At 37.2% G+C, this 1,153,433-nt stretch overlaps 6 protein-coding genes and 1 pseudogene across 9 annotated transcripts; 3 read left to right on the forward strand and 4 right to left on the reverse strand.

Moving 5' to 3' along the window:
• Positions 1–52,225: 52,225 nt before the first annotated feature.
• On the forward strand, positions 52,226–52,453 carry LOC309817144 (ragulator complex protein LAMTOR5-like; the record flags this gene model as incomplete). The annotated part of the gene is made up of 1 exon (XM_082645161.1): positions 52,226–52,453. The coding sequence occupies one exon, from the start codon at positions 52,226–52,228 to the stop codon at positions 52,451–52,453; it is 228 nt and encodes a 75-aa protein (XP_082501287.1).
• A 30,639-nt stretch (positions 52,454–83,092) lies between these two features.
• On the forward strand, positions 83,093–170,606 carry PRKG2 (protein kinase cGMP-dependent 2; the record flags this gene model as incomplete). Of its 2 annotated transcripts, none has more annotated exons than XM_082644497.1 (18): positions 83,093–83,586; positions 105,456–105,622; positions 110,236–110,349; positions 111,769–111,874; positions 115,259–115,322; positions 122,471–122,548; positions 124,158–124,252; positions 127,469–127,537; positions 131,598–131,696; positions 133,041–133,194; positions 135,068–135,204; positions 137,404–137,493; positions 139,560–139,701; positions 155,700–155,863; positions 159,786–159,908; positions 160,900–160,962; positions 167,941–168,007; positions 170,468–170,606. In XM_082644497.1, the coding sequence occupies 18 exons, from the start codon at positions 83,126–83,128 to the stop codon at positions 170,561–170,563; spliced, it is 2,289 nt and encodes a 762-aa protein (XP_082500623.1). In that variant the 3' UTR covers positions 170,564–170,606. The 2 variants fall into 2 exon arrangements, with proteins under 2 accessions (XP_082500623.1, XP_082500622.1); XM_082644496.1 differs by having other exon boundaries at positions 83,126–83,586; positions 133,041–133,107.
• Positions 170,607–200,631: 30,025 nt separating this feature from the next.
• Positions 200,632–229,487, reverse strand: BMP3 (bone morphogenetic protein 3). Its single transcript, XM_082630512.1, has 3 exons — positions 228,630–229,487; positions 211,152–212,062; positions 200,632–204,537 (listed from the first exon to the last, which is right to left on the reverse strand). The coding sequence occupies exons 1-3, from the start codon at positions 228,952–228,954 to the stop codon at positions 204,346–204,348; spliced, it is 1,428 nt and encodes a 475-aa protein (XP_082486638.1). The 5' UTR covers positions 228,955–229,487; the 3' UTR covers positions 200,632–204,345.
• Positions 229,488–294,109: 64,622 nt separating this feature from the next.
• CFAP299 (cilia and flagella associated protein 299) lies at positions 294,110–934,676 on the reverse strand (the record flags this gene model as incomplete). Of its 2 annotated transcripts, XM_082645144.1 has the most annotated exons (7): positions 294,110–294,316; positions 313,499–313,628; positions 393,200–393,342; positions 652,870–652,920; positions 684,278–684,368; positions 916,143–916,273; positions 934,566–934,676. In XM_082645144.1, the coding sequence occupies 7 exons, from the start codon at positions 934,674–934,676 to the stop codon at positions 294,221–294,223; spliced, it is 753 nt and encodes a 250-aa protein (XP_082501270.1). In that variant the 3' UTR covers positions 294,110–294,220. The 2 variants fall into 2 exon arrangements, with proteins under 2 accessions (XP_082501270.1, XP_082501271.1); XM_082645145.1 differs by lacking the exon at positions 652,870–652,920.
• On the forward strand, positions 855,958–856,676 carry LOC309792380 (dynein light chain 1, cytoplasmic-like; annotated as a pseudogene). Its single transcript has one exon. The product of its transcript is annotated as a dynein light chain 1, cytoplasmic-like (transcript).
• A 43,846-nt stretch (positions 934,677–978,522) lies between the features above and the next one.
• Positions 978,523–997,638, reverse strand: FGF5 (fibroblast growth factor 5; the record flags this gene model as incomplete). Its single annotated transcript, XM_082602370.1, has 3 exons — positions 978,523–978,870; positions 989,403–989,506; positions 997,281–997,638. 3 exons carry the CDS (start codon positions 997,636–997,638, stop codon positions 978,523–978,525), a joined length of 810 nt encoding a protein of 269 aa, XP_082458496.1.
• Positions 997,639–1,066,472: 68,834 nt separating this feature from the next.
• PRDM8 (PR/SET domain 8) lies at positions 1,066,473–1,070,041 on the reverse strand (the record flags this gene model as incomplete). The annotated part of the gene is made up of 3 exons (XM_082604959.1): positions 1,066,473–1,068,181; positions 1,068,598–1,068,829; positions 1,069,823–1,070,041. The coding sequence occupies 3 exons, from the start codon at positions 1,070,039–1,070,041 to the stop codon at positions 1,066,575–1,066,577; spliced, it is 2,058 nt and encodes a 685-aa protein (XP_082461085.1). The 3' UTR covers positions 1,066,473–1,066,574.
• Positions 1,070,042–1,153,433: the final 83,392 nt, after the last annotated feature.

Here is a 1,153,433-nt window from a genome sequence, read left to right on the forward strand (position 1 = left end):
TCTAGTTTTAAACATTGTGTAAGTGCTACTGAGGCTAGAAAAATTAGCCAGGTACAATATCTGCCCTCAAATACCTGTAATTTACTTGAAGAACTGAATTCTATTAACACAGCCTCATCAGATAATCCAGGCAAATATCCACTCTGGTTCCTGGTTTATGCTTTCTGATGACTATTGGTAGATTCTTTAGATTTCAAGATAGTGCATCCTGATGAAACATTCCAATTTTTTATGAATGTAGCCAAAACTGTCAGAAAATAACCAATGATGCTTTAAATAAAAGAACAACCAGCAGTGCTTGTATAGATGACTATAGCACCACACAGAATGACTGTCATTGTGGATGCATTGCCTTCAATTTTCAAAATGTTAGTTACAAAAGAGAAAACCCATCCTTGATAATTTCCTCTTGAATGGCTAGTGTTTTCAGTTAGTTATGTTTTGATCCATCTATTCATCCATCCATCCATCCATCTAACATTCATTGAACTTCACAAGAGTGTGATGGCATGTTAATGTCATCTGTCAGCTGTGTGCTGAATCTGGCTCACACAGGCTTGTGAGTGACAATTGTTAAATTTCCAGGAATTTGCATGTTTTAAAAACAGCTATTTAAAAAATATTAAATTATATAAATCTACAGTGCAATGAATTACAAATAAAGTTAATAAGTACTCAAAACTCATCATTTCCTAATACTTTTACTACATTTCAGTATTATCTGTGCTCTTAAGGTTATTTAAATTTCTGATATCTGTATGGTAGAAATATTAGATAATGGTAAATTGCTTTGCCTCTCTTCCCAACTCCATATTCAGTGATGTCATGTTGATAGCTTGAAACCAATCATAGTGGGAGTATTTACACTTTGGACACTAGCAAAACTACCTTTATGGGATAAAAATGGCTGGGGTCAGTGTTTTAAGTAATGGTGAGCTCAGAAGGTGTTGATTTCTTTGTTGTTCATTTATTTTGTAATGAATATCTTTTATTTTATTAAACATTTAAAATAGACTAAATATATATGATAGTTTAAAAAATGAATCATCTGGGGAAGCTTTTTTTTTATTTAATTTAATTTTATTTTTTTTGCTTTATAACAAATTTAATCAGTTATACATATACATATGTTTCCATATCCCCTCCCTTTTGCGTCTCCCTCCCACCCTCCCTATCCCACCCCTCCAGGCAGTCACAAAGTACCGAGCTGATCTCCCTGTGCTATGCGGCTGCTTCCCACTAGCTATCTACCTCACGTTTGGTAGTGTATATATGTCCATGCCGCTCTTTCACTTTGTCACAGCTTACCGTTCCCCCTCCCCATATCCTCAAGTCCATTCTCTAGTAGGTCTGTGTCTTTATTCCTGTCTTACCCCTATGTTCTTCATGACATTTTTTTTTCTTAAATTCCATATATATGTGTGAGCATACAGTATTTGTCTTTCTCTTTCTGACTTACTTCACTCTGTATGACAGACTCTAGGTCTATCCACCTCATTACAAATAGCTCAATTTCATTTCTTTTTATGGCTGAGTAATATTCCATTGTATATATGTGCCACATCTTCTTTATCCATTCATCCGATGATGGACACTTACGTTGTTTCCATCTCCGGGCTATTGTAAATAGGGCTGCTATGAACATTTTGGTACATGTCTCTTTTTGAATTATGGTTTTCTCAGGGTATATGCCCAGTAGTGGGATTGCTGGGTCATATGGTAGTTCTATTTGTAGTTTTTTAAGGAACCTCCATACCGTTCTCCATAGTGGCTGTACCAATTCACATTCCCACCAGCAGTGCAAGAGTGTTCCCTTTTTTCCACACCCTCTCCAGCATTTATTGTTCCTAGATTTTTTGATGATGGCTATTCTGACTGGTGTGAGATGATATCTCATTGTAGTTTTGATTTGCATTTCTCTAATGAGTAAAGATGTTGAGCATCCTTTCATGTGTTTGTTGGCAGTCTGTATATCTTCAGTGGAGAAATGTCTATTTAGGTCTTCTGCCCATTTTTGGATTGGGTTGTTTGTTTTTTTGTTATTGAGCTGCCTGAGCTGCTTGTAAATTTTGGAGATTAATCCTTTGTCAGTTGCTTCATTTGCAAATATTTTCTCCCATTCTGAGGGTTGTCTTTTGGTCTTGTTTATGGTTTCCTTTGCTGTGCAAAAGCTTTGAAGTTTCATTAGGTCCCATGTGTTTATTTTTGTCTTTATTTCCATTTCTCTAGGAGGTGGGTCAAAAAGGATCTTGCTGTGATTTATGTCATAGAGTGTTCTGCCTATGTTTTCCTCTAAGAGTTTGATAGTGTCTGGCCTTACATTTAGGTCTTTAATCCATTTTGAGCTTATTTTTGTGTATGGTGTTAGGGAGTGATCTAATCTCATACTTTTACATGTCCCTATCCAGTTTTCCCAGCACCACTTATTGAAGAGACTGTCCTTTCTCCACTGTACATTCCTGCCTCCTTTATCAAAGATAAGGTGACCATATGTCCGTGGGTTTAACTCTGGGCTTTCTATCCTGTTCCATTGATCTATCTTTCTGTTTTTGTGCCAGTACCATACTGTCTTGATTACTGTAGCTTTGTAGTAGAGTCTGAAGTCAGGGAGCCTGATTCCTCCAGCTCCATTTTTCGTTCTCAAGATTGCTTTGGCTATTCGGGGTCTTTTGTGTTTCCATACAAATTGTGAAAGTTTTTGTTCTAGTTCTGTGAAAAATGCCAGTGGTAGTTTGATAGGGATTGCATTGAACCTGTAGATTGCTTTGGGTAGTAGAGTCATTTTCACAATGTTGATTCTTCCAATCCAAGAACATGGTACATCTCTCCATCTATTTGTATCATCTTTAATTTCTTTCATCAGTGTCTTATAATTTTCTGCATACAGGTCTTTTGTCTCCTTAGGTAGGTTTATTCCTAGATATTTTATTCTTTTTGTTGCAATGGTAAATGGGAGTGTTTCCTTGATTTCACTTTCAGATTTTTCATCATCAGTATATAGGAATGCCAGAGATTTCTGTGCATTAATTTTGTATCCTGCAACTTTACCAAATTCATTGATTAACTCTAGTAGTTTTCTGGTAGCATCTTTAGGATTCTCTATGTATAGTATCATGTCATCTGCAAACAGTGACAGCTTTACTTCTTCTTTTCCAATTTTGATTCCTTTTATTTCCTTTTCTTCTCTGATTGCTGTGGCTAAAACTTCCAAAACTAGGTTGAATAAGAGTGGTGAAAGTGGGCAACCTTGTCTTGTTCCTGATCTTAGTGGAAATGGTTTCAGTTTTTCACCATGGAGGACGATGCTGGCTGTGGGTTTGTCATATATGGCCTTTATTATGTTGAGGAAAGTTCCCTCTATGCCTACTTTCTGGAGGGTTTTTATCATAAATGGGTGTTGAATTTTGTCGAAAGCTTTCTCTGCATCTATTGAGATGATCATATGGTTTTTCTTCTTCAATTTGTTAATATGGTGTATCACGTTGATTGATTTGCGTATATTGAAGAATCCTTGCATTCCTGGAATAAACCCCACTTGATCATGGTGTATGATCCTTTTAATGTGCTGTTGGATTCTGTTTGCTAGTATTTTGTTGAGGATTTTTGCATCTATGTTCATCAGTGATATTGGCCTGTAGTTTTCTTTCTTTGTGACATCCTTGTCTGGTTTTGGTATCAAGGTGATGGTGGCCTCGTAGAATGAATTTGGGAGTGTTCCTCCCTCTGCTATATTCTGGAAGAGTTTGAGAAGGATGGGTGTTAGCTCTTCTCTAAATGCTTGATAGAATTCGCCTGTGAAGCCATCTGGTCCTGGGCTTTTGTTTGTTGGAAGATTTTTTATCACAGTTTCAATTTCAGTGCTTGTGATTGGTCTGTTCATATTTTCTATTTCTTCCTGATTCAGTCTCGGCAGGTTGTGCATTTCTAAGAATTTGTCCATTTCTTCCAGGTTGTCCATTTTATTGGCATAGAGTTGCTTATAGTAATCTCTCATGATCTTTTGTATTTCTGCAGTGTCAGTTGTTACTTCTCCTTTTTCATTTCTAATTCTATTGATTTGAGTCTTCTCCCTTTTTTTCTTGATGAGTCTGGCTAATGGTTTATCAATTTTGTTTATCTTCTCAAAGAACCAGCTTTTAGTTTTATTGATCTTTGCTATCGTTTCCTTCATTTCTTTTTCATTTATTTCTGATCTGATTTTTATGATTTCTTTCCTTCTGCTATCTTTGGGATGTTTTTGTTCTTCTTTCTCTAATTGCTTTAGGTGCAAGGTTAGGTTGTTTATTCGAGATGTTTCCTGTTTCTTAAGGTGGGATTGTATTGCTATAAACTTCCCTCTTAGAACTGCTTTTGCTGCATCCCATAGGTTTTGGGTCGTCGTGTCTCCATTGTCATTTGTTTCTAGGTATTTTTTAATTTCCTCTTTGATTTCTTCAGTGATCACTTCGTTATTAAGTAGTGTATTGTTTAGCCTCCATGTGTTTGTATTTTTTACAGCTCTTTTCCTGTAATTGATATCTAGTCTCATAGCATTGTGGTCGGAAAAGATACTTGATACAATTTCAATTTTCTTAAATTTACCAAGGCTTGATTTGTGACCCAAGATATGATCTATCCTGGAGAATGTTCCATGAGCACTTGAGAAAAATGTGTATTCTGTTGTTTTTGGATGGAATGTCCTATAAATATCAATTAAGTCCATCTTGTTTAATGTATCATTTAAAGCTTGTGTTTCCTTATTTATTTTCATTTTGGATGATCTGTCCATTGGTGAAAGTGGGGTGTTAAAGTCCCCTACTATGAGTGTGTTACTGTCGATTTCTCCTTTTATGGCTGTTAGTATTTGCCTTATGTATTGAGGTGCTCCTATGTTGGGTGCATAAATATTTACAATTGTTATATCTTCTTCTTGGATCGATCCCTTGATCATTATGTAGTGTCCTTCTTTGTCTCTTCTAGTAGTCTTTATTTTAAAGTCTATTTTGTCTGATATGAGAATTGCTACTCCAGCTTTCTTTTGGTTTCCATTTGCATGGAATATCTTTTTCCATCCCCTTACTTTCAGTCTGTATGTGTCTCTAGGTCTGAAGTGGGTCTCTTGTAGACAGCATATATATGGGTCTTGTTTTTGTATCCATTCAGCCAATCTGTACCTTTTGGTGGGAGCATTTAGTCCATTTACATTTAAGGTAATTATCGATATGTATGTTCCTATTCCCATTTTCTTAATTGTTTTGGGTTCGTTATTGTAGGTCTTTTACTTCTGTTGTGTTTCTTGCCTAGAGAAGTTCCTTTAGCATTTGTTGTAAAGCTGGTTTGGTGGTGCTGAACTCTCTCAGCTTTTGCTTGTCTGTAAACGTTTTAATTTCTCCATCAAATCTGAATGAGATCCTTGCTGGGTAGAGTAATCTTGGTTGCAGGTTTTTCTCCTTCATCACTTTAATTATGTCCTGCCACTCCCTTCTGGCTTGTAGAGTTTCTGCTGAGAGATCAGCTGTTATCCTGATGGGGATTCCCTTGTGTGTTATTTGTTGTTTTTGCCTTGCTGCTTTTAATATGATTTCTTTGTGTTTAATTTTTGACAGTTTGATTAATATGTGTCTTGGCGTATTTCTCCTTGGATTTATTCTGTATGGGACTCTCTGTGCCTCCTGGACTTGATTAACTATTTCCTTTCCCATATTAGGGAAGTTTTCAACTCTAATCTCTTCAAATATTTTCTCAGTCCCTTTCTTTTTCTCTTCTTCTTCTGGAACCCCTATAATTCGAATGTTGGTGTGTTTAATGTTGTCCCAGAGGTCTCTGAGACTGTCCTCTGTTCTTTTCATTCTTTTTTCTTTATTTTGCTCTGCAGCAGTTATTTCCACTATTTTATCTTCCACCTCACTTATCCGTTCTTCTGCCTCAGTTATTCTGCTATTGATCCCATCTAGAGTATTTTTTATTTCATGTATTGTGTTTTTAATCGATGCTTGATTCATCTTTAGTTCTTCTAGGTCCTTGTTAACTGTTTCTTGCATTTTGTCTATTCTATTTCCAAGATTTTGGATCTGGGAAATAGAATCTTGGATCATCTTTACCATCATTATTCTGAATTCTTTTTCAGGTAGACTGCCTATTACCTCTTCATTTGTTAGGTCTGGTGGGTTTTTATCTTGCTCCTTCTCCTGCTGTGTGTTTTTCTGTCTTCTCATTTTGCTTATGTTACTGTGTTTGGGGTCTCCTTTTTGCAGGCTGCAGGTTCGTAGTTCCCGTTGTTTTTGGTGTCTGTCCCCAGTGGCTAAGGTTGGTTTAGTGGGTTGTGTAAGCTTCCTGGTGGAGGGGACTAGTGCCTGTGTTCTGGTGGATGAGGCTGGATCTTGTCTTTCTGGTGGGCAGGTCCACGTCTGGTGGTGTGTTTTGGGGTGTCTGTGGACTTTTTATGATTTTAGGCCACCTCTCTGCTAATGGGTGGCGTTGTGTTCCTGTCTTGCTAGTTGTTTGGCTTAGGATGTCCAGCACTGTAGCTTGCTGGTCGTTGAGTGAAGCTGGGTGCTGGTGTTGAGATGGAGATCTCTGGAAGATTTTCGCCGTTTGATATTATGTGGAGCTGGGAGGTCTCTTGTGGACCAGTGTCCTGAAGTTGGCTCTCCCACCTCAGAGGCACAGCACTGACTCCTGGCTCCTCAATTTGGGATGATGTGTTGTCTATTCATGTATTCCACAGATGCAGGGTACATCAAGTTGATTGTGGAGCTTTAATCCGCCGCTTCTGAGGCTGCTGGGAGAGGTTTCCCTTTCTCTTCTTTGTTCTCACAGCTCCTGGGTCTCAGTTTTGGATTTGGCCCCGCCTCTGCATGTAGGTCGCCGGAGGGCGTCTGTTCTTCGCTCAGACAGGACAGGGTTAAAGGAGCAGCCTCTTCGGGGACTCTGGCTCACTCAGGCCGGGCGGGAGGGATGAGCACGGAGTGCATGGCGAGCCTGCAGCGACAGAGGTCGGCGTGACGTTGCACCAGCCCGAGGCGCGCCGTGCGTTCTCCCAGGGAAGCCGCCCCTGGATCCCGGGACCCCGGCAGTGGCGGGCTGCACAGGCTCCCGGAAGGGCGGTGTGGACAGTGACCTGCGCTCGCACACAGGCTTCTTGGCGGCGGCAGCAGCAGCCCTAGCGTCCCACGCCTGTCACTGGGCTCCGCGCTTTCAGTCGCGACTCACACCCGTCTGTGGAGCCCCTTTAAGCAGCGCTCTTAATCCCCTCTCCTCGCGCACCAGGAAACCAAGAGGGAAGAAAAAGTCTCTTGCCTCTTCGGCAGCTCCAGAGTTTTCCCGGACTCCCTCCCGGCTAGCTGTGGCACATTAGCCCCCTTCAGGCTGAGTTCTCGCCGCCAGCCCCAGTCCTCTCCCTGCGCTCTGACCGAAGCCCGCGCCTCAGCTCCCAGTGCTGACCGCCCCGGCGGGCGAGCAGACAAGCCTCTCGGGCTGGTGAGTGCCGCTCGGCACCGATCCTCTGTGTGGGCATCTCTCCGCTTTGCCCTACCCAGGTATGTGGGGAGTTTCTTGCCTTTTGGGAGGTCTGGGGTCTTCTGCCAGCGTTCAGTAGGTGTTCTGTAGGAGTTGTTCCACGTGTAGCTGTATTTCTGGTGTATCCGTGGGGAGGAAGGTGATCTCCGCGTCTTACTCTTCCGCCATCTTAAAACCTATTTCTGGGGAAGCTTTATAAAGGAAAAAAAACCCCACAAAACCAGTTGAATACAGTCCTACTCTACATGGCAACTGCTTTTAACACTTACCTGTTTTTTCTAGTGGTTATTTTCATAGTTAGAAACAATATATTTTAAAGTTTAAGACGTACAGCAGAATGAATTTTAAAATTGAGGTATAATTGACCTATAAAATTGTATCAGTTTATGGTGTATAACTTGTTGATTTGATACATTTATGTATTACAATATGGTTACCATTGTGGTGTTAGCTAACCCCTCCATCCTCACATAATTATCATTTCTATTTAGTGAGGACATTTTGCAATACAGTCTCTTAGCAACTTTGAAGTACACAACATAGTCTTGCTGACTATAACCTCCATGCTATGCACTAGATCTCCGGAACTCATTCATCTTGTAGTTGCAAGTTTGTACCCTTTGACCAACATGCAATATAAGAAACAATATTCTTAAAATGCATACCATAAAATGATTTCAGACACCAAGATACCAATCTTATATTGTCTTTTTCTGCCCCAAAATGATTAAATAATTTTCACTTAAATTTTTTTTCAAATAGAAAATAATAATTTATATGACTTCATTTTACTTAATATTTATAACTAGTGATGATTTCATAAACTTGTAAAACTATGTCCCTTCAAATCTACAAAACAAAGATTTACTACAGTGAGCACTTAAAATTCCACAAACCATCTCCATTTGCATTTGACTCTAGAATTTGATGTTGAAATTATTTTCTCTTGGAGTTTTGAAGGCACTTTGCCTTTGTTATCTAGTAGCCCATGTTGCTATTGGGATGTCTGCTTTCTTTGACCTTTGTATTTGATCTTTTCCTCTCTGGAAGTTTTTGGATCTCCTCTTTATTCCTAACATTCTAAAATTTCAAAATAATATCCCTTTGTGTGATTATTTTCAATTTAATGGGCTGGACATTCATTACACCTTTCATTTTCCTTTAGCTTTGTTACAAGAGAATTTCTTGACTTTATCATCCAACCACGTTATTATTATTTTTTAATTTTAAGAACTGTATTTTTAAGTTTTCTGAAATGTTTCCAAATTGCTTTGTTTTAAATGTATCATATCAACATTTATTGGATTGTAGTCTATATCCAGTCTAAGAATCCTTTTGTTATTATAGGTGACTTCTAACCATTTGTTCATTGATGTGACATATATATTCAGTCTTAAATTTACCTTTTTAATGTTATGCTCTTTGCTTTTCATTCATTTTGTTTGGGCACTTGATGGGATTCTTCAAGCTGCAAATCAGAGCCTCATAGACAAATACAGCAAGGTATTGGAGTTTGTTAATTTTATAACCTAAGGACTGAATCATCTTTTATTTCTCTAGACCTTTCCCAGCTATAGAAAAATGCTGAGTTTATGTTATATATGTAATATATATTGTCTGACATTCTACAGTGTATTTACTTTATAGAGCTTGTCAATGACCAAATTTATTTAATTCCCTCCAGTGCTTAGTGTTATTGGGCTTTATAAAAATTATTTATTGAATCACTAACTGGTAAGATTAACCTATCCAGAGAATAGTTTTTAAAAGAATAACTTGTTTTCTCCAGATTAATTTTTATTTGTGCAGTATATGGTGCAAATATGTCAGAAAACCCAAACATGATCTATAGGATAGGAGAGAGACAGTTGTGAGCACTTCTTGGGTTATAGAGTTTTGAAAGAAGCTGCAGTCCTCAGTATTATACTACTGTTTTTCTCTGGGAATCCTCCAATTTGTAATAGAAGTCAGTAGGGGAAATTTTCCTTATAGAAACTTACTCTATGATCTAAGTCAATTGGGCCCATCTGTTCTATAAATAACACAATGCCTCTAAAAAACAATATCAAAAATATCCATTACATGATTTTCATACTTATCACATTATTAGATCTCTTTTAAATAAGACAGACATTCAAATAGTTAAATGAAACAATGTGAAGTATAACCTAAGATTTTCCCAGTTTAGCCCCATTTTGTTTTTTTCTGGCTCCCTTTAATTAGCCTGGTGGAGTCAGTTCAAGATGTTAAGTCTCATGTGAGCCTCGACCAAGTTCCCAGCTCATTAATGTCCAAGTGTAGCCAAGTTTCTCACAATTTTCTCCTTAAATGTAATGCATATCAAACTCTATAGAAAGGAGAGATCTAAGATGATTCAGATTTGGCTTTTTGTGAATCCAAAACGATATGCTCTGTAGAGTGTATTCTTATGTGAAAGTTGATTAGCACGTGTAACTAACTAGGCAGTTTCTGGGCAAAGTCCCACTCAGTTGGCTCCAAGATCAATCTAGAAAATTATCTCTCTCTCTCTCTTTTTAATCCCTTATTTCCTTCTTTCACATTTCCTTCCTTCCTTCATGTTTAGATGAGAAGGAACCTGTCTTAGTCCTTGACAATATTTCCATTAGCCTTTCCTTGTTCTCCTGACATTTGACATAGTCTGATGAGAAGTAGTGAGAGGCAGGGAAGTTGGCCAGGAGATAAGAGTGAGGAGAGTGGGGTTGGTGTGTGTCAGTTCTCAAAAGAATCATCAATAGCCTGTGCCAGGCCTGGCACACAGTTTATTAGGAATTTAAATGGACATTTCAATCTTGAGATCGCCATCTGGTTCTAACAATAGACTAAAAGACCTCTGAGAAGACCACATAGCTGATAGCCCTGTCTGCCTTCCTTCTTTCCCTTGGAGCACCACTCTGTGCCAGACACCATTCTGGTGAACAAAACACATAGGAGGAAACTGACAAAGAAACAATATACACACTAGGTAATTTACTTATCCAGGATCTTAGAAGGTAATAAGTACCGGGAAGAAAAGTAAAGCAGGGAAGGTCACAGGGAGAGCTGGAAATGGGGATTGCAATTATAGGCTCTACCCAAATCTACCGAATCAGAATATTCAACGGTTTGAGGATCAGGTATCTGAATTATGAACAAGCTCCCCATGGGATCATTTTGCATTCCAAAGTTTGAGCATCACTGATCTAAATAAAATTCCTTGTGTTGCACTATATGTCATTAGAAAGAACAAATATAAACATTCTTCTCCAAAAGTTTCATAGATTTTGTTGCTTATTGAAGCTTTCTTCATTTGCTTTTCCTCTGAACAATTATTGAAAATTTCAGCATCCTCATGCTCTTTTCCATGGTTCTCACGTTGATCTCTGAAGGTTGGCTTTCAGAGGAGATGGTTAAGGTAAAAACACCAGAAATCTCTGTCTATAGGTAAGACGCACTGATTGGTTTCAGTAAAATAACTCAGAGAAGATGATATTTATACAACAATGAGTTATCATAACAAAATAATTAACTGTCATATTACTTTATTCAATTACATAGAAGTGCTTTTGTTTGGACTTGAGGATGCAATTCAATTTCCTTTTGCCAAAAACATGCATGGTCATAAATTTTTATTATCTTTATCTATGGAAACAGGCTACTCTGGATGACTCTAACATCATATGACCTGTTGACTAAACACTTGGACAGCCCAATAAATCTTGATGAACTTTGTCCAGTGTTCTTATTAGTGAAAGATTAAAAACTGAGATATAAAGTAAACGATTTAATAAGTAACACCTGCTCTTCAGAGGCAGTGGGATTAGGGCTTGCTGTAGGGAAAGGCAGTGGAGGCATAATTCTTTCCTTTCAGCTTCCCGTAGCAGCCTCAGGTTTCTGTCTTAGTGGATCCTAGTGTCCTCACATAAGCTGGATGTTTGTGCAGGACACAGGGAAATGCCTTTCTCCTGACCTCTATCTGAGCCATGGGAAATAGAATAAAATGAGGACAGGAAATCAGTAGAACATTTCCCATTCATTTTACAGTGAGAGTGAGTTATTAGTTTAACTCTTTTTCTAAAAAAAAGTGACTGAACACCAATATTGTTGTATATTTTAAGCATACAACTTGAATACACTCCAATTTAACTTTGGTTAAGAGGGTATACTGGGATTTTAACTGATGAAGTAAACATATTCTCTTTTCTGTCTAGAGAGCCTGGTCCTTTACTGAATGATTCTTAACTTTGAATTTGCTGGTATTTTGTTTCAGAGCTTGAGAAGTTAAATAAATGAGAGGCGTCTTGATATCGTTGAAAAAAATCTGGTGTTAGGTTTAGAAAACCTGATTTTGAATTCATATTACTACTAATTACCTCTGTAGCCTTCACTTTTCATTGGCAAAAATTGGAGTAATATGTAAATCCCAGGACTGTTGGGAGGATTAAATAAAATAACATGCAAAGGCAGCTGGCATAGTAGCTAGCATATAGAATAAGCTCAATTGATGCTAGTTCATATAACATGATACAGAATGGCAGGAGTTTTCATTCAATAATCAATGCATATCATTCAGTTGGTAAAGCTTTCTATACCTGCTTGTAGGAGGACTTTCATATGGGAAATGGTAGGGAATTTAGTATCAATGATTTTAGCAGAAATTTTACACTTGCTGGTAACTTTTGAAAGCTGCAACTGCTGGACAGAATCATGCCAACTAAACGCGAAGAACTCTGGGACAACATGCCATAAAATAGCATCCATACATTTTAATAATTCTCTTCATAAAGGGAAGATCCGCTACAAAAGACAACCCCAATACTGTATGCTTGATTCTGTTGGTTCCCAAGAGAAAAGGAAATGCCGTGCAGTGTGTTTGGGTAGGTAGTGAAAGAGGCTGGTGTGTGTGTGTGTGTGTGGAGGGGGTGGAGTGTTTACCAGGACCCTGGGTTTAAAGGTTTATAAATATGGGGAGAACTAGAGCAAGATCACAACGCTGACCATGAGAATGTAACTGCTCGCATTAACTCACTTCTTCAAGTCTGGGAGACTGTTTAGCAACTTGGGACCCTGCCCTAGACAGGAGGATTGCTGTCCTTACATCCTTCTAGCTTCTGGCTGCCAGAGTACATATGACAGCAGCAATGAAGTTTATCTCCATCCTTAAAAAGGCGAGCCTTAACAGCTGTAGTCAAGACTTCTAGACAACATAGAATAGATATGCTGTCTTGCTTTTCCTCCTTATTTGGGAAATATACTTGATCCTGTGACAGAACACTCTCTTGCTTGTGAGGCAGAAAAATGAAATGCTCACCTTCCAGACCAAAGAACCTTGGTGTCACTATTACTATCCATCCGTGATGCACACCTTTCTAGTCTACAGATTGCTAAGCTTGGCACCACACGTCAGACTAAGAAGACAGAGAGTTTGTAGTATAAGGTCAATTTACAAATTGTTTTCTTGTACAAAGGACAGTCTCAGAGGGTCTTTCATAAAATACAATTCCTTTTTTTTTTAAGTCCTATGTTTACACAGACTTGAGCCAGCAGACCTCTTTTACAATTAGTCTTTACTTATTAAACATTTCATCAACACTTTCCAATGTGAGGATATAAACTTCAAAAGATTAGAAGTGGAAAATGAAGTAGTTCAATTCTAAAATAGTAATATTATTCCCAAATCAAATGATTTTTAAGACATCGCTATTTTCTTCAGCCCATTAGTAAGACAGTTTTGTCCGTTCAGATTTGGTTTTTAATTGCTCCTCAGGAGAAATGTTTGTTACATTTGGAAACTTTTTTGGAAAATTTGCCCAAGGGGCTAGAATATAAACTTCCAGTGTCACAGAACCAGTTTGTCATAGGCATTTTTCCCTATAAAGGAATATAGTGCTACTCAGCAAAGTGATTTATTTCAAAGCAATTCACTTAAATTGTACACAGGATAAGGCACTGTGGGAGGGGTGATGAAGAAGAGGGGAAAAGTACTAACATAGTCCAAGGTCTGCTCCATACAGGCTCTCAGACTTATTGAAGAAGGTAATGGGTAAATAGGATGCAATTAAATGGTAAAGCAAGGCTGCACTGCAGGGTTCCTGTGCCAGATGAATTGTATAGGCAGAAAGCGTTCTAGGAATGGAAGTCTAGCCAGCCAGATCAGGCTCATGATATGAGTAGAGTTTACAATACTCTCCCTGGGGCCTTTGGACATTACTTGTAAGAAGGAGGGACTGAAGAAGGATGGAATGAAGCAGGTGGAAAGTGGTGTGAGTTTTATAGACTTGAACCTGGCGTAGCAACAGCTCTAGGGCTTGCAGATCCAAAATGCCATGGCGGAAGTTTTTCTTCAGCTAGGCTTAATGCTCCTGAGTCTCCCAGACACCTGATACAGTCCCTCATCTACCTAGGTGGGGATCTTTTTCCTTTAACTAAAGTCAAGTTGGTATAGGTGATGAACTGAATAGTCCAGTGACTTTGTTTCTCTGCCTCATACTATTAACAGGGTGAAATTAATAACTCTGAATCAAGTCATGAAGGCAAGCCATATTGGGTCAGACAGACTTTATTTACTATCTCAGAGAGGATTTTAGGTGTAATGTAGACTCTGCCATTGATTACCATCCATATTTTCTCTTTCCACAGATGATGTTTATTACTGGAACCAAAGCACATACTGGAGACTTGTTTCTGGCACTCATTATAACAAAGTATTATAGTGCTTGGGGTGGATGTGGGGTTAGATCTAAGGATGACTTAAGTTAAAGAGAAGTTGTAGAGCAAATAACATCTTCAATCTCAACCCTTTTCATTAAGGCTCCCTTCACCTTTAAGATTCTTTTTCAAAAACAAGGTTTCATTACAAACTAGGAAAATGATTCCTTGGCGTTTTCCTCCTGTGCCAACCATCTGGCAGTACTATTCTTGGTGACAGAAGCATATTTTCCCTGTTATTTGTTAATGTTGGGGTCACATGTCATTATCTTCCAGCATTTTGGGGGATGCACCTGTGAAACAACAGGGCTGATTCTCATCTCCTCCCATCCCAGGCCTAAAAGCAAGTACACGAAACCATACAGGGCAGTAGGATGTGAACTAGGCAAAGTCGTGCTCTGACAGAGCCCTTTAAAAGTAAACAAATCAGGGCTTCCCTGGTGGTGAAGTGGTTGAGAGTCCGCCTGCCGATGCAGGGGACACGGGTTCGTGCCCCAGCCTGGGAAGACCCCACATGCCGCGGAGCGGCTGGGCCCGTGAGCCATGGCCGCTGAGCCTGTGCGTCCGGAGCCTGTGCTCCGCAACGGGAGAGGTCACAACAGTGAGAGGCCCACATACCACAAAAAAAAAAAAAAAAAAAAAAAAAGGTGAATTACCTGCCTAAGATTATCTCATAACCAGCAGAGCAAGGAATCAAACCCAAGTTTGTCTGGAGCACTTAAGTATTTTGCTTTCCATTTAATCCTCACTCCCCATCCCCCAAAAGGCTGTGAGGGAAGAATTATTGTCTCCATGTAAGTATAACAAATTTCCAGTCAATTTACTGTTATTTTTTATTGCTAGCATGCATATGTATGCACTTGCGTATAGAAAAATTGAGTATATGCCATAGCATCAAGTATGATGACTTGAGCATAGTTAGGGTTGAGTAAATACAAGTTGATTGATTTTGTGCTGTGTTGTTTCATGACATCATCTTACACCACATGCAGGGTCAGATTCTACTTCTTTATGCCCCCAGAGTACACACTACATAGTGTATGCTCCAGAAATCTTATCCACAGCATATGTTTGTTACTTAATCTATTTCTATCTTTGCAATTCTGCTATGACTCTTTCAGTTCTCACCCAGCTATTTTGTCTGCTATGACTCTTATGAGAAGAAACAAACACTATTTTTTTTTCTGGAACATTTTTATTGTATTCCCACTTGGGCAGATAAAAATGAATCTGACATCAGGGCTCAAACAACAGCAGTGTTCACATGGACTTATTTTTCCTATCTTTACCAATCTCATGAGATCTGTAAATTTATAGTACTCTTAGTACTCTTCTTCAACAGGTCCTGCAGGCAAATTGGAAAGAGGCAGACAGCAATTTGAGCCAGATCAAGGAAACAAGGACAGGTGTCACTGGATAATGTAAGGAAAAGGCATAAGCCTAGCTGCTAATCTAGAGGTCAGAAGCTTAGGTTGGTTTCCTCAAGAACACAGGAGATCTTGTAAAGAATTGTATGTCAGTTACACACTAGCTTCTTGCCTTTCATTGAATAGTCTATTCTTGGGCCATATTGGGGAGCTCCATGTCTGAGAAACAAACAAGTGAACAATAATGGCAAGAAGACATTAAAAAGCACATTCACCTACTACGTATCCTAACTTAAAAACGTTGATTTTTGTCACCCATGATAGGGTCTACATTAGTCAGCTCAGGCTGCCATAACAAAATACCATAGACAGGGTGGCTTAAACAAGAGACATGCATTTCTCTGGAGGCTGGAAGTCCAAGATCAAGGTGCTGGTTGATTCAGTTCTTGATGAGGACTCTCTTCCTGGCTTACATTCTTGCTATGTCTTCACATGGCAAAGAGAGAGAGAGATCTGGTCTCTCTTCCTCTTCTTATAAGGACTCTAATCCTAAAATCCCTTATGACCTCATTCAATCTTAATTATTTTAGTAATAAAGGTCCTATCTCCAAATACAGTTTCATTGAGGGCTTGAGCTTCAATGTATGAATTTTGGGTGGCCAGAATTCAGCCCATAGTAGGGTCTATCTTTGTGATTTATCTAAGACTGGGTTCTATTTATTAAATAGTTAAATATAAATTTTCTTTATCTATAGAATAGTGTTCTCACTTGTCATTGTTTTACCAGTGATAGATCTATTTCTAGAAAAGCTGAGTGTTGTATTATTCCTCTTTTAAGATGAAGTGAACAATAACTTTAACAGCAAAAGCAGATGTTTAAAGCCAGCCTTGGGAGCCTGAATGCTACTGTTATTATTGTGTCATCAGAAAATCTCATTAACAATTTAGAAGGTCCCTAAAATGATGAGACAAATCTATTCTACTATTAGCTCTAGGATACAGATCATCCTTTTCAGGTATACTAATTTCCTTCATTGAGCACTGATCATAAAACAATAATATTCCAGGCTAACTTTAATATCATGTTGTTAAATACCACCATATCCTTGGCTTTATAACTTAGTCAAAATAAAATCATGTCACTAAACCAGCAACATTAGGAGGAAAAAGAATATTGTTGATCCCTGGCTTTACCTTATTAAAGCCATCTTCATCTTACTAAAGCCATCTTCACCTCAAAGGTGTCTTTGTCTAATGACTACTACTACTATGTCTACATGCTTTTCTAAACAACAGACAAGTTTTAGTCAATTTAGGGAAATAGCTAGCCAATATAATCAGAGAGAAAATCAGAGTAGTCAAATTCATTTTTGGGATCACATACATGTCGTCATGACTGTACTATTTATTACCCCACTTGAGTCAAACATATAAATTGTGATTGTTAAAGGCACTTTCGGAATATGGGCTGCAAAGTTCAGATTCTTTTGAAACAACCCTGAAAAAAAGGAGCTTAAGAGATCTTCCAGCTCAACCTCTTTTTGGTGGCTGAAACAATTATTGCAGAAGGAAGATAAAAAGATAAGAGCCCATACCCAGCAGAACCTCGACTAGAACGAGGGGCCAGGTTTCACCGTGTTGTATCAAGTTTCTCACCAATATCACCCCATTCTGGGTTTAGATTATTTTTGAAATACACCTCCATGTTCTTTCTGTGCCCAGTAAAACATTCTTCCACCAGTGATACCTGAAACATTTCCGATGAAAGGGTTTGAGATCCATACGTATTCTTAAAAGAGTATAAGTAGTTGCTTTTCCTTGATTTCCTAAGAACCGTGTGGACATGATGCCTGTAAATTGCCATATTCAGTTTTTTTCTTATAAACCTATAGTTTTAAAAAAGTTATAATTTGGGGGATTCAAAGAACGTTCCTGAGAATCTTAAGTTTTTATTTACTAGTTCCATTCCTCCATCACAGCTATTTTGCTTTACATTCCTTTCCTGAAATCGTGAAACTTCATTTCCCTCTCTCACTAGCCTGGAAGAATCTACTCGTACTAACTAGATTTGGTGATTATTGTGGGTGAGAAAATCATGTGTGCCTATGCATGTATCTTCAGCAGGAATTGGTGAGTTGTCACCATTTGTTTTTGAAGACTCTAGAAATACGAGAATATATCTGCATATCATACTTTAAAAAACATATTGGAATCATTTCCTATTTCTAAGTGGCATGTGATGTGCAACAGCTGAGATGTTTCAAAAATGGGGCAGATATATTAGAAAACACATGTACGTGAAAGACTTAAATTTAGTATTGGGTTTTGATAAATAGCATGAGAACTTCGGAGAGTCTAAAGATTTTCCAGTGTGTGATAGACTGAGGGTGCTGTCATATTTATGTGGGCGTATGGTCAAACTCAAGCATGACAAATAGCTTGGTTTTCTCATGCAGAGTGAGAAGAGTCAGATCATTGTGTTGTTGAACTGAATTAAGCTATGGTAGATACTCTCTATATGGACATATATACATATATACATTTACATGCATGTATATGCATTATATAACTGTAAATATAAGTATACTATAAAACCATATGTCAATATATAAATAAGATAACCTATATACAAATCAGGGTGCTAGATTCTGTGAGAACTGTAAAGACTAATAAGAGTGAGCTTGGGGAGGGAGGCATGTAAACATTTTAATAACATTGGTTAGAAAATGACCAGGAGGGCTTCCCTGGTGGCGCAGTGGTTGAGAGTCCGCCTGCCGAAGCAGGGGATGCGGGTTCGTGCCCCGGTCCGGGAAGATCCCACATGCTGCGGAGCGGCTGGGCCCGTGAGCCATGGCCGCTGAGCCTGCGCGTCCGGAGCCTGTGCTCCGCAACGGGAGAGGCCACAACAGTGAGGGGCCCGCATACCGCAAAAAAAAAAAAAAAAAAAAAAAAAAGAAAATGACCAGGACTCTTACAAAGAATCAGGAGACTTTAGACTCTAGGTAAGGGAGTCCTGAAAAGGTAAGGAGACACTGAGATCAGTGTTTCCCAAACAATGAAGAAACCCTCCGAACAAAACAAACAAAGCAAACCAAAAACAAATCCACCCTGTCTCCTTCACAGTTGTTTCTAGGACCCTTGATGAACCTAGGGAAGGCCAACTCCTAGGAATCTTGAATTCCAGAACCAGGTGGCATGGGTTCAAATCCATGCTCCATCTCTTACTTACTGTGCTACCTGGAAAAATTACTTACCTTCTCTGTGCCTTTGTTTCTTCATCTATAAATTGGAGATAGTGCATGCCTCATGGATCTTCATAAGGATTAAGTGAGTAAATATATGTAAAATACTCAGAAACATGTAAGTGATATAACCCAGAGGGTAGGCCTCATCTTAAATACAGGTGTTGGGGAGAATTTGGGGTGAGGAGGGGAAAACAAAGTACTTTCTTTTGCTACTCCCAAGGACAGTATGTAATCCAGCTTTAAAGTCTTTAAAAAAAATAGAGTGAGACATACTATGTTGGTAAAATATCAAGCTTGCAACTTCATAACTAATAGGCCTTAAGAAATCTGAACTTATGGTTATTGTCATAGTCATGTCACAGAGGCTCCAAGTTTGCTTTACTGAAGATGAAAATTCAATCATTGTCCAAATTAGATTGCAGAGGAACAGATGAGTTAACATTGTTTTCTGGACTTTCACTTCCTAACATTTGGGTCAGAAAGGAGAAAACACACAACCTTTACTTTACATGTTATTTTCTCCCCTTTATCTGAGAACTACAATATTCCTTCTCGAGTCAGTAGGGATCTCAGAATGCGCAAACTGCTCCCTGGGCTGTTGGATACTTTTAGAAGCAGCACTGAGGTTATTATAGCAAAACACAGTGAGATTTTTTTTTAAACTGATGTGCTTTATAAGTAACTGTCAAAAAATTACTTTCTTTTTAAGATGTAAATTAGACATCTTGGACTGTTTTCCTTTCAATATTTTTCTAGAGTACTTCGAAAGATACAACAAAAACAACTCAAAACCCTCTCAGTAATTTCCAGATAAATGCCTCCAGTAATGTTTGTGTTTAGGCCTTTGAGCCTACATCATTAAACTGGCAACTCTTCTCTCCTTCAAGGATTCTAGAGTTTTATTGCGCTGTCTCTCTCTCTCTCTGTCTCTTCCCCCCCTCCCCACCTTGACATTTCAGATTGAAACAATAGATACCTTTATGCCCTTTATGTACTGAAAAGGCATAAATTGTTTCTTTCCCTAGGAAGACTTATTTAATTTTCATTGATTAACATTTCCCTGGAAGAAGTTGTTGGGAAGGGGAAAATTTCCCTCTTGAGTAATAATAAAATTGACACAAGACTAGCAGTGGAAAAAGAAACAAATTTTAATTCATGCCCATGGAGGTCTCATAGAAATGGGATATAAGAAGTGGTCAAAGCTGGTAGCTTTTATCCTTTTTAGACTGACAAAATATAAATTTGTGAGAAATTGACAGCACAAAGAAACGTAGGTTTTGAGTGCTCAATTAGTGAAGAATCAAAACAGAGTTTGGGCTTGAGGTAGTAGATTAAAGAAGTAACAGTGTTTGTTTGTATAGGCTTCTTGGCCCTAATTCCCTGTCTCTGGCAATTAAGGGTGCCCTTCTACCTCCAGATGCAGAGTGTACCTTTCACATGAGAGATTTAATTCTTGTTTCAGGGCGATGGGAAGGAGGGTCAAGGTGTCCCTCTTGTGTTGGCCATTTCTTAAGTTCCTTTAATTCAAAATAATCACTTCAAAATAATCCTCCGTGTCACGGAGGAGACTGACCAGACCTTCGCAGCAGTGCAGGTAAGTTTGCCTGAAAGATCAGGTAGACAGGTGAGCCTTGGCTCTTCTAGAAAGAGGCACTAGGTGACTTAGAAGAACTAGAGGGATTAGGGAAAGAGACCAAGCATAAATGAAAGTGAAAGAGGAAGCCATCAGGAAAGACAGAAATTGACTTTTGTAGCAGACAAGTTACCACTTCCACGCACCCACGCCTGACTTCTAACTGTTGGCACCATTGGTCCTTGCCTGCAGGCTCTCTGACTGCCAGGAGAAGCTGGCAGTAAAGGGGAATTATTGCCCCTCAAAAAGGGGAGTTATTTCCCTCTAATCACTCATGGGAGTTTGTGGACAAAATGCCCAGCTCCCTGCAGGGAAAACTCTGAGCTGAGTCCTCACTGACTCCTAGGGCTCCCAGTGGGGATAAGGGCCACTTGCTTGTGGTGGTAACTGGCTTGATCTTTCCTCTTCACTGGCTTCCTTTTCCCTCTTGTTCTCTTCTCTGCGCTCTACAGGGTTTCCTGGCACCACCTCCTCGCTAAACTACTTACACTGGAATCTTGTCTCAGGGTCGGCCTCAGGAGGAATCCAAACGAAGACAACTCAACCCAGCAACGTACTTGGAGAAGAAGAGGACACTCTTTGTCAGAAGATGGAAAATGGCAATGTCCATACATTCCCTTCTTTCTCTCCACAAAGGCCACCTATGGATACAGATGGGAGCAAATTAATACCATTAACAATTCTTCTAAGCTATAGCAGCCCTTCTAAGTCTCTCCCATTGGAAAAAAAAGGACTGATGGTCTCTGGTGTCATTCACCTTCTTCCTTCTGAGGTATGCTTCAGGTTGCCTGCCTTGCCACCAACCAGGAAACCCACACCTGGCTGCCCCTGTTCCTGCCACCATCTGGGTGATCTACTCCAAGTGCCAGTTTCTGCTTCCTTGAGTGACAGCCAGGCACTAGGCAGGATGTATAGGATTTATGTTGCCATGAGAACAAATGTGCATGTGTGTGCGTGTGTGTTTAGATATTCCCCAGTTTAGCTCATCTTTATGAATTACCACTATTATATGTTTTATAGGCCAGCTAACAAAGAGCATTCACAAAGGACCTGCCATTCTGCATTTCTATCTATCTCCCAGAAGATGCTGATGCTGATAGGCCAGGCGCCACACTTTGAGCAGCGAGGCATTGAACTATGCTATTTCTCACATCAGCTGCTGGCCTAGATTCCACCAGTAGGTTGTGGTCGTAGTACTCTGGAGATAATGGATTCTTGCTGCCTCATCGAATTGCACTACAGGATTTAAAATTGGACCAGAACCTGCCAGTAACCAAGTGCTGACCCTGCACCAGTGGGCTTTTCAGGCCTTAGTCCCTCCAGGTCTATCTGTTCTGTTGCTGTCAATCCTTATGCCAGGCCACAATAGACGGACTGACTTTTGGATTATGACATGGCTCTGCATTGTGGCCAAGATGTTCTCCTGTCCTTGTAGGTGGGCTACATTTACAATGTTTAGTAGAGTTTTTAGGCCTTCTGGTAATTCTCAGAAATCTCCATCAGATAAAAGCTTTTAGGAAACTGATTATGTTTTCCATAATCCTTATTAATGGGGAAAGAACTATGTTACTGACATCCAAGTAGTCAATAACACAACGTTAGGTTTATATCCATTCTTATTTTGTTTTGATTTTAATTTTTGTTTTGTTTTGTTTTCTTAAAGCTAACCTCTAAATAAACATGCATTCCTGTTTTAGGTGTCAGCTAGATAGTGGAGGGAAGTTAGGCAAGATTTTAAAATATGGTAGCAATTTAATGCTTAAAGAATGATTCCCCTATGCACCTGTTTTTGGCAATGGATTATAATAAAAAAGCAGACAAGGCAAATTCCTAGGACACCAGGTCAGGCAGGACTCTAGCTATTCACTTAGCACAAAAAAGCTAAGACTCTAATTCATATCTCTGTTAGTCCACTATGGGTGATGTTGCAAACCTCACAATTTTAGGAGCTCTGATATGCAACTGGCACAGCATTTCTTGAAGTGTTCCATGGTATGGTGAGAGCTATCATGTAATGAAGATGAAAGAAACAAAGAAAGGAAAGGTAACTAACTAAATTTTGGGAAATATTAGACCAAGATTAGACTAAAAATTAGACTAAAGAAATTTAAACAGAGTTCTTTTATGAAGCACACCCTATAGACTTTAAGATGTCAGGATGCAATAGGAGTAGGAATTAGCTCATGTCTGCCTTTCCCAAACAGTTTTTATAGCCAAACTTTTTTTTTTTTTTTTTTTTTGGCTTGAATTAGAAAAACATACGGCCTGGGTCAATTCTTTAAAATACGCAACTTCCACTGAATACCTGATGATCATACAGGTATCTTCAGCTCAGATGTCTCTATGAACTGGGTGAAAGCCTGAGGTGGGTAGAGATAGAGTCTGTGGCAAATTGGGAGATACTTTCCAATCCAAAAGCATTTAAATTCAAATTTCTAAAAGCATCCTGCTGGCCAGGTATATTAGTTGGCTGTTACTGTGTAACAAATTGTCTTAAGGAAATTAGCATCTTAAGACAACACATGGTTCAAGAACCTGGGAACAGCTCAGGGTCTCTCATAAGATTGTAGTCACAAGGCTGCTGTCATTTGAAGTCTTGACTGGGGCTACAGGATCCCTCCCAAGCCTAGGCCTTTGGCTGTTGGCTGGAGGCCTCAGTTTCTTGCCACGTGGACCTTTCCATAGGACGGCTCACAACATGGCATCTGGCTTCCTCCGTAACCAGTGACCCAAGACAGACAAAGAAAAGGCAGAACATTTCAGTGCCTTCTATGTTGCTTCCAATTTTCTGTAATTATAAAATAGACTGCAATGAACATCTTTACAGTTAAATATTTTAGACATTCATAGTTTCCTTAACATATATTTTTAGGGATAGAATTGTGCTCACACTGCCATCATGACTCAAATATCATCGCCTCTGAGAGGCCTTCCCTAACCAGTCTAAAGTAGACATCTCTCCTGTCACTGCTTATCCAATTATTCTGTTTTATGTTCTATAGGATTATCACCATCTGAAAGTATTTTAATAATTTATTAATTTCCTTCTTCTCATAGAGTGTAAGCTCCATGAGGACAAAGATTTTGCTTGATTTGTTACTTTACTATATTTCTGGCATCTGAAATAGTGCTTGGCATGTGTAATGTGTTCAATAAATTTTTAACACATAAATTAATGCATATGAGTCTCCATTTTCCTGCCATCTACATGTCACTATCATTAAGAAAAAAAAATCTTCAAATAAGTAAAAACTGATATGTTGTTGATGGTGTCTTTTAAGTCTTTGATCAATGTTTAGTTTGAACTTTTTTTTATATGCTTACTGATGACTGTAGTTCTACTTTTAAAAATTGTTCTTTCATATTCTTTCCCCAGTTCAAAACATTGGGGCATTGTTTCTTTTCCTATTGATCAGTAACAGTTCTTTATATTTTGACACTTTGCTTGCCATTTATGTTGCTGGGGCAAATTGTTCCAAATTAATTTCTCTATGCAGGCCAGATCACTTGCAGGCATTGACCTTTCAATTCCAAGATGACAGTGACAGAGACTGATAGTTTGAATCGGAATGGCTGAAAGGACCCATTCTGTTCCTGGAAGTGCAGTTGCAGCTGCTATTTGCAGAATCTGAGCCTTTTGCTCGCTCTGAGTTTCATGTGTTAGCCTAAGGTCTTTAAAATTACTTTCCCATCAGACCAATGTGACAAAGCTGGGCCTCGTCATTTGAAGCTGTGCTTCAAGGAATCCTTAAAATAGTACTCTTGTCTCAACCTGCTTGTGGCTGCCCTAATTTCACTCACAATTATGAAAGTTCCTTGAGTGTCTGGTGGTCATCTGTTTCCCACATGGGGTCAGTTTCATAAAGCTATACCAAGATAAATGTCACTCTATTGTTGGAGTCCCTGGCAGGCCATTTCCTGGTCCATAAGTTCACAGGGAATTCCACTGGAAATGCTCGAACAAGAAGTGGCTTCTGAGGTAGGTACGACTCTCGAAATGTTCAGAGTTGAGCTTTAGTCTTTCAAGTCACACTCTGCCTGCTGTCATCTCAAAGGGCTTAGCCTTGTTTGTTCAGGTTTCTTCTTTGTCAATCTGTGCAACATTGGATTGATAACTTCCTGACACATTTTGGAGATGGCTTCCACCTTTGCATGACTGAAGAAACTCTTTAAAATATGAGTATATTCCTCTGAGGCAGTTTAGCCTATCTTGATCTGCTTTATTTCTCTCTCTCTCTCTCTCTCTCTTTCTCTCTCTGTGTCTCTTCTTTCTTTCTCTATCTATCTTTCTATGAAGAAGAGGAGAATGGATTATGACAAGTGGCAAAATGCAAATAAATATGGTCCAGTACCTCTGGCTTATTCCTTTGGTGATGAGGGACTAAATTATATTATATATTCCTAGAATGGGTTTTAAATGAAACCATTTACAACAGCCTTTTCTTCAAATTAAAAAAAGCAGGGAAATAGTAAGACCTTTAAACTTCAGCTCCATGCTAAGCTTCCAGTTATTATAAAATGGGATGACTGGCCTTGGGCAGGGATGGACCAGGAAGTGAAAGAAGGTCTTCATGTTGCCATTTAATTGGGTTGACCTCACACTGCTCACTGAACTTTATAAGGGCATAATTGGAATGTGTAAATGTAGCACCTCAAAATCAAAGTGAGTCTTCTGTAAAAGTTCTGTGTGAAAATTCAGAAACACTTTGCTATGCTTTTTTTTTTTTTTTTATAGACTTGGCCTCCTTGGTTCAACATGTAATTGAATCAGGCCAGTGATAGAATCTTCTACTCATAGATGATTGCAAAATTGTTCTTCTTGAATTGTTAATGCAGATGTGAAATTGAGGTCATGCTGTTAATTCTCTTGCTTTTTTTGTTTTTGATTGAAAACAGTTGACTTTTTGGTGTTTTCTTCTAAGAAAGAACAGTGCGAGCCATAATCTTTTGATTTCATTTTCTGAGACAGCACCTTAATTAGGCCATGGTCATCTTCATCTCCACTTGGGCTACAGCTGAGAATCTGAATGGATGCAGACTACAAATTCAGAGGTGCTGTAGAAATCTTGTTTTTGAAATTACTGGCTCTAAAGAATTCCTGGGCTTCTGTGGCTTGTTGCTAGTACACCCCTCCATCAGCTTGGGGGAAACAACTCCGTTTTTTAGAAAATGAACTCTACTAACTTTTCGACTCTGGTCTTTTCTCCTTTGCAGAGGACAAGGAGTTGTGCCTCCAAGTGTGGCTGACGAGCTAGTACCCCACAGTGTTGAGGTACTTTACACACCACAGCAGCAAGTCCACCAAAAGACCCGTGCTTTAAGATGTGCTGCAGTAGGGGTCATTATGGCAAGAATCTAAAACCAGTGGGACTATTGTTTTGTCCTCTTAAAAACAGGATTGGGGGCTTCCCTGGTGGCGCCGTGGTTGAGGGTCCGCCTGCCGATACAGCGGACACGGGTTCGTGCCCCGGTCCGGGAAAATCCCACATGCCGCGGAGTGGCTGGGCCCGTGAGCCATGGCCACTGAGCCTGCGCATCCGGAGCCTGTGCTCTGCAACGGGAGAGGCCACAACAGTAAGAGGCCCGCGTAAAAAAAAACAGGATTGGTACATACCATGCTACGAACGATTAGCTCCTTCATCTAGGAAGGCTTCTCTGAATAGCTGATATTTTTTGAATAGCTGATATTTTTTATGTCCTATATTTCCTTTTCATTCCCATTCTTGCTTGTACTTGAGTACTATAACTATTCTTTCTATGCAATTTGAACTGTTGGAGGAAGGACATTTAATATAAAATAGAAAGTAACAGTACAATAGCATTTTAATTGGACCCATGGTGCAGATTGTATGGCTCTTACTATCACACTTACCACTTCAGTGGTGTCCTGGAGATGCTTATACTGGCTTCTGAGAGCTACTTTGCTCCTCTCTTCCCAGCCCCACATTTAGTGGTGTCACATTGGTAGCCTGAAATTAACCACGGTGGCGAGTCAGGTGTGATTATACCTTTAAAAATCAGTCGTATCTCCCCTCTCCCCCCACCACAAGAGGCCCAATTGTTAAACATTTCTCAATACAGCTTGGCTATTGGTCCACAAATGAAAGCAGGAGGACAAAGGTGAATCATAAAAATCCACCACTGGAAGTTTTCATGATGGTGGGAATATTGCAGCTACTTCAGTTATACAACAACCCATGTAAACTGAGACTATAAGGGCTGAGCAGTTCTTTTGAACAAGCACAACAAAATAGGGAGATCTAAATGTGTTTCCTTTCAAAATTCTTACTAGGAAAAATGACTCATTTTGTTCTGTTTAGCTGTCATTGCTCAAATTAGTTTTGAAGCCTCTTCTTGAAACCAGTTCCAGAGAAATGTTTATGAAGCATGTACACGTTTTATTACTTCATAGTCTGAGACGTAAGGTGCAAAAATGCTGAAATATCTTAGTCCTTACCACACTCTGACATGCAGCTGGTAACATCAGCTGGCATTCCTCCACTAAGTTCTCTGCCCCTATGCTGCAGGGGTTCCCAGCAAGATTTCCAGTATTCCATTTTCCTTGCTTGAATGGCATTTCAAAGATGAGCCAGCTCAGTTCCTAATCAGATATGTAACCAAAAAGTGAATTATCAGTGTCTACTTCCTAGTCACCACAAACCTCATCAGACTTCTTGTGGGGCTGCCCTCCTTTGGACTCAGGGAGGAAAAGTCCTCTCATCCCAGTAGGGGTAGCTGAAGGGAGGAAATAGTTACCTTGCATAACACACTGTGCTCCCCGAAAAGATGAAGTCTTTCTAGCTCCCATTTCTCCTCTTATACTGTTGAGGGGTGAGAAGAGGGGGAATAGAAATGCCTTGTCGTGACACCTCAAGCCTTGGAGAAGTGGTTGGATGCAGCTTCTCACAGTTCTCTTAGAAACTTAGCACCTTTTCTCTCAGCCAGGGCCATAATTGTTTAAAAAACCAAAGTCTCATCCAGCACCTAATCCCAGAAATCTGATTGTAAAAATAGTGGGTTTTGTTTTTTTTTTTTTTTTTTTTTTTACAGCTTTTATGCTTAGAAACTCAATGTGTGAAAAAATGGAGGCAATGCAACACAGATTTTTTTTTTTTTTTTTTTTTCGGTACGCGGGCCTCTCACTGTTGTGGCCTCTCCCGTTGCGGAGCACAGGCTCCGGATGCGCAGGCTCAGCGGCCATGGCTCACGGGCCCAGCTGCTCCACGGCATGTGGGATCTTCCCGGACTGGGGCACGAACCCGTGTCCCCTGCATCGGCAGGCGGACTCTCAACCACGGCGCCACCGGGGAAGCCCGCAACACAGATTTTTAAACACTACGACAGAATAGTAAATGGTGAGGGTGTGTGTGTTTGTGTGTGCATGTGTGTGTGTGCAAGCTTGTACATAGAGGAATCAGGACTTTCCTCTTTTTAGCAGCTCACGGAAGTCTCCTCAGGGCTGCTTATATTACTGTTCATTTACTTTTTTTTTTCTTTTTTTTGCGGTACGCGGGCCTCTCACTGTTGTGGCCTCTCCCGTTGTGGAGCACAGGCTCCGGACACGCAAGCTCAGCAGCCATGGCTCACGGGCCCAGCTGCCCCGCGGCATGTGGGATCTTCCTGGACCAGGGCACGAACCCGTGTTCCCTGCATCGGCAGATGGACTCTCAACCACTGCGCCACCAGGGAAGCCCTGTTCATTCACTTTTCTTTTTTTTTTTTTTTTTTTTTTTTTTTTGCGGTATGCGGGCCTCTCACTGTTGTGGCCTCTCCCGTTGCGGAGCACAGGCTCCGGATGCGCAGGCCCAGCGGCCATGGCTCACGGGCCCAGCCGCTCCGCGGTATATGGGATCCTCCCAGACCGGGGCACGAACCCGTATCCCCTGCATCGGCAGGCGGACTCTCAACCACTGCGCCACCAGGGAGGCCCTCATTCACTTTTTTGATCTATGATTTTTATCTTTACTCTCTAATCTTTTGGGGAACACTCTATCATAATTCAGAAACTTCTCTTTTAGTAGTCCTCTTGCCACTTGGAAAGAAAATGTGGAAGGTCAAGTAAAGAAGAAAAGCTATGAGAAACTGTGTGATAAGTAACATCTACTCATTTTTATCCTGTTGGGAGAATCACATTCACTTAATGTATGCCACTGATTTGAAACAGATGGACACAGTTGTAGAAAACTGGTAGGAATGTTAGAAGTTTTGTTCTTATCACAATTTCTCCCTCTCTGTGTGGTCAATATCAGCATCTGAGGTACTGGATGCATTTGACTTAGAATTGACTTGAATTTGGGGATGAGATCAGAGCTGCATGTAGAAAGCTTAGAGTCAGGAAAGAATAAGAAAGAAGAGAGAGAGGACCTCTGGAGGATGGCAGTGGCGAAGGCAAGGGCAGGTGAGATGGGCTTGAGGTTCACCTGGATTAATAGGCAGGATGAGTGGAAGAAAGGGCACTGCTGGGAGGGAGATATTTAACGAAATTGAATTCTATCGTAGCCAGTCCCTGGGAAGTGCTGACACAGGCTGAAGGATGTGTTTGGGGATGCAAACCACTGTATAAATTATATTCAATGAATAACACATGGGAGAAGTCTTAGATGTGTACCTGATGAATAATGGAAATTCAATTAGTATTAGTTTTCCTTCCCTTCCTGCTGTTGATGATGCTACCAGGTGGCAGATAAAACACATTGTGTGAGTTTGGGTCAAAGCATCATTGTGACAATATTGTCTCGACAATATTGTCTCAGCAATATTTCCAATGCAGGTAAAAGTTGAACTCAATGTGTGAAATGGCTGAGTGAGAAAAACAGCAGTCACGAATCAGGATAGAAATAAAACTGCAGCCTTAGCTGGAGTTGAGAAAGAAATAATAGGGGTCTAGTTTCCCTTGGGGGAAGCAGGACTATCTTATATCCCTAGGGGCCCATCCATGAGCTAGTGACCATGACTCTGAGAGGAAAACTAAGCCTAGGGAAAAATGTTGGGAAGTCATAAAAAATCAGGTGATATGGGAGTCCATAGATAACAAATCTTAGCATTTGGACGCGTTCAGGAATTAAATCCATTTTCTATCTAAGGAAGCTAGGATGCACAGGGCAATTAAAGGGGCAGAGAGATAGGAAGCTGCCTGCTTCTATGTGCCCTCTGGGTAGGGCTTGGAAGTACTGAGGTTGGGCCCTTGGAATCTTCTGCTAGCTAACAGGGGTCTATAGTGTCTCAATTGTTTGAGTTGCCTTTTTAGGGTTCCTTCCAATTATGAAATTTACACCTATTTGAGAAAAAAATCAAAATGAAACTTTTCTTTTTACTATTTAATCAACCCATCAATCTATATTTAGATACTTCACACACACACTACAAATTAAGTTATCAATTTTCCACTACTCTGAAAGCCCTTCATATCTACTTGATCAGATATCACGTTATGAAGCCTTCTCTAACTCCTTCCATTAGGATAGTTAAGCTTTCACAATGCACTGTAACACTGTAAAACTTCAGAAAACTTTGGCTTGTGTAATGGACCTGCAACACACTTTTGAAATAACGCTGATTTAATTATCTTTGTATTCATTTGCAGGATAGTTGTTTATTGTTTTCTGCCACTCACAATCCATCACCTCTTCTTTTTTTGCTAATGATGCCTTATTTACTTTGGAGGAGAATTATCTCTCTTCCATCGTGTTTGTGATCTTTTCCCCAAAAGAACATGTCCTGCCTTCTTCTAGTTGCAAGGTGAGTATATGAACCATGATGGCCAAATAGACTCTAATGGAACTCTCTCTAGCTATTTAAGTGGAAGGGGATTTAGTACAGAGAACAAGGCTTCCAGGAATTACTGGCAGTACAAGATTGGTGTGCAAAGAGAATGACTCCCATCAGGAAGGTGAGGAATTAGGAAGCCACCATGCCAACTTCTGGTGCCCACTGCAACTGTGGGCTCCAGGAATATGCCACCTTGGCTGTGACCTGGGGTTAGAATTCACTGCCAGAATCGGTGGTTCCAGAGCCATGACGTCTGCTGGGACTGTACCAATAATATGGATGAGCTATGCCATGCCTCTCAACACTTATTAAGCTAGTGGTTGGGTATTGGAACCTTGGCTAGAGATGTTGCAGAAAAATCAAACATCTTGATATCCATGCTCTGGAGTAGAAATTGCAGAAGCAGCATGAGTGTGGTCTCTACCTCACTTCTGCCTTTCCAATCTCACATAAATGCATGTGACTAGCTGAACAATAATTCTCTTCCAGAACACTGGCTGCAAGGGAGACTGGGGAATATAGTTTTTAGCTTTCTAGCCTTTACCATAAGTGAAGGGATCCTGGAATAGGGCAAAATGAATAGAGAGCATCAATCCATCATGTGAGCAATGGACTCTTCTCCACACGTGGACTCTTGAGCCTAGTGACTGAAGAACAGAAGAAAAACGGTTGGAGCCAGTGCAGGGTCCTGGAGATCTGCCACTTAGATCTCCCCAAAGCCCTAGTTCTTGTCCTTTCAGGCTTCTGCTTCTTCAGGTTTCCCCTGTGAGCCCCACTCTAACCTCATCATGATTTCCCTTTCACCTGCAATTAGCCAGAGTTGAGTTCTGGTATTTATAATCAAAGACCGTAAATGATACATATATGAACACTGTTTTGCAGTGTCAACAATCCCCAAATTCTTGCTGAATGCATGCATTAAACTCTGTATTTAGAGGTGACTCTTGGAATTCTAGTTTCCTAGAACTCAAAAGCCAAAGAAGTCCTCAGAGATCAGCTTATTCAAACTCCTTTTTCTTTTTTAAGAGATGAAGAATCTGAAGGACAGAGAACAGCTAAACTCATTTCTTTTCTCATCAGACACATTCCCTTATTATTAGCATTATAAGGATTCTTCCTGAAATATTTCATCTATATAACAGCACAGTCCTAATTGTAACAGCATGGAAATATCCTTGGAAGAAAAAGGTAGATAAACACACTTAAAAAAAATTAAAGTAACATAGGCTTTAGGTTGCTCTTGTCATTAGCTAAGAATTTTATTACAGAATTTGTAGCCAGACTTGTGAAAATCTATAAACATCTTATAGAAGTTTCTTTGATAAAGAAAATCATGCTCAGTGGAAAGGTTTTTGGGGTTTTTAATGCAGCCATTGATCTCCCCTTCTTAAATTTTAAAACTACAATGAGCTCATCTGTCAAAACCTACTGTAATGTAAACTTTGTATATGGTCCAGCCACAGTCTTACATCCTATGAAGATTTCAAAATGTGCTCCATGTCCTCCCTGCAAAAATACTTTCTGATGAAAAATGTTTAACCACATTTTTTATAGTAGTGGCCCAAAGACTTTGAAAAACATCCTCAAGAAGCTACTACAGGAACTTCCAATTTAATGAATTTTAACAGCTGTTCTGCCAGTAGGTCTATAAGTAGAAATTGATTTCCCCTTGTGGTAATTCTATTAATTGTTTTTATTATTTTAGGATAGCTACGATGCTTTAGCTGGCTGGGTTCTGACACTAGAAACTGTGTGCATGGCAAGGCAATTCTGGTCCTAATCAGTACTCCTCTGAGGGCTTCCGCTAAAGACCACCCAGACGGTGGACAGTGTAGGGCTGGGGTGTGAGTGGTGCTGAATCGCCCCATCTGGCACAGAGGGGTGGAACACTTCTGCTAAGCACTCTGGAGAAGTTCTTGGAAGCTTTCAGTGCTATTATATGCTTAAGATGTAGAAATAAAGATGAACACATTTTAAAAAGAAATACTTCTACGCACTTAACAAAAGTTTTCCTTAGATAGGAATCTAATATTAAGTTTACCTAAAAACTTTGTGCCTTATAGATCATTTCCCTCTCCATACAATGAGGTTGAGATCAGGTTTCTTTTTTTTTACAATTTTATTGCCAAAGGTGAATTTCAAAGGGAAAGAAGTTAGGATATTTGGATTTTTTTTTTTTTTTTTTTTTTTTTGGCCTCGCCGGGTGGCTTGCGGGTCTTAGTTTCCCGACCGGGGATTGAACCCGGGCCCCCTGCTATGGCAGAGCACAGTCCTAACCACTGGACCGCCAGGCAATTCCCAGGATATTTCCTTGAAGAATATGAACAGTTTGGTCAATAGGAATTCTCTGAGTGATTTATTTCCAATTTAATAATTTTAGTCCATTAAAAAAGTCTTTACATGACAGTATAAGGCACAGTTCAGTTCTTTTAGCCAAATTAACTTGTTAGCTTCTAACATAATCATTCAAAGTAAGAATGATGAACTTGAATTGCTAATTAAATGTTCAAATAGTTGAATTAATGCATTTTGGCACAATGACATGGGCTTTGTGTGTAAAATACATACATACATGAGAGCATGTAAGGAAAGAATCGAATCCTGCAATTGAATTGGCTCCCTGTGGTTTGTGTTGGGTTACGTCTCTATCATAACAAGTACATTGCTTGGGTCTGCCTGACTCGTAGCACCAAGCTTTACTCTACAGCTGATTGAATTGTGAATGATTTCTCAATGAGTAAAACAACTCTGTTATTTTTATTTTGCTCTTTGTAAAGCTGACTTGAGTTTTTGTTTGATTATTGTTGCTGATTTTTGGAGTAGGCAGTCCTGAAAAGATGTGGATGTGGCTAGAAATTTTTAAAAATATATTTGTTCTCTAGTTTCAAAAAATGTACATATTCACTGTAGAAAATGTGGAAAATTCAACAAAGCATGAGCAAGGAAGTAGAAATCACCCAAAATGGCACTATTCAGAGCAAGCCATTTCTATCATTCTGGTATAATTTTTTCTTCTTTTTATTTCCTATGTATATTTTGGTTTTTAAAATATGTACTACTTTGTGATCTATTTTTTCCTTGACATTAAACATTATTTACTTGTTCATCTGATAAGTATTTACTGTCTCAATTATATGTTTTTAAAGAGCTACAAGAAATTCAATATTGTCCATGTTTTACTAACTATGATCAACAAAAGATGGGAAAGGTATGGCTTTTTTTCTTTCTACTGTGTGTGCTGCCCTGATTCACCTAATTGATGTATCTGAATCATTGCCAGTTGAATTTCTAAAAACTCTAAAGTTTGAAGAACTCCTTAAAATCAGGAATTATTGTCATTGTCTCTGTCTGTGAGTTATGAACCTTTTTTTATGTTAATCTTTTTCAATTTATAGAACTGCTAGCCATCATCGCTGACTATGGAAAGAATCTATAGTTCAATAAATAAATGTCTTATGGCAAAAACTCTCTCTGTACAATTTAAATAAGCTAAAATCATTAAATATTTTTATTAAAAATGATAAACATTTTATCCACCTTTTCCTTTATATTGGAATAAATTCAACAAATATTTTATAGAATATATAATACACAGACATTGAGCAAGAGGATACAAGGATAAATATAACATGATCCCTATTCACAAACAGCTCACATTCTAGTTGGGGACCCAGTCATGAATGTAATTATCTAACACTTACTTGGTGCTGTACTATAGATATAAATAAATAAACTGCTATGGCTGCTTAGAGGAATTAGAGACTAATACTGATTGGGGACTGGGGGAAGTTTCACAGAGCAATTAGCATTTTAGTATGCCTTAGAATTCCCTAGACAAGACCCTGATATCTTAGCATGAGGATTTATGTGCAAGTGGTTTATTAAGGAGGTGCTCCCAGGAGAAACGAGTAAGGAATCTAGGGAAGCAGGACAAGGAAAGAAAGAAGCCAAGCAGAAGGGCAAGATTTCAGGCAAAGTCTGGCAGAATGTACCTTCAACTTGACACTGCAGGGTGCTCAGGGGTGTGTTTTATCTCAGAGTTGGCCTGAGTCAGACAGCTGGGTTTTCATGCTCCTGGACTGGTCGGTCAGAGGCAGAGTGATGCCCCGAGAGTGGGGGATAGGAGGTGAGGCAGGGCATAAACTCCCAAGCTCTCCGACCTCTTCCCCTTTGTGCACAATCTCTCCGGTAATTTCAGGACAGTCCTCTGAAGAGTCATAAGTACAGGCTATTAGAAGCAAAAGCTGAGAGGCACACAGAGCAGTAAAAGGGGTCTGAGAGGCTCTGGGTGGAACACTGGCAATATTCACAATAGTGTTAGACATTCAAAGGAAAAATGTAGAGTTTTAAAAGATTTGGAAATAGGGAAGAACATTCTAGACCTGTGCTATTCAATATATCAGCCTTTAGTCACATGTGGGTAGTAGCTACTGTACTGGTCCATGTAGATATAGAGAACACTTTGCCAACAGAAAAAGTTCTATTGGACGGTACTCTAACTAGACTGAGAATAGGATGAATAAAATCATGGAAAGTTGGAGGAGCAAATAGTTTAATAGGGCCATAATGAAGATAGATGGCTGGAATACAGGCTGTGTTCAAATTTTAACAAGCTTTGGAAGCACTGATCCTATATCCTATATCACCTCCATACCTGGCCTTATGCTGGGTCTCTGTGCCCCTAGCTGAAGACCTGGTCTGTACTTTGGTCTCTCTTTTCCTTTGGCTCCTTCTCCAGCCATTTCTCTTGTCACTTGTGCCACTGCCTGCTTTCTCAGCTCTGGCTTGAATCTTAAATCCTGATTCAATGGTTTAGAGTACCTACTTAGCATTTTAAATTTCCTCCCTCTCTTATTAAATACTTCCCAGTCAGCTCCAATTTGTATATAAAGCCCACATTATACCTATTAAGAACTAGGAAAGATAAGAGGTAGACTGAGGAAAATTGGGTTAATGGATTTAGGAGTCCCAAGATGTTGGGTAGACTGCATGAAAAGAGCCAGTGGGGATGGAGAAATGAAAGAAACAAATGACAGGGGAGATAATTAATGGAATAAGAAAATGTTAGAGAACAAGAAAGTTTTAGGAAAACAGTCTTCCTTGATTTCCTGGAAAGAATGTATTTCTTGTCATCACTATCTGCTATAAAATGGAGACCAAGGCTATTGTACTAAGTCCTTGTGTTTCCTCAAGCTTCCTGTATAGAAAAATCTTAATTCTATCCTTTCCTCAACCTACATTTTTTTCTACATATGAATCTAAAAGAGGAGAAAATGACAAGACTACAAGCTTAAATCATGGAACATTTTACCTTAAAAAAATTAATTGTGGTAAAATACACAGCAAAATTTACAGTCTTGATCATTTTTGGTGTACATATGGTTCGATAGTGTTAAGTACACTTACATTTTTATGCAATCAATCTCCATAATTTTTCATGTCACAAAACTGAAACTCTGGGAGATTGGTTCAAGATGGCAGAGTAGAAGGACGTGTGCTCACTCTCTCTTGCGAGACCACCGGAATCACAACTAACTGCTGAACGATCAGCAACAAGAAGACACTGGAACTCACCAAAACATATATCCCACATCCAAAGACAAAGGAGAAGACGCAGTGAGACAGAAGAAGGGGTGCAATCACAATAAAATCAAATGCCATAGCCGCTGGGTGGGTGACTCACAAACTGGAGAACAATTATACCACAGAAGTCCACCCACTGGAGTGAGAGTTCTGAGCCCCACCTCAGGCTTCCCGACCTGAGGGTCCAGCAATGGGAGGAGGAATTCCAAGAGAAACAGACTTTGAAGGCTAGTGGGATGTGATTGCAGGACTTCAACAAAGCTGGGGGAAACAGAGACTCCACGCTTGGAGGGCACACACAAAGTAGTGTGCACATCAGGACCCAGGGGAAGAAGTAGTGACCCCATGGAAGACTGTACCAGACCTACCTGCTGGTGTTGCAGGGGTGGGGGGTGGGTAGCTGTGGCTCACTGTGGGGAAAAGGACACTGGGAGCAGAAGTTCTGGGAAGTAGCTCTTGGGGTGAGCCCTCCCAGAGTCCGCCATTAGCCCAACCAAAGAGCCCCAGTGCTGGGTCGCCTCAGGCCAAACAACCAACAGGGAGGGAAAACAGCCCCACCAATCAGCAGACAAGCAGATTAAAGTTTTACTGAGCTCTGCCCACCAGAGCAACACCCAGCTCTACCCACCACCAGTCCCTCCCATCAGGAAGCTTGCACAATCCTCTTGGATAGCCTCATCCACCAGAGGGCAGACAGCAGAAACAAGAAGAACTATAATTCTGCAGCTTGTGGAATGAAAACCACATTCACAGAAAGATAGACAAAATGAAAAGTCAGAGGACTATGTTCCAGATGAAGGAAAAATATAAAACCCCAGAAAACAACTAAATGAAGTGGAGATAGGCAACCTTCCAGAACAAGAATTCAGAATAATGACAGTGAAGATGATCCAGGACCTTGGAAAAAGAATGGAGGCAAAGATCGAGAAGATGCAAGAAATGTTTAACAAAGACCTAGAAGAGTTAAAAGAACAAACACCAAGAAGAATTAAAGAACAAACAAACAGAGATGAACAATACAATAACTGAAATGAAAATACACTAGAAGGAATCAATAGCAGAATAACTGAGGCAGAAGAATGGATAAGTGACCTGGAAGACAGAATGGTGGAATTCACTACCATGGAACAAAATAAAGAAAAAAGAGTGAAAAGAAATGAAGACAACCTAAGAGACCTCGGGGACAACATTAAATGCTCCAAAATTCACATACAGGCGTCCCAGAAGGAGAAGAGAGAAAGGACCCGAGAAAATATTTGAAGAGATTATAGTTGAAAACTTCCCTAACATGGGAAAGGAAAGAGCCACCCAAGTCCAGGAATCACAGAGAGTCCCAGGCAAGGTAAACCCAAGGAGAAACACGCTGAGACACATAGTAATCAAGTTGACAAAAATTAAAGACAAAGGAAAATTATTAAAAGCCACAAGGGAAAAACGACAAATAACATACAAGGGAACTCCCATAAGTTTACAGCTGATTTCTCAGCAGAAACTCTACAAGCCAAAAGCGATTGGCATGATATATTTAAAGTGATGAAAGGGAGCAACCTACAACCAAGATTACTCTACACGGCAAGGATCTCATTCAGATTTGACAGAGAAATTAAAACCTTTACAGACAAACAAAAGCTAAGAGAATTCAGCATCACCGAACCAGCTCTACAACAAAGCTAAAGGAACTTCTCTATGCAGGAAACACAAGAGAAGGAAAAGACCTATAATAACAAACCCAAAACAATTAAGAAAATGGTCACAGGAACATACATATTGATAATTACCTTAAACGTGAATGGATTAAATGCTCCAACCAAAAGACACAGGCTTGCTGAATGGATACAAAAACAAGACCCATATATATGCTGTCTACAAGAGACCCACTTCATACATAGGGACGCATACAGACTGAAAGTGAGGGGATGGAAAAAGGTATTCCATGCAAATGTAAATCAAAAGAAAGCTGGAGTAGCAATACTAATATCAGATAAAATAGACTTTAAAATAAAGAATGTGACAAGAGACAAGGAAGGACACTACATAATGATCAAGGGATCAATCCAAGAAGAAGATATAACAATTATAAATACATATGCACTCAACATACGAGCACCTCAATATACAAGGCAAATGCTTATGTATTGGGGTACGTATAAAAGCGGAAATCGACGGTAACACAATAATAGTGGGGGAATTTAACACCTCACTTACACCAATGAACAAATCATCCAGACAAAAAATTAATAAGGAAACACAAGTTTTAAATGACACAATAAACCAGATAGATTTAATTGATATTTATAGGACATTCCATTCAAAAACAGCAGATTACACTTTCTTCTCAAGTGCACATGGACCATTCTCCAGGATAGATCACATCTTGGGTCACAAATCAAACCTTGGTAAATTTAAGAAAATTGAAATCATACCAAGTGTCTTTTTCAATCACAATGCTCTGAGATTAGAAATAAATTACAGGGGAAAAAATGTAAAAAACACAAACACATGGAGGCTAAACAATATGTTACTAAATAACCAAGAGATCACTGGAGAAGTCAAAGAGGAAATCAAAAAATACCTAGAGACAAATGACAATGAAAACACGATGATCCAAAACCTACAGGATGCAGCAAAAGCAGTTCTAAGAGGGAAGCTTATAGCAATACAAGCCTACCTCAAGAAAAAAGAAAAGTCTCAAATAAACAATCTACTCTTACACCTAAAAGAACTAGAGAAAGAAGAACATATAAAACCCAAAGTTAGTAGAAGGAAAGAAATCATAAAAATCAGAGCAGAAATAAATGAAATAGAAACAAGGAAAATAATAGCAAAGCTCAATAAAACTAAAAGCTGGTTCTTTGAGAAGCTAAACAAAATTGATAGACCATTAGCCATACTCATCAAGAAAAAGAGGGAGAGGCCTCAAATCAATAAAATTAGAAATGAAAAAGGAGAAGTTACAACAGACACCACAGAAATACAAAGCATCCTAAGAGACTACTACAGGCAACTCAATGCCAATAAAATGGACAACCTGGAAGAAATGGACAAATTCTTAGAAAGGTATAAGCTTCCAAGACTGAACCAGGAAGAGACAGAAAATATGAACAGACCAATCACAAGGAATGAAATTGAAACTGTTATTAAAAATCTTCCAACAAACAAAAGTCCAGGACCAGATGGCTTCACAGGTGAATTCTATCATTTAGAGAAGAGCTAACACCCAACCTTCTCAAACTCTTCTGAAAAATTGTAGAGGAAGGAACACTCCCAAACTCATTCTACAAGGTCACCATCACCCTGATACCAAAACCAGACAAAGATACTACAAAAAAAGAAAATTACTGACCAATATTACGGATGAATATAGACTCAAAAATCCTCAACAAAATACTAGCAAAGAGAATCCAACAACATTAAAAGGATCATACACCATGATCAAGTGGGATTTATCCCAGGGATGCAAGGATTCTTCAATATATGCAAATCAATCAATGTGATACACCATATTGACAAACTGAAGAATAAAAACCATATGATCATCTCAATAGATGCAGAAAAAGCTTTTGACAAAATTCAAAACCCATTTATGATAAAAACTCTCCAGAAAGTGGGCACAGAGGGAACCTACCTCAGCATAATAAAGGCCATATATGACAAACCCATAGCAAACATCATTCTCAATGGTGAAAAACTGAAAGCATTTCCTCTAAGATCAGAAACAAGGCAAGGATGTCCACTCTCACCACTATTATTCAACATAGTTTTGGAAGTCCTAGCCATGGCAATCAGAGAAGAAGAAGAAATAAAAGGAATATAAACTGGAAAAGATGAAGTAAAACTGCCCCCATTTGCAGATGACATGATGTTATACATAGATAATCCTAAAGATGCCACCAGAAAACTACTAGAGCTAATCAATGAATTTGGTAAAGTTGCAGGATACAAAATTAATGCATTGAAATCTCTTGCATTCCTATATGCTAACAATGAAAGATCAGAAGGAGAAATTAAGGAAACAATCCCATTCACCATTGCAACAAAAAGTATAAAATACCTAGGAATAAACCTACCTAAGGAGGTACAAGACCTGTACTCAGAAACCTGTAAGACACTGATGAAAGAAATCAAAGATGACACAAACAGATGGAGAGAAATACCATGTTCTTGGATGGGAAGAATCAATGTGAAAATGACAATACTACCCAAAGCAATGTACAGATTCAGTGCAATCCTTGTCAAATTATCAATGGCATTTTTACAGAACTAGAACAAAAAGTCTTAAAATTTATTTGGATACACAAAAGACCTCGAATAGCCAAAGCAATCTTGAGGGGAAAAAATGAAGCTGGAGGATTCAGACTCCCTGACCTCAGACTATACTACAATGCTACAGTAATCAAGACAATGCGGTACTGGCACAAAAACAGAAATATAGGTCAACGGGACAGGATAGAAAGCCCAGAGGTAAACCCCCGTACCTATGGTCAACTAATCTATGACAAAGGAAGCAAGGATATACAATGGAGAAAAGACAGTCTCTTCAATAAGTGGTGCTGAGAAAACTGGACAGCTACATGTAAAAGAATGAAATTAGAACACTCCCTAAACACCATACACAAAAATAAACTCAAAATGGATTACAGACCTAAATGTAAGACTGGACACTATAAAAACTCTTAGAGGAAAGCATAGGAAGAACACTCTTTGACATAAATCACAGCAAGGTCTTTTTTGACCCACCTCGTAGGGTAATGGAAATAAAAACAAAAATAAATGAATGGGACCTAATGAAACTTAAAAGCTTTTGCACAGCAAAGGAAACTACAAACAAGATGAAAAGACAACCCTCAGAATGGGAGAAAACCTTTGCAAACAAATTAACAGACAAATGATTAATCTCCAAAATATATAAACAGCACATGCAGCTCAATATTATAAAAACAAACAACCCAATCCAAAAATGGGCAGAAGTCCTAAATAGACATTTCCCCAAAGAAGACATACAGATGGCCAAAAAGCACATGAAAAGCTGCTCAACATCACTAATTATTAGAGAAATGCAAATCAAGACTACAACGAGGTATCACCTCACACTGATTAGAATGGGCAGCATCAGAAAATCTACAAACAACAAATGCTGGAGAGGGTGTGGAGAAAAGGGAACCCTCTTGCACTGTTGGTGGGAATGTAAATTGATACAGCCACTATGGAGACCAGTATGGAGGTTCCTTAAAAAACTAAAAATAGAATTACCATATGACCCAGCAATCCCACTACTGGGCCTATACCCAGAGAAAGCCATAATTCAAAAAGACACATGCACCACCACCCCTCCAATGTTCATTGCAGCACTGTTTACAATAGCCAGGTCATGGAAGCAACCTAAATGCCTATCAACAGATGAATGGATAAAGAAGATGTGGTACATATATACAACAGTATACTACTCAGCCATAAAAAGGAATGAAACTGGGTCATTTGTAGAGAAGTGGATGGACCTAGAGACTGTTATACAGAGTGAAGTAAGTCAGACAGAGAAAAACAAATATTGTATATTAATGCATATATGTGGAATCGAGAAAAATGGTACAGATGAATTGGTTTTCAAGGCAGAACTAGAGACACAGATGTAGAGAACAAACATATGGACACCAAGGGGGGAAGTGGGAGGGTGGGGGGGTGTAGGGATTAAAAAAAACCACAAAACTTGTTACTTAATATGGTAATAAAGTGTTTTTATGTGGGAAAAACAAAAAAACTGAAATTCTGTACCAATCAAACAGCAATTCTCCATCACCCCCCTGCCCCTCCTCTTGGCAATCATCATTTTACTTTCTCTTTCTATAAAATTGACTATGTACTCTCGTTATCTCATGTAAGTAAAATCACACAGTATTTGTCTTTTTGTGACTGGCTTATTTCACTTAGATAATGTCCCCATGGTTCATCCATATTGCAGCATGTGACAGAATTTCCTTCCTTTTTAAGGCTAGATAATATTCCATCGCATGAATAAGGTGAGTAATATTCCATTGTATGTATATATCACATTTTGTTTATCCAATTATCTGTCAGTAGATACTTGGTTTGCTCCCATATTCCAGCTATTATGAATCATACTGCTGTGTTCATAAATCATGGAATTTTTACAAATAGCTTTTTTAGAATATAGCCTTAGCTTTGTACCAGTCATCATCTTCTTCAACATCATTTTAAAAATATATATTAATAATCATAATGGGAAACTAAAAGCATGCCAAGATACTTAAAGCTATCAAAAGCATTGTTCTGGAGGCCAGATTCCTTATTCAGGTATTTCCTTTTTTATGTTCTATTTCCAAGGCCCTACATCCATAGTGATTACAAATTCAAAAGGCTACTTTTTAAGATATTTAGTATCTTACTCTGTTTTTACGTTACCATTTTTAAAGAAATAATTCAATTATATTCCATATACTGAGTTTCAAAGCAGAGAACACTAGTCTAACACGTTAGCATGATTCTCAAAAAATAAACATTGAAATAAAAATTGATTATGGGTAACATTTTATCTTACCAGAATATTCACTTAATCAGAACATAATAAGTATGTCAATGCTTACTGACTATACTGCAACCATAAAGAATTGTGCTTCAAAGGATGTGAACTCTTGTTTTAATCAAATGTTGAAAGACTAAAAATGACATTTGTGTGTGGTTAATTTGGGGTAGTATGTCCTCAACCACATGCAAGAACAACATTTCAAATAGGTCCTTTCAGGACTGAACTTAACCCCAATACATGAGGCAAATCTTTTTAGAAGGATGAAGAATTCCTCAGCCAATTCAGCCAAGTTTCACCAACCATAATTTTTACTGTTATGAATGCCTTCTCTCAGGATTTTTGTTCCTTTTTTTGGAATCTGTTAAATTGCATGGTGAGGTCTTTTTTGCACCACACACTTGTGGTCCCAAGCCAACTAAAGACCTTGTAGCACATCTGTGTAGCTGATAAACAAGCTCACAGAACAGTCACAGGGAACAACAGAAAGCCCTGATTTTCTGAGTGACAGTGTTCTCTTCAGTGTGGGAGAAGCAATGTGTGATATTGAATGAAATAGCAAATAACCAGGCATTTAAATGCATCACTTGGGCCAAAAAAATTTAGTCAATCCGTTAGTTTCATTAACCAAAAGTGAATCACAGTACAGCTTGATTCACAATCTTATTTCTTTAGTCCTTTTTGGCTTGTCAAGGTGTTGATATTTATATTCGACTTGTAACACCCCCGTATTTTTTTCTCCATCAAGGAGAAAGTGGTTATTATAATATCCTGATCTTCTACCTCTCTGTTTAAACTTCTCAGTGTGAAAATCAGCAGGGCTGCCTTCCTGGATAAAAAAGACTTCGTTTTATATTTTCTACATCTCAGCACTCTTTAAAAAGAAGCATGACAGATACAAGGGACCAAAATTCAAAAATCAGAGCCTGCTGGCAAAGCTTGTGATCATGGCCAGCTAGCGTCCATGGTTTCCTACTAAACCCGTCCTTGAGTGGGTAATATCTGTTCTCTTTCATTCCAGTTCCTTCTCGAGGGATATAATTTTGTCACATGGGCACTGTCGACCAAACCAGCCCGAACAGACGGTGAGTTGTATGACTGTGTACATGGGCAAGGGCCTCGGGAGGAATTTGAGGCTGTGGTACACAGTCACCCCAAATGGGGAGGGATTTCCTGGAAACTGAACTTTAGCCGAAACCCAGGAGTTTAAAAAAGGTAAGAAAGTAAATGTCAGCTTATACCACTGGAATAAGTTATTGACGGTGGATTATGGGGGAAAAAATCATAGTAATTATCTACACATCCCTATCAACTATGTCTTTTTTGTAATTTAATAATACTTCTACTGGGTTTTAAAATGGTTTCTCAATGTTCATATTTGTGTGTGTATGAAAACAGAATATATTTAAAAAAATAAGTGAAAACATAAAATATAAAAAGTTTGATTCTCTGTCCAGTTTATTTTCCTGCCTACCTTTTCTGGGTTCACAAATTTCAATGGGAACTCTGTAAACTAATTTGTCACATGATTCTTACTGACTTGAGAACTGCAAAGGAAAGATATTTGCAAAAGATGAAGCATATCATTGTGTTTCTTCCTCTTTTTCTCTACTCTGAAACTATCTACTTGCTTTTAGGAAAGACTTTCTTTCTTTGTTTCACTTTGGCCAATGTAATATGTATGGTGGAGACATGTATAACTCCTGGTCTACATATTCTTAAAAATTTTTTCCTGAGAACATTCAGAAGAAAGTAGAGAAACATGAAAAACTGTCATTAGACACCTTTACTCAGAAGATCTGGGTTCAAGTTCCAGCTCAATTACTTAGCAACTTTGTGATCCTGAGTCTACGTTCTAAGAATAATGATACCTGTCTCACAGAGTTATTTTCTGGATTAAATGAGATGATGGATGTAAAGCACTGAGTAAGCTGAAACATACCACACTAATTTAAGACATTATCAATATAAGGTTTAGGTAGGTAAGCTCAAAAGACACCAAGCAAAGAAATTCATATTCTGGCCTTGAAAGCACTGAACTGATATGATATGATATGATATATATATATATACATATAAAATACACACACACTAATAATTCCTTGAGAGCCTCTAGATACTGTTCAAAACATGATTTTATTAATCTCCTCTATAATCCTCTGAGGTACTATTCTCCCATTTTACAGATATGGAAAAATGCTTAGCTGGGATACCCTGGTTGTATTTCTAATAGGTGGTAGAATCAGGATTCAACCACTGGTCTTGATGACCTGCTGTCTAGGCCTCTCTACCAGCTACTTATCATACAGATTGTGTTCCCAAGAACTCTGTGAACTATTTTAAGAACTCCAGAAACCGTCTAATGATACTACCATAGGTTCTTATGGTTCATGTTTGTAACAGATAGATATTCACAGGATTTTTGAGATTCAGAGCAGAAGATAATGAGGCAGCATGCTTTAAGTGCATACTGTAAGCCAGAAACAGCTCTAAATAATGTTTATGTATTGCTCATTCAATCTTTTTAACCCAACAACGTAAGCTCTTCTTTAAGGCCATCCCCATTTTACAAAGGAGGAAACAGCAGCAAACAGAGGCTAAGTAACTTGCCTAGAGCAGCACAGCTGATGAGAGGAAGAAGAGGTCTTTGAACATGCACAGTCTGGCTTCAGAGGCCCAAGTTCTTAACCACTACACTGTGCCTCTGATGGTCTGTGGAAGTAAAAGCATGGACATAGAGTACTTGATTCACATTATTTGATCCGAAGCAATATAACTTCAATTTTGTTGTCATTCTTTTCAGTCATCATTTACTCTGCAGAAAACATATACATTCAGGGTCTCCATGTTCAATCACGAGACGCTATCTTACACAACATACTTATCATTTTCCTAAGTTCTAGAATACATGGAAAATAAATCATGTATGAAATATGATCAAGATAAATCAATCCTATCTCCTTGCCTTTTCTTTTTTGCTTCTGCTTCTCAGCAATCCAGACAAGTACAGCAGAATAAGCATGGCCTTTGGAAAGGGGTTACAGTCCTGGCTTCATCATATCAGCATACTAGCCAGGGTGCACTGTGACTTCAGGCAGGTAGCTTAACATCTCTAGTCTTAGAGATCTCAAGTCTTAGTTTTCTCATTTATAAAATAGAGATGTAAAATTTACTTAAAGGTTTATTATGAGGAATACAGAGATCATTTTGCAACGTGTCTCACCTAGGGTAAATGCATAATAAATATTGATTCCTTCCACTTTTGCTTTTTTTGGTATGCATTCCAGTTATCTAAGCATTTTTACCTTCTATTTAAAAAAACAAAACAAAACCAGGGCTTCCCTGGTGGCGCAGTGGTTGAGAGTCCGCCTGCTGATGCAGGGGACATGAGTTCGTACCCCGGTCCGGGAAGATCCCACATATCACGGACTAGCTAGGCCCGTGAGCCATGGCTGCTGAGCCTGCGTGTCCAGAGCGGGAGAGGCCACAACAGTGAGAGGCCCGCGTACCGAAAAAAAAAAAAAAAAAAACAAAACACCAAAGCCCACAGATTTATCTGAATTTCTGAGGATATCTTATGCCTAAAAAGGTTTTCAAGCCATTTTCAAATATTTAGTGATCTTCATGTATCTAGCGATACAGACAGTCCCAGGTGGTATCTGATGCCCCTAATGGTGACCCCAGGACAAAACGTGCCTTAAGATTATTCTGACCCTCACAATGACTGATTAGTTTAGCTGATATGAGTTACATTTATCATTAAAACTGTCAGAATCATTTATTTAGATTAATGCTCTATGTCCCGGCCCCTGGAGTCCTAGTGACCACAGACTCAGAAATCTATTTTTCAAATGGTAAATCAGGGGAAGGTAAAGGTACAGTTCTGGCTGCTGTTACTGGATACACATTTTATTTGTTTGTCTGTTTTTAGACGAACTGATATTCCTGGACAGAGAAACATTTCTTTCCAGATCTCTGGAAAATTTGTTGAGTGGGAAAGAAGTATTTTCTGAACAGGGGAAGCTGCTGGAAGCCTTGAAGAGGGGGATTCCAATGGCAATTTTTGCAAGAACACAGACACCAATGTCACTTCAACTTAGAAAGTTCTGGAGAAAAAAATTGTCTAATATGGTCTGGCACATAGACTTTCTGCTCAGGAAGGACGACATCAAGAAATGCTTCCTTGTTGATTCTGGCAAAATCAAGGAAATTAGATGAGAAAGAGACCCCTGAAGGAGCTAGAGCATTTCCAGAGTAAGGAAGAAAGCAAAGCAAAATTGGAGAACTCTCATGTCCTCCAATATGCAAAGATAAAAAGAAAATTTTAAAAAGAAAAAAGATGGTTATTATACTACCAGAGATGAAAGACAGAAAGAGGGCCCCAGCCAAAGAAGTGATGATTATATGCCAAACCAACATTGTCCAGCTACAGACTATTAAAATGAAAGGTCAAAGCACAAAAGAATTTCTGGGCAGCCTAATGTTGATGGTAAGGCTCTTATCTGGTATAGTCAATTGTCAAGCATAGGTGAAATTATCTAGGAGTTACTCTATGTCCATAAGCCAGATAAATGCTGTATATTAACAAACTGAATTAGAGCCAGGTAGAAAGTAGCAGACTTCCTGGAACATAGGAAATGGCAGATACCCAGTTAAAGCCAATGCAAAAAGGAAAGCAGTGTAACCCTCAAGGAATGGCAAAACCTAGCCATGTCCCCAGATAGCCACAAGGGGAAAATGTTGGCGCTTTGAAGCTGAACAGTAACTAGCCCTCAATAGAGTGAGAAACTGTGGTGGTGGGACCATAGTGTTACTTTTGAGAGTAGGAGTGTCTGATTTTTGGTCAAGAATCCTAAAGAAACTAAGCTTTTACAAAAGTATTTTCAAAATAAAAGTTAACTTGCATATAACATTGACTTAGGTTTAAATTGCATTTTAGAGCATGAGTAATGTTCCTTCAACAGCAAAAACATCTCAATTCTCAGCATTTTCCACATAGAGTAGTTGCTAAATTCTTCATGAAGTTGGACAATAACATGTGCAATAGGCATGGAAGGGTTTCTGAGTGAGATTAATCCAGTTAAAATTAGAATCACAAATTATCAGTTTCCCAGCATGAGAATAGTAAAGCTTCGTAACCAAGTAAAACTTTTAAAACATTTTTTGGTCACATTTTTAGCTGTGCTTAAATATGTAGGAAATATTAAAAGAGGAAAATATGGAACTCTAAGCAAAGGTGAATAAACTAGAAAAACTTCCTGCTAGGTGAAGAAACTGCCCTTCAAAGCAACAGTTGGTTGGGAGATTCTTAAGAGCTCTGAGATATTGCCTGAAACAGTAGGATACCCTGTGGAATACTAAGTCAAATTTGATGACCACATTTAACACTGTCTGTCAAAAAGTAGAATTGCTCATTTTAATATTTACTCAGTTGGGGAAACATTTCTTACTTGCATGAAATTTAACTTCTCAAGACTAAGTTTGGTGAAAATATTGGTATTTAGAGATGAACATTACACATAAAAATAAATAAACCATGCTTTCTATCTATGTGAGGGTGCTATGAGGTGTGATGATTTGATTTTTTTAGAAAATAGGCCTTGTTAAACTTGGTTAAGAACATACCTTGAATAACATACTTTTGGCAGAGATATCGATAGGAAAGTACTAAATCTGAGTTTGAAGTGATCACTGCTGTTGGAGCTCACAAAGGATAACCTGAAAGAAAAAATTAACTAGTTGTGGTAAATTACAACTAGCTCATCCTTGGAGTACTAGAGGGATTAAGTATGTTTTCAGTGAATGTTTATCACAGTAAGTTTTCCATGTAACCAGCACAGCTGTTGTAACTCACTTAGCGATAGCTGGAAAGTCGACTGCCATAGACTGAATGTTTGTTTTCCCTCCAAATCCACATGTTGAAACCTAATCCCCAAGTGATGGTCCCTCAGGAGGAGGGACCTTTGGAAGGTGATTAGGCCAGAGAGTGGAGCTCTCAGGAATAGGATTAGTTCTCTTATAAAAGATACTCTAAAGAGCTCCCTCATCCTTTTCCATGTGAAGACACAGGGAGAAGATGGCCATCTTATGAACCAGGAAGACAGCTATTATCAGACACCAAACCTGCCAGTGCCTTGATCTTGGACTTCCTAGGCTCCAGAAATATAAGAAATAAATGTTTGATGTTTACGTCACCCATCTTTTGTTATAGAAGCTCAAACAGACTGCTATAGTCTACAGTCTTAAAACCAAGTAGTAAGTGCACTGAAATTCAATTAAATATGGCTGTGCCGGTTAACCTGTGCTGGGTAACAAACTACTCTAAAATTTAGTAACTTAAAATAACAGCTATTTATTTGGCTCTATCTTGTATGTCAGCCATTTGGGCTAGGCTGAGCTGGGCAGTTCTCCTTGCTTTACCAATCTTGGCTAGTGTTACAAGGTGAATTGCGTGATTCCCCCACGTGGCCACTCAAATGCATATTTGCATATGACTGGTGTCCTTGTAAGGAGAGAAAATTTGGACAGGGATGCATACAGAGAGAAGATGATGTGAAGATACAGGGAGAACACTATGTCAACATGAAGACAGCTGTCTACAAGCCAGGGCCTGGGACAGATTCTTCCCTCAGAGCCCTTGAAAGGAACAAACGCTGCTAACTTTGACCTCAGACCTTTAGCCTCCAGGACTATGAGAAAATAAATTTCTGTTGCTTAAGCCACCCAGTCTATGGTACTTTGCATTTAAAAAAAAATTGAAGCAGAGTTGATGTACAATATTATGGTAGTTTCATGTGTACAACGTAGTGACTTGACACTTAAATACATTACAAAGTGATCACCATGATAAGTCAAGTCTAATCCCATACAGAGTTATTACAATATTATTGACGATTTTCCTTTTTCTGCATATTATATCCCCATGATTCATTTATTTTATAAATGGAAATTTGTACCTCTCAATCCCCTTCACCTATTTTTACCTAACCCCCCTACCTCCGTCCTCTCTGGCAACTACTAATTTATTCTCTGCATCTATGAATCTGTTTCTGTTTTGTTTGTTTCATTTTTTTAGATTCCACATATAAGTGAAATTACACAGTATTTGTGTTTCTCTGTCTGACTTACTTAACATAAACCCTCCAGGTCCATTCTTGTTGTTGCAAATGGCAAAATTTCATTCTTTCTTTATGGCTGAGTTATATTCCATTGTGTGTGTGTGTGTGCGTGTGTGTGCGTGTGTGTATAAGCCTTAGCAGACTAATACAGCTGGGCTTTTTCATGCATCTGCAGGCAGCTGGTGGATTGGTCAGGCCAGCTGATTATGATGGCTTCCACTGAGGTGTCTGAAAGAACTGGGGTCTCTCTCACTGTGTTCTCACCCTCCAGCAGGCTAGCCAAGTTCGTTCACATGGCATTTCAAGTTTCTCAGAGAGTAAGAATGAAGCTATAAGGTCTTTTGAAATGGAGACTTAGAACTGGCACACTATCACTCTTGCCGTATTCTACTGAGCAAAATAAGTTCCAGGGCCAGCACAGATTCAACAGTTAGGAAATGGACTCTACTTCTTGGTGGAAGGAGGTACAGGGTCTTGTGGTCATTTTTGCCATTTACCACAATAGCCATTTGACATTATGGCACAAAAGCTTTCCCACGGATCAGAAGTGTAGGCCAACATTATGCTCCAATATCAATTCTGGAAACCTCTTGAACAGAACTTTCCATCAAGATTATATTGAGGCTGATATCCAAAAAATAAGGACTAGGTTGTTAAACATCATAGATGTTTTTAAGTACATTCTATCCCCATAAACCAAGTTCGTTTCAAGTAGACGCTAACATACAAGACTGGATCCCTGATTTAAAAAAAAAAGAAAATTAAATCTCTATCCAACAGGCTGGTTATTAGATCTTAATTTTTATAGATAGAATTAAGCAATTAAAGGGATTATAGGAAGTCATTACCTGCTGAAACCTGCCTTTCCCCAGTTTAGGTTTTTGAAAGCAGAGTTCATCTGCTTTGTTTTATAACTCAATGGCCTATCTGGACTCTTTAGTATTAACTTTTTAAGTGTCTTCCATTGATTGATAATTATTTCATGCATTTACTTATGAAATAAATAATGGCAAGGGCCTTATTACTTGCAAGGTCCCAGTAACGCATCAGTGAACAAAGTAGACTTGATCTTTGCTCTTGTAGAACTTTAGTAAAGTAGAAGAAGACATTAAGTCAATAAAAGAACACATACAAACATAATTAAAATTGTAAAATTTTATATAAATATACATAAAATGTGTAATAAAGGATTACTCATTCAATAAATATGTATTGATTGGCTTATTATGAGCCAGTTAATGTGCTAGGCACCAGGAATATCAATGTGAACGAGTCAGAGACACCTCTCTTTCTTTAATGGAGCTCACTTTCAGCCCCAAAGACCAATAAGTTAATTAATTACAAATAAACAAAGATGTAACAATAACTTGTGATAAACGTTACGGGAAAACAAATGAACAAAGAAAGGGACAAAAGTGAGGCCATCTTTAGAGGCTGTGAGCTGATAAGATTTCCATACAGAAGGTGATATTTCAGCTGAGATCTGAAGATGAAAGAAGCTGTCATTTTAGGAAGAGGTAGAAAATTTCCAGGCAGAGGAAACAGGAAGTGCAAAGTCTTGAGGGTGAATGATCATGATCGGATGGAGAAAGAACCTTAATGGAAATCCAATGACCAGAGCTGTCGGGGGCTGGGTGGATGGGGGGTGGGTGGCAGGAGCCAGGTCATGGGGCTTTCATGGGACAGTGAGAGAAGTGGAGATTTTATTCTAATGAAGTGGGAAGCCCCTGAAGGATTTTAATCAGAGAGTGATCTGACCTATTCTAATAGTCTGCTGCTGTGTGGAGAATGGATTGAAAGGATTAGAAGTAAGAGTAGTGCATGGACAGGTAGATTGGAATCTAAAAACTAAAACAAACTAGTGAATATAATAAAAAAGAAAAAGACTCACAGATATAGAGAACAATCTAATGGCTACCAATGGGGGAGAGAAGGAAGGAGGGACAAGATCGGGGTAAGGGATGAAGAGGTACAAACTACTATGTATAAAATAAATAAGCCGGGGTGGGATAGGGAGGGTGGGAGGGAGACGCAAAAGGGAGGGGATATGGGAACATACGTATATGTATAACTGATTAAATTTGTAAAAAAGAAAAAAAAAAAAGAGTAGTGCGACCAGTGATGCAGCTGCTACAGTAGTCTAGGTCAAGGATGATGGCAGCCCAGACCGGGGCCATGGAAGGGAGGAATAGAGGAGCAAGTGGCATTTAAACAGGAGTGAGGTAGAGCAGGAGGGTCAAGAAGGCTTCCCTAAGTAAGGTTAATGGAAGGTGAGACCCACGGCTGGAAGGTAAGGAGACGCCTTCATTCACACAGTGAAAGCAGGATTAAATTAAGACCTAAAGAAGACTTAAATTCTGAAAAGACGATTGTTTTCCTCTTCCCCAAGACACATGTAATCGCGATGTAATTCAAAAGCGAAACAGGACTAAACCACAAAATAGGTGGAAGCAAGTTCCACCAGATTCACGGTTTTTCCACTACGAGTAGGTTAGTGTTTTCACTTTTGAAATTTCGAATATTTAATAATTTCAAGATAGTTTTGCTGATCTAGATCTGCTGAGCCTTTTTGTTTAATCTAGCCTTTAACAAAGGCCCTGAGAAGGGAAAATGTTTGGAGTGTTTTTGACTGAAAGCAGGCTGCCTCTTATTGATGGATCTGCAGACCATGCAGTGACCTGCAAGCTAAACTGGGGACTGGAACTTCAGAACAAAACAGGAGAAGGTGACACACCTCGGGGTCCTGCCTGGGGCGGGTGGTGGAGAGCGGGATGGGGGCGACCTTGGAGCAGCACCTGGAGGACACAGTGAAGAATCCATCCACTGTTGGAGTCCTGTGCACAGGTTCACAAGGACTCGATCTGGGCTGCTGCAGAACCCTGTCAGATGAGCATGCTGGGGCGATATTTGTTCCAGCCCAGCAAGCAGCTAAGCTGACCTTGGTCCCCACTGATATTCCTATGGTGTGTCTAGAATCAGGGAACATTATCATGATCTAGAAACATGATGGCATTACAACAGCGGTGTACAAAACGGCCTCTTGACATTTCATATCCGTTCCCCAGCAGCCTGTCACAGGGACTCAATCATACCTTGTGTTAATTATCTTATAGAACTATGAGAGTTCCAGTAGTTAGGCCAGTCATGGAATGTGCATTGGACACTTTTCCATTAATTTTAGAGTAAGCTGCTTTTGGACATTCTATGGATTGACTTATCAAAATACTAGTTAAGAAAATAGCATGTTTTCTTTTTGGTCCAATGAGCTGAAGATCACAGATTCTTGGCTCTTGTCCCACACGGCTACCAATAAGCCATGTATGACCTTGGTTATGTCTCTTCATTTCTCCAGCCAATGAATGAGACTTTGGAAATTTCTTTCTAAATCTAAAACCCTCTCTTTGTTCTTTTCTTTTTTTTTTCTTTTTAACATCTTTATTGGAGTATAATTGCTTTACAATGGTGTGTTAGTTTAGGCTTTATAACAAAGTGTATCAACTATACATATACATATATCCCCATATCTCCTCCCTCTTGCGTCTCCCTCCCACCCTCCCTATCCCACTCCTCTAGGTGGTCACAAAGCACTGAGCTGATCTCCCTGTGCTATGCGGCTGCTTCCCACTAGCTATCTATTCTACATTTGGTAGTGTATATATGTCCATGCCACTCTCTCACTTTGTCACAGCTTACCCTTCCCCCTCCCTGTGTCCTCAAGTAGATTCTCTAGTAGGTCTGCATCTTTATTCCCGTCCTGCCCCTAGGTTCTTCAGAACCATTTTTTTTTTTTTGGTTCCATATATATGTGTTAGCGTATGGTATTAGCATATTTTGAAGGTATAGGTCACTTTGTAGACAGAATTTTGTTATGTTTAATAGATCTGGTTAGAAGGCAGGAAAAAAACAAAGAAGCCTATTAGAGAGCAAGAGAGGAGCAGGGAAGTTCAGACTGGACCCGACTGCACTGACCCCAGGGAGAAATGGGTGTGGCTAGATTACAGGTGCTGATGGCAGTGGCAGAAAAGTTTTCTGTCAGTCAAAAGTCAGGTCAGATGATTCCGGAGGCCAGTTCTGATCAGAAAATGAATACCTTAGCTACTCTACTATTTTTTAAAATACTTATTTGTATACCATTTCTCTATTTTGAGTGGAGCAAAGCAGAGTTGAGAGTTACTTTAGTTGTTGTGAATAAACTGTCAGAGGCAATGTATCGGTCTAGTGACTTCTTCTTCAAAAGAATTGAAAAATTTCATCATTTTTATATTTGGAAATTCACTCTCATTTTGTTCTGTTTTGATCTGTATGGTTTGCCTTAAAGATAATACTGTAGCTACCCTGGCCTGTATGTCTTGCAGTGGCTTTTTTTTTTTTTTTTAAAGGAATTTTGCTTTTTTTTTTAATTTTTATTTATTTATTTATTTATGGCTGTGTTGGCTCTTCGTTTCTGTGTGAGGGCTTTCTCTAGTTGCGGCAAGTGGGGGCCACTCCTCATCGTGGTGCACGGGCCTCTCACTATCGCGGCCTCTCGTTGCGGAGCACAGGCTCCAGACGCGCAGGCTCAGTATTTGTGGCTCACGGGGCTAGTCGCTCCGCGGCATGCGGGATCCTCCCAGACCAGGGCTCGAACCCCTGTCCCCTGCATTGGCAGGCAGATTCCCAACCACTGCGCCACCAGGGAAGCCCCTTGCAGTGGTTTTTAACCAAACCCCTTAAAATTCTGACCTGTAATAATTCACTTTTGACTGTACCAACTTATTTTTTCTTTCTACATTTTTATTTTCTTTGACTCTCCTATTAGGCGATAAGCTCCTTTTCAATGTTTGAATTATCCAATTCTTTGGTCCACAGGTTTCAGAAACTTGAAGTGAGGAACCCATTCATCTTTGTATCTTGAGCAAAAGGACAGTGCATGAAACAAAACAGATGTCAAGTCTGCTTGTGGAATGGAATTTGGACAGCCCTGCCCTCAGGGAGATTGTGGGTGACCTGTGGAGTCAGCTGCATCAAAAATGACACAGTGCTGTTGTAAGTGGAACAGGGGAAGCATGTCATCATACAGAAGTAGAAGAGGGAAAGAGAGTAAGATGAGTTATGCACGAAAGTGTCAGGGAGAGTATGAAAGGGGAGGGGATTCCAGGGGAGCAGTTGGGGAAGGACACCCAGTTGGAGGAAACACCATGCAAAGCAGAAGCAAGAAATATTCAGCGATTATAAAGTTCCACAATTCTTAAATGGGCTAAAATGTGCTAAAGGTAGCACATATAGAAAGAGACAAAGTCTAGAGATAAGCAGGAGTAAAAACATCCAAGGCTTTGTAGGTCATGTTATGGAGTTTGGACCTTGTTTGGCTGGTTGTGAGGCAGGGGGCAGGGAAAGGTCTTAGTGTGGATAAGCTGAGTCTCAGTGATATGAGATTGCTAAATCTCATGGCAACAGATCAGACTTGCATTCTGCAAAGAGCACTCTGGCTGTGTCATTGGAGTTAGTTCAAGTGTGCCAGGGGATTGACTTGGTAAGGTGCTGTGACAATAATGCAGATGGGAGCGGACTAGAACCTTCAGTAGAGCAGATGCCATGGAAATGAAGAGGCCAGGTCAATTCAAGAGATTTATAAGATGATGCAAGACTTGATGACTAGATATGAGGATCTGGGGAGAGGGAGGTAACAGTTTCATGGCTTAAGAGACAGGTAAATGATGGTGCTACCTACCGAGGTAGGGAATATAGGACTGTTTGTGGGGGAATGGGGCAAGTTGACAGTAAAGGGGACAAATCAATCCTTTGGGTCATTTTGAGTGTGGGGTAACTGCAGACCTTTAGAGTAGAGGACACTGCACCTCAGTGTCCTTGCATAACTGCCCAGTTTTTCACAAATATTTTTAATAACATTCATGCCTTTGTTATCCCTGTATAGCACCCTCTACATTGCATTGTAATTCACTTCACTTTTTAGAAAATCTGCATTTTCTCCTGTGCGTTCCATCCCCATTAATGGTGACATATTCTCCCCACTTAGCCAAGCTCATCACCTCAGAGTCGATCTCAATTCTTCTTTCTTACTAGTCACATCCAACATGTCACTCAGAATGTTCCTAATCACTCCCCTCCTCTCCTCTTTCTGGTCACTGTTTGGTCCAGCATACCTGTCCACTGCCATATACACCTATATCCCCAGCCCTCCCCAGTCAGTTTCTTTCTCCAGACTCTTGCAGTGATTTTCTAATTGCTATTTCTGCCTCTAAGATTTGCTCTGGGAAATTACTCATTACTCACACTTATTGCCAGAGTAACCTTTCTGTAACCAAGTCTATTCATATCACTTTGTTACTTAGAAACATCAATAGCTCCTCAATCCCTAAATGGTTATGTACAAATACGTTATCTCATAATTTGGCCCAAACGTATTTTCTAGACATAGGAAATTATTCCTCACTTCACAAATGGTACCTAAATTGACTTTAAACATTGTGAATCAAAGGTACTCTGATATATTAGTTTTATGACTCTGTATTATTTCAGGTAGGTGTTGGACAGGTGAAAGAGGGACTCTGTTTCACTCCACCACCACGGACACAGACACACATATACACGCACGCACGTGCGCGCGCGCACACACACACACTGTTAGATTCAGTTCCAAAATTAATTCACCAAGGATACTCTTATGGATTGAATTATATTACACTGAAAATGTATGTTTGAAGTCTTAATCCCTGGTACCTAGGAACGTGACCCTATGTGGAAACTGGTCTTTGCAGATGGGATCAAGTTAAGATGAGGCCATTAGGGTGGGCTCTAATCCAATATAACCGATGTCCTTATGAAAAGGGGAAATTTGGACAACAGTCACAAGGGGAGAATGCTACATGATGATGGAGGTCCTGTAGCTACAAGATGAGGAATGCCAAGGATTGATGACTACCAAAGAGGCAAAGGATTCTCCCCTTCCACTTTCAGAGCGAGCATGGGACTGCCAACATCTCGGTGTCAGACTTCTAGTCTCCAAAACTGTGGGACGATATATTTCTGTTGTTTTAAGGACCTGGTTTGTGGTAGTTTTTGAAAGCAGCCCTGGGGAGCTAATACAGATTCGCGATTTTACAGGATGCAGAGTGGCCACAAAGCCTAGCTTCTCCTAGCCTCTAGCATTTCTGGTGGGCACAACTGCTCTGGCAGCACTGTCCCTGCATGGCAGAGGTGCCTTGGATCTGGAAAAAGTGCCACCACTGCACTTTTATGTGTAAACTTACAGCACCATCCCTGAAGAATTTACAAACTCTGGCCTTCTGTTCAAGAGAATGTTTACAAACGTGGCATTCTACTGGTTCTTGATCCAGATTCAACGTTGACAAAGCCACAACTTCATCCAAGGGGAGAAACGACAGCAAGTGTCAGGAATCTCTTAATCATATCTTTGCCTCTAGCTCCCTGGAAAGCCCATTTCCATGCAGACTCACTTTTTGATAAAAACTGTAAAATGTTATCTAGGCTTATACTCAGAAAGCTACTCCTATTTGTCTTTTTTTCAGCATTGTGATTTACTTTATCAAAGGCTTTTATATCTTATTTTTCTTTGTAGGTGGTGTAGGGAGCGATTTTTGAGCAAAAGCAATGAAATCCTGACCTTACCTCAATAAGGACCTTGTGGCATTTTACTTGACCAACTTTATCAATTTTGTTCTATTTCATTCGTTTCCAGGATATGCTATGGTTTTTTTTTACATCTCCTGGCTTTTGCATGTGTCATTTTCCTCACCTAGAACATATGCCTGATGCATTTCCAACTAAAGAATGCCATCACTTCGCTAATTATGGTAATCAACACTGTCCTGGGTACTACACAGACATGATCCCATTTGTATTCACAACCTTGTGATTTAGACTGAGAGAGGTTAGGGTGATGAGGAGGTGGCATTGGAACCTGGCTCTTTCAGATCACAGAATCAATGTTCCTGTTTCTTAGCCTCTTGCCAAGCCAGAAATCTTCCTTAACTTTCCTAGCCAAATATTCACTTTCTCCTCCAAGTTCCTGGAGAGTTTTGTAGTTACTTTTATTGTGATAAGTCACAATAATTTATATTTTAATTACTTATTTGGGTTTGTAGCCCCAGTTGGTTGAATTCCACAAGACAAGAAATGGCTTTTTGCCCACCTGCTTTAATCATGGCTCATAATAGATGCCCCCCAAATATGTGCCGAATGGATTAGAGCATGCTGAATAAATGCATGCATGGATTATAAAGTCACAGCATCTTCTATTTGACTGTGAACTTCTAGAAGACAGAGACCTTGCCTTTTTAAATTTTGAATCCCCAAAGTTGAATAAAAGTCTGTTGGCAGAACGAATGATTTAGTCAATGAATGATTTGGCTGAGTGAATGATTATAGGTGACTAGAAGCCCAGCATGTGGCAGTTTTCCCTCCGTGCTTTATAAGATTTAGGAGCAGGACTTCCCTGGTGGTGCAGGGGTTAAGAATCCACCTGCCAATGCAGGGGACACAGGTTCAAGCCCTGGTCCAGGAAGATCCCACATGCTGCAGAGCAACTAAGTCCATGCGCCCACGAGTCTAGAGCCCACGAGCCACAACTACTGAACCTGTGCGCCACAACTACTGAAGCCCGCACGCCTAGAAGCCCGTGCTCCACAACAAGAGAAGGCACCACAACCAAGAGTAGCCCTTGCTTGCCACAACTAGAGAAAGCCCATGCACAGCAATGAAGACCCAAAACAGACAAAAATAAATTAAAAAAAAAAAAGATTTAGGAGCAAGTGATAAAAAAGATCATACAAAAAGGCAAAAATTTGTCTAATCTCTGTTAATCTCAGATTGAATGCAGCTAATCCAGCTTCATGATGGAGACTACAATCTGATTTTAAGATCAAGAAAATGAAAGTACTAAAATTGAGGAATAGTTTCATTATTTCATTCATTTATTCATTCATTCACTTACTTACACTTGGGAATTGAAAAAGCACCTGAGAGCTGAGTAATTCACAGCCTTCTTTTTTTTTTTTTTTTTTTTTTTTCCAATTGTTGGAAGCCTGAGCTTGGGAAACCAATTGGGCTGAATCCCAAAGACAGCCACTGTGGTAAAATGCCTTTGGGACCATCCATGACATACAAAGGAGTATGGGTCTTATAAATTAGAACAGTGGTTCTTAAAGTGTGGCCTGGCAACCCATGGGAGTCCCCAAGAGCTTTTCAGGGAGTTACAGATCAGAATCATTAGGACAATACTGAGCTCTTATCTGCCTTTTTAATTCCCATTCAGTGGACTGTCCCAGGCACTACATGGTATGTGGTATAACACCAGACTGAATGTAGAAGTCAATATGCAAATCTAGCTATCTTCTATTAAGTCAAACATTAAAAAGATTTGCAAAACGATAAGACAATGCTTCTCTTCACTATTTTTTGGAAACAGTTATTTCTCATAAAATGATGTCATTTATGTTAATATTTAATGATGTATAGCAGTTATTTTAAGATAAATACTTACAAACATTTTCTCAGTTTTACTTTTGAACATGATAAATGTTGATAGATATAACCCACATAAATAAAAGTATGCTGGGGTCCTCGATAATTTTAAGACTGTTAAACTCATCTGAGACCAAAAATGTGAGAACGACTGACTTAGACAAACATGGACTCATAAGAAGTTTCAGACCCACTGCCCTCTCAGGAAGCATTGCCTAGAGTGTGCTTCCTTCTAGCTGGTGTGTAGGTGGGGTGTGAAGGCAGAAGGTGAATCATTTACAAGGATTTGGACACCCACTCCCTTCACTACTTCATTCCTCTGAACCTACTCTCTCCACAAGGGCAATGCTATTTCTGCTTCACCAGGGATCTGCAGCTGGAACCAGATATTTACTCTCTGGTCTGAGGCCAAACTCTGACATCCATTCTCCCTACTGCAAGTCCCTCAAAGCCATCTTCTTCCAGCACCAGGGAGCCTCAACTCCTACAGAAAATCTGTTCAAGGGCGAGTCATTACAATCAGCTCCTGGAGAGTGCTAATTATGTACTTTCTGAAATGTTCTCTCAATGAAGGAGCCATTCAGTGATAGGGGAAAATAAAATAACTCTTAATCACAGTTGCAGAATTTCTAATAAAAATCTATAATTAAAAAAGAAATTGATCCTCAAGCATTTTCACTTCTATTAAATTGCCAGAAAACAAAGTCGTGTTCACCTCTGGTCTTACAGGAAGGAGCCTAGCAACATGTATACATCCACTCAAGAAATAATGATGGACCACCCATTCTGTGTTAGGGATATTGGGAATGTTTGCAAATACCTGGCTGAGAAGATACTGTGTATCCTATGGCCAGCCTCTGATAAATAGTTACGGAAACTTGGCCTTTATAAAATGAAATAGAGATCAGAGCAAACGTAGGAGCCTGTTTTAAATGGACCACACTGACAATTAAATTGGTGGTTTACTCCCAGTTCGGGTCTCCAAAGGGAAGCTGGACATGTAAATTGCCAAGTCGGTAACAAAGAATAGCATGGTCAGAGACAAGGAGAGGGTCACGTAGCTTAGGTTAATCTGCGGTGATCCCGATTGGCCAGATCATGAAATAAACAGTGACATCTGACAGTATGCTAAGACAGAAGACTGCGTAGTCTTGTTTTACCAGCTTCTTCGTGCAACATGCCGGCTTGATACAGGCCTGGAGATGATTTATTATTTGCTTTCCTTGAGCAGATGATTCTGCCTGGCATTATGGTGATCAATGAGCTCATTTAGCGGCACACTGTTTACACAGACTGAGCAAAATCTGAAAAACAACTTAACCTTCTGAAGTACTGAAACTAAACAGGGACCTCAGTTACCCTTCTTTCAGGGAAATGTTATTGCTGGCTGATTAAATGAAACCTTTTGTGTCTGGAGGACTTTCTGAGAGGAAGCATCAGTTACAGACAGTCTGGGTTTGGGAAATAGGACAACTTTATATCTTCACTGAGGTCCTAATGGCTTTAGTTCCTCTTGAATGGTTACATGGAAAGATAAATATAGTTCAAGCCAGGTTTTTGCTGTTTAAATGACAGGGTGAGCAAATAATAGCCCATATCCACATGGCACAATACTCTAAAAGAGCCAAATGAAAAACAATAATAGCACTCAAGTTGTCCTTATCTATCTTTCATTACTTTGGAAGTTGACACTATGTCTAATACAATTAACGTATTAATAACAACGACATAAACAACAAATGGAACAAACCAATAACAAAACTCAGCTACTATTAACAAACAGTTTATGATATCCCAGTGTAACTGAAAGTGCAGTCTGGCTGCTTGTTACTCAAAAGCCAATAGAGAGGCAAGGTTGGTGGAAAGGAAAGTTTGCTTTATTTTGGATGCTGGCAGCCAGGGAGGGGGGAGTGTGGATGCCTGTCCAAAGGCCGACTCCCCACTTCCTACAACCAGTGGGCAAGAGCTTTTATAGCTAGAGGGAGGGGGTTACACGTAGAAACAGTACAGTTGGCTCTGACAGTCATCTTGAAATTGGTCACTGGTGGTCTGACCAGCATCATCTTGATTGCTTCAGGTGTGGTTAATCTTCAGGTCGGTTTGTTTCCATTTCTTTGAGGCCAGTTCTCGGAATTGTGGCAGCTTATGTCATGGCTACAGCCTGCTCATGTAGTTAACTTCTTCCACCTGGTGCGGGCTTCAGTATCTTTAAGACAGCTCACAGGATATGGCTCAGAATATTACCTGTATCTCTTAAGGAGGAACTAAAGGTCCTTGACTATGTTTAATGACTAAACTATTATTATTTGGTCTCCTTTGACTGTTTTCCTTTGTTTCTCTCTTTTTTCACTTATCTGATTAAACTTATTCTTTGGCTAAAGTTTTTCCACAGACAAAAGGCAGGCTGAGGACATGGGGGGCATAGACCACAGGGTCCTGCTCCATTTCACTAGATATTACTAGATAGGCATGGGTATTCTTTTTAAATTTATAGCTAGGGCTGCCATTTATAGAGCTGTTGCTAAGTGCTATTTCCATTTGTTGGGCACTCGGCAACTAAATGTCAAAACAGACAACACATCTCTAGTTACTGTACCAAGGTTGTCCTGTGGGATGGAATTATTTCCCAGCATTCCAGAACAATGTTGCCTTCTGGCTGGAAGTTATACTTGAATGGGGATTTAACATCCTTCTTTTATTAGTGGACTTCTACTGAATGATTACCTCGAAGAAGAACTCATCTGGGCTGCATAGGAGTTTACAGTTTAATCCTAAAACAGGTACATAAACATAGGATTATAAAACTGCTTGATAAAAGCTGTGACACAGGCAAAGCCTCAGCCAGATCCTAGCATTAGGGAGACAGGCTTGGGGGCAGGCCCAGGGCTGTGTGAACGTCCAGAGCACAAGCACACACAAAGGTAAGTGTATGTGCTTCTCCAGCTATCTCTCCTCTCACATTCAGCTCCAATACTGCATACAGGAAAGCATCGTGGTCTCTCAGCTTCTAATCTTTAAAATCATCTTCTTCTTCTACAAAAATTTTCCATCAGGTTACACGCACGTCCTAGCCCTTGAACCTCCAAACCAGTTGAGATGCTATGGAGCTCTTAGCATTACTGGAGTGGACAGCAGGAGGCAAGGCTGCCCCTGGGGGTCTTTCCACTCTAAGTGTGACTTGTGGACCAGCAGCAGTGGTGTCACCTGGGAGCTTATGAAAAATGTAGTGCAGCATCTCAGCCTCCTCCCAGATCTACCAAGTCAGAACCTGCATTTGAACAAGCTCCTCAGGTGATCAGATGCACTGGTCTAGGGCTGCCTAGGAGGCCAGTGTATTCCTTCAATAGGGACACCTCCCAAGGCAAGCTACAAAATTCAGCCTGACGTGCTGGAAAGCCACTTTAAAGATTTGAGACTTTATAGTCAGCTCAGTGGGAAGGCCTTGGAGGTAGAAATATTTGGGGATTTTTATAGGCCCTATGCACTCTGATTTTTGGAGGCTCCATTTCCACAGCATATTAAGCAAATATATTGGCATCACGAAAATGCAGACATATTTTTTTGGAAAAAAATTTAAAAAATTAATACTTTTTAAAGTTGTGTTTTTATATGGCTAAATTATTCCTTTTGTTTTCTGCTTTAAAATTGATAATATATATACGTATACATACAAATATACACATATACTCACACGTACACTTGAATTGCTAGTTAGCATAATGTCATCCTTTGTAGATGTTTAATTCAACACTTTGTATTTTTCTCTTTTGTAGCACGGGGGGCAATGATTTTTTTCCAGGTCCCATATAATTCCACAGGTCCTTGCTAACATATGGCTCTAAGCACTGTGGCTATACGCCTATTAGATTAATGGGCTTTGAGCAGAGAAGTGACATAGTCTGCTCTATGGTCTAAAAGATCACTTTGACAACAGGGAGGGGATGGGCTAGGGCTTGGTGTGGGAACAGGAGTGGCCGCTGAGAAACGACGAGGTGACTCTTTCGGCAGCTCAGGCAAGAGAAGATGTTGATGGTGGTGACGGAGGGAATCTCCTGAATATGAGAGAGATGCGTGTGGCAGAATTTTCAGGACCTTGGGACACGTTTCTTATGGGGAGTGAGGGAGAGAAGGAGACAGGGATGACTCCCTAAATTCCAGACTAAGAAATCTAACTGGAAAACAGCTTATTCGTATAAGAGACACTGAAGGAGTTCTTGGGGACAAGATGTTCCTTTAGTTTTGGACATGTTGATATCGAGTGACTTGTATCTTGGTCCCTGAGTGGAAATATCACAAAGGTAGCTGAACAATCTGCTCTGGATCATGGAAGAGAAGTGCCACGTGGAAATGGAGATTCGGGAGTCACCAGCACACAAATAGGGATGGAAACGAGGGGTTCTCTATGCTTCTCTGTCTTTACTGCAGAACTGAAAGGGGGCACTACTTTTAAGAGGTCAGTCACTGACAAAGAGGAAAGACAACCTTGCTTAGGGGAGCAAGGACTTTCAACATTTACGGTTAGAGACAGAGTCATTGGCAAGGGAGACTGGGAAGGCGAGTCTACTGTTGTGAAGAAGGAAAGAAACTTGGGAGAATACATGGTCACTGAGGCCACTCCTGTGAGAAGTACCTGCATTCAGTGATGCTGAGAGGTCAACTAAGACACACGTATTTCTAAGGAAACTAGAAATTGGTGACCTCTGGGAAAGTATCTTCGGTAGGGTGGTGGGAAGCCAGATTACTGAGTGCGGTAGGCAAAAGGACAGCTCCCCCAAAGTACACGCCCTAATCTCTAGAACCTGTGAAGATATTACACTTGCAAAAAAAGGACTCTGCAGATGTGATTAAGGTAGGGATCTTGAGATGACGAGATTATCCTGGATTATCTGGGTGGGCCGAATGTAATGGCAAGGGTCCTTATAAGTGAAAGAGGGAGCCAGGAAGGTCAGAGTCAGAGAGAGCTTTGGAGATGCTAAGATGCCAGCCTTGAAGATGGAGGGGACCACGAGCCAAGGAACATAAACTTCCAGAAGCCGCAAGAGGCCAGGCAACAGATTCTCTTCCACGGCCTCCTGAAGGAACACGGCCCTGACGACACCTTGATTTTAGCCCAGTGAGACCCATTTCAGAGTTGTGACCTCAAGAACTCTAAGGAAATAAGTGTGTGTTGTTGCTTGGTTTAAGCCACTAAGTTTGTGGTAATTTGTTACAGCAGCATTAAGAAATTGATACACTGAAGGTCAAAGGAAAGGCGGAGGAAATGAAGACAGTGAGTGTGGACGCTGGGAAATTTGAGGAGGAGCTGTATAAGATATAACAGAAGGAGCCTTTGCTTAAGGTGGGAGAAACTTATAAGCCATAAGGTGAGAGAGACTTAAATTCCTAATGTATATAAATTAGCACATATATATATATATATATATATATATACACTAATGGAAAGATATCAGGAAGAACAGGAAGATGAAAGATTCAGAAGTAGAATCACGAGGTTGAGGAACAAAGAGGGGCAGGGAGGGATAAAGAGCACAGGTGGGAGCACAGACGGGATGAAGGACACATCATGCTAAGAGGAAGAGAGGGAGGAAAGGATGCATCCTGGTGCAGATGGGTTTCTAAATTTGATGTGGGAATACTGAGGAAGCGCCTTACTGATGAGCTGTACTTATTCTCTCCGTGCCTCCGTTTCCTTATTTAAAATAATAATAAGTAATAATGATAATAACAGTATCTCCTAGGGTCTTCATGAGGATTAACTGCCTTAGCACGTGTCAAGTGCAGTGCTCATATGCATTGTATGGGTTCTACACCTGTTAATTATTATTATTATATTCGTTTTTCTAAGGCTGATGTAACAAATCACTGCAAATTGGGTAGCTTAACAACCACTGGGAGCTTTACTGTCTCCCAGTTTTGGAGGCTGGAAATTTGAAACCAAGGTGTTGGCAGGGTTCATTCCTTCTGAGGGCTGTGAGGGAAGGGTCTGTTCCAGGCTTCTGTCTTTGGTTTGTAGATGGCCATCTCCCTGGGTCACTTTACATCATCTTCCCTGTATGCGTGTCTGTCCCTGTGTCCAAATTTCCCCTTTTTATAAAGACATCAGTCGTGTTGCATTAGGGCCCACACTGTAGACCTCATATTAATTAACCACATCTACAGTGACCCTATTTCCAAATAAGGTCATGTTCTGAGGTACTGGGAGTTAGGACTTCAACATACGAATTTGGAGCCGGGGTTGGGGGGGGCACAATTCATTTCATGACAATTATTATTACTCTTTTCTCTGTGAAGAGTCAGTGAGGCTACCTGAGTAAGAGTGGTGAGAAGAAGGTTTAAAGAAAGAGGAAAAGTTGGTCATTTTTATTATAATAAAGAGAAAGAGCTGACCAAGTAAATTCAGCAGGATTGCTAGGGAGTCTTTAGCAACCAGAAGTGGTTGGTATCAAGAATTTACAGAGGTCAAAAAGCCTAAATTTTTTTTTTTTTTTTTTTTTTTTTTTTGCGGTACGCGGGCCTCTCAGCGCTGTGGCCTCTCCCGCTGCGGAGCACAGGCTCCGGACGCGCAGGCTCAGCGGCCATGGCTCACAGGCCCAGCCGCTCTGCGGCATGTGGGATCTTCCCGGACCGGGGCACGAACCCGTGTCCCCTGCATTGGCAGGCGGACTCCCAACCACTGCACGACCAGGGAAGCCCAAAAAACCCTAACTTTTTATTAGTGCCTCCAGGGCCCTATGCAATCTGACTCCAAGCTTTCCCCCACTGACTTATCCTGCATCACACTCCTCCAAGCTCACATGTTCCAGCCACCATGGCCTTCTTCCTGCTCCTGCACCTCATCAAGCTCCTTGTGGCCTCCTGGCCTTTGCTCTTCCCTCTGCCCTGCATGCACTTCCCCTGGAACATCCTATGGTAAGTTTTATCTCATCACTTAGGCTTCACTCAAATGCTCCCTCTTCAGGGAGGTCGCCTCTGACCACCTCTTGGAAGTCGTCTTCCAAATACAACCTATGTTCTGTTTTATAGTCTTTATAACACTTGTCAATATTGGAAATTATGTCTCTTAATTCTTTGTTTCTATTCTATCTCTCCTTCTCCAGAGTTTTTTCTTTTTGCCTTATTCTTTCCTTTGTTCAAATATTCTACTCCCACTCCCCTTCTCCCACAGAGGCAAACGTTCCAATGTGCTAATTTTATATCTTTTTATTTGTATGTGTTTTGTAAATTATTTTATGCATATTTTTGATTTATGCAAAGAGTATTGTGTTATATATATACATATCTCATATTTGTTTCATTTTTCTATTAGATACTATATATTTAAGGTATATCATTTTTCCTTGTGAATATCAAATCTGTTGTTCTAAGTACTGTATAATATTCTACGGCATATCTCCATGAACAATTTACATATCCATTCTCCTGGAGATGGATACCTAAGTACCTTCCCTAACCACAATAACACAAAAGAAGCTTCAGTAAACATCCTTGTACGTGTCCCCATAGGGACCTGTGTGAGAATTTTTCTGGGCTATATAGTATACTCAGAAGCAGAATTGCAAGTGAGCTGTACTTAATCTTAATTTGAGTAAAGATGGCTCTCCAGAATGGCTTTACCAGCCTAATATGCTACCATTGACCCAGAACTTAAGTTCCATGAGAACAGGGCTTATAGTTACCTTGTTCCACTAGCACTCACTGTCCAAGTATAAGAAAAAGAAGATTAAAAAAGAAAAAAAAACAGAAAAAGAAGGTGAGAAGTGGGATTCCTCCAGGATGGGGGCTTCATCTGGCTGTTGCAGAATACATCGTTGGGGAGAAATACCAAGAGTGTGAAATAATGGACTGCACACTAAACTGAGTAAGAAGCAGGGTAAAGACAGGGAGGAAGAAAACAGAGGGTCAAAGAACTAGAGGTCACTTTAAGGTCAAACACACATGAAGAGAAAATAACTGAGCAAATAAGCTTGAACGATGGAAAGTTGTGGTCACAGAGTATAAGGGCTTATCTTAGCCTGGGTTCTCTAGGAAACAGAGCCTGAGGCAAAGCTCACGTGCTAATTCTTAATGAGGGGGTGTTATCCTAAGGAAACAGGAGTGAGGGAGAAAGAGAAAATGATGGAGAGGAGAGAAAGCAGATTCAAGGTGATACATTATCAATCTGTCACAGCTTCTCTAGAAAATAAAGCTGGTTGCTGAGTCATGCTTGAGTAGCCAGAAGTAGAGAACCATTGCATCTCAGAACAGCTCCTGGATGGGCAGGAAGGGTGAGCAATTACCTGCTGGCTTCTTCCTGGCTGTTGTCTCTCAATGGTCAGAGTCAGCTCCACAGCACATTAATTCCACTATATCTCTGGGGTGAGTTTTGGGCCCCTCCAGGCAGCAGCTAGGGAAGCCAGAACTTCTGTGGGTCCAGCCAGGTCAGACCTGGGAGCTGGAACCACTGAGGCTCCCTCTCCAGTGGGTTATGGAGGCCATGCTGGTCTGGTCCTGACTCCAGAGGAGGCTGAGGTCGGTGACAGCATTCACCGGGGCTTTACAACCACGGGAAAGGAATGAGGTCCTGCTGAGACCACTGTGTCTAAGAAGAAAAGCAAAGGGCTAAAGCCTTGGGGACAGGCAGGGCCAAGTTGTTCTGGGGTGCACAAGCCTCCATGATTTTAGAGGAGATTCCAGGTCTAACTGTGGCAGTGAATGCCTGAAGCTGAGCGGACACGATTAGGTCTAAGGAGTTGAGAGGCCAAAGTGCTGAATGGATGGTCCACATGGATTTTGAAATAGTACAGGATGTGGGGTACCAAACACTGTGAGCCTAGTGCATAGTTAGTGCACATTGGCTACACCCATAATTAGAAAAATTTAGGAACGTCAGTGCACTAGGGACTAAAACTCAGTATGTGCAGGTAGAAACAGAACATAAAATGTATTTGTATATTGGTCTTTTGTAGTAAAATTTACTATTACCTGCTTGCTAATTAGGTAGATTATTAATTTCTAAATTGTGTCATTATTCCAAACAATTGTCTTTATTCCAGAAGGAAAATCAAGAACACATTTCAAATTCTTTCTATAGAATTTCAGAAACTTAAATACAATTCTTCTAGGTAGTAAGTCATAACTCTCTCTATCCCTAGGATTTGGACCTTCAGTGGGTGCTGTGAGAGACACAGGGGAGATGAATCAGATGTGAACCATGCCCTCCAGGTATTTACCATCAAGTAGAGGAGATAAGCCATGTAGATAGATAACAATAATACAAAGTAGAGTGTGATAAATACCACCAGAAGGGCTGAGAAAAAGGAAGTACACTGAGAAGTGATAATTGAAGCTATGGGTGGGGGGAGAGAGAGGGAGGAAAGGAAGGGAGGGAGGAGAGGAGGAAGGAAGGGGCTAAGGACAGAATCCTGGGAAAATTTAGAATGAATGGGAGTGGGGTAGAGGAGGAAGGTCTTTCAAGGAGAATGTGGGCAAGAGACTGGTCAATTCAAAATGGGAGGCACTTGCAGGCTCCGGCTGCTGCCTGGAAGGGCCAGGAGACTACCATAATGCGCTGTGAGTTAATGAGCACAGGGCTCACCCTCCTCCCCACCAGGGATCAGCAGGGAGGGATTTGGCAAATGAGAAGCCTTTGTCCCCATTGGAGAGACAAAAGTGGAATGGAGAACTCAGCACTAGGCCCAGAAGATTGTGTGATGTGTGTAATGGGCTCCCATAGGTTTCTTTCTCAGGTCTCTAGTATCTTGGCAAATAGTTTTTGTGCTTTTTGTTTGTCTTTTAAGAAAACAGAGACAGTAGATTAAAGAGTGGAATTGGGGGGGTTGTTTTTTGCATTATGAAAAGACTTCAGCTATGTATGTTCTGAAGATATAAGAGTTAAAACAACAACGTCCCTGCTCTGATGTCCAATAAAGGATGGAGACAAGCTGACGAGCCTTTGAGACTTGGGGCAGCACGCTCCTGTGGGGTCACAGAACCACCACTCTGCAGAATCAGGGAGACTTCATGGAAGGAACAAATGGCTTTGAAGTGAAGAAAGGGATGGTGGGCTGCAGGGAGGTTAGACAGCAGGAACACGGTGGTGGAATCAATTGGTCCCATTTCATAAGCATATTGAGGATGCTGGCCCCTGCACAGCAGGAATGCCAACAGCAAATGGTAGTATTTCTCCTGGGCTAAGGTTTGGCAAAGCTGAAGTGAAAGAAGGGCACAGTGACCTAAGGTTCTGGCTTTAGAAATTGAAATGGCTTCTCACGAGGTCAATCTGGTGAGATACATAAGCATGCAGACAAATGAAAGAAGACAAGAGAGAAGGGAGCAGAACCAAAGAGACAGGGAGAAACAAGTGGGAACCAGGATGGTGGATGTGCCCCTCTCGTGTCCTCAGAAGAGCTGCTTCTGGTGGCACATAGGAGAGAGCTCAGCTTTGGTGCTCTGAGCTGGGCTCAAACATTGTGAGCACAAAGGCTGATCTAATGGGGTGACCAAGTGCAAGGGCAACTACAAAGTCTCCTGTGAGGGCACTTATCCCAAGAGAATAGTATTCCATTTAGATGAACATGAACCAGAACTCAGTTATGCAGGGCCTTGGGAGTCTGAGCTCAGGGGAAGCAACCTGTTCCCAGCTTAGTCCCTTAGATGCATGTCCATGTGAGAAAGAAAGTACGAGAAACAGATTTCTCTAAAACACCAAGGCTGCTTAAAGGCTTCTTAACACAAAAATGGGCATTTTACTCTCCACATCTCCACAAGCCATCTCTGAGCTTTGACACCATGAGAGCGCTAGCGCTCTGGTGACAGTGCTTGGTGGGGACCATGACACCCAGTGGAGCGGAGGTACACACAGTACTAGAGGATTTATTCATGAACACGGGTCCTGCACTACCAGTGGGCCCAGAGAAACCTTGCAGATGGGGCCTGGAGGTGGCGCTCTGTTTCTCAGTCAGTGGCCGGGAAAGGCCAGTGAATTCTGGCTTCTCACCATCTCCGTAGAGGCAGGAGCTGAGATTTTAGGCTCTGGAATTAGATTGACTGGCTCTGTGACTTATAAGCTCTGTAAACTGGATCACGTTATTTAACCCTTTGGGCTTGCCTCCTGAGGTACACTTACCCTTTTGGGTCGACGTAGTAAATGAGGAATTGCAGGTACACCTTTAACACGTGGCACAGTCAGACCACACACGCGACTCCCTCTGCCTGAAGGTGCTTCTTTCTCACTCCTTGCTGTTACTCATCTTAAGTTTAAATGTCATTTTTTTCAGAGGCGTCATCCCTGGGCTCCTGTAGCAGACTCTGGATTGGCTACCCAGCATCCATTGCCACCTTCTCCTTTTTGTTTAAGTATCGACTCCTCAAAGAATGCAATCCTGAAAAGTTCAAGGGCAAATCCTGAAGAGCCTTGACCAATTGCGGTAATCCTCAACTCCCCACTGCCGCCCTCATTCCCAGCATTTAGACATGCGTGGGTATGTGACTTAGTTTGGATTGATGACGGGTGAGAAGTCTGCTAGAAGCTTCTGAGAAAGATTTTTTCACTCTGGAAAAAGGACATACTCTGCTACCATGGGGCATTGTCAGGACTGTCTGTCCTAGCGGGAGCTGCTCTGCCTTCCTGGGACCATGGGTGGGGCAGACCCAGTACCATGCTGGCATGCTGGAGGTGGCAGGGGAATAACGGAACCAGCCCTGGGCCTTCCCTGACAGCACTGAGCTGCTGAATTCACCAGATAGAGCCTCTTGACCTTGGGACTTCTTGCCATATGAAACAATAAATTTCCTTATCATTGAAGACATTTTAAATTGGGTTACTTATTAATTGTAGCCTCCCTCATCTAAATTATGATGCCATCATTTTTGCTCTCATATCATATTTTCCTTCATAGCATTTATCACATATATAGTTACTTTTGTGTTTAGTTGATTGATGTCTGTTTCCCCCATCGGATTCTAAAGTGCCGAGATCACATGTTGACTTTGCTCACCATTAAGTTCCCAGATTTTAGCACCTGGCCTAAGGCATAGAAACTGCTCTAGCACATTTGTGGGAAGAATGAATAAAGAGCTCAAACATGGTCCCTCTTCTCCTCCTCTTCTTCACCCTCCTCCTTGTTCTCTATAACTCTGCACTGTTGACAGAGCACAGGATCCCTAGGAAGGAACCTAAGTTCTCCCTCAAATTCTGACTCTGGGTAGCAGCCTGCACTACATCAGTGCAAGGAACAGTAAGAAAATACATATTACACGGTTGACCCAGTACACACACATTTACATATTTAACCAAAGAGAAAGGTTTATAGAGCATATTTACTTGTACTATGTGTAAATGTCTCTGATATTTTTATCCTATTCTATTTCATTTAAAAAATGCAAGTTCTGGCCCAATACATCAATTTTTGGACCCATTAATTAGTTACCCACAGCACCACCCCCATGTACTAAATTAAATGTAAGGACTTTGAAAATCTCTGCTTTTCTCTTTTTTTTGTTGTTTAACTGTCCATAAGGCCATTGACTTAAATGTCCACTATTACAGTGACTTAACAATGACTTAATTGTTTTCCCTTTTCCTGTGGAATTCTTCTCCATCCCCATCTCCTCTAGTTGGGCTATTTCGAAGGCCTGCGTCAGATGGAAAGACTCTCTCATGTGTTCATGAAAAAGTACTTTGTACTTTTGCCGATTTTTTTCCAGTTAGCACACACACACAAAACCCAGGACTACATTTTCCCTTCTTTGAAATTTAATGGCCCTATTCAACATATTTTACGTGGGCCTAACTTCTATGTAAGTTTATATATGTACTAGCGCAGACCGGCGTTACACGAGTCCCACTGCCACCCTGTGGTTTAAAACCCAAGGGAGCTGGGTTCTAACATTCTCTAGAGGCACAGTGAGTGAATAGACCCTCACTGTAGTGCCCATTCCTCCGCACAGAAACTGCCCTTGTCTTCGAGGATTTACCAGTGAAACTCCTCTGGAGGCAGGAGAAAAGGGGAAAAGCCACACGGAGATCTCACAACTCCAGGGCACAGCAAATAATGCGGTGGGGTATATATATATTTAGAAAACCATAATGCGAGCCTCAGGAAAAAACATGTAATCAAAAGGCGACGGGGAGAGGATTACCAGCTTGGGTGATCAAGAAAGCTCCCTGCCAGAAGACCTACAGATTCCGAAGGTCCCTTGAAACTCGGTTCAAACCACTGCCCCCAGCATCATGTGAACTGGCAAACTCGATGCAAGTTATGGCTCCAGAGTCCGGGAACAGCGCGTCGCCAAGCTGCTCCAGGGTCACATGTCTTCTAGAAGGGGACCGGTGTGACAGAGGAGAGCACGTCCGGGATACGTGCGCCTGTTTGCGCTCTGGGAGTGAAGGCGAGGTGGGAGACAGCCTGCAGTGAAAACGGACCTGGGGGCGGGGGCGGGAGGAGAGAAGGAGGGGAAGGAAAAGACGAACACCTCCCTGAACTTTCCTCTAGCCTCGTCCCACACACTTGAAATAGAAACAATAACACGAAAAAAAAAATGCTTACAACCACGACGCTATCTCCCTACTTAAGTTGTCTCACTCTGGGCGATGCTGTCGCCGCTAGCGTGTCTCGGGAGTAAAGGCTGGGGCCGGTGTGGGTGCGCGGGTGGGTGACCCCACCTTTAGGGAAGCCGGCTCCCTGTTCTTCCACGCCATCGCCCCGACTGACCCCCGCCCCCCTCCCTTTCGTCCTCGCCTCTCCTCCCTCCTTCCCCCCTCCCTCCCTCCCAGCGCGTCTCCTCTGCACCGGCCCCCGCGGCGGAGCCAGGCGGCAGCACCGGAGCCGCCGCAGCCTCTGCGCGCAACGCCCTCGCCCGTGCCCCCCGGTCCCACGTAGCCCGAGCGGCGGCGCCGGCAGCCCCGGGCCCGCGCTACGCGCCCCGCGCCAGGCCTGGATAAACTGACCTGCGCCCGGCTGGGGCGCCGCGGGAGGCTGGGGAGGGAGTGCGGCGAGAAAGCGAACGCGGAGACGCAGGGGCGGCGGCGCCGAGGGGACGAGTTGCGCACCTGGAAAGTTCCCGGCTGTCTGGTGAGGCTCGCGGGCTGGGGGCTCGGGCACCGAGGGGCGCCGGGGGGCCGCGGCCGGGGTCCGCGCGGGTGTCGGCTGGGCGTGCGGTGCGTGCGGTGCGCCTCCGTTCCACACCCAGCCGCTCTCGTGCCTGTGCTGCCGGCGTGTGGACGTGTGCACGCGGTGCGTTCGCTCGGGGTGGCAGCCAGCCGGGAGCTCCGGGAGGCAGGGGGAGGCTACCGGATTTCCAGAAGCTTGGTTCGGGACGGGAGGGGCGAGCTCAGCCCGGGTGGGGAGACGTCAGGTTCTCATTCCTTTAGCCCAGGCGGCCCAGACTGCTGCTCCGGGCTAGGGGCTTGGCAGTGCTCTCGGGGCGTGCGCTCCCGGCTTCGCTTCGCCGAGCTCCGGGGAGCTGCCAGGAGACGAGGACTTGGGCGAGCACTTGTAAACTTGTGTGGGTGTCCTGTGTCACTCTCGGCACCGTGAGGCGCTTTCACATTTCTCGCTCTGTTTTTCCTGGTGAAGAAGCAAGAGTAAACAAACAAAATCGAATCCGTCACTTTGGGGATGAGAGAAAAAGCAAGGGGTTCAAGTTTGAGAAGAACTAGGGTACGGATGCATAGCAGTTGAAACCCTGCAAAGGCACAACGCAGGCAGAATAAGCAGGTAGAAAGGATGAAGCTCTGGTCTTCATCTCGTCGCTGCAGTTCCGGGGGCTTCTCTATAAAGGAAGAGAGCAACAGACACCTGCCTGCGCTCCCCACCCCGAACAGTGCCTTAGAAATTGTGGACTCTTCTTTGCAAGTTTCATTTAACTCTTGGAGAAGGCGATTACCTACAAACACACAGTAGGTGTTGCCAGTACTACTATTCAGGTTTACGCAGGAGGGTAGGCGCTAATATGGTGGAGAATTATCTTTGGAGAATTAGAGGCCATCTTCTCCATTGGAACATTGTGTAACTAAGAATAAACGACATAAAAAGATGGTACACAGAGATCTTTCTCATTTACCTGGAATGCTCCATTTCAGTCCTCTGAAATCCTTACAAGTGAGGGCTAATTCACCTCACAGTGAAGGCGTATGTTGCCTGGATGCTGCCCAAGTCTTTTGAGCCCATATTGTCTTGCTTCCTCTAGGCTATTTTCCTGTCAATCATCCCCTCTTCTCCTATGTTTTCATTTTCTCTATATTCACTGACTCATTATTTGGGGCTTAAAAATACTCTCAAGTTTTCACTATTCTAAAAATCCCCTGCATGAACCATGGTACCCTGTTGAAGTCCCTGCTCTCAGTGTCAGCTCTTCCCACCGTCCTTTGTAATCCGGTTTCTATCCCAACTCTTCTGTGAAGGCTAAATTCAGTGCATTTCCCTCAAGTGCTTTGATATGTCTCTGGGATGTGAACTGCAGCTTGCTCACCTCTTGAAAATCTTATCTTTATGGCTTCCAATGTACTTCTAGATATCCTATTGTACAACTGTTCCTTCTCTGCTTTTGTTATTTGCATCTCCTCCTCCTCTTCTCCTATAAATAATATCCACAGGTGCCATCTAAATGTACATGCGTAACCATAGAGGCATTCCTTTCTTTTTTCCCTCAGTGATCTCATCTACTAGTGGGACTTCGGTTCTTACCTATGAAGTGTTCTCTTGCCTTGACCTTTCTTCTTTGCTACCATGTGTTAGACATTTCCACCTTGATGACTCATAGGCACCTCAAAGTCCACAAATATAAATCCAGATTCATCACTTTTCCCATAAAGCTTGCTTATTCTCTTGACTGTGGTCAGTGTCACAGTGCCTAACCCAACGATGGTGCTCTATTCATTTTTAATGAATGAATGAGTTCATAGTACTGCCTTCCTCCCCGCCTGCCAAGATCAAAACATTGGGATCTTTTTTGACTCCCCTTTTGTGTGCACCCATTTAATTACCACGTTTAGAGATTCTGCCTCTGCAGTATTACTGCCACCATCTTGTCTTATACAATTAGTCCTTCCACATCGTTTCTCTAACACAATAGCTTCTTCTTACCGTCTCTAGTTTTTCTCTCAAACTTCATATAGACCTAAACACTTTTCTTCTCTTCATTGCCAATCTAATGGGCACTTTTATCTACTTCTTCAGCTTCAACCTTTACTTATGATTGCTAGGTATTTTCAGCTCCCCCTTTTTGATTTTCTAGTCCCTTGTTTCTTACTGCCTACTGAACTTCTTGACCTTAAACTTTCCACAGTTTCCTCAAACTGTCCAAAATTAAACTCACTGTCATATCCCTCAAATCTGCTCCTCAGTTTGGTTAAGGACATCTTCTCTTACCCAGTTGCCACAAGGGAAACTTCCAGATCTTCATCTTTCTTCTTAACATCACTCAAATTCCATCAGCTACCGTCTCTGGACCTACACCTATATAATTACATTTCTGTGTGTTTGCCTCCTTATCTGCTACTATGGCACCCCAAAATAGCTGAATGGAATGCTACTACATTTGGCAGTGAACATATGGGATATGCGGCATTTATAAGACTCACTGTAAACATTCTGTGGGGTGTGTGTGTTAGGGCGCCATTACAAGGAGATAGCCTCAGGAGTAGCTGAAACTTTGGTACAATAAAAGCTCATATGACTGCCTGACAAGAGAGAATTACTCCACAAATTGAAATGCCATAGACAGAGAAAACAAGCAGTAGATTCAAAACTGAGCCCGAGGTCAACAGTCACAAGGTCAGATGGACAGACGCTTTTAATTGTAGAATCAATATGAACGTGAGCTGTTTCTCACAAGGACAACTCTTTGTGGTTGCTTCAGGGAGGAGCAGCAGTGGTTTATATACTCAATGATGGTTAATTATTTTCTAAAAGACATTTGGTGAGACAAAGTTAAGAGTAACACCAGATGCATCGGTTTCATATGTACTTATAAAACTATCTCGAGAAGGCTGTGTCATTCATTTGACTTCAGGCTAACCTGCCCATATCGTGAAAAAGAATCTATTCTGCTTTTCATGATTTATTGAAGGGAAGGAAATTGCAGAGTTGCCTATAGCCATAGCTTTTGCCAAATCCCCTATGATAGTGTTTTTCTCTTTGGGCTACCGTGGAGATGGTTCACTTTTTCTTGAGTTCAAGATATTAGAATAAGGTGGGGACACTTTCCGATGTTAACCCTGTCCTCATCTTCTCTTACTTGGATTGGTGCAGTAGCCTCTTATAGCCTCTTATTTTGTCTTTCTTCCTCTGAGCTCTTTTGACTCCATTCCTTTTTTTTTTTTTGGTGTGTGTGTGTGTGTGGTACGCGGGTCTCTCACTGCTGTGGCCTCTCCCGTTGCGGAGCACAGGCTCCAGACGCGCAGGCTCAGCGGCCATGGCTTACGGGCCCAGCCACTCCGTGGCATGCGGGATCCTCCCGGACCGGGGCACGAACCCGTGTCCCCCGCATCGGCAGGCAGACTCTCAACCACTGCGCCACCAGGGAAGCCCCTCCATTCCATATTTATTGCCAAAAAAAGTTGTTTATTTTTCTAAAGGACAGATCTGACCATATAACTTGAAAAAAACTTGACCTACACTAAAATCCAGATACCGTAAATGGCAAATGAAAATTTTCAGTAGCTCATTCTAGTATCTTACTGTTTTAGCTTCACTTCTCATCACTCTCCTTCACCCATCATGCATTTCAGCCTGTTCCTTAAATATGCCATCAGCTTTCTTGCGTTCACTCCTAGTACACGTTTTGTTTTGTTTTTAATTAATAGAATTTCTTTTTTCGAGTAGTTTTAGGTTTACAGAAAAATAAGGTGAAAAGTATGGAGCGGTTCCATAGTCTCCCCTCCCCTTCCCTATTCTTAACATCTTGCATCAATGTGATACATTGATGGGCCAATACGGAAAAATTATTAACTGAAGTCCATAGCTAACATTAGAGATCACTTTTTTTGTTGTTCAGTTCTATGGTCTTGGACAAATATATAATGACATGTATCCACCATAACAGTATCATACAACATAGCTTCACTGCCCCCAAATACCCCTGTACTCCACCTATTCATTCCTTTCTCCCTCTCCCCAATCTCCTGGAAACCACTAACCTTTTAACTGTCTCCAAGTTTTGTCTTTTCCAGAATGCCATATAGTTGGAATCACAAAGGATGTAGCTTTTACAGATTGGCTTCTTTCACTTTGCAATATACATTTAAAGTTCCTCCATGTCTTTTCAGGGCTTGATAGTTATTACTTCTCATCACCAAACAATATTCCATTGTCTGGATGTGTCACAGTTCGTTTATCCAGCCATCCACTGAAGGACGTCTTAGTTGCTTCCAAGTTTTGGCAATTATGAGTAAAAGTGCTGTAAACCTCTGTGTGGACCTGTGTTTTCATATCAGTTGGATAAATACCAAGGAGCATGGTATCTCATTGTTTTAATTTGAGATTCTCTAATGACATAGGATATTAAGCATCATTTCATATCCTTATATGCCACGTGTGTATCTTTTCGGTGAGGTGGTTGTTTAGATCTTATGCCCATTTTGCAGCTGGATTGTTCTTTTTCTTGTTGTTGAATATTAAAGAGTTCCTTGTATATTTTGGATAGTAGTCCTTTATTAGATATGTGTTTTGCAACTTCTTTCTCCCAGTCTTGGCTTGTTGTTTCATTTTCTTAACAGTGTCTTTTACAGAGCAGAAGTTTTTAGTTTTATTGAAGTCCGACTTATCGATTTTTCTCTTCATGGATTGTGCTTTCAGTGTTTTATCTCAAAAGTCATCACCAAACTCAAGATCACTTCCATTTTTTCCTATATTTTCTACTAGCAGTTTTATAGTTTGTGTTTTACATTTAGGACTTTGATTCATTTTGAACTATTTTTTGTGAAAGATGTAAAGTCTGTTTCTAGATTCTTTTTTTTTTTTTTTTTGCATATGGATTCCCACTTGTTCCAATACAATTTGTTCAAAAGGCTATCTTTTCCCCATTGAATTGTCTTTGCTCCTTTGTAAAAGATCAGTTGACTAAATTTTTGTGGGTCTGTTTTTGGTCTCTCTATTCTGTACCATTGATCTATTTGTCTATTCTTTCACCAATACCACGTTTTCTTGATTGTTGAAGCTTTATGGTAAGTCTTGAAGTCTGGTATTATCAGCACTCTAACTTTGTTCTCCTATAATGTCCTGTTACTTTAGTACATATTTTTTGATCAATAAGTTTTTCCACTAAAATGAGTTGTTTTATTGGCTAAATAATGTTAACAGTAATAACAATAATATTTAATATTTATTGAACACATACTATACGTCAAGCCCTGTGCTAAATGCTTATCATGGTTTATCTCATTTAACCCTCTAACAATTCTAAATGATATGCAACATTATTTTATCTATCTGTCAGTCTATCTATGTGTCTATCCACCTCTTCTATTATTCACATTCCCGCCCAATGTCAAGGCCTAGGGCTTATAAATACTAAGTGAAAGTGCTTGGATTGGGACTCTGGCTCTATAACATTAGCCAGCATTATACCATCTCCTGTATTTATAGATATATATATCAGAATCCAGATGGGTAGAGAGAAAAATAGATACTATCTAGATCACAGCCAAGATTTTGGTTTCAAACTACTTTAGAGCTGGAGGAAAAACAGACAACAAAGGCTAATTCCTCCCACATTGGCTGTCAGGTGTTAATCTGCCTGCCAGAGCGTCCACAGTCAGTTTTGCTTTTCTTGTGTCTTTTCTAGTTACCTCTTGTATATGACATTTCCTAAATCGTGATTAAATTAATGTAATAATAATTTATAACTTTATATAATTTTCCTCTCTTTTGCTAGATGCCACTGCTCATTGTATTCCTTGCTCCTGTCCCTGGCTGCAGAAGAATATCCCCTTCAAAGTGAACCATGTTTTTTGTTGCCTTTGAAGATAATTAGGTGGGCCCTTTTGGTTTAAGGATTTCAGTGTAATATGTTTAAATAGATAGAGGCTACATGAGGGAATTACAAAGGAGTAGTCCTTGCAGTCCTGGAACCTGGGCTGGGTTGCTTATGAAACTTTCTGGTCTTCATCTTTTGGTGGGGCTTCGCTTAACTGGGAGGGTTTCCCAGGTTGTTTGTTCCAGAATGACTTTTTGTCTTAATGAAGACAGAGTAAGGATACCCCTCTCCCCCGCCCCCAATAATTTTCATCTTTAAAGACCTCTTTTCCGGAAGACATCCAGTCTACTAGACTTCTTCCCCACCCGGTAATGATACCCTCTGGGCATTTCCTCATACCAAGTCACTTAGTGCCTTGCTAGTCACATACTATAAACGCTACTTGGTGTGTACTACATGCCTGACAATGCACAGGATACCTTACAAACATAATCTTTATAATAAATCTATGAGATGGGTATAATTATATCCACTTTCTAGATTAGAAAACCGAGGATTCTAAGTAATTTATAGAAGGTTACACAGCTGGGAAAAGGCAGATTGTTTTTCTACCCTGGCTGGCTTGACTTCATTGCTTATGTCAAATCCTGATCTTCGTCTCCATGCTCATTTCTTATTACTTCACTATGCTATGAAAACAAACAAACAAACTCATAGAAAAAGAGGTCAGATTTGTGGTTACCAGAGGTGGTGGTGGTGGTGGGGGATTGGATACAGGCAGTCAAAAGGTACAGATGTCCAGTTGTAAGATAAATATTAGGGATGTCAAGTACAATATGATACATATAATTAACACTGCTGTGTGTTACATATAAAAGCCATTAAGAGAGTAAATCCTGAGCTCTCATCACAAGGAACAATTTTTTTTTCTATTTCTTAAATTTTGTATCTATGAGATGATGAACGTTCACTAAACTTGTGGTAATCGTTTCATGGTGTGTATACATCAAATTATTTTGCTGTACACCTTAAACTTATACAGTGCTATATGTCAATTATATTTCAATAAAACTGGAAGGAAAATATCCTGATCTTTATCTCCAAGCTCATTTCGTATTACTTTGCATGCTGTTCTCTGATTACAAGAATGATTCTAAGAACCTATAGTTGCTAGATTGATGGAACAAAATCCTGTAGTTCAGTTGTGACTGGCAATATATATTTGAGAAATAGCTTGTCTCTCTTAGTGACTGATGCAGACAGGAAACAGAGGGAGTCTAATTAGGTTTTATGAAGCCAAACACTCGAAGCCTTGGCTTGAGGGACACCAGAATTGAAAGGGGTGAACTAAGTAAGAAATCAGACTTAGTATTGAGTCATTCAGTAGTCCTTACATATCTTAAATTATTGACTTGAAAGATGGGTTCGTTACTCTCATTTCATCCCTCTTTAGAATTCTAAATAGCTCGAAAGATTTATTCAGCTTCCAAACTGACTTCATTAAAGCCAGAGAATAGCTGGTGTTTTGGGAGAATTTAACCACCTCTGCCTAATTGTGTTTCAGGTTTGTAAAATTGTTGGATTGGTACAGAATGTTTTGACTACCAAACATAGAGCAAAAATGATTCTAAGCCTTTTCATATTTAGAATGCTAGAGCTCTTCTCTGTGTCGAATTTGACTGCAAATTCATGGAGCTATGCCGCTGGTATAGTACATGACACTTAGTTTGGTCTTAGTAAACAATTGTTCTATGAATAAAGAATGAGTTGTTAGTTTAATATTAGATTTTAAAATGTTTGTGCTTACTTTTGTTCTTTATAAGGCAATTTCTTTTCTTCCACCCATTCCCCTCCCTCTATCCTGCCTTAGATAAGGAATGCTTGTCCATGAACCAAAAAAACACATCTAGGAGATGTCTCATTGCTGCATGTTAAAAACTTGTGCGCACATTAATTTAAGATCCCTTTGGGGGTACCCTTCTCATGCCTGTCATTCAGAATCTCATTCAAGTTTATTCTCAGGTCCCAATCTAACATCTTCTGAATTGCTTATTTAGGTTACCACGGTGTCCTGGGCCACTTCTTTGAATTCTAGTCTCCTTAACCTTTTTATATATTCCTAATATATAAGAATAGTAAATGCTGCTGAGTCCACAGAAACTTAAAGGTTAGACCTGCCACAACTCTGCAACATATTACGGCAGTTCCCTGGAGGCTAATGTTTATTAACGACTACTTTGAACCTGAATTCTATGAAGAATGTCTGGGTATTGCAAGATTACTTTTATAAGTGCATTTATTTTCTGTTTCTACCATCCATCTTAGGTGACCTGCATTGACTATTTGGTTGCATCAGTTTGAAACTTAGAGGCTGTTTATGTCTTTGTCTTTGTTGTAAATGTTCATGATGATTCCGGTAGAGCTAGTGAAATCAGTCTAAGCTTTTATTTCTCTCAGAGTTTGAAATTTGGGGAGAGAGAGGGCCAAGAATGTGTGAGATTTATAACTTCAAACTTCCATCTATCTCTTATTAGATAATAAGTGGTCATTCAAACTTAGTTTACAAGTTTCTTGGGTTATGGCTGTCAAAAATTACACGTGCAAAGGTATGAAATTTAAGTAGCTAGCTTAAAAAGACTTAAACCTTATGATAATTAATCAAAGCAGTATTTTCCAAACTTCAGCCTTTCCAGTTCTTTTTGATTTTGCTCGTATGTGCGTATTAACTGCAGATGATTTCTTTTCTATTTTCACTGAATTGACTCAGTAAATCAAGCTATCTTACTGAACCTCAAAATTTTGTGGTGCCAATTATTTATATTTCTAATGAATGTTAAATTAAATACATAACTATTGAACTAAAAAACGTTTTTTAAAAAATAAATTTTATTTATTTATTTATTTATTTATTTATTTATTTATTTATGGCTGCGTTGGGTCTTTGTTGCTGCCTGCGGGCTTTCTCTAGTTGCAGCGAGCAGGGGCCACTCTTCATTGCGGTGCGCGGGCTTCTCATTGTGGTGGCTTCTCTTGCTGCGGAGCACGGGCTTTAGGCGCGTGGGCTTCAGTAGTTGTGGCTCGCAGGCTCTAGAGCGCAGGCTCAGTAGCTGTGACGTACGGGCTTAGTTGCTCCGCGGCATGTGGGATCTTCCCGGACCAGGGCTCGAACCCGTGTCCCCTGCTTTGACAGGCAGATTCTTTTTTTTTTTTCCTTGCTGTATGTGGGCCTCTCACTGCTGTGGCCTCTCCCGCTGCGGAGCACAGGCTCCGGACGCGCAGGCTCAACGGCCATGGCTCACGGGCCCAGCCGCTCCGTGGCACGTGGGATCCTCCCAGACTGGGGAAAGAACCCGTGTCCCCTGCATCGGCAGGAGGACTCTCAACCACTGTGCCACCAGGGAAGCCCTGGCAGGCAGATTCTTAACCACTGTGCCAGGGAAATCCCTAAAAAACCATTTTTGAATCAACTAAAATCATGCCTCATAATCCCCAGTCTGCCTATTACATCCTGAGACTCACTGGATTAGTAACTACTTTGGGGCCTACACTGAGGATATTCTTTACAGGAAAATAATAGAGCATTGTACCATAGGTTGTCATTTTTTGGACAATCTTGGCTTTAGGATATAAAGTAAAGGATGTAGAAGAACCCCCATGCCTCTGTTTTACCTTCTGGTAACTGCCATCCAGAAGTTTGCAACAGCCAGCGTTGTCAGAAAAGCCAAACTTAATAGGCACACACGGCTGGAGAAAAGTGCTAATACAGCAACACCAACTGTGCCTCCTCCTCCCGAAGTGCAGATGTGTTATTTTCTAAACCAGGGGGAGGTTTCTTAGTGTAGCCACTCAGGGAGCTGTGAGAGTTGTGACATTAACAAGCCTCTGCTAGCAGCGGTAGCTGCTCTTGGTGTTTTATCTTTGCCATGCTGACATCCGAATCGCAGTTTTGTTGTGATGCTTTTGACAGCTGTCCGGAGAGAACAACCAAAGAGAAGAGCAGGTAACGCAGGCCGTTTGTGCAAAATGCTTATTATGTGGGATGCTTGGGCCAGCAGAGGGATGGGGAAGAACGAAACCAAGTGCCAGCTCCTCCTCATTGAGGGACAAAGGGAATCAATCCATAGCTTTCCTTCTGGAAGCGTGGGGGAATTTATTGGTTACCAAAACGCCATGAGCGCTGTGTTTCTCTTTATGAAACAGAGCGGATTGAGAGGGGCGGCGGTGGCGGTTGGGAAGTGAAACTCCACTAGGGAATCCCCAATTCTCTGCCCTCTCTTAGGTCCTTGAGCAAAATGGGAAATGGTTCCGTGAAACCCAAACATTCCAAGAATCCAGATGGCCACTCTGGGAACCTCACTACCAGTGCCCTCCGGAGCAAGGTGACAGAGCTGGAGAGAGAGCTGAGGAGGAAGGATGCCGAGATCCAGGAGCGGGAGTACCATTTGAAGGAGCTACGGGAGCAGCTGTCCAAGCAGACTGTGGCCATTGCAGAGCTCACGGAGGAGCTCCAGAACAAGTGCATCCAGCTGAACAAGCTTCAGGATGTGGTACACCTGCAGGGAGGAAGCCCGCGTCAGGCGTCTCCGGATAAAGTGCCTCTTGAGGTCCACCGCAAGACCTCGGGATTGGTCTCCCTCCATAGCAGGAGGGGAGCGAAGGCTGGTGTGTCTGCTGAGCCCACCACCCGAACCTATGACCTCAACAAACCCCCCGAATTTTCCTTTGAGAAAGCGAGAGTCAGAAAGGACTCCAGGTAAGTTCCCACCCTCTTTTGGACTCAGGTGGCCTTAAATATTATGAAACATTAGAACGCTATTTATTGAGTCTCCTCAATGGAGAAGCGCATATGAACCCTTTCAGATTTTGGGGATAGAGGGGCTTCTGAAAGGGTTTTGTTTTGCAACAGGGTCTCCCTTTAAGTAGAACTTCTCTTTAAAGCAGGACTCTGCTTTACCTGGACTTTGAATTGTGATTTGCATAACTGAGGAACCGAGTTTACAAAAGTCATTTCTGTTATCCTGAAAACCCTAGGGGAGTGCAGAGGTGGTTGTAGGAAGTCTGCTCTTCTCTCTTCCAAAGAAGTAGACTTAATGGTGTACACAAATCACGCTGAATTATGAATATGTATAGCAAAAGCCACTTCTTAGCACTTAGTCTGCAGGTATCATGAAAAAGGGATAAGCTGATGCCTCTGAGGGGGGTACATTCATTCATTCATCCCACAGTTTTAGTTAAGCACTGCCTTCTCCCAGCCACTGTGTTAGATGCTAAGTATATATCAGTGAATAAATAGACACAGAGCAGTTCCTGTGGGAAGATAGTATACACGGAAACAAGTAAACATTGTGTAATTATTAATTAAGATTAATGAAATGATAAAACTGACAGTAGAGTGGGTGGTGTCTGCGATTAAGGGGGAGAGAAGGTCAAGGAGGGGACAGAATTGGGATTGTCATGGAGACCTGGTTGAGGAGGTGACCTTTAACTGAGACCCAAAGGAGAAAAAGGAGGATAGACCAGGTAGAAAGGACACTTACTTCAGGCAGAGGGAACAATTAAAAGCTAGAATTAATTTTAAAAATAAGGATTTTTAAAAGAACATGTAAATATTTCCCACAGTATTCTTGTGTGTGTGTGTGTGTGTGTGTACGTTTCTTTTCTGGCTCAAGTTTGAATTTCCTAACCAGGAAAGATTGATTAGAAACATTATGAGTTAGGGTCTCCTTTCTGCACTATTTTTAAATGAGTAAATATTTATTAGTTGAAATTAGATCTTTTGCCTTGATAATGTCTTGGCTGAGCCTGGATCCTTCTTGCAAAATCCAAGATTTGTGAAATTAAAACAACTTTAATTTATTCACACACATAAATAATATAAATCAAGATAAAACATCTGACTTAAACAAATAAATGATTAATTTTGATAACAGGATTATAAAGGGAGGTTTAATTCATCAATTTGTTGACAGTGCTTGGCACATAGTGAATGAGCAATAAATGTTTGTTAAGGAAACAAGTCATGCCGGATTATAAACGCATAATACTCTGTGGTTGAAAGAATCTGATTGACGTTAGAGTTCAGAAGACTTTTTTTAAGCCAAGAGTTTATTTATTAGTTGGCTTAGAAAGGTCTTATCTATTCCCATTGCAAAAATAATAATTATTTATTTTCAATGGTGTGAATTCAGAAATTATAAATGTTGCTTACAAACTTACGCTTGTTTTTCAAAAATTGAACATCATAGTGTTCTCTTTTGATGTATAAGAGATATATGCACATATAATAATTGTATTATGCATTCTCTCTATGTACTATACACATACATATGTTATGCATACTATATATATATACATAAGACAATATATCATTTACCCACAAAAATTCTTTCAATAACAATGTGCTTATATATCTAGGAGAAGTGCGAGAGAATTTAATAGTAATTCATCTTCTTTGACCCTCTTCCTACATATTCCACCAGATTTCTCCTCTTGAATGAAGATTATTTTCAATTATTTTTTCCAAAGACTTATGCCTGTCTTGAGGCAAAACACTATTCTCCTGGTGTTAGGTAACAGAACAATCCAAGATAAGTACATTCTTCTGTATTTTTTATTAGCTCTATTATAACGAGGTAAAGGAAATCAATAGCTAAGCACAGTTAGTTTTGGGGCCAAACCACCTGTCTGTAGTGAATGGGACACAGGAGAGGAAAGACATTATAGCCCTTATAAGGATGGATGAATAAGGATGAGCAGTGATTCCCCTCATCCATCATAAAGGCAGGCCCAGTGGGTATAAGTTTGTGTTGGGGATATGATGAAGAAATGGGATAACTGATTCCTTAATGATTAAATCCTAAAGAGACCAAATTAGATTATTTATGCCTTCATAACCCCTTTATGCTTTCATAGAGCCTTTTGGTTCTAAATTGAAAAATTAATTAGAATATGGGAACCACTCTTTTGTCATTGACGGGTTTATGTCTTATTTCCCCTTGCAGACATTTGTACCTGAATTTTCCCTGCAATTTCCCTTACAAAATGTCTTTCCCCTTAAGTCTGGAATAAGTGGCTAAACGCAGATAGCTCACATCAATTCAGAGATTTAAAAATGTCCAGTTCTTTGAAAGTGCTCAATATTATAATTCATTTTCCATTTTCAAATAGTTCCAGTTTTAGAGAAAGTCTGTAAGTAAAGTTTGGATAATTTATCCAAATATAAATTTTATACAGTCTTTATATACAGTCTTTATACAGTCTATCAAAAATTTTGTAAGAAAAAACTTTCTGGAAGTTAGAACATTAGAAAAGATGAGAGCACCATTCACTGATAAAAGGATGATGGACAGTGTCCATTGGTTTGGCTACTTTTCCAAGCAGTTCCTGTTAGATATTAGAGAATTTAAGATAGCAGTCAAAATGGAGCTTTCATTTAGTTTTAGGTTCTTATGATTTATTTGTTGAACTTTATAAAGTTTCCTGGCTGACTTTATGAATAAATTTGTTTTTACTAATACGTGTCAACTACATTTTGGATCAGGTTCCCCTTCCACACTGGATCAGAAAGTCATTGAATGGTTTTTTAGTCTTTTTGTCTAACAGGATGTCTCTGATGAGTATTTAACAGTGAGCAAGAAAGTAGGGGGAGATTCCAGCCCTCCTGCAATCAACAGCGTGGGGGAGATGTGAAGTACTGAGAGAAACCAGAGAATAACATTTGGGGGGATGATAGTTTTCGAATTTGAGGATTCAGATTCGGTAATTCATGAGAGACTCTCAAACCCATGCCACCTCACTCTGTGAGTTTGCTGAGGCCCCTGTGCTCAGATGTATTGTAAATGGCAAGTGGACCTCAGCAACTGCCAGGCAGCCCACTCATGCCATCTTTGTTGTCTTGTACCCAGCAAGTGTACTTGTAAGATAGGAAGGGGGAGCTTAAATAGTATAGTTGCACCTCCCTGCTTTATCTGGAGGAACTTATATGCTCTAATGGCATTGGAGAACTCTTTTAATTTGTCTCTTGCAAAATTCAAGGGGCTACTTTTTTTTTTTTTTTTTTTTTTTTGCGTTACACGGGCCTCTCACTGTTGTGGTCTCTCCCGTTGTGCAGCACAGGCTCCGGACGCACAGGCTCAGTGGCCATGGCTCACGGGCCCAGTCGCTCCGCGGCATGTGGGATCTTCCCGGACCGGGGCACAAACCCGTGTCCCCTGCATCGGCAGGCGGACTCTCAACCACTGCGCCACCAGGGAAGCCCCAAGGGGCTACTTTTTAAGATCAGGTTCTAGAATAACTCAGTGCTGTTCAAGATAATTTTCTGCAATGATGGAAATGTCCTATAATCTGTGTTGTCTGATATGGTAGCCAACAGCAGAATGTAGCTGTTGAGCACTGGAAATGTGACTAGTGCCACTGAGGAACTGAATTTTTAATTTCAAGTTATTTTAAAATTAAATAGCCACATGTGTCTAATGGCCACTGTATTGGATACTGCAGTTCTAGATTATGTGGTTTTGACTGTAACCGCTGTCTTTTGAGGTGGGAATTGTGACTGTAGTGAAGTTTGAGAGAACTTACAGACAAAATAAGACCTGTGTTCGGTATTAGGACAATGTCACAGAAAATTAAAATAAGCCTGTCAGATTGAGGTGGGCACAATGTGGAATCCCTCTTCAGCTGAATGGAACCTGCAGTCTATCATAGCCTTTTGTAGGGACTTGGCTTTGTGCCCACTGACCATTTTAGATCTTCAGAAGCATATAACCATGTGGGCATGTAGCCCATTTTTTTTATAGGTACTCAGCCTTTCTGAATTATCATAAATCATGATGAGTCAGAGCATTCCAGTATATCAAATACTCTGATCTCTGATTTAAATCTATTACAAGAACTATCTGAAGACTTTAGAGCTGGAGGAACCTTAGAGATTGTTTCATGCTTCTCCCCTATTGGAGAAGTGAGGAAACAGGTGCAGGGGAGTTGCAGAATAGGCCATGGTAAGTGGCAGAGCTAAGAATAGAACCCAAGATTGACTTTGAAACCAGTTCTTTCCCTCTACCATCCCAAAAACGGTTGTGCAAAGACTGGATTTGCCTCTGGGTAGGTGTCAAGCCAAAAGACACTACCAAACCAAAGAGCAGGAGAAGGAAGGATTTATTACTTGCAGTAAGTAAAGAGAGCACCGAAGATATTTCCCAAAGCAGTATGTCCCTGAACAGCAAAATTGGGAAAGTTTTAACTAAGGGTGCATGCATATTTATGAAGGGGCTTGGGCAATGTATGCATATTCATGGAGGAGAATTCAGTGTAGAAATGGGGCAAAGATTGACAGAGTCCTGGCTCTAGTTGACTGAAATCAATAAAGGTCAGCATGATCATTCCTTAGGTTCCAGTTAATCGGGTGGTTGAGTGCTTGAGGGAGTTTTGGATCCTGCAGAATAGCTCAAGAATATGCTTCAGACTGATCTTTACCTTTGAAACAGAACTGGGAGTCTTTACAACTGATTTATTGTCTCCAATATGGTTATTTTCTGGCCTGATCAAGAGCAAGCATTGTGGCCAGACTTAGATCACAAAATGGCTTAGGCCTAAAATGGCTTCTCTTATGTCAAGAAAGATATGTCTGGTTCTCTTCCTCTGGGAGTCCCCGACCCTATCTACCTATACTAGTGCTCTTAACCCACAAAGATCAAAGGGCTCAAGTCAGGTTCATTTGGGCACCAGTCTGCTTTATTTTGATACACTGTATTGATTGGTAGGATGAACAATGCTGCTTCCCCGCTTCTTCCAAGCAGAGTTGAGCAGAGTTTACCCATTTCATTAATATTCACCAAGTGCTAGATCCTCAGAGCTCAGGCCTGTGTGAAAAGGACACAGAGAATGGATTTGATCCATCTGATGGTACAGACTGATATACATGGAGGGGCACGAATGGGTTCTGAAACAGGTACAGAGCTTCTCAGGGCTGAGAACTGAGTATCAGTGGCAAAGGTGGGTGAGAAGGAGCTCAGATCACATTTCTGTCCATGTCTGACCTGCCTTGAGCACCAAGACAACCATGCCTGCAGAGGTCAGACCTTTTACTGAAATTAAATTTTCTGTTGATGTAGACATTGCTTAACAAACTTCAGCACCAGCAGAACAAAATTATGAGCTCGTGCAGAATGTCTGGTGGAACACAGGCAAATTAATCAGAGACATCTGGCAAGTCGCTGGTATGACTTCCTTTCACTGAGAACGCCTTAACTATCATCTGAAACTATTGTTCTTCTTTGAAAAGGAGAGGTAAAACAAAGACTTGCCATCTGACTTCAGATGTTGACTCTAGTTTTAGGAAGGACAATGGGTCTCATTTGTCACTCCCACCCCAGGAGCAGAGAATAGGTAAAAGTTGAAGATGCTAGTGAGTAACGCATTTAAACAAGATGTGGAAAAACAGCCAGGAAGAAAGAGTGTGTTTGTTATTATTTGTTCTTCCTTTCTAAAGCAGTGCCGAGCATTTCAATGTGCATTATAGAAATACAGCTCTTTTACTGAGCAGAAGTGTTTGCATGGAAAGATAATGATAATAGTAATAACAACATCTATACATCGCTAATGATGTGCCAGGCACCACTCTGAGTGCTTCACAAATATTGGATTATTTAATCCTCACAACGGACGCATGAAATAGATATTATTATCACCATCATAATAGATGAGATTATGTATCATTTTATATATGAAGAAACTGAGGCTTACAGAATTAAATAACTTGCCTAAGGTTACACAGCTTTTAATATAGGAACCGGGATTCAAAACCAAGAAATCTGCTACCTAAAGTCTGTTCTAAATAAGAACTGACAGTATAGCACCGGGAACTGTATTCATTATCTTGTAATAACCTATAATAATGGAAAATAATCTGAAAAAGAATACATATATATAACTGAATCACTTTGCTGTATACCTGAAACTAACACAATGTTTAAACCAAGTATACGTCAATAAAAAGTCTGTTGTAGCAACTGCAGTATCCCACTATACCAAAATGAAAATTAGAGGAGGATTCTTCATATTTTAGTTGGGAAGCCTTGTAAAAAATTAAATAATTAGAAATAGATACGTTTCTAATTTCTTTTTTCATATGGTTACAAACAGTTCCCTGCTATTGTGGTTAGGATGTTTGAAATCAGAATGTTTTATAGCAATAACGTTCATTTAGACATCCAGATCAGAGCTGGCTACTCAGGGATGGGGTGAGAAAATCAAGTGTTTGGGCAACTGCTAGGCGTCTGTTGTTTTCTGTGTATTATCTCATGGAGACTTGCCTAGTGAGGTAGGTGTTACTTTAACCTTGGACTAAAGGTGAAACGAAAGCTCAGAGGCGTTCAACAGTTTGCTCAGGGTCCTCTGCTGAGCCAGGTTTCCAGTGTGAGTCTGCCTGATGTGAGAAGTGTGTTCTCTACCGTTGTGTGCACGACTCTTAGAGCCGGAGCAGCCTGCAAAGTGAATGGCTCCCCCTTGGGGTTGGTGAGGGGTGTAGAGGGGATAGGCAGTGCTGTTAAACTTCAGAAAAAGGAGAGGTTAGGAGCGCGGAGGAATTGAAGAACCTGCCTAGAATTCAGTGGCAGCTGCCTTGACACCTCAGAGAAGTGGGATAGATTTTGGCAGATTTTCCGAGTCCTGGCACCCAGCGCCCAGGACTTCCTTTTCTTCCTGCCTTTTCTTCTTTCTCTCTAGAGGCCAAAGGGCCTGGGCTCTCCTCACTCTGCACCCCACCTAAGCCCTCTCTCAGCCTCTCAAATTACCCTCTGCTTGGTTTATAGTCGCCCTCTGTTCCTTCTCACTTTATCCTCACATCTTCCAGTCTGTCAGTTGCTAGGTGTTAGGAAAAATGTGTAATTAAGCCTCAGAAAACACTCAGGACCCAAGGACTAATCGTTGTGAAAATCAAAAATTGAAGTGCTCATTTTAAGTTCCCAGCTGACTCGGAACCACCCTTCCCTTGCCTGGTGGTCGGCGTTCCTGAGTTACAGCATGTTCTGTGATGTTTTTATACTACTGCACAATAACCACAGCCTTTTTTTTTTTTTTTTTTTTTTTTTTTTGCGGTACGCGGGCCTCTCACTGTTGTGGCCTCTCCCCTTGCGGAGCACAGGCTCCGGACGCGCAGGCTCAGCGGCCATGGCTCATGGGCCCAGCCGCTCCGCGGCATGTGGGATCTTCCCGGACCGGGGCATGAACCCGCGTCCCCCGCATCAGCAGGCGGATTCTCAACCACTGAGCCACCAGGGAAGCCCCACAGCCATTTTTGACCCCATAGCCTTGGCTAGAAACATTCCCTTTATGCCTTCAGATGAACACATTCAGTTCAACAAATGTTTATCGAGTATTGAATTCTTTAGTTTTGTTTTCTTTCCTTTCTTTTCTGTAGTTCTTTCTGTCTCCTCTCCCCCATTCCTTTCACTTATGTGTTTATTTTGTTTGCTCCTAATTTTCCTCCTCTCTCAGCATCAGACTAGTCAAGGGCCATCAGTACCAATTTCTAGTACCTAGTATAGGCCAGACACTGAGTTATCTCATTTATTTTCATAACAAACCTACCGGGTGAATATTATTGTATGCAGCTTACCAAGAGTAAGTAACTAGCCCATGGTGGTCGTCAGTAGTGCCTAAAGCTGGGCAACCTCACCTAGATCCCAAGACAGCTGCCACTTAATCGGAACAACTCTGAAACCTACACTTATTATATTTTGCCTGCTCTCTTACTACTTTATGGGATATTTATAGCAGCTTGTGGATCTGCTGCCTCTAAGTAAGTTACTCCAGGTGAATATAGCAGGGCTGGCTTTGAACAGCTGCCCTGAGAGCCTGGGCAGAGCCTCCAGCTCTCCTTACTTATGGCTTTTAAGTGTCCTCTGAAATGGATTACTCGTTCCTGACCCATTTTTTCCCTCACACACATTTCATGCCTTTCTGGACACTGCCCATTTCCTTGCTAGATTCCCGGGAAAGAGTGTAGTAGAAACAGTATGGTTGAGAAGACAGTGACCTTTTCTCCTTGCTTGTCCAATCAGAGGGAAGCATCATCACTGACCTCTGCCAGTGCAGTCAGTTTCCAGGGAGCCTCCCCTTTCTTTGCAAAGCCTGAGCAGCTCAGCTCATCACCTGACTTTTTCTAGGGTTTAAACTGCTTCTCAAGAAGGGGGAAAAAATCTAAAGCCAAGGAAAAGCTTTTCAGTTTTTAGACTCTGGAAATACCTTCTGTGTGAAAGATATATTTGTTGTAATGATCCTTTAACTAAACCTGATTTCGTTCTTCAAAATCTCATTTTAAGATAATTTGCTCTTCTCCATGCAGACTTTCCTTAGACACATTGGTGAGTTGTAGATTTTTCAGTGCAGTCTTGTTTGACAGGTTTTTGTTTTTGTTTTTGAGATCTAGGGGCAAGAATCCCCAATTTCCTTTGAATCATTCCAGGAGTGTTTGTTTGTCATGACAAATTAATTTGAATTAGTAAATTCCAAGCATCAACTTTCTTAGTCTTTTTGGGGTTTACAAATCAAGCTCTAGAGAAATATGAAGGAAAGAAAGATCTGTAGCTTCCAGTCTCTTCTCTCCAGATGAGGTGAGAAAAAAGGAGGTAAAAAGTGAGCAGGAGAAGATACTACTTGATAGTCCTTGGAACCAGAAACTCAGGGAAACCCAGGTGTGTTAGTTTGCTATTGTTGGATAACAAGTTACCACAAACTTAGCAGCTTGAGACAATGCATATTTTTTATCTCGGCATTTCTGTGGGTCAGGAGTCTGGGTGAGGCTATTTAGATAACCTGCTCAAGGTTTCAGCAGGCTGCAGTCAAGGTGTCAACCGGCTGTGTTCCTTTCTAGAGCTTTCTAGTGGAAGAGGTCCTCCTCTAAGCTCAAGTGATTGTTGGCAGAATTCAGTTCCTTGTGGTGGTAGGACTGAGGTCCCCATTTTCTTGCTGGCTGTCAGCCAGGGGCTGCTGTCAGCTCCTAGAGGTCTGCCCAGAGTTCCCTGTCATATGTCCCCCTCATATGACAGGGGCCCTCTCACAACATGGCTGTTTACTGCCTCAGGGCCAGCTGGAGAATCTCTTTACTGTAGGCTAAGATGAAGTCTTATATAACATACGCTGGGTGACCCTCCCATCACAGTTGCTATATTGTGTTGTCAAGGAGCAAGTCCCAGGTTCCATCTCCACTCAGGGGGAGGGGATTGTATAAGAGTCTGACACCAGATGGGTAGAGACAGTGGGGCCATCTTAGAATTCTGCACACCATACTGGCCCCTTTGCAGCTCTGGTATGAGATTCTCTGACTAAGAATCTGGCCATGCTAGATATGTAAAGCCATATATAAAAAGCCCAGAGTCTTGTACATGCATATTCATAGCATATTCACAAGATGCAAATACTCACTGATGGATGAATGGGTAAATAAAATGCAGTATATACATACAATGAGATACTATTCAGACTTAAAAAGGAGGGAAAGCCCTTCCTTTTTCATGGTACAATATGAATGAATCTTGATGACTTTATGCTAAGTGAAATAAGTCAGACTCAAATTATTCCACTTTATATTAGGTACCTAGAGCAATCAGATTTCTAGACACATCAAGTAGAATGGAAGTTTCCAGGGGCTGGAGGAGCAGGGAATGGGGAATTATTGTTTAATGGGTACAGAGTTTTAGTTTGGGAAGTTTAGAAAAGTTCTGGAGATGGGTGGTGGCGATAGGTGCAAAATAATGGGAATATACTTAATGCCACTGAGCTGTGCACTTAACAGTAGTTAAGATGGTACAGTTTATGTTGTGCATTTTACCACAATTGAAAAAAAAAAAAAGTCCTGGGGCTGATTTGACAGCATGCCTCTAAGTGCCAGGCTGTTTCAGTTTCCATATAGGATGCTGGAAGGAGGTACAGTGATGATTTTCTCTTTTCTTATTTTTTTTTCTCTTATTGGTTATCTTGTAAAGGAGAATAAGATACAGCAAAGTCTTGTGACAAATGAACATCAATTGATTATTGTTAATTAATCAGCCATTAATTACTTAATAGTAATTGATTGATTGCTTGTTGAGCCTTCAATGGAGGCTTGTTCCCAGTGCTGTGGGAAAATAGAGGGAATGAACAACTTCAAACTCCCTTGTGTTTTCTTGTTTACAGCTGTAATTCTTAAGCTTAAGTGCACATTGTAATCACCAGGGAAGTATTAAAAAATATTGATGTCCTGGTACGACCCCGAGGGAGTCTGATTAAATTGGTTTGAGGTAAAGGCCCTGGGTATCAGGATTTACAGAAGGTCCCTTGATGATTCTAATGTGCAGTGACAATTGAGAACCATTTTGTTATAGGAACAGGCTTCCCTGCAGCTGACTCTAGAAATATTCAGTTTGACACTCTAAGAGCAATGCTCATTACAGACATCTAAGAGAACTATTAACCATTTCTACCTAATTACCATGCAGCGCAATGTTGATTATGCATATCACTGAGTGTGTCAGATTAACTTCCTTATATGTTTTGGTTTTCAACATTTCATTATTAAGCTCTGTTCTTTGATGGTCCCGGAAATTAGATCATCTGCACACATTTAAGAAAGGGAGAGAGAAATGTTTGTTGTAAGCATGAAGTAACAGTAAACATGATTCAATTACAACTGTACTTAATTACGTGGGCATTAGGGTAAGAGAGTTGACAGGACAAAGTCATGCTCATTTTCTCATTATTCATGGAATGACCTCATCTTTTCATGCTGGTTTCTCAAATTATAAACGTGTGCATTTATTAGCTATTTTTTTCTTGCTGGTTTATTACTCAAAAAATTTGGGGGAGAAGTAAATAGATGTTTATCTTGCTTATTTTCTGTGCCTGTTTAGTGGGTGATGGACATTTCTCACCTCCACTCTTGTTTCTGTACCCAGGATTTTTAAACTAGGAGAAAGAACTTGAATGTCCTTTAGTATTAATTTTGTTAAGTCCCTATTTTGTGCCAGGTGCAATTCTGATTTTAGGTAAGAGGATGAAGAAAGTGTTGTCACCCTTGAAGATCTTGGTCTCTTTGGGGAAATCAAAAGGTACTGCACTCTTGTGTGATTGATATTCTAAGAGATGGGTGTACAAAGGAGGGAGGGAGCATCCTGTGCTTGGTGGGATCAGGGACACCTCCATAGATGAGCCGACATTGAGCTGGGTTTTGAGGAGGAATGGATGGCTGGGAGACCAAGCGGCCTGGCACATTTGGGGACCTACAAGCAGTTCAGTGGGCCTGGGGTACCCCGAGCATGGGGAGGCTGGCCAGGTGGGGGACCTGGATTGTCAGGAGTTTTACTCACATTGTGAAGGAGTCTCCCTTAATAAATAGTGGTGGTTCGCAAGTATAGCGTTTTTAGAGCTATTTTAACTCGAAGATTTTAAAGTTGCTGGTAATTTGCTACCATATAATAGTACAGCTATTCCTTCTGTAATATATTTTATGTGCCAGGCCATGTTCTTAGTGCTCAGTATTGTTAGCTAACTTAATTCTCATAGAAATCCTATGACCTGTGGACTGTGTTTATTGTCATTTTATAGCTGAGAAAACTTGAGATTAAGTGACTTGCCCAGAGTTCCACTGTTCGTAAGTGGCAAAATTAGGAATCAGACCCTGGCATCCCAGCTTTAGATCTTGGGCCCTCGACAAATATGCCTTCTAATATACTTCCTACTTGTATATATAATTAAACTATGATATGCCACACAAGTAAAGTTGCCTTGGCCTTGGCCAAGAAATTCTTGACAGATAAGAAAGTAGGTGGAGGCCGCTGGTCCCTGCTTGGCACTGAGCCTTGTGCAAAGAAGTTTGCAAGACACATGCTTTGTCTGACCTGACCTGACAAAAACAAACAGTGAGAACACAGGCTTCTAGTAAACAGGGCCAGAGAAGGAAGATTGAGGGCCCAGCTTAACAAGAACTGTCAGTGGACTTTGACAAATTAAACTTCCTGAAGCAACTTAGAGGACAGGAATTTATTGCTTCAGAGAATATTGATTATGTAAGTAGGGGGTGTAAAAGGATTATGGCACACTGCCACTGATGTACATAAATTCGAGATCCAACCCTATTGGAGGAACTGTGAACTAAGCAGAGAGTCTTGGCAGTGCCTCTTTCTTTCTTCGTGGTTTCTAGAACTTTTCACATCCCACCCTTCCCCACAAAAAGCATACCATAACCACTACTATTGCCAACTTCTACTAGCACTGCCATTTATTAGACATATATTAGCACCTTATCTGAGTTCACGTGCATAGTATCCTTACGATGCAGGTATGATTACTAAGCTCTATTCACAAAGAAGAAATCTGAGGTTCAGAAAGGTTAAGATCACACAGCTAGGAAGTGGCAGAGCTGGGATTTGAACCTAGGATCTTCTGCCTCCAAAGCTATGTACACATTTTATTTTTTAAATGAATTTTTTATTGACGTGAACAAATCATAAAGTGAACACGCCCATGTAACCACCAAACAGATCAGGAAATAGAACCTCACCAGCACCTCAGAAGCCCCTTCTGCTCCCTTCCAATCCCTATCCATGATCTACTTCGAAGGTAGCCACCATCTGCACTAGTATTTTCATAGATTACTATGCCTATTTTTGAACCTTATGTTAGTGGAATTATAGAGTATGGACTCTACGGACTCTGGCTCCTTTAGTTTATATAGTGAGAGTCATTTATGATATTGTGTGTGGCGATGGTTCATTAATTATCGTTGCTCTATAGTGTTTGTTGTGATTACGCTACAACTTATCAGTTCTACTGTTGATGGACATTTGGTTGATTCTGGTGTTTAGCAATTTTGAGTAATGCTGCCATGAACATTTTTGCACTTTTGATTTATATATGATTTATGATAGGTATATAACTAGGAATGGAATTGCTGGGTGGTACATTTTATCTAAGTTCACATTTTGGTTTTATAAATTTATTTGTTTTTTATTTATTTATTTTTGGCTGCATGGGGTCTTCGTTGCTGCGCACGGGCTTTCTCTAGTTGCGGCGAGTGGGGGCTACTCTTTGTTATGGTGAGTGGGCTTCTCATTGCGGTGGCTTCTCTTGTTGTGGAGCACGGCCTCTATGCACGTGGGCTTCGGTAGTTGTGGCACGTGGCCTCAGTAGTTGTGGCTTGCGGGCTGTAGAGCACAGGCTCAATAGTTGGGACACACGGGCTTAAGTTGCTCCATGGCATGTGGGATCTTCCCAGACCAGGGATTGAACCCATGTCCCCTGCATTGGCAGGTGGATTCCCAACCACTGTGCCACCAGGGAGTCCCTAAGTTCACATTTAATATAGATTGCCAAATAGTTTTCCAAAATGGCTGGACAAATATATACCCCCCACCAACAGTGTATGAGTATTGCTACTTTCCATCCTCACCAGCATTTAGCACTGTCAGTCTTTTTCATTTTCGCCATTCTGGTGGGTATGTTTACGTTGTGGTATCGCATTGTGGTTTTGACTTTCTTTTCCTTGATAATTAACAGGGTGAACACTTTTTAATTTATGTGTTTTCCATTGATGTCTGCTTTCCCTCTGTAGCTCTGTAGTACAACCGTTGTCATAAATCAAGTATCTATATATGTTTAGGTGGGTTTTAGTTCTTTCTATTCAGGTCCAAAGGTCTTTTTTGTGCCTCATTGTGCAAAGAGTATAGTCTCTCAATTATTTTGATTAATAGTATTTTTTTTTTTTTTGGCCACGCCGTGCAGCTTGTGGGATCTTAGTTCCCCAACCAGGAATTGAACCCAGGCCCTCGGCAGTGAAAGCGCAGAGTCCTAACCACTGGACTGCCGGGGAATTCCCGATCATAATTCTTGATATCCATTACCTTAAGTCTTCTAGTTTTGTTATTGTTCTTCAATGTTGTGATGGCTATTCTTGGGCCTTCTTATGATTGTAAGAATTTTAGAATTAGCTTGTCAATTTTCATAAAAAATTTTTTAGAATGTCGATTGAGATTTCATTGAACCTGATCAATTTGAATAGAATTGACATCATTAAAAAATTGTCTTCTCATTCATGACTCTGCTATATGCCTCCATTTAGCTATTCTTTCATTTCTCTTAATATTTTGTCATATTGTTTGTAGAGATTTTACACATTTTTGTTGTATATAATCTTATATAGTTGATATTTTTGATCTTTTTAAAATGATGTCATTTAAAAATTAGCGTTTTCACTTTGATACTGAGATATAGAAATGCGATTGAGTTTGTTTACTGACCTTGAATCCAGTGAGATTATTGAAATCACCTATTAATTTTGATGATTTTACCCTGTCCATTCTTTTGAGTTTTCAATTTACATAACCATGTCTTTTGGAAAGAATGACAATTTTATTTCTTCTTTTACTGTGTTTATATCCTTGATATATTTTTTCCCTTTTGTTTCTTTTTTTATCAATTTATTAAGTTTGCTCAGACTTTTTATTCAGGGTGGAATTGAAGTGTCCCATTTCTGATATCTGGAGGAAAGCTTTCAATATGACATATGTGATATGATACTTTCTGTTTTTGTTTTGTTTTATAGATTTTTTATCAGATTAAGGAAATTCCCTTCTATTTCTAATTAACTAAGTGGTTTTTTTTTAAATTTAAAACTCATATACAGGTGTTTAATTTTATCAAATACTTTTTCCTCATACAGTAAGATTTTGCTATGTATTTTTCTCCTTTATTCTTTTCATGTGGTTAATTACATTAATTTTCAATCTGGTCTAGACTTGTTTGTTTTTGACTTTTGTACCTATCTTCATTAGGAATATTAACCTTTAATTTTTCTTTCTTGTAATATGGGTTTTTGTTATTAGGCTATTCTGACACTATAAAATAAGTTGGGAAATTTTCTTTTTTCTATTTTCTGGAAAAGATTATGTAAGATTAATAATTTTTTCCTTAAATGTCTGGAAAACTTAATGGTAATGTCACCTGGGTCTAGAATTTTCTTTGTGGGATAGTTTTTATTTTTTATTTCTGTATTGCTAATCCGATTTTCTATTTTTTTCTTATATAAGATTTGGTATGCATATTTTTCTAGGAAATTTTCATTTAATCTAAATTTTTAAAATAGTTATTCATACTGTCCACTCATTTTTCCTATCTATAATATCTATAGTGATGTCCCTTTCCTCATTTCCAACACTGGTAATTATCCTTTCTCCCCACCGCCCCCCATTTGCCATGAATTTTTCAGTTCTATTTGACTCTTCAAATAACCTATTTTGGGCTCTCTTGATCCTCTTCATTGTACTTTTTTTCTTTCTGTGTTATCTGTTTCTATTTTGTTATTTCCTTTTCCCTTTTTTGAGCTCAATTGCTTTTCTTTTTCTAGCTCTTTGAGATAGACACTTAGTCATTCATTTTTAATCTGTTTTCTTTTGTGATGTATCTATTTAATACTGTAAGTTTTCCTCTTAGTATTGATTTAACTGCATCCCACAAGTTTTGATAATCACATTTTTATCATTTATTTCAAAATATTATATGACTTCCCTATGATTTAATCTTTCTTTGATCAATGACCTGTTCAGAAATATATTACTCAGTTCTCAAACATTTGAGGATTTTCTGATTATTTTTGTTACTGATTTTTTATTGATTTCTAGCTTAAATTTTTAGCTTCTATTGTTTTCAAAGAATATACTCTGTATTATGCAATCCTGTGAAATTTGTTAGGTTTGATTTACAGTCCCCATAAGGTCAGTTTTCGTGAAGGTTCCACGTGTACTTGAAAAGAATGTGTATTCCGAATTGGTTGAATACAACCTTTAAAATAGCTATTAGGTCAAGAGATTAAGTAAAGTTTGATAATCAAGAGTTTAGATCTTCTATCTTCTAACTAATTTTTGTCTGCTTATTCTATTATTTCTTAGAGAGATGTTTTAAATCTCTCAAAGTGATTGTGGATTTGTCTATTTCTTCTTTTAATTTTGTCAGTTATTTTTTTGTCAAGTTGATGGTATCTAACTAGATGGATACACATTTAGAATATATGTATTTTCCTGAACATATCAATATAAAATATTCCTCTTCATTTCTAGAAATAATGTCTTTCTTTAAAGCCTACTTTCCTGTATCAAGGAAATTTTTCTTTCTACAGGCATACCTTGTTTTGTTGTGCTTCACTTTACTGCACTTTAAGATATTGCATTTTTTACAAATTGAAGGTTTGTGGTAACCCTGTGTCCAGCAGATCTATAGGCACCCCATTTTTTTGACAGCATTTCTCACTTCATGTCTTTGTGTCATGTTTTTGTAATTCTCACAATATTTTAAACATTTTCCATTTTTACTGTATTTGTTATGGTGATCTGTGATCAGTGATCTTCGATGTTACTACTATGACTTGCTGAAGGCTCAGACGATGGTTAGCATTTTTTAGCAAAAAAGTATTTTTTAATTAAGGTGTGTACATTGCTTTTTAGACATAATGCTATTGCACACTTAATAGTCTACAGTATAGTGTAAACATAACCTGAGAAACCAAAAAATTTGTGTGACTCACTTTATTATAATATTTGCTGTACTGTTGGGATCTGGAACTGAACCCAAAATATCTCTGAGATATGCCTGTAATTGGTGTTTGCATAGTATATCTTTTTCTGCCTTTTTACTTTGAACTTTTCTATATCATTATCTTTAAGGCATACCTCTTATAAGCAACATATACTTGGTATTTTCTTTTTTATTTATTTATTTTATCAGTCTGACAATCTGGTCTTTTAATTGGGGTATTTATTACATTTATATTTAATGTAAATACAAAATATTTGGGTTTAACGTTAACATCTTACTACTTGTTTCTTATTTGTTTCATTTCTTTGGTTTCTTTTTCTCTATTTTCTTTCCATTTTCTTGAATTAATTAAGTACATATTATTATTCCATTTTCTTTTCTAGTTAAACATTCTATGTCTAATCTTGTAGGGGTTACCCTAAATTGTAACATGCATCCCTAACTTGTTCAATTTCCAATATAGATTAGTGCTTTTAAATTATGTTAACTAACTCCATTTACTGACCATGCAGTTTTGGCTGTTTGTTTTCATACATTTTGTTTATCACATATTTCAAACTCTACAAGGTATTATTATTACTCTTTTAGAAAGATGAGTTTCCTTTAGTCACCCACATATTTACTTTTCCCATTCTTTCTTTCTTCTAACATCTACTAGCTTCCATCCAGGATCACTTTCCTTCTCTGTTTAAGTCTGTTGCCAACGGAATAACATTTTGAAAATATATTCATTTTGCTCTCATTTTTGAAGGCTGTTTTCACTGGGTAAAGATATTGGAATAGGCACTCTGAAGCACTTTGAAGATATTCCACTGTCTTCTGGTTTCCATTATTTCTGTTGAAGAGTAAGTCAGTCCTGTTGTTGGTCGTTTGAAGGTAATATGTCTGTTTTCTCCAGCTGCTTCATAGATTTTTCTTTTTGTATTTGGTTTCCAAGAATTTGACTATGATGGGACTAAATATTTTTTAATGTATATATTTTGTTTGGAGTTTATTGACTATGGCTTGATATATTTTCATTGATTTAAGAAAATTCTTGAATATGATACCTTCATGTATTGTTTCAGGACAATTTTTTCCCTTTCTTTGGGGGTCCAGATTATATATATGCTCAACTTCTCTATCATGCCATATATGTCTCCTGTGTTTTGTTTTGTTTTTGTTTTTATTGTTCTATTTTCTATCCTAGATCTTCTCCAGTCTTCTATCTGGATATATTCTACCTGCCCATATTCAGTTTGTAATCATTTTCAGCTGTGTCTTATCAGATATTAAACCCATCTATTGAGGTCCAAGCTTCAGATATTGTATGTTTCAATTCTAGAATATCTACTTGATTTTTAAAAAGGTTCATGTTCTCTGTTGACATTTTCCATTTTATCTTTGATCTTCTTAAACCTATTATAGTTGTACTAAAGTTTGTGCTTGATACATACAATTTTTTTAATCTACTGTGGGTCTGTTTCTATTTTTTTTTTCTTTTGGTCTTCAGTCATTTGATCTTTTCTCCTGGTATGCCTGGTAGATTTTGATATCATGCCAGATTCTGCTTATGGAAAAATCATAGAGAAAATTTGAGTCCTAGATTTTGTGAACAGCCTACAGAAAACATTCATCTTTGTTTCTCACAGGCAGTTAGGTAGGGGCAAATAATTTTAGCCAAAATAGGAATAGTTTCAAAGTTGGTTTGGGGCTCTTTTTGCCTGTTTTTTGTTAGTCTTTACTTCTAGTTTACAGCCCTTTAGATGTCCCATCTGAAATTCTGAGTGTTTACCAGGATCTTCTTTCATGGTGTGTCTTGAACACTGACTTGTGTCTTCCCAACCCTTTGAGACTGCCAAAACTCTGCTTAATGCTGCCTACAAATCAATAAATGCCTTGAAGGAAAAAGCAGAGGTGAATGTCAAATTCATGTTCTCTTGCTGATCATCATTCATCAAGCTGTTGCTAAGTTGATAGGTCTCCAATGCTGTCAAACAGATTTGTAAATATAGATTTTAATCAACTTTTATACTTGTTTTGTGTGAACAGGGAGAGTTGTGCTTATAATAGCTGGCCTATATCATAGTTATAGGAGAAGTTGCAAACTTCATACTCTTAATCACTGCTGTGTGCGGCTTTGTAAACAGAAAATTCCAGACAAGACCCACTCCTCTAAGTATTTATGATTTAGTTTGGAGAAAACCTCATAGAGAGAACTCTTTTCTTTCTTTCTTTCTTTTTTTGTTATAAATTTATTTATTTACTTATTTGGCTGAGTTGGGTCTTCATTGCTGCACACGGGCTTTTCTCTAGTTGTGGTGAGTGTCGTTGTGGTGTGCGGGCTTCTCATTGTGGTGACTTCTATTGTTGCAGAGAGACTCTAGGCATGCGGGCTTCAGTAGTTGTGGCATGTGGGCTCAGTAGTTGTGGCTCACGGGCTCTAAGTGCAGGCTCAGTAGTTGTGGTGCATGGGCTTAGTTGTTCCACGGCATGTGGGATCTTCCCAGACCAGGGCTCAAACCCGTGTCCCCTGCACTGGCAGGTGGATTCTTAACCACTATGCCACCAGGGAAGTACCAAGAACTCTTTTCTAATAGAATATTACAATGTGTTTATGGACTAAACTAAATTAAGAGGATCTGGGAACTCTTTGAGGCTATGGGCCATGCTTTACTAATTTTTATGTCTTAAGTATTTGCTTGATAAATTTGGTGAGTTGGATGGATATGAAAACAAGTACTCTAGGAGTTTAGGGTAGAACAGAAGGACTGTGTGAGCTACAGTATCCAGGCAGGGTTGAGTAGGTCATAAGGGGTTTCTTGGTAGATGTCTAATGTTTGGGTAGGTTGAGGGGAGAAGAAGCTAAATTCAAGGAGAAAACATGTGCCAAGCCTGAAGGTAAAGCTGGCAAGCATAGGAGACAATGAGGAGACCAGTCTATCTGTAACAAAGGATTTGTGTTAGGGAGTAAGTGTTAGATGGATAGAGTGGAGGCATATGGTGGGAAATGGGGAATACCAGATTGTGGGAAGTTGATTGTCTTCTGTGGCAAAAGGGTTTTGATAATACTTCCATGGAATGTTAATAGAAGTTAAGCCAAAAAATAAAAATAAATAAAGGAGACACTGAGGTTTGGGAAACATTGGTTTAAACAGATTTGTTTCCTGCAAGATTTCTTTGAACCTTTAAACTGTGCGTGCTGAATTTCCAAAATTGTTTAAACTCAGCAAACTTTTGATTATAAAGGAACAGTGATTCTTGGAACATATTTTGGGAAATTGGATTATGTGGGCATTGAGGAAACTCTTGCTGGAATGTTACACTAGCATGAAAGACTTGTGAAATCTGGAACTTTTATGATATTGTTCACAGTTCTACCCTTGAGGAGAATATCTTGCAAAAGTATTTTTTCGGTGTATCTTAATTGAATGAATTGTTGGTTTTAGTGGATGAAGGAAGAATGAGATCAGGGTGAAGTCAAGATGAATTTACCAATGTGAATCTGATAGTGTGGTATAGGATGGACTGCAGGGGGAAGAGGTGGAAGCTGAAAAACCAAAAAGGAAGCTGTTAAAATTATCCAGACCTAAGATTTTTTCTTGGATGTGGTGACCCTTGAAAATGGAAACTAAAATGGATAACAGTGATATTTTGCAAAGAGAATTGACAAGACATAGTGATAGATTAGATGAAGGAGGAAGGAAATTCTCAAGGAACCCAGAGAGTTCAGATGGCTCTGAGGTTGATGGAGTAGGGAAGAAGGAATTTCTGTACAAGACTTTGTTCTGTTTCCTTCATGAAGCCTAATGATTTGATAGATAGGATCATAAAGTATGTAATTCCATGAATTTTTACCTTGTGTTTGAGAACTTTCTTCTTCTTATTATTTTTTAATTTAGCCGCACCACCTGGCTTGTGGGATCTTAGTTCCCCGACCAGAGGTCGAACCCAGACCCCAACAGTGAAAGCGCTGAGTCCTGAATCCTAACCACTGGACCACCAGGGAATTCCCTTGAACACTTTCTGTGCAGAAAAGATCACAAGTTTTTAAACAACAAAGCTATGTATGGGAGAGAGTTTGAATGAAAAATACAGGAAAATACCCATATTTTAAAAGAATCACACTGAATTTTAGTGAAAGCAAATGTATTGTGCAAAGATTCTGACTTAGGCAACTTTTCTTCCAGCTCGTAATTCTATGATATCTACATATAAAGTATGCTAATTAGAACATTAGAAATTTAAGTTGATGCAAATTAGGCAATTATTTTGAGCTACTTCTTTTCCAAAAGAAACTGGAGTGTTCTAGGATTACCAACAAGTGGGCTTGTGATTTGGGGAGTGAATAGGCTGGGAGGTTGGAAACGTAGGTTCTGTCTAGTCTAGACATACTAAGAGTCAAAACATAGGCAAACCTGAACTATCACCATCACCTGCTATGTCTGATCAAACCTTATGAGTCCCAAGGGAGCTGACTTCTCCAGCTCAGAAGAAGCAACAGATGGAATGGAAGCAGCACAGACTTCAGACTCACAGACTTAGACTTAAATCCTAGGGGAGAATAAGTTGCTTCTTAGCTTTTAGTCTACTTATCTATAAAGTCGGAATAATCATCTCACAGGATAGTAGTGAGGATTAAATAAGATATAGAATGACTAGCACCATAGAAATTAGGCACGCGTGTATACATCAGTGAATGAATACTGTGTTATAGTCCCTTAGATACACCTTCTACCTACCAACCAGACCTGCTTCCCATCTGAAAATCATATGTCCATTAGTATTGCATCTAGGGACCTTGAAGGATGCTACCTTTGTGATGATGACAATTAGGAGTGATGATAAAATAGATTTAATAATGATTACCAGAAAAAAATATTCAAAAATGTTTTCAAAGGATTTCCAAGTAAAGTATGGTAGTTCTAAGGGTCAGGTGTTGGTGGGGCTAGAAAAAAATTTTTTCCTTGCTGGAAAAGTTGTAAATACTTAGGTAGTAATATCAAGAATAAATATGAAGTGACTCTAAACAGCAAATCATAGTTTTCACTAATTGTAACTAACATCTTCTTTCCATTATACCAGTGAGAAGAAGCTCATTACAGATGCCCTTAATAAAAATCAATTTCTGAAGAGACTGGATCCTCAGCAGATCAAAGACATGGTGGAATGCATGTATGGGAGAAACTACCAGCAAGGGAGTTACATTATTAAGCAAGGAGAACCAGGAAACCATATCTTTGTACTGGCAGGTGGGCTTCACAGATTTTTCCAGTCACCATATAATAAATATTTGCCTATAGTTTAATGATTTTTTGCAAACATTTATAAAAATGCAAAATTGGTTGCTCTGTTTGTAGAAAACATAACAGATTGAGCTCATGAAATAGTAACCTTGTTGATCTAATTGTCATGTTGCTAATACTTAATATTTACAGAATGCTTTCTATATGTCCAGCATCCTACTGAGAACTTAATAGAAAGATCTCATTTCAACTCACTGACTCTGTTAGGCAAGTGCTACTATCTTCATGTTACTATGTGGACTGTGTCACAGAGAGGTTAAGTGACTTACCCAAGGCCACACAGCTCATTAGTGGTGGAGGTAGAATGCAAATGTAAACAATCTTATTAGAGAGTCCATACTTTTAATCACAATGCCACTCACTCAACATACGCAAGAAGGTGTTTCAGAGCATTCAAAACACTGCTGCTTGTGTTGACCTTTTTACATTGTTGTACCATGGAAAAGAAAACAATTATTTTTGTGACTTTGTAAAATATTTTCATTATATACCAATGATTTCAAAAGACAATTTAGGTACATTTAACCAACAGATAAGTCAAATGGAATGCCTTAAGGTTAAAGCTGGTCTTTTTAGAACCATTTAAATGGCTTCTTCCATACATGATCCCTTGAACATGCTTCCATGCTGGGTAGATTATAATGGTTAGATAGGAAAAGGATTTATTTCTCAAATGCTTATCAAACACATAAATCTTATACTGGAATTCAACAATTTTTTTTTAGATATAGAAGCAACAAATCATCTGAACAGAGCTTACGGTTATTGAATGCCCTGTCAAATTCTGAATTGCCCCCAATTTTTGAGTTTTAGGGGGAAAAGTTAACTGGCTTGCTCAGAGGTAGTGGTAACCTGGGATGTGCTGTGGCCTTTTATTTTGCACTGTAGGTCCTGACGATCTAAGCAATGCTTTATAAACTTTATAATTTTTTATTGATGGCCAACTATAGCCAAAGCCCAGTGCTGAGTTCTGAGAGAGACACAGGTGAATAAGACATGATTCCTGTGGGAGGTTACATTCTGGTAAGTGGCCTGCAACTTTAGACAAATCCTTGTATAGCAAGAGGGGTAAAAAGAATCACAGAAACTAAGAAACAAAGGTAAGCAATGCTTTTTTGATTCTTGTTTCCTTGAGGCCTTAGATGTAGAGCAGAAGTTGCCTATCCAAACAAATTAATACACATCTATTGACAGTGTATAAAAGGTTGTTTTCTCTATTTTGATTCTTTAAACATGCCAGTTGCATAATTATTAGTGTATTATTTGCCACATACGTCTTTGTAGACGGCCTTAAAACTATAGTCATCCTCAAGTAATTATTCTCCCCAAGAAGTGAATTACAGTCTTAATTTAGCCAGCCTTCAAGTTTTAGGGACAGGTGACCCAGAACAATTTCCCCCTCTTTCAACTTTTCTCTTGGCTCTTTCATTTCTACATTAGCAACACTAGAACATTCTGGCAAGAGAAGATAGGACATTAAGTCAACCAATATTTGGAAACCTGCAAGGAAGGATGAGAAACTCATGTCAGCTCATCTTGTTCTTTGCCAGCAACTCTGATGAAAGGCTTGGGGAGAAAAGGGTTTGAACAGAAGTCAGTATCAATATAGTTATTGAAGTCAGGGCTATAGCACACATGGAAATGAAAATTGGATGCTTTCTTATTTGAATTAATTATGATGTTATCTAAAAATTGAATTGTGTGATTTAATTGATGGAGCAAATTAGTTTGTTAATTCAAAATCTCCCCTTTATAAAATATAGCAAGAATAGCAAATAGTAAAAGCATATTTAGCTTAAACTTTTGGTATTCCATATAATAGTTCAGTGTTGCTCAAGTCCCATGTGCCATAACGAATTGGAAAAAAACTTGAAATGCATAAAGTTCCATGATTCTAACTCAACAGTGAAGCTAAGTAGTTTTGATGGAATAGAATTTAGTTATAATGAGAAATTATTAAATTGCATAACTAATATATAAGATTCAGAGCCAAAACAATTTATTTCTTACTAGAATATAAGTTCTAACAGGATAAATATCTTTTCTGTTTTGTCTACCCTGTCTCTCTTTCACCTGGGCTAGTTCCTGGCACAGCATAGGTATTCATATCAGATGCATTGAATGAGTGGGTGGACAGAGATGACCCAGAGCTACTTAGTGATGAATTAGGAGGAGGAAAGACCAGTTCTTCAAGGGAAAGAGAAATAACCCCACCATTTTCTTCCTCTAAGAATATAGGTCATTTTTGCAAATGCTTTTGATTAGCTAAGGTTTTATTTGCATTTGTTTGAAGGGAAAAGAGGAGAGAATTGCCAGGGCAGAAGCATGGTGAGGAAGTTGCCTCTCCCTTCCCCCAAACTCTGCTTAGCCAAAGATTGGTGTCAAGCACTCTTCTTTTTCTTTTTTTATGACTTTAATTTTTAGAGCAGTTTTAAGTTTACAGCAAAATTGATAGGGCGGAATAGAGATTTCCCATATACCCCTGCCTCCCCACATCCACAGCCTCTCCTGTTATCAGCATCACTCACCAGCAAGGTACAGTTTTTTTTAAACCAAGGATGAACCTACATTGACACGTCATAATCACTCAACGTCCATACTTGGTATTGTACAGTCTCTAGGTTGCGACAAGTGTATAATGACATATATCCATCGTTATAATATCAAGCAGAGTATTTCCACTGCCCTAAAAATCCTCTGTGCTCTGCCTATTCATCTCCTCCCCAACCGCTGGCAACCACTAATCTTTTAATTTTCTCTGTCGTTTTCCCTTTTCCAGAATGTTACATAGTTGGAATCATATAGTATTTAGCCTTTTCAGATTGGCTTCTTTCACTTAGAAATATGTATTTAAGGTTCTTCCACGTCTTTTCATGGCTTAGTATCTCATTTCTTTTTAGCACTGAGTAGTATTTCATGGTCTGGTTGTATCACAGTTTATCCATTTACCCACTGAAGGACATCTTGGTAATTTCCAAGTTTTGACAATTATGAATAAAGCTGCTATAAATATCTGTGTGCAGGTTTTTGTGTAAACCTAAGTTTTCAGCACCTTTGGATAAATACTAAGGAGCACAATTGCTGGATTGTATGGTAAGAGTATGTTTAATTTTGTAAGAAACCACCAAACTGTGTTCCAAATTGGCTGTACCATTTAGCATTCCCACCAGCAATGAATGAGAGTTCCTGTTGCTCCACATCCTCTCCACCATGTGGTGTTGTCAGTGTTCCAGATTTTGGTCATACTGTTAGGTGTGTAGTAGTATCTCGTTGTTTTAATTTGCATTTCCCTGATAAATGTGATGTGGATCATCTTTTCACATGCTTATTTGCCATCTGTATATCTTCTTTGGTGAGCCTCTGTTAAAGTCTTTGGCCTTTTTTTTTTTTTTTTTTTTTTTTTGTTGTGGTACGCGGGCCTCTCACTGTTGTGGCCTCTCCCGCTGTGGAGCACAGGCTCCGGACGCGCAGGCTCAGTGGCCATGGCTCACGGGCCCAGCCACTCTGCGGCATGTGGGATCCTCCCGGACTGGGGCACAAACCCGTGTCCCCTGCATCGGCAGGCGGACTCTCAATCACTGCGCCACCAGGGAAACCCTGGCCATTTTTTAATTAGGTTGTTTTCTTACTGATGAGCTTTAAGAGCTCTTTGTATATTTTGTAAAACAGTTCTTTATCAGATGTGTCTTTTGCAAAAATATTTCCTCTCAGTCTGTGGCTTGTCTTTTAATTCTCTTCTTAGTGACTTCATTTATTAATGCATTTCAGTGAATGAGGGGTTAGGCAACAAGCAAGGCATGGTGAAGTAACGTACCCCAGGTCACATGGCCAAAGACTAGTCAGAGCCAGGCGGCCTGACTCCAGGGCCAGCATACTTCTCATTTATGACAAGTTAGTCCTTCTGCCAGTGTGAACACCTGTGCTGTGTTTTCAAGACATACAGTGATTGTTGTATTCCTTGTGCAAGAGAAGTAGTTTCATGTGCTACATTTTTCATGGGGTAGAATGAATTTTAAATGAAACACTTGCCATCCACTGCTTCAGGAAAGAACTTTGTAACAATCACAATAATAATAATATGGGATTTTGTTTGTTTGTTTTTGTTTTTTGTGGGGTTTTTTTTGGCTGCACTGCACAGCATGTGGGATGTTAGTTCCCCGACCAGGGATAGAACCTGTGCCTGCCTGCAGTGGAAGCACAGAATCCTAATCATTGGACCGCTAGGGAATTCCCAATAGCTAACACTTACATGGCATCTACTATGTGCTAGCCATGGATCTGTGATCCTTACCTATAGTAACTTACTTCTCACCACTGTATGAAGTAAATATTATTAATATTATCCCCATTATTGATGAGGAACCCAGGCAGAGTGGGTAACTCTTCAGGCTAATCAGCTAATAGAGAGTGGGCCTCAGTCTGCATTCTTAACCACTTTATTATAATGAAAATCATAAGATATCTTATCTGTATGCTTTGTATACCTTCTGATTTTTTTTTAACTTATGGAATCCAGGTGGATTTTGATTACTTGTGTTTTCTTACATTCTACTTGATAGAGGGTCGACTAGAGGTGTTCCAAGGGGAGAAATGGCTATCATCCATTCCTATGTGGACGACGTTTGGAGAACTAGCCATTTTATACAACTGTACAAGAACTGCTTCTGTGAAAGGTAACAGGAGATGAAATACTGTATTTTTAAAATTGTTACACAACGTTAAAGATAACCTAAGACACTCTTGCATCCTGAGTCTTTTTGTCTCCCACTGTGCCCCATATGCTCTTATTAATAGAAAGGCTATGCTTATAAAAGGATTTATATTGAAGCCCTTGTCTAAATGATTCAAGCTTAAAAAGACCTTTCTGTCAGATACCTGTATATAAAATATGGCTTTAAACAGAATTGATTCCAGTATTTTCTATCGTTGCCACTTCAATTTTTTATTATGTAGACATTTGCCTTTGGCTCATCCAGCATGTTTGCTTTCTATTCTCCATGAGGTTCTGACCATATTACAAACCAGAAAATTTAATTAAACCAATAAAAGTGTATAAATATCAAAAAGGATATGAATTAATTAGTGAGAGTTTTCATGAGTGACTTTTGGGATTAGTTCAGTTGCTTCTCCTTAGGGTTCTTGTTTTTATCGACTTTATTCCTGGTAATATCGGGTTTTCTTCTGAATTACTTAGATGTGGTGTTTCTCAGAGTTTGGGACGAGGTTATGTGTGTCAGCATTGTTGCAGTATTTGATAAAAATGCAGATTCTGAGGCTCCACTCCAAATAATCTCTGACAATGGGGCCCAGGGATCTCTATTTTTAACAAGAATGTCAAAATAATTCTAATTCACTCTAAAGTTTAGTAAACCAGAGATTTTGATTTTGATCTCTTCTGTAGGCTCTCATCACTCCTTTAAAAAATATCTTACTACCATAATTTCATACAGATTTTTTAGGGCTGCTACTTCTGCTCTTCTTCCTTTTTAGGTTTTATTCTTGATTTTAATGTCTTTCCTATGAAAAGGTTGTCCCAAAAACTGTCTTGCATAATCTCTTTGAAAATGATTTTATATATTTTATGTAAAAGTAACCATAGAGATTCTTAAAATATATTGGCTCTCGTTAGCAACAGTGTCTAAACAACATAAAAAGACACAAAAACAGACTCACACGCAGAGATCTTTAACTTTCAATTATCTGCTTGTGAATTATTCACTTTCTGGATTAGCTACAGGCTGGCTGGCTTTCTTTTGTATCACAGCACAAATCTAAAATACCTCCTGATGATGTAGTGTGTAATTAGGGATTGCAAACTAATTTTAATATCACCCTAAGCAAAACATAATTAGAATGGAAATATTTTGCTGCTCACTTTCAAATCATCATTTATTTCAAAGTCAAAAATGATTTTATAAAATTACCTGCTCTTTACATCACTACTTCCTTCCATTTGCATGCTTAAATAATGCATTGTTCAAGAAATATCATTTTATGAGAGTACCTGAAAAATTTATTGATTAACATGTTGGAATGTTTTCTTAATCTGAGAGCTAAACAATATTTTATTATTTTCTTGATTTTTTCTAAAGCTATTACCAATGTTAAAACATGGGCACTAGATCGAGAGGTATTCCAGAATATAATGAGAAGGACAGCTCAAACTAGAGATGAACAGTACAGAAACTTCCTCAGAAGGTAAGAATAACACGCTGGTGGCAGAAAGAGCACAAGGTGGTGTAGCCATATTGTGGATATGTTAGTTTTATCAGAGTAATTATTTTACTACAGTCTTTCTTATTTAAACATTTTCCATATGATTAGGCCAAAGGAACAAAAGTATTCTCTTGCAGTAAATGCCACTATATATATGAAGAATTATGTTTCATTCCCATTAGTCTTGTTCACTGATTTATTTCTCTTGCTAATTTTGCCCTTGTGTTGATGGAGTCATTGCACATAGTATAGAATAATGTGCATAAAATCCTAAAATATTCACTTGGGTTGCTCAGTTGACTTTGAAAGATGTCCTGTAATTTGGAAGTAGATAACAAAAGATAATAATGCTTTGCTTAGAATAATATTAAAATAAATTATTTTACTGTCCTCACTTGCTTTACCTGAGACATTTTTTCTCATTGGCATAGCCACGCCATCTTCCAAATTACTATTATTTGCAGCAAATTAACTTGCCAAAAATGTTATTATGCTTGCTATCACGACATGGATCCTTGGAACATACACATTTTGTCAACTGTTCTGAACCCCCAACAACTTGGATGCATCAAATTACAGAGAAACAAGTACCTATGTAACTGAAAAGGTCAGCTACACACTAAAAACATTTTTTTGGAAAGTATAAGTTCCTTATTTAAACTATTTCTGTGTCTTTTGTGGGAGATTTGACAGTCTGTGAAACTGCAATACATACTGTAATGAAATGTAACCTTTGATAAGTGGTAATAACAATAAAATAGCCTGTGGTTTCCAAAAATAAATTCTAAGTTCTTTTTAAGTATAGTGACTTTATCTTGCATAAGTAGCCTGCAAAGTCAATGATTTTAGGGCTGTGCCGTGCCTAGCATATAGTGAGGACTCAGTGAATATTGAATGAAGGCATTGTTTATCAGTAGAACATTGCAGGCATTGAGGTTTTTCATATGGACGCTTGCTGATTTACTTTCCCGGAAACAATAATGACTCCTGGAAGAGAGCTGCAGTAATGACAGTATGACAATCAGTGCCTTAGCCATCATGTTGTGGGGTCTACTTGAGTATAGGTAATCTCAAAATCCAGCAACTGAGCAATGCAGGTCAGTATTTAAAGCTAATAAACTGCACTTATGCAAGGGCCAAAAAAGGATACATAAATAAACCGGTGCCCATGGGTTGCATCATGTCTGAGATAAAACCTGAGCCACTAGGTTTCCCCTTGGAGTGTAGTGTGTTCTGCCTTAGTGGAGGGAGCTCAGAGAATTTACTAGTACAGGTTCCTTCCCTCCTTTTCTTCTTTCTGGTATCTCATTCATGCATTCGTTCAATGAATACTTATTGCCAGGCGTAAACATTGTGGATTCAGTGGTGAACAAGATAAACCTGACCTCTGCCTTCATAGAGGGGAGACAGACAAAAGATATTTTCTCATATCAATTTCCTCACCAATCCCCAAAGGTGACAGGCTTACAGGAGAGAATTTTCACTAACGCTAGAGTGCCCAGTTTGGACCCGAAGTAGAACTTTCATGACGGGCATGTGTTAGTCAATTAAACCAAAGGAACAAAAAGTATTCCCTTTTCTTCTATATGCCACTATGTAGAAAAAAGTTCTGGTTAACCCTTTTACCTTTTCATCCATAAGGTGACATATTAGTGAAATACATTTCTCTTTGTTTCATAATATACAGTAAGCTCTTTTCCATTTACATCTTTTTTTTTTTTTAAAGAAGATGTTGCAGGTAGGATTTTATTAATTTATTTATTTTTGCTGTGTTGCGTCTTCGTTTCTGTGCAAGGGCTTTCTCTAGTTGTGGCAAGCGGGGGCCACTCTTCATCGCGGTGTGTGGGCCTCTCACTGTTGTGGCCTCTCTTGTTGCGGAGCACAGGCTCCGGACACGCAGGCTCAGCGGCCATGGCTCACGGGCCCAGTTGCTCCGCGCCATGTGGGATCCTCCCAGACCAGGGCTCAAACCCGTGTCCCCTGCATTAGCAGGCAGATTCTCAACCACTGCACCACCAGGGAAGCCCTATCTTTTTATTATGAAGTATCTGACACGTATCAAATGATACATAGTACACATGCAAGTTATAATAACATAATAACAAAGTGAGCCCCATCAAGCTACGGCCCAGCCTAAGTAGAAAGTTAGCAAGTTGTTGGCATTTTCATTTGCTCCCCTATGTCATTTTCTAGCCTTCCTTGGGGTACCTCCTCTCCTTGGAGTAGTCTGTATTCTGAAGTTTGGTAATTGTAACCTTGCTATTCTTTATTATTTTGCCTGTAGCTTGGTTTAGCCTATTTTTGAACTTTACAAAATTGGTGTTATTTTTGCAAGTCAGTTTTTTCACTCAATACATTTTTTAAGGTTCGTCTACTTGGTTAGTGCAGTCATTTCTCCTGTTGTAGAGTTCTGTTATCTGACTCGACCACAGTTCATTTATCTGCTCTCCCACTGGGCATGTTCCAGTGTTTTGCAATTACAAATGATTCAGATGCAGACATTCTTAGACCCAGCTCCTGGCTACGTGCCTCCTGGTCCTTGTGTTCAAGAATGAGTCTAGAGCTCTCTTTTCAAAACTCAGATCCAATCATGCATTTATGGAGGAGCATCATTTTTTCCTTAGGGGTGTCAAATTTTAGATGTTAAGAAAGAAGTATCTATCTTCTAGAAATTATATAAGCAGTCCTGAGTAAAAATGGGTAAAGTAGAAATTTCTCTAAAAGAACAATTTAATCATACTGATGGGTTAATCATACTGAGTGGAATTTTTTGATTTTTTTTCAAACAATTTCAGTGTTCTATCATTCTCTGTATATTATTATTATCTGTAAAAATGTTCCTATTACATGCCTCTGGCTACCATTAATTTTAAAAGACGGTACAATATGACTAATAATCAAGATCATTTCCATGCTAATTCCTACATTCCCTCCTGGATTCAGTCTTTACTTAATTACAAGGATTTAGATGAAAATCTGATTCTCCTCTGGAAGCAGAGGTCCTCATCCATGCTAATAAAAGAGATATTGAGATGTGGAACACATTTCTGGATGTGATTCACTTCGAAAGCCAACAACAAATGTAATTTTTTTTCTCCAAAGAAACAAAATTTGATTTTTTTCCTTTCATGGGGTCTTACTATTTTTATTTATTTACCTGTGATAAATGTCTGCTGTTATATGTGATCATATAATTTCAGTGTATCTGAAATTCAGTTATTTATGTGTGATATATTTGGTGGTTTACTTTGGAAAAATTAAAGTGCATTATATTTTTTAAATGCATGCATGAATCTATGTAGAGGTGTATATTTATAGTTTAATTTATGATGATAATTAAATAAAGGTTTCTTTTTAATTATGCAGCGTATCCTTGCTGAAGAATTTACCTGAAGATAAATTAACCAAGATCATTGACTGCTTGGAAGTGGTAAGAAATTTTAAAGTAAAAACTATATTTCATTAAAAGATTATATAATCTAATCATTATTAGCACTGTAAATGATTATAAAGGAAAAGGTGGTGATCACCAGTCCACAGAGACCAAGAGCCTTTTTCTATTGTGAAAACTCACACTGATTAAGGGGCTGGGGTGGGGTTCGGGGACTCTTCTGAAATATATAAAAGAAAATTGGATTTGCATGTGTAAAGTGACATTTGATTTACATATTTTAATCTTTTTAGTATATTTTATAAAACTTATCTGCCTCACTCAAGAGGCATTTGATTTTCTGCAATTAACATCACAATCCCTTACAGAGTTTTCGTAGTATGAAGGAGTCTGTGATGCATAATTAGGTAATGGAGTAGAGAAAGGGTATATTGGGACTTTCGTGAACAGGCTTCTGAATCACGCTATGAAACACTCCATACTTGAAAACTCTAAGCTATGAAAAGACATTAAAAAACAAAACAAAACAAAAAAACCCTGTACTTAAGAAGCACTTTACCTATTTTAACATCTAGGGGAAAATGGCGTATTGGAACATGTTCAAAAATTCATATTAAGCATCATGCAGATGGTTGGTTCTTGTCCAAGACTAGTCAAGTCTTTTTGTGAATGATGTTTTTATGACATGTACCTTGGATTCTAATAATTTGCATTATATGAAAACCTCTTCAGAGATTAATATTCAAAGTAAATAACCTCCGTCTAACTTTTTTTTGGTGTGTGTTGGTCAATTTCATTGAAACCAAATTGCTTTTTGGGAATTTAAAGGAGGTAAGGAATAGTAAAGGAGTCAGATGTAGACTTTAAGATTTTATAAAGCTCTTCTCAGTGGGAGACAAAAAATACCCTGCAAGACTGATTGTTGACAGATTCATGCCTCTGTCAATCTCAACATACAATGTAAACTAATACCTGTTGAGAAGGGAGCACCAACCATTTTATCCTTAAGTGTAAGTGACACCAGTAATGTTTCCATTTACAATTCATGGAACCCATCCAGCAGTTTATCAAGGACAGGCCATGATGACACAGTGCCTGGCCTTGTGTCCCCAGAGCGTTCAGATATGAAGTCATTTTCAAGAGGACTGCTTGCCCTGCATCTCTTGGGATTTTCTCAGTGTAACATAACCCAATCACAGATGTTACAAATTAATAATTCATCCTAATTTCTGAGTGATATTTTTAAAGCTGGAGAGGCCCTATATTTTTCTGTTAACCGAGGAAATCTGTTTTTAATATAACACTAATAGAGTAGATTCACCAGAGGGGAATTCCATGCTGACAGAAAATATTAAAATTTAGTATCATTAAAAATAAATAGTACATTAGACATATTTATAGTAGCCACAAGCAATAGCTACAGAATATATAGATGGGGGTTCCAACCTAGTATTAATTAACACACAATTCGAATTTGAAAGTCTCATCTTTTAAAACACGCTAGAAGGTTTTATTATATATTAGCATTTGCAGACAGCAGTGTGGTTTATAAAGGGCTCTTTATTCATACCTGGCAAACAAATGTGTGTCTCTGTAATGTGTGAAAATTCACAAATTCGAAAGTGATTAACAAGGGAGTAATGGGATCTATTTAGCGCTAAGAAAAGCACATAATTTACCAGCATAGCTTGGACTAATGACCCATCAACTGGGTCCTGACCACAGCCAATCACTAATGCATTGGAGTTATGACAGAGCACCTGCTGAGTTCCAGGGCCAGCTGTCCCACAAACTGGCTCCATAATCTTTGAGAAAAACAGGCTGAATCTGGCATGCTATTTAGGAGTTGATTTGGGGTGGTTTTAAGTTTTTGTGAAGGGGGCGGGGAGGGAGTATCAGAATTTCCCATCACCATGCAGTTGGTCTGATGTGTTTGTTAAGACTTTTGTTTGTTGAAGTCCTAGACCACGTGGCCCGAATGTGCAGTGTGCCAACAGCATTTCTTGCTTTAACATACATCACCCAAAGTATTCAGTTCTGGAGGCAGACATTGCCTTTAAACTTCTTCTCATGGGCTAATGGGAAAAAGAGGGTGGGAAACGTAGCAACATATTCACTGGTGTGCTTTAAGAGTTAACTAATGAACACCCTAAAGCACGACACAGATTCCAAATGCAGTGTGACTATTAATGATAATGAAAATGACACTGTGACTTCCGTACCTGGCAGTTGGGTAGTACGGAAGACAAGAGTGGGAAGAGTTTCTGTTCCCACTCTCGGTGAGAGATCCAGGAAGCCTGGGATTTGACCGTGTGGTGGATTGAAAAGTTACGGAACTCTTTGTTACAGAGATTTGGTATTTGACCCAGTGACCCTCTACACTGCCACTCTGACATGGCATCTTTCATGAAACTGGAGCTCTAGTGGGAGTGGGACTGGGGTGGGGAATGTGAAATGTCCTTGTCCTTAATCAGATCACCAGTGATGCTGCTTAAAAGACAGATTCCCAGGTACTACCTCACACTTACTGAATCAGAAACTCTGGGGTAGGGACCCAGAAATCCACATTTTAACATTTTAACAACACGATTCTTAAAGTTTAAAGTTATGAATTGAATATATATATTTAGGGTTTGCCATAGTCTGCCTCTTTAGTCACAAGTTTTCCATTTTTCATCATTTTTTGAAAGTCTGGTCTTCCTTTCTTGTAGTTCCTGCTAACACTTGCATAAGCCAGAGGGGTTTTTCTCATTTTAATGGTTACATCTAGAACCATAAGAAAGTTGAGATAATTGTGGATTTTGCCAGTTTATGGACCCATTAATTAAAGGGGGGGGCAGCTAGCTGTCCTAGAAAGTTAGTTAGTCCAAAGTCTGGAGATTAAGGTTTATGGTCAAGCCTCTATCCCTCGCAGCTGTCAGTTAATTGTGGTGGGCATCAGGGTCATCTCATCTATAAAATAAGGGGGTGCTGGGTCACATCTCTACGGGCTGTCTCCGTGTTTCAGTTACAAAATTCTATACAGTTGGCTCACCCAAATGGAGGAATTTCTGTTGATTTTCATTTTGTAGGCTCTGGTTCCTTAGAAATAAGCAATCAGATGCTAAATTATGCCGGAATGGTTGATAGGGTCCACCTAATCCAGGTGTGTTTGCTTTAAAATTTCTAAGGTGTTTTAACTACTGTACTTGGACAAACAAAACTAGCTGGTAGCAAACCCCAATAAATGTATACAGTTTTTTAAACAGTCAACTTAGGGACATGGTCACATGATGCAGGGTTTGTGTGTGTGTGTGTGTGTGTGTGTGTGTGTGTGTGTGTGATCATACATCTGACTGTGTATCATCAATTCTTCTTTGTGATGAAGATTTCTAGCCACACACTAAGGAAACTAAGGAAATCATAGGCTTGCTTCTTTGTCTTTGTCCTCCATCACCTTAGATTTTAATTCTGGTTTCATATATTCTATTTACAGGCACTCAGGCTCTATCTATCATTTTGCTAGCTATCACAGAATGAGCATTTTCTTTACATGAAAAACGCTTTCTGTCTTTAGCAGTTTCTGATGTATGGTTTTCTTCTTCTTCTTTTTTTTTTCCAGTGTATGGTTTACTTTAAACTTCTATCTCTCAGTCTGCCCTGGAATTGATTTCCTAAGTTTCCTTTTGGCCATGTACTAAGTACCTACTCTCAGTGTTTCTAAATATCTTCTTTTAAATCATCTTTTTCAGACTGTGGGACACAACTCATTAGTAGGTCATGCAATCAATCTAGAGGAACACTTTAAAAAAAATATCAGAGTAGTAAGCATAAGTATTGTTCAGATATGTTTCAGTTTTATAGAAATGTGTGTGTGCACGCTCACATGTGTGTATGTGGGTGTATATGTAAAATATGTTTCTTACTGTAGGTCAGGGTAAAAACTGCTTGAAAACCATCGCTTCACAGGGTAGGGTCTATGGCTTCTTGGTCCTCTAAGGGACCTCTTTGCAATGTAACCACCGGACAATAAACCACACTATTTGCAGTTCTCTTTTTGGTCTTGGTGACCACCCTGGCTAGACTGGCTGCACTCCCCAGTTGACAAACACTGGCTAGTCTGGCATCGTAGCCAGTACTTACCACTATATATTTTTGTTCTGATCTACATCCACAGTCTTTTCTGATCTATGAAGTTACTGTCAACACACTGGGAGGTATTATTTATCTTCCTTCCATGGTTTTGGGTGACAAAGACTCATCCCTGGGAAAAATACCACTAGGAAGCTTGCCCCTTAAGAAACAACAAAGCTCTTTCTCAGTGTTCCCTTTCCAGCTTCTGCCTTTTGGCTTCTCTGACTGACAGAAATTAAAGCTGCACATCTGCACAGACCAGAGGCTGTCTAATAACTGAAGAACAGCCTATAAGCAGTTCAGAAATTCTCCAGATTCCTTCTGCTCCATCTGGGTAATGGGGACTGAGACTGAGATAGGAACAGGAGAGCCTGAGACCGCCTGAAACAGGAACGTCCACCGTGACACTAGCAGTTCTAATAAAGAGAATTGAACATTAACTGTATCATGAAGACCCCTGCACTGCAGTGTCATGGTCACTCACTTAACCTTTGCGAGTCACAGTCTTCTCAATGGTAAAATCACACTTGAGTGGAGTGAAGGTTTGTGATAGAGCTATAATGAGAAAAAATAGAGAGTTGGAGTAAGCAGCTTGTGATGTAAAAACTCAAAATATTATTTTCCAGGTAGAACAGAAGCATGTTTCCTGCTCACATAACAGTCCAGGGAGGATGGTCCTAGGTGGCTATGCAGAATCCTTCAGGAACCCAAGCTGATGGCTACTCTGCCATCTTCCACATGGTCCCTCTCCCAAGATTTCTCTGGGACATGCCATTACAATTGGGGCACAAGTATGAAGGCACGTGTCTGGAATGGTTCATTGGCCTGGCATGGAAGTGGCATATGTTGCTTCTGCTCAGACCCTTTTAGCTGGAAGTTAACCACATGGCCACAGCTAACAGCAGGGAGGCTGGGGAATGCAGTTTACCTGTGGAAGACATTGATGACCAGCTCACAGACTCTTTCACAGGAATTAACAGTCACCAGGTGACTATCTCACCTAGTCCTCACACATCCTTAGGTGTGGTAGGTCATACCATCTTAATTTTACAGAATAGGAAACTGAGGTCCAGAAGATTTAAGTAACATCTAAGCAAACCGTTCTCAGCCTCCCCCTTAACATGGCAATCATTAATTGAGTATTTACTACATTTCAGCTGCTTTTAATGCATCAAAAATTAATTGTCTTTAACTGACTTATGGTGGTAGGCAAAAATGGACCCCCTCCAAAGTATCCACATCCTAAACCTTGGAATGCATAAATGCGTTATGTGACATGGCAAAAGGAACTTTGCAGATGTAATTAAGGTTTGGGACCTTAAAATGAGATTATCTTGGACTATCTAGGTGGGTCAAGTATTATTACACGGGCCCTTAAAAGCAGAGAATTTTCTCTGGCTGGAATCAGAGAGATGCAGCAGAAGTGGAAGTCAGAGAGATTCCAAGTGTATGAAGAATTCCATGTGCCCTTACTGGTTCTGAAATATCGGGGGCTCTGTGCAAGGATAGGAGAGAAGTCTCTGGGAGCTAAGGGCGCAGCCCCCAGCTCACAGCCATCAGGGAAATGGGACCTTATCCTACAACCGCAAGGAACTGAATTCTGCCAACAACCTGATTACACTTGAAAGCAATTTTTTTCCCCAGAGCCTCCAGAAAGGAGCACAGCCCTACTGACACCTTGACTTCAGCCTTGAGAGATCCTGAACAGAGAAATTCAGGTGAACCACGCCATGCCTGGACTCTCTGACCCACAGAAACTCAGATAATAAATGGGGGTAGTTTCAAGCCACTAAGTGTGTGTGGTTATTTGTTACAGCAGCAATAGAAAACTAATGTGCTTATCTTCTCTCAATCTTTTAGTATAAATGTTCTTATTTGAATTTTCTGGATTGATGAAAGTGAAATTCAAAGCAGAACTGAGATTTGAATCTAGATTTCTATGGCTTCAAAAGTGCTTTTCCCCCTGAGATATTCTGTTTCCTTCCATGAGATGTTGAATGCCTTATAAAATGTACATATTGCTATGTAAATAAAAGGTAAGTTTATTAGTATTAGGAGTAATGTTTATTCCATAAATGTAAATATGTTTTAAGAGTAAATGACCCAAAATGATACTGAACTATAGCAGACACAAAAGTAGTTTTGTTTGGATTTTATTTTCAAGTCTAAAATAAAAATAAGAGAGAGCTATTGTGTTGTTCTTCATGCCTTTTACAAAAATTAAACAAGCCCATTTTTGTTTGTGTAAATAATTAAGAGATCCATTTTAGTTCTATGACTTTGTGGCAATATCAAATTAAAGCAAAATAGGAATGGCAAGTTTAATCCATCTTTTATTTTCTAGGAGACTGAATTGCTTTTTTGGTCTGGCAGGTGGATGAATTACTTTTTGCTGACAAGAATTCTCTGATTACACTCACCTATATGAGGGAAACAAAGAAATAAGTGACAGTTTAGGATTTCATGAGGTTAAACTTTGTTGAAAAACAGAATTTACATGTAAAAATTCTAATGTCAACCTTTCATGATGATAAATCTTTGGAAAGAATCCATATGAAAGAGCTCCTTACTGTGTATGTAGAATTTTCGCAACGATTGCTCTGAAAGAAATTAGGAATTGAGGCTGATATTCCTCATATCCATTGAGGATAATATTTTCAATTTATTAGATAATATTTGTCCTTTTTCTAAACTCTAGCACCAGTTTCAGACTGTTGCAGATCATTAAACAGTTTATATTTAGATTATTTGGGTGAAGCCCACCTGTGGATCGGTGATAATTGCCTTGCTCTTGTTTCTTTGTGTCTTCAGTGTCCATGCTTGAAATTCACTATTCCAGGTGAACTTTTTTTTCCATGAAAGATAAACATAAATGCAGATAAACAAGCAAAAGTCTCCTTACTTTTTCATGGTTTAAGACTACAGTATTTAAGAAGATTACAATTACAATAAGCAAAAAATAACAGAAACAGGTGTGGAATGCTCATTTCTAAAACACCAGGAGTTCTATTTCATTTGTGTCATCTGAACGTCTCCGCTGCATCTAACTTTTTCTTTTTCTCTCATCCCCATAGGAATACTATGACAAAGGAGATTACATTATTAGAGAGGGCGAGGAAGGAAGTACCTTTTTCATTTTAGCAAAAGGAAAGGTAACTATTAGTTAAAGCTCACTTAAAGTAAATCAAAGAATCATATCAAATCTGTTGGCCATAAACGCAGCAGTGTTCTGCATTGCAGCCTAAGTCCTCTGTCTGCAGTGAGCAGTTAAAGAACCTTCTGCTCAGAAGAGTCCTGGGCAAGTGGCGGGGGCAGTCTGAGCACTGGCTTTGGGCCCACAGGAGACTTGTCTTGGGTTCCAGCTGATGTATTAATTTCTTAGTGACCTTAGTCAGGTCACTTGGATTTCTTTGGATGTCGTTTCATTGTGTATAAAATGACTGGATTATTTCTAATGATCCAATGAGTGTGTGATTCTCAGCCCAGGGGTCTAAGATCAAGGGCTGGAACATTTCCCCATCCTACTGATAGGACAAACAGCAGGTGGAATAGAATGAACTAGACAATTGAGGACAGAATGATCAGGCATCAAGCTGTAGAATATGGCTCAGCACTTCAATTCGTACACAGTTGCTCAAGTTGATTTAGATGCTGATGAAAATTTTACGCTAATATAGACAACAAGTCTTTTTTCTTAACTAGATGTTGAGTGGATAACATGTTGCTGGTTATTCCCATCTTGACTGTTTACAATGTTCCTCAGAGACAAAAAGCATTTGTGGAATATTAATGGCAAGGATAAAATCTTGAGCACCTGTGTCTATAAACTGTCAGATTTTCACAAATGCTCTTTCTTCCATGGAAGAGTTTATCATCAGAGAATCAGACACTGCCCTTTGTAAACTGGTTTGTGGTTGAACTTTGAACTGGGCCCCCAGTGACAGAAAAAACTTTTTTGACATAATAGTTTCAGAAACTCTTCAACACTCAGAACCACTTTTTCTCATTTCTCCTCAACCTGGACCTCATACTTTGAAAGAATTCTGGTTAATAAACAAATTGCATTTATCATTTAAAAAATTTTAAATTTATTGTGATTTCCATAAGTGCTAACCAGAATTTCTAATCAGAATGATGCAGTCCTTCTTACCATGTTGAACTGGAATAATTCTAGCCACAAAAAGGAATATTGAAGTTTTTGTTTGGCTCTGCTATGGGGGTTCTTGAACCTTTCTGGGCTGTGGATCACATTGGGACTGTCATGAAAGTTGTGGATCCTCCTCCATATCCACATTTTATATTCAGTTTTAGAGGGTACACAGGAATCAATAAGTCAGTCATGGACATGAGATTTAGAAGTCTTGATACTCAGTCTTATTCTTGATTGATTTGTCAACTCCATTTAGCTTTTTGAAAAAATGAAATTCCCACAGGACCATTATTATTTGCTTTGAGCATCCTTAGGAAGGAATAACTGGATTCATGTAAAAAATTATAACTTTGAGTGGTGAGGTTTGGATGGAGAAGCTTCCTCTTATAAAAGGTGGATTGTGTTCAATCACAGGATTTTCTAGTCCATCCAAATGAGGTGACTATAGTTAGATTGTCATAACTACTGCAAAATTAAAGCAAAGGCTTTAATTTTTCCTTATTGAGGCAAGTTTATACGGAACGGGAGGGTCTGGTTGAATGGGTATGTGTTCAGATTTTCCTTATTTTCTTCTCTCTCTCTCTCTTCTTAAATTATTTGACATCATTTAGGTAAAAGTCACCCAGAGTACTGAGGGCCATGATCAACCACAACTGATAAAAACTCTGCAGAAAGGAGAATATTTTGGAGAAAAAGCTCTTATCAGGTGAATCCATGAATTTATATTCCATACTTAGATAATTCTTTGGTTGTTCTGCATGTGCACCTCCCCATTGAGAGTTGTCAAACTGAGCTACCAAATTAATGGCAGCCATTATCCAGGAAATAAACAAAATTTTTAAACTGAATTCTAAAAAATTCATTGTTAAGCAGGAAATAAGTATACTAATTTTGCACGGGAAATAATTTAGAAAGTCTTAAGTCTGCTAGTGAAAATAAAATTGGTGTTCTCTTAGAATTTTTAGTTTAAAAGAGAAAGAAATTAAAGACATGAAATTTTAAATTTTCCCATAAGAATGAGTTTTTATATTTTCAAGGTTTGAAATATTGTCCTGTTTCACCCTTTAAGAAATGATCAAATAATGACTTTACATATTTTTTGTGTTTTTAAATCATTATGTCAAAGGTAATATTTTCTTAAGAATTTTTATTGGCTCATTTTGCAAGCTTTAGAAACAACTCAAAATGGTGTATTTGACATTTCTACCTGAACCTTAGGCCTTTTGAGATATGAGTTTAGTTACTGTTGATCTAAGTTATGGAAGAAACATTTGTAAAGATTAATCAAATTGCTCAGGAGACACTATGTGCTTCCTGGAACTCAGAAAACAACTTCAAGTCTGAAAAAAATTTTACTTATATATAAATAACTTTATAAAAATTCAAGTTAGAATTTTGAGCAACACACTCTTTTTTGGAGTTACATGTGTTTTTAAATGAATACTTGAAATTAATTAAGAAAGAACTTAAAATTTATGTTATTACTAAATGCTTTTTATTTCATATTTATGCTTATAAAAATGAGTAGTGTGTCTGCTCATTTTTCTTCCCTTTTAATTTTTGTCTGTGAAGCCCTAGTTCTGCTGATCTACATGTCAGGATTACATTAAGTACAGAACAAAGAAAAAGTGTTCATATATTACCTGAAGACAAACTTGATTCTTTAAAAATCATAAAGCTCTTATTTTTTAAAGAAAATTAAACTACTTAATCCTAGTAAGTTAAGTTATGGTTATTTTGTAAACAATTTAAAAATTGAATTTAAAGACAAGTTGAATTTTTATTTCCCATTTTCTAGCTGGTAATCAACTTATTTCAATAACAGGGAAATTGTCCTCTTTTGTTTGCTTATTTGTGACAGAATATGAATTTGTTGACCTAAAGCAATCATGTAATACCATTATTCAAGACTTCAATGTATTTGTTCTTAACATTAACATTATTTTTCTCATACCTTCAAGCAAAACTATTAAAGTTTGAAAGTGCAGAGAAATTATTTATAAATACACTATAGACTCAAAATAGCTCTGGAAAGGAAATATGCTGTCTGGTTATGCTGGATCTGAAATAATTTGTGCTCTATGTTGCAACCAGCCAATTACAGTGTTTTCCCATGAGAAACATGGGGATTTATATTTAATAAAGACACAACTCCCCAAGGCATTTAAAATGTAAAGCTAAAATCAATGAGGAGGAGAGTTGGATACAAATATTTTTCCATTTTTGTGCATTTTTATGCTATCACTTTTTAGGGCCACTGACTGTGGCTCAATGTTCCTTATATTCTGTGTATTTTCCATGTATTTCCATTAAATAGTCCCAGGAGTTCTTTCAGCATTTTATGTGCAAAAATAAATCTGTGGCACTTACACAGTTATTATGAAAGAAACAGATGTGTATTGGTAAACATCTAATACTTGTACAGTGTTTGCAGAGAATATTCCTAGTCAAAATCATGACACTGACAAGTGAAAGGGATGCCATACCTCTTTTTTTTAACTAACAAAGCAAATAGTTTACCCATATCCAAGATCATATCATATAGATATCTACACACATGCAAGTTGAGTGTAAACTACCCAGCTCCCAACTCAAAAGCATATCAAGCTGAAATGTTTCACCAGTGTCTTCTAGCAAGGATCCTGTAAACTTGGGAGGGACTGTGGGTTATGTCAGAAGGTTTCTGGATGCCAGCTATGTGGATGGGGGACCTCTCTGGAATGAGAGATGGGCTGCCAGGGTTTTCCCTGTCCCATCGCTGAAGGAAGATGAAAGAACTATACTTTTTGTGATGCTGGGTTTTTTTTTGTTGTTGTTGTTGTTTTTTTGTGGTACGCGGGCCTCTCACTGTTGTGGCCTCTCCCATTGTGGAGCACAGGCTCCGGACGCGCAGGCTCAGTGGCCATGGCTCACGGGCCCAGCCGCTCCGCAGCACGTGGGATCTTCCTGGAACCGGGGCACGAACCCATGTCCCCTGCATCGGCAGGCGGCCTGTCAACCACTGCGCCACCAGGGAAGCCTGTGATGCTGTTTTTGATGAAGTTGCTTAGAGCAGTCTTAATATGATTGCTGCTCCAAGTTACCTTAAATAAATCTCAGAGCACTGAGTACCATATGGATGTACCTTCTTTTCAAGGTCTTTAGTTTGTAACTAATAGAGGGAGATAACTAACATAAACAAAGGTCTCTAAAGAAATACTTTACCTGGTGCTTGACCCATTGGTATTCATTAGGTAATTAAATTTACCATCATTAGATCATATGCTATAATTCATTGTATCTAAGGGGATTATTGTGAGATGCACTATTATATTATGTACCCCTAAGAAAGAAAGACAGTGCTATTAATTACACTGTGACTCATCGTCAATTGTAAGGCATGCTCTGATTTCAGAGATTTTAATGGAAAATGTACATCTTGGACTATGAAATGAAAGGTTTTAGTATATCTTTAATTCACTGGGTGATATGACACTAACAACACTTTCTTTAGGTTTTATTCCTGACTGGTTTGTTAGAAGTTAATTACTTCAATGTTTTTCTTATAAATTTCTTTGATCAGTTCATTTCAATTTTGGCTGCTTATTAATTAGCAGTTCCTGTTTGGTCAAAGTAGGGCTATCTTATTTGGGCTAACACAGAGCACAGAATGAAATTCCATGCACAGTTATACTCACTGATTCCTTTACATTCTCAGTGCATTTAGCTTCTCCTCTGTATTCCTTGTGTGCATGCCCTTTATTAGGACACATTTCAAATCCTTTTTTTGGGAAGGGGTAGAGAATAAATTATGATTTTAAAAAAAAAGCATAATCTTTGGAAGGTTTAAGTGACAGTGTTTCATACCAGTAGCAGATTTCCCTAATAAAAATGGATGTTTAATTTCTCACTAGAAAATTGACTTTCCTGTTTTTATCTGCAGTGAAGATGTCAGATCAGCTAACATTATTGCTGAAGAAAATGATGTTTCATGCCTGGTTATAGATCGTGAGTGAGTATACTGATGTTGTCGGAGAATGCAGGCTACTGCCACCTTTGAAGACTTGGCCTTCTGTTACTACAAGGGCCCATCTGTCTTCCCTTTCATCATCACTTGGAAACGCTGGCCAATCCTCAGCTGCGAGTACATTCTATTAAAATTCATGGGAAGGAACTGGGCCTTCTGATCTGAATCTGTCTGCGGCAGTGGCAGATGCTGGCAGGCTAAATATTTTGTGTGCAGAGTTTGTACATAAATATCAGCAATAGACTGGTTTAAATTCTGCATCTTACAGAGAAATAAGCTTATTACTCTCATGGATTTTTCCCCATACAATGTAGTGAACAATTTCATAATTTATTGCTAAAATGCTCTAAGCCATCAAAAACCTCTCTCAAAATATAAAACGTTCATTAGCTAGATGTATTTCCAGAGAAGTTTTAATTTAATGTTTTTAGTAATTTGCAAAAGATGTGTGTCAATATTAATCTCTAAATGTCTGAGGTTATTTTTCAGAATATTTCATTTTGTGTCCTTAACTCACTTCAAATCAAATTTGAATCTGACTCCTTGGATCTCTCATTAATCAGTTGAATATTTATTGACTATCTAGATATAAAAAAGGAAATTCAAATATACCAAAACTAGGCCACTGTCTGACAAAACCCATGTATAGTCAAAAGAAATAGGGCATGCTCATATGAAATATTAACAAAAAATAATAAAATGACAATAGGTATCACAAGAGTATGTAGATGATTGCTAATTGAACACAACATTTATTGAACATAGAATCATAGAGATTTAGAGCTGGAAAGAACGTTGGAATATTTTACAAAATCTTTTTATTATGGAAAATTTCATACATATTAAAAAATAGGATGATATTATGGACCCCATCATGCAAGCTCAAGAATTATCAATTAAAGCCTTATCTATACCACTTTGCCATCCTCCCCCTGCCTTCTACACACTATTTTCAAGCAAATTCCAAACATAAAATTATTTCATTTATGAATTTTAGTAGTACCTCTAAAAGCTAAGTATTATTTATAATACATGACCACAATAACATAACATGCCTAAAATGTTACCAATTCTTTCTTTCTTTATTATTTTTTAATTGAGGTATAATTGACACATAATATTATATTAGTGTCAGGTGTACAACATAATGATCCAATATATGTATACGTTGCAAAATGATCACTACAATAAGTCTAGTTAGCATCCATCACCACACATAGGACAATAATTCTTAGTATCACTTTGAGTTACTTTAATCTTTCCCTTACAGATAAAAAAAGTAAGTCCAGGTCAGTTAAAGAATTGCCCCAACAGTGTCATCTGTGAAGGAACAGGGGCTCCTGCCCAGGTCTTCTCGTGCCTTTCAGCAGTCTTTCCACCATGCCATATGGTTCCCATAGCATGTGTTCAGAAGGGAAGCAATCACAATACTGTGAAGTGGGAAAAGTTTTACTTTATTTTTTAAGTGTGGAAATGGGGCTTAAAATTCACAGGAGTTTTCTAGGCAAAGAGGAAATGTGGAAGTCTCTCCAGGTGAGGTAAACCTTAAAAACAAAGGCATAGGGCTAGGAAGTGCAAAACATGTTCAGATGAAAGTAATCTTTGGTGTCATCTCTCAAATGGAAAATATATTAATATGGTATTGCCCTGACAATGCATTGTTTTGTATATGAGTTCCTTAAAAATATATGCATGCACTAAATAGCATTGGCGGTGTGGTAAGATCTTATAAATTGCTCCAAAATGCAAGGACTAAAAACAGGATAGAAAGGAAGAACTCCTCCCCCTTTTCTTTATTATAATCACATAACCAAATATTTATACAATATCTCATGGATTCATAATCCATGTATAGGATGCAATGGTTTTTATAGAGTTTATAAATTATTTGGAAGTTTATAATTTTAAAATGCTTAATTTACATGTGCATAGTTGAGATTCTTATAACATAGAGAGTACTGTCCTGTTAGACACAATGAGACATTAAAAGTTACATGTATTTATTCTGTGCATAAGAGAAACTGAATATCAGGTATGACTGGGTTGACCTACATCCTGGATTTCCTGGGACAGTTCTGGTTATTCCAACATGTTTATGATTGGCACTCCCCTTCAGTCTGGAAAACATTCAGTTTGGATGTTAAATTATATGATCATCGTAGCTATCGCTTATAAAGCTCGATTAAGATCACGTAGTAATTCTCCCATAGTACCCTTACATCATTGTTCACACTTTATTTGATTGCTTTATTTAACATCCGTCTTCTCACTCTTCTGTTTCTTCATGAGGACAGAAACATTTACTTTGTTCACTGCTGTTGCTGTGCCAGCATTAGACATAGTCCTTGGCATAACAGGAAGCGATCCAGATGTTGGCTGAATAAAGGGCACCATCCTTGCAATGAAATATAGTGGCTGAAAGCCTATGGCTCTTTATTTCTTCTTTCCTAATTCATCATTTTAAAAATGCATATTTGAATGTTACAGCTAGAATGTTGTAGCCATTTAAACTTTAGTTTGTGGAGAATTTCTATAGACCTGTGACACCAGTGTCACATTTAAAAAATAAAATTTGTTTATAACAATACTTCAATTAGTTTCATAGCAAGCAAGATAATGGTGATATGTAGAATAAATAAAATCAATGGGATAGGGAGGGTGAGAGGGAGATGCAAGAGCGAGGGGATATGGGGATATATGTATACCTATAGCTGATTCACTTTGTTATACAGCAGAAACTAACACAACATTGTAAAGCAATTATACTCCAATAAAGATGTTAAAAAATAAATAAATAAAAACAAAAAAAAGAGACCAAAAAAAAAAAAAAAAAAGCAAAGTACAAGAAGTATTTCCTTTTACTTGAAAATTTCAACCATTGGGAATTTGAAATTTCATGGCAATACTCTTTTGTTTCTCACTACTGTACAGTCAGCAAAGCCGGTCCGCAGAGCAGGGCAGAAAAGAGTGCAGAGTAGATCTGAAGGGGGAAATGGAAAATACCCAGCACAGTGCATAAGATGTACTTAATAATGTAAGTGTAGGTTGGTGGTCAGTTAAATGTGGGTAGAGGTCTTCAGGGCTAGGCAGGCAGTAAGTGGCAACAGTACACTAATGAGGTGAACTCTGGTTTATTAGTTTCAGTTTTAGGTGTTTTGAGGTAAATTTTCATTCCTTTCATTTCTTTATGTCCAGGAGCCTAAGATTTACTGAGGTGATTAAAGCATGGTTTCTAGAAGGATACTGTTTTGTAGTAGGAAAGAGAACTACCCTGAAAATCACGAATCCAGGTAGATTGTCAAGTGTGGGGTGCGGGAAGCACTGGAAGGATAATCCAGAAAATAGGTTTGTTTGGTGAGGAAGGGGATTATTTTTTTCTCATGGGCAGTGCCCTGTGTAAGAATTCGCAGAGACAAGGGACTGGGGACAGGCAGATTAGATGGGACACTTAACAAACCTATGATCCGTGAGGGTGAGGGAGGTAAGGGGAAGATGTTGGCTGAGCCTCAGGGAACTACTAAGTTAAGGTAAACAATTTGGATTTAATTATGAAGGAATGTGAAATGAGTAGTATTATCTAGGGACAAAGAAGAGATAAAATGTATCCTTGACTTTAAAAATCAATAGCTTAATTAATTTGGTTAAGCAAAGTTAGAAAAATCTGGAACCCATGTAACCTGTTGATTCAGTAAACAGATCATGTAGCGTATTTCCTTTTCACTGTCTTCTTTAAAACAAACAAACAAAAAACAAACAAAAAAACAATATTGGTAAACCTGAACCACAAGGGGGAAAATTACAGAAATGGTGTCTCTTCTCATTGATAGCCTCTTTGCTTTCAGAAACTCAAAGAGTCAATTATATAGCTTCCAATAACTATTCTACATGTGACAGCAATTTTAATGTAACATAAATTATTGAAAATCAATTTGCAAAGCTGTGAATAACCATACAAATAGTCTTTTATGAGCTTAAGAAGAATGGCAAGTTGCAATGGTAACTCTCAGCGCTGAGCTTTTTATTTTATCTTATTTTATTCATTTAGAACATTCAACCAAACAGTCGGGACTTTTGAAGAACTCCAAAAATACCTTGAAGGGTATGTGGCAAACCTGAACCGTGATGATGAAAAAAGACATGCGAAGTAAGTGGAGGAATATTTTCCTAAGCCGGATGTGACTTCTGGCAGTTGATAAAGAAGGGGACTGAAGGGTGTGATTTGCTGTGGCGTAACTTTTAGTGTGTTGCCATTAGAAAATTTGGGGGAGTTCTTTTAAATTGTTCTTCCCCAAAGAGGATACCATTTGCCTGGTATCCTCTACCAGGATAATAATAGTATGGCTATTATTTTAGTCAATAAATAGTTTCTTATTTTCAGTGATGGGTAGTAATGTTAGGCAGAAATTTCCTGATAGGGAACCTTGGGAAAGGGATTCTTTACATTGACTGGTGACTTAGTTCAAAAGGACATTAATTCAGAAAGGAAGGCTCTCTTGCCCATGGAAATCAAACAGGAATACCAAGGCATAGCATAGCCCATTCATTCTGATTCCAGGTAAAGAGCTAGGGCTAGAGTCTGGGTAATTTCAAAATATAAGGGAGCTATTGCCCATGGTCTTGTGTGTTGGGTTCTAAATGTAGTAATACTGATGAAAATGTTTTTCTTTTGTTGTTTAATAGAAACAATACTTTGTAAAATTAAAATTATTTGAAAATCCTTTGCGAAAACATTTTGTAAAATGAATACTTAAGCATATATTCACCAGATAGTACCATTAAAATTGAAGAGCTGAAAGTTCTAGAAGACTGACCTTGAGTTAAATTAGAGCATTCAGTCAGGACTGCATAAGTTTGTTTTTTTTTCTTGAAGGGAGTAACTTGCAGTTTTTATGCCAAAGACCTTTGTAGTAAGAACAATTTATAAATATGTAACCCAGAACAGTAAACTCTAATTAAAAGAGAATTGAGTATTTCCAAGTAACAATACTTAGACATAAAATATGAACTGTATTTTTCATGTTTCACAAAGCAGTTATTCTGGTTCAGCCAGAGAACTCTTCAAGATCTAACAAAAATAGCAAAATATGGCAAAGATTCTCAGTGTGGAATCCTCCTGTATGTGCAACAAAGGAAATGGCTCTCTTTTCTGGTTTTATTTCCTCTCACTGATTCTTTGTTTTTTAAACAGCTTTATTGAGATGTATTTCAAATACCACACAATTCACCTGTTTTTACCTCTCATTGATTCAGTTTGACTTTTGTCTATTTTTTATTGCGTGTGAGTATATCTGTTTTTATTTGTATAGTCTATTGTTTTTCTCCCCAGATGTAACTGAATCTGACCCTATAAAAGTTGAGATAAGCTCTGTGGTAACTATGGGCAGTAATTACTGGCAGAAATAAGACTGTTGTAAGGATGGAATTTATGTGTGCCGTGACCCCTGCTTGCCCAAGGGAGTGTATGTAAAGTTTCTCTTACCTCCTACAGGAGATCCATGTCTAGCTGGAAGCTGTCCAAAGCACTCTCTTTGGAGATGATTCAGCTGAAGGAGAAAGTGGCCAGATTTTCCTCATCATCCCCATTCCAGAACCTTGAGATTATCGCAACACTGGGCGTTGGTGGGTTCGGAAGAGTTGAGCTTGTAAGGGGTTTACGTTTCAAGCATCTGAGAGAAGCCTTTTGACTTTTTTTTGTTTTGTATTCCAGTGTATTTCGGAGGAATATATGCATTGTTATTGCTCTCTAAACATTGCTTTGAACAGAAATTGAGAAAGTACACTTTTCACTCTTTATGTTGTGTAATAGCAGGTCTGTGCTAGTAACTTATAATAATATAGCTGCTATTTCAAGCCTCTTACATCACATCCTTTTGTGATTTTTTTTTTTCTTGAGGGCAGTTATTGGAGAATGTACCAGTAACCATACCCAAAGGCTACAAAACATAAAATGTGTTTCCTAACAGCAAAATGTATGTATACATACGTTCAAGATGCATTAACTATATGCTAAAGCAAAGAAGAATGTGTCCAGTGAAAGTGTCATAGAAATGAAATCTTTAATATCATAGCTTCATTTCTTAAACAACTCCCCTGCCATGTCTGTATTTGGCTTTCATTATTCTATTTTTGGGTTGCCAAATTTTCTATCAAAAAAAAAAATAAAAGCTGAATGCAAGGAGATGTTTGAAGAGCAGCCTTCTGTAGTTCTGGTCAGGACAGCTGGGGACTCATGGCCTGATTTCGGCTGCATCTTCCATATCACCACCTCTCTGAGCTTTATAATCAGCTTCCAAAGAGTAGCAGAGCGGTGCTGTCAGATCAAGTGCTCTGAGGAAATGGTAGAATGGAGATCTGTGACCTTACTGGGTAGAGATGGCTCTGAACCCTTGGCAATTACCAAGCCCTTCTTTGCCCAGCAGATTTGTAACAATTCACTGTACATTAACCTTGGGAGCTATGCTGACACTTCCATCTGCTGGGTGGCCTGGGTGTGAGCAGATCTGAAATGCTTCCAGGAGACTCTGGGTAGTACACTTTACAGCCAGTCAATACTTGGGTAAGGGGGGAAGAAACAATTTCTTAATAGGCCAAAGAGTATTTGTAGTGTTTCTTCTGCCATATGGAGAGATAAGGGAGAGATCCATCTGCTGTATTTTTCATCAAAATCTTGGCAAAAGGATTGAATTAACAATGCTGAGGTTTCCTTTTTATATAGTTAGATAATAATAATTGAAACAATAATTCCACCATCGATTTAAAAGTCATAGGCAGCACTAATGGCAACTGTGAGCAAAATGTGGGGTGCAACCATTTCTGCACAGTTTCATTACTTGTCAAATATAGGCTGCTAATGGAGTTTTAAAAGTCTAACTGAATGCTTACTAAATTTTAAAAATTTCCTTTTAAGGGAAAATCCTGTTTGTCCATCTAGAGCATGATCTCCAACAGAGCTTTCTGCACTGATGGAAATGTTCAGTATCTGTGTGTCCAGTAGGGTGCCACTGGCTATATGTGGCTGGAGAGCTTTTGGATCACGCAACTGAGGAACTGAATTTTTAATTTTAATCAATTTAAAATTAATAACCTTATGCGACTAGTGGCTATTATGTTGGATCGTGCAGATATGAATCTTGATTTAATATGTTTTGTTTTGAAACTCAAAGAAGTGACTATTAAGAAAGAACAATTTCTGGCAATTCTGGCCAAAGTTTTTCACGTCACATACTCAAAACTGAAGAGATTTCTAAACATTCAATCTTCTAACTAGAGTATTTTTCTTGTTTCAATACAAGCATTCTAGAGCCATGTTCCAGATACGTGAACTCTTTTGGAAATTACAGTGAAAAGGAAGTGGGTACACCTGGATAAAATTCAGTTCCCGGAGGGATAAGTGGTTAAAAGCTTACATGCTATTTAAATGTGAAAGAATTCGAACTCTCATTAGTTAACATGTCCCTAGATATTGCAAATCTTTCCTAGTAGTTCATTTTGAGGGCTTGTTCTCTTCTTCCTTAGGTTAAGGTAAAAAATGAGAATGTTGCTTTTGCAATGAAGTGTATAAGGAAAAAGCACATAGTTGACACGAAACAGCAGGAGCACGTCTACGCAGAAAAGAGGATCCTGGAAGAGCTGTGCTCCCCCTTCATCGTGAAGTAAGCGAGCGTTTCGCTCCCAGAACTTAGCATCTTAGGCTCTCCTTTTGAGTGTTTCCACGCAAGAGGACAGAGGAGGAAGATGAGGCCCCGCTCTGAATTCTCCAGCCCAGTCACAGCGATGACACATAAAATGTTAGAAGTTTCAGATCTGAAGTCAAGAGTCCAGATTTTTTTATTCTTGGATAAATCTCAGGAAAGCGTATGGGGTGTATGTGTGTGTGTGTGTGTGTGTGTGTGTGTGTGTGAATATAAAATTATTGTGGCAATAATTTGAACTGCTTATTGAATTCAGACCCAGTGCAGAATTTGGGAAGCAAGAATTCTTTCAGAACCCCTTAGGGGATGTGCTGCTGTTGAATTTCGACAAGAAGTGGCATCTGGACATATTTAGGTTGTTGAGGAGCTGGTCCTAGCAGTGCCTAGATGCCAGAAGATCCACCGCCTTTACAGTTACTGCTTTCTTTAGCTATCACCAGAGTTTGCAAGAGAAATGTATTATTCTAGGCCATGGCTCTCTTGTGAATTCATTAGTGGTGTAGGCCAGTTAAGGCATATTTTTTCCTACCTGTCTTAATGCTCCTGGAGTGTAGCTTTAGAGATTTCTGGGTGATGTAAAGTGCCTCTATAATGAGTAGCATCTATGCTTTTTGATCAAAATGCCTTGAGAGAGTCTCTCTGCCCATCCATATTCTCAGACCCATTTGTTTTCAAGATAAAAAATGTCTGAACCCATGCAATGCCGGCAATAGAGTCATCCAATTATCTTTGTCTGACTTTGTGCCCCTTCCCCCTTTTTAATCAGTAATTCATTAAAAACTATCATAAGCAGCTTCAGGGCATGGATTAGGTTTTATTCATTTTCTCATTTCCAGCTCTTTGTAAAGTATCTGGCATAGAGTAGGGCAATAATAATATTAAGAATAAACATTAATGGCAGCACTTCTTGTTGAGAAGTAACATGTGCCAGGCAGTTTTCTAAGCAAAAATTTAAAAATATCTTATATATACTGTATATAATATATTTATTTAAAATATGTTGTATTTATATTATAATTTATATTTATTTTATATTTATATTGTATATAAAATAAATTAATACATGTAATCAATAATATGTAATCAACATGTAATCAAATGAATATATGTATCTGTTATGATCCTCATAATAAAACAGGTAAATGTTATGATTGTCCTCATTGAACAAAAACAATGAGAAAACTGAGGTTGCTTAGCTAATAAACGGCCAATCAGGGATTCAAGCCTAGGCAGCTTGGATCCAGAGCCCACACTGAACCACTTACTAGATTACTTCTGCTGTCTGTGTGTGATATGGCTGCTCTGCTGTCTGCATTAGCCTGGGCGTGGTGCTAGGGAGATGAGGACATCTCTTGAGTAAGACCCAGAAACTGCTTTCATCCAATGTTGAAATATGCCCAGATCCCACATCTGGACTGAGGCTTTCATTCCTCCAGCTTCTGGGAGTCTTGCCAGCTGGGGACTCTAGCTCATTCCCTCTCCAGCCGTTGATCTAAGGTGAAGAGAACCACATGGCCCAAGACTATACTGTTTCTCCAGGTACATCCTGCATCCAGTGATGGCAGAGCTCCTTGAAGCTGAGGCTTTTGTAAAATTAGGTCATAGCCCAACTATCCCTCTGCCCAAGTCTGCTTCCTTCCTCCCCCGTGGGTGTTGGTCCCAAGAGCATTCCCCACTAAACTTGCTGCTTACAGATTTCTGTCTCAGAGTCTATTTCCTGAGACCAACTAGAGGACATAAGACATGGGCATGAATAAGTGTTACACAAGGCAGATCTTAAAGGAGACTATGCAGAGGTCTCTTTGTCTGGGGAGGAAGGAAAGGCCATATCTAGTGGGTGGGTTAATGAACTGCTTTTTCAGGAAGGAAGACCCTGAGCTTGGCCTTGAGGGATGGATAACACTTTTACATTGAAACTGAGATTAAGAATTCAGTCTGTGGGTAGCGGGAGAGGAGTCCAAGTAAAGGGGTCAACAGGGGCACAAGTAAGGGAGGAAGAAAGATCAGAGTGTTCAGGGAGCAGCCTGCTGTAGCCGGAGGGTGTTTGGAAGGAGATGAGGACCATCTTCCAAAGTGTTATTGATGATGCTCTTAAGCAACTTGGAAGACATTTTAAAACTGGATTTCTAATAATAACTGTGCTTTTCTTTATCTTCACAGATTATATCGCACTTTCAAGGACAATAAGTATGTGTACATGCTTCTGGAGGCCTGCTTAGGTGGGGAGCTATGGAGTATATTAAGAGACAGGTAATGAAAAAGAATAATAAACATAACTTTTGTCTCCTGTGTCATCTAAAAGATGCTATGTTCATGATCTTCTAAAGAGGCCTGAAGAAAGTTATTAAGAAATGAGTCTAAGAATGTATTATCACGATAAAAAAGTAGTAATAGTGATATTTTCTTAGCTAACATTATAAGCATGTAATAGGCACCCTGTAAAGCAGTTATTGTCATTCTCATATTAGGGATTAAAGAAGCCCAGGCTTAGAGTGTGAACCATCCATGCCACATGGTTAGTATGAGGCAGAGTAAGTATAAACCCAGATGTTACTAATTCTGAATCTTGAGAAGAGAGATGATGAAAGGGAGGGGTGGAGAGTGGTGAAGCCCGGACTGAAAGGCAGAGTGAAATGTCTGCAAAGATTCAGTTTTACAAAAGGGGTTATTTCCACACAATCAAAACCACAGGTATTTACTAAGCTCCACCTACTACAGGGCTCCATAGTAGACAGTGTGGGAGTTTTCTAAACAAAGTAAACTGTTCTAACCCCTCAAAGTATAACGTTTTCCTCCAATGAGTTTAGATTTTATTTTGGGAGATAATGTAATGTGCAATTCTAAAACATTTCATTATTTAACGTGAAAACTAAATATGACAAAGAAGTTGGCAGTTTGTAACTAAATGTCCAATGAGTGTTGTGGATAGTGAGCTTGGAGAAGAGGAAAGATAGAAAAATATGGTGGTCAAGGAAGGACTTGAGCTAAACTCTAAAGATAAAATTTGGAAAGGCAGAGAGGAAGGTGAACCGCAGGAAAGTTAGGATAGGATTAAGTGTCTTAACTTGCTGAGTAAGAGCAGAATTTGAATAGAGGACAAGGGCAGCAGAAAAGGAGATGGGAAGATGGCTTTGCATTAGGCTGTGGAAGTTAATGCCAGGCCAAACATTTAGACAACATTCCCTGGCTTAGTGGTTCTCAGCCCTGGCTTCACGTCACAGTCTCATGGGGAGCTTTTACAAAGTAAAAATGCTGGGCCCTAATGCCAAAGGCTTTGATTTGGTTCAGCTGCAATGGGTCCAGAAAATGATTTTTAACTGCCTTTCAGGCAATTCTAATGTGCATTCATGGTCAAGAATCACTGACCTAGGTAATAAGAGACTTTTGAGCATCTGAGTAGAGATTCATGTGTTGTACTAGGAACATATGGTTGGATGGATCTGAATAGGGGAAACCTGGAAGTGTTGAGGAAACTTGCATGATACCTGCAGAAGCATTTGTGTCTTCCATCTTTGCTTTCATAGGCAAATCTTTTTAGAAAATATGAATCTATTTAGAGGTGGGAGTTCCTACTCTAGTGTTAGGCACTTTACCTGATCCATAAAACAGTCTTGTTAAGTCAGTAGTAAACCCATTTTACAGATATGAATCTGAGGCTCAGAACAGCTGAACAACTTGCCTAAGGACGCAGTTAGTGGAAGAAGAAGGAGTCAAAAACAGTTTCTCTCATTCCAAAGCCACAGCCTTCTATTATACCATGCAGCAAATCACCACCACATTTTAATAATTCAGTATGTAAACCTACACACAGTGCTGACACAGGGCAACTCTAATATCATCAAGGTGCACTAAATAGGAAAGAGTTATGACCCCGTTTCTACATGGGTTATTGTTACAAGCTATACAAACAGGAAACGAAAATGATCACTTGAGTCATTTTTAGTCAAGCAATCAAATGGAGAAGTATGGTTCAAGCACTCCATTGAAATAGTTTTCCCCAGAGTTTGCCAGAGATGTCTTTGAAAAGTCTTATTTTCTTGTCTTTCCATTTTATATGTTCATATATGATTGCCAGAAACAATTGTTTGGATGTAGACACTTTAATTTTAGTGAAGTGGTTCTTGTTTGCATCAAGTATCCCCCTAAATATCTTTATAATCAGTGGTCTAATTAATTGGCAGCATGAAGTATTTTTTAGTGCTAATGCCATACAAAACGTTTATATTGCATAAATTTACTATATAATAATTGACACCTAGAATCTACAACAAGGATGTGTGTCTAGAGTATTAAGAGGGAAAATGATTTCATTGCAGAGGCAGCTTTGATGAACCCACCTCCAAATTCTGCGTTGCTTGTGTGACAGAAGCATTCGATTACCTACATCGACTAGGCATTATCTACAGAGACCTGAAACCAGAAAACTTAATTCTAGATGCTGAGGGCTATCTTAAATTGGTAAGACAAATTCTGCAACTTACAGTATCGTATGAGATATTTCTAAACACAAAGCTGTGTTACAGTTGCAATTCTCTTTTAATTTTGGTACATTTGTTATTTTAACTCTGGGGGATATGGCCTTTGAAATCAGCACACTTAACACAGGGAGCGATGCTACAAGTACATTCTTTTTGGCCTAGGCACTACAGGTTTCAAGCATATTTGTGACTCCTACTGAGGATTCAAATAATAGAATGCCTTTAAAATTGGATTTTGTTAGCATTTTTATATAATTTCAGGTAGGTTTTAATAAATTCCTGCTACATATAGGGATTAGCTATGAGGAATAAGGAAAGAAGATAGTACGGCTTCTGTCCCAAGACAGCCACTGTCTGTAGAGGGGGAAAAGATACACATACGAATGTTGGCAGTTTAAAAAAATATTTGTGAGTGAGGTACAACCAGGGTTGAGAATCAGAACACAAGACTGTAGTTTCCTTGAGGACAGAGACTTCCCTTGCCATGCATCTTTGTAATGGATAGCGTGCCTAACGTGAATCCCCTTGCATGTCGCACAACAGAAAAAAATGCTACCTGTCACGTAAACTGCTTCTGGTGCAAAACTATAAGAGAACTGGGCAGTCATAATAGTAGAAAGCAGGCATTTTGGATCTCAGGAGGGAACCTCGTCAGGATGGGGAACCCAGGATGAATTTTCCCTGAGTCCATTTTGTCAGGAGCTCAAGGACATTAAACCATCTCTGAACTTAACATTTACAAAGGTATTAGAAGTTTCTAATAACAGAACTTTTTTTTATATGGAAATAATAATAGCTACCATTTAGAGTGTAAAGCTGTGCTAAATAAACATTTTGCAGTTAATATATTTAACAATTGATGAGATGGGTTTTATCATCCACGTTATAGTGTTCAATTTAACCTTAGGAATTAAATTCACAATGTGTAATTGCTAGGTGATTTCTCTCCATAGTGAAGGAGTAAAGTAAGTCCTTTCATGTGAAATCTGGCTAACTTCCAAGAAACATTTTGATGCATTCAAGCTTTATTTTATCCATGAAAGACAGCTTTGGGAACTGGTAAGGTACTAACACAAGGCCTTAATCACTTGTCTCCTTCACAATTCCTTCATTGGCTATGCTCTTACAGTTCTTTAGAAAAGCCTTTTGGAATATTCTAGAAGTAAAACCATCATGAAGGAGGTAGATTATCCATTAAATTCTTTTTTTTTCTATTCAATTATTTTTTTTATTGGAGTATAGTTACTTTACAATTGTGTGTTAGTTTCTGCTGTACAATGAAGTGAATCAGCTATATGTATACATATATCCCCTCCCTCTTGGACCTCCCTCCCACCCCACCCCCATCCCACCCATCTAGGTCATCACAGAGCACCGAGCTGAGCTCCCTGTGCTATGCAGCAGGTTCCCACTACCTATCTGTTTTACATATGGTAGTGTATACATGTCAATGCTAATCTCCCAGTTCATCCCACTGTCCCTTCCCCACTGTGTACACATGTCTGTTCTCTACTTCTGCATCTCTGTTCCTGCCCTGCAAATAAGTTCATCTGTACCATTTGTCTAGATTCCACATATATGCATTAAAGTACGATATTTGTTTTTTTCTTTTCATACCCATTTTTAAGAAATCAGGTAGTATATTCAGTATTTATAGGCATAGACGTCCATAACCATCTCTTCTGTTAGCCATTGTTATCTATCAGCTAACTCATTTGACAACCAGCTAAATGAAGAGTAATAACTAAAGCCTTTAGAAATTAAAAAGTAAATGTTGAGTATTTCCATTTCTAGCTATATATCAAACCAGATATATTGAAATTCTCTTACTACAAAATGTCTCAAGTACTAGAGGAAACATGAAAAGCAGTATTATATGCCTGGCTGACTTTATAAGACAGCATTGGGAGCCCCCTGAGGCCGAGAACCAAAATTGGGCAGTAGTGAAGGGTGGAACTCAAACATTGAAGCTACTGTCTTGTGGGCACCCAGCAATCCTAGGTGGCCTAGAGGTTTTATTTTAATTGCTGTACGCTCTGGGAACAGGAGACCAAGTTTTGGACCTGGGCAGTGTGGAAAGTTGAATCAGAGAACATTCTCAAGAGCCAGGAATCATACAGATTGTACTCTCAGAGAAATAGAAAACAGGGGAAAAATCTAATGTCTAAAGGCAGAGTACATGCAAGAAAACATGCTTTTCTCATTATTGGGCTCTTGGTAGAGGAACAAAAGAGCCTAAGAATACTTGGCCACAGGCTGGTCTTCATGGGGTTTTGGGTGCCCAGTCTTCAAGGATGGAAAGCCCCAAGAAAAAATTTAAATGAAAATGGATCCATGTTGGTAGCATGCCCAAGTTTCCATGAATCAATGTATATTCTCTCTGGAAGAATGTTCTCTCAACTCAGGATACAGAGAACTCCCAGAGATAAACTTCCAGGGAATATAAGCTCACATTAAAAAATAATGTTTATATGCATGAGGAAAAAAGGTGCCAGGAGCACTATTTGGCAGGCACATAAAAGTCTCATATATTCCAGTAATCAGATACAAAATGTAAAATAAATACATCTAAGTCTTTTAAAAGTAAGAGAGGGACTAACAATGAGTAAGGAACAGAGACTCTCAAAAAGGATCTAACATGTTTAGGAAAAAAATAACAAATAAAACTTCTATTAAGAAATTAAGAATATAATAATTGAAATTAAATATTCAATGGAAGTTTTCATTAATGGTAGAGTAGCTTGCATTGGACTAATCTTGCTGAGGTTAATTATAATATATGTATAAAAATGTGTGAAAGCATTGGAGAGCAACAAGAAATAGACATTCAAACCTTGAAAATAGGGAACCACACTGGGTGAAATCCATATTAATACAGCTGTTCATTTCAAAGCACTCTTTATTGTATAAGGTATGAAGAATAAACTGTAGTTAACATCATACCTGACAATGAAATATTGAATATTTTCCATTTAGATTATGAACAAGATTATTTTCTTTCACTACTTTTTTTCAACATCGTAACAGAGGTCTTAGCAAAAGAAATAGAACACAAAAAAGCAATGAAAGGCCAAAGATTAGAAAGGAAGAAGCTACCTGTCTTTATGTACAGACAACATGATTGTTTATGTAGAAAAGAATGAAGAATCTACAAACAAGTTCTGGAAAGAATAAGTAAATTAAGCACAATTACAGGTACAAAGTCAATATACAAATAAAAATTTAAATTTTATATACTAGCAGTAAATATTTATAAATGAAATTAAAATGCCATTTGTAACATCAAAACATAAAATAAATTAAATGTGTAAAAATGTGTAAGACCTCTACATTGAAAACTACAAAGTTTTATTGACAGAAAAATGACTAAATGGTAAAATATACTATGTTCATAAATCATATAACTCAGTATTTCATAAGATGTTCAGTCTTGTCCAGTTGATCTACAGATTTAAGGCCAATGCAATAAAAATTGGATCAGCCATTTTTAGAAACTGAGATGTTTATTCTAAAATTTACACAGAAACACAGTTTAGAAGAGTCAATAACCACTTTGAAAAAAGAACAAAATTGAGGAATTTATAATCTGATGTCAGACTCACTATAAAGCTATAGTAATCAAGGCAGTATGATAATGGTGTAAGGACAAATTACTTAATCTAACAGAATAAAGTCCAGAAATAGACATACACAGTCAACTGACTTTTAGAAAAAATGGAAGGGCCAGTCTTCTCAACAGGTATTGCTGAAACAATTAGATATACATGGCCAAAAAATGGAACATGACTCCCACCCCACACCATATAAAAAAATTAATTCAAGATGGATCATGGACCTATAAAGCACCCAGAAGTAAGCATAGAGTAATATCTTCACAACATGGGCTAGGCAGAGATTTCTTAGAACACAAGTAGTAGTAAGCTTGAAAAGTTCAGGCTACTATAACAAAAATACTATAGACTGGGTGGCTTAAACAACAATTTATTTAGTTCTAGAAGCTGGAAAGTTCAAGGTCAAGGTGCTGGCTGATCTGGTGTCTGGTCAGGGCCAATTTCCTGGCTTATAGAGAGCTGTCGACCTCTTTTCTTCACATGGGAGAGGGACACACAGAGAGACACACAGAGAGAGGGCTCTCTACTATCTCTTCTTATAAGGGTACTAATTCCATCATGGGGGTTTCACTCTCATGACCTAATTATCTCCCAAAGGCTTTACCTTCAAATTCCATCACACTGGGGATTAGGGTTTCACCATATAAATTTGGGGAGTGGGGATACAAACATGCAGTCCACAATAATTGGACTTCATCAAAATTAAAACATTCTCATCATCAGAATATACTGTTAAGAAAATGAATAGTCATGCCATAAACTAGTAGAAAATATTTGCAATATATCATTACATGACAAAGGACTTGTGTCCAGAAATATATAAAGAACTCAGTAATAAAAGACAAACAACCCAGTTTTTAAAAATGATCAAAGATCTTGAAAAATCACTTTACAAGAGAAGACATAGGCATGATCAATAGACACTATCAATAGTCTTTAGGAAACACAAAAACCACAAAGATGTGACATATCACATCCACTAGAGTGACTATAATTTAAAAGATTGACAATACCAAATGTTGGTGAGGAAACTTTCCTAAATTTTGAGTGGGAAAGCAAAATGATAAACTGTTTGAAGAATAATTTGTCAGTTTCTCATAGAGTCAAACATACCCCTATTCTACAATAAGAAATTCCACTCCTTAGTAGAAATTCCACTCCTTGTTATTTATCCAGGAAAATTGAAATCGTGTTTTCAAAATTCTTAGACAAGAATCTTCATAACAATGTTTTCCTGAAAGCCCCCAAATCAGAAGGAGCCCAAATACCCATCATCAATTCAATGTATAAACATATAGTAGTATATTCATCAATGGAACTCTCCTCAACAGTATAAAGCAAAGAATTACTACAGGCAACAATATGAATGAAGTTTAAAAACTATGTGGAGCAAAAGGAAGACAGACACAGAAGACTATCCCTCTTTATGATTACATCTATTGTAGAATAGGTGGTAGAAATTAATGCAACAGTTGCCTCTGGGAGGAGCATTTGACTGGAAAGGGGCATGAGGGAACTTTCTGAGATAATGCAAGTGTCTGTCTCTTGAGTATATATGGTGGTTGTGGTTACATGAGTATAATCTGCATCAAAATTCAATGAACTGTACACCAAAAATCTGTGCATTGTATTGCTTATTAATTATACATCAATTTGAAAAATGTAATGGAAAGGTTAAATAGTGGATGATTCCCAAGTGAACAGAAAAATCAGTGAACTGAAAGATAAACTAATTTACACAGAATGAAGCACAGAGACACAAAAAGATGGAAAATAAAAGAAATTAGGAAACTTGGGGAATAGAGTGAGAAGTTCTTAAAATGTTCAATTGGAGTCCAAGATAAAAATATAGAGAAGGAGAGAAAAGTATTTAAAGAAATAATGACTGAGAATTTTCCAGAAGTTATAGAAAATACCAATCATCAGGTAAAGGAACCCCAACAAATCCCAACTGAGACAAATTGTATTTATTGTAGCTTCTGTCTTTGTGTAACAAATCACTCCAAAATTTAATGGCTTAAAATAACAAGGATCGTGGATGACCTCTCACAGTTTCTGTGGGTCAGAGGTTTGGGAGTAGTGCGATTGGTTGGTTCTGACTCAGGGTCTCTCAGGAAGTTCTGTCAAGTGTCGGCTAGGGCTGCAGATCCACATTCAAGGTGACTCACCCCTCTGGCTGGCAAACTGGTGCTGGCTGTTAGTTGGTGGTCTTAATTCTTTTCCATATGAGTCTCTTTCTGGGTTGAACATCCTCATAGCGTGGCGGCTTGGCTTCCCTCAGAATGAGTCATTCAAGAGACGGAGGAATAGCTACACTGCCTTCTAAGACTTACTCTCAGTCCCACACTGGTGCTTCCACTGTACTCTGTTGGCCACACGGGGCCAGCCCTGATTTGAGAGAGGACACCTCTGAATACCAGGACAAGGGAATCATTTAGGCTGTCTTGGATGTTGGCTATTGTAGTGGCAAAAGTGCAGAACAAAAGCAAAGTCTTAAAAGCTACCAAAGAGAAAGGACAGTTTACATATAAAGGAGTAAAAATTAGGCTTTCAGTTGACATCTCAACAGCAGCCATGGAAACCAGAATGCAGTGGAATAATAGCTTTAAAATTCTGAGAGAAAATAACAACAAACTTGAATTATAAATCCAGAGAAATTATCTTTCAAGAAGGGTGAAATAAAGGCATTTTTAAACAAAGATAAAGAGTGTTAACCACCTACAAAAGGATGTGCTTAAGGGAGATGAAAAATCCCTGTTGAAGGGTTTGAGATGCAACAGGGAGTGGTGACTATGGAAAAATGGTAAACATGTGGTTAAGTCTTTCAAAATTATGGTATAAAGTAATAATTCTCACTCTACTATGTAGTATTAAAAGTGAGAAAATGCTAAATAACTGAACAACAGCAGCAGGTAAACTGAGAGTAGGTGTAATTGGAATAAAAGTGGGAGAAGATGTCAATCATTTTAAAAGAAGGCAACAAAGGAGAACAGGAAACCTAGAAAAATAATCAAAGAGAAAACACAAATTGAAAGTAGAAAGAAATTTAACATATGTAAACAGACTTAACTCTTCAGATAAAAGCCAAACACTGTCAAATAGATTTCAAAAATAAAAATGATGTTTACAAGAGACAGACCTAAAACATGAGGATGCAGAAAGTTTGAAATTAAAAGGATAGAAAAGAATGTGTCTGGGAAATATTCAGCAAATTGAAATGCAGGTTTCATTATGTTGGTATCAGGAAAGAAGTATTACTAAAGATAGAGAGGGTTACCGTATGACGATGGAAGGTTCATTTTACCAAGATAATGTAACAATCCTGATCTTTTATTTACCTACCAAAATGCTTCAAAAATAAGAAGCAGGGCTTCCCTGGTGGCTCAGTGGTTGAGAGTCTGCCTGCCGATGCAGGGGACATGGGTTCTTGCCCCGGTCCGGGAAGATCCCACATGCCGCGGAGCGGCTGGGCCCGTGAGCCATGGCCGCTGAGCCTGCGCATCCGGAGCCTGTGCTCCGCAACGGGAGAGGCCACAACAGTGAGAGGCCCGCGTACTGCAAAAAAAAAAGGAAGAAGAATTTGACAGAACTAGTAAGGAGAAATGGACAACTGTTGGAAATTTTAATACACCTTTTGCAGAAATTGATAGAACATTCCAACCAAAAATCACTAAAACCTTAGAAGATGTGTACAACACAATTTATAAACTTGATATAATTGGCATGTAGGATATTCCCAATATTTAGAGAATGCACATGAACAAAATTTGATCATATACTAGGTCATTAAGCAAGTTTCAACAAATATAAAAAAAATAGGAATTGGGCTGGCAGCTGGCAGCCTAACAGTGCTGCTGCTTTTGAAGGTTCCTGAAGGGGTCACAGTAGAAGTGAGGGCAGTGAGGATGCCTGGTCCAGCACATCAGGAATGCATGTCTGGGTGATGGACACTGGGCACTCCAGACTTGGACATAAATGTCCTTGAGGATGAAAGACTCCTTGAAAGGATGACCTTGGTCTCATTCTTCAAATTTTCATAAGTGCTGTTTTCATTTTCCTTTATCATTTCTTGGCAATATCAATGAGAGGTCAGATATCTAAGGACAACAATAAGGAAACACTTTTTTCCCCTCAGCAAAGAATAACCAGCAAAAGCCTGGAAAAAAGACCTAAGTAGGAGAAAGGTCTGCATTTTGAAAGTGTCTCTCTGGAGGCTTATAGAGGTTTGCTCTTTAGTGATCATTACAGAAGAGCGTTTGTAGTGAGGGATGAAGACTTGATTCTACTCTTCTTCCCCAATTCATGATCGAGAATGCCAGCCTGGTTCAGTCCCACATGGAGCCCACCTGGTCTAAGCCGTCTCCATCAGGAAACGTATTAGGTGGAGATGAAACATTAGCAGATACTACTAAAGGACAATGGATATTCTCACATTACCATCTCTCATCTGCCCATTCAATAACTTCCTAAATTTTTCTTCACTTTCAAGGCCAGGGAGAGCTGATGAAGGCAGTCATGGTTATGAGTCCTCCTTCTGGTTATAATGAATGAATCTGGGGTGATATTAAGATGTAGGACAGTACTTAAAGAGTTAAAAACTGACCTTGTTCTCAACCCAAGCAGAATTTATATAGTAGCTAGCCTTCTTGGGGTTGCACAGGAGAAAACTTGGTTGTAGTCCAGTAAACCTCAGCTGTCACTCATTAATAAATGTTCTATATGACTGTGCTATTAATTCATGTGAGCAATACACCTCATGTGATAACAGAACACCTTAATCTTACATTTAGTATTGTATAAGAAAATACATTAAATGTTGATATTATTGCCTGCTTCTTTATGATCTCTGTGCCCATCTGTGCTGATAGCCCCATAATGGCAGCAACTGTGCTATGGTATTTACTGCTGGACGTAACACACTGCTTAGCACAGAAGAATGAATGGAAGGTCGATGAGGGGACTTCCCTGGTGCTCCAGTGGATAAAACTTTGTGCCCCCAGTGCAGGGGCTGCGGGTTCAATCCTTGTTCGGGGAACTAAGATCCCATATGCTGCATAGCACAGCCAAAAGATAAATAAATAAAAAATATGAAACAACCGAATAAACAATTTGTTAAAAAAAAAAAGTCATTGAGGTCACTTCCTCTTCACTCCCAAAATATTTAGGAATGTAAAGGTTTTGTTCAGTGACATCAAAGTATGTTAGGTAGAAATCAATAACAAAATTTAAAAAACAGGACTCCAATAAAGATGTTTTTTTAAAAAAAAGAACTGTATGGCTGACTTAAAAATTGCTTCAAAATTTAAAAGGCTAGATCTCATGTTAAGTGTTCTTACCATAATAAAATTTTAAAAATTTAAAGTAAAAAAAATAACTAAATAAAAAACAGGAAGAAATCACTAAAATTTTTTGAATTCATCTCATTGGAATTTAAGGATATTTCAAAATAACTCAAGGATCAACGAAGAATAAATTTTAATGAATATTATAAAACAGAGTTGCACAGTAGAGAATACTACATATCAACACATGTGGGTTGCAACTAAAATGATAGAATAATGTTTATAGCTTTTAATGTTTCAACTAGGAAATAAAGAAGGCTAAAAATTAATGAGATAAGTATTCAACTTAAGAATATGGAAAAGGGAGGAAAAAACAAAGAAAAGAGAAGGAAAAAAACAAAGAACATGAATTAATAAAATATAAAAGGATATGAAGTCAGGATGTTTTGAAAAACTAATAAAACTAACAAACTGCGAAAATACTGATCAAAAGAAAAAAAGAAGCAGTACAGATAAATGCTATAATGAGTGAACACAACTACAGTTATAGTAGAGAGTTACATGATTAGAAAGTATTTGGGCAACTCTACTACAACATATAATATAGTATATAGTATATTATCTATATAAATGGTTGGGCTTGGGTGAGAACTCTCTTCCTGGTTTGCAGGAGGTTCAGTATTTTATAGGAGGCTCTACCCAATGCAGAAAGTTACAGATAAAATTAAAAGAAAGATTGGAACATAAACAACAAAACCTATTTTCCCATGTGATACAATTAACTATAGAAATCCAGAATGTAACAGCAAATTATTAGAATTTACTAGAGAGTTCAATATGGTTGCTGGATGTAAGGTTAAATACCAGAAACATAACTGATAAATAGGAATACAACTGCCATTTACAAAAAGCATAAAAATATAATCTATATATTTATATAATATAAATATAATGTATCTAGGAATAGATCTGACAAAAATATGTGAAAGCTTTACTGAGAAACTTATACAAATTTATAGAAAGACATTAAAAAGACCTAAATTAGTAGGTTCATTCTCATTTCTTTTGGGCACAGAGCCAGAAAACTTACCTCAGCCTTCTTTGTGGCTAGTTGTGACCATGTGACACAGATCTAGCTTGTGAAATGTGAGGTGACATGCTTTGCACCGCTGTCAGACCTGGGCTGATGGTGATCTGTGCAGCTGATTTCTATGCAGTCTTTCTGGCTTGTGGCCGATGAGCACAGCCGATTTGAAGTTGGCAGAACCCTAAGATGGAAGGATCCTGCATCCCTGAACCACTGCTTGGAGGAGATTTCCCTGCTGCTCAGGAAAACCCATTATGTGAGGAAGAAGTAAATTAATGGAGAGTATAAGCTTCTATACTTTCTTGGATATCTTTGTTGCAGTAGCTAGCATTACTCTAATTAACTCAGAAAAATGTATTAGGTTTAAAAATAGGAAAACTCAACATCCTAATGGTATTGATACTTTGCAAAATGATCTGCAGATTTGATCCACTTCCAGTGGAATTCCAGCAGAGCTTTCCATAAAGCTTGGCAAGCTGATTCTAAAGTTTAAACAGACTGACCAAAGGCCAAGAATAGCCGAGACATTTCTGAGGGCAAACAAGAACATGGGAGGGAACTCTCTCACATATCAGAACTAATTATAATGCTGTAGCTCAAAATAATTGTTAATGGGAGGTTGCAAATTAAAACCACAGTGATTTAATACTTAGAGATGGCAAAAAATAAAAGTTGATGTCACTGAAGGATGGTGAGGATGTAGGACAATAGGAACTCTTTACCACTGCTGTTGTGAAGAGGTTGGTAATATAGGACCTAAGGAAAATAATTTGACAATAAACAGTGAAGTTGAACATACCATGTCTTTGACCCAGAAATTCTACCTTCTTACACATATCCAGTAGGCAAGATGGGAAATGATGTTAACAGCTCGTCACTGTGCTCCATCCAATTCAACAAATGCAAATACATACCTGTTAATGCTAAATGATGTTTTTGTGTGATAACACGCTATTGGATATAAGACAAATTTCCATCCATGGCGTAATGGACAAAAACTTTACACCATTTACAGCATGTTCTTTCAGTGGTGTATGATACAGCAATGTAAATGTACTGCAAAATGGATTAAATTCAAAAATACGACTTTAAGTGAAAAAAGGCAATTTGCCCAAGAATAGATAAGATTTATCTAAAAATGAGAACTATATATCATATAAGGATATTAGATATGTGGGAACATTAGAAATGAAGGCAAGCAAATGATAAACTCAAAAAGTCAGGGTAATGGTGACCTCTTGGCAAGAGGTAGAAGGACAGTATGGAAGGAGCACAGAGGGCTTCTGCATTGGTTCTGTTCGAATTATTAAACTGGTCATGGATACTGGGGTGTTTTTATTCTCATACTTTATAACTTGCATGTATGTCACATTATTTTCTATGTGTCAAGTATTTCTCAACTTGAAAAATAAGAGTAATCATTGACTCTATATTCTTTTTGACAGACTGTTATTAGCTGTACTTATTAAGTGACAAACTTTTCCCACTAACATGCTTTTTATGTTGCTCCTTTTCCCTTAAAAATCTACTTACTAATGAATTTACCTGTAATGTGAAGGTTCCTTTGGAACCTGGTTTCGGTCTCATCTTATGTCTCCATGACCTTGCTAGACTTTAATTTTGTCATCTTTAACATTGAGATATAGTCCCTAACTCATAAAGTTGTTGTGAAGATTATACATGTACATCTTATTGAAACGGATGTTAACAGTTTTGTCTGCATTCAGATTCTTTCATCAAACACATGTTGACCATCTGCTGTGCTACAAATGCTGTAGGGGGTACAAAATGAATAGGATGTAATGCCTCTCCTCCAGGAGCTAGATTTAGTCATGCACAACTAGACAGTGCTGCCGTAGCGGAGGTCATTGTGGAATAGAAACTGTTAAAGAACCTCATAAGAGAAAGGAATTGGTTCTGTAAATTCAAGGGAGGCTTCAAGGAGGCGGCGGCCTGTGAGTTGAGCCTCCGATGATCTGAGTTTTTTTGTTTGCTCTCTTGTGTGCAAAGCTCCCCATCATTGTTCCCACTTTCCACTAAACACTCTAAGTATTTCAGGTGAGTCACCACAGTCACCTAAAGAATGGGGTGTGGCTGTGAAGGCCTCATCTGTACCATACCTTTGCCTTTCTCACTTGCTCTTGCCTCCAGTGGAAGCCATCCACAGTTGTCCGTTTTAGTAGATGGACCTTAGTATCACAGGGACATGAAATCCTCCTTAGTTGTTGGTGGATAGGATAAATAGATTCCACTTTACCTTTGTCTAGACTTGGGCAAAGTAAGGGCCCTAAAAATGCCACATAAATATTTTTTTGGGGAATGTTATGTCTCTATGAATCATCTGGCTTAATTAGACTGGTCCTTTTATATCTTTTTTTAATGTGACCAAGAGAACCAGTAGCTGACAAATTTACTGACCCAGAGAGAAACTTCTGGGAAAAAGCTAATACTTACTGGATACCAGCTCCAACGAGCCACAGTGCTAATTTTTCTTTCTGAATGAACCAATCATTGCTTCAGATATAGAAACATCTTATAACCTTCTGGTTTGTTAAAATCTTTGGAGACAGTGTTTTTAAGCTTTCAGCATAATGTAAGCTGTCTTTCATAATGGGAATTTAACAGAGACAAGGGAAAACCTGTGTGCAGCTTCTCCAGAGATTCTTCTTGAAAACCCAGTTCTGCTAGGAAAAAAACATTTTTAAAGGGAAGGTGTCTATTTTCTTATCTTCTAGAATGAGCCCTTTCAAACATTAGTCAAGCCATGCATACCCCGTCTCTACCGCTGGAGGCTACCCCTCCAGTGGCCTCCTAGAAAACAAATCTGAAACTCCTTCCGTGGTTTACTAGACCTCTCCACAATCTGCCCTCACTTCCTGCCACTTCCCCTCACACACTATGGCCCAGACACAGTGGCCTTCTTGCCAATCCTTGATCTTCACCTCGCATGTTCCCGAAAGTTAGGGCCTTTGTGCTAGCTCTTTATCTGTCAGAATCATCCTTGCTCAGATTTTTACAAAGCTCTCATTCTTATTTCATGCAGATTTCTGCTCCAATCTGCTCAAATGCTACCTCCTCAGAGAGACTTTTCTGATCACCCCATTTAAAGTATAATTCCTGTTGATCTCAGTACCTAACTGCTGTATGTTTCTCCATTGCATATATCACTATCTGGCAATATTACATATGCTATGATATATTTTTTGATTGTTTTATTGAAGTATAATTGATTTATGATGTTGTGTTACTTTCAGGTATACAACAAAGTCATTCAGTTATATATATACATAGGTATACATGTATACACACACACACACAGACACACACACACACATACATATATATATACATTCTTTTTCAGATTCTTTTCCCCTATGTGTTATTACAAAATATCGAGTAGAGTTCCCTGTGCTACACAGTAGGTCCTTGTTGGTTATATGATATTATATTTTTTATGCATGTTCTCCTCTTTCTCTTAAATATAAGCTCTAAGAAGACTGGGGGCTTTGTCTGTACCCTGGTGCTTGGTACCTAATGATTTTCAATAAATATTCATTGAATGAACAAAGGAAAGAACTTACTTTCTATTGACTAGAAGATAAAGGGTTAAAGAAAATATTGAGGCTTCGTGGTGGTATCCATGCTGGTACAAGACAGAGGTAGTGTGAATTTTTTATAGAAAATACACAGAACTTCACATCAGAAGATCTGGGACCTTCTGTATTTGGCATATGACTTTGAATAGGTCTGAGCATCAATTTCCTCCAACCAAATGGATTAGACTAAAGTTGATAAGATCAAAGGAGATAAAGGAAGTGGTAAGTTTTCATAAATCTTAAAACCTTAATATAATTATTGCCATCTCTTTGGGTCAATACGTAAATACAAAAGCAAAATCAGGAACTCAAATTAAAATTTCTTACTTTCAGAACTAGAAAAGCTCTCCTAAGCATCGAATGAACTTCCAGTCATCCTTACATGGGAAACTTAAGTGCAGTTTAAAAAATGAGTTGAAAGGCTGTTACAGAACAACAAAATATAATATTTCCATACATGCATGGATGCAAATGCAATTATAAACATTGCTTTCTTGTCTCTTAAATTTCAGTCTTTATAAAATTAGCTAAGTTTTTCATATTGGTTCTTTATCTGAGGAATAAGTAGACATGCTAATTTCAGCTAGTTAAAAATTTTAGTTTCATAATATTCCCAGCCATCTCTTAGGTACAATCTTTGTGAGTCATTCTGTGTAGATAAAAGAAAAGAGTAAAAGCCCACTTCAAATTAGGTTGTTTGAATTCCCTTTTTTCTAATAAGGATATCCTTGCTGTTATGTGATAAATACTAAAAAGCCTTAGTAAAAAGGTAAATTTCTAAGAGATTTTTAAACATATGACAAATGTTTTAAATATTAATATTTGAATAAATAAATGAGGGCTAGATTTTATAGTTCACTGATTCATATTTTTTAGGTGAGGGCCTATTTTGATGTGTTAACCTGATTTATTTAATTTTTTTAGCTAAGATTATTGCCATATTATTGAGATAGTCCATGTGTAATGAATCTATTAAAATGTGCATGTTGAAGCCCAGCTATAATTTATGTGTCTGTTTACTTGAGGGAGGTGGAGGGTGGTTTTACTAAAATAATATCTTAGGTATTGGAGATGAAAAGTACATGCTAAATAGCCCCTGTGGAAGGAAACCAATTTTGTTTTGCAGGACAGGGCTTCAGTCATATACACTGCCTCGATTTAATGAGCGGGCCTTCTGTTGATCCAGCTTCCTTTCCTGTCTTTATTCAGTTCACGGAGTTCATTGAATAGAGTCTCAGAGAAGTGGAAGGGCCTATCCTGAAAAGACAGAAGAGGGTAGCACACATTCATCATGCTGGGAGAGTTCCTAATCCTTAGTCAGTGCTGAGCTCAGATGTTACTTCTTTTTTTTTTTTTTTTTTTTTTTTTTTGCGGTATGCGGGCCTCTCACTGCTGTGGCCTCTCCCGTTGCGGAGCACAGGCTCCGGACGCGCGGGCTCAGTGGCCATGGCTCACGGGCCAAGCCGCTCCGCGGCATGTGGGATCTTCCCGGACCGGGGCACGAACCCGTGTCCCCTGCATTGACAGGCGGACTCTCAACCACTGCGCCACCAGGGAAGCCCAGATGTTACTTCTTAATGATGTCTTTCCCCACCATCTTCTCCGTAATGTTCCAGAATTCTATGCCTTTTGGCTCTTTGAGTTTATATTTTGTGTAATCTTCTACTATATCTTGTCTCACATGGCAGTTTTTTAATCACATCTGTTTAAGTATTCCCAGTACTCTGAGCTTCTAGTCAACACTGTATCTGCAGCACAGAGCCTGGCCTATTGTGAGTGCTGACAGTATTTTTGCAGGATAAATAAGTTAATGCAAGTGCTACAACCCTGAGAGAGACTGAGGGTGTACAGAGTTCAGCCAAAGTTGAGATGGGATGATCCTTGCTTTTACTTTGGACTGCCAGCATCTAGAGGGTGCAGACATTGTGCACTGTCTAGAATTTTAAGCCCCTCTTCTTCTCAACAACGGTCCCTTTCCCAAACTCTCAATTCTGCTATCATTTTTCCTTTTATGATGAAGCTCAAAGGGCACAAGGATCTATCACTTCCCCCTTCTCTCTTCTTGCCAATGAATACCACTATTGAGTTGCAAGTTACTTGTCTGCTTGCCCTGAGCTTCACCTAGGTTGTAAGGGTCTCTCCTTGCTAAACCATCCCTCTTGTCCTCGTGGGTGTAGAGGTGTGTGCATGGAATTTTCTCCAATGTAATGAGATTTACAGTTGGCCCTGCAAAAGAATAAATGAGAGGGTCAGTGGAGTGTGTGTGTGTGTGTGTGTGTGTGTGTGTGTGTGTGTGTGTGAAGGGTAGGATGGAGGTGTTGAAAGAAGATTGAAGAAGTTAGAGGAAGACAAAGAAGAATGTGAGTTTTATGGTCTCTGAAAATTTCTTTGATCTTTTCCAGGTTGACTTTGGATTTGCTAAGAAAATAGGATCTGGACAGAAAACATGGACGTTCTGTGGAACTCCCGAGTATGTAGCTCCTGAAGTCATTCTCAACAAAGGACATGACTTCAGTGTGGATTTTTGGTCCCTGGGAATTCTAGTGTATGAGCTCCTCACAGGCAAGTAAGTACCTTGTGTTTTGTCTCTTCTTTAGAGAAGTGCAAAAATAACTTACTAATGATAAAAAATATATGATTTAAGAATTTAACATTTTGGAAGTGTTTTTGATTAAGCATGGTGCCTTTTCCTCTTCACATTATGTCATATATAACATGCTTTCTAGCTTGTAACATGGTGAAAAGATTCAGGAAGGTGTGGGAAAGGAGTACAATATTGCTATGGTTTACCTAGAATGGCAAGGCCTGTTATTATAGATAATATATCAAGTGTGTGAAGGTTTGGGGAATCCATCATAAAAATAAGAAAGGAAATTGAAGTTGTGAACTGTTATTATTTCCTCATTTTTTTTGTAGTTGAGAAAATAGCAATCATAGTTCCATTAAATCCATTGATCAATTAAATTAAGCCATGTTCTTCCATCTTCCCAATAAATCATTCACCAGAAATGCTGAAAGAAGACAACATTTCTGGATTTAAATTTTAATCCCCTTGTCAACTGCTTTCCAGAGGTGCTAATGAACAGAGACAAGACACAGCAGGAGTTTTACAAGTTAAAATTGGATTGCCATTCCTGAAGCGATTAAAGGGCTGTATTAATGAATCCAGGATCCCAAATATTCAACCTGCCTGCACACACATACACACTTATACACACACATGTACACACACATATTACCTCACATTTATAAAGCCCTTGACAGCTTACAAAGCACTTACATGTGTATTATCTAATTTTGTTTTCACAAGCTTGTATGGAAGTTAAAGCAGAAATTGTTTATTATCTTATGATTTAAATCTGTATTATGATTATTTTATGATTTAAATCTTATAGATTAGAAAACTGAGTCAGAGAGCTACTTGCCTAAGATCAAGGATTTAATCTCAGGTCTTCTGACTCTAAATATGACACACTTTTCATTAAACACGTGTGCCTTATACATAAGTTTTTAATATAATGCATGGCTGTATACACAGGATTCAGATCAGGTAGTTTTCTTTCCGGTTTTCTACCTCCATTTCTCATTAACTGATTTGGTCATTCTTTTAAGCCTTTACAACCGAATATTCTCAGTCTTGATGTCAGGGAGGATTTGCATTTGAAATGGCATAAGAAATGCTGGAACGAGCCCAGTGACGGGGATTCCAGTCTCAACCCCTGCGTTACAAAAGGAGAGTTTTGTAGAATCTTCTTGAACTTTTTACACTGCGTATTTCAATGTTGGGTTACCCATGGCTCCATTCTTTTTCCTTGTCCACATGAAAGATTATTTGATATTATCTGTAATCATTTTCAAATATTCATTGCTTAAGGTTTTGAAGTAAAAAAGAGAAAAATTTCCAGGTAGTCATTCAGAGATAAAGTTGATTAAGGTCTCAGGACACAAGGATTTCTATTTCAAGAGTTTGTTTCCTCATCCCTGGAAAATTTGTCAACTGCATTTCTAAGACATTCATAATGGCTCTTTTTTTTTTTATTGCTTCACAATGGTGTATTAGTTTCTGCTTTATAACAAAGTGAATCAGTTATACATATACATCTGTTCCCATATCCATTCCCTCTTGTGTCTCCCTCCCTCCCACCCTCCCTATTCCACCCCTCCAGGCGGTCACAAAGCACCGAGGAGCTGATCTCCCTGTGCTATGTGGCTGCTTCCCAGTAGCTATCTACCTTACGTTTGGTAGTGTATATATGTCCATGCCTCCCATTACCCTTCCCCCTCCCCATATCCTCAAGTCCATTCTCAAGTAGGTCTGTGTCTTTATTCCTGTTTTACCCCTAGATTCTTCATGACATTTTTTTCTTAAATTCCATATATATGTGTTAGCATACGGTATTTGTCTTTCTCTTTCTGACTTACTTCACTCTGTATGACAGACTCTAAGTCTATCCACCTCATTACAAATAGCTCAGTTTCATTTCTTTTTATGGCTGAGTAATATTCCATTATATATATGTGCCACATCTTCTTTATCCATTCATCGGATGATGGACACTTAGGTTGTTTCCGTCTCTGGGCTATTGTAAATAGAACTGCAATGAACATTTTGGTACATGACTCTTTTTGAATTATGGTTTTCTCAGGGTATATGCCCAGTAGTGGGATTGCTGGGTCATATGGTAGTTCTATTTGTAACTGGAGAATATGCATTTCAGTCTTCATCAGCTGGAATAAATTGTCACAAAAAGTAGGGAAATAAAGTGAGAGAATAAGGAAGGGGAAAAAAATCCTCAATAACTTGGAGTTGCTGAAGTGACCTTGAGCTGTCATGAAGAAGGTGCAAAATTGCTGTTATAAAGGCTTTCGGGGTAGGGCATGAGAAAAGTTCAATTTAAATTCCCTAAAGTCAGGAGGTAAAAGAAAAGAACTAAAAAACCAAACCAAACCAAAACACAACCTACTTGTAAATATATAAATAAGTTGAAGGAATTGTAGCAATGGTTTTTGTTTTCTACCTCATTTTCTTTTCAAGTGAAACATAGATTATTGAAAAGTTGGTGCACCGAACTTGTTTCAGGTTCATTACCAAGAGTGGGAACTCTCAGTATCCAAAGGTCTCAAGCATGACCAAGATACAACAGAGTCATTCATGAAAATCATCTTTAATTTTCAAAAATTAAATGACACAATAGAATAGGTATGAAAGTGTTTTTAAAAGCAGAGTTCATGCATGAACATGTTATCCAAATCCAGTGGTTAATTTCCAGTGCTTTCTTACTCGTCTTAGCAACAGTTGCCTTGAAATTCTCTCTTCGTGGTTTCTAGGACCTCCCTTTCTCTCATTTCTCTTCCCATGCTAGAGGCTCCAGCTCAGCGTCTGTTGCTGGATTCCTCTTGTCATCCTGACCTTCTTCAGTGGTCATCGGGCTACTTCAGTCCTTGACCTCTTTCCTACCCACTCACTCCTTGGGTGATAACCAAGCCCCATGGCCCGTAGATACTGTCTGATGACTCCCCGGAATCATACCTCCAGCCCTAACCTCCTCCCTGAATGTCAGACTCATAAATGCAACTGTCTGCTTAGCATCTCTATTTGGATGTTCAAGATGCAACTCAATTCTCTTCCTCAGAACCTGCTCTGAACCTGTGCACTCCCAGCCTAACCTCCACACCAGTCTTAGTAAACAGTAGCTCCGTTCTATAGGTCAAAACACTTCAGTATCATTCTTGAATCCTTTCTTTCTCCTGCGTACCACATTTACCCCAGTAGCAAATCCTGTTGACTTTATGCCATCGAAATAATCCAGAATCCCATTTCTCACCACCTTCACCACTACCGTTCAAGTCCAGGCTACCAGTCCTGCCTTCCCCCACCGCTAGTACCATCACAGTTTATTTTCAACACATTTTTAAAAAGCTTACTCTGGCTTCTGTAAATTAGATCACCTGACCTGAGCATATCCCCAGGTCCTTCCTGTAGCCCACTAGATCGAGATGACCATGCTGCCCTCATCTCTTATACTCTCTCCTGCCTCCTCAGTCCACCAGCAACACTGCCCTCCTTTCTGTTCCAAGAACGACCCATGTCCACTCCTGACTCCTGGCCTTTGTACTTGCTGTCTTGGAATCACTTGTCTGTGTGGCTTATTCACTCCCACCTCTGTTCAACTGCCAACATATGAGAGATGCTTTTCCTATCCACTGTATCTAAAAAAAGAAAAACACACCTCCTCTCTCTCTCACTCTCTGTCCTCCCCTTTACTTTTCTTTTTAGTGATTATCACCATTTGACAGATTACCTCTGTGTGTATGTGTGTGTGTGTGTGTATTTTGTTAAGTGATATGAAATTATTTTCTAGCATATATCCAGATTTGCTATAAAACAACTCATGAGAGGGAGGGAGGGAGGGAAAAAAAGAAAAGAAATTTAGTTGTAAATGTGTCTCAGATGCTGGTCCTAGTGTCCTATTTTGGCTTTTCTCTAGCCCACCCTTTTCTGGGATTGACCAAATGATGACCTACAATTTGATTCTCAAAGGAATTGAAAAAATGGATTTTCCCAGAAAGATAACCAGACGACCTGAGGATTTGATTCGTAGGCTTTGCAGGTGAGAATGACTATTAAAAACACCTTGTTCTTGGGGGAAGGTGTGAAGGCTTCTCATTTCTGCTGCCACACATTTTAAAGTTAGGTGTATACTTACTTTTTGTACTTTTCTATGTAGTTAAATTATATTTAATGAAAATCATTTTCTATTTTGTCATCTGTGCTAGAAGTTTGAGTTTCCTTCATGTAATACACAGTACCTACTTATAGTTTAAAAAAGATGCAGATTGTTCAGATGCAGATTGAGAATCATCTTTGTCTGTTAGAGGAAAATAGAACCACAAAACTTAGCTTAATAAAGGAGTAGTTTACAGCCTTGTTGTTCTGAGAGAAAATTAGTGGTGATGATAAAGTATTACTATATGTCCTCTTTCAATCTTCATTAAAAAAAAGTACTCCTATTTTAAATTACTCCAAATTTCTACTTACCACTAAAAATAATTTATTGGAGAACAGAAGACTTCTAGAATTTTGTTTAAGCTTCATTTTGTTGCAGTTTTCTTGCACACTTGAACTTTTTAAGAAGCTTTAAAATTTAGTAAATTTAGAACATGAAACCTAGCTGTGAGTTGCCCACAGAAATTTCTGCATGCTTCTAAAATTTCAGCTCTGTTGTAAATGATTCTCTAAAGCTTTCCCTCGTTTCCTTAGGAGACTTGGTAAGGTGGCATCATCCTGTTCTTTTAAGCATTTATTCATAGCTCATTTAAAGCACTGGGAGATACCTATATCTATATATCTGTATGTATATACCTATATCTATATATTGGGATATATAGATATTGAATACATATATTCATATTCCTGACTATAATTTGACTGTGGCTCCCCCAGAGGGGGCATGTGTTTTCCATCTCCTTTATACTCAGATGTGCCTGGTCTATGAATATTGTTGACAAAATGAATGGATGAATAAAGAAAAATTGTTAAATTTTAATGTAAAATTCACTCAAACATAATTACTATAAATTGACTTAAAATTTTTATTTTAGGCAAAATCCAACAGAAAGACTAGGAAATCTGAAGAATGGAATCAATGACATTAAGAAACACAGGTACATAGTTACTTGTTTGCCCAGAAAAATCTAGAAATTTATTTTTAAAGTGTGGTAATCTTGAAGCTTCTCTCAGTCTGTAAAGATCCCTACACAGATGATCAAGTTTTCCTTTTTGGTGCTTTATTTTTAATTTGTGTTTTACTAGCTGTGATGAAGTTATAAAACAAATGACAAAATCACATATTCAAGTTATAGCAACTTAGCTTTTTATCTGCTGCAATCTCCATTACTATTTTTTAATATTAACTTGGATCTATAAAGGAATCAAGTTCTAATTTTGATGTTTCATTTACAGTTAAAGTAGGATAGTTATTGTTCTCAATATTCTAGAGAATGGGTCAGCTAAACCAACTGTTAAATAGTATTCTATTTCAGTTTTAATTAATATTATATATTTATTTTAAATTTAATTTTCCTTTGACCAGCTCTCCACATTTTGAAGCTTCCTATCGTATTTTACTTTTGGAGTAAAGTACATTGATTTCCACAAAACCTCAAACAGTGTTTTCTCCTTATGTAATAATCTAACAAGCACCTTGTTCAGGTCTGTGAATTTCTAAAGCTGGTCTTTAAAACCATCAATAACTTCCATAATATAAACTCTCTGATTTTGTTCCATATGTGGAAGTTCAGGCCTTGGAGTTTTTTTGTTTTTTTTGTTTTTTTAAATCTATGCCTAGCTAAATCCTGCAATCCTTGAGATGTTTTGATTTTGTTTATGATTTACAGAAGTGAAACATCACCTATTGATAGTACAAAAAATAAATTTGAGAATTTCATTACTGAAAACCTTTGGGCACACTGCTGTGTTCACTTTCAGAAAGAAAAACACCTCTCAACATTTTATTCCTCTCTGGATATTTTTACTGAAGAATTAGGGGCACATCAACACAGTATGAAAATAAAGGGAGAGATGCTGCTGAATAGAAACACTATTCGTTTTTCTGAACAGCAGTGGTGCAGCTCAAAAAAAAAAAAATCCCCAAGCTGCCAGCCCTGCTCTATCTATTCATGAAGTTTCTTGAAATAAAGCCATGTATTCAACATTGTAAATTCATATCGGGCTGTGCCATAAGGATATATGAGGACAGGGATGGGGAAGCAGGGAGGGAGGAAGAGATGGAGACAGACACATCTGTGGATTTTATAGACATTAAAATACGTATTTTATTGTTCTTTGTCATCTTTTGGATTGTCTTTAGTGTAAAGCTCATTATTTGTCTTAGATTCCAATTTATCTCTCTTCCTACGTGCTGTTATCACAGTTTCTTTTCTCATGATAAAATGACACATAGACACACCATTCATATTGAACAAACAAGTGTCCAGTCAATTAAAGTCCCCCTTCCAATGTATTTCCTCTTTTATCTCATTAAAGAAGTGTCTTCATGTTTGCTCTGGGGTAGATGGGAAATAGAAGTGATATAATTGTTAACAGGTTCCCTTTTTATCTCTTCTTATTTACCTGAGGCTCATTTAAATATAACTGTCAAATTGTGATTAGATGCGCATACAAATTCACGCTAAAGGATTTTCTCACTTCAGCATGGTAATGAAGAATTTTGAATTTCCTTCCCCATAGGGATTAATTTGCCCACTCTTCTTAACAGACAAGGTGTTCTTTGCCAAGTAGCTGAAGCATACAGCTGAAGCTGCTGTGTGTAGGGCAGAGTTCACTAATAAGATGTACCAAATTTACACAGTGCCTTCTGGTGAGCTCAGGAAGATCAAAAACATTATTTCATCTGATTTTCATAGTGCTTCTTAGCATACAAAGATGGGGCACGGGGGTCTAAAAAATAGAATTCTCTTTGCTTTCAAATAGGAGTGTTCTATAACCTTCCATAAGTCTCCAAGGCATATATAGCTTCACTACCCAGTATATTCTTGTAATGTTTTTTTAAAAACACATTCTTTCTAAAATTTGCCAGCAGATTTCCCCACTCCTCTCTAAAGTAAAACATCTTTTTTCCTTGGAGAATCATTTACTTCAATTTTGTATCTAAAAACAATACAGTTAAACGTGGCATATTGTTATATGTTTGTCCAGTCTGTGTTAAATCATCTTTCTTAAAAATAGAGTTCCTTCCTCTCCTGTTTATAAGTTAACTTATAAACTAGGTACCAATCATGTCTCCCGACACCTCTCTGAAAAGAGGGATAATACATTTCTAGGGTACAATTAAATCTTTCCTGCTAAGTAGAGGAGTAATTTGTTTCAGGTCTCTTAATGTTACCTTTAAAATTTCCAATCTCTAGAATTTTACTCTCAAGAATAGCTACTACTCTTCTAAAAATGAAGAAGCAATTTATGTACAGTTGCTGCTAATATTTCTTTAGTGAATATTTTTCACACACGACTGCATGCTGGCACTTGGATTACTTAAAATGTGGTTAGTGTCAAAAAGGCCAGGTGTTAAGTGAATAACCACTCATGTTAAGTAAATATTGCCATAAGTCAAATTGTAACAAGTACTCAGCAAGAAATGCATAGGCTCTTTGATTCAGTAGAGTAACAGTAATGATTTTTATTAATATTTATGGAGTAGCATCTGGGTAGAGAGCATCGTAAAATATGTGAAAAGGAATTGTGTCAGTCATCGGTGGCAAAAGAAAAGAATCCATAGAACTGTGTGCCTAGAAATCCCTAAAAATGGAGCCTCGATCTGTGCAAAGAAGGTGATGGGTGGATCATGGAGAGGACTTCTGTGGTTTTGCAGCAAGGACAAGGGAAGTCATACATCTAGCATTGCTGTCTGACTCTCTTTGCTTAGAGACTCAACAGTGTAGACTAAAATGTCACTTTGGATTAAGAATGGCATATGAAATGGAATGTACTAAGAACCCGCCCTTTCTGTTTTTAGTACTTTTTCTCTTGCTAAGCTTAGACTTGGAATGGGAAATCCAGTCAAGGAGTGACCCAAAACCAACTCCACGAGAGGGAGGAGATTGAAAAAGGTAGAAAAGGGTAACTTCGTATACGGTTGACAGACCGATGAATATGAGGGCCTCCTAAAATCTCCCAGCCTTCATTCTGATACCTCCCACCACCACCCTTAAACCGCCCCCCCTGCAGTTATTCTTCACATAGCAGCCAGAATCGTCTTCTGAAAACATATTTAGATTGCATCACTTCCTTACAACTCTCTACTGGCTTCCTGATAAGCATAAAATCTTGATTCCTTGTTGTGTTCTACACGACCCTATAGGATCTGGCCTCTGGCTGGTTCTCAGACATCATATTTTTCTCTCGTTTCCCCTCCACTCACCACACTTCAGCTCATTCCTATCACTTTCTTCCATTCAGAAGGTCATTGCCACAAATCTTCCCATGGCTTCTCCCTTCTCTTCATTCTGGCCTCAATTCAAATATCACTTCTTCAGATAGCACCCTAGCTAAAAGCAGCACCTCCCAGCCCACCCCTATCCCAGTCATCATTCACCATTTTATTCTCTTTTATCTTCCTAGTACATATTAGTATATGAAATTAATGTAAATGTTCATATTGTTTACTTTTTTGTTTGATTACTTGTTACCTCCTGCCAAAATAAAAATATCTTAAAAGCAGGGTCTTTGTTGTTTTTGATGCCTGGGACCAAGTTGACTTTCCATAAATTTTTGTTGGCTGGCTGACCTGACCTCAGTGTCCCAATAGAAAAGATCAGTGGATTTAAACAGTATTATTCCAGGTTCTTTATAAGATTCTGAGAGAGAGAGTACATTGTTTCTGTCTGAGAGGAGCAAGTCCTCCTCATTTCAGGTGTTGCATTTCCAGCTCACCAAGCCTGATACGTATCCTAAAGACCAGATCAGTCCTTCCTTTTAGATTAATAGTTTGGAAGCAATAAATGACAGAACTTCATCTGGCCATCAGCCTCCTCTCATTACAGATAACTGTAAAATACTTTTTATCTTGGAGCCTCTTATATACATTTCACCAATAGTATCACCACCATGGCAGTGTGATACTGTAAGACATGATAGAGGTCCTATGTAAGGGTGTTCTCTTGTAGAGTCATTCAGTTATTCAACAGACATTCATTGGAGCCCCTGTTTTGTGTCAAGTACTGTTGCAAGTGTTAGGGACACAGAAGGAAAGGAAACAGACAAAAACCCCTGCCTTCATGGAGATTGCATTCTAGTTGGGGAGACAGAATATAAAGAAAATGATGAAGTCAAGTGTATAGTAGGTATATTAGAAGGCAGTAAGTTATAAGGAGAGAAAATAAAGTATGGAAGGAGGATGGGAAGTACATGGGGGTGGGGTTGGGGAGGGGTTGCCATGTTAGACTGGATGGCCAACAAAGACCTCTCTAAGAAGATGACCTTCGAGAAAATACCTGATGGCATTGAGGAAACAAACCATGTGGAAATCTGGGGAAAGGACAATTCAGCTACAGGGGCTCAAGTGCAAAGGTCTTGAAGTGGGAACATCCCAAGCTTGTTGGAAGAATGTTGAGGAGACAAAGGAGCAAAGAGAGAGAGAAAGAGAAAGGTAGGGCAGTGGCAGGGTGGGGGAAGGGAGGTGGTGGAAAGGGTGATAAGGCCTGTGGGTTTTAATAAAGACATGGTAATGACTTTGCCTTTTACACTGAGTGAAATTGGAAGCATTGGACAGTTTTGAACAAAGGCATGATGTGAACAAATGGCTTCAGGCAGGCAACATTTAGTGTTTACTGGAATGGCAGGCAACAGTTTTTTTTTTTTTTGTCCACAGTTGATACAGTGATTAGATTACTCTTTCAAGTTTTCCTCCAAACTTAAAATGTTGGAGGAAACATTTCCTCCAAATGACTTGCATTTTAAATTATCACCCTTGCTGCTGGGCTGTTTCCCATGGACAAAAGCAGGAGGACCTGTTAGGATGTTATTATACTAATACAGGCAAGAAATAACTGTGGCTTGGCCCATGCTGGTAGAGTGGAGGTGTTGAGTATTGGCCAGGTTCTGAATACCAATATATTTTGAACATAACAGACTAGATTTACATATGGACTGAGATAGGATGTAAGAGAAAGGATAACTCCAAAGTCTTTGGTTTGAGCAACTGGAAGAGTTGAGGGAAGTTTGTTGGGGAAAATTTGGAGCTTCAGTGTGGACCTGATACAGCTAGATGCCCATTAGACATCCAGTGGGGAGACGGTGAATAGCACTTTTAGCTAGCAGCCTGTTAAGCAGTGTGTGTGTGTGTGTGTGTGTGTGTGTGTGTGTGTGTAGGGGGGCCGGGTGGTGGTGGAAATAGTAGTTTGGGAGTAATCAGTTTATACATGCTATTTAAAGCCACAAGAGTGAATGAGATTTCCTAGAAAGTGGCAGTGGTTGGAAGAAGAAGAGGTCCAAGGACTGAGCCCCAGAGCATGCCAACTTCCTATGGAAATAGCAATGGAAAATGAGAGAAAGCACCCAAGATGGTAGGAAGAAAGCCAGGACAACGGTATGTCTCTGGAGCCAAGTGAAGAAAGTGTTTCGGGAAGTGTGAGTGATGAGCTGTGCTAAGAGTAAGATGAAAACTGAGAATTGAGGGAATTCGCTGGAGTGGAGAGGGTGAAGCCTGATTGCTGTGTGCCCAGGAGAAAATGGGTAGTGTCGACTGAAGAAAAACACACAACCTAAAAGTTGCAAGTTATGTTTTATTTGGAGACCTTACTGAGGACTATAGCCCAGGAGACAACCTCTCAGCTCTGAGGAACTGCTGCAAAGAGGTAAAGGAGGAATCAGGATATATAAGAGTTTTTGCTTTAAAAACAAAACCATGTAGTACAACATTGGAAGATTACTGCTGAAGTGGGGAGGGGTCATATAGGGGTTGGAGAGTAAGAGGTACAAACTATTAGGTATAGAATGAGCTACGAGGATATATTGTACAACACAGGAAATATAGCCAATATTTTGTAATAACTATAAATGGAGTATAAGTTTTAAAAATTGTGCATCACTGTATTGTACACCTGTAACTTACATACTGCTGTACAGCAACTATACTTCAATTTTAAAAAGAAAAAGAAAAAAAATTTACCGCTAATCACAAATAGAAGACATCTTAAGCCAACGATTTTACTGCTTTTCTATGTATGGGAAGATGTAAGAGTTTGGGCTCCTTGTAATTATCCCTTAGATATGCATCTTAACTATCTAGGGCCAGTATTCAGTTTTTCTCCATCCTGAATTCCCCATCAGGTGGCTGCAATGGCTGACGGCTTCAGGGCAGGCAACATTTAGTGTTTACTGGAGTGGCAGGCAACAGTTTTTTTGTCTGCAGTTGATACAGTGATTAGATTACTCTTTCAAGTTTTCCTCCAATGGGAAGAGAGAAATGGAGTGAGAGTTGAAGGGGAGTTCAGGTCAAGGGAGATTGCTTTATGGTTGGAAGAATTTAAATGTTTCCATACTGATTCGAATGCCCCAGGAGAGACGATGTTAAAGATTCAGGAGGAGAATTTAAGGAGCATGTCTGAATAGAGAATGTCTACAAGATCAAATACACAGCAGAGGAGCTGACCTTAGCGAGAAGCAAGGGCAGTTCATTCACGGTGCAGTAGAGAAAGGGAAAACACAGATGTGCGTACACAGGCAGGTTTGCTGGTGGAAAATTGTAGTTCTCTTTTCTGCTCCTGGTTTCTTAGTGAAATAGGAAGTCAGGCCATCATTTGGGAGGAAAGATGGATAGGAGGTCTGAAAGTTTGAGGAGAGAGGATGAAGTATGGATTATGAGTCTAAGGGAGTGTGAGGAGGGGAACAACAGGGAAATCTAGACTGACTGCTGGGCAGTGTTAAAGGCCTCCCTGAGGGTAGTGGGCATGGATTTAATGTGAGAGATACACATGTGTGTGGGCATGGTTGGTATTTTCCTCTGATCACTTGCAGCTATACTGTTTCAGGCAGGGAGCAGGCAACAAAATGGGTGGACAGATGACTTGACATGCTAATAGTTTATCAGATAAGTAATATTTCTCTGTACTTTTCTGATTTCTCAGGTGGTTAAATGGTTTTAATTGGGAAGGACTGAAAGCACGGAACCTTCCATCACCTTTACAAAGAGAGGTATGGTATCTACTATATTACTCTCTTGATTTTTTTCTAAGTATTTGTTTTTGTAAACAGATTTTAGATGTGTGTGTGTGTGTGTGTGTAGAATAGATTAAAAAATTTTTAACAGTTTTTAAATTTAAGTGAAAGTGTCTTTGCAATTGTGACTATATGGTCTAAATAGTATTACGTATTCAATGGACCTTAGCTCAGCTCTTAAGAATGGATTACATGTAAATCTAAATCCCAAGGTAGCCAGTGTTGGTCAGGCTGACAGATGGTTCTAAAAATATAATATGAACCTACATGTAATTTAAAATTTTCCAGTATCCGTATTAAAAAAGGTAAAAATAAATGGGTGAAATTAATTTTAATTATCATAATACATTAAAATATTATTTCAACATGTAACAAACACAAAATATTAATATATTAATAAAGATGTTACATTTATTTTTTTCATACTAAATTTTCAAAAATCCCAAGTGGATTTTCCACTTTCAGCCATCTCAGTTCCGACTAGCTATATTTCCAGTGCTCAGTCCCCATGCATTGCTGGTTGGACAGCACAGCTCCAGAGAAAGCAGAACATTTGCTAAGTTGGGGAGGGAGGGGGATGGCTCAGGAATAATCTAGTCCATACCCTACAAATGTTATGTTGTGTTCTCTGTAAAGGAATTTTTTTTCTTTTTTTTTTTTTTTGTGGTATGCGGGCATCTCACTGCTGTGGCCTCTTCTGTTGTGGAGCACAGGCTCCAGACGCGCAGGCTCAGCGACCATGGCTCATGGGCCCAGCCACTCCGTGGCATGTGGGATCTTCCCGGACCGGGGCACGAACCCGCGTCGCCGGCATCAGCAGGCGGACTCTCAACCACTGCGCCACCAGGGAAGCCCTGTGTAAAGGAATTTTGAGGATCTTTGTCTTTCTTTGTACCTTTTTTAGATTGACAACTGAATTTTTTCATTACATGTCTAAGGCATTGTGGAGAATGTAATTTCTAGTATGTTGTAAATATTGACATTTTACAGTAAAACATTACTCTTACTTTGCCCCTTTAAATATATCCAGTGTAATCTAAATGCCATTGAGATATGAAACCCATCAGCCATTTAAAAAATAGAAATATTACATGACTACTTTTTCTCTCTAAACTCCTATTTTCATATTTCCATTAGATTTTCTCTATAAAATTTCATCCTAATGTAAAAGAGTTTTATACTGGATGGTCTATTAATCATTCTTTAAGTGCCTTTCAATTTTAGTTTTATAAAATTAAAAATTTTTGTGAGAATAAAAATTTCACTGGCAACACAAATATTTCTTCTGGATTCAGTTATAATTACATTTTTGTAGCATGCAGTATCAAACAACATACATATATTAAAATTTTTTAAATAATTATTAAACAAAAATTTTTTGAAAAAAATTATTTAATGTACTTGCGGATGAATATTATTTATTAAAAAATGGGATCAGATTCCACATCAATTCTCTTTCTTTTTGAAATTATTTTTCTATAGATGAAAGTGCTAAGAGTTGTGTTCACATAAATAAGTAAATGAGAGCAGAGGATTTTATAATAGCAGTGTCACCTTGAGCACCTTCTGAGTAGTCTCCTTATGCCCCCAAAAAACTCATTATGATGGATCATAAATAGTATTTTTAGTGATCTATCAGCTGATAATTCAATTAGGTACTAATGAAGATTGTTTGAAAGCAAAGGATTGGAAACCACTTGATGTGCAAAGTAATTTAATACCAGAGTCATTTCACTCTTTCAACAAGGTCACTAGTATTTTGAATTGTCCCTTTGTTTGACATTCTGGAGAATTTATATGGGTCAATTAACCCTATAAAAATACAAGATCAGTGAGAAACTTTATTATAAAGTGGAAGAAGGATTCTGGCAAATTTTGATTTTTTTAATATTTCCTTTAAAAATATTTTCCAATTTGAAAAAAAAAAAAAAGAGGCATCATTTCTGTCACCTTTTCTTTCAGAAATAACTCCATAAGCCAGGTAGCTCCTACTGCACGTAATTCTGGGACCCAATCCATTTGTTCTAAAGGGGAGATCTCATGAGGCTGAGAGTATAACTCAAACATGATAACTGGGGCTTCCCTGGTGGTGCAGTGGTTGAGAGTCCGCCTGCCGATGCAGGGGACACGGGTTCGTGCCCCGGTCCGGGAAGATCCCACATGCCACGGAGTGGCTCGGTCCGTGAGCCATGGCTGCTGAGCCTGCGCATCCGGAGCCTGTGCTCCACAACGGGAGAGGTCACAACAGTGAAAGGCCTGCGCACCGCAAAAAAAAAAAAAAAAAAAAAAGGATAACTGGTTATCTTTTCCTTATATGTACATGACAAGTGGTTGCAGTAGAAAATTAGTGTTCAGATACCGAAAACATTCCCCATATGTTCTAAGCATGCTTCATCAACATTATCCTCACCTTTGGTTTCATCCTTTTTCTACTAGCTAAGTGGACCCACAGATCACAGCTACTTTGACAAGTATCCTCCCGAGAAGGGGATGCCTCCTGATGAGCTGTCAGGCTGGGATAAAGACTTCTGACAGAAGAAAAAATGATTACTGCCCTACATACACAAGAGGACTATAAGGACCAACAATCCAACACTGATTATTTCTCTTCAGAGTATTATACTATCTTTTAGAAGACCATTAGATAAAAGAAATCCCTGCACATGGGCTGGGAGTGGGAAATAGTAGGTGCGGAGGTGGTTCTGAATGATAATGTCTCATTTAGATGCTGTGAAGTATTCTTGTGTTCTGTTCTTTGCTTTTCTCAAATGTTGAAGGCTATCCTATTCCCCTCTCCAAAGGCAGAACCATTTTTGTCAAAGGGACACCATTTTCTCTGCAATCTGTTGCTCCATCCCAATCATATTTGTCTCCTTTGAGTCCTGATAAGGTTTAAAAAGTGTCATGCCCTTGAGCAACTAAGTCATTCAAATAGAAGGAAGAACAAGGGTGAATTCTGGAAGATTTCCCCCGTTCTCAACAATCCCACGTAAGCATTATGGCATCTTGAAGTCATGGCTTGCGGTAAACTTGGTAGTCAACAGAAGTTCTTGATTTTCACCTGTGTTCAACCTAATATTGATAAGCTTCTGAACCTAGTCTGGGGAAAGGCAAATTTGAGTATTAGTCATTGGTACCACTTTCTAACACAGATGAGTTAATGAATCCGGCCAGATAATTATATTCTATTGGGGAACTGAGAAACAAAGCAAAAAATATTTTTATTCTCCTGTGACCAGCTATGATACCTCAGAGACTTTTCAAAAGTCTTGTTAAAGATGGTTATAATGTCTGGTTAATTGATGGGCCTTTGGAAAGGTTTTATCTTATATATTAAATATTTTCACAATCAAATTAGGAAACATGCAGGAACTACATTGTGAAGGCTTTTCCTTTCCATTACATGTGGAGGAAAAAAAAATTCTAAAAGGTATAAATGCTGACTCTTTGAAACTCTGAGATATTTTGGCCAGTTCTGTGATTGTTGCTATTAATAAACCAAGAGTATAGAAATAACCACAGTTAATTTTAATGGAAATCCCATTGGCAAATATTGATGCATGCCTAATCACTGCTGCATTAATAACTTTTTAAGGAGACATTTGAGTCATGGGAGTGTTTATAATTTTAGATTGTTAAGGCAGGCAAGCCGCTAGAGAAGTGATGGGACGGTAAAAGGGACATCCAGCATCTGTCCCCCACCCCCGGCTCCTCCCTGCAGTCTTCCAAATAATGAATAGATTTGTTTCAATAGCATTGGACACCAGTAACCTAAGAACTTAACTAGTAGCATGTTTTTATGTATCGATCATGATCATTCTCCCACCCTCCTTCCCAAATGGATGGGAAACAGATTTTCTCTTTGTCTTTTTGATCTGGCAGAGTAAAAATAACATCGAAGTTCCTGCATTATTCAAGCTTCTGGTTATACTTTCATATGCTAATGTTCTATAGGAAAAGCATCGCTATCCACATCCACCCATATTTTCAGCATTCAGAGAGTCATCTATCTGCTTCTGAAGTGTTAAACCAGATAAGTGAGGCCCAACCCAGGAAGGTGCATCCTTAACAAATTAAATTTCCACATTTAGAATCCTTTTGCTGAACCAAAGAATTTTTCTTTCATGTAGTAGTATTTTTAAAGTATATGTATTGTACATAGAAGAACCATTTTTAATAGGATCAACATAACCCGCTTAATGAATTTCTAAGATTTTTTAAAGATTTTTATTTGAATTTGGTTTGTAAGCACTGTATGTTTTTCCATGTATATATTTTTAAATTACCCACCTATAAATGTAGGGAATTTATGTATTGGGTGGATATTAGAGCTGTACAGTTATACTAGCAATGATATTCTCAAAGGTGATCAATAGTTGTAATTCAAAAAAGACTTACATATATACAAATAAAAACCAACTTAGGGTACTACAAGTTTATTTTGGCTATGACTGGCCATGTCAATATATAATCTCCACATGTGATTTTATTGTGTTTCCTTTGGAGTACTTTATAAAGATGGAGAAATGAGAGACTGAACCATTAATACAATCCCATTTCTATTTTGTAGCTGGACGACTTTGTGAAAATGACTTTACTTTTTTAGTACTAGCTTTCTCACCTGTAGAAAAAGCACAGTAAAATAATACCTACTTTAGGCGCCGGTTTTGGGGAGTAAATTGATACCTAGACAGTCCTTTGCCAATTTCAATGAAATAATCAATGCTGCGTAGATGGGAGCTACTGTTACTATCTCTATTAGAATTAAAGGGGACTTAATAACCATTTAGTCCTGGACCTTATGTATCATTGGTATCTGTATGCACAATTGTACCAATTAAATCCAGTATCAATCTTTTCTTTTTCTTTTAAATCATGAAGTAAAGATGATTAATCAAATTTTAGTGCATGTGATGAAGAGTTAACCCTCACCAAAATGAAGTGCTTTATTAAGAGTTCACTGCTCACCTAAGTTTCTAAGTTTTAACTTTTTATAAATTAAGGATATATATGTATATGTATATGTACATATATATATTCTTAGAAAATACAGAAAATTATCCCCCTATATACAGACCCATCATATTCCTAATCATTAAGTCATTCCTAATCTGTCTTTTCTGGGTGCAGAGTTAATTTTTCATTCTTGAGCCTCTTCTCTGCAGGGCCAACTTTTCACAATGGTAGTTTCCTGATATGTTCTCTAAATATTAAAATGTCTGGAGGGAGGAGAATGTAGTGGTGAAAAGTAAGACTTGGAGTCAAAAATTATGGGTTTGAATTCTTGCTCTGTCCAGATTTGTGTGACATTGAATAACAAACCACATTTTATTCACCTATAACTTAGAGATGGTACAGATAAAGCTTTCGAACACTGGGCTAGAATATTATTACTTGTAGGTCATTGATAATAACCATTTGGAAATACGTCTATTTCTTTTTGGTATAATAATAAATCCTTGGTTTTTTATTGCCAGGTATTGTACTAGGAGCATTTACATCCATTATCTCATACACACAAGATTCTAAAATAATTATAACCACACTGACTATTGACTGCCTTCAAAGCTAAATATTGGCCTCAAATATGCCTTTCATTCTCAATTTAGCTGTGATGGTTTTACATAGCTTAGATCCAGTTGCTATAACAATATAACAAATTAACCCACAACTTAGTTGCTTGGAACACCATTTTATTCTTCGGGATTCTGTGGGTCAGGAATTCAGACAGCACATGGCAAAGATGGCTTGTCTCTGCACCACAGAATCTGGGGCATCAGGTGAAAAGATTCAAAGACTGGGGTGACTCAACAGCTGGGAGCTAGAATCAACTGAAGCCTTGTTCACTCATGTATCTGGAGCCTGGGCTGGGACAACTCAAAGACTAGGACTGCTGTTCAGTGTGCCCACACACGTTCTCAACATGGTTTGAATTCCTCACATTATGGCATCCTTAAAGTAGTCAGACTCCTTTCATGGTGGCTTGGGACTTCAAGAGCAAGTATTTCAGCCAACAGGGAGAAGCTGCACTAAACTTTATGAACCAGCCTTGGAATCACATCACTTCGCTTCTGCCATACTCTATGGGTAGAAGCACAAGCCCACCCAGATTTGTGGGGAGGGAACATAGGCTCCATTTCTTAATGAAGAGAGTTTCAAAGAATTTGCACGCAAGTTTTAAAACTGCCCCAACCCACTTTCTGGCCACAGACTACTTACATTACTGCCATATGCAAAATAAATTCATTCCCTCTCAAGAGTCTCCCTAAAAATATCATCTCATTACATCAGACTCAGGGTCAAGGTCTGGGATCTTGTCATCTAAGTTCAATTCAGGTGTGGATAAAGACTCCTCAGGTGTAATTCCTTGGATACATTCTTTTAGGTCAGAAGGCCTGTACACTTAGTTAACAAGTCATCTATCACCACACTCACAACACTGAATGGCAAGACGACCAGTGGATAACCACAACGGATTCTTGCATTCTGAGAGGGGGAAGATGAGAGGCACAAAGCAGCACTGGTCCATAGAATTCTGAAATCTGGTGTGACACGTGTTACCATTTCACTGCTCACGGCTCACTCCTACTCCCTGTGAGTTGTTCTCTGCAGCTCTTGGTCCCACCATGTAGAATCTGGGTTCTGCCTCTGAGTTAGCCTTTTTGTTTGTTTGTTTTTTCTATAAGATATGGCTGGTATTTTCAACTGAATAGACTTCTTAGCCTGTTTCCTGCCTGTAAATGTTTGGTGGTAGAGATGCCTTTTTTTAAATTTGTCTCTCTCTCCATTGCAAGTTGATACATTTCTTTTAAAAACTTTGTGAATTTCCAATGTATAAATTCATGATCCACTCCATTAGGCAAAAGCTACACTCACAAATCTTTTCTGTGAAGATGCTGTGGAAATAATGATTCTTAGAAGTTCTATTTTCTTAAAAGTGAGGGTGTGTACAGCACATGCTTAAGATGCTTGGAAGGTCTTTTGCCTTTTGAAAGGCTCTGGTAGTCAGTTTCAAAGATGCCTTCCAATGATCCTTGCTTATGGTGTCCATGCCCTTTTATAATCCTCTCCTCTTGAGTGTTGACTGAATCTAGTGACTTCCTTCTAACAAATAGAATATAATAAAAGTGATGGGAAGTCACTTCTGAGATTATGTTACAAAGTGAATCTGCTTCTGTCCTGTTCACCTTCTCTTGCTCTCTCATTTGCTTGCTCTGATAGAAGCCAGCTGCCATGATGTGAACTTCTCTATGGAGAGGCTCATGTGGCAAATAACTAAAGGAACCGCTGGCCAAGAGTCAATGAGGAAATGAGGCCCCCAGTCCCACAACCTGTGATGAACTGAATCCTGCCAACAACCTCAGGAGTGAGCTTGGAAGTAGATCCTCCTTCACTTGAGCCTCCAGATGAGACTGTAACCTTAGCCAATACTTGGTCAAAGCCCAGTGAGAATCCATGAGCCAGAGGAGTCAGATAAACAACTCCCAGATTCCTGACCTGCAGAGACTGTAAGATAAGAAATGCGTGTTGAATTAAAGTACTAGGTTGGGAAGGAAAGATGGACATGAAGTAAGGGAAACAAGAACAAAGTGGGCACAAGAGAACAAACTGGCAAGCCAGAACCCAAGAAGACGAACTTTTGAATCTGTATCTGTATTTCATGGTTGCCAACCTTGGCCATATGGGTGGCTTGCAGGATAAGCTGACACCTTTTACATGTACCTGGCTCGGGATGTGCAGATGCCAAAGGAGCAATCTGGCTGGAGCTAAAGGAACCACAAGCCTGAATGCTGCCCTTCACCACCAAGGTGAGGCAGCAAATCAACAAAAATGTGCATGAGCTCCAACTGTGCTTGGTCTTGTGCCGACGTCTGGAGTATAAATATGGCTGCTATTCATTTTGGCATTTCAGGTCTTATGCAGATTTCTCTTGTGGCAAAGCCAAACTCAGAACCACACAGAGAAGGAAAATCTGGGAACATATTTCTGGCTTAGCTGAATTGACACAGTACCAAGTCACTCAATTTCAAACCTATATATGTCATTATTTTTATGTAATTTACTTAGAATTTTTAACATGAGATTTGCTTCCTGTCTTTCTACCCACCTTCACTTATCAAAGTGCACATAGAGCACAGGCCACATTACTCAACTGAAACCAGCAATATCAATTTGACTCAGGTAATTTACAGGCAAGCTCTAAATTGAGTTAGAGCTCGAGAATTTTCAGTTTTGGAAAGTACAAAACCAAGATATTTTTGTTTCTTAAATTGTTTGTTATAAATTTAAAATGGTGTAATCAAAAGTAACATGAAATTTGTTTTGACAAATACAAACTTCCTCAGTGAGGAAAAACCAAGTGGACATGCGCTGGGAAAATGAAAAGCAGAAGAAAATATGATGAGATCAAGAAAGAATACCAGCAATGCATCAATCCTGGAAACCAAGTAGAGCAAATGGGGCAAGGAGAGTTAAAACATTAAGGTATGCCTAGAAATACTTAAAAATTTGATCCATGAGTCAAGGCCAAAGAAAGTAAAGAAAGGCTAGTAAAAATATTAAAAAATATATATATATATATTTTCTTTATCAAAGGGAGTAAGTGGAATCATTCTAAGGAATAGTGAATATGAAGAAAAATATTTAATGCATGTCTTAGTAGATTCATTCAACAATTATTAATTGAGCACTGTTCCAGGCACTCTTCTAAGTGCTGAGGATATAGCAGGAGGACAAAAATCACAGTCCTAATATATATTCATACTTATTGGATGACTAGGTGATGATCTCCAGGTGGCATGATCATGGATATTTTCTTCTATCTCTAAGTTTTATACATTGAACTTATATCTTATAATAAAGAACATTCACTTTAAAACATATACTTGCATCAGAGAGATAGGATAGATACCAGAAAAATTATTGGAAAAAAAAGAGAGACTGGGGAACATCAAGTACAGATTTCACTATATCAAATCACTTTAAAGGCAGGTGACAGATATACCCTCTCAGGCCTCTCCAGCATGAAGCTCTTATTTACATAAATCTTTGCATCAAACTTTTACAGACTCTTTGTCCCTTACCTCTAAATTCTGACCTATTTCTACAGATCCAAATTAAGGCTTTCACTTGTTAGCAACAGGCGATTTACTTCACTGGGTGTTTTTAGCTGTTTTTGAAAAATATCTAGTTCTGCTTCTGCCAGATCTCCTATGCCTTGTTCCCCCATCTTCTCCATCATCCCCAGGCAGAGTATCTTCTGACACCAAATTCTCTCCACTACATGCATATGCATAACTTCATTAACTAGCTAATTAACCAACTGATTGATCAATTCCCTCCACAAATATTTGTGTGACTACTCTGTACCAGACCTGGCGTTTAGCAGTGAACAACATAAAGACCCCTTCCATCGTGAAACACATGTTCTAATTGCAAGAGGATGACAGTAAATTGTTAAACAAATGGAGGGCATTAAAAAATTTAACTCAACATCAAATCTGGATGTGCATAGATAAAATATAACTTAAAAAATTATCTGTAGTTTATCTCATCTCCTTTGGGCTTCCACCCACTGGTTAGAGGGAGAGACATGAAAAGTCTCATCTAGTTTTAAAGTTAATCCAATGAAGTAATTTAAACAGTCCTTTTAGGGCAGTGGTTCTCAAATTTTGGTGGATATCAACTTTTGATGGGAACTAATACAAGTATAAAGGCCTGGGCCCCACTCCACTTCAAAGAGCATGGGTCACTGTGGGCTTTATAAGCTCCCTAGGAGGTTCTGATAAACCAGAGTTTGAGAATCATTGCTCTTCAAAAGGTTCAGTCTCTCTTAGACAAAATTTCTCAGATTCTCCTTTAGAGAGAATCTAATTACGTCCCTGAGCAAGATGGAGGATGAGTCAAAGCTCTTAGGCCAGATATCTACTTGGTTGCCATGTGTTTGACTGATGTTCATGGCAGAAGTTTATGGCTGGAGAAGCTCATCATTTGTCCTCTCTGGGCTGAGACAGGGCCCAAGCCCTCCCTCAATGACTGAGCTTCCCTGTGGTTACTCCTGGCACTAAAGACCTTTGGGGATTGACTGTGGTCCCTTCCAGCTCTAGCTGAGACCTGCTCACTGCAAAGCCACCTACTCCCTACTAAGGTGATGCCCTCTGATGAGCGACCTAAAAGACCTTCAGAATTATAGGTTCTGTTTTTACAATGCAGAAGCCTAGGGGACTTAGGATGAAATAGCTCAGAGTCTTGTACTGCAGGCTATGCTGTGTCCCCAAAGTTACTATGCTGACGTTTATCCTAGAGCAGCCTGTCATGAATCCCAAACATGGGAAGGAGCGCCTTCCTCTCCTCCTTCCTTCCTTCCACAGTTCCCTGAGGCTAGAAAAGGGCAGGCTTCCTCCTCTTTCTCTTCTGTCTGGACTTACCTTACTTACATAAAATTCTCTGGTCTCTTCCACAAAGCCTGATCCTTTATAAGCTAAAGGACATAGAGGAATTTAGATAATCCTTTCTCAGGACCAAAGCTTGGCTTTTGAATTCCAAAAGCATAATGTCACCTAAGACTTTCTCAGTTCTACCCTACTGGAACTAATCCTAATCGGCAGGTGGATGATTCTAGAAAAGAACAAAGATGTGTTCTCAGGAAGCCAAAAACAAGATCACATTAATAATTCAAAAGTAGAATTATTCCCTCTTTGAAAAAATAAGTAAGAAATTTTCATCACAGCAATAAACTCTATTAATACAATTAAGTAGGTTAGTGTGACAGAGTGAGGCTGAAGAGAGGTGAGAATGGTTTTGAATAAGTGGTAAGGAAATGCTTTCCTGAGTAAGTGACATTTGAGATGAGATTTGAATGGTACAAAGGAAACAACCTTGAGACTGTCTAGGAAAAAGTGTTCCAGGCAAATAAATTAAATGCAAAAGCTGTTGGGGGTATTAATGAATTTGGCATGTTGGAGAAACAGAAGTCTTGTAAGTTTCCAGAATAGTGGGAGCTCAGAAAGGTAGGCAGGGCCAGATTAGCAGAACCTCATGGACCACAGGCAAGTGTTTGGTTTTTATCCCAAGAGAAATGTGAAGCCTTCTTTTTTTTTTTTCTCCTGTAGAACAGGAGAGTGACTTGGGCTGATCTATGTTTTCAAAAATCACTCTGGTGAATGTGCTATCTTCATAACACATAGCATAGATGGGGAAGTAAAGGAAGCAGGCAGATCAGTTAGCAGGCAGTTGAAGTGTTTAATTCAGGGGAAAACTAATGGAACTAGTTCAGACTAGAATGTCAAATGGGTCACATACAAGGAGTGATACTGAGGTTATGTTTTGGAAAGAGGTGACAGGTGAAAGGACTGGATGCAAAGAATGAGATAACGAGAAGAAGCAACAAGAATGATTCTTGGGATTTTCAACATTCTAGGTGAGTAAACAGATGTATACAGGTGTATCTATATGTGTGTATATATGTATATGTAAGTATATGTGTATATGTATATGTAATTTTTAAAAAAATATCCTTTCTTCTTCTAAGAACTGTTTGTGGTCTCAGTTATTTTTCAAGTAGTGTTGCCAGATATTGGTGATTACATTGTTCAAGTTAAAAATTTAAAAAAAAGTAAAGAGATTAACATCTTAAGCACTATGTGACAGGCAGTGTGCTAAGTCCATTATAAATTTTATGTCAGTTGAACTTTATGCCTCAACTTTATGAAGTAATAGTTTCTACTACTTAATAGATGAGGATATTTTACCCTTGAGGGAAAAGAAACACTTCAAACATGTATTCAACCAACATTTTTAAAGAAACTTCTGTGTGCATTTTATTCATAGTTGAAGGTCAGTATGGATAAATAACAGCATTCCCATTACTATGACCATTTACTAGGGGGAAAAAATGGTTTTAAATCCTACTCATTGTGTGGTATATTTTCTGGGTGCAAAACTAGTTAAAATGAAAGACCTTGCCTTTCATGTACTAATTTAAACCAGACATAACAGTAGTGCTCAAAAATACTATCAAGCATATGCTGTTCCAGGGTGTCAGTCAAAATATGTATATTATATACAAGTAATGTTGTAGTGGTTTTAGATGGTGGAGTGTTTTAGCTTTTTATCCCTCTTCATGCTAACTTCAATTTCTACTATATTTTTAGTTTTTCTTGGAACGAAGCAGAGTTGGGATTCCAGCTGCTCTAACAATCCTCTTCACTTCTTGGATTCATCACTTCTTTCTTTTGTAGGAGTCTACATTTCCTCTCTTCTATGGAATAGATCCAATCCACAGACTCCAATGCAGCTTTCTTAGTTCTCCTTGGTTAGTTTTCTAATTTTTTTCCAACTCAAGCTCAATTCTGGTTATTCCTAGCAGGGTTGTCCCATCAAATTTATCTCCTAGTTTTCACATAAGACTTTATTTATTTATTTATTTATTTATTTTTGCTTCTATGACTTGCATTCATGATATGCAAGTATGAAAATAAGGAACAAGATTATTTTTAGTGGGAAGAAGTATATATTCAAAAGATTCTTAGCTACTCAGGGAAGTCACCTATAGAATCATGCTATGAATCAAGTTATCCTTTACTCCAACTTCTCTCTAGATGGAAAGGGCAACCTAAAGATATACGGAAACACATCAGAAATCCATGCCAGCCAAGTGTAAAAATATAGACTAATAGGAATGATAAACAATACCATTTTGGCTCAAAATAATGTGCTGCTATCAAGAGAAGAAATGTACTTTCTTGTAACCCAGGAGATTGCCAAAATGTTTGGAGTGTGTAGCCTCCTAAGGAAATGTCTTTAGGCATGGAGTAAAGTTCTAATATGCTTGCTAAATATTAGGTCATACCACCTTATTCACACCTTCCTCTTCCACTTGCCAGGTTTTATTCATCTTTTAATTTTTCTTACTACCTGAATTAAAGCTCACTGTTATTTCTACTCTTTAGTCAGACTCTGGACATTTATTTACTATATTAGAAGTTTTTGTACTGGTTGCTGAACATATCTAAAACACAATTCCTCTTCTTTCATCTCCCAAATCCTGCTCTTCTTCCCACATCTCTCGAGAGAGGGTCAAATTGCTGTCAGACTCGGACTCCGTGGCCTATACAGGCCAACTAGCCTATATAAAGATACAACTATCAATTCAACACTTTGGACTTAATCCTCTATTCAGGACTCTGGTATTCACTTTCTCTTCATTCCTCACAACTGCTCTCTGTCAAATCAAATTTTCACCACTTTTCTCAATTCCTCTGGCCCCTCACTCTTTACAAATGGCTCCACCTCCTACTTTATTTTTTACTATTACCTGTGTAACTGTAACTCCAATTTCCTACCTCTAGACCGGACCTTACAGCTGAGCTGCAGGCCAACAGGACTCTGATCGTATACCCTAAATTTTCTAGCTATCACAAACTCAGTTCAAAACATAACTCCTCATTCTGCATCTCTCATCTCTGTTCAGGCTAACAGCATCTCTTGCTGAGATTATTTGAACTCTTTAGGATTGTTCTCCTTTCTTCCACTCTACATCTGTATCAGTAACCATTTGTACTTCTGTTAGAGTATTTTTTTCCAAGGCACAAATTTAATGACAGATAATTACTTTGTCTAAATTCATTTTTCTTAAAAATACTACATCCAAATTAAAATTGTTATATGTTAAATTAAATTTGAGATAAAGGGTCTTTAGATTTATCAAAGATGTATTTATTGTGTTCAAAAGTAGATCGGGGGGCTTCCCTGGTGACGCAGTAGTTGAGAGTCCGCCTGCCAATGCAGGGGACATGGGTTCATGCCCTGGTCCGGGAAGATCCCACATGCCACAGAGCGGCTGGGCCCGTGAGCCATGGCCACTGAGCCTGCGCATCCGGAGCCTGTGCTCCACAACGGGAGAGGCCACAACAGTGAGAGGCCCGTGTACCGCAAAAAAAAAAAAAAGTAGATTGGAAAAAACAACGAAACATGCAAGGCAATAAAACTAGAACCAATAATAGGGTAGCTCCCAAACAACTATCAAGTAGGAAATTACTTTTTTTCCAAATGACTCTAAGTTTTAAAGGTGACTTTAAAATATAAAATTTCATGGTAGAAGTTAATAAGAACATGAGCAATACATTTCAAAAACTTGTGAGATATAGTTAAATAGTACTCAGAAAATGTTTATTCTTATGTGAGCTTACTAAACCACTATAAGAACTGAAAATAAGTAAATTCCATATTCCCCATAAGAGGGTAGAAAAATAAATAAATAAATCCAAGGAAATTAGAAGAAAATATTTTGTTGACTAAAGCACTACCTAATGAAAGGGGAAAAAAGCTGAATTTTTTTGAAAAGATCATTATAATAGGAAAAATATGTAAGATCAACATGGGGGAAAGAGAGGAAACATAAATAAATGATGGTAGGAATAAGAAAAGGAAAAACTACAGATGTGGATTAATTTAAATGATAAAATAAATTACAAACGTAGATAAAAGGATAATTTCCAAGAGCATATAAATCACTAAAAATCAACTCATGTAGAGGTATAACATCTGAATTGATCGAAATGAAATAACTCCCTACGCCCACAAAGCAATCAGCCCAGATCCTTTACTAGCATTCAGACCATTCTTTTGATACTTAAACTCTTTCTGCACAAAGAAAGAAAAGTACTTCCAAATTCATTCTCTTAGCTAATAAAACCATGATACCCAATTTTATCAATACTATATAACAACAACAAAATAAGTGCACCAATCCTACTTATAAAAATAGTTGCAAAGTCTTAAACATCAGCAAATCAAATCCAAAACTATATCACAAGATTCATTCACTGTAACCAGGTAGTTTAACTCTTAACTATTTGGAAATGCATTAATGGAATTTATAAGATAAATAGATTAAGGGAAATATATTTAATCTTACTGATAAATCATTTTATAAAGATAAAATTTAAGATCCAATTTGGAAAAATCTCTTTGTAAGAGAAGTTATATATATTTCTAATGAACTTGACAAAATGTTTCTGAAGTTGATCTGGAATAGTATATGAAAAAGAATAGTCAAAAACTTTAAAAATAAGAACATGATTAGTATCATATATTTGTGAAGAAATTTACAACTTCCAAATCATTGTCATCTGAATTATTAAATTTGATTTGAGGTGCTGATAGCACAGGTACTGCTGCCCTCCCCATTCAAGCCACCATTATCTGTAACATAGATTATTGAAATAGTCACCTTGCTGGTCTCACAGCTTCTACTTCTGCCCCCATCTTATTAATTCCCAATATGGCAGCCCAGGCGATGCAGTCAAATATAAGCCAGACAATATCACTTCTCTCTACAAAACCCCACGATGACTTCTCATCACATTCAGAGGAAGAACCCAAATCACTCATTTCCTATAGTCTAACTCACTCCACCTCCATCTCTGCAATCTCCCTGACTTCCTGCCCCACTTCTTTCTCCCACTCACTCCACTCCAGTCACACCAGCCTTCTTGCTCTTCCTCAAACATGGCAGTTCCACTCCCACCTCGCGCTCTTTGCACTGGTTCCTCCCTCTGCCGGGAATGTCTTCCCCCACCACATTTGCCTTCCTTGATTTTGACTCAAATCTCACCTTCCAGTGTGTTTTTTCTTGATGACCCTACTTAGCATTGCAAATGCCTTGCTATTGTTTATCCCTATTCCTCTTGTTACTTTATTCCACAGCACTTACCATTCTCTAATATAATCTACATTTAATATATTTACCTATGTATTTTGCTGATTTTCTGTTTTCCTCCAGTAGAATATAAACTTGATGAAGACAGAGCGCTCTACCTGGTGTCTAGAATAGTGCTTGGCATGTGTAGGTATTTCTTGGATGAATGAATGAATGAATGAATGAATTGTGGGTGAGGTAACTGAGCCCAGAAGATTTATGTAACTTCACTGGTGTCAGCAAAACTATTAGTGCCTCAGTCTTCTGATTCCCTAATCCAATATATTTTTCCAGTATACTCTTTTACCACTATGATATTCATATATTGAATTAAATTTGAATTTGTTTGGTTGTCTGTTACCTTTAAATACTTCCCAATGAATAGAGTTTGTTTCCATTTACAAAAATCTCAGAATTTAAAGCATGGCTTGAATCTGTTGATTTCACAAATATTTTCTTTTTAGAATTTAACTGCTTTTTAAAAAAACCCAACTATAACCTAACAGAGACCCTAAAATGTTCAGATTAGTATGTTAAATAAAAGAGCACATTAGACCGAGTTGCACAAATATGTCAAATTATATTTTTATGAATGCAATGAGATGTTGATACATTATCCAGAAATGCCAACATTTACAGTAAATTCAGGGGATGTCATCTTTAAATTTTTATGGATCATCAACCTTATCCAACATTCTGACCTTCACATCAAGTTGCAAGACCTAATCCATCCTCACACATTTTTGCTTGAGAATGTTAGTGTTTGTCAGAGAGCTAGGAAGAGAGAAGATAGATATTAGATTACTTTTCTGCCTGAACGGTATATTGTACATTAAGAGAAAACCTACAGAGATAGGAAATAATATATATATTTTTAAGTATCAAAAATATACCAGGGAGTTTTGTTTTAACCTGAAATCTTCCTCTGTCTTGTAAAAGTCATACTTATGGTGCTCTATTACTGTCTGGTTAAATGGTTGATTATTTTCCCAAGCCTCTTTTAAATGTCTCAATCATTCTCAAGGTAAGTAATGTGAAGGTTGATGAAGGCGCGGCTCTGTCACATTTGTTACCCAGCTTGAGCTGTTTAGAGGGGAACAATATTACACATACTAGTATAAACCTGTAAGGAGTTATTTTCTCTATTTCTAAATGAGGATTGTTAACTGATGGTAAGCCTCCTAGGGAAGCTGGGGCAATTCGTTTTCATACAAATGAAGCGGAATGATTTTGAATTTTAAAAAGTACGATTGCTCAGGGTTAGAACTGCCACCTGGGGTTTTGTTTGCCCTACTTTCAGCCACGTCTGATTTGTGTTTATATTTGATAGGTCAGGGAAATGAAAGTGGCTTTTAAAAACTGCAATTTAAGCAGTATTCAAAGCATAGAAAAGGATGGCAATTGCAAAATTTGCCACATCCTCTCTGAAAACTGATCAAACAATAATGTGACAAAAGGCACACTTAAGTATCATTTCCTGAAAAAGTTGTAATTGAACATGTGCTCAAGAGGAATTCCATTCCAGATCATTTGGCGTTTAATCCTTTAGATTAAATGAGGAGGTGAAACTATTTCTCGATTTTTTTTTTCTTATTTCAGTGCAGCAATATTCTCTCACCAGGCAAATCTAATAACTCAGAATGCTTTGGGAGCAGAAATATCTGACCGAGGAGAGATATCTGCCTGAGGGGTGCACAGAATACTCTTTCTCTTTAAAAACAATAAAAAATAAAGGAGAGAGAGGGAGGAGGAGAGGGAGAGGAAGTGGGAGTCTAGGAACATTTAAATGCAAACTCAAAATTCTGCTGAAGAGCCTCACAAAAGGATAATTAATTCACAACAAAGAGAAAGAAAAAACGCTTTGATCCGGGACTTATCTAGAATTGTCCCCTTCGGAAGCAAGGGCTGTCACAGAGCCTTTTGCACAGTGGCGGGTCACATTCTGGGTGACCATGGAAGCTGGGATGCCCTTCAACATGCAGTGTTGTCTCCTTCAGACTAATAACTGGACTCCATCTAGTGGTCATAATAACAAACCGGGATCTAGCTGCTTCCAGAAAGCAAAGCAAAATAAACCAGTCCTGATCTTGAGATTTGACTTGCTGCTGTTGTCCTAGGGGGCTGTCATGACCGAATAAAACAACAGCAACAACAAAGCACAAAGCCTTAGGCCTCTGTGTCAGACATTCTGCTACCCTCCTTTTGCAGGCAGGAGACTGTGTGGCTGAGGCCCTTTTGGCCATGCAGTGCTTTTCCTCCCTCTGATGGTTTGTGTGACGTATTTTATTATTATGTGAAACATGGGAGGTTGGTGGGCACATTACTGGGTGAAGCATCAGGAGCATCATTTCTGCTATGTGACTTCAGGCAGATCCTGGGGCTAAACCTCTGTGGGACAGGTTCTGCAAGTCTAGGGTGACAGCATGAGATGCATAGCTTTTCTCCACTCCTCTGTTTACTACCGGCCAGATCCTCTGCTGAGTGCTTTGTGGGACTCAAAAATTTTAAAGTTCGAGAAAGAAATGTGTTTAAAGTAAGTATTGAAAATACATTCTAGAAGGTACTAAATTCCATAGCAGAAGGCCACAAGAGAGTTCCATGTAGATGTCTGAGGGTTAGATAATTACTCATAGGTGTAGGAATGAGGAGGTGTCATAGAATATTAAACTGTATCTGTGTCTGTGACTCTCCTTGGCTATATCCTTGTCCATATCTATTCTGTGTGTGTATACATATGTAAATATATACACGTATAAATATATACACACATACTTCTCAGTCGATTTTTTTTTTTTTTTTGCGGTATGCGGGCCTCTCACTGCTGTGGCCTCTCCCATTGCGGAGCACAGGCTCAGCGGTCATGGCTCACGGGCCCAGCCGCTCCGCGGCATGTGGGATCGTCCCAGACTGGGGCACAAACCTGTGTCCCCTGCATCGGCAGGTGGACTCTCAACCACTGCACCACCAGGGAAGCCCTCACAGTTGATTTTAAAAATTCACAATCAGCCAAAGACAGATGACCACTCAGGGAAAACATTTGGAACATGAACAACAGATAAAAAATTTATATCGTTAATGTATGAAGAATTTTTACCAACGAATAGCAATAAAAAAAAATAACTTCCTTAGAGACAAGAGGAGCAAAGTACATAAACAGGTCATTCTCAGAAGAGAACTACAGATAGTCAAAAATCCATTAAAAATACATTTAAGCTTACCAAGCAAATAGATAAATTAAGTCAACTTTTAAGTAGTGAATTTAGTTTTAATTACTATTTAATTATGCAGTTAATTAAGTTAACTGTTAATAACAATATTTTATTATCTTTTATTATAAGGCTTTGTGCTTTCAATCAAGATGGGAAAGATTCCACTTTTAGTATATCTAAAAGAAACAACTGGATGGACAGCTACACAGAAATGTATTTCTAATAATCTTTGTTGTAGCATTTTGTAAAATAGCAAAGGAAATAGAAAAGAACCAGCAACAAGCAACCAACCCTAAATATTTTGTTATTTAGGAATGGTTAAATAATAGGGATAGAGCCACATATTAAACTGTTATACTATAATGAAAATTTTTATAGATCTACATTTATAACATAAAATATTTATAATACATTAAGGACATCTAGCTTACAAAAGAATATATGTATGTCACAATTTTATTAAAATAGTGAATTGTGGGGGCTTCCCTGGTGGCGCAGTGGTTGAGAGTCCGCCTGCCGATGCAGGGGACGCGGGTTTGTGCCCCGGTCTGGGAGGATCCCACGTGCCGCGGAGTGGCTGGGCCTGTGAGCCATGGCCGCTGAGCCTGCGTGTCTGGAGCCTGTGCTCCGCAGCGGGAGAGGCCACAACAGTGAGAGGCCCATGTAACAAAATAAAAAAAAAAATAAAATAAATAAATAAATAAAATAAAGTAGTGAATTGTGTATGCACATGAATTACCATGGAAAAATATCCAGCAAGATATAAACTAAAACACTACTAGTAGTTGTCGCTTGGTGGTGAAATTACAGACAATTTTCACTTTCTTTTTATACTTTCTCTGTTGTCTGTATTTCTCACAAGTATGATAAATTACTTCTATTATCAGATAGATTAAGCAACTTTTATTGAAGATGGGAATAAAGCCTGAGCAACTGGGGCAAATTTCCACAAAAATCTCTGACTATGCCTTCCACAGTGTTTCCTAATCTGAATGTATAATTTCCTGCTTCAGTTTATTGCACTACAGAGCTAAATAAAGGAACTAACAAGAGAGATGTATTTTTCACAGACCATAAAAGTTCCATTTCACTGGTAAAAAAATTCTCTCTTCTCATATCCCTTAGGCACGATATTAAGGCTCCATATGGAAGGAGGTAAAAAGGAAACTTGCAAAGACAGAAAGACGGTCTCTGCAGGAGGCAGGGTAACAAAGAACTTGCATGGTCAGGACACATCCCTTCTGCCCTCAGTCATCCCCCCACGTGGTGGTGTGTGTGCTGTGGTCAGAATCAGGTGTCAGAGCTGAAGAAATGGCCAGTGAGAGATGAGCGTAGACAAGGGGGTGGTGGGGATGACTGAAGATACAGGCCTTTCCTGGGCTCACTGGTGACCACAGTGGTGACCATCCTGTCTCTATACTTATGGGCCAGGTCCTGATTGTCTCCCACCTAAGCTTCTCTGAGGACAGTCTTCCTCTTTAGTCCTTAACATTGCTGTCAAACTTACTCCATTGGCTGCTACAATGAGCCCAACAGCACTTGTGTTTAAATCCTGGCATTACCATTTAATATCTCTGTGATGCTTGGGCAAGTCACTGGACTCTCCAAAATTATAGTTTCCTCATCTGGAGAGCAGGGGTAATACCACTGCATCTAATTCTTGTGATGGGTTAGGTGGCGATAGCTGCAAGAACTATGATTGCTCATAGTCAGTGTTCCAGAAATGAAAATTAAGCCATTCACTGTGTATTAAAACGAAACAAATATTAACCTCCATTAGACATACGGTGGGCAACCATATAATTTATGAGAGTAAAAGGAGGTGCTTAATTAAGCCAACGCAAGATGTAATTTGGGAACTGACCTGGGCAAATTAAGATGGATGATCATTCTGGTTATAAGGTTCTTAATTTGATTCCCTCGAACTGTACAGCATTCACAATGGCTGGTGTTTTATTATCAGCCTCGAATCTGGATGGTTTCCTTATGGGACGTGGGTTGGGAGAATCCGATGGTGCCCTGAGTCCACGTCTATGGTGCACAGATGCCATATTCCTAGCATTTGCTTGCACGTCAGTGTCCCCGTGATGCATTATGTGACTTTTCATCCTTGGTGCCTAGCATATTGTACATGCTCAATAAATGTTTATTGAATTTATGACCAGATGCCCTGGAACAATTAGTCTCAGTTGCCAGGAAATGGCTCCTGCATTTTCTGGGTGGTTCCTGGCTGTAAGCCCAGGTTTCTAGCAGTTGGATAATTGTACTGTGATGGCCAGCCTGAGGCAGCAACAATCATCTCTACTGCCTGTCAGGTCAAGAATAGAGGTTGCTGACTGCTGCTCTCCATATGATGTGCTAGGAATTTTTGAGGGGGTAGGACACCACCTGGTCTTCTTTGCATCCTGGCATGTCCTTCTGCTTTGCCGGCTGAATCACCTGTCTACTGGACTGTGAGCACTTTGAGAGCAAGCACCAAGATAATCTCGTTTAAGCTTGTATTCCCAACTTTGACAGAGTGCCTGGCACAAAGCTCACTAAATAACTGTGGAATGGATAAATAAATATGGTAATAATGAAATAATTACAAAGTAAGAGAATCAAAAAATAAAAGGTGGAAAGTACCATAACTTGCCATATACATTTAGAAAATATTATCTTTGAGTCTCATGTTTACTATTTATAGAATTGGAGTAATCATATCTCACAGAATGGCATCCTCTTTGTCAGTTGTCATAAGTTGGAAGCACTATTAATAGAGCAAGTCTGTCAGTCATAATGGCTATCCTGTTAGCTTTGCATTCAGATTTGAATCAGAGTTCACATGGAATCTATCTACCTTTCCTTAACTGTAAGATCTTTAACATTTACTTACCTTTTCCAAGTCTTGGGTTCTGCTGTTGTAAAGATTAAACTAGATGTTACGAAAAGAAATTAGTATTGTCCATTGCTTAAAAAATGAAAGATACTATGAATATTATTATTCATACTGAGGATCTTAGAATTTTATGATTTTTGTTTCTATTATCTATGTAACACCTGTAAAATAAAAGAGTAGTCTTAGCATTCTTATTCACACTTAGAAAGTCAGGAAGATTTATTAGGTTTAGGTTATTGGGAATTGAGAATGAATTGATAGATACAATGCATAGAAACCAATAATAACTAAAAGTTATATTGTATTTTATGGTGCACAAAGTATTCCACAACAAAAAGATTCACAACGCTGGAATAAACTATGGGCTGTTGATAGGTTTCCATGAATTACTGTGGATTGTATTTATTCCTCTCCATATTATTTGGGAATTCCCATGAACACTAAAAGCCATGTGTAACTCATTTACCTGGCTGATTTAAGAGGCATTTGATAGTTTCTGAAAGTTTCCACTCTCTCTTTCCTAGCCAGAAAATCAGAATGCAGGTGCATCAGAGAGACGGGGGAGAGAGTTTAATGTAGATTTGTTGAGTGGGGGAGAGTAGTTGGAAAAACACTTTTTGTAACTGTATGTGTGTGGGTGTGTATGTGTTCATAAACACACTCTGTCTACACACCACCAAAGAGAAAGAATAACAGCAAGGAAAGAGCTCTTCCTGCATGAAATGAGAGAAAGACTATGATAAAGAGAAGCATCACAAATTTGTTCTGGGCCATGGAAGAATTTCAAAGCAAGTTCTTTCCTCTCCAGTCTTTCTAAAACTCTCATTTAAATCTACTTAGCTTTGTAAGTAAATAAGTATACTAATTTATGGATTTCTCAATCAGAATTTATGAACACTTCTCAACCTCAACCAGCTCAGCTTCCACTTCAAAAATCTTAATTCAGTTATGAACTTTTTCTCTAAACTGACTTGTAAGCAAGAATGAAAAAAATCAGTGCTCATTTTCATTTATCCATTCATCTCTGCAGATGGGATTCTGAGAAAAAATATCCTAGAGCTACCCACACATTTTGAAAACATAACTAAGATATATTTTACACACATGATCCCATTCTTAGTCCAGAAACATTAACACTTGCAGTCAGCTGACACAGGCTTGTGTACCCTGGAAAGTTAAAAACAATTTTTAAAACGGGTTTTAGAGGGACATAAGTCCTTCAGAAAACAGAAAGCAAGTATATTCTCTCTGGGTTATAGAGACTGAAGATTTCCCCTCAGCTTCTCTGGGCAAAGACCCAACATCACACGGAAAAGAAACTGGCAAGTCTGAAACTGACTGCTTTTGTCTAGTTTATACCCACAACTTTCTATTTCAGCCTGGAAAATGGCTACCTTTAGGACATAATTATTTTTAAATATTTATTACTTATTTTAATAGTAATCAATCTGTCTCAAAGGAATGAGGACAGACAAGAAATTTGGATAACCATTTCACCTTTTTATAAGATACAAATATATAATTTTAACAATACTGTGATTTTCTTCTATAACATTTTACATGGTTGTCAAATCATTTGCTTGTAGAAAAATTAATCAGCAGAGTTACTATCAAAAAGGAACTGAGGGGCTTCCCTGGTGGCGCAGTGTTTGAGAATCTGCCTGCTAATGCAGGGGACACGGGTTCGAGCCCTGGTCTGGGAGGATCCCACATTCCGCAGAGCAACTGGGCCCGTGAGCCACAACTACTGAGCCTGCGCGTCTGGAGCCTGTGCTCCACAACAAGAGAAGCCGCTATAGTGAGAGGCCCGCACACCGCCATGAAGAGTGGCCCCCACTTGCCACAACTAGAGAAAGCCCTCGCACAGAAACGAAGACCCAACACAGCAAAAATAAATAAATTAATTTTTTTAAAAAAAGGAACTGAGATAACTGTTGATGAAAAACTGGGTGGGGCTTCCCTGGTGGCGCAGTGGTTGAGAGTCCGCCTGCTGAAGCAGGGGACACAGGTTTGTGCCCTGGTCCGGGAAGATCCCACATGCCGCGGAGCAACTAGGCCCATGAGCCATGGCTGCTGTGCCTGCGCGCCCGGAGCCTGTGCTCCGCAACGGGAGAGGCCACAACAGCGAGAGGCCCGCGTACCGCAAAAAAAAAAAAAAAAAAAAAAGGGTGAAATGGTTTAACAGTATTTAACGTATCTGTTCATCTATCACCCACACATATTCCAAATGTTCAGAAAGGGCTAAAGACCAGTTTCTCACAAAAGTGGACTGAATGGCTCAGGAATAACTGGGGACAGATCTAATGTTATCTTACGAAGTTGTTTAGAATCAAGGGACAGGCGTTGGGAGCTTTCTGTGGGAGGCAGTGTAAGGCAGGAAAGAGTAGCATAGCTGGGTTTGGTAATTAACATCTGTATCATAAATAGCAGGTGAGTAAAAACTGGATCCAGTGCCAGGAGAAATGACCTGAGGCAGATTTTAGGTTAGAGGGTGATTAACATAGAATCTTAAATAAGTACGGGTTATAAACTACACATTGTAATAGTTTTTTTTTTTTTTTTAATGTTAGTTAGCCAGGAGGGCCCTGCATCTTTTACCGCGTTTCAGAACCTGCATATTGGCCGAGGATCTCTGTCTTTGATAGTGCACCTTGTCCAAATGAGAGACAATAAAACAGACAACATTTTTCTGAAGAGTCAAAGTGAAACTACTTCCTGCTTATCCCTTAGATTAGCTCTATCCAAGAGAACTTTCTGTGATGATGAAAATACTCTATATCTGTGCTGTTCAATAAAGTAGACACTGGTCACATGTGACTATTGGGCACTTGAAATGTGGTTTGTTGGATTAAGGAACTGAATTTTTAATTTTATTCAGTTTTAATTAACTTGAAGTTAAACAGCCCTGTATGGCTAGTGACCACCGTATTTGTGCAGCCTTAGATTCAAGCTCTCCTAACTCTTTGGTCTACTGAGGGAATTTTTCTGAATGATTTAGTATCAGATGCTAGACCTTTAAAACCTGGGCCAAAACTAAAATTTAAGTTTCCTATCATTCAAACTACTGAAGAGCCTCTTATTTAGGGTCCCTCCACTTTTAGCCACTACTATTTATATGGATTAATGAATACATTACTACTTAAGACTGATGGTCATTGGTCATGTAACACTCTTCAAATTCCCAGTGGTTCAAAACAGACATTTTTATTTTCTCTTTTTGAGTAAGAGGCTTTAAAAGCAAAATAATTATTTTTCATCAGTCATAAATGTCTAGGACTTGATGCTGCCATTTTCCCAGAAATGCAATAAATGTAAAACAAAATCCTTTCAATCAGTAAATATTGAGTGTGTAGATTTAATCATTCCATTTTGCACTTAGTTTTTTCTGTGTATCCTAATTCAGGTTTGTAGACCATCATCTATATGTGCCTGGTAACAATTCTTGGGGCTATTGAGCCTTCTCACAAATTCAGATTTTATTCCAGAAAGCTGCAAGCGGCCTAAGAAAGAATAATAACACAGTCCAATGTTCTTTAAGATTTTAAAACATATAAATAAAATACAACATTTTAATTTAAATCAATATACTCATGTTTGGGTGATTTCTCCCTCGTTCTCAAACCATGGGGTCATTTTCTTACATGTCTAATAGGTAGTTCAAAGCAGAATGTAGTAGAGGAGTCTGCCTTCTACAGGACGGAAATATCTCATCTCAATGATGAGTTCTAGACCTTAATTCTGTAACTAGTTGGAGTGGGATAGAATTTTAAAACAACTTCTATACATAATAGTTTGCATCTGCTAATCCCAAACTTCTAATATAGAATGGAAAAACAACAAAGTCCTACTGTGCAGCACAAGGAACTATACTCAGTATCCTGGTGTAAGCCATAATGGAAAAGAATATAAAAAAGAATGTATATGTATGTATAACCAAATCACTTTACTGTACAGCAGAAATTGACACAACATTGTAAATCAACTATATTTAATAAAAACAAAAACAAAAAACCAAACCAACAAACAAAATGCAACTCCTATACCACTCTGCTAGCAGAAATGGGAACTACTGATGACTTTAGCAACTTCAAAGTGCTCTCAGCCCAATCTATCAAATCTTAAACTTCGTAATATTTGTTGTTGTCCCTTGGAAGTGTTACAAAGTGAGCTTCAGATCAAAGGAAGTAGAAAGCACAGCTCCAAAGGGCTCAGTTATCTCCTGATGCATGTTCCCTTGCCAGGCAGGCTAGCCACCTCTGCATTGTAAACTCCTCCAAACACTACCAACATCTCCAAGTTTCCCAACTCATGTTATTGACACCAGAGTATGGGCTCCAGTTTCCATATAGTGTTTGTCTATGTGACTGTTTCGACTGCCAAAATTTTGATATTGTGTCATTAATTTCTCCCATTTCTAACAAATAAGATGACTTAATGAAATTACACATGCTGGACCCAATTTTAAAAGTCCATGCATGTTCATATGTATGTATGTCAGTGTTTATAGTGATGGAAAATCTCCAGAAAGCAGAGCTGAAGTCCTATAAACACCAAAATGTTTCTCTTAAGTAAGTCCATTTTGGGAAAAGTTCTGTCACATGGTTCTTGCACATAACTGCCTCACCTCTGAACTGCTGCATTCATATCTGGCCTGAGCCTCCATGAGGTGGGGCTTGGTTTGGACTGGAACCTGATGGCAGTTTGCCTGTGTTTTGAGCCTGAAAATGCAGTTGGCTACCATTTTGAGTCAAGGGGTTGGAAGATAACCATACCTCCCTCCCTGCTTCAGCGACATTGCAGTGGAGCTAGCATCTGTGTGTGTGTGTGTGTGTGTGTGTGTGTGTGTGTACACGCGTGTATGAGAGCAAAATATACTGGGCAAGGGGTTGGGATGAAGGGAGTGGGGGGGAGGAAAACACCTGCTACTCTCCAATTGAACTTTCTTTGGGACTGGATTTCTTATAGCCCTCACAACAGTGTTTCAATGCCCCAGATGGAAGTGAGGACAAAATGAAAACCAAGTTGTCACAAACTAAAATCGACACACTTAAGGGTGGGGGGAGGAGTAAGCTTCATATTCTCATCTTGTTAATTATCAGCAGCCTCCAATTGTCTCACAGGATAGACGTCTCTCTCCCTACAGGCTAGAGCTCAAATATCCAGACAACCTTGGCCTTGAGGCAAATCAAAGATGGGTTTTCTTTTCACATCCTCTGATGGGTCTGGAAAAAATCGGCATAATAAACAGGGTAGGGGAATTCTTTTTTTTTTTTTTTGGCTGCGTTGGGTCTTTGTTGCTGCGTACGGCTTTCTCTAGTTGCGGAGTCTACTCTTCATTGCGGTGCACGGGCTTCTCATTGCGGTGGCTTCTCTTGTTGCGGAGCATGGGTTTTAGGCACGCAGGCTTCAGTAGTTGCAGCACGCGGGCTCAGTAGTTGTGGCACACGGGCTCTAGAGCGCAGGCTCAGTAGTTGTGGTGCATGGACTTAGTTGCTCCGTGGCATGTGGGATCTTCCCGGACCAGGGTTCGAACCCGTGTCCCCTGCATTGGCAGGTGGATTCTTAACTACTGCACCACCAGAGAAGTCCCCAGGGGAATTCTTAAAAAGCAAATCCTAACATCTACCTGAAATGATTGCTGTATATTGTGTTTTCTCCTTTTAGGTTGATGACAAATGTTCATTATAATTAAAAAAGTGATAGAAGACAGTTTTGATCACAGGGATGTTAGAGGAGGTATTTTACCCCATTCTTCACCTTTCCATAAATGAGGCTTTACTTCAACCCCACTTGGCAAGAGGGAACATAGCAGAAGGTACGTCCTGGGGAGGAGTGGCTTCCCCCGGGGTAAAGGAGCAACGATCCTAGTGGTGACAGAGTCAGAACTGGCCATTCACCAATTGGTCCCTATTTCTCAGTGGGGACATGTTAAGATTCAAGATTCCAGTCACTTGTGCTCTTGTTCTCTTGGGCTGTCTGAGCTGAATGGGATGTAAGGAAGTGCCTCACTTCCCAAGTGACCCCGTTATGGGGATTGGAGATGGAGGCTCTGAGTAACACCCCACCTCCCTCTTGTGTCCCACACAGGGAGTGACGGGTCCTTTGTCCTCTCTGTGAGGGAACAGTGTGGGAGCACCCTTTTTAGTTCCTGTCTCCATCTTTTCTTTTTAAAGGGAGCAACTGATCTGATTGATGTTATGAAGAAATGGAAACTGAAAGTACACAGTTCAGTCCCTCTCTGACTTTCCCCTTTTCAGAATTATCTGTTTGAAATACACATGTTTCCACATTCCAGGATCTCAGCTCATGGGACAGTCTCTACACCACTTGGAGCTGGGCAGGGAAGTTCAGCTCCAGGGGAGAGGCCTCAGATCCAAACACTAGTCAAGCAAAACTTACTTTTTGCTCCCTATCCAATCCCCTTATTTCCCCCCAATTTTTCAGAACTCCAAGGGAATACATATTCTGAAGGCTTTTTTAAAGTAGAGGCATCTGAAGCAAAGTGGAAAAGAAAAGAACAGGGTGAGTCAACCACTGCTTGAATTTCAGCTCTGAAGCTACCATGGTTCTGACTTCAGTTAAACCAGTGATTCCCCTTGATCAGTAATGTGAGGATAATCCCTGCGATCCTACATCTCAGGGTCAAATGAAGACTCATTCATGGAAATGTATAAAATGCATTTAATAAATCAAAAAGCTAATATTCTAGGACATTTACTTTGTGCTGTAAACATTTCTAAGTGTTGCAGGTGTAATAACTCAAGTAATCCTCACAACTCTGTGAGGTAGGTTCTGTGTTTTGTTCTTGTTTTACACATGAGGACATGAAGCACAGAGAGGGTTAATAACTTGTCCCAGGTCACACAGCTAATAAGAGACAGAGTTGGGATTCTAATGCAAATAGTCTGGCTCCAAGCCTGAGCCCCTAACTCCCATGCTAGCCTCTCTAATTAATGACAGATGAATCTAGTTTAAAAAATTATTTTCCTATTAAAATGAGAGAATGAGTGCTTTAAGTTAAATACAGGCATGAAAGGTAGAGGCATCTCAAAAGCACCATCATAGGATAGAAGTGCAATAGAATCTCTGATCACCTAAGCTGAGGACAGGTTGACCCCCTTTCCTAGTCCTTTCTCACCTGCTTCCCACTCTTCCTTTCATCAGTACTTTGGCTCTTTCTTCTGAAGACATGATCAGGACAAAAATGTTTGGAAGTTGTGATTTAGTAAGAATGTCTGGATCATAGAATCTGTTACACTTGAGAAGGAGGGGATTTTAAAGACCATTGAAGAGAAAATTAAGGCCACCAGGGGGTGAAGGAACATAACAAAGCACACAAGCCCAGAGCTTAGCAATGCCAGGGCCAGAATCCAGGGATACACCAAATACAACTAAAAAAAATGAATATTATAACCCAATTTAAGTGTGAAAACTCATACCATGAGAAGATCCTTTTTTTGTGAACCTAAGTGCATGAAGAGAAGACCTGTGGATCCTTAAATTTTGTGTTGTGGATCTAAATGTATAAACCTGTGGCATTGTGCTTTTGCCCACTGTGATAACGTTTTAGCATTACTTGTTGATATTCATTTGATAATAGTTACATATACCTAATTTCCAGTTCTGAGACTGTGGACAACTTAGACATTGATGTTCTATATCGTCAAGCACATCTCCGCTAATTAAGATAGGGTTTGTGTTTTTTTGTTGTTGTTGTTTGTTTGCTTTTGCAGGGACAATGTCATCTTTATTTTTACATCCTTTAAACATCTGGCATAGGACCTTCTTCGCATTGAATTGATGCTTACTAGGTGTTTTCTGTTTTATTTTTTCAGTTATATCTATATGCATATAAATGAATAAGCAATATTGCCAAATATGTATAACATTTTACAATGTTCAAAGAGCTCTCCCACCCATTAGCTTGTTTGATTACTGCAACATTACAAAGGTAACTGGTTTTCTGACTTGGCAGCAAGCAAACCAAAAGTAACTTTATTCCAACTCACCACTGTCCCTTTAAACCTAACACTGTAGAATCAGTCTTCTCTGTCACTGGATAAAATCCCGGAGAGTTCTTGTAGCTTTTCCCACCACTTCAAGATTTTGAAAGCCCCAGTCCAGTCTAATATTAAAGTTTCAAACCCTCATTCAATATCTAATTTCTCCCCTCCCCGAGCTTGAGTTTGTGCCAGGCTCAGAAACCTACATCGGGGAGTTGTAGGAGTGTGGACAATTCAGCTCTGGTTTCGCTTCACCTCCTTCTGCACTGACCGTTTCTGGCCTCTGCAAAGTCAGGTAAACGGAAGGAAAAAGAGATAAGAAGGCCAAGGAAAGGTCTCTCTTGTTAGGCACAGGTGTAATCTGGTGTTACTGCCCCTCCCTGGGTGTGGCAGTTGTCCACATGTGGACTTGATTCTTTCTCTTCTGTGACCCCCTTTTTAAAAACTTTTTATTTTATATTGGAGTCTAGCCGATGAACAATGTTGTGATAGTTTCAGCTGCACAGCAAAGCAACTCAGCCCTACATATACATGTATCCATTCTCCCTCAAACTCCCCTCCCATCCAGGCTGCCACCCAAGGGATTAGTCTCCAAAATTTAAAAACAGCTCATGCAGCTTAAGATAGGGTTTTGTACAAGCTGAATAGTCTTTAGGAATACAAACATCCCATGTCTTTACACTTCGCAAATACTGTGTTTTTTACAAATTGAAATTTTGTGCAACCGTATCTAGAAAGTCTGTCGGCACCATTTTTCCAATAGCTTCTGTTTACTCTGTGTCTCTGTGTCACATTTTGGTGATTCTAACAATATTTCAAAGTTTTTCATTCTTATTATATCTGTTATGGTGATCCGTGATCAGTCTACTTTGATGTTACTACTGCAAAAAGACCACGACTCGCCAAAGGCTCAGATGAAGGTTAGCATTTTTTATCAATAAAGTGTTTTTTAATTAAGGTCTGTACATTTTTTTTAAGAAATAATACCAGTGCACACTTAATAGACTACAGTAGAATGTAAACATAACTTTTATATATACTGGAACGCCAAAAAATTTGTATGACTCACTTTATTGCAGTATTTGCTTTATTGTGGTGCTCTGGAACTGACCCCATCTCTGAGGTGTGCCTGTACTAAGTGATTTATAGGATGATATGGATTTGTACTCAGCGTTCTTATTCTCAACCCTTACCTCCACCATATCTTCTGCTGATAGCTGCAAAGTCTTATCCTAAGAGATATTTCAAGGCAATTCCTCTGGCATGAGAACTGAGTCAATGAATTACAACAGTGACCTTTTTGGAAGTCTTCACAAGTCACAGAACTGACCACCCTGATGGCATGATGACCTGGTTATTATTCCTCAAGGGCACATGTCACCCTGATAGTAACTGGAAGTGCCAGGATTGTAATATAAAGCTTTTTTGACCTCAAAGACATTGCTCCCTCACGATGCTTTCTCTCATTCATGATGTTACAAAGGGTTCTAATACCAGTTTTCCTAGTAGTTTGTCAGATGACACTGAGCACACTCAACAACTCGATACAGCGTAGTCAAGATTCTTTGGGCTGCAATTTACAGACATGGGCTCAAACCTGCTTATGTAAGAGTGAGCACGTTACTGAGTTTGCAGGGATATCTCATGTCATCCAAGGAGAGAAAGTGCAGTTTCTGAGAGACAGGAGCAGGAACTGGAATATCATCAGGAGCAAGGCAGCCATTCTCCTTACTCTGTAAGGCTCAGTGTTCTATCTGTGCCAGATTCATTCTTCTCTCTCTGAACTGTCCGATGCCCATCTTTGTTGGTGTCAAGGAACCCATGTCTGTTGGTGGGAGCCGGTTTTCGGAAGAGGGTATGATGAGTAGACAACCAAATAGGTGTAAACCACAGCATGTCTACATTTCCTTATTTGGAAAATGAGAAGACTGGATTAGATAAAAATAATGATTGATAGTAACTAAATCTTTATTCTGCTTCAGGCGCTTGGCAACATAATTTATGTGTATAATCTCTTTAAACCTTGTAACAACCCTAACATAATTTATGTGTATAATCTCTTTAAACCTTGTAACAACCCTATAAAGCAAGAAGTTTATTTTAGATAAGTGAGGCATGGAGAGATTAAGGAACTTGTTCAACGTGATCTTTAGAGTGCCTGGCAGTTACAAAATGCTATGGTTTTTAATGAAACAACACAGTCTAACAACACAGAATAAATGTAACAGAGATAGATTAAATGAGTGAAAATAATATGAAAGTATATTTTGTTTCTTAACCTCAGGTCATTTTTCTTCTTAAAGAGAAAGGTATAGCCTAAACAAAAATGGTGAAATACATCACAGTGATCAGATTAATTAAATTAGATGCTTATCATCCTAAAATGGACAGGACATGGTAACAATGACAGATGAAATAAAGTTATTGTCAAATAGCAGGCATCCAGAAAAAATTTTTCTAAGTGGAGTTTGTGGTTAAACAAGAAATGCCGAGAGAGAAAGAGAGGGAGAGAGAGAGAGAGAAAGAGAAGGAAAATATGAAACAATTCAAATTGAGTTTCTCAAGTTCGGAAGACATAAGAGTTTTCTCCTTATGGGTATATTTCAATATTGTCTCACAATGTTAATTATGTTTCATGTTATGTTGTTTGTAGGTTATGATGCTCCATTCATGATACCATTTGAAATGTTCAACTCTGTGCCCAAACTTTATTATCTCTTTTCAAATGCAGCACAGTTTTTCAACTTTTTCAAGTTTTGAAATTGTGGTCTTTCCCAATGATAAGTAGAGGAGAATGGGGAGGTGTTCAGTTAAGCAATTTTATTTCCAAACTGTATAGTGAAAAGCTCTCCATTACTGGAGGAAAGTGATACAAAGTCAGCAAAGCTTACACATCAGTAGTGAAGCGTCCTTCACAGTTTCACTGCAATACGCCCCTTTAACAAATGTACTGAAGAATCAAATGTCATTTTGCACATAATAATTGTAGTAAAAAGAACTTTTTCTCACCATCTAAATACGAAAATTATTACCATTGTAGATAGGAAGGCAACAGTCATTAAATAAATTAAAAGCATCTTTAAAGTTTTTCCATATACATATATAATATATATTTTCAAAATTGCCATCGACTGTACAAGCATTCAGTTCTCAACTAAAACATTTACAGAAACTACTGTGGAAAGCCGAAGGGAAAGCTTGTTTTTTAGGAAAAGGGGATCATTTAAGCACCTATAAACTACATTAAAATACAATTCTCAAGGGAAAAAAGATATACAGAGAAGTCAGACTTAACCAAGGTATCATATTTAATCTCATATTTAATCTTACACATCAGGTGTGCAAAACTATTTTTTAACCTAGCCTTGATTCAACCAAGTCAATATCCAGGCATTTCTTACTTGCTAGCACAGAGAAAAGTGAAAGACTAAAACTGAATAATGTAATTATATAAAACATTTTTATAAGCCAGACTGATAATAGTAGTATACACATATGATTGTCTATGAAAATAATAAATGGGCAAAAAGGTTTTTTTTTTTTTCCAGAAATGTTAAGGTAAAAAATCTTAGCTTAATGAATAAATGATCATCAGTTAATATATAGCTAGGTGAGTGTCAAAATTGATCTGGAATATTGTAGTCCTGAGATCTGGGGAGTCCAATCTTCCAGTTTAAATTCTACAACCCCAAATCCTGTAAATTGCATATTAATTTACACAGGTTACAACAAAAAACTTTGAAAATACTATATCGACATCAGCACTCCCTGAATTTGAATTCAAGGGAAGAGTTACTGAAAAAAAATTCATTTTTAACTAACTATGTGTGTGTGTCTCATATGTAGGAATGGGGGTGGGAGGGTGGTTGGAAGAGAAAGAGGCATGATTTAGGAAATGGCATTATAAATATAATTTCTCTTCTCACTAATGCCACTTCAATATCAAGACATTTATAAAAAGTTTATATAGTAACTATATAGATACTAGTACCTAACAAATTGTGAAATAATCACTCAATTTTCCAACTATTTCATGTAAATTTTTATTAATTAAAATATTAACTCATTTATTTCAACTCCTACTTCAACCTCTTCAACCCCTTTAAAAGTAATCTTCCTTTACTTTGGGGGACTAAACATTTTCCCATTTAAACCGTAATATTTGCTCAATACAGTAGAAAATGATGGTTACAAGGTCACCGAGAAATAACTACTGCTCAAACTCTTTCATTGTGTTGTAATTTTGTCATATCAATCGTTCTTAAAGATAAAATATTATTTAGAGAATTTTTGTTTGGGCCATTGTAGGATTTAATCTGTAACAAGTGGGCATCAATTTAAATGAAGAAAGGTAACAGACAGACATCACGATAGAAGAAGGCTGAGAAGTACAACTGGGCATTGCTAGAGGTTTTGGTTGATACATTTCTAGAAAAAACTAAATTAAGAATTTCATTTCAACCTACCAATGAAAGAAAACTTTTCTTTATTGAAAGACACTATGGCCAGGATAGGGCAGCCGCACACTGTCTCACTTCTACTATATAATTTTGCTTTCAAATTTTTGACAAAATTTAGTAAAAAATAATTTCATCCCTTGTTTCCTTTTGAATCATTAACTTTATGCTACCAGAACAAAAAATGACTGGAAGAAACCATAGTAACTCAGGCACCAAGACTTAATTCATTATTTAGAACAGGTGTGTCTCATTCATGGCATCAACACATACTCCAGAAGTGTCAAAAACTTCTTTTCATGGTACTTTTTTAATGGGTTTCCAATAAGATAGAAATACTACTTAAACCATGGAGGATGCCATACTCACTCATAAACACTGAAGAGTAGGATGTTTTTTCCTTTGGTTTATGAATAGCTATATTTGCAGTGTTTTTAAGCTCTATTGCTACCATCCATTCAAGGAAGATGTGTGTGACATAGAAAGTACTGTATTGTAAACCCAAGCTTTCGGTAGCAGAAGGGACTTCCAGCTCAACTAGTCAGCCTCTTTATTTTACCAGTGAAGACACTGAAGTTAACACATGTCTTTCAGAAAGTAGATGCTCAATTAGTATTATTAAATTATGAACCACCCTAGATAGCTATAGGCAGGGACAGAACAAACCCCGTGTCTTCTGATACTTCACAGCCTCTGAAATGGCTTAGTTGACTCTAATCAGGTCAGGCTGAACTGAGATAAGGATTAACCACAGATAGAATATCAGCAACAATCCATGGTCTGAAAACATTTCTGTCACACACATAAATATAGTGAGGAAAAGATTTTTGAAACAATTTCTTGAAGGCAAAAGTGTTAAGAGGAGATATTTATGACAAATAGAAATTGGAAAACACCAAGAAGTGTCTATATTTGACTTCCATGCTTGTTGGATAATTTTTAGTGAGTTTTGCTAAAATGTAGATTCCCCATCTGAGCCAAAGACCTTGATCCATGTCAAAAAGTGCCTGGACCTGGACGTGGCTGAACAACGATATTGAACGTGTGATTGTGGTTAGATTGGTCACTTAAAGAAATCTCCAATATTCCCTCCACCTCTGAGCCTTGGTATCTATTGATTACTTCATAGGAAGTAAAGGCATATCAAGAGGATTAAACATTTAACTGAATTTTTAAGTTCCATTTAAAAGAACAAATGAAAGCACTCATGGAAAATAGATATGGAAGAAGAATTACGTCTGGGTTTTTGAAAATTGGGTTGCTGGTTCCCTTTCCTGGGAGGCCATGAAATGAAAACATCAGTATTTCCAAATAAATGGCTAAGCCAAGTGATAACTCTCTGCATATGCTTTTGGATCAGTCTATTCTTTTTGGTAAAGTTCTCATAACTGAATGGAGCTTGTCAGAACATGAAATGAAAAAAAAACAAGAATCCTGTGCAGACTGAATTATAAAGCCATGTTAAGCAAACCTTCCTAAAGAGGGCACACGCCCCTGGCAATGTGCTCACATCCATCCACACAGAGCACACACTCTGCACTCAGCTAGTCACACAATGACCTGTAGAGACAAACACAGGTAAACAAGTCTCCACAAATTTTAAGGTAAACATCAGAGCTGATAGGATTATTTAGCACTTGATGCGTTGCTCAGGAATCTAAGGCAATAAGCCTACTTTAAGATATGAAATGATTCTATTCTCTATGAGCAGAGATCAGTGATAAGGTATTGGGTTTTTCCAATCTATTTTCAAAGCCCATTACAAAAATAAATCAGTTTGTTCTCTAATAGTTCTAAAAACAGTTTGATCACTTGTCTTGCGTGATTTTTTTTTTTTTTTTTAAAGAAAGAGATGTCCGTATTTTCTAAAATCTTGCTTTGAGTTACATTCAGAAACAGATATAGTCCAGTTCTCCCTGGTGGAAATCATCAGTCTATTTACTCATTCTCTTTTGACTATTAAAATATCTTTTGAAATGAAAGGCATTGGCAGTGCAAAAAAAAAAAAAAAGTCCATAAAAATAAACTAATGATTGAATTAAGCATTCAGATGAGTTCTTTGCCGGGTTATCTGCAAGCGCAAGACTCTACCGTCATGTTTGGATATACCTTAAGTACCACATTCTTATTTTCATCAAAGAATAAGATGCTGAGCGAGGACATCTTTTCTGGCACACAGCAAGGCTCAGGAATCCCAGGAACGACGCCCACTGCTCTCACTATACTCTGGATGGTAGCATGATTTGATGGCTTCAAAGACTGGAAAAGAAAAGGGAGAACACCAATTAGGTGGAACTGCTTTTCCGCTCTCCAGCCCTCGTCGCTAAAATGTATATATTATGAATCTGTTTCAACAGCTTACTAAAGCCCTGGCATCATTACACATTCAACCCAACCTCCAATATCACCATCACCAAAATGGTGATTTGACATTTACGAAGTGCCGGCTCAGTGCCAGGCATGTTCTGTGTAATATTTCTAATCCTTACAACAAAACAGCCATCTCGTACATTTTACAGGTAGAGACATAGACTCAGAAAGCTTAAACGACATGTCTAAAGTCATGTAGACATGTAGAGTGAGGATTTTAATCCAGTTTTTAAAGCAAGAATCGTTTAATTAAAAATGACTTACTCCCCAGAGAATTAATACACCCTAGGTTGTTTTGTATAACAGGATTGCAACAGAAACAATTTGATCTTGATCCTATGCTAATCATAAAGAACCCTTAACAAAAACCTGTTTAACATAGATATTTTTTCCACTGCTATAGTGAAATTTATACTTTGTTTTAAAAATAACACCGGTGTGTCGAGAGGCATTGATTTATTTAATGATTACTACCAGGATGAATTGATGGTGATTACACAATTGGCCACTGGGGGTCACTGTTGCTCAATGGGTTCGGACTTAAAAGTTGTAGCGTCTTCTATGTCTGGGGCATATCCTCAGGGAATAATCTAGAGGGCCTGAGGTTATCCCATGGCTGTCAGAAGTTTGACCAAAGAAACCTGGGTAAAAGCTGTTCCCCAGAAATGCCAAATGGGATCATTAACATCCACGGGAGATATGTGGTTTTATCTAGAGAGTATCATCCAGCTCTGCTAAGCATTGAAGACTGGTCACTCTTCCAAGCCCAGAATGCTTAGGTATTGCCAGAGTGGTAAGAACTTCTTCATGAGCGGTGCCACAGTTTTCAACATTAGTTCTCCCCAATGTCTCTTTTAAGCAGACGAAACCAGTTTTGTTGCAAACAAATTTAAAAACAGGAATTTGGTAACTTGCCAGAGATCATGTGTCAATTCAGGAGTGGGATTTAGGCCAAAACTCTGGTTTTCTAATGTCAAGATTTTGAGCCATGTTTCAGAGACACCTCTGCCCCCAGTGAATTAATTGGTATTCTAATTTTACACACCTAAAACTCCCAGTATGGGAAACTGGAACAAGTTAAAAGGTTAAGAGTATATACAAGCCAAGGAAGAAGCAAATAATATAGAAAGCTGGCACAGGGTAAAAAAAAATAGGATTTGGGGGGCAGAAAAAAGGCAAATCTGATTTGTCTCATCTCATCTTTCAATCTTAGTGAAAAAAATTATGCATACATTAGACTTCAACATTATTGCTAACAGGCATAAATTATTTTAAAATTAGTCTGATGATGGCCAGCTGCCTTATTTACTCTTTCTTCCTAGAGATTTTAAGTGTAACAAGAGTAGTTAACTTACAATTAAGTAGCATTACAAAGAAAGGTATTCTCTCCCCTTAAGGATAAGAAGTCTATGTTGCTCTATTTTGCATATCATGTGCCCTGTGGCAACAATACTATCTGTGTAACTGACAAACTGCAATCCATATTGTACAACAGGGCTCAATGGCCACTGTTTGCTATTTCATTAGTATTGGTGATTTCTAAAGAAAACTTTTGCAGCTACACTTTTCTCTATTAATTTATTTTTAAGATTCAATCATCCAAACAGCATATGATAATTCCTCAAAGGATTTCTTAAAAACCATAGATTTTATGACAATATTCTTTTATTGTTAATGTTTTACTGACTCCTATAGTATTTAATTTTCATATAAAGTAGATCTATTTAAGTAGACGAGGACTTGATCCATAAATCCTGCTGTGCACGGCTGGTCCTCAGTGCCTGAAGCAGAGCAGTCTCTCTAGGCACTGAATTAATACTTGCCAAATGGATGAAATACTTATAAATAATAACATACCCTCCACTGTACCTATTTCTGTGGAAATAATTCCCATCAACAAAAATAAAAGGTTCTGAGCAAATGACCTGGCGCAGATATGGAAAATATTCATGGGTGTTCCCTAGGAAAATTCCTGTCATTTTTTTTTTTTTTTTTAAGCTCTAACTCACAAATGATAGATTCAGGAACTCTGAGCTGTCTCTCTGGTGGGCTCACTGGAATCCAGGTGCAAGCCCTTGATTCCCTGCTGGTGTGTCTTATCAGCAACCTCAGTTTTCAAGGGAGTTGTCCCCTTTTTTCTCACCGTGAAGTTCTCTGATCAAGCTGCCATGACCAGGAATAATTATATCATGCACAAAAGATCCATGTGGTCATTTGCTAGTGTGGAGCATTTGCCAGTTTATCATTTTTGTTTGTTTTTGAGCTCCGATTACATTTCTCAGGACTCTCTTTACGTAGCTTAAGAAATCTAGTGATGACAAATGCAAACCTGTGTTGTTTTTCTCCCCAGTCTCCCTTTTTATTGAAGGTGAAACATGACATCGACATCTGTTTAGGTCATTTTTTTTTTTTTTTTTCGCTTAGGTAACTCGGTACATCAAGATTTAGGATTTTTAGAGTTCATCTTCATGATCAGAGATCGGAACTGGGAACCTCAGGAAATTAATTGAGGGCACATCATTTTGACCTCATCCATGTGAATTTCTTCTTTATATAGGATGCTTGGTTCAAAGTGTTTAGCTTCTTTGCTCCCTAATTCTGTGTTTTTGCTATTCCCAGCCTTAGCACCATTCCATGTAAAAAGTCCTTCACTGCTCCAATCCTTGCTGGCTCCCTTGGACCTCTGTCAGCAACAATGGCTCAATCATTTTCATCTGAAATCTCTGTTTTCTATCTCTTTTATGGTGGTGAGGGGAGGCAAAAGCATAGGGCTTGGCTAAAGCTACACGGGTATTTCTCATCTCATGGCAGAATGCCAGGGGTCTCTCTCCCTGGGAGGACAGATTGGCTGTAGAGGCTAGAAATCAGAAAAATTCAAGCTGCCATGTCTGTGAATGAAATCTGCAGTGGTCAGGCCCGCACCTGCCAAGCTGTGGATGATGTCCTCGAGTTGAATTTGATTACAAATGCATTAGCAGGGGAGAGTATGTCATCAGCTCCAAGCCTTCATTCCTGACTCAGGCCATGGGGTTTTGCTCCACACTCTTCCAGCCCACATGGGTGTGATAGCCCAGAAACTATCTAATTGGAATCAGTGAAAGGGCAAAGCCTGGAATTTGGGAAAGGCAGAACACAGCTGTTCTGAATTACAGACAGGTTGTCAACTTTTGCAGACAAAGAACCCGCTCTAGAGAGCAGGCTCTCACTCAGGAGGCCAGAAGGAAGGAGGGCCAGCAGAGGAGTCTGGCCTGGGAGAAATTTTCTCTGGGGCAAAATGTATATCTACAGTCTGAAAGCTCTTTGGCACCTCACTTATTCCACATGTGTTTGTGCGGATCTGGTCAGAGACCTTGTTTTCCTCTGTTGCTCAGACTATATTTTTATTTAAATAGTTTACTCTGCTTACCATGCTGGACACTGCTGATAACAGGAACACTGATTAGTTACCCCTGATGTCACAGCTTCACACTGCTTCACGCTTCCCATCCTTTAGGTGACTGTACCATTTGAAAGACACAAAGCCTGGAACACTTAAAGGGAACCACTAAAAAGCTTGAAAAGCAGATCCACACAAGGTGATGAGACTGAGAACTCCACATCACAGCCAAACTTCTACTCTCAACTTGGCAGAAGGAAATCTCCAACTCAGAGAGAAAACACCCTTATCCCTGTTAAGTCTCCCTGCAGTTATGATGCCATCTCAAGTTTTGACAAATATTATCATGAGTTCAGAGCTGCAATCAATGCTCTCCTGATTCTATTACCCTCCAAAGAGGTTATGGACTGTTGGACTGAAGGGAGAATCCAGTTTGTAGCTTTGTGATGTTTAAATAGGGGTAAGAAATATATATAAAACTTTTTCTTGTCTTACATCTTTTTTTTTTTTTTTTTTTTTTTCTTTTTGCGGTATGCGGGCCTCTCACTATTGTGGCCTCTCCCGTTGCGGAGCACAGGCTCCGGATGCGCAGGCCCAGCGGCCATGGCTCACGGGCCCAGCCGCTCCGCGGCATATGGGATCCTCCCAGACCAGGGCACGAACCCGTATCCCCTGCATCGGCAGGCGGACTCTCAACCACTGCGCCACCAGGGAGGCCCTGTCTTACATCTTTTATTCTTTTGATCCCTTTTCCTAAGTGGTTTTTCTTCAGTCTCCTACATTTGATTTTCTATTCTCCTCAGTCCATTGGCCATTAATACAACAATAATAATAAGCAATGGCCATGAATAATTCATGTCAATGGCAAAAATTTGTTGAGTGCCTACTAAGCACAAGGTGCTCTATGATCTCATTTTCCCACTGTTTTCATTATGTAGATACTATGATATTTTTATTTACTGTGGTACCTGTTTCAAAGATAAGAAAACTAACACACAGAAAGTTTGAGTAGCTCCCCCCGAGCAAAAACAAAAACAACAGCAAAACAAAACAAACAAAAAAACCCCCACAAAGCTGGTAAGAAGTGGAACCAAGTTTTAAGGCAAAAGGATTTGATGACTCAAAGTACGATGTGTGGACCAGTAGCATCAGCAACATCTAGGGGTTTGTGAGATATGCAGAATATTAACCTTGACCCTCAGAACCACTGGATCAGAACCTACAGATTAACAAGATCCTGAGGCAAATTGCAGGCATCATAAGGTTAAGAAACCCAGCTATGATCGAGCATGCACATTTAATCATTCTGTTGCACTACCACACTTCTTTCCTTAAACTTATCTCTTCTATTCTTAACTTAACCCTCATAAGTTTTTGAATTATTATTCTTTAGATCACTGAGAGCCATGATGAAGATCTATGGAAGCAAGTTTTTTGAACAGGAAAAGCAGGCGGAGCCAACAGGAAGTGGGAGAGGCAAATTGGGGTAATGTGGAGACCAGGCCAGGTAAGCTAACTGACTAAGTATCTCCATGTTATCATGGCTCCCTGGGTCTTAAAATCTGGAGTCAAGAGGAAAGAGGGAAACTCCTTCCCCAGGCTACCTAAAAGAAACCACAGTTTATGAGAGTGAGAGGAATTATTTGGAAGACTCAGAGACCCACTTAAAATCAGTCATCCCAGGTTTAGAGACAGTTTGAATCCATTTCTGCCTCTCAATGCTACAAAGCAAGCCACATTGTAAAATAAAGATTCATCACTGCCTGTTATATTTGGCATATTTGTTGCGTGTTTTAAATGCTATCCCAGTTTGACCAAGTTTTGTTTGATCAGTAAAATGTCCTTTATAAATATTTAGACAAGATAAGGCAGTTTATGTCATTATAAATGTATATAATGCTTACTTTGTGTTTGCGTTGACAAAGCACGGAATTCACAAGGTCTAGAAAATGTAGAAAGCTCATCCTCCTGAGACATTGTAACAGGAAAATGGGATTTCAGTCAAGGTCCTGGCCCTGAGGCTGACCTGGTCTTTTTCAGTCGGCCCTTTGCTTTATGGGTGGCCCTTAGCATCCCATGATCACAGGCCTGTAACATGAACAAGCTGCTTTAAAGATCTGTAAGCAGAAGTTGGTCACTTTTTGAGGCAAAGAATTTTTTTCCTCCATCAACATACAATAGCAGAAGTTGATTCACCTCAAGTTTTGCAACAAACAAACAAACAAAAACAAAATGAAACAAATAAACACTCTTATTCTTTCCCTGAATTCTATTTCTAGGAACACTTTTCACTGTATAATTCAAATTGTTACAAGCTAAGAATGAAAGTGCAGCAATAAGCTTAACGGAAGGCAAAGGGGTACAAATATGTTTTATTAACTCTAAATTCAAAGAGAACAGTCGCTCGGACTTGCTGTGCAAGATGGAGGTGGGATTGGGAAGGCTTCTGAGAATATATCTGTCAGGATTCTGAGTACTGATAGGATGAAGTTCAGTCCATTGATTTGGGAAGAGGCACAGGTAAGCTCTGACTGGTTGAAATGAGTCTTAGAAGTCTACAGAGTCATTGTCCCCTATTCTGACTCCTGTTCTGATATTTATCAGAGAAGCAAATGATATAAGCATCTGGTGGATTTCATGAGGTAAGTTTTCCTAGCCCAACCCTGGTCCTAAGCCCCATGATGACAATTCATCTCACAAGAGACTATCAAAAGATGTTCTGAATCAGGGCATCAGTCCAATTAGTCCTTCCTTTTGTTCTCATGACATTCACTCATTCCCTGAATACCCCCTCAAAGATCAGCCTTCTACCATTTGGGGCTTGCTTGTTGTGGACCGGCACAGATTCACATGTGACCAGGTAGCTGAATATGTACTGTGTTTGGAAACAATGCAAAAAACATGTTTTACACATACATATTTTTCCTCATGTCCTTCTTCATACCAATATTGACTTCAAATTACTTTAACAACCATTAAAGAAAAACCAAGCATAACCATGTTACCTATTACACTTTAGAATGCAAGAATAAAGGTCCAGATGGATTCTGTAAATGAAAACACACACTCAACTTGTGCCTTTCTACTCTGTGGAAATAGGAAGGACAGGACAAAGAACAATGGCTACCTTTGGCATGGGGAACTGGCATGCTCCGGAGCAATAATAGGCATCAAAGGACTTGGGGGAGATAATCCATTCACTCCAGCCAATATCTGCAAAGTCCACTTTAAGGTACCGCCTGGCACAATTGCGAGGTTCAATCCATTGCTTTCTTCTTGCCTTCTTCAGGGTCTGTTCATCAAACTGGAGCGTCTGGCTCTTCTGGTGAGGTCCCTTTCTCTGTTTCTTTTTGTTCTTACTCTTTTCAGGGGGCTGAGTCTGAAGAGTCTTGTAAGGTTTTCTCTCCTCCCATACCCCATCCTCCTTATACCGATATTCTGCCCCAGGAAGCTCATTGTTCTGCAGAGGCAGCAGGACCCCAGCAGAGCGCTTCTTCCTCCGTTCAGTAGAAAGGGCAGCCCTGATATGGCTATCCAGTTTGGGCACAGCTCCAGTGGGGAAATTCCAGTGTCCTTGCAAGCTTGATACCACACTCTCGGGCTCAGAAATCGCAATATCATTGGCATACACCAAGATATAAGGCTCAGGAAAGGGTGTTAACTTCTTTGGCAGCTGGTGGCCTTTGGAAGTAATGTTAAATCCTATGAGGAACTCTTCATTTTCCTTGGCTTTCCGCAAAAGTTGAGTGATGTCTTTAGACAGCCAGGAAACAAAATCTCGATGAAGTTTCACTCCATCTACTGAAAGATGGCCCAGGAGTTGACTTTGGTTTCCGGTGGATTTGAGGATCCATGTAGAGAGCTCAATCTGAATGTGTTTCCTTTGGGTATGATGTAAGCATCCTTGGGACACAGGACAACTCAGGCTGATATTTATTAGCTCTCCAATATAGAAATACAGTGTGGCAGATAAAATGTTTTCAGACTTGGTTAGAGAAGTCAGGTTAAAAATATGCAGTTTCTCATTTTCAAGGGCTCCTAGGAAGAAAAAAAAAAAAAAAAAGAAAGTAAACAGGAGTAAACATGACCCCTACCTCACACCTATACAAAAATTAACTCAAAATGAACGAATGACCTAAATATAAGCACTAAAATCATAAAATTCTTAGAAGAAAACATAGGGGTAAAATCTTCATGGCTTTGAATTTGACAGTGGATTTTTATATATGACACCCAAAGTGCAAGTAAGAAAAGAAAATAACATATAAATCAAAAAAGTAGATAAATCCATAAAATAGGTAAACTGGACTTCATCAAAACTTAAAATTATGTGCATCAAAAGACATTATCGGGCTTCCCTGGTGGGTCAGTGGTTGAAAGTCCGCCTGCTGATGCAGGGGACACGGGTTCGTGCCCCGGTCCGGGAAGATCCCACATGCTGCAGAGCGGCTGGGCCCGTGAGCCATGGCCGCTGAGCCTGCACGTCCAGAGCCTGTGCTCTGCAACAGGAGAGGCTACAACAGTGAGAGGCCTGCGTACCGCAAAAAAAAAAAAAAAAAAGACATTATCAAGAAAGTCTGTACAACCTACAGAATGGAGAAAATATTTTCAAATCATATATATGATAAAATCTAGGACCCAGAATATAAAAATAGCCCTTACAACTCAAAACAAAAAGACAAACAAACCAATAAAAAATGAGCAAAGGAATCAAATAGACATTTCTCCAAAGAAGATATACAAATAGCCAACAAGCACATGAAAAGATACGCAACATCATTAGTCATCAGAAAAATGTAAATCAAAACCAAAATGATGTACCATTTGACATATACTAGACTGGCTATAATAAGAAAAACAAGATAACAAGTGTTAGTGAGGATGTGGAGAAATTGGAACACTTTTACATTGCTGGCTATAATGTAAAATGGTTCAGCTGCTGTGGAAAACAGTTTGACAATTCCTCAAAGTTAAACATAGAAATATCACATGACCCTGCAATTCTACCCCAGGTATAAACCCAAAAGAATTGAAAACAGGTGTTCAAACAAGTTCACGTACATGCACGTTTATAGCAGCACTACTCTTCACAACAGCCAAAAGTTAGAAACAACTCAATGTCCATCAATGGGTGAATGGATAAATAAATGTGGTATAGTCATATAATGGAACATTATTCAGCCATAAAAAGGAATGAGGGACTGATAATACTCCAATGTGGATGAACCTTGAAAACATTGTGCTAAATGAAAGAAGTCAGACACAAAATGTCCCATGTTGTACAATTCCATTTATGTGAAATATCCAGAACAGGTAAATCCATAGAGACAGAATGCAGACTAGTGTTTGCCAGGGGCTGAATGTGGAGAAATTGCTTAATGGGTAGGGGGTTTTACTTTGGGATTATAGAAATATTTTGGAACTAGATAAACCTGGTGGTTGCATAACACTGTGAAGGTACCAAATGACCTTGAGTTGTTCACTTAAAAATAACTATACTTAAATTATGTAATTTTCACCACAATTAAACAAAAGGAGTAGTTTTATAAACTGGATGAAGATGAAGGCAAGGATCAGCCATTTTTACTAATTTTCTCTTTCCTTTACTGAAACACACTTGTAAACTTAGTGGTATGAGAGCTGAGAGTTCTGGCTTTTAATTATGAGACTGCCAAGAACTATTGCTATAATTTTGGCACAGTGTCATGATAACATCTTATCTGAAGCAGTATCTAGCCTACTGGTTACAAGCATTGGTGGAAGTACATTCACTTTGATTCAAATCCTGGCTCAGCCACTTATTAACTATGTAACTATGTAACTCAGCCACTTATTAACTACGTAACTAGTGTTCTCATTCATTAAGTGGAATAATACTCCTGTCATCAGAATTAAATAAGATGTGTGTAAATCAGTTCATAAAGGGTCCAGTAAGTGTTTCTCAAGTATAAATTATTATTGTTGTTCATGCTGGTGTTAACCATAATACAGGGATTACCCCTTCTTCTATCTTCCTCACAAAGTTAAGGGTGCAGGATGAGGGTGGTTAAGCAAGACCATGTACCTCCATCTTCAGATAACATCTGAAAAATGAGTCACACATTCAAAGTGTCATGAAGAATGAGTGCTGTTGTGGAGCTTGTCTAAAGTTTATGTAATTACATGAATATAAGTGTTAAGTTGCTTCTGTAGAGTGCGACAAATTTATTGAAACTGGGCAATTTGTATTTCCAAGTCTTCAGATGCAGAAATGAGAGAGAGTAACAGAATGGGCGATTGATTAGTAAGGGCAGAAATTGGTTCCTGTTCTTGAGATCATCTAATGAGCTAATGGTAAGGCTGAGCTTAGGCTCAAGAATCCCCTGTCCTGGGATCGGTCACCAGAGCCTGGGCCCTCCTCCATACACTAGTTTCATATACATATTTGTTTCAGAAACATACATGCAATCGTGAAATTATGCTCTTGATCAAAAACATATTTTAGTAAACACAAAACATTTTTATAAAGATCTGGAAACTTAAAATGAGTTCATTGAATCCCCATTTATAAGGGAAGTGCAGTGGGAAACACATTTTACTCATTTCTAACATTGTGTGAGGGAAAAGGAGTAAACTGACATTTGTGAATGTTTGTATAATCCATGACACCAAGATAATATTTTACAGAACTTTATAACAAAGCCATGGCATCAGGCTTGTTCAGACTCTAGCTTTAATTCATACTTTTAATTCATACATTCAAAGAGCGTGTACTTTTACCCAGATGGAAGTTTTAAATGGAAGGAAGAGAAGTCACTCTGTTCTAAGTATGTGGCAATCAGATGGTTGCCAAAGGAACACACGCAGGGAAGAAATGAACTCTGAGGGATGTGGGTGGTGGTGTCTTATTGGGGAAACCAATCCTACTCCTTTCCCCTACATTTTGCTTCAAAATATTTCCTTCTTTCACACATGTTTCCAGACACCTTGTGCCCTGCTGTTAACCAGCCTTCACCTTGTGTCTAATCTTCAGTATCGTCTCATAAATGTCACAGAACTCACAATACTGCCTCTTCTGATGGCTTTAATTTTAATTCAGTGCCTTCGTTTGAAGTCAAAGCCCTATGGCCCAGCCTCAGCTCCACCACACCCAATAGCTGTACTCAGGCAAATTACCTAAACTCTTCAAGTCTCAGTTTGTTCACCTGTAAAATGAACCCAATAGTATCAATGGCAGAGTTATTGTGAGAATTAATTGAAAGAATGCAGGTAATGCACATAGCCCTTAGGAAAAAACTCAATGAATGTTAGCTAACTAGACCTGCAATGTCCACTATGATAGCAACTAGTCACTTAAGTTTGAATTGAGATGTGCCGTAAGTGTAAAATACACACTGTATTTTGAAGCCTTAGTATAAAATATCACATTAATATATTTTATATTGATTATGTGTTGAAATCATAATATTTGGATACACTGGGTTAAATGTTGTGATACTATGATTTATAATAAGGAATACATATTTGGTCTTCGTCTCCATTGCTGGTCTAGAACTCCGAAAACTCTAGGAATTTCCTAAGTGATGAGAGCCATAAGGTGTCCTTTGTTATGTTAATGAGGTGACTTTTGGAGGTCACCTAAGAATGGGGTCTGGTTGCCTGGGAACCAACCTTGTGATTGGGGGTTTGAACTTTCAGCTCTAATCCCCACCTCTGGGGTGGGGAGAGGGGCTGCGGGTTGAATTAATCACCAATGGCCAATGATTTAATCAGCCATGCCTACAGAATGAAGCTGTAACAGGGAAGAGCCAAATGTGACTACATACTGGATCTGTTTCTTTTACTTTAACCTTTGCTTTCTGCTGCTTTTGTTCACTGAAAGGATACTGTCTATACATAATGGCCTGCCTCAGGGAACCCTGCCCCTCTGTCTGAATGTTAAACCAAAGTGCCTTTGTTCAGGGAAACATCTGGACCCTGCCCACCTGAGGATGGCATCAAGAAAGAAGAACTTAACACACCCCCTCCCCAAGGCTGGCCATTCCAGGGGATATTTGCAAAACTTATGGCCTTTTTACTTTACTTCCTTATCTCCTCCCCCTCTCTGTGCTCTAAAAGAAACTGGCATCCAAACCCTGATAAGATGGTTTTTCAGAGACACTAGTCTGCCATCTTCTCGGTTTTCCAAATAACATTGTATTCCTTGACTCAACACCTCGTCTCCAATTTTTTGTCCTGTCCTGTTGCGAGCAGAGCAAACTTGGACTTGGTAACCAAGCCTCCATAAAAATTTTTAAAAACAAGGTTTCGAGAGCTTCTGGGTTGGTGAACAAAATGGAGATTTGGGAGAGTGGAATGCCTAGAGAGGGCATGGAATCTCCAAGCCCTTTCCCCTACCTTGCCCTCTGCATCTCTTTTATCTGGCTGTTCCTGAGTTATATCTTTTTTATACTAAACTGGTAATCTAGTGAGTAAATGGCTTTCCTGAGTTCTGTGAGCCACTCTAGCAAATTAACCAAACCCAAGGAGGAGGTTGTGGGAAACTCCAATCTAGTTTGGTCAGAAGCACAGGAAACAACCTGGGTTTGGGACTGGCATCTGAAGTGGAGGACAGTCTTGTGGGACTGAGCCCTTTACCTAGGGAATTTGATGTTGTCTTTGGGTAGATGGTGGCAGAATTCAGTTGAATTCTCAGACCCCCTGCTGGTGTTTAAGAATTGCTTGTTGGTGTGGGTGAAGAACATTTAAAATGTAATATATTATTGAAATTAATTTCTCTTTTTGCTTCTCATATTTTTTAATGTGGCTACTAAAATTTTTAAATTACATATGTGGTTCACATCTGTGGTTCAAAGCAAATTTCTCTTGCACAGTGGAATGACCACCATTTTTGTGGTCATATAGTCCAAAAGGAAAGAAAAAAGGCATTATTTTTCAAAGGCGATGAAGAATTAAGAATTTGCTAAACATGAATATGCAAACCAAAATGTAAATTGAGCAAAAGATTATTTTCTTGGAATGCAACACAACTTCCTTTATTAAGGACATTATATTAAGATAATTTTGGTGAATACTTTTAAATTTTCCCTCTAGCTGTAGCTAATCAGTTCAACCTGCAATCAAAAGTCTAAGACCAGTAAACTGCTCTAAAATATAGTTAGATGGGCAGTTGAACAACAGTGCTTTATGGAAAAGCAATTATACACATAGCTTCAATTGTGTTATTTGTGTATTACACATATACAACCACTACAACCAACAAAGAACAGGAACTAAAGCAAAACAAATGTTTTACTTTAACAAATATGAATTGAACACCTATTAGGTGCTGGACCCTTGGCTGGGTCCCAGGGCTGCCCAATGGCCACTGCTGTCCACACCAGGACAAGGGGAAAAGATTAATATGCAGGTAGCTACGCCATGATGATGCTACTTTCCGTCAAAGGTGTTAACTATGCTTTTGGAGTACAAAGGAGGGAGCAATGAACTTTCACCATGTATGGGGAAGAGGGACATATGGGGAAGATGTAACCTTTAACCAGACTTTTAAGAATGAGGAGAGAAAGACAAATATATGATATCGCTTACATTTGGAATCTAAAAAACAGAACAATATAAATGTGCTTATATACAAAATAGCAATAGACCCACAGACATAGAAAACAAACTTATGGTTACCAAAGAGGAAAGTGGGGAGGGATAAATTAGGAATTTGGGATTAACAGATACACACTACTATATATAAAATAGATAACCAGCAAGGAGCTACTGTACAAGGAACTACACTCAATATTTTGCAATAACCTATAAGGTAAAAGAATCTGAAAAAGAATATATATATATATATATATATATATATATATATATATATATATATATATATGTATAACTGAATCACTTTGCTGTATACCTGAGACTAACATGGCATTGTAAATCAACTATACTTCAATTAAAAAAAATTGAGGGCTTCCCTGGTGGCGCGGTGGTTGAGAGTCCGCCTGCCGATGCAGGGGACACGGGTTCGTGCCCCGGTCTGGGAGGATCCCACATGCCGCGGAGCGGCTGGGCCCGTGAGCCATGGCTGCTGAGCCTGTGCGTCCGGAGCCTGTGCTCCGCAACGGGAGAGGCCACAACAGTGAGAGGCCCGCGTACCGCAAAAAAAAAAAAAAAAAAAAGAGGAAAAAGGAGTGTTGGGGAGGAGATAAAAGCAGCACATTCTAGTCACAAGCAGTGCTGGACATCTGGAAGATTTTGCATAAGTAATATTTCCAATGTTTAATGGAAACTTAGAAAAATATCCCAGACTAACGTAGTTATTCGAAGTCCTTACAGACACTTAAACTGCCGAAATTCAGAAAAGGAATGGCCAATTCACATTTAGCTCCTAACTAAAGGTGTTGTATGATACATAGCACTCGATGACTTTGCTATTTCCACCCAGATGAGGAGACGCATTACCTCTGCCTGTCCTAGATCTCCCTCCTCCCCATGTCTTTTAAAAAAATGAGCTAGAAGTCTCAACAGTTCCACAAAACATTCCTTGATTTCTTTAACCCATACTTTATTTTTGCCTTCCCTGACTTTACGTATTTCATTTCCGTGCAAGTCAATGCTCTTTTTCCTAAAACAAGTCAACAAATACTTAGTCTTGATAAATGGACAAAAAGAGTAGTGAGAGAGCTGCATGGAGTTGAGTAGATGAGTGCAGTAGAGTATATAAGATAAGATAAATACCTCCCTGCAAGTTGAAATATGTGGTAATAATATCTATGCAATTACTCTCATGCTTTTTTAGATTTTATATTAATTTTTTTCAAAAAAGTATCTTCTCGTATACTTAACAACAGGAGTTTTGCAGTAGCCTTCTCTCTCTTCCCCATGAGTACCAGACTTATCTGTGAAGAAGATATCTATGTTGAAATATCAGTGAATGAAAAATGCTTTCGTGTTCACTTTTTCTATTCTTCTGAAATATTCCGATACTTACCTATTTGGAATCGATGAATCCGGAAACGGAGGTATACTTTCTGGTTAATAAGAACAAACATATAATAATAATATTAAAAAGCAATGGCAGATGTTATCAGGTTACAAAACAATAGTTTATGTATTTTTAGGCTGTTGGTAGTCTTCAGGTATTAGAGAACGGAACTGTGCCACTCCAATCCAATCCTACCTAGGGTTGCATGCTTAATTCTGGGTGCTCTCATTTTAACTAGTTTATTGATATAAAAGAGAGCAACTAGGAAAGTAACCAAGATGTTGGTCTTAAAATTATTTCTTACAAATTTGAGTTAAATAGAGAATACCTCCTCTGGAAGAAGAAGAAAAAAAGGTTAATCAGTGACGTGAGAATTGTCTGCAAATATTTGAGGGGCTGCAGAGAGATCAGGGTTTTTCTTGTCAGTGTCAAAGATGAGAATTAAGTCTTAAGGTGATAGCTGAATGGAACCAGAATCAAGGTCAACATTAAGTAATGACTTTCTAAGTGTCTAGCCTGAGGGTGAGACCCCTGTGGGACCAGGCAGACAGAAGAGAGATGGTCATAATTCAAGACTATTACAGGAGGATCTCTTTATGGTAGGGAAGGTGTGAAAAGTGAACTAGATAACCTCTCAGATCCCTTGCAAGGAACTACGATAGGCTATATTTCCAGCTCTTCCTAAGGAAACTTTTTTAATGTCAAAATATAACTACCAATAGGTGGTGCTGTTTTCTTACTGTTTGCTGGCACTAGCACAGGCTTGGATTTTCCTTGCTGAGAATACATACGTCTACTGTGGTCTAGTTAGGATGGGCCATTGGCATGATAATCTTATTCTGAATTTTCTAGAGTCATAATACCTGTGAATTGGAAAGGGGTATAGAAGTCAGGTGAGTTTCAGAACAAGCCGTGCTTTCCTTTGCACATCTGTTAGGACTTTGCGGCTGCTGCCACTTCTCCCTGAAATGCTTTCACCCAACATAGTTCTCCTTGATTATTATCCAGATTCGATTTTTAAGGCAAAGCAGAGGCAAGCTTGTCACGACAACCCACTCCTTCGGTTCAGACCCCTCCTCTATTACTATATTCATTATATTGTTATTCCTTCCTAAGACCATAAATTCCGTAAAGACAAGGCTCTGTAGTAATTACATCAGACTCTTCAGTACCAAGCATGGGGCTTAACTCTTAAGCGGTGCTCAATAAATGCTTCTTTTGTGAATAAACAGATTTAGTCCAACCTATTCATTGTAGAAATGTAAAAATGAAGGACCGTAAAAGCCAGCCAGCTGGTGAGCATTGATTTTGGAGAGGAACCCAGGTCTTGGACTACCTATATGGACTTTTTTAGGAGTTTGGTTATTAGATAAAGGTAGAAGATCTGTTTCTGTTTTCATCTGAAAAGAAAGCACTTGCACCTCATGAAACCAAGGGCTCAACAAGGATACTGTGACTTGGGACCAGCTGTACTATTGCGACAGTTCAATTCCTCTCAGGGAGCAGCCGAGGCAGTGCCCAGGGAGTGGTGAGTGGAAGGTCACCTTCGTGCTGGCCCACACAGAACGTTTTCAAAGGGAAATAGAATATACAATGGAAAGCTTTCTATGTAAAGTCTGATTTTAAAACAAATAGACTAAATGAAAACTTGATGATTTGTTAAATCCCCAGGAAGCAGGGAAAACATTTTAGTCATACAGAAAATATGTAACTAAGAACAACTCTTTTTTTCCACCTCTTTCTCCAAACAAAGCACAGCTGCTAGAAATGCAGGGGTGCCTAGGACAGGGCCATATATGCCCAAGGTCACTGGCTGAATATTTGCTGTAGATTATGAAGTCAAGGCTGCATTTCCTCTATGCCACCTTCTGTTTCCGGGCAAAGGTGAGATGGAGAGATTCTAAATAGAACACAAAGTCAGAATGTGATTTTTCTTGCAGGGTTCCAGTCAAATGACTGACTTTTGTGGGATCTCAAAACAACCATTCTCTATGTCCAAAGTAAAACATGGCCAAAGATGGTATAGTGTATGTTTTTCTAAAACAGCAAAATGTTCACTAATCAGTTTATCTGCTCTTAGCCTCCACCCAAGGGCATTCCTAGACTGTGAGCTCTCAGAGGGTAGACCCATGTCCAGCTAAAGTTTTGAACTCCTAGTTCTTTGCACAGTCTGGAGCATTGATATCCTGAAAAATACTTGTCAAATTTGTTGAATGAGCAATGGTATAAACTTACCAGATTCTAAAGTGTTTCCTACTTCACATTAAAGTGAAAAAGCTTTCAAGTGAAAAAACTTTCAAGTCAGCAAAAGACCTTCTTGGGGATAAGTACTGTTGGAGTTTCAGTTCATCAGAAAAGAAGCATTACAAGAACAGTGGTATATAAAATAGAATAGTTTTGCCATTCAATGTATATGTGGTAAAGTGCCTTGTGGGGAATTCTTTCATGGCAAGTTTATTTTTAAAGGATCCTTTGCCTGGCAGACAGCTTTTCTACTATTTTTTCTTATCTAGTCCTCTGAACATCTAATTCAGGTCAACTGAAATATTTACTGAGTGACTACTGTGTGGCAAACTATGCCAGGCCTTCAGAATACAATCATGAAATGAGATATGCTCTTTGCCCTCCAGAGACTTGGCCCCTGCCCCATCATCCTCTTTCTAGCAACCCTATCAGGCCCCAAACTCTCTGCAGCTGTGAAAGAAGAGTAAGACGTCTTTATCAACTTACTTTTGAACTCCTCCCCAGGGTAAAACTGTCATAAAGACATTAATATACCTTCCAAAGTGAAAGAAAGTTACCCTTACATAAATTAATAAACCATTTGTCTGGGGGAAAGGCCCACTAAAAGGGCCAGATGAGACCAGAACTAGAACGTTAATCAATCCTAGATTTCAGACGCTGGTTATAAGATACTCAAAACTCCAGAGACATGAGCTTAGAACAGAGTGTCTCAAACATGCATCAGAATCACCTTGATGGCCTGTGAAAACAGAGATTTCTGTGCCCCAAGCTCAGAGTACGATTCAGATGGTTTGGGTGGGCTGGAGAATTTCTAACAATTCCTGGGTGATGTTGCTGCTGCCAATCCAGGGACCATACTTTGAGAAAAACTAACTTCAAGAAATCACTATAAAAAGGTGCAACTCTGCTGCATGCAGCCACCAAGGTCAGGACAGAAACAGTAATTTCTTGAATGTAGGTTTGGCATAGCATAGACTGTATTATAAGAGGATTACTACTGCTTCGTATTTACATTGCTACCCAGATATATCCTTTATGCTACAAACAATTGCAATTATTAATATTTTATGTAGGTTTAAGGTTTTGTGGGAAGCTAGAGAGAAACAATATCTCCAAATATTAAGAATACCTCATTTATATAGGGCTTCCAAACTTTTAATGCATTTTCACACTCAATTTTTTTCAATTAAGCTGCACCATCTTTCTGTGAGACTAGTACAATAGGTGTGACTTAAGCCATTTGATAGATGTCAACACTAGGCCTAGCAATATTAGATAACTTTATTAATTAGCAATTCAGCCAAGATTAGCATTTAGATCTCTTAATGCTTAGCCTCAAGAAATAGAAAAACTGAAACTCTAGGAATTTATTCTCTTCTTGAAAACCGTTTATCTTAACTCCTGCTTAAGTGCAGCAAATTATACTCAATTCGAACAATCTTTAGATTAATTCCATGCAATTAAATTAAAATTTCCTTTGAAGGAAAAGCAAAGAAGATCATGTTGGGCCTCAATAGTTTTAATTGTAAAAATCAGAGGACTGGGCAAAGAAGCTTTCATTTCTAAAGCTATTGGATGCAATTATTTTATAAAAGGAATATTTAACACACTATAAAATTTAATAGGAATATTTAATATTTACTCACTCAATAAAGGAAGAACATACTGAAGTTGGTAATACAGTAGGATCTGTTTGTCCAAACACTTTTATTTACAGTGTGGCTAAATAAAATCAAGGCACTGCATTTACTGTGGTTCTATTGCCAAGAAACGATGGGTCGTAAAGGAAGGTAGATCATTGAAGGAGTCAATAAAACCCCATGGTCAATTGGCTTATGACTTACATGCCGATGTTTCAGATGAATAAAGAGACATTCATGCCTTTAATAATATCATCCCTGAAAATATTCTAAGACACAGCCACTACTAACATATGAATAGACTAGCAAATTTATGGATTTTTAAATATATTCCATAGATGAGGGCTCTTCGGTCACTGCCATGGTTTACTATGGTCCAAAGTAGATATTATCCTGGTATACTTGTGTCACTTGATTAATCCTATGTCAGTGTTTCCATTACAAAGTTCTATTTTCATGTGTTTGTAACAAAATCCTAAAAATTCATTCTGAATTGAAACTTGGCGTAGGAAAGTTCAAATAGAGACTATTTGTGAAGCCAAACTTCTTTCCACCATACCACTGAAATAAAGTTATTAAGGTACTGATTACTAGGGTATACACATTGGATATATGAGAAAACCATTAAAATTTTAGGAGAAAATTTCTGATGTAGGAGCACAAAAATCCTGAATAGCAAATACAAAGTATATGCAAAGTTGCTCAATAATTTTCACTAGGCTTTTTGATAGGTATGAGCTTTATTATATCCAATAAATACAGCAAACAAATTGGGATTATATAAGAGATTTGATAGGTGTCTATAACTAAGGATTAATTGTGGTAAAACATTAAAGAAGTGATGTGCATGATCTCTAGCAAATTTTTCCACAAATAAAGTAGCTTTTCTTTTAAAAGAATAATACCAGATTAGATGTAAAAATAAATATTAATCTTATAGAAGAAAACAATGAAGGAGAATTCATAGGGAAACAGGCAAAATAAAATTTAATGACAGAAACTCTAAAATTACATTCAGAGAAGTTTAAGATATTTAATCAGGGAGATGGTAGAGTTGGCCCTTGGTATTTGCAGGAAACTGGTTGCAGGACCCCTGAAGATACCAAAATCCACAGATGTTTAAGTCCCTTATATAAAATGGCATAGTATCTGCATATAACCTACCACATCATCTTGTATACTTTAAACCATCTCTAGAGTATTTATAATTCAGCAAAATCAAGTTATGCCTTTGGGAAATTTCTGAAATTTTTCCCCTCAAATATTTTCAATCTGTAGTTGGATCCCTGGTAACCAGGGATGTGGAGGGCCAACTGTACAATGCCAACTGGACTCAAGTCCAAAAGCTAACAATGTAAGTAAACATCCTGAATAAACAAATGAGAAATGAGACAGTTTTCAGTCATAATATTCACTTGAATTTTGCATATCTTCTTTCTTGAGAAATTAGGGAGGCTCTGAACCAATGTTTCCCCAAATAGATATCTTAGAACCATAATTCTCTAAAATGCTCTCTTGGGGAGAAAGTGATCCACTCTTAAGAGGGTCCACCAGCATTTAAAGGACCTGAAAGGTCCCAAAGCAAACTGATCATTTTTCCCAAACTTATTTGACCATGGAATGCAATTTTATGTAACGCCTGTTAACATCTTTTAAAGACCCTCTTTTAAAAAATCTTCTCCTAGAAAATAAGATGATTAGAAATCATAGGTTTTGAGATGAGCTCAGTATGTTTGAAAAACTCTCTGACAAATACATCATGATGCCCATTTCTTCTTCCATTTAAGTAAGGGGTTGGACTTGCTTTCTTTAAATCCTCTTCCAAAAACAAAATTGTATAATCCCAAAATGCTTAAGAGCAGGTTTGACATCCACATCTCTATTTAATTTTTAGAAAAATCTGAACTGGGTCAATTAAGTGCTTATACATTTCCATTGCTTTGATAAAATGTCTGTAACCCTTTTAATATATTCTTAATTATGTATATATTTTTAATGTACAAATATTCCCCTAGTGAATTATCTGCTTAGGGGATGTTTTTCATTGACCCTCGTGGTCTCTTGGTCTCTTTGAGTATGTCTAACTATACTAAAAAGCTAAATTTAAATTACTTTCTATGTAATACATTCTCTTTCTCTTTTCCATTAGCATAGATAATCAAGAATTCATGGTTTTATGGATTTTTAAATGTCAGAGATTGTAAAGCTGTCTTGCCTATTACAGTAAAAACTTCATTAAGGGCTATCATGTATTCAAAGTAGTGTGTAATTCAAAGCAGCTGCACATCCAGCTCCCCCTCTCCAGATGTACTATTGTTCTTGGAATAAAAACATCAGATAATCTAAGTACTCTTTAATTTCAAGCCTAGTTTCTAGGTGCCAGGAATTTCAAGGTAACTGTGTTTTAATAAAGTTATTACATCCCTTTGCCATCAAATCCATCAAAAATGATGCTTTCCCACTGGCCCATGAATTTTACAGGACTGGCTCCTATTGGAACGATTGTTTAGCCCTTAATTATATCTTTCCTAAAGCCTTATATTTTAGACTTGCACTTCAGAAACATGTCACTTTATAATTCTTCATTTTTAAAGACTTTTGGTTACATTAGGAAAGACTCTCCCCTTTCTCACTGAAGGAAAATATTCACTTTTGGGTCTGACTTTCCTCAATTTTCTTTTCTTTTTGTCTATGAAGTCTGTGTGATTTTTTTTAAAGGTGACATAAATCCACTGAAATGCAACCATTTTTGTAGTTACATGTCATAAATTAAAATAATGATAGTTTCCTAATAAGAACATCTGTGCTTTAATTGCTCTCCCTAAAGAGGTTAAATTTATGATTAAGAAAAATAAGATTAAGTGACTATGGAAATGATGAGAAACTAATGAACACAAAGTATGTATCTTAAAGGATCAAGCCAGGAGAAAACCTCATGTAAAATACTCTTTTTTTTATTACATAGAAGCCAAGGACAACTTAAACTAAGATTAAAATAAAAGTTGATTTCATATCCCTCTTGTCTTCCTTTAAGACGGTGTGTTTTTCTAAAGCCGAACTTCTCTGTCATCAATGATTTTGTAAATTACATTTTACAAAGGGAAAGATAAAACATATCTTTATGTAAACCCTTACACATCACGAAAAGACTATGAGTTCTCCAAACTTACGGTTTTGGCACACCAACTGCACACCATTGAGGGAGGAGAAAAGGGTTAGCAGAAAGTGTATTTAGGATGAATGCCACCCACCATCAAGTAATGGTTTAAGTAGAAAGTAATCAGAGGGAGACCACAGCAGCTAAATTTCAACCAAAGATATTCTAGGTTTAGAACAATAAATAATTTTAATCAGGTATGTTCCAAGGAGCAAATAGGGCTCTAAGGCTATAACTCAACCTGAATAAGCACTGGGAAAGTCTGCCAGAACAGCAGCTACTCCATAGATACAGCACACACCTGACCTTCCATTAAAATCTGTAACATCCTTGGTACGGAGAAGCCCATACGTTGTGAAACTTAAACACTATGGACTAGAAAACATATCTAATTTATTAATGCAGACAGCATCTTTCGCCTGCATCAGAACACATGTCACAAGATGAAGGATGTTACAGAAATGCTCTTATGGATAAAGGAGAGAGACACACACGAAAGCCTTAGCACCTTCCTGGAGCCCTGCCTTATTAAAGCCAGAACTGCCTCATAATAAGGTCCTTCTAGTGTGTTAGTAACTAAACACTCTTGGAAGGGGTCCAAGGCGAACAGTCTCTCCAGGAGTCTCCAATGTAGTAACAGGACACTTCAGCTTCCACAAAAACCAGTGTCTACATTTGATGAATAAGTCATTAAGACAGTCTCTAGGATGTTAAAGGAATTACTTTTCTTATCAGGGCACGCAGCCTTGTATATATGCTTCAAGCTGCAATTCATCATTTCAAGGGAACTTCTGGCCTCTGTATCAGAGTTTATCATTTGATGGTATAAGACTACAGAGAGGCTGATAAGGGACACTCTGAAATTATAATGCATGGAGTCAGTTGGACCCAAAAAGTAAATGGGGCCTGAGTTATTCAAATCCTTATCCATCTCCCACTCATGGTTCCCTCAGTCTAAAACAAACATACAAAAACACTATACAATAGGTGTGAATGAAACAAACTCACGTGCTACCTCCAAACCTCGTGATTCATACTAAAATGAAACTTGCTGATACCAAAAATGCTATTCACCTTTTGGGTACCTCAGCTATTCCCTAGGAATTGTACCAATAAAATGAATATCAAGATAAGAATGATTCAAGTGTCTTCATTATTGCCACCTGCCTTGCCCACCCAACTACCCTTGTTTCTCCCACACTACTTCTTCCTTGAGCTCTGCCCTTGGAGTTGCACTAAAGTAAACAGGACATTCACTGGTGTGGTCAGCTGTCAGGACAGCCTTCTCAGGTGGCTGACACACTGTGGATGAACCAGAGCAGGTTCCTGTTTCCGTAGCAAAGGCCAACTCCTTATAGATCATGCTCGTGGTTTTAAGAAGAAAGTGAAATCTGGTTCAGCTCAGACTATAGCTGAAGACTTCTGCATTAGAAAGCATAATTCACGTTTATTGTAAATGTCATCATGCCTATGAGCTCTAGAGTATATTTACAGTGTCAACCTAGGGCCTTCCTTGATGGATGCTTTTGTGTACCTCTTTTCCAGGAGTCCTACATATCAAAGCTTTGGGAGATTTCTTTCTAGTGATTCTGACAGAACTGATAGAGCATGAGGCATGGCCTCCTTACTTGAAGTTCTTGGCTATTTTTCAACGGTTCACTGAAGACAGGTCCCTTTATCATGAATGTAGTGAACAAAAAAGCCTGGTGCATCCTCAAAGCACAGAAACCGAGTTAGTGTCCAGGAAACTTTCCCTCAAGCTGTTAGCACAAGGGAGGCAGGCTGTTAGCATAAGTTATTCGCTTCACCGCAGGGGCCAGGAGAAACCTTGTTAAGCCATGAATTTCAGTCCGCAGTGATCTGTGTGTTGAAAAACGGGATGAGCAGATTTTCATCGGCGGATTCCAAGAGGTGTTTACATCCACGGCTGCTCCCCTCCCTCCCAGCTCCTCCCAGGGTGGGTGGTACGGCCCCTATTTGCCCAGATGGGTTTTAAATAATCGAAACACCCAAGCACCTGGTTTAGTTTGTGTGTTTGCCACCAAGGGACTATCAAGTAGAAAGTGTCAAATCTAGTAACAGAGGACACCAGTTAAGAGGAGGTGCAAGGTCTGGAGAAGCGACTGTCTAAAAGCCCGAGGGAAGGCATCTAGTTCAGGTGTGACTTTTCTCTCTGGTGCCCCCGTGGTTGGCATAAAATGACATCTGCCTCTAGGTAAATATGGCTAAAGCCCAGTCCAAGGGAATTTCCGCTGACCGACTTAAGAAACATCAGCACAAGGTACCCCAGAAAAGCTCCAGACACCCAGGGCAGGAGGACCCGGGGTGGGGGGGGGGGCAGCCCCTTCCCTTCTTTCACGCACTTCCTCCAGCCGACCCCCTCCAGGGCTCGGCGCCCTTTTCTCCGCTTCTCCCTCTCAATTCGGACTCTACCATTGGGCTGACTCACAGGCGGGATGCGGCTGTGACAGGACCGAGGGGCTCGGAGGGCAGCTGGAGAGCGAGGGAAGGTCTCTAGGTAACACAGGGCAGACGAGGAAGCCGTGGGGGTCCCGGGAGACACCTGGGGCGGGACCGCGGAAAGGGGGCGCCTCGGGCACTCACCTGCTGCTCCGGCTCGAAAGCTGCGAACCGTGTTGCCCTCGCTCAGGGGCTGGGGGAACAGAGGGGGCGAGCCCCGCTCCGAGAACCCCGGTGTCCGCGCCGCCTCGGCTCTGCCGCCGCCGCTGTACCTGTCGTAGAGCCGCAGCATGTGCTCTGACACCTTGTCGAGCGGCTGCGGGAGGGGGTCTGGGCCACCACCTGCCGTGCGGTCGCCTGGCACGGGCTCGCGGAGCTCCGGGAAATGCTGCTTGAGTCTCTGTCCGTGCGCCAGGCTCACGCACAAGCAGCCCAGCCATAGATGGAGCAGTCTGCGCGCCCCAGCCATAGCGAGGTCCGCGTCCGCTGCTGCGTCCTGGGGGGTCCCTCTGCGGCGCGCGGGGCCGGCGGCAGAGAGGAAGGTTGAACTCCCAACGAGATGGGCGAGGGCGCCCGGAGCCCGGACGCTGCCTGAGCAGGACAGCGACCAGCCCCACTTTTTGCGCTGGTCGATCGCGGACCGGCAGGTGGGTTCTTCCCCGGCAGCGGCGCGGACCTCACGAGCGCAGGGCGCTGCCGGCGCAGTCTCCACTCGGACCCCAAGAAAGAGCTGAAGTCGTGGCGTGTGTGGCCGGGGTGTTTTCGGATCTGTTTGTACTCTCCCTCCCTGCTTTATTTTTGGGAACACCCGGCCGAAGTTGCCGCGCTGGGCACGGGGACTAGCGCCGGGTCGGGCGCAGAGACTGAGCGGGGTTGAGCGCCGCGGTCCTGAGGGCGCTCGCTCGCCTTTTGCAAGGATTGGAGCAGCCGCGGTGCGGCCAGTCCGAGTTTTGAGAGTATGCGTGCGTGCGTGTGTGTGTGTGTGTGTGTGTGTGTGTGTGTGTGTGTTGTGTGCAACAGAGAGAGAGAGAGAGAGAGAGAGAGAGAGTGCCTTCGTTCTCTGGCTGATCTGTACAGTCCGCAGCGAATCTCTCTGTATCCCTCGCCCTCGCAGACAGCTGGGACCCCGCTATAGCCGGGAGAGAAGGGAAGGGGAAAGTAACCAGCAAACCAGCAGGGGGAGGGAGAGAAGAGGAAGCAGGGCTGGGGGTGGTAGGGGAGAGGAGGGGGAAAGGAGAAGATCGAGGAATAAGGAAAGGGTAGGAGGGACGGGCTATTATTTTTTTAATCCCTGCAAGAACATTGGCTATGTCCCGGCCAACAAGAGAGCAGAGGAAAAATAAACTTCCTGGACACTTTCGCCTCTGATTCCAAACAACATCAAGACGTGAACACCATTCTCGCTTCCTTTCGTGGGCCTCTCGAGACCCAGGTTGCGGACCCTGCACCTGTGCCGGGTTGCCATCTCTCCCTGTCTCTCTGAGAGCTTACCCATCATCGCTCCTTCTCTTCTGCATCTTCACTTTGCATCCACCCCCCCCCGCCCCCAGGAGAAAAGTATGTGCGAGTGGAGTCAATCCCGTCTTAAAACAAATAAACAAGCAAACACACTACAAACCCCGCCCCCAAATTCCCCCTCAAGAGGATTCTTGTGAGCGGTGGTGAAATGGAAAGTCTTCTGGAACACGCCAGAATCCAGAGTGGGCTCTCAGAGTTAGCACTTCTTAGATCCTTCCTCACCCTGTCTTTCCTGGCTGTAAAATGGCGATTAAACTACTAGCTAACTAACATTTTACCCCACACTTATCACGCTCTAGGTACTCGCTGTTCTTTTGATTTCAAGTGTATTATCTTTAAAGGATTTTAATGAGAAAGCCCATTTTACCGATGAGGAAACTGAGGCAAAAGGACACTCCTAGATGGCAGACCTGAGCTCCAAACTCAGGCAGTCTGATTCCTGGGCTCAAGCCATTAATCATCACACTATTAATAATGAAACTACCATTTATTTAATTTATTTTTTAAACATCTTTATTAGAGTATAATTGCTTTACAATGGTGTGTCAGTTTCTGCTTTATAACAAAGTGAATCAGTTATACATATACATATGTCCCCATATCTCTTCCCTCTTGCATCTCCCTCCCTCCCACCCTCCCTATCCCACATCTCTAGGTGGTCACAGAGCACCTAGCTGATCTCCCTGTGCTATGCAGATGCTTCCCACTAGCTATCTATTTTACATTTGGTAGTGTATATATGTCCATGTCACTCTCTCACTTTGTCCCAGCTTACCCTTCCCCCTCCCCATATCCTCAAGTCCATTCTCTAAGAAACTAGCGTTTAAACTGAAGTTTCAGTGTGACAATTCAGGTACATGTTCTTAGCACAGTGCCTGGCCTGTTGCAGTAAAGACCTCAGTAAATGTCTGTAGCAGCGTATCTGTCTGTTCCCTCGGTGGGAACAGAGTGGGGTTTATGGAAAAGAATATAGGCTGTGGGATCACATTGGGCGTCCAAGTCTCCCTTTCTTCTTTGAGGGTGAATAAGGACACATCCCTTTTAGAGTTTTGTTTGGATGACAATAGAAGACAATAGAAGACAGTGCTAAAGTGACTGGCACACTGGCTAGCCTCCAGTAGGGGCTCAATCTCTTTGCATTCCAAATTTATCCCAAATGCAGACTACATCCTCCCCACTAAGTCACTTCTCAACCCTTTGTGGTTTGGATTTTGCCCTTGGCCACCCATGGAACTGTTCTGCAGATAATAACACAAACTTCAAGGCTGGTTGTGAGACTCATGTGAGATCGTGTGTGTGTGTGATCTTTGCCTGGCATAAAGAACATAATAGCTTTTGTGATTAATAATGAAGACCCAGGCTTCCCTGGTGGCGCAGCGGTTGAGAGTCCGCCTGCCAATGCAGGGGACACGGGTTCGTGCCCCAGTCCGGGAGGATCCCACATGCCGCGGAGCGGCTGGGCCCGTGAGCCATGGCCACTGAACCTGTGCGTCCGGAGCCTGTGCTCTGCAATGGGAGAGGCCACAACAGTGAGAGGCCCGCGTACCGCAAAAAAAAAAAAAGAAAAAATAAAATAATAATGAAGACCCAATTGCAAAATTTAATAGGCCCTGGAAATTCTCTCCCTCTTTGATTTTTTTCTGTGAATCTTTGGTTCTTTCCCTCTGCTTCTTGCTCTCTCTCAGTTCTGTGAGCTGCCTCCTCTTTCTTGGCCTGCCTTCAGTGTTTCTCACATGTTTATAACCTGCCCTGAGAGGATACCAAATTGAGAAAAAAATCTGCTTTGGTGGTCACCTCTGACCTTCAAATATATAGTTCTGGCACTCTCCCAGTCCCAGTCTGCATTGCTTAAATTTCACCTTCCTCCATTTTGAAACCATCCCCAAGACTTCCCTTCCTTTAGCTCTAGTGCATAGCTCCATTGCTACTTCTGCTACTTTGTACTCGATGTAATTTATCCTTTTTAGAAGCTGTGCTGTGACTGCTGGAGTTGACCACATGTCTTCAACGTCTACCCTTACTTCTTTCTAGATGTATATACTTTCCCTTCCTTGTGTTTCCATTTTCTTATTTGAGTCGTAAGTATAAAGTAATAGTTCCTGTTGACAGGGTCATTGTAAAAAATCATGGGACAGCCCATGTCAAGAGATTAGTACAGTGCCTAGCACATAACAAATGCTTAAGAAGAATCAGCTCTGAGCTAAGAGAGATTGCTTGTATGTTTTTGTCTAAAGCAGAGGTCAAAAAAAATAAAACAAAACAGAGGTCAAGCTATACTCATCTTTATATTTTAGTGACCAGCCATTACATTCAGAGTAAACAAAGTGACAAGGAGATATTAAGCGGGTAGACTAACCCCTACCTGGGACTCTCACCTGTAATTGCAAGACCAGATAAAAAAGTGTGGATAAAAGCTGGCAAACTGAAGAACACTTGTAGCAGCCAGATCCTGGACCAAAAGTGCCTCATTTACAGCTAACCTACACCCAAGTAGATGGAGCAAGGGATGAACAGATCAAGCCAGCAGCATAATGTTCTTCAATGACAAAGAAATGACACTCATGTCAGACCTTCTGAGTGACCTCCTGAGAAACTGAATTGAAAGCAAATTGAATTGGGAGTAATAGTTCCCTCATCAGAGTACCTAGAGATGCCATCTTTAATCTCCAAAATTTATAAGCAGCTCATGCAGCTCAATAGCAAAAAAACAAACAACCCAATCCAAAAATGGGCAGAAGACTTAAATAGGCATTTCTCCAAAGAAGATATACAGACTGCCAACAAACACGTGAAAGAATGCTCAACATCATTAATCATTAGAGAAATGCAAATCAAAACTACAATGAGATATCATCTCACACCAGTCAGAATGGCCATCATCAAGAAATCTAGAAACAATAAATGCTGGAGAGGGTGTGGAGAAAAGGGAACACTCTTGCACTGCTGGTGGGAATGTGAATTGGTACAGCCACTATGGAGAACAGTATGGAGGTTCCTTAAAAAACTACAAATAGAACTACCATATGACCCAGCAATCCCACTACTAGGCATATACCCTGAGAAAACCATAATTCAAAAAGAGACATGTACCAAAATGTTCATTGCAGCTCTATTTACAATAGCCCGGAGCTGGAAACAACCTAAGTGTCCATCATCAGATGAATGGATAAAGAAGATGTGGCACATATATACAATGGAATATTACTCAGCCATAAAAAGAAACGAAACTGAGCTATTTGTAATGAGGTGGATAGACCTAGAGTCTGTCATACAGAGTGAAGTAAGTCAGAAAGAGAAAGACAAATACCGTATGCTAACACATATATACGGAATTTAAAAAAAAAAAAAACGTCATGAAGGACCTAGGGGTAAAACGGGAATAAAGACACAGACCTACTTGAGAATGGACTTGTGGATATGGGGAGGGGGAAGGGTAAGCTGTGACAAAGCGAAAGAGAGGCATGGACATATATACACTACCAAACGTAAGGTAGATAGATAGTGGGAAGCAACCGCAGAGCACAGGGAGATCAGCTCGGTGCTTTGTGACCGCCTGGAGGGGTGGGATGGGGAGGGTGGGAGGGAGGGAGATGCATGAGGGAAGGGATGTGGGAACAGATGTATATGTATGACTGATTCACTTTGTTATAAAGCAGAAACTAATAAAAAGAAAAAGGAAAAAAAAAAAAAAAAGAGATGCCATCTTATGATACTTCACATCCGTAGCACAATGTTTCTTTTATCAGAGTTCACAGAATCACAGATCTGGATGGTTTAAGTTGTCTCAGAATGCTGGTATCTTTAGATGCCTTCCCCCCAAATGGATGAAAGATGGGATTCATAATTCTGGCTCAGCATCTGGCTTACCTGATACTTGGAGGATTTGTAGCTATGCAAAACAAGGAACTTCTGAATTGAATCCAATGGTGGTACATGGTCTGATTTCTTATTGAGTCTGGTTAATTAAAATCTGTCTTATATTTTAGTAATAGGAGTTTCCTATTTTTATCTTAGCGAGTAGCTGTTACTGTTACTGCCAACCACTGAATCAGAGGACACTTATCAGTCTCTTTTCCTAAACACAAGGAGAGTTAAAGAAAGACATTTCTGTAATTTAACAGCAGATGCAAATTAGAGATTTTAGTGGATTCCGTTGAGTTGAGCTCTACTTTTGACCACAAAATCATGTCTCTCTGTGTGTGTATATGTATATATATATATGTATATACATGTATGTACATGTATATACATGTATATATGTATGTGTGTATACATGTATGTGTGTATACATGTATATATGTATATGTGTGTGTGTGTGTGTGTGTGTATATATATATATATATATATATATATATATATATATATAATGCATGTCCTCTTATTAGCCTTCTTAAGCACTATATATATTTATTTTCTAAAAACATCCCGTGGACAATTTTTATTGAATACTTACACAAGTCTGCAGTAGCAATTGTGGGGAAAATATATAAGAAGATTGTGTCTTAGGCTTGGAGGAGTTTAACCTTCTAGTAGGTGAACCAAAGAAACCCACGTGGGCCAACTAACAAATAATGGGAGAAGTAGTGTTCAACCATGTTTTGTAGACTGTGTCACAATTTGCTGTGTCAGTCAAAAGGAGGAAATCACTGGGAGATGTAGTAGCCAGAGAAGATTTCCTGGAAAAGGTGAGTCTCTTTTTAGCCTTGGAAAATAAGTAGGACTTTAGACAAGTCAAACACAAAGGACTTGTAATTTAGGAAAGAATAGCAGTAAGAGACGAGTTGCAGAAGTAAGAATGAGCTTGCCGTGTTAATAAGGCTGTGCCTGTTGGGACTGTGGTTGATCTGATTTGAATAGAGCATGTATGCTGGAGAATACAGGAAATAGAGATGGACTGTCGGCTGGAATGAGTTTATGGAGGACCTTGAATGCTAGATCAAGGGGAAAGTAGGGAACCATAGAATGTTTTTGAGAAGAGAAGCATTTCTAATGGTCCAAACTCTCCAAAATGGTCTGGAAAGTTTTAATAACTAATAAATTTCCTGCCTCTGGAAGTATGTAAACATAAGGTAGATGACAACTTGGAGAAATTTTAGAACTGATTCAAACATCAGAAGGTTGATTAAAGATATTTAAAGCCTTATTAGTTGCAAATTTACTTGACTGCAAGGATATATATATATATATATATATATATATATATATATATATATATATATATATCTGATTCACAGTGGCTTAAACATATAGGGATTTATTCTTCATCCTGTTGTAAGAAATCTGCAGATAAAGAGCTGTTGATACTTGTTCAGTGGGTTGACAATGTCATTAGTAATTTTTAGGTGACTCATCTTTTCTCTCTTACTGCCTCAGGGTCACCAGATGGCTCCTGCAACTCCAGCCATCCAGCCCTTGCTCAAGGAAGAAAGAAGGAGGAAAGGGGAGGCACCAGCTATGTCTTTTCCTTTTCATCAAGCAAAATAAATGCTCTCTCAGAGCTCTGGCTCTTATCGCTTATATCTCACTGGTCTAAATCTTATCTCATGGCCATCTTTACCTGCAGCCATTCAAAATTATCTGAATGAGGGGGACTGAAGTATCTTGTCTCAACCTGGGCACATTGCCATTGCAAATAGAATCTGAGTTCAGTTGTCAAGGAAGAAGGGACAAAGGAAAATGTAAAGTAACTAACAGTGTTTGATATAAGGACCCTCCCAGTGTTGAGAGTCTATGAATCTTCAATCCATTTATTAGTTATTTTCTATTCTGCCGGTAAAGTTGTTTAGTTTTTCTCCATTCTAAAAACAAAAACAAACATCAAAACTCTTTTCCATATCTATTTCACAAACTATCATCCTCTCACTTTCTTTTCTTTGATCTCTGAGCATGTTTAAAAAGTAGTCTACACCTAACATTTCACTTTCTCACTACCTATAATCATGTCACTTCATTTTATTTCTTACCATCTGTAACAAGATCTTTGTACTCTACTGAAAATGTCCTTGTATTAGGCACTAACCTTCTAACCACCAATCCAACTGCCACCCTCCTCCCACCCCCACCCCCAGGCTTCATCCTTACCTGAGTGTTTGACAGTATCTACCACCCTCTCCTTGAAACTCTCTTCCTTTTTAATCTTACCTATTCTGGTTTCTTCCTATCTTTTTGATTACATATATTGTTGTTTCATTCATTCAACAAATATTTAGTGTCTACTGTGTTTTATTTATTTATTTTTGGCTGCGTTGGGTCTTTGTTGCTGCACACGGGCTTTCTCTAGTTGCGGTGAGTGGGGGCTGCTCTTCGTTGTGGTGCACAAGCTTCTCATTTTGGTGGCTTCTCTTGTTGCAGAGCACGGGCTCTAGGCATGCGGGCTCAGTAGTTGTGGCTCGTGGGCTCCAGAGCACAGGCTCAGTAGTTGTGGCACATGGGCTTAGTTGCTCTGTGGCATGTGGGATCTTCCCGGACCAGGGCTCGAACCCATGTCCTTTGCATTGGCAGGTGGATTCTTAACAGCTGTGACACCAGGGAAGTCCTCTACTGTGTTCTTGATGCTTAGTTTGGTATTGAGAATACAGAGATGGAATGAAATGGTCCCTATCCTCTAGAAACTTAGTCTACTGGGGAGATAGGGATATTATCACTTAAGAAACGTTAAGATAATTTTGAATGGCTGAATAAAGCTGGAAGTGCTACGTGGAGGAGATGATACTTGAACTGAGATCTGAAAGTTAAATAAGTGGTTTTCCAGGACCATTTCAGATATGATATTCCAGGCAGAGGAAGTATCCAGAGCACAGAAGTAGGAGAGGCCTTTCTTCTGGGATCTTCTTCCAACTTCATACCAGTCTCTCTCTCTAACTATTTCCTTGGTAGTTAAGTCACTTTAGCTATGTACTTTTATTTACTTTTCAGAAACTCCCCAAATGACTTTCCTTATCTACAAAATTTCAGGCTCCGTTTTTTATAAACTTGTGGATGTTCTGCTGGCATCATAAATTCTGTGCCTCTGTAATGAAACTGATCAGCACCCTCCCCACCATCTTATTCTTGGTTTCCATTCTTCTGTGAATGGCACCATTATCCTTATAGCCATCTACGTTCCAAGTCTTAGAGTCACATTTGCCTTCTCTGTCTCTCTGACCACCATATCTAATCATTGCTAAGTCCCAGCAAGTTATTTCTGTGATATCTCTGCCATCTGTCTTCTTTATTTTTATTGCAATCTCTTTCATTTAGTTGCTAATATATTCTAATCTAGATGAGTTGTCTCCCAAATGGTTTCCAGTTCCTTGTCACTCCAACTGTTTTTGATTTCTATTGCTGTATAACAAATTACCACAAACTTAAAGGCATAAAACAACACCCATTTATTATGTCACAGTTCTGTAGGTCAGATCCAGGTGGGCTCATCTGTGTTTCTGCTCAGGGTCTCAGATTGAAGGTGTTGGATGGGTGGTGTTCTTATCTGATAGCTTGGAGTAAGAATCTTCTTCTAAGCTCATTCATGTGTTGACAGAATCCAGTTCCTTATGGTTATAGGACTGGGTTCTCATCTTTTTGTTGGTCTTGTTATCAGCTCCCAGAAGCCACTTGCCATTTCTACCCTGTGGTTATCTCCATCTTCGAACCAGCAATGGATAATTTCTTGCATGTTTTATACAGTGCTTCTAATCTCTTTCTCCAGAAAGAGTCCCCATCCTTTTAAAGGACTTGCCTGAGGTCAGGCCCACCCACCAAGGATAACCTCCCCTTCTTAAACTCAATTTTGCCATATAGTATAATCACCAAAAGGATATCCCATCATATCTATAGCTTTCTCTTACACTGAAGATTGTACAAATGACTGGAGTCAGTTTAGAATTCTGCCTACCATGGTAATCATCTAAATACTGCTACTAGATTTATCCTCCTAAAACTTAATTCAGTAATATTATAAGCTTTCTCAAAAACAAATAAGTAGTTGCTCATTACCAACTAAACTTAAGCAAAACAAAATAAATCCTCAGTTTGATACTCATAACCTTCCACAGTATGTCTTCAGCCCAGTTTTCTGGTGTATCTCTGTTCTTTCCCACATATTCTCTATGCTCTAGCCAGAGTAGATGGTTCTTTTCCACTTTTTTTCACTTGCAGTCTTCCTTTGCCTGGTTTGTAATCTTCAAGATCCATCTGAAAATGCTACCTTTTCTGTGCAGTGATTCCTAATCAGTCCAATGGCTTGTGAGCTCTTAATCCTTTAAATCTTCATAGCATTTAGTACCTCTTATAGCACTTAAGAGATTCTGTCATATGCTGCTTTTGTTTACTTTTATAAAGAAATAGCTGTTTCTCTAATAAAACCCAACACCCTCAGTGTTGGCAGCAATGGGAGAACACCCACCTGTGGAAGAAGTGGCTGAACCTCTTGTCTGACTCTTCGTCCCCAGAGATTTTCCATCTGCCCCATCTTTCTCTGGCTGCTTCCTATTTTTACTACTGCACTGCACAAAAGGATTCTGCTACACTTTTCTCTCTCATTCTAGCTAAGCTTGAACACACAACTAATTTAATTTTGGATTTTTGTCACATAGTTGAAGCAAGCCTGTAACTTGCAAACAATAATTGACTAAAGGTTCATGGAAATAAACACAAAGATATCAACATACAGCTCCATCATCTGACTTATACCACATTTTGATTTTCTGCTTTTTGGGTCTTTTTCTTCCTGGCTCCTGTCCTACCATAATTTTTGCTAACAATTATTTAACTGAACATCCATCATGTATCAGAAGTCCCTCTACGGTGCTGGACAGGCAATGGGAACAACATTTTTTTTTTTTCAATCTGGGGTCAAGATAGCAAGACCCAGAGAGGCAGAGGCAAGTGCTTCCTCATCTATTCATAAATATTCATTGAGCGTACATTATAAGCCATATGCTATTCTAGAAGTTGGGGATATAGCCACACAAAAGACCATTGAAATCCTACCCTCATAGAGTTTATATTCCAAGAGAAATGGACAATAAAACCAAGCTGAAAATTTAGGAATTTCACAGAAGTATCATGAAGATAATACAGCAAAGTAACAGGATCTAGAATGGTATGTGTGTCTGGAAGGGGATGTTGGGTTATTCCAGGATGATGAGGTGGTCAAGAGACATCCTCTGAAGACCCAGCATTTGAACTGAGACCTGGAAGTGTCCTTACATTTATCTGACTTCTTATTAGATTCAAAGGCAGGGAGAGTTATTCATCTTTTACGCCCACCACCTTCCTCTAATTTCCTTACACTTCATTACATGCTTAACATAATATTTGCGGAACAGAATCCAACTGACTAGTGACAAGATGAAGGGGTGTTGCACCAGACATCTCCCACCAAACACATTTGTTTTCCTATGTAAATACATAGAATAAAACATGTTTATCTTCCTATAACACAAAATAATTTGACTTTAGCTGTTGCATATTCCCTTTTTTTCTGAATTCATTTCAACTGCTTTTCAACTAAGACATTCCTTAAAATTTGAACGATGTGAAAATTAAAGATGACTAAACAAATATAATAAGGAAAAAGAATTAGATCCTTAAGGGCAGAAACAGTATTTGATATACTTTCACATTACCCATCGTCATAGGGCCGAAACAAAACCAAAATTAGCATCTTGGGATATAACTTCTCAGTCTCCCTTCTTCTGTGCCTAGGGCATAGAATATTTCCACGTGTTAATTATATCTTTAGAACCACACTGTATTTTGACTTTTTACTGTTTAATAAAAAAATAAAGAAATTATACTGTGAGGGGGCTGGATCCTTTTTTATGCTTGACGATGTTGATTCTGCTTCATAATCAATATATCAGAACCACATGTACACTAAGGTTTTATAACTGACATGCCCAGTCATATTCTCCCTTGTATTATTCAATTCCACCTATACTGAAAATTTCAACTGATAATGATGCTATGAGAATATGCCATTACACCTCCTCCCTCCCCCAAGAAAAAGGAAAGGACTTTACTTATAACAACTGATGTTTTTCCCTTTGGTAGAATGTTTTATGTCATGCTTGAATCACAGCATGAGAAATTTTGCAAGCCTGTCTTGAATCTTTCCTTCCACTGGCTGTTCATTTAGTCCTTGTGATTTGATAGTTGGAGTGTCTCCTCAAGTGCTGGTCCTACTGTTTTCCGAGTGTTGTCTATAGGATTTGCATGTGGAACTCTACCTGCCATCTTAATCAGCTTCTTCCTTCAGGCAGTTCAGGTGGCATCCTTCCTCTGGAATTTGTGTTTTAATTCTTATGGCCTCCTAAAGATCTTTTTACCAGCAGATTTCTCTCTCTTGGGCTTAGCTGTTTCTGTACATGACAGTTAACTGCGTTTGATTCTTTTGCGAAAAGCCGTTACTTAAAAAAAAATCTCCTGTTCTTAGAGTTCATCTCTCTGTTCTCCCTCACCCTTTTGGTGATTGTTTCCTAAACTAAGTTTCTAAAAGTATAACACTTAAATTATTTTGTGACCTAGCACAATTCAGTGAACATTTCCATTCATATGTCCATAGTACTCTCCAAGGTAGTCATGCCTCTAAGCCCCCAGAGGTGAGGATTAGCTGGCAATGCAGAAATACATGTGGCTGCCCCATTCCTCTTCCACTCTCAGGCTTACACCTCTCTCTCTACCTTTTCCCACTCTCTTAATTCCACCTCCTTTTGTCCCTCTTCCTTCCCAACTGGCCCTACCTCTAAATGCAGTCCATATGATGGTTGGCAGTAGGACTATGGATTGAAAAGTTACTGACCTTCCAGTATCTGGAGGGAGGTGATCTCATTTGTCACCTTGGCAACCCAGGGATCCAATCATTGGCATGGCTGCAAGCATCTGCCTTTTCACCCTGCAAATAAATTTCCAGGCATAGCTGCTCAGAACACCCACGTAAAAACCTTAACAAGATCAATTAAAGTTGCTTAGTTATGGTGATGAATCCTTTAAAAATGTAATAATCCTTTAAAAAGATGGGGGGTGTAGAAACGATAAATATCACCACTGGGAACTAATTTTATTCTCTACTTTCACTTTAGGATTTCCAGGTGTTTTTCTATCATTTCTTCCTTGAGGGAAGTCATTTCAAACTGCTCCTGGATATCTGCCCACAGAAAAGCAAACAGCTTTCTTTGACCACAAATGATCAGCACCAACAACTCCTCCACCCTGTTTTTCAATTTTTGAACTCTGGGGTAAATTCTTGACTTATAAAATTGAGATCTAGATAACCCTGGCAAGGAGCCAGCCCCTGCAAACCCGTCTTTACTAGGCAATGAAGAGTGATTGCATAAATGCTATATAAATGTTTCAGGTATCCATGTCGTGAATCCTGATAACCATTGCTGAGCTGTAAACAGAGCAGGAGCGACTGGGTAGTGCTGGGTGAGCTAAGTAGGATTTGGCTGGACTGGAATTAACATTGAATGGAAGCTGACAGATCCTGAGCTCAGCAAGACCAAAGGCTGCTTCTTTTCCATCTTTGTCATCCTAAATCTATACTAACTATACATTTTTATTGAAATCCATATTTTGAAGGAAGTGTAAATAATTAAAAAGAGATTTGTGATGATCTTTGTAGCTAGTTCAGCATATATTTTTGAATTCTAAGGAACTGACAAGGAATACCCTCAAGGAATATGCTGCTGTCCTATGGCAGCTGTTCTTGCTTTAAAACACTCTGATGCAAATTTCCTCCTCATGTGACACCCAAGCTAAACCAAAATGTGAATCTTCTCCAGATCAGCACACTTCAGATTTTATTTTTTTTTGTAAAGCTTTCCTGGATAACTTCAGGCCATTATTATCTGATACATAAACATACGAGAGGTTAACTGACCATGTAAAATGGGCATTTGTATACATTTGCGTCTCTATTTAGAATGCAGCCTCCTAAGAACAAGAATCACGTGTAGTGCCTGGGAGAGCTTTTTGCCTACAGTAGATATTCAGTAGCTACCCTTTAGAAAAGTAACTGAAATAAGAACACTGAGGCACAAATAGTGATATCCTAGTTCTGTCACCTAAGATGACATAAAGATGAAAAAGAGAAGCTTTAAACTTGGGATAGTCTATTATATCTCCAAACCCCAACAGGGCTGTATACAGAGGAAATTCATGTTGATAGCAGAAATGTGTTTCCTTTTTAGAGAAAAGCAGTACTACTTTTCCAGTGATGAAAACGATTGGGAGAAAAATTTTTTTCGATATTTTTCTCTGTTCATTCAGCACTTGTACATAATGTGAGTGTAACTGCCTTCTCCAATATTTGTAAATGATGCATGTCATAAAATATATGCAAGTGATCATACAGCAAACCTCAGCCCCTGAGTGCCTATTTCCCACTTTCCTTTTGAATCATGTGTAATAGACTGACTATTTGAAACTAATTTAGGAAATCAGATATAAGTTCCAACAAAGGGCAATAGACAAACAGGTATTTTTCTAGTGGTTTCAAGTTGTTCCAATTTTTCCCCATTTAGGTAGGAAAAGGTCTTAAATGTTGCTGATCTTGGAATTGCTGTGGGAAATGTCTGTCCTGCTAGGTGAAAGAAATCCCAGGTGGTGGCAGTGTTTGGATTGTATTCCCAGTAAATATCAAGGCACAATTCACTTACTAAGAATATTTGGGCACAAAGAATGGAGCGACAAAATGTTTTCAGGTATCGTGCTGCTTAAAAAGGAGGTAGCTCAGACAGAACAAGATGGGTCCTGATGTCAGAAACTTCTGGGCACAAGGATGATTTTTTGTTTCCACTTCTGTCCTTAAGACAAAGCAAAACCTCAAAGTATACTGGTTGATATAGTAGGAGAAGAGGTTTCTCTCTGGAGATGTTCTCTGGGGTGGCAGAGCAGGGGCTGAATGGTCCCCTGGGCAGTAGACATTGTGAGCAATGAGAAGGGAACAAACTGTCCATCAGCAGTTCAAAGAGCTCTTTTCCTTGGTTCTTGAAATTCATCCAGGCTTCAAGAGTTCCCTAATAAAAAGGTAGGTATCTCCGGGAAGGCTAACACTTTGAGCATTATCAACAGGTATGTTAACACCTTGAGGGAAACTAGGGAGAGTTGCCAGAAATAGGTAGAAAAAGAAAGGGAAAATAGAAACAGTCCCTGGGATAAAGTATTATCTACCACCCTCTTTAGTCCAGGATGGGCCCTGCTTTAATCTCCAGAACAAGTGGACTTCTGTCTTACCTCAGTGGCCTTGGGCAAGTCATTCAGCTAAGCTAGTTTCTGCTTTATCTGTTAGTAGGGGAGAGTAATCATTCTTTATCTCATGAAGGGTGTTGGGAGAATTTATGGTCTATAAAACATTTGAGATTTTTCAGTGTGAGGCAATTCGTAAGTACAAAGTGTTATTAGTGGTTTTATTACAGGACTGTAAACTTGATCTATGTAATATCATAATGGTAATATCTTGTGGAAGTACTTATCTCTAGTTCTGCAGAGAGGTGGACCTGTTTGTATCCCCTTGCCAGGCCATGGTAGAAGTCCTACTAACCACTGATGAATATAGAAGTCCTGATAGAAAGGAGATGTTGTTGACTTTTATTACCTAACACAGGTGTTTTATAGTATTTCTTATCAGAGAGTGATATCTGAATGCATAGCTAAGCCCCGTTCCAAGCAGTTTGGATAGATTTTTTTTTTATCCTGTGAAAAAGTGGAAGGCCTTCTTTTCCATGTCCACAGTCATTTCTATTCTTCCCCTCTTCCATGGCAGCCACACTCGTCTTCATGCCAGCTTAGAAGAATCGCTTGCTGATGTCCCCTATCTCTGTCCACATAGCAACAGGACAAGGACAGCCGAGGATTGCCTGGTTGCTTCATGTTTTGGGAATCTACAGTGACTGTCCAGGGCCTAACAGAGTTAACACGTGAACTCCTCGGTCCAGAATTCAAGGGCTTCTAACTTCCATCAGCTACATTTCTATTTCCATTTCCATTTTTCCATGAACTCAGTACATCCAATCATTTTGCCACTAAATGGCTGACCCTCTGTGTCAACTCCATGACTCTGAGGACAGTTAGAGCCTCAGTACTATGAAAAGCATCTGGTTCATAGTAGCTGTTCAATAAAGAGTTGCTGAATGCAAATAAATGATTTAAACCCCATAACACTTTTCCTTGTTCTTTCTCATAATCTGTGTTGTTGAAGCGCCAGGCTTAAAACTCAATTCCTTCAGGCAGCCTTGTAAGTCAGTGTGATATATTTGCCAGAATAGGCAAACTCATAGAGGCAGAAAACAGATTAGTGGTTGCCAGGAGCTGGGGAGAGTGACTGCTTAATGGATATGGGATTCTGTTTGGGGTAATGCAAAGATTCTGCAAGTAGCTAGTGGTGATGATTGCGCATTGGTATGTATACCTTTATAATGGTTTAAACGGTAAATTTTGTGTTATGTGTACTTTACCATACATACACGCAAGCTAGTGCAGTGTTAAATTAATATAGTCTGACTTGTGATTGGCTAGATAACTTTGTGCCAACAATAATTGGAAAGATCCTGCAAATTTGTGTAACACTAATATTTCTTTTCGCCATACAATTTACTGCAGGAAGAGACACTTTAATGTAGGATGATCAACTCGTCTTGGTTTGCCCAAGTCTATCCTGGCTTTAGGACTTAAAGCTCCATGTCCCACTTAATCTCTCTATCCTGGGCAAACCACGATGGTTGGTCACTGGATTAGTCAGTGTTCTCCTGCTCTCAAGACCTTCAACTAATTGGATGAGGCCCACCCCACTATGGAAAATAATCTGCTCTATTTAAGTTCAACTGATTGTGAAAGTTAATCACATCCACAAATATCTTCACAGCCACATCTAGACTAGTGTTTGATGAAATAGGCATCATAGCCTAGCCAAGTGGACACATTAAATTAATCATCACAGTCATCACTTTAAATGCCTCTTGAAAAATTTGATGTCTACAATAATACAATATTGAGGAAGCAATGGAAATAAGACATTTCAAAAAGAAATCTCATAAAAATATGGATATTGACAGTATACTTTGCAGGGCACTAAACGTGAAATGAGCTATTTTTTTTTTTATAAAACTGACATAGAATTGTGAATACTTCAGAGTGCTGAAATAGTTACATTTTCAAGTAGAGAATTTCCAATTTATCTGAAATTGAATCTAGAAGCACAGAGCAGGTGGAAGAAGGTAGCATGTTATGCTATGGTGCACGTCAACTCAGTGAGATAATTGTTCTTCAAATACAGATACTGCAGTGATGGCCCAAAGAGACAGTGAGAGGACACATTAAAAATACACTGGCTGGAGTAAAAGAGTTGAATTCAAATCTTGATTTATACACAGTACTATATATAAAAAATAGATAATGCACAAGGACCTACTGTAGAGCACAGGGAAATATACTCAATATTTTGTAATAACCTATGAGGGAAAAGAATCTGAAAAAGGAGATGTACATATATATATATATATATATATATATATATATATATATATATATGTATATATGTATACACATACATATCTGAATCATTTTGCTGTACACCTGAAACTAACACAACAATGTAATCAACTATACTTCAATGAAAACAAAACAAAACAAAAATCTTGGTTTCTCGACTAATGGCTTAGGGGACTTGAACAGGTTACTAAACCTCCATGAGCCTCAATATACTCATTTACAAAATTTGTTGCAAGGTTGTTGGAAGGAGTACACAAATACTCTTTTCCTGGTGCAGTGTTTCACTCCATTGACACTCACTCTATGGCAGCTACAGAGAGGGTAAGAGAGCGTTTAAGTGGTTAACAGTCATTTCATATGCTATGAGCTGTACTAGTCATTTTACAGACATTATTTTTTTAATCCTCACAATCACCAATTATGTAGTGATTGTTATCGGTCCTCATTTTACCAGTGACATAATCAGGCTTGGAGGGGTTAACCAATAGTCCAAGGTCAAACACATAGTAAATGGTAGAACTAGGATTTGAACCCAGCCACTGAGATTCTAGAACCTTCTAACCTAAGCCTTCTAGCACGTTGACTGTTTGAAAAAATTAGTTAAGGTTAAAGTCCTTAGATGAGGCTAAGTTTGAATAATTGTTGAGTCAGTTATTTCCTAGATGGATGTCCTTGGGCAAGTTATTTAAGCTCTCTCTATTTCTCTATTAAATAGGAGTAATGATAATTACGGTCAATCCTTATTATGTGCAGATTCTGTATTTGTAAACTCACCCACTTGCTAAAATTTATTTGTATCCTCAAAATCAATATTTGGCACTTTTGCAGGCATTCATGAACATGTGCAGTGTGGTGAAAAATGTGAGCTGTCCACCGTGCACATCCCCAGCTGAAGTTGAACAAGGCAACCCTCTGCTGTCTTACTTCGGCTCTCATACTATAAACAGGTGTCCTTTTCACAGTCTAGCTGATGCTATGTTTTTCACATTTTTGTGCTTTTTGTTGGTCCTCCAATATGACCCCAAGCATAGTGCTCTAGTGTGTCTAGTGTTCTTAAGCACAAGGCTGTAATGTGCTTTATGGGAAATAAGGTAATGTAATGGATTTAATAAGATAATGTAATGTGCTTGGCACAAAGTAGAAACTCAGCAAATTACAACTAGATTTTTTTTCTCTTTCAAGATACTGTATCACTTCATTCTAATTTAGAGAATATTTAGTACAAATTTTACTATGTTGTTCTAATATGTCATTTCTAAAAGTTACCTTTAAAAATACATGTTATAACCCATATCTCAAAGAAACAACAGAAAACATTTTTTGAATATTACAGTAGGAGGCAAAAACTGTTGCCTATTAGACCTACTGTGAATCCTCATGCATGGATGCACAGAACTATGGAATAGAATCAAGTAATTACTGTTTCAAAAGACAAACCCTTATTGCCTTGATTCTCCCAATCATAAGAATAAAACATGGATTAAAAAAAATCAGGAAGCTTCTATAAATGCTCATACAATTGAACAGAATCCTTTACTTGGCAGGATTATTTTCTTTACTAAGGTCTTTTCAGTAGAACAAAGAAGAATGAAACACATCAAAAAACCTGTAAGAACTCATGTACTTGTAAAAATATTGAATGAATAGGTCACTATTTTAAAACATTTTAATCTCTCTGTTAGATTATATGGAATTGTTAATCTTGTTCAGCTGTTTTTGAGACTTTCATAAAATTTCTTAATTTCTCTCAAACAGGATAATTTCTTTACATCCTATTAACCTCGTCTCAAAAGAATATATATTATTCTCTGGAAAGAAAACCTTTTAAGTTTAAAATTTACAAGATTGTTTCAAAATCATTTAAATGTCAATAAAATGGGTTTTAGTTTTCTGATTACTAGTCAGTTCTTTCTAGTAGGAAAGTCATCCACAGTGGAAACACGTGGCAAAGGCTTGTTCAACATTTGAGAGAGTGCAGATTTTATTTCCTTTGTGAAGTCTCTCCATAGCCAAGGGGAGCTTTCCAGTCTTCTCTGGAAGCATTCCCAGCATACTGTGTTGTCTTTTGTGTCACTATTAGTACCTTATAATTCTTCCTCTGCCATCCCCCAGGGTGGTGAACAGTGCCTAGTACAAAGAGGATGTTCAATAAAAGCTTGTTGAATGAATAAACGAATGAATCAATTCCACTAACTTCCCAGTGTTGTGTGTGCGTGTGTGTATGTGTGTGTATTTAGCTACAGCGTGTTTGTTGCTTTTCTTATCCAAGGCACATAGCTAGTAAGTAGCAGGGTAGGGTTAGGAAAAAAAAAAAAGTTCTTCCTGGTCGAGTGTTCTTTACACTTTATCCTTAATCTTTACCCTCTAATTTTAAATTTGGGATCCTTGAGACCTAGTGTGTTCTGACAAGGAGATCTTCTGGTCTGTGAAACGAGGTGAGTTGATAAAGCCACATCCTTAAGAATAAATAAGAGGTCATTCTCAATGTGTTTTTCTTCCTCTAGCACTTACCTTTTTTGGTGTAATGAATGATATCTCCACCAACTGTAAAACAAACTTAGCTCTAATGCAGCATATGTTAACATTAAGGATCTTACTGATGAAGTTAAGATAAGTAACCTAGAAATCTAAGAACCACTCTTGACCCCGGTGCCTGGAGAGCTGTGAGCATTTTGACGCGTCTTATCAGTTACCACCGGTTTGAGGAAAACTTACTGATTTCTTGGTTTTCTATGGTTCTTAGAATGACTTAGCTCATTTATATTAGGAAATTATTCATTTTCATGTGGAATTTCTCAACCAAAAGCTTCTCATAATTTTGCAATCTTTCCTTCTTCTTTTACCCTCTGTTTCTAATTGTTCTAGAGTTTTGCCAGTTCTTCTGGTAAAGATCTGATCCTTTTAAAAATATTCTCATTGACACCACTCTAGTTTACATTTCTGTGTCCTGAGGACTGTTTATGCAGCAACCTCATTAAACAGTTTTCTGACCTTTCAAATTCTTGATTCTCCTTCCCATCCATCCATTTTTGCATACAAGTAATGCATCATCTTTCTGCAGTACAAATTGATTCTCTCTTTTTTTTTTTTCTGATAAAAACACATCTAACGGTCCCTTTTGTCCATCTGATTAAGGATGAAAGGCCTGGGTAACTTAGGGGAGCTTCATCATCACTCTTACGTTTCTGTGACCTGGACATAAAGTTTATGCGCGCTATGCCTATCTTTGCTCACAGCTCTGTCCCAGAACTCAGCAGGGCATGTGACATAGAGGAAGCACTCATGCCTAATTTTTGATTGAACAAATAAATTTTAAAAAACGGTGTGTTGGGGCCTCCCTGGTGGCGCAGTGGTTGAGAGTCCGCCTGCCGATGCAGGGGATACGGGTTCGTGCCCCGGTCTGGGAGGATCCCATATGCCGCGGAGCGGCTGGGCCCGTGAGCCATGGCCGCTGGGCCTGCGCATCCGGAGCCTGTGCTCCGCAACAGGGGAGGCCACAACAGTGAGAGGCCCGCATACCGCAAAAAAAAAAAAAAAAAAAAAAAAAAAAAAAAAAAAAACGGTGTGTAAATTCCATTTGACTTGGGTTTAACCTCTAAATGAAATATGTAGTTCTGTGACATTTCATATTAATGTACACGGACTCACATACAAAGGCACTTTGAGTCTATAGGAGACATAAAGATATGAATTTGGTTCTAGTTCTTGCTTCCCAGCCCACCTGTATGTATTCAAGTTTCCTTAGCATTTTGCCTTTATGTATCAAATTATCCAGAAATAGCAACAGTTCTTGGATGAGTGATTGTGTCTAAGACTAGTTGTTGTTGTTATTGTTTTTGTTGTTTTTATTCATATTCCAGTACGGTTTAACGTGGGAACGTGATGAAACAATGGGAGTTTGATTATTCAGTTTTTTCCTATTTCTTCCAGACCCATTCCTAATAGTCTTCAATTTTCCTCTCTTATCACCATTTCTGGGTAAAAAAGATTAGTGGGAAATCTCTCCAATAAATTTTATGGAAGTTCAGCCTTTTCTGCCTCTTCTCTATTTCATCTCTAGTGATATCGCTATTCTGCTCCATACTTGGGTTCTCTAAGGCTGCTTTATTTCTAAGCCAACTTTTACGCTAAGGAGAGGGGAAATCTGGTCCTCTTCTCACCAGGAGCAGATGTGTATCATTTCACATTATTAAGGCAGTATAGATCAGCTTGACCGTATTTACTTCTATATACAGTGGGAGAGTGTTTCAATCCTTAGTAATTGACCACTCTACCCACTAAACCTTGTGAATTCTTTCTTGGATTGTGACAAAGTCTAGGCTCAGCTGTGACTTTTTTATCAGCTTTCATGGGATGTCCATGGCCTTTTCTACTTCTTCCTGGCCCTTTTTCCCCTGCCCCTCCTCCCTTCTTCCTGTCCTCTCTGCCTGTTACTGCTCTTGCCCAACATCTGCCTTTGGCCCAGAGGGCAATTTCCAGCTCTGGGTATTGTCTACTTTTTTTCTTTTTTACAACATCTCCTTCAGGGCAATAAACACACATTTGCATTTCAATAGCAACTCCTGGCTATGTTTAAAAAGTACCACCCATAAATAATTAATATTTTAACACAAGAAACCCTGATTCCCCTTTCTGATCTGTCTCCTCTCTGCTTTCAGAAGGGAGAGGGTGTTGGCCTAAGCTTCTCACACACTGCTTGCTTTGAGTGCAAGCGAAGCTTAAAATAGTCATGCTTGACTAATTGTGCTTTTCACACTTTGAACTTGTGATGACTGTTCCTCCATTTATGGTTGTAACTGCTCTCACCTTTTTCCTTGGGGACTCACCACACCTTGTTTCCTATAAACCATCCAATGTTTGACTTACAGAGGAAAAAAATGGAGACTCCCTTCTCTCATTCACACCTTCTGCAGACAATCCCTCTCCATCATGGAGAAAGATGATTGAAGACACTTCAACTTCTTTTGTACAAATGCTCACTTCTCCCTTTCCCACTCTATCCTTAACCTCACCCCAACACCCCCTAGATAATGTAAAGGTAGATTGAAAGGGACAAAATCTGTGGAAACATACCAGGGACTTTTCACTTTTTTCAAGGAAGTGAAATAAAAATTACTTAATTGTGTAGAGCATTTGTAAATTCCAGAGTGCGCTCATTTGAATATTACAATGACCCTTTGGGGTAGGTAGGATTATTCAATTATAATATTATTACTATATACATTTTCCTAAAGAAGAAACTGAGGTTTACAGAAGTAGGTTACTTGATCACCCTTCTGTCAAAAACCAAACAAATGAAAAAAAAAAAACCCCAAAACCCACAACATATATTAGTCTGCACTTCCTATCCTCTTACAGTCCAAGACCAAACTCATTCATTTATTCATTCATCCAGCTAAGATTTCTTGAATTCCTACGATGAGTGAGGCTGTGTCGACTGCAAGACTGGGAGCTGCTTATGGTAGATGATGTGATTTAAAGTTGTTCTACAGGTGTCTTAATAAACCTCCTCCCCCTCCCACCCCCCTCCCCCACTTGGTGCTTTGACACTACTTTAGCACTACCCAGTTGATTCTCACATATTATGCCATCCATCCTTCCCATAGTGGACCCATGGGACCTGGTTTTCTGCAAGCTTCAGTTAGAACTTTTGTAATTGTTTATTGTAACATTTACTTCTCAAGAATTAATGGATTCTTATTTGTTGGACTCAGATTCTCCTGCTCATGTGCTTTTCCAGATTATTACTTCTATTTACATTGTTTTCTTGGGGGAAAAAAATGTCATGTATAAATATTTCTTATCCCAAGTTAACAAAAGTGCCATATAGATATTTCATTTGCCAACCTTCTATTAGACATTGAAAATAAGATATATGATTTTTAAAATATGTATCAATGTTTAATAATAGACAAATCAGAAAAGAAAATAGCAAATGAGTATATCTTTGTTGCAATACTTGAAATAATTTGGTCCTGGTGTAACAGGCAGTTCCATTTATTTGAAAATGTATGGAGGTAGGTAATGAGGAAGATGTGTTATTGTCATCCTAAAGGTTTTTTCCTTTAGTAAGCAATTAAAGTAATAACTTATTGACACTAAAGAAATGACAAAAATATTTTCTCACATTGTAAAGGTAATTATACAACAATACAGTAGCTATACACTATTAATTAAGAGCAAGGTAGAAGGTGAGACAATTTTCTAGGAATGGGTTAAATTATATCAACAAATCCATAGTACAAATTGTACACCCTTCTTATTGTACAGAGCCATTTTTGAGGTAAGATGGCAATATACTTGTGTTGGCATCAGTCAATGGTCAATTAAATTGATTAATAGTCAGCCTAGATAAAATGCTGAGTTAACTTTTATTGAGAACTTAGTATGTGCTAAGGACTACTCTAAGAACTTTATGTTGATTACCTTACTAAGTTATCTTAACCCAGTGAAATGCATACTATTATTATTCACTTTGCAGATGAGGAACCTAAAGCTTCATGGGGTTAAGTTACAGTCCCTAGTTCACACAACAAATGAGTAACAAATAGGGACTGTGCTATGAACCTAGGCAATCTGGTTTCAGAAACATGAACTCTTGAAATTAGTTAATTCAAGTCCAAGTTCTATCAGATACATTTTGAAAGGTCACCCTCTTAAAGCTGATTGATGATGGAGAAAGTAAAACTCTATTCTGACCATATTTTCCAAACAAAAAATTAGTACACACAGTTTGACAAACAGTAATATACTCTGTATGGCACAGAAGGGCCACTCAGTAATTGTCTGGGGTGAACACGGCAAGATGTTTGAAATCAAGGTTGTCTTGGAACCCCTTGGGAGATTTGGTGCTGTATACATGCTCTTCAAGGGGCCAACCATAGACCTTATGCATAAGGTGAATATGTGATATTCCTCCTCTAGAATGAAAGACTAGTTGATATTCTTTTTCAAGGTCTGTTGGTATCCATCTAGTCATTCACCTAGAACTGAATCATTTAATCGTTTGTTGACTGGTAATATTTAATCCGTGGTAATTCATGTATTGATTGAATACTTGACTTACCTGGTAAAGCACGAAGTCTAAAATCTTCTTTGTATTATTTATAATTAACTTTAATCTAGGTTTGATGTAGCATTATAGAATTTTTTCCTGTTCAACTGGGGTAACTTTGCTGGGGTTTTTCTTAAAAATGAAATAGTGTACACAGGTTACTATTTAGCAACCAAACATAAAATCAAAGCAAGGGTCGGGAAAAAGAAAGAGAAGTTCTTTCTCCTTTAATTTGTTTATAAAAATAAAACGAACATTTCAAGAAGAAGCATTGGCCAGTTCCAAACTTTAGGAGGTTACAGCTTCCTAAATCACTTTGGAAAATTCCAACAACCCTGTCTCTCTATGAGACAGAGACCCAGCAGCGATATTGGTGAGTACAGAGTGGAAATTTCAGGATACTGTGTTAAGTCAGGTCTTTACTTGAAAGAGAAGAAACAGTAGAAACAGATTGTATCTGGCCTATTATCATTCCTGCAGACCCTCACCTCCTTACGCCATGGAGCTTCAAAAGAATCTTTCAAAAATAAATATAAAAAGTAGGACTTAGTTCAACTGACTTGGAAGACGTCTTCAGCATCAGCAGTGATGTGGTAATGGTAGTATTATGAAATAGAAGGTGTAATTAATGAGTTCTTGTGATCCTGAAATAGTATATTGGTGAAAACATCCAGACACACATAGGAGGGCTGATATAACCATAGGAGAGAAGTGATGTATTATTTACATTATACTGTTTCATCCAGTTGGTTTTATATTCCCAGTGAAAATTTGTGTGTAGACTTTACATTATGTAATTATACATTTTTAAAATTGATTTGTTCAATCAAAATAATCCCTGAATGGGAATGGGTGCTATGCTTATGGGAAAGATGACAAATGGATATTATAAAAACAATTGAGTTTTTTTCAGGTATTCTCCTGTGTGTGTGATATATATAATGCTGAGTCACTTGTACCTTTAATTGTTACATTCACAATCTTTTCTTTAAAATGACACCTGAATGTGGAGGTTTTGTCATCATCAAAGAATAAAAATAGTAAAAATAAGTATATGAAGTATTCTTAGAAGCAATATATCAGGGTGGATAAGAGAATGAACGAGGGCTCAGCTCCATGTGTTCAAACCCCAGTTCTGCTGCTTAGAGCTGTGTGACCCTCAGAAATTTACTTGATCTCTTTGTGTCTCTGTTTCTGCATCTGTAAAATGGGGACAATTAACAGTACTTCCTTCAGAGGGTTGCTTAATTAATTAAGATTATCTAAGATCACACAAGTCAAGTCCTTAGAACACTGTATATATGTGCTAGCTACTTAAATTAACTGCAAATCCATTCCCTGCTGAAGAAATAGTTTGCAAAAGTGCAATCAGGAAAGCATCCCATTCTAACTGATGTACCTAAGCTGCTTCTTCAGGAGGTAAAAGCAAGAACCATAGCCTCATTAATGTTACTGCACAACAACTGATGGTGTGTATCAGTGGAAGATTGGAATTGGTCAGGGGAGACAAGGAGCAAGAATTTATCAGTGCAGACTAGATCTGGCCAAAATAGAGGTTCCCCTGTCAGGTTAAGCCCACTGTAGACCCAGACATAATGATGTTATTCTTGAGTTAATCCAAACCCCTTTGCACCTACCCCATGCTCGCTCACCAGAGCCCTTCTGAGAGGAGTTTAGTTTCTCATGTGCTGGGGACAGAATAGACCCAACCAACCTGAGTATTACCATTTTCTTGGCATCTATATTTCTTTTTATAACTCTTTCTATAATTACATTTTGGGTTATATCAGGTTCTGTAAGTTTTACTTCGAAAGGTAATATAGTATTGTGCAGAAGTTCTCAAATTTGAATGGGTAAAACAATCACTTAAAATTTGTTTAAAAAAATTTAGATTTCTGTCCCCCTTCCCCAGAAACACACACACACACACACACACACACTCTTTGTGTGGAAGGTCAAGCCTGAGGTTCAGGAACCTACATTATAAACAGACACCCCAAGTGCTTCTGATGCAGGTAGTCTTTGGACCACAATTTGTATTGGCATATCAGGAAAAGTTAGCTTCATAATTAGGGAGACCAGGGTTTGAAACAAAGCTCTGCCTCCTACAATTTGTATGATTTGGGGCATTTCTTAACATTTCAGAACTTCAGCTTCCTCATCTTGTATAAGATGGGACTGATGAGGTTCTAGTGAGTACTAAAATACGTATTGTGGGGAAAGTGCCTGACAGGGTCCTTGTGTGGCAGTTATTATTATTTCATCAGTGTGAGGCAGGCTCTAGGAGCCTATTCATCTCAAAGAGAAGTGAAGCACCTATTAATATGCTCCAAACCATGAACGCTCGAGACTAGACCATAGAAAATGTGACCCCACCAAGATGCTACCAACTTAGTGTACTTACTTCAAACATCTAACCCACTGTGGGTGCTAATTGGAAATCAACTTCTTTCCCTCCTGCATAGACAGGTGGCATCCCTTCTTGAGATCTTTTACTTATATATCCTTTGTTTCAGAATTTCCAAAATGACCAAGCAAAGTTCCAAAGCACACACTGGTACATCACATTTGGTCTGTTTGGGACAAACATCCCCAAAGTTAAAATACTTTATGTTACTTGTAGAATCACTGAATCTTATCTATGAAGCTAAAAAAGTAAACTACACCCTAGTGATGCCTTTATTTGTGTTATAGAAATTTGAAGCTGGAAACGACCTTAAAATCATCTGGTCCAGATCCTGTCTAATGTAAAGATGAAGAAACTGAGGCCCGGAGGCACTGAGAGCCAGGTCTCAATTCCTGTTTCTTGTCCCTTCGGTTCCTCCAGTCTTTAATGGTTCTCTAGGTAGATGTTTCACAGCTACTCAGAAAGCTCTGTTCCATGAGTGTGGCTCAGGAGGGGCAGGTTTCTTGGAGAATGGGCTCTGGTCATTGTAAGAAGGTGGCTGTGTGAGTGACTTTAACAGCTTTGCTTTGCTTCCCAGATGAGAATCTGACAAAGTCCAGGCACTTTGGAGACTGCTGTGTGCTGACAAATGGCTTGACAAATGGGAGACGTGAAGAGGGTGCTGGTGGGTGGGAGAGGGGCTGATTCTTCCCTTGGGAATACTTTAGACCAAAAGCCAAGGGCTACAAAGTGATTTCTGAGTGTGTGGCCTCCTTGGATTTAACTGGAAGGCTTCTTTTTGTCATGAGTAGTTTTGTATTTCACTTGATATGCAACGTCAACTATCAGAGAATTGGTCCTTTTTCTTATAAAGGCTAAGTTAGAAATTCATTTTGGTGTTAAGCAGTGTATCAGGCAGGTTCATTATGGGAATAAAAGGAAGTGTACTTTGTGCATTCTTTATAGTACTATAATCTTTTTTCTCTGTAAGATATTAAGATCTGAAAGTTATATGCACAAACATTTAGACCTTAACCTTGGTTTGTACATACTGAGAAGGGTCAAAATTCAGCTGCTTATCCCAGAAATTAATTTTTCACTCCAAACTTTCAATGAGAGTGTTTTCTATGCCTGTGGGTAAATTTATTTGACCCTCACAACACACTTTTGTTCCCCCATTAACAGATCCTGACTCTGTGACTACTTTTTTGTATCCCATTTGGCCAAATGACTTTTGCAGGATGAATTATATGTGGTATACATCACTGGTAAACAGTGTCATATATAATTTCAGACTTGATAACGAAAGAGCAACAATAAAATAGTATTAGGGAAAGAAAGAAATGAGGAAGAGGGGAAGGAAGTAAGAAAGAAGGAAAGAAAGGAGGAAAGAAGGAAGGAAGGAGAGATGGGAGGGATGGAGGGAAGAAATGAGGGAGGGATAAAAATACAAACTACAGGGAGAAATTCATTGTGTGACTAATTTAAGGCCTAAAGGAAAGTAGTGTGTTTCTATGAAAATGAAGGGCTTGTAAAAGTAGAGGGAAGATTATGTGCAAAGGCAAAAGCTCTATTCCTGTTCATCCCTCTCTCTTTCTGAGAATTATCACTATATGCTACCAGATATTTCTCCCCTGTTGAAATATTTTATTGAAGACTTGTCTACAGTGTGACTATTCCTTTGTGTTCTGCTTCTCTACTTCTGGTAGAAGCATCAAGGGACTGAGAAGTGTCTGTGTTCAATGTCCTTAATGCCATCACTTATTGACTCTGTCCAGACAGTCTGCTCTAGCAGGAAAGAATGGAATTTGTAATCTTACATGTCAGATGAAAAACACATGTCTTCAATATATTTACAAGGTGGTCTTGCACAAGTTATAAAACCTCTCTGACTCTCAGTTTCCTCATCTGCTTAATGGGGATAATAGGCTTTTAGAGAGGTGTGCCGGAGGGCTTGTACCAGCTCCTAAGAGCCTGGTGTGCACAACTCTCCTAACTCTGTGATGAGAGATGTCCTATCAGTAGTTTGAAATTGAAATAGTAGTAGTAGAAATATTTACACTAAATAAATCGGTAAAGACTACAGATCAAGGCCCCCTTTTTATTTCAGAGAGCCTATTGTTAAACATTTATCAGTACATCTCTGCTTATGTATAAAATGAGATAATGAATAGGTTCTCATCAATTGTAGGGAGGCAATATGAATTTTCCTTCACCTGAGCCATCCCTATAGAGCACATGTGTCTGAAAATCTTTGATTTCAACACCTCTAGACAAAACAGAATGAAAATAGATTTTTACTTGGAAACTTAATTTCATATTATATTATGTGACTCAGTTCTCTACTCTCTGTTTCTCTCTTTCTTTCAGTCCAGCTCAGACAAGATCAGAAATTCAGCCTTTTTTCTCTAATTCTCCTTACATATGCCTAATACAGTGTCCTGTGGAGATCATTATAATATTGCACTTTGGTGATGGTTTTCAGTGTGGGTATAGATAGTTCAACATCACCTTTAACGGACTAAGAGGCACAAGTTTAACATGCTAAGAGTTATAATGGATTTAACACATACTAAAGGTGGAGACAAGATTTCACTAGGGAGATGGTATTTGTGCTGATTTGCAAAATATGGTAAAATTTCCCTGGGAGAAGGGTGAGAATGAAGGTTAAGATAGGTAAATGAGAGAAGCCTTAGATGTGTGAGGAAGGGCAGAAACCCAGGATACAGCTGATACAGGTCAGGCTGAGACTACGTCTTAAAAGGCAGACAGAGCAGTTTGTACTTCTTTGACTAGATAAAGGAAGGGCTGTGGAGTATGAAATAATCAGAATTTTACAAAGATAAATGAAGTAGTGTGAAAGATGAAATGAGGAGAGGAGAGATTAGAGAGTTGTGGAGAGTATCAGTCTCCCCTAGCTTCAGTTTCTTTGCCCATCAAGTGTGAACAGCAATGTTCTCTTGTAGGGGTTATGATGATGATCAAATGAAGCTTCATCTGTAAATGATGGACATGCACCTGGCACAGGGTAGGTATCAAGAGGACCCTTCTCTCTTTCCAAATTCCTCTTGTTATTGTTGACTTTCAATTCCCCAATTTCAATCTGGGGAAATAACAACATGTTTCAGACAGAACTGGGAGCTGATAACATACAACTGGATGGAAAAGATGCCAGGAATCTGTATAGAAACAGATGGAAATTGTTTTCCTTAAAAAGACTGAAGACAAGAGAAAGATGTGTGAAAGGCAGACAAGCTATGGAAAAACCGTTCTAGTGTGTAGTCTCTGACTCTCAGCATTCACGTAATTAGCACGTCTTGACAGGGGGAGAGTGGCCACCCAGCCTCTCCCTTTGAAGGGTCAGAGGTCATTGACAGCTGCTGCTTGGGCCTTTGGGGGGATATGCTGCTTGAGACCAGCTGGGGGAAATAGATCCCCGGGAAGAGTGGTCACTCAGTGATGAGAGCTCTGTTCCTTTTTCTTGTAAACAGTGAACACCCTTGAAGGCCCATCTGCACTTTTCCAATACATTCTGCACCTGGGTTTTTGTTTTCTTTGCTGAAGAAAAGTTGCCTGGTATGCATCAGGAGTTCCCATCTGTCTCACAGATAGTCATGGATCTCTTGACTGTGTGCATTTTATCTAAGAATGAGTGACTCAGTTCATTCCCACTCCAAATCAGAATTTCATCCTGGTCCCAAATCTCAATATTATGAATGTTTCAGTGGCAGAATAGGATTGTAACACAAAATACAGAATTATATACCTACATAAGACTTAGAAATGATAGACTTCTTGCTTGTCATTTAATGTAAGTAAGTCTCATTCTTCTTCAGACTTCAACTTCAGAATTTTTGCAAACTGCAGTGTCTGCAAAAATACTGTTCCTCTGAAAATTCCCAAATGCGTTACTTTTGTCATTTGGTGCGGAATACTGAAATTTGGATTTTATAAGTTATAAAAAGCAGGAAATGCAGGAGGAAAATACTTGCCAATACCATTTTTGAAAGCCAGAGAAACAAAAGGGCAGATAATTTAGGAATCCAGAAGCACCCAACTTCTAATTCAGAGGACTTCACCACTAGGTGGCAGATCCTCTAGATAGGAGTAGGATTCCTATTCCCTCTTCCTGGGTTCTATCGAATTGCGTTCGTTGTGTGAAGTGGAAATCTGGTGGAGTGCCCTCAGCCAAGACACAATGATTCCAAAGTGCTTTTTTTACAGTGATGGGGTGCCACTGAAAAACAGTTCAGAACAGGTTTTGGCATTTACTGTCCGGTGTGCCTAGATGAGCAAACTAATTCCACAAAGATATGGATGACAGAACACTTATGTGTGCTTTTGACAGAATTTTATTTGGTTTTTCTCTGTCCAAGGATCTTTACCCTTAAAATGGGGGATAATATGTAACTTTCAGTGTTGTCTCGAGAGTGAGATGGAATAACCCTTGAAAGGTTACCTGGCACATACTATTTCCTCCATAAATATTTGTTCAAAGGATGACTGAATTAGTCAACAAGAAGATAGAGGTAGATAGTTTTCCTGAAATGCTCTGAATTGAACATGGCCTTGTCCAAAGAAAGAGAAACTTAAAAATTATCTTACAAGAAAATAAAGTAGACAAAATCATTTTATAAAATACAAATATATATACATATAAATATAAAATACAAATATATATATAGTTTAAAATACACTCTTCCAAAAATTTCTGCTAAAAGGTGACCTACTGTCTGGTAATACTATGAGAGAAGAGTGGGTTATCACTCTAGGTCCTGGTTGAGGGTCTATTGCAAATGCAAGGACCGTGGTAATTCACTAATAGTGTATCCTTTTTCCTTTGAGCTGCTATTTCTTTTTTTTTTTTTTTTTTAGATGTTGGGAGTAGGAGTTAATTAATTAATTAATTAATTTATGGCTGTGTTGGGTCTTCATTTCTGTGCGAGGGCTTTCTCTAGTTGTGGCAAGTGGGGGCCACTCTTCATCACAATGCGTGGGCCTCTCACTATGGTGGCCTCTCTCGTTGCGGAGCACAGGCTCCAGAAGCGCAGGCTCAGTAGTTGTGGCTCACGGGCCCAGTCGCTCCGCTGCATGTGGGATCCTCCCAGACCAGGGCTCGAACCCGTGTCCCCTGCATCGGCAGGCAGACTCTCAACCACTGCGCCAGCAGGGAAGCTCCCTGAGCTGCTATTTCTTTGAGGACTCTGTAGTTGCAGATGATGGAAAATAAAGTGTAAACTACTCAGTATTTTTTAGATGTTTAAAAAAATTGTCGACAATAATATAAATCCATGTCTATGTATTTTGAATAATTAAGTAAGTCCATTCTAAGCTTAAGACAGCTTCCAGGATTTACATGGTAAGAAGCTTTCATTCTATCATTTAAAAAGCTATACAAATGGAAAGAGTAGGATATATGATGAACGTACAGTCTTAAAAAAAAAATTCTCCAAACTCTGTCATGTTAAGATACTTAGACATGTTCAGACACTTAGACACTAACAATATCCACTAAAAACAAAATAAACACACCCAGTACAGCCCCAGCTATCTCAACTCTGTCATGTGATTCATTTTGTAGATGGCATAACTGCAGTATAAGTTTTCATGTATTTCAAAACAAAGTCTCCTAAAACATTTCACGAGTGAGTCAAATTATACACATTTTTTTGGTTTACTTGTTTCTTGGATGATAAGATTCCCTTTCATTTGACTCTTTATTTCGTACACTATTTTCACTACATTTCCCTTTTCAACATCCCTGTAAGGTACGTTCATTATGAAGATGAAGACTCTGAGACTCTGAGAGGCTATTTCTCCTCAGCCACACAGCTATTACTACTCAGTAAAAACAGGGTTCAAATCCAGATCTTCTGACTACAAGTGCAGTGCTCACTCACTTAGCAAGGCCGTAGGTTTCTGTGTGGTTTTAGGAAACTGAATTTGGATCTGAATTAAGTGAGTTTTAGCTGTAAAGAGGACTGCTGGTCAAGTCCTATGTCATTTCCAACTGTAGCAAGAGTAAAGGAACTAATACTAGGCAGGTTGGGACAAGAAAAAAAAAGAAAAAGAAAAATATTTGTAATAAGATAAAAGAAAAAAAAAGAAAAATAGAGGAGAAAATGAATGGAGACATGGGGAAGAAAGCCACACGTGAGTTTTCAGATCACTTCCTTGGAGTTTGCCCCCTTCCACACCCACAGATCCCATGACATATTTAGTTACTTCTGCCACGTACTTCTACAGAATACTCTATCTCTCAATTATCACCACATTAAATTATATTGCTTATTTAATCATTTCCTTGTTATTTAGTAAGCCCCATAGAGGCAGGTGATATCTTTCACACCTTTGAAATTGGTATGTGATATGCACTTACTAGATGTATTTTGAATGCATTAATAAATAGGTAGGGGATAGTCTAATACCTTGGGCTGCTTGGATGTCACTAAATTTTGCCCACATATATTCTACAGGGAAGGGATCTAGAAGCTGGAATGTTTGCCTGAAAGTGGATCACAAATGGTTGGATCCTTAAGGAGTTGCCGTTTGGACTGACTAATTTGGTATTATTCAAAAAATGTAATGGATATTCAACACTTTAAATACACTGAGAGAAAAAGTTCTCCTCTTTTGAATTTTGGATTATTTTCTGAATGAGTGCTGATTACACTCTGTTTCTTTTGGGTAGAGTTTTCAAATTACATAATTGGACACGATTCATGTTATACTCATATTAAAAAGTGAATTTATTCCATACTACCGAATACCATAATTTGGCAGTGGAAAGTTTATTTTTTTCTTCACTAATTTGATTAGGAAGCCCCTGTTTCATTCTCTTATAATAATAATGGCTGTAATGTTTTTGATCTGTGCCCGAGGTCATTTATACCTCAAGAGGTTTATGCGTCTTTTCTATGTTGTTTCACTTCCTGAGTTTAAGACTATCTCTATTAAAATATTAGGTAATTAAATAATAGGTAAGGGAAAAATGTCTCTCCAGGGACAGAAACAATTCCTTTAAGTTTTATGTTAAAACTAATATGAAATATTTGAAGTTTATAGAACCCTAGAAAAATTCTCTCTCCCTGCTATTTAAATCTTACTTAAGCTGGAAAATAGGCATGTGTTTTTAGACCACAGAAAATCATAAAATGCAACTCTTCAGCTTACTCTATGTCTTAATTACTTTGACTAAACTGTATAATATGGATCATGTTATTAATATCAAACTTAAACAAGTAAAGATTTTGTTTTTTGAAGCTTAGAACCCCTTTAAAATTCTGAGTTTCTGAGACACTAATCATAATCTATCTGGTGAATAGTTCAGAAATGTATTGGTTAAGAAGTCTTGAAATTATATTAAGTTTAAGATCAAAGACAGCTGTGTGTATGTGTGAGTGTGTTTATGTGTCCTGTTCTTTGACTACACATTTTCAGTTGTAAAAATATCTTTCAGTGGGCATATTCTGACTATGGGTGCTAATACAGAGTCCTCTACATGGAGGCAAGGCAATTGCTTAGGCTGGGGATAGGGTCTGGAATTTCTGAAGGGGAAGAAAATTTTATAAATAAGATTATTTGGTTTAGTGTATCTTTTATCAAGAGTTTTAAATCTTTATTTGGTCTGGTGTTTGTTCCTTCCTCCTCCTCCTCTTTCTTTTTTCTTCTTTCTTCTCCTCCTTCACTATCTCCAAGTACTTAGTAAAGTCTATTTAATGTGTTGGCTTATTGCCAGTCATGCCAAGAGCAGGGAAGTCATGGATGAACACTGAGGCCACATTGACAAGAGAGCAGTGGCCCTGGATGATGCTGCGCTCTTGGCAGCCATAATTAACAGCCTTTCTCCCATATGGAGGATGCATTTCCAAGGAGACAAAAGTTAAGGTTACAATGCCTACTGACTTTTTCCCATGTGGAGATTATTTTCCATTGCCAACCTTGAAAAATCTTAGTTTATATTCAGTAAATAAAGATAACAGTCCTGTAATTGGGTACTGAAATAATGGTTGGAGAGTATATAAAGAAGAAGAAAGTGTAGTCCCAAATTTAAAGAATTTGAAATAATAAGAAAAAAATATTAATATTTGCATCCTATGTTAGACTTTACAAGGCACTTCAACACACATATATCATAATTTTGCCATCTTCTTCATTTTACAAATGGAGTGGTCACTTGCCTAAAGTCTCTGGTAGCTCAGCCTGGGTGACAGAGGGTGGCATAAAACAGATTTGCTGTTGTTCTGACTTCAAAGCCAAATGTTTTTAAAACTATTACATCATCTGGTGTTTTAATTTTTATGTTTTCCTTAAAAATTACAAATTATGAAATATTTATACATACCAATACCAAAACTTCAGAAAATAACACACACATATATACTACTACTAAGTCAAAGAAGATATTCATTTCCCCCTATATTTGTTTCAGCTTTCTCTTTTTCAAAACCTCTCATTTTGAACAATGTAATACGTTAAAAAACCAAACAATTAAAAAAAAAAAACATTGAAGAGCACTGTTGCAATTCCCATCTGTCTCATACCCACCAACTATGTGTTCTACTAGCTCCCGTTTTTCTGTCTCTCATTTTTGCTTCAGCAAAGAACATCTACTAACTGCTTAGTGCCAGTGATACACTAGTAAAAAATACAAACAACCCTTGGACATTACAGTCTAGAGAGAGAGGCAGACAGCAAAAATATACACAAATAGTGGAAGTACTACAGATTACAGTAAGTTACTTAAACAAAATAATAGATACTGAGATGTCAGTGGTTCTTAAAACTGAATGGGCACAAGAGCCATCTTGTTCTCTTAAAACAGAATATGTTAATACATCCACCTTGTAGAAATAAACTACATACCACAGAAAACTATATAGTGAAAAGCATATATATCCCCCAAATGCTTTTCCTCAGAGGTTAAGTTGTAATAATTATATGCATTGCTCAAGTTATTTTATATATTAATTCAAACATATTTATAGGTACATATATAATAAGATGTTAAATATGACTTTTTTTATCTCAGAATTTCTGCTGAGGCTCCAAAGCAATAGAGCTATTGCTCCTAGAGCAATAATAGAGGTACCAAGTTCTCCTTATATAGTAAAGCAAGATGCCAGACTGTCTATACAGGATGTATTGAGAAGCCATAAAGCTTGTGTGGCTGCTATTGGCTCATTATCCATCACAAGGCAATAAAAAAAATTGGGAGAACAACATTTTTGGAAAGTCATTTTTCTGCTGTATGGATTCCTTTCCCCAGTGAGGGGCACTTGGGTGATCCTTCCTCTTCACATTAGCCCACTTGGGAAAGGACACTTCAAGAGAATTGCTTAGAGATCTTGCCTTGTGCCATCTGGGGTTTAGAGGACACAGTGACCTTGACTCATGTTTGCAAAGTCAAGGACAAGAGACTCTTGAGGGACAAAGCAGATTGAGGACTGCAAGTACCTATTTTCTAAAGGAGAAGATGCAGGGAGAGGCAAATGTAGGTGAGCGGGAGGGATTCTATTTGGAGTCATCTTAAAAGGGATCTCATGTAAGAGGACTGCCTGGAAGGGCCATGTAAGCTCAATAGAAGCCTGGACTGTCTGAATCCAAAGGCTGAAAGAATGACCTAAACAATCAGCCAGAGAAGTAGCCAGAGACCATTTGAAGGTCTCCAGCCTGAAAACTCTGACCTCAAAAGAAACCCGTAGGAGAAGAATTTTAGTGACTGTGCAGCCACCTCAGTCATGGGGAACCAATGCCAGGTTACAACTGCACCAGCTACCTAAAGCTGTGTGCTTTCTCCCCAAGCTCCTTTCATTTGAACCCCCACCTTAGAAAGATCAGGGACAGCAGGTACTGAGCGGCAGAGGAGAACTACGAAAGTAAGAAAAGAGAATAGATAAGATGCTTGTCATTGTTTCCAAGCTAGGTTTCCAAGTCTAAAGCTAGCCATAGTCTTGGGGTTAGGGAATGGGGTATTATTATATTTTAACTTTTTTACTACTTTACTTTTTTAATAAAAACTTTTTATTAACATCCATTTAATGTAACATTTATGCTTATTGTATAGTGCACAGCCTTAGGGAGGGGGTAGTTTTAAGACAAATTTTATATTATTCTCTTTGACTGGTGTTAGTAAAACTATATCCCCTCCCCCCAATCCTGATTTTTAGCATTCACCAATTTTGTGAATGCTAAACGATTGCCAACATCAGGCTACCAAAACTTTAACACCTGGCACGAAAGGTCTCCGAATGTAGATACATTTTAACCTCAACTGAGTTGGTGCAAATTAGTTGAGATTGTTCTGCGGTAAACAGAGAAGGGAAAAGTTATAGGATAAGTTCTTCCTCATGGAGTCGAGGGTGGGGAATTGGTGTAGGTAAGAGAACAGGCCAACAGAATCAGTTTAACAGGGAGTGTTGAGAAAGAATTACATATCTGTATGAGGGTTCTCCAGAGAAACAGAACCAGCAGGATATCTTTTTATCTATCTATCCATCTATCTATATATCGATCAATCAATCTATCTATCTGTTAAAAGGAATTGGCTCAAACAATTATGGAGGCTGAGAAGTCCCAAGATCTGCAGTCTGCAAGATGGAGACCCAGCAGACTAATGGTTTACTTCCGGTCTGAGTCCAGGTGAGAACCTGGAGAGCCAAAGATAAAAGTTTCAATGCAAGTCCAAGTCAGAAGACAAGAGAAGACCCACGTCCTAGCTCAAAATCAGTCAGGCAGAGAGAGGGAGAGAGAGACAGAGAGAGAGAGAGAGAGAGAGAGAGAGAGAGAATTCTTTCTTACTGAGCCTTTTTGTTCTATTCAGTCCTTCAATGGATTGGATGATGCCCACCCACATTGGGGAAGGTAATCTGCTTTGGTGAGTCTATTGATTCTAATGTCAATCTCATCCAAAATCACTCTCAGGGTCACACCAGAAATAACGTTTAACCAAATATCTGGGCACTCCGTGGCTAGTCAAGTTGACACATAAAATTAACCATCACAATATTTTTATTATTGAACTCAGCTGACTTGAGTTTAAATATCTGTGGAACAGGGTGCTAAAGTGACTTCCTAAATGTTGGCTAAGGCGGAAAGTGGAAAAAAATAAGAGATAAGTATTTCCCTATTCTAAAGAGAATTACTAAATTTATCTCCTCTTTTTGCATGATGAGTGAGCTTGTCTCTTAACTAGCAGTACTCATCTAAAGCATATAGGAAAGAAAATTACAATTTGGAGAAATCAATTTCCTAAAGAAATGTGTCGCAGTAGGAAATATTTTGACTTGTCTCTTCCCAGAGAAGAGAAGAGGGTACTTCTTTTCTCAACCAAAGGAGAGTCTCTAAGTCAAGAAACACTTAAGAAGATTGGGCAAGCATGCACCAGATATTGACTAGGCTGAAGCACAGCTATGGGCATGGACCAAAGCATCAGGTATGATCTCAATGCATGTTCTCTAAGGGTCAGGAGTGTATGTAGTTATAGGGATAAGTGGTTGCTTCCCACCTGGAGAATTATGAAAGTGGGAAGCTAGCAGAGTGAAGAAAGCAGTCCACAGCTGGGTAAGCTGCCTATTGGTGGAGAAATAGAGCATGCCATTTCCTGAAGATCAGGGACATTTGGGATGGTGGCTAGGTCTGAGCTGTCTTGAAAGGAGCCTCCCCCAGAGTGCTGCCTGCTGGGCTGGGCCATGGCACCCAACCGAAAGGGGATATCTCATGATTTCTAATGACAGTATATGAATGTGCCACTGTCTGAAGATGTTGATTGCTGAGAGCTAGGATGTAGCTTTATTTTTAAAAGACTTTCCCAATTACTGAGTCGAGTTTAAGATCCACTGGATTTTTAGTTGATAACCTCTGTGAACATCCATCCACAACCACCTGCCTAACTATCTTCATTGCTGCCTCCTCACAAGTGTAATAAACAATCTAGAAAAAGTATACATTCAAACTTTAAAAAAACTGCATGTATAACATGTAAATGCGAATATACATTTAATTAAAAAATGATGTTTTACTTCCCTTACTGCTCAAACAAATGCACGCTCTCTTACTTCTAAACAGAACCTTTTTCTTTAGCATATTGCTGTTACGTTGCTGTATACCCAGAAACTGCTAATCGCTACTCAGAGAAGATATAACTATCCTCAGTTCCACCCTGTTTTAGAAATTGGTGGGATTAAAATCCAATAAAATAGATTAGCTTTCTGATATTTTCTTTTTAACCTTAAGATGATTTTGATCTCATATTTCAGCATCTTCTGTAATTTTCAGCAATCTCAGTTAAACTCACATAGAAATCATACTATACAGCAGAAGATAACACTTGAATGATATACACATATTATATGCTTTTCGCATGGAAACACTTTTTGCTGCTAGTGCTTTTTGTTTATTTTAAGGTATACTATTTTCCCCTGTGTTTCATAATATCACTTGCACTAGAAAGAGAATGGCAGCAGAGTTTAGGAGAGCAAGCTGTTATTGATGAGTACACACTTGCTCCTGAAGCAGGTTCAGCTTTGACAGCTGTTCCCAAGAGCTGAGCTTCACCAGGTGCTTTTGGTTATTATCATTTTGAGACACTGGCCAGGGAAATGGCCAAGATCTGTGCTTTTATGACACATGGCTGGCTTCAGGAATTTATTCATTAACTTTGATTTCTAATCTATTGTTAAGATCTAGCTATGAAAAGTTGGAGAAACTGGGTAATTTTCCTGGAGTATGAACCACCGAGGGACCTGGCATATGACTTTTTGAAATTGTACAAGTCTGGCTGCAAGTCACATCCTTGAATCTCTCAAAACAAACAAACAAACAAACAAAAAACAAAAAAACCCCCACCCATCTCTATATTCCTTCTTTTAGACAGGGAAAGTCTTATACATGCACAGATAAATCAGATAATGAGCCCCTTCTGCCTTATTTCCACGCACAATCCTTCTCCTTTTGTCTTAATACCAAACTCCAGCCAACTGACACTGTTCTCCTCATCTCTCCCGCCTCAAGTTTCTAATCTGGTGTTATGCTGCCCCAAACAGGTCCATATGATCACAGATTCTCCAATTTTGGGGACAATGAAACATATTCACACCCAGACCACATCTATATCAGAATATGTTCATCAGATGTGAATGCTGCAGAATTATTGACGCTCACATTTTGAAGTGGGGCAGAAATTATTTGAGTGGGTTCAGCTTCTAATTTCACTATGAGAAAACTTAGCTCTTAGCCTCCTGGAGTTAATATCCTGTGTATACCATTTCCTTCATTAAGGATAATATGATTGACCTGTTGCAAGTGTTTGGATGGACTGACTGGCAGGTTTAGCCAAATTGGCTTTTCTATTTTCTATTGGTAAAAATACCATACAAGGCTCAGAAAGCCAGAGACTGAAAAGAATTTCAGAAATGAAGATTTATTATGTAAACCTGGTGTAAGACTGTCCCAAACATAGGGAAGTAGACTAGCCTGTTTAGAATATTGCCATCCAGTGTCCAAATGATATATTACAATTTTAACCTTTCACACACAAGACCAAATGGATTACCACTTTACCAAAGATGTACATAGCTAAGTGCCCTCAAAAGATAAAGTATTATTCTGTCTATGGCCTATCTTTGTGCTCAGAAAAGAAAAGCATTTGCTAGTCTGTGGCCCTGGGCACAGAGAGCCTATAACTTACAAAGATAAGGTTTAGGCTATAGTCGGAGATGACTACCTCTAAGTTTCCTAAACTTTCCTGGACATCATTTTCTTCAAGTTTTGCGAGTATTAGAGGATATAGTATGCAAAAATACTCGAAAACAGTGCCTGCATATAACAGGTATTTGGCAAATATTAATGCCTTTTCCTTTGGCTAAGTAAAATTACATAGAAACGACTCTGAGACTGGTACAAAAGCCACTTCTGTGCATCTTCTTTATGTATTAATGACATGTTTAGGCAACATTTTAGAAAACATTTTAAATGAAAAGTCATACTAAATTATAAACTTTTAGCTCTTGGATAATTTTCAGCTGCTCCATGAAGATGCTGGGCTAATGTGTGCAAGTCAACATAATAAATAAAGCAAGCTTTTCTCCCACCTCCGCCATGAAATCTGTGCCACTTTCACTAGGTTTACTATCGCTTAATGCCATCATCACTTTCCCAGTTTCCCAGGCTGGAGATCACTAGGTCATCTGCAATGTCTTCCTCCCTCATGGCCAGTAGGTCTCTAAATCATGTTAATACTACTTCCCCAATATTTCTCACATCTGTTTTCTTCTTTCTAGACCTCTGTCACCCCCTGATGATTCTTTCATGAATTATGGCAAGTGCCTCCTAAGTGACCTTCTTGTCTCTCATCTCTCCAGCTCCAATGTTTCCATTACACTGAGTGATCCAGTCATATCTCTGCAGAAGCTCAAGAACTAACCAAGACTCTCCTTTTCTCTCTTCAATCCCATGTCATCTAATCTACAAATTAAAATGCCCCTTCTTCCATTCTGTCTTACCTCAATCCTATTGATACTTCAGCTTTTTCTGTCTAGTTTTCCCAGGTTTGTCAATACAAAATACAAATGCATGGGTAGCATGCAGGAGGCCTTTCATGATCTGGCTGTTCACCTCTCCTTCCCATCTTGCCGGGCACATCCTGCTGCAGACACTTTGTTCCAACAAGCCTCGTTTATGCAGAGTTCCTTAAACACATCCTGTTCTCTCTCTAAGTCTTTTCCTGTAGATGTCTCACCTTTGCCTGGGTCTTCCCTCTCCTTCTTTAGGACTTATCTTAGGTATCGCCTCATCCAGAAAGCTGTCTTTGTGCATCTTCTTTAGACTATCAAATAATCTTGTGAAAACTTCTGTCATACTCTTTACCCCATTTAATTAAAATCATTTATTTATCTATTCCTACTACTATGTTTTCAGTTCTCAGAAATTCTTAGAATTTCTCAGAAACAGGTTAATTCACCAAAAGTTGAATCATTGAAAATAAATCATGGAAAGCCCATTAGCCCCTTAGTGAATTAAGCAAGTATGAAGTGGCTGAGAATTTAAGCTTCCTGTGGGCAAAGCCCTATATTATTAGCTTTGGTGTCCCCAGTTCTTCCTCTAGTGCCCAGCAGAGCAGGCATTCAATACACAACGTCCCCAATATAATTGAATTACTTCTCCCTTTATGTCTCCTAAGTGTTGTTAGTTCCAACAACACTGATTTTCTTGTTTCATAGAAATACCATTTTCCAACAGTGCCCTTTTAGAAGTAGAGTCAATATTATGTAGGAATAATGAAGTTATTTTCTATGTCAAGAAGGTGATTCTCTTTTCTGAAAATATTGAACCAGTTTCCTTATCCCTCTGTATGACTCCCACTTCAGCCCATATAATTTGCCCTTTCTTTGGTGAAAAAGTCCCAAAGCCAAGGAGGACATTCTTAAAACTTTTATGTGGTTATCATTTCTGGGAAAATCATTGCCCTGTCATCCATATGTTTGGCACATTTGTCTCACTCTGTCTGCCTAGGGCTCTGGGCTGACATTGCTTAGAGACAACAACATTGTCATTTTCAAAACATGGAAAAATAAGGAAATCAGAGAATGGAGAAACAAACATTGGAACATCATTAAAGAATCATATCAACCATAGGGAAATTGTTCAGACTACAAGAATGGTCATGGTCTGAAGATTATCTACAATGTTTATTGCATTGTATGTTACAGAGAGACCCAGATGATACGTTGTATCAGAAGATTTTTATTATGACTGCCTTCTAAAACTGTACTATGATATTTACTCTTTAGTACCATAAAGATAATTCAATAAAATTAGTTTTAAAAATCTAAAGTGTTCCTTTTAAAGCAGATCAGATATGTTACACCAGTTCTTTAAACTAGTCATGAGGAAATGACATAAATGTGTGCATTTTCTACACATTTATTTATTCATTCTTTTATTCTTTCTGTTCAACAAAAAAATTCTTTAGTATTTATTTACAATGACCTGAACTCGGAGCATTGGGGGTTCAAAGATAAAGTCAAGATTCTTGTTCTTGAAAAGCTCATAGATTTAATAAGGACAAAACATTTCTGTATTAAGAAGTTAGAAGGAACTAAAACAAAATTAAGAGACATAAACAGGGTAAAGAAAGCACAGAAGAGAAAATGATTCATCTCCTGCAGAGAAATCAGAAAAGGTCACTTGGAGGAGATGGCAATGGATTTTGAATTTGAAAGACAACTAGAATTTCAGCAAGTGGAGATAAAGAGGAAGCAATTCCAGACAAAAGATGTGCAAAGGCACAGTGGTGGGAAAGTGAACGACCGATTTGGAGAGTAGCTTATAGACATTTCTTAGGTATGTAATGGTGAAGGGAAATACTGGAAGATGTCTACAATAATATTATAAATTCTTTTATATATAATGTTGACTCACTGGAGTTACACTTGACAGGAGAATGGTTGCTACAGTCTTGAGCTGGAATAAGAGCATAGGGATGTTCTTAAATTGACTAACTAGCAGCACATGAGTATTCATTTTCAATTGCTGCTGTACCAAATTAACACAAATTTAGTGTCTCAACACAAAATTATTATCTTCTAGTCCTGTATAAAGGTCAGAAGTATGATGTAGGTCTTGCTGGACTAAAATCCAAGTGTCTGCAGGACTGTGTTCCTCTATGGAGACAGTAGGGGAGAATGATTCCCTGCCCCCCCTTTTTTTTTGGTCTTTCCAGCTTCCGAGGCTGCTTGCATTCCTTGTCTCTGGCCCCCTCCCTTCATCTTCAAAGCCAGCAACCTTGCATCCTCTGACCTTTTCCATTTAGTCACATTGTCCTCGGATCACAGGAGGAAAGCTTCTTTGATTTTAAGAATTTGTGATTAGCTTGGGCCCACCTGAATAATCCACAATAACCTCCCCATCTCTAGGTCCTTAAACTTAATCATATCTGCAAAGTCCCTTTTTCCTGTGTAAGGTGACAAAGTCACAGGTTCTGGGAATTAGGATATGGCCATCTTTGGGGGACATTATTCTGTCTTTCACAATGTAGGTGGATTGAAACTGGGAGGAGGCTTGTCTTAGGAATTAATTAGGTGGCTTTTGATCCTCCCTAGGTAAGGAACAGGATGCACTTTGGTCAGGGCAGTGGCACTGAGAATGTAAAGAGGAATTGACTCAGGATTGGAGATCTACTAGACAGACTTTGAACTAAGTAGAAATTCTTGGATATCGTAGGATATCAATGGGAATGGAAATATCAGAAGGACAATGTTTACAAAGAAATATTATGAATTCCATTTTGAATTTGTTGAGCTTAATGTGCCATGACTTATTCAGGCAGAAAAATTCAACAGGCACTTGGTAAAATGCATCTGAGTTTTGGGAGACTGGCTGAGGCACAGAAATGTTACAGTAAAAATATATGTTCCTGTATCAGGGGGCTATGCATACCCCTACTGACTATGTGATATAACAACTTAGATAAACATCCTTATATAATGTACAGTGTAAAAATAAAAAACAGACTGCATCTTGTCAAATGAATACAATTAATGGAGGAAAATTGGTAGTCCCCAAATTGAATTCTAATCTATAATATTTTCTCATTTTATGTTGTCAGCTTTCAGACTGAAATGCAAGCATTTGACTCGGCATTTAATATTTCCACCCTAAATTTCATTATGTTTAGTAAATTCCTTTGGCATTTTTTAAGTGGGTTGCATCTATTTCAAAGAAACATATCAAAATATCAAGCAATGGAATCTCAGTCTAATATCAGGGTATTGAGGTTTGCATCTCAAAAATGCTAACAGTTGAGATAGGATCATCTGTATTTAATTTGGGGTTTAGCCACCTCTTTCCTGGCCCTGTGCCCGTGTTGTTCTGCCATTGCCTACTGATGCTCTGCTGAAGCTAACAGAACATCAGGATATGTTTTACATTGGGCAACAGAAAGAATTCTGCACTTTTGGGTATTTTTGAATTGTTCACTAGCCTTAAAAAGGACAATTAAAAGAAGACATAGCACTGAAACAGAATGTACTTTTTGAAGATGACTTTAACCTTATAAATATGTTTCTCTTTTTCAATATTTTATTGCAAGGGGTTGTTTCAGGTCTTATATCAGTTAATTCTAACAAAATGTATATGATTATCACTTTTTTTCATGTGAGGAATCTGAAGATTGAAAATTAAATTGTGATTTACTTAAAATAATTCAGCTAAAAAGTGAATAAACTGGCACACAAATGAAGGTCTCTTGAGTCCAAAATCATAGCAATTTATATTATGCTACAGTTGTTCCTCAATCTTAAAAGCACAGTTGAAAGTTATAGAATAATGCTATCCTTGGCTGTTTCTTTGTCTATTGTCTGTGTTCCTCACTGGAAGGTAAGATCCCTGGGATCAGGAGCTTTGACTATATTGTTTACTGCTTCAGTCCCGGGGCTTAGAAGCTTGCCTGGCACATAGTAGGTGCTTAGTATTTGTTGTATGAATAAATAAATAATACACACTTTAACAACATCATTGCTTAGGTAGTGAATATTCATATTTCTAGGCACTTCACAGTATGTGACAGTGTCAGATGCAGGTCTTCAGGTTGATGCTATGTGGTGCATGCAGACTCTCATCAGGAGATAACTGGAGGAGTGCCCACAGACTCTTCCTAAACCCCTATGAGGGGGAGAGAGGCCCTGTACAATATGCTAAACTGTGTTTGACTGCAGTCAAGGAATTATGACACATGAGAGCTGCACGGCTGAATATGGACCCAGAGCAGTTAAAGAACTTACTCAAGTATACTGCAGGGGGTAGAACATCAGAAAATGAACTTGGATCTTCTAAGACTAAGGCTGGTGAAGGTTTTTGGGATGTCTTGGTATGTATCATGTGGGAGAAATAAGTAAGGGTACCTTTTTACTTTGCATTACAGATATGGCTGGTCAGAGTTACAGTCAACAATAACAGTTGTAGAATTTGGCAAATGTGCGTTTAGGTACAGAAATGCAAAATCACAGGTTTTTATAACTTACATTTCCAGGAGTCTCTTGAAGGTTTTTATTTGTTTGATTCCATGCCCCTGCCCAACCCTGCCATTTGTATCTGATTTTCTAAGTTTTCAGCTTCCTTAGTACACTTTTGGACTTAGACTGGAATTTCTCATCATTATAATAGTTAATCCTTCATACAGAGATAAATTGAAAGAAACACTGACCAACTTAAAAATAATTGGCAGGAAGTCTGGGAAGGACACTGCTCTGTATGCCATGCAGCCTCCTGGGAGTAGTAGTCCTGGTCCTGAGGCAACTGGAGAGTGAGCTCGTTGTTTATTTGTCTCTTCAAATCTCATCTTGCAGAAAGAATGTGGAATGAAAAAGACACTGAAGCCATGTGGCTGACAGGGTCATGGTGCTCTGGCCGGGTGTCGGTCCTGTGCCTCTGAGATGGGAAAGCCGAGTTCAGGACATTGGCCCACCAGAGACCTCCTGGCTCTACAAAATATCAAATGGTGAAAGCTCTTCCAGAGATCTCCATCTCAAAGCTAAGACCCAACTCCACTGAATGATCAGCAAGCTACAGTGCTGGACACCCCATGCCAAACAACTAGCAAGACAGGAACATAAATCCACCCATTAGCAGAGAGGCTGCCTAAAATCATAATAAGGTCACAGACACCCCAAAAAACACCACTGCATGAGGACCTGCCCACCAGAAAGACAAGATCCAACCCCACCCACCAGAACACAGGCATCAGTCCCCTCCACCAGGAAGCCTACACAACCCACTGAACCAATGTTAGCCACTGGGGGCAGACAACAAAAACAAACGGAAATTCAAACCTGCAGCCTGCAGAAAGGAGACCCCAAACACAGTAAGTTAAGTAAAATGACAAGACAGAGAAACACACAGCAGATGAAGGAGCAAGGTAAAAACCCACCAGATCAAACAAATGAAGAGGAAATAGGCAGTCTACCTAAAAAAGAATTCAGAGTAATGATACTAAACATGATCCAAAATCTTGGAAATAGAATGGAGAAAAAACAAGAAATGTTTAACAAGGAACTAGAAGAACAAAAGAGCAAACAAACAATGATGAACAACACAATAAATGAAGTTAAAAATTCTCTAGAAGGAATCAATAGCAGAATAACTGAGGCTGAAGAGTAGATACCTGACCTGGAAGATAATATAGTGGAAATAACTACTGAAGAGCAGAATAAAGAAAAAAGAATGAAAAGAATTGAGCAGTCTTAGAGACCTCTGGGACAACATTAAACACACCAACATTCGAATTATAGGGGTCCCAGAAGAAGAAGAGAAAAAAAAAAAGGGACTGAGAAATATTTGAAGATATTATTGTTGAAAACTTCCCTAATATGGGAAAGGAAATAGTCAATCAGGTCCAGGAAGCACAAAGAGTCCCATACAGGATAAATCCAAGGAGAAATACGCCAAGACACATATTAACCAAACTATCAAAATTAAATACAAAGAAAAAACATTAAAAGCAGCAAGGGAAAAGCATCAAATAACATAAAAGGGAATCCCCATAAGGATAACAGCTGATCTCTAAGCAGAAACTCTGCAAGCCAGAAGGGAGTGGCAAGACATATTTAAAGTGATGAAAGGGAAAAACCTACAACCAAGATTATACTACCCTGCAAGGATCTCATTCAGATTTGATGGAGAAATAAAAACCTTTACAGACAAGCAAAAGCTAAGAGAATTTGGCAGCATCAAACCAGCTTTACAAAAAATGCTAAAGGAACTTCTCTATGCAGGAAACACAAGAGAAGGAAAAGACCTACAATAACAAACACAAAACAATTAAAAAATGGTAATAGGAACATATATATCGATAACTACCTTAAATGTAAACAGGTTAAATGTTCCAAGCAAAAGACATAGACTGGCTGAATTCATACAAAAGCAAGACCTGTATATATTCTGTCTGCAAGAGACCCACTTCTGACCTAGGGACACATGCAGACTGAAAGTGAGGGGATGGAAAAAGATATTCCATGCAAATGGAAATCAAAGAAACCTGGAGTAGCCATTCTCATATCAGACAAAATAGACTTTAAAATAAAGACTATTACAAGAGACAAAGAAGGACACTACATAATGATCAAGGGATCAAACCAAGAAGAAGATATAACAATTGTAAATAGTTATGCACCCAACATAGGTGTACCTCAATATATAAGGCAAATGTTAACAGCCATAAAAAGGGAAATCAACAGTAACACAATCATAGAAGGGGACTTTAACAACACACTTTCACCAATGGACAGATCATCCAAAACGAAAATAAATAAGGAAACACAAGCTTTCAATGATACATTAAACAAGATGGAGTTAATTGATATTTATAAAACATTCCATCCAAAAACAACCAAATACACATTCTTCTCAAGTGTTCATGGAACATTCTCCAGGATAGCTCATATCTTCGGTCACAAATCAAGCCTTGGTATATTTAAGAAAATTGAAATTGTATGAAGTATCTTTTCCGAACACAACTCTATGAGACTAGATATCAATTACAGGAAAAAAATCTGTAAAAAATACAAACACATGGCGGATAAACAATACACTACTTAATAAACAAGAGATCACTGAAGAAATCAAAGAGGAAGTCAAAAAATACCTAGAAACAAATGACAATGAAAACACGACGACCCAAAACATATGGGATGCAGAAAAAGCAGTTCTAAGAGGGAAGTTTATAGCAATAAAATCCTACCTTAAGAAACAAGAAACATCTCAAATAAACAACCTAACCTTATACCTAAAGCAATTAGTGAAAGAAGAACAAAAAATCCCCAAAGTTAGCAGAAGGAAAGAAATCATAAAGATCAGATCAGAAATAAATGAAAAAGAAATGAAGGAAACAATAGCAAAATCAATAAAACTAAAAGCTGGTTTTTGAGAAGATAAAAAAATTGATAAACCATTAACCAGACTCATCAAGAAAAAAAGGGAGAAGACTCAAATCAATAGAATTAGAAAGGAAAAAAGGAGAAGTAAGAACTGACACTGCAGAAATGCAAAGGATCATGAGAGATTACTACAAGCAACTATATGCCAATAAAATGGAAAACCTGGAAGAAATAGACAAATTCCTAGAAAAGTACAAACTTATGAGACTGAACCAGGAAGAAACAGAAAATATAAACAGACCAATCAGAAGCACTAAAATTCAGACTGTGATTAAAAATCTTCCAAAAAACAAAAGCCCAGGACCATATGGCTTCACAGGTGAATTCTAACAAACATTTAGAGAAAAGCTAACACTTATCCTTCTCAAATTCTTCCAAAATATAGCAGAGGCAGGAATGCTCCCAAACACATTCTATGAGGCCACCATCACCCTGATATCAAAACCAGAAAAGGATGTCAAAAAAAAAGAAGACTACAGGCCAATATCACTGATGAACATAGATGAAAAAATCCTCAACAAAATACTAGCAAACAGAATCCAGAGGCACATTAAAAGGATCATACACCATGATCAAGTGGGTTTTATCCCAGGAATGCAAGGATTCTTCAATATATTCAAATCAATCAATGTGATAAACCATATTAACAAATTGAAGCAGAAAAAAACATATGATCATCTCAATAGATGCAGAGAAAGCTTTTGACAAAATTCAACACCCATTTATGATAAAAACCCTCCAGAAAGTAGGCATAGAGGAAACTTACCTCAACATAATAAAGGCTATATATGACAAACTCACAGCCAACATCATTCTCAATGGTGAAAAACTGAAACCATTTCCTCCAAGATCAGGAACAAGATAAGGTTGTCCCCTCTCACCACTATTATTCAACATATCTTTGGAAGTTTTAGCCACAGCAATCAGAGGAGAAAAAGAAATAAAAGGAATCCAAATCAGAAAAGAAGAAGTAAAGCTGTCACTGTTTGCAGATGACATGATACTATATAGAGAGAACCTAAAGATACCACAGAAAACTACTAGAGCTAATCAATGAATCTGGTAAAGTAGCAGGATACAAAATTAATGCATAGAAATGTCTTTCATTCCTATACACTAATGATGAAAAATCTGAAAGAGAAATTAAAGAAATACTCCCATTTACCATTGCAACAAAAAGAATAAAATACCTAGGAATAAACCTACTTATGGAAACAAAAGACCCGTAAGCAGAAAACTATAAGACACTGATGATAGAAATTAAAGAGGAAACAAACAGATAGAGAAATATACCATGTTCTTGGATTGGAAGAATCAACATTGTTAAAATGACTATACTACCCAAAACTATCTACAGATTCAATGCAATCCCTATCAAATTACAAGTGGCATTTTTCACAGACCTAGAACAAAAAATTTCACAATATGTATGGAAACACAAAAGACCCCGAATAGCCAAAGCAATCTTGAGAAAGAAAAATGGAGCCCAAGGAATCAGGCTCCCAAACTTCAGACTATACTACAAAGCTACAGTTATCAGGACAGTATGGTACAGGCACAAAAACATAAATATAGATCAATGGAACAGGATAGAAAGCCCAGACATAAACCCACACAAAAAAGGTCACATATGGTCACCTTATTTTTGATAAAGGAGGCAAGAATATACAATGGACAAAAGAAAGCCACTTCAGTAAGTGGTGCTGGGAAAACTGGGCAGCTACATGGAAAAGAATGAAATTAGAACACTCCCTAACACCATATACAAAAAGAAGCTCCAAATGGGTTAAAGACCTAAATGTAATGCCAGACACTATAAAACTCTTAGAGGAAAACATAGGCAGAACACTCTATGACATAAATCACAGCAAGATCCTTTTTGATCCACCTCCTAAAGAAATGGAAATAAAAATAAACAAATGAGACTTAATGAAACTTAAAACCTTTTGCACAGCAATGGAAACCATAAACAAGACAAAAAGACAACCCTCAGAATGGGAGAAAATATTTGCAAATTAAGCAACTGACAAGGGATTAATCTCCAGAATTTACAAGCAGCTCATGCAGCTCAATATCAAAAAACAAACAACCCAATCCAAAAATGGGCAGAAGACCTAAATAGACATTTCTCCAAAGAAGAAAAACAGATTGCCAACAAACACATGAAAGGATGCTCAACATCATTAATCATTAGAGAAATGCAAATCAAAACTACAATGAGGTGTCACCTCACACCGGTCAGAATGGCCATCATCAAAAAATCTAGAAACAATAAATGCTGGAGAGGGCGTGGAGAAAATGGGACCCTCTTGCACTGTTGGTGGGAAGGTAAACTGATACAGCCACTATGGAGAACAGTATGAAGATTCCTTAAAAAACTAAAAATAAAACTACCATATGACCCAGCAACCCCACTACTGGGTATATACCCTGAGAAATCCATAATTCATAAAGAGTCATGTACCACAGTATTCATTGCAGCACTATTTACAATAGCCAGGACATGAAAGCAACCTAAGTGTTCATTGACAGATGAATGGATAACAAAGATGTGGCACATATACACAATGGAATATTACTCTGCTATAAAAAGAAACGAAATTGAGTTATTTGTAGTGAGGTGGATGGACCTAGAGTCTGTCATACAGAGTGAAGTATGTCAGAAAGATTAAAACAAATACCATATGCTAACACATATATATGGAATCTTAAAAAATAATGTTTCTGAAGAACCGAGGGGCAGGACAGGAATAAAGATGCAGATGTAGAGAATGGATTTGAGGACACGGGGAGGGGGGAAGGGTAAGCTGGGATGAAGTGAGAGAGTGGCATGGACATATATACACTACCAAATGTAAAATAGATAGCTAGTGGGGAGCAGCCACATAGCACAGGGAGATCAGCTCGGTGCTTTGTACCACCTAGATGGGTGGGATAGGGAGGGTAGGAGAGAGATGCAAGAGGGAGGAGATACGGGGATGTATGTATATGTATAGCTGACTGACTTTGTTATAAAGCAGAACTAACATACCATTGTGAAACAATTATACTCCAATAAAGATGTAAAAAAAACCCAAAATTGGCAAATTAAAAACTAAAAATTTGGTTTATAATCTTACTGACCTTTTGACTTTGACATGTGGTTATAACTTGCATAGTAAGCACATTTTTCCCCATTATCACATGCCAGCTATGGAATTAATAAACTGCCAAGAAAAAGCAGAAATTATTTTTCAATTTTAAATTTTACTTATTATATAATGAGATTAGCAAACACCTACTTATTTGATTTCCTGAAAGAAATAACCACAACACATTACTGGATGAATATTCATATTTTTTTGGAAGAAAATTTTGCCTGAGAAGGGGAAATCTTTCAAATAATGTTCTTTTTTCCCATTATGAGCCATCTGAAAATGAAATAAAATCTTTTCTTCAAAATTGACAGTTGTGATCTTTAAAAATAGATATTATTAAAATAAGAATCATCAGTGGCAAGGATTGTGAGAACCAAAAGGAAGATTTGAAAGCTGGTAGTACTCACTCAAGTATTTTCCAAAGTGTAAGAACAGAGCAAATCAAATATTGGAGAAATTGAGATCCAAATTGGTCCGGTGAGAAAGAAGTGAAAGTAAAATAAAGACTGATTCAAGGTATCAGTTACCAGGTGTCCAATTCTTATACATGTTTTCATGGGCTACTGGAGGCTGAAACCCACCATTGAGAAAACATTGCCTGATTTATGTTTATTTGCTGTTCATCATTAACTAATAATTTTCTGATTACTATGGCAGTACCATACAATTTAAAATCTTCAAGGAGGCTGGTATTAGGTGCTATCACACTAGGAGGACTTGATGCAGTTTTCCTAACCTTATAAACACTAAATTACTAAATCTAACAGAGCCTGGAGGGAACCCCTATTAATTAAAGTCTGATAAAATGGATTGAAATACATGTTATCAAAAGCAAACTTGTCAAACTGAAGAAAGATATGAGGTGCTTCACACAACCGCTATTATGGCCTCAAGATGCCAAGGCATGATCTATACCTGTGGTCCTCAACTGCTGATGATTTTGCCAACCATGCGAGTTTTGGCAATGTCTGCAGACATTTTTTTCTATTACAAGTGTGTAAGGATTGCTACTAGCTAGAGGCCAAAGCTGTTGCTGTACATCCTACAACTCACAGAATATCCCCCTCTACAATAAAGAAGCTTGTAGCCCAAAACATCAATAGTGCTGATGCTGAGAAACCCTGGTCTATACTACCTAGAGGGTTAGATAGGAGTCCTCTGCTGTCTTGTCCTCCATTCCCCAACCTTTATTTTAAAAATAATTTCATCATTTGTCCCAATGAAGTATTTCTTGAAACATAAAGAGGTGTTGTAGCTGAAAATGCACAGGAATCTTGGAGCTCCATTAGCTCTGCCTTCTATTGCACTTTGAGATGGTCCTTAAGGCTTTTAACCGTAACTTCAGGGCTCTGAAGAATACAGTTTAAAAACAGCCACTATGGAGAACAGTATGGAGGTTCCTTAAAAGACTAAATATAGAACTACTATATGACCCAGCAATCCCACTCCTGGTCATATACCTTAAGAAAACCATAACTCGAAAAGATACATGCACCCCAAAGTTCACTGCAGCACTATTTACAATAGCCAGGTCATGGAAGCAACCTAAATGTCCATCAGCAGAGGAATGGACAAAGAAGATGTGATACATATATACAATGGAATATTACTCAGCCATAAAAAAGAACAAAATAATGCCATTTGCAGCAACATGGATGTACCTAGAGACTGTCATACTGAGTGAAGTGTCAGACACAGAGACAAATGTCATATGATATTGCTTATATGTGGAATCTAATTTTTAAAAGGGTACAAATGAACTTATTTACAAAACAGAAGTAGAGTCACAGACGTAGTAAACAAACTTATGGTTACTGGGGATAAACTGGGATATTGGGACTGACATATACACACTACTATATATAAAATAGTTAAGTAATAAGAACCTGCTGTATAGCCCAGGGAACTCTACTCAGTACTTTGTAAATGGCCTATATGGGAAAAGAATCTTAAAAAAAAAAAGAGTGTATATATGTATAACTGATTCACTTTGCTGTACATTGGAAACTAACAGAACATTGTACATCAACTATACTTCAATAAAAAATAAAAAAAATAGTGCTGCTCTCTCACATGTGTACTATTATTTTACCACTCTTAAAATAACTGCACAAGAAGAAGAAGGAATCCTTGCAGTAGTGTGTATGTATGCCCCAGGTACAAGACCCTTGAGCAGATAGGAATAATCTTGGTAAAAGTGCATGCTGGGAATAACAATTGTCACAGTATCTTTGGTGCTTGGCAAGATGAGCATAGGAGAAAGTCCTAACTCAGCCTAGGACAGATACCCAATATAAATGATTGCTAAGGACAGCTGCATGCATTCTGCTGTGGTTGAGGAACATATGTGAGTAGATAATTCAAGCAATATCCAAGTGCAGAGTGAGTGGAGACAGTGGAAATGTCACCATCTTCTCAAGGTCTAGATAGATTTTACTTCATTGGACAATTAATTTAAGTGGCTAAAATTTATTGAGTATTTATTATGTGACAGATATTATTCTAAATGCATACATTCCTTATATGCCCTTTTGGATAAAGATAATGTAAAAAAATATTGTGTGAACTATAAAAAACATAATGAAGATGAACGTGCTCTAAAGGACATTAAAAGCTATTATAAGAAAAAAGAAATTAAAGCATGCAATGACCCAGCAATACATGAGATAGAGATACTAGAAATGAACTAAAAAAAGGGTGAATTTATTATGATAAATTTGGGATTTTAAATTAGTGAAGAAAAAGTGAATTGTTTTGAAAAATACTAGGACAAATTAATAGCTATTTGAGAAAAACATTATTTTAAATTTCCTGCATCATCCCTTATATCAAAATAAATCACAAATGTACAAAAATGTACATCTAAACAATGATAAAAGTATCAGAAGAAAATTTTAAATGTTATTACCATCTTGGAGTAGGGAAATCTTTCTGCCATTAAATGCAAAAGCTAAGCACAATTGAACTTGACTATTTAAAAATTAAATCCTTTTGCACAACAAATGTTACCATAGAAAATCAAATAACAATAAACTGAGAAAAATATTTGCATCACATATTTCAGAAAAAAATAATTCTTTATATATCCCAAACTTTCCCAAATCAATTAGAAAATAAAGAACATCAAAATAAGAAGTAGGCAAAAATGCAAAAATACATAAAGGTATTCAATAAATACATAAAAATATGTTTAAACTCACTTATGATTAAATAAATACAATGAAACTACAATGGAAAACAAATATTTACCTATTAGTGAGGCAGATAATGAAAAGATCACTAAGATGCAGTATCAGTGAGGAGAAAGATGCACCTTCATATACACTTTAGGATTATGAATTGGTGTAACATTTTGCGATGGCAATTTGATAATACCCATAAACATTTAGACATACCTTTTGACCCAGCAGTTCTATGTTCAGGAATTTCTCCTACATGTAAATCCACTCCATGGCAGAAAAATACATGAAAAAGGATGTTAACAAAAGTACAGTTTGTGACAACAAATAGTTAAATACCATAAATACCAGACTCGTTAAAAACATTATGGTGCATTTCTACAATGGAACAGCATGTAGTACTTAGGAAGACTGAAATATGTTCATGTTCTCTTGGTCTTTGTCTTGTGTAAATGCCTACAACAGCAGGCATCTTAATATTTATTGAACTGAGTGGGTGACCTTCATTCTAAGTGTGGAGCAATAAGAAGTGGCATGTAGCAATGCTCCTAAGTATTTAGGGGAAAAAAAGCCACACATACATATACATGCAACCACAGACAGTTTCCTGGAAAGAGAGAGAAGAAACCATTAGCAGTAGAGTCTTTTCTAGAGTGGACTGAATACAAGAAAGCAGAGCCAGACCTACAGTGAGGTGAATGAGGCACCTAGGCTACAGGGTAGAGGAAGCACCCTGAGATTAAATACCTCCTTAAATTTTATGCCCAGGCATCTAACTCACTTCACCCTCCCCCTGACCTATGAGGGAGGGGACTTGACTTCCAGTTTTCTATTTTTCAATCTTGTTTGAGTTATTCGCCATGAGAAGGTAAATGTAATTTTGGAATTTAAAAGAAAAGGAAATTACTTGATAAAATTAGAATTTAAGAATACAGATTTCATTCTATAAAAACTTCAGTTCCTTATAAAGGGACTGAAGGTGACATTCAAGCACTTTAAAAACAGAATCGAGAACAACTATCATAAATATTGCTACAAAACTGATTTTAAATTTCAGTAGATATTATTGAAAGAGAGGATATATTAAAAATGAAAATAATATAGCCTTATAACTTAAGATTACATTAATAAGTACTGAAAAATGTTGGGAGTGGTAATAAATTGGGCACTTATTTATCAGACAAATAAAAACAGATATAAAGTAGGGTTGGTATTTTAAATTTCAGAAAAAAATAGGATTCAGGTTAAAAAAAAAAAAGGAAATTGAAGGTTCTTTTCTTTTAGTAAAGGTAAAACCAATGTTGACAATGCCCATGAAGAACAGCAAAAGAAGAGTTTCAAAATTAATTAAACAAAAATTTTTAGATTTACAAGGAATAATAAACACTTTTTAGTAGAAAGCTAGACTATATATCTCTGTTAGCCTCTGATGGGCCAAAATATATACATTCATACATATGTACATACATACACAGATATACACATAAAAGAAGAGATATAGGTACTTGGATAATATGTTAATAAAATTTAAATGCATATTAAAACAATGCTCAGTTTTTTCAGCCATCTGTGGAACACTAAACTAAAAAAAATAAAATAAAACTAACTGTAAGCTAAGTAACAAAAGAAAGCAATAAAATCCCGAAAGTAGGAACTATAAAGGCAATGTTCTTTGACAACAATGCAGTAAAATTATAAATCATGTTCACAACCTTAGATAAAAGTAATTAGGGTTACTTTGAAATTAAAAAAGGATTCAACAAAAATTTTGTGCTACAGGCAAGTGCAAATCTACAAGTTTGGAGTACTTACAAAATAAGAAAAATGAGAACACTAATTCTCAAAATTTGTTGATTGTGGCCAAAGCTGTTCTCAGAAGGAAAGATTTTGTGTTAAAAGCTTTCATTATTTTAAAAAACAGAAATAAATAATAAATAACTAATCACAACTCAAGGAGTTTGGGAAAAACAACAAAACATACCTAAAAAGGCATAAAGAAGGATGTGGTGAAGAATAAAAATAAAAATAAAATTAATCAGAATCACAATCAATTAAAAAATAAAATGGTAAGCGCTTTAAAACCAAATAGCTTATGAATGTAATTAAGGGAAAAGGTCAACACAAATTTTAAAAATAGGAATTAGATATTTGACATCACAAAAAAGTATAGAGGAAATATACTATGAAGATATTATATACTATTCTATGAAAATATGTTAGAAAATTTCAATGCAGTAGATATTTGAGAAAAATTTAACATTCAAATTGGCTCAAGAAATAAAAAGCATTATTTTCTCTTATCCGAAATAATCAAAATTTTTTTGTGAAAAGCTATGAGCCATGTGGTTTTACTGTTGAGAATTATGTCGAACTTTTTAAAAAAGATAGTCCAAATTCTACATAAAAACTTTTCTCAAATATGGGAAAAGCCAACTTTGATTTTTAAAGAGTCTTTTAAAGATAGTATGAAAAAACTATACTGTATACTTTAAGAGAATGAAAAGAAAAGCCACAGATTGGGAAAAAATATTTGCAAATCATATCTGGTAAAGGACTTGTGTCCAAAATATACAAAGAACACTTAAAACAATAAGGAAACAACCCAATTAAAAAGTGACAAAATATTTGAACAGATACCTGACCAAAGGAGATATACAGATGTAAAATAAGCATATGAAAAGATGCTCAATATCATATGTTATTAGGAAATTGCAAATTAAAACTACTGAAATACTATTACATACGTACTAGAAAGGCCAAAATCCAAAACACTGACAACACGAAATGCTGACAAGGATATAGAACAATGGGCACTGTCATTCACTGTTGGTGGTATAGCCACTTTGGTAAACAGTTTGACAGTTTCTTGCAAAGCTAAACATAGTCTTACCATATGATCCAGCAATCACAGTCCTAGATATATGCCCAAATGAGTTGAAAATCTATCCACACAAAAACCTGCACACAGCTATTTATAGCAGATTTATACCATAACTGCCAAAACTTGGAAGCAACCAAGATGCTTCAATAGGTAACTGGATAAATAAACTGTGGTACATCCAGACAATGGACTATCATTCAGCACTAAAAAGAAATGAGCTCTCAAGCCATGAAAAGACATGGAGGAATTTTAATTGCATATTACTAAGTGAAAGAAGCCACTCTGAAACGGCTATGTACTACATGATTCCAACTATATGACATTCTGGAAAAGGCAAAACTATAGAGACAGTAAAAAGATAAGTGGTTCCCAGAGGTTAAAGGAGATAGAGGGAGAGGGATGAGTACCTGAGGCACAGGGAATATTTAGGTCTTGCTATTTGGATATCTGCTTTGATAACTGTTATGGCGGATACAAAAGAGTACTTGTGTTATATGGAAACTATACTTTCTGCTCAATTTTTCTGTAAACCTAAAACTTATCCAAGAAAATAAATTCTATTAATTAAAAAAGTTACCTAAAATTCAATATCCAGTGTCCATAAATAAACTGTTGGCAAAGAGGAAAACTACATACATAGAAAGCACTCTCATAAATAGAATTGCAGAAATCTCAAATAATACATGAACAAAACAATTTGGATGGTCTATTGAAGAAATCATTCAAGAAGCATTTTTACCTGGAAGACATCTCAAAATTTATACACATAGCACACTGTATAACTTAATTTTATTCATAATAATAATTTCAACTGATGGCAAAATTGCATTTGGAAGGAAACACTGACATCCATTCCTGGTTAAGTCTCAAAGCAGCATTAGGAATAGGAGTATATTTCCCCCCAGATTAAAATATTAATATTAAATCAAGAGTCAACATCACACTAATGATTTTTAACTAAGTGTGTTGCTAGTTTCAAGAGATTTCATAGTAGATATTGCTTGGATGTCTTCCCAACTTATGATAATTTCCCCCTCTCTAGAAACAGCCCTTGAGACATAGGAATGAACTTCCAAGTGTTATGTCTGCCATTTGACCTTGACCATTGCTGACTGATGCAGTGGGGGACACCTAACCCTCCTGTGGCTGATCAGGTTCCATCTCCTGAGAATTTGGAATTTGGGATTGACAGAGACTGGGAAGTGGATGGAACTCTGCTTATTTACTGACAGTGTTTGACAGAGAGTCTTCCAGAATTCTTTATTCTTTCTTTCGTGAGTCTTAGCTTTCAACCATTCCTTGGATTCTAGTATACTCCTATATCTGCTTAAATGTGTGAGATTTGTTTTTGTGGCTTGCAAACAACAGAAATCCTCTGGTAACTCAGACACTAATAGGTGTTTGATGGTGAAAATGGAGAGGTGTTGACCAGTGGACAATTTGTGTGGGAACTTAAACACACTTACAGAGCTGTCTTTATTTTGGAACTTCCCAGAGTCAAAAAAAAAATGTCACATTGTGAGTCTCTAGGAGAAAGCTGTGGTGTGCAATTTCTCAGCCTTATTCAACCACAGAAAATTTTATTTTTTGGAAGATACTTTAAAAAGACTAGTGTGCTACAGAACACAGAATTGGGAAATATTTCCCTAGTGGTATTCCCAATAAACGAGCATGGTCATCCTCATGACTTCATATGGTTCTGGAAAGTCTTGGCCAATTCATAGAATACCTGTAACAATCTATTGGTAGCTGTAATGAGGAGGAAATCCATCCATAAGAGCAGCAGCATCAGCAACAAAAATAAAAGTGTAAGATCCCTCAGATTTCTTTTTAATCCAAGTTGGTGAATTTCTTGAGGGAAGCACTTATTCACTATTGTGCCCCTGGAAGAGTATGTGGCTCACAAGAAACAAACAAATGAGTAAGTAGTGTGTCCTCTATAATTAAATAAGTAGATATTTCTTTTTAATTTCCTTGAGATTAATATAGTTTCTGGTTATTGTCGATTGTTTAAATCATATTATTCTGGAAAATACAATAACATTTGAGGCAGTTGGTCATAGATCAGGCAGGTTTAATTGTATAATTTCTTATCTTAGAAAGCTGTGTTATAAAGCAGGAATCATACAAAAAGAATCTTCATGCAGTCACATTGTCACTGCTGCTTTTCTTGCTTTTGTCACCACCAGTGAAAAGAGGAAGAATGAATTGCTACTCCAATGACTGAGTACCTTAGCATCCCAGACTTCTCCCTTTTCTCTCTCCTACACTCTGTCTCTACTCCATTGAACTGGATGCACTGTTTTGTCACAGAATTACCTGCTTTTTGAAGATTCTTATTCATTCACAAAATTGTTATAGTTGTATTAAGGAGAACATAAATCTGCCCAGCCTGACCGTTCTAGATTTTAGTGGAGCTTGGCTCCCGACTGATGCTGAGTCAAGTTTCCCTTCTCTGAGAAAAAAAGAGAAGGACTTGGTGATAAAAGAGAAGAGGGAAGGGAGGGAAGAAAAGAGGGAGGAAGAGAGAGAGGAAGAGGGAGAGGGAGGGAAAGGGGGAGAGGAAGAGAGAGAAGTGTGTCTGGAGAAACAGAGAGGCTGTTTTGTTGGAAGAGAATAATGATGCACAGAGAAAAATACAGTAATGAGATAGAGCGGGACGTCTGATAGTGTTCAAGTGTTTGATTATGATTGTTCCTGGGATGCAGACATATTCCTTTCTTTAGTTCTTGGAGACCCCTCAGTGTTTTTATAATAAAGCTTCAAACTGGATAACCATCACTTGCAACTAGAGTCTTGGACAATGCGCTTAAACTATCACTTGGAGAAAATTACACTTACCTAGCAAGGTTATTCTGTTCATCTGAGGGAGTCTATAAATAGATTAGAAAAACAGCAAGGAGAAATCATAGATGTTTTGCATTTTGAAGGGACCTTCAAGAGCCAAAGTCTGGAGAGATAAAGTGATTTGGCCAATTACCAACATCAGCTTGCCAAACAGTCTGGTTCTTAATGCTCTTTACTTTGTACTGCATTGCTCGATTTCTGGTTTCATTTCCTTTCTGTTGGCTAGCTCATTCTTTGGTCCTGTGTCTTTGGCCTGCTGTTCTGCTGATTCTCACATTCATTTCACATATTCCATTTCCTTGGCCCTGCATCCAACCATTAACTTCAAGTTAAAATTACTTTCTTCGTGTACCCTGGACTCAGGCACAACAGCTTTCTAATTGCTCTCTCTTCTTTACTGGGTAAAATTCAACCTAATGAGCTTCCATAAAAGGAATTTACAATTTCTAATAGTTGCATTAGTTTGACCTCAGTACTGTGACCACAGAGCAACGTAAGATGTGAGAGATAAGCTCAACAAAATGGGATGTTATTTAAACATTATTAGGAACTGTGGCTCTGTTGACAGAAAGAATATGAAAAAAAAATCAGAAATAGAATGAAACTTTGAATATCAGTCAACCTGGGTGGGTGCTGCAAACTTAAATCAGGCTATAAAACTAGGCAATATGACATATGAATCCAAGGCCATTCACATTTAAAAGACATGAACCTCAGAAGGAACCCTCAGAAGTCTAGACTTGGCTTAGCATTGAACGAGAGGTTCTAATCATGAGAATGTCCTGGGTATTTGTAGTCCACAACCCATGCTATGGGCCAAATTGTGCCCCAATTCATAGCTAAAGCTCCACCCTGCCCCCCCCACCACTGGTACCTCAGAATGTGATTGTACTTTGAGAAAGGGTGTTTAAAGAGATAGCTGAGTTAAAATGATTTCATTATGGTGGATTCTAATCCAATCTGACTGTTGTTCTCACAAGAATACGAAATTTTGACACATGGAGAGACACCAGGGATGCCTGCACAGAGGAAAGACCATGCAAAGAACAACAAGAAGCATGTCATCTGCAAGCCAAGGAGAGAGGCCTCAGAAGAAACCAAACTTGTTGATAACTTGATCTTGGACTTACAGTCTCCAGAATTGTCAGAACGTAAATTTCTATTGTTTAAGCCACCCAGTCTGTGGTATTTTGTTATGGCAGCCCTAGCAAACAAAAACATCCCATAACCCAACTCAAATCTCTGTTCAGTATTTACTATCATTAAATTCAGTTCAGAAGGTAAAGTAAAAATTACTTGTGATGACATAATTAATTTTTGTGTCTTAAACCATGGGACTAAATATAGGAATAATCTGTAAATATACAAAGTATTTTAAATATTTGAAATACCTACACTTAAAAATATTTAAAATAGTTAAAACATTTAAGAAACACTGGCATAGTAGAGGATAGAGTATTTAATAGGTAAGCATTATTTTTCCAGTTTAAAATGTATACAAAACAGAAACAGACTCATAGACATAGAAAACAAATTCAGTAAGTCCCCTACACACGAACAAGTTCCGTTCCGAGAGTGCGTTTTTAAGTCCAACAAAGTTAGTCTAGGTACCCAACCAACACAACTGGTTATATAGTACTGTACTGTAATAGGTTTACAATACTTTTCATACAAATAATACATAAAAAACAAACAAACAAACACAAAAAATAAAGAAAACATTTTTAATCTCACAGTACAGTACCTTGAAAAGTACAGTAGTACAGTACAACAGCTGGCATTCAGGGGCTGGCATCGAGTGAACAGTCAAGAAGAGTTACTGACTGGAGGAGGGAGAGGAGGTGGGGGATGGTAGAGCTGAAGGATCGTCAGCAATAGGAGACGGAGGTCAAGCTGCAATTTCACTCATGCCTGATGTTGATGGCACAGGTTCTGGTTCCTTGCTGGATTCTATTCTTTCTACTCTCTTGAAAAAATGACCCAGTGATGTCTGGATAGTAGCTCTTTTTTTCTCATCATAGATGACATGGTAGCACTGGATTGCATTCTGAACCTTGCAGAAGGTTACATTGCTTCAACCTTTGTGTACCATTCTACTTTCGGGTCCTGTGCCTCAAAAACTAACAGTGCCTCCTCAAATGAAGAAAATCCCCCGGTCATTTGTTGTGTCGTGAATCTCCTCAGTTCTTCAGTTACTTCTTCCTCTTGTCTCTCTTCCTCCTTGCTATGCACAGCAAGTTCCATTGTTATTGCTTGGCGTTTCTTAGCAGTACCAGCTACATCACCGCTGCTTTTATGCTTGCTTCTGGACATCCTGGGCTTGAAATAAAGATACTGTACTACTGTACTCTATACAGCTCTGTACAGTAAAAGTACACAAAAGCACAACCACTTGTAGAGGATGCACACATATGACAATGTACACCAGACACGTGAACTAACTTACGTGATTGGAGATGTGAACGTACTTTCACATCTTTGAAAGTTTGAAACTTGAAGGTTCGTATGTAGGGGACTTACTGTTTATGGTTACAAAGAGGAAAGGAACGTGGAGGGGAGGGATAAATTAGGAGTATGGGATTAACATATGCAAACTACTATACATGAAATAGATCAGCAATAGGATTTACTGTATAGCACAGGGAATTATATTCAATATATTGTAATAACCTATAATGGGAAAATAATATGAAAAGTATATATAACTGAATCACTTTGCTGTACACCTGAAACTAATGCAACATTGCAAATCAACTATACTTCAATAAAAAAAAAGAAAAAAATATCTAAATTAGATCAGCTGAGAGGCAGCTCCTAGAAAAAAGGGATTAAGAGAAATTTAAATCTTGATAGAAGTTACTTTTATTTAAAAACAAAATAAAATGTGATATTTGAATAGTTAATTCAGACTATTTTAAATTGAAATTTTATAAATTTGTGAACTATATTGAAACTTTATTGAACTATATTGAAACATGAATCATTACAATTTTAATTTATTAAATTTATGACAGCTATTTAAATGTGTATGAAAGTTTATTTGTTACTTGGAAATTTGAAATCATTACAAAATTGAATGTAATGAAGTTCATAAATAAAAGTTAAAATGTTTAAAGGAATTTAGTTAACTGAACTATAGAAGAAATAAAAATGATTGCTAAAATTTCATCAAATCTATAGATAGAACAAACTAATTTGTATACATACTTAAAATATAAGTAGAGTTTTGAATTGATAAATATAATAAATCAAATATTTATTTTATTTCAAAAACAATCTCAGACTTACAGAAAAACTGCAAGTACAGCACAAATAATTTTTCCCCATAAAATTTTATAAATAATTTGCTGACATGATGCCCTTTGACTCCCAAATGCTTTAGTGTAATTTCCTACAATCAAGGACATTTTCTAATTTAACCACAATATAATCATCAAAATCAGGACATAAACAGTTTTATATTACTTCCATCTAATCTTCAGAAATCATTCAATTTTCACCAGTTGTCCCCAAATTCCCTTTATACGGTACGGATGAAACTCAGAGTCTTGTGTTGCATTTGATTATCATGTCTCTCTAGTCTCACTCAATCTGGGACAATTTCTCAGTCTTCTACTTTGATGATCTTGACACTTTTGAAGATGTCAAGCCAGTTATTTTGTTTAATGTCCTTGGATTTGGGTTTGTCTGTGTTTTCTCTTGATTAGATTCAGGTTATGCAACTTTGGCAGGATTATTACAAAAGGGATGCTGAGTTCCTCTGTTGCATCCTATTCAGTGGGGAACAAATTCAGTTCACCCCATTACTAATCATATTCTCTTTGATCACTTATGAAAGGGTGTCTTTCAGGTTTTCCCATTGTTCCCTCTGTAATTAATAAGTATTTTATGTGAGATACTATGTAAATATCCCATTCCTCATCAATTACTCATTTACATAGATCAGTATAGACTCATGGTTTCCTATTTTATGCCTGTTGTTATCACTACTTATTTTGATGCTCAAACTGTCCCAGATTTGGTCAGTGGGAATACTTTCAAGGTGGATTCTGTGTCCTTCTGATAAGTCCCCTTTATTTTTCCAGAACTGCTTTTCTTTCTGGCACAGAAAGAGATTCCAGACTCTTTTATTTTACCTGCCTCAGCCCTGGAATCAGTCATTTTTATAAGGATCCCTTCTTCCCTTTGGCAGAAAATGTTGTTGAGAAACTAAGATCTGGGTGCTAGGTGTGCTCACTGATATAGGGTGCTGCTGCTCCAAGGCCCTCTCAGTGGATGGAGCATTGGAATATGCAGACATACACACATTAACATATATTCTGTACCTGTTGTATATATTGAAAATGATGAGATCACACCAGTATATCCAATTCTAATTTAACACCACTCTACTCACCTAGATTGAGATCTGACACCTCGTGCCAGACCATCACCTCCACCATGAATACAGCCTTGTCACCCCATTGTAACTGGGAAATTCCTGCTCCGGGTTCTCCCACCCCCATACCTACACTGAGCAGACTTCTACCTTGCTTGTCTCCACCTAATTGCTTTAGAACTGGATTGTTTAGAAAGGGAAGAAAGACAATGGAAAGGAGAAGAGGAAGAGCCAAATATTAATCTTAAATCACAAATGCCCTCTGAACATCTTTTCTGCATAAAAGCCACCTGCAGGGGCATATTAGGAAAACGTGTTCTTCAGTCTTCTGAGGTCCTCATTTCTCTAAAATCTTCTGGTTTCCTTTAGATTTCATTTTCTCAGCTTTATTGTCATGGGGTTCATACTGTCCAGGTACATAAACATATCAAACACTTCAATCATTTTATAAATCATCTCATGGGATATTTCAGATTATATTTACTCTTGTAGTGCTACTAAAAACCTTGTATTTATATTTCCTTATGCCTGTCTTCCAGTGATTTCGGGAGATAGCACTGTCATGTGGTATGAGGCTTGGCCTGCTATACTTGGCAATAGTAGGACCCAGAACATTTTTGGAACATTTGGAAATGTGGAAAATCTGAGGTACAAAAGAAGTCACTAATTACTATATCTTTGAAGTAGCAACAAGATTTTCTCCCATGAACTATTGCAGTTAGCTTCAGTGTTTAGGGGAAAAAAATTTAGAAAAACCTCAAATCAGATTAAGAAGTTATTTGTACCACAATACAGATAGTCAAGATCATGATTTTCTTTCTAATTTCTTTATCAACTTTTATTATTCTGATTTGCCTTATAGCTACAGGACTCATTTATTATTCTAATTTGCTTCTGGTTACAGGAATCATTTAAATTTAGCAAACCATTAGGAAACCATCTAACATGTTGGTAGTTAAGTCTTTCTTCCGGAAACGTGGTCAAAAATGACAGCTTGTATGTAGAGCTCTGTCTGTATAGGGGTTCTAGTAGAGTTGTCACCTGGTTGAGCCTAAAATATATAAATCATATCGTTAATCAGTCGAGTCCATGCAAATAATTAGCATTAAATGAATTTTCTTCATGCTTCAATGTTGTAGCAAACAGAATTAAGAAGGCTGTGGCCATGGAAATATGTTTGTGATTCCCCCCAGATTATTTTTCTCAGGAGCGGTAATAATTCCAATCAGGAGCTTTGAGGCCCTGCGTTGTGACATTACTGAAAATATCTAGGATCAAAGCAGTGTTCCCCAGGTTCATGCTTGTCTAGATTCTGCTGAACCCCATGGGTCACTAACTCTGTAAAGTTCCCAGGGAAAGGTAAACACATGTGATTGCAGGGTAATAAGTCAAAAAGAACACTATCTTGATTTCAAGTTTGTCAAATAAAAATGTCTCAAGTTTGGAATTGGTTCAGACTAGTGGAACTAACTACCTGTCCCTGGTGGGTTTCGTAAAAAACTTCTTATCAGTTTAAAAACTATTTTATCTACTTTTTTTTCCCCTTTGTATTGTAATCTGTGAAAAAAGGTTTGGTCCTTTTGCCTTTATTCACGATAGTCTGTCATGCTTACAGGCTCCTAGGGAACACCTATGGGGGCAAGCGTTCACTAATGTGATACTGGTAAGAGAAAACAGTTGCTAAACAAGTCAGACAATATCTACAATTGCAAAATATTAGTCATTGGGCCTTTTCTATATTTGAAGTACAAAAGAATGATGTTACTCGCTCTCTCTCCTTCTCTTGTAGAAAGAGATGATAAGAAATTTAGATCTGGGACTAGAGAGAAGCTTTGATATTGCCTTTTCCCCATAGTATTCATTTTCTTACACTAGTGAGAAATAATATATTTGACCCATCTTTGGTTAAATAGAGTTTGTAAAATTGTAAAGATTTTGAAATGGGTAAAACAAAAAGAGTGGGTGTCTCGAGTGGCTTACCCGTCCACGTTTTTGTGCCATTTTACAAATATTTAAGTTGGAGAAAACTGATAATAATGCAATATATTCTGGTCTACAAAGATGCAAATTAATTGTGCCCAGTGGCATGCAATTGATTATTGCCCTGTATTGGGACCTGTTTTGTACCAATTTGTAAATTAATTTTATTTAACTTTGTTGATCCTCTGTTACTTTACATATCTTCCTTTTTGCTATTTTTGCATTTTGTTTGTGTTTTTGGAACTTTTACAATGAATAATTATTCCCCCACCCACATTATTCCCACATTTATTATTCCCACATTATTATTCCCACATTCCCCCAATGTTGTCACCCATTGGTGACAACAATGATTTGAAATTTGATTTTATGTCTTAACCTTAGTGATCTCTGTAAATAGATTAATAGATCACCGAGATTTATTCTTTCTTGAGGGAGAAATAACAGAGAATCTGATTTGTTAGCACTTTTTATTTATTTGTTTACTTGTCTATTTTGAAGAAATTAAGAATCCCATGCACATCAGGAAAGAGGACAACTCTTTGATATATGGACTGGTAAATTCTTTGCGTTTACTTTTGAACTGTGGCTAATGTTTAGATTTGAAGCTATAAGTTCCCTACATGTCTGTGTGTATATATGCTTAGAATTCAGAAAGGCCTTTGTATCTTTATGTGTGAGTATATAATATTTTCCTATCTCTGGAGGAATTCATAAATTGGATTTAAAAGTCTCCTAAATTAAAGAAACTCTGTTCTGATTGGCCTATAGAGTTCTTATACAAATAAGTTCTTATGTAAGTCAAATATTTATAAACTTCCAGGAAAATATGGAAATTAAAGTTTGGATACTTTAAATGTGCTATCCTTAAAAAGTTATTCTCACAGAAATGTTTAAACAACTTAAGGTCATATAATTGAGATAAATATTTGGTAAATCAGACTACTGTAATAATTTTGGTTTAATGCAAACAGCTTGTCCTCTGATTTATCAATGTTAGGTATAACATAAGCATATACATTTTATTCTACTGTACTTGGGTTTACTTTTTTTAAACTTATTGAGATATACTGGTCAAATAAGTTAACGTTACTCCAACACAATCTTTAAGATAATGAGAAATGTAAGTCTGTATTCAACCAACTCAAATCATTATTCTGACAACTTTATGTCAACAGTAATTTTGTTTATTGTGTCAGCTTGAATATAATTCCCCAGATCTTTAAGTAACATAAAAACTTAGATGGCTATTAGGTTGAATTACATAATGAATATTCATATGATATCCAGATAGTTTCTAATTATGATAGAATACTGAAAATTTGATGCCTAATTATTAGGCATAATTTTAAGTTTATATACTTTGCTTATAACCAATGGAAAGTTCCTATCTTGGGTCATGTTAATGAACTGTTCATTTTGTCTCTTTAAAAAGATCTGTGGGTGGCTGTACAAAGATGTAATATAAATTTTGCTTGTCTGTTAAAATGCTTTTGGGAGAGAGACAGTACTTAGTTATCTACCTCTAGTTTTCCCTATGAAATAGAAGTTACTTTGGTTAAAAATCACAATTAATATGAATGGTTGAGACTACATCATAAGCAATAGGGACAGACTAATAACACTCTCTTTGCTTTTGTGTTTCAGAGAGAAAGTAGTTATATCCTATAGTGGAGGCTTTATAACAGTATATAGTAGTAATTAGACATATCTATATAAACATATAACAAATTTACATATAACATACATTTATATATTTATAATTTATATATTTATAAATATAATTTATATAATTTTTATATATTTATAATTTATATATGTTTATATATATATAATCACTATTATAGAAACTCCCCTCGTGGCTCAGTGGATAAGAATCTGCCTGCCAATGCAGGGGACACGGGTTCGATCCTTGGTCCAGGAAGATCCCATATGCCGTGGAACAACTAAGCCCGTACACTACAACTACTGAGCCTGTGCTCTAGAGCCCGCAAGCCACAACTACTGAAGCCTGTGATCCTAGAGCCTGTGCTCTGCAACAAGAGAAGCCACCACAAGGAGAAGCCCGCGCACGGCAATGAAGAGTAGCCCCTGTTCGACGCAATTAGAAAAAGGCCAGGTGCAGCAACGAAGACCCAATGCAGCCAAAAATAAATAAAATTAAATCTTAAAAAAAAAATCACTGCTATACATTGTTATAATTATACACAATATATATTAAACATAACTATATAATGTATATATAGTAGTGCTTTTCAGGCTTTTATTTTTCTCTCTTTTGTTCTATCTCAGAACCTCTGTAAAATCTTGGGACTTACTGAAGACCACAAAGAACTTTTATGTGGATTATAACTGTCAATATTTACCATACTAGAAGTGGAAATTGAGCAAATTTAAAATACTGATTCATTTGATCATAGCTATGATGAATATAATTGAAATGTTAACAGAAATAACATCTTACTATTAATATAGAAATTATTTTGAGTTCATGGATCTCCTGAGAATTGCTGTGATATGAAAAAGCAAAATGAAGGACAAAATTCGGAAGTAAATTTTCCTTTCCTTGGTTTATAGTACTTGAGTCTGAATAGAAGTGATGAAATGTGCTAAATTTTAGTTAAGTTTGACCTGTCTTGATGGACTTGATTACTGGCTAATTCCTTTGCCTACTATATGAAAGTCTTTTTTTTTCTTTTTTTTTTTTTTAAAACCTTCTGTGTATTCTGTCTAGGTAGCAAATTGTGTCTTACAAGAATAATTTTCTGTGCTTTATGATGAATTTATTACATCCTTGATTGTTTAAGAAAAAGAAAAAATAAGAAACAAATAAAAGAAAGCAAAGAACAAAAATTCCTCACTTATAAAGAGCTAAGGTTCTTTACAATCATGTTAATGTAATCTTTATTTTTAAACGTTTTGTTGTCTTAAATGTTTAATTAGTTAACTCAGTATTATTTTTTTTGTAGCACCCTGATCCTATCTTGATCAAGTGTCCAAATATCTTCTGATAATTTTTTTTCCTGATTTTTGACTTTCCATAATTGGATCCTAAGTATAGAAAAAATTAAGACCTTCCAGATATATTTTACACCAGAAACTATATTTGCGATTTTCCAGAGGGCCGCTGGAAAAATCACAAAGATTTATTTTTTCACCTTTGAAAAGAAGCGCCAGAAAGAATTAGATTTTTCTGTAGAATTCTGCGGGAAGAGTTTAAATCAGAAGAGGTGCTCAGCCTTGCCGAGGTTAGATTTGTATAGGTATAATGTTATTAACATAAATATTTCAGATATTTTGTGTGCTTTTTGGGAAGTCCCTGGAGTTATGTCATTGCTCTTGCTGTCTTATAATATGGCTTTACCCTCAGGGAAAACACTGATTGCAACTCTTAGGAATATTTCCATCAGGTTTTGCTATATTTAGCAGAGTTCTGGTGGTACTGAGTCTGATGATATTAGACAACAGTAGTATAATGTTATCTGTCATAATTTCAGCTCTTGTTTTTAATGATACAAATGTTTAGGTCCTACTGCAGACTTACTGAAACTCTTACTTGATGTTACTGGTATAAATAATTATATCTCAGGATTATTTTATGTCATATCTCAATAGTTCTTCCTCTATAAAATTATTTTCATCCATTTTTCTGAATCAAATACAGCACTCACAAACTTCGTTTAAAATAAATTTAAGCATTATCCTTAGATGGTTTGTCATTTTTTTGGGGGGGGGGCAGGGAATGGCTTTATCATCTTTGTTTTGCATGCCACAGAAAGCACTAACCATTTTGTTTTCTGCATTATTCTTATTATGAACGCTCATCAGACCGTTCACATTTGAAAATTATTAGTAATAAATCACTCAACCATTTTAAGTCCCTATCACCTACAGATGGTATTGTTTTACTCTGATGCTTCCTTGAAGTCTCTCTTTTTTTTTTTTTTTTTTTTTGTGGTACGCGGACCTCTCACTGTTGTGGCCTCTCCCGTAGCGGAGCACAGGCTCCGGATGCGCAGGCTCAGCGGCCATGGCTCACGGGCACAGCTGCTCTGAGGCATGTGGGATCTTCCCGGACTGGGGCACGAACCCGTGTCCCCTGCATCGGCCGGCGGACTCTCAACCACTGCGCCACCAGGGAAGCCCTGAAGTCTCTCTTATAGTTACAGGTGAGAATCTGTCTTCAACTAAGAAAAAAAGTGTCAGAATATTGTAGAAAAGAACTATACCAGGTACTTCAATTATTGACACTTCAAAGCTGAGCTGACATAGATTAGACAACTTCCAAACTGCACCGCCGATGGACTGAGTCAGGATTTCCAGGTCCTGTTATGACCAAACGAGAGGACTGCATAGGACAGCTAACCAAAGATCCAGTGGAACAGGAATCAATTATAATAAGACTGAATGAACTAATAAGAGAAATTATACTGTGGCTATTTGTCTGGAATATTCTTGATATTCTTTTAAGGTTCTATTCTCAGATATATAAGAACTACCCTATCTCTCTCTTGTTAAGCAATATGTAACCCATTGCAATTTAGTAAAGTCTGCTTTTGTAAACTGAAGTGAAACATTTTTTTTTTTTTTTTTGTGCGGTATGCGGGCCTCTCACTGTTGTGGCCTTTCCCGTTGCGGAGCACAGGCTCCGGACACGCAGGCCCAGCGGCCATGGCTCACGGGCCCAGCCGCTCTGCGGCATGTGGGATCTTCCCGGACTGGGGCACGAACCCGTGTCCCCTGCATCGGCAGGCGGACTCTCAACCACTGCGCCACCAGGGAAGCCCTTTTTTTTTTTTTTTTTTTTTTTTTTTTTGAAGTGAAACATTTTTAACTGATACTTGATTCCCACTTCTCTTCCAGGATTCAGAAATTTATATTAAGTCTCCTGACTTTCCATGGCCATTTAGCTATTTGCATAGGTTCAATAATGCTCTGTCATCTATAATTGTACATAATATAATTGTACAAACTATAAAATCAGGGCCTTGCCTAGAATGTCATACTTGAAAATAATGCTTATTTAATCAGGTAGAAACAGCCACTCTTCAGGGATTAAGTTTGACTTTACTTATGGAAGCAATGCCTACGAAGCTCTGGCCTATTTATTGGATTAAAAAGTCCAAGAATATTATATATTCTGTGTAACTAACTTGAGCATTCCTTGGGCTTGGTTTCCTAGCCTCAGATCAACAAATAATAGAGGTTTTTAAAAATCCAATTTGAGAGTTCTTATGAAAATTTCCAAGCACAGTTTAATTTAGTATTTGTTCAAAATTTTATGGATTTAGGGTTTACATGGGCAACTTAAGGTGTCCAATGTGGTAAAATAAAAATTTTACTTCACCTATGTAAAAAATCAGTCAACTCTAATGAGACCAGCTTTATTTTATAAGAATAATCTTTCTTTGAAATTATTATGATAAAAAGAAGGGAGGAGACTGTCAGGGAAAATTGTGAGAGACTGAAAGGGCAAGAAACAAATGGTGACTATCTTGACTACTTACTAATTTAGCTTTTCTCATCTTTGATTGATATTACAACTCTGTAAGTGGTAGAAATCTGATAATAATGCAAACAATTCTTGTCTGTATAATGCAAAGCAGTTGTGTTTGATGGACTGCAACTAAGTTTTGCACTGATTTTGATAGACCAGTTTTGCATCTAGTTGTAAATTCATTTCAAAGTTTCTTTTTCCCTTTATATGTCTCTGCTCTGAATTCTTCTTGGAATCAATAGTAACATCTACCAGTTCCTCATTAATTAATGAGTTAAAAATCTTTGATACATGCTCATTTTATATCCTTAATGATAGATAACAAGAATGCTAGAAATAATATCACATATACAACAACAACAACAACAAACAAAGCAGGTCGTTGAGAAAATTCTGCACTTAGAAAACTCTGACTCCAAGTTCACAGCACTGTAAGGACTTGCTAAAAGACTTCTGCCTGTGCTTTCCTGGTGGCGCAGTGGTTGAGAGTCCGCCTGCCGATGCAGGGGACACGGGTTCGTGCCCCAGTCTGGGAGGATCCCACATGCCGCGGAGCGGCTGGGCCTGTGAGCCATGGCCGCTGAACCTGCACGTCCGGAGCCTGTGCTCCGCAACGGGAGAGGCCACAACAGTGAGAGGCCCGCGTACCACAAAAAAAAAAAAAAAAAGACTTCTGCCTGAAGTCACTACTAGGTCCCAGGAGAGATGGGGACTCCAAGACAAATATAAAATATGAGTAAAACAAGACACTGGGATAAGATCATTGGCTACAAATAACTGAAAAAGAATAATTGACCAAACAAAGTAAAAGGACTCTAAACTTACTCTACAAAATCTGAGAAAAGTTATAGATTTAAATGTATAAGGGAAACCATAAACGAATCTACAAGAAAATATCATTAAATACTTGCCCATTCTTAGTATGGGAATCTTTTTAAACATAGAAACATGGGAAGAAATCAGAAAGGGAAATCAATAGTTTGGACTATATAAAATTTAAAATTTGTATGCCAAAAATATTATAAATGTGAAAAGATAGATATCTAAATTGGAATGTGTCACAAAGAAATATGAAAGCCAAAGATTTTCTACATTTCATACTTTAAATTTAACGAAAAAAAACCCTACTAAAACGCCATAGAAAAGTGTGTAGAGGGCAATATACTAACATGCATGTGAAAGAAACGTTCATCCCTGATAATAATTGAAAATGAAAATCAAAGTGACCCTCAATTAATCTGAACTATAAAATTAACAAAGCTTCAAAAGTGTGCAAAATAAATAGAGCATGGTTTGGGGGCAGTCTTAAACAGTTCAGGTATAATTGTAAATTGATATGGGTTAACTGCCAAGTGATTTGACAATATCTCTCTAAAGCTTTACAATGTATGTATCTTTTGACAAAGCAATTTCGTTTTTAGGAATCCAACTTAAAGAAAAAATCAGAAACTTGGTTATAGAGAGTTGTTATTTAAACCTAGGGAGAAAAACAGAAGCCAACCTAAATGTCCATCAGTGGGAGATTCTTATATAAATGATGAGTACTTTATAGGGTAGAATATTGTTTTACAGCTTGCTTTTTCCATTTAATAGTGTAAATAAATATCTATCCATACTAACACATCAACTTCAATAAGTATAGCTTTAAGTCGTTTTTAAAACTGCTTCATACTATTTCACTGTGATGATGTATCATAATTTATTTAATCATTGCCCAGTCATGGACATATGGATTATATCCAGTTTTTAACTATTCCAATAAAAAAATGAAATTCTTTTAGAACTTTCATTTTTTTTCTAAGTTGATACACCACCAGGAAACAATATCTATTCACAGAGCACCTATTCAATAGCACATTAAACACGTTCTCTTATTTAATCAGCACAAAAACCATGTGTAAAATGGTTGTTTTTTACAGATTTAGCAGATGAGAAAACCGAGGTAGAGAAATGCTCCAAAAGGGTTAAGTAATTTGCCCTAATCACGAAGCGGATAAGATCTATTTAACTCCAACTCATTTTACCTATTGCCCTCTTAAACAGCTTTTCCCTGCCTGAGTCCTGGTGGTTATTCCCCACACTTTCCCACTTGTCCTGTTGTTCTTCTAGCCCCTTTCAATTGATCCCAGGCATTTTGGAGAGCCCTTAGGTCTTCAGTTCTCAAGTGGAATTCATTAAAAGACTTAAGCAGGTCTTGTGAATATCCTAAAATATTATTATATTACTCTGTGTGTGGCCCCATGTGTGCATTTTCTTTTCTGAGCAAATCCATAAAATGTATAAGATTGTTAAAATAACTTGTGTTTCCCAAAAGGTTAAGAACCTATTCTCTGGAGAGCAGCCTCATGTGCTTGTTAAGGCAGTGTTCTGGGTTACCAAGTTGGGGCTGCCATTTGTTTGTTTGTTTTAGTGTGTTTTTCACTCTTGCTTCAGCTATTTGAGGCTATGTGTATCACTGAGGCCACCAATACTTATGCTGAAGACATCCCAAGCAGCAGTAACCATTTCGAAGTTATCAACATGAGATTTTTCTCTCTTGCCAATGGACTTGATCACTATTCATGCTAGTGTGTTCCATTTTCCAATATATTTCAATATCCCTCAACCTGCTTTAGGATTTCAGTGACTCAGAAACTGTAAGCATCTGCTGAGGTGGTGAATCGTTAAGGAGCTGACTACGTGTTCAACTGTTGAGACCCAGAAGAAATCATGCTCTCTTTGAATTAGAAATGATCCATTAACTGTGGTATTGCATCAACAATGACTCCACACTTGATTCTGTGTTTCTGGTGCCTGCTTCTCTATCATTAGTTATCAGTCTTTGAAATCATGAAGGAAACAATTATTTTGTTCTTATTTAAACCTTTCATTTAGCCAAGAAACTAACCTTCCACTCTTTCCTTCCTTGTCCTGATTTGTGACAAAGTTTGCAAAAAAGTGAGCATGAATTAGGGCTAAGGCTCTCTTCCTCAAATTTCTCCATTCTCATTTCTGTTTTGGTCTGTTTTACCATTGGCATAATGTTTGATTAGGCTTTCTTAGTCGGAGGCTTAAAACAGCACTTTTCCTTTGTCATGTATGTTTTATTGAAATATGTACTTTTCTTTTCACAGCAGATATTCAACTTGGACGGTGAAGGGTTATCATTCATACTTTCATTACTAAGCATTGATATATATATATAATAATTTTAAATTATATATATATATTTTGTTTCTTTCTTCCAGCTCACCTTTTCTGTGCTACACCTTATATATGAGTTCATATATTGGACAATTAACAACAATGTGCTTATCTCTAGGGGTTGTTGCATAATACTGCATAAGAATTAAAATCAGTTTTCCAGGTTGAGAAGAGGTCATCACATTTAAGTTTTAGGAGTTTTAATTCATAAAAGCCAAGCTCTGTTGTGTAATTTTTAATGTATTCCTCAAGGCCATTGATTTTAGCAGTTAGTTGAGTAAATACTTAATTTATATGTGGTGGACTTCCAGTTCAGGTATACCAGGTGATTTCCCAGGGGAGAAAATGTTTAAAAGCTTCTTAGTATGTGGGTGTTTTAGGTGTATAATCAACCAAACATTCAGTAATTTGGGCAGCAAAACCAGAAAGTTGGCAAGGTCTCCGCTTTACTTAATAACTGTGACTGTGCCACAGTTAAAAAGCAACTTTTACAAGAGCCCTCTGAGGAAAATCCAGGAGCCAAAAAAGTGGTGCTGGTGATTCAGTAAGTATCCCCTGCCCCATTAATTCAAGTTTGCATGGAGTTGAGGGAATGCTGTTGCAGACTTTGAAGAAATCATAGCTTCTCTTAAACCTATTCTAGTCAATATGGGTTCTTTTTAAAACTATCCAATAGGAAATATACCTGGGCCCTGTAAAAAGACAGACTGTAAAACTGAGGACCTTCAGTGAGGGTGGAGCTTCAAGAGAATAAATTCAAACCATCTGCGGGAAGGATGTAGGAATGTTATGGGCCACCATTTTGAGAAGAGAAATTTCAGCCTGTGACAAGCCCAGATGAGTCTAACATAGTCAATGAACTGGGAGGCAGCATTAGGAGGCAATTAACACCTTTCCTACTAATAGTAGCAAGTGTTTGGTTAGGGGTTTGCGGAACAGAGGAGAGAGGAGCTGTGAGGAGGTATTGCTGGAATCGTCCTCTAAATTCAGCAAACAAACAAGCAAACCCCCCCAAAACGAAAACATATGTTTTCATTAGTAGAAGTTAATTTAATTTTAAACCTTGTTCACCTAGATATTGTTTTGCTCATAGAAAAAGAAAGTAAAATTTGGCTTTTTGATTTTTTGTGTCTTTTTGCATCTGTATCATATACAATAATGATTATACATTCATTTAAAAAAATAATAAAATACCAAGAACCTAACACAGCGCCATTGTCCTGGACACCTAGATTCAGCACTTCAAAGTTCAGCAAAGGACCCCCAGGGTTAACTCACCTACCAAGGACAGAGAAGCACCAGAGTCAATTACTCTGGCAATTTTCAACTCTTTAAAAATAGTATTAACTCTACATATGTTTCAAATGTCTAAGATCCTAAAATATTTTAAAGTTAACCTCAAAAGTTTCCAGGAAATTTTTGGCCCTCCTATTCATTTCTTTAACAAATATTTAATATTCAGTTTATTCATTCCACAGATGTTTACTAAGCACCTGCCATATGCTAGCACTAGAGACCAGAAAGGGTTTCTGCCCTACGTTTCAGTTTATGCTTTATAAGTCTCTGTCATGTATATTTCATATAAGCCTCTGGGCAAACCTACCTGACAAAATGATTCTTGATGAGGCCATGAGAGCAAGAATGAGTACCATCACCCTCATTCTATAATGATCCAAGTAAGGAAGGAAAAATAGCGGCGATTTATCAGTGGAAACATCTACTGCGGTCATTCATATTACTGTGGAGGTTATCCAGAAGCCTTTGGTGTATGGTTTGTACTTTGTAGTCAGTTTGTGCAGTTTCAGGAATGTGTAATTTAGACTACTTAAAATTAAGACTGTTGACTTAAAAGGTGTTTTAGAGGAATGAAGTTTGATTACTTTACTGACATATGGTAAGGTAAAACAATAGCTAATGATATATCACTATGAAAAGCAGTATATATCAAATCCAGCTAATCTTTAAGCTCACCTGAGGAGATATTTAAAAATACTCCTGGGCATATATCTGGAGAAAACCATAATTCAAAAAGACATATGCACCCCAATGTTCACTGCAGCACTATTTACAATAGTCAAGACATGGAAGCAACCTAAATATCCACTGGCTCATGAATGGATAAAGAAGATGTGATATATATATATATATATATATATATATATATATATATATACAATGGAATACTATTCAGCCATAAAAAATAATGAAATATTGCCATTTGCAGCAACATGGATGAACTTAGAGGTTATCATACTAAGTGAAATAAGTCAGACAGAAGACAAATATCATATGATATCACTTATATCTGGAATCTAAAAAAATGATACAAATGCACTTATTTGCAAAACAGAAATAGACTCACAGACATAGAAAACAAACCTATGGTTACCAAATGGGACAGGTAGGGTGGGGCATAAATAAGGAATTTGGGAGTAACATATACACACTACTACAAACAAAACAGAAACAACAAGGACCCACTGTATAACAAAGGGAACTATACTCAATGTTTTGTAATGACCTATATGGGAAAAGAATCTGAAAAAGAAAAAATATATATAAATGTAGAACTGAATCACTTTGCTATACACCTGAAACTAACACAACATTGTAAATCAACTATACTCTAATAAAATAAAATATTAAAAAAATACGAATTCCTGGGCCTTGCCACAGACTGATGCAGTTTCAACCTCTAGGGGGTGGAGCCTAGTGTTCTTCTGATTGGCTGGCATTAAGAGAGGGGAAGGGGAAATGTTATATTGAAGTGAAGGAAATTGCTACTAATCAAGCCAGGGTGGGCTGGATGTTGATGAAGAGCTCTTGTGATAACAGTTTGCATTCCAAAGTAGCACATTTTTATGTTTGAACAGTTGTAATTTTCAAAAAGAGGAGACTGGGTTGGGGAGCGCTTGCTGTATAGACAGGAGTATTGATATGTAAAGAGAAAAGAAATACATCCTGCTAAATCAATGCACAGTCTGCATTGCATACTGTCCAAGTTCTGTGACACTCAGGGTGAACCAGAAAGGTTTATGCTATAATAATGTCTTTTGTTTCAATTTTTTACATCTAATAGAAACCACACATCTCTAAGATCTTTTAACATTTTTGTTTGTTTGTTTGTTTGCTTGTTTTTGTTATCAGCTATTTATCAGGGAACTATATTCAAATGCACTCTATTAGACACTGAACAAAGTAACAAAAAGGAGCCTCTGTCTTACTGAATTTCACATTTTTCATACAATTGATTTTCTTTTGAACACCAATTGGAGTTTAGCCAACAGAAAAAAATCCTCCTTTCAAAATGTCTTAATCATTTTTGTACTCAGAATTTTTGATTCTAAGTCATAATACAAATGGTACAGATTTTCATTGAACTGTGCAGAATGGCAAAAACTCATTAGATTTGGCTTCCACTCTTGGAGTTCAATTTTCTCTCACAACTTCTCTGCTATTTCCCTTTCCTGTACCTTGGTCTCAACCCTGCTTGCAGTTAAGAATCACCTGAGAGCTTTTAAAAAGTATGGATGCCCAGGCCTTCCACCCAGACCAATTAAACTAGAATCTTTGGGGATCAAATATTCTAAAACTTTCTGGGTGGTTCTGATGTCTGGCCCATGCTGAGAATGACTCTTTAGCCAAAAGGAGCTCCTCTCCCTTCCCACGTAGCCGCATGCTCTGTGCTTCCACACCTTTTATGTGATGTTCCTTCCTATCAGAATACTCCTTGGCTCCAGTCCTCCTGTTTTCACCATACTCATCCTTCAAGATCCAGTTCAGATGCTCTCTCTTTCATTAACATTTTTTTGAATGCCTTAGGTCCAAATTAACTTCTGCCTCCTTTGAATTCTTAGAGCATTTTCTTTCCTCTCAGGTCACTTTCCAGCTTGCCATTTCTGTGCGTATTTTATGTTCTCACCCACCCACCAATTTACCTATCAGCTTTTTAGGGCAAGAAACCCACCTTTCTGGTCCATTTTTATACCTCACAGTGCCCAGTAGTTACTCAGTAAACATCAGATGAGGAACAGGAGGATGGAAGGAAGAATGAAGAGGCGACAGACTGACTAACATCCATCCAGCTCACCTTTTTCTCTATACTCATCCAGCACTAGAACTAACTCCCTTTCTCTTTCCTAAGTGTTGGAGTAAAGTGAGATTTCTCAACCACTTTTTCTTCATTGGTATATTCTCTAAGTTTTGTCTTTACCTGGATGGCCAAGTAGTTGTGATACTAAAAATGTAAGTCAGAAATATCCTAACTATGGTAGGGCCCCTAATTCTGGTTCTCTTTGCTCTTCACCTGGATTACTGTTATGCTCTCATCTTCTCCAGTCTTTCTCCCTAGTCTGTCATAATCTACACCCTCTAATCTCCTTAGAACACAACTTTCTTCCTGTTATTTCCCTGCACAAGAGCCTGGACATATTTCCCCATTTCCTGTAAAGTCTACTCCAAGGTCCTCATCAGTCTTGCATTCAAGGCTTTTCATGACCTTTCCATGCTCAATTCCCATTCTGCTCCTTCTCCAAACCAATTCAGCAGCCAAATTGAACTATTTAGGTTTTCTTTGCCTTTGTTTTACACTCATCAACCTTATCTTTGTTAATAGGTTTCATTCCTGGCATTATCTTCTTCTCCATCTCTATGAGTTCAATTCTTAATCATTCTTCAATTTCAGTTAAAAGATTACCTCCTCTATTAATAATCACCTAATAATCCCCAATGCTGTCCCCTCACCATCCCCTTTCCACTGGCTCCTGCCTTAGATCAAAAGTCATCTCTTCTTCCACTGAATCCCCAAAGCATTTCTCTTTTTTGAAACATATCACTTTCTTCCTTATGTTGCAGTTATATTTTTTACATGCCTGTTTCCTTAAAAATCTTTCAAGCACTTAAAGGGCAAGGGTTGAACTCTTGCTCATCTTTACATTCCCTATGGTGTCTCAAATTTATGTTTAAGCTCCATTGCTAGATTCTACTAATGATGAACTCTGTGACCTTGAGCAAGTCATTTAACATGTTTGTGTCAATTTGTTCATAAGTCAAAAAACATATTCTAATTTAACAGTCTTAATTTGAGACAGCTTAAATTACATATTCCTGGGACTGCACAAGAACACTTGAAAGCACATACCAAAATAAAGGTTTCTGCATAACCTCAACAAAGCCTATAATTATGGCAACACTAGCTGTTTCCACCAATAAGTTCCTGTAATTTATTTTCTGACTTACTTGGATCAATACAGAATGGTGTAACTGTACCCTTTCTAGCTATCACTGTTACCTCAAGCATCTGTGACATAATCCATTCCTCAACTTTGAATTACTATAGCATTATATTTGTGTGTTTGGAGGGAATCATTCATTTAATCATTTGTTACATGAATATATATTAAGTACCTATCAACCAGACATTTTTCCAGGTGATGGGTTCTCACATTAGTAAATAGAAGAGGGGAGGGGAAAGGAAAAAAGCTGGTATAACTGTGGAAGATTTTTCCTATTTTAACCATTTTTTACAATCTCTCATTTTATTAGTAGATCATGAAGGTTTTAGACCACCTATGTTAGGCTAAGACTCAAAGCAAACTCTTTCAGGTTAATGTTTCCTAAAAGCAAAAGAAAAATGCCTAGTTTTTCTCATTTGTCCAGATAATGCAGAGGAGTGAGTGCAAAGTGCGTCCCTTCAATCCTTCTAAAGATAATACAATGGAAACATTTTGGTGGGTGTGAATCACTTAGACAAGCATTCTTCACTCAAAAGTAGAAACTGACCTTATTTGTTCCAGATGTTATACAGCTGCAGGGAAGTTAAAGCCAGTGGTCCTGTTTTCAGTGCAACCAAACTCTTATTGCATTGGGAATTTCTTAACCAATGAACTCATATTACTTGTTCTAAGACCTGCACAATTTTCTTTTTTCCACTCTTACCATTCACAAACAACTATGTTTCATAGGAACCATGCTTCAGAATTAATGAGTCTACATCTGTGTTGTACAAAGGAAACACATCCTGTTTACCAGTCTTTCCACTTTTCATTTATCTTGACCCCTTTAATTTTAAGCATAAAATATTTCAAAGAGAGTACTTGAAGGAGAGTTGAGTTGTGCTGTTCTTACAACATTTTATAGCATTTTAACTATGGAGTTATTAGAAGGTGTTCATCTTAGGAAGAATTGTCAGCAAAGTTATTAAGAAGAATACTGCCTATAAAAATGTAACTCGTATTGTTATTTGTAGTTAAAAAAACTTGACATATTAGCTTATTTCTTGACTCTCCTGCAGGCCTGTAAGAGCTGCTATGTGGATGCATGAAATATAAAAGGATCATGGCTCTTTGATGAGGGTGAAAAAGCTAAGAAATCAGGTAGGTGATGTACATGCTACTTTTATATCTAGTCCATAAAAATGAAAATATATGTGTTATATTTTGTTTGAGGACACTTGTGTTTGGGAATAGAGTACCAGATCTCTTGAGATTATTGTGTTTTTATAGATAAGACTTTTTCAAATTGTGGTTCATGGCAATCTACAGCTGAATCACACTGGCCACTTATGAAAATATGTACTTCTGGGCCCAGTTGAGTCAGAATCTCTGTGAATCATGTCTGAGCCTATAGAGGGACTCCAGAGATCAGAAAACAATGATAACAACAACAACAACAGACTCTCATCTTCCAGTTGTGAACAGTAAAGCCTAGGGAGGTAAAGTGAATTTCTCAAGGCCATGCAGCCAGTTAATAGTAAAGTAAGGCTTTATTAATGCTGAGACCAACATTCTTTTCCAGTAAGGTTTTATCTGTAAAAAGATAAGCTTAAAATAAAATTTAAAGAAATAGAAGTACCCAAATATCATTGGATGTCTCACCCAATAATTCTTAACTCTTATCATTAGTTAACCAAATCCTTGTTCATTCTCCAAGATTCTCCAAGATTTTGGAAGTACCTTTCCTTCAGACTCATCATGAATCTTTTGAGTTATAATTAAATTCTTCCAGGAAAAAAGAGGAAGATGTTATATTTCATGGATTGTTGACTAAGTCTTTGAAAGATCATGATTGATTACTTTGTAAATGCATGTTTTAGTTAAAGTTATTTGAACCAGTCAAGCAGCAGTTTGGATTCAATAATGATTCTTCAAAGACATAGACAAAAACTCTAATTCATGACATACATTCTTGATATATGTATATGGCATCAGTTAAAATAGACCCCTGAAAGAGTCTGTGTGATATCATTCAAAACTGATTCAAAACTTTGTTTCATACATCTTAATGATTCTATAAATCAATTTATATCTTTTCTTATGTACATAGTTTAGCCTTCAAAAAGGAAAAGACTCTGTGAATGCTATTTATTAAGTTTTCTGTAATTTGCCTCAAATGATAACATTTTGACACCCATCTATGATGAGTATAGAGGCACCACCAGAGAGAAGATGCATTCATAAACTTCTCTGCTATTCATAGATTCATAATAAATATGGCCCTACTGATGCTCAGGTGCAGTCCCTCATCTTACTAATGAGAAACCTGAGAACAACAAAAAAAAAGAGTAGTGTTCTTTTGAAGGAGATAGTGTTGGGTCAGAAACTGTCACCATGGTTGTTACATTTAACTCTCCCCCTCCCCCAAGGGAATGTAAGCTGTGGAGAAGGGTTATCTTTGTCTCACAGGAAACTGCCAGAAGAGAAAAACAGGAGGCCATCAGAACTGGTTAGAACCGGCCAAATCTAAAATGGCTGATGACCTGGTCCTCAGTAGACCTTGAGCCCCATCATACGCTCATTGTAATACACGATCATGTTAAGTGACACGCCTGCCAGTGGCCATAACTGGAAGTACTGCACCATAGAAGGAAAAAAAGGAGGTGGCAACCAGTTCCAGGAAGAACCCCACCTATTCCCAGAAAGCCAATGCATATGTCTCCCTGTCATTAACCTTACCTTTAAAAATCTTGCTTTGATCACCCCCTGACTAGAAGTTGATTTGTGCACTAAGTTCCTGCTTCTCCATTCTCTGGCCATTGAATAAAGCCTGTGTTATTTCAATCTCAGCATCAGTTTTGTTATTGCCTGTGCAAATCTGAACAGGAAAAGAAGCTCCCCTGCCAAGGCAGGGGTCTTCAGCCGGGCTAGGACACAAGGGTGGGGGGCGGGGTCCATAAGGCCAATCTAGTAACAGAACTGCTAGTTGTCTGCACAAACTTCTCTTCTCCCTTTTGTAGAACTCTTGTTTCTAGCTGGACATATGGCTACCTAAATAAAGATTACAGTTCCCAGCCTTCCATGTAGCAAGATATGGCCGTGTGACTAAGCTCTTGCCATAGAACATAAGGGACCATGAGTGTGGTAGCTTTGGGGAAACTTCCTTACGAGGCAGTGGGGGCATGTTCTTTGTACCTACTCACCTTCTTCCATACATTCTGTTTAAAAGGTGGTTGTTTTGGCTGGAGATCTATGTTGGCCTAAGAGGATGAGGGCCACCTTGGCCCAGATGACAGTGTAGCTGCCACTCCAACTTTGGACAGCCACTATCTAGACTTACGAGTGGGAGAGAAAGAAGTCTCTTTTCTCTTTAAGTCACCAGCTTGGGGTTTCTTGTGTTTGAAGCTGTATCTGATTCAGACAAGAATCTATTTCTTGCTACAAAATTTCCTGTATTCATTTTTTGAGCACATAGTTACTAAGTACTTTTTATGAGCAAAGAACTACATTAAGTGGATATGAAATTAAATATTTTTTATTTTGAAAAACTTTTTGAAAACTTTTTTAGATTAAGACTCCCCTTTACCTTCGGTCCATCCTTTACCTACCCCAGGCATATCACACAATTTCTGTTCTTTCACTATGAATAATTATTTCTCTTGACTTTGGATTTTAGACTGATACTGTCATGTGAGTAACGTGTTTTCCAAAAGTTAAAAAAAAAACCAAAAACACCAAAGCAACCCAAGCATACGACTTTTACGTTTCAACCTTCGCCCCCAGCTATATGACAAATCATGATTAAAAGTCATGATGTAAATGTAGTCTTTGAAAATCTGTAAGATGTAAACATTTGTCTTTGAACAAATTCAAAATATCATGGGACATGTTTTTAAAATATTTAAATCAGATGTATTTTCTAAGTTAATGTTCAGAAATGCACTAAGCACAATACTGTTTTCAGTGTTAGTCACATTAAAAAAGGTACGTATGTGAGGTGAGAGTCTCTCTTCCCTAAATGACTCATCTCCCTTTTCAGAGCAGAAAGTGACTGGACTCCCCAGAATCAGAGCAAACAGATTTGCTGTCACTGGCTCCCTTACCTAATTCTGCTGTCAGGCATGGAGAAGTGTTCCCACATGTGAGTTCCATTTAAATTCCCCCCAAATTCTTCCTTGTTGATTTCTGATAATTTATTGTTTTGAAGTTTTTTTCTTTAAGGATAGTAGATGCTCTAAGTTTCCACATAGCTTTTCATTTCTAAATTTAAAAGCTTAAGGTCAAATATTTAATAATTTTTGAATGATGGTAGAGATACAATAAAATTTGAGGAGATACCTAAGTGTAAAAGCAGACTTACCTTAGGGTCCACATTGAGAATTTTTCTGTCTCTTTTGTATTTGAAAAGTAAGCCTTCTGGATTATCAGCAATCACTTCATAGTTGGGAGTTGAATTCCAAACAGCAACATGACTGTCCCAGTTGTAAAAACTATAGAAATAAATATTTATTAGGAGTTAATATGCATAATGAATTAAATTGACAAATATATTTCAGAAAATATTAGGGGCAGTTCAGCTTCAAAATAAATGGATAGGATCACAGTCCATACAACCATGTAGACCACATGTGTGATTAAAATTCTTGCAGAAAAGATTAGACTGGGCTATTTTCAAATCATTTAGATACATATTTATGACTGTTTTGCATGATTTCCTGGTTTGGACACTCTAGGACCTAGGACCTATTCCAGTATCATATTCCCAGGAAGTCAAGAAGAAAATTGATGCAATTTAAGGCTATTTCTTCTAGTTCAGACTCTTCAGGATATTGAGTATTCAGGGTATTAAGAGACTGTTTACTGGAAGAAAAGGCAGGCTAAGTCACCTCTTTTCATTCAAAACAAATTAATTCATTTCTTTAAGGTTCTATTTTTCAATAATATGTTTCCCAGGCAGTAAGAAAACTACTTGTGTTTGAGAGGTTACCAGAGGCCAGGCATGATGTGATGTATTCTACAACAACACCCATATGAACTTGCTCTTATTTCACAGACAAAGCAAGGATACTACGGGAGTTCAACTAACATAGTTAACACCCTGCAACTGATACATCATAGGGCTAATATTTCAACCCAGATCTGTGTGTTTCAAAGCATATGCATGTTCTTTCTCCTGTTCAACATTGCCTGTTCAATCCTTTCTTTGGATGTTCATCTATGGAAACTTTCTATTATTTTCCATCTCTCATTTTATACTTACTTGTCAAAAACAAATATAATGCTGTTATGTGCATTGGAAGTATCCTCAATACTCTTATTTTTACATATCTTATTCCCATTAACATATTTCTAATATTATGTTTGCTTTTAAAATGACAGCCACAGAGCTAAGTCATGTAGAGCTCACAGCCCAGTATGCCTCTCAAATATTTGTAATATTTATTTTTAATCAGTTTCCCCTTATCCTATTTCTGGGTTGTTTTTCCCTTTATTACTCCTCTTCTTCATTTTGAAAGAGTAGATTTCATTGATTAAACTCACTCTGAATTACATTGTTTTCTGAGGCATCACCTTTTTGCTACTACCTGAAAATGTAATATGTTTACCCTCAAATTTTTTAATACTCAGAAAAAACTGATTATATAGATCATATATTTATATCTTTGGGGGTGCATATTAGTGAGAACTATTCTCTCTCTTCCCCTCTAACTCCTTCTATGGCCAAGACATAGGAGTGTCTGCCCTTTCTGAGGCACAGTGTTAGGAAAAGTGGTTTTCCAACCATCTCTGTCTGTTTAATCAAGCCTCCGCAAGAGAGCAGGAATGACTATCTGATTAGTGAACTGAGAAAAGGAGCTAAACATTCATGGCTTTCTAGGTCCTCACTTTAGCTAGCTTTCATGAGTGAAGTTTATAATGGCAGGCTCAGTGCCCAATAGGGTGATGATAGGAGAGCAGCCTATAGTACTGGTGATAAATTCAATCCAGTGGTAAAAGCATTACAAGCCAATTTGACTATGCACCGAAGCTGGGTCCCCCAATTCAGTTTAATCCATAATAAAGAAGATAAATTGACCTCCATCCTCCTGCCTGTTCAGTTAGGAGATTCACAAATTGGAATAGGGGACATGGGTATGATCCTCAATCTTATATATATATGTATACATACACATACATATATTTCTGAGATATATAGATATACATAATCCTAATAAAATGTTTGAGTCATAGTTATGCTCAGAGTGGCATGGTTTATATCACACATTCTTATCTTGTTGCTCAGACCTCAAATTAAAAGACTTATTGAAGTACAGGCAGATTTTATATATATACACTTTATCAAAAAATGTTAACTTGTGTAGCACGTGGTACTTTTGATGAAGTGATTTGGATTGTTAATCAATACTTTTGTTTTACTAGGCAGGGAAGGGAAACAGGTTTCATTTCACATACCAATTCTAATAGCTAATAATTATTAGTATTTAATAAAGATTACTAACACTTATTTAATAAGCACCACACCATGTGTTGGGTACTGTTCTGAATGAACAAATGAATCTATTATCTCATCAACCTTATTGTCAACACCATGAAGTAGCCATAACACTACCCCCTTTTATACATGCAGAGCCCAGGTGATCTTGAAGTGTACTTGTGGATGAAGATGAGGGACTGGATTTGAGAAGACATTGAAAAGTGGATTTAATGGTTATGAGAAAGACATCAATGAGATAAGAGTCTAGGATTACTCTCAGATTTCTGGTTTGAATACCTAAGTGGATGGAATTATTTACTAGGAAATAAAATACAATGTAAAGAACAGATTGCAGGAGGTGGGGTGGGGGGGCGTGTAGTTCAGTTTTAGACGTCTTGAACTTGAAATCCTTATGAAATATCCAAGAAAATGAAAGCAAGGATCTGGGTTTGTGTTTTTTACTGCCCTATTTCCAATTCCTTTTTTCAGCCCACGCCTCACAATGGTAGATGTTAAATGCATATTAATGGAATAAATAGATAATGGATGAAAACCTGAAGTTAGAGAGTTTTCTTAGATGGAGTAATGTATCTAGAAGTATCAGCAGTGTTTAAATTCAAAGAGGTGACTGAGATGGACAAAGGAGAAGATGGAGATAAGAATGAAATCTGGAACATCAATTTTATTGAGTAGGAAGAGAAATCAGCAAAAGAGAGTAAAAAACAGTGATCTGAAGCATCAGAAAGAACCAGGAAAGAGTTACTTAGTTGCAAAAACTGAAGAGAGGAAAATATATCAAGAAATAGTACTTTAAGAAAGACAATAGTGTCAAATGCCTCATATATTAGATAAGGAATGCAGAGAGTTCATCAAAATTTACACTTGGAAGGATATTACAGGAAAAGCAGTTGCAGTAAAATGAAATGGTGGAAGCAAAATTCAGATATAGAGAATTTAAGGGAAGAGGGGAACAGATTACTGAATAAAAAATTCCTTTATTAATTTAGTTATAAAGTAAACAAGAAAACTAGGGCAGCACTGGGGATATAAAAAATTAAAGGTCAGCTTTTTATAAAAAAAAGATGAAATATTCTTGAACATGTTTCCATGGTGTGAAGAGGGAAAAGTAGAGAAAGCAGGATCCTAAAGAGGCAGGAGCTATAAAAAGGCTTTGCCATAAAAAATTCTGTATGAGAAGATGTATCTAATATACAACAGAACTATGATATTCCTATATCTATGTAGTTTAATTTGATTTTAGTAAGAACCCTATATATTATTTATTACTATTCCTATTATATAGATGAGTGAACTGGAGCTAAGAGAAGATAATAAAAAATTTGAAGTTTACATTACTAGTAAATACTAGAATACAGACTCAGACCTAGTCTATAGAATCTAAAACAAGTACGTTTTCTAAAAAAAATTTATTTTATTGTGGTAAGAACACTTAACAGGAGACTTGTCCTCTTAACAAATTTTTAAGTGTACAATACATTATGTTGACCATAAGTACGATGCCGTACAGCAGAGCTTTATAGCTTATTCACCTTGTTTAAGTGAAACTTTATGCCTATTGATTATTAACTCCTCAATCCCCCTTCCTCCCCAGCCCCACGTAACCACCATTCCATTCTTTGAGTCTATGAATTTGACTATTTTAGATACCTCATATAAGTGAAATCATACAGTATTTGTCTTCCTGTGACTGGCTTATTTCACTTTTCATAATGCCCTCAAGTTTCATTCGTGTTGTCACATAGTGCAGAATTTCCTTCTTTTTTAAGGTTGAATAATATTCCATTGTATGTATATACCACATTTTCTTTTTCCATTCATTTGTCAATGGACATTTAGGTAGTTTCCACATCTTGACTGTTGTGAATAGTTTCTCTTAGACCACATATATGTTGTTTTTTAGAATCAATTTAGCCACTCTGTATTTTGATTGGGGAGTTTAATCCATTTATACTTAAAGCAGTTATTGATAGGGAAGGATTTACTCTTGCCATTTTATTAATTGTTGTCTGTTAGTCTTGGAGTTCTTTTGTCTGTCTTTTCCTCTCTTGCTGTCTTCCTTTTTGTTTTGTTAATTTTTTTATTGATATATTTTGAATACTTGATCTTTTTCTTTTGTGTATCTCTATAAGTATTTTTTTGTAGTTACCTTGGGGTTAACATAAAATATCTTATAGTTGTGAATGTTAATTTTAAGATGATAATAACAAGTTTAATCACATACACAAACTTTACATTTTAACTTCTCCCATCCATGTACTTTATGCTATTGTCAAAATTTATATCTATTCATACTGTATCTTTAACTTTTTTGTTATAATTATTTTTTAATACTTTTGTCTTATAATTTTTATAGTAGAATTAAAAGTGATTTACCCACTGCCATTACAGTAATACACTACTCTGAATTTTTTAATATATTTACCTTTATCAATGAGTCTCATACTTTCTTATGCTATCATGTTTCTTTTTAGCATCCTTTCATTTTAATTTGAAGAACTCCCTTTAGCATTTTTTGTAGGGCAAATCTAGTGGTGGTGAACTTTCTGAGCATTTTTTTCTGTGTGGGAAAGTCTTTATCTCTTTTTCATTTTTGAAGGACAGTTTTTCTGGGCATATTACTCTTTGGTAGTAGCTCTCTTCTGTCAGCAGTGTGAGTCTATCATCCCACTCCATTCTGGCCTGCAAGGTTTCTATTGAAAATCTGTTAATTGTCTTATAAGAAGGCGAGGAGGGTCCATTGGATGTGACAAGTTGCTTTTCTCTTGCTTCTTTCAAAATTCTCTCTTTGTCTTTGATTTTTGACAATTTAATTATAATGTGTGTCTTGAAGTAGATTTCTTTGATTTATCTGATTCGTGTCCCTTAAGCTTTTTGGATTTGGATGTCCATTTCCTTCCCCAGATTTTGGAAGTTTTCAGTCATTATTTCTTTGAATAATTTTTCTCATCCTTTATCTCTCCTCATTCTTGGAATCCCATAATATGTGTATTGGTTCCCTGATGGTGTCCCATAACTCTTTTAAGGTTTTTTCACTGTTTTTCATTGTTTTCTTTTTGCTTCTCTGACTTAATTATTTCCAATGACTGGTCTTTGAGTTCATCAATGTTTTATTCTGCTTAATCTAGTCTGATGTTGAAAGACTTTAGTGGTTTTTTTAAAAGTTTAATTATTGTCTTTAGCTCTATGATTTCTGTTTTGTACTTTTTAATATTTTTTCCTTGTTGAATTTCTCCCTTTTTTCATGAATTGTTTTCTTGACCTCAGTGAGCACCTTTATGACAGTTATTTTGAATTCTCTTTTAGGTATACTATCAGTACCTTTCTGTAGTGTCAGTATCTGGAGATTTATCTTATTCATTTTGGGGGGGACATTCTTGCCTGATTCTTGATTTTCCTTGACTTTCTGTGTTGCTGCCTGCATATTAGACACAGTAGGCACCTCTCCCAGTCTTCATGGACTGGCCTTATACAGGAGAAGACCTCCACCAAGCAACTGGACAGAGATTCACTGGCCTCTTCTAACTTTTTCCCTCCCCAGGGAGAAGCAGGCAGCTGTGGGTTTTGTCACTTGCTCTGTGATGAGCAGGGAGTAAGATCTATATATGATGTCTACCAGCCCAAGCTGCTGTCGCCATTTTCCTCCAGGTGCATGGAATGTGTCTGGCCCACCAGAACTCCAAGACTGGCGAAATTGAAGTTAGTCCTCTGGGGACCCTCCCCCCCCCCTTAGAAGAGCTGGGAGTCTGGATACACAAACCAACCCCTGCCTCCCTTGGGAGAAGCTGAGAGCTAGGGTGTTCCTTTTTCATAGTATGGTGCTATGCTGGCAGTAAGGATTCCAGTAAGAGGGTGTCCCAAACCTCTCTACTGGCTTTGGTGAGGCTTGCTTTACATTTGCCTGGGGGTACAGGGACCTTTCAATTAGTTTCTGGATTCCTCACAAAGGGAATTTGTCTAGGAATTATTGCTGAATCTGTGTATTTGCTGGAGGAGAGTCCAGGTCTTCCTACTCTGCTATCTTGCTGATGTCACGAATCCAAATGCTCTTTTTAATCTGCTATTTCTTGATTTCTTTTATTTTCAATTAATTTTTATTGGAATACAGTTGCTTTACAATGTTGTGTTAGTTTCTACTGTATAGCAAAGTGAATCAGCTATACGTATACATATGTCCCCTCCTTTTTGGATTTCCTTCCCATTTAGGTCACCACAGAGCATTGGGTAGAGTTTTCTGAGCTACACAGTAGGTTCTCACTATTTATCTATTTTATACATAGTATCAATAGTGTATTTATGTCAATCCCAATCTCACAATTCATCCCACCCCACCTTTATCCCTTGGTATCCATACATTTGTTCACTATAAAACTTTTCGTAGAACTAACAAACATATAAATTTCAGCTAAACAAGGAAAAGATTGAAAGAAGGAAGAAAAAAAGAGAGGGAGAGAGAAAGAAGTAAAAAAAGGAAATAAAGGAATAAAAAGGGGAAAAGAAAGAAGAGAAAAGAGATTTAAAAACTTCCCCAAACTTAGATTCTCTCCAGGTCATCACACTTTTATCCTAATATATTATAATTAAATCTATCTTCTCTATGCCAGCTTACCCCAACCACTGTTCCATCTCAGTTCTCTCACCTGAGCTGCTTATCCACATGACCTGTTCAATTGTAAATACTTACTGGGATAAATCATAGACTCCTCAATCTCAACATATCAGAAAATAAATTTTTCCCACCTTCTAAACCTGTTTAAACTTGCTGTACTGTCTCTATCAATAAGTGGCACTCGGGGCTTCCCTGGTGGCACAGTGGTTGAGAGTCCGCCTGCCGATGCAGGGGACACGGGTTCTTGCCCCGGTCCGGGAAGATCCCACATGCCGCAGAGCAGCTGGGCCCATGAGCCATGGCCGCTGAGCCTGTGCGTCCAGAGCCTGTGCTCCGCAACGGGAGAGGCCACAACAGTGAGATGCCCGTGTACCAAAAAAAAAAAAAAAAAAAAAAAGTGGCACTCAATAAATGTTCATTGACTAAATTAATGATATATGTCCACCTTTATTATTATTTGTGATCCAGTTTATTACAGTATTTTTAATTATTACAGAATTAAAATAAAGAAGTAGCAAGAAAATTTATTTTAAAATGTAATTAAGAGAATTGATCTAGAACATTGATCTGGGACTTAGGAAATCTAAACCCTCATGCAGTGGTTTCAGTTTTCTCTTATCTAAAATTTAGAGGTTGAACTATATATTGCAAAGGCTCTTTACAATGGTAATAGACTGTTATTATGAAAGCCTCCTTTGATTCAATGAGTTCTTATATGTTATTTTAATTTATGTCTAAGTGGTCACATCTAGAAAATACTTATAGAAAAATTCAAACATACTGTATCTAAAATAGATAGAAGAAATTAGGGGGCAACTTATGTGAAATTATTTAAGGTTTAGGAATAAAAGAACAATTTTCCATTTGCTCCCCATGAAAAACATCCAAGGTTTGGGCATTTTGTTGTATGAGAGTGTACTTATACACAACTTATACAAATAAGTTGGGATAATGAATTGAGATAAATATGTGTGAAATCTGTTCACTAAGTAATAAGGGGGTCCTCATGTATGTTTTTGGAAACAGTTACCTGTTTGTCATCTATTTTACATGATAACTCTTGATACCAGAGAAAATATTTTTGTGACATTACACGACAACAGAGCACTGGACCACCAGGGGGAGTAAATTTCAAAGCCGTGTCTCCAGAATACTTGTTTGCCCTAGTTTTGCTCAATATCTCCCTTCAAATGGAGTGCAAATGGCATATTTAGGGAAATTATGGAAGCACAAAATGGACAATGATATCAAAGATTAGAAAAAATTGCACATAAAAATACATTTAAAGGCAATCCAAGGCCTTAGGGGTGAATACAGAACAAAAATAATGACTATAACAATTGTAGTCTCCAGTACATAAAGCATAGGGAAAAAATAAGATCACTACCACAAGAACAGGAAATTTGAAATCACAGAGAACACATCACTGAAATAGAAGCTATTACCATCTAAGAGATTTTCCCCATGAATATAACCAATAGTTCATAATGATTAGGAGGGAGTTGTTTCAATCTCTATTAATTATGGAATATTTTTGGGTTTTAAACAGTTGGACCAGTAGGCATTTACAGTACCTAATACTTGAATATGCTTATAAAGTTAAAAAAAACATTTCATTTGAGAGAAAAATAAAGAATATTTATAAGATATAATTTTTAGGACAGAGAGATATTCATATTTAAAGGAAATTTGTAAAAAACAGAAATAAAATAAAAAAACCTACAAAAACGGTTTTTGTGAAATCAAAAGATTTTTATTGAGGGTCTTCCCTGGTGGTCCAGTGGTTAAGAATCCACCTTCCATTGAAGGGGACTCATGTTCGACCCCTGGTTGGGGAGCTAAGATCCCATATGCCGTGGGGCAACTAGGCCCGTGCACCAGAACTAGAGAGCCTGTGTGCTGCAACTACTGAGCTCGCGCACTCTGGAGCCCCCATGTTGCAACAAAGAGCCTGCTTGCAGCAGCGAAATATCCCACATACTGCAAAGAAGATCCCACGTGCTGCAACTAAGACCTGATGCAGCCAATAAATAAATAAATAGAAACACAAAAAACCAAAAAAACAACTGACAGTGGTTTACACCAATATTTCATTTCTTTAAAAAAAGATTTTTTATTGACAAATGAAAATTCAGGGGATTTTATGAGAGTCATGGGGACATTTAAGCATTAAACATTATTGTCTCCTTTTTAATCTCTGTGTAGACAGTCTGTAAGTAGGATGGCTTTACAATTTTACTGTCCAAACTAGCCTCCTTCTGTGAAAGAAGAAAGCTGCTACTAATTGTGCCAAGACAATAAGAGTAAGCCCAGACGATGCCAGGAAAACTGAGATGTGTGGTCTCTACACCTACAAACCATTTAAACACTGTTGTTTTAGAGCTGATTTATCCAGTGTTTGTGCAAAATGTTTCCAAAGTTTGCCAAAAATATGATAAAGTTGTTTAAAAAATGCTAAAACATGTTTTCTTATGGTTGATACTTTTTATTTTATTTTATTGCTGTGGAAAAATTATATTATATGAAATTGCAATTGTGGTATAGAGACATGAAATTTAATCTAGAATAATAAACACTCCTGTTCTTTTTCTATTTTTCAAATAATATCAAAGCAGTAAAACATTCTATAACAAACTAATTTCCTGAAATATCATATTCCATGTAAAAATATAGGTTTGGTCAGTTATTTTGGTTGGTAAGAATACGAAATCTAAAGTTTAGTGTTTCCATAAGTTAGTTAACTTGGCTTCTATTCATGACTATATAATGTATCTCTAACTTCAATCAGCTATTTAATAAATGCATATGCCAGTTGGGAAAATATAAATAACTGTTGAACAACCTACTGTAATTATTAAAATAATTGAGAACATTAAAAGCCCTAGTGACAGGTAGTCAGAAGTGTCATTCAATTCAATTCAACATGTCAAAAATGCAAACAAAGGATTATAATACAGCATGAAAAATGATATAATAGAAATTTGTGTGAGGTATTTTTGGATGGTAGAGGTTAAAAACAATACATATCTTGCTGAAATATATTTCTAATGAGATTTTCCTGATGGAAAGAAGCAGGGCCAAGCATTCCAGGTAGAAAAGATAGTAAACGTTAGATTAGATAAGAACTGAAAAATGTTCATAATCAGTGTTAACATTTATGAGAGATATTCAGTAGTTTACTGTTAATGAGGCAGAAAGCAAATTACTGTGGATTGAGAATTAAATGTGAAATGTGATTATTAACTGCCTTCTACCAAAGTGCAGAAAGTTTGGGTGTGCATTCCCTTTGGGGTCAGAGTGGCTCAGAACAAAGGAAGCAAGGAGAGCTGGTAAGGTTGGCTTTCCTAACCCTTTAAGGCAGTGGATAGAAGGGAGTGTTCATTGCCAGCAGGCTATTGCTCCTAATTTTCATTTGAGTCAGAAAACAGATGGTCACCTGTCTAGCATGTTCATCATATTATGTGCTCTGAACCCAAAGTGCAATGTCAAGTATATGGACTGGTTATGGAAGGTGCTAAGGGAGAAATGAATGTAATGTAATACCTGGGATACTTGACTATTTGTGATAAGTCCCCAACAGTAGAGAATAATGTAACCCTTGTCAAGAGGAACCCTTCTTACAGGGAGAGATTCTGAGGAAGTATTCCACAACTTCTTCCATACTCCTATGCTGGCCTCCTCACTGAAGACCCTAGCCCTCTGGTGGGATGTCTGGAATGCTTCATTGCTAGCTCCATGCAATGGGAAAGAAGCAGGTGAAAATCACAGATGTACTTATAACCATATCTTCCCATAGTAAGGCTATGGAGATAGAATTATGAGTTACACAAAGCTCTTTCTGATTTTGCAATCAGAGCAAGTATTAGAAACATCCTGAGAAGTATTTGCAACTTCTCAGTTGCAAATCATAAAGTGAGAACCTCAAGGTCAAGCAAGAATGCCAGTGGCTAGTCATATAGAAACTGGGCTATGTGGCCATTCCCGGTGAAGAGATTGCCAAGGAAGCACTTTCCCAAGGCAGAAACCTGAAGGAATGGTACAGGGATGGGGTGGGTGTCCCAGAGAGCCCTACCTTAATTTCATTCTCTTTCTGATATTATTATTGAAACAACTGCCACTTGTTATTTTATATTGATGTAGTGTTTTGTCACTTACAAAGAGCTTTCACCTTTATACTCTTGTTTGATGTCCAGAATAATGATGTATTAGGTAGGGTATTTATTTATAGCTTATTACAAAATATTGAATATAATTTCCTGTGCTATACAGTAAATCCTTGCTGCTTATCTATTTTATGTCTAGTAGTTTGTATCTGTTAATCCCATACTCCTATTTTGTCCCTTCTCCCCTCCCTCTCCCCTTTGGTAACCATAAGTTTGTTTTCTATGTCTGTGAGTCTGTTTCTGTTTTGTTATATGCATTTGTTTGTTTTATTTTTTAGATTCCACACATAAGTGATAACATAGAGTATTTGGTTTTCTTGGTCTAACTTATTTCACTAAGCATAATACACTCTAGGTCCAACCACATTGTTAAAAATGGCATAATTTCATTCTTTTTTATGTCTGAGTAATATTTCATTGTGTGTGTGTGTGTGTGTGTGTGTGTGTGTTTGTGTATACACCAACTCTTCTTTATCCATTCATCTGTTGATGGACACGGGTTGTTTACAAACCTTGGCTACTGTAAATAGTGCTGCTATGAACATTGGGGTGTATGTATCTTTTAGAATTAGTGTTTTCATTTTTTTTCTCCATATACACACCCAGGAGTGTAATTGCTGGATCATATGGCATTTTTTTGTGGAACCTCCATACTGTTTTTCACAGTGGCTATATCGATTTATATTCCCACCAACAGTGTACAAGTGTTCCCTTTTCTCCACATCCTCACCAACGTTTGTTATTTGTAGACACATTTTATGTTTTTGATGTCACAGTTTGCACTGAGTATAGATAAGAGTCGAGCCTGAGAAGGAGACAGAGAATTGCATATGAATGTACGAGGAGTAAGACAGTGCCATGAGAACCAAAAGGAATAGAAGGCATGAAAAAACAATAAGGAGATCCCCTTGTCAAATGCAAGGAAGGAATGAGAAAATGACCAAAATTTGATGGCTATCGTTGGTAACTGTTCTCTTTGGGGTTAGCGAGCATTTATCTTAGGCTAAGGAGATTGTATAGATAAGTAATCTCTGTTGCTTCTACTGGAATTACAAGATTAGAGTTCTGTTACTTAAAAATAACAAACACTCTTTGACTTAACGTACTCTTTCTATCTGGAAGTCTTGACGCCTCAAATTTTGTGAATATGAATATATTTTGAACTATTGCTCCACTCAGCAACCTCACACTCATTTTTACGTTATGAATATTGAGATGTTCTTTAGGTTTACTGACCTTTCTATGAGTAGTATGCCAATTCTGCCCTGTAATCACCATAGTTTTCCTTCATATCTGTGGATATATTTCTAGAATTAGAATTTTCTGGTCATGACTATGTGACAAGGCAAGGCTTTTCATTAAAGAAATGTCAGTATATTAGGAAGAGGAAATCATGGCGGGTCTTGGGTCCTAGGGACCAGGGAAAGAAACCAGAAGGGAAAACTAGAGTGTAGGTATGTTGTGAGGGAGACTGGCCACTCCCCCAGGCTCAGGCACTGTAATTGTGCTTTGAGGTAAAATGGCTTTGAATTTGTGTAAACTAAAAGAGATGTGCAATTTAGAACTATATTATAAGTGAGTTTAATGAAACAAAATTTAGGCAGCGTGAAGCTATGATGGAGGAACTTAATGCTGGAGGAGAGAGACTTCCTTCTCCGCTGCTATACTTGGAGACATCACCCAGATTAGCAGTAGAACCCCAGGTCATTAAAGTACTTTTCTTAAGTGGATAGGAGTTTTGCTAGGCATTATCTGCCTGGTATGCTATGTTTGTCTAGGAAATAGGATCATTTGGTAGTACAAGTAAGATGATTTTATGAACGTTAGAGTTTCTGTGTTTAAATCACAATTCTCTAGAAAGGGAAGGCATCTAAGCTTCTAGGTGGCTGGGTTTCAACAGGGACAATGTGTTAAAAGGCGGCTCCTTGGCTACTGAAGATGATTTTGTGACTTTGTGTCCTTCAAAGGATAGTAACCAAGACTTACTCACTTTGGAACAGGTAGGCTTGGTAGGCAGAATTCAAAATATCTTCTGTGATCTCTGCTCTTTGGGGTTGGATCTGCAATATGTTATGGCACTTGGCAAAAAGGACTTCACTAATTGTTTGACCTTAAAATTGGGAGAAAATCCTAGATTATCCAGATGGGCACAATGTAACCATAAGAGCCCTTAAAAACAGAAAAGGAAGCCAGAAGTCAGAGAAATTCAAAGCATGAGAAGGATTTGATGCACTGTTGCTGGCTTTAAGATGGAGGGACCATGGGGACCTCAGTTCTATAACTAGATAGAACTGAATTCTGCCAACAGTCTAAATGGGCTTGGAGTGTATTCTTCCCCAGAGCATGCAGAAAGGAATGCAGTTCTGCTGACACCTTAATCTCAGTCTTGTGAGACCCTGAACTGAGAATCCAGCCACACTGTGCCGACCTGTGGACGGTGACATGAGTGTTATTTTAAGCTGCTAAATTTGTGGTAATTTGTTACTCAGCATTAGAGAGCTAAGATAGTAGGCATTGTAAGTGCTTTGGAGTTAGCTTAAAGGAGTATGTTGAGGATGAAATAAACATTTTATCACAGTTGGGAGGCTGGGATGGATCGGAGGCTCAAAATATATTTTGAATATTAAAAGGAATGTGACCTCATTTTGTACTCGAGATTGGTGAAGCAGAATATCAGTTATAAATAGAATGTGATCAGGGAGAAATAACAAAAATAACACTGAAACAACACAGATGAAAGCAATGAGAATCCATGTAGTAGAAAAACAACCTTAGGCAGAAAGAGAAGCCAAACACTTCATAGCCTTTGACTTTTCAGTGGACAATTTTGTATTTCTGTACATGCTATGGAAAACTATCTTCAAAAAAATTTATGTCTGGGGCTTCCCTGGTGGTGCAATCGTTAAGAATCCACCTGTCAATGCAGGGGACATGGGTTCAATCCTTGGTCTGGGAAGATCCCACATGCCGCAGAGCAACTAAGCCCGTGCACCACAGCTACTTAGCCTGCACTCTACGGCCCATGCTCTGCAACAAGAGAAGCCACCTTAATGAGAAGCCCATGCCCCACAATGAAGAGTAGCCCCCGCTCGCCACAACTAGAGAGAGACCACACGCAGGAACAAAGACCCAAAGCAGCCAAAAAAAAAAAAAAAAAAAAAAAAGAGAGAGAAAAGATGTGCTGGCTCTTCTGGGATAGAATGAAAATGGGAGCACTTATTCGTTGGGGCCCATCATGGTGAAGGTAGTAAGAATTGAGGGGGCAAAACATTAAGTGGAAAGAATCAGAGCTGCTCATTCAGCTCTCCTTCCTCAACTGACATATCTCCCTTGAAGGACTTCTTTATTTAAATAATAAAGTGTTTAATGATTTGTATTTACAAGTGAGACCATTATCTTATACTTGTTCTTTTATACCAGAGCTCTTTCTACTACACTACAATGCTACTCAGTCTTTTTCCTACAAATGATTCTCCTTCTTCCTTTGATATTTTTTAACAGTGAAACAGAAGAAACAATGTCTTATCACGTTTATGAGCCATGATCTGATGAATGTGAGTCATCAGTAAGTGATACCACTATCCACCCTGTTACCCAATCTAGAAATGTGGGTCACCTCAGGCTTTTCCCACTTCCTCACCCTGCATCTTGTCTCCCATCAAGTCTCATAGATGCTATCTCCATAACCTCTCATGTCCACATACTCCTCTCCAAATGCTGCATAATATACCAATTCTTGCCTGAATTAATACAATACTTTCACAATCAGTCCCCCTCCCCCTTTTGTCTGCATTCCCTATTATCTATCATTCTTGCAATCACAGATATCTTTAAAAATATCACATCAGATATTATATCCCTGCTTAAAATATTTTCTTGACACCTATGGCTTTTTAAACACACTCTGTAGCTTAGCACACAAACTCTCCAAAACCTGGAAGCTGCCTCTCTGGCCGCCCCACACACTCCCAACCCCAGATTTCTCTTAAGCTTTTCCCACTATCTGCATTTCTTTAAACATGTCATTCCAGGCCCTGTCAGTGCCTCTCTACCATTGGACGTGCTGTTTTCTTTGCCTGGACTGTCCTCTCCACATTTCTTTTTCTCACCTAATTAAGTACTACTCATTCTCCAAATCCGATATCATGCAATACCTCCCAAGGGAACCTCCAACCCTCACCTAGCCTAATCTATATGCCAGTCTCTGGGCTGAATAGTTACCTACTAACAGAAACAAAAGTTCTGTCCTGTAACAATTGATTTACTATTCTGTCTTCTCAATTAGCCTGTGAGCCCCATTAGGGTAGGAACCAGCTTTATCTGACTACTCCTAGAGCTTCTTGTGGTACCTGGCACTTGGTTATTTCCAACAAATGTTTAACCTTTCCCTCCACTACCATGAGGTTGCCATGAGAGGTATGACTTGACTTTCATCTTCAGCATCAGCTTCTCTTTTGCTCTTGGGTCTACTGTCACCTTCTTTGTCCTTTTGTCTTCACTGCTCTGCTAAGAGCTTTGAGTCAGGACATTATGAACTACTCATACATTAGCACAAAATAGTATGTGACTTCTTTCATTTGCCAATTTCATGGATCTCTAGTTGTCGGGGTGTATGCTCTGTCACTTTTAAGAGGACACATTTTTTGTGTGGGAGGTGAGGCAGTTTCCTGACTGTCCTTCAACCACATCACATACTCATCAACCTCTTTTGTTTATACAAAGCATAACTCTCTTGTCAGTATGACCAGAGTATCAGGCACCCCATTGGAAACTGAGTGGCAGAGATCACTATAGTTGGGTAAAACACACTGCATTTAAAAATCCATTGTTTCACCCTTAATAAAGCTGGTAAGATATGCCTTTGACAAGTATTTGAACTTGATAATAATGACAAAATATAAAAAGGTAAATTAGCAATATTTTGTTCAGTAAAGATAGAGTAAGAAGACCCAAAGAGACTACACATTGAATGTTATAAAGCCTCCAGAGGAAATGAAAGGGAAGACATGTAGGTTACTGTTTATTTGATTGGCACATACCAAGGGGTTTCTCAAGCTTAAAAGTAATGGAAGAAATCCTGAAGGAAAAGATAGATCAGTTTAACTTCATAACAATTTAAAATATTTTTATGTCATGAGAAGTCATAAATAAAAATAAAGGCAAACAAAAAATAAGGAAATATGTCATATAAATATCCTTAAATTATAAAACTCTCTTATAGAGTAATTTTTTAAATTTCAATGATCCTAAATTTTAATGTTGGGAGAGACCAAGGATAGACAGATCACGAAAATAAAATAATAACCAAGAATAATTGAAATGAGCATAAACTTTGCTAATAATAAAAATAATGGTTTTGACTTTTAAAATGGGGAATAATTAAGAAGCGTGTAAAACTTCCTACTAGCAAGGGTGCCATGAGACCAGCATGTGCATTGATAGCTTGTGAGTGTGCAAGTTATTACATTTTTGGAAAGCAACTTGGCAATGTGCATAATAAATCTTGTAAGTATTTATATCACTTGACCCAGCAATTCCACTTCTAGGTACTATAGACAAAGATATATGCACATAAAGACTCTTCACAGTATTATTTAAAATAGTGATGGTTTGAACTCAACTTATGTGGTCCAAACTCTTATTCTAGGCAATCAGGAGGCCAAATTCTTACTCAAACTGGGTCTGCAACTAGTAGTAGCGATGTGGAGTTAGTAGTGGGAAAAGGCAGACTGGGAGGTAGAACATGTAGAGAACAGTGGTTTTTAAACAGCAGGTATTGTGAGTCTTTTTTGAATTGCAAAATCAATTTGCTGGACCACAGTCAGAATGAAAATCCAGAATGGTGTAGAATGGAGTAGAAAATATCGGAGGGCATTTTACTGGGTAATTTTTACAAAATGTTTATCTAGAGTATTTATTTAGAGACTCAGGGATCTCCTCTTCCCCTTTAAAAAAATGTTTTTTGAAACATTTCAAACACACCTAAAAGTAGAGACTGGAGTAACAAATCCCCATGTACCCATTATCTAGCATCAATAATTATCCACAAAGCGTCCCTCAGTTTCATCTCTCCCCTCCCACAAACTCACTCCCACCAACCAAATTAGCAAGTTCCGGACTTTATATCATTTCATCTGAAAAAACTTCAGTATGGATTTCTGTGATATTGTGATATAATCGGAAATATATATTTGGTCTTCTTCCAATAAACCCTTGTAATTTCTTGAGCAGTAGGAGTAAGAGAAGAATGTTTTGTTATTCAAACTAAGCCCTTTTCAACCATCCCTGAGTGTATGCTAATGAGCAGACTCTAGGTGGGGTCCTAGATAGCTTCAGGATGAGGGTTGGTTGCCAGAGGAATTGACCTTGTGATTAGAGGGTTAGAACTTTCAGTCCCACCCTTGAACTTCTAGGGAGGGGAGAGGGGCTGGCTGGAGGAGCTAGAGATTCACCAGTGGCCAATGATTTAATCATTCATGCCTACATGATGGGACTTTTATAGAAACCCCAACCAATGGGGGTTTGGGGAGCTTTTGGGTTGGGGAACGCATCCCTGTGCCAGGAAGATGGTGCACCCCAAACTCTACAGGACAGAAACTCCTGCATTCTTGGACCCTTCCAGACCTCACCCTATGAACCTCCTTCTCTGGCTGTTTGTCTGGGTCTTTTATAATATCATTTATGATAAACTGGTAAACATAAGTAAATATTTCCCTGACTTTCATGAGCTGTTTTAGCAAATTATCAAGCCAGGTGGGGGAAGTGGGTGGTGGGAACCCCTGACTTTGCAGCCATCTTGGACAGAAACTTGGGGACCCATTACTTGCAACTAGCATCTGAAATGAAGACAGTCTCGTGGGACTGAGACCTTAAACCTGTGTAGTCTGACTCTAACTCTGGGTAGTTAGTGTCAGACTTGCATTAAATTGGAGGAGACCCAGTTGGTGTCCTGAGAGTTGGAAAATTCGTGAAGGGAAACCCCACACCCCCTATCAGGTGTCAGAAGTGTTATAAGTCGAGAAACAGCTTTCTTTTAATCTCTAAAAGATAGCCTTTAAAAAAAATCTAACTACCAGTTTTTATCATACCTTAATATGACAATAATTATTCAATACCACCAAGTACCCTGTTACCATTCAAATTTCACCAATTGTCTTATTAGTTTCTTTTTTTACATAGAGTTTGCTCAAGTCAGAATCCAAACAAGGTCCATATTTTGTAGGAGTCCTGAGATTTCAACCAATGGAGGACAAAGAGCCTTAGAGGGCACTGAAATTATTTTGAAATAATGCTTAATAATTGAAAATTGTTTAACTAAAGACAGCACCATAAAGTGAGGTACTGGCAGCTGTTGTAACTGATATCCATGAATAATTTTCAGAGAGAAGATAAAGTGCTTACTATATAAGATTCAGAGTTGCATATATACAATAAGACAGCAAAAAAACAAATCCATGAACACACCTACACATACGATTGACTACTTGACAGTTGCCGCCACCTTTGATAGAACTTTTCCCTCTTTATAGTAATATCACAGTAAAAAATGGCAAATATGTTCTTGAATGCTTACTGGACCTTAGAGTGACACTTACACTATACATGCTGTTTTTGTATATATCCTGAGAGACTATAATGAAAGGCAAAAGTGAAAGGTTGTAGTGGAAGAGATAGTGGTAGAGGTGGTGAGAGGTACACAGTTTGGGACCCAGTTAGATTCAATTCCAACTCCACAAACAGGTGTGCCTGAGAATGTCTGTAACCCCCTCTCTGATTTGTTAGGGGCAAACTTGTATTAGCAGCAATCCTTTGAAGGCAAAGCCCTTAACAACCAGGAAGGAAACCCTCCTTGAGTTAGTGATGTTTTCCCCCTTGGAATAGGTTATTTAAGAAAAATGTAAATGTTTTGCTGCTCTTGTCTTTGTTTAGCAAGTAGCAGGCATGTAACTGATTACATGGCACACATTTGACCTACAGTCACTGAACTGAACAGAATTTTGCCCAATAGCCAATCTTCTATCTTTTCCTAACATATGTGTGTCTATGTATGCTATATATACATATATTATATATGTTATATATGTATGTATACTGTTTATATTTATAACATTTAAAATTATTGTAAAATTTTCTGTTTATAACATTTTAACATTTATAACACTTCAAGATTTTGAGTTAGGAGAGATTTTGATTTTCTCTTTTATACTTTATACGCTTTTATAGTTTACATGTTTTCCACAATGAGCATACAACATTTTTAAGTCCAAAAAGAGCAAAATTGTTTCTTTTTAAATAGAGGAAAAAGAAAACTCTTTATTATAATATGTGTATTAAATAAATAAATAAAATACATGGTTTTCTTTGTTTCCAAGTATGTCTGGACGTGATATGCTTTGCAAGATTATATGAAAAATCTTGAAGTATAAACTGGGGGGCTGATTTTGAGAAAAAAAGTATTCTTGAGTTTTTATCTGGGACACTAAAAATTGACATGAAATCCATCTATAAACAGTAAGTTATTGTTTTATTTTTGAGAAAAATATTTAAAATTACCTCTCAAGCTTTTAGTCATAAAATCATGAAAAAGAGTTGTACCTGTTTCCTTACCTTTATATATTTTAATTTGAAAGTAAAAGTTAATGATATTTGTCAACTGTCTATCTCAAAACATATGTGCTATTCACATATACACAAAATAATAATAGTCATTCTTCAAAAACAGTAAACAAAACTGGTACTCCTATAAAAGGAGCATTATCACTACTAATGGTATAAAGAACAGCCTCCTTGGATAACTTCATTTTCTCTCATTGTGTTAGTTATTATTTATATTTTAAAAATTCTACATCCATTTCTCTGCCTGGACATCTCAGGGATTCAGAATTATATATCTATCTACTGTATTTTAGATATTCCACTGGCACTTTAAATGCAACATATCCAGAACTGAGTCCTTGATCTTCCCCCTGAACTAGAGTTACCCTGAATTTTCCTTCATATATTTGTTGATACCTCTGTTTATAGAGACATTCATGTTTTAGATCTGGAATTGGGCTTAACTCTCCTCTCTCCTCTCCACATAGCCAGTTTCCACTCAGTTCTGCCAGTTTCCCTTCATTAATATTTCTCATATCAGGTCCCGTGTCATCCTGCCTCCCTCGCTACTGCCCTAATCCAGGCCCTTAGCTTGTCTGTCTCCTTTCTTCCTGTCTTATATCTATTCAGTCCATCTTCAACACAACCTCCAGGATGTTTCTCATACTCAGTTTTAACCACGTTGCTTCCCGATGCAAATCCGTTTCAATGACTCACCATCACCTGTAGCATAAATTCCAAGCTTCTTAATTTGGTTTGCATGGGCCTTCATGTCTTATAGCTCTCAGTTTGAGGTTTATGCTGTAGCAACCTTGAACTGTGAATAGTTTCTTTCCTATGGCTTTTGTTGTTGTTTAGTTTTTTGCCCTTGTTCATGCTGTTCCCTCTGCCCAAATGCCATTTCCCCATCTTCCATGCCTGGAAACGCCTATGAATTCCTTAAGAATGAGTTCTGTTGGCACCTCCTCTAGAAAGCCCTGTCTTTTCCCCACATGAATTCTTTCTATGTTTTCCTCTATAATTGGATATGCCCTGGGCATATCTATAGCTTTCTATTTCTAAACTGTTTTATAATTGTTTCTCTATGTCTCTAACTTTTTATTGGACAATGTGCTCCTTGAGGGAAGGAACTGTATCTTATTTATCTTTTATAAAATCATTTAACACTATGCCCAATGCATAGTAGGTTCATAAATAGAAATTTAGAAAATAAAATAATAAAGATATGTGGGAGGATAAGCTGAACTATTTAAAGATTAAGGATATGAGAACTGGGCTTGGTGCTTGCATTTGTCAATTAATATGGGGGGAACGGTGTCATGAAAATTTAGACTGGAAGGAGACAAATGTGCATATTAATAAATAAGAAAATGGTTATTTAATTCATGAGAAATAGAATAAAAGTCATGTTAATAGAAGTACTTTGTGGGTTTTAGAAGGATTAGGTTGAGTAACTCTCGATAGGGAAATAATATTCTATTGGTAAGTTGGCTTTACTTTTTGGGTTTACTCAGTTACTTTTAGAAAGTCAGCCACAGCCCAGAATAGAAGTCCTCATCCCTACCTTAACCACATCTCAACTTTTCCTTTCCCAAATCCCTATGTATACTCCTAAAAATATTAGAAACTGAGGCCAGAGCTTCTCGCGTCCTGTGGCAGAAAGAAGTCATGGATATTTAGGGGACTTCTGGACATCATTAGAAAGTAACATAAAGAGACTGGAGGCTGAGGCATCACTATTTTGTAGTAAAAGTCACATATCTTAGGGAAGGCTGGCTCGGAGACATCACACAGAAAGGAGCTAAAAGGAGATGCATTATGGGAAGAGAAGGTAGGAGAAGGGGTTAGAACTAGAGGGTAAGAAGACATCCAAGTGGCATACCCTCTCAAGACCTAAAGACATCATGTGAAGACCTAAGTCATGAATCTTGGCCTCTTCTGCAGTCCAGGAAGCAGGTTAGGTACACTGACACTACAATCTGGCTCATATTCTATATGACCCACCCCCCTTTGATTTACTTAGCATTGATTCAATTTGGTTTAGTTAGGAAATACTTTCATCTCCAGTGGGATCTAGTGTGTATTCAATGGAGAAAACATAGATGAGTCACATTCAGAGTGAGGAGCTAGGAGTCCAGCTCCATATTCATTTGATGGATATTGAAAAATTCTGCTTATTACCTATTTGTCAGGAAGGAATTTTGACCAGGATTATTGTTCTTGCTCTATAAGTTTGAAAAGGTATGTATAATTGTAGAAGTAACTTCAGTGCAAGATCCTGGGGTGGGGCTAGAGATGGAGAAGTGCATCACACAAGAGTAGTATTTTGCATAGAGGAGGTTTTACAAGTCCAAATTTTTACTAAGAATTAAAAAAAAAAGGTTAGATAATTCTTTAAGAGAGAAGTTATGTTTGTGGCCTATATTGTGGAGCTGGATGGGGTATCCTAGAAGGCCCATGTACACGGGGGCACATCAAACCCTGCCTATGCAAATGATCTGGGGTAGGCATCCTACTTTTGACAACTGAGGGAATTAGGTTCATGTAAGAAAATTACAGCTCCCTTTGATTTTATCTGGATGGCGATCTTTGCAATAGTAGTATCTAACATTGGCCTGGAATTATAGAAACAATAAATTTTCCTTTAATGAACTTGATGTCCTGATTCTATGTGAACCAGATAAACTTGGACCAAAACAATAGAAAATGATGCCCACCTAGAAATGAAATGATCCAGACACTGAACTTGTGAGTCATGGATTTGACTCAGAGGGAAAATAGTTTCTCATGTAGCTTGTAAAATGAGAGGACTGCTTAACTTGAAGTAATGGATAATTCAATTTCACCTGAGGATCTCATAGTAATAGCTGAAGATGGAAAATATTGCAATAGCCTGAAATTATAACAGAAAATTCTACCCATTTGAATTATAATGTGCTGAGAACTGTAGATGACTGCATTTCTGTCTTAGACATGATTGTGACCTGAGGCTAAATTCTTGAACTTCATGTACGACATTTGTCCAGTAAGTTGAATTAGAGGGTTGCATGGTAATTCAACATGGTTATTAAAACATATGGAGGCTAAATACTGATATAATACATTGGATTATAACCTGAATTGTGGAATCTGGAAACCATTCTAACTAGGAATATTCTGTTTTTTTGTAATTTGCTCCTTGTAGTATGCTTTAGGAATTAACATTTAGAACTAAATGTGCATTTACTGAAATAATAAAAAGAAAATAAATCTAAGTCCTCAGGGTTTTGGGTTCAGTGCCAAATTGTGGAAACTACAGACAGTCCTTGGCTTTTGCTCATACAATTTACAACCAACAGTTACACATGCTATTGTGTGTGGGCTCTTCGTTTACCCTCCTGATTGACAGAAGGGCCTGTGCTGCTGCTGGAGACCTCAGCCACAACACAGTCTACAGATCTTTTACTTCTACTTAGCTTCCTTACAGATGGAAACTGTAAATAGAACTTACATCCTCAGAAACCACTTCCGTGAACCCAGAGTTTCCCCTGATTTAGGGGAAGCTGCTATTGAGGCAGACCAGACACTGCCTGTAAGATTCCATTCAGCCTCTCTTCATTACCTATCCCCCTCTCTTCCTCTACTGGAGCTGGATTGTGACACTTGTGCCTGAGTAGGGTAGGAAATTTTTTACCTTTAGGGTGGGAAAATTATGTTATTGGATATTATATATTATTAAATTATATTAGATATATTATTATATTAGATATTAGGTATAAACATTAGAACTTATAAAATGTTTTTTACATAAAACCACTACTATAGATAAAAGACAGTTATCAGTTTGCCATTAAAGTTTACAGACACCCACACACACACAACACACTACAGAAGTAATAGTATCATTGAACAGATCTGACTTCGATATGTAACATTGTTGGAAAAATACAGTAAATGTTTCTAATAGCCAGTTTGCAAACTTCTGGAATATAAATCATTTGTAAATTGGGATCTACAAGGATAAGCTAGATATGATTAATCATAAATTAGATTCTATCATTTGTTAGTTTTCCCCACCATTTTAAAGTGGGGGGAAAATTTACTTTGTTATTCATAGCCATGGAAACTAGAAATTCATCTCATAATTAGAATCAAGGCATGCAGTAACAAAAGAGATATAGGCAAAATGCTTGTTTTAGATGTGTTGTGAAATGAACTGAATCATCGTAGGTCAATTGGAGATTACGCAGTGTTACCCAGCTGCTTTATGAGTGCAATAGAAAATCAGGGCAATGTAAGATAGCAACATTTAAGGTGAATAAATAAAAAAATCATGCTTGATTGGCATCTTCCTATCTTAAGAGAGGCTTTAAAAATACTTTCAAGGAGCAGAGATAATGGTACAGCGTGTAGCACTGAACAGACATCACATTTAATTCTAGTTCTAACTGTGTCATTAATCTGGACAGGAAAGTATACCATTTCCTACCGACAATTTCTATATCTATATAGGAAAGCATCTGGAGTTGGTGATTTCTAAAGTCCCCTGGAATGCTATAATTTATGTTTTTGTCTAATGATTAATTTAGAGTAACAATGGTGAATGGATTGCTACCCTAGGAAATTATACAGAACAGAAAATTGTGTGATGTATTCTGGAAGCTGTCTGTATTATGAAATGAGCAAAATAATAATCTATTGTGTTTTTAGAGCCTATTTATGCTGTATGAAATCCTTCCTCAAAGCACAAAAGGCTCAGATTCTTTGGGAAATGTGCCATGGAAAGGAAATGAAAGCATTAGCCTGGCAACTGCTGGTGGTGACTATTGAACGATTTGGAGGCTTGTTTATCTGAAGGTTAGCCAAAATTCTGGTAAAGAATATGAGCTGGAGTTCCCTCAAACACAATATCTTACGTGAGGCTTCCAATACTTGTGTAAGTAATTACACAGAAGAATAGCTTCCCTTGAATTATTATGATATTTCTAATTCCTTTTCAAATCTAGAAACCAAAAGACATTCAAAATCTAAAACAGAGAAAATATTATTATTAGTTTTTCTTTTACCAAAGAAAGACTGACATGAGGATAAAATTTTGAAGGGTAATGCATTTGAGAAGTGACTAAATTCATCCATACTGACCATGTCATTTTTTGTCTAGACTTAGGTCTCCTGCCCTGATCTATTATGTGTAACACAGTTGTCTTTCAACAGCCTCCAGGACATGGTTACTTGGACGTGCCACCTTCATCAGGAAACGCAAGTCCAAAACTTGCTCATCTTCTCCTCTTGAAAGCTATTTTTCCTTGCCCATCTCTTTTAGTATCACCCTGGCTAGAAATCTTGGAGTCAGCTTTGACTTTTCCATTCCTAATATCTTATATCCAGTGTGTCACCAGGCCTTTCCTTTCAGATAATTTCTTCCTTCCAAATGTTGCTCATAGTAACCACCTTCTCTCTACTGCTCCATACTCAACACTGTTGGGAAACGCTGGATTACTTAACTTCCTAGGTGGTCTCCCTATTTCCACACTTTCTTTCCTTGAATACACAACACAAATTACTTCACCCCAGATTTTATTCCCTTGTATTTTATCAGTTACCTTTTCAAAAACCCATAATAGTTCCATCCTTACTCTTGAATTGAGTTGTAACTTGGCTGCTCAGCTAGACTTTCAATGTCTTTTATAACTTATTTTCTCCTAATTATATAATCCCAGCAACCATTATTCCCTTTCTGTTAGAATTTTCTGGAACCTGCCCTGGCTGAATTGAAAAATAAGGAATTTATTAAAGTATCGGAGGAAGAGTTCCCAGAACTCACCCAAGGGATTAAAGTAGTTCAAGTTCCCTTCAGCTGGACTGTAGGAATCAAGCTTTGCCCAAACACAGCTTGAAAACAAATGTCAGAAGGGTCTTACTGATTCCATATAACTTAATTACATTTCAGGACAAAGTGCTACACTCTTTAAAGGAATACAAAAATATCCAGCACCCAAAAATGTAAAATCCACAATACCCAGTTCTAATATACTAGATATACAAAGAAGTAGGAACATGTGATCCACAGCCAGAAGAAAATATCAATTTATGGTAATATACTCAAAAGTGACAAAGATGATGGGCCTCGTTTGTAAAAGAACCAGTATATGTTTTAAATATGCTTAATAATGTACCTGGTAAAGAGAGAACATGGAAAATATGAAAATAACCCAAATGAAATTGTAAAGAAAAAAAAATATAGTATTGGAAATAAAAAATAAATTTGATGGAATTAATAGCAGATTAGACATTGCAGAAGGAAAAACAATACCAGTGAACTTGGAGACATGGCAATAGAAGCTATCCAAAAAAACTTAACAGAAACTCAGTGAGCTAACAAAGGTGTAATTGGAGTCCTCAAAGGAGGTTAGGAGAGAGAGGGAGGATCCAGAGGGGATAGGAAAGAGGGAATTCAGAAAAAAAAACTTGAAAAAATAGAGGCCTAAAATTTTCTAAACTTAGTGAACACTACAAGCCTGCAGCTGTAAGAGGCTCAATGAACTTCAAGTAGAAGACACATTAAAAAAAATGCACCAAGGCAGCAATACACCAAAAATTGTGGAAAATATACCAAATTGTAGAAAATCAGTGATGAAAAATCTTAAAAACCAGAGAAAAAGATACATTATGTGCAGATTAAAAAAAGGGATAAGAATGATAGACAATATCTCATCAGAAACTATGTCTTCTAGAGAAAATGAAGTGACATCTTTAAAGTACCTAAGGAAAAAAAAATCTGTCAACCTAGAATTCTATACACAGTAAAAATATCTTTCAAAAATGAAGATGAAATAAAGATGCTTACAAAGATAATTGAGAGAAATTTCCAAACATTTTAAAACAACCCACGGATCAAAGAAAAAAATCACAAGAGCATTTAAAAAATACTTTAAATGAATAAAAGTGTAAATAAATATATAAAAATTTGTAGGATGAAGCTAAAGCAGTGCTTAGAGAAACAGCAATAAGTACTTATACTGGAAAAGAAAAAAGAACTCAAATCAATGATCTAAGAAAAAAAGGAAATAATAAAGATAAAAGTGTACTTTTATCAGTAAGATTGAGGACAGAAGAATGACAGAGAGAAAAATCTATGAAATTAAAACCTTGCTCCATGAAAAGATCAATAAAATTGATAAGACTCCAGTTGACTTGATCAAGAAAAAAGAAAGTAGACATATCCTACAAATGGTAAAGAGGATAATGAAGGACTATTATGAATAACTTTCTGTTAAATAAATTTAACAAATTAGATGAGACTGACAAGTTCCTTAAAAGACACAAACTATCAAAGCTCAATTGAGGAGACAGGTAACCTGAAGAATCCGATATATATGCTCATTTAGAGATGCACACTGCCTTCATTATTAGAGAAATGGAAATTAAATTCAAAATGATACACCACTACGTTAGAGGTTCTCAATAAGGAGGTGGTTATTTGCCCCCAGGGGACATTTGACAATGTTTGGAGACAGGTTTTGTTGTTATAACTAGAGGATTGTTATTGTACAGGCATGTTTCTAAACATCCTACAATAAACAGAAGAAAAAGTTATCTGGCGTCAAATGCCAATGGTGCTGAGCTTAAGAAACTGACACTACATACACAGTAGAGTAACCAAAATTAAAAAGTCTCACAATACCAATGTTGGTAAAGATGTGGAGCAAAAGGATCTCATAAAATGCCGGTGGAAGCAAAAAATGTTACAGCATCTTTGGGAAAAAGTTTGGCAGTTTCTTAAAATGTTAAACATGAACTTATCATATCCAACAATACTACTGCTAGGTATTTACCTAAGAAAAACAAAAACGTATGGCCACAGAAAGACTTGTTTATTGCCATAGCCATTTTATTCATTTTAGCAACAAACTGGGAAGAACTCAAATATCCATCAACTTGTTAATGAATAAAGAGATTGTGGCATATCTATATAATGAAACACTACTCAGCAATAGAAAGAAATACACCATTGATGCATGCAACAGCATGGATGAATCCTGAAAGCATTAATCTAAGTGAAAGAAGCCATACTTCAAAGACTACATGCTGTTTAAGTCCATTTTTATGAAATTCAGGAAAAAGACATATTATGGTACCAAAAAGCAGACCACTAGGGCCAGATTGGGGGCTGGGGATTGACTACAAAAGGGTGAAAGTTGTATTTTAGGGGGTGATGAAAATGTTCTATATTGATTCTTGACTGTGGTGGTATTTGGTGGTATTTGCATGACTGCATACATTTGCCAAAACTCACAAGTTGTACATTTTAAAATCAGGAAGTTTTATTGTATGTAGATTACATCTTGGAATAAACTGATTAAAGGCAGAAATAAAGAAAGAAACTGCATGCCAAATGAGGGAAACTCCTTCTATAACTCTGGGTTTCAGAACCACTCAGCCTCTGTCAAAATTGGGAAGCCCCTGCCCAAATAGGAAGCTGCCTCTACAATTCCAATTCCCTCTACCTCTTTCAGAGCCATAGTTCACACTCCCAAACTAGATGCTTACCACCCACCTCCCTCTCCATAAACACACATCCAAACTGAAGTAGGAAAACCTATTTCTCAGAGTCTAGCTGTACTGGGGTCTGAGCAATGTGGTTTTTAGCTCCGGATTCCATAGCACATTAAGGCATATTAGATGGAAGTTGGAACCAAAAACAAATGAGCCAGTCCAAAGTGTTCACCACAATTCTTCAGCTCACCTTAAAGTAGTGACTGGCTAGTCTCTTCCCTGCTTCTCACATGTAATTTATTTTCTTCTTTCTCATTTGGGATCTCTCTCTTGTTACATTCCAACCTTTCTCTCTCGCTTACTGTCAAGTCCTTCTTTATTCTTATCTGGATCCTTACTATCTTTCCAAGCCTAGCTCCAGCCCTTCTTTCTGACAATACTGCTCCTAGACCCAGGGAAGCAGGGCTTACATATCAGGGGCCCCTATTTTTGGAGTGCCCTTCTAAAAAATGTCAAAATACCCTTACAGTGGTACTTAGTGGTGGAGATCAACTGTGGTAGGCAGTGCTGTATGGGTGGAGAATCAGACCATCAAGACCTGTGTTTTCTCTGGTCCCCGTTTTCCCCCTTGAAGGTCCTCTCTGACCCTCCTTTATCCCTAACTCATGCTTGTGGGATCCACCAGAAGACTCTAGGAGCTCTAGGATTCATACTTTCAGGGTCTTCTTAGACCCAGTAGCTTGATCCTCTAGCATGAGATCACAAGAAATTGTGCTGCTAAGAATGAGGATGAAGTTGATTTTGAGTGAGCCTCACTTATGTCTGACACAGGAAGTATTCAGGACACCAGGTTAGCCCTGATGGATTTGTCAACTTTCTCTGTCTGTTAGGATTGCAGCCCTGCTCAGGTCTACAGCACTCTATGGCCTCCACAGGTCCAACGCAATGAAGAAGGCAGTGTTCCAGGACTGATCATGTCTATCCTCTCCAAGGGCTTTCAACACTGTTGCTCAACTGTGCCAGTTAGCTCTTCTGATTAATGTTCTCTCTTGACTCTGACTAATAAGATGACATATTGTTTGCCTAGGTCTGTCTTAGGTCATATGGATCTAGGGTTGTCCCTACTTCATTGCCACTGACCATGAGTCCCTTGCCTGTCTCCTGGTAAAGATAGGTGTGTGGTGATAATCTGATGCCCAGGTATTATCTAACTGCAGCCTAAATATTAATTATGCTGGTGGAGGTAGAATAAGTTCTTGGAGAAGGAGCACTGCATCTTACATTTCTTTTGCATTTTCAGTGCATCTAGCTCTATTAGGCACTAGCATGAAATTACTGTTGTATGTTTGTTTGTTTTTTCTCTGACAGATTGAAAGGCGCACAGAATACTTAATCTTCTCAATAAATCAAACATTTAATTCAGGGGATCAAATGCTTAATATTTTCTCTGAAAAAAGAAGCTATTAAATAATGTTGGCCTATTGCCTTGAGGTCAGCATTCCTTAAATTAAAAAAAGGAAAATACACATTTTTATCTTTAGATAATTCCAGCCAAATTCTGCTTGTGAAATAGAGTTCTATGTCAGTTATGTCAGAGACTAAACCATTTTGCATGGTATAAAAAAATTCCAAGTAAATAGACACAGGTTTCTTGAATGTAAAACAAGTGCCTCTTCTTTTTTTTTTTTTGTAAATCATTTTCCCTTTCAAGAAGTACTTCTTATGGCATTATGTAGATCCTGACAGAAGCAATTCTGATTTCCTTCCTCTGGTATGTGGTATGGTTTTAAAGGTTGGTGTGATGTGCTTTGGTATGACATGAAAGTCATCATGAGATTTATGGAATTGACCAGCATCTTGTTGCAGCCAGATTTTTTCCTAACAACCTAAGCCTGACATCAATTTGGATGATAAATGTACTCAACTTAAATTTCTTTTTAGCATACAGACAAATAAATGGTAAAAAAAAAAAAAATCTGCCATTTGGAATAGATACCTGGTTCCGAATCTATCCAACACCTGTGTTGGTCATAAAATTAAACCAAAAAATGTTTTGATTCTCTTTCTCCTTTAATCAACACATTCACTAGTATATTTGATATGAAAATTCTTGTAAAACCAATCTGTATTTATGTCAGAATAATGTCTTCAGAAGTGAGTTTGGCAGAATAGAATGGGAGGAGTGTATGAGTGAAAAAGACAGGAAAGGTTAGAAAAAAGAGTGATTGCAATAGAAAAGGAGATATTTTATATATATGATGGCTTTAAAAAACCAAAATCAAGCAAAAACTTTAAATAATGGATCTGACCAGGGGCAGAGAAACAAAAAAGGAACAAACCACTTATGTTTCATTTTATTTAGGTACTCTTGAAGTGCTCAATTTTAAATGTATAAATACTTTAAATATACTTATTTTAAGAATAAAATGTTAAGTTTGGGATGAGTCAAAAAACTGAAAGCCAAAGATTAGGAAAAGTTTGTAAGATAAAGTGTTACTGAACATTTATTACATTATCCAAATTGCTTTTTTTTTTTTTTAATAAGGAAGCACTTCTAATTATCTTTTTTTTTTTTTTTTTTTTTTTGCGGTACGTGGGCCTCTCACTGCTGTGGCCTCTCCCATTGTGGAGCACAGGCTCCGGATGCACAGGCTCAATGGCCATGGCTCACGGGCCCAGCCACTCCACAGCATGTGGGATCTTCCCGGACCGGGGCACGAACCCGTGTCCTCTGCATCGGCAGGCAGACTCTCAACTACTGCGCCACCAGGGAAGCCCTAGTAATCTATCTTGAGAAGTAGAGAGGGAGGTACAAATCTTGCAGAGAACTTTGACTTTATATTTCCCAGACTATTTTCCTTTTGGAGTAGAAAATGATAACACTGACCATTTTAATGAAGTCAATAACTTATGTAAAATAAACTGTCTATTTGGAGATAAAGTTCAGATGTAAATTTTGGTGTGCTAATCTGCTGGGTTAAGAGGACGTTTTATGATCAAACATATATTTAGTTATTCTGAACCTTTTCCTTGCATAGTGAATTTAGATGTAAATATCAATTTGTGGACTTTTAAAAGTATGAATTAATTCAAGCAATTGTTATTAAAAACATAATTAATAGCAGGTTGTTTGAATTCCATTTATGGTTTTCAAAAATTCAATTATCTGACTAAATTGAACCATTTAAAAAAACCTGTCTTCATTGCAAGCCTGCTTCAGAAATTGAATAAAGAGTTTAAAGCACACTGTTTTCTAAATTTTACATAGGCCATTTTTTCCTTTTAAAATCACAGAGATTTTATTTATTGTTTTGGAATATTGAAATGAAATAACTTGTAAAAATGAATAAGAATTTAAAAATTATGGTAATTTCTCTTTCCACTTGAAGTTTAAGAAAGGCAAGGCATAAAAAAAAAAAAAAAACTTTCTCAGAATGAAAAATTTACAGCAGCAAGGCATACATTGTACATCAAATTTAAATGTTTCCTAGGACTCTAAAATACATATTACTGGTATGTATTCCTTTGGAATCATTAGACCATTACATAATATATTTATTTTTCATATCTGTTTAGAACAGCTAATTATGAATTTATCATTAAGATTGTCACAATTAAATTGCAAATTTTAATCTGATGCCATAGCTGGAAGGAAACTAAATCTTGTAACAAATATCCAGATAAATTCTAGAAAATACTGAACCCTTTTTTACTTCAACCATGAACTAGCCTAAGCACTTGCTAAAGTTTGGTGACTATGGAACAAAATATAGTTAATTGTTAGTATTCAAGTAGTAAAAAATATAAAGTCAATTGGTAAAATAGATTTGGATTTAAATTCACAGCCACCACTCTAGATGTATGTTTTAAGTATGTTGTTTACAGGTTGTGCATTTGGAAAATTGGGGAGAACTGTGAGAATTAATGAAGTTGCATATATATTTGGTAGAGTAAAAAGCCTTTACCATGCTATGAGACTCTCCAGAAGTTTGGGTCATAATGTCAGCATCAGGGCATGACTCTCATTACCTGAGGGCTCAAATCAGGTGGGACTAAGGCAGAATGTGAGTTCATATGTGTGTTTGTGTGCACACACACACGTTAATGTGTGTATGTTTAAAATGCATTTTCAAATATTTGCATTAGATCCAGAGTTATATTTTTGGTATAGATCACGCACAAGAGTAAAGTGGTGATGAAAGAGGTGAGCATTAACACCTAAAGATAACTTCAATAAACTTGCAAGCTGCTTCAGCAAATATGTCAATTGACAATTTGAACAACCTTAGTGATATTACACAAGGTATAGTACACCAATACCAACAAGGCAATTTGGCTTGCACACGTACTTCCAAAGGCCATTTTAATCTGGAGGTGTAATGAGAATCAGCCCTTAAAGAAATGCTTTCTCTCTCCTGACTCTAATGTGTAGGGGCAGGTGCATCATCAAAGCAAAGTATGGAAAAATAAAATCCTGGCATGGGAGCAACTCTATCTTGGATCACTTCTCCACTAATTTTTCCCAAACCTTGTTACTTAAGCAGGTAGGAATGTCATGCTAAACCCATATTCTCAAAATATTAAACAAAGAAGCGGTGGAACACAAAACTTGAACTCAAAAAAATATTCTTAAAGTTTAAACTCTATGGGACATCCTATCAGCAAAATAAATTAAGTGTACTTGACTTTGTGTTTTGTGGCTGTTTTCACAGCGTTGATAAATGTAACTCACAGGATTTGTCCACTACCTGCAGTCAAGTTGTCATCATATACAGATGTAAAGTGTCTCAGCTGAAACACCAGAGTTCATTACACACTCACTAACAGTGATTATTGGGGACCATTGAAAAAGTAGTAGAAGCGTTTGTGAGAACTGAGAAATTCCAACACCAATGAACAAGACATTTCAGGCTCCCTGAAGCAAAGTTTGGAACCATTTTGCACTTGCCTGTTAATCTCAAGATGAAAAAGCATGATGAAAAATTGCAAGGACGAACGCTTTGCCACAGGGAAACTGCATTGAAAGCTAACGGTAACTAAAAGAACCGTTTCTCCACTGCAGAAACAAGGTGATGGGGCATGAGCTCCCTTAAGCTTCCTGGCAGGTTTCTCCTGGTGAACTTGTTGCACTTTTGGGAACCTTTCTGGTTGAGGGAGATTCAGAGTAAAAACACTGTCAGGAGATTTTCTTTGAGTACTAAGAATATTACTGCTGTGTACATCCAAGTCTTTAGAATTCTAGTCTTTTTTAAAAAGACATATTTTCTGGTTAAAAACTATTTTAGTGATTAGCAGGAACAATGGAAAGCAGCCCAGCAGTCTCTGTTGAAGAGCAGGAATTAGATAGCAGTCCTTATCAATGGGCAAACTCACCAGTAAGTTTGGTTTAATAGATGTTTTCCTCTATTCCTGGCTTTTTTCACTGAACGGACTAGATTCAAATATAGTAACCATTAAGTTGGACTGAAATGATCAAATAATTGAACTGATAAAAGTTGGTTGGCAAGTAGTACATAGGTTTGCATTGTAACCAAGGAGTGTTCTTTTAGTGTAATTAAGCATTTCCAGCTTTTTCCCAATTTCAAGAAATGGGGAACTTTAAAAAGTATAGGGAGTGGGAGTACTGTGTCTTTTAAAAATTGTTTTAACTTATAAAATTTTGATGTCTTTATTACAAACTCATGTAGAATTTCATTATCTCACACATACTTTTAAAATATCATAAAGCTGGATATTCTAACAACAGCCCATCATATCGCAAAACCATTTTGTATTCATCTCCCACCGTACAATGCTTTCTTCCTCATATTTAGCAGACGGTTGTTATCGCCTGTGACAAAGGCTTAAGATACTCATGTTTGCTACTTATGACACATATCACCTCACCAGCTTCCCCGAGGATCAATATCGGTTTTACTGCATATCAAAATATTCACTTCTTCTCACTAAGATGTATACGTGGATGATTTTTATTATTAGGCTTTTCTTCCAAATTCCAGTGCATTCTCTTGAGAGCTGGGCTGAACCATGGATGGCTTTCCTAGACCAGGTTGACTTAAGGCCTATAAAAAACATGTTGAACAGCCTCCTTGTTCCTTTTATCTTGGCCTGGTCTCCAATATAGTTCTCTCCAGATATTACCACGCCAATTGTGAGGAAAGGCAAAGCCCAAGGAAGAGTCCTTCAAGGAAAATGAGGGGGAAAAGAGCATTCCCTTAACTAGGGTATGAAACAAAAGATGAAATTATCCACTGTAGAGCTTCTTAAAGCATTCCCCATAGCATCCAAGCAAAAGGACCCTACCTGCCAATCTGACCAGGACCTTGGGGTGGGATGGGGTGGAGAGAGGCAGGTGTCTTTATGTCGTTACTGCAGCAGGCCTCACTCACTGACTTGCCAATATTCACTCCACAACTCTAAAAATAGTTGAAGCTGTTCCCACCTGACTTTGAACCATGTTCTGAGATGCATTGCTTGGATTCAGGGTTCCTCAGACCAAACATGTCATTCCTCCAATTGAATTGCAGGATTAAGCCAGATAACACTTAGCATCATGCTTGGCAGAGAGCAATGAAGGCAACATTTCCAAAAATGACACACTTGAAACTTTACTTTAAATCCATAGATAATTAACTAATTGCACTGCACTGTATTGCTCTAAGTAGAATCTAAAGCACACAAGTATATCATACGAATCATTTTGAAATAATATTACCTCTATGAAGTGTATTGTCAAATAAAAAGTGATAGAGTTTCTACTAAGTATATGTGTCTTTGGGCAATTCTGAAATGTTTCTCTATGCTCCTGATTAAGTATAAATTTAAGTTTAACTTTATTTTTCTGTGAATCCCTGTATAAGTGCAGGGAATAATAAAAATTTCTTGAGACTAATGACTATGTGTTGCACTGCTGTGTACGTTATAGATAATCAAAATTATTTAATGGGTTTCACTGAATTGACTGATAGATGCCTCTCAGATATATGTTTGAGGAACTTCCTTACAACAAATGAAATAATTACAAACAGTCCCCAGCTTAACGATGCTTTAACATACAATATTTTGACTTTATAATGGTGTGAAAGTGATATGCATTCTGCAGAAACTGTACTTTGAATTCTGAATTTGGATCTTTTCTTGGGCTGGTGATATGCAGTATGATACTCTCTCATAATGCTGGGCATTGGCAGTGGCAGCAGCCAGAGCTCCCAGTCAGCCATGTGGTCACAGGTACATATGGATAAACTACCCATATGCTTACAATCATTCTGTACCCATACAACCATTATTTTTCATTTTCAGTATAGTATTCAATAAATTATGTGAGATACTTGACACTTTATCATAAAATAGGCTCTCTGATAGATGATTTTGCCCCACTGTAGGCTACTGTTAAATCAGCAGTCCCCAACCTTTTTGGCACCAGGGACCGGTTTTGTGGAAGACAATCTTTCCACAGACCAGGGTGGGGTGATGGTTTCAGGATGATTCAAGTGCATTACATGTATTGTGCACTTTATTTCTATTATTATTATTACATTGTAATATATAATGAAATAATACAACTCACCATAATGTAGAATCAGTGGGAGCCCTGAACTTGTTTTCACTTGCCACTCACTGATAGGGTTTTGATATGAGTCTGCAAGTAGTTGATTTATTATGGTCTCTGTGCAGTCAAGCCTCTCTGCTAATGATAATCTGTATTTCCAGCCACTCCCCAGCACTAGCATCACTGCCTCAGTTCCAGCTCACGTCAGGCATTAGATTCTCATAAGGAGCACATCACCTAGATCCCTCATAGGTGAAGTTCACAGTAGGGTTTGCACTCCTATGAGAATCTAATGCTGCCACTGATCTGACAGGAGGCGGAGCTCAGGCAGTAATGCAAACAATGGGGAGTGGCTGTAAATACAGGTGAAGCTTTGCTTCCTTGCCTGCCACTCACCTCCTGCTGTGTGGCCCAGGGGTTGGGGGCCCCTGTGTTAAATGTTTTGGGCAGTTTAAGGTAGGCTAGACTAAGCCATAATGTTTGGTAGGTTAGGTGTATTGATGCATTTTCAATTACAATATTTTAAATTTGCAATTGGTTTATGGGGATATAACCACATTATAAGTTGAGGAAGATATGTGCTCTAAAAAACTATTTACTAGAGCAATTGAAATAATCTTGTATGACAGCATGATTCAAATTTTTGAAAAAAACTTGTATTAGGATCTACTTATTTATGTGTACCTATATTGATATCAATTTTGCTATTGCTAATTTTATATCTTCACAACTAAAGGGATACCAGAAGGAAATAACAAAATAATAACAGTAATATCTTGGAGTGATAAAATTATGGATGATTTTAATTTTCTTTATACTTTTGTATACTATTTGTCTTCACTAAAGGTAAATTATCTTTATAATTACAACCAAAATAAGGGTGATGATAAGAACACTTATGAAAATAAGTGTTATGATAAGAACACCTAGGAAAAGTTCTTTGTATTTGATTTTAATTTTTTTTCTATGTAACTGTGATAGAACTAGAAATCTGCCTTCTGGATAATAAACAGAGGTAAACTTCTCCCTTTTCCATTCCCCAATTTCTCTGGAATTTTAGGTTCTTTGTTGGACCACTAGGAAAAATCTGTCCTTCGGCTATGCAGACCAATGATATACAATCATGGACAACACCAACACTGAGGATTTCTTATCCCTGACACATCTGCAGACAGACATGTGATTTGAATTCTGAGGTCAGGGTGTCCCAGTGGGGCAACAGCTGTCAAAATGAAAGATGCTTTGTAGCATTCCATAGTCTCCTCTATCCAAAAAGGTAGGAACTTTCAATATCATCTCACTAAAGATTTAGGTTTTCCCACTTTGTCTTTGCCAATAAATTCATTTAAAAGACTTATCTTTGACTGAGGATTTCTAAGAGTCTAGTAAATCATGATGACCTGGTTATAGTGTAATGCTTTATATGAAATTATCCAAAATATTGAAATAATCTCAATTTATTTGAAGCATAATAATATTCACTGATTATTTACAATATATATACATAAATTGCATATTTATGTGTAAATATAATTCAATAATCCACTACCATAATATCCTATATACAGGTATAGCTCAGATATATTTCAAGTTTGGTTCCAGACCATCAAAATAAAGCAAATATCACAATAAAGCAAGTTATATAATTTTTTTGATTTCTCAATGCATATAAAAGTTATGTTTATAGTATACTGTATTCTATTAACTGTGCAATAGCATGTCTTCAAAAAGTGTGCCTTAAAAGTGTGCATAAAATAATGTACATAATTTAATTTAAAAATACTTTTTGTTAATGTTCATAGCAGCACAATTTACAATAGCCAAGACAGGGAAACAACCCAAGTGTGCATCAACAGATGACTGGCTTAAGATGTGGTACATATATATACAATGAAATATTACTCAGCCATAAAAGAGAATGAAATAGTGCCATTTGCCGCAACATGGATGGTCTTAGAGAATATTATAGTTAGTGAAATAAATCAGAGAATACAAATACTATATGATATCATTTATATGTGGAATCTAGAAAAGGAATAAAAATTAATCTACATACAAAACAGAAACATACTCAGAGACATAGAAAACAAACTTATGGTTACCAAAGGGGAGAGGGAAAGGAGAGGGGCAAATTAGGAACATGGCACTAACACATACAAACTACTATACATAAAAGAGATGAGGAACAAGGATTTATTGTATAGCATAGCAAACTATATTCAATATCTTGTAATAACCTATAATGGAATCTAATCAGAAAAAACAATTTGAAACACTTTGTTGTATACCTGAAACTAACACAACATTGTAAGTCAACTATACTTCAATAAAAAACAAAGTAGTAGGATTTTTTTTAATGTTTTTTTTTGGCCTAAAAATATTATCATGGGGCTTCCCTGGTGGCACAGTGGTTGAGAGTCTGCCTGCCGATGCAGGGGACATGGGTTCATGCCCCAGTCCGGGAAGATCCCACATGCCGCAGAGTGGCTGGGCCTGTGAGCCATGGCCACTGAGCCTGTGTGTCTGGAGCCTGTGCTCTGCAATGGGAGAGGCCACAACAGTGAGAGGCCCACATACGGCAAAAAAAAAAAAAAAAAAAAAAAAAAAAAAATGCTATCATGCATCTAAGCCTTCTGCAAGTCATAATATTTTTGCAACAGCAACATCAAAAACCACTGATCACAGATCACCATAACAAATATAAAAATAATGAAAAAGTTTGGTATATTGGGAGAATTACCAAACTGTGACACAGAGACGTGAAGTGAGCATATGCTGTTGGGAAAATGGTGCTAATTGACATGGTGGGTGCAGTGTTGCCATAAAACTTATATTTGTAAAAAATGCAATAACTGCAAAGCACAACAAAATGAGGTATGGAGATTGGTTCAAGATGGCAGAGTAGAAGGACGTGTGCTTACTCCCTCTTGCGAGAGCACCAGAATCACAACTAACTGCTGAAAAATCATTGACAGGAAGACACTGGAACTCACCAAAAAAGAAACCCAGAATCAAAAGACAAAGGAAAAGCTGCAAAGAGACAGTAGGAGGGGTGCAATCACAATAAAATCAAATCCCATAACCACTGGGTGGGTGACTAACAAACTAGAGAACAATTACACCAGAGAAATCCACCCACTGGAGTGAAGGTTCTGAGCCACACCTCAGGCTTCCCAAACTGGGGGTCTGGTAATGGGAGGAGGAATTCCAAGAGAATCAGACTTTGAAGGTTAGCAGAATTTGATTGCAGGACTTTGACAGGACTGGGGGGAACAGAGATTCCACTCTTGGAGGGCACAAACAAAGTAGTGTGCACATCGGGACCCAAGGGAAGGAGAAGTGACCCCAGGGGAGACTGAACCAGACCTACCTGCTGGTGTTGGAGGGTCTCATGCAGAGGCAAGGGGTGGCAGTGGCTCACCACAAGGACAGGGACACTGGCAGTGGGGATTCTGGGAGGTGCTCCTTGGCATAAGCCTTTTGGAGTCTGCCACTGGCCACACTGAGGAGCCTCTATTCTCCAAGGCTGGGTCACCTCAGGCCAAAGAGGGAGGGAACTCAGCCCCGTCCATCAGCAGAAAAGCAGATTAAAATTTTACTGAGCTCTGCCCACCAGAGCAATATCCAGCTCTACCCACCACTAGTCCCTCCCATCAGCAAGCTTGCACAGGCCCCTTAGATAGCCTCATCCACGAAAAGGCAGACACAGAAACAAGAAGAACTACAATCCTGCACCCTGTGGAAGGAAAACCACATTCACAGAAAGACAGACAGAATGAAAAGGCAGAGGGCTATGTGCCAGATGAAGGAACAAGATAAAACCGCAGAAAAACAACAAAATGAAGTGGGGATAGGCAACCTTCTAGAAAAAAGAATTCAGAATAATGATAGTGAAGATGATCCAGGACCTTGGGAAAAGAATGGAAGCAAAGGTGGAGAAGATGCAAGAAATGTTTAGCAAAGACCTGGAAGAATTAAAGAACAAACACCTAGAAGAGTTAAAGAACAAACAAACAGACATGAATAATACAATAACTGAAATGAAAAAATACACTGGAAGGAATCAGTAGCAGAATAGCTGAGGCAGAAGAACGGATAAGTGACCTGGAAGACAGAAGGGTGGAATTCACTGTTGTGGATCAGAATAAAGAAAAAAGAATGAAAAGAAATGAAAACAGTCTAAGAGACTTCTGGGACAACATTAAATGCACGAACGTTCACATTATAGGCATCTCAGAAGGAAAAGGGAAAGAGTAAGGACCCAAGAAAACATTTGAAGAGATTACAGTTGAAAACTTCCCTAACATGGGAAAGGAAATAGCCACCGAAGTCCAGGAAGTGCAGAGAGTCCCAGGCAGGATAAACCAAAGGACAAACACACTGAGACACATAGGAATCAGGCTGACAAAAATTAAAGACAAAGAAAAATTATTAAAAGCAATGAGGGAAAAATGACAACATACAAGGGAACTCCCATAAGGTTAACACCTGATTTCGCAGCAGAAACTCTACAAGCCAGAAGGAAGTGTCATGATATACTTAAAGTGATGAAAGGGAAGAACCTAAAACCAAGATTACTCTACCTTGCAAGGATCTCATTCAGATTCAACAGAGAAATCAAAAGCTGTACAGACAAGCAAAAGATAAGAGAATTCAGCACCACCAAACCAGCTCTATAGCAAATGCTAAAGGAATTTCTCTAAGTGGGAAAAACAAGAGAAGAAAAGGACCTACAAAAACAAACCCAAAAAACTTAAGCAAATGGTAATAGGAACATACATATCGATTATTACCTTAAATGTGAATGGATTAAATGCTACAACCAAAAGACACAGGCTCACTGAATGGATACAAAAACAAGACCCATATATATGCTGCCTATGAGAGACCAAGTTCAGACCTAGGGACACATACAGACTGAAAGTGAGGGGATGGAAAAAGATATTCCATGCAAATCAAAATCAAAAGAAAGCTGGATTAGAATACTCATATCAGATAAAATAGAATTTAAAATTTTTAATATAAAGAATGTTACAAGAAATAAGGAAGAACACTACATAATGATCAAGGAATCAACCCAAGAAGCTGATATAAAAATTATAAATATATATGCACCCAGCATGGGAGCACCTCAATACATAGAGGAAATGCTAACATCTATAAAAGAGGAAATCGACAGTAACATAATAATTGTGGGGGATTTTAACACCCCATTTACACCATTGGACAGATCACCCAGGCAGAAAATTGATAAGGAAACACAAGCATTATATGACATAATAGACCAGATAGATATAATTAATATTTATAGGACATTCCATCCAAAAACAGCAGATTACACTTTCTTCTTAAGTGCACATGGAACTTTCTCCAGGATAGATCACATCTTGGGTCAAAAATCAAGCCTCAGTAATAAATTTAAGAAAATTGAAATCATATCAAGCATCTTTTCTGACCACAACACTATGAGATTAGAAATCGATTACAGGGAAAAAAACGTGAAAAACACAAACACACAGAGGCTAAACAATACATTACTAAATTATCAAGAGATCACTGAAGAAATCAAAGAGGAAATCAAAAAATACCTGGAAACAAATGAAAATTAAAAAATGACAACCCAAAACCGATGGGATGCAGCAAAAGTGGTTCTAAGAGGGAAGTTTATAGCAATAAAATCCTACCTCAGAAACAAGAAAAATCTCAAATAAATAATCTAACCTTTCAACTAAAGGAACTAAAGAAAGAATAACAAACAAAACCAAAAGTTAGTCGAAGGAAAGAAATCATAAAGATCAGAGCATAAATAAATGAAATAGAAACAAAGAAAACAGTAGCAAAGATAAATAAAACTAAAAGCTGATTCTTTTAAAAAAATTTTTTTAAACTTTTAAAAGTTTTTTTTTGTTTGATTGTTTATTTCTTTTCCTTACTTTTTTAATAAATAGTTTTTTTCCTATTTTTTTATACAGCACGTTCTTATGAGTCATCAATTTTATACACAACAGTGAATACATGTCAAACCCAATCACCCAATTCATCACACCGCCACTCCCACCCGCCCATGGCTTTCCCACCTTGGTATCCATACGTTTGTTCTCTACATCTGTGTCTCTATTTCTGCCCTGAAAACCAGTTCATCTGTACCATTTTTCTAGGTTCCACATATATGTGTTAATATACGATATTTGTTTTTCTCTTTCTGACTTACTTCACTCTGTATGACAGTCTCTAGATCCACCCACGTCTCAACAAATGACTCAATTTCGTTCCTTTCTATGGCTGAGTAAATTCCATTGTATATATGTACCACATCTTCTTTATCCATTTAACTGTTGATGGGCCTTTAGGTTGTTTCTATTACCTGGCTATTGTAAATAGTGCTGCAATTAACATTGGGGTGAATGTGTCTTTTTGAATTGTGGTTTTCTCTGGGTATATGCCCAGTAGTGGGATTGCTGGATCATATGGTAATTCTATTTTTACTTTTTTTAAGAAACCTCCATACTGTTCTCCATAGTGGCTGTATCAGTTTATATTCCCACCAACAGTGCAAGAGGGTTCCCTTTTCTCCACATCCTCTCCAGCATTTGTTGTCTGTAGATTTTCTGATGAAGCCCATTCTACCTGGTGAGAGGTGACACCTCATTGTAGTTTTGATTTGCATTTCTCCAATAATTAGTGATGTTGAGCAGGGTTTCATGTGCTTCTTGGCAATCTGTATGCCTTCTTTGGAGAAATGTCTATTTAGGTCTCCTGCCCATTTTTGGATTGGGTTGTTTGTGCTTTTAATATTGAGCTGCATGTGCTGTCTATATATTTTGGAGATTAATCCTTTGTTGGTTGATTTATTTGCAAATATTTACTCCCATTCTGAGGGTTGTCTTTTAGTCATGTTTATGATTTCCATTGTTGTGTGAAAGCTTTTAAGTTTCATTAGGACCCATCTGTTTATTTTTCTTTTTATTTCCATTACTCTAGGAGGTGGATCAAAAAAGATCTTGCTGTGATTTATGTCAAAGTGTGTTCTTCCTTGGTTTTCTTCTAAGAGTTTTATAGTGTCCGGTCTTATATTTAGGTCTCTAATACATTTTGAGTTTATTTTTGTGTATGGTGTTAAGGAGTGATCTAATTTCATTCTTTTACATGTAGCTGTCCAGTTTTCCCAGCACCGCTTACTGAAGAGACTGTCTTTTCACCACTGTATATCCTTGCCTTTTTTGTCATAGATTAGTTGACCATAGGTGCATGGGTTTAACTCTGGGCTTTCTATCTTGTTCCATTGATCTATGTTTCTGTTTTTGTGCCAGTACCATATTGTCTTGATTACTGTAGCTTTGTAGTATAGTCTGAAGTCAGGGAGTCTGATTCCTCCAGCTCCATTTTTTCCCCTGAAGACTGCTTTTGCTCTTTGGGGTTTTTTGTGTCTCCATACAAATTTTAAGATATTTTGTTCTAGTTCCATAAAAAATGCCATTGGTATTTTGATAGGGTTTGCATTTAATCTGTAGATTGCTTTGGGTAGTAGAGTCATTTTCACAATATTGATCCTTCCAATCCAAGAACATGGTATATTTCTCCATCTGTTGGTATCATCTTTAATTTCTCTCAACAGTATCTGATAGTTTTCTGCATACAGGTTTTTTGTCTCCCTAGGTAGGTTTATTCCTAAGTATTTTATTCTTTATGTTGCAATGGTAAATGGGAGTGTTTCCTTAATTTCTCTTTCAGATTTGTCATCATTAGTGTATAGGAATGCAAGAGATTTCTGTGCATTAATTTTGTATCCTGCAATGTTACCAAAATCATTAATTAGCTCTAGTAGTTTTCTGGTGGCATCTTTAGGATTCCCTATGTATAGTATCATGTCATCGGCAAACAGTGACAGTTTTACTTCTTCTTTTCTAATTGTATTCCATTTGTTTCTTTTTCTTCTCTGATTGCCAAGGGTAGGACTTCCAAAACTATGTTGAACAACAGTGGCGAGAGTGGACATCCTTATCTTGTTCCTGATCTTAGAAGAAATGCTTTCAGTTTTTCACCACTGAGAATAATGTTTGCTGTGAGTTTGTCGTATATGGCCTTTATTATGTTGAGGTAGGTGCCCTCTATGCCCACTTTCTGGAGAGTTTTTATCATAAATTCCTCTTGAATTTTGTCAAAAGTTTTTTTTTTTTTTGCATCTATTGAGATGATCATACGGTTTTTATTCTTCAATTTGTTACTATGGTGTACCACATTGATTTATTTGCATATATTGAAAAAACCTTGCATCCCTAGGATAAATCCCACTTGATCGTGGTGTATGATCCTTTTAATGTGTTTTAGGGTTCTGTTTGAGAGTATTTTGCTGAGGATTTTTGCATCTATATTCATCAGTGATATTGGTCTGCAGTTTTCTTTTTTTTTGTAGTATCTTTGGTTTTGGTATCAGGGTGATGGTGGTCTCATAGAATGAGTTCGGGAGTGTTCCTTCCTCTGCAACTTTTTGCAAGAGTTTGAGAAGGATGGCTGTTAGCTCTTCTCTAAATGTTTGATAGAATTCACCTGTGAAGCCATCTGGTCCTGGACTTTTCTTTCTTGGAAGATTTTTAATCACAGTTTCAATTTCATTACTTGTGATTGGTCTGTTCATGTTTTCTATTTCTTCTTGGTTCAGTCTTGGAAAGTTATACCTTTCTAAGAAGTTGTCCATTTCTTCCAGGTTGTCCATTTTATTGGCATAGAGTTACTTGTAGTAGTCTCTTAGGATGCTTTGTATTTCTCCGGTGTCTGTTGTAACTTCTCCTTTTTCATTTCTAATTTTATTGATTTGAATCCTCTCCCTCTTTTTCTTGATGAGTCTGGCTAATGGTTTATCAATTTTGTTTATCTTCTCAAAGAACCAGCTTTTAGTTTTATTTATCTTTGCTATTGTTTTCTTTGTTTCTATTTCATTTATTTCTGCTCTGATATTTATGCTTTCTTTCCTTCTGCTAACTTTGGGTTTTGTTTGTTCTTCTATCTCTAGTTCGTTTAGGTGTAAGGTTATATTATTTATTTGAGATTTTTCTTGTTTCTTGAGGTAGGCTTGTATAGCTATGAACTTCCCTCTTAGAACTGCTTTTGCTGCATCCCATAGGTTTTGGATCGTCTTGTTTTCATTGCCAGTTGTCTTTCGGTATTTTTTGATTTCCTCTTTGGTTTCTTCAGTGATCTCTTCGTTATTTAGTAACGTAGTGTTTAGCCTCCATGTGTTTGTGTCTTTTACGTTTTTTACCCTGTAATTCATTTCTAATCTCATAGCATTGTGGTCAGAAAAGATGCTTGATATGATCTCAGTTTTCTTAAATTTACTGAGGCTTGATTTGTGACCCAAGGTGTGATCTATCCTGGAGAATGTTTCGTGCACACTTGAGAAGAAAATGTAGTTTGCTGTTTTTCAATGGAATGTCCTATAAATATCAATTAAATCTATCTGGCTTATTGTGTCATTTAGAGCTTCTGTTTCCTTATTTATTTTCATTTTGGACGATCTGTCCATTGGTGTAATTGAGGCGTTATTAAAATCCCCCACTATTATTGTTTTACTGTTGATTTCCTCTTTTATAACTGTTAGCAGTTGCCTTATGTATTGAGGTGCTCCCATGTTGGGTGCATATATATTTATAATTGTTATATCTTCTTCCTGGATTGATCCCTTGATCATTATGTAGTGTCCTTCCTTGTTTCTTGTAATATTCTTTATTTTAAAGTATATTTTATCTGATATGAGTATTGCTACTCCAGTTGTCTTTTGATTTCCATTTGCATGGAATATCTTTTTCCATTCCCTCACTTTCAGTCTGTATGTGCCCCTAGGTCTGAAGTGGGTCTATTGTGGACAGCATATATATGGGTCTTGTTTTTGTATCCATTCAGCAAGCCTGTGTCTTTTGGTTGGAGCATTTAATCCATTCACATTTAACGTAATTATTGATACGTATGTTCCTACTACCATTTTCTTAAGTTTTTTGAGTTTGTTTTTGTAGGTCCTTTTCTCCTCTTGTGTTTTCCACTTAGAGAAGTTCCTTTAACATTTGTTGTAGAGCTGGTTTGGTGGGGCTGAATTCTCTTAGCTTTTGCCTGTCTGTAAAGCTTTTGATTTCTCCATCGAATCTGAATGAGATCCTTGCTGGCTAGAGTAATCTTGGTTGTAGGATTTTCCCTTTCATCACTTTAAGTATATCATGACACTCCCTTCTGGCTTGTAGTGGTTCTGCTGAGAAATCAGCTGTTAACCTTATGGGAGTTCCCTTGTATGTTATTTGTTGTTTTTTGCCTTGCTGCTTTCAGTAATTTTTCTTTGTCTTTATTTTTTGCCAATTTGATTACTATGTGTCTCAGCATGTTTCTCATTGGGTTTATCCTGTATGGGACTCACTGCACTTCCTGGACTTGGGTGGCTATTTCCTTTCCCATGTTAGGGAATTTTTCAATTATAATCTCTCCAAATGTTTTCTCAGGTCCTTTCTCTCTCTCTTCTCCTTCTGGGACCCCTATAATGCAAATGTTGGTGCATTTAATGTTGTCCCAGAGGTCTCTTAGGCTGTCTTCATTTCTTTTCATTCTTTTTTCTTCAGTCTGTTCTGCAGCAGTGAATTCCAACATTCTGTCTTCCTGGTCACTTATTTGTTCTTCTGCCTCAGTTATTTTGCTATTGATTCCTTCTAGTGTAGTTTTCATTTCAGCTATTTTATTGTTCATCTCTTTTTGTTCTTTAATTCTCCTCGTTCTTTGTTAAACATTCCTTGAATCTTCTTGATCTTTGCCTCCATTCTTTTCCAAAGTCCTTGAACATCTTCACAATCATTATTCTGAATTCTTTTTCTGGAAGGTTGCCTATCTCCACTTCGTTTAGTTGCTTTTCTGGGGTTTTATCTTGTTCCTTCATCTGGTACATAGCCCTCTGCCTTTTCATCTTGTCTGTCTTTATGTGAATGTGGTTTTTGCTCCACAGGCTGCAGGACTGTAGATCTGCTTGCTACTGTTGTCTGCCTGCTGGTGGATGAGGCTAACTCAAAGTTGGTTCTTTGAGAAGATAAACAAAATTGATAAACCATAAGCCAGGCTCATGAAGGAGAAGAGGGAGAGGACTCAAATCAATAAAATTAGAAATAACAAAGGAGAAGTTACAACAGACACTGCAGACATACATAGCATCCCGAGACTGGTCCCAGCGACTCTATGCCAATAAAATGGACAACCAGGAAGAAACTGACAAATTCTTAGAAAGGCATAACCTTCCAAGACTGAACCATGAAGAAACAGAAAATATGAACAGATCAATCACAAGTAATGAAATTGAAACAGGAATTAAAAATCTTCCAACAAACAAATGTGCAGGACCAGATGGCTTCACAGGTAAATTCTATCAAACATTTAGAGCAGAGCTAACACCCATACTTCTCAAACTCTTGCAAAAAATTGCAGAGGAAGGAACACTCCTAAACACATTCTATGAGACCACCATCACCCTGTTACCTAAACCAGACAAAGATATTACAAAAAAAGAAAATTACAGACCAATATCACTGAGGAAAGTTGATTGAAAAATCCTGAACAAAATACTAGCAAACAGATTCCAAAAACACATTAAAAGGAACATACAACATGCTCAAGTATGATTTATCCCAGGAATGCAATAATTTTTCAATATATGCAAATCAATCAATGTGATACACCATATTAACAAATTGAAGAATAAAAACCATATGATCACACCAGAAATACAGCTACACGTGGAACAACTCCTACAGAACACCTACTGAATGCTGGCAGAAGACCCCAGACTTCCCAAAAGGCAAGAAACTCCCCACATACCTGGGTAGGGCAAAGCGGAGAGATTCCCGCACAGAGGATCGGTGCCGAGCAGCACTCACCAGCCCGAGAGGCTTGTCTGCTCACCCCGGCGGTGCTGGAAGCTGAGGCTCGGGCTTCGGTGGGAGCGCAGGGAGAGGACTGGGGCTGGCGGTGAGAACTCAGCCGGAAGGGTGCAAATGAGCCACAGCTAGCTGGCAGGGAGTCCGGGAAAACTCTGGAGCTGCCGAAGAGGCAAGAGACTTTTTCTTCCCTCTTGGTTTCCTGGTGCATGAGGAGAGGGGATTAAGAGCGCTGCTTAAAGGGGCTCCACAGACGGGCGCGAGTCACGACTGAAAGCGCGGAGCCCAGTGACGGGCGTGGGATGCTGGGGCTGCTGCTGTCGCCGCCAAGAAGCCTGTGTGAGAGCGCAGGTCACTGTCCACACCGCCCTTCCAGGAGCCTGTGCAGTCCGCCACTGCTGGGGTCCCGGGATCCAGGGGCGGCTTCCCTGGGAGAACGCACGGCGCGCCTCGGGCTGGTGCAACGTCACACCGAACTCTGCCGCTGCAGGCTCGCCCGGCACTCCATGCCCCTCCCTCCCGCCCGGCCTGAGTGAGCAAGTGTCCCCGAAGCGGCTGCTCCTTTAACCCTGTCCTGTCTGAATGAAGAACAGACGCCCTCTGGCGACCTACACGCAGAGGCGGGGCCAAATCCAAAGCTGAGACCCAGGAGCTGTGAGAACAAAGAAGAGAAAGGGAAACCTCTCCCAGCAGCCTCAGAAGCAGCGGATTAAAGCTCCACAGTCAACTTGATGTACCCTGCATCTGTGGAATACATGAATGGACAACAAATCATCCCAAATTGAGGAGCCAGGAGTCAGTGCTGTGCCTCTGAGGTGGGAGAGCCAACTTCAGGACACTGGTCCACAAGAGACCTCCCAGCTCCACATAATATCAAACGGCGAAAATCTTCCAGAGATCTCCATCTCAACACCAGCACCCAGCTTCACTGAACGGCCAGCAAGATACAGTGCTGGACACCCTATGCCAAACAACTAGCAAGACAGGAACACAACGCCACCCATTAGCAGAGAGGCTGCCTAAAATCATAAAAAGTCCACAGACACCCCAAAACACACGACTAGACGTGGACCTGCCCACCAGAAAGACAAGATCCAGCCTCACCCACCAGAACACAGGCACTAGTCCCCTCCACCAGGAAGCCTACACAACCCACTAAACCAACCTTAGCCACTGGGGACAGACACCAAAAACAACGGGAACTATGAACCTGCAGCCTGCAAAAAGGAGACCCCAAACACAGTAACATAAGCAAAATGAGAAGACAGAAAAACACACAGCAGGAGAAGGAGCAAGATAAAAACCAACCAGACCTAACAAATGAAGAGGTAATAGGCAGTCTACCTGAAAAAGAATTCAGAATAATGATGGTAAAGATGATCCAAGATTCTATTTCCCAGATCCAAAATCCTGGAAATAGAATAGACAAAATGCAAGAAACAGTTAACAAGGACCTAGAAGAACTAAAGATGAATCAAGCATCGATTAAAAACACAATAAATGAAATAAAAAATACTGTAGATGGGATCAATAGCAGTATAACTGAGGCAGAAGAACGGATAAGTGAGGTGGAAGATAAAATAGTGGAAATAACTGCTGCAGAGCAAAATAAAGAAAAAAGAATGAAAAGAACAGAGGACAGTCTCAGAGACCTCTGGGACAATATTAAACGCACCAACATTCGAATTATAGGGGTTCCAGAAGAAGAAGAGAAAAAGAAAGGGACTGAGAAAATATTTGAAGAGATTATAGTTGAAAACTTCCCTAATATGGGAAAGGAAATAGTTAATCAAGTCCAGGAGGCACAGAGAGTCCCATACAGAATTAATTCAAGGAGAAATATGCCAAGACACATACTAATCAAACTGTCAAAAATTAAACACAAAGAAAGCATATTAAAAGCAGCAAGGCAAAAACAACAAATAACACACAAGGGAATCCCCATCAGGATAACAGCTGATCTCTCAGCAGAAACTCTACAAGCCAGAAGGGAGTGGCAGGACATAATTAAAGTGATGAACGAGAGAAACCTGCAACCAAGATTACTCTACCCAGCAAGGATCTCATTCAGATTTGATGGAGAAATTAAAACGTTTACAGACAAGCAAAAGCTGAGAGAGTTCAGCACCACCAAACCAGCTTTACAACAAATGCTAAAGGAACTTCTCTAGGCAAGAAACACAACAGAAGTAAAAGACCTACAATAACGAACCCAAAACAATTAAGAAAATGGGAATAGGAACATACATATCGATAACTACCTTAAATGTAAATGGACTAAATGCTCCCACCAAAAGACACAGATTGGCTGAATGGATACAAAAACAAGACCCATATATATGCTGTCTACAAGAGACCCTCTTCAGACCTAGAGACACATACAGACTGAAAGTAAGGGGATGGAAAAAGATATTCCATGCAAATGGAAACCAAAAGAAAGCTGGAGTAGCAATTCTCATATCAGACAAAATAGACTTTAAAATAAAGACTACTAGAAGAGACAAAGAAGGACACTACATAATGATCAAGGGATCGATCCAAGAAGAAGATATAACAATTTTAAATATTTATGCACCAAACATAGGAGCACCTCAATACATAAGGCAACTACTAACAGCCATAAAAGGAGAAATCAACAGTAACACAATCATAGTAGTGGACTTTAACACCCCACTTTCACCAATGGACAGATCATCCAAAATGAAAATCAATAAGGAAACACAAGCTTTAAATGATACATTAAACAAGATGGACTTAATTGATATTTATAGGACATTCCATCCAAAAACAACAGAATACACATTTTTCTCAAGTGCTCATGGAACATTCTGCAGGATAGATCATATCTTGGGTCACAAATCAAGCCTTGGTAAATTTAAGAAAATTGAAATTGTATCAAGTATCTTTTCCGACCACAATGCTATGAGACTAGATATCAATTACAGGAAAAGAGCTGTAAAAAATACAAACACATGGAGGCTAAACAATACACTACTTAATAACGAAGTGATCACTGAAGAAATCAAAGGGGAAATTAAAAAATACCTAGAAACAAATGACAATGGAGACACGACGACCCAAAACCTATGGGATGCAGCAAAAGCAGTTCTAAGAGGGAAGTTTATAGCAATACAATCCCACCTTAAGAAACAGGAAACATCTCGAATAAACAACCTAACCTTGCACCTAAAGCAATTAGAGAAAGAAGAACAAAAACATCCCAAAGTTAGCAGAAGGAAAGAAATCATAAAAATCAGATCAGAAATAAATGAAAAAGAAATGAAGGAAACGATAGCAAAGATCAATAAAAGTAAAAGCTGGTTCTTTGAGAAGATAAACAAAATTAACAAACCATTACCCAGACTCATCAAGAAAAAAAGGGAGAAGACTCAAATCAATAGAATTAGAAAAGAAAATGGAGAAGTAACACTGCAGGAACACAAAGGATCATGAAAGATTACTACACCCAACTATATGCCAATAAACTGGACAACCTGGAAGAAATGGACACATTCTAAGAAGGGCACACCCCTCTAAGACTGAACCAGGAAGAAATAGAAAATAAAAACAGACCAGTCACAAGCACTAAAATTGAGACTGTGATTAAAAATCTTCCAACAAACAAAAGCCCAGGACCAGATGGCTTCACAGGCGAATTCTATCAAGCATTTAGAGAAGAGTTAACACCTAGCCTTCTCAAACTCTTCCAAAGTATAGCAGAGGGAGGAACACTCCCAAACTCATTCTACGAGGCCACCATCACCTTGATACCAAAACCAGACAAGGATGTCACAAAGAAAGAAAACTACAGGCCAATATCACTGATGAACATAGATGCAAAAATCCTCAACAAAATACTAACAAACAGAATCCAACAGCACATTAAAAGGATCATACACCATGATCAAGTGGGGTTTATTCCAGGAATGCAAGGATTCTTCAATATACGCAAATCAGTCAACGTGATACACCATATTAACAAATTGAAGGAGAAAAACCATATGATCATCTCAATAGATGCAGAGAAAGCTTTCGACAAAATTCAACACCCATTTATGATAAAAACCCTGCAGAAAGTAGGCATAGAGGGAACTTTCCTCAACATACTAAAGGCCATATATGACAAACCCACAGCCAGCATCGTCCTCAATGGTGAAACACTGAAACCATTTCCACTAAGATCAGGAACAAGACAAGGCTGCCCACTCTCACCACTCTTATTCAACATAGTTTTGGAAGTTTTAGCCACAGCAATCAGAGAAGAAAAGGAAAGAAAAGGAATCCAAATCGGAAAAGAAAAAGTAAAGCTGTCACTGTTTGCAGATGACATGATAGTATACATAGAGAATCCTAAAGATGCTACCAGAAAACTACTAGAGCTAATCAATGAATTTGGTAAAGTTGCAGGATACAAAATTAATGCACAGAAATCTCTGGCATTCCTATATACTAATGATGAAAAATCTGAAAGTGAAATCAAGAAAACACTCCCATTTACCATTGCAACAAAAAGAATAAAATATCTAGGAATAAACCTACCTAAGGAGACAAAAGACCTGTATGCAGAAAATTATGACACTGATGAAAGAAATTAAAGATGATACAAATAGATGGAGAGATGTACCATGTTCTTGGATTGGAAGAATCAACATTGTGAAAATGACTCTACTACCCAAAGCAATCTACAGATGCAATGCAATCCCTATCAAACTACCACTGGCATTTTTCACAGAACTAGAGCAAAAAATTTCAGAGTTTGTATGGAAACAGAAAAGACCCCGAATAGCCAAAGCAATCTTGAGAACGAAAAATGGAGCTGGAGGCATCAGGCTCCCTGACTTCAGACTATACTACAAAGCTACAGTAATCAAGACAGTATGGTCCTGGCACAAAAACAGAAAGATAGATCAATGGAACAGGATAGAAAGCCCAGAGATAAACCCACGGACATGTTGTCACCTTATCTTTGATAAAGGAGGCAGGAATGTACAGTGGAGAAAGGACAGTATCTTCAATAAGTGGTGCTGGGAAAACTGGATAGGGACATGTAAAAGTATGAGATTAGATCACTCCCTAACACCATAGACAAAAATAAGCTCAAAATGGATTAACGATCTAAATGTAAGGCCAGAAACTGTCAAACTCTTAGAGGAAAACATAGGCCGAACACTCTATGACATAAATCACAGCAAGATCCTTTTTGACCCACCTCCTAGAGAAATGGAAATAAAGACAAAAATAAACACATGGGACCTAATGAAACTTAAAAGCTTTTGCACAGTAAAGGAAACCATAAACAAGACCAAAAGACAACCCTCAGAATGGGAGAAAATATTTGCAAATGAAGCAACTGACAAAGGATTAATCTCCAAAATTTATAAGCAGCTCATGCAGCTCAAGAACAAAAAAACAAACAACCCAATCCAAAAATGGGCAGAAGACCTAAATAGACATTTCTCCACAGAAGATATACAGACTGCCAACAAACACATGAAAGGATGTTCAACATCTTTGCTCATTAGAGAAATGCAAATCAAAACTACAATGAAATATCATCTCACACCAGTCAGAATGGCCATCATCAAAAAATCTAGAAACAATAAATGCTGGAGAGGGTGTGGAAAAAAAGGAACACTCTTGCACTGCTGGTGGGAATGTGAATTGGTACAGCTGCTATGGAGAACGGTATGGAGGTTCCTTAAAAAACTACAAATAGAACTACCATATGACCCAGCAATCCCACTACTGGGCATATACCCTGAGAAAACCATAATTCAAAAAGAGATATGTACCAAAATGTTCATAGCAGCCCTATTTACAATAGCCCAGAGATGGAAACAACCTAAGTGTCCATCATCGGATGAATGGGTAAAGAAGATGTGGCACATATATACAATGGAATATTATTCAGCCATAAAAAGAAATGAAATTGAGCTATTTGTAATGAGGTGGATGGACCTAGAGTCTGTCATACAGAGTGAAGTAAGTCAGAAAGAGAAAGACAAATACTGTATGCTGACACATATATATGGAACTTAAGAAAAAAAAATGTCATGCAGAACATAGGGTAAAACAGGAATAAAGACACAGACCTACTAGAGAATGGACTTGACGGTATGGGGAGGGGGAAGGGTAAGCTGTGACAAAGTGAAAGAGCGGCATGGACATATATACACTACCAAATGTAAGGTAGATAGCTAGTGGGAAGCAGCCGCATAGCACAGGGAGATCAGCTCGGTGCTTTGTGACTGCCTGGAAGGGTGGGATAGGGAGGGTGGGAGGGAGACACAAAAGGGAGGGGATATGGGAACATATGTGTATGTATAACTGATTAAATTTGTTATAAAGAAAAAAAAACATATGATCATCTCAATAGATGCAAAAAAAGTTTTAGACAAAATTCAATACCCATTTATGATAACAACTCTCCAGAAAGTGGGCATAGAGGGAACCTACCTCAACATAATAAAAGCTATATATGACAAACCCACAGCAAACATCATTCTCAATGGTTAGAAATTGAAGGCATTTCCTCTATGATCAGGAACAAGACAAGGATGTCCACTCTCACCACTATTATTCAACATAACTTTGGAAGTCCTAGCCATGGCAATCAGAGAAGAAAAAGAAATAAAAGGAATACAAACTGGAAAAGAAGAATTAAAACTGTCACTGTTTGCAGATGACATGATACTGTACATAGAGAATCCTAAGGATGCCACCAGAAAACTACTAGAGCTAATCAATGAATTAGATAAAGTTGCAGGATACAAAATTAATGCACAGAAAACTCTTCCATTCCTATACACTAATAATGAAAGATCAGAAATGAAATTAAGGAAACAATCCCATTCACCACTGCAACAAAATAATAAAATACCTAGGAATAAACCTACCTAAGGAGGTAAAATACCTGTACTCAGAAAACTATAAGACACTGGTGAAAGAACTCAAAGATAGCACAAACAGATGGAGAGATATACCATGTCCTTTGATTGGAAGAATCAATATTGTGAAAATAACTATAGTATTCAAAGCAATCTACAGATTCAATGTAATCCCTATTAAGTTACCAATGGCATTTTTACAAAACTAAAACAAAAAATCTTAAAATTTGTATGCAGACACAAAAGACTCCAATTAGCCAAAGCAATCTTGAGGGAAAAAATGGAGGTGTAGGAATCAGACTCCCTGACTTCAGGCTACACTACAAAGCTACAGTAATCAAGACAATATGGTACTGGCACAAAAACAAAAATATAGATCAATGGAGCAAGATGGAAAGCCCAGAGGTAAACCCATGCATCTATGGTCAACTGGTCTATCACAAAGGAGGCAAGGATACACAATGGAGAAAAGACAGTCTCTTCAATAAGTGGTGCTGGGAAAACTGGACAGCTACATGTAAAAGAATGAAATTAGAACACTCCTTAACACCATACACAAAAATAAACTCAAAATGGATTAAAGACCTAAATGTAAGTCTGGAAACTATAAATCTCTTAGAGGAAATCATAAGCAGAACACTCTGTGACATAAATCACAGCAAGATCTTTTTTGACCCACCTCCTAGAGTAATGGAAATAAAAACAAAAATAAACAAGTGGGATGTAATGAAACTTAAAACTTTTGCACAGCAAATGAGACTATAAACAAGGTGAAAAGACATCCCTCAGAATGGGAGAAAATATTTGCAAACGAATCAACGTACAAATGATTAATCTCCAAAATATATAAACAGCACATGCAGCTCAATATTAGGAAAAAAAAAAAACAACCCAATCAAAAAATGGGCAGAAGACTTAGATAGACATTTCTCCAAAGAAGACATACAGATGGCCAAGAGGCACATGAAAAGATGCTCAACATCACTAATTATTAGAGAAATGCAAATCAAAACTACAATGAGATATCACCTCACACCTGTTAGAATGGGCATCATCAGAAAATCTACAAAGAACAAATGCTGGAGAGGGTGTGGAGAAAAGGGAACCCTCCTGTACTATTGGTGGCAATGTAAATTGATACAACCTCTATGGAGAATAGTATAGAGGTTCCTTAAAAAACTAAGAATAGAATTACCATATGACCCAGCAATCCCACTACTGGGCATATACCCAGAGAAAACCATAATTCAAAAAGACACATGTACCCCAACGTTAATTGCAGCACTATTTACAATAGCCAGGTCATGGAATCAACCTAAAGGCCCATCACCAGATGAATGGATAAGAAGATGTGGTACATATATACAATGTAATATAAATAGGAATGAAATTGGGGCATTTGTAGAAATGTGGATCAACTTAAAGACTATCATACAGAGTGAAGTATGTCAGAAAGAGCAAAACAAATATCATATATTAACACATATATGTGGAATCTAGAAAAATGGTACAGATGAACTAGTTTGGTTCATCTGTATGGGTAGAAATAGAGACACATATGTAGATAACAAATGTACGGACACCAAGGGGAAAAGTGGCTGGTGGAGGGGGGGTTGTGGTGTGATGAACTGGGAGATTGGGATTTACATGTATACACCAATATGTATAAAATAGATAAATAATAAGAACCTGCTGTATAAAAAGCTAAAATAAAATTCAATAAAATTAAATGAGGTATGTCTGTATACCATTTTACTCTGTAAAAATAACTTACTCTTGTATTTGAACATTTATAAAACCTAATTGGAATTAAAAAATTGTTTGTCAACTTCTTTAAAAATTACTTCCAGAAATCTGCATTTATAAAAAGTGATGTTCTCTTGAAACCGTTTCTTCTGTAGTTAGCAAACCAACCATCCTTTTTTGTTTGTTTTTAACCAAAGGCTGATGATGTACAGTAACCCCTCATCCACATCCTGGAGAAACCAAAATCTAGGGATGCTCAAGTCCTTTATATAAAATGTAGTAATGCAGTATTTGCATATAACCTATGTATATCTTCCTGTATATTTTAAATCATCTCAATTCCTTATAATACCTAATACAATGTAAATACTATGTAAATAGTTGTAAATACAATCTAAATCCTGTGTAAATAGTGGCCAGAGTATGAAAATTCAAGGTTTGCTTTTTGGAAGTTTCTGGGTTTTTTTTTTTTTTATTCTTGAACATTTTTGATCCACAGTTAGTTAAATCCATGGATGTGGAACTTGCTGATATTGAGGGCTGACTGTACTGCAGTCCTAACTAGAGATTACCTAAATCAGATTGGAAAAAAAGAACAGTACTGAAAACCAGGAGCCATCTTCTGTCACATATTTATTGTAGATATGCAGAAGGTTGAGACAGCTCTTACTTCCATCCTGGCCCCAGAGAAAGAAAGGGCTCTCTGGGTTACATGTTCTGCAGCTTCTCCTTCCTTAGGGAAAATGTTTAAAGTTTTCTCACAGAGAAATGTAACTTCAGGGCATCTCACAATGAGAAAGAGGGAGGAACCTGACTCAGATGAAAAATATCACAATTTTACTATTTAAAGTGCCACTCTTGAATATGTGTAAAAGTGTGTAACTTTAGAGATGGGGAGATTAGAGTATGGGGAGAGGGAAAGCAAACATTAGCCTAAGGTGAAAACTAATTGGCCAACTCAGGAAGAAGGGGGAGAATTTACCTGGCAATTTTTGAGAAGGAAAAATGAAAACTATTCTAAAACTTTGAAAGAAGATTAATTTAGAGTTCTCTTTGGAAACTGTCGGCTTAATAAGTCTCTAGTCATATTTAAGCTAAACTAGGTATCCATATCTGAAAAAAATGAGAGAGTTGGACAAATAGCTGACAGTGATTGAGCCAAGAGGATAATATGTTAATAATTATTAAATCTGTAGTCCAGAAACCTGCCATTCTAGACAGTGGAATAAGATGAATATTTGCACAGTGACCCAATTTCAGTGGGTTTTAAAGTTCCAAGCAGATAAAACAAGCTGTCATATACCTGTGGCAATACCTAAGGACCATAAACATCTGAGAATTGACAAAGTGAAGCCAAACATCTTTCTTGAAAATGTTTACTATGATGGAATATGAGAGCAAATGATTTCTGTTCTTTTTTCACCCTCGGAAAGACCCAGAATGTTTAATAAGAATATCCAGTAACATACTTTACATAATTATACTGCTTCATGCAAGGGAGAAGAGAATGTCTCTAGCAGATCCTGAGGGCTGCTAAAAAAAATCAACCCTTTGATAAAGCAATGGATTTCAAAAATTAAAATTGCTTAATATGTAATGTGTTCGTGTGTGTGTGTGTGTGCACGCTGATGTGTGCATGTTCTAGTCTATGCTACAGATTCTATACTTGAAACTGTTTTATTCTGCATTGGGTATATTTTGTTTACGCTTCCACATTCCTTCTCCACCCCTTCATGCCCCAAGGGAGAGTCCTGCCTCAATACGCAACATTGCCGTCTGATTTGTGTATAGTTGCTTACTATGGTGGTGACTTGTGATTTTTCTCATGCTGTTTCACAACTGTCCATTTTCCAGTTTTAGAACAAAAATTATTCTAGCACTTCATGTATTTTTCTCAAAGTATATTCCACATGATAAGTGGTCTATGAAATTTACATTTTTACTGGTCTTCATAAATTCCTTTTAATCCCACATTTTTTAAACCAACTTCACTACTCATTGACATTCAGCACTTAATGAAATAATTAACAATGCCTTAATATATTAAGCACCTCCTATGGGTTAGTTTTCATGTTAGGTACTTTACATGCTATACCATATGATCATATGATCCTCTATCATTTGAGGAAGATATTATTTATCAACTTTTATAAGATGTAGAAGCTAAGGGTCATAGAAGTCAAACGCTTGTCCAAGATGACAGAACCAGAATTAGAAATGAAGGTTGAGTGATTCCAAAGCCCAGGCTCTTTAAATATAAGGCATATAACCAAAGACATTGCTATTTTAATACCTCCCTATTATAATCATTGTGTAGTTATAGGAAATGGGCATGTATACATATAAGAGAAAAATATAAAAGAATTGATCTAGAATGACATAGGATGGGATGACTTGAATGCCATTCCATTTCGTTTTTGCTCTTCTATCTTGTCCTAAAGAACTTTTTTAGTTCTCATATCTCTCTTCCTTGATTGACTACTATTCTCATCTACCCCTACCAACACACACACACACACACACACACACACACACGCACACACACTTGCAATTTCTTCCACTTTGATTTCTTTTCTCATCGAACTTCTAGAGTTTTCTACTCATGCTGTTTCTCTTTCTCCACTGCCAAGTCGCCTTTCAATCCACTACAATACAGTTTTCCCAATACCACCACCATGTGACAGAAACTGTTCTTATAAAGTTCATTAATGTTCTCCACATTTCCAGACATAATGGACTTTTAAAAATGCTCATCTTAATCAATATATGGCACTTCTTCATTCTTTTTTCCCTAGCTTTACTGAGTTATAATTGACATATAACATTGTATAACTTTAAGGTATACACTGTGTTGATTTGATACCCTTATATACTGCAAAATGATTACCACCACAGTGTTAGCTAATACCTTTATCACATCACATAAATAATATTTCTTTTTTTGTGATGACACTTAAGCTCTACTCTCTTAGCAACTTTCAAGTATATAAGAGTGTTGGGCTTCCCTGGTGGTGCAGTGGTTGAGAGTCTGCCTGCCAATGCAGGGGACATGGGTTCGGGCCCTGGTCTGGGAGGATCCCGCATGCTGCGGAGCGGCTGGTCCCGTGAGCCACAATTACTGAGCCTGCGCGTCTGGAGCCTCCGCAACGGGAGAGGCCGCGATAATGAGAGGCCCGCGCACCGTGATGAGGAGTGGCCCCCTTTTGCCGCAACTAGAGAAAGCCCTCGCACAGAAACGAAGACCCAACACAGCCACAAATAAATAAATAAAATTTTTAAAAAAAGAGTGTTATTAACTGTAATCACTATGCTGAATTCCATCGCATGATTAGGCTCTGCTTTTCCTTCTATGCTACTGTACCTTCCTTCTGTTTAGTTTACTGGGTTCTTTTCCCTTCCCAACATCTAACATTTGGCATTTTCACATTATATCTCTTCTATTCTTTTCCCTAGTTAGCAACATTTCTTCCCAGAGATTTAAATACGAATTTTCTGTTGAATACTTTCAAATTTGTATCTCTAGACCTATTTCATAGATAACTCAGAGTTAACATGTAGGAAAAGTTAATGACAATGACAACCATTTTTACTGCACATATTATGTGTCAGTCACTGTTGTAAGTACTTTACACACACTAAATCATACAATCCTCACAGTAACCTTCTTTGGTAGTATTATTATTATCTTTGTTTTATAAACAAGAATAATGAGAGAGTTTGAGTAATTTGCCCAAGATCATAAAGTAAGCAAGAGGCAGAGAAAGTTTTTGACCCAGTTTGGTTCTAGAGATCTCACTCTTTATTAGACTCTATATATCTCTTTGCCTAAAATCATCTTTCCTCACTCTTCATGTGGAAAGTTAGGAAGCACTCTCCTCTTTTAGGAATAAGCCTACATTTTACCTATTCAGAAAAGCTGTCCTTACTCATCCTATATAGAGCAACTCCTGCCTGCTTGTTCTCTCTTAGCCTCCTATTTATTTCTTTGAAATTATTTATTACAAATTGTAAATCATGCAATTTACTCTTCATTTACTTTTGTCAGATAACATGGATTGTTTTGCTCAATATCCATTCTAATCTCTTTCTGGTGTGCCTTCCTGAACTGCTGAGGTGGGAGGCCTAAAATCTACTTTTGTAAAATTACCTTGCAGCTGGGTTTTTCCATGTGATTTAGTTTCCACCATTTAGAAGCTCTCACAGGGGTAATTAATTTAGAAATAAGTTATGGGGGGCCATAAGGAACAGTTTTGCTCAAACAGATTTTGGCAGAAAAGGCACAGTTCTAGAAGTGGCAGATGTGGCAGAAAATTCAAGATACTGCAGCTCCTGATTGTTGCAGAACCAGCATGGTTCTGGAGCTGTCAACAGTGGTAGAAGCTTCTTGATAATGTAGTTTCCTGATTGTGGTGGAAGTTGCAGCTTTTTGCCAGCTCAGTTCTGCAGTGTGACTTAAGTGTAGAAACTCAATCTGGAGTCTGTTTCTTCAGTCCTCCAAATGATTTTGTGAACTATTTATATTCTTATTAAATCTCTTTGTGCTTAAGCCAGCTTTAGTAGACTCTGTTGTCTGCAACTAAGAACCTTGGTCATTATATCTAATAATTTTTGTTTCTGTCTTATCTGCCAGAATATAAGCACTTCAAGAGAAGTTAGCCTTTTACGGTTGATTGCTGAATTCCCACTGCCCAATCGAGCTTAGCTCATAGTAGGTGTTAATATATTATTACTGAATTTCATGACAAAGATTTAAAAATGTTTAATTTCTTCTACAATTATAGAAACTGCTTTGGAATACCAGCTAAAATACTTCCTGCCAGCCTACCTTCCTCTTTCTCTATGTGTATTATATTTCATTTCAGCTTGGTCCTAGAATATGATGTATCAAGGAGACCAAGATTGCTGAATAGGTATCAGTTACTCACTGTTCCTAAAATATGTCATGGTTTCCCATGAGATTTTGCTCCTATTTGGAATACCCCATCCTCCACTTTTCTACTACATAGACTCCTACTTGTTTTTCAAGGACAAGCCAAATTATTTTCTTGCAGCAGCCTCTCCTGTACTTCCCCCAAGTGATTAATTAATCACACCTTAAACTGTGTTCTTGTAATACATTGTAGATATTTTATTATAGTATTTATAACATTTTAATATTATGTTATTAATGTTATTAATAATAATAACATTTTATTATTATGAGTCATTGTGTTACAATTACTAGTGAAATAAAATGTATGGGTGAAGAATATTAAAACAACAAAATGCTTGTGAAAATGTGTTATAAACTCACAAATGTAAGTTATTTTTTCTTTCCATGTGACCAAATAAGGTTTATTCCAATAGTACACTCTCAGGAACTCTAACAACATAATATTTATTCTTTCTCATTTGAAATCATGTCAAACTCACAGAAGAGTACAAGAACAGTACAAAGAACTCTCATGTACCCTTTACCCAGAGACATTACTCAAGTTTTGCCAACTCTCCCAGTAACGTTCTTTAGGAAAGTGATCCATCCAGGATCATGTGTTGCAACTAGCTTTGTCTAGTCTCTGGGAACATGTCCTCAGCGCTCCCTTGACTCTTATGACCTTAATATTTCAAAAGATCACAGGTCATTTTGTAGAATCCACAAGTTTGTGCTTGTCTGATGTGTCTTCACAATCACATGAAGATTATATGTATTGGGCAGGAACTACATATTGATAGAACGATGTGTGATGCTGCATCCCCTTGAGGGGCATTTGAAGTTGATTTGCCCCATGCCTGGTAGTTTTCTCACTAGAGTAAGGTGGCATTGCCCAGATGTCTCCACTATAAAGTTTCTCTTTTTCCCTTTGTAATTAATAAGTATTTTTGTGGGAAGATACTTTGACACTAGTAAATATCCTGTCCCATGTCCAACTTTCACTCCCTAGTTTTTTTTTTTTAACATCTTTATTGGAGTATAATTACTTTACAGTGTTGTGTTAGTTTCTTCTGTGTAACAAAATGAATCAGCTATACGTATACATATATCCCCATATCCCATCCCTCTAGTGTTTCCCTCCCACGCTCCCTATCCCACCCCTCTAGGTGGTCACAAAGCACTGAGTTAATCTCCCTGTGCTATGCAGCTGCTTCCCACTAGCTATCTATTTTACATTTGGTAGTGTATATATGTTAATGCTACTCTCACACTTCGTCCCAGCTTAACTTTCCCCCTCCCCATGTCCTCAAGTCCATTCCCTACATCTGCATCTTTATTCCTGTCCTGCCCCTAGGTTAATCAGAACCATTTTTTTTTTAGATTCCATATATATGTGTTAGCATACAGTATTTGTCTTTCTCTTTCTGACTTACTTCACTCTGTATGACAGACTCTAGGTCCATTCACCTCACTACAAATAACTCAATTTCATTTCTTTTTATGTCTGAGTAATATTCCATTGTATATATGTGCCACAACTTCTTTATCCATTCATCTGTTGATGGACCCTTAGGTTGCTTCCATGTCCTGGCTATTGTAAATAGTGCTGCAATGAATATTGTGGTACATGTCTCTTTCACAAATGTAAGTTATTATCTTTATTTTTACATGCAGAAGCAGAGGAAAGTTATTGCACAATTTCACTTATTTCTCTTTCCAGGTAGGTAGACCTCCAATTTATTCGATTTATCTTCTTTTTGTGGACTGACTTACACATGACCTGACTTTTGGAAGCCCAAGAAAGAAGGGCCAGGAAGCCTTTGGAATACACATGCTAATCTGTATGGCTGACTTGAAGTATAGAAGCCTCCCTCGGAGTAATTCCTCAGAAAATTAAGAAACAATTCAGTTTGGAGCTAGTTCATTCCTGCATACAAAACATTATAATACTGTGCTCAAACAGATAAACACAAGTGAATCATTTTTACTTTCTTTGCTCTTTTTAAATGATTTATACTCACTTTCAAAATCATGTTGTATTGCAAGTATACCAAAATGACTACTTCTCTGGTCATTTAGAGAATTTTCTTTCATAGCATTTAATATATTAGGTGACTCATATTCAAAAAATAAAAAGGGTTATTATTTCCAATATTTTCAATTTTCTTCTTTAGTGGCTTCTGTTAGCACAGGTTAGAAAACAGGTATTATTTTGTATTTTGAATATTTTATTTGAAATATCTAGCATTTGTAATATTAATACATCTCTCCACTGATTTTTATTTTATTTTGGTTAATAAACAAAAAATTACATCAAAAATAAAGTAAAAAATCAAAGAGGTAATATTTACAATATTAAACATAAGTCAGATGTGGAAGCATGCTTTTCCAGATTAAACGTTTACTGAGTTGGCAGAAAAAGACTTTCTTCCTCATTCATCCAAGTTAAGTTTTGTTTAAATGGATTCTAATTTCTTATTCCTTTACCCTTTTCACCATCTTTCTGTTGCTTTGTTTACCGAATAGTGATTTTTCCTTACCACTGCCTTCCACAGTTCTGTACAGCTGCTTCCCAGATGAGCTAAATAACTCATTTTCATCTTTATACAAGTCTAAACTATGGTTTAATTCTACATGGCTTTCACAGACACAGTGACTGAAATCTCTTTGTGACAGTTCTCATATATACATGTATGCTTTTATTTTCTGCAGGTATTCAAGTAAACTTGCCTATAAAAAAGCACCAAACATCATTATCTGGTTCTGCATCCTTCAAATCTTACGTATTCTTTGAAAACTAGTAGAAACAAGGTCTCAAATTACGAAGAACATAAAGTATGCATTTGGAAATAAAGAAAATGGACCTTTCCAGCAAATTGAGAAAGTTTCTAATTTTGTTCTTTTCTACTAAAGGTTGATTAACTAATTTCTACAGAGTATTTCACCCAAATGCCTTTAAAGTGGCTTCAATCAAAATGAGCTGATGAACTAAAGCAATAATTTTCTTTCCTTTCTTTACTGTGTTCATTTTTCTGCACTTTCTTGACAGTTCATCACAGACAAAGGACTTAAGCACCAGCATACTCTCCAACTTAAACAGTAAAATCCCAAGGATCGGACATGCAGGCTTCCATTCAGATGGATGATAATGGATAGAGCTTATGGGGACTAATAAGAAGGATTGTTGGCATTCCCAATGACTTTCCTTTTCATGTTGGACTTGTTTATTGCTTTCCTTATTTGAAGGTAAGGGAGGGAAATGAGAGGTTGAATTCTGGGTTATGACTAAAGATGCTAAACCATTTAAAGTGCCATTATTCCATTTCATTAAATTTCGGCACAGAAGTGCATGCACATGTTACCAGATTGTAAGGTGTGTTCATGAATCAGAATTACACAGCTTGAGGGCTTATCTGGTTCACATTCTTTCTCGAAAAATTATTATGTAAAAATAAGTAAAAATCAAATATAAATTTTGATATAAAGTAAAGATCCTGAGAGTTAAAAGAATAAAAATGTTGGTATAGAATTTTTAGATGCATGTCATCAAGTTAATTTCCCTTCTGTTGTGCCTTTACAAATTTATGTGTGATGGAGCATAAATGACTCAGAATATGAATGTGTTAACAAGCCTTTACAATATTTGTGTGTGTGAGAGTTTGAATATATACACTGTATTGCTGTTTCCATAGCTAAATAACATCTAATTGTGCTAATGTGGGAAAGTCAGGAAATCAAAGAATTATATTAATTGTTCCTGAATTGCAAATGCTCAGGCAAACTGCAGTTGGGTTTGCCTTCTTCAGCTGAGTGTGCCTAGGGCTAGGTGTGAAATCTTTGTATGTTCCTGGATCCTCTTATAGAAATAGACAAAGGTAAGACATAATTGAATCAGGATTTTGATTTCATTCTTCTAATTTGCTCATGAAAACAAATTGAGAAATCATCAAATTGAACTGAATTATCTAATTCTTTTAAAATGAGCAGCCTTACTCCTAAAATTAGGGGTAGGGAAAATAAAAAATAACACACAAGGGTTTCCCTGGTGGTGCAGTGGTTGAGAGTCCGCCTGCCATTACAGGGGACATGGGTTCGTGCCCCGGCCTGGGAAGATCCCATATGCTGAAGAGTGGCTGGGCCTGTGAGCCATGGCCACTGAGCCTGCGTGTCCAGAGCCTGTGCTCCGCAATGGGAGAGGCCACAGCAGTGAGAGGCTCACATATCGCAAAATAAATAAATAAATAAATAAATAAATAAATAACACACAGAGTGTTCTCTTTACAACAAAATCTTTAAGATCAGCTTGATTTTTCAAATTGTTATTCTGGTTTTGAAATTTATGTGAAAAATTTTGTAACATTTGAAAATGAAATCATATATTGTTTAAAGAAACTGGTCTCACATTGCTTCATTCAATTTCACAAATTAGTAGAACTGGAATGAATTTAATTTTATAAGTAATTTGGCAGTTCAAGTTCTACATTATATAAGCTCTTGTATCCTGACTTACTGCCCTGCAAACTCCTTTTATGTAACAAAATAGAACCAAATGGAAATTTGATAATATAAAGGAAATCATTTCTATACAAAACCCAGAAGGAAATTCAGACACTTTGTACATATCACACTCTATATTCTTCATATTTATGAAAACAGTGAAAGATTATACTAAAATTTAAATTAGTTTTTGAATAAAAGAGGCAAGAATGGGCATCCTTGTCTTGTTCCTGATCTTAGAGGAAATGCTTTCAGTTTTTCACCATTGAGAATGATGTTAGCTGTTGGTTTGTCATATGTGGTCTTTATTATGTTCCATCTATGCCCACTTTCTGAAGAATTTTTTATCATAAATCAATGTTGAATTTCAACAAAAGCTTTTTCTGCATCTATTGAGATGATCATATGGTTTTTATTCTTCAATTTGTTAAAGCAGTGTATCACATTGATTGATTTTTGGATATTGAAAAATCCTTGCATCACTAGGGTACATCCCACTTGCTCATGGTATATGATACTTTTAATTTATTATCGAAGTCAGTTTGCTGGTCTTTGTTGAGGAGTTTTTCATCTATGTTCATCAGTGATATTGACCTGTAATTTTCTTTTTTGTGTATTATCTTTGTCTGGTTTTGGTATCAGGGTGATTGTGGCCTCATAGAATGATTCTGAAGTATTCCTTCCTCTTTAATTTTTGGAATAGTTTCAGAAGGACAAGTGTCAACTCTTCTCTAAATGGTGGAATTCACCTCTGAAGCCATCTGGCCCTTGACTTTTGCTTGTTGGGAGTTTTTAAATTACTGAATTAATTTCAGTACTGGTAATTGGTCTGTTCATATTTTCTATTTCTTCCTGGTTCAGTCTTGAGAGATTGTACCTTTCTAGGAATTTGTCCATTTCTTCTAGGTTGTCCCTTTTATTGGTGTATAGTTGCTTGTAGTAGTTTCTTATGATCCTTTTTATTTCTATAGTGTTGGTTGTAACTTCTCCTTTTTCATTTCTGATTGTATTGATTTGAGCCCTCTTCCTTTTTTTCTTGATGAGTCTGGCTAAATGTTTATCAATTTTGTTTATCTTTTCAAAGAACTAGCTTTTAGTTTCATTGATCTTTTCTACTGTTTTTTAAGTTTCTACTTCATTTATTTCTGCTCTGATCTTTATGATTTCTTCTACTAACTTTCTTCTACTAACTTCTACTAACAAACAAAACTTTTGGGTTTTATTTGTTCTTCTTTCTCTAGTTGCTTTAGGCATAACATTAGGTTGTTTGTTTGAGATTTTTCTTGTTTCCTGAGGTAAGATTGTATCACTATAAACTTCCCTCTTAGAACTGCTTCTGCTACATCCCATAGGTTTTGGATCATTGTGTTTTCATTTTCATTTGGCTCTAGGTAAAATTTTATTTCCTCTTTGATTTCTTCAGTGATCCATTGGTTGTTTAGTAGCATATTGTTTAGCCTCCACATTTGTGTTTTTTGCAGTTTTATTTTTTCTCTTGTAGTTGATTTCTAGAATCACAGTCTTGTGCTTGGAAAAGATGCTTGATATGATTTAAGTTTTCTTAAATTTACTGAGGGCTGCTTTGTGGTCCAGCATGTGATCTATTCTGGAGCATGTTCCATGTGCACTTGAAAAGAATGTGCATTCTGCTGCTTTTGGATGGAATGCTCTATAAATATTAAGTCCATCTGGTCTAATGTGTCATTTTAAGGCCTATGTTTCCTTATCAATTTTCTGTCTGGATGATCTGTGCATTGATGTATGTGGGGTGTTGAAGTCCCCCACTATTAATGTGTTACTGTCAAGTTCTCCTTTTATATCTGTTAACATTTGCCTTATATATTGATGTGCTCCTACATTGGCTGCATATATATTTACAATTGTTATATCTTCTTCTGGGATTGATCTTTTGATCAGTATGTAGTGTCCTTCTTTGTCTCTTGTAACAGTCTTTATTTTAAAGTCTATTTTGTCTGATATGAGAATTGCCACTCCAGCTTTCTTTTGATTTCCATTTGCATGGAATACCTTTTTCCAACCCCTCACTTTCAGTCTGTATGTGTCTCTAGATCTGAAGTGAGTTTCTTGTAGGCAGCAAATATACAGGTCTTGTTTTTGTATCCATTCAGCCAGTCTCTGTCTTTTGGTTGGAAATTTAATCCATTTACGTTTAAGGTAATTATCAATATGTACATTCTTTGGCCTTTTTGTTAACTGTTTTGGATTTGCTTTTGTAGCTCTTTTTCCCCTCTTTCTTCTTTGTTCTCTTCTCTTGTGATATAATGACTATCTTTAGCGTTATGTTTAGGTTCCTTTTTCTTTTTTTTTTTTCTTTTTTTTTCTTTTTGCGGTATGTGGGCCTCTCACTGTTGTGGCCTCTCCCGTTGCGGAGCACAGGCTCCGGATGCGCAGGCCCAGCGGCCATGGCTCACGGGCCCAGCCGCTCCGTGGCATATGGGATCCTCCCAGACCGGGGCACGAACCCGTATCCCCTGCATCGGCAGGCGGACTCTCAACCACTGCGCCACCAGGGAGGCCCCCTTTTTCTTTTTTGTGTGCATATCTATTACAGATTTTTGTTTTGTGGTTACCATGAGAATTTTGTATAGGAGTCTGTATTTATAAATACTTGTTTTAAGTTGCTGATCTCTTAATTTCAAATGCATTTTAGATACACTGTATTTGTACTCTCCTCCCTCCCATGATTACCATTTTTGATTTTATATTTTACATCTAATTGTTTCGAGTATTCCTTAACTGTTTATTGTGGATACAAATGATTTTTGTCTTTTAACCTCCCTATTAGCTTGTGTGTGGATGATTTCCTACCTTTATTGTATGTTTGGCTTTACAAGTGAGCTTTTCCATTTTGTAACTTTCTTGTGTACAGTTGTGGCTTTTTCTTTTCTGCCTAGAGAAGATCATTTAGCATTTGTTGGAAAGCTAGTTTGGTGGTGCTGAATTCTTTTAGCTTTTTCTTGTTTGTAAAGCTTTTGATTTCTCCATCAAATCTGAATGAGAGCCTTGCTGGGTAGAGTATTCTTGGTTGTAGATTTTTCTCTTTCATCACTTTAAGTATATATGATAAGTATATCATGCAACTCCCTTCTGGCCTGCAGAGTTTCAACTGAAAATTAGCTGATAGCCTTATGGAAGTTCCCTTATATGTTATTTGTTGCTTTTCACTTGTTGTTTTTAGTATTCTCTCTTTATCTTGAATTTTTGTCATTTTGATTACAATGTGTCATGGTGTATTCCTCTGTGGGTTAATCCTGTAGGAGAATCTCTGTGCTTCTTGATTTGGGTGACTGTTTCCTTCCCCAGATTAGGGAAGTTTTCAGCTATTGTCTCTTCAAATATTTTCTCAAGCTATTTCTCTCTTCTCCTTCTAGGACTCCTGTAATGTGAATATTAGCATGCTTGATGTTGTCCTACAGGTTTCTTAAACTGTCCTAATTTCTTTTCATTCTTTTTGCTTTTTTTCTGTTTGACAGCAGTGATTTCCATTACTCTGTCTTCCAGCTCACTGATCCATTCTTCTGCCTCATTTAGTCTACTATTGCTTCCTTCTAGTGTATTTTTCATTTCAGTTACTGCATTCTTTAATTCTGTTTGGTTGTTCTTTATATTTTCTAATTCTTTGTTAAAAACTTCTAATTTCTCACTCTATGCAACCATTCTTGCCACTTTTATTCAACACAGTTTTGTAAGTCCTAGCCACAACAATCAGAGAAGAAAGAGAAATAAAAGGAATCCAAATTGGAAAAGAAGAAGTAAAACTGTCACTGTTTGCTATGCAGATCCAGCTTTTCCTCAGGCAGCCCTGATGCCTGGCATTGACAGGGGGAAGTAGAGGCATCCTCTAGACCAGTGGTTCTTAAAGTGTGGTGCCTGGACTAGCAGCATAGGCATCACTTGAGTATTTATTAGTAATACAATTTCTCAGGTCCTACTTTAGTTTTACTAAGTTAAAAGCTCTGGGATTAGGGTCCAGAAATCTGTTTTTAACAAGTCTTCTATGTGATTCATGTGTATGCTGAAGTTTAAGGACCCATGATTAGACCAACTTTAACAGAAAACCCAGTGTATGGAATTACTGGACTACCACTGAGAAAGTTCACATTTTAGATCCAATAGCCTCTGTTTTCTCTGCTTCTATCTTTACTCTCTCCATAGTTTCCTCTTAATTCTATAGGCAGTATGATCATGTAAAAATTTAATTCACATCACTTCTATTACATTTACCCTTTTGTGCTTAAGCAAGCCATTAATCCTCTTCTCACTTGTGAGATTTACACTTAAGCATTCTTAGATATTTAGATTTTCAATCATCACCAGATTGATAGTGTTTCCCAAGTTATGAATGTTGGACTTTTGAACAGAATCTACCCAGAATGTATTGATTTACATGTATTCAAAGAATAGGAACTCATCTTGCCTACTGCTCCAGAGAGCAAGATGTGTCCCCTGAAGCATATTACCTTCCTTTTTTGATTCCATGATGGTCACAGATATGTTATCTGAAGGAAGATTATCATGGTGTGTCCCTACTTATTTAATTAACCCAAATGGAATGGTCACCATATATGTGAGGCAGGGAACTTGCAAGAGGGTGGAGACATTATTTGTTGTCACAGAGTTTCTTCTTGTTACATAAAACAAAATTAATTTTTCAAAAGAAATAATGGGTTTGGCATTTTGTGAGTTGACCTAGGAAATGGACTAATAGTTTCTCTAGGAAAATGGTTCTGAGTTCCATAAACAAGTGTAGTTTTGGGGCACAGGTTATCTACATATTGGAAATTGTTTATGATTTATGACAGCTCTACAGTATAACTTTATTTGAATTCTGTTATAAAAATGCTGTCTTTTATTTTGATTTAGAAAATTAAATGAAAAAACTCTGGATATCAAGGTTAATTTGCTACTAATAGTCTTTCTTTTAAAAAACATAGATTTTAAATAGGAAATAAACAAATACATAAATGTTAGTTCATACTAGTTTAGCTACTATAAAATTTTCCCAAGGAAAATAAAGTGTAGCTTTTCAGAAGAAATATTTAACAATTTTTCTTTAACTAAGGGGTCAAATTGAGCATCATTAACTATAAGACAACTTGACATTATGCACCTTCTGATATTATGCAATACATAGTTGTCACCAATAGAGAATTCTTACTGAAAAAATATTTACACAATACAATCAAGCTTTTAGACTTATCTCCCAGTTTAAAGAAAATACAGATATGAGAGAAGCAAATCAAATAATACTCCAAGGAAACAATCAGACAAATCCAGAATACAGGACAATGTAAAAGGCAGCTGGCCTTATCTCTTAAAAAAACAATGTCACAACCAAGAAAAAAATGCCTTTTTGGAAAGTAGGGGAGAAGATGCTATCTTAGAATAAAAGAGAGTCAAAATACATAAGCAATGCAATTTTTGTACACTGTTTGGATGATGGTTCACAAAACCAGCTACAAAACACTTTTTGGAACAATTAGGAAAATTTGAATATGAGCTGGATATTAGACAATAATAGGAAATAATTATTAATTTTCTTATATATGATAATGGTAATATTATATAGGAGAATATTCTTATTCTTAGGACATGAATGGTGAAACATTTAGGGGTAAAATCTGCAAGCTACTTTAAAATGGTACACACACACATACACACACACCAACATACTAAAGAGAGTTAAAGCACATTTGGAAAAATGTTAACAGTTGTTCAGTGTAGGTTGTGAGTATATTGGCATTTATTGTACTTTTATTCAAACTTTTCAAAAAAATTTTAAATTTTATAATAAAAGTTGGAAGAGTTGTACAGTTTGAATGTACTTAATGCCACTGGACAGTACACTTAAAAATGGTTAAAATGGTAAATTTTATGCTATGTATATTTTACCAAATTGTTTTAAATGCTGGAAAAAATCTTGTGTAAAGAATAATACTGTTGCAACCACAGTAAATGTTGTCATTGAACTAGAGGTTGTCTCAGATCTCTAATTATTCACTTAAGGTTTACCCAGAGACATAATCTTCAGGGAAACACATTCTAGACAATTAAAGATACTACCAGATAATTGTTCTGGGATTCTGACTTTTTTTAAGGCAATGAACCAAACAGCCTAGATAGAATTCTACCATAGAATAATGTAGACAGATATTTCAGTAGGAATTCGGTAGGAACTATTCTAGTATATTTGGGTTTTATAGACCAACAGAAGGAGGTCCATCTTTCAGATCTCTCTTCTCCATCCTTGAGTCTTCCATGAGAGATAGTAGTTAATGTTTACCTTTGGATAAGGAAAAACTAAAATGAGTTAAGTATTAGAAAATTAAATTTATTTGTAAAAGAATTCCATGTAAATATTACAAAAATTATGTGAACCACAGTTCAGAGGATATGAATAGATTCTAAAAGTATCCTGGAACGTAACTGAGGTTCAACAAGTCAGGACCAGTTTTTTCCCTAAAGATTTTTAGGCTGAAGCCATAATTAAAGGCCACTTTTAATCCTGTCCTGAGCTCTTCCACACACAAAGCTGTGGGACACTATAATTCTTACTCATAGTGACTGAAAATAAAAGCCTGGTCAAGTACAAAGAGTTGTTTTCTGCCAAGCTCAATGAAGGGAGGAAGTGGTAAGGGTGGGTACAGGATGGCTAAAATTCCCCAGTCTTAACCATGGATAGCAGGATTGCTTAAAGTTCTGAAAAACAACCCCAAATTAGGTCTTGTCAAGTCAGATACACATCTGCAAAAGAAATATATGACCTGACAATGACTAGGATATGGATATGAGACCAAAGGGGAAAATATCTTTTCATGACAAAGTCCTAAAGTAGAATCATGTAACATCGATTAAAAAAAATCATGGCATCTGGGGTTCCACAGATCTCTATTTGGTCCTGGATTGTGAGTGCAACTATCTATGTGTAACTTTGGTTAAGTCAATTAACACCACTATGATGCATGTTCTTTGCTGTTAAAATGTGAAAAATATTCCTAACCCATAAAGTTGTTGTAAAGAGTAAGTGAAATGATGTATATAAATTATTTAGCACAGTGCCTTGTGCATGGTAAGCTCTCAGTTAATTTTTATCAGCATCATAACCATCTCAGGCTTTGAGTCAGACCAGTCACAGTGGTATGGAACAACCTGAGAGAGCCCAAGGGCTGAAGTTAAACCTACCCAGAGGGGTCGAGCAAAGGAGTTCAAGACTGGGCTAATGGCAAATATGACTTTAAAAACCTAAGGTGGGAATTTAGACTGGAAGTAACCAACTCAAATGCCTAGAAGAATCTGATAGGTGTTATCTGAATGAGTGACTCAAGGATGACAGTGCAGTTACCAATAAGTATGAGTGGGCAATTCTCTGTTAATCTGGTGAGAACATACCTCATCTCACGGATCAGCTTCTATTTAATTCAAGATCATGGCTGGAATGAGAGAATGTAGGTTCAGTGTGGGAAGACCTTATTAGTTTTTAGGAGAATCTGACACTCAAAGATATTTTATGTGACATTTCCTGTTTCTAGAACATTGACATTGACACAACTTTTAAATATATTGTGCAGGCCAAATAAAACATGTCTGCAGCCAGACACTATTAAATAGTGATCTCTGGTTTATGACTTCTCATATCACACCTACCTAAGATAAGTATTGGTCCTAAAGATCAGGATGGGAGTAAACCTCTGGGTTGGGGACCAGCAGACCAGAACAGTGCTGTGTGTGTGTGTGTGTGTGTGTGTGTGTGTGTGTATGTGTGTGTGTATAATGTGAGCCATAAACATGAGCCATATATGTCATTTTGAATTTCCTAGTAGCCACACTAAAAACAAGTAAGAAGAAATAGGTGAAAATAATTTTAATAATATATCTCATTTAACTCAATATATCTAGCATATTATTATTTTAACACATAGTGAATGTAAATTTATTAATAACATATTTTATATTTTTATGATGTCTTCAAAATCAGGTGTGTATTTTGCACTTACAGCACATCTTAATTCAGGGTTAGTTACACTGAAAGTACTCAACAGCCATATATGGCTAGTGGCGACCCTACTGGACGGCACAGGTCTAGAGTATGCTTCTCAAACTTTAATATGCATATTTAAATTTGGGGTATCATGTTAAAATGCAATTTCTGCTTCACTGGTTGGGATAGAGCCTGAGATCCTTCACTTCTTACAGGCTCTCAGGTGGTATCAGTGCTCCTGGTCCATGGACCACGCTTTGAATATCTAGGAGCTAGATGGTTATGGCAAATCTCCTTCAATCAGCACTTTCGCCCCCAAAGCACTCCCTTCTCTTTCAAATTTAGCAAATATCTGTTGAAGAGACTAAATTGATATTCTAATGTTTGGTCACCATTTTTAGATGTGGAATAATATTAATAACTTTAAAATAGGCAATATTTTATATACCACTTGTAGAAGCACTGAGTCATTTAGTCTTTTTTTTTTTTAACTTCAGAACCTGCCAATATGTTACCAGATGTTTTCATGAGAATGCATTTAAGCACAGGATAAGTGCAACTTTATAGTTCTAACTTCAGAGATTTGGCACATTCAATGTTTTAATAAAACAGACAATGGGACGGCAAGGGAAATTTGACAATAATACCTCTCTAAGCTTTAGTATTTAGGGGCATTCTTCGGTCAAGGGTATGAATATTTCATGGACTCTCCAAAGAGAAACACAAAGAGAAATTTTTCATTTCCTCCTGACCATTCTATTTGAGGGATGGGTAGAGCTCAACAGGCAGACCTTAGATCTTTGTTCAACAACATACATAAATACAGAAATTTAAGCAGCTAAATGTGGGGCAGAATGTAACTCAAGGATTCTACATAGTGCAAATGTCCTCAGGATACAAACACTTTTAAACCTAGAAGAGTGTTTTGGAAGTAAGCAGTGAATTCCTAAGAACTTGTTCTCACTTATCACTGTTTCACTTATGAACTTTAGCAAGTGAGTTATCCTCTTTTATCCTCCCTCGGATGTTAAGAATAATGCTTGTTGAACTTATTTCACAAAGTTGTTCTAGGGAAGTGTAAAGGAACTTGGTAAACGGTAACATGCTATTTGCTTATAGTTTATTCACAATCATGCCCAAATGAAGGTACTGAATTGTAAACACGTGGTCAAGATGAAGTCTGAATTGACAAGATGATCAAGTTCTCAGCCCTTTCTACTGCTGCACTTCATAACAGTTGCAGCTGTCTGCTCATATTTATGCTTTCCACAGTAAAAATGCAAGGCAGGATTCTAATCACAGAACTACTGTCTCTTCCTACACAGAATAAAACAGCATGTCAAAAAATAAGTAAATAGAAAGGGACATTTTGAAAGCTTTAAAAAGTCTTTGTTTTAGTTCTGAATCAAACTAAGTGTGGAATTATGGATACCAAAGATATTTTTTTCCTCTAGTAACAACTGTTTAAGTCATTTAATGGCATGAAATCTCTTGAGTGAAAATTCTGAAGTATGATTCTGATGGATGGCTTAAATTAAACTCAACATGGTAAAATTTTACAGTGGGGTCTTCGTAATAGAGCTAATTTTGTTTGAAAGCTCAGAAATTATCTGGCACCAAGGAGGAAAAAAAAAAACCCAAAATGACAAAACTCTCTAATTGAGAAAATTATAAAATATTATTAAAAGACATTAAAGAGGGTATAAGTAAATGTAAATAAATAAATGGAAGACTTAATACCATAAAGATGTCAATCAGTGGTACATTGGTCATAACTTGAAAACAATTCCAATCAAAATTACACCATTTTTTGTGTGTGAATATTTGAAGTTGACTAAAATTTATATGAGAGAGTAAAGGACAAGCATAAACTAGATACTCTTGAAAAAGAAAAACCAGATGGAGAAATTGCCTTTCTTTATATCAAGAATTATTATGAACATATAACAAATGAGTAAGATTTTATTATTTTAAGGAGAGACCAGTAAAACAAAAGAGTGAGCCCAGAAACAACCCAGCACATACAGAGCTCAAATTTTGACACAAATGGTGTTGCAGATGTGGGAGAAGGGATAGTGGACTTTTCAATAAATGTTGCTAGGACATATTATTAGTCATATGGAGGAGAAAAACAAAAAGTTCATCCTTACCTAAACACCATATACAGTCTTAAATTCAGGTAGGTTAAAGATATAAAATAAAAAGCAAAACTACAGTACTTTATAGGACAATATCTTTACGACTTCCAGAAAGGTAGGAATTTGTTAAACAAAACACAAAAAATGCAAACCTTTGAGGAAAAGATTAATAAAATGAACTACTCTATCAAAACTTCTGGCTTCTGACCATCAAAAGTCCATGTAAAGGAAGTGAAAGGAGAATTACATACTGGAAAATTATATTTTTCAATATGTATAAAAGGCAAAGGATTAATCAATATTCAAAAAAATAAAAGGAACTCCTACTATTTATAAGAAAAGGAAGAATAAACAACCAATAGAAAAAATGAGGAAAAGTCTTAACAGATACTTCAAAGAAAGGAAATCTGAACAACCAATAAAAGATGCTCAATCTGACTAGTAATCACAAAAATAAAAATTAAGACCACCATGAGAGATCATTTATAACTTAGCACAGTGGAAAAAAAAGTTCGTAGATGTCATGTGTTGGTAAGGATGAGGGCTAATGAGAGCACTTATATAGTATTTTTGGTGGATATAAAATAGCATAACCACTTTGAAAACAATTTGGCACTATCTGTATACTCTTGTGCTTTCAGCTTTGCATTTTTTTCATAAACTAAGGAAAATAATAAAACATTTACTTTGTCTTTCTGCATGAATTGAATTCTATTTCAGGGCAATCAAATAAACAATGAGGAAAAGTTATTCTCTGTGGAAGAATTCTAGCTAAAAAATGCAGAATGAATGATAGAATTAGAAAATCACAATTATACAAACCTTTGTAAAAACATTTAGGTAGCCTTCATTATTGTATGCTAAAACCACTGGGTGAAATTTGATGGGAACTTTATAATAAAGTCATCAGACTGACACCACCTGAACCCACTGATCAAACTCACAGAGTTCCAAATTTAAATAAACTTACCTAAAAAAAATTGAAACTGAATTTCATCAAGCCAGTTGACAGGAAATAGGAGGATAGAGGGAGTATGTAACAAACAACAGCATGAGCACAATCAGTCACATTTAGAATATGACATTGCTTAGGACAAATGACCTAGTTTCTCCAACAAATCACAGCATAAAAGATAAAAAGAAGGAAGGGGGCTGTTATAAAGTAAAATAATAACACAGTATTGTTTGGATTTTGATTTGGTCAAACTAGCTATGGAAAGATAACTTTAAGATAGTCAATGAAGTATGAATAAGGACTAAGTAGGTATTAGATGATATTAAGGAATTATTTTGTTAGGTATAATGTCATGATGGTTTCATTTAAAATGTTATCACATGAAGATTCATACTGAAGTGTTTACAAGTGAAATGACATATTTTATATTTGCTTTAATATAAACAAAGCTTTTAAGATAACAGAATCTATTCAGAATTTTTAGTAAATCATTAGTTATAGAGGTGGTGGTGATGGAGAGGAAGAGGTCTAGGATAACATTTGGATTTTGCCTTGGGTTACCAGGGTGGTACTATTTGCCAAGAAAGGGGACACAGAAGCAACAGTAGGTTTCACAGATAAAAATGATTTTAATTTTGAAAATAAGTTTTAGATGCTAGTGGGATACTCAGAAGGTTCTCAAGTGAGTGATAATTGAGTCTTAAATAAAGAAGAGATCTGTGCTAGGGTTATAGTTTCAAAGACAACACCACTCCAGAAAAGTGATCAAATCACTCAAGAGAATGCATATGGTAAGAAAAGAAGTCCAAGGATGAACTCTGGTGATTATCAACATGCATGAAATAAACAAGGGGAGAGTTCAATGAGAGATTCTGACATAAAATGTTAGAATATTTGAATAGTTTTGAGAAGAAAGAATTAATCAGCATAAGGATTAATCAACAGTAATTAAATAATGTAGAGAAGTTAAATAAATGAGAAATAAAAATAGTGCATAAGATTTTGAAACTGGCAGTCACTGTTGATTTTAGCAGGAGTTGTTTCATTTGAATAATGGTGGCAGAGGGCTAATTACAATGGGTTAGCACCTACATGAGAAGTGAGAGTTGGAGACATTTGTTCTTTTGAGGAGCTTAGCTGGAAATTATAAGAGAGGTAGAGGATTTCTTTTCTTTAATATAGAAATGGTTCCAGCATGTTTAGAGACAAGATAAAAGAGCCAGTTGGGAGAGTCAGTTTGAGAATGTATATATATAAAAAAGAGAACAATAGATGAAGTATGGTTTCAGTGAAAAGAAGGGTGAAAAGGATAAAAAAACAAGTAGAATAAATTAGCTCTAACCAAGTCAAGGAGTCCTTTTCTCTCTGAATCTGGAAAAATGTGGTGAGAGTAGATGCATGTATAAAGGAATATATCACTTAATAAAAATGAACTACTATTTTTTTTCCCAGAAAAAAACTGTTTCAAAAAGTAGAGAGTGCAGCCACTTATTTTATTTCAGAAATGTCACCAGAAAAGCCTGAGTCACTCTGAGGGCATATACTCCCTCGTGGTCTTTGGGGAAGCCTAAGCCTTGCTGTGTTGGGGGAATGTGGACAAGTGTGCAGCAAATTGGGCCTCTGAGAGGTGGGCTGAGGGCAGGAGGGCATGTGGTGTTCTAAGAGTTAGAGGCAGATGTGTTCTGAACATGGATGGTGGGCCCAGGGGCCAGTAGCAGCCAGAATGGAATTGTGATTGGGAATAATCAGAAGAGCACTCTGAGGGGGGCGCCAGCTAGTGAGGAAGCTGATTTTGGTTGACAGAGAGACAGACAGATCAGGTGTTGGCTTCTATGTTTAGACTCAACGTTCTCCATGAAATGTGCGGCAAATATGGACAGGAGTCAGGGTCAGCAGTTGAGAACAATGGTTTTGAGAGAGTGGTACAGCTTCAGAATACTTTGGGGGGAGAATGGTGAAACTACGAATTGAGAAACAGCAAATAAATGGGTGGCTGAGGGCCAAAAAGGGGCTGGCTGAGTTTGGAGACCATAAATTATTGGTAGCAGCCATCCACACCTTTGTGAAATTTCTTAAAATTTCCTTCTGCTTTACCCAGGGGTCAAGCTAACGGTGCAAGCAAGAGGATAATTGGGTCAATCTGCTTTTGAGGGTTATCAGAACAGATACAACCAAAGCACAAAAAGACATGGGCAGCTGGGATTATTGCAGGAGACAAGTTAAATGATTTTGCTATGCATCTAGGTTGGATAGGAAAAGGGGTATGTCCATGAAATGGTGATGGGTTATGAAGTCTTTAGATAATAGCAAGAAGGATGGACACAAGAGGGCAGGAATGTCAGAGGAATAGTGTTGTTAAAAGAGTCAAATAATCTGCTGTACAGTGAAGTGGAGTTCCCTGTGCTATACAGCAGGTTCTCATTAATATCCCAACTTTAAAAAGTGTTAAATAATCTGGATACAGCAGTGGAGATTTAAAGCAGAATGCTGCTACTACTTTTGTGTTCTATGGTAAGTGAGAGTTGTAGAATAAAAAGTTTAGCTTGAGAGCTATTCAGGAGGTGGTAGAAGAAGGATCAAGATCTACAAATAGGTTGACTTTATATAGTAGATCCTATGTGGTGGGATAAGGGTTACAGAGGAAAGGATGGGGTCAATAGTAAAAAGAATCATGAGTAGAAGAAATCCCCATATAGGCCAGTGGTGAAAGTAAATGAGGGTGAGCTACTCAGAGGCCTGGATTTTGGTTGGTGACCAAAAAAAAAAAAAAAAAAAAAAAAAGTGGGAGGAGAATGTGTTCCATGGACTGTTCTTGAGGCTTCTAGACAGATGAAGTCCCAAGTGGTGCAAGAGCCATGTGAGAGTAGCAAATTTTAGGCTCTACTTATCATTTAAAAGGAACATCACTGAGACTTTACTTATCTCATCTCTGAAGAGTTCCCTTCCTCAGGCTGTTAATGGAAAATATGCATCTATATTCATTCCCCGTTTTAAAATGTATTTACTTTTTATTCAAACCACTCTTACCACATTCCTGTTATATATACATTAGCATTCCAGAAAATAAAATTAAAATCCTTATCTTTACCTCTGAGAAACTTGTTCTCTTATTGAAGTTGTGAAAAATATGCACAACTTACCTCATATCTGTGGGTCTTGGAAGAAGTCTTTTTTTTCCACTAAAGTAGACTTCAAAATCTTCAATCTTTAGCCTGTGGGCATAGTCAATGTATCCTGACACCTCCTGCCCATAAGAATTTCTGTCACGGATAAAGATCACGGACTAGTACATAGAAAAATAGAGAATGGAGAGAGTAAATGAACAAAACTCATTTCAGTAAATTTTACATGATAATAAAATCTACAGTTATTGAGTGATACCTGTGTCATATCCTATTCTAAGTGCTTTATGCTTCATACTTACCATGATCCTATGGAGTAGGTATTATTATTTTCTCCTGGCAGTGAAGAACTTTATGAAAAGTTAACTGAACATGCATACAATGTTTATATATAGCAGTTGTATATAACAATATCAATAAATAACTCATAGAAGTCTTCCTAAGGACAGACATTATTTTCAGTATTTGAAATACATTATTTACTTTTTTCCCAGTCCCATTGTCTTCTCTTTGTCATCATTTTAAAGTACATATTTCTCCTTTGTATCAGTTCCTTCACAAATATCTTTGAGCAGCTACTACATGTGAGACACTGTTGAATGTGCCAAGGATACAGTGATAAGCAAGACAGTAAAGGTCCTGATCTCTTGGAACTTATGTTTAGGTAAGCAGAGACAGACAATAGACATGAAAAGAAAATAATACTTACAGTGAGGGATAAGTGTTATAAAGCAAATAAAGAAGATGGTTGGCTAGAGGAGTTGGTGGTGGTGAAGGATGTTCTAGGTAGAGTAATCAGAAAAGACCTTGAGGAGGTCTTTAAGCCAAGGCTTGAAGGCTAAGAAGAGGTAAGCCTTGTAAAGATCTAGAATAGGAGCCTATCAGGAAAAGGGAACAGCTGGTAGAAAGGCCCTAAAGTGGAAACAAGGTAATGCAAATAGAAGAATTGTAGTCTTTTCCTGCTCAAGCCAATAGACATTGATCTCATGTTCTAGGAGGAAAAAAAGAAAAAGAAAAAAAACCTAAGTGTAATTGGAAAAGCTTGTAATGTATTCATTTCCAAATCTAAATCAAAATGAAGAATTTCATCGAGCAGTTCTATATTTGGAAGAACCTGCAAACAAGCCTTCCTGTTCCTCTTGAGCAATTACTGGATTGTTACTTGTTGGGTCTTTGTGTAGTCAATTATAGGGAGCACTAACACAGGTCACCTTAGATAGCAGAGTTTCCAAAAGGATGAAGTTAGAAAATTGAAATAATTCTTTTCCCTGCTACACCTATGAAAACAGGTTGCTAACAATATGCCAATGGAAAAATGGAGGAACAGAGACACAACTTACAATTATTTGTTATTCTGCTGATGCTTCATCTTCCAGCTTACTATGGAACAGCATGGGGTGGTGAGAAGACTGTGCTAAGAAGAATTCTGAGGCACTTTCTTAGTTCAAGGGGAGGGAGGGTTGTGATGGGTTAGTGATGTTTCCCATAGATATGCCTGGATGGACTAATATTCATTGTTATTCCGGTACCCAATTGTGTATAAACTCAATCCATAGTCCTTCTCATTTCCCCCATGTAACTCCCAGTTAAATTTATATGGATTTCTCCATGCTTTTGCTCACCTAGTTTTTAGTTTATACAACACAAAATTTAAGTGGATAATAACTTAGACTTCTTGAGATTCTCACACAAATAAACCAATAACTAACTTTGCTGTCCCTACTTAAACAAGGCCATGAGCTATACATATTTCATATGTAATACAAAAGGTGCTTGTAATCTTTATTCAATCAAGGCTGCTCCTGATGTAAGGCAAATCATGCAGGGACAGAGAGGGGGAAAAAGATCCAAAATAAGTCCTTTACTTTCAAATGGAATTCTATTAACAGAAAAGAAAGCTCCTCTGTCTCTCTCTGTCTCTGTTTTTGTCTCTCTCTCTTTAAATGAGAGATGGACCAGCCTTATTCTTCCAGCAGAATAGCATACCAGATATTGTAACTGATCTTCCTGCTGAAAACAAATACGAAATCTGGATAAAATCTAAAAAATAACTTGTAACATGCATTGATACACTGGCAAGAAAATGATGAATACTCAGAGTCCAAAAAATAAATGAAAGCAGGACCCCAGAGAGGAACTGCTATCTAAGGTGACCTAAAGTCATCCTTGTCTTGCAGGTATTTGCCCAACTTTGCCCAACTTTAGAGAATCTCAGCAAAGATTTCATTATTATGTCAGGTGGGGGTGACAGGAAACAAAATCCAGTCTTTCAGATAGAGAGACTAATAAGACCTATTGCAGCAACATAAAGCCGAGAAACAAAAAAAAAAGGATGAAAAAGTATCTCCACTGTGTTCAGAGAAAAGAAAACTCATTCCAGAGTTACGTCCAGAGAAAAGACTTTTACGATGAACAATATATAGATTTTTTAGACCAAATAAATAACTAATTAAATAAGAGACTTGGCTAACAACAGCCTCTTGTTCAAAGAAATTCTTCCGGATGTACTTCAGGCAAAAGCATGTGACTCCAGCTGGCAAGTTAGAGATAAAGAGTAGAATAATAAGAAAAAATAGAATAGATAAGGAATAGAATCAAATATTATAAATATATAGGTAAATATAAACAAATGTTGACTGCGTTAAATAATAACAGTATCTTCTGTAATAAAAATAACAGTATGCCTAAAATTTTTTATATAAATGTATGTTTGGAGAAAGTTGTCAGAGTTAAAGTTGGAGTGTCTAAATTTTTTTAGAATGAGGGCAGTTATACTGATTAATTTTAGAATTTGCTAAATATGTATGTATAAATTTGGGTCACAACAGGAGATAGTGTATATCATCTTTAAATTATTAGAGGATAAAACAAAGTGAGAAAAAAAACAATCAATCAATGAAACAGAAGGCAAGAAGGAAGAGGAAAAATTTGGAAGAGTCAGGACAAGTAAAATACACAAAAGTAATGACAGTATTATGGGCTGTATTGTGTTCCCTCAGAATCCATATGTTGAAACCTAACCCTGAGTACCTCATAGAATGTTTTAGACAAAGGACCTTTAAAGAGTTAATTAAGTAAAAATGAGCCCATTAGGATAGGCCCTAATGCAATCTGACTTTATAAGAAGAGGAAATTTGGACACACAGAGAGACATTGGGGGGTTGTGTGCATGGAGAAAAGACCATGTGAAGACACAGTGAGAGGAACCATCTTCAAGCAAGGAGAAAGGCCTCAGAAGAAACCAAATCTGCCAACACCTTGATCTGTTTTGGACTTCTAGACTTGAGAACTATGAGAAAATAAATTTCTGTTATTTAAGCTACCCAGTCTATGGTATTTTGTTATGGCAGCTCTAGCAAATTAATGCAATAATAATAAATTAAAATAATTAATTACAATAAATGTAAGTGGCCAAATGTTTAAGTTAAAAGACAAAAGATTATTAGAGTGAATACAAAAATATGAAGTAAAATATAAGGTTGAAAATTAAATAATCAAAGAATACACATAAGATAGTTTCTATCCAAAAGAGAACTGGTATTGGCATATTAATATTAGGCAAAATGGACTTTAAGGCAAAACTAATTACTGGAGATGGGGAGTCACTAGATAATGATGAAATATTCCATTTACAGAAAGATATAATAATTCTAAACTTGAATGAACCTTTGAAAACATAGCCTTAAAATATCTAAAGCAAAAATTGATACAACTGTAGAATAAGTCATCATCACTGTGGTAAATTTCTCTCTCTCATTAAGTTCTAGATCCAAGAGAATAAATACTTAAATATTATAGAATAAATATAGATTGTAAAGAATTAAAAAATACAAGCTTGACTGTTCAATTTTTAACTTAGTCAATTACCTAAACATCTTTAGTCTTTAATGTTCTTGTGGATAAAATGACTGATTGTCTAAAATGATATATATTTGACCATAATTTCACTATTTTACATTATTATATATATCCTTCCCATGTGTGTTAAAGCCCTCTGTCCATGGAAATCTGAATAACTTTCAAATCTCACTTCTCTAGTCTTGTGAGAGTTAAGTGCCTGCTCTGTGATTTTTGTGAATCCTGAGATTTTGGGGGTTTCTGAAGCTAGATAAATTCAAGTAAGGCCAAACTGAGTATAAGTGTGATTCCCTCCATGTTCACTGTGTGTCTTTGGGGTGGTTGTTCAAACTCTTAATGCCTCTCTATATTCATAAGTCCTATGCCCTTAAGTAGGTTCCTGCAAAATCCAGCAAGTCTCTACACCAAACCAAACTGAACACCCACCAAAACAAAACAAAACAAAGCACACCAAAATAAACAAGAGACCAAAACTCTGCTTAGACCTAAGCATTTAGTTAGTTAAGCTTCCTCTTTCTTTTTTCTTTTTCTTTTATTGAAGTATAGCTGACTGATTCTGTATATTTTCACTTACATGTGAAATCTAAAAAATAAAACAAAAACCAGAAACAGACTCACAGATACAGAGAATAAACTAGTGGTTACCAGAGGGTAGTGGGGGGGAGGGGCAAAATAGATGAAGGAGATTAAGAGGTATAAACCACAAGGTATAAAATAAATAAATTACAAGGATGTAATATACAGCACAGGGAACATAGTCAATGTTTTGTTATGACTTTGTATGGGGTATAACCTATAAAAATATGGAATTACTATGTGGTACACCTGAAGCTGATATAACATTGTGGTTAAGCCTTCTTGAAACCTCTCCCTTCTACCTGTTTGTCTTTCCACTCTACAGAGTAACAGAATAATTTCTTCCTTTTGTCTTTCATGAAACTGCTAAATTCACATTTAGGTGTTGCCAAAGCCTTACCTTCTGCCCTATTCACTCAATTTGTAAACAACATGAAAATACTGTTTCTTTCCCAACAGGAATTATTGTGATCATTGTATCTATGATTCATTTTATTTTTCAATAAAAACAAAATGTTCAACTAAAATTTCTATAATTTTAGACCTAAGAAAATAATCAGAAGGAGATGTTTTCACAAAAATCTGTACAGACCAAATGAAAATTACTTTATTCATATCTTTCCAAGTATGGTTACATATGTGTAAAAGTATATATATATATATATATATATATATATATATATATATTTTCTGCTTTATAACAAATTTAATCAGTTATACATATACATATGTTTCCATATCCCCTCCCTTTTGCGTCTTCCTCCTACCCTCCCTATCCCACCCCTCCAGGCGGTCACAAAGCACCGAGCTGATCTCCCTGTGCTATGCAGCTGCTTCCCACTAGCTATCTACCTTACGTTTGGTAGTGTATATATAAAAAATAAACTTTTAAGTAAAATTTTAAAAAATTGCTAAAATGAAATATCTTCCCAATGAACAACACACTTTATGAAATTATTTTAAAAATCTGATTAGAACTGTTGATGTATAGTAACTGGTGATAGTCAGGAAATTACAAATTTAACTTTAGAAATGCATCATTAAAAACGCAGTGTAGGGCTTCCCTGGTGGCGCAGTGGTTGAGAGTCCGCCTGCCGATGCAGGGGACACGGGTTCGTGCCCTGGTCTGGGAGGATCCCACATGCCGCAGAGTGGCTGGGCCCGTGGGCCATGGCTGCTGGGTCTGCGCGTCTGGAGCCTGTGCTCTGCAACGGGAGAGGCCACAGCAGTGAGAGGCCCGCATACCGCAAAAACAAACAAACAAACAAACAAACAAAAAAACCAAAACGCAGTGTAGGGACTTCCCTGGTGGCGCAGTGGTTAAGAATCTACCTGCCAATGCAGGGGATATGGGCTCGAGCCCTGGTCTGGGAAGATCCCACATACTGCAGAGCAACTAAGCCCGTGTGCCACAACTTCTGAGCCTGCGCTCTAGAGCCTGCGAGTCATAACTACTGAGCCTGTATGCCACGACTACTGAAGCCTGTGTGCCTAGAGCCCGTGCTCTGCAACAAAGATGAGCCACAGCAATGAGAAGCCTGCGCACCACAGCGAAGAGTAGCTCCCCGCTCGCTGCAACTAGAGAAAGACAGCACGCAGCAACGAAGACCCAACACAGCTAAAAATAAAAAATAAATAAATTAATTAATTTTCAAAAAAAGCACAGTGTAGGGTAGTAGAAAAACAGCGAGATAGAAGAGGTGAGAGGTAGTTAGAGAATTAGAATGAAGTTAACTAATGCTCTTGATTAATTAATTTAATGTGTTCATTTATAAAATGTGTATTTTCCTCCAACGGGAATACTAATTATTCCTACCATTAATACTACTATCTATCATCTATTAAGAACCCACTATGTTTTGAGCAAAATATTAGCTTTATATTTATCATCTTATTTAATTCTCTAATATATATATATAATGGCTAGATAGCATTATTATCATCATTTTATAAATGTAGGACCTCAAAGCATTGAGAGTTTGAGGAACCTCCCAAAGGACATGCAGCTAGAGAGTGGGGCACACACACTCACACACCTACTTCCCATGAAGCCCATGCTCCTAACCACCATGAAGTGGACACACAGACCTGGATCAAAATGCTGACGCTGACACCTACTTACTTTGTGACATTGGTAAGTTAGTTATCCTTTATAAGATTCAGTTTCCTCTATTACAAAATGGTCATAACACCTTCCTCTTAGGGTTGCTGTGAGAATTAAATAAGATTATTTTTGCTAAGCACATAACAATGCCTAATACATGATAAAACCTCAGTAAATATTATCTATTGCTTAAAAAACAATTTACTATATTGTCACTATTGTAGTTGTACTGTGTTAAGAGTTTTGTCAATTCCTTTGGGATAAGGAAATGCAATGATCATATCAGAATTCCATTATCTAAGTTTATATAATTATGTTTAGCTTGCAGTACATGGTTCAATTCATTTGTTAAATTTAGTCATCCTCAGTTAAAACTTTGGATGTATTTTGAAGTTAAAATTTAAACAATCTTTCCAGGTATTATACAGGATGGGCCTAATTGACAGTAAAATCATGATTCTGGCATCCAGAATGGATATAATAGGTTAACGGAGCCCCTTTGAAGAATCAGGCTTATTTCAGCTTGAGTGTGACATATTTTAGTAATTGAAAGCTTTCTTATTTGGATACCTCTGTCGTTTCAATATAACTAGAAAATGTTATAAATAATTGTTTTAAACTTCTCTACCAACCTTTCTTTTTCTTTTAAAAAATATAATAGCTTTATTGAGGTATAGTTTACATAATATAAAATTCATCCTAAAGTTTTAAGTGTATAATTCAATGAATTTTAGTAAATTTCTAGAGCTGTGCAACACAATGTAGCTTTAGAATATTTTCATCACCCCAAAGAGATCCCTTGCAGTTATCCCTGTTCCCACTCGCAGTCCCAGGTAATCACTAATCTACTTTGTATCTCTGTAGACTTTCCTTTTCTGGATTTTTTTTTCATATAAATGGAATCATACAATATATGATCTTATCCATTCTAATAACTTTTTAATCATAGTTAATTTCCCAAAAGACGCATGAAAACTCTATACTTTACATATCGAAGGGCTCTTTTAAATGATGATGCTATGTTTATAAAAGGAAAACTTCCAAAATGCTCATAGTCCTTAGATAAGACCCTTTAATCTTTTCTAGAATAATTCAAGTTACAACCAACACAAGTATTTCAGTAAATCAAATGATACTCATTTGAAACCATGAATAATGGTCTACATTTATTTGCAACCTAAGCAAAAGACACAATTTTTTTTAAGTAACAAAAACAACAATGAAAAGTACAAGAACAAGCTCTTGATCAATATCAAGATACAAGCATTCCTGAAATTGAAGTGGGGGGTCAGACACCAAGGAGCATGTGGAACCTGAGATTTTACTGAGATTGTCTGTGACCTCAAGTGTGAATCAAAAGACTTATGGAATGCTTATTTAGGTCCTCATTACTTCTCATGTGTTGGGAAAAGATGAATTAAAGTACAATTTAGACCATTAATATATCATTTAGATCTCTGGCTGCTTGTCTTTTCCCAAAAGTGGATTAAAATACAAATTCATAAACTTGTTATGAGTTGAGTACATGTGTTGCCTGATTTTTCTTGCCAATCCCTAATGAGGAGGCATAAACCTGATACATCGAAACGGGACTTTTTCAACAGTGAAGCCAAAGTCAGTTAAACAAAAAGCGCACTAAGCAGTATGTTGCTGCACAAAAACTGAAACATCCATTTCAGGGTATGAAAGCTGTCAGACAAGCTAAGTACTGGTGACTCCCCCACTGAGACTGTCAGCATGCCCCTGATAAAGACAAATGAAGAAAGAATTTTATCTCCTAGAATTTTAAGACTCTGGAATGCCTTTATGAATCATTAGTTTTAGGGAATTGTTTTGTTTTGGAAGAGAAATGATTTTGCAAATGGAATCTAAGTTTGGACAAACAAGTGTTTTCTAACATTTCAAAAGGTCTGTCATTATAAATTTCTCTGATACAAGTTATTTTCCGAATTTTTTATGCTGATAATTATTTCAAAATTCTATATCTTTTTATTCATTTGCAATTAGACATATCTTTTCACTATTCACACACTTCTCAGGGTTATGTGAAAGACAGCTTTTGTCCTCCCTGTTGGAGGCTTATTCTGAGAACCAGCAGACTTTTCCTTCTACATCTTGTTGCACAAAGCAGGTCACAGGCCAGCTGAGATTCAAGAGGCAGGCAGAGTGACTTCTCTTCTTGATGGGATCACTTGCCAAGTGTCATTGCAAAGGGGCATGGATAAAAGACAAAGTGAAAAATGGTGGCTATTTTTTGCAATCTATAAATATTTACCAGAAAGAACCTAAGAGTTTTGCTCATTTTTTGACCGTTGGAGATTTGATTTCTGAAGAGAATCATTGACTTTATTATTATTTTTTTCTCTCCCAGCTTACAAAAATGTCCATATTTAAAAAGGTTCTTCTTTTCATTACCAGTGAGGTTAAGAACTTAGTAACGTCTGACATCACTGTTAGTATCCAAAATGTTCTGGAAATTTTAATGAATGAAAATAATATTAAAAGTATATATAAGGTCTAAATACTTGAAAGGAGAAAAATATCATATTTGTATATAGACTGATAGCTTACTTAGAAAACCAGAGACAGCTAACTGAAACCAGTACAAAATATCTACACAGAAAAATAATAGCTTGGATTCACACTAGAAATAAACTATTAGCTATTGTGCATGCAATCTTTATTTGCATTATGCTTTTTAAAAATTATAACATTCTTCCAAACATTTTTTATGAAAAACTTTTCTAAAATAACATAAAAACTAAACAAAGAGGCTACATTGCTGAAGGAAATATATTATTATAAAATAAAAGTATTAAAATTTTAAGCAAAATACCAATGGAGTACTTTTGATTCCTTAGAATTTTACCTTGAAGATCGTGGCTAACATTATCTAAGATAATTTTGAAAATGAAGAATAAACAGCAGAACTTGCATTATTAAATATGAAGTTACAATAATTAAATCTTATATCATTGGTACAGTGATAGATGGATAATGGAAAGTAATAACTTCAGAAACACACCCTTATACACAAATGTGTATGTGTAGAGTGTATATGTTTATCTATAGCATGATATTTTCTAACTTTTCTATAATGGACGTATACTCTTTTTTAACTACACGATTCCAAAATCTTTTCTCCAAACATACCACTCTCTGAACCTCCACCTCCTATTTTTCTAGCTCATATAATCTGGAGGCCCTTTCAGACCTTTGGAACTGCTGATCCATTAAACTACCATGTTTCAATCTTTACTACCCTTTTTATATACTCGTTTTCCACTTTATACAGCTAAGATTCCATGGTGGAGCATCATAATTGTTCACTTGCATACCTCTTCAAATTCCTTGCACATATCCTGTTACACTCATTGAAAAAATTCCAGTACTGTTTTGACCCAACTTTCCTTTTATTGTTTTTGCATAGCTATGACTGAGTTTGGCAAGAAAAAAAGAAAACTATAATGACTCTTCTCACAAATATTAATGACCATAAACTCCTTTGGACCTATAGTGATTGCATAATAATTGTCTATGATAAGCTCTTGCTCTCTCCCACACTCCCATTTTTTTATATCTTCTTTCCTCAAACTTTCAACAATACCCTTTTTTTCCCCCTCACATTCAATGATTTTTCCCTCTGAAAATAGAAGTATCTTGGGAATTTCCTCTGCTTGTTACCTGAGCTCCCATAACAGTTTTAAAAATATTTTTCTTTTTGCACTTACTATTTTATACTGTAGTGTTCAAGGTCCTTGGGGACTGGAGACTATATCTTTATCTAACTTTGTATGCTTAATATTTCCCCTGGCCCTTGGTTCAAAGAAGGTGTATAACCAACATGGTTTTGGATTTGAGGTGATTAAACAAAGTCCAACAAGATAAACTGCCAGCGTGCTATTTATTTAATCATGCTTCACAGAAAATGTCACCACGTAACAAAATAATACTAGTGCTAAGAGCTAACTTTTAAAGAGTGTTTACTAAGTGTCAAAATTTCTCTCATTTAATCCTAACACAAATCCCATAATGTAGGTAACATTATTAATCCTATTTTACACATAAGAAAACTAAAGCAAGAGGAGGCACTAGGGCCCAGGCTTATATGGTTAGTGTGTCAGTCAGAATTCCAACAGAAAACAATGGCAACATTTGTGTATGTACGCAGGGATTAATGGATGTCATATAGGGTTATCACAAGGGATCCTGCATGAAGCCAGGGCTACTAGTACTGAAACTGACACTATCCCTACCACAGGCCTCTCCCTCACCCCGAAGTGAGAGAGTTTATCAGAACCCAAGAGGGAAGGAGGGATGCACAGGCTGAGAGCATTCTGGAGCAGAGCAGATAACTGATGTCAAAGGACATAGATAGCTATAGGTAATCTCACAGAAGGAGGATCAAGGGAAAAAATACCTTCCTGCTGGAGCCTCATATTGGCCAAATCTAATTGGGTCCAGATCCCTGATACCATGTGTGTACCCCATAGAAGCAGCCTCCCTAGGTAGAGAGTAGGGTGGAGAGAAGAATGGAAGAGGCTATCAAGAAGCAAAATCAATGTATGTGGAATAGTTAGTGATAATGCTGGGATTTGTACCCAAGCATTTGACTACGAAGCCTCTGCTATGCTCGTGGGGTGGCAGGCAGGAAGGGAGGTTTTGTTTTCAATTCAGATTCCAAAAACAAAGTGAATCTTATGAACAAAGGGATTTTTACTTCCTTTCCACCATTAACATTGATGGAACATTCATTTTGCAGGGATGATACAACTGCTTAGGAGAATAAGAGACAATCTGGGAATAAGAGGAAAATGACTATGACATCACATGTGGCTTCTTTTTAGCAAGCTGATAGGCACTTAGAAATTTGCATGGTGTTATTGGTTTGGATCAAAGGGCTTCAGGCATGATCAAAGACTAAGAAAGCAGAAATAAGAGAGGCTGACAGAACGTGGTCATCCCAGTGGGATAACTGCATCCTGACAATGAAGATATGACAAAGCCAGAACATAGTCTCTTCAATTAACAAGACTAATTCTGGGTTAAACCCACTTCCTTAGTGAGGAGAAACTATAAATTGATACCTGAACTCATTATATAGTGAGGTTCTATAATTCACTGAATATGAATGTGTAGTAAATTATTTATCACTCTCATTATAGACTGATTTCTGTCAACCTCAAAAGATTTTTTCATTGTCTCCATACAATTTGAAGTTAAAAAACTCATCTATATCTTTTAATATAGGCTACTGAACAGAGTTAATCATACTTTGCTTTGGAGGAGCTCATTCAAATATACTTATTGAAAGACCAGTGTGCACCGGGCGCTGTCCTAGGTGCTGGAGATACAATACTGAACGAAATAAGAACCTGACCTCATGGAGTGCACAGTCTAATGAAGAAGACAGGCAACTTCTCCATATGGAAATCTGGAACTTCTTCTCCTTTAGCATCTGGGCATTTTCTCTTATTCTTAGAACTCATTTTCTTGGAGGATTTTGTGGACCCACCCCCTGCCCCTATGCAGTATCCCCACAGAACCCATTTCTTAGCTCTCCTCTCAACTATCATACTGTACCTAATTGGTCTCTTGACTGTCCCCCTGTTAGACTGTAAGCTGCTTGTGAGTAGGGATGTTACCATCATGTACCTTTGTTCCTCCACAGTCAAGTCTCATGCCCAGCACGGAGAAGACATATGATAATGTTTATTGATTAAATGCATAACTGAACAAAAGAGAGAAGAAAAATATCTTTCTTCTACCCACTTTCCAAATGTTAACCTCAAAATGGGCATGATTCATATGCACCCTTGATGGTGAGAAGTATAAGAGTCACAATTTATTGATAGTCCTCTATGTGACAGGGGCTTTACTTGCATTTCTATTAAGTAAGTTAGGCATTTCTATTTTCATTTTTTTAATCACATAAGAAAAATATTATATTTCGCCCAAGGACTCATAGCTAGTAAATGGCCATGTTGGGACTCTGAATGAAAGTTTCCAAACTCAAGTCTTTGCTCTCTCCAACACCAGACTACCTCCCAGCAAGCATGGAAGAATGTCTCAAAATTAGTTGTAAATTGTTGCTATGACAATGAGCACATCCTCTAGTAAGATGTCCTCAACCCTATGTATAAATTAGGAACATGGTGGGATTGGAAAAACTCACACTGCCATACTTTGCCTTCTATACAAGATTGTGCATGGTCTAAAGGATATTGCCATTCAACATTGCCTGGAAGTGAGTACCTTCTGGAGGAAACAAGGGCTTAACAAGGGTTTAATAAATGTCCACCTCTCCACCCTCAGCCCCCAAAGAGAGGTGATGGTGCCCCACCCAGCAATCAGTAAGCAAATGAACAAAGGAAGCCTGTGCAGCATTACCTGGAATGTGAAATGCAGGGTGGCCATGTAGAGCAGAAGTCCCCAACCTTTTTGGCACCAGAGACCGGTTTTGTGGAAGACAATTTTTCCACGGACGTTGGGGGGCAGGGTGGTTCAGGCGGTAACACGAGCAAGCGAGCGACGGGGAGCGGCAGATGAAGCTTTGCTCACTCGCCCACTGCTCACCTCCTGCTGTGCGGCCCGGTTCCTAACAGGCCAGGGGGTTGGGGACCCCTGATGCAGAGAGTTAAAGGGATTAGGTAAAAGGTAACTGATATAAAAGTAGCAAAGTCCTAAACAATATTATGCAATGCTGAATACATTTCAGAGGTATGGGACGGGGAGTCAGTGGAGACGAGACTACGACTAAAGAAAGATTTCAGGTCATTCATTCATTCTCATGTTTAATGAATATTTATTGAGAATCCATAAGCAAATTGCTGTTCTAAACACTGATAATAAATGGTGAATAAGATAAGGTCCTTGTTCTCACTACAGTGCTTTTCATTAGAGAAAGAAGAATCATAAATATGTAAACAAATAATTGTAGGTATAGATACTGTGCTGTGAGAACAATGAAGTTGATATTAATTGGAAAGGACCTAGCTACTTTAGATAGTGAGGTTGAATCAGGTCTCTCTGAGAAGAAAATGTTTTAATTGAAACTTGAATAATACAAAAGCCGTGGGAAGATGCTAGGTAATAACATACGAGGCAGAAGGAATAGCAAATGCAATGGTCCTCTTACAGGAAATCGCCTGGCTTGTTCAAAAATATAGAAAGAAGGTCATTGTGTCTGGATTACTGTGAGAATAGAGAAGTGGGTGGGGAAGGGATGACATGAGATAAATTTTAAGATTAAGTAGGACCCAAATTTTGTAGGCTAATTGGGCTCTAAGAATGGCTTTCAATTTGATTTAAATGAGATAGGTCTCCATCTTTATTCCTGCCCTGCCACTAGGTTCATCAGTACCATTTTTCTAGATTCCACATATATGCGTTAGCATACGGTATTTCTTTTTCTCATTCTCACTTACTTCACTCTGTATGACAGACTCTAGGTCCATCCACCTCACTGGGGAGGCTGGGATGAAGTGAGAGAGTAGCACTGACATATAGACAATAGCAAATGTAAAATAGATAGCTAGTGGGAAGCTGCTGCATAGCACAGGGAGATGAGCTCCGTGATTTGCGACAACCTAGAGGAGTGGGATAGGGAGGGCGGGAGGGAGGCTCAAGAGGGAGGAGATATGGGGAATATATGCATACATATAGCTGATTTACTTTGTTGTACATCAGAAACTAACACAACACTGTAAAGCAATTATATTCCAATAAAGGTGGGAAAAAATGCAATAGGAAGTCACTGAGTAGTTTCATGTAAGAGTACGATGAGTTTTAATTTAAAGACATCGCTGGAGAATTTAAAAGGTCTTCTGGAGAAGAAAGTATGGGGCTGGAGCAGACGGTGCTGTGATAAGAATGGAGGATGGAACAGAAAAGACAACTGAGATGTATAAGACTTTGTCCCAATCTTCAGGACTAGAAGTCTGCTGCAACCAATATGAACACAACAGTCATAAATTCTATTTAGTCATGTTTTAGGCAGTAAATTGGCATTTAAGTTACATTATTGTTGAAGAAATGATAGTAAGATTGGATTTAGCAAGAATACGCCAGACCCTCAAACCCTATCCACTACCCACTCCTGCAAAGAGTCTGAAGGAAAAGAAAACTTAATGCTAGTGAACATTCATGATTACTCGGAGGTTCTGTTGGCAACACCTGCTTTCATAGCCTAAGGACTTAGGCTGAATCACGTGAAAGGGCAACTGTTATTAAGGTGCCCAAGGTGACCCTGAGTCTAAGATTATAGGTGGCTGAAAGGCATCCTCTTCCCACATCCCATTTAAGCTCACATCAAAGCTTCGGCTATTGTTATTAAAATCTAATATTTATTAAATGATCAAACTGGTTCATGCACTGTGTAGGCTGGGCCATGCACTGTGCTAAACACTTCACATGCATTATTTCATCTAGTACTCACAATGAACTAACTAAACAAGCACACTTATCACCTCCACTTTACTGATTAGAAAACTGTGACTTGAGAGAAGTAATTTCCCCAAGTTATAACTATATGTGACAGAGCTAGAATTAGAAGCCAAGAGCTTCCTCTGGCTTGTTTTCTTGCCAAGATTTTCTCATTAGCCTGGTAAACAAAGAATTACAGAAGACGGCTTGGGTGAAAAGGAGACAAGAAGTTCCTCTTAGTCTATTTCAAGTGTCTTGGGTCACTTCAGACAAAATCTAGTACAGACAAAAAGGCATCCTTCTTGAGTTTTAGTTTCACTCATCATGGGATTTGGGACAAAAATCTCATTTTAAATGAGGGTACCCATTTGCCTGGATTATTATCTTAGCATTCTATTGGGGAAGTTTGTTGTCACACAAGTTTTAGTTGTCTGGGGATCAAATATAATTTTTTGGATTTAGATTGAAATATAACTGTACTACTACCTTAGATGTACCTTACATTACCAAGCATAATTTTGTAATATTTTAATTACTTTCTTGGTCTCTAAAAATCTTGTTTAAGGAGTATGTTATAATAGGAATTTCTGAGCCTGTGTGGATTTGTCTGCTCATCTGGGCAGCAGAACAATACAGTGAGGGACTGTGTTGGAACATCAACTTGGGGGCGTTGTAAAATGTTATTTGCACAGGGACGTTTGTATGGTCACTTTGAGCATTAAGATCTTCAAGACCAGTGTTCTAGAGGTTATTTCCTTCTAGATAGGAAGAGTTTGTGACCTTTATTGCCCATGAGACCACAAAATCGAGGCTAATTGAACAGCTAGGCTTCAATTAAGATGCCTACCTCAGGCAAATATGATGCACTGATTCCACTGCTATGTGATAGAGCAAAATGAGCACTGGTCAGCAGTTCCACTATTCAGTGTATGTTTATAAAGTGTTTATTGTTATTGTGTGCTAGGCACATGGATGAATAGGACACCATCTTTGCCATCAATCTTCCTCCATTCTAATGTATAATGACATATTCATCCTTCTTGGAAACACTTAGTTGTCATGAGTGGCAGTTTGGGATACTGGAAAGAGTCTAGACTGGGTAGGAGGGAAAGCATCAGGGGCCCTTCTAATTTCTGCTTTTAACCAGCTATATGACCAGAGATAAGCAACTTAAGCATTTTGTGACTTATTTTTCTCATATGTAAAAGGAAAGTGGCAGGAATGATTAGACATCTGAATCTAAAAATCTAAGAGGTAAACATTTTTTTGGAGGCTATTTTCATTTGGTGTTTTCCAAAAATTCTGGAATAACTTGTATGATTAATAAATATTAAATAAAAATAAGATCATCTTGATCCTCTTCTTCCTTTGCTCATAAGTCCAGAGGATCTTTAAAGAACTTAAAACTCTTATGTATCATGCTAGGGGAAAAAAATCAAAACAAACTCTGAGAATAAGCATAAGATAAAAAGAACTGCCCTTAATCCTAAACTCTCTGAAATTCAAAACATGCAGGATGTGGTTTAAGGGTAATGTGCAAATACAACATTGTGATCTCAAGATTAAAAAAATAATAAATGTGTGTTTATCTTTGTTATCTGCCCATTTAAAATAGTTTTATTTTTAACCATGATAATTATGCCAAAATAACCCAATAGCATCTACTTTTAAAACAAAATACCAACTTGTCTACTTATATTTATGTAATTTTAAAATATCAAGTCATCCAAGTCCTTTCTGTCTGTATGATTTGTTTCGGCACTTTAAGGCTATCAAACATGTAAACATTTTTGATAGTCATAGCCATAGAAATAGTTGATGCTATTTATTAATGAAGATTAATTAATGAAGATTAAAGCATAACATACAGCATCTAGTTCAAATCACATAGATTGATTATGAGAAACATGAACTGAATCATTCAAATCTGAAATGTCAGATTTGTGAATTTTTAATAAACATGAAGCTATTAACATCAGCAAAACAGATAGATTAATAAATGAACTTTTTCAATTTTCCTGAGTTAAGCACCTAAAAACAATGTCTTTGCATAAGGGTTTTCACAAATATTTACTCATTTGCAACTCAACAATCCTGTAAGGCAGTTTTGTCATCTGTAGAATGAGTACAATCTGTAGAGTGGGTACAACAATAACACTTCATATAAATTAGGCTTCAGCATGGGCTGGGGTTTTCCTTGCTAGGACCTTGATCGTTTCTTGGACATTTTCAGAAACTTCAAGGTCTCAGAAGCAAGGAAGGCAAGTAAATTGCTCTAGTGTCTCCACACTATAGCAGAGGAGGGGAGGGGCTTTTATTACCTTGAAACACATTCAAAGGAGTTTTAAAATGGGAATTCCACAGAGAATGTCTTTTAAATACCATTTATCCCCTTGGAAATTCCCATTTGAGAATGTGATTTTAAGATGACAATGAAAGAGAATTTGGTTTTTATGAGAAATATACCTTTTTAAAATAAATTATCTTCTATTTTTAAAATATACCCACAGTATAGCCTAGTGGTATATGTAGGAAAGATATTGCTACAGTGGTAATTTTGCAGGATGAGGAAACAGCACAATGACCAAGATAACTTAGCTTGCCTAGAGTTAGTCTGCTAGTGAAGGCCTGAAGGAGTAGGAAACAGATCTCCTGATTTTTGTTTTAATCCCTTAAAATGTTCATTAGATTCCACTGCCTTTTTGTGCTCATAACTGGCCCATGAATTCACCAGTACAAGACAGTATTTCCTTTCCTGTGTATGATGCAAGAAAAACATGTGTTAAGCATTTCTGAGGACATTCTTTGCTGTTCTAGACAATGACTTGTCATTTTCTCAGTAAATGCTCACAGATGATGCTGATAATGATGATGAGGATGGGGATGTGATACTGCTGAGCAACAAACAAATGTGCTATAATTACCTACAATGGGCAGAACAGTATGATCAGCACAAGTGGAATATGAAGAAACATAATGAATATCATTTGCCACCACGTAGTTCACAATTCATTTGGAAGAAAATGTTTATCCATAGAAAAAGTAATGCATAATTCAAGGCAGCTCACATGTACCAAATGAACAATATACCAAAGAAACAGTTTAAATCTTTGGAAGAACCATATCACTGTGGACTGGGATAATCAGGATAGGCTCATTGGAAGAGAGGGATATGAATACATTTTGATGAATTTGTGGATTTGAGACAGGCAGAAATGACCACATACCTAAAAAAAAAAATCGGCAGATGAGAGTCTGCTAGTTTTCTCTAATGTTTAGGCAACACATTCAGTTAACGTGTTAGAAAAACACAATGAATCAATAACTTGGTTACAATGGAATTTAAAGAACCACAAAAAGGACTATAGGTAAAATATTTGTGGCCTCTTATTTTAGCTCTTTTTTTCCTTTTTGATAGGCACTGGTAAAATCAATATCTCCATCTCATCTTGTTAATTTATAAAAATAGGATAATTCTTGTCTTTCACTTCAAGAAAGATCATCTAACAAGTAATTAAACAATATATTTTAAATAGTACTACTAAAATTATTATATAGCTTTAACTTAGGAAAAATAATTCTAGTATAAAAATTACTCTAACAGTGATTCTCAAAATGGCTGAAAGCCTGGAATTGTATTTAGCAGCACTATACAAATATAAAATATTCGGATGATTAATGTTTTAAATAAGTATTTTACTTAAAGTGAGTGACTTTAGAAAATAGTTAAGATTAAAAAATTAAAAAGGCTCTTTTATTTTCTAAAAGTAACTCAAAATATTAAAATCTCCTACATCATGAAAATTAGGTTGCGGAACTAGAAAGGCTAGATCATGGACCCCAAGGATATCCATGTCTTAATCTCTAGAACCTGTAAATATGTTGCTTTACATGGCAAAGGGACTTTGAATATGTAATTAAGGTTAAGAACCTAGAAATAGAGAGGTTAGCCTGGATCATCTGGGTCAACCCAATGTATTCGCAAGGGTCCTGAAAAGAGGAAAATGTTTCCCACTGTGATCAGGGAGGAGCTGTGACTCTTGAAGAAGGGTCATCAGATAGTTGCAACACTGCTGCATTGAGTATAAAGGAAGGGGGCCATGGGCCAAGGAATGTGGGCAACCTCTAGAAGCTAGATAAGAAAACTAATTCTCTCTATAAATCTGCAGAAAGGAACTCAGCCCTGCTTTCACTTTGATTTTAGCCTGATAAAACTCATGTCAGACTTTTGAACTATAAACTGTAAGATACTAAATTGTGTTGTTTTAAGCATCTAACTTTGTGGTAATTTGTTATAAGTTGCATAGAAAACAATGCAGCAAGAAATTTAGACTACTTACTTTGCTTCTACATTAGAAGGGGTTATTCAATTATTAGCTACAACCAGGGATTATTTAGAAAAATCAAATCCTATCATTATACACAGGCTGAGGGTAAAAGTGCTAAATCAATTGAAGAATTACAATAATTAAGAATTAAGTAAATAGGGCCAGTAATTGAGATACAGAAATTTCTCAATGCTAAATATGTAACTGTATCTGAAATTGAAAAGTAAAATGGAAAAAAAAATGAACAAGTTATGTCATTCAGTAATATGAAGATATCAGACAGGGACTTTTCACTCATTTCATTCACGTTCCCTAAAAAGTGTTCTCAGAAAAGTATATGAGTCTTAATGGCACCTAAGGATGAGAGATATTTCATTTAAAAAAGAATTAAAGCTGGTATATTTATCTCCCTCTTGCTGCTATGAAAATTACCACAGACTTGGTGGCTGAAAGCAACAGATGTTTAATTCAATCTCAGTTCTGGAGGCTGTTAAGTTCCAAATAAAGCTGTTGGCAGGTCTTCACTTCCTCTGGAGGTATTAGGGGGATAATCTGTTCCTTGCCTCTTTAAACTTCTTGTGACTAAATTCCTTGGCTTGTGGCTACATCACTCCAATCTCTGCCTCTGTCTTCACATGGTTTTCTTTGTGTGTATCTAATCCCTCCGTCTCTCTTATAACACTCGTGATGGCATTTAGAGGCTGCTTGCTTAATTCAGGACAATTTTTTTTTTCATTTCAAGGATCTACTATAATTATATCTACAGAAACTTTACAATATATGGTAACACTCACAGGTTTCCAGGATTAGGACTTGAGAGCTTTGGGATCACCATTCAGCCCACTATAGCTGATTTCTGGAGTGCTGGTAATAATGTTTTTGTTTTTTGTTTTTTAATCCTGATGCTATACTAAGTTGCATTTAGTTTAAGAAATATGTTCGACCCTAAGTCTTACCCAAACCTACATTTTAACAAAAGCCTCAGTTGATTTCTATGTACATTAAAATTTGAGAAGCACTATTCAATAAATAGTTGAAGGTGACATTGTCAGAACTTGAAAAGTGATTGGCTGGCAGTGAAGAGAAGTAAGGAGTAAGTAAGAAGGCAGTATGTAAGACTTTAGCCAAACTTTTATATCTTAAAGGAATAAAGTTTTAGGCTAAAGGAACAATGATTTTTGGTTCTAATGAACACATTTCCAAAATGAGAGAAGAATGGAAGAGATATTTGAGTCAGTCTGTCACTGAAGTCTCTGAAATTATTTTCTGTAGGTGGATGCCCATTGTCCAGAGGTGCAAATCTCTCCTGTAAGTACTGATGACAGCCTCCAGCCTCATCCAAAATGTTCCACAGCTAACACCATACGCAGTGACAAAAAGCTGAAAGCATTTCCTCTAAGATCAGGAATAAGACAAGGATGCCCACTCTCACCACTTTTATTCAACATAGTTTTGGAAGTTCTAGCCATAGCAATCAGAGGAGAAAAAGAAATAAAAGGAATCCTAATTGGAAAGGTACAAGTAAAACTGTAAGAGGCCATCAGAAAACTACTAGAGCTCATCAATGAATTCAGTAAAGTTGCAGGATACAAAATTAATATACAGAAATCTGTTGCATTTCTATATGCTAACAACAAAATATCAGACAGAGAAATTAAGGAAACAATCTCATTTACGATCGCATCAAAAAGAATAAAATACCTAAGAATAAACCTACCTAAGGAAGTAAAAGACCTGTACTCAGAAAACTACAAGACACTGATGAAAGAAATTGAAGATGACACAAACAGAAGGAATGATATACCACGTTCTTGGATTTGAAGAATTAATATTGTTAAAATGACCATACTACCCAAGGCTATCTACAGATTCAATGAAATTCCTATCAAAATACCAATGGCATTTTTCACAGAACTAGTGAACATTCTTTTAGTCATAAAATTCAGAGTTTCCAAAACACTTTGGCCTCACATGAAGCATCAGCCATTGTAACACTGGTAACAACATAATTGATACTTGCAACCATTAAGGGCTTATTTGATGCCTGGCACTCTCTCTGAAAGAGCTTTATGGTCTCAAATAATGTATACAGCAACCCATGAAGTAAGGGAGGCACTTCACAGATGAGGAGACTATGGCCTTTCTTGCACATCAGGCCCCCGGTTGCTTCAGGATGCCTCTAGCTCACTGGCATAGTGTCTTAAAGTAAAGTAAAATATCATTAAAATAAATGGTTAAGAAAACATAATTACTATAAACTCACAAAAGTTCAAGTATAATACTCTCTTCCAGGTATGAATATTTCAGGTTTAAACTCTTTTGTAATACTTGGATTTAGAAGATTAAGAAAGCAAACATCAAGAGTAAAAGAGATATGCCTGATATTTTTTTAAGAATATGAATTTTTTAAAGCTAGGTATCTCTAAATGGTAATAATTATGTCAAATTTCTTGAAATTTTGAGATATACTATCTTCTTGCTTCTAATGTACATGTAAAGTGAAAATGTTTATATTCAAATCTCTGATAAAAACATTTACTTAATCATTATATGTCTGTAATAGAAAAACACATTCTCTAAGTGGGACCTCAGGTTTTGTGATAACAAACACTATTGATTTGCGAAAGAATTAAAAAAGCAGTTTATTTTTTACATAGGCAGTCAAGATTATAATAAACAATCTTAAATCTTTACATTTTAAATTAAAGCCAAATTAAGGAAAAATTAAAACTTTACTTTAAAATTTAATATTTTTAAAAAATTGTATGAACTTATTTTGACTAGCTGCAACAGTTTTTTTATAATTTTTTGAACCAATTTATCAATGATCTTATCTTTGGTGAGTACATGTCTTACTTTTATTTACCAATGTACTTTCGAGCTATTTAGTCAACAATGTACATGTACCATTTCAAATAAAGGACATATTTCCCAATGTGATGCCATAGAAAATAGTAAAATAAGACTTAATTTAGAATTTAAAAATTTCTTTGGGATTTAATTACTGCCTCTGAGAGTTGTCACCATGTTGCACGTCATAGAGCATAGTATGCATGGTGTTCCCTGGAGTTGTGCAGTGCACATCCTGTACCACTGTACATGACAGCCCTAACTAATAGACACATGGGAAGCCAATTCCTGGGGAGACTCAAAGCCCATTAGCATTAAACAACAAATATTTTGAATCATCAGAGGAGTAAAAATCCATTCCTATTGCGCTCTTTGTTCTGACACAGAAAAACAATTCTGACACGTTTCTGTGGAAGCGTTATTTGGAAACAGCTCCTGTAACCTTGCCGTGGCCTAGATTTATTACGAATGGGCATAATACAGTTCTGACATGCAAAATTATTTGGAACACCATTACGGAGGACCAGTTCCTATTGATTCAAGGATTTGTGTTCTCTCTTTCATACAATAGTGACTGATTTGGGAATGATTGGAAATGGAGTATTATACTTTTAAAAAGTAAACAAAAAGGAACAGAGAATTATTAGATGTTAAAATGGTATGTCCTCAATATATAGTATCACTGTTACACATTTGGAAGATTAAATGGTATAGCTTTTATTATTAAAATACCTCTATAATATGAATGCAGATAAATACCACATACTATTAGTTGTCAAAATTTATTGTACATAACTGTCTCTTGAGAAGCCAGTTAAAATGTAGTTTCTGAGCCACACTTCCAGAGATCCTATATAGAAGCATGGGAGGGGACCTAGGACTTGCATTTTTAATAAGTACTCCTGAATTCCTAATGCCATCAGTCTTGCTCTCCCATTTTGAAAAACACTGCCATAAATTGTATATAATGGCAGCTCTCAGCCCTGGCATCTCTGAGAACTTTTAGAAAGATACAGATACCTCTCCATATATTTATTCCATGGGGTGAACTCCAGACATGCCTTGATTTTTCTTCCTTCCTTCCTTCCTTTCTTTCTTTATGGCTGTGTTGGGTCTTCGTTTCTGTGTGAGGGCTTTCTCCAGTTGTGGCAAGCGGGGGCCACTCCTCATTGCTGTGTGTGGGCCTCCCACTATTGTGGCCTCTTTTGTTGTGGAGCACAGGCTCCAGACGCGCAGGCTCAGCAGTTGTGGCTCACGGGCCTAGTTGCTCCGTGGCATGTGGGACCTTCCCAGACCAGGGCTCGAACCTGTGTCCCCTGCATTGGCAGGCAGATTCTCAACCACTGCACCACCAGGGAAGCTCATGCCTTGATTTTAAAAATGCTAAAGGTGGGAGGGTGGGAGGGAGGGAGATAAAGAGGGGAGAGATATGGGGATATATGTATATGTACAGCCGATTCACTTTGTTATAAAGCAGAAACTAACACACCATTGTAAAGCAATTATACTCCAATAAAGATGTTAAAAAAGAATAAAAATAAATAAAAAAAATGCTAAAGGTGATTTTGACTCGCAGCTAGGCTGAGAAACAATGGGGTAAATAGAATTAACTTCTATTGGCTGTTCATTATTAAATGCTTTTAATATTTGACCTGCTTAACTTAAGAGAAATAGTAAAACTTCTTTTGATATTTAGATCATGAAACTAATAAATTATACATAACATCCACTTCCATTAAAGTGTTTAAAAAATATTTTCATTATCTTGACCCCCTTCCCCAATACACCCTCTCCCATTATTGTTCAGTAAATGGCCATACCTTCTACCCAGTTGATGAGAGACTGTCTAGATAGTGGTTATGAGCATGGGTTTGGGAGTGAACCGTCCTTGATTGCAGTCCTAATTCTGCTATTTCCAATCTGTGCTACACTGCACATGTTACCCAGCATTTCTAAATTAGTAAATACCTCATAGAGTATTGTGAGAATTAAGTGAGATGATTTATGTAAAGTGCTTAATACAATGCCTGGGCCATGATGAGCTTTTTTAAAACTCAGTTGTTGGGAATTCCCTGGCGGTCCAGTGATTGAGTCCACGCTTTCACTGCTGTGGACCAGGGTTCGATCCCTGGTTGAGGAATTAAAATTATCCCACAAGCCGTGCAGCGCAGCCAAAAATAATAATAATATTTATAATTTTTAAAAAAGGTCAGCTGTTATTATCATTCTTAATTCCTTGTTCTTCTCATAAGTAGTCACCATTTTCTGACTCTTTCACTTGTTAATTAGCTTGAATATTGCCCACTTGTATCCACTCTTGTTGCAATTACCCTAGTCCAGCCTATATGACCTTTTACCTGGATTACTACCATAATTTCAGGCCATAATGAACATTTTCCTTCCTGGTATGTGCTAAATTCTCTTTTGCTTCTGGTTCTATGCACATATATTTCCTCTGCCCAAAGCACATATCCATCTCGCCTCATCTTCTCCTCATTCCTCTGGAAGGTTATCCTTCCCTTCAATTAGGCTTGATCACTTTTCTATGGATTTGCCCCCTTCATAGTATACATGGTATTTTATTGTGATTATTTGTTCATTTAAGTGCTTTTCATGCTGGGATATGGGAATCTGGATGGCCTTCACATGCATTATTTGACAACTGTGAATCCTATAACAAATTTAAAAATTTGATGACAATCTATAAAAATAAAATAAGTATGTTCTGGAATAGCTGGATGACTATGCATTTTAGTGTCTGTATTTATTTTCAATTTTTTTAAATTGTAAAATACATATAACATAAAGTTTGTTATGTTAACCACTTTTAAGTGTACAGTTCAGTGGTGTTACATATATTCATACTGGTATGTAACCGTCACCATCATCCATCTCCAGAATTCTTTTCGTCTTGCAAAATGGAAACTCTATATCATTCCCTCTTCTCTCCAGCCTGTGGTAACCACCATTCTACTTTGTCTCTATGATTTTTCAATAGTCTAGGTACCTCATATAAGAGGAATCATATAATATTTGTGCTTTTGTGATTGACATTTCATTTAGCACATCTTCAAGGTTCATCCATGTTGTAGCATATGTCAGAATTTCCTTCCTTTTTAAGGATAATAATATTGCATTGTATATGCATGCAACATTTTGCTTATCCATTCATCCATTGATAGACACTTGGGTTGCTTCAACATTTTAACTGTTGTGAAAAATGCTGCTATGATCATAGGTGTACAAGTACATTTCTTTGAGACTCTACTTTCAATTCTTTTGGGTATATGTTCAGAAGTGGCATTGGTAGATTGTATGGTAATTCTATTTAAACATTTTTTGGAACTGCCATATTGTTTTCTATAGAACCTATACCATTTAATTTCCATCAGCAGTGCACATGGGTCCAGTTTCTCTACATCCTTCTCAGTATCTGTTATTTTCTAGGTTTTCTTTTCTTTCTTTTTTTTTTATAGTAGCCATCTAATGGTGTGAGATGGTATCTCACTGCAGTTTTGATTTGCGTCCCCCTAATGATTAGTAATGTTGAGGTTTTGTTTTTATTTTTGTTTTTGTTTTCACGTGCTTGTTGGCCATTTGTATATCTTCTTTGGAGAAATGTCTATTCAGGTCTTCTGTTGATTTTTGAATCTGGTTGTTTTGTTTTTGTTGTTGAGTTTTAGGATTTCTCTATATATTCTGGATATTAATCCCTTATCAAATATGTGAATTGCAAATTCTTTCTCTCATTCTGTAGGTTGCCTTTTTAATTCTGTTCATAGAATCTTTTAATGAAAAATATGGTTTAATTTTCATGAAATCCAATTTGTCTATTTTTTCTTTTGTTGCCTGTGACTTTAGTGTCATATCCAAAAAATCACTGCCAAACCTAATGTCATGTCATGAAGCTTTTGTCCTATGTTTTCTTCTGAGAGTTTTATAGTTTCAGCTCTTGCATTTATGACTTTAATCCATTTTGGGTTAATTTTTGTGTATGGTGGTAGTTAAGGGTCTAATTTCATTCTTTTGCATGTGGATATCTAGTTTCACAAGTACCATTTATTGACAAGACTGTCCTTTCCCCCACTGAATGGCCTTGGCACCCTTGTTGAAAATCATTTGTCCTTATATGTGAGGGTTTATTTCTGGGCTCTCTGTTCTATTCCATTGATCTATATGTCTGTTTTTGTACTACACTGTTTTGATTACTAGAGCTTTGTAGTAATAGGTTTTCAAATTAGAGAGTTTTCCAACGCCTCTCATTTTCAAGATTGTTCTGGCTGTTGAGGTCCTATGAGATTCTATACGAATTTTAGGATGGATTTCTCTATTTCTTTAAAAACTTCATTGGGATTTTTATGGAGATTGCATAAGATCTGTAGATCACTCTTGGTAGTAAGCACACTTTGGCAATATTAAATTTTTTAATCCATGAACATGGAAAGTGTTTCTACTTATGTCTTCTATAATTTCTTTCAGCAATGTTTTACAATTTTCAGCATACAAACTTTTTACCTCCTTCATTAAGTTAATTTCTGAGTATTTTATTCTTTGTGATGCTATTGTAAATGAAACTGTTTTCTTAAATTCCTTTTCAGATTGTTCATTGTTAGCATGTAGAAATGTGATTGAGTTTTGTGTGTTGACTTTGTATCCTGATCTTTTGCTAAATTAATTTATTAGCTCTAAGAGTTTTTTTGTGGAATTTTTAAGGTTCTCTACATATAAGATTGTATCATGAACAGACATAATTTTACTTCTTTTTTTCCAATATGTGTGCCTTTTATTTCTTTTTCTTCCCTAATTGTTCTCAGTAGGATTTCCAGTACTATGCAGAATAGGAGTGGTGAGAGTGGGCATTTTTACTTTCTTCCTGCTATTAGAGGAAAAGCTTTCAGTTTTTTTGAGTGTGATGTCCACTGTGGGTTTTTCATATATGGCTTTTATTATGTTGAGGTTGTTTCCATATATTCTCAGCTTGTTGAGTCTTTTTATAATGAAAGAATGTTGAATTTTGCCAAATGCTTTTTCTGCATCAATTGAAATAACCATGCAAATTTTTTCTCCTCCACTCTGTTAATATGGTGTATTACATTAATCTATTTTCATATGTTGAACCATCCTTGCATTCAGTAGTAAATCCCACTTAGTCATGATGTATAATTCTTTTAGCATGCTGTTGAATTCAGTTTGATAGTATTTTGTGAAGATTTTAGCATTAGTGTGTATGTTTACATTTACTGAGATCTTTATTTCCTCATATGGCTTCAAATTACTGTCTAGTGTCTTTTCATTTTAACTTGTAGGATTCCTGAGCATTTCTTACAGGGCAGGTCCAGTGGTCATGAACTTCCTCAGCTTTGTTTATCTGCGATTGTCTTAATTTTGCATTAGTGTTCATAATGTAGCTCCACATATCGAATATCAAATGAATCACAATCTGATATATCAAGGAAAGCTTCATGGAAATGAAAATAGAAGTGATTTTACTCTTGACATTTTATTATGAAAATTTACAAACATGCGGAAAAGGTGAAAGAATTATACAGTGAATCCTCACGTACTTGGTGCCTAGATCCTATAATTAACATTTTTGAAAGCAACTCTATTCAAATATTAATTCTATAACTTCTTAGCTGGGTAACCTTGGGCAAGTTAACCTCTTTGAACTTCAGTTCCCTTATCTAGAAAAGGGGGATAATGACAGTACTTACTTATGCATTGCTGCAAAGTTTAAATGTTATGATCTGTGCAGAATATTTAACACACTATCAGGCACAAATAGATATATGCAGTCAGTGAAAGCTATAGTCGTATTTGTTGAATAAATGAATGAATGGATGAATGAATAAACAAAGGCATAATAAATTTCCTGAATCTTCTAAAGGAACTTTAATATCTATATTTCAGCTGCTGGATGTACAAAAGTGGTGTATCTATTTAAGAATAAGCATTCTGAAGAATATGAATATGGAAAGTTTTTTCTTTTTTTTTTTTGGAAATTGTTTCTTAATAGCTGAAACAATGTACCTAAATAAGCATTGTACCAGCCAAGTTATTTATTATTTAAATTCTGGTTACATGTAGTGAAAGAAAGTCCCCAGTATATCCCTTGGATTTCTTTCATAAAAACAATAAAAAGACAATATGAGGGAATTGCTACAGTTTCTGATTTATTAATATGTAGCAGTGATTGACTACTGGCTATACTGAGTTTCAATTATCTGCTGGAGCAAAGAGAAGAGGTATGGGAAACAGGAAATGGAAGGGTCCTGGGAGCAATCTTGGCAACACAAACCAAGCCTCTTGCTCTCTCCAGGTTTCATTCCTGTCCCTGAGGAGTCCAAGGGCATGTGTTTAGGGTTAAGTCAAGGGAAGAGGTGCTAAGTTGGTCCAGGTGGAATTTTTTAAGGCAAACTGGCTTTTCTCCAGCTTCAGGTTTTGCTCACATACTTTCTACAGCTGCATTGCTCTTAAACTGCAGCTGGTGCGTTCTCTCTGGTCCAAGAATGGTTTTGACTATTCCTAAGATTGATGTAAGTTGTTTTAAAGACCATCAGAGAGATTGTTAATGAGAAAAAAAGAGACAAAACCAAAATATTTCAATTTGCTAGAATACCTAAACAATTTGAGATAGTACCCAATTTTTTTTACTCATTGTTCTTACAGAAAATTACTGTACCATTGACAAATACCAAAGGAAACCATGCACAAGATAGGCTGTACAATATTCTAGAAATAGTATATTGTATTAGAAGCTTGAAATCTAGTTTCTGTGCTAACTCTGTGCCCCTTCTTATGTGGCCCTTGGTTATGTTATGATACATCTTTGGGTGCAATAATTTTCTCTTTTTATGCCCTCTCATAAATCTTATCCAGTTTAAAAATATTATAAGTGAATTGAATCTTAGGTTTTTGAAGCCACAACATTATAAAAGTTAGCTTTCCTTTATTTCTCCTGTCATGAATAAGCATTAATCAAAAGCATTGAGTGTACTGAATATTTGAAATACCAAGCAGGCTCCTTAAAGATGTTAATTATTGTATTTGAATATATTTGAAATATTTATTTCATAACATGATGAATGTTACTACATATATTCCCATTTATTCATTACCAACTTAAATCATATTTTCTGAATTATTTAGAAAAATATTTCAAACTCAAATTCATAGAAGAAAAAATGACCTTTGTTGTCAATTCCAAGAAATCCAGTTCTGAAAGGTTTTCAAATATTAGTGAAGGCTTTTCAGGTTACATGAATGCACCTGCTTGATCAGACCTTCAACTAAGTATTTTCATTGGCAAATGTGTAATTTATGAATAAATAAGAAGTCGGATCCTGAGAAAGTGGAATAATAAGCTCCATGCCTTCAAGTCTTTGTGTAAACTCTTGCATGCAGTTTCTACCCAACTTCTGCAAAATTAATTTCAGCAAGTCCAAGTGCTTGGGATACAAGGGGATGACTGCATACAGAGGTCTTTTCACAGTCAGCTGTTCTTTTCTATTAGCCGTCTTGGCAGTCCAGCAAGCCCTCGGGAGGGTCCTTGGTAAACTTCTTTCAGGTGTGTGTGTGTGTGCACGTGTGTGTGTGTTTGTGTGTGTATCTGTGAGTGTGTGTACTGAGCCAGAGGATGGTTACCCATCCACCCTCAGTCCAAACGTTCCCCCTTGGATGAACAATCCTGCACTGTGAGTGTTCTGCAGGTGTCTCTGGTGTCAGCCGGCCTCTGTTTATTATTGGTGTGCTGTGCACAGGGAGGCCTAGTGGGCCATCAGTAACAACTCTTGGCAAATGGGTCAAGGAAATGAAAATAAAGCCTGTGCAGCAGGAACTTCTAACGTCTGGAGTTTTGCTGGCAAGGTCTGCCTGAGTTCCTCTTTAGGTGCTACTTTAAAATTGCTACTTGTTTGACTTGGACGAGACTTCACATGGCGAGGCCGTGTGAGATATGTGAAGGGAGGAACCAGCTGTGAGCAGGTGTGCTGCTTTTCCATTTTAGCTTTCACCAGAACACATCTTCTGCTTGGTCCTGAGGCAGTTCTCTTCTTCAGAAGTTTGTTTGTATAATTTGTTTTCCAAAAGTGAGGGAGGGGTATTACTATTAAAGGAGCTAAGAGTCATTCATATGATTTTGAACTTTTTTATTTTTCAAGTCTATTATGCACAGTTGAATAAAAAGAAATAAACTTCTTTTCATATGGGAAACCTTTTCCTCCTCAAGTTACATTTTCAGAGACCCAAAACTAAGAATGGAGCTTCTTACCATGATTGTTCTGTGATGAATTTCCAAATGCCCCTTCATACATGGGAAGGTTACTGGTTTATTTACTAGGCTCACTCAAAGTAAAGTGTATGAGATTTACTATCTTAATTATAATATTCAAAAACAATTTCTGCTGAAGGAATTGCTAATTTGTAGAAAATACTTAGCATAATTATTTTATGATACTTCAGTTCTGTGATCCTCTTTTCCATCTTTCCCCATAACTACTCTAATAATATTATGGACCCTATTCACTACATTTAAAGGGATGTGGTAAAGTTAAAAGTGGCTCAGGATTATTAAGCTGGGAAACTTTTAACTGGTTCTCAGTGCTTAAAATATTCCTCTTTGTCTAATGACCTCTATTATTCCAAATGACAGCTTATATCGCTTGAGAAGTTGCTATTTATTATATTCATAAAATCTATCATCAGTCATAAATACCTTCATTCATTCATTTACTCACTCAGTGAACACTGACTGAACTATCAATGTGTGCCAGGCAATGTACCCGGCGAGGCAAAGTGAAACAGAGAGAATGATAGTGTCTTTCCAGCCCCTTCTCTGCCCGCCCACCACACTGATCCATAGCGTCCACAGGTAACCTTTAAAAACATGAGTCAGATCACATTGCCCCTCTGCCTAAAATTGAGCTACACCTCTAAGGCTAGCACCTCACTCCCTCCCACCTCATGTCCTGCCCCACTCTTGCTCTTAGTCTGCTCCAGCAGCAATGGCCTTCTTGCTGTTCCTCAAACACACTGCCCCCAACTGCCTGTTCTACAAATTGTAGCTGCATATTTCTTTATTAACTCCATGGTATTTATCTCCTGATCTGATCCCGTTCTCATTAATCTCTAGCTTTGGTCTGATCTCTTATTCAAGTTTCACGAGGTTAGAGGTTTTGTTGTTTCCCTCTTGTATCCCCTGGGTCTGGAACAGTCCTTCATATAGTACAAGTTCAATAAATATTTGTTCAATATGAATGCATCCATATGTGGTCTTTAGGCTACTTAGAGATATGTGAAAAAAGAACCCTAATATATCACCATAAATCTTTAGTGTTATCGTATAAGATGTAATAGTGATCATATACCCGTCTATGTTTCTTAAAATGGAAATTTACTGAAGTGTAAATCCACATGCTACTAAAGAAGTGTTTAGAAGCCAAGGAAAGCATCATTTGTTTCAAACATTATTATATTACTAACATTTCTTTCGGCTACTGTGATACAACCACTTTTATCTGTAATTCTCTTATCACTTCTCAAATTGTCTGGAGACCAAAAAACGAAAAAAGGGAAAAAAAAAGAAAAGAAGGAAGGAAAGAAGAAAAGGAGAGAGGGAGGAAGGGAGAGAGGAAGGAAGGAAGGAAGAAAGAAAGAAAAGCTACTTTCTGAAAATTTTCAGCTGGTTCTCAAGAACTTTGGCTAGTTAGCTTTTAGAGTTAGTCTTAGGAAAACTCATCACACTTTGTCCATGAGAATGAAGCCTTTTAAAAGGTCTCTAAAATAGGAGGCTGGTGTTGACAAAACTGTTGTATTTGTTTTTGCCAGTTTTATATTAAGACTCTCACAGTACTTACTCAAGCTAAAAGCTTTTTTGGATTTTATGAGTTGGGATGTTTCCCAATAGACTTTTTTTAGTTTAGGTAAATAGAAAAGAAATGATTAAGGTCAGTGTTCTCAGACATCATTCCTGTAGCCCGGAAATGAATAATTCTACTGTTCTCTTACTTATCCTTACTGAGATTGTAAGTTACAGCAATTTCCTCCTCTATACCAGTTAGCTGCTTTTTTTTTTTTTCTTTTTATTTGTCTAGACATCAAGTTAATTTTGACCACTTCCCTGGATTACTTGACCTGGAAACTTGTTTCTTGTGGACTTGGTTGGCTCATTAGTACAACTTTTGTGTGAAGCCATTCTCAACAGTCTCCAAAATCTACCAGGTGGTTTGATCTTTGTTTTCAGCTAACACACTCTTAACACTCCTAACCATAAGTCTTAGGTTGCCTGCACTCCCTGATGTGGTTTGCCTTTCATCAGTATCTTTACACCGAGGCGGTTCTAAAGACCTCCTGTGACTTTTCTGAAGCCCGCAGACAGTTCTTACTCTCTGAAATTTTTCTCACATACTTGAAGCCCTCATAAATCCTACACAGCTTCCTCTCCTAGTTGAGGACTGACTGCTCAAATGTTATCATTTTCAGCTTTCTCTTGCCACACATGAAATCAGTTTCATATACAATGACTTCCTAATATACCTAAGTCAAAGAACATCACATTCCTCCAGTTCTCCTTGTATTGCACGTGTCCTCCAATTCATATAAGCAGTCATTTTTCTCACTCTGAGTTACATGTATACACTTTCCAAACTTGGTTTATAACAGTATGAAGTGAAAATATCTTCATTCCCCTCCTGGGTTATTTTCTGTTGAGAGAGAACCTCTCAGCTTACCTCCCTTCAATGTGCTCCAGTAATTTAGGTGTTCCTTTCCTTTCTTTCCTTTTTATTTTTTCTAAGATTTTTAGTGAGTGAGTTTTATTTAATTCAATTGAATCATACCATAATGACTTAATAAGCAAAAATCTTAAAGAGTGTGTAAAAGGACAGCATTTCATATAGGCAATATGAAACCTGAGGGAGGGGGAGAAGCAGACAGAAGGGATGGTTCAACAGCCACCATTTTGCCAGGACAGTATATTATCCTGTTTGGTTTGATGGAACAGGTTTTTACGGGTAATATATTTCCCAATCCCAAATCAGGGACTACTAGGTTGTTGTTATTGTTGTTTTTGTTTCAATAAGAATCATATGTATTTAAGGTATACAACATGATTTGATATACATATACACAGTGAAATGATGACATCTACATCACATTTTAAGGTGAAACTCATTGTTTTTAGTTCCTTATGTCAAAGTGTTACCAAGGCTCTCCAAATCTCTATTCTAATAGTTCTCTTTGATCTGCTTTTTCCAATTTCAGCAAATTATTGTACATCTAGATTATTTTTTTTGGTGGGTGAAGGTGACTTGATACAACAGTTCCTTATATTTCCTTGTGAGAATGTAAAAGAATCTAATGATATGTTAAAGAGAAGAGTAATGATGCATTTACAGTTGAACTTTAATATTCTATTACCAGCTAAGATGTTGTCAGATAGAGCAGTGGAACCAAACATAATATAGTAGACATAAGTACATATAAAATAATTTAGTATATGAAAAAGTAGTGTTTTGAAACAGTGGTAAAAGAACAGTTTATTCAATAAAAAGCTATTGGAAAAAAAATTGGCAAACTATTTGGACCCAAACAAAAGGAAATTTTTAAAAATTATTTTCTAAAATCAAAATAGATTACATATCAATTAAAGATGATTAAAACATAAAAGGAAAACTATGTAAGCACTAGAAGAAAAATAATAACACTAGAAGAAAGTTGGGATGATGATGAACATACCGAACATGGCACCAAAGCCATAAATTAAAAAAAAAAATTATTCCATAATAAAAAGTTTTTTTAAAACCTTCATTTTAAGACATGGATAAAATTAAGAGGCAAAGAAAAGTTTGGAAAAAAATATTTGAAACTACCTATAAAAATGTTTTGAACAAGAAATAATTCTAATTACATATGTGTCAGATTTGTCCTATATGTGAATTACTGATGGCTCTTGCTCTCATAAAGTTTCTAGTCTAGTGGAATTAAACATATTTTATTATATTAAACAAATATCCACATGGGTGAATATACAGTTAGAATCTATGATAAGATCTGTGAGGAAAAATTGCATGATGGTATAAAAAAATAATACCAAGGCAATCTAATTTGTATTTTGGGGTCAAGAAGGCCACATTAAGGTAGCTGGATTTGTAATGTAATTTTAGTATGTTCATATTAATATTTTAAAGCTAATCAATTTTAATTTATTCATATATCAATACTTACAAAATATATAAACTGTGAATATATACATGTAAATTATATTATCATTTATATATCAGTCTGTATATTAATATACTATATATTATATCCCATGTATTCTCATCAGTTGATGAGAAGAAAAGGAATGGATTCACATTAACACAATTCATAAGAATGATATGCATATCAAAACTCCAATCTATTAATTTTCACAGAGTATATAACTGACATGAGGACCAAAATATTTGTCTTGGCTGACAGTTGAAAAAAATCTCCTTGTGAAAACAAACTGATATCAGAAAGTTTCTTGATTTGTATCGTATCAGGGAAAAACAGTGATGGTACTAAAAGATACCTGCTTTCAAATTGAAATAGTCACATTATAACATTTTCTATATTAGAAGGATGCATTTTCCTTTACTGCTGAAGGTACAATGATAATTTTTTTTCCAGACTTAATGCAGATTCTACATTTTATTTTATCTTTCTTATAGTTTACTTATTGGTTCTAAATTTGGAAGAATCTTATCCACAACCATTCACAAATCATTTGTAGCGTGAGTTGCTCCTGGGGAAATTTTGCATATATTTTATATGAATTATTATCCTAAAGAGGGTGTCTTTTATAAAAAACCTTATTCTCTAATTCTGATGTACTCTACTAATTCATTGACTTTACGAGTGTCTTTGTAGAAATGGTTTGTCAGATAGGAGTTTTATGATTATGTTGTAATAATTTTTTTCTGATTTCAAAATGTTTTTATTGATACAATTATCTTTGGAAAGTAGCAAAATATTTCTTATTTTTAATGTTACAAGTATTGTAAAAATATTTTATTGGTAAAAAATATTCACTGCAGTTTTCCATCACCACTCCCAACCCTAGTTCAATTCCTACTCAGAGGGAAACAATGTTAAAATTTTGACATATACCTTTCTAACCATTTACCTATGCACTCACATTTAATCATATGTACTATACACAATGTTCAAACATAATTATGGTCACAATTTACACATTGTTCTGCTACTTGCTATATTTTATTTTTATGATTGACTTGGAGAACGTTTTAGGGCTCCACAGTATGCTTATAACAAATTGATGGCTATAGTACCTATTTGAATAGATAATTGTTATTAATTAATGTTTATTGTGATTAGCAATGTTTGCTACTTTATTTTTCCTGCCATCTAATTAATTTTTAAACAAATGCCTCATCACGCAATACCACTATATATTTAGTTTGACGTCTTCCTCTTTCTTGAGTTTTTTCATGTTTATTATTTCAACCTTCTTATATATTAAATATAACTAGAACAGAAAGGGTCTGTAGTTAGTGACTTTCTGAGACCTGACTCTGAAAATTATTTTCAATACTGGAAGTTTCTTTTATTTCTTTTTTTATTTCTTTCCTTGCATTTTCTCAGTCCTATCCTTCTAGAACTCCTTTTAGACAAGTAGTGGAAATCGTATATTTATCTTTTATGCTTTGGCTTTTCTTTCATATTTTCCATCTCCAGGTCCTTTTGTGTTACATTTTAGAGATTACTTTATTTTGATCTTCCAGCTCATCAATTCGATCTTCAAAATGCATCTATTTTGTGCTTCAACCCATATATATATATATATATATATATATATATATATATATATATATATATATGAAGCTGTATTATTTAGATTATCACATATATCAATCAGGGTTCCAGCTGCCCTCTGGCTAGATTAGGTAGAAAAAATTTAATAGATTAAATTAGACGTTTACAAAATCATCTGAAGGTCAGGAGAAGCAGTCCGTAATTGGGAAGTCCTGGAACAACTCCCAGAGCATGACAGAACTGGCCAGGCTGAGGGCTGCTACTTGTGCTGCTGAGAAGAATCTGCCACCACAACTGCTGGCTCCATGTCTAAGTGCCTCAGTTCCAGCTCAGGGATAAGGTGTCATTACGTTACATCTCTGCTGGCTATAGAACATGCAGCCTCAGCCATGACATGTACCAGTAAACAGATGTCACATGCTGCTTCTGAATGCCCCTGAAGCCAGAGGACAGACATTTGGAACTCTGCTAGAGCTACCTCAGAAAAGCCAAATGCCTCCCTGACTGTACTTGCCAGCAGACACAACAAAAGCAGCTCAAGTGTGGCCTCCATTTCAGCACGTTCACGTCTGCCTTCCAAACTTCACACATTGTATTCTCCTTTTAAGAATCCATCTAGGTCCCACGCAGATACCTAGAGGGAAAGGAGTTTGAGAAATACAGACTTCCCAGTCTCTAGCATGCAATAGGTTATGTTACAAAGGGGTTGGAACAGAGTTGAGAAAGGAAATCTACTGCATTTGCCACATCATAGTTTTAATTTTACAAAGGTTTATTTCTCTTTCTTAGTAGCTTAACTTTATTTTATAGATGCAATATCTTCTTAACTCTAAGTACATTAAATGCCAATTTTAAAGTTTTTCTCTGTTTGGTTGCTAATTCTTCTGTTGAGCTTGACACTTCTCTTTGGCTATTGGTTTGCATCAAATGTTTGTCAAGTTTGTTTATTTGTTCATATTTGTACTCAATAATTCCAGTTTGCCTTTGGGAAATGTAGGTGCTGACTGCACTGGCCAACTTCTTCTGACTGGTGTGTGTGTATGTACATTTGTATGTGTGTATGTATACATGTGCACACAGAACATGTATCCATTTGAGATGTATGGGTGGCATGTCTTCTAGATTTTATATGTCTTGGGTGGCATGTCTTCTAGATTTTATGTGTCTTGGAGCACTATCCTGATACCTGGGTCAGAATTTTCAATGCAAACTTTATCCTAGGAGCAAATTTTATTCTTTATTTTATTTATTCTCCTTTACTGTCCTTATGCAGTTAAGAGGTTACCTCAGGCTTTTCCCAGCTTATTTTTCTAGCATCAATATTCACTAGGGACTTCCTCTCAGCCAAGCTGTTTAATTTGTTAAGAAAGAAAATGAAGAGTTTTTTTAACCTTCATTTTAAATTAATAACTAAAAGCAAGTAAAAAGAACTCTGCTAAATACTCCAAGGAAGTATTTTAAATCACATATGTAGAGCTTAAACTAGTTGGAGACATTAAAATGACTCCCAAATTACAAAGAATCTTAGAAAAAAATCATATGAACACAAAACTCACTGGGGAGTTTATTTCTTGCATATTTTTCTGTGGAATGTGTGTTCTGGCTCAAGTATTCCCCTTTTGTTGAAACTATCTAAAGGCCTTCAAAATCCACTATAAACATGAAAAAAAATGCCTCTCTATGGGTTTACTAATGACATGATGACACTTATGTCCATCTGGGTTTGATACCAAATGCCAACATCAAGTACACTTCCAAAGCATGAAACAGGCACGTGCTTTTAACAAGTTTGGGGGTTCCTGAGAAGCACGTGTGGATGTCTCAACAACATTTTAAAAGGAAAGAATATCATTAGCTCACTTGTTTAAGGGAAGTGATGAAGTGTAATTGAATTCAACTTATTCAAACACACTTTACAAAGCTTTGAGAAGTAGAAGTCTGCTTCTTAAAGTTCTGGGATAGCGCAATGACAAAAGACAGAGAAAGAAAAATAGTTGTGCTAAATAAAACCTTCCAGTACTTTTGAGAGATAGCTAACATATATGCAGTCACAGCAGATTGTAATATGTAGAATAATGTATACCAACTTTTAAAAACGTAATTAATTAGAAAAGAGAAAATAAACACGATCAAATGTAACCTATCTTTACTTAGCAATGATAATAAATTCAGACAAACCGATTTTACAATAAGCTAAGGACTTTTCCAATACACCTTCAAATTTGATTTTTTTTTTCTGGGTAAGAAATTATACCAAATTTTTGGCTGCATTGTGTTTGGCTTCATATCTATACATATATTTCTGACAATGATTTTTGTCAGAGTGATGATGTTATTTTCATTTATTTGTTAGTTTCATAAACCCCTTATGTCTACTCCACATATCCCCTCCTCACCCAATAGATGTTTAAATAAACTCCGGTTTCCTAAACTTCTGAATTCTGTGTGAATTAAATCAAAGTCTTGATTCATGTAAGTTCTGCCTCATTTGGTACAGATTTAGTTGATGAGCCATAGGTTTTATTGACAAGCCCAGAAGACTTATTATTTGCAACAGATACCTACTGCCAATAAATATACTAGGATAAAAAGAAGATGTCCTTCCTGTAAATACATATAGAGAGCCACTTTTCCTCATTGCTTGTTACCCTATATACAATGCTCCTTGAGTTTTCACAAAAAAATCCTTTGAAGAATTTAATATAGTTTTAAGAATAAACCTTTAAACTCCAGAAACATTCCTTTGTTCATGGAAACCTGCCTTTCATAAATCTAGTTGTTGAGTGATAGAAAACTGCTTCTCAGTTTATGTCAAAGACCCAGTATAATAATTTTCCTCATCTATTTAATGACAATCTGAACTTTGGTAATATAAATGTTTTCTTCTGTGTTAATAAGTGTACTTTAAGCATGTGGATTTTTACTTGCATATCAACATCCATGCATAGAGGTAGAAAAGCATTTATATGGATCCTATAATTTAATATGTGATGAGAGGTTTTCATATTAGTCTTATATTATGAAATGTTCAGTTAAAATATTTTAAAGTTTTAAAGAAACACAGTTTTCTCCTCTAATTTAACATTTTCTGAAAGTTAATAGAACACTAAAATAAAAAATAACACTTCATGTGAAAAGTCAATAATCTCTTAAAGAAATGTCTGCAGACTTTAATCAGTATACTTGTAAATAAATATATTAGTGATATTGTTAGACCCAAATGTGAAATATGGAACCAACATACATTGTAATGATTAATATAGAAGTCTCAACCATATTGTAGCCAGTTTTTAGGATAAAGTGATCTGAAAATTGTTCATACAAATTATGATTAACCAAAGTGTTTCCTCTGTAGCCATTCCATTTTTAACACAAATGCTCTAGTTTTCCTAGGTGAATGTTTTATTGGTTTGAAAGCAATGTAAAAACTATTCCTGCCAATTTGACCATATTTGTTGTCTGCACTGTACTGCAAGGTTCAGATTAGATTGTAAAGCTCTAAAGGTTTTTCAAGCCCTCTGCAGTGCCTTGAAAATAGTAGGTGGTTCAATAAGTACTTACTAACTAAATAAAAGGAATAAATGCAAGCTACTTTTCACGATAAATTTTAGTGCTTCCACCACTTTTTAGAGCCTCCTTCTTCAGTTTAAGTGCCATTTCATCTTGGAAGCTTTCCTTGCTGAATTCCAAAACAAAGGAGGGTACTCTTTTATGTAATATGTAATCCCACTACATACAAATTTCTATCAAAACATTTGTCACCTGTACTTTAATAGTGTCAGTACATCCAACCACCTCTGCAATCTTGTGGGAGGTAGGGACTATGTGTGCAGAGAAGCTTATGGCACCTAACAGGTGATCAATAAATGCTGAAGCAAAAAAACAAAAACAGAAACAAACAAACAAACAAACAAACCCAAGGCAATCAGAAAACCGTTCCTTCCAGCTATGACTCATTGGTCAACTCGGCTTACTGGGTACAGAAGATAGACACAACCTAGTCGCCATTTTTACAAGCTTAACTTTTGGAATTTTGGAATGTATAAATACATTACTGACTCATTAAAAAGAGACTTTATCTCCCACTGTTGAAACTATGTGGCTGCTATTGCAATCCCCTTTCACATCACTTTGTTATTCCTCAGCTACTTCATACATTGCATTTTTATGTATTTATGACCTTCCATAATCCTGCCTTATTCTAGCTTTTTTTGATTCCCTGATTCTTTCCAAATTTCTGTCTTTGTGTTTTGTTCTGCTTTTACACCTGCTCCCCTTTTCATCCAATTTTGGCTTTGGGCCTTCAGTTTACACCAAGATTAAGCTCTCAAGTCTGAAGTGCCAGATGCCTTATCTTCAATCTTTGATGCCCTTTACAACCAGCTCTCCAGTAATGCAGCTTCTCAACTCACTGCCCTTTAAACACAAAGTGGACACATCTGACCCAGTGTCACAAATTTTTGAGTCAGCCAGCTGTGGTAAAGGGGACAGTCTGTAGCTGCAAACCTAAGTAGGCCATAAGGAAATAAAACCCATGGCCTTAGTTACAGTCTTTGAAGCAGTAACTATGAACAACTCAATGAAACAGTCACTAATACATCTGTCATATTAACTTAGATGGCAAAGTTGGATTACATGTTTTCAAGCATGCAAACATTTTCATCTAAAGAATTTACATGAGAAACAAGTTATTATCATAGCTGATCACAATGTATACAATTAAGTCATATGTTAAAGAATAACTACACCGTGATGGCCATATATTATATATAATATTTGTATTTGTTTTGGGAATATATCATATTTTTTGCAATTGATGATGGATACATATGCTTCTGGCTATCAATGTGACATGTATCACTGAAAAGGTATTTAAATATACATTTTGCATATTTTAAATATATAATTATATACTAACAATATCTTGATAAAAGATGACTGCAATTTAAATGAATTGTTTTTAATGGCAGAATTTTCAATAAATTTACAGAATCATATTATTCATAAAGTTCAGCGGTGATTTGGATCAATTAATTAACATTTATCACAGCCTATGGCATTAAAATTGCTCTAAGGGGTATAAAAATGTGTGGAGATAAGATTTCAACCTTACAAGGTTTATAGTCCTTCATGTGCAAAGGCAAAAAGGGAAGACAAGATAGGAACCAAATGAGTAGGGCTGATGGCCTTTCAGTGAAGGTTCAGAACAGAGAGCGTTTGTGTCAGGCTGGAGTGATTTAATTAGAGAAGGTTTCACCACATAGGGAGGAATTGAACAGAGACTTGAAAGATGGATAAAATTATGCTTACATATTGGCTTCCTGAGGCTATCATAACAAAGTACCACAAACTGATGGCTTAAAATAACAGAAATGGATCACAGTTCTGGAGCCCAGAAGTCTAAAATCAAGGTGTAGGTAGGGTTAATTCCTTCTGGCAGCTCTAAGTGAGAAAGTAACCCATGCTTCCCCCTAGGCTCTGGTGTTGCAACAATCCTTGGTGTTCCTTGGCTTGCAGATGCAACCCTCTAATCATTACCTCTGCCTTCACATGATTTTCTTTTCAGTGTCTTTCTGTGTCCTCTCTTCTTAGAAGGATATCAGACAAGAGATTTAGAGCTCACTGTAAATCCAGGATGACTTAACCTCAAGATTCTTAAATAATAACATCTTCAAAGCTGCTATTTACAAATAAGGTCATATTCTGAGGTTCTGGATGAACATGAATTTTGGAAGGACACTATTCAACCCACTGCAGATGGCTAGGTAGTGCTCACAGAGGTAGAGGACTCTGATTATATTTCTTCAAGGACTAGGAAGTAACAAGTAAGTTACCAGACATCAAGATCAGTCTAAAAAATTGCAAATTCAAAAAATAATTAAAACACGGCTTTCCAGATAATATACTTCTGGAGGAAAGATTTAGCCAGAGGATACCTGGTATGTATTCTCCAATAAACAACAACAGCAATAAAAATAGCTCTCAATTTGAGAGTGCTTACTATATGCCAGGCACTGTTATAAGTGTTTGACATGTTGATTAGTATTTAGAATTTTCACCAAGACCCTAAAATGTGGATGAAATTATTAGAGCCACTTAGATGAAGATATTGAGCCCCCGAGTTGTTACATCACTGGCTCCTAGTCATGCAGCTGGTCAGTAATGTCACTAGACCTCAAACCTGGACAATCTGAATTCAGTAGACCATGGGCATTTCCAAACACAATATTGATGTAGCCCTATAGGAAGGGATACACCAAGAAGAGGAGTTTGGGAACAGATTTGGAAGTCTGGGAAAGCCAGGTATGGGAAGTTCTGCAAGGAACAGAGTCACTGAAGTTTTTGGCAGGATGCATAACATGATAGAAATAAGGAAATGGGAAGATTGTGCCAATGGTTAGTGTCCGGGAGAGACTGAAGAATGAGGATCTTGATGCAATCCGTTAGGAGACATTTGCACTAAGAATCCTTGCAATCAACAGTCAAGAACTAATAAGGGCCTGAACTAGGGTGGTGGTAATTGACTCATTTCAAATATACACTTGGAGGGAATAATCCTGGCTGTGTAGAGATCTCTCATTCTCCTTCTCTCTTTCTCTTTCATAGAATTTAAAGATTCTCTCTATGCAGTTAAGAAAAAGTATGAAACATTATCGTAGAACACTTTTATGATTTATTCTGTGGACAATTTTACTTCCTTAAAAGTTGCACCTAGATCGAAACAATGCAATCCTCCTCTTTCCACCTAAAGGATTTATCTATAATACACTATCAACAAAATCATGAGTGATGCCTTCCCATATAATTACAGGGTGTGCCATGGTACAGATGTATCCATGCAAAGCAGGAGTAGCCTGCAATTAGTCAGAATTCTGCAGCAAATGTGGTTAGAGGCAAAAGGTTTACTCTAAATTTGACAGCTTGAGCTATAGCTATAAATAGTTTGTTGGGTTAATTTTTTTTTTTTTTTTTTTGGTCTTTGTCAGGACATTTTTGCTTCATCTGAGCATTTTCTGCAAAATAGTGAGTGTTACAGCTATGGATGCCATATGTAAAAGCTGTTTTTGCTTTGGATTGTTTTTCTCCCCCCACTCAAAATGGTCTGAATAATCCATTATGAAAATGTCTTTGCATTTTCTCTGCATCTGGAAGGTATGCATATGAACTTATAATGCTTATGTGAGGCATAAGTTAGTGGCGAATCCATCTGATTGTAAATCCTGGGACTATGTACCGTGACCACATTAAAACTTAACCACAAATAAAAAGGGAGAGTGGGCTCTAACCTATAATTGTGGCTCTTAGAATCAAGACTCTTGCAAGCATTTAGTCCTAAATGTGTCACATGTAGGAGATGCTTGAAAAATCATATCAGTTAATGTCTAACATGTGCAGCACATGAAGTGACAGGTTAGCACCTTTTGTAATGCTTAGTCTATAGAAAGAGAGAAAAGGATCACTACATACTCAGTGCAAAGGCAGTAGTGTTGACCACATAACATATACTGAAATCAAAGATCTTTACTTCAAAAAACTCAATAAATTCCCTGCACGTCAGAATTAACAATGTATTTTAGAGTAATGTGGAGTATACATTTGAATTCAGAATTAAGTTTAACAATTTTTTTTTATGAAATCACAGTGCTATTCTGCAGGAAAATAACTTAAAATACAGACTGACAACACATCACTATGTTTGGCATTTCACGTTAAACTAATGCTTCCACCGTTGTGCATGCAAATGCCTTCACAAAGGTCATCCAAGGTAGCAGCATGATCTATGAATGCCAAATTCCTTCTTCAAACAGAATTGTGATTAGTAACCGGCGAATCTGGTTTTATCATAAACATATGGATCTTAGAAAATTTTAACAGCCAAATTAATTGGTTTGACTCAGTATTTCAGTATCAAAATGGAAATGCTAAAATATAATCTTGTGAACTTTTGAGTATTTATATACGGAATCCTTTAATTTATGCATAATATTTTTTAAAGTTCCATATTAAAAAATTAAATGCTTATGTCCCCCTTTGTTTTCTTTGCTCCTGACTAACAGGGTTTAAATTGCTCACAGTCCATAGGCAGGTTCTCTTCCTGGTTTTTCCTGTTTGTGACATCTGCACGCAAATTTTTGAAATAGGGCGATTCAACCAATGAGGTCCCCCCACCCACCTCCCCCCCTCAACCCTGACTTTTAATTATGACACAGTGAAATGGGTTATGTCTTCATTTTAACTCCAAGATCCACCATTACTGAACTGAGGCTCCCTAGCACGTAAGCTTTGAAATGTCTGAAAACTGTTATTCATCAGGAGAATATAATAAATTACTATCAGAATTTTTTTTAATGCATGCTCTCTATCATGTTTATTCAATGTGAAAGCCCTTCTTTAAACTACTTAGAGCAAAAGAACAGCATCTTTTCAGTTCATTGTGCCATAACCTAGGATTGATGCCCAGGGACCTTTATTAAAGATCAGATTTTAAGAGTGTATTTTCCTACTAAAGTCTTTTTATTAAAAATTAAATCATTTTTATGTATTGTACCCGAGTCACTGAATTTTTTGATGGATGAAATAAATGTCTCGAATACTTTCTGATTTTTCTCTGGTGCTTTTTTGTGACGAGCACAACCTAAAATGTGTATGTTATTGTGTAGTTCAATATCTATTAGTTACTTCACAACTGACAGACATATTTATTAATTTTGAATTTAAACCAAATTAACTCAAAAAACTGCAATGTAATTCTATGTTTTAATTCGTGAGATGGTTATGCATTTACGGCATACATACATTTCACTGTAAAGATAAATTTTCTTTAAAATATTTGGCTTTATCTGTAGGCAAAATGGAGGACCAAAGTGTTTTATATTTATTCATCACCCGCATTATAAAAAACTTTATATATATATATATATATATATATATATATATATATATATATATATATATATATATTTATTTTTTGGCTGCGATGGGGCTTTGTTGCTGCACGCAGCCTTTCTCTATTTGCAGCGAGTGGGGGCTACTCTTCGCTGTGGTGTGCAGGCTTCTCATTGCGGTGGCTTCTCTTGTTGCGGAGCATGGGCTCTAAGAGCGTGGGCTTCAGTAGTTGCAGTGCGTGGGCTTCAGTAGTTGTAGCACGTGGGCTCAGTGGTTGTGGCCCATGGGCTTAGTTGATCCGTGGCATGTGGGATCTTCCTGAACCGGGGATCGAACCCGTGTCCCCTGCTTTGTCAGGTGGATTCTTAACCACTGCACCACCAGGGAAGTCCCAGTTTATATATTTAAACAAAAAAATCAGTCTTTAAAATAGAGAACCCTGTTTAAGGGGGATAATTTACTTCTACGAGAAGAAGCACAACTTTACTTCTATAAACCGCCAGCCTTCCTTCAGTTGACAAGTTTGACCCCTCATGAATAGGTCCCAGGGTAATTCTTTCTCATCTTCAAAGCATACTTAATATGATTCAATCTATAATTTTACAATTATTAACAGAGAAACTGATGTCTTCAGATGATTAAAAATCAACAGGATACACTCTAGAGGTACTCTGGCATTTTCTGCCATCTAATAGGTTTTAGATTTCCTTAATATATTATCATCTAAGAGGAAGTGAGTGCTGTGTGTGAACAGATACCTTGGAAGCCCTGTCTCCCTCAGGACCTTTGAAAGCCTTCAACTTCCTTTAGCGATGTCTGACACCTCCTTGTTAACTCAGCAAATTCCAGTTCATCCTTCAAAGCCTACCCTAAATGTCCAGGCCCTCTGTAGTTTCTACTGACTCTTCTCAATCACTGGAATTAATTATCTCTTCATTGTAGGTCCAATTGCACTGGAAAATGAACTCCACAGGGCAGGGATTTTTGCTGGTTTTGCTTGTAATGTATCTCCAGTGGTACACCTCTAGAACACTGCCAGGTTCATGATAGGAGTTCAATAAAATTTGTTGAATGAAACTCTCTTTGTAAATTCCTTAGTATTTTCACATTATATTTTGGTTCTGTATCTGACTGCCATAGAAAAGTTTTTCAAGGACATGTTTACAACTCCAGACCCTAGCACAGGGCCTGCTACATAGTAGATGTTCAATAAATACCTAATGGACTAAAGTTTAGTAACACGGTTTTAGAAAGCAAGCAAAGGGTCTTTTTCTGAAAACATAAAGAGAGGTAGAAGATGCGGAATTATGAATTAACCTCTTTAACAGGACTTGATGTTAAATGATAACATTGACAGTGTGCTCATCAATTACTGGCACGTAGAATATATTTAAGAAATTGGGCATTTTCAATCATTAAATCAATCAGCATGATTTGACTTGCTTCATTTTTAAGAATGTGCAAAGAGAAGTGGGTCCCCAACCTCCCTTAGTTGCTATTTAGTAGTTTACTGTTCTAGCATTTAAGATCTCCTTCTTATATCTGATTTATTATTATTTTACATGTTATTAATTATTATAGTTCTCCCCAAGTATGTTATAGGATTCTTGAGTGCAAAGATTATTACATTTGTTTGTATTCTCAGAGCTTTTAGCACATTACCATGCTCTGAATAGGTATTCAAAGATTATTTGCTAGAAATATTTTTGCTTTAATTTAAAATCACTTATTTTATGAATTAAAGAGATATAGTCCCTGATTTTGTGAAGCATTATAATTCAGTGGGAAGACCTTACTTGCATCACTTTCCTCTGAAGGTTTGTTGTTCTTTTTTTTTTTAATGTGTGGTTACAAAAACTGCACTCTGATAAGCGTTAGAGATACAGAGTATAGTGAAAACTTGCAAGTGTTATTTTTGTATTTTTTGTATTTTTGTTTTTTGTATTTTGTATTTTTTATATCATCTATAACAGATGCCATTCTCAAAATTTCTTTAACTTAAACACTGCACCCTGAAGTTTCTGTTCGTGTTCCCAAAATGTAAATTTTAATAATGAAAATGTAAAGTTTAGCTTCTCTGTACCTTAGTTTCTTTTACCTGTAAAATGGAAATGATAATAATGGGATGACTGCAAAAATTAAGTGATAATATAGTAAATTCTCAAACATGGCAACACTCATTTCTATACATCATATTTTCTGTAAGTTTGACTATTCTCAATTTGTCAAGGTCATCTGGAATTTAATAGTACTCTGACATAGTATTGTTCCTTGAAATTATTTAGAGATCAAGTATATGAATAAAGACGTTAAGGAGCATGTATAATAATAGCAAATCAGTAGAAATAGTATATAGAGAGTAGAGAAGAATGAAAGAGGCAATGGTTAAATGCTTAAATTTATGTATTATCTGCATGAAAATTTCACAAACCACAACAGAAGTCTGTGTAACTATATGGATAAGAATAAAGTAAATTTTCTTAAGTTCAGTCATGTTTGCTAATATACTGACAATATGTATGCCTCCATTATACTCACAAGTTGATTTACAAAACCATTTTAGAGGTATGTTTCCTAATATTTCTAATGATTCCACTGTTAGATGTAAAGGTAAAAAACAAATCAGCAAATTCTCATTTATCTAGATGGGTTGTGGGTGCTCCAGTTAATTGAATATTTTTGTTATAAGAGTGTTATTACCTCATAATTTATACATAAATGATCAATGTTCAAGAGATTAAAGTTATAGCTGACACATAATTTAATAGTTCATTAACCGCTGCTCTAAATGCTTTGCATTTATTAACTCAGCTAATCCTCACAACAACCCTCAACTACAGTTTAAGTAACGTGTCCAAAGACTCACTACTAGTAAGTGTTAGAGACAGGATTCACACCCAAGAAGACTGACTACAGAGTCGTGGCTCTTAACCCTTACATTATGTTGCACAGAGTCACATATAAAACACTTAGGTTAAGAAGACAATCAACTAAGACTTTTCTAGATCAGAAACTATGCATCATTCTTGGAACCCTGCTCCCTCATACCCACTATCAATTTGATAATGTCCATTCAGCTCTACTATCAATCTCCATTTCCATGGCACCCCCATGATCACCACTTTAGTTCAAAATCTCCTCGTCCTTATAGGGACTACTGCAATAACTTCTCAGTCAGTCTGTTTGCTTCCAATCTGTCCACCTTAATCCATCTTTCAAATTGCCAACAGAGTGACACAAGTTGGTCATATTATTCCCCTGCTTAAAATATTTCTTATTGTCTATAGCTGGATCAGTCACTGTGGTGGCTGTGTGGCTATTCAAGCATTTGAAATGTGGTTAGTCCTAATTAAGATGTACCATGAGAGTAAAATACACATGGGAATTTGACAACTTAGTATAAAAAATGTAAAATATCTCATTAGTAATTTTTATTTTGATGATATTGAAATGCTAATAATTAGCCATATTGAGTTAAATAAAATATATTTTATATATTATGTATAAAGTGCAATGTATTATATTCTGTATGTTACATATCACTAAAATTAATTTACCAGCTTTTTTCTTTCTTAATATGGCTACTAGAAAATTTAAAATTACATATGTAACTGGTGTTGTTTTCTCCTGGACAGAACTGACCCATAGGATAGGATAAATATAAGCCTCCCCTTGCTCCAGTTTCTACCTTCCTCTCCAAACCCTTAGCTGATCATTGAATCAGCCCATGGTCCAGGCTGTGATCCAGTTTGGTATACACTCTGTGACCCAACCTGTGATAATTTTACATTCATTCAGACTTCTAAATATCCTAATCTCTTTGATGGAAAGCCTTTATTTTTTTTATTCCCTTGGTGAAATCCTAGTAACATTTCAAAACTTATTTCAATGCTTTTCTTTACGAGATCTTCTCTGAGCTACCCAGCTAACATTGACCACTTCTTCATTGATGATGCTCTCATATCTATATGTATGTTAATAATTTCCCTTATTACACTATATTGTAATCATTGGTATACATCTATCTCCTGTAACAGGCTGAGAGTTCTCCCACAAACTCTAGATGCACTTAATAAGTGTTCATAAGCTAAAAGAACATAAATTAAATTTGGAGTAAAAAATTATTTTGAATTATGTCCTCAACACTGATTACATGGGTGAATTTTAAACTTTTATTTAAATTCTAATATGCAGATGATGTAAGAGATTGAGCTGAATCTGTTAATTATTCTATTGTATGCCATTTGACACTCCTTTAAAAAATATATCCTTTATATCAACTTCCTGCCATTAACTTTTTGTCAATAAAGGATATTTCCAGGTTTTATAAATAAAGATGTTTCCAGGTTTTGGTTTAAGGTTAATGAGAGATTTCAGTATGAAAGATTTACCGAAATCATACGGATTAATAATGCAATAATGCATAATTTAGAATGGCAATTTGTTACATATTGTATTTTTTTAACCTTAGGAAATTCATTATAGTTAAATGAACAAAAATTACTTGTATAGAAGAAAGGCCAAGTGAAAGACAATATAATCTTTTCAAATTATACCAAGTGAGGGAGATGGAAAGGAATGAAAGAAGGCATGGCGTGGCTCATTTCAAATATTGACCTTTTTCCCAGAATTTCTTCTAAACACTGGAGGTTTCAAATATCAAAGAATGTTTTTGATGGCAGAAAAAGTGGAGTGCATCTGGGAGCTTCTAAGATGGTGGAGGGAAAATCTGAAGTGCTCATAGATGACCACTAATGAACCGACATCATAGCAGCTAATAATAAAACCGAGTTGAAGGCATGTATTAGAGAACCCATAATTCTATTATTCTTTTAAAATGAAATATGATAGAATGAGAATAAGAAATGAAAAATAAACAATACCACAATCATATATACCACAACTCAAAGAACTCTCCCACTTCTAAAAACATATATCTTGAGTAAATCCAGGCCTCAAAACGGATACGCTTAAGTGTTCTAAAACCTCTGTTCCATTGCATTCAAAATACATTTAAAATTAGTTATTTACTCCCTCTTTCCATTTCTACATTCCCTGCATCTAGTCTTTCTGTTGTAAAAGAAGACAGGTGTTGGAGATAACAATGTTTCCAAATCCTTTAATTAAAATGATGAATAAAACAATCCTATTTTGAAAGTTTTAGGCTAATTCATTTTGAACATTTAAATCATGTTTTGAAAAATACAGTGTTTTGTTCTTTATGCTAATTTGTAACTTCCTGCTTCAGCAAAAATGGCTTTATAGAAACACACAACATGTTTCTCTGACATCAAAAAGTGCTTGCAAGACATTGTTGTGCTGAATTAGTTGAAAATGAATCAGAAACATAAGGATTGCATTTCTACTGAACGTCACAGGAGCTTGAATGTGAGAAAGCAAAGAGTGCTTTGGGCAGAATTGTTTTGAGACTTTACTTAACCCATTCTTGTGAAAGTCAGAGACATCTTTTTCTGCACAAAGTTTTGCCTCTTCCAATTTGTTGGACAATCTACTTTGCTCTCTTTCGTCCTTCCCAGTTGATGCCATAACTCTACAGAGCTTGAGAAGAATCTGAAAACAATCCACCAGTGATGAGTGGAACATGACTGACACCACTTCATGATTTCTTCCGCTAACCATGAGTAATAAAAAGCAAGATTCTTAATTCATAAAACTGATTTGGAACAAATGCTTTAAAATGCAGCCTTTATTCTCTCTTATATATGTAAATTTAATGAACAGCCTATCAACTTCTTGTCAACCATTTTTTTAAGTAATGACTAACAATACATTTTTCTCTTTATTTGGATTTCACTTCACAGAAAATTTCACTAAAAATTTTAGAGTAAAGGGATAAAAATCAATACATTACTTACATTTGTTATTCATGAATTTTATTTTATAATGCTTTTTTTTGGGGAGAGGAATAACTATTGCAGGTAGAAAATTCTCAAAAGCATTGTTTCAAAAATTAATCATTTAGCATACAGAAAATAATTTTTGAAGCTCAAAATTCATTGTTTTTGTTGTTGAACAAGAAATAGCTGTCTCTCAATTACGTGTTCAGGAAATAAGAAAATTGGATAGTATTAGATCCCTACTTTCAGATAAATATTGTGGGAGGACCAAGCTCAGAATCTCCCCTTGATCCATAGCTAAATATGCCCAAAACATAAGATGACCAAGTTTTTGTTAGACCTAAGAGTTGTACATGGATATATGTTGGTCTTGCAAAATTCAAATTGCTTACACAAATTGGGTTGTGGAAGGGATAAATGCAAAAAATCTATCTGAACAAACATTTCAAAATACAGATTTTGTTTATGTAGGGATATAAAGAAAAGAATTTCCAAGTGTGGTTTACTTAGCAACCTTCAACTATTTGCCCAACAATACTGTCTCAAACCCACAGCCACTGAAAAATGTAACATTTTCATGATTAAATAAATAAAATTATACTTAAAATTCATAATCACTATAATGACAGCATCATATATTAACACTATGATTCACCCAGAATTTCTAGAGTTGTAATGCATTTCTATCTTTTCTAAAGGTTGTTTAATTCTTTCACTATCACTAGGAGGCATTTTCCTACTTACTTGTCTGGTCTATCACTCATGGTTTATGAATTTAATCCAAAAGAATACTAAATCCTACTGCAACTCAGTCAGAAATTTCAACTTTCTTACGAGACCAAATCAACCCAGATACAATTTTGCTGTACAGTCCAACCAGATGCCTACAAAAGCTTTACTAAGTCAATAGTGTGAAACAGAGATTATATTCTGTTTTTTTTGTTATTGAAGATCCAACTCGGTGCCACTGAGATTAGATTTTCATTTAACTTTAAATAAATATTAATTTTAATATTCACATGTAGTAGATGACCATATTGGAAAATTATTACCTGATAAAAATTTCAAGCTACATACATAAAATTATAGATAATAATCTGATAACACTATATAAATTTTCAGATCAAATTTATTGTAACATCCAGTTATTAATTTCAATTGATTTGGTGTGTTTTCTGTTTAGTAGCTCTTGGTCAAAGTTGTTAATATTTGATAGCCCTGCTCCTCGATGTTGTCTGCCAAGATTCAGAACATGTGGACAATTAAGATTTTATGCATTTTAAATATATATTTGTCAATATTTCCTTGAGAGGGAATATGGTCTCAATTTCCTTTTTCAGTGAGCTTCTATAGTTTATATTGATCATTTATGTAGGCAACAATACACCTTAACTCCTTGAAATCTTTATTCATTCGTCATTATTCCTAGGCTCGTTTTCTTTCTAAAGTCAGCTCGCACCTATTTAAGGGTCTGCAAAAGTGCAGTAAAGCGAAGACTGGGGGGAGGGGTGGAGTCAGGATGGCAGACTAGAAGGACGTGGAATTCACATCTCTGCACAACTAGGGCACCTACCAAGCACTGGTGGGGGAACACGGACACCTAAGGGGATGGGAGGAGCCCCCAGTGACTGGGTAGGATGTGGGGTGTGGGGGGAGTGAGGGGGGAGGAGAAGTGGATGCAGGAGGGGACTGGCACCCCTGAGGGGCGGCTGGGGGAGGGGAAGGGACCCCATGCCTGAAGGGGGAAATTGGGGGACCATTGGGAGGGTAGAGGATCAAAAGGGTGTGTGGCCAGATTTCCCCTGCCCACTTGGGCCCCCCGGCAACCTGCTGAGATCCCCGGCCTGATCCTCTGTACACAGAAGCCCCCTCCAGCTGCCAGCATCCTGAGGGAGTGGGAGGGAGGGAAGGCGGAGCAAAAGTAAAGGCCAGACCTATGGGACCCGCACCCATGAGGGGTGGCTGGAGGAGGGGAGGAGTTCCTACACCCAGTGGGATCCACTCATGGTTAGGGGTCCAGCAGGGTTTGGGGAGACCCTGGGGGGGGGAGCACAGAGGAACAGAATGTGGCCAGTGATTTCCCTGTCCACTTATTCACCGGGGAGCCTGTTGGGCTCCCAGGCCTAATCCTCTGCCCTCAGAGCCTCCCTCTTACTATTCAGAGCCCAAGTCCCATCCCTACCCCCCCACCCAGGGCCCTACCTCTACACTTGGAGACCCCCTCTGAGAACCCCTCCAACCGTGCTGGGCCTAACCCCCACCCACACACCCTCACCCAGGGCCTTACCTCCAAACTCCAGAACTCCACATTCCAGAGGTCCCCCTTTAGACATGCTGCCTCTCCCCTTCCATGCACATCCTAAGCAGAGGCCCCTCTCTGTGCTTGAACGTAGCCCCACCTAGGCCCCACTCCCAAGGGTTTTTCCAGCTGCATGGGTCCTGAGCCAAGCCCCCCCCTCCAGCTGCCTAGGTCCTGCCCCACCCTAAACCCTGCCCTTGCCTAAGTTCCACCCCCACCTAAATTCTGCCCCCATACTCAAGGCTTTTTTTTTCTTCTTCTTCTTTTAGGTTGGGGTTCTTTTACCTTGTTGTCATTGATACATTTATATTTTTATTTTTTCTAATAAATCTTTTATTGTTCTAATTTTATTTTATTCTTTATACTTTGTTATTGTTCTACTTCTTTTGGCTTGTGCTCACCCCCACTTTTTTTTTTCTTTTTTCTGTTGTGGTTTTGTTTTACCTTGTGGCAGTTGTTTCAATAATATTTTTATTTTTCCTAATATATTTTTTATCTTTCTAATTTTATTTTATTTTTATTCTTTGTTATTGTACTGCTCCTTTTATTCTTTTTTTTTTTTTTTTTTTTTTTTTTGCTATGCCACACAGCTTGTGGGATCTTGGTTACCAGGACAGAGGTCAGCCAAAGCTCCTGTGGTGGGAGCACAGAGTCCAAACCACTCAACTAACAGAGAACCTCAGACCCCAGGGAATATTAATCAGAGTGAGGCCTCCCAGAGATCCTCATCTCAGCATCAAGACCTGGCTTTACCCAACTGCCCACAAACGCCAGTGCTGCACACCTCAGGCCAAACAACCAGTAAGACAGGAACACAGCCCCATCCATCAAAAAATAAAATGAAACGACAAAAAAATATGTTATAGATGAAGGAGCAAGGTAGAAACCTACAAGATCAAATAAATGAAGATGGGATAGGCAACCTACCTGAAAAAGAATTCAGAGTAATGATAGTAAAGATCTAAAATCTCAGAAACAGAATGGAGAAAATACAAGAAATGTTTAACAAGGATCTAGAAGAATGAAAGAGCAAACAAATAGTGATGAACAACACAGTAACTGAAATTAAAAATATTCTAGAAGGAATCAATAGCAGAATAACTGAGGCAGAAGCATGGATAAGTAAGCTAGAAGATAACATGGGGGAAATAACTGCTGGGGAGCAGAATAAAGAAAAAAGAATGAAAAGAATTGAAGACAGTCTCAGAGACCTCTGGGACAACATTAATGCACCAACATTCGAATTATATGGGTCCCAGAAGAAGAAGAGGAAAAGAAAGGGTCTGAGAAAATATTTGAAGAGATTATGGTCAAAAAATTCCCTAACATGGGAAAGGAAATAGTCAATCAAGTCTAGGAAGCAAAAAGAGTCCCATATAGGATAAACTCAAAGAGAAGCATGCAAAGACACATATTAATCAAATTATCAAAAATTAAATACAAATAAAAAATATTAAAAGCAGCAAGGGGAAAACATCAAATAACATACTTGATGGAATGTTAAGGGAATACCCATAAGCTTAACAGGTGATATTTTGGCAGAAACTATGCAAGCCAGAAGGGGGTGGCAAGACATATTTAAAGAGATGAAAGGGAAAAACCTACAACCCAGATTACTCTACCTGGCAAGGATCTCATTCAGATTTGACAGAGAAATCAAAAGCTTTACAGACAAGCAAAAGCTACGAGAATTCAGCACCACCAAACCAGCTTTACAAAGAATGCTAAAGGAACTTCTCTAAGTGGGAAACACAAGAGAAGAAAAAGACCAACAAAAACCAGCCCAAATCATTAAGAAAATGGTAATAGGAACATACATATCAATAATCACCTTGAATGTAAATGGATTAAATGCTCCCACCAAAAGACACAGACTGGCTGAATGGATGCAAAAAAAAAGACCCTTATATACGCTGTCTACAAGAAACCCACTTCAGACCTAGGGACACGTACAGACTGAAAGTGAGGGGATGGAAAAAGATATTTCATGTAAATGGAAATCACAAGAAATCTGGAGTAACAATACTCATATCAGATGACTTAAAAAAAAAGAGTGTTACAAGAGATAAGGAAGGACACAGCATAATGATCAAGGGATCATTCCAAGAAGAAAACATAATAATTATAAATATTTATGCACACAACATAGGAGCAATACATAAGGCAAATACAAACAGCCATAAAAGGAGAAATTGACAGTAACACAATAATAGTGGGGAACTTTAACACCCCATTTACACCAATAAACAGATCACTCAGAAAGAAAAATAAGGAAACACAAGTATTAAATGACACAATAGACCAGATAGACATAACTGATATTTTTAGGACATTCCACCTGAAAGTGGCAGAATACACTTTATTTTCAAGTGCACACAGAATGTTCTCCAGAATAGATCACATTTTGGGTCACAAATCAAGCCTCAGTAAACTTAAGAAAACTGAAATCATATCAAGCATCTTTTCCAACCACAATGCTATGAGACTAGATATCAATTACAGAAAAAAAACTGTAAACAATACAAACAATGGAGGCAAACAGTGCACTGCTAAATAACCAAGAGATCACTGAAGTAATCAAAGAAGAAATTAGAAAATACCTAGAAACAAATGACAATGAAAACATGACGATCCAAAACCTATGGGATGCAGAAAAAGCAGTTCTAAAAGGGAAGTTCATAGCAATTCAAGCTCACCTCAAGAAACAAGAAAAATCTCAAATAAACAATCTAACTTTACATCTAAAGCAACTAGAAAAAGAAGAACAAAAATCCCCCCAAAGTTAGTAGAAGGAAAGAAATCATAAATATCAGAGCAGAGATGAATGAAATAGAAATGAAGAAAACCATAACAAAGATCAATAAAACTAAAAATTGGTTCTTTGAGAAGATAAACAGAATTGATAAACTTTTAGCCAGATGCATCAAGAAAAAAAGAGAGAGGACTCAAATCCATAAAATTAGAAATGAAAAAGTAGAGATTACAGCTGACACTGCAGAAATACAGAAGACAATAAGAGACTACTACAAGCAACTATATGCCAATAAAATGGACATCCATGAAGAAACGGACAAATTCTTGGAAAAGTACAACCTTCCAAGACTGAACCAGGAAGAATTAGAAAATATGAACAGACCAATCACAGGTAATGAAATTGAAACTGTCATTAAAAATCTTCCAACAAACAAAAGTCCAGGACCAGATGGCTTCACAAGCAAATTCTGGCAAACATTTAGAGAAGAGTTAACACCTTATCCTTCTCAAACTCTTCCAAAAAATTGAAGAGGGAGGAACACTCTCAAACTCGTTCTGAGGCCACCATCACCCTGACACCAAAACCAGACAAATATATCACAAAAAAAAGAAAATTATAGACCAACATCACGGGTGAACATAGATGCAAATATCCTCAACAGAATACTAGCAAACAGAATCCAACAACACATTGAAAGGATCACACACCATAATCAAGTGGAAATTTTCCCAGGGATGAAAGGATTCTTCAATGTATGCAAATCAATCAGTGTGATACACCATGTTAACAAACTGAAGGATAAAAAACATATGATCATCTCAATAGATGGAGAAAAAGCTTTTGACAAAATTCAACACCATTTATGATAAAGAGTATCCAGAAAGTGGGCATAGAGGGAACCTACCTCAACATAATAAAAGCCATATATGACAAACGCACAGCAAACATCATTCTCAATGGTGAAAAACTGAAACCATTTCCTCTAAGATCAGGAAAAAGACAAGGATGTCCACTATTGCCTCTATTATTCAACATAGTTTTGGAAGTCCTAGCCACAGCAATCAGAGAAGAAAAAGAAAAGGAATACGCATTGAAAGAGAGGAAGTAAAACTTTCACTGTTTGCCAATGACATGATACTATACATAGAAAATCCTAAAGATGCCACCAGAAAATTACTAGAACTAATCAATGACTTTGGTAAGGTTACAGGATACAAAATTAATGCACAGATATCTCTGGCATTCCTATACACTAACAACGAAAGATTAGAAAGAGAAATTAAGGAAACAATCCCATTTACCACTGCAACAAAAATAATAAAATACCTAGGAATAAACCTACCTAAGGAGGCAAAAGACCTGTACTGAAAAAACTATAAAACACTTATGAAAGAAATCAAAGATGACACAAACAGATGGAGAGATATACCATGTTCTTGGATTGGAAGAATCAATATTGTGAAAATGACTATACTACCCATAGCAATCTACAGGTTCAATGAAATCCCTATCAAATTACCAGTGGCATTTTTCACAGAACTAGAAGAAGAAATTTTACAATTTTCATGGAAACACAGAAGATCTTGAATAGCCAAAACAATCTTAAGAAAAGAAAACAGAGCTGGAGGAATCAGGCTCCCTGACTTCAGACTATATTACAAAATTACAGTAATCAAGACAGTATATACTGGCAGAAAAACAGAAATATAGATCAATGGAACAGGATAGAAAGCCCAGAGATAGACTCCCTCACATATGGTCACCTCATCTTTGACAAATGAGGCAAAAATATACAATGAGGAAAAGACAGCCTCTTCAATAAGTGGTGCTGGGGAAAATGGATAGATGCATGTAAAATAATGAAATTAGAACACACCCTAACAGCTAACAAAAATAAACTCAAAATGTGTTAAAGACCTAAATGTAAGGCCAGACACTATAACACTCTTAGAGGAAAACATTGGCAGAACATTCTATGACATAAAATCACAGTAAGTTCCTGTTGACCCACCTCCTAGAGTAATGGAAATAAAAACAAAAATAAACAAATGGGACCTACTGAAACTTAAAAGCTTCTGCACAGCAAAGGAAACCATAAACAAGATGAAAAGACAACCCTCAGAATAGGAGAAAATATTTTCAAACAAAGCAACTGACAAATGATTAATCTCCAAAATATACAAGCAGCTCATGCAGTTCAATATCACAAAAACAAACAGCCCAATCCAAAAATGGGTGGAAGACGTAAATAGACATTTCTCCAAAGAAGACATACAGATGGCCAACAAATACATGAAAAGACACTCAAGAACACTAATCATTAGAGAAATGCAAATCAAAACTACAATGAGATATCATCTCACACTCGTCAGAATGGCCATCATCAAAATATCTAGAAACAATACATGCTGAAGAGGGTGTGGAGAAAAGGGAACTCTCCTGCACTGTTGGTGGGAATGTAAATCGATATAGCCACTATGAAAACAGAATGGAGGTTTCTTAAAAAGCTAAAAACAGAACTACCGTATGACCTAGCAATCCCACTACTGGGCATATACCCTGAGAAAACCATAATTCAAAAAGATACATGTACTACAATGTTCATTGCAGCACTATTTACAATAGCCAGGACATGAAAGCAACCTAAGTGTCCATCGACAGATGAATGGATAAAGAAGATGTGGCACATATATACTGTGGAATATTACTCAGCCTTTAGAGAAATGAAATGGAGTTATTGTAGTGAGGTGGATGGAGCTAGAGACTGTCATACAGAGTGAAGTAAGTCAGAAAGAGAAAAACAAATACCGTATGCTAATGCATATATATGGAATTTTAAAAAGTGGTACTGATGAACCTAGTGGCAGGGCAGGAATAAAGATGCAGGTATAGAGAACAGACTTCAGGACATGGGGAGGGGGAAGGGGAAGCTGGAATGAAGTGAGAGAGAATCATGGACATATATACACTACCAAATGTAAAATGGATAGCTAGTGGGAATCTGCCTCATAGCACAAGGAGATCAACCTGATGCTTTGTGATGACATAGAGGGGTGGCATAGGGAGGGTGGGAGGGAGGATCAAGAGGGAGAGGATATGGGCATATATGTATACATATAGCTGATTCACTTTGTTGTACAGCAGAAACTAACACAACATTGAAAAGCATTTATACTCCAATAAAGATGTGGAAAAAAATGCAGTAAAGCACGTGTTAATTTACTTCTCCTTCACCAATCATGTATTCATTATCTGATTTCAGTATTAGATTCTAATGTGCATGAAGGGTTTACTCCTAACTTATCAAAATATGTACCACGTCTCAGTAATTGCTGTAACTGCTAATATATATTGAAGACCTCCCATGTGCAAGAATGGTACTAAATACTTTCTGTGGATTATCTCACTTAACCCTCTCTACTGTTCTTGAAAGTAGGTATCATCATTCCCATGGTTATCCCCTCGTCTAAGAGTCAACGAGGTTAAATATTTGTCCAAGTTCACACAGGAGACAACAGAGCTAGGAATCAAATCCAGTCTGTCTGACTTTAAAGCTCACAGACTTAAATAGTTTTTTCCCCTGAAATTCTCATCCATAACAGGGAAATTTTATCTTTTATGTTCATGAAACAAAAGGAGACTTGTTAAGTAATGTATTTCCTTTCTCTAGAATAATAATGAAAATTACAACCAGTCAGAAAATTCAAGTTCAAACTTTGTTAATGTTAAGATCTGGTTAAGGTCTAGTCATTGAAAATTTAAGAGATTTTTTGTTTTTCCTCTGAGGGAGAAGGCATGCATGTTTGGTGTTATATCATTAGAAATTGCAAAACCTCACTTACATAGTTCATGGTTTGAGATATATTCAAAAATAAGTGTCCCATTAGAATTTTAACATGGGAACCGTTTCTGCTATTTAGGATTTTGGATGGAATATTACTAATCTCATCCTTAATTAAATGTTCTTTGCTCACATGTGATGGTTGTGATATCTTTAGCAGGTAAATCTCCTAGTTTATCATCTGTATGCTGATTGTGGTTCAAGATGAATCCCAGTGTCTACGAAAAAGAAAATCATACTGTGACAATTAAGACAAGGACTTCCAAACCTTTTGGAGTTTGTGAAATCTGTCTGTGTTATACTGCAAAGTGGTAGTGTGAACTAGAAAACAATGGAGAACATCCTTTGGCCACAGGTAAATTCATATTTCAAGGAAACCTACGCATTTAAAATGGAACCTGGTGGTTTTCAAACTCGTAAATAGTAAATTAGAATAATGCTTTAATAAAAATGATAACACTTGATCCTACTTTATGCACAAAAGAACTATAACAGGACTTTGCATGGAAATGCAAAAAAAGTGGATTTGTGGGGAGAGAATACAGTGATGTAGACCCTGACTTATTGGATGGATGATCTTGAGCAAGTCTCCTACTGATTCTTACTAAGGAAATAAAATACTGGTATATTAGTACCTACCTTACCTAGCCATTATGAGTAGAATATGTGAGGGTAGAAAGCACATTTTTATTTTTTTGAAAGCAAATTAACTCTTAGGTGAGGGGTCTATATCAACAAAATAATTGGATGGCTAACATACAGAGAAAGTTAATGCAGTTTTAAAATGTGTGAACAGGTGAATAGATTTTCATCCTTGATGAGGAGGCTTTAGCTGAAATATAGTAAATTCTAGATTTGCAGTCAGGAACTGGTCCCACATCTGCTTACTAAGAGTTATTTTCTTGGGCAAATCTCTCTTATTCAGAGGTTCTGCTTGTTCATCTCCAGGGAAGTGATAAACATCAGCCATGTGAAGAATAAACACATGCCAAAGAGCCTAAACATAGTATACACTTAATAATGTTTGGTTTTACATTCACAGATGGTGAAAATAACTGAGCACTGATTTATAAGGATGTTTAGGATAGAATGATTTGTCAGTGTTTTAACAAACTCATAATAATCTTATATCAGGTAATTTTCTATTAGTATTAACTTTTACCCAAGTTAATGAAGTTATTTAAAGTAAGTAGAGTAGATTAGGTTCTAACTGAAATCAATTCCAAAAGTTCATTCTGCTTTCCTCGCAAACCCCCGCCTAAGTATACTAAGAAATCAGTTTGGCACTTAAGTCACTCCAACATAGGAGTAAGATATTTCTCAGTTTTCAGGATTTTGGTGGTAAGAATAGCTTCAATGACGTTCTAAAGCCCTGACAGACTGAAGCACCTTCCTTCCTGCCCAACCCTGGTCAGAAGAGGCCAGTTGTATATTTCAATCAGATGATAGCTGTTCACCTATACTTCCTAGAATTTGAGACTTTCTCTTAGTCAAAATACCTCCATGTTTTAGTACACACATGCAAAATCTCCAGATGGAAAACTAATCTCACACTATATGTTAATCATTATTCAAGAACTGTATTTCAGCAACCCTCAAATGACTTGGCAATGTGCCAAGGAGAGCAGCTATAGGAGATGAAGAAAGTATTAGATGTTTATGTTAAGTTAACCACATTTAATTTAAAGGCTTATCCATTCCAATGAAAACCAAAGCTTTGAAAATTCAAGAACATATTGTCTAACCCTAAACCACTTTTTAATAAACAAGGACTTTCCAATTACCACAGAAAATCATGTTTCAGAGACATATCATGTGTCCCCTTGTCCTCTATGTAATAGCTTTTTTCATCCTCTTGCTCTCACTGCTCACCCCCACCCCTCCATAGAAGCTGACCAGTACAAACTCTGCAGTTAATATGGTTAGTAGCCAGAAGAGAGAGACTTTTCAAACAAATTTATTCATAATTCTAATAAGATACTACTTACTAAGTACTTAAGATGCACTAGCAATGAGCTCATCACTATACACACGCACACACACACACACACACACACACACACTTCAAAACCAATAGAGAGGATTATATCAAACATATATTTATATATGTAACATATGTCAGTACATTTCATTTAATAAAATAACCAGATATGGGGTATCCTAGTTTTTAATCCATACATATAGATGAGGAAACTGAAGGTTTGACAGCTAAAATTAGATACCCAAGTTACCAAACAGCTAGTTCAGCTAGTTGCTGGTACAATAAGATGCATTTCTGCCTCTCTCCCAAGTCTATAAGATTTTATTTCTCAGTACTGATTGCTTACTGAATGTCAGGCACTGTGCCCAGGTACTGAAAGTACATAGAGTTGCCCCTTGGTATCTGCAGGGGGATTGGTTCTAGGGCCCCCTCAGATACAAAAATCCCTGGATGCTCAAGTCTCTTATATAAAATGGCTTATAGTACATTAGGCTCTCCTCATCCGTGAGTTCTGCATTCACGGGTTCTAAACCAAGTCCTTTGCCTTCAAAGAGTTCACAGTTGAGTTGGGGAAACCCTACATTGTCTTATCATTTTCTATGTTTGATTAGAACCTGGAACAGTGAGTCTCAAAGTGTATCCCTACATTACCAGTATCAACTTCTCCTAGAGACTTGTTAGAAATTCAAAATTTCAGGCCCCACTTCAGATCTACTGAAACAGAAACTCAGGAATCTGAACTGCAGCAAGCCCTGCAGGTTTTGGTGCACACTGAAGTTTGAGGGCCTAAATACACAGGGATTAGAAAGAAACACACGGGAGAAAAGGGAACCCTCCTACACTGTTGGTGGCAATGTAAATTGGTGCAGTCACTATGAAAAACAGTATGGAGGTTCCTCAAAAACTAAAAATGGAGTCTCCATATGATCTAGCAATCCCATTCCTGGGCATATATCTGGACAAAATTGTAGTTCAAAAAGATACATGCACTCCAATGTTCATAGCAACACTATTTACAATAGCTAAGACATGGAAACAACCTAAATGTCCATTGACAGATGAATGGATAAAGAAGATGTGATACATATATACAATGGAATACTACTCAGCCATAAAAAAGAATGAAATAATGCCATTTGCAGTAACATGGATGGACATAGAAATTATTATACTAACTGAAGTTAAGTCAGAAAAGACAAATACCATATGATATCACTTATACATGGAATTGAAAATATGACACAAATGAACTTACTTACCAAACAGAAACAGACTCACAGACATAAAGAACAGACATAAAGAACAGGTTGCCAAGGGGGAGGGCAGGTGGCAGAGGGATGGACTGGGAGTTTGGGATCAGCAGATGCAAACTATTATATATAGAATGGATAAACAAGGTCCTACTGTATAGCACAGGGAACTATATTCAATATCCTGAGATAAACCATAATGGAAAAGAATATGAAAAAGAATGTATATATATGTATAACTGAATCACTTTGCTGTACAGCAGAAATTAATATTGTAAATCAACTATAGTTCAATAAAATAAATTTAAAAAAAAAAGAAACACAGATGTTAACTTGGAGGTTAACTGATATTTGAGCTGTGGGGAGAATTTATAAATTTTTTTCCAGGCAGAATGGACAACATTAACAAAAGCAGAGAGGAAAGAATACCATTTGTTTGACATTCCTAGGAATTGAAAGTAAGAGGCAGCGGATGGTAATAGATACACTGGAGTTGGAGTGTATGTGTATGCCTTAAATATTGCAGGTTTTGTCTCATACAGTGATTGGTATAAGGGCTGGAGCAAATAACTTCAGGGACCCACTGTGAAAAGGATCTGGAATTGATGTAAGATTTGGGTTTCCTGTTTGCCATCTGCTACAGACCATGGCTTTCTGGGGCTTCCTCAAGATGCTCTCAGGTAGTGTGAGGAAGATACTTTGTTGTCCAGTGCTGGGAGAGAAGGAAAGAATCAGAAGGGAGGGAGCCTCAGACTCAGGTGCTTCCATATAGGTGCAGAAGCTCAGGGATCCAGCTGGGCTGTGACAGATGTAAGCAAAGGTGACTGAGCTGGAGTAAAGAGAGGGAAGAAAAGGGGTGGAAGGATAGCAAAAAGTGCTTTTAACTAAAGTTCCCTTTATTCTAAATAAAACAGACACACACAACAATAACAAAAACAACATGGGGGAATTAAATTAACCACATAGATATGTATGGCTACTATATGGTTACTATAGATAGTTCACAGGCCAGGTGATAAATAGAACATTATCTGTTTTTCATCGTTATCTAAGATACTATTGACGATGACAGGGTCAAGCATCAACTCTGTACACTTTCATTTATTCCTTCTGTTAGTTTCCCAGCAATCTGTTATTTACAAGTTTGGGAGTGTTATTTTATAATCATCAAGCCCATTTTATGGGGACAATCTCTGAATATCTTACCTGTCCATTTTATTGATCCAGTGTGTCAGAGGGACAAACATCTTAGCAAAATGGTATAAACATTTTGAGCAGTGAGGGATTACATTTAAAGTGAATATTTTGTATCAATCACTGGGGAATCTGAGTTACAGAATGTGGCTGACTTGAGAATTGGTAGCACTACAGCAATCCAAAGCACTTTCGAACTCCGGGGCCTCCAGTGGCTGAGGCACAGCTACAAATTTAGCATTCCCTCATTTTAAGCATTCCAAAATATTTTAGTGATTGTCTTGATAGGATTCCAGTAAAAAACAGCTGTCAAAATGTATCATATATTTGCAAACCTCCTACACAGCACTGTTACTATAATTGTTTGAGGGTTGTTTTTTATTTTTTTGACTTTAAAAAGGTTGGGCAAAGCGTAATTTAGGTTTGGTCAAACTTTTATTAATGTTCACTGGAGGACTATAGTCCATAATTAGACTTCAGTTTTTAAGTATTTCATATTTGAAAAGTAAGCAAGCATAGAGGTGGCAATTTTTCTTTACAGCTTCATTAATCTGAAAGTCAAACCCTCTTGGACTGTAGTATGTACATAGTATTGCAAATCACCACTTTTTAATCTGAGGTATCTGCTCCATCAAAGAGCCAAAGTAATTTGGTCAGCAGTGTTTTCATTGGTTTTAATATCTCCTTCCCCACCCCCTTTCCACTCCAAACTATGACTTAATTGCACTAGGGTTATCCTTTTAAAGCCCTGACATTAAAATAGCCTGGAGTACTATAGTTCTTTCTGAAGAAACCATAGTCCACTAAACAGAGGGTCTATTTCACCAGCCACATGTCTATCACGAGGTCTTAGAGTTTAGGGTAACTAGTTTACTGGTTAAATCAGAGCCAAAGACAATAGCAATTCCAAATTACAAGATTTCTAGAAAATATGTGGAGGTCCTTTCTGACATTGAAAGAAAAAGAATTAAAACTTATGAGAATTTTCTTTTTTTTTTCATTATTCCGTTCTGCTTGGCCCTGAGCATTGAGCTTTATTGCCAGACTCAAGAAGCATACCTCAAAAATATTATTTTAGTGCTCTGAGTTACTTTAACTGTGTTTTGAAGCAAGGCACATTCCTATATTGATGAAACCAATTATAGACTCTTTCAGTTAAAAAAAAAAGTTACTCTGTGAAGAATATTAACTCTAGTAATCACTGGGAAAAATATCTATTCATATGGCTTCAACAGGCAGCTCTATATGCCTCATGATCAAAACTTCTATCCTGACTTTTTATGCTCCATGCGGTCTAATGACTCTTACTATCTAAAGATGTTGCTCTGTCATCATTATCCAAAACAAGTGTGTTTACATAAGACTCCATAATTTCATATTTTCACTTTAGTAAATGAATGTTTGGTGCATTTAATGCATGAGCCCAGCAGAGTGTTACAGGGGTGATTAGAATATGGATTGAAATTTTGCCCATGGAAATGGAAAGAAAATGGTGATCCTAGGAATGCTCTGCAAGAAAAATTCTAGACATGATGGAGAAGAAAACACCTTAGCTTAAGGACAGAAGTACGTGGGATACCACTGGTAGAGGTGGGAAAGTGGGGCGCCATATATAGATATCCCTGAAAGTATAACCTTTTGTTTTCATCAGGGAACTTTTAACACATGTAAATAAGAATCTTAGCTTTAAATAAATAAATAATGACAAGCTAAAGATGAAGTGCTAAAGCCACAGTGACATGGAAAAAGAGGTTTCTTTTTGTTGTTAGGGTATTCACAAATACTTTCTCAAAGAAAAATGATACCAAAATTTGGCAAAATGTATCAGCCAACTTGATTCTGTTAAAATAATGTTTAAATAAAATTATTGGATACAACTTGTCTTCTTTATTAATCACAAAACATTTACCTGTTCTGTAATATGGAACATGCCATATGAACAGCAGAGCATAAGGGTATTTGTATAGTCATTAAACTCTTGACTTTATCAATGGGTAAAGCCTTCTAAACATACTGTTGGTCCAAAAAAATTCAATATGAAAGGATTAGGAAAAAATGCTATTTAAAGCAAGAAGAAAGAAGGAATATGGATGAAATATTAACCATTCAGAATATTTTGGTGAGCTAAAATTTTTTGGAAAATCCCCTAAAACTGTGCTCTACATAGGGTTAATTTTTCACTTTACTTACAATTTGCTTCTTTCCAAGTAAGTTATTTACTAATTAAAGGTGTAGGGATGTTGGGCTTGTAATTCTCTGTTTGCCTCAGTGGAACTTCTTTGCCTGTTTCTGCCTGTCTCCATTCCCTGAAGACTGATCCTGAGAAGTGCACTCAAGGCTCCCAAACTGGTTGGCTTCTGTTTGGGTTTGGCCAATGGAGATGCCAGGAAAGTTATTCCAAATGCCTTAATATACATGAACTCTCTTTGAAACAGCCTTTTGCAAAGATACATTATTTTAAGCCTCACTAATATTTACTATAGTTTTAAAACAAAGACATGTTTCAACATTAAAGTGAGAGAGACATTGTTTTACATTCTATAGTTTTACATCAATATATGAAGGAAAATGAGTTGCTGAACACATTATAATTAAGTAATAAATAACTTTTACTGAGACAGTTAACTTAAAGGCGTTGCATTGTGATTAAGAGAGCAGATTCTGGAAAAAGACTGGATAAGTCCCAAATCTTGGGGTTTTTTTTTTTAAGTTTTTTTTAAAAATTATTTATTTATTTATTTATTTTTGGCTGTGTTGGGTCTTCGTTGCCGCGTGCGGGCTTCCTCTAGTTGCAGCGAGCGGTGACTACTCTTCATTGTGGTGCGCAGACTTCTCATTGCTGTGGCTTCTCTTGTTACAGAGCACGGGCTCTAGGCATGCGGGCTTCAGTAGTTGTGGCACATGGGCTCAGTAGTTGTGGCTTGCGGGCTCTAGAGTGCAGGTTCAGTAGTTGTGGTACACGGGCTTAGCTGTTCTGCGGCATGTGGGATCTTCCCGAACCAGGGCTCGAACTCATGTCCCCTGCGTTGGCAGGTGTATTCTTAACCACTGTGCAACCAGTGAAGTCCCCAAATCATGTTTTATCATGTAATAGCTATGTGACCTTGGACAAATTACTTAAATATTCTGCCTTAATTTCTTCATATTTAAAATGGAGATAATAACATACTCTTGTGTGGTTAGCCAGTCTCCACGGTTGCCCCTGATGGTCCCTGCCTCCTGGTCTTCACGTCCTTGTGTAGTCGCCTCCTACACTGAATAGGGATAACTTGTGTAAGCAATAGGATGATATGCAAGTGGCAGAGTATCACTTCCAATACTCAATCGTGAAAGATAGTGAAGCTTCTGTCTCTACCGGTTCATTTACTCTTCTCTCTTGAAAGTGGATCCTCCAGCCCCAGTCAAGTCTTCGGGTGTCTGTAATCCCAAATGGCATTTTAACTGAAACCTCAGGAGAGACTATGAGTCTGACTACCATCAAATAAGCTGAGTCCAAACTCCTGACTTATAGAAACTATGAAACAATGAATGTTAAGCTTTGGTGTAATTTATTATGCTGCAATAGGTAACTAATATACCCTGCCTGATAGGTTGTAAGATTAAATGAGATAATTATGTGAAGCCAACAGAATAGTATCTAGAATATAACGAATACACAGAAGTGTTTGTAATATTCCTGTGCACCAGTGTGTTTTAGAAACTGGGATATATATATACATATATATATGTATATATATATATCTCCTATCCTCTATCCTCGTTCATATATATATACATATGTATTGTCTCACTTAAACCTCATATGGTTAGCATTCTTTATGTTTCAGGTGTCTGAAGACCCAACTCAAACTGGCTTAAGTGAACCCCCCTCCCCTCATAAAATAAAGAATTTTTTGGTTGAAGTAACTAAAAAGACAAGGCAAGAGCTTCTTTCACAAACTGCTAGATTCAGGGGCTTAAACACACCTTGTCTCTCTCCATCCTTGTGCTTTGCCTTCTTCCCATGTTATTTTAGTTCTCAAGCTCTCCCCAGCAAAGGCTCCCAGCAGCTTCGGCCTTACATTCTTCTCAGTTCCAGTCCAGTGGGAAAGAAAATGCCTCTTTCTCTCCCAACAATCCCAGAGAAATTCTCATTGTATTACTGTTGCTCTGACTGGACAACATAAATGTCTCTGACCCAATCACAGAGCCAGGGGAAGGACACCATAATTGGTCAGGTTAAATCACATGCTTCCTCTGATGAACATAGGTTAAAAGTAGGGGAGGGGGCTTCCCTGGTGGCGCATTGGCTGAGAGTCCGCCTGCTGATGCAGGGGATATGGGTTCGTGCCCCAGTCCAGGAAGATCCCACATGCCGCAGAGCGGTTGGGCCTGTGAGCCATGGCTGCTGAGCCTGCGCGTCCAGAGCCTGTGCTCCGCAATGGGAGAGGCCACAACAGTGAGAGGCCCACGTACCACAAACAAACAAACAAACAAACAAAACCCAAAAAAACCAATAAAAGTAGAGGAGGAGTGGCTGCCAGAGGAAAACTAGGGTATTAGGGTCTCATGATTAGAAGAAGGGTAAATGGATACTGGGCAAAAATAATAAATATCTCATACCTCACAACAATTATATGAAGTAGTTGATATGACTATTACATTCCACAGGGGACACTGAAGTACAGAGCTTGAGTGGCTTGCCTGGAATTGCACAGCCACACCTGGAAGGGCCAGTCAGATTCCTGATTCCATGTGCTACACCACATTATTATATTACCTCTCTAAGTGATCCTATGAATTATTATTTTACTGTGGCTTGGTGATTTGAGTTATTCAGACACTACACCTGTTCCACTCCCTGTCTTCTAAATTATACTCCTACCCTGTATAATCTGGTCAATTTCTTCAATTATCCTATATACTCAGCTATGAAACCTAAATTTTTGAGTCATGGTCTGGGCTATAGAAAATCAGTGTACAATCTTGTTAATTAAACCTTCCCCTGTGGTTACTGGATGAACAAGTCTTAATAATTTCCCCTCAGGCCTTGCAAATCGTCTTATTCTAGTTTCCAGCAAACCAAGATCAAGGGCTGTGACAGTCAAGTTTTTATTGGCTATCCTTTCTGCTCTTTATGTAATCTAACCCTTGAAGATTAAATCTCAAAAACAATCTACCGTTCTAGAGTATTATACAAAGATATAGGTGCTTACCTATTCCTCTTCATTTAACATATCAGTATTGCATATATCTGTTTTATTTGACATTCACTCTTATCCCAGGCTCTTTTTTTTTTTTTTTCGGTATGCGGGTCTCTCACTGTTGGGGACTCTCCCGTTGCAGAGCACAGGCTCCAGACGCACAGGCTCAGCGGTCATGGCTCACGGGCCCAGCCACCCCGCGGCATGTGGGATCTTCCCGGACCGGGACACGAACCCGCGTCCCCTGCATAGGCAGGCGGACTCTCAACCACTGCGCCACCAGGGAAGCCCCCAGGCTCTTTTGAAGTACCACTTTAATATTGTTACTGATTATTAAAACCATTCTTAAGTTTTTCAAGATCAATGATATTAATCGAACAGTTCTGATGATGATAAAATAATTGCCCTCTTTGTCACTTTCCCTGAAACAAAGAAAATAGTATGACTTTTCCCCAAAAATAGGATTCTTTAAACTACTCAACAATATCAGATACTTGAAGGCATCAGAATTTTCTTCTTCCCTTCCTTAATATCTCATACTATGAGATACTAATATCTTAATATCTCCTTAATATCTCATACTATGACTTCTTGAACTTGATTAATTATAAATCTCCTTTAAAGAAAACAATATGGTATGATAATGTCTAAATATGAAAAGTATACAATTATGAATGTGACAATTATGTAATACACATTTTATATAAATTTCTTATGGCTGAAGTTTGTCACAAAGAATCAGCATAAGCATGAAAATACATGAGTTTGGGGTCCAATTCATAGGCATAACATACTTAGGGAAAAAGATCAACTTAACCTTTTTTATTTATACCAACTGCATTTCTACCATAAACATAGATTTTTATTTATACATACCAACTGTATTTCTACTGTAAACATAGACTGTGTATATTTAGTAACTGACTGTGCAATCACTGACAGGCTTAGATATTATTTTTACATATGTTTCTTTCCCAGATTCAGTTGTATAGGCGTATAAGCAAAACTATTTGAATTTTCATTAGTATAAGTCATTAGCAATAACTCTATGCATATGATCAAAGACAAACATCTTTCTAACTAAAAGTCTGTAGCAACAGATTTGAATGAGATTCTTGGTTTTAAGTGAACTATGAGGCCAATAAGAATCATTTGCTTGTTTCTAAGGTTACCCAGAATTTAAATATTTTCCTTAAACACTGTGTACCTCATATAATTTCTATACCCCAAGCTATGATGTTGTAAACATTTCAGCTATTCATTTAACAAAAACTGTCTGTGTAGGCCTTATATGTAGTATGCTCTGCTAATTGTTATGGAAATGCAAAGAAGTACTTTGCCTGATTATGTAGTGGCAAAGATGGGATTCTGAGAAAGTTGCACTGCCATTCAAGAGCTTGTAATGGAACAAAGAGACCATCAGAAGTCATAAATCCCAACATAAGCCAACATATTATTAAATGTCAAAAGGATGCATTGGTACAGGCAATAGCAGCCAAAGAGATGCTGGGGAGCAAAACAAGGAATTGGAGTGGAGTGAGAAACGGAGGCAGTGTCTTAGAGTTTGTTTGGAGAATTAATAAGAATTGCAAATGTGGAGGGGAGGAAGGAGAACATTTCAGGTAAGGACAAAAAAGTATGAATCAAAGCAAACAATGAATAACCATGGCAACAAAAATGGAAATGTGGAGAAGAGGAGAGGAAGGTCCAGAGGGGTGGAATGAGTTGTATGAAATAATGTAAAGGTGGAATAAATAAAAGCAGAGGTGTTTTTAAGCTGTGTTCCACAGAGCCTGGAGCTTTTATTCAATGGGATTCTGGAGACCTTTTTTTTTTTTCCCAATATCTATTACATACTGGAATTTCACATATGCTTTCTTCAAAGAAGAGTACTACTCTTCTCACAAATAAATAAATAAATAGAAACTGACAGCCAAAGATTGAGAAGAAGACACTACAATGCTGAGTAGGGGAGTGACAAGGTGAAGATTTAGGAAATAATGTGCCAGCTGGATGAGAAGAAGAATAAGTGTCACTGTGGTGGGTGAAGAGCGGAGGCAGGGCTGGGAGAAGCTGGAGGAAATAAAAAGGCTACAGTCTGATACAGTATATATATGAACAGTGTCTGAATATCTTAATTTATTATCTTGAGGAATTCAGGTGTGTAATGACAGGGTCTGGACCCAGCTGTGGTGAAATGAAGAAGGAATAACAGATTCAAAGGGAAAGAAGGCAAAAATTTCTTGTTATTATCTCTCCAACACTGTGCTAGAGAGTTGACTTGCTGGGTCTCACTTAATCCTCATGCCACTCCAGTAAAGTAGGATAGATAGATAGCTAGGTGTTGGGCTGGCTGTGACCTGAACTTAGAGTCACAAAAAATAAATTTTCTGTCGCAGAACTAGATGACATATTGAAATAGAGATGTTGGCTCAAAAAATTCTCAATTAGTAAGCCCATTTAGAAAGTATGGAAGAGCTGAAAAATGAACTAATTTGTTAGGGCATACAGTGTAAAGATTAAGAGCACAGACACTGGATCAGAATGCCTTGCTCAAGTTTGCACTTTCCCCCTGGTTTGCTATGTGACACAGGAGTGAAGTACTTAAACACTCTGTGCCTCAGTTTTTTCATTTTTAAAATGGAGAGAATAAACAGTGCCTACTTTCTAAGTTTGTTCTGAGTACTAAGTGAGTTAATATATGTAGGATGCTTAGAACACTGTTGGGCATATATTAAATACTATATGTGTTAGTTATTTTTATGATGGTTCAGTTAACACATGGTAACTGTACAAAAGCATACAAGTGAAAATGTGTGGGTTAAACTATACATGCAGCAAAACTGCAAAAACCAAGTACATATACACAAATAAGTACAAATAAAATTGAGGAAATCTGGATAAGATTGATGGGTTGTATCAATATAAATATACTGGTTGTGATAGTGTACTATAGTTTGTAGGATGTTAGCAAAGGGGAAAGCTATGCAAGAAGATATTATTTCCTACAACTGCATGTGAATCTACAATTACTCAGAGTATAATTTAAAGAAGGTGTGGGTTGTTCTCTACCCCTTTATAAATCTGTGGAAGAAATGGCTGTGTTGCAGTGCACTGGTTTACGTGAAGTGGAGGATTTCATGTCATATGGAGAGAACAGTCATCTTTTAAGGGCTTAAAAGCAGTTTGCACCAGCAGTGTGAAAGAAGGTGGTTGAAAACCAGTGAGAGGAGGAGGGGGTAGTTAATCAGTAATTTTCTATGAAAAAAAATCAGTTTGAATAGCAGAGCCTGGATGATGGAGAAAATATTCCATAATCCCAGGGCTGTCTCAAGAACTTGTTTAATTTGTTCATTAAACAATAATGCCCAGCTGAGGGATCAGCAAAGGCTGAAACCCAGATCCCAAACAAGTGGCCTCCACTAGGACCTTTTCTCTAATTCACACAAAGGAGCTCTAAGGACCAGTACAGGTACACAGTAAGACTTGCTCCTCTCCAAATTGGTGTATAAAGCACATTCTGTACAGGTGGTTTGTAAATATCTGTTGTATTTTAGCTAGGCATTCTTGAAGCAGTGTCTACATCACAAATTTGAAAGAAAGAAGAAAAATTTTAAAAAATGATTCTAAACCTCTATAAAAGGACTGAAACTTTGGAATCTAGAATTGTTGCTTTGACTTTTTGTGTTTCTGAGGAAATAACTGGGACTTAGGTATAATAAAATAATTCCACAGATATGGCTTTTTAAAATATCAATTGTAATCTCATTTTGTTCAACTCAAATAGCTAAAAGTAATTTCTCTTTTTAAAGTTTTGGCTTTTTTATTATAGAAATGTTCTAAAACACAAATATAGGTATAGTAATATGATAGATTTCCTATATTCATATATTCCTATATTCATCAACAAGCTTCAAAAATTATCACCATGGTGGGACTTCCCTGGTGGTGCAGTGGTTAAGAATCCTCCTGCCAAAGCAGGTTCGAGCCCTTGTCCAGGAAGATCCCACATGCCATGGAACAACTAAGCCTGTGTGCCACAACTACTGAGCCTGTGGTCTAGAGCCCACGTGCCACACCTACTGAAGCCCACGCGTCTAAAGCCCATGTTCTGCAACAAGAGAAGCCACCACAATGAGAAGCCTGTGCACAGCAATGAAGAGTAACCCCTGCTTGCCACAACTAGAGAAAGCCCGCGTGCAGCAATGAAGACCCAACACAGCCAAAAATAAATAAAATAAATTAACTAAAAAAAATCATCAACCTGGTAAACCTTAAATCTCCACTGAATTCTATTAAAGTAAGTCATGAATATCATACAATTGTGTTTGTAGTTTGGTATATGTCTCTAAGAGTCAAGGGCTTTAAAAAACATATCCAAAATAGGATTATCACACCTACAATTCCCCAATTGTTTTGCAAATGTCTTTTTTCAGTTTATTAAAATTGGGACACATGCAAAGTTCCAGCACTACATTAGATTAATATGCATTCAAGATAATTTCTCCTCCTCCTCCTCCTCCTCTTATTTTTCCTCTCCCTCCCCCTCCCCTTCCCCTTCCTCTTCCTCTTTTCTTCTTCTTCTTCCTTCTCCTCCTACTTTTCTCCTCTCCACTTCTCCTCTTCTCATTCTCCTCTTTGTTCTTCTATCTGTCTGATGCAGAAACCATATGCCATTAGAATTTTCAACATTCTGGATTTGGCTGACTTTATACCTGATGACATTTAACATAATCTTCTATATCCTTATGGCTTTTATAGTTATATTTATAACTCTGATCAGATTCATCTGGTTTCCATAGTTTCTGGTTCATGGTTAGGTGTCAGTCTTACTACAGCTTCACTGAGGGAAATTTTTTTTTCTTTCTCTCTCTTGCTGTTTTTACAATTTTTTCCTGTCTTAAATTTTCAGAAGATTTTTTTTATGGTTACATAGGTGTGGGTTCTTTTCATTCATACTCTTTAGGATTAATAAGGTTTATTAATTTATGATGATATCTTTAGTTTATTATTTTTTTTAAAACTAGTATCTCTTCAAATTGTGCTTCCACATCATTATCTCTCTCCTGTATACTAGAACCCCTGTGACAGGTATATTATGTTTTTTCACTGGGTCCCATGTCTCTTACATTTTTTATGTATCTTCCATCTTTCTTTCTTTCACTGCTTTAGTATAGTTTTTATCTTCTGCTAAACATATCTGTTGTGCTCTTAATTTCATTAATTGTATTTTTCACTTTTAGAATTTTCAATTTTTGCATACATTATGACTCTGTGGTGAGTTATCAATACTGTCATTTATTTTCTTAAATATACTAATCAGTTGTTTTAAAGTCTACACCTGGTAACTTCATTATCTTGACACTTCCAGGTTCCCTTTTTATAATTTTTTTCCTCTCTTGCTTTTCACTTGTCTCCTGACATTTCTGGTAGTTATTGATTAAATGTAAGGCATTGAGTATGAAAAATTATAGAAGTTCTGGATAAAGTTATGTTCTTCCAGAGAGGATTTACTACTCTTCAAGTTGTCAAGAAGAGTTGGTAAAAATCAAGGACTTTGATGCAATCAAGGGCTGAGAGGGATCAAAGATGGGAGTTGGGTTTTGTGAAGTCTTTTTATTTTGAGTTTGCTCTTAGTCATAGACCATAGCCTTTCTGAGGTCTCAACTGAAAAACATGTATTTTCCAAGGCTCTTTGATACTTTTAGGTTTCCTTTCTATTATGGCACTGGCAGCCCTAAAATCCAATATTTGTCCCTCCATTTCTGTGAGAGAGACATAAATTCATGTCTGCTTTACAGGCTAGACAGTCTCTGAGGAAACCACTCAACTCTGCCCTTGTCCTGCAGAGCAGCCACAGACATTATGTAATCCAATGAGCACGGTGTATACAACAGGCCAGATTTGGCCCTCAGGTAACAGTTTGCTGACCCCTGCTTTAGGTTATTGTTTTCTGTTGCACCTCAGTTCTGTGACTAAAATTTGCCTAATATTCCATTGGGAAAATGGCAAAGAAAGTTGAGTCACCTAAATTTCTTTCTGGAATGTGGAGCCCTCAAATGCTGGCTGCTTTGGTTGTTGTCCACTGGTTAATTGTAAAACATTGTATTTATTTATCTATTAATTTTTTATCCTGCCTTTATAATTATACTCAGTAGAAGAGATGGTCTGATGATAGAGATTACTCCATAGTAGCCAGAAATAGAAGTTTCATTTAGCTATCATTCTTCTTTTTTGATTATGAAACTGTCTTCCACACAACCCCGATATTCTTTGAGAGCTTCCTTGATTTCTAGCATGTCAGGATATTCTAGGTTTATGTCCTATGTTTGGAGGAGGGCAAGTGTTGCAATCTTGACAGGTTGGCTTCACTTGAAAAATAAAGACATGAAGTAGGAGATAAGAAATAAGAAATACTTATTTAACTGGGGGGATGGGGGAGGGAAGCAGGGAGCAATCCAGCTTAAGTGAACAGCAAATCAAAAGCCCTGAAATGGAAGTTTGTGTGGAATGTTTTAGGAACAGTAAGAAAGTCAGCATGGATAAAACTGAAGAATAAGTGGCAGGGGTGTGGACAATAGTAGAATACGTTAAAGAGTAGAGGGATGCCTACGGTATATGGCCTAAAATTTGCTAAGCATTTACTGAGCATTCTTCAGTTTTCTACATGTATATAATATAATAAAAATATAAATGCTGTTAAAAATTGTATGTAGAAAAGATGGAAAGAAGAAAGCTGTTCTAGAAAAATATGTAGAGATAATCTTTTCTAATTCTTATAACACTATGAATTGTATATTAATATTTCCATTTTATAGATGAAGAACTTGATGCCTTGAAATGTTAGATAAAAGGTCCAAGATCACACAACTAATAAGAGATAGAACTAAGAATCAAACTTCAGTGTTTTACAGCTGTATGACTTATATTTCTCCATATGCCATGCTGGAAAATGTAGAAGTGTTAGTTAAGATCAGCACTGATGTAATTAAAGAGAACCTTGCCTAGTCTGAATGAAAAGTCAAAGCAAGCACATGAGTGACGTAACAGAAGGTGAGGCCAAACAATCAAATGTCCTAGTGATAGAAAAGAGTAGATGAAGTAGGTGTGGGGGCTGGAGTAGAAATGGGGGATATGCAATTTCATTATACTTTATGGAATTGTAGCAAATATTACATCTGAATACATGAAAAATTATTTGATTTTCAAAGATGAGAAACATTTGTTATGGCTCCCTCCTAAAGGTAAACATTTCTCTATGAGGGTACAGAATGGGAGGAGGATTAATCCCCTTTTGTGTGTGTGTGGTTTAGATCACACCTGAAATATGCAAGCTGGGAACCACACTTGAAGAAGCAATAAATGATCAAAGTGGAGTATGTATAAAAGAAAGCGGACATGGTGATGGGGCAACCAGTCTTCAGAAAGGAAATGTTTAAGAAAATAAGAGTGTTTAAAGTGGAGGAAATTTTAGGATTAATGGTGAATTATTTGTTCTATTAAAGGGTTATAATCAGCTCAAATTACTAGACTTATTCTGTTTTGTCCCAGAATGAATGTGTGTGTGTGTGTGTGTGTGTGTGTGTGTGTGTGTGTGTGTATTTTTTAAGTACTTGATCTATTTGAAAATGTAATCAGCTACCTCTGCAATGGTTCTTAATTCTTTTGAGGATGCTGACATTTTTGGGAACTTAAGATATGAAAACTAACACATGAATCCAAAAATTTGCATGTAACTTCAAGGTGTTATATGATCCCTAAAACTTGTTTAGGTACTCTTATGGCATTTGTGATCCCAAGTTAAGAACCTGGGAGAGATTGAGAGTTCTCTGTTCTAGAAACATTTAAGTAGAGGCTGAGCAACCGCTGAGAAGTATGCTTTGTTGAACTTCTGGCTATGGTCCTAAAATAAGTGTGAAAATTGCCAAATTAGCATGATATATCTGTATGTTCCCTCTCTTGATCACCCGTACAAGGATATCCTTGTATCCTAAACAGTCATAAGAGCCTCATTACCTTGAAGCATTTCATCCATTTCACTTTTAAAATTATTTCCATGGTGTTAGAATTGGCAAGAGAATACTTTGAACCTGGTGGCAACGATCTCAATCCAGGGGTACAAAAAAAGTAAAAGAGATGAAACCTGAGCCAGAACCACCATCTACTCTACAAGACAATTTCTTTTATAAAATTCCAATATCCTCAAATGGCATCAAATTGTCATATTTATTTTGTTGACTCAGTTGGTTCCTAAATTGAAATTCAAATCACTTACTGGAATATTCCAATGTGTTAAAAATAATATCGAAGCAAACAAAGACTCATGCGTTTCTCACTTCATACAACCATTTTGTTTATGAATTTACATCCCAGACAAACTTGTTTTATTTGGATGGCCAGTGTTTCAGAAATATTCTCCAAAATGTCCCAAGCCCAAGATTTTAAACTTTTGTACAAACATATTTGCACTGATTTTTTTTTCACTTTTAGTGTTCTGGTGCTTCTTTTAGTTAATTTTCAAATTATTTCTTGTTTTGCAGTGTAGTCTCAGTCAAAGAATGCTTGGTTGGAATTTGGAAGTCTGTGCTCTAATTTCATTCCCTAAACTGATGAACTAGATGATCTAAAATTACACCAAATAAACAGAGCCAAATAGCAAGAAAATAAATATGGTATGTTACAGATGGAAGAGGCCTAGTCATGAATTAGTGAATAGAATGAATGAATGAATATATAAAAATTGAATATCCCTTATTCTTGTTATTACACTTTAAATACATAATGTATTATGTATAATTATTAAAGTAATGCATAACCATTGAGGAAAACCTGGAGATACAGAGATGCATAAGGAAAATATATTTTAAAATCTGTAACTCTAGCAACCTGAGATATTGAAACTATGTTGTAATACTTTCTTGTCTTCTTTGATACCTTACAAATATATCTCTCTATACTACATATTCATTTTGATTAGAGCATATTTATACATAGGTTTATAGCTTAGTTTTCCACTAAGCAATATCCTCATGAAATTGTTCTGAAACAAAGTTTTTAATAGCTACATCATAGTTCACCAAATGAAGACAACTTTTTAATGAATCTTTTCTTTGGATGTTTAGTTTTATCCAATTTTTTAAAAAGTATGACTGTGATGAATATCCTTGCCTGTAAATATTTTGAAACAGAACCAATAGATCAAAGAATATGGATGTTCTAAGCTTTTTGACATATATCACCAATGTATCTGCCAGAGAGTCTGCGTGTTTTCCAGATTCATTTTACCAGGACACCATTACCCTGATATCAAAATCAGAAAAAGACACTACAAAAATAGAAAATTACAGGCCAATATCTTTGATGAATAGAGACGTAAAAATCCTCAACAATGTATTAGTAAATTGAATCCAGCAATATATATAAAGTATCATATAACATGATCAAGTGGGATTTATTCTAGGAATGCAAGGATGGTTCAGTATCTGCAATCAATCAATCAATGTGATATGCCACATTAAGAAAAGAAAGAATAAAAATCACATGATCACCTCAACAGACACAGAAAAAACACTTGATAAGTTCAACATCCATTCATGATAAAAAATGTTCAAAGCTGGTATAGAGGGAACATATCTTGGCATAATAAAGGCCATTTATGACAAACCCACAGCTAACATTACATTCAATAGTGAAAAGCTGAAAGCTTTTCCTTCAAATAAGGAACAAGACAAGGATGCCCACTCTTGTCACTTTTATCTAACATAGTATTATTGGAAGTCCTAAACACAGCAATCAGACAAAAAAAAGAAATAAAAGGCATCAGAATTGGAAGGGAGGAAGTAAAACTCTCACTATTTACAGATGACATGATGCTATATATAGAAACCCTAAAGTCTCCACCAAAAAACTATTAGAACTAATAATGAATTTAATAACATAGCAAAATACAAGCTTGATATACAGAAATCTGTTGCTTTTCTAAATATATGCTAATAATGAACTATCAGAAAGAGAAAGCAAGAAAATAATCTGTTTAAAAATCACATCAAAAATGTCTAGGAATAAACTTAACCAAGGAGGTGGAAGACCTATATTCTGAAAACTATAGAACATTCATGAAGGAAATTGAAGACAATACAAAGAAATGGAAGGATATCCCGTGTTCACAGATTGAAGAATTAATGTTTTTAAAATATACATATTACCTAAAGCAATCTACAGATTTAATACAATCCTATCAAAATATCCATGACATTTTTCACAGAACTAGAACAAATAATCCTAAAATTTATATGGAACACAAAAGACCTCAAATAGTCAAAGCAATCTTGGGTAAAAAGGAACAAAGCTGTAAGTATCATGCTCCATGACTGCAGACTATACTACAAAGCTACAGTAATCAAAACAGCGTGGTACTGGCACAAAAACATGGTACTGGCACAAAAACATTGATCAATTGAAGAGAATAGAGAGCTCAGAAATAAACCCACACAAACCCACACACTTATAGTCATTAATCTATGATAAAGGAGACAATAATATACAATGGGGAAAAGACAGTCTGTTCAATGAGTGGTGCTGGGAAAAACTGGACAGCTACATGTAAAAGAATGAATTTGGAACATTTTCTCTCACCAAATATAAAAGTAAATTCAAAATTGATTAAATACCTAAATGTAAGTCTGGAAACCATAAAACTCTTCGGAGAAAACATAGGCAGAATACTCTTTGACATAAATCATAGCAATATTTTTTTGGATCTGTCTCCTAAGGCAAAGAAAACAAAAGTAAAAATAGACAAATGGGACCTAATTAAACTTAAAAGCTTTTGCACAGCAAAGGAAACCATTGCCCAATCAAGAAAACAACCTACTGTATGGGAGAAAATATTTGCAAATGATATGACCAATGAGGGATTAATATCCAAAATATATAAACAGCTCATACAAATCAATGCCAAAAAACAATCTAATTAAAGGATGATATGAATAGACATTTTTCCATAGAAGACATACAGATGGCCAACAGGCACATGAAAAGATGTCAAAATCACTAATCATCAGAAAAATGCAAATCAAAACCATAATGATATATTATGTCATACCTATCAGAATAGTTATCATAAAAAAGACCACAAATAACAAATGTTGGTGAGGATATGGCGAACAGAGACCCTAGTACACTGTTGGTGGGAATGACATTGGTGCAGCCACTATGGAAACAGTATGGACGTTCCTCAAAAAACTAAAAATAGACCTACCATATGATCCAGCAATTCCACTTCTGGGCATATATATGAGGAAAATGAAAACACTAATTTGAAAAGATGCATGAACCTCAATGTAGCATTATTTACAATAGCCAAGACATGCAAGCAACCTAATTGTCCATCGACAGGTGAATGGATAAAGTTATGTATACTACTCAGCCATAAAAAAAGTGAAATTTTGCCATTTGCAACAACATGGATGGACCTACTGAGTAATAAGCTTGCTAAAATAAATCAGAGAAAGACAAATACTATATGTTTTCACTTATATGTGGATTCTAAAAAATAAAACAAATGAATGAATATAACAAAATAGAAATGGACTCACAAATATAGAGAATAAACTAATGGTTACCAGAGGGGAGTAGGAAGTGGAGAGGGACAACATAGGTATAAGGGATTAAGAAACACAAACTACTATGTATAAAATAAATAAGCTATAAGGATATATTGTGCAGCACAGGGAATATAGCCAATATTTTATAATAACTTAAAATAGAATGTAGTCTATAAAATATTGAATCACTATGTTGTACACCTGAAATTAATATAAATTGTAAATCAACTATACTTCAATAAAAAATCTTTGTCCAAAGAAGTGTGCTTTACTCAAAAAAGAGAAAATAAACTTTAACTGCTTATACATATAAATGTATGTATTTATATTAGCAGAGAAAAAAATGTGGAAGGATATATGTCACTGGAAGAGAATGTTTAGAAGTGCACAAAGATACTTAATTTTTTTTTGTTGTTGTTGTTTTTAACTGGGAAACTTTTTAATTAAAAAATTTTTTTCACATCTTTATTGGAGTATAAATGCTTTACAATGTTGTGTTAAGTTTCTGCTATATAACAAAGTGAATCAGCTATATGTATACATATATCCCCATATCCCCTCCCTCTTGAACCTCCCTCCCACCCTCCCTATCCCACCCCTCTAGGTGGTCACAAAGCATCGAGTTGAACTCGTGCTATGAGACAGCTTCACACTAGCCATCCATTTTATAGTTGGTAGTGTATATATGTCAATGCTACTCTCTCACTTCATCCCAGCTTCCCCTTCCCCCTGTGCCCTCAAGTCCGTTCTCTATGTCTGCGTCTTTATTCCTGCCCTGCCACTAGGTTCATCAGTATGGCTTTTTAAAATTCCATATATATGTGTTAGCATATGGTATTTGTTTTTCTCTTTCTGACTTACTTCACTCTGTATGACAGATTCTAGGTCCATCCACCTCACTACAAGTAACAATTTCATTTCTTTTTATGGCTAATATTCCACTGTATATATGTGCCACATCTTCTTTATCTAATCATCTGTTGATGGATATTTAGGTTGCTTCCATGTCTTGGCTATTGTAAATAGTGCTGTAATGAACATTGTGGTACATGTAAAAGATACTTAGTTTTTATATGCACTTTTGTTTTGTTTAAATTGGTATTACTCTTATTTTTCAAAATATAAGTATTACTATCCTTCCCCCTAAGAAAATATTTGTCTGTGTCAAATTTTGGTGACTGTGAGGTTAACTCTTGTGCCTAGAAAAATTAATTATAGCTATTTGGATTCTTTAAATACTAAAGTTAATAAATTCACAAAATCACAGATCTATTTTACCTAAGACTTTAACTTCAAATTTTAAATTATCTTATATTTTTCTTCATTATTGTTTTCATAAATTGAATAAATTTTAACAATATCTTTCAAGAGAGCCTTTGATTAATGTTTAACCAGTCTAATATAAACAAACTGAAATTTCTTAACAATCTCTACCATTTACAAACTTAGTTAATTAAATTTCTTGAAACACTTTCAACTACAGCTCATGTATAAATTTGTTATTAATTTTCTTTTGAAATAAGTCAGTTATTCCAAGTTAGCAGTTTGCTAGAGTACTTAAATAACTTTAGTAACCCAAATATATTAAACTCTGAAGTATGACACCTAAGACTCACTAATAACATGAAACATTCTTTTATAACTTTAGACCTACAAATTGCAAGTCTCAAAAAATTACTCAGGTACACATTTAATTGAAATCTAAGGCTCACCTGCTAAATATCACTTCCAATTTCCTTATTAAAATATTTAAAATATCAAATAAAATGACTGATAAAATTATTTTAAAAATCTGCATTTCTAGATTTAACAAAAACATAATAAGGCCATGCTTACAATTTACTCTTTATCACTTATATTTGCAATTCTAATACTTCTGGAGTTCTAAAGAAAAATATCCACTAAGGAAAAAAGAAAATTGGGATCATCATTTTTTTTTTTTTTTTTGCAGAATGAAAGAAAAAATGGACTGCAGACATCCAGATGGATTTTTCCCTTGCCAATCAGGGACATATTGGGCCACTAGTCACTATAACAACCATGGATTCAAGTCCATACCTTCCACATGGTGCTGGCTAACATCAACTCAGGGCTCTCAACTCAGCAAACTTTAGCAAAGAATATCTTCTGTCTGGTTTGAGTCATACGCTACTCACTTTAATATTTACTAGGATTCCATGAATCTATCCCCTGTTTAATGCTATTCTGAATTTGTTTCATATTCTTACAGTATGCCAGGCCACAATTCTTAAAGGATATTTAAATGATATCTGATTATATTCCTTATATCTGAGCTATGCTGGTTCTGTGGTTATATCATTAAATTCATACTAATGACAGTTATAAAGAAAAGAGTGCATATTAGGAAAATGTGCTTTCTCAAGTGGTTATAGACAAATATTAACCTAATTATATGTGAGATTTTAGTTTAATGATTTATATAGAGTCACTTTTATCCAGCCTAGAGATGAGTTCCCTGAAATGGGAGCATCATCTGAATAGAGCTGAATGAAATTAATAGCACTTATTTCCCCACACTATTGTGTTCCATGTCTTTATATGTCAGTCATATCCTCTTTTCCTCACAACCTCTGAAGCAATCAGATGCCTGCACCACACTTTTTTTCTGGCAACTCTTGACATTTTTGTCATGTTTCTTCAGGCTCCATTGATGTTTATAATGTCCTTTGTAAAGGAAAAATTTTCTACTAATTTCTTATTGACAACTGATCTTTATTTGGTTGCTATCTTAAATGTGCTTCTCTGCCCAGAGTCAGTAAAACCTTAGATTTTCATATCCTATGTGATTTGCCTACTGTTGTTAGCCAGAAATGATAGGCCAAAACCAGTCATAACAACCTGAAGTACTGGCCAACAACACTCAGGGCATCAATTACAAAATATATGTCAGTCACTGCTAATGGTCCTCTGATCTTCATTTTCCTTTTTTCTATGATAATAAAATTTTTTGGCTGAATCTGCCAATGTCCATCAAAGACTAGATTTCTTAGAGAACTTTGCAGCTAGGAATGGCTATTTGACTAGGCTCTATAAAAAAATGGGATGTGAGAGAAAGTAACTGTTAGTCATTCTCTTAAATAGAAATATCCATGGACATGCCCTCTTTGTTCCTTCCCTTGTCCATGTTAGCTAGAGTTACATCAGGGGTCAGAGGAGCCACCTTAGAGTACATAATGGACATAATGGAAGACATGTTTTTAGGATGGCTGAGCAACAACATGGAAGGGGCATGGGTCTCTACCATATCAGACCTAATTGCTTATAGTTAGCCTAATACTTAAGTGAGATTAAAAAACCTATCTTATACTTTACCATTTACTAGTACTTGAATAGACTTCTAACTAATAATATAAGCTGAAAAGATGCACACAAAAGTGCCAAAGTAGTTTTTTTTTTGGTTGAGATCATGTAATAGATTTTATTCAATTGAATTGACTGGGTACAAGAACAAATTTAGTTATATTAACTGTACTAACCAGTATTGTAATTAATGTTTATATATGTAAGATATTTCTGTATCAAATACCTATATTTCTGAGCAAATATGGAGTTATCTCTTTATGGGTTAGAGGTAAATAAATTTGGTCTGTGCCTGATACTTTGAAAAAGCATGTACATCTATCTTGGCTTTAACATATTAAATTATGAAGTATGCTTCAAAATAATTCTAGGAGATGGCAGTATAACCTAACATTAAAAGAAGGAGCTTTAAAGTAAAAGAGGTCTGGATTTAGATTATGCCTATTTCAAGAGATTAAGAGTTGTCTCACACACTTCAACCAAACTGGAGGACCTCTAAGAAGAGGAGCCAAAGAGAAAGGAGTTATCTCACAAAGATTTGTGAGTATGGCTTTGCCTAATGGAGTGAATGTCATGGAAATCCATGGAAGGCCCAAAAAGTCCTTGAAAAAATTCTATTAGTACAAACATCTCAAGCTTGGCCTGAAAAGGACAGAGGAAGTACAAAATGAAAGGAGGCTGTCAGACTGCTCCTCCCCACCCCTGCCCCGAAATTCTGCTGCCAAGAAGCAGGCAGATAAACTACTCAACTGCAAACTACTTTTCATAAAGAGAAAGGATGACTCAGAGGGTGAAACCTAGAGCCCAGAGGGTGGAATGAAGAGCCACAGAGAATTATTCACAGCCTTTACAAAGTAATCAAGAAACTCTGGATTACAGAACTGTTTTGGACCAGTGACTCCTTTTGACCTTCCATTTCTCTGCTTTTGAAACAGAATGTTTATAATCTGATATATCTGTCTCACCTTGTATGTTGGGAATGTTGTGAACAGACTAGTTTTCTGTTTAATTTTATAGATCTACAGATGGAGGGGAAGTGTGCCCCAAGAGTTGTATTTATGGATTTTGGTAGGAACCTCATCTATACTCCATTAAGATAAGTTGGATGATGAAATGTTTTTACTTTAAGCTAAGGAGATTTAGATACAATTTTGGACTTGACCTGAATGGATTATGAAATTTTTGTTTAGATGATGAGATTTTGGACTACAGCTGATGGTGTGATGGGATGAGTCTTTGGGGGACTTCAGAAGGGGAGTGAACGTATTTTGCATTTGTAAGGGCAGAGAGTTCTGAGAGGGCCTCCAAGATTTTGGTCCCCTGGTGTATACACCTTGTATAGTCACCTCCTTTCAAATGTGGGTGGAACCTGTGAATATGATGGAATAGTCACTCATTTTCAGGTTAAGTTTTATGCCAAATGGTGATAGGATTGTCACTCAGTGATTACTTTACATTATATAAGACTCCATCATAACAATCTATAAAGGTATTTAGAAGTCAGAGGGATCAGCTTCTCCTGGCCTGGAAGAAAGCAAACACACACATTGTGAACTTCTTATGGGCGTCAGCTGGAAAGGAACTGTGGGCAGCCTCTAGTTGCTAAGAGCAATCCCCTGCCAACAGCCAGCAAGAAGACAGGGACCTTAGTCACAGCCACAAGGAAATGAATCATGCCAACAACAGATAAGCTTGGAGGAGGTTCTTGAGCTTCAGATAAGAATGACAGGTGTGGTGAGACCCTGAACAGGGGACTGAGCTAACCTGGACCTGTACTTCTGACCTATAGGACTATGAGATAATAAATGGGAATTGTTTTTAGCCACTAAGTTTATGGTAATTTGTTGCACAGCAATATAAATCTAATACAGCTACGAATAAGCTATGCCACACTCAGTAAAATTCTATAACAGACTCACTAATCCTGAGTTAGAGAATCAATAAAATAGGATAGTAATAACTCTGTCATACTACCATGTATTGAATGAAATAATTCTCATTAAGCCAAAGCAAAATGTCAGGCACCTAGCAAGCAATTAACAATATATATATATATATATATCATTATTTCCAAGAAGATTATAAAAACCTTAAATTTTTCTTTCAACTGACTATATTGACTTCTATCAAAGGCTTAACCTAAAGTTATCTAATCTGCTCTGCTTACCTACTTATTCTCCATCTTTAGAAAGTATTGCTGTACATCACAGATCAAATATCTCTTGCCGCCTAAAGCTTTACTTGAATCCCCTCAGACATCATTAATCAGTCCATCCTTGGAGCAACCACAGTATTTGTTATTTATAGTTCTATTTAAGGCATACTTTATTCTACCCTCTATCCGGATGTTTGCATGTCTATATTCCCCTTAAATGGCAGACTGTTTGAAATGTTTTATTCTTCCTGGTATCTCTGTCTTTGACCCTTGACCCCAGAATCTAACAAAGCATCTGGTACACAGTAGAAGCTTAATCAATACGTACTGAATTAAAATGGATCATCAGAAGGAAATTCTACATGATGTATTCAGTTAACAAAACACTTTGATTTTCCCATAACAAAAAAACTGGTGATTTTCTGTATACTTGTGATGGTTAAATATTGGACCTACTTAGGCAAAGCAATAGAATAGGCCTGCTCAATAATAAATTTATTTTCATGTTGCAAATATGAATCTATCTTTAACATTGCTAGTAATTACATGCTAGTCTTTATATAGTATGGAACAGCCAGAAAATTTATAAAGTTCAGTTAAAATCAAATGTTTTGTTCAGTAGACATGAATAAAATATCATCTGGATAGATTGGATTTTTTATATTTCCACTGATTTTTTTCTCATTAGAGATTGTTGAACCACCTCTATCTCCTTTACTTTAGGGTAAGCCATTATACTTAAAATAGTAAACAGATACAAGTTACTATTAGGTGATGCCTTCTTACTTCTCAGGTGTATGGATCGTACAACTTCTTGATAACATCTGTGGAAACCTCTACACTTTTTAAAAGCTGTGTTTTAGAATCTTAGGTAGCATTTTTAAAGTTTGGTTACTGATGATTCAGCCTTCCTGAAAGGGAAAAAATGGGTGCTAATAATGTTAATGGCACTCTGGACCTCACTTATTAAAATGCTCTCACTTGCAAAACTGAAACACTAAATATATTTTCAAGTCCAAAGCAAACATATTGTGTATAACTAGAAATAATACATTTTACTAGAAATTATAGCACTAGTTTTAAAACATCAATGCTAATATTAATTTATTTGACAAAGATGTACATAGGGTAATTAAAAGGAAATGATAATTAACTAGTGGAACAAAAAATAGAGATTCTACTTTGATGAAGGAGAGTTGTATTTGATAAATAATAAATGGAAAAATCAACTTAAGTTCTTCAAAAGAATGAAAGTCATCCAATAATAGAGCAATAAGTCAGGTGATAAAAGTCATAAGAAGGAGACAATTGAATACTGAAAATAATAGTAAGTCTGTTATTGTTCTTATTGCATCATTCAGGGCTTAACGGAAATGCAACAATACTCATATCTGCTTAAAATTAAAATCTGCTCCTTTAAAACATACACATACACACAATCACACACAGTTTTTAACAAGTTGACTCTCCACTTAAGATTCTTAAAGCAAGGAGTTAAATAGGAATGAGGAAATGGCTTTATAGCAATTTGCAAAGCAAAATTTGATGAGATCTGGCAAAATTTCAGTTACTTAGACCTCAAATACAAAATGTCATTTCTAGAATGTTATCTGGCACTCACAAAATCTCAACATTCATGATAGTTCTTTTTTTGGTGTTTTTTGGTTGCTTGCTTGGTTTTAATTTGTGTGGCATAATAAAGAGAGCAAAGGAACGAGTCAAAAACGTCTGAAGAAGTCTCAAACTATTTTAGAACCTCAATCTCACTCTCCGTAAAAGAGAAATGGTACTCCTGTCTGATTTAACTCTGTGTGTGTGTGTGTGTGTGTGAGGGCTATGTAGAAATGTTGTCAAAGTGTTGTATTAGCTGAAAAGACCCCATAAATGATATAAAACTAGTCTTTGGCCATTGCTGATGATTTCATACTGCAACTGTGTAGAGAGGATAAAATTCAATCATCTTAAGTGCTTAAAAATCAGCAAATTATTTCCTGTATATATTACACATCTGTATAAGTAGAATTTTTACCTAAACAATTGTTTAGAATTCTAGTGTAACATTTATTGTCCTTGTGAAAGTTGAAGCTATTTTCTCATTGTCTTTTGATCTCTATTGTCGTTGACGTTTCATACTATTGTGTACATTTAAATTGTCAATCTGTTTTTATTTGGTAGATTACCTGGATTTTTTCTATAGTTATTTTGAGTATTTTTCTCTTTGTTCTTGGTGTTATACATTTCACTATGTTCTGTCTAGGTGATGGTTTATTTTTATTTATCTTGCTGTTAACTCATTATGCTTCTCAAGTCTTAAGATTCATGACTTTCATCAATTCAAAAAATTGGGGAGTATTGTTTGTTTAAATTTATTTAAAATTTTTTTTACTTTAAAAAAATTGAAGTATACTTTGATTTACAATATTATATTAGTTTCAGGTGTACAACATAGTGATTCAAAATTTTTATAGATTATACTCCTTTTATAGTTATTATAAAATATTGGCTATATCCCCTGTGCTGTACAATATATTCTTGTAGCTTATTTATCTTATACATAGTAGTCTGTACCTCTTAATCCCTTACTGCTCTCTTGTCCCTCCTGGCTACTGTTTTTTCAAGTACTGCTTCACTGCCATTTTCTCTGTTCTGTCCTTCTGAAACTTATAGTAGATGTGTGGTCCAACATCTCATTTTATCATTTGTGTGTCATAACCTCTTTATTAATTACAAAATATTATATCTCTATCCTTCATTCTGGATAATTTATTTAATTCTATATTCTGAATTACTAATTTTCTCTTCCATTTCTTTAATGTTATTTAATCTGTCCATTGAAGTTTTCCCCTCCTTTAATTATAATACAATGCTTTTATTACATTTTAGAAGTTCACATTAGTTCTTTTAAAATTTAACATTTTCTTAGTGTCTTGTTCTTTCTGATGACCTATTTATTTTATTTTTTAATCTATTCATTTAAAAACAGTAATTTAAATTTTCAATCTAATTATCTTAAATTCTTGAAACTCTAGTTTAGTATATTTATGTCTACCAATTAATATAAAGTGAATTTTCTTGATATGTTTTATAAAGCATAAAGCTTCCTGAACCACGTGGGTAGAGTAAATTTGGACCTCAGCGTGGGCTAGGCCCACATCCAGCAGTTAGACTTCTCAAATAGTCTTTTTTTCCCCCTTCCTATGCAGTATCTTGGAAAAACAGATAACCCTCTTGTGCCATTAGGCAGGTTACCTGTAGTCCACTCTTTCACCAAGTGTACATGTCACGGATTGGGTTCTCTGAAATACAGACTGAAAAAGAGTTTAGTGCTCAAGCCATTTGTTAGGAATGCTCTTGGGATTAACACCTCTGGAAGGAAAAGAAAGGAAATAAGATTGGACAATGGAAGAAGTTAAGCTGTATGCAATTACATTAAATGCCTCTGCTGACCTTATGTGTGGCTTTGAAGTTGGGATGGCCCTTTATAGTTTTTTTCTCACTGAGGAAACAGGGCCAGGTCTTTATGCCCTTGTCGCTCAGTCATTGGATGCTGGCCGTCCTGGGAAAGGGGCAATGGCTCTGGTGAAATAGCTCTCTTTAGCTGTGGCAATTTCCAAAGGGGGCTGGTAGCAAAGGACTGTCTGCCAGGCACTCCTAAGAACTGGAATAATAAGTATTTTATTGAAAGGGGATCTAGAAGTATGTCATTCACTACAGTACAGACTTTAAGGGCCCCAACTCCCTTCCTCTGGTGGGCTCAAGACCACATATCCTATTCCTACATGAGCATTAAACTTACGCTCTAACTTACTGACATCAAAACTACAAACTCAATTCTCACCATATTCTATCCCCCATACCAGGACCAGGTGCATTAATAGTTCATGAGCTTCTAGTTCCTGTTTATAATTAGTGGAGTCATCCAAACCAAGATATTTTTTGAAGTCCACTTACATTTGGACGGCAGGACTGTCCCAGGCAAAAGGAAAAGCATATCATTTATTTCATGTATCTTTCTTTCTTGTGATTTTTATCCATGAGATCAACATTTTTATATTTCATCCCCAGCATTTCTATGTATATGGGGAAGTTTTTGATGTTATCTTAGTCCATCAACTTGCAAGAAAAGAAACGTAGGTTTTCAATTTTTAAAACTTAACCTAAATTTGTCAGAATTGCATCAAATTAATATATGCATATACTGTTATATATATATATATATATATATATATATATTTTTTTTTTTTTTTTTTTTTTTTTTTGCGGTACGCGGGCCTCTCACTGTTGTGGCCTCTCCCGTTACAGAGCACAGGCTCCGGACACGCAGACTCAGCGGCCATGGCTCACGGACCCAGCCGCTCTGTGGCATGTGGGATCTTCCCGGACCGGGGCATGAACCCGTGTCCCCTGCATTGTCAGGCGGACTCTCAACCACTGAGTCACCAGGGAAGCCCGTGTTATATTTTTTACCAAGTTAAAATCCAGAACCATTTATGGAATAATTAATCACTTATCTATTGATTTAAAATGATACTTTATTATATTTTAACCCCAAACACACATAAACATGCACAAAGATATTCAACCACATTTCTGTTCTTGTGTTTTCTATTCATCTCCATTAATCTGCTTATCTACTTCTGTACCAATATCACATTATCAGATATTTGTAGATTCATATTTTTTTTTACTATACAGGATTCTCTTATGCTCTCCTAACATAGGTTGACTATTACTTAAAAGAAATATTAAAATCGCCTTTAAAACTGCATAAACTTGCATTGGAAATTTGATCAGAGCTTATTAACATTATTTAAAGCCTGAATTTTTTTGTTAAGCTATTTCTCTAATTATTATCTAATTATTTTATATTTATTATTAACTTCTGTCCTTTACAGAGTTGTCTATTGTAGATATAGAGGAAATCTTTTGTTTTTTTCCCTGTATACATTGTGTAGGCATCTACTTTATTGAATATATATTTTAGTTTTTTTCTTAATAAATTTATTTTTATTTATTTATTTTTGGCTGTGTTGGGTCTTAGTTGCTGCACGCAGGCTTTCTCCAGTTGCAGTGAGCAGGGGCTACTCTTTTTTGTGGTGCGCGTGCTTCTCGTTGCGGTGGTTTCTCTTGTTGCGGAGCATGGGCTCTAGGCACGTGGGCTTCTGTAGTTGTGTCTCGTGGGCTCTAGCATAAGCTCAGTAGTTGTGGCACATGGGCTTACTTGCTCCACGGCATGTGGGATCTTCCTGGACCAGGGCTCAAACCCATGTCCCCTGCATTGGCAGGCAGATTCTTAATCACTGTGCCACCAGGGAAGTCCCTATACTTTAGTTTTTATAGCCTGGGTATTTTAATCTAAGGTGAAGCATTCTCTCTTTTACCCCTATATTGATACAAATGTATAAATTTTTCAGGTTTGAATAGTGCTGCATATCATGGTAACTAGAGATTGACCATGCTGATAACAACAGGAAGTAATGCACCCATGATTGTGGTTTCTTTAGTAGTCTAATTCTAAGCAAAGTTCCACTGTGGTTTAGTTTACAGGAGAGTCCTCTTATATTTTCCTTTGGAAAAACAAAGACCACCATAGTGACCACCCAGAAGTAAAGGACTTGTTGCTAAGAGGATATGGAGAGAAAAAAAAACATTTTCTTAAACACATGTTCTTGTTTATATTATACTTTTAGACAAATTTAAATTGAGATTTTTAAAATAAAATGCAGTTCCTATCTGGTATAATTATTTCTAAAACATCTGCTGTGAGACAATAATACCAATTAAAGCACACTCTTATCTAGGACCAGAAGAACTTTTAAATGACAATCCTCAGCTAACTGAATTACTATCAAAATGAGTATGGGGACAGGAAGAAATTAAATATATTTATAACAGTTTACCAAATAAACAGTAATTTGTTCATCACAGGTTACGCTGTCCTCCTGGGGACTCAGCATTCTATTGATAGCTATCCTGAACTTTTTTCAGTTCTCCCAAGACACCATGATAGCTCTTGGTTCTGGGGCATTTCACATGTTACGTTCCTTCCTCTACGTTCTCTCCCCCATCATCCATCACATCTGTTCACCCATCAGGTACTAGTTTAGATGTCTCTTTGCCCAGGTAGTCTTCTCTGGTGAGCTCTTTTGGAAAGGCCTCTGTCGTTCCCATTTTTACCGGTACTTCTTGTTACACTTTTATTTTGTTTCTTACATTTTTGTCCCTGAAAAAAGTTGAATTTTGAGGAGAAGTGGCATTCTTGTTTAGAACTGTATCTTCAACAACTAACAGGGGGCTTGGAAACTTGTAAGTGCTTATTAAATAACTGTAAATAAGTGAAAGTATATATAAATTATTTTTTAAAAAGAGCAGTGTGGTAGTTTTGTACTGCGTCAACTTAGCTAAGCTGAAACTGTTTCCAGAATCCCCTTCCCTAGATAGTTCCTGGCTAAAGTTAGGCCAAAGAGAAATTTGCACAGGGTTTGGAAATTGGAAATTACCCAGTGGCCATTGCGCTTTGAATGTCATTGTGGTTAGATATGGTGGAAATAGATGCAGAGGGGGTAGTGGGTCTTAGTTTGTTCCATCTCTCCCTTGCGCTATGTCTAACTCTTCTTCCTTTCAGACACCTAAATTATTCCCCAACTTCTTCCACAGCTATGTAAGATGGAATTCCTACAATGGGTCCATTATTCCATAATGTTCATAGTAGAGTAGTTCTGCTTTGTGATGAAACCCTGATTGATACAAAAAGTAATAACCACTATTTCTCTCTCTTTCAGGCTATTTCATACTTTGTTAAACATGCTAAAGATCCAACTTCAGGTGAGTGATTTCCTAGTAGATGTTCATTGCAGAAATAAATTGAACCAATATGAAAATTTAAAAAGACAGTCTAGCTTTGTGAAGAGTTTATGAAAGCCATAAAGTTGACTAAATCAGGGTAAGCTAAATAAAGATTTTTCTCTGTCCTTGGACATATTTCTTAGACTTGTAAAAAGGTTGTCTGCAGCTATGGGCGAACTTACCCATAACACAATCCAAAATAAAAAACTGCTGTGATAAGATCTAGAGGTTTTTTTAACATATAAGAATAAAAACGTAAGGAGATTAAGTCCATATTGAGGTAAATAAAGCTATGGAAAATCAGGAATAAAATATGGAATAAAGTTATGGAATTAATTAAGTTAGTAAATAAATTCAGTGTAAAAGTTATGTAAATCATCATTATTTCTATTTTTGTTAAATCCCTGTAACATTGATATCAAATACTTCCAGTTTTCTATGTTTATGGGAAGTCTGTCCTATACTCTAATAACAACAAGAACAACAATAAAATAATTCCACAAAAAACTATAATAATTCCACAAACAAATGAAATAATGGTGGTGTCAAAACTGCCATGGATATACAATAGTCAGTATTATTAATTTGATATTTTTCCCATTTCTTAACATAGGTCAGAATAGTTGTTGAAAGGAGCAACATAAAACAACAAAACCAAACATATAAAACAAAAAACAACTTTGCTCACATTTTTCTTCTATGGTTCTTAAGCACAACTATAATCATAACTACCCTCTACTCAAAAGTTTTTAATGAGTACAAATGAAGTTCAAAGTATAACCATGGCATTCAAGTTTTTCGCTTTAATAGGATCTCAGACTACCACTTTAAATCTTTTTTCTCATAACCTTATCTGATACACATTTGGCCATGTAGGAATTTTCCAAATTCTACATCAACTGTTGGACTGTGAGTACCTGGAGAATCAGTCTACATACTGACCAAGTTTATATCCTCCTTCAGAGCCTAACACAGTGCCTGGCAAATAGAGGCATTCAAAAAGATTTATTGAAATAAAGTGATTCACTGAAACCACACTAAAAAAAGAAATAGGAAGTTTTAAGCACGAATATTACACAAATCAAGTTTTATGTCTTTTTGTGGTCATGACTTTTATTTTTTATAAAAATATAAATATATTTTTCAAAGTAATTTGAGTGAGCTTCACCACTTCTTTTCCAGAGTTAATTTTAAGAATAAGAATCCAGGACAGTACAAAAAACATTAATAATGCTTTCTTGCTGTTTTAATATTTAGAAGATGGTAGGAATTCTTTTTGGCCAATGCAATTTACCCTGATTTTATCCATATCTGAGGAAGTTTACTTCTGCTTTCTGGACACCTTTGACATATAATTCTCTCTGTTTTGCTAGCCTTAGAAAATATACTATCTTTACATGCCTGACATACATTTTTTTGCAATCAATTTAATAAAAACTTTGAAAAGGGTAATATTGTTATATCTGTATTAATATCTTTTAGGTCCACAAAGTTTTGTCCTTTAGAAATTCTTTATTATCCTTTATTGTTTATATAAGTCATATGTTGTAAAACATAGGTCCAGGAGGAAACATCAGTTTAAGTCAACTTAGATTGGGAAAATTAAAAAAGTGATTTTGTGGAAAAGTTAAAACTGATGTTTAACAATGAAAAAATGTATACATTAACTTGCTAATATCTAATACTAAGCTAGCAATATGAATAATGGAATCTTAGCTCTGGTAAGAAACTATAGAAGCTTTCAGGATAAAGGTGACAATCCCAATTATTTGTAGTCATGAGAAATACAATTTTAAAATTATTTTTTCCTGAATTTTGAATCTTAAACAATCTTTTGATTAATAATATATTTTTAAAATTGAACTTTCAGTAGTTATCAAATATCCGATATTTTACTTCTAATTATAATTTTGCTTTCTTTTTTTAAAAAAACTCTGTCCAATGTCTCATATAAACTCATGAAGAGAGATTATAAAAACTGACTTACCAGAACATAAGAAAAACCAAACATTGATGTGTTATGAGAATAGAAAAATAGTACTGATTTCTAGGTGTGGTTTGAGTGATTATTTTCATTATTTTAAAACTGATTAAAACCCCAACCATGGTGTGGGCATTCTTGGGGAGGAATCAGTATTAGCTGCATGTAACCACAAATATCAACTACATTATTCTGTAAAAATCCAATACATTTTAGGACATCATGAATTCTAGGTAATGATAACAGTGATAACTCCTTTGCATCATCTACTGTTTGGCACACTTCTTTCTCCTTGAAATATTCTTGATCTTGATCAATCTAGATACTTTATAGACAGCAGAGGCCAACAAACATTTTCTGTTAATTGGAAGATCAGTATTTTAGGCTTTGTGGGACATACAGTTCTGTGGCAACTACTCAACTCTGCTCTCATAGCAGAAAGCAGCCATAAATATTTCAAAGACAAATGGGTGTGGCCGTTCCAATAAATTTTTGAAAAATAGTAAGCAAATAAAGTTCTAATAAAACTCGATTTATGGACATTGAAATTCGAATGGCATAATTTTCATGTGTCATAAAATATTACCCTTCTTATGATGTTATTTTAAAAATAATTTAAAAAATATGAAAATCATCCTTAGCTCCTGAGTGTACAAAACAAGTGATGGGCCAGATTTGGCCTGTGGGCCATAGTTTGCCAACTCCTGACACAGAGTACTGAGGAGCCTGTCAACTGAGTTCAGTTGTGGGATAACAATCTTAAGCCCACTGATGGTGGTCAAACATAGGAAACTAATCACAGGTTTTCATATTTACAGAGTAAACTGTAATATGTTTGTATAAAGACAAATAGATGCAGTGACACTGTGCAAAGGCAACCAGCCAAATATCTAAACCATACTTTCTTCAAAGAAAGAAAAAAATGAAAAATGGGGCACAGAAAACAAAACTAATGAAGCCACACAGATTAATCTAACATGCTCTTTGATAGTCTAGATGGAGAATTATTACAATTGATTCAAAGTAGGCACAGTATTTTCTATATTAAAACTACCTAAATTGCAAAGCAGAAGTACATGGGCTTCCTCTGAAAATGAAACAGGCTGGGACCTGGGACCCTTTGCTGCAGTGCTTGCATCTAGACAAACGTCTCTCCAAGCAACAGAATACAGAGAAAAGATAAGGGACTAAAAATAACATACTCAGTTGGAGCAAATTATGAACAACATGATACAAAAAGACCAAAACCCAAGTGCCACGTCTGAGGTGTTGGAGGCAAAAGCAGGGTCCTGCATAGGATCCCTGCACACAGCACCACCAAGTGGGTGAGCAGAACACCCAGGCCACCCCTCCTGCCTGACCCCAGGACCTGCCCTTACCCTCACCCTACTTAAGGGACAAGCTCGCCCCCCGATCAGGGAGTGAGCAAGGGAACCTGTTACCTGTTTTCACTCCCTCATGTTGCAGCATGAGTCCCAAGAAAGCCTTGCCTGAATTTCTTGTCTGGCCTCTTATCAGTTTCTATTGATTAAGGAATCCAAGAACCCTGGTCAGTAACAGAAAGATGAAATTTTGAGGGACAAGAAGGGCTCTAACGGAGGACATGTGTTTTTCCCTTCATTTAACGAACTTGGGTAACATTTTCTTGAAGGTGGAGAGAGCAGAGTCCACACAATATAGCTCTCAGATATCTCTAATGAGAGACCATAGGCAGGATGGGAGGGCTGCCCTAAAACTGACACTAGCTCTTTGTTACCAAAAGCACCAAAGGAAAGAAATAGGCCTGCTTGAACCAGTCTTTTTTATTTATTTATGTAGAAGTACAAAAATACTTGCTAGTAAAATGAACTAAGCGGATGTTTCTGCTGGCCACAGAGTTCTAATGAAAACGTCACTGCTCACTGCCCAAGAATTAGAAAGGAAGCCCTTGAGTTTCTCAAGCATTCACAAAGACCTATCTAGGACCTATCTTGGATTATGTTGGATTTCCACTTCCCATTTAGCTCAACTTCTACTTTCATTATTCATTATCACCCTGAAGAGTAAAGGGTGAACTTAATAATTGAATGAAATCATTTTCTACACAATGTTTTAAGTATTTGTTCTACATGATTTATGGTCCTTTAACTTCAGTCTCAAAGTATTCTGTCATAATATATAATTGAAAAAACATTGAAGAATGGTTTCAAACTCAATCAAATGAAATGGAAAGAAGTACTAGATTTTAATGTCTTACAAAGAGTTTAGCATTTTTTACCCATGATTTGTGTTTGGTTGTTTCTTTTCTTTTGTTAGATCTGACTCCAGAGCAGGCAATTTTGTATTTAGCCTAATGCCTATTGGTTCTACTCACTTCTCTCAAAGAGCAGACCAAAGAATGGTACATTATGACTCTTTCTATAAAACTATCAGGCAACAATAGTAGAGAAATAAAACCACTGCCCATGTATCTACCTCTTCCCTCTTCACCCCGCCCATAGACTATGCTCTATCTTATTTGGTTACTATTGACCTAGAAAACCTCAGACTGCCTGGACCTCTAAGACTAAGATCCTTATTGCCAATTGACCATTAATGACTTAGAAATGAACACCTGGTTCCACACAGGAGGTAGACAATACCTACAATACCTTCGACAACCTGCAAACACAACTTTTCTTGAACTCATCAGAGTTGAAGTCACTAACTAACTATCATGAAGTCTAAGGAAAGGCAGGCATCTCCACAGACAGAATACAAGTTTTCTTGCTTACCTAGAGTGGATCCCAGTGAACATCTGGAAGAATTCAGCTAAAAATTTTAACAAACTGCTGAAGGCTGACTGTGGAAAGCAAGAGAATATAGAACATGTGAGAACCACAAACACAAGGGAAATTCACACAAGCACTCAGGTTCTTCCAGCAAAAAAAAAAAAAAAAAAGAAGAACAATAAGAGTCATGAGAAAGTATATGTAAGGCACATGCCTAGGGGAGTTGAAGAGTGACCACTTTTAGAAAAGGTGCAACACCTGACCAGATCTTCCTCTCATTTCCCTGGGGGGGGGGGGGAAGACCTTAAAATGGTGGGGGAATGCCAAAAAAAACTGTCACCCTTAGGGACCTCCTGAAAACTCACTGCAACTAGAAGAATGGAACTAAGAAAAAGTCCACATTGTCCCTGGAGGAGGAGAGAGGAGGGGGATACATGTATGACCCAGACCTGAATCTGGGATTGGGACAGAGTCACTGAGAATGCCCTATTTCAATACCCATTGACAAAGTGCTTACCTACACCTAGTTCTTAATCAAGAAAAAATGCCCCTGTCCCCCACCCCAGCAGGATGGCAAGCACTGGGTAAGAGCAGTCTTCTTACTCTTGGGAGAGGGACAAGAGGTGGTAGGAGGACAGTCTAAGGCACTATACAAAGGGAAGACCTAAAGTACAGGGTGGAGCAGCCTAAAATATGTATATTAGAACAGAAAAAAAAAGAAGAAAATCAGTAGTCCCTAAGTATTCATCTCAGAGAGACAGAAAAACAATAAAAAATAAATGTAGAAAAATACAATGAGGGGAATATAAAAGATAAAAGCAATAGAGTGGAATCTCATAGACAAGTTTAGATCTTTGATAATAATAATAAAAATGTCACCTGGTGATACTGACTGTTCAAAAAAAGAGAGAGAGAGAGAAAGCATAATCAATTCCAAGAATGTAAAAGGAACATTACTTCAGGTCATACAGACTTTAAAAAGGTCAGAAAATAATTTTATAAAGTCTATGCAAAGAAATTGGAAAGTCTGTGAAGATATAAAATTCCTAGAAAAGCACATCCCACTACATTGACATAAGAAGAAATAATTTCATTGAATACATAAATAAAAATCTTTCCTACAACAAAACTCTAGCTCGGATAGTTTCATCAATAAGTTTTACTAATCACTTAAGGAAGAAACCATGTTAATCTTGTAAAAACTTCCAGAATACTGAAAAAGAGAAAATACATCCAAATTTGTTTTATGGGGCTAAGATAATCTTGATGCCAAAATCTGAAAACATTACAGGAAGAGAAAATTACAAGCCGATCCCATCGATGAATATAGCTGTGAATATTTATGTTTAAAATATTAACAAACGAGGGAATCCACCTTCCAATGCAGGGGACACGAGTTCCAGCCCTGGTCTGGGAAGATCCCACGTGCCGCGAAGCAACTAAGCCCGTGCGCCACACTACTGAGCCTGCACTCTAGAGCCCGCAAGCCACAACGACTGAAGCCCGCATGCCTAGAGCCCGTGCTCTGCAACAAGAGAAGCCAACGCACTGAGAGGCCCGTGCACCGCAACGAAGAGTAACGCCCACTCGCGGCAACTAGAGAAAGCCCGCGTGCAGCAACAAAGACCCAATGTGGCCAAAAATAAATAAATAAATAAATAAATAAAATTCTATATAAAAAAAAAATTGACAGACGAATTTTAGTCATATAAAAAAAAATCCGTCATTGCAAGGTTAGGTTTATTAATATTAGAAAATCAGTTGAGGTTATTCAACACATTAAGCAGAATAAAGGGGGAGGTGGAAATAAAATTATTCTCTCAAGTAACATCCAGAACGAAGCATGTGTAAATTTGTGATTTAAAATATCTCAGCAAAATTAAAATTAGAAGGGAATATTCTTAATTTTATTAAAAAATCAACAAAAAAATCTAAGCATAACTCATACTGGTAAATCTTTCCCTCTGACACCAGGAAAAAAAAAAAGGATGCCTGCTATTAGCAATTCTATTCAAAATGTAGTGGAAAGCCTCATCAATGAAATTTTAAAAAAGGAGAAAAGAAAAAAAGCAACATCTATGAGTTTTAAAAGAAAAAAATAATAGTTTATTTGTATATAATATGATTGTGTATATAGAAAATGCAAAATATTTTTTTAGAGTAAATGAGTTTAACCATTTGGCTTGATAGAAAGTTAATATTTTAAAAAATCAATCATATTTCTATTTAAGAGCCATGAAGAGTTAAGAACATGACATTTTCAAGTTATCATTTATGATAATAACATCAAACACTTAGAAATAAATCTAGTAAAAATTTTAAAACATTATCTTGAAAAATGAATAGAAGGAAATACCATATTCATGAATTGAAAAGACCATTTTTTTACAGGCTCCCAATTTTCTCAAAATGGTTTATGAGTCAATAAAATTCAAAATTCCACCTAATATTTTTGTGAAAATTGACAAAATCACTGTAAAACAGTTATGGACTTGCAAACGTCAAATAGCCAAGACAACCTTGAAGAATAACAAGATGGGAGAACTTATTCTGCTTAACATCAAGGTGTGTTTGTGCAAGTACAGACAAATAGATCAATGGAACAGAGACAAAAGTAGAGACAGTTCTATGGAATCAATCATCTCATTTACAAGAAAGGTGCCTCTAAAGGGTAGAGGGGAAAGGACAGTTGTTTCAATAAATGGTCCCAAATCCAAGGGACATCCATACAGGGGGAAAAAATAAAACCTGACTTCCCTACCTCATTTTATGTACAAAAACCCATTCTAGGTGTTTGGTAAACATAAATATGCAAGATAAAATGGGATAATATGGGAGACTATATTCATGTCATTAGGACAGGGAAATGTTTCTTAAACATGGCAAGAAAAAGGCACTAACCATAAGAAAAAGATTGATAAATTGGAGTACATTCATTTTGGGAGCTTCTCTTCATTAAGGATGCCATTCAAAGAATGAAAATGCAAGCTATACAGCAGAGATGATATGTGCAACCCATGTGTATTAGTTTCTAAAGCTTATCTAACTGATTACCAAAAACCAATGCAACAGAAAGGTATTCTCTCACACTTCTGGGTGACTGAGGTCTGAAATCAACATCACTGGGTCAAAATCAAATTGTCAGCAGGCCCTAGAGGGAGAATCTCTTCCTTACCTCTTCAGGCTTCTGAGGCTGCGACGACAAGGCTCTAAGTCCTTGTCGTCTTATCCTCTATGTCTTCACCAAATCTGCCTCTGCCTCCCTCTTAAAATTATGTCTATGATTGCATTTACAGTCCATCCAGATAATCCAGGGTCATCTCTCCATCTCAATATCCTTAATTAATCACTTCTGTGAAATTTTTATCACATAAAGTAACATTTATACGTTTCAGAGATTTGGACCTGATATATCTGGAGGGCTGTTATTCAGCCTACTGCACCATGTAACCAACAGAGGGCTCAAATCTAAACAATATAAAGAACACTTACAAATCAACAAGAGAAAGGTCAAGACAATAAAATATGAAACACATAACTTCACAAAAAAAGATATCTAAATGGCCAATAAAGATAAAAAAAAGTCAACTCTATATTAGAGTTTGCAGGAAAATGCAACTCACTAGAATGGCTAAAAAAGACACTGACAGATCTCAAATTTTGCTGAGGTTCTTGAGCAACTGGAAGTCTCACACATTCCTGATGAGGATGTGTTAAAACTACCCTGGAGAACTGCTAATATTTTGTACTACACGAGGAACTAACGACAAAGCAATTCCACTGCTAGGTCCATTTCCTATATTGATGTATAGAATGTACAGAGAAGTATAGAGAAGTCCACCAAAAGAGAAGTCAAAGAATGTTCAAAGCAGCATTATTCATAATAGCCAAGGGTTGGAAACCAACCCAAATGTCTGTCAACCATATAATGGATACATAAATCCTGGCATACTTATACAATGGTATATTATTTGTAACAGATCTTCAGCGTTCCATCCGTATGTGCTTGTACTCCTTTGCCATCTTCCTTGGTGTACTTTCATTTTCAGCAGCCAACACTTGCACCTAGATCAGAAGGCTGTCTTTAGACTACAGGAACCTAATTTATTGTGCACCCAGAGAGCCAGAAGTGCCTGAAAATTTATGTACCTTATGGTCAACCCTTAACCAATGAGTGACAGGTGCAAGAGTCTAAGTTTCCCAACTCCTCTAGCCCTGATCCAGACAACTCTGTATTCAAGTTACACTCTGCACAGGGCTCCCCTGTGAGATTGGACACAATTCCTCCTGGCAACTTTGCTGTATATTGTACTTACCTTGCTTGGCCTCTAACCTTCTCTATCCCCCTCCCACAGCCCCCTACCATTTTTTTCCTTTGGATTTTATTAGGAATGATAAAATCAGTTTAACATAATCTGTTATCCCAGGCTTCTGGGGAACATAATTTAAGACATTTTCAAACAGGAAAATGAATAAACTATTTCTACACACAACAACATAAATCCCACAATAATAATACTGAGCAAAATAAGCCAAACATAGAAGAATACTGCATGGTTTATTTACATAAAATTCAATATCAGGAAAAACTAATCTATATAGCTATAAGTCAGGATATTGGTTTGCTTTACAGAGGAGAATAAAAAGGAGGAATAATGCATTGGTGATGAAAGAGGTAAAAGGAGGGCTTCTGGGATGCTGGCAGTGTTTTATTTCTTGATCTTGGTGGTATTTATGTGGGTGTGTTCATTTTATGATAATACCTTGAACCACAGCTTGTGATATATGTCTTTTTTTACATTGAATAGAATATTTAAATAAAGGTTTAAAAAATTAACAACTGCATACATAACTATCATAATAGCTATAGCATGGTCTAAGCTATCCATGAATCCTCTATTTCTAATTTATGTTACAGCAGAAATAAATTTCAAATTAAAAAATACATAGAATGAATTATTTAATATATGACCAAGAAATCATATCATGTCTTAATCATAAGTAATTATTCAAATCAAAATAATAAGCTGGATGCGCATATAAACTCTGTGATATAAAAGACCAATTTTAGGTAATCATGTAATTTAAATACACTTATTTTCCTAGCGTACCATTTTGCCTAAAATTAACCTTAATAATACTCTTAGAAAGTTCTTCTTAATACCATTTCAGTTGCACTGAGAATTATCTTGGTAGTGTAACAGAATTGAGAGGTATATAATATATTTAGATGTAGAGAAAGTATAGATTTTGAGAACCAGGTGCTAGATAATGGGCTTTCAAAAATGTTTAGAGTTGTCTGCTTCCTCTGGACCAAAAGTGATAAAGGATAATCAAAGACAATTTCCAGCTACTTAATACTTTTGGTTATTCATCACCATTACCATTATCATCATCATCCTTTTCCTAATTTTCAACTTTGTCATAAGTAAGTACTTCTACTTCATATCCTTAAGTAAAGGCTCCATATATCACAGTCTGCATTATTTTAAGAACGTATTAGATTTCATCTATTGAGATTTTTCTTATTTAAAAATGCTGAAATGGCTTCCCCCCCCCCCCTAATGACAGATGCATTTCTTGAAGTTGTTCTTGGTATCCAACTTTACAGAGACATTGTCTGTAATACCACAGACTGGATGGCATATAAACAACATAAATTTATTTCTCACAGTTCTGGAGGCTGGGATGACTAATATCAAAGTGCCGAAAGATTCAGCGTCTGGTGAGAACCTGCTTTCTGGTTCACAGATGGCTAGCTTCTTACTATGTCCTCACATGGTGGAAGGGAGAAAGGAGCTCTCTGGGTCTCTTTTATAAGGGCACTGATCACATTGATGAAGTCTCTGTCCTCAGGACATAACTACCTCCCAAAGGCCCCATCCTACTTCCAAATACCATCACACTGAGGCTTAGGTTTAAACATATGAATTGGGGCGGGGGCTCAAGCATTTGGTCTATAGAAGACATAATAAATTAGTATGTGGAAAAAATAATAGAATGCTTCATCTTTTCAGTATAGGAATAGTTGCAAACAATAGAAATGTAAGCTGAACTTAAACCAGTCTGATTATGTTTTACAAAAATATAACACCATTTCTTTCAAAAGAAGATTTAATATTTAACAAAAAGAAGACAACTCAAATTAGGATGTCTGCATACCTTTATAATTTTTCACTTCCTGGTTTACAACTTGTTAATTTTTTAAAACTTAAATGTACTAAAAAAATGGTCTTTTTTCCCCTTTTAAAGTAAATATACCTAACTCTTTTTCATTTCAGATTTTTATTCCAGAGTGATAGCAAAGAGGTAATACTATAGGGAAACGTATTAGGGCACATACACTTGGAAATAATTTTGGAAAACAGACCATGTATACACTTATAACTAAAACAATCTTTAATATAGAATATTTCTTTGAACTGAATGTTAATGCAGAGGGCTTGGAATGTTTCAAAATTTCTCTTGCATAAATAGCAGCTAAGGACATTATACTTACTTTGCTCCCTGAAAAATTAATCCTACTCATGCATACAATATTATTATATTCAATATATTAAGTATTTATTGAAAATGGCTATAGCCCTAAAATTCAAACCTGTCATCATGTGATATGTATGTGAATTTAGGAATATATATTCTCTCTACTATGAAACTTTCCCAAATTTCTTTGGCTGGAATTAATTGTTCTACTATTTTTGTGTTCTAATTTGCTCAAAAACATACTATAGAAACTTATATTGTGTTCCCCAAAATTCATACGTTGAAGTCCTAACCCTCAGAATGAATGGATTTGGAAATTGATCTTTAAAGAGGTAATTAAGGTAAAATGAGGTCATGTGGGCTGACCCTAATCCAATATGACTAGTGTCTTTACAAGGAGAGGCAATTATGACACAGAAATACACAGAGGGAAGACCATGTGAAAACACCAGAAGAAGACCATCTACAAGCCAAGCTCAAGAGTCACCTTAGAAGAAATCAAGCCTGCTGACACCTTGATCTTGGACTTCTAGCCTCCAGACTGTGAAAAAAAAAATTCTGTTGTTTGAAGCCACCCAGTGTATGGTATTTTGTTAAGGCAGCCCTAGCAAACTAATAGAGTATATAATTTTACTCTTTAGTTAGAGATAATTGTACAGGTGAATATTTTAGACATTGGAGAGCAGGGATCTCATCCCTTTCCCATTGTTCTGCTTCCTCTTCCTGTCTTTTCTTTGTCTTCTTGCCATTCCTTCCCATCTTCTTCTTCTTCTACTCCTTCTTCATGGTATTTCTCACAGTCCCTGTTTGTCAGTTAAATTTTTAATAAATAAAAATTTGTGAGCAGCAACTCTGATATTCAGAGAAGGCAGAGTAGAGAAAATCATGGAAACACTTTTGGAAAAATGAAAGTAATAACACTAACCTGAACTTTTCAAAGAATAAACTTTAAAAGATAAGAAAATTGGAAAGACAATTCTCTCCTTTGAACAAAGCTCCTCACTTCCTTCAACTTTTACTACTCTGAATGCATGTACTTGATAAGACTTTGTGTTTGTAAATTTATCATGCTGCCTGGAGTCCATGCTTTCCTTTTCCTCCCTCCTTTCTCAGGACTACATTATAAGTTGACAAGTAAAATGTGAACCAAACTTCTGAAACTCTGAACATGGTATTAACTTGCAGCATTCTTTATGATTTTGTCTTTCTTGAAGAATAGTTTAAGCAGAGCCTGACATAATCCAAGGCATTTTTTGTTTCTGATGTTGTCACAACATGATCAAACCATGGTATTGCAAAAGTAACTCGCACAGGGGCTGCAGCTTTCAACATGACTTAAACACAAATAATCCTCTTCCCATTTAAGTATGCAAAACACTTAACAATGATCTAGATGTGTCAAGCATATTATGAATACTTTAAATTGATATCCTTTATTTTTTAAAAATATTATTACTTTCGAATGTAAATCGAAAATGGTGGCAGAGAGACTTTTCATTATAATACTATTTTAAACAGTTTAAATGATTTGTCATGGATTTGTATAACTTATTCATACAATATTAGAAATTTTACTTTAGAAAAAATAAGTATTGGCATATGCCATATTTTAAAATATATTTTATAGTATAAGCAATCATTTCAGGCAAAAGATTTATCTTCTTAAGTTTCACTTTAGTAATTGCTAAGATTTATTAATTGCTTACATAGTGCTAGGTACTGTGATAAATGCTTCTTTTTTAATCCTCACAACAGCCCTATAAGATGAGATTTTATTTCCATGTTATACATAAGGAAACCAAAACAAGTAGCTTGAACAGCTCCTATGTGATGCAATGAAGATTCAAAACCAGGTTGTACATTCCAAAGCCTTGTACCTCATACTCAGTATTACCTCCATGCGTTGAACACCATGTAGCATTATTATTCATGATTCCCTAACTATTCAATAAATGTTTTAAAATAAGTGGATGAATGTTCTTTTTCTATTTAATGGCATGTAAATAGAGCCCTACCATATATGTCTGCACAAACGTTTCCTATTAACTAGTGAATGTGAAATGGTTAAAGAGAAAAAAAATCATATCATTCTATAGAGAAAGAGAAAATTAAGAGAGTTGTTAATTAGGAAGTAGTATGGTATTCATGCTGTTGTAGTGTATATTTGGGGAGAAGTTTACTTTTAATATTGGACCCCAAATGTTTACCAAAAAGAAAGAATGAACCCCATCCATTGTTGCAGTGTGGCAAAAAATACACAGGCTGAACACATGGGTAAATAATCAGAATGTACAATCCTTCCAAGAGGGCAAAGCCAGTCCCAGGTCTATAAGTAAATGGTGGCAGAGCGTATGGATGAGAAGAGATCACCTTAGGGATATGATAAATAAAGACACTGTATTAAAATCAACTTGAGCAAATTCACAAACAGTGATAACATCTAAAACCAAAAAAGGGATATTCCATCATAAATGAGAATGTGGAAAACACCATGATACATTCTATCCATTCAGCAAAAATATTCTAAATAGGGCTTCCCTGGTGGCTCAGTGGTGGAGAGTCCACCTGCTGATGCAGGGGACACGGGTTCGTGCCCCGTTCTGGGAAGATCCCACATGCCATGGAGCAGCTAGGCTCATGAGCCATGTCCGCTGAGCCTGCGCTCCACAACGGGAGAGGCCACAACAGTGAGAGGCCCGCATACTGCAAAAAACAAAAACAAAAACAAAAAAAGCCCCTAATAGTTACTAAATGTCAAAAAAAGAAAAAAAAACAGTTATGTTTTCCTGGAGTTTACAATCTAGTAGGGAAAACAGACACTCATCTAGGAGAGTGAAAAGAGATGAGGTTGAATAAGTCAACAAGATGAAATTATGTCCAATTGTTTAAGCTACTTTAAGGGATAAAGGGATTTTTATTACCCAAAAAGCATGGGAAATCACTGAAGGGGATTAAACAAGGGAATGACAACTTAATATTTGAATTCTATCCTTTTTTTTCGGGGAGGGTGAGCCTCGAGGCATGTGGGATCTTAGTTCCCTAACCAGGGATCAAACAGACCATGACCCCTGCAGTAGAAGGGTGGAGTTCTAACCACTGGACAACCAGGGAATTCCTCTGCATCCTAAATAGATTACTCTTCAATGTGAAAAAGGCACTGGGGCTACAGGGTTAATGTAAGGGTACTAATTAGAGAGTTGTTGGTGTAATCTATGACTTGGTGGTGGCTGAAAAGAGAAATATTTAATAAATAGAAGGCAGGATTATGCAGGCAACAGTATATAACAGTTGAAAAAGAAAAGGTGGGTATAAAGGATGATTCCCTAGAACTTGGACAATAGGTTTGATTTACCTAACAAGAGAACATTGGAGAGTTGTAGAAAGTTCATGAGTTCATTTTTGGACATATTTTATTTCAAGTGTCTGTAAGCTGATAAATCAGGAATTCAGAAAAAATGTTAGATCTGAAGATATAAGTGTGTAAGTTTTCAGCATATAGCCATGAATACAGATAAGAACACCTGACATGGAATAAACAGTGAGAAAAAAAGAAAGTTTATGAGTGAGAGTGCTATGAATTTTACCATTTCAAGTTGGATATCATAGAATTTGACAAAAAAGACTGAGTAACAAAAAATCAGCTAAGTACTAGCTATGTCAGGGCAGACAAAGGAAAATGCTAATTGAGTAAAACTAGCATGCAGTCAACTATGCAGAATGCTACCAAGATAATATAGAAAGTGAGAATGTAAATAACACACAAAGAAACCATAGGAAATCTTAAACATGCCACCAGAAAAATACTATAACCTATCAATGAATTTGGTAAGGTTGCCAGACACAAAATTAATGCACAGAAATCTCTGAGATTCCTATATAATAACAATGAAAAATCAGAAAGAGAAATTAAGGAAACAATCCCTTTTACCATCACAAAAAAAAGAATAAAATACTAGGAATAAACCTACCTAAGGAGGCGAAAGACTTGTACTCAGAACACGATAAAACACGGATGAAATAAATCAAAAATACCATAAACAGATGGAGAAATGTACCATGTTCTTGGATTGGAAGAATCAATACTGTGAAAATGACTATACTACCCAACACAATCTACAGACTCAACGCAACCTCTATCAAACTACAAGTGGTATTCTTCAGAGAATTAGAACAAAAATTTTTACAATTTGTATGGAAACACAAAAGACCCTGAATAGCCAAAGCAATCTTGAGAAAGAAAAATGGAGCTGGAGGAGTCAGGCTCCCGGACTTCAAACTATACTACAAAGCTACAGTAATCAAGACAGTATGGTACTGGCACAAAAACAGAAATATAGATCAATGGTACAGAATAGAAAGCCCAGAGATAAACCCATGCACATATGGTCACCTAATTTATGACAAAGGAGACAAAAACATACAATGGAGAAAAGACAGCCTCTTCAATAAGTGGTGCTGGGAAAACTGCACAGCTACACATAAAAGAATGAAATTAGAACACCACCTAACTCCATACAAAAAATAAAGTCAAAATGTATTAAAGCCTTGAATTTAAGACCAGATATTATAAAACACTTAGAGGAAAATATAGGAAAAACACTCTTTGACATAAACCACAGCAAGATCTTTTTTGACACACTTCCTAGAGAAATGGAAATAAAAGCAAAAATAAACAAATGGGATCTAATGAAACTTCAAAGCTTTTGGACAGCAAAGGAAACCATAAAAAAGATGAAAAGACAACCCTCAGAATGGGAGAAAATATTTGCAAATGAAACAATGGACAATGGATTAATCTCCAAAATATACAAACAGTTCATGGAACTCAATATCAAAAAAACAGACAACTCAATTAAAAAAATGGGTGGAAGACCTAAATAGACATTTAACCAAAGAAGACATACAGATGGCCAAGAAGCACTTGAAAAGATGCTCAACATCACTAATTATTACAGAAATGCAAATCAAAACCACAATGAGGTATCACCTCACACTGGTCAGAATGGCCATTCTCAAAAAATCCAGAAATGATAAATGCTGGAAAGGGTGTGGTGAAAAGGGAACCCTCCGGCACCATTGCTAGGAATGTAGATTGATACAACCACTATGGAGAAAAGTATGGAGGTTCCTTAAAAAACTAAAAATAGAACTACCATATGACCCAGCAATCCAACTACCAGGCATATACCCTGACAAAACCATAATTCAAAAGGAGACATGCACCACAATGTTCATTGCAGCACTATTAACAATAGCCAGGGGGGAGACCTTCAAGATGGCAGAAGAGTAAGATGTGGAGATCACCTTCCTCTCCACAAATACATCAGAAATAAATCTACATGTGGAAAAAACTCCTACAGAACACCTACTGAATGCTGAAAGAAGACCTCAGACTTCCCAAAAGGCAAAAAACTCCCCACGTACCTGAGTAGGGCAAAAGAAAAAAGAATAAAAACAGAGACAAAAGAATAGGGATGGGACCTGCACCTCAGGGAGGGAGCTGTGAAGGAGGAAAAGTTTCCACACACTGGGAAGCCCCTTCACTGGCAGAGATGGGAAGTGGCGGGGAGGAAGCTTTGATCCACGGAGGAGAGCACAGCAATAGAGTTGCAGAGGGCAAATCAGAGAGATTCCCACACAGAGGATCGACGCTGACCAGGACTAACCAGCCCTAGAGGCTTGTCTGCTCACCTGCTGGGATGGGTGGGGGCTGGGAGCTGAGGATCCAGATTCCGAGTTCAGACCCCAGGGAGAGGACTGGGGTTGGGTGCATCAACACAACCTGAAGGGGGCTAGTGCACCACAGCTAGCTGGGAGGGAGCCCGGGAAAAAGTCTGGAACTGCAGAAGAGGCAAAAGGACATTGTTTTAGGGTGCGTGAGGAGAGGGGATTCAGAGCACTGCCTAAACGAGCTCCAGAGATGGGTGCAAGCCACAGCTATCAGCATGGACACCAGAGATGGGTACGAAATGCTAAGGCTGTTGCTGCAGCCACCAAGAAGCCTGTGCGCAGGCACAGGTCACTATCCACACCTTCCCTCCCAGGAGCCAATGCAGCCCGCCACTGACGGGGTCCCATGATCCAGGGATAGCTTCCCCAGGAGAACACACGGCACACCTCAGGCTGTTGCAACGTCATGCTGGCCTGTGCCACTGCAGGCTTGCCCCGCATTCCATACCCCTCCCTCTCCCCAGCCTGAGCGAGCCAGAGCCCCCAATCAGCTGCTACATTAACCCCATCCTGTCTGAGCAAATAACAGGTGTCCTCAGGTGACCTACATGCAGAGGCGGGGCCAAATCCAAAGCTGAACCCCAGGATCTGGGCAAACAAAGAAGAGAATTGGAAATCCCTCCCAGCAGCCTTAGAAGCAGCAGAGTAAATCTCTACAATCAACTTGATGTACCCTGCATCTATGGAATACCTGAATAGACAACAAATTCATCCCAAAATTGAGGGGGTGGACTTTGGGAGCAATGACATTTATATATTCTTTTCCTTTTTCTCTTTTTGTGAGTGTGTATGCGTATGTTTCTTTGTGTGATTTTGTCTGCATAGCTTTGCTTTTACCATCTGTCCTAGGGTTCTCTCTGTCCATTTTTTGGTTTTGGGGGTTTTTTTTAGTGTAGTTTTTAGTGCTTGTTAGCATTCGTGGCATTGTTTTTTGATTTGGTTGCCCTCTTCTTTCTTTCTTTGTGTTTTGTTTCTTTTTTATTACTTTTAAATTTTTAATTTTTAAAAAGTTTTTTTTTATTTTAATAACTTTCTTTCTTTCTTTCTTTCTTTTTCACCCTTTTCTTGTGACCCACGTGGCTGACAGGGTCTTGGTTCTCTGGCCTGGTGTCAGGCCTCTGCCTCTGAAGTGGGAGAGCCGAGTCCAGGACACTGGTCCACCAGAGACCTCCTGGCTCCATATAATATCAAAAGGTGAATGCTCTCCTAGAGATCTCCAACTCAAAGCTAAGACCCAGCTCCATTCAATGACCAGCAAGCTACAGTGCTGGACACCCTATGCCAAACAACTAGAAAGACAGAAACACAAACCCACCCATTAGCACAGAGGCTGCCTAAAATCATAATAAGGTCACAGACACCCCAAAACACACCACCAGACACTTGCCCACCAGAAAGACAAGATCCAGCCTCATCCACCGGAACACAGGCACCAGTCCCCTCCACCAGGAAGCATCACAAGCCACTGAACAAACCTGAGCCACTAGGGGCAGACACACAAAAAAACGGGAACTATGAAACTGCAGCCTGTGAAAAGGAGACCCCAAACACAGTAAGTTAAGCAAAATGAGAAGACAGAGCAACACACAGCAGATGAAAGAGCAAGGTAAAAACCCACCAGACCAAACAAATGAAGAGGAAAGAGGCAGTCTACCTGAAAAAGAATTCAGAGTAATGATAGTAAAAGTGATCCAAAATCTTGGAAATATGTTGGAGAAAATACAAGAAACGTTTAACAAGGACCCAGAAGAACTAAAGAGCAAACAAACAATCATGAACAACACAATAAATAAAATTAAAAATTCTCTAGAAAGAATCAATAGCAGAATAACAAAGGCAGAAGAACAGATAAGCGATCTGGAAGATAAAATAATGGAAATAACTATTGCAGAGTAGAATAAAGAAAGAAGAATGCAAAGAATCGAGGACAGCCCCAGAAAACTCTGGGACAATGTTAAAAGCACCAACATTTAGTTGAATTATAGGGGACCCAGAAGAAAAAGAGAAAAATAAAAGCACTGAGAAAATATTTGAAGATATTACAGTTGAAAACATCCCAAATATGGGAAAGGAAATACTCAGTCAAGTCCAGGAAGCACAGAGAGTCCCATACAGGATAAATCCAAGGAGAAACATGCCAAGACACATATTAATCAAACTATCAAAAACTAAATACAAAGAAAAAATATTAAAAACAGCAAGGGAAAAACGACAAATGACATACAGGGGAATCCCAATAAGGTGATAAGCTGATCGTTCAACAGAAACTCTAGAGGCCACAAGGGAGTGGCAAGATATATTTAAAGTGAAGAAAGGGAAAAGTCAACAACCATGATTACTCTATCCAGCAAGGATCTCATTCAGATTTGATGGAGAAATTAAAAACTTTACATACAAGCAAAAGCTAAGAGAATTCAAGAATACCAAACCAGCTTTACAACAAATGCTAAAGGAACTTCTCTGGGCAGGAGATACAAGAAAAGTCCTACAATAACAAACCAAAAACAATTAAGAAAATGGTAATAGGAACTTACATATCGATAATTACCTTAAATGTAAATGGAGTAAATGCTCCAATCAAAAGACTTAGACTAGCTGAATTGTAAAAAAACAAGACCCATATAAATGCTGTCTACAAGAGACCCACTTCAGATCTAAGGGACACATACAGACAGAAAGTGAGGGGATGGAGAAAGATATTCCGTGCAAATGGAAATCAAAATAAAGCTGGAGTAGCAATTCTCATATCAGAAAAAACAGACTTTAAAATAAAGATTATTACAAGAGACAAAGAAGGACACTACATAATGATCAAGGGATCGATCCAAAAGAAGATATAACAGTTGTAAATATTTATGCACCCAACATAGGAGCACCTCAATACATAAGGCAAATGCTAACAGCCATAAAAGGGGAAACTGAGAGTAACACAATCATAACAGGGGACGTTAACACCACAATTTTACCAATGGGCAGATCATCCAAAATGAAAGTAAATAAGGAAACACAAGGTTTAAATGATACATTAAACAAGGTGGACTTAATTTATATTTATGGGACATTCCATCCAAAAACAACAGAATACACTTTGTTCTCAAGGGCTCATGGAACATTATCCAGGACAGATCATATCTTGGGTCACAAATGAAGCATTGGTAAATTTAAGAAGATTCATATTGTATCAAGTATCTTTTCTGACCACAATGCTATGAGACTAGATATCAATTACAGGATAAAATGTGTAAAAAATACAAACACATGGAGGCTAAACAATACACTACTTAATAACCAAGAAAGCACTGAAGAAATCAAAGAGGAAATCAAATATACCTACAAACAAATGACAATGAAAACACGATGACCCAAAACCTATGGGATGCAGCAAAAGCAGCTCTAAGAGGGAAGTTTATAGCAATACAATCCTACCTCAAGAAACAAGAAAATCTTAAATAAACAACCTAGTTGTACACATAGAGCAATTAGCAAAAGAAGAAGAAGAACAACAAAAACAAAAAAAACCCAAAGTTAGCAGAAGGAAAGAAATCATAAATATCAGATCAGAAATAAATGAAAAAGAAATGAAGGAAACAATAGCAAACATCAATAAAACTAAAAGCTGGGTTTTGAGAAGATAAAAAAATTGATAAAACATTAGCCAGACTCATCGAGAAAAAAAGGGAGAAGACTCAAATCAATAGATTTAGAAAGGAAAAAAGAGAAATAACAACTGACACTGCAGAAATATGAAGGATCATGAGAGATTACTACAGCAACTATATGCCATTTTATTAAATGGAAAACCTTGAAGATATGGACAAATTCTGAGAAAAGCAAAACCTTCTGAGACTGAAGCAGGAAGAAACAGAAATTATAAACAGACCAATCACAAGCACTAAAATTGAAATTGTGTTTAAAAATCTTCCAACAAACAAAGCCGAGGACAAGATGGCTTCACAGACGAATTCTATCAAACATTTAGAGGAGAGCTACGCCTATCCTTCTCAAACTCTTTCAAAATATAGCAGAAGGAGGAACACTGCCAGACTCATTCTACAAGGCCACCATCACCCTGATACCAATACAAGACAAAGATGTCACAAAGAAAGAAAACTACAGGCCAATATAAGTGATGAACATAGATCTAAAAATCCTCAACAAAATACTAGCAAACAGAATCCAGCAGCACATTAAAAGGATCACACACAGTGATCAAGTGGGGCTTATCACAGGAATGCAAGGATTCTTCCATATACGCAAATCAATCAATGTGATACACCATATTAACAAATTGAAGGAGAAAAACCATATGATCATCTCAATAGATGCAGAAAAAGCTTTTGACAAAATTCAATATGATTTATGATAAAAGCCCTCCAGAAAGTAGGAATAGAGGGAACTTACCTCAACATATTAAAGGCTATATATGACAAACCCACAGCCAACACTGTTCTCAATGGTGAAAAACTGAAACCATTTCCACTAAGATCAGGAACAAGACAAGGCTGCCCACTATCACCACTATTATTCAGCATAGTTTTGGAAGTTTTAGCCAGAGTAATCAGAGAAGAAAAAAAGATATAAAAGGAATCCAAATCGGAAAAGAAGAAGAAAAGCTCTCACTGTTTGCAGATGACATGATACTACACATAGAGAATCGTAAAGATGCTACCAGAAAACTACTAGAGATAATCAATGAATTTGGTAAAGTAGCAGGATATAAAATTAATGCACAGAAATCTCTTGCATTCCTATACACTAATGATGAAAAATATGAAAGAGAAATTAAGAAAACACTCCCATTTACCTGTGTAACAAAAAGAATAAAATACTTAGGAATAAACCTACCTAAGGAGACAAAAGACCTGTATGCAGAAAACTATAAGACACTGATAAAGAAATTGAAGATGATACCAACAGATGGAGAGATATACCATGTCCTTGGATTGGAAGAATCAATATTGTGAAAATGACTATACTACCCAAAGCAATCTACAGATTCCACGCAATCCCTATTAAATTACCAATGGCATTTTTCACACAACTAGAACAAAAAAATTCACAATTTCTATGGAAACACAAAAGACCTCCAATAGCCAAAGCAATGTTGAGAAGAAAACCAGAGCGGGAGGAATCAGGCTTCCTGAATTCAGACTATACTACAAAGTTACAGTCATCAAGACAGTATGGTACTGGAACAAAAACAGAAATATAAATCAATGGAACAGAATAGAAAACCCAGAGATAAACCCATGCACATATGGTCACCTTATTTTTGATAAAGGAGGCAAGAATATACAATGGAGAAAAGACAGCCTCTTCAATAAGTGGTGCTGAGAAAACTGGACAGCTACGTGTAAAAGAATGAAAGTAGGACACTTCAAAACAGCATACAGAAAAATAAACTCAAAATGGATAAAGACCTAAATTTTATAGTGTAAGGCCAGAGATTATAAAACTGTTATAGGAAAACATAGGCAGAACACTCTATGACATAAATCAGAGCAAGATCCTTTTTGATCCACCTCCTAGAGAAATGGAAATATAAATAAAAATAAGCAAATGGGACCTAATGAAACTTAAAAGCTTTTGCACAGCAAAGGAAACCATAAACAAGATGAAAAGGGAACCCTCAGAATGGAGAAAATATTTGCAAATGAAGCAACTGACAAAGGATTAATCTCCAAAATTTACATGCAGCTCAATATCAAAAACACAAAAACCCAATTCAAAAATGGGAACAAGACCTAAATTTATATTTCTCCAAAGAAGATATACAGATTGTGAACAAACACATGAAAGAATGCTCAAAATCACTAATCATTAGAGAAATGCAAATCAAAACTACGATGACATAACACCTTACACCAGTCAGAATGGCCATCATCAAAAAATCTACAAACAGTAAATGCTGGAGAGGGTTTGGAGACAAGGGAACCCTCTTGCACTGTTGGTGGGAATGTAAATTGATACAGCCACTATGGAGAAAAGTATGGAGGTTCCTTAAAAAACTACAAATAGAACTACCATACGACACAGCAATCCCACTACTAGGCATATACCCTGAGAAAACCATAATTCAAAAAGAGTCATGTACCACAATATTCATTGCAGCTCTATTTACAATAGCCAGGACATGGAAGCAACCAAAGTGTCTATCGACAGATGAATGGATAAAGAAGATATGGCACATATATACAATGGAATATTACTCAGCCTTAAAAAGAAATGAAACTGAGTTATTTGTAGTTAGATGGATGGACCTAGTGTTGGTCATACAGAGTGAAGTAAGTCAGAAAGAGAAAAATACCATATGTTATCACATATATATGGAATCTAAAAAAAAAAAAAAAGGTTATGAAGAACCTAGTGTCAAGATAGGAATAAAGTTGCAGACGTAGAGAATGGACTTGAGGACATGGGGAGGGGGAAATGTAAGCTGGGATGAAGTGAGAGAATGGCATGGACTTATATATACTACCAAATGTAAAATAGATAGTGGGTGAGAAGCAGCCGCATAGCACAGGGAGATCAGCTCGGTGCTTTGTGACCACCTAGAGGGGTGGGATAGGGACGGTGGAAGAGAGATGCAAGAGGGAGGAGATATGGGGATATTTGTATATGTATGACTCATTCACTTTGTTACAAAGCAGAAATTAACACAATATAGTAAAGCAATTTACTCCAATAAATATGTTAAAAAAAATAGCCAGGACATGGAAGCAACCTAGTGTCCATTGACAGATGAATGGAGAAAGATGTGGCACATATATACAATGGAATATTACTTAGCCATAAAAGGATACGAGATGGAGTTATTTGTAGTGAGGTGGATGGACCTAGAGTCTGTCATACCGAGTGAAGTAAGTCAGAAAGAGAAAAACAAAGACCGCATGCTAACACATATATATGGAATCTGTACAAGAGAAACTAACACAGTCTTGTGAAGCAATTATACTCCAATAAAGATCTACTTAAAAAAATAAAATTATTGCTTAAAAATGCCAAAAGAAAAGAAAAGAAAAGAAATCATAGCCAGGATTATTCTTATTATTCATGGTTGCTGACAAGGGAGTAAAGAAAAGGAAGTGAAAATTTGCTTCAGAACTCTACTATATAACTATCTTATATATAGCTATAGTCTCATGAAGAAGATTAACAAACTGGACTACATTCATATTGGGAGTGTCTGTTCACTTTCACCCATTAAGGAAATAAATGTAAAGGCAAGGTATAGAGTGAGAAATCATGTTTACAATCCATATAATGGACAGAAGCCTCAATACAAAGTATGTAAAGAACACTTACAAATCAACAAGCAAAAGACAAACCAATAAAAAATTCACAACTGCTTCCACAACCTCAACAAAGAGATATGTAAGTGGCTAGTAAACATATGAAAAAATTGTCAATTCCATTAGAAATCGAGAAAATGCACATTTATACCACAATGTGGCACCTCTATAAACTCACCAGAATGGCTATAAAAGGTCAAAATCCCATGTTTTGGTGAGGTTGCAGACAAATTGCAAGTCTCACACACCAGTAGGCATATAAACTGTTAAAACTATTATGGGCACCTGTTAATATTTTCTACTAAATGTGGGCCTAAAAACAACCTATGGTCCAGCAATTCTACTGCTATTTCATACACACACACACACACACACACACACACACACACATATATGTATATTTCCTATAGTAATGTTTGCACAAGTCCACCATAAACGAATGTTCACACCAGCATTATTTGTGATAGCCCAAACCAGAAACAACTCAAATGTCTGGTGTTTGTTTCCTCTATCTGTTATTGACCCTAATCTTTCTCTTACAAAGTTCTGCACAGTTTTAAATCATATTTCCTAAGAACTATGTCAACTCTCACATATATCACATCAAACTCACTGAAATTAAGGAATCTCCCTATCCATATCAGAAATAATTTTAATTAGGTAAAATTTGTGTCACAGTGGAACAGACACATGCACATAGAAACAAAATCATCACTGGTTGGCTAATAGCTGCCTCTTGCTATCCCAAGACAAACTACAGGGCTAAAACCTGTGGAAATCTGGGAAGTGTCATTATAAGAATGAAGCAAAGAGACACGGAAAAAGGGAAAGAGAAAGAACATGATAGACATCAATCTTTGCTTGGAATATTGATTTTTAAGAAATCCAGACAAGGGCAGTTAAATCCCAGCAACTCTATTCAATGTGATAAATCTTTATCACTCCATTAATATGATGTGTACCTACTAACTGCTGGGTGCTAAAGAACAGCTCCCCTTAAACCATTGATAATCCCAATGAGCAGATTAGAAAGCCCTCAGCTAACAATTGCACAGCTATGAAGGCATACCACTGTGCTTAAGGTTAAGTACCAACAGTCTTGGCACTCTCCTTTTTTTTTTTTTTTTTTAAGTGACTTCTCCTTGTCAAAGTAATTTGATTAGTCGTGAAATCACAGACTCTGACTGTTTAGAACTACTGCCTTGCTTTAGGGAAACAGAGTTGGATGCTTGGGCTATTGTCCATAGATACGCTAATGGCATCTGTACTGGAAGAAGAAAACAGACTCATCTGTAAGCCAGCTGAGCTCTAAACACAAGGTTGCCATTTGTTTGCTCACTGATTGATTTCACTGAGGCTTTCTAGTTCCACCATGCTCCTCCTTAAAAAAATTAAAATAAAATAAAGAAAGCTTGGACCCAAGAATATTTCTTTTTTGCGCATGTAGCCATTCTTTTTTTCCCAACTTTGCAAAATGTGTTCAGAAATATTGGCTATATTGAGAGCCTCAAAGTTCATTAATTTTAATGCTGTTTTGTTATCTCGAAGCAGTAAACAATTAAACTACCAAATGAGTCTGTATTTCCTATGAATATAATTATAATTATAATTATTATCTAGAAATATGTTCAGTGTGAAGGCTGTTGAATGTGCTAACTTGGGAAGAGCACGTGCCTTTAACAGAGACAATAATATTTGCTTTCGATGGCATTTTACAATTTTCTAAGTGTTTTCATTTGGAGCCTATACCAGATTTAATTAATCTGCACAACAATATTACTTATAGATAAAACAATTCCAACTTATAGATGGTCCCAACATGAAAATGTTTGTTAAAAAATAGAGATTTTAAGCAACAAACCTAGCTGGAACTCAGGATTCTGGTCAAAATACCTTTTTCTCCAGTTTCAATTTTTATTTTATATTTAATAGTGACACTATTAATGTGACAAACTGCATTCTTTAGATCTTAATTATATAATCAACTCATTAGGATATAATAAGCATCACCTTAGCATCACTTGATTATTCAGTTTATTAATTGCATATCTTCTTTGTTATTTTTGGTTCCTCTTATTCTATTTGTGAAAGCTCTTCCACCCAAAAATGGCAACCCCAGTCCCTAGAGCTGGAAAGGAATTATTTTGTGCATCATCTACTTATGTTCTAAAGTTTCATAAATTTAATTAATTGTTGATTTGAGATATTCTGCCAATTGTTTCAACCAATTTACTTTTGAGTCCACCTTAGACTTTGGTGTCTGGAATTGATGTGATAAATATTATGCCCTTTGCTTAAAACAGAATTTGACTACATTTAGTAAAATTAAGATCACTATCAAGCTAGCATGTACATTTATTGAAAACTTAAAGAGCCGTGGAGTAAGTTCATTTGTAAATTTCTCAGTCATGTACTGTGTATATATTAAACTATGAAGTTCCTTCCATACCTGATATATTCTGAAACTTTACTTAGTAAAAACTTAAAGAGCGTTTAACCATAGCACACATGTAAAAAGAACTTCTATATACTGCTTGGAGCAAATAAATTTATATTCCTTCTGGATGTATTATTTCTAAGTCCTCTTTATATTTAGATATACTTTACAAATATGTGGAACCTATTTCATGGAAATGTTGTCTAGTAAATCAAACTATTCCAGTGCTCTTTTGAGATTAATACAATTCTATTACAATAATGGAGGACAGATTAGCTAAACTATGAAACAAAGAAAAACAATCAAATATCCAACTCACCCAAGCAAAAGCTATAAATCTCTTTTATATTACAGAGCATCAAATCCTATCTGCAAATATTTCGACGGTCTCTCTGACATACGCCAGTGGCGCCCTTTCCTTTTCTTTTCTTGTATCTTTCTCTGCTTCTCCATCTTAGTAGGCTTAAAACCATCTTCCACCTGCTTCAGATAAACTTAAAATTGGCCTGTAAATAGAGATTTCTTCCAAAACCAAATTAAATGGAAAGCAAAAAGAAGAAGCAGAGAACATTAAATTTCCTTTAGGCTCCCTGCCTAATTCTTCTTGGGCTCAGAGCCCAATTTCCATTGAGCCCATTCTGGTTTCTTTAAAGCCATGGATACAAAGGCCAGTACTTATTATCATGATCACTCAGTCTTACCCCACTTGTCATATTCTGACAACCATTTCCTAGTTCCTAGTTTGTTTTTCTAATGCCCTTATTTGTGCACACAAGATTTGAACGGGCTTGATTAGGTTACTTTTTACAGGCTAAATGAAAAATGCATTTCAGTTAGACTATATACTACCTTTTTTCAATTTTCACTATCCACTTGAATAGAAGTCTATAAAAACAGCCATCTGTCCCAATACTAGATTATTTTCACTATAGAATTAACTCTTGTTTGACTATGAATGTAATTTTAATCATTAGCTACTCAAGGGTGATTAGACACTAAAGAGCTGACCCATCTCTGCTCCTGAAGGAAGTCACGACAACCTGATTGATATCAACCTCTAAATTTGATGAACAACGAAATTTTAGCACCCTAAAAGCTGAATAGATTCTAGTGAAACCAAGTGCAAAAAATGTTACTTCCCTTAGTATAATAGTATATATTTCCAAATTAAATATTTTCACAAATTAAGTAGGCTTACTTCTCAAGTCATTCATTTTTAATAGATTCTTATAAATCCCTATGCTGTGCCCAACTCTTTACATGTGGTACCTAATTATATATATATATATATATATATATATATATACACATATATATATATATATATATATATATTTTTTTTTTTTTTCAGTACGCGGGCCTCTCACTGTTGTGGCCTCTCCCATTGTGGAGCACAGGCTCCGGACGCATAGGCTCAGTGGCCATGGCTCACAGGCCCAGCCACTCCGCAGCATGTGGGATCTTCCCGGACTGGGGCACGAACCCATGTCCCCTGCATCAGGAGGCGGACTCTCAACAACTGCGCCACCAGGGAAGCCCTCTAATAATATTTTTAAAGCTACTACGTATTAAGAACATTATGTCAAGGAACTATATCAGAAATGTAGCATGCTTCATTTATTTTAATCCTTAGAACATCCTCTAAAGTAGAAGGTTGCCCTTTACTGATGAATAAACTGGCTCTAGGAGATTAATTTATTTGACTCAGTACAAAAATCTAATGAGTGGTTGAACCAAGACTCAGGCAAACTTTTTGTTTTCTGTGATATTTCCAATGTTTTACTTGCAGAAAAGCTCCAGGTTCTAAATTGCTTGTACCTTGGGTTTTTACAACATGACTACCTCAACTCAGATAGGATTGATAGCCAGAAGATTCTACGAAATTGAGGTAGAATTTGAATTCCTTGGGAAATTTCTTAGCTCAAGACACATATCAGGCAAATGAAAACACAATCACACAAATGCCTACTGAGGGATGTTCTGACCAGTACTCCTCCAAATTGTCAAGTCTTCAAAAACAGAGAAGCCAAGAAGAGCCTAAGGAAACATGGTGACTAAATCTAATGCAGTATCCTGGATGGGACCCTGGAGGAGAAAAAGGACCTTCAGTAAAAACTAAGGAAATCTGAATAAAGTAGGCACTTTAGTCAATAATAATGAATCAATATTGGTTCATTAATTCTGATAAATGTTTCAAACTGATGTAAGACATTAATAGTAATGTAAACTGGGAATGTGGTATATGGGAACTCTATATTACCATCACAAATTTTCTGTAAGTCTAAATCTATTCTAAAATAAAAAGTTTATTAAAGAAGTTAAAAAATGCTACTCTATACTTCATTTTTACTAAATGAGACCTATAAACACAATTCTCAAACTGAATGCAATCTTTTTGAAGACTTCCTAGAAACATATAAAGAAAATTTTATTTGGTGCATCATACCCACATGCAATATTCCAATCTGCAACTTAATTAATTAAGGTTTGGTTCATATTATATTGGATCTGCTGGTCATTTTAGTAATATTTTTAAACAAACTATGTCATTAGTTTCATACATACCATCAAGGCATAACCTTTCACAGACTCCTTAACTTATCTCATTCTGTTTCTTTTTTCTTTTTTTTAAACATCTTTATTGGAGTATAATTGCTTTAAAATGTTTTGTTAGTTTCTGCTATATAACAAAGTGAATCAGCTATATGCATATGTATATCACCATATCCCCTTGCTCTTGCATCTCCCTCGCACCCTCCCTATCCCACCCCTCTAGGTGGTCACAAAGCACCAAGCTGATCTCCCTGTGCTATACAGCTGCTTCCCACTAGCTATCTATTATATATTTGGTAGTGTATGTATGTCAATGTTACTCTCTCATTTCGTCCCACCTTACCATTCCCCCTCCCCATGTCCTCCAGTCCATTCTCTATGTCTGTGTCTTTATACCTGTCCTGGCCCTAGGTTCATCAGAACCATTTTTTTTTTTTTTTTTAGATTCCATACATATGTGCTGGCATATGGTATTTGTGTTTCTCTTTATGACTTACTGCACTCTGTATGACCAACTCTAGTTCCATCCATCTCACTACAAATAACTCAATTTCGTTTCTTTTTATGGTTGAGTAACATTCCATTGTATATATGTGCCACTGTATATATCTTCTTTATCCATTCATCTGTTGATGGACACTTAGGTTGTTTCCAAGTCCTGGCTATTGTAAATAGTGCTGCAATGAACATTGTGGTACATGACTCTTTTAGAATTATGATTTTCTCAGGGAATATGCCCAGTAGTAGGATTGCTGGGTCATATGGTAGTTCTATTTTTAGTTTTTAAAGGAACCTCCATACTGTTCTCCATAGTGGCTATATCAATTTACATTCCCACCAACAGTGCAGAGGGTTCCCTTTTCTCCACACCCTCTCCAGCATTTATCGTTTGGACATTTTTTGATGAATGCCATTCTGACTGGTGTGAGTTGATACCTCATTGAATATTTTTATTTTTATTTTTTTGTGTGGTATGCGGGCCTCTCACTGTTGTGGCCTCTCGTGTTGTGGAGCACAGGCTCTGGACGCACAGGCTCAGTGGCCATGGCTCACGGGCCCAGCTGCTCCATGGCATGTGGGATCTTCCTGGACCTGGACCAGGGCACGAACCCATGTCCCCTGCATCAGCCGGCGGACTCTCAACCACTGCGCCACCAGGGAAGCCCCTCACTGTAGTTTTTATTTTCATTTCACTAATGATTAGTGATGTTGAGCATCTTTTCATGTGTTTGTTGGCAATCTGAATATTTTCTTTGGAGAAATGTCTATTTAGGTCTTCTGCCCATTTTTGGATTGGGTTGTTTGTTTTTTGATATTGAGCTGCATGAGCTGCTTACATATTTTGGAGATTAATCCTTTGTCAGTGCTTCGTTTACAAATATTTTCTCCCATTCTGAGGGTTGTCTTTTCATCTTGTTTATGGTTTCTTTTGCTGTGCAAAAGCTTTTAAGTTTCCTTAGGTCCCATTTGTTTATTTTTCTTTTTATTTCCATTTCTCTAGGAGGTGGGTCAAAAAGGATCTTGCTGTGATTTATGTGATAGGGTGTTCTGCCTATGTTTTCCTCTAAGAGTTTTATAGTGTCTGGCCTTACATTTAGGTCTTTAATCAATTTTGAGTTTATTTTTGTGTATGGAGTTAGGAAGTGTTCTAATTTCATTCTTTTACATGTGGCTGTCATTTTCTCAGCACCACTTATTGAAGAGGCTGTCTTTTCTCCCCTGTATGTTCTTGCCTCCTTTATCAAAGATATGGTGACCATATGTGAATGGGTTTATCTCTGGGGTTCTAACCTGTTGAATTGATCTATATTTCTGTTTTTGTGTCAGTACCATACCGTCTTGATTACTGTAGCTCTGTAGTATAGTCTGAATTCAGGGAGCCTGATTCCTCCAGCTCTGGTTTTCTTTCTCAAGATTGCTTTGGCTATTGGGGGTCTTTTGTATTTCCATACACATTGTGAAATGTTTTGTCCTAGTTCTGTGAAAAATGCCATTGGTAGCTTGATAGGGATTGCGTTGAATCTGTAGATTGCTTTGGGTAGTATAGTCATTTTCACAATATTGATTCTTCCAATCCAAGAACATGGTATATCTCTCCATCTGTTTGTATCATCTTTAATTTCTTTCATCAATGTCTTACAGTTTTCTGCATAAAGGTCTTTTGTCTCCTTAGGTAGGTTTATTCCTAGGTATTTTATTCTTTTTGTTGCAATGGTAAATGGGAGTGTTTCCTCACTTTCTGTTTAAGATTTTTCATCATTAATGTATAGGAGTATAAGACATTTCTGTGCATTAATTTTGTATCCTGCTACTCTACCAAATTCATTGATTAGCTGTAGTCGATTTTTGGTAGCATATTTAGGATTCTCTAAGTACAGTATCATGTCATCTGCAAACAGTGACAGTTTTACTTCTTCTTTTCCCCTTTGGATTCATTTTATTCTTTTTGTTTTCTGATTGCTGTGGCTAAAACTTCCAAAACTATGTTGAGTAATAGTGGTGAGAGTGGGCAGCCTTGTCTTGTTCCTGATCTTAGTGGAAATGGTTTCAGTTTTTCACCATTGAGAATGATGTTGGCTGTGGGTTTGTCATATATGGCCTTTATTATGTTGAGGTAGGTTCCCGACGGTTTTTACCATAAATGGGTGTTGAAAAAGCTTTTTCTGCATCTATTGAGATGATCATATGGTTTTTCTCCTTCAATTTTTTAATATGGTGTATCACATTGATTGATTTGCATATATTGAAGAATCCTTGCATTCTTGGGCTAAACCCCACTTGATCATGGTGTATGATCCTTTTAATGCGCTGTTGGATTCTGTTTGCTAGTATTTTGTTGAGGATTTTTGCATCTATGTTCATCAGTGATATTGGCCTGTAGTTTTCTTTTTACGTGACATCTTTGTCTGGTTTTGGTATCCGGGTGATGGTCACCTGGTAGAATGAGTTTGGGAGCATTCCTCCCTCTGCTATATCTTGGAAGAATTTGAGAAGGATAGGTTTTAGCTCTTCTCTAAATGTGTGATAGAATTCTCCTGTGAAGCCATCTGGTCCTGGGCTTTTGTCTGCTGGAAGATTTTTAATCACAGTTTCAATTTTAGTGCCTGTGATTGGTTGTGTTTATATTTTCTATTTCTTCCTGGTTCAGTCTCAGCAAGTTGTGCTTTTTTAAGAACTTGGCCGTTTTTTCCAGGTTGTCCATTTTATTGGCATATAGTTGCTTGTAGTCATCTCTCATGGTCCTTTGTATTTCCACAGTATCAGTTGTTACTTCTCCTTTTTCATTTCTAATTCTATTGATTTAAGTCTTCTTCCTGTTTTTCCTGATGAGTCCAGCTAATGGTTTATCAATTTTGTTTATCTTCTCAAAGAACCAGCTTTTAGTTTTATTGATCTTTGCCATCATTTCCTTCATTTCTTTTTCATTTATTTCTGATCTTATCTTTATGATTTATTTCCTTCTGCTAATTTTGGGGGGGTTTGTTCTTCTTTCTCTAATTGCTTTAGGTGTAAGTTTAGGTTGTTTATTTGAAATGTTTGTTGTTTCTTGAGGTAGGATTGCACTGCTGTAAACTTCCCTCTTAGATCTGCTTGTGCTGCATCCCATAGATTTTTGGTTGTCATGTTTTCATTGTCATTTGTTTCTCAGTATTTTTTTTATTTCCTCTTTGACTTCTTCAGTTATCTCTTGGTTATTTAATAACATGTTGTTTAGTCTCCATGTGTTTGTCTTCTTTACAGGTTTTTTTCCTGTAATTGATATCTACTCTCATAGCATTATGGTTGGAAAAGATACTTGATATCATTTCAATTTTCTTAAATTTACCAATGCTTTATTTGTGACCCAAGATATGATCTATCCTGGATAATGTTCCATGAGCACTTGAGAACAAAGTGTATTCTGTTGTTTTTGGATGGAATGTCCCATAAATATCAATTAAGTCCATCTTGGTTAATGTGTCATTTAAAGCTTATGTTTCCTTATTTATTTTCATTTTGGATGATCTGTCCTTTGATGAAAGTAATGTGTTAAAGTCCCTTACTATTATTGCGTTACTATTGATTTCCCCTTTTATGGCTGTTAGCATTTGCCTTATGTATTGAGGTGCTCCTATTTTGGTTGCATAAATATTTACAATAGTTATATCTTCTTCTTGGATTGATCCCTTGATCATTATGTAGTGCCATTCTTTGTCTCTGGTAATACTCTTTATTTTAAAGTGAATTTTATTTGATATGAGAATTTCTACTCCAGCTTCCTTTTGTTTTCCATCTGCATGTAATATCTTTTTCCATCCCCTCACTTTCAGTCTCTATGTGCCCCTAGGTCTGAAGTGGATCTCTTGTAGACAGTATATGTATGGGTCTTGTTTTTATATCCATTCAGCCAGTCTATGTCTTTTGGTTGGAGCATTTAATCCATTTACATTTAAGGTAGTTATCAATTTGTTTGTTCCTATTACCATTTTCTTAATTGTTTTTGGTTTGTTTTTGTAGGCCTTTTCCTTCTCTTTTGTTTCCTGCCTACAGAAGTTCCTTTAGCATTTGTTGTAAAGCACGTTTGCTGGTGCTGAATTGTCTTAACTTTTGCTTATCTGTAAAGGTTTTAATTTCTGCATCGAATCTGAATGACATCCTTGCTGGGTAGAGTAATCATGATTGTAAGTTTTTCCCTTTCATCACTTTAAATACGTTTTGCCATTCCCTTCTGGCTTGCAGAGTTTCTGCTGAAAGATCAGCTATTAACCTTATGGGGATTCCCTTGTATGTTAATCGTTGCTTTTCCCTTGATGCTTTTAATGTATTTTCTTTGTATTTAATTCTTTTTTTTTCTTTTTTTTTAAATTTTTTGCTTTATAACAAATTTAATCAGTTATACATATACATATGTTCCCATATCCCCTTCCTTTTGCGTCTCCCTCCCACCTTCCCTATCCCACCCCTCCAGGCGGTCACAAAGCACCGAGCTGATCTCCCTGTGCTATGCGGCTGCTTCCCACTAGCTATCTACCTTACGTTTGGTAGTGTATATATGTCCATGCCGCTCTTTCACTTTGTCACAGCTTACCCTTCCCCCTCCCCATATCCTCAAGTCCATTCTCTAGTAGGTCTGTGTCTGTATTCCTGTCTTACCCCTATGTTCTTCATGACATTTTTTTTCTTAAGTTCCATATATATGTGTCAGCATACAGTATTTGTCTTTCTCTTTCTGACTTACTTCACTCTGTATGACAGACTCTAGGTCCATCCACCTCATTACAAATAGCTCAATTTCATTTCTTTTTATGGCTGAGTAATATTCCAATGTATATATGTGCCACATCTTCTTTACCCATTCATCTGATGATGGACACTTAGGTTGTTTCCATCTCTGGGCTATTGTAAATAGGGCTGCTATGAACATTTTTGTACATGTCTCTTTTTGAATTATGGTTTTCTCAGGGTATATGCCCAGTAGTGGGATTGCTGGGTCATATGGTAGTTCTATTTGTAGTTTTTTAAGGAACCTCCACACCGTTCTCCATAGTGGCTGTACCAATTCACATTCCCACCAGCAGTGCAAGAGTGTTCCTTTTTTTCCACACCCTCTCCAGCATTTATTGTTTCTAGATATTTTGATGATGGCCATTCTGACTGGTGTGAGATGATATCTCATTGTAGTTTTGATTTGCATTTCTCTAATGAGCAAAGATGTTGAGCATCCTTTCATGTGTTTGTTGGCAGTCTGTATATCTTCTGTGGAGAAATGTCTATTTAGGTCTTCTGCCCATTTTTGGATTGGGTTGTTTGTTTTTTTGTTATTGAGCTGCATGAGCTGCTTATAAATTTTGGAGATTAATCCTTTGTCAGTTGCTTCATTGGCAAATATTTTCTCCCATTCTGAGGGTTGTCTTTTGGTCTTGTTTATGGTTTCCTTTGCTGTGCAAAAGCTTTTAAGTTTCATTAGGTCCCATGTGTTTATTTTTGTCTTTATTTCCATTTCTCTAGGAGGTGGGTCAAAAAGGATCTTGCTGTGATTTATGTCATAGAGTGTTCTGCCTATGTTTTCCTCTAAGAGTTTGATAGTGTCTGGCCTTACATTTAGGTCTTTAATCCATTTTGAGCTTATTTTTGTGTATGGTGTTAGGGAGTGATCTAATCTCATACTTTTACATGTCCCTATCCAGTTTTCCCAGCACCACTTATTGAAGAGACTGTCCTTTCTCCACTGTACATTCCTGCCTCCTTTATCAAAGATAAGGTGACCATATGTCCGTGGGTTTATCTCTGGGCTTTCTATCCTGTTCCATTGATCTATCTTTCTGTTTTTGTGCCAGTACCATACTGTCTTGATTACTGTAGCTTTGTAGTATAGTCTGAAGTCAGGGAGCCTGATTCCTCCAGCTCCGTTTTTCTTTCTCAAGATTGCTTTGGCTATTCGGGGTCTTTTGTGTTTCCATACAAATTGTGAAATGTTTTGTTCTAGTTCTGTGAAAAATGCCAGTGGTAGTTTGATAGGGATTGCATTGAATCTGTAGATTGTTTTGGGTAGTAGAGTCATTTTCACAATGTTGATTCTTCCAATCCAAGAACATGGTACATCTCTCCATCTATTTGTATCATCTTTAATTTCTTTCATCAGTGTCTTATAACTTTCTGCATACAGGTCTTTTGTCTCCTTAGGTAGGTTTATTCCTAGATATTTTATTCTTTTGGTTGCAATGGTAAATGGGAGTGTTTCCTTGATTTCACTTTCAGATTTTTCATCATTAGTATATAGGAATGCCAGAGATTTCTGTGCATTAATTTTGTATCCTGCAACTTTACCAAATTCATTGATTAGCTCTAGTAGTTTTCTGGTAGCATATTTAGGATTCTCTACGTATAGTATCATGTCATCTGCAAACAGTGACAGCTTTACTTCTTCCTTTCCAATTTGGATTCCTTTTATTTCCTTTTCTTCTCTGATTGCTGTGGCTAAAACTTCCAAAACTAGGTTGAATAAGAGTGGTGAGAGTGGGCAACCTTGTCTTGTTCCTGATCTTAGTGGAAATGGTTTCAGTTTTTCACCATTGAGGACGATGTTGGCTGTGGGTTTGTCATATATGGCCTTTATTATGTTGAGGAAAGTTCCCTCTAGGCCTACTTTCTGCAGGGTTTTTATCATAAATGGGTGTTGAATTTTGTCGAAAGCTTTCTCTGCATCTATTGAGATGATCATATGGTTTTTCTCCTTCAATTTGTTAATATGGTGTATCACGTTGATTGATTTGCATATATTGAAGAATCCTTGCATTCCTGGAATAAACCCCACTTGATCATGGTGTATGATCCTTTTAATGTGCTGTTGCATTCTGTTTGCTAGTATTTTGTTGAGGATTTTTGCATCTATGTTCATCAGTGATATTGGCCTGTAGTTTTCTTTCTTTGTGACATCCTTGTCTGGTTTTGGTATCAAGGTGATGGTGGCCTCGTAGAATGAGTTTGGGAGTGTTCCTCCCTCTGCTATATTTTGGAAGAGTTTGAGAAGGATAGGTGTCAGCTCTTCTCTAAATGCTTGATAGAATTCGCCTGTGAAGCCATCTGGTCCTGGGCTTTTGTTTGTTGGAAGATTTTTTATCACAGTTTCAATTTCAGTGCTTGTGATTGGTCTGTTCATATTTTCTATTTCTTCCTGATTCAGTCTTGGCAGGTTGTGCATTTCTAAGAATTTGTCCATTTCTTCCAGGTTGTCCATTTTATTGCCATAGAGTTGCTTGTAGTAATCTCTCATGATCTTTTGTATTTCTGCAGTGTCAGTTGTTACTTCTCCTTTTTCATTTCTAATTCTATTGATGTGAGTCTTCTCCCTTTTTTTCTTGATGAGTCTGGCTAATGGTCTGTCAATTTTGTTTATCTTCTCAAAGAACCAGCTTTTAGTTTTATTGATCTTTGCTATCGTTTCCTTCATTTCTTTTTCATTTATTTCTGATCTGATTTTTATGATTTCTTTCCTTCTGCTAACTTTGGGATGTTTTTGTTCTTCTTTCTCTAATTGCTTTAGGTGCAAGGTTAGGTTGTTTATTCGAGATGTTTCATGTTTCTTAAGGTGGGATTGTATTGCTATAAACTTCCCTCTTAGAACTGCTTTTGCTGCATCCCATAGGTTTTGGGTCGTCGTGTCTCCATTGTCATTTGTTTCTAGGTATTTTTTAATTTCCCCTTTGATTTCTTCAGTGATCATTTTGTTATTAAGTAGTGTATTGTTTAGCCTCCATGTGTTTGTATTTTTTACAGATTTTTTTCCTGTAATTGATATCTAGTCTCATAGCATTGTGGTCGGAAAAGATACTTGATACAATTTCAATTTTCTTAAATTTACCAAGGCTTGATTTGTGACCCAAGATATGATCTATCCTGCAGAATGTTCCATGAGCACTTGAGAAAAATGTGTATTCTGTTGTTTTTGGATGGAATGTCCTATAAATATCAATTAAGTCCATCTTGTTTCATGTATCATTTAAAGCTTGTGTTTCCTTATTTATTTTCATTTTGGATGATCTGTCCATTGGTGAAAGTGGGGTGTTAAAGTCCCCTATTATGATTGTGTTACTGTCGATTTCTCCTTTTATGGCTGTTAGTATTTGCCTTATGTATTGAGGTGCTCCTATGTTTGGTGCATAAATATTTAAAATTGTTATATCTTCTTCTTGGATCGATCCCTTGATCATTATGTAGTGTCCTTCTTTGTCTCTTCTAATTGTCTTTATTTTAAAGTCTATTTTGTCTGATATGAGAATTGCTACTCCAGCTTTCTTTTGGTTTCCATTTGCATGGAATATCTTTTTCCATCCCCTTACTTTCAGTCTGTATGTGTCTCTAGGTCTGAAGTGGGTCTCTTGTAGACAGCATATATATGGGTCTTGTTTTTGTATCCATTCACCCAATCTGTGTCTTTTGGTGGGAGCATTTAGTCTATTTACATTTAAGGTAATTATCGATATGTATGTTCCTATTCCCATTTTCTTAATTGTTTTGGGTTCATTATTGTAGGTCTTTTCCTTCTGTTGTGTTTCTTGCCTAGAGAAGTTCCTTTAGCATTTGTTGTAAAGCTGGTTTGGTTGTGATGAACTCTCTCAGCTTTTGCTTGTCTGTAAATGTCTTAATTTCTCCATCAAATCTGAATGAGATCCTTGCTGGGTAGAGTAATCTTGGTTGTAGGTTTCTCTCCTTCATCACTTTAATTATGTCCTGCCACTCCCTTCTGGCTTGTAGAGTTTCTGCTGAGAGATCAGCTGTTATCCTGATGGGGATTCCCTTGTGTGTTATTTGTTGTTTTTGCCTTGCTGCTTTTAATATGCTTTCTTTGTGTTTAATTTTTGACAGTTTGAGTAATATGTGTCTTGGCATATTTCTCCTTGGATTTATTCTCTATGGGACTCTCTGTGCCTCCTGGACTTGATTAACTATTTCCTTTCCCATATTAGGGAAGTTTTCAACTATAATCTCTTCAAATATTTTCTCAGTCCCTTTCTTTTTCTCTTCTTCTTCTGGAACCCCTATAATTCGAATGTTGGTGCGTTTCATGTTGTGCCAGAGGTCTCTGAGACTGTCCTCTGTTCTTTTCATTCTTTTTTCTTTATTTTGCTCTGCAGCAGTTATTTCCACTATTTTATCTTCCACCTCACTTATCCGTTCTTCTGCCTCAGTTATCCTGCTATTGATCCCATCTAGAGTATTTTTCATTTCATTTATTGTGTTTTTAATCGATGCTTGATTCATCTTTAGTTCTTCTAGGTCCTTGTTAACTGTTTCTTGCATTTTGTCTATTCTATTTACAAGATTTTGGATCTGGGAAATAGAATCTTGGATCATCTTTACCATCATTATTCTGAATTCTTTTTCAGGTAGACTGCCTATTACCTCTTCATTTGTTAGGTCTGGTGGGTTTTTATCTTGCTCCTTCTCCTGCTGTGTGTTTTTCTGTCTTCTCATTTTGCTTATGTTACTGTGTTTGGGGTCTCCTTTTTGCAGGCTGCAGGTTCGTAGTTCCCGTTGTTTTTGGTGTCTGTCCCCAGTGGCTAAGGTTGGTTTAGTGGGTTGTGTAGGCTTCCTGGTGGAGGGGACTAGTGCCTGTGTTCTGGTGGGTGAGGCTGCATCTTGTCTTTCTGGTGGGCAGGTCCACGTCTGGTGGTGTGTTTTGGGGTGTTTGCGGACTTTTTATAATTTTAGGCAGCCTCTCTGCTAATGGGTGGCGTTGTGTTCCTGTCTTGCTAGTTGTTTGGCATAGGGTGTCCAGCACTGTATCTTGCTGGTCGTTGAGTGAAGCTGGGTGCTGGTGTTGAGATGGAGATCTCTGGGAGATTTTCACCGTTTGATATTATGTGGAGCTGGGAGGTCTCTTGTGGACCAGTGTCCTGAAGTTGGCTCTCCCACCTCAGAGGCACAGCACTGACTCCTGGCTCCTCAATTTGGGATGATTTTTTGTCCATTCATGTATTCCACAGATGCAGGGTACATCAAGTTGATTGTGGAGGTTTAATCCACTGCTTCTGAGGCTGCTGGGAGAGGTTTCCCTTTCTCTTCTTTGTTCTCACAGCTCCTGGGTCTCAGCTTTGGATTTGGCCCCACCTCTGCGTGTAGGTCGCCGGAGGGCGTCTGTTTTTCGCTCAGACAGGACAGGGTTAAAGGAGCAGCCTCTTTGGGAACTCTGGCTCACTCAGGCCGGGCGGGAGGGAGGGGCACGGAGTGCGGGGCGAGCCTGCAGCGGCAGAGGTCGGCGTGACGTTGCACCAGCCCGAGGCGCGCCGTGCGTTCTCCCAGGGAAGCTGCCCCTGGATCCCGGGACCCCGGCAGTGGCGGGCTGCACAGGCTCCCGGAAGGGCGGTGTGGACAGTGACCTGCGCTCGCACACAGGTTTCTTGGCGGCAGCAGCAGCAGCCCCAGCGTCCCACGCCCGTCACTGGGCTCCGCACTTTCAGTCGTGACTCGCACCCGTCTTTGGAGCCCCTTTAAGCAGCGCTCTCAATCCCCTCTCCTTGCGCACCAGGAAACCAAGAGGGAAGAAAAAGTCTCTTGCCTCTTCGGCAGCTCCAGAGTTTTCCCGGACTCCCTGCCGGCTAGCTGTGGCTCATTAGCCCCCTTCCGGCTGAGTTCTCGCCGCCAGCCCCAGTCCTCTCCCTGCGCTCTGACCGAAGCCCGAGCCTCAGCTTCCAGCGCCGCCGGGGCGAGCAGACAAGCCTCTCGGGCTGGTGAGTGCCGCTCGGCACCGATCCTCTGTGCGGGAATCTCTCCGCTTTGCCCTACCCAGGTATGTGGGGAGTTTCTTGCCTTTTGGGATGTCTGGGGTCTTCTGCCAGCGTTCAGTAGGTGTTCTGTAGGAGTTGTTCCACGTGTAGCTGTATTTCTGGTGTATCCGTGGGGAGGACGATGATCTCCGCGTCTTACTCTTCCGCCATCTTACCTGGAAGTCTGTATTTAATTCTTGATAGTTTTTTTTTTTTTAATATGTGTCTCAGAGTATTTCTCTTTGGGTTTATCCTGTATGGTACTCTCTGTGCTTCTTGGACTTGACTCTTTCCTATCCCGTGTTAGGGAAGTTTTCAATTATAATCTCTTCAAATATTTTTTCAGATGCTTTCTTTCCATGTTTGTCTTCTGGGACCCCTATAATTCGAATGTTGGTGCATTCAGTGTTGCCTCAGAGGTCTCTGAGACTGTCTTCAATTTTTTTTTCATTGTTTTTTCTTTATTCTGCTCCCTGGCCATTATTTCCACTGTTTTATCTTCCCCCTCACTTACTGTTCTTCTGCCTCAGTTATTCTGCTATTGATTCCTTCTAGAGTATTTTTAATTTCAGTTATTGTGCTGTTCATCACTGTTTGCTCTTTAGTTCTTCTAGATCCTTGTTAAATGTTTCTTTTATTTTCTCCATTCTGTTTCTGAGATTTTGGATCATCTTTACTATCATTACTCTGAATTCTTTTTCAGGTAGACTGCCTATTTCATCTTCATTTGTTTGGTTTTGTAGGTTTTTACCTTGCTCATTCGTCTGTAACATATATTTTTGTCATTTCATTTTTTGTTTTTGTTTTTGATGGGTGGTGCTGTATTCCTTTCTTACTGGTTGTTTGTCCTGAGACATCCAGCAGTGGAGTTTGCAGGCAGTTGGATAGAGCTGGGTCTTGGTGCTGAGATGAGGACCTCCAAAGGTCTCACTTAGATTAATATTCCCTGGGGTCTGAGGTTCCCTGTTCGTCCAGTGTTTTGGACTTGGAGCTCCCACCACAGGAGCTTGGGCCTGACCTCTGGTCTGGGAACTGAAATCTTGCAAGCTTTTTTTTCCCCTTACCTTTGTGCTTAGTCTGGTTTCACTTGCTCACAAGGTGCTGTGTGCGGAGGCCTTGCCCCCGCACCTCAGACCAGAGTTCCTGGTGCGACGTGGCTGTGCCCATCACTTCAGTTTCAGGACCGTGGGCAGAAGTTGCAGACAACACTCAATTCAAGATGGTGGTCTCTCATTCTCTTTCTTTGTGTTTAAAGTGAGGATAACAATTGATAACCCACAGGATTGCAGTTGGGATGAAATGAGATAATGATATCAATACTAGTAGTACAGATGAACCTCTTTCCAGAGCAGGAATAGAGATGCAGATGTAGAGAACAGATATGTGAACACAGTGGGGAGAGGAGAGGGTGGGATGAACTGGGAGATTAGATTTGACATAAATACACTACCATGTGTAAAATAGATAGCTAGTGGGAACCTGTGGTATAGAACAGGGAGCTCAGCTTGGTGACCTGTGATGATTTACAGGGGTGGGATCAGGGTGGGGGGAATGGGAGGAAGGTCCAAGAGGCAGGTGATATATGTATACATATATCTGATTCATTTTGTTGTACAGCAGAAAGTAACACAACATTGTAGAGCAATAGTCCCCCAAAAAAGACTAGTGGAAGATCTTTATATGTTAGCTCTTAAAATATATTGTACCCTATTCAAACATTATTTTTGTTGAGTATAGGACATCATATTTTGCTTCACTGCTTGTAACCATCTGAACAGTTTCAGGGGGCATGTGGAGCAGATTAGAAATATCCCTTTGAGATTTCACTACAAGATGGGCTAAGGCACATGGCCTCTGGATGAATCACCAAACATGAGTATTGAGGTGTTACAACACTGTGATGTGCATCCACCATTTCTGAAGGTTTGTTGTGTCACTGTTTCGAGGTCATGTCCTTCTCTGTGACTTAATGCCTGCCTACACTGTGGAGTTGGCTTAGACACTTTGTATATTTATGATCTTCATTTTAAAATCAGTGTTTATCTGTCCTTTCCAATTATTATTTTTATTTTTTGGCCAGATGAGTCATTTGGCTTTGTCTTGGTTGAAACAAATAATACATTAGAAATTCCTCTTTGGTAGGGCAAGCCTTAGTTCAGAATGCTTTTATTCATCTATCAGAAATGTTTTCTTATCCCTCACTGCCACATATAAGGTGACTAACCCAACTTCCCAACCAATGGAGTAGTATTTTGCATAATTTTTGAAGTGATCTGTATCTGAGATGATTTCGATTTTTTTCAATCATGGAACTCACTTTCTCAAGTTGAGGAGAAATTTGAGGCTTATTATTATAAAAGGTGGTCAAATTCTTAAAAAAATCAATGTACTTCCTGTAAACTATATAAATGACTAAAAGGAATAATTTATATGCTGGGTAGATCTTATGTGTTAATAGGAATTAATAAAGTGAACAGTCTTTAAAAAGGAAAAAAAGAAAACCATAAAAGGTAAGACAAAGGAGGTGCTCATAGGCAGGGAAGAAGGACTATCTGCCCCAAATGGTGCCCTAACATTCAAAATGTCAAGGCTGACCTGCATTAGTAATATATGTATATCAAGTTTTTCAAAAGTGAAAATAAGTGCCTATTCATCTATTTTCCACTATTTTCTCCCTGTTCCTATGAACTATAGTGAACATCTCTGAGTTGGCTGGTCAGGGTTACAAACAGAGACACAGGCATAGCAGGGATTACAACTAGGACCTAAATGAGGCACAGTGTCCTTGGATTCTTTCTAGGACATCCAAACAATGGAAAGACAGCAATAACACTTCTTATAAGGTCATTATATTGCTGTCTTTAAAATGAGATGTCTCTGTTGTGAAGAAACTGCCATCTTATTTTCCTACCCTTTTCTTCTATTATCTTCTTTCACAAAAATCATGAACATTCAGTTTTAACCGGAATTACTTAAGTAATGTTATCGTATTCCTTTAAGAGATAAATGAAATAATCTAACTTACAGTTTGTAGCAAAATACAAAGATATTATCTTTATGGAAAACTCACATCTGTAAAGAGTTGAAAACAGATTGAACTAAATTTCCCAAGGAACAGCCTGGGTCCATATTTACAATCTGGCAGTAATCATATTTACTATAAATGATGAAAAAGACCACTTGTGTTATACATGTAGGCATGAAAGACCTTTAGATACATTTGCTTTTATGGCTTCTGACATGTGGCAAATTAAGTCATATTTTATAGATTTCAATTCTACTCATTCTCAAATACCACTGAGCAGCTGAATATTCTCTTTTAAAGATCCCTACTTAGTAAGCCAGAAAATAGTTCATGAAAACCAAGTCATTATATATTGTAGACTCAAAATTCAATTTAACATTATTTTATATTTATAATCATTTATATGCATGTATTAATGGCTATCATAAAATGCATTTTCTATTTTATCAGAGGTCAAAAGCTAACCACGGGATCAGATAAACCTGTGTGTGTGCGTGTGTGTCTGTGTGTATGTATGTGTGTATATATGGAAAATAGTATAAATAAATATAAATTACCTAAAGAATTAGGCTGGGTTATGATGTTCAAAATTTTCCTTCCTTTTTTTGTCATTTCTAGCAACACATTATATGTGTATAAGTCATAGTTCTACAAATACTTTTTGCTGAATATTTCTGTGCTGGTTTGAGATTGCTCCTTTACCATTTACATTCCAAGTTACAGGATTAGCATAGGAAATTCAAGGAATTATGGACCAAAAGTGAGCATTGCTTAATGTGGAATGAAGCTTGGCTTCTGACCACACATGACAGTACATTAACTTTTTGAAATTAAGTATATTTTATGAATTTAAATGCATATTTATCAGTTATTTTTCTCATTTTGGGGACAATGATTTAGATCTCCTCTATAAGGTAGAAATAAGAAGTGTTTTATCTATCTAGACATATTCTTTCAAAACCTAATATTTCCTTGTGTAATCAATATCTCACTAAATGGGAGTAAAAGAGTTTGATTTAATTTTAGAGGCAATATGTTCTCTCAGATCCAACTCCTAACTGCTGATGAAGAGAACAAAATTCTATCTTGTCTGAAAATGTTACCAGCTACCTGAACTTGAAAAAGAAACCAATGACTTCAACCCAACTTCTTCCTAGAGATAAAAATCATACACGACTGTTTTCTATTAACTAATTACCTGCCAACATGCTTCAAAGAAACCCTAATACTTTAATGATCATTTACAAAATAAGTTTAAAAAGTTGCTTGAACCTTGCTATGAATGAAACACAGTATTATATAACAGACATATTGTGTGTATAAACATACACTATATATATACTCACACAATGCTTCAATGACATATAAAATAAATATCAAATTTGACAACAAGCTACACAATCAGGTTGAGTTAAATACAGAAGTTGTTAGATGCATATATTCTTCAAAATTATCTCACTTGTAGAAAACCTTTTCAGATCCTGATCTCAACATTCTGATACAGAGCTCTCTCCTTACCACCTATCAAAATAGCCCACTCATTCTCTGACCTGTCAGTTTTCTTCATAGCACTTATCAGAGGCTGACATTATTCTTTCTATCTGTCTGTTTATCTGTCTGTGACTCTTTATCATCAGTATATGATAGATTTGTTTATGGTCTATCTCTACCACTATAATTTCACCTCCCTGAGGGTAGGGAATTTGTTTTCTCTCCTGCTACAGCCTAGAACTAGAATGGTGCCTGGCGCTTTTTAGAAACTCATTATTTCATGAATGACTAAGGAAATAAATAAATAAATTTAATGACTTTTATTAGAAACTGCCTTATTTTTCCTATAAGAGCTCTATCTATATACTTCTTATTTTATTCCCTTTCTAATGCCCTACGTTAAGCTGAGACAAAATTAGTTGTTCATTAAAATTGGCATAAGTTCAAAGAGTAACTTGGTAGTTCATTAAAAATTTATTTGCATGCCTTTACAAGTGTTAATTTAGATTTAATACCCATTCATAGATTTTCACTTATAGTTCAGGCTAGTAGATTTATGTAAACTTCAAAATTATTATGTGCAGAACTTAATATATTATTGTCTCAAAATTATAGACACATGCAGATGATAAGCAACCATAATCACATTACTGATATGAGCCCAATTAACACTGATTTAGTAGTATACGTGTATATTCCAGGGAGTTTTGAAAGTAACCCATGCCAAATGCTTCAATAAGGCTTATGATTCATCAACAGTTAGAAAACAATGCTAAATTTATTATCATAGCTCTTGGCAAATAATGAAAAATTTATCCTGAAGTTCGTTCTTGCTGCCTTTCCTCAAAACATTTGTTGAGAGTCTATTATGTAACAGATTCTTTTCTAACATGAGGAATACTGAGAAGAATGAGCTCAAAGTCTAGAGTAAACAAAAGAGAATACAGCAATGTGACAATTATTCAGTGTGGGGACTCAGGAAAGGGTACCAGAGAATACTTTTCTCAAGTTGATCTTGAAGTTAGAAGAGGGATTCCTGGGGAAAAAGGAGAAGAATAATGACCCTTAGGGACAATTGCTACTCTGCATCTAAAAGTTGAATTGGAACAGTAATAATTAAATATTACAGTGTTGCAAAATAATTCTTCTCCAGTTGCTGTTTCTTTTCTTATTTTAGATGAAAACTCGTATGCATGTCTTAACTAACCCTTGTATGTGGTCTCACTGTGTTCTGTATTTCCAGTCAAAAGGGAAGATAATTTCTTAATTATTGAAAAGCTGAGGAAGCAAGGTTAATGTGTAATCAAAGAATAAGCAGCAGGTCATTCTATGCATCTGGAAACAGCAAGGAGATCTAATAGGTCAATTTAAAGCAAATTCCCAGAGTATCTATGGCTTTCCTCCAAGTAAACAGCAAGATTTATGAAGGAAAACCATGAAACTGAACGCTTTCTTTCAAATATTCCAACCTTCCTGGAACACTTCCAATCAGATTGGTCTTTTTCCTGCTTTCAGTGTCTACACTCAAAACATACAATATATATGTTTTTAATGCAGGGGAATATTTGTACAGCATTTTAAAGGAGAAATCATATAACAAAAAGAAAAGTTTATGAAAGCTTTCAGAAATGAGGCAATTTGGGGTTATAGCATAGCAAACACATGAGAAGCTGATAATAAAAATTATGAATTATAGAAATAAATCAGTAAAGAACCACACTGAGGGTTGATGAGAATTTAAAAAATCAGGGATTTTTTAGAATTCTATACCTAGGAAATGGACTGGTCATAATCGTGACATTCATTATGAGAAAACGCATGAAAAGCTGATGAAAATCAACTTGGCCAAAGGCTTCTATAGTTTTAGGCCAATGAATTTAAGAATACAAGGTCACTCACTACTAGATTATGGTGAAATCAAGGAATTATTTTCCTTTCCATTGGTAAACTGAGCTTGAGAAGGCAGTGTTAAATGAGTGAACGATGAGGGCGAACAGACGGAGTGGGCACTGGGATAACAGGCAGTGATAACGGGATTAAGTAAAAACAAAAACGTGTTAAGAACCAACCACACCTGCACCCATTAAACCTTAGTAATGGCCACTGGGCCCTGACAGAATCCAGAACGTTTGACTTCTTGTAATTTGAAAGTTACTTTACAAGCCATTATTGTGCATTTCCTCATGCGTGCCTTCCTTTTTTTTTTTTTTTTTTTTTTTTTGCTGTACGCGGGCCTCTCACTGTTGTGGCCTCTCCCCCTGCAGAGCACAGGCTCCGGACGCACAGGCTCAGCGGCCATGGCTCACGGGCCCAGCCGCTCCGCGGCATATGGGATCCTCCCAGACCGGGGCACGAACCCGTATCCCCTGCATCGGCAGGCGGACTCTCAACCACTGCGCCACCAGGGAGGCCCAGTGCCTTCCTTTTTATTGTCAGTGGAGGTTTCTAGGAAAATTGCCACAGGGCAATTTTTTTTTTTTTTTTTTTTTTTGCGGTATGGGGGCCTCTCACTGTTGTGGCCTCCCCCGTTGAGGAGCACAGGCTCCGGATGTGCAGGCTCAGCGGCCATGGCTCACGGGCCTAGCCACTCCGTGGCACGTGGGATCTTCCCGGACCGGGACACGAACCCACGTTCCCTGCATCAGCAGGCTGACTCTCAACCACTGCTCCACCAGGGAAGCCTGCCACAGGGCATTTTTTTTTTTTTTTTTTTTTTTTTTTTTGCTGTACGCGGGCCTCTCACTGCTGTGGCCTCTCCCGTTGCAGAGCACAGGCTCCGGACACACAGGCTCCGCGGCCATGGCTCGCGGGCCCAGCTGCTCCGCGGCATGTGGGATCTTCCGGGATCGGGGCACGAACCCGTGTCCCCTGCATCGGCAGGCGGACTCTCAACCACTGCGCCACCAGGGAAGCCCACAGGGCATTTTTAAAATGCAGAAGATCTGGTGATTTTACTGTGTCTGTTTTTTTACCCATATAGTCTAACTTAACGTTTATTCCAACAATGTGGAACTACCTTGTACCTGCTTCAGTATGTGATTTGATTGGCATTTTGAAGCTTTCAAAAGCTAATAAATAAATAAATAAACCAGGGACTTACTACTCTCAGAAAGGTTTTCCTTGTTATGTTCCAAGAGGAAAAGTAGGTGTCATCTTTAAACACACACACAGAGAAAAGAGGCACATAGAATTAGGTTATGTATTTATGAGTCAGAAGATCTCTCACATCATTACAATAGAAAGTCAACAGTAGGTACAAAGCATAGAAATAATAGAGAGGAAGTGCTATGTAAGTTTACCATCTCAGGAATCTCAGAGTAAGACTAGAAAACAAGTGAAGATGAAGGGCAGATAGGAAGAAGGCATGCGAAAAGCAGGGAAGAAATGAAACAACTCGGTGTGTATGGGAATTTCTAAAGTCGTTCAGTACTTTAGCAGTGTAATTAAGGTAATGGCAGCCAATGCATTGCATGGAGGGGTGACAGTTGTAAGGAACAGTGTATTGGTTATTTACTGCTCAAATGACCCCTAAAATTTAGCAGCTTAAAATAACAAACATTTATTATTTTACAGCTTTTGTGAGCTAAGAATCTGGTCCCAGCCAAACTGTGTCCCTCTGTCTCAGGGTCTCTCAGGAGACTGTGGTCAAGCTGTTGACCAGGGCTACAGCCACCTCAAGGCTTGATTGAAATAAAGGATTAATTCCCAAGCTCACTCAAGTGGGTTTCTTCCCAGGACTGCTTATAACACGTCAGCTTGCGTCCCCCAGAATGAGCCATCTAAGAGAGAGTGCTCAAGAAGGAAACCACAGTCTTTTTATAACCCAATTTCAAGAGTGACATACCATAATCTCTGCTGTATTCTATTTGTTAAAAGTGAGTCATAAGGTCCAACTTATTTGAGGGAAGGAGGTAGAGTAAGTGCATGAATATCAGGAGGGGAGGACCATTGGGAGCTACCTGCCTAAGAGGCTGCAGGTCACAAACATATGTAAATTTCCTTCCAGGCATGCTTAAGGTGGCATTGCTGAGGCTGAGGGGTCAGCAACCTATAAAAGCTCTGAGGTGGCACTGGTGTAAGCCAAAGCTTTCACACAGAACCTTATATACTGTTCTGCCTATGAGACCAAACTGGTGGCCTCAGTTCCACTGATGACTAGGAAATCTGTGAAAGCTTTGTGGCAGCACCCGGAGTAGACACTTATTAGGATAAAGATGCATCTACCTTCCATTCTTTTGTGTAATCTCAATCTCATCACTGAAGGGGGACAGCCTACAACAGCAATCTGCAATCTTTTTTTTCCATCTATCTAAGAAACTTTGTCTTGGTTAATCGAAGGAAAAAGGAGTAGATCTCTTTTGGTTGTATGTGGGTTGGGGGGAGCAAAAGCATCCTTTAAAAACTGAGTATAAATTGGTGCAAAGATCAAAGCAAGATACTGAATAGGTAGGCAGGAACCAGCAAAAGTAGGCTTTATCTCTCACCCTAAAAAGCCTAGATTTGCCCTATGGGCAATGTGTGACTTCTGAAGGTACTACGTTTTATAGAGATCACATTGACAGTAATGTGGAAATAGTGGGTTTGAAGGCTATGTTTCAAGGATGATTATTTCTTCAAGTCCTCATATTTGGGACTGGTACAGGAACTAAGATAGGGACAGAAAAGACAGAGAGAGAATGGAATTGAGAGATTTTTTAAAAGCAAAATGCATGAGGTGATTGATTGAATGCAGAGTATATGGAAGAAGGAAGGATTTAGGTTGGTTCCCAGTCTCCTAGTTTACTTGATGAGATCAATTGGGAAGACAGAAGGGAATGTAAGTTTGAAAGAAATTATAACAGGAAAAGATAAATATAGAATATGGCTCTGAATAGCTTCATAAATCTGAGGTCAAAAGCAAATGAAGAAAGAACTAAAATAAGTGCTGCTCCTGAAAAAAGAGTATTTTTTTTAAAGAAAACAGAATCTATACTAACATTCTTCAGTCTACTGTTTTTGTTTTTCCACAATATTTTTAGCCTATTACTCTGCTATCATTGTAATATGTGGAAAGTGCTAAGCCAAAGTTTTTTAGACTCAGAATTAAAGAGAAAAGCACTAAGATTAGAGGAAATAATATTCTACAGGTTTGGAAAAATAAGGGGATAAAAAAGGAATATCACTATTGTGCAATAAATCATATCAGTTTTAAGATTACTTACTGAGGATTGAATATGGAGATATTAAGGATAGTTTCCTTTCCAAAACCAACTGGAATTTTGTTATTGGTATTAATTTTTAAATTATAATATGTTCTGAAGGAAAATCCCTGACATTGATGGTTTTAGACATAGCAATTGTTCTTTTGTTATTCATTAAATGCATAATTGACTTGAGCTTTTCTTAGACTGCCAATTAACAGTTGCAAAAAGAAATTCTAGTTATAAATTTATTAATATTGCTGTCACTTCAAAATAGGATAAGGAATTTCCTAACATATTTTACCAGTAAGTTCACATTTGTTTTCTAGACCATTTTCTGAAATATGTTTTGCTTGTCAATAGAAGCCTAGGAAGTCAGGACTCAAGACCTAAAGATCTGTCCCAAGTCTAACAACAGAATATTCTTAGACAACATCTTAAAATGATCTTCCTTGATTTCATAATAATGATAATAATATTGTTACTAGTTTATGACAATAATGACAATTAATACATAACATTTATTGAGTTTTTACTAAGTAACTGGCCCTATGTAATGTTTTTTATGTCTTACCTTTCTTTAAATTTCTTAACATTTTTATGTGGTACTATTATTAGCCTTATTTTGAAAATGAGGACACCAAGGGCCATGCTTCCACAAGACAATAAGTGGTGGAAATAAGATCTGAACTCAGGTAGTCTGGCTTAAGAGTCCATTACTCTTAACCACCCCTACATATTTCTCCAGGCATTTGTTGTCCTTTAAGCAATAACACATGATAGTGCATGTAAGTTAATACAATTCATCTTCTACATTCTTTATCCTCTTGGAGGACTAAAGTGAAGTACAGCCTAGTTAAATAATTTTCAGAAGATATTCTAGTTATTTTAAAATATTATAGCAGTAAAGTAGTAAATAAAATGTTCCAGAAGGAAAATAAGAACATGTAGATACCTTTGTTAAATGACCTGGAATGCTGACTATGTCATATTTTACTAGTGAGCTGAAATAAAAATATTTTTTCTAGAAAGGATACATAGACGTTCTTTCACATTGAAAGTAAATATTTTCCTTAAAATATCTAAATGTTATCTTGGAACATATAGGACATTGCCCTAACTCATGGCGATCTATTTTCTTTTATTTATTTTTTACTTTATTTTTCCTGGAAGGCTGGGGGTGGGGTGTGGAAAGAAGAAACCTTTAGATTTTCTCTGAGGGAAATTACTGAACTGAAAGAAAAACAATACAATCATGAAAAGTATTCCTAGATGAGAAAAGACCAACTGATAAACACATATCTGCATCCAACTGATTATATAATACCTTATGGGTGTTGTGGTAATACTGTCAAAACATGGATTGTATCTTTGAAATATCAGATTTAATTTAAATCAATTTCAAGCCAACTACTTTATTTCACCATTGGTGAGTAATACAGCCAGTCCCCACAATGTTTAAGTTAGTGAAGAAATGGAAAATCAGGAAAAGAACATATGCTAGTTTTGATCTGCTATGAATGTGAAGTGCCAAAAGCATTACAAAGAAAGATAGCTCATAACACATTTCAACACCAGTGAAGTGTGGGGAAAAAAGTTAATCTTCTTGATACATTTTGTTTCTTCTTTCCTTTTAATTCTCATTATTTGATAATTACTTATTCAACTTTGAACACAGGTTGTATAAATATATTTATTTTTAAGTATATTTAAAGTAAGTATACTTTAAATATACCTATATATTTAAAGTAAGTATACATTAAATATACCTAAAATAAGTATAAAAAATTTTATTTGGAGGCTTTTTAAGAGACATTTTCTTCTCTCTTCTAAGTTAACCTTACCAAGTATTAGTGATCACCTAATGGGACAGTTTTTTAAAAATGCAAAAGAAAACCCACCCAAACGCTTGAAAATTACAGACAGCTTCAGTATATAAATTTTAATGTTATTATTCTAATTATGTCATACAGGAAGAGTCTTATACATACAAGCTTCTGGTTAAATTTGACAGATTGAACACACTCGTTTACCTCTGCTCCCTCTGGAAAGCCTAGTGAAACAACAGTAAAAGGATACAGATTGCATAAACTCACAAGAGAAAAGAGAATTAGGGAGGAAATGAGTGACAAAGAGAGAAATCCACAAAACCACAGAAGATATCAAGCAGATTGTTGAGCACTAGTTAACAGCAGAAGAGGTTGATGCCCAAGTGTTGTCTGCAGAGGGGAAAGAAAATTAGAGGCACTCGGTGTAAGAAGGTTCCTCTGGGAATGGGACAGAAATCAAAATTATGTGAAAGCCTAAGTAGATACCACTTAGAACTATCTTCCATCCCCTCCCTAGGTTTGGCAGCCAGGAAAGTGTCTCTCCTTCCCTTACCAATGCAAGAGTTCAGAGAAGTTGAAAAACATAGGGCCTCTGGAACTCAGAGATCAGTCAAGCAGGAGGATCAGAAGCCACAGTGAAAACAGAATCATGAAGTGAAAGACAACAAACCAGAAAGTCTGAATAAGAAGACTCCAGGGCTTCCCTGGTGGTGCAGTGGTTGACAGCCTGCCTGCCGATGCAGGGGACGCGGGTTTGTGCCCCGTTCCGGGCCACATGCCACAGAGCGGCTGGGCCCGTGAGCCATGGCCGCTGAGCCTGCGCGTCCAGAGCCTGTGCTCTGCAACGGGAGAGGCCACAACAGTGAGAGGCCCGCGTACCGCAAATGGAAAAAAAAAAAAGAAGACTCCAGCCCCTTTTTCTTAACTGTCAGGTTGGCAGTGAAGTCTATAGTTGCCCCCTTTTTAATCTCCATTGTGGGCAGAAGATTAGAGAAGTACTCGCTGGTGCTGACCTCTGGAGAGAAAGAATCTGACTTGGGGTAGGGCTCCCATAACTAATTAGGTTCTTCTTCACTCAGTACCTCCATGGTGAGATCTACTTTTGTACCTTTGGAAAAACTCAGCCACAGGGATAGAGACCTTCTAAATGGCCTTTTCAGTGCATTTTCTTAAATATAAGTAAACCAAGGATCTCCAGACATTGGAGGGAAATTTCTAACATTAAAAAAAAGGTGATAAAAAGACAAACTGAAAATGAGACTCAGGGGAAATATAGTCTCTTCATGCTAATGAAGAAAGCAAAATAAAAACCTCAAAATATATAAAATTAATATCCTCAAAGAGTTAAAAGAAAGAAGTACATCCATGATATAAAAAAGAAACATTCAGAGAATAAGGCAAATCTTCTGGGAATTAGAAAAATAATGAAAATAAACTATCCAATAGGAAATATTACGAAAGTAGTTGGATGTAGTTGCATATCAAGGGTGGGATGATGGAAATGGTCTTACCTGGGTACAGGCAAGAAAGGGGTGCACTGTGTGTAGAAAATTTTAAAAGAATAAAACCAACTAAAAGTAGTCTGCTTTTTATTAGTATCATGAGCCAACAATTCTAAACTGTCAGTGATAAAACAGTCTTATCCATAACAAGTTTGTGTACATCTAACTTCTAAACAGTTGTTGCAGTTGCTGTTGCGTCTATGAAGAAATGAACTCAAGGAAACAAAGATATGGACGGTACTAAAATTTCTGGAATTTATTGTGAAATGAAATGAGATATTTATGTTTTAACAGAGATCTATGTATTATCATTTCTTACCTTGTGTAATTTTGCTTCCCTTCCCTTTTTCCTTACGAAATTAGCTGGTGGTTTGTCTATTCTCTTAGGGTTTTTTTTTGTAACAGCAAGGTTTTGAATTATTAGTTAGGTAGGATATTTATCCATTGTCTACCTCATTATCTCTACTATTATATTTAATAATTCCTCCTTTGAGCTTCCTTTGATTTGTTGTTTTTTATCTAGTTTATTTTTTGTGGGGGACTGTAGGTATTCAATTCATTTATTCATTTTATTTTTATATTTTAATAGGTACCATTGACATACATTAAAATATGCACACATATAAAGTGTACTATTTATGTTTTACCTGCATAAAATCTGTAAAACCATCCTGACAATATGGATAATGAACATACCCATTACCCACAAAAGTTGTCTTGTTGCCTTCCATACCCTTCCTCCTACTTCTCCCCAACCTCTCATCCTGAGACAATCACAGATCTGCTTTCTTACACTGTAGATTAGTTTGCATTTTTAGAATTTTGTATAAATGGAATCATCTATGGGCCCTTTTATCTGGCTTCTTTCACTCAGCGTAATCATTTTGGGATTCATCCACGTTGGAACATGTATCAGCAATTCATTCGTTTTTTGCTAAGTAGTATTCCATTGTATGTCTATACTACTGCTTTTTTATCCTTTAGCCTGTTAATGGATATATGGGTTGTTCCCAGCTTGTGACTGTTATGAATCATGCTCCAACCATTCATGTACAAGTCTTTTTGATAACTGACTAGGAGAATAAGTCATATAGTAGGTGTATGTTTAACAGTTAAGAAACTGCCAAAAAAGTTCTCCAAAGTGATTGTACCATTTTACATTCCCACTATAGAGTATGAGAGTTCCACATCCTTGCCAACAGATGGTATAATCAGTCTTGTTTATTTTAGACATATTAATAGGTGTAAAGTGGTATCCCGTTACAGTTTTAATTTGCATTTCCCTAGTGAGATTAGTGACGTTGAACACTTTTTCAAGTGTTTATTTGCCATCCATGTATTGTTTTTGGTAAGGTATTTGTTCAAGTCATTTGCCTGCTTTTATTATTGAATTGTTTGTACTCTAATAATTGAGTTTTGAAAGTTCTTTATATATTCTGGATACAAGTCTTTTATCAGATATATGCTTTAAAAGTATTTTTCCCAGTCTGTGGCTTGTCTTTTCATTCTACTAAGAGCATCATTTGAAGAATAACATTCTAAAGTTTTATAAAATACAATTTATCAATTTTCCTTTTATGGATTATGCTTCTACATATGTTAGAAAACCCACAACTTGTCATTATTTTTGTTTTAAACAGTTTATTATATTTTAAATATATTTAAATAAATTAAAAAATCTATTTACCAATGTACTTACCATTTCTGGTGTCCTTCATTCCTTTGTGTAGATCCAGGATTCTATCTGGTGTAATTCTCCTCCTGCTTAAATCACTTCCTTTAACATTTCTTGTAGTACTGGTCTGATGGCGATGAAGTATTTCAGCTCTTCTATGTTTCAAAATGTCTTTATTTTGCTAGTTTCTTGAATAATTATTTTGTTGGGTAAAAAGTTCTAGTTTGACAGTTTTTTCTTTCAGTTGTTTAAGGACGTTTCTCCATTGTCTTCCCACTTGCATTGTTTCCTACCAGAAATATGCTGTCTCCCTTATCTTTGTTTCTTTGGATATAATGTACTTTCTCTCTCCTCCCCTTCTTCCTGCTGCTTTTAAGATTTTTATCTCTGATTTTTATCTCTATCACTTGCTTTAAGAAATTTGATTGTGCTGTGCCTTAGTGTAATTTTCTTCATACTTCTTAGACTTGGGGTTCATTGATCTTTTTTGATCTGTGGGTTTATAGATTCCATCAAATTTGGAATTTTTCAGCCATTATTTCTTTTCATTTTTTTTTCTATCCCTGTCTTTTCTTTCTGAACTACAATTGTACATATATTAGGTTGTTTGAAGTTATCCCTCAGCTTTCAAAATTGCTATTTTTTTTTCATTTTTCTTTCTGCATTTAATTTTGGATAGATTTTGTCATTAATTCAATAACTGCATCTTTTTGTTAATTTTTTTTCCTCAATGTCTAATTTACTATTAACCTTATCCAGTATATTTTTCATTTCAACTGCTATAGCTTTTATCACTAGAAGTTCAATTTGGGTCATTTAAAAAGTATCTTCCAACTCTTTTTTTTTTTTTTTTTGCATTGTACTTGGTATTCTTTTTTTCTTTTCTTTTCTTTTTATTTTAACATCTTTATTGGAGTACAATTGCTTTACATTGTTGTGTCAGTTTCTGCTTTATAACAAAGTGAATCAGTTATACATATACATATGTCCCCATATTTCTTCTCTCTTGCATCTCCCTCCCTCCCACCCTCCCTATCCCACCCCTCTAGGTGATCACAAAGCACCGAGCTGATCTCCCTGTGCTATGCAGCTGATTCCCACTAGATATCTATTTTACATTTGGTAGTATATATATGTCCATGCCACTCTCTCACTCTTTACTTAACATGTTCAGTCTTTTCTCTAATTACTTGAACATATGGAATACAGTTATAATAACTATTTTAATATCTTTGACCATTAATTTTATCATCTGTATCAATTCTGAGTCTGTTTTGTTGGTTGAGTTTTCTCCTCATTCAATAGAATATATTATGTGTAGTATTTTTCTGTTTCTTTGTATTTTTGGTAATTTCTATTAGATGCCTGACATTGTGAATTTTACCTTTTGGAGTGCTGGATATTTCTGTATACCTATAAATATTCTTGAGCTTTATTCTGGAAAGTTGTCTAATTACTTGGAATTAGTTTCATCCATTCAGCTTTGTTTTTAAGGTTTGTTAAGTGGGGCCAGAGCAACATTTAGTCTAGGGTTAATTTTTCTTATTACTGAGGCAAACCCTTTCTGAGTACTTTACCTAATGCTCTGTGAATTGTGAGGTTTTCCACTCAAGTTACTGGTCCTGTGTTGGCTTTAAAGATTGTTCTTTCTCACCCTTTCAGGAAATTAATTCCCCCCAACTCCAGACAAGTTGCTCACATGCATCACTAATACTCAGCTGATTGCTTGAGAGGGACCCTTTACAGATCTCAGATGTTGTCCCTCTGTGTAGCTTGCTCTTCTCCAGTCAACTGCTCGGTGAACTATAGCTGCCTTGGCCTCCCCAGGTTACCAATTTCATCTCTTCATCTTATGGAGACTTCTGGGCTCTGCCTGGTTTCCCCCTCCCTGCATTGCAACCTACACACTTTCTCCAGGCAGCAACCTGGGAAAATTTCATTTATTTTCCATTTTCAGGGGTAACTGCCCTTTATTTTCTTGATATCCAATGGCAGGACAACCGTTGTTTCATACATTTTAATTTATTTCTTTAGTTGTTTCATGAAGAAGGTAAATCTGGTCCCCATTACCCCACAATAGTCAGATATGAAAATGTCTTAACTGTTTGAAAATTATCCAGGGCTGGCATCTCATTCACCTGCTTCTCCCCCACTTCTCCACCTATGCACTAAGATGGTAGCAGCAAAGGTCTTAATTCAATGTTATTGGATTTTTTTCTGATTACTGTTTAAATATATGCCATTGGTCCCGATATGTAGTATTTTTAATTATTATTACTGTTTGCAAATTCTGTTAGATCAGTTTATTTTTCCCTTTTTATCTGAAAGTTGTTTAATAGAATATTTTATTTTTAATTTACAGACGGAAGGAGCTTTTTGGTCTTTATTTTGTGAATAATTTCTAATTTTATTGTCTTGTGATTGAAGAATATTTTTTGTAATATTTTTACATCAGAATACTTACTGATGTTTTATTTGTGACCTAATATATAATTGACTTTTAAAATACAAATATGTTTTGGGCTTCCCTGGTGGTGCAGTGGTTGAGAGTCCGCCTGCCGATGCAGGGGACACGGGTTCATGCCCCGGTCTGGGAAGATCCCACATGCCGCGGAGGAGCTAGGCCCATGAGCCATGGCCGCTGAGCCTGCGTGTCCGGAGCCTGTGCTCCACAATGGGAGAGGCCACAACAATGAGAGGCCCGTGTACCACAAAAAATAAAATAAAATAAAATACAAATATGTTTTTAAGAATTATTTTATTTTTTGTTCTTATTTTCAGTACTTTTAAAACCTTCTCTTCTATTAAATTACTAAAGAAGTCTCCCTACCATCAATTGTTTTCTCTCTTTTTTTTTTGTCTGTGCTGTGTGGCTTGAAGGATCTTAGTTCCCTGACCAGGGATCGAACCTGTGCCCTTTGAACTGGGAGCACAGAGTCTTAACATTTGGACCACTGGGGAAGTTCCCAATTGTTTACTCTTGACAACTGTTACAAAATACTATACAGAGACACTGCTACTGTATGTTTGCATGAATGAAAATAACTGTTTTAAGCACATTCCTTATTGTAGAGATCCTTTCCCCCTCCACCTGTATATTCAATTCACAGAAACAGTGACAACTGTTCCAAAATACTAAACAGAGACATGGCTCCTATATGTTTGTGTTGATGAAAATAACCATTTTAAACACATTCCTTATTGACGAGATTCTTTCCTCTCCATCTGTATATTGTTACTTTTTTTTTTTACTTTTTAAAGTTAATTTTTATCTTATATTGGAGTATAGTTGATTTACAGTGTTGTGTTAGTTTCAGACCACCTGTTTATTCTTCAGTTCACCAAAAATTTGAGCATAATGTGGGTACCACAGATACCAAGTTGAAGACTTGGTCCCTGTCCCAGAGGAAACATGGTAATCTGCCATGTCTTTTGTTCTCCTTGAGTTTTGCTAGAATCACTCATGTTTTTGTTTCATATTTTTAGGTACAATGTTCCAAAGAGTTAGTACTGCCATGCAATGTTACTCAAATTATTGTAGAGTCTACGTAGAAAAACTATATTAATGATCACTATAACAATATTGTGCATCATCTTCACCTCTTCATGTTCTCGCTTACCCTTCCTTGAGTTACATAGACTCTGGTTTCAACAATTAGTAGGGCATTACTATTACCAAGTGTAAAATTAAAGGAGAGGTCATAGAAATATAATACATACTGGAGAATTAATACACAGTTATAATTATAAAACTAAAAATGGTCAAAAAATTATAGTGATTAATAATAAGAAGGTATTTGTGAAATGGGGAAAGTCAAATGCTTTAGCTAGCACACAGTTGCACATGTAATATTTTATAAAAGTAAGACTTCATGATTAATAGAATAAGAATTAGAGGGGCTTCCCTGGTGGCACAGTGGTTGAAAGACCGCCTGCTGATGCAGGGGACACGGGTTCGTGCCCCAGTCCGGGAAGATCCCACATGCCGCAGAGCAGCTGGGCCCGTGAGCCATGGCCACTGAGTCTGCGCATACGGAGCCTGTGCTCCGCAACGGGAGAGGCCACAACAGTGAGAGGCCCGCGTACCGCAAAAAAAAAAAAAAAAAAAAAAAAAAGAATTAGACAAACTGCACCTCAATTTTTATTTGCACAGTATGGTGATAAAAATATCAACTTATGGCATTGTTGATAAGATCAGAACTAATGAATGCAAAAGCTTTCTTGACACATAGCAGGTGCTAGATATATGGTAGTTCTCATTTTCATTATTAGTGCATTCTTTTTTTTTTTCCTTCAGTATGCAGGCCTCTCACTGTTGTGGCCTCTCCAGTTGTGGAACACAGGCTCCGGACGCGCAGGCTCAGCGGCCATGGCTCACGGACCCAGCCGCTCCACGGCATGTGGTATCTTCCCGGACTGCGGCACGAACCCGCCTCCTCCGCATCGGCAGGTGGACTCTCAACCACTGCACCACCAGGGAAGCCCCTAGTGCATTCTCATATAAAGATAGACATTAAAAATTTTTTTTTAAACAGAGATCCTGAAACATAAATAACTTAAAGGCCTTTCCAGGATACATTTTGGGGGAATTTAGATATTTTGTCTACCAGTATTTGGAAAGAAAGAGTAATAGTCATATGTGATTTCTGCTGACCTGAGTTTATTTCCAGTAACACACAGTGGTCACAACAAAGCATTCAAATATGACTTTGTATATCTCAAATGTCATGGGAGAAGCTGGAACTACACAGAACAAAATCATTGACAGACGTTCTGGTTCTCTTCTCTCATTTAAAAACAGCGAACTCAACTCATCCTTCAGTTTTTTGCTTAAACATGCTCACTTCCTTAGTTAAGCCATTCCATTTAGGCTAGACTCCTCTAAGTGTCCTAACCTCAAATTCCCCTATCATAATATTCATAGCATTTTTCATAGTTATTTTTTAGCTGTATATCTTCTCAATATATTGCAAACTCCATAAAAAGAAGAGGCCTGTCTGTCTTATTCATTGTTGTTGCCCCAGCACTACACAGACTGTTTGGCACAATGTTGGCAACTCATTATTTATTGAGTAAATGAATAAATTCCCTAACAGACATGGAAATTTCAATGTACAGCCAGAGATAGTTCTAGAATCTGGGTCTGAAGCAAACACCAGAGAACATGTAAGCACACTCCTCCAAACGTCTTGATAGAATTAGAAAATTTTATCTGCATCCCCAGGGCAAATTCTCTATCATTGATAATGATGGCAGACCTTCAGAGACCTTCAGGATTGGCATTGCTTTGGAACCAGCAAAGATTCCTTAATCCACAGCTATGTGTTGAATACTTACATATTCAGATTCAACTAAACTAGATTGTAGAGAACTAGCTATGTACTAGGCTAAGAGCTATGTGCTTTATCATGCCATTTTACTCAGTGGCACAAACTATAAGGGCGTACGTAGGATGATCATTTCTACCAAAAATAGAGTGGCCATAAAATATGTCATAACTGATCAAAGTCATGTATCTTGGTAGTAGAAGAACCAGGATGCATATACAAGATGTAAGCTTACATGTTAGGAGTGAATGTTTTAAGGTAAGACACAGTGAAGTGATTACATTCAAGTTGTATTTGCATGGATGTAAGCAGGTGCACATGTCACCAATGGACTCAACTGAAGCTCAAATTAACGTAGTTATATCATATATTAGGAGGGAGAGTTATCCTTACTGACATTCACTTGCTGTCAGACATTAGATATTTTAGCTTTCTAAGCTTCCTTTTCCTGATCTGCAAAGTGAAACTATGTAACTTGTTTCTCTCACAGGATCATTGGGAGGAACAAATAAGACACCCATATAGAAGCCACATTGTGTTAACATATTGCTTCAAAGTTTTAAAGGGATTGTTAACACACCTATCATATTGATTTTCTCACTCTATTTTACTGAGCAAGGTCTGCTTTCTTCCTTCTTTCCATTTGGAGGTTTATAGCATTATAGGTTACAACTCCTGCATTCTTTCAGTCCCATGAACATTATCCAAGTAAGTTTACAAATAAAAGACTTATTTTCAGTTTCTGACATAATGAAAATCAAATCAGGGTCCCAGAAAAATAACAATTGCTTACAGTACAGGTTTTCTATCTCTTAGTTACATCGAAGTGGGTACAAATTAAAGGTTTGATGGAAACACTGGACATGACTTTTAAACGTAGCTCTGCATTCATTATCATTGCAAAGATTAGTTTGAAGTCCTTGCCAATAAAATGGGGATAATAAACTCTAAATTTCTTAAAATCATCAAATGCCATCAAATTATTTTTGATATTTGAATTTTATTTTATTTATTTTTTATACAGCAGGTTCTTATTAGTTATCCATTTTATACATATTAGTGTATACATGTCAGTCCCAATCTCCCAATTCATGACACCACCACCACCCCACAACCACTTTCCCCCCTTGGTGTCCATACATTTGTTCTCTATGTCTGTGTCTCAACTTCTGCCCTGGAAACTGGTTCATCTGTACCATTTTTCTAGGTTCCACATACATGTGTAAATATACGATATTTGTTTTTCTCTTTCTGACTTACTTCACTCTGTATGACAGTCTCTAGATCCATCCACGTCACAAAAAAATGAACCAATTTCGTTCCTTTTTATGGTTGAGTAATATTCCATTGTATATATGTACCACATCTTCTTTATCCATTCATCTGTTGTTGGGAATTTAGGTTGCTTCCATATCCTGGCTATTGTAAATAGTGCTGCAATGAACACTGGGGTGCATGTGTCTTTTTGAATTATGGTTTTCTTTGGGTATATGCCCAGTAGTGGGATTGCTGGGTCATATGGTAATTCTATTATTAGATTTATAGGGAACCTCCATACTGTTCTCCATAGTGGCTGTATCAATTTACATTCCCACCAACAGTGCCAGAGGGTTCCCTTTTCTCCACACCCTCTCCAGCATTTGTTGTTTGTAGATTTTCTGATGATGCCCATTCTAACTGGTGTGAGGTAATATCTCATTGTAGTTTGATTTTCATTTCCCAAATAATTAGTGATGTTGAGCAGCTTTTCATGTGTTTCTTAGCCATCTGTGTGTCTTCTTTGGAGAAATGTCTATTTAGGTCTTCTGCCCATTTTTGGATTGGGTTGTTTGTTTTTTTGAATATTGAGCTGCATGAGCTGTTTATATATTTGGAGATTAATCCATTGTCTGTTGATTCATTTGCAAATATTTTCTCCCATTCTGAGGGATGTCTTTTCGTCTTGTTTGTAGCTTCCATTGCTGTGCAAAAATTTTTAAGTTTCATTAGGTCCCATTTGTTTATTTTTGTTTTTATTTCCATTATTCTAGGAGGTGGATCAAAAAAGATCTTGCTGTGATTTATGTCAAAGAGTGTTCTTCCTATGTTTTCCTCTAAGAGTTTTATAGTGTCCATTATTACATTTAGGTTTCTAATCCATTTTGAGTTTATTTTTGTGTATGGTTTTAGGGATGGTTCTAATTTCATTCTTTTACATGTAGCTGTCCAGTTTTCCCAGCACCACTTATTGAAGAGACTGTCTTTTCTCCATTGTCTATCCTTGCCTCCTTTGTCATAGATTAGTTGACCATAGGTGTGTGGGTTAATCTCTGGGTTTTCCATCCTGTTCCATTGATCTACATTTCTGTTTTTGTGCCAGTACCATATTGTCTTGATTACTGTAGCTTTGTAGTGTACTCTGAAGTCAGGGAGTCTGATTCTTCCAGCTCCGTTTTTTTTTTTTTTTTTTCCCCTCAAGACAGATTTGGCTATTCAGGGTCTTTTGTGTCTCCATACAAATTTTAAGAGTTTTTGTTCTAGTTTTGTAAAAAATGCCATTGGTAATTTGATAGGGATTGCATTGAATCTGTAGATTGCTTTGAGTAGTATAATCATTTTCACAATATTGATTCTTCCAATCCGAAAACATGGTATATCTCTCCATCTGTTGGTATCATCTTTAATTTCTTTCATCAGTGTCTTATAGTTTTCTGCATACAGGTAGTTTATCTCCATAGGTAGGCTTATTCCTATTTCTTCTTTTTTTTGCAATGGTAAATGGGAGTGTTGCCTTAATTTCTTGTTCAGATTTTTCATCATTAGAGTATAGGAATGCAAGAGATTTCTGTGCATTAATTTTGTATCTGGCAACATTACCAAATTCATTGATTAGCTCTAGAAGTTTTCTGGTGGCCTCTTTAGGCTTCTCTATGTATAGTACCATGTCATCTGAAAACAGTGACATTTTTACTTCATCTTTTCCAATTTGTATTCTTTTATTTCTTTTTCTTCTCTGATTGCTGTGGCTAAAACTTCCAAAACTATGTTGAATAATTGAGGTAAGAGTGGACATCCTTGGTTTCTTCCTGATCTTCTAGGAAATATTTTCAATTTTTCACCATTGAGAATGATGTTTGCTGTGGGTTTGCCATATATGGCCTTTATTATGTTGAGGTAGGTTTCCTCTAGGCCTACTTGCTTTTTTTTTTTTTTTTTTTTTTTTTTACCATAAATAGGTGTTGAATTTTGTCAAAGCTTTTTCTGCATCTATTCAGATTATTATATAGTTTCTATTCTTCAAACTGTTAATATGGTGTATCACACTGATTGATTTGTGTATAGTCAAGAATCCTTGCATCCCTGGGATAAATCCCACTTGATTATGATGTATGATCCTTTAAATGTGTTGTTGGATTCTGTTTGCTAGTATTTTGTTGAGGATTTTTGCATCTATATTCATCAGTGATATTGGTCTGTAATTTTCTTCTTTTTTTTTTTTGTAATAACTTTGTCTGATTTTAGGTGTCAGGTTGATGGCGGCCTCATAGAATGAGTTTGGGAGTGTTCCTTCCCCTGCAATTTTTTGGAAGAGTTTGAGAAGGATGGGTGTTAGATCTTCTCTAAATGTTTGATAGAGTTCACCTGTGAAGCCATCTGGTCCTGGACTTTTGCTGGTTAGAAGATTGTCAATCACAGTTTCAATTACATTACTTGTGATTGGTCTGTTCATATTTTCTATTTCTTCCTGGTTCAGTCTTGGAAGGTTATACCTTTCTAAGAATTTGTCCATTTCTTCCAGGTTGTCCATTTTATTGGCATAGAATAGCTTTAGTAGTCTCTTAGGATGCTTTGTATTTCTGCAGTGTCTGTTGTAACTTCTCCTTTTTGATTTCAAATTTTATTGATTTGAGTCCTCTCCCTGTTTTTCTTGATGAGGCTGGATAATGGTTTATCAATTTTGTTTATCTCCTCAAAGAACCAGCTTTTAGTTTTATTGATCTTTGCAATTGTTTTCTTTGTTTCTATTTATTTCTGCTCTGATCCCTATGATTTCTTTCCTTCTGCTAACTTCGGGTTTTGTTTGTTCTTCTTTCTCTCGTTCCTTACAGTGTAAGGTTAGATTGTTAATTTGAGATGTTTGTTAATTCTTGAGGTAAGATTTTGTTGCTAAAAACTTCCCTCTTAGAACTGCTTTTGTTGCATCCCATAGGTTTTGGATCATCGTGTTTTCATCGTCATTTGTCTCTAGGTATTTTTTGATTTCCTCTTTGATTTCTTCAGTGATCTCTTCATTATTTGGTAACATATTGTTTAGCCTCCATGTGTTTGTGTTTTTTACATTTTTTCCCCGTAATTGATATCTAATCTCATAGTGTTGTCATCAGAAAAGATGGTTGATATGATTTCAGTTCTCCTAAATTTACTGAGGCTTGATTTGTGACCCAAGACGTGAACTATCCTGGAGAATGTTCTGTGTGCACTTGAGAAGAAAGTGTAATCTGCTGCTTTTGGATGGAATGTCCTTTAAATATCAATTAAATCTATCTGGTCTATTGTGTCATTTAAGCTTGTGTTTCCTTATTAATTTTTTGCTTGGATGATCTGTCCATTGGTGTGAGGTGTTAAAGTTCCCCACTATTATTTTGTTACTGTTGACTTCCTCTTTTATAGCTGTTAGCAGTTGACTTATGTTTTGTGGTGCTCCTCTCTTGGGTGCATATATATTTATAATTGTTATATCTTCTTATTGGATTGATCCCTTGATCATTATGTAGTGTCCTTCTTTGTCTTTTTTTTTTCCTTTCTTTTTGCAGTACGCGGGCCTCTCACTATTGTGGCCTCTCCTGTTGTGGAGCACATGTTCTGGATGTGCAGGCTCAGTGTCCATGGCTCATGGGCCCAGACGCTCCATGGCATGTGGGACCTTCCTGGACTGGGGCACAAACCCATGTCCCCTTCATCGGCAGGCAGACTCTCAACCACTGCGCCACCAGAGAAGCCCCCTTCCTTGTCTTTTGTAACATTCTTTATTTTAAAGTCTATTTTATCTGACATGAGTATTGCTACTCCAGCTTTCTTTTCATTTCCATTTGCATGGAATACCTTTTTCCATCCCCTCACTTTCAGTCTGTATGTGTCCCTAGGTCTGAAGTGGGTCTCTTGTGGACAACATATATGTGGGTCTTGTTTATCTATCCATTCATTGAGCCTGTGTCTTTTAGTTGGAGCATTTAATCCATTCACATTTAAGGTAATTATCGATATGTATGTTCCTATTACGATTTTCTTAATTAGTTTATGTTTGTTTTTGTAGGTCCTTTTCTACTTTTGTGTCTCCCACTAAGAGAAGTTCCTTTAACATTTGTTGTAGAGCTGGTTTAGTGGTGCTGAATTATCTCAGCTTTTGCTTGTCTGTAATTGCTTTTGATTTATCCGTCAAATCTGAATGAGATCCTTGCAGAGTAGAGTAATCTTGGGTGTAGGTTCTTCCCTTTCATCACTTTAAATATGTCCTGCCACTCCCTTCTGGCTTGTAGAGTTTCTGCTGAGAAATCAGCTGTTAACCTTATGGGAGTTTCCTTGTATGTTATTTTTTCCCTTCCTGCTTTTAATAATTTTTCCTTGTCTTTAATTTTTGCCAATTTGATTACTATGTGTCTCAACGTGTTTCTCCTTGGCTTTATTTTGTGTGGCAATCACTGTGCTTCCTGGAATTGGGTGGCTATTTCCTTTCCCATGTTAAGGTATTTTTCAACAATAATCTCTTCAAATATTTTCTCAGGTCCTTTCTCTCTCTCTCTTCTCCTTCTGGGACCCCTATAATGTGAATGTTGCTGCATTTAATTCTGTCCCAGAGATCTGTTAGGCTGTCTTCATTTCTTTTCATTCTTTTTTCTTTAGTCTGTTCTATAGCAGTGAATTCCAACATTCTGTCTTCCACGTCACTTATCCATTCTTCTGCCTCAGTTATTCTGCTATTGATTCCTTCTAGTGCATTTTTCATTTCAGTTATTGTATTGTTCACCTCTGTTTGTTTGTTCTTTAATTCTTGTAGTCTTTGTTAAATATTTCTTGCATCTTGTCGATCTTTTTCTCCACTCTTTTTCCGAGGTCCTGGATCATCTTCCCTATCATTATTCTGAATTCTTTTTCTGGAAGGTTGCCTATCTCCACTTCATTTACTTGTTTTTCTGGAGATGTATCTTGTTCCTTCATCTCGTACATAACCCTCTGCCTTTTCATCTTGTCTGTCTTTCTGTGAATGTGGTTTTTGTTCCACAGGCTGCAGGATTGTAGTTCTTCTTCCTTCTGCTGTCTCCCCTCTCACAATCAAATTTTAAATAACAATGTTATAAAAAAAGTATGTAAGGAAGACATCCATTCAAGGGAAAAATGTGTATTTTTTATATTTAATAGCAATTTTTCTTTTTTAAAAGACAAATGCTTTATTTCTGAAAAGCACTTTCCCATAATGTTAACTAAATTGATGAACAATGGAATATATTTCTTTGACATCACTCTATAGGCTCATTTAGGTGTTTCAGAAGTGCAATATTTATGACAACCCTCGGGAAATTAAAATATATGCTATTTCTAGATGAGAAACAAGAAAAATAATTTATGCCATCACAAAACACAAAACAAAGCTTTTTGTGGAAAATATTTCTTGATCTGTTATTATCAACAGCAAACAGACCTAAGTATTGCCAGGATTCATGGGGATATCAAAATATAGCTGTGGTAAGCCAACTTACCTCTTTTTTTTTTTTCTCCTCTCTTAAAGTTCGGGTCATACAGAGGCAGCAAAATGTTTTGTGTTTCTTTTTCTGTGTTCCACCCAAATCATACATCGAAGTTTCAGTACTATTATGTTTATATAGTGAACTTTAAATACCTATTTCCTAATTTGGATTGATCAGAACATCTTCAAAACATCTGCCCAACTTGGTACACTGCCCAGGAAGTCTAATGACTTTTGAGAAGAGAAAATTAGATTTATTGGCTAAGACAGGGAACTACCTGGAAAATTATGAGGTTTTAGTAAGACTATCAGTACTCCTAAGTTTGCCAAGACTCAGCCATGTGGAATGCAGTAAGAACTCTAGGCAGCCTTAAAATAAACTCTTTGATTAACTGCAATTATAAAAAAATTGTCAGCTGTCAGAATTGATATTTTTCCCTGGAATAATGTAAGAAGTCATCAATGTCAGAAGCATGATTAGTAGATTTCCAAAACGGGCTCAATTTTCTACATGATATGTTCTAGAGGTAATGGAGAAGCCAGCTTTCTCAGAACTCTATCATCTCCCTTCCAAGTCCTAAGATGGAGATGCTTACAATTTGAATTTCTAAACAGGTCTTGTAAAACTTTCCATAGGGAAGCGACATATAGCGAAGTAAGGGTGTAACATAGGAAGGCAATCTGGATTATTGCAAAAGAGCATTAAAAGAGAGTATTTTCCTTGATGGATTCACTATTACTCCAAGCCTATCCTCAGTGTGTCAGACTTAGAATTTGATCTGGGAGCATTCTGGGAATGGATTTGCAACTCAGAAACTGACTCACATTAACCAAAGGTGATAGACATGTAACAGATAAAACCAGATGTTATTTTAGGGATTAAAATTGAGAACTATAATGGACTGTGTATCCAGGTACTTCACCTTTACTCAGAGCACCCTCTCCAGGCAGTCCAACCACAATGAAAGTCATATTATAATCAGACGTTTGCTTTGAAGGACAGAATCTGAATACGGATTTTTTGACTATGTAATTTGCATGCTTATATTCATCATATACGATGACTATTTTAAAATTACATTTAGTCCTTCTAGGAAGCAACCCATTCCAAGTACTTCTGAAGCCTCTCTCTTTGTTATCTTTCCTTGCATAGCCCACTCTTCATATAAAAACATCCTCTAGGAGAAATATCCCACTGAGCCACTAATAATCATAGATGTTAAAATCAGTTTCTCAGATAACTTTTATCCCAAGAGGTGGGAAAGACAGCATTAAATCACAGATTACCTAGTGAAGAGGATAAAAGTCAACAAGAGCTGTTTGTAAATTTTGGAGATTAATCCTCTGTCAAACAACCCAATCCAAAAATGGGCAGAAGACCTAAATAGACATTTCTCCAAAGAAGATATACAGATTGCCAACAAACACATGAAAGAATGCTCAACATCATTAATCATTAGAGAAATGCAAATCAAAACTACAATGCGATATCATCTCACACCAGTCAGAATGGCCATCATCAAAAAATCTACAAAAAATAAATGCTGGAGAGGGTGTAGAGAAAAGGCAACCCTCTTGCACTGTTGGTGGGAATGTAAATTGATACAGCCACTATGGAGAACAGTATGGAGTTTCTTTATAAAACTACAAATAGATCTACCATACGACCCAGCAATCCCACTACTGGGCATATCTCTGAGGAAACCATAATTCAAAAAGAGTCATGTGCCACAATGTTCATTGCAGGTCCTTTTACAATAGCCAGGACATGGAAGCAACCAAAGTGTCCATTGACAGATGAATGGATAAAGAAGAAGTGGCACATATGTACAGTAGAATATTAAGCAGCCATAAAAAGAAATGAAATTGCGTTTTTGGTAGTGAGGTGGATGGACCTAGAGTCGGTCATACAGAGTGAAGTCAGAAAGAGAAAAACAAATACCGTATGCTAACACATATATATGGAATCTAAAAAAAAAAAAAAAGGAGAACCTAGGGGCAAGACGGGAATAAAGACACAGACCTACTAGAGAATGGACTTGAGGATATGGGGAAGGGGAAGGGTAAGCTGGGACAAAGTGAGAGAGTGGCATGGACATATATACACTACCAAACATAAAATAGATAGCTAGTGGGAAGCAGCCACATAGCACAGGGAGATCATGTCGGTGCTTTTTGACCACCTAGAGGGGTGCGATAGGGAGGGTGGGAAGGAGGGAGATGCAAGAGGGAAGAAATATGGGGACATATCTATATGTACAACTGATTCACTTTGTTATAAAGCAGAAACTAACACACCATTGTAAGGAAATTACACCCCAATAAAGATGCTTTATTAAAAAAAAGTCTATAAGAAATAAGGGTGAAGAGACAAGAAGGGCTGAAACTATATTCTACTACTTCATAAATTTAATAAGGCCTGCTTCCAGCTTACTTCTGCTTAGGTATGAGCAGACTCCTCTGGAGTTTAAGCACCTGTCAAAATGACTGCAGACTTGGAAGTTAAATGCCTCTTTGAAGGGTGGGCAAAAGCAGTCACAAAGCCCACTTACTTGACTACTTCAGTAGGCAAATTTATTTAGTTTTTATTCTGAAAGTCATTAGTATTTTATACAAACTTAAAGTTATAAATAAAATAAGCTTGGTTGCATAGCATAGTAGTTAAGACCATAGCTCTAAAAAAGATCTGGCTTTGAGTCTCAGTTCACCCAATTCCTAGCTCTGTGACCTTCTCTCAGCATGAAGATAATGAGTACCTAACTCAAAAAGTCACAGTAAGGATTGCGCTGGAGTATGTAAAGTCTTGGCAGAGTGCCTGGCACCAAGTAAGCTCTCCATAAATTCTGGTTGCTACTGTTGTTGCCGCTGATGTTACCATTGTTGCTATTGGTGATGTCTTTGTGGGATTCTTCTGATATCCTCGAATTCTTCCTACATTCTAGAGAATGATGTATTTTCTAAGGAACAAGAACAGCTTACTTCAGACCATCATCATCTCTTGCTTGGCCTCTTGCCTTAAAGTCTGATAGTTCTCTTTTCAAAATTGCACACAGCTGCCTGTTGCACTGCTGGATATGCAGTTCTTCTGACTTCAGCTCTTCAGTGGACTCCCTTCAGGGGCTCAAACCCATTAACAGAATCCTTGTAGCCAAGTTTTGCCCAACTCTCCAGCCTTTTCTTTTTACTTTAGGCTCCATAAACACCATTAACCTTTAGTCCTTTATACTTAGTGCTGTCTCTCACCTCCATGCCCCTGCTCCAGTCTCTCTGCTCTCTTGGAATGCACTCTCATGCCCCATCCATCAGGTTAGCTCCTGCATATTCTGAAATAGTCAGTTCTTACACCCTCTCCTAGGCTCCCAACTCAATGGTTGGCTCACCACTATTCCCTAGCACCCAGAATAGTGCTTGGCACACTGTTCACTCTCAAAGAATGAATGGATGAAAGGATACCCCTCTGATAGGGTACCTCTCACCCCTACAGAGAGATGATGAAATGGAGGCATACGAAAGTTTCTGTTTGCAGGTTCAAAGTACAATACTAGTCAGAGTGTACAAAACATATGAACATAGCAGAACCTTTAGTACCATTTTGTTAAATCTAAAGGTCAACAGATCATTTTTGAACAAACTATTCACTGATTTGTTGAAGTAATCAAGTTATTATGGAAAGACAAATGATTCCAAATCATTTCTATATCTGATTTTTAAAAAGTCTTTGGCTCTATTATAATACATTTGGTTGTTGATTTGAAAGTTTACAGTTTACTCATTTTAGTGAAGAAGATAATTAAAAATTGTTAAGTATGGATCATACAATTAGTCATCATTACTTATTTACACATTTAATTTGTTCAAGTCAAAATGAGATTTTTTTTTTGTACAGCCAGCACAGCAAGCTCAAGCTAGTAGCTAAGAAAAGAAGATTGCCATTGTTAGCTGGTCTTCGTCATACTTTATGTTATCACATATAACCTAGATTCTGGACTTAGTATTTATCTAAAGTTTATGTTGATACATGAGGTTAATGAAGCCAATCTACTCTATCCTGGCTGTACTGCCTTTGCAATATTAACAGTGGTACAGATGTAGGGTTTTCTTCTTAGTATGCTAAACAGTCATAATTCAGATAGTACTTAAGGAGCAGATGTTAGGAGATAATTGCTCTCAGGGCAGTATGGCTGTTGAGAAGTAACCAAATGTGTTAAATACATAAAGGGTGCATGTTGTCAGACACCTGTACCTTTAGCTTTCAAGAAGTATGGTTACCTCATTACCACAGCCTCAGCATGTGTGAACTTACAAGAAGTTTGGCTTCATTAAACTTTTGAGGACTTTTTGAACAACATTTTAAACTAGATAACTATTGCTTCTTCGTTACTAACATGAAAATTTAATGTTAGTAAAATTAACATTACAGAGGATCCTGCATTTTAGAAATGCAAGCAAAATATAACTTTAAACATTGGGATGATAACTGCAACTTTACATTTTGATCTGCTTTAAGAGAACAGAATCAATTCTTAGAATTTGTGTTCTACAATGCTCGGTCAAAGAAGTATCTCTTAAGCCTACTGGGAGGGTCTATCTTGAAGTAACCTTATTTGATGAACGATAGCAACTCATTTTTACAGCATAATTAGAAAATATGTCACTCTGGATAAGGACATCTCCAAGATGACTAAGTACTTCCACTTTTTAGGTTCATAATTTTAAAAATAGCAATAGTGAGCAATAGTTTAAGGAAGTATGGTACAATGGGAAGACCTTCAATCTTGGTTCCAGTTAGGTGAGAATTAGGACCATGGCCCTGTTACTCACAAGGTATGTGGTCTCAGACAAGTCATTAGCATCCCTTAGGCTCAATTTCATCATCTGTAATGTTACTGACCCTGTAAGGTGTTTCTGAGGGTTACTGTCAAGCACATAAAAGGAGGCCAAAATCTAGCCAGTATTACTGTTCATTCTATCATTATCTACAGAGACTGATGAAATTTTAGAGCCAAAAACAAACAAAAACAAAACACACACACACAAAAAACAACAGCAAAAGACAATAGAAAGAGAAGTAGAGAGACTTCAAAATCAAACACTGTCAAGGGCAAAGCAAGTGCTTGAGCAAGGAGGACAAAGGGTAGAGGAGGGGAGTCCTGGTAGAATCAGGAAATGTATAAGAGCCTCTTTAAGGCTTTAGATTCAAATCTTTCAAACATCATGGACAAAAAGTCTCATTTCAGTTCTTCAAATTAGAGACCAGGCCATCAATCTGTAATGCATGATATTCCAACATAATTATTTCAAAAGTAAGAAAGTCATTGTTTAAAGAGACTGTTACTTGTCTTAATCACCCAGCAGCTTAGCAGAAGAGTTGGAATTAGAACTTGCGTCCCTGGTAGGTTTACTTGAGCTTCTTTCTCTCAATCCCAAGTTTGTCCCTTTTTGACATCCCTAAAAAAAATCAAATTTCCTTTTCTATTTTCTGTATGTTGCTTTCCTTAAACAAAGAAACCTTTTTTTTCTCAATCATACTTGCCAATGAGAAGACTTCACCTACCTCTACATTGGGTCTCAAATAATGAAGCTCAGATAAAATTCTCTCCCAGTTCACATTATTCTGATTTTTTGCTCTTGAAGATAGCTGGCTACAGAGCTTCCTTCCCTCTTTGAGCCCTAATTTTTAATCCCATAAAAATTTGTTCAGCTACTCAATTATCACCACCGCCTTATATAATTCAATCTTGATTTATCATTCTCATCATTCTGAGATTAATTTCTCCAGCTGGTATTCAGATAAATTTGATAGTTTCCTAATAGCCATTGATTTTTATTGGTTATCAGAGATATGAGAAGTCAATCAATTGTGCACTACTTACTGTATATGCATAGCTGTAAATATTAAGTATATGTGTCATAGTGTGCTGTGGCTGAATAACTGTGATAGTTGTTAACATTCATTATGTGCTTAATAATTGCCATAGGGCCTTTAAAGTTAAAATATTTTTTAAAGAAAATGAGAGTCCCTGTTATCTACTGGCCCAAGCTCCCTCCTTATCTTCCTACCTTTCTTCCCCAGATATGTCTTGAGCTCCTACAATGTTGAAGCAACATGCTTAAGCAAAAACCAATATTTTTGTACACTGCCACCAACATGAGTGAAATCTAGATCACTGTATAAGTGTTGACTTAGCAAAACACACTTCTTGTTCAACCAGTCTGATCAACCCTGTGCCTGATGACCCAAAGGAACCAGGCTGTGTTTGTGTTGCATTTTATCTAGCTTACAGATGACAGAACACCATGGGCCTCTACTGAATCAGATTGTCCAGCATCTGAACTACTAGGGGATAGGTGAAGCACTAATACACTCAGATTGAAGAAGAAATTTAAACTTGGGAAGAAACTTGCTCAATAATTGTTCTTAATCATAGGCGTAGCAATTTATATCAAAATATGAATGAGGATAGCAGCAATATATAACAGTACTTCTGACAACTGTGATATTTAAGCCAGATTACATATATGTTTTACAGGCTTATACTTGTTTGCAACCTTGGCAAAATTTTCTTTTGTCTTTATACTTTACAACAGCATCATTTACTTTCAGTTACCCATACAACAGAGAGGCTGTAAGTTAAAATGTTTTTCAAAGAAGCCACATCCGTTAACAAATGTAAAACATGTGGAAGAATCAAACAGCTAAAGTCCAAAAAGAAAAATGGATTTTTCTAGCTACTGACCGATATCTAAATGCAAAAGCACTTGGCTATAAAAATATATTTGCCTTCGTTATAACATTTACTGGGCTTACATTGGTTTGGTACACTTTTTTGAGCTACCGAAAAAAAAGCAAAAGTGTTAATAGCTATAGTATTTATAATAGTAAAAACAGAGATGACATTTATTTTGTGTGACTGTTACAGGTTTAAGACTGATACTCTACAGATCAGATATCAAATTAACCATACCCTGACTCCCTCTTTAAATATAGCTTTTCTTTACATTAAAACAATGCATATAGTCATCTATTTTAATATTTTAAGTTGTGCTCTTGGTTATTAGTAACTGAAAGTTCAAATTCAAGGGCATTTTCTTATGATTTATCATTCTTACATGTTATTTGCTTTTTAACCACATTATTACTGCCTAAGTGACTCTCTCCACTGAAAAAGCTAGTTGAACATGTCCATATGTACTTCTTTCAGTATGTTAAAAATACTAACATTAAAGGCATTTTTTTCATAAATATTTTACACGAATTTAAAATAGAATCCTAGCAAACCTTGTAAGAAAACTACCAACTGACAGTCTTTACCAATTAAATATCTCTATAAAGAGAATAACTTGAACTGTAAATAGTACAATGAACCTAATAAAGAAAATGCCAGACATCATGTGGAATGTTGGACTCACTTTCACCTACATTCAGTAAAGTAAAAAGAATCTGGAATACATTCACATAAAGAACAAAAAGATTTAAAAAAATCTATTCCCTACAAGGATTGGACTCTTTTCTAGGTGGTCTGCAAAGACAACAAGAATGTAAAAGCACATATATAAGTCACAGGATGTTATAAAAACAGAGGGAATATAGTGAATATTATTGTAACAACTAGTGATGGATGATAACTGGTCTTATTGCGGAGATCATTTCATAACATATGAAAATACTGATTCACTATGGTGTACCACTGAAACTAATATAATATTATATACTAATTATGACTCAATAAAAAAGTGTAAAAGCATAAAGCATAAATTTGATCAGTCCTTTTTTTCCAAGTCAGCTCAAAGGGAGAACTGGTTGAAATCTAACAAGAAAACATGGTGTAAGCATCAAATGACCAAACTGTGAAAATCATATCAAGTGAAACAATTTAAGTGAAAAACTTGCCCACAGTTGGGTTTGCTGGTAAGCAGCTATCACTCAGATATACTAGTAAAGTTAACATTCCTGATTGCTATTGATACTGGGTCCAGATTTCCTGATTTGAAACCAATAGTGTCAAGATTAAACTACCTGTCCCTCATGGATGAAAATAATTGGAAGCTCCCGATTTATTTTGCCTAGACCTGCAGATAGTCCCTCATCAGATTCCTGAAATTTACCTTCCTCCGAAGACCACTTTCTCTAATTCATCACAGCTAAAGTGGTGGTGGCAAATAGCCACATATATAATGATACTTTTGTGAACTAAAAGAAAATGCTCATTTACTACCATTTTGTGTTTGCTGCACAGATAGTTAAAATTTAGTAACATATGTGACTCATTCAATGAAGTTTTAAATATTCAAAATTAGAAATAATGGGATTACGGTCCAGAAAAGAGACAGAAATAAACTTAAATGAAACATTTGGAACTTTAGAATTTATTTACAATGTCTAGAACAGGAAGGGTTGGAATTAAGAAGTGTTTTGAAATAAATAAATACTTGGCAGGTTGAGCTATTTATCTGTAGTAATGGTGAGGTTGTATATGCCATAGAAGTTACACAATTCTAATACAAAAAATAAATGATAATTATGGCATGGACTAAAGTAAAGGCGATCTAAACAGCAAAGTGAAGAAGTACATTATTGGTGATTATAAAGATTACCAGGAGAGGAAGATAGAATGAGGTTGTGTTAGTTGAGAGACTGATAAAATGGCAGATTAACCAATGTAGCTAAAAGAAGGAAACACGTTGCATAAGAATGAAACTGAAGACACAATACACTGGTGAGGAAAAACTGGAGGCTGCTATGGCAAGGTAACCATAAATAATGAATGAGAATGAGGGGAAGTTGAAAATATTGGAGTTTCTTCTTTTATAAATTTGATAATGCTGGACATGAGCAGTGTTGAATGACACATGAAGCAGTCTTGCAAGTGGGTAACTGCTGTGATGTACCAATGAAACCTAAAAGAACCAGGAAAGATGAGAAACTGTAAAATCAGAACATTAAGACTATCATTATGTAAATGTTGAAGTTACTAAAAATAAATATAATTAATGGGTAAAAGAAAAAAGTGTGTTTGCTATTAATATACTTGAGGAGGATAAATTCACTCACTCTTTCATATAACCATCTAACATTTATTGAGTTCCTTCTGCTTTTCAATGACACTGAATCAAGTGCAATAAATTACATATTTTTTAATCTTAGAGATAAAGGTAGGAACCAAATTTATATGGGAGTAACATGAATATCAAAAGAAACTCAAAAGAACTTAATATGTTCATCAATACTAAACCAACCCTAAAAGAAATGTTAAAGAGCCTTCTCTAAGTGGAAAAGAAGTAAACATCTATAGGAAAGAGAAAATCCCACAGGAAAAGCAAGTATATAGTAAGGACTGAGGATCAAACACTTAAGCCAGTATAAAGATTGTAAAAGACAAAAAATTGTAAAAGCAACTATAACTACAATAAACAGTTAAGGTATAACCATGAAGATGTAAAATATAACACCCAAAACACAAAATGTAGGGGGAGGGAGTAAAAAATTGTAGATCTTTTAGAATGTGTTTGAACTTAAATGACTACCAGTTTAAAACAAATAGATATAGTTATAGGTCAAGGCATATGAACCCCATGCTAACCACAAATCAAAACCCACAATGGGTACAATACTAAAAAGAAAGAAACACAAGCATGCTAACAAAAATCATCAAACCACAAGGAAAGAATCACAAAGAAATGAACAATGAAGAACTACAAAACAACCAGAAAACAAGTAATAAACTTGTTACTTGCATTAGGTAAATACTTATCAAAAATTACTTTAAATGTCAAAGGACTAAATGCTCCAGTCAAAAGACATAGGGTGGCTGATTGGATAAAACAAACAAACAAACAAACAAACAAAACCAGGACCATTTGATATGCTGCCTGCAAGAGACTCACTTCAGGGCTAAAGACACACACTGACTGAAAGTAAGGGGATGGAAAGAGATGTTTCATGCAAATGAAAACAATAAGATTGTTGGGGTAGCAATACACATATCAGACAAAATAGTCTTTAAAACAAAGGGTATAACAAAAGACAAAGAAGGGCATTACAGAATGAAAAAGGGATCAATACAAGAGACATTAAGCTCATTAACATATATGCATCCAATACAGGAGCATCTAAATATACAAAGCAAATACAAACAGACATGAAGGGAGAAACTGACAATAATACAATAGTAGGGGATTTTAACACCATACTGACATCAATGGACAGATCATCCAGACAGAAAATCAATAAGGCAACAGTGGTCTTAAATGATGCAACAGACCAGTTGTACTTAATAGGTATCTGTAGGACATTATATCCAAAACAGCAGAATACACATTATTTTCAAGTGCACATGGAACATTCTCTAAGATAGGTTATATAATAGGCCACAAAATAAGCCTCAACAAATTTAAAAGGATAGAAATTATATCAAGCATTTTTTCCAACCACAATGATATGAAACTAGAAATCAATTACAGAAAGAAAAAGGGGAAATAACAAACACATGGAGACTAAACAACATGTTACAAAAGAAAAACATCAGTGATACTAAACAACACGCTACTATAAAACTAATGGGTGAATAAGGAAATCAGAAAATACCTTGAGACAAATGAAAATGGGAATACAACACTCCAAAATCTTTGGGGTGCAGCAAAAACAGTTCAAAGAAGGAAGTTTATAGCAATACAGGCCTTCCTCAAGAAACAAGAAAAATCTCAAATAAACAACATAAACTACCACCTAAAGGAATTAGAAAAAGAACAAAGCCCAAAGTCAGCAGAAGGAAAGAAATAATAAAGATCAGAGAGGGAATAAATAAAATAGACATCAAAAAAAAAAAAGAAAGAAAAGAAAAGATCAATAAAACCAAGAGATGTTTTTTGGAAAAGACAAACAAAATTGAAAATTCTTTAGCCCAGCTCACCAGGAAGAAAGTAGAGAGGACCCAAATAAAAAAAATAAGAAATAAAAGAGGAGAAATAACAGCTGACACAAATTGGACAACCTAGAAGAAATGAGCAAATTTCTAGAAAGATTCAACCTGACAAGACTGAATTAAGAAGAAACAGACAATTTAAACAGGCCGATCACTAGCAGTAAAGTTAAATTTGTAATAAAGGCACTCCCAGCAAAGAAAAGTCCAGGAATGGAAGGCTGCATGGGATAATTCTATCAAACATATAAAGAGGAGCTAATACCTATCCTTCTCAAACTATTCCAAAAACTTGAAGAGGACAGAAAACTCCCAAATTCATTCTACCAGGCCACCATTACCCTGATATCAAACTAGACAAACACTACAAAAAAAGAAAATTACAGGCCAATGTCTTTGATGAATATACAAGCAAAAACGCTCAACAACATATTAAAAAACTGAATCCAGCATTACATAAAAGGATCATACACCATGATGATCCTTGGAATTTACTCCAAGGAGGCAAGGATGATTCAATATTCACAAATCAATCAATGTGATATATCACATTAACAAAGAAAGAATAACAATTATATTACCATCTCAATAGACAGAGAGAAAATATCTGACAAAATTTAACATCCATTCATGATAAAAAGTCTCATCAAAGTGGGTATAGAGGGAACATATCTCAACATAATAAAGGCCATTTATGACAAAGCCACAGCCAGCATCATACTCAATGGTGAAAAGCTGAGAGCCTCTCCTTTAAAATCAGGAACAAGAGAAGGATGCCCATTCTCTCCACTTCTATTTAACAGCAAATTGGAAGTCCAGCCACAGCAATCAGACAAGAAAAAGAAATAAAAGACATACAAATTGGAAGGTAAGAATAAAACTGTCACTAGTTACAGATGACATGATACTTTATATAGAAAACCCTAAAGTCTCCACCAAAAAACTATTAGAACTAGTGAATTTAGCAAAGTTGCAGGACACAAGACTGACATACAGAAATGTGTTGCTGCTCTATACACTAATAATTAACTATCAGAAAGAGAAAGTAAAAAAAAAAATCTTGTTTAAAATTGCATCAAAAAAGAGTAAAATACCTAGGAATTAACTTAATCAAGGAAGTGAAAGACCTATACTCTGGAAACTACAGAACACTGATGAAGGAAATTGAAGTTGATACAAAGGAATGGAAAGATATCCTGTGCTCTTGAACTGGAAGAATTAATATTGTTTAAGTGTCCATACTACCCAAAGCAATCTACAGATTTAATGCAATCCTTATCAAAATACCCATGACATTTTTCACAGAACTAGAACATACAATCCCAAAAGTCATATGGAACCACAGAAGGTCCCAAATTGCCAAAGCAACCTTGAAAAAAAGACAAAGCTGGAGATATCATCATCCCAGACTTCAGATTATACTACAAAGTTACAGAAATCCAAACAGCATGGTACTGGCACAAAAGCAGACACATAGATCAATGTAACAGAATAGAGACCCCAGAAATAAACATACACACCTATGGGCAATTAGTCTATGAAAAAAGTGGCAAGAATATACAATGGGGAAAAGACACCCTCTTCAATAAGTGGGGCTGGGAAAACAGGACAGCTACACGTAAAACAGTGAGATTAGAACATTTCCTCACACCATATACAAAAATACACTCAAATGGATTAAATACCCAAATGTAAGACCTGAAACCATAAAACTCTTAAAAGAGAAGATAGGCCAAACACTCTTTGACATAAATCATAGCAATATATTTTTCTATCTACCTCTCAAGGCCAAAGAAGTAAAAGTAAAAGTAAGCCAATGGGACCTAATCAAACTTAAAAGCTTTTGCATAGCAAAGGAAACCACTGACAGAACAAAAAGACAATCTATGAAATGGGAGAAAATATTTGCAAATGATGTAACTGACATGGGGTTAATATCAAAAATAGTTAAACAGTTCATACAACTCAATATCAAAAAAGCAAACAACCCAATCAAAAAGCGGGCAGAAGACCTGAATAGACATTTTTCCAAAGAAGACATACAGATAGCTAAAAGGCACATGAAAAGATATTCAACATCACTAATTATTAGAGAAATGCAAATCAAAAACCACAATGAGGTATCACCTCACACCTGTCAGAATGGCTATCATCCAAAAGTCTACAAATAACAAATGTTGGTGAGGATGTGGAGAAAAGGAAACCCTTGTACACTGTTGCTGGGTATGTAAATTGGTGCAGCCACTATGGAAAATAGCATGGAGATTCTTCAAAAAACTAAAAACAGAACAACATATGATCCAGCAGTTCCACTTCTGGGTATATGTCTGGAAAAAATGAAAACACTAATCCAAAAAGATACACACCCCCCAATGTTCACAGCAGCATTATTTACAATAGCCAAGATATGGAAGCAACCCACATGTCCATCAATAGATGAATGGATAAAGAAAAGGTGGTATATATATAAAATGGAATATTATTATATATGTATAATGGAATATATATATAATGTATATTATATATTATATATATATTATATATATATATAATGGAATATTACTCAGCTGTAAAAAAGAAAGAAAAGTCTGCCATTTGCAGCATCGTGGATGGGTCTAAAAAATATTATGCTTAGTGAAATAAGTCAGACAGAGAAAGACAAACACCATATGATATCACTTACATTATGTGGAATCTAAAAATGAAACAAATGAATGCATATAGCAAAATAGAAACAGACTCACAAATACAGAAAACAAACTAGTGGTTACCAGTGGGGAGAGGGAAGGGGCAAGGGGCAGGACAGAGGTATGGGATTAATGGACACAAACTACTATGAATAAAATAGAAAAGCAACAAAGATATATTGTATAATACAGGGAATTATAGCCATTATCTTGTTATCTTGTAATAACTTTTAATGGCATGTAAGCTATAAAAATGCTGAAGCACTATGCTGTACACCAGAAACTAACATAATATTGTAAATCAATGTACTTCAATAAAAATCTTAATTCTTATAACTCTTAATTTGATACAGAACTTTATTTTATAACATCACCTATTTTTCTTATGTTTTTAATTTAAAATAAATACATCAGATATTTACCACTCCCAGTCCTTAACCTTTATGAAATATCACCTTATTTACAGCAGAATTGCTGGACCGATTCAGTATTTTTAAAAACATAATCTGAATTGGAATCAGTAATTGGAATCTAAACTCAATATTTTCCTCTTTTTCTATCCAAATACACTTATCCAAATTATGATGACCACAACAGTGAAAGTGATTAATTTTTATAAATCCACCAGAGAGCCTCCTGGAAATTACAGTCACTATTAAAAAGTAATATTAACTAAATCTTATATTAGGAGATAAAATGTTTCATGGTTTTCTTTATTCAGTCAACATTTTCTGAATACCTGCTATGTTGCAAGCACAGTGAAAGAAGAAGATAGAAACATAAGTAAGATTTGGAGCCTGTATTTGGAAAATTCATGTTCAAGTTATTGGAGACAAATGCTAACATGTAATATAGAATACAATAATATCAAAGCTATAAAGAATCTGATGGGGTGGGAACAACTAAATCTGCTAGGAGAGTCAGGAAAGGCTTCAAAGAATAGTTAGTAATGAAGCTGTGTCATGGAATGCTGATAGGGCACAAAATGTTTAGGGAATGACGTTAAATGTAGTTTGGTTAGACCACTGAGTGAAGGAGAGGATCACATGCAGTGGTGGTGAGTGGGAATGATGTAGTAAATTACTTTCTCAAAACATGCATGTATGATTTTATCCTTCACGTAGAACTCTTTAATGGCTTACCCTTCATTTTGAATAAATCTAACTTCCTTTTAAAGTGTGAAATACCTTGAATAATGTCTTTTCCCTCCATCTTATACCACTCTTTTCCTCACATGCTATGCTACACCCCACAAAAACAAATTTAGAAACATATTTACTGAGACCTACTGGGTGCTGGGGGTGCTGATGACCAAAACAGGCTCTGTCTCAGGATCTTTACACACATTGTTCCCTTAATTAGGACACTCTTCCTTCCATTTTTTGTAAGAACAGCTCTTCTTATCATTTAGGTTCAACTTCAGTGTTCACCATAGAAAAGGATTCCCGATTCTTCGATATAATGGCGACTGATCATTTATTCTTTTTCAGTTTTGCTTGTTTCTTCCACTAGAATGTAAACTCCATTAGTAAAAGGATTTTTGACTATTTTTTTTTCTCCAGTAAATCTACAGTGCCTAGAATAGTGCCTGGCTCAGAGAAAGGAACTCAGTAAGCATTCTGAATGAATGAATGAATAGCATTAGCTACACTTTATAAATATTTCACACATTTATTTTTTACTTTATTTTACTTAATTTTATTTTATTTTTGTTCTGCTATCCAAACTAGAGTGAAAACCCATGAAAGCAGGAATTAAGCCTGTCATTCACCCTGTAACTTCTCACCAAGACTAACACAGTACTTGGCACATAATAGGTGCTAAATATTTATTAGATTAATAAATGGAAAGAAATGAAGGAGTTGAGGAGGTTGAGGAGTTTAGTAACCACAAAGATGTAAATCATAGAGACATTCTTGATGAAGGTGCTGTATAGTCAATACTATATATGACATCACTATCATCAGTGACCCACAGACAGCTGCACCATTCTAAAGCAAGGAAACTTTTCCTTTAAAAGGACAGATAGTAAATATTTTAGATTTTTGTTGGTCAAGACACAAAATTAAGGAAATTATGTACTTATGTAATTATAACAATAAACATTTTATTGATGAAATTCAAACAATAATAGTAATGATAGAATTCAACATTTTATAAGGAAAGCCTATTACCAAAAATTGAAATCCTTGTTTTTTTAAATAATAATTTACTTAATTAGAGTTCAAATATATTGTTCAAATCAATTGCAAATGCTCATCTGTTAATGCTGATCTTCGATGAGGTTTTATGTATTTCATATTTGAGAATGTCTTTTCACAAGACAGATATTGCCAACTACTGATATCAATCTATAAAAATATGATTTTAATTGAGTATATTCATTCCTTGGAAGGAATCTGTTTAGTTCTACTACATTAATCTTTTGATATTTTCCCTTAAGCATGTTATTACACTGCAGATGGATCACTTCTAATTGGGAGTTATGTCAAAGCTTCTCAATGGCACAGTTAAATGGATTTTTAATTATTGAAATTTTCTTTGTACTTACATAGAGGTCTGAAAAACACTACTGGATCTATAGTTTGAGTTCAGAAAATATACCCATTGCAAATTTGTGTGGAAATGGAGATCTTGCTTTTCATTTTACCATTCAACGGCAATGGAAGTGCATAAAGCACCTTAACATCACTAATGTGTGGTAGGCAGAATTCTAAGATGCCTCCCAATATCACCACACTCTGTGTATACACCCTGTATAATCTCTGAGACTGTGAGGGGATGGAATTTACTCCCATGATTAGGTCTGACCACAGGAGCCCTTCAAACCTGTTCTAGAGGTCAGAGATAGAGGAAGTCTGATATTCTAAGGATGAAAAGGATTTGATGTACATTGCTGGCTTGAAAATGGAGAGTACCATGTGGAAAGAAATGTGGGCAGTCTCTAGATGTTGAGAGTGGTTCTTTGATGAAGCCGTCAAGGAAACAATTTTTTTTTGTCCTAAGACTAAACGGAATTGAATTATGCCAACAAAAAGAATGAGCTTGGAAGTGGGTTTTTCCCTAGAGCACCCTTCGGAGAACTCAGCCTGGCTAACATCTTGATTTCAGCATACAGAACTGTGAGTTAATAAATAGGTTTTGCTTTAAGCTGCCTACTTTGTAATAATTTGTTACACACCAATAGAAAGGTAACATATTTAATTCAAACAACATAAGTCATTGTTGAAATGACTTTACTGCAATAAAAGTTGCACATATAAGCACTGTTTTGCTTATAAGTTTAGGTTGAATCTATTAAGAAACAATATCAAGTCTGAAACAAAGCTAATTTCCAAAATCATTTAATATTCAAAAATAGTCATTAAAGGTTGTTCTTCCTATTCAGAAAAAATTCAATCTCAGCCTTGAGTTAAAAAAAGAAAACTATAATAAAACTTGACCACTGTTACACCATTGAACTGCCACATGGTGGGGCAACTCAAGATATTCAGTCTCTATTTCTGACAAAAAAATGCCTGGAACTGACAGTCATTAAAGCCACAAGAGTGAACAAAGTTCACCACTAACACAATTAGTGCAATAATACACTATAAATTCAAATATTATCCACAAAGTCCCTGGTGATGAATAATAGTTTAAACACCTTTTCATTTTCACAAACTTTGTAAATTTGTTTAACTAATCCTTCTCTGCTCGATACATATCTTCAACACTATTATAACGTCTTAGCTGATTCCACTTCAGATTGTACTGAATTAGTGTTTTTTCAAATTCTTTACAAATTTCTTGCCTATGGTCTATTCATAGGGGCTAATTCTTCTGTTACTTTACACTTGGCATTGACTGCTCAAATTAACAGCAGTATCAGCAACATTCATGGGCTGATCAACAGCCAAGGAAATCACTTGTTTTGTTTTTCAACTGACTATTGATGCTCCTCCCAACATCCTCAATTCTTTCAGCAACTGTTCTTACAAAAAAGCTAATAGTCTTAAACAAGTTTATTTTCTCCCAATAAATTTCTTTAACTATTGCAATCAAACATGACTTAACTCAACATCATCAAATGACTTTCCTTGTTTATCAAGTGAATGATTCAGAAACTTACTATGGTTGCATCTTCATTCTCATTTTTATTTTTGTGAAGGAATTCTGCTATGGTGAGAAATTCCATTTTAATTATATAATTTTTTGACTATTGTTTTCTTATCAATTGGGAATATTACTAGTGAGTGCTTAATATGGTGATGTTGACATATTTTATTATTTTAGCACAACCACAGTGCCACTGCTTTGCCAATGATGTGATATGACCATATGTGTGGCACTTGAAAGACTACACAGAATTATAACTGTGTCACTGTGATTTGAAGTGTGCTGAACAGCAATGCAAAGTGATGACAGCATACCATACAGTGGTTGCTACTTAATTTTGTCATTATAGCATATGAACTGCCATAGGTCATATGTAAACAGATGAGCATAAATAAAACTAAAAAAGCTTTATTTTATGGGCACTGAAATTTGAATATAATTTTCACACATCATGAAATATTCTTTTGATTTTTTTAAACCATTTCAAAATGGAAAAACCACTCAGCTTATAAGCCCAACAAAAACAGACAGGCCAGATTTGGCTCACAGGCCATAGTTTCCAAGCCCCTGTTCTACAGCTTAGATATTTCATGTTCAAAGGGAAACTGGGTGGGCTATCAATCAGGAACTTCATGTGTTACTATAGAATTCAGGTTAAATATGGGTGGCACAAAATATTCATTTCAGAAACATCATTTTGCATAAGGCTTGATGTAAGATTCATGATAAAGGAGTTGAACATTGAAATATTCCTTGAGCCACTCCTTAAGGCAGTGTTTCATTTTTTTTTAACACCTTTATTGGAGTATAATTGCTTTACATTGTTGTGTTAGTTTCTGCTGTATAACAAAGTGAATCAGCTATACATATACTTATATCCCCATATCCCCTCCCTCTTCTGTCTCCCTCCCACCCTCCCTATCTCACCCCTCTAGGTGGTCACAGAGCACCAAGCTGAACTCCCTGTGCTATGCAGTTGCTTCCCACTAGCTATCTATTTTACATATGCGTTGACATATATACACTACCCAAGGCAGTGTTTCTTGACATGTGGTCCATGGAGTGAGCACCTTGGAGGGGGTGATTATATAAATGAATATTCATGCCCTTCTAATTTTATTTCATTAGAAATCTACACTTCTGGGCTTCCCTGGTGGCGCAGTGGTTGAGAGTCCGCCTGCCAATGCAGGGGAAACGGGTTCGTGCCCCAGTCTGGGAAGATCCCACATGCTGCGGAGTGGCTGGGCCCGTGAGCCATGGCCGCTGGGCCTGTGCGTCCGGAGCCTGTGCTCCGCAGTGGGAGAGGCCACAACAGTGAGAGGCCCACATACCGCAAAAAAAAAAAAAAAAAAAGAAAGAAAGAAAAAAAAGAAATCTACACTTCTATTAAACTATCCAGTTAATTTTTGTGTATACTTAAGTTCAAGTACAACTTTCTTGATCTGGAGATACTTTGGTAGGTATTACTTAAGTGATGAAATCAATGTTTCATGCTTATTACTGAAACCAGAGAAGCCCATAGGTATATCTCATTATCCATAGAAATGTTGTCAAAACTGACTGTAGAATAAAACTATTCAGTAAATTTCACTCTAACAAATTGGTATGAGAGCAAAGGGAAACTGCAAAACTCAGTCTTATATGCATGCTAAACATACACACGTGGTACACACACAGAGACATACACATTGTCACATAATCCTCTGTCCCATAGCAGGAAGAAATTCAATGTATCTATGAAATTTTTATAAATTTCTCCTTACAATTATTCAGGCTATAATTCCATATATGATTTCATTAATTATTATTAGGAATTTATATATTTGCATGTTGGGAGGGTATTAGGAGAGAAGAGAATAATAATTTCAAATATGATTTGAATCCATGTTTTTTCCAGAAACCTTTCTTTTTTGGGAAAACCATTATTCTTTGAAGCTTGTGCTAACTAGTGAGGACAAGACTTAATATAAGTAATTTGTCCTTTAATCCTTAGACAATATAGGGATTCTGGAATATTCTCATTTATTTTAATTAAAATTTTTAACATTTTAAGATATGTTCACACAAACCCAACTCCCAAATATGAGAAAAAATGAACAATATTTTCTTAAGACATAGCACAGACCACAAAGTAATAAAGGTCAATAATGATGACAATTTTTTAAGGAATGCATCTGGGCATACTTGCTAATGAGAGCCTACATTCAAAGTCAAGTTAAGATTATAAAAGAATTATAATCTGAATTTTGAAAAATCCATAATAGGCTTTTAAACATAACATATACATTAATATAACATAGGCACTTAAACACATTTGAGAAACCTGTACTCACCATTTAAAAAGCAAGAGTTTTTTATTTATTGCATAAACAGTATTGAGGCAATAGCAGACATTTTTTAAATTAAAAAAAATATGTAAAATCCCACTACTTTAACAAATGAATATTATCATCCTCTTTAGTCAAAACACACTCATTATTTTTTTTTAATTTTTTAAATCTTTTGTTAAGTGAAAATTTTAATTAAGAAATAGTCTGGAAATTCATAAAGGACATATCAGCTAAAAGTACTTTTGTAACAGCTTTATCTCACTACAATTTATATACAGTAACATTCACCCATTTAAAATATATAATTCAATCATTTTTACTTTATTTACAGCATTGGCCAATAACTAAATTTTAGAACATTTTTTTTAACATCCTTATTGGAGTATAATTGCTTTACAATGGTGTGTTAGTTTCTGCTTTATAACAAAGTGAAGCAGTTATACATATACATATGTTCCCATATCTCTTCCTTCTTGAGTCTCCCTCCCTCCCACTCTCCCTATCCCACCCCTCTAGGTGGTCACAAACCACCTAGCTGATTGCCATGTGCTATGCGGCTACTTCCCACTAGCTGTCTATTTTACGTTTGGTAGTGTATATATGTCCATGCCACTCTCTCACTTTGTTACAGCTTACCCTTCCCCCTCCCCATATCCTCAAGTCCATGCTCTAGTAGGTTTGTGTTTTTATTCCCGTCTTAGCCCTAGGTTCTTCATGACCTTTTTTTTTTTCCTTAGAGTCCATATATATGTGTTAGCATGTGGTATTTGTTTTTCTCTTTATGATTTACTTCACTCTGTATGACAGACTCTAGGTCCATCCACCTCCCTACCAAAAACTCAATTTCATTTCTTTTTATGGTTGAGTAATATTCCATTGTATATATGTGCCACTTCTTCTTTATCCATTCATCTGTTGATGGACACAAGTTGCTTCCATGTCCTGGCTATTGTAAATAGAGCTGCAATGAACATTTTGGTGCATGACTCTTTTTGAACTATGGTTTTCTCAGGGTATATGGCCAGTAGTGGGATTGCTGGGTCGTACGGTAGTTCTATTTGTAGTTTTCTAAGGAACCTCCATACCGTTCTCCATAGTGGCTGTATCAATTTACATTCCCACCAACAGTGCAAGAGTGTTCCCTTTTCTCCACACCCTCTCCAGTATTTTTTTTTCTAGAAATTTTGATGATGGCCATTCTGACTGGTGTGAGATGATATCTCATTGTAGTTTTGATTTGCATTTCTCTAATGATTAATGATGTTGAGCATTCTTTCATGTGTTTGTTGGCAATCTGTATATCTTCTTTGGAGAAATGTCTATTTAGGTCTTCTGCCCATTTTTGGATTGGGTTGTTTGTTTTTTGTTATTAAGCTGCATGAACTGCTTGTAAATTTTGGAGATTAATCCTTTGTCAGTTGCTTCATTTGCAAATATGTTCTCCATTCTGAGGGTTCCCTTTTTGTCTTGTTTATGGTTTCCTTTGCTGTGCAAAAGCTTTTAAGTTTCATTAGGTCCCATTTGTTTATTTTTGTTTTTATTTCCATTTCTCTAGGAGGTGGGTCAAAAAGGATCTTGTTGTAATTTATGTCATAGAGTGTTCTGCCTATGTTTTCCTCTAAGAGTTTGATAGTGTCTGGTCTTACATTTAGGTCTTTAATCTATTTTGAGTTTATTTTTGTGTATGGTGTTAGGGAGTGTTCTAATTTCATACTTTTACATATACCTGTCCAGTTTTCCCAGCACCACTTATTGAAGAAGGTGTCTTTTCCCCAATGCACTCATTATTTTTACAGTTGCCAATCACAGTGGGGATAAGACTTTGTGTCCTTGGAAAAATAAGAATTTTCCACATTGCCTCATCATCAAGGGTCATGTATAATAATGGCACTGAGCAGGTGAATTCTAAAACTATTCAACAGTTTTCAAATGTTGGATAATGAGGTTAATTGCTGATTTCTTAATTTTAAAAAATGTATCCAAACATGATCTAACTAGAAGGAAACCAGCCACGTTTTCCCAAACATTAAGTGGCAATTAGGGTTAGGTAAGAGATAACCTTCCATATTAGCTTAATATACCAGTTACTGTTGTCACAATGCCTACTAAGCAGTTAGCATGGCACCAACTGTGAGTTGTTCTACACCCCTTTTCCTGTTCTCCTAGGCCTACAACTAGATTACATTCTTAGCTTCCCTTACAATTAGGTTTGGCCCCATTACAAAGTTCTGGATAATAGAACAAAATTTAGGACAGTCAACGTGCTACACTTCTATATCGGCCCATCAAACTTCCCAGAAGCCAATTTCCAGGAACGTTCTCATTCTTTCATTTGAAGGAGACAACTATACAACCTTGGAAGCCATGTCTTGAGTATGACAGAGACTCCATTAACCTGGGTTCCTGAATGACTGAGCGGAATGAAACATTCTTTACTTTCCACTAAACTGGAATAGCTCAGGACTGTTTTTTTTTTTGAGCAAGAAATAAGCTAGTTGTTCAAGCAATTATAAACGTTGTGGCACATTTTTTATAGCAGTTACTATTACACTATTTTTTTTAAGTGTAAGGACGGACTTTATTTTTTTAAAAAAAGTCTTTTAGGGACTACAAATTACAAAGTAAAAGCAGATCTCTATGTAGAAAGCTAGTGAATACATTTTGTGCATGAAAGCTTTATCAAAGTCGTTCATTTAACAATTTCACCCCCTTCACAACGGTATCAGTTATAATGCTCTTCTTCATAAGGTTATTATACTTTTATTTCAAACTATATTACATGTTATTCCCTCAAGATAAACTTTTAAACACCTAATTTTTAGCTCCTAAGAATGGCACCTCTGAAAGGGGCAACTCCCACTCAGTCTCTGGTTGCATTATTCCAATCTCATTTCTTTCACCAATCAAAAAAGCTTTCAAAGTGTTCACTTTTAACATGAAATGTTTCCACCAAAAAGTGTGGCCACATTTTGTTTTCTAATGACTACATAGAAAGATGGGTAGCAAGAAAAGAAAGATGGAAATTAAAAGGCAGCCATTAAAATAAATGGATCAACTGTACAGAAGAGATATTTGGCTCATGGCAATTTAAAATACTGGCAACTGGGGTAAGTTAATAGGCAGATGCTTGAGTCATATATCAATCTGTGTAGAGAATGAGGCTGGCCCAGTATGACCAGTAGGATAATCATTATCACTGCACTTCATTCTTTGCAACAAATACTCAAAGCCAGCAGGAAATATGAGTTATATTTAGAATCCCAATTAGAACATGCTAACCACTTTTCTTTCAACAATTTTCTGGGTTTAGTACAGTCATTTGCTTTACTTATACTGTTTTATGAGTCCTTTCTTACCAATCTAAGTATGACAACTGTAAAATACTTTATTTTATTTTATTTTATTTTATTTTTTATTAGTTTCTGCTTTATAACAAAGTGAATCAGTCATACATATACATCTGTTCCCACATCCCTTCCCTCATTCATCTCCCTCCCTCCCACCCTCCCCATCCCACCCCTCCAGGTGGTCACAAAGCACCGAGCTGATCTCCCTGTGCTATGCAGCTGCTTCCCACTATCTATCTACCTTACGTTTGGTACTGTATATATGTCCATGCCTCTCTTTCGCTTTGTCACAGCTTACCCTTCCCCCTCCCCATATCTTCAAGTCCATTCTCAAGTAGGTCTGTGTCTTTATTCCTGTTTTACCCCTAGGTTCTTCATGCCATAAAAAGAAATGAAACTGAGCTATTTGTAATGAGGTGGATAGACCTAGAGTCTGTCATACAGAGTGAAGTAAGTCAGAAAGAGAAAGACGAATGCCATATGCTAACACATATATATGGAATTTAAAAAAATGTCATGAAGAACATAGGGGTAAAACAGGAATAAAGACACAGACCTACTTGAGAATGGACTTGAGGATATGGGGAGGGGGAAGGGTAAGCTGTGACAAAGTGAAAGAGCGGCATGGACATATATACCCTATTATTATGTAACTGTGGATATAGGCAAAGAGGAGGTTCCATTTTCTCTCTTTCTTCTTTCCAAGACAAAACTGCTAGCCATCCTTTCAAAAAAATTTTAAAAAAGAAGACGAAAACTGCTAGCACTCTTGTCCCTCCAATGCCTGTCAAGCACTTCTGACTTCATTGTCATTACCATGTCTAGTTTCTACTTGAACCTGTGTTAGAGTCTAAGGCCAATGGTTCTATGATCTCCTATCTATACAAAAACTGGGTGAGCCTTATCCAATTACTATCATTGTATCTAAAATGGCAAAATAACCATTTAATCCTGTAGTCTTAGTTCTTCTTAAATGACAGTTCCAGTAATGTAAAACCATGTATATTAACATTCTATAAAACAGAATTTTATATTTATTAGAATTGACTGAAATCTCCATAAGTGCTTGGTACATCTGCAGATATAGTTCTATCTAGGACAAGCTGGTATTACATTAGATTATTTTTTAGCAACCAATAGTTATCCATTTTGTTAATATTAAAGGCTTGAAGAAAGGCATGCTGCTTCTGCAATTTCAGGAATGTCTGATCTTTTGCCAACAATAACACTGACATGTAATTATGCCTTTTATCTGCTATGTCTATCAGGAACCTAATCATAAGATGTAACTGTACTCATCATGCCTTATTCTTAGAAATGAACAAAATATGAGATTCCTTAATTGCAACTTGCATCATCTCTATATGTATCTAATCTCAACTAGGTCTTCAATTTAACTTTGCATTCCTTAAATTCAGCTGACAACCTATCTTATTTCCTATGATAGCCTTTCCAGAACTTTTCTGCTCTTCTTAAGTGTCCATCATCTCCAATCCTGCATTTCTCATTTTCAGCAGTTATGTTACTGAGAAGATGCAGGCCATGATAATGAGTTCACTCAAATTCTTCAACTTTCATCTATCTATAAAAAACTCTCCAGCATCTCTTTGAAGCCTTATCATGCACTACCTCCTAGACTCTAGATACAGCTCCATCTTTACTTTTGATTCAGTTTATTTTCACCTCCTCCAGGTTTTCTCTATCAAGCTTCCTCATTTTCCCAGTACATACAATTTTCTCTTCTTCTCTATTAATTTTCTCAGTCTAAAGCAAAATTCTAAGGAAAAAAGAAAAGAGAAAGGAAATCTTCCTCAAGGACTCGCAACATTATTTCACATTTCTCTTTTTTACTAACAAACTTTTAAAAGGATAACCTACATTTTCTGCTTCTTTTCCTTTCCCAGCCGCTGGTTTCTTAATCAGTTTTAATCTAGATTTATGAGGAAGTGGGCTGGATATTGTCCACTGGAGATGGACTAAGATAGGCATAGAAATAGAAGAGCAAAGTTGAGACAAAAAGACAACGTTTTTGGAATGAAATATATTTATCTTGTTGGGTGGTTGCAGAGAAAGAAAGGAGAAAGGGCTGAGAAAGTAGACTATGATAGAGTGTAGAGGGTCCTGAATATCAACATCTATGTAGCATATCCAGCAGTTTCATTATAGTTATTTTTAAGCAAATAAATATTTCATAACCTATAAAACCACCAAAATATGAGAATACACTTTAAATTCAGGAAAATGGGTAAGTAAGGAAATTTAGCTACTCTTCTTGGTTCCAAATCCTTGTATTTTGTTACATCCTGTCACTTATTCCTTGCTATTATATTCTTCTGCCTTTAGACCAAATCTAACTATCTACGTCCTTATCACATTACAACAATTCACAGCTTTCTTTGCCACTATCAGAGCTGACATTTTCATATTTTATATTTCCCATAATCAATGAAATACAGTGAAGAGAAATCTGAGTGTGTAAATAAGCCATTAATACAGGATATTCTGGTCAAAAACTTAGGAATAACTAACCATTTACCATCACTTCCATTATTTCTTATGGGCTTTTGAGATATGATTCTTTCACAAGATTGCTGTGACTATAATGGGGAACTTATTGAAGCACTAATTTAGCCTTACAAATAGATTTGCTCTTTCAGGAATATATACAATTGTCAGTGTTCCTTCTAAGCTTTCTCATAGAGTTACGGTGTGTAATGGGTTTTGGGTGCCTGCTGAAGCAAAGTCCATGGGCTGACCTTATATGTGCATAACTATCTACAGGAATTGATTTATTGATTGTTGGCTTGTTGATTTTTTCTGTGTTCCATACACTGTTCCATATGCTTTACATTTATTAAATTATTTAATTCTTTTTAAAAATAGAAAGGTAGCTCGGAGAAGCCAAGGGTTTGAGTTAAAGTAGAAGAGACAGGATCTGCCCACATAGATGAGTAGGTGGCCCATGCTCTTTTCATCACATAACTGGGACTTTTCCTAAGGCACCAAAAGCTGCTACTGCTATGTACAACCTTTCCCAAGTCCCAGTAAAAATAGTTCATGCAGGCAACAAAGGCAAGGAGTGTTTTCACAAAAATATCACAATTTAAGGGAAAGTGACCTGAGAAAGAGATGTTCTATTTTCTCCCAATTACAAGCAAACTTGTGTGCATCAGTTTACCTGGTTTTCAGATTAGATATTGCTCTGTAATAATTAAATAGAAATTTGCTTATTTTTCTGTATGGAAGTGAAGGGCCAAGATTATTTATGCACTGTTGATTACAGAAGGACAACTGGGCAGCAACAGAGAAGACAGGGGCAGAGACCAGAGAGAATTCTATAGATATTTCTAAAAATTTCTATAGGTATTTCAATTTTGTTTATAGGTCTTAATTTCCCAGGGTTCAAGTCTTATTGTTTAAAATTTTCATCCTTGGTCACAAGAAAGTTGCTGTTATTCTGTACAAAAGGACAAAAGATATGCCGATGATCAATATCATTTCAATAACTGACTATATTAACACTTCATTGTCTTTAAGGAGATATATATATATAGGGCAAGCTAGCCTGCTCCTTCCTTAGGTCTTCAAAAATTGACATTTCCTCTAAGGTCATAGGGTGTTAGTTACAGACAGTAGTAGGTCAGTAGATCCAGGTCCAATCAAAGACAGTCTTTGATCACAAAGATTTCAGTTTAATGAATAAGAAAACTACAGATGTTAATTGGGGTTAACCTGAAGCAACCAAGACCTATTAACTTCTTTATTAAGAAGACATATGCTATGTTTGTGTTAAGGGGCAGGAGTAGATTCCCCTCCAGTCCCACTAAGACAAAACAGGTCATGGAAGGTGAAATAGACGTAAGTAGGAAGAAGACAGCTGAGTATATGTCAAGCTGGAGGTTGATCTAACTATGAAGGATGGCATTAGCACAGTTTATTTCCATAATATCTTTCCAGGAAGTTAAGCATTTTTTCTTCCATTATGTCAACTTTTCCAAGGCTAGTTCCGAAATGCTCCATGAATCAGAATACAGACTCAATTGGAATAGTTTCCAGTTTATCTTATGAGGCTTATTTGTTATATGATACAAGATTTTAAACCCCATTAGCAGTTAACTAGCATGAAATACTTAATATAGGCAAACTTAATTGAGACTTCATATGTTTATTTTTAAAAATATAAAATGTAAAATATTTGCAGATTCATTTCTTTCTCACTTAGCAGATGTTGTGAGGCAAAATGGGCAGGAAAAAATATTCAATGAAATTCCAGAACTTACCCAAATAGCAAAAACTTTAAAAAGGGACAAATAAAAGTAGTTGTATGGTCTTATCTGAGTACAGTTTTCTAGAATGACCTAATATCCATCACAGACATGCAGATTAGCTTGTACCAATGCCAACATTTCAGACATTTGGTAAGATATTTATCTCCCTTTCACTAAGGGACAGCTTAGTGCTGTATATTAAAGCAGAAAAATAAATTATTTCTGCAGCATTTCCAAGAGAAATTTTCCGTGCCATAAGTTTTTTTAATTGATAAATGTCTTTTAAACAGATGGGAAAAATGCAATAAACCAAGTATGGATTCGTGAAATGTATGGAAAAAGAGTTTCTGAAAAATGAATATTTACAAACATTGAAATACATCCTCTATATTGTGTTAAGCAAAAGAAAATACAGGGTAATGAGTATTGAGAATGAGAATGAGAACGTCCTAACCTTGTGATTAACTTGAGTAACTGAAAAGGGCTGAGGAAATTTTTGAAAGGCCATTATAAAAATAAATCTATTTATGCATCTCCTCAAGCATCACTGTAGAGTTTTTCCACTCCACCTCATTCTCCCACCTGTTTGGAAAGATATGTCCTGGCAGTGTGTCTAGAACCTAATATCATTCCTAACCACATACAAATTGAATTCCAGCCTCATAGCATCAAATCTCTGGGGAATAAAATCTGGCCACATACAAAGAACACAAACTGTTCCTTAACAAGATGGCAGGTATTTGGCACATGATTTGGGTTTTGTTTAAACAAGCTGATTAGTAGTATCACATTGGCAAGTTCATTGTTTATAATCATTCTATTTCATTTGCCTATTAAAAGTAGAAGCACACATTCTGTTTTATAAGCCTGGTATGAATCAGTACGGATTTTTTTTCCCCTCAAGTAAATCCTGCATAGATAAAATAAGGGGGGAAAAAGATAATTTAAGTACAAGGGATTTTAAAGCCCACCAACATTGCTATAAGGAGAAGGTTTCTGCTAACAATTACCCCATTAACAACATTCAAACTATTGTGGAAAAAAAATAGACAGATAGACATACCAGTAAATCTCACTGTATTTCCTGCCTAAAATCAGTTTAGATAAATGGACTCACATCTAGGATTATTATTTTTAAATATCACTTTCAAATCCTTCTTGCCAAAGGAGTCTTAGCACTTCCTCAAGAGAAACAACAGATTTAGGTATTCTTGAAAAAGCAGTAAGTTCATTAAACTTGTTTGATGACTGGTGTTTGACAACTGAATATTAGGATTTAGACATTTTTTAATATAAATAATATTTCTGTTTTCACAGTGTCCAAGGTATGAGAAATCTGTTCTCTATATCCTCTCACTCATTTAATATCTTCCTTTCTAACCCAAGCCAAAGATTCTTCAACCATATCTTCAACTATTTGATGCTCTTGATTTATTCATTTAAAAAATATTGAAATATAGTTGATTTACAGTATTGTGTTAGTCTCAGGTGTACAGTAAAGGGATTCAGTTATACATATATATATATATAAATATATATATTCTTCTTTTTACATTCACTTCTATTATAGGTTATTACATCGATTTTTCCATTTTTGTTCTCAATTCTAACCCGAACTCTTGTTTTTAGGATCACTGTCCATTATCCCTTTTATTCCAAGTATGGGAAGCAAAATAGTACAGTGCTTAGAGACAATAACTTTGGTAGCAGGTAGTCCTGGGTTCAAGGCCACACAGTCCAGCTTAGCCTCTCAAACTCCAAGCTTCCTCATCCAGTACACATCTTGCTTGGTTCTGAGGGTCCAGTGGGATAATGCATGTAAGTACTTAGAACAGTGGCTGACACAAAATAAGTATGCCTTTTCATTAGTAAATAATTAATATTAGTTTTTATTTTGATTTTTATTAAGCATTTTCCTTTCCTTGCCATCCTCTGGCTTTGTATAAACTCAGTCTATAAATATATTAAATCTATTTTTTTATTTAAAATATTTTAAGATTTATTTTTAAAAACTTTATTAAAAAATTCTTCCTCTCTCTGACTACTGCCATACATATTTTTCTCTCATCTACAACTTCTTGAACGAATATGCTAGACATCCTATCATCACATTCTCATTTTATTTTTTCCTGAACAAACTGGTTTCTGTTTAGTTCCCAAACTCTAGCACATTTTTTTAGAAGGCAATCTTACCTACTCACATTCTTCTAGCCAGACCCCTTGCTAGAACTGCAGGCTCATCTTCTGGTGGTACGTTGCTACCTGAACATAGGACTGGCACCTCAGACTCAGTAAGTCTAAATTAAAACATTACCTTAGTTTTCAAGTATACTTTGCCTCTTCTATTGCCCATTCCAATTAGTGGCACCATTACAATCCATTAGATAAAATAATAAGTATTATATTAACTACAAACTATAACAGTAATAACTAAAGCTATCTGAATGCTTACTGTGTGCCAAGCACTGTTCTAAGTATTTACAAATATTAACTCACTAGTGATCCAAAAAATCCTAGGAAGCAATTACTACCATAGCTGATGAAAAGCAGGCTTAAGTAACTTGCCCAAGGTTACAGAGCTAGTAAGTAGTAAAACCAAGTATTCTGCCTTTGGAGACTGCATATTTAACAACTTTGCTATACTTACCTCAGCTTAGAAGACAGAAAGATGAAAGTCACCTTTAACTTCTCAATTTCCTTCACCTCCTTTATTGGGCTAGTATACCAAATTCTACACAGTTTATTTCCTTTATACCTAACAAATAGATTGCTTCAGATTCTCATTTTATCTCACCTATATGGTTACTACATTCTTTGCTTCTAGTTCTTTCCAATACGTCTACCCTAATCCTGCCAAAAGGATCTGTCTAATATTAAATCCTGGTGAGTTACTTCCCTGCTTCAATGGTTCCCAATAACTTTGAGGATAAAAACTAAGTTTCACTATACAGATACTGCCTACCTCTTCAATGCCAACTCTTGTCATTTTTATCCACACATATAACTAGGGATCCCAAATTGAGTATAGACTGTGTCCAGAGCTGAAGTTCAGGCATGTGTGATAACCTAGCAATCTATTGAGCCAGGGACTTAGGAACTTTCTGGGAGAATTTAAACCCAGGGACAAAAAAACAAACAAACCCAATAAACCAAGAACTAGCTGAAAAAAAATGGGACAGAAGATTAGGATTCAAGGTAAGTTTGAAAGGTAACATAATAAGTTAAAGTTTTGAAATATTGAGTTTGAAGAGCCAGTGGCATATACATATGGCAATGTACAATAAACTAGTGTAAACTTGCACTAATAACAAAACCCTGGTTATCAGAGGTAAGGAGCTATTTCATATATAGCCATTGACCATCTCTTCAACTGTTCTCTGGAACTTGACTACCTGTAACAATTGAAGAAGCCGTAAAATATTAGCTACAGCATTTCTTGGGCAACTCTAATAAGGTATAAGTCAGAGGAAAGTGAACTTCCCATTGCCCATTTTGCCACAGATTGCTTCCCATCTTGGGCACTATGGGGATTCAGAGTGTTTCTGGTACTGCCTGGTGGAATAATAAGTATGCTTTCTGCATCTGGGGAAAATGTGGCAGGTGGCTGGAAATTATGGAGTCTGGAAAAGCAGCCATAGATAACATGGTATCTGTTGGAGCAGCAATGAAGTTGTAGAGTGAAATGTTGACAGGCAACACATAGCCCAGCAGACAGCCTGTCCTGCCCAACAGAGCAAATGCAGAAACTGTTTGGAACAAAGTTTGTTTTTTGTTTTTTTATAAACACGTCTGAGATAATACTGACTAGTCTCAGACAAAAGTAAATTGCTGGGGTGAAGGGATGTATCAATTATACCCCTTTGGGGTCTGCAAGCTTAAGGCACTTACTGCAGAGGAGAAAGAAGTTGCAAAATTTAATTATCACTGTTAAGTGATTTCTTTGGTACCAGTAAGCTTATGAGGACTGAGGAAGTTCAAATTGTGCCAGAAATATTAAACATTTAGTAATTTTCCAAATAAGCTTAACATGCTTAGGATTCTAATTCTTATCTGTGTTGGAATTATTTTGTGGCATATGTTGTGAAGTCTTTGAAGGCAATGATCATCTAACTAAGAGAGTGCTTAATATGTAGTAGGCACCTAAAAAATATTTACTGGATTGAACAAAAGTTGAGAAAGAAATCCAATTAATTTAACTGATTAAGAAATTCAATTGCAGTAGAGTCATTCATGTATTCATCCATTCTTTTATTTATTCAAAAACATTCATTGACTACCACGTCACTGGGCTAGATTCTAGAGATGTAAATGTATTAAAGAAAATATCTGTCTTCAAGGAGCCTACGGTGATAGAAAACATTAATGGCAACTGCTAATTTGGGGCATTTACTATAGGACAGACACTATGTTAGTGTCTGTAAATGAATTAATTCATTTAATTCTCACAAAAATAATGATGAAATTTGGAATATTCCCCCCATTTTATAAGAAGTGGTCCCTCAAAGATTTAAGTGATTTGCCAAAGTCATACATTTAGGAAGTCAAAGCACCAGAATTTCAATTTTGGTATCTGTGTTAGGTCAAGGCTACCATTCCTCAATCTTCCATCGTTCAGCTATGAGTTGACAATTTTTGTCATATAAGGTACTATTTCCATTTAAATATTACCTGTCTAAAGCAATACTGTCTACAAAATCCTTAGTTTGATTTGTTATAGTTCTTTTCCTCATAATATTCATTAAAATAAATATATTTCTAACAAAATTAAAAGTTTGTCCTCATACAACCACAAGTTATCTTGACTGCCACTTTGTATGGACAGATCTTGAGACATACTGCCCCATGTCATGCATGGTAAATTGGAGGGCTAAAGTGAAGCTGAGTAGTAGCATCCATAAATCTTGCTCTTGTCCACTTCCATTGTGAGAAATCTAAATGTTATGATCACGCTTACCTTTCACCATGGTCCAAAGCCACAATTCTACAAATCTAAGAGGTTTTCATGACCCTTCCCAGGGAGTGGGCTCTACTACTCTCACCCAATGTCACTGCTGAGGTTTAGCCTAAACTGTGTAGGTTAATAACACCAAGTCCAAAAGGCAGGAGCCACTTGATTCTTGTTTCAGTCTGTCTTTTGCAGTTGTGGTTTATTCTGTTTATTTATTCATTTGTTTGGAGATAAGGCTAGTCGTGGCCCCTGTACTTATTTGAATAGACTTGGAAAGCTGAAGTAATAGGGTTCTATTATGAGAGTGACAGCAATTAAAAAGACAACAAGAACAGTGATTGCACAAACACAATTTGCTTCTAAAATTACCCCCAAGCCTTAGGCTATCCTATAAAGAAATTCATCCTCCTCAAGGTCACCTTTAACCAGGATCTCTATTTCTGAGATAGATCATTTTCTTGGTAACTAGAAATTTTAAAAGCATCAGCTTTATATGGTCTCAAATATATTGAACTTTATTTTTTTCCACTGACACAAAAGAATATAATCCAAACTGTTTCTCTTCACAAAAGGTCACACGTGATTTGTGTCTGGCTACCTCCTCCCACCCTCATCTCATACCACTCTTCCCAACACTTACATAGTCCAAGTATATTGGCCTTCTTACTGTTCTTCATGCACGTTAAATTCATTTATGCCTCAAGGTCTTCACATTCACTATTCCTTCTGCCTGGAACACTTTCATCAGTTCTTCCTTTTGCTCTTCCGGCCATTTAGCCCTCCTCTCAAATGTCACTGTCTCAGATAAGCCTTTCATAACCACCCTTTGAAAGTCTTTATCATGCCTTGTTTTTATTCCCTTTTGTATTTTTCCCATGAAATGATCAAGTTTATTTTTATTTATGTGTGTCCCCACATAGAACATAAATTACATAGAAAGAGGAGCTTTGCCTGTTTTATCCTCTGTTCTACATTTTCAGTGTCCATATCCTTACTTGCTGTTCTATATCCTTATTCACCATTCTGTATCCTTACTATATAGAACACAGAAGACAGTAATTATTAAAGAAAGAAGCATTTTAGAGACCAGGTGATAAAGTCTGTAGATTCACTGTACTTTCACAGATCATGTGTTGCTTTCTTTATTTTTCTGTCTCTTATCTTGGTATTTGATTGTCATTTGTCACTTTTAACTGCTGTCAGGAGGTTCTCCTCTCACATGGTTCAGGAAAACCACACTATTCTGAAGAAATCCAGCTTCTCCTCTTTCCTATACGTCCACTGAACAAATGAATCATTTTAAATTAGTAAATTTAAGACATAGTGACTCAAATTTTTCTTCTATAGTTTTAAAAATCCTATCTACATGAGGTTTCTGTCTATTTATGCCCAAGTTTGTGTACCATTTAAGATGATAAAAATGTGGTTTGCATTGGTGGATTTCTGATACAGTCAACTCTAGCTTTATGAAAGGAGAGGAACATTTGAGGATGTGGTGGTGGGGAGTAACACAAACAAAATTTATACAGGTGCTCACATCCATTTGGGCCATATTTTCATTCTGAAAAAAACAAAAACAAAAACAAAAACCATGTGGATGAATAAAATACAGCTTGTCCCATCTGGGTAGTGAAGGTACCTGCCAAGGACAGCAACTGGACCTCACTGCATGTGAGGAAGCTTTCCCTGGAATAAGGTAAGTGGGAATAAGCTAGGTGGTAAAAAGCAAAAAACAAAAACAAAAACAACAACCAAAAAAACGCCAAGAAGGTTCTAGCAGTCCATATATTATCACTAGACTTAACTGGTAAGATATGCTAATGAAATCAATTTTATAATATACCTAGGATTATCCAGAATAGTCCACACTGCCTATTAGTTAACAGCACAGCAAATATTTCCCCAAATGAATGATGAGGTATGAATGTGCTATTGAAATATTATCCTGTACCTAAATAAGAAAACCATGTGCACATTCATATTAATGTGGCTCTCATCACATACTTAATTTGTTTAACGATGCTATTTTGAGACATTTCCAAACACTATAGAGTGTATAGGGTTTGTTAGCAAACCTAAATTGTCTGATAACCACTAGAAAAATTTTAGCACCCCAAATTTGGCCCCTGCATCTAAAAACAGGTCAAGTTATGGAGACTCATTGAAGCTACACAAATGAAGTCTTGGTTTCTGCTTTGGACTCTAAACCTTATAATGCATTTGTTCTGCACAATTAAATCACAGTAGTTTTTCTTTACGTTACTTTAAAAAGTGTCAGATTCAAGACACAATGAAAACAATTTCAACTAAATACATGCTGTAAATAATCTGAGATTTCTTAAAAATAGTAAACATGTTTTCCACCCACAATTGACATTTATGAATAATAAACACAACAATTTCTAATGAAAGTGAAACTTTTTAAAGACCTATTGCCAAGTTAGAATTCAAAATATCAATTAAATATTAATTATTCTGGCAAGTAATAATTAAATTCACAAACACTACGCAGATACTGGCAACTCTTTTGCACACCTGTTATTACAAATTACAATGATATTTAAATATTCAGTGTATTTGGAAAGTCATCTACTTTGAAGCTATGTTGGTAGATAAAGTTGAGAGCAGTATATAGATGTACCCTTCCTTCCTACTGAGAAAACATTACCATATATAAAACTACTGGTGACCAGCATCTGGTCTTGCAAAATAAGAATAAAAAACACAGACTCCTCCACTCTCAGTCAGGTGGCATGAGTGCTGAACTTTTTGCTTTTCATTAGAATCTGCAGGAAAGAGCTGAAGAACGCCTGTCTTGTGAGACATATGTATTGACCTCAAAGGGTGAAATGCAGGGCACTATTTATTCAGGTGAAAAAATACAAAGCTTTGCGTGTTGTTCAGCAGTGATCAAACAAAGAAGATTCCAAAGAATGTACTCCACGTGTGACTTTCAGAACTCAACTGTTGTATTTCCAATATTAAGTGGTGAGGCAGAAACACCAGTTCTTAGGGCAGTGACAATTTTATTCATAGTAAACTTTAAAATGGAAGTTTTAAAATAATTTTTATGTATAAATAGTAAATACTAGGAATGACTCCCTCTATGATTAAATTTAGCTGTTTGTGACAGCTATAAGGGCATTAATCTTCTGAGATGAAAGAATGATTTTTACAAGTTATTGTGTTGGCCAAAAAGGTCATTTGGATTTTTCCATAAGATGGTACAGAAAAACCTGAACGAACTTTTTGGCCACCCTAATATTTTTGTTGCAAAGTTTCTAATGATGGATGCCAATACTCTACATTTTGGATAGCCTTTAGATGATGAAAAATGGTCACCATTTTCTATCATGTAAATCTGATCAGGATGTCATCATCAAATTATTTACAAAGCACCCGTTACATACTTGCTAGGTGATGGGTATGAGACCCAAACTCTGATCTCAAAGAATCTGCAATTGTGATGCCCACCCTCCACCCACCCCCTTCCCCAGGGATAAATCCTTCCTCTGTGTATCTTTAAAGCTTTCTTCAATAGCAAGCTATTAATTTTATCTTCCATGGCTCTCAGTTTTCTTACTTATAAAATGAGCTTATTAAAATAGGTCACTTATAAAGCTCCCTTTAGGTATGAAAATTCTGAGATCCTACAATAACTAATTTCAAGAGTTTTGAGGCTGAGGAGATCAAGGGTGGTAGAGCTGGAGTTTGAGATAAGAATGTGAAATATGGAAGTTTAATAAATAGAGAGGAGGGAGGAGCACATTCCAGGGAAACGGAATTGGGCGAGCACAGATTAGAGGAGAGTTGACATAACAGTTTCAAAAGTCCAGTGATGGGTCAGATTTGTTCAAGTGAAGACACACTGGAGGGTGGCAGGAGAGAAAGTTGACTGGTATGTTGGGCCAGATGGCGTAATGACTTAATTATCCAGCTCAGGGTTCAGGATTTATTTCAGAAGCAAGAGTGTTTTCTAAGGAGAAGGGGTAACTTTTGCAAACTACGTTTTATAGAGATTTATGAAACTGATATGTGTGGGTATTTTAGAGGTGATAAGTCCAATTAGCAAGCTATAGGGATATAGGAACAACTGTATAAGGAGCATAACACAGGGGGTTTCAGCTGGAAATGTAAAGGGAAAAACAGAAAATGCACATGGTCTCCAAATCACTGCACTGTAGAGTGGAGATCAGTTTTACATTCAACTTTGGAGGAAATCAGTCCATATTTTCATTTGGCAGGGCAGATGCTTCACATCACAGTAGAAATCTAGGCTCAGGAAGGGCCATATCCTGGTTAAGTGCCAAAGATATGATCAAAAATTACATTCTCTGGAAATCTTCTTGCTCCTCAGAAATAAGAATGGCATCTATGTGCTGCCACTGCACCATAAACCCTGCCGTTGTGCAATAGCAATAAGACCCATGAAATAGGGAGACCTGGGGCAGCATTTCTGTATCCAGTAGGGTGACAAGATTTTTCTTCACATGCATTTGTATGATGATAATGAACTAAAAAATTACTCAGCTCTAACGATTCTTTTAGGAAGAGAATAATATTTGCAATGCAAATAAAAGGATATAAAAGGATAAAATAATCTCAAAAAGGAGCAAGAAGAAAGTACAAAAAAGCTAGAAAGGCATATGAGCAACTGGAGGGCAGAAGGTTGCAAAATGTGGATTTCACTAGATAGGTCAACAATCTAAAAAGTTCTCTTAGGAGTTGATCCTAATAGCATCCAAATGAAATTTTCACCAAAGTTCTCATGGATTTATTTAATCCTCAATATGTAGGCTATATTTGGTTGGTTAGGGCAAATTTGCAATTAAATTGTGAAAATGGTTCTTAGCATGTTACCTCTGGGGTCCTTTTTTCTAACTTACTTCCCACAAGAAGATGAAAAATATTAAGAACCTGAATCACTCAGTAATACTTGTGCCAGATATACTATGTAGATCCCATGGCAGGCATACTTAATGAGGGAGTCAGTTGCTGCCTCAGTTCTAATTTGGCCTTTCCCAATGTCCAATATGTTTCTCTCAGATGAACTGGTCCACTGGGAGCTTCAAAAAGTCAGGGTGTATGAAGAGAAGGAACAGGAAAAATTTCAGCATTATGACAGTTTTCTGCAAGCTTTATTTTTTACAAAGTTATGTTAATTGATTTCCATGGTTTAAATTAACCAGAGCATAGGCACCTTAATTAATCAAAAAATCCCCCTTAATATAAATTCACACACATGCTACCATTCCACTGTAGAGTAACATATTTCTTCATTATCCTACATATGGTCCAAATTAGCACCTGCATAGTTCAGTTATTAAATGAAAAACAGCCCTTTACTTGACCTAGAGAGTTCTTGTATACAAGAACCTATCCAACAGCATTATGTCTTCCCTTATCAGATGTGTGTGGTATGACATAATGAATGTAACACTTCAGTGCAATTGGCAAGATTTCAATTCCCAAGCACGGGGTCACATTTCCCTGCTCATTGTTTTGAAAGCAGACATTATGTGTTGGGTAGCTAATGGTGACGCTCTGCAGTTTTCCCCTCAGAGATCTCAAACCAAATCTAAGAAACTAGTAACCTAAATTTAATAACATTCTGAAAATTCATTCGCTGAACAAGAGCGTCTTAGAATAAGTGATGAAAACTACAGAGAAATGTTAGCTGAATGTGTGCGGCCAGCCCCAAAGTCTCTTTTATCTGAAAAATTTAAAGGACAATAGCATTGTATAGAGTATTCAATTCTGGCTTTGTGGATAAGTTTCCTATTTTTGTCACCTTGATAAAGCAACATCCAGATACAAATTTTAAATAATTTTCTAATATTTAAATTGTATATAATTACACAAATAATACATATTGATATCATTGTACTGTTTATATGAACGTTAGTATTTTACCATTTCTATTTTTAAAATTTTTTCTGAGACGTTACTGGGACAGACATAATATACATGCATGTCTGAAGTGCCTAGGCTTCAATGGAAGAGAAACAGTTTTGTTTTTTGTCTTTCTTTTTTTTGCGGTACGCGGGCCTCTCACTGTTGTGGCCTCTCCCATTGCGGAGCACAGGCTCCGGATGCGCAGGCTCAGCAGCCATGGCTCAGGGGCCCAGTCGTTCCATGGCATGTGGGATCTTCCCGGACCGGGGCACGAACCCCCGTCCCCTGCATCGGCAGGCGGACTCTCAACCACTGTGCCACCAGGGAAGCCCCGATAAACAGTTTTGAGGCTGTGTAAACAGATATAATAGAACCTAGAGAAAGATGTACTTTTACTCAGAAAAAGAAAAGTGTGAAGGTAATTGTAATGAGAGTTTTTAATGATGTAAAGCCTAGTAGTCCTGGGTAAGAGTGGCTAAACCTTATCCATTGGGTGAAGAACAAAAAAAAAAGAATTCATTTCAAAGAGAAGGGGTCTAGTTTAGATAATATTAATGACTTCCTGATTCTAAAAAATTAAACCAGCATATAGTAGTTAGAAAGATTAAAAAATAGCTATCTCAGGATAAATGACAGAAATAAAACAAAGAAAAACATCTTAAGATGCCCTGGAACAACAAATAATGGTCACTCATACCTAGAAGCTTACATTCTGATTAATCAGTTGTGGAACAGAAAAGACACAACTACTCTGGCAAAGATTCAGAAATGGACAACTGCAATTAGCAAGGATGGTATGTAGCTCTCATACAAGATTATATTAGAAACAACTGGGACTACAGTTTAGAAATTGAAATTTAAAAATAGATATGATTAAAGTCTATAAAATTCTAAAACTTATAAAAAGGGACTACTCCCCCAAATATTAAGACTAGAACTAATGTGCACTCCTTGACACTCAAAGAAAGACATTTTATAATACAGAAAAGAAAATACATGAGATTTCCATAACACAAAAGCTCTTTAAATAAATACTTACTGAGCATCTGTTATGGATAAGGCACTGTGTAAATAGTATGTACTCAATAAATATCTCATAAATTTTGTGCTATTCTTATTTTTCAAAACTAAAATTATAAAAAAAGTTATAAAATATTTATTTTAGGCAGTTCAGTAGTAAACATATGGAACTCATTAACCTTAAAAGTAAAGCTAAAAATACAAATATGTTCAAGAGATATTTCACTAAATTCAATGTGGATAGATCCACATTAGGTTAATTAAAAGAAAATGGAGATTTTCCAGGTAATCCTGTAGGTTTTATGTTATAAAATAAATACCAGTCTCCTCTATTAAACATTTTTGGTAATGATAAAATAAGAAAATATTAGATAGAATGTTCAAGGGGATCTTCTGTAAGACTTTTTGAGTTTATGAAAATTTAGACATCAGGCACTAAGTTTTGTTACTAAGAAGCATGAGGACTTATAGATATTTAAGAAATAAATAATATACTTATTAATATATTGGCATGGAGCAGAATGTATTGGGAGATCCCTTGAGATATTTTCACTTTGTGAACTTAAAAATAATAGTTTATATAGTCTTCATATTTACACTGTATTCTGCCCACCACGATCACCACATCAGCCCATAGAACAGCAAATTCATTCTCATATTATCTTTAAGATAAAGGTGTTATACTAGGGAAGGAAAAAATAATTTGACAAAATCTGTGGACCAGGTTTTTAAAAATGGGCTGAATGAGAGTTAATTCACAACCTGTAAATCAGCAGCCTGCATAGAACGTTGAAGGATGAATTGATACAACGTAAGAACTGCTCTCTGGCAGTTGACCTCAGGGCTCTGCTCTTGGTACCAATCTGTTCAACGGTCTTATCAACAATTGGGATGATGACAGGGAAGGTTTTATCCATTGGCAGCCTTCAAGAGCTAGGAGAAAGGGGTAGGATGTCAGAAACATTGGAAGGATCTCAGTGGGCCAGATTTGATAGAGTGAAACTTGAAAAATGAAATCTAAGTGATATGCATAAAATGCTGTCTTATTGGGGAAGATCTAGCCTAAAAGCAGTGAAAATATGACCTTTGAGAAAGGGACTTCACCTTCTCAGTCTCAGTTTCCTCATTTATGTGATGGAGGCCATAATATGGTTGTCACAAAGAATAAATGTGCTATGCACATAGAATGCACAGCTTAGCACTCAAATTTTAGCTATTGTTCTTCTTATTCAAAAGAATATGAAATAAACAATGAAACAGATCACAGTTTCCTACCCCAAATGTAAGGTGAGACCTTATCTGATAATAATAATTGTACATTAGACTAAAAGTTTGATTTAGACTGGACTGGACTTTTAAAAACTGAAAGTGAATTTGAATTAACCGTAAGGCTATTTTTCGTGGGATAAAAAATAGAAAACTAAGCCTGCGATATTGTCCAGGGAAAAGGAAGGCAGATTCCACAGGACAAATCTAAAAGCAGCGATTGGAGAAGAATAAAATTGACCTTTTTTGTATATCCCACTGAAATCAGCCCGTTCAACAGCTAATTTCTCCCTTTTCTCTTTCACTTATATTCCAATATCACCTTGTATCTCTTTTCTCCACCACTTTCTAAAGTTGTAAGTTTCCAAGGCCTTCCCCAAAGTTCTGGGAACTTTTGGTGGTCTAATATTCTCCAAGTTCTTGAATTCAAGGGCTGCCTTTGCATTGGGCTACATGGATGCAGGCATGAGAATTAGCCCTTTGGCAGTTTAAACACACCAAAATGTTTCTCACACAAAGCATTCATGAGCTTAGGGGACTTTATTGAATATTTCGTAGTTACTGGTCAGGATCATAATTATGCATCTTACACATCTTGCCATCTGTTAAATTACCTTTGGCTAATGCTATGCTACATTACATTCTCTTTCTAATTTAATCTAGTTTTTATGCTTCACCCTTCCCTTTCAACACGTCAGGAAGAGTTCTCTCCTTTTCTCTGCTTCTATATCTCTAAGTCCCTGAGCAACTAAAGATGTGGGTAGTCCTAATTCTAGTTCAGATGCATAAGTGGAAATGTCCTCTACTGCCCCAGTTTCCAGCATTCCAGTCCCAAACTTTCCAGTTCTATAAGCTTCCCACTGCCTTTCCTCCACTGGCCTCTCCTAATTGTTTGCTTCTGGTGCTAACCCCTTGTGCTTTTTCTTGTTTACCCAACTTACTCCTTTCTGCACACCTGGGTACAAGTTGTCTTTCATCCTTTGTTAAACTTCCACCTCATCAACCTCCTGATTGATGGGGCATTAACAAACATATGCATGTACAGAATTCACAAGAGATTTCCCTTTGCCACAGGAAGGGCTACACCTACATTCGAGAGAGAGAAGGACTAATTTTCATAATCATAATATTAGCTAGGAGTAGGTAGGGAAAGGAACTAAAATGCTATCATGCAGAATTTCCAAAAATTATATTTTTCATAAAAATTTCAGAGTTAGAACACATCTAGATATAATCCATTTCCATATCCTCAGTAAAAGGATAAAGAAACTGAGTCTCAGATGGATTAAATAGCTTGCTGATGACCACATAGCTAGTTAGGGGTTAGAACCAGAATCTCTCAACTTCTCAACTGCTATTCAAGGTTGTTTCCATTACACAATAATGTCTTCTTTGTATTCTGATGGTTCAGGTATTATTAATATCCCAAAATATGCAATATTCTACTTCACAAAAAAAACTGATGGAATACTAATTGCTTTTATTATATGCCCATTTGTGTGGCTGAGTAAAAAGAGGACAAAGAAATGTGGTTCATAAGTAAAATTCATATGAAATTTCAAGGCACCCCAAATAGTCAAAACAACCTTGAAAAAGAACAAAGTTGGAGGTCTCACATTTCCTGATTTCAAAACTTACTACAAAGTAATCAGTGTGGTACCAGCATAAAGAGAAGTATAGACCAAGAGAATGGAATATAGAACCCAGAAATAAACGTTCACATGTATTCTCAAATGATTTTTAACAAGGGTGCCAAGACCTTTCAACAGAGAAAGAATAGTCTTTTCAAATGGTGTTGAGAAAACTGGATATCCACATGGAGAAGAACAAAGTTAGACTCTTACCTTAGAGCATAATCAAAAAATGAACTCAAAATGGATCAAAGACCAAAACATAAGATCTAAAACCATAGAACTCTTAGAAGAAACAAAAGGGGAAAATCTTCATGACACTGGTTTTGGCAATGATTTCTTAACTATGACAGTAAAAGCACAGACAAAAAAAGAAATGTAGATAAATTGGACTTTATCAGAATTACAAATTTTTATGCATCAAAGGGTATTATCAACAGAGTGAAAAGACAGTCCACAAAATGGAAAATATTTTCAAACCATATATCTGATATGGGTTTAATATCCAGAATATATAAAATAACTTCTATAACTCAACAGCAAAAAAAAACCAAACAACCCTATTGACAAATAAGACAAAGGACTTGAATAAACATTTTTCCAAGGAAGACATACAAATGGCCAATAAGAACATGAAAAGATGCTCAACATCCCTAATCATTAGGGCAATTAAATCAAAACCACAAAGAGACACCACTGCACACCCACTAGGATGGCTACTATCAAAAACAAACAAACAAACAGAAAATAACAAGCATTGGCAAAGATATGGATAAATTAGAGCATTGCTTGTGGAAATTTAAAATGGTATAGTCACAATGAAAAACAGTAGAGTAGTTATATATAGAATTGCCATATGATCCAGCAATTGCACTTCTGGATATATGCTCAAGATAATTGAAAGCAAGAACTTGAACAGATATGTTTACACCCATGTTCACAGCAGCATATTTACAACAGCCAAAAGGTGGAAGCAACCCAAATGTACATTGACAGATGAATGGACAAACAAAATGTGGTATATACATACAATGGAACACTACTCAGTTTTAAAAAGGGATGAAATTCTGACCATGTGACAACCTGGATTAACCTTAAGGACAGTATGCTAAGAGAAATAAACAGTCACAAAAGCAAAAATATCGTGTGATTTTACTTGCATGAGGTACCTAGAGTAGTCAAATTCATAGAGGCAGAAAGCAGAAGGGTGGTTCCGTGGGGCAGGGGCTAGCTATTGTAGAATGGGAAGTTTTGGTTTAATGGGTACAAAGTTACTGTTCGGGAAGATGAAAAAGTCTGGAGATGGATGGTGCTAATAGTTGCACAACCATCTGAATATACGTAATGCCATTTGACTGTACAGTTTAAAAAAGTAAAATAGCAAAATTTATGCTATGTGTATTTTACCACAATATAAAATGTTGGTCAATAATTCCATTCATATCTCAGTAATCCTTAATCAAAACCATGCATACATTCAAAATATTTAAATATTCAAGGTTCAAAGACTGAAAGCTAAAAGCTGTGGGGATACAAAGAAAAAAACATAAACTATTTCTTAAAGAAAATTACAAAAGGGTAGAACAGAAAAAAATCATCATGTAAATAAATGAATTCCAATGTATAAAACGATAAGAGAAGTAATAGAATTTGAGTGATCTAGGAACTGGAAGATTACATTTGTAGGGGTGAGGTTAGGACCGATTATGGGAAGAAAATGCAGAATAAAGTCTTGACCACAGGAAATTCTGGTTTAGGTATGAATAACAAAAGCAGTTATAACAAAAGTCAGTCCTGTTTGTCTGAGTAATGGAAGGACAAAAAGAAAATAAAAGTAGATGAGCTGATCTTGGAGAACCTTGAATGCCAGACTATGGAACCTGAAGGCAGGTCAGTCATAAGAAATGTTCAATCACTCTTCATCCCTTGGGAACTTTGATGTTAGGGTTTCTGCTTCAGCTGTCCAAAATAATCAGATGATACCCTCAAGGTTTGACAGAAGATATGGTGCTTGGTGAGTGTGACTACTGCATCTTCTTGCTTAGCTCCTCCCTATTTGGCGGTATCTATGTCACATGTAGAAATCTAGTTGCAAGACAGTCTAGAAATATGTAATTATATTATTTTCCAGCATCTAGAATTTGAGAAGTCAAAATAGAAAGGGGCTGGAATGGCTGTTGAATGAGATACTCTGCTATCAGTATTGAGAAGCTAAAATTGATAAGCCTTGATGAGTATAGTGAGAGATTGGGTTAGAAGGAAGATATTATCTATAGGATGATGTCCATGTTCCTGGCCTTTTCAAGTAGTAGTGGGGAAACACAGGGCTTGGAAGAGGGGGAAATGAAAAATAATAAGTTCTGTTTTGGAGAAGCTGAGTTTAAAGTGTCTGTAGAACAACTCAGTGGAGATTTCCAGCAGCACTTGATATGGTTCTGGAGTTCATAGGAGAGAGCTGAGATGAAGAAAGATATGTTAGCCTTGAGCATGAGGTGAAAACTTGGGGAAAAAAAGAAGTAACCAGGGTAGAATAAGTTTAATAAGAAAGGAATATACAAACATGAATAAAATTCAGACATATTTAAGAGGCTAGCTGTGACATGAGATGCTGCTATGAAAAAGTACGAGCTCTGGAGTAGAAGGGAGAGTTAGAAAAAGGCAAAAAGCTTAAATGGCTAATACTATCAAATGCTACAAAGAGAATTCAAACAAGTCTTAGAAGTGAGCAATAGATTTAGCCACGGTAAACAATTCTAACCCCAGATGTCTCATAATTTTGAGACATACAAGTAGTGTATTAAAAAATATTTTAATGATACTTTTGCATTATCATATTTAGAAAATATTTTTAAAATATTGATAATAATTCAAAATCATTTTTCACTTCAAAATTCATAATAATGGGTATAAAATCTTCTTTTTATACTTTAAGTGTTAACTTTCCTTCCAAGGAATCCTTTAGAATTTAGAATTTTCATGGAATAAACAAGATTACTATAGATGAAAGTTACAAGTTTTCAGCATTAGTTTAAATAGTAGATGCTGACCCCAAATACAAATGATAATCAACATTTTTCTTTTTGTTTGGAGATTCTTTATGAAAAAATCCAAAGCTTTTTATAAATAATAAATTAAAATTTAAGTTAATATTAAGGTATGCTCAGAGAGGTAACATTTTCAAAACATTAAAAATTTCAAAAAAATTAAAAAGAAATAATTTAAAAATAGAAGAAATGTATGGCTGGACAGACACAAGAATTGAATAAAAAAATGAAAGCTAATGAAAAGTCACAAAGTTCTAGCTTTGTCCTAATAACAAGAAATATATGGCAGGGAGCACATTAATTATTTCACATGGCTTTGATAAAAGCAAATGACTATCTTCAATAACACAAAATTGTATTAATAATTTTGAGGGGTAATCATAAAAAATACTAAATAGAATGTTTTGGAAACTTTGAAAAGGAAAAAATTTTTCTAGCTTCTGCCAAAGAATTTTCTAAAAAATTTTCAAAGTGTACATTAAGTAAATTAAAATATATCTCAAAGGCCCCATAACGATAATAGTCCATTTTGTACAGTATCAAAATGCAACAATAATAGTTCTGCCTTAAAAATGTTCAATGCAAACTGAAATAGCCAAGAAAATAAAGTCACAGTTTCTTTTTAATCGGAGCTGAGCATTGGTCTATGCATATGCAGAATGATGTTGCACAATTTACTGCAGCTGCTCATTTTGAGCAGATGAGAGGAAATCATTAAAGCAACTTCAAACCACCTGACTTCCACCTTCAAATAGAAGAAGTACGTGGTAGAGATCAGGGAGATGGTTTACATGTCAACATAGGGAAGAGGGTAACAAAATGTAAATTTCTTTGTGATATCTGCGAATGTTTTCATAAATCGCAGCTGGCAGCTTTCCAGCTTCCCTTGAAGGGTCCCCACGTTTATAATTTCAGCAGCTAAAATCCACATAATTACAATTTCAATTTCACTTTGAGGATATTGTTGGGCTTCTTTTGTGCCTGATCAACTGAACAGCTGTGTCTTCAATTTGAAGTGTCTACTCACTGTTTCAAACATTTTAAGGAAATAAAATGAAGATAATATTTGGGACTATTATTAAAAGGAAAAAAAATATTCTCATGCCCTTGGAAGACGAGGGGACTGCTTTATTATTCGCTCTTCAAGAATGATACATGCAAAGCATTTGTGAAGCCAACACAGCTGCAGGACCCACTTACCATACCAAGTCTGTCTACCCAGTATCCTTTCTAGCTTTTATATAGATTCAAATTTAAGACACATGAAATGTATTTCCTGCCATGATTCCAGAATATTGGTTTTTAAAATAAGTATTTCAGTGATATTGTATAAGGCACCAATGGAAGTTAGCTTATCTTAGTACTTTTCAGTGTCACCTTTACTTCATAGTAAATCCTTTCTTTCTATCCACTATGTTAGAGAGACTGTTTAGCAAATAATTACTGGAAATGATAAATGGACAACTGATATGTTATCAATAACTTAATGGAAAAAACCTATTCAACTTAATCAGTTTCACTGAAAACCTTCACTGTCTTTCATTAATTCTGTGCAGAATACAAACTCTTAGGACATTATTTTTATAAATAAAAGTAATAAGTTAATATTGATAATTAGGTGGCATTGCCTAGAATTCACCCTTAATGTCTTTTATGAAAATATTCCCTTGGTCTGGGGGGCTCTGACTAAAGGGATTAGGAAACAGAAGTCTTGGAATATTTCTTACTTATATAAGTGGAAATATCTATTATTTTTTAAAAACAATATTTAGAATAATGAATATAAAATTGTACAAATTAATAAATTAGTACAATATAGGTGGTGTATCTGTGGACACTCTTATAGTTGTGTGCTTACTTTAAATTTCTATTGACATTTTATCCCCAGATAATCATTCATTTACGACAGTAAACTTCACAATAAGATTAATCAGACCTGAAACACAGCGTGACCAAAACGCTGAAAAAAGGAAAGAAACCAAGAATCATAAACACATTATTAAGTATAGAGTCTGACAAGACCTAATAAGAACTATCAGGTCTTTGGAACACTGCAGAATTTAAGAAAGTTCCATGAGCCACCTACACTGACCAGTAAATACCACCTAAATACCTGCCATCTAAATTTATGCCTTTCTTTTTGTGCCTCTCTTTATCCTAAGAACATAATGAATCATTAAATATGCTTCATCCTCCTTGAACATCAGCAATTAGAAAGATACACATGAGGCCAATAATGTATTAGTATTGTTGATCTTATTAATCAGCTTTCAGAAGATGCCTATCATTCCCCAGTACTCCAAAATCATGGAGCTTTATAATCAGGTTAGCCACAATTTGAAGCAAATCTTATGCCTGAAATGGAGTAACTGCAACGAGTGAGCATCTGGAAAAAAAAAAAAATCAGCTTAATGCTTGCCTATTGTATTCGTATATAAAAATGAATTCTCTTTAATTAGCACACCATGCATACCCACATCCACATAACAGATATTACTAGTATGTGAGCAAATTGGACACAGACTTCATGGCAGTGAATAATTTCATAAAACACTCACATGAAATGTCCAGCAAGAAAAGAACACTACATGGCTGTCTAATTTATTGAGAAAAAATATCTTAGACTATGAAAAATTTCAATATTGGAGTGTAATAATTCAAGTGATAAACTTCAAATAAGGACTTCCGGGTAAGATGGCGGAAGAGTAAGACATGGAGATCACCTTCCTCCCCACGGATACAACAGAAATACAGCTACACGTGGAACAACTCCTACAGAACACCTACTGAACGCTGGCAGAAGACCCCAGACCTCCCAAAAGGCAAGAAACTCCCCACATACCTGGGTAGGGCAAAGCGGAGAGATTCCTGCACAGAGGATCGGTGCCAAGCGGCACTCACCAGCCCAAGAGGCTTGTCTACTCGCCCGCCGGGGCAGGCGGCGCTGGAAGCTGAGGCTCGGGCTTCGGTCAGAGCGCAGGAAGAGGACTGGGGCTGGCGGCGAGAACTCAGCCTGAGGGGGTCTGGTGTGCCACAGCTAGCCAGGAGGAAGTCCGGGAAGACTCTGGAGCTGCTGAAGAGGCAAGAGACTTTTCTTCCCTCTTGGTTTCCTGGTGTGCGAGGAGAGGGGATTAAGAGCGCTGCTTAAAGGGGCTCCACAGATGGGCGCGAGTCGCGACTGAAAGCGCGGAGCCCAGTGACGGGCATGGGACGCTGGGGCTGCTGCTGCCACTGCCAAGAAGCCTGTGTGCAAGCGCAGGTCACTGTCCACACCGCCCTTCCGGGAGGCTGTGCAGCCCGCCACTGCCGGGGTCCCGGGATCCAGGGGCGGCTTCCCTGGGAGAACGCACGGCGCGCCTCGGGCTGGTGCAACGTCACGCCGACCTCTGCCGCTGCAGGCTCGCCCCGCACTCTGTGTCCCTCCCTCCCGCCCGGCCTGAGTGAGCCAGAGTCCCCGAAGAGGCTGCTCCTTTAACCCTGTCCTGTCTGAGCGAAGAACAGACGCCCTCCGGCGACCTACACGCAGAGGCGGGGCCAAATCCAAAGCTGAGACCCAGGAGCTATGAGAACAAAGAAGAGAAAGAGAAACCTCTCCCAGCAGCCTCAGAAGCAGCGGATTAAAGCTCCACAATCAACTTGATGTACCCTGCATCTGTGGAATACATGAATAGACAACAAATCATCCCAAATTGAGGAGCCAGGAGTCAGGGCTGTGCCTCTGAGGTGGGAGAGCCAATTTCAGGACACTGGTCCACAAGAGACCTCCCAGCTCCACATAATATCAAACGGCGAAAATCTTCCAGAGATCTCCATCTCAACACCAGCACCCAGCTTCACTCAACGACCAGCAAGATACAGTGCTGGACAGCCTATGCCAAACAACTAGCAAGACAGGAACACAACCCCACCCATTAGCAGAGAGGCTGCCTAAAATCATAAAAAGTCCGCAGACACCCCAAAACACACCACCAGATGTGGACCTGCCCACCAGAAAACCAACACCCATCCTCATCCACCAGAACACAGGCACTAGTCCCCTCCACCAGGAAGCCTACACAACCCACTAAACCAAACTTAGCCACTGGGGACAGACATGAAAAACAACAGGAACTACGAACCTGCAGCCTGCAAAAAGGAGACCCCAAACACAGTAACATAAGCAAAATGAGAAGACAGAAAAACACACAGCAGGAGAAGGAGCAAGATAAAAACCAACCAGACCTAACAAATGAAGAGGTAATAGGCAGTCTACCTGAAAAAGAATTCAAAATAATGATGGTAAAGATGATCCAAGATTCTATTTCCCAGATCCAAAATCTTGTAAATAGAATAGACAAAATGCAAGAAACAGTTAACAAGGACCTAGAAGAACTAAAGATGAATCAAGCATCAATTAAAAACACAATAAATGAAATAAAAAATACTCTAGATGGGATCAATAGCAGAATAACTGAGACAGAAGAACGGATAAGTGAGGTGGAAGATAAAATAGTGGAAATAACTGCTGCAGAGCAAAATAAAGAAAAAAGGATGAAAAGAACAGAGGACAGTCTCAGAGACCTCTGGCACAACATGAAACGCACCAACATTCGAATTATAGGGGTTCCAGAAGAAGAAGAGAAAAAGAAAGGGACTGAGAAAATATTTGAAGAGATTATAGTTGAAAACTTCCCTAATATGGGAAAGGAAATAGTTAATCAAGTCCAGGAGGCACAGAGAGTCCCATACAGAATTAATTCAAGGAGAAATATGCCAAGACACATACTAATCAAACTGTCAAAAATTAAACACAAAGAAAGCATATTAAAAGCAGCAAGGCAAAAACAACAAATAACACACAAGGGAATCCCCATCAGGATAACAGCTGATCTCTCAGCAGAAACTCTACAAGCCAGAAGGGAGTGGCAGGACATAATTAAAGTGATGAACGAGAGAAACCTGCAACCAAGATTACTCTACCCAGCAAGGATCTCATTCAGATTTGATGGAGAAATTAAGACGTTTACAGACAAGCAAAAGCTGAGAGAGTTCAGCACCACCAAACCAGCTTTACAACAAATGCTAAAGGAACTTCTCTAGGCAAGAAACACAACAGAAGGAAAAGACCTACAATAACAAACCCAAAACAATTAAGAAAATGGGAATAGGAACATACATATCGATAATTACCTTAAATGTAAATGGACTAAATGTTCCCAACAAAAGACACAGATTGGCTGAATGGATACAAAAACAAGACCCATATATATGCTGTCTACAAGAGACCCACTTCAGACCTAGAGACACATACAGACTGAAAGTAAGGGGATGGAAAAAGATATTCCATGCCAATGGAAACCAAAAGAAAGCTGGAGTAGCAATTCTCATATCAGACAAAATAGACTTTAAAATAAAGACTATTAGAAGAGACAAAGAAGGACACTACATAATGATCAAGGGATCGATCCAAGAAGAAGATATAACAATTTTAAATATTTATGCACCAAACATAGGAGCACCTCAATACATAAGGCAAATACTAACAGCCATAAAAGGAGAAATCGACAGTAACACAATCATAGTAGGGGACTTTAACACCCCACTTTCACCAATGGACAGATCATCCAAAATGAAAATAAATAAGGAAACACAAGCTTTAAATGATACATGAAACAAGATGGACTTAATTGATATTTATAGGACATTCCATCCAAAAACAACAGAATACACATTTTTCTCAAGTGCTCATGGAACATTCTGCAGGATAGATCATATCTTGGGTCACAAATCAAGCCTTGGTAAATTTAAGAAAATTGAAATTGTATCAAGTATCTTTTCCGACCACAATGCTATGAGACTAGATATCAATTACAGGAAAAGAGCTGTAAAAAATACAAACACATGGAGGCTAAACAATACACTACTTAATAACAAAATGATCACTGAAGAAATCAAAGGGGAAATTAAAAAATACCTAGAAACAAATGACAATGGAGACACGACGACCCAAAACCTATGGGATGCAGCAAAAGCAGTTCTAAGAGGGAAGTTTATAGCAATACAATCCCACCTTAAGAAACATGAAACATCTCGAATAAACAACCTAACCTTGCACCTAAAGCAATTAGAGAAAGAAGAACAAAAACATCCCAAAGTTAGCAGAAGGAAAGAAATCATAAAAATCAGATCAGAAATAAATGAAAAAGAAATGAAGGAAACGATAGCAAAGATCAATAAAACTAAAAGCTGGTTCTTTGAGAAGATAAACAAAATTGACAGACCATTAGCCAGACTCATCAAGAAAAAAAGGGAGAAGACTCACATCAATAGAATTAGAAATGAAAAAGGAGAAGTAACAACTGACACTGCAGAAATACAAAAGATCATGAGAGATTACTACAAGCAACTCTATGCCAATAAAATGGACAACCTGGAAGAAATGGACAAATTCTTAGAAATGCACAACCTGCCAAGATTAATCAGGAAGAAATAGAAAATATGAACAGACCAATCACAAGCACTGAAATTGAAACTGTGATAAAAAATCTTCCAACAAACAAAAGCCCAGGACCAGATGGCTTCACAGGTGAATTCTATCAAGCATTTAGAGAAGAGCTGACACCTATCCTTCTCAAACTCTTCCAAAATATAGCAGAGGGAGGAACACTCCCAAACTCATTCTACGAGGCCACCATCACCTTGATACCAAAACCAGACAAGGATGTCACAAAGAAAGAAAACTACAGGCCAATATCACTGATGAACATAGATGCAAAAATCCTCAACAAAATACTAGCAAACAGAATGCAACAGCACATTAAAAGGATCATACACCATGATCAAGTGGGGTTTATTCCAGGAATGCAAGGATTCTTCAATATATGCAAATCAATCAACGTGATACACCATATTAACAAATTGAAGGAGAAAAACCATATGGTCATCTCAATAGATGCAGAGAAAGCTTTCGACAAAATTCAACACCCATTTATGATAAAAACCCTGCAGAAAGTAGGCATAGAGGGAACTTTCCTCAACATAATAAAGGCCATATATGACAAACCCACAGCCAGCATCGTCCTCCATGGTGAAAAACTGAAACCATTTCCACTAAGATCAGGAACAAGACAAGGTTGCCCACTCTCACCACTCTTATTCAACCTAGTTTTGGAAGTTTTAGCCACAGCAATCAGAGAAGAAAAGGAATCCAAATCGGAAAAGAAGAAGTAAAGCTGTCACTGTTTGCAGATGACATGATACTATACATAGAGAATCCTAAAGATGCTACCAGAAAACTACTAGAGCTAATCAATGAATTTGGTAAATTTGCAGGATACAAAGTTAATGCACAGAAATCTCTGGCATTCCTATATACTAATGATGAAAAATCTGAAAGTGAAATCAAGGAAACTCTCCCATTTACCATTGCAACAAAAAGAATAAAATATCTAGGAATAAACCTACCTAAGGAGACAAAAGACCTGTATGCAGAAAATTATAAGACACTGATGAAAGAAATTAAAGATGATACAAATAGATGGAGAGATGTACGATGTTCTTGGATTGGAAGAATCAACATTGTGAAAATGACTCTAATACCCAAAACAATCTACAGATGCAATGCAATCCCTATCAAACTACCACTGGCATTTTTCACAGAACTAGAACAAAAACTTTCACAATTTGTATGGAAACACAAAAGACCCCGAATAGCCAAAGCAATCTTGAGAACGAAAAATGGAGCTGGAGGAATCAGGCTCCCTGACTTCAGACTATACTACAAAGCTACAGTCATCAAGACAGTATGGTACTGGCACAAAAACAGAAAGATAGATCAATGGAACAGGATAGAAAGCCCAGAGGTAAACGCACAGACATATGGTCACCTTATCTTTGATAAAGGAGGCAGGAATGTACAGTGGAGAAAGGACAGTCTCTTCAATAAGTGGTGCTGGGAAAACTGGATAGGGACATGTAAAAGTATGAGATTAGATCACTCCCTAACACCATACACAAAAATAAGCTCAAAATGGATTAAAGACCTAAATGTAAGGCCAGACACTATCAAACTCTTAGAGGAAAACATAGGCAGAACACTCTATGACATAAATCACAGCAAGATCCTTTTTGACCCACCTCCTAGAGAAATGGAAATAAAGACAAAAATAAACACATGGGACCTAATGAAACTTAAAAGCTTTTGCACAGCAAAGGAAACCATAAACAAGACCAAAAGACAACCCTCAGAATGGGAGAAAATATTTGCAAATGAAGCAACTGACAGAGGATTAATCTCCAAAATTTATAAGCAGCTCATGCAGCTCAATAACAAAAAAACAAACAACCCAATCCAAAAATGGGCAGAAGAACTAAATAGACACTTCTCCACAGAAGATATACAGACTGCCAACAAACACATGAAAGGATGCTCAACATCTTTACTCATTAGAGAAATGCAAATCAAAACTACAATGAGATATCATCTCACACCAGTCAGAATGGCCATCATCAAAAATTCTAGAAACAATAAATGCTGGAGAGGGTGTGGAAAAAAGGGAACACTCTTGCACTGCTGGTGGGAATGTGAATTGGTACAGCCGCTATGGAGAACGGTATGGAGGTTCCTTAAAAAACTACAAATAGAACTACCATATGACCCAGCAATCCCACTACTGGGCATATACCCTGAGAAAACCATAATTCAAAAAGAGACATGTACCAAAATGTTCATAGCAGCCCTATTTACAATAGCCCAGAGATGGAAACAACCTAAGTGTCCAGCATCGGATGAATGGGTAAAGAAGATGTCGCACATATATACAATGGAATATTATTCAGCCATAAAAAGAAATGAAATTGAGCTATTTGTAATGAGGTGGATGGACCTAGAGTCTGTCATACAGAGTGAAGTAAGTCAGAAAGAGAAAGACAAATACTGTATGCTGACACATATATATGGAATTTAAGAAAAAAATGTCATGAAGAACATAGGGGTAAGACAGGAATAAAGACACAGACCTACTAGAGAATGGACTTGAGGATATGGGGAGGGGGGAAGGGTAAGCTGTGACAAAGTGAAAGAGCGGCATGGACATATATACACTACAGAACATAAGGACATTTAAAATGAGTGAAATATAGCAGAACTCATTTGCTTGTTGGAGATAATTGACAGAAATACATGGAACACGTTGGAGATAATTAAATCTACTGATACTTCAACTGATTTCAACTGTTGATTTTACTCCAAAAGCTATTCTTTTTCAGCATTCTAATGTTAATATAACTCTTCTTTCCCCTAAAAAAAAAAAAAAATTCTCAAAGAAGTTTATTTGCTATCTATAGCTCCTGTCCATTCATTCTTTCTTAATTCACTCAGTCAGGATTTGATGTCCATGTTCCTAAACCTGGTCATAAATTCTCAGGTCTTTCCTTACTTTGACCTAGCAGCATTTGATACTGCTGCTGTTGATAACTCCCTTCCTTCTGCATTTTCTTTACCTGGCTTCTACAGCACTCCTATGCCCATGGTAAATCCTTATCATTCTTAATTGCTTGATACTCTTTTCTCAGACTTTTTAATGCTGGAATGTTCCAGGGTACAAATTCTGGTTCTTTGCTTTTCACTTTCTCTACTTTTACCATTCTAGTAATTTCATCCAGTGTCATGATTTTATTAATATAATCTCTTTATATATCAATGACTCTCAAATTTGTATACATAATCGAGTTATGTGTCCCAAAGTTTAGGCTCATAAGTACAATTTTCTATTAGATATTCAGATTCAGGTGTCAAAAGTGAACTCCCAATCTGATCTCCCCAGAAATCTGACCCAGGATTATCTTTCCACAGTTTTGTTAATAGTAACTCCCTCATTTCCACTTGTTCCTCTATCCACCTTTCCTTCATACCCCACTGAATTCATCAGGAATTCTTTTGACTTTATTTTCAAAATGTATTTGAAATAAAGCAGAGACCATCCTTATCTCCTAAAAAATATATATATAATAAAAATAAATTTAAAAAAAAATCTTCAAATAATTTTAGTGAAAATCAAAACCATTTTAATAAAAAAAAACAAAGTGTTTCTTGATACCATCATGAATATCCATCTTGTATTATGTAATGTATTATACAACTGAGTAAACGCTTTTGAGATAGTTCTTAATTTTCCCTTTGCTTTCAGGGTGTCAGCTGTCTCCTCACATTTCTTTGCCTGTGCCTACCTCACAAGTACTTTCCTCTAGGAGGACTGGGAAACCAGATAGCGAAATTTATTATACACTATATTTAAATTAGATGGTCAGGATTATGAATAGCCCTATTTATCTTGTCAAAACTTTTAATTTTAATTTATCCTGCCTTTCCTAAATAGCATATATTCCATAACTATCCTAAATTTATGCTATTTTATTAATCTTTTAAAGAATATGCACTATAAGTGAAAATAAAACACAGAAGTATTTTGTTTGTGCCTTTTTTATTATAAATAAATACATACATATATATTTATTACTTTACTAACATGGATGTATGTTTAAACACACATCAAATATATTTTTTAAAGGATGCAATAGAGAAGAAATATGGAATTTTTTAAAACATCTTTATTGGAGTATAATTGCTTTACAATGATGTGTTAGTTTCTGCTTTATAAGAAAGTCAATCAGCTATACATATATGTATATCCCCATTTCTCCTCCCTCTTGTATCTCCCTCCCACCCTTCCTATCCCACCCCTCTAGGTGGTCACAAATCACCAAGCTGATCTCCCTGTGCCATGCAGCTGCTTCCCACTAGCTATCTATTTTACATTTCGTAGTGTATATATGTCCATTCCACTCTCTCACTTTGTCCCAGCTTACCCTTCCTCCTCCCCCGTCCTCAAGTCCATTCTCTAGTAGGTCTGTGTCTTTATTCCCGTGCTGCCCCTAAGTTCTTCATAACCTTTTTTTTTTTTTTTTTAGATTCCATATATATGTGTTAGCATATGGTATTTGTCTTTCTCTTTCTGACTTACTTCACTCTGTATGACCAACTCTAGGTCCATCCACCTCACCACAAAAAACTCAATTTCATTTCTTTTTATGGCTGAGTAATATCCATTGTATATATATGTGCCGCATCTTCTTTATCCATTCATCTGTCGATGGACACTTAGGTTGCTTCCATGTCCTGGCTACTGTAAATAGGGTTGCAATGAACATTGTGGTACATGACACTTTTTGAATTATGGTTTTCTCAGGGTATATGCCCAGTAGTGGGATTGCTGGGTCGTATGGTAGTTCTATTTTGAATTTAGAATATTTTTAAAATAAACATGCTTCATTTCCCACCCCACCCCCCAAATTTACATCTAACACTTTGTAAAATAGTGCTTTAAAAACCTGGTTCTAAATTTGGATTAGCTGCCCACTTGCTCTTGATGTCTGTCAGAACTGAAAAAAGATAACTCACAAACTTACTTAGATGCAAGTAGAAAAGTTCCAAACCAAGATGCACTCACTAAATCATGACACTCATTTTTCAATTACATCCACAAATTACACAATTTTTTTGGTTAAAATTCAGCTAGCAAATTTTCATCTTCTCTAATGTTAATTTTTTTCCAGACAAATTAATTGAAAGATATTAGATATTAGAGCTTTTATCTACTTTTAAAATGTCTTTTATTTAATCTAGTCTCCCTAAAGGAAATTTTTCCTCACTTAGAAAATTTATTCAATAATGTGCGGGAAAGATAATGTTTAAGAAATACAGTTTTTATTTTTAACAAATAGTTCCCTAAAATCACAAAAACCTCTTCATTTAAAAATAATCTAAAAGATTTAAATATTTATTTTCTAAAATTTTAAATGCATGGATGATTATTTGGAATTGTCCTAAAATTATTTTCATCAATGAAATAATATAATAGTGGAACATATTCAAATCAGTTTTCAAATGTTTTCTCCTATAGCAAGCAAGAGTTTGCTTCAAAAATTAGTTTGTCTTCAGGTTCTAGGTTCTTGACTTGGCAAATCGTTGGAGCCTCATATTTTCATCACTAATAGCTGAAGTCTCAGTATATACTTCCGGTAAGATTTACTGTTAAAGATAATGGCTGTAAATCCACATTTCCAACTGTCTTCTTTCTAAAATCTAATTTTAAAATTTAATTTAGTTTGGCCAACTTCTTATTCTAATTAGCTCACCACGTTTTTATCTCCAATGTGAATTATTTGAGTTTGTACCAAATGTAGAAGGGTCAGCTCTGCCACTTGCAAACTATTACTTGTGTGTTCATCATTAGTATTATTCCTAATCAGCAGGCTTTCTTTCTTTCCCACCCTCACTTTCTCCTTTCTTCCCTCCTCCCAACCTCCCTCCCTCCTTCCCTCCCTTCCTTCCTGCCTTCCTCTCCCCTCTCCCTTTCTCCCTCTCTCCTTTTCTTTCATTTTGCAGAAATATTTGTTAGTTTCTTGTCCATTTTCTGAAGGTTAGTTTAATTAAAACTAGATATTATCATCAGTAAATTCAAGTAACTTGTCACACATGAACAGCAATATGTTAATATATGCTGAAAGGAAGAATATAAGTAAAGGTACCATTAGCCAATTGCTAGAGTTTTTTGTTTGTTTGTTTTTGTTTTTGTTTTTTTTTGCAGTACATGGGTCTCTCACTGTTGTGGCCTCCCCTGTTGCAGAGCACAGGCTCCGGAAGTGCAGGCTCAGCAGCCATGGCTCACGGGCCCAGCTGCTCCACGGCATGTGGGATCTTCCCAGACCAGGGCACGAACCCATGTCCCCTGCATCGGCAGGCAGACTCTCAACCAGTGCACCACCAGGGCAGACCTGCTAGAGTTTTTAAATTCCCACTTGCTCCTCAATATATCTTGTTACTGTTCATAACCAATGGCCATAGACTATATAGATTGAATGAAAAAAAAAAAAAAACAGTGCCAATCCAGCCAAAACACATTTTAATACTAATAAAGATTAATTTCTTCCTAATTTTATATATTCACAATAAACACAAAATGTTCTCAGCACAAAAAAAGAAATTATAATTATGTGATGTGATAGAGGCATTAGCTAAAGCTACAGTCTTAATCATATTGCAATATATAAATGTATCAAATTGACTTGTGGTACACCTTAAACTTACACAATGTTATATTGTCAATTATACCTCAATCAAAAATAAATTAGAAAAACAAATATAAATATAATTGTTAATGTTTTCTTCCTGCACTACACTGATATGTCTTGCCCACCCTTAAGGTTTGTACTTTGGAGACCACTGATATAGACATTGAGGAGAAATGGTTTTTGAACAGGAGGATGATATTGATAGATCGATGTTCTAGGATGTTCACTCTGTGTGGAGAATGAATTTGAGTAGGCAATATGATAGGTCAATAAGGAGGTCATTTGTAATTTTTAATTTGTTACTACATACATAATCTAGCTGAGTAAGAATGAAGCCCTAAAACTATAGCAGTGAGACGGAAGGAGGAAGGGAAACAGATGGCCAGGGTGAAGTTAATGGAAATGAATGGGGGGACAAGTTCAGGGTGCCTCCTATGACTCTTATCTGCACCATTTGGCAGTAGCCCTGCAATTCATCAACACATAGCACAGGAAGAGGAGGTTTAGGGTAAGTGTGAGGAATTATGTATCCACATTAGTATATGTTTGCTATACAAGTAGGGCATGCAGCTGAATATAGAAACGTGGAGCTGAGAAAAGAGGTTTGGGATAAAAATTAAACATCATTTTGCAGTTTTAAGTGGACAGCAGAAGTGTGGGCCATTGTCTCTGAAGGCCATCAATAACATGTGACAAAGGAGAGAAGAGGCTCTATGTCTTTTATTAACAGTTTTCATATAGTATTAATGTTTTAGACTTGTCAATTCACCATTTGCAAAACACGGGGGGCCTGAATCTGAGACTCTATGGCAATAGGGCACATGTAAGATAAGTAAATTGGAAGTGAGTCAGGTTTAGAAGCTCAAGCTCATTAATATGCTTCTTGGGGAGAACTTACCCAAGGTATTTTGGCAGAGAAAACTGAACAGCCATATCAGGAAGGCATCCACCAGAGAGCAGTGAGAGAGCACCAGAAGCAGAACAGAAACACAAGACAGGTAGGAAGGAGGTCAATAGAGTGTGGAAACGTGACGGGGGAAGGGGAACCAGACATGAAGGAAGTACCTGGCACACAGGACACATTCAGAAGTATTGACTATCACTGTACTTATTTTAGATATTTTTGTGATTTCAAAAATTATTAAAATATTTTAATAGCTTCTTCAAACAAAGCCTAGGCATACTGTATACATAAGGGATAATAATGATAATAACTTGTGTAACCACCACCACTTTGAACATTCTCAGTAACTTTTTGCCCCTATTTCCCCTATTCACACTCCCTTTCCTCTCTCCCAAAGGTAACTGCTAACCTAAAATTTATGTTTTTCATTCTTTACTTTTCTCTATAGTTTTGTCAAATATATAAATACATATTTTCTAAAATACTGTTCATAAAATTTTTGTACTTGGTGAAATTTCACCGCATGCAGAGAATTCACTTGATGAAATAATTTTGGCACTGTTGAAGTTCTATATCCATTAACAACAGTATTCATCATCTAAAATGTACAGTGTCCCTTCTAATGGGAAACATTTATTGGCAACCATGCACTGAGCTTCGAGTTCTCATCAGATGAAAATTTCATTGTGACAATCACAGCCTAATTTGTCTTGAGTGTTTTGAGAGACTTAATCATACCACTGACTTTTTATCTCCTAGCATAAGTGTAGATTTTCATTTTTGTAAGAATTCTCTCTTCTGTTCTATTCTCAAAACCACCCAAGTACACTAATTTTGAGTAGAGTATGTCCTAGATTGTAAGAGCATTATCTTTCTTTTAGAGAGAATTCATTAGCCCCAGAACATTTTTAAGGCCTTAACCTTGCAACTTAAGTGAATCCTCAAATTCATAAATATATGGACTGTTTAAATAGACTTTGACTTTGTCCTGAATGAAATTGAATAATATGTAGTGGATTAATATTTCAAAATTTATCTGAGTGCTTTTTCCTTTTATGTGCCCATTTACAGCCCCATACCACACACAGACCCAGACACACACACACACACGTGCATGCACCTAACAGCCTAGACAAAGAAGCAAGATATTTAGACTAGACAGATCAAATTATAAATATCTGCATTTCAAAAATGCCATAAACAAAATATCAAAGCAAGGGACAGGAGGAGGAAAATATTGGCAACCTAAATGACAAAAGATACCATATAAATTCACAGAAAAGTACATTAATGTGCAGTTCACAAAAATATAAATAGCCAATAAATGTAAAACATGTTCAATACCAAAGAAATGATTTTTAAGCAGAAAACTACAAAGAATAAAAATAATAAAAACAATGATGAAATAATGATGCTACCTAGGATGGGAGAGTTCAGAGAATGTAGGCATTTAAATTGGATAGCCCTTTCACACTACAAATCAAAAGCCTTAAGACGCTTACTGCCTACATCCTTATACTGTCCTCTAAGAGATGGGCACAAATATTTAGGTCTCAGGTAGTTCACCTTCATGGTTACATTAGAGGTAACATGAACAGTGTAAATGCCCACCACAGATGACTAAATTAAATATGATATATCAATATGATAACATTTGTGTAAGCCTTAAGATCTGGTTCTTAAAAACTGATTTAGAATATTAAAAAAATGTTAACGGGATATGCTGAGTAAAGAATTGAAGCTTAAAAAATGATATATCAATATAATTTTTGTAAGAAAACAGTAAAAAAAATAGGCTACATAGTTTTATGTATCCATAAAAGATATATGCTACAAAGTTTTTTGGAGAGATGGTAGGATAAAAAGTACTTTTTTTTTTTGTCTTACTGATGTTTCTAAAAAGTTTTTCGTTAAGTATTAATTTAAAATTGTTATTTAAAAAATAAATACCTAATACACAAAAATTACAGCTCTCAATATGTGAATACTATGCATTCTGCAAACGCTTGCAAATATTAACCTTCCCAACATATTTTTAAATGATTCTATATATGATCTGTATTCATATTTCTTATACCACATGTATTATATAAGGCATTTCTGTATTATGAAGCTATTTTGTCACTATTTTACTTATTTACAAGCTAACCTCTCAAAAGAAAGCCCGTATAGCACAGAAAAAAAAAGACACAATTTTACTTCTTTCACTTATTAATCATGAATAAAACTGAAAGACCATTTCACAAGGAACATATTTTTCAATGATTTATGAAAGGAAACTCGTTAATGCCTAAACATACATGAAACTGAACCATATGACAACAATTAGGAATCTTTCAAAAACATTTAAAATCCAACTTTAGTGGTCTTTTAATAATAATACAATTTGAGCAAACATTTTATTTTTCTACAAAATAAAATTGTATTTTCATTTTATATTTCATTTTATTTAGAAATAATGATCAGTTTTGATCTAAAGGTTTTTTAAATTAATTTTTCACTTCAGTCAAATGCCTCCAAGTTAGTTAGTGGTGGACTTTCTGAATGTAAGAGAAAAGGACAAATAAAGCAGGAGGAAATGATAATTTCTTAATTTAAATTCTGCTAATTTGGAATTTATTTTTAAACTTCAAGAGTAATTACCTTAAAATGAAGGGAAATTGTTTGACTAAAGTCACAAATTACTTTCCATTGTACCATATCAGTATCACTGTCTCTGCCTCTGGTCTCTAGCTCCTTCAAATTATGCCCAGTAAGTAGATCCGAAATATGGATCCATCAGAATAAATTAAATTAAAGTTAAAATGAAGTGTCATCTCCTCTATGAAGAAGCTTCCCTACAGGCAGAATTAGTCATCGTTTCATAGGTTCTCCCATAATACTTCATACCCTTCTTAACAAATGTTCCATAAATTAACAATTAGTGTCATTTTCAGACTCAGGCAACGTCAGTGGCTCAAAAAAGACACTTACTTAAAAGGTCCAATGCCTTGGCCTTCAGGCAGCTCCCTCCCTCCCCTGATTCCAGGACCAATGGCTTCTACCCTTCTTTATAAGTACTTTCCGCTTCTCTTGTACCATCCTTTGCTGAGTTTCCTCTCTGCAATTACCTTTCCCTCTATCTGCCAGAAAATTTTAAGGTATTTGAAGCATATTTTGATAAAGAAATACTTTTTTGATGAAACCTTATATAAATCCCCCAATATATCAGAATGTGCTTTAGAATTTCTTGTTTATGTTTGCATTTATGATCTTTACGTATTTTGTAGTTAATCAGTGAAAACAATGAGGCTGTTTTGAGAGACATTTGAAAAGAGAATCTGAGTAACATTTATTTTCATGCCTAACAGCTGTACTTTTTCACGTATTTCTGAATTTTCTCTAGGTTGTACAATATCAAAAAATCATGACTCACACAATTAAGTTGCAAATGGTAATAGATTTTTAACTCCTTATTTTTCAGTCTCAAGATCTTTCAATAACATTGCCCCAGAAGCATGAAAGAGGAATAAAAGGAAATTCAAAGTTGAATTATGGTAGAAGGCCTCTTTACTGACAGTTAGTCTGGTAAGTAGTCTGTGTGTCAAAAAAACAGTTAAGCAGAGGATTATGAAAGGATACAAACAATTTAATTTTTCATGTAAAACATACAAAGGTCCACATTGTGGCCGTTTTAAAAAAATTTTATTGTGGTATAGTTGATTTACAATGTCGTATTAGTTTCGGGTGTACAGCAAAGTGAATCTGTTATAAATATACATATATCCACTCTTTTTAAGATTCTTTTAGATTATTTTCCCATTACAGAGTATTGAGTAGAGTTCCCTGTACTATACAGTAGGTCCTTATCAGTTATTTATTTTATATATAGTAGTGTGTATGTGTCAATCCCAATCTTCCAATTTATCCCATTTTAAAACTATGGATAAGCCTTTTCTAAGTAAGCAGCTGCTCCTCAGAGCTTCTTATGCATCATCTATAAAGTCTAGTATCTGTTTCTTTAAAACAGGACAGGAACTCAAAGATATTTAGAAGCAACTGGCACAGGAAAATCATATAGATTTTTATGATTCTCTTTCCAATAATTTATAATTATTTTTTCTACACCTAATTTAACTGTGATTTTAACCAAAACTTTCCAAAGCATTTACCTTACTTTTCTTAGAAACAACATTTTTTTTGGCTTCCGTATTTCATCTCCTTACGTAACACTCAATTACGTGAACAATTAAATATTAAATTTAGTGTAATAGTAAATAAGATAACAACTAGCATACACAGGTAGGGAAACAAAAATAAATGGCTCTTGAGTGAAATGGACATATATACACTATCAAATGTAAAATAGATAGCTAGTGGGAAGCAGCCGCACAGCACAGGGAGATCAGCTTGGTGTTTTGTGACCACCTAGAGGGGTGGGATAGGGAGGGTGGGAGAGGGGGAGACACAAGAGGGAAGAGATATGAGAACATATTTATATGTATAACTGATTCACTTTGTTATAAAGCAGAAACTAACACACCATTGTAAAGCAATTATACTCCAATAAAGATGTAAAAATAATAATAATAAAAATAAAATAATAAAATAAATGGCTAATGATTAGGATACAGCACAGCTAGAGGGAGCAGGAGTGCACAGGGCCCATCCTACCATGGGCTTTCAGAGGAAATGGATCATTTCATAGTCCAGTGAGTCATGAAATGTAGATTTAGAGGCTTTCTACTGTACTAATTACTTAACAATATTTGGAATCCCTGTTAGAAATATAAACTAGAGAGAAAATGTAAAATACATGTGAAATCTATATGTAATACCATTTTAGTACTTGCCATTAAAACATTATTTCATGTTATTCAACTGACAACAAAGATAAGAGCATCCACCAAACAAATGTATCTGAGACTTGACTGATTTTTAATTGAGTTCTATGCGAGTGAGTTGAATTGATTAATTAATGTTCATTGACTCCCAAAACGTGCAATAAACTGTGCTCAGTTCAAGAAATATACTGATAAAAAGATCCATTCCCTTATAGAACCTATATTCTTGAGTTGTAGTCTCTAAACTTATTGTTCACACATCTCTACCAGTAAAAATATTTGAGGATTATTTATATCTCTTTATTTATAAATATATGCTTATCTATATACTTATCTATGTACATATATGCATATATACACATATATGCATATTTATATATGTATATTTATAAATTATATGATGTACATCTGTACATATTATGCTTTATGAAATATTCATAGTCAACTTTGGATTCCATGGTTCTGAATGTAGGAAAATTATTTGTTACTTCCACCATTTTACATAAGGGGACACACACAGAAGTGAGTTTTTCTTTTTAACATGACCAGTGCAACGATACAGTCATCCATTTGATAAAAGATTTATCAGATGAGCCAACTGCACCCTGATTGAGAGTTTATTCCATGGTCTACACCAGGGGTCCCCAACCCCAGGGCCATGGAGCGGTACAGGTACACAGCCTATTAGGAACCTGGCACACAGCAGGAGGTGAGCAGCGGGCGAGCAAGCAAAGGTTCATCTGCCCACCTGCCGCCTCCCTATCGCTCGCATTACTGCCTGAACCATCCCCCTCCCTGCCCCATCCGTGGAAAAATTGTCTTCCACGAAACCGGTCCCTGATGCCAAAAAGGTGGGGGACCGCTGGTCTACACCAGAAAGAAATACACCTGTCTTCATAAGTAAACAAACTGGTGGACCTAAAAAATTTTACAGTGCAAGTGAGAGTTTTTTAAATTATATTTTAGGGAATGTTCAGAGAGTTTCTGTGAAACCTAGCATTCATTAGCACATGGTTTGAAGGACACTGCTCTCTGGTCTAGGGCATGTAGGTCCACTGTCTGGCACAGATGCTTTCTCCATAATATTTATGATTTGACACGTTATTTTAAGGAGAATTGTTCATATACTTTAACAACAAACTACTCCTACACTTCATTTTCCAGTGCTTGGAAATATTTATATATTCAAAAAACTGAAAAACCTAATTGAAATCCAATTTCAAGTCTTTTTTTTCACTTTATATATTTCAAAATCACAGTGTCAGATTGGAGAATATAATATAAAACCAAAACATTATTAAATATTATTAAATAATTAATAATATTTAATAATATTAAATATTATTATTTATATTTTAAAATATTAGTAACCCATTCTGCATTTATGTTACTTTATTAGCACACAAAATATGGCTTATAGTTTGGAAGGAGAAAAAAGAGGGAGAGGGAAGAGACAGGGGCAGGGAGAAAAGGGAAGGTGGAAAGAAGAACAAAACAATATCAAGAATTTCCACATTATCTGGAGTCTAGGATTTGGAGAAGACAGTGAATATCACCAGTCAAAATACATTGTTTTCCAGGAATTAATATGACAAAAGTGTGACACATTACCTTGTTTTCTGATAAAACTTTCAAAATGATTTGGATTGATTTTTTTCTAACCTTTCAAAACACTCAAAAATTAAAGTGGCTCACACAGGAGATAATTAATTAAATGTAGAATTTGTAAACATGAAACTGAGAATAAGACTTTTTTTGGAATAAACTGCAGCACTCATATTCTGGGCAGTAGATCTATTGTAATCAGCTGATGAGAAATTAGGATAATAAGTCACCAGCAATCAACAATTTAAATTGGATGCAGGAAACCAGCATTGGCATGGTGCTGTTTGGTGACAGGAAAGACATCATGGAAGAATTTCCAGGCTGACTAAATATCACATCTGGATGAAGCATGTCCACTCCTTTCTTTTTCTTTTTTCTTTTTTTTTTTTTTTAACAAATACTGCATGGGATGAAGGAATGTCAAGGCAAAACTTTCTAATACAGATGCAGAACACATGCATTTGTGCCAGCTCAAAGCAAGATTACAGACACTGGAGGCACTGTTGTGGTTTGGCAGTTGAAATCATCCATTTTCATTAACTTATGGTTCAAAGATACAACCACGTTTAGGAAAGGATGCTGGCTTTTCGGTGACTGTGTGTTAAAAGCTCAGTCCTAAAAGCTAAAGAGTGAAACAACCACATGTTTGGAGATCATGCTAAATTTCAAATATTTCGGACTGAAAGCAATTCAACCACAGTAAAAACACAGGTTCTAAACAAAAATTCTTTGCAGATAATGTCTACCAAGCACTTTCCTCATTTTTACTTGATATTGTTTGTGAGAAAAGGCACAACCAGCACTTAACCTTCCGAGTCATGAAGGCCTTGGAAAATATGCCAAGAAATGGAAAGAACCCCACACAATAGAAGCCAAATGTCTCTTCCCCACCTCAAAAATAATCCAAGTGATGGGAAGACATTTCAAGCACCCAGAGAGCTATTAGTTCTCCCTTTTTTCCTAGTTATTTTACATTTCATAAGTTAGATGACTTGGAACTGACTGTTGCAGGGTGACCTAAAGAAGTAATTAATTCAGCTTCTGAATAGAACATTAATTTAAATCAGCTATAATTCTAGGCAGTTACTTGCATTTTATAAATTCAAACCTCTTGCTCTCAATGTCATCTACTTGGATAATGACATTCTAATCTTTCAAGGCAAAATAAATGTCAGACTATCTCTACAATATAGAGGGGAGTTTTCCCTGGCAATATGATTTTTGACTAGTATGGACCATAAAAATCACAGGGTTTGGGAAGTGGAAGAGAATTTTTCATTTTCTAGTTGGGGACACAGGTCATACTTTGCCCAAGAAAGGGAGCTAATTAAAGGCGGGGACCCAGCAGCACCATTCTGCTGTGGGATGCTTCCCAACTGCATTGCTCCAGCCACACTGAACAAGTGTGGCATCAGGAGAGTCACTGTCACAAGTAGCCTAGACATAGGGGAAAAAATAAGTACTAATTATGTCCAATAACCAATTTATTTTATTCTTTTAATTCTCTTGTGTTTCCAAACTCATACATTAAACTCTTACTGTACAAGTGTGATTTTATTGGAACACCTAAGAACACATCAGAAGAAAGGATATTCCTGACCCCATAGCCTCATGCTACTCATATCACGTTTGCTTTCACATTCTCTCACTCCAATTACTTTATAAATATTTGACACCCCACTCTACTCTCCTTTTGTTGTATGTGCATCTAATTTGCACACATTTTCTAGGGTGAACCCATGTGTTAGGTAGAATAGTGGCCCCAAAAGACACTCACATCTTAATCTATAGAACTTAAGAATATGTTGGTTACTTGGCAAGGGGGAATTAAGGTTAGAGATGGAATTAAGTTTGCTAATCAGCTGACTTTGAGATGGGAAGATTAGCCTGGGTTATATGGGTGAGTCCAATGTAATCATAATGGTCTTTATAAGTGGAAGAGAGAGGCAGAAGAAAGTAAACACAAGAGATTCAGCATGGGAAAGATGCAGCCCAACATTCGGAAAGGGATGGCAAACCAAGGAATGCAGGTGGCCACCCTAAGCTGGAGATGGCAAGGAAACAGATTCTACCCTTGAAACTCTAGAAGGAATGCAGCCCAGCTAACACCTTCATTTTACCCCAGTGATACCTATTTCAAGCTCTGACCTCCAGCATTTTAGAATCACAAATTTGTGTTGTTTTAAGTCACTAAGTTTGTGGTAATTTGTTACAGCAGCAAAAGGAAACTAATACAGGGAAATAGAAAAAAACAAAGTGGATAAAAGATTCTAAATATCAGACTTTCTGAAGGCTCAAGCTGGGGAGAATCCACTTCCAAGCTCATTCTCACAGTTTCTGGCAGGATGAGATGAAGTAATTCATGGGCTATTGGACTGTGGGCCTCACTTCTTTGCTTGCCGTTGAAGTACAACTCTACAACTGGATAAATGATAGACATCTCTCTGGTTCCCCCTCTTCTGCCTCTGTGTGTTACAGTTATAAGAACTATAAGTATTTTAAGGACGCTCAACATTTGTTGAGATGGCAAACATTGGAGAACAGTGATGGGAAAGATGCACAATTCAGCTTGAGCAATGTCAGGTTTCCAGTTTTGATCTAATGAAGAGCATCTGTATGTAAAGTAGGTACTCTGGAACTCAGGGAGGAAGTCTGAGCTGGAAAACATAAATGTGGTAAGGTTTCTGTGGGAGAATGTTGTGTCACAGAAGCTAGGTTAATAAAGTCTTTCAAGAAGTAAAGCAACAAACACTGATGAAAGATCAGTGAGAGTGGAGGTGAAAAATACTTCTTCGTCTAATATCCTTTTTTCTGTTTTTGCTCACAGTTTTGCTATGAATTAGGCATTTAAAAATTTATTTCATTTCATAATGAAGCATGAGAAATATTGCCCTATGAAGTTAGGCAACAGGCCCAGTCATACATAAGCCCATTACAGGGGCAGCAGCTGCCTCAGGCATAAAATTCTTCCAAATAGGTTGCAAAATCCACTCAAGGAACAGAAGTTGGCATTCTCTAAACTTCTGAATCAGGCTTCATAGAACACTTAGACAAATACTTATTATTGTTTCCTTCAATCCAATTACCAACTGATCTGTAATACCATGGGGATACAGGAAGAAGAAAATAGGATAGTGGTACAAAAAGTCCAAAATATGAAAAAAGTCGATATAGTTTTTTTCATAAAAAGAACCATAAAATGGAATTGTTAAGTCTGGTTTCTGGTGTTGGGTGTGTTACTGAAGGATGATATTGAATAATTCACAGTCTCTACACCTGTTTGCTCTTTAATTTTTAATTAAATAAAAGTATATTCATTTTCATCAGTGAAACAGTGAAAAAATATGTAAAAATAAAGCTATTAATCCCTCCATCACTCTTTCATTCTCACTCCCCAAAAGTCAATTAATGCTAATAGCTTACTATGTATCCTTTTGCATTGATTTTTCATATTAATAACATGATATACAAAAATATACACAAGACACAAGCTTTGTTTTTTATAAAATCTGGGATCATAATAACTACATTACCCTATAACTGGCTTTTCTCACCTGACAAAGATATATTGGAAATACCTCTAGTCCAGTAGCTGTAGAGCTAACAAATTTATTTTCTAATAACTGCATAGTATTCTCCAGTGTGGATGTACCATAATGAATTCAACTACTTCCCTATTGATGGACATTAGAGCTATTGACACTATATCTTAGAATTTGCATGATGCAAAAATCAATATCTCATACAGGTACTAAAGCAGCCTGTACTGCCTAATGTTACAAATATATTTCAAAAAGACATATTACATTGTAACATGAAAATTTTCTCTTTTTTCCTTTAAATCTATTATAAAATATGTTTCTGATTATTGATGAGAGTTACACAAAAAACTCATTCTCAGCTAATTTCCTTGATTCTTATTTTTCTGAAGCAAAGAGAACTGAAGCAGTAAGAACAGAACTTCCATATGTTCCCTCAATCATACCTACCAATCCCTTCATCTGGACCCCAAAACTCTGTTTTCCCTTATCATACAGGATGAATCATCCATCTTCCTATCCAAGAGCCAACTCTCCAACTTGCATGCTGGATGCCATTGTCTCTCACCTATTCAAAGACATTGCTCTAGAATTCTTCCCTTTACTTACTTCATCATTATGTTTCCTTCTTTAGTGGATTTTTCCATCAATAAACAAATATCCTACAATTTCATCCACTTCAAAACAGACAAGCCAATGACTCCATGACGCCTCTTTCCTCTCTAGCCACTGGCCTCTTTCTATACTCTTCATTATGGCAAAGTCTTCTGATAAATGGTAGGGTCTTTCACACTTATTCCCTCTTCTTCTTTTTTTTATTGGTCCCACTCCACTCAGGTGTCTATCCTCATCCTTCTCTTCAAAGCAATTCTTCATGAAGTCACCAACAACTTTCATCTTGCCAAATCTAATGACCATTTGTTTGTCTTCCCCTTCCTCTACCAGCAGCATTTGACCCAGTAGGTCACTCTCTCCTTCTTTAAACAATTCCTTTACTTCTACTCCAGTTTAGCATCTCTCTGGATTTTCCTCCTATTTCATTCAAGTGTCCTTAGCTGGTTTTCCACCACTAAAATGTAAGCTCCATGACAGGAGGGTCTTAGTTTCTGTCCCTTTTATTAACTGTTTAATATCCCAGCACTTAAAGTAGGGTCTGGCATGTTGTAGCCCATGTAGTAGGTCTATGGTATGCTTGCACAACTATTGACTTTTCATCAAATTACCAAGGTAGATACTGGTAATTTTGGCACAGTGAACCTCAAGAGTTCCTACTAATTTGTAAAATGTCTAAACAATTGATTATATTCTGTCATAAATCAACTTTTCTCCTGACTTTCCTAGTTCAGTTAATAATGCCAACATTCATTTTTCTGGCTGGCTAGATTATTCAGAACAGTACTTAAATCCAAATTTAGTCAGTTGCCAACTCCTGTGAGGTTTTATGTTTACCGTATCTCTTCCAACTGGATCCCGTGGCCTCTATCCTTCCATAGTTTAAATTACTCTTCATACGGTTAACAGATTAATTCTCCTAGACAGAAGATTTAGAATGATAATTTGCAATTCATAATTTTTTTAACTCCCTAAAAACAACAGATTAAGCACAAACTCCTCAGACTGGCCTTTAAAGGCCCTATTAAATGCAAACCCATGCCCCCTCCATTAGCTTCATTTAGTTACCCCTAAATATCCATGAAACAGAACCATCCCTTTTTCCTGAAGTAGGTACCTGCCACTGATTTTACAAGTTCCTCGCTACCCCAAATGACCCCTTCATTAAATATTTGCCAAATTGTACTTTGCTTGATTTCAGCTTACACAGATTCTCCCTATCCCATTTGCTTAACTCATATGATACCTTTCCCTGTTCAGCTCAATGATATGTGAATGTCCCCCACTGTGTGGCCATATCCATGTGATGCCCTTTCTACTCTTTCTTGTTACAATCATTTTTACTTCCATACGAAATGTAAGCTGTGGGTAGATTTCTTATTCATGATTAAATTCTGTATAGCACCTAGCACAATATCTTGTACAAAGTATATACCTAATTTGAAAAGTAATTAAACTAAGGTGATAAATAGGGCAAAATGTTGTGCAATCTCTGAATAAATACCACTGTGATATTGGATTTAAAAGAGAAACTGTTTAAGTAGCCAAATATGCTATGATGAATATATTAAATTTGCAGAAATGACTTTTAAGTTATAGATATGATGATGTTATATCTGCATAACTATACTGATTTAGTTTTTAAAATGCTTTGTTGATCAAAATATCAAGTCTTTCAAAATAATATTCTGTATAATAAAATTTTTCAAATTCATGTAATTCATCTGATATCATATTTAGCAGTCATTAATTTTTTCTATCTATAGTGACAGACTTACCCAGAAAATTTAGCTAATGGACATAGCATATTTATTTACATATCCCATTAATACCTGCATGGAAATGTAAAATATTTTTATCTAGAGTTTGTTGATCAAAATATGGATGATATTCCCTAATGATTAACTGCAGAGGTTGTCACTTTCTATATACAGGGGGCCACTAATTAATCTTGAGTAACCCTCTGAGACACAGAATGTAAGCAATGTGCACACAGGAGGAAAACAATAATTCACCAGAAAACAGACACAGATTAAAAACAGACTACATTTAAACAAATACAATGAGTATTACAGGTGATATCTAGTGTCACTACCAGAGTTCACTTTGGGGGAATTATAAAATTCCCAGGACTAATCCTGAAACATGATTACATGTGTTTCTTAGCACTCCGTGGAGGAAAATATGTGAAGATGAATTTGGGGCTGCTGCTTAACTAACCACTGGCAATGGGAATACTCTGAGTACTGCTCTGTTTTCACAGGCTAATCAGTATTAAGCTCTGAACTTGAGATAGGGTTACTGTGCCCAAGGGCACAAGACCTGAACAAAACAGGTGGCCAATTAAGAGGAAAGAAGGGTAAACATCATTGGGTAGGCAAGCAATGCTACGGGCCAAAATGACCTGGTCTCAGTCTACTGTTCCAGCTCTCGTCTCCTCTCAGCCCTGACACACCCACACATATGCCTCTGGCATTCGAGCAGATCTAAGGAATCAGCATTTTCCTAGCTGCCGCATATCAGAGGTGGATTCATGGGCATACCTCCCAGCTGTCACATAGTGCCCTGGACTCAGAAGAGCCGCACACTTGTTTTATTTATTTTTTTATTGTGGAAAATAAACATAACATAAAATTTAGCATTTTAATCATTTTTAAGTGTACAGTCCAGTGGCATTAAGTACATTTACATTGTTGTGCAACTGTCACTGCCACCCACTGCCAAAACTTTTCATCATCCCAAACAGAAACTCCATATCCTTTAAAAAGTAGCTTCCCATTCTCCCCTTCCCCAAACCCTATAGCCACTTGTCTACTTTGTCTCTTTGAATTTGTCTACTCTAGGTACTCCCATATAAATGGAATCATACAGTATTTGTCCTTTAGCCCATACTTGAATACTTCACTGTCACTGTCTTGACATTCTTAATAATTTTAGAACAAAAGCCCCTCCAGTTTCATTTTGCACTGGTCCTCTCACAAGTTATGTAGCTAGTCCTTCTGTGAATAATTGTAATTACCTCCGTCTTCTCCACACCAAAATCATCTCCATGTCCTTCTGAGCTTGACCTAAATTTCATCTCTTCCATGAGATGAATAACAGATGATACAGCCCACTACACTCCTTAGAGTGTTTGTATTTACTCATTGATGGCACTCTTCACATTGTATTGTGATCCTTTCTTCTTAAATCTGTCTTCCCTGCTAGAGGAAATGTCTTACTTATCCTTGTATCCTTCATGCCTGGTATAGTTCCTGAATTGTGCCCCCCCCCCAAATTCACATGTCGAAGCCCTAATCCCCAGTATGATAATATTTGGAGATGGGGCCCTTGGGAGGTAATCAGGTTTAGATGAAGTCATGGTAGGCGGTTACTGCACTCATGATGGGAATACTATCCTTATGAGAAAAGAAACCAGAGAGCTTGTCCTTGTTCTTCTGTTGTGTGAAGACACATTCAGAAAGTGGACATATGCAAGTCAGGAAGAGAGTCCTTATCAGAAATTGACCATGCCAGCACCCTAATCTCAGACTTCCAGTCTCCAGAAAATGTGAGAAAATAAATTTCTGTTGTTTAGGTCAACTACTCCATGATATTTTCTTATGGAAGCTCAAGCAGACTAAGACAATCTGATACAAACTGAGTGCTCTAATATTTTCACCGAATATAAGAATGGCTGCATGCTCCCATAGTGGATCACAATTGGAATTGTTAAAGGGCTTTAAATTTAGTAAGAACTGATGGGGAAATGATAGAACACTGGGAAATGTGATAGCTTTGGTGTCCAGAAACTCTAGTCTGGGACTTGTTCTAGTCACTGAAACTGTGAGCTGTAACCTAGCACTTATATTCTCAGGAAAGTGTGACCCAAGTCTTAGACTCCATGTGTTAGTCATCCAATAGGCGTGCCCTAGTGTTTCTGATTCTGGAAGTCTCTAGCTCCCTTTTTCTGGAATAAAAAATAAGAATAAGTCTACCTTACCTCTTTGTATCTTTCATGTCCACCTTGTATTCTCACCTGGGGACCTATGACTAGACCTAAGAAGGATGGCTAAATAGGTTTCAAAGCTTATAGTACCACAAGCATACGTATCAGTAAAGTTCATGATAATATTTAAATGTTGAAGGAAATGTCCTCAAATTGGATCCCTTTGGCATAACTTAACTCCTTGTTGCACCTCAACAAATAAACTGAATAAAAATTCTCCAAGTAGGGAATTAAAGTGGTACTGTGCAGAGTCCACAACAGAAGGTTGGTGTCATTTGTTTCTATTCTATCAGCCACACTCTTACACATTGTGTAGCTCTGGAAATAAGGCTCTCTGAGCCTCAGTTTCCTTATCTGTCAACACAAGAGGGTTTGGTGAGGTTAATCTCCCTGAACTCTAAACACTACAAAAGTCAGCAGTTTCCCTCCCATCTATGTTAAGTGCAAGTAGAAAGTTAAAGAAACATTGTCTTTATTGCTAGAAATCAACCATGATACTATAAATTAAATATTATTTTAAGAGAGTCAACTATGTGTGACAAAAGAAACACATTGTACTGACTCTTTACCAGTGGTTTCTCCAGTGAAGACTGGGAAGTCAGGCACCATGACCTTTGGTTGAACTGCTGCTTGGACATGTTATTTTTTTAAAGGACATGATAGAGATTACAAACTTTTGTTAATTACTCCTTTGCCATTCTTTTAAGTCATCTAATCGGCTCGTTCTAGTGTTTCTGTTAGCTCCTTTTCTATGGAATGAGACTAGCTTACTTGCTTGTACCTTTCATGTCAACCTTATATTCTCATTTGGGGACCTATGACAAGTAAACGAGCCTGGCTGGTGAAGAGCTTTACATAAAATGAAATGCTATAGTGCTGGGAATTCTTCTTTAATTTTAACTTTAAACTCGATCTTTCGGTTGCATGACTGACCACCTTATTATTACCTGTACTGAAAAAGGTCCCATCAATACTGAATGTCTTAGGTCCACAGACCAAAGACAAATGCTGCCATTGTGCACCATGGTATAATCTGTCAAGGAAATGCACAGGCATTGACAACCATTTCTTTCCAAAGTAAGGGAGTTTCACAAGAATGAAAATGCATGTCTATCACTTCTCCTTTTTACTGTACATTATATTATATCTATTATACCTTGCTGACAATGACTTTTTTTCTCATTTACCCTCTATTTTGTTGGAATACAATTTAGAGAATATTAGTCATACCTTTTATATAGCCTTTCCATACTAAGATTTTATGTTCATTAAACATAATATAATGGGTTTTAGATTCTTGATCTCTAAAAAAGGAACAAAAGTAATTTACGAAAGACCCAGGCTTTATAACATCCATGGATGGCTATAATCTTTATTTTTGATTGGAGATTCAGAGTAAAGTTTCAAACTATTTTTTGATAGGCACATTGAACAACAATTTTTAAAACACTGCAATTGTTCTCTTTTCTAGCACACACTCATACCTTAGTTCTCTATACCAGGGGTTGGTGAACTTTTTCTGTAATGAGCCAAATAGTATGTACTCTATATTTTGGAAATCATACAGTCTGTGTTATAATTAGTTAACTTTGTCATCTAGCACAAAAACAGTCATAAACAGTATGTTACTGAATGAGCATAGATGTGCTTCAATAAAATTTTATTTACAAAAAAAGGCTGCATTTGGCCCACAGACCATAGTTGTTGACTTCTGCTCTATCCTATTCTATATATGGTGTTGTGCAAATCATAAATATAGGATGCCAAGATATGTTCATTTAGAACAAGCTTTTCAACAACTATGTCACTTTGGGCACATCTCTTAGCCTCTCTGAGTTCCCTAATTTGTAATGTGAAGATGTCTGGTCGAGGTGAATGTTAACAAACCCTAACATTTCAATAGTCACTTAAGCATCCCCTTCACTACTCATGGACAAATGCTAAAGAAGCTAAATGCTACAACTTGTGAACAGTTTTTTTTTTTAATCTTAAAAAAATTCTTTTGCAAAATATTTTTTATTGCTTTCCTTTGAAAAGTAAACTTTTAGAACCACTCAATAAAATTTCTGAGTGGTTATAAATGAAACGCTCCATTCATCCACAACTGAACTTTTAATATTGAAAAGGAAGGGTCTGAGAAGGATCTGGCTGTGACGTCTGATACTGCTTGGATGGCCAAGGTTAAGGTTGCTGTTCTGTCCTCTTTCTCCCTCTCAAATTGCTGTCTGTAACCCTGAAGAAGAGAGTGAGCCTTCAGGAGAAGGAGGGACCTTTATTTTCTGAACCTTCTGAGGAATATTAGTGACCATGATACATGACAACTGTGGTAGTATCTAAAAGGTTTGTCATTTTGGTAATAATATAGTACTCCTATTAACTAACTGAAATGCTGATAAGATTTGCTTTTCATGGTACACTTACTTTGGGTATTAGTGAATTTATGTGAAGTTTCTTCCAAGAAACATATAATTTATAATTCTATCAGAATGTAAAACTATCCAATTATCAGTGGGCCATATTTAACCAAAGATCTAAGATCTCCAAATTTTCTGCAGTTGCCTAAGGTAGTAAAGTTGAATAAGTGAGGGTCCATGGTTGTTAGAACACTACAAATTGACAGATGAATGCCTGCTGCTACTTTCAATACTAACATGGGTCATAAAAATCCACTTCCTAGCAAATTACTGCTGTATTACCTGAGGGGAATCTGAGGGCAGCTGTGAAAACGTAAATGAGCATGTAAAATAATGAAATAACCTACTTATTTTACCTTTACATTTCTCTTCTATTAATTTCAATTCTAAGAATAAGTTACAGATAAAGAGTAAATAGCAGTCACTAACATACATTAAATTTATGAGCAATTTTGTTTCAGAGAATTTATCTTAGCTTTTAATAAAATGCTGTATTTTAACAAAATTTAAAAATGTAAATCTATTTTCTTTGAGTATTATTTATTTTGTCTAAACGTAATGGAAGTAAAGTAGGAAAGTGAAAGTGGCTGTTTGTTATAGGGTGGCTGTTTGCAGCAGGAAGAAAAAAGGAGAAGGAAAAGCAGATTCTAGATCTTTACTTCATGTTAGGGAGATTGCATTCCAGATTCAATATTCTGGGGGGGGGGGTAGTTCTCTTTCATGAAACACACTTCCTGTGGGGAAAGCTGCATGTATGACAATCACTATTTCAGCTATTTCCAGCTTAGTTCCATGTATGTTAAATGTCAACATGAGCTAAAATGTTATAAATGAAAATTTTCCATAAACATGCGTGAAATTCATTTCCTACTTTATAAGAATTACAGAATTTTATAAAGCTAGATTACTCTAAGGGTGCCTATATTAAGAAAGTACAATTTTTGTACAATTAATCAGTTCATATATTAAATTCCTTTGGTAGATAGCATAATATGAAATGATTCACAATGACCTCAGTGGAATACATAATGTTAATTGTATTTCACTATTCACATTTTGATGATTTCAAGTTAGAGAATGCATAGCCTACAGCTTTTATATTTTAGCAATTCAAGTTTAACAGGCATTCACTAAATGGAACTCTTTGTCAACATAACTTTAATACAACTACAATTAAATGATAGTAGACGTTCATAATGATGTCTCCAAAGAACTTAAAAAAAAAGAAAACTGAATGCTTTTAGAAGCTTACAAAATTCAAATTAATAGATCCAATGTGGTTGTGATTTTGAGTACAATTTAATAATTCAATTATAGTAGCCTACTAAAAAAGTGTGTTTTGTCGCACATGTTCAACCTCTATGCTCTAAGATCACACTACTTTACAATCATTGCAATCAAGGTAGAATGTTTAAACAGTTAAGTGAAAATGTTAAAAAATAATAGCAAACATTAATAGAGTGTTTATAAAATAGGCACACTCTTTTAAATGTGCCTATGTACATATACCTATATATATATATATATATATATATATATATATATAGGTATATGTGTATATATATATATATATACACACACACATATATATATATAATGAAAATGACAGCCTGAGGAAGATATTATCTCCTCTATTTTACACATGAGGGAACTGAGAACCACAGAGATGATCTTGCCCAAGAAGTTGACAGCAGAGCTCATTTGAAGTAAGCTTAATCTGGCTCTAGCCCCTTCACCTCTACTCTTCACCATTATTCTGTGCTATTTCATGAGTTTTCCTCTCAGTGAGAAAGAGTTTACACTCAGATTTTTGTTTTAATAGTTTCATGGTTCTCATTCTCTGCATATTAAAAATGTTTAAAGAGGGAAAAAAATTAAACCATGAAGAAAAAAATCTGTAATTAAGACTATTTTCAGGAAACATTGCTTCTCATACGTTAATGCAGTTGTTATTAGTGTACAAATTTGAGCAAAGTAAATAATCAGTACAGTTCAAAATAAATTATTCTCCCGTGAAATTCAGAAACAAAGGAGCAAGATTTAATTTTTTAATGGTAGTTATAATCTTAATTAGACTCAAAGAAAATTGAAGAAAGAAAGTATCTACATTCCTGATAGTATCCTGCCATATATAAAACCCTAAAGCCATGGCATAATCTAATAAAATGTGTCCTAAGAACAAAAAATTAAACCAAGTAATACGGTCTATTAAAATTAGCAGGTAATTTTTAAACTCTAATTTAAAAAGTTAAGTAGTCATGTTCACATTTTTTAAAAAGGAAGATTTTATTACCATAATGTATATGATTTACAAGTTTCCCAATTTTAAGAAGTGTTAAGATAAACATTTAATTTTTTTCAAAATTGGCATTTTAAAGAGATAAAGATAATCATGTTCAATATATGCCCTTTCAGCATATTTTATGTCTTAATTGTTATATCAAATGAAAGTCACTCATATAAAATATTTTATTCATCATATTGTGAGTTTTCAACACAATATGGATTGTGCTTATTAAAATTACATTATTCACATAGATTATTTTTACTCTCTTTTCTCTCTTTTACAAATCAGGTAAATGGGTTTAAAACATTTCCACTAGTGAGATCTTAGGAGATATTTAAATTTCTATTTACTTGATAATACATGTTCTCTTGTTCAATTATCACTGTGTTGAATATATACCAAGAAACTTGCAAAAAGGCACCTGCCCACCAAAAAATTATTTTACTTCTCATTATATGCATGAAAAGTGGTAAGTGTATGTATTCTCATAAGCATGTATATGTAAATTAGTCTGCCACACATAAGTCATTATTCTTGTTCTTTGTTTTCTTCATAGTATTGTAGTTACCACTCTACATTTACTTATTGTTTATTGTCTATCTCTCCTAGGGAGCATTAATTTCCATGATATCCAGGGACTTGTCAAGTTTTATCACCAGCAGCTAGCATTTGCTAAGCACATAAAATATGCTGAATAAACGTAGATGCATTAAATGAGTGAATAAATGGATTAACTAATATGGAGAAAAGAATAAATAAATAACGCAGTGTTAATAATAACCAGGAGTATTTGGCCTTTGTGAAAAGAAAGCCATAGTGTTATAAAAACAATTTTGATACAAGAAAATGATTTTTTATTACAAAATGTTCATATCATAATGAAATAAATCAATAAAATGAACTACAAAATGAAACCTCAGATAAAATGTTCTGAATAACTCTAATTTTCCAAAATGCTTTTACTATTGTTAACATGACAAAAGCAATCATAATCCATGATGATATGGACTAAAAAGAAAAAAATTTGAAAGGAATTTTATGCAAATTGATTTGAAAACAATATGTTCATACAGTCAGAATTATGCTAGTATTTGAACATTGCAAGAGGCAAAGTGAAGTGCCTTCTCATTTTCAAAATGAAACAGATAAATACTTCAACATCTGATCTACTAGGATTATAATATACCAAAAAGCATAAAGGAAAGGATGCTAACTTAATGGAAAATTATTAAAAGGGAAGAATGCATATGGCCAGGAATCCCACCATATATATTTTTCTTTTTTAATGTTTAATCTTATCAACTACTAATTTCCAGCCCTAGTGTTTAATTCATAATTTGTGCTTAATACTTATATGAGCATCTATTTTAAGTATTTGTGTTAAATCCCACGATGTTTATATAATTTATCACTTAATAATGTATATGTAAATATAATTAACAAAGCATATATTATATAATATAATATCAACAGATATTTCATATAAAATCAATTATAAAATAATAATGCAGTTTACTATTTATATCTACTAATCTGGTAACATTCAATAATCACAAAATCAACACTTTTATTGTGTTTTTTATTAAAATACCAATGTATCTTTTATTAAAGTTAAAAAGATAATCCTAGTGACTATACCAGTTTAACATATCAAAGACTGGGCCAATTGATGTGAACACAATGTTAGTTTATAATTAATTTAAACAACACTATTCTCTAATACAGGAAGTAACTGTATTTTATGAATATCCCTACAACTGATCATACTTCTCTTATACTTTCTAATTTTAATATTTTAACAGTCTAAATGGCATCTTCCTGTCATTAAGGGGATTTGGTGAGGGTCTATTCTCATATTAGACTTAATTAATCTCCAAAATATGTTGTGCTAAAGTAATATGTTAACATAACTCTTACGTATGCTTGAGTGAAAAAAGTAATTAACAAGTCTACCTATACTTGGCATTGATTTCATGGAAAATCTACCATGAATCAAGTAATATCATTTAAGTTCTTATAAAAATATATCATGCAGTTATGGTCAATATATTACTTAATAATAAATGGATCATTAATTTCCATCTATAGTACTAACATGTAATGAATAAATAATTTAAATGCCATGTACTAAATAATTAAGTGTATATGATGAAAACTTTAACGTCATAACTTTGTTCTTCTTTGAATGAGTCCCATGGACCTAAAGCAATGCATTTTCCAGGCCCCTGGGCTATTTCAAACTTTTGACAAGTTTATCCAAGTAGAAGAAACATGAAAGATTTTCAAGGAAGAAAATCAAAATACAGAACTATTTATGTTTCCAAAATATAAAGACAATTGATATTTTCAAATACTATACCAAGGAAACTACTTTATAAGTTGTAAAGTTTTAGGAAACTATTGAAGATACATTTATAAGCAAGCCCTTAAAAGAAAATAAGAATCCTGAGATATTGATTTATAGTTGTGATGTAGTGTGTGTGTGCAGATCATATACCTTAGCAAAACTGGTACTTTTACAATTGAATTATTAATATGATCTCAAAATTTCAACATATTGCATCACCTAATTTGGTGGTTTGTTTTCTTAATTTTCTAAGAAATTGTGTAATTTGGAATGTGTCTAGAGTCAGGATTATGATCACCAACTATCACTGAACTGTAGATCTACTGAAGTGGCAGTTATCAAAGCTTTTGATATTAAAAAAATAAGCTTATGTCTTTCATTTGCCTTGAACAAAATATGACTAGAAAAATATCAACGTTATAGTTGTCACTAAGGTCTTTTCTAAAGCATTCCAAAACATAATACTTCTTAAGTTTATTATCTCATAATTTATTTAAATATTGCACTCTTCTAAATTTAGTTATCACTCAAGCTACAGTTTTTAAAACAATGGTATTCACCAATTTACAAAGTAGAAGAAAAATTTAGAGCAGGCTGCAAATTTTCCTTTTAAGATATCTTTAAAGACAGGACTTTTCTGATAACTGCTATAATGTCTGGCATATGCAACTTTCACAGATGCAGAGTGATGAGGTTGAATTTGAAATAATTTTACTCTACCATTAGTCAGTGTTTTCCTTTTCTTTGTCACAAAATAAAATAAATAAACAGACAAATAAGAAATATTGCTTTTGCTCCATTACTTCCATTAACTGCTGGAAGTCCTATTGAAAATATGTTGAGCCTCTCAATCTATCCTCCATATCTCTTGGTTGTTTGATATTTCCCATCTCTCTGCCTCTCTGTGCTATATTCTGGGTGAGTTCCTGAGTCCAATCATCCAATTCACTAATTTTCTCTTAGATGATGTTCAATCTAGAATTTATTCCATCTAATACTTTTATTAACTTCAATAAAAATAGTTGTATTTCCAAAAGTGTAACTTGGCTCTATTCATATCTAATTATTTTTATTTCCTTTCTGCCTTTTTTGTTTCTTAATTTTTGTCATGAATATTATTATCAGACTATTCCCTAAAATTAATTTCATCGTGGGTGCATTCTTGTGAACATTTACCTAGTTTGTTGGCTGTGTTTCTTAACATTAAGTTTGCTCATATACTTTGGAATCTTGGTTTGCAAGTTCATTTGAATGAAAGGAATCCCCTCTCTCCTCCACCTTTTCTTTCTCACTTCTCTATCTCTCACCTACTACAAGCCCTTCTTATTCTTCTGTACTTTAGTTGTATCCACTTAGGCTCCTAACGAGTTAAGTCCAGAATCCAACAATAAAATAGGTCCTTCTTTGTGGTATATCAGTGATAACACAGGCTTTAACCACTAAGCCAATGAGCAACTTGACTCATTTTCAATTAAAAAAAAAGTGATGTATTGGTATTCTTGCCTAATTTGACCTACTGTGTCTTATAATGCCATAGTCCCAGGCTCACAATCACAACCATAATTCTAACCTCCTTTCCTGAGTGGCACCAGAATAAGCAAGAGTCATTCACATCCCAGACATGAAGCAGTAAGCCTACTCTCTCTAGTTTCAAGTATTACATAAAGATTTTTAGACCATGTGACTCAAACCATGTTTTGGGTCTATAGAGATACTGATCTTGCTTTTGAGCCCAGCTATATCTTTTAGATATTCTTTATTTTCATCTTTCACTGCTATTTTTTGAAGCAGAGGTGGTGCTTTAAATATGAATTCACTGTGTTATCCCAACCTGAAATGCAAGTTATTGTTAAAAACATATCTATAAGAAAAATTATAAAGACTGGTAAAGTTAACATATTACGAGACAAGATGGTTTTAGAAAAGATGCTTATGTAAAAGTCTTTATCTAAGAAAGAACGTTTTGGCATACTGAGATTTGAAACAGAATGCTGATCAACATTCTCTTATCTAACTCATCTGAGGATGGCCTGATCCAGACAGTAGGGCCATGGTGCAGGCAAAATCATTCCATGTTGATGTGAAGAAGAAAACAGAAGCTCCCCCGTATAAGTCACAGTACACCTGGACTGTTGTACTCCTATTCAATGCCCTTCTTCATCTTACATCCCCTCTCACCTGACTATTGCCACAGTCTCCCAATTAGTCTCCCACTATCAGTTTCTCCTCTTCCATGACCAGAAGAATTACTATTCTAATAAAAATGATCATGGCAGATCTTTGTATTAAAGAATCCAATTTTTCCCCAACCTTACAGGAAAGAGACTGACTTTCTAAACATGGCACTCAAGGCCTTTAGCATCTGACCCCAACTTATTTCTGCATTCTCAGCTTGTAGTATTGAACTTTAAGTGCCTTCTTTGTCCACAAAAACATTCCTAACACAATGCTTCACTCTAAGACTATAAAAGCCTTTTTCCTTAATACATTACCCTCAGCAGCCCACACTTCCCCCAATGTCCTAGAAAATTCTCACTTCCTTAAAGATCCAGGCCAAATATCTGCCTTTTCTGCATGCCCCAGCACTGGGTTGACACCTCATTTGAAGCACTTATCATATTGTATTAATTATTTATAAGCAAATAATTACAACTAAGATCTTCTAGAAAGAGTCCTTATCTCCTTCACCCCAGGATCTCCAATGTTTGTCTAACTATTAGTGGAGCTTTTTACTCAGTGAGTCCAAAAGCAATATTTTTAGAATCTGGTATTTAATCTTTCATAAGTCTTCATAATGTTAACTACTCTCTTAAATAGGTTCCAAGCTTACTCCTTGGGAGAAGGGAAGAAGTCATCTTCAAGTGGCAACATTCACAGCACACATTTCAAAGCATCTTGGATAAAACTGATGTGGCTTCACACCCATAACTGGATCCCAGAAAAAAAAAATTTCATAATATACCAAATATTTAAGGCAATAATTGAAGGAGGGAAGCTCTCCACTGGAAGTACTCACAGGGACCACTAGAAAAGGGTGTCAGTAACTTTACTAAAGGTCACTGACTTGATGAAGTAGATAGAGCTGTTGAGACAGTTCCAGAGCCTGGAAGTAGCAGTCACAGAAATAGCTCCAATTTACCTAAATAATGTAGGCCAAGTGCTCTAAATACTTGTGTCATTTAGTCTTCATCACAAACCAACTCCCAAAGGCAGACATCATTTTTCTTATTTTATATACTAGGAAAGTAAGGTTTATAGAGGATAAATAGCCAAAAATCTCATAGCTAGAAAGTAGCTAGGCCAAAATTTGAACCCAGATCTACTTTGCTATAAAGCCAGGGCTCTGACTTTCTACAGGGCACAGATTTAAGGATACAGAAGAGACAGGAGAGACTATCACTCAGTCAGTGTAAAGTTGATTAAACATGACCTCAAAGAACTAATTAAATCAAGGGATGAGAATGATGACAGGAATGAGGAGTCCAACCTGAATTTATCATCAGAAATAAAGCCATTCCCCTGAAGCAACAGTAACGTAGTCTAAGTTCACTCAATCGTAGATCAAACAGAAAATACAAATGAAAGATTTATTAAATTCATTTCAAAACTCTTTTATGAACATCTTTGAATAAAGTCTCAATAGCTCTCAATCACAAAGCCCTTTCAGAAGTCTTCCTGTGCTATCTCTGAGAGTAGAAAAACACCTCCTTCATTACCAAGACGTCCCTGGCACCTCTGTAGTCACCTCCTTTTCAACAAATTGCTCTTTTCATTCTTTTCTGGAGTCATCCACTGATAAGCCACTCATAAATAAAGTTATACATTATATTACTGCCCTTATCAATAAGCAAGGGTAATGGCAAACATTCGACTCCAAAGATTCTTATCTATAAATTCACTGCACAGCCTTGACCACTGTACTCTGCCTACAGGTGTTGAGAAAAGTGTGTACTGTTGCATGGATTTTTTGTATCTTTTTTCATAAATGTAACTTGTGAAAATACATAGCATTCAACCTAAGAACAATAACAGTAACAAAATGCTTTGTATTTTATATCACATATTTTAAAATTGTTTCCACAACTCTGTATTATCTCATTCTCTCAATGTTTCTGACTACTAATGGCATTTTTCATTAATATATCAAAATGTTTATATGGGAATTGGAAAACAATAAGTTTACAATAAGATTATTTAGTCATTTTTATTGTAGAAAATGGACTGCTAACAGCATCATGACAAATTCTCTCAACCTCAGCTTAGCACATTGCAATAGAGAAAAAAAATATTACAAAATCATTGCATTAGATGCAATCGCCCTGGAATATATCCCTAAACATAAAATGCATATGTGGACAGATATTTTACATAGGCAAATCAAATCAACTGTCACAGAGAGTGATAGGAGCTTAGAGAGTGAGAGGTTTAATAGGTGCTTGGTAAAGATCTGTTTGCACTGTTTTGAGATGAAGGAAAATATACTTTATTTCAGTCCTTCAAGAGTACTAAATATCTTCTGAATATTTAACTACATTCTAGATACATAATATGTGTAAGGCATCTAGTTGGGTGGCTGGCACATTAAATATAATATTTTCTTCTTTCCTTCTTTTAGGATTGAAGAAGATAATAAAGTTTAAGGAAATGAGTAATTAAATGTTTTCCAACATTAAATGTATTCAGAAAATGACATGTGTCTAAACAGGAAGTTCAATTATTGAAAAATACAAGATAGAAATAGAATGTCAACTCTAAAGGGCATTCAGTGTCCTCTGAAAAGCCACTGTCTTGAGCAGGCCACTGAGACCTCATGGCATTTTGATTCAACACGTTTTGATAAGTGATGTATCCCTAATATATCACAATGAAGTGTAAACTGGAGTAGGGATCTTTCTCAATTATTTCCTTTGGTGGTAAACTGATTCTCACTGGATTTTAATGCTGTATAGGTAATTCTTTTCATATCTAGTTTGTATTTTCACAGGTTCAGACAAGTCAATCAATTACCTTCTAATAAAATATTCAACAAGTTAAAATTGTCCCTGAGTTCTGAATGTCTTTGCAAAACTGAAAGGTAACCAAAGATCACTTTGGTAATTGTGATATCATGATTTATAAGAAATAAATATAGTCTTGGTCATCCAGATGACCAAAATATATTTCTCGTATATATTTGATCTTCATCCACGTTTCCTGGCTCACAGCTCCCAAAACACCTGGAATTTCCTAAGCAATAAGAAGAATAAGAACAACTTTTATGACAATATTTAGTCTCCTATCCTCAGTCCCTGAAACTGCCTCAGAGCCACAAAGATGAAATGGGTGTTTTGTTATTCTTGACAAACCCCTTTCCATCACTATTGAGTCTACATTCATATTATGAAAGGTGACTTTTGGAAAGTACTAAGGATGAGGGCTGGTAGCCAGGAGGACCAACCATGTGATTAGAGGGTTGAAAATTTCAGTTCCCCCCCCATGATTTCCAGGGAGAAGAGAGGAGCTGGAGGTTGAATCAATCACCAATGGCCAATGAGTTAATCAATCATGCCTATGTAATGAAGCTTTCATAAAAACCCAAAAGGAGGGGGTTCAGAGAGCCTTCAGGCTGGGGAACCAGATCACTTCCAGGTGCCACTATGCCAGGCCCCAAGCTCCACGAGTATGGAAACTCTTTTGCCTGAGACCTCACCCTATATATCTCTTCATCTGACTGTTGATCCATATCCTGTAATATCCTTTGTAATAAATCAGGACTCTAGTGTGTAAACGGGTTTTCCTGAATTCTGTGAGCTGTTCCAGTAAATTAACCAAACCCAAGGAAGGGGTCATGTGAACCACTGATTTATATAGTCAGTGGGTCAGAAGTACAGGTAACAAACTGGACTTGTATTTGACATCTGAAGTGAAGAGTGGTCTTGTGTGACTGAGCCCTTTACCTATGTAATCTGATGCTATCTCCAAGTAGATAGGTCAGAATTAAGTCAAATTCTTGGACATGTACTGGTGTCTAAGAATTGCTCATTGGTGTGAGGAAGTCTATACACACACACACACACACACACACACACACACACTCACACATGCTGGAATTGGGTCATCCTGGAATAATAAATTGGGTTCCCCAAAAAAGTAATAAGTATTTCATATATAGATGTCACACTTCCTCTATTTTTAAAAAATAATTTTTACTATGAGTTTCACCGGTGCTTTAAATAAAAATTTTATTTCATTTCTGCTATTAGAAGGTACTTACTTTAAGCCCTTAACTAGTAGTTTGTTCTATTTATAATATAGTAAACCCTACTCTAACTACAATAAGTAAAAATCCACTTTTTATTAGCTATCTCCTCTTCAATTGAATTGGGAAAAATTGATATATATTTTTTTAGTTTATTAGTAATAAAAATCATGGAAATAATCAGAGTTCATGTGACTGATCTGGCTGCAAGACCCTTCAGAAAGAACTCCCTTCCTGCTACCTCAACTATTTTTATATGATTTTAGTTTGTGCTTCCATTTTATCTTCTAAGACTTCATCTATATTTACCTAATATGATTTCACCTCTAAATTACTTTTATATACCTCTAATTCTTTTCTAACACAGTAGAGGTCCTTAACTTTTTTGTATCCATGATACAATTTTGAATATAAGAATACTTGATCACAAACTTGAAAGACTTAATATTTAATTATTATCAAATTATGTATTTGCTTGGTTGTCCTTCAGTCCTGTGTCTGTTTAAGAAAAGCTGTTTACTCTCTTTACTTACATGCTCATGAGATAAAAATCTTACATGTCGCAGATAATACTTTTTTCTTTAAATATAACTTGACTTCATACAATACCTCCTACCACTTAATTCCAAGAGTAAACCTTGCTCGACCTCTTATTTTTTCTTCAAAAACCTGAAAGAGTAAAAGCTTATTCTTTCCAGGTTTGACCTTCCTTAATATGACCATAAGATGCTTATAGGTTAGAACAGATTCTTAACCCTTCATTGTAATTTTATATGTTTGGGGATAGCCATAAGTGTAGGGCTCACAAAAAAGAGCTACTTTGGCCTGGTTCCAGTCTTGACACCCAAAATGAATAGTTTACAGTTTACCTGGGAAGACACACAAACAAAACTTACATGAAAATAGAATATGGTACAACATAATACAACACAATACTGTGACACTTGTTATAATTTTACGCGAGGTTAACTCTTAGACATCAGAGTTTGTATTAACCAATCAGAGGAAATAGCTCCCCTTTCCTGGAGAGGGTTAGTAACTAAGCAGTGGATAATTAAGGCTAATTACCAGCTCCCAAGCAGCTGAAGGAATGGCGTTGAGAGTAACCCCCAGACTGCTCTACTTTGAAGGAGATAGTGAGGGCCCAGATACCCACCCAACTAAACCTACTCTACTCCATGTGCACAAGCAATAATGTGGTTTTTTCAATAATGCCTTTCAGGTCTTGTAAAGGTTGCTGAGTGAAACAGGGGGGACAGAAATTAATTATAAGCTAACATTTTTGAAAATACCAAGATGCATGCCCACCTAGGGTGAATCAGTGGTGTCAGTTTTCTATTCTAAAGTAGACACATTGCAGTTAGGCATTAAAGTATTCCTAAAGATTTACTTTGTAAAAAAGTTTGACTTCCACTAGCCCATAATACTTTGTTATAAATAGATGGAAATATTAGAAAAAAGTAAACACATTGTTATTTACTTTGCACTTGTACAAGTTTGCTTCCATATCATTATTTACCTAGCCAATGAACAATGTTTGACCAGTAAATAGCCAATGATTTCTAAATTCTGCACTCTGTTTACAGTTCCCTAAGCTCAAATCAGGATTTCTAAAACTTAATACACTAATTTGTTCATATTAGTAAATATTAGCAATTTCAGTTCTCAGTATTAGCCAAAAATTGACTACACAGAGAGAAGGAAAGAGTTAATGAAATAAAAATACAGAGATTTTCAAGTAAAGTATACTATTAAAATACAAATGAACTTTTAATACTCTTTACCATTGAGGAAATCCATAATAGAATATGGTATTTGAAATATAATCAGTTGATAAACATTTAAATATATCCATAAAGAAATGGGAAACTTGAGTCTATAGTTAAAAATAGTTCATAAAGTTTTGGTACAAGTGCAAGCAAAGGTGTCTTCTTCTTGTTGACATTAAAATCATGTTTTCCTCTTCTGATCAGAAAACATTTCAAAACATGTCAACGTCAAACAACATTTTAATAGCATGTGTATGCAATGCTTTTTCAAAACTTTTGGTAAATGGGACTAACTCATCTACTTTTTTATAGGCAGGGATAACTAGAAATTTTATTATTTAGTTTTGAAGTAAAGATCTATTAATGCTGAAATCCAGGTAACTGACATTCAATGCAATAAGATAACACATTACTGAAGTATAGTTGAGTTACAATATTACATTAGTTTCAGGTGTACAGCATAGTGATTCAGTATTTTTACAGACTATGTTCCATTAAAACTTATTACAAGATAATGGCCATAATTCCCTGTGCTATGCAATATATCCTTGTTGCTTACCTATTTTATAGATAGTAGTTTGTATCTCTTAATCCCAGACCCCTAATTTGCCCCTAACTCATTTAAATTTGACTTGCAACCACATTTAAAAAGAGCCACATTGCCAGAAATTGACAGCATTTATTCTTACCAAAAAAAAAAAAAAAAAAAGCATTGTCCCATATTACCTAACTTCTCTGTCAAACAAACCACATGAACTTTGCCTCCTAACCTTTCAGGAGTGCAGCTAGGCTTCCAAGGACACAGTGACACATGCTTTTCCAGCAGAACACCTGGCCCCAGTTCTTCCCCATCACCCACATCAAATCAGAGCCATCTTCTCTAATTAGAGTATCTGTGATATCTGCTACAACAAGATCTCCTTTTTCAGAAGTGCCTTTAATTTAGAGACGATGCCTCCCCACTGCCATGTACCTCTGTCATCTGTATAAAATATAGAGCTACAGGGACCTGGTCACTATTAGTCATACAAATGCACTTCCTAGGACACTTTCTGTCAGGAACACCCTATGTGTTTTGAATCACCCCTTGAGACGAAATATTCTAAGATAGCAGTTAATTTTAATCAAAACTCTTCTCATTAAGATAGGAAAAATACCATAATTTCAGTGTAACCTTACATTAACAATCTGTTGGGGTAAACCTGACTTGTAAATGGATGATTTGTTATATATACGGAGAGAAAAAATGGAATACAGATTACAAATGTACTTAACAAATAAGACGGGCCCATGAATAATAGCATCAATTAACAAAACCTAATTCCATACTAATTGGGAAACAACAGTAATAACTTAAAATAATTGGAGAGAATGAATCAAATATGTTCCAGCCTGCTTTTTTTGGCAAAGGAATAGGAAGAGCATGGCCAACAGTGTTCAGAGTTATAAACCAAAGACAGACATTTGTTTTCCCCATCACTTCTGTCTCAGTTAACAGGGTTTTGGGCAAGCATTAACTTTGTAGGTGTAGACGGATTGTAAAATGCAGTCAGTGCAAAACACCACCATCGTATGTGCAAAGGGAAATGATGTTGAACTGAAAGACAGTGGTTCTCAGATTTAAGTGCCTAAGCCCCAGTCCCTGATGACCTAATTCAGCTTTCTACAAAGAGGAACATAGGTGATTCTCATGGAGGTGACCTGTGGATTGCATTTTGTAAAATACTGCTACATGGTAGGGGTGCATATCAGTAAAACATAAAAGCCAGATGAAATGGGGCAGGAGACAAGTGCTCCTGTTTATCCTGATTGGCATTATGTATGTGACCAAGTTTTGGGGAGAGAGTGAAGGAAATAATGTAATTTGGGATTATAATGAATTGAGTTTAAGGAACTGAGTTATTTAAATTTATTTGAGACACCCGAGGGGTCACATCAGTTTTAGAGTTAAATGATTCAGGCAATGACAATAAAAATATGTAAAATAACGTACTAATTATCTTTAGAAAATAAGAGGTTCCACAAAAGACATTATACCAATGACTTCAAAGCTCTGTATATTTTAACCATTTCTATGAATCTCCCTAAAATGAATTCTCTACTTCTTGCTCTGACAAACACACTAGACAACATTTACACTCACTGTATAGGTGACTTATGTCATCCTTCTGACTTTTCCCCACTGGTTGAAGGTAAAATATCCTGAGTTAATATCCCAATTCTGTTGCTTATTATCCTTGAGGAAAATTGCATGCCTTATGCCTTAGCCTACTTATTCATGAAATAGTAATGTACCTCATGTACTTATTTGTGAAATAAGTAATGTACCTCATGTAAGGTTGTGAGCATTAAATGTAAAAGAGACTAATAAAATGTCTAGCACGTCATTGTTATGTTATTTTTCTTTCTCTCCTTCGCTGTTACTTTTTACTTTCTCACTATGGTACTTAATTGCTTTGTTTTGGTGCTTCTTATCTTCTAAAGGTGAATAAAACAGAAAAACAAGCTTCTTAAGAACCATGCGTTAAATGGAAGAACACTTGGAGTGATAGCCCAAGGCCACAATATTAGGGTTTGGGGTGTTCAGAGGCATTTTGCACCTAATTGAGAGGACTGTTCAAAAGCTATTTAAGTGGAAATAGTATTAGAACACTTTAAACCACAGAAAATTATTTAGTATAAGGATTATCTGGGAAAAGAACTAGGAATAACTCAATTTTCACAAATCACTTATATAGATAAAGAGATTCACAAAACACAATACATTTTTTTGGAAGTCCTAGCCATGGCAATCAGAAAAGAAAAAGAAATAAAAGGAATCCAATTGGAAAAGAAGAAGTAAAACTGTCACTGTTGGCAGATGACATGATACTGTATACAGAAAATCCTACATATGCTACCAGAAAACTACTAGAGCTCATCAATGAATTCAGTAATATTGCAGGACACAAAATTAATACATGGAAATCTGTTGCATTTCTATACACTAACAATGAAAGACAATAAAAATAAATTAAGGAAACAATCACATTTACCATAGCATCAAAAAGAATAAGATACCTAGGAATAAACCTACATTAGGAGGCAAAAGCCCTGTACTCAGAAAACTATAAGATACTGATGAAAGAAATCAAAGATGACACAAACGGATGGAGAGATATACCATGTCCCTGGATTTGAAGAATCAATATTGTGAAAATGACTATACTACCCAAAGCAATCTATAGATTCAATGCAATCCCTATCAAATTACCAATGGTATTTTTTTGTAGATCTAGAACAAAAAATCTTAAAATTTGTGTGGAAACACAAAAGACTCCAAAGAGCCACAACAACCATGAGAAAGAAAAATGAAGCTGGAGAAATCAGGCTCCCTGACTTCAGACTATACTATAAAACTACACTAATCAAAACAGTATGGTCCTGGCACAAAGACAGATTTATAGATCAATGGAACAGGATAGAAATCCCAGAAGTAAACCCACATACTTATGGTCAACTAATCTACAAAGGAGGCAAGAATATACAATGGAGAAAAGACAGTCTCTTCATTAGTGGTGCTGGAAAAACTGGACTGCACATGTAAAATAATGAAATTAGAACATTCTTTAATACCACACACAAAAATAAACTCAAAATGGATTAAAGATCTAAATGTAAGACTGGATACTATAAAACTCTTAGAGGAAAACATAGGCAGAACATTCTTTGACACAAATCGCAGCAATGTCTTTTGGGATCCACCTCTTAGAGTAGTGAAAATAAAATAAAAAATAAACAAATGGGACTAATTAAACTTAAAAGCTTTTGCACAGCAAAGGAAACCATAAATAAAATGAAAAGACAACCTACAGAATGGGAGAAAATATTTGCAAATGAAGCACCCAACAAGGGATTAACCTCCAAAATATAAAAACAGTTCATGCATCTCTATATCAAAACAAGACAACACAATTAAAAAAAGTGAGCAGAAATCTAAATAGACATTTCTCCAAAGAAGACTTACAAATGGCCAAAAAGCACATGAAAAGATGTTCAACATCGCAAATTATTAGAGAAATGCAAATCAAAACTACTATGAGGTATCACCTCACATGGGTCAGAATGGCCATCATCAAAAAGTCTACAAACAATAAATGCTGGAGAGCATGTGGAGAAAAGGGAACCCTCCTACACTATTGGTGGGAATGTAAATTGGTACAGCCACTATCAAGAACAGTATATAGGTTCCTTAAAAAAATAAAAATAGAGCTACCATATGATCCAGAAATCCCACTCCTGGGCATATATCCGGAGAAAACCATAATTCAAAAAGATACATGCACCACAGTGTTCATTGCAGCACTATTTACAATAGCCAACACATGGAAGCAACCTACGGATAAACAGAAGCAATTGACAGATGAGTGGATAAAAAAGATGCAATACATATATACAATGGAGTATTACTCAGCCATAAAAAAGAATGAAATAATGCCATTTGCAGCAACATGTATGGACCTAGAGATTACCATACTAACTGAAGTAAGTCAGAAAGAAAAAGACAAATATCATATGCTATCACTTATATGTGGAATCTAGAAAAATTATACAAATGAACTTATTTACAAAACAGAAATAGACTCACAGACTTAGAAAACAAACTTATGGTTACTGAAGGGGAAACATCGGAGGGAAGGATAAATTAGGAGTTTGGGATTAACATGTATATGCTACTTATATAAAATAGATAATCAACAAGGGCCTACTGAATAGCACAAGGAACTCTACTCAATATTCTGTAATAACTTATATGGGAAAATAATCTGAAAGAGAATAGATACATGTATATGTATAACTGAATCATTTTGCTGTACACCTGAAATTAACACAATATTGTAAATCAGCTGTACTCCAATAGAGATTAAAAATTTAAAGAAAAATCAAAAAAAAACATCACATTAAAAAATAGTAATTCATTTTTAGCCTTATATGTGGTTGAGGTTGTTTCTATAAATAGGATATTAGTTGATAAAGCTTCAAATAGATACTTCAGACGTTTTCTCATCAGACTCTGATGTAATCATTTCCAGACAAATTAAATTTGCATTGTGCTTTTGACATATATATTTTTTTAGTTTAGTAACACGCTGAGTCAACCCACCCTTTTCACTAAGTTTTAGGCTCTGTTTTTTTAGTTTACTGTGGTTTTTTTTCCTCCTTAGGGGAAATAAGAAAATGGACAACACAGGGTAAGTAACAACGTACAGAGAGAGAAGAATTATATATTTCTTTGGTGTTCTGAAAAAAATAAAATTCAATTTTTTGCTAATAATTGTGGTGGATAATGGTATTCATGTCTTCTTCACAGTATCACTAACCTAAGAACAACTGGCACATACTTTCTCCTTGAGGGATAACAACAACTACAACAAAAACTCTTTACAGTATGACCATTATCAGTGATTTGTGAAGTTCACACAATACTCATTCATTTACCTAGTTGAGTTTTAGGAAATTGACCCAAACTTTTCTCTCACCCTCAGGTACATCAGACCAAATAGATTTGTATTTCAAGAATTCTCTACCTGGGACAGTGTATGGAGTTCATGGTATGGACAATAATGACACAGTTCGGTTTTTCTCATTGCTTAGATCCAGACCTACCATAGAGAGTGGTAGCACTACGAGTAATGTATTCAGTCTCCCGGCCTCCCTTTCATCCTTCAGTAAATGGGGAGTTAAGAGACCAAGTCCTCAGAACTTTCAAGAGAACTCAAGAGAGTTTGCTCAATGGAGTTCAAATATCAGGCTGAAAGCAAGTTGCAGTTTTGACTTGAACCCTGCTTCCTACTAAAGTCTCAACCCAGGTGTGACCTGCATTTGATAAAACATTAACTTTGTTCTCTATGTAAATAAAATGGTGGCTGTCCAGGTGCACCTGCTGTATGGTATTACAGGCAAACACAAAGTTATCAGAGGGTAAGGTAGAAAAAATAAACAGAACAAGTGTGCTAAGGGACACATTTAGATTGCCGTTGTAGATTATGTATACAGTTAAATCTTTCTGTCAAATAAGCTTAATGCAGTTACTGAATATAATGTATAGCTCACATGGAAGCTAATTTCCTCAAGGTTCCCCGATTTAGGGGAATATTTTTTAAACCATCTTACGTGAGAATGTTTTAAATTCTCTCAACAATTACATAACTGGAAGGTATTGAAAAGTACTGTGGAGAAAAGAAAAAAGTGTTGCTAACTGAATTGGAATAAGCTATGTTTCCTTTTAATACATTTTGTGAAATGACAATGATAGAGAGTACTGGGCACATTTATTACTGACAGGTGTAATTTCACCCCTACTTGAAAGGCCATGACTTTAAAAGGAGATGAAAGCCTCCAGCTGATAAATGAGGGAAGAAAAGTCTGACAGGAATAACACGACTGTCTCAAGGGAATTGAGTCATGTGGTCCTGCGGTTTACCATTTGGCCATGAAGTTACAAAGATTTACAGTGTGCTCTGAAGGGGTTTGGAACCCGTTTATTTGCATTTACTTCTGGAGAGCTGATAGAACAACTTAGTGAACCTACAAACAGTGTGACCAGCTCATCCTGCAGCTGATAATGACATAATGCTTATAGGCCACCCAGAGCAATTGAACCATTACTGATGAAACCCTCCTGCCAGCAAGTTTCTGGGCTAATCACAAGATTTAAGACAGGGACCTGGGTATAAAAAGTCTTTATAATTATCACTGAACACAAACCATGGGTTTACACTTAGAAAGGATCTTACGTCACTTTTTTAGATTGTATAGTATTGAGAATAAGGTCCCAAAGGACTTTTTAGCTTTAAGTCCATTCTGATAAAAGGTCTTTAAATCGTATTGATTAATTAAACCAACATACTATTATCATTAAGGCACCGGGCTTAGCAACAGTGAGTTTAAGAAAAAATTTTAAATGTGGAGAGAAGATGTAAGAGCAAATTACTATAATATAAGGGAGTATGTAATGAGTGTCACAGGAAAGACATGGGATAGAATGGGAGACAAAAACAAGAAGTGGCTATTTCTCTTTAGATATCAAATTAGCATACCATTTTGTTAGAATTTACTCTTTGGGGAGAACAATAATTGCAAACCATATATCTGATAAGAAGTTCATACACAAATTATATGAGGAGCTCATGCAACTCAACAGCAAAAAAACAAATAATCCTGTTAAAAAAATGTGCAAACAATCTGAAGAGACATTTTTTAAAGCAAACATACAAATGGCAAACAGGTATATGAAAAGGTGCTGAACATCACTAACCATCAGGAAATGCAAATCAAAACCACAGAAGAGATCACCTCACCCCTGTTCATATGGCTATTATCAAAAAGTTAAGAGATAAGTGTTGAAGAGGATATGGAGAAAAGGGAACTCTTCTATGCTGCTGATGGGAATGCAGTATATATAAATATATATATTATTCAGCCATAAAATTATAATTATGAAATATTATTAAGCCATAAAATAGAAGGAAATTCTGCCATGTGCAAAAATAAGGATGAACCCTGGGAACATTACACTAAAAGAAATGAACCAGACACAGAAAAACAAGTACTGTATGATCTCAGTTATATGTGAAATCCTAATTAAAATAGCCAGACTCAGAGAAGCAAAGAGTAGAATCGTGGTTGCTAGGGGCTGTGGAGTGGGGGAGTGAGAGAGGAATGGGGAGATATTAGTCATAGAGTATAAGACAAATAGTTATAAGATGAATAGATTCTGGGGATCTAATGTACAGCATGATGACTATAGTTAACAATACTGTATAGTACACTTGAAATTTGCTATGATAATAGATCTTGTGCTCTCATAAAAAAATGTATGTGAGGTGATGGACATGGTAATTAGCTTGATTGTGTTAATGATTTCATAATATATATGTAGCTCAAATCATCATATTTTACATTTAAATAGATATGATTTTTATTTGTCAATTATATCTCAATAAAGCTGGAAAAAATTGCTCTCTTTTCCTTAAATGTGCATCTTTTTACTACTTCGGCACTATGTCCAGTTGGGGTGGACTGGGGGTTCAGATGAATTCAGGGGTACTCATTCCCATGAAACCAGTGTAATGTCTTCTGTGAACAGAGAGCAGACCCTCATTTCCCTCTGCATCTTGCTGATGTTATTTATTTTTATTAGAGCTTCTATTAAATTAAAGAAGTTAATGTGATCAGAAAGAGGCACTACAAAGGGGAACTGAAATCTCTTCAATTAATAAATTAGAACTATCTCATAAAATATAAAGATTAAATAAATATGCAAATTACCTGAAAATCCACAGATATTAATGAGTATTATTCTGCCTTTTGTAAAGTTTCAAGAAACTTCCCATGGGTAAAATGTTGGCTGGATATGATTCAAAGAAGGAAATAACTACTAAAATGCATTTGGTTTGTTCAAAGACATTTAGAATTTTTGGCTTCTTTTCACTTTATCATTTTGAGGGTCATTTATGAACTATTAAAACAAAATCATTATTTTACCAGACAAAAATCCACTAGTGGGCACAGAGATATGGTCACCAAAAGTCACAGAATGTAACATACAAACAGGCAAATATATAGGCGGTTAGGTACCACTGAAAAGTTACCAAAACATACTGTTATACATAAAATAGAAATTGTAAAAAATTTCACTAATGTCATATAAACAAAAGACAGGGAAAGTTGTAAACATTCAAAGCACCATTAAAAAATCATCAGACCACTCCTTGATATTTACCCAAAGAACTGAATGCTTACATCCACAGAAAAACCTTCACACAGATGCTTGCAGCAGCTTTATTCACAACTACTAAAACTTGGAAGCCACAGAGATATCCTCCGGTAGGTAAATGGATAAATGACCTGTGGGATATTAGTCCGTACTATAAAGAAATGAGCTATCAAGCCATGAAAAGATGTGGAAGAAACTTAAATGCATATTGTTAAGTGAAAAAAGCCAATCTGAAAAGGCTACATACTATATAATACCAACTCTATGACATTCTGGAAGAGGCAAAACTATGGAGACAGTATATAAAGATCAGTAGTTGCCAGAGGCTGGGGGACAGTGGGGAGTGATGGAGAGGCAGAGAACAGAGGATTTTTAGAAACCCATAGAATGCACACTACCAAGAGTTAACTATAATGCAAAGTATGGACTTTGGGTGATCACAGTGTGTCAATGAGGTTCATCAATTGTAACAAATGAACCACTCTGTTGAGGGATATTGATAATGGGGAGGGCCATGCATGTGTGGAGGAAGGGGACATATGGGGAGAAAGTGATAACTATGAATATTATTCAGATTTCACTATAAAATTTTGTTAGTATAAATAATTATAGACAAGGCAAGAGTCCTACTGATTTATAAAGTCATGTTATTTAACAAAATGTAAACTTTTTTCCCCCCAAAACAACCTTAAGTTTCTGGATATAGTAAGGTGCTCAAATAGCAAGTAGTAGAGTTATACAAAAAGCCCTCAGAAACTTTTCCAAGAAATTCATCCTTAGATTTCTTTATATTGAGTTATAAGCCCTAATTTAAAAGTCTCACACACTTTGTGAGCCTCAAACAATTGAAATAAACTTAAATGTAGGTAATCCCAAATCATTTGTAGAATTAAATTTTATCATGAAATATTTTCACACGTTTCCTTATTTTCACCTCCTTTTAATCATCCACTCCCTCTCAACCTCTCGCTCTTTCTTTCTCTCTCTCTTTCTGCATATATGCCCACAGATGCACACACACACACACACACACACACACTGTTAGCTTTACTCAGTTGTATATAAGAATTCTAACCCTTTTCTGACCCTCAGCATGATTATTCTAACTCTCTATTATTCCTCATTAAACCTCCTGGCTTCATCCCATTAGGTAACACCTGCTTTCTATCAATGCCAAGAAAGACAGGTTCTTTAAATAAACTTTCTTTACAAAATAAGAACAAAAATGTAGGAGTTGTATGGATCTTTAAAAAGTAGAAATCTAGGTTCTTTTATTACATCCGAAATGAGTTTTTCTATATGAAAGCCCTCCATTTACTTCATGAATATTGTGGAAAACAACAACATCTGTGTATTGCAATAAAAGCACTACTTGTAACTGCCATTCATCAAGCCAGTGAGTAATCTGGAAAACGGTAGCAGTAGAACTTGGAGTGTAGTATATGTAGGATGAAGGCAAAATGTTTTTCTAACTTGTAAAGGAAACTTTTCCACGATCACTACTTTCTGCCAGTTGCTTCTTCAAGGTATAAGCAGCATCAGCCTCCTGTTGATTTAACTCCAATAAATTGAGAGGAAATCCAAATGAGGCATGTTCCATAGGTTAACAAATGGTCCTATTAGAGTATAATTTGAATCCCACTTTCTGTTATTGTTGGTATCAGTCATCAATCAGGCATATTGATAATATGAGAATATTGATAAGTAAAATGAACAAAAAATGTGCAACCTGCTATTAATCATTTAAATATTTCATTTACTTTCCTTTCAATAACCCACTTTCCATTGTTGGTGAAAACAGACATATGGCCCAAAAAAGGAGAGTGAAACAGAAAAAGCAAGAAGCTTATAAATTGAATAATCTACTTCCTAATTTTTTAGGTTTAGCAACACTTATGAATGATATTAAATTTAAGATGGTTCATTTGTGAATGTGAATGTCTCTATGCATTATAATTATATTTTGTATGTATATAGAGACATAGAAATATAGATAAAGAGTTATATAATTATAATGTAGTAGATTCAAAAAGAAATTTTAGCTAGGAAATGTTTTATAAATGTCTCCACTACATTACATTCTAATCTAAAATAAAAATAAGCAAAACTACCTCATATAACCTTCATACTCTTATGTTACATGAGCTTTGAGTCCAGTGCAATTTTCAAGTGGTCCCTCTATGATGGATTCATGATCATAATTATATTCCTATTCCCACAGCGTTAGGAATAGAAAGCAGATATTTCACCTTTACAGTGTTACCGTTCCCAGTTCTCTTTGCACCACTTTATGGAAAAACAAGTCCTCCAAACAATCCTTCTCGTTCTGGACCTTCCAACACTCATAGCTTTCACTCTGCAGTCAGAAACCAAGCTATGGTCAACTCCTCTGGTTTGCTGAAGAATGTCCCAGTGTTTCCTGATTCTAGTCAGAAAATACTGAGATTCTTATATCTGTGAGTTTTTTTTTCTTTCTTACCATTCATTTTTACCTATTTCTCCCATATTTACAGCTCTAACTCCTGGCATCATCAACCTTCTCATCTCCCTCCTCTCCTCTCTCCCTCCATCACTCCTTCCCTTCCTTCTTTTCTTTCTCTCTCTCTATTTTTCCCTCTCTGTGTCTACTTCTCCCTATCTCTCTGTCTCCCTCTCTCTAATTCTTTCCTCCCCGCCACCTTTATTGCTTTTAACAAATGCTGAACACCCAGACATCCTCATGTAGAGAATACACTGACAAACAAGACACACACGGTCTCGATCCTTATGGCGCTTCTTGCTTCTGATCTAAGGAGACAGACATTGAAGGAAAATGCAAGTGTGATGAAGAAGTTTAGGGTATTACAGGACCATACAATAAAAATATTTAACATTCTATTTCTTATATGCTTTCTGAGGAAGTAAGAGTCAAGCTGGCCCCTGAAAGATATAAAAATTACATAATATTTTAAAAGTATGCAAATACAAAGATATAAAGCATAGTAGAAAACTTGTAAGTAAAGGCAATCATAATCTTGTCTGAAAGGTCCCTCTTCTTCTTCACTTAGGTAAAGGAAACTGTCCCCAAGAGACTAGTCTTCTTTACTTCTTTCCCTCCCTTTCTACCTCCTTCCCTCCCTTCCTTCTACAAATATTTTTGAATGCATATTGTGTTCCAAACACAAGAAATAACAAATAACCATTATCAAAATTATTTAACAATTATTATCACAATTTAAATGCACAAATACCCTGCTACAAGTTTATTTTACAGAAACTCAGTTAAGATAAGGATATTTGTTAGTTCTGTAACAGCAAAAGGTAAAAAGAAAAAAAATTAAATGCTATCATTTGTAGTATGGATTAAAAAATTATGGCATATACACACAATGAAATATTATGCAGCTTTTAAAAAGATTGAGGTAGATCTATATGACCTAATATCACAAGCTAATTCACACATATTGCTACGTGGAAAGAGCCAGCTACAGAAGAGTATATACAGTATAATCTCATTAGACTATATATGGAAAAGGATTTCCAAATCTATATCTGTAATTCCACTTACAAGTGTATTTATAATTCTATATATGTCTATAACTATTGGGTTTGCCAAAAAGTTAGTTTGGGTTTTTCCATAACATCTTATGGAAAAACCTAATCTAACTTTTTGGCCAACCCAATATATACCTATTTCTATAGTGATGGCCATACATCTTTGTACATCCATAGAAATTTTCTGGAAAGATTTACCAGATACTGTTAGTTGCAGAAGGAGTAGTGAGATTGGAAAATGGGACTTTCACTTTTAAAATTTATACCTATTGTTAAGACTTATTTACTTGCTAACACATTTATTTATTTATTGTTTTTTAATTTATTCATTAGGTAGAATAGTTGGGAGCTTCACTGACTTTTCTTTCAATAGGTGGAGTGGCCCTTCCTAGAATTACAAAAGAAAGGCAATTTGGCTCCTGTTGCCCTAAGAGGACTTGTGTGGCCTGGCTAGAGCTGTCCTTCCCTGGAAGCAGGGATGTTGCCCATGAAACACACAAAACAATGCAGCATGACTAACTTTTGTTTAAGTACTCAATATATTAAAATTTTGAAAAGTGTCCTTAAAAATGATAGATAACAATAGGTGAATCTGGGTAAAATGTATACAGATGCTGTCTATATTATTCTTGTGTCTTTTCTATAGTTTAAAATTATTTCTCAAGAAAAAGATTCAAAAACAAAAAAAGAAAGTTGGCATAATGAAGCGTTATCAAGTAGGTGACAAAACAAACTGTTTTTGGTTTTCTATAAAAACAAATAAATGCCCTCATTTCATTTGTAGGTTATGTTTAGAGCCAGAATGAAATATCACAAGCAAAAACTATTCTTGAAAGAACATTCCTAACATTTGTTTCTATTTCTTTTATTTAAAAGGTAATGTAGTAAATCAGTAGGAGTATTTCATAATGTTATTTCCTCTTGGCTATATAATCTAGTTTTTCAGTTTTCCAGTCTGTATCTAGAGTTAGATGTATTAGTGTAACTTCTTTTATGTTTAAGGAAAAATTATTATTATGGAAACACATTAGGAAAATCATTTTGGTATTTTTCTTCTCCCATTAGGCCACTTTTTACCCTTGGAAAATAAAGTCACAGACATACTTATTAAGCATTTGGTCGAAAAGTAAATGTTGATCAAAAGAGAATATATTTGTACAGAAGTATCTCTTCAATGAAAATCATCTAACTCCCACTTTTTAAAATATGAGTAAATTATCTTAACATGACCTCAAGTAGGATACAAATAACAATTTCTCTTTTCATTGAGGTATGAATTTTACATAACTCAGCCATGAAAAATGTAGCTTTAAGTTTTTTTTATGTATAACTGAACTTACCTCGTGAGTCCCCATTTCAACTGGTGGAAAAATATGTAATTGTGCCAGTGTAAAATAAACTCAGTTACTTTAAACACACTTTTTCTGAGAAAAATATTCTGATGGCTCAGAATTCTCCTCCTCCCTGTTCTCTTTTTGATCCTCCCAGGGTTAAATTTTTCCTCCTGGTATCACACTGGCCTCGTGGGACACATCCAATCCAAGGTCACTGACATCTACCCATTCTGCCTTTCTGATGTGATGTGCAATTCATACTTTTGTACGACTCATACTTTGATTATTGATTGTTTTCCTGTGTTCACCTTGAAACATGGGTGTCCCTCTTTGCTTCCTAGTTGCCAGTCATGGGCAAACACCACCAACACTTTACAGTGCAGATAGAACATGGGGGTTATCAAGAGAAAACTGACAAGCAGAGAAGCAGTAGAACACACAACATTCCCAGCCCTCAACTCTCATCATCCACTGCTCATATCCATGTGCACACGGCCAATGTTCCAGCAGAGAGGAAGTTGGCATCAGTAATACCCCACATATTTGTAAGGCTAAGGGTCAGGGAAATCTATGGGATCTGTATCAGTAGAAACCTCCTCATCAGGGGATGGCCCTGTTAGAAAGGTGTTGCCTCTGGACCCCAGTGACTGTTCTTCTGTTGAACTAACTTACACCTTCTGAGCCAGTTCTCTGCTAAGCAACCAAGAGAGGAAAAGAGGTTAGTCACCAGGGCTGCTGGATTTGTCTCTCATCAACCTAAATCTAATGATTAATTACTTTTTATATTTAAATTTTTATCCTGGAATTCTCTGGCAGAAGGCAAAGATCTGATATTTGGTCTTCTCACTTAGTAGTTTCAATAATTTTTCATTTAGTTCTCTTGAACTTTGAAAAAAAATGACATCATCATCCACTATTGATTCTTTGATTCTTCCTTTCCATGTTTACATATATGTTTTTTATTTCATTAGGTTATTTCTTAAGCTAGAGCCTTTAGGATAATGATAATCTTACACAACTGCAGTGACTGCCAACATTCTTGCCAGGTAGTCCAACTTTAACAGGCCTGCATCTAGTGTTTCATCCCTGCATTCTCCTCATCTACACTTACTTGGAACCTCTTGATTTTTAAGAAAACTGCCTGTTCTACCTCTTACTCCTCCCTACAGAAATGGACAAGTTAGTAATCCTTGCTTCTCTCAACTAGGTAGAGCTAAAAAAGCTGTAACTGTGAAGTGGTGTAGTGATCCTAGGTAAACGTAAACTCCACTCTGTAGAGCGAACTTTCCCTTTAGGCTAGTTGCTCCAAAATCTATCCTGAGAAAAAGAATAGCAATGGCAAGCCCATTTGCTTTCATCTTAAGCCACCCATTCAATATATATTTATTTATCTGTTTGAAGATCAATATCATTTTCCCATTTTGTCTGATTTTAGGATCTTCTCTAAATCAAATCCAAATTTAGGTAAGGAACAGAGAAATCATATATAATGTCCACAAACTCCAACAGTATTTATTGTTTATTTACTCATACCACTTACATCTCAAAATGCACAAACTATGGTATATTTTCCATTAAGAAAATTTCATCAAATGAAAAATTTTAAGTACCCAAATCAGATAAACTCAAAACTTAGGCATAAGTTAAGTTATACTAGCACAAATTTCCACTTTAAATAACGCTGTATGATAAAACAGTGAGATTAAAAGCTTAACCTCTTCAATTTACCTTTTTAGGTAATTAAGTTAGCTATAATAACCTGTCACCTCTGAGTCTCAATTTCATCACCTGTATACAAAAGGTAACTGAACCTTATAAATCTTTCCTAGTGATGCCATTCTTCAACCCTCTGGGAAGGTCACTACTTTATATAATAATCTTGTGTGTAAATCTTAATAATAACTAATATTTATTGAGCACTCACTAAGCACATCACACACTCTATCTCATTTAAAGCATTCCATAATCTAATGACTGAGAGCCACTATCATCCTTATTCCATAACTGAGGAAACTGAGGTACAGAAAGGGCATATCATTTTTCCCAAAGTGCTCAAACTAGTAAATATCAGAGCTCAGCTATAAATCTAAAACCTGAATCCAGCACCTACTATTTTTTTTAATCACAGAATAAGTCTAAATTCATTTATTAGAAAACTTCTTCCTTATATTTTGGAAACCCAGAACCATTCCTTTAGGAGCTGTCCATTCCCATGGAAAAACATCTTAATTTTTCAATGATGAAAAGAAAATAAACAGCCACAGTATTTAATAACTGTCATGAGAGCTACAGTACAGACTTGATGAAGCACTCTTAATTTTGCCACTTTTTGCAGCTATAAAAGACTTTAAGACAAAAGCTTATTTTTTGTTTCAAACCTCAACAGCACAGGGAGGCCAGTCTGTATTATCATACATTTGCATTTGGAAAATAAATTTACACTGTCAAAGGAGAAAACCGACAAACAGAAGCTGAGTAAATACTTGAAAATAATTCAAGTCACTATACCACTGAAGTGATCCCAAAAAGTGACATGGATGTAATATAAGATCCTGAACTACATCAGAACTCCAGGAATTAGCAAAAGGGTAAGAGGGGAGTTCATTCACATAGAGGAAGAGAAAATTTTCTTTGGACTAGTTATATCAGATAATATGTTTGTTTAAGGAAAAATAAACAGGTGGGAAAAAGTTCTGCATGCTTAACATGGAAGGAAAGCATATTTGTGCCTAATATACAGCAGAAACTTTTAGTACAGCTCATTCTTTCAAAAGTACTGCTCCTATACGGTGGCCATGGTCAGTTTGAATTTAAGTAATCTGCTATATATAAGTGCGGATCATATATGTTAAACTGATCTCAGAGGTATTCTGACACCCTACCTTTTAAAAATATTTTCTCTGTTTATTATTCATGGGTTACTAATTTTTCTCTTTGAGATCTGGTCATCTTTAGCTTTTTGTTTTGTTTTGTATCCCAATTTCAAGTGTATAACATCCAAGTTTCCAACTGATAATCAACAACATTTATTCCTTCATCACTAAAGGCACATATTATGATTTGGTCACATGCCTTATAAAAACACTACTGTAAATGTTTCAGGAATAAATGATCCCTTGTAATCGAAACACAAGTTTCAGACCTCAAAGATTTCCTAGGAGTGTAACAGTAGTAGCTTGCAAGATCAGGAGCGGCAGTACCTCATTTTACATGAAATTCACAACAACATGGTCATGAGGTACACCCAAGAGAGTTTTGAGTCTGTATTTATTGTTAATAAGGGCCCTTAAATTCAGTGCCTCTGCAATTCTGAAGTCCCACTTTGTGGACTAGTGAAAAAAGAATAAAACTGGACATGAGGGCATTTATTTTCTAGACCCTGCTGGCCACAAACTACATGACTTAACCTCTAAAAGACTCAGTGTCCTTGTTTCTCATTACCAACACTCTGTATGACAGTAGAGAATCAAAGGTGGTTCACAGGATAGGAATATTAGGCATGTGGCTGTAAAGAGTCAAATACTGTCACTGCTAGAAAGAACTTAGAAAAGCACCTTGTAACGAAGAGGTGTCTCAAAGAAACAGTGATAGCACAGGAAATGATCTGGGAACAAATTACGTGGAAAATGAAGAAAATTACAGAGCTGTGGACTCACTAGCAATATAAGTGACAGACCTCTAAATTAGGTATATGGTGTGATGGCAGGAATCCATAATTCATGTTACACTCTTCATAACATCTAAAACAGTGCATTGCATAAAACAGGCACTTCGTAAATGTTGCAACTGAAATGAATGCACGCTCAGGGACTTTTTCTTCGTGAATTTGGCTGAATAAAAGCTACTCTGCACAGTTTTTACTTTCACACTGTTGGAGGTGGCTGGAGGCCAAATGTGACATTTGGGCATGCATCATACCATCTTGTGGATATTCCTTCTTGCAGAGGTGAAATAAATTGCCACTGGAAGTAATTTACTTTGACAAGAATGTAGGCAAGATTTCAGCATTAGGTGCCCCACTCAAGACTACCTGAAGTGAGAATTCAAACAAAGATGGCTTCTCTCAAGATTTCCTTCCTAGAAAAGCTGAGGAAATACGATCTGGATGACAGTAAGTTAGACATAGTTGAACAGTTTTGCTCAAACAAGGTTTGAGATTGGGAGCAATGTCAGCTAGAGGAGGAAGGTTTCTAGTGTACCAAAGATTTCAAGATATGATCCTATAGTATCCAATATTCCCTATTAGTCCCTTGCTTATCAAATCTATAAATGTTGAATGTCTGTATGTATGACAGATAGCTAACATGTTGGATTAATTATTTAGAATTCCAAAATATTCTGATAGGTTGAGACAAATAAACCGAATAACATGAAAACCTCATAAAATGCTCAAGAAAAAAATATAAATTGTTGCTGTTATATGCCAACTAATTAACTCCATTAGTGCAGAATGAAGCATTTGGCTTAACAATTCATATTAAAAAATATGACATTCTGGCTTGCCATAACATTGAACTAAGTTTATGTTCTGCCTTGACTGTGGCATAAGCCAATACAATCATGGGATGCACTACTGAAGGTGGTATCCAGATGGCCAGAATCTATAGTATACTCTGCCCTATGTTAGTATGCTGTACTCCACACTAACATGTAGCAGAGTACTGAACGTAATTTTAGGTGATGTGTTGGCATGCCCCTGGGCTCTGTCTTCAGGCTTCTTCTCAATCTATGCTCATTTCTCTAGCAATAGCAATCAATCTCATAACTTTAAGCAGCATCTTGCACACTGAACACTCCTAAAACTTTAACTTCAATGCAGACCTCCATTTGGAAATTCAAATTTTTATATCTATGCCTGCTTGGTGTCTTTGTTAGGATGTACAATAGGTATCTCAGTGGAACTTGACCTCTACTTCACACCATATTTGAAAAAGTAATTGCAGGTAAAATATACATCTAACGTAAACATTAAGCAATAAAACTACTAGCAGATAACATAGGAATATATATTTATGATCTTGGAATAGCACAGATATCTTAAACAGGATAAAGAAAAAAGTTCTAGCCATAAAGGAAATGATTAATAAATTAAACTACATTAAAACTAGGAACTTTCATTAAGAGAGCACAAAGTCAAGGTACGGAGTGGGAGAAGATATTTCCAGCACAAACAATCAACAAAGACTTTTTATCCTGAATATATGGAAAATGCCTTAAATCAATTAGAAAAAGGCAAAAAAAATACAGTAGAAAAATGGAAGAGTCTTGAACAGACACTTCTCGGAAGAGGATATCCAAATGACCAATGAACATATGGAAGACCTCATCAATAATCAGAGAAATGCAAATTTAAACCACAATAAGATAACATCACACACTTATTAGAATTTCTAAAATCAAAAATTAAAATAAATGAATGTTAATGAGAACGAGGCAATAGGGACTCTCATACATGATTGCTGGGAATGTAAATTGGCTCAATCACTTTGGAAAGTGTTTGGCATTATCTACTAAAGCTAAACATATATATAACTTATGACCTGACAATTTCATTTATAAGCATATACTCAATAGAAATAGAAATATTCATGCACATATGCACACAAAGGCATGTGCAAGAATGTTCTTAGCACCATCATTCTTAGCAGTCCCAAACTGTAAACAATCCACAGTCCATAACAGTAAAATAGAAAAATAAATTGTGTTACTATACAGTGAAAAGCCACAGAAATGAAATACTATATACTAGAACTACACACAAAAACATGGATGAGTCTCACAAACAACATATTGAGTGAAAGAACTCAGACAATCTGGTTTTATTTACATAAAATTTCAAAAATGACAAAACTGTTCAATGGTGTTAGAAATCAGAATATGATTATATTTGGGGTTGGGGAGTAGTGAATAAATGGGCACAGAGGGGGCTTTTTTGATATCTGTAATGATCTTTTTCTTATTTGGGGTATTGATCAAAGGGTTTGTTCATTTATGGTAATTTATGAAGCTGCACATTTACAAGTTGTGTACTTTTATATGTATGTTATCATTTAATTTTAAGAAGTTTGTTAAGGGACACTGAAAATTAGGGAGTTTCAAGAAAAAAAATCAATCAGAATACTGAATGTTTAAATAAAGAATGATTGAAGGAAATAAAAAATTTAACTTAAAAAGGCCAGAAAATGTAAAAGAAAAAAGTGAAAGCTATCCTCAAAAATCAGTGTGGCAGCAGCATTATTTATATTATTCCAGAAGACAAGGAACTAAGAGGAGGCAGATTTTTCCCAGCTCTAACTGTTAGACTCTGAAATGTAATGACAACCTACAGAGAAATGAGCTCCCTGACAATGAAAGTATTTAAACTATTCTGTCAGAGAAGTTGAAAAAGGGATTTCCATATTGGAAAAGGGCTGAACAAGATGCACTCTGCTCCCTTCACTTCTAAGATGCTATGGTTCATGATGAAATTGGTGTCAAATGTATCTTGTCTTTCTCTCCTCCCTCCCTCCTTCTCTTTGCCCTCATTCCACAATCCCTCTCTGTCCCCCAGACTCTAAAAAGATAACAATAGAAAATGAGATCTTTTGTTTTCCTAATTCTATTTCCTTCAGGTGAATCACACAAAGACTGGTAAGTGTGATGGGAGCCCTCACCATGGGCCAGATGTAGAGTGCTACATAGTCCGTGCCCTGTCAACTTCCCTTCTCCCAAAAGAGAAAATATTTTGGAACTGGATGTTTCTTCTCCCCAAATATTACACCAAGAATCTTTAAGAACTCCACTACCTCGGAAAACATACAAGTAAATACATACATAATAAATGTTTCAAAACTGACTACAGATGCCAAAGTGGTATGCAGAATTCTTCCAACAATACCTTATCCCTTAGGTCTTCAGAACAACAGCATTTGGTTGAATTTTATATTCATTTCAGCATATTAGTTCTCAAATAATTGAGATGTCATTTTATTTTTAACCCCAATCCAATAAGGTAGAAAGCATTTAATTAGGAAGTCATCTTAGTTCTGGCCTATCAAATAACACCTATTGCAAAGCCACACATACACACAAAGTGTTGAACAAGCCCCCTCAACATAACACCCAAAGACTTCCTATATAATTTGGTGCATATATTACATTTCTTAGTATTCCTAGAAATCTTTAAAATATGGGAAAATCTGCTTTACCAAAAATTACATTAATAAATGAACAGAATATTTTCTTGTATAATTTATAAATTATACATGAGCACACTATGCTCATATCAAACGTTAGATTCTTGGTGGTGAGGATACAATGTCATAATTCTGTTTTAAAAAAATAAAGCTCTGTAACTATCAAGGATTAAAATATACCTGTCACTATTAATAAAAGAGAATCATGTATAACTGGGCCTATTCACAAAGACGGAAAGGAAGAAGGGATGGCAGGAGGCAGTGGGGAGAGGACTGCATCCAAGTAGGAGACCAGTTTTATCAGCCGAGCCTTGGAGAAGCTCAGAACTCAGAGATTCCACTTACATAAGTGTCAAAGGCTAAGAAGTGAGCTAGAAACAAGAAAGCCAATCAAAATATACTCCACCTGCATGAACAGAATTATCAGTAGCTAGACAGTCATGACCCTCAAAAACCCAAAGAATTGAAGATTAATATCTAAAGAAACTGCACAAAGTCCCTGGGGAGAATCAGAACAGCCACGGAACAAAGTCTTCCATGTTTAAGAGGGCTGCTGCATTATGGTAAACTCCTTGACCAACCACAGGTTAATGCAAAACCCATCAGAGCTCATAGTCAGTTTTTATGCTGCCTTTTTCTTAAACATGAATGAAGAATCTTGCAAGATGATAGACAAAAATACATACAAAATGATTTCCTCCAGAAGACAAAGAAGTAATTTAGGCAACAGAGAAAATTAACAAACAAAAAACCAAAACCTCTAGTCTCCTCAGGGATCACATAAGAACACAATACTAGGATGAAAGAACATCAGCTAGAACAGTGATATATTAGTCTGTTGATCTCAAATGATAAGACCATGGCAGTAAAGGAAGAAAAGGCACAGGTAATCAAAGTTAATAAATTAATCTTAGACCTTGGGGTAATCTTAGAAGCTGAAACATACCCAAATATTTGGAAACTAAATAATAACTTTTAGATAACTCATGGATCAAAAAGAAATCCAAGGAGAAATCAGAAAGTAACTTGCACTGCATATCAAATGAATTGCATGAAAATGAAAACATGACCTATCAAAATATCTGCTGGAGCTAAAGCAGTGCTTAGAGTGTAATATATAGCACTAAAACACCTGTATTAGAAAAGAAAAAACAATCTCAAATCAATGACTTAAACTTTCTTCTTAAGAAACTAGAAAAAGAACAAATTAAACCCAAAGTGAGCAGGAGAAACAAAATAATAAAGGGCAAATATCAATGGCATAAACAATATGAAATTAATAAAGAAAATCAATGAAGCAAATAACTGGTTCTATAAGGAAACCAATAATATTGATAAACGTCAGGGCCAGACAGCTCAGGAAAAAAAAGAAGACACAGATTACCAATATCAGGAATGAAAGTGGATATCACTATAGATCTTACAGATAATAAAATGATCAAGGAATATTATGAATAAGTTTATGCTAATGAATTTGACAAATTACAATTGCCAACAAAAAGTGAACATTCAATAAAAGACAATTATCTTAATTATAATTGTAATTTGTAAACACTGCAAAGGCTCTATGTTGATCAAATATGAAGAGGAATTGAGATTTCTAAAAAAAAAAAAAAAAGAGTGACAGATAAAATGATCCTTCTGAGATTTTTCTTCCATCTCTCAAGAACTAAAGCTGAGTATAAATGTATTTGGCCCCTTACCATGCCAAAGGAAGCAGGTATTCTTGCTATCTTGAGTTTAATGAAGACATTGGTATAGATCTGGTCCCTCCCCTGGAGCCTCTCTACCCAAGATTAGTAAATATAGAGACCAGCAATGGTCAGACGTGTAGAACTGGTCCAAAGAAAGGCACCTGGCAACACTACACTGTTTTTCTCATCTAAAGGAACACAATCTTGTCACGTGTTTAGAGCTATAATATATACCTTTGCTTGGACTGGAGAATATGGGAAAAAAGAAGAGCACTTAATTAATTCACCACATACTGGAGTTAAAGAGGAAAAGAGAAATCAACATGGCTGCTAAGTTTCTGTTTGTGATCCAGACCTTGCTAAGAACATATCTACTAATCTCTTAAAGTTCTAAATTATATTCAATTGAAAAAACAAAAGAAAAAATCTTTTGAATATGATATAACATATTTTTTTCCTAACACCACAAACAGTAAATTAGAACTATTAGGTATTACAACTTTCTGTCAAATTCACCATCACGTTTTGCAAATTAGGTTGAGCAAAAATGTTAATAAATTTTAAAGAGCAATCTTTGTTATATCCCTCTTATTGTTCTGAAGGTCAGCTCTATTATTTATTATAGTAAACAGCTAATTTCCAGTAGAAACTTCCTTATGAGATCCTCTGTTAATTTCAGGAAGTGAAACTGTTGACAGAAGAGCTAGTTAATTCATTCATTTCTAAGAGCATACTTTATGTAACAAGAAATTTTCTTTTCCTGTTGTTTTTGTATCACTCACTTTATGAAAATCATCGTGTTTGTTAACATTAAGCAGCCAGAAGTTTTTTCTTAAAATTTATGGATTTGAAGAAAGAAATATTACTATATGTTGCATCAATGGTCAAATAGCCTCATGAATATACTGGGCCTCCACTGCACATGTCCAAGTACAAAACAATCTGTAAATGTTTCCTTACTTATATAGAGTAACAGATGTATAATTTAATTAACATATAACATTTAAAAAATAAAAGTCCTTGTGTATATCACCACTATTGGCACATCCATTAATTTTACATTTCACTGGACTCACAGCATTTTGCATTGCATCTCTCAAAAATTTGTTTCAATTAACCTTTGAATTGCTGTGTGAAAAGTAAGTACACAGAACTGGGTTTAGAAGAAGTAATAGGTTTCTTAGATTCACATGGAACATGAATCCATAGATTCCAAGTCTACCAATGCTTTTGGAGGTTTCTTCTGGATGAAATTGGAAATATCATATTCCCACAAAAGGATTCTGCTAAATGATTATCCCCTCTCTATCAGAGATAAACTTTACTAATTTTAAGATTGTAGGTTCCCTTGCTGTAAGCCAGGAATTGGACTCTAATTTAAGCAAAATGGAGGTTTTATTGGAACAGTCCTGCAATACCTCCCAGATTCAAAGGCAGGATTGAATGTTCAAAACATAAGAGTAGATACATAGGCAGCTCAGATAACTCAGCAGTTGGAGTTCATGGGCCATTTCTCTTAGCATCAATGACTTCTTGGTTGTGTATCTCAGCATTTCTAATGTCCCTTCCCACCAGAGAACATCCTATTGGCCCAACATGAATCAGTCATCTGGAGCATAGGGGAAAGCAGGACACCTGCGGCCTCTGGAGGTCCTCTTCTGGATCTGGGTTCCATTCTCAGAGGCAAAAGAATTGTGAGCTACCACCCCAAAATTTGCCCTGTGTGTTTGACCTCTTGGCTGCATTTTTCATTTATTTCCTTATAAAAATTTAAACTCACTCATTTAAGATTTTTTCCAAAAACATTATAATCTGTTTTCCCTTCCATTTATGACTATGAAATATTTTAAGCATAAAGAAAATTACAAAAAATATTAACATGAATAATATTTATTATCATAACTACCATAACTAATACACCTTAGCCAACATCCAGCTAAGTAACTTGCTTAAATCTTTACATTCTCCCATACTGGCATCATAAATTGTAAAGAAATAAAACATTACATAAAAGCCTGTTCTTCAATTCTATTCTTCTCCCCTCTTTCCTTTCCAACCTCTTCTTACCTTGCACAATATAACCACTTTCCAAAATCTGGTGTATATTGACCCCATGAAGTTTTTATACAATTAGAACATGAGTATATCCGTAAAAAATGATCAGTGACTTTGTATGTTTTTAAAGCTTACATAAATGTTTTTAATAATGGTATTTGTTGAGAATTTACTGTGCTCCAAATAGAGTTCCAAGCACTTTGCTTGTGTTAGTTCCTTTCAACTTCACACCAATTCTACAAACTTAATACTGTGATTAGTTCAATAGGCAGATAAGGAAACTGAGACATAGAAAGGAACAGAGCTTGTCAGTAACTGAGGGAGGGTCATCCTGCACATGTCATTCTGAAACACACTTTTTTTTCTTTTAACATAAAATTATGTTTTTAAGATGACTCCACTTTGATATACAGAATACACCTAGCTTTTCACATTGACTGCTGTATAATATCCCACTCCATAAATAGACCACAACTTGTTCTCATATCTGTGAACATTTAGGTTATTTTGCTATTCTAAGCAATGCTATAATGCACTTACTTGTAATTATCTTCTTATATATATATGATCGACAGTTTCTCTTAGATATATATCTACTAGTTTAAAGATTGTGTACATCTTTCTTTCAATCATATATTGCCATATTGCTCTCTGAAGTGCACTTAACAATGCACTCTCCTGCCATCTCTGAACATGGTTTCCTACTTCTTCACATCCTCACCTGCATTTGGAAAGATCAGTCTTTTTAATTTTTGCCGATCTTATGGGCATGAACTGTAACTCATTTTAATTTTCATTTCTCTGATTACTAGCATAGTTGAGTATTCTATCTTTTCACACTCCAGTACCAAATTGACTTAGTAATGATAGATTTTTGATGTGTATTATTATCTGGTAAAACTGGTTACCCACACCATTATTCTTCTTTTTCAGAGTTTGCCATTATTTTTAGAAATGTAAATGTCATTTATTTACTAAAGATCACCGATGGCCTTAATTAAAAAATAATTTTTCTGTGAATAAACATTTTGGGAATATGACACAACTATATATATATATATATATATATATATATATATATAATATAATGTGTACATATGCATATGTGGCAGACCCCAGGAACATCTAGGAGATCATCAATCACATTTTCTTTTCCTCCTGTCACTGAGCTAGACTGCATTTCCCAGTCATCCCAATTAGGTGAGGCCATGTGACTGAGTCCTAAGCACAAGAAGTGGGACAGAGTACTGTAAACAACACGTCCAGGCTTGACCCATAAAGAAATGTCTGCATGATTCTCTTCTCTCTCCTCCCTGAGCGGATTCTCAATAACAAGAGCATTTTCAGAAGCTATATAATGAGGATAATAGAGCACATCTATCAATATAGGTTCCTGAATGAATGCAAGAAACAGAAAAAGCCCTACTATGAGTTTAACTTGGACAAGAGACTGAGCATAAAATGAGAGAGCAATAAATTTTTATTGCATTAGACCACTAAGATGTGTTTTGTTTCCTTATACAGCTCACTGCACCATAATTAATACTTTGTATTATATATAAATACAGGTTCATAACTTTTATCTGAAATCTCTGGAGCTAGAATTGTTTTAGAATTCAGAATATATGGATTTTGGTAAGGTAACATGGTGGATATTCAAATATCAATCCACATTCCCACAGAAGCCTAGGACAGCATCCATTAACCTAACACATTAATTTTTCTGTGATGAACTAAAAGGATAGTCACACTAAATGAGATAAACTCCATAAATAGCCTCAGGTCAGGTTTCAATGCCGATTTACTTTATTCCAAACTTAAAAAGTCCTTTGGTTTTCAGAACTTTGTGGATTTTAGATTGGTGGTTAAGGGACTGTGGACTTGGAAATTCACAAAATCTTTCATATCAGGGCACTTGCTGTCAGTAAACTGGTGCTTTTTTAAAAAACATTTTTAGCTCTATTTTCATTTATGGAGAAAAGTGATACATTCTTAGGATATTCAGACCTTCGTTAATATCTAAACAATTCTACTACATTTCACCCTTAGACAAAGAACCAAGGTAACTGGTTTGCACAGAACATTGGGGATATAATAACTCCATAATGTGGCAAAGAGATTCATTTTCAAATTTTGGTAACCATATATCAACTTTACTTTTTTTCATATCCCACAAACAACAAAAAGCATCCAAAAATATTGTACTAGATGTGAAAATGCATTGTGTTTAGCAGGTAATAAACTGTATCTCCATTCCTTATAATGACTTTATTTCTTACTATATTCACAAACATATCTTTGGTGAATGCACTCGAATGTGAGGTTGGTTGCTCACTCATGAGTAGAGTCACTGGTCATTGATTCCGTCAATCCTAACAAAATATTCTATCTATATAGGGACATGTACTAGTGGAAATAAGACTTAAATGGGAAAGCTTATTAATATATGCAAAATTTCTGGACCTGAAAACCATGTTTGAACTTCTGATTATTTGTAAATGAAGAGGCCTTTGCAGTATAATACATTTTATTTTAATTCAAATGATTATGGAAAGGTAACACTAAAGAAATAAATTTTTGTATAAAAGTGATTGATAAATTTAAATATTTAAAAAATATTTTTTGGGCCTCCCTGGTGGCGCAGTGGTTGAGAGTCCGCCTGCCGATGCAGGGGATACGGGTTCGTGCCCCGGTCTGGGAGGATCCCATATGCCGCGGAGCGGCTGGGCCCGTGAGCCATGGCCGCTGAGCCTGCGCATCCGGAGCCTGTGCTCCGCAACGGGAGAGGCCACAACAGTGAGAGGCCTGCATACTGCAAAAAAAAAAAAAAAAAAAAAAAAAAATATTTTTTGTCTATAAGATTACATTATTGAAAGAGGGGCATTCCTTTCTTTCAAAGATGGCTGAAACTGAGCTTTTGCATCTGAAGGGTATGTTGGTGGGGTCCCTCCTAGATCCCCTTTTCCCAGGCTGGTACACTCAGTTCCAGATGCTGCAGGTGTTAATGGCTAATGGTTCACACTTGCACTCCCCTCAGAAAGGATTGTCCTTTGGTGACTGGAGCCACTTTCCTTCCTCCCCCAACCCCTGTGGCAGCTGAGAATTAATTGATGGAGACAGGAAAGGGGACAGAGAGTGTATATAAGCACATCCCCCTTACCTCAAGGCAGAATGAATCTGATACGATTCATGCTCCAGAGCCCCCTGTGTGATCAGACTGAGGCTAGATTTCCCCTGAAAACACATCTCTGCCTACCTTTTTCTTCTATACAATCATGCATCCCTCATTCCCTTAACAGGTTTCATATGCGAAAACTTTCTCATGTAATCACTTGCACCAAAATCTGCATCTTAGACTCTGCTTCTAGAGGACATGAACTAACACAACACATACTATTTATAATTTATTAAACACTACTAAGGATTAGGTTTATTTGTGCTTTAAACATGGTATAATTTTATTTTAGAAGTATCTGAACTATATGAAAATTATGATCCCCATATGGTTGGTGGGGAAACTCAGATTGTAGAGTTGAAGAACTTAGTGTATAATAAGTGAGAAATCCAAGAATCAAACTCAGCTGAATATGGCCCCATAATCTCTACTCTTTAGAATTTCTCACTGCCACTGTATCATATTTTTATCCAGAAAATTAAAAAAATTAAAGATCTACTTACTTACTTACTTGACTATACATTTTTTTTTAGTGAAATGGAAGTTGATGTGCATTCTATTTTCCAAACATTGATGTAATTTGTTTAAAATGAAGGTAAGATTGTATGCATCATATAATTTCCACAGGGTTTATTAGTGGACAAGCATGGATTCAACTAAAAAGGAAATAAACATCTGTATAATACCTTCATTTTCTTGAAAGGGAACATTTTATATAAGTTGGAAAACAGCAAGAAGGGAAAAGATCATGTCAGCGCAATGTTACTGGTCATATACAACTCAATCTTATGTTTCATAGAGATTTCAACACAGGAAATGGGTATGTTAGGAACTGCCTAATTCATAGGTTTTCCTGTCCCACATACAGTAGTTTCTTTGAATGACTCTGAAGGAAAACCTGTAACAAGTGATTTTATACCAGCTTCAATAATGCATACTTCAAAGCCCAAACTAGTCAGCCATGTAACTGTTTACACAGTCAACATTCAGTGGGAAAATAAGTGTCAACAGGTTCTATTTTTCCAACCCATAATAGCTGTGACCCTTCATTTCAATCTTCATCAGTCTCTGATTAGGAAGGGACTTTTTATTTTTGTTTTTGTGGAATCAATAAATGCAGGATTCTTTGTTTACTACCACCTGAAAAATAACAGCTCCCCTCACCCGCCCCTACCCTGCCACTTAGCTACTTAAAAGAGTTATGTAACCTTATCACACTAGAAACCCTGTAGGGCTGGCCTGCGTCTTTTTAGTCTTTGGAAGACAGCAAATATTATGGCAAAGAGCAAAGTGGTTTGCAAGGAGCAGAAAATTAATGAAATGGACTGTGGTTTCCTATATGGTTTCCTATAACATTAAAAAAAATCCATAATGTAAAGTCTTTTTAAAAATACTCTGATTGCTATAATATCTTGCCAATGACCAAAAATCTTTAGATCTCTAATAAAATCTATCAGTATCTATGGTCTCAAGGAACCTTTTCCACGATTTTTTCTAAAAATGGACTAAAAACTATTCAATGTTTGCCTTAAAAACTATAAACAAAAGTATTGCATACTTTCTACAATTTCTATTTTATTTACAATTTTAGCTCTAGAATGCTACATTTTCTTTTACTGCAGAAATCACATTATTTATTTATTTTTATTTTATTTATTTTTTTATACAGCAGGTTCTTATTAGTCATCCATTTTACACATATCAGTGTATACATGTCAATCTCAATCTCCCAGTTCATCACACCACCCCCGCCCTACCACTTTCCCCCCTTGGTGTCCCTACGTTTGTTCTCCACATCTGTGTCTCAATTTGTGCCCTGCAAACTGGTTAATCTGTACCATTTTCTAGGTTCCACATATATGCGTTAATATAAGCTATTTGTTTTTCTCTTTCTGACTTACTTCACTCTGTATGACAGTCTCTAGATTCATCCACGTCTCTACAAATGACACAATTTCGTGCTTTTTATGGCTGAGTAATATTCCATTGTATATATGTATCACGTCTTCTTTATCCATTCATCTGTCGATGGGCATTTAGGTTGCTTTCATGACCTGGCTATTGTAAATAGTGCTGCAATGAACACTGGGGTGCATGTGTCTTTTTGGATTATGGTTTTCTTTGGGTATATGCCCAGTAGTGGGGTTGTCTGGTCATAGGTTAATTCTATTTTTAGTTTTATAAGGAACCTCCATACTGTTCTCCATAGTGGCTGTATCAATTTACATTCCCACCAACAGTGCCAGAGGGTTCCCTTTTCTCTGCACCCTCTCCAGCATTTGTTGTTTGTAGATTTTCTGATGATGCCCATTCTAACTGGTATGAGGTGATATCTCATTGTAGTTTTGATTTGTATTTCTCTAATAATTAGTGATGTTGAGCAGGTTTTCACGTGCTTCTTGGTCATCTGTACGTCTTCATTTGAGAAATATCTATTTAGGTCTTCTGCCAATTTTTTTATTGGGTTGTTTATTTTTTTTAATATTGAGATACATGAGATGTTTATATATTTTGGAGATTAATCCTTTCTCTATTGATTCGTTTGCAAATATTTTCTCCCAGTCTGAAGGATGTCTCTTCGTCTTGCTTGTAGTTTCCTTTGTTTTGCAAAGTTTTTAAGTTTCAGTTGGTCCCATTTGTTTATTTTTGCTTCTATTTCCATTACTCTAGGAGGTGGATCAAAAAAGATCTTGCTGTGATTTATGTCAGAGTGTTCTTCCTATGTATTCCTCTAGGAGTTTTATAGTGTCCAGTCTTACATTGAGGTCTCTAATCCATTTTGAGTTTATTTTTGTGTATGGTGTTAGGGAGTGTTCTAATTTCATTCTTCTACATAGAGCTATCCAGTTTTCCCAGCACCACTTATTGAAGAGACTCTCTTTTTTCCATTGTATATCCTTGCCTCCTTTGTCATAGATTAGTTGACCATAGGTGCATGGGTTTATCTCTAGGCTTTCTATCCTGTTCCATTGATCTATATCTCTATCTTTGTGGCAGTACCATATTGTCTTGATTACTGTAGCTTTGTAGTATACTCTGAAGATAGGGAGTCTGATTCCTCCAGCTCCATTTTTTTCCCTCAAGACCGCTTCGGCTATTCACGGTTTTTGTGTCTCCATACAAATTTTAAGATTTTATGTTCTAGTTCAGTAAAAAATGCCACTGGTAATTTGATAGGGATTGCGTTGAATCTGTAGATTGCTTTGGGTAGTATAGTCATTTTCACAATATTGATTCTTCCAATCCAAGAACATGGTATATCTCTCCATCTGTTGGTATCATCTTTAATTTCTTTCATCAGTGTCTTATAGTTTTCTGCATACAGGTCTATTGTCTCCCTAGGTAGGTTTGTTCCTAGGTATTTTATTCTTTTTGTTGCAATGGTAAAAGGGACTGCTTCCTTAACTTCTCTTTCAGATTTTTCATCATTAGTGTATAGGAATGCAAGAGATGTCTGTGCATTAATTTTGTTTCCTGCTACTTTCCCAGATTCATTGATTAGCTCTAGTAGTTTTCTGGTGGCAACTTTAGGGTTCTCTATGTATAGTATCCTGTCATCTGCAAACTGAAAGTTTTACTTCATATTTTCCAATTTGTATTCCTTGAATTTCTTTTTCTCCTCTGATTGCCGTGGCTAGGACATCCAAAACTATGTTGAATAATAGTGGTGAGAGTGGACATCCTTGTCTTGTTCTTGATCTTAGAGGAAATGCTTTCAGTTTTTCACCATTGAGAATGATGTTTGCTGTGGGTTTGTTGTATATGGCCTTTATTATGTGGAGGTAGGTTCGCTCTATGCCCACTTTCTGGAGAGTTTTTATCATAGATGGGCTTTGAATTTTGTCAAAATATTTTTCTGCATCTATTGAGATGATCATATGGTTTTTCTTCTTCAATTTGTTAATATGGTGTATCACATTGATTGATTTGCATATATTGAAGAATCCTTGCATCCCTGGGATAAATCCCACTTGATTATTGTGTATGATCCTTTTAATGTGTTGTTGGATTCTGTATGTTAGTATTTTGTTGAGGATTTTTACATCTATATTCATCAGTGATATTAGTTGTAATTTTCTCTTTTCATAGTATCTTTGTCTGGTTTTGTTATCAGGGTGATGGTGGCCTCGTAGAATGAGTTTGGGAGTGTTCTTTCCTCTGCAATTTTTTGGAAGAGTTTGAGAAGGATAGGTGTTTGCTCTTCTCTAAATGTTTGATAGAATTCACCTGTGAAGCCATATGGTCCTGGTCTTTTGTTTGTTAGAAGATTTTTAATCATAGTTTCAATTTCATTACTTGTTACTGGTCTTTGCATATTTTCTATTTCTTCCTGGTTCAGTCTTGTAAGGTTGTACCTTTCTAAGAATTTGTCCATTTCTTCCAGATTGTCCTTTTTATTTGCATAGAGTTGCTTGCAGTAGTCTCTTAGGATGCTTTGTATTTCTGTGGTGTCTGTTGTACATTCTCCTTTTTCATTTCTAATCTGATTGCTTTGAGTCTTCTCCTTCTTTTTCTTGATGAGTCTAGCTAATGGTTTATCAATTTTGTTTATCTGCCCAAAGAACAAGCTTTTAGATTTATTGATCTTTGCTACTGTTTTCTTTGTTTCTATTTCATTTATTTCTGTTCTGATCTTTATTATTTCTTTCCTTCTACTAACTTTTGGTTTGTTTGTTCTTCTTTGTCTAGTTCCTTTAGGTGTAAGGTTAAGTTGTTTATTTGAGATTTTTCTTGTTTCTTGAGGTAGGTTTGTATTGCTATAAACTTGCCTCTTAGAACTGCTTTTACTGCATCCCATAGATTTTGGATCACTGTGTTTTCATTGTCATTTGTCTCTAGGTATTTTTTGATTTCCTCTTTGATTTCTTCAGTGATCGCTTGGTTATTTAGTAACATATTGTTTAGCCTCCATGTGTTTGTGTTTTTTACGTTTTTTCCCCCGTAATTCATTTCTAATCTCATAACGTTGTGGTCAGAAAAGATGCTTGATATGAGTTCAATTTTCTTAAATTTACTGAGCTTGATTTGTAACCCAAAATGTGATCTATCCTGAAGAATGCTCTGTGCGCACTTGAGAAGAAAGAGTAATCTGCTGTTTTGGGATGGAATGTCCTATAAATATCAATTAAATCTATCTGGTCTGTGGTGTCATTTAAAGCTTGTGTTTCCTTATTAATTTTTTTGCTTGGATGATCTGTCCATTGGTGTAAGTGAGGTGTTAAAGTCCCCCACTATTATTGTGTTACTGTTGATTTCCTCTTTTATAGCTCTTAGCAGTTGCCTTATGTATTGAGGTGCTCCTATGTTGGGTGCATATAGATTTATAATTGTTATATCTTCTTCTTGGATTGATCCCTTGATCATTATGTAGTGTCATTCCTTGTCTCTTGTAACATTCTTTATTTTAGGGTCTATTTTATCTGATATGTGTATTGCTACTCCAGCTTTCTTTTGATTTCCATTTGCATGGAATATCTTTTTCCAACACCTCACTTTCAGTCTCTATGTGCCCCTAGGTCTGAAGTGGGTCTCTTATAGACAGCATATATATGGGTCTTGTTTTGTATTCATTCAGTGAGCCTGTGCCTTTTGGTTGGAGTATTTATTCCATTCATGTTTAAGGTAATTATTGATATGTATGTTCCTATTACCATTTTGTTAATTGTTTTGGATTTGTTTTTGTAGGTCTTTTTCTTCTCTTGTGTTTCCCACTTAGAGAAGTTCCATTAGCATTTGTTGTAGAGCTGGTTTGGTGGGGCTGAATTCTCTTAGCTTTTGCTTGTCTGTAAAGCTTTTGATTTCTCCATCAAATCTGAATGAGATCCTTGCTGGGTAGAGTAATATTGGTTGTAGGTTCTTCCCTTTCATCATTTTAAATACGTCATGCTGCTCCCTTCTGGCTTTTAGGGTTTCCGCTGAGAAATCAGCTGTTAACCTTAAGGGAGTTCTCTTGTATGTTATTTGTTGTTTTTGCCTTGTTGCTTTCAATAATTTTTCTTTGTCTTTAATTTTTGTGAATTTGATTACTATGTATCTCAGTGTGTTTCTCCTGGGTTTATCCTGCCTGGAACCCTCTGCACTTCCTAGACTTGGGTAGCTATTTCCTTTCCCATGTTAGGGAAATTTTCAACTATAATCTCTTCAAATATTCTCTTGGGTCCTCTCTCTCTCTCTTCCCCTTCTGGGACCCTTATAATGTGAGTGTTGTTGTGTTTAATGTTGTCCCAGAGGTCTCTTAGGCTGTCTTCATTTCTTTTCATTCTTTTTTCTTTATTCTGTTCTGCAGCAGTAAATTCCACCATTCTGTCTTCCAGGTTACTTATCCGTTCTTCTGCCTCAGTTCTGCTATTGATTCCTTCTGGTGTATTTTTCATTTCAGTTATTATTTTGTCATCTCTGTTTGTTTGTTCTTTAATTCTTCTAGGTGTTTGTTCTCTAATTCTTCTAGGTCTTTGTTAAACATTTCTTGCATCTTCTCAATATTTGCTTCCATTCTTTTTCTGAGGTCCTGGATCATCTTCACTATCATTATTTTGAATTCTTTTTCTGGAAGGTTGCCTATCTCCACTTCATTTGGTTGTTTTTCTGGGGTTTTATCTTGTTCCTTCATCTGGGACACAGCCTTCTGCGTTTTCATCTTGTCTATCTTTGTGTGAAAGTGGGTTTTTTCCCACAGGCTGCAGGATTGTAGTTCTTCTTGCTTTTGCTGTCTGCCCTCTGGTGGATGAGACTATCTAAGAGGCTTGAGCAAGTTTCCTGATGGGAGGGACTGGACAACATTATTTATTAAATACTTGTCATGTATCATGCAGTGTGCCAAGTGTTTAACCTTTATTTTCTTTTCAATACTCAATCATTATTAAGATGAGGGGACCCTTTTAATCTCTACATTACAGAGCAGGACATTGTGGTTTAGGGAAAACTACCATAGTCCTTTAGAAATTTGTAATACTGGGTAAATAGTAAATATGGAACTTTAGACTAGTTACTGTCTACTGCAAGTTCTATGCTCTTAGCCACTGAACTACACTAAATCCTCTAAAGCCAGGATCACACTTCTCTTCCCATAAATAAAATTATCATCAGCTGTTTATATGCTCCATTGAATCCCCCAAACAGAAATGCATAAACAGTATTCAAAACTTCCTCTCACCATTTCCTTATCAAAAAACAAAGTTATGTCCTGAATTATACAAATCCATCCTTTCCCACCACTCATTCTGTCATTTCTTTATCCCAGCCTTTTATTATCTATCTGAAATGTTACAGTGGCTGCTCAGGTGATCTCTCTGTCTCATATCTCATCTCCTATCTCTACAGACACTGAGATCAAAATCAGAAGAAAGTTGGAAAACTGTAAGATAATCATGTCATAGACACCAAGATAGGAGATAAAAAAAGATTAATCAACTATATAAAAAACTCAGAGCAGTTTAGAAAGAAATTGGATACTATTGTCTCAGAAGAACTCATTTTACCTCTTCACTCTGTTGTCTATCTAGTATTTTCTTTATACAATCATCACATCTTGACCTCAAATATTTTTCTTAGTCTCTATCATGTACATGAAATGCCCTCAGCATGTAACATCTTCATTCAAGCATCCTCTGTAATTCAACCATTTCTATTAAGACATTTCTGGAAATTGTAAAAAAAAAAAAAAAATCACCTTTAATCTCACTCTCATTTAAAGATTTAATTATTTAACATTTCCATTGATTTTTCTGAGAAAATGCATTTTGCACTATCTCATATGTTCACACAATATGTTCAGTTCTCTGTGAAGTTTTTAATGTCCACTAGCATCACTATGATTTGCCTCCAATCTGAGTTTCTGGGTATCTAGAACCAGACCTGTTTAACATGCTTTTCCAAGCACTTGTTATAAACATACACTTAATAAATGGATCCTTGTGGTGGCAGTGTTAAACACTTCATAGCATGAGCAATCAGAAAACTACACTTTCCCAGGAAACAATAAATCTGCTTACCAATGAGAAGAAAATGGTTAGTCATTTTAGTCTTTTAAAAAGTTTTAAATCTGGAATACATGAGTCATGAGGTAGAAATGTTTTCTTACATGAATAGCTCACATTTAAAATAAAATTAAATAGTTATATTACTAGGAAAAAATACTTATTGTAGCTGTCATTTGAAGTACTACACAATTAATCCTTTCAAACATTTTTGTACATGAATTACACATAAGCCTCAATGTTTTGTCTAAACAAAATGCATGGAGCATCATAGTAATTTAAAACAGAGTATTTTGGAAAAGATGTAAAAAAAGAAATGTGTGCTTATACATACATATATATATATATATATATATATGCTTATATATAGTGCTTGTATATGTGTGTATATATGTGTATATATACATATTCATATATTATACATACACATTATTTTGTATACATTATATAAAAAATTCAGAGGCAATTATGAAATAATACTAATTCTTGAATTAAATTGAATTACCTCTGGCTTACTACAAGCTTCTTAAAAAAGAGACTTATCTAAACAATATCTATATGTAGAACATCTGACCCACTGAGCCACTGAAAGCTTTAAAGGAAGTACATTTTCAAGAATTTTTATTCTTTAAATAGCAGCTATATAAATTTCTAATTTTCATAAAACCCTATTCTCTCCCAGGGCATAGCCCAAGACTACACACCCAAGCAGCAGCTTTGTGGGAATGGTATAAATGTATATAATAAGCAAATAATCCTATAACTTACACATTGAAAATATTAGGGTGGAGGCCCCTGGAGATGGGGGGACAGAGAGGAGTGCTGTTTTCCTAAGCTCCAGGCTCTATAGCAGAGTAAATTCAAAGCCTAAGTGGAGAAAACTAATAAATCACATTTGCAATTAGTTGACCAGAGGGAGAAAGAGGACACTCAGAACAAGATCCAATTACACTAAATAGCATTTGAAACCTGGCTTCACCAATTTAAAAATAAAATAAAAAGTTATGAGTGTGGGAAAGTAAAGCTAATCTTCTTCTAACTTCCTAGCTACATTTAAAGAAAATTGCCTAGGAAAATTGCTATGAAATTAGCCTTCAAACCTTATTAGGCCATGCAGGTCAAGTCAACTACGTCAGTTCTAAAACTCTAACATAATTTTTTCTCGTATGTACTTTCAATAAGATGAAACAAAAAGAGTAGCAAATGTGCCTCTGGCTTGAAGTTCTCCATTTATTTTGACCCTACACATGATGTAGAGAAATCTCAATGCTCAGGAAATAGTCATTTCCCTCAGAGAGTTCAGACCTCATAAAATTCACATGTAATTTCTGCTGACAGTAAATTAATATAGATTCAAATCTCATGAATATTGTATATTTTATAGGACTACTTTTTAAAAAGCATATCCAGTTAGTAAATGGCTTTTAAAGTAAGCCCATGATCCTAATAATTAGATCTTTCTAAAATATGTTGTATTCTGTTGTAAATTGTTTGCTCTAAAACTATTTGGAGTCTTCATTAAGACAAGACTATGACATAGAAAATTAAGCCTTAAATGCCACCCTTGATACAATGATATGTAGTCTGCTGATTATAATAGTATCACAAATTCAAAGGCCCAAATAAATGACCAGATGTTATTTTCAAAGTCAGCAAACAAGCTATGAATCTAAAAAAGACGCTTGTTTCCAAATCAATGACAACCTACCCAACATTAAATGACTCAAAAAAAAGTTAAATTTATGATACTTTCTAAGGGGAAAAAAAAACATAGCGATGTAATTAAAGGTCATTTGGAGCAGCAATGTAGAATAAAATAGATAAACTCACAGCAGAGCTATCTCATCTTCCCAAATCTAAATCCACCAACCTATTTAGCAGATGTGCCTATATACTATTTCTTCCCTCCTGCTAGTGGGTTCTGCCTCTCTCAGAGACAAACCCTTTCCTGGTGCTCTGAACCCCAGCAAAGATCCCCTTTGTCCACTGTGCCATCAATATCCCTCTCTCTACTGGGTCATTCCTGTTAACATAAACTTGGTTAATATTATCCATCTTAAAACAAATTTCCTAGACCCCCAGCCCTGTACCAACTGTCATTCAAGGTCTATGTTAGACTTCACTGCAAAAATCCTCAAAAACAGTTGACCTCCTTATCTTCACTTTCACACTTTCTTCTTTTCTATACATACTCCAACGAGACATTTAACCACAGCCCTCCACTGAAACAGCCCTCATCAACATACTCAATGATACTTACCTAGCCAAAAACAATAGCAAACTTTTCATCATCTGTATGTCCCCCCCAAAAAGATATGTTGAGATCTTAACACTTGGTACCTGTGAAAATAACCTTATTTGGAAATAGGCTCTTTGTAGGTGTAATGGAATTAATATTAAGTGGTATTCAACCAGGGGAGGGGGAGCTAATCAAATGACTGGTGTCTTTATAAGAAAAGAAGACAGAGACACAGATACATAAGGAGAATGCCATGTGATGATGGAGGCAGAGGTTAGAGTGATGTCTCTACAAACCAAAGAACACCAATGACTCTCAGACACACCAGAAGCTAAGGGAAAGGCATGGAATAGAGTCTCCCCTAGACGCTTCAGAATGGTTCTGCTGACACCTTGATTTCAGACTTCTGGCCTCCAGAAGAACTGTGAGAGAACAAATTTCTGTTGTTTCAAGCCACTCAGTTTGTGATAACTTGTTATGGCAGCCATGAGAAACTAATAGATCATCTTATTTAACCTCTCAGCAGCATTTGACATGGTGAGCATTCCTGCCTTTGAATTTTTTTTTTCTTTTCCCATGTCTATAGCATGGCTCTCACCTGATTTTTCTCCTTTCTGTTACTTCTCAGGTTCCTTAGCTAGTTCTTTCACACATTTCAGATCTCTAAATGTTGGAGTGTACTAAAAATCTGTCATAGAGCCTCACTCTTTCTACCCACACTCTCTGCCTGGTAAACTTTTGCAAGCCCATGGCTTTATGTACCATTTAGATGTTGATAGCTTTCAGATTTATATCCTAGCCAAAACTTCTCCCAAGTTCGAAACCAATATATGTAAATAACCAATCAACTTCTCCACTTGGATATTTAATAGGCATCACAAAATTAATATAGCCCAAACAGAGCTATTTCATTATTGATTCCTGAAATAACTTTTCCTGTCACAGTAAGTGCCACCATCATCCCCACCTGTTCAAACTAAAAACCTAGAAGTCATCCTAATTTCCTCTTTTTAATATTCCACATCCAATCCATCAGTGAGTCCTGTCTGCTTTGCCTCCAAAACATAGACACAATTCAGTAACTTCCCTCCATCTCAACTACAACCATGCTGTTTTGAGAGTTTCATCTCCTGCTGGTTGATTACAAGAGCTCCCTAACTTATCTCCTTGCTTCTGGCTCTAGACTTCTTCACCACATTCTTCTACCCCACACAGCAACAATGAGATCAATCTTTCTAAAGTGTAAACCAGATCAGGTCACTTCTCTGCTAAAGATCATCTGTCCATCAACTTTCTATCACAATAATAAAAGAATACATATAAAAATTAAAAAAGAATGAAATCAAAATTCCTTAAAACCTACATGATCTGGCTGCTGACCTCCTCTCTGATTTCATCTGTCTTTCTACTTCCCTTCAATAGCTGCCTTCCAGCCACTCTGGTCTTCTTACCATCTCTTGAATATGCCATGATTGCTGTTATCTCAGGAGATTTTAATACATGTTCCTTCTTCTTGGGATATCTCTCCCTCTCAAATATTTATCTCTTTGGGGTATCTCACCCTTCAAATTCCATGGCTATCTTCCTCATTTCATTCAAGTCTCAACAGGTATCACCTCCTTAAAGTAATTTTTCCTGTATACAGTAGATAAAGCAACCGACCACTGTCTATTCAATCTCTCTATATTCCATATTCTAATTCTATGTTCTTCATAGCACCTACACAGAGCTGAAATTAATTGTTCCATTTTTATTTTGTTTACTAATTTTTTATCTCCCTCTCTAAAATATAAACACTTTAAGGTCATAGATGCAGTGGCCCAGTGTCCCAGCGACTAAAACAGTTTCAGGCTTGAGCAGGTACACAAGAAATATATGTTGATTGATTGGAAAATGGATGGGAGTCGGCCAAGAAAATACACAGGTGTATCATTTAGGAGGCTGTTAGAGTAATCTATTTAAGATATGATGGGCGTTTGAATGTAGATAAATGATATTTGAGATGGTGAAAAGTGAAGCGATTTGACACATTTAGAAGAACTTAGTGGCTCATTTAACATGGGTGAAAGAGAATAAAGAGTTTATTATGGGACTTCCCCAGCAGGCCAGTGGTTAAGACTTCACCTCCAATGCAGGGGGTGCAGGTTCGACCCCTGGTCAGGGAGCTAGATCCCATGTGCCTCGTGGCCAAAAAACCAAAACATAAAAAACAGAAGCAATATTGTAACAAATTCAATAAAGACTTTCAAAAAAGAAAGTTTATTATAACTGACATACTTTTGATGTGGGTAAATGAGTGGATGAGACCATCATTTATTGTTAAAGGAAATACCAATAGGATAGAAAGGTTAAAAAGACATTTTTGAGAGGAAGTACACCACTGCAGTAAAAAGAAAAACATGGGTCTAGTGTATCTAACGCTGTTTGTGTTTGTTGATGATACTGTTTAACCATGGGCCATTTTTTTTTTCAAACCTAAGAAAACTTATTTCTATCCTTCCTATGAATGGAATTTGTTCTGCCAATTTTCTTTTCTTTTAAATGTGCATGTTCCCAAATACAACAGATCCCTTTTCAGTTCTTATCCTGCTTGTTCACTGATGATCGTTTGTTCCTTCTTGAAAGTCCTTACCATGGATTCCTATGTTACCACATTTTTCTGCCTTTCTTCCTACCTCTCTAGCTGCTCCTTCTATTAATGATCAGATAAATTCCAAACTTTTCTGTTGTGATTGACAAAGTCCTCTAAGTCTAGTCCCCACCCATATTTCCAACCTCACTCAGCCCACTTCCACCAAGAAACTTTCCCTGCTTTCAAGTCCAGGATCATTCTATACAATTCTCTAACGAAAGCATGATTTTTTTTTCTTTCAGAAGAACACTGAGGATTTTATCTGCATGTGAAATTTTCAAGGGACATGATAGTGAGAAAAATGCCAATTTTTTTATTGAGAAAACTTTGGTAAAAATAGACATCCTTATAACATAGTTATCTGTTGCTCAAAATTTTTCATTGTACTACTTCTGATTATTTTTCTGTAATTCACTATTACAGTTTCAGCATGAATATTTGTCTATTTTTATCCTTAACTTGGAACAGTTTGAGACTTACAGAAGACTGTTATCACCAATATTATATTAGCAAAGCATGAAAGCAAATATTCCAAATAATATTAGCAATTTTAAACATTTGATCTAGCACATATTTTAATAAAGCAAGAGCATGCTCTCCTTGTATGATTCAAAATCATATCTCTCCATTATGTGGTTTCTATCACACCTCCTCAGATAGGACGACTATAGGGCAGACTCTATCTTCTGTAGGTAGCGCGAATCAGGTAGGTGGGGAAAACCTTGGGGATGAGTGGATGACATGATTTGGAGAAGTGTAGTAGGAGCTTGGGTTGAAAAGAAGCATGAAGTTTCAACACAGGAGTAGCACAGAGTTGGAGATGACAACCAGTCTACCAAATACAGACATTTTCTTCACAGCAAATACATAGAATACTACTAATATTTTTCACCATTTGGCTACTTCTACAGATGTAAATTGGAATAAAATTTTTTCTACATATATTCTTATAATATATAAATAATAAAGAGCTATATTACATCCCTCATGAATTACCTTTCAGAGACAGTAGTAAAAGTTATATTCTTAACTAACTATACATTATATACTAACTGTGCCTTTAAGGTATACATTTTTAGCCTTTGAATGAAATGTACTCACACTTACTATTCCACTGCGATTGTCTTCTTCTCTCACTGCCAGAGCCTTCAGAAAATTATCATGTATGTCTTTACCAGCACTTGCTAATGTCCTATAAAAAGCAAGTAATCAGTTATAATATATTAGATAAACAAATATGTTGAAAATACTCTGGGTACAAAATACAATGCTTCTTTATTCCAAGTGACAATCCCTTTAACACTAAAACTATATATACATATTATATGAAATCATTATAAACCATACACAATTACTATAATCAATTAGATTATTCAATTTAATTTCAGTTATACAGTCTTTATTTACAAATAATTGGAATCAAGTTTATAAATAATATCAATACTCACACCAGATACAGTTAATTCCATTTATGTGCCCATATTATTCTTTTTATCATGCCATGAAAATTCAATATATTTATTCCCCTCACTACAAAAAATAATTTTAAATTGCCTGTAATTTAAGTATAATTTATTAATTTAATATAAGAAAACTAAAATATTAGCCACTTAAGCCAATTCAGTTGCTGGAACAGAGCACTGTTTAAGTTTTATGAGTGGAGATAATCAAGGCAAGACAGGAAACTAGGTTATCTTTGCCAGATAAAAGAAAGCATTAAGAATTTAAGAGAGAAATGACTTTCTCTGCAAATAAATTTTAAAGAAAATTTATCACAGCGATCTTGATCAAGCAACACTGAACCACAAAATAAAGAGTGAGTTCAAGAGTGATTTGTGAAATAATAAGCATTTCTTTATTTAGCAATGTTCTATATATTCAACAAACATTTCTATTGCATGTCTATTATGTACCAGGAACTGTACTAGGGACAAAGATGAATGAGACATAATTCCTGCTTTCAAGTTGCCTGTGGTATCATGGAGGTGAACAGATACAGGAACATTATAATATCATACCATGTGATAAGTGTAATAATAGAGATATGGATGGATATTGAATCATAAGAGAAATACCTTACCTATTCAGGGAAAAGTCACTTAATCTTTTTTTTTTTAATTTTTCACACACACACTGTATTTTATTTTTACAAGAGATAAATAAGTCACTTAATAAGTTTTAAAGCCATCATTGAACTAAATGTTAAAAGATGAGACAGCATTAGCCAGTTTGGGGCTGACGGTGATGGGAGAAGGAAAGAGTTATGAGTAACTTCAAAGGAATTAAAGAACAGAGATGAAACACTGCCAGGTGCCCTTGGGTAACTGCAAAACAGTCAGAAAGTAAGCACAGGAAGTGAAGGAGAAACCATACAATATTAATAAAAGCTAACATTTTTACAGACATACTGTTATAAATATTTAGTTAAGGCCATTCAGCTAATCGGAGCAGACCTGTTTTCAAACTCAGGCAGTCTAGTTCTAAAACTCATTCTCATAACCACTAGGCCATGCTGCCTTACCAGGAAGGCCTTGTATGCTACATTAAGCAGCTTGAGCCTTATCTTCTAGGAGATATTTAACCACAAGGGTCGTATGCAAGGAAATAAGATGGTCAATTTTGTGTTTCAGTAGTAGTATCCAGGCATTGTGATAAACATAGGCTGGAGGAGAGCCACACTGGAAAGATTAATTAGGGGGCTTTAGTAAGAGATGATGAAGACCTGAGTTAAAGCAGTGCTGGTAAGAATAAGAGAGGATAGATTAAGGAAATATTTAAGAGGGAAATAGACCTGGTGGTTTCTTTTTGTAAAGAGTTAAAGAGAGATTACTACCAGGTTTCTTTAAATCAATATAGGCATGTACAATATGTAACCTACTGATAATTTTGTTGAACTATAAATTCAACTCGTTAAGTTGATCACAGCTTGTCAGCTTTTCCTTTTCTAGTTTTATGTGCCTTGGCTTATAGTATCAATATCAACTAATAATCAAAATATCTAAATATACATTAACTACTCATTGGTACCAATGCAGAGAATCAGAAGTTTGAGAAATTTCTCAATTTATTGTGCTATTCAAAAGTGAGTCTTTCATATTATAATACACTTATGCACTGCTCTGAAAATAAATCTCCAAAATATCAAATTTATTTTGTCAGAAGCTTGCCCAGAAAACATGCATTGTTTCTCTATTGCTCACAGGTTAATCTTTTCATCACTGGTCAGTTTCTACCTAATTTCCTGCTTATGGTCTATATTTAAAATCAGAACGAGTTAGAAATTCTTTGTGAAGTTTGAACAGAGAATTAGTTTTACAAGTTTATCAATCGGGACTGGTTAGGTTATGCTATAGTAACTAGTGGCCCAAATGTCTGTGGTTTATAATTACAAAGGATTATTTATCAATAATGCTATGCATCAATAGCAGGTTGATTGTGGCTCTTCATCTTGAAGGGATGAACTGGGAGGCTCATGAAATAGCCTCTATTTGAAACCTCTGTGGTTATTGTGCAGAGGGAACATGGTCACACGCTGGCTCTTAGAGCATCTGCTTGTAAGAGACTCATGTCATGTCCACTCACATTTGATTGGCCAAAGCAAGTGCCATGCCTGAAATCAATGGGATGGAAAAGTATAATACTGCCCAGGGAAGAGTAGCAAATATCTGTAAACAGTATCCTAGGTACCCCTTGCTTCTATAGCATAAGCAAACAAAGGCTGAGAGTACATAGCTCAGTAAACAAGAGCAATAAAGAAAACAATTTCTGAGTAAAATTTAAAGGTATACAAAATGTGTTAAATAAAGTGGTTCATTGTAATTTAACCAAATAAAAATGCTTTTGGAAATTAAGTTCACTAATCTTAGCTCCAAAGAAGAATATTTTCCCACAGACCCACAAAACTTCTAAAAATAATGGTTGAAGGAATGAAATAGACTTTGGTATGTGGTCTTCTCTGATAGTCATAGACACCTGTTGGTTTTGCCTCCCTGACATCCCTTCCCACTTTTGATAACAGAACCTAATTTTTATTTGGAAAATGGTCCCTCCCACATTCTATGCTTTGGTAACAGAGTCATTTAAGGTACCCACTCACAACTCTTAACTCCTAAACCCCAGCGAATGAATATACCTCAAGCTTAACCAATATCACTTAACCTCAAGAGAACGTACATCATAAACAGAGACACAAGGATGAAAAGCAACTGGAATTGTAGTGAGTGTCCTTAATTCCTACTACATAACCTCATCATTCAACTTTTTCTTCAAATCTATGATAACCAGTGCTCCCCCAATAAATCTCATTTTTTATTTAGTTCATTAGAATTGCTTTCTATTGCTCACAACCAAAACCTATAATTGACATGATGGTTATCTAGCTAAGATACTGCAGAGCTCCTAAAGGTTTCCATATAGTAAGTCTACTCCCCACTCCTCCCACCTCCCCAAATACATCTTACTTTGCTGTAAATCTTTAGACCATTACAGATACGTTAAAGTCCAATTTGATCACCAATCCCAGCCTCAAAACACGAAAGGTAACCATCATTATCATTTCTGCATGCATCCTTCAAGGTTATTGTCTATTGCTTACGTATACACTTGTGTACCCATAAAAGCATATATAGTATCATTTGGTGAGTTGTTCATTTTATCACATATTTTTCAACTTACTGTTTTGTTGCATTGTTGTTATTGTTCCTGGGAGTAGATGTTTATGAGAGTGCCAAGGAAGATCAAAATTATTCCCAAGTTTATCAGACATGAAAATCAGAAGAATAGATTTCTAGGTACCATTCATTAGCAGGGAAGGAACTCCTAATACTCTGCCAGGCCTAGCTCACTTGCAAACAGCTGAGGTTTTTAGCAGGTATCTGGGCAGGGCAGGAAAAGGAAATAATTGCAGTAGAATTTTTGCTGTCCCTGGACACTTAATTTGACCCACACTGTTTTCCCTTTTTCCATAAAAATAAAACCCCGTTTCTCACCTGAGCATGTAGCTTCCTGGAATAAAGACTACATTTTCTAGGCTTTTTTTGCAGCTACTTATGCCCATATGACTAATTTTTGCACAATGGTATCCAAGTGAAAATTACATACAACTTCTGTACTTAAAGGGGGTGGGTGCCATTTTGCCTGTAGTTGGAATGCCATATAATGATTGTAGCTCCAGCTGCCATCTTGACTTAAGTGGGAGGCCACTGTTATGGAGAAACAAGAGAAAGAAGGAGAGTCCCTGACACCGTGGAGGACCAACCCAGCCTTGATTGACACCATCTGGACATCTGGAATATGAGACTAAAAAGGGCTTATATTTGGTTTCAGCCACTGTCATTTTGTTTTTTTCTATTATTTTTAACTAAACTTAATCTAAACAGATATATACACCATATGAAATTGCTCACCCTTCCAACAAAGATGCTGTTGTGGGATTGGTTTGGTTATCAAACTAGACTTTAACCTTATCCGTAATATTCTGAGGATATCACAGGAGACTGTATTACTTATCTAATTAAAACGAATTGTTTTTTAAACAGTCAAAATGTTAAGTATTTTAAATGGAAGCATGAGATAATGGAAATTAAACTGAAATATAAGATGGGACATCAGTCTTTAATTCTTATCCATTTACCAACTGATTAGTCCAAGTAATCATGTTTTTCTGAACCTGGGTTTCATGATGGGCTAAATAATCTCTAAGCCCCCTAGCAGCTGTACAACTTGTAATGTAAAATGATCATACTCTATCATCAATCACCAAGCATCATTAATTTATAATCAGCTTAAGAAATGTGACTGTCACACTGACAATACATTAAGAGCATATTGTTCAAGTCTTACATACACAGACTTACATCATTTCTTATAACCTCCATGAGGAAGATAAAAGTATTTTTGTTATATAAATTGGGAACAGAGAGGATACGGTCTATAACCCCTAAGCTATTTGCAGCAGAGTAAAAAAAAGTTATATAAATAATCAATTATTATAACATGCTACATCTGAGAATCTGAAACTTCTCAGCAAGGAGAAATATTGGAAAATAAAGGTAATACTGAGTGTGTGGTAAGGAATTCTTAAATCTTTAATGTGCATTACTCTTACTTAACTAGATTTATTTAACAGTCAGTGACCTGAGAAACCTTGCTTAAGTAAATATTACAAAAGGAGTTACTTCCTCAAGAAATGAAGTAGTTCTGTTACAAAATCTGAGGGTTATAAGTTTTATAAAGGCAAATACTCCATCTTTGTTGTTTACACTCCACCACACTTTCAAAATGGTGTAACAATCATATGGGTGAGTTAATTTTTACCAACCTTGTTTAATCATTAGCTAAACGTATTTATATAATTCTACATGAATGACTAAATATATTCTTAACCCTCAAAAATTAGGCTACTGGCTTTATGATTTAATTATGTTGCTTATATATCCCACATTCACATTTCATATTTCTAGAAGTTACATTCAACTCATTAGCACTTGTTTCAATATGTAATTCCACCTCTCTGTGCCTCAGTTTCTTTAAAAGGATTTTTAGTAACTCAGTTTGGAAAAATTAAATGGAGAGTATAGTAAAAAATAAAGTAAAAAATAGTAAATAAGTAAAAAATTTATTATAAAAACTCTATACTATTATCTTCTTAAAAACAAGCACACTTTTTATGAAAAAGTAGTTTTCATAAACAGTTTTATTTCCCAGGATGAGTTTACTGACAAAACTATTTGTATGTATGTGTATTTATATGGTCTCAAATAATATAATTTTGATTTTTTAGAGGCCAAAATGGAAAAAAATTGTTTGCAAAGTTGAAGAAAAATATTTAATTTTAGTTAAAATAATGTGTGAATTTTTAGATAAGTCATTTGAGTGTTTGAGTATGAAATAGGAAGATATGTTTTTATAGTCCTTTATCATAGGGCATCTGTTGCTTTGTCAGAGAGTGATGATCTTGCACATTTTTTCCAGAACAACATGATACTTTTTGTTTTGTCCTTTACATAAATTGGGAGGAAAAAAAATCTTATTTTTCCCCCAATAAAATGTTTTATAAATATCTTTAAATTGGCAAATCTTCACATTCCTTTCCTTAATTTGTCATTGTATATTTGCTCTGTATTAATCAGCTCAGGCTGCCATAGTAAAATACCATAGTATTTTATTATGCCCACAGACTGGGTGGCCTCAATAACAGAAATTTATTTATCACAGTTCTGGACATTGGAAGTCTGAGGTCAGGGTACCAGCATGTTCTGTTTCTCTTTAGTTTGCATCTGGCTGCCTTCTCACTGTGTCCTCACATGGCAGAGAGAGAACAAGAGCAAACTCTCTGGTATCTCTTCTTATATGAGCACTAAACCCATCACGAAGGCCCCACCATCATAATCTCATCTAAACCCAACTACTTGCCAAAGGCCAGTCTACAAATACCATCCCACTGGGGGTTAGGGTTTCAGCATATGAATTTGGCAGGGTGGGAGTGGGATGAGAGGTGCACACTATTCTTTTCATAGCATATTCTTTCTCCCTTCAGAACTCATTTCCCACATTTTATTTTTTCTTGCAATATTGTCTTGCTTGCCTTATCACTTCTTTGGTACAATTTTGATATTTCAAATTTTCTTTTATCATGTGGGATAACTTAGCAAATTTTTACCTCTTGAGATATGCTAGATTAAGTTCCGCAGTCAGCTATTTGTTCCTCTCCAGCTATCCTTAGCAAGGTGCAAACAATTTCAAGCCAGATAACCACAGAAAAACTCCAAATGCCAGACCATAGGAATTTGCCTCAAATAGCATAGAGAAAAACTTCCTTTTCCTTATCTTGAATGTGAATTTAGATGAAACTAATACATGCATTATAGGACTATTTTAACTTTTATATGTGTGGAATATAACTAACATACATAAAAACAGCATAAAACGTAGTTAATCCGTTATGACAAAGCCAACCCCTGTAACTCATCACTTAGTCAAGAAATAGAACAATGATGACACGCCAGGACCCCCACTTACTCCTTCCTGCTCACAACTCCATCTCCCACCACCATCATCACCACAGGTATCCACTTTCTTACTTTTATGAAATCCACCCCAATGCTTTTCCCTTATCTGTCTTCAACTTTCATGATAATCATTATCTTTTATCACTTAAGTATGTATCCCCAAACAATATAGTTTAATTTGCCTGTTTTTGAACTTTCTACAAATGGGATCATGAAGTGTGTCTTTTTAACATACTGTTTCCTTCATTAATATTTTTGATGTACATTTTTGCATACATGCTGATGCATGGGGCTATACCTCACTTTCACTGAATTCTTTTACATGAATATAAAATTATTTATTTATCCTTTTTATTAACATAGACCTCAAAGTTGTTTCTCGTTTGGGTGTATTATAAACAAGCTGCTAGAATTTCCTGTACATGTGTCTTGAGCATAAATTTCTCTAAGATATATAGCTAGCAATGGAACAGCTGTGTTGTAGGATATTTGTAACTTTAACTTTACAAAATAATGCCAGCTTCTTTCCAAAATGGTTGAACAAATTTACACTCCTACTACTAGAACATGAGAGTTCTCTTTGCTCCATATCATTCCCAAAATGTTGTATTTTAGGACTTTTTAATATTAAGCAACTCAGTGTATTTGTACTAGTATCTCATCATGCCTTTAATTTGCATTTCCTTGATTACTTTTATGTTTTGTATGTACCTACTTTTATGTCTGATTTGTATGTCCTCTGAATACCAGAATGAATACCATAAATTGTGTACAAGGAAAAAAGCAACCACTGAACAGTTTCAAGTCCTTTCCTTTCAGCATAAATCCACCTTTAATACTGGAGGGATGATTTTTTGAAGATCCAAGAGGAAAAATATCGTGGAGCTAAATCCAATGTGTGGTTTTTGAGTCTTCTGTCTTTTTGTGTAAGCTATTCTTGGTGGCTTTTCTTTCTTTCTTTTCTTAAAATGTAATTGAAACAATGTTCCTTAGGAGTCAAATCAGTCAGGAATACATTTGGAGACATTTAAGGTTTAGGAACTTTTATACCATATACTGTGATTCCCACAGAATTTCCAGGAGGTCATCAATTTATATTGTAATAAATTTCAGAAAAGGAGACTACTTGAGAAATGAGATTCATTTATTAGTGAGAAGGAATGAGAATCAAATTTCCATTAAGAAGATGAATGGCACCACCTTCCCCACCCTTTTCTGTGTGAAAGAGTTTTTAAATTATCAAATGTACAGTAAAGCTATCAACATTTCTGGGAAAAAACTTCAACTGTCAGAAGCACACGGACGAAAGACAAGAAGTGCTAACATGCACACTGGACAGCTGTTTCTTTTCATTTTCTATTTTGAGAAAAACCCAAGTGGGAGTCCTGAAAAATCTGCGGTATCTTACATCAGTCAAACTCCACTTTGCCTGGATGAAAATTTGTGCTTTTCTTTGAGGGAACAAAATGGTTTGGCTTCTGTGTGAGAAAGTGTCAATGAACTCCTCATTTTTTTTTTTGGTACATTTGGCAAGTTTCTCTAGTTAATTCTTAAATATGGTAGGTTAAGATGTTCTCACACTTTGCGGAGAAAAAAGTTGCTTAGAGAGAAAATAAATGCTCGTAGTTTCTGAACGTGTTTGCTTTTGTTCTGTAAACACATTAATATATAACTTTGCTTTTACTCTCCTCTGGGAGGCAGCTAAATCTTTTTTCTGGTTTGAAGTATATTCCCTCATCTTCTGGTTATATTTATACAGTGAAAGCCAGTGAGAAAATAGAAGGCAAGGAAAGTAACCCCTGGTTTGATAATGCTTGCCTCCAAACTCCTCTCTATCTGTGGGAATCAGCCTTATTGCTCCATAGAACGCTGAGGTTGTCATGCACATGAGGCTTTAGAAAGCTGAAGGTCTTGAGGCTCAACATCTTTATGCTATTTATAGCTAGTTTTTATGTGTGTGTCTCTTGTTAATAACTTTTGAAAGATTCTATATGAAGAGGAAGACAATTTAATACAATGAAATTCCAGGGGGCAATTCCTCACCAGAGAAAAGCAGTCTAAGCAGAAGCCCACACTGTATTTCTCAACAAATGTATGAGGCAGTAAGGTCTGTCATGTATCAGGAATAGTGGACATATGGGTGCTCAGAGCAGAAGAGTATACAGACGAGGGGGGCACTGTATGGGAGGAGAGGGGTATCCCATGTGGGACCTTGAGGAGAAAGATACCTAAAGAAGGCTGTTAGGAAGGCTTGCTGCCTGATGTCCTCTGTATGAACCCCTGTGTTAGCCCTTTAATAAAAGTTGCAGTACTGTGATGCAAGTCTGACCCTTAGTGATAAAGAGAGTTTAGAAAAGATGGGACAACATTAGAATGAGGAGACAGAAAGAGAGACCTCAACTGCTATGCTAAGGAAGGTTCAGCAAAGCTCTACGTATGTCCTTGAACCAAAGTCAGCAAATACAGAGTTACAGCCCCCAGAAATGGATCTGCCCTTAATATCCCTGCCACACTCAGTCACTGAGGGAAAGCAGCCTATGGGAGTTGTGGCCTGGGTGCAAATGCACAATACGTTTCAAAACCATCTGATGGGGCCCTCAGTTAATTACACTCCTTATGTGAGGTACACTCTCCTAACAACCACAATCTCCTTTCATCCAAAACAAAAATCCCGAGGTTCAAAATCACCAACACAATAACTCACTTGCTTATCACAAATAGAGTCTCAAAATAAAATTGCCAACATTATCATCAACAATATGGTTTGAAAAAAAACTTTAAGACTTTTTGCAGATCTTTTTTTTCCTTAGGGTATAATCCAGTAGGGATGCATGACCACATTACTGTGTTGTAAAGTTACCACACTTGAAAAACATCCCTTCTTTATAGCTATGATCCCAGCTAGATACATAATTAGGTTCACTTATTTAATTTTATTTCAGTTTTTAAGCTATTTTAAAATTTGCCTTATAATTATAGAAAATATTCTTAGAATTCTAAAGTCAAATCTACAATTTAGAGATTTAAAGAAGTCTAGCTTGTATCTCTCCCAGTTCCCTCTATCCTGTTCTATTCCCTCCCTTCTATATAGATCATCATTTTAAATAAAAAGATTAGCTTTATATTGCCTTTTTAACTGTTATTTTTTTAAAATGTAAGCATATCTATCTATCATCTGGCTAGCTAGCTCTATATTTATTTTGTAAATAGTAGCATCCTATACTCATTTATCTCAACCTTGCTTTTTCACTTTACATTATATTCAGGGAATTATGCTATAGCAGTAAGAGACTTTTTCACTCCTGTTTTAGTTGCATAGTACTCTATTATAATATAGTCACTTAGCTGCTTATGGTCATTTGGGTTGTTCTCTGTTATTTGTTAGGACAAATATTGCTTATAACTTTGGGCATAGGTCATTTCATATTTTTTGCCAGTATATTTTTGGAATAAATGCCTCGGTGCAGAATTCCTGGTCAAAGAGTGCATTAGTATTTTATTTTGTTAAATATTATCAAATTCTCCTTCAGGGGGTTGGGATACTTTGCCGTCCTCCCTGTCATTTATAAGAGTACCATTTATAAGTTTCTGCACAGACTCGCCAAAAAAGTATGTTCCAGAGTTTTTAGATTTTTGCTGATTTGATAGGTTAGAAACTATCTCAGTACACTTTTTGTATTTATCTTATTTTTTTTAAGTGAACATATTTTCATATGTTTAGATTATTTGCATTTCCTTTTCTGTGGACTATATGTTGATACCTCATTTTTCTCTAAAATTATTGGCCTGTTTTCTTCTTTAAGCATGAAGAATTTTAGCTATTCTCTGTGATATGAATTGCAAATATTTTCCCAGTTTTTCATTTGTCATCCTACTCTGCTTAGAGTGCATTTTATCAAGCAAATGTTTTATTTGTGTTATCAAATTATCAATCTTTCCCTTCCTGACTATGGATTTTGAATCACTTACAAATTATGGAGGAATTCATGTTGTTTTCTTCTAGAACTTGAATGGTTTCTTTTTTAATTTGTTTTAACATTTATATCTCTAATTCCTTGGAATGTACCATAATTGTCTGTGTGATAAGTTGATCCACTTATAACTTTTTCCATTTGCCTATTCCCAACACCATTTATTTAAAAGTCCACCTTTGTTTTTACACTGACTTGAGATAATGTCTTTATCAAATAATGAATTTCCATATATGCCTGAGTCTATTCCTCTGTTTTCTATTTTGCTCAGTTGTTTTGTCTGTACGTGCATTAGTACCACACTGTCTTGATTATAGAAACTATATCTTTTAATATCTGGTAAATTTACCCCCTCTCACTGCTATTCTTTTTCAGGGTTTTTGTGGATATTCCCACTTATTTGCTTTTTCCAAAGCAAATACATTTTTAATTTTATAATTAAATTGTCTAGTTCCCCAAAACGCTCAAAAACTGATGATCATTTACCAGGATTACTTTAAATTTCTAAATGTCATAACTTATGTTTCTAAAGATGGTTGCAACAATATCCCCCATCTCATGCATTCTTTTTTTATTTTATAGCATGAGTTTTGCTCTCTCTCACTAAGAGGTAGAATCTACTCCTCTCTTTGACCTATACAATATAGTAGAAGTGACATTAAGAAATGACATTAAAAAGGCCAGAAAGCTTCCACTTCTTCACTTTGGGGAAGCCAGCCACCATGTGTAAGAAGTCCTGCTACTCTGAATCTGTCCTATTATATGAAATCCCAAGCTAGCTACTTGGAGAGTCCACATGAAGAGAGATGTTTGGCCAGCCCCCAAACGTCCCAGATGAGAAGACATGTAACTGAAGAAGCCATCTTGGATATTCTAGTTCCAACAGATGCCACACAGAGTAAAGATAAGCTATCCCCACCAAAATATGCCCAAATTGCGGAATCATGAGCAAATAAATAAATGATTACTATTAACCACTGAGTTTTAGGTGGTTTGATTTGTAGTAATAAATAACCAAAATAGAAATGATCAAAATTTTTCTCCTTAGTATTGTTTATATGATGGATTTTATTGTTTCCTATCTACTTCTATTGAATCACCCTTGTATTCTTAGGATAAACTGCACTTAATCATGATGTATTATTTTTTGATGTACTGTTATATTTTATTTAAGATTTTTGTATCATATTCATAAGCAAAGTTAGTAGATATCTCTTTACATATAAGCTTTGTAAGTTTTGTGAATCAATGTTAAACACACTTCATAAAATGAATTTAGAAGTTTTCTTTCTTTTTCAATGTTCTGAAGTAGTCTAATACCTGGGATTATTTGATAGTCAAAAGGTTGGTGGAATTCCTGTGACACCACTGTGACTGGAACTCTTTTTTAGTGCAGCTCCTTAACTAGTTTGAATCATACTAGTTAGTCATAAAAAAGAACAAAATTTTGCTATTTGTAGCAACATGGATGGACTTGGAGGGCATTATGCTAAGTGAAATAAGTCAGAGAGAAAGATAAACACTGTATGGCATCACTTATATGTGGAATCTAAAAAATACAACAAACTAGTGAATACAACAAAAAATAAGCAGACTCACAGATATAGAGAACAAACTAGTGGTTACAGTGGAGAGAGGGAAGGGGGGAGGGCCAATATAGGGGGAGGGGAATAAGAGGTACAAACTATTAGGTATAAAATAAACTACAAGGATGTATTGTACAACACGGGGAGTATAGCCAATATTTTATAATAACTATAAATGGAGTATAACCTTTAGAAATTGTGAATCACTATATTATATACTTGTAACATAATATTGTACAGAATTATGCTTCAATTAAAAAAAAGTTAATTTCAGGCCTGTGTCAATCCAGGCCTGCCTAAGAGAACAATCTCTAATCCATTTGCACAGAACTGTTTTCTTTAGAACTACAGAATGGAGATAGATATGGAATTTCTGTCTGCTCATCTGCTGTATGGGACTGCACTGGATTGAGGGAGATTTAAATTGAAATGTAGGCCTTGACTAGAACAGTGTAAAAGATTGGCATGAAACTGGAATTGCAGCTTCTCTGTGTCATGGTTATCCACATGTATCCTGGCTCCTGTAGACGCTGTGTACCTGAATTATTGCTATGCCTTTCAAAGAGAGTAAAATGCTCCACTGTTTTATCTCCAGCTCTATATTTTCCATTAATCTAATAAATGTAATATTAGATTAAAATCATGTGTTTTCATGAGTCTGATCACCAAACTGAACTCATAAATACTATCATACTGTGCACCATCTACTTCATTTCTGTCTATAATAATTGATCTATTAACACAATCTCTTCCGTAACCAATTTTGGATAGCTGCATTTTTCTGGAAAAATTTATCTATTTCATCTATCGTTTACAAATACAGAGTAGTCTCTATTGATTTTTTTAAAGTCTTCTGTTTTAACAGTTAAAACCCCTTACATTTATCATTTTATGTACTTGTAGTTTCTCCCTTTTGTCTTAGCTGGGTTAGCTAGCTGTTTGACTATTCTGTTAATTTTTTTCAAAGAACTGGCATTTGGATATATTATTAATTCTACATTTTTCTCACTTATTTGGATTTTTAAATTAATATCTTCCTTTTACTTTTGGGGGTACTCTGTAGTCCTTTTTCTACCTTTTGAATTGGGTACCTATTTCATTTGTTTTTATTGATAGAGATATTTAATGCTATACATTTTTCTCTGAAAACTGCTTTAACCGTATCTGTAGATTCTGATAGTTGTATTTTCACTATTTTTATTTTGAAGAAATTCTGCTATTTCATTTTCTGTTTCCCCTTTGACCCAAGAGTTATTTAATAATATGATTTTAAAAGCCTTATTTTAAAGTCGTTTTTATTGTTGTTGCTATTAATGTCAGTTAATTGAATTGTGGTCTGATAATGCTCTTTGTAGTAATCAAGGGAGTGAAATTTATTAAGGGGATTTTTTTTTCTTTTTTGGTGCACGTGTGTGGCAAGATATAGTTCAATTTGGAGAATGTTCCATGTAGACTTGAAGAGGTGAAGTCTTTGTTATCAGAGTTCAGAGTTTACTATATACTAATAAAAATGGACTTATTAATTACATTGTCTTTCATCCCTCTAGTAAATATTTGCCTGCTTGTTCTGAATTGTATTGAGATAAATGTGCTAAAGACTCCTATTATTAGTGTGTTTCTGCCATTTATCACTTCCTCTACTGTGTTTCTGCTCTATCAATTTGTGTTCTTGGGTTATTAATTGGGTAATATTAACTCATATCTACAATTGTGAATTATAGCTTTAAGCACTATACTTTGTCCTTCATTGTCTGTTAATGCTTTTTTATTTTAATACTAATTTGTTATATGTCAAAATTATAACTCTTTTATTTGTGTCTGGAGTATTTGTATTTTTTTATTTTTACATTTCTGTATTTCTCTAATTTATATATTTTATATAAAATATGGACCATTTTGTTTTTATAGTTGAATTAAGTTCATTTACATATACTGATGTAATTGATAAATTTGGCCTTAGTTTGTGTCATAATGCTTTATATTATAATATGTCATACTGATTCGCATTGCATATAGTGCACACACACACACACACACACACACGGTTTTTCCACTATGAAGATACATCTTTTTTTCTATGTATTCCCTGGCATTATGAAGGGCCTGTATTTTGTTCAAATGATTACCTTTATATGAACACCTTTATATAAAACTCTTGCCCATCTCTTTTTCTTTTTAGCTAATGTTCATTGTTCCTACTATGAAAAATATTGAAATTAACTAGCAGCATTTTTTTCTACCACTCTTTCCTATCTCTGAACATCTAATGTAGAATCATATGCCTTTTCCTCTCAATTAATACCTATAAGGCAGTTAGTAAATTTACTTTATTCTTCCTATACTTTCCCTTATTTTTGATAGCTAATTCTATCTGTATTGCCAGTGTATACAACAATGTTATACTATACTCCCTCACTTATAGTCCATTTAGTCTTAGTTTTACAGATAAATATATATTTATTGTTGACCACGAGTCTTTGGTTTACGTCTTTCTGGTCATCTTAGTGGTCTGAAGTGTCTTATTTTGTTAATTCCTCAGGAAGGCTCATGGGAAAAAATAGTCCTGAGTTTCTGCATGCCCAGGAAAGCGTGTTTGCAGCTTTTGTACATGAAGTTTAGGTTGGCCGGAAAAAAAATCCTTGGCTCATAATTTCTTTCTTTGAGTCTCTTAAACATTCTCCATTATTTGCTGCATAAAACACTGAAAAGTCTGATGACAATCTGAGCTGCTTTCCCTAAGAAGTCTTTTTTGCCTGTATACCCAGAGCCATTTCTTTTCTTTTTCCTTAAATTCTATTTTACATGTCTTGTAGGCTATTCTGTTTTTTTCTGGAAAAGTAGTGTGCCCTTCCAGTCTTTTATTTCTGAAAATTTCCTTAAAGTATAATGCTTAGTTCTAATTTTATGTTGTTGTTTTTTTTTTTTTCTTCTCCAGGCACTCCTACAACATATGTGTGTATGTATATGTATATGCATATGTATATTTGTTATTCATGTTCTTTATCCCTGTTGTGTTAGCTCTTTAATTTTATAATAATGGGAAACAAACATGCCTGTTTTTCTTATTAACATTGTCTATAAGGTAGCACTATATATCTTACTCTGCTTTGTGAACTCACTCTGATTGACATACCCAAGTTGAAAAAAAAAAAAGTAAAAGACATTAGACAAATGCAACATTGATAAAAATGTCTGCTGCATGTTAGCAATTCTTGGCAGCCCAGAATGAAACTAGAATGAAAAAAGATCGTTGATAATAACAGTATATAATGCAGTAGTATTGCTGTGGGCTCTAAGATAATCTATGCAAGGCCCTTAGTACATTGCATGGCACATAGTAAGTGTTCAATAAATAAAACTATTTTTGTTATCATTATGATTATTATTGCCATAATTTGATGGAGGATCGAAACAGAGAAAGATATATCTGGTATAGTAAAGTTATACTTTAACATTTAAATTTTGAGTCTCTTTTATCTTCACCTGCCTCTCTCTATGCTCCAATCAAGGAGATATGTGGGCTTCCCAAATAGGTAAATCATAAAGTATCCATCTAGACCACTGCTTTTTAAAAGATTTATTGGACATTGTGTTAGACTGTATTTTTCAAAATGGCAGCAATAGTATCTCCCATCCTACATACTCGTATGTATTGCACTCATGCCATCCCTCCCAGCAGAAGGAGTAGTCTTTTTTTCTCCACCTCCTTGAATCTGATTATTTTGAACAACAGAATATAGGGAAATAACACTGTGCCAGTTCTAAACCCAGCTTGTACTTGAATTGGCATCTTTTCTCCTTCTCTCTTGGAACATACTCTCTCAGAAGCCAACTGCCATGTAAGCCAGCTACACTGAGACAACATCCATGTTGTGAAAAGCCCAAGCCACCAGAAAAAATTCCTGGAGAGGGAACTGTCACTTGGAGAGAAGGAGAGGGAGAGACAGACAGACAGACACTAGTAGACAGAGTACTGAGGCCACAGACATATCAGTGAAGAGGCCATGTTGGAAGTGGACCCTCCAGCTCCATCCCCCTCAGAGTCTACTGAGCAAAGACCAGCTTTCCAGACAAGCCCTTCCTGAAGTCCTGACTCACAGAACTGTAAGCAAAACAAAACAGATATCTAAAGCTGTGGTGTGTTTTGCAAAAGAAGGGTTAACCAGAACAAATATTTATTTAGAAGATGTAAAATGAAGTTTATTTCCTACGGGAAAAATATTATAAACCTTCATGTTTATGTTCAAAATAAATGATTCTCACATTCAATGAATGGAAAACTATATTTTAATTTAGCTTTCACTTCATAAATTTGTCTACCATTCATAAATGGCTATTTATTCACATATGTTCTAAGACTAAAGCTTCTAGATGTAGTAATAAACTCTTGTTCAAAAATCTTTGTAAAGTCAGCTTTCATGTTAGCAAAATATCTCCCTTTTTCTTTTCCTCTCTATGGCTTCCTTTGTAATATTCTAGACCATACAAATACATAGGAGACATATTAGAAGACTTTAAAGTCTAGATAATTAAATATACCACTCATTTCTAATAAAAAGCACTATGGCCCATACTGTTCTGGTTGGGAATTTCACCTGGCTGTCTCAGAGTTGGTGGCACAATTATATATATGCTACAAAAGCATTTTACAGGTCAGGGCCAAGGAACAGACATTTTTCTTTTTCATTTCCTTTTGATGGCACTTTCTACTTCATCAAAAGCAGAATCTATTTCTATTTCTCCAAATACAAAAGGAATCAAGTTGGTCACCTGTGTTACCAGCATCATATTCCAATTTAAACCAGCAATATTTTAATACCTTTTATTAACTGATGTTCCAAGCAGCATGTACTAGTTAGGTTGCCCCAATAAGGAAAACAAACAAGATTCTATTATTTAAGGGGCTATTTGTATCTAATTACTACCTTGAAAGGCAAAGAATTTTATTACGTTCTTATCTTAAGTAAATAAAATGGTTTCAGCTTCTTTAAAAACATTAGTAGATACATAACTTACATGAAAATTTTTATACACCAAAATTCAAGTATTAGTCAACTGAAGAAATCTTAGATTTAATATTGGAGGAATTGTACACATAAATTTCCACGTATAAAACTAAAACCTACTCCAAGGGAAAAAAGTTTTAACACATATTATTTATAGTACAGTTAGTTGATATCTGGACTTAGAATATGAATTAGAAATAACAATGTATATGAATTAGAAGTAACAATGTATATGTTGTCAGAATAAACATATTTTATTTATGTATACCCTATCTTTCTATCATATATTTTACTTCTATGTTAAAGATACTTTTAAAATGTGCTATCCTTTATAAGAAATAATTGGATTAGGAAGTCATTTTTTAAAGCTTAGATTGTTAGTCATTTTGACATTGTTGGCATGTTGTCAGCTGAAAATTCTACTATAAAAATTTGATTGCTACTTACATAATCTAATGTACAGGAAATGCCTTTGTAAGGATCTTAATACCGCATTTTTATTGTTTAATAAAATGAACAAGTAATTGTAAAAACTACACTTAGTATATGATATTTGAAACTCCACAGAGTAAACGATTTAAAAAAATATTATTGCTCACAACTTCAGTTGAACAGTTTCCATGGTTATGGGAGTTTTGGCTTAAACTGGAAGTCTACACCTGACCAAATATTGGCACAAACGTTTCAAACAGTTAACAGAGCTACCAGCATCATGTCCCATGTCACTTAACCAGCATTAGCAATATATATATATGTGTGTGTGTGTATATATATATATATATATATAAATATATATATATATATTTATATATATTATATATTAAAAATTTCTTTATCAGCTTTCTGCTAAGTTTGTAAAACCCACTACTTCCAGAAAGGGGAAAAAAATTTCACTGAGAAGCTCTTCTTATGTGGTTATAGCATAGCCCAGTATATGTGAAGAGCTAATTTTTGTCCTTCATATTTCATATTTAGAAGTGTGTCTGTGTGTGTATCTGTGTGTATTTGTGCATGTGTGTGTGTGTGTTGAGTGATACTTTAAAATATTTAGAAAGTATTCTAAGTTATATACGTTGCTACAGCCTGAATCATATGAGACGTTAAGTTAGGAACAATGTTAATTTTAGGATAAGAAGAATGGTAGGGATTAAAAGAAGAGGGATCAGGGTCAAATTCTAACTTCATTTTCCATATGAATAATTAATAATAGTAAAATAAAACAGAACCTATTTTGAAGCCAGTTAAGAAGATGATATTACCCAGTCAAAAATCTAAAGACATTTTTTTCTTAACATCTTTATTGGAGTATGATTGCTTTACAATGGTGTGTTGGTTTCTGCTGTATAACAAAGTGAATCAGCTATATGTATACATATATCCCCATATCCCCTCCATCTTGCGTCTCCCTCCCACCCTCCCTATCCCACCCCTCTATGTGATCACAAAGCACTGAGCTGATCTCCCTGTGCTATGAGCTGCTTCCCACTAGCTATTTAAAAAATCTAAAGACATTTGAGCCATAAATTGAGACATGGCTATGAAAAAGTAAAATTTGCCTATATCAGATCAGCCCAACTTATGTAGATACATGTGTACTTAAATGTAGGAAAGAAAGAGTTGGATATGGTGACTCAGGATTCAGATGATTCAATTAAAATATAAAGAGATACTTGCACTTATCTATGGATAATTTCCATAGATAAATTTTCATTTTTTCCTCTTACCTTGCAGCAATGATAAAGTTAATTTATAACATACACACTTTTTTCTGTCTAATAAACTTATCAAACATTATATTCTGCTTTCAATGTTTTTTCTAAAATCCCTTTTTATCTCAATTCCTAAAACACATAAATAGTCTCAATCAGCTAAAAGAAAAATTTATTAAAATTCAGAATTTAATATGTTTCTATGAGAGCTCATTTACTCCTTTAAGCAGCAAATCACAAAGTATGTTCAGGAAAAGGCTAAGTCTACAAGAATTTCATCAAATACAAGAGTTTTTATTGTCACCCTGCTGAAAATCCACAGTGCACATTAGTGTATTAAAGACATGGAAAACTCTTATAGTAATCTTTTTAACCTTGCCTAAACTCAGTGTTTCCAAAATTCATTTGACCACAGAACGAGTTTCTGTAATTTCACAGAACATTTATTAATATATGTGTAACAAGTATATACATAAACATATAAAATATGTTTTTGGAAACACTGTAAACATTTCAATAGTTTAATCATGTTGTGTCCTTCCCTCTCACTTTTCACCAAGTCTTGCTAAGTCTCCCTCTATAATATATCTAGAATCCATTCAACTTCCTCTGTCTTCTTTGCCACTATCATAAATCCAACCCATAGTCATCACTTATGTTCAAAATTACAGTAGCCTCTTAGCTGGCATCTCTAAGTTTACTCTCCAGTCAATTTTCCTCACTGAAGCCAGAGTACCCTAAAAATATGTGTGTCTGTATGTGTGTGCATGTGTGTGTGTTGCTTGCTTGATTAAACCCTTCTAATTAATTGTTTCCTGCAGAACTTGGAATAAAATATAAAAATCACAAACCTGTCCTGAAAAGCGCTGCAAGGTTTTTCTTGCCACTCTCTCCCTCTCACTACTTTGACCGTACTGGTCATGTACAGTTCTTGAAACATGTAATGCTGTTTCCCGCCTCAGGTCTCCCTACAAGATGTTTCCTTTGTGGAAAATACTATTTGGAATATTCTTTTGTCCCTCTAATTCCTGCTTATCTATAATATATCAGCTTAAATGTCACATCTGCAGAGAGCGCTCCCTGATCTCCTTTCTAATTTAGGCAATTACACAATTTCAATGAAAGGTAATTACAGCACTTGAAAATACAGCAGATTAAAACTAAGGTTTTATTACAAAAGAAAGTAATACTAAGGGGAAAATTAGTTAAGCAAACTGTCATATCCTGATCAGAGCCTTAATTCACACAAACTCACACAGAGTGAGGAGATTGGTAGGGCCACAGTTTCCCTCACAGGGAAAAGACAAAACACACTGCAGTCATACAAACTGAATTTCTCATGTCTTAGAGTTTTCATAATTAATTATGTAGATGGATATTTCTAGCCTAGCTCTCATGTTTTACAATGGCTTTTTTCTTATTTTTCTTGTGAATATGCCTTCAAACTTGATTCCCTTGCCAATCCTTGGCCAATGGCTCAGTAGTGGCCTAGTACCATGATAATAAATAAACTACTTGGAATGCCTACCACATTATTTTAGAGTTCCCACAAATTCACACAGAATCCTTTTCTTTTTCTTTATAGCGCTTATAAAATTTATTTTTGTGTTTAATTGGGAAATGTCTATTATCCTCACTGGGGTGAAGCTGGTGGGACCAAGAACCTTATCTATCTTGCTTAACTCTGCATACACAATGAGCAGCAGAGTGCTTCAATAAATGTCTGTGAATTGAGTGAATTATTATATGAATTACCTACTGTATCAGTTACTTTGATAAAAACTAGAAGAAGAAATGTGATAATATATCCTTCTCTTAAAAACTTATAAATGAAATAGAAGACAGAATATTAAACAGAAAATTAGAAGTTTGATAAAACCTATGAGGTATGAGTGTCAAATAAACCTGTAGAAATGGCATATAACCCTACATCAAAAATATCCTAATGTTCTCTTAACTAATGTAAAATGTTAAGAAGAAAAATATTCATAATATGCATATGTGTGTGTATATATATATATATATATATATATATATATATATATATATATATTTAACACATTTATAACTTTGAACTAACACAACTGTCTCTTGGAAGAAATGTTTAATCCTTATAATGGTCAAAACTACCAACCACAATGAAGCAACATGAAAACAAAATGTTCAAATAAACATAACCATATTTATGTGGAATACACAGAAACAGAGAAATTATATTTCTGCAATGTCTAAGGAAAGTTAGAAAAATGGCATGTATATTATTTCTCACAATTATCTTTCCTGTCATATGAAACGTTTATTTTCTGTTCATATTATGTCTAAATCACATAAAATAATATCTCCATCATGTTTCTTGGAAAAAGCAACATACATTACTAAATGTTTTAGAGGAAGCAAATTTCTTTTTTGTAAAAAGGTTTTAATTTGACTAGGATACAAAGATCAGAGCAAGAAGTGAATCATCTGCTTCTCTGATCCTTCTCTGTGGTTAGCAGCTCTAATTATCAAGAATAAAAATCCCCATCAAAGAAACATATGAGAGTTTTGCAAGAGTTGAAAAACTTTGTTAGATAGCCCCCTGCTAATCACTACAAAGTTTTCTTATATGACATAGGAAAAAAATTACTTGGGGCCATTTGTGGCACATTAAGAACTCTTCATTTTTTGTAAGTTTCAAGTATACATTATTGACTGTACATCATGGAAATAAAACCTACATGTAGAGAAAATACACATTTCATCCTTCTTACTTGAACCAGAGGTTTTTAGGTTGCTATCCATGGGTAGGGGTGTGCTGAACATCCTGACGTATGATTGCCAACTCTGTCTTTCCTCTCTCTGTTCCACATAAACAGACTTTGTTTTCGTTTCTAACTAAAGTTGTTCATTGTAAAGAGTTGTTTTCCTCTAGATCTCTTTATGTCATCAAAATAGTCATAAAAGTCTATATTTACAACTGAAGTTTACAAGTTAATTTGCCTACTTTTTTTTCCTGTCATTGTTTGTGGTATTGGAATTACACAATCTTGCAACATATTATTTGTTTAACCCACTTACAATTTCTGCCTTTCATCATATGGTTCAGTAGATACTTAAGTTTCAAGCCATAATTAGTTTATTGATATTCATGTTTAATTAAAATAGTTAAACATATTTTCAACTATTTATGTCTGGATTCTCTATTTATTAAAAGAAAATTCAGGAAAATGTAGACTCCTAGAAAGTCACTGTATATCTCAATGTTCTTAGTTGCAAACAACAGAATCCACTCTGGCTAGGTTAAGCATAAATCAAATTTAATCAAAGGATCTTAAGGAGATCACATAACTTTGAAAAAGGGCAGAAATCCAGAAACAGAAGCTACTCAATTACTTTGAATTGATAGCTTTAGCAAAAACACTTAGCCTCTGCACTTAGCCAAGACATTGTGCTTTTATGGACTCCATAGCTCATATCAAAAATACTAAGAATAGATTCCAGAAGATTCCCCACTGCAGGCCCCAAGAACTAGATTCTTTACTTGCCAAAAAAATGTATTCCTAATGTCTTGATTCTCTCACCTTGGACACCTCCAAATACAGATCTCTTGCAAATCAAGAGATTTGTAAGTGGAAGTCACATGTTCATGCCCTAGAAGCAAGAGAGGCTAGGATAATGATCCTGACTTCTACTTTGAGGAAGCATTCTGTGTTTTTTTTTGTTTTGTTTTAATTCTATATTTGTCTATTTGGCACTGAATAATCACAGAGCTAAATTAACAGCTGAAATTGTTTACATCTCCCTTGCAATCCAGATTTTGCAGGTATATGAAGATGATATTACAAGCTCTCCAGCCAATCAAGACTCCATAGTCCCAACTAACTCCTTTACCTAACTCTCACACACCAAGCCAATATTCTTCTTGTCCTAAATCACAAACAACTAGAGACTACCCCTATTTCCCAGAGCCGGCTGACATTATTCAAACTAGCCAACCCTAAGTTGTTTCCCTTGCCCTGCCTTGCCTTTCCCACAGAAAACATGATAAAGGCTCTCAGCCACGCTCTCCCCCTCACTCCTGCTTCTTCCTCCTGACAAAACCTGGTGCTTCTCCATGTGGCCCTCCGGAGCATGGCATGTCCCTTTTCTTAGAAAATGTAAGTAATAAATTCGTCTTTCAAAGGCAGATGTCTCTTTGCCTGTCACCTTACCATATCTAATTAAAACAAAATCCAGGGTACAAATCTTAAACCATGAGTCCAAGGCATATAATCTGAAGAACTATCCAAATACAGAACATGTGTTTCAAAGATGGTGCAAAGCCACAAATATTATAAATGACCAGTACATCTAATAAGCAAATGAGATCATTTTATTAATAGAAAGTTTTCCAGTTAATTAAATTTAGTGAGAGAAATTGTAGACAAATTTCAATTTAGGAAACTTCCCTGGAAAACCACCAATATGTCCTTTAAACTTGTCCTTAATCTGAAGATGTCTTTAGCACTGTGAGACAAGTAAAAGCCTACCAAGGAAGTCACAGTGTAGAAATGTGAACCCTATTGTTTATACGACACATTTTAAAGTACCTTAATCTAAGAGTTGTGGATGATGTAGCACTCTTCTATGAGTTTTTGTTAATGAAATAATATTCATCTAATGAATCTCAGAGTAGGATAATTAAAATATCTTTAAATGATACATGTATTTCATGACTTAGAGTCACCTAGTGGAATAATTATGCAGATTTGTTTATATAGAACAAAACTAGAGTCAAAATCAGAGAATCTAAGGATTCCTACCCAGTGTAGCAGCTCACTTAGTGACATCCTTGAAAGGCAGTAATTTGGATTCTGCAGCAATACTTTCCATGGCAGGAAATTTCTAAAGGCCAGTTATCCCATTGTTGAGCTGTTCTAATGATTAGAAAATGGTTCCTTACACTGAGTTAATATTTTCCTCCCTGAAATTACTACCTACTGCTTCTAGTTTTGTTTTCCTAATCCTCACAATTATGCCATCCATTGGGCATATCTTTAACTATCTGAGGATAGCTTTTCTGTGACCACCTTATACCTCACCTCTTTATGCTAAATATCACCATTTCCTTAACAACTTCAACACACATGGTTCCAGAGCTCTTATTAGTTGAATGACCATTCTCTGAATAACCTCCAATTTTAAAGTATTTCCTATAAAATAAAGTTCCCACAATTCAGAACTATACTCTGCAGGTGGTTAACTGAGAGTACAATGGGAAAGCATTTCTGCTCTACACTTGTAAGCATTTACATCATGCTGTTGACACAGACTGATTTTAACAAACCTTAAAGTCATTTTTATCTAATTGCCCAAGGTATTTGCAAGTTTCAGTCATACACCATTAAAACTCAAGGCTAAAAGAATGACTATCAAGCTAGTACATTTATCAAAACAGGAAAAGAGTTTGTTAAAATTCCTATTCCTAAGAATCAGGGTTCTGTTCTACTGTTAATATCACCCCTTCACTCAGTGTTTACCAATCAGTTGTCTATTTATATGTTCCAAAACAGGGCTAGGGATTGACATGAAGTTCCTCAGTCTAGAGTCTCTGAAACTGAATTCTTTTCCTGTTTGGAAAACTAAAGTAGGGTCCCCTGTCAGGTCTCTCATTCTTAGAAATGACTCTGAAAACAAAATGGCCACTCTGTTATACTCCTAACATGTGAGTTCTGGGGGCTAAAAAAATGGGACTTAGAAAATATGCTTCACGCTTAACTTTTTATACGTTTATGGTATGTGCTTTGCCTTACCCAGGTTGAAAATGATTCTCCTCAATGAAACAGGCACACACACAAATTAGCTAAAATATGAGTCTCTTTCCTTTGTAATGTAGTTATAGCCCATCATCTCATCCAGGACTGGCATGAGTGGGATGAAAGTTCTCTTTTAATCCTTACTATTTTTATTGTTCAGAAATCAGGTAAAAATCCTGCAGAATCTAGAATTCTTAAAAGACTTCTTGATAGTCTTACAAATTTCTCTCTGGTTATTCCTATCATCCAAATGTTTCAATCATTCCTACATTTAAAAAAAGAAAGGAAAAAAATCCATGTCCAATTAAAAATACTGATGAATAATGAAATCCATTTATTTTCTTTAAATTGGAGATTGTCATTCTTTATTTTAATAACAGGAGCCCATGGATTACTTTCTTTCTGGTTTTTTTGTTTTGCTTTGTTTTTGTTTTGTTTTGTTTTAATTTTTATTGGAGTATAGTTGCTTTACAATATTGTGTTAGTTTCTGCTGTACAACAAAGTGAATCAGTTATACATATACATATACCCACTCTTTTTCAGACTTCTTTCTCATTTGCCCATGGCTTATTTTCTGAAACAAGAAGAAAATGTCTTTATATTCCCGACATAAAACTATAAATTAAAAACCTTATTTTTCATATTCAACTGATTACCAACTGTGGAAGTAACCAGATAAGGCACAAGATGGACTAGCGCACGCTAAGCCCCATATCAGCAAATCAAAACTTATCTATGTTCCTATGCTTGACTCTCTCAGAAAGGGAAAGACTGAGTCAACCACTCAATACTTGCCAGCTCAACACAAGTGACCTGACCCGGCTCTAATACTTCCCTTTGCTCCATCTAAGGAAAGTAACCCTGCTTTAACTAATCAGCAAATGCCCAGTGTAAATTCCTTCTTCTTGCTCACTTTGGTCTATAAAACCCTCTCACCTTATACAACTCTTTGAAACATGATTGTATTTTCTAGACTAGATGCTTCTTGATTCACTAAATAAAAGCCAACCGGATCAGTAAATTGTCTGTGGAAAATTTTCTTTTAACACCACAGTAAATCATTTTGTTTCTGTGGATAAATAGAACAAAAGTTAAATTTGTTAAAGCCTAAGAAAATCATCAAAATCTTAAGAGATAATTTTCTATTTCTAATTATCAAGATTAATTGTGTTGTACTTAAAGTACATTTAACTACTAAGACCAGGCCAGCATACACTGCCGATGGAATCACCTCACATAGAAATGTTATAAAGGTTATCTGAACTTTCTAAACCTTAACAAAAATATATCAGAAAAATTTTGGGTTGATTTCTTTATGATTTTTATGTTTAATTTACGGATAATTTGCTTTTAAGGAAAGATTCACAAAAATATTTTGTGTGTTTTTAATGTTATAAAGTAACGAAGTTATTGCTCAAAGGTTCAAAAATCAGAGATAAACAAAAATAGAAAAATAAAATAACCTTTAATCCACCTCCCAGAAATGATCACTTTTACTGTTTGGGGCAAGAATTTTAAATATGTAGCATTCAGGACATTAGTATCTTTTTCTTTACCTATGGCAGTTATCAATAATTAATCTTAGTATTCTCTCCCAGTTATGATAATGTTTGCCTCACAATTATTCTGAGCACAGTGCTGGATCTAATCAACAGTTATGTATAGTCCCATTATTTTTACATAATACAATGCAACGTATCTGGGGTTTTATTTCTTACTTAAGAAGTCAAGAACATATTCCTAGGTTATAAAACAGTTTTGTTTTGTTTTTTTTTTTTTTTTTTTTTTTACAATATTACTTTAAAGGACAACTTAGTATTCAATTGTATGTGGGTTCCACATTTTACTGTAGAAAGCTTCCCAGGTTTTGTCTTATAAATCTCTCTATGATGAACATCCTTGGACCATGTGTGCATATGATGTGGATTCACTGACATTAAAATGCTTCTGATATGTATTGCTAAATTGTTGTTAGAAGGTTTTTTTGATTTTTTGTTTGTTTGTTTTGTTTCAAATATTGAAAGACTGTGAGAAATGCCTGGACCTTACATATTTAGTCCATACAATCAGCCACAATCCTTTTTTAAAGTTTCCCCGAGGCCGGAAACCCAGTAGCTTTGTTTTGCCAACTGTTAAGGCTCTTCTATAATTAAAATTGCAAAAGGTACCCACCCTGAAAGGAAAAAAGTATTTAGTGGCAAAAACTTCTTTTCTAGCTAGAGTCAAAAATAAGGTTTAACGAAGAGACTGCGACATTCCAGTAAAAGAATTTATAAATAGGAATCCTAGAATTCCACACCTGTGCATACTAATAAATGTTAACAACATTCACTCAAGTTTGTAAAGACTAAAAGGTAGACAGCTTTAGGGAACCATGCTTGAATACCGTGTTTTTATCTTTTGTGTTTGGCCAGGTAACCACTGACAGCTTCAATTACCCAGCTACTATTATGCAAATGAAATTGAAGCCAGAAGTCTTGCACCTGTGCTTGCCTCTGGATTTAATATTTCTAATGAGTTCTTAAATCCTGTTCCACAGACAAGCATGTGAGATTGCTCAACTCAGATTACAGTAAAGCAGGTAAAAAGCTTTTTAAAGGAAGACAATACTTTCAAGGAATTCAATGTCATAGTACATATAAGGTTTAGACATTGTCAGATGGAAAACAGAAACAACAAGAATATAATAAATTATTAAGAAGTTTTTTAGTATTGAGATGCTTGGCCCAGTGACATTAAAGTAATGGGAAGAAAAGGGTAAAGAACAGTACTTAGCTATCCATTAGGTTTCTCCTTGTAGGAAGTCCTTTGTACTAGCTTGGCAGACAAATTTGGTGTAACTATATCAGATCTGTGGTCTCTCTAGCTTTGTGGAGTTTTCTTTCTGCTTTATAAACAATGTGTTCAACTTAAAGTTTGCCAAATTTTTTACTGTTACTCAAATAACATATAGATTTCCAAATATCAATGAAATAACAACAATAATAGTAGTAATTAACATGTAATTAGCTCTTACCATGTGCTAGACATAGGCTGCAGAATTTCATAGGATTTACATAATTTACCAATATTATGTCATTTAATACTCACAACAAACTAATCAGAAAATAACTATTGATATTATTTTACAAACCAGGAAACTAAACCTTAGCCCACCCATATGATTAAGGGACAGAGCAGAAGACATTTCTAAATCTACCTGACACTATAGAGAATGGGTAAGATAAATATGGCTTTCCAATCTTACATTCCAGAATGTTGCAGATAAATGACCAAAAAAGTCAAGAAGTTTATAATGGACTAATAAGTTTTTTTTTTTTTTTTTTTTTTTTGCGGTATGCGGGCCTCTCACTGTTGTGGCCCCTCCCATTGCGGAGCACAGGCTCCGGACGCGCAGGCCCAGCGGCCATGGCTCACGGGCCTAGCCGCTCCGCGGCATGTGGGACCCTCCCGGACCGGGGCACGAACCCGTGTCCCCTGCATCGGCAGGCGGACTCTCAACCACTGCGCCACCAGGGAAGCCCTAATAAGTATTTTTTAATATCTTGTTCCCTTCTAACAAACCTTTTCCCAACACTTAGCAGTAAATATCTAGAAAAGTGTCACATTCTTCCTTATGCTTATTTCTCTTATTTAAAAAACTAGAAGTATTAAACTGTGATAAGATATTCCCAAAATAGCCAGATCTCCAAGACATTAAATACTCAGTTGAGATTTTAAGACAACTCAAAGTAGGAAGAAGAAGAAAAGGCAGTAGGGAGAAGCACCGTGTCATCTTTGTCTTTGTACCTTAAAATATCTTTCCCAGAGTCTCATCACCTGTGCTTGCCTCTTACATTTTAATGGTCAAAAATGGGTCACACGGCCATGTCTAGTTGCCAAGGAGGCTGAGAAAGCAAGTATATTTAGCTGGGCACATTTCCACCTTGAACCAAATCAGAGATCTCTCTTTAATGAAGACAAGAACGGATATTCAATAGGTCACCATCAGTTGCTTCTCACAGACTTAAATAGTCTTTCTGGGTTTTTTTCTGTAGATTTTCAAAGATGATAAAGGACTATAATTTAGTATTATAATTAAAATATTAATTCTAAATTGGAAAATTGTATCAGCTGCAGGTGGAGTAACATTTGAAAACAAATATTTGAGCCACAAGCTAAAATAATAAAAACTAGTACAATTATCAAGTACTTCGTTTTGCACTTTAAGAATTATTTAAAATTATGTTCTAAACATTAAAAAGCAATGTTTAAATTGAAATATAAAGGTAGGTAACAAAACTATAATTTGAAAAGATACATGTACCCCTATGTTCATAGCAGCACTATTTACAATAGCCAAGACATGGAAGCAACCTAAATATCCATTGACAGATGAATGGATAAGATGCAGTATATATATAAATACACAATGGGATATTACTAAGCCATAAAAAAGAATGAAATAATGCCATTTGCAGCAACATGGATGGACCTAGAGATTATCATACTAAGCAAATTAAGTCAGAAAGAAAAAGACAAATATCATATGATATCACTTATATGTGGAATCTAAAATATGATACAAATCAACATATCTATGAAACAAAAACAGACTCACAAATATAGGGAACAGACTTGTGGTTGCCAAGGGGGATGGGGGTAGGGGAGGGAAGGAATGGGAATTTGGGATGGGCAGAGGCAAATTATTATATATCGAATGGATAAACAACAAGGTCCTACTCTGTAGCACAAGGAACTATATTCAATATCTTGTGACAAACCACAATGGAAAAGAATATGAAAAAGAATATATATATATATATATATATATATATATATATATATATATATATGTCACTTTGCTGTATAGAAGAAATTAACACAACATTGTAAAAAAAACTACACTTCAATAAAATTTTTAAAAATGATAAAAAATAAATATAAAGGTAAAAAATTTCAAATAATTCACAATTTCTTTCTTTCACTCACATTTCACATCTAAGACATCAGGAAGTTTTTTGAAAGCTACCTTCAAAATATATCTGGAACCTGGCCATGGTTTTCTATTTCCACCCTCTTACCATCATAGTCAAACTATCCTCAACTCTTGCCTAGATTATAAAACTAGACTTTTAACTGGTCTTCCCACTCCCTCTTTTGCCTCTCAACACAGCAGCCACAGTAATATTCTAAAATGTAAACCATTTTTGCCTCTGCTTTTAACCATCTAAAAGATTCCAATCTTTTTCCAAAACAAAACTTCAAGTTTGTATGTTGACATACAAACTTGATCACAAGGCCCTATGTGATCTGTGCCATCACCCACTCCCACATCACAGATCTTGAATCTCATTTCCTATTGGCTCTACTATTTATCCACTCTAGCCACTCCTGGAAGCACACGTCCACCTCAAGATCTTTGTACATGCTTTCACTCTGCCTGGAGCACTTTCTCCCCAAAATTTGCTTGGCTTTCTTCCTAAATTTCCTTTCATCTCTTCTTCACTCTCATCATATTGATTAGGCATTGCTGGGGAACACTATGAAAAATGGCAGCCCAGCCCATCTCCTCCAGCATTCTGTATCCTACCTCTTCTGCTTTCTTTTTCTTCTCTGCATTTATCATCCTTGTAACATACAATACATTGTCTTGTTACTTATTTATTGTCTCTCTTCCCTCCACAGAGTAGCCTCTATCAAAGTAGGTACTTTACTTTTTGTTAACTGATGAACCCTTGTGCCTGAACATGGTTGACACATAGGAGATACTCCATAAATACTTGTTGAATGGCTTGATAGACATCATTATTTAATAAAAAAGAAGAAATGCCTTATAGTTCAGAACTAGAAAAAGAAAACTAGATTACAGCTTAATTAAGTGACTTTCTTTTTTGCATGAGATTTCTACAAATGATATTCTCTAGAAAATATCAACTTGGTAGCAGGGTACCCATATTATCTTAAAAACATTTCACTTGATTGTTTCAGGAAGTATTTATATCTTACAAATAAAATCTATACTATTTCTGAAAGAAATCACCAATATTAACATGATATATTTTGCTACTCTTGGCATTTCAAATTTTGAAACACTATGATCATAGTTTCAGACATATTTTCAAATATATTTGTGATGTCATTGCAATCACATTCCAAAGCAAACATCTAGATGTTGAAACCCCTTGTGTATTTCACATAAATATTCTCACCACACTAGTGAACGTGTGACCTGCTTTGCTAACTCACATGCATTTTAAAAATTAGTATTTATAGTCTCTAAGGAAAATATTTCAACTTGGTAATTTATACAATTTCTTCCCACAGTTCACATTCTTTTTCCCTCACTGTGTTCAAATACTGCTTTCAAAACAAGAGATTAGGTGTTTAAAAATTTTTCACCATATTAGAAAAAGGAAAATCTGCTGTCTTTTAATTCAGTTAATTTGTATGTAATTCACTGTCCTTCCTTTGGGTCCACAAGTCCCCTCACCTTCCTGGGTTTTTCTTATAACCTACCTTGTTTGCCAACGAAAGGAAGGCCCTGTGTCTAAACAGGGAGTTAGCAAGTACAGGTGAGCAAGGAGTCCATAGACTCTCTCCATGCACACAGAAAAGAAAAGCAAAAGCTAAAACTAAACACAGCAGTTGCAAAATAGCTCTTTAAAATGTTTCCCTGCTAAAATTCAGGATAAAAATGTGTTCATGTGAAATACATGACTGTATTCCAGCAATGATTAAACCACATTAGGGTGACTCAAATGGCCAACTAATTTTACTGTAAATGAGTGAAACTATCAGCACAGATTGAGAGGAAATAAACAATCCAACACAGAGATACAAAAGCATTGAGTACTGTTTTGAAAATTCAATGATGTTAGTTCAGGTTTAGAAAATAAGAACATTATTTGTCTTATACAATGCAGTATACTATAAAAATGAACCAGGAAAGGTTTCTCAAACTGTTCACATGACTAAACTGAGACCTGAGACATGAGTCATACCTATTCTCAAGAAGGAATTGGAAGAGAGCCTATGAGTAGAGAACACAGCACATGCAAAGGGCTGGATGTAAGAGAATATGATGCAGGAAAAGGTGCAAGAGCCTGGGGCTTGAAGAATCCAGCAAGAGAGAAGAAGATTGTTGCCAGATCACAGAAGTCACTGAAATGTTTCATTGAGTTTGAGAAAGATTGCTTTGGCTACATGCAGAGAGTAGATTGAAATGAAGATATTCTGAAGGCAAACAGAGAAAGTTTGTGGGAGTAATCCAAACAAGGTAGTTCCATGGCCTGAAATAAGATAGTGAGTGAATAAAAGTGAATGTATTTAATATCAGTAAGGTAGTAAAAGTGGCAGGATTTAGGAATTGTTTGGGTAGACCAAGAAAGGAGAAAAAAGTGGTCAGAATAAGCAAGAGATACTGGGACACAGAAATTTAAATACCAGAATGAGAGCTGGAGTGAATAAGATGAGTTTAGTTTTGAATACACTGTCTTTAAAGTTACTGTAGAATATTCAAAGCCAAAATCCAGGAAGAACCCTTATCCCTTCTCATCTAGGGACAAAGCCTATAGGCTCTAACTTCAAAATATATCCAGAGTCTGATCTGACCATTGCTCACCATTTGCTCTTCTCTTATCCTAGTCCAAGATACGGACTCTCTTGGGATTATTGCAGCAGTCTCTTAATTGGCCTCCTTGTCCCTTTATAACTGATTTTCAATATAGCAGCCAGAGTGAACCCTTTAAATTTAAGTCAGATTGTGTCATTGCTTGGCTCAAAACTCTCCAAAGACCTCCCATCTCACACAGAATGAAATCCAAAATCTTTAGATATGACCTTGGTCATAGCCTCCAAGGTCATGCCCCTCCAACTAGCCTCTCTGATCACATCTCTAACTATGCTGTCACCGTTCTCCTTGCCATTTCTCAAACACGCCAAACACACTCCCGTCTCAAGGCTCTGTACATGTTCCTCTTTCTGCCTGGAACACTCTGCCATCAAATATCTGCATAGCTCGCTGCTATACTCATTCACTTTATTAGGAAGGTCTTCCCTGATGAACCCATTCTGAGCCTATCTAAAATATCACCCTGCCCATTTCTAACTGTTTAAACATTCTTATTTTTCTTCATAGTATAGTACTCATCACTACCTGAAATTATACTATGCATTTATTTATGTGTCGATCATCTATATCCTTGTATGGAATGGAAAATTCATGAAAAAAATCGGTCTGTTTTGATCACTATTCCTATCACTTATAAAAGTTCCTGGTCATATTAGGTGCTCAATAAATAAATTTTTAATGGATTCTAGAGGAGATATCTAATAGGCAGTTGGATATATGGGTATGAAAAGACCCTAGTCAACTTGAAATAAAGATTTGGTGATCCTTAGTTACAGTAATTAAGGACATGAGAGTAAATGTTTCCCAAGGAGAAGGAACTCTAGCATTTAATTGCCAAACAATCACAGAACAAAAGTGCTAATACATGTCTCCCAAATTTGGATGCGGGGGTTCCACCTTTCTTTTACAGGTTTTATTCTCCTATTTCTTTGATACTTCTAGATATTTCTACCTGACTATCATACAAGTGTACCGATAGATAGCTCCTTTCTTTCCCACAGGCCATAGTTATGAAGCTTTATCAAATCTAGTGCTAAATTATCTCTTGATTCTCTCTCCTTCTCTCTCCTTCTCTCCTCTGCCACTGCATTCATTCATCCACTCATTCAAAAAACATTTATTAGCTATCTATTACACTCTAGATACCATACTAAGAGCTGGGAATGCCAAGATAAATAAATCAAGAAACACACAATTTAGTGAAGATGGCAGGAATATTAATAATTATTATAATAATTATTATAATTATAATACAATGTGGGACATTGTGATTAAAAACACAATGTTGCACGAGAATGCAAATTCACATTTTTGGAAGTGGCTTAGCAGTGATTGTGACCTGGGTCTGGAAGATAATGAGAATTGCAATGCAATGTGGGAGAGATGTGGCATTTCTGAAGGGAAAACAAAGGGCAAGTTCAAAGCCAGGGAGTGGGAGGTGTGAAACAGCATGAGATGTTTCTGGAACATGAGATGCTCTTAACTGTGTAAGGCTCTAGTTTAGGGTGTAAGGCAGTAAAGTGACAGGAACAGCAGAACTTAATAACTATCAGCAGAAAACAGGAAAGATTTTTTCTTTCTAGAAGAAAGGAATGTTGCCAAGAGTAGTAGGTTGAATTCTCTGAGAATCAGACTTTGAGCATATAGGATTATGTGTATGAGGTTTATTGGTGAGTGTTCTCATCATTGTTGTAAAGGAATGTGCAAGGGGAAAGGTTTAACTATACTGCGGTTGCAAAAGGGGTCTCACAGAGACATAGCTCTTCAGAGTTATTCCAATTCAAGGCAAGAAGACCAGACATTTATATCCTGACATCAACTGGTTATTGGATGTGGGCTGCATGTGAGGTCTGGGTAGTAGGCCTGGGAGGTGAGCCAGGCAGCGTCCTTCTGTAAGGGCAATTCCTGGAGAGGAGCTCAACTGTTTGGCTATAGCAGCCAATAATCTCCCCGCAGCTGGAGAAGAAGGGCTTTGATCTGAAAGGGGGTTGCTATAGACAAATGTTTATGTTCCCCCCAGATTCATATGCTGATATCTAATCCTCAGTGTGATGGTATTAGGAGGTAGGGTTTTGAGGAAGTGATTCGGTCATAAGAATGAAGCCCTCAGGAATGGTATTAGTGCCCTTATGAAAGAGACCCCAGAGTGCTCCCTCGCTCCTTCTGCCATGCGAGAGTGAGAGACAGCCTTCTATGAACCAAAAAGCAGGTTCTCATCAGACACTGAATTTGCACAGCCTTGATCTTGGACTTGCCAGCCTCCAGAACTGTGAGAAATAAATTTCTGTTGTTTGCAAGTCACCCAGTCTATGGTATTTTTGTTATAGCAGAGTGAACAGAATAAGACAGGGATCTAACCATCTCTTCATGATGTCCACTACAAATGGAGACACTTAGACATTAGACTCAGAAGGTTCCATGAACCATGACTCTGAAGAAAAATGGCTGGAAGGAGACACAGGAAAGTACTTTCCTTTTTCTTTTCAAACAAAGTGGCATAAGCATGTTGTAGGGAAAGATCCAGGAGCAGAATGAGGTTGCAAATATAGGAGAGAGGGTCTAATGGGCTCAAAAGAGTGCTAGAGGAATTCTAATGATTGGCATTAAATTCAGATATAGAAGGGCTTCCAGTAAGATGAAAACTATCGAGCAGCTTCCGCTATATCTACTTCCATTTATTTATGAGAGTAATACACAACAAAGTGAAAAATGCAGCCACACGAGAAACCAGAAATCTTAATAAATAATCTATCAGACTGCAAGAATTGTCCATTAACCAAAATGTAGAAGGGGCTCTGAATCAGGAAATAGGAGAAGGAAGTTAGGGGTGAGAGCCACCCCTAGCTGCTTGCAAGCCTAATGCAGAGATCAAAAAATTTGTGAAACAAGAAGACAGCAATCATTCTCTTCTTCAAGGTCTGAGATGGCTAAGTTCTTTAACCACCCTTCCCAAAGAATTATTTTCTTTATATAACAACACCATAGAGTATCCCTTCTTTTCAAGCATACACACATGTTGGGAAAAGCAATCATAAGAAGCCATAAAGACTTAATAAACTCTGAAACAGAGGCGGCACACCAGGAAAAGAAAGGGCATGAATGGAAGTGCAGATGTGAGAATGGGTATGCAGTTCCAGTGAAATGGAGAGCAGACCAATCCTGCTAGGGCAGCATGTACAAGAGAAAGAGGAATCACTGGTGAAAGATGGGGAAGGCCTGAATATAGAGGGACCTTCACTCTCTGATTCTGGCTTTGCACACTGTCTTCTAAACAACAGAAAGTTGTTAAGGGCTTTTGTAAAAGGTGGATAAATGAAAAAAGTGGTATTTTAGGAATATGAATAAGGCCCTATGCCCTCTTTTGCTTCTTCATTGCCAACACCTACATAGGCAAACATTGTGAGGAAAGATGCAATAAACAGAAAAAGGTCACAGGCACATTCTTATAAAACCCTCCAAGTCTGTTTCTATGCTAATCTGTCATGAAAAAATGCTTCTAATCTGAGTAAGATAATATTTTTTTACAGAAACAAATCTTACTGTTAACATTAATTTTTTTTACTAGCAAGTCCCCAGTGATTCCATGACAAGCAAGCATGATGTAGCACTGAGGAGCACATTTCTGAAAGATGATGATGAATTTATATAAAGAGCAAGTAACAACTGCTAATATTACCTGAATATGTTTAGTATGAACTAGGCATTCTATTAAGCACTTGTGTGCTTTATCTCATTTGATCCTCACAAATGAGGTAGGTACTGGATGAGGAAAATGTAGCTTGAAAAATTTAAGTAACTGCCCCAAGGCCACACAGCTGATATCTTGCTTTTGTACACTGTACTTTGGAAAGAGATGGAAAAAGTTCAAAGTGCACTTTTTGTCTAATTGTAACATCTCAAAATAAAGGCCTTATATAAGTGTTTATTCAAAAACTAGATATTAGGCTCTTAGGATGCGTACAGTGCTGGCTAGACTGGGAACTAAAAGGGATATAAGACATGATGCAATAGAACAGCTAAGTAAATCCATTCTGCTTGTCTATTTGTCTATTTGTTTATGTTTGTTGATCAGTTTTAATTAGAATCACAGTACATACCTTACAAACTGTAGAATAACTTTATTTACTAAATCGACAAATTACCAAGAGAGCCCATTAAAAAATGGCAATACCTCATTTGATTTTAAAGTTATAAATTGCAATTGTAGGATTGTACTAATGCAAAAAATCTATACTCATTATTAAAAATCATTAGAATATTTAGAAGGTTTCACTTCCCCTTTTTAAAATTTTATTTATTTATTTATTTATTTATTTATTTATTTATTTATATTTATTTATTTATTTTTGGCTGTGTTGGGTCTTCGTTGCTGCACGTGGGCTTTCTCTAGTTGCAGCGAGCAGGGGCTACTCTTCGTTGCAGTACACGGGCTTCTCACTGCAGTGGCTTCTCTCATTGTGGAGCATGGACTCTAGGCGCACGGGCTTCAGTAGTTCCAGCACACGGGCTCAGTAGTTGTGGCTCATGGGCTCTAGAGCACAGGTTCAGTAGTTGTGGCACACGAGCTTAGTTGCTCCACGGCATGTGGGATCTTCCCGGGCCAGGGATCGAACCCGTGTCCCCTGCATTGGCAGGTGGATTCTCAACCACTTCGCCACCAAGAAAGCCCTCACTTCCCTTTAAATTGCTAAGAGAGAATGATATTGAAGAGATGACACACAGGTTTTTAATTTAAATTTGCTCTTTAATAAATATACATTAGCATAAATAGTAGAAACTATGTCACTAGTGTCTAGAGATTTATGATTTTAATTTACTATGTATTAGTCGAATTTGCATGAAAGACTTTTTAACTGGGCAGTAGAAAGGTTTGGGGCCCTAAAGGAATAGAGAGTTATTTTTCACTTTGAACTTCTGTTCAATATTATATAATGAATTTTCTATTTTCTATGCCAAAATGTAGTCTTTCAAGCTACTTTCCAAATGAATACATTTTCTTAATTTCTTGATTAAAATTCCTGAGCAATTCATCTCAGTTGAAGTTTTCAGAGTATTTAATTGCAGCCTTTCTTAGTCCATTCGGGCTGCTGTAACAAAATACCATAGACTGGGTAGTTTATAAACAACAGAAATGTATTTCTCACAGTTCTGGAGGCTGAAAGTTCAAGATGAAGATACAAGCATGGCTGCATTCTTTGGAGAGGGCTGTATTCCTGGTTCATAGCCAGCATTTTCTCTCTGTGTCCTCACATGGTGGAAAGGGCCAGAGATCTCTCTGGAGCCTCTTTTTATAAGGCACTAATCCCATACATGAGGGCTCCATCCTTATGACCTAAGCATCTCCCAAAGGCCCCACTTCCTAACATCATCTTCTTTGGAGGTTAGGACTTCAACATATGAATGGGGGGGTGTAAGGTATAAAACAATCAAATCATAGTACATCCCAAGCAGAGGACCCAGCTGAGATATGCCTGGACTCCTGACCCTCAAAAACTGTTAGATGTATGACTGCTAAGTAGTACATGTATGTATTGTTCTCATTGTGGAATCAGCTGATATTAAAAACCAAACAAAGTATCCATATCTCCTATATGATTGCAGTTTCCTGAATTATCTCTCTGATCAATTAATCATCTACTAAAACAAACAAAAAAAATTAAATGCCTATTATGTGTCCATCAACAGAGGAATGGATAAAGAAGATGTGGTATGTATATGCAATAGAATATTACACAGCCATAAAAAGGAATGAAACTGGGTCATTTGTAGAGACGTGGATGGACCTAGAGACTGTCATACAGAGTGAAGTAAGCCAGAAAGAGAAAAACAAATACTGTATATTAACACATATACATGGAATTTAGAAAAATGGTATAGATTATCTTATTTGCAAAGCAGAAATAGAGACACAGACATAGAGAATAAACGTATGGACACCAAGGAGGAAAGAGATGGGGTGGAAGGAACTGGGAGATTGTGATTGACACATATACACTATTGACACTATGTATAAAATAGACAACTAATGAGAACATACTGTATAGCACAGGGAACTCTACTTAATGCACTGTGGTGACCTAAATGGGAAGGAAATCCAAAAAAGTGGGGATATATGTATATGTATAGTTGATTCACTTTGCCGTACAATAGAAACTAACACCACATTGTAAATCAGCTATATTCCAATAAAAATTAATTATAAAAAAATAAATGCCTATTATATGTCAGACCTAGTACTTCATGCAGAGGCTAAAAAGTAAGCAAAATCAGACACAGTCCCTGCCTTCATAAAACTTATTTTCTAGTGGAAGAGAGAGACATTATTCAATTAACCATAAACTCATTTATAATATTGAGACCACTATAAATTCCAAGAGGAGGAATTTGTCATAAGAAGAGTTTATATACATAGAGGTCAGAAAGTTTCTCTGAGGAAGTTAGCTGGGTGATGATGAGAGGTAAAATCTTTCTAGGTGAAGGAAGAAAATGTATACAGAGACCCTGTGGCAGAAGGGAGAAAAGGATCTGAAAAAAGCTGAAATGACTGGAGCAGACACAGTGAAGGGGAGCAGTGAGGCAGGAGATCAGGGATCTTGATAGGAATGACCAATTAGCAGGAGCCCTGGAAGTTTTGATGAGGAGTTTTATCTATCAAGAACTCTTGAAAGCCTTTGGAAAGATTTAAGCAAAGGGGGGACATGAATATATTTGCATTTCAAAGAGATCACATTGGCTGTATGGTAGAGAATGGATTGGAGAAGACCAGAGTGGGTATAGACAAACACATTAAAGAAGACACTGCAACAGTCCAGATAAATGATGACGATAGACTGGAACAGGTTCATAAGAAAGGCTGAGGAGGAGACAGATGGAATCTGGTAGATATAGATAAACATGTTAAGATAAAATTCACGTGTTGGTAATGGATTGATTTTCTAGGGAGGCAATAACACCCTAAGATGACCCCCAATGAGTCATGCTCTCATATAATCCCCTCTCCTTGAATACAGGTGGGACCTGTGACTTGATTCTAACTAATAGAATATGGCAAAGGTAGTGGGATTTTACTCTTGATTACATTATGTCATAGAAGGCTGTCTTAACAGACTGAGAGAGATTCTTTTTCTGGCCTTGAAGAAGCAAATATCAGATACTGTGAACTGCTTATCGAGATGATCATAGAGCAGGGAACTGTGGGTAACCTCTAGGACCTGAGGACAGCCTCCAAACAACAGCCAGCAAACAGTCAGGGCCCTCAGTCACACAGCCACAAGGAAATGAACTTCAACAACAACCAAAAGGAACTTGAAGTAAATTTTAACCTAGTCAAGCCCTCAAACGAGAATAAAGCCCTGCTGCAGACTTCCCCAGTGGCGCAGTGGTTAAGAATCCGCCTGCTAATGCGGGGGATACAGTTCTATCCCTGGTCCAGGAAGATCCCACATGCTGTGGAGCAACTTAGCCCACGGGCCACAACTACTGAGCCTGCGCGCCACAACTACTGAAGCCCGCACACCTAGAGCCTGTGCTCCACAACAAGGGAAGCTACCACAGTGAGGATCCCACGCACCACAACAAAGAGTAGGCCCCGCTCACCGCAACTGGAGAAAGCCCACACACAGCAATGAAGACCCAATGCAGCCAAAAATAAATAAATAAAATAAATAAATTTATTTAAAAAAAATAATAAAGCCCTGCTGACCCTTTGATCACAGCCTTATAAGATCCTCAGCAGAGGAGTCAGCTAAACTGTGTGCGGACTCCTCCTGTCTCACAGAGACTGTGACATAATAAATGAGTGATGTTTTAAGCCACTAAATTTGTGGTAATTTGTTACACATCAGTAGATAATGAATACATCTAGAAAAAGAGAGTTATCTAGGTTCTGGCTTGCATAGCCAGAGGGTGTGGTGCTTTTCATTGAGTGAGCAAGGATTGTTAAACACCCAGATTTAGAGACAGGAGTTCCACAATTAGTTTTGTTTGAGTCATATTGAATTTGAGGCTCCTTGAAACATTCAAGAGACATGGTAATTAGATATTTGTATATATGGGGCTAAAAGAAGCCTTAGGCTAGATCAATGGTGATTTTGCCCCTCAGGAACATTTGACGATGTCTAGAAATGTTTTTGATAGCTACAAATGGGGGTTACTACTGGCATCTAGTGGGAGAAGCCAAGAATTCTGCCAAACATCCTAAAAGTCACAGGATAGATCTTCATGCCAAAAAAAAAAAAAAAAAAACACCCAAATTATCGATAATGCTAAGGTTGGGAAACTCTGGGCTAGATATATAAGTTGCAAGAAAAGTAGAAGAGAGTACTACTATATTAAATAGAAGTTTGAGTTCTTCCAGAGTTTGTCCTAGGTATTTCCCCTTCTAGGCTGTAGTCTCCTTCAATGATCTCAACCACTATTGCGTTTCAAGAGAAGTGAGTGCTCCAGGGTTAATTCCAAGGTTTGGGTGTTGTAAAACTCAGTGGAATATGACTTGATTCCTATGTTCTCAGATATCTGTGGATTAGTATAAAAAAATCACCCAAGTCAATTTCCACTCTTAACAAACATGCCTGGCCAATCAAAGCATTCACCCAATAATGAACACATTATAACATTTCATCAGAGTGAGCAAGTTTATGTTCAATTTATCATAGTGTCCATGGTCTTAGAAATTTAAGTCAATTCTTCTCTCAGTCTTTCCTTGTCCAATATGAATCCAAAATATTTCATCTGTTCTCAAATAAATGTCTACCCATCACTCTTCTTTCATGCATTAGAGGGTGTTTGAACTTGATCTTCTAGGCATGGATAAAAAGAAAGTCTCCTGGAGGTCAAAAGACATCCTTGAATTTTAGTGGTCTTAATGACTACAGTAATTTGAAAATCGTTGATCAATTTTCTTGTCATGAATAAATATGTGAAAAGTTGCTCAACAACACTCATTAATAAGTACAGTTGACCCTTAAACAACATGGGGGTTAAGGATGCCAACTTCCCCCAGCGTAGTTGAAAAATCAGGGTTTAAATTCATAGTCAGCCCTCCAGCCCTCCTTATTGGTAGTTCTCCACCCACAGATTCAACCAACCACAAGTCTTGTAATACTGCAGTACATATTTATCGAAAAAAAAATCCACTTATAACTGAACCCACACAGTTCAAACCTGTGTAGTTCAAAGGTCAACTGTACAGGTAAAAATATAATGGGGTATCATTTTTCATTTGGAAATTTGAAAAGATAAAAAAGAAGTTTGATAGTAGCCTGTGGTCACTGAGTACAGTAAATCTCATAGCCCATTTTTAGGAATGTAAGTTGGTAAAATTTGGTTAGGACTATTTGGAAATATCTATTAAAATTTAAAATATACATAGTTTAGCCCAAGGATCCACTTCTCAGAATTTACTATACTAATATACTAATGAAAGAAAGCAAATATATTAATATATTCACTGTAACATTTTTAAAATTTATTTTATTGAAGTATAGTTGATTTATAATGTGTTTGTTAGTTTCTAGTGTACAGCAAAGTTATATATATATATATATATATATATATATATATAGAGAGAGAGAGAGAGAGAGAGAGAGAGAGAGAGAGAGAGATGGTTTATCACAGGATATTGAATATAGGTCCCTGTGCTATACAGTAGGACCTTTTGGTAGTCTGCATCTGCTAATCCCCAAATCCCAATCCATCCCTCCTCCCCCTCCCCACCTCCCTTGGCAACCACAAATCTATTCTCTATGTCTGTTAGTCTGTTTCTGTTTCAAAAATAAGTACATTTGTATCACATTTAAGATTACACATATAAGATTACACATATATTTGTCTTTCTCTTTCTGACTTACTTCACTTAGCATGATAATCTCTAGGTCTATCCATGTTGCTACAAATGGCATTATTTAATTCTTTTTTTATGGCTGAGTAATATTTCATTGTATATATATACTACATCTTCTTTATCCATTCACCTGTCAGTGGACATTTAGGTTGCTTCCATGTCTTCGCTATTGTAAATAGTGCTGTTATGAACATAGGGGTCCATGTATCATTTCAAATTATAGTTTTGTCCAGACATATGCAAATGACTGGGACTGCTGGATCATATGGTAGCTCTATGTTTAGTTTTTAAGGAACCTCCATACTGTTTTTCATAGTGACTGCATCAATTTACATTCCCACCAACAGTGCAGGAGGGTTCCCTTTTCTCCACACCATCTGCAGCATTTATTTGTAGACTTTTTAATGATAGCCATTCTGACCGGGGAGAGATGATACTTCATTTTAGTTTTGATTTGCATTTCTCTAATAATTATCAATGCTGAGCATCTTTTCATGTGTTTTTGGCCATCTGTATGTCTTCTTTGGAGAAATATATATTTAGGTCTTCTGCCCATTTTTTGATTGGGTTGTTTGTTTTTTGATATTGAGTATATGAACTGATCATATATTTTGGAAATTAAGCCCTCATCATTCACATTATTTGCAAATATTTTCTCCCAGTCCATAGGTTGTCTTTTCGTTTTGTTTATGGTTTCCTTTGCTGTGCAAACACTGTAGCATTTTGATAAAGGTAAATAATTGGGAAAAATCTAAATGTCCATCAATAAGAACCTGGTTAAATAAATTATAGGACATCCATATATTAAAGTAATAAGGTAAATCTATATCTGCCAAGTGAAGTGATATTTAAAATATATTGATAAATGATTTAAAAGAAGGTCACAACATATTATTCCATGTATATGTAGGAAGTACATGTATGTGTACATATATAAAAATTATATACATTTTCTATTAAAAAATGTCTGAAAGAATGACTACCATAATATTTTCAGTTGCTTACTCCAAGGAGTTTATTAAGGATATAGACAGAGATACTTTTGCTTTTTATTTCACACAATTTTATTTTTTAACTTTTTAAATAAATATATATTGTTTTGTAATAAAAATATTTTAGAAAAACTAAAATACAAAAACTTTCCATAAAAATAGCAATAACTTCAACCTGAAAAATTCTAGTAAATAGTGCTAGTTTCAAAAAAAGGTTAATTATATTCTCTCTACATATATGTGTATATCTAAAATTCTCCTCAAAAATAGATTTAATAACATAAAAGAAACTTTCCAGTATGAATGACATATAGAAAATAATATAGAAAACTTAATGTATTTTAAAAATATTTCCCTTATAAGGACTTGAATATGGTTGAAGGACAAACTGGATAAAAGTCAGAATGAAGAAAAGAGATTTATAAGAATGCAATATGATTTTTTTTTTTAAATAAAGAGATGCTTATGGGGTAGTTTGGGGAGGAAGATCCTAAGGGCCTGAATTATGTAGACAGAATGTGGAAAAATAAAGGAGGTCAGAACAGTGGTAAAGATGAGTGCAAATAGGGAAATGGCATTGAAGATGGAGAGGGAAAAAAATGTGTTCTGGATATATTTATGGGGTAAAATAGGTAGATGTTAGCAATTGACCAGAAATTGGGAGCAAGACTATGGGAGGAGTCCAGGATGACTCCTAGTTTCATGGGAGATGAGAGTGAACCCAAAAAATGTAATGAATATTGAAGAATCTATTTCAAGCAGGACATACAGTCATTTTTTAATGGATTTAAATATTAAGGTAAAGGAAAATTTGGGGGATTCAGTAAATAAATTCTGGAAACACTGGGCAGGTGGTAGGTGATCATCTTGGGGTAAGTGATCATCAATGAGAGTCTTAATAATATTACCAAAGTTCTGGCAGACAGTCAGGCAGCAATCGCTGGTGGGAAAGCTTAGGAAGTTCTATTAAGCAACAAGCTTTAAAATTCAGGGTTCCAGGGCCAGCATCCTATGTTTGGCCACATAAAGCAGGACCTTAGGTTGAGAGAAATGAGTACTGAGAAGGATATCACATAGCACTCTAGCCTTCAGAATCTGTTTGATGTGCTCTTCTGTTCTTCTAGGTCATATTCTTCCTCCCATTACCCCAAGATTCTTCACTTTCTAGGACACCAAAAATGAATACTAGAAAATCATTAGATCTGAAGATGTTAAATTTCCAAGACATTTGTGTTTAATGATTAAACTGCCATTTAACTCTTAATAACATAAAAGCCTTTGAGACCTAAAGTGATAGTGAGGGAGATATCTTTGAGTAAAAGGTATCTCTTGGCAGTCTTCAGCTCATATACTAGCAGTAAAAACTTACTCTGTCTACATAAAAAAACTATTCATACTTAAATTCCCCCTTCTCCAACTCCTCCTTCTTCCTGAGCTTGCTTTAAGTCTCATTTTAATACATTTGTATTAGTCTAATTTCTGCTATTAGACCGTGAGCTCCTTGAAGGCTGAGAATATGTCACCTATAATTTTATTTTTGGCACTGAAAATAGCACAGTGTTTTGAAGCAGACATTTATTAAATATTTGTTGAATGAATTGATTGGTTTTCAAGGTAACACTGTCTAATAAATAAAAGACTGGGTCAACAAATTATCTGATGTCTTATTCATTTTGGATGAATTTCAGCTGCTTCTATAGTGACTTAGGGCATTCCTTGAAGTTTACTTAAAATGATAAAAAAATCTATGGTGTAAATACCATAATGGGTATTTTTATCATTCTCTCTTTTGAAAATATCATCTCATGTAAGGCAAGATGGATTTCTATTGTATGAGCATAAATTACAGTACAGATAGTACAAATTTGTTCAAGAGAATACTGTGATAAAAATCAGAACTGGGTATGAGATTCAAAATTATAGGTTCCTGTTCTGCAACCACTCGACTATTTATGAAAAATTTCCCCTTAATTTATTGTATCATTTACTTGTATTTACCTTGTATTTCAGGGAAATTTCTGAAAGTGGTAAAATAACTCTTTAATATTTTAGTTAAGTAATTTACCATTTTCAGAAAAGTGTATAAAACATTTGACACAGAACAAGACATTTTATGCATGTTAAAATAAAACCATTCTCTTATTTTTGTCATAGCCAAAGACTACTTGTCCTAACATTCAAGTATAAAAACATTAGTTTCATATAACAGAAATAGAAACCACTTCAATTTAAATCAAGGAGTAAAATATTCAAGTGAATATCAATTTTGTGATAGTCATATAATAGTTAGAATAAAATTTATCTCTTATTGTGCTTAGGGAAAATCTGTACCAAATCTGATATCATTTGGTGGAAGTTTTACTTAGAACAATACATACAAGAACTAGTTTTTGTCAGTTTAATCCTTCAGGAATGAACCTAAAACCTCCATCATTTCAGTTATTAATATCTAATTTTTTGTATTATTTTTAAGTTTTCAAGTGATCCTAAGACTTTCTTTTGTCTACATATTTGGTGTCATTGCTCTTATGGCAAAAGTTTTCTCTATTTCTTTATGTACATAATTCCTTTATCCTGTGAGTTCATTTTTTTTTTCATTTTTTATACAGTTTTTAAAGTTTACTTTTCATTTACCATTTATTACAAAATATGGGCTATATTCCCCATGTTGTACAATACATCCTTGAGCCTATCTTACGCCCAGTAGTTTGTACCTTGCACTCCCCCATGCCTATATTGCCCCTCCCCCTTCCACACTGGCAACTACTAATTTGTTCTCTATGTCTGTGAGTCTGCTTCTCCTTTTTTCATTGACTGATAAAAAACTTAAATTGGTGGTCCACTATTCACCAGCATGGCACACTGTGGTATGTGTTTTCATAGACATCATAACCCTAGCTCCATATATCTTTATTTTTTCTTCATTTTCTTTCTTGTTTCTAAATTATATTTGCTTGCTATAAGGTACCTTAAATTATTTGTAGAATAAGCTAGAACATAATTTATAGTTTTTTAAAAACCACCATAAAGTCTTCTTAACCACAGTTTTAATTTTTAAAAATGTGTCTACTGTCTTTAAAGTCACTTTTCTGAAAGTATATATGACTTGGGTGTTTTCTGCTAGCACAAACACTTATGCGTGAGTAGATATGAATCATCAAGGTTTCATCTTCTCACATACAAGGCTGACCTCAGTACCTTGAACTTGTACATTAGTGGGGCATAATTTGGTGAAGGTGTATTATAGCTGAGCTACTGCTTGTAGGGAATGTTTAATGATGATCCATGGGAAATTTTTCCCACATTTATTGGGATGTATAACATATAACATTGTGTACATTTAAAATGTACCAGGTGTTCATTTGATATACTTACATATTGCAAAATGATTACCACTGTAGCATAAACTAACACTACCATCACATCATATAATTACCATTTCCTTTTTGTGAGGAATACATTTCAGATATACTCTTTTATTTTTCAAGTATATAATACAGTACCGTTAGATATAGACACCATGCTGCACACAAGATCCCTCAAATGTATGCATCTTCTAACTGGAAATTTCTACCTTTTGGCCAACATCCCTCCATTTCCCCCAGCTCTCAGGCACTGGTAACCTCCATTTTACTCTCTGTTTCCACAAGTTTGGCTTTTTAAAATTCAACATATAAGTGATATCATACACTTTTTTATCTTTCATGTCTGACATTTCACTTAGCATAATGCCCTCAGGTGCATCCATGTTGTCCCAAATGGCAGAATTTCCTTCTTTCTCATAGATGAATAATATTCCATTATATATGTATATACCACAACTTCTTTATCCATTTGGCCTTGATGGACACTTAGGTTGTTTCCATATTTTGGCTATTGTGAATAATGCTGCAATAAACTTGGGAGTGTAGACACTTCATTGGGATTCTGTTTTCATTTCCTTTGGCTATATACCCAGAAGTGGGATTTCTGAATCATATGATACTTCTATTTTTAATTCTTTGTAGAACTTTTATACTATTTTCCATAAATGCATCAATTTACATTCTCATCAACAGTGTTCCCTTTGTTCCGTATCCTTGTTCCCCATCAAATGTTCTCTTTGTTCCATATCCTTGCCAACACTTGTTATTTCTTGTCTTTTGGATAAGACAGGTTTGAGGTGCTACCTCACTGTGGTTTTAATTTGCATTTCCCTGATGTTAGTGATGCTGAGCACCTTTTCATGCACCTTTTAGCCATCTGTATGTTGTTTTTAGAAAAATGTCTATTCAGATCCTCTGCCCAATTTTTATTCAGATTGTTTTTGTTACTGAGTTGTATGAGTTACCCTTTTATCATATACATGGTTTGCAAATAATTTCTTCCATTCTATGGGTTACTTTTTCATTTTTTTTTTCTGTTAAAAACTTTGATTTGCATAGGGAGGTATCTTATTGCTCTTGAACAATGGGGCTGTCATATGAAAATGAAGATACATTTCAGAATACACTCTTAATAAATTTACTGATACTTCATGTGTACTAGATAATGTTCTAAATTATTGAATAATAATGCTTGAAATAGGTCATTACTACTTATCCGCATTTTATAGTTTAAGAAGCTGAGGTTATGCAATTGCCACAGTTACACAGCTAATAAATATTAAAGCTGGGCATCTGAAGATAAGCATTTACTATGTGATAATATCTGCTTGTAGTGAGAAAACACATACCCCTAAAATAATGCAGCAGTATTTTTAAATTAATTTTTATTGGAGTATAGTTGATTTACAATGTTGTGTTAGTTTCTGCTGTACAGCAAAGTGAATCATATCCACTCTTTTTGGATTCTTTTCCCATATAGGTTGTTACAGAGTACTGAGTAGAGTTCCCTGTGCTATACAGTAGGTTCTTCTTAGTTATCTATTTTATATATAGTAATGTGTGTATAAGTTAATCCCAGTCTCTCAATTTATCCCTCCCCCCCTTTCCCCTTTGTAACCATTTCCTTTGTTTTCCTTTGGCTGGGTATTTTCAAAATTCCTATCTTCTAATGCACAGATTCTTTTTCTATTTGTTCTATTCTGTGGTTGATGCTTTCTATTGCATTTTTTATTTCATTCACTGAATTCTTCAGCTCCAGAATGTTTGGTTCCTTTTAGGACTTCTATCTCTTTGTTAAACTTCTCATTGTGTTAATGATTTCATTGAATTGTCTTTCTGTGTTTTATTGTAGTTCATTGAGTTTCCTTAAAACAGCTTTTTAAAATTCTTTATTGCATAAATCATAGCTCTCCATGTCTTTGGCTTCAGATACTGGAAGATTATTGTGATCTTTCATAATGTTTCCTTGGTTTTTCCTGTTCCCTGGAGTTTTGTATTGCTGTCTTCACAGTTGAGTTAGCAGTCACCTCCTCCAATCTTTATTAACTGACTTCAGTGTAACAATACCTTTCATCAGTCCTGGTAGACATTTTGAGGCTTTCTCAGACCTTGTATGAATATGCCTGCTCCATACTTCTTGCTCCCACTGTGGCATAATTCTTAAGCTTGTATGTCTTCTCTCAATCCTACAGTGCAACAGACTGGCTGCTGATAGCCTCTCTTTGTCTTCCTGAATGTAGCCCTACCATGGGACTTTTTAGTGGTTTCCCTCTGGCCCACAGAACCTGGCCTGCTTTCTGTGTTTGCTTACTGGCTTCCTACCAAAGTGCACTCTCCCTGCTTTCTGGAGTGACCATAGGGAACCAGCAGCAGAGTAGGGGGAAGTGGGCGAAGGCATGCAGGTACTGCAGGTACCCAAGGGCCAGCTGGGGGAATTCACACATGAGGCTTCCCCAGTGGCTCATGGCCAAACTTCCTAATGGAGTCCACTATGCAGCCATCAGAAACTACATCCCTTTAATACCTTCCTAGAATCATATATGCCTCTTTCCCAATATCCTTCTTCCTCCCAGTCATTAAGCTCTCAGTTTAGGACTCTGGATGCTGGAAGAGAGAAATGAGTCTCTTTGGCAGCATCCCACACAGCTGGAGAAGCCTCACATTCATTCATCATTTCTCCCTTCCCCCATGGGAGACATCTCAGGCCAAAGGGTCTCATTTAGGCCTAAGCTGTGCCACCTGGGAGATGGGTGATGTGGGCAAAGTCAAGTTATTCTACTTATCCACTCCAATTCATCCAAACTCATACTTTTTTTCTCTCCATCAGAGTGCTACAACTTCTTCTCTGGAAACCTAGATTCCCACAAAGGCTCTCTTGTCCCTCCATGGGTAGCTGCCCAGGTCAGTGTTCTCCAGGTGCTCTGGACCACTGTCGAGAGGGCTGGAACTGGTTCACAGGCTACTGCAGGGTCCACAGCTGGTCCTGAGGTCTGTCAGTCTATTACCTGATGCACAGATGGGCGAGACTCTTTCCAGGTCCCTTGGCATATGGTACTGGATCCCACAAGTCCCACAGAGTCAGTTTTATTTGTGGATGAATAAATGCCAAATTTTTGTTGTTATGGGGGTGACAAAAACAAGGAATGTCTTATGCTACTGTGATGGTGATGTCACTACCATCTTGGGAAATGTTTTGACAATTCCATATTAAAGGTAAAGGAGGAAATTTTAAGGAAAAAAATTCTTAAGCAATCAGTAGATTCTTTTGGCAGATCAAAGTATAGCCCTCCCTAATGTGTCAGAGAAGATAATCACAGAAAAAATGCTGATAGAGAACAGGACCAAGTGAACTAACTCTAAGGTATGCTGCTAAATATACCCCAGCTAGCTGGTAAAAGTCAACATTTTGGTGCTCAGAGGAGATAAAATGAGTTAAGGAATGCCCCTCCCAGAACAATGTTTTAGATAGGCTTATTTCTCTCTGGTTGTGTCATATGATACAATTAAACATACTAAGTACTCAAAACAGAGTGAACACATAGAAAATTAAATAAAGAACTTTTAAAGAGCTTTAAAAGTCAACATGTGCTTCTTTCATACTGTCTTCAAAGATCTGTTGGCAGCTCTCCAGTGAGACCCCCAAACTCGTGGTTGCCTAGAATGGAGATGGGGAGGCAGGCAAGGAGTAGAAAGGCTGTATCTCTTTCTGTCCTGGCCCATCCAACACTCACCAACTATAGTTCTTACACTATATGAATCATAAAAATTATGTGCTCAGAACCCAAAATGATGCTCTAGGTATGGACTAACTTGTAGGTTTCTGGGCTCTTACCCACTTTGCTTTAGTAACTTCTAGTGAGCGACATATATTTGGGGATCCATGATTTGGATCCTTTATATGGCAGTGTGGACAGATATTTGGCTATGGTCAGTTAAAGCCCCTACATTTTCCAGTCCTAAACTGCTCTTCAGCTCGGCTTACCACCACACCACCACACCATTCTGTACTTAGCTGGTTGACTTCTTGAACATGAGGCTAATATTGTATATTGGTCCCGATATTAGATTACACCTCAATGTTTTTGGCCCATTCCAGTCTGTTCTCATTTTTTTTTGAAATCTAACTCAAATGCGTTGATTCCTCAAAGCTTTAGGTAACTGCAAATGTATTTGTTCAACAAATAGTAACAGAGTGCTTTCTATGTGTTAGTAACTATGCTAGGAAGTGAGGTTACAGAGATGAGAAAGATAAAAATAGTTTTTATTTCATCACCAGCACTGATAAAACTTTTTTACTCCTTTACAATCGAGCCTTATGGTCTACTACTCCTGCCCACATATGCTGTGGCTCTATCCATACTCAACTTTACAGCATTCACTTTACTTGAAAAGTACTTTCATAGTTGCATTTCTTAGTGTGTGCTATTTCTTCTGCCTGTTACAGCTTCCCATGCTTTTTTTCTAAGCAAAGTCCTACTCACTTTGTTAAAACCTAGCTTAAATGCCAAACTAGGCCATCAGTGACTGTTCTGAGCAAGCTGAGGGTCTCACACTCCCATTCACCAGGGCAGGAAATATGATGCATGTTAAGTCAGCATTCCTCTCTCAGTCCTGTTATCTTTCCACCCAAGGTGTAACCTTTGTCGGTCATTTTCTCTCTCTTAAATTCATATCTCCATACATTTCTGTAATTCCTCTCATCTGACCAAACATTGGTTTTCCTCCCTCTGAAAACAGAGTGGTCCCAAAAAAGTATTTCATGAAGAACAAAGAGACATGCATTCTGAACATTTTCACTGAATATCTTCTCTATGTCCTTGCCTTGATTCAAACCTGGTTTTCCCATATAGAACTCATGGGTAAAATCCGCTCATTTCCTCATATTCTGTTTTACTTTAGAGTCAAGATGACTAGTTATCATAATTCCAGATCCTCAGTGATGCCTCTAGATCTTTATGCCTACAGAATTCCATGAGAACCTCTGATCTTTAAAGGCTTATGCTGCATTCCAGCTTTCTACCCTCTAAATCTCCTTGTTACTATTTATCTATCAGTCTCTTAGCCATTGCCCCACATTCACTGAAGGCTTCACGCTTTTCTCAGCATTATTTCCTGTACACCAATTGCTAATATCACCTTGAGTATCCTCAAAGTCCAAAAGCACAAGCTTAATCTCTCATGCTTCCTCATCTTCAATGAACCTCACTTCTACTCCACTTTACCATCCAACTCTCTTTTCTGTATCCTGGTTCTTTTCATAACCTGCAACTGGTCCACTGCCAAGCTCTGAAACTCAAACAACCACACCTGTCCATTATCCTAGCTCTATAACACAACGTTTCTCCACCTTGCACCAGTCTTAGATTTTAGTAAGGTACCCAATTTCTAATGCTTCTACTTTCTCCCTATCAAATACACTAATCATATCTCTACTTTATCTCTCTTATATTCAACTCTATAGTGCACCGTATCAATTGATCTTACTATGTCCTCAACTCCCTCGCTTATCCCTACAATACACCCTCACTGATTTAAACTGAATGTCTTCCTTCTAAACCTGCAAAGTTGTAGCTTGCTAGAGAAAATAAGTAATGCATGTCAGTGTCACTAAATATTTGTGGCCTCCAATATCAACAGCTCACTTTGCTGTCTAGGACACTTTTAGGTATCACTAGCAAGTGCTCTCTTTCCAGTCCTCATGCAGCCTTTTCAAAAAAATCTCCACTCATCTCAAAACTCTGGCTATACCCTTGCTCAATATAAAATAATAACCTTAGCATTACACAAGAAAAATTAAAGCCAACAGCATCCCCTCAATTTTCTGCCATCAGACCTACAAACTTAGCTGCATCAACATGCATGTTTTCTGTCTTCTCTCTTGTTACAGTGGGAGAGGGGTTTGGCCCCACAGTAAGGTCAATTTTTTACTTATTCCAGCAATTTCAATATGTAGTTATTGAACTTTGAAGCAACTATGCTTTTATCTCCATTAGATTTTTTTTTTTTTACTTAAAAAAGGACATAAAATGGTACTATTTTTTAACAACTAAAAGAGGTAGATGAAACTAAGAGAAAGGAGTGAGAAAGGTAGGGAAAAAATTGCCAGGTATACAAAAATGTGGTTAGGAATGAAAAGAGGATATAGAGCTTAGTGCTTTGATGGGATTCAATTGCAACATCAAGGGACAAGTGGGCTTTAAACAATCATTTTAATTTGATAGTGGCTTGCTGGTCACCTTTTGGTAATTCACCTGAATTAGCCCATTTTTATGCCAATAATTCTCTTTCAATTGACTTGAAGAATTAAAAACTTTTAAAACTCTGATCCACTCTGATCCTTTCTTTTCCCATCACATGCTATTACAGACACTTATAGTTTATTGTAATTATTGACTACCTCTTAGTTTAATTGTAAAATTGGCTTAAGTGTTATTAAATTCCTGAAAGATTAATAACATGATCAAAGGAGCAAAACCCATTCCTTAAAGTGCAGTTCTCAAACTCTGCTTTCAAATTACTGGCCGAAAAGTTCACAGCCTACTGATGTCCCAAGCTTTCTCCTCTGTAATATGGTGTATTTTTTAAATTGATGTTAGGCTGAAATCACAAGCTATCTCTCTGAACGTTAAAGAAATTTGTAACATTAAAATGGAAAGTATATTTTTAAGGGGCTCCAGAATAATTATTGATAAGCTTTCAACGGCAAGTCTGAAGAAATTCATGGGTCCACCATTCACCATGACAAGAAATTAAATTATTTCATGGGTACTCTCCCCTCCACATTGTTTTTTTTTTTTTTTTCTTCCTTCATATTTAAACATAAATGGGTTAAAGTTTCTCAGTTAATATCTCACTTGGGGTAATTTAGTTAATTCTCCTTTAGTGTGTCCTAATAAATGTGGATATTAATGACTGGCTATTTTTCAAGTAAGAATTTTATTATTCGCATTGTAGCTTGGATGACTTGAAAAATAATGCCATTAACTTAAAATAAATTAATATATTTTTAAAGTTTAGAAAACTATTATTGCTACTCATTCATTCATTTAACAGATATCTATTAGGTGCCTACTGCATAACAGACATTATGCTACATCCAGGATGATGCTTCCAGAAGCCAAGAGTTTACCTGAGGATGAAGCTGACTAAGGAAGCTATAGCTTCCAAAAGATCTTTCCTCTACTGAGTAATAACACAAACTCCTAAGTACTGCACAAATAAAGATCTTAACATGTTAGATATGTTAATATATTAGGGGGAAAAGTGGACTTGCATTTTTGAATGTCTTGAATAAAACATGTTAAGAAGGAGTAATACTTTTTTACTTTAAAGAACATGGCAAAGTATTTGGAGGAATGCCTCACAAAGCAGCATCGGTAAGAATGACCAGGCAGAAGAACTGATGTTTATTATGACTGGACACAATTTGCACCACTACGTGTGAATCACAGCCTGAAAAGTTCCAGAATTTTTTAGATTATAAAAGCACATCACAAACAAATTCTCTGTACTAGGTAGGATGTACATATGCTGTATCAATCAAAGCACAATATTGCTGAGTGTCAAAGACAGTGTTATGAATTATGTTGGGATAACTGACACAATCTGACACTACCCAGACAAAGTCACAAGCAAAAATGGTCTCCTTAATATCAGGGGACCAAAAAATGAATATATAATTAATTCTTCCATACATTTTTATTTAAATGGAAATTCAGCAAAGTTTAAAAATTTGAACTCCGCTTGGGGTATAATTGGAAATATTCTTGATCTACTATTTATTTTATGCCTTCAACAAAATTTAAAACATGTAATTAATTTATTTTAATCATTATCAGTAACCATTTATGTGGAGACAGAAAGAGAAAAATTCTAAAAATGTCAAATATGGTACTAGATGTAATTGAAGTTAATCCTCTAGAGACAAGTACAAAGTATTGTTTTCCTCAATATTATTATCACCTAGTCATCAAATACATTTTACTAAACTTTCTTGATCTTCACATCCAGAGATTATTTTTGCACAAAGGCTCTAATGTAATTTCTCTGCAGCTGGATAATGAGAAGTTACTTAACACATTGGTTGAGAACTGATTAAAGGTGCTTATCAGGTTACATTACAACTGCTTGAAATCATTTATTTATGGATTTATTTAAATATTATTGCCCAACTGGTATTTCCTAGGCCTGGCTATCTCAGAGAAGGTCAGTGAAACACCTCTGAGAGAGGAAAACTGGTTAAAACCCATTTGTATTGCTCTGGCTTTGCTACCACTTAAAGCTGTGTTAGCATCTTTTGTGCATTCCCTTCAAGCTCTCTCTAGGCCCCAGGAATAATGTCCCTGCAATTCGTGCATATGTGCATTTTAATAGGGTTGAAAATGCAGAGTTGTGTTTGAATAGGTTTTAAAAACTTCTCTATTCATTATCAATTTTCATTTAAAATACACAAAAATTCAATTTTTATTAAAAAAAATGTCTGTTGAGGCAAGTAAGCCAAAAAGATGTCAAAAGGAAATAGGCCCATTTCTATTTCTTGTATTCAACATGCATTTATTGAGCATCTACCCTAGGAGATACAGTGGGTAAACAAGATCCACAATATCTGTGTTCTCATGTCTCCCCTTCTCAAAGTTGTTCAAAGACAATTTTAGATAGTGGCTTAGGAGCTGTAAAGGAAATAAACAGTACTCTAAGTAAGTGAATGAAAGACAGTGACTCTAAATAAAGATTGCTTATGTTAAACTACCTTAGTTTCTAGATTCTTCTCTTTACCTTTCCATGACACTTACTTTCACTAAATATTAGCACCGAGGCTATCTACTTCTCTTTACAGTGAGCTTTACCCCAAGGGTGTCAGCCACCTCTCCAATCACTCATACCCACTAATACAAATCAACATGCAAAATTCCAATTTCACTACTCCAGTGCAAGGCCACAGATTTTTTTTTTTTTCCGTCAGAGGAAGGGAGCCACAGGTAAGGCTATTAGTAGGTCACACCTTAGTGTGTATTTGCCAGTGGGTATGGTCCTAAGTGCTGATCATGTAAGAAAAAAGAGTTTTGAATTGATGGGAAGGGGCAAGAGGGTAAGAAGTTATTATTTTAACACTTTGTGATAAGGCAGACACAAGAAAAGCACTAGAAAAATGGACTTTAGAAAACCAGTGTGGGCAGCTTAAAGGCATTACTTTTTAAGAGTGGCTATAAAGGGAATATTGAATACTGGAAAAGAGACAAGAGTGCAGAAGGGGAGACGGAATGCTATAAAAAAACAAATTTCAACAGCTTCATTATTTTTCCCAGGCCAGGAGAGTAAAGGTGTTATTGAAAAGTCTGATTTCTCTCCCCTTATACCTAGAGAAAGGCAGCAAGAGTAACAATGGTTTAGGAGAAAGCCAAATATAGGGACATGGAAATTCTTCAGCTATATATTTTCTATATACATATAATATATATAGACACACACACTCATATATATATACACTTGTGTATATATGTGTGTGTCTATAATATAGAGAGACACCTTATATATATACATACAATATATACAGAATATATACATTCTGTAATCCTCACAGAAACCGTATGAAGTGGGTACTGTACTAGCATAATTTGTTTCACAGACGAGGAAACTGAGGCACAGAAAGGCTAAATAATTTCCCCAAAGTCAAAGTCACATGACCAGCAGTGATATGAGCTGGGATTTGAACTCATGCAGCCTGTCCTTTGTGTTTGGACTCTTGACCACTATGATATCCAATATTGGGACTGGTGTCGGGGGCTGTGGGAAAGGTTCAGTTGTTTACAATATGTTAGCAGTAAAGTCTAAAATTTAATTTTCAAATTTGCACTTTGTAAACTATAACTTCAAATGCTCCCTGATTGAATTTAATAAAAATTTTAATTACACTGAATGTTCTTTATCTAAGCATGCAAGTTTTTAAATAAAAATATAAGGTACAAATCAACCAGTTTTGCACTGTATTTTCACAAGCTGGCTTTCAGCATGGATTTAAACACTAGAATTTTGTTAGAATGTAAATATGGCCTTACTTCTGTGCTTTCTAACTTATGTATCCTTCCATTACAGTGGCTCTAGTGAGCTAAATATTTGTGATTGTATTTAGGTTAAAAATTTTGCAATGACTTTGAAGCTATATGTTAAAGATTCATAGCATCTGGTTCCTATTCACAATCTTTCAGTCTTCCAGGATACATTAATGAGGAACACAATGAGGTAAATTGGATTTTTACAGAGTTGTGCTTATTGATAAATATTCTCCCTGATGTAGTCAGACATGACCATACCTAAAAATTATATGGATTACAAAATATTTCAAATTCCATACTTTTAAATAATGTAATGATAAACATAGAAAACAGGTACCAAAGGGCAAGGAATCCTGAAATACATCAACAGTACTAATCACTACAAAGTAGAAATCAAATAGGAAAGTTTTGTTCTTGAACTGTACAAAATTTATTACTAAATTGCCAAATAATAAAATTAAAAATAGTCAGCATTTATTGAGTGATTATTAAGTACTAGGCATTGTTCTAAGAATAATACTTACTACTTATAATAACTCCATCAGGTAGTTATTATTATTCCCATGTTTCAGATGAGAATACAGAGATAGTAAGAAGTTAAGCCGAGAAGAACACCTACTGAACGCTGACGGAAGACCTCAGACCCCCCAAAAGGCAAGAAACTCCCCACATACTTGGTAGGGCAAAAGAAAAAAGAAAAAACAGACAAAAGAATAGGGACGGGACTTGCACCAGTGGGAGGGAGCCGTGAAGGAGGAAAGGTTTCCACACACTAGAAGCCCCTTTGCGGGCGGAGACTGCGGGTGGTGGAGGGGGAAAGCTTCAGAGTAGTGGAGGAGAGAACAGCAACAGGGGTGCGGAGGGCAAAGCGGAGAGATTCCTGCACAGAGGATCGGTGCCCTCAGGCACTCACCAGCCCGAGAGGCTTATCTGCTCGGGCACCGGGGCGGGCGGGGCTGTGAGCTGAGGCTCGGGTATTGGGTTTCAGTCCGAGCACAGGGAGAGGACTGGGGCTGGCAGCAGGAAGAGAGCCTGAAGGGGTTAGTGCACCACGGCTAGCCCGGAGGGAGTCCGGGGAAAAAGTCTGGAGCTGCCGAAGAGGCAAGAGACTTTTTCTTCCCTCTTTGTTTCCTGGTGTGCGAGGAGAGGACATTAAGAGCGCTGCTTAAAGAAGCTCCAGAGACGGGCGCGAGCTGCGGCTAAAGGAGCGGACCCCGGAGACGGGCGTGGGACGCTGGGGCTGCTGCTGCCGCTGCCACAAGGCCTGTGTGCGAGTGCAGGTCATTGTCCACTCCCCTTCCGGGGAGACTGTGCAGCCCGCCACTGCCGGGGTCCCGGGATCTAGGGACGGCTTCCACGGGAAAGCGCATGGAGTGCTTAGGGCTGGTGCAACATCACGCCTACCTCTGCCGCTACAGGCTCACCCCGCACTGCGTGCCACTCCCTCCCCTCGGCCTGAGTGAGCCAGAGCCCCCGAATCAGCGGCTCCTTTAAACCCGTCCTGTCTGAGCGAAGGACGGACGCCCTCCGGCGACCTACGCGCAGAGGCGGGACCAGGTACAAGGCTGAGACCCGGGAGCTGTGAGAGCAGAGAAGAGACAGGGAAATCTCTCTGTGCAGCCTCGGAGGCAGCGGATTAAAGCTCCACGGTGCGCTTGATGTGCCCTGCGTTTGTGGAGTGCATGATGGACAGCAAATCATCCCAAATTGAGGAGGTGGACTTTGAGGACAAAATTTAAGATTTTTCCCCATTTTCCTCTTTTTACAACGAATTATCCCAAATTAAGGAAGTGGACTTTGAGAGCAAGATTTTCGATTTTTTCCCGCATGTTCTCCTTTTGTGAATGTGTATGTGTATGCTACTGTGTGAGATTTTCTCTGTATAGCTTTGCTTCCACCATAGGTCCCAGGGTTCTATCGGTCCATTTGTGTGTGTGTGTGTGTTTGTTTGTTTTTTCAATACTTACTTTTTTATTTAATAACGCTACTACAGTTTACACTTTATTTTTTTTTACTTTATCTTCTATCTTTCTTGTTTTCCTACCTTCCCTTCCTCCTTCCCTCCCTCCGCCCCTCATTTCTTTCTTTCTCTCTTTCTTTCCATCCTCCCTCCCTCCCTCCCTCCCTACTGTCTTTTTCTTCCTTCCTTTCCTTCTTTCTTTCTTTCTTTCGTTCCTCCCTCCCTCCCTTCTTTCTTCCTTTCACTCTTTCTTTTTCCTTCCTTCCTCTCTCCCTCCCTCCTTTCTTTCTTTCCATCTTTCCTCCCTCCCTCCCTCCTTTCTTTCTTTCTTTCTTTCTTTCTTTCTTTCTTCCTTCCTTCCTTCCTTCCTTTCTTTCCTTCTTCCTTTCTTTCTCTCTCTCTTTCTTTCTTCTACTAATTCTTTCTTTCTACATTTTCTCCCTTTTATTCTGAGCTGGGTAGATGAAAGGCTCTTGGTGCTGCAGCCAGGAGTCAGTGCTGTGCCTCTGAAGTGGGAGAGCCAACTTCAGGACACGGGTCCACAAGAGACCTCCCAGCTCCACATAATATCAAGTGGCAAAAATCTCCCAGAGATCTCCATCTCAACACCAGCACCGAGCTTCAGTCAACGACCAGCAAGCTACAGTGCTGGTCACCCTATGCCAAGCAACTAGCAAGACAGGAACACAACCCCACCCATTAGCAGAGAGACTGCTCACAAACATGATAAGGCCACAGGCACCCCAAAACACACCGCCAGACGTGGACCTGTCCACCAGAAAGACAAGATCGAGCCTCAACCACCAGAACACAGGCACTAGTCCCCCCCACCAGGAAGCCTACACAACCTACTGAAACAAGCTTAGCCACTGGGGACAGAAACCAAAAACAACGGGAACTACGAATCTGCAGCCTGCAAAAAGGAGACCCCAAACACAGGAAGATAAGCAAAATGAGAAGACAGAAAAACACACAGCAGGTGAAGGAGCAAGATAAAAACCCACCAGATCTAACAAATGAAGAGGTAATAGGCAGTCTACCTGAAAAAGAATTCAGAATAATGATGGTAAAGATGATCCAAGATTCTATTTCCCAGATCCAAAATCTTGGAAATAGAATAGACAAAATGCAAGAAACAGTTAACAAGGACCTAGAAGAACTAAAGATGAATCAAGCATCGATTAAAAACACAATACATGAAATAAAAAATACTCTAGATGGGATCAATAGCAGAATAACTGAGGCAGAAGAACGGATAAGTGAGGTGGAAGATAAAATAGTGGAAATAACTGATGCAGAGCAAAATAAAGAAAAAAGAATGAAAAGAACAGAGGACAGTCTCAGAGACCTCTGGGACAACATTAAACGCACCAACATTCGAATTATAGGGGTTCCAGAAGAAGAAGAGAAAAAGAAAGGGACTGAGAAAATATTTGAAGAGATTATAGTTGAAAACTTCCCTAATATGGGAAAGGAAATAGTTAATCAAGTCCAGGAGGCACAGAGAGTCCCATACAGAATAAATCCAAGGAGAAATACGCCAAGACACATACTAATCAAACTGTCAAAAATTAAACACAAAGAAAGCATATTAAAAGCAGCAAGGGAAAAACAACAAATACACACAAGGGAATCCCCATCAGGTTAACAGCTGATCTCTCAGCAGAAACTCTACAAGCCAGAAGGGAGTGGCAGGACATAATTAACGTGATGAAGGAGAGAATCCTGCAACCAAGATTACTCTACCCAGCAAGGATCTCATTCAGATTTGATGGAGAAATTAAAACCTTTACAGACAAGCAAAAGCTGAGAGAGTTCAGCACCACCAAACCAGCTTTACAAAAAATACTAAAGGAACTTCTCTAGGCAAGAAACACAACATAAGGAAAATACCTGCAATAGTGAACCCAAAACAATTAAGGAAATGAGAATTGGAACATACATATCGATAATTACCTTAAATGTAAATGGACTAAATGCTCCCACCAAAAGACACAGATTGGCTGAATGGATACAAAAATAAGACCCATATATATGCTGTCTAAAAGAGACCCACTTCAGACCTAGAGACACATACAGATTGAAAGTAAGGGGATGGAAAAAGATATTCCATGCAAATGGAAATCAAAAGAAAGCTGGAGTAGCAATTCTTATATCAGACAAAATAGACTTTAAAATAAAGACTATTAGAAGAGACAAAGAAGGACACTACATAATGATAAAGGGATAAAACCAAGAAGAAGATATAACAATTGTAAATATTTATGCACCCAACATAGGAGCACCTCAATACATAAGGCAAATACTAACAGCCATAAAAGGGGAAATCAACAGTAACACACTCATAGTAGGGGACTTTAACACTCCACTTTCACCAATGGACAGATCATCCAAAATGAAAATAAATAAGGAAACACATGCTTTAAATGATACATTAAACAAGATGGACTTAATTGATATTTATAGGACATTCCATCCAAAAACAACAGAATACACATTTTTCTCAAGTGCTCATGGAACATTCTCCAGGATAGATCATATCTTGGGTCACAAATCAAGCCTTGGTAAATTTAAGAAAATTGAAATTGTATCAAGTATCTTTTCCGACCACAATGCTATGAGACTAGATATCAATTACAGGAAAAGATCTCTAAAAAATACAAACACATGGAGGCTAAACAATACACTACTCAATAACGAAGTCATCACTGAAGAAATCAAAGAGGAAATCAAAAAATACCTAGAAACAAATGACAATGGAGACACGACAACTCAAAACCTATGGGATGCAGCAAAAGCAGTTCTAAGGGGGAAGTTTATAGCAATACAATCCAACCTTAAGAAACAGGAAACATCTCAAGTAAACAACCTGACCCTGCACCTAAAGCAATTAGAGAAAGAGAACAAAAAACCACCAAAGTTAGCAGAAGGAAAGAAATCATAAAGATCAGATCAGAAATAAATGAAAAAGAAATGAAGGAAATGATAGCAAAGATGAATAAAACTAAAAGCTGGTTCTTTGTGAAGATAAGCACAATTCATAAACCATTAGCCAGACTCATCAAGAAAAAAAGGGAGAAGACTCAAATCAATAGAATTAGAAATGAAAAAGGGGAAGTAAAAACTGACACTGCAGAAATACAAAAGATCATGAGAGATTACTACAAGCAACTCTATGCCAATAAAATGGACAACCTGGAAGAAATGGACAAATTCTTAGAAATGCACAACCTGCCAAGACTGAATCAGGAAGAAATAGAAAATATGAATAGACCAATCACAAGCACTGAAATTGAAACTGTGATAAAAAATCTTCCAACAAACAAAAGCCCAGGAACAGATGGCTTCACAGGTGAATTCTATCAAGCATTTAGAGAAGAGCTAACACCCATCCTTCTCAAACTCTTCCAAAATATAGCAGAGGGAGGAGCACTCCCAAGCTCATTCTACGAGGCCACCATCACCTTGATACCAAAACCAGGCAAGGATGTCACAAAGAAAGAAAACTACAGGCCAATATCACTGATGAACATAGATGCAAAAATCCTCAACAAAATACTAGCAAACAGAATCCAACAGCACATGAAAAGGATCATACACCATGATCAAGTGGGGTTTATTCCAGGAATGCAAGGATTCTTCAGTATACGCAAATCAATCAATGTGATACACCATATTAACAAATTGAAGGAGAAAAACCATATGGTCATCTCAATAGATGCAGAGAAAGCTTTCGACAAAATTCAACGCCCATTTATGATAAAAACCCTGCAGAAAGTAGGCATAGAGGGAACTTTCCTCAACATAATAAAGGCCATATATGACAAACCCACAGCCAACATCGTCCTCAATGGTGAAAAACTGAAACCATTTCCACTAAGATAAGGAACAAGACAAGGCTGCCCACTCTCACCACTCTTATTCAAGTTAGTTTTGGAAGTTTTAGCCACAGAAATCTGAGAAGAAAAGGAAATAAAAGGAATCCAAATCGGAAAAGAAGAAGTAAAGCTGTCACTGTTTGCAGATGACATGATACTATACATAGAGAATCCTGAAGAGGCTGCCAGAAAACTACTAGAGCTAATCAATGAATTTGGTAAAGTAGCAGGATACAAAATTAATGCACAGAAATCTCTGGCATTCCTGTACACTAATGATGAAAAATCTGAAACGGAAATCAAGAAAACCCTCCCATTTACCATTGCAACAAAAAGAATAAAATACCTAGGAATAAACCTATCTAAGGAGACAAAAGACCTGTATGCAAAAAATTATAAGACACTGATGAAAGGAATTAAAGATGATACAAATAGATGGAGAGATATACCATGCTCCTGGATTGGAAGAATCAATATTGTGAAAATGACTCTACTACCCAAAGCAATGTACAGATTCAATGCAATCCCTATCAAACTACCACTGGCATTTTTCACAGAACTAGAACAAAAAATTTCAAAATTTGTTTGGAAAAACAAAAGACCCCGAATAGCCAAAGCAATCTTGAGAACGAAAAATGGAGCTGGAGGAATCAGGCTCCCTGACTTCAGACTATACTACAAAGCTACAGTAAGCAAGACAGTGTGGTACTGGCACAAAAACAGAAAGTTTGATCAATGGAACAGGACAGCAAGCCCAGAGATAAACCCATGCACATATGGTCAACTTATCTTTGATAAAGGAGGCAGGAATGTACAGTGGAGAAAGGACAGCCTCTTCAATAAGTGGTGCTGGGAAAACTGGACAGGGACATGTAAAAGTATGAGATTAGATCATTTCCTAACACCATACACAAAAATAAGCTCAAAATGGATTAAAGACCTAAATGTAAGGCCAGAAACTATCAAACTCTTAGAGGAAAACATAGGCAGAACACTCTATGACATAAATCATAGCAAGATCCTTTTGGACCCACCTCCCAGAGAAATGGAAATAAAAACAAAGATAAACAAATGGGACCTAATGAAACTTCAAAGCTTTTGCACAGCAAAGGAAACCATAAACAAGACCAAAAGACAACCCTCAGAATGGGAGAAAATATTTGCAAATGAAGCAATGGATAAAGGATTAATCTCCAAAATTTATACGCAGCTCATGCAGCTCAATAGCAAAAAAACAAACAACCCTATCCAAAAATGGGCAGAAGACTTAAATAGGCATTTCTCCAAAGAAGATATACAGACTGCCAACAAACACATGAAAGAATGCTCAACATCATTAATCATTAGAGAAATGCAAATCAAAACTACAATGAGATATCATCTCATACCAGTCAGAATGGCCATCATCAAGAAATCTAGAAACAATAAATGCTGGAGAGGGTGTGGAGAAAAGGGAACACTCTTGCACTGCTGGTGGGAATGTGAATTGGTAGAGCCACTATGGAGAACAGTATGGAGGTTCCTTAAAAAACTAAAAATAGGGCTTCCCTGGTGGCGCAGTGGTTGAGAGTCCGCCTGCCGATGCAGGGGACATGGGTTCGTGCCCTGGTCCGGGAAGATCCCACATGCCGCGGAGCAGCTGGGCCCGTGAGCCATGGCCGCTGAGCCTGCGCATCCGGAGCCTGTGCTCCACAACGGGAGAGGCCACAACAGTGAGAGGCCCGCGTACAGCAAGGAAAACAAAAACAACAACAACAACAAAAAAAAAACAAAAACTACAAATAGAACTACCATACGACCCAGCAATCCCACTACTAGGCATATACCCTGAGAAAACCATAATTCAAAAAGAGACCTGTACCAAAATGTTCATTGCAGCTCTATTCACAATAGCCCAGAGATGGAAACAACCTAAGTGTCCATCATCGGATGAATGGATAAAGAAGATGTGGCACATATATACAATGGAATATTACTCAGCCATAAAAAGAAACGAAACTGAGCTATTTGTAATGAGGTGGATAGACCTAGAGTCTGTCATACAGAGTGAAGTAAGTCAGAAAGAGAAAGACAAATACCGTATGCTAACACATATATATGGAATTTAAGAACAAAAAAATTCATGAAGAACCTACAGTAAAAAAGCAATAAAGACACAGACCTACTTGAGAATGGACTTGAGGATATGGGGAGCGGGAAAGGTAAGCTGTGACGAAGCAAAAGAGAGGAATGGACATATATACAGTACCAAATGTAAGGTAGATAGATAATGGGAAGCAGCTGCATAACACCGGAAGATCAGCTCGGTGCTTTGTGACTGCCTGGAGGGGTGGGATAGGGAGGGTGGGAGGGAGGGAGATGCAAGAGAGAAGGGATGTGGGAACAGATGTATATATATGACTGATTCACTTTGTTATAAAGCAGAAACTAATAAAAAACAAAAAAAAAGAAGTTAAGCCTCTTACACAAGCCCCCACAGCTACTAAACAGTAGAGCTGGGGATTTGAACTGAGGCAGTCTGATCTCTTGAGCTTAACTGGTAGCTTCCATCCTATAGTACCCCACTACTAAATGGCTCTAGTTTTCTTGTTGGACAGCTCACTCATATAATATATAACTTACTCAATAAAAGCCTTGAGGACTGCATCATCATCTGGATCCAAAATATGTGTCACTACACTGAGTACTGCCATTTAGAGCTGTTCTCCATGTGTGCTCCATAAGCATACTGCCACTCTATAAGTTGTTCATTAGAAGTTGAGTACAATTTTCTCTTGCAAGACACAGCTCTTCCTAGCATAGCAAGTTGCATCACTTTCTCCCATTTTCTTCAGATTAGTAGATATCGAGGTAATCAATCAGGGAGATGGCTGATGGGAAAAGATGTGTTTTATTTTATACATACATAAAAAACTCCCAAGGTACTAGTATATAGTGTGTAAAATGTGTACCTGCCATCTCTACCAAACAGAATTGACCTTTTTATTATTTTCCTCTTCTATGGTTGTACTTCATCTTCATTTTATTCTGATTTCACACATATAAAAGTGTTGGGAGTTAGAGCTGAACAATTTGTTTTGTCCCAGGTCCTAATAAAACTGAAGGGGGCTGAGGGGACACTCTCTTTAAAAAAACAAAACAAAAAACAAAAAAACATATATGTTGATCAATAATTAAAACTTAAGAATTTTTAAAAAATCAACTCTAGGCCTCTATGACTCTCTCAGGATTTCATATGAAATCAGCCTCAATGGAGTAATCCTTTCAGTGATCCTAAGAGAAATTAGCATTAAGGCAATTCCTGAGTTAATATAACTTTAAAGAGAAGAGGACCTGTTATTTTATGCTTGGTTTGACTACAGTTATTGGACATACCATTAAGATATATAAAGATTCTCTTCAGTCAATCTTTAGGTCATATGATGGGCCTGGGGTCAGTAGCTTTATAAATGTTGCAATATGGTTTTTCTGAAGATTCCAGTCTTTAATAAATTCAAGAAAAAAAATACACCCTAAATGCTGCACAGTGACTAATTTCATTATCACATCCATAGCCACTAACTTCATTGTTAGTAACTACTGACTTACCAAAAACCAGATATTAAAATATGTCTATTCACTTTAGTGTAAAAATATGAACCGGTAGTTTTGAATACTTCAATATATTAGTTATATTAAACCATTATTTTATTTCTTCATACAAAATATTGGCCAAATTAAGATATTAATCATTTTTTCAATTCAGAAAAAATCATTTACAAATCTGTATTCACTATAGCTGTAATACACTCAAATATAAATTATCAAATGCTATGGCATCTCCTGTATTTCATGTCAAAAATAACAATCACCAACATCAATAGAATGCTTCCCATGTGTCCTCAGTTCTAATCATTTTATGTGTACTTAGTTTACTCATGAAGTAGGTACTTTTACTATAGTTATGGAGAGGCACAAAGAGGTTAAGTAGATTGCCCAAATAATATATAGACAAGTGAAGTGGGACTTGAACTCAGTCCAACTTGAGCAACCATGATCTTAACTTCAGGATGGGTGCTGGCTGCCAGAAGAACCAACCACGTGATTAGAGGGCTGGAACTTTCAGCCCCACCCCCAGAACTCCAGGGAGGGGAAAGAGGCTAGAAGTTGAGTTTTATCACCAATAGCCAATTTAATCAATCATGCCTGCATGATGGAACCTCCATAAAAATCCCTAAATGACATAGTTCAGAGAGCTTCTGGGTTGGTGAACACATTGAGGTGCTGGGAGGATGGTGTGGTCTGAGAGGGCATGGAAGCTCTGCACACACACACCCCTCCCCCCATACCTTGCCCGGTGCATCTCTTCCATCTGGCTATAATTTTCCTGGGCTCTGTGAACTGTCCTAGTGAATTAACAAACCTGAGGGGAGGTCATAGGAACCCCTGAATTTGTACTCAACCATGCAGAAATGTGGGTCTCCTGCGCACCTCACTTGCAACTGGTGTCTGAAGTGGAGAAAATCTTGGGACTGAGTCCATAAACCCAAGGAGATGGACACTAATTACATATAGTTAATATCAGAATTAAGTTGTATGACATTTTGTAGCTATCAGGAAGGAAAAAAACTAGAATAGGACACACATGCTGTGGATCAACTAAGCCCGTGTGCCACAACTACTGAGCCTGCATGCCACAACCACTGAAGCTTGTGCACCTAGAGCCTGTGCCCTGCAACAAGAGAAGCCACCACAGTGAGAAGCCCGCAGACCACAACGAAGAGTAGCCCCCACTTGCCTCAAGTAGAGAAAGCCCGTGCACAGCAACAAAGACCCAATGCAGCCAAAAATAAATATTTTTTTTAAAAAAAGAAAAAAAAAAGTATCAGCAGGTCCATTTCATCAAGGAATTTTATAATTATAAAAATATCCAATATATTTTATTATTTTTTGAATTTTATTTATTTTTTATACAGCAGGTTCTTATTAGTTATGTATTTTATATGTATTAGTGTATATATGTCAATCCCAATCTCACAATTCATCCCACCACCACCACCACCCACCTCCGCTTTCCCCCCTTAGTGTCCATAAGTGTGTTCTCTACATCTGTGTCTCTATTTCTGCCTTGCAAACCAGTTCATCTGTACCATTTTTCTAGATTCCACACATATGCATTAATATGTGATATTTATTTTTCTCTTTCTGGCTTACTTCACTCTGTATGATAGTCTCTAGGTCCTTCCATGACACTACAAATGACCCAACACCATTCCTTTTTAATGGCTGAGTAATATTCCATTGTGTATATGTACCACATCTTTTTTATTCATTCATCTGTTGGGCATTTAGGTCACTTCCATGACTTGGCTATTATAAACAGTGCTGCAATGAATATTAGGGTATATGTGTCTTTTTTTTAACATCTCTATTGGAATATAATTGCTTTACACTGGTGTGTTAGTTTCTGCTCTATAACAAACTGAATCAGCTATATGTATATACTATTATTGTGTTACTATCAAGTTTCCCTTTTATGGCTATTAGCATTTGCCTTATGTATTGAGGTACTCCTATGTTGGGTGTGTAAATATGTACAATTGTTATATTCTTCTTGGATTGATCCCTTGATCATTATGTAGTGTCCTTCTTTGTTTCTTGTAATAGTCTTCAGTTTAAAGTCTATTTTGTCTGATATGAGAATTGCTACTCCAGCTTTCTTTTGATTTCTATTTGCATGGAATATCTTTTTCCATCACCCTAACTTTCAGTCTGTATGTGTCCCTAGGTCCAAAGTGGGTCTCTTGTAGACAGCACATATACAGGTCTTGTTTTTGTATCCATTCAGCCAGTTTATGTCTTTTGGTTGGAGCATTTAATCCATTTACATTTAAGGTAATTATTGATATGTATGTTCCTATTACCATTTTCTTAATTGTTTTGGGTTTGTTATTGTAGGTCTTTTCCTTCCTTTGTGTTTCCTGCCTAGAGAAGTTTCTTTAGCATTTGTTGTAAAGCTGGTTTGGTGGTGCTGAATTCTCTTAACTTTTGCTTGTCTGTAAAGGTTTTAATTTCTCCATCAAATCTGAAGGAGACCCTTCCTGGGTAGAGTAATATTGGTTGTAGGGTTTTCCCTTTCATCACTTTAAATATATCCTGCCACTCCCTTCTGGCTTGCAGAGCTTCTGCTGAAAGATCAGCTGTTAACCTTCAGGGATTCCCTTGTATGTTATTTGTTACTTTTCCCTTGCTGCTTTTAATATTTTTTCTTAGCATTTAATTGTTGATAGTTTGGTTGATATGTGTCTTGGCATGTTTCTCCTTGGATTTATCCTGTATGAGACTCTCTGTGCTTCCTGGACTTAATTGACTATTTCCTTTCCCATGTTAGGGAAGTTTTCAACTATAATATCTTCAAATATTTTCTCAGACCCTTTCTATTTTCTCATCTTCTTCTGTGACCCCTATAATTCGAATGTTGGTGCATTTAATCTTGTCCCAGAGGTCTCTGAAACTGTCCTCAATTCTTTTCATTCTTTCTTCTTTATTCTGCTCTGCAGTAGTTATTTCCACTATTTTATCTTCCAGGTCACTTATCCATTCTTTGGCCTCAGTTATTCTGCTATTGATTCCTTGTAGATAATTTTAAATTTCATTTATTGTGTTGTTCATCATCATTTGTTTGCTCTTTGGTTCTTCTAGGTCCTTGTTAAACAGTTCTTGTATTTTCTCCGTCCTATTTCCAATATTTTGGATCATCTTTACTATCATTACTCTGAATTCTTTTTCAGGTAGACTGCCTATTACCTCTTCATTTGTTAGGTCTGGTGGGTTTTTACCTTGCTCCTTCATCTGCTGCATATTTCTCTGCCTTCTCATTTTGTTTAACTTACTGTGTTTGGGGTCTCTTTTGCAGGCTGCAGATTCATAGTTCCCACTGTTTTTGGTGTCTGCCCCCAGTGGGTGAGGATGGTTCAGTGACTTGTGTAGGCTTCCTAGTAGAGGGAACTGGTGCCTGTGTTCTGGTGGGCGGGGCTGTACCTTCTCTTTCTCGTAGGCAGGGCCGTGTCAGGTGGTGTGTTTTGGGGTGTCTGTGAACTTAATATGATTTTAGGCAGCCTTTCTGCTAACGGGTAGGCTTGTGTTCCTGTCTTGCTAGTTGTTTAGTATGGGGCGTGCAGCACTGGAGCTTGCTGGCCTTTGGGTGGAGCTGGGTCTTAGTATTGAGATGGAGATCTCTGGGAGAGCTCTCATTGATTGATATTACATGGGCTGGGAGGTCTCTGGTGGACCAATGTCCTGAACTCAGCTTTCTCACCTCAGAGGCTCAGGCCTGACACCAGCCCGGAGCACCAAGATCCTGTCAGCCACACGGCTCAGAAGAAAAGGGAGAAAAAAAGAAAGAAAAAAATAATAACCACAAAAAAATTTTTAATAAATAATAAATTACTAAAATTAAAAAAATAATAAAAAAGAGAGCAACCAAACCAATAAACAAATCCACAAATGATAAAAAGCACTAAAAACTAAACTAAGATAAACATAATAATCAAAAACAAATTAGCCACAGACAGCAAACCCCAAGTCTACAGTTGCTCCCAAAGTCCACTGCCTCAATTTTAGGTTGATTCATTGTCTATTCAGGTATTCCACAGATGCAGGGTACATCAAGTTGATTGTGGGGATTTAATCCGCTGCTCCTGAGGCTGCATGGAGAGATTTCCCTTTCTCTTCTTTGTTCGCACAGCTCCTGGGGTTCAGCTTTGGATTTGGACCCACCTGTGTGTGTAGGTCACCCTCAGGCACCTGTTCCCTGCCTAGACAGGAGGGGGTTAAAGCAGCAGCTGATTAGGGCACTCTTACTCTCTCAGGCTGGGGGTGGAGGGGTACAGTAGTCATAATTGGAATGCGGGGTGAGCCTGCAATGGCAGAGGCCAGCGTGACATTGCAACAGCCTGAGGTGTGCCATATGTTCTGGGGAAGCTGTCCCTGGATCACAGGACCCTAGCAGTGGCGGGCTGCAGAGGTTCCCAGGGAGTGGGAGGGCGTGTGTGGATAGTGACCTGTGATTGCACAGAGGATTATTGGTGGCTGCTGCAGCAGTGTTAGCATTTCATGTCCATATCTGGGGTCTGAGCTGAGAGCCACGGCTCGCACCCATCTCTGGAGCTCACGTAGGCAGTGCACTGCCTTCTGTGGGCACACAGGAAAGAAATCCCCTCTCCTCATGCACCCAGAAACAATGGTCTCTTGCCTCTTTGGCAGGTCCAGACTTTTTCCCAGACTCCCTCCCGGCTAGCCATGCCGCACTAGCCCCTTCATGCTGTGTTCACGCCGCCAACCCTAGTCCTCTCCCTGCGATCCAACCTCTGAAGCCCGAGCTTCAGCTCCCAGCCCCTGCCCACCCCAGCAGGTGAGCAGACAAGCCTCTCGGGCTGGTGAGTGCTCGTCGGCACCGATCCTCTGTGCGAGAATCTCTCTGCTTTGCCCTCTGCACCCCTGTGGCTGCACTCTCCTCCATGACTCTGAAGCTTCCCCCCACCACCACACCCCGTCTCCACCAGTGAAGGGGCTTCCTAGTGTGTGGAAACTTTTCATCTTTCAGAGCTCCCTCCCAGAGGTACAGGCCCCATCCCTAATCTTTTGTCTCTGTTTTTTTCTTTTTTCTTTTGCCTTACCCAGGTATGTGGGGAGTTTCTTGCCTTTTGGGAACTCTGAGGTCTTCTGCCAGCATTCAGTAGGTATTCTGTAGGAGTTGTCCCACATGTAGATATATTTTTGATGTACTTGTGAGGAGGAAGCTGATCTCCATGTCTTAGTCCTCCACCATCTTGAAGGTCCCCCCCCCCAATATATTTTATATCTTAGAACTGGCTGTACATGAATAACTATCTTATAACAAAGTGTGAACATAAAGTTCCCAAATGAAAAATGAACTCTATAGGCAATTAATAAATAAGACATAATACTGCCCTTATACTGAATAAGACTATAACAAAAATATTTAAATTTATAATTAAAGTTACCATTCTTTGAATTTCTTCTGGCTTATTATTGAGATAACTTTTTATTAATTATTGATTTTTCACTTCAGAAAATTGTAGGTCCATGTTTAGTTAAGAGATATAATACAGAATGATCCCTTGTACACGTTTTCTAGTTTCCCCCAATGGTAGCATGGTAGTATAATACCATTATAGTATAAAATCCTAATCAGAATATCAACATTGATACAATCCACAAATATTATTCAATTTTCCCATTTTATTTGAACTCAGGTATGTGTGCGTGGATTTGGTAGTATACAGTTTTATCATATGTGTAGCTTCCTGTATGTACCACCTAGCCAAGATACTGAGTTCCATCATCATAAGAATCCCTCCTGTTGCCCTTTTGTAACCACATTCATCTCCCTCCCACCTTCAACCTTCCCTTGTTCCTAACCTGTGATATCCACTAATCTGTTCTACATTTCTAAAATTTTGTCATTTAAAAAATGCTATAACTGGGCTTCCCAGGAGGCACAGTGGTTGAGAGTCTGCCTGCCAATGCAGGGGACACGGGTTCATGTCCCGGTCCGGGAAGATCCCACATGCCGCGAGGCGGCTGGGGCCGTGAGCCATGGCTGCTGAGCCTGCGTGTCCGGAGCCTGTGCTCTGCAATGGGAGAGACCACAACAGTGAGAGGCCAGTGTACCGCAAAAAAAAAAAAAAAAAAAAAAAAAAGCTATAACTTGAAGGGTATTACACTAAGTGAAATAAGTCAGACAAAGACAAAAACTCTATGATATCACTTATATGTGGAATCTAAAAAATACAACAAACTAGTAACTATAACAAAATAGAAGCAGACTTACAGATATAGAGAACAAGTTATTGGTTACCAGTGGCAAGAGCACAGGGGAGAGGGGCAATATAGGGGTAGGGGATTAAGAGGTACAAACTATTATGTATATAATAAACTAGAAGGATATATTGTATAACACAGAGAATATAACCAATAGTTTATAATAACTATAAATGGAATATAACTTTTAAAATTTTGAATCACTATATCATACATCTGTAATACACATACACTGTACTGCACATCAACTACACTTCAATTTTTTAAAATGCTCTATAAATGGAATCAAGGTATGTAACATTTGGTGATTGGCTGTTTTTCACTCAGCATAATTCCCTGGAGATTCACCCAATTTGTTGTATAAATCAGGTCCTTTCTTTTTATTGCTGAGTAGTAGTCCACAATATATATGTACCACAGTTTGTTTAACCATTTATCTGTTGAAGGGCATTGGGAGTCATTTCAGCTTTTGGCTATTCCAAAGAAAGCTGCTATGAACACTGTACAGGAGTTTAAGTGACCATAAGTTTTCATTTCTCTGGGATAAATGCCTAGGAGTATAATTACTGGATCATATGGCACTTGCATGTCTAGTTTTATAAGAAACTGCCAATTGTTTTCCAAAGAGGCTGTACCATTTTACATTCCCACCAGTGACAGACCTAGTTTCTCCATATCCTCTCGAGCACTTGGTATGGTCACTTTTTTTTTTTTTTTCACTTTTTCCCTTCTGATAGCTGTGCAGTAACAACTCACGGAGGTTTTAATTTGTGTTTCTTTGATGCTGAACATATTTCCATGTGCTTATTAGCCACCCGTATATCCTTTTCATTGAAATGCCTCTTCATGTTGATTTTCCATTGTCTGTTTAGACTATATTTTACTGTTGAGTTTTGAGAGTTCCTTATATACTCTACATTTTAGTCTTCTGTTGATAAATAGCCTGCAAATATTTCCTCCCAACCTGTAGCTTTTTTCATCTTTTTGACATAGAATTTCACATAGCAAAAGTTTTAAATTTGGATGAAATCAAATTTACCCAGTTACCTTCTATGGATCTTCGTTGCTGCTCACAGGCTTTCTCTAGGTATGGCGAGTGGGGCTACTCTTTGTTGCAGTGCATGGGCTTCTCACTGAGGTGGCTTTTCTTGTTGTGGAGCACAGGGTCTAGGCACGTGGGCTTCAGTAATTGTAGCATGCACCCTCAGTAATTGTGGCTCACAGGCTCCAGAGCGCAGGCTCAGCAGCTGTGGCGTACAGGCCCAGCTGCTCTGTGGCACGTGGGATCTTCCCGGACTGGGGCATGAACCCATGTCCCCTGCATCGGCAGGCAGACTCTCAACCACTGCGCCACCAGGGAAGCCCCAATCCTCCATTTTTAAGGTTAATATTTTCATGTATACCTTTTTCTGTCTTTTATTTCAACCTAACTATGTCATTGAATTTGAAAGAGCACATGGTTGTGTTATTTTTTAAGCCACTCTGCCAATTTGTCTTTTGATTGGTATCATTGAGGTGTCAATGCTCTAGAACTTAAGTCTTCCTTTTTTATTAAATTTTTTTCTGTTTCTTTCTCCTGGGACTCATTCTTCTGTTTCTCTTTTCTTGCCTTTCTGTGGGTTAACTGAATATTTTTTAGGATTCCAACTTGATTGCTTTATAGTGTTTTTGACTGTATCTCTTTGTGTAGTTTTCATAGTGTTGCTCAGAGAATTACAGTATACACATGTGACTTATAATACTTTACTGGTATCATCATTTTTACCACTCCTATTTAAGTGTGGACACTTCACTTCCATTTAAGTCCCTTTACTTTCCTCATCTTTAAATATCATTGTCTTGTGTAGCAGATCGTTACATCTGATAATTTATAATTTTGTTATGATCATCAGAATAGGATTTATAAAGCACAGGAGAAAAAGGATAACTCATTATATGTAACCACACCTCTTATTTTTTCATTGTTTCTTTTCTTCCTGCTTCCTGAATATCCGAGATTTTTTCGTTTACAATTTCCTTTCTGGATATTCTGTAAGGCTTCTCTCATTCTAATATTCTATTAATTCAAAACCTTTCCAAAGAAACTGAGTTTAAAATAGGCAGTCAAAGAAATAAACATTTTAGAAGTCTGAGATTCGAGTCTGAGATGGTCTAGAGCTGGGGGCCTTACTGGAAAAACCACACCAGGAAGTTAGAGGGAAGTATGTATCTATGAAGGAAGATTAATTTATATCCTCCACAATTATGTCTTGAACAATACTAAATTGAAAGAAATTTACTACCAAAATAAACCATCCTAGAAAGCCCTTTCATGCAAACATTATAGAACACCTATAATGTGTCAAGAACTGTGCAAGGTGGTGGAGATGCAGAGATGAGTAATAAATGGTTCCTGTCCTAATCAGTGATTGACTCAAACAGAGGCACCTAGCAGCAAAGCCTGAGTCAGGGATTCGTGTACTTTTGTACTGTTAAGGGACTGCTCAGAGGAGAAAAGCAGTGAGGGAAGCAGGATAAGTCAGGGGATAGAGGATAATCAGGGAATCAGTTTTGTGATAAATCCATGTTTTTTCTAGGTAACTTTATCATTACTCAACTCAATGAAACAAAATGTTCAATCTTCAAAATGTATGGTGATTTTCTGTTGCTGATTAGTTAATTCTAACATCAGTAATAGTCAATTCTATGTGAAGAAAGAATAATTATGTATCCCTAATGTATATGGCCTAATAAATTCTGTTGCTAGTTACTAGTTTTTTCAGAAATAGGCAACTTTATAAGATCACAATATAGAGTTCCAATGTTCACACTTAAAGGTCAGGATTGAAGGTTTGACTAAGGAAAACTGCTATGAGTGCATATAACAATATATTTTTGACTAAAAGCCACATTCACACGTGTTTATTCACACATAACAAAAGATTTGGTGTTTACTCAGCTTTCATTTCATTTTAAGTAAAAGCCCACTTCATGTGAAAGCAAATACATCTTAAAACTTTGTTTCCAGGCTTCCCTGGTGGCACAGTGGTTAAGAGTCCACCTGCCGGGCTTCCCTGGTGGCAGCAGGGAAGGGTTGAGAATCTGCCTGCCAATGCAGGGGACAAGGGTTCGAGCCCTGGTCTGGGAAGATCCCACCTGCCGCAGAGCAACTGGGCCCATGAGCCACAACAACTGAGCCTGCACGTCTGGAGCCTGTGCTCCACAACAAAAGAGGCTGTGACAGTGAGAGGCCCACGCACCGTGATGAAGAGTGGCCCCCTCTCGCCGCAACTACAGAAAGCCCTTGCACAGAAACTACAACACAGCCATAAATAAATAAATAAATAAATAAATAAATAAATAAATAAATTTATTAAAAAAAAAGACGAGTCCACCTGCCAATGCAGGGGAAATGGGTTCGATCCCTGGTCTGGGAAGATCCCATTTGCCGTGGAGCAACTAAACCCATGCACTACAACTACCGAGCCTGCACTCTATAGCCAGCGAGCCACAATTACTGAGCCCACGTGCCACATCTACTGAGACCACATGCTGCAACTACTGAAGCCTGTGCACCTAGAGCCCATGCTTTGCAACAAGACAAGCCATCGCAATGAGAAGCCCGTGCACCACAACAAAGAGTAGCTCCCAGTCGCTACAACTAGAGAAAGCCCATGCACAGCAATGAAGATCCAATGCAGACAAAAATAAATAAATCAAACAAATAAATTAAAAAAAAACTTTTTTGTTTCCTCTGTGTGCAGAGTACTACTGTCTATAAATACTCACATTTAATTCCGCCTCCTCTACTCAAGCTTGTTCTAAAATACTTTCACATAAATTCAAGATTTAACAATATATTTTAGCATGCTATAGACTAATAAAAGTAAAGGGTGCCATGCTGTTACTTTTTATAAGTTGTTTAAAACAAAAATTACATAATTCCACATATTTAGAGTACATGAGCAAATGTGTTTATTATTTAGTTTATATAAGCCATAATTAGGTATTTAATTCCAACCATACCATATCCTGTGGTTTAAACATCTTCCCTCATTCCCTTCATTAGTCACCAAGATCATCATGGCAACACCTGGGGTCAGGAAGCTACCTTCCAGATTTATAGTCAAGAAAAGCTAAACTTCTAGAGCTGACCTCTAGTTCTAGAAGTTTGTGGTTCTCTGTATAAAATGTAATCTCAACCGTTTCCCATATTGCTCTGTTGGCAACTTGTCATTTGGCCTGTTCTGGTGTCTGGAGAGCTGTGTTCCGGAGAAAACCTATAAACACTGAGGAGAGGAGGCAATTCACCATGAACTTGGAAATTACTCAGTGTTGGATCTGGAAACATGAAAATCTCTGAGGGTGGCTTTTATTTACTTATTCTTAAGCACAACAGATAGGGACTTATTTACCCATGGTGCTTTTGTATATATGATGGAGAGTATCTGGATTCTCCTCTTGTATAGATCTCAAATGTTCCCAAGGTCAGGACAACCCATATTCTACAGTTCCTGTAGAAGATATTTTTGTCAATCAGAACTGTATAAAGAGCTCCATATACCAGCCAAATGGCCCCTGAAATGTAGCTAAGAAAACAATTCTCCACTGTCATCATATGAACTGTGGTTGTCTATTGAGTTAAGGATACCTATTAGTTAAAACTTTCAATATATTTGAAAAAAGATGTTTGAAATAGGTATGAAGCTCTACCCACATATTCAGTTGTAAGGGAAAACAAAACCTTTATTTTTCTATAACAATCTAATTTCTGAACTCACCCAAACTCCAGCTATTTTTGCTTAGGATTGAGTCTACATGCTAAGGGTCTAATGTAGTATTAAAACATAGGGTTGGGAGTATTCCTTGGTGACACCTGCCCAGGCTCACACGTTCTGAATCTTACCTAATCTGTGGTCTGGTCCATGGAAGTCAGTCTATTGAGGTTACAATTCTGTCAAACTTAATTCTCATTCATAGAATCTTACCCAGAAACTCTCTCCTTTATTTTCATGACCCTTTTGGGTGCCTGAGGATTTTTAGTCACTGCAGAGCATGGTGGTCCATGGGAAAACTATGGGTTATCCTCAGGGCAGTCTGCTTAGATGTGTTATGTAGCCATCTCTACTTGCCAGGTCTCCAGGTCCCAGACCCTTCCATAAGGGTATGGTCTAGGTCTCCTCTGCTCTGGGATCTCAGTTGAGATCTCTATTGATCTTCACCTGGGGCTCGACTATTAGAGGGAGGCAATCAGAGTACATGACTCTTTTCTCAAGGATCCCCCAGACTGAGATAAAGGCTTTATCAATTCTCCTTTGAATTTCTCCCCAGCCCCATTCCTATACCCTCCTGAAGCAAGACATTCTCTTGCTTTTCCCATTATTCTCAACATTTTTCTGAGTATTCCCTTCTCTGGAGAAATGAATAAAGACTTTCCCAGCATACTGAATAGCAGATGGACCAAGATCCACCAAAATTCTGGTTAAGAAAAGTGGAACATGCTTTAAAATACTATTGGCTACAAGTGATTTCATTTAATGTTTACAGGTTGATTCACAGTTATTTATTTTTAATAAAGGACTGTTGAGCCTAACTCTTAAAATGGATATAACTTGCATATAATACCTACTTAAAATGATTACACTTAGGTTAATTTTTTCATATGTATCACATAATTAATTAGAATAAAAGTGTAAAATGACATTTCCTGTACCCAACATAATCTAGAAATGATAGTTTTATTTATACACATTTTCAGACAGCAAGTGACTATAAGCATTTACAAATCAAGTTTATTTTAACAATTTTATGATGGTCTTCTAACATATATTATATATTTTTACTCCTCCTTAAATAAGGAATAAGACTAGACATGAAGGCGCCTTCTAAATTTTTTTTCCAAATACCCATGTTGCTTCAAAATGTTTAATATCTTGATAATTTATTATAAAATTTAATCTCTGAACAATACATATGGTGCTGACTGCAGGACTGACATTGTTATTCCAGGCCATCAATGTTCCAACAAATTTATGCAATGTGTGGTGGTCTATTTGGAGATTTTATGAGACTTTTAAAATATCTGAAAATGTGAAACAACTGGACTGTGTTAAAATGATATTCTGTTGTATATCGTGTCAGGAATAAAATAAAAATTAATTCTTACTTTGTTTTAAACTTTACCAAAAGTATAGTCCACATTTGCTTTTCATTATTACACCTAAGTTCTAAATGAAGCCAGTTAGCTCTTAAGGAACTGTTATAAGAAGTTAGATTCATCTAAAGCAACTTACTTGACCTCTTTCCTTCCTTCAAAGAAAAGCAAGATGTTAAAATACAGATCATATACAGCAAAGGAAACCCTAAACAGAACAAAAAGAAAACCCACAGAATGGGAGAAAATATTTGCAAATGAAGCCACCAACAAGGGATTAATCTCCAAAATATACAAACAACTTGTGAAGCTCTATCAAAAAAACAAATAACCCAATTTTAAAAAATGAGCAGAAGATCTAAATAGACATTTCTCCAAAAAAGACATAGAGATGGCCAAAACGCACATGAAAAGATTCTCAGCATCACAAATTATCACAGGAATGCAAATCAAAACTACATTGAGGTATCACCTCACATCAGTCAAAATGACCATCATCAAAAAGTCTACTAACAATAAATGCTGGAAAGGATGTGGAGAAAAGGGAACCCTCCTACAATGTTGGTGGGAATGTAAATTGGTACAGCCACTATGAAGAACAGTATGGAGGTTCCTTAAAAAACTAAAAATAGAACTACCATGTGATCCAGCAATCCCACTCTTAGGCATATATCCAGAGGAAACTGTAATTCAAAAAGGTACATGCACCCTAGTGTTCACTGCAGCACTCTTTACAATAGCCAAGACATGGAAGCAACCTAAATGTCCCTTAACAGAGGAATGGATAAAGAAGATGTGGTATATATATACAATGGAATACTACTCAGCCATAAAAAAGAATGAAATAATTCCATCTGCAGCAACAAGGATGGACCTAGAAGTTATCATACTAAGTGGAGTAAGTCAGACAGAGAAAGATAAATATCATACGATATCACTCATATGTGGAATCTAATTTTTAAAATGATACAAACAAACTTATTTACAAAACAGAAACAGACTTATAGATATCAAAAACAAACTTATGGTTTTTACCCTTACAAAAGGGAAACGTGTGTAGGGTGGGATAAATCAGGAGCTTGGGATTAATATACACACACTGCTATATATAAGATAGATAACCAACAAGGACCTGCTGTATAGCACAGGGAACTTTATATTCTGTGATAACCTATATGAGGAAAGAATCTGAAAAATAATGAACATATGTATATGTATAACTGAATCACTTTGCTGTACACCTGAAACTAACAGCACATTGTAAATCAACTACACTCCAATAAAATTTTAAAAATAAAATAAAATAAAAACAGATCCTAACACTGATAAAGATTATTGAAGACAATGAACTTGGATTTTATCTAGGATTTCAATCTGATAATGGGCAATAAATCAACACAATTCCCCGAGAGATAAAATATGGTCTAAAAATTAATCAAAGAGTAATAAGTGTATTATTTAAAACATTTACTAGTGAATAGTCAAGTTGTCAAGGTTGCCAACAGTATGTTTTAAAATTTAATTCAAAAGGTACCCATGTACTATTCATTTAAGAAGAGGTTTGAAGCATAAAACAAATCTTAGCATACAATAAAGATAATTATTAGATACACAACAAATACTATTTCTGTGACACTGGTAGAATCCCAATAAAGAATATATATGCGATTCATGCATTCAACAAATAATTATTTGAATACATATTATGATACAGTTACTGAATGTGTAGTGGTAAACACTTGGTATTTGCCCTCCATGATGGCACATATGAAAATAGGCAGTGTGATGAGGTGCAAAAATATGGCTTAGTATAGGATGCAATGACTGCAGCTAAGAGGTGCAGCTAATTCACTCTTGACGTGGGGGCAGGAGGGGAAATAAAGCCTTCCCAAAGGATGTAAAGTATAAAATAAGATTTGAAGAATGAATAAAATTACAGGGTGAAGATGGAGAAGATTTGTATTGTGTTTCATTCATTCATTCATTTAATAAGCATTGTTATAACCCAGCCAGGCACTGTTCTAGGCACTTGAAAATCAGCAGGGAGAAAACTAAAGTCCCTATCCTCCTGGAGTTTATATTCTAGTGTGGAGATAGACTATGACCACATAAGCAAGTAAATATATATTCAGTCATATGGTAGGTGGCAGGGTTGGCCTCACTGAGAAGGTGATGCATAAGCAAAGGTGCAAAGAAGGTAAGGGTGTGACTCAGGAGGAAGGGTATGATCTGGAAGAGGAGTGTTCTAGGCAACAGGAATAGCAAGAGCAGGGTCCTTGAGTTAGGAGTTTGTGTGACATGTTAAGGTCAGTGCGGCTTCTGTGAAGTAAGTAGTGGGGAGACCGGTAAGAGGTAAGGTCAGAAAGGTGAAGAGAAGCCAGTTTGGGTAGGGCTTTGTAAGCCATCATGCAGACTTTGGCTTGTACAGTGAAGGAAAACAATATGTACTGAAAGTTTGGGGTAGAGAACTAAACTGATCTAAATTAATATGATCATTCTGACTATTGAGTTGAGAAAAGAAAATGGTGGGGAAGCGGGAAGGGCACAGAATCAAGCAGACCAGTTAAGAGGCTATTGTATAGTATATATATTCCAGGCTAGAAATGGTGGTGTGTAGACCAGAAAGGTAGTAGTGGAGTTATTGAGTAATGATTCAATTCTGGATATATTGTAGAGGTAGATCTTACATGATTTGCTGACAGATTTGATTTGGGGTGAGGTAGGAAGAGAAGGGTCAAGGTAACTCAAATATTTTTTGGTCTGAGCAACTGGATGGATGGATCTTCCACTTCCTGATATGGGAAAGCCTGTGGGAAAAAGGAGATTTGGAGATGGAATTAGAGGTCAAAAGTTCAGCTTTGGACACAGTAAATTTAAGTTGCCTGTTAGACATCTAAGTAGAGATGTCCAATAGACATCTGAGTATAAAAGTCTGGAGTTTATGGGAGAAGTCTGGAAGTAATAACATGTAAGTGGATATGAAGAGGTCAAGATCTTAGCTCTAGAATACTCAAGCATTTATAATTATGGAATATTAAAAGTAACCAGTCAGTGAGACTGAGCAGGAATGACCAATGAGATAGGAAGGAAACTAGAGGAATATGGTGTCCTGAAAGAGTCCTAGAAACCAATCAGAGATGTTGTTTCAAGAAGAATAAAGTGATTGTCTCTGTCAGACCAGGACTGAGGATCAGCCACTGGAAAAAAACAACATGGAGATCAGTGGTGAACTGAGCAAGAGTAGATTAAGTGGAGAGAGGTGGGGATGGAAGGAAGCCTGGTAGAGTAGGTTCAAGAAGAAAAGCATTGCAACTTTATGATAGCAAAAACACTGGTATGTGTTTCAAGTCATAGCACCCTGCAGTAAGACCATACCAGAGAGCATTGCTAATAAACTATCTTTCTTGCTAGTGAATATAGTCCCTCCAAGATAAAATGGTAATTATCATGCCACAAAGGTAGGTACAAAATACCCCATGAATTTTTTAAAAAGTGAAATGTCACATTTAAGTATATTTTCATTGGGAATTTTTAAAAAGGAGACTATTTAATAGCCATGGTTTTAAGATGATAGAAAGCAAAAAGGTTTTAATAATATTAAATGGAAAAATTATATAAAACTCACTGGTTCAAGAAATCATAAAAGAATAAAACAGATTTTGTACACTACATGGTGCTAATCAATAAATCTGAATACATTTTTTTCTAAGGTTAGAAATAATAAGAGGAGAAGACTTGGATGCAGAAAGTATAAATAACTATCTCAAGTAGTTTTGTTGTAAAGAGAAACAGAGAGATGGTATGATATCTAGAGTGAAATATGGACTTAAGATTGGGATTTATGAGATGAGAAAAATTACAGTAAAATTTTCCACTGACATGAATGACCTAATAGTAAGAGGAAAGGTTATGTTGAAAGAAGACAGCGTGCCTGGAGAGATGTCCTTAAGTTGGCAAGAAGGGACTGGCTCCAGTATATGAGTGTGTGTGTGTGTCACCGTATTGTTTTTCCAGTAAATTTACTTTAGATAGTCAATACAGCTGATTAGAATTGAAGAGATAAAGGGAATCTGAAGACAACACCTACTTGATACAGGATAGAGTCATTACAAGGTTTATACAACTAAGTTCTTACTGCAAAAGTTTCTTCCTTATTTTGTTTATTACATTAGACAGAAAACAAATCAAATCAAAAAATTGCTTTTACAGGACCATCTATTCCATAGAATTGATTGAATCAGAAAACAAATTATACCTTTCTACCACACGATAAAAAAATAATTGTTATACCAAAGTATATCACAGAATAATATCTTTACACAGTCCTTCTCTGTGAAGAAAGTTATTACATGGAAGGTCAATTTATTTGGATATTAATATTAAAAAGGAAGAAGTGTGGAAATTTCAGAATATAGGTAAATGAGTAGAAAAAAATCAAATTCATACTAACTGCTTCCCCTAAAGAAATAACACATTTCTCAGTATAATCTAAATATAGGTTTTTAATTTTTTTTTTCCTAGGGTGCAGTAGACATGACATAATTTTAAGGTCTCAATTATGTATTATTCTTGTATACCAGCTGAGACCAATTTTAAAAATGTATCTAGCTAGTATAATTAAAGTTATTTTGGTCTGACTAATTATAGTGTACAGTATAAAGACGAAACTGACACAAAAGTGTCATCTGTCTTTATATGGAAATCAGTTGTAATTTATTGTTTTTGAATCAAGAAAAGATAACATAAATCCCCAATAAGTGAAGCTTCTGGAACCTGAGTCCATTACGAAAGTTCCTAAGGCTTAGAGTTTGGCACCTGTAATGTGTTTCTGCTGTAAAAGCATAAGATAGGGAGTTTGTCGAGAAGAAGAGCCAAACTGCAAGCACCCAGACCAGGTAGGAGGTCAATGTGGTGGTTTTCTCTGGCGGAAATGATGTGATTGGACCAGGACAGTGGCAGTGAAAACTGGCAGATGTCAATAAATTTAAGATCTCTTTTTGAACTGGGATCAACATAATTTGGTGAGCGATTAGATTTTAATTAAAAGTCAATCTTCCAAAAGAATACTTGTGAAAGATCCAAGAAAGTAATGCTTCTAAAGCTAGTATTATAAAATTAATGCAACACTCTGAATGTACTACTTAGAAAATTGCCTCCACTCTTGTTATAGGATATAGTTCCGAAGGCTCCCAAACACATTAACAATATATTCAAATAAGTATAATCAGGATCTACCTTAGGAGCAGATGGAGTGGGAAGATCATGTGATGCTCCAAAGAATGCCCCTCCCATCACATTGCCCAAGGATTGTTACTCTGAAGTTTAACTATTAGCAATGCCTTCAGGAATCTGTGGCAACATGATGACCTAAGATGATAAGGACAGCTCCTTTCCCCAACTACCGACATACAAACACATATATGTTTCTTATGAACATGAAGAAATAAACCTCTGTAAAAAGAATGTGAGCAAATACGAGATACAGGAGAATCAAAATCTCTAGAACTGGAAATAACAGGACAATCTGATACTAGGTTTTAAATGACTACGAGATGGATTCTTTGAAGTAAATTCAGTTCTCCATTAAAATGTAAATAACTCTGGAAAGTACTGTAGCCTTATCATCTAAAAATGGAAAATATTGTTAGATAGACTTTAGTCCATAGAATTGGATTAATCACCATGGGCCATGCATGATCAACTTTTCTTTTTTCTGTATTTTATACTGAACTTCCATGAACTGAACAAACAACTCTGGAACTAGAACACTGACAATAATTCACACCAATCTATGTGTTATTTTTTTATATCCCACTGCTTTTGAGATGCTTATCAGGTAATTGAGAGTTGAAGTTTATGAGGCAGACAAAGAATAGCTAGGAATAGCTAGAAGATTAGGAATAGGAGAAGAGCTTTGGGGAACTAATTCAGGAAAAAAGGACAAACTTTGTCCAGTTCACAATTCAGTCAAGGGCATCCTGAGTATTTTTTAAATTTATTTATTTTTTTTATTTTATATTGTAGCATAGTTGATTAACAATGTTGTGTTAGTTTCATGTGTACAGCAAAGTGATTCAGTTATACGTATACTGAGTACTTTATATCAAGACGTCAGTCAATATATTGACACTCACTCAAGTGACAGAGAAATTAGTTTGTTACCCTAATTCTGTTTCCCTACAAAACAACGAACAGATATAAAAACAAAGGTGGTAGTAAAAATTTCATTCGAAGAATTTCATAGAAATAGCAAACCACAGACTTTAATTTAGCTAGTCTAGCCTCAGTGAGATTTCCCCTCTGACAAATACACTTTCTCACTATAGTATTATTATCTCTGCATGTACACAACCCCCATGGATTCCAATAGCCACATTACTATAAAAAAGAATATTTCCCACATCTAGAAATCTCTTTATGTAAATATGTGTCTCAAAGAGTCTCACCTGGATTTACTACAACCAAAAATTCTTAAAATGAGGACTGATGTGAAAATATATCTATCTACCATAACTCAGTCTAGAGATTTATGAATAGTAGAATTTTACATTTAAAGTCACAAGCAATTCAATGTCATTTTTATCACTTACATCTAAATGTCATCTCCCAAACTGAGTCAAGAAAAAAGCATAAAACAAGTACATTCAAATTTATCCACAAGCAGAAAATGCCAAGCAGACATTAAACAAAACAAAACCCCACAAAGGTATGACCCATAGGATTTCCTTTTGAGGTAATAAAAAATATCTTTTCTTCATATATTATAGACTTTAACCCTTCAGAAAAAGTATCTTCACATATATTACTATACATACTTATATCTTAATAAGCACCCTTCTTATATCACTTAATATCTAAGTGTCTTGGGAAATAGGCTAGGAAAATAAGAGGTAGTTGAACTGATTTTTCATAGTGATATTCACATTTTATACGACTTCCACTTTTAAATTTTTTACAGTAATAGTCATTTTCATATTGTTATTTTTAACAGTTTTATTGTATCATTCCTAGCCTCTGTCAAAACAAGTACAACTGCACAGGAAAATGATGAAAGCCTATGTCACTCCCCTGTAATAAAAGGATATCATTTCATACATCAATTAGCATCTACACAAGCGAACTAATGGAGAAAAGAGCATTACTTTAAAATGTAACAAGTTTGTTCCTCCATTCAGAAAATAACTGGATTAAATTTTGGTCACTACACGTATAACTTAGCAGTACAGTTCAACATTTCAAAGAATATAAAAGAAATAAAAGTTGCAAATCATAAGTACTAAATATATTACTAATCTAGAAAAAAATTGTGAAAAGGTAAGATGTATTTCCATCTCTTTTATATATATATGTGTATATATACATATATATATATGTGTGTATATACACATACATATGCCTTCTTCATCATATATGTATGCTATATACATATATATCCTTTCATATATATGTGTGTGTGTATATATATAGAGAGATATATACATATATACATACATACACACACACACACACACACACACAGAGAGAGAGAGAGAGAGAGAGAGAAAGAGAAGTCCTTTCATATATGCCCTTCTCCATCTTCCTCTTCACTCCTGTTCCTTTTAGCTTTAGTAACTACATGCTACCCTTTTCTCAGCCCACTTGCCTTGACCTTGCCAAAAAGTGCCATGTAATCTCTCATTTCTAAAGTGCCTTCTTATCCTCTATTTCCACAAACTCCCCCAAATCTTAAAAATTGGGGTCTTAATAAATAAAATCTAAAATAATTTAATGTATTTCCTTCCCAGTAGTGCATATATTTTTAAAAGGGAAGCTTTATTTTATTCTCTGAATGGAATTTTAGAAAGAGATGATCCATTCCAAAGGAAAAAAATCTATAATGCTGGGATTTTAAGTACAATTTAAGTACATATTTAAGTAAAAATAAAAAGGCAAGTTAAAAAAAATCATAAAGTACAAAATTTAATTAAAAATGCTGGGCAGCTGGCTACTTTGCTACTTTGTATGCATTTTAAGGCTTCCTTGGACATGAACTCCAGGAAGGGCTATCATGTATGTGATACCATCTCTTTGTTTTTTTCAAATCCATCCAAGTCTCTCCATCTTCCTAACGTTACTTAATCATCATCAAACTAATGGAAACATCTCATCATCGTCCTAAGATATCAATTTAGATCCTTTCTAGGCCTATCCATCTGCTCTTCACATTGCAGGCAGAGAATTAGTTTTTTTTTTTTAAGTGCAAAACTGATAACACCCAGTACTTAAAATGCTTTCCCATTATTCTCACAATACAAAACATACTCCTACTCTACAAAGACCTACCTCTACTGTGCCATCTCCTACCATGTTCTCCCTTGCTCTCTCTGTCCCAGACACACTGGCATCTTTCCCCCATGCTTACCAGGTTCTCTCTACCACCAACTTGATCATCCATCCCATCTCAGAACATGTATCAATTCCTCAGGGAAGCCATTCATAACCTCCTAAATCAAGTCAACCTCCCCCCGATGATAAGCACAAGAAATGCCACATACCACCCCTTCATAGCACTAGACAGTTTGAATTATACATCTATTTGCATGATTATTTGTTTAGTATCTTTCTTAACCACCATCTATAAAATTCACAAAGGCATGAACCTTGTTTCTTTGCTCACCATCTTATCTCTAGTTCCTAGCAGTGTTCCTGGCACAGAGTAGGCTATCCATAAATATTTGTTGAATGAATGAATGGTTCTGATGCATAATAGGAAATATCACCCGATCAACTAACTAAAGCCTGAACTTTAATGCCGTGGCATCCTTTTCAACTCAGTCTTACAAATATCTATTTTTTCATTTACTTTGTGGCCAGCACAAAGGTGAATAAGACAGCTTCTGCCCCCAAAAGTCTCGTAGTTTGAACATACAGGTTGATATATAAGAAAAAAGTGACAACTAAGAAAGTGACTGCTTAATACAAGTCAGCCACTGTTCTAAGAAATAAATACCTACCTAGTGGACAAGTAAGTTCTTTATATGAAATATCTAGTCTTTCTAGAAATTTAGAAATGCTTGATGTATTTAAAAGTAGAAGTAGTGGAATAATGCTTCTTGTAAATAGCTTGTAAAAACTGATGGGAAACACTGTCTTTGGAAATGGAATTGTTAAACCTCCTCTCTGAACAATATACTCTGTGCTTGTTCATTGGGTTGAGGGAGGTGGGAGGGAAGATTGCAAAAGATGTTTTGCTAGTGTGTACTAGAACATTTCAACTTAACCATTGCTCTATATGTTACATGCATTCTGTTTAACTTTATATATTACATATACAATGGACAAATGGGTCCCAATTTTATAATATCTAGTCTCTAGATATTAAAAATGTTGCCAATGTATGACAAAAGTAGAGTCACTAAACTAACACATTTTGTACATTTTGTGTTAAAATTCATTGGAAGGCCGTCTTCTGAAAAGGACCTTTGGAAGTGAAATTGTAAATCACATCTAAGTGACACACGTGCCTGTACTCGCCCACTGTTGGATGGATGGTGGAAAGGAGGAATTGGGAGAAATTAAGGGTTCTAGACTAGAATGTTCCTAGGTAGAAGACACTTTCAGATATAACCATTGTTATGTGTGTAGTTTATTCAACACTGCCGTGTATACAGTGGATACACTTAAGTGCTTATTTAAAACATCTAGTCTTTCTAGATGTTTAGAAGTGCACAAATATGTTAAAGTTAGAGGTAGTGAAATCGCACATTTCATAGATATGTCCTTTTGTTAAAATTCATATGAGATACTGTCTTCTAGAAATGGAAAGATCAAAATGATCAAACCACCTCTGTGAGCAGTACACATTATTTTATTTGTGCTGGTTCAGGGAGAAAGAAGAAGGTGCAAAGGGCTTTATACCAGTATGTTTATAGTTAGGCAAGATTAACCATTGTCTATATGTCTCTGCATTTTGTTTTACTTAGCTGTGTATACAGTGTACATAAAGGACAAACGTCCAAATTTACAACATCTAGTCTCCCTAGATGTTAAATAAGTGGCCAGTGTATGACAAAAATAGCAAATAAATACACTGTTCACACTTTGTGTTAAGATTCATAGGAAGGACTTCTAAAAACAACTGGAAGAAGTGAAATTGTTAAAATCCTCTCTAAGCATTACAGATGCTTATTACACTTGTCCACGGGGTTGACAGAGATGAGAAGGGGAAGGGTTCTAGGCCAGAGTGTTCCTGTTTAGAAGACACTTTGAGATTATAGCCTTCGTGTGCAGTTCATTCAATGCTACTATGTGTATGTATAGTGGATAAACTAAAATCCTTTTTTGACATATCTAGTCTTTCTAGATGTGTAAAAGTGCACAACATTAAGTTGAAAGTAGTGAGTTAAAGTAACACCTTTTAAGTATTTTTTTTTCTGTTAATTCATAGGAATGGTTGTATTTGGGGAGTGGAATTATTAAACTTGAGTCTTGGAGAGTAAGCTGTTCACTGGGTAGTGGGGGAGAGGAGAGGGGACAGGGAAGGAAGTACAGAGAAAAGGGTTCTGTGCCCATGAGTCTTTAGACAAGTTCGGATTGTCTAACCATTGTTCTATTTGTGCATTTTAGTTAATATTGCTATGCAGTAAAGAATAAGCAAGCCCTAATGCCCAAAGTATATTAAAAGTAGAGGTAGTAAAATAACCCCTTAATAAATGTCCTTTTGTTGGTTTTTAGGAAGGGCTGTGTTTTCTGGGAGTGTTTATGTTAATCCACCTCTTAGAGCTAGATATAATCCTGTACTTAGTAGCTGGAGGATGTGCTGGAGGAGGGGTAAGAGGAAGAGTGAAGGGAAGGGCTCTTGGCTAATATCTCCATATCTAGAAGACAGTTTTAGGTTATAAACTTAGGTATATATGTGTATTTTTGTAAAGTACCTATCTTTATTATAGCCAAGGTTCATTCTTTATTTTGCAACATCTAGGCTTTTTAGATGTTCTGAGGTGACTATGTATGATAAAAAGTAGAGCTAGTGAATTAACTAATTTGTAAATATCTTTGTTATAATTGATAAAAAAAAGCAGTATCTTGGACATGGAATTGTTAAACCATCTCTGAGAAATGTACGTTAGGACTTGCTCATTAGGTTGACAGCAAAGGGCAGTATAAAAGGAGGGATGTATGTGGATGTGCTCATATTTATATTTTGATGATAACCATTGATGTGTGTGCATATCTTGGCTGTACTATAGGAATATATTACTAAGTAATTCAATGGAAACATACATCCTTGTTAATACTTTAATAGTTTAGATCAGATAATAAATCCTCTTAGAAACATTATACTTTGTGTACTCTGTTGCTTTATGTCTCATTTTTAATTGAAAATTAAGGGAATGTAGTATTTTAATCATAACTCTGCCAATATCTTTATCTAGAGGCCCATTGCCATTTTTGTCTTTTATGAAATTTTTGTCACCAAGAAAGGCAGGATTACATTTTTTCCTTCCAGACTGAGTTGGTGTAGTGTATTCTTGGTTATCAAAATACTCATAGCTTTGGGACTTTGAAATGGTAAACATTCATGATGTGTGAAAAACATGATACATAACTGTATGATCATAATTACATACAAATGGATGCTTAGTTGTATAGATACACAAATGAGACCTGGAAGGACACATCAAACAGTAACTGCTTGTGATCATGGATGACTTTGTTTTTTGCTTCTTGTGTTTTTTGGTTTCCTATTATGCACATGTTAACTTTTAAGAACAAATATTATTTTAAAAACCTTAAAAAAATAAAAGGAGATACCTATGGCCCTTACAACAACCTTATGAAGTACTATCATAAACTTGTACAAGATCACACAGGTAACAATCAGAGGAATCAGGATACTGATTCCAGGCAGTCTGTGACCTGGGTCATTGCTCTTAGCATCAATACAACACTGCCTTTTGTGAGCATGATACAATGGGAACATAATAAAGTCACGTGAAAAGTTCTACAAAAACCCATTGTGTAGGAAAGTTGCAGAGGCGCAATATTTCATTGGACTTTGAATGATGAGTAAGAGATGCTCACCAGGAACAAAATGTGGAAGAAAAATGACAATCTAGGTAAAGAAAAGAGTGGAAAACAAATGACAAAGTATTAGGTGTACATTTATGTTTAGGGACCAACCAAGTAGATCAGAGGGAGTTCTAGAAATTAGAAGAAAATTAACTTGAGATATGACGGACTTCAAGTCCTAGACTGAAGGATTTTAACCTTATTTTGTAGATGATAAGATAGCACTGAAGGATTTTAGTCAGGTATCGTTACCATGAGAATGATGTTTGGCAAATTCAGTTTTAGACAGGATGCAAGAATCTTGCTTGTTCTTCTACCTCTTCATGACATCATTTCCACCACTGCCTTCAAATTCCACCTCAATTACCAGTTCCTCCAGGAAGTCTTCCCTAACCACCCTTTCCCCAATGGGTCAGATTCTTCCTTTTTTTCCCCTAAATTGTTTATTTATTCTCATAGCTTTAATGGAGCTTTATTCTAACACCTACCACAGCTTGTAATTATATGTTTCATGGGTGATCCAGGCTCATGAGCTAAGAAGGGGTTTGTATGCATATAAAACTGGGTGTCATCAGTAGTTGAAGTCATAGGAATAAATGAGATGGACAAAGAAAAACATGCCAAAAGGAGGACAATAAAGTATATGTGAGAAACCTAACTAGTAAAGTTAGGTAGAAGAAGTAGATCTGGGGAAATAGCCCAAAAAAGGATTCCAGAAGGCAGAAGATAAATTAAGAGAGAAGTGTGACATGGTAGGCAGAAGCTGAGATATTATCAAGGAGGTGTTGGTCTCAGTGACAAATGCTATCAAGAGATTGTGTAAGATGAAGATAAAAAACAGTAGTGGACTTAGATTTTTCCAGAAGAACTCACAAAATGGTGGGAGGAAATCAGATTGATATTTAAGGACTGAGAAGTAAAAGCAGTGAATACAGACTTACATTTTCAAAATATTCTGTGGTAAAGATAACCATAAGGATGTCTTGGAGAAATCAAGAGTTGAGAGTAAGCTTGTTCAGACATTAAAGGACAACAATCTCAGTTTGCCAGTTCCATGTAATTCCTAGGGTTTTCTGTGATAACTCAGTTTAATAATTCCTACCATGGAGGGCAGATGGTCTTTCAAAATCCTAGAGATCTTTGGATCTCACACTTTCTCTCACATGCCCTTCAGGAAATTAACAACACGTTTCTACCCTTCCCCACCCTTGTCCACTTCCCTACCTAAATTTTACTCCCCTCTAGAATTTGACCAATTATGCACCAGATTAAATTCTCAGTAAATGAAAAGCGTTTAGTCAGGATCTCTTATTTGCCAGTTTCTACCTGGAACCACCTGAGTAAAGGAAATTTGCAAATTTAATTTACTTGATAAGTGGGTATGTGGGGCAAAATTAAAGAAAGCATCAAATTTGACTCATTCATCTAAGCATTTCATAAAATAAAAATAGTAGGAAAGGGATTATATCATGGCCTTTTATAAAATCAGTCATCTTTATCAAGAATAATTAAAATGGACCACCCAAAACATAAAAGTATTTCAAATTGTTTACCATGGGGTAAAATATTGGGCAGTTGTGCAGAACTGAGCAGAACCAAGACAATCAATTATAACCTTAGTAAAATGATCAAAATAATTAAAATTCATCCTAAAAAATGAAAAACCATATCTTCCAAATTACTAAACTTTATATGTTTCATTTCCTCTATTATGTTATAAACAAGAAAAAATAAAGAGAATAAATATTACATCAAACATAGTGTCATCTGTGAACACTGTAGAAATATTTTTCTGTGTTCAAAAATGTGGAGACAAGTTCAAACTGTTAAGACAATTCTTAGAAACCTACTCAGTTACATGAATAGAATTTTTTTTATTTTAAGATTAATTTTAATAAATTAATTGTGACATGTTTATATATTTATATACTATAAATATACACTTATTTCTATTTATATATAAATAGAAATTAATAAATAATACATTATTTTAATTACAAAAGAAAGTGTCTCCTGAGAAAAATTGAGTTCACTATTAAGCACAATGCACCAATTCCATTTTTAGTACGTTTGTTCCCATTTAAAACAATTTCAATTTCAATAAGCAATAGCTCATATTGTAAATACAAATGTCCAAGAGCAGTGATAAGGTAAGCTAGAGTTATGAAGGCCCATGTTATCTTACAAATTATCAGGAAGGTTGACCATTAATGTACCAGTCTGTACTTGCTGTGACCACACATTTTACAAGCTTCGATGGGCTTTATTAAAATCCCCAGTTTCAGAAAAATCAGACTTAGCAGCTATTATTTTAGTTATATGTCCACATTTTATTTAAGTAAATAAGATTGCCTTCCACTTGGTTATTCCAGTAATTTTGAGTACTTAGAAGATCCAGGAAATCTAAAGTGCCACAATGAGCACGTAGGCGGCCTGCTGGAAGGGAAAAAAGGTTTTAAAAAAAGAACTAAAATCACTTCCTGTGGTTAACGTTTTAGAACCTAGTCCAGAACAGTCTGTACCAATATTGTGGGTTTGTTGGTATCTTATTTATGAGCATCGGAAACAGACTTGCACTGGTGCCATACTCTGAGTAGGATGCACGTGTAAGACAGATGGAACTTGTATTTCTAACAGATATAATTAAAGACTTATTGAATATAGTGCCAAATACCACAAATATTAAAACATTTTAGAATAAATTTACCGTTGCTTTGACACCAGTTTCAACAAAATAGCTGGTTATTCCAACAAATGAAAAATTGGGCATATTGAAATAGCAAAATTACTGCAATTTAAAATATGGTAGCTTGGTATAGTCTAATTTTACTAATACTGCACAATCTACACAGATTTAAATTTAAGGATTTTATTATAATAAAATATATCAGGCTCTTGTATGTGAAAAATTAGGAAACAACTTTTAAATGAGCTCTTTCAAGGAGAAATTAATAAACAGAAGAGAACAAACTCAAAGACTAAACACTGAATGAAACTACCTTCCATACATGGAAGAAGGCGACCCAAAGGAGACTGCCCATTAAGACACTACTCTCTCACGGTTTCTCACCATATTCTTCTGGGAACCCCTTTTCAATAATGCCAAAAGCATCAGAGAGTTTAATTAGGATAGCAGTATTAAATGGCCAATGGATTGATTAACTAGAAGTCACTGGTGATGCTGACAAGGGCAATTTTAGTTGAGATGGGAGTTCAATCCAGATTGCAGTGGTCTGAGGACTAAATGGAAGTGTAGGTAATATTCCCTCTGACCAAAAAAATCAAGTGTTAACATTTCAAAGTACAAATGCATAGGGCTGTCATTAAAAAAAAAGAGCAACAACAGCAACAAAATGAACTCAATAAAATAAGTAGGTTTCTAAATTCCTTAGAGCTAGGCTGGCTATTAATGGATATTTTATGTAAATAAAATAAGAGATTTAAAATGGCAAGGCTTAATTAGAAGTTATGAGACTTTTGCCATCATACTCTAGAATGTGGGCTTTAATCAGAGAAATATTGACTTTATGTTTATTATTAAACTTAGAAAAAGAGCTATCAAAAGGAGGTAGAGGAAACAACCTAAGTACGCATTGATGGATGAATGGATAAAGAAAATGTGGGGTGTATGTGTGTGTATATTCAGCCATAAAAAAATGAAATCTTGCCATTTTTGACAACACAGATAGACACTGAGGGCATTAGGCTAAGTGAAATAAGTCAGACAGAGAAAGACAAATATCATATGATCTCACTTATATGTGGAATTTAAACAACAACAAACCTCATAGATATAGAGGCCAGAATGGTGGTTACCAGAGGCAGGGGATGGGGAGTGGATGAAACAGGTGAAGGGAGTTAAAAGATAAAAACTTCCAGTTATAAAATAAATAAGTCATGGGGAGGTAATGTACAGCATGGTGAATATAATTAATAATACTATAATAAATAATTGAAAGCTACTGTTAGAGTAAATCTGAAAAGGTCTTATCACAAGAAAAAAATGTTTGTAACTATTATACATATGGTGATGGATGTTAACTAGACTTATTGCAGTGATCATTTCACAATATATGCAAATATCATATTATTATGTTGTACACATGAAACAAATATAATGTTATATGTCAATTATACCTCAATTAAAAAAAGAGGAGATAGACTAAAATGGCTGAAGTAGCTCATGGACATATACTGCACCCACCCACTAAAATTAACACAAATTAAACAAAAATATTGAAAGTAGGCTAAAATCTCTTTTTAACTACCAGAGATTTTCCACTTAGATGAATATATATTTTTAAAAAAATACATGCACACTGTTAACAAGAGACATACCTATATCAAAATACACACACAAAAAAAAGGTAAAAATTAAAGGGATGAAAAAAGTACATGGGGCAAACGCTAGTGGTATGTACAATAATGCAGAAATGTTAATGTCAGAAACATTAGATTCAAGGTTAAATCATTACATGGTAAAAAAAAAATCTATTAGTGTTCTAGTAAGAAAATTCAAGTTTGAAGCATATTATCATTATTCTTTTTATATTACAAGAAAAGAATAATGTGAAATATAAAGTGCAATAAAAATCCTAAACATGGTACATCCATATTATGATATTGCCATTAAAAATTATATTACATGGGGCTTCCCTGGTGGCGCAGTGGTTGGGAGTCCGCCTGCCAATGCAGGGGACACGGGTTCGTGCCCCGGTCCAGGAGGATCCCACATGCCATGGAGCGGCTGGGCCTGTGAGCCATGGCCACTGGGCCTGCGTGTCTGGAGCCTGTGCTCCACAATGGGAGAGGCCGCAGCAGTGAGAGGCCCGCATAACACACACACACACACAAAAAAAAATTATATTACATGAAATCACTATCTTGAAGAGTTATTTGTGCTCCCATGTTCAATGAAGCATTATTTATCTTATCCAAGGTATAGAAACAACCTAAGTGTCCTTTAACAATTGAATGGATAAAGAAAATGTGGTTTACATATACAATGGGATATTATTGTGTTTTAAAAAAATCCTGGCATTTGCACAACATGGATGAACCTGGAGGGAATTATGCTAAGTGAAGTAAACCAGACAAAGAAAGATAAATACAGCTGTCCCTCGGTATCCATGAGATATTGGTTCCAAAACCCCCCACAGATAAACAAAATCCATGGATGCTCAAGTTCTTATATAAAACGGTGTCATATTTGCATATAGCCTATGCACATCTTCCTGTATAATATAAATCATCTCTAGGTTACTTATAATACCTCATACAATGTAAATGCTATGTAAATAATTGTAAATAAAATACAAATGTTGTGTAAATAGTTGCTGGTGTGAGGCAAATTGAAGTTCTGGTTTTTGGAGCTTTCTGGAATTTTCTTTTTCAAATATTTACCATCCGTGGTTGGTTGAATTTGCAGATGCAGAACGGATAGGGAGGGCAGACTGTACTACATGGTCTCACTTACATGCAAAATCTTAAAAAAACAAAACAAAAAAATAAAAAAGTTAAATATGTGGGTGATGGATGTGTTAATTAACAGTGGGTATCCAGAAATCCTTTCACAATGCATATGTATACCAAATCTTCATGTTGTATGCCTTAAATATATACATTTTTATTAAAAATATATTTATAAATAAATAAACAATAAGTTACAAAAAAATGCAATGATTTTGAACATTGCCCATAATATACTATTAGGTTAAAAAGGAAGTTTCAAAATGGAATGTATAGTATGATCCAAATTTTAAATAATATATAAAATAGAGATTCACATATATATATATAAATAAAGGGAAAGAAATATATCAATTTACCAAAACAAGGTGACAGAATTACAGGCAATCTTTATCATTTTTGTTATTTTTTTTATTTTCTATATTGAATATCATTTTTATAAAAGGTTACTTTTAGAGTAACAAGTATTGACTTTATCTCATTTGATACTCTATTCCTTACCTTTTAAATTAACATATTTCTGTTTTACTTCAAGAGTCTCATTTATCAAAGCCACTTAAGGAAATCTATGTCAAAAGAAATGACAGCAAACTACTGGTTCCCAGTGCAGGGTAGGGTGCGATACAGGGTTGGGGAAGTGGGAGATACAAACTACTGGGTGTAAGATAGGCTCAAGGATGTGCTTTACAACAAAAGGAATATAGTCAATATTTTGTAATAACTGGAAAGTGTAAATGGAAAGTGACCTTTAAAAATTGTATAAAAATAACTTTTTTAAAAAATTTAAAAAAAAGAAATGGGCAAAGTCACTTATTAACTAACAAAACTTGCATTACTGCTTTAAGAAAATTAAACAAAAAAATTGATATGAATTGTATAATTACTTTGGTAGAAATTAAAGAAAAAATTCTTCTAAATAAAGAAAAATTATAATTGTTTTACCCACATTAAAAATTTCACAATAACCAAAAATTGACAGCTAAATGTGTCTGTGATGCTTATATGATTTCTTAAAATGTTATGTTAAATATATAGGTAAAATTTGTTCTTGCTGCTGATGCTTTTCTGCTAGTAAAGTAAGCAATATAAGGATACATTTCAAGAAGGAAATTAGAGTTTCAGCCAAATTAAATAGTTTTTCCTTCTCCTTCCTCTTGCTACCTTCATTGTAAAATGTAAGCTAATACTGAATTTTCACATTGTGGACGAACACCAGATCCATAAAATCTAGCCTACCTTTATATGCCTTAGGAAAACAAAATAAAATTTAGCATATAAATTGTGATGATTTTCTTTTAAAAGATGAGGTAAAACAGAGACATCACTCTGTAGATTATAATTGAGAAATTGCTGGACCTGGAGTCAAATATACTGGAATTAAGACTCTTAATTGCCACAGATGATCACTTTGTTTTTCTGAGTCTACCATATATATTAATATATTGTTTTATTCCACAAATATTGACTATGTGTATATTCCAGTTACTAAAACATAAGGGTGATATTAGAGCAATGGGAAAGAGAAAGAGACTGGGTCTCAGCTGTCTTGAGTGTTTCAATTCAGTGGAGTAAAAGACAATAAATAGTTGAATAACTAAACATAATTATAAATTGTAAGTTTTTAAAAAATGCCATGAAGGAAATAAAATTGACATAGGGTTAAGGAGTAGAGGATGGGTTAGTTAATTCAAGTGATCAAGGAAGACTGCTTAACATCACTGTCATATGAGCCCAGACCAAAACGATGAAGAGTCACACATGTAGAACACGTAGCAGAGCAATCCAAACAGAGTAAATACAAGTAAGGGAAACAAGAATGCACTTGGGGTGTGATGAATGGAAAGGAGGCTATCATGGCCAGAGGGTCATGAGCACATGAGCACTGGTAGAATGTATGAAATACATATAGAAAGCCAGGCAACTGTCAAATCATGTAGGGACTGATAAGCCACAGTAAGGAGTTTAGATTTTACTCTCTATATAAAGGGAAGCCAAGCAGAGGTTTTAAGCAAGGGAGTTACCTGATCAGATGTATGTTTAAAAAAAAAAAATCGTACTGCCTATTATGTGAAGTACTACAGGAAAGCAAAACGTGGGAACAGTTAGGGTACTTTGATAATGACTTTGTCTAACATAGTGGAGTTGGGGATAATGGGAAGAGGAGCAGTTTGGGATGAAGGATGGGTTTGGAAATCAAGCAAAATGTTAACTTCAAGAATATAATACAACCAGGTATGAGATGTTGATGACACAGTTCAGGCTCAAGTTCAAAGAGAGGCCAGAGCTAGATATAAATTAAGTCATTAGCATATAAGGAATTTTAAAGGCATGAGAATGTATGAAGCATGCAGTTAGATGAAATAAATTATAAATACTATATCAACCTTAAGGGTTGGTGAGAGACTTGTATTAAGCATCTCTTTATTCTGATGCTGTGACAGCTGGGGCCTCGCTGACCCTGGAGAGTTGGCCCCTCCTTGGGCTAGCCAATTTCCTAGAGACAGTAAAGGACTCTCCTCTCCTTATACCTTTCATGTATAAACCAATTGATTCAAAGCCCAAACCATACCTTTTATCAGGCTTTCACACTCCAAGCTACTATCATCTTGCCCTAATCACCAATCCCAGGTACCATACAGCTAGAGACAGCCTTATATATACTCCAGAGCCCATTGAAATTATTTAAACTAGCAACTAGCATTATACTATACCCAGGTGTATTTCTTCCTGACTCCTTTACACATACTTGCAAGTCCCTCCATTTTATCCTACATAAAAGCTCTCTGCCTTTGACCTCCTATTGCTTACAACTATTTTCCCTGCATCCCCCAAAGAACTAGTTTATCATGAGCCACTACACGCTTATTTACTTTTACAAACATCTCTATCATTAACCCTTCTTAACATTGGATTTTCAAAAATATTAACTCATGAAATCAGGTGAGAATGAACAGAAAAGTAGTTTTTCAAAGTTATTACACAGAGATATGGGTTGTATAACGTCGTGTTTACCTGACTACAACAAAACATTTCCTTAACTAGAGAAAGAAAATGGCTATATTACTCTTATGTCCTATTTATGAACGTTAACTATGGTATCTATGCATATCATATGTGTTGTCCTGCATAACATATTTTCCAGATGAGTTCTTTTTTAAAGCCTGAGCAAAACTCATTATTGTTTAAGTGCTTTTACCAAACGGCATTCAGAATTCTAAGTTTATTTTTCTACCTCTATTTTTATGAACATATGAAACACAAAAAAATCTGGTATCCAGCCTATATAAATTCTATTTTTAAACTATGAAATTATCCTTAGAATTTTTTTAAATCTTCCTCATTAAAATAATCGTTACATAAAATATGGGGTCTTTCCTGAAAAGCAAATTACAATTATTTTCATTAGAGTTAAATAATTTTGATCCACAGCTTAATGACATCCATATTAGACAAAATTAAACACATTAAAAAAGTATTTCATTTCAGAATATTTTTACTCTTGGCAAACATTGTTAAATGCTGAATTGAACATTTTGTTGGGAGAATGACAGGCTACTCAGGCACTGTTAAAACAAAAGATTTGCCTTTCTTAAAATGGAGATGCAAACAAGATTAATTAACCAAGAAAAACATCCTCTTTATAGAAATACTAGAGAAAACGAAATTTATATAATAAAAAGTTATAAGTAAAATTGTCTTTAAAAAGTCAGTAAACCCTTCTGTAGAATATTTTACTGAATTATTGGAAAGTTGTAAGGGTTTAAATTTTATATATAATGACTATTTACTTCGCTGGATTTAAAACTATGAGATCTCAAAACAAATGTGTTTGATTTTTTTTAAGTGCCAATTTAAACCAAAAAAAAAAAAAAAAAAAAAATCCAGGAAAGTTTTGTTAAATGTGAAGAATGCAATTTGGAATTCCCAGAATATATAAATTATATTACTTCTAGAAGAAGAAACATCATATAAAGAGGCACTTGGTTCAGCATTTATATAATATCTAACCTCTGTTATAATCCAGAACAACTCAGGGTATTAGTGAATGAGGCAGAAGAGGTTTCTGCACCCATAGGTCTTATACTCTATAGGGTGGACATTGATAAAGTAGAACAAAAGTAGATGGTGAGGGCTTCCCTGGTGGTGCAGTGGTTGAGAGTCCGCCTGCCGATGCAGGGGACACGGGTTCGTGCCCCGGTCCGGGAAGATCCCACATGCCGTGGAGCAGCTAGGCCCGTGAGCCATGGCCGCTGAGCCTGCACGTCTGGAGCCTGTGCTCCGCAACGGGAGAGGCCACAACAGTGAGAGGCCCACGTACCTCAAAAAAAATAAATGTAGATGGTGACTTGTTAAATCAGTCAGGAGGCTTTGTAAGAGAGGTAATATAGGCAGGCTGAAACAGAGAAGTGAAACAAAGAAAGACCAAGTACCAAAGAAGCTAAGGTTTAGAAGAGTCAAAGCCAGGAGGCATATGTAAGTATTCTGAAACCCTCAGGTGACACAGCCTTGAGAGGTTTTACCTAAGGCAAAAAGATCCATATATTCACCATGTGAAAAACAGTAGTGAAACTTCACAGAGCAATATTCAGTAGAACAGAAGGAGATATGTCAGGGAAAAAAAGAATGTATATTACTATTTTTAAAAACCTAAGTCATCATAGTTGACAAAGATCATTGTTGATAAAGTAAATATTTTTTTTTAGTTTTACTGAATGAAAGATTCTTTAAGTTCTATAGTGCTTTCCAAAAGTTTCACATGGGCTTCCCTGGTGGTGCAGTGGTTGAGAATCTGCATGCTAATGCAGCGGACACGGGTTTGAGCCCTGGTCTGGGAGGATCCCACATGCCGCGGAGCAACTAGGCCCATGAGCCACAACTACTGAGCCTGCGCATCTGGAGCCTGTGCTCCACAATAAGAGAGGCCGCAGTAGTGAGAGGCCCGCACACCGCAATTAAGAGTGGCCCCCGCTTGCCACAACTAGAGAAAGCCCTCGCACAGAAACGAAGACCCAACACAGCAAAAATAAATTAATTAATAAACTCCTACTCCCAACATCTTCTTAAAAAAAAAAAAAGTTTCACACACATGATTTCATATAATCACATAATAACCCTTTTTCAAAATCCCCTATTCCTATATTGCCCCTCTCCTCTTCCCTCTCCCCACTGGTAACCACTAGTTTGTTCTCTAAATCTTTGACTGTTATGTTGCCCTATTTTTATTTTTATTTAATTTTTTTTGTTTTTTAAGTTTTTTTCACACACACACACTGTATTTTATTTTTACAAGAGATAAATAAACTAACACCAAGCATTGTAAATGGATGACCACAACAAAAGCAACAATGATCACAATTACCAAACAGGAAGCACACTCATACTATGTCATAATATTGACATTCAGTCCAGTAATCCTCCACTGTAACAGCTTCTGATAAAGTAAACAGTTTTTTAAAAATTAAATGCATGTTCCATTATTGCTAAAATAATGTACTAATAGTTTGAAATTACTAAATTTATTTTTTGCATGCCTTTGGTGATATAAGTTCTGTATATTTTCCCAAAGTATTGACATAATTGAAATAATGTTACACTACAGCAGCACCTAGAAATGGGGAGAAAAGAAGCCAACCTATATAAAGTTCCCAAATACACTTGGGATTTGACATTCAAGAAGAAAGTTCTGCTTACTATGTTATAGTCTATATTATAGACTATAACATATAGACTACGTTATATGTCTATAACATATAGACTATGTTATAGTCTATAGGAGATAGTATAGATCTAGAAAAATATAAAGTCAAGTTGCAATGAGGACTCCAAATGTCTGAAGCTGTTGGCTGATCACACAGGCAGGTTGTCACATGTAAACAGGCTCAGGGGATGCTGATTTCTGCTAACCAAATCCCCAAGACATTGCTATAAAACCAGACAGCTAATCTGCATTGGGAACTGTAACTGCCAAAAAAGAAATTCGACAAAGAAAGCATATTTAAAATCAGAAGGTGGCTTCAATGGTCATGGATTCCAACAAGAGCAGATAGTTGAATAATCTTAATGGTCAATAAAAATAAAGTTATAATTAGTAGCTTGGTAGATCATAACTTAAGGATATATTTGCCAAGTAGTCTGACAAGTTTGAATGCTATGGTAGAATCATCAAAGGAACGTGTTTCAAAACTTCTTATACAAAAGCTGTATTTTATTACAGTTAGGTCGAAAGGTGGGAAAAATGAACTCTGATTCCTAGCACCAGAGATAAAGAGGAGGTCAGCTGTCTGAAATAAAGTAGGTTTTATATGTAACCATGGTTACTTGTACCTCTCCAGCTAGACGAATATCCCAATGCCTTACATGACATAGCCCAGCTAGATGAAGGGCCATGTTTGCTTTCTACATTTGCCTTCCTTAGCTTCCATACTATCTCTTGTCTTCTTGTGACACTGATTGAAGTTGAAACTTCATCCAGTAACAGACTCTTAATTTTCATGCTGCCCAAAGACCAATTGCTGGTACATTCAACCCTACCTCTCTCCTTGGTCAGCAACTGAAGAGAACTGCCAACTTCAGGGCTTACCAAGAGGAGCCAGTAAGTGAGCAGTGGCCATCTGAATGGCAGCTCCCAACTCAACAAAAGGATACATGAAATCATTTTAAAAATAATAGTAAAAATACCTTTAGATCTACCTTGTTGGAGAAATCTATGTTGTCCAACTAGCAGGAATCTACCTCTGGACCCATCTCCAAGAAGAAACAGGAAAAGTAGAGAGGAAACATTCAGGGAGGCCACAACACCTTTGGCTCCAGCTGACCCTTTCTGTTAAATCTAAATAAATATCATTGTTCTTTGAAGACAAGGAAAATGGAGTAATTACTTTTGTTTCAGGCAACCATTAAGGTGAATCTGGGCAGTGCCAAGAAACACATTGACATAAGCTTGCCATCTGATTCCAGGTTCCATGCTGAGCATCTCCTTTTCTTTCAACAGAGCTTTTCCTTTGCAAAAGATATAATAATATATTCAGCTTATTAAGAGCAGTTACCATGGTATTTTGTTTGTTGCTCTTTTACCTAGCACAGAGCCTGCTGCATAGTAAGGTACAGTCAATAACCACTAATGAATAAATGAATGGATGGTTTTAAAATTTCTCAGCTGCAACCAAAATCCAGCTCTACCTTTCTGAGACAACATTCCAGTATACTTGATTGGGATTTTTACGTGTTTCCAAAACTCCTCAGGATTCATTTACACACACTCTCTTGGGTTACTTCTGCAGAGTTGTTCCAGTTAAGTCTTCATTTTACTACTTAAACATACAAAGGCTCAAAGTATTTTAACATTCTTAGAGATCTCTTCACAGGTTCATCTATATACCAATTGGAAATAGTATTTTGTCTAAAATTATTATTTTATATTTTATGTATACTAGTAAATTATATTGGTATTCTGTCCAAAATTATTACTATTAACTTTTTAGTGTCAAGCTTATTTGAAGTCATGGTATTTAAAAATTAGCAGGCATAAGAGTTTGAAGTTGCTATAAGCTATATCATTTTCCAACAGAGATACAGAAAACAGACAAGATACTGAACCATTACTAGTTTACCATCTATTGCACTTTCCCATGGATGAATAATTAGAAGACAATGTCAGTCCTCAAATAATGTCATTTTTCCCCCAAATATTTCTACAGGTATTACAGGAAAGTAAATTTTCTTACATAATTATAATTACTACACTTAACAAAATTCCATTAATATCATTCCTATTAAATTTATCCCAATCATCTTCAAAAATATCTTTTAATAGTTGGCTTATTAAAGTTGGGATCCTAACAAAATCCACACATTTAATTTAGTTTTTTAATTCTCTTGTAAATAAGAACCACCTCATTCCACCAACCTATCCACGCCATTGACTTGGAGAAATTGGGTTGGCTGTCCTGAGAATACTCCATATTCTGAATTTTTCTGATTTCTTCCTCTTTTATAATTCAACTTGTTCCTTTATCCTCCATATCTCATAGAAATTGTACTTAGAGCTAAAGGCTATATTAGTCAAATTCAACTTCTTTAGCAAGACTATGTCATAGATGGTGCTGTGAAATATATACAGCATCACATGAGGAAACACATAATGCCTCATTGCCTCCATTTAGTGATGCTAAGCCCAGGTGAGCACAGCCCAGTCCTTCCATTATAAACTTCCTTGTCACTCTGTCTCCTAATGGTTTAAGCATTCATCGCTGCTACTAATTCATTTATTTCAATAGGATTGCAAAATGTGATTTGCTAATGCTGTCATTCCTTCTATGGTACTTAGCTGGAATTTTCCTATAAAAAATGTTCTCTCATGAACTAGGGCCATTTCTACCCTGAAATATAATTTGTATAGGACAAATACGATAATTTTTTTTCCTTTATCCCAGCTATATAAAAACATATGCACTAAAAAAGAGCAGGAACACTTACAGTGACTGGGTTAGTAGGTGCTGAAATTTGCAATACTTTTTCTTTATATTTAAAGTTTTTATAATAAAATTGCATTCATAATGGTAAATTAAAACTAAAATTTGTTATACAAATGTTTCTGATGGAGGAAGGTAAATCTTATAAGAAAAAAAAAATTAGCTTGTAGTCCTGTACTTCTATTTCTGCCATCAGTATTCACTTCACTTACACTCATTCAGATAAAAATATTATTAAGTTACAGTTATCAAATACATTTCCTTTAACACAACAGTGCATCTAGGTAGGTATCTTTAGTGAATATGATTTAGATGTTTTTAGTAGAAATCAATTTTTTATATTTGATCTCTTCAATTATTCATTTTATTCAGGCATTACAGTTACAGAGAAATTGAAATTAATAATATTTAGCAGACAAAGTTTGTTTAAAAAGCTATATTTCACTAAGACCAAAAAAACAGGAAAAGAGAAAGGTAAACATATGCAAGTTGAGAGCAAGTCATTTATTATTTTAAAAATCACTATACTAATTCAATACCTCTTCCATATTTTAATAAAATGATATTTTCTCTACAATGTTTAGCATTAAGAATTTGCTCTTTTAAAGAAAATTTTTGAGACTGTTATAAAAACGAATGCTTTCAATACTATTGCCAAAAAATCAGGTATTAAAAGTGGTATAGGACGGGGGTTCGGAGGAAGATGGCAGAAGAGTAAGACGCGGAGATCACCTTCCTCCCCACAGATACATCAGAAATTCATCTACACGTGGAGCAACTCCTACAGAACATCTACTGAACGCTGACAGAAGACCTCAGACACCCCCAAATGCAAGAAATTCCCCACATACCTGGGTAGGGCAAAAGAAAAAAGAATAAACAGAGACAAAAGGATAGGGACAGGACCTGCACCAGTGGGAGGGAGCTGTGAAGGAGGAAAGGTTTGCACACACAAGAAGCCCCTTCGTGGGCGGAGACTGTGGGTGGCGGAGGGGGAAAGCTTCGGAGTAGCCGAGGAGAGCACAGCAACAGGGGTGTGGAGGGCAAGGCAGGGAGATTCCCGCACAGAGGATCGGTGCCCTCAGGCACACACCAGCCCGAGAGGCTTGTCTGCTCGGCCGCCAGGGTGGGTGGGGCTGGGAGCTGAGGCTCGCGTATCGGGTTTTGGTCAGAGCGCAGGGAGAGGACTGGGGCTGGCGGCAGAAAGAGAGCCTGAAGGGGTTGGAGCGCCGCGGCTAGCCCGGAGGGAGACCAGGGAAAAAGTCTGAAGCTGCCGAAGAGGCAAGAGACTTTTTCTTCCCTTTTGTTTCCTGGTGCGTGAGGAGAGGGCATTAAGAGCGCTGCTTAAAGAAGCTCCAGAGATGGGCGCGAGCCGCGGCTGAAGGGGCAGACCCCGGAGACGGGCATGGGATGCTGGGGCTGCTGCTGCCGCGGCCACAAGGCCTGTGTGCAAGTGCAGGTCACAGTCCACCCCCCGTTTCGGGGAGCCTGTGCAGCCTGCCACTGCCGGGGTCCCGGAACACAGGGACGGCTTCCCCGGGAAAGCGCACGGAGAGCCTCGGGCTGGTGCAACATCACGCTGGCCTCTGCTGCCGCAGGCCCACCCCTCACTGCTTGCCCCTTCCTCCCCTTGGCCTGAGTGAGCCAGAGCCCCTGAATCAGCGGCTCCTTTAAACCCGTCCTGTCTGAGCGAAGAATGGACGCCCTCCGGTGACCTATGCGCAGAGGCGTGTCCAGGTCCAAGGCTGAGACCGGGGAACTGTGAGAGCAGAGAAGAGACAGGGAAATCTCTCTGTGCAGCCTCAGAGGCAGCGGATTAAAGCTCCACGGTGCGCTTGATGTGCCCTGCGTCTGTGGAGTGCATGAATGGACAGCAAATCATCCCAAATTGAGGAGGTGGACTTTGAGGACAATATTGAAGATTTTTTCACCTTTTCCTCTTTTTACAATGAATTATCCCAAATTAAGGAGGTGGACTTTGAGAGCAAGATTTCAGACTTATTCCCCTTTTTCCTCTTTTTACAACGAATTATCCCAAATTGAGGAGGTGGACTTTGAGAGCAAGAATTTTGATTTTTTCCCCCTGTTCTCTTTTTGTGAATGTGTATGTGTATGCTGCTTTGTGAGATTCTCTCTGTATAGCTTTGCTTCCACCATAGGTACCAGGGTTCTATCTGTCCTTTTTTTTTTTCAATAATTACTTTTTTATTTTTAATAACGCTACTATAATTTATACATTATTCTATTTTACTTTATCTTCTCTCTTTCTTTTTTTCCGACCTTCCCTTGTCCCTCCCTCCCTCCGCCCTTCTTTCTTTCTTTCCTTCCTTCCTCCCTCCCTCCTGTCTTTCTTTTTCTTTCTTGCTTTCTTTCTTTCCTTCCTCCCTCCCTACCTTCTTCCTTTCACTCTTTCTTTATCTTTCCTTCCTCCCTCCCGCCCTTTCTTTCTTTCTTTCTTTCTTTCTTTCTTTCTGTCCTTCCTCCTCCATCCGTCCTTTCTTCTTCCTTCCTTCCTTCCTTCCTTAATTTCCTTCTTCCTTTCTTTCTCTCTCTCTTTCTTTCTTCTACTAATTCTTTCTTTCTACTTTTTCTCCCTTTTATTCTGAGCTGGGTAGATGAAAGGCTCTTGGTGCTGCAGCCAGGAGTCAGTGCTGTGCCTCTGAAGTGGGAGAGCCAACTTCAGGACACGGGTCCACAAGAGACCTCCCAGCTCCACATAATATCAAGCAGCAAAAATCTCCCAGAGATCTCTATCTCAACACCAGCACCCAGCTTCAGTCAACGACCAGCAAGCTACAGTGCTGGTCACCCTATGCCAAGCAACTAGAAAGACAGGAACACAACCCCACCCATTAGCAGAGAGACTGCTCACAAACATAATAAGGCCACAGGCACCCCAAAACACACCACCAGACGTGGACCTGTCCACCAGAAAGACAAGATCGAGCCTCAACCACCAGAACACAGGCACTAGTCCCCCCCACCAGGAAGCCTACACAACCTACTGAAACAAGCTTAGCCACTGGGGACAGACACCAAAAACAACGGGAACTACGAATCTGCAGCCTGCAAAAAGGAGACCCCAAACACAGTAAGATAAGCAAAATGAGAAGACAGAAAAACACACAGCCAGTGAAGGAGCAAGATAAAAACCAACCAGACCTAACAAATGAAGAGGTAATAGGCAGTCTACCTGAAAAAGAATTCAGAATAATGATAGTAAAGATGATCCAAGATTCTATTTCCCAGATCCCAAATCTTGGAAATAGAATAGACAAAATGCAAGAAACAGTTAACAAGGACCTAGAAAAACTAAAGATGAATCAAGCATCGATTAAAAACACAATAAATGAAATAAAAAATACTCTAGATGGGATCAATAGCAGAAAAACTGAGGCAGAAGAACGGATAAGTGAGGTGGAAGATAAAATAGTGGAAATAACTGCTGCAGAGCAAAATAAAGAAAAAAGAATGAAAAGAATAGAGGACAGTCTCAGAGACCTCTGGGACAACATTAAATGCAACAACATTCGAATTATAGGGGTTCCAGAAGAAGAAGAGAAAAAGAAAGGGACTGAGAAAATAATTGAAGAGATTATAGTTGAAAATTTCCCTAATATAGCAAAGGAAATAGCTAATCAAGGCAAGGAGGCACAGAGAGTCCCATACAGAATAAATCCAAGGAGAAATACACCAAGACACATATTAATCAAACTGTCAAAAATTAAACACAAAGAAATCATATTAAAAGCAGCAAGGGAGGAGGGGTTGGATAGGGAGGGTGGGAGGGAGATGCAAAAGGGAGGGGATATGGGAACATATGTATATGTATAACTGATTAAATTTGTTATAGAGCAAAAAAGAAAACAAAAGAAAAAAAAAGCAGCAAGGCAAAAACAACAAATAACACACAAGGGAATCCCATCAGGTTAACAGCGGATCTCTCAGCAGAAACTCTACAAGCCAGAAGGGAGTGGCAACATAATTAAAGTGATGAAGGAGAAAAAACCGCAACCAAGATTACTCTGTGCAGCAAGGATCTCATTCAGATTTGATGGAGAAATTAAAACCTTTACAGACAAGCAAAAGCTGAGAGAGTTCAGCACCACCAAACCAGCTTTACAACAAATGCTAAAGAAACTTCTCTAGGCAAGAAACACAACAGAAAGAAAAGACCTACAATATTGAACCCAAAACAATTAAGGAAATGGGAATAGGAACATACATATCGATAATTACCTTAAATGTAAATGGACTAAATGCTCCCACCAAAAGACACAGATTGGCTGAATGGATACAAAAACAAGACCCATATATATGCTGTCTACAAGAGACCCTCTTCAGACCTAGAGACACATACAGATTGAAAGTGAGGGGATAGAAAAAGATATTCCATGCAAATGGAAATCAAAAGAAAGCTGGAGTAGCAAGTCTCATATCAGACAAAATAGACTTTAAAATAAAGACTATTAGAAGAGACAAAGAAGGACACTACATAATGATAAAGGGATCGATCCAAGAAGAAGATATAACAAGTGTAAATATTTATGCACCCAACATAGGAGCACCTCAATACATAAGGCAAACACTAACAGCCATAAAAGGGGAAATTGACAGTAACACACTCATAGTAGGGAACTTTAACACCCCACTTTCACCAATGGACAAATCATCCAAAATGAAAATAAATAAGGAAACACATGCTTTAAATGATACATTAAACAAGATGGACTTAATTGATATTTATAGGACATTCCATCCAAAAACAACAGAATACACATTTTTCTCAAGTGCTCATGGAACATTCTCCAGGATAGATCATATCTTGGGTCACAAATCAAGCCTTGGTAAATTTAAGAATATTGAAATTGTATCAAGTATCTTTTCCGACCACAATGCTATGAGACTAGACATAAATTACAGGAAAAGATCTCTAAAAAATGCAAACACATGGAGGCTAAACAATACACTACTCAATAACGAAGTCATCACTGAAGAAATCAAAGAGGAAATCAAAAAATACCTAGAAAAAAATGACAATGGAGACACGACGACGCAAAACCTATGGGATGCAGCAAAAGCAGTTCTAAGGGGGAAGTTTATAGCAATACAAGACCACCTTAAGAAACAGGAAACATCTCGAGTAAACAACCTGACCCTGCACCTAAAGCAATTAGAGAAAGAAGAACAAAAAACCCCCAAAATTAGCAGAAGGAAATAAATCATAAAGATCAGATCAGAAATAAATGAAAAAGAACTGAAGGAAATGATAGCAAAGATCAATAAAATTAAAAGCTGATTCTTTGAGAAGATAAACAAAATTGATAAACCATTAGCCAGACTCATCAAGGAAAAAAGGGAGAAGACTCAAATCAATAGAATTAGAAATGAAAAAGGAGAAGTAACAACTGACACTGCAGAAATACAAAAGATCATCAGAGATTACTACAAGAAAATCTATGCCAATAAAACGGACAACATGGAAGAAATAGACAAATTCTTAGAAATGCACAACGTGCCAAGACTGAATCAGGAAGAAATAGAAAATATGAATAGACCAATCACAAGCACTGAAATTGAAACTGTGATTAAAAATCTTCCAACAAACAAAAGCCCAGGACCAGATGGCTTTACCGGCGAATTTTATCAAACATTTAGAGAAGAGCTAACACCCATCCTTCTCAAACTCTTCCAAAATATAGCAGAGGGAGGAGCAGTCCCAAACTCATTCTACGAGGCCACCATCACCTTGATACCAAAACCAGACAAGGAGGTCACAAAGAAAGAAAACTACAGGCTAATATCACTGATGAACATAGATGCAAAAATCCTCAACAAAATACTAGCAAACAGAATCCAACAGCACATGAAAAGGATCATACACCATGATCAAGTGGGGTTTATTCCAGGAATGCAAGGTTTCTTCAATATATGCAAATCAATCAACGTGATACACCATATTAACAAACTGAAGGAGAAAAACCATATGATCATCTCAATAGATGCAGAGAAAGCTTTCGACAAAATTCAACACCCATTTATGATAAAAACCCTGCAGAAAGTAGGCATAGAGGGATCTTTCCTCAACATAATAAAGGCCATATATGACAAACCCCCAGCCAACATCATCCTCAATGGTGAAAAACAGAAACCATTTCCACTAAGATCAGGAACAAGACAAGGCTGCCCACTCTCACCACTCTTATTCAAGTTAGTTTTGGAAGTTTTAGCCACAGCAATCAGAGAAGAAAAGGAAATAAAAGGAATCCAAATTGGAAAAGATGAAGTAAAGCTGTCACTGTTTGCAGATGATATGATACTATACACAGAGAATCCTAAAGATGCTACCAGAAAACTACTAGAGCTAATCAATGAATTTCGTAAAGTAGCAGGATACAAAATTAATACACAGAAATCTCTGGCATTTCTGTACACTAATGATGAAAAATCTGAAAATGAAATCAAGAAAACCCTCCCATTTACCATTGCAACAAAAAGGATAAAATATCTAGGAATAAACCTACCTAAGGAGACAAAAGACCTGTATGCAGAAAATTATAAGACACTGATGAAAGGAATTAAAGATGATACAAATAGATGGAGAGATATACCATGCTCCTGGATTGGAAGAATCAATATTGTGAAAATGACTCTACTACCCAAAGCAATGTACAGATTCAATGCAATCCCTATCAAACTACCACTGGCATTTTTCACAGAACTAGAACAAAAAATTTCAAAATTTGTTTGGAAAAAAAAAGACCCCGAATAGCCAAAGCAATCTTGAGAACGAAAAACGGAGCTGGAGGAATCAGGCTCCCTGACTTCAGACTATACTACAAAGCTACAGTAAGCAAGACAGTGTGGTACTGGCACAAAAACAGAAAGTTTGATCAATGGAACAGGACAGCAAGCCCAGAGATAAACCCATGCACATATGGTCAACTTATCTTTGATAAAGGAGGCAGGAATGTACAGTGGAGAAAGGACAGCCTCTTCAATAAGTGGTGCTGGGAAAACTGGACAGGGACATGTAAAAGTATGAGATTAGATCATTCCCTAACACCATACACAAAAATAAGCTCAAAATGGATTAAAGACCAAAATGTAAGGCCAGAAACTATCAAACTCTTAGAGGAAAACATAGGCAGAACACTCTATGACATAAATCACAGCAAGATCCTTTTGGACCCACCTCCTAGAGAAATGGAAATAAAAACAAAGATAAACAAATGGGACCAAATGAAACTTCAAAGCTTTTTCATAGCAAAGGAAACCATAAACAAAATGAAAAGACAACCCTCAGAATGGGAGGAACTAGTTGCAAATGAAGCAACTGACAAAGGATTAATCTCCAAAATTTACAAGCAGCTCATGCAGCTCAATATCAAAAGAAACAACACAGTCCAAAAAGGGGCAGAAGACTTAAATAAACATTTCTCCAAAGAAGATATACAGACTGCCAACAAACACATGAAAGAATGCTCAACATCATTAATCATTAGAGAAATGCAAATCAAAACTACAATGAGATATCATCTCAAACCAGGCAGAATGGCCATCATCAAGAAATCTAGAAACAATAAATGTTGGAGAGGGTGTGGAGAAAAGGGAACACTCTTGCACTGCTGGAGGGAATGTGAATGGGTACAGCCACTATGGAGAACAGTATGGAGGTTCCTTAAAAAACTAAAAATAGAACTACCATACGACCCAGCAATCCCACTACTAGGCATATACCCTGAGAAAACCATAATTCAAAAAGAGACATGTACCAAAATGTTCATTGGAGCTCTATTCACAATAGCCCGGAGATGGAAACAACCTAAGTGTCCATCATCGGATGAATGGATAAAGAAGATGTGGCACATATATACAATGGAATATTACTCAGCCATAAAAAGAAACGAAACTGAGCTATTTGTAATGAGGTGGATAGACCTAGAGTCTGTCATACAGAGTGAAGTAAGTCAGAAAGAGAAAGACAAATACCGTATGCTAACACATATATATGGAATTTAAGAAAAAAAAATGTCATGAAGAACCTAGGGGTAAAACAGGAATAAAGACACAGACCTACTTGAGAATGGACTTGAGGATATGGGGAGGGGGAAGGGTAAGCTGTGACAAAGTGAAAGAGAGCCATGGACATATACAGTACCAAACGTAAGGTAGATAGATAGTGGGAAGCAGCCGCATAGCACAGGGAGATCAGCTCGGTGCTTTGTGACCGCCTGGAGGGGTGGGATAGGGAGGGTGGGAGGGAGGGAGACACAAGAGGGAAGGGATGTCAGAACAAATGTATATGTATGACTGATTCACTTTGTTATAAAGCAGAAACTAATTTAAAAAATAATAAAATAAATAAGTAAATTAAAATAAATAAAAGTGGTATAGGACAAAACAACAATTTGAACTTTCAAGTATCGTAATTTTTTAATTGTAAAAGAAAATGTTTTAACAAGAGATTCAAAGTTAACTTAAATAATTAACAGCAACAACAAGAGTCTAGGTCTTTGATTCACAAAGGTGTTTGGGACAAAATGAAGAAGGAAGGAGGAAAGTTTTAAGAACACTACTTTTAAGATATTTTCAACATTTCATGTACACAGTTTTGAACTGACTACTACAAACTACTCCTGAAGATTTTTTATTATTTTCATTCAGATTTTAAAAAATTGAACCCATACTTCATCTTGTTATAACTATACTTTAATCTTGCTTAAACACATTTTAAAAGACTATGGAGAAACTTAGTATATAATGAAGACAAAATTGAGAATGACAAGAAGATTTTTAAACATATTTGTATCCATAATCCAATGAAGAGAATAAAAAATAGGAAATCATCTATGTAACTCATCATAATTAGAAAGAGAACGATAAAACTGCACCTGGTGTATTAGTTTTCTATTGATGCTATAACAAATTACCACAAACTTCATGATGTAAAACAAAATATATGTATTATAGTTCTGTAAATTAGGGCTCTAGGGGAGAACTCATTTCGTTGTCTTTTTCACATTCTAGAATGCACCTGCATTCCTAGATTGTGGCCTCCTTCAATCTTCAAACCCAGAAGGCAGGTCGAATCCTTCTCACATAGGATGCTGTGATCACATGACTTCCTCTTCTGCCTCTCTCAGCCACTTTCAAACACCCCTGGGATTACAATGGGCCCACCACGATAATCTAGGATAATCTCCCTACTTTAATGTGAGCTGATTAGCAATCTTACTTCCATCTACAGCTTTATTTCCCCTTTGTCAGAAAGGTAACATTCACAAATTCCAGGGATTAGGACATGGACATCTTCGGAGGCTCATTATTCTGTCTACCTCAGTTCTCTTTGAAGTCCCTTCTTTGGAATTTACATATACACTAATAAGTACATTTAAAAGACAAACGTTGAGATGACATTATCATTCACCGAGAGCTAGTGTTCAGAGAGACACCTGATTCAAATTTCAGCAACAGCATTTAATGGCTATTTGATTTAGCATATTTTTGAAATTATCTGGGCAATGCTTTCCTTATCTAAGAAACTGAGACCAAAAATATCTCATAGGATTATTGTGAGGATAAAGGTAAATTACGTAAAAGATTGGACACAATACCTGACTTAGTATCAGTCCTTCAAAAACACTAGTTGATATTATTAGATTATTGAAAACAATATACTATTTGCTACCTCCTCAAATTTCTGCCCAGAGTTAAGACTTTTTTTCCTTAATTTATTCTCTACTGCTTTGTTCTTTATTGTTTTACTAACTTCAACAATTGCTAAAATGCATATGTCATGACAGCCTGAATGCCAAGATATTTTATTAAGTGCATGTGCTAAAACTTTCTCATTTCTTGGATGACTTAATAAGAGATTTCTTAGTAGTGTTAAAATCTTGAGTGGTATTTTAATCTTTCCAAAAGGAATACTTTACGGGTAATATTATTATTAAACAAATGATAGAAATATCATCTAGACAAAAGTGACAGTCCATGAGACTTCACTCTGAATTTCCTCTCATGCTCTAATATTGCTTCTTGGTCAGAAAAAAGAGAAAGGGCAGTTAGAGCTAGTACCAATATTACTACAAACAGTAATATGTACTTTCTTATTGATCTAGTACACATTTCTGGTAAAAGAATTTCAAGCGTCATAAAATCTTTCCTTAAATTCTATATTCCCAGATAGAGTTGCCACCTGTGCAGTTATAGAGCCATTTTACACTTCCACTTCTTTTATTATTATCCAGTTTTAGATAGTAAGCCTTTCTCATATATTCACTCAAAACATGTGTGTTCCCATATTTTCAAATAATGCCATATATACCAGAATATTTTGTCTTTCCACTTCTTGGAATAGGATTTCTAATTAAATGTGCGATACTGAGCATTAGCCATGTACCAGGTCCTAAAATAAACCAGGCTCATATTGAACAATTCTTAGAGGAACAGAATATAAATGGGGGGAAAAATACATGGTAGCACCACTATCACCATATGTTAACTGGTAACAATAAATACATACTCGTTCAATTATATTTTCTATTTTCAGCTTAGAAGCAGGAACACCTGTATTTTAGCCCCAGCTCTGCTACCAATCAGCATGAAATTTTTAAACAAGTCACTTTTAAGCCCTCAGGGTCAGGCATGGTATCCTCAACCTGTAAAATAAGGAAATAAAGACTAGATCTCCAAGTTTCCTTCTAGTTTTAAAATTTTATCCACATTTAGTGGCTACAGTCAGTAATCAAAATTTTCTAAAGAAATCAAAATTCATATTAGCAAAATTATGTCATATGTACTTTGCAAAGCCAGTAAAATAGGTGAATTTACTCTTTCAACAGAGTTTTTTAAAATTCCTTAAGCTGAGTGCAGTCTCTACAGTGAGTTTCAATTTTGTTAACTTAAAAAAAATCAATAGGGCTTCCCCGGTGGTGCAGTGATTAAGAATCTGCCTGCCAATGCAGGAGACACGGGTTCGAGCCCTGGCCTGGGAGGATCCCACATGCCGCGGAGCAACTAAGCCCGTGCACCACAACTACCGAGCTTGTGCTCTAGAGCCCGCAAGCCACAACTACAGAGCCCGTGAGCAACAGCTGCTGAGCCCACATGCCACAACTACTGAAGCCCGTGAGCCTAGAGCCCCTGCTCAGCAACAAGAGAAGCCACTGCTATGAGAAGCCTGCACACCACAACGAAGAGTAGCCCCTGCTCAGTGTAACTAGAGAAAGCCTGCGTGCAGCAACAAAGACCCAACACAGCCACAAATAAAAATAAATAAATTAAAAAAAAATCAATAGCTCACTAATATACATAGATCTTAAAATATGTTATTTGCTATGCCTTTGGGGGGATTTAAGTGGTGGTAATTAATCATTTTAGCACATTATTTTGTTTTTGTGGCATAAAGAGATTTTTCAGAAACAACCAGCTATGAACTTCACAAGAGCATCTTCATTTCAGTGACACACTGGCATCCTTGTCTAGACTATTTGTCTTTACAAGTCAGACCCAAAATCCTCGGAACATCTGTTGGTTGCCTCTACTGATACTAAGCCTTTCCAACAAAGTGCTGCCTCTTCTTAGAAGTATCTATGACTATGCTTTCCCACCTGCCATACATGACAATGTCATTGTCTTTGAACATGCCATTTCTGCTTTCATGACTTAAAGAGACTAATAGTCTAAAAATATGTCTTTGGGGTACTTTGATAATTTTCCAGGGATAATGATTGACTTTCTGGCCATCAGTTGATATTTAACAATAGCACATACTTGTTCAGATAATTTATTAGCTAAATTAATATAGAATGATTTAAAAAAAAATACATCATGGACAAATGCATATTTTATTGCATTCTGTAAATTGAGTAGAGCTATGAATAATGAGAACAAATCCAATACCAAAACTTCAGAGGTTTTTCTACACATACTGTAATTAGACATTTATTTTGATTGGAAATACTATCTTGAAAATGTAATTCTTTGAAACAATCCATCAAATAAACAACCAGAAGCATCTTTACAATATCCACTTAGACACTTTTATCCTTGGAGTACTATGCAATCAATAAGAAAGCATGGGGATAATACTTGAACAAAAAACACAGTTAAAAGTTTTGTATTAATTTGTTTTTAAGGAAAATGCCATAGTACATTAAGGGAAAGAATAAATCAAATAGGTACTGCCCAGGTTCACATTAAATTGTTATAGCTGGGTATAACCACTAAAAAAAAAAAAAAAAAAAAAAAAAAAAAAAGTCTGGATACAACTATTAGCAGATATTTGGCCAGCATAAATCAGAACACATGTTTTAGCTCTATGGCAATAGGCTGTGAGCTTTCTGTCACTCGGTTCTCTTAAGGCTTCCCAAAATGTGTTAATGTTCCAGGTGTCCACTTAATTCAGTTAGTACTGAATAAGTACAATATAAAGATTTTTCAAGATGTAGTCTCAATTTACTAAAGTAACCAATTTCATTGGACTAAAGTGATGTAGCACTTTCTAATGCTGCAGTAAGTTCTACATGACCACTTAACATTAAAATATCTAATTTCAATTTTTTAACTAATGGATTTGTTTACAATGCCATTATTCCAAATAGACCAGTTTTCATAATAAATAATTCATTACTTTATCAGTCTGGGGCAAATATTTGCACTTTTGACCAGAAATATGTCCTAGTCTTACCTCACAGGTGTAAAAACCAATTAATGATAGAAACATTTATTAAAGTCTAATTTGGTGTTTTCTCAGAGTGTGTTCCACAAAATATAAAAGTATTTATCCGCTTTTCTTATGCATGTTAGCATATTAAATGATCTGAGAAATCTGGCAAAAAAAGAAATCAGTTTGATTTTCTTTATCTCGGCATTTCCCAAATTTATTTGACTATGGAATCCTTATATCCAATAAAAGATATTAACCTCATGCAGAGAGTACTTTAAAAGGCTTGGGATAGAAAAGATACCTCCAAGTTTTCTTTGTATACTTCATTTCTAATTCTTAAATAATTTGTTTTCAAGTGTTTCAAATCTATATCTTTTTACTTTGAGCCCCCTATGTCTCATTTTTTTTAATAGAGGCTATTGATAAACTGGCAACCTTAAACTCAACTTTTACATAATCCAACTCAATGCAGGAAATATTCACCAAGGTACTGTGCTTGGCATTGTAAAACTGTTATATCACTCCTTAGCTTTTACTTTGGTAGACTAAATAGACCAAAGTCCTACTATTTTTTTTCCTTATAAATCACAATTTATACCCATTTGACCATTCTTCTGGAACCCTACCTTTTCAAAAACATCTACAATCATTTTGAATTGTGATAATCGACACTAGGCATATCAATCTAATGAAGACAGCATACTCCAAGAACCAGGAACCACTTTACACATCAAGACCTGTCTGATATTACTGCTGCACATTCCCTTTTTAAAGTAGGCTTCTTTGAAATTTTTATGTGAAATCACCCTCCACTCCCACCCTCATCCCCCAAAATATGGTTTTTTTTTTGCCGGGGCACTCCACTACAGTCATGTCTTTCTAAGCAAGGATTTTAAATTTCATAAATGATAATAAATTAAATGATAATAAATATATTAAGACAGGGAGTAAAACTTTCAATCTAAGGAAAATGCAAGGAAATAGAATCAACTCACACCCAACTATTGCATTCAGAAACAAAATGGTTTCATTGGTTGCGTATATTTATTGGTGCTTAAAAATTGTCAGTCTCTTTAGAGCCTGAACTTCCAGTATTTTTTTTTTATTTTTAGGCTTATTATTGTTTTATGAAATACATAAAAGATTATATATTTGATCATCTACTTACTAAAAATATTTGTACTGATAATAATCCATTAACTACTTTAGAGGCTAGAGGACTATGCTTGGAATACAAGTAATTTGTAAATTTTTATTTATAGGCATTATTATTCTAGATAAGTATGATAAGGGCATAAATGAAAGACTATCAAACACAAAGAAAAATTCATTAGAACAAAATAAAATTCTGTAGGGTAAGTAGAATGGAATTAAAGTTAAACATTAGTGACAAACATTTTGAATTGTTATGGAACATCTTGTCTGGGTTTTTAAATGGGAAATAGTGGACATATCTGCTATGGCATTTAGTTTCCATTGGATACATTTTCAAAGGTGGCATACAATATACCAGGCTTGACATCCTTTGTAATAATTTAAATTATGGTGAAAATATTAGATATAAACTTAAAAAATACATGAGTGTAGAGTTTTTCAAAATTCTTCTAGGAATAAATGAACAATATGTTTGAAGACCACTGATTTAGGAAAGTGGGGGAGTAAACAAATGCACTAGGGAAATATTGTAGGATTGTGAGATCACTAAGGGTTCATGTAGATTAGTTCTTAAGAATTCAAAAAAAGACCAGTCACTTTTGCAGGATTTTCTCCAGCTATGTTCAGGTCTGCAAGTGTAGGTGTGGAGGGAGAGGAGAGTTGGATTTAACCAGAGTTGGAGTTTTGCCAAGCAACAATAATAAAGCAAAAAATAGAAGCAAGTGAGTTGACAATGTCTGCAAGGGAGGGATTATAATGATGCATTATGGAATTCAAACTAACTTGGGAGGGAAATGGGAGAATAGGGACTTAAGGGATAGTTTTTAAAAGGTGTAGGAACAATGGGCTATAGGGCTCATGAGAGTCAAAGAATAAATCTAGAGAACTAAAGAGAGATCTGTGGAAACATCAGTGTGGTGTTGAGAAAATGAGATATTTGAAATTGAGATTATGGAGGGATTGCAGATACCCCTGCAGTCCCAGGGGTATGAAAGTGTAATGCAAGATCTAGGGTCTGATGGTGTGACGAGTTGGATAAGATTCATTGGTGGACAAGCTCATTGGAGGAGAAGAGAGCCAGGATCTGAGTAGCCAGACTGAAAGGTTTACCTCCATGCTTACTGAATCCCCAAGAGTATGATGGGTATGGGGATTGTTAAGTTATTTAAACAACAGGCCATTTGACTGAGGTGACTCTAATGTCTTAGAGGCCTATAAAGTAAGCAAACCAAAATCTAAGCCATAAATTCCTCAAGGTTACAACATCGAAACCTAAGGACAACCTATCAGAAATAGCCAGCAAGGCTTTAAGCTGTAGTCAATAAATAATTTCCCTGCTTTGCTTCTGCCTTTTCTCTATAAAAGTCTCACCCTGGGCCTCCCTGGTGGCGCAGTGGTTGAGAGTCCGCCTGCCGATGCAGGGGATACGGGTTCGTGCCCCGGTCTGGGAGGATCCCATATGCCGCAGAGCGGCTGGGCCCGTGAGCCACGGCCGCTGGGCCTGCGCATCCGGAGCCTGTGCTCCGCAACGGGAGAGGCCACAACAGTGAGAGGCCCGCACACCGCAAAAAGAAAAAAAAAAAAAAAAAAAAAGTCTCACCCTGAGCTCCTGTTGGTGGAGCTCTCCTAACCACTTCTGGTTTGGTGTTGCCTGATTAAAATCATTTTTTGCTCAAGTAAACTCCTGAAATTTTTCATAGGCTTCAGTTTATCTTTTAACAGTTCAAAAAGACTGACAGATCCAGGAGGTTAAACTGAAGTTTGTAGAGAACATCAAGAAGCAGGGGTGGTAGATGATGTAGTCTGAAGACATGATTTTCAAAGCTGGGAGACTGGAGCAGACAAAGGAAAATTGTCCAGAAACAGCAGTCCCAGGTGTATGAAAGTGTAAAATTCATCATTATTCAAGAGGGCTGCAGGGGAGATAGTGTCCTTGAGGAAGAGCCAGTAGGCAGTGAAGAGAGTGATCATACAAGAGCTCCAGAGAGCACAGTGAAAGGGATCCAAAACTTGGAAAGAAATGGAAGATAGAGTCAGAAAAGGAGATGCATAAATGGAATGAAATTCCAGGGGATAAGGACTCCTGGAAATCTTGAGTGTCTGTATAACTGACAGTGAAACAGAACATGAGATTAATCCAGATGCCATTATGGGAGAAACACTTGGACCCCAAGAGTTGGTATAAAGATTAATTTAAGTGAAAACATTTGAACTATAGAAGATGCAGAAAGAAATATTATCTGAATTTCATTTCTCTGACCTGAAGTAAAGTCTCTCAAAAGTACAGCTACTTTTAAACCCCATCCAAGGGAGTTTCCTATGAATTCAGCTACCATGAAGACAGACTACTCATTCCCGTTAGCATCAAAAAGCCCAACAAAACTTTCCAAACCTTCCCAGTGAAACCCTAACCCAACACCCCACCCTTGTGAATTCTGGTATATAAACCTTTTATCTCTGGCTACTGTGTGAGTTACTCATCACTGAACACCCCACATATACCCCATACCTGTGTACGTACAAATGAACCTTGTCTTTTCTCCTGTTAATCTTTCTATTGCCAATTTACTTGCAGGTCCCCAAACACTAGACCCAAGTTGGAAGAGGACAAGTTTTCATCCCAACACTATCAAGGCAGACAGAAGTGGTTGGTGAAGTTGTGAGTGTTAAGAAAGAAGGGATCTTTCCAGGAGCTTGGAGATTCAAGAACTCCTTCATTACTCCTGCCATTGACGCTTTAGTGGCTGGAGGAGGGACAGCCTTATTACAGCACTTCATCCATTAAAAAAACAGACCACTTGGCCTCACCAGGGACCAGTAAGAGTTTAGCAGCCTCTGCCAACTAAAGAATGTCACTCGCCATCTGGCTCCACAAGGACTGAGTCATTAGCCACTGCATTCGCTGACCTTCAACACACCCTGAAAGTAGTTCAGGACAGAAATCAGGAATGAGTCACTCTGTGCTCTGGGAGAACCGCCAGAACATGTCTTCAGACAGATATTTTCAGGAGAAAATTTTGTGAACCCAATTTCTTGCAACTTCTCATACTTAGAAAAGCACTAAAATCATTAAGTAACATATCTGTGCCTTGTGACTAGAAGTAGCCTTCTACCAAGATGTGAGCTTGATTGCATGTACCCCTTTTCTATAAAGGTACTCTTCACATATATGCTGACCTCCCCCCTTACCTCTTTGGAGCAGTTCCTCAGAGCTGTCTGAGGGGCTGTATCCTGGGCTATAGTGCTCAGTAAGTCCCCAGTAAAATGGAACCTCACAGCTCTCACGTTGTGCATGTCAACACCTTTCTTTACTGACCTCGGGGACAGCACATTCTCCTGGCTTCCACCCTGCCTCACTGACTCTCTTTCTCAGTGTCCTTGCTAGATCATCCTCCTCTCCTAATGTCTAAATTTTGAAGTGGTCTAGGACTCTGTCCTTGGCCCTCTTTACTTCTATCACTTTCCCTGGAGGTTCTCAATTATGCCCACTAAGTTAACTTTAAACACCTGTGTTCTCATCACTGAACACCCCGCATATACCCCATACCCGTGAACATTCATTTGTCCATTCATTTGTACTGCACCACCTCAAGTCAGCCCAGGCACCGTGTTCTGCTTCATTTCCTCATACTATCAATTAACACTTAAACCTGGATTTCAAATTGATTTGTTTACTTCCTCACTAGAATAAAAACCCCATGAACACAGGCACCATGTATGTCTTGTTCATCTCTGTATCCCCAAAACATTGAATGATAGTTCCATGACCAAATAATATTGCTGAAAGAATTGAAGAATAAATGGTCAATTTATAAATATATTCTTTACACTCTTTTTTTTTGCTTTATATACTAAATCTCAAATTCTACTCACTTATACGACTCAGTTTAATTCTTCTTTGTATTCTGCAAAATATTTCTAACCTGACCCATTTCCTGCATCCCATTATATGATATAAAGCCATATTTAAATAGTTGTCATAGTATATTGATGGTGAGATGCAGAGATTTTTCTTTCCTTTTCATAACTGAAGTATAATTGACATATAACTTTATATTAGTGTCAGGTGGGCAACATGATGATTCAATATTTGTATACACTGCAAAATGATCACAATAAGTCTAGTCACCATCTGTCAAGATACAAAATAACAAAAATTCTTCTTGTGATAAGAACTTTTTAAGGTTTACTCTCTTAGCAACTTTCAAGTTGTTTGTTTTTCTTGTTGAGTTTTATGAGTATTTTATATAGTTTAGATCTTAATCCCTTGTTGAATATATGCTTTGCAAATATCTTCTCCCACTCTGTACCTCTGCTTTTTCATTTTGTTGATAGCTGCCTTTGCTGTGCAGAGCTTTTTTGTGTGTGTGTGTGGTACACGGGCCTCTCACTGTTGTGGCCTCTCCCATTGCAGAGCACAGGCTCAGCAGCCATGGCTCACGGGCTTAGCTGCTCCGTGGCATGTGGGATCTTCCCGGACTGGGGCATGAACCCACATCCCCTGCATCAGCAGGCGGACTCTCAACCACTGCACCACCAGGGAAGCCCTGTGCAGAGCTTTTTAGTTTGATGTTGTCTCACTTGTTTATTTTTGCTTTTGTTGCCATTGATTTTTGTGTTAAATATGAAAAATCACTGTGAAGACTAATGTCAAGGAGCTTGCCATCTGTATTTTCTTCTAGGAGTTTTATGGTTTCAGTTCTTACATTCAAATCTTTGATCCACTTTTTAGTTGATCTTTGTGCATGGTATAAGATAGAAGCTTAATTTCACCTTTTTGTGGCTGTCCAGTTTTCCCAATACTATTTATTAAAAAGACTGTCCTTTCCCCATGGTGTATTCTTGACTCCTTTGTTGGAAATTAATTGAGACTATATATGTGTAAGTTTATTTCTGGGTTCTCCATTCTCTTACAGTAATCTATGTGTCTGTTTTTATACCAATACCATACTGCTTTAATTACTATAGCTTTGTAATATAGCTTGAAATCAGGAAGTGTGATGCCTCCAGCTTTGTTCTTCTTTCTCAATATTGCTTTGGCTGCTTGGGATCATTTGTGGTTCCATACACATTTTAGGTTTATTTCTTCTATTTCTTTGAAAAATGCCATTGGATTTTGATTGGGATTGCACTGAGTCTATAGATCATTTTGAGTAATAGGGACATTTTAACAGTATTTATTCTTCCAGTCTATGAGCACAAAATATCTTTCCATTTATCTGCATCACCCTCAATTACTTTCATCAATGTGTTATATTTTTCAGTGTACAGGTTTTTCACCTTCTTTCTTAAATTTATCCCTAGGTATTTTATTCTTTTTGATGCAATAGTAAATGACATTGCTTTCTTAATTTCTCTTGCTGATAGTTCAATGTTACTTTATAAAAACACAACAGATATCTGTATATTGATTTTGTACCTGCAACTTTACTGAATTTTTTTTATTAATTCTAACAGTTTTTTTTAATGTACTCATTAGGCTTTCTATATATAAATAATTTCCTTTGCAAAAAATGACAGTTTTACTTCATCCTTTCCAATTTAAATGTCTTTCATTTATTTTTCTTGCCTAATTGCTCTGGCTAGGATTTCCAATATAATGTGGAATTAAAGTAGTGAGAGTGGGCATCCCTGTCTTATACTTCATCTTAGAGGAAATATTTCAGCTTTTCACCATTGAGTTTGATGTTAGCTGTGTGTTTGTCATATATAGCCTTTACTATGTTGAGGTATGTTTCCTCTATACTGACTTTACTGAAAGTTTTTTTTTTTATCATAACTGGGTGCTGAATTCTGTCAAATGTTTCTTCTGCATCAATGAAGATTATCATATGATTTTTATTCTTCATTTTATTAATGTAGTGTATCATGGTAATTGATTTGCAGATGTTAAACAATCCCTGCATCCCTGGAATAAATCCACTTGATCATAGTATATGATCCTTTTAATATATTGTTTAATTTGGTTTGCTAATATTTTGCTGAGGATATTTGCATCTAGGGTCACCTGGGATATTGGCCTATAATTTTCTTTTTGTGTGGTGTACTTCTCTGATTTAATTATCAGTAATGCTGGCCTTGTAAAATGAGTTTGGAAGCATTCCTTCCTCTTCAACTTTCTGGAAGAGTTTAAGAATAGGTAATGAATCTTTGAAAGTTTGGTAGAATTCACCAGTGAAGCCATCTGGTTCTGAACTTTCATTTGGGGAGAGATTTTTGATCAGTGGTTTAATCTCCTTACTAATAATTAGTCTATTCAGATTTTCTGTTTCTTCATGATTAAGTCTTAGAAGAGTGTATGTTTCTAGGAATTTATCCATTTCTTCTATTATGATCTTTTGTATTTCTTTGGTACACCTTGTAACTTCTCTTTCATTTCTAATTTTACTTATTTGGGTCCTCTCTCTTTTGTTCTTAGTGAGTCTAGCTAAAGGTTTGTAAATTTTGTTCATCTTTTCAAAGAACCAACTATTAGTTTCATTGATCTTTGCTACTGCATTTTAGTCTCTTTCATGTATCTCCACTCTGATCTTTCTTATTCCCTTCCCTCAGCTAACTTTGGGCTTCATTTTTCCTCTTTATATAGTTCTTTTAAGTGTAAAGTTAGATCACTGATTTGAAATATTTCTTGTTTTTTGAGTTAGGTCTGTATCACTATGAATTTTCCTCTTAGAACTGCTTTTGCTGCATCCCATAAATTTTGGTACATGTATTTCCGTTTTCATTTGTCTCAAGGTATTTTTTTTTTTATTTCTCCTCTGATTTCTTCACTGACCCATTGGTCGTCTGGTACCATGTTGTTTAATCTCCACATATTTGTAATTGTTCCAGTGTTCTTATGGATTTCTAGTTTCATACCATGGCAAAGATACTTGATATGATTTCAATCTTCTTAAATTTATTGAGACTTGTGTGGCCTAACATATGATCCTACCTGGATAATGTTCCATGTACACTTGGGAAGAATGTAGTCTAGCTTTTCTGGAAGGAATATTCTGTATATATCTATTAAGTCTATCTTGTCCAATATTTCATTTAAAGCCAATGCTTCCTTATTGATTTTCTGTCTGGATGACCTATACATTACTGTAACTGGGGTGTTAAAATCCTCCACTATGATATTGCTGTCAGTTTATCCATTTAGGTCTATTAATATTTGCTTTATATATTTAGGTGCTCCTATGCTGGATGAATAAATATTTACAAATGTTATATCTCCTTGTTGGATTGACCCCTTTTCATTATGTAATGCCCATCTTTGTCTTTTATTACACTCTTTGTTTTAAGGTCTATTTTGCCTGATATAAGTATAGCTACCTCAGCTTCCTTTTGGTCTCCATCTACATGAAAAATCTTTTTCCATGCTTTCACTTTCAGTCTGTGTGTGCTTACGTCTACAGTGAGTCATTTATAGGCAGCAGATAGAGGGGTCTTGTTTTTTATCCATTTGGCCACTCCACATCTTTTTTTTTTATTTAATTTTATTTATTTACTTTTAATACAGCAGGTTCTTATTAGTTATCTATAATATACATATTAGTGTATATATGTCCATCTCAATCTCTCTATTCATCCCACCACCAACACCCCCACCCTGCTTTCCCCCCTTGTTGTCCATACGTTTGTTCTCTACATCTGTGTCTCTATTTCTGCCTTGCAAACCGGTTCATCTGCAAGAGTTTTCTAGATTCCACATATATGTGTTAATACACATATTAGTTTTTTGCTTTCTGACTTACTTCACTCTGTATGACAGTCTCTAGGTCCATCCACATCTCTCCAAAAAAACCAATTTTGTTCCTTTTTATGGCTGAGTAATATTCCATTGTATATATGTACCACATCTTCCTTAATCATTCACCTGTCAATGGGCATTTAGGTTGCTTCCATAACCTGGCTATTGTAAATAGGGCTGCAATGAACATTGGGGTCCATGTGTCTTTTTGAATTATGGTTTTTTCTGGGTATATGCCCAGTAGTGGGATTGCTGGGTCATAAGGTAATTATATTTTTAGTTTTATAAGGAACCTCCATACTGTTCTCCAAAGTGGCTGTATCAATTTACATTCCCACTAACAGTGCAAGAGAGTTCCCTTTTCTCCACACCTGCCCCAGCATTTGTTGTTGGTAGATTTTCTGTTGATGCCCGTTCTAACTGATGTGAGCTGACACCTCATTGTAGTTTTTCCTTTTTAAATTTATTTTTATTTTTGGCTGTGTTGGGTCTTTGTTTCTCTGTGAGGGCTTTCTCTAATTGCGGCAAGCAGGGGCCACTCTTCATCACGGTGCGTGGGCCTCTCACTATCGCAGCCTTTCTTGTTGTGGAGCACAGGCTCCAGATGTGCAGGCTCAGTAGTTGTGGCTCATGGGCCTAGTTGCTCTGCGGCATGTGGGATTTTCCCAGACCAGGGCTCAAACCCGTGTCCCCTGCATCGGCAGGCAGATTCTCAAACACTGCGCCACCAGGAAAGCCCCCTCATTGTAGTTTTGATTTGCATTTCTCTAATAATTAGTGATGTTGAGTAGCTTTTCATGTGCCTCTTGGCCATCTGCATATCTTCTTTGGAGAAAGGTCTATTTAGGTCTTCTGGCCACTTTTTGATTCGGTTGTTGTTTTTTTTTTTTAATATTGAGCTGCATGAGCTGTTTATATATTTTGAAGATTAATCCTTTGTCCATTGATTCGTTTGCAATTTTTTTCCCATTCTGAGGGTTGTCTTTTCATCTTATTTATAGTTTCCTTTGCTGTGCAAAAGCATTTAAGTTTCATTAGGTCCCATTTGTTTATTTTTGTTTTTATTTCCATTACTCTAGGAGGTGAGTCAAAAAAGATCCTGTTGTGATTTATGTCAAAGTGTGTTCTTCCTATGTTTTCTGCTAAGAGCTTTATAGTGTCTGGTTTCACATTTAGAGTTTATTTGACATTTTGAGTTTATTTTCCTGTATGATGTTAGGGAATGTTCTAATTTCATTATTTTACATGTAGCTGTCCAGTTTTCCCAGAACCACTTATTGAAGAGACTCTTTTCTCCAATGTATATATCCTTGCCTCCTTTGTCGTGGATTAGGTGACCAAGGAGCATGGGTTTACCTCTGGGCTTTCTATCCTGTTCCATTGATGTATATTTCTCTTTGGGTGCCAGTACCATATTTTTTTTGATTACCATAGCTTTGTAGTATAGTCTGAAGTCAGGGAGTCTGATTCCTCCAGCTCCATTTTTCTTTCTCAAGATTTCTTTGGCTATTCAGGGTCTTTTGAGTCTCCACACGAATTGTAAGATTTTTTGTTCCAGGTCTGTACAAAATGCCATTGGTAATTTGACAGGGATTGCACTGAATCTGTAGATTTTTTTGGGTAGTAGAGTCATTTTCATGATATTGATTATTCCAATCCAAGAACATGGTATATCTCTTCATCTGTTTGTGTCACCTTTGATTTCTTTCGTCAGTGTCTTACAGCTTTCTGAGTATAGGTCTTTTACCTCCTTAGGTAGGTTTATTCCTAGGTATTTTATTCTTTATGTTGCAATGGTGAATGGGACTGTTTCCTTAATTTCTCTCTCTGATCTTTCATAGTGTATAGGAATGCAAGAGATTTCTGTGCATTAATTTTGTATCCTGCTACTTTACCAAATTCATTGATTAGCTCTAGCAGTTTTCTGGTGGCATATTTAGGATTATCTATGTGTAGTATCATGTCATCTGCAAACAGTGACAATTTTACTTCTTCTTTTACAATTTGTATTCCTTTTATTTCTTTTTCTTCTCTGATTGCTGTGGCTAAAACTTCCAAAACTATGCTGAATAATAGTGGCAAGAGTGGACATCCTTGTCTTCTTCCTGACCTTAAAGGAAATATTTTCATTTTTTCACCATGGAGAATGATGTTTGCTGTGGGTTTGTTGTATATGGCCTTTATTATGTTGAGGTAGGTTCCCTCTATGCCTACTTTCTTCTTTTTATCATAAATGGGTTTGAATTTTGTCAGAAGCTTTTTCTGCATCTATTGAAGTGATCATATGGTTTCTAGTCTTCATTCTGTTAATGTGGTGTATCACATTGATTGATTTGCGTATATTGAAGAATACTTGTATCCCTGGGATAAATCCCACTTGATCATGATGTATGACCCTTCTAATGTGCTGTTGAATTCTGTTTGCTAGTATTTTGTTGAGGATTTTTGCATCTATATTCATCACTGATATTGGTCTGTAATTTTCTTTCTTTTTTTTTTTTTGTAGTATCTTTGTCTGGTTTTGATATCAGGGTGACAGTGGCCTCATAGAATGAGTTTGGGAGTGTTACTTCCTCTGCAATTTTTTGGAAGAGTTTGAGAAGGATGGATGTTAGCTCTTCTCTAAATGTTTGATAGAATTCATCTGTGAAGTCATCTGGTCCTGGACTTTTGTTTGTTGGAAGATTTTTAATCACAGTTTCAATTTCATTACTTGTGATTGGTCTGTTCATATTTTCTATTTCTTCCTGGTTCAGTCTTGGAAGGTTATACCTTTCTAAGAATTTGTCCATTTCTTCTAGGTTGTGCATTTTATTGGCTTTATTGGCACAGAGTTGCCTGTAGTAGCCTCTTAGGATGTTTTATATTTCTGTGGTGTCTGTTGTTAGTTCTCCTTATTCATTTCTAATTTTATTGATTTGAGTCCTCTCCCTCTCTTTATTGATGAGTCTGGCTAAAGGTTTATCAATTTTGTTCATCTTCTCAAAGAACCAGTTTTTAGTTTTACTGATATTTGCTACTGCTTTTTTTCTTTCTATTTCATTTATTTCTGCTCTGATTTTTATGATTTTTTTTCCTTCTATGTTTTTTTTGTTTTTCTTTCTCTAGTCTCTTTGGGTGTAAGGTTAGATTGTTATTTGAGATTTTTCTTGTTTCTTGAGGTAGGATTATACTGCTATAAACTTCCCCTTTAGAACTGCTTTTGCTGCATCCCATAGGTTTTGGATTGTCATGTGTTCATCATCATTTGTCTCTATAGGTTTTTTGATTTCCTCTTTGATTTCTTCAGTGATCTCTTGGTTATTTAGTAACTTATTATTTAGTCTCCATGTATTTGTGCTTTTTACGTTTTTTTCCATTTAATTTATTTCTAATCTCATAGTGTTATGGTCAGAAAAAATGCTTGAAGTGATTTCAAATTTCTTAAATTTACTGAGGCTTGATTTGTTACCCAAGATGTGATCTATCTTGCGAATGCTCCATGTGCACTTGAGAAGAAAATGTAATCTGCTGTTTTTGGATGGAATGTCCTATAAATATCAATCAAATCTATCTGGTCTGCTGTGTTATTTAAAGCTTGTGTTCCCTTATTAATTTTCTGTCTGGATGATCTGTCCATAGTGTAAGTGAGGTGTTAAAGTCCCCCACTATTATTGTGTTACTGTTGATTTTCTCTTTTATAGCTGTTATGTATTGAGGTGTTCCTATGTTGGGTGTATATATATTTATAATTCTTATATCTTTTTCTTGGATTGATCTCTTGAGCATTATGTAGTGTCCTTCCTTGTCTCTCTTTTTTTTATATATATATAAACAATTTATCATTCTGACTCCTCTTGCTATTTTAAGATGTTGGGGGTAGGTGTTTATTAATTAATTAATTTATTTTTTGCTGTGTTGGGTCTTCGTTTCTGTGCGAGGGCTTTCTCTAGTTGTGGCAGGCGAGGGCCACTCTTCATCATGGTGTGTGGGTCTCTCACTATTGCAGCCTCTCTTGTTGCAGAGCACAGGCTCCAGATGTGCAGGCTCAGTAGTTGTGGCTCACGGGCCTAGTTGCTCTATGGTATGTGGGATCCTCCCAGACCAGGGCTCGAACCTGTGTCCCCTGCATTAGCAGGCAGATTCTCAACCAATGCGCCACCAGGGAAGCCCCTTCCTTGTCTCTTAAAATATTCTTTATTTTAAAGTCTATTTTATCTGATATGAATATTGCTACTCCAGTTTTCTTTTGATTTACATTTTCATGGAATATCACTTTCAGAGTGTATGTGTCCCTAGGTCTGAAGTGGATCTCTTGTAGACAGCATATATATGGGTCTTGGTTTTGTATCTAATCTGTGAGCCTGTGTCTTTTGGTTGGAGCATTTAATGTGTTCACATTTAAGGTAATTATCAATATGGATGTTCGTATTAATATTTTCTTATTGTTTTGGATTTGTTTTTGTAGGTCCTTTTCTTCTCTTGTGTTTCCCACTTAGAGAGGTTCCTTTAGCATTTGTTGTACAGCTGGTTTGGTGGTGCTGAATTCTCTTAGCTTTTGCTTGTCTGTAAACCTTTTGATTTCTCTGTCGAATCTGAATGAGATCCTTGCCGGGTACAGTAATCTTGGTTGTAGGTTCTTTCCTTTCATCACTTTAAATATATCGTGCCACTCCCTTTTGGCTTGTAGAGTTTCTGCTGAGAAATCTGCTCTTAACCTTATGGAAGTTCCCTTGCATGTTATTGGTGATTTTTCCCTTGTTACTTTTAATAATTTTTCTTTGTCTTTAATTTTTGTTAACTTGATTACTACATGTCTCAGCATGTTCCTCCTTGGGTTTATCCTGCCTGGGACTCTCTGAGCTTCTTGAACTTGGGTGGCTCTTTCCTTTCCCATGTTAGGGAAGTTTTTTACTATAATCTCTTCAAATATTTTCTTGGGTCATTTCTCTCTCTCTTCTCCTTCTGGGACCCCTATGATGAAAATGTTAGTGTGTTTAATGTTGTCCCAGAGGCCTCTTAGGCTATCTTCATTTCTTTTCATTCTTTTTTCTTTATTCTGTTCTGCAGCAGTGAATTCCATCATTCTACCTTCCAGGTCACTTATCTATTCTTCTGCCTCAGTTATTCTACTATTGATTCCTTCTAGTGTATTTTTCATTTCAGTTATTGTATTGTTCATCTCTGTTTGTTCTTTAATTCTTCTAGGTGTTTGTTCTTTAATTCTCCTAGGCCTTTGTTAAACATTTCTTGCATCTTCTCAATCTTTGCCTCCATTCTTTTTCCAAGATCCTGGATCATCTTCACTATCATTATTCTGAATTATTTTTCTGGAAGGTTGTCTATCTCCACTTCATTTATTTGTTTTTCTGTGGTTTTATCTTTTTCCTTCATCTGGTACATAGTCCTCTGCTTTTTCATTTTGTCTATCTTTCTGTGAATATGGTTTTCATTCCAGAATTGTAGTTCTTCTTGCTTCTGCAGTCTGTCCTCTGGTGGATGAGCCTATCTATGAGGCTTGTTCAAGCTTCCTGATGGGAGAGACTGGTGGTGGGTAGAGCTGGGTGTTGCTCTGGTGGCCAGAGCTCAGTAAAACTTTAATCTGCTTGTCTGCTGATGGGTGGGGCTGAGTTCCCTCCCTGTTGGTTGTTTGGCCTGAGGTAACCCAACACTGGAGCCTACAGGCTCTTTGGTGGGGCTAATGGCAGACATCAGGAGGGCTCATTCCAAGGAGTACTTCCCAGAACTTCTGCTGCCAGTGTCCTTGTCCCTGTGGTGAGCCACAGCTACCCCCCCACCTCTGCAGGAGACCCTCCAACACCAGCAGGCAGGTCCAGTTCAGTATCCCACAGGGTCACCGCTCCTTCCCGCTGGGTCCCGATGCACACACCACTCTGTGTGCACCCTCCAAGAGTGGAGTCACTGCTTCCCCCGGTCCTGTCAAAGTCCTGCAATCAAATCCTGCTATCCCTCAAAGTCCAATTCTCTGGGAATTCCTCCCCCTGTTGCCAGACCCCCAGGTTGGTAAGTCCAACGTGGGGCCCAGAACCCTCACTCCAGTGAGGTGGACCTCTGTGGCACAACTGTTCTCCAGTTTGTGAATCACCCACCCAGGGGCCATGGGACTTGATTTCACTGTGATTGTACCCCTCCTACCATCTCACTGCAGCCTCTCCCCTGTCGTTGGATGTGGGGTATCTTCCTTGGTGAGTTCCAGTGTCTTCCTGTCAATGACTGCCCAGCAGGTAATTGTGATTCTGGCACTCTTGCAAGAAGCAGTGAGCACCTTCTACTCCACCATCTTGAACCCACCACTCCACATCTTTTGATTGGAGAATTTAGTCCATTTACATTTAAAGTAAGTTTGATAGATATGTACTTATTGCCTTTTTGTTAGTTGTTTTCTGGATGTTTTGTAGTTCTCTGTTTCTTCTTCTCTTGTTCTCTTCCCTTATGGTTTGATGACTTACTTTAGTGTTATGCTTAGATCCCATTCTCATTATCTTTTGTTTATCTCCTGTTCATTTTTTAGGTGTGGTTATATGAGGCTCACATATAATAGCCTATGTATGTATATTTGTGTATGTATAGTAAGTTCCTTACATATGAACGAGTTCTGTTCCAAGAGAACATTCATGAGTCCAACTTGTTCATAAGTCCAACAAAGTTAGCTTAGGTACCCAAATAACACAACTGGCTATATAGTACTCTACTGTAATAGGTTTACAATACTTTTCACACAAATAATACATAAAAAAACAAACACACAAAAAAGAAACATTTTTAACTTTACAGTACACTACCTTGCAAAGTACAGTAGTACAGTACAACTGCTGGCATATAGGGGCTGGCATTGAGTGAATAGGCAAGAAGAGTTACTTACTGGAAGAGGGAGGGGAGGTGAGGGATATAGCTGAAGGATTGTCAGCAATAACAGATGAAGGACAAGCTGCAATTTCACTCATGCCTGATATTGATGGCACAGGTTCTGGTTCCTTGCTGGATTCAATTCTACCTACTGTCTTGAAAAAATGATCTAGTGATGTCTGGGTAGTACTATACCAGCTACATTATCACTGCTTTTATGCTTGCTTCTGAACATCCTGGGCTTGACATAAAGATACTGTACTACTGTACTCTATACAGTACTGTAAAGTACACAAAAGCACAACCACTTGTAGAGGATGCATATACGTGACAATGTATATCAGACATGTGAACTAACTTATGTGATTGGACATGCGAATGCACATTCACATCTTTGAAAGTTTGCAACTTGAAGGTTCATATGTAGGGGACTTACTATATATATATCATTCTATTTTAAGTTGTAGCAATTTAAGTTTGAACACATTCTAAAACACTACATTTTTATTCCTCCTTCCCCACATTTTATGCTTTTGACATGACATTTTACATCTTTTTATTCTGTGTAACTAGTTATTGTAGTTATACTTATTTTTTTACTACTTTTGTCTTTTAATCTTCATACTAGCATTATAAGTGATTAATCCCCTACCTTTACTATATATTTACCTTTACCAGTGAGATATTTATAATCATATGTTTTCTTGTGACTAATTAGTGTCCTTACTTTTCACCTTAAAGAAGTCCCTTTAACATCTCTTGTAAGGCGAGTTTACTGGTCATGAACTCCTTTACTTTTTGCTTGTCTGGAACACTATCTTTCCTTCAATTCTGAATGATAACATTGCCAGGTAGAGTATTCTTACTTGAAAGTTTTCCCTTTCAGCACTTTGAATATATCATGCCACTCCTTTCTTGCTTGCAAAGTTTCTGCTGAAAATCTGCTAATAGTCTTATGGAGATTCCTTTGTATATAACAAGTGTTTTTTCTCTTGCTCTTTTAAGATTCTCTCTTTATCTTTAACTTTGACATTTTACTTATAATGTGTCTTGGTGTGAATCTCTCTGGGTTCCTCTTATTTGGAACTCTCTGGGCTTCCTGGATCTGGATGTCTATTTCCTTCCCCATGTTAGGGAAATTTTCGGCCACTATTTCTTCAGATAAGTTTTTTGCCCCTTTCTCTCTCTCTTCTCCTCCTGGGACACCTATAATGCAAACGTTGTTCTGCTTTATGTTGTCCTATAGGTCCCTTAAGCTACCTTCACTTTTTAAAATTATTTTTTTCTTTTTGCTATTCTGTTTGGGTGAGTTCCACTGGCCAGCCGTCCAGACCACTGATCCTTTCTGCTTCTTCATCTAGTCTGCTGTTGAACTCCTCCAGTGTATTTTTCAGTTCATTTATTATATTCTTATTCTTATTCAACCACAACTTCCGTTTGCTACTTTCTTGTATTTTCTATCTCTTTGTTGAAGTTCTCATCTTTATGACCATTACTTTGAACTCTTTATCAGCTAAATTACTTATCTGCATTTCATTAAGTTCCCCCCCCTCCCCGGGGATTTATCTTGTTCTTTCATTTGGAACATATTCCGCTGTTTCCTCATTTGCTTGACTCTCCATGTTTGTTTCTATGTATTGGGCAAAAAACTCACTCTTCCAGATTTGAAGGAGTGGCCTTATATAAGAAATGAAACTTATCATTCAACCTTACCCTAGTTCTTAGTTGTCTCTCAAACCTTTGTGATTGTTTAAGCAGCCTGATTTATTCTTGATAGGTCCCAGTTACTGAGGGTGTGCCAAGACCTGTCAGCATTCCAGAGGGAGGGATTTCAGTCAGCACAAGTTTCAGGCTGAATGGAAGCCAGACCCTCAGGCAGCAGCTTTTAAAGTATGCACACATACACAGTCCTGTGGGACCTCAATCATAAACCCTGCTGGCCTCCAAACCATGTGATCTGGAGGTGTCCTCTTGATGAAAATAACAAAAATCAGGGGTCCAGACAAGTGTATAAGCTCCTTTCTGGGAAGTACTGGCCAGCTGTAGCAAGGCCAAGGAAGAGTGCAAAGATGGTTCCCCTGGCCCATATACACTGAGAGCACCTCAGTAGCCTCTAGATGTGTGAAGTCTGTTGCTCAGGCTGAAGCTCCAGGGCAAGTAAATAGGCCTTTTTCACAGGATGACTGGGGATGTGTTTCAGTCTACTGTCTGTACAAAGCCTGCCAAGAACAGTCTCTCTGATTGTTTTCAGTTCTGCAGGGAACAGAAATGCACAACCTGATGGCAACAAGCATGACCAGCTGCGTGGACTGTGGGCCCCCACGAGCTTTAGCACAGTGACAGGAGAGTGTGAGGCCAGTGTGCTCCTGTTGACTTTAGCAGGTCCATAGGTGAGCATGAGGCTGGGGAACACCTACCAGCTTTTGTGGGACTGTAGGAGAGTCTGGGGCCAGGGCATGCCCACTGTTGCTAGCAAGGTAGATGAGGAACACAGAAATGGCACCCCACATCACCTCTTTTCCAAGAGAGAGTGCCAACAGGCTCCTGCCACTCCAACAGATGCTTTAAGATTAGCAAATGAATCTCCTTCACATATGATCTATGTGCTTTTCAAACTGCTGCTTTTGTGCTGGGTCCCAGGGTGAGTGACTCTGTGTGTGAGTCCTTCAGGAGTGAAATCTCTGTTCCCTATAGCCCATTGGGTCTCTTGGATGTAAGTCCCTTTGGTTTTCAAAGCCAGACCTTTTGGGGGCTCCTCTTTCCAGTACAGGTCCCAAGGGTTGGGATGCTTGATGTGGGGCATGAATGCCTCACTCCTCAGAAAGCAGCTCTGTATTTGTGAGATCCCTCCTGACTGTGGGAGGGTTGAATGTTTGGTGAGACCACGTCTCTGTCTCTCCTACCATCTCAATGTGGCCCTTTTATCCTTTATTGGGGAGGAACCATTCAGCTAGTTTTCAGGTCTTTTTCAGAAGGACTTTTTCCAAACGTAGAACAATTGGTTCTACACACACAATTTGTGTGTCCATGGGAGGGGGTGAGTCTTCAGGATCTTCCTACACTGCCATCTTGAATTGCCCCTCAGAAAATTGTTTTAAAGTCATATTTGAACATATATACTTTTCATCCCACCCTACCATATCAAAGAAGAAAACTGAATTTGTTTTAGATTGCTTGCTTTTTATAGATGAACAGGGAATTATTCAATACCTCATTAACTTTAAGTGTTCCAAAACTGACTTTATTGTCCCATCCAGGAAATTTCTAGGTGGAAAAAACATTTTCTAATTACAATCACTTTCTTACTTCCATTTTAAAAATAAGGAGTATTATTTGTGAGATCTGTAAACTCACTGCTCAGCTTTTTGAAAAGAGTCATAATTCAGTAAATTAAAACTATATATAAAATCATATTTACCAGATAAATTATGTACCCAAACATAATTGTTCAAATAAACACATTTTTCTTATTCTATTATTCAACATGTCCTTTGCTTAATGAAAATGCTGATAATACAAAATTGGAGAAACCTGAGACACAGCCATAATGTGATGAAAACAAATTTTTTTCCAGCTCCCTTGAGATATATAATTGAATATAAATGTTATGTAAGTTTAAGGTGTACAACATGTTGATTTAATATACTTAATATTGCAAAATGATCACCATGATAATGTTAGCTAACACCTGCATTATGTCACATACTTCCATTTCTTTTTTGTGGTGAGAACATTTAAGATCTACTCTCACAGCAACTTGCAAGTATATAATACAGTATTACAAACTGTAATCACTATACTGTACCTGAGGACCCAGAACTTATTCATTAAATTTCCATTTTAATTTCAACATATTCATTAAATTATTCAATTAAATTAAATTTATAATTTAATGTTATTCAGTAAATTAATTTAATTTCAATTTTAAAATCATAATTTTAAATGGTCAAAACGTATTTTAAATAGTAAAAAGAATGATTTATAATAAACTTTTAATAGTAGAAATTTTTTTAATATCAAAAAGATTTTTAGTTTTAATGTAGTTTATAATCAAACTCTTTTGGGTAATTCATGGACTAAAACAAAATTTCTAATTTTTTTGAACAGGCTGTGCTCTTTCTATTTTACTCCCAAAGGGCACAAAATATATAAATAAAAGAGATATTCCCTGAGAGACAGTCCACCTCCCTATAAAAAATAGCACCTTGAATTTTTTTTTTTTAAAGCATGGGATGATTTAAGCCTATTGAAAACTACAAATTTAAAATTAAACCTTAGAGCCACTTGGGAAGGATTAATGATACTGGCCTCAGACTCATTTTACTAAATTTGTTTTGTAGAAATATGTTTTTGGTTTTGGGGATTCATACATCTCTACCTTTTGCCTAGAATATCCTTTACCCAGATCCTTACCTAGCTGGCCTCTACTCACCTGTCAGGTCTCAACTTGGCTGTATCCCCCTCTGTGTACAGGCTTTCCCGGTCCCACAGCATCTGGGTTAGGGGTCCCTCCTGTGGATTTCCAGGACATCCCGTACTTCTCTTCTTATTTATTCTTATTGTAATGGTCTATTTGCTTGTCTCTAACCCCTAAACAAGTTTAAGCTCCTTGTGGGCAGGAGCTGATTATCTTCTTCAGCAATGAACTTTTGGAAAGCATAGTTTGTTTCATGAATAAATTAATCACATCAGTCATATTCACTGTAGTTGAATATAGCCACAGTACTTGCTATCTCCCAAGAAATCTGGAGGTCAGTGCACTCCACTCACTATTCATTCATCAGGTTCTGAGAGCAGTGGCATATATTTTGATGAAAAGATTAATTATGCATCAAATTTTTCATGAAAAGTAACATCTAAAAACTTTAACCATCACTGCAAAGTTGTATTGTTATAGCTTTCTTTTGCTTTAATATCTTGTATCTGAAACCTAAGAAGCCTCAAAGAAACATTATCCCCCTCCTGTCTTGCTGTCTATTTTGCTAAATAACTAACTCATTTTAAATCCATGATCCCTATTTTTCAAGAGTTGCAAATGGGGAGAAATATCTTAAGTCCATATAAAAGCAAAAGTTACATGAAAACAACTCCCCCGCCCCACTCCCTTTTTAAAGTTCAACAGTATTTTCAAGACATAATCAATTCCAGTTTAGGATTTTAGAAAATGTCTGTGTAACATTCTAAAATGAGTGAGATTCAACAAACTGATTTATATGAAATTCCAAGCTTAGGACTCCTGAGTCAACACTCTAACAGTGCTAGCTAGTGAAAGTGCAGGGACAGTGCGGCCTGCCATGGCTGAAAGCAAACCGAAAGCTGTGAGTGAGGGATGGCTGCGGGTCATGTGCTGCCAAGGCCTCAATGTAAACACAGGTGTGTGGGAAGGCGCGCAGGGCTCTCCCATCTAGCAGCTAAAGAAACACTGGCGGTCACGCTGTGGAGTCTGAATGCGAAATTCTGAAAATAGACAGTTTTTGTAAAATTGCTACATCTTAATTCACAGGTTAATACATCCTCAACTTAAAGGGTTCATGAAGCACACCTGAACCTCATATCATTGTTTTACATTGAAAATTTTAAGAGATGGAGAGCAGATCTTTTTATCCCCCTGCTGAGCATCTCCCTGCTGAGTAAAGTAGTTTGAAGTTATTACCACCTCATTTGCTGGCATTTAGCAAGGATTCTTTTTATGGTTGCATGGGATTAATGCCACAAGAGGATTATTCTTGCCAAAGTCTGTTAAATGGCATAGCAGTGCCTTTTAAAAATATATTAGGACTATGCCATACATTACCAATAAATGTATCAATAAAAATAACATTTGTTAATAGGTTTGGGCTTGGGTTTTTTTTTTTCTTTCAGTTTTTAGGGTTTTGCTTTTTTGAAGTTGTTTTGGTTTTATGTGGGGTTTTTTTGTGGGGGGGAAGGGGTGGGTTTACTTTTCTGACATATCTGTGTGTTGTTACCAAAAACATTGTTAAAATAGTGTATAATAACTTTTAGGGTAGCCAATGGTTATAAATATAGGTTGTAACACACCATTTGTAAAGCAATTATACTCCAATAAAGATGTTAAATATATATATATATGTGGTGAAGGCAGACAATCTCAGTTCATATTTTAGCTGAACAACCTATGAGGCTTGAGCAGATTATGTAAATTCTCAAGCCTCAGGTCTTCCTTTACAAAATGGAGATAAGTGTGATATCTCCCTGTAGGGGGTTATTTTGTTGGTTATACAGTGCCTGGTAATAGTGTAAAATTACTATTAATCTCATTATTACCACTTTTTAATAATATCAACTTATTTCATTCAGAATTTAATTTCATTTGATATGGTTCCCAAACTGCTTGATTGTATGAAATGGTTGACTATAAAATGCAAATAAATAAATTTGTAATTAACTTCTCTGCTAAAATATAATCTCTCTCCCTTATTCTATTCTATTTTCTCAGTTTTGAACATTTCTCTTGAGTCAATTTTCTGCTGTATGAAAGATGGCACTTTGGTAAAAACTGTCAAAATGCATCCAAGGATTTCATTAACAACATGTCATGCTATTATTCCTGATTCACAAAATAAATGACAAATTTTAAGTCAACATGAAATTAAGACAACTGTCATATCCACAACTGAATCTAAAGAAAAAAACAAGTACAGGCCATTAAATGACACCAAGTGACTCAGTAACAATACATATAGTAACAATTACAGTTGTATAAGGTGCTTAAAAGTATCACATTTCCACTTGAGGTGATATCTACATGAACTGAATACTATGTTCTTAATGACAAAATGAATTTCATTTATTAAAACATTGCCCTAAACTTTGTTCTGGAAGCCAGTGTACTCAGGCACAGCAATAGAAAGAGAGGGAAAGAGAAGAAGGCAGATGAAGAATCAATTCATTCATTGTTTCTCCATTCATTTAACAAATGGTATCTATGTGACCAAAATTTTGTATACATCAGCTTCAACTTGTGTGGAGCTTTGTTATTTACCAAGCATTTTTGCACAGATTTTCTTATTTGATCTTCATAATCCATTTAAGAGATGAGGGAACTGAATATATGAAATGTACAAGGTAGCAGAGGCTTGTGGTTGGTTTTCCTGAATACTGGCTAGTGCTCTTCTCACTATGTGGTCCCAGAAAATCATTTTTCATTATGCAGAGGAGAGACTGAGCATGAGAAAGCTCACAGAAAGAACACAGAGGCATTCCTTCATTATGGAGATTTTTCCTGGTATTCCTAGCATTATTAAATAAAGTTATTTTACTAAATCAAATGATACTCTTAGGTTTTTTCTTCTTTCTCTCTTCTATTTTTTACTAAGACAAAAAAAAGTAAGTGTGAAGGAACTTATAATTAGGGACTTATACAAAATAAGGTGAATTAAAAAAAAATAGAACCAAGGAACTAAGGGAAGTAAATGTATTATACAAGAAGTCTTGAGTAATTGATGGGATTGAGTATCAAATTGGGTCCTGAGTATCTTAGCAACCAAAGTAAAAATGAACACATGAAAAATTATATAATTCTCATTAGCAGAAGTGAACAAGGTCACTTATTACTTGGGGAAAAATAAAACATTTTTCCTGCCATTAAACCTTCAAAGGAAATTTCTCACCTGTTTTCTTTGATTGGGCATCCACAGATAATATATTAAATGATGCCCTTTCCTAACATCCTAACCCAGCATCCTCCTACATATTGTTAGCTATTGTTAATACTGTTATTATTAATATTAAATGTATAATAATGCCGAATTTTTTTGTGTTTGCACACAGAATATCTTTTGAATTAGGTACTGTCATTATCCCCACTCAATGGATGAGAAAACCTTTGTACACATGAGAAAACTTAGTAGCTTGCCTCAGGTCACATAAATAGTAAATACTCATGCATTTCATCTTAAACACTTATGCACATCCTGTTACTCCAAATCCCATGTTCTCCTTCAGATAAAAAGATAGCACTGCATTGGCAGTCAACTCTGTGGCCACAGCCCAGAAGAGTGGTTCTCAAAACCAGAAGGCATCAATCACCTGGAGGGCTTGTGAAAAACACAGAACACCCCCATCCCCCCACTCCCCACCACCCGTCCACGCCTCCCCCACCATCAGTGTTTCTGATTCAGTAGACTTGAGGTGTGGCCAAGAGAATTTGCATTTCTAACAAGTTCCCACATGATACTGATGTTGCTTGGTCAGAGACCACTTACTGGGAACCACTGGCCTAGAATTTTAAAGGTTCTAAATATATACCTCACTGAGATAAAGAATAATGAAAGAGGAGTATAAGAAATAACATCCCTTTCTTTTTTTTTTTTCAATTAGGGTATTTTTTTATTGTGGTAAAATAAACATAACATAAAATATGTTATTTTAACCATTTTTAAGTGCACAATTTATTGGTATTAATTATTCACAGTGTTGTGCACCACTACCACTATTTACAAAACTTTCCATTATCCCAAACAGAAATTCTGGGCCCATCAAGCAATAACTTCCCATTACCTCTCTCTCCAACCCCTGATAAACATTAATCCACCTTCTGTCTCTATGTATTTCCTATGATATTTGTCCTTTTGTGCCTGGCTTATGTCAAGGTTCATCCATGCTGTAATATGTATCAGAACTTCATTCCATGTAGTGGTTGGATATTATTCTATTGTAATTAACATCCCTTTCTAAACCACATTTCCCTATGAGTTTTCTAAAGCTAACAAAGGAACCAATGTTCACTTTGGTTCTCACTATCTACTTTTATTAAAGACATTTACAATGGTTACATTTCTTTTGTTCAATCTTATAAGTGAAAAATCCGGATTACGTATAAGGGCAAAAAAACAAACAAGCAAAAGACAGGTAACACAATGCCTATGTAGTATCAACATTTTCTTTCTCTCATGCACACTTGTATCATATCACTTAGCATTAAGATCTACATTATTTAGTCTCTACTACATATTCCAGCGTTGGAGGGCACATGAAAGGAAAATATTCTCCCACATGTTGAATAAGAGGGATGCAGGGGAAAGTGCGGAGCCCAGTGATGGGCATGGGACGCTGGGGCTGCTGCTGCCGCCGCCAAGAAGCCTGTGTGCGAGCGCAGGTCACTGTCTACACCGCCCTTCCGGGAGCCTGTGCAGCCCGCCACTGCCGGGGTCCCGGGATCCAGGGGCGGCTTCCCTGGGAGAACGCACGGTGCGCCTCGGGCTGGTGCAACGTCACGCCAGCCTCTGCCGCTGCAGGACCGCCCCGCACTCCGTGTCCCACCCTCCCGCCCGGCCTGAGTGAGTCAGAGTCCCCAAAGAGGCTGCTCCTTTAACCCTGTCCAGTCTGAGTGAAGAACCGACGCCCTCCGGCGACCTACACGCAGAGGCGGGGCCAAATCCAAAGCTGAGACCCAGGAGCTGTGAGAACAAAGAAGAGAAAGGGAAACCTCTCCCAGCAGCCTCAGAAGCAGCGGATTAAAGCTCCACAATCAACTTGATGTACCCTGCATCTGTGGAATACATGAATAGACAACAAATCATCCCAAATTGAGGAGCCAGGAGTCAGTGCTGTGCCTCTGAGGTGGGAGAGCCAACTTCAGGACACTGGTCCACAAGAGACCTCCCAGCTCCACATAATATCAAACGGCGAAAATCTTCCAGAGATCTCCATCTCAACACCAGCACCCAGCTTCACTCAATGACCAGCAAGCTACAGTGCTGGACACCCTATGCCAAACAACTAGCAAGACAGGAACATAACGCCACCCATTAGCAGAGAGATGGCCTAAAATCATAAAAAGTCTGCAGACACCCCAAAACACACCACCAGATGTGGACTTGCCCACCAGAAAGCCAATATCCAGCCTCATCCACCAGAACACAGGCACTAGTCCCCTCCACCAGGAAGCCTACACAACCCACTAAACCAACCTTAGCCACTGGGGAAAGACACCAAAAACAACAGGAACTACGAACCTGCAGCCTGCAAAAAGGAGACCCCAAACACAGTAACATAAGCAAAATGAGAAGACAGAAAAACACACGGCAGGAGAAGGAGCAAGATAAAAACGCACCAGACCTAACAAATGAAGAGGTAATAGGCAGTCTACCTGAAAAAGAATTCAGAATAATGATGGTAAAGATGATCCAAGATTCTATTTCCAAGATCCAAAATCCTGGAAATAGAATAAACAAAATGCAAGAAACAGTTAACAAGGACCTAGAAGAACTAAAGATGAATCAAGCATCGATTAAAAACACAATAAATGAAATAAAAAATACTCTAGATGGGATCAATAGCAGTATAACTGAGGCAGAAGAACGGATAAGTGAGGTGGAAGATAAAATAGTGGAAATAACTGATGCAGAGCAAAATAAAGAAAAAAGAATGAAAAGAACAGAGGACAGTCTCAGAGACCTCTGGGACAACATTAAATGCACCAACATTCGAATTATAGGGGTTCCAGAAGAAGAAGAGAAAAAGAAAGGGACTGAGAAAATATTTGAAGAGATTATAGTTGAAAACTTCCCTAATATGGGAAAGGAAATAGTTAATCAAGTCCAGGAGGCACAGAGAGTCCCATACAGAATAAATCCAAGGAGAAATACACCAAGACACATATTAATCAAACAGTCAAAAATTAAACACAAAGAAATCATATTAAAAGCAGCAAGGCAAAAACAACAAATAACACACAAGGGAATCCCCATCAGGATAACAGCTGATCTCTCAGCAGAAACTCTACAAGCCAGAAGGGAGTGGCAGGACATAATTAAAGTGATGAAGGAGAAAAACCTGCAACCAAGATTACTCTAACCAGCAAGGATCTCATTCAGATTTGATGGAGAAATTAAAACGTTTACAGACAAGCAAAAGCTGAGAGAGTTCAGAACCACCAAACCAACTTTACAACAAATGCTAAAGGAACTTCTCTAGGCAAGAAACACAACAGAAGGAAAAGACCTACAATAACGAACCCAAAACAATTAAGAAAATGGGAATAGGAACATACATATCGATAATTACCTTAAATGTAAATGGACTAAATGTTCCCACCAAAAGACACAGGGTGGCTAAATGGATACAAAAACAAGACCCATATATATGCTGTCTACAAGAGACCCACTTCAGACCTAGAGACACACACAGACTGAAAGTAAGGGGATGGAAAAAGATATTCCATGCAAATGGAAACCAAAAGAAAGCTGGAGTAGCAATTCTCATATCAGACAAAACAGACTTTAAAATAAAGACTACTAGAAGAGACAAAGAAGGACACTACATAATGATCAAGGGATCGACTCAAGAAGAAGATATAACAATTGTAAATATTTATGCACCAAACATAGGAGCACCTCAATACATAAGGCAAATACTAACAGCCATAAAAGGAGAAATCGACAGTAACACAATCATAGTAGGGGACTTTAACACACCACTTTCACCAATGGACAGATCATCCAAAATGAAAATAAATAAGGAAACACAAGCTTTAAATGATACATTAAACAAGATGGACTTAATTGATATTTATAGGACATTCCATCCAAAAACAACAGAATACACATTTTTCTCAAGTGCTCATGGAACATTCTCCAGGATAGATCATATCTTGGGTCACAAATCAAGCCTTGGTAAATTTAAGAATATTGAAATTGTATCAAGTATCTTTTCCGACCACAATGCTATGAGACTAGATATCAATTACAGGAAAAGAGCTGTAAAAAATACAAACACATGGAGGCTAAACAATACACTCCTCAATAACGAAGTGATCACTGAAGAAATCAAAGAGGAAATTAAAAAATACCTAGAAACAAATGACAATGGAGACACGACAACCCAAAACCTATGGGATGCAGCAAAAGCAGTTCTAAGGGGAAAGCTTATAGCAATACACTCCCACCTTATGAAACAGGAAACATCTCGAATAAACAACCTAACCTTGCACCTAAAGCAATTAGAGAAAGAAGAACAAAAACATCCCAAAGTTAGCAGAAGGAAAGAAATCATAAAAATCAGATCAGAAATAAATGAAAAAGAAATGAAGGAAACGATAGCAAATATCAATAAAACTACAAGCTGGTTCTTTGAGAAGATAAACAAAATTGATAAACCATTAGCCAGACTCATCAAGAATAAAAGGGAGAAGACACAAATCAATAGAATTAGAAATGAAAAAGGAGAAGTAACACTGACACTGCAGAAATACAAAAGATCATGAGACATTACTACAAGCAAATCTATGCCAATAAAATGGACAACCTGGAAGAAATGGACAAATTCTTAGAAATGCACAACCTGCCAAGATTAATCAGGAAGAAATAGAAAATATGAACAGACCAATCACAAGCACTGAAATTGAAACTGTGATAAAAATTCTTCCAACAAACAAAAGCCCAGGAACAGATGGCTTCACAGGCAAATTCTATCAAGCATTTAGAGAAGAGCTAACACCTATCCTTCTCAAACTCTTCCAAAGTATAGCAGAGGGAGGAACACTCCCAAACTCATTCTACGAGGCCACCATCACCTTGATACCAAAACCAGACAAGGAGGTCACAAAGAAAGAAAACTACAGGCCAATATCACTGATGAACATAGATGCAAAAATCCTCGACAAAATACTAGCAAACAGAATCCAACAGCACATGAAAAGGATCATACACCATGATCAAGTGGGGTTTATTCCAGGAATGCAAGGATTCTTCAATATATGCAAATCAATCAACGTGATACACCATATTAACAAATTGAAGGAGAAAAACCATATGATCGTCTCAATAGATGCAGAGAAAGCTTTCGACAAAATTCAACACCCATTTATGATAAAAACCCTGCAGAAAGTAGGCATAGAGGGAACTTTCCTCAACATAATAAAGGCCATATATGACAAACCCACAGCCAGCATCGTCCTCAATGGTGAAAAACTGAAACCATTTCCACTAAGATCAGGAACAAGACAAGGTTGCCCACTCTCACCACTCTTATTCAACAGTTTTGGAAGTTTTAGCCACAGCAATCAGAGAAGAAAAGGAAATAAAAGGAATCCAAACCAGAAAAGAAGAATTAAAGCTGTCACTGTTTGCAGATGACATGATGCTATACATAGAGAATCCTAAAGATGCTACCAGAAAACTACTAGAGCTAATCAATGAATTTGGTAAAGTTGCAGGATACAAAATTAATGCACAGAAATCTCTGGCATTCCTATATATTAATGATGAAAAATCTGAAATTGAAATCAAGGAAACCCTCCCATTTACCACTGCAACAAAAAGAATAAAATATGTAGGAATAAACCTACCTAAGGAGACAAAAGACCTGTATGCAGAAAATTATAAGACACTGATGAAAGAAATTAAAGATGATACAAATAGATGGAGAGATGTACCATGTTCTTGGATTGGAAGAATCAACATTGTGAAAATGACTGTACTACCCAAAGCAATCTACAGATTCAATGCAATCCCTATCAAACTACCACTGGCATTTTTCACAGAACTAGAGCAAAAATTTCACAATTTGTATGGAAAAACAAAAGACCCCGAATAGCCAAAGCAATCTTGAGAACGAAAAATGGAGCTGGAGGAATCAGGCTCCCTGACTTCAGACTATACTACAAAGCTACAGTAATCAAGATAGTATGGTACTGGCACAAAAACTGAAAGATAGATCAATGGAACAGGATAGAAAGCCCAGAGATAAACCCACGGACATATGGTCACCTTATCTTTGATAAAGGAGGCAGGAATGTACAGTGGAGAAAGGACAGTCTCTTCAATAAGTGGTGCTGGGAAAACTGGATAGGGACATGTAAAAGTATGAGATTAGATCACTCCCTAACACCATACACAAAAATAAGCTCAAAATGGATTAAAGACCTAAATGTAAGGCCAGACACTATCAAACTCTTAGAGGAAAACATAGGCAGAACACTGTATGACATAAATCACAGCAAGATCCTTTTGGACCCACCTCCTAGAGAAATGGAAATAAAGACAAAAATAAACATATGGGACCTAATGAAACTTAAAAGCTTTTGCACAGCAAAGGAAACCATAAACAAGACCAAAAGACAACCCTCAGAATGGGAGAAAATATTTGCAAATGAAGCAACTGACAATGGATTAATCTCCAAAATTTATAAGCAGCTCATGCAGCTCAATAACAAAAAAACAAACAACCCAATCCAAAAATGGGCAGAAGAACTAAATAGACACTTCTCCACAGAAGATATACAGACTGCCAACAAACACATGAAAGGATGCTCAACATCTTTATTCATTAGAGAAATGGAAATCAAAACTACAATGAGATATCATCTGACACCAGTCAGAATGGCCATCATCAAAAAATCTAGAAACAATAAATGCTGGAGAGGGTGTGGAAAAAAGGGAACACTCTTGCACTGCTGGAGGGAATGTGAATTGGTACAGCCACTATGGAGAACGGTATGGAGGTTCCTTAAAAAACTACAAATAGAACTACCATATGACCCAGCAGTCCCACTACTGGGCATATACCCTGAGAAAACCATAATTCAAAAAGAGACATGTACCAAAATGTTCATAGCAGCCCTATTTACAATAGCCTGGAGATGGAAACAACCTAAGTGTCCATCATCGGATGAATGGGTAAAGAAGATGTGGCACATACATACAATGGAATATTACTCAGCCATAAAACGAAATGAAATTGAGCTATTTGTAATGAGGTGGATGGACCTAGAGCCTGTCATACAGAGTGAAGTAAGTCAGAAAGAGAAAGACAAATACTGTATGCTGACACATATATATGGAATTTAAGAAAAAAATGTTATGAAGAACATAGGGGTAAGACGGGAATAAAGACACAGACCACTAGAGAATGGACTTGAGGATATGGGGAGGGGGAAGGATAAGCTGTGACAAAGTGAAAGAGCGGCATGGACATATATACACTACCAAACGTAAGGTAGATAGCTAGCGGGAAGCAGCCGCATAGCATAGGGAGATCAGCTCGGTGCTTTGTGACCGCTTGGAGGGGTGGGATAGGAGGGTGGAAGGGAGATGCAAAAGGGAGGGGATATGGGAACATATGTATATGTATAACTGATTAAATTTGTTATAAAGAAAAAAATAAAAAAAATTAAAAAAAGATGTAAAAAAAAAAAAAGAAAACAAATTAAGGATCCTGATTCACCCTGTGGGAAAGGAAAGGGAAAAAAAAAAAAAAAAGAGGGATGCAGGTGCAGGCAAAGTTGTGGACGTAGAAGCCTGCCAGACTGAGACAAGGCAAAGAATTGGGGAACTTTCTGGGAAGAGATTCAGGAGGCAGATTGTCTTACAAGAAAGCTAGAATGGGAAAAGTTGGAGAGGGGAAGTGGATTAGTCTGGAGAGGAAATCTAGAGCAAAATAAAGATGAGAAAAAAGCAGAAAAATGAAGCAAGGTTTGCACTTTAGGAAGTGGTTAAGACAGTGGTACCACCAAGGCATTGGCTTAGAATGGTTTTAGCTGCTCTTCTCCAATAACTATCAATACCCCCAAACCTGGCTGGGGTAGGGTAAAGGAGGGACAGAGGCCCTGATTGATAGCATTTGCCAGTATGAATGGTGTAAAGGTGTAAACACTCCCACCTTGGCCAATTTCAAGCTACCAACTGATGGGTTATCTAGGAAGAGAAGTGCCCAATGGTCTTGCTAGTTTGTGAAAGTTGGCTCCAGCACACCCCTGCCCCAACCCACACAGGAAAACACAACCTAAGAGAAAAATCAGTTGACCCACTATTCAAACACAGCTTCAAGACAATATCTCTACAGCCTTCTCCACAGCTCTCTGCTAGAATGTTGACCCTAAAGTCCTCGGTAGAATGGAGAACCATCTCTTCTCTGTAATTGAGAGAGAGGCATGGGATTACCTTCTTCCAAGTTTCTAAACAAAGCCTTAGCCTGCAGATATTTCATCTTTTGGTACTGACATACATCTCTAGCTACTCTCATTGTACATATACCCTGCCGTGTAAGGGTCTGAGGTGATGCAAGACTGCAGCAGCCTGGGGTGACAGAGCATTTGATGCGGGGGTAGAGATTACTTGTGGTCAGGTTCAGGGGCTAGAGCTGTGAAAACAGAACTGAAGACCTGAGGGATGAAAAATGCTGCCTTCAGCTGACTCTCTGTGATGTGGGGTGGGCTGGTAAGGGGAATAAGGCTCTCTACCACAGCTGGCTTCAAAGTAATTAGAAGGAAAGCAATTGCCCAGGAGCAGAAGGCCTCCATGACCACCTACCATAGTTCTAGTGCTGGTCAACAGTCCATAACAGGACCATACCTCCAAACTGTGCCTTCAGGTTAAACATTTTGAAATATGGTTCGAAATGCTTTGTACCTATTTTAGATTTTTAGACATATTTATTTTAAAAATACTTTGAGAGAAACCGTCACATATTTTGTTTCTTCCAACATTGATAATCAATTCACAGAGAATTTTTAAAACCTTAAAATACTTGGTTCCTTTTGTTTGAAAGAACATAACAATGACTATCCTGGTGGTATTTCTATGACTTATACTTGTTATTCCTTTTTCAGAAAGGATCTAGAAAGATTTGGGCTCAAAAAGGGCTTCTAATTTGTACTTTGTGCCATTTTTTTTGTACGTAAGTCGATGCCATTCTGGTCTGAGATGACATTACATAAAAACTAGATATTTTCTCCTTGATTTTTAGTTCATATACATTTTAAATTACTAGAAAATGATTTGAGTTTTTTAAGGTACCCTGAATTATTTTCAGGAATCCTCCTTTAAATTAGAAAATTGCAACTGGGGGCCTCAAAAACTGGAAATTCTGTGCGCCTCTGAACCTGTGCGAGGCTCTGTTTCTTCCCAGAAATTATGGCCGCTGAATGAAAGAGGAGTTTACATTCGTCTGTGTGTGAAATACAGCTTGAGTTGCCCGGCTGCAATCCTCAGGGTTGTGAACATTAATCGCACAAAGTGTTTATTCATTAGGCACTCCTTTTTTGTTTTCTTTGGGACTGACTGTCTCAGGAGCCTTGCTCATGTATGTCCAAGGAAAGAACAGTCTTCAGAGGGTTAAAACATTAAGGAAAACCTCCAAAATGTGTCAAAAGGCTGTGATTTGTTAGTTTTTGTGTTGGCTTGGTTTGTTTATTTCATTCTGTGTCACTCACTCCATTTCTTCCTTCGTTTCTTTCTCTTTCACTCTCCCAAGGGGAGAGAGGGAGGAAAAGGGATCTATTTTAATTACCTCATAATATAGCAACAGTTTTGAGGGTGTGGAAGGGATGGAAGGGCAGTGATAGATACAGAAAACTGAAGTATTTGGTTCCCTCACTCCAGTCCCGATGCATAATCTCAGGTTGCTCCCGGGATCTGTGGGGCATTTTGGAATCTTTGCCTCTGCGACCCTCTACCACCTCTTTTCTAATGCAGTCCACTTTGAGCCTTCCTGTCTCTCCCTTCACAGGGAATTATGACCTCCCAACATCACTGCCCTCCTCCCCTGTCACCTTAGTCTGTATCTCTGGCATTTTTTTTTTTTTTTTTTTCTTTTTGCGGTATGCGGGCCTCTCACTGTTGTGGCCTCTCCCGTTGCGGAGCACAGGCTCTGGATGCGCAGGCCCAGCGGCCATGGCTCACGGGCCCAGCCGCTCCGCGGCATATGGGATCCTCCCAGACCGGGGCACGAACCCGTATCCCCTGCATCGACAGGCGGACTCTCAACCACTGCGCCACCAGGGAGGCCCTCTCTGGCATTTTTGTTATCTAAATTAGGGTACCGTATAAAACAGGAATGTCAAATTCTATTTTTGTCTATTCTTGACTTATGTCTGCTGGAAACTAAGGTCCAGTACATACAATGCATGGTAATCTAATAAAATAATCCAGATCATTTAGGTTACACACACACCCAGGAATCATAATTTTTATTGCATTATTAATTGTAAATCAACTTTGATCAATACCTAAAAGCAACTTAGCCATGGGAAAATCATTTTTACATGGAATTATGAAATAATTTATAATTTTAATGCCATACTTAATAAAAAAGTTTAGGCTCATCATAGAAGAGAAAAAAATACTAGCTAGTTTTATCTTGCCAGAGTAGAAAATTAAATAACTGAAAAAGTAAAAGACATAAAAGTGTTCTCTGCAGTTCACAGGTTCCTTGTTTTTCTATTAATCAATAACATGCCAGGTACCTTTTTAATATGAAGCTCACTAGAAGATGTCAAAATATTATGAGAAGGTAGAAGAAACTATAAAATCTCTGGAATTTACATTTTTATGTCATTTGGTAGAACTCACAGAAAGTTTATCCCATTTAAAATTTATTAAAAATGAATTATTTCAGTACTACTAACTTTATCTGCAAATGGCAAATGCAAGAAAATGTGTTTAAAAGGAAAGGTTACAAAAATAATGGAAGTAAAACAAAAACAAAAAGTTTGCTAGTTTGTAGTTTATTTTTTAAGCCTTTGAAGTTTGGAATCCTGGATGATATACCTCATCTGTGAAGCTCTAAAATGTTAGGAGCAAAGTTTTAAATATTGGAAAATTTCAGTGTTTTTAAAGTTCTGCATCACACACTATGGGTGTACCATTTAGCACTGCAACGTTTTGAGTGGCCAATTAATGTTACCTTTTTCACTGCTTAGGTAAAAATCATCATTTTCTTAGTGAATGCTGAAAAGAGTAAAATGCACAGAAAATACAGCACATAGTTTCATGTGTCTTGAATTAAGCAGCCACATTCAGTTTTAGCTTAAGGACTAGTAATGTTAAGTAAATGTTACAGTAAGCAATTGGCAGCACAGTAATGTTAAGGTTCTAGCAAACTTCTACATTTTACAGAGTTATAATTTGGTTTTAACATTGGCTCCAGGCTTAAACTTGGCATGGAAATTCTTCACTAGAGTGTGCAATTTTTTATTTCTTTTACCTTACAAAATAAAGTCAAATTAGTTTTCTTGTTATTTAGTCAAAGGTGGCCAAAAATAACATGGTCTTGGCTAGAATTTAGATACTTTTATGCATCTCTCACTTAAAGCCAGTTTTAACTTTAAAAATGAAATGTTGCAGACATTTGTAGATAATGAAGACCAGGTCTGACTGGCAGAGATTTAACGTTTGTGAATATGAGCCTATGCCATGGGAGTAATAATATTACCTAGTAAGCAAAATATCACTTCAGTGAACCTCTACTGTGTTTAGTATAATGTTAAGAACTGAATTGTGTCCCCCTAAAATTCATATGTTGAACCCCTAGTGCCCAATGTGACTGTATTTGGAGATAGGGCCTTTAGAGAGATAATTAACATTAAATGAGGTTGTAAGAGTGGGACCCTAACATGATAGGGTTGGTGTACTCATAAGAAGATATGTTTAATCTCTTTAAGGTTATTTCCTTTTGTTCGTGAAATTCTTCAGATCAGTTTCTTGATCATACCTCATGTTCTTTCTTCATATAATTTATAGCATTCATTCCTAATTGGTTCATTCCTATGATAGTGTTTCTAAAAATGCCATTTGCTATACATGATTTTCACAAGTTTTGCTTTTCTTCTGAGTGTTTAGTCTCCTGTTTCTTTTCCTTGGTTATATAAAAGTTTTAATAAGTCTTGTGTTAAAAAGATTTTTTTAATATTTAGTCATTTTATTCTGACTTACTGTTGCCAAAAGATAGATTTTGAAGATTTTTCCTGTCCCACGCACTATCTGAGGGGAGCAGGTGACTTCTTTTCTCAGATGCACAACTTCAAAACAAACTGACATGCATACCTTCCTCTTCTACTTCCCATTTTGCTCAGATATTCACCTGGTCCTATTCTGTCATACTTAGGAGTCAACTTCTCCTGCCCTCACAACCTCATCCTCCAATACTCTAGACTGAAGTGGTATGTTGAAGAAAAAAAGAACTAAAACTTCCAGTGTAGGCTGTTATTAGGACTTTGTTATCATTGAAAAGGAAAATTTAGGAACAGGAGGAAGCTTCCCTGGGTGATAGGCTGATGCATGCACTTTGGGACATGTTGAGTTTGAAGCATCTATGGATCATCCAGTGAATAGTTGAATAAACAGATCTGAAACTGGGCAGAGGTTGGGACTGTTGTAAATTGGGAAAGCATGGGTGGGAAGAGATCACTTAGAATCTATAAAGAGAGAAGAAAGCAAATCAGTACCACCAGCATGAATAGATAAATTGATGGTGGGAGGGCAAGAGCAGAGAGATAGGAAGAAAACCAAAACTATGTGTCAAGGGAACATGTTGTGGTGGGGGTAGGGGAGTGACAACAGCATGAAATCCAGCAGAGAAATCAAGGAAACTAAGACAAGAAGAGTGCTGATGTACTTTTAATTTAAGAACTACAAAGTCTTGCTTAACAAACAAGTGAAACAGCTTAGTGAAGCAATGGAGACAGAAGTCTAGCTATGGTGGGCTTAGGAGGAGAAGAGTTATGTAGATAGCTCTCCCAGAAAGGTTGCTCATAAAAGAGAAATAGAGCAGGAGTTCGAGGAGTTTAAAGGTTGAGGAAGTTTTGTTTACTTCTATTTGTTTTTCACAGGGACAGAATCGACTATATACTAAGGAGGAAAAGTATCAGTAGAGAGGTTGATGTTGAAAATACAATAAAGAAAATGCAATTATTTTCTCACTCAAGAAATTTGTTTTGAACACCCACTAGGTATCATGTACCATGCTTCATGTTGGGGATCCAAGGATGGGTTAAATTAGCATGACTGCTGCCCTGTTGAGATTCACAGCTGGACCAAAGGCTCTAAGAAGGTAAATGATATGAATATCCAAATGGAGCTATTAGCCTCAAGGAGAAAGAGAATCAATTCTTTCAAGGAACTAGGGTAAAGCGATGAATGCAGGCATGTTTGTAGATGGAGGGAAGAAAGGGATAGGAGTTGGGTAGGAGCTTGAAAAAGTTCATACATCAAGGTCTTTCCTATTTCTATAATACAGGATGCAAATCATATACCCAAATGAGGATGTTCATAGTAAAATAAATAAAATAATTATTGAATGAAATGAGAAAAAGAAGAAACATGATACATAGGGTGATCATCAAGCACAACTGACAATCCAGCTAAAGTTGAAGGTGGTAGATTTTAGTACAAATCCACATGATGGTGAGAATTTCCCCAGTACCACTCAGTGACAGACCAAACATAGGGAAGAAAAAAAAGGCAGAGGTGTGGATCTATCTTTGGTTATGATAACACTAAATGCTATAACAGATTAACTTAGAAATTTCAATTGTTTAATACAATAGAAGCTTATTTCTCATTCATTTGAAATTATTTAGGAATAGGGATTTATTCATGAAGTCATTTAGGGAGTCAAGCTAGTGAAGGCTCACCCATCGTCAACATGCGACTTCCAAGAATACCTTGAGTGTTGTCATCCAACCAGCAGATGGGACTGGGGGAGAGATGAAGGGTCATGCCAGAGGTTTATTTATAGGCCAGGCCTAGAAGTGGCACACATTATTTCCACTCCCAGCCTATTGGCTAGACCTCAGACACATGCTAAAACCTAACTGGATGCCTGTGTGCTAGAAAGAAAAAAAAAAAAAAAAAAACGTTTTCGGTGAAGAGCTAGCCAAGTTGCTGACATAAGGGGTAGGTTTCAGTAAGTTTGGATGGATGGATGGATGGATGGATGGATAGATAAAAAGAAAGATAAAGAGGAAGATATAGATGAAGGAAGGAAGAAAGGAAGGGAAAAAGGAAAGAGGCAAAGACAGAGACAAGCTAAGAAGTTGAGAACACAAGCAAAGGAAGATTTAAGTAGTAAGAGAAAAATGAAGTTAAGCCAAAAGGGGAAGGAGATATGGACTATAAGAAGTTAAGAAACTGGAGATTAAGATTACCAAGGAGGGGAGAGAAAGCTAGAAATATTAGAGATTGTGACTAGAAGTAAAAATAGTAGAATTTTGGAGTCCAAAGAAGAAGGAGTACTGGGAATGAGAGGTTCCAGGATGTAGCCACCTGGCACGTTATTGTAAGAACTGTGAACTTTCAGAGCTGTGTGAACCACAGAAAGTAATGGTAAAACATGAAGGCACTTGGAATGCCAAGTAAAATTTTGACCTAGGTGCCAAAGCCCTTGACAAACACAAGAGATGGATTAATATGTCACAGAAGGATGGAGATGGATGTCAGGAATAAGTCTCAAAGTAGAAGGAGGATTGTTACTGGAAGATGCAGGAAATGGTATAGAAAATCAACAGAGAACTACAAGCTCTGTGAAACACAGGATGGATAAATAGTCTCTCTTGCAGATGGCTGCCAGAAAAATCAGATCCTCAGCAGGGGGGCCTAGTTTCAGTTAGGGCAAAAGTGAAGTGTTGTATGAAGCAGTCTATGAAAAATTAGTGTTAAAGTAGAATGTAGTTAAAGAAGGCCTGGAAGGCATCTGAAAATGACCCATGGGGCAGGGAAGAACCAGCAAAGCTAGGGTTGGCTCAGGAGAAAAGCTATGACTAAAAAACCTTGAATTTTTGAGCAGTAGCCTATGGATCAAGGGCAAAAATGAGATGGTACTGTATGATGGTACTATATGGAACTCTTGCACATAAATTTGTTCCAGTGCCACCTGAAGATCACAAAAGAATGACATTTGTTGCCTCTAGCCACAGAGGCCCTGGAAGCTGAAGGTTTCCCCTGTGTCACACCTGGTATGGCTAGGACCCTCCATTCTTAAGGACCAGGCTCCCTAGGCCCATGGTGCAAGGTACTGCTCTAAGGTGGGAATGGATTCACTCCTACTCAAAAGATCTGACAGCTTCTATCCTACTGAGTCAGGAAGAAAACCTGTTCTGTACCTCTCCTTACTTTCAAAGATTGGGCTCTCTCTGCACTTCAGGACTCCAGGCAGAAGCTCTAGGAAAATATCAATAAATGAGGGAAGGAAACGCAAAGGACCAACAAATAATATCTCAACAAGTTAACATATATTGCTGTATCAATGTTTATAATAAGTGAAGTATTAAGAGCACTCTAGGCACCCAAAGAATATATTAAAAGCAAGAACTTTTCCTGCTACCCTGCCAATGCATCCAAGCCAAAGCGATTCAGTGGTTAAACATCTATCACTCCATTTAATTTTGCATAAGTGAGAAAACTCAAAGAATATGTTTTAAAATACCACAAACAGGGTAGCCTCTTTGACTCTCTTCTCCAAACTAGGGAAATTACCAAAAACAACTTTCCACCATGCCCCAATAATGATTTCAGGTTTCAGAGATGCTATTAGGACATAGGCAAATAACAAAGACAGTTACTCAATGTCCCATGTGATTTATTGGGGGGTTGGGGGGAATGCTGCCTGTGGATCATCAAATAGTGTAACCCTTCCCTTTCAATTTAGTGGTTAACTCAGTAATTTACTTCTACTCTGCTTACTTCAAAGTTGTATTTGAAGTGGCTACATTTTGGTATAGTGTAAACTACTTGTGCAGTATAACTCTCCCATTTTCACTTATTCTCAAAGCCTCATAAAATAAGAAGGGCACTATCACTACCCATTTGCAGATGAAAACATTTTTATAAAAGCATTCGGAATGACTGACTACTGCCTCCTCCTCAAAATACTTTCCTCTCTCGGTATCCAGAACACCATATTCCCTTTGGTCTCTTCCTGGCTAACCCTTCTCTGTCTCTGCTAGGAAGTTCTTCCTCGTCACAGGGACCTCTACGTGCTGGCATGTGGCAGGGCTCATTCCCTGTAACTCTTCTTTATCTTACCCATTCACATGACTTTAAATACTACTATACTTGAATGACTCACAAATTAATATCTCCAGCCCAGATCTCTCCACTGAACTCCAAAATGCTTACCCAACTGCCCTCTCCATCTCCACTTGGATTTCTACATGGCATCTCTAACTTGATATGTCTGAAACACAAACTCTATAGATTCCAACCCTCCATAAAATCCTCCTCAACCCCACACCCAGCAACACATTTCCTATCTCCTTTACCTACTTTATTTTTTTCCAAAGTACTTATGACCATTTATCATACTATATATTTTTGGGTTTTGTTTATTGTCTATCTTTCCCAACAAAAACATAAGCTCTGTGTATACAGAAATTTTTTGTACATTTTGATCACTACTTGGTACTTAGAGTAATGATAGGCAAATAGTAGATGCTCAATGAATACCAGATAATGAATGAATAAAGGATAATTCATTGATGTGTGAATCACTGAATATTGTATACTAGTGACTGTCAAAATTTGTATCTGAAAATAGTAACTTAAACTTTAAGGGCATTTCAAGGAGGTGTTTATTCCCTTGGGCTATATGTTATAAAATGAAATAGGTCAGTCAGTGTATTTTTTTCCTGCTCTCTAGGAATTTTCCTCAACTTTACTGGTCCTACATTTGAAATCTTTTATTGAGCCTATATTTTTAAAAAAAATTTATTCTTGTTCTCCAAGTGTTGTTTTCACACAGCATTGTATCCTTGTTTTTAAGAATACTGAATAGAGTGTGAAAGTGTGTATGAGTGTGTGGTGGGAGAATTCACTAAAATCTCCATATAATTTGAATAAGTGTCTGTTTCATTTGAGACTGTGTGTGCATTTGTAGGTATTTTTAAATATGTTTACCCTAGTTTTTCTCTCTTATGTTTCAAGTTTTCCTCAAATATCTGTTGAACCTTAGTCATCTTTTCACATTTAGGAATGAGGCAATAAAAACCTAAATAACATGGCAACGTGTGCACGGATGGTGGTGGAATTTTTCAGTGATGAGCTGGTCCTTATGCTTGAGAACTCCTACCTCCCAGAATGCTGAGGTCTTTGATCTGGGACCAACTCCCACACCAGCTGTCCACATGCATTCAGACAGTCACTTATTTCTAAAAGAAGGAAACTTCCAACATTTTGCTTAAGTGGGTTGATGGTCATTGTTGGGTACTCTGTCCACCATGTGAAGTATAAGATTATTGTGACCTTCCATATATAGATCTTAATGGTCTTGTTTTTCAACTCACTCTTCACTCCTGTTGTTCATCAGAACTGGCATTCCAGAATCTTGAGGCTCTCTAGGATTCAGCAGGGTAGATCAACTCCCTTCCAGGTCCTGGCCCCCTCTATCCTGCTTCCTCCAGTAGCTCTCCCCAAACTGCTTTCTGTCTGCCAGAAAATTGTTGTAAATTGTCAACCACTAATGGTCACCTCCTATTATCTTCAGAATGATGAATTTATATGTTTTAATCCCTTTGAGGTGTCTGAAATGGTAAAGAACACCATACCATGTGATTAGTGTGCCATAATGAACCAAAAATCTTCTCTGACCTTTAAAGCTACTGTAAAGCTAAAATGCTAGGAAAATAGCTAGTTAGGTAAAAACGAACATCAGGCTTGTGGGATTATTTTTAAGGAATAATTTGAGGATTAGGTATATGTGAATTTTTTTAAATTTTTTCTTTAGAGCATTTCTAAAGCTTGTTAAAAATTTAGATTACTGGGCCAACATACTGACTAATTAAATTAAGATGTATAGGACAGGATACATGCACACTAAAATTTGGGAACAAATGAATTAAAGGGATGATATATGAGAACATATCTCTTAGTATGAGTATTCTTAAAGGAGTGTAAATGTCTCTGCCTGAATGCTCAGAGGAAACTCTGTTGTCTATTAAAAATTGGAGTGTTTGTGATATGCAAGGTTCATTAGACAAAAGCATGATCTCTCCTAATAGTTTTTGTTATTTTAAAACCTTTTCTTAGATATAAAAAAATAAAAGAGATTGAGTTCTCACTGCTTACTCTATAGCCTTGTAGAATAATAGGTGAGTGCATGCTATATCAATCACATGAAACTTGATAAGATTGCAGTTTCTATGAGACTCTACTCAGGGCTTACGTTGACTCCTGAGTCAGGCATCTTAATAACCTGTGCCAATGTTGGTTTCTCCTCTGCTCTCAATCCCTGTGCAAACACCAGGGACTGCTTTAATGTAAACATTCTAAGTACCAAATGCATCATCATGGCCATGTGCTTTTACTACCATTTCTCACGGTGTCTCTGACTTCAACTAATAATGCAAACATCATTTTCAAATTAATCATCAACAGAGTAGTGTGAATTGTTTTAAGTTAAATTAACATCCCTGAAGATGACTAATGGAAAACACCAGTGTGGACAGATGTTTTCATTTGGAGAAATGTGTTATATCCCTTCAAACAAATCCCATAATCTAACCCCACAACTCCTACTGCTTAACAAGTAATCAAGTAAAATACAATAATTTAATTACCTTACCTTTCAGACTTGTTGTTGTACCACATTGTTCTCATTCAGCTTGGTTTGACGGTCCTTTTAATGTTAGTAGTATTAACAATAATAGCTTTAGTTCCAAAGGGCATTAAATTTATGTCATCTAAAATCAATCATGAGATGTATTTTACAATAGTCTTTACCCAAACAGCAGCATGTTAACATAACTCAGCTAGTTCCATACAGGATACCCAAGGCCTTTACAAACCTGAGAGACCAACAATTCTCAGAAGAAATTACAAACGTAATTTTATCCACTTCTCTTTCCCAGAAATGACAGCAGCCAGAAGAAAACTAATTTGGATTCACATATCCTGTAACTTAGTCTCCTGGGCATTCCTCTGTATCAAGAGGAACAAGTAGGGAATGAAATGAATAGCTGAGGGCCTGTTTGCCCCAACAGGATGATATAACCGACTAAAATATACCCACAGAGCCATGCAAAGACTAAATTGCTCCTTTAAAGTATGGAAAGAATTCAGGTTATGACATACAGCTTACTGTATGCACCAATCAGGACATGGCAGCACTCCCAGGCAGAGGGCAGGCTTGCCTGCCTCAAGCCCCCAGCAAACATCTATCAGCAGGGTCGTGTCTCTTCAGGGTGAAGATCTCCTAAGACCTTCTGGAAGTTACTTTTATATTTCTTCCAGTGGGTTTATATTTTTACCCTCACCAACTGTTCTTGTACCCATGAGGCACAAGTTAACAAGTTACATCCCTAGCATTTTTCTGAGTGTTTACTGCAGGATCTAAGTGTTTACTGGTGCACCATCAGTTTTCTAGGAACAATTTTCCAATTAACAGGCTCAGGATTTAGGTATGATGGGATCTAGTCTTTCACTGAGTAATTATCAGATCAATATAGACAGTCTTAAATGAGGCCCCACCTTCTCAGTAGCATAGTTTTTTTAGAGTAATGGGCGAAGGTGAGGAGGAGACTAAATTAATCTAAGCCATCTATCACTGACATTTCTAGCCTTTGTATAACGTTTTGTATAACTGTTGTCAAAGAGGAAAGGAAATGAATGGCTTATATTGTCAAAAGATTGAAAACAAACACTAAATCAAGCATTAAAAAAAAAGTTTAAATGAAAGCAGTATTTCTGTAGATAATTAACTATATTAATTGTATACCTGACAGAACTATGTTTCCTTTATCATTACTGAATATCATGAAAATCATTCCTACACTGAAAGATATTAACTCAAATTTTTTTTAAATGAGCTCTTACAGAGTCTCAATTGCATTGCTGCACCCCTATTATGGGCTGAATTGTATCCCCCTAAAATTCATATGTGAAAATCCCAAGCGCCAGTACCCCAGAGCATGATTATACTTGGAGATACGCTGTATAGGCAGACACTATTCCAATCTGACTGGTGTCCTTATAACAAGAGGAAATTTAGACACACGAAGAGACACCAAGGATGTCTGTGCACTACAAGAAAGCAGCCATATGTAAGCCAAGGACAGAAGCTTCAGAAGAAGCCAGCCCTGCCAAAATTTTGATCTTGGACTTCCATCCTCTAGAACTGTGAGAAAATGAATTTCTATTGTTTAAGCCAGCCACCAAGTCTGTGATACTTTGTAACAGCAGCTGGAGCAAACTAATATAACCCCCATTCACTCAACAAATGCTACCTGAGCACCATCATGGGCTGGGAGGGCGCTAGCTGCTGGGCTGGGTACAGCACTGGGAGACTGGTCCTCATCCCAGCTGCTCAGTGCATTACAGAAACACTTCACATAATTGAGAAGCACAATTACTAAAACACTGTATAAAAATCGACAGAGTTTTCAACTTCCCAAGAACAGTTATCTTCCCTAATCTACTTTAGCTTTACCTCATTTGTTTTTTTTTTTTATTCTGATGAAAATTATCCAACTCCTTCTTCACTGCTTGTTTTCAAAGATGCTGATTTTTTCAGCCCTGATAATTTCACCAGTTATTGACTCACTATTCTCCCTTGCTGCATTATAAAGAAGTGACTCACAGCCTTTTATTCATGACACACATAGAAATAAAATTGTCACAAAACTGACTCTGGGAGCATCTATATAAGACTTAGAGGAAAAAAGTATTAAATTTCCTTTGCATTTTATGATTATAATATAAATAAAGTACAAAGTATTAGGGAAGATTTAAAATATCGACTATAAATGCACTTTCCAAAAAAATGGTTTCTAACTTTTAATAAGAAACATGAAATTTCATCTGTGGATATAATGCTTTAGTATATGGTTTTATGTTCGAAATAGCTATACACAAATCCTTATCAAGACTTTTTAGTGATGATCTCCTTAAATTTTTCATAGTGATATTAATAACAAATTTTGTTCACACAGGTAGGTGGTATCAAATGAATATACGTTGCTTGTATTTCAATTGCTTTCTTACAACATTATCAGAATTCAGATAATTCTGTTTAAATTATATCAATATTTCACGGGAGCAATCAGCCCTTTAAAATGTCTTTCCTCTTTTTTGTGTGGGACAAATTTAACAGTGAACAGTCTGGTGGTAAGGCTGACTTTAAACCTTCAAGTATTTAAAAATATTAAAGATTTTCCTCAGTCCTACACAGATGTTGCTTTGCTCATCTTAAATGTTCAGGATTCAGATTTTTCCATTAACTCTATCAGTACCTGTTAAAATACTTTAATTAAGCTCCTTGGAAGATGAAAAAGTACAAAATGCACTATTTTGAAAGCCAACAACAATGCCTTTTAAAAATATGCAAAGAAACCAGCCCCTCCTCTTCCTTACACTCCATCTCTCTCTCTCTCTCTCTCTTTCACACACACACACACACACACACACAATTCATCAATAATTTTATAAATTCTTGCCTAACTCTCCTTGAAGAACCAATGCACTTCAGTATGAAATTGTGTTCTGATCATATTTCTTTGAATAAAGATGAAAAAGATATTTTAACAGCTTGGATTTAATTACCATTATATATATATATTACCCTCATTTTTTATTAGCGATCACCATTTTAATAACATCTTTTAATATGGACTGTAAATCTATGGACAAACACTGACATATGTAAACATATCTAATGTTAATTAAATAATGTATTTTTGAATTCTAGCGTTTAAAAAGAACTTTTGATGTAAATCTCATGTTTTCCTACAACCTAACATAACCTTCAATGCCCAAAGATATTTTGGTGAGTGCTTCCTTAGTATGTTATTGGTTTCAAGTATCCCTTTACCACTTTGAACATTTTATTCTCAGATGTTTGATATAGAGCTTCTTTGGAGCAAATAATATTCTTCCAAGCATTTGTCTTCAGGGATTCCAAGCTGTATGATATAAGTATATTACTTCTGTGGAATCATCCACGTGTAATGAAAACTTTATGATGTACTATTCTTCTGGATTCATATTGTCTCTCATTTGATATGAATGTCAATGTATTTACTAAGAGCATTGTTTGAAAAGGCAACTTTTTTATTCTCTTCCCCTCTTTGGTATCAAATACAGTATTGATAAGTTTTTATATAGGCTGGTAAAATTAAAGGTTTGCAGTTATGTGAGGTGTCTCTTTTTCTAGCACTAGGACTTAATTCTAAAACTAGCTTCTTGGGCTTGATTTGCTGTTATAAGCAATCTCAAAATAATGGGTTTTTTAAAATTTTGTGCCAGCATAATGTACTTTGCTCCACTGCTTTATTGCATATCTTTTCCAGGCAAGTAAGACATGTGGGAAGAGGAAGAGAGAAGAGAAGAGGAAGAGAGAAATTTGGGGGGGACCAAAAAGCTATTTGAATTAGTAACAAGGTAATCTACCTTATGAATCAGTAACCTTCCAGCTTTGAGAAAGAAGTTGTACATTTTGGTGAAAAATTAATATCTATAAGTATTGAATTGAATTAAAAATAAAATACTGAAGGAGACTGTGGGACTTTCTAGCTTCAGAAGATAAGTTTGTCAGTGTTTTTTAGATGTTGGCATTCTTAGAAATTATACAAAACAAAACGGATTGAAAACTTGATAGCTAAGCACATGGTTAGCAAAGTAGAAAATATTATAAATTATTTAATTTAATTGTAATCCTGGAAAATTCAAAAACTATAATTATCAATTATGATCATTATTTTAAATGTTTTTAATAAATAGATTTCTGAATCCAGTAAGACACACAATCATGTTTAATAAAATTATTAAATTATTTTCATTTATTTACTTTTAGAAGTAAACCTTTTCTACCTCTACATGAAAAAAATTGTGAAATTGCATCAAGAATCAGGCTTGGCTAATTGTTAATATCAGTAGCCAATAAGGAAATAAGGAAACCAAGAATGAAGCTGGAGATAATTTAAAAAGTAATTATGTTTTTATTATAAAAATAATAAAATTAAGCATGAAACAATTTCATTGTGAAAATTCAGAGGAAAATAAATCTTAATAAAAACTGAATATTTTACTTGTACCCACAAAACAAAGAACTTTACTGATAAACATCATGACAAATAATAATCAGACTATGGTAGGAAAGTGAGTGGGATAGTCTCCATGCCATCATGCAAACTTTGACTAAAAATCAAAACAAAATAGAAAAATGCAGGTGGTATGTCTTCGCCCCACTGGGATATAAGACCATCTGCAAAATTACTCTATGCTTTGCAGACTGTACCAGAGGAATATGTGGATCTTCTTGTCTTGACCTAAATCTCCAATAAGTACATTAAGCTGCTTTGCCTGATGTTTTTAATTTAGCTCTATCCAGGGGGAGACAGAAGATTAGATGATCACTTGGGGTATGTTTCTGTCACAGGATCAGTAACTGCCTCATCATTGTTATATACGCAAAGCCCAGAACACCAAAACTCTCACTTAGAAATATGTTTGATAATTTTCTATACTTTCTATACTGGATATGTCATAATTTCATTAGAATAATAAACAAAATAATGGCAACTTGAATTCTAAGAATTACCTGAGGCTGACAATAAAGCATATTAACTGTTAAAATTGGGTCCAGAGATGTGTTTTTCTCTATTATGTTCAATGTTACTAACACCTAAACACAATTGGGAAAAAAAAGGCCTAAGTATAAACCCAATAACCAAAAAGACACATTATTGTACCTTAAAGATCTATTGAGGAGTATAAAAGAATATTTAAATAAATTAATAAACAAATAACTTTCTTGTATGGGATGACCCAGTTGCTGTATTCATTTATCTATTTATCTATCTGTCATCTATTAAGTGCAATATAAATTAAAATACCAAGAAAATGTTGAAATCAGACATAGGGATTATACATTTCAATTGGAAAAATAAGGAGGAAAGTCTAGAAATTTCTAAAAGAAGTCATATAATTAAAATAGCTTCTTAATGAATTTTAAAAATTGATAGACAGATGAATGCAACAGAAGAAAGTAAAAAAAAAAGTTTAATTCAGATAAGAATTTATTTTCATTCTTTAAATGACAAAGGTAACATTTCAAATCAATGGAGAAAGGAAAAGATTACTCAATAAATTATCTTAGAAAAACTAGATAACCTTTTGGAAAATTCTCTACCTTAACTCTTACAAATGGATGAAGCATGTCTCTCTCTCTCTCTCTCTCTCTCTCTCTCTCTCTCTCTCACACACACACACACACACACACTCACACACATAAAACCATAAATTTGTAGAAAAAATTTAAGTTTATATTGTCAGAGTTAGGATGACCTTTGGAAGCTGAACAATAAACGGATAAGTAATAGGACACTTCCTGCTATTCCTCAGACACACAAGGCCCACTATGGGCTCAAGGCCTTGCATTTCCTGTTGGCTTTCCCTAGATCTCCTCCATCCACCCTCAAATAGGGCCCAAACAGCCTCAAGGTTTGCTCACTTATTTCAGATTTTTATTCAAATGTTACTTTCTCAGTAAAGCCTTTGTTCTCAAATGGCAACCCACTGGAATCTTCCTATTCCTCTATTCCTTTACCTTGCATTAATTTTCTCCTTAGTACTTGCCACCACCTAAAATATTATATGTCATTTAATTGATCTCACTTATTATCTGACTTCCCCTACTAGACTGCAAGTTTCATGAAAGCAAAGGTGCTTTTTCTGTATTGTTCCCTTCTCAGTGCCTACAAGACTACCTGGAGCATACGAAGTGCTCAAAACATATTTGATAAATGAAGAAAGAATGAATAAAAAGTCAAAGGAGTAAGAAGAAAGCCTAGAGAAAATGGTGTAATTAAACCAGAATGGGTAAAATGACAATAGAGCCATAAGCTGTAAGAGATGAAGTTAGATAAGCAAACAAAAGTACATGTTAGAACAAAAATTAGAATGTCACTAATGACTTTGGCAAAAGCAGTTTGGGAGACAGTTCTCCATGGATCTCTCATTTCTACACCCGTTGCTAGTAGGGATACTGACTGTCCTTTATTCCAGAAGATCGTTTCAAGTATGTCTGTATCGTGAACAGCCTTGGAAGATGTGGTATTTGCTCTGCAGTAAGAGACACATTTGTTTAAAACTTTGGAAGATAAAGACATTGTCTCCCCTCTGTAGCAAAAGGCAGGATGCTTACTACCCATTAATAAAAAATCTGGGCTCAGTATGCTCTGGATTCTTCTCTGTAATGCAACCCATAGAGTGTGCAGGTATCAGCTCACCCTCTTTGTGTTTCCTTATGGCAGCTGGAGCCCAGAAAACAGGTGCAAAAAAATGCTGATTTTCTGGCTGCTGCTAATGCTGTGAATAATAAATTGTTCATCATCTCTGACCCAAGAGTCTTGTCTCCCGTCAGCATCTATAAAACTATAGCAGGCTAACTTATTAGTGTGCAAGTAGGGTAAAATACCAGGCCTTTACACAGTTCTAGATAGAGAGATGGCAAAATAACAGGATTTTTGTATAGCTACACTAGCATTAGCACTGATATAGTAATTTACTTCCACTCAATACAGTACTAAATTACACCTTCAAAACTCAAAACCATCATTCAACTTCTCTTTCACCTACATGATATTCATAAATGCATAATAGTTCACTATTATGTAGAACAGTTCACTACAATCATTTACCTGGCTCTCATAACTATTAGCTACAAACAGTATACACACTCATATGATCTTAGGAGAAGTATGAGAATATGAAGCAGAATTTACCATTCTACCTGAAGTATGAAATAGAACTGTTCCAACCAATTCATAAAATCATGAGCAAGAAATAAATGATTATTTTTGTATGTCACTGAAATTTTTATATTGTTTGTTATGCAGCAATATCTGACTGATACAAGACCCAAATATCAACCCTTTTAATGTAATAAAAGTTTACTTCTCCCTTGTGAAATATTCTTAAGGGAAGCAATACATAACTAGTATGGGAGCTCTGCTACACAAAGTTACCCAAGGACAAAAGCTCCTTCTATCTTATTGGTCTACCTTTCCATCAAAATCATCCTTGTTCTTGTGCCAAGATAGCTCACTACCTCATTTGTGTTCAAAAAAATGGGATAGAGGAAGGGTGACAGAAATGCAACACACTTGCCTTTTAAAAACATCCCAGATTCTGCACCCACAAAGTCTCCTTACATCCATTAGATATTAGTCATGTGGCCACACCTAACTACAAGGAAGGTAAAAAAACTTTATTTTTGGCAGTCCTGCACATAGCCAAAAATCAGGGGCTTAACAGGCATACCTTGTTTTGTTGTGCTTCTCTTTATTACACTTCACAGTTATTGTTTTCTACAAATTGAAGGTTTGTGGCAACCCTGCAAGGAGCAAGTCTATTGGTGCCACTTTTCCAACAGTATTTGCTCGTTTCATGTCTCTGTGTCACAGTTTGGTTAACTCTCACAATATTTCAAATTTTTTCATTATTATTATATTTGTTGTGATGATCTGAAATCAGTGATCTTTAATGTAACTACTATGACTCAACTGAAGGCTCAGGTGATGGTTAGCATTTTTTAGCAATAAAGTATTTTTTAATTAAGGCATGGACGTTGTTTTCTTAGACATAATGCTATTCCACATTTAATACACTATGGTATGGTATAAACATAACTCATATACACTGGGAAACAAAAAAAAATTGTGTATCTCACTTAACTGTGATACTCCCTTTATTGTGGTGGTTTAAAATTGAACCTGCAACATCTCAGAGGTATGCCTGTGTCTCTGTTAAATGAGAGAATGGACATTTAAATACAACTAGCATTATTTGCCACAGTCTATTCATGTGGCAACCCAAATATCCATCACAATCTCTCTCCTTCACATAGAATACATTGATCACCTCCACAAGGGAGAAAATTCTGAAGTCCCACTGGTTACTGTACCCAGCTAAAAGTCTCCCCTCTGGATGATGTATAGCCCTTTCCCTTCATTAATCATGGATGTGGAGCCTCATGATTTGGCAACCTACAAACTAAAACAAGTTTATCTGTCCCCATACACTCAATACTCATGGCTTGTGAAGAAGTAGATATTGCAAACTAAACTGCCCCTATTGAGCAAAGAGGGATTGGGAAACTTATAGCAGTCTCTGGGCCATGGCAATAATCAAATCCTACTAGGTAGGCGTTACAAATATTCCATGAACCAACAATGGATTAGTCTCATCTGGAAGGCCCTGATTCCGCTTTCCTGGAAGAAATGTACACTTTCTTCCAAAGCCTTTGGTTCTATCCCCGGGTGGGTGCTTTCCTAACTTTTGTCCTCCCTTGCCATGAATCAAGCAGGTGGTACAAAGATTGCTCTTCTTGGAGACTGCGATATTTTTGTAGCCTTCTCCTTGCTGGTCCAGATTTGGCAGCTCAGGAATTTTCTAAAGGGTTGAACAATTACAGGCTTTTGCAGGCTATGTTGTTGTTCTGTAGCCATACAATTCCCTCAAAACCTTAGCAAGCTTCCAGGCAATTTGTTTTGGATTAGTTCCATATGTAAGTAACTATAGCCAAAGATTTAATCTAGATGTACTCTTTAAGGCTGAAGATGCTTGTCTTTTCCTTATTACCCTGTGTGCTTTCCTTACCCCCTCTCTGGATGGAAGCTACATCCAGGCTATCTAAACCATTTTGTTTGGGTGGAAAAGCAATACTCTTAATTTGATTTTGCTTCTCGTCTGGCTCCCAAATCTGGCAGGACATTGAATTTATCTCCTAGTAAGTAAGGCAGTGGCTTTGAAGCTACCAGCTATAATTGCTTTGGTTTGGAATACAGAAGGAGTTGACTTTTTCAACCCTCAAAAGGCCTCAAATTATAGGACTCTCAGTGAAATTATTTTGCTAACCTGGCACAAAGAGCCTTTCTTAACAGAACTATATGCCCTTCCACCTCTGCTTGAAGACTGGTTAACTCTAGCCTGAGTTCATCTCTGTCGTAGGATTTTGCTGGAAGAGCAAGAAGCTGCCAACACACATGAAGATCCTGCAGCTTTCCAGTGATTTCCCCTAATGTTATGTATGGCCTCCGTCACCATTTAATCTGCCTTCTGAAATACTGTAATCAACAGTTATATCAATGCTTTGCCTCAGCATATCAGGGATCAACCAGCTTTTCAACTTCCAATATCTGTGTCTGTGCTTCCTGCCTCCCAAGTGCTAAACATATTATGCCACAGATCTAGGTTATGCCACTTCATGCACCCCATTTCTGGTACCAAAGTCTGTCTTAGGAAATTCATAACAGAGATTCAAATACAGTCCATAAAGAAAATAGGGCTTCCCTGGTGGCACAGTGGTTGAGAGTCCGCCTGCCGATGCAGGGGACAAGGGTTCGTGCCCTGGTAAAGGAGGATCCCACATGCCGCGGAGTGGCTGGGCCCGTGGGCCATGGCCACTGAGCCTGCACGTCCAGAGCCTGTGCTCCGCAACAGGAGAGGCCACAACAGTGAGAGGCCCGCGTACCGCAAAAAAAAAAAAAAAAAAGAAAAAGAAAATAGAGGTTTATTCCTTTCACATTACAGTATGGAAATGATAGTCTAGGGATTTTATGGGGGACCCAGGCTTTTTCTATCACGTAACTCTGTCATCCCTCAGATACTGTTCTTATCCACATGGTACAAGATGATCCATCACCACAAACACTTTTCAAAGCAGCAGGATGAGGAAAAGGTGGCAGAGGGCCAGCTCTTCATCCTTTAAGGAAAATCTGGAAACCGCACACATCACCTCCAAGGCAGCTTAGAAAATGCAGTGCTTACTCTGTAGCCACATGTCCTGCTACAAAACAAGAGTCCTTTCATTATAGGAGAAGAGGATCATGGATATCAGGGAGCAAAAAATGTCCTTGCTACAGCCTTAAAATAAGTGACATTATTGGGATCTAACATAGTGTTTTGTGAACCAGTATTTATAACAATAAGAACTAAGGTGAATAGAACATTATTTTAGGAATAACTGCTCACCTAATGATGTTTATAGAATATTTTCCAAGGTATAACATCCAAAATATAAATTTTGATATAAATAAATGTAAATTTAGTTTACCTTTTGCATTAAATATCTGATACATAATAGGCATTTGATAAATAATTGTTGAATGAAAGAATGAATGAATGGACTAAGCAACAAATATTTACTGAATCCCTGCAATGAGGCCATGACTGTGTAGACACCAAAGACATATTTAAAAAAGGCATGACATATGGAAGGAGTTGGCAGCATTTTACTTGATGATACTGGCAACGTGAAGCACTATACACATCTAATAAACATATAAAATAATAATAATATATAAATAATAAATATAATAAAGAAATTTTCTACACAATTCCCAATGATTATACAGAAAAATAAAACTTCCAAAATTTTTCTTAAAATAATTTTATAATTTCAAATAAGATAAAAATTGGGTATCCTTTTTTTAACTCACCCTGAGTAAGATGGTTACTCTAAGAGCAAATGAATTAATTGGTATTTATTTATGTAATTTTTATATTATACTGAATCTTACACTTAAGATTTTAGTAAAAAGTAACAACATATTTAGCATGAAATTGTGACATGTAATTATTTGCTTAAAATTGGAATGGTTTTCAAGTAATTTAAATCAATGACAAATGCATGAACTATTTCTTTATAACCATCAAAGCTATTTGTGCCTACATACGAAGAATGAAATAATTCATTTGTAGTTTTGAGAAACAGAGAAAAGAAGAACTTGAACCAGTACTTTCAATGAGGTAAACTATTCTCATTCTTTCACAAATCTTTCTCTTTTCTATTCTTCCATTCCTAGAAGCAGCATTTAGTTATCACCATGGATTATTTTTTAGGAATGCATTGCTATAGACTATAGGGATATATTATTTAGAAGGCTGTGCACACATTAAGGGGAATGACCTGTTTTCAAACATATATAAAATGTTTGTTTTATAATCACTCAGGTACATGACACACCCAGATGTTCCTACAGAATAACACCTTAGGAGAAATCACATATCTTTAGCCTTTTATAACTTTTTTTCTCTGTAGTTTTGCATATTTGGGAATGAAGAGATGAACAGAAAAAATTAAGGACAATAGGTGCAGGAAGCAACTGCTCAAGACCTGCCTTGTCACACAAAGAACAGATTTTTTTTTTTAAGTCTCCTTGATGAGAATAAATTTTTATTCTTTGAGAGTGGACAAAGTCATTTATTGCTCTATCAAGCATATAAGGTGAGTAAAAAGCTGAGAAGTATTTTTCATTACAACACATTTATTAAAAAACATAAACATTGGTGAAAATATTCTGGGAAAGATGGCAAGCTAGGCACACTTATTCCTCTTCATCCAGCTCCAGATTCCCATTAACATGAATGAAAGTATATTAAAAATAGGGTGTACACTGTATAAGAATTGGAAACTTTGTGCCAAAAAACGACAAAGACTTTTTTTAGAAATAGCATAGATAAAACAAATGAAGGAAAAAACTATGTGCTTATTACCAATATTTTATCATCATAAAATAGTTGTCATCTTTATTTGTTTTTAGATTTTTCTATCTATAAGTGTAATTTAGACATTCCTTCCTTTATTCAACAAATATTTATTTTCATGACCAAGGCAGTGTCCTAGGCCTTGCTATTCCAAAACTGTTCCTATTCTCATAGAGCTTACAATTTACTGCCATGGAGAAAAATAAATAAGTCTGTGAATGTAGCACAGTAGCATAGGAGGTGCTAAAGGAGGGTTATCCAGAGCCACGATGGTGGGCAGCAGCTCAGACACTCACTAGAAGAACAAGCCACTCCCCAAGCAGAACGTTTGCAGCCACATATCAATGGCATTCAATGACTGCTGAGCTGCCAGGAGCAGAATTCAAATTATAGGGTTAATAGGCTGTGACCCTGATAGATGTGCCATGGCTTCAGTAGGGACCCCTCCTCTCTAAGGGTCTGAGCCTTGCCAGCCTCTCCCCCAGGAGACCGTTGCAGTAGGCCAGCCGCTGCTCTTTGGTAACCATGTGTGACCGAAAGGCCGTGATCAAAAATGCCGATATGTTGGAGGAGATGCAACAGGACTTGGTGGAGTGTGCTACTCAGGCACTGGAGAAATATAGAGAAGGACATTGCTGCCCATATCAAGAAGGAGTTTGACAAGAAGTAGAACCCCACCTGGCACTGCATTGTGGGGAGGAACTTCAGTACTTATGTGACACATGAAACCAAACACTTCATCTACTTCTACCTGGGCCAAGTGGCCATTCTCCTGTTCAAATCTGGTTAAAAGCATGGACTGTGCCACACACCCAATGATCCATCCAAAAACAAGGACTGTAGCCTAAATTCCAAATACCACAGACTGAAATCTTTAGCTTTGCCCAAGGGAACACCTCGATCTTTAATGTGTTGCTTTGTACAGGGCATACTCTGTACTAGTTTGTTGTGGTTATAAAGCAATTAGCAAAACAAAAAAAAAAAATAGGCCATGACCTTGAAGATGAAGAGGCTTCTATGATGCCCAGGCAGCGTACACCTCAGGAAGACTAGGCACAGATTTCCCACATAACCAAGTGACTGCCAATCCAAACAGAGAGCCAGAAATAGAAAACTGGCTTTAACTCAGCAGCTTCTCCAAGCCTATTAAGAACAATGAAGAAAGAGAAGGAAGAGGAAGGGTGCCAGGGAAGGGAGGAAGGAAGGGAGAGAAAGAGGGAAGGAATAAGGGAAGGAGGGGAAATGGTGAGGAAAGAAGGAGGGAGGAAAACCCTGCAGAGATGTGGTTCCTCTGTTCTGGAGCCCCACATTTCACTGAGGACTTACCACCTGCCAGATACCATTCCAGGTACAGAGCAAAACATGAAATTTCCTTCCCATGGAGCTCACATTCTAGCAGGAGAGGAGCTAGCAGAAGTACAAAGGAAGTAAAATACATAGTATGTTAGACAGGGGTAAATGTAATAAAGAAAAACTTAGGAAGGAACTTAAATAAGGGGTGTATAATTTTTCAATAGATAGGTCAGGGAAGGTTTCACAGAAGTGAGTTTGGGAACAAACCTGAAGGATGTGAGGGAGTGTGTCATGAGTAAATCTGGGAGATGAGATTTCCAGCAGAAGGCCCTCGGGCTGAACCATATAAGGTGTACTGGAGGAACAGCATGGAAGCTAGAATGGCTGGAGTTGGGAAAATGAGGGGTAATGAGATCAAAAAGACAATGGACTAGAGATGTGTTAGAGGAGAAAGAGAAGTGAACGATAGCTCTTAGATTTTTGGCTGGGGTTACCATTTACTAAAATGGAAAAGCCTGCAGGACAAGCCAATCTGGAAGGTACAATCAGGACTTTATGTGTATCAGATATTAAAGAAGATATATGGAGTGAACGATTCCATAGTGAAACTGGAGATCCAGGGAGAGGTCTAAGTTGGAGACTAATGAGTAGGCAGTTGTCAGAGTAGAGAGTGTATTTAAAGCCATGCTAATAAATACAATCATCAAGGATGCAAAGAAGACAAGGAGAAGAAGAAGTTCAAGGACAGCCCTGGAGCATGTCAATATTAAGAAATCAAGAAGATGAGGAGGAACCAGCAAAGGAAATAGAGAATGAACAGACAGAGAAGAAAACCTGGGGAAATCCCAAAACTAAGTAAAGTGTTGCAAACTATTGAAAAAGATCAGCTCTGTTGAATGCTTCTGTAAGCCAACAAAGATGAGAACTAAGAATTAGCCATTGGACTTGTTTGTTTATTGTCTTCTCTCCTGCTATAATGTAAACATCATTATGGTAGGAAGTTTGTTCTTGTCTTAGTCATTAGTAAATTCTGAGGGACTAGAACAGTGTCTGGTACATAATTCATGTTCAATAAATGCATATTAATAAATGAATGAATCTCTGTTGTGAATATAAACATAAAAATAAAATATAAAGTGAAAAATGTTTTATGATGGTGAAATGCTTGTAAACATTGTTAGATAGAAAAAAGTAGAACTTTGCTATAAAGCTTCAGGTTCTACACAGCACCAATTTAACTACAAAATGCAGAGAGTTGATAGTATACAGGAAAGAAAACTTGGAAATAACAAAAAAATTTTGCATCCCTAATTTTTGCTTTAGCATCCAAATTACTTATTTTACCTAAACCTTGCATATTTACAAACATGGCCATTTTACATAATGTTTTGCAATGACACATTACAAATTACAGCTCTTAATCCCAAATCAACTTCTTTCAAAAAGCAATATTTAATTCTATTGGAAGACACTGAAGAACTCCATTAGAATTACATTAGTTGTTCAACATTTCACAGCCTGCTTGAAATCAAGCAGGACCCTGTGGGTTCCTCCCAGGTACAAAAGCCTTTTCATGTCCCCACTTTCATTTGTAGGGAAAAGACTTCAGCCTCCTAAACCTTTCCTGAGTTTCAAAGGTCAGATTCAAACAGTTACTAAGCAGGGAAGTGAAGGAATGCAGAAATAAAGGAAAAGCAGTCAAACAATAGTGCAGTAATAAGGTCCTAGCTCCTCCTCAAGGGATGTACCTAACTATCTTTGAGTTCTTCTGCAGGAAATAAGGACTCCACCCAGGTGGAGGATGGTAACTTCAGGCTGAGCACAAGATCCCTGGAGCACTGCCCTGTTACCTCACTGCCAACCAATCAGAAGAAAATCACACACCCTGCAGTCTGCACCCCAAATTCTGCCTTTAAAACCTCTTTCCTCAACGCTTGATTTGGATATTTTGAGTATGTTGGCTATCTCCAGTGTGGTATAACATTGATTGTTCTCAGTTAAGGTCTCAATTTGTTTGCTATCAACTTCAGCTGGTCTTCCTGACCATGGAGCATTGTCCAGCGAGAAATCTCCAGCATGGAACTTCACAAACCACTCATGAGATGTTCGATCCAGCACAGCACCTTCTCCATATACTGTACAAATCTTTTTTGCATTTCAGTTGTGTTTTCACCTGTCTTGAAATAATAAAGCATAATATGCTGAAAAAAAGAAAAAAAGAAAAAAAAAAAACCTCTTTCCCGAAAACCATCATGGAGTTTGGGTTCTTTTAGCATGAGTTGCCTGTTCTCCTTGCTTGGCCCTCACAATATACCTTTCTCAGCTCCAAATTCTGACATTTCGGTTTGTTTGGCCTTACTGTGAGTCAGTCACACAAACTTGGATTCAGCAACATGCTCACACTCTTAAAATCAAATTTCATACTCACACTATAATAGCCAATCTGAGTCTATACTCTCTGAATACCACTATAATATTTTCCATGAGGCAGAGTCTATAGTTCAAAATGACATAAAATTTCAGCACTATAGCCACCAAAATAAATTAACAAGTGAAAATGCTGATGTCATAGTAAGAGTACAACAGTAACATGTCATTAAATGCAGTTAGAGCAGAAACATTTCTAAGAAGTTCCTACTTAGATTTTATCCTGAGATATATAGATATTTCTATAACTTACCAATAATATAATTGTCATATTATCAAAGATACAAATTCAACATATATTTTCTCACCAATTTTTACGCAAAATAATATTTGGGTCTTTCAATTAAATGTGTCCTATTGTTTCAACAAGTCTAATGGAGAGTCATCTTATTCAGATAAATAACTCTAGAGCAATTAGTTAGTCCCAGTTGATGACTGATTTTACAATATTAGTTGAAAATTGGGTGGGATGCAAGGAAACCTACCAGAATTTTCCTAGGCAATTTGCCAGAGAGAATTCTTGTCAAGAAAAACAGTGCTGTGATTTCAACTTTGAACCCTGAACTGTACATTGTGTGAACATGTCAAATACTCATCCCCCAAATAACCTCATGCTATTTCTGAAAATCTTGCCAAATGCAATGAATCTGATTTAGTGGAAAAAAAAATTTAAGGCCAAGAAAAATACACACGTTGTACATGGAGTGTCAGTAATTCCGGAAATATTAGTTTACCTCTATTCATGATTTCACTTTAAAAGAATGCAGTGTTGTTTCTGCTGAAAATTTTTTACCATAATTAATTCATTTTTCTCCCAAGTAAACAGTTTCTTCATATGTTACTACATTTGTACATTATTTTCTTTGAGTAATTAATTCAGCTTTTTCAAACATGATGCTATTAAGGTCAAGGTTTCAGATTTTGCACACTCAGCCATTCCCCATTCCCAGGCAGATCACTTAAATTATTAAAATTACACACTGGGATCTAAATCCTGCCCGCATCACTTTATAGAATACAGATAAAAAATGGTCCCTGCCTGTTTTCAATATAAAATAGACTTTTTATAAAAAGATGTTGGATGGATAGGAATAGTGGAAGAATGAAAATAGAAATTTTATGGAATTAAGAATCAAACTGGAAATAAAAGGACAGTCATTAATGAGAAGTTCTGTGATACAGAGCCAAGGAATAGCATCAGAACAGGTGCCTGAAGTAACAAAACAGGAGTAAGTTTAGCTGTTCAACAAACTGTTAAAAATGCATCCCTTCAATTTCTGTTGTTGTTTTTTTTGTGGGGGGGAGAACACCTTCTGCAATGGCCTGCTCTCTAGCATATTACCCTTACTAATTATTGTCCAAGAAATGTAAAGTTCAAATGAAGACTTATCCCTTAAAATCACCGGATGATTCTTCTTTTTATTTCATAATATCTAATATATGGCAACTAGTCGCTATTTAATAGCCATTTGTGAATAAATATAAACACACAAAAAAACACATTAGGAAACTAAAGCAACAATGAAAAAAATTTTTGAATCTGCTATTTAATATAAAAACATAAAGTGTGTGACTTCCCCTGCCCATTTATACAAGTTATAATCATTATAGGTAGTTGAAATAAAAACAAAATGTCCTAAATGCCTTCACCCATATATTATAATGTATCTTTATATCTTGTTTAGATACACAAATTGCTGTTTAATGCAGTACCTTGATTTGGGAAAGGAAAAACTACACTAATGGTGGTAACTACCTCTTATAGAAGAGTAGGTCTTAATCTTACAAGAGAAACAAACTCTTTGAAGACTGAATTTTAAAACAATGAGCCCTTTCTACAGAAATGTTCACATCTTACACAAAATATCAAACCCAATTTGGGGACTGTTCATGCCATTCATTGGAACCTGAAAAGGTCCATAAGATGCAGATTAAGAGAACTTCCTATAGAGGAGATGACAGTAAAGTTACAGATTTGTTATTAACTTTAAAAAGCCAAAAAAGATTAGTTATATCAGTTCGTAGTATAACATCCCACATATTGTAGAAACCAAATAAATTATTTTTAACTTATATTTCCCAAGCTCAAATTGGTTTTAATAGTCTTTAATAGACTAAAACTTATTAATTGGTGATATGCAAAGCAAAATAAAATGAAATATATTGGAGAGGAAGTCTGTAGTTAAATAAATTTGTATTATTTAGTTATGTAGAATTATATAGTTAAATGCTAGATTAAACAAAGTTAAGCAAGAATTTCTTTACTACATAACTTTTGAGAGTTGTTACTATATAAATATACAAAAATGGGATAGATTATGTACCATTTTCTCAACTTTTTTTGACCATGAAGTCCCATTTTCCTCAAAACACCTGTTACCTGTTGTTGGAAATTACTTATGATGGGTGTGGTAAGAGCTACAATTGCTTTTATTAATACTGAATTTTGAATAGAAATAAATCTACATTTAATATACATTTTATTCCTCTTGAAAGAAACCAAGATATCAGAATAAAAGAAAAATAATATATCTGAGCAGATTTCTTAGAAAATTTCTTTAGATCAAAACATGAGAGAAATTCAGAGAGGTAAGGCAGGTTCACAGGTAGCAGTGAGGCAGGTTGAGCCCAGCAGAGAGGGACCCTACTAAGAGGGTGAGGGTAGAAAATTCAGCCCACATATTGTGGGGCTAGAGCAGCCCTAAAAATGGCACCTTTTTACAATTCTTCCCCCAGTGAGAGTGTTTTCCTCTACTTTTCACAGACACTGTGTGTATTAGCAGGAATCCTGAAGCAAGGATACAGATATTGAGAAACAGAAACTAATTTTTTAAATGTTATATTTGGTTTTCAGACACATTTTGCACTTTTTTCAATAAGGATTCCAAATTTCTTACCATTCGTAACCCAAACAAAATCAGAAAGAAACTTAATGAAAACAAAAATGACAAGAACTAAAATATTGCGTGACTGGCCAATGAACTTGACCCTATTCCCATACCTTACCCCTGACTGAGGAGGGAGACTATTCTGTAGTCCCTGCACTCAGCAGGGTGGCACTGATATTACCCCATCTACAGCACTTTATCTCTGATTTATATTTTATAAGTAATAAGTGGGGCAGATGAGTGGTCGTTAAGCTAGAGTGAAACAAGGAAGAGGTAAATGAACAATTAGGTAACTGATGGTTGAAGCAAAAATTGTAACACTGTCTGATTGATTAAATGTATGTAGAGGAGAGATTTAAAACAATTATGTACTAAACAAAGGAAAATAAAATGATTAAACAGTAGGTAAGCCTTCTATATTTAACTCAAAAGAGAAAAATGATAATAGTCACAGATTGGGATAAATTATGTATATATCAATATAAGTAATCTAGTGCAACCGCCAAAAAGCTATGCAAAAAGACACACCAAAAACAATAGAGATGCTGGACACCCATGCCAAACAACTGGGAAGACAGGAATACAACCCCACCCATTAGCAGAGAAGCTGCCTAAAATCATAATAAGGTCACAGACAACCCAAAACACACCACCAGATATGGACCTGCCCACTAGAAAGACAAGATCCAGCCTCATCCACCAGAACACAGGCACTAGTCCCCTCCACCAGGAAGCCTACACAACCCACTGAACCAACCTTAGCCATTAGGGGCAGACACCAAAAACAACGGGAACTATGAACATGCAAGCTGCAAAAAGGAGACCCCAAACACAGTAAGCTAAGCAAAATGAGAAGACAAAGAAACACAGAGCAGATGAAGGAGCAAGGTAAAAACCCACCAGACCTAACAAATGAAGAGGAAATAGGCAGTCTACCTGAAAAAGAATTCAGAATAATGATAGTAAATATGATCCAATATCTTGGAAAAAGAATGAAGAAAATACAAGAAATGCTTAACAAGGACCTAGAAGAACTAAAGAGCAAATAAAGAATCATGAACAACACAATAAATGAAATTTAAAATTCTCTAGAAGGGATCAATAGCAGAATAACTGAGGCAGAAGAACGGATAAGTGACCTGGAAGATAAAATAGTGGAAATAACTCCTGAAGAGCAGAATAAACAAAAATGAAAGAAAACAATTGAGGAGAGTCTCAGAGACTGCTGCGACAATACTAAAAGCACTAACATTCGAATTATAGGGGTACCAGAAGAAGAAGAGAAAAACAAAGGGACTGAGAAAATATTTGAAGAGTTGAAAACTTCCCTAATAAGGTAAAGGAAATAGTCAATCAAGTCCAGGAAGTGCATAGAGTCCCATACAGGATAAATCCAAGGAGAAACACAGCAAGACACATATTAATCAAACTACCAAAAATTAAATACAAAGAAAAAATATTAAAAGTAGCAAGGGAAAAACAACAAATAACACACAAGGGAATCCCCATAAGGTTAACAGCTGATCTTTCAGCAGAAATTCTGCAAGCCAGAAGCGTGTGGCAGGATATATTTAAAGTCATGAAGGAGAAAAACTTACAACCAAGATTACTCTACCCAGCAAGGATCTCACTCAGATTTTACAGAGAAATTAAAACCTTTACAGACAAGCAAAAGCTAAGAGAATTCAGCACCACCAAACCAGCTATCCAACAAATGCTAAAGGAACTTCTCTAGGCAGGAAACACAAGACAAGGAAAAGACCTGAAATAACAAACCCAAAACAATTAAGGAAATGGTAATAGGAACATATATATCAGTAGTTACCTTGCATGTAAATGGAATAAATGCTCCAACCAAAAGACATAGACTGGCTGAATGGATACAAAAACAAGACCCATATATATGCTGTCTACAAGAGACCCACTTCAGACCTAGGGACACATACAGACTGAAAGTGAGGGGATGGAAAAAGATATTCCATGCAAATGGAAATCAAAAGAAAGCTGGAGTAGCAATTCTCATATCAGAAAAAATAGACTTTAAAACAAAGATTATTACAAGAGACAGAGAAGGACACTACATAATGATCAAGGGATCAATCCAAGAAGAAGATATAATAATTGTAAATACTTATGCACCCAACATAGGAGCACTTCAATACATAAGGCAAATACTAACAGCAAAAAATGGGGAAATCGACAGTAACACAATCATAGTAGGGGACTTTAACACCCCACTTTCACCAATGGACAGATCATCCAAAATGAAAATAAATGAAGAAACACAAGCTTTAAATGATACATTAAACAAGATGGACTTAATTGATATTTACAGGACATTCCATTCAAAAACAGCAGGATACACTTTCTTCTCAAGTGCTCATGGAACATTCTCCAGGATAGATCATATCTTGGGTCACAAGTCAAGCTTTGGTTATTTTAAGAAAAATTGAAATCATATCAAGTATCTTTTCTGACCAGAGTGCTATGAGACTAGATATCAATTACAGGAAAAAAAACTGTAAAAAAAAAAAAATACAAACACATGGAGGCTAAACAATACACTGCTTAATAACCAAGAGATCACTGAAGAAAGCAAAGAGGAAATCAAAAAATACCTACAAACAAATGACAATGAAAACATGATGACCCAAAGCCTATGGGAAACAGCAAAAGCAGTTCTAAGAGGAAATTTTATAGCAATGCAATCCTACCTTAAGAAACAAGAAACATCTCAAATAAACAACCTAACCTTACACCTAAAGCAATTAGAGAAAGAAGAACAACAACAACAAAAAAAAACCAAAGTTAGCAGAAGGAAAGAAATCATAAAGATCAGATGAGAAATAAATGAAAAAGAAATGAAGGTAATGATAGCAAAGATCAATAAAACTAAAAGCTGCTTCTTTAAGAAGATAAACAAAATTGATAAACCATTAGCCAGACTAATCAAGAAAAAAAGGGAGGGGCTCCCCTGGTGGTGCAATGGTTGAGAATCCGTCTGCCGATGCAGGGGACACGGGTTCATGTCCCAGTCTGGGAGGATCCCACATGCCACGGAGCGCTTCGGCCTGTGAAGCATGGCTGCTGAGCCTGCACATCTGGAGCCTGTGCTCCACAATGGGAGAGCCCACAGCAGTGAGAGGCCCACATACCACAAAAAAAAAAAAAAAGAAGAAGAAGACTCAAATCAATAGAATTAGAAATGAAAAAGGGGAAGTAAGAACTGACACAGCAGAAATACAAAGGATCATGAGAGATTACATCAAGCAACTATATGCCAATAAAATGGACAAGCTGGAAGAAAAGGACAAATTCTTAGAAATGCACAACCTTCTGAAACTGAACCAGGAAGAAATAGAAAATAAAAACAGACCAGTCACAAGCACTGAAATTAACATTGTGATTAAAAATCTTCCAACAAACAAAAGGACCAGATGTCTTCACAGGCGAATTCTATCACACATTCAGAGAAAAGCTAACACCTGTCCTTCTCAAACTCCTGTAAAAAAATGGAGAGAAGGGAACACTCCCAAACTCATTCTACAAGGCCACCATCACCTTGCTACCAAAACAAGACAAAGATGTCACAAAAAAAGAAAACTACAGACCAATATCACTGATGAATATAGATGCAAAAATCCTCAACAGAATACTGGCAAGCAGTATCCAACAGCACATTAAAAGGATCATACAGCATGATCAAGTGGGGTTTACCCCAGGAATGCAAGGATTCTTCAATATACACAAATCAATCAATGTGATACAACATATTAAAAAATTGAAGGAGAAAAACCATATGATCATCTCAATAGATGCAGAGAAAGCTTTTGACAAAATTCAACACCCATTTATGATAAAAACCCTCCAGAAAGTAGGCAGAGGGAAATTACCTCAACATAATAAAGGCCATATATGACAAACCCACAGCCAACATCGTCCTCAATGGTGAAAAACCAAAAGCATTTCCACTAAGATCAGGAACAAGACAAGTTTGCCCATTCTCATCACTATTATTCAACGTAGTTTTGGAAGTTTTAGCCACAGCAATCAGAGAAGAAAAGGAAATAAAAGGATTACAAATCAGAAAAGAAGAAGTAAAGCTGTCACTGTTTGCAGATGACATGATACTATACATAGAGAATCCTAAAGATGCCATCAGAAAACTATTAGAGTTAATCAATGAATTTGGTAAAGTTTCAGGATTCAAAATTAATGCACAGAAATCTCTTGCATTCCTATACAATAATGATGAAAAATCTGAAAGTGAAATTAAGAAAACACTCCCATTTACCATTGCAACAAAAAAATAAAATAAAATACCTAAGAATAAACCTACCTAAGGAGACAAAAGACCTGTATGCAGAAAATTATAAGACACTGATGAAAGAAATTAAAGATGATACAAATAGATGGAGAGATATACCATGTTCTTGGATTGGAAGAATCAACACTGTGAAGATGACTCTGCTACACAAAGCAATCTACAGATTCAATGCAATCCCTATCAAACTACCACTGGCATTTTTCGCAGAACTAGAACAAAAAATTTCACAATTTGTATGGAAACACAAAAGACTCCAAGTAGCCAAAGCAATCTTGAGAAATAAAAATGGAGCTAGAGGAATCAGGCTCCCAGACTTCTGACTATACTACAAAGCTACAGTAATCAAGACAGTATGGTACTGGAACAAAAACAGAAACATAGATCAATGGAACAGGATAGAAAGCCCAGAGATAAACCCACACACATATGGTCACCTTATCTTTGACAAAGGAGGCAAGAATATACAATGAAGAAAAGACAGCCTCTTCAATAAGTGATGCTGGGAAAACTGGACAGCTATATGTAAAGGAATGAAATTAGAAGACTCCCTAACACCATACACAAAAATAAACTCAAAATGGATTAAAGACCTAAATGTAAGGCCAGAAACTATCAAACTCTTAGAGGAAAACATAGGCAGAACACTCTATGACATAAATCACAGAAAGATCCTTTTTGACCCACCTCCTAGAGAAATGGAAATAAAAACAAAAATAAACAAATGGGACCTAATGAAACTTAAAAGCTTTTGCATAGCAAAGGAAACCATAAACAAAATGAAAAGACAACCCTCAGAATGGGAGGAAATATTTGCAAATGAAGCAACTGACAAAGGATTAATCTCCAAAATTTACAAGCAGCTCATGCAGCTCAATATCAAAAAAAACAGACAACCTAATCCAAAAATGGGCAGAAGACGTAAATAGACATTTCTACAAAGAAGATATACAGATTGTCAAAAAACACATGAAAGGAGGCTCAATGTCATTAATCATTAGAGAAATGCAAGTCAAAACTGCAATGCAATATCATCTCACAGCAGTCAGAATGGCCATCATCAAAAAATCTACAAACAATAAATGCTGGAGAGGGTGTGGAAAAAAGGGAATCTTCTTGCACTGTTGGTGGGAATGTAAATTGATACAGCCACTATGGAGAACAGTATGGAGAGTCCTTAAAAAACTAAAGATATAATTACCCTATGACCCAGCAATCCCACTACTGGGCATATACCCTGAGAAAACCATAATTCAAAAAGATTCATGTACCACAATGTTCATTGCAGCTCTATTTACAATAGCCAGGACATGGAAGCAACCTAAGTGGCCATCAACAGATGAATGGATAAAGAAGATGTGGCACATTTATACAAGAGAATATTACTCAGCCATAAAACGAAATGAAATTAAGTTATTTGTAGTGAGGTTGATGGACCTAGAGTCTGTCATACAGAGTGAAGTTAGTCAGAAAGAGAAAAACAAATACTGTACGCTAACACATATATATGGAATCTAAAAAAAAGAAAAAATATGGTCATGAAGAACCTAGGGGCAAGACGGTAATAAAGACACAGACGTACTAGAGAAGGGACCTGGAGACACAGGGAGGGGGAAGGGTAAGCTGGGACAAAGTGTGAGTGTGGTAGTGTATATATAGACATATATACACTCCCAAATGTAAAATAGCTAGTGGGAAGCAGTAGCATAGCACAGGGAGATCAGCTTTGTGCTTTGTGACCAGCTAGAAGGGTGGGATAGGGAGGGTGGGAGGGAGGGAGATGCAAGAGGGAAGAGATATGGGGATATATGTATATGTATAACTGATTCACTTTGTTATAAAGCAGAAACTAACACACACACACACACACACACACACACAAACAATACAGATAAATGAAAACCAAGGTCTAAAACAGGTTCAAGAAATACATAGGAATATGGGCAAAAGAAAACAAGAAACAAAAAATAAAATGGCAGACTTAAACACCAACATATCAATACATACATTAGATGAAATGGTCTAATATACTTATTAAAAGACAAAGATTGGAAGAGTGAATTAAACACCATGGACTAACTATACACTGTCTAAAGAAACTCACTTTAAATGTAACAATATAGGTCACCTGGAAGTAAAAGGATTAAAAAGATATATCATGTAAACATTAATCAAAGGCAAATAGGAGTGGCTCTATTAATATCACATAAAATAGACTTTAGAGCAAAAAAAAATTACTAGAAACAGAGAGACACATTATCTAGTTATAAAAGGGTAGGGCTTCCCTGGTGGTTCAGTGGTTGAGAATCCACCTGCCAATGCAGGGGACACGGGTTCGTGCCCCGGTCCGGGAAGATCCCACATGCCGTGGAGCGGCTGGGCCCGTGAGCCATGGCCACTGGGCCTGCGCATCTGGAGCCTGTGCTCCGCAACGGGAGAGGCCACAACAGTGAGAGGCCCACGTACTGCAAAAAAAAAAAAAAAAAAAAAAAAAAGGGTAAATTGACCTTGAAGACATAACAATCCTAAGTGAGTATGAACCAAATAGCAGAGCTGCAAATTATGTGAATCCCTAAGTGCTGTAACTGAAAATAAAAAGAAGTAAATTCCAAAGTATACTTGTAGACTTCAACACTCCTCTCTCAACAATTGATAAATCAACCACCAAACAGAAAATCAGCAAGGACATAGAACTTGACAACATTATCAACCAACAGAATCTCAACATTTATAGAACATTTCACCCAACAACAGCATAATACACCTTCTTTTCAACTGCCCAAGAAATATACTCCAAGATAGACTATATTCTGGGACATAAAACAAGTCTTAACAATTTAAAAGAATTCAAATCACATACAGTATGTTCTTCAAAAAGAGATTAAGCTAGAAATCAACAAGGAAGGTAATGGGAAAATCTACAAACAGGAATTAAACAACACACTTCTAAATAGTAAATGGATAAAAAAAGAAAGGTTTAAGAGAAATTAAAAATACATTGAACAGAATGAAAATGAAAATACATCATCAATTTGTGGGAGACTGCTAATAGAGCTGAGAGAAAAAATTTATAGCGTGAACTTAATGCAGTAGAAAAGGGGAAAATTCTCAAATCAATAATTTAAGCTCCCACCTCAAGAACCTTGAAAAAGAAGAACAAAATAAACTCTGAGAAAGCAGAAGGATGAAAAAAGTAGAGGGCAAAAATCAATGAAATTGGAACAGCACAGAGAAGCCAGAATGGGCCCACACAAATATAACCAATTGATTTTTGACAGAAGTTCAAAAGCACTTCAATGTAAAAAAAACACCTTTTCCATAAACAATGCTGGACAGTTAAACAACCATAAACCAAAAAATAAAACTCACCTAAGTCTCACTCTTTATACAAAAATTAGCTCAAAATAGACCACAGATTAAATCTAAAATATAAAACTATAAAACTTTTGGAAGGAAAAAAAAAATCCTGAAGATCTAGCATTAAGCAAAGTGCTCTTAGTCAACACCAAAAAGAAAAAATGATAAATTGGAACTTATCAAAATTAACATCTCTTGTTCTGCAAGAGATCATATGATAAATGTGAAAAGACAAGCTATAGTCCAGGAGAAAACATTTACAAACCACATATTTGCCAAAGGACTAGCCTAAAATATCTAAAGAACTCTCAAAACTCAACCGTCAAAAAAAAAAAAAAAATCCGACTAGAAAATGGGAAAAAGACATGAAGAGACATGTCAACAAAGAAGATATACAGATGGCAAATAAGTAAAAAAAAAAAAAAAAGTCCAGCATCATTAGCCAGTAAGAATGCCTTAAAACCACAATGAGATACAACTTCAAGAATGGCTGAAATAGAATTATAGGGGTTCCAGAAGAAGAAGAGAAAAAGAAAGGGACTGAGAAAATATTTGAAGAGATTATAGTTGAAAACTTCCCCAATATGGGAAAGGAAATAGTTAATCAAGTCCAGGAGGCACAGAGAGTCCCATACAGAATAAATCCAAGGAGAAATACACCAAGACACATATTAATCAAACTGTCAAAAATTAAACACAAAGAAATCATATTAAAAGCAGCAAGGCAAAAACAACAAATAACACACAAGGGAATCCCCATCAGGTTAACAGCTGATCTCTCAGCAGAAACTCTACAAGCCAGAAGGGAGTGGCAGGACATAATTAAAGTGATGAAGGAGAGAAACCTGCAACCAAGATTACTCTACCCAGCAAGGATCTCATTCAGATTTGATGGAGAAATTAAAACGTTTACAGACAAGCAAAAGCTGAGAGAGTTCAGCACCACCAAACCAGCTTTACAACAAATGCTAAAGGAACTTCTCTAGGCAAGAAGCACAACAGAAGGAATATACCTACAATAACAACCCAAAGCAATTAAGGAAATGGGAATAGGAACATACATATCAATAATTACCTTAAATGTAAATGGACTAAATGCTCCCACCAAAAGACACAGATTGGCTGAATGGATACAAAAACAAGACCCATATATATGCTGTCTACAAGAGACCCACTTCAGACCTCGAGACACATACAGATTGAAAGTAAGGGGATGGAAAAAGATATTCCATGCAAATGGAAATCAAAAGAAAGCTGGAGTAGCAATTCTCATATCAGACAAAATAGACTTTAAAATAAAGACTATTAGAAGAGACAAAGAAGGACACTACATAATGATAAAGGGATCGATCCAAGAAGAAGATATAACAATTGTAAATATTTATGCACCCAACATAGGAGCACCTCAATACATACGGCAAATACTAACAGCCATAAAAGGGGAAATCGACAGTAACACAATCATAGTAGGGGACTTTAACACCCCACTTTCACCAATGGACAGATCATCCAAAATGAAAATAAATAAGGAAACACAAGCTTTAAATGATACATTAAACAAGATGGACTTAGTTGATATTTATAGGACATTCCATCCAAAAACAACAGAATGCACATTTTTCTCAAGTGCTCATGGAACATTCTCCAGGATAGATCATATCTTGGGTCACAAATCAAGCCTTGGTAAATTTAAGAAAATTGAAATTGTATCAAGTATCTTTTCCGACCACAATGCTATGAGACTAGATATCAATTACAGGAAAAGAGCTGTAAAAAGTACAAACACATGGAGGCTAAACAATACACTACTTAATAACGAAGTGATCACTGAAGAAATCAAAGAGGAAATTAAAAAATACCTAGAAACAAATGACAATGGAGACACGACGACCCAAAACCTATGGGACGCAGCAAAAGCAGTTCTAAGGGGGAAGTTTATAGCAATACAATCCCACCTTAAGAAACAGGAAACATTTCGAGTAAACAACCTGACCCTGCACCTAAAGCAATTAGAGAAAAAAGAACAAAAAACCCCCAAAGCTAGCAGAAGGAAAGAAATCATAAAGATCAGATCAGAAATAAATGATAAAGAAATGAAGGAAACGATAGCAAAGATCAACCAAACTAAAAGCTGGTTCTTTGAGAAGATAAACAAAATTGACAAACCATTAGCCAGACTCATCAAGAAAAGAAGGGAGAAGACTCAAATCAATAGAATTAGAAATGAAAAAGGAGAAGTAAAAACTGACACTGCAGAAATACAAAAGATCATGAGAGATTACTATAAGCAACTCTATGCCAATAAAATGGACAACCTGGAAGAAATGGACAAATTCTTAGAAATGCACAACCTGCCAAGACTGAATCAGGAAGAAATAGAAAATATGAATAGACCAATCACAAGCACTGAAATTGAAACTGTGATTAAAAATCTTCCATCAAACAAAAGCCCAGGACCAGATGGCTTCACAGGCGAATTCTATCAAACATTTAGAGAAGAGCTAACACCTATCCTTCTCAAACTCTTCCAAACAATATCAGAGGAAGGAACACTCCCAAACTCATTCTACGAGGCCACCATCACCTTGATACCAAAACCAGGCAAGGATGTCACAAAGAAAGAAAACTACAGGCCAATATCACTGATGAACATAGATGCAAAAATCCTCAATAAAATACTAGCAAACAGAATCCAACAGCATATTAAAAGGATCATACACCATGATCAAGTGGGGTTTATTCCAGGAATGCAAGGATTCTTCAATATACGCAAATCAATCAATGTGATATACCATATTAACAAGTTGAAGGAGAAAAACCATATGATCATCTCAATAGATGCAGAGAAAGCTTTCGACAAAATTCAACACCCATTTATGATAAAAACCCTGCAGAAAGTAGGCATAGAGGGATCTTTCCTCAACATAATAAAGGCCATATATGACAAACCCACAGCCAACATTGCCCTCAATGGTGAAAAACTGAAACCATTTCCACTAAGATCAGGAACAAGACAAGGTTGCCCACTCTCACCACTCTTATTCAACATAGTTTTGGAAGTTTTAGCCACAGCAATCAGAGAAGAAAAGGAAATAAAAGGAATCCAAATCGGAAAAGAAGAAGTAAAGCTGTCACTGTTTGCAGATGACATGATACTGTACATAGAGAATCCTAAAGATGCTACCGAAAAACTACTAGAGCTAATCAATGAATTTGGTAAAGTAGCAGGATACAAAATTAATGTACAGAAATCTCTGGCATTCCTGTACACTAATGATGAAAAATCTGAAAATGAAATCAAGAAAACACTCCCATTTACCATTGCAACAAAAAGAATAAAATATCTAGGAATAAACCTACCTAAGGAGACAAAAGACCTGTATGCAGAAAATTATAAGACACTGATGAAAGAAATTAAAGAAGATACAAATAGATGGAGAGATATACCATGCTCCTGGATTGGAAGAATCAATATTGTGAAAATGACTGTACTACCCAAAGCAATCTACAGATTCAATGCAATCCCTATCAAACTACCACTGGCATTTTTCACAGAACTAGAACAAAAAATTTCAAAATTTGTTTGGAAAAACAAAAGACCCCGAATAGCCAAAGCAATCTTGAGAACGAAAAACGGAGCTGGAGGAATCAGGCTCCCTGACTTCAGACTATACTACAAAGCTACAGTAATTAAGACAGTGTGGTACTGGCATAAAAACAGAAAGATAGATCAGTGGATCAGGATAGAAAGCCCAGAGATAAACCCATGCACATATGGCCAACTTATCTTTGATAAAGGAGGCAGGAATGTACAGTGGAGAAAGGACAGACTCTTCAATAAGTGGTGCTGGGAAAACTGGACAAGGACATGTAAAAGTTTGAGATTAGATCATTCCCTAACACCATACACAAAAATAAGCTCAAAATGGATTAAAGACTTAAATGTAAGGCCAGAAACTATCAAACTCTTAGAGGAAAACATAGGTAGAACACTCTATGACATAAATCACAGCAAGATCCTTTTGGACCCACCTCCTAGAGAAATGGAAATAAAAACAAAGATAAACAAATGGGACCTAATGAAACTTCAAAGCTTTTGCACAGCAAAGGAAACCATAAACAAGACCAAAAGACAACCCACAGAATGGGAGAAAATATTTGCAAATGAAGCAACTGACAAAGGATTAATCTCCAAAATTTATAAACAGCTCATGCAGCTCAATAGCAAAAAAACAAACAACCCAATCCAAAAATGGGCAGAAGACTTAAATAGGCATTTCTCCCAAGAAGATATACAGACTGCCAACAAACACATGAAAGAATGCTCAACATCATTAATCATCAGAGAAATGCAAATCAAAACTACAATGAGATATCATCTCACACCAGTCAGAATGGCCATCATCAAGAAATCTAGAAACAATAAATGCTGGAGAGGGTGTGGAGAAAAGGGAACACTCTTGCACTGCTGGTGGGAATGTGAATTGGTACAGCCACTATGGAGAACAGTATGGAGGTTCCTTAAAAAACTAAAAATAGAACTACCATATGACCCAGCAATCCCACTACTAGGCATATACCCTGAGAAAACCATAATTCAAAAAGAGACATGTACCATAATGTTCATTGCAGCTCTATTCACAATAGCCCGGAGCTGGAAACAACCTAAGTGTCCATCATCGGATGAATGGATAAAGAAGATGTGGCACATATATACAATGGAATATTACTCAGCCATAAAAAGAAACGAAACTGAGCTATTTGTAATGAGGTGGATAGACCTAGAGTCTGTCATACAGAGTGAAGTAAGTCAGAAAGAGAAAGACAAATACCGTATGCTAACACACATATACGGAATTTAAAAAAAAAAAAATGGCATGAAGAACCTAGGGGTAAAACGGGAATAAAGACACAGACCTACTTGAGAATGGACTTGAGGATATGGGGAGGGGGAAGGGTAAGCTGTGACAAAGCGAAAGAGAGGCATGGACATATATACACTACCAAACGTGGGGTAGATAGATGGTGGGAAGTGGCCGCATGGCACAGGGAGATCAGCTCGGTGCTTTGTGACCGCCTGGAGGGGTGGGATGGGGAGGGTGGGAGGGAGGGAGATGCATGAGGGAAGGGATGTGGGAACAGATGTATGTGTATGACTGATTCACTTTGTTATAAAGCAGAAACTAATAAAAAAAAAAGAAGATGAGAAAACACTTTCAACCTCTTTAGTTATCAAGGAATTGTAAATTGGGTATATTAGCTTATTAATTTAATTTTTTTTTCTAATGAAAATATTCAAGCCCAGTAAGGATGCAATAAAACTAGATATACACTTTTAAAAAAAAAAAAAGAAAAAAAAAAGAAAAAAAAGAATGGCTGAAATAAAAACCAGTAACACGCCCACATGCTGGCAAGGATACAGAAACTCTGGATCTCTCATACTTTGCTGTTGGGAATATAAAAATGATACAGAACTCTAAAAAGTGTGGCACATTCTTTGAAAACTTAAATGTGACTACCATATAACCCAGCAATTGCACTCCTGGGCATATATCCCAGAGAAATAAAAAATTACATTCACCAAAAAACCTGTACACCCATGTTTAAAACAGCCTTATTCATAACAGCCAAAACAACCCAGATATCCGTCAATGGGTAAATGATTAAGCAAACTGTGGTCCATCCATACCATGAATAACCACCAAGCAATAAAAATGAATGAACTTTTGGTACATACGATGACCTCAACGAAGTTTCAGAGAATTACGCTGAGTGAAAAAAAGCCAATCCCAAGGTTACATACTGTATTACTCCAGTTACATAACATTCTTAAAATGACAAAGTTATAGAAATGAAGAACACATCTGTGGTTGTCAAGGGTTATAAGGAAGGAGTGGTGGTGAGTGGGAGTGGCCATGGCTATAAAAGGGCATTAGGAGGGATCCTTGTAGTGATGGAAATGTTCTGTATCTTGACTACATCAGTGTCAACGTCAAGGCTATTGTGTTTTACAGTTTTGTAGAATGTTGCCACTGAGGGAGAATGGATAAAGTGTACATGGGATCTCTGTATTATTTCATACAACTGCAAATAAATCTACAAATATCTCAAAATAAAAATTTTAACTGAAGAACATTTACATAAAGAACAATAAATATGCTACCAATCCTTATTACCAACAGAAAATTAAGAGATACTTGTGGAAATTAATACATGAACCTTAGTTTCTTTATTCAGCTCCATCACCTGTCTTGATTTTATCTGGGTTTTATCTCTGAATTTCATCTAAAATCAACCTCTTATGCCAAAGGCCCAGGCCAATTCTGTGCTTCTAGCTGGCTGTATTCCACATTGTCTCCCAGCAATGCAACGTGGTCCAGAAAGAAAGCAAGAAATTTATGAGCTTTTTAAGTATTTGCTGACCTTTATCTTCTATGCAAAGGTACTATTCTGAATCTTTTTTAAATCCAGTGAATCATGAGTACAGACCTGTCAGAATGGACACCAGACCATGAAAGCCTAGGTAAGTATTTAGCAAACAGCTCTGGGGTGGGGGGGATGGTTGGGGAAGTTTGTGGAGTTTGCCAATTTGTGGACATTCCTGCCATGTCCTATTTCAAGCTGCCAATGAACCTGGAAGAGATATGCAGAACTGCCCCTTTTGAGTGAATATATGATACCAAGGATTGAAAAACGAATACTAAAATCCCTAAGATTTTGACCTTCAACCTTTAAAACTTGCAATGAAACTAGGAGGTATGTGTGAATTGAAGTAAACTTACGTGGTGTTAAATTAAGTAAACAAAGAAGCCATCAGACTGCAGTGGTACTAATGTCTGGGTGGCCTATGTAAGCAAACCAAAATCTCAGCCTGTAAATGCCTCATGGTTTTGAAATCAAAATGATAAGCACAACCAATCACAAACAGCCAGCAGGGCTTTAAGCCAATCAATAATTTCCTTTCTTTGCTTCTTCATCCTCTCTAGGTAAGTCTTTCCCCTGGCTCCTGTCCAAGGAGTGCTCCTAACCACTTCTGGTTTGGCACTGCCCAATTCAAGTCAATTTTTGCTCAAAAACACTTTTAAAATTTTTAATATGTCTCAGTTTATCTTTTAACAGTGGTCACTCAAAATTGGTCACATTTTTTTTTCTGAGTATCTCTTGCTTAGTAGCTTTAATGATCAAAGGCAGGTGAGTGCTGCACATGTCCTTTTCTATAACTCACCAGCAGAATATGTGAAAAACAAAGTTAGCTTCACAATGAATTCCCCCACATTCATAAACATTTATAGAAAGGAGGCACAAACCCAGGTCTGTAAGCGAGATGAAGTCCTCACTTGCCCTTGGGCTCTCCAGGAAGAGCCTCATATTAAAGATTCAGAGACAAACACAGCATTCTGTGGGCAGGATGAGCTGATCTGAGTGCCTAGCTGAATCACACAATGGCCCATCCTTTAAGTGTTGGGATAAAGGACTGAAGGAAAGTCAACATATCTGTATCAATCCGAAGGGATCAAGCTGATGGACGCTCCTAATTTTTCTACCCCAACCATGCAAAAGTGGTGGTACATTATAGTATCTACCCAATCCACATAAATTGAAAGCTCCCATTTAATCAACGAAAACTTTTGTCTAAAATCACTTATGATAGTTAATAAACCCTCTCTTGCAGATTCAGATAATTGTCTCTCTGAATGCTAACTAACGTCCGTTAGCCCGTGGATTCCTGATTAGGTCATTTCAAATGTTAACAGTTGTGGTTTAAAAACAATTTACAGGACTTCTCTGGTGGTGCAGTGGTTAAGAATCCACCTGCCAATTCAGGGAACATGGGTTCGAGCCCTGGTCCGGGAAGATCCCACATGCCACAGAGCAGCTAAGCACATGCACCACAACTACTAAGCCTGTGCTCTAGAGCCCTCGAGCCACAACTACTGAGCCTGCGTGCCGCAACTACTGCAGCCTGCATGCCTAGAGCCTGTGCTTCACAACAAGAGAAGCCCGCACACCACAATGAAGAGTAGCCTCCACTCGCCGCAACTAGAGAAAACCCACGCACAGCAACAAAGACCCAACGTAACATTTTACTTCAGGAAAATGCTGTATTTTTTAAAATGCCAGAATATTATGTGGCATAACTGTGCCTTTTTGTTAGGGAAAAGCTCAAAAGACTTAATTGGCTTCAAAGAGCTGAAAATAGCATTTTGGTTCATTTGATTCTCACATTAAATAGTAACCAACCTATTTAAATAATCAGTGTATTTCATAATTTCTTTGAGAAAATTTATTTGAATATGTACTAAATATTATAATACAAATGATAGTAGCTAATATTTATTGAACATTTACCTAGTGCCAGGTCTTGTACTAAATACCTGACACAATTTACCATCTCATTTAATCCATACAGCAACCCTCTTAGTAGGCATTACCACTTCCCCCATTTTATGTATGAGAAAACTGAGGCTTAGAACTTTTAATACCTTCTCCATGAATAACCTGTTAAAAAATGATGAAATAAAGGTTCTAACTCAGATATTCTAGTCCCAAACACCTGCTCTTAACCACTACCTAATGTTTTGTATGTTAAACAAGCACTCCAGGCCCTCTCCCTGGAGATTCTGATTCTGCAGGCCTGGGGGACCCAAGAATCTACATTAGCAAGAAGTCCTCCTGTAAGCAGATGTGATAGGGGGTCCCTGGAGAAAGAGAATCAAGCATGGCTTTCTTGACATAAGAGAAGCTATTTTGGGCCTGAGCCATTTTGTGATCTAAGCCGGGCCACAGTGCTTGTCCTTGAACAGATCTCAGTAATTAATGATCCTTAGGGAAGTAAGGGAATTCAGGAACAAAGGAAAAGCAGTCTAGAAACAATAGTTCAGTGATAAAACAGAGTCCTAGTTCCTCCTCAAGGGATATAACATGACAATCTGATACATATCTTTGAGTTCTGCAGGAACTAAGGCCCTCACCCAGGTGAAGAATGGATGATGATGTTGACCTTTCCAGACTTCAGTCAAGCTAGAGCTTGGCCTCTGAAGACCTCTGCCCCACTTCTATGCTGAATTCTCCTCTGCTGAAACCCCTTCATGAATATGCATGATGTTTAGTTTAAAACTTCCCCAACTTTGCTGTTCAGGAAGACATTACTTTGGGAAATATCCCTGGTGTTCTCCTTACTGCTGCAAGTAATAAATACTTCCGCCTCCTGATCTTTGGCTTGTTTGTGCCTTTTGTCTTGACAATCACCAAGGTGACACACCCAGAAGATTCTTATGAACATGCAAGTTTGGGAAATCCCACACTATGCTACGCTGAATCTCTGAAAATTCTACCATATAGGTAACCTAATTTCTAACATATTATATTAACCTAAATTCATACATTTTATTTGTTTTCTTTACATCTTTATTGGATTATAATTGCTTTACAATGTTGTGTTAGTTTCTACTGTACAACCAAGTCAATCAGCTATGTGTATACATATATCCCCATATCACTTCCCTCTTGAGCCTCCGTCCCACCCTCCCCATCCCATGCCTCCAGGTCATCACAAAGCACGGAGCTGATCTCCCTGTGCTATATGGAAGGTTCCCACTAGCTAGCTATTTTATACATGGTAGTGTATATATGTCAATGCTACTCTCTCAATTCGTCCCACCCTCCCCTTCCCCACCTGTGTCCACAAGTCCGCTCTCTACCTCTGCATCTCTATTCTTGCCCTGCCACTAGGTTCATCAGTACCACTAAATTCATACATTTTAGTTTTTTTGTGTGTACTTTTTACCTGAGGATGAAGAAGAGCAGATACTTTTTCATCTTTATATATTTCCCACCTTTTGAGAAAAACTCCATAATAGAGAACTCCATATTCCAATATAAATAAAATATCTAGAGTCTTCCAGAAAACATAGCAAAACATAATGCATTGATCATATTAAAATATACAGTAAAAAAATAAAGGCTAATAAGAATAACTTTTTTTTCCCTTTCATAATTCCTTTTAAAAAATAACTGAAATAATCTCTATTAAATAAGCATTGAATATGTTCAGGTAAATAAATGTGGAAACAGTCAACATGAAACAAGTCTAATATTTTTTAGAAGTCAAGTAACAAGAAAACTAACAGCCCTAGGAACTCTGTTAAACTGTCTTTGGTTGTGTTGGGGAGGAAGTATCATTTTCCCTCCACCTTTCCAGGTTCTCAGTTGAGATCATCTATAATAAAACACAGATTAACAAGAGAAAACAGACAGAAGCTTAATACTATGTATACCTTTTATAAATATGGGAGATACCCAGGAAAACTGAGTACCCAGGAAATGGCCCAAGCAACGCCTTAAATACCATCTCCACCTAAAGACAAAAACGTTGGGGTAGGGGAACCAGTTATGGGAAATCATCAGGCAAAGCACAATAAACAAGGCTAATGCTGTTATACAGATTTAAGTCATAGCCTTCTCCATTGATAAGAGTTTCTAGAGATTTGGTCATCATCCTCCTCCTGTTACAGCAGGGAGACATCCTTACAAATGGAGATTTCCCTTATATCTGTCAATGTCTCTTACTTCTATTCAGTTTTCGAAGCTTTTCTGTTTCTGCTGTTTCTTAAAAAATAACCAGGTAAAGATAATCCTTATGCTAAACAGGCATATTTTGGGGTGGCAAAATCTGCTCCCCTTCCCTTCAGTGGTCAATTTTATTAAATATATTGATGTTATCGAAATTTTAATATACATAGCTGTCGACTAAATGATCTTTTTCTGTGTGTTTAGATAAAAATCCAACTTCATCTGTAACCTTAAATACACACACACACTTGAAGCATTTCTGGTGAGCACAGCTTTCATCAAGCGTTTTTACCAGTCTTTTTCACTTTAACCTAAGAATCTGATATTTTTACACAAGACTATAATCATTCCCCTGTGTAAAATCACTCCCCAGGCCACTCAATGGCTTAACTGGCAACACCGCCTTTTTACTAACAACTCCACAATAAAGGAAATGTTTTTAAACAGTGAATATGTAACAAGGCAGCATGTGATTAAAATTCAATACATTATCTCTCTCGAATTTTATTACTGCAGGTGCAGAAAACAACTGTTCAGCGGCTTGCTAAGGGCAAGGTTCCCTTTCATTGAAAACAATTCTATTTATACACCTGTTTTACAAGGATTCTGAATGAAAAGACCTAGGAACAGATAATGGAACAAGAAAACAACACTAAACATTTTCTTCACAAAGCCTGAATCAGTTCTCCCCAAGGACAAGAAAGGGTGAGAATAATCCTTGGTCTAGCAAAGGTATCCCCAGAGCTATGTAAGGGTGTTCTCAGAAATTTATCTGTAGTAGTAAATAACAGGAAAATATTTTTTATTATCCCCCAATGGAGAAATAATTACCAGGAGTAACAGCTAAGCATTTTCTCTGTGCCATTTGTTATACAGTTATCCTTTTCAATTCAACAGGTAAGTATTAAGCAGCTATTATTCATCCAACAAATATTTATTGAGAGCTTACCATATGTCCTCAGTGCACAATGTGAAAAAAAAAATCATGTGAGAAACTATGGGCTAGGCCTTGCAAGAGGTAAAAAATGACTAATAAATAAAACAGTCTCCAGGAACATATGGTACCATTCCTTCCAAACAATCCATGGACAAAGTGCTGATTCTGGCTATGCTGCCCCTAGAGTGTGTAGGGTCCCTGTCTATATAAACTAGTTGATTAAATAATTCATTTTAAAAATTCATGAATCTGTATGATGTCTAGTGATTGATAAGAATTTAGTAAAATGGGTAGAAAACAGGTACTTAAGTATTTTTGTATTGTCCAATCAGTGTTTGTGAAACCAAGTACCCCTAAAACCGAGTTTCTCTGTCAGGTTTACGATTAACTTCTTTATCCAAAACTGTATTCTCTTTCTTGCCCTGTCCTCTGTTCCCATCAGGATTGAGAAATATCAAAGAAAAAGAAGGGTTGAAACCAAGCAGGACCATGCAGGGCCTTCCCAGGTATAAAAGCCCCTCTTTGTCCCCAGTTTCTTATTTGTAGAAAAAAACCTTTACTCTCCTAGGCCTCCCCTGAATTCCAAAGAGCAGACTCAAACAGTTACTAATTAGGGAAGTGAGGGAATGCAGAAACAAAGAAAAAGCAGTTAAGCAAGAAAAGTAGCTTAAACAATAATTCAGTGATAAAACAGAGTCCTATTCCTCCCCAAGGGATATACATAACAGTCTGATGCATGTCTTTGAATTGTTCTACAGAAACTAAGATATCCCTGCCACCCAGGTGGAGGTCAGGACACACTGACCACAAGCACCAGGCCCTAAACTGGTTAGAACCAGAAGGTTGATTGTTAAGATTCCTAAAACATCACCTTGTTACCTCACCACCAATGAATCAGAAGAAAGTCCATGAGCTGCAACTCTCACCCCAAATGTTGCCTTTAAAACACCCTTCCCTGAAAGCCATCAGGGAGTTCAGGTCATTTGAGCATAATCCACCCATTCTCCTTGCTTGGTGCCTGCAATAAATGCTATACTCTTCTTCACCACAACCCAGTGGTGTCAGTAGATTGGCTTGGCTGCATGGTGGGCAAGCAGACCCAAGTTCAGTCCAGTAACACATGTGAAAATTCCTCCTAATATCTAGGTAGCAACCCCTCTTGAACAAGTCCAGGAACTATCTCTTTGTGTTCTTTATTATCAAGTGTGCTTTTCTTGGTTAATTTCCTATCCCCTTCAGCAAGTAAAAGCTAGCAGCACTATTATTACTCATAATGCCATGACTCTTTGGCACTTGTTTGTATTGAAACAGTATACACCTTCTTGCCTCTGCACTTCCCTAATACCAGTTCTTTCATGCTAATTACATCATTCCTTAGGCACCTGCCTCATCCCTCATGCCACTTGTGAATGCTGGCATGGCATCCAGTGACATTCAAAAGATAATACTTGCTTTACTGATGATAAACACAAAAGCAAGTCTTACCCAGAGCATGCAGGAAAGTGTGAATTATAATTCATTTTCTGGTCATGTTCAATTTACCTTTGGATTTTTATAACACAGAACAAACATCTTTCAATGCCTCTTCCTGAAGTCTTCTGGTTATAATCACTGCATTCATAGAATGTGGATTCTTTTGAAACAAGAACCTGCCTCCCACACACTGCCACTAGTGTCCTGGTTAGGGGAAGAGCCATGGTCCGCAAGAGAAGAGTTCCACCAGAGTCAGGAATGTCCCTCTTTTCTGACATGGCTTAAGACTGACCAGGAGAACATACATCTACATAGATCAGAGACAAGAGAGGATATAAATCAGTAGGGCCCACTGGTGTTGAGAGCAATGATTTCTAAAGTTCTCAGAGGCAGGGGCATGCCCACTTTGGAGGAACACCTGCAGAGAGGTGGGTGGTTGCCCTGGATGCCAGCAGTGGGAGGGGTGGGCGGGGGTGGGGAGTGCTGAGAGTAGAGTAGACTCAAGGCAGCACCACAGTTGGAATACACTGACAATGCCTACACCTGCCCAAGTGGTTCAAGCACAAGGTTCTTTCAGTCTCCCAGAGCCCTGAATTTGTTCACTGACCTGCATGGGTGAGTCACCAATAATCTGTATGTCAGTACCATTCTTGTGACTCAATCTTGCCCAATCAGAGAAAGAATTACTGCACCAGTGAGAAGAGGGATCTTCCCAGCAGACTGCCCCCCAGAATCCCAGCCCAGCCATGGTGGGCTGAAGTGACCCCAAAAGCTCAAGTCCCAGAGCTCCTGTGACATCTAATTGGCTTCATCCTCAAGGTAGAGAGTTGGAGAGCTCCCCCAGCAGGAAACACAGGGACTGCAGCCCACACAGTCCAGAACTTGTCAGGTGCTGCTCCAGAACCCACCACTGGTCTTAACAGGTCCCAGGAACCAGAAGAGGACTCCAAACATTTGAGGAAAGGGCTTCTGGCAACCAAACTTAGCTGGGTGTCCTATATTTTTATTTGCTAAATCTGGCAATCCCAACTATATCAGTCTATTCTAGGGATCACCAATAGTCCAGTTATTATGCCATGATTTCTCCATTATTAATTTTGATTAATTTTTGTCACCTAGAATTTTTTTTGATGGTCTGAATATTTTTTGTTGCATTTGATCCCAGAAGCTCTGAAATCCAGCCCATCATAATCCAGTTAAATTTTCAGGGTTCCTTTTCTCCTTTCTGTTCATTTATTCAGGAGATATTTATTGAGCTACTATTCTTGCCTGGCACTGTGCTCTCTTCTTTTTCCACTGTTTTCTTATTGTCTTTTTTACCCCCAGTTTTATTGACATATAATTGACACACAGCACTGTATTAGTTTAAGGTGTACAGTGTAACAGCTTGAATCACATATATCGTGAAATGATTATCACAGCAATTTAACATCCATCATCCAATATAGATACAAAAAAAAAAGAAAGAAAAAGAAAAAGACTCTTGTCTCCTTGTGATAAGAGCTCTCAGGATTTACTCTCTTAGAAACTTTCAAATATATAACACAGCAGTGTTAGCTGTAGTCATCATATTGTACATCACATCCCCAGGACTTATTTATAACTGGAAGTTTGTACCTTTTGACCACTTTCCTCCAATTCCCCCTCCCACTTCCACCCAGCTCTGGCAACCACAAATCTGATCTCTTATACTATGAGTTTGCGTTTCTTCTTTTTCTTTTTCATTTTTTTTTTCTTTTTTGGTTTTACATATAAGTGAAATTATACAGTATTTTTCTTTCTCTATCTGCTTATTTCACTTAGCATAATGTCTTCTAGGTCCATCCATGCTGTCACAAAAGGCAGGATTTCCTTCTTCTTAATGGCTGGATAATATTCCATTATATATACCACTTTTCATTTCCTTTGAACATACTCCCAGATATGGAATTGCTGGATCATGATAGTTCTATTTTTAATTTTTTGAGGAATCTCCATACTGTTTTCCATAGTGGCTGAACCAGTTTACAATCTCACCAATATTTCATGGGGGTTCCCCTTTTCTCCACATTCTCACTAGCATTTGTTATCTCTTTTTGGTGACAGCCATTCTAAGTGGCATGAGCTGATATCTCATTGTGGTATTTATTTACAGTTCCCTAATAATTAGTGATGCTGAGCACCTTTTCATATACCTGTTGACCATTCATATAGCTTCTTTGGAAAATGTCTATTCAGGTCCTTTGCCCATTTTTAATTAGATTATTATCATTTCTTTTTACTTTTTGCTATTGAGTTGCATGAGTTTTTTTATATATTTTGAATATTAACACCTTATCAAATGTATGATTTGCAAATATTTTTCCCATTCTGTAGGTTGTCATTTTATTTTGTTGATAATTTCTTTTGCTTTTTTTTTTTGCCTTATAACAAATTTAATCAGTTATACATATACATATGTTTCCATATCCCCTCCCTTTTGCGTCTCCCTCCCACCCTCCCTATCCCACCCCTCCAGGCGGTCACAAAGCACCAAGCTGATCTCCCTGCGCTATGCGGCTGCTTCCCACTATCTACCCTACGTTTGGTAGTGTATATGTAGAAGCTTTTTAGTTTGATGTAGTCTCACTTGTTTATTTTTTATTTTGTTGCTTGTGCTTTAGGTGTCATATCCAAAAAATCATTGCAAAGACTTAAGCTTTTTTCCTATGTTTTCCTACTTGGAGTTTTATGATTTCAGACCTTACATTTAATTATTTAATACATTTCCAATTCATGTTTGTGAGTGGTATGATACAGGAGTATCCAGTTGCATTCTTTTACATGTAAATACCCAGTTTTCCCAGCACCGTCTATTGAAGAGATTGTCTTTTTTTTTTTTTAAGGCTTTATTGAATTTGTTACAGTATTCCTTCTGTTCTATATTTTGTTTTTTTGGCTGCAAATGTGGGATCTTAGCTCCCCGACCAGAGATCGAACCTGCACCCTCTGCACTGGAAGGTGAAGTCTCAACCACTGGACTGCCAGGGAAGTTCCGAAGAGAGTATCTTTTCTCCGTTGAGTATTGTTGGCTCCCTTGTCAAAAATTAGTTCACAATATAGAATATTTCTTAAAATAATGTTTTCAAGAAGGACACATAGGTAAGAATGTGTTAGTAGATGATCAGTATGTTTGTCTGGTATACATATACAGTACAAGTGTCCAGGCAGAAAAAAATAGGTTCTCTACATGAAAATGTGTAAATGACTGTGAAGGCTATTTTATATACATTTTTATGTATATAAAATGTATACTGATCATCTACTAATACCTTATCCTATCTAATTACCCTATCTAATGGCCAGGGCAGGGTATTGGCTGCCTGAAGACTATATCTTACTTATCAGTAATAGTTATGAGTACAAATTCAATGGAATGAGAGTGTCATTCCAGAATCATTGCATTCTCTGTTTCCTTAAACCTCGGTCAGCTTTAAGCAAGGCAGCATTTTTTCACTCTTTTAGTATTTAGGGAACAAATCACATGCTCTTTCATAATAGTACACCAGCCCTTGAGACTGCTGTATTCACATGTTTGTATTTTATCTCATTAAGACAGGGAAAAAAAAACGACTTTGGCATTCACTTCTCTAAGTCTTACTAATGAATGGTCTCTTAGTGAACTATACTAAATAACTGTTTTTATCACATGGACTTTTGCTGACAACCATAATGCCTAAAATTAATTTATACATAGAATTTAGTTTCCAAAAACCCTTTCATATATAGTGACCTTTTCTGAAGTGCCGGGATAAAGTAGAAGGATGAAGAAGACTAATTAGAATGGTGGGGTTCTTTGTTCTTATTGTTGTTGTTTTGTTTTGCTTTTGTGTAAAAGATTCCTTTGAGAATTGGATAAAAACTACTGACTCAGCCACAAGATCTGCATATAATATCATGGAGTTCCCAGACCCTCTAAAGGCCATTCATGGAATCACCTCTTTAAGAAGTTTGGGGAACACAGGTTCAAAACCTGATTTGGTCTACATTAAATTATTTTCTATTTTTTTCCTACTTATCTTTCTTATCCAAACATTTTAAATAAGAGAAAGACAAGACAGAGGGAAATAAAAATTCATGGGACTATAAGATAAGTTATCAGTAAGTGCTAATTATTTAGAAAGCTACTGTACCAAGACCACAAAATATCATAAAGTAGATATATCAGTCTCCTAATTTCTCAACATGGAAATCAGTTTGAATTAAAACTGGTCTAAAATCTAATTTCTGTTATTTATTCCACAAACGTCTATGACAATCTACAAAGTACCACACTAGGGATTATGGAGAAAGCAAAAGGACTAAAACATAATCTATGTCCTCAAGGAGACTATAATCTAATAGAAGCTCTAAAAGCCTTACATAGTAATGATAATGCAAGACTGAATGTGATCTGTCATGAGCAAAATACAGATAATGTGACAATATGTCATAAGCTCCCAGAAGAAGAGAAGAATAGGGCTATCAAGGTATATCATGGAAGACTTCATGAAGTGTCTCAGTTGGGCTTTGAATAATGGATAGGATTCTACAGCATATGAGGAGGTTAACAAAGACAGGTGTCTGGCACGAAGCAGCCCCAACACTCGGTTATTCAACAAACAAAGTAATATGAAAAGGCAAAGAAGCAGGACAGTCCAAGGCCTGTGTGAGCCATAAGAAGCATCTTATCTTGATGAAAGTAAATAGCAAGAGGAGAGGTGAGGAATTAGATAGGAAAAGTAAGTTGGAACAATGAGTGAAGGGAAGCTGTTAAAGGGTTTTGACCTAGAGAGAAGCAAAACCAGAGCTCCGTTTTAGTGAGAGGAGAGTAGGATATAAGATCCAAGGGCAGAGATGAGGGCTGGGAGCCACAGAATCATGGGGCACATCATGACCACGCCCTTGTCAAAACCTCCCTAAAACATGGCAAGGCATCACCTGGCATCTTAGGTCAAAGCTCTGGAAACACTCTTCAGTGTAATGAAATATAAAATATAATTGGATTTCAAATTGCCAACCAACAGTGAAACTAATCCTTCTGTAATAGTAACAATGACCTAGTATTGCCAAAATAGAAACACAACATGCTGAGTACCACCTCCAGGAAAGAGCCACCAGCACAACATCTGAGCATTTACTCTTGATCTCACATGCAGGATGGGGCTATCTTACTGTTGGTGAGCTGTTGTGATAGAAATCCTGCCATGGTGCCTTCCTTTTCTGAATGTCAATGTTATGGGCCTTTACCAAATCCCCAGGTTTCAACATCTATACATGGGAGATAGGTTTAAATGAATTTTTAAGTCAGTAATTATAACACAATGATGCAATTTATAAAGTAACTTCATTTATTTGGTTTGCTCATGATAATAGCATCTTTTGAGAACTGTCCTCATTTTACTCAAATCAGTGAATGGTAGGATGAAGTTTACGGAAATGTCATAGAGAAAATTGCTATATTTCTTTTAGTTCTGATGAGCAGAAATGTGTGGATTTACAAGTTCAGACAAATAAGTAGTACTGTCATTTACACCTATGTAGGCTATGCAGACAATGAAATAATCAGCACTCAAAAGAAATGAACTATCAAGCCATGAAGACAGGGAGGAAACTTAAGTGCATATTTTACTAAATGTAAAAAACAATATGAAAAGGCTACATACTGTTTGATTACAAAGATACGATATTCAGGAAAAGGTAAAACTGTAGAGACAGTGAAAAGATCAGGGAATGATAGGGGAGGAATGAATAGATGGAACACAGAGGATGTTAGGGCAGTGAAAATACTCCATATGATACCGTAATAATGGATACGTGTCATTACACATTTGTCCAAATCCACCGAATGGACAACATCAAGAGTGAACCATATGTAAGCTATGAATTTGGGGTGATTACAATGTGTCAATGTAAGGTCATCAATTATAACAAATGTACCCCTCTGGTAGGGGATTTTTTTTTTTTTTTTTTTTTTTTGGCGGTACGTGGGCCTCTCAGTGTTGTGGCCTCTCCCGTTGCGGAGCACAGGCTCCGGACGCGCAGGCTCAGCAGCCATGGCTCACGGGCCCAGCTGCTCCGCGGCATGTGGGATCTTCCCGGACCAGGGCACGAACCTGTGTCCCCTGCATCAGGGGGCGGACTCTCAACCACTGCGCCACCAGGGAAGCCCTGGTAGGGGATGTTGATAATGGGAAAGGCTATGCATGTGTCGGAAGGAGGCATATGGGAAATCTCTATACCTCCCTCTCAATTTTGCTGTGAACCCAGAACTCCTTTACAAAGTAAAGTCTTGGGTTTCCCTGGTGGCGCAGTGGTTGAGACTCTGCCTGCTGATGCAGGGGACACGGGTTTGGGCCCCGGTCCGGGAAGATCCCACATGCCGCGGAGCAGCTGGGCCCGTGAGCCATGGCCACTGAGCCTGCACGTCTGGAGCCTGTGCTCCGCAATGGGAGAGGCCACAGCAGTGAGAGGCCCGCGTACCACAAAAAAAAAAAAAAAAAAAAAAGTAGTCTTAATTACAAGTCTTAATTAAAATATTTAAATATATATACACATATATAAAACAAAATTCAAAAATTTATCTCACTCAGATTCAATGTGTTGATGCAGGATTATACACAAATTAATAATCCACTATACAAGTGGCAGTAACTTTTATGCAAGTGGTAAATGTTTGCAAGAGTATTTTTTTATTTGACCTCCTTTACAGTATAGAATTATTTGGGGAAAAAAAACTCAGAAATGGAAAATTAGTAACAACTTTTAAGCCTCCTAAGTCATTTTTTTAGGCCTGAACTGCACCTTAGTTAATCCAGAAAGACAGGCAAAATTTCACTAGATATGTTATCACAGCCACAATTGTAACACTACCAAGCAGCACTAGATAGAGGTTCTATTTTTATTTTTAAGTTGACTTAATTAAGCAAATATTTATTGCACAACTACTAGACTTTTTTTAGGTGAATGGTTTTTACAGTGTGACATGGTCCCTATCTTTATAATTTTATTAATTTATCTATATTCATTCAATACAACTATGGCTTCAGCACATCTGTGTTCCAGCCAGGGGTCTGGGTTGGTAGGGTCCCCTTGGTGAACCAAAATGTTCAACAGTCCCTTCAAGGTCCCTAACATAAATGTATATGAAACTATTCACATAGAATGCACATGCGAAAATGAAAAGTAAAATTAAAATAAATATGTCAAGAAAGATGAAATTCCTCTACAGTACACCAAGGGTAGTTTCATGTGGATGCTGGATGTGGAAAAGGGGCTAGAAATAGAAGTAGAAGATAGAACCTATTAGGATATAACATATATTTCAGAGAATGGGGCAGCGAGGGTTCCATACCCCTTGACAATACTTCTGCCACAGCATTCCACCCACATCTGTTCTATCTTGTGGAGTTGCACATGAGATTTCATTTGCAAAAAGATTCTGCTGAAGGAAAAACAAGAAACAAAAAAAATTGAAAATCACTGACCTATTTACTATGCTTCATTTTATTCCTTAAACTTGATGCAAAACCACTTTAGAACTATGTAAAAATCCTTTAATTATCATGGATAAAGTTTTGAACTCATTTCTATTAAAATATTAGATTTGGAATAATATTCTTCTCTAGCTGCGTTTTCCAGACATATCCCACTACACCAGAAATGCCCATCCATTTCCTGCATGGCCTTCACACCCCACTCCAAGACAATGACTGGGTCTGCTTTTCAGAGAAGATATTCATGCTTGCTAAGAGGACAATGGACCATAGACTTTGCTCCCTTAGCCAGAAGTGACTGGACCTGGGTCAATCACACTTTTTGCTCCTAGAAATTTGCAGTTGTGACTCATGACATTTATGAGTTTCTGACTGCTTGAACAAAAAGGTATATAAGGCTGCATCTGTCATTTTATGGTATAAACACAGAAACAGAGAAGCAGGTTTGTAGCTAAAGACAGAAAACATATTAAAAGGGTAATCTTAAGTTCTCTTAAATGTTCTAATACAACATATAAATTTAGAAATATTTATACATAAAACCACAAGTCAAAACTACTTAGTCAATTATAAATTTTAATTTGAAGCTACTAGGTTATCATTTTAAAAGCTTGAGATCTGCTCATTTTAAGCAAACACAATAATTATGAAGATTCTTCCTTAACACAGAGATATTAATGCTCTAAAATTTTGAGTCTTAAACACTTTTACACTCATTTTAAATCTTCTTGAGGTTGAAAAAATGCATACTTTGGACTTCCCTGGTGGCGCACTGGTTAAGAATCTGCCTGCCAATGCAGGGGACACGGGTTCAAGCCCTGGTCATGCCGCGGAGCAACTGGGCCCGTGAGCCATGGCCGCTGAGCCTGCACTCTAGAGCCCGCGAGCCACAACTACTGAGCCCACAAGCCACAACTACTGAAGCCCAAGTGCCTAGAGTCCATGCTCCACAAAAAGAGAAACCACCGCAATGAGAAGCCCGTGCACCGCAAGGAAGAGTAGCTCCCACTCACTGCAACTAGAGAAAGCCCACACACAGCAACGAAGACCCAATGAAGCCAAAAATAAATAAATAAATAATTTTTTTAAATGCATACTTATTAAGGAAGACAATCACCATCCCAATTAACTGATATTACTTTAACCAGAGATTTGATAAAAGAGTGAATAGCCAGATGGATGGATATGTGTGTGTGTCAAAGTGCCATTTCTGATGTTCATAATCCAGCAAATAATTGAGAGATATATCTACACATTGCTGCATTCCCCCCAGTCCTCAATGGGCATAAGCTGCTGGAAAGAATGTCTCTCTTTCCCGTACTGCACATCGTATGTGCCCACATGTCTTGTAGTTACCCTATTTAATACATAGCCTTTAGCTCTCTCTCCCTATAGCAAGCTCCATGGCACTACACTTGCCAAGTGAGAATGAATCTCTCCCTCCTCCGTGCTTCTGGAATATGTTGTTTATACTTCTCTTATACCAGTTAGCACATTCTGATTCAAGCAATATATTTAGTTGAATTTATGTGTTAATCTCTCTGAACTATAAGTTCCTGAACAAAACAAAAACAGCTTTTTCATGCTTAACTTTTATCCTAAAATGTGTCATGCAAAACGCATTCATTTTAGTCATAGCTTAGAAGAAACAAATATTTATTTGAATTGTAAAGGTTTTATGATTAGTGTTTAATAAGCAAAAAAATAAAAATACTATGTTGATGCAAACTATTAATTAGAAATAAGGTACAGAAAGCTTGGACTATTGAAATGACAGTTATGAGATTTTTCATAGGCAAGTGGTCTCAAAAAGACAGGCAGCACGGTATGAGGCCAAAAGCATGGTCACTAGATTGCCTGAGTATGAATCCTTACTCTTCCACTTACTAGCTGGGTGACCTGAGTCATTAACTAACCTCTTTGTGACTGTAGTCTACATACCACAAACTCCGTTTCTTATTCCATAAGAGGAGCCTAATCAAAGTCCCATTCATAGGATGAGTATCAGGATTAGATGAGATAATACCTGCAGAGCATTTAGATGATTTACCTGTCGTACAAAAAAGAAACCACTGCATAGACTGTACCATAGATGGTGCCCTCTGTGGCACTGACAGTAAGTGTTCAATAAATGTTATTTATTATCTTTCTTTCTCTTTACTACAAAATAAAAGACATCTAAATTATGGAATACAAAAGAGAAATTGAGCAAAGAGAAATCTTATCCTAGAAAATAATATTCAAGTGCTCTTAACATTATTTGCCTGATAAGCTTCCCAAGAATCACAGCAATGAAACAGTAACAAAATAGGGTGAAAGACTTCACATTTCTACTACCCTAACAAATTAAGACTTCATAATACATAGCCGCTGGTTCTTTAAAGTTTATCATTGGATAGATTAATGAGAAAGGTATTATTTTTTCTAAAAACAAGAAAAATACTGTAGTATGTTAATTGCTAACTTTTTAATTTAAAAAATAGATTGTTTATATCCCTTTTATCTATTTAGATTTTTTTTTATTAGTTTCTGCTTTATAACAAAGTGAATCAGTCATACATATTCATCTGTTCCCACATCCCTTCCCTCTATCTATTTAGATTTTCCCAGAAGTATTTTTTACTAGAAATACAAAGAGTCAGATTAAGTTAACTCTAAACAAACTTTAGGCAGTGATAAAATTAAATGAGGTATTGATTGAGGACCATTAAGAATTAGTGAATCAAACATCAAATTAAACATATACCATTTGATTTATTTAAATTTCCTCTAAAATAGTTATATTATCATTTTGTGTTTAACTTAATTGTGGAAGTTTGCAATATCCCATGTCACTCATGTCTTTAGGAAGTATAGATGCTCAAACTTCAAAGCTTATTTGAATTGTAAAGTTTTTATGATTCATGAGGCCACTATTCAATTGTCCTAACTATAGATCAAATAGCCAAAGCAAATAATCATCTTTGGTTACATAAAGTGCTGCTTTAGTGAAAGGGAGCAACTTAATTATGACATATATCACAAACATCACAAGTTTTACTTCAAATCTAAGTTTGGGTCCTCATTCATTCAACACATATTTCCTTATATTCTCCTAATGATGATTATTACTTTTGTACCCACATTCTATTCTTTAACAGAAGCTGCCATTATTAATGAAGAACACATCTAAACGTGTATAACCTCTCATTAGAACAGAGACAAACAAGAAGCCCAAACAAGAATTCTGCCTTTGTCACTAACTCATTGAAGGACCTTAAGCTAATGACTAAATTCTCTGTGTCTTGGTTTCCTTATCTGTGAAAGGAGAAACACACCACCTGCCTGTGACTGAGATAATTTAGTGCAATGCCTGACCTTCCATATCACAGTAGCTAGCATAATCCCTGAATTACCATTGCATATTCAGAAAGCTCCGGGAAGAAAGAACATATATACTATAGTTCTACAAACGAACAGGTAAGAAATACTTTCTCCTCTCTCTTCCAATCACTAATACCTATGTAGTTAGAAGGAGATCAGAGATACTCAGGGGAACACCGGGTAGCCCTTTGATCTCTGCCTTTGCTGAATTTTAGCTTCTATCCTGGGATAGATACTACTAACTGACTATCTTCCAGGTAACTCTGAAAGAGTAGAAACAACATGCATAGAATCTCAAAGTGGGAAGAGTTTCAGAAAGAGAAACTGGGTAGCTCCCTGCACTGAGGTGGAAGACACTTAAACCATCCTAGGCAGATGGCTGTCTATTCTAGTTTTAAAGATCTCTAAGGACTGAATTTCCCCATATTCCTTGGTTACCTGTTTCTTCAATGTTTAATCCCTTCTTCATAGTTATGTCCATCCTTATGACCAACTGAACTTTTTTCTCTGGCTACAATTTAAAACTATTTCCTTTTATTTGCTCTCCTGTGGAAGTAAAGAACATCTGTTCTGCATCTTCCATATAATAACCTTTCAAATACTTGAAGACAGTTAAATCACCCCTTAGTCTTCCCTTCTCCAAGTTAAACAGTTCTGATCCCACTGAGCCCTCTCTTAGGAGCTAGTCCCCGTTCCTTACATCACTTTTGCTGATCTTCGCTGGACCTTCTCCAGAGTCTCCATGTACTTTGCCAAATGCAAAGACCAAAATCGAACACAGCAATAATGCCAAATAAAGCAAAAGGATTACTTTTCACTTCTGTATCCCTCTCTTGATAAAACATTCCAAGCGGTGTGCTTGCCCTTTTTTCCAAAAATATATTGCTCTTTCTAATCCTCCTTGCTTTGTAATCATGTATGCTATCATCTTGTGGTACCTTCCTGCAAGGCTCAGATCCGATTTCGGGTGCTTCAAATAATTCCTTCCTGTCAGTAAGGACCAAATTTAGAAGCTCACAGCTTCAGAACATTTTTCTACCTTCTATCAAAGCTAAAATAGAAAAGCTGTGAAAACAAAATCAAAATTCACACAATCCATGAAATAACCATCAACATTTACATCTTGATGACATTTAAGAAATATGTTTTCTTCACATGTATGTAGAAATCCACTTTCTTCTAATTTAAGATGACATATTCTGACAGATTTTATAGGAGTAACCTGTAAACAAGTAATAACAACACGGGAAACAAAAAGGTTAAAATTTACAGATGAATTTGTCAATAAATTTGTAAAAATGGTGAGGCCAGCACATTTTAAATCTGACTTGAGTTTCATAATTTTAATCTAGACTCTATCTTTTAATGATATACATTAAGCATTTTCAGACACGTATTGCTTTAAATGTCTGAATGTATTTATCAAGGGATACATTTCAGAGGGTGTTAAGAGTTGCCAGTAACTCTAATTTTTATCTTGAACTATTATAAATAACTATTTTTGAAACCAGCTAATATTTCTCATGTTTTTTCTGTTTACCTTCGTGAAGCTACTGAACTATGTACAAATTCTCACTTCACAAACATGTTAAGCCAAAATTATACAGTTCCCTAACACATATATTTATCATTTGTTTATATTTTTAAGACATCACTTGACCACTTTATTGTTTAGGAATGCTAAAACTGAAAGACGTAAAAAGAAAAGCATTACAATGATTTGAAGAAAAACAGTAAAGGCAATGTTTTCATTTTAGAAATTAATTTTTTAAATAGGGAATTTTCTTCCCAATTTGTTCCATATTTTCCGAGCCTCTTCTGCACACCTGCCATTCTTAACCATTCCCTCAAACAGCAGCACACAATCTAAGGAATGTATGGAAGAGAGGACAATATGCATCTCTGTTGTGTGTGTGACAATGCAAATGTATAACTCACTCCATGACTCTTCATAACCTCACACCCAAATTAATTTAACATTCTGACTATCAAAAGACACCTTAAACTAAGGGAGAAGACAAATTACAGACTAGAAGGAACTACTTGAAGTATACAATCCTGAAACAAGTATAAATAAAATATTGCTGCAAGAAAATAAGAAAAGCACAAAAGAGAAACGTATATGGCCGATAAACATATTGGTATTTTCGGGCTTCCCTGGTGGCGCAGTGGTTGAGAGTCTGCCTGCCGATGCAGGGGACACGGGTTCGTGCCCCGGTCTGGGAAGATCCCACATGCCGCGGAGCAACTGGGCCCGTGAGCCAAAATTACTGAGCCTGCGCGTCTGGAGCCTGTGCTCCGCAACAAGAGAGGCCGCGATAGTGAGAGGCCCGCGCACCGTGATGAAGAGTGGCCCCCGCTCGCCACAACTAGAGAAAGCCCTCGCACAGAAACGAAGACCCAACACAGCCAAAAATAAATAAATAAATAAAGCAAACTGTCAACAAGTAAAAATAAAACACTATTATATTTAAAAAAAACTGTTAACAGAAGATCAAGATCAACAAGAATTAGTTACATAAAAAAAAATATTGGTATTTTCAATTCAATTTCTTTCGTGATTAGGGAACACAAAACTACATTGAGAAGTCACTTTAAAAACATTCAAGTGGCAAAAATAAAACAAAATTCTGACCATACAAGTATTGGGTGGGATGGAGAGCCAAAAGATATTTTATTAATTGGTAGTAGAAAGGCAAATTGTCTCAACTACTTTGGAAGTAAAATTAAACATTCACATACTCTACAACTGATATATCCCAGTGTGTGGGATATGCCCAGGAGACACATGCATTAGGAGATATGTTCACAACAGCAAGACCTATAAGCAACCCAAATTCCTATCAACAAGGATGTTTAAGACTCAGTGCTGATACCATCAACAGAATGTTATACAGAAGGCAAAAAATAAATAAAATATAGCAATACACAACAACATGAATTATTCCTAGTAATAAAATATTATGTGAAAAAGTAAATCCCCAAAGAGGATATTTAGCAATACCATCCTTTGTAAAGTCAAAACAATTAAAATTAAAAGTTTACTTTTTAGGAACACATATAGATATAAAATTATATTAAAAGGAAAGCAAGGGGATAGTGAATGCAGAATTCAGAATGTTGGTTAATTTGTGATAACAGAAATGAATCAAATTATTACAAAAATGGGCTCAATCTTTCATACCTCTCCCTACAACTACGCCCTTTGCAATATCATTTTGCACCTTCTTCCATCAAGAGGCAGAGTCTGTTTTTCCATCCCGTGAGTCTGGACTGGCCTTGGGACTCACTTTGGTGAATAGGATGGTACAGAAATGATAGTGTGCTGGTTCCAAGTCTGGGTCTCTCTCCCTTAGATCCCTGCCTCTGCCAGGAGAACATGCCCAGGACCCGTGCTACTAACATTCTGGAAGCAAATATACAAGATCATTAAATAACGTGTGCTGAATATATCGACATCCCTATGCCTCCTTAAAATTATTCCTCTTGGGTCTTTCCTGTGTGTGATTTACCTTTTTTATTTTTCAGTTAAGACATGGCATATCCTGATGGGTAGGTATAATAAAAAATATCACCCATAATTCTGCAGTTTTTGATCAGCCAATTTAAAAAAAAGCATGTGAGTTGATAATAATTATTGTCAAGGCTAAATATAATAACTATATCCAGGATATAGTTAATACCTTTTCAGGAGCTGAAAAAAGACTAAAATGAAGAAAAAATAATATGCTCTTCAGAAAATGACAAAGGAAATTCTGACACATGCTAAAACACGGATGAACCTTGCAGGACATCATGTTAAGTGAAATAAACCAGTCATAAAACAGAGAATACAGCATGATTCCACTTACATGAGGTATCTTAGAGTAGTCAAACTCAGAGACAGAAAATAGGCTGCCAGGAGCTGGGGGGGAAGGGGAAACATAGGGAGTTTTGTTTAACAGGTATAGAGTTTCAGTTTTGCAAGACCAAAAAGTTCTGGAGATTGGCTGCACAATAATGTGAATATACATTTCTGAATTGTACATTTTAAAATGGTTAGAATGGTAAAGCTTATGTAATGTGTATTTATACCATAAATATAGGATTTATATTATATATATTTATATATTATATATGTTATATATTACTTATAATTGTTACTTAACCATTGACTTGCTAATCATTGCCATTGATTCACAATCTAAATTAGGAGCAATTTGCCTAAGTACCTAATTGCACCTAGACCTAAGTTTTTAAAAGATATATGGAGGTATAGGTTTTGGCAGTGTGATTTATTTTAATAATGTAGGTTCAAAGTGCATGTGTTAAGTTTCTGAACTCGGGTGAAGTTCTTGGGTGCCATATCTGGGACTCCATTTTCAGTGCTAGATAAACATTAGTGTTGCAAATTGAATGACAAACCATTTTACTGCTACCTTGTCCATAATACATCCAGCACCTGGCACTCTCAAGTCCTGAATCAAAAAGTCATTTATTCAACTAGTAGTTGAGAACCTACTATCTATCAGGCACTAAGGCTGACTTTGGTGAGACAGTGGTGAGCAAAAGAAAGACACATGTTCATACAGAGCTTACATGTAGCTGAGGAGAAAGACTGCATATATCAATCAATCAATACAAACAAAAACCTATGAAGTTTTTTTTGAATTTTTTTTGGGGGGGTCTTCGTTGCTGCATGCAGGCTTTCTCTAGTTGCGGCGAGAGGGGGTTACTCTTCGTTGCAGTGCACGGGCTTCTCATTGCGGTGGCTTGACTTGCTGCAGAGCACGGGCTCTAGGCAAGCAGGCTTCAGTAGTTGTGGCACACGGGTTCAGTAGCTGTGGCTAGTGGGTTCTAGAGCGCAGGCTCAGTAGTTGTGGCGCACGGGCTGAGCTGCTCCGCGGAATGTGGGATCTTCTCGGACTAGGGCTCGAACCCATGTCCCCTGCATTGGCAGTCGGATGGCCACCAGGGAAGTCCAACCTATGAAGTTTTTGACCTCAAAGAAGAATAAAATAGAGCAATGTTGAAGCAAATGACTGTGGCCAGATTAGATTGACAGTCTGGGGATACCTCTATTGCGATATTGAGGTATGGACTGTGATCTGAATAACATAAAGAAGCCAGCCACATAATTATCAATCAGGCAGAAGAGTTTTCCAAACAAAAAGAACAGCTAGTGCAGAGTCTATATCAGGAACAAGCTTCATGTTCACAAAAGAAACAAATCAGAACTGTCAGTTAATATTGAAATAAAAAAGGAAAAGGATTCAAAAGAGCAGGATCCTTTTAAACCTATGCGTTAACAGCCTCGGACTCCACAAACAAGTTACTGTCTCTAGCCCCTTTTGCTTGAAGATTATTAACTTATTACAAGTAGAAACAATCCCTATTAAAAGGAAATATTTTGTTGCACCTATGTAAACAAATTTTATTTATTTATTGCTGCAGGTTTTCCAAAATTATTTAGATTTAGACTATTTTTCAATCATAGAAAAAAAAATTTAAGGAGTCCAAGTTTATTCTTGGGCTGAGAAAGTCTGTTATCACTGTCCAAATCCAGGTGCAAAAACATTTTTGCTAATGTTACAAATTCACTACTAAGAGAGAAAAGCTACCCAAACACACCTGCACCTTCAGAACTGATTTAATAGTGTTAAAGTAAACATATTAAGGACATGAAGTTTAGTCATCAAAAAGCTCTACTTCCCAATCTGCTACTTAAAGTGAATTAAACAAGCTACTTGGATTCTGATAAAGATAAACCTTCGCATTTCGTGACTTCCATTTCAAATCCAATATTATCAGGTGGTACTTACTGCTTATAATTTCACTTTAGTATTACCTTCTTCATAAGACATACATGATTAAGAATACACAGAGTAATGTACTGAATATAAGGAAGAGGCTATGTACTGAGGATATGGCATTTAATGACATATTTCATTACATGAGGCAAGGAGTGTAGTAGTTAAGAATCCAGGCTCTAACACCAGACTTCTTGCGCTTCATCCTTCATCTGCCTCTTAATGGTTGTTTAAACTTGTATATAAACTCTATGTACTGAGTTTTTCCACTGTAAAATGGAGATAATTATACTTATATCCACAAAGGTGGTTGTGAACATTAAATAAGTTAAAACACATAAAATGATCTATGGTGCCTGGCACATATCAGCAAGTGATAGCTACATACTACTAACTATTATTATTATATTATACACAAAATACACTCAGATCACTATACTGTCAAACTGTTCACTGCCATGAAAGTCTGTTTCTAAATACATATATATGTATATACTGTTGTTCTATGATATATGGATATATCATTCAACATACAGACATAAAGAAAAAGATAATATATAAACTAAAGTCCAAAATTAAAAAGTCATAACATTAGCCCAACAAATAGGGAAATTAAATTTTAATGTTAAAAATTTAGTAGCTTTATGATGATAATTTGTTTCAAGGATGTGCCATACAATCATTTAATGTTATGGCAAAAACAAACAAACAAAAAACCCCTCTGGTTTAAAAGAAAATCTATGTTTTCTAGAGTGTATAAGTTGTGTCAAGTAAAGAAATTAGCTCACATCTGGAAATTATTTCAACATTTTAATTAAAAAAGATCACTTACAATCATCTTGATTGGGATAATTCTACTAGTAGGATTCTGTACACTTGAAAGAACTTAATGCTTACTACCTGTCTCTAAAATTAATACTGATGCTAATAAAATTCATAATATAAAATTTTAGAAATCATTATCTGAATATCACATATATGAAATGTTATATATATATATATATATATATATATATATATATATATTATTTTCTCAATGGATGTTTGCAATTACACTTGAAAATATGTTTGAGGAAAACAAGGGTGTTTACGATGTACTGAACTGACTCATGAGAAACTGGAAGAAACTCTGTTTACCCAGCTCCTGACACCTCTCCTTATTATACATTGATTACTGGAAATGAACATCTCTAAGTAGATGAAAGGACCATTGCAGTGAGGTTTTGCTATCCTTCTCTCAGATCAAATATATGGTTTGATGGTTATAAAGAATTTTCCCATCAAATAAAAACTAAAACAAACAAGAAAAATAATTTGTCAACTAAGCAAACTAGTTACTCGAATATGCTAAAAAACTTGAGAGCAACATATAGCAATGGGGAAAATATCATTCCATTTACTTATTTTCCCTCAGTCGTGACTCTAAACACATTAAAAGAGAAAGGGAGAGGAAGAAAAGGGAAAGAGAGAATACATGTGTGTGTGTTCTGTGTGTGTGTGTGTGTAGAACATAAGCATTTTTTAGGTTCTCCAGGCTCAATCTTAATACCGTTTCAATGTTAACCTATTATAATAAATACAGTAACCAGGGGTTAAAGGAATTAATAGATCGTTAACATAGTAAATTATTCAGTGACTTGATAAAAAATGAACACTTTCATGGGCTTGAATTTAGTTTTAAAACTTCATTCAAATTAATAAAGATAGCAAAAAGCTACATGCCACAGGTTTATTTAAATCATTCCATTTGTTTTTTCAAAACTTTTACCTAATAACTTGTAATAATCAGGTTAAGACTCATTAAACTTCTCACTTAAGGCATGATACTTAGAAAATGTTTTAAAATATCAAGTAATCAATTCTTAAACTAGAAAACCACTGTGGGCTCTGGCCTAGATTTAAATCTTCAGCTACATACCAACTGAAGGACTTTGGCCATGTTTCTTGATTTCTCTGTGACCAATTTCATCATCCATGACATGGTTTTAATAAGTAAATACTAAAAAAAGCATTTTAGTACTAAATATCTGAATGTTATTATGGGTTCAATAATGTTAGCTATTTTCATTATCAATTAAACAATGGAGGCATAAAGTAAAAATGCTCTAACTAGCTCAGTTAGCCAATGAGTTACCCAGGTAGTAGATCTTGATTTCTTAATGACAGAATCAAGCCCCTGTCTTCAAATAAACATTTTCTGCCAAAGTCTTATCATTCTACTCATCCCTGTTCCCCTGGTGCAGTTAAAACCAAAAAGTATTCTATTTACCCTTCATCCCTCAGATACCATTAGATTTTCTGCTCTGTTTTTTTGTCCATTCCAAGCACAGGTCCCTTGCCTGGACTACAGATTTAGAAACAGCTGGGGACTACCTTGTTTTTTAGTTCCATTAGGACCAGACCTATGTTAATTAAGTGTGTTTTTAAAAAATCCTTAGTAAAAGTATGAGATTAGATCACTCCCTAACACCATACACAAAAATAAGCTCAAAATGGATTAAAGACCTAAATGTAAGGCCAGAAACTATCAAACTCTTAGAGGAAAACATAGGCAGAACACTCTATGACATAAATCACAGCAAGATCCTTTTGGACCCACCTCCTAGAGAAATGGAAATAAAGACAAAAATAAACACATGGGACCTAATGAAACTTAAAAGCTTTTGCACAGCAAAGGAAACCATAAACAAGACCAAAAGACAACCCTCAGAATGGGAGAAAATATTTGCAAATGAAGCAACTGACAAAGGATTAATCTCCAAAATTTATAAGCAGCTCATGCAGCTCAATAACAAAAAAACAAACAACCCAATCCAAAAATGGGCAGAAGACCTAAATAGACATTTCTCCACAGAAGATATATAGACTGACAACAAACACATGAAAGGATGCTCAACATCTTTAATCATTAGAGAAATGTAAATCAAAACTACAATGAGATATCATCTCACACCAGTCAGAATGGCCATCATCAAGAAATTGAGAAACAATAAATGCTGGAGAGGGTGTGGAGAAAAGGGAACACTCTTGCACTGCTGGTGGGAATGTGAATTGGTACAGCCACTATGGAGAACAGTATGGAGGGTCCTTAAAAAACTAAAAATAGAACTACCATATGACCCAGCAATCCCACTACTGGGCATATACCCTGAGAAAACCATAATTCAAAAAGAGTCATGTACCAAAATGTTCATAGCAGCCCTATTTACAATAGCCCAGAGATGGAAACAACCTAAGTGTCCATCATCGGATGAATGGATAAAGAAGATGTGGCACATATATACAATGGAATATTACTCAGCCATAAAAATAAATGAAATTGAGCTATTTGTAATGAGGTGGATAGACCTAGAGTCTGTCATACAGAGTGAAGTAAGTCAGAAAGATATAAAGACAAATACCGTATGCTAACACATATATATGGAATTTAAGAAGAAAAAAAATGTCATGAAGAACCTAGGGGTAAGACAGGAATAAAGACATGGACCTACTAGAGAATGGACTTGAGGATATGGGGAGGGGGAAGGGTAAGCTGTAACAAAGCGAAAGAGAGGCATGGACATATATACACTACCAAACGTAAGGTAGATAGCTAGTGGAAAGCAGCCCCATAGCACAGGGAGATCAGCTCGGTACTTTGTGACTGCCTGGAGGGGTGGGGTAGGGAGGGTGGGAGGGAGACGCAAGAGGACGGGGATATGGGAACATATGTATATGTATAACTGATTCACTTTGTTATAAAGCAGAAAGTAACACACCATTGTTAAGCAATTATACTCCAATAAAGATGTAAAAAAAAAAAAATCCTTAGACTCTTAAAATGGGGCTTATAAAAGATTGATTTAACCCCAGAGGGGAGAGGTAGGGGAATGAAATAGGGAGATGGTTAGAAGGTAAAGCCCTGAAGAAAAGAGTTAGTTTGTTATGGTGATACCAAATAAAGTGATTAACAGGTAATATTGGTAGAAAAATCCAAGAGACAATCCAGATAAGTTGCTATTATCTGAGTCCAAAAATGAATAATAAACCTGAGCAACTTAAGTTTATACCAGGAATTCAAGGACAGTTCAGTATTAGAAAAACCTTAAGTATCTTTCTCCACTTTAATAAAGGGGAAAAAAAACCATATGATTGTCTATCTCAGTAAACCGCATATAGAAGGGAACTTTCCAGGTCAAATACATACAAACACATGCATGTGCACACACACACACACACACACACACACACCACTATAAACAGGGAAATAGTAGACACCATCCCTTTAAAATCAGCAACAATATAAGAAAGTCCACTATCAACATTCCCATTGACCCATGTACTTGAGTGCCTTACAAGGACAATTAAAAAAAGAAAAACAAATTAAGCAAAATAATTGGAAGAAACAATATGATATCATTATTTGCAAATGATATGATTACTTACATTGAAATCCCACTGCCCCAAATAAACTACTAACTAATTATAAGAAATATAGTATATATAGTGCAATTCATATTTCTGCAAAACTTTAAACATGATTTTTCTAGAAAGCATATATTTAAATGTATGAAAGGAAGAAAGCGAGGGAAACAAATTAAATATTCTAGAGTAGGTATATTAGGAGGAAGAGAAGTGCAATTAAAAATGGGGGATAAAGAAGGAAAACATTAAAATTTTTTCATTAAAGAGGAGCCTAGTAAGGCCTCATGGAAATAGCATGCAATGGAAAGAAGAGCACAATCAGATAAACTCTGTGTTCTGAGGTCCTTAAATTAAAAAGGGACTGGGAAGCACGACATCAGCTTTGCTTTCTGAAACAAATAACTTCAATGTTCTTGGTATTTTTTAAAATTTTTATTGAAATATAGTTGATTTACAATGTTGTGTAAGTTTCAGGTGTACAGCAAAGCGATTCAGATATATATATATATGAAGATATAATTTTTTTTTACATTCTCTTCCATTATAGGTCATTACAAGATATTGAGTATAGTTCCCTGTGCTCTACAGTAGGTCCTTGTTGGTTATCTATTTTATATATAGTAGTGTGTATATGTTAATCCCAAACTCCTAATTTATCTCTCCCCCACCTTTGCAACCATCAGTTTGTTTTCTATGTCTGTGAGTCTATTTCTGTTTTGTAAATAAGTTCATTTGCATCTTTTTTTTTAGATTCCACAAAAATATAACTGATATCATATGATATTTCTTTCTCTGTCTGACTTACTTCACTCAGTATGACAATCTCTAGGTCCATCCATGTTGCTACAAATGGCTTTATTCCATTGTTTTTTATGGCTGAGTAATATTCCATGTATATGTGTGTGTATGTATATGTGTGTATGTATATGTATGTATATATATATATACCACATCTTCTTTATCCATTCATCTGTCAACAGACATTTAGGTTGCTTCAATGTCTTGGCTATTGTAAATAGTGCTGCTATAAACATTGGGGTGTATGTATCTTTTCAAATGATGTTTTTCTCTGGATATATGCCCAGGAGTGGAACTGCAAGATTATATGGTAGCTCTATTTTCAGTTTTTTAAGGAACCTCCATACTGTTCTCCATAGTGGCTGTACCAATTTACATTCCCACCAACAATGTAGGAGGGTTTCTTTTTCCCCACACGCTCTTCAGCATTTATTATTTGTAGACTTTTTGATGTTGGCCATTCTGACCAGTGTGAGGTGATACCTCATTGTAGTTCTGATTTGCATTTCTCTAATAATTAGTGATCTTTTCATGTGCCTCTTGGCCATCTGTATGTCTTCTTTGGAGAAATGTCTTTTTAGATCTTCTTCCCATGTTTTGATTGGGTTGTTTGGTTTTGATATTGAGCTGTATGAGCTGTTTGTATATTTTGGAGATTAATCCCTTGTCAGTCACACTGTTTGCAAATATTTTCTCCCACTCTGTAGGCTGGCTTTTTTTGTTTATGATTTCCTTTGCTGTGCAAAAGCTTTTAAGTATAGTTAGGGCCAGTTTGTTTATTTTTGTTTTTCTTTCCATTACTCTAGGAGACAAATCTAAAAAGATATTGCTGTGATTTATGTCAAAGGGTGTTCTGTCTATGTTTTCCTCTAAGAATTTTATAGTATTCAGTCTTACAGTTAGGTCTTTAATCCATTTTGAGGTTTTTTTGTGGGTATGGTGTTAGAAAATGTTCTAATTTCATTCTTTTACATGTAGTTGTCCAGTTTTCCCAGCATACTTATTGAAGAGACTGTTTTTTCTTCATTGCCTCCTTTGTCATAGATTAATTGAATTGACCATAGGTGCATGGGTTTATCTCTGGGCTTTCAACCCTGTTCCATTGATCTATATTTCTGTTTTTGTGCCAGTACCATACTATTTTTATTACTGTAGCAATGTAGTATAGTCTGAAGTCAGGGAGCCTGATTTCTCCAGGTCCCCTTTTTTCTTTTTTCTCAAGATTGCTTTGGCTATTTGGGGTCTTTTGTGTTTCTACACAAATTTTAAAATTTTTGGTTCTAGTTTTATGAAAAATGCTATTGACAGTTTGATAGGGATTGTGCTGAATCTCTAGATTGCCTTGGGTAGTATAATCACTTTGACAATACTGATTCTTCCAATCCAAGAACATGGTGTATCTTTCTATTTGTTTGTGTCATATTTGATTTCTTTCATTAGCATCTTATAATTTCAGAGGACAGGTCTTTTGCCTCCTTAGGTAGGTTTATTCCTAGGTATTTTATTCTTTTTGATGCAATGGTAAATAGGATTGTTTCCTTAATTTCTCTTTCTGACCTTTTATTGTTAGTGTATAGAAATGCAACAGATTTCTGTATATTAATTTTGCATCCTGCAATTTTACTGAATTCATTGATGAGCTCTAGTAGTTTTCTGGTAGAGTCTTTAGGATTTTCTATGTATAGTATCATGTCATCTGCAAACAGTGACAGTTTTACTTCCTCTTCTTTTCCAATTTGGACTCCTTTTATTTCTTTTTCTTTTCTGATTGCTGTGGCTAAGACTCCCAAAATTATGTTGAATAAAAGTGGAGAGAGAGTTGACATCCATGTCTTGTTCATAATCTTAGAGGAAATGCTTTCCGCTTTTCACCATTAAGTATAATGTTAGCTGTGAGTTTGTCACATATGGCCTTTACCATGTTGAGGTAGGTTCCCCCTATGCCCACTTTCTGGAGAGTTTTTATCATAAAATGGATGTTGAATTTTAGCAGAAGATTTTTCTGCATCTATTGAGACGATCATATGGCTTTCATTATTCAGTTTGTTAATGTGGTGTACCACACTGATTGATTTACAGATATTGAACAATCCTTGCTTCTCTGAGGACAAAGAAATGCTAAGAAGAATCCTAATAAACAGGCCTTGCTAAGTTTCCCCCAGTTCACTATAATTACCTCATCCTCCTTAATCTGTCATATTCCTTGATAACTGTCTACTTTTCATCAAACCTAGTATAAAATACTCAGGTCTGTTTCTTTAGGTCTTTATTTCCTCTTGAAGGATCCTGTACCATGTAAAACATATTAAATAAATTTGTATCCTTTTCTCCTGCTAATGTGTTTGTCAATTCAATTTTCAGATGAATCCAGGGACCCTAAGTGGGTGGAGGAAATTTTTCCCTTCCCTACAGCTCTCAGAACCAGGAATATCTACACTTTTTGTCAATGGTTTTGTTGCTCCAGGTGGACATAATGAATTATGTAATGTAAATATTTACCTCTTTGCATTATCTTCCCAAATCTGGCATACATTTTGGGCACTAAGCTCAACCTCAGCTTCACTGCATTTCTTCCACCTTTACTTTTGCTTCTCTACCTTTTAAAGTCTTGTTGCTATGAGATATTCCTATTTCCCTTGTAAACTCATATTCATACCTCATACTCTTTTGTAGAGATGCAGATTTAGATGCTGATAGAAAGAGGAAGGAATGGAATGAGGAAGGGATAGGAGGAAAGAGATGTTTTGAAAGCTGTTTCACAGATGTATGATCAGGCAGCATGGTATTAGAGAATGAAGAAAGTTGAGGTTGAGCAATCAGGTAAGACATCGCAATAAAAGTCAATCTGAAGAAAAATTGGATTAGCAACGTGTAAGTAGAGTGGAAAATGTATGAACGTAGGAGCAAATCTGAACAAAGAAGTCAACAGAAATCCATTGTTAATTGCCTTTTAGAATTGCTCACAAGTAGACTTTGAAGATATTGTAAAATATAATGCCTATAGAGTTTTTTTTAAAAAATGGTATTACCAGCATTAAAAAATGGAATTTTTGTATGGGGAGTGGATCTGTAAAGGAACAATAATGAGACTTTTTTTTTTACTATTTTGTTATTGGTTTGACAACACAGTATTAAAACAAACATGTTTGAGTTAAAAACCCAAGAAAGAAGTCAGGATTGGAGATCTGACACAGGAAAACTGGAAACATAAAAGTGGTTGATATATGAAAATAGTGGAGTATAAAAAGGGTGAAAAAAAAAACTGTCCTTTGAGAGGGATCCAAATTAGTGAGAAGGAAGAAGATACAGCAAAGATAGTGGACAACAGCAAACAGAAGAAAATGGGAGGTTATATGTAATAAAAGTCAAAGGGAACATTTCAAGAAATGGATAATTCCAAATTGCTGTTAAAGGCATCAGTAGACGTCAACCAAGCAAAGTGAATCTGAGAAGAAATCCTTGAATTTGCCTACAAAGGGACTATGAATGAGTATTGAATGAATCAACACAATTTAAACCAAGAGCTAAATTAAGAACAAAAAAGAAACAAATCTAAATAATATTCTGAAGAAAAGGGCTATAACGTTTTTAAACATGTGAATTTCACCTGCTTTTGATTAATCATTAGCTGAACTGTCATCAATATTGGATTTTGTCTACATAGTTTTCTCTGTGACTATTTTTAGATTTATTTTAAGTTCAAATAGGCTAAGATCTATAAATGTGGCAACGTTAACAACTTGCCAAATACAAAAATAATCAATTCATCTAAGCAATGGGTCCATTTACTCTCTGAGATAGAATTAATTGCACTTATGAGCACGTTCATATAAGTACTCAACTAAAGAATAATATGGATACACCTGTAGACAGGTAGATAGATAGATAGATAGATACAGATAATATGATGTTCCTTGAAAATATCAACACCATCTGTAATTACTTGCTTGTTGGAGAGAGAGGGAGGGAGGGAGAGAGAAAGAGAAGGAAAAAAAGGGTGAAAGAGAGGCAGAGGGAAGGAGGGAAGAAAGGAAGAAAAATTCAGTGTGTAATCTCAGTAATGTTACAATATCCAACCAGTTGAGAGAGAGCAATTACAAATACCATATATTGCAGACTCAGAAGTGGAGCTAAACCTCAATAATCCAGGGACTTGTAATTATTATAAAGACCAAGAAGCTCAGAGTCAAGGACCCTAACCTTGAAAGTCATGAAGTTAGTTTATTGAACACGACATCCCTTGAGGCAAAATAGATAGGCGGTCAACAGAGGTACTACTCAATTTGTATCACAACAAGAAATCAAAGTTAATTATCTGAGGTTGAAGGCAGCCATCACAATAGAAAGTCAGGATGTCTTGCCCAGTATCTCTACCTGATCCACTTCTCAGACTAGGAACCTGCTGACTAAAGAAGTTACCCTGTCCTAGAGGAACAGACCTGTAACACTATGTCAATTATCCATTGCCATGATTCCCTCTGTTCTTACCCCAAAGGATCTTTAACCATTTACTTAAATGAGTAGACACTAAGGAAAGGAGAATAGCCAGATAGTTGATAGAGTATTGGGTGCAGGGTCATAGCTGAGATTGGTATCTGGAGATCCAAAGCATCATCATGGTCCCACTATTAGAGTGAAGTCATAGGAGGGTAAGATAACACATGGAATCCTGGCCAAGGGCTGGTTTATAAAAGGTCCACTGTGTCCATGGATCCACCCAGGGATCATTGATCTGAATATCTGCAATGATCTTATTCCCAAATCAGGTCACATGCTAGGGTACTGGCAATTAGGATTTCAAAATACCTTTGCTGGAGAACACATTTCAACCTATAAAATTCAAGGATGGTCTTAAATTACAGTAGGGAAGAAAAACTTTCCCAAATGGGCAGAACTTCAGGTGACACATCTGATCATCCACTTTGTGTAGAAGGATAAGGAAAAAGAAATGTCCCAAAGATGAGAAGAGACTCATAAGCAATGGTGAATGGACTGGCTGGCTGGGCAGGAAACTGTGAAGAAAAAAGGTGGAGACTAGCAATGTCTGAGTCACGTGGATGGATATAGGGGAATGAGTACAAGTGTGAAGATTTTTATAACACCCACCAAAAATGATGCACTAAACAACCCAAACAGACAAAAGGGCTCAGCCAGTTGATGTCAGCCAGCCTTGTCAGCAGTCTTCTCAATACTGGCATGATGGACACATGAACAAAGTAGAGCAGATGAAGGTTATCCAAGGACCCAACAGCATAGACTCCCACTTACCAAGGCCAGTCTAGCTACTTCTACTTCTCCATGTCCAATTTGCCAGCAACAGAGACCAATATTGAGCCCCTGGTAGGTCATTATTCCTCAAGGAGAACAATGGACTCAATTTGACTACACTGGGTCCTTTTTATAAACCAAGAAGGGACAACAGTTCATTCCCACAGGAATACCTACCTATTCCAGATATGAGTGTGCCTTTTCTGCCCCCTTGGTCTTAGTTGGCCCCACTATCTGGGTGCTCACAAAATGCCTGATCCACAGGCATGGAATCCAACACAATAGAGCACCCCAACCAGGGAACCCACTGTACAACAAAAAAGGTGCGGGAGAGAGCTCATGACCATGGGATCTTCTGGCCATATCACATGGTGCCCCATCAGAAGCTGTCAGCCTGAAAGTGTTGGAATGGTCCACTTAAGGCACAGCTGAATCACCAGCTTAGAGGCAATATTGTTCAAGGATAGGGCGCCATCTTTTAGAACACTCTCACCAGGGAAAACAGTAAGTGTCTCACTGAACTACAAACTATGGCTGCCACGTGAGCACTTTGGGCGTCTTGTGCCCAGCGAACAGCAGGCAAGACAGAGAGACACTATCTTGTGAAGAGTAATTGCTGCTGATCAGCAAGAGAGATAGGACTGTTGTTACAGAATGGGGGTAGAGAGTAACAAGTGACAAACTCGAGTGGCCCACTTAGCTACCTCTTGGTACCCCCTTATAGAATTTTAAATGAGAATGAGAAATGTAACAACCCCAGCCTAAGGACAGTAGGATTATCAGGGCCTCCACCATCTTATGATTGAGACTCAGAGGGGTGACAGCTGAAGGCAGAGGATTTAGGATGGATAATGGAAGAAGGAGATGATGAGAACCACCTCTGGCCTCCAGACCAACAGCAGTGTTGGGGACTATCTTTCCTCTTCTGAGTATCCTGCCCAGGAGAAAGGCCCTCAGTGCTCTGGAAGAACTGCTCCCTGCATGCACAAAATGGATCTGTATGTCACAAGGGGCGAACCGTGGCAGGCATGTGGACACATCACTCAGATACCCCTTGGAGAAAGGCCTCTCTGCCTCGAGGAGTTGCTGAGCTGACAGCCTCCAGCTGTGAACCTTTCCAGGGTCTGCCTCAGTTTCAAGCTGAGATCACACTTTTGGGGGCAGCCGTCAGGCAATGACTGGGCACAGAAGAGGTACCAGGGCCTGAACATTTCACCCAATGTGGGACTTCTTTGATGGACAACATTTACCCTGGAGATTTCCACTGTGCTGGGAGAGTCTCTGTAACTTTGGCATCAAGATTCTGACCCTGCTTAGTCCTGTTTCCTCACTTTTCCTTTCACAGGTGTTACGTCCCCATCAAACCATCTGCACTCTTAACCCTCACTGTCTGCTTCCTGGAGCAGCTAGTCTGTGACAAGCCACAACTCCATATTTTTTGTTTAATAGCTATAAAATGTATAAGAGGGCTTCCCTGGTGGTGCAGTGGTTGGGAGTCCGCCTGCCGATGCAGGGGACACGGGTTCGTGCCCCGGTCTGGGAAGATCCCACATGCCGCGGAGCGGCTGGGCCCATGAGCCATGGCCGCTGAGCCTGCGTGTCCGGAGCCTGTGCTCCGCAACGGGAGAGACCACAACAGTGAGAGGCCCGCGTACCGCTAAAAAAAAAAAAAAAAAAAAAAAAAAAAAAAAAAAAAAAAAAAAAAAATGTATAAGAATAACTTTTAAAACATAAAATATTTGAAACGAAGCAAAAAGTTGAAACCATTTCACAGAAGTCAGATTTTATCTAGCAGAACATTTTAAACTTACAGAAATTCATTTAATTTACTAGCATATGGTATTCACTTTTGATCATAAAGTGAATGGAGTAAAGTCATTTTACATGAAACCAATTTTGGCCTTTTATCCAACTTCATCTTCATAAAATTAAAAGAGCATGTTATCAATTAATAGATACTTCCAACTCCTATTTTTAAAAACAAATTGAAGAATAATACTCCAATCATACCAGAAATAGTTGACAGTTGATAAACTGACTAGATTGGCTAGAATAAAAAAGGTTGGGGACTTGTCCAACTTTTTAAATTTAGTCCCAGATGTACCAGAGGATAAAAGGACACAAGAGCCTTCTCCTTAATCACCACAGATACCCTCTTCATTTCAGCAAAAAAGATCACAGAGATCCCTATATATTCAGCATCTGAGACTCCTGTCAAGCTCACTTTACAAGAATTCCTAAAGGCTCATCACAAAGTCTCTTGAGAAGATAGCAACAGCCAGGCAGTATAATTATCAGTTCCACCAGGGCTGCCATTTATTCCATCTATGTTTCAGATTCTGTGTTTCAGTAAAATAAGGTCATTATCTCAGAAGCAGTTTTAAGAAGAGCTAATTCATCTCCTAAGAAGATAAGCTGACCCAAAGTGAAGAGGCCAATGGTCTTACAAGCTCCTCCAGGAAAGTGTTCCGCCTGAGAGATGACTCAGTTATAACTACTAACTAGATCCCAAGAACCCAATATTCAACTTCTGTGCAAACAGTCAAAGTCTATCTCTCCATCACCCATAGAAATCAACTGAACTTCTCACTACCAATAGAAATTCTCCAGGACTTATGATGGGAGCTACCTCAGTAACCACCAGCGAAACTTATCCCATCCCTTCTTTCCAAACTTTATAGTCTCTGCCTTGTGGCTACTAAACCCAGCTGGCATGAATCTCAGGGGAAAAGAGATGAGAGATGCTATTTACATGATAGTGAAGCAGAGATGGCTTTGAAGCAAAGCTTGAAGAAGCTAGGAGGATGCAGAGCCCACCTACCACTACCACTGCCACCACCACCAATCCAGTACATGTGGAAATTAGTGGCCTCTAGCTGGCACAACTTTAGGGGGGAAAAACGTCTTAGCAAGGGAATAGGCACAAGTTAAAACAAAGAGGTAGAGCAAATGATTTGTGAAGAAGAAAAATTTATCATAGAATTGAGGCAAAGTAAATGTGTCCATCTTCATACCCTTGTTTGCCTGCTTGGCTCCTACTTATCCTTTAAAGGTAAATTTAGCAGTCATGCCTTAAGAAGAGCCTTCCCTGTTCTCCACATCCTTCAAATCTTGACTTAGTACGACTTTAGGGTGTTGCCACAACACCTGTGATAGCATATGTTATCTTCTGTTGTAACTGCCTTTTTTAATTGAGATATAATTCACATACCATAAAATTCAAACTTTTAAGGTATACAATTCAATGGCTCTTAGTATAGTCACAAAGTTGTGCAGTCATCACCAAAATCTAATTCCAGAACATTCTATCACCTCAGAAAGAAACTCCATACCCATTAGCAGTCATTCTTCTTTCACTCTTCCTTCTAGCCCTTGGCCACCACAAATCTACTTTTTGTCCCTATGGATTTACCTATTCTGAACACTTTATATAAATGGGACTATACAATTTACAATCTTTTTGTCTGCTTTCTTTTGCTAAGCCTAATGTTTTCAAGGTTTATCCATGTTGTAGCAGGTAAGAGTACTTCACTCCTTTTTATGACTAAATAATATTCCATTTTATCTATGTACCACATTTTTTTATCCATTCATCAGTTGATGGACATTTGGGCTGTTGCTTCTTTATGGCTACTATGAATAATGTTGCTAGGAACACTGGTTTTTAAGTGGACCTCTGTTTTCAATTCCCTTGGATATACATCTAAGAGTGGAATTATTGGGTCATATGGTAACTCTATGTTTAATTATTTGAAGAATTGTCAAACTATTTTCCATTGTATACTCCCACCAGCTATGTAACTGTCTTTCATTTATCTAACCCTCAAATTTCTTGAGGTCAGGGTCTAAGTCTTATATTCTATTGTATCTCCAGCACCTAGCATAGTGCCTAATGGAGTATGGTTGTCTATGAGTATTTGTGAAGTGAATGACTAAATAAAGGGTCAAAATAATTTTTTTTCATTTTATGCCTTCTTCTGGCAAAATTCTTGTCAAAATATCCCCTCCCAATATCTTTAACCAGACCCTTTTTATCTATGAAACTATTCTAAGTAAGTGACATACTCTTAGGTGCCAGCACTTCTTGAAACGGGTGCTCTATGATTGCTAGTGAAGAGGATTGTGATCTACTTGGGGCTGCTCACCCACACATTAGATAATTTAAGATAATCTGATAGTAGAATCACGTGTTTCCAAGTTGGTACCAGTTGGCAGGCAGTCACGTGTTCATGCATATTTTCAAAGTGATCCTCAAGCAAATATAGGCACAGAACATATTTGGTGTCCACACTCTGCTGGCCCTGCTGCCAATAACACTACAATGGACCTGGCAGGGAAGGAAAGAGTAAACATATGGGGTCCATCCCACTACAAAGGCAGATGAGAAGATGCACAGATGAAAAGGCTTTCCAATTTTAGCAGCTCTGTGTGGGGATTAGTCTCTCAAGACTGGCACTTAAGTAGTCTGATGACTTCCAGCTCTGGCCAGTTAAAGAGACTATCAATAGAATAAATACTCATTTTGAGCCAAACACAAAATGGACATGTACATGGATAGAATTTATACTGTAAACATGACCAACTCCTCGATATAAAATACGATACATCTATAATATGAATATACATTAATTCCTTATAAAATCTCACAAAAATCTCTATACTTCTGCTCCTGACTGATAAACATTTATTGATTAAAAACAGAAAGAGAAGACTCCCCTGATGTTTTATATGACACATCACATGTACACATATATTTTGCATCATTTCAATTTTCTACAAGTACACTTGTGTTGCATAAACTAGTGAAGTTTTATATAAATTTACCTTTGGTAAGAAGAATGGCCCTTTCAAAGATCCCCATGCCTAATCCTATTAGTATGTTACAGTACATGACAGAAGGGACTTTGCAGATGTAATGAAGGTTATAGACCTTAAAATAGGGAGATTACCCTAGATTATCTAGATGGACCCAGTGTGATCACATGAACCCTCAGAAGGAGAGATCTTTCTGTGGCTGGAGTCAGGGAAGACTTGCATAAGGAGAAGTCAGAGAGATTTAAAGGTTGGCAGGATCTTGACCCATTCTTGCTGGTGGGCGGCCACATAGAAAGCATGAGAAGGAATGTGGGCAGCCTACAGGAGCAAAGAGGAGTCCCCAGATTGACGGGTGACAGGGAAATGAGACGTCAGTCCTATCATCACAAGGAATTGAATTTGGCCTGAATGAGGGTGGAAGCAGACTCATCCACAGAGCGTCCAGAAAAGAACTCAGTCCAGCCAACACTAGGATTTTAACTTTGTGATATATGTAGCAGAGAATCCAGCTGAGCCACTGAACTCTGATTTCTGACCTACAGAACTATGAATAAATACGTTTGTGTTGTGTTCAGCGACTACATTTGTGGTAATATGTTATGACAGCAATAGAAAACTAGTATATTACTGAATGTTACTGTATTAAATGACAATATTCTAGGGTTCTGAAATACAAGAACCACTAGAACAATCAATTAAAATTGCACATTCCCAGAACCAATTCACATTCCACTACCAAATGTCATTTTTATAATAAATACATGGGAGACTTCTACTCATAATTACTGGGTATTTTTTAAAATGTTATCTAAGAATAATATACCAATTTCTAAGTAATTTTTCTCACCAACATTTAAAACTTTAGCATTCATTTTTAAAAAGTAAATAGATAATTACTTTGTCAAGTCTTTTTCAGATTGTCTTAGTTTGATACGGTTCACTTTAGGTGTACATCTCTTTCCTAACATACTTTATTAGATTCATATTTTATATAACCACATATGAGTCATATTAACAAAAGCCAGTGATCGTTAATAGAGTTCAATGAATCAATGTTTACAAAAATGTGAGAACATAAATGAAGCCAAAGATTTACAGGCCTCAGAAGTACAAAGAACTCTAAGGCAAAATCACTCATACTTTTAGTATATAAATGTGTAAAGCCAATAATATTGAGCTATGTGTAAGCAGGACTTTATTGGTAGGATGGCCATATTTTGGTATTTATATTTTTAAATTTGTAGCTCACAGTTGCATGTGGCTTTATCACAACCATATCACAGTTCCTCCAGTTCCTGATCTGCAGAACAAATGTTTAGAATATTCCAAGTTCTACCTGCTCCAACCAATGTTTCTAAATTACAACAATGCCAACAAAATTGGATTTTTCCAGAGACTGTACAATATAAAATCTATTTGGAACATGGAAACTTACTTTTTCTGAGTTCTTTCAGCCAACCTTGCAATCTCTATAGCTGCCTTCCTTGCTTCAAAATCTTCCCTTTTCACCACCTCTCCAGTCCCGCGGTAGCCTAGCTCCACCAACTGGCGGGCCAGGCCTTCATCCTAAAAAAGAAAATCAATTGTTACATTTGTGGATTAATGAGACATTTTATTGTATCCAATGTATACTGAATAATTGTTTTAAATGAAAAATCAAATGGAATATTTAAATATGAGACAAGATCTATTAGATATGAAAAGTTAGAATTCTTTCTAACAATAGTTTTATAAACATCTGATTTGTCATCCCTTTCCCAAAGATGTAAGATGAAAAAATAATAATAATAACATCAAGCACTAAATTTTCTCTAAGGGATTGCAGGACAAAAGTCTGTAATGTTTTTAATCAATTTATGAGAACAGCTGTAGATAATAAAGTATATTTAAAACAATAAAACTATAGACAATAGTATTTATACAAGAAAGACTTTTTAAAAACCAACTGCACAAGAAGAAAATTGGGTTGCTTTCAGCAAGTTCAACATTTCAGAGACTTACTTCCTTGAAGTCAATTAACTGATGACACAGAGCATTATAACTTCAAATACAAAACAAAGGACAGATGAATTTCCTATTTGAGTAGAAAGATATTGTTTCCATATAATGTTGGTACCAATAAAAGCAGAGAAGTAGAAACCCAAGAAGATGACAAGAAGCTTCAAACTGGAAAAAAAAAAAATTTCCCCACAGTCCTTTAGATCTTTTATATTTCAGTTACTTTAAGAACTGTCACACACATTTTTGTCACTTGCATAGCATATTCAAAAAAGAACAGCATTTCCCCAAAACTTGAATAGGTGACATTTTACTTGAAGTTACTAATATAAAGGCTATGTATTACATAAAAATATGTAGATTAACATATTACATTATCCTTACATTAAACATGAAATGTCTGAGATATAGAGAAAACAGCATATATTTTATTGTTACAGACCCTTACTTACTACATCACTGTTGAATGCAAGAACTAACAGAATTAAATAAGAAAACTTAAGATTCGTGGTTAATAATCTATACAACCCATGGTGGCTATTTTAAAGTTCCAACTATTCTAACAAAAAAATTTAGACAGCATCAACCTAGAAAACTTTGCTACTTTGCTTTGCTAAACACTAAAAGCAAATGCTGAACTCTGTGTAGCAACATGGATACATTTGCCAAGTTAAGGCAAAGCACCAGGCTTTGCACAAGGGTGCTTTGCCTTCTTTCTGACTTGTTCCCCTGCTCACTATACTTGCTATCCCAGGTTGCTTTAGTGCGAACAACAAAACTGAGCAAATGCCTCCACCTAGTGGAGTTATTATTTAAATGAAAAAGCGATGCAGATTTCGGGTTTGATTTACAAAAGTGTAATGATTTGAGTGTAAATTGTCTTAAATACATTACTTAAAGTGAGCTTATGGGAAGAACTCGCAGTGAGCTCTGCTGAGACTGTGGGGTTCTTCTAGTGGAATATAAGTTGCTCGTGGTCAACAGAGTATTTTACATAATAAAGACCATTAAAAAGTTGCTGTACTAACTTTGTATATGGAATGAATTATGCATTCCTGTGTGCCTTACCTGCGCCACACAGAATCATTTGGATAGTTCTGCACTCACTGACACTCATGTATATTGCAACAAATGACAAGATCAAGTACAAAGTTGAAGTTGTTGCCCCACTTAACCATTACCATGTTTTAACTGGTGGAATTACAAGCCATCTCTCTACTGTAAATGGTCAATAATCTTTAAAGAATTATCTTTAAAGAAACTGAGAAATAAAATACTTTTATTTATTCACATATTTAGCATTTCTGGTGATTTTCATTCCTTTGTGTAGACCTAAGTTTCCTATTAATATATGATTTTCCTTCTACCTAAAAAACTTTAACAATTCTTATAGTAAAGGTCTGCTAACAACAAAAGTATCGTGGCTTTTGTTTTACTGAAAAAAATATTGATTTCACCTTAATTTTTTTCTTCCAGTTTTATTGAGATATAATTGACTTATAGACATCACGAAATGATTACCTTAGTAAGTTTAGGGAATATCTATCATCTCATATAGATACAAAATTAAAGAAATAGAAATATATATTTTTTCCCTTGGGATGAGAACTCTTAGGATTTACTTTCATATATAACATAAAGCAGTGTTAATTATATTTATCATTCTGTACATTAGATCCTTAGTACTTATTTCTGTTATAATTGGCAGTTCAATACCTTTTCACTGCCTTCATTCAATTCCCCCTCCCTCCACAACCCAACCTCTGGTAACCACAAATCTGATGTTTTTCTATGAGTATGTTTGTTTGTTTGTTTTTGAAGTATAATTGACCTAAAACACTAAGTTAGGTCCTATCACACAACATAGTGATTCGATATTTCTATACATTGCAAGATGATCACCACGATATCTAGTTAACAAATATGTCACCATACAAAGATATTACATAGTTATTGACTATATTGCCCACACTGTACATTTCATACCTGTGACTCATTTACTTCTGTGCAACTGGAAGTTTGTACCTCTTAGTCTCCCTCACCTATTTCTCTCCTCTCTCCAATTCCCTCCCCTTTGGCAACCACCGGTTTGTTCTCTGTTATCTCTGACTCTGTTTCTGCTTTGTTATATTTGTTCATTTGTTCTGATTTTTTTGATTCTACATATAAGTGAGATCATACAGTATCTGTCTTTCTCTGTCTGACTTATTTTACTAAGCATAATGCCCTGTAGGTCCATCCATGTTTTCAGAAATGGTACAATTTCATTCTTTTTTATGGCTGAATAATATGCTATTGCAACCACATCTTCTTTATCCATTCATCTGTGGATGGGTGCTTAGGTTCCTTCTATATCTTGCCTACTGTAAATAATGCTATGATGAAAACAGGGGTGCATGTCTTTTCAAATTAATGTTTTTCATTTTCTTTCGATAAATACCCAAGAGTAGAACTGCTGGATTGTATGGTAGTTCTGGTTTTAATTTTTTGAGGAATCTCCATACTCTTTTCCACAGTGGCTGCAGCAATTTACATTCCCACCAACAGTACATGAAGGTTCCCTTTTCTCCACACCCTCGCCAATACCTGTTATTTTTTATCTTTTTGATAATAGTCATTCTGAAAGTTGTGAGGTGATATCTCATTGTGGTTTTGACTTGCATTTTCCTGATGACTAGTGATATTGAGCATCTTTTCATATACCTCTTGCCCATCTGTATATCTTCTGTGGAAAAATGTCTAATCAGATTCTCTGCCATTTCTTTAATCAGGTTGCTTGGGGTTTTTTTGATGTTGAGCTGTATGAGTTCTTTGTATATTTTGGATATTAACCCCTTCTCAGATATATCATTTGCAAATATCTTCTCCCATTCAGTACATGGCCTTTTTGTTTTGTTGATAGCTTCCTTTGCTGTGCAAAAGCTTTTTAGCTTGATGTAATCCCATTTGTTTATTTCTGCTTTTGTTTTCCTTGCCTGGGGAGAAATATCCAAAAATATATTACCCAGACCAATGTCAAAGAGCACACTGCCTATGCTTTCTTCTAGAAGTGTCATGGTTACAGGTCTTACATTGAAGTCTTTAATCCATTTTGAATTTATTTTGGTGTTTGGTGTGAGAAGGTAGTCCAGTTTGACCCTTTTGCATACAGCTGTCCAGTTTTCCAACAGCATTTATTAAAGAGGTTGTCTTTTTCCCATTGTATATTCTTGTCTGCTTTGTCAAAGATTAATTTCCCATTAAAGTGTGGGTTCATTTCTGGGCTCTCTATTCTGTTCCATTGATCTATGTGCCTGTTTTTGTGCCAGTATCATGTTTTTTTGATTACCATAGCTTTGTATTATAGTTTGAAACCCAGCTTTGTTTCTTTATCAAGATTGTTTTGGATATTTGAAGTCTTTTGTGTTTCCATACAAATCTTAGAATTTGTTCTAGTTCTATGAAAAAAATCCCATTGATATTTTTATAGGGATTGCATTGAATCTGTAGATTGCCTTGGGTAGTATGGTCATTTTAACAATATTAATTCCTCCAATACATGAGTACTGTGTATCTTTCAATCTGTTTGTGTCACCTTCACTTTTCTTCATCAGTGTCTTAAGTTTTTCCAAGTACAGGTCTTCTACCTCCTTAGGTAGATTTATTCCTAACTATTTTACTCTTCTGATGCAATTGCAAACAGGATTGTTTTCTTAGTTTCCCTTTCTGATAGTTCATTGTTAGCATATAAAAAAGCAACAGGTTTCTGTATATTAATTTTGTATACTGCAACTTTACCAAATCCCTTGATGAGTCCTAGTAGTTTTTTGATGACATCTTTAGGATTTATTATGTATAGTATCATGTCATCTCCAAACAGGGACAATTTTACTTTTCCTTTGCAATTTGGATTCCTTTTATTTCTTTTTCTTCTCTGACTGCTGTGGTTAGGATTTACAATACTATGTTGAACAAAAGTGGCATGTGTGGGCATCCTTGTCTTATTCCTGATCTTAGAAGAAATGCTTTCAGCCTTCCACTGTTGAGTATGATGTTAACTGCGGGCTTGTCATATATGGCCTTTATTATACTGAGGTATGTTTCCTTTATACCCATTTTGTTGAGAGTTTTTATCATAAATGGATATTGAATTTTGTCAAAAGCTTTTACTGCATCCATCGAAATGATCATATGATTTTCCTTCATCAATTTGTTAATATGGTGTATCACTTTGATTGATTTGTGGATATTGAGCCATCCTTGCATCTCTGGGATAAATCTCACTTGATCATGCTGTATGATCCTTTCAATATATTGTTGAATTCAGTTTGCTAATATTTTGTTGAGGATTTTTGAGGCTATTGGGCTGGAATTTTCTTTTTTGGTCTGATTTTGCCTGGTTTTGGTATCTGGGTGATGCTGGCTTTGTAGAATGGGTTTGAAAGCATTACTTCTGCCTTAATTTTTGGAAGTGTTTGAAAGGTATAGGTGTTAACTCTTCTCTAAATATTTAGTAGAATTCACCTGAGAAGCCATCTGGTCCTGGGCTTTTGTTTGTTGGGAGTTTATTACTGATTCAATTTCATTACTGGTAATTGGTCTGTTCATATTTTCTATTTCTTCCTGGTTCAGTTTTAGGACATTGTACATTTCTAGGAATTTGTCCATTTCTTCTAGGTTGTCCATTTTATTGGCATATAGGTGTTCATAGTAGTCTCTTATGATCCTTTATATTTTTGTGGTGTCAGTTGTAACTTCTCCTTTTTCATTTCTGATTTTATTTGTTTGGGCCCTCTCTCTTTTTTCTTTGATGAGACTGGCTAAAGGTTTATCAACTTTGTTTATCTTTTCAAAGAAACAGCTCCTAGCTTCACTGATCTTTTCTATTGTTTTTCTAGTCTCTACATCATTTATTTCTGCTCTAATCTTTATGATTTCTTTCTATTTACTCACTTTGGGTTATGTTTGTTCTTCTTTTTCTAGTGCCTTTAGGTGTAAGGTTAGGTTGTTTATTTGACATTTTTCTTGTTTCTTGTAAACCTTCTTTCATTATACACTTCCCTATTAGACCTGCTTTTGCTTCATCCCCTAGATTTTGGATTGTTGGGTTTTCTTTTTCATTTTCCTCCAGGAATTTTTTAAAATTTTCTCTTTGATTTCTTCAGTGATTTCACCTTAATTTTTGAAAGACATTTTTGCTGGATTAGTGTTCCAGGCTGACTTTTTTACCTTCCAGAACTTTAGAGATGTCATCCCATTGTCCCATGACTTGTATTATTTCTGATGAGAAGTTCAATCTTTCCTGTCTGAACTCATTGTTGCATTCCTATGATAAATCACACTACTTAAGAGTAGTACTTAGTAGTCTCTGATCTATTATTTCTTAATATAGTCCTAGATTCATTTTTCACTTCTTTTCCTCCAGTTCATAAGTAAAATTAGTCTTTAGCTTTCCATTTTGTGCTATCTTTCTCTAGATTTTTTTTTTTTTTTTTTTTTGCGGTATGTGGGCCTCTCCCATTGCAGAGCACAGGCTCCGGATGCGCAGGCTCAACGGCCATGGCTCATGGGCCCAGCCGCTCCGCGGCATGTGGGATCTTCCCGGACCGGGGCACGAACCCATGTCCCCTGCATCGGCAGGCGGACTCTCAACCACTGCGCCACCAGGGAAGCCCTATCCTTCTCTAGATTGATGTCAGGGTTACACAAGTCCTATAAAATGGTTTAAGAAAATTACATGCTCTTACTTTCATTAATTTTTAATTATATAAGTCAGACATAAATACATTCTCCTTGTGAAAAGATTAACATGTGGCAGATGCAGTGAATTTGTATTCTGTCAACTTAGCTAAGCTGGAGCTTTGTTTCCAAAATTTTTCTTCCTTAGATAGTTACAGGTTAGATTGGGCCACAAGAGACATTTGCAATAGATTTGGAAGACAGAAAAGGAGAAGCCATACTGTTCTAGCTCTTATAGAAGCTTCTCCTGTACCTCCTCCAACTCCTGGGCCAAGTGCATGAGTATGTTAAGCTCTGTGACTAAAGGTGTCAGCTTCTTCTGCAGATCTCTTCTACCATCAAAGTTGGAGGTGTGAAAGAGGTGAGGGCCTGATCCAAGTTCCAGTTTGTCCTTATGAATTCTAGCTCATCCTTGCAGGTCTGTTTGCCCTTGTTTCCCACAATTCTCATGTACGTTTCCTTCCTGGCTGTCTGTCCTAATGACTTCAGGTTCCAGCACCAGACACCAAAGAAATAGCCTTTCATTGACCATTTAAACAGTTCTCATAATTGTGTAGCAGCAAATCTCTATAAAAAAAGTAAATACATGTGACACATATATATCTACATTTACATCTACATATATATGTATATGTGTGTGTTCTGCTTCTCTGACTGAACCTTGAATGAGTCACAATTTGCTATTGGCAATGGTTCCAGAGGAATAGAAATTTAAGGGTGGGTTCTCTGAATTGGTTCTGGGTTACCTAGAATTGGTTCTCTGATCTTATTAAAAGTATTACAAGCCCTGTTTACAGTAGAAAAGATTATACTGTAGTCAGTGAAATTCAGAGGCCAAGTTATTTATCACCTTTAGAGACGTGCAATGAAAACAGAGCTTTAGGTAACCAAGTGTTTGCTGCCAGAGGACAATTTAGTGGCAATAAGAAACATAACCGTATTGGTTGCTTCCAAGTGTGTTGAAGGCCTTGGGAAAAGAAAATGAGAAGCTCACGGTTTGGGGATTAGCCAGCCATTTGGTGGCAGGTTAGTTACACAGGACTACTCACATTATGAAAGGGTAAAATATTTGACATAGTTTCATGATTTTTAAAAGCTTTTTTCCATAAAGATATTATGCCATAGATGCACAACTTTTCATATAATTATTATTTTTTTAGTGTCCATAAAAGAATTACCTGTTTGTTAAATTTGCTCATTTTTCTGTTGGATTTTTTTTTATTTACTATTGATTTATAAAGCTATATTCTATACAGCAAGTCCTTGTTGAGTATACATTTTGCAAATATTTATTCTCAGATAGTTGCTTATCTTTTGATTTATGATATATTTTGTCATACAGAGTTTAAAAATTTTGGCAAGGAAATCGTATATGAAAGCTTAATAAAATACACAGAAAATCTGCATCAGTGCATTTAAGAGAAAAGAAAGCTTGAAAATAAACAGCTAACCATTTAACTAGAGAAAGAATAACAAAATACATCAAAATGATATAGAAGTAAAGAATTAATAAAAAACAACTGAACGAATTGTTCATTTCATTATGAAAATGAATAAAATAGAAATTAAAATATACAAATCCAGTCAGCTTTAATTGTCTAATGAAAGCCAAGAGCTTATTCTGTTTTTTTTTTAATTGAAGTATAGTTGATTTCAAGAGCTTCTTCTTTTTTATTTTTTAAAAATATTTACTTATTTATTTATTCGGCTGCACTGGGCCTTAGTTGCAGAACACAGGATCTTCATTGCAGTACATGGGATCTTTAGTTGCGGCATGTGGTATCTTTAGGTGTGGCATTCAGGATCTTTAGTTGCGGCATGTCGATCTAGTTCCTTGACCAGGGATCAAATCCGAGCCCCCTGCACTGGGAGCACAAAGTCTTAGCCACTGGACCACCAGGGAAGTCCCTCAAGAGCTTATTCTTTTAAAAGACCAATAAAATAGATAACATTTGGCAAGATTTATGGTGGAAAAGAAGGAATATGCAAACAATTTTAGAAATCAGAAAAGAGCCATAACAACAGATAAAAGTAAACTACATACAAGTTTATAGTAATAATTTGAAAATCTGTGTAAAAATATATGAAGCATTTGCTCAAGTTATGAATTCAGAAGAGATCTGTCGGTGGTTTTATGAGTTCTTGATTTTCCCCAAAAAACGTCTTAATTTTGCATTCCCATTTGAATATTAGTTTATTTAGTCAGAGTCCAGGCAGGAAATAGATGATGTACTTAAATGGAGAAACTGAAGGAAACTGAATGGCTGAGTTAATTTACAAAGGTATTCACCAGGTTAAGAGAAATCCAAGTGGGACAATAAAATACCCTGCAGCTAGCAACAACAGTAAGCTACTGTATAAGTAGCCATTAACCTATGCAAATGAGGTAAGGGGAGGGAGCAACTAATAGGACACAGGGAGATGGCTGTAGGGCAGTGTTATCAGACCCTGAGTTTTGGCTTGGTGGAAGAAAATATCGACTGCTAACCTGCAGCATAGTATGGAAGGAGTCTGAAAAAAAAAATGCCCAGCCTCCTGGCTTCTAATTTCTTACTGGTGCCTCTTATTGGCTGAACCCAACTGGCCATATGTAAAGAGAGTCCAGTTGAAGTAGTCAACAGAAATCAACCTCTTGGGGCACACAGCACAGAGCACGCTGGGGTAGGATAGAACTCAAGGTAAGACAGAATCTCAGGGGTCAAACAGGGACAGAATATAGCCAGAGACAGAATTCTAGGCTCAAAGTAAAATTTCCTAAGAAGTTTAAAGATATTACTCCATTTTCTTCTAGGAATCACTATTAGGAATGCAAAGTCTAGGATCAAGCTGATTCCCATTTACAGGTTATTTGCTGACACTCTGAATTATTTTTTAAATTGTGTAAAATATACATGACATAAAACTAACCATTTTAAGTGTACAGTACAGTGGTATTAAGTACATTCATGTTATTGGGACATTATCATCACTACCATCCATCACCACAACTCTTTTTATCTTACAAAACTGAAACTATGTGCCAGTTAAACAATAGCTCCCCATCTTCCCTTCCCCCAAGACCCTGGCAATGACCATTCTACTTTCTGTCTCCGTGAATTTGACTACCCTAGGCACCTCATCTAAGTGGAATTACACAGTGTTTGTCTTTTTGTGGCTACTTATTTTGCTTAGAATAATGTCCTCAAGACTTCCATGTTGTAGCATGTTTCAGGATTTCCTTCATTTTAAAGGCTTAATAATATTCCATTGTAGATATATACCACATTCTGTTTATGCATTCATCCATCAGTAGACACTTGGGTTGCTTCTACCTTTGGCAATTGTGAATAATGCTGCTATCAACATGAGTATACAAATATCCGTTCAAGTTCCTGCTTTCAATTCTTTTGGCTACATAGTATCCAGAAATGGAATTTCTAGATCATATGGTAATTTTCTTTCTAATTTTTTGAGGAGCTGCCATACTATTTCCACAATGGCTGCACATTTTTACATTCCCACCAGCAGTGTACAGTGTTCCAGTCTCTCCACATCCTCACCAACACTTGTCATTTTCTACTTTTTTTTTGATAATAGCTATCCTAATGGGTGTGAAGTGATATGCCATTGTGGTTTTGACTTGCATTTCCCTAATGATTAATGATGTTGATGACACCTTTTTATGTGCTTATTGGTCATTTGTGTACTTTCTTCAGAGAAACATCTTTTCAAGTTCTTTGCCTAATTTTTAATTGGATTATTTGCTTTTGTGTTGTTCAACTGTAGTTTTTTCCATATTCTGGATATTAACCCCTATCAGATATATAATTTGCAAATATTTCCTCCCATTCTATGGGTTACCTTTTGACTCTATTGATGGTGTCTTTCAATACACAAAAATTTTTAATTTTGATGTCATGTAATTTGAATCATTTTTGAACTATCATTTTATTCTCAGAGTTCTGTAATTCTACCACTATCTGCCAAGGTGTGGATCTTTTTCATTCATCCTACTAAGCAACTGATTATAAGATGGGCACTTACAATCTTGCACTTATCTCCAACACAGAGAATTTCTGTTGTTGTTTGTTATTTCCTTGATTATTTTATCCCCCTCATTTTCTGTATAATTTCTTTCTGGAATGTCTATTAGATAAATATTGAGCCTCCTGGAATTATTTATTCATACTTTTCTTCATATAATTCTTATTTCCCTCATTTTTTTCTTACTGCATTCTGGGTAATTACATCAACTTTAACTTCCAGATCATTAAATTGTCCTTTAAAAGTGACATTGTCCTTCCATTAGTTACCTCTTTTAAAAATGTCATCAAGTTTTTAATATCTAAGAATTCTTTCTTGCTCTCTGATTGCTCCCTTTTCATACCAGTCTATTATTTTGCTTACAGACTTCATATTATACATATTAAAATGCCTGTAAGGTAGAAAATTGGAATTTATTTAAAGTTGCCTCAAGGTTTTGAGTGTTTTGTTTTGTCTGACATTACTTGTTCTCTTTATTCATCTTAGGCCCTCTCTTCCATGCTCTTGTGTTCCCTCAAACATCTGGGAATACATAGTTATGAATAGAGAACTGCATAATTAGCAAAGTCATTAGCATGGATTCCCTCTATAGTCGTACAGATCTGATTCCCTAACTGGTTTCTCCTCTGAATAGATGAACTGAGGTAGTTATGTGTAAAAGAGCAGAGTATAGAAATGTACAGACTCCACTTGAGGATGCAGACATGAAGAAGGAAGGCAGTCTGGGGTAAATCCCACCCTTTCCAACCTAATTACCAAAATAAAAAGGACTTGGTAACAAGTGTAACTCTCTCCAGATTTTCTTCTCTTCTCCAACATCTATTCTGGACTTCTAGCACTATCTAGCTACTTCACACTTAGTTTTGATTATCTCTCAAGCCCCTTTACCTGCTCCAGGACTCCTTGCTAGGCACTTTTTTTAGAGAGCAGTTCTCTCATTTATCCTTGGGTTAAACATTGTAGGTATATGCTGAGGATAGGATACATCTCTGGCTTAGCTAATGCAGAATTAACTTCTTTAATCAATTATAGGTTCTCTCTTGCTCTTTGTATTACTGTTACCTCTGACTTTTCTGTAAATCTGCTTTACCTTCCCAACACTGTTCTTATTTATTCATTTTGGGTTATGGTTTTCTCTATCTTGTCAATCTCTAACTTAGCAGAAATAAGCACAATTTCTGATCCTGTAGAGTAGCATCCTTTCATGTCTCCTAGTGCTATTATAGATTTATTCTATCTCATATTTACAAGGAAATTGGATAGACAGATGACGGGTAGGAAGGAAAGGAAGGAGGGAGGAAGTGGGGAGAGTGAGAGGGAGGGAGGGAAGGAAGCAAGCAAGCAAGGAAGGAAGCAAGCTTGATTATATCCAGGACTCTACAAGTCCACAGTGTCTACTTCAGCCACAACTTTTTCTTTTTTTAATATACCTAAAAAGCTTCAGAAAAAATCTTCTTGCCTCTAGTTGTAAAACAATCCAATCCATCCTTCCAATGGAAGACTGAATGATTAAACCAGAAAGTGTCCATTGGATTTAGTGGCACATCCCTCACTTGTCACCATGGCAAGAACAATTTCTATTGAATGTGAAGATGGGAGCCAGCTAGCAGTGGGTTGAAAAACGGAAGATGGAGGAAATGAAGATTAAGGATTTTACAATTCATTCAAAAAGGATAACTGCAAAAAAGGAAGAAAAGACAGATATGGAGGGGAGAATCGGAGATACCTCATTGAGCACAGAAGGGACTGTTGGAATTAAAGGTGAGAGGAGCTAATCAATAGAGGTTGTTCCCTAAATACATGAAGCGAAAGGGTAGAGAATGCAAGTGACCATCATCGATCAAGCCTATTAACTGCAAACAGCAGGGTTTACTGTAGTCAGTCCAAGCATAAAAAGGAATTATTAAAATACAATAGCTCAAAAGATCCCTGGGAAAGTGAAATTTGAAGGCTACACAGCCAGAAACAATACTCTAAGCCATACAAACTATTTCAGCAAATATCCCTCATTGCCACCACTGAAAACATATACTGCAACTCACCATGTTGACCTAGGACATTACACGCCCGAACTTCTGCCACTGCATCAACTGAAAGTCAAGAGCCTCAACCACCTCATTCAATACAAAATAGATTCTACATGGTGCTTTCTTCCTCATGTCACTCTTTTCCTATACAGCAGTCTCATGTAGGTGTATATGATTGGCAGTGCCTAAGTCACACAAAGATATACTAGCAGCAAGGAAAACTGAGAAAATGAATTTCTGCCTCTACCTTAGGGAGGTGGGATGCAGAGTTGGGAAAATTCCCAAAACATTATAATGATAATGGGTGTTCAAATGCCAGATTCAGTATATTCAGAAAGGCACCATGCATGGTAGACACCATTAACACAGGTGGGAAGGAAGAGAGGATGGGCAGAAATTAAGGTGGTTTTATAAGTTTCATGGTAGAAAACTGAAGAGAGTTCCAGCCTGATTGACTCTTTTTGTTGATTTGGAGAGATGAAGTCATCCACTAAGAGCCTGAAGAGAGGAAAGAAAGTTTGAAAAACAAGCTGGGGGCGGGGGCGGGGGGAATCAAGGAAGAGCAATAGGCAATTCGCAAAAGAAATGCAAATGGCCAGGAAAAATTTAAAAGATGGTCAACCTCACTAATAATCAGAGAAATTAAAATTAAAACAAAGAGTTTTTTTTCACCATATGATCTGACAAAAAATAAAACGGTTGACAATATCAAGTGCTGGTGACTGTCTGAGAGAAAAGGTGTCTCATACATGCTGGTGGGAGAGTAAATGACTACTCTGGAGGGCACTTTGACCATGTTTATTATGACCCATCAATTCTACTTTTTGATACATTTACAACTGCACACAAAAAGGATGTACAAAAAACGCTCATTTCACTGTTGTTTGGGATATTGCAATAAGGAAAATGAACTTCCAAAGGACCAACCTAAGTAAACAATGGATTCAATGTAGCAACTTATAAAGAATAGGAAGATCTATATAGTGTGACATTAAACGGCCTCCAAGATTTAATGTCGATTTTTTTTGTTACAGAAAGATATAAATATTACCTTTTGTGTAGAAAATATAAATGAAGAATAATATATATATTTACATATAATGAAAATATTTATGTAGTATAATAATGAAGCCCATGTGCCCTGGAGCCTGCGCTCTACAACAGGAGAAGCCACGGCAATGAGAAGCCCCCGCCCTCCGCAACTAGAGAAAGCCAGTGTGCAGCAACGAAGAACCAACACAGCCATAAATAAATACATAAATAAATAAATAAATAAATAAATAAATAAATAAAATTTATTAAATATATATATATTTTTGAAGACTACTCAGATGTATGCAAGAAGAATAAAGATACTGGGGTAAACTTCAGCCCTCGCTGCTGCAGCTTGACTCAGAACCACACAAATACCATCTCCTACCTCTACTTCCTAGTCTAGATTCCCCTCACCCTCAGCTAACACCTCTACTGGTCTTGGTAGCATATCAAATGGTGTGAGCCAGACCCTCATTCCTGAGGGCTCTGAACCCCTGGTCACCATGCCCTTTTCAAGTCTGGGTTGCTGCCCTTGTACATTTACCACCACAACTAAGAAAGAGATTACCAAGAGGCATCCAAGTGAGTCACCAGAATTCCAAACACATTTCTTCATGACTGATTTTATAAGTCCTAACTTTTCCTGACAGTAAAGCTCAATTATGCTTGCCGAGATGGTGACTCTCTTCTTGCCTCCTGATTCCTAGACAAGTACCCTGAAGATTCCAGGCAAGAGTTATAACTTCTAATTCAACTGACTCTCACCAAGTCACCTGATGGCATGTTCCCCCATTTAGTACCAAGACAATTAACCCACGGAGCCCCCAGTGAGGAAAGAAAGTCCAAATTCTTTGGGTTAGGTGCTTTAACCTCTTAGTTCCCAGAAAAAGGGAACAAAGCTCAGTGCAAAGATCTTGGATGCTAAGTATATGCTGTATCATGGTGGATGGCACCCATTCTCTGAAACTATGCTCTCCAAATTGGCACTTCATTTATGCTTTTAGCAACCCATTCCAATGATCTATCTGCTGGCAGCTCTGAATGTTTCTGAATATATTATTAAAAGTGAACCACATGCTCAGGTCCTTACTCCCACAGCTCCTCTGTTGTAGCCTAGGTCCCTAGTCTGACACAGAGGTAAATAGGACCCTGTGCCTGTGGATGAAATAGTCATTCCATAAGACCCCATCTATAGATGCTATGCAATTCCCATCAAGATTTTAATGACATTTTCTTTTACAGAAGTAGAAAAAAAATCCTAAAATTTATATGGAACTACAAAAGACCCCAAACAGTCAAAGTAATCTTGAAAAAGAACAACAAACTGGGAGGCATCACAATTCCTGATTTCAAGCTATATTAGGAAATCATAGTAATCAAAATAGTATGGTAATGGCATAAAACAGACACATAGACCAATGGAACATAATTGAGAGCCCAGAAATAAACCCATGCATATGGTCAACTAACATTTGACAAGGGAACCAAGAATACTCAGTAGAGAAAAGACAGTCTTTTCCATAAGCGGTGCTAGGAAAATTTGATAGTCACATGTAAAATAATGAAACTAGACCCAAATCTTACATGACTTACAAAAATTAACTTGAAATGGATTAAAGACTTAAATGTAAAACCTGAAACCGTAAAACTCATAGAAGAAAACAGGAAAAAAGCTCATTGAAGGGTCTAGGCAATGATTTTTTGGATTTGACGCCAAAAGCATAAGCAACAAAATCAAAAGTAAATAAATGGGACTACATCAAACTAAAAAGTTTCTGCACAGCAAAATGATCAACAAAATGAAAAGGCCACCTATGGAATGGAAATCATATATCTGATAAGGAGTTAAAATCCAAAATATAAAAAAAAGAAAAATTCATACAACTCAATAGCAGAAAAATAAACAATCTAATTTAAAAATGGACAAAGAATCTGAATAGACATATTGTCCCAAGAAGATATTCAAATGGCCAACAGGTACATGACAAGGTGCTCAACATCACTAATCAGTAGGGTGAAAATCAAAATCACAATGAGATACTACCACAGCCTGTTAGAATGGCTATCATCAAAAAGACAAGAGATAACAAATGCTAGTGAGGATATGGAGAAAAGGAAATGCTTGCAGCCACTATGGAAAACAATATGAAGTTCCTCAAAAAATTACAAATAGAACTACCATACAAGCCAGCAATTCCACTTCTGGGAATACATCCATAGGAAACAGAAACACTATGTTGAAGAGATATCTGCACCCCCATGTTCATTATAGCATTATTTACAACTGCCAAGACATGGAAACAACAACAAAAGAGTCCATCAACAGATCAATGTATAAAGAAAAGTGGTATACCATTCAGCCATACTGAATACTATTCAGCCATGAAAAAGAAGGAAATTCTGCCATCATCAATGACATGGATGGACCTTGAGGACATTATGCTAAGTGAAATAAGTCAGATTAAGAAAGACAAATACTGTATCTCACTTATATGTGGAATCTAAAAACAAACAAACAAACACGCAAAAAAACAAACTCAAAGAGATCAGATATGTGGTTACCAGAAGAAGGGATTGGATGCCCGTGGTCAAAAGGTAAAAAGGTACAAACTTCCAGGTATAAATTAGGACTGGAGATGTAATGCACAACCTGATGACTATGGCTACCACTGCTGGGTGGTAGAGCTGAACGTTGCCAAGAGAGTAAATCCTAAAAGTTCTCATCACAAGGAAAACACCATTTTTTCTTTTTTTCGCTTTCATCTACATGAGATGACAGATGTTAACTAAACTTATTGTGGTAATCATTTTGCAAAATATGTAAGTTAAGTCATTATGCTCTATACCTTAAACTTAGGCAGTGCTATATGTCAATGAGATCTCAATAAAGCCAAGAGAAAAAAATATTCCATTAGGTAGCAGAGCAGTATTATGACTATAGCCAGAAGAGGCAAACCCATTACTACCAAATGTGGCTGTTCCTATCACACTGAATTGCTGACCCTTCCAAAGTTGAAGGGGCCCAATGCTTTTAGTTGCCACCAAGTGGCTAGTTGATTCCCTTGAAAAATGGTGCTATATCGGAGGCATTCGACTTGCTTGCTGACAGTCGAATGCCTGTCATCCAAGTTGGACATTCTGAGGTAGCGGTAGCTACATCAGCCTTGGCAAGTGGGAGCCCACCCTATTGGGCCCATGTGTAACCTCCATCTTCCTCCCTGTGCCCATCATGCCAGCGCTAAGGTGGCCAATGAAAGAGGCTGGCTGACAGCAACTGTCTTAACCAATGCCAAATTTAAAAGTAAATTTCTTTACCTTTCGCCTAAATATGGTCACCATTTCCCATTTTGCAGACCTTTAAAATTCTGATTGATGAAACACAAAGTATTAATTTCTCGCTCCTAATCAACGTTAATGCTTTTAGTTTCTAATTCACATGAAAAAAAAAAATCTCTGCCTTTAAAAAAATTGAAACCCTTCTTAAGAATATCAAGCTTAAGCTTGGCAATTTTCCACAAGTGCTACAAAGATGATTATAGCCTATTGGGATATTTATTGTCTATATTTCATTCTTGTTTATTTAGATATTCAAAACCTTAGATGCAAACATTGTTTGGCACCACTACTATTTCCCCTTCATTGCAGTGACTTCCATGCAAGGCATAAAACGGAACCTTCATGATTTTAAACATGTTATCTGTATAAAATATTAAAAAGCTTGTTTCTGAAATCAGAAGATATGTTGGAAATACCACCTGGCTTTTTTTAACAGTTAATTCCAGAAAGATCAAATTATCTGTCCAAGGTCACACAACTTGTTCTTAGCAGAGATAGGACTAAAATTAGATGATTCTAGTTCCTTAAAATTATGTTCCTATCTAGAACATGAATGTGTTTTGGAGGATAAGCACTTTTCAGACCTTGGAATCCACACTGAAGTAAAATCTCACTTTGAACACGATCATTGGAGTCCAAAAAGTTCAGTCCCCTAAATGGATGAATCACGTGGTTGCTCATAAGGAGTTTGGGGATTGGCTGCAGGATACAAATCCTTCTCAGACTCAGGTGTGGTGTGACCCCAAACAGAGGCCCTTGTTCTTTCTGGCCTAAATAGAGAGGGGCAATTGGCGGCTCTGTGGCATGGTTCCAGGGCAGGAGAATCCAAGTCAGTGCCCATTTAGGCAGCCTGGTCTGGGAATACGCCAGGGCTCTAGGGACCACCGTCCACCTCCTGCTTCTCAGGACCCGTAGTCTATTATTTTCCCCGCTCAACTTGGTTCTCCCCGAAGAGCACAAGAACTCCATCCCTCCGCGGCCCCCCCCCCCGCCCCCTACCAGCTTCCCACCCATCCCCACACCTTTAAGAAGCAGGTCGGAGGATGGCTGCTGAGAGGAAGACAGTAGCCAATCCCAATTACGTCAGATTTTGCTGTGTTGCAGGATTTTTTTTTTTAACTATCAACAATAGTTGTGAACAATCAACTCGATAAAAATAAATCAGCTCATGCCTGCAATGCCAGGGAGCTGTAACGTGTACCCGTAATTAAAGGGCTTTCTGAGTCAACTAGCTTGGGGTGGAAGTTCATGGAACCAAATGCCCAGCATATACTAGAAACACCTGGAACGATACTGTCTTCTGTTCTTTAGTACAAACTGGCAAAGGAGAGACAAACAGTGTCAGACCTGAATTGCAGCCCCCAGAAGGATCTCAGCGGGCCTCGGAATTCAGCCCCGTTCCTCAAAGGCGCAGGACTTTGAAAGGGGCACGGGCCAGGAGGGGGGCGACGGAGGCCGCCGTACAGACATTCCAGGCCCCGCAACGAGTGTACGTGCGCGCGCGTGCGCGCCTGCGCGCGTACGCGGCTCTGTGCCGGGTCACGGATGCCAGGGGCCCGAATTCCGTACGGACCCAGGCCCCGCCGTACAGCAATCGGGAAACTACAGGGCCTGCCGTTCCCTAGGTCCACCGCCAGGGGGCGAACACCCCACGACGCGGGGGCTCGGGAGGGACCGAGGAACGCGAAGCTGTGGCCACCCTGCGGGGCCGCCGCCCTTACCTGCAGGTAGTACAAGTCCAGTGTAGTGACCTGCGAGTCCAGGAAATCTTCATAGGTGTTGAATTGAGTGACTATATTGTCCACGGTGGTCGACCCCTCTTCCTGATCCATTGCGATTGCCTTGGTCGGAGCGTCCCCAGCAACGGAGGCGGGGGTGCAGGGTCAGAAGTTTCCACCCACTTCGTCCCTTCCAATCAGTTGGGAACCGGTGCGGAGCTTTGGACGTTAATCCCACCCCCGTGTCTTGCTAACGTTTCAGGCTTCATTCTAACTCCTAGGAACGCCGTCTCAAATTACCCACTCCAAGTTTAGGTCTGACACCGTCAACTGACTCGGACTTCGGCGAAACATGCAGCCACGGGAGAGATGCAAATTGCAATCCAAAATTTAAAAGAATATGTAGACAAAATACTATAGATCAGCGCTTCTAATCTTGTTCTAAAACAGTGCTGTGAAAAACAAAAATTTCAGGGTTAGTTCTCAAGTAACTGAAGATCCATTTTTGCAGGGAGAGTATCTCAAAACAAGTTTCTGGAAATGGTCTTGTGAACAAATCCGACAACAAAATACATTAATGATTGTGTTATTTCAAAAATTTTGGATACAAGGAAGAATTTGGGAATTTCCCAAAGGAAAGAAACTTAACGAAATATCTTTGAAGACCTCTTTTGGCCCCAAGTGCTTGTTTTTATTTTATTTTTTTTTTTCTTTTTACATTTTAAGTTTCAGTAAGCACACAATGAAAGACCTTGGCTTGTTGAAGCTGCCTTTTTCAAAGGGTACAATATCTGTGGAAACTTAGACAGTAAAGGTTTTTACTAAAGACTTTTCCTTTAGAACAGCTTTGCATTTTTAAAACATGGATTTAGGGCCTCCCTGGTGGCGCAGTGGTTGAGAGTCCGCCTGCCGATGCAGGGGATACGGGTTCGTGCCCCGGTCTGGGAGGATCCCATATGCCGCGGGGCGGCTGGGCCCGTGAGCCATGGCCGCTGAGCCTGTGCGTCCGGAGCCTGTGCTCCGCAACGGGAGAGGCCACAACAGTGAGAGGCCCGCGTACAGCAAAAAAAAAAAAAAAAAAAAAAAAAAAAAAACCATGGATTTAAAGTAATCCAACCTGGCAACTGGCAAAACTTTTCAGAATCCATTTTTGGATTTTAACGTTCTACAAATCGTCCTTAGGAATTAACACATAGTACAACACTTGAGCCTGAGGCAGTTGCTCTCTAAGTACTTACTGAATTGATTTTGAAGATTTTCATAGAAGTGCAAAAACATTTTTTAATGAAAACATCTGGTAAGATACTTCACCTTGAGTTAGCTTTCTTAATTTAAAAAGTCATCTCAAAATTAGGCTGTCATTAATGTACAAATTTTAAGTGATGTAAACAATAATCTCTAGGATATTACTGACTTGACTTGTCTGTTAATTAATATATTCTGAAATGTTTTAAAAGGCACTTTGGACATTATTTTTAAATGCAATGTAATCATTTAATTTAGGAGAACAGAAAGAAAGGAGAGAGAAACCCTGGACACATAATAACAACAACAAGATTAATAATAATAATACCATTTATTGAGTGCACCCTGCATACCAGGCACTGTCCTAAGTGTCAACAATGAATTACATCTTTAACTAGTATTTATGCTAAAATTAACAACCACCACTTTGATATCATCTAATCTAAAAAGATTTTCATGTCTAAAAAGACTTGAAAATTCAAACAGCCCAAGGATGAGAAGAAATCCATGGGTCTCAGTATTCTCAATTATCCAGAGAGTTCTATAAATGCCTCTTGAAAGAGGCATTATTCTGGATGAACTGAGCATAAGGAAAGGCTTAGAAAAGTTCATCCGACAGTTGTGAGGGATACAGTAAGGAGAGCAGAGGAAAGGAAGCTGACTAAGGAGGAAAACTGGTAGGGAGGCTTTGAGTGCTTGGATGAATCGCTTGCAGAGATAGTAATCATGGAAGAAGAGAGGGTAAAATGAAAATGACTGAGTGATGATCACGTACCACTGAACAAAACGTGTCTTACTCTTAAAGCCTCCAGAGTGCTTATACTTATTATATTAGCTTTGAAGTCCTCCTCCATCACAATCTCATTGCCTTCGAGAAACTGTAAAGCATCTAGGGAATCTTTGGGTTCATTAAACTATGGCAGTTTGATTACAAGGACCTATATGTTAGTAAAATGTGAGGTTATTGTTTGCCTGTATATCGTTCTATTATCTATTATCCATTGTGACTATGCATTTTCAATGGAAACCTCATTAAATCAACAGCTCTTTGATGAAGTAATCTCTGAAACATCTAAACTTAAACAATCATGAAAGTATTTTCAGTCATTGAATCTAGTAATGTGTTCCAACTCAAAACACTGAGGATGATTTTCAACAAATTAGTTTCTCTATGAATAGTGAAAGAAAAAATGAAAATGTGTAAACATAGGCTTGGTTCCCACAGAAAGGCTTGCATGATAGTAGGCCTAATTCAATTGTATTTTGCTTAACTTTCAATTTAAGTTCAAAAGCAGTTTCAAACCTGTACCTGAGAAATCGCATGAAAGAAATTGCGTGACATAGCACAGAGAGATCAGCTTGGTGCTTTGTGACCACCTAGAGGGGTGGGATAGGGAGGGTAGGAGGGAGGGAGATGCAAGAGGGAAGAGATATGGGGACATATGTATATGTATAACTGATTCACTTTGTTATAAAGCAGAAACTGACACACCATTGTAAAGCAATTATACTCTAATAAAGATGTTTTTTTAAAAAAATTGCGTTAAAGAAATTAACAAGCTTCAGCAGGTCTCTATTTCCTATTGCAAAATCTTTGTTATGATCGGGAAATACTTTATTTTGGATAACATGAATTCTTACTTAAAGATGAGGATTTTTAAAGATTGAAATCTGAATTTAGCACCCATTCCCAGATATTCCATTTTTTTGCAAGAGGACCGGCAAGGATTATGTATATTCACAACAAAACTCCAAAAGGTAAGAGAAAAGAAACACGTGCTATGTAAGAGTAACAAAATATATACCATATTTAGCTTAGTTTACTGAGTTAAAAAAAAATGACACAATTTCAAAATAAAAATCATAAGACTGTAAACAAAATCTAAGCATCATTATCTCTTAGAAATAAAAAGGCGTTGGCATTATACCTACCTGGTGAAAGTATATGAAAGAATTTCAAATTAAACTCTATGCTTTTCTATGTCCAAATATCTAGCAATATACCATGAAATCTGGGAAAGTGAATAGAAAACATACTTTTGATATTTTGACGTGCTAAGAAGGGGAATACCCTGCTTATTATGTTAATAAGATGCTAAACACTCTAAGAACTTGAAGCCCTATTAAAAATGACTTAATACATTACCATATTGTAAGAAAGAAAAACATATGCTCACGCTAAAAAGATAAGAGATTTGTGTCTGATGTTGCCCAATTGCTTGTAAAGTTTCTGTGGATTACAGATGAGGACTATTGCTTAATCATCAGCTGAAGAGAGCTCTTTTGTGCTTTATAATAATGATGACACTGAATTTATTTAAGGTATTTGTTGTGATGAGATCACTGGACTTCCACACTGTCTCAATTATTAAAGGTGCTGGAGTTCTGGTTCCACAGCTTCTCGGTCATGGAGACATGATGGGTTCGTGTGTCATAACTCCAGAGTTTTCTCCTTGACTGTATCTGACAGTGTAAAAGGAAGGATCCAGAAGAGAGAAAGACAAGTATAAGATGGAACTGTTCCCAGGGTGGAGATGACAAGTGTCAGAAGCTAATAAATGTTTGAAAGTTACGGTGCTGTGGGATAGATGATGGATATGGTAGCCTCAACTATCTCCTTGGAACAGAAAAAAACTTGGGCTCTCAATGACTCTATAAGATTTTCCTAACAATTTCACTGAAAATTTTCTCACCCTCCTTGCCTACATGGAAATCAGGCTCTACCCTGAAACGCCACTTCCCCTGAGTGGCCAAACGCTCTCAAAAGACATGACCCGTGAATAGATTGTCACCACGATCAATGCAGAGCTGCCAGTTTCAAATGGCTGCTCAGCAGTGCCCCCGATCTTTACTATGTTTTTTCCCTTCAATTTTCTCTTATGTCCTACAATGACTTTTCCTACTCTGTATTCTCTCTTTACTCCTATATCCTCTGGTCTCAAAGCAGACAGTCTTAACTCCTACATCACAAGGGAAGTAAAGGTCTTCAGATTAGATATCCTGTAGTCAAATATACAAGTTAACTCACATAACAATCCTTTACTTCTTCCCTTTTGTTTCAAAGGAAGACATTCATGTGCTCTTAGACCTTCATTCTACACTGGTTCTCTCCTTCTGCCTTCTCGGGATTTCTTATTTTCATTATCCCTTCTCACTACTGTATCATTATCTCTCTTCCTCTCTCTTTCTCTCTCTCCCTCTCTCTCTCTCTCTCTCTCTCTGTCGTACTTCCTTTCCCATTTTTAAAACAAGCAAATGAACCCCAAAACAACCCCCCGTCAACCCCACAGCCTGCTTCAGCTATAGGTTCTCTCATCTTTCACAACAAGGCTTCTTGAAAGAGTTAGCAACAATCCCTATCCCCATTTTCTTACCTTTCACTTTCTGCCCAGCACATTCCAATCTAGTGTTACACACTGTTCCATGAAACTATCTTCACCAATATGATCTCCTACATATTTTTTCTGTCCTCATAGTACTTGACTCTCAGGGGCATTTGCATCTGTGACCACTCCCTTCTCTTCAAAACTCTCCTGTAGCTTCCATCACATTACTTTGCCCTAAGGCTAGTTGGTTGGTTGAGTGGTTGGCTGGTTTTCCATTAGCTGGGTTTTTTTCTGTCTCCTTTGTTGGCTCCTCTTCCCCTTAACTAGCTTTTAAAAACTGGAGAGTCTCAGGGTCCTCTCATAGGCCTTTTTCTGCTACACTCTCTGACTTTGAGACTAAATCCACATCCATAACTAATGTCCTACATGTTAACGGTTCCAAGGTTTATGCAACTAGCCCGGTCACTCTCCTGAGCTCCAGCCCAAATAACCAACTGTCTACAATACATCACCAGATGACAACATATATAAAATTGAATTTTTTTCTCTTCCCATGCTTCCTAAACTTGCTGCTACCCATGTGTTCCCTCCTTCAGTATACATCTTTCTTTCTCCACTCTGTGGTTCGTGGAAGAAACCTGGAAGACAGTTGTGATCCTTGCCTCTCCTTTACCCTTGAAATATATGACTTGTTATTTCAGTCTCCCAAATACATCACTTGAAGGCTTCAATTTCTCTCCAATCTCATTGTCTTTGCTTTCTTGCCTAAGCCAGAGATTGATATCTAGACTCCAAAGATAGCCCCTTTTCTGGTTTCCTTAGATCCCATAGGCACCCTTTCCATTCCACTCTTCACAACGGAGTCAAAGTGTTTATTTAAAAACACTGATCTGATTTCATCACACTCCTATGAAAACCTCCACGGGCTTCCCATGGTCCTCAGAGTAAATTTTCTTTCCCTTCTTTTTTTTTTTTTTTTTCAACATGGCTGACAAGGCCATCCACATTCTTTCATCTGACAATCTCTATCCTCCATCTCACACATTACACCTAGGAGAGATGGATTCTAGAAACCTTTGGGGAAGAAACTGTATAGAGGAACAACTGATTTCAAGTTCAATACATACTTTTACCCTCAAATAAGATTCAGAAAATTTTCATTTCAGACCAAACTTTTGCCTGCTCAAAATAAGAAATACAGTGATGTGGTTGGTTTTTAATGAAAGCTTGCAACTACTTAATAAACTCAAATAATGAGGCACTGATGTGAAGGTAAAAAAAAAAAATTCAGATGAAATTTCTGGAGAAAATAAAAAGTGACACTTTTAAAACTCCAGAGACAAGATGGAAACAAGCTGCTTCCCTGAGGAGTATATTTAGCACCTCTGAAATATGCACTGACCTCTATAGAATTCATCAGAGGAGAAGCTTGATCTATTTTAAACCAACATCTTCTTTCTAGCCTCTGAGTACAGTGTCAGGGCTCATCAGGTACTAAAGTGTTTTTGCAGCCATGGTAATAATACAACTCCAGTCACAACTAAGCCAATACAAAACAGGGAGAAAGATCACTAGACTTCTTTAATCGCTCTAGAAGAAGCATTAAAAGGAAGCGATGTCAATTCCATTAAGGGAAAATTCACGCATTGAACTTGGCTCTAATTCTCCAGTATATCAAATATTCTCTGACTACAAATAAATTAATCACAGTAATTATAATAAAAGATGTTTTGTTCCATCTTTCCCACTGACGCTTACTTATCAAAGCAATAAACTTAATCACTCAGTAATAATTTAACATAGCCAGATCAGGCACAGTGCTAGGCCCTGAAAGTGCAACAAAAAATAAAACCTGGTCCTTTATATCTTCAAGGATATTATAATTTAGGCATGGGAGATAGAGAGCCTGAACTGGTCGTTGGTTGAGTGAAGGAAAAGAAGGAGAGGAACTAAGCAGAATTGGGAAATATATTTTTAAATAAATGAGGAAATGAAAAATTTATAGGAGTTATGATAAAAAATATTTACAGTGTACAGAGTGGGATATAGGTGAGAAAAGTTGGTTCTATGTGTGAAGGACATACTTAATAGAAAGAGTGCAAGAATGTTGTATTTTAAGAAGTCAGAAAATAATTTTGTCTTCTCTAAGAGAAGTAGATGATCTGTGAGATCACATCTAGCTTCAAAATTCTGTGATACTCTAACATAACATAATGTTTATTAAGTGTTTGGATTTAACCTAAAGAAAATCTCTGAAAAGAGGGGGAAAGAGTAGAATTGCTCCCCTATAATGGGTTTTGCCTTAAGAAAAACACATATTGTACTAAATTATTGTATGACCAAAATTCTCAGCACGTTTGGCAAGACTATCATATTGTCTTAGTGTGTCCAAAAAATGTGAATTTACAATCTTCTCTCTTATTCAAAATTGTCCCTTTCCATCTCCCTCCCTCCATCACTACTACCCACCCAATATTGACATCTACACAGCAATTTAATTTTTGAATATGAAAACAGAGAAGATGAATATTATTTTTAGGAAAATTCAGACAGATAAAGCTAACCCTAACCAAATAATCTGAACACAAAATATATTAATATCTTAGAATGTATTTATGAAGAAAAATGAAAAGCTTATATAAATAGACATTTTTACCACTTGCCAAAATGATGTGGTTAACTTTAGCCAAAGGCACACAAAAATATTAATTTCAATAACCAAGAGTGAATATTTCTAGCAACTATAGTGTTTCAGCAATACGCACAATAAATGTAAAATTATTTTAATGAACATAACACGAATGTGTTATTGTGTGACCATGTTAAAAGATCCCCAGCTGCCACCTTTTCTATCTGGACCTCATTAACACTTTTATTTCTCAGTCCTTTTACCTTTCTCCTCAGACTTCTCCTTTCCTATGTCCATTCAGAATATCTACTGTCATATATAATGGCCCACATTTTCTTTTTCAAAATTGTTGCTATTCTCAGAATTTCAAATTTCTTTAAAACTTGTTTTCTTCCAGGACACATTAGTGTTAGTATCTCTGATTTGCATTATAGAACATTGAGACAGATGAGGTGATGGCAACAACACAACTGAAATGGCTGTGAGTGAGTCTGTGATAAAGTTTTATCACATAAAAGGTGGCTCTATATGCATACCTATCAATAACCAAATGCATTAATAATGATAACTTAGGCATCTGTTTACGATACCATGTGTAATGCACTATGCTTCTAATTTTTTCCCTTTCCATTTACTATTTAGTTTATGAGTCAGTTACTGGATTTTGAGGGGTTTTGTAAAGGGGCTGATAATAAAAATGGATTGCAAAGTACTCTGAGAGCCTTTCATGATAACCACTCTGGGGAGCAGAAGTGTTTTTACTTTGTGTTCTTTCATGTTTCCCAGTAGATTACATATTCCAGAAAGAGTGTACATGTAGTATAAATTCCTAAATTTTTTTAAAATGTAGTTTAAGAATATTGTCCCTTACTTTAATTAAAAATCGAGTTATTTGCCTTAAAGTATTACTGCAATGGCAGCTATCAAGAATATGTGACTATACAAAGCTATAGTAGTCAAGATAGTATGGTACTGGCAGAAAAACAGAAATATAGACCAGTGGAACAGGATAGAAAGCCCAGAGATAAGCCCATACACCTATGGTCACCTAATCTATGACAAAGGCGGCTAAAAAAATACACAATGAAGAAAAGACAGCTTATTGAATAAGTTGTGCTGGGAAAACTGGACAGCTACATGTAAAAGAATAAAATTAGAGCACTCCCTAACACCATACAAAAAACTAAATTCAAAATGGATTAAAGACCTAAATGTAAGGCCAGACACTATAAAACTCTTAGAGGAAAATACAGGCAGAACTCTCTTTGACATAAATCACAGCAAGATCTTTTTTGACCCACCTCCTAGAGTAATGAAAATAAAAATAAACAAATGACACCTAATGAAACTTAAAAACTTTTGCACAGCAAAGGAAACCATAAAAAAGATGAAAAGACAACCCTCAGAATGGGAGAAAATATTTGCAAACAAAGCAATGACAAAGGATTAATCTCCAAAATATACAAGCAGCTCATGCAGCTCAATATCAAAAAAACAAACAGGGCTTCCCTGGTGGTGCAGTGGTTGAGAGTCCGCCTGCCGATGCAGGGTACACGGGTTTGTGCCCTGGTCCGGGAGGATCCCACGTGCCGTGGAGCGGCTGGGCCCGTGAGCCATGGCCGCTGAGCCTGCACATCCGGAGCCTGTGCTCCTCAGCAGGAGAGGCCATGACAGTGAGAGTCTTCAAAAAACCTAGAAACAATAAGTGCTGGAGAGGGTGTGGAGAAAAGGGAACCCTCATGCACTGTTGGTGGGAATGTAAATTGATACAGCCACTGTGGAGAACAGTATGGAGGTTCCTTAAAAAACTGAAAATAGAACTACCATGTGACCCAGCAATCCCACTGCTGGGCATGTACCCAGAGAAAACCATAATTCAAAAAGACACATGTCCCCCAATGTTCATTGCCACACTATTTTCAATAGCCAGGACATGGAATCAACCTAAATGTCCGTCAACAGAGGAATGGATAAAGAAGATGTGGTACATATATACAATGGAATATTACTCAGCCATAAAAAGGAACAAAGTTGGGTTATTTGTAGAGACATGGATGGACCTAGAGAGTGTCATACAGAGTGAAGTAAGAAAGAGAAAAACAAAAATATCATATATTAACGCATATATGTGGAATCTAGAAAAATGATATAAATGTTATAAATGATCTTATTTGCAAAGCAGAAATAGAGACATACACATAGAGAACAAAGTTATGGATACCAAGGGGGAAAGTGGGGGGGAGGAACTGGGAGATTGGGATTGACACATATACACTATTGATGCTATGTATAAAACAGACAACAAATGAGAGCATACTGTATAGCACAGGGAACTCTATTTAATGCACTGTGGTGACCTAAATGGGAAGGAAATCCAAAAAGGGGGGCTATATGTATATGTATAGCCGATTCATTTTGCTGTACAGTAGAAACTACACAACATTGTAAAGCAACTATACTCCAATAAAAATTAATTTAAAAAAAGAAAGAAAAAAGATGTCTTTTGCCAATCATTCTGATTAAACTAAGTCACTCAATGTTTCCAAATAATTATTAATACAAAGGAGGAAATCTAATTTTTAATTTAAAACAAACTAAAAATATGCTAAGTAATTTTAAAATAGAATTAACGCTTCTACTGTTTTCCGAAAGTTTAGCCTGCATAATTATTCAAGAGCAAAGAATGATATTATTTTTATGAAATACTTGCACACTTTCTATTATAGGCCTGTATAATTTATTGACCATTATAATATACATGATTACATAACTAATTTGTTCCTCCACATGCTAATCAATCTTAATCAATAGCTTTCTTAGGCTAATGTAATTTTTATGTAGGTCTTTGGATACTAACAGAAAAAAAGTAATTAAACCTTTTGTTGGGTCAAAAAAAAACTATTTAAGACAGCTTTCCTGAGAAGCCAGCATTTAACATATTGTGTTGGTTTAGGTTCGAAAAAATCAAGGCCCAATTATGTTTATTTAGTTGGGAACCATAGTCAAATCCTATAAATCCTTTATATCTTACTTTACTGAGAGACAGTGATAATTACAGCTTCAAGTCATAGTTAAACAGTGAAGTTAATTAAGAGAAATGAGCTACATAAAACAGAGACCATGTTTTCTTCCTTTTTTTTTTTTTTTTGAAGTCATGAGCTCTTCAATCCATAAACTCTGCACCCAAGACATTAGATGACAGCTGGCTTCTAATCACTATTCAAGGTTCTTGGTCCAGAACCAATTGCCCTAATTTATACACTGTGTTCCAACTAGTTTCTGACCTCTCTATTACTGATGAAGTTTGTTACTCTTCCATTTACAATCTGAGTTTGCCTTTGCGCCCATATTTTACCCTACTTCCCCAGTTATGACCTTGGTCATTGCTTCTGGCCTGGAGATGGATTTTTCTTCCACGTTGCTTCGTCTTTCCCTGAGTAATGCATTTATTCCAACTTCCTGTGGGTAGCGCTCCTGCTCGAGTCTCCCCAACCTGAAAGCATGATCCAATGGTTACTTCTGTGTCTGCCAATAGTGCCCTTCAGGAACAGCTTTACCTACAGGTGAAAGCTGTAATACGGTGTGGTTTGAAGGGCATCGGGCTTGTCAGCCAAAAACTCCACGGGAAGCCTACTTGAAATTCCAGCCAAGGATCATTAGTGTTGCTCCTTAAAATAACTTTGTTGTTTTGACTGTGAATCCTTCTTGCACCTCTCCTACCTTTTCCTCTTTGAAATAATTGTTTCCCTACATGATTATTGAGAACTCAAGCTTTCCTAAGATTTCAACAATTGCGTTATAGCAGAACGGATGGTGCTTGGTAAGCAAGATATTTATGTTTCTTGTAATCCTTTTATTCTACTTTAGTATTTAGAAAGGAAAAAAAAAGTGTTAAAAATAAGTTTGCCTAAAGACAAGAGATTGTATGCACATAAGAAGAGAGTGGCCCAGGGGTGATGGTAACAGAAATAATGGAAACTGTAACCAGAATGAGAAAAATCCAAGCAAACACATTTACTCAGGGAACATTCCTCACCAGATGATTCTACTTCCTAAAACACAAGAAGTTCTGAGTTTTCCTTTCCCTGTGGAGGTTATTTTCCTTATAAATGCCTTCTGAGGGCTTCCCTGGTGGCACAGTGGTTGAGAGTCCGCCTGGGGATGCAGGGGACACGGGTTCGTGCCCCGGTCCAGGAAGATCCCACATACCGCAGAGCGGCTGGGCCCGCGAGCCATGGCCGCTGATCCTGAGCGTCCGGAGCCTGCGCTCCACAACGGGAGAGGCCACAGCAGTGAGAGGCCCGCGTACCGCAAAAAAAAAAAAAAAAAAAACAAAAAAACAGAGCCCATGCTTCAGTGGTCTCCCCATCCCCCATCGTGAGGAAGCAGATTGATTGTAAGCAGGGTTGAAGGACCAAAGGGCAGTTTATAAAGTGGTCCGTATACCATAATGTGACTGCGACTAAGAACACTTGCTAGCCCCTACTGGGCTACAGCTACACTGGTCCTCATTGCATTTGGTCTTTTTTTTTTTTTTTTCTTGAAAAAGGGGAGAAGAATAAAGGAGCAAGTGGACTAGAATCCAGCAGTTTTTCAAGACTAACAAAATATCTTGTCATTCCTCCCTGTTCAGACTGGAGGGAATCTCAAGTCATTTAAAATTGTGACACCATACCATAAGTTGCCCAGTGTCACATTTCCACTGCTGACTTTCCTGTCCGGTTGTATGCACAAACACAATTTTCATTTAAAGTGACTTTCAAAATTTAGTTTAAGGCATGTACAAGACTTTATTAACATCACTTAGAATAGAGGGAGCTTCCCTATGAGTGAGAAATCATGGTGTACAAATATGGGCAAAATTTCTGATTCTCTAGAACAAAGGTCAAATGTGTTAACCTCTGCTCTCTGGATCATAGGAGAATAATCTACTTCACAGCTTAAAAATCATGTTTCATTTTACAGATGAGGAAACTGAAATCCTATGAGTTTAGACATCTAGACCGTACTTTGCACATTCACAGTATGTGCTTATAAATATTTGTTGGATGATGGAAATATTACCCAAAGGCAGAGTTTGTGACAGAGCCAGTGTTAGAAGCCAGAAGGACTCTTAGTTCCTGGTCAGTTGTTCTGGCACTATTCATCCTCACGTTTTCCCTAGCCATAGTCAGCAATGCAATAAGACATAATTGTAGTCATGTAGGTCTGAAATCCAGTAAGGAAAAAACTGTACTCCCAATCACAGAAATGCATCTTTGTACACTTCTAGTTAAACGAAACATAATGCCTATCCTTTTAAAGGGCAGAACAAAATGTCCTTGCCTGATGCTCCATTGGCACAAGACCCTGGCAAAAAGGAAGCTATTCTAACCTTCTGCTCAAATGAGGTTCGAAGAAGTGTTTTAACCTCTTTAGCCCAGATGCACCAAAAAAAAAAAAAAGTTTTGAAGTATATCCAAATGTACCTAAAACTCTTTCTTCTAAAGAATTACTAGACAAAAATCTGGCCTATGATAACGTCCTAGGTACCTTAGCAAAGGGCCAGTGTTGATTTTATTTTACAGTATTGAATATTTTAACACAATAGTTACTTGAGACAGAGAACTGGATTCAATGAGTCCTTTATTAATAGTCTATTGTTTTTAAAAATACTACAACTACAGGGGACTTTCCTGGCAGTCGAGTGGTTAAGATTCCATGCTTCCACTGCAGAGGACATGGGTTCGATCCCTGGTCAGGGAACTAAAATCCCCACATGCCACAGTGAGGCCAAAAAATAAATAAATAAAAATACTACAATTACAGATCTGCTAAAAGCATGGAGCCATTCCCTATTAAACCCATGTTCCAAATGTAATTCCATCTGCTTGATACTTTGACATTTTAGGAATGGAAAAGCACAGGGTGAAAGATGGCAAAGAGTGGGGAAATTTTAATTCAGAAGCGCAACAGCTCACTTAGAAGAGAGCTTTAGGAAAGCAGAATCCAAAACCACTGTGACTAATACATTTTTCAGATTTATTAAGTAGAAAGGCTCAGAGGCAAAAGAGAGACAAGAGGCAAGCAGAATTGGCTCTTGCGCCAGCTCTTCAGGATTCTGGTGCGATGCCCTAAAATTATTTTTGTAGCTGGGCAAGAATGACAGGTTGTAAACGTATAACTCGTTGGCAAGACAATACTTTCTGAAAATAGTCTTTTCTACTGAGATATCAACAAAAAAGATGGATATAGGGGTTACACCAACTGTTTCTCTGGATATGGTGCACCTGTTAAAAAAGAAAAAAGTCTAAAGAATTTGTTCTCCTATTTCACATCCCTTGACCTTTTCAACTATAACTTCACAATGCTAGTAAGCATTGTGACATACCAAAGTTTAAATGAATCTGTATTTTTGAAGTATATTGGATGTTTCTTCATCCAGAACAAATAAAGTTCTCTTCAGAAATGTTTCCTTATTTTGCACAGGTATAACTGGAAAACCCATGTTGAAAGGGCTGGATACTTAAAATTGTGTGATTGTTGCCTCAGAAATAATGTTTCTCTTGATCACAGCTGTATTGAAATATAATTCACATACCATATAATTCACAAATTTAGAGTGTATAACTCAATGGTTTTTAGTCTATTCAAAGAGTTGTGCAACCATTAACACAATTAGTTTCACAACATTCTATCACTCCCCAAAGAAACACTGTACCTTTTAGTTATTCCCAGCCAACCAGACTCCCACCCCCAGTCCTAGGCAACCACTAGTTTACTTTCTGTCTCCGTAGATTTGCCTATCCTGAATAATTTATGTAAATGGAATCTCAAAATACATGGTATTTTGTGATTGACTTCTTTCTCTTAGCATCTGGTTCATCTATGTTATAGCACGTATACACACTTCATACCTATTTTTATAATATTCCATTTCATGGATATATCACATTTTGTTTATCCATTCATTAGTTGATGGACATTTGGATTGCTTCTACCCTTTGGCTATTATGAATGATGCTGCTATGAAAATTAATGTACATGTCTTTGTATGCATATGTTTTCATTTCTTTTGAATATATACCTGGAATTTGAATTCTTGGGACATGTAGTAACTCCATGTGTGACATTTTGAGGAACTGCCACACTGCTTTGCAAAGTGGCTGTACCATTTTACATTCCCACCAGCAGTGTATGAGGATTCCAATTTCTTCACATTCTCATCAACCCTTGTTATCTGACTTTTTGATTATAACTACCCTAGTGGATGGAAAAATGGTATCACATTGTGGCTTTGATCTGCACTTCTCTGATTAAAAATGATACTGAACATCTTTTCATGAACCTATTGACCATTTGTATATCTTCTTAAGAGAAATGTCTGTTCATATCCTTTGCCCATTTTTTAACTGGGTTACTTGTCTTTTCAGTATTGAATCATACGAATCCTTTCTATATTCTAGATACAATCCCCTTATCAGATATATGATTTGCAAATAATTTCTCTCATTCTGACAGTTGTCTTTTTTTTTAAACATCTTTATTGGAGTATAATTGCTTTACAATGGTGTGTTAGTTTCTGCTTTATAACAAAGTGAATCAGGTATACATATGCATATGTTCCCATATCTCTTCCCTCTTGCATCTCCCTCCCTCCCACCCTCCCAATCCCACCCTTATAGGTGGTCACAAAGCACGGAGCTGATCTCCCTGTGCTATGCGGCTGCTTCCCACTAGCTATCTATTTTACGTTTGGTAGTGTATATATGTCCATGCCACTCTCTCACTTTGTCATAGCTTACCCTTCCCCCTCCCCATATCCTCAAGTCCATTCTCTAGTAAGGCTGTGTGTTTATTCCCAACTTGCCTCTAGGTTCTTCATGACCTTTTTTTCTTTTATTCTTTCTTAGATTTCATATATATATGTGTTAGCATATGGTATTTGTTTTCCTCTTTCTGACTTACTTCACTCTGTATGACAGACTCTAGGTCCATCCACCTCACTACAAATAACTCAATTTCATTTCTTTTTATGGCTGAGTAATATTCCATTGTATATATGTGCCACATCTTCTTTATCTATTCATCTGTTGATGGACACTTAGGGTGCTTCCATGTCCTGGCTATTGTAAATAGAGCTGCAATGAACATTGTGGTACATGACTCTTTTTGAATTATGGTTTTCTCTGGGTATATGCCCAGTAGTGGGATTGCTGGCTCGTATGGTAGTTCTATTTTTAGTTTTTTAAGGAACCTCCATACTGTTCTCCATAGTGGCTGTATCAATTTACATTCCCACCAACAGTGCATGAGGGTACCCTTTTCTCCACACCCTCTCCAGCATTTATTGTTTCTATAATTTTTCATGATGGCCATTCTGACTGGTGTAAGATGATATCTCATTGTAGTTTTGATTTACATTTCTCTAATGATTAATGATGTTGAGCATTCTTTCATGTGTTTGTAGGCAATCTGTATATCTTCTCTGGGGAAATGTCTATTTAGGTCCCCTGCTCATTTTTGGATTGGGTTGTTTGTTTTTTTGTTATTGAGCTACATGAGCTGCTTGTAAATTTTGGAGATTGATCCTTTGTCAGTTGCTTCATTTGCAAATAGTTTCTCCCATTCTGAGGGTTGTCTTTTTGTCTTGTTTATGGTTTCCTTTGCTGTGCAAAAGTTTTTAAGTTTCATTAGGTCCCATTTGTTTATTTTTGTTTTTATTTCCATTTGTCTAGGAGGTGGGTCAAATGGGATCTTGCTGTGATTTATGTCATAGAGTGTTCTGCCTATGTTTTCCTCTAAGAGTTTGATAGTGTCTGGCCTTACATTTAGGTCTTTAATCCATTTTGAGTTTATTTTTGTGTATGGTGTTAGGGAGTGTTCTAATTTCATACTTTTACATGTATCTGTCCTGTTTTCCCAGCACCACTTATTGAAGAGGCTGTCTCTTCTCCACTGTATATTCTTGCTTCCTTTATCAAAGATAAGGTGACCATATGTGAGTGGGTTTATCTCTGGGCTTTCTATCCTGTTCCATTGATCTATATTTCTGTTTTTGCACCAGTACCATGCTGTCTTGATTACTGTAGTTTGTAGTATAGTCTGAAGTCAGGAAGCCTGATTCCTCCAGCTCCATTTTTCATTCTCAAGATTGCTTTGGCTATTCGGGATGACAGTTGTCTTTGCACTCTTTTGGTAGTGCCCTTTGAAGCACAAAAGTTGTAAATTTTTATAAAGTCCATTTAATCTTTTTCTTTTGTTGCTCATGTTTTTGGTAGCGTATCTAAGAAATCACTACTAAATCCAAGGTCATGAGGATTTAGCCCTATGTTTTCTTTTAAGAATTTTATAGTTTTAGAGTTTCCATTTAACAAATTTCAAGTTAATTTTCACATGGAGTATGCAGTAGTAGTCCAACTTTTTTTTTTCAAGGTGGATATTCAGTTGTCCTATTGATATTTGTTGAAAAGACTCTTCTTTACTCATTGAATGATCTTGGCACCCTTATTGAAAATCAACTGATGATAGAGATGTTGATCCTTTTCTATAGATCTATATGTCTATCCTTATGCCAATACTATGCTGTCTTAATTACTGTTGCTTTGTAGTAGTGAGCTTTGAAATTGGGAAATTCGATTTCTCCAACTTTGTTCTTTTTCAGAATTGCTTTGGTTATTTTGGGTGCTCTGAATTTCTATATGGATTTTAGGATCAGCATATCAGATTTTACAAAGAAGCCAGTTGGTATTCTGATAGGGATTGTGTTGAATCTGTAGATCAGTTTGGGGGATATTGCCATCTTTACAGTATTAAGATTTCTAATCCATGAACACAGGATGTCTTTCTATTTACTTAGACGATTAGTTTCTTTCAATAATATTTTGTAGTTTTCAGAGTATTAGCTTCATACTCTTTTGTTAAATTTACTCCTAAGCGTTTTATTCTTTGTGATGCTATTATATGAATGAAATTGTTTTAGATTTCATTTTTGAATTGTTCACTGCAAGAGTATACAATATATACTCTTATATGTATATACAATATAGATTTGTATATGTTTATCTTATATGCTGCAACCTGGCTGAATTTGTCCATTACTTCTAATGGTTTATTAGTTGATTCCTTAGTTTTTTCTATATACAAGTTCATGTCATCTCAAATAGAGATAGTTTTACTTCTTAGTAATGCCTTTAAAATAATAATTTACCACATTTTAGTCTTAAATGAAATCATTGAGTATACTAAGTCCAAATTTATACATGGAGTTTTCATTTTTGTCAAATCTACTTTTCACTAATATATGATTCTCTGATAAATATTCCTTTTCTTCCCTTTTTTTTCTGTTCTTAAATATATGCTTGGACCGTTGTTCCCTCTGACCACTTTACTTCCCCATAGTAAAACTGTTACCTCTCTGCCAAAAATAAAGATGGTATTACCATTTATTTTGAAAGAATTATGTTATCTAACCAATCACAGGGTCAGTAGTATTTGATTCAATAAAATAAGACAAATTTCTTTAGAATAGAGTTTTATACAGCAATCAAAAGTACAGAAGAGCAATGTCACATCACTATGGCAATAAATTTGTAGTAATGTAAATAAGACAATAGAATATTTGCCCACAAGAGGCCAATTAAAATTTTGATGTATGTGTCCCCCACATCACAAAACATAAGTACCTGCCACTTATGGCTAATTTCCCCTCTATAGAAAAAAACCACCCCTGCAATCACTTTGTAACACATTGAATTAAAAAACAAATCTACCAGCATTTGGCACAAGACTAATAGCAAAGCAATAAAAGTTAGTCAAGAATTATATAATTGATTCTGGGAACACTGTGAAGCTTTCAACATGTCTCTCTGTCTCTGTCCAAATTCCATCTATCAGCCACATATGGCTGTCTTCATTAGACTTATGTTTCTGAGCCACTCATTAAGGAGCTCAGCTGATGGGTTACTGAGTTACCAAAGAAGGTACTGAGTTCAGGAGCAACCTCCTGACCCCAGGATGTGTGGTGATCCCAGAACCAATGTATATTATAAGGAATATGACCATGAAATTTCTGAGAAAATATCTCTTTTAAGGAGTTTTATCTAGAAGTTAGGAGAGTGACACACAGAAAAAGATGCTGCATTTAGAATGAGGTTAAAACCCTTAATCAGAAGGAAATAGATTAATCTGTGATAGAACTTCAGCTCTGTCTGGGATATTTTGTATTACATGCTTCTAGAAGTGAAATATATATAATCACAGGAAAGGTTTAAGTAATTAGTCTTCTAATCTGGCTGGTTATATTTCATATTTTTAACCATTGCCACTCATACATTTTTTAAGCCCAAGCTTTAACTGTTATAAAGGCAGTTATTGAACATATATTAAAATTTGCCAGAGTTGATAGCCTCAGTTATCATTAATTCATAACAAAACAAACCGCGAGAACACTTACTTACAAGTGACTTATCCAAACATGCCTCCACGAACTGTACTTAAATGCTGTTGATTTCAATCTCAGTGAAAACACTGGAGCATCCCTATTAGTAAAGAGGTAGGAAAGTCAGTCTAGAATTGACTCCAGAGCCTTAGCTATTAACCAGAATAATCTGAATTGTAGTCTTGGATCTACGCTTTTGTGGCTGTGTCATATTGGGTAAATCACAAAATCTCTCCTAAGCCTGCTCTCTTCTTTGTAAACTGAAAGTAATGGAACTACTTAGCTTAAGAATTATCTTAAAAGATGAAATGAGAATATGTACATTGAAAAACTTAGCACAATGCTTGGCACATGGTAAGTTCTCATATAGACTTTGGATTCTATTCCTTTCTTTGCCTACTAATCTGAAAATCTTAACTAATAATTTGTCTTACACTCACGTTTATTTTAATTATAATTGAGAGCTAATAAGAATACACTATAATTTCCTCTTATAACATATACATTGATACTGTCTACTATTAATATTACTGAAACACTTTAAATTTAAAAGATAAACATATAACATATATACATACTATATATGCTGTATATAAAGCATATATATTCATGTATAAAGTATATATATGCTATATATATTATATATATAATTTTCCAACTTCTGTACCTTAGCATTCACTTTATTATCTCCTTTACTTCCAGGAAGGCAGTACTACCTGGATGGACTAGCAGATAACAAACCACAGCCTGCATTGAACCATATGCCCTCATTAATTCAACAGCTGCTATTATGTCTAGGGTGTATCTTTTTCAGAGGCACTAGGCACACAATAGATGAGATATGACAAGCCTATTTCCTCTATGTATCACCTAGAGGTCTTAGTATTGTACCTAGGGAATAGTAGGAGTTCAAAAAGTGTTCAATGAACAAAAACTACACCTCTACCTGGTGAAAGATAGGGGGGAGATGATAAGGTAGATTAAAAAACTCAATAATACAAAAAAAAATCTCCTTGGATATGCTATAAAGCAATATAAAAATATTTACTCTGTTTTGATACATATTACTGATAATTATATATTGGTACAATAGAACTCTATGCAATTTATAAATAAAGATATAAAATTTGGGGTTTGGGTTCAAATAATCTTTTATTAATAGGGTTAATTGTAAAAGGTATGGAGACTTTGGCGGGGGGTGCTGAAATAACTTTCACTCATCTACCATACATCTCTCTGCCTATTGATCCATCCACCTTTGTTTTTTCAGCTTGAAATTTCTCTCACCTGAAATTCTTGTTTAAATACAGATATGATGGAAGAGAAAACAGGAGGTACGATTGATCATCAGTGGTTATAAAATGGATTGTGAAAAGTCTCTTAACATCTAATTCCCCAAGCCTCATAGGTACCACACACATCATAGCATCCAAGAAACTCTACTTGTCAAACTCCTAATATGTATTAGAAATATTTCACAACTCATAGTTGGAGAACTTGTCTTGATATACAGCTTGCGTCTCTCTTGCTGAATTAAAACAATCACCTTCTTATAAGTCTTCAATAAGATTTGTAGGGGTTTTGGATTGTTATTTTTGGTTTGTCTGTTTGTTTTAATAAAAGAACCATAATTGCCTTTGTTTGTGGATGAACTCAATACTCTAATTCACCCACTTAGCAGTCTTCTTTGTTACTAATTTTCTGTTATAGATTGTCCCCTATATAGGTGACCTTCCCTTATAAACATAAAATATGTATATGTAATACATATTTATGTCATGTTTGTGTTATAAATATATATGAAATTGAAATTGAAAAGGATGAGATAAAATGTAATTCATAAAGTTTTAAATAATCTTTTTAGTTACCAATAGTTCAAATAATTTTTCTCTCACTAATATTATTATTTTAATTAAGAGCAAAATGTTTGAGTGTCTTGTAATGTTTTTAACTTGATTTAACCCTTTGTAGTACAGCAATTCAAAGCTATGGGTCTAAATTCAGCATGTTTCAATACATGATTTTAAACAGCTGTTGTAACTGAAAAATATTCTTCCTAAGCTTCATAGACCCATATAGGAGATGTGCGACATAGGCGCTGCTTGTTGAATCACAATAGCATTTTTCAATCTCACATGCCAATTAGGTAAAAGAGTTTTGTTGAAATCCAGCAAATATATCTCTGTCTTCCCTGATAACAATCTTTCATGCTAGTTAGAAAGTACTGTGCATCTTTAACTAGAAGAGGTCTCATTTCCTCCAGTTCAGTACTTCCTGGTTCAACCTCTAGTCCTGGCCCATGTGACTGCCTCCAAGACCATGTTTTGGTTAAAGAGCAGGGAATAGTTTTGCTATTAAGGCTGCAAATGTGTGTATGTGTGTGTGTATGCGTGCATGCATGCGTGTGTGCATGTGCATACACACATGCACACACATGTATCCATAGACACATACGTATTTTGAGATTTGTTAAAAGCATGTGAATGAAAAGTGGCATTTATCAGTTGACCTATGCCTCAACAAAAATGAAAGTTTATATAAACCTCTTAAGTGAACTTTTCTGACTTAATAATACTTGGAGATACATTAGAGTAAGAGGGCAAAAGGGAAGGTAGGGAGAGAGAGAGAGATGGGAAAAGAGTCCTTTTATGCTACAGCAGAACCAATATTTACAATATTAATATGTAAGAAGGATAGAGTATAGGAGCAATAAAGCCAGAGGCCATATCTGTCTCCTTCCTAAGTACTCCATTTAGAATCTGATCTTTGTACGGTTTCCAAATCCAGCTGTTGAAACCAACCATGAAGAATGGACCATAATAATTATATGATACGCTTCATATGGTACCTGTCAGAATCACATACTATCTGGAGCATCATTTATGAGAGGACAGGAATGTGCTTCTCAGCTTATAAGTTGACTTGATAATAAAAAAGAATCATGAAATCAAATTTAAGCACATCTAATCACAGTTTGTTAAAAAAGGCAACCAGAGAAGCTTCTTATTTTCTATAGCCAATTCCATTCCTTTCATGAAAACTTGATTTTACAGGTACCTGAATGGATTGCTTTCGACTGATTTTACAGTTGAAAGAGGTAAAGTGGACACTCTCAGTTCATAGTGTGAACTTAATTCCAGCAATTTCTGTGTTTCCCTTAGAGCATCAATATTATTTATCAAAAGGGGAAAGGTTAACTCTAATAAATGAAAGAGCCAAAGGAATAAGACTCAAGGATTGAGACCTGTGATGCATCAGACCATGTTGTCTCTTAATAAGTAAATGTACAAATATCTGCTTTGCATGAAACTAAAGAAGGTGGAGGAAGGGTATTGAGTAGCACAGACAAGGAAACAGGTGCAGAGTACTTAAGATATTTGACCTCATTTTAGAGCTTGTTAGTGGTGAGGCAGATGCTCCAGTGCAGATTTTCTCCCTCTGAGACCAAGTTCTTTCCATGAGCCTCTCTACTTTCCCCTCACACAGAGCACAGTTGCAAAAGGGGCAGTGGGCTCTGTTCAAGGGTATACAACTCTACTTGTGCATGTGTCCAGCAGCCTGCAAAAGCTGCTGACAGGTCAGACTAGGAACAATGGCAGTGGCCTTGCCATCTAGACAGTCTCCTAATTGTGACAGGAGCTCCGATAACTCAGCTAACTGGTGGCTGTTATCATCCAGTACTTAAATTGTGTTTTTTAAGGAAATATCACTAACTTTCTCTTATGGTATTTTAAGTTCCAAACTTCAGGTCTCTACAACAGTGATTCTTAACCCAGGCCACCACATTAGTCATCTGAGCGAGCCTTAAAATTATGGAAGCCTGGGACCCCACCTCAAGGAAAATGCAATTGCTAGGATGTAGCCCAGACTGGAGTTTTTTCATTTGGTTGGTTGGTTTTCTGGTGGTTGGTGGTATTTTTTAAAGTGCCCCCATGTGATGTTAATATGCAGCCACGAGTTGAGAATCACCTTTCTACTGCTCCACTGTTAAGTTGTCCTTATGAAAGACTCTACTGCAAGTGATAGACCAAAGTCATAGCTAATATCCTAGGTCTTTTGAGCCTTTCTTTAGGAAAATTGTTCTAAGACTGTGTTCTCAAACTTTCCTATTCATGAGGATCCTCTGGAGAGCTTGCTAGAACACAGATTTCTGTGCCTTCGCCCAAGGTTTCTACATCAGTAGGTCTAGGATGAGACCAAAGAATTTATATTTCACAGGGGATGCTGTTGCTGCTGGTCTAGGGACCACACTTTAAGAACCACTACTCTGAGCAGTTGATAAAAGCCCACCAGGTTCCTTCTTCCTTAATGATATTTCCCCACAGAAGGCAAGATTCTTTGATAACTAACTGCCAAGTCCCCTTCTGATCAGTACCTAACCTCTCGCAAATGTACTTCCTTCTCAGTATTCTTAGTAAGCGTCTAGCGTCTAGACTCTGCCATTTACTTTTAGTTCTTAAAGAACAACTGTTGAGAGAAATTAAAGATGATACAAATAGATGGAGAGATATACCATGCTCCTGGATTGGAAGAATCAACATTGTGAAAATGACTCTACTACCCAAAGCAATCTACAGATTCAATGCAATCCCTATCAAACTACCACTGGCATTTTTCACAGAACTAGAACAAAAAATTTCAAAATTTGTTTGGAAAAACAAAAGACCCCAAATAGCCAAAGCAATCTTGGGAACGAAAAACGGAGCTGGAGGAATCAGGCTCCCTGACTTCAAACTATACTACAAAGCTACAGTAATTAAGACAGTGTGGTACTGGCATAAAAACAGAAAGATAGATCAATGGAACAGGATAAAAAGCCCAGAGATAAACCCACGCACATATGGTCAACTTATCTTTGATAAAGGAGGCAGGAATGTACAGTGGAGAAAGGACAGCCTCTTCAATAAGTGGTGCTGGGAAAACTGGACAGGGACATGTAAAAGTTTGAGATTAGATCATTCCCTAACACCATACACAAAAATAAGCTCAAAATGGATTAAAGACCTAAATGTAAGGCCAGAAACTATCAAACTCTTAGAGGAAAACATAGGTAGAACACTCTATGACATAAATCACAGCAAGATCCTTTTGGACCCACCTCCTAGAGAAATGGAAATAAAAACAAAGATAAACAAATGGGACCTAATGAAACTTAAAAGCTTTTGCACAGCAGAGGAAACCATAAACAAGACCAAAAGACAACCCTCAGAATGGGAGAAAATATTTGCAAATGAAGCAACTGACAAAGGATTAATCTCCAAAATTTATAAACAGCTCATGCAGCTCAATAGCAAAAAAACAAACAACCCAATCCAAAAATGGGCAGAAGACTTAAATAGGCATTTCTCCAAAGAAGATATACAGACTGCCAACAAACACATGAAAGAATGCTCCACATCATTAATCATTAGAGAAATGCAAATCAAAACTACAATGAGATATCATCTCACACCAGTCAGAATGGCCATCATCAAGAAATCTAGAAACAATAAATGCTGGAGAGGGTGTGGAGAAAAGGGAACACTCTTGCACTGCTGGTGGGAATGTGAATTGGTACAGCCACTGTGGAGAACAGTATGGAGGTTCCTTAAAAAACTAAAAATAGAACTACCATATGACCCAGCAATCCCATTACTAGGCATATACCCTGAGAAAACCATAATTCAAAAAGAGGCATGTACCAAAATGTTCATTGCAGCTCTATTCACAATAGCCCGGAGATGGAAACAACCTAAGTGTCCATCATCGGATGAATGGATAAAGAAGATGTGGCACATATATACAATGGAATATTACTCAGCCATAAAAAGAAACGAAACTGAGCTATTTGTAATGAGGTGGATAGACCTAGAGTCTGTCATACAGAGTGAAGTAAGTCAGAAAGAGAAAGACAAATACCGTATGCTAACACATATATATGGAATTTTAAAAAAAATGTCCTGAAGAACCTAGGGGTAAAACGGGAATAAAGACACAGACCTACTTGAGAATGGACTTGAGGATATGGGGAGGGGGAAGGGTAAGCTGTGACAAAGCGAAAGAGAGGCATGGACATATATACACTACCAAACGTAAGGTAGATAGCTAGTGGGAAGCAGCCGCAGAGCACAGGGAGATCAGCTCGGTGCTTTGTGACCGCCTGGAGGGGTGGGATGGGGAGGGTGGGAGGGAGGGAGATGCATGAGGGAAGGGATGTGGGAACAGATGTATATGTATGACTGATTCACTTTGTTATAAAGCAGAAACTAATAAAAAAAAAAAAGAACAACTCTCCCTCAAAATATTTCTAATACATTTGAAGAGTAACCTTCTAAAGGCATGATCTTTTTCCACAAATGCAGCACAACTGTGATTACACTACACTGTCTCTTGTCCATGCCAGGTAGATTTTGCTTCTTCGTGCAGTACAAATAAGTGGGTAAAAATACCCCTGATTTTCCTTCTAAGTGCATTAATTCAAGAAGCCTGCTGTTGGTTAATAGGAAACTGATATTCAAAGTCTGGGGGACACCAAGGTAAACATAAATCTGGAAGATATGAGGATCATTTAAAATGTAGACTAAAAAAGGAACTAACATTTATTGAGTGCCTACCAGGAGCCAGAGCATTACACATTTTTAATTCACAAGATGGCCATCTATGTTTTAGCAAGTGCTCCATGTAATTCTTATGCAGACTAACATTGGAGAACCATTAATCTAAAGAAATAAATATTTGAATGTTGGTATTTTAGAAAAAAAAAAACACTTTGGCATTTTTAAAGGGTCTGGTGAGGTCTCCCCTGAAAGAGAAACATTTAATGATAAAACAAGATAGCTGGGAACTTGGGGAGATTACTGGGGGTGGACAGGAGCGATGTATAGAAAAGAAACAGAGCTGTCATCTGTTTCAAGCAATCCATGTGTGTGCCCTACTGCCTTACAATGGGGTACTCACAGAATATGCTAGGGGACCCCTTTTGGAGAGGTGGAAGAGGGAGCTTTTCTTTTCTTTTCTTTTCTTTTCAACTATAGTTGATTTACAATGTTGTGTTAATTTCTGCTGTACAGCAAAGTGATTCCAAGATATATATATGTATCCATATATATATATATATATATATATATATATATATATATATATATATATATTTTCAGGTTCTTTTCCATCATAGGTTATTACAAGGTAGTGCGTATAGTTCCCTGTGCTATACAGTAGGTTCTTGTTGTTTATCCATTCTATATATAATAGTCTACATCTGCTAACCCCAAACTCCCAATCCTTCTCTCCCCCTTGGCAAACACAAGTCTGTTCCAAGAGTTATGTTTTAGACATAGCCTGACTCACTGAGTTTCAGGGATTCCACCATTCTGAATGTTCACAGGATGGCCTCACAAGCATGTCAAAAATATAGATGGAGTTCAGAAAGAAATCGGACTTGTGGGGAGGGATGGGCGATACAAAGCAGGGGAAGGAGGGAAAATGCTGCCGGAATCAGAAAGATTCAGACTTAATTCCGAAAGTCATTTCCTAGCTGGTGATCTCAGGCAAATTACTTAATCTAACTCAGGTTTTGTCCTTATCTGTAAAAGGGGATAATCATACCTACCTCAGAGAATTGTTGAGAGGATTACAAGAGATAATGACATGTTTGGTACCCAGTAGGAACTCAATTGTCCAAAGGCAGCTGGCAGACCCACGCTCCCTCCGGCATAATTTAAGTAGTCCTACCTTTTTTCTTAATCTGAAGCTTTACCAGGTGGGTTTTTGCTTTTCATTATCTGCTTTGTCTTGTGTGAATAGAAATGACCAAAGAGAAAGAGCTCCATCTTCCCCTGCGAGTAGGTGGGAACTGGTTACGTAGCAGCTTGTTCTCTCATCCTGCTCTCAACATTTCCAGTCATTCCCTCCGGGGGTGGTGGGGGGGATGTCACCACAGGCGTGTCTATGTACTCTTCCAACACTCAGCCAGCTCTGCTCAGAGACTCAGCCTTAATTAGTCATTTACCTAGCATAACTCAGCAAATCTGTGTTCTCAGTAGAACTATCCTATATAAAAGTTAATTTGTCTATTTCCCATTTTGCCTCAAAAAGAAGGAGGAGAAGGAGAAGGAGAGGCAGAATGGAGGAGACTTAGATCTTATTTTTTCTTCAATGTGCCTGGTTTGGATTGGGGAATTTTTAAAGTAAATACTTATGATTCATAGATGAATTCTGCATGCCAGCTACCTGTCAAGTGTAGCAAGTCCTCAGCCAGCTACTGCATTAGGTTTTGGTTTAAAGCCACTCTAAATGATTTATTGTTTTTAAATTATTTTCATGGTATTGTTCCTTTCTTGTAAAATGCAATAATGCTGTCAGGAACAACACAGCAGCAAGCTTATGAATGGGACTACAAGTAAATCAAAGTAATTAGAAGCTACCAGTTGCAAATACTCACAAGTTCTCCACCAGCCAGCCACCACTTCACTGACGATAATAAAATTTGCATGATTTCCTGACATTATACTCACCACATATTTTCATTGCATGCTCACTGTAATTACTTAGGTCATGATCTCATGCTCATGGCAAGAAGAACTTTCACTGAACCCAGCCATGACTATTACAGATGCTTAGAAATGAAGCAGGTGGAATTAAGGGAAGAGTTCCCTACATAGTTTTAGGGATCTGTGATGTATCAACTGAATTTTGACAGCTAAGAAAAAGGGAAATATTCTCAACTACTCCTCAGCTACAATCAGGTCAAATTTTAACAAGACAAACGTATCTCAAAGACAGGATTTGCGTCCTGAGTTTTGTGATGATTGATTCCTACCATTTGTTTTCTGGTTCTTTGATGTCAAAATTTTTAAAATTGAAGGTGATATTAATCTCTGATATGTAGGTGTAACAACGGAAAGAAAAATTGTATGTTATTCATCAAAAATCAGAATGGACAAGTAAAAAGGATTCAATACCTTAAAAGATCAGTGGGCATCTCCAGATGTATAGGGTGACATACATGCCACTCAATGTCCATAATCCTTATCCAACCAGTCATTTTGTTATTTCTCAGAGCTTGGTGCATCTCTCCTGTATACCAACACACAGAGTCATAAACTCTCCATGAGCAGGCATAGAAAACTGAATTTACATCTGACCATTTGCTCCTCTTTTCTAAACCCTAGATCCCCCCTGCACCCTACCCCCATAACTGTCTCAATAGAGAAGGTAACATTTAGGTTTTGAACGATGTAATATATAACAGAGTTTCAAGGATGAACACACTGCTTTTTAGCTAAAACTTGGGGAACACAGGGGCAAAAAACAAACCCGATTTGATTCTCAGTTTTGCCCTGTGATCCTAGAAGACTTAATCCCTCACCCTCAGTTTCATCAGCCTGAGAAGGGAGAAATTACTCATTCACCTGCAGTGGTTGTGAGGGCTAAAGATATAGGATGAAAGCACTGAGCACTGTACCTGGCCTATTAGAAGTAATGGTCGATTATGAATGAAAAAATAGAGCTAATTATCTGGAAACGGCCTTATTTCATAAGTCTTTTAGCAAGTCCACATAGAATGCAAAGCGTTACTATGGAAAGTTAGTGTGTGAGTTAAGAGAAAACTATGAGACAGCAAGAAAAGGAGCCTAACTTTCTAGAATTTAATAACACTCCACCAGAACTGAACAAAAAAGGAGAATTTTATAAATGAGTCCTCTCTCCCCCAACCATGGAAAGCAGCTTGTGGTATAGCAATGAAAGCAACTTAACGTTGAGACAGTCATATCTTAGGAAGTTATCACCCCAAATCACAGTACTCCCAAACCCAAAGGTATGTACTGGTAAATCTCTGAAGTGAAATCCATGAAAGATCCCCAGATCCTAGCGGGGCTCTGGTCAAAGTGACAACCATAGTTACTGGATTTACCTCCTCTAGAACTGTTACAATGCAGATATCTCTTTGCTTTGTGTGAATATGTTGGGGGAGGGGTTGCTTTTGTAACGGTAAGGTATATGAACTTGTAGTAACATAGATGCGGTCTTTAAAAAAGTGGAATAAAAGTCCATTGTAAATAGTTTGTGCTAATTACCATTAAAGATTACATCAAGCTCTGTGGTAGGTTTACTCATCTTTAATTATATCCATTTTTAGACCAGTAGTAACTTATAAGATTTCTGGAATGTGTTTAGTAATCCACTGAGGAGACTGACTCAGTCACAGAAGAAAGATTTTCAGAGTGTCCAATTGCCATGACTGTTGACTTCTATCACTTGCTACCCACAATTTTACATGAATAGAGAATGTATCAGAAGTACAGAGTTCAATTAACACAATAGTAAGCATGATGCTATTATGTAGATGGGACATATTTTTTATTGGATCATATGAGTGGTCGTAACTTCTGCTAATAATATGTGTGTCATTTTCCTTAAAGTGCCCTTTCCTTTGCCCCCCTACTGTATTCTGAAGACAAAACAGACTATCTTTTGTAGAACTCAGCCGTCCGTTCATTTTCTTGTTGTTGTTGATAACAAGAGTGTTCTCATTTCTCCCACTCAAGATATGTGGAAAATGAATCTTAACTCTCTCAGAGACAAGATCAGGAGCTTGGTTTAAAGCCACTCTAAATGATTTATTGTTTTTAAATTATTTACATGGTATTGTTCCTTTCTTGTAAAATGAGTACCTCACTACTAGAATGTGTGGTTTATCACTGAAATATTTAAGCACATCTTAAGGTAAGTTCCTATGAGGGCTATTACCATGGTTGTCCACTTCAGTGAGATTTTCAAAAAATGACTTAAATTATAATTAATGTAGCAGCTGGTCAATCAACATATCTAAAACTAGTGAGTTTTATGTAATTTTAAAAGCTTAAATTTGGATAGTGCCTTAGAAGCAATTTAAGATGCAACTTCCTACATCTTACTATAAACATTTCTATCTTTGTCTTGTTTTTTGTCACATTTGTGTTTATAACTGTAAGATTTTCTCTCTCTCTCTCTTTAATTTGGAAAATATTCACTGTAAGAAAGGAAAACAAGTCTTAAAAGAGAATTGAGTTTCTATATCAATAGGTTAACGGGAGCTACATTAGGAAGTGTGATTTATTTTGGGATAGTCAAGTTGAAAACAAGATTTAAATCTAGTAGGAGAGTTTAAAAGTTTTGGTTACCTCCAAATTGAAATAATCTCATCAACTCCTTCTACCCCACAGTGGAATGTTATTAAAAGACTTTTGAGAGTTGGCATACACCAGCAAAGAAAGTAATCTTTGTTAATTTTTTCATTCATTCAATTAACTTTACTGATTAAACTAGCCATGTCTTATTGGTATCCTCTCCCCCTTCTCGCCCTGCAGTCTCTAATTATTAAGTAGATCATTTCTGAGTACACCATGTTCCAAAGTTAGAAGGACTCTGTGTTCTTACAGAAGACTTTGTCTTATTCCTATTCATCCTCTAAGGTCTTCCTAAAGGAAGCTTACAGAGGTCTGCGGAGTTTTGGTGGAAGAACAAAGAGTTCTCCACAATATCATTTACAGCCTAAACAGAGGTTCAGCCCTAAAGGCAGCCAACTTGGAAGCTGGACTGGAGGGAGAACATCAGAAAACCCAGCTGTGATGGTGAATGTTATGTGTCAACTTGACTGGACTAAGGGATGCCAGATAACTGGCAAAACATTATTTCTAAATGTGTTTGGGAGAGTGTTTCCTGGAGAGATTACCATTTGAATGGGTAGACTGAGTAAAGACGATCACCCTCCCCAGTGTGCTTGGGCATCCTTCAATCCACTGAGGGCTTATATAGAATAAAAAGATGGAGGGAGGGTAAATTTATTTTCTCTGTTTGAGCTGGGGCATCCATCTTTTCCTGCCCTCAGACATCAGTGTTCCTGGTTCTAGGCCTTTGGACTCAGACTGAATTATATCATTGGTTTTCCTCGTTCTCCAGCTTGCAGATGACAGATGAGGGGACTCTCAGACTCCATAATCATACAAATCAATTCCTATATAAATTGCCTCTTTAGATAGATAGATAGATAGATAGATGACAGTTACATAGACAGATAGATAGATCGATCCTATTCGTTCTGTTTCTCTAGAGAACCCTGACTAATTCACCAGCTCACGTTGCTGGGGAACTTTACAAATCATCAAGTTAATCCCCATTAAGATGTCCAACCCTTTCCAGTTAATTCATGGCAGGGCTAAGGTCAGGACACTGACTCACATCTGCCAATTGCAGCTCTTTCTATTACAAGCAGTTCACCCAATGGCTCCCCACCTTGGAGAATGCACCCAGTAAATGGAACAACTAACAGAAGAAGTCTTCTTTAGTCATTTTTACAGATTTATACATAGTTTGTGTTTGATAAATATTATCTTATAATAAAATGCATGGCTTCTTAAAACTGTAATAAAATGATTGTTTATATATTAATCTGCTTGATATTCTTATTTGCTGCTGACCTGTGTGATTTTAAACTGATATTATTTAATAATAAATGTATATTTGACCTACAAAATGAAATAAAGCATGAATCAAACAATTGTCAACTCGATTGAATCCAGTAATAAGGGTATACCATGTAAAATTTCAACCTGTCCAGCATTGTCAATGAAACACTTTGGACTTAAGTTATCTAAGCCATATCCTCATGTCTTTTGCCAAGGCAAATATCATCATAAAAAGACAACGCATTTCAAAGATGATCAGATTAAAGATGGTTGCTAATGTTTAAAAATGAAGGTTAATGTCAGAAAATACAAGACAGAAGCTCACCTGGCACACTAAAGAATATGTTATGACTTATGCCTAAGGTTTCAATTCTTTGCTTCATCTATAAAGTAAGGATACATTTTTTGCTATATATTTGTTATATATATATATAACATATCTATATAGTTGTATATATTTATATTTACACAAATATATGGATATATTTGTTTCTATAACCCAACATATGCATTTCTAAAAAATCACTGCAGTACACAAAATTACGCAATAAAAACCACAGGAGAAAATTGAGGGGGGATTTAGGAATACAACACTCAAAACTTCCTCAGGTGACCCATTAAAAAGGGATAGAAACCTAATAAAAATGACAGCACAGATTATACATGTTAAATGGTTAAGAAATATATACATATGTATAGATATAAATATAAATATGCCATTTTACCTTTTCAAAAGTCTTAAGTTTGCTTATACTTAAGTTTCCAGTATAAGTAACAGAGAAAGAAAGTGATAGAAAAAAAGTGAGACAATACTTTTATAATAAAAGAGCGCTAAAGAGAGGAAAAGAACAGAGATGAAAAAAATACAAAAAAAGGCTAAGAGGAGAAAGAGGGAAATTAAAAGGAGGGAGGGTGCCAGACTGTGTGACCAGGGTGGCTGTAGGGAGGGGTGTGGCTTTTGAGTTATTGCCAAGTGGTTTGTACCAGTCTGCTGCGGCTGCCGTCACCAAAACCTACAGAATGGATGGCTTGAACAACAGAAATTTATTTCTTCCAGTTCTGGAGGATGGAAGTCCCAGACTGAGGTTCCAGTAGACAGATTCTGGTAAGGGTTCTCCTCCGGGCTCTCAGATAACTGCCTGCTCTCTGTGTCCTCACGTGGCCTTTTTCCTCTGTTGCGTGGACCTCTGCATCAGTGCGAGGGTAGAGGGAGCTCTCTGCTGCCTCTTACTCTTCTTATAAGGACACCAATCCCAGCCAATCCATCAAATTAGGGCCCCACTCTCATACACTTGGTTAACCTTAATTATCTCCTTAAAGGTCCTATCTTCAAATACATGGAGGATAGAACTTGAACATATAAATTTGTGGGAGACACAATTCAGTCCATAAAATGGTTGAAGGAGGGTTGTCTAAATCAAGTGGAAAGTTATAAAACCAGACATGAACAGGTGTGACTCACTGACTTCATGAGAAGTGTGTAGTATATATTGTGTATGTCTATGCAGTTTGGTTTATCTGAAATGCATAATATTTCTCATGGATGAAATTTCATATAAGCAAACACTAATTCTCAATCTGTCAAGTTGTTCCTTTACATATCAATCAAGTTGGAACAAATTAGCATTCTCAAAAGAAGCATCGCAACAAAACTGACCATATTCATTCATTCAATCAATAAATATTGGGTGCCTCCTATGTGCCAGGCACATTGCTTGGTGTCTGAGATACTGCAATGAATAAAACAAACAAGGTGGCTTCCCTCAAGGAGCTTACATTCTACTGGGAGGAGACAGACTACTTACATTCCCCTGGGGAAACCAGTAAACACAGAAGGTTGTAAGATAATTAAGGAGTGTGTAAGATGCGCTAAAGAAAATAAAGAGAGGATGAGATAGAGTTAACTTGGGGAAGAGGCTTTGAACAGAGCTATCAGAGACGGCATCTCTGAGGAAAGAGAGAGAGTGCAGTTGGTGGAGAACTGGAGGGAAGGCATTCCAGGCCATTGTGTTTGGAACAGAGGGAGTGAGGCTGCTGGAGAGTGGGAGATTTGATGGGAGAGTGAAGATGGGACCAGGTCCATTCTAGTGGACAGAGAAGGAACTAAAGTGTTCTGAGCAGGACTTAGACATGATTTAAGTTTTGAAAAATTTACTCTGATTTCTCTGTAAAATCCACTCTTGTGAGAAGAGAGACCAGTTGGGAGGCTGTAGCAATAAATGGAGTGAGAAATGAGGGTGGCTTGGACTGAGGTATGGAGTAGAGAGAGAGGATTCAGGATTTATTTTAAAGGTTTGGGCAAAAGGAGTTACTGGTACGTTGGATGAGGGTTATGAAAGAAAGAGGAGGCACAAAAATGATTCCTATTAGATTTTTGCCTCATGTCACTAAATATATCATCATGCTGTTTATTAAACTGTGGCAGTTTGGACACTTCAGCTGTCTGGGAACAAGAGTTGAGTTTTGGACAGTCTAGAGCTCAAATTCCTGTTAGAAATCCAAGGAGCAATGTCGAGTAGGCAGCTGATTATGTGAACCTGGAGCTCTGGGAGAGATTGAGGCTGGAGATTTAAATTGGAGAGTCAGGGCTTCCCTGGTGGCGCAGTGGTTGAGAGTCCACCTGCCGATGCAGGGGACACTGGTTCGTGCCCTGGTCTGGGAAGATCCCACATGCCGCGGAGCGGCTGGGCCCATGAGCCATGGCTGCTGAGCCTGCGCGTCCGGAGCCTGTGCTCCGCAACGGGAGAGGCCACAACAGTGAGAGGCCCGTGTACCGCAAAAAAAATAATAAAATAAAAAAATAAATAAATAAATTGGAGAGTCATCAGCATACAAATGGTATTTAAAACAGAGATGAAATCACACAGAGAGTGAGTTTTGAGAGAGAGAGTTGAAAAGAGCTGAAAACTGAGCCCTGGGGTCCTGCAAGATTTAGAGGTCAGCTGCAAGAGGGGTAGCCCAAGAGATGAGGAAGGAGCGGCTCATGAGTGTCACGGCACTGAAGAGGGAATCTGCACGGAGCTAGCCACTGAGCTGGCAGGAAGACCAAGGGCGTGTGGCACTTTGGAAAATAACTAAAACATGCGGTTCACAAAGGCAGGAGTGACCAACCTTTTAAGAGACTTTCAGAAATGGTGGTGGTAAGTCACAAAATGATTGCATTCCTTGCATAATTTTAGGAAAATACAGTCCAAATGCTTTGGTATAACACATACAAACACATAGACTGACAGCCAATATCTTGGTGGAGTGAAAAGTTGATGCCTTACAATCACACTTTGGATAAAAAACAATTTAGCGGTTGTATAGCCACTGAAACTTCTGAATTTGGCATTGCTTATGAGTATAACGGTTTTTATGCCCATGAAAATGTTGAAATACGTCCCCCTAAATGTGGAAGGAGAAACTTCTAGATCCTATTCTTGTTCCTCTCTGAGTTTTCATTGGCCATCCAAGGTAACCCTTGCTGTTGAGTGCCCATAGTACCTTTTCCTGGAGAATGGATTCCCTGGAAACAATCTGTGGCTGACAGTAGCACACAGAACGTTTATTGGGGAGTATGCTCGAGAGTAACTTCTCTAAGTATGGTTGCCAAACATAACAAATAAAAGTACAGGGAGCCCATGCAACATCTGAGTAGACTAATACTAAAACATTACTTGGGATATACCTGGAATTTTAATTAAACTGAAAATGTTGTATTTTATCTGCATCCTTACCTGTAAGGAGGTGAAGAAGGCAGGTTAGAAGGAGGTGATCCTCTGTGTGATTACAACGAAGGCCTCAGATGATCCTGGGGGCACTTTGAAGCTAGCATGGTCCTCCTTATTTATTGCAAATTGTGGCAAGTGGCTAGGTCATTGAATCTCTGAATCAGCCAATCATTGTCCTCACGGTGCCCCTGGGAGTGAGTATAATCTTGGACAGGACTGTTCTCTAAGGGACAAGGGCCACAGCCTTGAGTAGGTACATTTCTGGCAGCTGGGGAATGAGTGTCACAGCACTGAAGAGGGAATCTGCATGAAGCACAACAGGGTTCAAGGTTCAAATGCCAAAACTTTAGAAACTATTCATTTCCTTCGAAGCGTTTTAACTATACATCTAATTAGGTAAGGTAGCTAAATATATTCTGAAAACCCAAAGTGCTAAGTTAAAACCAAAAAGCACTGTTCCAATATAAGGTAGTAGTAGTAATTAGAGTAGTCAAGTTCTGATACTAATATTATTGCCTACCTGGCCCAGCCCCTCCACTATAGCATGTATAGGGCTTATTTGCTGAATTGTCCACCTTCCCATCTAGACTAGAAGCTTCTTGACAGAAGAAACCATGTCTTATTTATCTCTGTGTACCCAATACTTGGTACTGTATTAGGTATACAGTAGGTACTCAACCAGTGTCAATGGAAAATAAAGAGGCAGGAGATGAATATAAGTAAGGCATCCAAATGATGGTTTACAACAACTAGACCCATCCTCCATTAGGGTGCAAGGAAGGTAATATTAGGCCCCAAAATCAATGTGAGACTTCATTTTCATTTTTCCTTATATTTTCTTCAGCGATACAAAACAGGTAATACCCTCTCTGGCCTGTGAATTTCTTTATTAGGCAATCAGAACCTTGACCATATCCTGAATCATTCGGTTTATTATATATTCACTTAGTGCATTACTGTTTCAATGCACCATTCATGACAGGTTTTAAAGAGTTAAGGAGAAAAGAACCCTTTCCCATTTGTGTGCCTGTCTTTGGGAAATTTTGAGAGTTTCCTTCCTAAATGGAAGGTGACACTGTACATTACCTCAACAGTGAAAGCCCTGGTGAGAAGTCCAAGAGGCCTCTATTTCTCTCTTAACCTGCAACCTCACCTCTTATGAATGTTTCCTTCCATTACCCCTTGAGTGAGTCACACTGATGCTTGATGATAATCCTCTGGTGGACATACTTCTCCTCCCAGAATGAGTGTTGACATGAAGAAGTCTCCAGATTCCCTACAGCCAGACCAGTGATCCCAAATTTTAACCACACTGGATCCTGACTGAACATCCTGTCTCTGGCTCGACACCCACCTTTCCTCCCACAGCATGACCATGACCACAGAGGTAGACACTTGCAGGGTGGTCCTCTGAGCACACCCTGGGGGCGAGAGACATGAAATACATATTGACTGCAGGCCAACGTTACAGGAACGCTGTCTGAAAGCACTGCAAGGGTGCCTCTGTAACACTTAAGGTAGACACCGTAACATTTGCCAACCCCCTCACATGTCCTGGGGGAGGTTGGTTTGCAGTAATCTTAGCAGCCCCTGAAGCAACAGCTGTTCTCAAAGGGAGTCTGATATAATCCTTTATTTAACCAACAGTGGGAGGTAGTTTTGTTTTGTTTTGTTTAAGTTCTAAATTGTTAACAATTTTTCCAGCTTCCTGCAAACAGGTAGAAAAGAGCTGAAAAGTTAGGCAAGACTCAGGGCCACGTTCACATTTTGATTTTTTACCCACACACTTGTTCCTATCCCATGGACATCTTTGTCGTGGGAAAAATATCAGACTCTGGGAAGCACAAATCAGTTTTTCCCATTTCTAAGCAATACTGAAATCAGTTGGCCATTGATCTTCCAATCCCAGCTATCAAGTCAGTGTTACAACAGATAGAATTAGAGGTCTCCATAGAAAAATGTACGTCCCATTTTACTATGTTCTATTGTCTTCCTAATTGTCTTTCAATGAGTGTAGAATAATCTTCCATCTTTTTCAATAACCAATAGAAAACATGCTATGAATTTCCAAAGGGAGCACCAAAGAATTTTGTGAAGTACTTCCAAAGTTATAATGTAACCTACAGCTTAAGCTTTGGGGTCTATTGTGGTAAATAGTATCCTAACATATTACATTCCGTTGGCAAGAATAAGTGTCATTTTAACTAACTGAGAACTGGATAAAACACTCAAAAGAAATAATCCACTACCCTGACAATAGAAGCAAGAATGTAAGTTTCCTCCCAAACAGGTGCTATGTTTAGTTCTATCCCTAGAACCCCAGCACTATGTCAGTGTCTTATAAGGGGTTAAATGAACATTGAATATTTTTATTAGAAATGTATTAGAGATTTCTGCCATAAATTATTAGCAACCAAGAAATCATTACCCCTTTAGTTTGAGTAGTTTCCTTTGGACCTTGGAGTTTGCTGGACAGAGTTGATTTCTCATAATTAAATGTTAAACTCCCTTAACTAGTAGAGAGATCTTGTGGTCTGTGCTCTGTACCAGCATATCGGGCTCTGTCTTTTTCTCATTTGTTCTCTTGCTCTTCAGACAGTAAAGGCTGAGAATCTCAGGTAGCATGATTTCCAAGGTGAAAGCAAGCTCTCACTCAGAGCTGACTCAGTTTTATAACTCAGTGATATAATAAATGTGGCAACATAAATGGGCATAGCTTTCCCTCCTCATCATCATTTACAGGAACTGCAGGTCTCAGAGGAGATTTATAGTAGTCATTGCCATGACTGTTATTCTTTCATTACCTAAACAGAAAACATGTTTTCCCCCCTTTGTAATGCATCTTGTATGCGAAGAGAGAGAGAGAGAGAGAATAGACAGAGAACATACAACTTTTGAATGCTTTTCGCTTCTAGACTTTAAACTCATCCTGTCCCATTCTCCATTAGGATGTTGATTATTAGGGAGGTCTTTGTATCTTCTTCTGGTGCATTTAATATTCTAGTATATTTCCACTTGCTCTCAGGAGCCTTTTACGGAGAAGAATGTAGAACAACTAGCAAACTTTTAAAAAGGTAAATATATAACCTGTGTCAAAGTATGGAAACAGGTTATGGAATTCACGCATCCCACAAAGAGAGCCCTATGGAAAATGAAGCAGGGCTGTGGCAGCAGAATGATAATTGCACTCCGGAGAGTAAAAGACATTGTGTTGCCTCTTCAGCAGAAATTCACCTCTCTGTATGAAAATCTGTTAAATTTTCCAGTTTCCCACAGAGTGAATGACAGAGAATTTAATGAGAAACACATTGGAACCAGACCTGTCACTGTGTGATTATGCATTCACTAATCTCTCTGTAGGGTACAGAAAAAGGCGGTCTTCTCTGAGAGAGTTTATCTGACAAAAGGGAAAAAAACATGTCTAGAAACAAATTACCAGAAAGTAGTCTTCACCCTCCCACTGATACCTACTGACATCCCACTGGACTGCTTATTTGGCCTGTAAACAGTAAAATCATCGGGATTTGCACAGTCACCTATTTTTCTGATTGTCAATGAAACAGAAGTTTCATACGATGACTAATTTATTGATGTTTAAATGCAGCTTGCAAGTGCCTGATATTTCTAGTCTGGACTTGGGATTTGTGTGTGGGAAATCCAAGTAGAGTGAGGGAAGCAGCCGCTGTTCTGAGTCTTGTTGGAGCCATTTTGTATGTCACAGGAATTCTCTTAACCATCATCATCCTCTTCATCAAGTAAATCTTATTCAGCACTAATATCCATCCTACAAGCTTTTTTTCTGAGCACCTAACATATTCCATATAGGGACCTATAGCTATAATTATATAGCCAGTACTTTGGATAAATAGAATGTCCAATAGCCTCCACGAAGCATTTAAGTCAGAGGAACACATCATTCAAAATTGCTATATCAGCTAAGAGCATTTCTTAAGTTCCTTTTATTAGCCTGAACTTGGGTTGGGCAACGTGCAAGGAGAGAGCAGCTATATTCCCTGCAGGAGTTCAAAATCTAAGACTATGTTGATGTCAACCTCTACAAGGAACATACTGAACAAGTATTGAGCAAATGATGAACTGTTTCACTAGCTGAGTGTCTTGGCGAAGCAGGATCTCAGAAAATACTGAATTATTGGGATAGTAAGGGAATGGTGGTGGAATGTCATGAGTTATACATATTTGAAGGAGTGGTGTCAAGATGAGATCACTCATATTTCTTCATGAATTTCTAGAAGGCTTCATGGAGAAAGTGCGATTTTGGTCAGAACAGAGATGTTCAATGATTACATGTTTAGTTAAGGTCATGAACTATGTATTATCAACACTGATGCTACTCTGACTGTTCCTATCCGGATTAATAGGAAATTTGATTTAATTAATAGGAAATTAATGCAAATTTGCAAAGTCCCTTATGAAAAGGTAAGCCCAGGGGAATTCCCTGGTGGTCGGTTGGTTAGGACTCAGCGCTTTCACTGCCAAGGGCCCGGGTTCAATCCCTGGTCAGGGAACTAAGATCCCACAAGCTTCTTGGCAGGGCAAAAGAAAAAAAAAAAAAAAAGAAGAAAGAAAAGTAAGCCCAGAATTGATTCCCATTTTTTAAATGTCTTGATCCAATCTCACACTCAGTTTATTTTTTTTCTTAATCTAAGACAAGGCCTTTTTAAAAATATCTGTTTATTATTTCTTTCACAATTCCTTTCATGTGGTTGTGCAATTTCAACTGGACATAGACTTTTAGTTTTGCCTGAAGAGGAACCGTGTCCTCTTTTTGGTACGTCAACATTTTAAGACTCAAACAATCACTGATGACAAAGCTGGAAATGACGTTTGAGATAGCATGGGTGAAACAGGGCCTAGAGATTGACCTCTGATAATCACACATCAGAGTCGGGACAAAAGACAACTTAATAAAATTAAAAGTATGTAAGAGCTATTGCTTCCTAATCTAGTATTTTTATTACATAAAATTGCTTAAATACTGATGGATGATTTGTAGCTCAGTTGTCTGATGGTATCTCTGAATGTTTTATGTGATTCTTTTTTTTTTTTTTTTACATCTTTATTGGAGTATAATTGCTTTACAATGGTGTGTTAGTTTCTGGTTTGTATGTGATTCTTAGATGTAAAATATGCCTCCACTGACTCAGGCTGGGTTCTCCTCCCTTCTCTCCTGTGGAATGACATAGAGGAGGTAACGCTTTTCTTGGACTAATGCCTAATCATATGATAATCTTATTTCAAAAACCGACTAGTGCAATTAGATGACTTACAAAAGAAAAATAGAGGAGTCATGTTCACTTACCTAAAAGTCTCTTTTGGGCTTCCCTGGTGGCACAGTGGTTAAGAATCCAGCTGCCAATGCAGGGGACACGGGTTCGAGCCCTGGTCCGGGAAGATCCCACATGCCGTGGAGCAGCTAAGCCCGTGTGCCACAACTACTGAGCCTGCATTCTAGAGCCCACGAACCACTACTGAGCATGCGTGCCACTACTACTGAAGCCCGCGTGCCTAGAGCCCATGCTCCACAACAAGAGAAGCCACTGAAATGAGAAACCCGTGCACTGTGACGAAGAGTGGCCCCCGCTCACCGCAACTAGAGAAAGCCCGTGTGCAGCAACGAAGACCCAACACAGCCAAAAATAAATAAATAAATAAATTTTAAATAAAGAAAGAAAAGCTTCTTTCAAAATGTGCAAAAAGATGATTGGCTTAAAAAAAGATTTTAAGTGATCAAAATTTAGTTGTAGCAATGAAATAAATCTTGAAGAAGGTGTAGAATTCCTTGGACAAGATATTTTTGTTTTCTTCCCATTACAGCATTGTCTACAATACTGTTTTTATTTTTTAAATTAACTGTACAAGAAATTTTCTGCAGCTGTAGAAATCGTGCCAGAATTCAAGTTTTTGGTTAGTGCAGTATTTTCATTTCGTGATTGAAGATGTGGGAAGTTATGGCTTAATTCTTCTCTCTTTTGGAAGGGTAAAAATGTTAATGTAAGACAATTGTTCAGTTTTCTATTTCAAGATCAACTTTATAGAAAATTTACCTACTAGATTTATGGTGTTTTATTTTCAGGTACAGGAAATAAAAGCATCTAAGATGATATAACTGTTAAATTTGGAAATAACTTTTGTCAGCGTCCTTTATCACTGTCACACAGTTTTGTACAGCTGAGTCACTATAACTCAGCTAAAAGAACTAAGATAATTTATATATACCCACACTCTCAAATTAGTTTCTTGAGAAAGAAGTGACAGTATATTTTGTGAAATAAAAACCATGATATTATTACATCTTATTGGAAACCTCTATTTACCTCTACTGTTGCTCCAAATAAAGATTATCTTAAATTAAATTAAACATAATTAATAAAACTGAAATGTCATTCTGAAGGTGTTTTCATCTCTCTTCTAGACAAATGAGGTTCCGAAATTGTAATGTCAAATTCATTGACATTTTTAGGTGAGCACAATCTCAATTAAACAATTTTATTTCATATTAGATAGGTCTAGTTACTTTGAAATCACCAAAACTACGTAAGCAAGGACCACTTTAAAAAGTGCTAGGTATTAGTAAGGAATTATATTTATACATATTTTCTCTACATGAGTTCTTTAAATTAATTAATTTAGGTAACTTTTTGCTTCAGTGAGCTTTAATTAAATATAATTGTGTATGGCCAGTAAACTAAAGAGAAGTGTAATTTAAAGTTTTTTGTTTTTAATTTTAGCTTGGCTTTAAATTTTGAAATTCATAAGTCCTGCCTTGCATAATATATATTTGGTAGTTATTCTACTTGAACTTCCATATGCTAATCAAATCAAACTAGGAGTACAAGATAAGGTAATTTTTTTAGTTTAACATAAATTACCAGCAACATTTGTCCAATACAATATACACATTAACTTAGTTTGTTGTTAATCATCATTAAAGTCATCGTTTCCTTGCCCATTTAGGGACATATGTCTACTGTTCTCCTGTTCTGCAATTTTATTTCTCATGTTTAGTAAGAACTTGATATACAGTGCACAATTTTTAACAATATACTGAAATAAACTAGAGGATTATTTTTAGCTTTATACCATGTCTATATGTGATATGCCAATTAGATAAGAGTAAGACATATCTGTGTTGGCAAAATTTCATTTCATTTAATCTAGGAGATATTTAATGTATAAATTAGTTAAAATTATTGTAGCATTTTATTTATTTTTTAAATCATGTATTAAGGGATGTCCCTGGTGGTCCAGTGGTTAAGACTCCATGCTTCCACTGCGGGGGGCACGGATTCCATCCCTGGCCGGGGAACTAGGATCCCGCATGCCTCGTGGTGTGGCAAAAATAATAATAATAAATTTTAAAAATAAAAAATTATTCATTAAATGCAAACAATGTTTAATCATATTATTAGTTTTATAATAAAACACCATACTAGAGTATATGTGTGATGTTTTAGTTGATGGATGGATTTTATATATATTGTATATAATATATATGTGTATAATTTCCATTAAAACAAAGCAGTCTGCTTAAATGGTAGTAAGTTCAATTTTGCTGAGTTTCTATTTTGCATTTGTGCATCAAAATAAAACATACTTTGTTTTTAAAAGAAGTTTAACAATATCCTCTAAAAGAAAAGAAACATGCTTAAATACAAACCATAAAGTTTCTGTGAATGCTTTTGTTCTTCCTATGAGACATACTTTTAAACATTAGCTTTACCATTTTTATTGCCGCATTTCTGAAGATAAACACTTATGTTTCATAGAATTCCATAAAAATGATTACCCAAGAAAATAAATTATATAAATTATTTTAAATTAAATTTTCTGTGATTTATGCTCAACATCCAGTATTTGGGTTGACAATTAAGTGCCATTTTCAACTCATCAAATTCCCAAATTAAGTTTCCCATATCGCACAGCCAACTTTTTAAAAACATACATCAGAAAGTTTCCTTATAAAAGGGCAGATCTATTCACTGGGATGGTTACCTTTAGGAAAGGAAACTCAAAGTATGTTTAACTGAGTAATAAGAATATTTTTGACAATGGGACTTGACATGAGTAACTGTTACATGATTCATCTCCTTCGGTTCTCTGTGTTTTTCCACTAAGTGGGTTGCTCCCTGTGGATCTATACAGTGGAGATAGCAGAGGGTCATAAAAGAGGTATTTTAAGCACTCTGGTTTCATAGTGTATGCTTGATGGGCAGAATAAAATGTATTCCTCCAGCTGTTAAAGAGTGAGGGCAGGGTAGATAAAAGGAGAAGTGAAGGCAAGGCAGAATTAGATATCAGTAAATGCTGCAAACTCAGTGTACTTGTACCTCTAATCCTTTTCCTTATCTCCAACTTTTAATTCCACCTAGAAAGTCCTTATATTTTCTCCTTACTTCCCACTCATTGTAGCCCAGCCACCAAAAAGGCAGGATTCCATATAATAGCATGAATTTATACACACACACACACACACACACACAAATACACACACACACACATACAAACCCAAGCTCAACATTTGGTGCTGTTGAAGATAATTTAAACATTTTAAGATGCAAGACTAACTTACATTATCTGAGGTATGGTAAAAAAAAATAATAATCACAATAAAAATTAAAAGTGCAATGAATAAGAAAAATGAAAAAGAAATCCACAAGTTATAAACAGTCTATAAACACATTTATAATTCATAAATTGCATTAAAATGGCTGTTTTATGTCTTAATTAAAAATAACAAAAGTAAGAAAATATGCTCGATGCAAGGTACTTTAAAAAAAACAAATGTTAATAAAATATTTTTATCTGCATCAAAATAGTCTTTGGAAACGAAAAGTAAAAATGTATCGTATGCTTTTTCAGGTTGATCTGTAAAAGTCAGAAAAATACATAATCCCCACCATTTAACTTTCTGGAACCAGAGTCCCAGTATGCACCAAACATAAAGCAAAATGCTTTATGTCATACTGAACTAAAGCAGTGAGCTCCCTACATTGGTATAAATAATTCCAGTTTAGTTCCTATCAGGAGACATTTTTGTTTCAGCCAAACTGAAACAAATGTCCTGACTTCACTACAGTGTAGTGTAACTGAAGCTGTGTCCAAAAAGTTGTCTTCAGAGTGCAAAGACACCTACAGAAACTCCTGAAGGGAAGACATGGTTTCTCACAAGGCCAAGATGAATATTATCCAAAGCGAAACTTGAGTCTGTATTTCACTGTGTTGGGACTTCTCCGAGGTGCGGAGAGGGGAACCTTTGGCTTGATGGGATTAGGTGGCTTTTTCTTTTCAGGAACAGTAACTGTGAAAGAAAGTTCTGGCTGCTCTGATTGCTTGAATCTTGGCAGAAAGTGGGTAGAGATGTGCTGAGGTTTAACACGGGGGCTGCAGCCCCGTTTAGCTTTCCCTCTCTTGTTCAGGGCCACGTACCACTCCCGCCCCGTGTTTTCAGTTCTGTGTATTGCTGAGGCATAGGTATTATAGCTATTTTCTTGAAATCGCTCCCTGAACTTGCAGTCATCTGTAAATTTGGCCTAGGGAATAAAAGAAGAAGAGGAAATTCAAATAGTGATAATTTTTTCATCATGTAATAAAATGAGGTCTTTTACTGTAAAGAAAAAACAAGAATTCCATTGACCCCTGCCCTCCTACTACATTCTCTTTTATAAAGACACATTTGCTTCTTTTAGAGTTGCTTTAAAATTACTATTTTCGTTTTTATATTCCTACTTTATTCATCTTTGTAATGCTGATTTCTGTTTACTATGTACAATCGTGAAATAATATCAATGTATATAAAAATGATAACAAGAACTCATATATTTAAATTCTATTACTCTTTTTAATTACTTTGAAATTTTTAGTTAAAAATTTAACTTATAAGATTTCCCCCCTCTTAAGCCATCAAGAAAATAAATAGTACTATATTATTCAGAGAAATGGGGTCATATTATCCTTTGAAACAAGAATACATTTTTCAATCTTATCAGCATGCTTCATGGTGCTGAGAAAGGGGTAGCATATGGCCCTATTAATATTGCATATGTTAGAGTTCTTTAGGAAAGAATGTATCTTCACACAGTGATACAGGAGAGTATATTTGATGGCAGGAAGAAAAAAATTACCTTTGGAGTCACTAACAATACTTCAGCCAGATCTCTCTCTCTCTCTCTCCACACACACACACACACACACATACACACACACACAACTCTGCCCTTGAAATGCTCACAGAACAGTGGACTAAGCAAAGAAATAGACATCCATCACGATGCAGCTTGATAAATGGAATTATGACAGCGGTATGCAGAGGATACAATGATAGCATAGAGGAAGGGCATCTGAGAGGATGGAGGTAGCAGGGAAGAGGGCAGGAAGTCTTCCTAGAAAAGCTGACTTCTGAGCTGAGTCTTCAAGTCCAACAAGGTGTGAGCAAGGCAGGTGACGTGAGAAAGGATTTCAGGGGGCAGAACTGGTGTGTTCACAGGTCATCAGGACACCACTATAATTAGTTCAGTGTAACTTCCACTTAGGACGCATGGAGAAAGGAAGAAGGGATGAGGATGAGAAAGCCGGCCACAACAAGCTCTGAAAAGGCTGAGTTTGCCGTATTGAGGAAATTGAACGACCACAGTATAGGGGAAGCAAGTTAGAATGTGTCAGACAGACATTCAATCAAATGTCAATCCTGCCAGTTGAGTTCTTAGCTCTAGGTTCTTTATCCACAATCCTTGCAACTGTAAGCCTATTGTGAGAATCAAAATATTTTTCTAAGGAAAGGATCTGGAGCTTTTATCAAATACAAGAGTCCATAGCCCCCAAAGAATTCAAATCCCTAACCTGGACTAGACTAACATGTTTCACAATTTCAGGGAGCACCATTTGTATAAATGTCCGGGGCTTAGAAATACCACAATATCTTGACCCCTATATATAAGAACACTACACACACACACACACACACACACATACACACACACACACAGATATGATTCTTTCTATATCAAACCAAGAGGTTCTATAATGGAATTAAAAGTCCTTTAATTCCCTTGCTTTTCTAATAATGCCAAACTTTCTTCTGCAATACAGATCCCAACACTGTAATCTAGAAGTCTGAACATTGCAAGGCAGTCTACACAGAACTACACAGAATTCCATGGCCACATGGAATTTTTGACTTATGCAAGGTACTGACAATATCAGAAGACAACCAGTTTCAGAGTATTTCCAGCAGCACATTTATCTTATATACGACAGTCTATCCAGGTTATTTACATTCGAGTGTAGTTCAATCAATAAAGCTCTTTATTTGGAGTCTATGAAGCTATATATAAGCACTTATCTACTAAGGATTCCCTGGACTGGGTCTCTAGCAGGCTGTAAGCTGCTATTTTATTAAGCCGCTATTTTAAAGAACAACTGCCAATGGCTTTCTCTCATCCCATCATAACCTACAAGCCCATAACCAGGACAAGGGTACTATGTTGCCATTCCTTTAGAAGAGCACACATTTATTGTTCCTTTTTTTTTTAATTAAAAAGTCTTTCTTACAAGTCAAACATAGATTTGTCTGCTTAGCTCTTAAAGGGACTTCGATGCTCTCCCATTCAATTAGATAATCCCAAAGTTTTATTTTAAAATAAAAGCTATAACCATCTGGAATATTTTCTGCTACAGAAAAGACCAAGCATTTTAGAAAGGTGTGGGAGATTTCATTAAAAAGGGTAGCAGGTATATTTACCCTGCCTCAGATTTTTTTCTTAAAATTTATTTGAATAACATTTTTAATGTATAATACACTATAGACCTTACTTCTACCTTTGTTTCACACACAAAAAATCATTTTCCTGAAATAAAGATAGCAGTGATTGCTTTATTCAATTTTGACCGTTAGATTTTTTTAAGTGTATTGCATAACTTAACCTTATTTTTTCCTTAATGGTGTCAAAAAAAATAAAGAAGGAACATGTCTTTTTTAATTGATGTGGCCAACAGACACACATGCGTGTGCATGCACACATACACACATACACATGGTATATTAACCTATAGCAATTCCATCTTACTGTCTTTCATAGCGTGAAAACCTATCGACGCCACCCCCGAAAATTATTCCATCTGAACACTTTCTCCTTTCCCCCTCAAGGTTCATGTTCTAAGTTCTTTCTTAAGAGAAGACTTAAAGAGGATAGCTGTTCAGGCTCTAGATTTTTCAAGGGTCACCTAACTGTCACATGGGGTAGAGATGTTCAGAATTCTGAGGACCCACACTACTTGCTGGCCCTCAGCCATTCCAAACCCCACATTAAAACAGGAGGGAGGCAGTCAGACTGTTTTGGATTTCATAATTGACTTCTAATTTAATATTTTGTCTGAAAAATTCTTCCAGCTATGTTGGAACAAAACCATTTGAAACAAACATAGTGAGTTTTTCATCAGGAGATCTGGTTTCTTCTGGAGGGATGGACTGTTCCTGTCAGTATTCCCGGCCCTGTTCAGACAACACGGCGACGTTAAGCAATTCATCTCTGTCCCTAATGTTATGCATGAAGCATCTTCACAACAGAGTCACCAAGCAGCAGAGCCATTTAAATATATTTGCCATTTACCATTACACAATTTTAGATAATAAACTTTCCAGGTTACTTTTAATTTTTGAAATCTCCTTTGAATTATAAAAAGTGCTTTAGCAATATATATACTTTTAAAACAGTAGAACTGGATTATTTCCCTAGAAAATGGGAAGTGGACATACAGACTTTATCTACAGTTCAGCTGTGAAGTAGAGAGGTCAATCTAATTTCAAATAAGCTATTGAAATCAGGACCCCCATAACCTCCACCCTACCACCATCAGCCACTACAAAAAACGCATTCATTAAAATGTTCATAAAGAGCCCCTATCTTTGTTTCAAACTCAGTTTTTTGTGGATTCATTCCACAGATATTTATCGAATGTATATCACATGCCAGACACTGCGCTGGTTGTCACTTTTACAATGAAAAACAATATAGCCATGGTCCTGCCCGTGTTCTTTGTTGACTTAAATTATCTATGTTTTTCTCTATAATTTCTCCTTGATCTTGCAAGTGTAAAAATAAGTTATAGTCAACAAGCCATAATTGCAAAGCTAACAAGTTTAAATTGGCTGATTTCTATGTAATTTAAAGGAGTCTTAACTGAAAAAAAAGATGAAAATTAAATTAAACTACTTCTGCTTGAATATGCAAATTATTCAGAGGTGGGGCAATACAGTGCTATTAAATAAAACAAGAATTTTTGGCTTAGGAGGATACCTTACCTTGATTCTACTCATCTCCTCGCATGATGAGGGCACACAGTGAATATTTAAAAGAAAGGTCAAATTCAGTTCAAAGAAAGTAAAACTTTGACTGTGATATTCCAGAAAAGACTAATTCTGCTTAATTAAAATCTGAAGGTCAATTAAACCAAACAGAGAATTCTTTCTGAAACAATATTTTTAAAAACTTTCTAAAACCTCTTAACATAGTTTTGTTCCTTAGTAAACATGCTCTATGATGATTGAGAATCTTGTAGCAAATGAGTTGAAGCTATGCCTACAAGTCCCTATTCTCATTACGTGTGACGGAAGAAGTAAATATGCATTGTATGAAAGAGGTATATAAAGAGGATTGAATTTGGACTAACAGCAGTACCAACCCTGGAGTCTGCAGGATATTTAATCATTTAATCGATTTTACTTCTTTATTTCACTTTGTTTTCTTTGATTTGCCTCTTTCTCTTGAAAAACTTTATAAAGTTAAGAAATAATTAAATATAAGTAACTAAAATGCTATTATAGACTATATAATATTTATTAAACAATTAAACTATTATTATAGGCTGTAATGAAAACAATTAAAGACCAAATTGTGCTCTAAGCAAAGTTTTCTTGCTGCCTGCATCCCTACTCTTCTGGTTCCCCTGCCTCCTTTCAATGCATTTTTCTTCCCACCCCTAGTCCCACAAATGGGACTGCCCGGGTCAGGTCACCTAAGCCCAGGCTGTTTTGTACGGTTATGTAGGATGTGCCCAGCCCAAAAGCACCCACCTCTGGTGAGTGAAGGCTGAAAGCCGGACCCTGCTCCAACTGCTCCCAAGCAAAGAACCCCAGAACAGGGCAGCATGCACATACAGGAGCTGCCTCTTTCTCTTTACTTCACAAGCCTCATATGGGTCAGTTGATGTATGACCATCTCCAGAGCATGGTCATACTTCCTGCTTGGCACTAGGTATCTGGTCATTCTGTGTTTCAGTTCTTCATGCAACCAAGGGAATATACAAGTTGGATTTAAATCAACCTGAGGTAAAGTAGTGAAGAATGTTAGCCACATGATTTATCCTCCTCTGAACCTCTTGAATTTGACTTCAAATTACTCAGGGAACCAGCTCAAAATGCAGATTCCCCAGACCTTATCTCCAGAGATTGTTTTAGTAAGTCTGAGCTGAGACCCTGGAATCACATCATTAACCAGCATCCTGTGTGATCTTGATGCAGGTGAGGTGAGAACCACACTTGTAGAAGCATGTTATAAGATAGTTTACTGTCTGATGCTCTTAATAGCTCAAAAAAGCTGGGCTATTGAGGGTTACCATGTGCCAGGTGTTTTACATATATTATTTCATTCTTGCTATAATTCCATGACTATTAGGATGCTATTACCTGATTTTCCAGACAGAAGAGTAAAGAAAAGGATTCGTCTAAAGCCCCACATTTATCACATGCCAGGGTAGGTCTGTGACTTAAATCTCATCTACTGATTCCTAGATTCAAGCTCTTTCTGTAACACTGTACAAACCCAAGGCATCTCCTAGGTTTCTATATAGTCCTACCTGCCCTGAAGTTGCTCCATATTAAAATACTGATGAAAAACAAGTGCCATTCCTCCAACCATCTAAGACGTAGAACACCATCTCTCACTTTAGGCTGAAATGGGTCTATGAAATTACAAGTCGATTCATCACAGGCAGATTTCCTCAATAAAATAAGCCCTCTAACCAGATTTACATAATGTGAAATTAAGAGAAAACTGACATTTACTGCGAAGGCAGAACACTGAACCCATTTTTTAGCCTGAATGACTAGCTATTCAATTTTACTATGTAAATTGAAAGCTCTTAGAGGGCAAGGCGAGTTTCTATCAATGCCTTTATATAGCTCAGGATCTTGACTGCAAGATTGGAGTGCTTAATCACTTATTTTTTTAATGATGATAATAACCATTACTCAAGCCTCCGTTTCCCCTTTCAACAAACATGCCCATCTTTAGGGGTTGCAGACTCCTCCTCACTCTGCCCCCAGCTCAGGAAGTCTAGTCCAGACTCTCATCACGGGCAAGCCAGCTAGCACCCTCTGAAACCAGGAAGGGAGGCTGTTCTAGTCCTTGCTTAGGGCTGATCAAGCACACATTCCATGCCTATTTTGTAAATTCTGCAATTAGCTTTCCTTCCAAACATCATTCCCTAAAACCCTGAGAAACAAAAATAATTCTACCACGTGCTTCTTTCTGTATCTTTAAAATGAGCTAAAATGTTTTTCCCTAACAGGCAATAAGTGAACATGCATACTTAATGAAAAGACTGAAGAATTCATGATAACCACTTTTTTTCAAGATTTAGATTTTTTAAGGGGAAAACCACAATTCACAAGAAGGATCTTAAAAAATTATGAGATTATGACCATTGGAAATCCTTGCCTCTTTAAGATCTTGAAACTGGGAATTTCGCTTTCAAATTAGGTTCCTTGGAAAAAGGAAAACCCAGGAGAAAAGGGTCTACTGTATGCAAGACGAGTTTGGACCTAAAGAAAAAAGAGGCCAATAATAAATGGGATTTGCGGCTGGTCTAAATATCTGAGGGGGTCACAGCTGCCTGACCCCAAAATCAGAAAGTATTCTGAGAGGAGATAGAGGATCATCAAACAGCTGCCTGAGAGCAAATTCAGGAAGATCTGTTCTAACATTAAATGCTGAATACTTTCCAGGAAATATTCTAAGTGTTTTATACGTATTATCTCATTTAAGATCCTCAAATATCACCATGTATTTTTACTATAATTTTCATCCATTTATAGCTGATAAAACCAAGGAATAAAAAGATTAAGTAAAATGACACAGTGTGTCTTAACTAGAATGACACAATGGAACTGTGCTCTTCACCACCACACTCAAGACCTTCTACTCTTACATCTAGACCCACCCTCAGATAAATCCAGAAAGGCTGCCTATGCAACTTTGGATAAAGACAATAAACCTGAGGAGAGAGCAAGAACAGAGTGAGGAGGAGCACGAACAGACAGGCAGGCAGAGATAGAGACCAAAAGAGAAGGGTGCTCAGCCCCACGAAGCACCTCAGTCTGGGAATAAGTTGAGAAAGAGGATACAGGCCACAGTGAAGGCTCTGACTAACCCTCATGGCTCTTGGGGAAGCAATTACTTGCTCTTACTCTCAGTGATTCCCAAGGCATCTTGAGAAGAAGACCAGACACCTTCATCCTGGTAAAGGATGCTGAAAAAAACCTGCACACTAGGAATTTAAATACATTGTCTACTTAGGGTTAATCAGTCAAGATCTTAAGGAGAGCTGCATGGAGATTACTATGAGTATGTAGGTTGACTGAGTGCATGAGCAGAGCACACCGAGATGGCGAAGTTCAATGAAAACTTCTCTTACCAAATTAACAAACTTAGCACACAAAGGAAATCAGCATATATGTTGCCTAAGTTTAAACTTTCTGGCCTGATAATAGTGTTTACCATCTTCCTGTCCACTGACAATGAAGCATTTTCTAAATGAAGAGTTTCTGTGAACAAAACAGATCTCTTTTCTGTTCTGAAAGTACATCCTAAAAGGGGTTCCCTATGCAACTCATCTTCACACTGAATAACCAACATTTATAAAACTGTGTGACAAGTTTTGTGGTGCACACATCCCTTCCTTTCTAGACTTTAAAATCAAGTAGGAGACACAGAAGTAGATGGGGAAAAAAAGATCCTCCGAAAGGGTTTAGAATGATAGAGAGAGAGAGAGAAGCAACCAAAAATATTCTAAGTAAATAGTTCCAAATGAAACAAAATACATTCTTTCAAGCTAACTTTTCCCTACCAAGTATTGTAGCATTTAAAAGGAGAGAGAATTTTTGAATTATGTAATTCTGGTTCAATCAATTGTTAACTGTGATAACTTAGGAAAATATTTAACATCTCTGAGACTATTTCCTCACCTAACTATGTAATGAGATAATGTGAATGAAAGAGATTTTAAAGAAATATGCAAATCTTTTACCTCTGACAAGTAGCTAATTTTTAATAGTCTGATTGTTACTATAAAAATGAAGTTGAAAATCTCCTATTATCCATGAGTATTTCTCAATACGCTATAGGTTTACTTTCCCCAGAATTATATGAATACTTTAGATTTATAGTTCACATTTACTTTGTAAATAAAACCCTAAAGTTACTCTTTATTTATTTAAATGTTTTTCCAGTTTTATTGAGATATAATTGACATATGACATTGTGTAAGTTTAAGATGCACAACGTGGTTTTATATACATATATTTTTGAAATGATTATAAAGGTACTCTTTAAATGCCTCTGCACAATTATTAATTTAAAGCAACTCACTAATCCTAAGCAACATTTAATCCTAAAAGTATAAGGGGTTTTAGCCTTTTTAGTGGTGATGAAATTTTGTAAAAACCAAAACTAAATCAAATAATTATATTTAAAGCTAGCTATAAGAATATTTTTTAAACATGTTTAGCTAGAAACTGAAAAGAGGAAAGAAACCATCTGGCATAAAACTCATAATGGTTAGAATTGATACTATTTCTAAATTCAACTTCCTTAAAAATAAATCACTTTATAATTTAATTAGGTTTCCACCTAGAGAAAAAGTGCTGATAAATGCTAAGAGAAAGTGGGCTTGGACAAATGGTTTAGAAAGAATCCACATAATCGTAGGGCTTAATTTTTTATCTATAATTCAGCTCAAAGTCATCAGAATGACTTTTATATCAAAGGGCTTCAGTGAGTGACAAGAGCAAGGCTTGCTTTGTACTGTTTAAAAGTCATTATTCCATGAAATAACTTTAGCCTGCCAAGATGAGAAAGAATAACAGATGCTGTTTTTGCATTATCTGCATTATTTCGGCCAGCCATCCTTAGACATTTGGGTCAAGTTTCTGGAAATTTGTTACTTGCATTTGACAGAGGAATCATGTAACCTAACCTTTCAGTTTGACCTTTCTAATTGGCATCCATTTGTAGTACTTCGCTTTCTGTTGCAATTATCCTTAAGCTTCCCCAAGGTAGTCTATTTTTTTGCATGTACTAAAGCATGAATCAGAATATTTAAAAAGTTAAGATTTTCACCCAAAACAAGCAAACCAATAAAAGAGAATTTCTTTTTAGGCATTGCATATTATTATGGTGCTTAGATTTTGAAGGTGTTTCAATCTTTTACCACCATAAAGTAGATCAAGGAAAAGTTATTCAGTGTAGATGCATTTGATCATTGTTTTTTATTTTGTATGTGGATTTTTAAAAATCAAATATTTTTTTAAAATAAAATGGCATGTCCTACTTTTCCACAGCAATGAAGAACTTTTCCCCTTAAGATATGTAATAAATCAAAGAGCAATTATTTTATGAACACTGTATTGTGGTTTACCAGCTCAGAAGATGAAATAAGTAAATCTGGTTATAATTCTTGTAATGGATGATCAGAGAGGTTACCAAAGATTTCCCATCTATCTTAATAAACTGAGATTTTAGTAGTTTATTATATTTAGACTATATTTAAATTATCATTCAATAATAGGTAATATTTATTGAGTACTTACAAGGTATTTAATATTCTTCTAACAAGCTTTATACATATCATCTCATTTAATACTCAAATAACTGTAGAAATAGCTTGAATTCTACTGTCTCCTCCAAGAGATATTAAAAAACCACCTTTAGATGCTAGAGAAAGGAAAATTGAAAGTCTTAAACATTAAACCAAGTGAAATTCTCATTCAACTTTTTAAAGGGCTGTAAAGAAGAAATCATAATTAGCAAGTTCCAATTGATTGCACTCAATTAAAACTTACTATATACTTTGAAAACTGGAAAGGTGATATTTCTCCAATTTGTTTAATAAGAATTAAAGTGAATAAGGATTAAAGGAGTAGCTTTAAAGAAGAATTGCTTTTTAAAATGATTTAATATGACAAAACTCAGTACACTACAGAAAAAGCATAAATCACTTTTAAGGGCTGTGCATACTACTAATACTAATAAACAGAATCTGAGCGGGAAAACTAAGCTAAATATATTTTATTATCTTTAAAACATTTTAATGCTTCCCAAGTAATAAGCATTTTCAAAAGCATAGAAATCTATAATTTGTAAATTGATTATAAACTGTGTTAAGTGGGCTGAAGAAATTTTTAAGAGTGTAAAATTAGTCTTCATAGTTTTAATAAGTGCTTTTGATGCAACAAAAAAAAAGATGAAAATTTCTCAAATGAGTCAAATTAAATTTCTCTATTAAAGGTCAAAGTCTTCTCACTATTGTTTTCTTCCCTCCATACTTATTAATATGAATATACGTTATATTACTTAGACTCCATTTTTGACATCATGAGTAGCTTTTAAAATTAAGAACATGATTTACTGAGCACACACACACACAATCATCATAAACATGTAAATTAAAAATATAGTATTTCCATAACATTTCTCCTCACTTGGACCACTTTTAAGAAATAAATAATGGCAATCACTTAGAGAATGCTGTTTTCAAATACACTTACCCTTAAAACTTTTTGTGGATTCTATATTATCTTCTCAAGTAAATAAAATATTTAAATGATTACTTACAAAAACACATACAATTCTCTTGGTTTAATGTACATATAATTTTACAAAAACAAAAAAAAACATTAAGTTCTCAGGGCAAATTGTCCTATCTATCAATTTGGAAAATCACTTCGTTCCATTTTACAAATGTAAAATCTCTATAACACCTTTAACAAATATAAAGTGGTTCTACTTACACTTGCATGGAGTTTTCCTTTTTTTGACATCGCTAAAAATTTGTTGCTGAAAACTCCTCGTATTCCTACAATCCCCTGAGACACAGCAAATATTTCCAAAATACCTAGGATGACAGAAATCCCAAAATAAAACACAGACTCTTCTATATACCATTGTGAATAATTAAATTTCTACGTAGATTGTCTCCATTCTTTATCACTGTGATTTTTTTAAGTATTTAACATCTTTATTTTTTGTGGCATTTATTATGTAAAAGAAATAAAAAGGTCTAGCACTCAAGTATTCATTTAAAATGATAAATTTCAAGGTTCAAAAATGTGTGTTTCATTAATAATTCTTCTTCTTCTTACAAATGATAAGTCACTTTTAGTAGTCAATGTTTGACAGTAGAATCTTTTCAAGTTCTAAAGGAAAGGCAAAGACTTTTTGAAATGTTTTACAAAACAGTTCTCATACATTGTTTTTCTGTCAGAGATAATACAGTACTTTTACTATTAAAGCACAGAAGATGGTACTCAAGATTAGTATAAATCATTGGAAGCCTTGAAAATAATACTTATTTACATAAAAGAAATCTCTCTTCTCAAATGATCATAATACAAATTGCTAAATCAATATATATCACACTATCATTTAGTGAGTTGCTCATTTAAAGATTATACATAAGATACTGAAAGCAATATAAATAATCTGAGACTATTGGCTCAGTGAAGTGTTTGATGGATTATGGTTTGAGACATCTTGCATTTTGAGTGACTTTTCTGGAAAAAATTTAATGAGGTATTTATTACATTATTATTTATATTTGGCATTTAGTAGTCAGAATTATCAAGTTGATATCCCTCTGTCTCCTTTAATAATTTGAAAGTCCACATCCACTGGGTGAAGAGAGTCACACACCACAGTTTAGAGTATTTTAAGAAGATGAAACTCATAGTTTGTATATAATTGGGATTCCTGCCTGTTTACCATAAACTTGTATGTAATGTTATATGAACAGAAGAAAAGCATAGAGCTTTTTGTTAATTGCCTACAACAAAATGAAAAAAAAAAGGTCAAAATAATATGGTTCACTAAAGCTAAAAAAGGACTTGACCTGGAAGAAAAGAAGGAAGCAAGCAAGGATGGGAGGGAGGAGGGAAAAAACATCTCAACATTTCAATCTGTAATATTTTGAGTACATATTCTAATTAGAATGTGTCAATAGGACTATGACGAATAGAGAAATCCACCAGATTTCCTTAAAATAGCAGTCTCCCCCTGCAGTATTTGAAGTACATATAAAATTATTCAACTTACCAAATGCAGTGTATTGTGGATAAACATATATATATAATACATGTAAGCACATATATGAATATCGTTATAGATCACTTATGTTGAACAATGCGACCTAATACCTATAATTGTAGCAAATACTGCCACTTATTTATTCAACCTGATTTCTTAAAAATACTTGATCAGAAAGTTCATGAAGGAACTATTGATCTTGTGATAAGCATTCTTAGCCTAGCGTAAATAAAACACATCTCAAGAAAAGTGCAGCTACCATTTTATTAGTGGATATTTCTTTAAAACAAACCAAAAAATTCTAAAAACTGTTGGAAAGGAACTACTTCTGCTTCTAGGAAGAAACTCCTAAAAAAAAAAAAAAAAAAAAAAACTGTCTCAAAAAATTCTTTCCTTCAAAATGTTTTCAAAATGCTATTTACAATAGATTTTGCTATGCAAATTTGACTGTGATGCATACCCAAAAAAGGTTTAAAAGAATTATCATTTTATCAAATAGAAACAAAGCACACAGAATCCTTTATAAAGATAAATTTACTATACAATGTAGTGCTGTAATAATATTATTAATAAAACATGAATAGAACATCTGATACAAAGTTATATTTCTATCAAAATTACAGAATGATATTGAAAAACGCATTAATGATTTTGGATATTTCAGAGATGGGGGATGTGATTGTGAATGCTGTGTAAATGTCTGTTAAAAAATGAGACAGGGAGAACATGAGAAATCATCTATGTGTTAAATGACAGCCACAAAAGAGACAATGTGGAGTTGGTAGAAAAGGCGACTTGACCATATGTTTCCCCCAATTTACTCCTGGTTCTGCATTGTTAAAAGTTTTTTATACCATTGTCTGGAAAACTACCTGGTTTTGTAAATGCAAATCTATTGTGTATTAGTGGGGAAAAAATACATGGTAGAATAAAAGATAAAATTCTCATTAAGCATATATGTTTGAAGGCTATCATTTAAGAGGTCAAGACAAAAGGACTCTGTAAATACTTATTTAATGGGAGCACTGCTTTGCTTATGTAAACTATTGGTTTCAGACAACATATTCTATTTTTAAGAAAGACCCATTTTGACTCAACTTGTTTCCCAACACTGTACATTCTGCATGTATATGTTATATAAATTTGCATTGTAATAAATTTTAAATATGGGGAAGATGAAATAATATATGTGAAAGTGTTATTTTATTACATACTATATGGTTTCTTTTCTTGTAAGTTCCAGTATAAAAAATGATATGCCTGAGAATGAAAAGATTTTATAATATTATGAAAACTATATTTAATTGAAAGCTTAAAAACATACTTTTACATATATCATTCTATTTAAAATTATGAAGAATGCAGGAAAGAGAAAAGATGAGATTAGATGAAATAATTGTTTTTTCAAATAAGCAACTTTGGTATGATGTTCTAAATAATGTAATTATGGTGTAATATTAGGAACCTTGATAAGATCATAGTTTCCAAAGTAATTTCAACAGCAATTTCATGATGTCTTTTTTTCCTAGAATATAGGAGCAGATTCTACAAGCTCCACAATTCAACATCCTGCTCCCGCACCCCGAAAAGATCACAGGCCTATTGATTTTTCATGCCAAATCTCAGTAACTCATTCAAGAATTCTAAGTATTTTAAACCCATGTGCATTAAATCACACATATATAAATTCCAGAAAACATTTCTCTAAAACTGATTTTTTTTTCAATTTCAGTAATTTCCTCTTAGGAGTCAGTAATAATAAATTTGATGGGAATTTACAATTCACGTGGAAGCCCAGATGGTATCCCTAAGCAAAATTGTGGAAGGCCAAGTGTGTCTCACAGATCATAGATAGTCAATGAATGTTTGCTAAATTGGATTGTTTCTTTGACCTTCTCACTACCTCTCTTCCTTTTCAGGACACCCCATGTGTATGCATGTATGGACACATGTCTTAGTACTCTCCTGCTCTTTTGGCCCTCTACTGCTGGGGGAGTGGGGCAGGGAGAGAGTTAAAGTGCAAATGACAATGTGTTATCTTTCCTAGGGTGTTCACATTTAAGAGGATCAAAAGAAAAAAGCAGTGCTTAACTGAAGGAGTTATTCTCTCTTGGTGGAATTTTGCGATTGACATCTAGGTTGAAGGATGCAAGAACTCAGTGTCTCTCAGATTATACACTGTTTAATCCACTTACTTACAAGCATAAGTATGCGTTACAAAGTAAAATTATTCCAGATATAGATTTTCTTACTTAGTCCCCTCTAGAATTTTTAATACATTAGGACACTATCAATGATTGTTGATACAATTATGTAGACTTCTCCTTTTTCTCTCTTTTCTCAGTGAATGACAAAGATATACAGATATTCCATGTATTCAGAAGATTTCAACAGCCCATCTGAAAAATCCTCAAAGAAAAATCATTTTTTTTTTTTAGATGTTGGGGGTAGGAGTTTATTAATTAATTAATTAATGTTTGCTGTGTTGGGTCTTCATTCCTATGCGAGGTCTTTCTATAATTGTGGCAAGCAGGGGCCACTCTTCATCATGGTGCGCGGGCCTCTCACTATTGCGGCCTCTCCTGTTGCAGAGCACAAGCTCCAGACGTGCAGGCTCAGTAGTTGTGGCTCATGGGCCTAGTTGCTCTGCGGCATGTGGGATCCTCCCAGACCAGGGCTCGAACCCGTGTCCCCTGCATTAGCAGGCAGATTCACAACCACTGCACCACCAGGGAAGCCCCAAGAAAAATCATTTACAATGGAAGTTTCTCTATTTGTGCTCACATAGCAACAAATATGCCATGTCTTTATCAAATCTGAGTCTTGAAATATCCAGTTTAGTAGTCTTCATTGATTAAGTTAGCAACATAGAAATTTCCTACTTAAGTTTTTCCATACAGAAGATAGAGATTCTGGTTTATTTAGGCTTTGGGGACTATATAAAGGTTGACTCTACATTAACATCAAAATTGATAGTGAATTCAGATTTTTAAAAGTTAGTAAAACTGAGGGTTTGGTTTAGACAAAAATACATAATTGGAATTTCTATATTTTATGTGAACAATTTGGCTTTGTGTAGCTATAACCTTAAGCTTTTGCTCCCTAAATTGACAATTACTTGATTGCCTATTCTTCAATGGCCCAAGATAAGCCAACAGAAGCATTGTTTTGGAACTAAACTTAAAAGCATAGAAATTAAAACAAAGTCTTTGTTTCTATTCAGTAGTGGGATTTTATCATCTATCTTGTCTTGCCCATCTTTCTTCACCCTTCCCTAGTATTTCCTTATAATAAGAGTTTATGTACAATGAGCTCGACTCTTTTACCTGTCTTCAAAACCTGGGATAACTACTGTATAAGAGAAGCTAGGAATATATTAAGTGGTATTCCTTAACTAAACAAATTATGCTTCAAATCTATGGCCAGTGTACTTCTGATAGCCAAACTAGAAAATATTTACAGTTTGCAAAATTTTTAAGGTCAAAAGATAGTTGTGAAACATATTCCAACATATATTTATTTCTTCTAACAAACATTACAGAAAATTATTGAGTTTAAAAGAACCTGTTAGAATGTTTGGCATGGCAAAGTTTTGACTCTTTACAGAAGTAGCAAGCTGTGACAAAATAGTGTAAGTTTTCTATCACTGCTAACTCACAGACCATAGAATTAGATGATGAGGTAAAACTCTGATGTATTCTCCATGATCCTCATGGTCCAAGCTCTCTCAGTTTCTCTTGAGAGACTTGGACAAATGGTTCCTCATCTACTCTAACCAACATTCCATAAGCAACTCCTGAGTTTACATTATGTATCAGGAAACCAGCAAGTGCTATCTACAAAGAGGTATAGGACCAACTGCAATTAGCAGGCTCTGTTTTTCTTTCACAGCTACTAAAAGACAGAGATTCATTTTAAACTTCCAAATGACTTGCTATCCTTTTAAACATGACGTATTTCATAAATTCTTCATGGATCTATGGTAGCGAAATCTTATGATATATTATTGGACATTCCAGACATCACAAAGCTGAAAATCACCATGATTTAAACACTTAAATTATACTTTCCTCTGTGAGAAAAACCTATGGAAGGCAAAGGAAAAAAAAAATCCCAACTAACCCAAAAGTAACCAAAATAACAAGCTTGGTGAGCTAGGTATCCTATGTTGGGTACATGAATAAATGGATGAATGAATAAGTGAATGATTGCAAGCCAAGTGAAAGGCACAGACTAAACTCTGAACGGCTGTTATAAACTGAAATGAATTAGGAAAGTGTTCATTAAATTAAGAAAGTTTTATTTAGGCACTTCAGTTTTGTTTAAGAAACAAAGCAGTGTTTTGTGTCTGTTCTTTGTTAGATACCTTTCAAAGTGGATTTTAAAATAAAATGTACCTTGGACATAAATACTGGCCAATGTCTTCTTTAGCTGAATGTGTTCTTTGTTGATCTGTTCTCCTTTTCCTTTCTATTCTTTTCTACAATTTCCCCTCCACAAGGCCTAAGCTGCAAAAATCTTTGTCTCTTATGGTTTCTTCCAAGAGAAGAGGGTGAATATCTTGGGAATAAGTCTGGTTTTCAGAGATCCCTAGCACACCGAAACCCACCTCCCACACATTCTTTTACCCCCCTGGGGTCCAATCTGCCCTCCTTGCAGGCTAACTTTGGATGTTCCCTTGGGAACACAGAAGTTATCCTCTGTTGAGACTGATTTTTTTGGATAAACCGCAAGAACAGAATAGAAACAGTGTTCATGTAAGTGAAAAGGGAAAATATTACTAGAAGTGGGGAATGAGCTCTGATGGCTGGTGGAGGAAAAGAGTTTGGTGGGACAAATGGAAATACTGAACTAGACACAACTCTTGCTTACCCTTAAATCTCAGGAAATTCCCCTTCGCCCTAACTGACCTTGCCTTTTATCACCGAAGATGGTCAGTTGCTTAGTGAATGTAATGAACCTTAAAACATAAAAGCGGACACCTCTAAGGAGCGTGTGGGAGGGCCTGGGACTCTCTGGGGCAGACAGAGAAGGCCCCCTCTCGGGTTTGGTGCTCCAGGACACCTCGCCACGTGCAACACAGACAGCTGGAGCGGCAGAGCCCGAAAGACCAGTCAGGGGCAGGAGGCTGGCGTGGACCCACTCCTCTTCCGGCGCGAACAGCCAGCTCTTCCATTTCCAGCCTCCTGAATCCCCCGGAGGAAGCTTGCTGGCCGGCCATCCCACAGACGTGCACACCTCCAACCCTTGTCGGGGGCGGGTGCCAGATGCCAGCCCCGCTTTGGAGCCCGCGCTCCTCCGGAGCTTGGGTAAGAAGAAACCCGTGGGGTCGTTGGTTTGAGACAGAGAAAGTTAAGTACACCTGGGAGCCACCAGGCTGACACTCCGGAGCCGGGTGACCATGTGCGCATCGCTATCTCCTGGCCATGTTTCCGCTCTCCCTGAGTCCCTCTGAGGCCCGGGCTGTGCTTCTGTCTGTTGGACTAACCCCGGCTGGAAGACCATCTGGCCCTATGGAGGAAAAGGCCCGCAGAGATCTCCCCAGTCCCGCATACAACCGCAAATCATCTCTCCCCTCTGCTGCCTAGGGGGGCAGTGAGAGGAATCAGAGGAATGGCAGTGACGGTCTGAAAACTCAGATGGGGTGGAAGGGAGGAGAAGATGAGAAAGGAGGGACTGAGAGAGCTAAACTCAGAAAGAAAATGTAAAACTTGGCTTAAAAAAAAAACCTACAAAATTTTCACCTGTACCGAACTGAACCGCCTCTGAATTTCTTCTAAAATAAAGAACTCTCCCCTACTTGTCCTTGGGGACCAAAGGCGGGCCACTCTTCCTCACAAGGTCTGGTCATGGTTTCAAGACACTAAAAGGTGCTAAACCCAACTCCGCAATTAATAATTCTAATGTCCATCACGTCTCCCTCTCTAAACGTGTCCAGTTTTCTAGATCACTGTCTTCTTCCAAACAGGGAATGTCTGGTCGCCCGTATAATATACATATATATTCTATATGTATACAATGTGTAAATATGTATGTATCTACAATGACATATCCGTATACACATATGTATATATACATTATATATAATATTAATTTGGGGTTATGGTAGCCGTTGTGAGGGGCAGTATGTGAGATTTGATTATTCTAAATAAAACTGTTCAGTTATGGGCAGGGAAAGGGGGTGTGCTTTGATGCCCAGTGAAAAATGCGAGTCTGGTAAACAGAAGCAGAAGGTAAACAGGAGCTAAACGAGGAGAAAGGAGATTTTTGTTTTTTCTCCAGGCACTGGCTGGAGCTCCTCTTTGGGACCAGGGCAAACTGGAAACAAGGTGCCTGTCTGCACCAGCCTCCGAGTAGCCTACACCCAGGTAATCGCCATTCCTCGTACCCACGAGAGGGGAAAGTGTGTGCCCGCCACATAGACGCATCTCCACCCAACCCGCCCGGCTCTTTGGAGGGCCGGCTGGATCCCAGTGGCCGGGGCTCCGGAAGGTGGGCTTGCAGACCAGGGAATCACCAGCTGTCCCCCTCCCCGAGACTCCCGCCGCCCGCTTAGGACAGGTTTTGTAGGAGAGCAGGCAACTTACTTAACATATTGGCTTCGTGGGAGCCATTGACTTTGCCATCCGGGTAGATCTGCAGATGGAAACCAATGCCCACTCTGCAGTAGAGGCTGCCGGTCCGGCGCCCCGAGGGGCTCCACTGGAAACTGCTCTGCTCCAAGCCATTTCCTTGACCGCCCAGAGAAGCCCCGGGGGAGGAGGAGGCAGAAGAAGAGGAAGACTTCGTGCTACTGCTTCTCCGGCTGCTGCTGGCTCCTCCGGGGTTCCTACCGGTGGAAGCCGGTCCGGGTTGCCCTTTGGGTGCGAGGCGCTCCTCCCCTTGAGCCCAGGCGCTGAGGATCAGGTGACTGAAGAAGAGCAGGAGGAGGAAGGACAAGCTCATTCTTCCAGCCGCGGGGGTCCTAAGTGCATTTTGCAGGGCTGGTTCTGGGCTCTGTAGCCCGCGCGCGGCTGTGTGCCTCTGGCGCTGCCCCCCTCGCCGCACCGGGTGGACATAGCCTCGGGGAAGAGAGAGGGAGAGGGGGAGAGAGAGAGAGGCCACCCGAACGGATCTCGGCGCTGGCACTGGGATATTTATAACGCCAGTGATCTCACTGCTCGGTGCACGCCTGCGAGGCTTCCCCTCACCCGCCGCTTTGTGTACTCTCCGGCCGGTGCGGGGAGGGAGCCTCGCCGTCCCGGGGGCGGGGGTGTGGAGGAGGGAGGAGACGGGAGAGGGTGAGTGGGAGGAGAAGCCAGGCGGAGAGAAGCTGCGCCCCGACGCTGGGCGCACGCACACCGAGGCCACGCACCCCAGCACTTCTCACGCGCCACACGGCCACCCTCCACTCGAGACAACGCTGCGCGGAACTCAGCTCCCCGCAAGCACTGGAGTCCTCCTGGGGCAGCCACGGGAATGGGAGGGTGAAACGTGGGAGTGAGCTCTCGTCTCTCGCACCTCTGCCGCAGGCTTGCGTCCCAGCAATGCGCTCTCGCCTACCCAGGACACAGTTTCCAGGTTCCCTTCCCTTTGCCCAGCAGACCCGACTGTTACAACCCCTGCCCCGGGGATGTCTCGGGAACTGCGTCCCGCCGAGGGATCCCACAGCTGCTAGTGTTCGCAGCGCAACTTGGAAGGCTTTGGTGTGGCGCGGTGGGAGAAGGCTTTTGTTGTTGCTACTGATTTACTAAAGAGCTAATGAATGGATTTACTCAGCGTTCAGAGAGCTGCCCTAAGCCTTTACGCCAGGGCTCGAGCTGCTTTCCTGTTGGGAAACTCTTGGTCGCGCGCTAAACATAATGCCACCGAATTTGTTCTTCCTTCTGGGAAGCTCTAGGTCTGCGCCCGGGAGGGTGAGCGCACACGCACACCGTGCTCGGAGCCGGGCAAGAGGGGTAGGGTCTGGGCACCAGCACATGTGACTAACTGTCCAGTTGTCCTCTCTCACCCCAGGATCCCCTTGGCAGGAAGGATTAGCTAACGGCTCGCTTCAGCTTACTCAGAGCTGCCATTGACTGAAGGCCGACTCCAATGAATGATTAATGATGCGCGCGCTGGATTTCAGGAAACCTGAGAACGGAGAATTCCCGTGTATGTAATGCCCCTACTGTCATTTATCTGAGAAATATATCTGGCTTGCATTCTTGAAATATTTCCATCTGAAAACATATTTGAAGCTTTAAACTACACTCTGGTACATTATTCATTGCTCATTTTAATGAAAAGGCTGTGATTTGGACCGATAAGGTCAATTCATATAAGCCAAGGTTGATGCTAAGAGGTGGCTTTCTCCATTTTTGAGTACCCACTTAAGGATTCCAGCTCAATAATGAAAAGCATACAAAACATATGTTATTTTTCAGGATTGGAAGTCTCCCATGGTTAGAATACTTAACATCAAGGCAGCTGTAAACAGAAAATCACCTGGACAACTTAGTGAAGCCACGGGGCGGGTGGGGGTGGGGGAGCGAGGGAAAGGGAAGAATGGGCGCATCACACATAGGTGTGCATGGCCTGGGCACTATATAAGATGCTATACTGGGCTGAACACCTCTTCTTTTTCCGCTGTGCTAGGCTCAAGCTTTAAGCTTCTGGTTTAACCACCATAGGTAAGCAGACCCTTGCAAGGCAATCCTGAAAGTGGACATTGAGGACGGGTGGTCCCTCAGGACTATCCACTTGACTGGCATTGTCTCTTTCCAGGGTGAATGATTGTGGAATGCTGGGCACTGTGCTTTCTGCAAGTGATGTCCTTGGGTCTCTAAAAAAGCTGTCAGGGTTTAAGACCCATTGGTGGTGCTGGATGCCATCACTAAGTTCCCCTGTGTGTCACCCATTCCTCCAGTGACAAAGATTTTCCAAAGTAAATCCAGTTGCTTGTGTCTCACCCTTCCTCTTCTCTAGGAGTCTGCTGAAAGAACAGGAGAGTGGCTGGCCTTAGAGGCACTATCAGCCTCCTTCCCAAACCCAGGAGGTCAAAACCACTCTGGGGCTGAGCCTCTGGAACTGAGATTGTGCCTTTTCTTTTCTTCTTTCTTTCAGCTCCTCAAGCCCCACCCCCAGTGAAACAACCATTCTCGTATCCCTCTCATGTCCTGCAAGATTCCAGCTGGGGATCAAACTCTTGTCTAGGGATGACCCAGGAAGGCCAAGACACCTGCTCAGGTTTTAGCCCAGCTCAGCCTGGAGGGTGGCAAGGTGCACTCCGACCTCCTCTGGGGTCCGAGCTTGAAACTTTCGGAAAAGCAGAGGATTCACTAAGTGGAGAGCAGTGACCAGCTCTTGTGACTGAGTCTGGCAAACTAGACTCCAGGTTCCTTCTCAACTCTCCTGGATGCTTTTTTTAAAAAAGTGTGTCCTTAAAACTGAATCGGTATGGTGTACGTGAGCAAGTAGTGTGGGTGCCAGTAACCTTTTAAAAATCTACAAGAGGGTTGAACATGTATTTGGGTCTTTTTTTTTTTTTAATGTAAAGACCTGCAAAAACTGAACAGTGAAAGAAGACATCACTGCGCCTGTCCCGTGCGCTGAACAGCCAAGCTCCCTCTCTCCGCAGCTCCGCCGATAGAGGAGCCAGTCGCCCTGCGCTCCCGGCTGCGCCCTCCCTGGCCCGCGCGCTGTCTCACTCTCGGCGCAGCAGATCCGCGGAGCCTGGGTCCACCGCAAATCTGCGGTCGGAAAAATTCTCATTTCACGGTCTTGGCTACCCGGGCTCTACTCCCATAAATTCCACTCAAAAGAGAGAGCAAGACTGTACCACTTTTTTTTTTTCTGGTTATTTTCTGGATCATCAAAAACCCCCTGGCTGGAGACGATCCCTCAGTCCATTCACAGGCCAGTGAACCTGATCAAGGTCGCCAGGGCATAGGCGGAGACGCGCCCGCGGTCGCTGCTCCGTGCTGTTCTTGATTCATGCGCTCTCCGTGCCGAGGAAGCAAGCTCGGGGAGAAGGTGCAGGCTCCTGGCTACCTGCAGAGATAAAGGCTAGTTTCCACTCATCTCCACTGGACGGGGCACCGAAAAACTAACAGGTGAATGGGTCCCACCAGTCATCTAGGCATAGCTCTGGTCCCCATCTCTTCGGGTTTACCTTCCTCAGCTCTTCAACCTCTCGGTCTCACGTTCTCTAGCCTCACCACCTCAGGTTCACCTTTCCTAGCCCCAGCACCTGAACTTTCTTTCCAGGCCTCCCCTAGTTCTGTGTGGGAACCAAAGGATGAATTTCTCATAGGTCTTTTGTAGCTATAGTTATGATCCAGTTACCAGCAACAGGAGTCAATTCAAAGCAAGATACAATGACTTGTATCCTCAGGCTGGCACTTAAAAGTCTAGGAAGAAAGAGATCAGGGCAAAGACAAGCTTCCCTTCACCCGAGGGACAAGCTTACTAATTACAACCTTCCTCTGGGTGTAAACAGATGTTGGAGGTCTCTGAGACCAGGGCTCCAGAGGAGAGGCCAAAGCCTGGTCCGTCCTACAGTGCATCACACTGTGATGGAGGGAAAGACCAGAGATAGATGGTGGGATAGGATGAGCAACCCTGGGCAGTGCAAACCACAGTGCCCGGAAGGCTCTCCAACCCACGAACGAGGCTGCCAGGGTCCCCGCGGACCTCGCACAGGCTTCTGTTCAGAGCAAGTCAGTCTCTCCTCATCTCTTCTGCTGGAGGTGCCCACAATCTATGAGGTTTGCCTAGTCTGGTTTGTTGCAGTTCAAGGCAAGGACTGGTTTTCTTTGCTTGATTCAAGCAGACAAAAGCCCAGAGGATTTCAGAAATTTTTCCTAAGTGAAGGGCTTGAATCTGTCCCTCCCTCTCCATCCCTGCCGCCCTTCCACACACTCAGAGGCTGAATCCAGACAGCAGCACTGCTTTTTGCTAACCAGGTCCCTGGTGACCCCACAATGACTTCTAGTTCCATAGCATTTTTGTCGGAGGCACAATTGCATTGTGGGAGGACTCAGGCGCTGACCCTGTTGGGGCCGTCAGTCCACGTTCTTGCCAGGACCCTCTATTTCCTCCAGGCCTGGCTTCTCACCAGCCAAATTGGCAGCAATTACAGGAACAAATAGCCTGTGGCTAAAGGAGCCCTGAGCAGGCTGAGAAGGGTGGGAAGGGCTGGCTGTGCGGCAAGGAAACAGAGTGAGGGCGCACAGGCAGGGTGCTGACAGAGTGATTAGGCACTCCGCAGGTCCGGAGGTTAGATCTCTTCTTTCTCCAGGGTCTATTACTTCTTGCTGAAGAGGCAGCTGTTTTGAAATGGCCACAGGCAGCTGGTCTCCTCCATATCTGTGGAGTCAGAAAGCAAAGCAGCCCTTGCTAGTAGAAAGAGATCTTTTGTGAATTGACTCAATGAAATCTGTTACTTTTTCTCATAAAGCTCATTTCTAATGCTTTCCAACTAACCTGGTGACTAGTATTGCTTTAGTTTCTGGTACATCCATGCCCTGAGTCCCAAAGCACTACAGGTCCCCAGTTATCTCAGCACACAATATCCAACTGCAGGAAATAACTGCTCTTAAAGTACTAGAAGCCCCTTATCCTGTCCAGGGTCAGCAGTTGAAGATGGAGGATGTATTTCCTTGTGCTGGCTACATATGAGTACAACAGTCGTCGTCTGAGATCATGCCACCATCCCCTGACCCAAACAGAGCCCACTTTGCCTTTATGATGGGTTTTGTTCCTGGCACAATCTGTATCTAATAATGTCTAGAGAGGTCGTTCTGAGCATAGGAAGAGAGGTGTGGTACTTCCAGTCTCAATTCTCAGTAAGAAGTGGGTCAGGTAGCAAAAAGAGTGAGGAATCAGAGACTTTTCTCACCTCTCATTTTTATCATGAGAGATAAAGAGGGTGAATTAGAGTTGCTGCTATTGGAATAGCTTTAGCATTCTGGATGTTTGGTTTGTATCCAGAGAGACAGGCCATAAGCAAATGGGCACTCATTCAAGAAAAATGAGGGTGGGGGAATGAAGAGAAAAGAAGCACAGTGTCCTCTTCTAGGACATCCTTTTTGTGCCAAATGAGACAGGAGGAAGAGAACAGAAGTGAGACCAAGCCTGGTACCAGTGATAAACAGATAGGAAGCTGCTGAAACCCGGGACACATGGGCTATCTTTTCACCGACCCAGTCAAAGCCCATTTGTTCAGAAAGTAATTTGATCAAAGCTGATTTCTCAGACTAAGACTGAGAGCCAGTCCACACAGACAGTTTTTTTTTTTTCCCATAATAAGATGCTTATTTTTCTTCAGTTGTTAAAGCAGTATGGGGACCAAAATTGAAGATGCAACTGTTGGCAAGTTAGTACACAGAATTTGAAAGATATCTTCAACAATACCAAGTGGATGTTTTGCTTCTGTTTAGTTTTTCTCCCAATAAAACTTTAGACATCACATTCTAGAGAAATACTCCTTTCATACTTTTTTTTTAATAATCCAGAACTTTCTGAGAAGCCCAAAAAATTTTTTCGGCTTAACCAAAAGCTGTTTAAAAAAAAAAAAAGAAAGCAAAAAAGCGTCCCATTCCTGTGTCCTCTAAAAGAATTATTTGTGAACTGCCTTTTTTACTTCTTTCTTTTTTTTTTTTTTTTACATTGAAAAATACCTAGCTGAAAAATCCAGGACCTTTCTTTTGGCAATCACACTATAAAAGTATTTAATAATCGCAGTATGTAAGTTATTTATTACTCTATTTTAGTGAATCATAATACATTACTTATCCCTTTAATAATTATAGAGGGCTTCCCTGGTGGCGCAGTGGTTGAGAGTCCACCTGCCGATGCAGGGATCACGGGTTCCTGTCCCGGTCCGGGAAAATCCCACATGCCGCGGAGCGGCTGGGCCCGTGAGCCATTTCCGCTGAGCCTGCGCGTCCGGAGCCTGTGCTCCGCAACGGGAGAGGCCACAACAGTAAGAGGCCCGTGTACCGCAAAAAATAAAAAATAAAATAAAATAATAATAATAACTATAGAAAACTGAAATAAAATATGATCTTACTATGTAATACACTAAGAAAATCAAAATAAAAGGCATTTTAAACTTGGCTAGAGAGTTGGGAGAGGGGAATATAAAGGCCTACAAAATTGAAAATTGTATAAGCTTTTTTTTTTTTTTTTTTGCGGTACACAGGCCTCTCACTGCTGTGGCCTCTCCCGTTGTGGAGCACAGGCTCCGGATGCGCAGGCTCAGCGGCCATGGCTCACGGGCTCAGCCGCTCCACGGCATGTGGGATCTTCCCGGGGCACGAACCCGTGTTCCCTGCATCGGCAGGAGGACTCTCAACCAGTGCGCCACCAGGGAAGCCCTGTATAAGCATTTTTAAACCATATATGATGAATAATAATTATCTTGTTTACTAGAAAAAAAAGAATATAAGTTTTACACTTCTGTAAATTTGTTAAAATAAAGAAGCTCCTGATGGCAAAAATAATAATAATATTAATCACAGTATGCAACAGCTAGAATTGAACTACCCACATGCCTCCCTTCAGCTCCCATGTAAACATATAAAAAAAGATTGAAAATGGAGCAGAGGGACTTAACAGTTATAATTTATTTTGCATATTGTGATTATATATGCATAATATGAAAATCATATTGATAAAGTCCATGACATCTTCTGACCTGTGTCCTCACCCTTGGTGCATTCCACCCTTTGCTTTTCATTCCACTAGCCCACTCAGATCAGAGCAGTGAGCGGATCCTTAGCTCCTGAAATACAAATGAGTGACAGATGTATGTTCACAGATTTTTTGAAAAGAAATATTTACCTTATGCACACCATTGTGCTATCTGCCCTAGCTCTGAAGCTCATGTATGCTTCTTAGGGAAGGAATTGAGAAGCACACAGCATATTACTATCAAGACTTTTCCTGGTTGTAACTGAGGCAATTTCCTGCTGGGGGGCCGTGGGGCACACAGTGGAACTTGATGTAATGAGGGTCACCACCAAATGTATTGTGATTTGGTGTTGGTTAGCTGTTTCACGTTTCTTATGGATATATACGGGGCTCTCAAGTAAATCATAAGCCCCTCAGAGGTAGTCTCCTTCAGCATACACTGCCTTGTAATCCCCCAAATGCACAATGACATAAATTCTAAATGAGGATCCTTAAGTGGGATGGTTTCAAAAGATGCCTTAATAATCGTTTCAATCTCTCCCCCAAAGAAGCGAGAACTTTAGCATTTAAAAGTATATCGTGGGGCTTCCCTGGTGGCGCAGTGGTTGAGAGTCCGCCTGCCGATGCAGGGGACACGGGTTCGTGCCCCGGTCTGGGAAGATCCCACATGCCGCGGAGCGGCTAGGCCCGTGAGCCATGGCCGCTGAGCCTGCGCGTCCGGAGCCTGTGCTCCGCAATGGGAGAGGCCACAACAGTGAGAGGCCCACGCACCGCAAAAAAAAAAAAAAAAAAAAAAAAAAGTATATCGTAAGGCTGGGTGATCTGTAGTCTGTCATTTCCTCTGTCCAGGGGAACAGAGAATTTGGGAGAGTGTAAGTGCGAATGTGTATGAGCTTTCATCGTTTGCATTACTATGGCTCTTAATTACAGTAATCATTTTCACGAATGGGCTTTGTTTTCTACTCTGGCTCCTTGGCTTTTGGCAGGCTGCACCGGGCAAACACCTGTTGTCTGGTTATACAGAGGAACAAACACCTGTCAGTGGAGTCAGTAAGTACTAATGTAGAGACTGTCATCTGGGGTCTTGGGAACCTTTGCTATTGTCAGAAGAAAGGAAAGAGCACCTGCTTAGGGCCCGGGAGGGCTGAATAATAGCTTACTGACTTCTGACAGAAGATGTCGATGAATCCCTTCCCTTTACCTACTCCCCAGAAATGCAGCCTGGGGCCGCAACATCTGTTAATGAGTGAATGAATGTGGTCAGGTTTGAGGAAATTCCTTTCTAAAGGAGACTGTAGTTTAACAGATATGAGGGCTTTGAGGCATCAAACTATAAATGGCTTTTATGTATGAATATCCAGTTGCTAAGAGTGGATGAAGGGAAGCAAGAAGAAAAGAGAGATGATGGGAAGAAATGTTGGGAGAGCAAGAAAAATGGGACAAAGATTTTTTCCATATGACAACCTCCTTCAGAAAATCACCCTTTGGAGCGCATTCGTGGTACTGGGCTGGTCCTATGTAGAGACAGGTATAACCAGCTTAATGGACTTCTCTGGAAAAAGTCAGTGTCAGTTCCTGAACTTATCGATTATTCTTTGACAGTTCAGCTATTTAGATACAGTTTATGTCCACACATGGAGAAGGAAGAAAATGAAATTATACAAAAGTTTGGGAAGGAGAGAGAGGAGATTAAAAGTCTACATTTTTCAAAGATAGATTTTAGCACCAATATTTATTTTTAGATTTCCTAACCTTTTGTTCCCCATAATCAAGATATATAGAAATCCACGCCAGCTCAGAGAAACGTCTTGATCCTGGCTCATCTGGTGAAAGATAACCCACAAAGCTAGGGAATGTAAGAATGGAGCCATCGAGCCTTTCCATTTGTATCTCTTTCCAGTTGGAACTGTTTTCCACTATATTCTGTCAGCTTGAAATTCCTCCTCCAGATGGATTTTGCTTGTCTCTTCTGTCCCACTGTCTCCTTTCCCTACGTTATGACTTTTCCTAGGCTCAGAGCTCTCTTGGCATTAGATAAAAAGAGGAAACGGGGGTGCACGAATAAAATTGTAGGTAAGGAGAGCAGAGAGGAGAAATCATTAAGATAACTTTTAATCTTGGATTCACTCCTGATGTTTCTCTTTCCTGCACCCACTATATGCAATCTATCAGGAGCTCCTTTTGGCTTTATCTTCCAAATATACGCAGAATCCACACACTTCATACCATCTCCATTGTAACCACCCAGGTATAAGCCATCATCACCTCCCAAAAGACCTTGCTTTTGGCCTTTCCACCCTTTCAATTTATTGTCAATGCAGCATAGCAATATTTTTCAAAAGAAAAGTCAGTGTATGCCACTCCTCTCCTTAAAACTACCAATCATGGTCTTCCCTGGTGGCGCAGTGGTTGAGAGTCCGCCTGCCGATGCAGGGGACACGGGTTTGTGCCCCGGTCTGGGAAGATCGCACATGCCGCGGAGCGGCTGGGCCCGTGAGCCATGGCCGCTGAGCCTGCGCGTCTGGAGCCTGTGCTCCACAAGGGGAGAGGCCACAACAGTGAGAGGCCCGCGAACCGAAAAAAAAACAAAAAACAAAAAAAAACTACCAATCACTTCTCGTTTCACACCTAAAATAAAAGCTAAACTTCTCCCAGTGGCCTTCCAGCCCCTAACTGAACCCCAGGCTCACTCTGTTCAAGCCAGACTGGTTCCCCGGCAGTTCTCAAAACTTAGCAGCCACACGTTCATCTTAGGACATTTACCAAGGTCACTTCCTCTGTTTGTACTACTCTTCTCAATATATTTGTCTCTTTCACCTCTTTCAAGGTTTTGCTCATATGTTTTCTTCCCAAACATTACCTGCCCACCCTATAAAAAACTACAGGCTCCATACTCCCTAACTTTCATGCTGCTTTTCTTTTTAATTTTTTTTCCACAGCAGCTATTTGTTTAATAAACAGTTATGTGGCTCTTACCATCAATCAGGCCTTCTTGCCAGGTATTAATTCATCAAATGCACATAGCAACCTTATGGAGTAGGCCCTATTGTCTTGTCTATTTTATAGTCATAAGAAAACTGGGGGGGGGGGGGCGGCTTCCCTGGTGGTGCAGTGGTTGAGAGTCTGCCTGCCAATGCAGGGGGCGCGGGTTCGTGCCCCCGTCCGGAAGGATCCCACATGCCGCGGAGCGGCTGGGCCCGTAAGCCATGGCCACTAAGCCTGTGCGTCCGGAGCCTGTGCTCTGCAACGGGAGAGGCCACAACAGTGAGAAGCCCGCATACCACAAAAAAAAAGAAAAGAAAACTGGGGCACAGAGTAGATAAGTAACTTACCCAAGTCACACAACCAGGGAGTGGTAGAGCTGAGGTTCAGACTCAGTCTGATTCTAGGAGCAATACCCTTACAAATGTGCTCGAAGTACTTATCACTTTCTAATATATTACAGGATATACTTCTTATTGTATTTATTGTTTATTGTCTGTTTCACCCTGCTAGCATGTAAGCTTCACGATGATAAGGATCTTTCTTCTGTTCACAAATATTTATCATTCACCTAGAATGATGCTTGACATATATTGTGGGTGCCCAATAATTATTTGTTGAATGAATAAATAAACTGGATGATTGAGAGTCGGCTCCCCAGCTTGAGATACATTATTTTGGGTTCATTACCGAAACATCCACTTCTCAGTTTATCCTCCAGGGACTTCAGGTAGAATAAGAACAAGGAGAAACAGCACTCTAGTTCAGATATTTTATTTCACCCTATAATTTTTGAATGAGAGAAACTGACTCACAGATGCTGCTGTTATTTCCCTCTAATTTTTTTTTCACTGTAAGTTTACGTTACAACTCCACCCACTCCTCTCCACCCTATATTTGGAGTGGGTAGATGTGAGAAGAGAGAAGTAAGGAAAGAAGTGAGGGTCACACACACGTACTAAACACCAGTTATCCTTTAAACCTTACTTCCTCTAAGAATTCTGCAGTGATGACAACACGAAGACAGATGGATCTGGAGCCAGAAAATGGGGATGGGCTATGTGATAGCAATGGAGCTGGTTCTTTGTGGTACCCACACTTGACAAACAAAACAAAGCAAACCTCCTGCATCCAGATTTTTAAAAATTCCAGAGTGGAAGCCTGCAGTGCTTCACAACTCAGTTTGTTTTGTAAAGACAACAAGGGCAATGGTGGAAAAGATCCCTAACGAGAACCAATATACCTGAATTCTAATTCCACAGCTCACCTCCACACATAAACACACACACAATCACTGTGTGGTGACTCAAACCTTAGAGTCTCATTTTCATTCTCTGTAAAAATAGGGGTAATAATTTCTGTTTTGGTGTTCTTTGTTTTGAGAAGTAAATAGGAGCACAGGTGTGACTATAAATGAGAAATTATCACACAAATTTAATTTATAATTAAAATTATATAATTATAAAAATTATAGCTGCTCATGTTAAATTTGTCAGAATAATGCACTTCCCTAATATACAAAAAATCTAACAATGTATGAGTATAAAAATATTTCAATCGGTTCACCTTGCCTTTGGAGAAATGTAGACAGTAAAATAAATAAATTTAATGCGCTGGTGTGTCATAATTTGTGACAGAAGAGCTCGGTTCAGCAACTTCTTACAAGGTTAGATTGTGATTCCCTATAGGTACTTCAGCAGCTGAAAGCAGCTGAACATTTGTGAATTATAAGATGAATGAGATTTATCGGCTTTATTTTGAGGAAAACTAAAGGAAAGGAAGATAATCAAAGTAAAGATGCCCAATCTGCATTTGCAAGTGTCTTCTTCAAATAGTGGTCCTAATACTGCTAGTACTTCTAAAAGCAGCAAGAGTCACTGGTGTGTCATCTTCTCTGAGTCTTAGGCCTTTAGCAGGTACAGCAGTTTGCAGAGTAGGAGAATGTATCCAGATAACTTGCCCTTTGAAAGAAAAGGAATTCTCGTCAGATTTCCACGTGGGAATACCTTGGTAGCAGACACATTGACGCCATGGTAGCGAAAGCTACTTGTCTTAAATCAAACAAATAATTTCCACAGACTGTGTTGAATAACCTCACAGTGTCTGAGGTGCCAGAGGAGAGCACTTGGAACAAACTCTAACCTGTTTTCACCGCCTTTTCTCCATGAGTAAAACTGAGACACAAACGTGTCAGTTTTAAGAGTTTCCCTTATATACAATTAATTTTCAAAGTTTTTTTTTAAAGTATTTTAGGACCTCTTACTTCATTAAGCTTCACCTGTAATGTGTTTTGATTTGTTCAGAGAAAGATGAGCAACAGGACTGTAGGTTTACTATAACAAGGCCTCATAGGGAAAATTTGGGAGCATGTCTAAGATTAAAAATTTTAAAGGTCAATGTGTTTTAAGAAAAAAAAGAATCAAAAAGAAACTTTCAGTGGCAAAGACCACTGTTGGTTTGTTACCAAGGTAAAGCATTTTGAAACGTTTGAAATTGTTATTAAAAATATTACCTCTGTGGGCTTCCCTGGTGTCGCAGTGGTTGAGAGTCCGCCTGCCGATGCAGAGGATGCGGGTTCGCGCCCCGGTCCGGGAAGACCCAACATGCTGCGGAGCAGCTGGGCCCGTGAGCCATGGCCGCTGAGCCTGCGCGCCTGCGCGTCTGGAGCCTGTGCTCCGCGATGGGAGAGGCCACAACAGTGAGAGGCCCGCGTACCGCAAAAAAAAAAAAAAAAAAAAAAAAAATTACCTTTGCATTGATTAATAAGGAGGTAGGAAACTCTTGCACTCTCCATTGTGGTTGGTTCACACCTAATCTATTGACATTGAAAGCAGGACTGTTAACAAAGCAAAATCTGGGGGACACTTTGGTTACAGCTTCTTAAAGGGAATCACAGGAAACTAACTTCTATGTAAATTCTGGGAACCAGGAAGTACGGTACTGAGATCTTAATATGAACTGAAACAAGATGCAGGCCCAACAAGAAGAAATCAGCACCTAAACATGAACATTAGAGGCTGACTGGATGAATTATGAAGCATAACTCCTCTCCATAATCACACCTGACCTTGGCACATGAAACACACACGCAATCATCTGCACAGGCATAATACTCGTAGCTCTGCAACCTGGACCAACTTTCTTAACCTCTCTGAACCTCACTCTCCTCACTCGTAAAATGCAACTGGTGATAACCTCTGTCTCCAAGTGCTGTTTTGATTATTGTTGTAAAAGCCAAGGAACTAATGCACATAAAAAAAAGCAGTACTATCCTTTCCTGGCACGTTGGGTGCCTCAATACCGTTAACCATCAAAATGCAATCCCGCTTTTCCATTCACTTATTTTGGGGGAAATCATTTTGGATGAGAGAGGGCTTCACATTTTGATGCAAGTTAACAAATGCATCTAAATGGACCTTCCTTTTTTAAGTCAGATTTCTTCAATTCTGTGAAAGGAAAAGTAAATGCTCTTTATCCTGATGGGTAAAAATCACAAGGGATTTCCTTTGTCATAAATATCAGAAACAATGTCATCGGATGACATGTAGCGAAGTGACAGGTCTCCAATTTACCAACAATAGTACACAAGTTTTGCAGGCTATAGAATAATGATCACTGATGTCTTCCCATTTCTGGAGTGATGATATTCAGGCACCTATATCATGGGTTCTCCCAGTGTGGGTAGCATATCTTTTCTGGATAGCAAAGACACCTGCCACGTAATGCCAGAATAAAGCCTTCAAATGACACTCCATTTGTCACGTCCGTATGTCACAAAAAGTATTCTTCTTGCAGGGATTTTCCTAGCCAGTCCACATATTAGAGGCATATTAAAGAGTCCTTCCTGTATTAGGAAAATAAAACATAAAACACTCAAATAAAAACAAGTGCAAACAGTCCAGGGTAAGATTAGAATTTCCAGGAAGCACACATTTATTTCTGTGTTACTTACTGCTTCTTTACATGAAGCCCAAGGAGCAACTGGACAACAGTAGTCAATGCTCTACTTTATTTCCATTTTGTTTTTCTTTCTTTTAAAAATTTACATATAGGGCTTCCCTGGTGGTGCAGTGGTTGAGAGTCTGCCTGCCGATGCAGGGGACACGAGTTCGTGCCCCGGTCTGGGAAGATCCCACATGCATGGAGCGGCTGGACCCGTGAGCCATGGCTGCTGAGCCTGCGCGTCTGGACCCTGTGCTCTGCAACGGGAGAGGACACAGCAGTGAGAGGCCTGCGTACCGCAAATAAATAAATAAATAAATAAATAAATAAAAATTTACATATAGTAAAATTCATTCTTTTTTGGTGTACTGATCTCAGTTTTACAAATGCATAGACATGTAACCATCACCACGATCAAGACCTTCATTTGGTTGTAATTGGCCCTAAGATATACATAACACAATATAAATACAAAGTATAAGAGAATCAGTCCTTTAAATGGAAAACACAAAGAATGGGGGAAAATGTTAGAAGAAAGGTACATGGGCTTCTGTCTTCTGAAATAAGCCCTCCACTTCCCACAATTTTTCTTAACTAATTTCTTCTCTTTTGTTCCTTTTTTTTTAAAAAAGATCTCAGCTTAAAAGCTATTTCCACTCAAGTGCCTTCCGTGACTCATCTCCCACCCCAAATCTAGATTAGGTCCTCCCTTCATGTCTTTTCAATGTATCCCATTCTTGATAAAGTATTCTTACTTGCCACAATTTTATCTATACAGCTTTATTCTACATAGCTTTTTATGGGATAATTAAACAAAGTCCATCTCCCACATCACCTAAGCTGAAAAAGGAGTTGAGAATACAATTGGTCCTGCTAGTCTCTCCAAAAATGGTATTTTTTTCAACAATTTTTTCAGGCTCAAGGGTAAAACAAGCCTAATACTATCAAACTCTTTTTTTATCTGTTTTATTTATTTTGTTAAATTGAAGTATAGTTTACAATGTTATGTTAGTTTCAGGTGTATAGCAAAGTGATTCAATTATATATATATATATATATATATATATATATATATATATGTATATGTATGTATATATTATTTTTCAGATTCTTTTCCATCATAGGTTATTGCAAGATATTGAGTATAGTTCCCTATGCTATATAGTAGGTCCTTGTTGGTTATCTATTTTATTTTTTTATTTTTATTTTTAAATTTTTCTTGGAGCATAGTTGATTTACAATGTTGTGTTCATTTCAGGTGTACAACGAAGTGAATCAGTTATATGTATACATATATCCACTCTTTTTTTTTTAATTTTTAGATTCTTTTCCCATATAGGCCATTACAGAGCATTGAGTAGAGTTCCCTGTGCTATACAACAGGTTCTTATTAGTTATCTATTTTATATATAGTAGTATGTATATGTTAATCTCAAACTCCTAATTTATCCCTTCCCCCTCTTCCACTTTGGTAAGCATAAGTTTATTTTCTATACCTGTGAGTCTATTTCTGCTTTGTAAATAAATTCACTTGTATCAGTTTTTTAGATTCTGCCTATAAGTGACATTATATGATATTTGTCTTTCTCTGTCTGGCTTACTTCACTTAGTGTGATAATCTCTAAGTCCATCCATGTTGCTACAAATAGCAATATTTCATTCTTTTTAATGGCTGAGTAATATTCCAGTGTGTGTGTGTGTATATATATGTGTGTGTGTATATATATATATATATATATATATATATATATATATACAACATCTTCTTTATCCATTCATTTGTCGATGGACATTTAGGTTGCTTCTATGTCTTGGTTATTGTAGACAGTGCTGCAATGAGCATGCATCTTTTTGAATTATAATTTTCTCCAGATATATGCTCAGGAGTGGGACCATACCATATCAACCTTTCTCTGATGGTTGGGTAAAAACTGTGTGAAACTAAAGATCAGTGTGTACAGCTGAAAATCAGCATTAGGGTTTATAAAGTACATAAATGAAGTTAAATGTGGAGGCTTGCTTGTATGAACTTGTTTCCAACCAACAAATGGCATGAGACCTACCACCAGTCTCTCTGCTCCTAGGGTTAGACACTATAGTCAGCTACACTTTTCAGTAGCTTTCAATGGACAATCAGCACTAAGCCAGGCTGGCCCACAAAGGTTGATCTAGGTTCAAATACTGGCAAGAAACGCAATCAAAATGCTAACAAAGGTTTCCTTCACTTTGTCTTACTACAGAAACAGCAGTCATATAGAGTATGGCTTACACACAGAAAGATCTTAGAAGGGAGTGCTCATGACTGATCATTTCTCCTTAGTTCTTCACGCTACAGTGTGCAAAGTGTCACATTGGTTTATTCAGTCCTTTAAATAACTGACCAGGTAAAAGTAGACGAAAAAAAACATAAGCCTACTGCCTTTTATACTATTTTTCCCCATTACTCTAAGAGGTGGATCAAAAAAGATCTTGCTGTGATTTATGTCAAAGAGTGTTCTTCCTATGTTTTCCTCTAAGAGTTTTACAGTGTCCAGTCTTACATTTAGGTCTCTAATCCATTTTGAGCTTTTTTTTGTGTATGGTATTAGGGAGTGTTCTAATTTCATTCTTTTACATGTAGCTGTCCAGTTTTCCCAGCACCACTTCTTGAAGAGACTGTCTTTTCTCCATTGTATATCCTTGCCTCCTTTGTCATAGATTAGTTGACCATAGGTGCATGGGTTTATCTCTGGGCTTTCTATCCTGTTCCATTGATCTATCTTTCTGTTTTTGTGCCAGTACCATATTGTCTTGATGACTGTAGCTTTGTAGTATACTCTGAAGTCAGGGAGTCTGATTCCTCCAGCTCTGTTTTTTTTCCCTCAAGACTGCTTTGGCTATTCAGGGTCTTCTGTGTCTCCATACAAATTTTAAGATTTTTTGTTCTAGTTCTATTAAAAATGCCATTGGTAATTTGATAGGGATTACATTGAATCTGTAGATTGCTTTGGGTAGTAGAGTCATTTTCACAATATTGATTCTTCCAATCCAAGATCATGGTATATCTCTCCATCTGTTGGTATCATCTTTAATTTCTTTCATCAGTGTCTTATAGTTTTCTGCATACAGGTCTTTTGTCTCCCTAGGTAGGTTTATTCCTAGGTATTTTATTCTTTTTGTTGCAGTGGTAAATGGGAGTGTTTCCTTAATTTCTCTTTCAGATTTTTCATCATCAGTGTACAGTAATGCAAGAGATGTCTGTGCCTTAATTTTGTATCCTGCAACTTTACCAAATTCATTGATTAGCTCTAGTAGTTTTCTGGTGGCATCTTTAGGATTCTATACATGTAATACCATGTGATCTTCAAACAGTGACAGTTTTACTTCTTCTTTTCTAATTTGTATTCATTTTATTTCTTTTTCCTCTCTGATTGCTGTGGCTAGGACTTCCAAAATTATGCTGAATAATAGTGGCGAGGGTGGACATGCTTGTCTTTTCCTGATCTTAGAGGAAATGCTTTCAGTTTTTCACCATTGAGAATGATGTTTGCTGTGGGTTTGTCATATATGGCCTTTATTATGTTGAGGTAGGTTCCCTCTGTGCCCACTTTCTGGAGAGTTTTTATCACAAACGGGTGTTGAATTTTGTCAAAAGCTTTTTCTGCATCTATTGAGATGATCATATAGTTTTTACTCTTCAATTTGTTAATATGGTGTATCACACTGACTGATTTGTGTGTATTGAAGAATCCTTGCATCCCTGAGATAAATCCCACTTGATAATGGTGTACGATCTTTTAAATGTGTTGTTGAATTCTGTTTGCTAGTGTTGTGTTGAGGATTTTTGCATCTATATTCATCAGTGATATTGGTCTGTAATTTTCTCTTTTTGTAGTATCTTTGTCTGGTTTTGGTGTCAGGGGGATGGTGGCCTCATAAAATGAGTTTGGGAGTGTTCCTTCCTCTACAATTATTTGGAAAAGTTTGAGAAGGATGGGTGTTCTCTGTTCTCTAAATATTTGATAGAATTCACCTGTGAAGCCATCTGGTCCTGGACTTCTGTTTGTTGGAAGATTTTTAATCACAGTTTAAATTTCATTACTTGTGATTGGTCTGTTCATATTTTCTGTTTCTTCCTGGTTCAGTCTTGGAGGTTATACCTTTCTAAGAATGTGTCCATTTCTTCCAGGTTGTACATTTTATTGGCATAGAGTTGCTTGTAGTAGTCTCAGGATGCTTGGTATTTCTGCAGTGTCTGTTGTAACTTCTCCTTTTTCATTTCTAATTTTATTGATTTGAGTCCTCTCCCTCTTTTTCTTGATGAGTCTGGCTAGTGGATTATCAATTTTGTTTATCTTCTCAAAGAACCAGCTTTTAGTTTTATTGATCTTTGCTATTGTTTTCTTTGTTTCTATTTCATTTATTTCTTCTCTGATCTTTATCATTTCTTTCCTTCTACTAACTTTTGGTTTTGTTTGTTCTTCTTTCTCTAGTTCCTTTAGGTGTAAGGTTAGGTTGTTTATTTGAGATTTTTCTTGTTTCTTGAGGTAGACTTGTATTGCTATAAACTTCCCTCTTAGAACTGCTTTTGCTGCATCCCATAGGTTTTGGATTGTCGTGTTTTCATTGTAATTTGTTTCTAGGTATTTTTTGATTTCCTTTGATTTCTTCAGTGGTCTCTTGGTTATTTAGTAACATATTGTTTAGCCTCTATGTGTTTGTGTTTTTTACATTTTTTTCCCTGTAATTGATTTCTAATCTCATAGTGTTGTGGTCAGAAAAGGTGCTTGATATGATCTCAGTTTTCTTAAATTTACTGAGGTTTGATTTGTGACCCAAGATGTGATCTATCCTGGAGAATGTTCCGTGCACACTTGAGAAGAAAGTGTTATCTGTTGTTTTTGGATGGAATATCCTATAAATATCAATTAAATCTATCTGGTCTATTGTGTTATTTAAAGCTTGTGTTTCCTTATTAATTTTCTATTTGTATGATCTGTCCATTGGTGTAAGTGAGGTGTTAATGTCTCCCACTATTATTGTGTTACTGTCGATTTCCTCTTTTATAGCTGTTAGCAGTTGCCTTATGTATTGAGGTGCTCCTATGTTGGGTGCATATAGATTTATAATTGTTATATCTTCTTGGATTGATCCATTGATCATTATGTAGTGTCCTTCCTTGTCTTTTGTAACATTCTTTATTTTAAAGTCTATTTTATCTGATATGAGCATTGCTACTCCAGCTTTCTTTTGATTTCCATTTGCATGGAATATATTTTTCTATCCCCTCAATTTCAGTCTGTATGTGTCTCTAGGTCTGAAGTGGGTCTCTTGTAGACAGCATATATATGGGTCTTGTTTTTGTATCCATTCAGGAAGCCTGTGTCTTTTGGTTGGAGCATTTAATCAATTCATGTTTAAGGTAATTATTGATATGTATGTTCCTATGACCATTTTCTTAATTGTTTTGGGTTTGTTTTTGTAGGTCCTTTTCTTCTCTTGTGTTTCCCACTTAAAGAAGTTGCTTTAGCATTTGTTGTAGAGCTGGTTTGGTGGTGCTGAATTCTCTTAGCTTTTGCTTCTCTGTAAAGCTTTTGATTTCTCCATCTAATCTGAATGGGATCCTTCCCGGGTAGAGTAATATTGGCTATAGGTTCTCCCCTTTCATCACTTTAAATATATCATGCCACTCCCTTCTGTCTTGTAGAGTTTCTGCTGAGAAATCAGCTGTTAACCTTATGGGAGTTCCCTTGTATGTTGTCATTTTTCCCTTGTTGTCTTCAATAATTTTTCTTTGTCTTTAATTTTTGTCAGTTTGATTACTATGTGTCTCAGCGTGTTTGTCCTTGGGTTTATTCTTCCTGGGACTCTCTGCGCTTCCTAGACTTGGGTGGTTATTTCCCTTCCCATGTTAGGGAAGTTTTTGACTATAATCTCTGCAAATATTCTCTCGGCTCCTTTCTCTCTCTCTTCTCCTTCTGGGACCCCTATAATGTGAATACTGTTGTGTTTAATGTTGTCCCAGAGGTCTCTTAGACTGTCTTCACTTCTTTTCATTCTTTTTTCTTTATTCTGTTCCATGGCAGTGAATTCCACCCTTCTGTCTTCCAGGTCACTTATCTGTTCTTCTGCCTCAGTTATTTTGCTATTGATTCCTTCTAGTGTATTTTTCATTTCAGTTATTGTTTTGTCATCTCTGTTTGTTTGTTCTTTAATTCTTCTAGGTCTTTGTTATATATTTCTTGCATCTTCTCGATCTTTGTTTCCATTCTTTTTCTGAGGTCCTGGATCATCTTCACTATCATTGTTCTGAATTCTTTATCTGGTAGGTTGCCTATCTCTACTTCATTTAGTTGTTTTTCTGGGGTTTTATCTTCTTCCTTCATCTGGTACATAGCCCTCTGCCTTTTCATCTTGTCGATATTTCTGTCACCTTTTATACTTTTAGGCTGGGGAAATAGGCCACACCAGCAGCCAAGATCCTAACAATGAGGAATTCTTGCTACTCCACAATTAAATATTCCCAAGTTCTCTTTCTCATGTGACCATTGGATCTATAGCAGCCCAGCCATGGTCTCCATGGTCACGAACTCCATCACAGCAGGAACTGTGTTTATGTTGGTCATTTGTTGAATCCACATGATTCCAGTAACTGAGAATGCACTCAGGAAATATTTGTTGCCTGAGTGGAAAAATGAATGAGTGAATGCATCAATGGGTTCTTGTTCTGTCTCTGCCATCGATTAACCATGTGGTTGTCAAGTTCTTTATTTTCTCCATACATCGGGTTTTCCTCAACAGTAACATGTAAAATCTGAAAAGCAATTCAATTAGATAATCACTAAGAGTCTTAAAAAAAACAGACAGATGTTATAAACACAGGATCAATAGAAAAATTCACTTATCTCTACCTTATTTCAGGTTTTATAGACCACATTGCAGCCCATTTCAATTAAACTACATTAAATGATGGAAAGAGTATATCTTAGTCCTGGCAAGGTTGATTATTGGTATGTGGTTTTGCATAGTATATAAACTGCATGGACCTTCATTTTCTTATATACAAACTTAGGAGAAGAATCAGGATATTTCTGACCATTTTTATCACCAACATTTGATTATTCTAGTTTTTTCAATATCTTTTTTTTTGTTTAAAGTTACTCTTTTTTGTGAAAATTATTGAATTAGTGTATTTTAAATGCCTAATTTCCAATGATTTTCTTTAAGCTTGTCAAACTAACAAGTTCTCTAAACCTTATAAAGACAATAAATATTGTAGAAAACAGTTACTTCTGAAAAAGACAATAAAGAGTATATACAAAACTAGGAGAAACAAAGCATAGAGGAAAAGTGATATCCCAGGAGATGGGGATCACTGTGCTTGCAGAAGGATTAGGATAAGGAAACATGATCACAGCATCCTCGCCACAAGAAGAATACTCTAACTTACAAGAGTGGATTAACATCATTTCATCTTCCAAGCTCTTCACTTTTTGCTCTCTTTGAAACAACAGTTTTGATTCAAGCAGAACACTTTCACTTTTCCCAGACACAAACAGCTTTCATTATTGCAAGGATTTATTTTAGCATTTGGAAAAGTGCCAAAGATCCAGGATTTCTCCAGATTTTAACCACATTTCTGACACTGTGCATCCAATAAGATGTGACACATGGACATAACAGGTTCCTAGAGATTTTTTTAAAAGAAAATAAAACTCACTTTGTTATAATACTAAACCTCTCTTAGACTGACAAGACCAAGCATGATCAAAATATCTTTTATTATGTTCTTTCCCATTGTTTTTAATGACACTGCTTTGCATTTGATGAAATAAAGGCACACAGAAGGGAACATGCCCTTATTTAGAGCAATTAGATTTAGGAAAAAGTTAGGTGTGGTCCCAGGGCCAGAAACTCAAGAGAGACCAAAGATTCTCTGAAAAGAAGCTAGAACTGTATATAGTCACATTTGATCCTTTTGAGGAAGAAAAAGTTGAGGCATTTTAAACAAAATTTCTGTTCAGTAAACTTTCTTGAGATCTCAGACTTTAAAAATAAAAACAGTAAAATAGGAGAAGGGGCACAGAACAATGATAAATGCACATAAGGGGCAGAAAGAAAAAAGTTTGAAAGGGTGAAGAGCAAAATGGATCAAGACAATGGAAAGACTATTTTTGCAATGCCAGTAATTAATTTTTAACTTTCTAATGGACATCTTCAATGAGTCACCCAAAGACTCCTAAAACTTTATCATGTCCTAAATATCATTCATTTTCTTTATCTTAGATTTGTTCAGAGCCTGAGACAAGGATTGGGTGTAGATAGTTTATTTGGAAGATAATCCTAGGAAGCAGACAAGAGAAATGAGAGAATGAAACCAGAAATGAGGGGAGAGCCAAAAAAAAAAAAAAAAAAAAAAAGGATAGATTATTGAACTGGTTTCCAGCATCAGTAACTGGGGCACAGACCCACAGGGAACATGCTGGGCACCTTGTAGAAACTGGCTCAAAATTGTCTCATAGAAAGTTGGGGAAGTTGGAGCAATTATCCATTGATTCCTCTTCCTCCCACTTCCAGGCTGCATCTACGTGCTGGATGAGGGTATTGTCACCTTAGAAGAAAGCCCTGTGGTAGAAAAGTAGAGAGGTACATTTCCCGTTTGAGATGGGACCCTGGTGATACACAAGGAACTGCTTACTACAGCAAGGATGAAATATGTGTGCAAAGGAGAGATGGTGCAAAGCACCACAGCATCTATTAATATCTTCACTCCAAACTGCTCCTCTTCATACATATTCACTTCTTCCATTAATGCAATAACCCTCTACCAAGTTTCTCCAAGCCAGAATGCTTTGAGTGATCATATTCTTCCCCATCCACCATATCTAATATTGAAGTTTGCTCTTTTCACACTTTTTTATAATTGTGGTAAACACACACATAACATAAAGCTTACCATCTTAACCATTTTTAAGTAGTGTTAGTTCAGCAGTGTTAAGTACTGTCACATCGTTGTGAAACAGAATTCCAGAACTTTTTCTTCCTGCAAAACTAAAAATTTATACCCATTAAACAACAGCTCCTCTTTTCCCTTTTGCCTTTTGTCCTTTTAAGTCAGGAAACAGGCCACATCAGCACCCAAGATCCTATCAACTGGGTTCTCTTGCTTCTCCACTATTAAATATTCCCAAGGTTTTTTTCTTATGTCATCATCAGATATATAGCAGTTTGTTCAAACAAACAAGATGAAGGTTATTTTAATTTTTGTATTTAAAAGAATATAATTTTTCACTGAAATATCATTAAAGAGAATTAGAAAGCTATCAGAAGGGAGTGGGAGGACAAATCACTTATGATTTTAACTCCTAACCATACTCGCAGTCAATAGTTCTGATTTGTTTATTTTCTTTTTCACTTCTTTTAACAAGTAGTGTATTTTTCACATAGTTTTAGTCACACAGTATGTACAATTTAGTTCCTTTTAAAATTTTAACATGGTGAACGCAGTCAATGTGAAAATGGATAATGATAAAGCCCTACATGTAGGCTTAAAAAAAATCAATTGCTCAGGTACAAGATAGATGGGGCAGAGAATCTAACATAGTTTGTGTTAAAACATTCATAAGTACAACACAGGTAAAAGACCTTGGGACTGTTAGTTTGCCACAATCTCAATGTAAATCTCTATTGAGACAAGGCTTCTCAAAATCAATTGCAGTATTGGAATACTTTAGAAAATATATAGGGCCTCCCTGGTGGCGCAGTGGTTGAGAGTCCGCCTGCCGATGCAGGGGATACGGGTTCGTGCCCCGGTCTGGGAGGATCCCATATGCCGCGGAGCGGCTGGGCCCGGGAGCCATGGCCGCTGGGCCTGCGCATCCGGAGCCTGTGCTCCACAATGGGAGAGGCCGCAACAGTGAGAGGCCCGCATACCGCAAAAAAAAAAAAAAATAAATAAAATAAAATAAAATAAAATAAATAAATAAAAATAAATAAATAAATAAAAAAAAGAAAATATATGGATGGTACTTCCCTGGTGGTCCAGTGGTGAAGACTCCATGCTTCCAATGCAGGGGGCACATGTTCCATCACTGGTCAGGGAACTAAGATCTGCACATGTGGTGTGGCGGGGCCAAAAAAAAGATATGGAAAACTGTTTCCAAAACAGTATGACATATTTTACAATAAGACCAGGGAATTACAGACAATACAGTATAAAAGATCTGATAATATTAGTATTTGACTGAATGATCAGAGGATGTTTATCATAGAAAAAAGAATTGGAAGGACTATACATGTTTTTGGAGTTTTAAATTTTCTACATTTATTTGGTTGTATTCCCAATTTCAATCGAAATATAAAAGTGAGGACTTAAAAAAAACAGAGGCCTTATTGCCATAACTATTAGAGTTGAACAGTGATTAACAGGATCCTTAATGATTCATGTATGAAAACCAAGAGTTTCTTAGGTATGAATTTGTCACTGTATAAATTTGTCACTGTGTATAATTTCCACACCAGAAGAAATACTAAAAGAAACTTCAATTTCATGTATAGTTAGAGATCAGCATAGATTGACATTTACTTTTAAAAATGTTTTGTATTTTTAGATATTAGTTTAAATTTAAAAAAGAATGCAAACATTCAAATAAAAGCGACCTATATATATATTTTAAATTAGGGTATAGTTGCTTTACAGTGTTGTGCTAGTTTCTGCTGTACAATGAAGTGAATCAGCTATATGTATACATATATACAGATCCTCTTGGATCTTCCTCCCATTCCTCCATCCCACCCATCTAGGTCACCACAGAACACGGAGCTGAGTTCCCTGTGCTATACAACATGTTCCCACTAGCTATCTATTTTACACATGGTAGTGTATATATGTCAATCCCAATCTCCCAATTCCATCCCACTCCCCCTTCCCCCAACTCATGTCCACACATCCTCTCTCTACATCTGCATCTCAATTCCTGCCTGCCAATAGGTTCATCTGTACCACTTTTCTAGATTTCACAAATATGCATTAATATACGATATTTGTTTTTCTTTTTCTGATTTACTACACTCTGTATGACAGACTGTAGGTACATCCACATCTCTATAAGTGACCCAATTTCATTCTGTTTATGGCTGAGTAATATTCCATTGTATATATGTACCACATCTTCTTTATCCATTCATCTGTTGATGGACATTTACGTTGCTTCCATGTCCTGGCTATTGTAAATAGTGTTGCAATGAACACTGGGGTGCATGTATCTTTCTGAATTATGTTTTCTCAAGGTATATGCCCAATAGTGGAATTGCTGGGCCATGTGGTAGTTCTATTTTTAGTTTTTTAAGGAACCTCCATGCTGTTTTTTTACAGTGGCTATATCAATTTACATTCCCACCAACAGTGCAAGAGGGTTCCCTTTTCTCCACACCTTCTCCAGCATTTATTGTTTCTAGATTTTTTTGATGATGGCCTTTCTGACCTGTGTGAGGTGATACCTCATTGTAGTTTTGATTTGCATTTCTCTAATAGTGATGTTGTGCATCTTTTCATGTGCCCCTTGGCCATCTGTATGTCTTCTTTGGAGAAATTTCTATTTAGGTCTTCTGCCCATTTTTTGATTGGGTTTTCTGTTTTTCTGATGTTGAGCTGCATGAGCAGTTTGTATATTTTGGAGATTAATTCCTTGTCAGTTGGTTCATTTACACATATTTTCTCCCATTCTGAGGGTTGTCTTCTCATCTCGTTTATGGTTTTCTTTGCTGTGCAAAAGCTTTTAAGTTTCATTAGGTCCCATTTGTTTATTTTTGTTTTTATTTTCATTACTCTAGGAAGTGAATCAAAAAATATCTTGCCATTTGATTTATATCAAAGTGTGTTTTTTAAAAATATAATCTATGTTGGTTAGTAGTATGTTCCTCCATGCCTTTTTCTGTGCTATTTCAAACACATATCCCCAAATATATATATTTGGGTTGTTTTTTTGTTTGTTTTAAGAAATGAGATGATATAATGCACATGATTGTGCTTCCCTCATATAAAAATATGCCAAGGGTGGCCTTCTTAGACTAGATCAGTACATATGAATCTAGTTCATTCTCTTAAATAATTGCTCTATGTTCCATAGAATCATATACAATAAATATATATTCTTTCACTGTTACTTAAGTTGTTTCCAGTATTTTTTAACGATAGTTACTTAGAATGCAAAACTTTCAAATGTACCTTTGATGTTATTTCTGTGGGATAGATTCCCAAAACTGGGATAGCTTGGTCAAAGGTTATGAGCAATCTTTATTTGAATAAATATTGTCAGATTACTTGTCAAAAAGCTATATATCTCTCCACAGACCTCCTCCACAATGCATAAAACTCTTGATTTTTCACTTTTACAGAAACATAGATATTCTGGAATTTACACTTACATCTTCAATTGTTTTAAGAGATTTGCTAATGAGATTGGGCTATTTTGTATCATTCTAGAACATAGAACTAGCATAAGTGAAATTAGCTTTTGGCTTGGTGTAATTTTTCTAGCAGTGAGAGCTGTTCATAAATGAAATAGACTGCCATTTTAAGAGATCAGTTTACTGTTTCTAGCTGTGCTTCAGAAATAACCTCCTTAAAAATAATCCTTATATTTGCATAATAGTTAATTGCTTACATAGCACATTCATATCATTTGATTTCTATTGATCTTTGGATCTGCATTAATCTATTATTCTATAGAAATGTAAGTTTTTAAGAAATCTTGTTTTCTGAAAATGTATATTAACCTCTAACATACTCTCTCATTTTCCCTTGCTCTCCCTCTCCCACCCCCGAGTTTTCTCTTTGGCATTTTGGAAAAAAACCCAGAATATTATGGGGCACATCATTCACCCAGATGTATGTGGTATAGTCATCAATATCTTAATTATGTATCTTTTACAGATCGTATACCAATTTAATATTCACCTTAAAATCTAAAAGTTTAATTCAGACTTACCTATAAACGTAATAGGGCTCTTTGATTTCGACTTATCTCTATCACCTTAGCTAACAGCAGTGATGCTGAAACCAAACTTTTGCAAAATATCCCTTCTTTCATCTCCCCATAACTAAATTTTGATATGACAATCAAAGGGCAACACTTAAAAACAAGCTTAATGGAGTAGTTTTAATTAACAGTTAGTTAGATTTTATTTTGGTAGAAGTTGCAGTTCTTAGAAAGCTGGGGAGTGGAGGAGTGGGGAGTGTTCTTAGAACAGTAAACACCACAGACCTCAGAACTTGGTGGTTAAATATCTAGGCAACAAAGAGAGTGAGTACACCAGCTCAAGGACAGATGACATGATATTTCCCAGATGTCACTGTTTAGTTGTGTCACTGTCCAGCAGCAGCCACCAATTAAAAAAAAAAAAAAAAAAAAAAAAAACATTTCCCCTGAAGGAGCATAACCAGCACTGAAGGCAGTAGGGGAGATGTTGGCAAGGTACCGGAACAGGTGGCAGCAGCAGGTGTGATAGGCGAGAGATGACAAGGGCACAGAGTGTGCTGTTGGCAAGCTGTCGGTAACCAGAGTTCAGGAACTACTGATAACAGAGAAAGAGCAGAGATGATGGCATGGGGATAAAGGAGCAGGGCAGAACAGACTGTCATAGCAGGATGACAGGTACCCCCTGAACAAACAGGAAATGTGATGAGAGTGGAAGTGGTAGCCTGCAGCCCCAAATTGGCTTGGGAGGATCACACCATGATGACAGTGAAGCCTGCAGTACCCCAGCAGACATGCGAGTCACCCAGAGCTCCCATGCCAGAAGGCAGTCCACACACTGCAGCCACATGGAGAGAGGAAAACAAAGAGAAAAGAGCCTTAGTGATATTTCTTTTTTTTCATCTATTGTTGATGATTTGCTGTTTTTCCACTCAAAGAAACATGATCTGAGAGGAACATCTGGGTGTCCCCAAATACTCTAAGAACCCAGAGTTCTTAGATTGAGATTAAATATCTTGTTATAGCCCCAATTCTATCTGCTTGATAGCTGTGTTGAGACCACATATCAAGATGGCTAATTACCGATGATTGTAAAACACTTCTCTCATACAATTCAATTGAGTAAATATTTACTGATGCCAGGTTACTGCATTAAAAGTCCTATAAAATAAGGAGTCACTGATGATTGCTACTATGCTGTATTTGGATACTGCCTTGTCACTATGTAACTATATGATTACATACATAATTCACTGTGATAGAATTGCATCAATATTTTATTATGTTTGTTTTGACAAGTTGTCTCACATTAGAAGATATTCCTCTAGGATTCCAAAGTGTCAGTCTTGATGAGGGGAGAGTTGAGTTGCAAAGCAGAGTTTAATTTCAATATCTTACTGTATATTATGTTTTCTAACACATTTAATAATTGTTTTATATAAATTTATTTATTTTTATATTTGGCTGCATTGAGTCTTTGTTGCTACACGCAGGCTTTCTCTAGTTGCGCTGAGCGGAGGTTACTCTTCATTATGGTGTGCGGGCTTCTCATAACAGTGGCTTCTCTTGTTGCAGAGCATGGGCTCTAGGCGCGCGGGCTTCAGTAGTTGTGGCACGTGGGCTCAGTAGTTGTGGCTTGCAGGCTCTAGAGCTCAGGCTCAGTAGTTGTGGCACATGGGCTTAGCTGCTCTGCGGCATGTGGGATCCTCCCAGACCAGGGCTCGAACCTGTGTCTCCTGCATTGGCAGGTGGATTCTTAACCATTGCGCCACCAGGGAAGCCCATTAATAATTTTTTAAATGGAGGTTCTTAAAATGTCAACCTATAGGTATGACTAGATTGGTTTATTCATTCAAAAATTTTTTCTTAGTTCTTACTTTGTACCAGGTGCTGTCCTAGGTACTAGAGATGTCATAAACAACAACAACAACAACAACAACAAAACTACCAAAACTTTTGTTGAACTTTCATTGCAGTGAAGGGTGGCAAATGATAAATAAACCACTACAAGATTAATCATAGTAAGCAGGATGGAGATATTTGGTTGGAAGATAGAATGTTGCTATTTTATATAGAGAGATCAAGGACAGTTTTTTTTTTTAACAAATTGCCATTGCAAAGAGATTAAAATGTGAGGAAGCAAGCTGTGCAGATATGGACAAAAAAATATTCTGAAAAAGACATGTCTGGTGCAATTCAGGAAGAACAAGGAGGTCAATGTGATTGAAACATAATGAGAGAGAATGAGAGTTATAGGAGAACAGGTGGATGCTTATCATGTGCGACTTTACAGACGATGGTAAGGATTGTGAATTTTATTCTGAGAGGTAAGGGAAACTGTTGAAGTTTTCTGAGCAAAATTATGTGATCTGACTTAATTTTCCAAAGGATCACTCTGGCTGTTGCATAGACAACAGACTGTAAGGGGCACAAAAGTCAAAGCTAGAAGTTCTATTAGACTATTGAAATAATCTAGTGTTGAGATGATATGGTTGGACAAAGGCATTTGCACTGAAAGAAACTGAAGTAGTTGGATGCTTGATACATATTGAAGATAGACCAGCAGGAGCTACCCATGGATAGAATGTATGGAGTACAAGAGAAACAGAGAAATCAGAAAGGACACAAAAATTCTTGAACTAAGCAACTTGGTAGAAGGGATATGCCATTAAGTGAGATAGGGAAGATTCCTGGAAGGGTCGATCTGGAGAAGAAAATCAATTGGGAGTTCTATTTTGGCTATCTATTGGGTAACCACATGAAGACATTGACTGGGTATTGATTGTAAAAGTCTGGAGTTTGGGCGAAATTGGCTCTAGAGATACAAATTCCAAAGCCATAGGTGTATACATGAAACAAAATCCTGAGACCAGACGAGGTCACCTGGGAAACTTGTGTAGATACAAATGAGGTCTAAAGACTTTTTTTTAAAACACAAAGTAAAATTATTCTTTAATTATATCTTCAAGCAATCCAAATGAGGTCTAAAGTCTTTAAAGTTAAGTTACAAATAAAATGAAAACAAAACAGACTGAAAAACCCTGGCCAGTGAGGTAAGAGAAAAACAGAGAAAGGTGGCCAGAAACCAAGAGAAGAAATTAGTTCAAGGAGGAGGAAATGAGCATTCACATTAAATGTTGACAGTTAGGTTAGATGAGAACGAAGAATTTGACCATTAAATTTGGCAAGAAGATCCTCATCAGTGACCTTGACAAACGCTATTTTTCTAAATGGTGAGAAAGAAAACCTGATTGCAGTGGGTTCAAGAGAGAACAAGAAAAGAGGATTTGGAAAATTTATTCATTCATTCATGAATTTTATTGTTCAGAGGATCTGAGAAATGGAAAGGTGGTTAGAAGGGAATGCAGGAATGAGAAAAATAGTTTTTTTTAAGATAGAGGATATTAATCATATATTGGTATGAAGACAAAATGATAAGGTAAGAGGAAAAATTTGATGATACAAAGAAAGGAGGAGAGAAATGCTGGGATGGGATTCAAGGCACTAGAGTAGGTCAGGATATCTCTACCTCAGCACTACTGACACATTGGGCCAGAAAATTATTTATTGTGGGGATTCTCCTGTAAATTGCAGGACTGCTTAGCAGAAACCATGACCCTACTATACATTAGATGCCTGAAACACCCCCTCCCCTATAGTCAAGTTGTGATAATCAAACATGTCTAGACTTTGCCAAGTACCCCCTGAGGGATAAAATCACTGAGAACCAGTGGTGTAGGACTTGGTCTTAGGCAAGAGTACAGACAGTTCACCCACAGTAGCAAGGGGAAAGGCAGAGTAAATGGTCATGGATTCAGATAATCTTGAAGATGTGATAGTGGGAATATAAGGATTGATTCTGTTTCATCTGAGAATGTAAAGGGGAAAGAATGCACTGGAAACTGGAGAAGAGAAGAGCAGTATCTCAGAGAGTGGGAGAGTGAATGAAGTAGGGAAATGTAGTTGGATTACCAGAGAGCCCTAAAGTTAATGGTAATGAATTTAAAGTAAATCCAATCAGCATGGTTAAGGCATTGCGACTATGGTTGTGGGTGAAGGACAATATCCTTAGAGGAAGGCAGATCAAAGAACAGCAAGGGTATTGAAGGATGTATAATATGGATATGGAAACCATTAAGAGATAGTTCAGAAATAATAAATTATATACATGAGGGGGGAGGGGAGATAACATCTTCAGGAAATAAGATCTGGGCATCTGTAGACATCTCCAACAAGGAGCAACAAGGAGGGTAGCAAGTGGTATAATCCAATGATATGACTCCAAAGCTGGGATTCAGAGAAGTGAGGGGCAAGGACACATACTTCAATTCTGGCTCAGTGGCACAAAGGGACTGAAAGAAATAGCTGTGACTTAAGAAAGCTGTCAGGGAATCACAGTCCCTTGTTTAGAGGGGAACAGAGATTAAATTTAGAGCAAAAAGATGAAGGAACATTTAGAAATGCAGTTGAAGACATCGTGGATTTTTCTTATGACAAAACAGGAGCTTCAGATGTCACAGTGGAAAATGTGTGAGGGTTAGGGAAGAAGGTGGAAAAGGGTTAGATGAAACGTGCAAAGTTGTGTGGAGATGAGAGCCTTCTGGATGCAGTCAGCCAGAATGTAGGACATGGTGGCACTAGGCCTAGTAGTCTCCTGGGCCAAGCTCTTAAAACATTTTGTTTGAAGAAATGCATTTTATGTGGCTTCCAATATACACTTTCACAAACTAATACTTAAGTTAGCCGTGGGTGAGACTTTTTATGGACTCTCTTTTCTTTTCCTTATCTACACTGTTCTCTCTAAAATGTTGTAGCCCACCAATCAGATTCACAACCCACTAATAGACTATGCTTAGCAGGTTGAAAAACGCTATCTTAATGGCTGAAGAAAGAAGCTTTGTCTTATATATTATTCAGTCATAGGGAACTAAGCACAACTCGCCTATAACGGATATGAATTTCCAAATTCTTAGGTGCGAGGAATATAATTCATCTTATGTAACAACTGAGTTTACTTCTCTGGGTCCTTATTATGTCAGATTGGCAAATTACTAGTGATTCCTGGGATCTTCATCCCTTTCCCCATGTTGTGGGCAAGGTGTGGGAGAAGTAGGGAGTCTTGGCTATTAACTGTTTGTGAATATATGTTGCCACTGGAATGACCATTCATCCACCCTAAGCTATCCCTTAAGAATTATTAAACTTGTGCTGGTGTTTGCTGTATTTGTGGTATGAATTCACCAGACACTTTTCTCAAAGGTTTTCTTCCTCTCTGACAATGCTACCTGAGCCTCAAAGACCCCAAATATCTCTCTCCTCATATGTCTGCCTCCAGGCTACCCTTACCCACAATATTGGAGGTTGTGCTTTTAGTCTGTGGGTGGGAGAGCACTACCTATGCCCTTGAGTTCTGAGGCACCCTGTTGATACCTGATAATTCCCTTGTCCCTGTGTCTTCATCCACAAACCCTCTCAGTTCTCCTAAGTGTTCTTTGGATTTCCAGTGCCCTGAAATACCTGCATGATACTTTGGCTTCTACCCAGCCATGTAGTTCCTCTAGCACAATAAAGTATATAGTCAGCCACTTGCTCTGACAGAGATCAGGGGAATGGGAAATACAGAGATAAAGGAATTTAAATTAGCAACTCAAGGTATTACTTAATCACATTAAGAAGCTATTCGTGGCTACTCCTAATAGACACCTCTAACAAGGGTCATATTTTGAAAATTGTAAATATGCTTCTCTCCTTCATCTTTCTGAGTGTAAGATCTTTACCAAGTTGACCCAAAATATACAACTGCCTGGAAAGGGAAAATAATGGTAAGAGTTTGCTAGAAAACATGAAGAGAAAGGATAAAGTAATATTTTACTTCTAACATGGAAAACAGGATTAGGCAGCAGGGCTAGTTAGGAATAGCTTTGTCAAATGGACTACTGTCTTGATAGACCAGGGTTTATCAACCTCAGAAAAGTTTCTCTGTTCTGGGGGGACTGTCCTGTGCATTGTAGGCTGTTTAGCAGCATCCCTTGCTTCTACCTAGCAGCACCCCAAATGTGGCAACCAATAATATCTCCAGATGCTGCCAAATATCTCCTGGAGGAAAAAAAAATCCTTAGTTGAGAACCACTGTGGTAGAAGATTTAATAAATTCCTTTTAGTTCCATTTAATATGTCAAGCCAGTCCTGAAGGATTTACATTATAGAATCTTCCAAAGGATGGAGAAAATACCCCTTTCACCTAGAGTAGCTAAGCCATAGAAAAAAGATATAATCTGAAGAGAGGGGAAAATGTACAGTTAGGCAAAAGACCCCCTCACTTTCTTTAAAGCAGTAAAAATATGCTTCCAATTTTGGTCCAATTATCATCCTCTGGAAATCAATTTAATTATTTATTTAATTGCTATTCTATTTAATAGCACTTCAGCTATTTGAGGACAGTTGTCATGTCCAATCTAGTTCTTCCTCTTTTTGAGTTAATCTTTCCCAATTCCGCCAACCAATTTTGCATGTTGATAAATTTTTGCTGTGAATCATTTTCATGGGGGCCCTGGAGAATAAAGTATAAGGTGTCTTTGTCTCTGTGTGAACTTAAGCAAGAGGATACATCCTCAGGGCTTCTTTACACACTCAACAGACATTCCTCTTAAGACACTGACAATATCCACAATTCTGTTTCTTTCATGAATGCATAATTATCTTATAATATCCCTTATTGGCCTCTTACAAAAGTGAGGGCACTCACTTCTGTTTTTCTAGTGGCAAGCCAGGATCTACTATAATGACTCATAATATTCAAGAAGTATGGGAGAACCCTGGAACTCCTAGGACTGGGGACACCAGACTCTAGTCTAAGCTCCAAGATTAATGGTCAGTGTGACCCTTACTCAGTGACTTAAATAACTGATATTTCTTTTTTTAACAATAATTGTATCTTTTTACCTGTACCCTGAAGCTGTAACATGATAACTACCACCTAAAAGGGTAGGAAGTAATGATTGAAAGAATCCAGTAGCAGTTACAAGAAATTACCAAAGGAAGAAAGAATGGGGAGAATATCCTAGAAGAGAAGTTAATAGTCACAGAAAGGAAGGTGTGGGGGTAGGGGGAGAGGTAGAGGAGGAACAATAGTAGGAAAATAGCCAAAAAGTGTAGGGTGCGAATACATGCTTCCTCCTTCTTCTTTTTAGGAACTGACAACTCCTAGTCAGCTATAGCAATTGGAAGGAGGGAGTGGTGAGGGGAGGGTATGGAAGGACCTGAGGATAGAGAAACTGAACACCTGAGAAAGGAAAAGGAAAGAAAGTGAAACTACAGAGAGAGGAAGTGTGAATATTCAAAGGTATTCCAAGAATTGGTGTGTCCCAGATGAAGGAATGGAAAGTGAGCAGAAGGAAGAGAAATCTGAATTTAAAATAGAAATTCGTAATCAGAATAAAATGTAAAGAAGGCGACAAACAATGAGACCTTGATAAAACTCGCCTAAGAATAGATAGCTTAGAGCTTCTCTCAGATTATTATAAATTATAGACATATATTTATATATTATATGTTTTATATCATACAATTATAAATATTATATTTATATATTATATTATATATATATACATAATTTCCAAGAGAGTTAACTAGGTGATATAGTCAGAATGAGAAGACATTTAGGAGTCTGCTAACTATGATGCTGTGTAACAGGGAATGTTGATTCATTTGACCAGCAGGGAAAGTTGAATGGTTTTCCAAATTCTCCTTATATGTTGCCATGGTAAGAAAGAATATTTTACAGCAATTGTAATTTCAAGAATGAACCTATGTGGGCTTTCCTGGTGGCGCAGTGGTTGAGAGTCCGCCTGCCGATGCAGGGGACATGGACTCTTGTCCCAGTCCGGGAGGATACCACATGCCACGGAGCGGCTGGGCCCGTGAGCCTTGGCCACTGAGCCTGCACATCCAGAGCCTGTGAGAGGCACGCGTACCACAGAAAAAAAAAAGAAAAAGAAAAAGGAAAAAAAAGAATGAACCTATGTAATTTAAATTTTGGAAAGAGAAAATGTATGAAACATTTTCAAGGAAACTGGGGGCTTGGGTCTAGTTTTATGATATGTTTGTACCCATGTTTTGTAACAATGAAATACTGAGTTCTGCTTAACACAAGAGGTCACTGGAAAAAAACGAGGCCTGATTACTTGACCTCCTCTTTTACCATACTGTACATTTGACTTAGAAAATAAGCACAGGGCAAATTTAAAAAGTATTAGAATAAAGAAATACTTATTTTAAAATTATTCTATTGTGCTTTTAGACTGACTAACTGTAGTAAGCAACCAACCTAACTGATTTGACCTCAAAATGGCTATGTTTATTTGTTTGCCGTGAAGGGGAGGAGGCTAATGTATCATTTCCAAAGAAGTGCTTGTAAAAATTTAAACCTCAGAATGAGAGGAATAAGTATGTTAATATGCTATTTAAAACATTATTTCTGGGTGGGGGAATTAGATGACGGTGGTCAAAAGGTACAAACTTTCAGTTATAAGATAAAGAAGTATTGGGGGTGTAAGGTACAACTTGATGACTATAGTTAAAACTGCTGCATGGTATATTTGAAAGTTGTTAAGAGTTCTTATCACAAGGAAAAAAAAGATTTATTTTCTTTTTTTTTTAAATCTATATGAGATGATGGATGTTAACTAAGCCTATTGTGGTCATCATTGCACAATATATGTAAGTCAAATCATGCTGTACACCTTAAATTTATACAGTGCTGTATGTCAATTATATCTTAATAAAATTGGAAGAAAAAATAAAAATGCTTAAAATTATATAACACAAAATGCTATTTATTAATTTTAAAACTAAAAATACATTTGTGAATCATTTCCAGGGTTGCCATGAAGATCAGATGAGAATGTGTAAATGAAATGCTTTGGTAAGTATAAAATGCTAAAGAAATTCAAGCTCTATTATTCATATTTCTTCTGAAATAAAAGTCATTGCAAATGTGCATTTCTGATAGCTCAACTAAATGAAAACATTAAATGATAAAATACATGTGAAGAAAGATAATTCAATCCCTACACATTTAGAGGAAAATAAAGTTTGGAAGATACAAATATTTAAAAAAGAAAACCAAGTAACGTGGACTAAAGTTTAAAGAGGCAAAGTATTTACTACTGTTAGTCTTATAGACGATCACCCTTGCAACATGGAAACTTATGAAATGTACTCATGGGAAAATTTCTGGTAGAAATACCTTGTATTTGTAGGACACATTTCAGAAGGAATAAGAAAAATAGACAGACAATAGTTTTGTTATAATGTACAATGTTAATAATAAATGATTTTGTAAAGATGGGGAAGTTTAGTAAAGAGAAATAGTGATCAGATCATTTAGATAACTGGCACAAAGATATGTTAAATTAAATTAAAGTGATATAAAATAAAATAAAATGTCAGTAAGCAATGGAAACCCTGTAGAAGACGAGTGTCAGGAATGAAGGGAGAGTTTCTGGATAAAAGCTCCTTGAAAGAGTGAGGGAGGAAGAGAAGAGGTGATGCAAAGCAGACCAGCTTGGTGCCACTGCACAGGCAAGCCAGGGATCTCCTGACTGATTACAGGAAAATGTGAAGTAGGGTCAGCTTCATGGTCACGTGACCTGTGCAGGTGCTCAGGGCCCTAGGCTCAGAAAGACCCTGCTTGGTTTAACACTCTGCTCTTACTACTTTGAAATTCTTAATAATTTTATCCTTGAAATTATGTTTCGGATCTGAAGTCTAGTGGGACAAGGAAGCATGAGGGAGAACAGAGAGGATATGCCCAACATGAGTGTCCACCTCTGCTCCTCGCTGCCCCATTCATATTTCGTGCTTGTGATCCCCATGAGCATAGAATTCCAGTGGACCCATGATGTGTGGGAGTTCAGTGAGGCACAAAGCCAGTACGAGGTAAGTTTGATACATCTAAGACCAAGAAAGGGGGGGTGAGGGAGTGCTGCTGACAGTCCCCAAGGGCCACACTTTCAGTCTGAACCAGAACTTGCTTTGAGAGCAGAAAGAAGGCAATGGTGGTGTGTTGCTTTCTTGTATTAGCCAACCACTTATGCTGAAAATAAAGACATAGAAGAAAAGGGAAAGATAGGAAAATGCACAATTTCTTTTCCTTTCAGGCCTTCCTTACTTATCAGGAAGCAAAAAGCAAAGACTATTGGTAGAATGTGTGTCTATTAAGAAAAGAAATAAAAACAGTTGAGTTAGTTTTGTGCAGATTGCCACTGTTCTGATAAGAACAAACTACAAAGCCACATGTATGAGGTACAAAATAGAATTGTGTAATTTCATTGATTGATTCTGCAAACTTGTTCAATATTCTTATATTTACATTTAAAACTGGCATCACACAATATGAAGATAAATAGTAAACTTTATGCAATAATTTACATTTTAAAATTTTCTTTACTTAGAACCATATTAAATAGCTAATGAAAAAAAAAACAAGACAAGTTGAGATAGAGAAGCAGAAGAAAAGGAAAAACTTTTTTATTTTAATACCTCTAATGGCACTCTTCTCCTGCTGCACTCGTCGTGCACTGGGCCCTGCAAATCCTGTAGCCAGACTAGTCTGGGACATCTCCACCACCTCTCAACTATCACCCAAAATCCCTTTCCACCTACTTACTGGGGTCTCAAATTCTGTTAAAATAACACAAAGTTGTCATTCAACAATTGCAAAGAAGCTTACAATGCTCAAACAGGTGTAATACAGAGAGCAGAGATTTGACTAAAAGAGAGGAATCGAGTCCCAACACTGTTACCATGTGTATTTGGGGAAGTTACTTATATTTTTTTGCCCCTAATTTCCTCAACTGTAAAATGGGCTAAATTTTCTATCTGTGAGGCCACTTCAAGCTCCAAGGAGTCTGTAATTAGAAGAAATTACAGACAGAAAAATTCCGACTAATAATAATTAAAGAAGAAATGTTAGAATGTCACCATTTTTCAACATTTGATGAAATAATGGATCAAGGCAATGACCATCAATGGTCATTATCATTCCTAAGTGAAACAACAGACAGATGGCTCCTGATTCATGTTCACAGTACCACCTATGAAGAATTCTGATCAAGTCTCTAGAGATCTAACTGCCAGTTTACATGAAATAAAGGTGACAGAGTAACATGATTTAATGACACTACCATGCAATCCAGAAAACCTAGAATGTAGGAAATTTTATAAGACAAATGGCCAATTTTTTCATGAAATAAATTACAAGAAAAAAGTAAAGAAAGGAATTGTAGATTTTAAAAGGTTTAGGAAACATATAGATCAGTTGCAATTTAGATCTTAATTCAAACAGTTTGTAAAATTAGTATGGGACCACCAAGGAAATTTGAACACTGATTTGATTTGATACTTGATGATGTTAAGAAATTAGTCTTAAGTTTTAAAATGTGATCATGGTTTTTTTTTTTTGAAAATTTATCTTTTAGGATTACATATGATTTGCTGTCTGGAACATACTTCAAAATAATCTATTAAAGCAGAGAGTGGGAAATTAGAGATGAACACGAATTGGTCATGAGTCAATTGTTGTTGAGTTTGGGAGATAGTTACATATGAGTTCATTATTCTATTATTTCTACATTTGTATCTGTTTGAAATTTCCCATAATGAAAGCCATCCAGAATTTAATCATTTACTGCCACTATCTCTACCACCACTAGCCTAGGTAGAGCTGCAATCACTCTCACCTAAATTATTGCAATGTTTCCTAGTTGAACACATTGATCCCACACTTGTCTCCCTCTAAAGTCTATCCTCAGCACAGCTCCTGGAGTAATTAGTTTAAAATTTAATGCAGAAATGCAACAGATTTCTATGTATTAATTTTGTATACTGCAACCTTACTGAATTCATTAATGAGCTCTAGTAGTTTTCTTGAAGCATCTTTAGTATTTCTATGTATAGTATCATGTCATCTGCAAACAGTGACAGTTTTACTTCTTCTTTTCCAATTTGGATTCCTTTTATTTCTTTTTCTTCTCTGATTGCTATAGCCAGGACTTCTAAAACTAAAACAAACAAACAAACAGAAAACAAATGAACTTACTTACAAAACAGAAATAGACCTACAGACATAGAAAACAAACTTATGCTTATCAAGGGGGAAAGGAAGGGGGAAGGGATAAGTTAGGACGTTGGGATTAATACATACACACTACTGTATATAAAATAGATAACCAACCAACAAGGACCTACTGTATAGCACAGGGAACTATATCCAATATTTTGTAATAGCCTGTAAGGGAAAAGAATCTGAAAAAGATTCATATATATATATATATATATATATATATATATATATATATATATATATATGTATGTATGTATCTGAATCACTGTGCTGTACACCTGAAACTGACACAACTGTAAATCAGCTATACTTCAATAAAATTTTTAAAAAGAAAAACAAAAAAAAAAGTGAATAAAATAAAATTTAAGTCAGATCAAGTCACTGAAGGTGGAAAAGGGCTTCAATAAGAAGAAGCATTAGAAGGTTTTGATAATAATCCAGGCTTGAGATCATCTTTGCTTGGATCAGGCAGTTGGTAGTGGCAAAAATGATGAGATGTGTGTCATATTCTGATACATTTTGATATAGAGCCAACAGGATTTACTGATAGTTTGCATGAGGAATAGGAGAAAAATAGAGGAATCAAGGATAACTCCAAGGTTTTTAACATAAGGAATTGTGAGCATGGAATTGTATATCTTTTATGAGGACTAATCATATTTTCCAAAACCAAAAATAATTTAGTAGGAAGAGAAGCTTTGTTTTACATTTCTGTAAATCTCTTTACTATCTGGATTAAAGGAGAGCTGGATTCTCCTATCTGCATTCAGTCTGTTGTGATAACACACCTCCTATTGCCTCTGGAACACCCCTATCCAGTGTGAGAGACTGAGATTATATGAGTTAGTACTGACATTATGGACTCCCCAAAAGTATCTCAGGGATCTCCGAACTTTCAGAACTGTTGTAATATACCACTGGTAAATATATAAGTTTGAATGTCTGTTTTTACTTCTAGAATATGACAATAACAATTAAATCAACTCAGATTTTCAGAGGCACAACTTTTCTCCAGTTTTCAATATTCACCTTCTATGTCTGGCACAAAATGAGCATTCTTTAAATGTTTGTTGAATAAATCACAGACTCCTTATACTGTCATTGGTTAGAAGTATTCATTATAACAGTGCCAAGACCAATAATGGACTACCTATTAGTCAGTAAATTTTAAGCAGCAGTGTTCTTAGGAAAACCTGGACAAAGTATTTAATATGTAGTTTAAAATTGTGTTGTATCTGATATTTTAGTACACACCAGTGGTATATTCTTTATACCTTTGGCTTCAGATTTCTCTGACAAACAGCCTTAGAAAAAAGAATTTCAATTAAGAGAAAACCTAAAGATTAGGTCAGAGGTTTTAGCTGCCTCTCATTATTTTTCTAGGATGAGCCTCAGCTTCACTCATATTGAATAGACTAATTCATGTTGTATGCAATTTATTTGGAGTACTGAGCAACACAATAATCCATTATAACTCAACACTTTCAAAATAGTGATTACCCTGTTTAATAAGAATAATATTTTATTACATTATATGCAGATTAAAAACTAATATCATGTTCCCTAACTTAATAAAAAGTGGCTGCAAAAACCCAGCAAAGTCATAATGACTTAATAAAAATTTTCCCATTAAAGTCAATAGAAGACATAGATGCCCAATATTCCTTCAGTTCAGCATTTTAAAGATCCTAGTTAAATGCAATAAACCAGAAAAATAATAAGAGGTATATATCTTCGGAAGGGAGAAATAAAACTGTCATTGTCTGATGATGATATGATCACTGATGTAAAAATCATCTAAGAGGGTCACCTGACAAACTACTAGAATTAAGATTTAGAATTAACATTTAGAATTAATCCATTTTGGTAGACAAACACAAGATCAATCTTTAAAAGTCAGTAGCTTTCTTTTACACAAACAATCATGAGAAATGGAAAAATAATAAAAGGTTTCACTCACAATATCAATAACTATAGCATGACTGTGAATAAAGCTGGCAAGACCAGTGTATTAGAAAAACACATTAACTGAAGGACATAAAGTGACATAAAAATTTCAGAGATACATATTCATTGATGAGAGGACTCAACATGCCATTTCACCCCAGACTAATATGTGAATTCAGTGCAATTATTGACTTTCAGTAGAATTTTTCAGTAACCTTCATAAGCTAATTCTGAAATTAATATGAAAGAGTAAGTGAGAAAAAATAGCAAAGATAATTTTGCTATTAAGTTTGCTATTTGAAGAAAGAAAAAAAGGTTTTGATATGCCTGTTAGCGAAACATAGGCTACTTTTTAAAAGGTGGTGTTACACAGGTATGCATGAATAATAAACAATAATAAATTAATAATAAAGTGCCCAGGAATAATTCTGTGAAAGTAAGGAAATTTACATTATCATAAAAGTAAGAAGATGTCAACTATTCATCAAAGGGTGTAAGGAATATTTATCATCCATTTGGGAAAAAGAATGAAATGAGATTTTTACCTCACACACAAAAAAATAATCCTCAGAAAATCTGAAGACTTGGGAAAAGACCTTCAAGATGGTGGAGGAGTAAGACATGGAGATCAACTTCCTCCCCACAAATACATCAGAAATACATCTACATGTGGAACAACTCCTACAGAACACCTACTGAATGCTGGCAGAAGACCTCAGACTTTCCAAAAGGCAAGAAACTCCCCCACATACCTGGGTAGAGCAAAAAAAAAAAAAAAAAAGAGAGACAAAAGAATAGGGATGGGACCTGCACCAGTGAAGGAGGAAAAGTTTCCACACACTAGGAAGATACTTCACTGGTGGAGACTAGCGGTGGTAGGGGGGAAGTTTCAGAGCCACAGAGGAGAGCACAGCAACAGGGGTGCAGAGGGCAAAGTGGAGAGATTCCTGCACAGAGGATCGGTGCCAATGAGCACTCACCAGCCTGAGAGGCTGGTCTGCTCACCTGCTGCGGTGGGCAGGGGCTGGGAGCTGAGGCTCCGGCTTTGGAGGTCAGATCCCAGAGAAAGGTCTGGGGTTAGCTGCGTGAACACAACTTGAAGGGGGCTAGTGCACCACAGCGAGCCGGGAGGGAGTCTGGGAAAAAGTCTGGACCTGCCTAAGAGGCAAGAGACGATTGTTTCAGGCTGCGTGAGGAGAGGGGATTCACAGCACCACCTGAACGAGTTCCACAGGCGGGCGTGAGCCGCAGCTATCAGTGTGGACCCCAGAGACGGACATGAAATGCTAAGGCTGCTGCTGCAGCCACCAAGAAGCCTGTGTGCAAGCACAGGTCACTATCTGCACCACCCTTCCAGGCGCCTGTGCAGCCCACTACTGCCAGGGTCCCGTGATCCAGGGACAACTTCCCCGGGAGAACACATGGCCGCATCAGGCTAGTGCAACATCACCCCGGCCTCTGCCACCACAGGTTCTCCCCTCATTCCGTACCCCTCCCTCCCCCACGGCCTGAGTGAGCCAGAGCTCCCTAATCAGCTGCTCCTTTAACCCCATCCTGTCTGAGTGAAGAACAGTTGCCCTTAGGTGACCTACATGCAGAGGTGGGGCCAAATCAAAAGCTGAACCCCAGGAGCTGTGTGAACAAAGAAGAGAAAGGGAAATCTCTTCCAGCAGCCTCAGGAGCAGTGGATTAAATCTCCATAATCAACTTGAAATATGCTTCATCTGTGGAATACCTGAATAGATAACAAATCATCCCAAAATTGAGGCGGTGGACTTTGGGAGCAACTGTAGACTTGGGGTTTGCCTTTTGCATCTAATTTGTTTCTGGTTTTATGTTTATCTTAGTTTAGTATTTAGAGTTTATTATCATTGGCAGATTTGTTTATTGATTTGGTTGCTCTCTTATTTATTTATTTATACATATATATATATTTTTTCCTTTTTCTCTTTTTGTGAGTGTGTATGTGTATGCTTCTTTGTGTGATTTTGTCTGTATAGCTTTGCTTTTACCATTTGTCTTAGGGTTCTTTCTGTCTTTTTTTGCTTTTTTTTTTTTTTTTAGTATAGTTTTCAGTGTTTCTTATCATCGGTGGATTTGATTTTTGGTTTGGTTGCTTTCTTTCTTTCTTTTCTTTGTTTTCTTTTTTTTAGTACTGTTTAATTTCTATTTTTAATAAATTTTTATGTTTTACTTTAATAACTTTATTTTATTTTATTTTTTAATTCTTTCTTTTTTTCTCCCTTTTCTTCTGAGCCCTGTGGCTGACAGGATCTTGGTGCTCCAGTCAGGTGTCAGGCCTGTGCCTCTGAGGTGGGAGAGCTGAATTCAGGACATTGGTCCACCAGAGACTTCCTGGCTCCAAGTAATAACAAATTGCAAAAGCTGTCCCAGAGATCTCTATCTCAACGTTAAGTCCCAACGCCACTCAACGACCAGCAAGCTACAGTTCTGGACACCTTATGCCAAACAACTAGCAAGACAGGAACACAACACCACGCATTAGCAGAGAGGCTGCCTAAAATCATAATAAGGTCACAGACACCCTATAACACACCACTGGATGCGGTCCTTCTTACCAGAAAGACAAGATCCAGCCTCATCCACCAGAACACAGGCACCAGTCTCCTCCACCAGGAAGCCTACACAACCTATTGAACCAACCCTAGCCACTGCAGGCAGACACCAAAAACAACGGGAACTATGAACCTGCAGCCTGCGAATAGGAGACCCCCAACACAGTAAGATAAGCAAAATGAGAAGACAGAAAAACACACAGCAGATGAAGGAGCAAGGCAAAAACCCACCAGACAAAATAAATGAAGAGGAAATAGGCAGTCTACCTGAAAAAGAATTCAGAGTAATAATAGTAAAGATGATCCAAAATCTTGGAAATAGAATGGAGAAAATACAAGAAAAATTTAACAACGACTTAGAAGAACTAAAGAGCAAACAAACAATGATGAACATAACAATAAATGAAATTAAAAATTCTCTAGAAGGAATCAGTAGCAGAATTACTGAGACAGAAGAATGGATAAGTGACCTGGAAGATAAAATAGTGAAAGTAACTACTGTAGAGCAGAATAAAGAAAAAAAGATTGGAAAGAATTGAGGACAGGCTCAGAGACCTCTGGGACAACATTAAACACACCAACATTCGAATTATAGGGGTGACAAAAGAAGAAGAGAGAGAAAGGGACTGAGAAAATATTTGAAGAGATTATAGTTGAAAACTTCCCTAATATGGGAAAGGAAATACTCAATCAACTCAAGGAAGCACAGAGAGTCCCATACAGGACAAATCCAAGGAGAAACATGCCAAGACACATATTAATTAAACTACCAAAAATTAAATACAAAGAAAAAATATTAAAAGCAACAAGATAAAAACAACAAATAAAATACAAAGGACTCCCCATAAGTTTAACAGCTGATCTTTCAGCCGAAACTGCAAGCCAGAAGGGAGTAGCAGGACATATTTAAAGTGATAAAAGGGGAAAACCTACAACCAAGATTACTCTACCCAGCAAGGATCTCATTCAGATTTGATGGAGAAATTAAAAACTTTACAGAGAAGCAAAAGCTAAGAGAATTCAGCACCACCAAACCAGCTTTACAACAAATGCTAAGGGAACTTCTCTAGGCAGGAAACACAGAGGAGGAAAAGTCTTACAATAACAAACCCAAAACAATTAAGAAAATGGTCATAGGAACATACATGTCGATAGCTACCTTAAATGTAAATGGATTAAATGCTCCAACCCAAAGACATAGACTGGCTGAATGGATACAGAAACAAGACCCATATATATCCTGTCTACAAGAGACCCCCTTCAGATCTAGGGACACATACATACTGAAAGAGAGGGGATGGAAAAAGATATTCCATGCAAATGGAAATCAAAAGAAAGTTGTAGTAGCAATTTTCTTAGACAAAATAGACTTTAAAATATAGATTATTAAAAAGACAAAGAAGGGCACTTCATAATGATCAAAGTATCAACCCAAGAAGTAGATATAACAATTGTTAATATTTATGCACCCAACATAGTAGCACCTCAATACATAAGGCAAATGCTAGCAGCCATAAAAGGGGAAATCAACAGTAACACAAACATAGTAGGGGGCTTTAACATCTCACTTTCACCAATGGACAGATCATCCAAAATGAAAATAAATAAGGAAACACAAGCTTTAAATGATACATTAAACAAGGTGGACTTAATTGATATTTATTTGACATTCCATCCAAAAACAACAGAATACACTTTCTTCTCAACTGTTCATGGAACATCCTCCAGGATAGATCATATCTTGGGTCACAAATCAAGCCTTGGTAAATTTAAGAAAATTGAAATCATATCAAATATCTTTTCCAAATACAATGCTATGAGACTAGATATCAATTACAGGAAAAAATCTGGAAAAAATACAAACACACAGAGGCTAAACAATATGCTACTAGATAACCAAGAGGTCACTGAAGAAATCAAAGAGGAAATCAAAAAATACCAACAAACAAATGACAATGAAAACACAATGACTGAAAACCTATGGGATACAGCAAAAGCAGTTCTAACACGGAAGTTTATAGCAATACAATCCTACCTCAAGAAACAAGCAACATCTCAAATAAACAACCTAAACTTACAGCTAAAACAATTAGAGAAAGAAGAACAAAATAAAAGCCCAAAGTTAGCGGAAGGAAAGAAATCATAAAGATCAGATCAGAAATAAATGAAAAAGAAATGAAGGAAATGATAGCAAAGATCAATAAAACTAAAAGCTGGTTCTTTGAGAAAATAAACAAAATTAATAAACCATTAGCCAGACTCATCAAGAAAAAAAGGGAGAAGACTCAAATCAATAGAATTAGAAATGAAAAAGGAGAGTAAAAACTGACACTGCAGAAATACAAAGGATCATGAGAGATTACTACAAGCAACTCTATGCCAATAAAATGGACAACCTGGAAGAAATGGACAAATTCTTAGAAAAGCACAACCTTCCAAGACTGAACCAGAAAGAAATAGAAAATAAAAACAGACCAATCACAATCACTGAAATTGAGACTGATTAAAAATCTTCCAAAAAACAAAAGCCCAGGACCAGATGGCTTCACAGGAGAATTCTATAAAACATTTAGAGAAGAGCTAACACCTATCCTTCTCAAACTCTTCCAAAATAGAGCACAGGGAGAACACTCCCAAACTCATTCTACAAGGCCACCATCACCCTGATACCAAAACCAGACAAGGATGTCACAAAGAAAGAAAACTACAGGCCAATATCACTGATGAGCATAGATGCAAAAATCCTCAACAAAATACTAGCAAACAGAATCCAACAGCATATTAAAAGGATCATACACCATGATAAAGTGGGGTTTATCCCAGGAATTCAAGGATACTTCAATATAGGCAAATCAATCAATGTGATGCACCATGTTAACAAACTGAAGGATAAAAACCATATGATAATCCCAATATATGCAGAAAAAGCTTTTGACAAAATGCAACACCCATTTATGATAAAAACTCTCCAGAAAGTAGGCATAGAGGGAAATTACCTTAACATAATAAAGGCTATATATGACAAACCCACAGCCAACATGGCTCTCAATGGTGAAAAACTGAAACTATTTCCTCCAAGATCAGGAACAAGACAAGGTTGTACACTTGCAATCCTTATCAAATTACCGATGGCATTTGTCAGAGAACTACAACAAAATACTTCAAAATTTGTATGGAAACACAAAAGACCCCGAGTAGCCAAAGCAATCTTGAGAAAGAAAAACGGAGCTGGAGGAATCAGGCTCCCAGACTTCAGACTCTACTATAAAGCTACAGTAATCAAGATGGTAGGGTACTGGCACAAAAACAAAAATATAGATCAATGCAACAGGATAGAAAGCCCAGAGATAAACCCACACACATATGGTCACCTTATTATTATTATTTTTTTCTTTTTTGTGGTACGCGGGCCTCTCACTGTTGTGGCCTCTCCCGTTGCGGAGCACAGGCTCCAGACATGCAGGCCCAGCGGCCATGGCTCACGGCCCCAGCCGCTCCGTGGCATGTGGGATTTTCCCGGACCGGGGCATGAACCTGTGTCCCCTGTATCGGTAGGTGGACTCTCAACCACTGTGCCACCAGGGAAGCCCCTGGTCACCTTATTTTTGATAAAGGAGCCAAGAATATACAATGGAGAAAAGACAGCCTCATCAATAATTGGTGCTGGGAAAACTGGACAGCTACATGCAAAAGAATGAAATTAGAATACTCCCTAACACCATACACAAAAATAAACTCAAAATGGATTAGAGATCTAAATGTAAAGCCAGACACCATAAAACTCTTAGAGGAAAACATAGGCAGAACACTTTATGATATAAATCACAGCAAGATCCTTTTTGACCTACCTCCTAGAGAAATGGAAATAAAAAAAAAATGGGACCTAATGAAACTTAAAAGCTTTTGCGCATCAAAGGAAACCATAAACAAGACGAAAAGACAACCCTCAGAATGGGAGAAAATATTTGCTAATGAAGCAACTGACAAAGGATTAATCTCCAAAATTTACAAGCAGCTCATACAGCTCAACATTTAAAAAACAAACAACCCAATCCAAAAATGGGCAGAAGACCTAAATAGACATTTCTCCAAAGAAGATATACAGATTGCCAACAAACATATGAAAGGATGCTAAACATCACTAATCATTAGAGAAATGCAAATCAAAACTACAGTGAGGTATGACCTCACAACAGTCAGAATGGCCATCATTTAAAAAATCTACAAAAAATAAATGCTGGAGAAGGTGTGGAGAGAAGGGAACCCTCTTACACTGTTGGTGGGAATGTAAATGAGGATCTTAAAAAAACTACAAATAGAACTACCATATGACCCAGCAATCCCACTACTGGACATATACCCTGAGAAAACGATAATTCAAAAAAAGTCATGCACCACAATGTTCATTGCAGCTCTATTTACAATAGCCAGGGCATGGAAGCAACATAATTGTCCATTGACAGATGAATGGATAAAGAAGATGTGGCACATATATACAATGGAATATTACTCAGCCATAAAAGGAAACGAAATTGAGTTATTTGTAAGAGTTGGAAGGACCTAGAGTCTGTCATACAGAGTGAAGTAAGTCAGAAAGAGAAAAACAAATACCTATGCTAATACATATATATGGAATCTAAAAAAAAAAAAGGTTCTGAAGAACCTAGGTGCAGGACAGGAATAAAGATGCAGACGTAGAGAATGAACTTGAGGACACGCGTAGGGGGAAGGGTAAGTTGGGACGAAGTGAGAGAGTGGCATGGCCATATATACACTACCAAATGTAAAATAGATAGCTAGTGGGAAGCAGCCACATAGCACAGGGAGATCAGCTCAGTGCTTTGTGACCACCTACAGCAGTGGGATAAGGAGGGTGGGAGGGAGGAGCAAGAGGGAGGGGATATGGGGATATATGTATATGTATAGCTGATTCACTTTCTTATAAAGCAGAAACTAACACACCATTGTAAAGCAATTATACTCCAATAAGGATATTTAAAAAAATAAGAAAATCTGAAGACTTAAATAATAATTATAACAATAAAACGATATAAGAATTAAATGAAAAAATCGTATATAAGATAAATATATAAAATATATATTTTTGTGAGAGTGGGAGTGGTCTTCTTAAGCAAGATAACAAAATTAAAGTAATAAGAGAAAGAATTGAAAAATTGACCACATAAAACTATAAAAAAATTTATGATAGTGAAATCACAAAGTTAAAAGTCAAGAGAGAGACTTGAAGAATATTTGCGTAAATATAACCAATAATGACTTGATAGTCAAAATATGTAAAATCTCCTAGAGATTAGTAAGAGAAAGCACATGATGCAGTAGAAAAGGGGCAAAAAATATGAATAAGAAATTCACAGAGGAGGAAATACAAATACCCAATAAATGTACAGAAATACGGTGAACATAATTAGTATTAATAACTAGGCAAGTACAATTTCAAACATGAGATACCATAGAAATGACCAAAAATGTAAAGTTAAGTAATGACTGTGGACCTGGGTGTGAGGAGTCCGCTCTTCTGCAATTGCTGCTAGTAGAGAGGACACTGGTGAAACACTGATAAACATTGGGAGAGCCATTTGGCAGTATCTGTTAACATGTTCAGTGCCTCTTCCCTATGATCTAGCAATTCTTTTCACAATATTCAGTGTAGAGGAAGGCTTGACCACGTGTAGGAGAATATACACACATACGCACATTGTTTCTAAGAGGAAAGAGAAACGACTGTGCTTATCTAGGAAAATGGGTAATTCAGCTATAGACAGGTTCATTCTCAAAGACTTTATTCTGTAGATCAAAAGAATGAGAGAGGTTTATAGGAACCAACATGTACATAACTCCAACATCTATTATTGAATAAAAATCAAGCACATAAATGACAGAACAATTTGTTCAATGTTGTATAACATTTACTTTAAAAACACATGTACATAAAACAAAACATGTAATTCATGTATATAATAGTAGTATGGTACATAAAACATGTAGTACATATGTATAATAATAGTATGGTATATATTCTAGCTGCTTGAAGCATTTGAATGTAAATATTTATCACAAGATCTGGAAGAATACACAAAAGAAGGTATCTTTGGGTCGCTTTGGAGATTAGACCTTGTAAACAATGGAGATGGCCTCGTCTCTGTAATATTTCAGTATTTTACATGGAGAAATTATTCTTGTATTATATTCGTGCATGAAAATAAATTCAACAAGTAATACTGTTCAAATTATGTATTATATGTAGAATGATTTAAATCATACCTGCTGTTTTAACTTTTGTTTTCAGATATCAAATATTTTCTTCAGTAAGATCTTTTCAAAAGTGGTAGAAATTATGTTAAAAGGGCCTCTGTTATAGTGTACTTAGATAAGTGTTGAGTGAATGATATAAAGAGATAGTCTTTTGGAAGGTAAGAATAAATCTATGTGATTTCCCTGCAAATGCCTCCATTTCATAGAGAAATGAGATATGGTAGTATTTCTGAGTTTAAAAACTGCTGACTTGGGATAATTTTTTTTTAAGAATAACTGAAAATCAATAGAGTTATGAAGAGGGCATTTATTCAACTGGGAAGACAGAAAATTGTAACTTTATGTCAGACAGCTTAGTGAAAAGTACACAAGACTATATATACACAAAGATACATTTGTAAAGTGGCTTTTTATGTACAAGTAATGGTACTAGCAATGTAATAGCAGCTTGTGAACATTTTCATGCTAGTCAAGCCTCAAGCAAAAAAATGTGTTAGATAAACAAAAATACATTAAGCATTCACATTTTAGAGTCATTGCTTTTTAAAAAGTGATTCAGAACATGGCTCTAATGGATCACTAGGGAAATTAAATCAAGAATGATGAAATTCAGAGATTCGATTCAACAGGTGTTGATACTGGATGATTTTCATCAGCACTAGTGTTTGTGACAAAAAGCAGAAATTGAACAGCGGTTTCTAAGTCTTAGGAAGACTGTACTCTGGTTCTTTCACACTAATACAGCATTTTAAAGTCCATGAAAACTTCGGGAAATAGACATGTGTTCTAGATGCTAGTGTTCAAATAGAGATATTTAAATAATCAAAAATAATATAGACTTAATTAGATATCTAGGAAGGTCATTAAAAATGTCACAATAGAAAATATACTTGAAACATAAGGACATATGACCCCAGTATTAGAAAGATTTCAGGAAAAAGAGATTAAGAAATAGAAGAAATTTTTCTGGAAGGAATCAAAAGTTCCAACGTGGAAAACAAAGTCATGTAAAAAAGATTCAGTGGCAGGAATCAAAGCTAAATTGTTCTGTTTTTAAAGGAAATAAGTTGAAAAAGTGACCTCTAGTGGACTCTTAGATTCATGTATAAAGTTTTGCATTTTGACCCAGCAATCCCACTACTGAGCATATACCTTGAAAAAAACATAATTCAAAAAGATTCATATACCACAATGTTCACTGCAGCTCTATTTACAATAGCCAGGACAGGGAAGCAACCTAAGTGTCCATCAACAGATGAATGGAGAAAGAAGATGTGGCACATATATACAATGGAATATTACTCAGCCATAAAAAGAAACGAAATTGAGTTATCTGTAGTGAGGTGGATGGACCTAGAGTCTGTCATACAGAGTGAAGTAAGTCAGAAAGAGAAAAACAAATACCGTATGCTAACACATATATATGGAATCTAAAAAACAAACAAAAAAATGGTCATGAAGAACCTAGGGGCAAGATGGGAATAAAGACACAGACCTACCAGAGAATGGACTTGAGGATACGGGGAGGGGGAAGGGTAAGCTGGGATAAAGTGAGAGAGTGACATGGACATATATACACTACCAAATGTAAAATAGATAGCTAGTGGGAAGCAGCCGCATAGCACAGGGAGATCAACTCTGTGCTTTGTGACATCCTAGAGGGGTGGGAGAGGGAGGGTGGGAGGGAGGGAGATACAAGAGGGAAGAGATATGGGGACATATGTATATGTATAACTGATTCACTTTGTTATAAAGCAGAAACTAACACACCATTGTAAAGCAATTATACTCCAATAAAGATGTTAAAAAAAAAGTTTTGCACTTTGAAAAAAATAAGTTTTTATTATGAATATAAGTTGCTGAAGGCACAGAATCTGGATAACATATCTTAAAAACAGATTTAGTAACCTAAGGTATTTTGATTGTTTTCAAAATTTTAAAATCATAATTTCAAAAGAAGTTCATAAATTCTCCTGATATAATCTAATATATTTAAAATAAACTTTAGGGGACTTCCCTGGTGGTGCAGTGGTTAAGAACCTGCCTGCCAATGCAGGAGACACGGGTTCAAGCCCTGGTCCGGGAAGATCCCATATGCTGCAGAGCAACTAAGCTCGTGCACCACAACTATTGAGCCTGCACTCTAGGGCCCATGAACCATGACCACTGAGCCCGTGTGCTGCAACTACTGAAGTCCATGCTCCACAACAAGAGAAGCCACCACAATGAGAAGCCCGTGCACTGCAACAAAGAGTAGCCCCCGCTCGAGGCAACTAGAGAAAGCCCACGTGCAGCAACGATGACCCAATGTAGGCAAAAATAAATACAAAATAAATAAATTTATTAAAAAAATATAATAAAGTTTAAAAAGTACTTTTCACACATGGAATAGCATTTATCAGCCAAAAATGCATTTCCAGTCGGGCCAGGACAGACACGGCTTAGATCTATAAGGAATGAGTGATAGGATCTCACCAGCACTTGCCTCTGTGGGCCCAGTGCTTCATTTCTTTCACCTCCCACTTTGTCAGTCAACAGCTCACCTGCAAGACTGACCCACAGCACGTGCTGATTCCTCACATTCTAAAATAAGGCTGGGGCTTCCCTGTTTGTGCAGTGGTTAAGAATCCACCTGCCAATGCAGGGGACATGGGTTCAAGCCCTGGTCCGGGAAGATCCCACATGCTGCAGAGCAACTAAGCCCGTACGCCACAACTACTGAGCCTGCGCTCTAGAGCCTGTGAGCCACAACTACTGAGCGCGCATGCCACAACTACTGAGGCCCACGTGCCTAGAGCCCGTGCTCTGCAGCAAGAGAAGCCACCCCAATGAGAAGCCCGTGCAGCGCAACAGAAATTAGCCCCCGCTCACGTCAGCTAGAGAAAGCCTGTACGCAACAACAAAGACCCAACGTAGCCAAAAATAAATAAATTAACTAAATAAATTTATTTTAAAAATAAATAAATAAAATAAGGCTGATCCACACAAAAGAATGAAATAATGCCATTTGCAGCAACATGGATGGACCTAGAGATTATCATACTAAGTGACGTAAGTCAGAAAAAGACAAATACCATATGATATCACTTACATGTGAAATCTAAAATATGACACAAATGAACTTATCTATTAAACAGAAACAGACTCACAGACATAGAGAACAGACCTGTGGTTGCCAAGGGGGTTGGAGGATGGGGGAGGGATGGAGTGGGAGTTTGGGACTAGTAGATGCAAACTAGTATATATAGAACTGATAAACAGCCAGGACCTACTGTATAGCACAGGGAACTATATTCAGTATCCTTTGATAAACCATAATGGAAAAGAATATGAAAAAGAATTATATATTTATAACTGAATCACTTTGCCATACAGCAGAAATTAACACAACATTGTAAATCATCTATACTCCAGTTAAAAATATGAGGCCGATCCTCTGCAGCGGCTTAAATCCTCTGATGAATAAGTGCCACAAACCAGCACCAGTTGTTTCCTGACTTCAGGATCTTGAAGGAAGTTCATTAAAAAGTATAAGTTGGAGGCAAGATGTTGATTTACAGTAGGGTGATAAAATAGTAAAAGTAGAAGATGTTCTCACCAAGTTAAAGATGATATTTCTTTTCAAAAATCATGATATATTCTAATAAAAAAAGAACCATTTTTTCCCAAAGAGCGAAAAAAAAGTTAAGATGAAATTTCTTGAATATAAAAGCAAATATATTCAGAAACTGTATTTTCAAGTAAACATAGAAATTCTGTGCAAGTTCCAAGGAGCATAGAAAATTCCTGGAATGATCATTTTACTCTTTCTAACCCAGAAAAACTGTAATTTTTGATTACAGTTAAAAATTAATTTAAAATAAATTTCTGAAAATTTGTAAATCAGTAATCATCTCGAGGTGAGGAGATTTTTAGAAGGAGAACTTTATAGGTGTTCTTTAACTAATATAATATAGTTTTATGGGACTAATAAGATTTCAATAACAGTTGAAAACCTCTTGTAGCTCAGCCCCACACCCATTCAGAGAAATATTAAAATGGAATGGGGTGTGTAAGCTTAGTATTACTTTTATCTACTTCTCATGTTTTGTTTTTCCTTTTTACTCAATTCCTTTAGAATGAAAACTACAGAGCCACGAATTTTTCATCCTTCCTGGTTTAAATTCTTCTAGCATCCAGGTAATTTAGGAAAAAAGGAGAACTGGAAGGCTATTTAAAGAGATAGGATAATTCTTTTCCAAAGTTAAACGTAGAGATTTGAAAATATTCTATATAGAATCATCTTTTAGGGCTCTAATAGGATAATATGCTAATAAAAACCTTTCTTTTATTCTTTTTTTTTCTTTGAATGCAGACTTCTTAGCGACCACTTGACAATTTGTCTCACCAGCCTATACAAGTGCTCAGAACGTGCCTTACGTGCTTAAGAAGCCAGCTTATCAAGACCTCCCATGCTACTCACTCGGAGTCTGAGTGAGCAAACAAGTCTGGCCAGTGTGCCCTAAAGGCCAGCATTCCTGGGCTCCACCAGACCACCAGGGAAGGGAGCTCTCTGGAGTAGTGAGCTTCCAGAGGAGTCTGGGGGAGCGCATTTTTACCCAAGATGTTGAGGGAAGGTAAGGAATCTATTCTGTCAAGTGGAGGAGTCCGTGGTTCAGGCTCCAGCTGTATTTGTCTTAGTTTCCCGTCTGCAATTCTCAGGAAGAGAAAGAGTCTGCATCCCAGGACATCTCCTTTCATAGTTTCCCAGCAACATCCTCTTCTCTGTACACATAGAGTACCGAAGATGCCTCCCTTCATTCACAAAAGGGAGAAAACAGTTTATAAAGTTGAGTAACCCCAAGGAAATAGAAAATTCACAAAGACCTAGAAAGTGGGGTTATGAAAATAATTTTTATGCATCTAGTGCCTACTAGGTGACTTGGACTTCCAAACTTTATCTCCAGTCTTTACAACAACCTTATGTGGTCTTCAGTATTCCACTTTACAGGGGAGAAAACTGAGGCTTGGAAAAGTAAGGTGACTTGCCAACAGTACGCACTGCACAGACAAATACCGAGAAGAAATGCCATGGTCTCTCTGACTCGGATACCTGTTTTTGGAGTCAGAAAACCTAGAAAAGCAAGAAAGGGCAGTGGTCATTCCTTAGGTCATCAGTAATCTCAATATCTGAATAATCATTCTATTTTTTTTTTTTTTTTTTTTTTGCGGTATGCGGGCCTCTCACTGTTGTGGCCTCTTCCATTGTGGAGCACAGGCTCCGGATGCGCAGGCTCAGCGGCCATGGCTCACGGGCCCAGACGCTCCGCGGCATGTGGGATCTTCCCGGACCGGGGCACGAACCCGTGTCCCCTGCATCGGCAGGCGGACTCTCAACCACTGCACCACCAGGGAAGCCCGGGAAGCCCTGAATAATCATTCTTATTAGCTGCCTAGCCAATAATTCTGAACCCTGACTTAAGTTTTTTCCCACCAATGAACCAAAAGAAAAAAAATCTCTAACAAGATGAAATAAAATTAAAACTTGTGACTTTTTTCAGCCCACCTAGAAGCCAAATTCATCCACTCAAATACACAGAGGTATTAACAATATCATATATAAGCTCCAAATGAAGACTCTACCTCTAAGGTAGATAGAGAAAGCCATTTAGGCAGCTTGTGTAGTCTGTCAATTCATATGCTTTTCAGAGTGCAGCAACAAGACGACAAAGAATTGTTATGATTTGAGATACTGAAAAAGAAACAAAGACTTTGACTCTCTCAGGCATTTGTTTGACTCTTAGAATAGTAGAATACTCTAGGCTGCTTGCCAAATGAATATTTGGTTGAATATAAATAGGCTTATTATCATGCATATGTATAAATGTGATCAATAGAACTGAGGGTTAATAAAACATTTTTCTGTTAAGCAGACCAATATTTTATCAGAAAGAACTATTGTCAGTTTCGCCTGTATTTCTGGGACATTCTTCCATCTTAATTCTCTCTGAATTCTAAGTACGAGCAGTATTTCCAAACTATTTCATTATACTACAACTTCTTTCTATTAGGAGCCATAGAAAATGCCTGGAATTTAACATGTACGACTTCAAAAATTTCTTTTCATTTATTGTGAAAAAAAACCTTTGACTTTTTATACTCAGCTTCCCTGGAATGTGTATCAAATGAAAGTGCATTTGGATAATAAAAAGGAAAAAATCAATGCAGTCAAAGCAAAGTTACCTTACAAAGTACCCATTCCATGAGTCTGTACTTAAGATGCCTTCTTTAGTTGAAATGGAATAGTTTAATAATATATTCCTAGAGCGGGAATCATCTCATTATTTTATATGTTCTTTAGTACTCTTCCACTACAATGCAGGGGAAAATGCTATCTTAAAGAGAATAATAATGGTAATCAGTTGACAGATGTATCTGTTCAAGGAACAGATATGTTAAATTATGTTGAAATTTAAGTCATAGATCAATCTGATAGTTTTTTTCAAACCTATAGAGATTGCTTCCCTAATGACATGTGTCATGACCTTTAATTTGTCCTTGTCACATGCAACCATTGTTTCAAGCATGCAGTATACCCCTCTCTCATATTTTATTGCTGAAACTACCTACCTAACTGAGAAATTTGACGATATATAACAGGTTGGTGACATTGATAATGAAAGTGATGTGAAGCAGCCATGTAATCTGATAGAATAAAGAGTATTTCACACTATTAACTGAAACTTTTACCTCTGAAACTAGGTGGATCTGGTTATTCATTTAGAAAAAGCAATAGAGGAGAAACAGTTATGCATTCTAAGAAGACAGGTAGTTTCTAGCTACATATTGGAGACTTAGAATATTATTTTTCTTCAGTTTTGCTTCTTTGAAAATAGACTAGGTAAAATGGGTAAAAAGTATCACAATATGCACCTAAGAATCAATTATTGCTAAAGAGAACACACAAAAAGAGTTTCTAGGAAGAAAAAACTGAGACCCTAGATGTCTTCGCTGTTCTCAGCTGTCAGAAGCAACTTTCTGTGACTTTATTAGAATAAATGTACTCTGGAAAATTAGTCATTTCTCTCTCTTTTGTCCCTTGTTCCTTTCTTGCCTCTGTTGGGGGGTGAGGGTGGGACAGAAAAAGGGACAAGTAAGGGAAGTTACTAGAAATAATACAATTAGCATTCCCTAGTGCCTTATCTCTGGATAAAGCCTCGAACAGAAGTTTGATATCAATCTTTCCTATGTCTTCTAACTATTTTCTTAATGCTCATATAAATGCAGTTTCTCACAATTAATTATTTAAAAGTTGAGTGATTATAGCAAACTACCTATCTGTAGTATTTCACGACACCTACTAACTTAGCATGCTTCCATATTTCCTATAGACATATTGACATTTGCACATTAAATCCATCCTATTTGAAAGGGAAAGACTTCTACCTTAATGCTGTACAGCAAGAAATTGTATCCAACAATTTGAGCCAAAACAATTTGATAACTTAAGCTCCCTGAATTACATCACTTGAAATAGGACCTTTTCGGAGGGCATACACATAGGAGGGTTAACTAATCAAGGATTGTGACATTCTTGATACATACCAAGGGCTATTAAAAGGGAAGCATCTTGAAACTCTCCTTTCCTTCCCTGACCTATGGTAAGAAAGACGTACAGAATTACCAAGTAGTTAATATTATCCTTCATGCTTATTAAAGTTCAGCAACAGTAAATCAGTTACTAGCAGCTTCCTAAAAGTTTAGGACAGGAAACAATAAAGGATGCTATATCCAAAAAGAAGCTGCAAGGATAACTTAGCTGGATAGAATGTAATTGCTGAAGTTAAAATTAGCCATGTCATCTTACTCTTATGGAAAAAAAAAAACCCTGGGAACCTGGCAACCAAATAAATAGATAGGAACTTCATTCCCATTAATAAGCTTCTTTCAGTTCTGTGCTGAAACATTATTCCAAAGACATACACCTATTTATTCACCAACACTGGTTCCTATACCAAGTTTGAGTAATCTCCTAATTATTAAAAAGACCGTGACCTTAATAAGTATAAGCATGTATTATAGATATATAATCTGAACATATTAGAATTGAAAATGTCTAATAAATCGTGTAGTTCAACCCCATTTTTTTAGATGAGGAAACAGTCCAGAGCTGTGACTTGCCCAAGCTCAGTCAGCTATATTTACATTGGCTGTTTACTATATTACTGACCTTTTGTGGGTGGTAAATATTTAATATTTAGTTGTAAATTCTTTTGTCACTTTAGCTAAATATCTTTGATAAAGATTAAGTTCAACTTTATCAAGCAGCATATACTACATGTATATGAGCAGTTGTTAAATAAAAGTAAAGAATATATAAAAGTCAAAGGTGATATTGCAGCTAAACGTGGAGAACATCCTTTCGTTAACAAAGCATAATTATTCATGATCAAAATACATTTTAAAACATTTCTTGTACTAACCATTTTGTAGTTTAAACCTAAATTACAACCAGATGATTCTGCCTATTTTCCACTAGGTGGCAATATATCTTTTTCTTTACGGTCTAAATTTGTTTTTCCAAGGTATGATGGAAATTACTTTTTTTGAGTAGTTTTCCTTTTTAGTTGACCCAACTGAAATTAAGACTAAAGAAACCTTAAGAAAGAGGCATAAGAAATTAAAGATGTATTAAGATAGGGGACAGGGTTGTCTTATAAAACCCAGAATTAAAATAAATTTCGCTTCACATATGCTCATAATTAAAATTTACATTAAATTTACATGATCACATTAAAAATTTGGTAGTGATTTATTGTTTAATTGAAATCAGTTTTGTTTTTTACTGTTAGTAGCAAAAAGCACTGAAAATTTTCTTAGTCCTGTTTAAAACATCATCCTCAAGATTAGGTCATAGCTTTTACTTATTTCCATAGCCTATCTTCCATCAAGATTTTGAAAAAAAAAAACTCATTAAATCACGTGTGTGTGTGTGTGTGTGTGTGTGTGTTTAGTTTGTGTCCATACTAGAGATAAGTTGGTTCTGAATGAATAATAAGACAAATCTTATTTTCCTTAAAGTCAGATAAGTTTCAGAAAACTGTTTGACTAATACATTAGCTTTCAAGGGCTACCATAACAAAACAGCGCAAACTGGGGGGCTTAAACAACAGAAATTTATTTTCTCTCAATTCTGGAGGTTAGAAGTCCAAGATCAAGGTGTTGGCAGGGTTGGTTTCTTCAGAGGCTTCTTTCCATGGCTCGCAGATGGCAGCCTTCTCCTTGAGTCCTCACAAGGTTGAACGTCTGTGTTGTGTGTGTCCTAATCTCCTCTACTTACAAGGCCACCAGTCATATGGGATTAGGATCCACCCATATGACCCTATTTTACTTTAATTACCTCTTTAAAGGCTCTATCTGCAAATATAGTCACATTCTGAAGTACTAAGGGTTAGGACTTCAACATATGAATTTAAGGGGGGAACACAATTCAGACCATAACAACGAGTAAGTCTGTATACACAGATTGCCCCATTTTCTAAACTGAGGTATTGTGGTAGAGCCAAAAATCCTAGATTGAAAGTCCGAGTTCTAGAGCTAAGGAAAGACCTTAGAGATTATCTAATCCACTGATTATTGACCCTTGCCACACAGAAGAACTTTTAAAGCACACCAATGCCTGGTCCCAGACCCAGATATTCTGATGAATTAATTTGCAGTGGGACCAGTCATGAGTATTTTGAAAAAACTTCCCAATCATTTCTGAGACCTGAGTAGAGAATCACTGATTTTAGACAAATATTTCCCAAAGGTGGTTAGAGAATGACCCAGAGGGTTTATTAAAATACAAATTTCTACACATGGGCCATTGCTGTCTTCATTCTGAATCTCCAGAAATGGAGCCAAGTCTTTTTTATCAGGTGCCCTAGTAATTATTATGAACCCAAAAGTCTGAGAAGCTCTGATCTAGTCTAACCCTCTCATTTTACAGGTGAAAAGGCTGAGGCTTGGTGAAGTTAGTTCATCCAAGGTCACACAGCTAGAGAATGGCAGAACAGGAAGGAGATTAGATGTTAGATCTGAAATCTAATCTAATTTTTAGCAGGATTCTCTGTTATAACATAGCACTGTGTGGACATCAAAACGATCTTATAGCTCTGGTCCCAGTATCAGACTGCATCTACCCTTGAATTCGGGTGTGTCCTGACAAACTTAGAAGCCCAAAAGGGCAGGCTCATTACAGTTATATTTCCATTAAAAATGCATTCCAGGAGCCTGTATTGTGTTCAGAGACAATGGGCAACATCAGAACTGATGGGTTATTGTGAATACTGGATTCCTCCTCCACCGTGCTGCCAGGCTCTGCTGGCCACCTCCTCAGATTTAGGCCTGATTCCTAGGTAGAAGCTGTAGTAACGAGTTAGCAACTTCAGGGAGATGAAGCCAATGGTGAAGACTGTTTCCCTGGCACCAGTACCTTCTGCAGCAGGAGTTCTTGGCTTAGAATCACTCACCATCAGAAACGGCAGCCTCTGTGCAGTCATCACCAGAGAAGCAGCAGTGGTTGATTGGTCAGCTGGAATGGAGCAAACGGGTAGCTCAAGAGATTTTCAATTCTGCTGCTATTACCCATCCAAAATCCATGGGTAAAGAGGGCTTTTAGGAGCTTGGTGTCAGAGTATGAGTTGGTGCAGGCCGTGAACACACATATACAAATAAGTTGTGACATGATTTTAGAAACCCTAATGTATTGAAATCCAAAAAATAAAAATTAAACCCCTCAGGGGGTGATGATCCATGAACAGTTAAAATTTTTTCCATAAAGATTTAGCTTAAAAGTTTTCTTTAACAGAGGCTTTCTTATGCATTTATAATTTTTTGTTGTTCAAAGTGACCAAGACTTGAGTGAGAAAAAAACAGCAAAATGTGAACATGTTATGAGACACTGGAAATGGAAAAAAAATCGATCTGAAGCAAAGATAGAGCATCACTGAAGAGTTTTTTTAACTTAATGTATATTTATAGCACTATAATTCAATTTAGCCTCAGTATTTCAGAAACAGAGCAATTTTCTAGACTGAGGATGCACACATTTTACTTTAAGTTTCTATAGGGCTGGTTGCTGTTCTAACCCCTGCACTGTATTTCTCAAAGTGTGCATCGAGAACCACCTGCTCTAGAATCACCTAATGACTGTTTAAAATGCAAGATTCTGGGCCCCTGATGAGATCTACTCAATTTTTGGAGGTGAGTTTGAGAATCTGCATTTTTAACAGCTACATAGGTGATTTAGAGATTTCCTTCTCTCTCTCTGGGGCCTCTTTAATCCCAAAGATATTACTTTTCCTATGCTCTGGGAGCTCTTAATAACTCTTTAGTAGAAGAGTAATGATAGAAATGATAGCTCTTTCTATCATTTCCGATGAAAATTTCTGAGAATATGAGTTTCTGGGAATTACCTGCTTTTGGAGTTGTTCTCTCACTGAGTCAATGAAATTGTGAAGTTGTTACCAGAAGTCCTCTTTTTTTCAGTATCTTTACCTGATTTTCCAGTTGACTATGCTCCTGGGTCCCTGAACAGGCTGTTGTAAAGAACCAATATGACACGGACTCAGAAACTGTACAGATTAAACTTTAAATTTCTTCTCCTGAAATCTGTTCAAAGGAAAGCCACCATCCCAGAAAAGAGAGAAATTTGTGCTATCTGAAATCCCATGTTCCTGTTTTTGAGCTGCTATAAATTGCTTTAATACCAAAATAGATGTATTTTGAATATTTAAAGGATTTAAGAAATTCAGATGTGAGCTGCTGGCAATCTTGTAACTTGACGAAACTTGTCTTACAATGCTATTATCTTTACTATGCGCGAAATTAGATTTTTGAAAGGTAGGTTTTCTAAATATCTCCCTGGTTTTAAGTTTAGACATGTTTGCAAGCTTACTAAACACTTTCAAGTGCAGTCTCAAAATCAAAGATCTCTGATTTGAAAGCAGTTTTAGGCATTATCACCCCCAAAGAGAAGTACCTCTGCATACCAATGTCTCATCTTTCCTTAGATTGTTCCAAAATTAGAAATTAAGCCCCAAAAAGCAAATGGAGGAAAAAATACCTTCAAGTCAATTCAAACTTTTTCTTCCTATTTATTCATACTGGTGGGAATTTTCTATACCATCTTTTTGCTGGAGGGGAAAGGACTAAGGGAGATATAATAAAGCCATAAGGCAGAGGCAACTGAGGATGAGAGGTTCTGAGATGGAATTCAGAGAGCACATTAAATGTCCATGAAGATAAACTTCATGACATTCATTATTTACCTCTATCCAGCCCTGCTAAAGCAAATAGTTTAACTTACACTCTCTCCAAAAGGATTTTAATGGAGAAGTCTGATTTACCTCTCTTTCTAGGAGGGACCCTGCAGTAATATTTCCTCCCTTTTTTTTCCCTCCACCTCCATTTTGGACCCGCTGAACCTAGAGAATCCTATGGATACTAAGATTTTTCTAACTGCATGATTTGCATCATTTTGGGGGCTGGGTGTCGCTGTTTGGCTATGTTTTTCTTTTTCAAAGACCCAGTGAAATCTTGCCAGAGGGGAAAACAGATCGTACTTCATTTGTTTGTCTGGGAGGAAAAAAGTCATCAAATGCTTTCAAATGCTTTTTTTTTTTTTTAAGTTGCACACTTCACCAAAAAAGTTATTAAATACTGAAAAGTCTACTTTGAGGTCTACAAGCAATAGTGTAACACCGGCACACCCCGCTGAGATGAATCCCCAGAGAAAAGTGTAATCATGCTACATTTTCCCAGATTCCAACCCCCAAAGAAGATGTGCTCTGGGTTGCTGGTCAAGGGTGTGCCTGTTTTCTGGATTTCTCCCCTGAAAGCCACAGTCCTGCTTTTCTCCAGGAAAAAAAAAGAAGGGGGGGGGGCGGTGATGAAAGAAATTTGGAATTGGTGGCTAGACATCTGAAAAGAAGTGAAGGGACAAATAACTGATAAAGTTAGTTACTTTTCTCCCATGATTTTTTTTTTCCAAATCTCATTCCTGTTTTTGGTTTACAAAGGCTCTTAATATTTCCCTGAAGAATTTACTCCCTGGAAGATTTGGGAAAGAGAAGAAGATAGTGTAGGTATTCTTCAAATCTCCATTTTAAAGGAGGGGAAATGTACAATAAAATAATGCATTCTAGCTCAAGGTCCATTTAAAACACTAAAAAACGTGAGCTGGAGTCAGGGCCCCCTTCTAATGACATTGACTCATGGTTTAGTATCATTCATGGATCCCCATGATCTGCAGACCCTGAGTTGTCTTCATTAAGCACTGAGACATCTTTCTAAGCAAGATGCCCTTTGTTACATGGTACTCAGGAAGAGAAATGGGCTACTCTTCTACATTTTGATCGTCTTTTCTACACCAAGGAAAATTATAGCTAGGACTCCTCTTATAGCCCTTTTCATTTTTAGTGTTTTGATTGCATATAAGTTTTAAGTGCCGGGAACACATTGTACTTATAGTTTAAGATTATTCTAGCTAAGGCAATTAAAACTACATATCCCTGGATGGCTTGATTGATTTTATTTCTCAAATATTTTTTCAGTGACTCTTCTGTAAGTTTGGGACATAAGGAAGAAGCATTGAGTAGTTAAATACACATCCACAAAATCAAACCAGCTGTTACTCCCACCTGTGCTTAAGAATGAGCAAAGATCATTAAAGAAAGTCAAGGCCACAGAAGGTTTCTTTATAGCGGTTCCTGAGGATTTCTTATAGAGGTTCCTGACCATCTGAGGAAGATAGGTTGAGGCTAAAAGTATATCTCTTTCACCAACTGTGAAGTCAATCGTGTATAATAGTCTCAAAGCTTCTACATGAATGCTTTTATTTGCTTTTCAAGACACATCTGTGTGATAAACCCACAGGTAGTATTATTCACAAGTTCAAGTAAAGTAAACTGAGACACACAGATGGAAGGGTCACAAAATTCGGACAGGCTTACTGACTTAGGAGCCACTATTCTTTCCTTTACATTCTGGTATTGCATCTCAGCTTTCTGTTCCAAGATGACAGCCAAACCAACCACACAATCCTAAAACTTGATGGAGTGGGACCCTTAGGAGGCTTCCTCCTGGGTAGGTTGTGAGAATTAAACCAAGTCAACATATGAAAAGTACTTAGAATAGTGCCTGCCATTTCTGTGTCTATGTGTGTACTAAAATGGATATGTACATTTGTATATATGAATACATATATGTGCACATAATATATTCATATATGTGTAAATATATACTATGTGTGCAAACATGCATACATATATATTCCAGTACACACAACACACAAGTCGTAAAGGGATAAGCAAATAACAATTATCATAACCAGTTTAGCTATTCAAGTAGAACACCTTACCAAACCTCTAACCCTAGAGAGTTTTTAAAAGTAATTTTTTATAAGAACTTTTACTTCAGTTTCTTCATCCTCTAAGTCCTGGAGAATAGACATGTTTCTAAAAAGTTTTAAATCCAATTTAAAATAAGAAAAGCAAAATTTGCCTTAGGAGTAGGATCTGTGAAGCAGAGAGGCAGAGAGTGCCCCTTCTGCCCGCCCAGCCAGATTATGGAGCCAGAAGGCACTCAGGTCCACCGGCCTAACTAACACTTATGTTTCTGCCTGATCATTCTAGGCTTCATGGCCCACCTGTCAATAAAAACGCATTTGGAAGAGGAAAAGGAGGTGGCCCAGCTTCTCACCCATCCCCAGTTCAGCTTCTGGGCTGAACTGGGAATGGTGTGAGGTATTTCTACACCCCCTGGAGGTATTTTTTCACCTTCAAGGGATGACCATATTTCCAAGCAAGGCTAAAAGCACATCAGTTCAAAAGTCGGGACAGCTGCTTCCTCTCCTAGGAGGAACTGTTCAAGAAGCGACACACATGGGTGTGTGTGTGGGTGTGTGTATGTGTGGGGGGTCTGTCTGGGTGGGTACTGGCACTTGCCCATCTCTTTGAAAACCCGGGTAGGGTGTGCAGTAGTCCTCAATGCCCAGTAAATTGACAGTGCAGTCTCCTGTTGGTCTGGTGAGACTACCATAGGAGTTAGTTGCCTGAATGATTGAGAATCATCAAAGAGGGGTTTCCTAATAAAACTCCAGGAAAGATCTCAAATCTCCAGAAGTACTTAAGAGACGGAAAAGAGCGTGGAAGTCAGGAGGGATCGAGGGAAGGGGAAACGGGAGATACCACACAATGAGCCAACCGATTCCAGAATATGGGATTGGGCAAGGGGAGAAAAAAGAAATCTAAAGCCTTTTTTAGATTTGCACGTGGATTCTCGGTCGCCGCGCTTGCCCGCGCTAGGTCGGTCGGTCGGCGATGATTCGCTTATGCGCCGAGTCTCCGCGCCGCCGAGGGCTGAGGGCTGCCACAGACCTGAGGTTGTGCGCCTCCCCAAGGGCATCTCCCCGGGGCCCTGCAGACCAATCGTGGACTCCTCCACCCGAGCCGGCTGCACGGTCCTAGCGGGCGGAAGGGAGTCTGGGCCGATCATGGACATGGATGGAGAAAGAGAGGAGAAGCCCCTGACTCACGAGGCAAGGCCACTTTGGGGCCCTCACAGTCGGGGAAGTAGGGCGTGCACTTCCTGGTCGTTTTCTGGGTATGACTGGTCCCGGGTGTCCCAGGTTTCCGCTCTGGGGGTGCACGCTCACTGGACAGGGCGCTTAAAGGGATAAGCTGCGGTGAGGGCAAACTTAATAGACGACGGAAAGCGGGCGGTGCACAGCGGTTCAGAGACGGGAGTGGGAGGGGGAAATGCGCCACGCCGCTGGACCCCTGTCCCTTCACCTCCACCGAGGCGCCCGACTGCGGCGGCACGTGCTCGAAACGGACTGGCCCGCGGGCGCGACGGCTACACAAGGTCCTCTGGGCCTCGGAGAGCCACAGAGCCTAGGAGTGGGCCCAGGACCTTGGGAACTTTCCCGGGTGGGTCCGGTTTCGGTCTCGGCTCTCCAGCGCCTGCGAACAGGTGCAGAGATGTGCGTGCATTCTTTCCCCAACCCTCCGGTTTCCGCACGCCTGTACGCGTAAGCTACACTCTACAAGTTCATCTTGGGAAAATAGAGGCGTCCCCCCTCCCACTCGCAAACGCCCAAAGAGGAGAGGGGTTCGCAGTCCGTGCAGAGAGCACGCTTGGAGATCGCAGACGCTAGGCGCCGGGTCAATCTCAAGCATTCTGCCCCTGACTGGGACACAGCAAATGCTGGTGCGGCAGCCGCTTGAGCTGCCTTTCCCCCAGTCTTTACGACGTGTGATTTCAGCAGGCACTGGGAGCTCAGGCCACCAGCCTGGACTTCACGGCACCAGCCTGCTCCAAGCCTGCATGACCCTGTGACCTTGTTTCCTCCGCAGCTGGGTGCAGACGTTTACGCCTATGGCTTCAGCCAGCAACCTCAGCTAGCTTGGCAGATGAGTGGGGTTATGGGATTTTAGAAACTCTCATTTGACAAAGTTAAGATACATCCAAAAGCTTGAAAATGCAACATTAAAAGAAAACATTTCTCAGTTTGTCTTGGCTGAAGGCAAAACTAGCTTTGGGCACCCTTCCCCTACTGCTTCCCGCCAAAGAAAGTCTTGTAGGCAGACTGGTCAGCAAAACTGCCCAGCCCTAAAGTGTCTGCCATTAACACACCTACCTGGATCGCCTGGGCATTAGCTCAGCCAAGGCTCGGCTTTCTTCCTGATTGTGTGATTAAATTAATGACCATATAAAGGAAAACACAGGGGGAGCTCAAAATTGTCTACATGTGTCCTTCAAAAAATAAGATTCTACACTATGGGGAAGTCTTTTTCAAAAAGCAGTATTTACTTACTGTTTCTGTAGACCTAAGTTCATCTTTGAATCCCCAACATGTAATAAAATTAGTGAAAGGAAGATTCTGGAAGGATGGGACAGAAACAAAGGGGGCATTCCAGGTTTTTTGTTTGTTATTTGGTTTTTGTTTTTAAGTTAGGCCCTAGGCAACCTGGGTTGGTTGGCTGGTTTTTACGAAACTTTTGCTCTAGAGATCCACTCGTGTTCCAGGCATGGATAATTTAGTCAGCCTCTCAGGCATAGTGGTTTAAGGATCTCTTGCGGCCCACCTTACATTTACCTCCAAATATCTTTCTCATTTCTTGCCATCAAATTTACTCCAAAGCAATCTTGGTCTTTTCTCTAGAAAGTCCCCTTTAGATTTAATTGGAGCCTGATTAGACCATTAGAGAAAACAATTCTCCAGTGCCAGAAGTGCTTTAAAGATAGCAGAACCTGTCTCACTCATTGTACAGATAAGAAAACCAAAATGCAGGTAAATTAATGATACCAATAATGATGCAAGGTCATACTAGTCATGCAGAGAAGAGTTAGAACGGAAATTTTGGACTGTTCTTCTCATCACACTTTGCTGGGGATTAGTGTTTCAGATCACCCAACTGTTGCCTAGGAAAAGTGAGATCAGGACTCAAAGAAATGTAGCACAAAAAGTACTTAGATAATCTTAAGAAAGTCAACCTGCTTTTTCCACCAATCACACTATGGATACATCTCTTTGCCTTACCCCTGGTCTCTACCTGCTAAATGGTAACTCGTTATGTGGTCCTCTTAAGATAATGAAGGCTTCAAAATCCTTTTAGGGAAAACCATCGAAGGCCTGCAATGAGACCTTGTGCAAGTTTCACATTTCAGACTTCTCACAAATATCCTTCTTCTGATATAGGGGAGGGTTGGCAAGATGTGAAGGAAGGAATTACAGATGGGAAAGAACACCTCTTGTGATAGATAAAACAGTGTAATATTGGTTTCTAGAACACCTGTGGAGTGACTCTGAAGATGTCCATGGATTAAGTACATGCTACCCTAAGACCTAAAGGATCATCATTCATTTGGTTTTGCATCTAATGGTTTCTGGACATACCACATACACCTACATACACACACTCTGTTTCAGAACCGTTGTCAGTATATGAAGAGTACAGAGAGACATTTCATAAGACAAAGGGCAGGGAGAGGAGGAAAGTTCTCAAGGTCTTCTGTATTGTAATGCTCCAGGGCTAGTTTTTTTCCAGAGGCTGTGCAGCTGTTCAAGTCTGTGCAGGGAAAACTGGACCAATACATACACTACCATGGCCATTTCACCTTGGTTTCTAAAGAAGCTCTCCATTGGGTCTCTTAATGGGTAATGACAGAAAGCTGAAGGGTTCTAGAGCACAAGATACTCTTCCATGTAAGCATCACTAGTAGAACCTAAAGTGGGCTTTTCACCTGGTCTCCCTGATTCAGGTCTGAAAATTATTTGTCTTTGGCCACTTGTGAAAATGCTAGTTATCCTGCTGCTGAAAAGAATGATGACATCCCAGGGACAGGTTAGCTTCATGGCAGGCATCTTTGTTTAGATGATTTGTCCTTTGATCAAGAAGCTCAACACTCTCCAGATAAAGATTTTCCAAATAATAATCAAACTTTGTCTTCTCACTTTCAGGCTCAAAACTGGCTTAGAGTAAATAATACAAGTGGGGTAGGGTTTATCGTTCCTCTGTTCTGTAGTTTCTTCCCCTTCTTTTCGGGCACTCAATGAAAATATATGGTATCTACTCAGAGTGTAGCCCTTAGCTACAAAAAACATGTTAAAACACCTTCCCAATAATTGCTTTGAAGAAAATAGTCATTTATTGTCAAAGCATCCAACATATCCAGATAATCTATATAAAGTTTAATAAATCTTTCCAGGGATAAAAGAAACACATAACTATTCAGACTCCATTTCACTGGCACAAAATTACACTTTGTATTAAAAGGAAATACATATTTACATAATGATGACATTCTTCATTGAAGTCCATAATCATTTCATGATACATGCACTTCCCCCTGGAAACTTAAATTGAATCGTGACCACCTTTTTATTTGTTTTGCTTATTTTTGTAGGAACACAAACTGTAATCAAGAGATGCAGAAAGCATCTCACCCTCCTCCTTTACTTTATATCTAAAATAAATTTTGCCCTTACATATTATTCCATCTAAATCGTAAGTGCTTAATAATTTAAGTAGAAACGTATGACAAATGCATCAATATGTTGCAATATATGACATTTTAAAAAATGTACTTTGTTTTGGGGAAAGTGAAAATACGTGCATTCAAAAAAAAACCTCTTAAACACCCCACCCAATCAAAAATCCACCATCTTGTCTCGTGTGTGTGTGTGTGTGTGTGTGTGTGTGTGTGTGTAGGTCACGGGTAAACACTTGGATATAAAGGTTGGGGGCAGAGCACGTGTGTGTGTGTGTGTGTGTGTGTGTGTGGGTGGGTGGGTGAGATGTTTCAGGTCACAAGGAGGTGGTGGATGTCCTCGTGTGTTTGCTCCTGCAGAGCTCGACTGTGCGTGTGCGCGCGTGGAAAGCTGGAGTCCTTTCCGTGTCAATTATGCGAGGTCATGTGCCTGGAGAGGTGGTGGCGCTCCCTGAAGGACTCGTTGCAAATGGGGCACTTGAGTTTCTCCTCCCGTCTTCGTTTCACCAAGGGCTCCATGGCGTACTCCTTTTTGTGATGCGACCTCATGTGGTACACCAGGTCGGAGGTCATGCGGAAGGAGGCATTGCACTTGGCGCACCAGTTCTGCGCGGGCAGACACAGAGAGGTGAAGGAGGGCGGCAGCAGCGTGAGCGCCGAGGGCAGCTGCAACTGCAGGGGCCCCGCGGCCGCAGCCGCCGCGGCCGCCGCGGCGGCGGAGCTCTTGGGCCAGAAGGCGGTGGCGTAGAGGAAGGGGCTCTGTTTGGGCAGCCCGCCGCCGCCGCCGCCACCGCCGCTCGGCAGGGACCCGCAACCTCCGTTCAGGTCCGCAGCTCCTTGGAGCTTCACGGCCAGAGGATCGGAGGCGGCGGGGTACAGTCTGGTGGGGCCCACACCGTCTCCGGGGTGGCAGGGCTCGAGCGCGCTCAGCTTCTGGCCCAGCACCAGCGGGGACAGCTGAGAGAAGGAGCGCGCCGGCTGCGAGAAGGCGCTTTTGCGCTCGTCCGACGCGGCGCCCTGGCCGCCGGCCGCCCCGCCCGCGGCTCCAGCGCCTGCACCGCCCCCTGCGCCGTTGCCGCCCGCGCCGCCCAGCTGCTGCACCGAGGTGAAGGCGCTACCCCGCGCCGGGCTGCCGCCCTCCAGCCGGCTGGGTAGCGCTCCCCCGGGCCGCGGGGGCAGCAGCTTCTCGGAGCCAGCCGGCGACGCGGCCACGGGCGTGGCGGAGCCGCCGCCGCCCGCGTCCTGCTCCTCGGCGGCCGTGCTCCCGCCGTCGGCGGCCGCCTCCTCCTGCACACCGGCCGCTCGGGCCGCCTTCTTCACCTCCACGAAGGCGCTGCGCTTCGCTTCGCCTGTCTCCGGGCTGGGCGGCGCGAAGAGGCGGCTGTTCTCTTCCAGGCCGAAGTAGCTGCCCGAGGCGCGGTACTGTTGGGGCGTGCACACCAGGTCCTCCTTGGAGGCGGGCGGGGGCCGCTCGGCGAAGCGGCCCCGGCCCCCCACCAGCCCCGCGCCGCCGCCGCCGCCCTCCGCCGCCTCCTCCGGGAATTTCCTCTTCCCTTTGCCCACGCCCGCGGCGTTGCCGTCGGGACTCAGCTCCGCCCCCTGGTGGTCGCTGCAGCCGCTGAGGCTCCGCACTGGGGAGCAGCTGCTGACTCCCCCGGAGTTCTCCAGCTCCCGCGCCAGGTTGTGAAAGTCCGTGGACGGCTTCGCGCTGCCGCCGCCGCCGCCAGCCGCAGGCGGGTTACCGCCCTCGGGGGAGGGGGCCGGGTAGTGGTGGACCGGGCCGGCTTTGCAGAACTTGGGGCTGGGACCCAAGGGTGCCTCCTGCGGCTGCGGCGGCTGCTGGTCCTTGCCGCCGCCCCCGTGATCCTTGGTGCCCACGCCGCTGCCTTGCTCCTCTCGGGGGCTCACATCAACGCTGTGAAGTCTCTTGGGGCAGCGGAAGCGCAGATGCGCCACATAGGGAAACTCAAACTGGAAACGTTGGCTGCATTCCAGGCATGTGTAAGGGGACGACCCTGCTTAGTGAGCAAACACCACATACACACAATTGCGCGCGCGCGCGCACACACACACACACACACACACACACACCACATGATTACTCAGCATCGTCTCTAGGCCAGTTTGCCATCACCCCCTTCACAAATCCACCTTCGCCTCTCAGGGCCTGAGTGCCTGAGTACAGAACATCGTGAAAGACCCGATCTAACTTTCCCTCCTGATTTGGGGGGAGTGCAGTCATTAAGCCAAGCGTGCCCCGAGTTATCCTCACCTAGCTGTCCCAGCTTCATTCCGGACTATATCTCAGAAGCTCTCTATGAGGCGCTCCAAGGGAGGAAAGGCGCGCCGAGGCGCCAGAGTGAGACCCGCCGCTCCCTGCGTCGCTCCCCCGCTAGCTAAGGGCCCAGACGCAGGTCGAGAGCCAACCTACCATTCATTTTGCTGTGGGATCTAGAGGGGCAGAGCAAGAGTAACTCAGTCAGTTCTTTCCCGTACCAAACTAATAACTCCTCATCTTTGGCAATCCTGCGGAGAGAGCGGTAAAACAGCTGTCCGTTTTTTATGTAGGCTTCAAGGTTCTGCTCTTCTTTATCTCTGGCTGATTGGACCAAACGCAGCCACATCAGACCTTCTGAGGAACCATTCGCCGCTGAGGTGTCTACCTACAGTTTAGAAAAAAGAAAGAATACAAGAAGGAAGGGGATGAGGGAGGGAGACTCTTGTGAGAGAATGAAGCCACAGGAGCCAGGGCCATTTCCTCTGTTACTCTTTCCCAAAGAATTATCTGAGGTCAAGCTTCCAAAAACTTGACCCGAGTTGACATCCATCCTCATGTTTGTGGCCGGCAGGCAAGATAACTTTCCTAGAAAGCTGCATCAATTATGTAGATTATTTAAGTCATCATATATTGGTTGAACACCAAATTAGCAAATTTCTTCTTACAATTCAAATTAGTGTTAACCTCTTGAGAATTGATTGCTAAATTATCCCACGTTGCAAAAGTATGGGGAATTTTCTTTGTTTTAGAAGTAAAAACAGGCTTAGGTTTTAAAAATTATTCTGTGGCATTCACTCATCTTCCTAATTTTGGCTTAAACAATTAATAGTTCTTTGTAAAGAAAGAATAGGAAGTGAGAGGACTTTTCACACTCAAACATATGACGTTAATGATGTTTTATTGTCAAAACATAAACATTTTTATATAAGTACAAACTCTAGGCACTAGCTAGCTTAACCAGAAAGAGTAATATTCCAGGGAACAAGAGGCCTCTGGGATTGGAAGGCAAATGCACCCAATAATTATAATAAAAGTACTTATAGCAAGTACTTAGTATGCAAATAGCCTCAACCCTAGTGAAACCTCCCAAAATGTTAAGGAAGTGGTGTTCATCTCCAGGAAAGCCCAGAATTGAGGCACTGATTTAGACATATCTGGCATTCAAAATCAAATTTTGTCACTTGTTTCGGAAAATCAGTTAACAATACTTTTGAGTTTAATTTTCCTTTTCTAATTTTTGGTGTGTAAAATAGAATGGCACGTATCATTGCATTTTCTACATTCAGAACCTGTTTCAGCTTGTCATTAGAATGATTCTTAGCCCATTTTCAAAAGGATATTACCTTCATAACCCTACACAGCATCGGCCAAGACTTACCCGGAAGATATAAGGGACCGTTCTCTTGTCGGTGGACTTCAGAGCTATGAAAGCTATGCTGTCGTACAGGGAAGTATGGCTCAGGACGCAGGGACCGAATATAGCATTCTCAGGGATGTCGCAGGTGGTGTAAACGCTGGTAAAAATATCTGTCAGACATTGTTGGACAGCTTTGGCATCTCCATCCCAGATGCCTCTCTGGATGCCCGAATCCTCCATCACTGAAGACAGATACACAGGACAATTGAAGCGAGTTACATTACTCCTTTTGCCTCTATGAATCCAGGCAGAACGTTTTGACTACTAGACAGATTTTTCTTGAATTTGCCTGGTTTTTGCATCGCTCTTATTTCAAAAATAAAGCCAATGACAGATTAAATCTGGCATATTACAATGATGCCAACGAAGAGTACTTTCTTTTCCTTTAAAAATTATTTTTAAAAATTGTGATGGGGGAGCTCAGAGCAGACTGACTGCTAGAGAAATTAAAACTGGGCTAGGAAAGAGAAGATCGCTTTTTTCATTACCTTGGGGGAGGCTGGGGGGAGGGAGAAAGAAGGGAAGAACAATAGGATTTTTTACTAGCCTATAGACTTTCCAGACTGAAAGAAACTTCTAACCCTTGGGAGAAAGCTCCTCTCTTCTACTCTTATGTATTGAACTGGGCACCGGGGAGCTGATTTTATTCTATTTTTTCTTCCAAAGAGGGGAGCAGCATTTGCGAGCAGGCGGAGACAGCGGAGCATGGCGAATGGATTTCGAGTAGAGTGTCAGGGCCACTGATTCCATGTCAGCTAACCTTTCTCTGCAGCCTACAAGAGGGGACGTGTGTCTGCTCATTACCATAATCCAACACTGTCCCTCCGAGGGCTTTAATTAAAAGCAGCAAGCAGAAGTAATTATTTTTTTCTCGACATGCTTATTTATGGATGAGGGTGAATCCCAGTTACCTTGTTATACAAGGGGGTGGATAGAGTCGCATGTGCCTCATGAAGTGTGCAGGTATAAGGCAGGACTGAAGGGTCCCCAGTCTGAAATACCGCGTGTGTAATGATTAGTGAATGCTCACTCCCCCAGATAGGACCTTGTCTGGGCAAGAGGGGGCAGCCCCGCTTGAGTAGACCTCGGTGGGCTCTCCAGCTGTTTAATCCACAGTAATTCAGAAAGTGATGCCCCGATGGAGAGCTCTCTATTATTAAGCTGTCATAAGGAGACATTTTCCTTTCTTTGCCTCTGGACACCCCCCCCACAAGACTTATCATTAAACAAACAAACAAACAAAACAGATATTTAAAATTTAAAGTGTCTTTAAACTAACTGCATTGTTTACTCTTTCTGACTGATTAAAAGATTCCTCCAAGTTGGTTTTTTTTTTCCCTAATAACGTCTCCATAGGCAGTTGTTTACGTATATTTTGTACAATTTAAGTAGCAGGAAAGGGAAACCTAATTCTTTTCCTCAGAAGCTGTTCTTCATGGAATAATATTAGTCATGTTCATTTTTATCTTAATGTCTATTAACCAGTTAATCTTGCAAATGTAATTACAAGGTAGTGCTTTTATTTTTCTTTTTTATTTTTTCTTTCCAGCTAACAGAGCATGAAACTTTGGTCAGCCTCTTTTCCATTCACTCTGCTACATCCCCCAAATGTCAAGTATGGGCTGTATATGCCAGGCAGGAATAAGAGAAAATATCCATACAGTAGAAACTTACTTTATTATGCTACAGCATCTATCCCTGGGCATTTTACCCAACTCAAGGTAGCCCTTCTGATTTCCAACTGCAAATTTAAATACATTTTAAAAAATCCCTCAGAATCTCTCAGAACCTCCTTTTCAACGGAATCCTATTCTCTCCTTTTCAATTTCCTCAATTCAGCGTTTTATGCTCCAATTTTTCTCTTCCTTTTAAAAGTCTCTTTCACACAAGCGTTTCATTGTGCCGAGAGGTCGCCCCGTCACTTCGGGCAACAGCAGGGACCAATCATTAAAATGCAGTTCTACCTAACAATACGGTGAAAAGATCCTCGCTACGCCGCGCTAATAGGGGTTCGCGTCGCCGCGGCGGCCGCCACGAGCCTCGAGTCGGTCACAATACAGCTGGGCGAGAGCCTGGGCTCTGCCGCCCGCGCGCGGTCGCCTTTGCCACCTAACCTTTCACAGTTCTGCATCCTCCTCTAAGCCCGGGTTCTCAGACGCCCGGGGGATCCTCCCAGAGCCCGCTGGGCTCGCCGAAAGCCGTCGCTGCCGCCGGCCGCTCGCCCTCCCCCGTAGGCAGGCATTGTCTGGCGGCCGCGCGCTCCCCAGTCGCTGGCTTCTTCGCCAAAGGGCTCTCCACCCCTCCTCCCTTTGTATAACCCTATTGGCAGTAGAGATCCCGTCAATAATTATCCCCCCCAACCCTTTTCTGGATAATGAGAAGACGGAGGACAAAATTTTCCACTCTCCCCACCAGACCTGCCTTCCTCCCACCCTCCTCTCCCATCAATGCAAATAGACTTACCAGGAATAAGGTCAGGACCAAATCGCCCAGATAAGGCCACCTGGAACCGGGAGATGCAATCGAGTGTTTCTTTTGCCTACTGTATCAGTGTATTTCCATGTCAAGAGGTGTTGGTGTTGCTGTCTTGTAGGCTCTGCCTAAAGAGAGGAGAGAGAGATGGAGAGACGTGGAGAGAGAAATGAGGGAAGAGAGAGAGAGAGAGTTGTACAGATGGACCCGATGCAGTGACTGACTGGCACGCAGACACACACTTTTTGTTTGCTGCACATAATCTGCCCAATGACGCGTGACAGCCCACGTCCCCTCCCTTTAACTCTTTGCTGGTCTGGGCGCTCCCTACGGCGGCGCCGCCTGCCTGGAAACGTTCTCTCCGGCCTGCCCGTGCCCCGCAGCCCCGCAGCCCCGAGCGCTTTCCCCAAGTGGCAACGCCTCTCCGAGCGCGGCCCGGCCCGCCTCCTCCTAAAGCCTCGGCCCTCTGAGAGTGGTGGTGGTGGGGGGAATCAGTTTGGGGGTCGGAAAGGGAAGTACCAAAAGACCTGGAGAGGGCCTTTTCCCGTTTCGCTTGGCACCTGGAGAACCTCTGGCAGACAGCTGGCCACTCAGCGCGCGCACGGATCCCGCGCGCATTGCCTGAGTCTGAGTTCTGTGAAGGGAAAGGGGGCTGAGGTTTAGCCCCGCGGGATTCTCTGGCCCTCCAGCCGCGGCTGACACGAGCAGCTAGTTGCCTGGGGGTGATAAACCGGCGTCAGCTCTCTCCAGGAGCGCTCACACTACCAAGCCCTCACGAGCAAGATTCAGAAAGGGTGCGCTTTGGTGAGAACTTGGCGCAGTCTTTCCTTGAACACGGAGATGGGTAAGAGGGATGGAGTAGGAACGCCGCCAGACCTCCGAAAGGGATTTACAGGGGTCTTTTGGTCCCAGCACACACTTACCTGGGCGGGGGAAGTGGTGAGGAGGGGACTGGTTGGGAAAACCCAGGTTACGGGACTCAAGCTTTTCCGGCTCTTCCGCCGTCAGCCTGGAGCGTTCTGCATAATCCCCAAGGGGGTCCCTTGCCGGGGAGGCAGGTAGTCTAAGACCCCCCGGGGGTGGGAAGTGTGAGTTAAAGTAAAAATTATTACCGAGATGGGCTCCGGAGAGCTTTTCACGTCCAGCAGGTGGTGGAAGAGTGAATGGAGTGGCCGACGCCGTCTCGGGAGCCTCGTTTGTGCGCTAAGCCACTTAGAGGCGCTGGCTGGCCCCTTTAGCGCAGCAGCTGATGCTAATGACTTGAGGTCTTTAACAGCCTGAAAGTTGACTCCTTCAACAGGGGCCCTCAACACATTTTCGCTGGGGGATCTCGGGGTTCATTTTCGACATTTAACTCTCTGCTCCTAAGGGAAGAAAGACCTTTGAGTGGTATAGACAGTCTCACTCCTTCAGCCTCATCCACAACACCACTACGTTGAAGAGGGCAATCAGTTAGCTTTAGGATAAATCGGACGTGTAGCCGCTACAGTGGACAAAGCAGAACCACGACTTGAGGAGACAGCCTAGTTTTTAGCCAGTGTTTAAATAAGGTAAGTGGATTGGGGGTTGGCAAAGAGCAGCCTAAAAGGAAAAGGTGTGTGCAGTGTTACTCTGATGATCCTGTGGTTCAGAGACCTCTCTCCGGAACACAGTGAGGCAACCAGGCATGGAGCGCCTTTCTTCGCTGGCGCCTACCATGCAAGGAAGCCTGGAAAGGATTTTGCAGAGGAGAAAAAAAAAAAAAAAAAAGTGCGAGGAATTTCCCACCGACTTCTCCTTTCTCTCTCTCTGCCTCCCTCCCTCCTTCTGTCTCTCTCTCTCCCTCCCCTTCTCTTTTCATCCGGCCCCCACATAAGTTCTGAGTCCTTCTGACCAGACAGAGCCGTTGTCTAGGATTAAGCTGGGACTTGGAGAAAGAAGGGTTGCAAAATCCCCATATACTAGGAAGTAAAGGAAGAATTCTCCCTTAAATTTTCAGGTTAGCTATTGAGTTTTCAAAGAAACCTTCTCAAACTACAGTTGTCTTTCATCTTAACATATCATTTCTCTTATGCACATGTGCACACTTTAAAATAGTTTGCTCAAGGTCAACTCATGTAATGACCAAAGCTTAATGCTGAGGGCTCTCACATGTCTCTATATAAGAATCTGCGAGGTATTTAGCCACCAATTGGCTTATACCTGGATGCTCCATTCATTATTCCCCCCATCTCACTCACACACATGCATCCCCCCCATCACTTGTTTAAAGAAAGGGTGATGGGATTAGAAATGTCAAAAGAATTGCCTCAAACATCTGAAAAATAACTTGCAGTGTTGAAGAATTCACTTAAGTGAATTCAGAGAAGGAAAAAGTAAGAGCAGGTGACACACAGGTGTAAACAACAGCAAATTAAGATACAGAAGTAGCCATAAGAGGGTTGTGGTCCCTTAGAAACTACAGCAAAGGTGTGTGTGTGGACAGGGGGGAGGAGTGCTGTGTCTTCGAACCTAATTCCTAAACTGTAGAACGAAACACTCCTTAGGGCCTTCTTTTGCTTTTTGTTTGTTTGTTTGTTTTTGTTTTTTAAAGAGAATAGGAAGTTTGCCTTTCCCAGGAAAAGTCATCAGTCCATGCATAGACACTTTTAAAAAATCCTCTTACACATTGTAAATTTAAAAGCATCCACCCCAGAATATAAGCATTCTGGAAAACCTTAAAATCTAAATGGCAGGCATTTTTCTTTTCCCTGGCCTCTCCTTTCTTAAATATAAAGAGCACTTAGACTATGTCTCCTTTGAGGTACTGAAACCTAGACTCCAATTTGTATAAAATAACAGATGTTTCTGGTAGTTAAATTGGGGGTGAGGGAGCTTGACTTTCCAAATCTCAAGCTAGAAAATAACTAAGGTTCTATACATCAAAGAGGGGAGAGATGTATTGAGAATCTGGCCATCAGATGATATTTCCTCTCAGTTTCAGTTACCTACCCCCTAATTAGATTTCTGCTGCTGATTTTAGATATAAATCCCCAGGTAAAAATTTTCCTACATTTTATGAATCCAACCAACTCTTTGTCTTATGTATTAAATGATTTACACAACAGCCACAAACCCACAAATATAGGTAATAGTAAGTTTGAAATTCCTACTTTGAGGGTTTCCCAGTACTTTAAGTGATACACATTTCGTTGGGTAATATAAATGGTCTAAATGAAAATTGTTAATTGGAGGTAAATAAAATCTACAGATTACTTTTTTTTTTTTTTAGAAATTTATGGGCTAAAATGGTGCATAAGCCACTTTGAAATCATTCTGCATTATTTCTTACTGGAATTCACTGGTACTAAATGAAGAGTTGAGGCATTTATTCAGCCTAAAACAATACTATAAAGATTCATCTCGGTCAATAGTTTTATATAATTCACATGGAACAATGGGTTTATGCATATATTTGGAGCTCTTTTCCCTGGGATTTTATTTCCAATTAAATGATTAGAGGGATGACTATGAAGAATGAAGGTATTTTTGCCTCTCCCCACTTTAACAAGGCTTCTTGCAGTTATGGCAAAAAATACATGAGTAGACAACTGCAGTATTGTTTTAGAAGAGAAGGCTGGAGAGAGGTTGATGAATGATTCCCGAGGTGGTGCCTTTTGCGACCTAAGTGAGAGGATGGAGAAAGGGTAAGAAAGGAAATCTGATTCTTGAGAGCATTAGAATGGAAATGTCGTTTCTCCTCCCAGGGTAGAGAAAGGGGGCCCCAAATATCTCAACTTCTGTAGTAGGAAGCAGGTAAAGTCTCTACGAATAACTCACTCAGAAGGATTCTTATTTTATAAGAATGAAAACACATTATTTTTCTTTCTCTATCACTTTCTAGGTCCTGGCTCATCCCCCTCTAATCGTATCACCAAAGCACTACAGCAGCAAAGGCTCAGTTAAAAAAAAAATATATATATACATATATATATATATATAATATTATATATATTTACACACTGGAAGACAAGAGGATGCCAAAGAAGCAGATAGATGGTGGAGACATTTTCCTAAACTTATGAATTTCCTACAGGGAGGTCTCTGGAAGGGGCCATGAGGAGATTGGGGGAGGCAGAGAAAGGAACTTCATGGAGGGGTGTTGCATTGCCCTAGCCTCACCAAGGAGGGTAAGGAACTTTCTAAGGTCTAACTTAGAGGCAAGAAGAGGGAGTCTTGCTGAGCTGGATAATGGTTTACAGGGATGGGAGGGGGCACTTTGTTTTTTATAAGTATTCATGGCAATTTCAGTATGGGTCTGTTCCTCACCAAGAGTTACAGTTAGTTCAATAGGTCATAAATGGTTTCCCAGGCTCATTCTTGGACAGCCAGAGACTCAAAGGATGGATAATTTTGTAGCCTGTGAGGAGGGACTACAGGCTTCCAACTGCAGGGATCATTATTCCTGACTCACATTTTTCTCTTTTCAGCTTTTCCTGTTTCTCAATAAATGGTAACTGTTCTTAATCCTGCTGCTACTAAAGCTATCATCATTATAGTTATAACCTACATTTCTCAAGTTTAAAACCTTCTCTCTGAGGGATCTCAAGTTCCACTTGCCCTTCCTTTTGTTGGAGTTCAGCTTCAAGCTGAATAGCCTTTGAGAGCTTTGTGTAATTCATTTTCTCTCCTGGATCTAAGTTGTAGTCAGCTGGCTTAATGGCTTCTGAGAATGACTTCCAGCAGGGCAAGCAAACTGTGGTAATATTGAAGGCAACTACTACAGATCTGAAACCAGTGCCTCATGCTCACCTATGTGAATGTAACCTGTGAACCAGATCTAATATGCAGCATCCTGACCCCCTGGATTCTCCCAGATTTTATACCCTTCCCCAGATGAATATCTAGAGATCTAGCAAGGAATTTTCTGTCAAATCCTCAGGTTACAAAGTCCTTCCCAGAATCATACACACAGCTCTTGAATGTATCTTAGTAGGAGGAGTAGGGTAGGAGGAAGGAAATGTAGACAGGGCATAGTCAGCCCCTCTGAGACTCTCTCTCTCTGGGCCAGGCTTTCCAGGCAGACAGGGGACCAAGGGGTGTCTAGCAGTCTCAAATTAGAGGGAACATCAGATTTTGAGAAGACTGACTCTAGGCTTTAGGAATGTCACCAAGTTGAGAGCCTCTACATCAAATTTCTTTCCACAGCCAGGAGAAGGGGCATGATCCCAATACTCAGTAGTACCTGAGTTCCACCTCTTTTCCTCTTTATTTTAGGGTGTGTGCAATTCCTGAGTTAAAAGAGAGGTGCTTACTGAAACAGTGGGTTCATACTAGGCAGATTCGACTTCCTGGAACCTGGTCGAAGCTAGCCCTCTAAAGTATGGACTTAGATTGTAAATTGGGCTGCTGGGGAATGAGCAGCATTCTCTCCTGGGAAGGGGGCCTAGTCAGAATGCACACATCCTGGACTTTCTAGCTCAGAATCTGTCCATGGCATACTTTCCTGAAGCCTGAGGAGAGAGACATCTGTTTTTCTCTAAGGAAAAGAGAGGTAAAAAAAGAAAAGGAATGAAAAGGCTTGGAGGAGTAGATATCAATCAGTGACCACAACAGTGATGATTCACATTTCTTTGTTAGAGCCTTGGAAATAGTTTCATTTTTTCCACAAACTATGTTCTCATACCCAAACTGCTACCTGGTCATCTTGCAAATTGGATTGAGTGAAAATTATCTTTTACGATTTCAGTTCAAATTAATTGCAGGTATTCCATGATTTAATCCAGGGGTATTAATCTAGCATCAATGGGGGAATGTCTCCCCAAATATTATATAGAAGGCCTATAGCTTTTAACAGATTTGCATAAGCACTAAAAAACTACCAGGGTAGGTTTTCTTCAATCCTAATACTTGGAGAAGTGGTCTCTTAAGGAATTCATAGATCAGCTTGTCACAAACAACAGTAATAGCAACATTATTATAAACAGTATTGTATATACATTAAAAGTGGCAAAAATAATAGGCAGGGGGATTGAAACTTATATTTGTTCTCTTGTACCTACTTATTGAAAAGCCAATTTCCACATTGATTTGCTAGTCTTCTGGTGATGTAATATAAAGGTAAGCAAGATATAATTAATAATGTCCTCTAAAGTTTTAAGGAAAATCCATATTTTTAAAATAAATAATATCCAGAATTGTCAAACAAATCATTCACAAAATCCTAAGAAGAATAAACATATTGACTTTAAAGTCCTGAATGTTCAGTTTCCTGAAGGCCTAGAATTCAATTTAGGTCTGAACAATTTTATACCTGATCAGACATGGCTGTGTGTGTGTGTGTGTGTGTGTGTGTGTGTGTGTGTGTGTGTATTACAGAGAGAGATTTTTCTTGGCTGCATGTCTACAAAGCAGTCACTTCTCCTTGTTGCATGTTTTCATGTAAGATGGTTTTGAGAAAATGTGTGAAGTCATATAGGAGAGCAATTGGTCTTGGAGAAGCAAAACAATAGAGTTCTAAAGAATATATTTTATACATATGATTGTAGTAACAAGTACCTTGTGTATGTGATCAGATGCCTCATAGCATTATCTACATGCTAGAGTCAGTTTACCTGAGGCACTAGGAAGTCAACGTTTCCAGGGATCTTCTGAACTTGGGAAAATGTCCTGGGGAAAGTCAATGCTCTGAGAGTGTGGCCGGTTCCATTTCTTACCTGGGGGACTGAATTAGTTCTTCTATCCCTAAAGTCACTGACAGCTGAGTTTGGGCCCAACGTTTGGGCCTCAAAGCAAGGCAGGGAAGTGCTTGCTGGCCGCAGACCATTCCTGATGTCTGGATCTCCTGTGCCTATGTCTCAGTAGAACTAAGAGTACAGAGAAGGCCAAATGACAGAGACAGGCTTAGATGTGGGCTAAGGAGGTCTTCCTGCGAGAGACCCAGGGAGGGCATTACCCGGACAGTATCACAAAGGGCAGACAACGCTCCCACTACATTTGGAATGAGTCAACAAGGAGTGACACTGGACAGGACCTGGGAGGAACCAAACAAGCCTTCAGCGGACGGTTACTCTTTTAGAAGCAGCGCTAGCAAACCAGGAACGTGGGGCAAGAAGAAGCCACGCAGCGCTCTCAGCGCGCGACAGACACGCCCTGGGCTAAGCTGGGAGTAAGTGGAGTTAAGCCTCCTCTCCTCCAAGTTTTCCGTGGTCTCCAACCTCCTACCGCCTCCGCGGAATTAGTGCCAACTCTAGCCTCCTGCTAAGCGACTGCTTTCCGTGCGGAAAGGCTTCCCGAGCGCTAGGCTTTTGCATACACCAGCTCCCTCCCTCCCATCCCCCAGCCCCCTGCGCGGTCCTCAGCCGCCGCCCCCCTCCCCCGCCCCCCTTTCCCAGGGCACGGGGTCTGTGTTCTGATGTCTCACTAGCTGGGCTGCCAGTGACCTCTCCCAGCCTTGGACTTCCTCCTCAGGCAGGCTAAGGCTGCCAAGAGCTGCCTCCCGGGTCGCGGTAAGGACTCAGTGAGGGAACGAGGGCGAGCGCGCTTTTGAAAGCCAGTTGCTGAGCAGATGGTAAGGGATTACTTCCAAGAGCCGGGGTTAGTTTCATTTCAGCCTTGGCCATCCCAGAGAGGTCGCAATGCCTTCATTAAGGAACATTCTCAGACGTCTAGGGAACTGACCCAAGCACGACCAACAACTCAGGTTTGGGCCGCAACTCCATCAGGGCAACTACCTGTGTTCGAATCCCGACCCGTGACGCTTGGCAGGTAATTTAACCTGTCCGTGCTTCAGGCCTTCCTCTGTGAACCGAGGGTAATAAAGGCAACTCCTTTCATGAAGTTACCGTGAGGGCCGAGCTGGTATTTAGCAAGCGCAGAGAACACTGCCTGACACACAGTAAATACCTATCTCAGGGCTGGCTACTGTTACCGTTAGTAACACTGCCTCAGCTTCCTTTTCAGAAAATTTAAGAATTGTATTGTGCACCCGCCTTCAAAGCCACTCAGTGAAGCCTGAGGATTTCTCGATGTTTCTAGGAACACCGGAAGGAGGTACTGGAGCATAAAATAAGCAGGCGGGAGGAATGTGTCCAGGTGTTCAGGAATCCCTTCTACGGCCAAAGGAAGGTCCCAAACAGACTTTACGGAAGAGCGAGCGGTTTTCGGCCGGTAGGCTGGGAGAGGACTTCTTCTATCCCTCATCCCGGCCGTGAGTCCTTTCTTTAGACCTGGCAGCGGCGCAAGTTAGAAACGCAGGGAAGTCCGGGCACTACGACCCGGTGGGGTGAGAAGCCTGTGAACGCATCGCTGATTGGCTCAAGTGCCGCGGCCAGAAAGCCAAAGCCTGGCCGGCCAGAGGAACCTGAAGCCTGGGTCGCCTGCTCCCACCAGGGCTCAGGGCCTCGGAGCGGCGCGGCCCTTCTTCTCCCTCCAAAGGCCGGGGCTCAGCTGCGGCCCTCGGGAGCAGGCGGGCCCGGAGGCAGGGTGGGCATCCCTGGACATCCCCTCCACAGCCTAGCCTGGGTAGCGCTGCGGTACGGGGCGTCGCCGCCCGGGCCTCAGCGTCGCGGTCCCGCCCCGGCCCCGCCCCGCCCCCAACGCCCGCACGCGGTCTGCGCGGGGCCTTGTGGGCCGCGCGGCCGACGGAGTCCAGTCTCTGAGGCGGCGCTGCCGGGCAGAACCTTCTCCCTGGGCCCCGCCGGCTAAGCGCGGCCGCAGCCCTGGGCAGGCGCGGTCCGTTTGCCGTAGGCCTACGTCTGCGTCTCACGCAGTCTCACGCTCTGCGAAACCTCTTGCCCGGGCAGGGACAGGTAACGGAGGTCAGTGTGGGCTCTTTCTTCTGAAGGGTCCTGGAACCAGTGGTTAAGAGGTCAAAATTTGGGATCCTGAACACTTATGTTTGAACCCCAGGTCTGCAGTCTACTAGCTGTGTGTCTGAGCAAATCACCTAACCTCTCTGAGCTTTAGTTTCCTTATTTGGAGAATAGCAAAAACACCATTGTCTCATAGGGTCGCTATGAGTATTGTAAAAGCAAGCCTGGGTTCAGACCCCAGCTGGACCACTTGCTTGGGTTAACTTCTCTGTTCTTCTATTTCCTGTGAAGGAAGGGGATCTGTGAACTAGCGTTAATAATACTTAACTCAAAGGGTCATAAGAATTAAATGCAATAAGCCTATGGGAGCATTTAGTCTAGCACATCGTAAGAGCCTAAACAGTTAATTAAAACACCTCAGTGTCTGCTACTTTGAAATGCTGAGTGAACATAATTTTTAGATCTTATCTCTCCTCCTAATCTTTGTATCCTCTTCAGAGAGAAGCAGAATGCAAAGGTGCATGTTGCTGTGTGGGTTGTGGTGCACACAGAATTGGGAAGAAGCAGCTTGTGGCAGTAAGGTAGGTGACACTTCTGAAAGCTGCATGCCTTTCCTTCTTGGCCTTTCCTCTTCAGTTTCTAGGGTCAAGGTAAAAAAATAGGAAAGGCAGGGAAAAGGAACTTAGAACATGGAAGATGCTCAACAAATGTTTCTTGAGTAAAAAAATGGCATTTCAGATATTAATGAGACAAGGAGTCTGTCTGAAATGGAATGGAGGGCCCAGAATTGGGGTTGTCTTCCATCTCTCTGCACCTGGCTGCCCGTAGACATGTTACGAGCATTTCTGTGTGACATTATGTCTTGGCTTCTGGGAGGGGAAGACACAGGGGTGAATTATCTTGGGGTGAATTAGGCCTTTAGTGGAGGGTTGGGATCTGTATATTCCCCAAAGCTTGAAAATTCAATTAAGAATCCAGGAGCTCACATTCACAGACATCCCTTAATCATCCTTAGAGCTCAGACCCTTGCAAAAAAGGGGAGCATACATACATCACCATATGCCTCATCACTGCCCCACTCTTTCAATACCAGTGTCTTCTGATTTTTCAGATGGAAGCACTAACATGCTTTTCTGTTTTCTATAGATAATAGGATAATGGAGGATGATGTTTTACCAGGAACTAACAGGACATTGGGGGAAACATGGCCCCAAACAGCATTCAAGACCATACCCTTCTGCTTTATTCCTGAGGGCAGAGAATACTGATGCAGCAACAGCAATCTAAGGTATTTTATAAACTTCTGGCTCTTCTTCTGCTCTCCTCTCAGACCCTGAGTAAAACCGTGTTAGCAGAAAGGAGAATGAAATGAAATACAACCAATTCCTCAGTGTTTCAACACCTGCCCCCCCCGCCCCCCACCCAGGGCAAAGGCAACAACTGGTGAGAAGGAGCTGCAACTTGGAAAAGATTTATTTTTCCTGGCCATAAATCTCATCCCCTTGTTCCTCTGCCCAACGAAGCATGATAAAGTCCTTTTCCATAAAGTATTCAGTATTAGAGCCACAAAGCTCCCCCAATCAGTAGCCATCTGCTTCTACCATAACTGCTGCTCCTGAAGCAGGGAAAGCAGAGCAGAGAAAGGGCACCACTGTTAGGCTGCTGGACAAATGAGGAGACTGAATAGCTTTGGTTTTCCTTGTGTATCTGTATCTATAGAGACAGGAGAAGAAAGGCCGCATTATATTGATACAACAATTGTAAAACAAAACACGGAAGAGGCATCTAAAGGGCAATATCACATGCATCAGGGGTCTCCAGATAAAAGGGGAACTAACAGATTTATAGAAACCTTTAATTGGTTTTCAATTGGAAGCTAAAGAGGCTGGGACGAAGCCATGAAGAGTGGCAGAGTGATCTCCTTCAGCCGTCTGGGAGGCGTGATCGATTTCGCGGAGGGCGAAAAGAAGAATCTGGAACCCGCCTGGCGCCTCGGCGAGGGCAGGGAACAACTCCACGAGCTTTCCTCTTGGGCCAGGGAATTACTGATTTGATCATAATAGCAGAATCTCTCAATCGCTCTCTCTTTCTGTCTCCCTCTCTTTTTCCCTTCCTCCCACCCTCCTTCAGACTAGTAGGCAAGTGGAGAGGGAAGGAAAGGGTGCAAAAGTAAATATAACTTTATATTCCCGGAAGAAATAGACCCCAGCTTAAAGACACCAAGCTTTAAACCTGTTCATGCGCTAGTAGGGAGGCCTCTTTGGAAGAAACAGGAGTCCCGCCCTCACCCTCCCCCAGCCCTCTCATCTCTCCTTTTCTAGACCCAAACAGGAAAAGCTAAAAATCACTGGAGAGTCTCCACTTAATAAGGGAGAAGTCTTTGCTTGAGGCCACTGGGTTTGTCTCGGAGTGGATCTCTCCACTCAGCAGGCACCGCGCGCTTTTACTTAACCCCTTTCTGCCCGGCCGTCGGCAGCCCCCATCAGCCTCTGCGGACAGCGCCCACCCACACAGCAGCCCCAGAAGTCCGTCAGTCGGCTCCTAAGGCTAATTTATTGGCCCGACCCTCCATTATCTTTTTCGATTTCCTAATTAATCAAAGATAAAAGGCAATGGTGCAAATTACGGTTATGAGGGAACTGGAAGACCGTTTTGAATAAAATGGAGAAGGGGAACATGATTGATTGAACGGCAGGAGAGTGGATAGTGAAATCTCAAGTGCGAGGAACAGGCCTCAGAGAGTGAAACCCTGACCCCTCCGTCTTGCGAGCTGACCCCTCCGCCTGCCCTAACGCCGTCGCAACGGAACAGCCCCAAATGAGGTCACTTGTGTCCGAAGCCTTCGGAGGAAAGAGAACTGGTTTCCTCTCGGGGGTCCAATCTCACTAGGCGCCTGACGCCTAGCTAATTCTACCCCACCCGTCCCACCCTCACACACACACACACACACACACACACACACTCCGCAGCCACCCCTGCGGAATTTCAGGACTCCTGGCTGGCGATCCCACTCCACTGCAGGAGCGCCTTTTGACTGAAATACACCCCATTATTGCGACACTGCGCCGCATCTCCAGTCTCTCACGGTTTTCCTTCTCTTTGAATATTCCTCTAGCGAGGCTAACTCTTCGTGAAATTGCAGGAAAACAAGTCTAGTAGGTCAGAGATTGCATTTGCTCGTGTAAGGGATTAATAGAGCCCCTGTCTGATGCTGCTTTCCAGAATTACGTTCGGGATTAAAAGGCAGACACGGCACGGCACATATTTTGCATTCTCTGGTGGTTGTGATTAATGTTTCCGAGGGGATTTGTACTGGGAGCTTACGGAACGTGCTCTCGGGGGTCTAATGCCCGAAGACCGAGAGCAGGGACGAGCGGAGGGTCTGTGGGCACGCGCCAGAGCACTGGGGGATTAGAGGGGACGTCAGATGGGCGCGCGACGCCAGGCGTCGCGGCCTTTTAGCGCCTTCCTCCCTCCACCCCATCCCAGCACAACTGCTACGGAGGACCGCAGTGAGGACTGTCCGGGAAGGCGGACTTTAGGTCTTATAGGGGTTTGTGTAAGGGAAAATGCCCTCGAAGTGTCCTGACTCTGACGTGGGAGAAGGGTGCTCAGTACCAGGCCGCTGAACTTCATACAACCCTCCAGTAAAGGGAAATCCGAGCTCCGCGTTCAGGGGAAGCGCTGCTCCCAAACGCAGCCCCCTCCCCCCCACCCCGCGTCCCAGTCAAAGAGTCGCTGGGCCCAGGCCAGGAAGAGAGTAACCTCAACCCCACGAGCCACCACTCTCAGAGCTGCTTTCGGGGGAACCCGGGAGGCACACGTGGAGAGGAGCTAGAGCCTAGGCACGAAATACACCCCCCTTCCCACCGCCTCAGGGGGCAGACAAACCCTGACCGCGCGGTTGGTGGGACCAGGGAAGGAGAGGAAAGGTCCAGGATGCAAGGGGGAAGGCGGGAAGAAAGAAGGGAACCTGGCCAGCAAGAGAAAAAGGCAAATAGGAAGCGAGAGAGAAGAGCAGAGGGAGGAGAGCGGAGAAAATGGGGAAGGGGGTGGTCGCAGCTGGTGGGCATTACCGCTCCCCGGCAGAAGGGGGCACCTTTCCGGCCCGGACAGCCTTCCACTGGGCTGGGGCGGGATGCCCAGGCGGAGCCCGCCCTCGGGCCCGGCCTCCGGGGTGCTGGGCGCCCCCTCCTGGCGGCTGGGCGGCGCTCCCGGCGGTCCAGCGAGTGCTCGGATCCCGCGCGTGCTAGGCCCCCGGCGCCGGGGACGTGGAGGTGGTGCCGGGAGGAGGGTCGGGAGACGGTGGTGGGTGTGAGGGTGCTGAGGCGGCGGGCAGGCTCCCCTCCCCGCACCCTCCCCCTTGGTCTCCTCACCTGGGGCCTGCAGGACTCCTTCCCCGCGGGCGCGGCTCCTGCGCTCCCCTCAGCGGCCCGGCTCCCGCACCATTCCGAGCCGGCGGAGCATCCCGCCCTCCTCGCCGAGCGGTCGAGGTCTCAGCCGCAGCAGCTGGGAGGGAGGGAGCGACCGCCGGCTGCTGCCGGGCGGCGTCTAGGGCCCGCGAGCCGAGCGCGAGGAGCCGCCATCTGGAGCCTCGGCAGCGGGCGGAGGTGCGGGTGCAAGGGAAGGGGCCTGGCGGCTCGGCCCGAGGCGCGCAAGGGGCCCGGGTCCGAGCGTGGGAGCGGATGCCTGGGGGTGTGGGGGGAAGGTGTGCGTGAGGATCTATGGCCCTTGGGGAGGAGGAGCAGGCGTCTGCCCCTTTTAAGCGCCCGGAATTCCGGGGCAGTACTGACCGGCAGGTCTAACAGAAAGAGCGGGGGCCCCGCGTGGCAGTCCATCCTCCTACCAGCTATTTCGCCTTGGCGGGTGGAGAGCTGTGTGTGTGTGTGGGGGGGGGCACCAAAACACTCCTAGACGCGCACATACCCGCTGCCCGTCAGAAGTGGTTTTCTCATTTCCCTTTCCTCCCACCTTGTCCATCCCACTCCAGGAAACAGTCCTCTCCACACGGCATGGATTTTTGGACACCTCCACGTTACATCAGACAACTACTTAAGCCAGAAAGTGGGACAGACACTGACAGGATATCACCCCTGGGGATAAATACCATCTAGTTTCCGGTGGACGGTAGAAAAGGAAGGGGGAGGGGTGATGGGGAGCTCATCCTTGTACTTTTAGTGTAGGGAAGGAGAGGATAGGGTGTGTCCTTTCTCCCCTCTCCTTTTTTCATTTCAGACCCTCCAATGTTTTTATATCTTTAACTTAAAAAAAATCCCCTTTCCTAAATTTAGATGGTGGCGGGGAGCAAGCTCATGGAAGGGGAAAGGTGATGAGTGTGGGAGAGAGCCAAGGGAGTCGGTCAAACGGACTCACGCTCTCCAGCTTCGGGGCTATCTCTGAGGGAGATGCCCTCAGCCATAGGTTGTAGCTCAATGTAGGGGGAAATGATTGGGTGTATGGGTGGTGGCGGGAAGTCTGGATTTTAAAAAAAAAAAAGGTATACCCACTCCCACCTCAAGGCATTCCCACTCCCACCTCAAGGCATTAAAAAGACACACACACCCCCGCCCCAGCTGTCTCGTGTCCGGCAGAATGGCATTATGTAAAAGATCTGGCATGTCACCCAGTGGCACATCTGGTAGGTGTAGATGACATTCATTAGCACAGGGCTTCTACTCTGCAGCATGCCAAAGCCCTGACAGAGATTCCCTCTGCCAATCATTCATTCGCTGCCAATCCCAGAGCGGGGACGGGAGGGATGGCTCCCTTCCACCCTGGCACCAGGACTGGAGCAAACAATGTGTTGAGATACGAAGAAATGAAAGCGGAGCTGAGGATGAGCAGCACCCAACAGATGTATCCCGTGAGGAGATAACGGTGCGAAGAGTCCTTTTGCAAGAAAGCATATGCAGGATCTCAGGAGGGAGGCATGGGCAGTGGTCTGCCTGCCCAGGGATGAGCTCAGGCAGGGGCAGGGGAACCCCTTCAAAACCTCAAAGTTGAAGTTGCTCCTCTAAAAACACACAAAGATCAACTGCCTACCACCTTAACTGTAAGACCTCTTTCTCCCTTCCACCCTCTCTCTCTCCCTTCCAAACTCTCTCTCTCTCTCTTCCACCCTCTCTCTCTCTTTCTCTCCCCACCCCTGCCCCACCCCATGTGTACCTCTGTTTATCTAACCAGCTCTGAAAATATGAACTTCTCTGTCCTCAAGGCTTTCTGATAACTGATATAAAGAGCACCTTTCCGTTTTTAATGTTGCACAGTCCTCTTTGCCTTGTAATTTGAGGAGGGAGGGAGGCTGTGGGGCTATCTTTACTGCATTTGAAACGGTAAAGTGTGTTTGGGGGACTAAAGTGTTGCATATATTAACAACATGAATGAAAGAAAAAGTAAAAGTCTTATTTCAATTCCTAGCCTTTCAAAGGGGATAGAGACGAACAAGGGAAAGCAAGGGAATTTTTAAAACAGCAAAGGATGGATAAAGATAAAATCTAGGATAGAAGTTGCCTCTGGGGTTGTTCTTTTTCTTAGGCTGGGTTGTGGTTACCTAGGTGGTCAGTGTATTGTTTTCTTTATGTCATGCACATATTTTATAAATATTGTTTTTGTCCATGCAATATTTAATAAAACAACAGCAAAACTCAGAGGTTTGAGGGCTTGTGGAACTCAGTGTTCAACTTGAGTATATTCTTTATTGAATACATACATGTATATATATATATATATATATATATATATATATATATACTGTATAAAATTATAATACTCTTTTTAGTATAAATATACTATGAAAAATTTTGGATATTCTTATACTGGCTCATGGTCACAAGATGACTGCTATAATTCCAGGCATCACACCATTGTTTTAAGCATGAAGAAAGGAACAGGGCAAAGAAGAGTAGTTCTTTCCATTTATGTGAAGGAAATACGTTCACTTTTTATTAGCCAGATTTGGGTCACCTGGCCACAGATACCTGCAGAGAAGTCTGGGAGAACTGATCTTTAAAATGTAAAAAGATAGGGATAAGGTTATTGGAAATAGTTGTCGAGTTGCAACCAAGGGTGTCTGGCAAAAAAACTCAAGGCAGAAGACGATGCTAGCAGCAGACGAGAGTAGATTATCAAGTTTTATCATATTGTTTTAAATAAAATTCTTTTCTTTTCACTATAGTCATTAAAACTTATCAGTCAGGGATACTGTACTTGAATTTTGCAATTTCTTTGTAAATTTCATCAAATTCTATTTCAAAATAAGGGCTCAAGCTTAATCAATCTGAGACAGCAGACATAAAATCTGACATATCTAAATAAAATTAGTTTTTTGGAAGAAAAGTATAAATAGAACTTGTTTACAAAGCTAAATGCAACAAGGAAAATACCTCTTGTTAGAAGGACTAGAGTTTTGATCCCAACACTGTGCCTCACTAGATGTGTGACTTTGGGTATTTTACCTGTTTAAGTCTATGTCCTTATCTGTAACTGGGTTAATAATGTTAATAATGCCTTGTAGGATTACAGTGAGACTTAGAAATAATGAAAGGTTTTTAAATGTAGTAATTGTTAGGGACCCAGCAGGAATCAGAATTTAGTCCAAATGGATCATATGAAGAGACTACTTAAAAAGATGTGGGCACAGTTATGGGAACAAATGACCTGATGAAGCACACAGAAACAGCACCACAAGAAGCTCTTAGGAGAGGAATTAGTGTTTCTAGAGCCTAGTAAGGACTGGAACCTTGGAGGAAGGGCTCAGTGAGAGTCATAGGGATATAGCTCCTGCCAGAGAGGTAGTGGCATAGCAAGGAGGGAGCAGGGATGAAACACCCAATCTTTCTCTTCTCACATCTTCCAATTTCATGTTGATATCTTTCATTGGCCAAACCCAACTGGAAACTAGTTAGCAATGCACTGGAGCATGATGATGAATCTACATGGGTCAGCTTTCGAGGACCCCAAGTCAGGCATAGAAGGTTGGAGAATGGATCTTGGGGAGACAGATGGAGAATAATCAGCACAAAACTATTATTATTCATCAGAAAGATTGTCTGAGAACCCTCCCTGCAAACATCTTTTCGAAGCACAATTCCGACTGGAGGTAAAAACTTAACAGGCTTTGTAAACCTAACCATCCAAGTTTTTAAGAATCATCTCTCAGAGCACTTTGGCTGAAAGTTCCTACTAGCACTCATGAAAGATTTCCAGAGCTCTTGGCAGTCTTTGCAAGCCAGGACCTGGAAGAATTTCAAAGTACACCCTATTCACTTCCTTTGGGCATCCCCAGGTCTCTCATCATTTTGTGGCTTCCTGTGTTGGGATCAGTCTTGCTGGGCCTGGTTAGTCACTTGCTGACTGTTGCTTTCAAGGAAGTCAGCCAAGATTCAGCAAAAAGTGACTACTTCATAACAAATCAACCCCACAGCAATAGGAAATCCTATTGATGCCTTTTCTTGAGTTCAAAGTCTGTGTGGACTTCAGACTGAAGTAATTTTTCCTCTTTCCAGTTTTGCCATCACTATCCTTTCCTCCTATACTTGAACTAACCTGTAGTCAAAATGATGAAAAGCAGTGGTAAAGAAACATATTCTCTTTTCTAATTTTAGATAAACATTATAACTAATAACAGAGTCTTTAGTATTTACTCTAAATATTAATTAGCACAATCAGAAGCCTCATTTATGAATTTCCTAGACACTAAGAGTTTAAAAAATTGAGAGGCCTGATATAAAATTAGCAATCACTGGTTTTTGTTTTGTTTTGTTTTGTTTTTGTTGTTTTTTTGCGGTACGCGGGCCTCTCACTGTTGTGGCCTCTCCTGTTGCGGAGCACAGGCTCCGGACGCGCAGGCTCAGCGGCCATGGCTCATGGGCCTAGCCGCTCCGTGGCATGTGGGATCCTCCCAGACCGGGGCACGAACCCATGTCCCCTGCATTGGCAGGCAGACTCTCAACCACTGCGCCACCAGGGAAGCCCAGCAATCACTGTTTTAATGGAGAGAAACAAATTAACTATAGAAAAATTGAAAATTAAGAGTGAGCAGCAAAGATGAATAATTTTGGATGCACCATATACAACTAAACAATGAATATAACTGAAACAGACCAACTTCTGGCATGACAGCCATGGGTAACTCTGTTGACTGATTCATTTAAAGCCTATGAAAATGGTCCTAAAGGCAAACAGCAAATGAAGAAATACCTATTCAAGAAAATCTATGACAATTTGGTAAGAAAGTTGAGAGTCTGCTGTATTTGAACTAAGACCACTCCCTTCCAAACCCCTCTCCTGACTCACTGAGGCATAGACTCAACTCTAGACTGCTGCAGCCAAGAACACAGGACTCCCTCTATCCCCCAGGTCCCAACTGGAGGATTTTCTTTGCAGTAGGGGTAGGATTCCTGCTCCTGCCTCTAGCTGCCTATTGCTGAGGCTAAATCTCAGGTGAGTGTGGTCAGGAGATGGCGCTTCCTTCTTCTGCCCAACCCTTACTTGTGGAATGAAGGTTCTCCTTTGGGTGTGTGGTGCCTTGAGAATCCTGGGGCACAGCCAGCCCCTTCGCCAGTCCTTGAGGCAGAGATTCCATGCCAGGAGAAGCAAGCTGAGAGGACTGCAGGCTGCTGCCATCCCCACCACACTCTCACTCCTGCACTAAGCGCTCAGTTCCTAGAACAGGGGTGTCACTCAGAGAGAAGCTTGTCACTGTTCTCACCCCCAGCTCCAGAGCCCTGGCTCAGAAATTTTGCCTTGGGGGTGGGGGTGGGGGTAGGGAATTAGGTCCTGAAGCAGATAGCTCCTAATCTTTTCCTGAAAGAATTGACTTCATTTTCAGCAGAGTGGTGAAGTTTAAACCTAAGGCCTACTTTCAGGAACAGTAGAGGTCGTGGTAAAAGGCAGTTGGGAGGAGATTTGTGAATCTACTGAAGATGAAGCCTGGATTGTAAGGCAACTAGTTTGTGTGAGCGAACTTGGAAATAAGAGCTGTAAGTAATCCTTCTGGGGTTAGTACAAATATCAAACACTGACCTCAGAAACTGTTCCATCTAAAGAGCCACAGTGTGATTGGGTTAGTTTTAAGAGGAACTCTGCTCCTGGGAACTGTTAGTTTGTTTGTTTTTTAAAAAAATTCCCCCAGCTTTATCGAGGCATCATTGACAAATAAAATTGTATATAAAATGTACAAGGTGGTGATTTAATATACATATACTTTGTGAAATGATAACCACAATCAAGTTAATTAAAGCATTCATCACCTCATAGTTACCTTTATTTGCTGAGAATGCTTAAGTTCTACTCTCTTTGCAAATTTCAAGTACACAGTACAGTATTATTAACTATAGTTACCGTGCTATACATTAGATCCTCAAAACTTACTCATTTTATAATTGAAAGTTTGTATCCTTTGACCAATATCTCCCCATTTCCCCCACCCCCAACCCCACAGCCCCTGGAGACCACCGTTCTATTTTCTGTCTCTTATGAGTGCAACTTCTTTTTTAGATTCCACATATGAGTGAGATCATATGGTATTTGTCTTTCTCTGTCTAGTTTATTTCACTTAGCATAATGTTATCCATTGCAAAAGCGGCAGGATTTCCTTCTTTTTTATGGCTGAATAATATTCCATTGCATATATAATATATACCCCATTTTCTTGATCCATGCATCATCCATCAACAGACACTTAAGTTGATTTCACACCTTGTTTATTGTAATACTGCAATGAACATTGGGAATACAGATATCTCTTTGAGATGCTGGTTTTGTTTCCTTTGGATATTTACCCAGAAGTGGGATTGCTGCATCATATAGTCGTTGTATTTTAATTTTTTGAGGAACCAGCATACTGTTTTCTATAATAGCTTTACCTAAATTTACATTATCACCAACAGTGTACAGGGGTTCCATTTTCTCCACATCGTCACCAACACTTGTTATCTATTGTCTTTTGAATAATAGCCATCCTAACAGGTATGAGAAGATATCTCACTGTGGTTTAGATTTGTATTTTCCTGATGATTAGTGATGTTAACCATCTTTTCATGTGTCTGTCTATTGAGCATCTTTTTGTGTACCTGTCTATTCAGATCCTTTCTTCATTTTTAAATCAGATTATTTGTTCTTTTGCTATTGAGTTGTAGGAGTTTCTCATACATTTTGGGGACTAACCACTTATCAGAAAGATGGTTTGCAAATATTTTCTCTCGTTCCATAAGTTGCCTTTTCACTTGGTTGATGGTTTCCTTTGCTGTGCAGAAGCTTTGTAGTTTAATGTAGTCCCACTTGTCTACTCATGCTTTTCTTGCCTGTACTTTTGGTGTCATATCCAAAAAATCGTTGCCAAGACCATTGTCAAGAGGCTTTTCCCCTATGTTTTCTTCCAGGAGTTTTAGGGTTTCAGGTCTTAATTCATTTCAAGTTAATTTTTGATTAAGGCTTAATTCGTTTCAAGTTAATTTTTGTGAGTGGTGTAAGATAGGGTTCCAATTTCATTCTTTTGCATGTGGATATCCAGTGTTCCTAACATCATTTATTGAAGAGTCTATCCTTCCTCCATTGTGTGTTCTTTGCACTCTTGTCAAAGTTTAGCTGAGAGTGTATGCATAAGTTTATCTCTATGCTCTCTATTCTGTTCCATTGGTTTATGTGCCTGTTTTTATGCCATTACCATGCCATTTTGATTATTATAGCTTTGTAATATTGTCTGAAATCAGGAAATGTGATGCCTCCAGCTTTATTATTGTTTCTAAAGATTCCTTTGGCTATTCAGGGTCTTTTGTGGTTCCATACAAAGTTTAAGATTGTTTTTTATATTTCTCTGAAAAATGCAAAGGCACTGTTGAGAACATTAGAGCAATAGGCCAGGAGTTAGTAGAGTTTAATAGCTAGGTGTGGTCAAGGAAAGAGTGGAAGAGAATCCTGCTGGTACCAGTCATCCCAGAGTAGAAAGATAAATAACCCAGTTAAAGAATGAGCAAAGGAATTGACTAAACATTTCTCTAAAAAAGGTGGAAAAATGGCCAATGGGCACATAAAAAGATGTTCAGCATTATTAGTCATTAGGGAAATGCAAATCAAAACCACAATGAGATACCACTTCACACATACTAGTATGACCATAGTAAGAAAGACAGATAATAACAAGTGTTAGCAAGTATGTGACAGTTCCTCAAAAGGTTAAACATGGAGTTAACATATGATCCAGCAGTTCTACTCTTAGATATACAGTCAAGAAAATTGAAAACATATGTCCACACAAAAACCTGTGCACACATGTTCAAAGCAGCATTATTCATCATTGCTAAAAAGTGGAAACAACCCAAATGTCCATCAGCTGATGAATGGGTAGATAAATTATCCTATATTCACACAATTGAGTAATATTTAGCTATAAAAACTAATGATGTACTGATACAAGCTGCAATATGAATGAATCTTGAAAACATGTTATGGGAAATAAGCAAGACATATTATAAAAAAACCAAATATTATACCATTCCACTTATATGAGGTAACTAGAGCAGCAGATTCATAGAGACAGAAGGTAGAATAGTGGGGGTAGGGGCAGGGCAGTTATGGTTTAATGGGTATATGGTTTGGAATGATGGAAAAGTTCTGATGATGGATAAAGATTGCACAACAATGTGAATGAACTTAATGCCACTGAACTGTACACTTAAAAAGGGTTTGAATGGTAAATTTTATGTTACGTATATTTTACCACAACTGAACACATTGCAAGTGAGGGAACATTTAATGATGGGGTTTTCTTTGTGGGGGAGAGTAAAGAGACACATATGGTGGTAATATATCTATCTTCTACTTAAACTGGTGAAATACTCATTCTAAAGTAGACTGTGAAAAGATAACTAGTTATCTTACAATCCTTAGAGCTGTTGCTAAAAAACTATATAAAAAGATATAGTAAAAAAAAAACCCAATGAATAAACTGAATGAATACTCAAAAATGTTTAAATACAGACATATAGATCAATGGAACAGAGAGCCCAGAAATAAACCTACACACCTATGGTCAATTAATCTAAGACAAAGGAGAATATACAATGGAGAAAAAACAGTCTCTTTAGCAAGAGGTGTTGGGACAGCTATATGTAAACAGCTATGTAAACAGACAGCTATACGTAAATCAATGAAATTAGAACACTCCTTCACACCATATACAAAAATAAACTCAAAATGGTTTAAAGACCTAAATATAAGAGATGACACCATAAAATTCCTAGAAGAGAACATGTGCAAAACATTCTCTGACATAATCGTAGCAGTATTTCCTCAGATCAGTCTACCAAGGCAAAAGAAATAAAAGCAAAAGTAAGCCAATGGGACTTAATCAAACTTAAAACTTTTGCACAGCAAAGGAAGCCATCAACAGAATGAAAAGACAACCTATGGAGTGGAGGAAATATTTGCAAATTATGTGACCAATAAGGGGTTCACATCCAAAATATACAAACAGGACAATTCAATATCAAAAATCAAACAACCAAATCAAAAAATGGGCAGAAGACCTAAATAGACACTTCCCCAAAGAAGACATACAGATGGCCAACAGGCACATGAAAAAATGCTCAACATCACTAGTTATTAGAGAAATGCAAGTCAAAACCACAATGAGGTATCACCTCACACTGGTCAGAATGGCTATCATCAAAGAGTCTACAAATAATAAATGCTGGAGAAGGTGTGGAGAAAAGGGAATCTGCTTACACTGTTGGTGGGAATGTAAATTGGTTCAGCCGCTATGGAAAACAGTATGGAGTTCCTTAAAAAACTAAAAATAGAGTTACTATATGATCCAGCAACCCCATTCCTGGGCAAATATCCAGAAAAGATGAAAACTCTAATTTGAAAAGATTCATGTACCCCAATGTTCATAAAATCACTGTTTACAATAGCTAAGACATGGAAACAACCTAAGTGCCCATTAACAGAAGATTGGTTTAAGAAAATGTGGTGTGTATATATAATGGAATATTACTCAGCCATAAAAAAGAACTCAGATGCTTCTCAAAGGCATTAGGCTGAGTGAAAGCAGCTAATCTGAGAAGGTTATATACTGTTGTTTTTATTTATTGGACATTCTCAAGAAGACAGAACTATAGTACTGAGAAGTGGAGTGCTGCTGGACATATAGCTGAGAAATGTGAAAGTGGCTATTTCATCCTTATCACTACTTTAGGGGTTTTGAGGTATTTAGAGGCTGATCTCAGGAAAAATATGACCATGAGGTGGTAGTTGCACAAACAGGCTTTATTTGGGTACTTTGACAGGTTTGAGATGCATGAGACTGTCCAGAGGGGCTACCATGCTGAAATGGAGCAGGGCAAGGGAATTCCTGAGGGAAAGGTGTTAGGAGAGGTGATGTTGCTCAGCAGCCCAACAGGGAATCTCTGAGTTTCAAAGGGCAGCAGCAGTTTAGGATCTTTACTGCTCTAGAGTTTGTCTTATCTATGGCTAGCAGATATTGTGTGCAATTTTATGGGGTATGCAAAGCAGGCAGGCTTTACATGGCTAAAAATCTGCTTATTTGGGGTACATTTAAAACAACTGGGCATGTGAAAATTTGAATTTGACACTGGTGGAGTTGATGGTGGAGCCTTCTGTGAAGAAGTAAACAACCTAGAGGCCAATATACAGAGGCTATCTCTGGCTCATTTATATAACAATTGGGTAATGGGTAGAGGCTGGAAGAAATTTGAGCACATAATAGAAAAAATCTAGATTGCCTTGAGAAGCCTGTTGGGAGAAACGTGCATGTTACAGGCAATTCTGGTAAGGATGCAGAAGAAAAAGAGGAACACATTATTGGAAATTGAAGAAATTTAAAATATAACTGGAAGAATTGTTATAGTGGCAGAAAACTTGGCTTCATTGTGTTCTACAGATGTGGAGAGAGCAGACGTAAATGATGAAATTGGATATGTTGCTGAAGAGATTTGCAAGCAAAGTATTGAAGATGAAGCCTGTTTTTAGTTTGTTTGTTTGTTTTTTATTCTGCTTAGTAAAATACAGGAGGAAAGAGGTAAATTGAGGAAGGAACTGTTAAGCAAAAAGGAACCAACATTTGATGATTTGAGAGGTTCTTGGCCTATCCAGATTTCAAAGGATGCTAATATTAGGAGACTGACTAAGGAAGTGTGTTCTGGAGAGAAGGCCAAGGTTATGGCTGGATAAACTTTTGCTGAAGCAATTAGTCATGTGACTCATGGATCCACTCAATTATCTTAGGAGAAGGCAGGAATAGAGATAAGGTTATTCTGGAAATATCTCTGGAGGACTCTCTTGTCTAATGCTATGGACCCTTGTGACATATAAGGGAGACCCACAAGGTTTTTGAGAATGTTACATCAGTAGGAGCACTGCTAGTTTGGACTGAAAGGGACAGAAACAGAACAAAATGAGAAAGCTGTTAGGCTTCCAGAATTACTCAAGCAGTAAATTGCAACTGCAAACATATGCTACCCTTCAAAAAAAAGTAATGATGATTCCAAAAGTGCAACCACTGCAAGTTGTACAGAGATCTATGGAATCTCAGAGGTCAGAGCATTAAAACACAGAGTATTATTCATAGGGTTTGAAGCCTAATGAAATTTTCCCTTATGTATTTCTAACTTACCTGGAACTGGTGACCCCTATATTCCTTCCAATTTCTCCCTTTTGGAATGGGAATATCTATCCTGTCTATATCTATGTCTAGCCCACCATTGTATTTTGGAAGCAAGTAACTTGTTTTCTTGGTTTAGATATCCACAAAAAGAAAACTTTTATCCCAGGATGGATCATACTCAGAGTCTAACTTATACCTGATATAGATGATGAGATTCAGGACTTTTGAGCTGATGATATTTCAATGAAATTTTGGACTTAAGAACTGATGCTGTAATGTGTTGAGATTTTGGAGGATGTTGAGATAGTGTGAATACACTTTACACATGAGACAGATATGAATTTTGGGGAACTAGAGAGTGGACTTTAGTAAGTTGAATGGTATCATCCTCCAAAAGATATGGCCACATTCTAACCCCTAGAATCTGAGAATGTGATCTTATTTGGAAAAATGGTCTTTGTAGATATAATTGTTAGGATTTTAAGATGAGATTACCTGAATGGGCTCTAAACCCAATGACAAGTGTCCTTGTAAGGAAGACAGAAGAATGACACATAGGAAGATGAGAAAGCCATGGGAAGATGGAGGCAGAGGCTGGAGTTATACAGCCATAAGCTAAGGAATGCCTGGAACCACTGGAACTTGGAAGAGGCAAGACATTTTTCTTTCTTATTGTCTTCAGATAGAGTAACACCTTGATTTTGGACTACTGGCCTCCTGAACTATGAGAGAACTCTTCTGTTGTTTTAAGCCACAGAGTTTGTCATTAATTTGTTATGAAAGCTCTAAGGAAACAAATATACCTACATTGTTATGTTTTTAGATTTAGAGCTGTGTTCGGAGAGGATCACATTAGCATTATAAAGAGCCCTCATATAGTTTTGGTTTCTTTGTATAAGTTTGGGAGCCTGAGATTTTTGGTTCTGGAATGATTGGGACATGGGTAATATGGCCTAAGTTTACATACACCTCTTTAGAGGCCCTATACAGAGCAAACTTTTAGGAAAAGCTTAAGATTCTATATCACCTGTAGTTTTGCATCTTATTGGGAAATATACAGTTCCTCTGGAAAAAAAAAATATCTTGTTTTTAATTTTTGGTGGTATTACTTCTAAAATAGCAGGTAATTCCAACATACATTTAAGACATAAGGACACAAGGACAACCTTTCTGAGCTGGTTTTTTCATCTCTGAAATGAGAAAGCACTAATAGCCAATGTGCAGAATTGTTTGTTTTTTTAATGGGAAAGAACAAGAATGTGCTTTTAAAAGTGTAAAGTACTACTTGTGATGGTTAATTTTGTGTGTCAATTTGACTGGACCATGGGGTGCTTAGGCTAAATACTATTTCTGGGTGTATCTGAAGGTGTTTCTGGATGAGATTAGCATTTGAACTGGTGGACTCAGTAAAGTAGATTGTCTTCCCGGATGGGGGTGGGTAGCATCTGATCTGCTGAGGTCCTGAACAGAACAGAAAACAGGAAGAGAGGATTCATTCCCTTGTTGCCTGCCTGCTTCAGCTGGGACATTGTTTTTTTCCTGCTCTTGGATTAGGATTTATATCATTGGCTCCTCTGGTTCTTAGTCCTCCAGACTAGGATTGGAATTACGACCGGCTTTCCTGGGTCTTCAGTTTGCAGATGGCAGATTGGGGGACTTCTCAGCCTTATAATTGTGTGAGCCAATTCTTCATAATCTATCTATCTATCTATCTATCTGTCTATCTTTCTAGGTTCTAGTTCTGTTTCTCTGGAGGACACTGACAAAACACTACACAAATCTACTTTAAAACTATTAATATTATTGGATGATTTTAAGCCAAACTATTACAACTTTTATGCTTTACCTTGTTGTGTTTTTTTTTTTTCTTTTTTCTCTCACTTCTTACTCCATTAAGTTCACTCATTCAACCAGGGTGAGGTATCCTAATATTTTATCAGTTTGCACAATTTTGGATGACTTCCCTATTCCAGACCATTTTCAGACTAAGAATTTTACTTCCAATTTTTGAGACTATTAAAAAGAGTAAACTGCCTTTGGAAATTGTGAATAAGCAGTTCTCTCTTAGGATTAATATATTCACCAAGTCATTCCCAATGGTCTATCACTTACCTATTACACACTAGAGCTATTCAGCTATTTTGCTGTTTTTCTTAGTGGTAAAGGTTGGTCTTTTGACTTCCTGGATCCAATTCTCAGGTACCAGCAGGAGATAGCATCAGATTCAGCATTTAAAGGGCTCAGTGCAACAAGACCACCCTACACTTCAGATGGCAATCACCAGTCCCTGTGATTCTGACCAACTGGCTACAAATTGGAGATTCCAATGACTCCCTCCAACTCAGGATGCCAATGGCAAGTCCAGATTTTTACCTGTAGTTCTTACCAACTGGCTGTAAATCAGAGGTTCCCACAACCCCTTTTTTGGGTTCAGTTAATTTGCTAGAACAGCTTACAAAAATCAGAGAAACATTTTACTTGCTAGATTACCATTTTATTACAAAGGATACTAGAGAATACAAATCAACAACCAGATGAAGAGACATATAGGGCAGGGTCCCAAACAAAGGAGCTTCTGTCCTCCTGGAGCCTGGGGCTTGGAAAGGTGGCATGTGGAAGTGTTCTGGTTCCCTAACCTGGAAGCTCTCCAAGCCCCCTTCAGGTTTTTAGAGAAGCTTCATTACATAAGCATGATTGATTAACTCATTGGCCATTGGTGATTGATTCAATCTCTACCCCCTTTCCTCTCCTTGGAAATCAGGGGGTGGCACTGAAAGTTCCAGCCCTCTATTTATGGTTGGTTACCCAGGCCAAAAGTCGCCTTGATTAACATAACCCCAGTTGTGGTGCAAAGGGGTTTGTTACAAATAACAAGACACCTGTTTGACTTTTATGGCTCTGAAGTGTTTTCAGGAACTAAGGACAAGAGACCAAATATTATAACAAAAGATGCTCCTATTACTGTTATCATCGCTCAGGAAATTTCAAGGGATTTGGGAGCTGTGAGCCAGGAACTGTGAATTAAGACCAAATATATATGAGAAATATATTTTGGTCATATGAATGACCAATTATGTGTATTTCTTGTAAATCACAACATTACAGTTGGCCATGGGATTTTTGTTTATTTCTCTGTTTTGAGAGAGCCAAGTATTCAATTATACTGATTTTAACTTTAGAGTCTTGTGTCTAAGAACAAAAACAAAAAACAAACCCTAGATATTAGCTGAAAATCTCAGTCAAAAATCTAAATAAATATTGCAAAATAATTCCTGGTATTTGAATTTTTCTGTTTAACCTGGATTTTAGATGTCACTGACTGTAGCCTTCATGTTAATTAATTTCAATCAAATGGAGACTGATTTTAGCAAGAAATGTCAGAAAGAATCAGATAAGAAAAATATGTCAACACTTAGTATTCATGTTGCAGCCTTTAACTCCAAAATAATAGTTGAAAGGCTCTCTAAATTTATTCATGCCAAACAGTTACTTCCCATATCTAATTCATTACCATATAGCCGTGTTAACTCATGGTAGATTCATTTCCTTTATTTGCTTTCTCTGAAGGCATTTTTTTCACTTTACTGTTTACTGCTTGTCCAATATTTTGTTTTTTCTACTATTCTTTGTTCAAACTGCAAAAATCTGAAATAAAAATATAATATAGAAGTATAGGCATCAGCTAACATTTTCTATGGCATATGGTACTTCAGATGCCATATGTACCAGTGTTTAGTGATTCTGGCAAAGAGGCATAGAATGGTGAAATCCAACTGCCAGGATTGCTGAAAACAAATATGTAAATGCTCCAGGGCTTTTGTTATTCATAACATACCTCTAACACAGCACATACAATATGCTGTTCATTCTGTAACTAGTATAACTAATAAACCACACTTTCCTCTCTTATTTTTTAAGGCATCTCCAAGTTTGTGTGGTCTTCTACCTCTAACCTTGAATCTCACTAATGAACTCTGCATTTCATGAAGCTTATATTAATGAAAGAGGCCTAGGGGAATATATTTTTCCTATTTCAAGGGCGTTTATTTATTTTTCAAATTAAAATCCAAAGTCTTCTGCAGGGCTATTCTATGAAACAAAGAAAACACTGGTCATGTTCTCTAGACAGCAGTCATTAGGGGAAAGCAGCTAACACCAGGAAAGGCAAATTTGGGCAGGAGAACAGGAAAAGTTACTTTACTGGAAGGCTATTCGGTGGTCTTCCCAACAGTAAAGTTCCATAGGATGTAATGTGAGAGGAGGTCTGCAGATATAATTACTTTGAAAAAGGGAAATAATGATAGTTTTAATAACTTTTAAGCCCATATAAAATATCACAGTTTAGAGAATAAAAGTTGACCTTGTTTGTTTTGTTGGGTTTTTTTTCCTGCTGGTTCTTTTCTGTTTCATAGATAGGAAATCCACACAAAGTGGAAAGAACAGCAGACCAGCAGCTAGAATACTTAGAGGTCATTACTTTCCACTTGTCATCAGACAAGCCATTTAACCTCTTTGAGCCTGTTTCCATATGTACGATGAGGATAATATCTTCCCTGGGGATATTACTGTGAGGATAATATGATATAATCTTTGTGGAAGTGCACTTATCTAGCATTATTATTATTAAAAAGAAAGCATCTGTAGATTTGCTGGTAGTTTAGAGACCTAAGGAGGCTTGTACTACTTACCAGTGAGTATTTTTCTGTACACACAAAAACCTAGAAAGAATATTGGAAATGGAAAGTTGTGAAACATGCAAATAAGATTGTCAGCAATGGAAATGGCTCCTTCTGGGTTTAATCCTTTTAGGTTGAAATCAAATGAAGTTGACATTTTATAGGTCAAAAATGGTCTAATATAAGAATGGTTCTCCTTAGGTCTTCCCCATGGTTCCCCATGATCACACACACACACACACACACACACACTCATACCCTTTCCTTTCAAGCAGTAACTAGTAACTAGAAGAGCAGTCTGATTTCCATTTCTGTTTAACAGCTTCTTCCCTTTCTATCACCAGCAATAAATCACCAGATTATTTTGTTTGTAAGTTAAGTGCCTCTCAAATGTGGACCTCTCATGTTCACTGCTATGCCTCAGTTCAGTTCTTCATGTCTTGTTTAGATTATTGAATTATTCTTCTATCTAATAGTCAACCTAATAATTCTGTGGTGGCAGCAATAGTAGTTTGAAGGCATTGGGAAGGGGTGTGACAACAGAGTCTACGGGGGTCAGGAAACTGCCTTCAGGTTTAGTCTGAGACCCAATGCACAACCATGAAGAGATGTTAAGGACATTAACAGAAGGTTGGGAGGAGAAACTGAATGCCTAGGAAATGGGTGCTAAGAGCCATTCCAAAGAGGAAGATAAAATCAAGAATCAGGGAGCTCTAGGATAAGGTAACAGAACTCCCATTAGAGCAGTTACTAGAATTGCCCATCTTGTAGTCTCACTGTCAGACATTGGGACTGGGAGATAAACCTCTTCTTACCTAAAGGTGAAAATAGTCTGGAAGGATTGTTTCTCTGGGAAACTTGAGAACTTAGACTTTCTATAGGAAAAGTAGATGGAGTTATGTTATAGGGGCCCTATAGAAAAATCCCCCAAATGGGCCTGAGGTCCCTGGTATGCTACCATGTAATAATAACTTTTCCTTCCCTTGGGTACAGATAAGACTGGTATAGTCCAACTATTTTTCTTAAACAAGGTGGCTCAAGGTTGCTGGGCTCCTTTTTGAACACTTATCAATGAATTGAAGGAAAAATGAATCCCTTTTTAAAAGCTCCTTTTGTTTAGGAATTATACTTGATTAGTATTTTGATATGTATATATTCATATATAAAATAGGGAAAACCTTGTCTCTGAAATCCAAGGAAGATAAAAGGTATTACAATTGAGTTTCACCACAGGTGAAATAGTTCCAAATTTCTGCCTGGAAAAAAATAATAATGGAAAAAAATAATAAAAAATACTAAGTGTAAGAACACTATTTCTCCTTCCAGCTATGGAATATTGGACAAACATGCAGAGAATCAGCAATTAGGAACAAGTAATCCCTCTATCATTGGGCTCCAATTACTGAGAAAATAATGCCAATTCTGGGACCATTAACAATTAAAATGTTTTTATCTTCAGACCAAGATGTCTAGCTTAGAGAGGAAAGCATCCTCAAATTCAGCAGAAACTGTGACATATTGTTACCCTAGTTTTATTATGGACCTAAGACTTATTAGATATATTTGCTCTACTAGAGAAGTCCTTCAATAAGAAAAAAGTAATAGTGGTGATGTAAGCTCAAAATAGCTTGCCTCTGATCATTAGAAGGGACCAATATAATGCAGACCTACTCCAGAGAATAATATCAACCGCCATCAGTCAAAATTCTCAAGTGAGACTAGGTCACGATGCTTGCTTAGATTTTTGGATAAAGAAGTTCGAACTACCCTCATGAACTTCTAATAAATACATTTTGAAAAATTCAGAAAGGACAGAGAAAAGTACTTCATAACAAAGTAGGACTCCCAAGAACAGTAGACATATTAACCCAGGACAGACATTAATCAATCAATCAATTAACTCAATACCCTAGAAACAGATTCTGTAAGAGACTCTGGGGATAGAACATAAATATTACACAGTCTCAACCATCAAGGAGGTTATATACTAATAGGAGAGAAAGAAGAGAAAAGCCAAAAGACCATGAAGGCCTTGCAGCCATGGTATGAGGTATTGTGATACATTCTGTTTGGGTTGGTCAGAGAAGGCTTCACAGAAGGAGGATTATCTGAGATTGATATTGAGAGATGAATAGGGACCTACTGTAAAGGGAGGGAAGACATCATAGTCAGAGTGAACAGCATATAGTGGAATTTAGAAGGCCCAATCATATTGGGAAAAGCAGGAAATAAAGATTGGGATTTATGGGAAATATGGGTTGCAGAGAAGATAAACTAGGGAGATGAAGAAAAAATAGAGACTTGGAAACTTGGAAATGCAGTAACTAGATTTTATTAGTAATTTGCAAAACAAGGAAATTATTGGGTTCAGTTATTGTGATCAGTCAGCTAGTAGGTGGCTTGAAATTGGTTTAAGTTGGGCACACTTCCAAATGACAAGAGGTAGTTAATATATCTGTATTTCTGGATTTTCACATCATCTCATCCCTTTATTCCCTTTATCACCCAACCCTCACTTCAGTAGATATCTCTTTAGCTAATCTGCATGACACTGTGGCATGGTTAAACAGCTGGGGGTTTGAGAGCGACTGATTTTATCACAGACTGTTGTGCATGACTTCAGGAGTTATACCAAAGACATTTCTTGGATGCTTCAAAGCTGCTGGTCATGCCCCTACTCCAGCCTGATTTTGCCCATTCTTGAAGTGGCCTTCCTCAGATGCAGAGAGAGAAATGGATTGAGTAAAACGTTTGCTCATCTACTGGAACAATAGAAACTTATTAATATTCTTGTATTTTAAAACATCTTCTCTTTACACAATGACTGTACCTATTCTTGTGGACGATCTAAGACATACAGAGTTGATGCTGAAAAATGCATTCTAAATAGAGCTAAGTGCTATAGTGAGGAGGTAGATTCTCAGCTTCATTCCGTAAACTTGTATTTTCTAAGTAAATATTTACCATTATAACAATAATTATTATAATAACTCAGGTACAAATGTTGCCGTTAAAGAATTAAGAAAATATCTCACTATATCCATCTATATCTATATATTGAATATTTTATAGAATATCTATATATACATATATATGCACATATGTGCACACGCACACATGCCCACATGTGCATGCACACACACACACAGAACATACTTTAGAGAAGAGCCAAACCCCTTTATGACAAATTTTCCAACATAATAAACAATCTTGAGTATGATGCAAAACTTGCCAAGTCTTGTCAGAAAGCTCTCGTAGCTCAATACAATTGTCGGATGGTGAGGAACCACTAAAATAACCCCTTCACTCAGACTCCTGTGATTCCCTGCAGGGAGCTTTCAATGCAGTTGTCACTGTGAAAAAGCAATCAATTTTAATATATAGATACAGGAGGTGAAGACATGTGAGTATACGTGTGTGCATATGTGTGTGCTCTTGAATATGTATGTATATAGAGGAACAGTTAAGGTCTTTGCTCTAATAAAATATATATGAATAATTGGGAGAAGGTCAGTTAGGATTTCAGTGTCTTGTTTTTCACTCAATAGAGCTCTAAACAATTTTTATTAGAGCTAATAAAGATTTCTGTATAGGTTATATTAATAGACTTTTTGTACACACCCCATAGGATAAAATAGTCACATTTTTCAAATGATAGGATGTGATTTATTAGGAAATTATGAAATAAATTGAGAGTTGTAATGAGCATTTTACAAAATGAAGTAGACTAGAATAGAAAACTATGAGAAAGTGTATATAGCATATAGTAAGTGTAAGTATTATTTTGTAAAACCTTTGTCTGAGTGTGTGTATATGTATGTATTGGATCACAATTTCCACTTTAAAATGGTCTATAATTTTTAAAATGTTGAAATTTGCTGACTATTAGTTGGCCTTGGTTGACATATCTAAGTACCATCAACTGGGTGGTTTAAACAACATGAATTTTCTTACAGTTCTGGAGGCTGGAAGTCAGAGATCAGGTTGCCAGCATGGTTAAATTCTGGTGAGAACTCTCTCCTTGGCTTACAGACAGCTGCCTTCTTCACACAGTGAGGAGAGAGAGAGAGCAAGTTCTCTGGTGTCTCTTTTTATAAGAGCTCTAATCCTATCATGAGGGTTCTATCCTCATGACCTCATCTAAACCTTATTACCTCCCAAAGGCCGCTTCTCCAAAACCATCATATTGAGGATTAGGGCTTCAACAGACAAATTTTGGAGGGACATAATTCAGTTCATAGCATTAACGTACGGTTTATATCTTAATTTTGTCTTCAGTTTACAGTATTCTTATACTGGAGACTGTGAACTCCCTGAAAGCAAGTATTGGATGTATTTTATCTTATACCCTCCACAGCCCCAGGAGTGTCATACACTTACTGGAAGATCACAAAATAGTTAAAAAAACAAATGTGAGATGCTTGTATTTAGAAGGATAATAAAGATAATAATTTGCATGGATATGGTGTGCTTTCCATCAATGATCTCATTGATAATTCAGAACTATTCTTTTGGAAGGAAGCAAACAGAATGTTGCATTAGTTAGTTTAATTATTTCTTAAGCTTGTTCCACATTACAGAGGTACACAATAAAGACATTATTTATGTAGACCCTAATATTTGTGTTAGGGAAGGACCCAGGTTTTATGGGGCCTGAAGTATGTAGAATTTGGGAGAATTTCATTAAGAACGAGAATACAGGGACTCCCCTGGTGGCACAGTGGTTAATAATCCACCTGCCAATGCAGGGAATGCGGGTTCGAGCCCTGGTCCAGGAAGATCCCACATGCCTTGGAGCAGCTAAGCCCATGCACCACAATTACTGAGCCTGCGCTCTAGAGCTCACGAGCCACAACTACTGAGCCTGCATGCCACAACTACTGAAGCCCGTGAGCCTAGAGCCCGTGCTCTGCAACAAGGGAAGCCACCTCAGTGAGAAGCCAGCACACCGCAACGAAGAGTAACCCCCGCTCGCTGCAACTAAAGTCCCCATGCAGCAAAGAAGACCCAATGCAGCCATAAATTTAAAAAAAATAAATAAAGAAAATTTATTTTAAAAAAGGAACAAGAATACAAAATGATGAATAGAAAATTAAGTGCAGCAGTGAATATTTATTTAGAAGGAAAAACGAAATTGCACAACTTTTAAAAATTGACAAATGCCTAATGTCCAAATGGGTATTGCTAAAATATAGAAATAAAATGGATATTTGTAGATTAACCTTTTATCCTGTGATTTTGCTTAGCTCTAATTTTGCTTAGCTCACTTACTAGAACTAGTAGATTCCTTCTACTAGAACTAGTAGAATCTACTAGTAGACTTTGTAGATTCCTTAGGATTTTCTACATAGACCATGTACCCTTTATGAAAAAAAGAATATTTTTTTAAAATTTATTTCTTTTCCAACACGAGTGACTTTTAAAATTATTATTATTATTATTTTGCCTTGTTTCACTGGCTAGGATTTTCAGGGAAATGTTGAATAAAAGTGCTGAGAGTGATCATCCTTGCCTTATTCCAAAATTACAGGTAAAGTAGCCAGTCATTCACCACTGAGTATTCTATTGGTGATAGATTTTTTTATAGATTATATTTTAGGTTGAAGAAATACACTTCTATCTACAGTTTATGGAGAGTTCTATCACAAGTGGATGTTGAATTTAATAAACCATTCTTTTTGGCATTTATTGAATTGATCATTTCAGCAATTTGATTATTATGTGCCTTTGCATGTTTTTCTTCAAGTTTATCCTGCTTGGGATTCATTGAGTTAGATTTGTGAGTTTAGTACTTTAATCACATTTGGAAATATTTCATCCATTATTTTTTCAAATATTGTGTTCTGTCACTATTTCATTCTCACTTTTGGAGTTCTACTAATCATTTGTAAGTTTGACTAGATTACTGATGCTCTGCCCACTTATTTTTCCATATTTTTTCCCTTTTGTCTTTCACTTTGGAAAGTTAATATTTTTTATGTCTTCAAATTCACTATTTTCTTCTCTAATGTCTAATTTGCTGTTGATCCCATTCCATGTCTTTTTTTCCCTTTTCAGATATAGTATTTTACATCTCTATATGTACAATTTTTTATATAACTCCCATTTATTTCCTCATCATGATCATGTTTTCTGTTACCTTCTTAAATATAGAGAGCTTATTTATATTAACTTTTAATATTCCTGTCTTCTAGTTTCATCATTTATGTAATTTTTCTGTTTCTCTATACTTTGAATTTTATTCTTGTTATGAGTCATATTTTCTTGTTTATGTGCATGTCTTGCAATTTGTGATCAGGTACCTGGCATTGTGAATTTATGTTGTTGGTTGATAGATTTTGATTTTTCTTTTAAGTAATGTTAGATTTTGTTCAGGTCCATAGTTAATCAATTGTACTTTTTCAAGGGTTAATCTTTGTTTATCAGTATAGAGAACGCTTTAGTCTGAGACTAATTTAACTCCATTATTAAGACAATGCCCTTCTAAGAATTCCATCTGATGACCATGTATTATGAGATCTTCCCACTCTGATGGGAAGACAAACTATTTCAAGCCTTGTGTGAGCTCCAGAATTGTTGCCTATTCCTCTTTGGTATTTTCCCCCGACCTTGCATATTTTTTTCTTGACTCTGTGCAGACCAATACTTAGCTAAAGGCTCAGTGGGATCCCTCTGCAGAGCTACAGAGCTCCTTCTATATAGAGCTCCCTCTTTTTCACTACTTTGAATGCCATCTCTGTCTTCTCAGCTAGGCAATACTGATGATCTTTGTTTGAGTTCTTCCTTCCTGTTCCATGGACTGGAAACTGTCTCCAAGCAGTAAGCTGGTGAAAATGTAGGTCTCAACTTGTTTGTTTCTGATCTCTCAGGGATCACAGTCCTATGCTGCTTATTGTCCCATGTCTGAAAATTGTTTCTTCATATATTTATCCATGTTTTTAGTTGTTAAAATTGGGAAAGTAAATCTGGTCTCTGTTATTTCATCTTGTAAGAATTTGAAGTCTACAATATTATATTTAATATATGCATAGTATTCCATTTTATGGATACCATAATTTAACTAGTTGCTTGTTGTTAGATATTTACATTTTTCCAATCATAAAAATTCTTATGCATAAATATTATGAAAATTATTATGCATATATATTTCTACATTTGTTTAAATTATTTTAGATGAAATTTCTGGGTCAAAGAATGTAAAAACCAAGATTTTGGGGATAAATTGTATGGCTCTTACTTATCCCATTTAAAATAAGTGCTGGGATTCTTTAGGAAATTACTAAATAGCAGTCTTCTTCAGTATTCAATTTTCAAATAAACTGATATATAATATCAAGGAATGCAGTAGGCCACAATAGATCCTTGTTGCCCAGAGAAAGTAAGTTAAATCATGTGAAAGCTAAATGAGCCTGCTAACTGAGCCCAGGGTTAGTAGAATTGCACAGGTACAGATAATGCTGGACCTGGGGGCAGGGGTGGGGAAGCTTTACTATAGGACAGAGTCTGTCTCTGAAGGAGTAATAGGTGGCATGTTCCCAGTAGAGGACCATTGGCAACAGGTTCCCAGGAAGAAGCAGGAAGGAGCTGAGCTAATGATGTTCCAGTTCATTCTTCCCAAATCTATCAAACTGATAAGTCATTCCACTTCCTGGTGCAGTTAAATTTGTGTAAAAAAACACCAGCAGTTACACTAATTAAGGTCTCTCAGTATAGAAGAAAATATCAGGAGGTAGTAAGAAATGTTTCTCTGCTAATAAGTTAGTAGTTATCAGTAACTTACTATACACCAAGTAACATGTATTGTCTCATTAAATCCTTACCTTATCCCTACAAAGTAGGTACCATTTTACAAGAGAGGCTGAAGATCTGTATGGAGGAGGACCTAGACTTACTCAGTAGAGTTCACAGTATTTCTGTGATTTGAAGGCCACCTGAATCAGAAAAACTTAGGTAGCTTTTTAAACTGCAGTAGGAGTACAATTTTCAAAATATGTGGGAAAGTTTAACTTTTATAAGATTTTCATATAACTGAATCTAACTTCTACCTAGAGCCAATGTTTCCAATGATGACAGAAACATTAATCTACTGACATTCAATTAAACCTAGGAATTTGTGGACTATTCTGTCATTGTAAGTTTAAATATATTCAAATTCAGAGTTCGGCTCTACCCCCTTTTCCTGAGATTGTATCTAAGTTCCATAGTTAGTTTTTAATGGTTTTGTGGCATCAGAGGTTTGGTCTAAATTGTCCTTCAAGCTCCCTGATCTTTGCTGTCCAAGAATTTCATGTTCACACCTAATCCTATTCTCTGTCTTCAGGGTTCCTTTTCCTCTAGTTGGGTAAGCTCCATCTTTTCTTGGGCTCAGGGTGGGTGGGAAAATGGGGTGTTATCTGACTCTTCCCCATATCCATTGTCTATGGTATGATCCTTGAATTTTGCCGTTCACCATAAGCCTTTTTTCCCCCTTTCAAAGTCTTAGGCTCTGTGGAATTAAAATTTCTTTTGAAAAATAGTGATTAGATTCTTGATTTTATTATTTTTTTGTCCTGAGGTAATTAATGCTGCTTCTGACTGAATAGGAGGAGAGCAACAAGAAAATTTAGTAATGGGGTGAAAAATGGGGAGAGAAACCTCAGTTGTTATCTCAAAATATTAGCCTCTTTTGTGAAAATGCAGAAGAGTATTTTGAATCAAAACCTCTGGGCCCAGGGCCTTGAAATCATCATTTTAACAGGTTCCCCAGTTAGGACACTGAACTCAGATGGATTCCAGAGGATTTCGAGGAGACTGGAGATGATCTAGTATGTGTCATAATGACATGAAAACTTGGCTGCTCACACTAGACATAAAAATTTCAATTTATTATAATGCCTGTGCTAGAAAATCAAGGAGCCTTCCATAAAGTATGTTTTCCCCTCCTATTTCTGCACTTTTCTCTGGAACTTTGTTTTCTTCCTCTGTATATTCAGTCTCATTTACCCAAGACTCCACTCCTTCCCTGTCCTAGATGTGGGGAGTGGGTGTGAATGGCTGGGAAGAGTAATAGCTATTGGGCATCTATGATGTCCCTGAAACTTTATATGATCTCAGTTAATCTGCACAACATTCAGTTAATTCTCAGAAAGGTTAAATAAATTGCTCAAGATTGCACAGGTAGCAGGTGGCAGATCTGGGATTAAAATCCAAGCCCGTCTGGTATCAAAACTGGGCTTTAATTACTTCACTTTGCTGCTTTCCTTGATTAGAGGCATTATTGATGCCCCCGATTCCCTCATCATCAACATCTCTCCTACTTCCCAGCCATATGGAAGGCCTAATCCTCACTTTTTCTTTTTCCCATACTAATTATCAGACCGAGTCTGTAAAAGAAATTGTATATGTTGTATTGCCTTTTCTGTTTTAGATTTCCAATGATAGTACTCTTGTTTATATGGCAATTTACAAAGTGCACTATAAAGTCATGATTTAAGGCATCTTGATTAATGCTGATGTGGGTTTGAAGCTCAGGCTAACACTTGTGTGGACAAGTTAACCTCGGAAATCCCTCCAGTTCTCTTTTTTCAATTTCTGTGTTAGGATCCATTTCACAAAGTTTAAAAAAACCCCACAATATTTCTTCACCTGAATGAACTTCTTCAGGTCTAAGGTGTCTAAAGCTTCCCTTTGTGTGAGGTTATCTTTCTTAATGGCATTTTGGTTCAGAGTGGTTGAATTGCAAATTGTTAAGAGAAGACATAGGACAGGGACATGAGAAGTGAGGGGAGAAATTTCCAGAGAGAAGAAGGGATGGGGACAGTTGTTAATTGCCTTTTGGGCTGTTGGCTCTTTCAGATTCCCCAAGGCCCAGCATCCTTTAATACACAGCCTCACCTCTTTCTTGGTCTCAGGTGGGTGCAACTGGCTGCATCCAAGGACTCTCCTGTTTGTGCAGCCTGCTGTGCTGATGCACTTGCCTTTCTCTCTTTTTACATCTCTGGAAAGTGTTAAGTGTATTCATATACTTCTTGATGTGCTCCAGGGTATTATATTATTATAATATATTTAAAACATATATATCAAAAGCATTTTCCCCTTAATAAATGAAGGAAAGTGTGAATTCAGTTATTCTTTGAAGACATTAAATCTATATACCGGGGGTGCCATTAGCATAAAAATCATCCTCTTGAGCCCCCCTTAGCTGGATAGTGTGGATTTTGCCATGGCAGCATTTAAACTTGTAAGTTAAAATGATCTCTGTCTCTTGGTTTTAAACAGCCCCATGTTATATAACTCTTCAGACAGTCCAAAGTTCAGCTTTCTATGACCCCTCTTCTCCTATCCTACTTGAAAGATATCTGGATTCAAGAGGGCTTATGTGTCCTTATGGTCATGGGACAAAAGATTGTGCTCTCCCTGGGTTCTGGGCAACACCCCTTGTCCCTCCTCATCATAGGGACCCTTATGGAATCACTTGCAGAAGTCTGAGGCTAGTGAAACTTGTTGTCTAGACTCTTGGTGTGGCCAAGGCACTGTGATCTTCCACTTATAGAAATGCCTCCACCTGAACTCTTGGTGGCATTGCTGGTCCTCAGCAGCCTCAACAATGACGTCACCTCATTTCTCATCTCACCCTAGTAGGTCTTCTGAGTCTCAACTCAGTTACATCACATCAGAATTTCTAAATGTCTGACAAGCTTCACAGAGGAAGACTCATAAGGTACTATTTCTTGCCCCTTTTCTGTGCCTAAGTGTCACATCAGTTTCTAATCTCTATCAGGTATCCTGTGTTGATGATGGGCAACTTTAGGTGATGATGCACCAGAACTCCAAATGAAAAAGGGAAGATACTTTTTTTTTTTAATAAAATTTTTTAAAAAAATATTTATTTATTTAGGCTGTGCCAGGTCTTAGTTGCATCATGCAGTATCTTCGAGGGCGCATGTGGGCTTCTTAGTTGTGACATGTGAACTCTTATTTGTGGCATGCATGCGGGATCTAGTTTCCCGACCAGGGATCGAACCCGGGCCCCCTGCATTGGGAGCGCAGAGTCTTACCCGCTGGACCACCAGGGAAGTCCCGGGAAGAAACTTTTTACTTCCCGTTCTGTTTACTAGTATATTTTAATATGCATTCCTCCCCAGAAGCAGCACTAGAAACAAATATTTGAGTGCACGTATTTGGGAGAGGATCTATGGAAACACTGGTAGGGGATTAAGGAAGTGAAACCAGGAAGGGAATAAAACCAATAAAGAGTGCATTATTAAGCAACTTAAGATGTGATTTGAGACAGAGTAGAACATAAGCCTCAGAGTTATCTGTTCCAAGGTAGCAGGGAGTTGGAATACTTATATACCACGTCCACCGGTCATTAATTGAGGGTTGATCTTATGGGGTAATTCATTTTCAAGATCTCTGTCTGCTGTGTGTGGAGGCAGAGCAGGCTTTGATGGCCAGAGAAAGCCATCAGGCAAAGAGATGAAGGCGCTGTAGTTGGAAGTCAGGCTGGCGTGCACAGATGGTAAGGGCTGATGGGATATGGCTGGGGCATCAACAGCATCTGCTTCAGTCTACTCCTGACACCACTTAGATACACTTATGACCCATGATGAGTTTACTCGCTTCTCTCACTGATTCTTCAAATTTGTGGCTGGTCACAGCTTAAAAAAAAAAACACAAAACAATACTAAAACCCCCAATAGTAAAAGTTACTATACTATCTGATTATCATTATCAATCACTATACTGGTTGATATCAAATAGAGAGAAGAATACCTGGAATTCAGGGAATTCTCTGAAGCACCTCTTCATACCTGATGGTAATCACAAATGGAAAGAGTAGAAAATCACAGCAACTACAGCAGACAAAGGCATAGTAAATAGGGGCTCAGGCTGCTCAGGGTTGAAGGTTTGGGATACTTGAGTGAGCAAAGAGCAGAAGTGCTGTCCGTGGGTGAGGAGAATCTACAGTGTATAACAGAGGAAGAAAACATAACAGGATTAGTGGGACAAATTACAGACCCCACTCTGTAGTGACCACTGTGATTGTAACTGGAATTCATTTAATTTCTTCCTCTATTATACACTGTAGATTCTCCTCACCCATGGACAGCACTTCTGCTCATTGCTCACTCAAGTATCCCAAACCTTCAACCCCGAGCAGCCTGAGCCCCTAGTTACTATGCCTTTGTCTGCTGTAGTTGCTGTAATTTTCTACTGTTTCCATTTGTGATTACCATCAGGCATGAAGAGGTGCTTCAGAGAATTCCCTGAATTCCAGGTATTCTTCTCTCTTTTGATATCAACCAGTATAGTGATTGATAATGATAGTCAGGTAGTATAGTAACTTTTCTCTGTCTGAAACAACATAGGTGGCAGCTGCAGCTTTAAGTTTATAGGAAAACTTAACCATGCCTTCTGGTAGAAGGATTCACCCTCCACTCCCCCACCCAGGATATAAGTTCTATAGAGTTTAAAAGTGTGGAATGGGCAGCACAACTTCCCTCAAATGAGTCACTAGGAATAATGGTGTGAGAGACCATTCCTACTTCACTTTTTGGTAGTGAATTCAGCACCATATAATGGCCATTGTTTCAAAGTATATAGCCCATCCTGAAGGACAGAACCTAGTGTTGCAGGGTGTCAACCCTAGTTAGCAATTGGCTTTACCTTTAAGAGGTCATTCCAATGGTCTGTCAGGCTTGCAGCTTTCTGGCTCATGCTGTATAGGGTAGGATAGGGGATCCAGTGATCATGTATTTACTTCTTTCATTATAAAATGTTTACATTGTACTAGTATTATCTCAGTCTTTGTATCCAACAGCCATGCAAATATCTGGGCATTCTACTTTTTATGTGTAAAATTTCTCGTAAGTTGTTATAGGCCACTCTGGGAAAGTGTAAAGGGGATCACTATTGTATATCCTTGTAGTGTGAAGGTCCTTCCTCAAGGAGATTGAATTCCCTTTTGATCAGTGGCCTCTGGGTCTGAGAACTGGCCAAGATCTTGGAACTGGATGAAGAATCTTGACATTTAATTGTAGTAACTGACACCAATCTTCTGCTTTCTTGCTCTTGATCTTTTTTGGTTATACAGGTGAAGAAATACCCTGTCAAGTTTGTCTCTTGGAACTCCAAGGTCTACTAGCTGTTGCCATATGGTCTTCGTGGGAAAGGTCCCCTCACTGTCGTCCCATCTTTGCTGCCTATGTCCATCTTACTTAGGAAGTTAAGTGCTACCACCTGGCCTCTCCTATTTTGGAATTCTGTCTTCCCCATTGAAAGTAGAGAACCCAGTGACTAAAAGAGGATAGCCATTCTACTCTATGACGCTGGTGACTTCCTCATTGCATTAACAATGGGAGTATCCTTTGTGCTCTCCTGAGGAACATAGCTGATGATCTCTGGTCATACATTAAAAAATCCATTGTAACATGTTCATTTCTCTGAGCCTTTTGCCTCCATCATAAATACTTTGCCAAGGCAATTCTATTTCATTTACTACAGGCCACCATCATCTCCACATTTTAAAGAGCTACCCCAGCAACATGCTAGGATTGGCTCAAAGCATCTTTGTTCCCAGTGTCCTGAGCCGTGAGAAGGTGACTGTAGATCAAAACTCAAGACTCAAAGCTGCTTTATATCTGCCTTATATCCTATACTCTCAGATCCATTCTTGGGCATGTTTTCTTCGTTCTTATGGTAATGAATTATTCAGGTTCTGTGGCATTTTTGGTAAATAACCTCTTTCTTTCCAGCAGAGACAGTACTTCCCTAATTTAAGCTGGACTGAAAGTTGTTCCTGATTATTGTTCTAAAATAGTGGTTCTGAGAGTGTGGTGTCCAGACCAGCAGCATTAGCATCACCTAGGAATTTGTTAGCAATACAAACTCCCAAGTCCCATTCCAGACCTACTGAATCAGAAACTCTGGAGGGTGGTAGCTCAATAATCTGTGATTTAACAAGTACTCCAGGTGATCCTGATGCATGTTGAGATTTGAGAACCAATCATCTAAAAGCAGTGAACAGCAGTGGGGGCAGATCTTGAGGAATGTAGACATCATCTTGTGAGTCATCTGCCTTAGGTAAGGACTCTTCATAGTCTCCAGTCAAGGAGAGGCTGTGATCCTCTAACAAGGAGGAGAGAGTTGCTTTTGCTACCAAGTTTTAGAGAATTTAATGGTTCAAAATTCTTATGTGTATAAAACCAGATGTTCTTGTTCCAGATTTTAAGTCTCCTTCTTCCCCATCAGGGCAATACATTTAGCACAGGGACTTGCCAGCGGATTGTAAATATAGCTTTTATTTGTAATGGCTACTTTCCTAATAATATCCATAGCCTGATTTTCAGCACAGTCTGCCTTCTGTCAGCTTAAGAGGAGAGTCTCTCTCTCTCTCTCTCTCTCTCTCTCTCTCTCTCTCTCTCTCTCTCTCTCTCATTTTAAAATATTTATTTATTTATTTGGCTGCACTGGGTCTTAGTTGCAGCCCACAGGATCTTTTAATTGCGGCATGGGGGATCTTTAATTGAGGCATGTTGACTTTTAGTTGCGGCATGCGGGATCTAGTTCCCTGACCAGGGATCGAGTCCGGGCTCCCTGCATTGGGAGCGTGGGGTCTTAGCTACTGGCTAAGGGAAGTCTGAGGAGAGTCTCTTTAAATACTGCCATAACAGACCAGTGGCTTTCACACTGTTTTGAGTTGAGAGCCCCCTGGTATGACTGTGATTTTCTTCCTTCATCACTTGGATGACACAGCAACACACAAGTCCACAGGTATTATCATTACCACTGTCCCTTTACCTCTCAAAACCCAGAGATGTTGCATAAGCCAGTGCTCCTCTTCCACATGAATCCTATCCCAATTCACCATAGCTATGACTCTAATTGTGTTGTTACAGTACTGTTGGAGTTACCACCATCTGATTGCTTTGTCTTAGTTTGAGCTCCTCCAGAAGAGAATTCTAAGACAAAGATTCAATTTCATGCAGATTTAACAACTCCCATCTCATTGCCCAGAATTGTGGCACATGGCCTAATTGTACTGATGACCATTCATTGAGTGTTTGTTTTCCTACCCACTATAATGGGAAACAGTAAGAGAGAAAGGGAATAGAAGTGGATATTGACTCAGCCAAACAGCAATGTTTGCCCCAGAAAGTATATAAAAAACATTACATACAAACACGCACACTCATACATGTCTGAAAATGCATATGTATTTTGTTCTAGCTTCTGTTCATATAACAATGTACATCTTTTTTTTTTTTTTTTTTTGCGGTATGCGGGTCTCTCACTGTTGTGGCCTCTCCCGTTGTGGAGCACGGGCTCCGGACACGCAGGCTCAGTGGCCATGGCTCACGGGCCCAACCGCTCCACGGCATGTGGGGTCTTCCCGGACTGGGGCACGAACCCATGTCCCGTGCATCGGCAGGCGGACTCTCAACCACTGCGCCACCAGGGAAGCCCTAACGATGTACATCTTTTAAAGTGTAGAATGAGGAGCAGGATGATGGCAAAGGAGGTGGTAGAAATTACAGAAAGTGGTATATCCATCTGTATTTTGGAGAAGGGCTGGAGACGCTGGATGTGCTCTGCAATACCAGCAATGATTTGTGGGGTTGGAGAAGTTCCATATAGACTTCTTTCTTCACTTAAAAGAATTTTTAAACGGGAAAAGGTTTAGAGTGCAAAGTCTTTGCACAATAGATCACCGAGAAGCTGCTAAATCACAGAGAAAAAAATGGAATGCTCAGAACTATCAGAAAGAGAAGGTACACATAAAGATTTCTCAACAGTGTTTAATGACCAGAAATGAGTTTGAATTTCTACAATTCTGCAGACCTGGTTGCTTAGGCTAAATCAGAAACATATTCATGTCCTTTTTTAGGAAACAGGTGAGGTTTACCTACCTGGTTGCCTTTCATGTAGTGAGAGTTCTTAGTGGTTTGCAAAACCTCATTTAAAAAAAGTGAAATAACACAAAGTAATGTTAAAAATGATGTTAAGTTAGAAAAATCAATTTGAAACTTGACTCTAAAAAGGAAACCTTTTTTCCATATCTTTCTTTAAAATTTAATAACAGTATTAACACTCTTTCCTACAACAGCACAAATGTATATACTTCTCATGCTTAGAATTTTGTTTCTGACACTCTTTGCCCCTGACGGAATCATAACTCCTTTGACAGTGGCTGTTTCAATGTCTTAAAGCAGAAAAAAGGATTAGAAGCAGCAGGTCTAAAGCATATAATTTTTGTTAGAGAGTAAAAATATTTTTAAGAATGTCATGGGATGAAGAGTAAAAACATAAAGAAACTAATGAAGTTCAAGTTATGAAAATTTGAGCTTCAAACATAGTAATAATTATTATTAATTGACATAAATTGAATGTGTGAAAGCCTATGAATTCATAATAACATGCCAAAAAGTTATAACTGTGAAAATCTTGAAAACATAAAAAGGATGAGAATATAGCAGGATAGAGTTTTAAAAAAATATTTTAATAAGTAGAGAAAAGCTTTGTTCCTTTTATTATGCATATGAATTTTACAAATTATAGTTGTTTCTTTCTCTCTGAGTAAATAGAGAGAGTGAATACAGAGAACAGTAAGTAAAACAAATGATCAGTTGGTGTTTAACCATAATACTGATGTATAACCAGAAGTCATACAAAATAACCAAGTAGAAAGAGGCTTCACCTGTGTATACTGAGATTACAGATAAGCCAAATGTTCTACAAAGGAGATTTACCTTCACATAATTTACTCTTTAGCTAGGTGATGAGACTTTTAGATGGCTCTACTAATTATAGTGATACCGCTAAGATATAAATACTTTTCCAATTGTTGTAGGTAGCCTTCTAGGATGATCCTTGCCTCCTAGTATTTATATCCTTGTGTGATCCCCTTCCTTTGAATGAGGGCCTTGCTGAGCCACTCACGTCTAATGAAGAGAAAAAGCAAATGTGATGGGATATCACTTCCTGGATTAGGTTTTGAAAAGACTGACTTACATCATCTCTGTCTCTTTCTGGCTTTATTGGCTTGCTTTCTCTGATGAGGCCAGCTGCCTCAGTTGTGAGTTTCCCTATGGAGAAGCCCAGGTAGCAGGAGACTGAGAGGAACTTCTAGCTAACAGTCAGTGAAGAACTGTGAGATCCTCAATCTTACAGCCAGGAGAAACTGAATTCTACCAACAGCCAAATGAATGGGCATGGGACCTCATTCAGTTGAGCTCTGTGATAACAGTATCCCTGGATGATGCCTTGATTGCAGCCTTATGAGAAACCCTAAGCCACAGAACCAACCAAGCCATGCCCAGATTCCTGACCCCCAGGAACTGTGATAATAAATGCTGGTGTTGAAAGCCACTAAGTTTTAGAATAATTTGTCATGTGGCAACAGATAATTAATACACCAACAATGATAATGCCAGAGAAATGAAGTTTAGGTGCATCCTTGTCCTATGTCTCAATCAGGAATCTATTGGTGGATAACCCAGAGTTTACTACCTGGACTAGAGATACCTCTTTCCTTCTGTTGAGATTTCTGAGATATGTTTGCTAAACTCACTGTAAACCATATACAAGAGGAAGAAGAATATGCATTAGGATAAGAATAGAATAATAAAAAATGGAAGAATTTTAAATACCAGAAAAATTTAGCTGGTTTTAGTATAAGTGTAATAAATTCAAATCACTGTTACTTTGTACATGTGTTTTGTCTAAGACATTAATAGATTCTAACATAGCTTAAGGCATTAAGAGATTCTAATATAGTAGATTGCAATACAGTAATAATAAGAAATTCTAATAATTGTAGATTTAAATCGAGTTTTAGAATAGTTTGAATAAATATAGTCAGTGTTCAGATGTTTGGGAAAATGTTGACTTATTAGTTATGTAAGTAGTATAGAAATTTACAAAAATGTTAATTTTTATTTCTGAAAGATTATTACATGCTTAACGATTTTACTGGATAAATAAATTGGACATTAGGAATACTCTTCTTGATAAAATAAAGCTTCTTGGACATTAAAGGATCTATCAATATTGGCTATTAATTTTGAGGGACTTCTAAAATTTTAAATACCTATGAACTGTTTATGACTCATCTAGCTTTCTTCCCCCATTATAAATGAGAATGACTTCTAATGACTTTTTTTTTTTTTTTTTTGCGGTACGCGGGTCTCTCACTGTTGTGGCCTCTCTGTTGCGGAGCACAGGCTCCGGACGCGCAGGCTCAGCGGCCATGGCTCACGGGCCAGCTGCTACATGGCATGTGGGATCTTCCCAGACTGGGGCACAAACCCGTGCCCCCTGCATCGGCAGGCGGACTCTCAACCACTGCGCCACCAGGGAAGCCCTCTAATGACTTTTAATGTTACACTTTCATTTCTTTGTAACCCAGATTCATATCTAAGGTAATTTCTGAATTATCTTTTAATGGTCATTATTGAAACTAGATAATATTAACTGTTGGTCAAAAATCAAATATGAGTTTCTTGGATATTGGGTATATTATTGAACTGGTTATTGCTGGGTGCCTAAGGCCCAATCCTACTGGAGATCCTCTGCAGAATCATGTAAACTATACATAAATTTTTCTCTCCAAACTACAAGAAGCCAAGACTTTTATCCAATGACTGTCCGCATTTGGTTGAGGGTTAATCCTTGGGGATCCTTGCATTTCTGGCTGCCCAGGAGCTCTAATTCAAATGAAAGAACTCAGAATAACTCATTCTTGAGCTAATAGTGGCCTGTAATTACATTGTAATCTCCCATGTTATACTCAAATTCACTTTATCAAATAGTTTCTTTTTCTGACAGAAACAAGAAGTAGACAATGGCAAGGGTTGTAGGAGATTGTATGATATTTCAGATAGTGACGGATCCAGAGAAACAGCTTCCCAATCTGTTGGGTGTGGATATTTTGCCTTCTCCCCATTCCTGAAGTCTCATTCTACGTGGAAGGTATTTAATTAGTGTGACATTCATGCCTTCTGCCCATGCTCTTACTCTTCCCTTAGAGAGGAAAGAGTGACTTATCTGATAGTTGAGTTTGGGAGGAGAAGCTAGGCAAGCGTAGTTTACCTCTCAACCCTCCTTTCTCTTGGGATCCTGCTGTACAGACACACACACACGCGCACACACACACACACACACACACACACACAAGCAGTTTGACTCCTCCTGGGGTAAGTTGTACAGGGCAGGCCTTTCCACTCAGGGATGCCTGTGCTGGTAATTCCCCCTGTGGTTGAATGGGTGAACATAAGGAAAGCCCCTGGCCTGTAAACTGTGCTATTTTGACTTCTGGCTGCTTCATTCCTATTGGTTTTCCTCTTAATTAGCTCAAAATATGGTTATGGAAACAAGGGTATTACCTATTATTCCCACCCCAATATTGTCCTACCTTCAAATCAGAGACAGTTTGAAATTTCCTGACAGACTTTCCTTTTTGTACAGAGCAACTTACATACATAACTGCTTGCAGTGAATGTAGTTCCTCTTCCACAAATCCTACGTCTACAGTTAGATTTGCATTTTTTTATGAAATCAGGCATATATTTCACAACTTTGTTAGAACTGTGGCATACTTTTAGTCATCCTATGATTTCATTTCCTTACAAAATCCATTCTTTTGGACATTCTTAATGGACAAAAGTTATTTTTCTTTTATTTGTTAGTAACATTCATGCTGCCCGTGGTTAACATTGCTAATTGTTACCATAATAAATTGCCTTTTTCTCCAGGTATTAAACTGGACTGCTCAATGACAAGTGTTCGATAAATCTGATATACAGATACTGTGCTAATTTGGGTTCCCTTAAAGCAGAGACCAAGACAAGGGTGCCGCTACTTTATTTGACTGGGGGTAGGGAGAGGATCTGGTTAGAAGTTAGGAGAATGAGGCAGGGAAGCGGGGAGAGTCTACAAAGGGTGTCAGTATTCCCAAGTTGCTTTCTGCTTTGTGTAACTAGAGCTCAGTTCTATTGGGGATTCTCTGAGGAACCAAGTAGAATGCACTCAAAATTGTTTCTCCAGAGGATGAGAGACCAAGAGGCCAGGTCATCTGTCTAGTGACTCTCCTTCTCAGTTGATTGAGGGTTGTCCTTGGGAGAATTAATTCCCCCTAACTTCTGGGCTGCCTCTTGTGCAGGCAGAATGAAGAAAGGTGGAGTGATACAGCAGGGACTTGAGGAGGCTGGGGATACTTGCAGCCAGCACAGGATCTGTCCAGCACAGTGTCAGCTGACACCCACAATGAACTGAAGAGATGTGGCACAGGGTTCTGCTTCAAGTATTACCCAGAAACTATTCAAAAGAGAGCAACCATTTGCTAAATTCATCCCATCAATCAGTACCTTAACTGTTGACCTGGTACGGCTAAATAACTGTTTGCTTTGAGTCCTTCCAAATTCCAGTCAGATATATCTATATCTTTATCTATATCTATCTCTCCATTGATCGAGTCAAGATTTTCTTTATGTTGCACTGATTTTGAGTTAATCACGTGTGTTACTGAAGTAATAATTGTGTATTGATATTAATTCTTAAATAATATAATTGACAGTTCATCAAATTGGTCCTTATAAGGAAATTGCTCCTCTTTACTCCTGTATGTGTGCATCTCTGGTACAAAAGTTAGGATTGTCTTGTGATTTCAAGATGATGATTATCCTGTTGATTTATTTTACGAGAGTGAAGTCAGGGCTTCATAGGTCGCAAAGTACATTCCCTCTTGAATGGTGCTATTGACAGGGAAAGAGAGCTGAATTTGAAAGGGAATTGAATTTGAAAGCTTAGGTTATTGAGTGGTGGGTGTTGAAGAGAACATCTCTCAGGAAACCGCCAGAATCTGGATAGGATGAGCAACTTAAGTGCCAGAAAAAAAAAATTCAAAATTCATAGTCCAGATTCTCTAGACTCAATTTCTTTCTGTGTATTTGTGTTGTTTTTGTTGCCCTCCAGCGTTAAATAAAATCTTGTAGAAATGTTTTAGTCCATTTTCTGTCATTCTCATGGATACTAAGTGAAAGATTTGGTTTTCACAACTGGCTCTTAATGTTAAGGGATAATAGCATCCATATCGTATGTCCTGGTGATGGTTTAGGAGTAAGGAATTATCCAGTCCACACTGGGGAGACCTTCCCTTCTTTGTCTTTTGTTAAAGAAGGTAGTAGTTTCCCACAGGGTCTGACTATGAATAGTTAAGGGTGTCCTTAACAATTGCTTCACCTTCTATAGAGTTGATTTAATTCATTTGTCTTCTGAATCACATAGATTCAAAACCATCTCTTGTACTGAAATAACAATTATAGAGTTTAATTCTTCTCCATACATTTAGTTTTAGTTTTGTGATCTATTCAACCACTTAAAGTTAGGGATTAGCTCAGAGGCCAGTCTTAGTAACATCTTTATAAACGATGTGGAAAAGGAAGTGTTCACAATGAAATTACCAAGTTTGCCAATAACCCTAAGCTCTTCTTATTAATAAAATTCCAAACTGATGGGGATAAACTGCAGGAGGACCTCATGAAGCTGTCTTAGTGGACAGAAAATTGACATATGAATCTTAGAGAGGACAAGGATGAGATAATGAGCCAATGCATTTAGGAAGAAAATAATCCAAACTATGCTTGCAGAGTGATGGGCTTGTATCTATCCACTACAACACAGGGATCATTGTAGACTCTTCTCGGAGGACAGTGACAAGTCCATTAAAGGCAGATAAAGTTCTGACAATCACCAGGAAGGGGAGGGAAACAAAATAAAACACAGTATCCTCCTCTTACAGAAAATCATGTTGCAGATGTGCCTGTCACTTAAAGTCTGATCAGTATATTCAAGAATATAATGGAAAAGGAAGCACTAAAGGGTAAGACATCTGAAACAACGAAGAAGAATGGCAATGCTGCCACATAAATGCAGACTAAAAAGATATAAACTCCGACACAGAATGGCAAAGTTTGAGAGAAAGTGGAGCCAAAAATTTCAAAATCCTTAAGGATTCTATTTTGTATATGAAAACTAGGTAACTCTCTTAAAAGAGGCAAAACAAAGACAAAAACCAAAGGACATATACACACTACTGTATATAAAATAGATAACTAATAAGGACCTACTGCATAGCACAGGGAACTCTACTCAATACTCTGTAATGGCCTGTATCAGAAAAGAATCTAAAAAAAGAGTGGTTATATGTGTATGTACAGCTGATTCACTTTGCAATACACCTGAAACTAACACAACATTGTAAATCAACTTTACGCCAATAAAAAAAATACAAAGGAATTTTAAATTGATAGAGTCAACAGAAGTGAATTTATGAAACTCATTTCCTGGGGAGAAGTTCTTGATGAAAGTAGAATTTCCAAAAAGAATTTAATAAACTCTTATGGTATACATTTAAGTTATTATTTAAGGGGGAAATAATGATTGTGGATTTATTTCTAGCTTTTTAAACTGAATATTCTTATTACTTATCCTTTGGTGTCCATAAGAGACCAAAAAAAGCAGCTTCTCAGGACCAATAGTTTCATGAGTTGAGAAGTTAAAAATGGAGATGTATAATACATAAGTTTCACAAACATCTGTCACATCATATTGTTTAGTTACTATTGGGACAAGGCAGTGAGCATCTAGCATTTCATCTTTGTAAAACAGAAACATTTCTCAACATTTTTCTTTCTTAAGCAAATCAATGAATTCTCATCTGGGGAAGACTAGCCAGTATTAGAAAAATCCCTGCTGAAACAACCTGGAAACACAAGAATATTTTATGATTTGAGTTTACATGTCTAAAATAACTGGACCACAACTTAATTATTTCAATACTGTTGATTTTCAATAACTAAGAGTAGCCTGGGGTAGAATCAGTCAACTGTAGTGTGACTTGCCCTTGATGTTATTCAAAAACGACTTTAGAATGGTTAATTTGATAGCTGTGCATAGACACAGTGTACTTCTAAGGAAATTATACTTTGTTGGCTATGATCTATTCTCATTTATCTAAAGATTTTAAAGGATTGAATAGTAGTAAAAAAGCTAAGACAGAGGTCAACAAACATTTTTTGAAAAGGTCCAGATAATAAACATTTTAGGCTTTCTGGACCACATGGTCCCTGCTGCAATTATTCAATTCTGCCATTGTAGCACAAAGACAGCCCTAGACAATATACAAATAGGTGAGGCTATTTCTTCCAATAAAACTTTATTTCCAAAGACAGAAACCAGGCCTGATTTGACTTGTAGGTCAGCTAACATCTAAAATAAAGGTGAGCTGAAGTTAATGAAACATAATTCATGCAAGTAAAGGCATTAAATTAAAGCCTATATTTTATAGAAATCCTCTATAAAGTTTAATTTGTGTATAGAGTAGGCCTTTACTTTTAAGATCTGTGCTGCTCTTCCCAAGTTTTTCTGTTGAAAAAGAGTATGGGATTTGCAGACAGAGGGCCTGGGCTCAGGTCTTGCTCTTCCACTTTCTACCTGTGTGACCTTGAGCAAGGGGCTTTAAGTCATGGTTCTTTCTTTATAAAATGAACATTTCTTTATAACAATATTTATTCTGGCTCTTTTTTTTTTATTTGCACGGTACACGGGCCTCTCACTGTTGTGACCTCTCCCGTTGCGGAGCACAGGCTCTGGACGCGCAGGCTCAGCGGCCATGGCTCACGGGCTTAGTTGCTCTGCGGCATATGGGATCTTCCCGGACCGGGGCACGAACCTGTGTCCCCTGCATTGGCAGGTGGACTCTCAACCACTGCGCCACCAGGGAAGCCCTATAACAATACTTAGTTGTGAGAATTAAATGAGATAATGAGAAGAATTTTGTAAAACATCACCTACCAATACTTAAATTTATAAGCATCACTTACCCTGGGTTGTTGGTTAACAAGAGCCTTTTTCCTCTCTGTGAGTAGTTTTACTGACTAATTAGCTTCATTTACTTCCCCTAAATGAGAAGTAGGTTAATCCAAGGAGAATCTGGCAATATAATTTACTTCACTAAAATAATTAAATTACCCATTAATTGTTAGATTTTAAGAAATGTACATTTATAGAGAAAAAGAAACCTTAGAGTTTGTAAAAAGAAAAATTAAGGAAAGTTGTAGTAGTTGATATAAATGATAATATGAATTTAAGAAGAAAAATGTAAGGAGGAAAGAAATTAGAGAAAATAAAATAAGTAGGAGATGGAACATAAACCAAGGGGCAAACCAAAATAGGATGAACAATGGTAGTTTTGGGGGGAAAGCATTAAAAAGGCAAAGTTAATAAAAGTAGGTCTAGTTCAAGGTAAGTATCAGAGTGTGCTGGCAAAGCACTGAATAGGGAGTTTGCAGCTCTGGGTTCTGTCCCTATGACCAGTACGACCATTTTGCCTTCTTTACTTTGTTTTAGTTTCTACACTTGAGACCTTCCCATGTGTATCTGTGTTTCCTGCAGGCATCCAAAAACAAAGACCAGGGAAGCATTTCAAATAATAGACCACGGTTCTATTGGTTCTGCATTTCTAATCAGAGAAAGCTTCCTTGAGAAAAATGATGCCCATGTGCCCTGACTACAAAATGAGTTAAGATAAATGAAGATTAAATAACAGACTTGTTAATCAGAATTTGGGGTAGACTTAAATTTTCACAGTCCATTTTCTCCCTTTCACTTTCTCGCGCTCTCAAGCCTGTACTCCTGCTTATACATTCTCACAACACACATCCACACCCACGCACGCCTGTCATACTTTCTCTACCCAGATGGATAAAATGGACTGAAGTTGGGTGCACCAATGTGTCTTTTATAATCAGTATTCACTGTGTCAGAGTCAGACAAATGAGGAGAAAATAAAAAGCATACTTCTTTTTGAAAGCATAGAGAAATGACATTCCTGTTTTTCTTTATGTTATGGCTTAATCCAACCTATCTAGGTACTGCGTTCATATTAAGTGGGTATTCAGTTCCACCATCTGGCAAACAGAAGGTTAAAAGTAAGACTGTTTAAAGAGAAACACACAATTCAAGAGGGTTTTATTTTCATCTCAGTAAAGAAGTATTTGAAATATGTCTCCTCATTCCCAAACATAATTATTTCAGTCATTGGATTACATGTAGTCTTGGCTATACCAGCAAAAATTTGTAAAAACTCTGAAGCATTATATCTTTTGTTATCTTGGAGTTGTGAAGATTTGGAATTTTGGGCTTAATGGCAAAGGGAGAACAATTAAATGTTGGGAACAAGGAGAATGGGAGTGGTTTGATATGCGAGAGAAAGGAATTCATTGCTCTGAGGAGAAACACTTTGAAAATTCTGTGAAACATTATCGAGGGTTCCCAAAGATGAAAATCCTCTTAGAAAAAAAATGTAAGGTCAAAATATTAATGACATTTTCATATTTTTTTCTGAGTTTAAGAGTGACAGAGAATGTATTTTGGATACTTTCTAAATATCCAGGAGGAAAATACAAGTTCTGGCAGTAGGACCATCTCTCTCTGTTTCCTTTTCCGCGATGTAAGTATCATTCTATAATGAAAAGCAGAATTTAATAGGGCTTTCCTCCAGGCCCCAAATCCCCCATCTTAATAAGATAAATCATTCTATATTCTTCTTTTACAGACCTTCTTTCTTTTCCTGATTGCAAACTTACTTAGTCCCCTTTCAGCCAAATGAAAAAGATTCCTAGAACTATGCTTTCAGTATATCTTCTTCCAAAAGGATTGAAATAGTCCATCTAAATTCTTTTATTTTTAACCCAGTTGACAGAGAAAGCCAGGAGACATAAGCATTACAGGTTTCCCCCAGAACTCTCCTCAGTCCAGGTTAGTTATGGCTGCTACCACCAAGTAGAAGTAGATAGCACACGTATATGCTCTGAGTTTAAAATTTTATTTTTAAAATATGTTCTCATCTTATCTCTATCACCCCAACTCACTCCTAGGACAGTAGTTTTCAAACATAACAAAACCATTATTTTAGTCAGTAACTAAAGCCATGAAGACTTGAAGGAAGGACCTGAATTGGGTTGAAACTTATTTCTAGATTGCTTTCAGGTAGTTATAGATACCTGAAGTAATCAAAAACATGCACTTAAGTAAGCTTTGCAGAGCAGCTTGTCAAAGTCTGTTTGCTTAAGAATACCCTGTTTTTGCTCTTTTTTTTTTTTTAATGCATTACAGAAGAAACACTCCACTACGGTAACATGATGAAAGTGACACTGATTTGGAATGTAAATATACGCAGGGTGTTTTAAACCGACAGCATTTCATATGTAAAAATACTTTAAAAAATATATATTATATTTGAAACAATTGTCTGAGAATAAAACAATCATTGTATTCTAATTTTTAAAGTGTGCATTGGAAGAGGATATTCACTCAGGGTATACTTTTTTACTATGGAAGAAAGCAGACAATATCTTAGTTATTTTTTAATACTTGGCTATGAAATGGAATGAGTTGAAAAAATAGCTTTTCATTAGGTTGAATCATATGAAATTGCTGATATTCAAAATTTTTTAACCGATGCAGAGGGTAATTTCACACGGTTCAACCTAAAATATAGGGCTAAAATAAAATATAGAGCCTCCTTAAGGAAAATATCTTTTCCAAAAAAGTGATACTTTTTAAAACAGCAACTCTTTGTTATACTTTGAATAACATCCTAAGTTTTGTAATTATACTACTTGTAATTTATCAGGTAAATATTTGTTCATGCAGTTTCCCAGTACTATTTTCTGGAAATCAGGTGGAAACATTTAGAAGCCACATTAATTTGGGGCTCTAGTGTAGACTAATGTTCCTCACATTTTTAAAGTCTTGAATAATAGCCATTGGTTTGTCAGCACCAATCTGATGAATTATGGTACATTTTCACACCCATGTATCCACCACAACAATCAAAATGTAAAACATTTTCTTCACCCCACATTATGCTCCTGTACAGGCAATGCCCTCATATGCCTAAACAACCAATGATCTGATTTCTATCACTATAGATTAATTTTCCTTTTATAGAACTTATAAAAGAAGAACTGTATAGTATGTATATTTTGTTCCTGGCTTCAGCCTGCATAATGTTTTAGAGATTCATGCATGTTGTTGTGAGTATTGGTATTCACTTCCATTTATTACTGTGTTGTGGAATTCCATTATATGACTATATCATAATTTTGCCTATCCATTCACCTGTTATGGACATATGGCCATTATCAGTTTTTGGCTACTATGAATAAAGATGCATACTAGTGTATAAGACTCTATATTTTCATTTCTTTTGGGCAAGTACCTAAGAATGGAGTTGCTGGGCCATAGAGTAAATATACATTTAACTTTATAATAAACTGCCAAGTTGTTTTTCAAAGTGGTAATACCTTGATTTTTGTTTCATAGCCTTTGTGTTAATTTTCTTGTTCCTGTCGTAACAAATTACCATAAATTTAGTGATTTAAAACAACACATATTTATGATCTTACAGTCCTGGAAGTCAGAAGTACAAAATGAGTCTTCAGGGTAAAGTCAAGGTGTTGGTGGGGCTGATTTCTTATGGAGGCTCTGAGAGGAGAATCCATTTCCTTGCCTTTTTCAGCTTCAAATGGTTGCCTACATGCCTTGATTCACGATCATTGTCTTGCTTCTGCCTTTACATCTCCTACCGTCTCTTTGATTTCCTGCCTCCTTCTTATAAGGACGCCTATGATTACACCTGATTTACCTGGATAATCCATGATACTGTCTCATCTCAAGATTCTTAATTTAATCACCTGTGTAAAGTCTCTTTTGACATGTAAGGTACAGACTCTGGGAATTAGGACCTAGACATTTTGGTGGGCTGTTATTCAGTCTACCACATCCTCTAACCTTATAATCAAGTAATTTCAAATGAAATTACTCATTTACCCAAAACTTTAAGGTGCACGCACATTTTTTTTTTTGCATACCTTCCCCAGACTCAGTAACCACTAGTAATTGGTGGTTACCGTTTGCCAAATACTGCAGCATTGAGTTGGCAAAAATGTAGGATGATGTAGGATCATGGTCTTTTTTTTTGTTACTTAAAGGACAAAAAAGGGCAAAAGAAAGTTCAGTCAAGTGTGTGGGGATCTCAGAGCAGATGGGACCATTGTGTTGCTCCACAGGGTATAGCCACCAAACTGCAAAGTATGGAGAAGCCCACAGTCCAACATCGTGCCTGAGTGGTAGATTCACCATGGCTGAAGATGTCTGATTGGTGAGTCCAAGGACAGCCTCTCAGAGACCCAGGCACCCTAGTGGGAGAGGCAAGAGCTACATGTAGACCAGGAATCCCTAAGGGAAATAGGGGTTTATTCACTGATGACTAGAGGCGATGACAGGACAGACTTGGCTTCCAAGTTAGGACAGGCATGAAGTGACAAAGCAGTACTCAAAGACAGAATGAACAAAACACTCAGCATTGGCTAGTGAGGATGGAGGATAGCATACTTTGTAGGCATTCCTGGCCTGATACTGGAAACATAATATGAGCTTCATAGAACTTAGATTATCTGGGGGGAGAGGTAAAAAGAAAAAGCATGAAATAATATATTTTAAACCAAAAGAGATTGAGGAATATCTGGAAGTGACTGAGCCAACTTGAATTAGGAAAATTGGTTTTACATTAGAGTGAACTTGAGAGCTAAGTGAAAATTATCCATAGAAAAATTAAAAAGTATACTTCAGCAAACCTGACTGTTTTTGCCTGAGAGCTTCATGCTCCCTATATAGAGAGAAGGTATATAAAAATACTATAACAAAGGTAATGCAAATAGGCTTGCTGAAGACTATTTGGCCATAAATATTTGGTCCTCAAGATTTCAGATTTTTTGTTCTTAGGATTATCAGCCCTAGAAATTTTCTTACAGATTAATCTTAGAGGTTAACTTCGCTTACAATCATTGAGAAGATTATAAAAGGTGTGTGAAAAGTTAAGAGAACGTCCTACTAACATGTGAAAGAACATAGTTTTCATTTTTTAAACGACAGAACCATGGTCCTTGGCAAAACCAAGGTCTCTTAACTGCAGTTCATTTCCTTTTCTATAATATAATATACATTGTCTTCCATTTCATGAATTCTTTCCTACCCCAACCACTCTAAGATGACGGTATCAGATGATGGTGAAAAGGAAGGCACTCAGGTTAGTCAATCTTCAAGTCACACAAAGCAAGGCAATATTAGCTGTCTGTTGCTAATTAAGGCTTGAAAATGTGAGTGTCACTGGGCTGTGAATATTTTCTAAAGTTCATCATTTTGGCAATTTAATGTGAGATATTTTATAGGAGAGGGTTGAGTAGGAGAAAAAGCTGATCTAACTGCGTTTCCTGCTGGTTGTAATCATGTTTGTCACTCACCTGCTTGAACTGCTAAAGCCCTTCAGAAGCCTGATTGTAGAAGCCTCCTGTTAGTGGAGAAAGGTCTTCCCTGCCTCTTAGCAAATCATGGTAAACATGTCAACACATTATGGGATGTGGTAAACTTTTGAATACGTGAACATCTGATGAGGAGAACTTTTTGATCGGAACTTTTATGTTAGTTCAATAGGCAGGACTATTTATCTGCTTTGTTTACTTTCAGGTATCTGAGACAGTTATACACGCATGCTTGGATTTGGGGTCAGCTCTCTGTGAAATGAATAGAAACACATTTAACGCAAGGGATTTTGAGTCTCCCCCACTCCTCCTAGTATTTTTAAATGGGAGGTCCTGCCTTTAGAATGGCACCTAGATTTTCTAAAATAGATACACTAAATCCATCCAGTACAAAATGTGGTTAGTTTTTTTCTGGGTGTTTGCAGCACATTTGTACAAGTTGTGAAAAGACTTGTTATGCTGAATTTTCATTAGCACATTCTTAGTGAGATAGTAACATTAAATGTCACTGACAAATGTATTGGGCATCTCTAGTAAGAGTTTTTCTAATTATCGGATTTATAGATATTCAGGTGTTGGCAGATATTCTAAATACTGAAAAGGTAAAGACTCTATTACTGTGATGACCCTAATATTCCAACTAATAGTAACTAAAGCTACACTTTTTTAGCACTTCTTATGTTCCAGGAATTGTCCACAGTGCTTTCCATATGTTACCTTATTAATCACAACAACCCTATGAGATAGGTACTACTATTATCCCCATTTAAAAGATGAGGAAACTGAGAGGTTAACTACTTTTCTCTAGGTTACATAACTGGTGAGTGGTAAACCTGGAATGTGAATGGAGTCAGTCAAGCTGTATAACCAATATTCTTCATCTCCATGTTAATTGTATCCCACTTTCTTTAGCCTTTACTTCTTAATTTTATTTTTTATTAAGACTATTTTTTAGAGCAGTTTTAGGTTCAGAGCAAAATTGACAGGCAAGTGCAGAGATTTTCCATATACCTCTGCCCTCACATGTGCACAGCCTTCCCCTTTATCAATATCCCTCACCAGATTCTACATTTGTTATAATTGATGAACCTATATTGATACATCATAATCACCCAAAGTCCATAGTTTACATTAGGGTTCATTCTTGCTGTTTTACATTTTATGGGTTTGGATAAATGTAGAATAACATGCATCCATCATAATCATATCATTCAGAGTTATCTTCACTGTGCTAAAATCCTCTGTACTCCACCTATTCATCCCTTTACCCCCAACTCCTAGCCACTGATTACTTTTATTGTCTTCATAGTGTTGCCTTTTCCAGAATGTCATATAGTTGTCATATAGTTGGAATTATACAGTATGTAGCCTTTCCAGATTGTCTTCTTTAACTTGGTAATATGCATTTAAAGTTCCCCCATGCCTTTTCATAGCTTGATAGCTCATTTCCTTTTTAGCACTGAATAACAGTCCATTGTCTGAATGTACTACAGTTTATTTACCCGTTCATCTACTGAAAGACAACTTAGTTGCTTCCAAGTTTTAGCAGTTATGAATAGAGTTTCTGTAAACATACATGTTCAGGTTGTGTGTGAACACAGTTTCATCTCTTTTGGGTAAATACCAAGAGGCACTATTAGCTTTGTGAGAAATCACAAAACTGTCTTCTAAAGTGTCTCTACCATTTTGCATTCCCATCAGTGATGAGTTCATTTTGCTCCACATCATTGTCAGCATTTGGTGTTGTCGGTTTTCCAGATTTTGGCCATTCTAATAAGTGTGTACTAGTACCTCATTTTCATTTGTATTTCCTTGATAACATATATGTGGAGCATGCTTTTATATGCTTATTTGCCATCTGTATATCTTCTTTGTTGAGGTGTCTGTTAAGATCTTTGGTCCATTTTTAAAAATTGAGTTGTTTGTTTTCTTATTGTTGAATTTTAAGAGTTCTTTGTATATTTTTGGATAACAGTCTCACTGTGTAGCTTGTCTTCTCTTTCCCTTGACACTGTCTTTTGCAGAGCAGAAGTTTTTAATTATAATGTAGTCCAGCTTATCAATTATTTCTTTTATGTATCATGCCTTTGGTGTTGAATTTAAAAAGTTATAACCCTACCTAGGGTCATCTAGGTTTTCTCCTATGTTATCTTCTAGGATTTTTATAGTTTTGCTTTTTACATTTAGGTCTGTGATCCCCTTTGATTTTGTGAAGGGTGTAAGCAGTGTCTAGATTCCTTTTTTTTTTTCATGTGGATGGCCAATTATTTCAGCACCATTTGTTGAAGAGACTATCTTTGCTCCATTATACTGCCTTTTCTCTTGTGTCAAAGATCAGTTGACTCTATTAATATGGGTCTATTTCTGGGCTCTCTAATCTATTCCATTGATCTGTTTGTCTGTTGTTTCACAAATACCACAGTCTTGATTAGTGTAGCTTTGTGCTAAGTCTTTTTTTCTCAGTGCTATGTGAAAGGGGGAAATTTGAACCTGATAAAGGTTAGAATGTGAAACTAATATGACCCTCCCTTTTTTTCCTGCAATATTTATAAGTCTTCTGCTTGAATGGACTTTAGAACACTGTGGATATCTAATGAGAAAACTGTCCTGAGGTTTCCCTACCTAAAACTTACAATTTTTACAAACTACTCTGCCAAATTGGTCCCAGCCCTTGGAAAGTGTTTTTTTCACCAATATCTTCCCATCAGTGGGGAACTTAGATTCTGAATCCCAGTCAGTGGCTGGGCCATTGATGCTCCCAGAGTTACAAAAGCCCTTTCTGCAAAGCTTTAACAGGTTTAAACATGGGGTTAAACTCCATCTGGTTTTAACCACCTCATATCAAATGAACATCTTGGTGATAATCTAGTCTTCACCTGATGCTGAGAACTGATGCTATCTAGAACTTATATGTACTCAAATAGAAAAAAATTCCTGAATTTTTCCTGTCTCAGCACTTGACATACTGTTTTCTTGCTTATCTCTTCAGCTAGATTATAAAGTCTTTGTGGTTAGAAATAGTGTCTTCTTTACTATTGTATATCTAGTACCTAGTGGTATTCATTGCCTAAAATGAAAGCTTATATCAAGTAAGATTCCTTCAGTTGAAAACCCAACTCAAACAAGCTTAAGCAAAAACTAAAAAACAAACTCAAAAAACTCATCACATTATTAGTTCATGTAACTGCAAAGTCCAAGCCTCAAGTAATGTTATCAGGAACTCATTTTTTTTCCATTTTTTACTTTCCTCTCTGCTGTATTTGGCTTCACGCTTAGACAGGACTTCTTTAGATGGAGGCCCTTGATACAGCAAATGAAGATTTTTAGTTCTGATTGGGCCCAATTGAAGTCAGGTAGTGTTAGTCCTCCAGCTTTATTCTTCTCTTTCAATATTGCGTTGGCTGTTCTGGATCTTTATCTTCTCCAAATAAATTTTAGAAATTGTTTCTTGATATCCCCAAAATAACTTGTGGAGATTTTAAGATTGTATTGAAGCTAGATTGGGAAGAGCTGAATATTGACTGTGTTGAGTCTTCCTATCGATGAACATGGACTATCTCTCCATTTCTTTAGTTCTTTGATTTCATTCATCAGAGTTTTGTAGGTTTCTTCAGATAGATCTTGTACATACTTTATAAGATTATACCTAAGTATTTCATGTTTGGGGGTGCTAATGTGAATGGTATTTTGTTTTTAACTTCAAATTCCACTTGTACCTTGCTGGTATATAGGAAAGAAATTGACTTTCACCTTGTATCCTGAAACCTTGCTATAATCATGTATTAGTTCCAATAGAGGTATTTTTGTTGATTCTTTCAGATTTTCTACATAGACAATTATGTCATTTGTGGATGAAGACAGTTTTATGTCTTCCTTTCCAATCTCTATTCCTTTAATTTTCATTTCTAGTCTTGTTGCATTAGCTAAAACTTCCACTATGATGTTGAGAAAGAATGGTGAGAAGGAACATCCCTGTCTTGTATCTGTTCTTAGTGAGAAATCTTCAAGTTCCTCTCCAGTAAGTATGATGTTAGTTATAGGTTTTCATAGATGTTTTAAATTAATCTGAGGAAGTTTCCCTCTATTCCTCTTTTACTGAGAAGTTCTATCATGAATTTTTTTTATTAGTTTCTGCTTTATAACAAAGTGAATCAGTCATACATATACATCTGTTCCCACATCCCTTCCCTCATGCATCTCCCTCCCTCCCACCCTCCCCATCCCACCCCTCCAGGAGGTCACAAAGCACCGAGCTGATCTCCCTGTGCTCTGTGGCTGCTTCCCACTATCTATCTACCTTACGTTTGGTAGTGTATATAAGTCCATGCCTCTCTTTCGCTTTGTCACAGCTTACCCTTCCCCCTCCCCATATCCTCAAGTCCATTCTCAAGTAGGTCTGTGTCTTTATTCCCGTTTTACCCCTAGGTTCTTCATGACATTTTTTTTTAATTCCGTATATATGTGTAAGCATACGGTATTTGTCTTTCTCTTTCTGACTTACTTCACTCTGTATGACAGACTCTAGGTCTATCCACCTCATTACAAATAGCTCAGTTTCGTTTCTTTTTATGGCTGAGTAATATTCCATTGTATATATGTGCCACATCTTCTTTATCCATTCATCCGATGATGGACACTTAGGTTGTTTCCAGCTCCGGGCTATTGTGAATAGAGCTGCAATGAACATTTTGGTACATGTCTCTTTTTGAATTATGGTTTTCTCAGGGTATATGCCTAGTAGTGGGATTGCTGGGTCATATGGTAGTTCTATTTTTAGTTTTTTAAGGAACCTCCATACTGTTCTCCATAGTGGCTGTACCAATTCACATTCCCACCAGCAGTGCAAGAGTGTTCCCTTTTCTCCACACCCTCTCCAGCATTTATTGTTTCTAGATTTCTTGATGATGGCCATTCTGACTGATGTGAGATGATATCTCATTGTAGTTTTGATTTGCATTTCTCTAATGATTAATGATGTGGAGCATTCTTTCATGTGTTTGTTGGCAGTCTATATATCTTCTTTGGAGAAATGCCTATTTAAGTCTTCTGCCCATTTTTGGATTGGGTTGTTTTGTTTTTTTGCTATTGAGCTGCATGAGCTGTTTATAAATTTTGGAGATTAATCCTTTGTCAGTTGCTTCATTTGCAAATATTTTCTCCCATTCTGAGGGTTGTCTTTTGGTCTTCTTTATGGTTTCCTTTGCTGTTCAAAAGCTTTGAAGTTTCATTAGGTCCCATTTGTTTATCTTTGTTTTTATTTCCATTTCTCTAGGAGGTGGGTCCAAAAGGATCTTGCTGTGATTTATGTCATAGAGTGTTCTGCCTATGTTTTCCTCTAAGAGTTTGATAGTTTCTGGCCTTACATTTAAGTCTTTAATCCATTTTGAGCTTATTTTTGTGTATGGTGTTAGGGAATGATCTAATCTCAAACTTTTACATGTCCCTGTCCAGTTTTCCCAGCACCACTTATTGAAGAGGCTGTCCTTTCTCCACTGTACATTCCTGCCTCCTTTATCAAAGATAAGTTGACCATATGTGCGTGGGTTTATCTCTGGGCTTTCTATCCTGATCCACTGATCTATCTTTCTGTTTTTATGCCAGTACCACACTGTCTTAATTACTGTAGCTTTGTAGTATAGTCTGAAGTCAGGGAGCCTGATTCCTCCAGCTCCATTTTTCGTTCTCAAGATTGCTGTGGCTATTCGGGGTCTTTTGTTTTTCCAAACAAATTTTGAAATTTTTTGTTCTAGTTCTGTGAAAAATGCCAGTGGTAGTTTGATAGGGATTGCATTGAATCTGTAGATTGCTTTGGGTAGTAGAGTCATTTTCACAATGTTGATTCTTCCAATCCAGGAGCATGGTATATCTCTCCATCTATTTGTATCATCTTTAATTTCTTTCATCAGTGTCTTATAATTTTCTGCATACAGGTCTTTTGTCTCCTTAGGTAGGTTTATTCCTAGATATTTTATTCTTTTTGTTGCAATGGTAAATGGGAGAATTTTCTTGATTTCATTTTCAGATTTTTTTCATCATTAGTGTACAGGAATGCCAGAGATTTCTGTACATTAATATTGTATCCTGCTACTTTACCAAATTCATTGATTAGCTCTAGTAGTTTTCTGGTAGCATCTTTAGGATTCTCTATGTATAGTATCATGTCATCTGCAAACAGTGACAGCTTTACTTCTTCTTTTCCAATTTGGATTCCTTTTCTTTCCTTTTCTTCTCTGATTGCTGTGGCTAAAACTTCCAAAACTATGTTGAATAAGAGTGGTGAGAGTGGGCAACCTTGTCTTGTTCCTGATCTTAGTGGAAACGGTTTCAGTTTTTCACCATTGAGGAGAATGTTGGCTGTGGGTTTGTCATATATGGCCTTTATTATGTTGAGGAAAGTTCCCTCTATGCCTACTTTCTGCAGGGTTTTTATCATAAATGGGTGTTGAATTTTGTCGAAAGCTTTCTCTGCATCTATTGAGATGATCATATGGTTTTTCTCCTTCAACTTGTTAATATGGTGTATCACATTGATTGATTTGCGTATATTGAAGAATCCTTGCATTCCTGGAATAAACCCCACTTGATCATGGTGTACGATCCTTTTAATGTGCTGTTGGATTCTGTTTGCTAGTATTTTGTTGAGGATTTTTGCATCTATGTTCATCAGTGATATTGGCCTGTAGTTTTCTTTCTTTGTGACATCCTTGCCTGGTTTGGGTATCAAGGTGATGGTGGCCTCGTAGAATGAGTTTGGGAGTGTTCCTTCCTCTGATATTGTTTGGAAGAGTTTGAGAAGGATGGGTGTTAGCTCTTCTCTAAATGTTTGATAGAATTCGCCTGTGAAGCCATCTGGTCCTGGGCTTTTGTTTGTTGGAAGATTTTTTATCACAGTTTCAATTTCAGTGCTTGTGATTGGTCTAATCATATTTTCTATTTCTTCCTGAGTCAGTCTTGGCAGGTTGTGCATTTCTAAGAATTTGTCCATTTCTTCCAGGTTGTCCATTTTATTGGCATAGAGTTGCTTATACTAATCTCTCATGATCTTTTGTATTTCTGCAGTGTCAGTTTTTACTTCTCCTTTTTCATTTCTAATTCTATTGATTTGAGTCTTCTCCCTTCTTTTCTTGATTAGTCTGGCTAATGGTTTGTCAATTTTGTTTATCTTCTCAAAGAACCAGCTTTTAGCTTGGTTGATCTTTGCTATCATTTCCTGCATTTCTTTTTCATTTATTTCTGATCTGATCTTTATGATTTCTTTCCTTCTGCTAACTTTGGGGGTTTTTTGTTCTTCTTTCTCTAATTGTTTTAGGTGCAGGGTCAGGTTGTTTACTCGAAATGTTTCCTGTTTCTTAAGGTGGGATTGTATTGCTATAAACTTCCCCCTCAGAACTGCTTTTGCTGCGTCCCATAGGTTTTGGGTCATCGTGTCTCCATTGTCATTTGTTTCTAGGTATTTTTAAATTTCCCCTTTGATTTCTTCAGTGATCACGTCGTTATTGAGTAGTGTATTGTTTAGCCTCCATGTGTTTGTATTTTTTACAGATCTTTTCCTGTAATTGATATCTAGCCTCATAGCATTGTGGTCGGAAAAGATACTTGATACAATTTCAATTTTCTTAAATTTACCAAGGCTTGATTTGTGACCCAAGATATGATCTATCCTGGAGAATGTTCCATGAGCACTTGAGAAAAATGTGTATTCTGTTGTTTTTGGATGGAATGTCCTATAAATATCAATTAAGTCCATCTTGTTTAATGTATCATTTAAAGCTTGTGTTTCCTTATTTATTTTCATTTTGGATGATCTGTCCATTGGTGAAAGTGGGGTGTTAAAGTCCCCTACTATGAGTGTGTTACTGTCGATTTCCCCTTTTATGGCTGTTAGTATTTGCCTTATGTATTGAGGTGCTCCTATGTTGGGTGCATAAATATTTACAATGGTTATATCTTCTTCTTGGATCGATCCCTTGATCGTTATGTAGTGTCCTTCTTTGTCTCTTCTAATAGTCTTTATTTTAAAGTCTATTTTGTCTGATATAAGAATTGCTACTCCAGCTTTCTTTTGATTTCCATTTGCATGGAATATCTTTTTCCATCCCCTTACTTTCAATCTCTATGTGTCTCTAGGTCTGAAGTGGGTCTCTTGTAGACAGCATATATATGGGTCTTGTTTTTGTATCCATTCAGCCAATCTGTGTCTTTTGGTGGGAGCATTTAGTCTATTTACATTTAAGGTAATTATTGATATGTATGTTCCTATTCCCATTTCCTTAATTGCTTTGGGTTCGTTATTGTAGGTATATTCCTTCTGTTGTGTTTCTTGCCTAGAGAAGTTCCTTTAGCATTTGTTGTAAAGCTGGTTTGGTGGTGCTGAACTCTCTCAGCTTTTGCTTGTCTGTAAAGTTTGTAATTTCTCCATCAAATCTGAATGAGATCCTTGCTGGGTAGAGTAATCTTGGTTGCAGTTTTCTCTCCTTCATCACTTTAATTATGTCCTGCCACTCCCTTCTGGCTTGTAGAGTTTCTGCTGAGAGATCAGCTGTTAACCTGATGGGGATTCCCTTGTGTGTTATTTGTTGTTTTTGCCTTGCTGCTTTTAATATGATTTCTTTGTGTTTAATTTTTGACAGTTTGATTAATATGTGTCTTGGTGTATTTCTCCTTGGATTTATTCTGTATGGGACTCTCTGTGCCTCCTGGACTTGATTAACTATTTCCTTTCCCATATTGGGGAAGTTTTCAACTATAATCTCTTCAAATATTTTCTCAGTCCCTTTCTTTTTCTCTTCTTCTTCTGGAACCCCTATAATTCGAATGTTGGTGCGTTTAATGTTGTCCCAGAGGTCTCTGAGACTGTCCTCTGTTCTTTTCATTCTTTTTTCTTTATTTTGCTCTGCAGCAGTTATTTCCACTATTTTATCTTCCACCTCACTTATCCGTTCTTCTGCCTCAGTTATTCTGCTATTGATCCCATCTAGAGTATTTTTCATTTCATTTATTGTGTTTTTAATCGATGCTTGATTCATCTTTAGTTCTTCTAGGTCCTTGTTAACTGTTTCTTGCATTTTGTCTATTCTATTTCCAAGATTATGGATCTTGGAAATAGAATCTTGGATCAGCTTTACTATCATTATTCTGAATTCTTTTTCAGGTAGACTGCCTATTACCTCTTCATTTGTTAGGTCTGATAGGTTTTTATCTTGCTCCTTCACCTGCTGTGTGTTTTTCTGTCTTCTCATTTTGCTTATGTTACTGTGTTTTCGGTCTCCTTTTTGCAGGCTGCAGATTCGTAGTTCCCGTTGTTTTTGGTGTCTGACCCCAGTGGCTAAGGTTGTTTCAGGAGGTTGTGTAGGCTTCCTGGTGGGGGGGACTAATGCCTGTGTTCTGGTGGTTGAGGCTCGATCTTGTCTTTCTGGTGGACAGGTCCACGTCTGGTGGTGTGTTTTGGGGTGCCTATGGCCTTATTATGTTTTTAGGTAGCCTCTCTGCTAATGGGTGGGGTTGTGTTCCTGCCTTGGTAGTTGCTTGGCATAGGGTGGCCAGCACTGTAGCTTGCTGGTCGTTGACTGAAGCTGGGTGCTGGTGTTGAGTTGGAGATCTCTGGGAGATTTTCGCTGCTTGATATTATGTGGAGCTCTCTGTCTCTCTCTCTTCCTCTCTCTTTTTCTCTTAGTCTCTCTCTGTGTTACTTCTCAAGGAGCGAAGGAGTGCCATCTGGGGCGCGCACAGTCCAGCTGTGGCTCTGCAGTCCTCTTTGGAGGTGTCCCTTGGCAACTGAGTCTATCATGAATTGATGCTGGGTTTTGTCAAATACATTTTCTGCATCTACTGATATGATCATGTGATTTTTATTCTTTATCCTGTTGATGTTATGTACATTAATTGATTTTAGAATATTGAACCAGCCTTGCCTACCTGGGGTAAATCATACTTGGTTGTGGTGTATAATCCTTTTTATACATTGTTGTATTCAATTGGCTAATATTTTATTGAGAACTTTTGTATATATGTTCATGAGAGATATAGTCTGTAGTTTTCTTTCCTTGTTATGACTTTGTCTAATTTTGGTATTAGAGTAATGCCGACCTCATAGAATGAATTAAGAAGTATTCCCTCTGTTTCTATTGTTTGGAAGTGATTATAGAGAAGTGGTATAATTTAAATGTTTGATAGAATTTACAAATGAGCCCCCCTGGGCCTGGTGCTTTATGTTTTGGAAGATTATTAATTATTGATTCAATTTCTTTAATTGATATAGGATTATTCATATTGTCTATTTCTTCTGTGAGTTTTAGCAAGTTGTGTCTTTCAAAGAATTAGTCTGTTTAACCTAGGTTATCAAATTTGTGTGCACAGAGTTGTTTATATTATTCATTTATTATCTTTCTAATGTCTATAGGGTCTGTGGTGATTTCCCCTCTTTTATTCCGGATATTAGTAATTTATGTCCACTCTCTTTTTTCCTTAGCCAGGCTAGAGGCTTATCAATTTTATTTATATTTAAACAGAACCAGCTTTTGGTTTTGTTGATCCTCTCTATTGATTTCCTATTATCAATTTCATTGATTTATCTTCTACTTCTTATTTTTTCTTTTCTTCTGCTTACTTTAGATTTAATTTGTTCTTCTTTTTCTAGTTTCCTTGGTGGAAACTTAGAATATTGATTTTATATTTCACTTCTGTTCTAATATATCAGTTCAATGCTATAAATTTCCAGCTAAGCAATGCATTTGTTGCATCCCACAAATTTTTTTTTTTTTTCCCTTTCATCAGTCCTCCCTCAATTTTATTCTTTCTCCAGAAATAATCACATAAATGGTTGCACATCCTTCCATCCCTACCCATGGCATTTACACACATAAACATTTACAAATAATAGTTTGAAAATGTAAACTGAATTATATTTTATGCACTGTTCCTTGATCAATAATGTCCAGTTGCTCTTTAAAAAAATTAGCAATACAAAATGCCACTAATAAAGTGTGACAGTGAGTAACTTTCCCTATCTTCTTGTCACTTATTTATAGGATCAATCTTTTTAACTTTTGACAATGTGATGGACAAAACATGAAAACTCATTTCAGTTGGAATGAGCTTTGTAATAAGGTCGAGCATCTTTCATTTATCGTATTTGTATATTTTCTTTTAGAAATTTGCCGCTCAGCTAATTTGACTATTTTTCGATTAGGTGGCTTATTGTTATTTTCGTTAATTTGATATTGTTCTCTTAATTAGAAATGTTAATCTTTACTCTGATATTTAGGTTATATTGCAATTTTTGTATATGTAAAATTTTTTAATGTATCACTTTACGGCTTCTAGGTTTACTGTACTGCTTAGAAAAACTCCTTATAAAAATATTCCATTATAGTTTATTTTAAATTCATGTTTAGATATTTAATTGCTTAATCTATTTGAATTTATTTTTGTGTGTGGAATGATCTAGATATCTGACATCTTTTCCCCATATGGATGACCAATTGTGCTGCTACTATTTGTTGAATAGTCTATCATTTCCCTACTGATTTTAAATTCTACCTTTGTCATGAATTACGCTCATATATACATGTCTCTGTTTCACACTCAGTAAATTTTGTACATTTCTGCACAAATGCCACAATTTTCAGTTATTCTAGTTTTATGCTGTGGTTTGATAGAAAATATGGTGTGCAGGAGAAAGCTAAGTATTCTTTTCCAAATCAGTTTGTTAATTCTTTTTTTTTTTTTTTTTTTTTTTTTTTTTTTTTTTTTTTTTTTTTTTTTTTTTTGCTGTACGCGGGCCTCTCACTGCTGTGGCCTCTCCCGTTGCGGAGCACAGGCTCCGGACACACAGGCTCCGCGGCCATGGCTCGCGGGCCCAGCCGCTCCGCGGCATGTGGGATCTTCCGGGATCGGGGCACGAACCCGTGTCCCCTGCATCGGCAGGCGGACTCTCAACCACTGCGCCACCAGGGAAGCCCCTCAGTTTGTTAATTCTTATAAAAAATTTTGGTGATCTTTGTTGGCATTACAATTATAGATTAACTTAGTGAGACGTTATCTGTACAACATTCAATTTTTTCAATACCAAAACTTAGGCTGTCTCTTTGTGTCTTAATCAAGTCTTCTCTTATGTCCTTCTGTAAAGATCTACAGTTCTCTTCATGCAGTTCTGTAGTTTTTGCTCATTTCTAGTTGGGCTTATAGCATTTTATATGGCATTGTTACTATTAGGAATATCCATCTTTTTTTTTTTTTTTTTTGTTACACATCTTGATTTTATTCAACATATTCAACAGTATATCTTGGGGGAGTTTTACTTTTTAGTGTACATATATCTACTTCATTCTTTTTTTTTTTTTTTTTTCCTTTTTGTCATTATCTTTATTTTATTGTCTATTTCCCTCTCCATTTTTCTTTCTTTTAGTTGGCAATAAAATGCACCAAGTTTAAGCTACAGTTTGATGGGTTTTGACGAACGAATACAGCTGCATAACTATTGCCATGACCCTGATGTAGAACATTTCTTTTTTTTTTTTTTTTTTTTTTTTTTAATTTTTTGCCTTATAACAAATTTAATCAGTTATACATATACATGTTTCCATATCCCCTCCCTTTTGCGTCTCCCTCCCACCCTCCCTATCCCACCCCTCCAGGCGGTCACAAAGCACCGAGCTGATCTCCCTGTGCTATGCGGCTGCTTCCCACTAGCTATCTACCTCACGTTTGGTAGTGTATATATGTCCATGCCGCTCTTTCACTTTGTCACAGCTTACCCTTCCCCCTCCCCATATCCTCAAGTCCATTCTCTAGTAGGTCTGTGTCTTTATTCCTGTCTTACCCCTATGTTCTTCATGACATTTTTTTTCTTAAATTCCATATATATGTGTTAGCATACAGTATTTGTCTTTCTCTTTCTGACTTACTTCACTCTGTATGACAGACTCTAGGTCTATCCACCTCATTACAAATAGCTCAATTTCATTTCTTTTTATGGCTGAGTAATATTCCATTGTATATATGTGCCACATCTTCTTTATCCATTCATCCGATGATGGACACTTAGGTTGTTTCCATCTCCGGGCTATTGTAAATAGGGCTGCTATGAACATTTTGGTACATGTCTCTTTTTGAATTATGGTTTTCTCAGGGTATATGCCCAGTAGTGGGATTGCTGGGTCATATGGTAGTTCTATTTGTAGTTTTTTAAGGAACCTCCATACCGTTCTCCATAGCGGCTGTACCAATTCACATTCCCACCAGCAGTGCAAGAGTGTTCCCTTTTTTCCACACCCTCTCCAGCATTTATTGTTTCTAGATTTTTTGATGATGGCCATTCTGACTGGTGTGAGATGATATCTCATTGTAGTTTTGATTTGCATTTCTCTAATGAGTAAAGATGTTGAGCATCCTTTCATGTGTTTGTTGGCAGTCTGTATATCTTCTGTGGAGAAATGTCTGTTTAGGTCTTCTGCCCATTTTTGGATTGGGTTGTTTGTTTTTTTGTTACTGAGCTGCATGAGCTGCTTATAAATTTTGGAGATTAATCCTTTGTCAGTTGCTTCATTTGCAAATATTTTCTCCCATTCTGAGGGTTGTCTTTTGGTCTTGTTTATGGTTTCCTTTGCTGTGCAAAAGCTTTGAAGTTTCATTAGGTCCCATGTGTTTATTTTTGTCTTTATTTCCATTTCTCTAGGAGGTGGGTCAAAAAGGATCTTGCTGTGATTTATGTCATAGAGTGTTCTGCCTATGTTTTCCTCTAAGAGTTTGATAGTGTCTGGCCTTACATTTAGGTCTTTAATCCATTTTGAGCTTATTTTTGTGTATGGTGTTAGGGAGTGATCTAATCTCATACTTTTACATGTCCCTATCCAGTTTTCCCAGCACCACTTATTGAAGAGACTGTCCTTTCTCCACTGTATATTTCTGCCTCCTTTATCAAAGATAAGGTGACCATATGTCCGTGGGTTTAACTCTGGGCTTTCTATCCTGTTCCATTGATCTATCTTTCTGGTTTTGTGCCAGTACCATACTGTCTTGATTACTGTAGCTTTGTAGTATAGTCTGAAGTCAGGGAGCCTGATTCCTCCAGCTCCATTTTTCGTTCTCAAGATTGCTTTGGCTATTCGGGGTCTTTTGTGTTTCCATACAAATTGTGAAATTTTTTGTTCTAGTTCTGTGAAAAATGCCAGTGGTAGTTTGATAGGGATTGCATTGAATCTGTAGATTGCTTTGGGTAGTAGAGTCATTTTCACAATGTTGATTCTTCCAATCCAAGAACATGGTACATCTCTCCATCTATTTGTATCATCTTTTTTTTTTTTTTTTTTTTTTTTTTTTTTTTTTTTTTTTTTTTTTTTTTGCTGTACGCGGGCCTCTCACTGTTGTGGCCTCTCCCGTTGCGGAGCACAGGCTCCGGATGCGCAGGCCCAGCGGCCATGGCTCACGGGCCCAGCCGCTCCGCGGCATATGGGATCCTCCCAGACCGGGGCACGAACCCGTATCCCCTGCATCGGCAGGCGGACTCTCAACCACTGCGCCACCAGGGAGGCCCTATTTGTATCATCTTTAATTTCTTTCATCAGTGTCTTATAATTTTCTGCATACAGGTCTTTTGTCTCCTTAGGTAGGTTTATTCCTAGATATTTTATTCTTTTGGTTGCAATGGTAAATGGGAGTGTTTCCTTGATTTCACTTTCAGATTTTTCATCATTAGTATATAGGAATGCCAGAGATTTCTGTGCATTAATTTTGTATCCTGCAACTTTACCAAATTCATTGATTAGCTCTAGTAGTTTTCTGGTAGCATCTTTAGGATTCTCTATGTATAGTATCATGTCATCTGCAAACAGTGACAGCTTTACTTCTTCTTTTCCGATTTGGATTCCTTTTATTTCCTTTTCTTCTCTGATTGCTGTGGCTAAAACTTCCAAAACTAGGTTGAATAAGAGTGGTGAGAGTGGGCAACCTTGTCTTGTTCCTGATCTTAGTGGAAATGGTTTCAGTTTTTCACCATTGAGGACGATGCTGGCTGTGGGTTTGTCATATATGGCCTTTATTATGTTGAGGAAAGTTCCCTCTATGCCTACTTTCTGCAGGGTTTTTATCATAAATGGGTGTTGAATTTTGTCGAAAGCTTTCTCTGCATCTATTGAGATGATCATATGGTTTTTCTTCTTCAATTTGTTAATATGGTGTATCACGTTGATTGATTTGCGTATATTGAAGAATCCTTGCATTCCTGGAATAAACCCCACTTGATCATGGTGTATGATCCTTTTAATGTGCTGTTGGATTCTGTTTGCTAGTATTTTGTTGAGGATTTTTGCATCTATGTTCATCAGTGATATTGGCCTGTAGTTTTCTTTCTTTGTGACATCCTTGTCTGGTTTTGGTATCAAGGTGATGGTGGCCTCGTAGAATGAGTTTGGGAGTGTTCCTCCCTCTGCTATATTTTGGAAGAGTTTCAGAAGGATAGGTGTTAGCTCTTCTCTAAATGCTTGATAGAATTCGCCTGTGAAGCCATCTGGTCCTGGGCTTTTGTTTGTTGGAAGATTTTTTATCACAGTTTCAATTTCAGTGCTTGTGATTGGTCTGTTCATATTTTCTATTTCTTCCTGATTCAGTCTTGGCAGGTTGTGCATTTCTAAGAATTTGTCCATTTCTTCCAGGTTGTCCATTTTATTGGCATAGAGTTGCTTATAGTAATCTCTCATGATCTTTTGTATTTCTGCAGTGTCAGTTGTTACTTCTCCTTTTTCATTTCTAATTCTATTGATTTGAGTCTTCTCCCTTTTTTTCTTGATGAGTCTGGCTAATGGTTTATCAATTTTGTTTATCTTCTCAAAGAACCAGCTTTTAGTTTTATTGATCTTTGCTATCGTTTCCTTCATTTCTTTTTCATTTATTTCTGATCTGATTTTTATGATTTCTTTCCTTCTGCTAACCTTGGGATGTTTTTGTTCTTCTTTCTCTAATTGCTTTAGGTGCAAGGTTAGGTTGTTTAATCGAGATGTTTCCTGTTTCTTAAGGTGGGATTGTATTGCTATAAACTTCCCTCTTAGAACTGCTTTTGCTGCATCCCATAGGTTTTGGGTCGTCGTGTCTCCATTGTCATTTGTTTCTAGGTATTTTTTAATTTCCTCTTTGATTTCTTCAGTGATCACTTCGTTATTAAGTAGTGTATTGTTTAGCCTCCATGTGTTTGTATTTTTTACAGATCTTTTCCTGTAATTGATATCTAGCCTCATAGCATTGTGGTCGGAAAAGATACTTGATACAATTTCAATTTTCTTAAATTTACCAAGGCTTGATTTGTGACCCAAGATATGATCTATCCTGGAGAATGTTCCATGAGCACTTGAGAAAAATGTGTATTCTGTTGTTTTTGGATGGAATGTCCTATAAATATCAATTAAGTCCATCTTGTTTAATGTATCATTTAAAGCTTGTGTTTCCTTATTTATTTTCATTTTGGATGATCTGTCCATTGGTGAAAGTGGGGTGTTAAAGTCCCCTACTATGAGTGTGTTACTGTCGATTTCTCCTTTTATGGCTGTTAGTATTTGCCTTATGTATTGAGGTGCTCCTATGTTTGGTGCATAAATATTTACAATTGTTATATCTTCTTCTTGGATTGATCCCTTGATCATTATGTAGTGTCCTTCTTTGTCTCTTCTAGTAGTCTTTATTTTAAAGTCTATTTTGTCTGATATGAGAATTGCTACTCCAGCTTTCTTTTGGTTTCCATTTGCATGGAATATCTTTTTCCATCCCCTTACTTTCAGTCTGTATGTGTCTCTAGGTCTGAAGTGGGTCTCTTGTAGACAGCATATATATGGGTCTTGTTTTTGTATCCATTCAGCCAATCTGTGTCTTTTGGTGGGAGCATTTAGTCCATTTACATTTAAGGTAATTATCGATATGTATGTTCCTGTTCCCATTTTCTTAATTGTTTTGGGTTCGTTATTGTAGGTCTTTTACTTCTGTTGTGTTTCTTGCCTAAAGAAGTTCCTTTAGCATTTGTTGTATAGCTGGTTTGGTGGTGCTGAACTCTCTCAGCTTTTGCTTGTCTGTAAACATTTTAATTTCTCCATCAAATCTGAATGAGATCCTTGCTGGGTAGAGTAATCTTGGTTGCAGGTTTTTCTCCTTCATCACTTTAATTATGTCCTGCCACTCCCTTCTGGCTTGTAGAGTTTCTGCTGAGAGATCAGCTGTTATCCTGATGGGGATTCCCTTGTGTGTTATTTGTTGTTTTTGCCTTGCTGCTTTTAATATGATTTCTTTGTGTTTAATTTTTGACAGTTTGATTAATATGTGTCTTGGCGTATTTCTCCTTGGATTTATTCTGTATGGGACTCTCTGTGCCTCCTGGACTTGATTAACTATTTCCTTTCCCATATTAGGGAAGTTTTCAACTATAATCTCTTCAAATATTTTCTCAGTCCCTTTCTTTTTCTCTTCTTCTTCTGGAACTCCTATAATTCGAATGTTGGTGCGTTTAATGTTGTCCCAGAGGTCTCTGAGACTGTCCTCTGTTCTTTTCATTCTTTTTTCTTTATTTTGCTCTGCAGCAGTTATTTCCACTATTTTATCTTCCACCTCACTTATCCGTTCTTCTGCCTCAGTTATTCTGCTATTGATCCCATCTAGAGTATTTTTTATTTCATGTATTGTGTTTTTAATCGATGCTTGATTCATCTTTAGTTCTTCTAGGTCCTTGTTAACTGTTTCTTGCATTTTGTCTATTCTATTTCCAAGATTTTGGATCTGGGAAATAGAATCTTGGATCATCTTTACCATCATTATTCTGAATTCTTTTTCAGGTAGACTGCCTATTACCTCTTCATTTGTTAGATCTGGTGGGTTTTTATCTTGCTCCTTCTCCTGCTGTGTGTTTTTCTGTCTTCTCATTTTGCTTATGTTACTGTGTTTGGGGTCTCCTTTTTGCAGGCTGCAGGTTCGTAGTTCCCGTTGTTTTTGGTGTCTGTCCCCAGTGGCTAAGGTTGGTTTAGTGGGTTGTGTAGGCTTCCTGGTGGAGGGGACTAGTGCCTGTGTTCTGGTGGATGAGGCTGGATCTTGTCTTTCTGGTGGGCAGGTCCACGTCTGGTGGTGTGTTTTGGGGTGTCTGCAGACTTTTTATGAGTTTAGGCCACCTCTCTGCTAATGGGTGGCGTTGTGTTCCTGTCTTGCTAGTTGTTTGGCATACGGTGTCCAGCACTGTAGCTTGCCGGTCGTTGAGTGAAGCTGGGTGCTGGTGTTGAGATGGAGATCTCTGGAAGATTTTTGCCGTTTGATATTATGTGGAGCTGGGAGGTCTCTTGTGGACCAGTGTCCTGAAGTTGGCTCTCCCACCTCAGAGGCACAGCACTGACTCCGGGCTCCTCAATTTGGGATGATGTGTTGTCTATTCATGTATTCCACAGATGCAGAGTACATCAAGTTGATTGTGGAGCTTTAATCCGCTGCTTCTGAGGCTGCTGGGAGAGGTTTCCCTTTCTCTTCTTTGTTCTCAGAGCTCCTGGGTCTCAGCTTTGGATTTGGCCCCGCCTCTGCGTGTAGGTCGCCGGAGGGCGTCTGTTCTTCGCTCAGGCAGGACAGGGTTAAAGGAGCAGCCTCTTCGGGGACTCTGGCTCACTCAGACCGGGCGGGAGGGAGGGGCACGGAGTGCGGGGCGAGCCTGCAGCGGCAAAGGTCGGCGTGACGTTGCACCAGTCCGAGGCGCGCCGTGCGTTCTCCCAGGGAAGCCGCCCCTGGATCCCGGGACCCCGGCAGTGGCGGGCTGCACAGGCTCCCGGAAGGGCGGTGTGGGCAGTGACCTGCGCTCGCACACAGGCTTCTTGGCGGCGGCAGCAGCAGCCCCAGCGTCCCACGCCCGTCTCTGGGCTCCGCGCTTTCAGTCGCGACTCGCGCCCGTCTGTGGAGCCCCTTTAAGCAGCGCTCTTAATCCCCTCTCCTCGCGCACCAGGAAACCAAGAGGGAAGAAAAAGTCTCTTGCCTCTTCGGCAGCTCCAGAGTCTTCCCGGACTCCCTCCCGGCTAGCTGTGGCACATTAGCCCCCTTCAGGCTGAGTTCTCGCCGCCAGCCCCAGTCCTCTCCCTGCGCTCTGACCGAAGCCCGCGCCTCAACTCCCAGTGCCGACTGCCCCGGCGGGCGAGCAGACAAGCCTCTCGGGCTGGTGAGTGCCGCTCGGCACTGATCCTCTGTGTGGGGATCTCTCCGCTTTGCCCTACCCAGGTATGTGGGGGGTTTCTTGCCTTTTGGGAGGTCTGGGGTCTTCTGCCAGCGTTCAGTAGGTGTTCTGTAGGAGTTCCCCACAAATTTTTATAAGTTCTATTTTTATTTTCCTTTAATTCAAAATATTTAGATACTTAATCCATCTTTACTTTATTTTGTATATGGTGTGAGAAAATGTTATAATTTCATTCTCTTACATGTAGCTGTCCAGTTTTCCAAGCACCACTTATTGAAGAGACTGTCTTTTCCCCGTTGTATATTTTTGCCTACTTTGTAGTAGATTAATTGACCATAAGTGCATGGTTTTATTTCTGGGTTAGTAGTTCTTTTCCATTGATCTACATGTCTGTTTTTGTGCCAGTACCATACTGTGTTGACACTGTAGCTTCACAATATAGTCTTAAGTCAGGGAGAATGATACCTCCAGATTTGTACTTTTTTCTCAAAATTGCTTTGGCTATTCAGGGTCTTTTGTGGTTCCATACAAATTTTAGGATTACTCTACTTTTGTGAAAAATTTCATGGGTATTTTGATAGGGATTGCATTGAATTTATAGATTGCTTTGGGTAGCATGGACATTTTTTAAAAATTGAGGTATAGTTGATTTACAATATTGTGTTAGTTTCAGGTGTACAGCAAAGTGACTCACACACACACACACACACACACACACACACACACATATATATATATTTCAGATTATTTTCCATTATAAGTTATTACAAGACATTGAATATCATTCCCTGTGCTATACAGTAAATCCTTTTTACCTACTTATTTTATGTATAATAGTTTGTATCTGGTAATCCCATACTCCTAATCTGTCCCCCTCCCCTGCCTTTCCCCTTTGGTAACCATAAGTTTGTTTTTTATGTCTATGAGTCTATTTCTGTTTTGTATATAGATTCATTTGTATTATCTTTTTAGATATCACATATAAGTGATATCATATACTATTTGTCTTTCTCTAACTTAACTTCACTTAGTATGGTATTCTCCAGGTCCATCCATGTTGCTGCAGATGGCAATATTTCATTCTTTTTATATCTGAGTAATATTCCATTGTGTGTATATTGTAGTATAGTTTGAAATCAGGGATTGTGATACCTCCAGCTTTGTCCTTCTTTCTCAAGATTGTTTTGGCCATTTGGGGTCTTTTGTGGTTCCATACAAATTTTGGGATTATGTGTTCTAGTTCTGTGAAAAATGCTGTGGGTATTTTGATAGGGATTGAATTGAAACTGTAGATTCCCTTGGGTAGTATGGATATTTTAACGTTTCAAATCCATGAGCATGGTATATCTTTCCATTGTTTATGTCATTTTCAATTTCTTTCATCAGTGTCTTAGAGTTTTCTGAGTGCAGTTCTTTAACCTCCTTAGTTAGATTTATTCCTAGGTATTTTATTCTCTTTGATGCAACTGTAAATTGGATTGGTTTCTAAATTTCTCCTTCTGATAATGCATTATTAGTGTACAGAAATTCAACAGATTTGTATACATTAATTTTATGTCTTGTAACTTTACTGAATTCAGTTATTACTTCTAATAGTTTTTTTGGTAGTGTCTTTAGGATTTTCTGTATATAGTGTCATGTCATCTGCAAACAGTGACAGTTTTACTTCTTCCTTTTCAATTTGGGTTTCTTTTTTTTTTTATTTTTATTGTCTGACTGATGTGGCTAAGGCTTCCAATACTATGTTGAATAAAAGTAGTGAGAGTGGGCTTGCTTGTCTTATTCCTGACTTTAGAAGAAATGCTTTCAGCTTTTCACCACTGAGTGTGATATTAGCAGGTTTGTCATATATTACCTTTGTTATGGTGATGTAAGTTTACCTCTATACCCACTTTGTTGAGAGTTTTTTTCTTATTATCATAAATGCATTTTGAAGTTTGGAAAAAGGTTTTCTACATCTATTGAGATAAAGATAAAATTTTTATTCATAAATTTGTTAATGTGGTTTATCACATTGACCAATTTCTGAATATTGAATCACCCTTTCATCCCTGGATAATCCTACTTGATCATGGTGTATTATCCTTTTAATGTATCATTGAATTTGGGTTGCTAATTTTTCACTGAGGATTTTTGCATCTATGGTCATCAGTGACATTAGCTTGTAATTTTCTTTTTTTGTGATGTGCTTGTATGGATTTGGTTTCAACATGATGCCTTCTAGAATGAATTCAGAAGTGCTCCTTCCTCTTCAAATTTTTGGAGTAGTTTGAGAAGGACAGGTATTAACTCTTATTTAAATGTTTGGTAGAATTTACCTGTGAAGCTGTCTGGTCCTGGGCTTTTGCTTATTGGAAGTTTATTATTATTATTACTTATTCAATTTTATTCCTGGTAATCAATCTGTTCATATTTTCTAGTTCTTCTTGTTTCAGTCTTGGGGGATTTTATGTTTCTGGGACTGTGTCCATTTTTTTTCTAGATTGTCCATTTTACTGGCATATAATTGTTTGTAGTAATCTCTTATGATCTTTTGTATTTTTGTGGAGTCCATTGTAACTTCCCCTTTTTCATTTCTCATTTTATTTATTTGGGATCACTCTCACTGTTTCTTGCTGAGTCTGGCAAAATGTTTATCAATTTTGTTCATCTTTTCAAAGAACCAGCTCTTTGTTTCATAGAACTTTTCTATTTATTTTTAGTCTCTATTCATTTATTTCTGCTCTGATCTTTGTTTTTACTTTCCTTCTACTAACTCTGGGTTTTGTTTGTTCTTCTTTTTCTATTTACTTTAGGTGTAAGGTTAGGTTGTTTATCTGAGATTTTTCTTGTTTCCTGAGGTAATCTTGTATAGCTATATACTTCCCTGTTAGAACTGCTTTGCTGCATCCCATAGATTTTGGATTGTTGTGTTTCCATCTTCATTTATCTCTAGATATTTTTTGATTTTCTCTTTAATTTCTTCACAGGCTCATTGGTTGTTTAGTAGCATACTGTTTAGCCTCTACATGTTTGCATTTTTTGTAGCTGTTGTTGTTTTTTCTTGTAGTTGATTTCTAGGCTCATGGCATTGTGATTTGAAAAGATGTTTGATATGATTTCAGTCTTCCTAAATTTATTGAAACCTGTTTTGTGGCCTAGCATGTGATCAGTCCTGTAGAATGTTCCATGTGCACTTGAAAAGAAAGTGTATTCTGCTGCTTTTGGATAGAATGTTATATAAATATATAGTCCCTCTGATCTCATGTGTCACTTAAGGCCAATCTTTCCTTATTGATTTTCTGTCTGGATGATCTGTCCATTGATGTAAGTGAGGTGTTAAAGCCCCCTTGTATTACTGTGGTACTGTGAATTTCTCCTTTTATGTCTTTTAATATTTGCTTTGTGTATCTAGGTGCTCCTATGTTGGGTGCATATATATTTACAATTGTTGTATGTTCTTATTGGCGTGACCCCTTTATCATTATGTATTGTCTTTCTTTGTCTCTTGT

This window comes from Mesoplodon mirus (assembly GCF_964341445.2).
Source record: "Mesoplodon mirus genome assembly, chromosome: 2".
NCBI lineage: Eukaryota > Metazoa > Chordata > Mammalia > Artiodactyla > Ziphiidae > Mesoplodon > Mesoplodon mirus.

What these genes read in the sequence shown, in the direction of transcription:
- BMP3 (XM_082630512.1), bottom strand. Translation starts at nt 228,954, where the DNA reads ATGGCTGGGGCGCGCAGACTGCTCCATCTATGGCTGGGCTGCTTGTGC. An exon ending in CTTTCGAGCCGGAGCAGCAG is followed by an intron (nt 212,063 to 228,629) that starts GTGAGTGCCCGA and finishes TTTTCTTCCTAG; the next exon opens with GAGCCCTTGAAAATGAGAAA. An exon ending in GCCAGTTCCCCATGCCAAAG is followed by an intron (nt 204,538 to 211,151) that starts GTAGCCATTGTT and finishes TTTCTTTTCCAG; the next exon opens with TCTTTGAAGCCATCAAATCA.